Source organism: Bufo bufo, chromosome 4 (genome assembly GCF_905171765.1).
Source record: "Bufo bufo chromosome 4, aBufBuf1.1, whole genome shotgun sequence".
Classification (NCBI taxonomy): domain Eukaryota; kingdom Metazoa; phylum Chordata; class Amphibia; order Anura; family Bufonidae; genus Bufo; species Bufo bufo.
Genome location: NC_053392.1, coordinates 272534716 through 273688148, shown reverse-complemented (window position 1 = coordinate 273688148; position 1153433 = coordinate 272534716). Strand labels below are relative to the sequence as shown.

Here is a 1153433-nt window from a genome sequence, read left to right as displayed (position 1 = left end):
ATGGAGCTCAGCTGCAATACCAGTCACAGCCTGTGCACAGGGATGGTGCTTTTTGGAAGAAAGCAGCCATGTTTTTCTTATACTGGACAACTCCTTCAAACCATAAGCAGACACCCTCTACAGTTTCCAGCAGTATCTGTGCAACCACTGTGCCAAGAAAAGACCATGGCTGTGGAGTCAGAGGCAATTTTGGGTACCTAGAGTCGGAGTCGGCAACAATTAAGCGACTCCGACTAAATTTTAATTGGAATAAAAAAAAAAAAAGAAAAAAAAAAGAAAGTTTAAATGTCCCAATTCACAAAAAGTTATAATTAATTACTTCTCTACTGTAAGAATAAAGGCCAATGCATGAAGTGCGTCACGTTACCGCAAAACGAACACGTTCTTCAGTGACCGTGAAGAAGCATGCTTTTCATATGCTTCACTATATGGCACGCAACGCAGTTAAAGAGGACCTTTCACTAGAATAAAACATCTAAACTAACTATACAGACATGGAGAGCGGCGCCCAGGGATCTCCCTGCACTTACTGTTATACCTGGGCGCCGCTCCGTTCTCCCGTTATAGCCTCCGGTATCTTCATAGTTAGGCTCCACCCAGGGGAACCTGCCGGGGTCTCCTTCTCCCATGCTGTAGCGCTGGCCAATCGCAGCGCTCAGCTCATAGCCCGAGAGAAAAAAAAGCCCCTCAGGCTATGAGCTGAGCGCTGTGATTGGCCAGCGCTACAGCATGGGAGAATGAGACGCCAGCAGGTTCCCCTGGGTGGAGCCTAACTATGAAGATACCGGAGGCTATAACGGGAGAATGGAGCGGCGCCCAGGTATAACAGTAAGTGCAGGGAGATCCCTGGGCGCCGCTCTCCATGTCTGTATAGTTAGTTTAGAAGTTTTATTCTAATGAAAGGTCCTCTTTAAGGAGCGGCAATACTTATACTTTCCATTGTGTTGTGTTCCGCTGTTACAAGGAACGCAACACCCATGGTTAACCTAGCCTCTAACTGATTAAGTAAATAGGTTTTTTAAAGTACTAAAAGAAGTTGAAAAGTATGATCGCTCATCTAAACTTACTGTAGAAGAAGCCATCCTTGTTTATCCAGAGATCATTAGTGATGTGGCCAGAATTGTTACTGCAATGCCACCCACCCAAGTCAGTGTTGAAAGATTATTTTCCGCTCTAAAAATAATAAAGTCTGATTTAAGAGCCTCTATGAAAGAGGATCTGGCAGAGGCAATTCTCTTCCTTAGAACTCTACATTGAATTGATTTTAAATTGCATTTGCTATAACTACATTCCAAGGTTAATATAAACCATTTCTAGGTTTTAAAGATTTTGTTTTTGGTTCACATAGATAAGCTTTGTTTTTGTTCTAAAACAACCAAATAATGTGGTTTGCATTTTTGAATTGGTAAAGTTCCTGTTCCTGATGTTTATGCCTGCTGCTACTATCCAGCCACTTGATAAACAAATAAAATAAAACTTTGTTGTTTTCATTGTGTTTGTCTGTTGCTTAAACTGTTCAATTCTTTCCCATTCTGACATTCAGTTTGGAGTTCAGGAGATTGTCTTGACCAGGACCACCCCCCTAAATGCATTGAAGCAACTGCCATGTGATTGGTTGACTAGATAATTGCATTAATGAGAAATAGAACAGGTGTTCCTAATAATTATTTAGGTGAGTGTATATGTATGTGTGTGTATGTATGTATTTATGTCTAACGGTCCATTCACACATCGGTGTGTGTTTTGCGGATCCACATTGCCGGCACTAAGAGAATATGCCTATTCTTGTCCGCTATTTTTTTCAGGATCGGTATTGCGGACCCGGAAGTGAAATGTATGGGTCCGCAATTCCGTTCCGCAAAATGCGGAATGGAATTGCGTATGTGTGAATGGAGCCTAAGTACCGTATATACTCGAGTATAAGACGAGTTTTTGGGCACATATTTTTGTGCTCAAAAAGCCCCCTCGTCTTATACTCAAGTCTAGGTCTGTATTATGGCAACTTACATTGCCATAATACAGACCATGACATGTTGGGGGCCGGAGAAGCTGTTACTTACCTTTACAGTCAGCTCCCAGCACGTCCGCGCGGCACCTCTGTTAAGCTCCCAGTAGGAGCGATTTGGCCGACCCGAAAATGCCGTGATTATATATGAAGGGGCCCCGCTCACATAACTGGCTTTGTGTGTAAAGTATTTTACTAGTGTGTGAAACAATCTCTCTCCTATTGATAACATGGCCGCCTTTGTACTCACTGTCACTATGAATGCACTGCAGCGAGCGGCCCGGCCGGCGCGTGACTGACGTCACTTAGTAACGCTCCTGCTTCCTGAAGTGGGAGGAGCATTACTAAGTGACGTCAGTCACGTGCCGGCCAGCTAGCTCCCGCTCGCTGTAGTGCATTCATAGTGACAGTGAGTACAGAGGCTGGACCTGTTATCAATAGGAGAGAGCTTGTTTTACACACTAGTAAAATACTTTACACACAAAGCCAGTTATGTGCGCAGTTTAGGACACATGAGGGGACACATAGGGCCATGAGGGTGACTAGCATAAGATGCTATATGTACCCTAGTCTTATACTCGAGTCAATAATTTTTCCCATTATTTGGGGTAAAATTAGGGGCCTCGGCTTATATTCGGGTCAGCTTATATTCGAGTATATACGGTATGTGTACATATATATATATATATATATAGCTTCCTTTGATCGATCACCTTACTAAAAATACTAATAAAATATAATTTTTTCTTGGTAAAAAAATTCCAAAGATTTCTCTTTTTGGAAAACAAATAACTTTTATAAATAGTATAATCGTGTAACTGAAAAATTTATTTTTTGAAAAATATATTTTTTTTAAAAACAAAAAAATAATTTTTTTGAAAAGTGAAATAAAACAGATCTTTTTTCTTATTTATTTTTTTACAGCGGACCTAAGCAAAGAACACAATAAGGAAGGAATAATATAGATTGAATTCAGAGAAATGTCACTATAAAGTGCGTTTTCATTTTGTTCATATGTCTTGATTTAACAGTGATTGGTGGGAGTGGTTTTCTGTGTGATGTCATTTCCCTGTGTTTGGGCGCTCTATTTAAACATGAGATGTTTCTTGTATGATGATAAGTCTGATGAAGGTGCGGTAGCACCGAAACGCGTCACTTATTGCCTGTATATGTGACTGAATAAATACAAGATTTATCTACAGCGAGTGACGGTCTTTTCTGCAAATTCTACATTGGGACGCCATCCCATAGACTCGTGAACCGCGACTTCAAACAGCAGTGCCGACCTGTGATTATTATACATATTTATATACATATATACAAATATATATATATATATATATATATATATATATATATATATATATATATATATATACAGGGAGTGCAGAATTATTAGGCAAATGAGTATTTTGACCACATCATCCTCTTTATGCATGTTGTCTTACTCCAAGCTGTATAGGCTCGAAAGCCTACTACCAATTAAGCATATTAGGTGATGTGCATCTCTGTAATGAGAAGGGGTGTGGTCTAATGACATCAACACCCTATATTAGGTGTGCATAATTATTAGGCAACTTCCTTTCCTTTGGCAAAATGGGTCAAAAGAAGGACTTGACAGGCTCGGAAGAGTCAAAAATAGTGAGATATCTTGCAGAGGGATGCAGCACTCTTAAAATTGCAAAGCTTCTGAAGCGTGATCATCGAACAATCAAGCGTTTCATTCAAAATAGTCAACAGGGTCGCAAGAAGCGTGTGGAAAAACCAAGGCGCAAAATAATTGCCCATGAACTGAGAAAAGTCAAGCGTGCAGCTGCCAAGATGCCACTTGCCACCAGTTTGGCCATATTTCAGAGCTGCAACATCACTGGAGTGCCCAAAAGCACAAGGTGTGCAATACTCAGAGACATGGCCAAGGTAAGAAAGGCTGAAAGACGACCACCACTGAACAAGACACACAAGCTGAAACGTCAAGACTGGGCCAAGAAATATCTCAAGACTGATTTTTCTAAGGTTTTATGGACTGATGAAATGAGAGTGAGTCTTGATGGGCCAGATGGATGGGCCCGTGGCTGCATTGGTAAAGGGCAGAGAGCTCCAGTCCGACTCAGACGCCAGCAAGGTGGAGGTGGAGTACTGGTTTGGGCTGGTATCCTCAAAGATGAGCTTGTGGGGCCTTTTCGGGTTGAGGATGGAGTCAAGCTCAACTCCCAGTCCTACTGCCAGTTTCTGGAAGACACCTTCTTCAAGCAGTGGTACAGGAAGAAGTCTGCATCCTTCAAGAAAAACATGATTTTCATGCAGGACAATGCTCCATCACACGCGTCCAAGTACTCCACAGCGTGGCTGGCAAGAAAGGGTATAAAAGAAGAAAATCTAATGACATGGCCTCCGTGTTCACCTGATCTGAACCCCATTGAGAACCTGTGGTCCATCATCAAATGTGAGATTTACAAGGAGGGAAAACAGTACACCTCTCTGAACAGTGTCTGGGAGGCTGTGGTTGCTGCTGCACGCAATGTTGCTAGGGAACAGATCAAAACACTGACATAATCCATGGATGGCAGGCTTTTGAGTGTCCTTGCAAAGAAAGGTGGCTATATTGGACACTGATTTGTTTTTGTTTTGTTTTTGAATGTCAGAAATGTATATTTGTGAATGTTGATATGTTATATTGGTTTCACTGGTAAAAATAAAGAATTGAAATGGGTATATATTTGTTTTTTGTTAAGTTGCCTAATAATTATGCACAGTAATAGTCACCTGCACACACAGATATCCCCCTAAAATAGCTAAAACTAAAAACAAACTAAAAACTACTTCCAAAAATATTCAGCTTTGATATTAATGAGTTTTTTGGGTTCATTGAGAACATGGTTGTTGTTCAATAATAAAATTAATCCTCAAAAATACAACTTGCCTAATAATTCTGCACTCCCTGTATGTATATGTGTATATATATATATATATACACACACACAAATATATACATATATTTACACACATTGCAATGCATGGGCGCCGACAGCGTGTCCACTGTCTGCAGACATGTTAATATACGCTAAAATTTTGATGAAAATGTTCCTTTAAAATGGCGGCACCAATTGCATCTTTGCATTAAACACCAGAATATTGCTGTGGATATAATATTTAAAGAACAAAATAAAAGATGCTGTGTAAAGGGGTCTGTAACTAACTTTCTGAACCAAATGTTTTCACAGAGTGGACTTACTTGGTGAGGAAAAATGTTGTCATATGCAAATATATATAAAATGACAAGTAACCTAGAAATGTATACTTAACAGGTGGAAAAGATAAACGCATTACGATAAAAAGGATCCATGTACAGCAAATGCAAGAAATATTACTAAAACTTTTACTTTTGTATAACAGGAATTAAGCACAACATTACATACAGTGGAATGAGACAAAATATGTTAGTTTTTTCATCTTTAAAATCAAAATATTCCTTAAAATATTTACATTTTACAGTATAAAAAATAGTAAAACACAAGAATGTACAAGCTGAATTTTCAAGTATTTAAAGCACAAACAAAAATTTCTAAATTTAACTTACTAAGAAATTGAAGCTTGAAAGATTAGCCTATATAACCCCTATGGCAAGTGCATTTCAAAGCTATAGTAACCGAACGGCTTTGATTCAATTATTCATAACATAATCAACTCTGATATGCTGACCATAATAAGAAACTCATGGAGACTTATTAATATTTGCCAAAAGTTATCTTTTGTTTTCTCCAGCACCAAATGGTTATCGAGATCTAACAGGATTTTGTAGAGCTTCAAGATATTCTGGCTTTAAAAACAGTGCAATCAAAAACATTTTGTTGAATTGTCTTTTAAAATGTTAACACCTTAGCGTGTAAAAAGCTGCTTCGTTCTACACAAAATTTCCAACTAAATATTACGCGTTAGCATATTTAGGAAGAAATATATTGGACTTACATTACATTTCCATTTTGTGTAAAAGGTTTGTTAAATAAGTTTAAGATTAGTGAGAATTGAGCATAAAAAACATATAACGGGCAATCAGGCTTACAACAGTTTGTGTCTGGAAAACACTGACATTTGATAAGAAATTGATGGCACAACCAAGTAAGAGATAAAACTAACAGGATGAGTTTATCGTTTACTTTTAGTTTTCTCACTGTGGTCCCTACTTTTGTCTTTGTGGTGCCGATCCCTTTCTTTTTCCTCCATTCGATCTCGGTTTTTATCCCTACTTTTTTCTTTGTCATGAGAACGATCCTCACTTTTAGATTTATCACTTTTCCCTTCTTTACTTGAAGACTTGTCACTATGAGAAGACCGAGATCTTTCTTTTTCCCTATGTGACTCATCGCGACTTTTCCGATCTCTGTCATGACTTCTCTCTTTGTCTCGATCCTTACGTCTGCTTCTTTCAGAGTCTCTATCTCCATGCTTATCGCTCCCAGATTCCTTCTCATGCCTCTTATCTCTTGAGTGATGGGACTCACTATAAAATCTTTTCCTGTGATCACTTCTGCTTCCTCGACTAGAACTTCTTTCAGATATACGATCTTGCTTGTCCCAGGGATCACTGTGACGTCTTTCTTGACCTCTGTGATCTTTAAGATACAGCGTTTGTGGTGCTTGGTACCTGACTTGGTCAGTGTTCAACAGGGGACCAGTACTAACGTGCCCAAAAAAATGTGGTGGCTGTCTAGCTAACTGAAGTGCTGGGTGCCAGGCAACTAATGGGTTATGGATAGAGGATTCTGCAGATTGAAATCTGGGTGGTCTTGGAAAGCCAATACCTAATGGTGTTGGTAAGAGAGGTGGTATGTGAGGCGCATAGGGGAATAGTGGATTACCCGGCAAAGGAAAGCCGGGAGCGTGTTGGAATGGAAAAGCTGGAGGGCTACTCTTTAAAGGTAAGAAAGAAGGTTGTTGTAACCTTAATGGAGAAAAAGATCCTGAAAATACAGGAGCTGGATTTTTGCCAGAATTTTCAGAGTGCGGAGCGTTTAATGGTTGTGTCTGGGATTTGTTTGCAGCTAAAGCTCGTCTGAATTGCTGGAGAGGATCGGTGTCATCTATAAGCAGATCTGAAGGGAACTGTTTTTCAGTATTCAATTCTTCAGCTATATCCGTTTCAATGTCAGTGGAAGAAGAATACGAACTGGCTTTTGGTCTGTTAGGTGAAGATAAATCCGTTTGCTCATGAGCATGTTTCTTTGTCCTATCTTTCTTGTGGTGGGATGTACTGTCAGGGGATCCTTTATTTGGATGCGAGTCTGATTCTAAATCTTTTCTATCTGAAGTAGTAATATGATGACCTCTTCCAGCTGCTTGTCTAGGATCCCTTTTACTGTGTATTAACTTTGGAGATTTCTTGGGGCTTGAACTAACATCCACAGAAGCAACATTACTATCATCATCAACGTTACTTTTTGTCACCGAAACTGAAGACATATTTGAATTTGGTGCAACATTATGTTTGACTTCATCTTGTTCTTCTAAAAGACTTTTATCGATCGTTTCCTCACCCAGAACATTCATTGTACTTAAAAACACTTCTGTGGGAACATCAGGAGGTTTATCTTTCAGAGAAAGACCTACAGATGATTCAGATAATGTGGTTATAGGAGTTTGATTTTCCGTTGTTTCTTCTACTGTACTGGATGTCGTGTTCATTTCTACATCTATTTCAGATGTGAATGATTCATCGATTACTTGACTTTTTTCTTCTTTTAGTGGCTTATCATTAGTTGCTATAGATGGTGGCTTACAATCGAACACATTTTCTGTAGTACCTAAAAGTGACTGTAATATATCATCAACAGGTAAAGGATTGTTAGCCAGGTCTAAGGTAGACTGTGCATTTTCCCATCCAACTAATACTCCTGGTAGAAATCGTAGTGGCTTTGGTGGATCCAGTTTAACTTTTTCTGGTACAGTTTCAACCGTTGCCTGTGGTTCCTCGTTTTCTGCAATCTGTGCTCTGTTTCTATTCTTATGCAACACAGCAGTGAAGGAATTAAAAAAATCATTTTCATCATCTTCTTCATCATCATCCTCCTCTAGTTCAATTCTATTCCTCTTTTTTTCTGGGACATTTATTAAGGAACCTGAATGCTCGTCGTCAATGCTTGTACTGTGCTGTCGTTTCACTTTTTGACGAATAATCAAAGCCAGAAGTAAATTTGGTCTACGTGCTTCTAGGCCTGTAGAGACAATAAACATATATATAGCTAGTAAGCATCCATATAAAAAAAATATATAATATTCATTAGCTGTACAATGCTGAATGAACCATTTGCCAAGAATCTGATTGTGTCTATTATCCTAACTTCTGATATGTCAAATCTATCTTGAATGGGTCTGCAATCCTTCCATTCCACAAAAAGAGAGCAAGTTCTATCTTTTTGTGGTGCAGAAGCACGGAACGGAACCCCAGAAAGCACTCCATAGTGCTTTCATAGTATTCTGTTCCATGTCTCCGGATTTGCGGACCCATTGAAATGAATGGGTCCGCATCCGTGATGCAGAATGGCCACCGAACAGTGCCCGTGTATTGCGGATTCGCAAATGCGGTCCACAATACGGAAACGGGCAGCACATGTTCGTATGAACGAGCCCTAATGCAGACGCCAGGGGGACCAAAACCACTGACCGCTTTATAGATAAGATCTCCTTGTAATAATCAGTAGCCTCTCGCTCTCATCCGGCGACCGTGCAGGGGTATGGAGGATTGCTGGCAATAGCAGGCCGTGAAGGGAACAAGCCTCCCTAGCGTAGCGGGTGACGCTAGGGAGACTCATCCCTGCTACGATCTGATATTTTCTCACAACCCCCCACCCATGTTGCCGGATGTTTTCATCTGCGCAACAGGGAGATGCAGCGCCAGCCATCAGAAGTGACGTGGGTGTCGTGGAGCGAGGTAAGTATGACCAGTATGAGGGGCGCAGCATATGAGGGGGGCATTACACCATGACTTCTGAGTGAATATAAGTCATGCCTATAGAAGCTGCTTCCTGTTAGTTACAACCTCTGGTGGAGTAAGAAATCTCTAGACTCCCACCAATACCACCTTTATCTAGGACATATCAGAAGACAGAAATATAAATAAATAAAGTGCACATTTCTTATAAAGAAAATGTTTAATCAGAAAATGACCTATTGTTTAACCTTTACACTCACCATGATGTTCAGTTATGTCGTGGTGCGGAGTATGAGCCCGCTTGACTTGCAGCAGGTGCTGGCTGTGCAATATCTAGCAATGACGCTGAACCCAGTAATTTAACCCCTCAGATAACACAGTCTATAGTGATCGTGCCATTTGTGGGGTTAAGCAGAGAGAGGGGGCTCTCTCTGCCATCCAATCGAGGCCCTGAGCACTGAGAAATCGCTGGGCTTTGATCAGTTGCCATGACAGCCTGGGGCCTTGGGAAAGTTCCCAGGTCTGTTATAGCTAACAACAGTGAAAATCCCAAAGACTGCAATAGTATCACTTCTGTGGTCTATTGGATGAGTGATCCGAAGATCGTATGTTCAAGTAAAAATAATAAAAATTTAGTTTGTGGGTGAAAAAAATTGTAAGTTACTTTTTTTAACCTTATTTTTAGTTCACCTAGATAAATCTTCATAATGGCTGGACTTGGAGCCTTCAGAAGGCCCAAGGCTGCTATAGAAACCAAATGACTACCGCAATTTTGTTGTGGAAAAGCCATTGTGTCACCTAGAGTCAGTGATCAGTGTAAAACAGCAGGTACTCGGCAATTATGGTGTCCGCTCAGCTCCTAGGCGGGCACCATCTTTAAAGACCCGACGTCCATCGTACAAGTACAGCAAATATCAGGAAGGGTTTAAGGGGTTGGTTACTATCCATTATTAGCTGCACATATGCTGGAAACAACACATACATGCAGCTAGTAATAGACAATATTCAACCATCTGCACCAATGTCTGATGGTCTAATATGCCTAATTTAGGTTTACTGTTGGGTCCGATTACATGCCACTGCTCTCCCAAGATGGCCGCTGATGGCGGGTCATGTGACTAGTCCCATCCACTTGATTGCGCACGGTTTCTCTGTCCTTCCCCAGTGTAAGTGAGTGGACGGGACTGGTCTCATGACCCTCCATCAGTAATAGACAGTGGCCAATCCCATTAATAAATAAGAGGGATATGTAAATATTATTTTGCTAAATACAAGGTACATTCATTCGCATTTCAAAATATAATGTTAAAGGGAATGTGCCACCTCCAAAACCAATTTCCAAGTAAGGGCTCTTTCACACTTGCGTTGTCCAGATCCTGCGTGTACTCGATTTGCCGGAATTACACGCCGGATCCGGAAAAACGCAAGTGAACTGAAAGCATTTAAAGACGGATCCGTCTTCAAAATGCGTTCAGTGTTACTATGGCACCCAGGACGCTATTAAAGTCCTGGTTGCCATAGTAGTAGTGGGGAGCGGGGGAGCAGTATACTTACAGTCCGTGCAGCTCCCGGGGCGCTCCAGAATGACGTCAGAGCGCCCCATGCGCATGGATGACGTGTCCATGCGATCACGTCATCCATGAGCGTGGGGCGCCCTGACGTCACTCTGGAGCGCCCGGGGAGCCGCACGGACGGTAAGTATACTGCGCCCCCGCTCCCCACTACACTTTACTATGGCAACCAGGACTTTAGCGTCTTGGCAGCCATGGTAACCATTCAGAAAAAGCTAAACGTCGGATCCGGTAATGCGCCGAAACGACGTTTAGCTTAAGGCCGGATCAGGATTAATGTCTTTCAATGGGCATTAATTCCGGATCCGGCCTTGCGGCAAGTGTTCTGGATTTTTGGCCGGAGCAAAAAGCGCAGCATGCTGCGGTATTTTCTCCGGCCAAAAAACGTTCCGTACCGGAACTGAAGACATCCTGATGCATCCTGAACGGATTTCTCTCCATTCAGAATGCATGGGGATAATCCTGATCAGGATTCTTCCGGCATAGAGCCCCAACGACGGAACTCTATGCCGGAAGAAAAGAACGCAAATGTGAAAGGGCCCTAAGTTCACCACTTGAGAAACGCTTCTTAAGGTTTTCATTTGTGTCCATTACGCCAGGATTTAATTATTTTTGACAGGAAAATGCAGTGTTTTCAGCTGCGCTTTTCTGCACAAAAAATAATGAAAACACCATAGAAAGGGGTTTAACTTTTTTTTTTTCCTTTTAATAGTGAAGTCAATGAATGACAGAAACCATTTGTATCAGTCAGTCATTCAATTCATTTCAAGGGAATCCAGATCATTATTTTTGACATTCCGACAGCCCCCAGTTCCGCTGCTGTCAGCACTCAAAGCTGCACTAAAATAGACAGTTTGGACTGCTGTGCTGTTCTAACATAAAGTAGAGGACTCGTGCGCACATGCACAGGAGTCCTCACAATGCATTTCAACGCTGCTTTTAGAGCAGACAGCGGGAGAATGAAGGGCAGTAGGAAAATAAAAATTTGTGATCAGTAGTCCATATCTGCATACTACTCATGTATTACTAGATAGATAATGCTCCAACATCAGGGTGACAGATTCCTTTTTTTCTTCCTCAAATTTTCTGTCCCTCTAACAAAACAGAAATACAGAAAATGCAATGTGAACAAGCCCTGACAAATGAAATCATCTTAAGTGATTAAAACTTACCAGGCCCATCGAATGGAACAAAGAAGTGTGGAATCTTTTCAGAGGCTCCTAAGGGAATGAGATACATGTCTTTCACCTGCCTCATGTTGTTTGCGACTACACCATAACGTTTTCTGCTACTGAAGTAAGAATATAGCAGTGTGTAAGATATCTGATCTTCTTCCGTCTCCGGAGTAAACCGTATTACACAGGTCTCCTATAAATGAAGTAATAATTAAATGGTCACTGTACTTTGCACAACAAACTTTGTATAAATGCACGTATTTGGCTCATTCGCTCAATTGATTGTTTACACTTTTGCATATACATGGGAAACGTGACAAATTGATGGCATCAATCTAATGATTAAGCTTTTATAGTAAGGGTTCATGCCCACGAACGTAAGGGCTCTGTTTCAGTACTGTGGACCGTAAACAGCCGGTCTACAATTTAAGGGCACCGGCCGTGTGCACTCCGTGCTGCGGATACTGGACCATTGACTTGAACGAGTCCACGATATGCAAGATATGGCCAAAGATAAAAGGCACAGATCGGCAGCCCACAGAAACACTACAAAAAGCTTCCACTGGCTTTTGGGTTTGTGCCTCTGCACCGCAAAAGATAAGACTTGTCCTATCTCCCCCCTGCTTTTAGGGATCCAGATTTGTAAACCAGATCGCTCAAAGCCCAAATAAAAGGTAAAGGGCATAGCTCCCATACAAGAGATTGATGGATGCACTCTTTTTTAAGTTTTTATTATTCTTATTAATATTAGCCCCTTATCATTTTTTTTTTTATAAACAACTATTTTAAAAGAAAAGATTATGGCCTATATGTATTCATTGTTGCATTCCAAAAGCCCCTGCCCGAACAAATGATCGATCAGTGTGCCATACATGTATGGGGCAGGTCAGGAAGGGGTTAAATGTTGGCGTTATTCTGTGTCTCAGTATTGTTTACACAGCTTTTTTCTACTGCTGCATAATAGCAATATAAAAAAAAATCATTAAAGAAAATATCTTTGTATTTTTCCAATGATGGCGCTTTTGTAAGAGCTTGTTTTTTTGCAGGACAAGCTGTTGTTTGTATAGGTACAATTTATGGTTTAAAAAAATAAAAATAACAAAATGGCAATTCTGTTTTTGTTTGTAGAGTTTACCATGTGGTATAATTGACAATCTTTATCCTAAAGGCTGATAAAATTATAATAATAGCAGATTTATAAAGTCTTGTTATGTACTACTAATACATGTTTTGTGTTCCTATGTTCTGAAAGCCATGACATTTCTATTTTCCATCCGTGTAGCTGTGTAAAGGCTTATTTTTTGCAGTACAAGCTGTAGTTTTCACCGGTACCATTTGTGGTGATTTTTTGAACACTTTTTTTCCACGATTTGACTCAGCAATACCCGAATATATATATATATATATATATATATATATATATATATATATATATATATATATATATATATATATTTACATTTACTATAGTCCAGAACAAAAAAAAAACTTGTTAAAATGACCTTTGTGCCGCAATCTGTGACAGATATACACCAGAAAACTGTCATACAGTCCTGATCAAAAGTTTAAGACCACTTGAAAAATGGCAAAAAAATCATATTTAGCATGGCTGGATCTTAACAAGTTTCCAAGTAGAGCTTCAACATGCAACAAGAAGAAATGGGAGTGAGACAAAACATTTTTTGAGCATTCAATTTAATGAAAACAACGAATAAACTGAAATAGGCTGTTTTTCAGCTGACAACATGCCTTTAAAAGGCCAAATCCGTGCAAAGATGTGGATTCATTGTCATTTTCTGTCAGGTAGTCACATGTTGTGATGGCAAAGGCAAAAAAACTCTCCATTTTTGAACGTTGTCGGGTTGTTGAACTGCATAAGCAGGGTGTCTCAAAGCGCACCATCGCTGCTGAGGTGGAACGCAGTAAGACAGTCAATTGGAATTTCTTAAATGATCCTGAGGGTTATGGAACAAAAAAGTCAAGTGGAAGACCCCAAAAAATTTCATCAGCACTGAGCCGGAGGATCCAATTGGCTGTCCGTCAAGACACTGGACGATCCTCGACCCAAATTAAGGCCCTTACTGGTGCTGACTGCAGCCCCATAACCATCAGACGGCATCTGAGACTGAAGGGCTTCAAAAACAAAAAACGTCTTCAAAGACCTCGTCTCCTTGAACGCCACAGAACTGCTCGTTTGGACTTTGCAAGAGAGCAAGAAAACATAAGACATTCAAAGGTGGAAGAAAGTTTCATTCTTTGATGAGAAAAAATGTACCCTTGATGGTACTGATGGTTTCCAACGTTACTGGCATGGCAAGCAGATCCCACCTGAGATGTTTTCTACGCGCCACAGTGGAGGGGGCGCCATAATGGTCTGGGGTGCTTTTTCCTTCAGTGGAACAATGGAGCTTCAGGAAGTGCAAGGGGGTCAAACGGCCGCTGGCTATGTCCAGATGCTGCAGAGAGCATTCCTCATGACTGAGGGCCCTCGTCTGTGTGGTAACGACTGGGTTTTTCAACAGGACAACGCTACAGTACACAATGCCCGCAGGACAAGGGACTTCTTCCAGGAGAATAACATCACTCTTTTGGCCCATCCTGCGTGTTCCCCTGATCTAAATCCAATTGAGAACCTTTGGGGATGGATGGCAAGGGAAGTTTACAAAAATGGACAACAGTCCCAGACAGTAGATGGCCTTCGTGCGGCCGTCTTCACCACTTGGGAGAAATGTTCCCATTCACCTCATGGGAACGCTTGCATCAAGCATGCCGAAACGAATTTTTGAAGTGATAAACAATAACGGCGGAGCTACTCATTATTGAGTTCATGTTTGGAAGTTGTATTTCTGTTTTGAGGGGGTTTAGTTTTTTTTTTGGAGGTGTGGTCCTAATCTTTTGATCAGCTGAAAAACAGCCTGTTTCAGTTTATTCGTTGTTTTCATTAAATTGAATGCTCAAAAAATGTTTTGTCTCACTCCCATTTCTTCTTGTTGCATGTTGAAGCTCCACTTGGAACCTTGCTAAGATCCAGCAATGTAAAATATGATTTTTTGCCATTTTTCCTTTGCTTATAGTGACTACTCTTAAAGTCTAGAAAACTATTAGAATCTACACTTTTAAAGTGTGTTTTCGTCGTTATGTGGTTAGCTCTACTATATATTTCTAGATCCAGGAAGATGGCCGATTCTTTATCTATATGGGCCGTGAATGTAAGGTTCCACATGTTGGAATCTAATCCTGAGATATAGGTTTCTAGAGACTCACGGTCACCTTGCCATATAAAAATAATATCATCTATGAATCGTCTGTAAAATATGATATTACTGTTATCAAGTAGGCCTATACTCTTCTCGAAGGCCCCATAAATAGATGGAAGGAAAAAATCTTCCATAAGAAAAGTCTCCACCGCTTGGATACCTAATGTGTGGATAATGTTACTATATAAAGCTGTAACATCCATGGTTACCCAAAGCATATCTGGTCTCCAAGTAACATCATGTAGAAGGGTGATTAAATGACTGAGGTGAGATGGGAGGTGAACAACGTATTTTTGTAAAATGGTATCGATATAGGCTTATAAATTGGAGGTAAGCGAGTCAATCCCTGATATGATGGGACGACCCGGGGGATTAATCAATTTTGAGGGTCTTCGGAAGATAGTAGAAATAAGGTATTGATGGATGTGGTGTTTGGAAAAATCTGGCTTCATTTTTGCTAAGAATATTTCTTTTTAGACCTCTATTTATAAGGGCAGATAATGCCTTTTTATATTCTTCTGTGGGGTCTGCTTCTAATTGGCTATAATACTTTTCATCTGAAAGGATCCTCATTGCCTCTTGGTTATACGCTTCTGTATTTAGTATCCCCCCCCCCCCCCCCCCTTTATCAGCATTTTCGTTCACTGCGGTGCGCTCCAAGCTGGAACGCACCAAGGAACAATGAACTGCCCAGTCGGCGTAGTGTCGGTGAGTTCCAGAGTGGAACGTACCGCAAGCTTTAGTCCACATAAATATAGCCAGGGGATATAGACCTCTGGTTAGACTATTTCTATAGTTAAATCCTATTTGGATAAAGAGTGTATTTATTTCGTTTCTAAAACATTGTAGTATTTTATTTAAGCTGCCCACGAACACACTTCCTGTTTCCGGCCCCAGAGGTCATGTGATCAGGAAGTCACTGCCCACAACGAAATGCCACATGGAATCCACCAAACGAATGATATGTATCTCCTCTATATAATCGTGAGTTTTTCTTGTATTATGTTATGCTTATGCTCTTGATAAAGGGGACCTAACTGTAATCCCCGAAAACGCGTCAAGCTTTTAATAAGAATAAAACAAGCATCCTTGGTTTGAAGTCCTCAAGTTGACTCTCATCGCGAGGACGGGGTGTGTATCCATCTTACAGGCAACCTTGGCGGGGGAGGTAAGGAGGACAGGTGTCTTGAGCTTATCCTGTTCATCCTCCTCCCCGGTGAAGCAAGTCCCTTGACTTAACTTGATTTTTAATTGTGGTTACATTGTATGGCATGTTCTAATTCAGCCTTAATACAGCTTCCATACTTGATTACTGGTGTATTTGCCATTTGAGCTGTTCTACTTCTTCTCTATATTTATATATCTACTCTCTTCACTAATAGTTACGTGCAATTGGCGCCTCACTATATCCTTATTTGTCTCCTTGCATGTGGTACACTACTAGTGTCCCCGTGTTCTGCTTTTTCTAAGTGGGTAGCTGCCTTGTACTGTAACGAGTAAATCACGACTTGGTGTCTCAGCGTTAATTTTAAGTTCTCCTTTAGCGCTCTACCTATCCCTTCTCTTTATTTCCTGCCCCATTTTCCTTTTCCATTCATCCACTCCAATTTTTTCTTTTATCTTTTACGTCTATCAAATCTGTGGGGAAGTTGCCACCTGTCAGTTGCTCTCAGCCAGTAAGCATCACCAGATATCTACTCAGAAAAGCTGACTGACTGCGGTAAGCTAAGAAACAGGTTTCTCTACAACACTGCTCCTCCCAAATGTTCTTTCCAATGAGATGCCAGCTGCCAATGCTGTGCTACTGGTGCATGGCCAGAATTCATCAGACCGATTCATGAGCCCAGCGCTCTCCCTGCAACTGTCACAGCTACTAAAGGATCCACCTGGTGGCAGATGAATGATGGAAGTGAGCATGTGTGGCCTGCTCTTTTAGCTATGTAGCAAGGCGTGCACTTTACTACACAGATATAACACCAGGGGGCACAATTACAATGAAGTAAGGCCAGTTTCACGCTAGCACAGTACATGTCTGTTCTGGCAGGGAATGGCCTGTCGGATCTCTTTGCTGGAAGTATCTCTGTCCAGTCCCACTAACTATAACGGAGTCCGGCAGAGATCCGTCCGCAACCTAACAAAAATGCAGAGAGTCGGCTGGAAGAAAACCGCTGCGTGAGGCTGTACAGCCTGCCACATGTATAGCGCTAGTGTGAATCTAGCCAAAAAGGAATATTCGCAACCAGGGCATTTTTGTTACAGAAATTTAATGTGAGGAAAACCCCTTTAAATTAAGCAAGCTTCTGTTGCCAGTGACTGGTAGGCTTTAAAGGGTATGTGCACCTTCGGAGGCAATTTTTATGATTGCATTTTATTCATTTTGGGCTAAAAATCATTTATGCAATTGGTCTGTATTAAATATATTGAGCCGTTCTGTCACAAAGACTTAACTGTTTTTGTAGCTGTGTGACTGGTACTTTCACCTTGTGCAGATTAGCATTGGGCAGACTAGATGGGCCAAATGGTTCTTATCTGCCGACACATTCTATGTTTCTATGTTTCTATTACCTAATAAACCTTATCTCAAGACCAATTGAAAAAAAGATTTTTAGATCAAAATGAGTACAATGCACTAATAAGAAAAAATGGGCCCCAAAGGTACTTTAAACATGTAAATGATAATGTGTATTTCCAAATGTTAGTCAAATATATTACTACATAAAAGTGCTGATAATCCCTATTATATTACCTTTGTTCCAGAGGCCTTTATCTTTTCTACATAGTCCCAAACAGTTTGTGGGGAAATCCTTCCACCTACTTGTATGCTTTCCGGAAGGTCCTGAATATAAAATACAAAATGCAATAAAAATATTAAAAAGGGTAATACCACCAAGATATTACATGAACAAAAAGATAAGCACCTTTGTAAACATACAGGAGGGCATTTATCAACCCCTTTGCGGCGGAAAAGAAGGGCCAAAAAGTCAAACTTTGGCGCATGCTGCTGTTGCCAGGGCTGTGGAGTCGGTAAGCCAAAGCCCTGACTCCGACTGCTCAATTTCCCCTAACTCCGACTCCCACTCCCTCATACATGGCGCATGTTTAAGGGCTCTTTCACACTTGCGTTGTCCGGATCCGGCATGTACTCCACTTGCCGGAATTATACTCCGGATCCGGAAAAACGCAAGTGTACTGAAAGCATTTGAAGACGGAACCGTCTTCAAAATGCTTTCAGTGTTACTATGGCAGCCAGGACGCTATTAAAGTCCTGGCTGCCATAGTAGTAGTGGGGAGCAGTATACTTACAGTCCGTGCGGCTCCCGGGGCGCTCCAGAATGACGTCAGAGCGCCCCATGCGCATGGATGACGTGTCCAATGCGATCACATGATCCATGCGCTTGGGGCGCCCTGACGTCACTCTGGAGCGCCCGGGGAGCCGCACGGACTGTAAGTATGCTGCTCCCCCGCTCCCCACTACACTTTACCATGGCAACCAGGACTTTAGCGTCCCGGCAGCCATGGTAACCATTCAGAAAAAGCTAAATGTCGGCTCCGGCAATGCGCCGAAACAACGTTTAGCTTAAGGCCGGATCCGGATCAATGCCTTTCAATGGGCCTTAATTCCGGATCCGGCATTGCGGCAAGTGTTCCGGATTTTTGGCCGGGGCAAAAAGCGCAGCATGCTGCGGTATTTTCTCCGGCCAAAAAACATTCCGTTCCGGAACTGAAGACATCCTGATGCATCCTGAACGGATTTCACTCCATTCAGAATGCATGGGGATAATCCTGATCAGGATTCTTCCGGCATAGAGCCCCGACGACGGAACTCTATGCCGGAAGAAAAGAACGCAGGTGTGAAAGAGCCCTTAGCGATAACTTAATTTAGGCTTTTTTGCATTTCTGAATTTGAGATGTTAGAAAACTGTTTCCCCCCTTATATTCTATGTATAGCATATAGAAGCCATCAGAGCAGCTAACCTCTCCAAACATGAGCTCAGAGAGAACATGCACTGGACAATTGATTTATGCACAGCTTATTGAAAGTTTAGATATACTAAGACGGACTTGCCTTAAAGGGGTTTTCTCAGCACGTTGATGCACTGGCTGACAGGCAGTTTGCACTCACTCTGTCTCCTCAGGCTGTGGGGGGGTCTCCAGCAGTTATTAGCATATATTAACTTACTCTGACAGAGCAGGAGATTGTGATCTCTAACACAATTACAGGTAAAGCATGCTTCTCAGTCCTCACAACACTTGGACCTTTTGCTTACTGCAGGTAATCTTACTTCCTTCTAAGTTCCCTCATTCCTGGGGGGAGGTCACTCCTGCTCTCAGCTAATCAGGTACGCAGTGAGAGACCTGCCAAACTGTCCAGACTCTATAGTTCATGACTAAAGTAAAATCTACTGACCAATGGATTTAGAAAATGTCTTCTTATAACTGTCCCTTTGTGTTGGAAGCTAATCTTTGTATCTAGTGAGAAAATCTCTTTAATGGGAAACGGTCACCTCCAAAAAACCATCCCAAGCCGCCAGCAGTGCCTTAAGAGTAGCCAGCAGCGCGTTTCAGACGATAATTTTCTTCCTGAAGGCAGATGCGGCTAAAGCTCAGAAAACGTTCTTTAATCCCCTGCCCGGCGCGCTTCTCTAGTCAGGCTTGAAGTCACGGAGGCAGTGGCCTCCTTGCTTCAAGTCACAGTAACCACGCCCCCTTCCCTGCGCCTTCGCTGTGACTGACAGCCGGCAGTTCGGCAAAGCCAGCTGAAATGTCGTGCATAAGCGCTGTCAATCACAGCGAAGGGGCAGGGAAGGGGGAGTGGTTACCGTGACTTGAAGGGGTTCTGCACTTTCATTTAACTGATGATCTATCCTCTGGATAGATCATCAGCATCTGATCGGCGGGGGTCCGACACCCGGGACCCCCGCCGATCAGCTGTTTGAGAAGGCAGCTGCGCTCCAGCAGCGCCGCGGCCTTCTCACTGTTTACCGTCAGGCCGCCGGCCCACTGACGTCACGACTAGTATTAACTAGCGTGGGCGCGGCTAAGCTCCATTCAAGTGAACAGAGCTTAGCCCCGCCCACGCTAGTTGATACTAGTCGTGACGTCAGTGGGCTGGCGGTAAACAGTGAGAAGGCCGCTGCGCTATTGGAGCGCTGTTGCCTTCTCAAACAGCTGATCGACGGTGGTCCCGGGTGTCGGACCCCCGCCGATCAGATGCTGATGATCTATCCAGAGGATAGATCATCAGTTAAATAAAAGTGCAGAACCCCTTTGAAGCAAGGAGGCCGCTGCCTCCGTGACTTCAAGCCTGACTAGAGAAGCGCGCCGGGCAGGGGATTAATGATCGTTTTTACAGCTTCTGCTAAAAGAGGACCTTTCACTAGAATAAAACATCTAAACTAACTATACAGACATGGAGAGCGGCGCCCAGGGATCTCCCTGCACTTACTGTTATACCTGGGCGCCGCTCCGTTCTCCGGTTATAGCCTCCGGTATCTTCATAGTTAGGCTCCACCCAGGGGAACCTGCCGGCGTCTCATACTCCCATGCTGTAGCGCTGGCCAATCGCAGCGCTCAGCTCATAGCCTGAGAGAAAAAAAAGCCTCTCAGGCTATGAGCTGAGCGCTGCGATTGGCCAGCGCTACAGCCTGGGAGAAGGAGACCCCGGCAGGTTCCCCTGGGTGGAGCCTAACTATGAAGATACCGGAGGCTATAACGGGAGAACGGAGCGGCGCCCAGGTATAACAGTAAGTACAGGGAGATCCCTGGGCGCCGCTCTCCATGTCTGTATAGTTAGTTTAGATGTTTTATTCTAGTGAAAGGTCCTCTTTAACTACCTGCAGGAAGAAAATGATCATTACAAACATGCTGCTGGCTACTCTAAGGTACTGCTGCCAGCTTGGGATGTTTGTTGGAGGTGACAGGTTCCCTTTAAGGCTACATGCACACGACCGTATGTGTATTGCGGTCCTCAAATTGCGGATCCGAAAAAAAAACAACAAAAAAAACGGATGACATCTGTTTTTTTTTTTTTGCGGATCCGTTGTAACAATGCCTAAAACGGACAAGAATAGGACATGTTCTATATTTTTTTTTTTTCGGGGCTACAGAACGGACATAGGTCTGCATCCTATCCACAAAAAAAAAAAACGTACCGGACACAGAAACAAACAGTGCCTTTTTCCTCTGATCTGTAGCGGAGGAGCTTCACTACTGAGCATCTACATAAAGGGCAGCACACGTTCATCTCAACTAAAAGCCTAGATCAGGAATAGTACAGACATTTATAGGACATTTCATCATTTCCCAAATTCTTATGAAAAGATATTCAGCACAGACTGCATTCAACTAACTGTACCAATTTATTATATATATTTGGAGTCTTAGTCGGTCCATTTTATGACGACTCCAAGGGGCCAGAGTAGGAGGTCCATCACATGTATTATAGTCTACACCAGGAAACTGGCCTTCATTATAGAAGAGATCTACACCAGCTCCCATGCTGGACGGACCTGCAAAGATGTGCCATAGATATAAAGAGGCATGCTCCTCTTAATAACTGAGGTGCATCTAAAGTAAGCAGTGTGTAAAATGCCAGTCTTGATAAGAGTATTTCTTATTTACCAATGATCCAGAGCCATGGTATCATCGCTCAGAGCTGCCATCATTACATGGCTTATTGCCATTGCAAACAATGGATACGCTCATACACAGAATACCCGGAATGGAAATAATCAGATCAAGCTCTATGCTGACTGAAAAAACTGAATGCATAAGTATCCTGTACCCAAATGTCATACTAAAGCCTCATACACACCACCGTGTACATTCTGCAGTTTGCAAACCGCGGATCCGCAAAATAAGGATGTGGCCCATGTGCTGTCTGCATTTGGTTAGATCTTTCAATCTTTTGCAGAACAGACATACGGATGCGGAAAGCACATGGAATTCATCTGTGTGCTTTCCACATCCGTTTGTCCATTCCACAGAAGTCAGAACATGTCCTATACTTGTCCGCAAAATGCAGACCACAGACTATGAAGACTATCAATGGGTCCGCAAAAACATAATACACTCATACAGGTTGGTAAGGGCTTTTAAGATATACAGTTGCCATACACAGCAAATGAATGAAGAGCACTTAAAAGGGATTTGCCACTTTCTATTGTAATTTCAGGATTTGGGGGGTACTATCTCTCCTTGGGGAGAGAGTGCCTTAATTGGCGTGAGGAGACATAGGCCATACAGATATCCAATAGGTGAAGGTGTCAAATCATTCCTCACCCCAGATTGCAAGCTGAAAGTTGCCACGTCCATGGCTCCCATGATGGCAATGGCCAAATGATTTCCCCACTTGACAGCCTCCTCCGCTGTGCCGGCATTGAATGTCTTCAGCATATGTGCAGATACAGGAGATAATGGTGCATGCATCTGCACATGCGCTGATTACATTTGGCAACAGAGCAGAAGAGGCAGCAGCCGGAAAGGTGGTCACTTGGGTAAGAAATGATAAATTTTACACGTTCAAATACATATTAGACATGACACTTTCTGAAACTTCATCAGAAAAGTGGCCAACCCCTTCTAAGTCACACAAAAACAACATGAAGAGCATCCAAATTAGTTATTATTGCTGCTCGCGAGTGTAAAAACATCACAGTATTTGTAAAATAAAGGTGTCAGGGCCTCCGTATAATGTTTGTCAAAAATATGTTAGAAAACCTACCACATTTTGAGTAACAAGGGTTCATCCCAAATCTTCTCTTTACCGTATTTTTTTTTAGACTATAAGACACACAAACCCCACCACCAAAGTGGGGAAAAGGTGCCAGTGCGTCTTATAGTCCAAATGCTAATGACCATGGCCACCAGGGACCGGTGAGGGATTCATTGTACTGGCTGTACTCACCTTCTCTTGTCTTCTTCCGGGCCCCGCTCTGCACTCTTAGGCACACAGTATGAACTGACGATGTGCAATGTCAGGTCACAGTGCAGTGCGGGCTGGAAGAAGACAAGTGGTGGGCAAGTGGATTTGCAGAATGGCTATCCGGAGCAGGAGAGTTAAGCTTATTCATTTTAATGCCTGATCTGAGGTCTGATGGGAGTCCGATCTAAGGCTGATGGAGGGGTCCAATTTGAGGCCTGATGGGGGTCTGCACTGAGGCTAATGGGGGTCTGAGCCAAGGCTGATGCTAATCACTGGTGTTAACAGTAATATCGCTTAGATGGCTGGTCACAGATGTTCACAAGTAAACAAAGACTAGCGGGACCAGAGGTGGCTTAGGGTACTTTCACAGTAGCGTTTAAGTTTTCCGGTATTGAGATCCGTCATAGGGGCTCAATACCGGAAAAAAATGCTTCAGTTTTGTCCCCATTCATTGTTAATGGGGACAAAACTGAACTGAACAGAACAAACTGCTCCAAAACGCATTCCGTTCCGTTAAGTTGCGTTCCCATACCGGAGAGCAAACTGCAACCTGTTGTATTTTGCTTTCCGTCCTGGGATGCGGAGCAAGACCCCCAATGCAAATCAATGGGGATGGATCCGTTTTCTCTGGCACAATCTGCCACAATAGAAAACGGATCCGTCCCCCATTGATTTTCAATGGAGTCAATGATGGATCCGTCTTGGCTATGTTAAAGATAATACAACCAAGTCCGTTCATAACGGATGCAGACGGTTGTATTATCAGTAACGGAAGCGTTTCTGCTGAACCCTGCCGGATCCAGCAAGAACACTAGTGTGAAAGTAGCCTTAGATGGGTATTTGTTATTTTATAATTTAACACACTCCCAGCCTTAAGGAAAAATGTTATATACTGAACCCCTTTTATACAGCTCTGGAATGTAATACAGGATAGGGGCAAAAATTAGATTTTATTGTACTCACCGTAAAATCCTTTTCTCGTAATAGGCATTGGGGGACACAGCACCATGGGTATACGTCTAACTACCACTAGGAGGCACTAGACACAAAAAGTGTTGGCTCCTCCCAGGTGGGCTATACCCTCTCCACAGGCACGAGGCTATTCAGTTTGTACCAAAAGCAGTAGGATAGAGAAGAAAAGCAAGGATCCAACAACTCCCGAACCGGGAAAGATCAAGAGACCAGCCCGGAGAAGCGGAAGTAAAAACATAGGGTGGGATCTGTGTCCCCCAATGCCTACTACGAGAAAAGGATTTTACGGTGAGTACAAAAAATCTAATTTTCTCGTGCATGGCATTGGGGGACACAGCACCATGGGACGTCCCAAAGCAGTCCCCGAGGGTGGGAAAAGAACAGCCATGCAACCGGTTGGGCATACAGGTGCAGGAGAACCAGGTGACCCAACAGGAAAAAACACGGAATGGGCAAGAGGTTCCATAACAAGGAAGAAACCTCAAGGAAGAAGCAGTGAAGACTGCCAGCACCCCAGGACAAATGCCTGGAAGAAAATCCCAAATGCAAGAAGGCAAAGGGGAACACCGAGCTCAGCCAAGGGCTGGAGAAAAAAATTAGGACAGCACCGCGTGTTGGAACTACCTAACGCTCTAAATTGTCTCAGACCCAAAGAGCGAAAAAACCTGTGGCCAACCCCTGACAGGCCAGGGGAGCAAGGAAACAGGGAAGCACTGGAAGCCAAACGAGTGAGGGAAGCCATAGCAAGGCTCACATGTGAAGGGAGCAGGTCTCCCCTCACCGCAAGGCAGGTGAAGAAGTTAAGCGCCCTATTGAAAGGTGAAAACCCAAGGCCGCTAGAGGAAACCGCCAACCCTTGGAAAAGTAGGGGGTTGTAGGCAAAGGCCAGGAAAAGAGAATGATAAGACCTGCGTCCCAAAAACAGGAGACGAGGCTCGAGCCTCTGAAAACAAGATATCACTCTGAAGCGTAAGACCAGAGGAAACTCTGGGCATATGAAGTATCAGGGAAAAAATGGAACCAGATACAGGCCCAGGAAATCTCAGCAGGGAGACACTGGACTGAGAGACATGGGAGTAGAAGGAGAGTACTCCAACAGCCTAAGGAGGAAAGGTTCTACAACAGGAGGAGGTCCCTCCCGAAGGAGACAATACGGCAGAATTGCAAACCGTAGCACTAAACCACTCAATACCAGGTACTTGACGTGGGAGGATGGGAAAAGAGACACGAATCCCAAGAGGACCACAAGGCTATTGGAACCCAAAAAGGGAATAATCAACCAAGGCCCCCCCCCCACAAAAAAAAACGATTGTCATGCAGAACCTGAGTGGTCAAATGAACGGGGACAGGGACTCCAGAAAGGAGTACCCGGAATGGGCTCACAAGGAACCAGGAGCTGAACCACCAGAAGACAACACAAGCCAGAATATCCAGGAAAGGTGAAATGAAACTACCATAGGGGAAGGGACATTGGCCATGGACAACTAGCCATTCCAAGAATAGTGACTAGCAAACTGTGTACATTGTCCCAGAGAGGGCAAGTGCAGTAGCTCGGGATGTACCACTAAATCGACAGACATCTATATGCATAAGGAATGCAGAAGTTGCCAAAAAAAAGCCGGGTGAGACTACACAGAAATGTAGAAACCAGCTGCGACCGGCATACTGAAAACTCCCAGGGGGGAGAAAGTACCTGACAGGTGCAGACGACGGCAAGGTCCAAGAGGACTGCCCCTCTGTCATGTAGTACAACTAAGCAGAAAATATAAGGGAATACCGAGAACACCTGGACCCAGAAGGAACTACGGGACCCTGTCCGATGCCAGAGCAATCAGCTGAAAATTCACCTACCAGGCAGGTGTGTGGCGCCCAGTGGTCCGGTCCCTGACCCGTCAGGGAGGACGTCCAGCGACGATAAATGCCGTTGACCCCAGAAGGATTCCGTGTGGTGGAGGACATCCAGCGATGCCCGAAAACTGCTGCAGCGGCCGGTGCTCCCCAAGCTACGTGCCCCAACAAGGTAGAAGTTCCAGTGGAGATCACTGTACTCCACCAGGAATGGGCCGCTCTGTAATATAACAAAATAATAGCAAAGACAGGTGCACTCTGTGGTCTTACTAAACCCTCAAACTGATTTTAAAATTGAGAGATTAGCCAACATGTCCCACGGTGTAACCATTGTCTGAGCCCAAGCACCGCGCCAAGGTTTCTCAAGTAGCTCGGGACCTAACACTCACCTACCTGGGCCATGTGGGCAATACCAGGAGCCAGTGGGCAAATTACAGGAGCATGAGGCCGACTCACAAACAACTCACCAGTTACCTCCAGCATGTAACCATGCTAGCAATGGGAGGAGGGAGGAGTCTGCAAGCCCCACTCAAGACTGGCTGATATGTCCCAGGCCTCACAGGTGCACCTAAATGTAGCCTGTGGATGGAAAGCAGGCACATTTAAATTGGAGTTTATACACCTCCAGGCATCTCTATATATACAAACTGAAAAGAATGGCGTGGTATTAAACAAGCAGGAAGTGCTCAAACCCACATGCAGTTGTGCATATATATACAGGGGAGCAAATCCTGCACTTGTGGCCCGTTGCGAATGACGATCCCCAGCAAAAATGCATACAGTGGAGGATGCCCGCAGCGAACCACAAGTACCACAATAGACATCCTACACAAGATAGCAATTATGTGGATGTGATAATCAATATATTTAACAAAATAATAGCAAAGACAGGTGCACTCTGCGGTCTTACTAAACCCTCAAACTGATTTTAAAATTGAGAGATTAGCCAACATGTCCTACGGTGTAGGACATGTCTGAGCCCGAGCACCGCGCCAAGGTTTCTCACGTAAATGTGCCTGCTTTCCATCTACAGGCTACATTTAGGTGCACCTGTGAGGCCTGGGCCTTATCAGCCAGTCTTGAGTGGGACTTGCAGACTCCTCCCTCCTCCCATTGCTAGCATGGTTACATGCTGGAGGTAACTGGTGAGTTGTTTGTGAGTCGGCCTCATGCTCCTGTAATTTGCCCACTGGCTCCTGGTATTGCCCACATAGGCACAGGTAGGTGAGTGTTAGGTCCCGAGCTACTTGAGAAACCTTGGCGCGGTGCTTGGGCTCAGACATGTCCTACACCATAGGACATGTTGGCTAATCTCTCAATTTTAAAATCAATTTGAGGGTTTAGTAAGACCGCAGAGTGCACCTGTCTTTGCTATTATTTTGTTATATTGATTATCACATACACAAAATTGCTATCTTGTGTAGGATGTCTGTCTATTGTGGTTCTTGTGGTTCGCTGCGGGGATCCTCCACTGTATGTATTTTTGCTGGGGATCGTCATTAGCAACGGGCCACAAGTGCAGGATTTGCTCCCCTGTATATATATGCACAACTGCATGTGGGTTTGAGCACTTCCTGCTTGTTAATACCGCGCCATTCTTTTCAGTTTGCCGCTCTGTAATAGGAAACAACGCGAGTACTCCTCTATAACATGGGGTAACGCGGAGCGCAGCATACCGTAGTACCTTATAGAGATGGCAAGAGCAACCCTAGCACAAAGGCCAACAACCACCTGGCCATGGTGTAGGGAGCGTGGTTGTATGTGGACCACCCGCCGGATCAGAACAGATCAGCCATATACTGGAGCTACCGAAAGTAGCACTAAACCGACAAGGTGGGGGTTGGGCTGGCCCACCCCTGCCAGATATGGAAACCATGCACATGCTGAACCAGGATGGCCTGTTGTACACAGTGCCTTGAGAAGTACAAGGAGACTATTGAGCACGACAGTAACGGAGTGGCAGATGTATGGAAGAACCAAAAGGATGGAACCAACATCCGCAGCACAGATTAGAACCCGGGGGCAGAAAGCACCCAGTAATACAGAAACTGTATGGGCCACAGATTGCACCATAGGGCCCAGCACTTGGGATACTACAAACACATGCCTAAAATATAGGTAAAGTGGCTGCATGTTGCACTCTAAGGAGAGTGGAAACATAGCCACAGCATCTGGGAATGCGACAGCATTTGGAGGGTACAGGTACTCAACCTGTAAAGTAGAAATACGGCTGTGTAGTGCAGAGATACGAACAGACAGGTGTAATGGGTACAGCATCTGGAGATACTACAGTAGAGGTACTACATTTAAGATCAGAGCAATGTGGCCGCATGGTGCACCCTAGAACCAGAGAGGTGCAACAGCTACCGCGTTAGCAATGGTACCTATATTCCACCCGGGAAGGGGAAAATAGGGCCGCACGGAACCACAAAGAACAAGACAGGTGCACACTACAATCAGGTAGATGCAATGGCCTGAAGGAGGCACTCTATTTCGCCTGAAAAAAGGGAAACAGGGCCGCATAGTACACCATAGAGCCAGACAGGTGTAACGGCTGCAGCATCAGAGACGATGCAGGAACTCTACCTATGAAGGGAGTAAGATGGCTGTTTGGTGCACACTATGATTAGGTAGGTGCAATGGCCACGGCAATTGGAGGAGGCCTCAATATCTCGTCCGGTAAGGGAGAGAAAATGGCACATGGTACACCATAAAGCCAGACAGGAGTAACGGCTACAGCATCCGGAGATGGTGCAGGTACTCTACCTATGAAGGTATCAAGGTGGCAGCTTGGTGCCCACTAGAACCAGACAGGGGCAATTCTACGGCAAATGAAAGTGGCCTCTATATCTCGCCTGTAGGGAGAAATGTTGCCGCATGGAACACAATAGAGCCCGCCAGGGGTATTGGCTACAGCATCTTGAGATGGTGTAGGTACTCTACCTATGAAGGGAGCAAAGTGGCTGGGAACAGACAGGTGCAATTGCTACGGCAATTGAAGGCGGCCTGTATATCTCGCCCGGAAGGGAGAAATAGTGCCGCATGGAACACCATAGAGCCAGCCACGAGTAATGGCTTCAGCATCTGGAGTAGGTGTAGGTACTCTACCTAGGAAAGGAGCAAGGCGGCTGGAAAGCCGGAATTAGACTTACCGGTAATTCAGTTTCCACAAGATCACCACGACGGCCACTAGGAGATTGACCTCTGACCTCTGTAGGGGCAGGAACAGAGAGAGGGTTTAAATCCCCCCCTCCCACCACCAGTGTGTCCAAAATTACAGAGACAGAAAATAGGTGGTGAGAAAAAAATTAAATAAATCAAGAGGGTATTACTTCATAACCTCCCAACTAAAGACTAAATAAAGGCTAGGGAATATATGTGCCGTCGTGGTGATCTCGAGGAAACGGAATTACCGGTAAGTCTAATTACGGCTTTCCACCTCATCACCACGACGGCCACTAGGAGATATAAAAAATTATAATTTAGGGGGGACGACCGCCTGAAGGACTTTACGTCCAAAAGACAAGTCTGAACTAGATAGGTCTGGTCTATAATGTTTCGTAAAGGTGTGAATGTTGGACCAAGTAGCAGCTTTACAGATGTCCTCAAGAGAAGCTCCGGCCCGCTCAGCCTGGGAGGAGGACATAGATCAGGTAGAATGAGCTCTTAGATTTGAGGGGCAAGGAAGGCCCTGGATCTCATAACAGATAGAAATGGAATCTTTAATCCATCGTGCTAGGGAAGACCTAGAAGCTTTTAGACCCTTATTCTTACCTGAGAACAAGACAAACAGGTTGTTGGTTTTACGGAATCCTTTTGAAACTTCAAGATACCGTAAGACCGAGCGTCTTACATCTAGTGAGTGGAAACTAGATTCTCTATCATTAGAGGGATTACCACAAAAGGAAGGCAAAACTATCTCCTGGTTTCGGTGGGAATCGGATACTACTTTAGGAAGAAACCCGGGATCTAAGTTAAGAATAATTCTATCATCGGTGATACGGAGATAGGGTTCTTGTATTGATAGAGCTTGAATTTCGCCTAGCCTTCTTGCGGACGTGATTGCGACCAAAAACGCGGTCTTTGGAGATAGATGTTTGGTGGAACAACTTGACAGGGGCTCAAAGGGGGCAAGTGTTAGGCCTGTGAGCACTGTATTGAGGTCCCAGTTGGGGATCCGAGATTTTAGAGAAGGGCGTAGCCGAGAAGCTGCTTTCATAAATCTTCTGATCCAGCGGTGATTGGCTAGATCTTGATTGAAGAAACAAGCTAGGGCCAAGACCTGTACCTTCAAGGTGGAAGGTCTAAGACCTAATTCGAGACCCTGCTGGAGGAAGTCCAAGATTTTCTGAAAATTGTGCGGCTCTAAATTTGGGGCAGGGTTACTGATCCAGGAACAGAACCTCCTCCAAATCTTTAGATAGATCGAGAAGGTAACCTTCTTCCTACTCGCTTTCAGGGTAGATATTACTCGGTCAGAAAGCCCCTGTGATTTCAACCTCTGGACCTCAGGATCCAAGCTGATAACTTGAGGAAACTCGGGTTTGGGTGTAAGATTGGCCCTTGATGAAGCAGGTCCCTCCTGGAAGGAATAGGCCATTGGTCCTCTATTGACAGGTTTTTTAAGGAAGGGAACCAGCTCCTTTTCGGCCAATAAGGGGCTATTAGTTTTAGAGTTGTATCCTCTCGGTTGAGCTTCTGAATTGTCCTGGGAAGTAGAGGCAGGGGTGGAAACGCATAACAGAGGTCCCAGTCCCATTGTATCGTGAGCGCGTCCAGCGCCCAAGGATTGTCCCGTGGGTTCAATGAACAGAATGTTGATACCTTTGTGTTCCTCTTGGAGGCAAACAGGTCCACTTGTGGAATGCCCCATCTTTCAACTAGAAACTGAAACACGTCCTGATTTAGAGACCATTCGGTGTGGTCTATTAACTGGCGACTGAGATAGCGGCTTCCCAAGATTTTTTTAAAAGACTATCCGCCTTCCTATCCATGGGGTCGCGTAACTGGGAGGCGTCCTCGAAGGGCAAGGCAGTCTTTTTTTATTGACTTTTGCCACTTGAATATCGATTTTTGGAGTTTCATTGAAAATTTTTTCCTCATTAGGGTCAAACAATAGACGATTCCTGAAGGACCTGGACACCCCCAAGCGCTTCTCTGGATTGGACCATTCATCAAGCACCATATCTCGTATGTTTTCGTTGATTGGAAAAACCCGGGGTTTTTTAACCCGGAGTCTCCCGAACATCTCATCCTGTACGGAGTGGGCTTTTGGGGCTTCTTCTACCCCCATGGTGGCCCGGACTGCCCTTAGTAGGTCTGGCATCTCGTCCAAGGAAAAACAAAATTTCCTATCTGATTCGGAAGTCTCAATATCAGAGGATGCCTCCTCATCCTCCCAGGGTCTGGAGGATGAAGCATTTTCCGCTATCTCCTCTGAATCTGATAAAGAAGGAGATGGTCCCCTCCGTTTTTTAGGTGGAGGCGGGTCCCTGGGTAAGAAGGAAATTTGGGATAAGGAGGATTTTACTTCCTCGTGTATCATGGATCTCAACTCGTCAAAAAAGGAAGGCTGTTCTTCAGAAATAACGCTAGAGATACAGTCTTTGCATAATCTCTTGCGGTAGTCGTCCGGAAGACGTTTAAGGCAGGACACACACTTGGCTGGCTTCCTGACTTTTTTCTGAGCCTCCTTAGGGACCTGGAAGAATAACCCCAATCAGCCATGTTAAATACACGCGGGGATATAGAGCCTGAAAGCCCCAAGTCAGAGAGGTGGAGGAGGAGGAACAAGCAACCTGGTACAGTGTCTATAAAAAGAAGTAACAGGGCAATAAGCGCTTCCCCACAGGGGAACTTATGGCAGGCGGCACGGAAGGGTCTCCAGGGGAGCGGGGCTCGGTCGACATGACGGCACGCACACACACACACCGCTGAGACGTTTGGCACTTGTTTTGCTGGCGCCGAAGTTTTGAAATGGAGACGCATCCTAACGACGTCACTTCCTCCCGTCCACCGGAAGTGACATCTGCAGCTTTACCTGAAGTGCTTAGGCGGGCAGCCGGCTAAAGCCACGGAGGCCCGGCGCGAGATCGCGGCCTGGGAGCAGGCTCACATACCATAATGGAGCGAGTCCTCCCTCCTTCCCCCCTGCCCAGCATTAGTACAAAGACCGCAGGAGGGCAGGGGGAACACCAGGTAAGGTGTTACGACGTTCATCATCTTCATCTCCCCACAGGGAAACTCTCTCTGCCCCTGTCCTCTGTAGGGACAGGAAACACTGGTGCTGGTGGTGGGAGGGGGGGATTTAAACCCTCTCTCTGTTCCTGCCCCTACAGAGGTCAGGGGTCAATCTCCTAGTGGCCGTCGTGGTGATGAGGTGGAAACAGACAGATATAATTGCTTTTTCTTACCAACCTACAGGAGGCGTTTGCATGAGCTATCAGCTTGCCTAGAACAGGGACCCCCTGTAATGAGGTAGAGTGGCGAACACCAGGACCAGGATGGGGACCCGGTGGAAACACTCTCAAATGTGTAAAGCATAGCCCCTGGTATAGGGGAACCAGGAAGGCTTGTCAGGTACAGCCTATGGCAGTGGTGCAGGTACCCCCGTTAAGGAGAAGGCGTACGTACCAGAGACACCACGTAGGTGACTCGGTATGCTAAACACGGGGACGGCTGCCTTACCTGTGCGGTTGAATACCTGTGCAGTCAGGGGAGCGCCACCCGAAAATCCACTAGAGGGGATACCAACCCTGGATAGGAGAGGTTCCTCCGTGCACGTTAGTCTTGACGTCAGGGGACACGATGGGGTCTAGGAAGAGGTACTGCACACAAGCAGGGACAGGCTGACCGCATGGCAGCCTTCGTAGACAGCGGACGCACGTGAAACACGTGGCGATCCGAGGAGAGGCTTGGAGAGGAGACCCTCATAGAGCAGCCAGCAGAGGCTGTCTTATCTGGACCCAGATGCCATGTCTCCCTAAGAGGTGCTGCAGCAGCTATAGAGGTGGTCAGGAGGGCTGCAGGAGAAATGAAGCAATTGAGGGGGGAGGGGGTAGCCACCCCCTCCAACAGAAAACCCATGTTAGACCAGGAAAATATTCCGCCCGGGTGGAGGAGATAGCCCCTCCCGAGGGCCGGGTGGGGGCAGAAAAGCCCGGGAAGCAAGGAGGAGGGGCCGGGAAGATCGCGGCTTAGAAAGCCGGGGCCTCGATTTATGAGGTGGCCGGGAATGGAGCGAGGGGGGCAGGGCGAATTGCGGCCGACCGAGGGCACTTCGGACCCACAAAACTAGGTGAGGAGGGTAGGGAGGGGGAGAAGGGACGCCTGGGGATGGGCAGATCAGGGCAAACGGAGCACCTGGGAGCCGGGAACGGGCCATGGAAGATGAGGCCTAGTCCCGGCAGAAGCCGGGGACTAAAGTAGCGGGGAAGGCCGGGGAGAAGACTGTGTGGCCAAGGAGGAGAGAAAAACCAACCAAGGGGGAAGATAAAGGAGGGGAAACAAGAATATAACCCCGGAGGTGTAAGCAATATGAAGGGGCACACTCAGAAGGGAAACACAATCGTAGCAAAGATAATGGACTTTATTAGTCTAAAAACATACCCCTAAAAAAGTATAAAATATACATGTAGGCACACATACAACCTATAATAGTCAGTAACAAACAATATAGGACTATGGTGGGAAAGAAATCGCTGTGGGCGTATTAGTGACAATGTCCCATTTAAATTTGTAGCAGCGTGTCAGCAATGTCCCAATAGGTCCTATTGTTAAGCGTAGATTCTGCTAATATAGCCGAAAGCAAACTGAACAGTATTTGTGTTGCAATAGATATCCAGTATCCAATAGCATGCAAGAAGCACAGATAGTACCAAATGTCAATGGAGCCCGATATTCACTTCACAGTGAGACTGATAATCTCGTAAAAAGGAGACTTTTGTATTACTTACCAGTAAAGTCTCTTTCTCGCTCTTCCTTGGGGGACACAGGAAACCATGGGACACAGGAAACCATGGGTATAGCTCTGCTCCCTAGGAGGCGTGACACTAAGTGAAAGCTGTAAGCCCCTCCTCCATCAGCTATACCCTTCAGCCTGGAGAAGAGACTGCCAGTTGCGTGTCCAAGTAGTGAAAGATAACCACCAACCGGAAAAAAGAACCGTCAAGCCCCAACGGGGGCAACCAAGCCGGAACCACAACTGTAAACCCAAATGAAGGGCGGGTGCTGTGTCCCCCAAGGAAGAGCGAGAAAGAGACTTTACTGGTAAGTAATACAAAAGTCTCCTTTTCTCGCCCATATTCCTTGGGGGACACAGGAAACCATGGGACGTTCCAGAGCAGTCCCAGAAGGGAGGGACCAGAAAAAACTAGACCAACACCGGAGGCATCAATCAACTGCCGCCTGCAACACCAGACGGCCTAAAGCAGCGTCAGCCGACGCATGAGTATGCACCCTGTAGAACTTGGTGAAGGTGTGCAAGGAGGACCAAGTGGCCGCCTTGCAAATCTGCTCCGTAGAAGCCCGATTTCTCTGAGCCCAGGAAGCCCCGACCGCTCTAGTGGAATGAGCGGTAACACCGAGGGGCGGAACCTTGCCCTTGGCGAGATAAGCCTCAGTAACAGCCATCTTGACAAAACGGGCGATAGCAACTTTGGATGCCGCCAACCCTCTGCGCGACCCCTCCGGAACCACAAAGAGCGAGTCAGTACGCCTGAAAGAGCTGGTTACCTCCAGGTAAACCTTGAGCGCCCTGACAACGTCCAGGCGATGAAGTTCCCTCTCCCTAGGGTGGGAAGGGGAAGGACACAAAGAGGGGAGAACGATGTCCTCGTTCAGATGAAAGGCGGAGACCACCTTAGGAAGGAAGGAAGGGACCGGACGAAGAACTACCTTGTCCTGGTGGAACACTAGGAAAGGTTCCAGACAGGAGAGTGCAGCCAATTCGGACACCCTCCGAAGAGAGGTGACGGCTACAAGGAAAATAACCTTGCAGGACAGAAGTCGCAAGGAAACCGTCCGCAGAGGCTCGAAAGGAGAAGCCTGGAGCGCTGAGAGAACCAGGTTCAGGTCCCAGGGCGGTACCGGAGGCCGGTACGGGGGAACCGCGTGAGCCACGCCCTGAAGGAAGGTCTTGACAGGACCAAGGGGGGCCAGTGGGCGCTGAAACAAAATGGACAGCGCAGACACCTGACCCTTCAAAGAACTAAGACCCAGACCTTGGGCAAGTCCGCTCTGCAGGAAGGACAAAACGGTGGGGAGAGAAAAGCGGAGCGGAGGAATCCCCAGATCGGCACAGAACCCCAAATAGGTCCTCCAGGTCCTATAATAGATCCTAGAAGAGGACGGCTTACGGGCGCGGATCATGGTGCGGACGACGTCCGCAGAAAAACCCCTACGTGTCAGGACGGTGGTCTCAACAACCACGCCGTCAAACGTAGGGACCTTAAACGCGGGTGGAAGATCGGTCCCTGAGAGAGAAGATCTTCCCTGGCGGGCAGCGGCCAGGGCGCGTCTGCCAGGAGCAGCATGAGGTCGGCATACCAAGACCGGCGGGGCCAGTCCGGAGCGACCAGAATCACCGAGACGCCTTCCGCCGCGATCTTCCGAAGGACCTTGGGCAGGAGTGGGATGGGAGGGAATATGTATGGACGCGCGAAGCCTCGCCAAGGAAGAACGAGGGCGTCGGCTCCGCAAGCTCCCGGATCCCTGGCCCTGGACAGATAGGCGGGGACCTTGTGATTGAACTTGGAGGCCATGAGGTCCACGTCCGGTATGCCCCAACGAAGGCAAATGGCCTCGAATACCTCCGGGTGAAGAGACCACTCGCCGGGGTCGACAGTGGTGCGACTGAGGAAGTCCGCCGCCCAATTGTCCACCCCTGGAATAAAAATTGCCGATAGGGCCGGGACGTGGGCTTCCGCCCAACGGAGAATGCTGGAGACCTCCCTCATTGCAGCAGCGCTGCGAGTGCCCCCCTGGTGGTTTATGTACGCCACAGCCGTGGCGTTGTCCGATTGTACACGAACTGGATGACCCTTCAACAGATGAGTCCAGTGTCGTAGAGACAAAAGGGCCGCTCTCAGCTCCAGGACATTGATCGAGAGTTTGGACTCCAATGGAGACCAAATGCCCTGGACGGATCGGGGAGGAAACACGCCTCCCCAGCCCAAGAGACTGGCATCGGTTGTAACCACCAACCAGTTGAGTGGCAGAAAAGACCTGCCCAGAAGAGGGGACTGTAACCACCAGCGGAGAGATGACCTCACCGGAGGCGATAGATGGAAGGGATGATCCAGAGACTGCGGCGATTTGTCCCAGGAGGAGAGGATCGCCCGTTGGAGAGGGCGGGAGTGAAACTGCGCAAACGGGATCGCCTCGAAGCAGGCAACCATCTGCCCCAAGACCCGCATGCAGAAGCGGAAGGACGGTCGACGGTGGAGAAGGAGACCCCGAACCGCCCCACGGAGGATCAGACGTTTTTCCGAGGGAAGACGTACTTCCGCCGCTCCCGTGTCTAAAAGCATTCCCAGGAAGACCAGTTGTCTGGAGGGGGGAAGGGAGGACTTGGGGAAGTTGATGACCCAACCGAACCTCGTCAGAGTCTCTAGAGTGAGATCCACGCTGGCAACCGCTTGAGAAAGGGACGGAGCCTTGATGAGGATATCGTCCAAGTACGGTAGCAGAAAAACACCCCTGGAACGGAGTAAGGCCAAAACCGGGGCCAGGACCTTGGTGAACACCCGGGGGGCTGTTGCCAGCCCAAAGGGAAGGGCGACAAACTGGAAGTGGAGGTCCCCCACGGCGAATCGGAGGAAGCGATGGTGACACCGGGCTACCGGAACATGGAGGTAGGCATCCTGTATATCGATGGAAGACATGAAATCTCCCTGCTCCAGGGAAGCCACCGCGGAACGGAGGGACTCCATCCGAAACCGTCGAAGGAGGAGAAAACGGTTGAGCTTTTTGAGGTCCAAAATGGGCCGCATGGAACCTCCCTTCTTGGGAACTACAAAGAGGTTCGAGTAGAACCCTTGGAACCTTTCCTCTAGAGGAACGGGGGTAATCACCCCCCTGTCCAGTAAGGCTTGAACGGCCGCGGAGAACGCAACCGCGCGTTTCGGGTCCCGTGGCGGGCGGGAGCGAAAGAACCGATCTGGAGGGAAGGATGCAAATTCGATTTTGTATCCGGAGCACACAATTTCGAGGGCCCAGGCGTCGGAGACGTGAGCCAACCAGACGTCCCTGAAAAGGAGGAGCCGGCCCCCCACCCGGGTGGGTGGGGGCGCGCCTTCAGGCAGAGGATTGCTTTGCTGCGGGTGTGCGGGCAGCCTGCGGCTTGCGCCAGGAGGGCTGCGCCCGAAAAAACGGCTTCCTATGCTTGTCCTGGGGAGGAGCCGAAGCGGCAGCTGTGGTGGGAGCCCCAGAGGCCCTGCGGGAGGACCGAAAACGAGACGCACCAGGGCGTCCGCGGGGGGCGCCCCTGGCTTGGGGTTGAGGAAGATGGGTGCTTTTACCACCCGTGGCCTCCGAAATAAGTTCGTCTAGGCGGACCCCGAAAAGGCGGGAACCCGCAAACGGTAGCCCCGCCAAGGAACGTTTGGAGGCAGCGTCCGCTTTCCAAACCTTCAGCCAGAGCTCCCTCCTGACGGAAACTGCCAGGGCGGAGGAGCGTGCAATAAGGGCTCCCGCATCAAGGGAGGCCTCACAAACAAAATTCCCGGCCCGAACAATAAGCTGGGCCAAGGAACGCAGGTCCTGGATAGGGACGTCCGAGTCCAACTCCTGTTCCAGCTGCGCACCCCAAGCAGAGATTGCTTTCCCTGCCCAAGCAGAGGCAAAAACCGGTCTGAGAGCAGAACCGGAGGCAGCAAAAATGCCCTTAGAAAGGGTCTCCATGCGACGGTCCTCCGCTGACTGAAGAGAGGACCCGTCGGGAACAGGGATGGCCGTGTTCTTTGACAGCCGGGCCACAGGGGGGTCCACCTTGGGTGGGGAAGACCATGTGGCCACGACATCTGCTGGAAAAGGATAGCAAATGTCCAGCTTCTTGGGGTTGACAAAACGGGCGTCCGGGCGAGCCCAAGCCTTAGACACCACAGAGGAGAAATCAGAGTGGATTGGAAAGACTTTTGAGACCTGCCTGGGTCTGATAAATGAGACGCTAGCTGCGTCCGAGCTAGGGGGATCATCCTGCACCTTAAAGGTGTCACGAATATCAGAGATGAGTTGACCCATCGCTGAGGCTAGCTTGGACGGCAGGGCCGAGTCCATTTCCAAATCTGAAACCGCCAATTCACCTTCAGAGAGCGAATCCTTTGGAGAGGAGAGGCTCGTCTGGGTGCGCACGCGTGGCGGGGAGAGGGAGGCATCCGAGGAGGAGGCTCGCTCTACTCTAATACGCTTCTGAGAGTGCCTAGCTCGGGAGGGGTCACTAAAGGAGAGTGAACCCGCTGCAGCGGCAGAAGCGGTGGACCCGGAGGGCGCGACAGTAAGAGTGGCGTCCTGCGGGGTAGGCGGCCTGTCTATTAGGCGGCCCACGACATGAGTGAGGCTTTCCACGGCCTGGGACAGGGATCTAGCCCAGTCAGGCGGGTCAGAGGCAGCAGGGAGCGACACAGCGGGCGACTGAGGCTGCGGTGGAGCCCGGCATGCAGTACAGTGCGGATCAGACTGCCCCCGGGGAAAGGGTTCCCTACAAGCAGTACAGGCATGGTACCAAGGCTTGGCGGCTGCAGAAGGGTCTGACATGGTGGAACAAAGATGTTGCACTTAAAGTGGGAGACCCCAAGGAAAGAAACGGGGATAACACCCAAGCGACAGTACTGTGGCACGGAGGGGGTTAAAAGTCCTACCAGACCCGGATGATGCAAGCGGCAGCGGTAAGGGGAACAGACTGAGGAGGCTGTGGAGGAGAGGCAGCAGCACCGGCTTCGGATCGCACTGCAGAGAGGATTCCACGCAGCACTGTGCGATGAACCCGGAAGTAGCGGAGCGCATGTAGGAAGCTCCGCCCCCTCTCTGCCGCTCTGAAGCAGAGCCGCGCGCGCGCGGCAAAATGATTTTAACCCCCAAGGATGATGAAGTGCCGGCCTGAAATGGCGCCGTTCACGCCAAGAACCCCTCCGCGCCTGGATGTGGCAGACGGCTTGCTTTTTTCCTGCAGCCGTCCCCTGAAGGCAGCGTCCCTGCCAAGGACTTGCCCAGATAAACTCCCCTGCCCGGTAACGGTCCCGATATATGCCCGGGGGGGGGGGGGGGGGGGAGGGGTGGGCGCACGATGTAGCAGTGGCCATGTAGTAACAGTGGCCATGGGAGCCCAGGAGGCCTGTAGCAGCGGTGGGAGGGAGGAAGGGGAGGCTGGAGCAGCCTGTCTCACCATACGCTGTCTTCACCCTCAATCCATCCAGCGGGGTCGCCCCTTCAGCTCCTGGCACCGCAGTGGCAGGAAGCCGGGGGAGGGACTTGGCGTGCGGGCGACCCTGAGCTGGCGGGACGCAGGGGAGCGAGGCTGCCCTGGTCCACCTTGTCTTCTGTGGGGGAGGCGGCAGTGCGGAATTACCGGCACTGGCGCAACTCAACCCCGGGAGAAACAGAGGGGTCTAATGCGCCTCTGTTGTCCCTGTAAGTAGAAAAAAACCGAATTAAAAACAACAAATAACGCAAAAATAAAAAATCATAGGAAAACAACCCTGCATAAGCAGGGGGTGTCTTGCCTCCTTGGACACTAAGCAAAAACTGGCAGTCTCTTCTCCAGGCTGAAGGGTATAGCTGATGGAGGAGGGGCTTACAGCTTTCACTTAGTGTCACGCCTCCTAGGGAGCAGAGCTATACCCATGGTTTCCTGTGTCCCATGGTTTCCTGTGTCCCCCAAGGAATATGGGCGAGAAATTACAGTCTCTTCATATGTCCTATAGTGCTCATATAAGAGCCCGGTCTTACCCCTCTTCACTGCCCTCCGCAGCGTTGTATCCAGGCGGCCGTACACTCGCAGCGTCCCACGTGGTGTGCCCGGCCGTACGTGGCGTCCCACGTGACCTGGTGGTCCAGGGGACCGGATAGACGCTTTGATGACGTCACTATTTAGCGACTGCTCTTCCGGTTCTTAAATTCAAGCAGGTCTTCTTGCTTTATTCCTTATTTTCCTTTGGTTCCAGGCTTCCTCTTTCTTTTTGGTAATAAATCTACGCTCACTCTGTAATGCAGTGGCCACTGAGGAAGGGGCGTTAGACCCTGAAACGCATCTGGCATTACAGAGTGAGCGTAGATTTATTACCAAAAAGAAAGAGGAAGCCTGGAACCAAAGGAAAATAAGGAATAAAGCAAGAAGACCTGCTTGAATTTAAGAGCCGGAAGAGCAGTCGCTAAATAGTGACGTCATCAAAGCGTCTATCCGGTCCCCTGGACCACCAGGTCACGTGGGACGCCACGTACGGCCGGGCACACCACGTGGGACGCTGCGAGTGTACGGCCGCCTGGATACAACGCTGCGAAGGGCAGTGAAGAGGGGTAAGACCGGGCTCTTATATGAGCACTATAGGACATATGAAGAGACTGTAAGTTTACGAGATTATCAGTCTCACTGTGAAGTGAATATCGGGCTCCATTGACATTTGGCACTGTCTGTGCTTCTTGCATGCTATTGGATACTGGATATCTATTGCAACACAAATACTGTTCAGTTTGCTTTCGGCCATATTAGCAGAATCTACGCTTAACAATAGGACCTATTGGGACATTGCCGACACGCTGCTACAAATTTAAATGGGACATTGTCACTAATACGCCCACAGTGATTCCTTTCCCACCATAGTCCTATATTGTTTGTTACTGACCATTATAAGTTGTATGTGTGCCTACATGTATGTTTTATACTTTTTTAGGGGTATGTTTTTAGACTAATAAAGTCCATTATCATTGCTACGATTGTGTTTCCCTTCTGAGTGTGCCCCTTCATATTGCTTACACCTCCTTTGTTCTTTTAGGTCCTGAGGGTGGGACCTGAGGGTGAGCACCTTATCCATACGGTGAAGGGGTGAGACGCTGTATTCCTGAAAGAATATAACCCCCCCACCAAGAAAAAAAATAAAAAATAAGGAGGGGGGTTGTCTTGGAGGAAGATTGAGGCTTCCCAGGACCCCCGGCTAAGGTGGATCCCACCCCCCTGGCCACAGGAGGGAACCTAACCCTGGGGCAGGGACACAGGGACAGGGGAATATACCCACCGTCCGATGTCTACGAGGGACAGGGGAATATACTCACCATCCGATGTCTTCGGGCGCCGCAGGGTCACCCCTTCGGCAGACTCAACACGGGAACCGTGGGAATGCCGGCAAGCCACTGCGGATGCAGTCTGTGGGGACTGGGTGACCGGCGATGGTACCGAAGTACGCGCCCGCAGGGGGGGAAGGGGGCAACTAAAGTGGAACACGATGGAGCCCCAGCCTGCAGCAGGTATAACGGTGGAGATCACCGAGACCTGCAGAAGAGAGAAAAAAAGAATAAAAAAATAAAAAAGCAGCAGGATCTGCAAAAAGAGCAGGACAGGTCTGCCTCCTACGGACACTAGACTAAAACTGAATAGCCTCGTGCCTGTGGAGAGGGTACAGCCCACCTGGGAGGAGCCAACAATTTTTGTGTCTAGTGCCTCCTAGTGGTAGTTGGACGTATACCCATTGTGCTGTGTCCCCCAATGCCATGCACGAGAAATAAGGAATGTGATGTGTTACACAATATTATCTTTTTTTGGTATATCATTTCCATTTTTTAAAGGTAGACATATAATTCATATAACTAAAAAGCACTATAAATAACAAACATCACAATTTAAAACCAAATCTAATATTTTCTCACCTCTGATAAATGCTCCAGTGACCCAGACACGGGGTAAGCCTTGATGACAAATTTCGCTACAGAAGGCATATTAAGAAATCCTTTCCAAATGTAGGTTAAACGGGCTAAAAAAGTAGATTCATCTTCAGCGGTGTCCGTAATACTAAATGACTCAGAGCTATGAAATTAAAAAAAAAGAACCATTTGACATTACACATTGATTTTTAATGCACATCAACAACAAATGTACTAATAATATTCTGTAACAAGAACAAAAATACTATGGACTTCAAGAGGCAACCATAGGCCTAACCAGGTATATTCTGCACTGATAAAATACATTGTAATACAGGAGCACTACAGTGTATTATATGGGCGATCAGAGGTTCACATGTTCAAGTTCCCTACTGGAAAAAGAATTTACAAAAATAGTTTGGAAAAAATAAATAAAAGTGCCCTTTTGCTTACAAAAAACTATAAATAATTGCCATTGATGCATCCTTAACCCCTTAGGGACGCATGACGTACCGGTACGGCATGTTTCCCGAGTCCTTAAGGACCCATGACGTATCCTGTTACAAAGCCGGGGGGGGGGGGGGGGGGGGGGGGTCATGTGACCGCCCCGTATCGGCGATCGCCGCAAACCGCAGGTCAATTCAGACCTGCGGTTTGCGGCTTTACCTGCGGTTGCGGCGGTGCCATCGGGTCCCCATGCGGCTGTGGGGGGGACCCGATGGCATGGAAGGCAGCGCGATGTCTAAGGAAGGCATCACGCTGCCTTCCGGTGAAGAGCCTGTGAGATCCAGCCCCCTGGATCTCACAGGCCCCGGAAGCTGTATGAGTAATACACACAGTATTACTCATACAGCCAATGCATTCCAATACAGAAGTATCAGAATGCATTGTAAAGGAATATACCCCCCAAAGTTCAAGACCCAAAGTGGGACAAAAAATAAAGTGAAAAAATAAAGTCCCCCCCCCCCCCCCCCCCAAAATTTTTTTTTGGGGGGGGGGGGGAAACTTCTTTAAAGGGACACTGACAGGCCCAATAAGCATAATTATCCATAAATATTCATGCACAGGTCTTCTAATTATAAAACATCAGTTTGCAGTAATCATAAGGTGGACAGGGGTTAGACTTATATGTTTTAAATATATATTAGAAGACCTGTGCATGAATATATATGGATAATTATGCTTATTGGGCCTGTCAGTGTCCCTTTAAAGTTTCAAGTAAAAATAAACAAAAACGTCATTTTCCCTAAATAAAGTAAAAAAAAAACTTAAATAAAGAAAAATAGGGGAAAAAATAAAAGTATACATATTAGGTATCGCCGCGTCCGTATCGACCGGCTCTATAAAACATATCACATGACCTAACCTCTTAGATATGAGCCCCTACCTGAGACAATCGCCCCAAAAAAATAAAAACTATGGCTCAGAATATGGAGACACTAAACACTTTTTGTTTGAAAAAAGCTGTTCTTGTGTAAAACTTACATAAATAAAAAAGTAAACATATTTGGTATCGCCGCGTTCGTATCGACCGGCTCTATAAAAATATCACATGACCTAACCTCTCAGATAAACAGCGTAAAAAATAAAAAATAAAAACTGTGCTAAATAAACCATTTTTTGTTACCTTACATCACAAAAAGTGTAATAGCAAGCGATCAAAAAGTCATATGCACCCCAAAATAGTGCCAATCAAACTGTCATCTCATCCCGCAAAAAATGAGAGCCTACCTAAGATAATCGCCCAAAAACTGAAAAAACTATGGCTCTCAGAATATGGAGACACTAAAACATGATTTTTTTTTTGTTTCAAAAATTAAATTATTGTGTAAAACGTACATAAATAAAATAAAAAGTATACATATTAGGTATCGCCGCATCCGTATCGACCGGCTCTATAAAAATATCACATGACCTAACCTCTCAGATAAACACTGTAAAAAATAAAAATGTGCTAAAGAAACCATTTTTTGTCACCTTACATCACAAAAAGTGTAATAGCAAGCGATCAAAAAGTCACACGCACCCCAAAATAGTGCCAATAAAACCGTCATCTCATCCTGGAAAAATCATACCCTACCCAAGGTAATCGCCCAAAAACTGAAAAAATTATGGCTCTCAGACTATGGAGACACTAAAACATTATTTTTTTTGGCTTCAAAAATGAAATCGTTGTGTACATTAAGCAATATTTGGGGAAAAAGAAAATCTCTCCGTCAGCCTCTATGACACAGTTTGAAAAAATGACACTTTCCAAATTGTCCCCTATGAAAAAAGTGGCACAGCTATATATACTCTGTGCTTGTTTCCCAGACCAGACCCGACTCAAATGGCTTCATCCGTAGGTGGGAAAAGGATTTAGACGTTCAATTCTCAAACAGGGAGGTCGCTCAAATCTGCTCTAACGCTCCCAAGGTATCCAGATGTGTGTAAAGTTACAGGAAAACCTTTACAAGTTGATCACTAGGTGGTACTACACACCCCAAAAATTACATCTTATTTACCCGGATTGTGATTCCAAGTGCTGGAGGTGTCTTAATGCAGAAGGTTCCCTGCTACATATATGGTGGACATGCCCTATTATTTCTGAATACTGGAAACAGGTCTGCTCAATATGTTCACAGATCAGTAATGTATATTCCCTCAGCTAAAGGATGTTTATTAGGCTTATTAGGAGAAGCTAAAGGAAATAGACATATCTCCTCCTTAGGCTACTTTCACACTACCGTTCAGAGCGGATCCGTCTGGTGTCTGCCCAGACGGATCCACTCATATAATGCAGACTTTGGATCCGTTCAGAACGGATCCGTCTGCATTATAAAGTAGCTTCAAACGGATCCGTCCAGGCTTTACATTGAAAGTCAATGGGGAACGGATCCGTTTGAAAATTGAGCCATATAGTGTCAAATTCAAACGGATCCGTCCCCATTGACTTACATTGTAAGTCTGGACGGATCAGTTTGCCTCCGCACGGCCAGGCGGACAACCGAACGCTGCAAGCAGCGTTCAGGTGTCCGCTTGCTGAGCGGAGCGGAGGCTGAACGCTGCCAGACTGATGCATTCTGAGCGGATCCGCGTCCACTCAGAATGCATTAGGGCAGTACGGATGCGTTCAGGGCCGCTTGTGAGCCCCTTCAAATGGAGCTCACAAGCGGAGCCCCGAACGCTAGTGTGAAAGTAGCCTTACTAGGCCAACTTTTCGCGGAGGCGAGATTTCTGATAGCATTTAAGTGGAAAAGTTGCAGGGCCCCGTCCATCTCTCAGTGGATTGCGAAATGTGATGCACTATATAGATTGGAACAGATTGCAGGGTGGGAGTCCAAAAGAACACAGGTGTTCGAAGCCACATGGTCCCCATGGAAAAAATACAGAGATTTCTCATAAAGTAGATAGGGTTTGAATCAGGTGATATAGGGATAGTAGGAAGTCCCCTCCTCCCATTTCCCCCCCCCCCTCCTTATTTCCTTCCTTACTTTTTCCCCCCTTTTCCCCATTACTGTAGGTACTTGAAAATGTTTACATCTCAGATTGTATGATATGGAAATAAGTACCCTATTGTGGGGTCGTTGTATCTTTTGTATTTTTTGCTCATGACTCAGAATAAAGTATTTTCAAAAATATGAAATCATTGTGTAAAACTTACATAAATAAAAAAAAAGTATACATATTAGGTAACGCCACATCCGTGACAACCTGTTCTATAAAAATAGCACATGATCTAACCTGTCAGATGAATGTTGTAAATAACAAAAAATAAAACGGTGCCAAAACAGCTATTTCTTGTTATCTTGCCTCACAAAAAGTGTAATATAGAGCAACCAAAAATCATATGTACCCTAAACTAGTACCAGCAGTACTGCCAGCCTATCACGTAGTTTCTAAAATGGGGCCACTTTTTTGGAGTTTCTACTCTAGGGGTGCATCGGGGGGCTTCAAATGGGACATGGTTTAAAAAAAAAAACAGTCCAGCAAAATCTGCCTTCCCAAAAACCGTATGGCATTCCTTTCCTTCTGCGCCCTGCCGTGTGCCCGTACAGCTGTTTACAGAAACACCCCATATGTGGTCGTAAACTACAGAATCAGGGCCATAAATATTGAGTTTGGTTTGGCTGTTAACCCTTGCTTAGTTACTGGGAAAAATGGATAAAAATGGAAAATTTGCCCAAAAGCTGAAATTTCATCTCCATTTGCCAATAACAATTGTAGAACACCTAAAGGGTTAACGACGTTTGTAAAATTTGTTTTGAATACTTTGAGGGGTGTAGTTTATAGAATGGGGTCATTTTTGGGTGGTTTCTATTATGTAAGCCTCGCAAAGTGACTTCAGACCTGAACTGGTCCCTAAAAATTGGGTTTTTGAAAATTTCAGAAAAATTTCAAGATTTGCTTCTAAACTTCTAAGCCTTGTCACATCCCCAAAAAATAAAATGTCATTCCCAAAATGATCCAAACATGAAGTAGACATATGGGGAATGTAAAGTAATAACTATTTTTGGAGGTATTACTATGTATTATAGAAGTAGAGAAATAGAAACTTGTCAATTTGGCATTTTTAAAAAAATTTGGGTAAATTTGGAAATTTTTTATAAATAAAAATGATTTTTTTTTTACTTCATTTTACCAGTGTCATGAAGTACAATATGTGACGAAAAAACAATCTCAGAATGGCATGGATAAGTCAAAGCGTTTTAAAGTTATCAGCACTTAAAGTGACACTGGTCAGATTTGCAAAAAATGGCCTGGTCCTTAAGGTGAAATAGGGCTGAGTCCTTAAGGGGTTAAAGACCCAAAGAATAAAACGGTCACATATCTTATCCTGTATAGTGAATATTGTTAAAAAAAATAGAGGCTAAATTGCAGCTTTTTTCTGTTAATTCCACCAAAATGCATGGACGGAAAAAATATATGTTATAGAGAAGGGAGTAGATGAGCTGTGACCATCACCATTTGTGTACAATGTATCCTGTGTTAGGCCTCTTTCACACTTGCGTTGTTGGGATCCGGCATGCACTTCCGTTGACGGAGGTGCCTGCCGGATCCGGAAAAACGCAAGTGTACTGAAAGCATTTGAAGACGGAACCGTCTTCCAAATGCTTTCAGTGTTACTATGGCACCCAGGACGCTATTAAAGTCCTGGTTGCCATAGTAGGAGCGGGGGAGCGGTATACTTACAGTCCGTGCGGCTCCCGGGGCGCTCCAGAATGACGTCAGAGCGCCCCATGCGCATGGATGACGTGATCACATGGATCACGTGATCCATGCGCTTGGGGCGCCCTGACGTCACTCTGGAGCGCCCGGGGATCCGCACGGACGGTAAGTACACTGCTCCCCGCTCCCCACTACACTTACCATGGCTGTCAGGACTTTAGCGTCCCGGCAGCCATGGTAACCACTCTGAAAAAGCTAAATGTCGGCTCCGGCAATGCGCCGAAACGACGTTTAGCTTAAGGCCGGATCCGGATCAATGCCTTCCAATGGGCATTAATTCCGGATCCGGCCTTGCGGCAAGTGTTCCGGATTTTTGGCCGGAGCAAAAAGCGCAGCATGCTGCGGTATTTTCTCCGGCCAACAAACGTTCCGTACCGGAACTGAAGACATCCTGATGCATCCTGAACGGATTACTCTCCATTCAGAATGCATTAGGATAATCCTGATCAGGATTCTTCCGGCATAGAGCCCCGACGACGGAACTCTATGCCGGAAGACAAGAACGCAGGTGTGAAAGAGCCCTTATCTATGCAGAGCTGTTATCTTACATCGTTATCCTGCCTGTGATGATAATGAGTGATCTGTATAGGGGGGAAAAAACTGCAAAATTTCAGCAATTCTTTTAAATTTGAGATGGTGAGAAAATTAAGAAAAAAACACCAAAAATGCTTTAAAAATATGTCTAACAAAAAATATAGGCATAAAGAAACCAGCACTCGCTCAGGTGCACACTGCCCGGGAGAAGAGCGTACTCCACAATAATCAAATAAGAAAACTCCCAGCAGCTGTGTCTTGATGCAGGGAAACTTTTTTTATTCCATTTGTAGGAATGGTCCTATAACCAGGACGCATTTCGGCGATGTGCCTTTATCAACAGGTGTATCCAAATGTGGTGAGAACAAGATATATATACAAAAGGTACCGCCTACAGGGACGGGAGGCCCATCCCAAAAGGGATACAAAACATCAATGTGAACATAAACGAACAAAGTAGAATTACAAAAAGCGCTAGGATAAGAGAACCACCTTACAGGTTGTAGTCTAATCCCGTAGTAGGTCATTAAATAGTTGACGCCTGAAAAAGATAAACAGTAAATCAGTCCTGATCAATAAAAATATTACAAGTGCATAATCTCATATTCCCTATTTAGGCCTCTAGGGTGCAGTGTATCCGACGTTCCAATACACTGTATCCGATACACTGCACCCTAGAGGCCTAAATAGGGAATATGAGATTATGCACTTGTAATATTTTTATTGATCAGGACTGATTTACTGTTTATCTTTTTCAGGCGTCAACTATTTAATGACCTACTACGGGATTAGACTACAACCTGTAAGGTGGTTCTCTTATCCTAGCGCTTTTTGTAATTCTACTTTGTTCGTTTATGTTCACATTGATGTTTTGTATCCCCTTGCGGCCACTCCCCTTTTGGGATGGGCCTCCCGTCCCTGTGGGCGGTACCTTTTGTATATATACCTTGTTCTCACCACATTTGGATACACCTGTTGATAAAGGCACATCGCCGAAACGCGTCCTGGTTATAGGACCATTTCTACAAATGGAATAAAAAAAGTTTACCTGCATCAAGACACAGCTGCTGGGAGTTTTCTTATTTAACAAAAAATATAGACTGGAACAAATGGTCAGTTTCTGATTACACACTTCCTTTAAACATGATAACAAAACACTGTTTGAATCCCATTAAACCACAGTTACCTGGCTGCTGAGAAGAAGGTGTCTTTTGGAGAGTCCGATTTTTCAGTTTCTAACAGGTCTACATCCAGAGAACCAGGCACACTTGAAGCAGTTTCAGTTCCATTATCAGCTTCAGTATCTGACTGCTTATGAATAACATTGGTGGCCAATTTCGCTTTCTTAGGTGACAGATCTTCAGCAGGAGGGGCCATACGGCCTTAAAAAAAATAAAATAATAATAATTATATATATATATATATATATATATATATATATATATATATATATATATATATTTCATTATAGTTAACATGTATATGAGGGCGGGGGGCTGGCTCCTTCTCCCCTCGGCTTCTTCACTTGGCTCCCAGGATGTAAACTTTCGTTTTTCTGCAACCAATTACCGGCCGCAGAGGTAACCTGCTCCCCTTCCGTCATGTAAAATGGTTGCATGACGCAAGAGGCATAGGTCACCGGTGCGGCCAGCGATTGACTGCATCATCATAAAAATGGAAGTTTACATCCTGGAAGCAGAGCAGATAAGCAGAGGCTCGGGAGAGAAGGAGCCAGAACCGGGAAGCAGGTAGGTATCTTTTCCCTTCGCAGGTCTGCCAAAGGTCCACAACCGCTTTAAAACTAAGGAACATAGTCTTATGACTATGATGAACCATTCCTTTATTAGTCCTGTTAGAAGTTATAAATGAATTGCTAGCAGTTTTCAATGAAGATCCAGATGGGTGTTACCAGTTGTTTCAGCATAATCTGCCATTGGCAATGCTGACTGGATAATGTCAGACTGTGCAGGGACACCCCCCAAATGATAACATCCAGTTGGACCTTTATTGCAAACTGCTAGCAATTCATTCATAACTTTCTAGAAGGAATAATTAAGGAATGACACAACACACAATAGATGCTTCAGACAGAATTGTTATTCCATGCAAGTAGTTGCTAACACAGACATGATGAGAGGGGATAGGTCCTGCGGAATGAACTAAACGAATACATGGTGACCCCCTTTTAATTTTTTTTAGTTGCAGATCATCTCATCTGATGTATATTGTACATCAGTAATCCAAGACTCTTCCTACTTGACCAGCTCCGCTCTTGGATTGGCCAGTACTCTTCATTTTAGCCGTGCTGGCCAATACAAGGGTTGCAGTAAGTGTCTTGAGCTTCTAAATGCACAGTCTGCATTAGGCAGTCTGAGAAGTAGTGCGGCCATCTTGGATGAGAGAAGAAGAGCTCAGAAACTGGCAGATCTGCAGCTGAAGAGATGAAAAGCAGGTCACCATGTAATTCTGTTCGTTTTCCAGTCCCTTTAAGGGGATTCTCCCTGTAGAAAGTTATTTCCAGGACCCCCACTGATCCTCAGTGCAGCTTTTTCACTAATGTTCCCTTCACAGTAACATAGTTTGGGGCGAGCAGACGTGTTCTCAGTAGAAAGATTGCAGCTTTCTCCTCCACTGGCAAGCGCTTGTCAGGAAGGACCGATACATCAATTGCTAAATCGGGCCATGGAAAGGGGCCTTCACTGCGCAATCCTCATCTCCCCTGACAGCCATCCGATCCTGGACATTGCAGACATATCTGACTCCTGCCATGTATGGATCGGTCACTCCACGGACACATGTAACATACAAATACGTCACAATGCACTAAGGGGATAAGCAACTTTCTAAACTTTCCTTAAATATGAACGGCTTTAGAAAGCTGGCGGTTTCTGCCATTTACCCAACGGTATACTGCTTCAGGGCTTTCTGCCCTCCCCTTATCTCCACTCCATGTAAGAGATTCAAGCAGAAGGTAGCAGATGGCAAAATAAACTGTTTTAGAGAAGAAGAAGAAGACCAAAAGTCTGCAGGGGAAGAAGTGACAAAGACTGCATAGAGAACGAGGCGAGAAGCCATGATAGAAACCTGTAGGGAGAAGGCGCACACTGGCATCATCAGAGTAGAAAGAGAGCACAATCTACAGGGGAGGGGGTGGGGAGCTCTCAGACAGCAACAGTGTTCAGAGAGGGGAGAGTCCTGTACACAGGGGCAGCAGGGACTGGATCACTGAAAGGGCCATGTTCACATGAGAAAAGTCTGCAGGGGAAGAAGTGACAAAGACTGCATATCAAGGAGGTCTGAAGAAGAATGAAGGAAGTTAGACTGCTGAGCAATCTTTTTTACTCAAAGTAACCCTTGGAAGTACCGGTACTAGTAGGCTTGTACAAAAAATACTACAATACATTGCAGTCAAGTGACCCCAGGAATAGTGCCAGACTGTGCTCCCAGAAAGTATGTGGGAAAAATGTATCTTACTCGCTACCTCAGGTAGTCTGGAGTCTCTTCGAGCCTATGGCCCTGGCAATCTGCACAGGACAAAGCCCAGACCAGACCCGTGGCTTGTGCAGCAAATGGCAAAGCAGAGCGCTCATGGATCCGGCCAAAAGCTGGTTCAGCCATCTGGCTGTGATTTTAAAAAGCGGATGTAAGAGAACCTGGCTTAGGCTACTTTCACACTAGCGTTCGGGGTTCCGCTTGCGAGTTCCGTTTGAAGGGGCTCACAAGCGGCCCCGAACAGATCCGTCCAGCCCTAATGCATTCTGAATGGATGCGGATCCGCTCAGAATGCATCAGTCTGGCTCCGTTTGTCCTCCGCTCCGCTCAGCAGGCGGACACCTGAACGCAGCTTGCAGCGTTCGGGTGTCCGCCTGGCCGTGCGGAGGCAAACGGATCCGTCCAGACTTACAATGTAAGTCAATGGGGACGGATCCGTTTGAAGTTGACACAGTATGGCTCAATTTTCAAACGGATCCGTCTCCCATTTTTTTTTTTGTTCATGGTAATGCAAACGGATCCGTTCTGAACGGATCTAAGCGTTTGCATTATAGGTGCGGATCCGTCTGGGCACATACCAGATGGATCCGACCTAAACGCTAGTGTGAAAGTAGCCTTAACTGGCAGAATTCTTCACCTGATACAGATCTAACATTCATCTGGTTCCTTGACCAAGGTCGGCACAACTTCTACAAAGTAACAAACCTGTGCAGATTTTGCAATTCAGATCAAAGAGATGATTTTTGTGCTGGGCTGTTGTATCTGATGTAGATTCCACAGGATCCTCTTTTTCTTTCTGAACTTCTTCTTCCTTCTCAACTGGTTTTGAAACAGATTCCTGAAACGTAAGACACATAGGGGTACGTTAAATGCAATATCTAGGCTAACAGTAGTTCTGTAATAAGACACTAAGGTATGCCATAAAGACAAAGGTGTGATTGATGCCACCTACCACGCTGTCCATTCAGCTTTGACCAGGCAGAACGTCACCTTGCTTAGGCACTGTGTCTGGCAAACAGCAGATATGCTTAGGGATGTAGCAAATTAATGGTGGGTTCACACGTTATATGCCTCCGTTTGACGTATACGTTACAAAAAAAGGATACAAAAGCGCAGCAATTCACGTTTTTATATCCTTTTTTATAACTATGGTGAACGGATGCCACTGTATGGCATCAGTCCGAGGCATCCATTTAACGTATATGTGTTTTGTATACATTAAAGGGATGGGAAAAACATGATGTAAAGCCACCCTTATAGGAACCAATTCCCTACAGTCTAATGGAGCTGCTCTTTATAGTGACAATGGCTAATGGAGGGGGTACCAAGCAGGGTACCTGCCCTAACTGGTCCGGATGGGACACATCCTCTCAACCGGTTTGACAGCAATATGCCAAGACCAGTATCCCACATCATTTCTGATTTACAGGCCAACAAAAGAGGAATATAACAGGAAGTTGCATATCTCCCAACTGCTTTTTATAAAGCCAATTATACACACAGTTTAACCCCTTAAAGGGATTGCTCCATGACACATCCACAGTATAGGTGACAAGTGTCTTATCGGCAGGGGTTTGACCTGTTTTCCATCGTTTGATTGAAGTGGCAGTCACATATTTGCGCTGTTGCTCCATTCAACTCTATGGGATTAATGAGGATAGCCACACACTTGTACTCGGCTGGGCCTACACCAATTAGACGCGTATCCCCTTTAATGAGGATAGGGGGAAAGAGTCTGTAATGGGTACAACCTTTTAACGCTGCAATTTTTTGGTTTATAGGACAAGATATTTTAGCAATTTTCCACTTATGTTGGTTAAATGACTGACATGCTCAAAGCTATTCCATGCCAGAACCATGGGGAATAGTTTACAACAGGGGGCAGCAACCTTCGGTACTCCAGATGCTGTAAAACTACAACTCCCAGCATGCACGCTTGCTTAGCTGTTCTGGTAACTGTTCTTGAAGTGAAGGAAGCATTCTGGGAGTTGTAGTTTCAGAACAGCTGGAGTACCGGAGGTTGCTGATCCCTGGTTTAGAGAAAAGAGCGGCATGGTGTAAAATGGAACAACGTGCACCCCAAAAATGCACCAATATTTTGCTGTAAATTTTTGTAGTTAACTAAGCCACAAATCGGTGCTGTAAACTGCGCCAGATTTGTCATGTTGTGTATACCACTGTGATTATTGGCATGTTTTCTGAATGCTTTTAAAGAGGATTTTCATATTGATTGCCTATCCACAGGATCCAAATCCCAGAACCCATGCAGACCAGCTATTTGAGGAAGTCGCAATGCTCAGCAGACCCCTGGTGAGTGATGAGGTCTCCTCAAAGCTTACTAAGCACAGTGCCATCCATGTGACAGAGGTTGTGCCTGCTATGGCAGCTCAGCCCCATTCACTTGAATGGGATTGAGCTGCGCCTATAACCTATGGAAGAGGCCTAAGCTCACCATAGCACAGTGACCTCTTCATTCAACTGATCAGTGGGGGCGCTAGAAATCGGACCCCCGCCTATTTGATATTGATGACTGATCCTGAAGATAAGCCATCAATATGAAAATCCCAGAAAAGGAGATTTTTGTGAAACTCACCTGTAAATCTTTTTCTCGTCTTTTCCATTGGGGAACACAGACCATGGGTATAGCTTAGAGATATTACTAGGAGGGACACTATGCAAAAAAGAAGCTCCTCCTCCTCGGGCTATACCCCCAGGCACCTCCAGGAGAACTTCAGTCGTTGCAAAAGCAGTAGGAGAAGGAGAACGGAACACTATGGAAACCATCACACAGCACACCATAAGGCGTAAACCAAAAAAAAAAAAAAAGGGGGCGGGAGCTGTGTCCCCCAATGGAAAAGACGAGAAAAAGATTTTACAGGTGAGTTTCACAAAAATCTCCTTTTCTCGTTCATTCCATTGGGGGACACAGACCATGGGACGTCCCAAAGCAGTCCATGGGGTGGGAAAAAAGAACAAATCCAACACCGCCAGGAATAAACGTCCAGCAGTCAAACAGGAACCACAGCCTGCAATACCCTGCGCCCAAGAACAGCATCAGCCGAGGCCAGAGAGTGTAACTGATAAAACTTTGTGAAAGTATGTAAGGACGACCAAGTGGCCGCCTTACACAACTGGGAAACGGATGCGCGATTGCGTCTAGCCCAGGAAGCTCCCACTGCCCTTGTGGAGTGAGCGGTAATCCGCGACGGCGGAGCCTGGCCACGAGCGCGATAGGCCGCAGCAATAGCGGAACGGATCCACCGCGCCACGGTGACCTTGGAAGCCGCCAGGCCCTTACGAGACCCTTCAGGAATCACAAAGAGAGAGTCTGAACGCCAGAAGGAGGCGGTAGCCCCCAGGTACACCTTCAGAGCCCTGACGACGTCCAGGGAGTGGAGAGCGCATTCCTTGGGGTTCGCCGGAGAAGGACAAAAAGAGGGCAGGACAAGATCCTCGTTAAGGTGGAAGGGAGAAACCACCTTGGGCAAAAAAGAAGGCACTGGTCTGAGCACCACCTTATCCTGGTGAAAGACCAGAAAAGGTTCCCGGCAGGAAAGTGCGGCCAGCTCCGAAACTCGCCTGATGGAGGTTATGGCCACCAGAAAAACTACTTTCCAGGTGAGTAAAAACAGAGAGACCTCCCTCAGAGGCTCAAAAGGCGCCGCCTGAAGGGCGCGCAGAACCAAGTTGAGATCCCAGGGGGGCAAGGGAGGCACATACGGGGGAACAGAATGCGCCACCCCCTGCAGGAAGGTTTTCACAGGTCCCAAAAAAGCAATGGACCTCTGAAAAAAGATAGCCAAAGCAGAAACCTGACCCTTCAAAGAACTGAGCGACAGACCCATGTCGAGGCCGGACTGGAGAAAGGACAGCACCACTGGGACAGAGAAACGTAGGGGCGGGTAGCCCGATTTCTCACAAAAAACCAGGAAGGCCTTCCAGGTGCGATAATAGATCCGTGAAGAAGCCGGCTTCCGAGCCCTGATCATGGTTCTCACCACCGCATCAGAGAAGCCTCTCTTCCTCAGGATGGAGGTCTCAACAGCCACGCCGTTAAACGCAGCTGCCGTGAATTCTGGTGGAAGAGCGACCCCCGAGACAGGAGATCCTCTCTGTCGGGCAGAGGCCACGGAACGTCCGCCAACATACGAGCGACGCTGGAGAACCAGGCGCAGCGAGGCCAATCCGGAGCGACGAGAATGGTTAGTATCCCCTCCACCTCGATCTTGCGCAGCACCTTCGGCAACAGAGGAATCGGAGGGAAGACGTAAAGGAGGCTGAACCGCTGCCATGGAGATACCAGCGCGTCCACCCCGCCCGCCCGCGGGTCTCGAGCGCGGGCTAGATACACCGGCACCTTGTGGTTGAGCCGGGAAGCCATCAAATCTACGTCCGGACGGCCCCATCGGTGGCAGATGTCCCCGAACACCTCCGGATGGAGAGACCACTCTCCCGGATCCACCTTGGTGTGACTCAGAAAATCCGCCGTCCAATTGTCGACTCCCGGGATGTACACTGCCGACAATACTGGAACATGAGACTCCGCCCATAAGAGGATCCTCGCTACTTCCCGCATTACTGCCCGACTGCGGGTCCCGCCCTGATGGTTGACATAAGCCACAGCCGTGGCATTGTCCGACTGAACACGCACCGGGCGAGTCACAAGGAGAGGAGTCGAGTGGGAGAGGGAGTGGAAAATCGCCCTTAATTCCAAAACGCTTATCGGGAGACGGGATTCCTCCGTCGACCAGACACCCTGAACTGTGAGGTTCCGGAGAACACCTCCCCAACCGATGAGGCTGGCGTCGGTGGTGACTATCGTCCAAGAGAACGGAAGGAAGGACTTTCCTGACGATAGGTTCAGGGAAGACTGCCACCAAGGGAGAGACGCTCGAACTTGCCGGGACAGACGAACAGGAGTGTCTAGACCCCGAGGGTTCTTGTTCCAGAGGGCAAGGATCATCTGTTGTAGCGGACGAGTGTGAAATTGGGCGTACGGAATCGCCTCGAAAGAGGAGACCATAAGGCCCAGCACCCGCATGCACTCCCGAATGGTGGGACGTGGAGAGCGTAGAAGGAGCACCACTGCCAGACGAATCTGGGAAGCCTTGGAATCCGGAAGAAACACCCGAGAAATCGAGGTGTCCAAGATCATCCGCAGGAACGAGAGTCTCTGGGAGGGGTGCAGAAAGGACTTGGGGAGATTGATCAGCCACCCGAACCGTTCCAGGGATTGAACCGTGATTCGGACGCTGGCCTCGGCCTGTGGAAGAGACGGAGCTTTTATCAAGATGTCGTCTAGGTATGGTAACAAAGAGATGCCCCTGGTGCGAAGAAGCGCCATGAGAGGCGCCAGAATCTTTGTAAAAACTCGAGGGGCGGTCGCCAACCCAAAAGGTAGGGCGACGAACTGGTAATGACGCCCCCCTATGGCAAAGCGCAGAAAGCGATGGTGGGACTCTGCAATAGGGACGTGCAAGTAGGCGTCTTGAATGTCCACAGACGCGAGAAATTCTCCTGGAAGCAGAGAAGCAATAACGGAGCGAAGGGACTCCATGCGAAACTTCCGCACCCGTAGAAACTTGTTGAGAAGTTTTAGATCCAAGATCAGACGCACTGACCCCTCCTTCTTTGGAACAACGAACAGGTTTGAGTAAAAACCTGTCCCTTGCTCTTCTGGGGGAACGGGGGAAATGACACCACGGTCCAGAAGAGAGGAGACCGCAAAAAAGAGGTCCGAGGCCCTGGCCGGATCCCCCGGAACGCGAGAAGGGAAAAAACGTTCCGGCGGACTGGACGCGAACTCCAACTTGTAACCGGACGTCACCACTTCCAGAGCCCAGGCGTCCTGAACGTGAGCCCTCCAAACCTGTTGAAAGGAGAGCAGACGGCCCCCCACCACGAGGGGTGGGGGCACCCCTTCATGCGGAGGGTTGCTTGGGAGCAGGAGGACGGGCTGACTGCGCCCGAGGCCGCCAAGAGGGCTGGGGCTTGAAGAAAGGCTTTTTGCGGGAGTCCTGGGATCCCCCTGCTGATGAGGATGACGGCGTCCTGGCAGTGGAGAAGCGACGAAAGGACTGGCCCCGGAAACCTGAAGGCCGAGACCGAAAGGGACGCTTGGTCCTGGGCTGGGGTAGATGAGTGCTCTTGCCCCCAGTTGCGGCAGAAATGAATTCATCTAGTTGAGCCCCAAAGAGCCTGGATCCTTCAAAGGGAAGGTTAGCGAGGGAACGCTTGGATGAGGCATCAGCATCCCACACCTTCAACCAGACCTCCCTGCGCTGAATGACCAAGAGGGCCGAAATACGGGCAAAGAGGGAGCCGATGTCCATTGAAGCCTCACAGAGATATTTAGAAGCTTGAGACATCTGGATGATAAAATCCAGAGTATCTGCAGAGGCGTCCTGCACTGACAGATCCTGGTGGTGGCGCTGCAACCACGTCGTAAGGGCTCTGGCGACCCAAGCCGACGCAAAGGCCGGTCGCAGGGAAGCGCCCGCCAGGGAGAAGATGGACTTGGAAAGTGAATCCAACCGTCTGTCCACCGCATCCTGCAGAGAGGAACCGTCTAGGACGGGAAGGGCCGTGTTATTGGCTAACCTGGCCACCGGAGGATCTACCTTAGGGGAAGAAGTCCACTTTTCCACTGTGTCAGCTGGAAAAGGATAAAGCGTATCCATACGCTTGGTGGCCGAAAATTTTTGATTAGGTCGATCCCAAGCTTTTGATATGACCGCAGTGAATTCCTCATGAATAGGGAACACAGCGGACTCCTGCTTCTTGGGTGGAAAAAGGGAGAACTCCCGACTAGTGGAGGGAGGAGAATCCCCTTGTATATTAAAAGTGTCACGGACAGCTGCCACCAACTCGGTTACCATGGTGGAAAGCTTAGGCAGGGATTCCCGCTCAGTGACTTCGTCCGATCCAGACAATTCCCCATCGGATTTGCGCTCCCTGAGAGGGGGAGAGTCAACCGGGCATGCCTCAAGGCGAGGGGGAGAAGCGGAGTCATCCGAGGAGGAATGCTGCCGCTCACGCTGCCTTTTAGAAGTCAGACGCCCTCTGTGAGAGTCACTGAGAGGGGATGGAGTGGTGGATGCCACTGGGGTAGTAGCCGCCATGCGCTCCATGAAGGACATGGCTGCCTTGGCAACTAAGGCCAGATCAGCTGCCGCATTAGACATGGCGGAGGCCCAGGCGGGTACCGCTGGTTCCGCAGGGGCAGAGGGAGGACCGGGCTGAGCAAGAGAAGGAGGCTGATCCTGTCCAGGAGCAGGGCATGCGTCACAGGAACCAGTGACAGAAAAAGGCATAAGGCATATCTTACATGACCCCAGTGGAGCCTGAGAGGAAGCCTTGGAAGACTTAGGGGCCCCAGGTTTAGGCATGATGGATTCCAAATGTAAACAGATTTCCTACCAGGTTGCTGCAATTCCTACCACCCAGGCAACAGCAGAAGTCTCCGGTCACCGAGAACTGAGGAGCTACACGGCCGCAATCCAGCAGAGTCTCCGGCGTAGGGAGAGAGACAGAGCGGGACGCCGACGCTCCGCCCCCCTTGAACGCGTCATTGCGGCGTGAAATAAGCGCGCGCGCGATTTAAAATACACCCCTTCGCCTGATACGGCACAGCAGGGTTTATATACGAAGGAGAGGGTCCGGCGGGAGCTGCAGAGAGCGCAGCGGCCATAGTCTAAGTGAATCAGGAATACACCATCTGCAGAGGCGTCCTGCCTCTGCCGATACCAAGTTGCTGTTGAACTGTAGGCAGGTAGGAAAAGCATAAGGAATCATCAGCCCTACCCAGAAGGCCCCCTCCCATAGAAAAAAATGCCCTCAGCAGGTCCTTTTCTAGCTCACCCAGGCGGCCTCAGAGCGCCAGACAGACGACATGAAAAGAGGGGGGAGGGGAGAGAGAGGAGGGAGATTGAAGCAGGCAATACTTATCTGCTCAGCAAGCTCCCTCGATGTCCAGACCAGCAGGGATTCACCTCTTCAGACATCTGACCCCAACCTAGGAGAACAGTGCTCTGGTGGAGGGTAGGCAGCAGGTGTCCCAGCAGCTGGTGGGATGCCAGAGCTAAAATGTCGAGCCTGGATCCACTTTTCTTCTGTGGGGGCATGGGAGGTAGCCAGGAACCTTCAGAAGACCGTGGCAGACACTCCACAGGGGCCAGGAAAGCGCAATGCTGACCTGCGTCCCCATCTGAAAACAGAAAATAACAAACAGGAGAAGAATAAGCGTCAACCTCCTTGAACGGACACTAAGCAAAGACTGAAGTTCTCCTGGAGGTGCCTGGGGGTATAGCCCGAGGAGGAGGAGCTTCTTTTTTTGCATAGTGTCCCTCCTAGTAATATCTCTAAGCTATACCCATGGTCTGTGTCCCCCAATGGAATGAACGAGAAAGCCCCTTTAAAATTAGGCAATCTGAAAATATGTCAATAATCACATATACAGGGAGTGCAGAATTATTAGGCAAGTTGTATTTTTGAGGATTAATTTTATTATTGAACAACAACCATGTTCTCAATGAACCCAAAAAACTCATTAATATCAAAGCTGAATATTTTTGGAAGTAGTTTTTAGTTTGTTTTTAGTTTTAGCTATTTTAGGGGGATATCTGTGTGTGCAGGTGACTATTACTGTGCATAATTATTAGGCAACTTAACAAAAAACAAATATATACCCATTTCAATCATTTATTTTTACCAGTGAAACCAATATAACATCTCAACATTCACAAATATACATTTCTGACATTCAAAAACAAAACAAAAACAAAACAGTGACCAATATAGCCACCTTTCTTTGCAAGGACACTCAAAAGCCTGCCATCCATGGATTCTGTCAGTGTTTTGATCTGTTCACCATCAACATTACGTGCAGCAGCAACCACAGCCTCCCAGACACTGTTCAGAGAGGTGTACTGTTTTCCCTCCTTGTAAATCTCACATTTGATGATGGACCACAGGTTCTCAATGGGGTTCAGATCAGGTGAACAAGGAGGCCATGCCATTAGATTTTCTTCTTTTATACCCTTTCTTGCCAGCCACGCTGTGGAGTACTTGGACGCGTGTGATGGAGCATTGTCCTGCATGAAAATCATGTTTTTCTTGAAGGATGCAGACTTCTTCCTGTACCACTGCTTGAAGAAGGTGTCTTCCAGAAACTGGCAGTAGGACTGGGAGTTGAGCTTGACTCCATCTTCATCCCGAAAAGGCCCCACAAGCTCATCTTTGATGATACCAGCCCAAACCAGTACTCCACCTCCACCTTGCTGGCGTCTGAGTCGGACTGGAGCTCTCTGCCCTTTACCAATCCAGCCACGGGCCCATCCATCTGGCCCATCAAGACTCACTCTCATTTCATCAGTCCATAAAACCTTAGAAAAATCAGTCTTGAGATATTTCTTGGCCCAGTCTTGACGTTTCAGCTTGTGTGTCTTGTTCAGTGGTGGTCGTCTTTCAGCCTTTCTTACCTTGGCCATGTCTCTGAGTATTGCACACCTTGTGCTTTTGGGCACTCCAGTGATGTTGCAGCTCTGAAATATGGCCAAACTGGTGGCAAGTGGCATCTTGGCAGCTGCACGCTTGACTTTTCTCAGTTCATGGGCAGTTATTTTGCGCCTTGGTTTTTCCACACGCTTCTTGCGACCCTGTTGACTATTTTGAATGAAACGCTTGATTGTTCGATGATCACGCTTCAGAAGCTTTGCAATTTTAAGAGTGCTGCATCCCTCTGCAAGATATCTCACTATCTATTTTTGACTTTTCTGAGCCTGTCAAGTCCTTCTTTTGACCCATTTTGCCAAAGGAAAGGAAGTTGCCTAATAATTATGCACACCTAATATAGGGTGTTGATGTCATTAGACCACACCCCTTCTCATTACAGAGATGCACATCACCTAATATGCTTAATTGGTAGTAGGCTTTCGAGCCTATACAGCTTGGAGTAAGACAACATGCATAAAGAGGATGATGTGGTCAAAATACTCATTTGCCTAATAATTCTGCACGCAGTGTATATAGTCACACTATATGAGAATACTACATTCATTTAGCTCTGTGAGGGCTTATTTTTTTGCTGGATCAGTTGTCATTATCATTGATTCTATTTTGGGGTACATATGACTTTTTGATCACTTTTTATATAGTTTTTTGGAAAGAACGATAAAGAAAAGGCAGCAACTCTGCCATTGCCTTTTGGGTTTTATTACAGGGTTACCCGCATCTTGGGGGGGGGGGGGGGGGAATCATGTTTTTGAGTCGCCAAAGAGCATTACATTTTTTAAAAATTTTATGACAATGGTCTTGAGCGAGGGCTTGTTTTTTGCGGGATGATGTGACATTTTCATTGGTACCATTCTAGGGTACATATATATTTTTTGATCCCTTGAAATTATGATTTTTGGGGACAAGGGGACCAAAGCATGGCTGTTCTGCCACAGTTTTTTGTTTTTTTTAAGGTTTTAAGCACCGTGTATACAGACAGGGTGTGCTGCTTTTTTGTCTTTTAAAGGGGACCTGTAACCTCTACTGACATGTGTTTTACTAATTAAATGTGGAGAATCTGTCATGCCATTCCTTTATTATTATTCCCGCTAGAACTTATGAATGAATTTCCAGCAATTAAAGTCCAGATGGGAGTTAACAATTTGGGGAGGGGGGGGTCTCCCTGCAGAGTCAGACACCAGTGGCACTGATTGGATAGTGTTGGACTGTGCAGGGACACAGGCCCAAATGCAAACACCCACCTCGATCTTCATCGCAAACTGCCAATAATTTATTTATAACTTCCAGCAAGAATAATCAAGGAAAAGCACAGCATAGTCCTAAGAAAAGAGGTATTACAAGGCGGATGCAAGTAGCTGTTAAACCAGTCTTGAGGAGAGGCTAAATACAACAGGCCTTATTAATGCCATTTTGTTCTGGTTTTTCCCACTAACTGCAATGGAGAAAACACAAAGATATGAAAAAAAAAACAGATCAGTGGTATAACTTAACTAAAGCTCCAAGGCATAAAAAGAGCAAGTGCGTTTTTCACGCAACGCAGGCCCCATAGAAGTGAATAGGGCTGCGTGAAAATCGCAAGCATCCGCGGTGCGATTTTCACGCACGGTTGCTAGGTGATGATCGGGATGGAGACCCGATCTTTATTATTTTCCCATATAACATGGTTATAAGGGAAAATAATAGCATTCTGAATACAGAATGCATAGTACAATAGCGCTGGAGGGGTTAAAAAATAAATAAATTTAACTCGCCTTAATCCACTTGCTCGCGCAGTCGGCATCTCTTCTGTCTTCATCTTTGCTGTGTACAGGAAAAGGACCTGTGGTGATGTCACTCCGGTCATCACATGATCCATCACCATGGTAAAAAGATCATGTGATTGACCATGTGATGACCGGAGTGACGTCACCACAGGTCCTTTTCCTGTACACAGCAAAGAAGAGAAGCCGGGCTGCGCGAGCAAGTGGATTAAGGGGAGTTAAAAAAAATATATTTTTTTTTTTTAACCCCTCCAGCGCTATTTTAGTATGCATTCTGTATTCAGAATGCTATTATTTTCCCTTATAACCATGTTATAAGGGAAAATAATACAATCTACAGAACACCGATCCCAAGCCCGAACTTCTGTGAAGAAGTTCGGATTTGGGTACCAAACATGGCGATTTTTCTCACGCGCGTGCAAAACGCATTACAATGTTTTGCACTCGCGCGGAAAAATCGTGCATGTTCCCGCAACGCACCCGCACCTTTTCCCGCAACGCCTGTGTGAAAGAGGCCTTATTGTATGTGGTTTCCCACAGAAGCAGCTCTGGTAATAAGTGCAAACTTGTATAGTAACAAAATACTGAAACAATGAATAAACTAAAAACTTGAGCAGAAGTGGAAAGACAGATGTACCTCCGTGTCCATGGCTTCTGGTTCTTTCATAGGAGCATCAGTTTCTATTTCAATCTCCCCTTTATGTGTAATTTTGGTGATTGGACGCCGCTCAACTTCACGCTGTTCTTTTTCAATCATTTCAATGGTCTAAAAAGAGAAAAAAAAAGAGTAAACCTAAGAACTGCTGCAAGATCACTCGGAACTTCGGATATTAATGCATGACGAAAATGCAAAAATGGCAGCTACAGACGACTGGATAATTCATTCGATTATTGTAACCAGATTGCTTCTATAGTCATGTCACGTGCCCCAGCATCATCATAAGGTAATTTACTGCAAGCTACATCCAGACCACTGTATTTTGGGTCCGTGTTCAATCTGGATTTTTTGCGAATTGCATGCGGACCAATTCATTTCTATGGGGTTGCAAAAAATTAGGACAGCACGCGAATAACCTCATCTAACCGTTCTTCAAATTATAGAAGTGGTCCTATTATTGTCCATTTTGCAGACAAGAATAGGTATTTCTATTAGACGTCCAGAGGAAAGTGTGGTATGCACAGAGCTGGTGTCCGTATTTTGTGGACAGCAAAATACATATGGCTGTGTGATTGTAGCCTAAACCTGCCTGAAATCTGTCTGTCCAAGTGAAACCTGAAGACCTACATACATAAAAGCATACAAACTACCGATCTATTCAACTCTATGGTAGTATCAGAGAAAGCAAAGCATTGTAGTTGGCTCCTAATCTGCAGCCCCATAGAGTTGAACAGAGCATGAACACACGTGTGACTGCTACTCCATTCACCCTGGCAACACCCTGATCATTGGGGTCCCAGCAGTTGGACACCACTGATCAGAAACGTATCCCTTAGGGTCCATTCACACGTCCGCAAATGGGTCCGCATCCGTTCCGCAATTTTGCGGAACGGGTGCAGACCCATTCATTCTCTATGGGGACAGAAAAGATGCGGACAGCACAAAGTGTGCTGTCCGCATCCGCATTTCCGGGCCGCGGCTCTGCAAAAAATAGAACATGTCCTATTTCTTCAGTTCTATGGGGGGGGTGCCGGCCGGGTGTATTGCGGATCCACAATACACCACGGACGTGTGAATGGACCCTTATCCCAAGGATAGCGTTCTTAATTTTTCCATCGATGTAGCCGTTTTCATGGGAAGAGCTGTATTTTTCCAATAGCAACATTTTGGGGCACATAGAAGGAAAATGAGGAAAAAAAACTGCAATTCTGGCATTTATTTTTGTGTTTTAGGTTTATGCCATTCACTGGGCAGCATAAATAACATGTTATATTTCTTCTGTGAGTTGGTGCGATTATAGTCTTATATTCTTTTTTTGCAGGATGGCTGAAATTTTTTAATAGTACCATTTTGGGGTACACGTAAACAATTTTTTTTATTTTTTGGGAGGGATAGGGGAAAAAGAAAGCAATTCCACAGTTTTCTTGCTTTTTACATTGTTCACTGTGCATTTTAACTTTATCATACAGGTGCTTAAGATTGTGACAATATCGCAATACCATATACTGTGTGCTTTTTTTAAACACTTGGAAAAAAAAATCTAGAAATATACAGTATTTTTTTGCTTTATAAGACACACTTTTCCCACCCAAAATAGAGGAAATTTGTCAGTGCGTCTTATAAAGCGAATTATAAAGGAATTACAAGTATGCAGGAGGCTCCGGGAGCAGTGAGTGAAGTGCTGCGCTGGCTGTACTCAATGCTCCCGGGCGCCGTGCTATACTGTCCTGACTGTGTGCACACATTATGACTTGACATTGTACACAGTCAGGTCACAGTGCAGCGCAGGCCTGGAGAAGACTAGGAAGAGTGACTGCAGGAGAAAATGCCAGACCTGAGGATCTGATATGGGGGAAGGCCCTTGTTCTTAGCACCATGGCTGTTACTGACCGTGGTACCTAGGGGATTAATGAAGTAGCAGGTAATTAAGGCCGCCATCTTACATGTCTATTTTCTCTTTGCCTCCATGCTGCCAACTCTCTTGAGGCCAATTCCTCCGGGGTCATCTTGATCAGATGTTCAGGCGTGATGTCTCCTTTGAGTACTCTCTTGTAAAGTACCTGGAAAAGCAAAATGAAAACCCAATGTACACGTGGCTATGTAAATAGAGAAGAGAGGCTTCAATTGCTTAGATTATATAGAAACTTACGTTGTTTTTAGGATCCTTCAAATTAAACATTAAGCTTCTGTACTTATTTTTGTATTTGGCGTCTGCATCGCGGTAAAATGAAAACAGCTCCTTTTCGATCTTGGCTGATACTTTTGTAGCTCTTTCTTCAGGAATCTTTGAGTTAGACTCTGAAAGCCTAATAAAAAAAATCTATAAATGTCCGATTGTTCGCTGAACCTCAAATGGAGAATTTGCATTTGGTAATTGTTATAACATGTCTACAGTATTCCATGTAACGGTACTTTCACACTAGCGATTTTGTTTTCCGGTATTGAGTTCCGTCCTCGGGGCTCAATACCGGAAAAAAACTGATCAGTTTTATCCTAATGCATTCTGAATGGAGAGCATTCTGTTCAGGATGCATCAGTTCAGTTCCTTTTATGTTTTTTGGCTGGAGAAAATACCGCAGCATGCTGCGGTTTTATCTCCGGCCAAAAATCATCAACACTTGCCGGAAACAGAACATGCTGCTTAACTGTTTCCATAGTTCTAACCACCTCAGGCGCCGGAGCTGGGTCTATAATTTATAGCAGATTCTACGGATAAATGTCAGAAATGTTTGAGATGGAAATGCCCCTCTAAGTCCTGCTTTCCCCTCCCACCTTGTAACAAGATATATTCAACTGCCATCCAACTAACAGCATGTAGAAGTCTGTGCATGAGCAAAGAGGAGGCGCTATGGACAACGTCTCACACACAGCCACTATTACAATAGACAGGGCGTGCCGCAGGCTTAGGGCAGCGATTCGGCTGCTGATTTTCATATCTACAGTATGCCAATTATACTCCAGGATTGCCATACCTCTCGCCCTTTACAGTGCAGAGGGTTCTTCTGAACTCACCCCATCTGCTCCTCATGCAGGTTTTCCTTCTCCATGCCCAATGGGTCTTATACGTGAATGTATTGTACTATCACTTGTAGCAGCATTTTGGTGGGATCTGCGATAAATCTACCGCGATTTTCATAAATCGCTGACTTCTGACGCTGTGCTCCCACGAACCAGCTGGAAAATGCATCGTGAGGACTCCTAAGATCACCCACATAATGGAGAGGACTCAAAGAGGAGTTCTAGTGCGCTGGTTTGTGGGAGCACAGAGTCAGAATGCAAGCGAGTATGCATCAGATATGGCCCCAATACTCTTACTCTGGCCATCAGATATGGCCCCAATACTCTGGCCATCAGATATGGCCCCAATACTCTGGCCATCAGATATGGCCCCAATACTCTGGCCATCAGATATGGCCCCAATACTCTGGCCATCAGATATGGCCCCAATACTCTGGCCATCAGATATGGCCCCAATACTCTGGCCATCAGATATGGCCCCAATACTCTGGCCATCAGATATGGCCCCAATACTCTGGCCATCAGATATGGCCCCAATACTCTGGCCATCAGATATGGCCCCAATACTCTGGCCATCAGATATGGCCCCAATACTCTGGCCATCAGATATGGCCCCAATACTCTGGCCATCAGATATGGCCCCAATACTCTGGCCATCAGATATGGCCCCAATACTCTGGCCATCAGATATGGCCCCAATACTCTGGCCATCCGATATGGCCCCAATACTCTGGCCATCAGATATGGCCCCAATACTCTGGCCATCCGATATGGCCCCAATACTCTGGCCATCAGATATGACCCCAATACACTGGGCATCAGATATTACCTCAATACTCTGGGCATCAGATATTACCTCTATACTCTGTGCATCAGATATTACCTCAATACTCTGGGCATCAGATATTACCTCTTTATTAGAATATCTTTCAGAGAGTGGCGGACGCTTTGTCTTATTTGCTCCACAGATGGTTTTGGTGTAGACGGGGAGGTAACACCAGATGATGACCCTTTCTTTTCCAGTTTCCTTTTTTTCGTGTCTATCTTTTCAGTAACAGCTGTATTAAAAATCAGTGAAATATGTTAAGTGTTACTTTGACAGCATTACAAGACCTATCGTTCCATATATCCATCTACGTGTATCAGGGCTTCTACTTCACAAGCCTGTAGGAGAGAAAACCTGTCTTTGCCTAGCGATGTTTCATTGACAATGGTAGGAAGAGAAAGGTGGCCTAGGGAGGCTGGCTACCGGGCAGTAAGCAGCGGACAGACAGGAAAGCGGTATAGCCCATTAACCCCTTACTAATAGGAATACATTGCCTAGATATTCTTAGTTGGAGAGCCACTGGAAATCATGTAACATTTGCAGTGCTCCAGACAAAAAAAAATGACCAGGAGCCATTGGCTCCTAAACGAAAAAATATAGGAGCCAAATTACATTTTTTAGTCGCCAAATTTAAAATGCATATAATTTTTTTAAAAAAGGACTTTGAGTAGATGAGACGCAGGTGCACTACATATAGGAGAATACAGCACCACATGCCTCTCACATCCAGGGACATTTTCTGGGGGACAAGGTGACTAAAAATGGCGAATTGCCTGGTTTAGTTTTTTTTTCTTTTACGGCCTTTACCGAGCGGAAATATTTTTAAATATTTTAATAGCTCACACTTTTTGGGACGTGGCGATATGTAATATGTTTATTCTTTATTGTTTGTAAATTTTATATGTAAAACTGGGCAGGGGGCCATTTAAACTTTTAGTATATTGGTGTTTTTTTGTTTAGTTTTTTTTTTACTTTTTATTTAATAACCATTTCTTCCCTTAGGGACTAGAACCTGGATCTTTTCTTCCCTTGTGCTATTCACCCTGATAGAGCTCTATCAGGGTGAATAGGACCTCACACATCTCTCTGCTGCCCTGTGCTCTGTCAGCAGGGAGCTGAACATGGCAGACAGGGCTTCAATAGCGTCCTGGCTGCCATGGTAACGATCTGAGCCCCAGCAGTGTAATCTGCCACTGCCACCAATGAAAGGGATGGGACCCTGTGGCCACTATATAACAATGGGGGGGGGGGGGGGGGGGGGGCGACGACTTGTGGCCAGTGATAATGGGGGGGGGGGGGAGGGGCGCACTGCACCCCCAATGAATGTTTAAAGAGGACCTTTCGTGGGTCCAAAGAATAAGAACTTATCAGCAGGCTGCATAGAGCGGCGCCCAGGGATCTAAGTGCACTTACTATTATTCCTGGGCGCCGCTCCGTTCGTCCGCTGTGGCCCCCGGTATTTTCAGCATTCAGAGCAAGGAGGAGGAGGAGACGCCAGTGTCTCTCCTTCTCCCTGACAGCAACGCTGTCCAATCACAGCGCAGAGCTCAGAGCCAGGGAGGTTTTTTTTCTCCCTGGCTCTGAGTTCTGAGCTGTGATTGGACAGCGCTGCTGTTATGGAGACGGAGAGACACTGGCGTCTCCTCCTCCTTCCTCTGAATGCTGAAAATACCGGGGGCCACAGCGGGTGAACGGAGCGGCGCCCAGGAATAATAGTAAGTGCACTTAGATCCCTGGGCGCCGCTCTATGCAGCTACTAAGTTCATATTCTTTGTTCCCACGAAAGGTCTTACAATTGTCTGCAGCGGTATCAGAGACCCGGCACCTGGCCTCAATAACAGGGCATGCGATCTGGGGCACCTGAGGGGTTAATGGCCGCGGATCGCATGCCCTGTTATTGAGGCCGGGTGCCGGGTCTGCGATACCGCTGCCTATACTTATGTTTTACATTCATTGGTGGCGCAGTGGCGACAGCTCCTCCCCTCCTCCTCCCTGCTATATCCCCATTGGTGGTAGTGGCGGCCGCGTCACAGTGGGGAGGGAGGTTACTCCTTCCTTCTCCACTGTGCGGTGTGCTACTGAAGAGAACGTAGGCTGCGCAGGATCGCGGCGGTACAGTCGCAAATGGCGACAAGTCTAAAAAGTCTTGTCGCCATCTGCAAATTTTAAGGCGCATTGGTGACCGTTTTGGTCGCCATCTGGAGCCCTGATTTGGCATTAACACTTTCATTGCCAAGGGTATATCCAATTCATTCTGACTTTAAATGGCTCCAACTGGTAGAATATTGGGACTAAAGCTTATTTATTTTTATTAATATTGCTACTCTGGTTCCTGAAATGAGCCCCCCAAGCTGTACAAAGGGAGAGACGACAGTAACAGCGAATTTTCTGTATGATGTCCCCTTCTCTTGCACATTGAGAATAAGCACTCATGCACACGACTGCATGTTTGGTCCACATCCGATTTGCTAATTCATTTCAATGGGGGGGGGGGGGGGGGGAGACAGAACACATCCTATTCTGGTCCGTTTTGCAGTTAGCGACTTTTTCAAGCCACAATAACGGGCTGGTCACTAAGGGGTTAATTGATAATGTAACATAGACATCTCTATACTCTATAGCCCCATTCACACTTACATTGGAATCCTGACATTTTCTGGAGTTTACCCGGGGGGGCTGTATGTGAGAACGCACACATCCGCGATATCTGTCCTGGACTTTACCCAGACTTTCTCCCCAGAGCCCTAGTACTAACTCCGGGTTATGTCCAAGTGAGCAGTAAATGTTCCTGCCCCTTGTCTAGGCACCTGGAACATTTCCTCTGTAGTGTAGAGACATGGAAAATCTCTGGGTTGATAGCTACATGTGTACAAGGCCAACTCTGGTAAATCTCCGGACCTGATAATCTGGAAATATTCTATGTTAGAAACGTATAATGGAGAGCTTTGTCGTGAGTGCCACTGTACCCCCTTACCACCCAGTGACTGGCCGAGTGGACAATGTCTATGTGAGAAGGTTCATGAAGCACAGACCAGAGGAGAACTGATTTATCACTACTGATTATTTTATGGCCTTCTGAACCTATAAAAAAAATACCCAAAAAATTGCAGAACAAGCCTTTGTACAGATACATGTCTGATCTCGGTTTACCAGGCTTTATAGTCTTTTCATCATGAGTTGAAGTTGTTGCCGGATCCTTTGAAGGCTTTTCACGTCTTTCGTCTGACACCCGGTGGACTGCTGTGGCAGAACCCTTGCGATTAAAAGTCTGCTGTCTCTTAATATCGGCATCCTTGTTTTCGGTGGAATGCCTGGTATCTCCAGAGACCTAAGAGTAAAAATACTTTCATGTTTTAACTGCTAAAGGTGGAAACACTACACAGCGAAGTGGGTTAACCCACCCAGTTATCCCAGTAATTCCCAAGGGGGTTCACCTACACGTTCTTGTAACCGTATTTGTGACATGAACACATCTTGCTTGAGTATCAAGAAATTAAAGGGTTTGTACGGAATGAGAAAAACAGGGCTGCTTTCTTACAAAAACAGCGGCGCTCCTGTGCATGGCTTTTATCAGGTATTGCAGCTTAGCTCTACTGAAGTGAGGGAGGCTGATCTGCAATACCGCAAACCCTGTGGAGATGTGTGGCACTGGTTTTCTGAGTCAGTACAACCCCTTTACTTACCTGGTGCTCATGGTCTGTGTGTTCACCACATGTCCACATACAGACATGTTCTCTCACAGCTGCTGCACTCAGGAACCCATTTTTTTTTACGGACAGGGAACTGACTCCCCAATCCAGATGATGCAAGAGGATCAAACATGAAACCATACAAGATAAAAGCCAGATGGTCATGGTTACCTTTTTGGAAATCTTAACTTTGTGTTCCTTGTTTTTCATGGCATCATCATTTGGCTTCGATCTGTCTAGTGGTAAGGTATGACTTTCTGTGCTCATGGATTTCTCACTTTCCAAAGCTTTGGGATCTTGGTGGAAATCGGTTTTCTGATTATCACTAGAAACATCTGTTTCCGTATTATCCATGGTTTCTTCTTCTGCACAGCACTTAGCACATATGTATTCTTTATCATCCACTTCCATTTGCTGTGCTTGAGTGAGGTTTAAGCCAACACATTCGCCGTGGAACCAGTCATCGCATCTTCCACAACCCACCATGAACCTGAAGAATGAAAAGCGATCTCATAAGGAAAGGGCATTAAGGATGCAACTCAAACTGCAAGACGGCACCATCCATCCTGCCTTGTGTAATGCAGGTGAACACCACCGGTACAGCTCTCTCCATTCCCTTCAAATCAATCAGCGTGCCAAATACAGCCGTTTATTATTCCAAATAGCGCTTTCATATTCCACACGCTATTTTAACGTGAGTTCACACATTGAGTTTCTTTTTCTGCAGGTAGATCCACATGCAGATTTAATTATAGATTTTGGTACAGACAGAGTCGTGGACTTAACTCGTTGCAATAATCCACAGCAGAAATTTTAGGCTAGGTCGACACTGGTCACACGACAGCTGTTGCAGCCATGATCGCGGTGATCCCATAGAAATGCACGGGATTGCCGCGGCAGTCGCAAGAAATCAAACACGGCTGGATTTCTTGCTACTGCTGCGGCGATTCCATTAATTTCTTAGGGATCGCCGCTACTTAGCGATCCTGGCCGCGACAGTGTAGCCCTAGCCTTACACTGACTAAGGCTACTTTCACACCTGCGTTCAGGGCTCCGCTTGTGAGTTCCGTTTGAAGGCTCTCACAAGCGGCCCCGAACGCATCCGTACTGCCCTAATGCATTCTGAGTGGATGCGGATCCGCTCAGAATGCATCAGTCTGGCTCCGTTTGTCCTCCGCTCCGCTCAGCAGGCGGACACCTGAACGCAGCTTGCAGCGTTCGGCTGTCCGCCTGGCCGTGCGGAGGCAAACGGATCCGTCCAGACTTACAATGTAAGTCAATGGGGACGGATCCGTTTGAAGTTGACACAATATGGCTCAATTTTCAAACGGATCCGTCCCCCATTGACTTTCAATGTAAAGTCAAAACGGATCCGTTTGCATTATCATGAACAAAAAAAAATAAAAAATTATTTTTATTTTTTATTCATGGTAACGCAAACGGATCCGTTCTGAATGGATCTAAGCGTTTGCATATAGGTGCGGATCCGTCTGTGCAGATACCAGACGGATCCGACCTAAACGCAGGTGTGAAAGTAGCCTTAACTGGGTTTGTTAAACCGCAGTCACTAACATAGTTCTGTACTTTGTTGGGGAATTTCAGGGCGGATTCTGCAAACAAACGTGCTGTGTATGAACTCGTCAATCCTGTTTCCCATAGGGTGTGTTCACACGACCGTACAGATTTTTTGGAGCACAAAGCACAGATCCGCAAAAAATACGGAGGACATCCGCGTCGTATCATTTATTTATTTTTTTGCGGATCTATTAACAATGCCTATCCTTGTCCGCCAAACGGACAAGAACTGGACATGTTTTATGTTTTTTTAGGGCTACGGAACAGACATACGGATGCGGACAGCACACAGAGCCATTGAAGTGAATGGCTCTGCATCCTATCCACAAAAAATGTGGATCAGATGCAGACCAAAAATACGATTGTGTGAATGCACCCTTACTCTCTTTTGCCTTTTTTAAAAAATTTGGATAACCCCTTTAACCTATATGAACTTAAAGGGAACCTGTCACCAGGATTTTGTGCATAGAGCTGGGGACATGGGCTGCTAGATGGCCACTAGCACATCTGCAATACCCAGTCCCCATAGCTCTCTGTGCTTTTATTGTGTTAAAAACCCGTTTTGATCCATATGCAAATGAACCTGATATGTGTCCTGTTTCCGGAGATGAGTCCAGCGGAAGGGAGCCCAGCACCGCCCCGCGTCCTCCGAATCTCCTCCTTGCTGGCTGACGTCACAGAGCTGGAGCGCCGAAGTCTCTCGATGCGCGAGCTAGCGCATGCGTAGTTCGTTCCCTGTGCTGATGCCAGCACAGGGAATGAACATGATGCCGACACTGCGCATGCGCTAGCTCGCGCATCGCGAGATTTCGGCGCTCCAGCTCTGTGACGTCAGCCAGCAAGGAGGAGATTCGGAGGACGCGGGGCGGTGCTGGGCTCCTTTCCGCTAGACTCATCTCCGGACACAGGACACATATCAGGTTCATTTGCATATGGATCAAAACGTTTTTTTAACACAATAAAAGCACACAGAGCTATGGGGACCGGGTATTGCAGATGTGCTAGCGGCCATCTAGAAGCCCATGTCCCCAGCTCTGTGCACAAAATCCTGATGACAGGTTCCCTTTAACAGGTAGTTTACTAATAATTGTCAGCATGAACATGCATAAAAACAGCAGGCATACATAATTGTTTTTCCACGTTCTAGATTATTTTTTATTTTTGCTGAAATGCTCAAAAATGTACTGAATTAGCTTAGCCCCTTTCAGACGAGCGGGTTGCATACTGTGGACTTGCGGCCTGAGTATGCAACAGCTTCCGTCCTGACCTCCCAGCACTGCCGGGGTCACATAGCATTATATTGATTTATGATGCTATGCAACCCTTACAGTTATAAAATGTATTGGATAACACTGACATAATGCTGTCAGTGTTATACAATTCCAGATCTCTAAGGGTTACATAGCATCATAAATCAATATGATGCTATGTGAACCCGTCAGTGCTGGGAGGTCAGGACGGGAGCTGTTGCATACTCAAGCTGCGAGTCCGGAGCATGACACTCGCACGTCTGAAAGGGGCTAAAGTCCATCAGTGGCTAAGACACTCATCTCAGCACCTAGAAATTAAGGAGCAAAATCAAAACTCAGCATTCTTACATGTAAAATAAAAAAGCAATTATGGTAGATTTAGATGAGTGGATAATCGTTTAGGGCTAACGACAATTGCATTTAGCGGCTTTTAGGGTCATTTATCAAACTGGTATAAAGTAGAACTGGCTTAGTTGCCCATAGCAACCAGATTCCACCTTTCATTTTCCAAAGGAGCTGTCAAAAATGAAAGGCGGAATCTGATTGGTTGCTATGGGCAACTAAGCCAGTTCTACTGTACACCAGTTTGGAAAATGACCCCATTAAGGCTCTATTCAGATGTCCGCAAATGGGTCTGCATCCGTTACGCAATATCGGGAACGGGTGCGGACCCATTCATTCTCAATGGGGCAGAACGGGATGCGGAGAGCACACTATGTGCTCTCCACATCCGCATTTCCGGAGCGCGGCCCCGAACTTCCGGGACGCGACTCCGCAAAAAAATAGAACATGTCCTATTCTTGTCTGCAATTGCAGTGGCAGTTCTATGGGGGGCTCCGGCCAGGTGTATTGCGGATCCGCAATACACCACGGACGTGTGAATGGACCCATAAGCCGATGGCAGAGCAGTATATTCATGCACAGATTATGGCGTACAAATTTGTTCACCGGCTTATTGAAGGATCGGTCACTGTTTTTAGACTGCAATGATCTACATGAAACACGCCTGTTTTTACATCGTTCACGTTGCTGAGAAATCACACTATGTAACTGTACATTACCGCAATTCAATAACCGAAAACTATATATTTATTTTTTCTTGTTGCTGCAATTTAGGAAAAGTCCCAAACTAGGGGACTACGCCTCATATTTATGTGGGATTCATATTGGTTAATGGTTTTCCCCTGTGCCAAGGGAAGTCAGTCGGCCTAAGAATCAAAAACGCAGACAGCTTGCTACGTAATGGATTCTGTAATGGGTGCGGCCCGTGGAATTCTTATTAGCTACAACCTATTTTACAAGAGCTATATACATTTCCACTGCATAATTAATGTCGTTAGCGTTCATAAGCCAGTATTATATCTGCCGATTTTTCAGCAAATGTTCAGTAACAAGCGTTCGTATAAACGCTTGTAAGCAATCATCTTGCAGTGAAATACTGCCGCCAACTGCTTGCTGAACAAGTAAACTTTGTCCAATCCAAATCTTTTGACATGTTAAAAAAATAATTGTTTTCCAGCGGCAGTTTGTGCTGTGAAATCACTATCTGCCACCGGTAAACCACTATACAGCATGGGGACGAGCAATGGCATAGTAATTGCTCCTCCCCAATGCTGTGGAGGAAATCACTGCATGTAATAGCAGTGGTCTCCTCCGCTAACGAGCAGACAATTTCTGGGAGGGAACGCTTCCCTCCCAACCATCTGCGACATCGGACCGCGTAATACCGTCTATGTTATAACGATTATCTGCTCGTCTAAATCCGCCATTACACTACAGTGTGGACTGACTGATCTCAGCATTTACACTACAGTGTGGACTGACTGATCTCAGCATTTACACTACCGTGTGGACTGACTGATCTCAGCATTTACACTACCGTGTGGACTGACTGATCTCAGCATTTACACTACCGTGTGGACTGACTGATCTCAGCATTTACACTACCGTGTGGACTGACTGATCTCAGCATTTACACTACCGTGTGGACTGACTGATCTCAGCATTTACACTACAGTGTGGACTGACTGATCCCAGCATTTACACTACAGCGTGGACTGACTGATCTCAGCATTTACACTACAGTGTGGACTGACTGATCCCAGCATTTACACTACAGTGTGGACTGACTGATCTCAGCATTTACACTACAGTGTGGACTGACTGATCTCAGCATTTACACTAGTGTGGACTGACTGATCTCAGCATGTACACTAGACGGCGGACTGACTGATCTCAGCATGTACACTAGACGGCGGACTGACTGATCTCAGCATGTACACTAGACGGCGGACTGACTGATCTCAGCATGTACCCTAGACCGCGGACTGACTGATCTCAGAATGTACACTAGATGGCGGACTGACTGATCTCAGCATTTACACTAGACGGTGGCCTAATAATGATAAAAAGAAAAAAAAAATCTGCCTACCTATTTCCATGAAGTTTTCTGCAAGAACTACAATTCCTGGTTGGGTTCCAAATATACTTATCAGTTGGAGACGTCACGTCTGTTCCTTCTTTCTTTATAGTAGGAATGTTATCAGGAATAAACAATGGTGGCTCATCCACAGAAATGCTTTTACTACTCTTTCTCTGGCGAGGCGGAAGAGACTTCTTCAGCTTTGTTTTCTCTTCTGGCTGCTCAGTTGTTTCTTTTTCCCCATCATCCTTGATTTGAGTGCTCACTTTTGAAGACGTCTGTTTGCTGACAGCTTTGTCACTAGAATGAGACAAGCTCCTAGAACCAGACCGAGAAGAGACCGCTTGTGCCACTTCTTTTAAACTTCCTTGATTATCTCTCAGCGCATCTTCCAATTGTTTTAACAGCGTAGGCGCGTTACGTTTTTTGTCACCCAGCTTTTTTATTTTACTCTTTAAAGGAACTTTATCAATTCTTGTACTTTCCGATATTTTTTTCTTTACTTTAGCAATTTTCACCCTTTCCATCTGGCTCATAGTTTGGGGGTTGAGATTCTTAGTGATTTTAGTCCTACTTTTGGGGGTTTTAGTATTTAAGACAGCATCATTTGCAGCAACAACGCTCTTTTCTGTATTCTCCTCAGATACCGGCAATTTAGCGGATGTAGATTTTACTTTTTTACCACCTTTTCTGGTATGACTTTTCTCTTTTTGTGCAACCTTTACTTTTTCTTCACTTTCCGGATGACTCTGACTGCTGCTTTCAGGAGCTGAAATGTCTGTTTCAGTAGGAAATTTATTGCTGGGATCTGAAACTTCAGAAGGAATGAAATGAGGCTCTGTATTGCCACCTTGCGTAGATCCTTCATCAGCATTTTGCAACATACATTCGTCATTCATTTCCGAGGCTGCCACTGTTTTCACATCCAGGTTACATTCAATAACCCCTGATAAAAGGGCAAGTTCCTGATGAACTTTATCATATATTACATCTGTCTTTTTTTCTTCAGGTTGATATAACTCAAATTCTTTACCTTCACCTGGTTCTGCTAAGGTTTGGTCCAAAGCCTGTTCTCCTTGTGAATTACTTGAATCAGGCTCTGTCATTTCATCCAAAACTTTATTAGCATTTTCGTTTAGCAAAATAAGGGCATCATCATGCAAAATCTCTTCTTTGTCTCCGCCTTTTTCTAAAATGCAATTCTTATCAGCTAAAATCTCATTCACTGGACTGGAATACTCTTCTGGTGTCTTATTTTCATCAGTATTCATTTTATCCTTGACTTCTTTATTTGCTATTCTTGATGATCTCCTTGAACTTACTGGAGATGCACTTGCTTCTTCTAACGGAATTGTTCCTTTGCTTCTTATATCATTAGTCCCTGGAGGTAGAACGTGCTCCTCATCTTTCAGTTTATCTCCTGCTTTATCGTTCCTTGAATATCTAGTTTTCTTTGGACTTGAAACCTTTACAGTATTCAAAGATTTCTCAATAGTGCTTTGCCTCAGCGATCTTGTAGGTTCTGTTAAGATAAGAACTAGAACTCAATTTACAATCAGTGCACTTTTGAAAATACAGTTTTGTTAGTTTTTTTTATAGAATATGGGTGTCGGATTGTAGGCTGCTCTAAATTCGGCTAGGTCTATATCTGGAAAAGGTAGAAATTTTCTAATTGAACTGTATAGCAAGTTAGTGCTGCTCTATACACAAAACAAATTTGTAATCTCCATGATGTAAGCAAAAGTGTAGTGGAAAAAGAACATTTTTATCAAAAAATGATTTTTAGAAAGATCTGATTTATATTACAGCATGAGGAGCACAGTTATCACAGAAGCAGTCAATCTTTGAGATGAACAGCCAAGAAGCCTGAGGCTACCTCCTACATGTCCTCATGTGTAAAAGGGGAAACTTGAGCAGATGTGTTCCTGCTTGCTTAAGAAAGAACTAAAAGTATGAATTGTTAGTGAAGGAACCGTTACTGGTATTGAAGGACTGATGGAGTCAACAGATAAATGCATCCTTGGGATATCAGATCCACTTGGTAACAACCTACTTACTGTCAACCTCTAAAGGTTTTACATTGGCTATATGAAGCCTTGTCTTTTTGGCACTACTAGTTTGCCCATTCTTGTGCAGGATCCCTATGAACTGCTGTAGATGTGTGTTACCAGTTGGGGGGGGGGGTGTCCCTACACAGTCTGATACTGGCAGCACTGAAAGGTCAGACACATCCATTACTGGTAACACCCAGCAGTACCTTTACTGCAGACTGCTCGCAATTTATTTGTAAACTTCTAGCAGAAATAATAATGGAATAGCACAACATAGAATTATAAGAATAGATTCTCCAAAATTGTTATTACATGGGTAATGCTAAACGAACATGGCAGGCCCTCTTTAGGTATTAGCTATGGGGGGGGGGGGGGGGGCTGTACCATTTATAAAAAAGGCTGTAGGTACCATTAACCTAAAACAAGAAAAAAACTAAAAAACTTACCCTGTGTTTTTAAGCGTGGCGATTTCCTTACTGATTTCCTAGATGTTTCATCCAATTTATTCACACTCTTATCAGAAAGAATCAGATCTTCCACATCATTCACAGTGACTTTATCGACACCCACATCCATTATGTCATCAAGGCCAACACCTCCAAAACAAAAATCAAAAAAATTAAAAAGACACAGTTCTAAATCTGGCAGGAAGACTTTCCCTGTTTTTCCTGGTCAGGAGTCCTGTTGATGTGTTCATATTACAGGATGTGGCCATCATCTGTAATAGCTTGTGAGTGTGGCTTTTTAAGCCGCTATGTGCACATATATTTGTTTGTGATTACATATTTCACAGACTAAAGCGAATTATTCCGTTAATGATTTTAACTTGTGTCTAGAGCTTAGATGTCTTAAAAAAACATTAAAATGATTCCATGTGATTACTGTTAAAAGAAAAAAGCATAAATGATTAGATGCTGGGAACGGAAATCCAGAAAAAAAAATGTACAAAACAGCTATTACACTTTCCTTCTAAAAAAAAAAGCAGAATAATTTATCATGCATACTGATTACTTGGTATAGACACAGATTCCAGTAAAAACCTAATAACCCAGCAAAAGATGGTGCCTCAGTTGTTGGATTCTTTAAGTAGATAATTTTCAAACCAACTGTCAGAACCCAATCAGTCCATGAGGTACGGAGGCAGACTGCTGATATCAGAAAGGGGCACTACAGGGGAATTTAAAACTTGCTGCCATGTTTTCCCACAGAGTGCAGTCTGTCGCTGCCATTACAAACTGCCCCTGTGGCAGTGCTCCATTGGAACAAAGTGAATCTTCCATAGACTGCAATGTTAAATCACTGCAGTCTATGGGAAAGGCAATCAGAAGATCGTATGTTAACGAGAGGACTTAAAGGATAACTGTCGTATTTTTTTTTGGAGTATTGGATTGTGGTGATTAATATCTCCTTGGTGGCCCTATTTCAACTTTTCACTGTGTAATCAATTACCCCTTAATTTCACATTTTTGTTCCCTGTACTGCCTATTTTTACCTGTGCTTAAAATAGGGTTGCTAGGCATGGTCCATCTATCTGTTGAAGTACGGAGCACGCAGAGTGCAGGCTCACATTACTGACAGGCAGGGACTGTAAGTAAATGATTAAAGCCAGGTCCTCCCCAGCAGCTGATAACAGTGCCTGGGCTGTGTGCACTTCTCCCTGTCCCTGCGCTTGGCAGACGCTCCCTCACTCAGCAGAGCTGGAGAATGCAGAGTGGAACCAGCGCAGACCAGGGAAGGGAGATCTGCCATCTGCTCAGTGTATAAATGAAAGCAACATGTGGTAAGAGGACCCCTTTGTGCTGCAGGAGATTAACCCTTTAGGGGGGAGGGCTCTGGTTACTGACACTTTTGGGGGGCTATTGTTACTGGCTACTGAGGGCAGGCGGGATTAGCCTCAGGGTGAGGGCAGTGGCGGCCATCTTAACTGAATAGTGAAATTGCAGTTTTATGCAGACTGGTTGCTAAGGGCTGAATCTTATTAATTATGGGGTACGGTAAGTCAGTCTAATAGTAACTGATTCTGGAATATCATGTTATTAGTAACTACATATATGAAAATTTAAATTAGGGTCTAAATGTGACAGTTATCCTTTAAGTGAAAAAAAAAGTAATAATAAAAACCTAAAAAAAAGTTCATAAAATTAATACAAATTTATCTTGTACAGTGAATGCCATAACTGAAAAAAAAATGGCCATTTTGCCTGGTTTCTTTGTTACTCTACCTTCCAAAGAAAGTGATCAAAAAAATCCTACATATTTCAAACTGGTATAAAAAATAAAAAAAAACTATAGATCACCACACAAAAAATGAGCCCTCTCATTTTTATAAAACTATATAAAAACTATATAAATGAGGTATCGTACTGACCCGGAGAATTAAGGTAACAAGTCAGTTTTACCGCTTAGGGAATGCCGTAAAAACAAAACCCATAAAACTATGGCAGAATTGTGTTTTTTTTTTCCTATTCTACCCCATTTGGAATTGTTTTCCAGGTTCCCACTACATCGTGTGATATAAAATATAAAATGATGCTATCGGAAAGTATAACTTGTCCCACAAAAAACAAGCCCTCAAATGGCTTTGTGAAAGAAAAAGAAAAAGTTATAGCTCAAGGAAGGCAGGGAGTAACCAGGACAGGACAAACAGTACCCAGGAGGCAAATGTGAACCCAGCCTAAGATGTAGTGTTACCATAGCTGTTAAAAAGCAGCAGATGAAACTCACTGATGGCTACAGGCTTAAATATATACATTTTTCACCGGGAATCTACATTTTTTCATCTTCATTTTTTTTTTTTTAGGACCGCTAATTTATTTCAATAGTCGCATTTATTAACTCCAAAGAAATACTGATAGGGAACATTGATTGTGAGCCCCATTGGGGACAGTGTGACGCTAATGTCTGTAAAGCACTGCGGAATATGTCAGCGCTATATAAGTGAGTAAAATAAATGTATACACCATGTATATGAGCAGTCTTTTAAATACTTACACAATGCATTCAGAAAGTCTTCAGACCCTTTCACTTATTTCACATTTTTAGCAGCCTTGTGCTTAAAAAAAATAAAAATAAAAAAATATAAGATTTTCCCCATCAATCTGCACTCAATCCCCCTTAATGAGAGAGAGAAAACAGAATTTTCAAGTATTCAAGTATTCAGACCCTTTACTATGACAATTGAAATTTAGCTCTTGGGGTCTCATTTCTCTTGATCATCTTTGATATTTCTACACTTTGATTAGATTCCACAAAAAAATCAGTTCATTAGACATGATTTGGAAAGGCACACTCCTGTCAATATAAGGTCTCCCAGCTGACAATGCATATCAGAGCAAAAACCAAGACATGATGAGGAAAGAACTCCCTGTAGAGCTCAGAGACAGGATTGTGTGAAGGCCCCACCAAACTAAGGCTACTTTCACACTCACGTTTTGTGCGGATCCGTCATGGACGGATTTGTTCAGATAATACAACTGTCTGCATCCGTTCAGAACGGATCCGTTTGTATTATCTTTAACATAGCCAAGACGGATCAGTCTTGAACACCATTGAAAGTCAATGGAGGTCGGATCCGTTTTCTATTGTGCCAGATTGTTTCAGTGAAAACTGATCCATCCCCATTGACTTACATTGTGTGCCAGAACGGATCCGTTTGGCTCAGTTTCATCAGAAGGACACCAAAACGCTGCAAGCAGTGTTTTGGTGTCCGTCTCCAAAGCGGAACGGAGACTGAACTGATGCATTCTGAGCGGATCCTTTTCCATTCAGAATGCATTAGGGCAAAAACTGATCCGTTTTGGACCGCTTGTGAGAGCCCTGAAACGGATCTCAAACGGAAAGCCAAAATGCCAGTGTAAAAGAAGACTAAGTAATTGGTGGGAAGTGGCCTTGGTAAGAGATGTTACCAAGAATCTAAGATTCAGAGATCATGTGTGCAGATGGGAGAAACGTCCAGAAGGTCAACCAACACTGCAGCACTCCACTGATCTTAGCTTTATGGCAGTGTGGCTCTTCTCAGTAAAAGATGCATGAAAGCCCGTCAGGAGTTTGAGAATAAATCCTCTAAAGGACACTCAGTCTGGGAGAAACAAGAGTCTCTGGTCTGATAAAACCAAGATTAAACTTTCTGACCTCAATTCTAAGTGACATGTCTGGGGGAAACCAGGCACTGCTAATCACCTGCCCATTACCATCCCTAGAGTGAAGTATGGTGGTGGAGGCATCATGCTGTGGGGGTGTTTTTCAGCGGCTGGGACAGGGAGACTGGTGTAGAGTTGAGGAAACCTGAATGGAGCAAAGTACAGAGATATTCTTAATGAAAACCTAAGCCAGGGTTCTCTGGACCTCAGACTGGGCTGAAGGTTCATCTTTCAGCAAGACAATGACTCTAAGCACACAGCCAAGACAAGACAGGAGTGGCTTAGGGACAACTCTGTGAATGTCCTTGAGGGGCCCACTGAGAGCCATGACCTCAAACATCTCTGGAGAGATCTGAAAATGGCTGCCCATAGACAGTCCCCATCCACCCTTACAGAGCTTGGGAGAATCTACAGAGAAGAATGGCAGAAAAACCCCAAATCCAGATGTGCAAAGCTGGTGGCATCATACCCAAGAAGACTGGAGGCTGTAATCGCTTTCAAAGGTGCCTCAACTAGTAAAGGGTCTGAATACTTAGGTCAATGCAAGGTTTTAGTTTTTCCTTTACAATAAGCAAAGCTTTTAAACATTCTTTTTTTACTTTCTCATTATGGGGTATAGAGTGCAGAATAATGGGGAAAACTTGGATTTTCTTTTAATTAAGCACATAACAAAATGTGAAAAAAGTGTAAGAGTCTGAAGACTTTCCGAATGCATTGTATATGTCCTTTAGGCAACTTTAGCACTGCAGAGGCGTATAACTGCCCAGAAATGCATATTACTGTCTATCTCTGAACACTGCAGTAAGTGAAGTGGCCCATGCACCTTACATAGTGGTCAGCTATCAACCATACAAACTGCAGCTCAATATCGAGCTCTCACATGAAATTACTGCTGACCCTAAAGGTTTAGGAAGACACAGATGTTCTTAGGCTGTCCTGCTGGATCAGACACATTACAGTACTTTGACAAAAAAAAAATGTACATCTCACCTGTTGAGGTTGGTAATTGGAAACTGGGTTCAGAGTTATCCAGAACAGGTAGGCAGAATTGGGTGCTTGCAGATCCAAGCATGGGATCCTTGTCACTGAGCATGTTCTTCAAGGAGTCTTCAAGGTCATGTTGGTTTGTGGCAAATTCGTCACAGCCTTCACCTTCTAGGTTATCGCCTAGAAATAGGGCATCATCCAAATGTTCACTAGGGATTAAATGGTTGAATGTGTCAACTATATCCATGAAGAATTCTGTATATTTCAGTCCTGTAAAAAAAGATCTTGGGTTACTCAAGTTCTTTAACACTTTTTAATAACACGGACAACACTCTGCAGATTCAGTCTGCATAAAATGTTGAATAATTTTGCAAACACATTTTCACTTATGTCTTAACAGATTTTTATTCTCCATTCACATAGAATACCAAAGTCTAAATGTTGCTGGAGCCACTACTAGAGAGCAATGTACTGTGGGGAGCTCAGATGACAAGTTACACAGCAACCAAAGTTGGCATCCATGTCAGAAGGATGGATCAACAGTCTAAGGGTACTTTCACACTTGTGGCAGAGTGATCCAGCAAGCAGTTCCGTCGCTGGAAAAACGTATGCCAACTGATGGCATTTCTAAGACTGATCAGGATCCTAATCAGTCAGAAAATTGAAATGCCGGATCAGTCTTTCCAGTGTCATCCGGCAAAACGGATCTGGCATTTATTTTTTTCACATCTTGCGCAGACCAGAAGGACGGCTCTGGCATTCCAGTATTTTGAATGCCGAATCCGGCACTAATACATTCCTGGCATTCAGGCAAGTCTTCAGTTTTTTTGGGCCGGAGATAAAACCGTGGCATGCTGCGGTTTTATCTTTTGCCTGATCAGTCAAAAAGACTGAACGGAAGACATCCTGAACCGATTGCTCTCCATTCAGAATGATCAGTTATTTTCCGGTATTGAGCCCCTAGGACGGAACTCAGTGCTGGAAAAGAAAAACGCTAGTGGGAAAGTACCCTAGGGCCCCTTTTACACAAGCGAGTTTTCCACGCGGGTGCAATGCGTGAAGTGATTGCATAGCACTAGCACTTAATAAGGACCCATTCATTTCAATGAGTCTGTGTACATGAGCGTTGTTTTTCACGCATCACTTCTGCGTTGCGTGAAAATCGCAGCATGTTCTATATTCTGCGTTTTCAGCGTGAAAAACGCATTGCATCCGAAAGCAAGTGCAGGTGCGATGCGTTTTTCACTGATGGTTGCTAAGAGATGTTGTTTGTAAACCTTCAGTTTTTTATCACACACGGAAAAACAGAACAACTGAACGCAATCGCAGACAAAACTGACCAAACTTGCTTGCAAAATGGTGCAAGTTTCACTGAATGCACCCCAAACGCATCTGGAGCCAATCCGTCACGCTTGTGTGAAAGGGGCCTAAGGCCTCATGCACACGAGGCCTATGATTAGAGGAATGGACATACGGATGCGGTAAGCGCACGGATAACATCCGTGTAATTTCTGAAGTTATAAAACATGTCCCATAGCCGGGTGCAAAATGCGGACCACAGACCAACTTAAGTTCCGCAAAAAAAAAATGAACAGCACATGAACTACATCCATATTTTATGGACTCACTAATTGCGTGTGATCACGGCATCTAAAAGCTCAAAAAGGTACAACTTGGAACCGAACTCGAGTTTGGGAAATGTTTTTTTAAAGTACAAATTAATTTATGAAGTTATTGTGCGAAGTCTCGCAAGACTTTGCGAACCAATAACTTTGGCTCATCAGAGCCAATACATTCTAATACTGTACAGAGCTCCTGCTGTAATAAAAATAGGATAGGACTGTTATATTATGGACCATTAAAATGTGAATGCACGCGGCTTATTTTTTTCTCGTGTGGTATCACGTTATCGAGTATTGCAATACTTTTTATGGTATCGAATCAAATCAAAATGTTGGTATCGTGACAAAACCTTTTTTTTTTTTAGCACATTAAGCTATTATTTACTTCTACTTATTTTACACTAATGGTTATAAAAGCTACGTTTTAATGCAATAATTATTCCAATTCCTCTTGTGATGCAAGATAAAAACCCTAGTACAGAAAACACAAAACCTGTCCTAATCACATAGGAGGACAAGATACTTCAGAACACGGAGGTAAAATCTTGAATAAAAATAATAAAATCTTCCGTTGAATCTCTATAGGAATGGAGTTTTATTACTCCTGATTGCTTTCTACACAAAATGAGCCTTTGTAACTAATGAAAGGTATTTGGAAATATATTTATAATAAAGTATTTTATTTATTAATTCCTGGAGAACCCCTGTAAGGTTAGGGCTACAATGCCATGCAACCACCTTGAAGAGAACAGGTTATACAGCAGGAGTAGCTGAGCAGACTCCGATATAGTTTTATAGGAGAAGAAAGAAACCATTAAGTAGCAAGAAAGTTGCACAATAAATATATGGAGGAAGTGACACGGAGTGAGTTGGCGATCCAGATATCTGATGTTCAACAGTTGCTTCTAAAGAGGACCTTTCACCACGAAATGCAGAGTAATCTGCAGGCAATATGCTGTAGGGCACAAGGAACTGAGCGGCATCAATTGTAGTTTATGGGGAAAGATTTAGTAAAACTTCTAATTTAAGCGCAATAGCCAAGAAGGCCGCCTTATCAGTGATTATCCATAAAAAGTACTGCACAGGTTGTCTTTCATCATTTTTATTATTTTTGACAATTGCTTTGTGGTGAGTGGTCATAGGTCTTTGGGGTCGGTTCCAGACAGGCTTTTTCTTTTTTTTTTTTTTTTAGGTATATACAGTGGTCCATCAAGTTACAATATGAATTGGTTCCAGGATGACCATTGCAGGTTGAAACCATTGTAAGTTGAGTAATTGGTTCCAAAGCCACAAAATGTCACCCAAGACAAGAGAAAATGAAGATTTTTTTTTTTAGACCGCAAATCACATACGGTCGCGTGAATGTAGCCGTAAGGTGGGTGACAAAAAAACAGGCTTCCGTAGAAGGCAGGTCCCGATGCCTCTGCAAGGCATCGGTCTGCCTTCTCACCCATCGGGTCCCCGTCACCGCAGCACAGGGACCTGATGGAGATCCTCACCTGCCACAAACACCTTCTCTGCCACGGTCAGCGCTGACTGCGGCATAGAAGGCGTTAATCCGCCAGCATCGGCTTTTACAGCGATGCCAGCAGATACAGTAGAGGCCTGGCTATCAATCAGTGACTGCCGGGCCCTGGCACTGATCAGGCGGGCACCGGAGCGGTGCCTGCCCAATCGGCATGACGTAATAGTACGTTAAATGACGGGAAGTCACCTCCCACAATGACGTACTATTACATCATATGTCAGGAAGGGGTTAAACATAAAAACGTGATTTAAATAACAGGTTATTTTCTGATTCCCTTTAGTGACCAGCCTGTTTTGGGACTTCATGACCAGGTGTATTTTTTTCTTTTCTTCATGTTTTTAGTGTTGCAAGAGCTCTAACTTTATTTTTCTATAAATGTAGCTGTATGAGGGCTTGTTTTTTTGAGGGAGAAGTTGTAGTTTTTAATGGCGCCATGTTGGGGTACACATAACTTACTTATAAACTTTTGTTAACACTTTCTGTGGGAGAGGATGGAAAAAACAGCGATATTGCTAGAGAAATTGCTACTTTTGCACAATAAAAAACCCTTTAACCCCTTAAGCCCTATTCCACAATTTTTTGCAAATCTGACCAGTGTCACTTTATGTGGTGATAACTTTAAAACGCTTTGACTTATCCAGGCCATTCTGAGATTGTTTTTTCGTCACATATTGTACTTCAGGACACTGCTAAAATGAAGTAAAAAAAAAAATCATTTTTATTTATAAAAAAATACAAAATTTACCAAAAATTTGTAAAAAAAATAGCAAATTTCCAAGTTTCAATTTCTCTACTTCTATAATACATCGTAATACCTCCAAAAATAGTTATTACTTTACATTCCCCATATGTCTACTTCATGTTTGGATCATTTTGGGAATGATATTTAATTTTTTGGGGGATGTGACAAGGCTTAGAAGTTTAATAGCAAATATTGAAATTTTTCTGAAATTTTCAAAAAGCCAATTTTTAGGGACCAGTTCAGGTCTGAAGTCACTTTGCGAGGCTTACATAATAGAAACCACCCAAAAATGACCCCATTCAAGAAACTACACCCCTCAAGGTATTCAAAACTGATTTTACAAACTTTGTTAACCCTTTAGGTGTTCCACAAGAATTAATGGAAAATAGAGATACAATTTCAAAATTTTACTTTTTTGGCAGATTTTCCATTTTTAATCCATTTTTCCCAGTAACAAAGCAAGGGTTAACAGCCAAACCAAACTCAATATTTATGGCCCTGATTCTGTAGTTTACAGAAACACCCATATGTGGTCGTAAACCGCTGTACGGGCACATGGCAGGGCGCAGAAGGAAAGGAATGCCATACGGTTTTTGGAAGGCAGGTTTTGCTGGACTGTTTTTTTGACACCCATGTCCCATTTGAAGCCCCCCGATGCACCCCTAGAGTAGAAACTCCAAAAAAGTGGCCCCATTTTAGAAACTACGGGATAGGGTGGCAGTATTGTTGGTACTAGTTTAGGGTACATATGATTTTTGGTTGCTCTATATTACACTTTTTGTGAGGCAAGATAACAAGAAATAGCTGTTTTGGCACCGTTTTTATTTTTTGTTATTTACAACATTCATCTGACAGGTTAGATCATGTGATATTTTTATAGACCAGGTTGTCATGGACGCGGCGATACCTAATATGTATACTTATTTTTTTATTTATGTAAGTTTTACACAATGATTTCATTTTTGAAGCAAAAAAAATCATGTTTTAGTGTTTCCATAGTCTCAACCATAATTTTTTCAGTTTTTGGGCGATTACCTTGGGTAGGGTATGATTTGTGCGGGATGAGATGACGGTTTTATTGGCACTATTTTGGGGTGCGTGTGACTTTTTGATCGCTTGCTATTACACTTTTTTGTGATGTAAGGTGACAAAAAATGGTTTATTTAGCACAGTTTTTATTTTAAATGTTTTACGGTTATCAACTGAGGGGTTAGGTCATGTGATATTTTTATAGAGCCAGTCGATACGGACGCGGCGATACCAAATATGTATACTTTTTTTTTTTTTTTATGTAAGTTTTACACAATGATTTCATTTTTGAAGCAAAAACAATCATGTTTTAGTGTTTCCATAGTCTGAGAGCTATAATTTTTTCAGTTTTTGGGCGATTACCTTCAGTAGGGTATGATTTTTGCGGGATGAAATGACGGTTTTATTGGCACTATTTTGGGGTGCATATGACTTTTTGATCGCTTGCTATTACACTTTTTGTGATGTAAGGTGAAAAATGGTTTATTTAGCACAGTTTTTATTTTTTACGGTGTTCATCTGAGAGGTTAGGTCATGTGATATTTTTATACGAACGCGGCGATACCAAATATGTATCTTTTTTTATATTTATGTAAGTTTTACATAATAGCTTTTTTCAAACAAATAAAATGATGTTTTAGTGTCTCCATATTCTGAGCCATAGTTTTTTTATTTTTTGGGCGATTGTCTCAGGTAGGGGCTCATTTTTTGCGGGATGAAGTGGCGGTTAGATTGGTACTATTTTGGTGGGCAAACGCCTTTTTGATCGCTTGCTGTTGTACTTTTTGTGGTGTAAGGTGCCAAAAAATGGTTTATTTTGCACAGTTTTTATTTTTTACGGTGTTCATCTGAGGGGTTAGGTCATGTGATATGTTTATAGAGCCGGTCGTGGCGATACCTAATATGTATCCTTTTTTTATTTCCCTATTTTTTACCAATTTTTTTTAACTTTATTTGGGGAAAATGACGTTTTTGTTTATTTTTACTTGAAACATTAATATTTTGGGGGGAAAACTTTATTTTTTGTCCCACTTTGGGACTTGAACTTTGGGGAGTATATTCCTTTACAATGCATTCCAATACTTCTGTATTGGAATGCATTGGCTGTATGAGTAATACTGTGTGTATTACTCATACAGTTTCCGGGGCCTGTGAGATCCAGGGGGCTGGATCTCACAGGCTCTTCACCGGAAGGCAGCGCGATGCCTCAGGAAGGCATCGCGCTGCCTTCCATACCATTGGGTCCCCCCTACAGCCTCATGGGGACCTGATGGCACCGCCGCAAACCGCAGGTCGTCACATGCTCCCCCCCGGCGTTGTGACAGGATGCCCGCTGAATGATTTCAGCGGGCATTCTGTTCCGATACCCCCGCCGTACCGAAATCGCGGTTTAAACCCATGACGTATTGGTACGTCATGGGTCCTTAAGGAATCGGCAAACATGCCGTACCGGTACGTCATACGTCCCTAAGGCCCCTTTCACACGGGCGAGTATTCAGCGCGGATGCGATGCGTGAGGTGAACGCATTGCACCCGCACTGAATACCGACCCATTCATTTCTATGGGGCTGTTCAGATGAGCGGTGATTTTCACGCATCACTTGTGCATTGTGTGAAAATCGCAGCATGCTCTATGTTCTGCGTTTTTCATGCAACGCAGGCCCCATAGAAGTAAATGGGGCTACGAGAAAATCGCAAGCATCCGCAAGCAAGTGCGGATGCGGTGCGATTTTCACGCACGGTTGCTAGGAGACGATCGGGATGGAGACCCTATCATTATTATTTTCCCTTATAACATGGTTATAAGGGAAAATAATAGCATTCTGAATACAGAATGCATAGTAAAACAGCGCTGGAGGGGTTAAAAAAAAAAATAAAGAAATATTTAACTCACCTTAGTCCACTTGATCGCGGCCCGGCATCTCCTTCTGTCTCCTTTGCTGAACAGGACCTGTGGTGACGTCACTCCGGTCATCACATGATCTTTTACCATGGTGATGGCTCATGTGATGACCAGAGTGACGTCACCAAAGGTCCTTTACCTGTAATTAATGCTCACCACAGGTCCTGTTCAGCAAAGGAGACAGAAGGAGATGCCGGGCTACGCGATCAAGTGGACTAAGGTGAGTTAAATTATTATTATAATCTACAATCTACAGAACACCGATCCCAAGCCCAAACTTCTGTGAAGAACTTCGAGTTTGGGTACCAAACATGCGCGATTTTTCTCACGCGAGTGCAAAACGCATTACAATGTTTTGCACTCGCACGGAAAAATCGCGGGTGTTCCCGCAACGCCCGTGTGAACCCAGCCTAAGGGGTTAAAAATGTGTTTGCATGTCCAGCATCCCAAGACCCATAACTTTTTTTTATTTTTCTTTCTAAAGAGCTGTGTGAGAGCTTGATTTTAGCATGACAACTTTTTGGGGTATATAAAATTTTTTGATCTTTTTTTTATGGCGAATAAGAAAAAAAACAGCAATTCCGAAATCATTTTTTTTTTATATGGCATTCAACATACGGGATAAATTACATGATAATTGCGTAGTGTGGGTCATTACAGACGTGGGATACCAAATATGGGGGGGGGGATTTTATTTTTCCAATTTTTTTTTCAATAAGTTATTTAATACACTATATATACCTCAAAATGGTTCCTAAAGAACCTACAACTAAGGCCTCATGCACACGACTGTTGTTTTTCTCGGCCTCGGTTCCGGTTTTTTGCGGATAGGATGGGGACCCATTAATTTCAATGGGTCTGCAAAAAAAATGCTAATAGTTCATCCGTTTGTGTCCTACTTTTTTCACATTTGCGGACAAGGATAGGCATTTATTACAAGGGATCTGTGGAAAAAAACGGATCCTCCAAAAAAAAAAAAAACTGATGCCGCATCCGTTTTTTTTAGCGGACGCACAATTTGCGGACGCAAAAAACAACTTTCGTGTGCATGAGGTCTAATTCTGCTAAATAAAAAATAATAATTTAAAGAAAAAAAATTAAAAAGGGGGAAAATATTGGTGGTCCTTAAGACTAAAATTTATTATGTCACTAAGGGGTTAAAAATGCAAACTGCAGACACATTAAAAATCCACAATTAAAAAAAAAAAAAGTTACATTTTTAGGAGGGTTTTTCCAATTTTAACGTGACTGTTAAGAGGTGAAATGGCCCAGATCAGGGGTTTCTTCCAATCAGCCTCTCGTTCTTCGCTGCACAGGAGACCCGTGCAGAGCTTAGATTGGGCCGCCATAAAAAGGCAGAAGCCCAGCCTAAAGACCCTTAGTTAACACTGTAAAAAGGGGTATTGGTGGCCACTAAGGAGTTAAGAGGTCATAATACTGTTTGGGGCGCCTCTTTGGGGTATAACTGTGAGGGGACATGTAAGAGGGCATCACTCTGTGAGGTGTGCACTTAAGGAAGAATCACTGAGAGACCCCTTTAGGTGCCCCCTTTAGTGCACTCAGAGTGATGCCTTATTAACTGCACCCCTCAGAGTAATGCCCCCTTAAGTGCGCCCCTCAAAGTGTTGCCCCACACAATGTGATGCCCTCTTACATGTCCCCTCACAAACCTTAAGTGTCCCTCAAACAGTACGATGACCTCTTAACTTCTTGCCACCAATACACCCCTTAAAGGGCTTCTGTCACCCCACTAAAGTCTTTTTTTTTTTTTTGGGCTAGTTAAATTCCTTATACTGCGATATATGAAAATATAATGGTGTTACTTACTTTGCTCAGCAGTTTCTTATAAAAACAAACTTTTATTATATGTAAATTAGGTCTCTACCAGCAAGTAGGGCGTCTACTTGCTGGTAGCCGCCGCAAAAAACCGCCCCTTGTCGTGTTGATTGACAGGGCCAGCGCCAGCCGCGATCCCCTCCTCCGGCCGGCCCTGTCAGCACTTCAAAAATCGCGCGCCTGTGTTGATTCGGCGCAGGCGCTCTGAGATGAGAAGGCTCGCGAATGAACACAGGCGCGCGATTTTTGAAATGCTGACAGGGCCGGCCGGAGAAGGAGATCGCGGCTGGCCCTGTCAATCAACGAGGGGGCGGTTTTTTGCGGCGGCTACCAGCAAGTAGACGCCCTACTTGCTGGTAGAGACCTAATTTACATATTATAAAAGTGTACAGCACAGTGTACAGTACACACAGCACAGTGTATAGTACACATACCTCAGCACACGGATAGTATATAGTACACACAGCACAGTGTATAGTGTACACACCTCAGCACACAGATAGTATATAGTACACACACCTCAGCACACAGATAGTATATAGTACACACAGATAGTATATAGTACACACAGCACAGTACACACAGCACAGTGTATAGTACACACGCCTCAGCACACAGATAGTATATAGTGCACACAGCACAGTACACAGATAGTATATAGTACACACAGCCCAGTGTATAGTACACACACCTCAGCACACAGATAGTATATAGTACACAATTCAGCACACGGATAGTATATAGTACACACAGTACAGTATATAGTACACTCAGCACACAGATAGTATATAGTACACACAGCACAGTGTATAGTACACACAGCACAGTGTATAGTACACACACTTCAGCACACAGATAGTATATAGTACACACAGTACAGTATATAGTGCACACAGCACAGTACACAGATAGTATATAGTACACACAGCACAGTGTATAGTACACACAGCACAGTGTATAGTACACACCTCAGCACACAGATAGTATATAGTACACACAGATAGTATATAGTACACACAGCACAGTGTATAGTACACACACTTCAGCACACAGATAGTATATAGTACACACAGCACAGTGTATAGTACACACCTCAGCACACAGATAGTATATAGTACACACAGATAGTATATAGTACACACAGCACAGTGTATAGTACACACACTTCAGCACACAGATAGTATATAGTACACACAGCACAGTGTATAGTACACACCTCAGCACACAGATAGTATATAGTACACACAGATAGTATATAGTACACACAGCACAGTGTATAGTACACACACTTCAGCACACAGATAGTATATAGTACACACAGCACAGTGTATAGTACACACACTTCAGCACACAGATAGTATATAGTACACACAGCTCAGCACACAGATAGTATATAGTACACACAGCACAGTGTATAGTACACACAGCACAGTGTATAGTACACACCTCAGCACACAGATAGTATATAGTACACACAGATAGTATATAGTACACACAGCACAGTGTATAGTACACACACTTCAGCACACAGATAGTATATAGTACACACAGCACAGTGTATAGTACACACACTTCAGCACACAGATAGTATATAGTACACACAGTACAGTATATAGTGCACACAGATAGTATATAGTGCACACAGCACAGCACACAGATCGTATATAGTGCACACAGCACAGCACACAGATAGTATATAGTGCACACAGCACAGCACACAGATCGTATATAGTGCACACAGCACAGCACACAGATAGTATATAGTACACACAGCACAGTGTATAGTGCACACAGCACAGCACACAGATAGTATATAGTGCACACAGCACAGCACACAGATAGTATATAGTGCACACAGCACAGCGATAGTATATAGTGCACACAGCACAGCGATAGTATATAGTGCACACAGCACAGCGATAGTATATAGTGCACACAGCTCAGCACACAGATAGTATATAGTACACACAGCACAGATAGTATATAGTGCACACAGATAGTATATAGTGCACACAGATAGTATATAGTGCACACAGATAGTATATAGTGCACACAGATAGTATATAGTGCACACAGATAGTATATAGTGCACACAGATAGTATATAGTGCACACAGATAGTATATAGTGCACACAGATAGTATATAGTGCACACAGATAGTATATAGTGCACACAGATAGTATATAGTGCACACAGATAGTATATAGTGCACACAGATAGTATATAGTGCACACAGATAGTATATAGTGCACACAGATAGTATATAGTGCACACAGATAGTATATAGTGCACACAGATAGTATATAGTGCACACAGATAGTATATAGTGCACACAGATAGTATATAGTGCACACAGATAGTATATAGTGCACACAGATAGTATATAGTGCACACAGATAGTATATAGTGCACACAGATAGTATATAGTGCACACAGATAGTATATAGTGCACACAGATAGTATATAGTGCACACAGATAGTATATAGTGCACACAGATAGTATATAGTGCACACAGATAGTATATAGTGCACACAGATAGTATATAGTGCACACAGATAGTATATAGTGCACACAGATAGTATATAGTGCACACAGCACAGCACACAGATAGTATATAGTGCACACAGCTCAGCACACAGATAGTATATAGTACACACAGCACAGCACAGATAGTATATAGTGCACACAGATAGTATATAGTGCACACAGATAGTATATAGTGCACACAGCTCAGCACACAGATAGTATATAGTACACACAGCACAGTGTATAGTGTACACACACCTCAGCACACAGATAGTATATAGTACACACAGCACAGTATATAGTGCACACAGTACAGTATATAGTACACACAGCACAGCGATAGTATATAGTACACGCAGCACAGTGTATAGTACACACACCTCAGCACACAGATAGTATATAGTACACACAGCACAGTATATAGTGCACACAGCACAGTATATAGTGCACAAACCTCAGCACACAGATAGTATATAGTGCACACAGACAATATATAGTACACACAGCACAGATAGTATATAGTACACACAGCACAGTATATAGTACACACAGCACACAGATAGTATATAGTACACACAGCACACAGATAGTATATAGTACACACAGTACAGTATATAGTGCACACAGCACAGCACACAGATAGTATATAGTACACACAGCACAGTACACAGATAGTATATAGTACACACAGCACACAGATAGTATATAGTGCACACAGTACAGTATATAGTGCACACAGACAGTATATAGTACACAGCACAGCACACAGATAGTATATAGTGCACACAGTACAGTATATAGTGCACACAGACAGTATATAGTACACAGCACACAGATAGTATATAGTGCACACAGACAGTATATAGTACACACAGCACAGATAGTATATAGTACACACAGCACACAGATAGTATATAGTACACACAGCACACAGATAGTATATAGTACACACAGCACACAGATAGTATATAGTACACACAGCACACAGATAGTATATAGTACACACAGCACACAGATAGTATATAGTACACACAGCACACAGATAGTATATAGTACACACAGCACAGCACACAGATAGTATATAGTACACACAGCACAGTACACAGATAGTATATAGTACACACAGCACAGTACACAGATAGTATATAGTACACACAGCACAGTACACAGATAGTATATAGTACACACAGCACAGTACAGTACAGTACACAGATAGTATATAGTGCACACAGCACAGTACACAGATAGTATATAGTGCACACAGCACAGCACACAGATAGTATATAGTACACACAGCACAGTACAGTACAGTACACAGATAGTATATAGTGCACACAGCACAGCACACAGATAGTATATAGTACACACAGCACAGTACAGTACAGTACACAGATAGTATATAGTGCACACAGCACAGTACACAGATAGTATATAGTGCACACAGCACAGTATATAGTGCACACAGCACAGTACAGCACAGTACACAGATAGTATATAGTGCACACAGCACAGCACACAGATAGTATATAGTACACACAGCACAGTACAGTACAGTACACAGATAGTATATAGTGCACACAGCACAGTACACAGATAGTATATAGTGCACACAGCACAGTACACAGATAGTATATAGTGCACACAGCACACAGATAGTATATAGTACACACAGCACAGTACAGTACAGTACACAGATAGTATATAGTGCACACAGCACAGTACACAGATAGTATATAGTGCACACAGCACAGTATATAGTGCACACAGCACAGCGATAGTATATAGTACACTCAGCACACAGCACAGTATATAGTGCACACAGCACAGTATATAGTGCACACAGCACAGTACACAGATAGTATATAGTACACACAGCACAGTATAGCACACAGATAGTATATAGTGCACACAGCACAGTATATAGTGCACACAGCACAGGCCCACAAGTGCAGCACAGGCCCGCAGGACAACACGCATGTGCACATGGCATACATAACAGTGAAAACAAGCCATGGCGTCATGCTCCTTGCACCTTGTACACACTGAACCAGCCATGACAACCTGACATATGTGCACACAACGTGAGAACGCCGCCTTCTAAACACACACGCCCCACACAGGCGCCCGCGGGCGACCATCTGAGGAGGCCTACGCTCTTCCTGGCGACAACGTCCACACACACAAAACTTCAGCCACAAGTCGCCTCACACTGAGCGCTGCCTGAGAAGCGGGTGTCCTGGTGACCCCAATTTCTAGAGGGCCACTTACCGAGATGGGGGCAGTCACCGGTGACGAGCTGCTCATGTCTACGGCCTCATACCCAGCGCGCTGCTAATCGCAAGCGAATGCGCGTCCCCGAGCGCCTGTACTGTATCACGTGACTGTCAGGACTCTGCTGCGCGCTCACGAGCTCTCCTGTTAGCTGAGCGGAGCTGGTGGCGCTTCTGGAGTAGGTCCGCTGTGTGTGTGACACGGCCATGCTCCTGTGAGTCCTGATACATGCTGCATTTTACAGTGTGTGATGTGCATTTACAGGGTGATACCCAGGGGTGCACCGTGACCTAGCCTTTCTGCTGCCTGAGGCCAAAGCCGAAAAGGTGCCCCCCCCCCCCCATGCCAATTTATTAACCTAAACCCTTTGCCACAATGAAAAAGCTCATTGCCCATGGTCCTTCCGCTGCCCCCCTCTTGCCCTTACCTGGAGCTGCACCCCTGGTGATACACATTACATGGCAGCAAAAAATGGGGGTGCCCTTTAGAGGGGTGTGGCTTAGATAATAGGGCATGGTTAGTCTACTATTTAAAGGGGTTGTCTCATCATGGACAATGGGGGCATATCGCATTGTCTTATAGGTCCCACCGCTGGGACGGAGCCCCGAAAGTGAAGGAGGGCACAAAGCGCATGCGCAGCCGCCTTCTATAAATTTTCTATGGGGCTGAGCGCTGGCTTGGCTATTTCCGTCGGCCCCATAGAAATGAATGGGAGCTGGGGCCGCGCATGTGCGGCACGCTCCTATTCACTTCTATGGGGAGTCGGCTTGGTGGTGGCCGGACCGGAGTCCTCCAGCCACCACCTTGCTGGGCTCCGTTCTCGAAATAGGTACGGGTCCCAGCGGTGGGACCCGCACCTATAAGACAATGGGGGCATATCCTAGCGATATGCCCCCATAGTCCATGATGAGACAACCCCTATAAAGGGGTTTTTCAGCATTTCCATACTGATGGTCTATCCTCAGGAGAGGTCATCAATCAGAGATTGGCAGGTTCCAACTCCTGTCCCCCCCGCCGCACCCCCTGCGGCCTCCTTAGAGCTCACGAGCACAGCGCTGTTCATATGATAGCGGCTATCCTTGGTATAGCGGTTCAGCCCGGTTCTCCTGAATTGGTCTGAGCTGCACCTGGCCATGTGGCTGATGAACGTGAAGTTGGCCTAGGAAGATTCCTCAGTAGTGTTGAGCGAACTTGTGTTTTAAGTTCGGCATCTAAAGTTTGGGTTATCGAAGAATCGCGTTATGGATTCCGCTACCACGGACCATAACGGAATTTAGAATCCATAACGGGATACTTTCATAACCCGAACTTTAGACGCCGAACTTGAAACACAATCTCGCTCAACACTAGTCCTCAGCTCTCACCGTGGCCTCTAGAAACACCATATTGGGGGTGCTGGGAGCACCAGAACCAAGTATGGTACATATATACTAGGGTGACCATACTCCCTCTTTGGACCTAAAAAAAATGGTCCAGCTGTGAATTTATGAATAAGAAGACATGTCCGGGATTCTCAAGGTGAGGGGGAAGAGGCGCCACCGGGTAGTCACTAGTACTAATAAGTGCTTCCATTGTGGAGCCCTCATAAGTACAGCCCCCCTCATTGATTTAAATGCCCTGTGGGGAACACTCACTCCTCATGTAGCAGCAAGGACCAGCGCTCCATCATGCTAGGAGCTGCTACATCCTGAGAGGAGTGAGAGTCCCCTAGATTGGAGGCAGCAGGGAGGAGTGTGTTCCCACGGAGCATTCAAATGGATGAGGTGAGCTTTTTCTTTTTGTACACAAGCAGAATGGAGGGGGGTGCAAAGGGGGTAATAATAATACTCGGGGCCACTAATGGGGGCATTATTAATATTGGGGGGCGGGGACACTAATGGAGGCCGAATAATACTGGGGGGGTGCTAATGCGGGCATTCATTTTACTGGGGCGAATAATAGGGGCATTTTTAATTCTGGGGGCCAATAATGGGGCATTATTAATACTGGGGGACAATAATTGAAGTCAAATATTACTAGGGGGCGCTAATGGGGTAATTTATTTTAATGGGGGCCGCCAATGGCATTATTAATATTGGGGGACATTAATTGAGGCAGAATAATATTAGGGGGCATTAATATTACAGGGAGACACTAATGGGGCATTATTCATACTGGGGGCACTATGGGGACATTATGTATACAGAGGGCACAGCAGGGTTTGGGATTTTAACCACTTCACATCTGGGCCATTTGCCCCCTTCCTGACCAGGCCTAATTTTGCAAAACTGACATATCTCACTTTATGTGGTAATAACTTTGGAACGCCTTTATTTATCCAAGCCATTCTGAGATTGTTTTCTCGTGACACATTGTACTTCATGATAGTCATAAATTTGAGTCAATTTATTTCACCTTTATTTATGAAAAAATCCCAAATTTTCCCAAAACTTTGAAAAAATTAGCAATTTTCTAAATTTCATTTTCTCTGCTTTTAAAACAGAAAGTGATACCTCATAAAATATTTATTACTTAACATTCCCCATATGTCTACTTTATGTTGGCATCATTTTGGAAATGTCATTTTATTTTTTTAGAACATTAGAAGGCTTAGAAGTTTAGAAGCAAATCTTAAAATTTTTAAGAAAATTGCCAAAACCCACTTTTTAAGGACCAGTTCAGGTCTGAAGTCACTTTGTGGGGCCTACATAGTGGTATTGTAGAAACAACACCCCTCAAGTTACTTAAAACCGATTTTACAAACTTTGTTATCCCTTTAGCCGTTCCACAAGAACTAAAGGAAAATGGAGATCAAATTTTTAAATTGCACTTTTTTGGCAGATTTTCAATTTTATTCCAATTTTTTCTTTAACACATCGATGGTTAACAGCCAAACAAAACTCAATATTTATTACCCCGATTCTATTACCCGGTCATAAACTGCTGTATGGGCACACGGCAGGGCGCAGAAGAAAAGGAGCGCAACATGGTTTTTAGATGCCATGTCCCATTTGAAGCCCCCTGATGCACCCTTACAGTAGAAACTCCCAAGAAGTGATCCCATTTTGGAAACTAGGGGATAAGGTGCCAGTTTTATTGGTACTATTTTTGGGTACATATGGTGACCAAAAAATTGCTTGTTTTAGCACAGTTTTTATTTATGTATTTTTAAAGCGTTCACCTGAGGGGTTCGGTCAAGTGACATTTTTATAGAGCAGATCGTTACAGACGTGGCGATACCTAATATTTATACTTTTTCTTATTCATTTAAGTTTTACACAATAATAGCATTTTTGAAACAAAAAAATTATATTTTAGTGTCTCCGTGTTTTGAGCGATTTTCTTATGTAGGGGCTCATTTTTTGCGGAATGAGGTGACGGTTTTATTGGTACCATTTTGTGGGACATACGCCTTTTTGATCACTTGGTGTTGCACTTTTTGTGATGTAAGGTGACAAAAATAGCTTTTTTTTACACAGTTTAAAAAAAAAAAATTATGGTGTTTATCGGACTGGGTCGATCATGTGATATATTTATAGAGACAACCGTAACAGACGCGGCAATACCAAATATGTTAATTTTATTTAAAAAAATCTATTTTTAACATTTTTTTTTTTATTCCTTACTTGGGGAATGTGAAACTTTTATTTTTATTTTATTTTATTTTTTTAACACTTTCTTTTTATTTTTTTTATTTTACACTTTGCATCCCCCATAAGGTCATACAAGACCTCATGGGGACATTTGACTTCACTTTTTTTTTTTTTTCACTGTTGATTTCTCCTGTAACTGGGGCTGACATAGTAGCCCCAGTTACAGGTGAAATACACCCCCCAGAGAGGCTATACAGCGCTGTACAGCCTCAGTGAAGGGCTATTCGAGGTCTTTGAAAGACTTCACAGCTCCTGCACTCTCCCGGCCCGGCAATCACATGACCGCCGGGCCGGAACAGGAAGCGCATAGCGTTTCCTGCGCTGTGTATACAGCGATCTAGAAGTCAGGGACACCTGGGCACTGTCCCTGCCCTCTCTAAGGGTTGCCCTGCTGTCACTGACAGCGGGCAACCCGATCAGCAGCTGCACGCTCAGGATTGTCCATTCAGAAATATAGAACCATCTCCCAGATGTTTATAGTCTATGGGCGGACGGGAGGTGGTTAAAAAAAAATCTGTTAAAAAAGGATGCAAAACAGCCGTTAAAAACTAACAATCGTCCAGAAAATGGATGCAAAAATGGTTTAAAAATGGCCATGAAAAAACGGACAATGGAGGAGATTTATGAAAACCAGTGTAAATGAAAACTGGTTTAGTTGCCCATAGCAACCAATCAGATTCCACCTTTCATTTTCCAAAGGAGCTCTGAAAAATGAAACGTAAAATCTGATTGGTTGCTACGGGCAACTAAGCCAGTTCTATTTTACACCAGTTTTTATAAATCTCCTACATTGTCCGTTTTTCATGGCCATTTTTTCTTTTTTGTGAATGTAACTTGTAGGGGACAGGAGGACAAGCACCAGGGAGTGGTGAATATGCCCTTTACCCACCGCACCCTGGACCTTTTCTGCAGATGCCAGGGCTGGGGTCTGTATGAATTTGGTGGCTGATTTGGGGTCAAATCTAGGGTCTGTATAAATGTATGGGCTGATCTGGGGTCTGTATGAATTTGGTGGCTGATTTGGGGTCAAATCTATGGTCTGTATAAATGTATGGGCTGATCTGGGGTCTTTATGAATTTGGGGTTTGATGCGTGTTTGATTAGTTGCTGCAGAACAGCATATGCTTCCAAAATGAAGATCAGCAGAAGTTGGAACACCCCATCCATTTCCATCTAATCTGTATATAACGCAGCCTGTGTCTCAAGTTGCCGTGTTCTATAGAGATGTAAATGGTTGGTGGAGTGTCCTATTGGTCTTCATTTTGTTGGACGTGTGATGTTCTACAGAGTGAAGATCAGCCATTTACATCTGTATATAACGCAGTTTGTATCATGGCAGGCCTCTGCTAGACGTACGGCCTCCAGAGGCTTGTAGAAAGAACTGAAGGGACATCACACCCTACAGCCAGGTGGCATCATTTGTTTTAATATATTTGGTTATGGAAGAATTTGTCAGGCTGTGTTCACATCACTATTTTGCTTTCAATTCTTCAGATCCGTCAGAAGATTTTTTTAAAAAACAGATCCTTTATTTTGAGCATCCGTTGTGTGTTTGCGTCAGTTCCATCAGAGATATGTTATTTTTGGCGGGAGAAAAAGTCCTCCAAGGGAAAAATATAAATAAAATCTGTGAAAAATAAAGGCTCACATAAACGGAAGGAAAATTGCACAACGCATGATTAAAATAAAGAATATGTTTTTCCTGTTTTTCTGATGGATCAGAAAAACAAAAAACATAAAACGCTGATGTGAACCCCTCCACAACTGTTTACTTCCCAACCCCATACACATTGACATAGGGACACCTATTATTTTAACCTACAACTCCCACCTTCCACCAATTGCAGGTGTCCATCTGCCCCATGCCAAAATCCTGCCCCAAGTGTCCTCAAGTGTTTTGAAAACCAAAATATGGTCATCCTAATGTATACAGCACCAGAACCAAGAAGAGTACATATATACAGCACCAAACCAAGCTCAGAATATAAATATAGCCCCAGAACCAAGCTCATGAATAAATACAGCACAAGAACCAAGCACTGTACAGTATACAGGGCCGGTGCTATAATAAGGCAGACCAAGCGGCTGCCTTAGGGCGCAGAGACGGGGGGGGGGCGGAAAAAATGAAACTTTTTTTTTTTAACCTCTTCAGGACACAGGGCGTACCGGTACGCCATGATGTCCTGGTACTTAAGGACACAGGGCGTACGGGTACGTCCTGTGTATTTCCGATCCGATTTCCGATTTGGTGATCGGAACCCTGTGCCTGCTCAAATTGTTGAGCAGGCACCTTGGCTAAATGCAGGTGCGATCGCCGCAAACCGCAGGTCAATTCAGGCCCTAAGGTGAAATAAGGCTGTGTCCTGAAGGGGTTAAATACCCTGTATTTTTCACCCCTCGGTCTTATGGGGCGAATACTAATGAAGCGCTTCCATTTTGGTCCCGGAGGACAGGGAATCGGTGAAGGATCTGTACTCACCATTTCCTGGTCCTCCGCTCGGCTGTCTGCTGTGCAGGGCTGCGCACCATGTGACCTCACTGTGCGCAGCCTTCACAGCTGACAGCCGAGAACCAGGAAGAAGAGAGAGAGCGCTGGTGGTAAAAAGCGGCGGCGTCCAGGAGCAGGAGAGGTAAGTTTTTTAGTTTTTTTTATATGCACTGATGGCTAACATGGGGGGGCATGATTGATGGCGGGCATGATGGCTGACATGGGGGCATGATGGCTGACATGGGGGACATGATGACTGACATGGGAGACATGATGGCTGACATGGGGGACATGATGGCTGACATGGGGGACATGATGGCTGACATGGGGGACATGATGGCTGACATGGGAGACATGATGGCTGACATGGGGGACATAATGGCTGACATGGGGGACATGATGGCTGACATGGGGGACTGACGGCTGACATGGGGGACTGACGGCTGACATGGGGGTCTGATCTGAGTTCTGATTAACATTGGGGGTCTGATTGCTGGTCTGACCTGAGGTGCAATGGAAAATATTTTTTCTTATTATCTTCCTCTAAAACCTAAAAATACGGTCCTCAAACCAGCGATTGTCTGAAGCAGAGAGAAGATACCAGGACCACACAGAGGAGAAGCCAACTGCTGCAGACGGGACCAGGGCCAGGTGAGCTGTGAGGAAGGGGGGGGGGGGCAAAATGTAGCTTTGCTTGTGTTGGAAAAAATCCTTGCACCGGCCCTGACAGTATATATAACACCAGAACCAAGCATGGTACAATGGTACATACAGTGGGATGCGAAAGTTTGGGCAACCTTGTTAATCGTCATGATTTTCCTGTATAAATCGTTGGTTGTTACGATAAAAAATGTCAGTTAAATATATCATATAGGAGACACACACAGTGATATTTGAGAAGTGAAATGAAGTTTATTGGATTTACAGAAAGTGCGCTATAATTGTTTAAACAAAATTAGGCAGGTGCATAAATTTGGGCACCACAAAAAAGAAATGAAATCAATATTTAGTAGATCCTCCTTTTGCAGGAATTCCAGCCTCTAAATGCTTCCTGTAGGTTCCAATGAGAGTCTGGATTCTGGTTGAAGGTATTTTGGACCATTCCTCTTTACAAAACATCTTTAGTTCATTCAGGTTTGATGGCTTCCGAGCATGGACAGCTCTCTTTAAGTCACACCACAGATTTTCAATTATATTCAGGTCTGGGGACTGAGATGGCCATTCCAGAACGTTGTACTTGTTCCTCTGCATAAATACCTTAGTGGATTTTGAGCAGTGTTTAGGGTCGTTGTCTTGTTGAAAGATCCAGCCCCGACGCAGCTTCAGCTTTGTCACTGATTCCTGGACATTGGTCTCCAGAATCTGCTGATACTGAGTGGAATCCATGCGTCCCTCAACTTTGACAAGATTCCCAGTCCCTGCACTGGCCACACAGCTCCACAGCATGATGGAACCACCACCATATTTTACTGTAGGTAGCAGGTGTTTTTCTTGGAATGCTGTGTCCTTTTTCCTCCATGCATAAAGCCCCTTGTTATGGCCAAATAACTAAATTTTAGTTTCATCAGTCCACAGCACCTTATTCCAAAATGAAGCTGGCTTGTCCAAATGTGCTTTAGCCCACCTCAAGCGGCACTTTTTGTGCTGCGGGCGGAGAAAAGGCTTCCTCTGCATCACTCTCGCATACAGCATCTCCTTGTGTAAAGACATGTGTTGAAGAAGAAGAGAAAAAAAAAAAAGGAGAAGGGGGATTAACCACAACAAAAAGGGGAAGGAGGGAAAGTATTCTCTGGAGCACCAAGAGGACTATTTAGAAGTGACGGAATATTAGGGATGGGATGTAGGTGGTTTGGTGGATATTCACCGAGGCAGCACCCTAAAGCAGTGTACGTCAGTGCACTGCGAGATAATATGAAGATAAAATATAAAAATGTGCTGTGGAGCTTGCCCAAGGATAGTGGGCAGTGGCACAGGGGTGCCAAGGTGAAAAAAAAAAAGAAAAAGGGGGGGGTGAAGGCGGTGTAGTAAGTCTATGAAGGGTTACTACTTTACTAGTTGGATTTGCGATTCTGCTTCACAGTATCGATATATTGCAGGGGCATATATATCACTGTGTCTATATAGTTATTGGTTCTATTTCGCGGTCTCAGTATATGGTGAGCCTATATATCAATGTGTCTCTTTATATTTTGTTATGTTGGTTCTATTTCACAGTATCGATATATGGCGACACATGTATCACTGTACGGGTATTTAAAAGATAATAAATAATATGGATAGTAATAAATAACGTTAAAAGATTTATATGAGAAAGAAACGGAAGGCGACTTACTTTTGTTTCGTTCCGTTTCTTTCTCATATAAATCTTTTAACGTTAATCATCTCCAGAGTCATCTCCTTCTGTTCCTGTACTTGCCGGCCAGATGCGCTCCGATGTGCGAGCATGAGTTTGTTCACTTCGGGCAGAGAGAGCGGCACGCAGCTGACACACAGCTACGAGACCCTGGTGTATTTAAATCTCATTTAGGCTTTCTTTCAGAAAAGTTTCTCCTGGGATTCGAACTCACGACCTTCACACATCAGAGGCAAGGCATTTACCCTCACAGCTATGAAATATAAGACTTCTACTGTAGGTAACTTTGATACCTAGTGTACATCCATACACATGTCAGCTGCCCCAACACCCCCAGCTCTGCTACATCCATACACAGTGTACTGGGGCAGCTGTCATTTGTATGGATGTACACTAAGTATCAAAGTTATCTACAGTAGAAGACTTATATTATTATTTTTTTTAAGTAACTGTCGATACCACTCATATCTGTGAGGGTAAATGCCTTGCCTCTGATGTGAAAGGTTGTGAGTTCGAGTCCCAGGAGAAGCTTTTCTGAAAGTGTTTCTTTTGTTTTTTTTAAATACCGGACTGTTACTTTACTGCCACGGGGGAGGGGGCTATTGGCGCCATGAAACTGGCACATGAAGGGGGGAGGAGAGAGGCACTTGATACTGGCACATTAGGGGTCAGAGGGAGAGGATGGCACTACGATATTAGCACATGGGGGGCAAGAAATGGACATGAATCATGAGGGGCAGAAATGTGAAATGATGGGGGGGGGCAAGAAATGGACATGAATCATGAGGGGCAGAAATGTGAAATGATGGGGGGGGGGGGGGGCAAATTGTACATTTGCTTCTGTTGACAAAAATCCTTGCACCGGCCCTGACTTCGGGCGCGCAATCCCGCGAGACCAGTGACCTCCAGAGGTGGGTCTCGCGGGATCACGCGCCAAAGACACATGATCTTGGCAAGAGCCAAGGCAATGTGGACCTGGAGCACAGCGAGGAGCAGAACCTGGTGAGCACCCCTGGCAACCGCACTCTGACAACCTGCACTAGGGTTTTAGAGGCTGCAGGACAGTGACTGGCAGCAGGGTGGCACACATTTGTACAGGGGTCAGGGCACACCTGCTGCTTAACTAGGGGCCATAGATTCTGACTGGCACAGGGTGCCCAGCAGTGGCACATGGAGCCTAATAGGTGGCACAGACTGTCTAAAGGGCTATGAATGGTACAGGGTGCAGGACAGTGCCAGACTGGCAGAGGGCACAAGGCAGCATACTGTTTTATGTTGCCCTGGTGGCACAGGATTTCAGACAGTGGCTGAATGGCGCCTGGCAGTGAATAGGTGGCACTGCTCGTGTTTGGTGTGCCAACCTGCTGAACAGCGCAGAGTGATTGGCATCACTGGGATGGTACTAGGTGGCAGACAATGGCTGGATATTATATGACCATAGTCAGACTGGCACAGGGTACGCGACCATAGTCAGACTGGCTGTCATGGTCTTACCTTCTTGCTGTTCTCCTTCGTTTGACATGTGCTGGCGGCCATCTTGGTTTCTGGGTTTCTTGTAGCCTTCCACCCTGCGGCTCCTCCTTCCCACTGGGAGGAGCTGGATGCCTAGCTCATATATATAGGAGGTCTGTGGCTTCAGTTCCTTGCTTGGTCCTCTTGTGTTCACATGCTTCTAAGACTGCTGCTGCTTCTGGTTCCTGATCCTGGCTTCGTCTGACTACCCTGCTGGTTCCTGATCCTGGCTTCGTCTGACTACCCTGCTGGTTCCTGATCCTGGCTTCGTCTGACTACCCTTCTGGTTCCTGACCTCTGGCTTCGCAAAGACTCTGCTCGGTTTCACCATCCGTTTGGACTTTGCTTTACAGCTTTATTTTCAATAAAGCCTTCTTATTTTCACTTATCTCTTGTTGTACGTCTGGTTCATGGTTCCGTGACATTAGGACCAAGCCATGAATTCTGACGGTACAGGGCCATCCTCGCTACCCACGCTGGTTGCCAGACTTGATCAGCAGGATCACCTGTTGGGTCGGTTCGCTGTGGCGTTGCAAACCCTGCTTGAACGCACGGCTCATTTCGCTCCCGTTGCCGATGGGTCGGTTGTCGCTCCTGGGCTCGCTCCTACTGCCGCTCCGGTTGTTGCGCCAGAGTCTACCCCGACACCTGTTGTTGCGCCTGCGGTGTTTCGGGGTATGACCGGTTCTGCCCCTCTTCCACAGCGCTTTGGGGGAGAGCCAACTCAGTGCCGAGGTTTCCTTAACCAGGTGGGCATTTATTTCGAGTTGCTGCCACATGCCTTTCCCACTGAGAGATCAAAGGTGGGCTTCTTGATCTCGCTGCTCTCGGACAAGGCCTTGGCCTGGGCCAGCCCTTTATGGGAGAACAACAATCCGGTGGTTGCCGAGTTTTCCGGTTTTGTTGCTTCTCTTCGGAAGGTATTCGATGTGCCGGCTCGTGCTGCCTCTGCTGCGAAGCTCCTTATGTCCATCAGACAGGGTTCACGATCCGTAGCTGAATACGCCATTGAGTTTCGTACCCTGGCAGCAGAGGTGGGCTGGAATAATGAGGCTCTGGTCGCTGCTTTCTCTCATGGTCTCTCGGATGCCTTGAAGGATGAGGTTGCAGCTAAGGACCTACCAGTTGAGCTCGAGTCTCTTATTTCTTTCCTGATTTTGATTGACACCAGACTCAGGGAGAGACCTTCCTTTAAGGAGAACCTGCGGAGGTCTTCTAACAGATTGGTGCCTACGTTTGCTGTCCCACCCGTGCCTCCCTCTCCTCCCACGCCTCCTGGGGATGACTTGTCTGGGGGTGAACCCATGCAGCTGGGGTTTGCTCGCCTGTCCGAGGGGGAGAGGGCACTCCGGAGACGCGAGGGCCGATGCATGTACTGTGGTCTCGGTGGGCATTTTCGGTTGGCATGTCCGAACCGTCCGGGAAAACGCTCGTACCTGAGATCCTGTCGGGGGCAGATCTTGGGTGGAGTCTCCTCGTCCCCGGTTTCCCGTGTTGACAAACCACTGATCACTGTTGTCCTCTCCTGGGTCGGGGGCTCGGTGACGACCCAGGCGTTGGTGGACTCTGGTGCTGGTGGTTTGTTCATTGATAGTGTGTTCGCTGCCGCCAATTCCATTCCTCTGCAGGCTCGAGGTTCCCCACTGGCTCTTGAGGCGATAGACGGCAGACCCCTTCTGCCGCCACACGTGACTCATGAGACCCTTCCAGTGGGGATAGCCATTGGTGCCGTTCACAGAGAGTCGGTCTGCCTCCAGGTTATTTCGTCTCCACACTACTCGGTGGTATTGGGGTACCCCTGGCTCCAGAAGCATAATCCGACTTTCGATTGGAGATCGGTCGAGATCCTCTCGTGGTCACCGCAGTGTGGGGCTAGTTGCATCCATGGGTCTGTCAAGTTGCTGTGTACTTCCTCGGACTCTCTGTTGCCTCCTGAATACGAGGAGTACCGGGATGTATTCGATAAGGTGCGCGCGGTTGCCCTACCTCCGCACCGCCCATACGATTGTGCCATAGAGTTACAATCTGGTGCCGTTCCTCCTCGTGGCAAAGTCTATCCACTGTCGGTAGCGGAGAATGAGGCCATGGAGGAGTACGTGAGGGAGGCGCTTTCACGCGGACACATTCGCAAATCTTCATCCCCGGCAGGGGCTGGATTTTTCTTTGTGAAAAAGAAGGGCGGTGAGTTGAGGCCTTGCATCGATTACAGGGGTCTCAATCGCATCACGATCAAGAACGCTTACCCGATACCCTTGATTTCCGAGCTGTTCGATCGCCTTAAAGGGGCCACGGTCTTTACCAAACTCGACCTGAGGGCGGCATATAACCTGGTAAGGATCAAGGCGGGCGATGAGTGGAAGACCGCGTTTAACACCAGGACCGGTCATTACGAATCCTTGGTTATGCCCTTTGGGTTGTGCAATGCGCCCGCAGTCTTTCAGGAATTCATCAACGATGTTTTCCGTGACCTGTTGCAGCAGTGTGTGGTGGTCTATTTGGATGACATCTTGGTATATTCTGAATCCATGGAGGCCCACATTCTGGATGTCAGACGAGTGTTGCAACGGTTACGAGAGAACAAGCTGTTCGGTAAGCTTGAGAAATGCGAATTTCACCGATCCCAGGTAACCTTCTTAGGTTACATCATTTCCGCTGAGGGGTTCTCCATGGATCCTGAGAAGGTTTCGGCTGTCTTACAGTGGCCCCAGCCCAGTGGTCTTCGTTCCCTGCAGCGCTTTTTGGGCTTCGCCAATTATTATCGGAAGTTCATCAGGGACTTTTCCATGCTGGCCAAGCCTCTCACGGATCTGACCAGGAAGGGCAGTAATTCCCAGGTCTGGCCGCTCGAGGCCATCCGAGCTTTTGAGGCCCTAAAGTCCGCCTTTGTGTCGGCTCCGATTCTGTCGCATCCCAACCCTGGGTTGCCCTTTGTCCTCGAGGTGGACGCGTCTGAGACGGGAGTAGGCGCCCTTCTGTCTCAGCGTAGAACACCAGAGGGTCCTCTGCTTCCTTGTGGGTTTTACTCCCGGAAACTGTCTTCCGCGGAGTGCAACTATCAGATTGGTGACAGGGAGTTATTGGCCATCGTGCAGGCCCTTAAAGAATGGAGGCACTTGCTCGAGGGTTCGGTGGTTCCGGTTCTCATCCTGACGGACCACAAGAATCTGACCTACCTTTCTGAGGCCAAGAGATTGACACCACGTCAGGCCAGATGGGCTCTGTTCTTGTCACGTTTTAATTACGTGGTCTCCTACCTACCCGGTTCCAAGAACATCAGGGCGGATGCCTTATCACGGCAGTACTCCGAGCTGTCCAGGGAGGAGTCGATTCCGACTTCGGTCATACCTCCGAATCAGATCCTGGCCGCCATTCGCACCAGTCTGACCTCTCCCCTGGGTGAGCAGATTTTGGCGGCTCAATCTGGTGCTCCCTCTGGGAGACCCAACGGCAGATGTTTTGTGCCTGAGGAGTTGCGCACTCGGTTGTTGCGAACCTACCATAACTCCAAGACCGCGGGGCATCCTGGAAAGAATCAGCTGTCCTGGGCTGTTTCACGTCTGTTCTGGTGGCCTTCCCTACGTTCCGACATCGCCGCATATGTAGCGGCATGCTCCGTTTGTGCCCAGAGTAAGTCCCCTCGGCACCTTCCGTTGGGCCTTCTGCAACCCATAGCCACCGGGGAGCGCCCATGGTCACACCTGGGGATGGATTTCATTGTGGACCTCCCTGCATCCCGAGGCCATACGGTCATTCTCATGATTGTGGATCGGTTTTCCAAAATGTGCCACTGTGTTCCTCTCAAGAAGTTACCCTCTGCACAAGAGTTGGCCACGATTTTTGCCAGGGAGGTCTTCCGGTTGCACGGTTTGCCCAAGGAGATTGTGTCGGATCGGGGGAGTCAGTTTGTGTCCAGGTTCTGGCGCGCCTTTTGCTCCCAGTTGGGGATTCATCTCTCCTTCTCCTCGGCCTACCACCCTCAGTCCAATGGGGCCGCAGAATGATCCAATCAGGCCTTGGAGCAATTCCTTCGTTGCTATGTCTCCGATCACCAAGACAATTGGGTTGACCTCCTGCCTTGGGCTGAGTTTGCCAGGAACACGGCGGTGAACTCTTCCTCTGGGACGTCTCCCTTCATGGCCAATTATGGGTTCCAACCTGCCGTGTTACCGGAGGTATTCTCTCCCCAGGATATTCCGGCTGTGGAGGATCACCTTTCCGTCCTACGTGCTTCTTGGGTACAGATCCAGAAGTCCCTTGAGGTCTCTGCGCAGCGCCAGAGACTCCAGGCTGATCGCAGACGAGCGCCTGCTCCTTCCTACCAGGTCGGAGACCGTGTATGGTTGTCCACCCGCAACCTCAACCTTCGAGTGCCCACTCCCAAGCTGGCGCCTCGCTTTGTTGGTCCCTTCCGAGTGCTTCGCAGGGTAAACCCGGTAGCCTATGCCCTTGCGCTTCCTCCTGGCATGCGGATCTCCAACGTGTTTCATGTCTCCCTGTTGAAGCCACTGGTGTGTAATCGTTTCACTTCCTCGGTTCCTCGGCCTCGTCCGGTCCAAGTGGGCAATCGTGAGGAATATGAGGTGAGCAATATCCTGGACTCACGCCTGGTCCGCGGTCGGTTGCAGTTTTTGGTCCATTGGCGTGGTTATGGTCCAGAGGAGCGTTCCTGGGTTCCCTCCGCAGATGTCCATGCTCCTGCCTTGCTCCGAGCCTTCCACGCACGCTTCCCTCAGAAACCGTTTTGTGCTCCGCGGAGGAGGGGCCCTTGAGGGGGAGGTACTGTCATGGTCTTACCTTCTTGCTGTTCTCCTTCGTTTGACATGTGCTGGCGGCCATCTTGGCAACCAAGAAGACAGAGGGATGACATCGCAGATGACATCGATGTCCTACAAGGTGGCCCTCAAGGACTGGGCAGATAGAACACCCTGGACTGGAGCAGAGCTCCAGCACCAACGACAGCTGAAGTACAACTGACTCCAGCCAGGGAGCGACAGGGGATAAAACCCTAGTGGCCACACCCAGTCAGGGAGTTAACCCTTCCAGCACCAGACAGAGGGAGGATACCACTAAAACGGGAAGTGCACACAACAGCCAACAAGAAACATGTTACCACAGGCAACAGCATGCGTGGCAACCATGTCACGGCGCACACAGCAAAAGTCGAGACACTGCTACCACATGCCATAACAGCAACATGTTGCCCAGGGCAACTGCAAGCGTAGCAAAAGTGTCACCGCGCACACAGCAAAGGCCGTGACATCAGATTGTCCAAGAGTCTGCAGAAACAAGGGAGAACCTCCAAGAGAGCAGCAAGTCTCTCAAATAGCTGGGAGTCTATCTGACCACCATCAATCAGTGACTGCTCCTGCTAGACTTATAATACTCTTCTTCTGCTTCTCTTGCTATTATTAGGGTCCATTGACTGGCTGCTGTCATTAGTAGCACCTTGGTGGTCCCTAACTATGGGTGTATTGAGGCAAAGCATTTAACTGAGCTCTTGCCCTTCCACCATTCACTCCAAATCTTCTTACACCTTAAAATCTAGCATATTTGCACCCCTTGTATGTTTCGGCTGTCAGTTTCCACTTGGTTAGCGGTATTACTTCTGCTGCTAGCTTCAACTCTAATAGGACCCAAAAGGGCAGACAGGAATGTGGCCATTTGTATTGCAATACTATATTGCAATACAAAATGGTGGAGTTTTATCAATCAATCTGCGCCAAAAAGGTAATGCAAAATGCCACAAAATTACAAGCCATCTAATATATGGCAAGTTTATCACATGCCAACATCAGTATTCTCTCCATAAAGAAGGATTCACCCCAAAATAGAAATCTGCTTAGAAAAGTGGGTGTAATTAGGACCGTTTTATTTGTGAATCAGAGAAAAGGAACAAATAAAGGCAATGTTGTAAGCACACCCCAGAAAAAGGTAAACTCATGAAAAGTCACAAGCTGTAAGTGAAATTACGTATATTTACTTGTCTTCTCCTACAAACTGGCATAAAAATTTTACAATTATTGGAAAATGTCACAAAAGTCTGCACTACATCTTATTTATTATGCTCTTTATGACATTTGGTCTCAACTTTCACCACTTTCATCACAAATTGTGCCAAAATTGATAAATCTCCCTTAATATGTAATATATTCATTTATGTTCTGATTTCAAAGTCTGGTTTGTCTCCCAGCCTGTCACGGAACCATGAACCAGACGTACACAAGAGGACCAAGCAAGGAACTGAAGCCACAGACCTCCTATATATATGAGCTAGGCATCCAGCTCCTCCCAGGGGAAGGAGGAGCCGCAGGGTGGAAGGCTACAAGAAACCCAGAAACCAAGATGGCCGCCAGCACATGTCAAACGAAGGAGAGCAGCAAGCAGGTAAGACCATGACAGTACCTCCCCCTCAAGGGCCCCTCCTCCGCGGAGCACAAAACGGTTTCTGAGGGAAGCGTGCGTGGAAGGCTCGGAGCAAGGCAGGAGCATGGACATCTGCGGAGGGAACCCAGGAACGCTCCTCTGGACCATAACCACGCCAATGGACCAAAAACTGCAACCGACCGCGGACCAGGCGTGAGTCCAGGATATTGCTCACCTCATATTCCTCACGATTGCCCACTTGGACCGGACGAGGCCGAGGAACCGAGGAAGTGAAACGATTACACACCAGTGGCTTCAACAGGGAGACATGAAACACGTTGGAGATCCGCATGCCAGGAGGAAGCGCAAGGGCATAGGCTACCGGGTTTACCCTGCGAAGCACTCGGAAGGGACCAACAAAGCGAGGCGCCAGCTTGGGAGTGGGCACTCGAAGGTTGAGGTTGCGGGTGGACAACCATACACGGTCTCCGACCTGGTAGGAAGGAGCAGGCGCTCGTCTGCGATCAGCCTGGAGTCTCTGGCGCTGCGCAGAGACCTCAAGGGACTTCTGGATCTGTACCCAAGAAGCACGTAGGACGGAAAGGTGATCCTCCACAGCCGGAATATCCTGGGGAGAGAATACCTCCGGTAACACGGCAGGTTGGAACCCATAATTGGCCATGAAGGGAGACGTCCCAGAGGAAGAGTTCACCGCCGTGTTCCTGGCAAACTCAGCCCAAGGCAGGAGGTCAACCCAATTGTCTTGGTGATCGGAGACATAGCAACGAAGGAATTGCTCCATGGCCTGATTGGATCGTTCTGCGGCCCCATTGGACTGAGGGTGGTAGGCCGAGGAGAAGGAGAGATGAATCCCCAACTGGGAGCAAAAGGCGCGCCAGAACCTGGACACAAACTGACTCCCCCGATCCGACACAATCTCCTTAGGCAAACCGTGCAACCGGAAAACCTCCCTGGCAAAAATCGTGGCCAACTCTTGTGCAGAGGGTAACTTCTTGAGAGGAACACAGTGGCACATTTTGGAAAACCGATCCACAATCATGAGAATGACCGTATGGCCTCGGGATGCAGGGAGGTCCACAATGAAATCCATCCCCAGGTGTGACCATGGGCGCTCCCCGGTGGCTATGGGTTGCAGAAGGCCCAACGGAAGGTGCCGAGGGGACTTACTCTGGGCACAAACGGAGCATGCCGCTACATATGCGGCGATGTCGGAACGTAGGGAAGGCCACCAGAACAGACGTGAAACAGCCCAGGACAGCTGATTCTTTCCAGGATGCCCCGCGGTCTTGGAGTTATGGTAGGTTCGCAACAACCGAGTGCGCAACTCCTCAGGCACAAAACATCTGCCGTTGGGTCTCCCAGAGGGAGCACCAGATTGAGCCGCCAAAATCTGCTCACCCAGGGGAGAGGTCAGGCTGGTGCGAATGGCGGCCAGGATCTGATTCGGAGGTATGACCGAAGTCGGAATCGACTCCTCCCTGGACAGCTCGGAGTACTGCCGTGATAAGGCATCCGCCCTGATGTTCTTGGAACCGGGTAGGTAGGAGACCACGTAATTAAAACGTGACAAGAACAGAGCCCATCTGGCCTGACGTGGTGTCAATCTCTTGGCCTCAGAAAGGTAGGTCAGATTCTTGTGGTCCGTCAGGATGAGAACCGGAACCACCGAACCCTCGAGCAAGTGCCTCCATTCTTTAAGGGCCTGCACGATGGCCAATAACTCCCTGTCACCAATCTGATAGTTGCACTCCGCGGAAGACAGTTTCCGGGAGTAAAACCCACAAGGAAGCAGAGGACCCTCTGGTGTTCTACGCTGAGACAGAAGGGCGCCTACTCCCGTCTCAGACGCGTCCACCTCGAGGACAAAGGGCAACCCAGGGTTGGGATGCGACAGAATCGGAGCCGACACAAAGGCGGACTTTAGGGCCTCAAAAGCTCGGATGGCCTCGAGCGGCCAGACCTGGGAATTACTGCCCTTCCTGGTCAGATCCGTGAGAGGCTTGGCCAGCATGGAAAAGTCCCTGATGAACTTCCGATAATAATTGGCGAAGCCCAAAAAGCGCTGCAGGGAACGAAGACCACTGGGCTGGGGCCACTGTAAGACAGCCGAAACCTTCTCAGGATCCATGGAGAACCCCTCAGCGGAAATGATGTAACCTAAGAAGGTTACCTGGGATCGGTGAAATTCGCATTTCTCAAGCTTACCGAACAGCTTGTTCTCTCGTAACCGTTGCAACACTCGTCTGACATCCAGAATGTGGGCCTCCATGGATTCAGAATATACCAAGATGTCATCCAAATAGACTACCACACACTGCTGCAACAGGTCACGGAAAACATCGTTGATGAATTCCTGAAAGACTGCGGGCGCATTGCACAACCCAAAGGGCATAACCAAGGATTCGTAATGACCGGTCCTGGTGTTAAACGCGGTCTTCCACTCATCGCCCGCCTTGATCCTTACCAGGTTATATGCCGCCCTCAGGTCGAGTTTGGTAAAGACCGTGGCCCCTTTAAGGCGATCGAACAGCTCGGAAATCAAGGGTATCGGGTAAGCGTTCTTGATCGTGATGCGATTGAGACCCCTGTAATCGATGCAAGGCCTCAACTCACCGCCCTTCTTTTTCACAAAGAAAAATCCAGCCCCTGCCGGGGATGAAGATTTGCGAATGTGTCCGCGTGAAAGCGCCTCCCTCACGTACTCCTCCATGGCCTCATTCTCCGCTACCGACAGTGGATAGACTTTGCCACGAGGAGGAACGGCACCAGATTGTAACTCTATGGCACAATCGTATGGGCGGTGCGGAGGTAGGGCAACCGCGCGCACCTTATCGAATACATCCCGGTACTCCTCGTATTCAGGAGGCAACAGAGAGTCCGAGGAAGTACACAGCAACTTGACAGACCCATGGATGCAACTAGCCCCACACTGCGGTGACCACGAGAGGATCTCGACCGATCTCCAATCGAAAGTCGGATTATGCTTCTGGAGCCAGGGGTACCCCAATACCACCGAGTAGTGTGGAGACGAAATAACCTGGAGGCAGACCGACTCTCTGTGAACGGCACCAATGGCTATCCCCACTGGAAGGGTCTCATGAGTCACGTGTGGCGGCAGAAGGGGTCTGCCGTCTATCGCCTCAAGAGCCAGTGGGGAACCTCGAGCCTGCAGAGGAATGGAATTGGCGGCAGCGAACACACTATCAATGAACAAACCACCAGCACCAGAGTCCACCAACGCCTGGGTCGTCACCGAGCCCCCGACCCAGGAGAGGACAACAGTGATCAGTGGTTTGTCAACACGGGAAACCGGGGACGAGGAGACTCCACCCAAGATCTGCCCCCGACAGGATCTCAGCGTACGAGCGTTTCCCGGACGGTTCGGACATGCCAACCGAAAATGCCCACCGAGACCACAGTACATGCATCGGCCCTCGCGTCTCCGGAGTGCCCTCTCCCCCTCGGACAGGCGAGCAAACCCCAGCTGCATGGGTTCACCCCCAGACAAGTCATCCCCAGGAGGCGTGGGAGGAGAGGGAGGCACGGGTGGGACAGCAAACGTAGGCACCAATCTGTTAGAAGACCTCCGCAGGTTCTCCTTAAAGGAAGGTCTCTCCCTGAGTCTGGTGTCAATCAAAATCAGGAAAGAAATAAGAGACTCGAGCTCAACTGGTAGGTCCTTAGCTGCAACCTCATCCTTCAAGGCATCCGAGAGACCATGAGAGAAAGCAGCGACCAGAGCCTCATTATTCCAGCCCACCTCTGCTGCCAGGGTACGAAACTCAATGGCGTATTCAGCTACGGATCGTGAACCCTGTCTGATGGACATAAGGAGCTTCGCAGCAGAGGCAGCACGAGCCGGCACATCGAATACCTTCCGAAGAGAAACAACAAAACCGGAAAACTTGGCAACCACCGGATTGTTGTTCTCCCATAAAGGGCTGGCCCAGGCCAAGGCCTTGTCCGAGAGCAGCGAGATCAAGAAGCCCACCTTTGATCTCTCAGTAGGAAAGGCATGTGGCAGCAACTCGAAATAAATGCCCACCTGGTTAAGGAAACCTCGGCACTGAGTTGGCTCTCCCCCAAAGCGCTGTGGAAGAGGGGCAGAACCGGTCATACCCCGAAACACCGCAGGCGCAACAACAGGTGTCGGGGTAGACTCTGGCGCAACAACCGGAGCGGCAGTAGGAGCGAGCCCAGGAGCGACAACCGACCCATCGGCAACGGGAGCGAAATGAGCCGTGCGTTCAAGCAGGGTTTGCAACGCCACAGCGAACCGACCCAACAGGTGATCCTGCTGATCAAGTCTGGCAACCAGCGTGGGTAGCGAGGATGGCCCTGTACCGTCAGAATTCATGGCTTGGTCCTAATGTCACGGAACCATGAACCAGACGTACAACAAGAGATAAATGAAAATAAGAAGGCTTTATTGAAAATAAAGCTGTAAAGCAAAAGTCCAAACGGATGGTGAAACCGAGCAGAGTCTTTGCGAAGCCAGAGGTCAGGAACCAGAAGGGTAGTCAGACGAAGCCAGGATCAGGAACCAGCAGGGTAGTCAGACGAAGCCAGGATCAGGAACCAGCAGGGTAGTCAGACGAAGCCAGGATCAGGAACCAGCAGGGTAGTCAGACGAAGCCAGGATCAGGAACCAGAAGCAGCAGCAGTCTTAGAAGCATGTGAACACAAGAGGACCAAGCAAGGAACTGAAGCCACAGACCTCCTATATATATGAGCTAGGCATCCAGCTCCTCCCAGGGGAAGGAGGAGCCGCAGGGTGGAAGGCTACAAGAAACCCAGAAACCAAGATGGCCGCCAGCACATGTCAAACGAAGGAGAGCAGCAAGCAGGTAAGACCATGACACAGCCACAGCTCTATTTTCTTCTGATGAGGTAGTGTTTTCCAAAATACTACCTGTACCACGAGCCACACAAGAAAGGCAGCGGGAGATAAGAGAGATTAAGTGGCTTAAGAACTGGTGTAGGAAGGAGGGGTTTGGGTTCTTGGAGAACTGGGCCGACTTCTCTCTCGGCTACAGGCTCTATCGTAAGGATGGGCTGCACCTCAATGGGGAAGGGGCAGGTGTTTTGGGGGAGAAGATGGCTAGAAGGTTGGAGGAGTGTTTAAACTAGGGACTGGGGGAGGGTAATTATGTTATAGGATGGGAAGATAGTGCAAATAGAGTCTGGGGGCGAGGTAATGGGACTGGGGGTGGAATGGATGGAGGAACTAGAACAGTTCAGAAGGAAAGATGTAGGGTAAAAAATATACATAAACCTCTTAAATGTATGTATACTAATGCCAGAAGCCTGACTAATAAAACTGGTGAACTGGAATTAGTGATGTGTGAGGAGGACTATGACATAGTGTGAATAACTGAGACATGGCTGGATGATAGCTATGACTGGGCGGTTAATGTACAAGGTTACAGTCTGTTTAGAAAGGATCGTCAAAACCGGAGAGGGGGAGGGGTCTGCCTTTATGTAAAGTCCTGTCTAAAGCCCACAGTCCAAGAAGATATAAGTGAGGGACATGAACATGTGGAGTCACTGTGGGTAGAAATACATGGAGGCAAAAACAATAATAAATTACTAATAGTTTATTATAAACTACCTAATATACCAGAGTCCACAGAAAATCTACTTCTAAATGAAATACACGAGGCGACAAATCATAATGAGGTGGTTATTATGGGGGACTTCAACTACCCAGATATAGAATGGGAAACTGAAACCTGTAAATCTCATAAAGGAAACAGGTTCTTGGCAATAACCAAAGACAATTACCTTTCCCAACTAGTTCAGGACCCGACTAGAGGGACAGCCACACTGGACTTAGTATTGACCAATAGACCTGACAGAACAAAAGTGCAGGTTGGGGGACACCTGGGAAATAGTGGCCATAAAGTAATAACCTTCCAATTGTCATTCAAAAGAGTGTTTCTTCAGGGAGACACAAAAATAACAAACTTCAAAAAAGCTAAATTAAGCCAACTAAGAGAAGCCATAGGCCTAACTAACTGGGACAAAGTCCTCAAAAATAAAAATACAGCCACAAAATGGGATATTTTTAAAAGCATCCTAAAATCGAATTGTGAGAGGTACATACCTTATAGGAATAAAAGGTTATTGATCAAGAAAAAACAATGTGGATAAATAGAAATGTAAAGAAAGCAATAAATAACAAAAAGAAAGCATTTAAATCACTAAAACAGAAGGGTAGCGAGGAAGCATTGAAAAACTATAAGGAAAAAAATAGAATATGTAAAAGACAAATAAAAGCAGCCAAACTAGAGACCGAGAGATTAATTGCCAAAGAGAGTAAAACTAACCCTAAAATGTTCTTCAATTGTATAAATGATACAAAAAAGTATAAATCTGAAGGTGTCGGCTCTTTACAGAGTGATGAGTTGGGAGTTGCAGAGAGCAATAAGGAGAAAGCAAAGCTAATAAATATTTTTTTCTCTACTGTATTCACTGAAGAAAAAAAAAACTGTCAGATGAAATGCAGAATGTAAAAGTAAATTCCTCATTAAAAGTGCCCTGTCTGACCCAGGAAGATGTACAGTGGCGTCTTAAAAATTAAAATAGAAAAATCGCTGGGACCAGATGGCATACACCCCCGTATCCTAAGAGAATTAAGTAATGTCATAGCCAGACCCTTATTTCTGATATTTAAAGACTTTATACTGACAGGGAGTGTTCCACAGGATTGGCGCATAGCAATGTGGCGCCAATATTCAAAAAAGGTCCAAAAACAGAGCTCGGAAACTATAGGCCGGTAAGTTTAACATCTGTCGTGGGTAAGAAGGTTTTCTAAGAGATGCTATCTTGGAGTACCTCAATGAAAATAAGCAAATAACACCATATCAGCATGGCTTCACGAGGGATCGGTCATGTCAAACTCATTTAATCAGTTTCTATGAGGAGGTAAGTTCTAGACTTGACCGCGGTAAATCAATGGATGTCATATATCTGGACTTCTCCAAGGCATTTGACACTGTACCATGTAAAAGGTTAGTATATAAAATGAGAGTGCTTGGACTGGGAGAAAATGTGGGTAAGTAACTGGCTCAGTAATAGAAAACACAGGGTCGTTATTAATGGTACACACTCAGATAGGGTCACTGTCACTAGTGGAGTACCTCAGGGGTCAGTATTGGGCCCTATCCTCTTCAATATATTTATTAATGATCTTGTAGAAGGCTTGCACAGTAAAATATTAATATTGGCAGATGACACTAAACTGTGTAAAGTAATTAACACTGAAGAGGACAGTATACTGCTACAGAGGGATTTGGATAGATTGGAGGCTTGGGCAGAGAAGTGGCAGATGAGGTTTAACACTGACAAATGTAAGGTTATGCACATGGGAAGGAATAATGCAAGTCACCCGTACATACTAAATGGTAAAACACTCGGTAACACTGACATGGAAAAAAACCTAGGAATTTTAGTGAACCACAAACTAAAAGCTGTAGAAATCAGTGTCAGGCAGCTGCTGCCAAGGCCAAAAAGATAATGGGTTGCATCAAAAGGGGCATAGATGCCCGTGATGAGAACATAGTCCTGCCACTTTACAAATCACTAGTCAGACCACACATGGAGTTCTGTGTACAGTTCTGGGATCCTGGGAACAAGGCAGACATAGCAGAGCTTGAGAGGGTCCAGAGGAGGGCAACTAAAGTAATAACTGGAATGGGGGAACTACAGTACCCTGATAGATTATCAAAATTAGGGTTATTCACTTTAAAAAAAATAAAAGACTGAGGGGAGATCTAATTACTATGTATAAATATATCAGGGGGCAGTACAGAAATCTCTGCCATCATCTATTTATCCCCAGGACTGTAACCGTGACAAGGGGACATCCTCTGCGTCTGGAGGAAAGAAGGTTTGTGCACAAACATAGAAGAGGATTCTTTACGGTAAGAGCAGTGAGACTATGGAAATCTCTTGCCTGAGGAGATTGTGATGGTGACTTCACTAAAAGAGTTCAAGAGGGGCCTAAATGTATTTCTGGAGTGTAATAATATTACAGGCTATAGTTACTAGAGAGGGGTCGTTGATCCAGGGAGTTATTCTGATTGCCTGATTGGAGTCGGGAAGGAATTTTTTCCCCCTAAAGTGTGGAAAACTGGCTTCTACCTCACAGTTTTTTTTGCCTTCCTCTGGATCAACTTGCAGGACAACAGGCCGAACTGGATGGACAGATGTCTTTTTTCAGCCTTATAAACTGTGTTACTATGTCCATCACTCTGATGCTTCATCTGGTGTGTAATTAAGGCTAGGTCTACAGGGCGACGTGTGTCGTGCGATATCCATGTCGCACCAGTGTTGCGCGACATTTAATGTAATGATAGTCTATGGTATTGTGCTGAGAGTCCGACACGACAGTCACAAAAAATCCATCCAAGTTGGATTTTTGTGCAATTGTTGCATCGCAGTCACAGCATGTTGCATGTCGCAGTGCGACACATAGACTATTATTACAATAAATGAAGTACAACATTTTGTAGTTGTACCCCTTTTTGCGCAAAAAATGTCGCAGTGTAGCCCTGGCCTAGGCTAAGTGATAATCTACTTAAAGTGGTATTATAAAATAAAAAAAATGACTGCTCCTTCAAGAACCATCACCATCCATGACTGTGACTTGTATTGGGTATTGCAGTTCGGCCCAGTACAACTAAAAGCGCCTATGTTAAAATACTAGTCACAGGGAGTCATTTATTAAGACCAACGATTTATAAGCTGGTCTTAATCCCCATGTGCTGGTGGCGGATGCAACAAAGTTATGTAGAGGCACAAGTCTCTACATAACTTTGGCGCTTGGTGATGCGACATGGTTTAAACTATGCCAGCTCCTTTGCTGGCGTAGTTTAAGACCATTTTCCACATTATAAACTGGTGTAGTAAATGATAAATAAAACAGGGTGGCCAGCCCGCCCTCTTCCCTGCCGACACCATGCCCCCTTTTTCTGCCACCTTGGAAAAGTGGCGTGAGCGGGGAAAAGTTGCAGATTTTGCCGCAAAACCCCTTTGCATCAAAATCTGCACCTTTGCGCCACTGGCCTATATTTCTTAATAAATGACCCCCACAGTGTCTAGACAAGAGTGGTGTCTTCCAAGACAGCAAATATATTACTTTTTAATTTGGTACTACCCCTTTTAGAATCACAGTGGTCCCATTCCCATTTGCCCCTTAGCTGCAATATATATATATTGTTTTTTGTTTGTTTTTTAAATCTTTTTTGCAACACTTTTAAGGGGGTTATCCCACGACTAATGTAAAAAATGAAAATCAGACATCATATAGTACATGACAACCTCTTTCTAACAAAGCTAGAACTAGCCTTATACCTCACATGGTGGATCCAGAGATCTCCACAGTCATTGCTCCAATTACTCAGCTAGAGTTATATCAAACTGAAAGCTCAAGGGGAGTGTCTTTTCTGCTGCAGCTGAGGGGGCAGCTCTCCCTATCACAACTCAGAGGGCAGTTATAGGATGAAACTGAGCATGTGCGGCCTTCTCAGTGAGCCAGGCAAGAAATAAAAAATCAAACAAACAGCAGGTGGTGCTATACAGATATATTTTATTAAATAACTCAGTGGCTATGCTAAATTGTCAATTATATGCAGTTACAAAAGTATTCAGATCCATGTGCTGGTTTGAAAAGTGTAGAATATTTTTTTGTGGGGACAAACCCTTTAATTAAAATTTATATTTGAGTTAAAAAGCAAAATAAAAACCTTTAAGAAAACAAAAAAAAAAGAATATCTTGGAGGCTACAGAATAATGGAGAGATCTCCTGGATAAGTTGTCAAATCTCCTGGCCATCACAGAAGCATTCCGGCTCTTCCCATTGTGCAGTCCTCCATGAACTTTATCTGTATGTGTGGGATCAGATGCAGTCCCGGCCCCCCAATGTACATCAACCCCCTAAGGACTCGGCCCTATTTCACCTTAAGGACTTGGCCATTTTTTGCAAATCTGACCACTGTCACTTTAAGTGCTGATAACTTTAAAACGCTTTGACTTACCCAGGCCGTTCTGAGATTGTTTTTTCGTCACATATTGTACTTCATGACACTGCTAAAATTTGGTCAAAAAAGTAAATTTTTTTGCATAAAAAAATACAATTTTTACCGAAAATTTTGAAAAATTAGCAAATTTCAAAGTTTCAGTTTCTCTACCTCTGTAATACATAGTAATACCCCCAAAAATTGTGATGACTTTACATTCCCCATATGTCTACTTCATGTTTGTAGCATTTTGGGAATGATATTTTATTTTTTGGGGATGTTACAAGGCTTAGAAGTTTAGAAGCAAATTTAGAAATTTTCAGAAATCTTCAAAATCCCACTTTTTATGGACCAGTTCAGGTTTGAAGTCATATTGTGAGGCTTAGATAATTGAAACCTCCCAAAAATGACCCCATTCTAGAAACTACACCCCTCAAGGTATTCAAAACTGTTTTTTCAAACTTTATTAACCCTTTAGGTCTTCCACAAGAGTTAATGGCAGATGGAGAAACAATTTAGAAATTTATATTTTTTGGAAAATTTTCCAATATAATCAATTTTTTCCAGTAGTAAAACAAGGGTTAACTGCCTAAAAAACTCAAAATGGGTTGCCCCGATTCTGTAGTTTGCAGAAACACCCCATATGTGGTCGTAAACTACTGTTTGGCCAAACGGGAGCACATAGAAGGAGGGGAACACCATATGGGTTTTGGAAGGCAGATTTTGCAGGACTGGTTTTGTTTATACCATGTCCCATTTGAAGCCCCCTGTTGCACCCCTAGAATAGAAATTTCAAAAAAGTGACTCCATCTAAGAATGTACACCCCTCAAGGTATTCAAAACTGGGTTTACAAACTTTGTTAACCCTTTAGGTGTTCCACAAGAGTTGATGGCAGATGGAGAAACAATTTTGAAATTTCTATTTTTTGGAAAATTTTCCAATATAATCAATTTTTTCCAGGAGTAAAACAAGGGTTAACTGCCAAACAAAACTCAAAATGGGTTGCCCCGATTCTGTAGTTTGCAGAAACACCCCATATGTGGTCGTAAACTACTGTTTGGCCGAACGGGAGCACATAGAAGGAGGGGAACACCATATGGGTTTTGGAAGGCAGATTTTGCAGGACTGGTTTTGTTTATACCATGTCCCATTTGAAGCCCCCTGTTGCACCCCTAGAATAGAAATTCCAAAAAAGTGACTCCATCTAAGAAAGTACACCCCTCAAGGTATTCAAAACTGGGTTTACAAACTTTGTTAACCCTTTAGGTGTTCCACAAGAGTTGATGGCAGATGGAGAAACAATTTTGAAATTTCTATTTTTTGGAAAATTTTCCTATATAATCAATTTTTTCCAGGAGTAAAACAAGGGTTAACTGCCAAACAAAACTAAAAATGGGTTGCCCCGATGCTGTAGTTTGCAGAAACACCCCATATGTGGTCGTAAACTACTATTTGGCTAAACGGCAGGACATAGAAGAAGGGAAACGTCATATGGTTTTTGGAAGGCAGATTTTGCTGGACTGGTTTATTTACACCATGTACCCTTTCAAGCCCCCTGATGCACCCCTAGAGTAGAAACTCCACAAAAGTGACCCCATCTAGGAAACTACGGGATAAGGTGGTTGTTGTTTTGGGACTATTTTAGGGGTAAATATGATTTTTGGTTGCTCTATATTACTCTTTTTTGAGGCAATGTAACAAAAAAAAAAATCGAAAATTGTTTCTACATTCGCTATTTAGTTTTGTGGAACACCTAAAGGGTTAACATAGTTTGTAAAGTAACTTTTGAATACCTTGAGGGGTGTAGTTTCTTAGATGGGGTCACTTTTTTGGAGTTTCTTGTCTAGGCTACATCAGGGGGGGCTTCTAATGGGACATGGTGTCAAAAAAAAAACTGTCTATCAAAATCTGCCTTCTAGAAACCATATGGAGTTCCCTTCGTTCTATGCCCTGCCGTGCGGCTATATAGCCATTTACGACCACATATGGGGTGTTTCTGCAAACTACAGAATCAGGGCCATAAATATTGAGTTTTGTTTGGCGGTTAACCCTTGCTTTATTACCGGCAAAAAGGATTCAAATGGAAATTTTGCCCAAAAATGGGTGTTTTGGCACTGTTTTTATTTTATATTTTTAACACCGTTCATCCGAGGCGTTTGGGCAAAAGTTATTTTTATAGCGACGACTTTTACGCACGCGACGATGCCCAATATGTATGGTTCTCAGACTTTGGAGACACTAAGCAGGCATCCTAAAAACTGCGGCCCTCCAGATGTTGTAAAACTACAATTCCCACCATGCCCTGCTGATGGCTGTAGGTTGTCTGGGCATGCTGGGAGTTATAGTTTTACAACATCTGGAGGGCCGCAGTTTGAGGATGCCTGCACTAAAACTAATATTTTTTTGGGAAAAAAAAAATGTTTCCGTGTCTCCAAAGTCTGAGAGCCATAGTTTTTTATGTTCTCTAGTGGACTGTTGGGGATTATAAAAATTTAGTACTCCATGGAAGTGTGATACTCCCTGAAGCAATCGATAACGCAGAGGCCCGGATGATCGGGGCAAGTGTCGCACTGAGTGGTGGTGTCCTTCCGTATCCCCCTCCTGCGACACACTCTGCACTTTTTTTGGGTTCGTCCCTTCTTTCCAGTATGGGGGACCACACCTGGAAAGTGTTGGCCAGGGACGATCCGGGCGCCTCCAATTCCCGAGGTACTCCGGCCTGCTCTTTCCCGGTCCGAAAAGATCAGGTCCTTGAGGACTGCCTCATAGAATTGGAGGAATGTCCCTGTGCTGCCAGCGCTTCGGGATAGTACAAAAGAGTTGTACATGGCAACCTGCACCAAGTAGACCGCAACTTTTTTGTACCATGCCCGGGTTTTGCGCATGGCGTTATATGGCTTGAGGACTTGATCCGAGAGATCAACTCCTCCCATATACCGATTGTAGGCGACGATACAATCGGGCTTGAGGACCGTTGCCGCGGTACCTCGCACAGGGACAGGGGTGGTGCTGTTACCGTGGATTGTGGACAGCATAAGGACATCCCTCTTGTCCTTATACCTGACCAGCAACAGGTTTCCACTGGTAAGTGCACGGGTCTCACCCCTGGGGATAGGTACCTGGAGGGGGTAGGCAGGGAGGCCGCGTTGATTTTTCCGCACGGTCCCACAAGCGAACGTGGATCTGGCGGCAAGGGACCTGAACAAGGGAATGCTGGTATAAAAGTTGTCCACGTACAAGTGGTAACACTTATCCAGCAGTGGGTACATAAGGTCCCACACGAGTTTCCCGGTAACACCCAGAGTGGGGGGACATTCTAGGGGTTGAATCCGGGAATCTCGCCCCTCGTACACACAAAATTTGTAAGTGTACCCTGAGGTACTCTCACAAATTTTGTATAGCTTCACGCCATACCTCGCCCGCTTTGTGGGAATATATTGGCGGAAACTGAGTCTCCCCTTGAACACAACGAGAGACTCATCAACCGTGACCTCCCTTCCAGGTACGTAGGCCTGCTGAAATGTGGCCCCAAAGTGATCGATGACCGGCCGTATCTTGTACAGCCGGTCATAGGCAGGATCACTTCGGGGGGGACATGCTGCATTATCGGAATAATGCAGACATTTCCGGATGGCCTCAAACCGGGGACGTGTCATGACCATACTGTACAGTGGGGTCTGGTATAGGACGTCCCCACTCCAGTATTGCCTGACACTGGGTTTTTGGACTAGACCCATATGCAGCACGAGGCCCCAAAATGTCCTCATCTCGGCTGCACTGACCGGCGTCCAGCCACCGGGTCTAGCCAAAAATGAGCCTGGGTTTTGAGCGACGAACTGTTGGGCGTACAGATTCGTCTGCTCCACCATCAGATTCACCAGTGGGTTACTGAAAAAAAAAGGGGGGTGGGGTGGGGGTCTGGTGGTGGGGGGCAAGTGGCAGGGGGGGATCTGGGGTCTGATGGATGGATCAAAGAAAGTTTGGAAATAAAAGTGTTTTTTTTTTCCTAACTAACTTTTCCCTTCTTTCCCTGCCTAACGGTGCCTCTCCCTCACTGACCCTTACCTGGGTGGCGATGGGTGCAGGAGGGTGATGGATGCCGATTGTGGGGACACAGGAGCTCGTTCTGGACGGTGCTGCACGGTCAGGGTGCTGGACAGGAAGAGGAGGGGAGAGAGGAGCGCAGGAAGTTTGAATCTCGCGCCTCTCTCCCCTGCACCAATCAGCACCCTGGACAGCAGGCATCAGCACCAGGGCCAGCACCGCCTCTTCAAATCCTCGGACTGCGATAGGTGGTGTATAATTACGCCACCGATCGCAGTCTTTTTCCGGTTCATCGGGTCACAGGACACCCGAATGGACCGGAAACGCAGAAAACCGCAGGTCTGAATTGACCTGCGGTTTTCTGCGATCGTCGATGCGGGGGGGTCAAATGACCCCCCCCCTGCATTGTTACGGGATGCCAGCTGAATGATTTCAGCCGAAATCCCGTTCCGATTAACCCCTGGGGCGCCGGAATGCCGATTTCAAGTTAGGACGTACCGGTACGCCCTGAGTCCTTAAGGACTCGGGAAATAGGGCGTACCGATACGCCCTGCGTCCTTAGGGGGTTAAGGGGGCAGTGCCATGTCAGGAAAAGGAAGTGTGGCCTACAGTTGCAAGAAAAAGTATGTGAACCCTTTGGAATTATATAGATTTCTGCACAAATTGGTCATAAAATGTGATATGATCTTCATCTAAGTCACAACAATAGACAATCACATTCTGCTTAAACTAATAACAAACAAAGAATTAAATGTTACCATGTTTTTATTGAACACACCATGTAAACATTCACAGTCCAGGTGGAAAAAGTATGCAAACCCCTAGACTAATGACATCTCCAAGAGCTAATTGGAGTGAGGTGTCAGCCAACTGGAGTCCAATCAATGAGATGAGATTGGAGGTGTTGGTTACAGCTGCCCTGCCCTATAAAAAACACACACCAGTTCTGGGTTTGCTTTTCACAAGAAGCATTGCCTGATGTGAATGATGCCTCGCGCAAAAGAGCTCTTATAAGACCTTCAATTAAGAATTGTTGACTTGCATAAAGCTGGAAAGGGTTATAAAAGTATCTCCAAAAGCCTTGCTGTTCATCAGTCCACGGTAAGACAAATTGTCTATAAATGGAGAAAGTTCTGCACTGCTGCTACTCTCCCTAGCAGTGGCCATTCTGTAAAGATGACTGCAAGAGCACAGCACAGACTGCTCAATGAGGTGAAGAAGAATCCTAGAGTGTCAGCTAAAGACTTACAAAAGTCTCTGGCATATGCTAACATCCCTGTTAGTGAATCTATGATACGTAAAACACTAAACAAGAATGGATTTCATGGGAGGATACCACAGAGGAAGCCATTGCTGTCCAAAAAAAAACATTGCTGCACAATTACAGTTTGCACAAGAGCACCTGGATGTTTCACAGCAGTACTGGCAAAATATTCTGTGGACAGATGAAACCAAAGTTGAGTTGTTTGGGAGAAACACACAACACTATGTGTGGAGAAAAAGAGGCACAGCACACCAACATCAAAACCTCATCCCAACTGTGAAGTATGGTGGTGGGGGCATCATGGTTTGGGGCTGCTTTGCTGCGTCAGGGCCTGGACGGATTGCTATCATCAAAGGAAAAATGAATTCCCAAGTTTATCAAGATATTTTGCAGGAGAACTTAAGACCAGCTGAAGCTCAACAGAAGATGGGTGTTGCAACAGGACAACGACCCAAAGCATAGAAGTAATTTAACAACAGAATGGCTTAAACAGAAGAAAATACGCCTTCTGGAGTGGCCCAGTCAGAGTCCTGACCTCAACCCGATTGAGATGCTGTGGCATGACCTCAAGAAAGTGAGTCACACCAGACATCCCAAAAATATTGCTGAACTGAAACAGTTCTGTAAAGAGGAATGGCCAAGAATTACTCCTGACCGTTGTGCACGTCTGATCTGCAACTACAGAAAACGTTTGGTTGAAGTTATTGCTGCCAAAGGAGGTTCAACCAGTTATTAAATCCAAGGGTTCACTTTTTCCACCTGCACTGTGAATGTTTACATGGTGTGTTCAATAAAAACATGGTAGCATTTAATTCTTTGTGTGTTATTAGTTTAAGCAGACTGTGATTGTCTATTGTTGTGACTTAGATGAAGATCAGATCACATTTTATGACCAATTTGTGCAGAAATCCATATCATTCCAAAGGGTTCACATACTTTTTCTTGCAACTGTATTTAAAAGGGAAAAAGAGCTGTGCATTTTGACTCTATATACTATCATGGGGACATGGCAGACACTCAGCTACCCTAAGAATAGGCCATCAAAAATTAAGTCACAATGAAAAGTCACTCTGATAAATGGCTGCCCAGATGCAGTGCACAGTACAGAAGTGTTTGGCATAAACTGTGGGTGCATGAGGCCTAAAAGTAAGCAGTCAATATTCGGGTGTAATTGTAGGGTGGGCCTCCAGAGTCAATGTAAACTGCTGGGCCCTGGGCACCTCAGTTCAACACTGTCCCTACACCCCTAGATAAAAACCATTGGGGTGTAGTTATTAATATAGGGTCATTTGTAGGGGATTTACGCCAGTCTAACAACTCAGTGCCTCTACAAATGTAGATTTAGGCCTGAAACATTTAAAAGCAAAATGTTTCCTCTAAAAGCCATTGGGTGCTGCTTATCTTTCTGACCACAGCAGAATCAGGGTGAACATTTTGGGGTGTGTTTCTTCATTCTTAAGTGCGTTGTGCAAAAGAAATGTGTTTCAGCTGGAGAATTTGTGAAAGAGTCAAGTTTTATTTTTTTCCCTGTTTTGCATCCTCAAAACGGTGAGTTCAAAATATTCACTACAGAATAAGTACCTGAAGGGCTGTAGTTTCAGGGACATTTCTATCGTTCTAACACCTATGAGCCCCTGCAATCTTGGCTTAGTGCAGGGAAACACCATGTAGATGTTAGACATTTAAAGGGCATCTGTCAGCAGATTTGTACCTATGAAACTGGCTGACCTGTTACATGTGTACTTGGCAGCTGAAGGCATCTGTGTTGGTCCCATGTTCATATGTGCCCGCATTGCTGAGAAAAATGAAGTTATATGCAAATTAGCCTTTAAGGAGCAACAGGGCGATACCATTACTACTAGAGATTTTGCTCTCTCTGCAACTGCTCTACACTTTAATTGACTTTAGGAGAAGTCAGGGCCAGGTGTGATCATGTATACACTGCCTGGCCCTGTCAAACAAAGTGCAGAGAAAGGGGACCCTCTAGGTGTAACACCAATATCCCCTTTGCTCCTAGATTGCATGTGTTTCATTCATTTAATTTCATTCATTTGCATGTGTTAAAACATGATTTTTCTCAGCAACATGGGCACATATGAACGTGGGATCAACACAGATGCCTTCAGCTGCCAAGTGCACATGCAACAGGTCAGCATGTTTCATAGTTTCATAGGTATGTATCTTAATCAGGGGACATTTTTATGCGTCTTAAAGGGAAATTCTCTGAAATGTGGCCTGTTGGAACCTAGAAAATTTTTATTTTAGGCCCCAGGAGTACGGGCCTTAAAAATAAGGCATTCATCTGACATAAAAGAAATTGTGATTATGTGGCTCAAGGTACAATATGCGTTCACTGAATAACAATTTTACTGTAGCCCACTTTTTTTTCACTTTTTTGGGGGGGCAACTGGTATTTCACACCAGTAGAAATTATGGCGTTTGTCACTATTTGTAGCTGAGGTAACGCAGCAAAATCTCAAACAAATGCTGCACTACCCAAATGCACTATATAGAAAGTATATAATTGGTTTATAACACCCGTGCTTCAATCAGTTTTTTTTGGGTGGGCAACTGGTATATCACACCAGTAGAAATTATTTGTTCCAATGGCGTTTGTCAGCCTACGTAGCTGAGGTAAGGCAGCAAAACCACAAACAAATGCTGCACTACCCAAATGCACAATATAGAAAGTATATTATTGGTATATAGCACCCGTGCTTCAATCACTTTTTTTGTGGGGCAACTGGTATATCACACCAGTAGAAATTATTTGTTCCAATGGCGTTTGTCACTCTGTGTAGCTGCGGTAATCCAGCAGAACCGCAAACAAATGCTGCACTACCCAAATGCACTAACGTATTTTTCGCCCTATAAGACGCACCTTCCCCCCCCCCCCCAAAAGTGGGGGGAAAATAGCAGTGCTTCTTATGGGGCGAATGCTGCCTTTTGCCGAATTTTCAATGATATGCCGCGCCGCGATGACGTGCGGCAGGTGTATCAGCTGTGAGGGAGGAGGGGCTGGGGGCCGGCATCTGCTTTTATAATGACATCGGGGCCCGTGCAGTGACTGTATTCTCACTGTATATTATCGTATCTGTAATTGTTAATTGTTATGTATATAATCGGGTAATCAGCGCCTGTATACTTACAACTACAAGCGCTCGGTAGCAGGGAGGAGGCAGGCCGGGAGAACGGGCGCTGGCAGCGTGAGTCACTACGTCACGCGCCTGCGCCGCCCACTTTATAAATGAAGCAGGCGGCGTGGGCGCATGACGTAGTGACTCACGCTGCCAGCGCCCGTCCTCCCGGCCTGCCTCCTCCCTCCTCTCTGCTACCGAGCTTTTGTAGTTGTAAGTATACAGGCGCTGATTACCCAATTATATACATAACAATTAGCTATTACAGATACGATAATATACAGTGAGTGGGGCTTGTGTAGTAGAATACAGTCACTGCACGGGCCCCGCTGTCATTATAAAAGCAGATGCGACCCCCACCCCCTGTATTGAGGGTCATTCACACTACAGGGACACTGTTATGGAGGGGATCTGTGGATGACACATAGCATAAGATGCTATATATGTGTCATCCACAGATCTCCCCCATAACTGTCATACACAGATCCCCATAACAGTGCCATCCAGAGACCCCAATAAGAGCCACCCACAGATCCCCCATAACAGTGTCACCCACAGATCCCCCATAACAGTGTCACCCACAGATCCCCCATAAGTGTCACCCACAGATCCCCCATAAGTGTCACCCACAGATCCCCCATAACAGTGCGTCACCCACAGATCCCCCATAACAGTGCGTCACCCACAGATCCCCCATAACAGTGCGTCACCCACAGATCCCCCATAACAGTGCGCCATCCACAGACCACAATTAGTTCAAAACCCACCAAAAGCACACCTATTGGTTCAAAATATATTTTTTCTTATTTTCCTCCTCAAAAACCTAGGTGCGTCCTATGGACCGGTGCGTCTTATAGGGCGAAAAATACGGTATATAGAAAGTATATTATTGGTATATAACACCCCTGCTTCAATCAGTTTTTTTAGGGGGCAACTGGTATATCACACTAGTAGAAATTATTTCTTCCAATAGCGTTTGTCACTATCTGTAGCTAAGGTAACGCAGCTAAACTGCAAACCAATGCTGCACTACCCAAATGCACTATATAGAAAGTATATTATTGGTACAGTGCCTTGCAAAAGTATTCACCCCTCCTTTGACTTTTTTCGTATTTTGTTGCCTCACAACTTGGAATTAACATAGATTGTTTGAGGATTTGCATCATTTAATTTACAGAACATGCCCACAACTTTGAAGATGTTTTTTTTTTTTTATTAGTTTTTTTTTATTTGGTTCATTTGGTTATGATAGATTTGATGGTGCTCCTGGGGATTATCAAAGATTTGGATATTTTTTAATAACCTAACACTGACGTGTACTTCTCAACAACATTGTCCCTTACTTGTTTGGATAGTTCCTTGGTCTTCATGGCAGTGTTTGGTTAGTGATGCCTCTTGCTTAGGTGTTGCAGCCTCTGGAGCCTTTTTAAAAAAGGTGTGTATATGTGATGACAGATCATGTGACACTTAGATTGCACATAGGTCGACATCATTTCACTAATTATGTGACTTCTGAAGGTAATTGGTTGCACCAGAGCTTTTTATGAGCTTCCTAACAAAGGGGGTGAATACATACACACATGCCAATTTTCTGTTTTCCATTTCTAAACAATAGTTTTATTTATACACTGCTCAAAAAAATAAAGGGAACACTTAAACAACACAATGTAACTCCAAGTCAATCACACTTCTGTGAAATCAAACTGTCCACTTAGGAAGCAACACTGAGTGACAATCAATTTCACATGCTGTTGTGCAAATGGGATAGACAACAGGTGGAAATTATAGGCAATTAGCAAGACACCCCCAATAAAGGAGTGGTTCTGCAGGTGGTGATCACAGACCACTTCTCAGTTCCTATGCTTTCTGGCTGATGTTTTGGTCACTTTTGAATGCTGGCGGTGCTTTCACTCTAGTGGTAGCATGAGACGGAGTCTACAACCCACACAAGTGGCTCAGGTAGTGCAGCTTATCCAGGATGGCACATCAATGCGAGCTGTTGAAAGAAGGTTTGCTGTGTCTGTCAGCGTAGTGTCCAGAGCATGGAGGCGCTACTAGGAGACAGGCCAGTACATCGGGAGACGTGGAGGAGGCCGTAGGAGGGCAACAACCCAGCAGCAGGACCGCTACCTCCGCCTTTGTGCAAGGAGGAACAAGAGGAGCACTGCCAGAGCCCTGCAAAATGACCTCCAGCAGGCCACAAATGTGCATGTGTCTGCTCAAACGGTCAGAAACAGACTCTATGAGGGTGATATGAGGGCCCGACGTCCACAGGTGGGGGTGGTGCTTACAGCCCAACACCATGCAGGACGTTTGGCATTTGCCAGAGAACACCAAGATTGGCAAATTCGCCACTGGCGCCCTGTGCTCTTCACAGATGAAAGCAGGTTCACACTGAGCACATGTGACAGACGTGACAGAGTCTTGAGACGCCGTGGAGAACGTTCTGCTGCCTGCAACATCCTCCAGCATGACCGGTTTGGCATTGGGTCAGTAATGGTGTGGGGTAGCATTTCTTTGGAGGGCCGCACAGCCCTCCATGTGCTCGCCAGAGGTAGCCTGACTGCCATTAGGTACCGAGATGAGATCCTCAGACCCCTTGTGAGACCATATGCTGGTGCTGGTGGCCCTGGGTTCCTCCTAATGCAAGACAATGCTAGACCTCATGTGGCTGGAGTGTGTCAGCAGTTCCTGCAAGACGAAGGCATTGATGCTATGGACTTGCCCGCCCGTTCCCCAGACCTGAATCCAATTGAGCACATCTGGGACATCCTGTCTTGCTCTATCCACCAACATCACGTTGCACCACAGACTATCCAGGAGTTGGCAGATGCTTTAGTCCAGGTCTGGGAGGAGATCCCTCAGGAGACCGTCCTCCACCTCATCAGGAGCATGCACAGGCGTTGTAGGGAGGTCATACAGGCACGTGGAGGCCACACACACTACTGAGCCTCATTTTGACTTGTTTTAAGGACATTACATCAAAGTTGGATCAGCCTGTAGTGTGTTTTTCCACTTTAATTTTGAGTTTGACTCCAAATCCAGACCTCCATGGGTTGAAAATTTGATTTCCATTTTTTTATTTTTGTGTGATTTTGTTGTCAGCACATTCAACTATGTAAAGAACAAAGTATTTCAGAATAATATTTAATTAATTCAGATCTAGGATGTGTTATTTTTGTGTTCCCTTTATTTTTTTGAGCAGTGTATATTTTTCTTATTTCACTTCACCAACTTAGACTATAGTGTTCTGATCCATCACATAAAATTCAGATTAACAAAACATTAAACTTAAGGCTGTAATGTAACAAAATATTAAAAAAGTCAAGGGGGTGCATACTTTTGCAAGGCACTGTATATAACACCCCTACTTCAATCAGTTGTGGGGCAACTGGTATATCACGCCAGTAGAAATTATTTGTTCGAATGGTGTTTGTCACTATCTGTAGCTGCGACAACGAGCAAACAAATGCTGCACTAATCAAATGCACTATATAGAAAGTATATTAATGGTATATAACACCCCTGCTTCAATCATTTTTTTGGGGGGCAACTGGTAAATCACACCAGTAGAAATTATTTGTTCCAATAGCGTTTGGCACTCTGTGAAGCTGCAGAACCGCACACAACTGCTGCACAATACAAATACACTATAATATACTTTATATGTTAGAAAGTATATGATAAGTATATTACACCCCTCAGTATATCACACCTATCAATAGCACACCTATACCAGTCCTTAATAGGACTTTTGTGGCCCTATTAGCTAGCGTTTGGTGTCCCTAACAGTCTGTCTCTGCTCCACACAGCAACCTCTCCCTACACTGGCAAAAGACTGATTGTAAAATGGCGGTCAGATCAGTTTTATTTATAAGGTAGGGGGTATGTTCATTTGCTGCAACTTCTCAATTGGCTGTCCTGAACCACCTGATGGATGTGTCATGGGTCAAAGTTCTTCACAATGTAAAAAAATATTGCGCCGGCAGACATCGCCATATGTTCGCCCATTTGGCGAACCGCGAACGAGCAAAGTTTGCCGCGAAATGACCGCCGGGCAAACCGCAAGGCCATCTTTACTAGTTACTTCATATACTGTATGTGTGTGTAGTATATATATATATATATATATATATATATATATACAAATATAATATGTAATTTATTTATATATGTATGTGAAATATTTGTATGTGTATAATATGTACTGTATATTTGTATGCAAATATGAATTTACACTGTGCTTGCAGTTTACGTTTAACCTAAATGCTTGGAAAGCTCCCATTGTATACATTACAGTGCGTTCGGAAAGTCCTCAGACCCTTTCAATTTTTTCACATTTAATTATGTTTCACCCTTGTGTTAACGTTTAAAAAAAAATTCACGTTTTCCACCATGAATCTGCACTGCAATGAGAAAGTGAAAACTAATTTTCAAAATATTTGCAAATTTATTATAAAGTGAAAACTAAAATATCGCATGGACATAAGTGTTCAGACCTTTTGCAATGACACTTGAAATTTAGCTCGGGGAGCCTCCCATTTCTCCTGTTTCTACACCATAATTGGAGTCTATCTATGGTAAATTTAGCTGTTTGGACATGATTTGGAAAGACAAACCCCTGTCTATATAAGGCCTCACAGCTGTGCTTATCAGAACAAAAACCAAGCCATGAGGAGGAAAGAACTTTCTGTAGAGCCCAGAGACAGAATCTTGTGGAGGCACAGGTTGGGAGAAGGGTACAGGGAAATTTTTGTTGAATTGAAAGTTCCCAAGAGCACAGTTTCGTCCATAATTCTTAAATAGAAGTTTAATACTACCAGGACTCTTCCTAGAATGGCGGCTCCAGCAAACTACATACAGTTGCAATAAAAAGTATGTGAACCCTTTGGAATGATATGGATTTCTGCACAAATTGGTCATAAAATGTGATCTGTTTTTCATCTAAGTCACAACAATAGACAATCACAGTCTTCTTAAACTAATAACACACAAATAATTAAATGTTACCATGTTTTTATTGAACACACCATATAAACATTCACAGTGCAGGTGGAAAAGTATGTGAACCCCTAGACTAATGACCTCTCCAAGAGCTAATTGGAGTGAGATGTCAGCCAACTGGAGTCCAATCAATGAGATGAGATTGGAGGTGTTGGTTACAGCTGCCCTGCCCTATAAAAAACACACACCAGTTCTGGGTTTGCTTTTCACAAGAAGCATTGCCTGATGTGAATGATGCCTCGCACAAAAGAGCTCTCAGAAGACCTACAATTAAGAATTGTTGACTTGCATAAAGCTGGAAAGGGTTCTAAAAGTATCTCCAAAAGTCTTGCTGTTCATCAGTCCATGGTAAGACAAATTGTCTATAAATGGAGAAAGTTCAGCACTGCTGCTACTCTCCCTAGGAGTGGCCGTCCTGTAAAGATGACTGCAAGAGCACAGCTCAGACTGCTCAATGAGGTGAAGAAGAATCCTAGAGTGTCAGCTAAAGACTTACAAAAGTCTCTGACATATGCTAACATTCCTGTTAGCGAATCTACGATACGTAAAACACTAAACAAGAATGGATTTCATAGTAGAATACCACAGAGAAGCCACTGCTTTCCCCAAAAAACATTGCTGCACGTTTACAGTTTGCACAAGAGCACCTGGATGTTCCACAGCAGTACTGGCAAAATATTCTGTGGACAGATGAAACCAAAGTTGAGTTGTTTGGAAGAAACACACAACACTATGTGTGGAGAAAAAGAGGCACAGCACACCAAGATCAAAACCTCATCCCAACTGTGAAGTATGGTGGTGGGGGCATCATGGTTTGGGGCTGCTTTGCTGCGTCAGGGCCTGGACGGATTGCTATCATTGAAGGAAAAATGAATTCCCAAGTTTATCAAGACATTTTGCAGGAGAACTTAAGGCCATCTGTCCACCAGCTGAAGCTCAACAGAAGATGGGTGTTGCAACAGGACAACGACCAAAAGCATAGAAGTAAATCAACAACAACAGAATGGCTTAAACAGAAGAAAATACGCCTTCTGGAGTGGCCCAGTCAGAGTCCTGACCTCAACCCGATTTGAGATGCTGTGGCATGACATCAAGAAAGCAATTCACACCAGACATCCCAAGAATATTGCTGAACTGAAACAGTTCTGTAAAGAGGAATGGTCAAGAATTACTCCTGACCGTTGTGCACGTCTGATCTGCAACTACAGGAAACATTTGGTTGACGTTATTCCTGCCAAAGGAGGTTCAACCAGTTATTAAATCCAAGGGTTCACATACTTTTTCCACCTGCACTGTGAACGTTTACATGGTGTGTTCAATAAAAACATGGTAACATTTAATTCTTTGTGTGTTATTAGTTTAAGCAGACTGTGATTGTCTATTGTGACTTAGATGAAGATCAGATCACATTTTATGACCAATTTGTGCAGAAATCCATATCATTCCAAAGGGTTCACATACTTTTTCTTGCAACTGTAATTGAGAGAAAAAGTCCTTGGTAAGAGAGGTGACCAAGAACCTAGTGTTCACCCTGGCTGAGTGTCAAATATCCTGTATCCAGATGGGAGAAACTTTCAGAAGGTCACCCATCACTGCAGCATTTCACCAATCTGGTGTCAGGTCTGTGTTCCCACAGTAAGCCCAGTTTCTTTATGGCATTGGCCTATCAGTGTGCAGGGACGCCGAGTCAATCAGGCTTGAGACCAGCGTCCCATGCGTGTTGATATCAGGGCTGCTGGACCTATCAGCAGGGACGCCAAGCCAATCAGGCTTGCTTCAGCATCCCTTGCTTCCTTACAGTGGGATATTTAAACAGGCAACTGCTGGCCATAGTAGTCTGTGATTGGTCTTCTTAACTAACTACCTCTTGGATTCCTGGATCTCTGATCATTGGATTGCCTTTGACTTCACTCCTGACTGCTGATTTTGACACTGACATAATCTACTGATGCTGACTCCGTCTGGTATTGGACTCTGTGTTTGTTTCATATTTTGGTTCGGACAATACTTTCTGGCTTGGACTTTGGCTTGTATTTGGTCCTGTTTTTGGATTCTGATTCAATCCTAGTTATGCCCGTCTGATTCTGACCTAGTCTGTCTCGCTGCCCCTTATCCCCTTTGTTTAGGCCCAAGTGAGGGGCAGTCGCCCAGTTGGGGGGTTGCCATGTAGGGTGGATCGTTCAAATTGATTGGGATAGTGGTGTGGGTGAAATTTAGGGCTGGACTTTTCCCTAACTTATGTGACATCTGGGCTTTATGGCAGAGTGGCCAGAAAAAGACTTTCCTCAGTAAAAGACACATGAAAATCTGTAAAAAAAAATAAAGCACCTAAAAGACTCTCATCCTGTGAGAAACAAGATTCTCTGCTCTGAGGAAACCAAGATCGAACATTTTGGCCTCAGATTTCAGTGTCCTGTTTGGAGAAAACCAGGCACTACCCAATACCGTCCCTACAGTGAAGCATGGATGGTAGCAGCATCATGCTGTGGGGGTGTTTTCAATGACTGGGACAGGGAGACTGGTCATTGTTAAAGGAAACCAGAAATAGAGCAATGTACAGAAATAGTTTTTATAAAAACCTGATCTGATCCATAGTGCTCTGGACCTGAGATTGGGCTGAAGGGTTACCTTCTAACGAGACAATTACCCTAAGTACACAGCCAAGAAACAGAGGTGTGGCTTGTGGTATGGAAAACTATTTTAACAAACTAAAGTGTATGAGGGCCTGCACTTTCTGTTCAGCCCGCGGCCCATTGTACCTTTAACCACCTCCGGACCGCCTAACGCAGGATCGCGTTCCGGAGGTGGCAGCGCTGCGCACAGTCACGCATATACGCGTCATCTCGCGAGACGCGAGACTTCCTGTGAACGCGCGCACACAGGCGCGCGCGCTCACAGGAACGGAAGGTAAGAGAGTTGATCTCCAGCCTGCCAGTGGCGATCGTTCGCTGGCAGGCTGGAGATGTGTTTTTTTTAACCCCTAACAGGTATATTAGACGCTGTTTTGATAACAGCGTCTAATATACCTGCTACCTGGTCCTCTGGTGGTCCCCTTTGTTTGGATCGACCACCAGAGGACACAGGTAGCTCAGTAAAGTAGCACCAAGCACCACTACACTACACTACACCCCCCCCCCCCCGTCACTTATTAACCCCTTATTAGCCCCTGATCACCCCTAATCACCCCTGATCACCCCATATAGACTCCCTGATCACCCCCCTGTCATTGATTACCCCCCTGTCATTGATCAACCCCCTGTAAAGCTCCATTCAGACGTCCGCATGATTTTTACGGATCCACTGATAGATGGATCGGATCCGCAAAACGCATCCGGACGTCTGAATGAAGCCTTACAGGGGCGTGATCAATGACTGTGGTGATCACCCCATATAGACTCCCTGATCACCCCCCTGTCATTGATTACCCCCCTGTAAAGCTCCATTCAGATGTCCGCATGATTTTTACGGATGCACTGATACATGGATCGGATCCGCAAAACGCATCCGGTCGTCTGAATGAAGCCTTACAGGGGCATGATCAATGACTGTGGTGATCACCCCCCTGTCATTGATTACCCCCCTGTAAAGCTCCATTCAGATGTCCGCATGATTTTTACGGATGCACTGATAGATGGATCGGATCCGCAAAACGCATCCGGACGTCTGAATGAAGCCTTACAGGGGCATGATCAATGACTGTGGTGATCACCCCCCTGTCATTGATTACCCCCCTGTAAAGCTCCATTCAGATGTCCGCATGATTTTTACGGATGCACTGATAGATGGATCGGATCCGCAAAACGCATCCGGACGTCTGAATGAAGCCTTACAGGGGCATGATCAATAACTGTGGTGATCACCCCATATAGACTCCCTGATCACCCCCCTGTCATTGATTACCCCCCTGTCATTGATTACCCCCCTGTCAAGCTCCATTCAGATGTCCGCATGATTTTTACGGATGCACTGATAGATGGATCGGATCCGCAAAACGCATCCGGACGTCTGAATGAAGCCTTACAGGGGCGTGATCAATGACTGTGGTGATCACCCCATATAGACTCCCTGATTACCCCCCTGTCATTGATTACCCCCCTGTAAAGCTCCATTCAGATGTCCGCATGATTTTTACGGATGCACTGATAGATGGATCGGATCCGCAAAACGCATCCGGACGTCTGAATGAAGCCTTACACGGGCGTGATCAATGACTGTGGTGATCACCCCATATAGACTCCCTGATCACCCCCCTGTCATTGATCAACCCCCCTGTCATTGATCAACCCCCCTGTCATTGATCACCCCCCTGTCATTGATCACCCCCCTGTAAGGCTCCATTCAGACATTTTTTTGGCCCAAGTTAGCGGAATTTTATTTTTTTTTTCTTACAAAGTCTCATATTCCACTAACTTGTGTCAAAAAATAAAATCTCACATGAACTCACCATACCCCTCACGGAATCCAAATGCGTAAAATTTTTTAGACATTTATATTCCAGACTTCTTCTCACGCTTTAGGGCCCCTAGAATGCCAGGGCAGTATAAATACCCCACATGTGACCCCATTTCGGAAAGAAGACACCCCCAGGTATTCCGTGAGGGGCATATTGAGTCCATGAAAGATTGAAATTTTTGTCCCAAGTTAGCGGAACGGAAGACTTTGTGAGAAAAAAATAAAAAATATCAATTTCCGCTAACTTGTGCCAAAAAAAAAAAATTTCTATGAACTCGCCATGCCCCTCATTGAATACCTTGGGGTGTCTTCTTTCCAAAATGGGGTCACATGTGGGGTATTTATACTGCCCTGGCATTCTAGGGGCCCCAAAGCGTGAGAAGAAGTCTGGTATCCAAATGTCTAAAAATGCCCTCCTAAAAGGAATTTGGGCACCTTTGCGCATCTAGGCTGCAAAAAAGTGTCACACATCTGGTATCGCCGTACTCAGGAGAAGTTGGGGAATGTGTTTTGGGGTGTCATTTTACATATACCCATGCTGGGTGAGAGAAATATCTTGGTCAAATGCCAACTTTGTATAAAAAAATGGGAAAAGTTGTCTTTTGCCAAGATATTTCTCTCACCCAGCATGGGTATATGTAAAATGACACCCCAAAACACATTCCCCAACGTCTCCCGAATACGGCGATACCACATGTGTGACACTTTTTTGCAGCCTAGGTGGGCAAAGGGGCCCATATTCCAAAGAGCACCTTTAGGATTTCACAGGTCATTTACCTACTTACCACACATTAGGGCCCCTGGAAAATGCCAGGGCAGTATAACTACCCCACAAGTGACCCCATTTTGGAAAGAAGACACCCCAAGGTATTTCGTGAGGGGCATGGCGAGTTCCTAGAATTTTTTATTTTTTGTCACAAGTTAGTGGAAAATGATGATTTTTTTTTTTATTTTTTTTTTTCATACAAAGTCTCATATTCCACTAACTTGTGACAAAAAATAAAAAGTTCCATGAACTCACTATGCCCATCAGCGAATACCTTGGGGTCTCTTCTTTCCAAAATGGGGTCACTTGTGGGGTAGTTATACTGCCCTGGCATTCTAGGGGCCCAAATGTGTGGTAAGGAGTTTGAAATCAAATTCTGTAAAAAATGACCTGTGAAATCCGAAAGGTGCTCTTTTGTATATGGGCCCCTTTGCCCACCTAGGCTGCAAAAAAGTGTCACACATCTGGTATCTCCGTAATCGGGAGAAGTTGGGGAATGTGTTTTGGGGTGTCATTTTACATATACCCATGCTGGGTGAGAGAAATATCTTGGCAAAAGACAATTTTTCCCATTTTTTTATACAAAGTTGGCATTTGACCAAGATATTTATCTCACCCAGCATGGGTATATGTAAAAAGACACCCCAAAACACATTCCCCACCTTCTCCTGAGTACGGAGATACCAGATGTGTGACACTTTTTTGCAGCCTAGGTGGGCAAAGGGGCCCATATTCCAAAGAGCACCTTTCGGATTTCACAGGTCATTTAACTACTTACCACACATTTGGGCCCCTAGAATGCCAGGGCAGTATAACTACCCCACAAGTGACCCCATTTTGGAAAGAAGAGACCCCAAGGTATTCGCTGATGGGCATAGTGAGTTCATGGAAGTTTTTATTTTTTGTCACAAGTTTGTGGAATATGAGACTTTGTATGAAAAAAAAAAAAAAAAAAAAAAATCATCATTTTCCACTAACTTGTGACAAAAAATAAAAAATTCTAGGAACTCGCCATGCCCCTCACGGAATACCTTGGGGTGTCTTCTTTCCAAAATGGGGTCACTTGTGGGGTAGTTATACTGCCCTGGTATTCTAGGGGCCCAAATGTGTGGTAAGGAGTTTGAAATCAAATTCAGGAAAAAATGAGGAGTGAAATCCGAAAGGTGCTCTTTGGAATATGGGCCCCTTTGCCCACCTAGGCTGCAAAAAAGCGTCACACATCTGGTATCCCCGTACTCAGGAGAAGTTGAGGAATGTGTTTTGGGGTGTCTTTTTACATATACCCATGCTGGGTGAGATAAATATCTTGGTCACTTTGACAACTTTGTATAAAAAAATGGGAAAAGTTGTCTTTTGCCAAGATATTTCTCTCACCCAGCATGGGTATATATAAAATGACACCCCAAAACACATTCCCCACCTTCTCCTGAGTACGGAGATACCAGATGTGTGACACTTTTTTGCAGCCTAGGTGGGCAAAGGGGCCCATATTCCAAAGAGCACCTTTCGGATTTCACAGGTCATTTTTTACTGAATTTGATTTCAAACTCCTTACCACACATTTGGGCCCCTAGAATGCCAGGGCAGTATAACTACCCCACAAGTGACCCCATTTTGGAAAGAAGAGACCCCAAGGTATTCGCTGATGGGCATAGTGAGTTCATAGAACTTTTTATTTTTTGTCACAAGTTAGTGGAATATGAGACTTTGTAAGAAAAAAAAAAAAAAAAAAAAAAATCATCATTTTCCGCTAACTTGTGACAAAAAATAAAAAGTTCTATGAACTCACTATGCCCATCAGCGAATACCTTAGGGTGTGTACTTTCAGAAATGGGGTCATTTGTGGGGTGTTTGTACTGTCTGGGCATTGTAGAACCTCAGGAAACATGACAGGTGCTCAGAAAGTCAGAGCGGCTTCAAAAAGCGGAAATTCACATTTTTGTACCATAGTTTGTAAACGCTATAACTTTTACCCAAACCATTTTTTTTTTACCCAAACATTTTTTTTTTATCAAAGACATGTAGAACTATAAATTTAGAGCAAAATTTCTATATGGATCTCGTTTTTTTTGCAAAATTTTACAACTGAAAGTGAAAAATGTCATTTTTTTGCAAAAAAATCGTTAAATTTCGATTAATAACAAAAAAAGTAAAAATGTCAGCAGCAATGAAATACCACCAAATGAAAGCTCTATTAGTGAGAAGAAAAGGAGGTAAAATTCATTTGGGTGGTAAGTTGCATGACCGAGCAATAAACGGTGAAAGTAGTGTAGGTCAGAAGTGTAAAAAGTGGCCTGGTCTTTCAGGGTGTTTAAGCACTGGGGGCTGAGGTGGTTAATACACCCCTGTTTAGTAGTATTCACTTAATAATATGCAATATTACCATATTCATGTAAAACATTTTGAACTGCCTCCAGAAATTGTACAGGACGTGGGAAGTGGAGATTGGGAAAGAGGTATACTCCATTTTTTTCAACTTCCTCAAGGCGTCTTCAAACTCTGAAATAGCATAGTTAGTTCCATTGCAAAGGACAATGAATTTAAAGTGCACCTATCATTTCAATCTTTTTTTCTTAATTCAGTAGCTGTCATCTTAACCTTCAAATGTATATTATATTGTATATTAAAAAGTAGCTTATAAATCCTCTTTATGTGTCCTCACTTTTGCGGTTGCTATAGTCGTCTTACAAACATTGAGGAGGTCTTCTGTTGTCAGGCATAATCCGTAGACTGACTCACTCCGTAGGTCTACGGATTGCTTCCTGTTGGCAATGCAATGCGCGCTTCCGCACTGTGCCGGGAGAAGTGTGCCAGGCATCATCTTACTGCCGCATGTCTACATTCTTGGGCTCTGCACCTCAAAGATATTGAACAAGTTTATCTTCTCAACGTTATATTTATTCAAGGGTAAGTGCATAATCATTACGGTGTAATTTGTGTTTGTATGGGGTCCAAAGAGCTCTCTCACTCCCTTATTATTCAACGTATTCCTAGCAGTGGAACTCATGGAGGTGGGCTGAGACTTGCATATCCAAAGTTCGCCAGTCGAGATCTCAATGTAACCTTCCTCTTCAGTCTTTTTGTGTGTGTCAGGAAGAAATTTGGGACATATTGCCAACAAAAGTTATATTTCATGAATGGTAGGCATCAATACATGCCACATTTCATGTAGTGCTTGCATATGTCCGAAGATAAGCTTTACTTTTATACTACAATATTGCTTCAATTCATCGGTAGCCTATTTCAAATCTAATGGAACGGTTATACATTGTACTGCATGTTATACATACATAGCATGCCATTATAGATTTCATAGGCCAGATATAGAAGGCCAAATTGAAACTGACATGCAGATTCTGGTTGACACAGACACAAAAGGTTGTGACACTCTTAGGAGGTCATTTATCAAACGGTTGGAAGGTAGAACTGGCTTAGATGCCCATAACAACAAAAAAATTCCTAATTTCTTTTTCAAAAAGAGCTGCCCAAAATGAAAGGAGGAATATGATTGGTTGCTAGGGTCAACAAAGGTAATTTTCCTTTACACCATTATGATAATTGACCCCCTTACATTGTACTGGCTTATTCATCCACGCACAAGGTGTAACATGCTAACATGTGATTGAATGCTCCCTCTGCAAGGCCCACATGTTATGACAATTTTCCTATTAATTGTCCCTTCTCCCACCATTCAAATCTGGTGTGACAAGAAAGTATAGGACTGGTCACTGCTTCCCCAAAGCTTTTGACATGTTCACATGTGACCATTACCTGCTTCTGCAAGGCAAGCCTGGTGTGCCTTTTTTTACATTCCAATGTTTCCAGCTTCTGGAATGGGCCGAGGGTGGGACATGCTTACACGGCACTGACTGTTGCTTGCTTCTTATCTCTGCACTGGTAATGACATACTGTCTGATTTAGTGTTAGTCCCTTTTTTTTTTACATATTTATTAGTCAAAGTGTCATTATTTTTAAAATTACAGCACACAAAACAAATGATGATTACTTTTCTTTTACTTCCCCCCCCCCCCCAAAAGACATAAAATTCATAAGGCACATTATCTACCATTATCTGTGTAATCTAACGACATTGTGCATGGACCATGATTTCTTTTTTCTTCTCATTGGCCTAAAAAGGTTATTCCAAATAAAAATTTAGAAAAAAATGAAAAGATAAGCATAGCCAAGGCTCTCTAGTTGAGACATGCTGGCGTGGAATCTTTAGTGATTTGCCTAGGTTCAGCGGTGCAGTCAGATCACATGACTTACTTACAAATACAGATTTACAGTACTAAATTTGTAACTATTATTCAATAAAACATTTTTTTACAGAATTGACGTTGTTCTTGAATGAAAGAACACAATCTAATTTTTAACATTTTTATTTTTTCTCAGGTCTCCTAAACTCATACAGTACGCTATCGACGGACATCCTTGTAATCTGACAACATTGCAATAGGATCTGGAATTCTGTCTTCTTTAGAACTGTACTAAAAAGGTAAGTGTATTGTAAATCACAATTATTCAACACAAATAGATAGCCTTTCTGTTATGGAATATAATGGACACTTGCTTGTCACTTACAAAATGGTGTCTGTCTGAGAGACAACCCCCAGTATGCATTCTATGATTGAAACTATTTGCAGCAAAGACTTAAAACTGTCAGGAAGTCTATCATACAGTCGTGGCCAAAAGTTTTGAGAATGACACAAATATTAGTTTTCACAAAGTTTGCTGCTAAACTGCTTTTAGATCTTTGTTTCAGTTGTTTCTGTGATGTAGTGAAATATAATTACACGCACTTCATATGTTTCAAAGGCTTTTATCGACAATTACATGACATTTATGGAAAGAGTCAGTATTTGCAGTGTTGGTCCTTTCTTTTTCAGGACCTCTGCAATTCGACTGGGCATGCTCTCAATCAACTTCTGGGCCAATTCCTGACTGATAGCAACCCATTCTTTCATAATCACTTCTTGGAGTTGTCAGAATTAGTGGGTTTTTGTTTGTCCACCCGCCTCTTGAGGATTGACCACAAGTTCTCAATGGGATTAAGATCTGGGGAGTTTCCAGGCCATGGACCCAAAATGTCAACGTTTTGGTCCCCGAGCCACTTAGTTATCACTTTTGCCTTATAGCACGGTGCTCCATCGTGCTGGAAAATGCATTGTTCTTCACCAAACTGTTGTTGGATTGTTGGAAGAACTTGCTGTTGGAGGGTGTTTTGGTACCATTCTTTATTCATGGCTGTGTTTTTGGGCAAAATTGTGAGTGAGCCCACTCCCTTGGATGAGATGCAACCCCACACATGAATGGTCTCAGGATGCTTTACTGTTGGCATGACACAGGACTGATGGTAGCGCTCACCTTTTTTTCTCCGGACAAGCCTTTTTCCAGATGCCCCAAACAATCAGAATGAGGCTTTATCGGAGAATATGACTTTGCTCCAGTCCTCAGCAGTCCATTCACCATACTTTCTGCAGAAGATCAATCTGTCCCTGATGTTTTTTTCAGAGAGAAGTGGCTTCTTTGCTGCCCTTCTTGACACCAGGCCATCTTCCAAAAGTCTTCGCCTCACTGTGCGTGCTGCCATTCCTGAGCAAGCTCTGCACTGGTGGCACTCCGATCCCGCAGCTGAATCCTCTTTAGGAGACGATCCTGGCGCTTGCTGGACTTTCTTGGACGCCCTGAAGCCTTCTTAACAAGAATTGAACCTCTTTCCTTGAAGTTCTTGATGATCCTATAAATTGTTGATTGAGGTGCAATCTTAGTAGCCACAATATCCTTGCCTGTGAAGCCATTTTTATGCAACGCAATGATGCACGCGTTTCTTTGCAGGTCACCATGGTTAACAATGGAAGAACAATGATTTCAAGCATCACCCTCCTTTTAACATGTCAAGTCTGCCATTTTAACCTAATCAGCCTGACATAATGATCTCCAGCCTTGTGCTCGTCAACATTCTCACCTGACTTAACAAGACGATTACTGAAATGATCTCAGCAGGTCCTTTAATGACAGCAATGAAATGCAGTGGAAAGGTTTTTGGGATTAAGTTAATTTTCATGGCAAAGAAGGACTATGCAATTCATCTGATCACTCTTCATAACATTCTGGAGTATATGCAAATTGCTATTATAAAAACTTAAGCAGCAACTTTTCCAATTTCCAATATTTATGTAATTCTCTAAACTTTTGGCCACGACTGTACATATGCCTTAAACTTATTTCCTGTTTACATTCCTTCTTGCTAAAAGACCAATCATGTGAGCCCACTCCTCCCACTTATATGGAGGGTATATAATGTGAAGCCCCCACCTAATAAATTAGAGTTATGCTTAGACCTTATATAGGATGTCAATGTTATTTCTCTCGCCGTGCATGCACATATCTATCTATCTAATTTGGAGCAATGTATCAACCTACCTGACCATCGATCAGAACCAGAACATTTTGGCGCCCAACGTGGGGCTCGAAGGTTGGACCCCCCCTGTTCCCGTACCCCTGGAGAGCAGACGTAGGAGGGGCGCACCAACGGACACCGGGATCGCTACCCGTGATATGAGGTAAGAAAACAGTAATCTTGCTTATACTGTGTCCCCTGGTGTAGCCTCTTGTCATCTGTCTGAGGAAGGGGTGTGGCAGCAGTTGGGGCGCTTTTGAGGGCACGCAAGTAAGAACCTCACAGTAATTGATGAGATTTTGATACACTGTGTTTTATGTGTTGTTCTGACGTCGTTATGACCTTGAGCACGTGTATAAACTACAGAGTAACAAAATAAGGAAGCCTACCTCATTTGCCTACATTGCGGTACAGCCAGAGGCGTCTGTCCAGATAGTAGAAGGGGAGGAGGCGGTCAGAACCGATCGAAAGGTGTACTACGTGTCTGACTCAAAGAAGAACTCTGGTAGTTCAGGAACACAGGGTGCAAGCACAGGTTACGGACTAGACGGCTCCAGGAGATATTACATTATGGGAAATGTTGAAAGTGTCCCGAAGGGATGGTGCTCACCGGAGCAGTACGTGGCAGACAAGAGAGGGAAATGCTTCGTAAAGTGTTTACCCAGGTTGGAGAAACATTATGAGATGTGTAAAGGTGGCACTCTTTGTGTTGATACATGGAGAGCATTGTTAAATGAGAAGAAAGGCAAACTTGCTGATGAAAAGATAGTAAGTGCAGTGGAGGTGTGGCTTGACTGCAGCAAAGAAGTTGAACGGACGGGGGGGGGGGGAACAGACATATTGTATAATGAAAAGAGTAAGACAGGAAGATATTACTGTATGCCCGGGCAGCCACCTTATAATTATGGTGTTATCAAGAAGAAGGGAGGGGTGGACTTGTGCCGTATGTGGGCAACAGAATCCTCCCTCCCGTGTTATGTGCCTCGCATGTGGTTCTTCACGCCCACATAGCCACATTCCTGTAGCTCCCCAGCACCTCCTCCCACAGCTCTGCATGAGACACCGTCATATACCTAGCCGACGCCCACGGCTGGACTGTTAACCCCCGGTAACCGAGATCCCTTCATCCTGCCTGTAAGCCCACAAGTTCAAGCACTCTATCCCATGATAAATCCTGATGGCACATTCAGTCTGCCACAGCAGGTTGTTCAAGTGATGGTCGGGAATAAAGAGGAAAATGGGGATGAGAACCCAGCAGAACCCCCCGTGCATACAACTTTCCCCTCTCCTGCAGATATTAGCATTTCAAAACGGCGGTCAGACTTGACCGAGGAGGAGCAGGGGATACAGTATGAGTTATATGAGATAAAAGAACAGATGAAGAATGTGGCAGGAGAACAGTCTGAATTTTTTAGATATGCAAATGAGACCATTTTATCCAAAGCAATATCCAGGGGGCCAACTTGATATGTGTCATTCACATCAAATCAGCTGTATTCAGTTGTCAGTCAGTGGCCGGACCCCAAGACCCACCCCATGCCGTTTTACCTTAAATTAGATCAAATATACAAGACATATGGGTGTACGTGGTCAGATCTACAAAGTATAGTAGAGAACAAAACTGGAGAATATTCAGGCCTCATTCTGGAGAAACTCAAGAAGCCAGAAGGCGGATATGATGGCCGTACCTCGGGATCGGGGTATGACTGAATGGAAAAATGGGCGAAGGACAAGTTAGCTGACCAGTCATCCACGCTGCAAGACATGACTCAGGACAGGATGGAATTAGTGGAAAAATTTGTGCAGAGAGTGAAACAAAATTATAGGGACGTGGGGTTCAGCGTGAACGAGCCCGTACACATGAGGCTTCTATCACGTTCCTTTGTTGAGGGTCTGAGACCGGACATCAGCAAAGCACTAACCACATGTCGCCCCGAGTGGAAGGCTTTACCCATAGACATAATCAAACAAGTTGCCAACGTATTTGAAGGGAACAACAAGAGAACTAGGGCGGCTGTGATTGCCGTCATGTCAGGGGAGGAGAGTGGTGACCGCCCCCCCCCCCCCACGTACCTGCTATGGGTGTGGAAAACCGGGACATATAAAAAGGAACTGTCGCAGTCGACACCTCTGGCCCTCCTATCAGCAGTGGCGGCAGCAACAGCAGCAGCAGCAGGAAAGCATGCCACCTCTCCCACCCGACAACCAATAGGACACCGGCAAGCCAGTGACGGGAGTGTATTGTAAATTACAATTATTCAACACAAATAGATAGCCTTCCTCTTAAATCTCACTTAGTTTTAGGATAGGTTCATATGGCGAGAGTATTCGTGCAACCTTGATAGACTGGTGAGTCTACATAGTGTGCTGGTAGAGTCATGTCAACCCAACTTAGGGTGAATCCCTTTGTAAATATCAACCCCCCCGCCCCCCTTTTTTATTCTTTAGTGAATTTGATTTTTGTGTAAACTGAAGTTTTATTTTTTCCTTAGTGCCTGTTGAGATCGCAAAAGAAACACATGACAGAAAACCGTGTAATTGAACCAAATAGTAACCATCCATTACACAAACACAGCCCTTTTCCACAATATTCATAATCATACTTACATTTTTCAACTCAATTAGTACCAACCATTTTTTTTTCTATTTCTTCATAGATAAAATATGCTCTTGTGTGTGGTTTCCTGATGTTTTTCTGGTGGCCAAGTTTGCAACCCAAGTATAATATTACATGTTTTCCCCAAAAACTTACATTTGATAAAGATTTGGATTCAGCAGACAGGGCAAAATTTTGGCAATATAGATGTTTTTGTTTAAAAGGTCTTTGATGCTAAAAAAAAAAAAGAACTCTGCATGAGGATGCCATTCCCACTGTTTTCCCTAGTCAGTGGACGAGTGCAAATGACCAGTTTTTGCACACAATCGAAAACGTAGAAAACTGGACGGTTGCACAATTGAAGTTCCTAACACAAATACGCACTTTATTTGTTCAATCTGTCGACAAAGTATTTCCTTATCCAAGGGAAGAAGCAGTGTAGGAATATTGACAGATAGATTTTAGAGTCCAAAAGATAAGTCAACTGAAACTGATCCAAGAGGTGTTTACTCAAATTTAAAACAATTCTAACTCACTTTAGCATGGCTCATAAAAAAGTACAATGTAAGCTTTTAGATAAGGAGCACAGTTTATCTAGCAAGAAGCTTAGTCACTCAAACCCTAAACCAAATGAGCAAATTGAGTACACTCCAACTGTAATTGACATTGCTGCGCAAACCAGTCATTTTATGTGTCAATTTGACCTGGATGTAGGTGATTTGAACATATTAGATCTACAAACAAGCAGTACAATTGAAGTAAAGATTACTGAAGCCAATAATGAGGTATGTGAGCCTCTAATGGCTCAGAAAGACTTGGATGAATGCCCTTTATCACCCATACCACATGAAATGACAATGAATTGTAATGTCATTGAATCGGATGAGGAGAGCATCAGCTCAACCAGGCACGAACATGATTCAACTAATGGAATCTGGATCTTCTGAAGACGAAGACACAAATGAAGATTTCACTATTGGTGATGATGAAGATGAGGAGTTACTGTCAGAATACTCACCTAATATGAAATCTTCCAGAGAAAATAACCTTGTGACCAAGAGCATATTCCTAATCTTTGAATCCTTTCTAGATCAAATCATACTTCAGGTGCCCTGCAAACACCATGGTAATTGCAACATGCCTTTGAAGAGTATTGTGAAATGTAAAATAGGTAGTTTCATTTCAGTGTATGGAGAATGTACAAATAAACACTTTCGGCAGATTTTTCAAAGCCAGCCCAAAATTGGTTGTAAACGTGTTGGCAATATTATTTTATCTGCAGTTGTTTTAGCCAGTGGAAATATTTATGTGAAAATACAACAGTTTTTTCACCTTGCAGGAATAAATTTATAGCTCCAGCTACTTTCTACAGACACCAAAACCAGTATCTCTATCCAACCATCGACTTCAAATGGAAAAAACAACAGTCAAACATTTTGCACTCGCTTGAAAATGAGCCATAATGTTTGGCGGGCGACGGACAATGCGACTCTCCGGGACACAACACAAAATATTGTGTATACAGCTAGATGTCAATAGTGGCAAGATACTCTCTTTGAATATCCAGCAAGTTGGACACGGTACTACCTCAGTTGGACTTGAGAAAGTTGCATGCCGAAAAGCTCTACAGGAGCATAACATGAACATAAACCTCATATGCAACGATAGACATACTGCTATGAGAAAAATGATACGTGAGGAATTCCAGGGAATAATTCATGATTTTGCCAAAAGCGTTGGAAAAAAAATTATGGCTGCTAGCCACAAACGAAATTGCTCTGCTCTTGCTGTTTGGGTTGCACCGATTAAAAATCATATCTGGTGGTGCGCAAGCACATGTGAGGGAGATGAGGATGTACTACTAAGCAAATGGAACTCTCTTCTATATCATGTGATAAATGTACACTCATGGGAAGATAAAAACAGTAACTATAAAAAAAATGCCAGCATGAAGATCTGGACGAAGATGTTTCAGCCAGAAGAATATGGTTGCGTAAGGACAGTGCTGTTTATGATGCTTACTGAAATACCTCAAGAAAATATCTAATTTTTGCCACACCGAAGATGTAATATGTAATATCGCAGTAAAAGGCAGCATTTTTTATGGACGGCATGGTTGGCCGAACCCGGTTAGCCTCAATGGATCACAATCACAATTGTGAGAAAGTCCATTCAGTTGTCACAGAATCTAGTCGATACAGGTCTCCAGTAGGCAGTCCCAGGTATAAGATGCAGTATTCCAAGAGATTGGTTTCTCAGGGCAATATACAACAGTTCTAATCAAGATTTCCTTATTGACTTGATCAAAGAGGAGGTCGAAATGGCAGCTGGACATCGCGACTGGACTTGGAACTCAAGCAAGAAATCCCTTCCAGAAAATATCGCTGCTGTGGATAGGCCTACCAAAGAAAATCTCAATGCACAGCATACATCGAGGTTCAAATAGTTAATTGAACTCTATCTGCATTTGACAATCATTTCAGTAGAATGTTTAATTGAATAGATTTTCCAAAGTTGACCTATCACTAGGTCTTTTGTTTAACCCCTTAACGCCCAGCGGCGTACATGTACGGCGCAACCGGACGTGACTCAACGCCCAGCGCCAAACATGTACAGTGCGCTGATCAGGTGGGTGTAGGAGCTGCGCTCGCCCGATCTGCGGCAGCGGTCCGGCAGTCACTGATAGTCGGACCCCTGCTGTATGCGCCGGCATTGGTGAAATTACTGATGCCGGCGCATTAACCCCTGCATGGCCACAGTCAGCGCTGACCGCGGCACGTGCGTACTTCAGACATGGGCGGGGTGGCTATCGGGTCCCCGCGCTGCTGTGACGGGGACCCGATGGCAGGGAAGGCAGCCCCATGCCTTCCTTAGGCATCGTGGCTGCCTTCCTGGACAGCCTGTGAGATCCAGTCCCCTGGATCTCACAGGCAAGCAGGATGTAAGTGTATTACACGGGTAATACACTTACAGCAAATGCATCACAATACAATATTGTGTGAAGCATTGTAAAGGGGATCAGACCACCAAAATTTCAAGTGCAAGAGTGGGACAAAAAAATCAGGTGTAAAAAAAGTTTAAAAAATTAAGTTTTACAGAATTTTTTTAAAAGTTTTAAGTAAAGAAAAGAAGTGTCATTTTCCCCAAATAAAGTAAAAAAAATAGACATATTAGGTATCGCTACATCTGTTTCGACCGGCTCTATAAAAATATCACATGACCTAAACCCTCAGGAGAATACCGTCAAAAAAATGTAATAAAAACTGTGCTAAAAAAACATTTTTTTGTCACCTTACATTACTAAAAGTGCAACACCACGAGATCAAAAAGGCATATTCCCCCCAAAATAGTACCAATCTAACCGTCACCTCATCCCTCAAAAAATTAGCCCCTACCTAAGACAATCGCCCAAAAAATAAAAAAAACTATGGCTCTCAGACTATGGAGACAATAAAACATGATTTTTTTGTTTTGTTTCAAAAATGCTTTTATTGTGATAAGAAACCTCAAAGTGCCTGTACTTTTGAAAGTTAACCCCCCCCTGCAGCCCTCTGTGTTTTTGTGCCTGCGGGCGCAGCGGGGGGGAGGATTGCGGGCGGTGCGGGAGGCGGGTGGGAGGCGTGCGGCAGTGTGGGGGGCGGGTGCGCGATCTTCCGCCCCCGTTTATTTTCAGGATGGCCGAGCGGTTGAATCAGAGTGTCAGCTCATTGCTGACACTCCAAATCAAAAGGCAGACATCTGTGCAGATGTCCGCCGTTTTAACCCCTTCCATGCCGCGGTCCCCCTCCTTCCCCTTCCCCGTCTGCTCAGTTGTGGCTCAGTTGAAGGTTCCCATGGCAACAGGACGCCTTCTCAGGCATCCTGCTGTCCATGGTGCTGTCCATGGTGCTGAACAGTATATAGTGTACTGTACTGTATTATACACACATCAGACCCACTGGATTATCAAGAACCAAGTGGGTCTGGGTAAAAAAATATGTTAAAAAAGTAAAAATAAAAAAAACACATTTATCCCTGATTAAAAATTTAAAAATAAAATTCCCTACACATATTATATATCACCGCGTCCGTAACGACCCGATCTATAAAACGGTCATGTTACATTTCCCGCACGGTGAATGCCATAAAAAATAAAAACTATGATGAAATTGAAATTTTGCCCACCTTACTTCCAAAAAAAGGTAATAAAAGTGATCAAAAAAGTTGTATGTACGCCAAAATAGTACCATTCAAACCGTCGTCTCATCCCGCAGAAAATGAGACCCTACCTAAGATAATTGCCCAAAAACTGAAAAAACTATGGCTCTCAGAATATGGAGACACTAAAACATGTATAGACCGGCTATATAAAAATATCACATGACCTAACCCCTCAGATGAACACCGTAAAAAATAAAAAATTAAAACTGTGCTAAATAAACCATTTTTTGTCACCTTACATCACAAAAAGTGTAATAGCAAGCGATCAAAAAGTCACACGCACCCCAAAATAGTGCCAATAAAACCGTCATATCATCCCGCAAAAATCATACCCTACCCAAGGTAATCGCCCAAAAACTGAAAAAATATGGCTCTCAGACTATGGAAACACTTGATTTTTTTTGCTTCAAAAATGAAATCATTGTATAAAACTTAATAACATAAATAAAATAAAAGTATACATATTAGGTATCGCCGCATCCGTGACAACCTGGTCTATAAAAATATCACATGATCTAACCTGTCAGATGAATGTTGTAAATAACAAAAAATAAAAACTGTGCCAAAACAGCTTTTTCTTGTTATCTTGCCTCACAAAAAGTGTAATATAGAGCAACCAAAAATCATATGTACCTAAACTAGTACCAACAATACTGCCACCCTATCCCGTAGTTTCTAAAATGGGGCCACTTTTTTGGAGTTTCTACTCTAGGGGTGCATCAGGGGGGCTTCAAATGGGACATGAATATTGAGTTTGGTTTGGCTGTTAACCCTTGCTTTGTAACTGGAAAAAAAATATTAAAATGAAAATTCTGCCAAAAAAGTGAAATTTTGAAATTGTATCTCTATTTTCCATTAATTCTTGTGGAACACCTAAAGGGTTAACGACGTTTGTAAAATCAGTTGTGAATACCGTGAGGGGTGTAGTTTCTTAGATGGGGTCACTTTTATGGAGTTTCTACTCTAGGGGTGCATCAGGGAAGCTTCAAATGGGACATGGTGTCAAAAAAAACAGTCCAGCAAAATCTGCCTTCCAAAAACTGTATGGCATTCCTTTCCTTCTGCGCCCTGCCGTGTGCCCGTACAGTAGTTTACGACCACATATGGGGTGTTTCTGTAAACTACAGAATCAGGGTCATAAATATTGAGTTTTGTTTGGCTGTTAACCCTTGCTTTGTAACTGGAAAAAAAATATTAAAATGGAAAATCTGCCAAAAAAGTGAAATTTTGAAATTGTATCTCTATTTTCCATTAATTCTTGTGGAACACCTAAAGGGTTAACGACATTTGTAAAATCAGTTTTGAATACCTTGAAGGGTGTAGTTTCTAGAATGGGGTCATTTTTGGGTGGTTTCTATAAAATTGGGTTTTTGAAATTTCAAGATTTGCTTCTAAACTTCTAAGCCTTGTAACATCCCCAAAAAATAAAATATCATTCCCAAAATGATCCAAACATGAAGTAGACATATGGGTAATGTAAAGTAATAACTATTTTTGGAGGTATTACTATGTATTATAGAAGTAGAGAAATTGAAACTTGGAAATTTGCAATTTTTTAGAAATTTTTGGTAAATTTGGTATTTTTTTTATAAATAAAAATGATTTTTTTTGACCCAATTTTAGCAGTGTCATGAAGTACAATATGTGACGAAAAAACAATCTCAGAACGGCCTGGGTAAGTCAAAGCGTTTTAAAGTTATCAGCACTTAAAGTGATACTGGTCAGATTTGCAAAAAATGGCCAAGTCCTTAAGGTGAAATAGGGCTGAGTCCTTAAGGGGTTAAAAAGTGGGTTTTGGAAATTTCTAACGTCCCCAAAAAATAATATTGCATTCACTAAATTATCCAAACATGAAGTAGACATATGGGGAATGTAACGTAGTAACTATTTTTGGAGTTATTGCTATCTATTATAAAAGTAGAGAAATTAAAATTTGTAAATTTGCTAATTTTTCAAAATTTTGGGTAAATTTGGTATTTTTTTTATAAATAAAAATGAATTCTTTTTTTACTCAATTTTATCACTATCATGAAGTACAATATCTGACAAGAAAACAATCTCAGAATGACCTGGATAAGTAAAAGCGTTTTAAAGTTATTACCACATAAAGTGACACATGTCAGATTTGCTAAAAATGGCCTGGGCAGAAAGGTGAAAAATGGTTTGGTCCTGAAAGGGTTAAAAAGGTTCTACAGTTTCACTAAATGCAGCATTGCAGATAAGGGACTATGCTCATAATATACAAACAACAAAAACCTCTATCCCATACAAGGTAATTGTAACCTGGATATAAAACAATAAGACAACCAATAGAAGTATATGGTATTTTTTTTAATAGGTTAATCAAATCAACGCTTAGTAAACATGATGTAAAATGTATTTATTAACATCAAAATATAAAACATGAAAGGCAAAAAACAGGCAATTATTAACGTTAAAAATAACAAATATAGTGGTGTGCTGAAGGAAAGACATGAATATATAAAGTGCTAGTTCACTCATTCGTACACTAGCACTTTATATAGTGCAGGCATGCTCAACCTGCGGCCCTCCAGCTGTTGCAAAACTACAACTCCCATCATTCCCGGACAGCCTACAGCTATCAGCCTACGGAAGGGCATGGTGGGGGTTGTAGTTTAACAACAGCTGGAGGGCTGCAGGTTGAGCATCCCTGATATAGTGCATCTCCCGCCTCCACATGACTACTACATGTATTTTTTTAACATTTTTAATTGCCGTTATTTTGCAATTCATGTAAAAAATGTTGTCTTCATAAACTGATTTGTTTGATCATGTTAACAATGTGTTGATTTCATTTATTTGGATAAATAAATGCGATATATACAACTACTGGTGGTATGATCATAATTGCCTTTTGGTATGTGGAAGACTTTCGTCCGACATCATCAACCTCAGGCGATGAGATTTGCTGTGAAGTAAAAAAACAAAACAAAAATATGCTTTATATATTATTGTCAAATTTATGTTAATTAATATGGTGTCCAAGTAATAATGTTGAATGTTACCATACCCAACTACCTGATGAAGTCTAAATTGTGCGGATCTAGATTTCAGGCACATGTGTAACACTTATCCATGTACTATTCTGTTTCTTATACTCCAAGTTGACCAAAAATGATTTATCCACTTTCTCCTGGTAGTTTTAGGGAGTAGCACTAATGCAGTCCACAGTAACTATGATGTACAGTACAGACCAAAAGTTTGGACACACCTTCTCATTCAAAGAGTTTTCTTTATTTTCATGACTATGAAAATTGTAGATTCACACTGAAGGCATCAAAACTATGAATTAACACATGTGGAATTATATACATAACAAACAAGTGTGAAACAACTGAAAATATGTAATATTCTAGGTTCTTCAAAGTAGCCACCTTTTGCTTTGATTACTGCTTTGCACACTCTTGGCATTCTCTTGATGAGCTTCAAGAGGTAGTCCCCTGAAATGGTTTTCACTTCACAGGTGTGCCCTGTCGGGTTTAATAAGTGGGATTTCTTACCTTATAAATGGGGTTGGGACCATCAGTGGCGTTGAGGAGAAGTCAGGTGGATACACAGCTGATAGTCCTACTGAATAGACTGTTAGAATTTGTATTATGGCAAGAAAAAAGCAGCTAAGTAAAGAAAAACGAGTGGCCATCATTACTTTAAGAAATGAAGGTCAATCAGTCAGCCGAAAAATTGGGAAAACTTTGAAAGTAAGGGCTATTTGACCATGAAGGAGAGTGATGGGGTGCTGCGCCAGATGACCTGGCCTCCACAGTCACCGGACCTGAACCTAATCGAGATGGTTTGGGGTGAGCTGGACCGCAGAGTGAAGGCAAAAGGGCCAACAAGTGCTAAGCATCTCTGGGAACTCCTTCAAGACTGTTGGAAGACCATTTCAGGGGACTACCTCTTCAAGCTCATCAAGAGAATGCCAAGAGTGTGCAAAGCAGTAATCAAAGCAAAAGGTGGCTACTTTGAAGAACCTAGAATATGACAAATTTTCAGTTGTTTCACACTTGTTTGTTATGTATATAATTCCACATGTGTTAATTCATAGTTTTGATGCCTTCATAGTCATGAAAATAAAGAAAACTCTTTGAATGAGAAGGTGTGTCCAAACTTTTGGTCTGTACTGTATGTAGCACATGCCCATGCTTCAGAGTACAATATGTCTACCGCGTTGCTTGGGCGCAGTACATGCAAATTCAATAAAGGTTAAAGGAGAAATTAACTAGATTTAGTCATTTGATTCCACAATATCCGGCATTACTTGTTATCACCTCTGAACTTTGGTGTTGTGTGCAAGTGGCTCTGGATCACTGCAGCACATCCTTCCTGTTTTTCCACTATCACTGCAGATTATTGTTGACACATTTTTGGAAATGTGTTACCATCCGACATATCAGGAGCAACTAAAATTGACGTCTGTTTGAATGTGCCCTCACAACGGGCTACAGGCAACATGTGTAATCTTTTAATAACAGTATTCATGCACTGTCCAGTTGAATTTTGTTTGTTGGATGCAAACACATTTTATAGATTTGGACTACTAATAGCTCTGAGCATAGTGAAAACACAGGAAGGGAGGGAATTTATGCACAATGGTGTGCTACTATCGTCAGCCGTAGTCTGAAGTTGTACTGCCGATCTAATATGTGATCCATTTTGCAGGATATTGTGTAAACAAAAAACTCAATTGACTTGGATCGGTCTCCAACCTCTATTGGATTAGCATGGCCAATGGCCGTGTATTATATTCCACACGTCCTGTACAGGCACTACTTTACACAGAAGAATAAAATAGGACTTTTTGTTCTATAGTTGTGTTGCAAAATTTCATACCATAAAGACTTAGGCTACTTTCACATTAGCGGCAGCCTTCTCTGGCAGGTTGTTCCGGCAGGTGAACAGTCTGCCGGATCCGTGTTGCCGCTAATGCACACGTGCCGCCGGAACTCCACTCCAGCCCCGTTTACTATAATGGCACAACATAGAGCAATAAGAATAGATGTTTCAAAATTGGTATTATATGGGTCTACAAGTAGAATACCAACCTCTTTAGGCGTAGAGCAATGATGCTCAACCTGAGGCCCACCAGCTGCAGCATAACTACAACTGCTAGTATGTCATAATAGCTGTACGTTGTCCATGCATTTTGGGAGTTGTATTTTTGACACAGTAGAATGGTCACAGGTTGAGCATTCATGTTATAGAACATTCGCTTGCTGGAACAATCACCCAGAAATAATGCACTCGATAACTTACCTGTTACAACACTGTTGTAGCTCTGTACTTGTCACTTTTCCATTGTAGGTCATCATCATGTCTAATATGTTCTCCGTCAGATGAACTTCGTTCAATTCCTTGCAATCAGTGATGCATGTTAGGACTGTATCAAAATAGGGGTTTAGTGCGTCTTCCTCCTGAAAGCATTTGCTCTGTGTAAAAGTTGACATGGAGATACAGTGGCCACAAGTGCACCAACTGGTACTGCCAATTCTCTCACTAACGTAGTTAGTATCTATTGGAATGGCATCCAAACTTTCTCACTCAGGATCATGCTGAAAGCATTGTACAGAATATCTTGATTTTTCCTTATTTTTATTGTGTAGTCTGTCTAGTAATTCTAGAAGTTCCTGTAGCTAAATAAATAAAGATATTCATACATGAGCTAATAATTACAATTATGTGTTTATCATTGCATTTACAACAAATATGTAAGTAAATATTCCAATCTTTTATATGTGTGCAGATTTAATTACCGGATCATCACGAATACGCAACGGCGGTCTCTTTTCAACCTCAATGTCAGTGTCAGTACTATCACTCTGGTCTTTCACCACCACTTATTTCCCTCCAGTTCTGAGCTATGTTGCTGAGTCTGTGTACTTTGCCAGTGCCACTGCTTCCTTGCTACAGTGATAGTTGTGCCCCACCAGTGTGTAGCAGGTACCAACAATGATAGGCTCAACCCCCTCGACCCCCTGACGAAGGCACGCCGAAACGCGCGTTGGGGTAGCGTCATCCTGGTTGGTCCACTCCTGGTCTGTCTGAGGTGAGGTCTTGTTTCATTGCTTCTCCCGGTCTTTATCCATGTACTCATTCATTTGTATATTTGATTTTTGTATGGCCGGGCGTCTAGATCCAGCTTGGTGTTGGACTCTGTCATTATTCTTTCTGACCCACCCATTGATTATATATTAGAGTTGTCTGCGGGCAGTTTACTCATTTACTTTACATTTTTATCCCGCTGACCTCTCATATACTTTACTATCCAGACCGGAGTGGCCCTCCCAGGGTGACGCTCTTTTTCTCCTCCCTGCTTTCCCCTCTTTTTGTTCCCCCGCATTTTTATATGTATTTTATACCTGTCTTATTCTAATAAAGGATTTATTACATTCAGTACCTGGCGCTTTGGCTCCTTTCCTCAGTTTTTTTAATGATAGGCTCAACTAGACTCTCAGAAGTCTCCAGGAATAAAAACTCACCACTCTCCCTGGTGTGGATGATGGAGTGGTTCCTGCATGATGAAGCAGGCTGACCAGGGAGGGATCTGACCTAGTAGTAGGCTGTAATGGGATTTGGCTGGCAGGGGGTCAGCAATGGAATTCCAGTGTCTCAAATAGTCCTAACTTGGCTCACCAAGCGCCAGAGAATTGGCAGCAGCAGGAAGAGGTAAACACCACAACAATCTCACCAGAGCACATTTAGGCTGGGGCTTTCAGGCCTAACAGGCCACAATCCCAGGGCTGGTCAGGGGAATGAATGATATGCAGCTTGATATGCCCCTCGTTCTGATCAGGAATATCCAGGGGGAGCAGTGCGGTCAGTTGAGGTTGTTTGACCTACAATGACCTCAGTTTGACGTCCAAGCACTGGAGCTCTGCTTCTGGTCTGCTCCACAGTTGGCCTCATCCCCTTCGTAAGAAGTTTCTAGTCTGCAACATGCTTTATATACAAATGTGTAAATGGAATATTAAAAGCAGTTTGAAGGTAGTTTTAAAGGTTACAGACAATGGAAGAGATTTATCACAACTTATGTAAAGGAATCAGATTCCACCTTTCATTTTCCAAAGGAGCTCTGAAAAAATAAAAGGTGGAATCTGATTGGTTGCTATGGGCAACTAAGCCAGTTTTCCTTTACACCAATTTTGATAAATCTCCCCTAATTTTTTTTTCTCCTGGCATTTTCCTTATACGGCAGCTGTGTTGAACTTGGAATCAGGAGCTCTGTAACTAAGGGCTCATGCACATGAATGTATTTTTTGTCCTTGTCTCTTCTGTTTTTTTGCGGTCCATATGCAAAACCATTCATTTAAATGTGGCCAAAAAAATGTAAATTACTCAGTTTGCATTCCATTTCTTTATGTCCGCATGGCCGCTCCGCCAAAAAATAGAACATGTACTATTACCTTCTGCATTACGGACAAGGATGGGACTGTTCTATTAGAGGTCAGTTGTTCCGTTCCATAAAATACAGGATTCGCATGGCTAGTATCCGTGTTTTGCGGACCGCAAAATAGGCAGCGGTCGTGTCCATGAGCCCTAAGTTATCAGCATCTGATTATAGTACTCTGTACAGAAAGTTGTATTGCAGAGGATCCTGTAGAGCAGCTGAGAAGATGGAGTGCGCTTTGGCATGAACACCAGCAAGAGTGAAGGAAAAAAATCCCACGTGGAGTGTTGAGACTTTCAAAAACTATATGGTAAGGGCCAGCTGTTCCGTTCCGCAAAATACGGAATGCACACGGATGTGATCCGTTTTTTTTGCAGACCGCAAAATACATACGGTTGTGTGCATTCAGAAGGCTGGGAACTAAAAGAAACCATTGTGCCCTCAAGGTCCACCAGGGATTTTTATATTGAGGCCATCAATATTAGATCAGAGGGGACCATAAATGACGCTCTCCTGCCAATCAGCTATTCCTGAGTAAGGCCTTATTCACACATATGTGGATTTTCACGGACCACAGTCCATGAAAACCCATCCTGCCGACCTGCTGTGTGCACAAGTGCATGGCATCCTTGGTTGCTATGACGCCGTGCGCTTCGTACCGCTGTACAGTAATACACTCGTATAGACGAGTGTATATTACGAGTGTAATACGGTACAGCGGCGGCGGCACAAAGTGCATGGCATCATAGCAACCAATGACGCCGTGCACTCAGCAGGACGGCAGGCAGGGTTTTTCACCTACCGTGGTCCGTGAAAATCCACGTATGTGTGAATAAGACCACTTAGTTTTCCATTCTTCTGATCCGTTTAAAGAACAGAAAAATAAACAAAAAAATAGATCATGTATTTTAAGCATCCCTTATGCGCAGTCATGCACATTTTGCATCAGAATGTTGTTCCGTATCTGAGTTTTTTTTTTCTCTGATTTAAGTCTTCTTCCGTACCGTTATTCCACAAAACATATCCGTATGGTTTCTGTATGCAATCCGTTTTGTGCGGATCGGAAACGGAAACAGTAACTTTTTAACCACCAAACACATGAGAAATATGGGCTGGGCATATCATTTCTACAGTATGGATCTCCAAAATACGGATGACATACGGATGTGTTCCGTGTGCGTTCCGTGTTTTTTGCAGACCCATTGACTTGTATGGGGCCTCAGACTGTGATTTGCGGACAATAAGGTCTTGTTCACATGAATGTATGGGTTCCGTTCCGTGCATTGGGGCCGCAATTTGCGGTCCGTAATGCACAGAGAACGTTCGTGAGGCCTCTGGGATGGATCCAGACCTATTCAACTTGAATCTTTGTGCGGAACGGAACCCCACAAAAGCACTCCGTAGTGCTTCCATGAGTTTCCCTTCCGTGCTTCCCTTCCGCATCTCCAGATTTGCGGAACCATTCAAGTGAATGGGTCCATATCCGTGATGCGGAATGCCCAACGGAACGGTGTCCGTTTATTGCAGATCCGCATATGCGGTCCACAATATGGCAACGGAACCCATACGTTCGTGTGAACAAGCCCTAATAGGACATGCATTACTTTTTTGCGGAACGGAAATACAGAAACGGAATGCACACGGATTACCTTCTGTTGTTTTTGCGGACTCATTGAAGTGAATGGTTCCGCATACGGTCTGCAAAAAAAACGGAACGAAAGAGGAAAGAAAATACGTTAGTGTGCATGAGTCTTAAGGGCTCATGCACACAAACGTATTTTCTTTCTGTGTCCATTCTGTTTTTTTTGCGGACCGTATGCAGAACCATTCATTTCAATGGGTGCGCAAAAAAACGGAAGTAATTCTGTGTGCATTCCGTTTCCGTATGTCCGTTTTGCTACAAAATAGGACGTGTCCTATTATTGTCTGTATTACGGACAAGGATAGGACTGTTCTATTAGGGGCCAGCTGTTCTGTTCCACAAAAAATACGGAATGCACACGGACGTCATTCGTATTTTTTGCGGATCCATTTTTGCGGACTGCAAAATACATACGGCCGTGAGCATGAGCCCTAACTCTGATGCTGTAATAACCAGCTCCATTCACTGCACAACAGACATAGCTGTGTAGTTCCAGTGCTGGAGCTACTAGCGAACAGCTGATCAGTCAGAATCAGTCACTATCCTTAGGATAGGCCATCAATATAAAAATCCTGAAAAACACTATTAAGGGATTAATAATTCAGGCTGTGAATACATTGAGGAAATATTCATATTGCCACTTTACTTTTGGCAGTGTTGTGCAATACGTTGTAGTGAATGGATTTAAAAAAAAGAAAAAAAAACAGCAGAACCAGGGCCGTCTTTAATATTGATTGGACCCTGGGCAAAAATTTACTTGGGCCCCCTGGATCCCGCCTTCCCACACCTTAGCAGGCAATCACGCCCTCCACCACAACACACACACAAAAAATCCACACATCTGGTAGAGTACAGTGAATTACTGTAAATACTTCTAGTTCTGAAGACTCCAGCGGCTCAGGATCAGTGCTTTGGGCAGCTGGGCTCAGGCTGGAAGTGGGCACCGCTCTGCAGGAAGGAGACCAGGGCTCGGCTTACCCTAGTGTTACAGTGCACCCCAGCACCCCACAGTATGCAGTATAGCACCCTATAGTATACAGCAACCCACAGTATGCAGTATAGCACCCTATAGTATACAGCACCACACAGTATGCAGTTTAGCACCCCACACTATACAGTACCCCACAGTATATAGTAGAGCAGTATAGCAGCCCACAGTATACAGCACCCCACAGTATACAGCACCCCACAGTATACAGCACCCCAAACAATACACGATACAGCCCCCCACACTATACAGTACAGCAGTATAGCACTCCACACTATACCGCACCCTCAGTATACATTATACAGACCCCCACAGTATACAGTACAGCAGTATAGCCCCCCCACACTATACAGGCCCCCACACTATACAGCCCCCCACAATATACAGCCCCCCACACTATACAGGCCCCCCACACTATACAGGCCCCCACAGTATACAGCCCCCCCACAGTATACAGCCCCCCCACAGTATACAGCCCCCCCCATAGTATACAGGCCCCCACACAGTATACAGGCCCCCACACAGTATACAGCCCACCACACAATATACAGCCCACCACACAGTATACAGTGCCCCACACAGTATACAGTGCTCCACACAGTATACAGTCCCCCACACAGTATACAGTCCCCCACACAGTATACAGGGAGTGCAGAATTATTAGGCAAGTTGTATTTTTGAGGATTAATTTTATTATTGAACAACAACCATGTTCTCAATGAACCCAAAAAACTCATTAATATCAAAGCTGAATATTTTTGGAAGTAGTTTTTAGTTTGTTTTTAGTTTTAGCTATTTTAGGGGGATATCTGTGTGTGCAGGTGACTATTACTGTGCATAATTATTAGGCAACTTAACAAAAAACAAATATATACCCATTTCAATTATTTATTTTTACCAGTGAAACCAATATAACATCTCAACATTCACAAATATACATTTCTGACATTCAAAAACAAAACAAAAACAAATCAGTGACCAATATAGCCACCTTTCTTTGCAAGGACACTCAAAAGCCTGCCATCCATGGATTCTGTCAGTGTTTTGATCTGTTCACCATCAACATTGCGTGCAGCAGCAACCACAGCCTCCCAGACACTGTTCAGAGAGGTGTACTGTTTTCCCTCCTTGTAAATCTCACATTTGATGATGGACCACAGGTTCTCAATGGGGTTCAGATCAGGTGAACAAGGAGGCCATGTCATTAGATTTTCTTCTTTTATACCCTTTCTTGCCAGCCACGCTGTGGAGTACTTGGACGCGTGTGATGGAGCATTGTCCTGCATGAAAATCATGTTTTTCTTGAAGGATGCAGACTTCTTCCTGTACCACTGCTTGAAGAAGGTGTCTTCCAGAAACTGGCAGTAGGACTGGGAGTTGAGCTTGACTCCATCCTCAACCCGAAAAGGCCCCACAAGCTCATCTTTGATGATACCAGCCCAAACCAGTACTCCACCTCCACCTTGCTGGCGTCTGAGTCGGACTGGAGCTCTCTGCTCTTTACCAATCCAGCCACGGGCCCATCCATCTGGCCCATCAAGACTCACTCTCATTTCATCAGTCCATAAAACCTTAGAAAAATCAGTCTTGAGATATTTCTTGGCCCAGTCTTGACGTTTCAGCTTGTGTGTCTTGTTCAGTGGTGGTCGTCTTTCAGCCTTTCTTACCTTGGCCATGTCTCTGAGTATTGCACACCTTGTGCTTTTGGGCACTCCAGTGATGTTGCAGCTCTGAAATATGGCCAAACTGGTGGCAAGTGGCATCTTGGCAGCTGCACGCTTGACTTTTCTCAGTTCATGGGCAGTTATTTTGCGTCTTGGTTTTTCCACACGCTTCTTGCGACCCTGTTGACTATTTTGAATAAAACGCTTGATTGTTCGATGATCACGCTTCAGAAGCTTTGCAATTTTAAGAGTGCTGCATCCCTCTGCAAGATATCTCACTATTTTTGACTTTTCTGAGCCTGTCAAGTCCTTGTTTTGACCCATTTTGCCAAAGGAAAGGAAGTTGCCTAATAATTATGCACACCTAATATAGGGTGTTGATGTCATTACACCACACCCCTTCTCATTACAGAGATGCACATCACCTAATATGCTTAATTGGTAGTAGGCTTTCGAGCCTATACAGCTTGGAGTAAGACAACATGCATAAAGAGGATGATGTGGTCAAAATACTCATTTGCCTAATAATTCTGCACGCAGTGTACAGGCCCCCCACACAGTATACAGCCCCCCCCCCCACAGTATACAGGCCCCCCACAGTATACAGGCCCCCACAGTATACAGGCCCCCACACAGTGTACAGCCCACCACACAGTATACAGCCCCCCCCCACAGTATACAGGCCCCCACACAGTATACAGCCCACCACACAGTATACAGTCCCACACAGTATACAGCCCACCACACAGTATACAGCCCACCACACAGTATACAGCCCACCACACAGTATACAGCCCACCACACAGTATACAGGCCCCCACACAGTATACAGGCCCCCACACAGTATACAGGCCCCCACACAGTATACAGTACACCACACAGTATACAGGCCCCCACACAGTATACAGTCCCCCACACAGTATACAGTCCCACACAGTATACAGCCCACCACACAGTATACAGCCCACCACACAGTATACAGCCCCCCACAGTATACAGCCCACCACACAGTATACAGCCCACCACACAGTATACAGTCCCACACAGTATACAGTCCCACACAGTATACAGCCCACCACACACACAGTATACAGGCCCCCCACACAGTATACAGGCCCCCCACACAGTATACAGCCCCACACAGTATACAGCCCACCACACAGTATACAGGCCCCCACACAGTATACAGGCCCCCACACAGTATACAGCCCACCACACAGCCCACCACACAGTATACAACCCCCACACAGTATACAGCCCACCACACAGTATACAGTCCCCCACACAGTATACAGTCCCACACACAGTATACAGTCCCACACAGTATACAGCCCACCACATAGTATACAGCCCACCACACAGTATACAGCCCACCACACAGTATACAGCCCCCCACAGTATACAGCCCACCACACAGTATACAGCCCACCACACAGTATACAGGCCCCCACACAGTATACAGCCCCCCACAGTATACAGCCCCCCACTATACAGTAGTTTACAGTATATTAACATAACAGCCCCTGTCACCTTTTTCTGATGTAATCTTCACACAAAAAAGCTCCACAGTTAACTTCTGCAACACTCCACAGGACCTGTGATGACCTCATAGCCATGTGACCAGTAATTGCTAGGTTACTGATCACATGGTGATGATGTCATTAAGGTCCTAAATCACAACTTTAACACAGTAGGATCATGATGCCTGGAATCCTGGTAGAGCTGACAGCCTGCTGACACCCGGGGCAGTGGCTAGCAGGGCTCAAGAGGCAGCTGCCTTGGGCCCCCCAGGAGCAACTGGGCCCGGGGCAGCTGCCCCTTTTGCCCCTTGGTAAAGACGGCCCTGAGCAGAACCATGCACTTCAATGGGGAAACTGCAACCATAAAACTATGTAAAATAGCTTCCTGGATCTTTTCAAAAATTTAACTCTGATAGAAACCCAGACAATAATACATTTATTTACATGTACTTTTCGCCGTGTAGTAATAATCTAGCTTTCTGCCAAACCATTTGCACCAGATCTCAATGTGCTACAAAAAACATTGGTTAGCTCACTTGCAAAGTAGAAAAAAAGTTCTCTATTATTAATCTGAATGGTGTTTTTTGTACTGTGTTGATATTAAATAATGAAATATGTTATTGATTTTTACATAAAGATAAATTACCTTTAACCCCTTAGGGACCGGGCAACTTTTTCACCTTAAGGACCAGGCCATTTTTGGCAAATCTGACCAGTGTCACTTTATGTGGTGATATCTTTAAAACGCTTTGACTTATCCAGGCCATTCTGAGAATGTTTTTCCGTCACATATTGTACTTCATGACACTGGTAAAATGGAGTAAAAAATATGGATATTTTTATAGAGCATGTTATTACGGACGCGGCGATACCTAATATGTATACCATTTTTTTATTGATGTAAGTTTTACACAATGATTTCATTTTTGAAACAAAAAAAAATCATGTTTTAGTGTCTCCATGGTCTGAGAGCCATAGTTTTTTCAGTTTTTGGGTGATTATCTTGGGTAGGGTATGATTTTTGCGGGATGAGATAATGGTTTGATTGGCACTATTTTGGGGTGCGTATGACTTTTTGATCGCTTGCTATTACACTTTGTGTGGTGTAAGGTGACAAAAAATGCTTTTTTTACACCTGTACGCCCTGTGTCCTTAAGAGGTTAAACGGAAGCTGTCACCGGGATTTTGTGTATAGAGCTGAAGACATGGTTTGCTAGATGGCCGCTAGCACATCCGCAATACCCAGTCCCCATAGCTCTGTGTGCTTTTATTGTGTAAAAAAACAATTTGATACATATGCAAATTAACCTGAGATGAGTCCTGTACGTGAGATGAGTCAGGGACAGGATTCATCTCAGGTTAATTTGCATATCTATAAAATCATTTTTTTTACACAATAAAAGCACACAGAGCTATGGGGACTGGGTATTGCGGATGTGCTAGCGGCCATCTAGCAACCCATGTCCTCAGCTCTATACACAAAATCCCGGTGACAGGTTCCCTTTAAAATACAAATAAATGCAGAAAGAAAAGCGGCTCACATGCCAAAACTGAACCCGTAGTACACCAGTAAGTATTGTGGCTAAATAGGGGGGCCAGCTACGAAATATCCTGGTACAAGCTCCCAGGCAGAGGAAAAGACTTAAACAAATAATGGCGCTTAAAAAGTACACGTAAAAAGTATAGTATTTTATTAATCACAAAATATGTAAAACGAATGTCACATTAAAAGAAAAGGTGGCAGAAGAAAACACCACCGTAGCAGCACACAGAATAAATATGAGAGTATATTGCAAAATTATACATAAAAAATGTTTTTTATTATATGGGTATGTCCCAAATAATATATATGATGCAGCAATAACAAGTGTCAAGTATCCATAATGACAATCAACACCGGTTAAATAGGAGGTTGAAGTAATATAGTACCAAGGAGCAAAATCACCTGCATTCCCATACATAAAAGTCCTAGAATCTGCTGCATGGAACTCACCCAAGATACTGTGTGCAAACCAGGATGGCGCTACCCCAACGCGCGTTTCGGCGTGCCTTCGTCCGGGGGTAAGGCCTAAGGGGGCTTATGCACACGACCTCATGTATTTTGCGGTCCTTAAAAAAATAGAATGGACACGGAAAGAAAATACATTTGCGTGCATGAGTGTACTTGTACATGGGTGCGAGTGAAAACATAGAAGATCCACACGAATTTCTGTGCGGATTTCTGTGCATTTCTACATCCATTGCAGTTTTTGGATTTTCTGCAGATCTCACCCTTCATTTTAAAAATGTGAAATCTGCAGCTAAAACAGCAAACATAATTGACATGCTGCGGATTTGAAAATCCACACAACAGGTCAATTTCCGCGCAGAACAAATCCGCAAAGTGTACATGACAATTGTCTATTCACATACAAAGAAAAAATGTGGGTGATTCAGTCAGCACAACCCTGTATGCAGGTGCACATCGCTATGGCGAAATACATATACAAGCGCAAAATACAAATGCAATGGCACTCTGCAACCAGCATTCTGCCCTGCCTCTATGCTGGATGAGGCATTGGTGTACATTTTGGCCAAAGCGTAATAAGCCACTCACCACGTCAAGGTCGCCTCTATGGAGTGGTCCCTAACACTAGTTCCTACCTGTTTATGGGCCATGACAGCCACACAAAGTCCAGGGAATGCAGGTGCAGCATGCACGCCAAGCACACTCTGCTTTTAACCCGATGAAAGCTGTAATGGCACCGGACGGGGTTAAAAGCAGAGTGTGCTTGGCGTGCATGGTTCTGCATACGGGCCGCAAAAAATATGGAACGGACATGAAAAGCCTTATGCACACGACTGCAGTTTTCTTCCGCATCTGTTCCGCCAACCCATTCATTTTAATGGAACCATTTAAAATGCGGACAGTACACTGTGTGGTGTCCGCATCCGTTGTTCCATATGCCCATTCTGCAAAAAAGTAGAGCATATACTATTCTTGTCAAGGGGTCCACAAAATATGCGAATGACACACGGAAGCCATCTGTGTGTCATCCTCATTTTTTGCAGATCGATTGCCTGAAAACCTGTGTGAATGCCGTCTGACCCTTTGCAAACTTAAATTCAAAAATGGGTAGGCTCACCAGATAATAACACTCCGGAGCTCAGCCTGCCCTCTACCAAAAGGCCTCACAATAAGGGCTTGTTCACACGAACGTAAGGGCTCCGTGCCCGTGCTGCAGGCCGCATACGGCGGGTCCGCAATACACGGGGCACCGGCCGTGTGCATTCCGCATCATGGATGCGGACCCATTCACTTGAATGGGGTCTGTGATCTGTCCGTTCCACAAAAAGATAGAGCAAGTTCTATCTTTTTGCGGTGCAGAGGCACGCAATGGAACCCCGCGGAAGCACTCCGTAGTGCTTCCGTGGGGTTACATTCCGCTCCGCACCGCAAAAAGATAGAACTTGCTCTATCTTTTTGTGGAACGGACAGATCACAGACTCCATTCAAGTGAATGGGTCCGCGATCCGCATGCGGCTGGCCCACAGTCGGTGCCCCGTGTATTGCGGACTGCAATTTGAGGTCCACAGCACGGGCACAGAGCCCTTACGTTCGTCTGAACAAGCCCTAAGGCCTCATGCACACGGCCGTGGCCGTATTGCGGCCTGCAAACAGCAGGTCTGCAATATGCGGGCACCGGCCGTGTGCTCCCCGCATCACGGATGCAGACCCATTCACTAGAAAGGGTCTGCAATCCGGAGCTGCGGAGAGGAATGGAGGAACGTAACCCCACGGAGGCACTAAGGAGTGCTCCCGTGGTGTTTCTGTCCGTGCCTCCGCACCGCAAAAAAATAGAACATGTTCACGGACCCGGTCAATTTAAATGGGTCTCGATCCATCCCGGCCACCGCACGGACGTTGCCCATGCATTGGGGACCGAATGCAACGAACGGCCGCACAAAGGCCATGTGCCTAAACACTAGAAAAAATATATTCAATTGCTGTATAAGGTGATTGCACTGCTACAGTGAACAAATTACATCAAGAGAAACTCGGACTTCAACAGTGTTTTTATATGCAACCAAACACCAGAGTATCCTACAGGGATAGCTTTTTTCAAAACAAATATATCTATACCTCCACTGCCGAGGTCGCTTATCAAGATGTGTCAGAAGCTTCCTGGTCCCCAAAGAGATGACACCGGGACTCCAAAATGAAGTGGAAGTCTTTATATATTCAGCTCGAGATTAGTATGCTATTGAAAAAAAGGGAATCATCCCAAAACGCGTCGAGCTGAATTAATAAAGACTTCCACTTCATTTTGGAGCCCCGTTGTCATCTCTTTGGGGACCAGGAAGCTTCTGACACATCTTGATAAGCAATAAGGATGATTACGCGCATGCGCTGTGCGCTCTTACTCACGCCGTACCTCCGGAGGTGAATCTGGATATCTTGTTATAGTTGCAGTAATCATAAGAGGTATGATTGGTATTTCCTCGGAGATGTATTTGGTACCGTGACGCTGACTAGCCCTCTTATGATTACCTGTTTTTTTTATTGTTTTTTACTTTATTAAGGAGGTACATGTTTTAAACAATAAATGTGATGTTTTACCGTGAGCTAGCCAATTATATATTTCCTTTGCAAACTTATCAAATGGTGCACAGCAAGTTTTCTGATACACTACCAAGGTGTCAGGTCTGTGAGGAGCGTTTCATAGAGTTTCAAAGATGCCCTGTTGGGACGTTGAAGTTAATTACGGCTACTTTCACACTAGCGTTTTTTGCGGATCCGTCATGGATCTGCAAAAACGCTTCCGTTACAATAATACAACAGCATGCAACCATCATGAACAGATCCGGTTGTATTACAGTCAGGTTCATAAATATTGGGGCATTGACACAATTGTAACATTTTTGGCTCTATACACCACCACAATAGATTTGAAATGAAACGAACAAGATGTGCTTTAACTGCAGACTGTCAGCTTTAATTTGAGGGTATTTGCATCCAAATCAGGTGAACGGTGTAGGAATTACAACAGTTTGCATATGTGCCTCCCACTTGTTAAGGGACCAAAAGTAATGGGACAATTTGGCTTCTCTGCTGTTCCATGGCCAGGTGTGTGTTATTCCCTCATTATGCCAATTACAATGAGCAGATAAAAGGTCCAGAGTTCATTTCAAGTGTGCTATTTGCATTTGGAATCTGTTGCTGTCAACTCCCAAGATGAGATCCAAAGAGCTGTCACTATCAGTGAAGCAAGCCATCATTAGGCTGAAAAAACAAAACAAACCCATCAGAGAGATAGCAAAAACATTAGGCGTGGCCAAAACAACTGTTTTGAATATTTTAAAAAAGAAGTAACGCACCGGTGAGCTCAGCAACACCAAAAGACCCGGAAGACCACGGAAAACAACTGTGGTGGATGACCGAAGAATTCTTTCCCTGGTGAAAAAAACACCCTTAACAACAGTTGGCCAGATCAAGAACACTCTCCAGGAGGTAGGTGTATATGTGTCAAAGTCAACAATCAAGAGAAGACTTCACCAGAGTGAATACAGAGGGTTCAGCACAAGATGTAAACCATTGGTGAGCCTCAAAAACCGGAAGGCCAGATTAGAGTTTGCCAAACGACATCTAAAAAAGCCTTCACAGTTCTGGAACAACATCCTATGGACAGATGAGACCAGGATCAACTTTTACCAGAGTAATGGAAAGAGAAGAGTATGGAGAAGGAAAGGAACTGCTCATGATCCTGGTGTATAGAGCCAAAAATGTTAGAATTGTGTCGATGTCCCAATATTTATGGACCTGACTGTATGTCTTCTATAGCCATGACGAATCTGTCATGAACACCATTGTAAGTCAATGGGGGACGGATCCGTTTTCTATTGTGTCAGAGAAAACTGATCCGTCCCCATTGACTTACATTGTGTGTCAGGACGGATCCATCTTGCCCCGAACTACGTCGCGGATAGAAAAACGCTGCTTGCAGCATTATTCTGTCCACGACGGGGACGCAACCAAACGGAACGGAATGCATTTTGGTGCATTCTATTTTGTTCAGTTCAGTTTTGTCCCCATTGACAATAAATGGGGACAAAACGGAAGCGTTTTCTTCCGCTATTGAGATCCTATGACGGATTTCAATAGCGGATTTAAAAATGCTAGTGTGAAAGTAGCCTACTTTAGTTAAAGAAAGTCCAGAGTTGTGGGACACACGGACCGATGTCTACTATGACCGTTTGAAGAAGGAAACATCATGGGAAGATATACTGTGTATATATATATACTGTATATACGCTCACCTAAAGAATTATTAGGAACACCATACTAATACGGTGTTGGACCCCCGTTTGCCTTCAGAACTGCCTTAATTCTACGTGGCATTGATTCAACAAGGTGCTGATAGCATTCTTTAGAAATGTTGGCCCATATTGATAGGATAGCATCTTGCAGTTGATGGAGATTTGAGGGATGCACATCCAGGGCACGAAGCTCCCGTTCCACCACATCCCAAAGATGCTCTATTGGGTTGAGATCTGGTGACTGTGGGGGCCATTTTAGTACAGTGAACTCATTGTCATGTTCAAGAAAACAATTTGAAATGATTCGAGCTTTGTGACATGGTGCATTATCCTGCTGGAAGTAGCCATCAGAGGATGGATACATGTTCTCATTCTGTTTACGCCAAATTCGGGCTCTACCATTTGAATGTCTCAACAGAAATCGAGACTCATCAGACCAGGCAACATTTTTCCAGTCTTCAACAGTCCAATTTTGGTGAGCTCGTGCAAATTGTAGCCTCTTTTTCCTATTTGCAGTGGAGATGAGTGGTACCCGGTGGGGTCTTCTGCTGTTGTAGCCCATCCGCCCTAAGGTTGTGCGTGTTGTGGCTTCACAAATGCTTTGCTGCATACCTCGGTCCGTCTGGCACTAACAACCATGCCACGCTCAAAATGGCTTAAATCACCTTTCTTTCCCATTCTGACATTCAGTTTGGAGTTCAGGAGATTGTCTTGACCAGGACCACACCCCTAAATGCATTGAAGCAACTGCCATGTGATTGGTTGACTAGATAATTGCATTAATGAGAAATAGAACAGGTGTTCCTAATAATTCTTTAGGTGAGTGTATTTTGGCCATTTTTATCCTTTTATCTGGCTACTTTACTTTGTCATGATTTTTTTGCTGTTGTGCAATGTAAGGGAATTCATCATTGTTCTAAAGCTTTTTTGTAGGGTTTGAATACTTAAAACTTCTGTTCACAGAACTATTCCCGGCGAACATCGCTTGTTCGCGTTCGCCACGGCGGGCGAACATATGCGATGTTCGGTCCGCCCCCTATACGTCATCATTGAGCAAACTTTGACCCTGTACCTCACAGTCAGCAGACACATTCCAGACAATCAGCATACCCTCCCTCCCAGACCCTCCCACCTCCTATCAAAAAGCAAGGACAGCATCCATCTTAGATTCATTCTGAAGCTGCAGTCTTAGGCCCCTTTCACACGGGCAAGTATTCCGCGCGGATGCGATGCGTGAGTTGAACGCATTGCACCCGCACTGAATCCTGACCCATTCATTTCTATGGGGCTGTGCACGCGAGCGGTGATTTTCACTCATTACTTGTGCGTTGCGTGAAAATCGCAGTATGCTCCTCTTTGTGCGTTTTTCACGTAACGCAGGCCCCATAGAAATGAATGGGGTTGCGTGAAAATCGCAAGCATCCGCAAGCAAGTGCGGATGCGGTGCGATTTTCACGCACAGTTGCTAGGTGACGATCGGGATGGGGACCCAATCATTATTATTTCCCCTTATAACATGGTTATAAGGGAAAATAATAGCATTCTGAATACAGAATGCATAGTACAATAGGGCTGGAGGGGTTAAAAAAAATAAAAAAATTTAACTCACCTTTTAATCCACTTGTTCGCGCAGCCGCCATCTCTTCTGTCTTCATCTGTGCTGTGAGCAATAGAACCTGTGATGGACCATGTGATGAACGCAGTGACGTCATCAAAGGTCCTATTGCTCACAGATGAAGACAGAAGAGATGCCGGCTGCGCGAACAAGTGGATTAAGGTGAGTTAAATTATTTTTTCTTTTTTTTTTAACCCCTCCAGCCCTATTGTACTATGCATTCTGTATTCAGAATGCTATTATTTTCCCTTATAACCATGTTATAAGGGGAAATAATACAATCTACACTACAACTAACCCAAACCTGAACTTCTGTAAAGAAGTTCGGGTCTGGGTACCACAGTCGGTTTTTTATCACGCATGTGCAAAACACATTGCACCCGCGCGATAAAAAATGAACTTCGGAACACAATCGCAGTCAAAACTGACTGCAATTGCGTTCCTACTAGCGCAGGTTTGCCGCAATGCACCGGGACGCATCCGGACACGCCCGTGTGAAAGAGGCCTTAGTGAGAGCAGGGAGAGTGCAGCTGCTGCTGATTTAATAGGGAAATTGTTAGCTAGGCCAGTGTTCTGTGTTCTGTGTCCACTCCAGTCCTCAAAGACTCATCTGATCTGCTGTAAGGTCCTGAGAGCACCCCAAAAAGCCCTTTTTAGGGCTAGTACATCAGTCTGCTTTTTTTTTTTCTCTGTAATATAATTGCAGTTGCCTGCCAGTGTGTGTCAGGCCCACAGAGTGTACTGTGCCCACTGCCAGTGCCCACCACTCATATCTGGTGGCACAGTAGCTTGCATTTAAAACAGTAAAACAATTTTTTCTTTGTAATATAATTGTAGTTGCCTGCCAGTGTGTGTCAGGCCCACAGAGTGTATTGTGCCCACTGCCCACCACTGATATCGGGTGGCACAGTACCTTGCACGCATAGTACCACTAATCTAAAAAAAAAATGACAGGCAGAGGCAGGCCACCCCGCAGGGGCCGTTGTGGTCGTGGTGCTGTGATTTCCTTTGGCCCTAGAATAATGCCCAGTGTTCAGAGGCCACGTACCCTGAAAAGTTCTGAGGACATAGTTGACTGGCTAACACAGGACACCCAATCTTCTACAGCTTCCGCTCGGAACCTTGACGCACCATCCTCCTCCAGCTCAGCTTCGGGCACCTCTCAAGTTACCACTTGCCCGCCTGCCGCCACCACCAACACTAGCACCACAGCCACTTCACTTGATCTGTCAGAGGAGTTATTTACACATCAGTTGGAAGAAATTAGTGATTTGCAACCATTATTGCCAGAGGATGTAGATAACAGGGATATGTCTCAGTCAGGCAGCATTACACACATGGATGTACGGTGTGATGATGATGATGTTGTACCCGCTGCTGCTTCCTTTGCTGAGTTGTCAGATACAAGTGAAGCGATTGATGATAACGATGTGTCCGTGGATGTCACGTGGGTGCCCGCTCGAAGAGAAGAAGAACAGGGGGAAAGTTCAGATGGGGAGACAGAGAGGCGAAGGAGACGAGTTGGAAGCAGGGGGAGGTCGTCGCAAGGAGCTAGTGGCACAGTCAGACAGCATGTATCGGCACGGGGTCAGCCAGACAGCACGCCAATCAACGCATGCTGTTGCCACCACCAGAATGCCGTCATTGCAAGGCTCAGCAGTGTGGCATTTTCTGTGTGTGTCTGCCTCTGATAACAGCGATGCCATTTGCAACCTGTGCCAAAAGAAACTGAGTCGTGGGAAGTCCAACACTGACCTAGGTACAACTGCTTTGCGAAGACACAAGATCTCACGTCCCAAACGCCTATGGGATCAACACATGATGAGTACAAGCAGCACACAAACTTAAAGCCACCATCCTCCTCCTGGTCCAGCATCTTCAGCCACGTCAACCACTGCTGTCCTCCTTTCCCCCTCTCAACCACCTCCCACTCCGCCTCTCACCTTCAGCAGTTCCTGCTCATCTGCCCACAGTCAGGTGCCTGTCAAGGAAATGTTTGAGCGTCACAGTGTCACAGAGTCACCCCCTTGCCCGGCGTCTGACAGCTGGCTTGTCGGAACTCTTAGCCCGCCAGCTTTTACCATACAAGCTGGTGGAGTCTGAGGCCTTCAAAAAATTTGTAGCTATTGGGATACCGCAGTGGAAGGTACCCGGCCAAATTTTTTTTTCACAAAAGGCAATCCCCAACCTGTATTCTATTGTGGAAAAGGTCATGGCATGTCTGGCACACAGTGTTGGGGCAAGGGTCCATCTGACCACTGATACCTGGTCTGCAAAGCACGGTCAGGGCAGGTATATCACCTACACTGCGCATTGGGTAAACCTGCTGACGGCTGCCAAGCATGGAATGCGTGGCTCTGCAGAGGAGTTGGTGACACCGCCATGACTTGCAGGCAGGCCTGCTGCCACCTCCTCTACTCCTCCTACTCCATCCTCTTCGCTCACCTCCTCGGCTGAGTCCTCTTCTGCTGCTGCGTTTTGCTCCACATCAACTGCACCCCCCCAGCTCTCAGGGGCTATTCCACATCCCGGATACGACAGTGTCACGCCGTCTTGGGGTTGACTTGCCTGAAAGCAGAGAGTCACACCTGGACCAGCATTCCTGTCCGCCCTGAACGCACAGGTGGATCAGTGGCTGACCCCGCACCAACTGGAGATCGGCAAAGTGGTGTGTGACAACGGAAGCAATTTGTTGGCGGCATTGAATTTGGGCAAGTTGACACATGTGCCGTGCATGGCACATGTGTTGAATCTGATCGTACAACGCTTTGTGCATAAGTACCCAGGCTTACAGGACGTCCTCAAGCAGGCCAAGAAGGTGTGTGGCCATTTCAGGCGTTCCTACACGGCCATGGCGCACTTTTCAGATATTCAGCGGCGAAACAACATGCCAGTGAGGCGCTTGATTTGCGACAGCCCGACACGTTGGAATTCAACACTCCTAATGTTCGACCGCCTGCTCCAACAAGAAAAAGCCGTCAACGAGTATTTGTATGACCGGGGTGCTAGGACAGCCTCTGCAAAGCTGGGTATTTTTTTGCCACGTTAGTGGACGCTCATGCGCAATGCCTGTAGGCTCATGCGTCCTTTTGAGGAGGTGACAAACCTAGTCAGTCGTACCGAAGGCACCATCAGCGACATCATCCCATTTGTTTTCTTCCTGGAGTGTGCCCTGCGAAGAGTGCTGGATCAGGCCGTAGATGAGCGTGAAGAGGAAGAGTTGTGGTCACCATCACTACCAGAAACAGCCTTATCAGCATCACTTGCTGGACATGCGGCAACGCTGCAAGAGGAGTCTAAGGAAGAGGAGTCAGAGGAGGAATGTGGCCTTGAGGAGGAGGAAGACCAACCACAGCAGGCATCCCAGGGTGCTCGTTGTCACCTATCTGGTACCCGTGGTGTTGTACGTGGCTGGGGGGAAGAACAGACCTTCAATGAGATCAGTGAGGACGAGGAACGGGACACGAGTAGCTCGGCATCCAACCTTGTGCAAATGGGGTCTTTCATGCTGTCATGCCTGTTGAGGAACCCTCGTATAAAAAGGCTAAAGGAGAACGACCTGTACTGGGTGGCCACGCTACTAGACCCCCGGTAAAAGCAGAAAGTGGCTGAAATGTTACTGAATTAACAGAAGTCGGAAAGGATGCAGCAGTTACAAAACAAGTTAAAAGGTATGCTTTACACAGCGTATAAGGGTGATGTCACAGCACAACGAGAATCTAACAGGGGAAGAGGTGAAAGTAATCCTCCTCCTACCACGACCACGTCGGCAAGGACAGGACGCTTTACAGACGTGTTGTTGATGGAGGACATGCAGGGCTTTTTAAGTCCTACGCATCGCCACAGCCCTTCGGGGTCCACCCTCAGAGAACGACTCGACCGACAGGTAGCAGACTACCTCGCCTTAACTGCAGATATCGACACTCTGAGGAGCAATGAACCCCTTGACTACTGGATGTGCAGGCTTGACCTGTGGCCTGAGCTATCCCAGTTTGTATTAGAACTTCTGGCCTGCCCCGCTTCAAGTGTCCTGTCAGAAAGGACCTTCAGCGCAGCAGGAGGTATTGTCACTGAGAAAAGAAGTCGCCTAGGTCAAAAAAGTCTAGATTACCTCACCTTTATTAAGATGAATGAGGTCCACACGCTGCAGTATTTAATCTCCTCTGCATGCCGGATGACTTGCGTGACTTCTCCGCCACCAACTAGGGTTCAAGCCGCAATGTTTTAGTGCACTTTCTGCCTGGAAAACATCAATTTTTCCGCCCGCTGCTACAGCAGCGGCTGCAACAATACCTAATTTTTCAGGCATGTGTACATGCCTAATTTTTCTGGCCTCTGGTGCTGCACTGTGGCTGCAAAAACAAAACAAAAAAAAGGCACATACATGTGTTAATTCCCATTCGTGATCGTTACCTTGTTGTGGTGAAGGGGCTTGCGTATCACAATGAAGCGATCACCTCTATGAGTGTGTTGGCAATGGCAATGTTGGCACACCCCAGATGATAAGGTCGTTGCTTCATTGTGAACAGACCAAAAGCGATCGGCTGGATAATTTTGCATAGAAAAAACATTAATTTTCTTTGTGATCATCTAAGGTGATCATTAAAGCCTACTAGGCCAACAATTGGCCCACACTGCAGAATTATTGTTTTCTGGGTCACGTAACTGTCACTGAACTACCTAAGCACGACCATAGGCTTTGAAAAACCCCCATCGCCTGCAATCTTCCAAACGTGCGCACGAGCACAGTCATCACTACACCAAGATTGACGCATAGAGGAATAAAATTTGTCATGAGTGTGTCAACTATTGACAACTCTTTGCGGTTGTCTAAACTCTATTCGATACACGTCCCCTGATAGGGGACGTAACAGGGATTAAACTGATAAGAATAGTACTACTTAACACACCACTCATATAGGGTAGCACAGTACATTGCACGGCGCACGCGCAGTACCCCAAATTGGAAGTAAGAGGACCAACCAAGCATCTTTTTCCATCTCCCGGTTCCTAAAATCTATTCCATACACCGACCCCTGATAGGGGACGTAACAGGGATTAAACTGATAAGAATAGAACTACTTAACATACCACTCATATAGGGTAGCACAGTACATTGCACGGCGCACGCGCAGTGCCCCAAATTGGAAGTAAGAGGACCGACCAGAATAACTGCAATGTAAAACAATTCCAGCAGAGTAAATGAGATTAGACAATTCTCATGTACACTTACTGTGTTGATTTTAAATCCACAGCATTTTAGTTCTTTGTGTGATTTTTATTTTTATTTTTTATGCAGATTTCACCCTTTTCAATGCAAAGGGCAAGATCTGTGGAAAATCTGCACCAGATTTTGGTGTGGAAATGCATACTAATCCATGCGAAAAACTGTGCAGATTTTCTGTTTTGAAACCTGGATCCGTGTACAGGTAGCTTAAAGGTATGGCCAGCACGTGGTGGGGACGCAGCTGCGATGCTGCTGAAGACTGTGCAGCCATGTGGGCCGCAGCTGTTTGATGTTAACTGTTAAAAACTGATTGGCAGTTCCTTGCTTATTGCTAAGGGTCAGGCAGGTCCCAAGATGCCACAAGACCATTACCGATAAGCAGGCAGCTGCCAATGAATTAAAGAGCATCTGTCAGCAGGATCAACCCTAATAAACCAAACCAGGCATACTGTCGTGTAGAGTTGATCCTGAGGATTAAAATATTTGTTTTATGAAATACCCATTTCAAGGGCATTTCCTCTTTAGCATAAGAAGTTCCTGAGAAAGTCTTTTATTTTTTATGCAATTGGGGTCTGCAGTGGACTGAGGGGTGTAGCCAGCATTGGAGTGCACTGAATATCTCAATAGAGAATAAAAGTATTTTTTCTTATAAGCCCTGCAACCGATTTTCACAAAGCAAGTATAATTTTAATCAGCAGGATCAATTCGGGTTAATCCTGCGGACAGATACTCAGCTGTGGCCTGCATGGCCATGTTGCTTTTGGCTGCATCACAGATGCACAGTGATGGCCAGTTCGCCCGCGAACACATGCGAGCTGCCATCTTAACTGACAAGTCTGGCGATGCACAGGTAAGTCCTTACCTGTGCGCGAGCCAGTCTGAAATGAAATGCAGTCAGCGGGAGAAGGAAGTTCCGAGAACAGCCACCGGGGGCCTTCTTCGGGCTGTTCTCGGAACTGCCTGCACCCGGAGACCGCATTTAATTTCAGACCGGCTCGCGCACAGGTAAGGATTTACTTGTGCCTCGCCGGACTTGTCAGTTAAGGCGAACACGGCGAACTGGCCAGCACTGCAGATGCATCCCCACCATGGTACAAAAAAGATTGGGGACCACTGCTCTACACCACTTACTTAAGCCTCATTCACACGTCAGTGTTTTGGTCAGTGATTTCAATCAGTGGTTGTGAGCCAAAACCAGGATTAGGCCTCCACAGACATAAGGTATAAGAGAAAAATCTGCATCTGTTCCTTGAAGGATTTAGTTTTCAGAACAAGATAACTTTTGGGGTTTTACACTGTACTAGTACCTCAGGGCCTTTGCAAATGTCAGAACCATTCCAGAGAAATCTGCCCTCCAAACACCAAACGGTATTCCTTTACTTTGGAGCCCTGTGGTGTGCCCATACAGCAGTTTACCACCACATATGTGGTGTTGCCATATTTAGGAGTAAATGGGAAACCAATTATGCGGTTGTTTTTCTCCAGTTAAGGCCTCATGCACACGACCGTTGTGTTTTGCGGTCCGCAAATCGCGGATCCACAAAACATGGATGGCGTCCGTGTGTGTTAGGCAATTTGCAGAACGGCATGGACAGCCTTTAATATAACTGCCTATTCCAAGAATAGGACATTTAATATTTTACTTGCGGGGCTACGGAACGGAGTGCTGTCCGCATCTTTTGCGGCCCCATTGAAGTAAATGGGTCTGCTTCTGAGCCGCCAAAACTGCGGCTCAGATGTGGACCAAAACAATGGCCGTGTGCATGAGGCCTAAAAGTGAGGGGCTAAAGCAAAATTTTATTGTAAAAAAAAAAAAGTAATTTTTTCATTTTCGTAGCCGAGCATCTCTAAATTCTATGAAACACCTGTGGGGTTAAAGCACTCACTACACCTCTTAAAAAATTCCTTGACAGTTGTAGTTTCCAAAATGGGGTCACTTTCTGGGTGTTTCTACTGTAAGGGTACCTCAGGGTCTCTTCAAATGCCACATAGCACCCAAAAACAATTCCAGCACAATCGTATGGCGATCCTTCCCGTATTAGCACGGTGTTACAGAATTCTTTTTTTTTTTTTTTAAATGGCTTAAATGGGAAATCTGCAAAAGTCACCACCAGTTTTGCTTTAATTCTGGAAACTTAGTTTCTAAAATCTGTTTCAAATAATTAAAAGGGTGAAGTTTCTAAAATTAGGATATTTATAGAAGGTTTCTATTATGCAAGCTGAATTGATCATAGTTGGTTTTGGAAATTTTCTTGCAAAAGAAAAGATTGCTTATAAAATTCTAAGCCTTCTAATCTAAAAAAAAATATTTCATTTACAAAATGATGCCAACATAAAAGTAGACATATGGTGAATATGAACTATTTTGTGAGGTATAACTGTCTTAAAAGCAGAGAAATTAAAAATTGCAAATTTTTCCAAACTTTAATAAAAAAATAAAAAGGCAAAACATCAAGTTCAATGTGTCATAAAAAAAAAAAAAATATCACAGAATCGCTTGAATACCATATTTTTTGCTCCATAAGAAAATGTCACTGCGTCTTATGGGGCAAATTCTAATGAGCGTTTCCATTATGTAAGCGCTCATTAGTACCAGAGGACCAGAAAGTGGTGAATGCAGCATGCCCCGGGCTCTGTACTCACCGCTTCCTCATCCTCTACCATTGGCTGTGCTGTGGCAGGAAGAAGAGTGCTGGAGGTGAAGAGCGGCAAGTTAATTTTTATTTTATTTTGTGTGCTCTGAGGCACGGGCTGCACGGTGATACGGAAGTAGATGGCATCATATATCAATGATAAGGGGGTCGTATTTATATTGGGGCTCATTCATATTGGGGTCTGAGTTGAGGTCTTAATATTGGGGATCTGATTGCTGGTCTGATCTGAGGTCTAGTGAAAAATCTTTAGTTATTTTTGTCCTCCTCTAAAACATAAGTGCGTATTATGGTAAAGTAAAAGCATTCCAAAGTTATTACCACAAACTTTCATACATCATATTTGCAGAATTAAAGGGGTATTCTCATCTTAATGATCACTGTAAAATCTGTTAATGATTTAACAGTGATCATTTTTCTAAATATATTTAATTAACTAATTCCCACCCCTTAGGAGAAAATAAACATATACTTACCTGACTGTTGTCTTCCGTCTCCCCTGGTTACGGCCACCGCTCTTCTCAGGAATCGCAGTGGCCGCGCTTGCGCAGACTACTTCTCTTCTGCCGGCCGTGAGCAGTCCCGAAAGCGCACGCTGAGGCCGCGCATGCACTATGGTAATTTCTTCCTGGCCAGGAAGAAGTCACCAGGGCGCATGCGCGGCCTCGGCGTGCGCACTCAGTCCAGCGCGCGGCCCGGCCGGGAGAAGACTTCAATCAAGATGGAGCCCGCCCCCTGCCGAGTGCCGAAACCAGGAAGTGGACAGCGCGCCGGGAGCAGGTAAGTATGAAACGGCGTGTTCATAATACCCCTTTAAGCCTTATTTACACAGTCAATGTCCAGTCAGTGATTGAGCCAAAACCAGGTGCAGCTCTAAACACAGAACAGGTGCAGATCTTTCCCTTATACCTTATCTTTGTGTAGCCTCCACTCCTGGTTTTGGAAATACCCGGTTTGTTCATCTATATACCATATTTATTCCTGATCCCTAGCTCCATACATGACTAAAATGTACTGCCTCAGATGAGGACCTTTCAAGACGGTGGAGGTTAACCCGAGACTTCAGTAGTCTAACGCATTGCCGTTACTTAACATAGCACTGCATTCATTAATGTATTACATTACAAATTCGAACTCGGATTAGTAGTGCGGGACAATAATTAACAAATCCAGGTTCAGACTCCTAATGTAATACATTACTGCATTACAAGTTAATACATTAAGGGAGCAGCCTCTGCAACCAATGACTGGCTGCAGCAGTGATGTGTCCTCCATGCATTATCACTGGGTCACATAATGTATGAAGCCTCTTTTCCTACATAATTTAGACCCTAACACATGTAAAGGCACTTTACACTATTTTACAATTAGTCGTTTGACTACCATTTGCCTTATTTTAAGATGTGCCTATATTATCTCTTATAAAACGTAACTTTTATTGACTGAATAAATCCCTTCTCAAACTATTCCCTTTTAAAATCATCAGTTGTGTCGCTTTGTTCTTTATAAGATTATATCTCAGTACTATAGTGCTTAGTACTGTAGTAATGTGGACAGTCTGATGGCCACACGCTGGCTCAGGCTCTTGATCTCTGATCATTTTCTTCCTACCACATACTATTACACGCATTTCCCTAACATGCAGGTGTCACTTCTGTGTTAAAAATAATAATCCCTCAAACACTGCCCCCCCGACATGTTTCGCCAGATACTCTGGCGTCTTCAGGGGATCGAGCAGTGAGCATTTGTTGGGCGTGGCACAGATCTTTTAAAGCTTCCTACTCTGATGTCATCGCCATTAACCTATTGGGTACAGCGACAGAGCTTGTACAGATCTATCATTACTCAGACTCCAATCGGAGTCTGTGTCTCTCTCCTTCCATAATCTCCTCCTCCTCTCAGGTATCATCCATACTTCTCTCGTTATCTCCACTAAGTCCCGCACATGCCAGCGGACTTGGAACAATTCATCTTACAGCGTGCGGTCTTTGCACGCTCCAGAACTTAGACTTAGAATATTAGCTTTTCCTTTTGAGCTACTGTGCTTCCTCAAGATCTTAGAGTTTCTGATCTACTTTATTGCTATCTGTGCATGCCTAATAAAAACACAGAATGAACTCTGGATTGATGAATTCACCTATATTACATCACCTTTATATTTCATGATTAATTTAGCCAGAATGATACTCAATTCATGATTACACCAATATTATATTCTCATTTTCTCACACTCATGCATTAAAGCTACTCCATGATCATCCAATATTCGTGGTTATTTTATACACAGCTACTTTTTCTTATTTTCAATGCTTATTAATTGTTGTTAACAAAAATTAGATGATATATCTTTTCTAATTAAATTCACTATATTAATATGTTTATCATTATGGCTAATTTATTATTCATGATAGTGTATTTTTGGACAATCCCAATAATCATGTATTCAATAAAATCTCATTATTGTATAACTATAGGTGTTATCAATTATACTTAATCATGATTATAAAAAATGATTTATAAAAGGTTTAAAGGAACCTGTCATCAGCTTTATGCTGACCTCACTGAGGGCAATATAAAATGGTGACAGAAATGCCGATGTCAGCGGTGTCACTCATAAGCTAAAAGTAAGTGGTTGCCGAGAACCAGCATCATATTCATTGCAGTGCAGGCCTTGAAAAGAGTCAAATCTACCTTAGAAGAGTCCTGGTTATTCATAATCTCCTGCACTCTCGCCCATCTGCTGATGATTGGCAGTTCTCTCCTAGATAGAAAGGGAGAAAACTAGGTAGAAGACTGTCAATCATCAGCAGGTGGGCAGGGAGAGCAGGAATTCATGAATAACCATCACTCTTCTCAGGTGGCCATGACTCTTTTCCAGGCCCAGTCTGCAATGATTGTGATGTTGGTTCTGGGCAACCACTTACTTTTATCTTATAAATGACAGACCGCTGAAATCAACTCACTTTATACCGCCATTAGTATGGGCAGCATAAAGTTGATGATGGGTTCCCTTTAAGAATCAATGGAGGTTTACTTAATCATGGAGGAAATTGGGTAGGGGAATAAATTAAATATAAAACTTCATAAATTCATCCGTGTCATTTTTCACTATTATCTAGTATTCGCTCTAATGGTCTTACATTCACTCTATACTCACTTATTTATTTGATCCATAGTTAATATTTTGCCGCAATTTTTCAAAGGAAGCAAGCAAAGGTGAATCCTTTGTTTAGTCCTAGAGGGGCTAGGCTTTTCAGCCGGTAAATCCATCTAGTTTCTTCCTGCTGTATTTTTTTTGTCAATATTCTATTGTCTGTGACCTAATTTTTTTTTTGCTAATACCCCAGAATTTTAAATTGCTGTCATATCCCTTGTGTTCATCACGTATGTGTCTAGGTATAGAAGTGTCAACTTCAATATTAACGTCACTAAGATGTTTTGAGATCCGCCTCCTTAGTTCTTGTGTAGTTTTTCCAATATACAATGTTGGACATCCACATCTTATTGCATACACCACTCCTGTGGTTTTACAGTTAATCTACTGTTTGATTTAATATTTTTTTGCCATCAACTGGATTTACAAACTCCTTTTGAGAAATAATTTTGTTACAAAAATTACAGTTCCCACATGGATAGGAACCTGCTGTAGTCAACCATGTTGTCTTTGTTTCTTATGATCCCACTGAAAGTGACTATGGACAAGATTTTCTCTTAGGTTTGTCCCTCTCCTATATGTTATTGTTGGGTATTGGGAAATAATATCCCTCAAGTCTTCATCTGCTCAATATGTTCCAGTAGCGTTTTAATATTTGTCTTACCCTCTGATGTTGTATGTCATATGTTCCGATACACCGTACAATTGTCTCCTTATTCATTTGTTGTCTATACTGTAGGAGCATACTTCTTTCTGTACTCTTGGCCCTTCTATATGCCTTATGTAACACTTTAATTTGGATAACCGTGAGCTAAAAATCTTTGATATAATTGTTTACTTTCATGTTCAAAGGCCTCATTACTTGAACAATTCCTCTTCGCTCTTAAAAATACACTGCTCAAAAAAATAAAGGGAACACTTAAACAACACAATGTAACTCCAAGTCAATCACACTTCTGTAAAATCAAACTGTCCACTTAGGAAGCAACATTGAATGATAATCAATTTCACATGCTGTTGTGCAAATGCGTTAGACAACAGGTGGAAATTATAGGCAATTAGCAAGACACCCCCAATAAAGGAGTGGTTCTGCAGGTGGTGACCACAGACCAATTCTCAGTTCCAATGCTTCCTGGCTGATGTTTTGGTCACTTTTGAACGCTGGCGGTGCTTTCACTCTAGTGGTAGCATGAGACGGAGTCTACAACCCACACAAGTGGCTCAGGTAGTGCAGCTTATCCAGGATGGCACATCAATGCGAGCTGTGGCAAGAAGGTTTGCTGTGTCTGTCAGCGTAGTGTCCAGAGCATGGAGGCGCTACCAGGAGACAGGCCAGTACATCAGGAGACGTGGAGGAGGCCATAGGAGGGCAACAACCCAGCAGCAGGACCGCTACCTCCGCCTTTGTGCAAGGAGGAACAGGAGGAGCACTGCCAGAGCCCTGCAAAATGACCTCCAGCAGGCCACAAATGTGCATGTGTCTGCTCAAACGGTCAGAAACAGACTCAATGAGGGTGATATGAGGGCCCGACGTCCACAGGTGGGGGTTGTGCTTACAGCCCAACACCGTGCAGGACGTTTGGCATTTGCCAGAGAACACCAAGATTGGCAAATTCGCCACTGGCGCCCTGTGCTCTTCACAGATGAAAGCAGGTTCACACTGAGCACGTGACAGTCTTGAGACACCGTGGAGAACGTTCTGCTGCCTGCAACATCCTCCAGCATGACCGGTTTGGCATTGGGTCAGTAATGGTGTGGGGTGGCATTTCTTTGGAGGGCCGCACAGCCCTCCATGTGCTCGCCAGAGGTAGCCTGACTGCCATTAGGTGCCGAGAGGAGATCCTCAGACCCCTTGTGAGACCATATGCTGGTGCGGTTGGCCCTGGGTTCCTCCTAATGCAAGACAATGCTAGACCTCATGTGGCTGGAGTGTGTCAGCAGTTCCTGCAAGACGAAGGCATTGATGCTATGGACTGGCCTGCCCATTCCCCAGACCTGAATCCAATTGAACACATCTGGGACATCATGTCTCGCTCTATCCACCAACGTCACGTTGCACCACAGACTGTCCAGGAGTTGGCAGATGCTTTAGTCCAGGTCTGGGAGGAGATCCCTCAGGAGACCATCCGCCACCTCATCAGGAGCATACACAGGCATTGTAGGGAGGTCATACAGGCATGTGGAGGCCACACACACTACTGAGCCTCATTTTGACTTGTTTTAAGGACATTACATCAAAGTTGGATCAGCCTGTAGTGTGTTTTTCCACTTTAATTTTGAGTGTGACTCCAAATCCAGACCTCCATGGGTTGAAAAATTTGATTTCCATTTTTTTATTTTTGTGTGATTTTGTTGTCAGCACATTCAACTATGTAAAGAACAAAGTATTTCAGAAGAATATTTAATTAATTCAGATCTAAGATGTGTTATTTTTGTGTTCCCTTTATTTTTTTGAGCAGTGTATATTCCCTACAGGAATTCCTCTCAAGGGTTTGTGGATGGTAACTTTGCCAAAATGCATTGAGGTAGATTTCCTATATAACTGTCAAAATGCTCCCATCAGGCTGCAGGGAGGGTCAAGGAAGTTCAGCTTGCTTTCATTTATTTCAGCTGTAAATTTTAGGCCTATTGTATTATTATTCAAAGTTATTACAAATTGCTGAAAATCATCTTTAGTAAGTGCCTTCCCCAAAAATTTAAATATAGTAGATATAACGACCCCAAAAAGTGATGTGCTTAGTAAAATTGCTGTGCTCATCAGTGAAAACATATCTTTCTTCCCACCACCCTAAAAATAAAATAACAAAATTTGGTGCACTAATAGTGCCCATAGCAGTACCCGTGATAGATTTTGTTTTTAAGATGCTCATCCAGTTCCCCCAACCAGATGTACATGGCCCTAGCCACGGATATTGCTATGTTAGCTTTTACGCTGAACAGACAATTCTGAGGCCTTTAATAAACAGTCAGCTTTACGGTCCATGGGGGTCACCTAGTTGGGAAGAGTCCTCAAATGGTAGCACTGTTCTTTTAACTACCTTCACCACCTAAATGTCTACCTTGGGTGTCTAAAGATTTTACACTCAGACTGGTCAAAACAAAGTCTGTTCCTAAATTCCTTAGAGACACCCAGTCTCCTCTCCGGGTCTAACCACTCGTCAATAATCATTTCTCTTATGTTTTCATTTATCAGGAAAACTATTTTTTTTTTAGATCTAAGGGCTCTTTCACACTTGCGTTGTTCTTTTCCAGCAAAGAGTTCCGTCATCGAGGCTCTATGCCAGAAGAATCCTGATCAGGATTATCCTAATGCATTCTGAATGGAGAGAAATCCGTTCAGGATGCATCAGGATGTCTTCAGTTCCGGAACGGAGCGTTTTTGGCCGGAGAAAATACCGCAGCATGCTGCGCTTTTTGCTCCGGCCAAAATTCCTGAACACTTGCCATAAGGCCGGATCCGGAATTGATGCCCATTGAAAGGCATTAATCCGGATCCGGCCTTAAGCTAAACGTCATTTCGGCGCATTACCGGATCCGACGTTTAGCTCTTTCTGAATGGTTACCATGGCTGCCAGGACACTAAAGTCCTGTTTGCCATGGTAAAGTGTAGTGGGGAGCAGTATACTTACAGTCCGTGCGGCTCACGGGGCGCTTCAGAGTGACGTCAGGGCGCCCCACGCGCATGGATGACGTGATCACATGGATCACGTCATCCATGCGCATGGGGCGCTCTGACGTCCTTCTGGAGCGCCCCGGGAGCCGCACGGACGGTAAGTATACTGCTCCCCCGCTCCCCACTACGGCAGCCAGGACTTTAATAGCGTCCTGGGTGCCATAGTAACACTGAACGCATTTTGAAGACGGATCCGTCTTCAAATGCTTTCAGTTCACTTGCGTAAATACGGATCCGGCAGGCACCTCCGGCAAATGGAGTGCACGACGGATTAGGACAACGCAAGTGTGAAAGAGCCCTAAGTCCTCCGAACATCTCGTCCTGGACTGTGCGTGATTTAGGCGTGTCCTCAATTCCCATGGTGGATCTGATTAGTTCCTCCATCTGTTCAGAAGAAAAAAAACTTCTAATCCTCTTCTATGATCTCTCCCTCAGATAGAGGATCTTCCTCAATCACTTGTTTGGAGACCAAAATTTCTTCAGCCTCATCTGCATCAGAGGAAGACTGAACAGAAAGCTTCTGTTTTTTTTGGAGGATGAAGGGGACCACTGGGAGTGGATATAGATGCTAAGGAGGACTTTATTTCATTCTGAATAAAGGATTTCATCTCTGAAAAAATATTTGGTTGTCCCTCCTTCCATATCTCAGAAAGACTAAAGTCTTCTTATAATTTTCAGGGAGTTTTTTAGAGCAGGCATTGCACTTTAGTATCTTTAATCTAGAATCTTTTGTGCCCTGGAATCAAAGGAACAACCAAATATACACCCAGTTAGCCAATTGAGCTAGAACACTTGTCAAAAGAAATGTGGAGTCTAGCATTCAAAACCCCCACATGGGACTCACAGTATTGGTGCTTGCAGAGGGATCTGGAACCTCCTGACAAGGAGTAGGTGTCTCAGACAGCGAAGTGAGTGAAGACCCACGATTCATTCAAATTCCGGCATCATACGCCATCAAGCTGCGCCCCGGGCTGCTTGTTCATGTGCCGCACAGTCCACTAACCTCTGTGCTTCATGCACCACACCTATTCCCCCTGCCGGTCACCTGTTAGCACAAGAGGACGCCGGATTCGCACGCGTACCTCTCGGTGAGTCTGGCGCAGCTGACTGCTTCCCCCAGAGGAAGGAGGCCTGCTGTATGTGAAGGACCGTAGGCTCCAGCATAAGCCAGAACAAGGGTCCTCGATGCTCCTGCTGCCCAGCCTTAACCCTTGCCGTGGGAGGACAGCTGGAGATCCGGTAACAATAGGGATTCTTCTTTTCCTCCCTCCACAAGGAGGGCTTTCTCCACGTGGTAACCCCCATGAGGGCAGGAAAACACTGAGGTGGTGGAGGGGGTATTTAAACTCTGTGTTCCTTCCCCTAAAGCAGTCAAGGGTCAATCTCTCATTGTGGCCGTCGAGGTGGAAAATAAAAATCTGCCACGCATACACTTATTCCATGCTTAGGACAAGCCCAATGAAGCATCAGACTTTGTATCCTTTATTTAGAGGTTTATGCTTTCATACTACATTTTACAAGCTGGTGAAACACTGGTAACTTATTCTCCCACAGTACTAACACCACACATTCCCAAGACAGTATAAATATATGGTTGAGCTAACATTGATACAGATCACCATTTTTTTTAATCAATTACATAATTAAACAAAATCATCAAGTATCCAAATATTAAGTTACACAGCTCAAAAGGCATACAAAATATTACAGACCGAGTGCTGCTTTTGCAAAAGCAGACTCAGTAGGGGAGATAAAAGAAGTCACAAAGCGGTTGTTGGAAAAAAATTATCCAAATGCACAGTTAAAGAAAGGACCTTTCAGAAACTTGAAGAATCCAGCTACGTTAAAGCATCTACATTTTGTTTAAAAAGAGTTACGGAAGAAAATGGCATATTCTACACTTCCTGCACAAGACAAAAGGCAACATTTTACTAGGAAAGGAAGAGGGGGAAAAAAATAAAAATACACTAAGATCCTCCATGTAGGATGCACCACAGGGCGCAGACATTAATTCATAGTAAGGCTTTGTCTGGAGACTTCTACAATGTGGTCGGTGTGCTTTCACAGAACGGAAAAGGTTATGATATGGCATTTAGCCTACACATGATTGGCAAAGTTTTGAAGAATATTTAAAAAAAAAAAAAAACTCGCACAACACAGACTCGTGCAAGCCCTGACTTACGGCAAGTGTGGGAGAAGATGTAAACATACAGTGAGCAGCCAGCAAATATTCAAGCAATATCTTTCAGACTATAATGAAAAGTATTGCGCTATAAAAATGGTTTGCTGGGTGTTTTGGCATTGTACAGTCATTCATTTCACAGGTACAAGTTTTGGGAACAGATGGACCATTTGTGTGTTTTATTTACTGCACTATTAGATTAAGTAGTAAGGAGGGACTTAAAAATAAATCACAACAAGTAAGCAAATAAATCTCAAGCTCAATTACATCATTTATCTACGCGACTTCAGCCACTTCCTCACTTGAGGGGAGGGCGGGCTGTGACCTACACATTTTTCCAAAGCACACTTGACCTATAAAACATTAACCAGGTATTAGCATTGGATCCTGTTCAGGTCTACAATTGTCATTTTATTCGGGAGCTACAAGGGGAGCTTCTACTGAATGCAACAATTGTTCCGATGGCCATTGGGATCTTTAAAGCGTAACCGCATTTTAGGACGATACTTCTCCAGGTAAAGCAGCTGCTTGCTATTAAAAGCTCCTCGACGCTTCCTGTAGAAACAAAAAAACAATGGGAACCGATTTATCCATAATGTCCAGGAAGCAAAAACTTAGAACTGTGCATGGGCAGCTCAATAGGCCCGTTACCACTACTTTGCGGCATATCTTGGCGCTGGTATATGGGCCAACTTAACACCCATATCCTTTAGAAGGTTGGTGTATTTTACATCTCCTCTTAAAATTGTTCAAAAAGTTAACATTGGGTAACCCATACTATAGAGCAGGGATCGGCAACCTCTGGCACTCCAGCTGTTCTCAAACTACAACTCCCAGAATCCTCCTTTCACTTCCATGGGAGTTACAGGAACAGCCAAGAAAGTGTGCATGCTGGGAGTTGTAGTTTCACAGCAGCAGGAGTGCCGAAGGGTTGCCGATCCCTGCTATAGAGCATGTCCCGCCTTCATTTTTTGTGCATTGTACTGTAAAATTATTGATTCATAAATTTAACTTTATTATCCACTAGAAGACTCTACCAGGAATTCCTTCTCAAGTATTATGCTTGAGTCTGACAGGACACATGGAGATATTATAGTACGCTGCAACTGTAAAGCTAGAACCAACAACTGCAAGTATACACATGGGTTTACAGAGGCAGCAGCGGATTGAAGTGACCAACGCCCAGTTGTTCAAGTTTTAGTCTCACATTCAACAAATTATTCATTCGAAAGGCACGAGCTAAATGTATACCTAGAATTTTATGTGGAGGTTTGCAGCTTTTGGGTTGCATACTTACTGCCTTATAAATTGAACAGCATCTTCATATTTCATCCCACATTCGATTAAAGCAAGGGCCACAAGTACCGGAGCTCTAAAAGGGAAAATGCATTCAGACATCACCTTAAATAAATTAGTGGTATTCTGCAGAAACATGCCAGAAAAGGTTCTAGAAATGAGTACGGGCTCATTCAGACGGCCGTATGTTCTGCAATTTATGGACCGCACATGGCTGTCCCCTATAGAAATTGCTTATTCTTGTCCGCAAGAATAGGACATGCTCAATTTTTTGCAGGGCAGCGGAAGAGAACGGATGCCGACAGCACACGGCCCCGTTGAAATAAATGGGTCCGCACTTGTTCCACAAAATGTTGAAATGGGTGCGGAACAAAACATAAAACCTACGTCTGTCTGAATAAGCCCTAAGTGTGAAATGTGGCTGGGGATTATACGAGTGGCACTGGTGGGATTCGCAATGTACCCCCATCTTTGTCTTCAACGGGCATGAAACCAGGTTTAGGTTAACTACTATCACTACAAATAATCTGCATTCAGAACAGCCTGAAAATAGACCATGCTTACTAGTTTAAAAGGGCTGTCCCATTACAAAGACTTCCCTATCCACCAGACAGGAAATGTGTCTGAACAGCTGGGGCCCCCACAAATAACTGACAACCTGGATTCTCCAATGCAACAGTTCTGGATGATCTATTCTTATGACCATGTTGTGTCATTCCTCTATTATTCCTATTCCAGTGGTATGCAGTAAAGGTCCATCTGAGTGTTCCTGCCCAATCTGACACTGGCAGCTCTGACTGGATACGGAGACTGCAGGGACACACCCCAACTGATACCAGTCCAGTCAGACCTTTATTGAAAACTACTGGAAGTTCATTCATCAGCTTCTAGTAGGAAAAATAGGGGAATCACAGATACTCCAGAATCATTACATAAAGAATGCAAGGGGTCACTACAACGGACCTGTCAGGAGAGGAGACAGGTCCTGTAAGGTGGCTCCGATTGGTTCACTCCAGGCGTGCGGTCAGGTCGCAATGGTATATGAGGACTCCATATGGGCAAAATGAGGTACATGCACTCCCATCCAGTGCACACAGATGAGGCCACCCACACTTCTGATACTGCAACATGCTAAACCACCACATACCTTCCAAGCCCAGCAACACAGTGGACTGCAATGCAGCAGCCAGGCTCCTCACGGAATTTAGATTTCAGAAGGTTTAACCAGTCATCTACAATCTGACTAGAAGGTGGGGCACCATCATCAAAGGGCCAATCCTGCATTAAAGGGAAAAAATAATGCGATGAAACATTATATCGAACCGCCTCCTTTCCACAATGACCACCTTCTTATAGAATATTTAGACCCTTTTAACACCTTAAGACCACAGCAATTTTCAGTTTTTTTACTCCCTGCCTTCCCAGAGCAATAACACTTATTTTTCTGATCATATAGCTGTAGTGCTTGTTTTTTGTGGGACAAGTTGTATTCTGTAATGGTACCATTTTATTTTATACTGCGTATGATGTAGGTGAAGGCTAGGAGGGAGAAAAAAAAATAAAATAAAAAAGTTATCAGATATGCAATTCCACCACAGTTTTATGGGTTCCCCTTGTGGTAGAACTGATCTGTTACCTTTATTTTCCAGATCAGTATGACATTTAAAAGGTACTTTCACACTAGCGTTCTTTTCCAGTATCGAAATTTAGTATAGGGTCTCAAAACCGAACAAAAAAAAAAAAAACTCAGTTTTGTCCTAATGCATTCTGAATGGAAAGCAATCCGTTCAATATGCATCAGGATGTCTTCAGTTCCGTCCCTTGTACGGTATTTGACCAGAAAAAATGCCGCAGCTTGCTGCAGTATTTTTTCCAGACAAAATCCCGGAACAATACTGCACTTGCCGGATCCGGCATTAATTTCCATAGAGATGTATTAATGCCGGATCCGGTACCAGGTGTTCTGGAAAACGCTGCATCACCGGATCCAGTTTTCCAGTCTGCGCTGGGACATAGGAAGAGCTATATTTTCTTTTGATCTTTGAATACCAGATCCCGTATTCCGGATGAGTCGGATCTGGTATTTCTGTTTGTACATGGCTTGCCGGATCCAGCAGGCAGTTCCTGCTGGAATCAAAAATGCTAGTGTGAAAGTACCCTTACATAGTTTTTCTTGTGTTGTAACACTTTGAAAATACTTGTAAAAACTTTTTTCTTTGCATTGCCATATTCTGACCCCTATAGTTTTTTATATTTACTTCTACGCAGCTGTGTACAGATACCGTTTAGATTTTTTATGTGTGATAAATGCATTTATATTTTAATAGCTCAGGTATGCAGCAATGCTATGATCTTTACTTTTTTTTTTATGGTTTATTTTTAATATAAGGAGAGGTGGGGGATTTGAGTTTTTTTTTTACTTAAGACTTTTCACACTTTTAGTTTCCCCACTTGGGAATTTTCAATATAAGGAAAGTTGGAGAGATTTTACTTTATATTTTTTTCTAATAAAACAAACACTTTATTCACACTTTAAGTCCCCCCTAGGGAACTAGAGCATGAGATTGTCTGACCGCTTCCTCTATAGACTGTAATGACCTTAGTCAGTGCCATATTTAAAGGACAGACTTCTGAGCTGCAAAGGTAATTAAGGGGTACCGCAATATTTTTGTTTTTAGAAATCCAACAAAACAATCTTAGCACAGAAATAAGTCATTGCCATGTTAAATTAGGGTTCTGCCATTGTCATTAACAGAAAACAGAGCACCTCCATTGAGGCCCTTCATTCCAGATACCAGCTGTGGTCGTGTGGTTTCAGGGTGCCCACACATTGTTAGTAGTTTTGACTATGCAAAACTGCTGCCAACATTAACTAGTGTACGTTGAGTGTAGTGCCAGCATACCCTTCAAGGAGCTTTCATTAACAGGAGTAGTGTAAATATCAACATTTGGGACTCTTTCACACAAGCGTGACGGATTGATTCAGGGTGCGTTCAGTGAAACTCGCACCATTTTGCAAGCAAGGTCAGATTTGCCTGTGATTGCGTTAAGTTTTTTCCGCGCGGGTGAAATGTGTTTTGATGCGTTTTTCACGCATGTGATAAAAAAAACCTGAAGGTTTACAAACAACCGCAATGCGTTTTTCACGCATTCACCTCTATGGGGCCAGGGCTGCGCGAAAAACTCAGAATATAAAACATGCTGCGGTTTTCACACAATGCAGAAGTGATGAGTGAAAAATAACGCTCATGTACACAGACCCATTGAAATGAATGGGTAAGGATTCAGTGCGGGTGCAATGCATTCATGTCACGCATTGCGCCCACACAGAAAACTCGCTCGTGTGAAAGAGGCCTTATTCCGATTCTACCAGTGGACTGGTGGTGGGGCTTCTCCAGGAAGTGCTCTCTGCAATGAGCTGCTTCACAGTCACTCCCCTCTGCTCTGTTTAATAGGTGTAGCATCCAACCAAGAGCCCAATACAGTTGTCAGAGCAGAAGGAAAGGTGTCTGGTAGAAAAGAACTTCATTTTCACACCACTCCTGATAAAAGCCCCGCAAAAGGTATGTTTGTCCTCCTCTGACTGGCCCCAATCTAATGCCATCAGCAGTTTTGCATGGTCAATACTGTTGACAGACTTCCTTTACGATTAAAGGGGTTTCCTGGGTTAAGGAAGCCCCTCCTGACTTGAGCATCAGAGCAGTTCATGCTCCGATGCTCTCCTTTGCCCTTCGCTAAATTGCGCAGGGCAAAGGCATTTTTTTCAGGAGTTCCGGTGACGTACCGGCTCAACATGGGGCTGCCAGGCTAGGGCAGCACTAAAGCACGCCCATCAGAGCCGGTGATGGGCATGTTATTGTAAACAAAAGAGCCCTTGCCCTGCGCGATCTAGGAGGGGGCTGCCTGGGTGAAAATATGGCTACAGAGCTGAACCCGGACAACCCCTTTAAACTAACTCAACGTATCAATGGCATTACAGAAGATCATTTCCCCTATGAAACCTCAGCCAATCATTACAACATCTATACTTACCAAAACTTGAATTCCTTCTTTTTCCACTAGGGCAGTGTCATAGGTGGCTTCACACACTCTTACAACTGTAGTAACTCCATACTTCTTAAGTTCCTGGTAAAGGGAGAGGAAAACAAAAAAGGTAGTAATGTTTAAAAAGACTGCATATTAGAAAACATGATCCAGCAAACAGACAAAAATGGGGTTTAATTACTCCACCTGTTAAGCAAAACCTGAAAATATACGTACAGGAAAAACCTGCAGTGCTGGTGCCAACTGGACAGCATGTAGGCACACCAACTGATTTAAAGAAACAGGGCACAGTAGTCACACAATTGCCATCGCCCCTTCAAACAGATGTGTGGGTACTGAGAAAAGACCCACACCAATCTGATATTGATGGTCTACGTTAAGTAGAAGTCATCAACATTCCAAAAAGCCCTTCAACTTCCTTGTAACCAGTGTCCTTGCCCAATACTAGTTCTGTTCTCCATTATGAGACTGTTTATTTTGGAACAAGCCAAAAATTGTTTCAATTAAGTTATTATTCTTAATTACAAAACTGACCCTCCCCCTCACAATCGGTGGTTTCCCAACCATGGAAGTCATGAGATAATGGCACAAGATGCTGCTCCTCAGTAGGTGTGAATGCACCTTTACATGGGCAGATTCACCATCTATAGAAATGCCAGTTACTGCTGAGAATCCAAGGGTCTGGATATTGTTAATATTCAAGATAATGGGGCAGATCTGCTAAGCCTGTAGATAGCGTAAACTTGGGATGTCTGGACAGACCAGATTTACCCCACCTTCTGAGGCGAGAAGATGCATTTGGTGCATGGCTAGACGCTTATCTACCTTTATAAAATTTATTGGTTGGTTTAGATAGAGAGGACATTTATGTCACAGTTGTGGCCCAATTAAGGTGCTAAATTTAAGGTCACACCCCTTTCTGGGCTAGGCACCGATCATTTTACCAACCCTAGATGCATTTTGGTACAAGTTACACCAGAATCTAGGTGCTTAGGGGGGGAACTCACATCAGTAATTGTGGGTCAATAAAAGATAACTACACCAAGTCCAAGCCCCAGAACTGGTGCCTGTCCCGACCCCCCCACCCCATAAAAAAAAAAAACCTGATCATTACATCTACCAATTTTCACAGCAATGGAAACAGACAAGTTGAGTTTATTACTTCATACAGACACTTACCTCTATGAATTTATTTAAGGTGGCATTGGTGGGGTTGTGGGTGATGAGAAACCTCATGTTTTTGTAGGTTATCTCAACTGGAGCAGGGCGGTTCATTCGGGCCATTTTACCAATTTAGAAAAAACAATTGATAGTTGGAAAAAAAAAAAAAGTTGTAAACTTAAGTTAATCACAAAAGGAAATTACGTTTATAAACTGAAGTCAGCTTCCTGCTACTCCACATAAATTTCTCAGCGCCTGTTTGGATGGAAGCAATGGATATGAAATGAGCCTCCTCACGAGAAGTAGCAAATCTTCAATCCAGTAATACTGAGACAAAAGACAAGCAGTGCACTGACGTTTACCCCATCCAGGTATCAGCCCCTTAGATAAAGTGCGCTGCCAAATTCAAGCCAACACTTCTTGTCCAGGTTGATTGCTCTTAGGGGGGTTTCTTAGTGGAGTAGTAATGGATTTCTTTTACAGTTCACTTCTCTGCATAGAGGTCATGCTGTGCCTGGCAGTAGTCTCCACTGCCCTTCAGAAACTCCATAAATGTGTGACCAAGAACACCACAGAACTGCTGTAAAAAGAAAGAAAGAAAAATGACAGTTGCCACATCACAGAACACCTAGCGTTGTAAAACAGATAAATATGCCACCATGTTTTTTTACTTAGGGTACTTTCACATTAGCATTAAAGTTTTCCGGTATTGACTTCCGTCCTAGGGGCTCAATACGGGAAAAAAAAAAAAAAAAAAAAAAAAACACACTTCAGTTTTGTCCTAATGCATCCTGAATGGAGAGCAATCCGTTCAGGATGCATCAGGATGTCTTCAGTTCAGTCCTTCTTACTGTATTTGGCCGGAAAAAAAATATTCTGCAGCAGCCAAAATTCCAGAACACTTGCCGGATCCGGCATTCATTTCCATAGAAATATATTAAAGGGTTTCTATCACTTTGTATCACATAATTAGCTGTCAGACACTAGCGATCTGCTAGTGTCTGCTCTGGCCTACCATCCTACTATAATCACTTGTGGGGCAGCGGTTTTGCTAAAAAACTAACTTTTATAAATATGCTAATGAGCCTCTAGGTGCTATATGGGCGTCATTAGCACCTAGAGGCTCCGTCTACCTTCATACACAGCCGCCGCCCAGCGCGTCCCTCCAGCCCGCCCATGTCCTCCTCCGTGTGACGCAGCGGACGAGTTCTCGCGCATGCGCCGTGCGCGGCTGTATTCGGGGCATTTGAGATCTCAGCTCGGAGCGGTCAGACATTCAATGCGCCGTGCGCGGCTGTATTCGGCGCATGCGCATTGAATGTCTGACCGCTCCGAGCTGAGATCTCAAATGCGCCGAATACAGCCGCGCACGGCGCATGCGCGAGAACTCGTCCGCTGCGTCACACGGAGGAGGACATGGGCGGGCTGGAGGGACGCGCTGGGCGGCGGCTGTGTATGAAGGTAGACGGAGCCTCTAGGTGCTAATGACGCCCACATAGCACCTAGAGGCTCATTAGCATATTTATAAAAGTTAGTTTTTTAGCAAAACCGCTGCCCCACAAGTGATTATAGTAGGATGGTTGGCCAGAGCAGACACTAGCAGATCGCTAGTGTCTGACAGCTAATTATGTCATACGAAGTGATAGAAACCCTTTAATGCCGGATCTGGTACCGAGTGTTCTGGAAAAACAGATCCGGTTTCCCGGTCTGCACATGTGCAGACCTTTAAAAACATGAAAAAAATAAATACTGGGTCAGTTTTTCCAGATGACACTGGAGAGACGGATCCGGTATTTCAATGCATTTGTCAGACGGATCCGCATCCAGAAACAACAAGTGTGAAATTCAGTCCTTTCAACTAAGGTTGCACAGAGTATCGAATTATCGATACTTCTGTACCAGGATCGATTAGATTCCAGGATTTGCATTTACAGATACTAGGCTGTGCTACTTAGGTGTTAACTGTTGCAGATCGCAGTGCCTTGTCATCATAGAGGTCGGGTGCCAGGTATGCGATTCTGCCGCCGGCACCCTCCGCCTGTATTTGAATTAATGGGTTAGTTATCTTTATTAGTGGCGCAGTGCGCCAGCCAGTATTAAAGTCATTGGTGGCAGTGGCCACAGGGTCCCCTTCCCTTCATTGGTGGTGCATTGGCAGCTTCCAGCTACTGAAACCCTGGCTGCCATGGTAAGCTCCCTGCTGCTGTGTGCACAAAGCACAGGGCAGCAGGGAGAGTGTACATCTCCATTAGAGTGAATAGGACAAGGGATTAAAAGATGCCAGGGCTGTTATTAACCCAGACATACCCAGAACTTCACCCGGGCAGCCCCCCTGACTTGAGCATCAGAGCGAGCAGTTCATGCTCCGATGCTCTCCTTTGCCCTGCGCTGAATCGAGCAGAGCAAATGCATTTCTGTAGCTCCAGTAACCTACCGGGCTCTCCTTCGGGCTGCCAGGCGGAGGCTTCCGCCTAGCAGTGAGCCCAGTGTAGTCACCGGCACTGATGGGCAGACTTTAGCCCTTCCCTAGCCTGTAAAACAGCTAGGGCAGTGCTAAAGCCCACCCATGAGAGCCAGTGACGCCACCAAACACACTGCTGGGCAGAAGCCTCCGGCCGGCAGTGTGTTATTGTAATTAAAAGCCCTTGCCCTGCGCGATCCTGCCAGGGGGGCTGCCTGGGTGAAATTATGGGTATGTTCAGGTTCAGCTCTGAACCCGGACAACCCCTTTAAGTTTAAATCACACCTTTCCCAATTTTACATATAAAATACATAAACAATAAATAAAAACCTATTACATATCGCCATGTCCAAAAAGTCCAAACTATTAAAATATAAAAATGCGGTGAATGCCTCAACAAAAATTAAAACCCTGCGATTCACCATTTAGTCACCTTATCCCCACCCAAAAAAATAGGATAAGACTGTACTATTTTCGGCCAGACGTTCCATAAAATGCAGAATGCACAAGTCTTTTTGGTGTTTATTTTTTTCGCATGGTATCAAGTATCGCAATATTTTATGGCATCGAAACAGACTCAAAATTTTGGTATCGTTCCAACCCTACTTCCCACAATAACAACTGCATGCAATTCATCCTGTCAGACTGCAGCGGTTCTACACATGATCAGCAGCGGACATTTCTGCAGCCCTCTACATCCCATGTGGACATTCCACAAAAGTTTGGCTTTTCTATTAAAAGCTTGCCATCAATTAAAAATGGCGGAATTTCTTAGATGGCTTTATCTCCTAAAGTCTCCACCACAAGGATGAAAAATACATTAAAGGGAACCTGTCATGTGGATATTTGTATATAATTAGTTAGATTATAATCAATCATTAACTACTAAAAAGTACCTTAGATGTATTCACTTACTGGTGTGACAGATTACGTAATATACACAAAAATATGCCGCATGCTAATGAGCTGATTTGAGTCCAGCGTGATGTCATTGAGTCCAGCGTATATTTGATTCAGAGCTATAGCCACTCCCCTGCCCACCTGCTGCTGGTTCATATGGAAACAAACGGTCATTCAGCAGCAGGTGGGCGGGGAGAGTCAGGAGCTCATGAATATTCATGACTCATCATTATGAGCTGGAGCTTTTCAATACAAGATGTTGGCAGATTGACTGGGTCATTTAAAGAAAGTGACCCAGCATTGTGCTAAGAGAATCAGTCACTTATTTATGTTGCCCTTAGTTAGGACACCATAAAACTGGTGACAGGTTCCCTTTAAGTCAAATATGCCTATTTATTTGGGGTGGTAGAGCACATATCTTTCATATGTAGCAACAACCAAATCTGGGGGCAGAAATTGCTGTTTAACATCTTGTGAACCATCGCAGACACATTTTTGTCTATACTGTCCATTACAGTTGACATTGGCCATCCGACACCAGGTGCAGGATATTTTACAGGCCAACAGCCTACTGCAGCATTTACAGTCACATACCAGCAACGATCACAAGTTTTTGGAGCATGTGGATGGGTTGTCTAAGATCTCATCCACTTTGCCCTTACTGTAGAGAACCCACATAATTTACGTCATGTGTGGCATTACCCTAAAGAGGTTCCCCCCATGAGCAACAGTGTGATGGGTGCTCCCTTCTAAAGGGTTTTCACACCTTTGGGTGCCTTTCTGCCAGACCTGTAGAGGGAAGCATACTTACCTGCTCCCTGCTGCTGGGTTACTTCTCTCCACGTGTCACCATCCAGTTTGATGGTGGCCGCTGCAGCCTATGACTAGCCACGTCAGTGACGTGTCCTCCATGCATCATGTCACACGTTACCGCGGTCAAAAAGGAAGTGCACCAGCGGGGACAGAAAGCCAGAACCCAGAGGCAGGGAACACGTGAATAAAAGCATTCAACAAAACAAAGTAGATCGGTTTCTGATTCAGCAGCAATGTCTATTTGCAGTGCTCCAGACTAAAAAAAAAAAAATACCTAGTAGCCATTGGCTCCTGAACTGACAAATTTAGGAGCCTAATTAACTTCTACAGGGCCTGCGTTGCGTGAAAAACGCACAACATAGAGCATGCTGCGATTTTCACACAACGCACAAGTGATGCGTGAAAATCACTCATGTGCACAGCCCCATAGAAGTGAATGGGTCCAGGAAAATTTTGATACGTTATCATATGATTTACCCATTCAGGAGTCTTGGAAAGCCGGGTTGCAGCTCCTATGAACTAAATGCAGCTCCTATGAGAACAATGAATGGCCAAATCATCTTATGACTTCTCTATATGTTCCCATACTGAGATATATTCTCCTCAGGAAAGCTGGGTGACAGGCTGTATACTAGGGATCGACTGATTTTTTTAGGGCCGATACCGATAATCTGCTGAAAATTTATGTTTATTGTTAACTTGTATTTTTAATTTTTTTTTGTAAATCTTTTTCATATATATATATATATATATATATATATATATATATATATATATATATATATATATATATATATATATATATATATATATATATATTTTTTTTTACTAACTTTTAGCCCCCTTAGGGACTAGAACCCTTGTCCTATTCCCCCTGATAGATCTCTATCAGGGTGAATAGGAGCTCGCACTGTCCTTTGTGCACACAGCAGCATGGAGCTGAACATGGCAGCCAGGGCTTCAATAGCATCCTGGCTGCCATGGTAACCGATCGGAGCCCCAGGATTACACAGCTGGGGCTCTGATCGGAGGAGCAGGGGGATCAGCTGCCCCAGAGGCACCCCTCTTCAAAGAATCTGTGGGGTCCTCCTTCCTTTAGGACCATCAATGTCCCTTTCTCCAATCCTAGTGATCCACTGATCTAAGGATTACTTATTGCACATTTTGGATCTATTCCCCCGATTTATCACTTGAAACGTGACACGTTGGGAACCATCCTATAGGGCATAAATAGGGATACCTCCCTATTCTAGGGTAAGGTATGCGGACAGGGTCGCCCCTTGCGGGGTAGGAACTCTGTAGATAGGCAGGTGAACACTAGCATTGCCCCCTTCCCCAATCAGGGTCTACGAGGGACAGGGGTTCCCTGCACCAATCTACATCTTGCAATTACCTACGACTACATCTAACCCTTGGCCCAGACGCGGTATTATTTCCACCACGCTAGGCTGATCCCTACCAGGGGGAGTCTGAATGGTAAGACTGTTCCATAAATTTTAGCCATATCTCAAGCATCTGTTTGTGGCGCTATATATTTTATATAACCTAACAGTAAAAGTTATATTTTAAGCTCTCCCAAATTCTATATTGTCCACTGCCATCAATGATTAATACTGGGGGGGGGGGCGCACTGCGCCACCAATGATTAATACTGGGGGGAGCACTGCACCACCAATGAAGAGAAATCTCTCATTAATTCATATACAGGAGGCGGGAGCTGGCTGTAGAATCACATAGCCAGCTCCTGACCTCTGAGCGGTAGCTGCGATCCGCGGCACCTAAGGGGTTAACTACCGCAGATCGCAGCTACTTGTCAGAGGTCGGGAGCCGGCTATGTGATTCTGCAGCCAGCTCCCGCCTCCTGTATATGAATTAATGAAAGACTTCTCTTCATTGGTGGAGCGGTGGCCACAGCCCCTCCCCTTCTCTTGTCCTCTCTCCTCTCATTGGCGGCAGCAGCAGCACAGGGGGAGGAGACACTGCTTCCTTCTCCCCTGTGCTGCTGAGGGAACATGGAGAGCGCTGAGAGCAGCACGATCTGTGTTCCCAATACGTTATCGGTATAGCGGCAAAATAGATGCCGATACTGATAACTGTCAAAATCCTCAATATCGGCCGATAATATCAGTAAAACCAATAAATCGGTCGATCCCTACTGTATACCACACAGTTCTCCTAGGAGCTGCCATAAGACTCCTGAATGGCTAAATCTGATAACTTCTCTATATGTTCCTGTAGTGAGATATGTTCTCCTCAGGACTAGGAGACCAGGAAAGCTGGGTGACAATCCATGAGAGAGCTGGAAGGCCCCCGCAGTATTCCTGGGGTAATTCCAATGGAAATATTTTCCACAGAGGATTACCTGTTGTGGATTTATATCAAACTCTACATGTAGCGTGTGGATTTGCTGTGGAATTCAGCCACGATCAGTTACACATGGTGAAATCCTATATTACCACGGTGCGGATTTGAAATGTGCACAGTAGGTTCATTTCCGTGTGGATTTTATGAAGTGTGAGGATTTTTGGTAAAATCTTATCCATTTTGCTGGTATTTGCTGCAATACGCTGTGGATTTCATAGCTGCAGTTCTGTGAGATAAATGAGCCCGGACCAAACATCCTGGGGAAGGGATCTCAGTTCTGTCAGCTGCAGCGCAGGGATTATACACACAGTGACGTCACAGGGCAGGGATTATACACACAGTGACGTCACAGGGCAGGGATTATACACACAGTGACGTCACAGCGCAGGGATTATACACACAGTGACGTCACAGCGCAGGGATTATACACACAGTGACGTCACAGCGCAGGGATTATACACAGTGACGTCACAGCGCAGGGATTATACACACAGTGACGTCACAGCGCAGGGATTATACACAGTGACGTCACAGCGCAGGGATTATACACACAGTGACGTCACAGCGATTATACACAGTGACGTCACAGGGCAGGGATTATACACACAGTGACGTCACAGGGCAGGGATTATACACACAGTGACGTCACAGCGATTATACACAGTGACGTCACAGCGCAGGGATTATACACAGTGACGTCACAGTACACTGAGGAGATGCGGCACACAGTGACATCACAGTACACTGAGGAGATGCGGCACACAGTGACATCACAGTACACTGAGGAGATGCGGCACACAGTGACATCACAGTACACTGAGGAGATGCGGCACACAGTGACATCACAGTACACTGAGGAGATGCGGCACACAGTGACATCACAGTACACTGAGGAGATGCGGCACACAGTGACATCACAGTACACTGAGGAGATGCGGCACACAGTGACATCACAGTACACTGAGGAGATGCGGCACACAGTGACATCACAGTACACTGAGGAGATGCGGCACACAGTGACATCACAGTACACTGAGGAGATGCGGCACACAGTGACATCACAGTACACTGAGGAGATGCGGCACACAGTGACATCACAGTACACTGAGGAGATGCGGCACACAGTGACATCACAGTACACTAAACAATGCCCATGTTTGGTTCTAGACTTCTTTATATGCCAATTTAAGAGGTGTTATTTTTGTTGCTGAAAATAAGGCTTCATAATGTAAAAAAAAAAAAAACATGGTTATAAGGGAAAATAGCATTCTTTAATACAGAATGCATAGTAGGTGGTCAATTAAGGGTTAAAAAAAAAAAAAAAATTAACTCACCTCCTCCAATTGATCGTTTAGCTGCATTATACTGGGGTGTTGGGGGGGGGATGGACGGACTGCGCCACCAATGTTTATTATACTGGGGTGTTGGGGGGCACTGCGCCACCAATGAAGATAACTGACCTGTTAATACAAATACAGGAGGCGGGTGCCGGCACCCAACCTCTATGACCGGGAGCTGCGATCCGCTGCAGTTAACCCCTCAGGTGCCGATCCCTGTCATAGAGGTCGGGTGCCGGCTATTTGATTCTGGAACCCTCCTGTATTTGTATTAACAGGTCAGTTATCTTCATTGGTGGTGCAGTGGCCACAGCCCCTCCCCTCCTCCCCCTGTCTATCTTATTGGCGGCAGCACAGGGGCGAGGGAGAGACTACTCCTCCTCTGCGCTGCTGAGAACATCGGTGGTGGGGCAGAGAACTATCATCTCCGGTGCCCGCCGCTGTATTCAGAGCTGCGGCAGCGGGTCTAGTCGCAAATGGCGACAAGACTAAAAAGTCTTGTCGCCATTTGGAGCCCTGTGTTTGGCCAACAGCCTATGAATGAAAGGAAAGTCCTCTTGCCCGTACACACTAGCCAAATCATCTCAGTAACCCGAGCTCTTCACCTGTAAGGGGCTGTCCTCGCTGGTAAAGAATATCCCGTCGCTTGACCTCTCACCAGGCCCAGACTCTCCTGTGCCGGAAGAATAGAGGCTCTACTTCTGCTTCGAGCGCAGCAACTGTGCATGCGCCACTAACCAGTAGGCCACTACTCAGAGCAGAGGTGCAGCTGTGAGACTGTCAGGGCCAGGGGAGATGTCCCACTATCATTCAAGAACCAGGGGATACTCTTCATGAGCAGGGACAGCCTCTCACTGGTTGATGGGAGAAATCTGCTCATCCCCAATCTGCAGCTAAAAAGATGCAAAGGAGGACACCGGGTAAGCGGTCTGTTACCCCAGTTGATGGGGCTGCTTTAACAACCTGATCAGCCATGTTTCCTATAAGGGTTTTCACTGGAAAATTCCATCAGCGGTGGACAAAAATCACTTAAAACCTTTACTCCTAAAAATAGCACTTCTATGACACTGCAACTCTCACCTTGAAGACACAGCAGAAACACCACACCAACCAGGCACATACTGCACTGTGAAGAGGAATATTAATAGTCCTGACCACACACCACTAGCTATATCAGGAAACAGCTGATCAATGATCAGAAAACTCAGCCCTATGCCAAGATAGTCTAAGGCAGGGCTGGCCAACCTGCGGCTTTCCAGCTCTTGTAAAACTACAACTCCCACCATTCCCTGCTGTAGGCAGACTGGGCATGCTGGGAGTTGTAGTCTTGCAACAGCTGGAGAGCCGCAGGTTGGCCAACCCTGGTCTAAGGGGTCACGACGTAATCCAGAGAACCCATCTACAGCCAAGCACTCCATTTCAGAACTGAGCAAAAAATAAATAATTGCTCGGATTCTATTAAAATGCAAAAATACCAGCGCATCATAGATTGCTAGAAACTAAAGACAGCAAACAGCCGAGTAACAGTAGTCTGAAGCGCCACTACAGGGCACCTGCTGAGAACAGCTGCTCCGGTCATCAAAATCTCAAACCCGACAACCACTTTAAAGCACCTGTCCGGTTTCAGGAGGAAACCTGACAATACTGCGGATCTGCTTGTAATAAAGTGATTATTTACCTGGCAGATCACACACTGCTGCTACAGGTCGCCTCCTGGCTGGGATCTATTTACCTGGTTGCCGTAGCGAAGTCATGTCAACATGTTACTGCTGCAGCCGATCACTGGCCTCAGCAGTGCACTGAAGAGGCCAGCGACTGGCTGCAGCCATCACCTGTCTACGTGTACAACTTCAGCAGAGTTACTGACATGGTGCCCAATTCTTTGACTCCTCTCGTCACCCATGATGGTCGCACTGCATCTTAAACTACCTGATGCACACCGAGTTTAGTCCAAGACACTTCTGCTTATTCAGTCCTGCTCATGGATTGGCCAGCATTGCTCACGTGACCAGTGCTGGCCAATCCAAAAGGCAGTAGGAAGTGTCTTTGGCTACCAAACGCACCAGCTACTCCAAGAGGCGGTGCAGCCATCTTGGATGGCAGAAGGAGCTCGAGAACATCTACAGCTAAAAAAAGATGGAGGACAGCACACAAGTACTCCGTTCGCTCCCCAGTTAACATAATTTTGTTTTCTTACAGTGGAGGGACACTAAGGCCTCATTCACATATTGCAAATCTGCTCAGTATTTGGAAACCAAAACCAGAAGTGGCTGCAATGAAAATTCTATCTTTCCATTCCATTTCTTCTGCTTAGGATCCTCTTAAGTGTGGCTCTGCGCAGCACTTAATGGTGAATGCAGCTCTGGACCATGGCTCTAACTCCGGATCAATACAAGTAAGGCTACTTTCACACTTGCGTTTCCATTTTCCAATATTGCTATCAGTCATAGGATCTCAAAACTAGAGAAAAACGCTTCTGTTTTGTCCCCCATTCATTTTCAACTGGGACCAAACGTAACTGAACTGAATGCTCCAAAAGGCATTCCGTTCGGTTGCGTTCCTATACGGGAGAGCAAACCACAGCACACTGCGGTGTTCTTTCTGTTATGCAATGCAGAGCAAGATGGATCCGTTGACCCACAATGCAAGTCAATGGGGACGGATGAGGTTTCTCAGACAATAGAAAATGGATCCGTCCCCCATTGACTTTCAATGGAGTTCATGACTGATCCGTCTTGGGTATGTTAAAGATAATATGAACGGATCCGTTCATAACGGATGCTGATGGTTGTATTATCAGTAACGGAAGCGTTTTTGCTTAACCCTGCTGGATCCAGTAAAAACACTGGAGAGAAAGTAGCCTAATGCTTTGCAATGTACACTGCTCAAAAAAAAATAAAGGGAACACAAAAATAACACATCCTAGATCTGAATTAATTAAATATTCTTCTGAAATACTTTGTTCTTTACATAGTTGAATGTGCTGACAACAAAATCACAAAAATTAAAAAAGGGAAATAATTTTTTTTAACCCATGGAGGTCTGGATTTGGAGTCACACTCAAAATTAAAGTGGAAAAACACACTACAGGCTGATCCAACTTTGATGTAATGTCCTTAAAACAAGTCAAAATGAGGCTCAGTAGTGTGTGGCCTCCACGTGCCTGTATGACCTCCCTACAACGCCTGTGCATGCTCCTGATGAGGTGGCGGACGGTCTCCTGAGGGATCTCCTTCCAGACCCGGACTAAAGCATCTGCCAACTCCTGGACAGTCTGTGGTGCAACGTGACGTTGGTGGATAGAGCGAGACATGATGTCCAGATGTGCTCAATTGGATTCAGGTCTGGGGAACGGGCGGGCCAGTCCATAGCATCAATGCCTTCGTCTTGCAGGAACTGCTGACACACTCCAGCCACATGAGGTCTAGCATTGTCTTGCATTAGGAGGAATCCAGGGCCAACCGCACCAGCATATGGTCTCACAAGGGGTCTGAGGATCTCATCTCGGTACCTAATGGCAGTCAGGCTACCTCTGGCGAGCACATGGAGGGCTGTGCTGCCCTCCAAAGAAATGCCACCCTACACCATTACTGACCCAATGCCAAACCGGTCATGCTGGAGGATGTTGCAGGCAGCAGAACGTTCTCCACGGCGTCTCCAGACTGTCACATGTGCTCAGCGTGAACCTGCTTTCATCTGTGAAGAGCACAGGGTGCCAGTGGCGAATTTGCCAATCTTGGTGTTCTCTGGCAAATGCCAAACGTCCTGCACGGTGTTGGGCTGTAAGCACAACCCCCATCTGTGGACGTCGGGCCCTCATATCACCCTCATGGAGTCTGTTTCTGACCATTTGAGCAGACACATGCACATTTGTGGCCTGCTGGAGGTCATTTTGCAGGGCTCTGGCAGTGCTTCTCCTGTTCCTCCTTGCACAAAGGCGGGGGTAGCGGTCCTACTGCTGGGTTTTTGCCCTCCTACGGCCTCCTCCACGTCTCCTGATGTACTGGCCTGTCTCCTGGTAGCGCCTCCATGCTCTGGACACTACGCTGACAGACACAGCAAACCTTCTTGCCACAGCTCGCATTGATGTGCCATCCTGGATAAGCTGCACTACCGTCTCATGCTACCACTAGACTGAAAGCACCGCCAGCATTCAAAAGTGACCAAAACATCAGCCAGGAAGCATAGGAACTGAGAAGTGGTCTGTGGTTACCACCTGCACAACCACTCCTTTATTGGGGGTGTCTTGCTAATTGCCTATAATTTCCACCTGTTGTCTATCCCATTTGCACAACAGCATGTGAAATTGATTGTCACTCAGTGTTGCTTCCTAAGTGGACAGTTTGATTTCACAGAAGTGTGATTGACTTGGAGTTACATTGTGTTGTTTAAGTGTTCCCTTTATTATTTTGAGAAGTGTATTAAAAAGCCACCTAAAACTTGTAATATGCAGCTGCATTTTGGTCTGGCAAAATGCCGGTATTCACACTGGAGAGTTTTTGCATTATCACATCCCAAAAAACTGTTTTATTTTCCTTTCTACAGAGTTGTGTGAGGGCTTGGTTTTTATGGGACCATTTGAAGTTGGTGACACTAATGTGTGGAGGGGATTTAATTTTTTCCACTGAAATGCATTTTCAATGGAAAAAGGTGTTTTTTTACTTAGAGATTTGTTAATTTAATAAAACTATTTTTTACAATTTATTAGGATGCCACTTTGACATGCAGTCTTGATCATTTCTATGATACTCAATCACATTATTGTGAACACCAGCTAATACCCATAGTAACCACCATGTGCAGCACAGACAGCAGCTAGACAGTCTGGTAGTGACACAATAAGGTCCTGGTAGGTTGTCACAGGTATCTGGAGCCATGTTGACTGCAATGGGGGAGGATTCATTGACTGAACAGACAATATATGTGGTTCCACAGATGCTCAATTGGGTTCATGTCTGGAGAAACAGGGGGCCAGGGTAGTACTTTGAGTCTTGGTCACGCTCTTCCAACCAATGTCAGACATTTCTAGCTGTGTGACATGTCGCATTGTCTTGCTGGAAGATCTCATCAGCGTCTATAGGTGTACATGATCTGCAAGGATGGATTCATCGAGTGCGCCTTCACATGGATGAGTGGGCCTAGAGAACAAACAGTCCCCAGACCTTCACACTCCACCACCAGCTTGTGTTGCACAGCGTTTGTTCTGATGTTTCTCCCTGACACGCCAATGTCCATTCACCTTATACTGTCACCACACCAGTTCACAAACTGCTCACTTTCAGAAATACCTCGGCTCAAAAGCCAATAATCAACCCATTTTGCATCTCTCAAATCACCATTTTACCTATGACAGCAACAAGGGAAAGGTGTGCAGACCACCTATAGCTTGGTAACATACTCCCTAAGGAAGCTCGATACGTGCCTTAGTTCATGAGCTATGTGCTGAAAGTACTAAGTGGTATTAATAATCTGTATATTGCTAGGCAATCACAGGGCTGCAGATGGCGACCAAAATGGTCACCAATGCGACTTAGAATTTACAAATGGCGACAACACTTTAGTCTGACTAGACCCGCAGCTCTGCAGTTGAATACAGCGGCGTGGCACAGTAGATAGTTCTCTGCCCGCCGCCGATGATGTTCTTCTCAGCAGCGCAGTGGAAGGAGTCTCAACCTCCCCCTGTGGCCACTGCACCACCAATGAGGATAACTGACCTGTTAATACAAATACAGGAGGCGGGTGCCGGAATCAAATAGCCGGCACCCGACCTATATGACAGGGAGCGGCACCTGAGGGGTTAACTGCAGCGGATCACAGCTAGGGGTGGGCGATATGGCCTAAAATCTATATTGCGATATCATTTTAAGCATGTGCGATATATAGTTTTCTATATGGGGGGGGGGGTTAAACTTTATTTTTTTTTACTTTTTACTTAATAACTATTAGCCTCCTTAAGGGCTAGAACCCTTGTCATATTCACCCTAATAGAGCTCTATTAGGGTGAATAGGACTTTACACTCTCCCTGCTGCCCTGTGCACACAACAGCAGGGAGCCGACTATGGCAGCCAGCCTCTGATCCGCCCCCCAGCCTCTCATGTGCCCCCCCCTCTTATCAGCCCCCTTGGGTAACTCAAACCCACCTCCCCAGTATTAATTATTGGTGGCAGTGGCCACAGGGTCCCCCCCCCCCCCCCCATCATTGGTGGCAGTGGACAGTTCCGATTAGTTACCATGGCAGCCAGGAGTCACACTACTGAAGTCCTGGCTGCCATGGTATGTTAGTGAGCAGCATTATACTCACGTGCGCCGTGGCCGCCCCTTCTCATAGGTCTGTGCTGCGCATTGCTAATGCTATAAGCATTAGCAATGCGCCGCAGACCGAAGGAGCGTCCGGCGGCCACAGCGAACGTGAGTATAATGCTGCTCACTAACATACCATGGCAACCAGGACTTCAGTAGCGCGACTCCTGGCTGCCATGGTAACCGATTGGAGCCCCAGCATTACACTGCTGGGACTCCGATCGGAACTGCCCACTGCCACCAATGCAGACTGAAGAACATTCCCGGCACCCGACCTCTGACAGGACGCTGTGATCCGCGTGATTAACCCCTCAACTGAGGGGTTAATTGCGGCGGATCGCAGCGTGCAGTCATAGGGTTGGGATATGGCCGGCACATTCATTGGTGGCGCAGTGGCCACAGTCCCTGCCCTCCTCTTCCTACTCTGTTCTCATTGGTGGTCAGTGGCAGCCGCGCACAGTGGGGAGGGACTCCCTCCTTCTCCACTGTGCCGGCTCAGGAGAACATGGTGCACGCCGAAAGCGCGATCATATCGCGGTCCGGCGATATGCACAAAATCCATATCGTGGCACAAATTTATATCGCCCACCCCTAATCACAGCTCCCTGTCAGAGGTCGGGTGCCGGCTATTTGATGTGATGTCACTACAGGTCCTTTGACAGGTCCTGAAGAAAGAACAGGAGACCGGCAGCTACACGATCAATTGGAGGAGGAGAGTTAATGTTTTTATATTTTTAAGCCCTCAATTGACCTTCTACTAAGCATTTTGTATTAAAGAATGCTATTATTTTCCCTTATACACATGTTATAAGGGAAAATAATACAGTGAATAGACTTTCATCCTAGCAACCATGCGTGAAAATTGCACCACATCCGCACTTGCTTGCGATTTTCAAGCAGCCCCATTAACTTATATGGGGCCTGCGTTGCGTGAAAAACGCACAACAGAGCATGCTGCGGTTTTCACGCAACACACAAGTGATGCGTGAAAATCACCGCTCATGTGCACAGCCCCATAGAAATTAATGATCCGGATTCAGTGCGGGTGCAATGCGTTCACCTCAAGCATTGCACCCGCGTAGAAATCTTGCCCGTGTGAAAGGGGCCTAAGGGTGAATAGGACAAGGGCTCCAGCCCCTAAGGGGGCTAATAGTAAGTAAAAAACAACACTAAGGCTACTTTCACACTTGCAGCAGTGTGATCGGGCAGGCAGTTCCGTAGTCGGAACTGCCCGCCGATCTGGATGTGACTGAAAGCATTTGTGAGACGCATCCGGATCCATCTCACAAATGCACTGGAAGAACGAATCCATCTCTCCGCTTGTCATGCGGACAGACGGATCCGTCTTGTATCTTTGTACACATTTTTACCGGTCTGCGCATGCGCAGACAGGAAGGATGGATGTGGCATTCCGGTATTTTGAATGCCGGATCTGGCACTAATACATTCCTATGGGGAAAAATGCCGGATCCGGCATTCAGGCAAGTCTTCAGTTTTTTTTTTGCCGGAGATAAAACCGTATGCTACGGTTTTAATCTTTTGCCTGATCAGTCAAAAAGACTGAACGGAAGACATCCTGAACGGATTACACTCCATTCAGAATGCATGGGGATATGCCTGATCAGTTCTTTTCCGGTATAGAGCCCCTGTGACTGAACTCTATGCCGGAAAAGAAAAACGCTAGTGTGAAAGTACCCCAAAATATTAAGTTTAAATCCCCCCTTTCCCAATTTTACATATAAAAAATATAAACAATAAATAAATAACATAGCGCTACGTCCGAAAAGTCCAAACTATTAAAAAATCTCCTATGCAGTGAGCGCCCTAACAAAAAACATGCGATTTGCCATTTTTTAGTCATCTTGTCACCCCAAAATATAGGATAGGACTGTTCTATTATGGGCCGAACGTTTCATAAAATGCGAAATGCACACAGCTTTTTTTAGTGTTTTTTTAAATATTTTTTGCATGGTATTGAGTATCGCAATACTTTATGGTGATGAAAGCGAACCAAAATTTTGATATCGATCGGCGTAGCGTTGTCACGATACCAAAATTTAGATTCGGTTTCGATTAGGCGACTAAAAATTTTATTTGGCTCCTAAATTTTTCAGTTCAGGAGCCAATGGCTACTAGGTATTTTTTTTTTAGTCTGGAGCACTGAATCAGAGCATGCCCCACCTGCCATACACAGACGGGTGCAGCACTTAAGACTAGGCTGCCCTTTAAAGGAGGGGGTCTAGCCTAAGCCCCGGTAGTGACTTCCATAAATAGGTTAAGATGAGTTGTCCAGTTTTCATTAAAGGGAACCTGTCACCAGGATTTTGGGTATAGAGCTGAGGACATGGGCTGCTAGATGGCCGCTAGCACATCCGCAATACCCAGTCCCCATAGCTCTGTGTGCTTTTATTTTGTAAAAAAAAAAACAACGATTTGATAGATATGCAAATTACCCTGAGATGAGTCCTGTATGTGAGATGAGTCAGGGACAAGACTCATCTCAGGTTAATTTGCATATGTATCAAATCGCTTTTTTTTTTTTTTTTTTACAAAATAAAAGCACACAGAGCTATGGGGACTGGGTATTGCGGATGTGCTAGCGGCCATATAACAACCCATGTCCTCAGCTCTATACACAAAATCCAGGTGATAGGTTCCCTTTAAGCCAAGGCTTATCCTATGGCAAGGCGATCACCATCTGATCGGCAGGGGCTCGACACCCCATACCGCCTCTGATCAGCTGTTTGGGGGTAGCTCTCAACTATAGTGGAGGTAACTTGTTACTACAGCGCTCCAGAAGCTACACCTGAGAAGGTGGTCGTTCGTGGTGTGGGGTGTCAGACCTGCGGCGATCAGCTAGGGATGACCTATAATGAGGGCCACCTCTTTAAGCCCGGGACTACAAAGGCCGTTGCTCAAATATTTTAGCGCTGCATTTTGGCTGTCAATACACATCCAAATTGCGGAAACGTATGCGGTAATTCACATTAACACACAGTGCACTGTGGTCTAGTCCTTCTAAACGGTCGACACCATTGACAATTAGATACAATGTCACGCAACACAAGCCCCTCCACGACACAATATACAGCGTATCAGCAAGCTGGGTCTTTGGTGTTGGGTTCAACTCTGACCAAGGACATCTGCAAGGAGTACGTTCTCCCTGTGTCTGGGTGGGTTTCCCATAGGGAATTTAGAGTGTGAGCCCCGCTGCGGACATGTCTGTTGGCGCTATAAGACACTATACAAACAAAACAAGGAGAGTAAAGATGTAGATCTTGGGTCGCTGGACACCACTGATCACACAAGGGATTAGACAGAACAATCCAGCCTAAGTGTACAATTCTCATCCAAGGCTGCAGAGACCAGCATGGCGCCAGCAGCTGACAAGTCCTGACATGTCCCGTCCCACAGCAGCCGCGATCCAGGAGACCGACACCCGAAAACCAGCTCGGGTGACAACACAATGAGACAGCAGCAGACATGGCGGCCGTGCTGCGTCCAGCAGCCATATGTGCTCTAGCACAGGAGCACGCAGCATTGTACCCAGCCTCCCACTGCCGATACTTACAGGGCTATGCTTACTCATTGAAGATTGTATCTTAATCATACAGCCGGTCCCTAGGAAGAATCGGTGGTGGAGCCGTGAGGCGGCCGGTGATGGCGCATACAGCAAAAGGCTGTATCCCGTAGGCAGGGCACGGTGTTGCAGGCTCCGGTGACGGGCTGGATGCGGCCCCGACCTCCTCTCGCTGACTTCGCCTTCGTGACCAGTAAACAGCATGGGACGCGGCTCACGCACGACTCACACTTACGCCGGGCTGCCTGCGTCACAAAGCCTACATTATATATCGCCTGTGACGTGTCCTGCCGCCTGGCCAATCACTGCGCAGCTCGCTATCGGGGGGAAGGGGTGTTACGGCGGGAGACGTGCCTCATTGACGTCAATCCGCTAAAAGCCGGTGCGAACCGGTTGAACAATCAAAGAGCCCACGTCGTCTATGCTGGGGGAGGGGCGTTGGAGCGGCCGTGTGATAGGGTTTAGGGGCTTGTCAGGAGGAAGGCGGTGGTCGTAATGGGGGAGAGAGTGACCCCAAACCGGGCGCACTACATGGGCCGTAATGCTTGGCTCTGTGACTGGAAACGCGCAGCTAGTGTTGTCCTTGGTGACCAATCAGATTGCTGATACCATGTTTCCATGGCGGGGTGGAAGCGCTGATTGGTCCCTCGGTTTCCACAGGTCAGGCTGCTCTGCCGCTTCTGTGAAGTAGCTCCAGGACTGGGTGTCACCTGGAGTCCCACGGTTTTAGGGGACACTATTTTTGTGTTTAGTGCTGCGACCGTGTCATTGGGTTTTTTGTGGCATTTTTCTTTTCTTTAGTTCAGGCCACGACTAAAATTCCTGAGACCCTGGAGTTGTGTTTTTTTGTGTTTTGCGCTCCCTGCCTTCCCAGAGCCATAACTTTTTTATTTGTCTGTTCTCATAGCCATATGAGGGCTTGTTTTCTGCGGGACAAGTGGTACTTTCCAACGTCACCATTTAATATTGCATATCATGTAGTGGGAAGCGGGAAAAAAAATCCCAAAAGGGGTGAAATTTCAAAAAATAAATAAAAATTTTTAATTTTTTTTGGTATTTACAACTTTTGATGTGCGATAAAACTGGCGATCTGAACTCTTCATTGATACCATTCTGGGGTGTGTATGACTTTTTTGTGATCACTTTTCTTAATTTTTTTTTGTAGAAAATGAAGCGACCAAAAACGGTGAATTGGCCATTTGGACGCTTTTTTCCGTTTTGCTGTTTGCCGTATGGGGAATCAATTTTTATACTATGGGCGTTTTCGCCAGGGCTGCGGAGTCGGTAGATAAATACTCCAACTCCTCAGTTTTTGGTACTTCCGACTCCTCTGTATTTAATATGCAAATGTGTTTTATAGGAAGGAAAGAAAGGCAACATGCATGTCATTACCACAGAACTACTGGCTAGGAGCCGCTGCCTTCTCCTTTGTGTGCTGATCTTCTGCTGAAGATAGGGCAGTGGGGGGATCCAGGAAGGGGCATTTATTGTACAACATGATTTCCCTAGTAGAATCCCATAGTCATGTTTAAAGTTTAAAGAGGACCTTTCACCATAATAAAACCTCTAAACTAACTATACAGACATGTAGAGCGGCACCCAGGGATCTCCCTGCACTTACTATTATACCTGGGCGCCGCTCCGTTCTCCGGTTATAGCCTCCGGTATGTTCATAGTTAGGCTCCACCCAGGGGAACCTGCCGGGGTCTCTTTCTCCTATGCTGTAGCGCTGGCCAATCGCAGCGCTCAGCTCATAGCCTGAGAGTTTTTTTTCTCTCTCAGGCTATGAGCTGAGCGCTGCGATTGGCCAGCGCTACAGCATGGGAGAATGAGACGCCGGCAGGTTCCCCTGGGTGGAGCCTAACTATGAAGATACCGGAGGCTATAACCGGAGAACGGAGCGGCGCCCGGGGATAACAGTAAGTGCAGGGGGATCCCTGGGCGCCGCTCTACGCGTCTGTATAGTTAGTTTAGAGGTTTTATTATGGTGAAAGGTCCTCTTTAAGCTAACAATCTGAGTTTACAAGTTTTTATAGCCTTAGCTGAATGACAGGAGTTTTTCAAATGGTTTACAGCTTCAGTCTTGAGCTATTGACTATCCATTCCCTTCACTTATACAAGTGTCTCTAGTCCTGCAAAACACATATTTACCTAATCCGTTATCAGTGAGAGGCTAGGTTAACCATGGGCGTTGCATTCCCTGTAACAGCAGAACACAACACAATGGAAAGTATAAGTATTGCCGCTCCTTAACTGGGCGTTGCGTGCCATATAGTGAAGCATATGCAGGGCTCCAGATGGCGACCAAAATGGTCACCAATGCGACTTAGAGTTTACAAATGGCGACAAGACTTTTTCGTTTTGTCGCCATTTGCAACTAGACCCGCAGCTCTGCCGTTGAATACAGCGGCGGGCACAGGAGATGATAGTTCTCTGCCCGCCACCGATGTTCTTCTCAACAGCGCAGTGGAGAAGGAGTCTCTCCCTCCCCCTGTACTGCTGCCGCCGCCAATAAGAAGAGAGATGGGAGGAGGAGGAGGGGAGGGGCTGTGGCCACTGTGCCACCAATGAAGATAACTGAGCTGTTAATACAAATACAGGAGGTGGGTGCCAGAATCAAATAGCCGGCACCCGACCTCTATGACAGGGAGTGGCAGTTAACCCTTCAGGTGCGGTACCTGAGGGGTTAACTGCAGCGGATCGCAGCTCCCTGTCATAGAGGTCGGGTGCCGGCTATTTGATTCCGGCACCCGCCTCCTGTATTTGTATTAACAGGTCAGTTATCTTCATTGGTGGCGCAGTGCCCCCCCCCCCCCAGTATAATAAACATTGGTGGCGCAGTGGGAAGTGCCAATGAGGGTTAAAAAATAAATAAAAATTAACTCGCCTCCTCCAATTGATCGCGTAGCTGCCTGTCTCCTGTTCTTTCTTCAGGACCTGTGGTGACGTCACTGAGCTCATCACATGGTCCATTACCATGGTGATGGATCATGTGATGAGCTCAGTGATGTCACCACAGGTCCTTTGACATGTCCTGAAGAAAGAACAGGAGACCGACTGCTATGCGATCAATTGGAGGAGGTAAGTTAATAATTTTTTTATTTTTTAACCCTCATTGGCACTGCCCACCAATGTTTATTATATTGGGGGGGGGCGCACTGCGCCACTAATGTTTATTATACTGGGGTGTATATAATGTTTATTATATTGACCTTCTACTAAGCATTCAGTATTAAAGAATGCTATTATTTTCCCTTATAACCATGTTACAAGGGAAAGTAATACAGTGAATAGACTTTCATCCTAGCAACCATGCGTGAAAATCGCACCGCACCGCATCCGCACTTGCTTGCAGATGCTTGCGATTTTCACGCAGCCCCAATAACTTCTACGGGGCCTGCATTGCGTGAAAAACGCACAACATAGAGCATGCTGCGATTTTCACACAACACACAAGTAATGCGTGAAAATCACCGATCATGTGCACAGCCCCATAGAAGTGAATGGGTCCGGATTCAGTGCGTTCATCTCACGCATTGCATCCGCGCAGAAATCTTGCGCATGTGAAAGGGGCCTAAGGGTGAATAGGACAAGGGTTCCAGCCCCTAGGGGGGGGGGGCTAATAGTAAGTAAAAAAAAACAAAACACTAAGGCTACTTTCACACTTGCGGCAGTGTGATCCGGCAAGCAGTTCCGTCGAACTCTATGACAGGGAGCGGCACCTGAGGGGTTGACTGCAGCGGATCACAGCTCCCTGTCATAGAGGTCAGGTGCCGGCTATTTGATTCTGGCACCCCCCTCCTGTATTTGTATTAACAGGTCAGTTATCTTCATTGGTGGCGCAGTGGCCACAGCCCCTCCTCCTCCTGTCTCTCTTCTTACTATCGGCGGCAGCACATGGGGAGGGAGAGACTCCTCCACTGTGCTGCTAAGAACATCGGCGGCGGGGCAGAGAACTATCATCTCCTCAAATAGCCGGCACCCGCCTCCTGTATTTGTATTAACAAGTCAGTTATCTTCATTGGTGGCGCAGTGCACCCCCCCCAACACCCCAATATAATAAACATTGGTGGCGCAGGGCCAATGAGGGTTAAAAAAAAATAATAATTAACTCACCTCCTCCAATTGATCGCGTAGCTGCCGGTCTCCTGTTCTTTCTTCAGGACCTGTCAAAGGACCTCTGGTGACGTCACTGAGCTCATCACATGGTCCATTACCATGGTGATGGATCATGTGATGTCACCACAGGTCCTTTGACAGGTTCTGAAGAAAGAACAGGAGACCGGCAGCTACACGATCAATTGGAGGAGGTGAGTTAATTATTATTATTATTTTTTTAACCCTCAATTGATCTTCTACTAAGCATTCTGTATTAAAGAGTGCTATTATTTTCCCTTATAACCATGTTTTAAGGGAAAATAATACAGTGAATAGACTTTCATCCTAGCAACCATGCGTGAAAATCGCACCGCATCTGCACTTGCTTGCGAATGCTTGCGATTTTCAAGCAGCCCCATTAACTTCTATGGGGCCTGCGTTGCGTGAAAAATGCACAACAGAGCATGCTGCGATTTTCATGCAACACACATTGAGTATCGCAATACTTTTTTATGGTGTCGAAAGCGAATCAAAATTTTGGTATCGAAACAACCCTACGCCGATCTGATCGGCGTAGCGTTGTCACAATACCAAAATTTTGATTCGGTTTCGATTTGGAGACAACATTTTTTATTTGGCTCCTAAATTTTTCAGTTCAGGAGCCAATGGCTACTAGGTATTTTTTTTAGTCTGGAGCACTGATATGAAAAGCATGCTTCTTCATGGTCACTTAACGTGTTCGTTTTGCGGTAACGTGAGACACTGCATGCTTTGGCCTTTATTCGTACAGTAGAGAAGTACCGTATTTTTCGCAAAAGTGGGGGAAAAATAGCAGTGCGTCTTATGGGGCGAATGCTGCGACCGTCCGGTAAATAGGCTAAGAGGGAGGAGGGGCTAGGGCCGGCATCTGTTTCTGTAATGGCAGCGAGGCCCGGTGCAGTCACTGTATTCTACTACACCGGGCCCCGCTCACTGTAGTATACGGTAATCATATCTAACTTGTGGGTATTGTTAAAGTATTCCAATCCTCTTAAATCTAGCGCTGTACTACTTACTACTAACTTCTTGGCAGTCAGGAGGCCGGGTGGGCACTTGTAGCGTAGCTCACTACGTCACGCGCCTGCTCCGCCCACTTTATGAATCAAGCAGGCATCGGGCCCCACGGCCATTACAGAAACAGACGCCGGCCCCCATTCACTACACAGGGACATTGTTATGGGGGGGATCTGTGGATGACACATAAGATAAGATGCTGTATATGTGTCATCCGCAGATGCCCCCCAAAAACAGTGCCATCCACAGATGCCCCCCAAAAACAGTGCCATCCACAGATGCCCCCCAAAAACAGTGCCATCCACAGATGCCCCCCAATAACAGTGCCATCCACAGATGCCCCCCAATAACAGTGCCATCCACAGATGCCCCCCAATAACAGTGCCATCCACAGATGCCCCCCAATAACAGAACGCCTAGCACCCCGACCGGGTACCTCCGTCGCTAGATGCTCCTAGTGCTTCCAGAGGACTCCAAGCACTCCACTTGACACCGTCAGCACTGCAGACCCCACGACCCGCCGAAGCTTGGTGGAGGTCTCGCCGTCTCCTACCCACCCTGGACCTACGACAAGGCTCCAGGCCCCAGTGGGTGAACCTCTCCTAAATCCAGAGACAGGAACCAGGAGCAAGCTCTTACAAGAGCTTATACTCAGGGGAGTATTGTAATATAGCAATCCCCAAGAGTGTAGTTATTCCATCCCCCAAACATGAGCCAAGACTTCATGAAGGTATAAAACAGGAACGCCTTTATTGAGGGCTACCCGCCCGTATTTATGCAGGTCCCCATCTGGTGGACACGCCCCTAGTGGACCAGAAGGAAGACTGCGACACAGGACAGATATGCAGCAACTCAGGATACACAGACACAACACATCCCCACAATGCATCATGGTTTCCTCCTCTCTGCCCTGGAGACACCCGAGGAGTAATCAATTATCTCTCAAGACAAAGGGAAATCGCCAATACACGTGGGGACAACCGGACAGAAATCACCACCCAAACACACAATGTCACACCCCCACAGCAAACACAGACATTTAACATATTCCCAGATAGCTCAAGTCTGAGTGCAGATCATTAGGTGAATGGCACTCAGAGTACAGAAATACAATACAATTAGCTATCTGGGTACCCTCACATAACAGAATACAATTGCAAAGACAGATTTAAGCTGTGCGGCCGGTCTGTCTGCTCCTTTAAAGTTAGTATGGGCCATAATCCTGAGGCAAGAGGCTGATAAACAGGCCTCTCCAAAACCCAGTGGCGAGGTTGGTTTCGCCACACATCTCCCCCTCCCAGGGAAGACTAACCAGATACCTGACCTCACGGTCAGTACCTGAGTTAGTCTGGCAGTCCAACCACAACCCAATACTGGACCTGTTGAATTTTGGGGCCTGGCTCTGTTTTGTATGTCCCCAGCTGTTGAGTGGACATCTGCGACTCCTTGCTTCCTTGTGGTTCTCTAGCTTGGAGCTGTAGGTACTTGGTGGGCAGAGGCCGACTGCGCTCTGCCCAGATGCCAGCTCTTCCGCTGGGGTAGCCAGTGGGAAGTCCGGCTCTGGAGAAGAGGATAGGGGAGGGCAGAGGCCAGCGGCGCTCTGCCCTGATGCCAGCGCTTCAGCTGGGGTGCATGGTGCCAACTCCTGCTGGGTAGTAACTGAATGGTTAGGGCAGAGGCCAGCAGCGCTCTGCTCTGATGCCAGCTCTTCTGCTGGAGAGGGGTCAGTGGGGTTTAAAGCCTTACCCACTAACCTCAGTATTGGGCTGGGAGAGAGCTGTGGAGGGGGGCTATCACTTACCCCCTCCTCTGGATACCCCATCTGCCGCTGGGGAGAGAGACCAACTGTCTCCCCTCCCTGTAGAGTATACTGCCGCTGGGTAGTGAGACCGGCTGTCTCCACTACCAGTGATTCTGGTTTTTGCAGAGATGAGGGACCAACGATCTCCTCTCCCTGTACTCCCAGTGGCAGTTGGGGATCTGGGCCGCCTGCCCAGCCACCCTGTTGGGACGGTGGAGTGACTACAGTCCCATCTCCACCTGCCGACTGGGGTTCCTCCCAGTACCAGTCTATGAAGTCCCCTACCTCCACAGTTGGTGAGGAAGTAGGGGATACCTCAGCTGTGACTTGCCAGGGGAAGGGCTGCAGGTCTGGGCCTGGTAACCAACTGTCTTGTATCTTGCACTGGGCTTGAATGGAGCGAAACAACTGTTGATAATCTTGCTCCAGCTCCCACTCCCTTTGGACCAGAAAGGTCAGATCTGCCCTCACCCCACTAGTTGTAGGCCAATTGTGCAAGTCCCACCTGTAGTCAGTAATGTCCCAAAATCTAGACTCTTCTGTGCTCCCAAAGTCAATGTCTTCAAAAGACTCCCACAATAACCCAGGGCAATTATATTCCTCACCTTCGGGCTTGGCGTACTCCTCCATCCATGGAGATTGTCGTACTGTGTCCCACCATAGTGCTTGGTGAGTGTCATCCAGCCAGGTTTCCTGCCATACCAGTGTCTCAAGCTCTGACACCCACTCCGTCAATGGTTGCTCTCCCAGTAGAGGTAGTCGCAGCGCCAAAAGCATTCACAATCTCTGCTCCTCACTGGGAACACTCTCACCCCTCCGACGCTGCACGTCCTCCAGGGCCTGGTGCCATATGCCTTTCCGCTCGGCATCCCTGTAATCCGGGTGATCTTCCTCATGGAATGCTGTGCAGGAACCAACGGCATCCATATTGCTGTAGCCAGGGCCGCTGTACGGATACTAGCGTTGCCCTCAATATACTCCACGAACGATGTCTCCAAGCTGCTTCTCCTCACACTAGGACGCCATCCCACTGCTTGCCACCAATGTAACGGAACGCCTAGCACCCCGACCGGGTACCTCCATCGCTAGATGCTCCTAGTGCTTTCAGAGGACTCCAAGCACTCCACTTGACACCGTCAGCACTGCAGACCCCACGACCCGCCGAAGCTTGGTGGAGGTCTCGCCGTCTCCTACCCACCCTGGACCTACGACAAGGCTCCAGGCTCCAGTGGGTGAACCTCTCCTAAATCCAGAGACAGGAACCAGGCACAAGCTCTTACAAGAGCTTATACTCAGGGGAGTATTGTAATATAGCAATCCCCAAGAGTGTAGTTATTCCATCCCCCAAACATGAGCCAAGACTTCATGAAGGTATAAAACAGGAACTCCTTTATTGAGGGCTACCCGCCCGTATTTATGCAGGTCCCCATCTGGTGGACACGCCCCTAGTGGACCAGAAGGAAGACTGCGACACAGGACAGATATGCAGCAACTCAGGATACACAGACACAACACATCCCCACAATACATCATGGTTTCCTCCTCTCTGCCCTGGAGACACCCGAGGAGTAATCCAATTATCTCTCAAGACAAAGGGAAATCGCCAATACACATGTGGGGACAACCGGACAGAAATCACCACCCAAACACACAATGTCACACCCCCACAGCAAACACAGACATTTAACATATTCCCAGATAGCTCAAGTCTGAGTGCAGATCATTAGGTGAATGGCACTCAGAATACACAAATACAATACAATTAGCTATCTGGGTACCCTCACATAACAGAATACAATTGCAAAGACAGATTTAAGCTGTGCGGCCGGTCTGTCTGCTCCTTTAAAATTAGTATGGGCCATAATCCTGAGGCAAGAGGCTGATAAACAGGCCTCTCCAAAACCCAGTGGCGAGGTTGGTTTCGCCACACCCCCCAATAACAGTGCCATCCACAGATGCCCCCCAATAACAGTGCCATCCACAGATGGCCCCAATAACAGTGCCATCCACAGATGGCCCCAATAACAGTGCCATCCACAGACCATCATTAGTTCAAAACCCACCAAAAGCACACCTTTTGGTTCAAAATATATTTTTTCTTATTCTCCTCCTCAAAAACCTAGGTGCGTCTTATGGGCAGGTGCGTCTTATAGGGCGAAAAATACGGTAATTAATTATAACTTTTTGTGAATTGGGACATTTAAAGGGAACATCCGAATTACCCAGTCCCCATAGCTCTGTGTGCTTTTATTGTGTATAAAAACAGATTTGATACATATGCAAATTAACCTGAGATGAGTCAGAGCTTGAAAATATGACTCTTCTCTGGTCATACGAGTAAGATATGACTCTTTTATGTTAATTTGCATATATATCAAATCGTTTTTTTTACACAATAAAAGCACAGAGAGCTATGGGGACTGGGTACTGTGGATGTGCTAGTGGCCATCTAGCAACCCATGTCCTCAGCTCTATACCCCAAATCCCAATGACAGGTTCCTTTTAAACTTGCTTTTTTAAATTTTTAATCCAATTTAAATCTAGTAGGAGTCTGAGTCGGCTCATTTTTTTCCAACTCCATGTACCCAAAATTGCCTCCGGCTCCGACTCCATTGCCCTAGTTTTCGCACATCGCGACACCCATGATGTGTATTTTTTTGTTATCAATCTCTTTATTTTCATTTCATATAAAAAAGACATTATTCATTTCAAACATAGCAAATCAGCAATCACGTACTTCAATATCCGCAGGGAATAGTTACATTTCCATTTTATCAACAACAACTAATTTTTCTATGCATAAAAAGAGATTATTTTTTCCTTTTTACCCTCCCACCACCCATCTTGGGGGGGGGGGGGGGAGAGCGGGATGTAAAAAAAAAAAATAATAATTCCTTCGTCAATCTAGCCCTAAAGTAACCATTTTTTTCAAAGTTCATCAATATTTTTTGCTTTTTTACTATGGCCCTCCATCACCCATTCTTCCTTGATGAGGTTGTCAACTGCTTTTCTCCACAGTCCCACTGTCGGAAAATCTACCCCTAACCATTTCTTAAAGGGTTTCTATCACTTCGTTTTACATATTTAGCTTTCAGACACTAGCGATCCGCTAGTGTCTGCTCTATCTAACCACCCTAATATAAGAGCTTATTGTCCTGCCGTTTAGCTAAAAAAAGAACTTATATAGATATGCAAATGAGCCTCTAGGTGCTATGGGGGCGTGATTAGCACCTAGAGGCTCCGTCTACCTTAACAAACTGCCTTTGGCTGCAATATTTGTTGCAGCCTTTGGCTGCAACAAATATTTACAGTGGCAGTCCCAACACCAATGCTCTCCCCAGTGCCATGCCCTGATGATAGGTCTCCTGCTTGATGGTAGTTGGTGTGCCCTTGGTTTTAAGGTTTTGTATGGGTGCAAGGCAGGGCATGTAGGTGCAGTGGCTGGTGTATGATGATTAACTAGGCCCGTTTTAGGAAAATAAACATCTCCCTTTACATAAGTGCAGAATAGGAGTTGTAGTACATCAAACAGAATGAAAATACAGTTCCAAATCACAGTGCAAATCTTCCCAGGATGGGGATGGTAGTAGTCATTCCTTTCTATCTTCTCAAAGTTTCACTGCAGAATCTAAGGTTGGCAATATTACTTTTGCAATGGTGGCTGTAATTTCCAACTGAGGGGTTCAGGGCTAAGATATGGCTGACCAAGATCGTGTCTAAAGGTGAAGGGTGTATTAGCAATGTCCCTCTAACTTCAGTAAAGTGTCATTCAGCCTTAGGCCCCTTTCACACGGGCGAGTTTTCCGCACGGGTGCAATGCGTGAGGTGAACGCATTGCACCTGCACTTAATCTGGACCCATTCACTCCACTGGAGCTGTGTACATGAGCGGTGATTTTCACGCATCACTTATGCGTTGCGTGAAAATCGCAGCATGCTCTATATTGTGTGTTTTTCACGAAACGCAGGCCACCTAGAAGCTAATGGGGCTGCGTTAAAAAATCGCAAGCATCCGCAAGCAAGTGCGGATGCGGTGCAATTTTCACGCATGGTTGCTAGGTGACGATCGGGATGGGGACCCGATCTTTATTGTTTTCCCTTATAACATGGTTATAAGGGAAAATAATAGCATTCAGAATGCATAGTACAATAGCGCTGGAGGGGTTAAAAAAATAAAAAATAATTTAACTCACCTTAATCCACTTGCTCGCGCAGCCCGGCTTCTTTTCTGTCTTCTTCTTTGCTGTGTACAGGAAAAGGACCTGTGGTGACGTCACTCCGGTCATCACATGATCCATCACCATTGTAAAAGATCATGTGATGACCGGAGTGACGTCACCACAGGTCCTTTTCCTGTACACAGCAAAGAAGAGAAGCCGGGCTGCGCGAGCAAGTGGATTAAGGTGAGTTAAAAAAAATAATAATAATAATAATAATAATTTTTAACCCCTCCAGCACTATTGTACTATGCATTCTGTATTCAGAATGCTATTATTTTCCCTTATAACCATGTTATAAGGGAAAATAATACAATCTACAGAACACCGATCCCAAGCCCGAACTTCTGTGAAGAAGTTCGGGTTTGGGTACCAAACATGCAGATTTTTCTCACGCGCGTGCAAAACGCATTACAATGTTTTGCACTCGCTCAAAAAAATCGTGCATGTTCCCCTAACGCCCGTGTAAAAGAGGCCTTATTAAATGTTAAGTAAATTAGGGCTGGATGGGTTAAAAAAAATTAAAAAAATTAAACTCACCTCATCCACTTGTTCGCGCAGCCCGGCTTCTCTTCTTTCTTCTTCTTTAATGACCTGGGAGGTAAAGGACCTTTGGTGACGTCACTGCGCTCATCACATGATCCATCACCATGGTGATGGATCATGTGATGACCGCAGTGACGTCATCAAAGGTCCTTTTGCCAGGTCCTGAAGAAAGAAGAGGAGATCCGCTACGCGACCAAGTGGATGAGGTGAGTTAAATTTGTTTATTATTTTTAACCCCTCAATGGACATTTTGCTAAGCATTCTGTATTAAGAATGCTATTATTTTCCATTATAACCATGTTATAAGGGAAAATATCTTTCTGTAGATAGTCCTCAAAGATGTGGATTCTCTGGAATCTTGGTCTAGTCCTGTGAGGAGTGTGGCACATGTCACAGCTCTCACTTCCTCTGCTAACTCTAGACTGAGCTTGGGGCAGACCTAGGCCCCACACCTAACTTTCTGCAGGGGCAGAGTCAAGATTATTAACCCCAACAGATCCATACTGGGTACACTACAAAGCATTAAAGGGTTTGGAGCATGCTGGGAGTTGTAGTTTACAGCTGAAGTGCCCATCACTGGCCTATCCTGAGGATAACACAATTGTGTGCTTGCGTAATATAGTCCGTTAGCTTTCTTTCACATGTCCATGATGATGTTCTTGATGAGATGGTCAGTGTTTCCTCCATGAAGCTGGCCACGAAGGGTCGGTGTGTCTGTTTTTGTCCTCTGTCAATAGTATTCTATGTGCACTGCTAGACAGAAAAGAGGATTTCCAGAGCATCTCCTACCATTGGAAAGTGAAAACCACTGACAAAACTTGGATGGCACCTGTGTTCTGTCATGGGTTTTCTCTGGCCTACAGACTTCAACGAGCTTGTTTGATGTACATCACAGACCAAAGTAGTTCAAGCCTCCATTATTCATAAGTGAAAGTTGTTGTTTTTTTTTGGGCAAAGTGTCGTTCTGATATCCAAAAAACATGGATGTGTAAATTATGGTTGTCACAATACCAGAATTTGGACTTCAATACTGATAACAAGTGTACTGTCATGATTCTGGATATCAAAATGATACTTTGCTAAAAAAAAATTTTTAGGTAGGAATATCGCCCTTCCATGCAGAGCACTCAGCCATGTACTAGTCCATCTCAATAAATTAGAATATCATCAAAAGTTAATTTATTTTGGTAATTCAATTCAAAAAGTGAAACTCATATACAGTTGTGAGAAAAAAATATTCCTGCCCATTGAAATTTTCCACATTACACCCTCAAACCTAAGGCCTCATGCACACGACAGTGAAAAAAAACGGACACACTGTCAGTTTTTCATGGCCATTTTGCATCAGTGTGTGCATCCATTTTCTGGCCATGTGTCCGTTTTTAATGTCCATTTTGCATCAGTTTTTCATGTCCGTTAAAAACTGACATAAAAAATGGATGAATTTGATTGGCAGTTATTTCTAGACCCACCTGTCTGAGAACACCCACAGGATGGTAGGCCCCCAACTAAAATAATGCCCCAATGTAGGCCCCCAGCTAAATAAATGTCCCCCACAGTGTATATAATCTTTTGTCACTGCGCGCTCCCACGTGGTTACGTCACCACGCAGATCGCAGGTCCTGCTCAATGAACAGAGAAGAGACTGCCGCTCCACCGCGAGGAAGTGGATGAGATGAGGTTTTTTTTAACCCCTAAATAGCCTGTGTACCCATTTTTATTGGCCGTTAGACTGGTGCACTCCTGTCAATCGGCCGTTAAAAACTGTCCCATTGACATGTTCTATTTTTGGACGGATGCTATTCACTGGCCGTTAACCACCTCAGCTCCCCTAGCTTAAACACCCTTAATCACCAGACCACTTTTTACAATTCTGCACTACACTACTTTCACCGTTTATTGCTCGGTCATGCAACTTACCACCAAAATGAATTTTACCTCCTTTTCTTCTCACTAATAGAGCTTTCATTTGGTGGTATTTCATTGCTGCTGACATTTTTACTTTTTTTGTTATTAATCGAAATTTACCGAAATTTTTGCAAAAAAATGACATTTTTCACTTTCAGTTGTAATTTTTTTTTTTTTAAACGACATCTATATATAAATTTCTCTAAATTTATTGTTCTACATGTCTTTGATAAAAAAAAAAATGTTTGGGTAAAAGTTATAGCGTTTACAAACTATGGTACAAAAATGTGAATTTCCGCTTTTTGAAGCAGCTCTGACTTTCTGAGCACCTGTCATGTTTCCTGAGGTTCTACAATGCCCAGACAGTAGGCAAACCCCACAAATAACCCCATTTTGGAAAGTAGACACCCTAAGGTATTCGCTGATGGGCATAGTGAGTTCATAGAACTTTTTATTTTTTGTCACAAGTTAGCGGAAAATGATGATTTTTTTATTTATTTTTTTCCTTACAAAGTCTCATATTCCACTAACTTATGACAAAAAATAAAAACTTCCATGAACTCACTAGGCCCATCAAGAAATACCTTGGGGTGTCTTCTATCCAAAATGGGGTCACTTGTGGGGTAGTTATACTGCCCTGGCATTTTAGGGGCCCTAATGCGTGAGAAGTAGTTTGAAATCAAAATGTGTAAAAAATGCCCTGTGAAATCCTAAAGGTGCTCTTTGGAATGTGGGCCCCTTTGCCCACCTAGGCTGCAAAAAAGTGTCACACATGTGGTATTGCCGTACTCAGAAGAAGTAGGGCAATGTGTTTTGGGGTGTCTTTTTACATATACCCATGCTGGGTGAGAGAAATATCTCGGCAAAAGACAATTTTTCCCATTTTTTTTTATACAAAGTTGGCATTTGACTGAGATATTTCTCTCACCCAGCATGGATATATGTAAAAAGACACCCCAAAACACATTGCCCAACTTCTCCTGAGTACGGCGATACCACATGTGTGACACTTTTTCTGCAGCATAGATGTGCAAAGGGGCCCAAATTCTTTTTAGGAGGGCATTTTTAGACATTTGGATCCCAGACTTCTTCTCACGCTTTAGGGCCCCTAAAATGCCAGGGCAGTATAAATACCCCACATGTGACCCCATTTTGGAAAGAAGACACCCCAAGGTATTCAATGAGGGGCATGGCGAGTTCATAGAAAAAAAAAAATTTTTGCACAAGTTAGCGGAAATTGATTTTTTATTTTTTTTTCTCACAAAGTCTCCCTTTCCGCTAACTTGGGACAAAAATTTCAATCTTTCATGGACTCAATATGCCCCTCAGCGAATACCTTGGGGTGTCTTCTTTCCAAAATGGGGTCATTTGTGGGGTGTTTGTACTGCCCTGGCATTTGATGGTCTCCGCAATCATTACATGTATGACCAGCATTAAGGGCCGGTGCAAGGATTTTTGCACACACAAGCAAAGCTACATTTTGGCGCCCGCCCCCCCCTACAACTCGGTGGGGGTGATGTAAAAAGGAGGGAGTGATGTGACATGGATGGGGTTGAAATGTGACATGGAGGGGGGAGAAATGTGACATAGGGGGGTGATGTGACATGGAGGGGGAGAAATGTGACATTTCTCCCCCTCCATGTCACATTTCTCCCCCCCATGTCACATTTCAACCCCCTCCATGGCACATTTATCCCCCCCATGTCACATCACCCCCCTCAACATGGCACATTTCCCCCCTCTATTAATGTTGTGTATCTTCTCTCTGTGCTCCCAACAAGACTTTGAGGACCTTTCCCACTCAGCCAATCAGTGGCTGCAGCTGTGTCACGTGTCAGAACAGTGATTGGCTCAGCGGGAAATCACTGCCCTGACACGTGACACAGCTGCGGCCACTGATTGGCAGAGTGGGAAAGGTCCTCAAACAACCTGTCAGGATTCGGGAGCCCAGAGAGAGAAGATCTGAGGACCACCACACAGAGGAGAACAGCCACAGGAGGCTGGCGGCATGCAAGTGATTAATGGAAAAAAAAAAGTTTCATTTTTCCGCCCCCCCTTCCCAGCGCCCTAAGGCAGCCGCTTGGTCTGCCTTATTATAGCACCGGGCCTGCCAGCATTAGGAGTTTCTGCTATTCTCCTTAGGCCTCATGCACACGACCGTTGTGTGCATCCGCGGCCGTTGTTCAGTTTTTTTCCGCGGACCCATTTACTTTCAATGGGTCCGTGGAAAAATCGGAAAATGCACCGTTTGGCATCCGCATCCGTGATCCGTGTTTCCAGTCCGTGAAAAAAATATGACCTGTCCTATTTTTTTCACGGACAACGATTCAAGGACCCATTCAAGTCAATGGGTCCGTGAAAAATCACGGATGCACACAAGATTGTCATCCGCGTCCGTGATCCGTGTCCATTTTTTCCAAAGGCAAACTTGACTTAGATTTTTTTTTTTTTCATTTTTCATGTCCGTGGATCCTCAAAAAATCAAGGAAGACCCACGGAAGAAAAAACGGATCACGGAACAACGGAAAACATTTTTGCGGACCGCAAAAAAAAAGTCTGTGTGCATGAGGCCTTATAGAATGTGTCGGCAGATAAGAACCATTTGGCCCATCTAGTCTGCCCAATATACGAAATACTATGGATAGCCCCTGGCCCTATCTTATATGAAGGATGGCCTTATGCCTATCCCATGCATGCTTAAACTCCTCCACTGTATTTGCAGCTGCCACTTCTGCAGGAAGGCTATTCCATGCATCCACTACTCTCTCAGTAAAGTAATACTTCCTGATATTACTTTTAAACCTTTGCCCCTCTAATTTAAAACTATGTCCTCTTGTAGCAGTTTTTCTTCTTTTAAATATTCTTTCCTCTTTTACCTTGTTGATTCCCTTTATGTATTTAAAAGTTTCTATCATATCCCCTCTGTCTCGTCTTTCTTCCATGCTATACATGTTAAGGTCCTTTAATCTTTCCTGGTAAGTTTTATCCTGCAATCCATGTACCAGCTTAGTAGCTCTTCTCTGAACTCTCTCCAAAGTATCAATATCCTTCTGGAGATATGGTCTCCAGTACTGAGCACAATACTCCAAATGAGGTCTCACTAGTGCTCTGTAGAGCGGCATGAGCACCTCCCTCTTTCTACTGGTAATTCCTCTTGCTATACACCCAAGCATTCTGCTAGCATTTCCTGCTGCTCTGTGACATTGTCTGCCTACCTTTAAGTCTTCTGAAATAATGATCCCTAAATCCCTTTCCTCAGATACTGAGGTTAGGACTGTATCACTGATTTTATATTCTGCTCTTGGGTTTTTACGTCCCAGGTGCATTATCTTGCACTTATCAACATTGATTGAGCATACGGGTAATGAGATTTTTTTTTTCCGTTCAGCCTCTGGGCTGAAAGAAAAAATGAATGGCACAGATTTCTTCATTCGCATCGATCAATGTCGATGAAAAAATCTCTGCCCAAAAAAAAAGAAGGGGAAAGGCGTCTGCCAGGACATAGGAGCTCCGCCCAACATCCAAACCCACTTAGCCCGTATGCCCTGGCAAACCCGATTTCTCCATTCACATCAATCAATGTGGATGAATAAATCATTGCCGGGATTTTATTTTTTTATATACAAAGTGTTTGCCAAAGCATATGAACACCGCCGCCCCCTCAGCTCATATGCCTCGGCAAACGTATCTTTTATTGCAGAGGAGAAATCTCGTCTTGCAGTGCCGCATACACCGACTTTCGTGTAATCTGACAGCAGCGCAATGCTTCTGTCAGAATGCACATCAGTGCTGCAGCTAGTCGATCGGTCGGTCCACCTGGAAGGTAAAAAAAACAAAACAAAAAAGAAAAAACCAGGCCGCAACGCAATAAATTTATTAACTTTATAATAACATTTGAACGGAAAATATAAACTTTATTTAACTTTTTGAACAGAACGTTAACTTTTTTGCTTACCGGTGATTTTTTTTTGGGTTTTATATTTTTTGACCTTTTTTAGGACAAACCTCTCCTTCCCTATGGGACAATGTGCAAAGCACAAATTGCCCAAAGATGTGGCGAAGTACATTATGCACTTTGTCCCAGGTGAAAGGAGAGGTTTGCAGCAGCTGTGAGTGAAAGGGCCCTAATAGCCCTGTGTGCCTGTCCTGTGAAACGCAATCCCTATGCTAAGTGTACCTGTGTGTGGTACTTCCGGAAACACTCCCCAAAGCATAGGGCAGGGTGGTCAGGGCAGTCAGGACAGAAATAGCGGGTGTGTCACGCCTTATTCCACTCCTGCTACAGACACAACATTTTTTTCGGGGTGGCGGTCGGTTTGAGGTACCAGCAACGACACTGGGGAAATGTCGCTCGTGTAGACTGCTCACTACACTGGTGGATGGGGCCACTGAACCTCCTGGATACAGGGGGTTCTTGATGATCTCTTCCTGAAATTTGAGGAAGGATCCTGTTCTCCCAGCCTTACTGTAGAGAACAAAACTATTATATACAGCCAATTGAATCAAATATACAGACACCTTCTTATACCAGCGTCTGGTCCTGCGGGAAAGTAGATAAGGAGCCAACATCTGGTCATTGAAGTCCACCCCTCCCATGAGCAAATTATAGTCGTGGACTGAGAGGGGCTTTTCAATGACACTGGTTGCTCGTTCAATTTGGATTGTCGTGTCTGCGTGAATGGAGGAGAGCATGTAAACGTCACGCTTGTCTCTCCATTTCACTGCGAGCAGTTCTTCGTTACACAAAGCAGCCCTCTCCCCCCTTGCAAGACGGGTGGTAACGAGCTGTTGGGGGAAGCCCCGGCGACTAGGTTGCGCGGTGCCACAGCAGCCAATCTGTTCTAGGAACAAATGCCTGAAGAGGGGCACAATTGTGTAAAAATTGTCCACATAAAGATGGTACCCCTTGCCAAATAAGGATGACACCAAGTTCCAGACTGTCTTCCCACTGCTCCCCAGGTAGTCAGGGCAACCGACCGGCTCCAGGGTCTGATCTTTACCCTCATAGATCCGAAATTTGTGGGTATAGCCTGTGGCCCTTTCACAGAGCTTATACAATTTGACCCCATGCTGGGCGCGCTTGCTTGGGATGTATTGTTTGAAGCCAAGGCGCCCGGTAAAATGTATAAGGGACTCGTCTACGCAGATGTTTTGCTCAGGGGTATACAAATCTGCAAATTTGGTGTTGAAGTGAGGGGCCGAATTTTGTGGAGCCGGTCAAAAGCTGGGTGGCCTCTGGGACGAGAGGTGCTGTTGTCGCTAAAGTGCAGGAAACGCAGGATGGTCTCAAATCGTGTCCTGGACATGGCAGCAGAGAACATGGGCATGTGATGAATTGGGTTCGTGGACCAATATGACCGCAATTCATGCTTTTTGGTTAAGCCCATGTTGAGGAGAAGGCCCAGAAAAATTTTAAATTTGGAAATTTGGACGGGTTTCCACCGGAAAGACTGGGCATGAGAGCTTCCCGTGTTGGCGGCTATAAATTCAGTGGCATATCGGTTTGTTTCTGCCACAACTAAGTCCAAGAGCTCCGCAGTCAAGAACAGCTGAAAAAACCCCAGTTCCGAACCGATCTGAGCTGTCTCAACCCGAACTCCAGACTGGGCGGTGAAAGGGGGAACTACTGGTGCGGCTGAAGTTGGGGGCTGCCAATCAGGGTTTGCCAGGGACTCTAGGGGCTCTACGGGCCTGTCTGTGCGGTGGCTGCAACGGGGGAACTAATGCACGTGCCACCGTACCAGCTTCAACTCCCCTTCTGGTGCTCGCCACTTCACCATGTTGTACGACAGTGCTGGTACTAGGTCCAGGATGGGCTGCGCTGCTGGTGTATGCCTCACCACGTAATCCGACAGCGCCAGCCCCACTCTGCTGCCCTTGAAGTGGATCCTGAGCAACCTGTGGTGTAGCAACACGGGGCCTGGTGGTATCAGGGACCTCAACCTACTTGTCCGAACTTTGGGTCAGACTGCCACTGCTTTCTACAGGTTCATATTCTGACCCGCTGGATTCGTCAGATGAGGGTTCCCATTCCTCATCCGACTGGGTCAGAAGCCTGTAGGCCTCTTCAGAAGAATACCCCTTGTTTGCCATTTGGTCAACTAAATTTAGGGGGTATTCCCTGAGACTACCCAAGAAAAAAAGCAAGCCTGTCTTACAAATGGGAGGCTAGCGAAGTACCGGAGGCCGCTGTGATTGATAAAAAATATCAAAACGGATCGCCGCAGCGCTTGTAAAGTGATTGCGGCAGGGCGGGCGTGGGTGAACGCACGTGTGGTCGACCGATCAGCCCTGATCGGGCAAACACTGCGTTTTGGGTGGAGGGTGGACTAAGGTGACACTAATACTATTATAGATCTGAATGTGATCAGTTCTGATCACTTACAGATACTATAAAAGTACAAATGCTGATTAGCGATACGCTAATCAGTGACTCTGGTGCGGTGGGCTGGGCGCTAAACGATCGCTAACTACCTAACCAAGGGGCCTAAACTATCCTAAAACCTAACAGTCAATACCAGTGAAAAAAAAAAGTGACAGTTTATACTGATCACTTTTTTCCCTTTCACTAGGTGATTGACAGGGGCGATGAAGGGGTTAATTGGGGTGATGGAGGGTGATCTGGGGGCTAAGTGTAGTGTTGGGTGTACTCACTGTGATGTGTGCTCCTCTGCTGGGACCAACCGACGAAAATGACCAGCAGAGGAGCAAGGAAGCCATTTAACACATTATATTTATAAATATAATGTGTTAACTGGCTTCTGATTCGTTTTTTTTTAAATCATCAGCCTGCCAGCGACGATCATTTGCTGGCAGGCTGATGACGAACTTGTCTTTTAAATTTTGCCGGCCCGCGATGCGCATGCCCAGAATAACAGGGCCGCCGCAAAGACGCAATCCTGCGTACGGCGGTCCTGTAGTGGTTAAAAGAACAGCCATGTGAATAGCCCCATAGACTTTAACTGGTGCTAAAAATGGCCGTGTGACGGCCGTTACTTAGATGGCCGGCACACGGCCATTTTTCACTGTCGTGTGCATGTAGCCTAAGTGTGTATTATTGGGATTTTATATGATAGATCAACACAAAGTAGCAAGTATGTGTGAAGTGAAAAGAAAATGATACACGGTTTTCAAAATTTTTAATAGCAGTAGCAGTTCAGTCTGATGAAGGCACTGGAAGTAACATGGTTTATAAGGCTGAAAAAAGACATGTGTCTATCCAGTTCAGCCTGTTATCCTGCAAGTTGATCCAGAGGAAGGCAAAAAACCCCAGTGAGGCAAATTTATCTCACTTTAGGAGAAAAAAAATGCCTTCCCGACTCCAATCAAAATAATTTCCTGGATCAACAACCCATCTCTAGTAACTATAATCTGTAATATTAGTATACTCCAGAAATAAATCCAGGCTTCTTTTGGTTAATTCACCATCACCACCACCTCAGGCAGAGAGTTCCATAGTCTCACTGCTCTTACCGTAAAGAATCCTCTTCTATGTTTGTGTACAAACCTTTTTTCCTCCAGACGTAGAGGATGTATAAGCAAATTAAAGTAAATGGACCCGTGTGCTGTCGGAGGAGAATACAGACAGCACAGGTCTGCAATTTACTGACATGTGAAAGAGGCCTTAGTTAACAAAGGTGTCCTAGTGCTCAAAAATTCCATGGCTAATATTGAGGGCCTATCCAAAGATCCAACACCTGGCACCCCCACCAATCAGATGTTGCATCATACAATTGGAAAAAAGACATCTAATATATAAAGCGGAGTGTATGTATGTATGTCTGTCTGCTAAAGGAATCTGCACTGTCGCATTTACAATCACGAAATTTGGCACACAGGTATATCAGGTGTTCGGGAAGGTTTTAGATTGGGTCTTAGCTCTCTAGCACATACTGTTCCTGAGATATTCCCAAAAAATGCATTAGCAAATAGAAGCTTGCAGGCCCTTAGTCTCCACATACACAGTTTTAAACCAGGTTTCCACAACAACCGAACCATTTTTCTTCACTGCTGTAGGTCAGCTTTAAAAGGGCAGAGTGCTGTGGAAGTCACAGTTCAAGGGCAGGTAGGGTGGCCATTATGGCCACCCTCAAAAGATGGACTTAAAAACCCTGCCCACGGTCCCACTAAACCACACCCTGAGCCGGTTAGGCCACACCCCTTCCCACTCCATTGCCGACAGGGATTGAACAAATGAAGGTAAAAATAAACTTCTGTCATGCTCAGACTGCACAGTGCTGCTGTCTGAGAGTGAGCTGTTCAAAAGGACATCCCTGTGTCCGTCCAGGCCCTCTGCCGGAAAGAGGACAGGGAGTCTGAAAGCCAGACCTCTGGCCACCCTAGGGGCAGGCTGCTATGGAGGTCACAGTTAAGGGGACAGTCTGCTATGGAGGTTAGTGTTAAGGGGCAGATTGCTGTAGAGGCCACTGTTAGGGGGGCGGGGTGTTGTAGAAATCACTGTTAAAGAGACGAGGTACTGTGGAGGTCAGTAATGAAGGGGCGGCTGCTGTGAAGGTCACTTAAGTTGGCAGGGAACAGTGGAGGTCACAGTTAAGGAGACGGTCGGCTATGGAGGTCAGTGTTAAGGGGCGGGGTGCTGTAGAGGTCGCTGCTAATGGGGCAGGGTGTTGTGGAGGTCATATTTTAAGGGAACGGAGCTCTGTGGAGGTCACTGTCAAGGGGGCAGGATATTGTGGAAATCACTGTTAAGGAGACAGGGTACTGTGGAGGTCATAAAATAAAAGGCAGCCGCTGTGAAGGTCACTGTTAAAGGGGTGGGCGCTGTGGATGTTACTGTTAAGGAGGCAGGCCGCTGTGGAGGTCACTTAAGGGAGGAGGGGACTGCGGAGGCCACTATTAAAGGGGCAGGGGGTTCTGTGCGGACACTGTTAAGGCAGTGGGGTACTGTGAGGTCATGGTTAAGGGAGCGGGGTACAGTGGAGGTCACTGTTAACCCCTTAAGGACTTGGCCCTATTTCACCTTAAAGGGTTTCTATCACTTCGTATCACATATTTAGGTGTCAGACACTAGCGATCCGCTAGTGTCTGCTCTAACAAACCATCCTAATATGATAGGTTTTGGGGCAGCCGTTTCGCTAAAATAAGAACTTATATCTATATGCTAATGAGCCTCTAGGTGCTATGGGGGCGTCATTAGCACCTAGAGACTCCGTCTACCTTCATAAACTGCCGCGGCCCAGCGCGTCCCTCCAGCCCGCCCATCTCCTGCTGAATGCGATCCTCCCCGTGCGCGTCTCTGTTCGGCGCATGTGCAGTGACTGTCTGATCGCTTCCCTGCTCAGACATCTCCACTGCGCCTGCGCCGATGACATCATAGTGCTCCGAGGAACAGGCGCAGTGGAGATGTCTGTGCAGGGAAGCGGTCAGACATTCACTGCGCATGCGCCGAACAGAGACACGCACGGGGAGGATCGCATTCAGCAGGAGATGGGCAGGCTGGAGGGACACGCTGGGCGGCGGCAGTTTATGAAGGTAGACGGAGCCTCTAGGTGCTAATGACGCCCCCATAGCACCTAGAGGCTCATTAGCATATAGATATAAGTTCTTATTTTAGCGAAACGGCTGCCCCAAAACCTATCATATTAGGATGGTTTGTTAGAGCAGACACTAGCGGATCGCTAGTGTCTGACACCTAAATATGTGATACGAAGTGATAGAAACCCTTTAAGGACTTGGCCATTTTTTGCAAATCTGACCAGTGTCCTTTTAAGTGCTGATAACTTTAAAACGCTTTGACTTATCCAGGCCGTTCTGAGACAGTTTTTTCGTCACATATTGTACTTCATGACACTGGTAAAATGAAGTAAAAAAAAAAATCGTTTTTATTTATAAAAAAAATACCAAATTTACCAAAAATTTTTTAAAAATTGCAAATTTCCAAGTTTCAATTTCTCTACTTCTATAATACATAGTAATACCTCCAAAAATAGTTATTACTTTACATTCCCCATATGTCTACTTCATGTTTGGATCATTTGGGGAATTATATTTTATTTTTGGGGGATTTTACAAGGCTTTTAGAAGTTTAGAAGCAAATCTTGAAATTTTTCAGAAATTTTCAAAAACCCAATTTTTAGGGACCAGTTCAGGTCTGAGAAGTCACTTTGCGAGGCTTACATAATAGAAACCACCCAAAAATGACCCAATTCTATAAACTACACCCCTCAAGGTATTCAAAACTGATTTTACAAACTATGTTAACCCTTTAGGTGTTCCACAAGAATTAATGGAAAATAGAGATACAATTTCAAAATTTCACTTTTTTGGCAGATTTTCCATTTTAATAATTTTTTTCCAGTTACAAAGCAAGGGTTGACAGCCAAACCAAACTCAATATTTATGGCCCTGATTCTGTAGTTTACAGAAACACCCCATATGTGGTCGTAAACCGCTGTACGGGCACACGGCAGGGTGCAGAAGGAAAGGAATGCCATACGGTTTTTGGACGGCAGATTTTGCTGGACTGTTTTTTTTGACACCATGTCCCATTTGAAGCTCCCCTGATGCACCCCTAGAATAGAAACTCCAAAAAAGTGGCCCCATTTTAGAAACTACAGGATAGGGTGGCAGTATTGTTGGTACTAGTTTAGGGTATATATGATTTTTGGTTGCTCTATATTACACTTTTTGTGAGGCAAGATAACAAGAAATAGCTGTTTTGGCACAGTTTTTATTTTTTGTTGTTTAGAACATTCATCTGACAGGTTAGATCATGTGATATTTTTATAGACCAGGTTGTCACGGATGCGGCGATACCTAATATGTATCCTTTTTTTTTATTTATGTAAGTTTTACACAACGATTTCTTTTTTTAAGCAAAAAAAAAATCATGTTTTAGTGTTTCCATAGTCTGAGAGCCATAATTTTTTCAGTTTTTGGGCGATTACCTTGGGTAGGGTGTGATTTTTGCGGAATGAGATGACTGTTTTATTGGCACTATTTTGGGGTGCATATGACTTTTTGATCGCTTGCTATTACACTTTTTGTGATGTAAGGTGACAAAAAATTGTTTATTTAGCACAGTTTTTATTTTTATTTTTTTACGGTGTTCATCTCAGGGGTTAGGTCATGTGAAATTTTTATAGAGCCGGTCGATACGAACGCGGCGATACCAAATATGTATACTTTTTTTTTATTTATGTAAGTTTTACACAATAACAGCTTTTTTAAAACAAAAAAAATGATGTTTTAGTGTCTCCCTATTCTGAGCCATAGTTTTTTTTATTTTTGGGGCGATTGTCTCAGGTAGGGGCTAATTTTTTGCGGGATGAGGTGACGGTTAGATTGGTACTATTTTGGTGGGCAAACGCCTTTTTGATCGCTTGCTGTTGTACTTTTTGTGATGTAAGGTCACAAAAAATCTTTTATTTAGCACAGTCTTTATTTTTTACTTTGTTCACCTGAGGTGTTAGGTCATGTGATATGTTTATAGAGCCAGTCTATACGGACGTGGCGATACCTAATATGTATACTTTTTTTTTTTCCCCTATTTTTTTACCAATTTTTTTTTACTTTAGTTGGGGAAAATGACGTTTTTGTTTATTTTTACTTGAAACTTTTAATTTTTTGGGGGGAAAACTTTATTTTTTTCAACTTTTTTTTCACTTTATTTTTTGTCCCACTTTGGGACTTGAACTTTTGGGGGTCTAATCCTTTACAATGCATTCCAATACTTCTGTATTGGAATGCATTGGCTGTATGATTAATACTGTGTGTAATACTCATACAGCTTCCGGCCTGTGAGATCCAGGGGGCTGGATCTCACAGGCTCGTCACCGGAAGGCAGCGCGATACCTCAGGAAGGCATGGGGACCCGATGGCACCACCACCGCGCCAGGTAAAAGCCACAAACCGCAGGTCTGAATTGACCTGCGGTTTGCGGCGATCGCCCACACGGGGGGTTTCACGAGACCCTCCCACGCATTTAGCGAAGGTGCCTGCTCAATGATTTGAGCAGGCACCAGGTTCCGATCGCCGCCCGACTAGCGGCGGTGATCGGAACTATAGATGACGTACCGGTACGTTATGGGTCCTTAAGGACTCGGTAACCATGCCGTACCGGTAAGTCATGGGTCCCTAAGGGGTTAAGGGAATGGGGTACTGTGGCAGTTATTGTTTAAGGGGAAGATGCTGTGGAGGTCTCTGTTAAGGGGGCCGGGAATGGTGGAGGTCACAGTTAAGTGGACTATAACCTATGGTCATTGTTAAGGGGCCGGTGCTGTAGAGTTCACTGTTAAGGGGGCGGCCCTTGTGGAGGTCACTGTCAAGGGAGTGGGGTGCTGTGGGACTCGCTGTTAAAGGGACATGCTGCTATGAAGGTTAAAGTTAAGAGGGTGGGCTGCTGTGGAGGTCCCATTTTTAGGAGACTAGGCACTGTGGGGGGGTTAGTGTTAAGTGCTTAGGGCTGTGGAGGTCACTGTTAAGGGGGCGGGGTACTGTAGATGTCACTGTTATAGAGGATACTGTCAATATCTTTTAACGACACACACAAACATTAAATGAAATAGATGAAATATACCCGTGCAAAGCCTGGTCCTTCTGCTAGTATGTCCATAAAATTCAACCAAGGGATGGGAGTTGATGTGGATGAAGGGAAGAGGAGTAGGAAACCAGAATTCTACATATTTTTATACGCGTTAATGTTATTTTGGTCTAAGGCTGGGTTCACACGGGCGAGATTTCCGCGCGGGTGCAATGCGTGAGGTGAACGCATTGCACCCGCACTGAACCCGGACCCATTCACTTCTTTGGGGCTGTGCAGATGAGCGGTGATTTTCACGCATCACTTATGCGTGGCGTGAAAATCGCAGCATGCTCTATATTGTGTATTTTTCGCGCAACGCAGGCCCCATTGAAGTAAATGGGGCTGTGTGAAAATCGCAAGCATCCGCAAGCAAGTGCAGATGCGGTGCAATTTTCATGCATGGTTGCTAAGATGAAAGTCTATTCACTGTATTTTCTCTTACAACATGGTTATAAGGGAAAATAATAGCATTCTTAATACAGAATGCTTAGTAGAAGGTCAATTGAGGGTTAAAAAAATATATAATTAACTCACCTCCTCTTCTTGAACGCGTAGTTGCTGATCTCTTCTTACTTCTTTAATCATGAGCTGCCGGCTAAAGGACCTGTGGTGACGTCCCATCACATGGTCCAATCGCATGATCCATCACTGTGGTGATGGACCATGTGATGAGCTCAGTGACTTCACCACAGGTCCTTTGACAGGTCTTGAAGAAAGAACAGAAGACCGGCAGCTACGCGATCAATTGGAGGAGGTGAGTTAATTTTTTATTTATTTTTTAACCCTCAATTGACCTTCTACTAAGCATTCTGTATTAAGAATGCTATTATTTTCCCTTATAACCATGTTATAAGGGAAAATAATTACATCTACACAACACCGAACCCAAACCTGAACTTCAGTGAAGAAGTTCGGGTCTGGGTACCACAGTCAGTTTTTTATCACGCGCGTGCAAAACGCATTGCACCTGCGCGATAAAAACTGAACAAGGGAACGCAATCGCAGTCAAAACTGACTGCAATTGCGTACCTACTCACGCGGGTTTGCCGCAATGCACCCGGGATGCATCCGGAGCCAAAACGTGACACTCGTTTGAACCCAGCCTAACTCTGATTTAAAACAGTAAATCTCCTGCTGTGACCACATCCTGAGGTAGACTATTCCAAAGATTCACAGTAGTTATGGTAAACGGCAGCCACGGGTTTCAGAAGTTAAAGGGCTTTTACGAATTTATTTTTTTACTGATGACCTGTCCTTCTGAGCAAGTTATCAGTATCTGATTGGCGTGGGTCTGACACACAGTAGCGCTGCTGCCTTCTCCAGGTTTGCCTAGGCCATGTGATGTCACATTCATCTGTCACATGGTCACATTGAAGTGAATGGGGCTTAGCTGCGATACTAAGCATAGACACTATACAATGTATGTCACTATGCTGAGTTAAGAGAAGGTCGTGAAGCTAGTGTTGGTGTCTTCTCAAACAGCTGATTGGCGGGTGTCCCAGGTGTCAAACTCCCACCATTCAGATATTGATGACCTTTCCAGAGGCTAGGTAATCAGTAAAAAAAACTCTCAGAAAATACCTTGTACAGAGCCAGAAACACAACTTCATACACTGTATAGTAGTTATTCTCGAATACTATAGCTCAAAATGAGCTCCAAAAATGCCTCAAAACAGCCTCCAATTCATTTAATTTTTTTTTTTAATGGGTGGAATAAAGAAGCAGCATGTCCTATCTTGGGGCAGAATCAGCACGGAATTTAACAATTAAATTAACAGGAGCTGAAAAAAACAGCTACAAATAAGTCTGTGCGTTTTTTTTGTGCATTTTCCGTGCAGATCTGCTTAAAAAACCTCAAGCCAAAAATTCAGCTTTGTAATGAAGAGAACACCCATTGGTTTAAAAAAAGTTGCGTAAAAAGTGTCAAAAACCGCATGAAAAAACACATTTTTTCATGTTGAAAAAAGTGCATATTCCGCGCTGATTTTTTTAAGCATGTTTTTTTTTAAATCAGTCATGTGAACTGGCCCTTACAAATGCAACTCTTCCACCAAAAAACAAGCGCTTATACATTTTTATCGACGGGAGAATAAAAAGCTACGCCGATGAAAAAAATAGCTTTGTACTAAAGGCCCAAAATATGTGTTCCTAAAGGGGTTAAGTAGATTCTTTGCTATTTGATATACCACTATGTGTTTGGAGAATATAATTCACAGAACACATTGTAATATGTATGCTGGGTTGTAATTTTGTCCACAACCTTGGGGCATGTGGTTACAGAGGACACACTATTCAAGTGATGAGTTCAAGACCAGATATAGGGAAAAATAGAGCTATGTACACATTGCTTATTCATGGACCTGCTGGATATCAACAAACTCTTTAGTTTGTATTCATGTCACCTGGAGTGGACTCTACAGAATGTATTACGTACTGCTAACTGGTGATCTGCATATTTATTATTAAGGCGACCATACATTTGTATGCAGTCAAATATCCAATGTTCACAGTTACAAATGCCAGCATCAGATTTTCCTTTTTTCCTTTCACCCTTGATGACGGCACATGACCATGAGAGATGATCCTCCTCCCACCAGGCAAGGCTGGAAGCTTGAAAGTGCCCTCCTCCATCTTCTCTTCAGTGGTTTCCTGTTCCTCTCAGGTGAGGAGAGGTACATTTACAGCATGATAGCAGGTGCTGCTGTTCATTGGGCAAGTTGGTGTGTCTATCAGAGTCTGCCGCAGGCAGTATGACATCTTCATCTGCACCTCCAGAAGCTGCAATGGAGGTAGGAGAGTCTTGCTGAGGCATTGCAGCAGTGACTGGACACTCACATAGTTCTTCTGCCAGGTACTGCAAGAAATTCACAGCTCCAGCAGGTGACATCAAACAGGTCCCCAATGCACGGAACGGCCGCACAACGGCTGTGTGCATGAGGCCTTAGGCTGCCACTGAATTCTGAATCTAGCACCAGAATCGCAGTGGAAGTCACCATTCTGCATGGTGGTACAACTATTTAAAATAAATATGTCATCAAAAATGTTATCTGCCAGATAGCAACATATTCTTTAAAAACTTTTTTTTTTTTACTGATTACAGATTTTTTAATTCTTTTTTCTGAACATTATTATGGGGGCGGCCATCTTGCCTCAGTTGTTCTTAACAGCATTTAGAAAGCATCAAGAAAATTGCTTTACAGCAGCCCCATGGGCCATAGACACAAGACTGGAGGAATCTCATTGACTTCTACGTGAGAGTTTTCTAGGCTTGCTCTGTGACCTGTGCAGAGGACATTATATAAGAAAAGAATAGATAAGTCTTGACAATCACCTATTGTGAATGGAGGATCCTGTCTAATCTATTCACAGAGGTGATATAATTACAGGCAGGGTTAGAATGACATAAGCAGGTGAATGAAGTAAAGTGATATGTACAGACCAAGAAGTGGCGCGTATTTATTAGGCTTAGTGGCCAGTGTAAAAACTACTGAATTTAATGATTTTTGTTTAAAATAGACATGGAAAATTAAAAATAATATAATCAAAAATTCTTTAAAAATATGTTAAACATAGAAATGTGATTTAAACATCAGGTCATTTTCTAATGACACATTCCCTTTAAGGCCAATTCAGTTGACACAGATCACCGCTGCAGCCAATCACAGACCTTGGAGATGTCCTATATACTGCTGAGTTCAGTTATTGGCTACATGGACAGAACAAATTGCTCGAAGCGGCAGTGGAGAAAATCATAGCACATGTTTAGGCGCTGCCAAGGTTTTTGTTTAACTTGGACAACCCCTTTACCCCTGTGTCCCTGGTCAGTATGGTCCCTTATCAAAAATGTCTGAGCCAGCGGATGATGTGGAACCCAGTTTGAGCAATGCAACATTGTATGTAATGTATGGTGTGCTGCATGGTTATTTTAATCAGGGGCGGATTGGGAATTAAGAGTGGCCCTGGGAAAAAAAACCTAAAAGTGGCCTCATGTTGTAGGCGGATCCAAATTAATAGAAGGTGAGACAACAGAAGTAGGCAGGGCCGGCAATACCATAGTGCAGAACAAAATACCGACCCAATAAAACCAGATACCACAATTCAGAACAAAATACTGTCTCTGCGAAACCAAATACCACAGTGTAGCACAAAATACTGCTGCCTTGCGCCACAGTATGAAACTGTACCATCATCCTCATAAAATCAATACAGTTTAATTCAGGAGGGCAACTGCAGCTACCAGTCAGGTGCATGAGTACCTGATGCTCCTACATTAATGCTGACGGCATCAGGTTTTTATGTCCCTTCCCGGTGGCAGAGGGGAGGGCTTGGGTGGCCCACTGGACATCGGCCCACCGGGAAATTTTCCTGTAGGGTCTATGGCCAACCCACCCATGATTGTAATTAGCCTCTTTGCATATTGCTTTACCCTCTCTCTCCTTGTACCTAAAAGTGACATTAGTTCTGTTAAATTGCCTTAAATATTCTAAATAAGTATGTAAAAATGTATAGAGGATATAAGCAGGGAGGAGGCTTCTTCCTTAAAAGATGAGATATAGGACTTAGTGCAAAAAGATTTTTTTTTTACTTTGGTAGAATTTTCCTTGTGTCCGTCTACCTCTAGACACAAATATAAAATGGGTACTTTAACATCTTCCTCCTGTGATTCAGATCATTTGTCTGATGTTGATTCATAATATAAAATATTATTTTTTTTCATTTGAACTGATGAAAGCTGCAACTATAAATATACAAGACGTTAAAAGTTCAAAGGACTGTGCTCACAGGTCTTGAGGAAAGGAAAAAGCGTGTATTCCCACTGCATAAAAAAATCAGCATTCTGTCAGACATGAATGGAGGGCTCCAGATTGGAAAGTCTTTGTACCTAAAACTATGAGCAGTAGACTTCCGTTTGATGAGGAAAATGAAAAAGCTTTTGTTGAGTATCCTAAAGCAGATGTATCTTTAGCTAAATTGTCTACAAATAGTTCCTTACCTTTTAAAGATATTGGTTCTTTAACCCCTTAAGTACCTGGCCCATTTTTTGTTCAGAATTTTCACTTTCCAACGTAGCCAGAACTTTTAAAATTTTCCATTCATATAGCCGCATGAGGACTTATCTTTTGCGGATAAGTTGCATTTTTTAAGGACACCATTTAATTTACCGTGGCTGTTATTGGAAAATGGGAAACAATACATACACTGCGTGCAGAATTATTAGGCAAATGAGTATTTTGACCACATCATCCTCTTTATGCATGTTGTCTTACTCCAAGCTGTATAGGCTCGAAAGCCTACTACCAATTAAGCATATTAGGTGATGTGCATCTCTGTAATGAGAAGGGGTGTGGTCTAATGACATCAACACCCTATATTAGGTGTGCATAATTATTAGGCAACTTCCTTTCCTTTGGCAAAATGGGTCAAAAGAAGGACTTGACAGGCTCAGAAAAGTCAAAAATAGTGAGATATCTTGCAGAGGGATGCAGCACTCTTAAAATTGCAAAGCTTCTGAAGTGTGATCATCGAACAATCAAGCTTTCATTCAAAATAGTCAACAGGGTCGCAAGAAGCATGTGGAAAAACCAAGGCGCAAAATAACTGCCCATGAACTGAGAAAAGTCAAGCGTGCAGCTGCCAAGATGCCACTTGCCACCAGTTTGGCCATATTTCAGAGCTGCAACATCACTGGAGTGCCCAAAAGCACAAGGTGTGCAATACTCAGAGACATGGCCAAGGTAAGAAAGGCTGAAAGACGACCACCACTGAACAAGACACACAAACTGAAACGTCAAGACAGGGCCAAGAAATATCTCAAGACTGATTTTTCTAAGGTTTTATGGACTGATGAAATGAGAGTGAGTCTTGATGGGCCAGATGGATGGGCCCGTGGCTGGATTGGTAAAGGGCAGAGAGCTCCAGTCCGACTCAGACGCCAGCAAGGTGGAGGTGAAGTACTGGTTTGGGCTGGTATCATCAAAGATGAGCTTGTGGGGCCTTTTCGGGTTGAGGATGGAGTCAAGCTCAACTCCCAGTCCTACTGCCAGTTTCTGGAAGACACCTTCTTCAAGCAGTGGTACAGGAAGAAGTCTGCATTCTTCAAGAAAAACATGATTTTCATGCAGGACAATGCTCCATCACACGCGTCCAAGTACTCCACAGCGTGGCTGGCAAGAAAGGGTATAAAAGAAGAAAATCTAATGACATGGCCTTCTTGTTCACCTGATCTGAACCCCATTGAGAACCTGTGGTCCATCATCAAATGTGAGATTTACAAGGAGGGAAAACAGTACACCTCTCTGAACAGTGTCTGGGAGGCTGTGGTTGCTGCTGCACGCAATGTTGATGGTGAACAGATCAAAACACTGACAGAATCCATGGATGGCAGGCTTTTGAGTGTCCTTGCAAAGAAAGGTGGCTATATTGGTCACTGTTTTGTTTTTGTTTTGTTTTTGAATGTCAGAAATGTATATTTGTGAATGTTGAGATGTTATATTGGTTTCACTGGTAAAAATAAATGATTGAAATGGGTATATATTTGTTTTTTGTTAAGTTGCCTAATAATTATGCACAGTAATAGTCACCTGCACACACAGATATCCCCCTAAAATAGCTAAAACTAAAAACAAACTAAAAACTACTTCCAAAAATATTCAGCTTTGATATTAATTAGTTTTTTGGGTTCATTGAGAACATGGTTGTTGTTCAATAATAAAATTAATCCTCAAAAATACAACTTGCCTAATAATTCTGCACTCCCTGTATGTATACATATGTGATATCGTTGTAATCCTACTAACCTAGAGAATGAAGGGCACGGGTCAGTTTTGCAGCAAAGGGAATGCTGTGGGAAGAAAACCTGTAAAACGGTGCAGAAATGCGTTTTTTTTCCAATTCCACCTCATTTGGATTTTCCCCCCGCTTCCCACTACATTGTATGCCATATTAAATTGTGGCATTAGAAAGTGCAACTTGTCCATCATACAGGTATGTGAACGTAAAAATAAAGTATTTTATTGTCTATATCCAAAGTAGTCTGTTAGTCTCCTTTTAACCCCTTTCCTTATCTTGATATGCATGTACATCACAAGCGTGCAAAGAGTGTATGAAGCAGGCTCAGAAATTGAGCCCGATCCATAAAACAAAGGGTGCCGGCTGTGTTACATTTGCACAGCTGAATGCATTGGTCAGGTTCAGAGATAACTCCAATTCCAGCACTTTTGCGGGCGTATTTTTTTTAAAAATGATTGCATTGTACTTATTTTGAGCTAAAAATATTTTTTTTAATTGGTCTTCATTAAAAATATGGAATCTTTTTTGTGTACATAGCTGGATTGTGGATTTTTTGTCTTTTCCATCATCTGGGGAGCTTCGGACTTCTTATCTCTGCTCTCTGACATTATAAACACTGATAAGACTTTGGCTTAAATAAGTGTTTATGACCTCTTAGTGGTTTAGAGATAAGAGTTATTCGATTACCAACACAAAGTGAAAGGAAAAGTACCAGTCGCACAGTTAGGAAAACAGTTTATCGTTTGTGACAGAACGGCTCAATATTTTTAATAAAGGCCAATTGAAAATGTGATTTTTAGCTAAAAATTTGTAAAATGCACAAGCAAAAATAGCCTCCAAAGATGTACATAGCCTTAGCAACCAAAGCATCTGAGTGGTACAGAGGCAGGAGCTCCTCTGTCCCCAATACACTTACCTCACGTTACAATATTAATTGGTTCCAGGATGACCATTGTATGTTGAAACCATTGTAACTTAAGTTAACGGTTCCAAAGCCCGAAAATGTCATCCAAGATAAGAGAAAATGAAGATTTAAAAAAATTAGCAGATAACTAAGACAGATAAAACAAGTCCTTACATATAATAGTCAGCAATAGCTGCTAACCAGCAATTAATATATGTAGCTATAGCAGAGAATAGTTTCAACTTACGATGGGTCAGAAAAGACCATTGTATGTGGAAAATATTGTATCCTGAGGCTATTGTATCTTGAGGGATCACTGTATTTCCACCACACGATTGCAAGGCCCCAGGCCAGTATGTTCGGATTCCTATTACACCTTAGTTCTGGTAGAATTGTAGAAACCGTGATAGAAACCCAACGAAACCCATTATAGTCAATCCTTCAAGCAGTGGTGATTTCCCACATATGCTGGTGCTTCATTTTATTCTGTTACTATACCAGAACAGAAAAATGGAAAAGCAACAGTGATGTGAGTCAGGCCTCCCCAAAAACTGACTAAACAATTATTGAAAAGTTGCTTGTACTGTACCCCAAAATGGTACCAATAAAACAGCTGACAGCAAAAAACAACCAATCGCAGAACATTGCTGACAGAAATATAAAAAGTTGCAGGTGTTTTGTTTTTAATTTTTGTAAATGAGTAACACATAGTAAAACTATATAAAATGGGTATTGCCGTAATTGTACTGCCCGCAGAATAAGGTCATATAAATATTACATATTGAATGTCGTAAAAGAAAAACCTAATGTGGAATTGTGTTTCTATTTCACCCTGCAAATATTTTTTTTTTTACAATTTTGCAATGCCTTATATGAACTATTAAATAGTGGCTTAAAAGGCAACTTTGTTGCCAAAATTGGCTTGGTCCTGAACAGGTTAAAACCCTGACAGAGGATATAACTGAAACATGATACCCCATTTCCACACCTAAAGTCAGCTATCTGACTAAAAGCAGGACATTCAATTGCTAGAATTAAACATTCAGTGGTTTGCACACATAGAATGATCAGTCAGCCTTTCGTGGCTTTTGTTTTCTTTGTGTGATACTGGCAGTTTGTGCTATCATTTGACCACTCCAACACTATTCTAGCACACTATGCTCATGTGTTAGGTATCTCAGTGTTTGAGCATGAAAGATTTCTAGATTCACTGTATTATGAATTTACCTATAAATATTGCCTAATTTCTTTTTCTTTTATGGTTTATAACATCTGTTCCAGATGGTGACGTGACCTAACCTCCAGCTGGAATGGACAGTGACATTAACACGCTAGAGGTAAAGAACAGTCTCTCTGTTACATTAACAGTGTTTTTGATTTTTGTATGATCATTTTGTGTAGTGTGAATCGTGATACTGAGAGCATCAATTTTCAAATTCTCTTTTAAAAAATAGAATCATTTTAAGCCTATATAAGGATTAGAAGTATATGGCTCTAAAATAGGAATACCCCCCAAAAAAATCAACATTATGACAGCAAATTTCATACTGATGACCTATCTTCTGGATAGGTCATCAGTATCTGATCGGTGGGCGTGACGGATGTCGCTCCTGTTGCGTGGCTTCTTGCAGCTTACCAAGCACAGCGCCGTACATGGTATAGTGACTGTGCTTGGTATAGCAGCACAACCCCATTTATGTCTATGCTTCTGAGCTGCTCCTAGGCTACATGACTGATGAACAAGTCCTCACTGGCTTAGGAAAAGCTGAGAGAAGGCCACAGAGCTCACAGGAGTGCCAATGCCTTCTCTAACAGCTGATCGGCGGGGGTCCCGGGTATCAGACCCCTTCGATCAGATACTGATGACCTATCCTGGGGATCGGTCATCAGTATGAAAATCTCGGAAAACCCCTTTAATGACTAGCACAGTTGAAGTAATATGTTCAGTATTCTATTTTAAGTTGTTGAAGTGTTTTCATTACCTTCAATATTGATTTTGACCATAATTGACTTTGCTGAGTTACTCAGGAGAACACAAAAGGGGTTAGAGACACAGCCATCTGATGAGCTCTCTAACTGTGAATAACATTCTGCTATGATATATAGAAGCTGCAGCCATCAAACGAGGCAAACTATTAATAAAACCCAGTTACAAAAATATTTTAGGCAAAAATACATGCATACAGTAAAAAATGCTTCCAATGCCTGATTTCATTTTACTATGGCCGGAATTATACACAGCATTTTTCGGAGCATTTTTGCAGATTTACTCTAGGCAACATGCTCTCTCCATCTATGGATTCCTTGGCTAAACATAGACACTGGCTCACTACACAAGTACTGTATAGATGTGGCATTAGTAAATGTAAAGAAAAAGGGGGTCAGTCAGCACATCCCAAAGTGCAGGGGCACGTTGCTATGGCTGAGAACAAGACTGTTAAACAAAACATGCAATGCAACAGCTCACTGCAAAACAAATAAAGTACAAAATTGCATCATAATTGCAAATGCTATACTAATAAGTTAGAGATGCTTGGCAAATCGTTTTGTACAAAATTATTTGAGCCCGTCTGCCGCACGTCAAGGCGATCTCTAGTTAGACGGGTTCCTAACACTAAATTTTACCTGTTATGTGCCATGACGGCTACCATATAATTCAGAAAGTGCAGGTTCCACATGCATGCTGGATCCGCCTGAATTTCTGTCATTTTTGGTGCCATTCTAAGTTATGCCCTTATTGAGTACTGGTAAAGTAGTTACTGCCACTCATATTAGGATTCTTAGACAAAAATTTTCATGCACTTGCGAATTGTAACACAACACATGTTGTGTATATTATGGGAAAAGGAAAAAAAAGGCTGGCCCCATATTAGCCAGTAGTAAACAGGTTTATTGCTCTCATTAAGAGCAACCAAAGAAGACTTGCAGGTCTGATACTAACAAAAATAGAAGCAATGATGTTACCTAGCAAGCTCTCGAGACAACTCTCGCCTGTCCCTACAACTTAATATCACAATCTGTGTGAAAACCTTCTTACCGCTTATCTGTAAGCCATTAAAAGTGATCATACCTGCAAGACTCTTATTTAGTTTATCGTTATGGAATGTGAGTACCGTATGTGAGTAATGCAGCCTGAAAATTTAAATAGTATAGTGAACCTACAAGGAAAAAGCCTGTCTGGTGTAGCCCAGCTTTTCTATAATATCAGAATAGTAATATAAGGTCGTTGAGGCGCTGAAAGAGTTAATAGACCAAAAGGGCAACTGGAGGAGCTATATACATTGATGCGGTATAAGTCAAAATACCAATAAAATCCAACTACAAATTTTTTTTTTTGCCTAAATGTAATACATGTATTACAGTAAAAAAAAATGATTCCAAAGTCCCTAAAGCAAGAAAAGGAGAAAAGACAGGAACAAACTTTTCAGAGTAAAAAATAACTTCTATACCTGCTGCCCGATTTCATTTACTATGGCTGGCATTACTGTAACGTAAAGTGAATTAGAACGATTTGAGAATGAATAAACTTACGCAGGCTAGGTGAATAAATACATTTACTACGTGATTAAATATACAATAATATAAAGAAATCACATACAGAATAATAAAAAGTAAATAAACATCATTAGCCTAAATGGGGTGGAGACTCCGTCGATCATGCTATAACCCATGGCTGTCTACCCCGTTATTACACATGACCGACACCTCAGGGTGTACAAGAGAGATAGGGCAATCATACTCACATCCTACCTAGAATAGAGGGCCTGGTGAAGTCTCCTGAGAAAATGTGGGTCACAGAGTTTAAACCTGTTAGACCCTCTTCCAGTGTGCATCACGCATGTCTCTGAGATCACTCAGGAATGTGGTCTTATCAGCACAATGGGGGATGGGTACTATCTCTAACCCACTTCATTACAAGGGAAACTTATAAACTATTACACAGAGTATTAAACAGAATTAAAGGGGAGAACCAATCAGTCACTTAAAAATACCCTTAGGCCTCTTTCACACGGGCGTCGCGTGTGAGGACCGGATAGGATGCGGGTGCGTCGCAGGAAAATTGTGTGATTTTGCCTGCGAGTGGGGTCAGTTTTGTATGCGATTGAGAAAAAACTGAATGTGGTAACCAGACCCAAACCCAGACTTATTCACAGAAGTTCGGGTTTGGGTTAGGTAGTCAGTAGATTTTAATATTTTCCCTTATAACATGGTTATAAGGGAAAATAATAGCATTCTTAATACAGAATGCTAAGTAAATTAGGGATGGAGGGGTTAAAAAAAATTAAATTAAAACTCACCTCATCCACTTGTTCGCGCAGCCTGGCTTGTCTTTTTTCTTCTTCTTTGAGGACCTGGGAGAAAAGGACCTTTGGTGATGTCACTGCACTCATCACATGGTCCATCACACGATCCACCACCATGGTGATGGACCATGTGATGAGCGCAGTGATGTCACCAAAGGTCCTTTTTCTCCCAGGTCATCAAAGAAGAAGAAAGAAGACAAGCCGGGCTGCACGAACAAGTGGATGAGGTGAGTTTAATTTAATTACATTTTTTTAACCCCTCCATCCCTAATTTACTTAGCATTCTTAATACAGAATGCTATTATTTTCCCTTATAACCATGTTATAAGGGAAAATAATAATGATCAGGTCTCCATCCGATCGTCACCTAGAAACCATGCGTGAAAATCGCACCGCATCCGCACTTGCTTGTGGATGCTTGCGATTTACACGCAGCCCTATTCACTTCTATGGGGCCTGCGTTGCGTGAAAAACGCACAATATAGAGTATGCTGAGATTTTCACGCAAAGCACAAGTGATGTGTGAAAATCACCGCTCATGTGCACAGCCCCATAGAAATCAAATGGTCTGTATTCAGTGCGGGTGCAATGCGTTCACCTCACGCATTGCACCCGCGCAGAAAACTTGCCCGTGTGAAAGGGGCCTTACAATACAATTACACACAGCATTTTGCAGCATTTTTGGTAGCATTTTGTGCCTTTTTTTGTGGAAAAAGTTTCAACCAGATATAATAAAAAAAAAAAAAAGCATTTGTCAGCAGCATTAACCCAATTAAACCAGGCATAATGACTGATAGGGCTGACCCTGCAGATTAAAGTCATACCTTTTTGAAGCTGATCTGCTGTAGTACATTAGAGAAATCCTTCTTTGAACGACCATGAAAATTAGGGCACCAGGGGCAGGCCCTAGCCCAGGGATCAGCAACCTCTCGCACTCCAGTTGTTCTCAAACTACAACTCACAGAATGCTCCTTTCACTTTTAGTTGTAGTTTTAGAACAGCTGGAGTGCTGAAGGTTGCTAATTCCTGCCCTAGCCATTTGGTGTACCTTAGTTCTTTTGCTCTGCATTACTGGACTCTCCCGCTACACAGGGCTAGGCATCAGAAGTGTCATCGAGCTTTGCCCTGTAATCTTGTGACTGCACGGTATAGTACACCCTCATCTCATATCCAGTGGTCTTCTATGCCGCGGTATGATGACAATGAGATTTACTGCGCCTGAACTACGGTTGTACTGATTTAATAGTGTCGATGCTACTGACAAGATGCTCTTTAAAGTCTATAGCTTTTTTTCAATTCTTTATTTCTGGAAATGTTCAATGTGAAAATTGTAATAGAACTAAGAAAAAAACTCTATTGATACTTAGTCTATAGTAAAATATAAAAAACCGTACACAGCATTTTAGTATGCGCATTTATGTGGCATTTTTATCAAAACACAACATTCTCTATGTATGATGTATTTTTCGAAAATCTTCTCTATAGAACTTCCAAATTGCCAACAAAAAACTTGTAAAAAAAAAGGCCAAAGAAAATTGACACCTGCTTTTTACATGCATTTTAAAAGCTATAATTTAAAAACAGTGTGCGAAGAATTCTAATATAGAATTAAAAATGCAAACACGGTAGTGAATGCAGAGATATTCACTACTAGTGATGGAGTGAAAATCGCCAAGTAATTTTGAGCTAGTGAGTAAAAGCAGGTGCACAAGGTGTTATTTATTCAATGAATAAATTAAATCATATGAAGTGAATCTTATAACCTAATTATTGGATTAGTTTGTAGTATATGGCCAATAACCTAGCATAATCAGGGCTATCATGGTCCCTTATTGTTCAAATTGTCTAGGTAGAACAAGAATCTACACTTTTTTACACCATTATTTATCAAACTGGTGTAAAGTAGAACTGGCTTAGTTGCCCATAGCAACCAATCAGATTCCACCTTTCATTTTGGACAGCGCCTTTGGAAAATGAAAGATGGAATTTGATTGGTTGCTGTGGGCAACTAAGCCAGTTGTACTTTATACCAGTTTTATAAATGACCCCACAAGTATTTATTGCAGTCTTCATTTACAAATTACGCGAAATAGAAAAATTTAAAAACGGAAACCTAAATGAACCTTATAAAGTTTGATATGATGAATGCTACAGTGATACATTGCTGTGATCAAGTATATAAAAGCTAGCATACATGTTTAATGATTGTTCTCACCTTAGACATTTATAGCACAGGACCCAGAGGTTTTGAGATAAAGGGGGTCACCTGATCTTTGTTGCACCAGGCAAGTTGGATGCCACCCACCACATTTAGGCACAGACTGTAGTCCAACCACAGTAGAAAGAAATGAAGGAGCACTCCAGTAGCTTCCAGCCAAGTAACTGGATTTATTCACACATTTGGAACTGGAAGCTATTGGAGTGCTGTTTCATTCCTTTCTATTGTAGTTGGACTGCTGAACTTTCATTATGGTTATTTGAAGCTCTGCACCCCTCATGAAGTATAGATCATGACAGCTCCTTCATTTTGTCAGACTGAAGAGAGAATAAGCCATGCAGGACGTAAGCTGAATGGGTTTTCTGGTACACAGCAGGCCCAACAAACCCATCTTAAAGGGGTGTTCCGGTTACCATAAATATAACTTATTTTTTAGACAAATTCATCATCAATAATTACCTAATATAATGTAAAGTTCACATATTTACCAATCAGTAGTTATGAAAGTAGTTTCCTTCCTCTGCTACCCACTGTGTTTCCTCATAAGTTACCATGGCATCGACCTGTAGTTCTGAGCCTTTGTTAGGTCGAGCATGCTCAGTGTGTTGCTATCAATTCTCTGGCTAAAGAACAAACTCACAGCAGGAAAGCTAGGGATTGTGGGGATTGTAGTTCAGGCGCAATGATACTCTGTGTGTTGCAGGTTCACACAGGAGCTAGACAAATGGATTGCAAGGTAAATTGAAAATCTGGTTATATGTATAGGTATGGGTTGTGGTCAGGTCACAGCTTGCAGCCTTAATGCCCTTTTTCAAAAATGAAGTTACTTTACCAGAATACCCCTTAAAATTACTCTTATATTGCCCATGGAAGAAATATACATACCTTCTCTAAGTTGCAGGAATCGGCTGCTTGGGGACTCAGACATGTGACACTCCTCTTCTAAAAATCCTGCTTCTTCAGAGGTCACATCATTTACCAGGTTTCCAGTCCGGTTGATGGATGGGGACATTACTTGTGCAGCCCAGGGCAGGGTAGGGGCTATGGGCAGGGCGAAAACTATTCCTCTCCATGTGCAGATGAAGTGGATTCAGGAATCTGTGCATGCAACAGGTCCTGTCCATAGCACTCCCCCCCCCCCCCCCCCCCCCTTTCTGCGATATGGAAGTGATGTCCTGTCCATTTACCAGACTGGAAACCTGGTAAAGAATGCAGTGTTAATAGGAGCAGGATTTTCAGAAGAAGAGTGTCATGTGACTGGGTTCCTGAGTGGCCAATCCATGCAACTTTGAAATGGTAAGTATACTACAATCTTTCTGCCACAGGCAACATACGAGTAATTAAGGTGGGTATGTGGGATACACTAAGTTATGAAAAACCACTTAAACTTCCTCTGCCTTCCAATCGTAGCCCCTGCTGCAAAATCCTGGGGCTCTGAGAAGGTGCCCAGGCCTGTCATGGCTAGCTATAATTGTAATTTTGTAGTGGCTCACCCACCTCACAACATGTACCAGGTGCTCACTTTCAACGGCAACACCCAATGCCGGTACATAAAATATATAGAAAAAAACAACAGACTGAAAGGGCACTAAAAAAATCCAGACGTAGTGTGGAGTAAAAGGATAACAAAAATGTATTAAAATAGTAAAAAAAAATGTTCAGATCAGGACTGACTAGTATCACAGAGTCATGATCCCATATATATATAGATAACCTCATATTAGTAAAAACTCATTAAGTTAACGTGTGGCAGTGAATAACAAGAGAGGCCATATGCTATGGACTGACCTGGTCTCTGGTCACTCACGGCCACAAATACGATGGACTAATGTATTTGATCAACACATATGGTTAATTGCAAGTTATGAATTAGTAACTGGACTCTTGATTGTCAAAACAGAATTATGCACACAATTGCAAACACATAGTTAATAATACATACATAAGGATATCCATATGCTGAATAAACAAAGGGACATCCTCATACATTAGATGAACATTTTCAAATTAATACTTAATACCGTAAGTCTATTAGTTCAAATTAGTCCATAGGAGATTGAAAGTCCAGTTAATACAATCAATTAGGTTAGTACTGTAGTTTGAGATATGATGATACAGTTGGAGTACTTTATCAAATGTTGCTAATAATAGCTTCAAATATTGTCAAAAGTAACTTCAAAAGAAATATTATTGCAGCAGTTGTTGAAATTGTAGCAAAAGAACAGCAACAATAGAATGTTCAGATAATCGCAACACTTGTTAAATATAGTAGCAGCAGGTTGTTGAATAAAGACCGCAGCATCAATCGGTCAGCAAATCATGTTTTAGTTACATATAGGCTGAAAATAGAATTTATTTTTTTTAAAGTCACCAGGTGATAGGTTAAAAGAATATATTAAACTGGCGGCATAGTTTACATTACCCCACCTTCTGACTGGGGTGCCCGTATCAGCTCAGATATGTGAAGCGGTGCCTGGCTGGGGTGTTCGTATCAGCTCAGGTATGTGAAGCGATGTAGGAGACGCTGGCGTCTCAAGTGGTCTGTCACGTGGCGTCCCACGTGATCGGGACTTCGGAACAGCCTGAATTCAAAGCGCAAGGCGTCTTGCCTATTCCCGGCAAATTCACTTCCACACGTTAACTTAATGAGTTTTTACTAATGAGGTTATCTATATGTATGGGATCATGACTCCCTGATACTAGTCAGTCCTGGTCTTAACCATTTTTTACTCTTTTAATACATTTTTGTTATCCTTGTACTCCATACTACGTCTGGATATTTTGAGTGCATTTTTAGTCTGTCATGGCTAGCTGCCTGCAAAGCTGTGTCTGAGACATAGCTTTACAGGCAGTGTGTCAGAAACCCATAGACCGCAGTAGTATTCTATTGTGGGCTATGGAGCAAGCAGTCAGAAGATGGCGGGTTCAAGTTCCCAAAGAGGACTAAAAATTACAATGTAAAAAGTATTAAATATTGAAAACTGAAATGACTCTCCTTTCTCAATTTTACATAGAAAAATAAATAATAAAAATATTTAACATCATTGGCAGCACCACATTTGAAAACGTTTGAACTATGAAAATATAAAAGATATTTTTCTGTGTGGTAAACATGTAATAAAATAAAAAGGCTGATTTCCTCTTGTTTGGTCACCTTGCCCACTCCAAAAATTTATAAAAAGTGATAAAAAATTCTTATGTACCGCCCCAAAAATGCCAATAAAAACTACAGCTCGCTCTGCAAAAAAATTGCCCTCATACAGCTCTGTAGATAGCAATATAAAAAAGTTTTGGCTGTCAGAATATGGCAATGCAATAAAAATATTTTCCATAGGTTTTTATTTTTTAAAAGTAGTAAGACTAAAAAGTATATAAATTTAGTAATGCTGTAATTATACTGCCCCGCAGAGAAAGGTTGTCATGTAATTTTTAGCAAACTGTGAGTGTTGTAAAAATAAGACTCTAATTTAACCTCACAAAAAATGTTTTCCCATTTTTCAATACAAGCCATGGTACAAAAAAAACAATAAAATTTAAAAGTACAACTTGTCCCGCCCAAAAAAAGGCCTTCACACGGGTATGTGAGCAGAAAAAAAAAAAAAAGATGGTTCTCACAAGGTGTGGAAGTAAAATATGAAATAATTTATTTTTTTTAGCTGTGTCTATTGTACAGAGCTTTCTGATTCATGCTCTGTCCACTATGTTGCTTCTAGTTCCTTGTGTAGGGCACTCACTGATCTAATATTGATGATCTATCCTGATAAAAACCACTTTTAAACGAAAAAATGGTAATTTACTTAACATACTTCTTATGTACTGTTACCCTGCTGTGAAACCAGGCTTGAATATGCTCTTATTTACAAAGTGTACATACTGAGGTTACATGCACATGCACATGACATTTCGTCACTTGATCATGGTAATAATCACTGTGGTTCATAAAAACTGCATGACTTGAACAGAGACAAAATGCCACCACATGTGCAGACTGGCTGCTGCTGTGACATGATGAAACCTAGACTTCACATCTTAAGCTCCCGTTTATAAACAAGGATCAGTGCAGGAACAAGTCAGAATCAATAAGGAAACAATATGTACACCATGATTAACTTTTTTTCCCCTATTTTTAAGCCCCTTTCACAAAGCTCAGTTGAGAAGAGCGAGAAGTAATCTTTTGAAAAAGAAAGAATGGTTGACAAGGGGAAAGATGGGAGAAATACTACTTTTTGTTACAGCAATGGCTATGGAACCACTGCGTCAACCCACAGATTTGATTTTGGGCTACTTCTAATGGGGTTATCATGGCATTCTCCTGGCTTTCACCCTTTAACCCCTGTACTGGACTTTGATGCAGGGGAGCCAGCAGTATGCTACCTCTTGAAGCAGTTGTATGATTGACAGATGACCCATGGGGCTCTAACTGCTCAGGGAAAATTGTAGTCAAGAACAAGCCGAGGTCAAGATAGGCAGAGTACATGCAGAGAGGTAAATGGTCCAAGGTAAGGGCGTGCAGCGAATAGTCAACACTGCGGTCGGGCACAGGTAAGGTCAGGCAGCAGAGGGTCAAAGTCAACCTATTGCTGAGGTATCCTCTCACGGGGGAAGGTGCCTATAGTGCCCCAAGGTAGCCAGCCATTGACCAGAGCAGATTAGGGTATGTGCATGCTGCCCTACCGGCAGAGGAGAAGATGCCTTGCTGGAAAGCAGGCCGCAGCCATGTGAGGGACAGAGCAACCCTGGTGGCCAAGCGCACTGGAAAAGGAAGAGCAGGAGGTGGGTTTGCATGGCAGCAGTGGGCTGCGTAACACTTTCTAATGTCCTTTTCAGTTGAATAGTAGTCTATTGCTTTAGTTCAAAAAGAGTACATCAATTTTTACATTGAAGGTCATTGTTGTCTCCGGGAGTATTGAAGTCTAAAATAATTTATATCATTTAGGAATACTGGGGCACATTTATTTAGACCAGAGTTTTAGACATCGGTCTTAATAAGGCCCATAGCTAGCGGTGGATCCGCCAGAGCTATGAAAAGGCGCAGGCCTCTCCATAACTTCAGTGCATCCAGCACCAGTTCAGAGCTGTCTTACATTTAGACAATTTTCTACGCCTAAAACAGGTGTACAAAATGGTGACTGAGATGGGCCTGCTGACCCATCCCCTTCCCCGCCCATGCCATGCCCACAATTTTAAAACTGGCGTGAGTGGGTCAAAATCACAGATAGCGGCGCAACACAGCCTAATTTAGGCGCATTTCAGCTTAGTAAATGACCCCCACTGTTTTTTGTTGAATTTGCAAACTGACTTGGCTGGCCTTGAAAGGGAAAATCCACAACATCAAGAAAGAATGATGGGAAGAGAAAGCTAAGTAGATGCAAAGCTTTGCCAAGACTTGCAGAGCTTCTTTGAGATGATGACTCTCTAGAAACCCAGGTAAAATGGTCCCACAGCTCTCTGGTCCCAAGATGGAACGTTTCAGAGAGATGGAGCTGCCATCTTTTACTGCTGGAAGGAGCATTTCAAGAAGCTGCTCAACTACGAATCCATTGTGACAGATAACACTATTGAAGCAGTTGCTCAGCGCCTAGAAAGCCAATAGACGAAACACCAATCATAGAAAAGATTCTTCAAGTAAACAAATAAAGGTCAACAAAGCCTGTGATCCAGATGTATTTCTGCAGAGATATTCAAGGCTGGGATCAAGGCACAGGCATGCAAACTTCATGATATCATCAACAAGATGGAATATTGAATAAATTCCAGTAGACCTGCTATATTATCACCATCTTCTGGAAGACTAACAAAGGATAAGTGCGGAAACTACTCAGATGCCCCTAATATACTATATTCATCAGAATTGTGCAACTGACAGCCCCCTCCCCCTTCTCCCTGATAAATGGAACTGGCCTCTGCAACTGGAAAGAAAATTATCTTTTAACCATCCAAACTGGGTTCAATCAGGGTTGTGTCGTAGCACTGACCAGTTTTTACTATCTACCTCCACGTTATTTAGTTACTGATCTCTCTGTGCTCTCCTTTTGGCAATGAGATTTGAGATCAAGTACCAACTTGATGTCTGTCTCCATTACTTACCCCCTCAAGACCAAGACAAAAGTGAACAAGAAATTAATCATTGACCTCCAGTATGCAAATAATGGCTTCATTTTTGCCCACTCTGTGAAGGAACATCAAACCACCCTGCACACACCCCTCCACTAAGACTTACAAGATTTTTGTACTGTTCCATAATATTTGAAAAACCCAAAATCCTATCACAAGATGTTCCTGGCCATTTTACATAGTTACATAGTACAGTTGAAAAAATACATAAATCCATCAAGTTCAACCAAGGGATGGGTCGACTCGTGATGTAAATTTTAGACAAGGAGAGTGAGGCCTAGGTAACTAAGCCCCTAGCAATCATCATTGCTGGAGAAACTTTGGAAGTTGTTTACCATTTTCCCTACTTTGATAATCATCTATCCCAGAAGGCTAGCTTTTAAGGAGTTGTGCCACTATTCTAAATGTATCCTGCCCAACTGGTATTGTTGTTTTATCACTTTCCCCAAATACCACCATTTATTGAAACTGTCTTATCCTAACATTATTAGTCTACCATTGCACCTTGTAGCCAATCTGTTTTGATATTCAGTTGCTGTAGGTTATGTCGTGCATTGGAACCTTTTAATGTAGGATGCACAAGCATCATTGGTAAGAATAATGGGCGTGGTTAGTGTCATATGCTGTGCTGTGCTGGAGACATCTCACTGCCCTAAGACATGATAGGACAGCAGATATATGACAAACCAAGAAGTAGGATTTAAGCTTATACAATCAGAGAAAACTGCAAATGAGGTAATAAAAAATAAAAAAAAATCCAAGGAAGAATAGGAGCTAGAGTAATTGATAAAAATAAACTTCAGATTGAAAAATAGGTTATGGCACAACCCCTTCAAGGAGAAAGTTCATCATTGCACGAGCTATGCCTCCAAGTCATCAGGAAATTGTAGCAGCAGATCTTTGAGAACCATGACCTTAAGTAGGAAGCTAAGCTAATAGTCTATAAGAACATCTATGTGTCACTACTCTCCTGTATGGCGACCTAACTTACAGTTGTCACCTGAAGGCTCTTGAGAGTATCAGTCAGTGCTGCTTCCAAAAGATGCTACACATTAACTGAGCGCATTGATGCATCAATTGCAGCATCCTTACTGAGGTAAAGGTAACCAGCATCAAAGCAATGATATTGAAGAACCAGTTGCATCACAATGGCCAACTTGCTTCTTCCCAAACAGGGACAGGATATAAGATACATAGAAAAACCTACAAACAAGTGTCTAGGCGAGAAGCTCCGCACATAGTCTGAGAAGGGCATGACAGTACCCCCCCTCCGGACACCCCGGCCCAACCTTATCCGGGTGGGATCTGTGAAAAGCCCTCACCAGTCGACTGGCACTGACATCCAGCGCCGGAACCCACATCCTTTCCTCAGGGCCTATCCCCTCCAGTGTACCAGGTACTGAAGGGAACCCCGAAGAACTCTAGAGTCAAGAACCCTGGAGATCTCGAACTCTAAATTTCCATCGACCAGAACAGGAGGAGGGGGCAATGGCAATGGTTCCACCGGTTTCCCATATTTTTTCAGTAAAGACCTGTGGAACACATCATGAATCCTCCAAGTCTGCGTAAGATCCAGCCGAAATGCTACTGGATTGATCACCGCAGATATTTTGTACGGACCAATAAATCTTGGACCCAGTTTCCAAGATGGCACTCTCAGCTTAATATTTTTAGTGGACAACCACACCAGATCACCCACACACAGGTCCGGACCAGTCACACGTCTCTTGTCAGCCATTCGCTTATACCTCTCACCCATCTTCTCTAAATTCACTTGGATCCTCCGCCAGATAGAAGACAAGGCAGAGGAAAATCTCTCCTCCTCTGGCATCCCAGAGGAACTAGTCCCAGAAAAGGTACCAAACTGAGGATGAAAACCGTATGCACCAAAAAATGGCGACTTACCCGTGGACTCCTGCCTACAGTTATTCAAAGCAAACTCTGCTAGGGACAAGAATGAGGACCAGTCCTCCTGATTCTCAGCCACAAAGCACCTCAAGTAGGTCTCCAGGTTTTGATTAGTACGCTCTGTCTGTCCATTCGACTGCGGATGAAAAGCCGAAGAGAATGAAAGTTGAATGCCAAGCTGAGAGCAGAACGCCCTCCAAAACCTGGAGACAAACTGCGTGCCCCTATCAGAAACCACATCCGAAGGAATACCATGCAATTTTACGATATTATCAACAAAAATCCGCGCAAGAGTCTTAACATTAGGCAGTCTAGTTAATGATATAAAGTGAGCCATTTTACTAAAACGGTCAACTACCACCAAAATTACTGTTTTCCTGGAGGAACTTGGCAGATCCGTAATAAAGTCCATAGACAAGTGCGTCCAAGGACGAGACGGAATAGACAAAGGGAGAAGTGAACCAGCTGGTCGAGTATGAGAAACCTTTGACCGTGCACAGGTTTCACAAGCTGCCACGTAATCCTCAATGCTCTTGCATAACCCGGGCCACCAGAACCTCCGGGATACAAGATCAAAGGTGGACTTACCACCAGGATGTCCAGCAAGGACAGTATCATGATGTTCCTTGAATACCTTGTATTGCAGTTCATCGGTAACAAACAACCTCCCTGGGGGACAAGAACCAGGAGCCCCCTCCTGAGCTCCCAACACCTCCATCTCCAATTCGGGGTACAGAGCGGAGACCACCACTCCATTAGCCAAAATCGGAGCAGGATCCTCAGAATCACATCCCCCAGGAAAACTGCGAGACAATGCATCTGCCTTGATGTTCTTAACCCCTGGGCGAAAAGTGACCACAAAATTAAACCTGGTAAAAAACAGTGACCATCTGGCCTGTCTAGGGTTCAGACGCTTGGCAGATTGCAGGTAAGCCAAATTCTTATGATCCGTATAAACTGTAACGGGGTGAGACGCCCCCTCCAACCAGTGACGCCATTCCTCAAAGGCCAATTTGATGGCCAGCAATTCTCTACATCTATTCTCCTACATCATAATTCCTCTCGGCGACAGAGAGCTTCTTAGAAAAATAAGCACATGGAACCCATTTGCCAGGAGATGAACCCTGCGACAGCACCGCTCCAACCCCCACTTCTGATGCATCAACCTCCACCACGAATGGCTGAGACACATCAGGCTGCACCAGAATGGGAGCAGACGCAAAACATTCCTTAATAGTCGAAAAGGCCTGCAGTGCTTCATCTGACCAGACAGAGACGTCGGCGCCCTTCTTAGTCATGTCAGTCAGAGGTTTTACAATGGTAGAATAGTTCAAAATACATTTTCTATAATAATTAGTAAACCCCAAAAACCACATCAAAGCTTTCTGATTCTCTGGTCGGTCCCATTCCAGAACCGCCCGGACCTTTTCGGGGTCCATACGAAAAACAGAGTCAGAAAGTAGATATCCCAAAAACAGAAGCTCCTGCACAGAAAACACACATTTCTCCAATTTGGCATATCATTTATTCTCCCCAAGGATCGTCAAAACCTGTCTCACATGATCCTGATGGGTCTTCAGATCAGGAGAGTAAATTAAAATGTCATCCAAGTAAACTACCACGAACCTCCCCACCAAATGATGAAAAATGTCATTGACGAATCGCTGAAATACCGCTGGCGCGTTCGTCAAACCAAAAGGCATAACCAGATTGTCAAAATGACCCTCGTGCGTATTGAAGGCCGTTTTCCACTCATCCCCTTTCTTGATTCTGATCAGATTGTAGGCCCCCCTCAAATCCAACTTAGAGAACACCTTGGCTCCAACAATCTGATCAAAAAGATCAGGGATCAAAGGAAGGGTATACGGATCCCGGACTGTAATACGGTTCAATTCCCGGATATCCAAACAAGGTCTCAGCGATCCATCCTTTTTCTTTACAAAGAATAAACCTACTGCCACCGGAGACTTTTTTGCCAAACTCTCGGCAATATACTTCCACATGACCTCTCTTTCGGGTTGAGAAAGATTAGAAAGCCGAGACTTTGGCAACTTAGCCCCTGGGATGAGATTAACTGGACAATCATAGTCACGATGAGGCGGCAATTCTTGAGCCCCACCCTCCGAAAAGACATCCGCAAAATCGGAGAGATACTGAGGTAGAGCCGTAGTGGACACCCCAGAGATAGATGTGCCAAGACAATTATCCGAACAAATTCACTCCACCCAATGATTTGTCTTGCTTGCCAATCTATAATTGGGTTATGTTTTGTCAACCACGGTAACACTAAGACTATAGGAGCGGGCAAATCCTTCATGACAAAACACAACATAATCTCAACATGTGAATCATCCACCCTCAACTGAACACCATGAGCAATATGAGTGAGACTCTTTTTGAGAAAGAGGGGAAGAGTCAATTGCAAAAACCGGAATCTCTCTTTCTAAAGTGCAAGTACTTAGACACAGATTTTGAAGAAAAATAAAGTCAATAAGGTTTACCCCAGCACCACAGTCAATGAATACTTCAACAAAAAATTCTAGCGCCATCATAGCTGGAAGGAGAAAACGAGTATTACAGGGAGCTTGCATACCTGCCTGCTCCACCACTCCATTCACGCTACCAAGAGTCAGGACAGTTCTCTCTTTGTCATCAACATGCGGTTTAACAAAAGGACAAGCAAAAATAAAATGACCACTTTTCCCACAGTAGTAACATAGTTTATGCAATTTCCTAAAGTCTCTACTACCAGAACGGAAAGATACCTGACCCAGCTGCATGGGTTCCACCCCTACCCCAGAGTTACCTGTAACATCACCCTGGGAAGCAGTAGAGACGAAACCACTCACAGAAGGGATTCCTTGCGCGGAGGGAGCCTTACACCTCTCTCTAATACGTCTGTCTAACCGTACTGCAAAAGACATAGCATTCTCCAAGGAATCTGGGTACTCGTGAAAAGCAAGGGCATCTTTCAATCTCTCAGATAACCCCTGACAAAACTGACTACGTAACGCGGGGTCATTCCACTCTGACTCGGTAGCCCATCTCCTAAACTCCACGCAGTAAACTTCTGCAGTATGTTCACCTTGTAATAAATTACGCAATTTGGATTCCGCCATCGAGACCCGATCTGGGTCATCGTAAATTAATCCCAGGGCTTTAAAAAATTCCTCCACCGACCGGAGGACCAGAGAACCGGGCGGCAGAGAAAAGGCCCAGGATTGTGCACCCCCTTTAAGCTGAGAAATTATTATACCAACCCTCTGACTTTCATCACCTGATGAAGATGGACGCAGCCGAAAATACAACTTGCATGACTCTTTGAAGCGGATAAAGTCATCCACACCTCCTGCAAATCTATCAGGAAGAGCGACTTTAGGCTCCCCACAAATTTGACCTGCACCTGATGCCAGAGCATTCTGACACTGTGTGACCGAACTACGCAGATCCACAACCTCTAGAGATAATCCCTGCATGCCGTCAACTAGCGCATCAATTGACGCCATCACCAAACCGCTGAGCAATAGCAGTCACAGTACGGCGGGTTATAATGTCACGGCGGACAGGATATAAGACACATAGAAAAATCTACAAACAAGTGTCTAGGCGAGAAGCTGGGGATCAAGGTCACCTCCTGACAATCCCTAATAGCTCTCCCTATCCTGCTAAGCCCACGCTCAGACCTTGAAGGTAGGAATAGCGTGTCCTCGTGCCTGGGCTGACAATACCCTAAAATCCCTAAGATGGTGAAAGGGGAAAAGAGGCAGCCTGCTCCCTCAGAATCAGGAGGGACAGGTGTCTCTATAACAGCCCAGACAGCAACCACAAGAAAACAGAAACCAACTTTACTTATTTGAGCAGGAACAGACCTTCCTTCCTTGCTTGCTTGCTTTCACAGAGCCAGACAAATGCTATAACCCGCACTGAACCCTGGGATAAGGGGTAATTTAAACCAATGACCCCACCCAGTGCACCTGAAGGGAGGCGGATCTAGCACAACTCCAAAACACAAGACTAGACGCGTGCTGCTAACCTGGCAGACCTCCACACATAGTCTGAGCAGGGCATGACAACCGTCCTATGATCTGTGGCTCAAAGGTGTACTCTCCTGCCAACTTAGGACACAAAAGTGATCTTGACATTTTTGTTTCAGGTGACTACTGATGATGGACACTCTGATTAACTTTTATTGTATCATGCAAGGGACTTAAGTTGTAGAATATTATTATTATTTATTAAAGTGCCATTTATTCCAAAGTGCCATTCATATGAAAACAGGTGTGCATACATAAAGCAAAACAAGTACAATAAGCAGTCACGAACTGGTACAGAGGGATAGAAGACCCTTCCTATAAGGGCTTACAATACGGGAAGGATACAGTAGGAGAAAGTAGAAACTGCTCATATTGCAGTATAGTGGCAGCAGGGTTACTGTAGGTTGTAGACTTTTCTGAAGAAGTAGGTTTTTAGTTTTCTTTTGATGGCTTCCACAGTAGTTGAGAGTCTGGTATGTTGGGATAAAGAAATCTTGTAGGCGATTGTGGAAAGTGCAGATGATAGAATAGTAGAGAAAGAGGTCTTGTGAGGATCATCAATTATGTGTAGGAAGGTACCGGGAGATGAGGTTAATAATGTATGAAGGTGAGAAGTTGTGGATGGTCTTCACTATCAAAGTTAGTATTTTGTACTGGATTCTGGGCAAGGGGGAGGCAGTAAAGGGATTGACAGAGGGAAAAGACAGAGGAGTAAGGGGGGATAGGAGGATTAGCCGGGCAGCAGAGTTGAACATAGATTAAAGGGGCGTGAGAGTGCTAGATAGGAAGCCGCAGAGGAGGATGTTACAGTAGTTTAGGCGGGAGATGATGAGGGCACGTACAAGCATTTTTGCAAACAAATGGTTGAGGAATGTCCAGATCCATGAGATATTTTTTGGGATGGAGACGGCAGGAAGTGGAAAAGGCAGCGGATTTGTGGGACAAGAGAGAGTATGCAGGTATTGACTGGAATAGATAGGTCTGTTGAGGGGCTGAGTGAGATGGGGAAAGATAAATTCTGTTTTCTCCATGTTAGGCTATATTCACAGGACCATGGCATGTTTTGCGGTCCACAAATTGCAGATCCGCAAAACACGGATGCCGCCTGTGTGCGTTCCGTGGAACGGAACCAGCAGCCCATTATAGAAATGCCTATTCTTGTCTGCAAAACAGTCAAGAATAGGACATGTTCTATTCTTTTTGCGGGACCACGGAATGGAGCAATGGATACAGACAGCACACGGAGTGCTGTCTGCATCTTTTATAGCCCCATTGAAGTAAATGGGTCTGCATCCGAGCCCAAAAAAATGCTGCTTGGATGCAGACTAAAACAACAGTCCTGTGAATGTAGCCTTATGTTGTAGAAAGAGAGAGAAAAAGGAGGATATAGCAGATAGACGTTGTGGGATTCTGGATAGTAGAGAGGTGACATCTGAGCCAGAAAGGTAAATTTGTAGAAGTGATACTGTGATACTGAAAGCTATGGGACTCTATGAGCTGTCCTAGGCCGAAGGTGTAGATTGAGAAGAGTAGAAGTTCAAGAAAAGAGCCTTCAGGGACACCAGCAGAGAGGGGGTGAGACGAGGAGGTGGTGTGTGAGTGGGAGACAATAAATGTTCAGATTTGAGGAGTTATAAAAATTAGTGGAAGGAAATTGGTAGTAGGAAGTAGATATGATTGTGGGGATCTGCTAGGGAGGCCCGGGATTTGGACATGCAGTGGATATACACCCTACACAACCCTGTTTAAATGTCATGTTTCTGTGATGTAAAAAACTTTTTCCACCTTTAATGTGACATATAAACTGTACCACTCAATTGAAAAACAAACTGAAATCTTTTAGGCAGAGGGAAGAAAAAATATAAAAATTTAAATAATATGGTTGCATAAGTGTGCACACCCTTAAACTAATACTTTGTTGAAGCACCTTTTGATTTTATTACAGCACTCAGTCTTTTTAGGTATGAGTCTATCAGCATGGCACATTTTGACTTGGCAAGATTTGCCCACTCTTCTTTGCAAAAACACTCCAAATCTGTCAGAATGCGAGGGTATTTCCTGTGCACAGCCCTCTTCAGATCACCCCACAGATTTTCAATCGGATTCAGGTCTGGGCTCTGGCTGGGCCATTTCAAAACTTTAATCTTCTTCGAAGCCATTCCTTTGTTGATTTGGATGTATGCTTTGGGTCGTTGTCATGCTGAAAGATGAAGTTCCTCTTCATGTTCAGCTTTCTAGCAGAAGCCTGAAGGTTTTGTGCTAATATTGACTGGTATTTGGAACTGTTCATAATTCCCTCTAGCTTAACTTAAGGCCCCAGTTCCAGCTGAAGAAAAACAGCCCCAAAGCATGGTGCTGCCACCACCATGCTTCACTGTGGGTATGGTGTTCTTTTGGTGATGTGCAGTGTTGTTTTTGCGCCAAACATATCTTTTGGAATTATGGCCAAAAAGTTCAACCTTGGTTTCATCAGACCATAACACCTTTTCCCACATAATTTTGGGAGACTTCAGATGTGTTTTTGCAAAATGTAGCCTGGCTTGGATGTTTTTATTCATAAGAAAAGGCTTTCGTCTTGCCACTCTACCCCATAGCCCAGACATATGAAGAATACGGGAGATTGTTGTCACATGTACCACACAGCCAGTACTTGCCAGATTTTTCTGCAGCTCCTTTAATGTTGCTGTAGGCCTCTTGGTAGCCTCTCAGACCAGTTTTCTTCTCCTTTCATCAATTTTGGAGGGACGTCCAGTTCTTGGTAATGTCACTATTGTGCCATATTTTCTCCACTTGATGACTGTCTTCACTGTGTTCCATGGTATATCTAATGCCTTGGAAATTCTTTTGTACCCTTTTCCTGACTGATACCTTTTAACAATGAGATCCCTCTGATGCTTTGGAAGCTCTCTGTGGACTATGGCTTTTGCCGTGGGATGCGATAAAGAAAATTTCAGGATAGACCAACTAGAGCAGCTGAACTTTATTTGGGGTTAATCAGAGGCACTTTAAATGATGGCAGGTGTATGCTGACTCCTATTTAACATGATTTTGAATGTGATTGCTTAATTCTGAACACAGCTACATCCCCAGTTATAAGAGGGTGTGCACACTCCTGCAATGCCAGTACGGTATCTCATGGACCGTATTCCACGGACGTCTGCATGAAGCTTTAGTCTCTTTCTGGTTGTGGAAGTGCTGGTGTTGGTTCTCCTCTGAGTTCCTGCTTGGCCTCGTACTTTGGAGTTAAGTGTATTTTATTACGGGTGAACGCCGTTGAACAACGTCAGCGTGAGTGGTGAAGGCGGATCGAGCCGAGGAAATCAAGAGAACCCCACTATGAGCTTCCTCAAACCCAGGAAATTCGGGACTTAAGAAGGAAGAAGGAAGAAGATACGTAAGACTCTCTGATTGTCACTCTGTGTTACAGGAAATCTATGACATTCAACTTAGAAACACATAGATTTTAATAACAGTATCACCCTCCAAAGTAGTCCCGTACGGAAGAAAAAAAAATTAAAAAAAATATGGCCCCTAAACTATCTAACAGAAAGTCTATTGGAACATCTTCACCCAAAGGGGGTACGGCAAGTTTTTTTTTTTTTTTTTCGCGGGGTACTGTCAATGTATGGAAGGTGTATCGTTGGGGGCACCCCTGCCCCTCCGCCCAGCGCTGCCTTAAAGGTAGGGGGGAGCAATTATATATAAAAAAAAAAAAACACATAAGGGATGTCTAGAATATTGACCTGGAATATCCGCGGCTTTGCGGATAAAGTCAAGAGGTGTGTAGTGTTCGACTTGGTTTCTAGACACTTACCAGCTATAGTGGCCCTGCTAGAAACACACCTTACAGGTGAAAAAGTGGCAGCGCTCGGCGGAAGGAGATGGGCCTCCCACGAATATCATTCTTGCTATTCCACTTACTCTCGTGGAATTAGCGTTTATGTGCATAGACAGGTAGATTATGATCCAATAGAACAGCTAATTGACCAAGAGGGCCGGTATATTTTTCTTCATTGTTATTGGCAGGGGCAAAGGAGAATTATTGCCTTCATATATATCCCACCCCCCTTTACGACAACGGTACTATGCAGACTGATGAATTATATCTCGGCACGAGAGGAGTGCCCGGTGCTGGTGATGGGCGATTTCAACTCGGTTATGGACATTAGAAAGGATCGGACCTCTACCATAATTAATTATGAACTGAGTTCTGGTTCAAGTACCTTGCTTTCCAGAATGTGTAAAGAAATGGCATTGGTCGATATATGGCGGTCTCTTTATGGAGATAAGCAAGTATTTTCGTGTTTTAGTATCACATATAGGTCCATGTCGCGAGTTGATCTGGCCCTCGCCAGCCCCGGGCTCATTAATAAGGTCAAAAAAATGAACTATGAACGCCATGGCGTCTCCGACCACAGCCCCGTTTTGGTAACACTGCAGAACCAGAATAAAACAAATCAAAATAAAATTTTTAAACTTAATCCTCATTGGATGACATTAATAAAGGATCTGGACAAGATTAATGAAGAAATAAAGCTCTTTTGGATCGATAACGTTAACTCAACCCATATCCATATGGTCTGGGACTCGCTCAAGGCATTCCTTCGAGGTATATATTCATACCAAATTAGGAAACAGAAAAATGCCTTTGTAGAAACGCAAAAAGAAATAGAAGGCCTGCTTGGCCAGGCAATGGAAGAGATCACCCGTGCAAACACCCCAGAAAAACAACATCAATTAAAAAAAATACAAGATGAATATAAACAATATCTATTTAAAAAAGCGCAAAATAAAATGTTCTTCTCTGGGTTGAGAACCTTTAGCGAGTCCGGGAAACCAAGCAGACTGGTATCTATGATAGTAGAGAATCAAAGGGGGAGTAGTAATATAACCGGAATTAGGACTGAGGTGGGAACCATTCTACGAGATCCCGACGATATTCTAAGGGAGTTTACCCGATATGTCTCAATGCTATATAAAGCCGGGCCCCAAAACCAGGGAGAAAAAATAGATCAATATTTAGAAAACATCAAGATCCCTGAATTCGATCAACAAGATATTGACTGGCTGAACAGACCTATTCAACTGAATGAGTTACAAACCACGTTGCAAACCATTAAGGGCAATACCTCCCCAGGGATGGACGGTTTTCCATTTGAAATATACCGAAAACACGGGGGAATGATCTTTCCCCAAATGTTGGAGGTATTAAATCAATCCTGGACAATGGGTTCTCTTCCCCCCTCATGGATGGAAGCAACCATCACATTGATCCCTAAAAAAGGGAAAGACCCGCTGTCAGTCACATCTTATCGCCCCATCTCTCTGTTAAACACAGACTATAAAATCTTGGCCAAACTGTTAGCGAACAGATTAAAAACAGTTATCCACAAAGTCGTCTACGCGGATCAGACCGGGTTTATCCCGAAAAGGAATATACAGGATAATGTAAGGAGGGCCTTTCTGAATGTTCAGATGGGGGATGGGGAGGACTGCTCCATCCTGTCCTTGGATGCCGCTAAGGCCTTCGACAGGGTGGAGTGGTCCTTCCTTTGGAGAGTAATGTCACGGGTTAAAATAGGCGAATACTTCTCTAAATGGGTTCGCATTTTGTATCAAAACCCAGTATCTAGGGTCCGAATTAATGGCGCGCACTCTGCCCCTTTCCCCTTGACACGCGGAACACGCCAGGGCTGTCCCCTTTCCCCCTTGCTCTTCTCGCTGTTTCTGGAGCCAATGGCGTGTAAGATTCGAGCAGATGGTGAAATACCCGGTTTTGGGTGTGAGGGAGAGGACGATAAAATCAGTCTCTATGCGGACGACATGTTACTATTCCTGGGGAGAGGATACATGAATTTGCCCAGGGTTATGGATAGTCTTGATGAATTTGGGTACCTATCAGGATATGAGATAAATTGGGAGAAATCAAAATTCCTGCCATTAAAACGTCCGGTTCCGTCCGGTCACAATCTCCGAGTTAGTATACTGACCCCAGCAGATTCTCTATTATATCTGGGTATCCAGATAGGGACCAAATTGGAAAACTATACGAAACTGAACATACTTCCAATAATAGATAGAGTTAAGGAAAAAATTAGAACATGGCTTAAACTCCCCCTGTCACAAATTAATCGCATAGCACTTATAAAAATGACGTTGCTTCCAATGTTATTATATGTATTCAATGCCAGCCCAATAACGATAGAAGACAAATTTTTCAATAAGTTAGAGTCCCTCTTTAATGAACTAATATGGGGGCGCAAACGAGTCAGAATTAAGATACATTATCTATACAAAGAAGATGGTGGAATGTCTGTCCCTTTTCTAAAGGGATATTATATAGCCGCCCAATTGAGATGGTGTGTGAGGAATCGAAAGAATAAATGCATTCGGCTTATTTATGGGGAGCATTGTAGACCCTGGGAGGATCTCTTTCACATTCTCGAAACGGGCACCATGGAGAAGAAAATTATAATGAACCCGTTCGGTAGGATGCTCGGGTACATTTGGCAACAACTTAGATATATGGTTGGAGTAACCCAGGCAGTTCATTACACCCCACTGTGGGGGAATGCACATTTATCTCAAGTTATGTTAATGGGTGATGTTGAATATTGGGAAAAATATGGGATATGCTTTATTGCACAAGTTTTTCATAAAGGACAGCTTAAGCCTTTAAATAAAATCCTACCCGATATTAAATTAGGATTTATTGATAAATTCAGATATGAACAATTACAACACGCTATTCACTACACAGAGAATAAGAATTACTTGAATACTGTAAGGAACACCTTTTTAGATTTCTGTTATGATATGACCTCTAACACTTCTATATCACACATTTATGCAAAATTAAAATATGAATACACTAAAACAATTATATTTAGAAGCGAGGCTAAATGGGAAAAGGACCTGCAGAATGAGGAACCTATCCCGTGGAACGCTGTGTATAGAAATATTAAAAGATCGACGGTCTCCGCGGCCCATGCATGGATCCTTTTGAAAATTACACTCCGTCTCTATTATACACCAGCCTTTTTACATACCATCTACAACGATAGGAAACAGAACTGTTATAAATGTAATAAAGATAGAGGAGACTATATACATGTACTTTGGGAATGCCCAGGGATAAAAGAGTACTGGACTAAAATATTTTGGAAATTGCGGGACAGTTCCCCCATGAAATATGAGGCTTGCATTAACTATGCTATCCTGGGTGTATTCCCAGAGATAGATCAAAATAAAACTGAGCTCCGGGGTATCGCGTTGGCCAAAATATTAATTGTAAAGTATTGGGGCACTTCGGAATACCCTAATTTTCAGGAGTGGATGGAACGGATGAACAGGGTTAAGCAATATGAATGCATCCTTGCCCAAACAGCAGGAAAAAAGGCAACTTGGATGCGGATATGGGGTAACCTGAAATGACCAAACTAGGCGTAAAGACAGTAGCTCCGCGGAAAAAAAAGGGGGGGTTGGAGGGAGGGAAGGGGGGGTTAAAAGATCTGGTATATGATGACACTCAGTATTATTGTATAATTACATGTATTAATGTTTTGTGACACTAAAATGGAATACTGTAGATCTACTACTTTCAAAATAAAATATATTTAATAAAAAAAATTAAAAAAAAATAAAGTGTATTTTCCTTATTTCTTGTTTGTTGTATTCCCCTATCTTTTGTTTTTAGTCCTGAGAGAGTCTCCTGTTCCTTCAGCTGGGAAGAAACAGGCCATCTTTTGTCCTGACACTATTCAGGGCCCTTTAGTGTCATATAGGGCTCTAGGTTTCTTCGTATGAATGTTCCTACCATCAAGGTCTGTTCATACTGACAGTAGTCAGGGCTCGCTTTAGGGATTCACTAGGTGGTGACCTTTCCCATTTCCCTAGTTTCCTGACCTAGTACCTTTTCCCTTCCCTCTTGTGTTCGGTATGGAGTTTACTACCCACACCGCGCCTTGACATTATCGACCATCACAAACCGTCATTTTTTGTTTGTGTCAGCGAGGCTATGGATCCAATCGCTGCACTGGCTAGACAATTGCAGGGTCTGTCTATAGAGGTAGCTGACCTCCTCATGCAGATCCAGGGATCACAGGCTGCTGGTGCCAGTAGTAGTTACCAGGCCTGTCCTGAACCTAAGGTTGCAGTTCCGGACAGATTTTCGGGGGGAAGCGATAATTTCATTCGGTTCAAAGAGTCATGTAAATTGTACTTTAGGTTACGTCTGCTCTCATCTGGGGATGAGAGTCAAAGAGTGGGTATTATCATGTCGTTGCTTAAAGGGGACGCTCAGTCTTAGGCTTTTTCTCTACTGACTGGATCACAGTCCCTCTGGTCAGTAGATTAATTTTTCTGAGCAATAGGTATTATCTACGATGACCCGGATTGGATCTCCCTGGCCGAGACCAAGTTAGGTGGTTTACAGCAGGGAGAGCGTTCTGCGGAGATCTATTGCTCTGAATTTAGGAGATGGGCTACGGATACGGAGTGGAATAATCCAGCTCTCCGTAGCCAATTCTGTCAGGGATTATCAGAGAGGCTAAAGGACGCGTTGGCCTTTCACGAAAATACTGAGTCATTGGAAGCGGCTATGTCCCTTGTTGTACGTATGGATAGACGCCTGAGAGAGAGATCTAAGGTGCCTCACTCTCAGGGCAAACTATCATATAACGTGCCGGTTTCCTCTAACACCTTGGGTGGAGAGATTCCTGAGTTTATGCTTGGTGACGAACCTATGCAGTTAGGGGGAGCTACCCCTGGGCCTGCTTGCAAGAGTTTTAGTCATAAGAAGGGAGTATGCTTTTTCTGTGGAAAAAGGGGACATTTTGTTAATGTTTGTCCTTACATTCAGCGTCAAGGTGAAAACAAAAAAAAAACTAACTTTTAATTCCCATATTACTCTTGGTGGTGTGGGTGGGTAGTCAGAGAACTTACTATTGTCATTTACTGGTAGTACCCAATTTCTCCTGTCTGCCGAGGTGGCTCTAGAGCCAAAACTGTGGGAATTGAGGTGTTCATTAATAGTGGGGCAGGGGTTAACCTAGTTGATGGTCAGTTCGTCCGTTTTTCATAGGTTGACAAGTGCATTTGAGAAAAATATTTTGGTGTTTGCAATAGACTCCGCACCACTTACTCAGAATTGTTTGTCACAGATGGTGCAGGACATCCATTTAAGAGTGGGTGATTTTCATCAGGAATCCATTTCGTGTTTTGTGCTGGAGGGTCTGCCTGCTTCGTTGGTTCTGGGTTTACCATGGTGGAGCAAACATAATCCTACCATTGACTGGCAAGCGAGACAGACTCTCGATTGGAGTGATTATTGCATGGACAGCTGTCTTAATACATCTCTTTCTGTCTTGACCACTAAAGCTGTTCCCGATTTTATTTCAGAATTTTCTGATATATATGTTCTGAGAGTGGTTGCCAGGGTTTACCCCCAAACCGGGAATATGATTGTCCTATCAATCTTATTCCCGGAGCGAAGTAGCCCAAATCTAGGTTATATAACCTTTCTGACCCCGAAAGAGCGGCCATGCGAGAGTATATTGCCGAAAGTTTGGCTAAGGGACATATTAGACCTTCCAAGTCCCCAGTGGCAGCAGGGTTTTTCTTTGTAAAGAAGAAAGACTGTACTGTTAGGCTATGTCTGGACTTCCGTGAGCTCATTAGGATTACGGTCCGTGATCCGTACCCCCTTCCTTTGATTCCTGACTTGCTTAACCAGATTGTTGGTGCCAAGGTGTTCTCCAAGTTGGACCTAAGGGGGGGCATATAATCTGGTCAGGATCAAGGAAGGTGATGAATGGAAGGTGGCATTTAATACCCCAGACGGTCATTTTGAGAGTCTGGTTATGCCGTTTGGGTTAACTAATGCTTCTGCGTTTTCCAGCATTTTGTTAATGATATCTTTTATCATCTGGTGTGGAGGTTTGTTGTTATGTATTTTGATGACATACTAATTTATTCTCCAGATATGTAGACTCATTAGGATCACGTGAGATAGTTGTTACAGATCCTAAGAGAGAATAAATTGTTTGCTAAGATGGAGAAGGAGACATAGAAGTGGTATTGTAACGCTGATAATGGCGTCATCGCCACTGGCCATGTTGGTGGAGTACTCGAAACAGCGCCTCAGGGCACACAGGTCTCGCATGGAGGCCCAGTCATTGGTGGTGAAGGGGTGCTGTTCTGCAGTGCGACTGACCCGTGCGTGCTGCAGCTGAAACTCCACTATGGCCTGCTGCTGCTCGCACAGTCTGTCCAGCATGTGCAAGATGGAGTTCCACCTGGTGGGCACGTCGCATATGAGGCGGTGAGCGGGAAGGCCGAAGTTACGCTGTAGCGCAGACAGGCGAACAGCGGCAGAATGTGAACGCCGGAAGCGCGAACAGACGGCCCGCACTTTATGCAGCAGCTCTGACATGTCGGGGTAGTTGCGAATGAACTTCTGCACCACCAAATTCAGCACATGCGCCAGGCAAGGGATGTGCGTCAAATCGGCTAGTCCCAGAGCTGCAACGAGATTTCGCCCATTATCGCACACCACCAGGCCGGGCTTTGAGGCTCACCGGCAGCAACCACTTGTCGGTCTGTTGTTCTATACCCCGCCACAACTCCTGTGCGGTGTGGGGCCTGTCCCCCAAACATATGAGTTTTAGAATGGCCTGCTGACGTTTACCCCGGGCTGTGCTGAAGTTGGTGGTGAAGGTGTGTGGCTGACTGGATGAGCAGGTGGAAGAAGAGGAGGAGGAAGCTGAGTAGGAGGAGGAGGAGACAGGAGGCAAAGAATGTTGCCCTGCGATCCTTGGCGGCGGAAGGACGTGCGCCAAACAGCTCTCCGCCTGGGGCCCAGCCGCCACTACATTTACCCAGTGTGCAGTTAGGGAGATATAGCGTCCCTGGCCGTGCTTACTGGTCCACGTATCTGTGGTTAGGTGGACCTTGCCACAGATGGCGTTGCGCAGTGCACACTTGATTTTATCGGATACTTGGTTGTGCAGGGAAGGCACGGCTCTCTTGGAGAAGTAGTGCCGGCTGGGAACAACATACTGTGGGACAGCAAGCGACATGAGCTGTTTGAAGCTGTCTGTGTCCACCAGCCTAAATGACAGCATTTCATAGGCCAGTAGTTTAGAAATGCTGGCATTCAGGGCCAGGGATCGAGGGTGGCTAGGTGGGAATTTACGCTTTCTCTCAAATGTTTGTGAGATGGAGAGCTGAACGCTGCCGTTTGACATGGTTGAGATGCTTGGTGAGGCAGGTGGTGGTGTTGGTGGTACATCCCATGTTTGCTGGGCGGCAGGTGCCAACGTTCCTCCAGAGGCGGAAGAAGAGGCCGAGGCGGCGGCAGCAGCAGAAGAGGCCGAGGCGGCAGCAGCAGAAGAGGTAGCAGGGGGAGCCTGAGTGACTTCCTTGTTTTTAAGGTGTTTACTCCACTGCAGTTCATGCTTTGCATGCAGGTGCCTGGTCATGCAGGTTGTGCTAAGGTTCAGAACGTAAATGCCCCGCTTCAGGCTCTGATGGCACAGCGTGCAAACCACTCGGGTCTTGTCGTCAGCACATTGTTTGAAGAAGTGCCATGCCAGGGAACTCCTTGAAGCTGCCTTTGGGGTGCTCGGTCCCAGATGGCGGCGGTCAGTAGCAGGTGGAGTCTCTTGGCGGCGGGTGTTCTGCTTTTGCCCACTGCTCCCTCTTTGTCTTTTGCTACGCTGTTGGCTCGGTCTCACCACTGCCTCTTCCTCCGAACTGTGAAAGTCAGTGGCACGACTTTCATTCCATGTGGGGTCTAGGACCTCATCGTCCCCTGAATCGTCTTCCACCCAGTCTTGATCCCTGACCTCCTGTTCAGTCTGCACACTGCAGAAAGACGCAGCAGTTGGCACCTGTGTTTCGTCATCATCAGAGACGTGCTGAGGTGGTATTCCCATGTCCTCATCATCAGGAAACAAAAATGGTTGTGCGTTAGTGCATTCTATGTCTTCCACCGCTGGGGAAGCGCTAGGTGGATGCCCTTGGGAAACCCTGCCAGCAGAGTCTTCAAACAGCATAAGAGACTGCTGCATAACTTGAGGCTCAGACAGTTTCCCTGATATGCATGGGGGTGATGTGACAGACTGATGGGCTTGATTTTCATGCGCCATCTGTGCGCTTTCTGCAGAAGACTGGGTGGGAGATAATGTGAACGTGCTGGATGCACTGTCGGCAACCCAATTGACTAATGCCTGTACCTGCTCAGGCCTTACCATCCTTAGAACGGCATTGGGCCCCACCAAATATGGCTGTAAATTCTGGCGGCTACTGGGACCTGAGGTAGTTGGTACACTAGGACGTGTGGCTGTGGCAGAACGGCCACGTCCTCTCCCAGCACCAGAGGGTCCACTAACACCACCACGACCATGTCCGCGTCCGCGTCCCTTACTAGATGTTTTCCTCATTGTTACCGTTCACCACAATAAGAAAAATATTATTCGGGCAAATGTATTGAATTCAAATTCAGGCCTTTTTTTTACAGACACCTAACACTATCTGGCTATCTATTTAGGTACCGTATTACACTAATACAGGCACACCAGTAATGACAGATTTAGCGGAATATAAATTTGAGGCCTATTATTTAGGCGCTGGGTGACAGGTATACGTTTACGGACAGAATTAGACTTGGATCTGCACTGTAGCGTGTGTGTGTGAAGTTCTTGAGAATTACCCTATCAGCACCTTGAATCTAATATACCCTTTTAGGGATAGATTTAAAGTAGGCCTGATCCAGCAGAAACCACTAATTTTGAGAATTGCAAAATTGGGAATTGTATTTCAACCCAGAACAAAAACTGTGCTTTGACGGACACTAAATAACTTGACCAGCTAAAACAGTAATGACAGATTTGGATTAATATAAATGTGAGGCCTATTTTTTAGGCGCTGGGTGACAGGTATACGTTTAATCACAGAATTAGACTTGGATCTGCACTGTAGCGTGTGTGTGAAGTTCTTGAAAATTACACTATCAGCACCTTGAATCTAATATACCCTTTTAGGGATAGATTTAAAGTAGGCCTGATACAGCAGAAACCACTAATTTTGAGAATTGCAAAATTGGGAATTGTATTTCAACCCAGAACAAAAACTGTGCTTTGACGGACACTAAATAACTTGACCAGCTAAAGCAGTAATGACAGATTTGGATGAATATAAATGTGAGGCCTATTTTTTAGGCGCTGGGTGACAGGTATACGTTTAATCACAGAATTAGACTTGGATCTGCACTGTAGCGTGTGTGTGAAGTTCTTGAGAATTACCCTATCAGCACCTTGAATCTAATATACCCTTTTAGGGAAGGGTAGTGACCACTGCGCTCCACCCTCACCCCTGGCCCTGCCTACTTGCCTCACGAGTCCTGATGACAGGGGACAACTGGACGGCAATCCCTAACTTAGGATATGTGCAGGGCAGACAGACAAGACAAAATACGGAACATGAACGGACCGGGTCAGAACCAAGTGAGCTACGCAGTACAACGGATAAAGCAAAGAATGGTCAGGAGAAGCCGGGGTCAAATACCAGGAGAGTAGCGAAGTACAAGAGGAGTCCTAAGAGAGTAGTCAGGTGGGAGCCGAGGTCACAATACCAGGAAGTATGCGCAGTACAGGAGGAGCAGGCAGAGGATCGTCAGGGAACAGGATCAGGTAAATATTCAGTAGTCCAACAAATAGCCAGGAACCTAGAAATTAACAGGCAACCTGTAGCCAGCAGGCTGCCTGTATTTATAGTGGGGAGTGAGGGTCATGTGACGTGGCCAGCATCACATGACCGACAGACCAACCAGTCGAGCACCGAGTGGTCAGCTCGGCGCTCAAGGCAGACTAGGAGCAGGGAGCCACCCAGCTAGTAAAGCCGCCCTGGGAATGAGGTCAAACACAGAACCTCATTTCAAAAGCTAAGCAACAGTTCTGCGGGCAATGGGGGACCGAGTGCACCTTCGGAACCCCGTGACAGTACCCCCCCTTTTACGAGGGGCCACCGGACCCAAGACTTTAGGCGATGGCTTTTCAGGGTGTTCTAAATGAAATTTACGAACCAGTCTAGGAGCATGAACCTCCCTGGCAGGTACCCAAGATCTCTCTTCAGGTCCATACCCCTTCCAGTGAATCAGATACTGCAAGGAGTTACGCACCTTCCTGACATCCACTATTTTAGACACAACATACTCGACAGCATCATTAACAAGAACCGGCGGAGGCGAGGCTTTCGATGGTACTACCGGTTCAAAATATTTTTTAAGTAGAGATTTATGGAACACATTATGAATGTGGAATGACTCGGGCAGCTCCAACCTAAATGATACCGGGTTAATCACCTCCCTGATCTTATATGGACCAATAAAACGAGGAGCAAATTTTCTAGAAGCTACCTTGAGAGATAGATTCTTGGAGGACAACCATACTTTATCCCCAACCTGAAAGTTCACCCCCCTTGAACGTCTCCTATCGGCCTTGAGTTTTTGAGAACTTTGAGCCTTTTCTAGGTTCGATTGAACCCGGGCCCAAACTGTGCACAGTTCGGAGGAGAGTTTATCAGCTTCAGGGTTAGAGGAGGAGACGGACGACCCAGAATGAAAACGGGGATGAAAACCATGGTTACAAAAGAAAGGGGAGACCCCAGCAGAAGACACGGTTATTCAGAGCAAATTCAGCCAACGGAAGGAATTTGACCCATAATTGCTGGTCATCAGCAACATACAACCTCAGGAATTGTTCCACAGACTGATTAAGGCGTTCAGTCTGCCCATTACTCTCAGGATGGTAGGCGGAAGAAAAAGACAACAAAATTTTACATCTTTGACAGAAGGCCCTCCAGAATTTGGACACAAACTGCACACCCCTGTCCGAAACAATATTTTCCGGGATGCCATGTAAACGAACAACCTCTCTCACAAAAATAGACGCCAGGGTTTTAGCATTCGGACGTTTAGACAGGGGAATGAAATGAACCATCTTGCTAAACCTATCGACCACTACCCAAACCACAGTCTTACCCTCCGCCAGCGGTAGGTCAGTTATAAAGTCCATCGAGATATGGGACCAGGGTCTACTGGGAATGGGTAGGGGTCGTAGGTTACCAGCAGGGCGAGTCCTAGGTGTCTTAGACCTGGCACAAACCTCACAGGCTGACACGTAGGACTTGGCATCCCTGGTCAGAGTGGGCCACCAATAAGATCTAGAAACCAGATCCTTAGTGCCCTCAATACCCGGATGTCCACAAAAGGCAGAATCGTGACACTCACCCAACAGCTGGAGACGAAATTGTACGGGAACAAACAACTTATCTGTTGGGGTGGATGCCGGTGCCAGATGTTGTTCAGCCTTAATGCGAGCCGAGATATCCTGGGTTAGAGCCGCTAAGAAGATGTTTGCTGGTAGGATGGATTCAGGCGGCATCTCAGTGGGTTGAAAAGCATGGAAGCTCCAAGATAATGCGTCTGCCTTCACATTTTTACTTCCCGGCCTGAACGTAATGGAGAAATCAAAACGGGTAAAAAACAGAGCCCATCGGGCTTGTCGGGGATTCAACCTCTTAGCGGACTCGAGAAACATTAGGTTTTTATGGTCAGTGACAACAGTTACTCGATGCCTTGCCCCCTCCAAAAAATGTCTCCACTCCCCAAATTCCCATTTAATGGCCAACAGCTCCCTATTCCCTATGTCGTAGTTTCTCTCCGTGAGAGAGAATTTCCTAGAGAAGAAGGCACACGGTCTCAGGTTAGTGAGGCTAGCAGGACCTTGTGAAAGGACTGCTCCTGCGCCGTCCTCGGACGCATCCACCTCCACAATAAAGGGTCTCTCCTGATCAGGCTGGATCAGAATGGGAGCGCTACTAAATGCCTTTTTTAATGTTTCAAATGAAGAAATGGCCTTGGTAGACCAATTCTCCAAATCCGCCCATTTCTTAGTAAGGTCGGTCAATGGCTTAGCAATTACAGAAAAATTCATGATAAATTTACGGTAGTAATTAGCGAAACCCAAAAACCGTTGTAAAGCCTTTAAGGATGAAGGCCTTACCCATTCCTTAATTGCTAAAACCTTACCAGGATCCATCTTAAAGGCGTGAGGAGTCAAAACATGCCCTAGAAACAGTATCTCCTGTACACCAAAGACACATTTCTCTTGCTTAGCGGATAGCTGGTTCTCCCTCAACACCTCTAATACTTGTTTGACATGGGACACATGAGATTCGAAATCAGGAGAGAATATCAAAATGTCGTCAAGATAGACAATAATAAATTTACCTAAGAACTCCCTAAGAATATCGTTCATTAAGTTTTGGAACACAGCTGGGGCATTGCTGAGTCCAAAAGGCATCACCTGATATTCAAAGTGTCCTATCGGAGTATTGAACGCTGTCTTCAATTCGTCTCCCTCCTTGATTCGGATTAGATTGTATGCCCCTTTCAGGTCAATCTTGGAAAACCAGGTTGCCGCCAAAACCTGGTTAAATAAATCCGGAATCAATGGGAGAGAGTATCTATTTTGGACAGTGATTTTATTTAATCTCCGGTAATCAATACAAGGCCTAAGACCACCATCCTTCTTTTGACAAAGAAAAACCCTGCTCCCATAGGAGAGACTGAAGGTCTAATATGCCCTTTAGCAAGGCTCTCCTTAATATAATCCTCCATAGCCTTGCGTTCGGGCCCTGAAAGATTATAAATTCGACCTTTAGGAAATTCGGCACCCTCAATTAGCTCTATGGCGCAATCATAAGGTCTATGGGGGGGTAGAACCTCTGGAGTAAGGGACGAGAACACATCAGAATATTCCTTAATAACAGAGGGTAATGTATTAGACCTTACTGAAACCCCAGCCTGGACCACGGACAAGCATGAGTCACACTTAGGTCCCCATTTCACCAACTCTCCTTTGGACCAATCAATTGTGGGGTTATGTAAACGGAGCCAAGGCAACCCTAGTACCACCTCAACCGGTAGGTTTTCCAGGACTAGAAGAGAACATCTCTCAGAGTGGCACACACCCACGGACAGAGAAATTTCAGAGGTACATGACCTCACCGTACCACCAATCAGGGGAGTAGCATCAATAGCCATGACATGGATAGGTGTAGGTAAAGCAAACATTGGAATACCCAATTTACAAGCAAACTCAAAGTTAATAAAGCTGGCCGCTGAACCGGAGTCAATAAAGGCCTTACCCGGCCACTTATTATCCCCCAGAGAAATTGTTATGGGTACCAAAAGCTTACCTTTAGAAAAATCAGGGTGTACCTGGTCTTTAGGTTGTCTTGCTTTAGAAGACTTGTCAGAGAGGTCCCTCTTAGGACACTTGTTGATCCAATGGCCAGCATCTCCACAGCAGAAGCACTCTCCGCGTCTGCGACGAAGATTACCCCGGGTCATGCCAACCTGCATGGGTTCCTCGGTGGAGACCTCAGTGTTGTCCCTGGAAAAGGCCTCTGGCTGGACCACCATCTGAGAACAGAACTGTCGTTCTTGTCGTCTCTCTCTAACTCGTCTGTCAAGTCGGACAACTAGGGTCATCATCTCCTCTAAGGTCTCAGGAATTTGGTAATTGACCAATAGATCTTTTAAATTATCAGATAGACCAGACCTAAACTGACTCTTCAGGGCTGGTTCATTCCATCCTGAGGGGACACACCACCGTCTGAATTGGGTGCAATACTCCTCCGCAGGGAGATGGCCCTGAACCAGTGCCCTAAGAGCTGTCTCGGCTACCAGGGCCCTGTCTGGTTCGTCATAGAGGGTACCCAGGGCCTGAAAAAACCCCTCCACAGAAGTTAGACAACTGGCCCCAGGAGGTAACGAAAATGCCCAGTCCTGGGGATCACCCTGTAGTAGAGAAATGATAATCCCCACGCGTTGGCTCTCGGGACCGGAGGACACGGGGCGCAAACGGAAGTAGAGTTTGCAATTCTCCTTAAAGGAGAGAAACCTCTTCCGGTCTCCAGAAAAGGGTTCTGGGAGCTTGATCTGGGGTTCAAAATATGGACTGGAGGACAGAGGAGTGGAAGAACCTTGCCCTAACTAACAAGAACGGAGTTTCTCTCCTAGCTCCTGCACCCTCTGTGTCAAGTTAGAGACATGGTCAGTCAGGGTAGTAAGAGGATTCATGATACAGTGGTTATTGGGCCTGTTAATCTGTAACGGTCACGTCCACACACACACAGGGGGAAGGGTAGTGACCACTGCGCTCCACCCTCACCCCTGGCCCTGCCTACTTGCCTCACAAGTCCTGATGACAGGGGACAACTGGACGGCAATCCCTAACTTAGGATATGTGCAGGGAAGACAGACAAGACAAAATACGGAACATGAACTGACCGGGTCAGAACCAAGAGAGCTACGCAGTACAACGGATAAAGCAAAGAATGGTCAGGAGAAGCCGGGGTCAAATACCAGGAGAGTAGCGAAGTACAAGAGGAGTCCTAAGAGAGTAGTCAGGTGGGAGCCGAGGTCACAATACCAGGAAGTATGCGCAGTACAGGAGGAGCAGGCAGAGGATCGTCAGGGAACAGGATCAGGTAAATATTCAGTAGTCCAACAAATAGCCAGGAACCTAGAAATTAACAGGCAACCTGTAGCCAGCAGGCTGCCTGTATTTATAGTGGGGAGTGAGGGTCATGTGACGTGGCCAGCATCACATGACCGACAGACCAACCAGTCGAGCACCGAGTGGTCAGCTCGGCGCTCAAGGCAGACTAGGAGCAGGGAGCCACCCAGCTAGTAAAGCCTCCCTGGGAATGAGGTCAAACACAGAACCTCATTCCAAAAGCTAAGCAACAGTTCTGCGGGCAATGGGGGACCGAGTGCACCTTCGGAACCCCGTGACACGGACACTAAATAACTTGACCAGCTAAAGCAGTAATGACAGATTTGGATGAATATAAATGTGAGGCCTATTTTTTAGGCGCTGGGTGACAGGCTCAACTTGCCCCTGATGTAGTATATGGCCACATTATTGATGGTTAAATGCACTTGATGACAGCTTGACCCTGATGTAGGATATAGCAAAAAATAACCACACTATTGATGGTTAAATGCACTTGGGTGACAGGCTCAGCTTGCCCCTGATGTAGTATATGGCCAAAAAATAACCACACTATTGATGGTTAAATGCACTTGATGAAAGCTTGACCCTGATGTAGGATATAGCAAAAAATAACCCCACTATTGATGGTTAAATGCACTGGGGTGACAGGCTCAGCTTGCCCCTGATGTAGTATATGGCCAAAAAATAACCACACTATTGATGGTTAAATGCACTTGATGAAAGCTTGACCCTGATGTAGGATATAGCAAAAAATAACCACACTATTGATGGTTAAATGCACTTGGGTGACAGGCTCAGCTTGCCCCTGATGTAGTATATGGCCAAAAAATAACCACACTATTGATGGTTAAATGCACTTGATGAAAGCTTGACCCTGATGTAGGATATAGCAAAAAATAACGACACTATTGATGGTTAAATGCATTCGGGTGACAGGCTCAGCTTGCCCCTGATGTAGTATATGGCCAAAAAATAACCACACTATTGATGGTTAAATGCACTTGATGAAAGCTTGACCCTGGTGTAGGATATAAAAAAAAATAACCACACTATTGATGGTTAAATGTACTTGGTGGCAGCTTGTGCTGGCGCACCACAAGCCACAAAATGGCCGCCGATCACCCCAGAAAAAAATGACTGAAAAACGCTCTGGGCAGCCTAAAAACACTGAGCAATTGAATAGCAGCAGTTCAATGATCCACAGCTGTAGATCGATCACTGAATGAAGTCTTTTGGAGGAGTTAATCACTGCCTAATCTCGCCCTAACGTCGCAGCTGCAACCTCTCCCTACACTTGTATCAGCAGAGTGACGTGCAGCGCTACGTGACTCAAGCTTATATAGAGGCTGGGTCACATGCTGCACTGGCCAATCACAGCCATGCCAATAGTAGGCATGGCTGTGATGGCCTCTTGGGGCAAGTAGTATGATGCTTGTTGATTGGCTGCTTTGCAGCCTTTCAAAAATCGCCAAGAAAGCGCCGAACACCGAACTCGAACCCAGACTTTTACGAAAATATTCGGGTTCGGGTCCGTGTCACGGACACCCCAATATACAGTTCGGGTTCGCTCATCCCTAGTCACAAGGTGTTTGAGGAACATCACTGTATGGTTCTCACAGGACACCCTGGGAGTAGATCCACTGTCGATCTTATCTCTTGTAGATTCTGATGGCCGGGGTTGCGTAAGTGTGTTGAGGACTATGTGTCTGCTTGCAGTCTGATTAGTACGTTCAGTCTGTCCATTTGATTGAGGATGAAAGGCCAAAGAGAAGGACAATTGTACCCCCAGACGAGTACAAAACGCCTTCCAGAATTTGGAAACAAATTGAGTCCCCCTATCAGACACCACATCTAAAGGAATACCATGTAATTTCACGATGTTATCGACAAACTCTTGTGCCAGAGTTTTAGCATTAGGTAGACCTAGCAATGCTATAAAGTGCGCCATCTTACTAAAGCAACACTACAACCACCAAAATCACAGTTTTTCCTGAAGAATTAGGTAAATCTGTGGTAAAATCCATGGATAAATGAGTCCAAGGTCAGGACGGGATGGGCAACGGAAGTAGAGACTCGTAAGGCCGAGTATGTGTCACATTAGCACGTGCACAAGTACTGCAAAATAAGAAGAGACCTACCAGAAGGGATGCTGTATGTCCACAACCAGGATGGCGCTACCAGAAAGGATGCCGTATGTCCACAACCAGGGGTAACGTCATACTGGTTGTGGACATACGGCATCTTTTCTGGTAGGTCTCTTCTTATTTTGCACAGCATATTGGGTCATATGGTTAGGAGTTACGGCGCTGGTCTGTGGGTTTCCGAAGCACTGCTGGGAACATTGTAGGCCTGTTGTGCCCCATATATATGTACTACATAATTACATAAGATCAACCGTTATGTCGCTTATTTATTTATTCATTATATATTGATAAGTAGAGTTGAGCGGACACCTGGGTGTTAGGCAGGTTCGGCGAACTTAAAAAAAAAAAAAAACGAACCCCATTGAAGTCAATGGGGACCCGAACTTTTGGCCACTATTATGGCTCTAAAATAGCCCTGGAAAGAGCTAGAGGGCTGCAAAAGGCAGCAAAATGTGCTTAAGAGCATGGCAAATGCCCTGCAAACAAATGTGGATAGGGAAATGAATTAAAATAACATAAAAGACCTTAAATAAAAATAAAAATTAGGAATGATCTAGGAGAAAGAGGTTGAGGAGGCGGTGAATGGGTGGATGTGGCGGTGTAGTTATTTTGCATTTTTACATAGGGGTAGCCCCCAAAATATTAGGACATATAAAAAAAAAAAATGGAGTAAGTGCACTTGAGTACAAGGATGGATGGTTGAGGCTGTTAGAACTGTCTATTCTGCACAAGGTACAGACAAGTCTTGTGGGATCCAGGCCTGGTTCATTTTAATGAACGTGAGCTTGTCCACGTTGGCTGTGGACAGGCGGCTGCGTCTGTCTGTAATGACGCCTCCTGCCGTGCTAAATACATGTTCAGAGAGTACACTGGCTGCAAGGCAGGCCAGCACCTCCAAGGCATACAGGGCAAGCTCTGGCCATATGGACAATTTGGAGACCCAGAAGTTGAATGGGGCAGAACCATCAGTCAGTACGTGTAGTCATGTGCACAGGTACTGTTCCACTATGTTGGTCAAATGCTGCCTCCTGCTAACACGCTCCATATCAGCAGTTGGAGCCGGTTGTTGCGGCGAGGGGACAAAGCTTTTCCACATGTCAGCCATGCTAACCCTTCCTTCTGAGGTGCTGGCGCTGACACAGCTGCGTTGGCGACCTCTTCCTCCTCCCCTGCCTTCGCCTTGTGCTTCCACTTGTCCCCCGCGTCAGTCGGGAATGCTCTCAGGAGCGCCTCTACCAGCGTGTGCCTGTAGTTGCGCATCTTCCTATCACGCTCCAGTGAGGGAATTAAGGATGGCACATTGTCTTTGTAACGGGGATCCAGCAGGGTGGCCACCCAGTAGTCCGAACACGTTAAAATGTGGGCCACTCTGCAGTCGTTGCGCAGGCACTGCAGCATGTAGTCGCTCATGTGTGCCAGGCTGCCAAGAGGTAAGGGCAAGCTGTCCTCTGTGGGAGGCGTATCGTCTGCGTCCTCCGTATCCCCCCAGCCACGCACCAGTGATGGGCACGAGCTGCGTTTGGGTGCCACCCTGCTGTGAACATGCTTCATCCTCCTCCCCGTCGTCCTCCAGTAGTGGGCCCTGGCTGGCCATATTTGTACCTGGCCTCTGCTGTTGCAAAAAACCTCCCTCTGAGACACTTCTAAAAGACTGGCCTGAAAGTCTTAGAAATGACCCCTCTTCCTCCTCCTCCGCCTGGCCCACATGCTCTTCCATCATCTCCCTAAGTGTTTTCTCAAGGAGACATAGAAGTGGTATTGTAACGCTGATAACAGCGTCATCGCCACTTGCCATGTTGGTGGAGTACTCGAAACAGCGCAACAGGGCACTTAGGTCTCGCATGGAGGCCCAGTCATTGGTGGTGAAGTGGTGCTTTTCCGCAGTGCAACTCACCCGTGCGTGCTGCAGCTGAAACTCCACTATGACCTGCTGCTGCTCGCACAGTCTCTCCAGCATGTGCAAGGTGGAGTTCCACCTGGTGGGCACGTTGCATATGAGGCGGTGAGCGGGAAGGCCGAAGTTACGCTGTAGCGCAGTCAGGCAAGCCGTGGCAGGATGAGGACGCCGGAAGCGCGCACAGACGGCCCGCACTTTATGCAGCAGCTCAGACATCTCGGGGTAGTTGTGAATGAATTTCTGCACCACCAAATTCAGCACATGCGCCAGGCAAGGGATGTGGGTCAAACCGGCTAGTCCCAGAGCTGCAACGAGATTTCACCCATTATCGCACACCACCAGGCTGGGCTTGAGGCTCACTGGCAGCAACCACTCGTCGGTCTGTTTTTCTATACCCCGCCATAACTCCTGCACGGTGTGGGGCCTGTCCCCCAAACACATCAGTTTCAGAACGACCTGCTTACGTTTACCCCTGGCTGTGCTGAAGTTGGTGGTGAAGGTCTGTCGCTGACCGGATGAGGAGGTGGTAGAAGAGGAGGAGGAAGCCGAGTAGGAGTAGGAGGCAACAGGAGGCAAAGAATGATGCCCTGCAATCCTTTGCGGCGGAAGGACGTGTGCCAAACAGCTCTCCGCCTGGGGCCCAGCCGCCACTACATTTACCCAGTGTGCAGTTAGGGAGATATAGCGTCCTTTGCCGTGCTTACTGGTCCACGTATCTGTGGTTAGGTGGACCTTGCCACAGATGGCATTGGGCAGTGCACACTTGATTTTATCCTATACTTGGTTGTGCAGGGAAGGCACGGCTCTCCTGGAGAAGTAGTGGCGGCTGGGAACTACGTACTGTGGGACAGCAAGTGACATGAGCTGTTTGAAGCTGTCCGTCTCCACCAGTCTGAATGACAGCATTTCAAAGGCCAGTAGTTTAGAAATGCTGGCATTCAGGGCCAGAGATCGAGGGTGGCTAGGTGGGAATTTACGCTTTCTCTCCAAGGTTTGGGAGATGGAGAGCTAAACGCTTCCGTGTGACATGGTGGAGATGCTTGGTGACGGAAGTGGTGGTGTTTGTGGCACATCCTCTGTTTGCTGGGTGGCAGGTGCCAACGTTCCTCCAGAGGCAGAGGAAGAGGCCGAGGCAGCAGCAGAAGAGGGAGCAGCAGGGGCCTGAGCCCTTTCTTGGTTTTGAAGGTGCTTACTCCACTGCAGCCCGTGTCTTGAATGAAGATGCCTGGTCATGCAGGTTGTGCTAAGGTTCAGAACGTTAATGCCTCGCTTCAGGCTCTGATGGCACAGCGTGCAAACCACTCGGGTCTTGTCGTAAGCACATTGTGTGAAGAAGTGCCATGCCAGGGAACTCCTTGAAGCTGCCTTTAGTGTGCTCGGTCCCTGGTGGCAGTGGCCAGTAGCAGGCGAACTGTCTTTGCTACGGCTGCTCTGCTTTTGCACCCTGCTCCCTCTTTTGCTGCGCTGTTGGCTCGGTCTCACCACTGCCTCTTCCTCCGAACTCTGAAAGTCAGTGGCACGACCTTCATTCCATATGGGGTCTAGGACCTCATCGTCCCCGGCATCGTCTTCCACCCAGTCTCCCTCCCTGACCTCCTTTTCAGTCTGCACACTGCAGAAAGACGCAGCAGTTGGCACCTGTGTTTCGTCATCATCAGAGAAGTGCTGAGGTGGTATTCCCATGTCCTCATCAGGAAACATAAGTGGTTGTGCATCAGTGCATTCTATGTCTTCCACCCCTGGGGAAGGGCTAGGTGGATGCCCTTCGGAAACCCTGCCAGCAGAGTCTTCAAACAGCATAAGAGACTGCTGCATGACTTGAGGCTCAGACAGGTTCCCTGATATGCACGGGGTGATGTGACAGACTGATGGGCATGGGTTTCAGGCACCACCTGTGCGCTTTCTGCAGAAGACTGGGTGGGAGATAATGTGAACGTGCTGGATCCACTGTCGGCCACCCAATCGACTATCGCCTGTACTTGCTCAGGCCTTACTATCCTTAGAACGGCATTAGGCCCGACCAAATATCTCTGGAGATTCTGGCGCCTACTGGGACCCGAAGTAGTTGGTTCACTAGGACATGTAGCTGGGCCCGAACGGCCACGTCCTCTCCCTGCAGCAGTGGCTCCACCAACACCACCACAACGACCATGACTGCGTCCCTCATTAGAATTTTTCTTCATGGTTAGCGTTCCGCCAAGCACGAAATAAAAAATAAAGGGAACGGTATATATGGGCTGGTTAATATGACAGATTCTCAGCAAAATTGCTTTAGTTCAGCTACTTTTAAATGGGTACGGTCACACACAGATAGTGTCACAGCGGTGTATATGGGCTGGTTAATATGACAGATTCTCAGCAAAATAGCTTTAGTTCAGCTACTTCTAAATGGGTTCGGTCACACACAGATAGTGTCACAGCGGTGTATATGGGCTGGTTAATATGATAGATTCTCAGCAAAATAGCCTTAGTTCAGCTACTTCTAAATGGGTACGGTCACACACAGATAGTGTCACAGCGGTGTATATGGGCTGGTTAATATGACAGATTCCCAACAAAATAGCTTTAGTTCAGCTACTTCTAAATGGGTTCGTTCACACACAGATAGTGTCACAGCGGTGTATATGGGCTGGTTAATATGACAGATCCCCAGCAAAATAGCTTTAGTTCAGCTACTTCAAAATTGGTTCTGTTACACACAGATTGGGTCAGAGCGGTATGGCCTGAAGACAAGCGTCAGATCATGCAATGCTGTGCTGGTGCACTGCAATTGCGGTAAAATGGCCGCCAATGACCACTGAAAAAAGTGTCTGAAAAAAACGCTCAGGGCAGGCACAAAACCTGTGTGCTCTGCACCCACAAAATATCGATGATTCTCAGCTGTAGATGTGTAGAATTTCAGGACTTCGTTGTATTTCTCCCTGCCTAATCTCTCCCTCACAGCAGCAGCAACCTATCCCTACACTAGTGAAGAGCAGAGTGACGTGCAGCGCTACGTGACTCCAGCTTTTAAGGAGGCTGGGTCACATGGTGCACTTGGGCAATCACAGCCATGCCAATAGTAGGCATGGCTGTGATGGCCTCTTGGGCCAAGTAGTATGAAGCTTGTTGATTGGCTGCTTTGCAGCCTTTCAAAAAGCGCCATAGAAATAGCCGAACCTGAACTTTTACGTAAATGTTCGGGTTTGGGTGGAAAAAATCGTAAAGTTCGGGTTCGCTCCACTCTATTGATAAGCAGACAGTTATATCATAATATCCATGTGTAGCCTATGTCCCATCAGGGTGGTGTTTCTTTCTGTCTACCTGTTTTTAATGACTATGTCGTTTAAATACATTATGTTATGAATTCAATAAAGCATTTATATATTTTGGTACTAGTACGTGGTGAGCTCCGTTTTTTTGTAGGTTTTGTGTATTTAATGGGAGATGGTACTCTTGATTTTTGATAGGTTGACCCTCGTACTGTTGTCGCAATATGTATTGCATGTGCTGACTTTAGTCCGGGCATGAGGGTCCCTTTTGTTTTTTTTGTTTCTATGTCTTTATACTGATAGTAGTCAGGGCTCGGTTTAGGGATTTACTAGGTGGTGACCTTTCCCCTTTCCCTAGTTTCCAGGCCTAGTACCTTTTCCCTTCCCTCTTGTGTTCGGTGTGCAGTTTACTACCCACATCGCGCCGTGACACCCTTAGCTGTTACACTACTGGATATTACTAGCCTCTAATAGGCACCAATTGTCCCCTGATGATTCCCAACCCGTGGGATGAAACATGCCATGTTGGGAGTGGTGTGAGGGACTTTTTTTTAGGGATAAGGCCGTTTGAGGGTCAGGTTTATTGGGGCGGGTGCTCTGTAATTGATAGGCAGGGTGTATTGGCCCCTTCCTCCATACTTCTTTAGGGTGTAATAGGTAGAGTAAAACCACACTTTATTTCTCTTCCGGCATCACCCGCTGCCAGCATCCCCATCTTGAATTATATGGGACTTATCTGGGCATTCTAGGTCCTACCGAACACAAGGACTACAGACACAACCAGACTGGTAAGACCCATCTATGTTGAATTTCCCTTTTGTTGTAATTTTATACGGGGTACTAGTCATTAGCATCTCTTTGCATTCTGTTGATATACAGGGCAATTACCCCTGCTGTATTTTACTCTTTATTATTAAAAGTTAATGCGTTTTTTTCCCTCCCCCTTTTTTTAGCTAGTTATACATATGAACAATCCAAGAGACGGTAGATCAACCACCTTCTGCTTGATGTTTATCTTGTGTAAATTTTATTAACAACTTTACCATTTTTTCATTACATAAGAATCCCAGCTATACCAAATGTGATGAAGTAGATGGCACCATGTTATCAAATCTTAGAAGACGGAGAGGAGTAAAAGTTACTGGCAAATACTTACCTCCATTAGAGTGGGAGAAGATAAATGCAACCAATTCTGTAAGTTCCTCAAATATGGTACTATTTGATGCACTTTTTCCATCCTCTAAACAATGCTAAACTCATCTGGTTGATCTAATAGTATGAATACTGGCAGCCGCAAGTGTAATAAAGCAGGACACTCTGACCCTGTGAGAGTGAAAGGTCCTGGCAGTGCAGTTATATGTCAGCAGTATGTACTGTGCTGTTTGTACATAATGGGGGGCATTTATGAGGCCAAGAAAGTAGTAAAATAGGAATTTGCATCTTTTTGGATTTACTTAGGCAAAAACATTGCAGCTTTTGCATTTTTACACCACTGCAGTTTTGGAAAGTGGGCTTGGTTAGCTATGTTAATTGGTTTCAGCTCAGATTAGTTACTGTCTTCCGATATTACCCTCATGATAGATTCCACCCATAGTCTTTGTTTTCTGCTCACTGAACAGTCACATCTTACACACAGACATGATCAAATAGCACACATATCTGTACACACAGCACAGTAAATCCCAGTAAATCACAGTAAATCGCACCTTCTAGGCACACTATGCTGTACAATCTACTGCTCTATACATTACGATGAGCCAGTCAGCCTTTCTGTCTCCATATACACACAATGCACTCTCATGATCACTGAGAGTGAGAATACTCCACTGGAAATGATACAGGCAATCCAATTCTCCTTCTAAAACGACAAAAGAGAAAATTACCCTGGTAAGCTGAGTGGCCTTGGGGTGCTCTTTCTCATCAGAGAAACCGACAAGCATGCATGAGGAGTAGTCCAGCTAACACTGCTCAACCTTTCCAGGAAACATTTGTGCAAATGGCATCAGATAGGAATAGTGTACTTTTCTTTTTTTGGAAGGAAACCCAATTTGAATATCCTTCCCAGAAACCCAAAGGTATGCAAATTAGCCTTCCTTCCAAAAAATATAAAGAACACTATGCCTATCTGTTGCCAGCCGATGTAAGATACAAAAATTTGCATATATATATATTTCCAAGAAAGGCTGAGCAGTGTTGGCTGGACTATAATACTCCTCATGCATACTTGTTTGTTTTCCCAAATGAGAAAGAGCACCCTACGGCCACTCAGCTAACCAGGGCAATTTTCTCTTGAGAAACCAAGTACTCTTGTCCTTTTGAAAGGAGAACTGGATTGCACATCTCACTGAGAGAAGTGTAATACTGTGACATCCAGTACTCTTGTCCTTTTTGAAGGAGAACTGGATTGCAGGTCTCTCTATCTCTCATATTTTTTCTATGAATTTTTTCAGAAGAATTGAGTCCTAGTAAACCAGAGACTGTTATATATCAATTTTCTGAGCAATTGGACCAAATTGGATTGAGGTCTGAATCAAACTTTTTTAACAATTCGCCAAATCAGACACAAAACGAATTTCAAGAAATTCGCTCAACTCTATGCATATGCATATGCTCACTCTCCCCCATCACTCAGTACCTACTGCATGTATACACTCACTCTCCGAAGCACATGCACTCAGGGAGAACTGTGGGTGGCGTGGGTGGCATGGGGGGCACTGTGCCTGGCAATCTGATGTAGTTTCAGGATATATACAGTAAAAAAAAATCTACAATTTTTATGCTTCTGATTATTGGTACAGTGTCTCTGAAAACATATATAATGACATGGAAAATTATTTTCAAGCATCTTTTGTGTTTACTACACTACCTTTCAAGGATGAAAGCCAAAGCTCTGCACAAAAAGATAACCAAAGAGATAGCTCATCTAAAACAGAACAAGAGAAGCAAAGAATGGAATCTGCTGTGTCTAAACAAACTGCTAGCACCAAAAATGCTGAGAATATGCCTGATGAAAAAATGAACTCTAAACAAAGTGTTAAAAATATTCATGAAAATCCTAATGAAGATATGTTACCTTTGGGATCAGCTATACCCAAAGAGACACTGGAAGAGTTAAAAAATATTCTCAAGGAGAGCCCATTGATTATTCGTAAAAACAAATGGAATCCAAAATCTACTACTACAACTCTGATATATCCTTCAAACCGAGCTGAGAAGTCAAGTGAAAAATCAGGTTTAACTTTTGAAACATTTAAACCATATGTGGGGAAAGAAAACCAGAAGTTACAATCCACAAAAGCATCGGAAGTAAATGAACCCTGTGATTTGTTAATGGGGCAGATTTTATCAGACCACACAGAGCCACAAAAAGAGGAACAATTAATGCAGCCTGTTCTGTCATTTGATGAAAATCAGAAGTTATTACCTGATAGATCAAACAATGATTATGGTATTAAGTTTGATCCTTCTACTTATGGTAAGAATACAGATTCCATACTGTCTTGGTTGTATTCTAAGCTATGACCCATTCAATGTAACTATATTTAAGGTGAATCTGTCACCAGAGACCTCCCTATCAAAATGTTTGTGTAGACACATAGAAGTAGATCACCTGATTTCTTTTGTTGATCTGAGATTTAATTCCTTAGTTATGATACTTTTTCTTTTTCTTAATATGCAGATTATGCCTTTGGTGCAATGAGGGCATAACCATTGAGGGGATGGCCACAGAAATGAGTGGAGCTTGGGTGCCACAAGAGCAATGGGGACTAAAGGCCTAATTTGCATATTAAGAATCTTGAATATTAGGAATTAATCCTCGGATCCACAAAAGACATACAGAGTTTTAATCATGTGAATCACCACTATGTGTCTAAGCCAGGCATCCTCAAACTGCGGCCCTCCAGCTGTTGCAAAACTACAATTCCCAGCATGCCCGAACAGCCTACAGGAAGGTATTGTGGGAGTTGTAGTTTTACAACAGCTGGAGGGCTGCAGTTTGAGGATGCCTGGTCTAAGCAAACACTTTGATAGATAGGTAGCAAGTGACAGATTTCCTTTAATTCATGCCTTACACTTTTTGAAAAGCCCAAGGAGGAACAATAGTGAGAAAAAAAATATTGTTGCACCTCTGGTATTATGCAACCAGATTTTTTTTCTCACTAAGCCACGCCTCTAAATCTGCCCAATCTCTGTGTATACACATGCAATCCCCTTTGTGCCCCTACACAGTAATAGTGACCTAGTGACATAATAAGAATATCCCCTTACTGTGCCAAAAATGTAGGAATTCCCCCTTAGTGCCCATTACACAGTTTGGTGCCCCCTTAGTGCCTCCCCACACAGTATGATGCCCCCCTCCCAGTAGTAAGTTTTCATAAGTGCCCGCACACAGTGTAATGCCTGCCTTAGTGCCCCCATACAGTGTATGAGGCTCTTTTAAGTGCCCCCACACATTATGAGGACCCATAAGTGCCCCTTAAACAAAGTATGAAGGTCCTATTTAAGTCCCCTCATACACAGTGCTGCCTCCTTAGTTTGAATAGTCACCCATTCCACATTCCAGTGATAAATGCTCTAAAACAGGTCTGCGCTGTCTGTGGGTTGGCACAGCAGGCACGATGATATCACTGTATCAAGCCTGACTGGGCTGAATCATTGGCAGCAGGGGAACGGTTCAACTGTATGTGCAGCCTGATGATAACAAGAGCGTAAATAAAAGATGCTGGGCCCAATAGCAAATTTTTGAACAGCTCTATGCTCCAGCAACTTCACCACAACCTCCCTCCGACAGCTAGTCAAGACCACCTACACTTTCCATACAACCCCCCACCCACTCAGTAGTTATGCCCCTTTAGTGCCCCCACATAGTATAATGCTTCCTTAGTGCCACCACACAGTAGTTATGCCCCTTGGTTCCCCCATATAGTAGTTATGCACCATTACTGCCCCCTTCACAGTAGTTTTACCCCATTAGTGCCCCCACACTGTAGTTATGCCCCCTTAATGACCTCACATAGTATTTATACGCCCTTATATGCCCTCTTTACAGTAGTCATGCCCCCTTAATGCCATCACATATTAGTTATGCCCCTCACACAGTACAATGCTCCCCCTTAGTGCTCCCACACAGCTGTGCTCCCCTTTAGTGGACCGGCACAGAAATGCTCACCCTTAGCCCCCCCCCCACAAAGTAGTTATGGCCACTTAGTGCACCCACACCTGGATGACACACATACAGTCAGGAGATGCCAGTCCTGGGACTGTCTGTTCGGGACTGTCCAGCTGGATCTGGGACAGTTGCGAGGCACGTTTAATGATTTGTGTTGTGTAATAGCTGAACAATTTGGTAATAATGTTCTTGATTGATTAGACATTGTGAAGAATGTGGAGTTATGATTTAATTCCTGCCATTTGCTCCAGGAGTTGGCAGAGGAAATCAAGTTCCACAGGGGGCCCTGCTTCAAAGTGCAGCCATGTGTTTACAGTTCACACCACACTCAGCCAGCATGGAGGCTAACTCATCCTACAGGAAAAAAAAAACTGTGGGGTCTGAGCCACTTACATAGATCACTGAAATCCATCAGACATCATGGAACCAGGAGTTCATAAGGGATTATGAATTGCCTGTCCATCACAGAAATAAACCGGTTACATATCTGCGACCCTGGGACCGGGACAGACTTTCTCCTGATCGTCTTGTGCCGGTAAGATGCAAGGAAGGCGAGATATGGAGAACTCCCAGTAGGAACCAAATAACGGTGCCATGTTTGGTGCCAGCCGGATCCTTTGCTGCCAGAACCATCTCACTGTGATCTTCCGATGAGGAGCTATGATCCATAATGGGTTTTTGGATTCTTAGCTGCCTCACCGGAGCCAGGAGTAGTGGGGTCCTCCCCGGGGGAGGGAGGGGAGTGAACGACTACAGGTGAAAATGCCCATCTTTCTCTGAAGGGGGGTCAAGTCGTGTAACGTGTTTGAAGAGACCTAGGAAACTCGCTGTCCTCACTGCCTCCCGTGTGACTACAGCTAAGGATTATAGCAACCAAGAATTTATCATCATAACCCAAAGTATTACTCACCTACCCGATAACTGACTTCTGTTTAACTCTGTTTGTACCCTATCATTTGTATTTGCACCTCTGAACACTGTATATATTTGTGTGTATATAGTGTTATGTCTAATGCGCCCTTAAGGCAATTAAATATATCATTCAATCTTGCACTGTTCTTGTATCTCTATCCACGAATCCCGTCTACCCGGGTGGGTTTCTGACCCGATATAATCCCGTAAGCGGACCGGGCTTATATCTAGCAAGGAACTGGTGGCAGTCTACCGGGCTGACAGGGCTCTGTTTCACTGGGGCAGTGAAAAGGCTCTTGCAGCTTGTCAGGGTTGTGAGCGAGTGTTGTGCCACGCCGTGCATCACAGCCTGGGCCTCCCTCTCTCACTCCCCGTGCATCCCTGTGTCCAAGTGGACAGGAGGTATCTGTGTAAACTGTGCCAAGCTGACCTTACGTACTCCCAAGGAGGGCGTAACGTCACGTCTTGGTAACTAGTGACAAAACTGTACCACGTGAGCTCGTCGTAGTTGACATAAGCTAGGGCTGCGAAGTGCGGTATTAGTCACTGACATATTTATACAGTACCTGTTATGGGTTTGTAGATTTATTGACAATACATTCGGAAAGCCTTCAGACCCTTTAAGTTTTTTTACATTTTGTTTATTTTGCTTCCTTGTGCTAAAATAAATAAAAAAATCAAGTTTTTGCCCCATCAGTCTGCACTCAATATCCCAAAATAATGTGAAAACAGTATTTTAGAAATGTTTGCACGTTTATTAAAATGGAAATACAAACATTTCACATGAACATAACTATTTAGACGCTTTGACACTTAACATCTAGCTCTGGAGGATTTCTCTTGATCATCTTTGAGATGTTTCTCCACTTTGATTGGAGTCCACCTGTGGTAAATTCAGTTGAACAATATTTTGAAAAGACATACCCTTATCTATATAAGGTCTCAGAGCTGACAGTGCATATCAAAGCAAAAAACAAGACATGAGGAGGAAAGAATAAGAACTGCCTGTAGACCCCAGAGACAGGGCTGTGTGGAGAAGGGTATAAAATTTTTCTGCTCCACTGAAAGCTCCTAAGGGCACAGTGGCTTCCATAATTCTTAAAAAAGAAGTTTAGAAATACCAGGACTCTTATTCGTGCTGGCCACCAAACTAAGTAATTAGGGGAGAAGGGCCTTGGTAAGAAATGTAACCAAGAACCCAATAGTCAATCTAGCAGAGTTTCAAAGATTTTTGTGCAAACAGGAGAAACTTTCTGAAGGTCAGCCATCACTGCAGCACTCCACAAATCTGGGTTTTATGGCAAAGAGGCCATAAAAAAACCTTCCTCATTACAAGACACATGAAGGCTGTCTGGAGTTTCAAACAAAAAAGCACCTAAAAGACTCTCAGGCTGTGAGAAACAAGATTATCTGGTCTGATGAAACCAAGATTGAACTTTTTGGTCTCAATTGTCATGTCTGGAGGAAACCAGGCACTGCTCACCACACAGTGAAGCATAGTTCTGCTAGCATTATGCTGTGGGGGTGTTTTTCAGCAGCTGGGAAAGGGAGACTGGTCAGGTTTGAGGGAAAGCTGAATGGAGCAAAGTACAGAGATATTCCCAATGGAAACCTGATCCAGAATGCGCTGGACCTCGGAATTGGCTGAAGGTCCACCTTTCAGCAAGACAATGGGACAACTTAGGGACAACTCTGTGAATGTCCTTGAATGCATTACCAAAAAGAACCTCCGCACATAATAAGCTACACAGGGGCCTAGCAACTAAGAATACTGCACCTACAATGACCGCCAATAATCCCCAATAAAATATACAAAGATATTATAAAAAATCTATAATTTTATAAGACATGCAAATACAAGAAAATAAACTGGTGAAGACAAGGGCAAGATGGAATAGCCACACGTTACTGCTACAGAATAGAAAGCAAACCAATAGGACATATGACTATATAAATAGTGATCAATACCTGACGAAGCCAGCTCGGTGGCAAAACGCGCGTCAAGGATTTCGGTGTTTGTACCAATTGGCCTGGAACATCTCATTATGGGTATACTTTGAAGCCTTTATTTATACCGGTTGATGTATATGTATATTTGTGCCACGTAAGGATACTCACTACTGGTTCCCCCTAACCCAGTGAGATTGTTACTGGTTTTGGAGGGCCCGTACAAACTCTAGCACTATTATATATGCCTGGGCATTAAAATAAATATATATATATATATATCCTACTTATTGTTTGGTGCTAGTGGGAGTTACTCCGGGCTCCTATTTTTGGGAACATTTAAATTTTAGTTTATTGAGTGGAGTGGTATTATACAACTATTGTCCCGGTATTGATCACTATTTATATAGTCCTATGTCCTATTGTTTTTTTTTATATTCTGTAGCAGTAATGTGTGGCTATTCCATCTTGCCCTCATCTTCACTAGTTTATTTTCTTGTATTTATATTTCTAATAAAATATTGATTTTCTTTTATACTATCTTTGTATATTTTATTGGGGATTATTGGCGGTCATTGTAGGTGCAATGTCCTTGAATGGCCCAGCTAGAGCCCTGACTTGAACCCAATCAAACCTCTCTGGAGAGGCATGAAAATAGCTGTCTACTGACAGTCCCCATCCAACCTGACAGAGCATGAGAGGATCTAAAGAGAAAAATGGCAGAAAATCCCCATATCCAGGTGTGCAAACCATGTGGTATCATACCAAAGAAGACCGGAGGCTTTAATCACTGCAAAGGTGTTTTAACTAAGTACTTAGTGCTGGCATGAGTTTCATCCTTCAACTGCCTCCCGAGCTGTGATAGGGAGAGCTGAGACACGCCCCCTTAGTTACAGCAGAAAAGACACTTCCCTTGAGCTGTCAGATTGATATAAATCTAGCAGAGCAATGAATGTGGAGATCTCTGGATCCATGTGAGGTATAAGGCTGGTTCTAGCTTTGTTAGAAAAAAGATTGTCATGTACTATATGATGTCTGATTTAAATTTTTTACATTAGTCATGGGACAACCCCTTTAAGGAGACCAACGGTTGAAAGGACGTTTGTGTGTGAAATAAGGGCAAAACAATTAAAGAAACTGTCTAAGCGGTCAGGTGCCAGTCATGCACAGGTCACCACTGAGGCCTCTGGCCAGCAATGATGACATTTGTGAAGATGGCATGTCACACTTGTGGTCCGGGAGGGACCAGTAGCAGTGGAGACGGGAGCTGTGGCACTGGAACCGGGACCCTTTAAAAAGGCGTTTTTTTATATTTTATTTTACATATCACACCATCCCCAACCGTCCTGCAAAAGTTTTGGGTTTTGGACATCCTCTTAAACATACAAAAATATAATTCTATATTTTTCAAATATAGTGCGTTATACCAAAAAAAAGAAAACACTTAGCTCTTCATTTGGTCCCAGTTTCTGCACTGTGGCTCCCATCTCCGCTGCTTTTAGTCCATTCTTCAAGCCATGTTACCACTGAGACCACTGATTGAATATCAGAAGTGACGTGTATAAATAAGTGGAGATGAGAGCCATGGTGCTGAAAATGAAAAGGGAATTGGGTTTTTGGGTATTACACCCTCCCTAGCTGAGCTGCAGTTTTTGGGTTTTGGACAACGTCTTTAATAATATGGCATAAGGACCATTGACCAGAAGTGGATTCTACAGGAATTGGAAATATAAGGACTTAGACTTCTCTTTCCTCCTGGATCCACTTCTGTCTTTGGCTGAAAAACCAGCAGGAAAAACTGTCTCAATAACTTTACTAAAATACCTACCCTTAGACTATGGCCACATGGGCAGATTTTTCACAGTGGAACTCTTGTGCATATTGTGCCATGACTACACAGCAAACACAACACATTTAGTGTTTCCGCAACAAGTGAATACGATTTTGTAAAATCTCATCCACTTTGCTGGTACTGTAAATACGCTATGGTTTTTTCACTTGCAGTTCCAATCTCCTTAATATTTCACATGAGATTTAATGATTTACCAATCAATAATTAGAATTAGTGTTTTTTCTATTACAATCCCTCACTTGTTGGGATTACTTGAGGATAGGTTTGTAAAACACTGCAGTAGATAATGAGACTGGTATATTTATCCTGTGTAACCACAGCCTGAATACATCAAAGATAGAAACAAGAAGACTCTTATATAAGTATGCGACATATGCAATATACTCAATGGGTCACTGCAGGAGAATTATTAAAGGGGTTATCCGATTTCGAGAAGAAATCGAACAACATTTGGGATGTAACTGTAAAAAAGAATTGAAAGTTACTTACCTAACGGATCTCGTGCCATCTCCCCAGTTCTCCTAGTAAGACTCTGTTTATTCAGCTGCAGCAGTGACATCATGCTGACAAAACTGGACTGCTACAGCCAATCAGTGGCATGGTGCAGAAGGATCCTACAGTATGTGTTGACTGTTGTTTTCCCCTGAAACTATACAACCCCTTTAAGACTTGCACCTTGTACACCAGTCTTATTTTGTGCTGCGCTGGCATGAGATTCATCACAATTATTAAGAGGCTCATGCTTCTTGATAATTATGGTGCATCTCGGGCCACCAGTGTGCCCAAACTGATTCCTACTCTAGCCATGGCCCACCCTTTCCCATCCACACTTCACCTACTGCTGTCCACACCTTGCTCACCCTTTACAAAAGTGGTGAGAGTGTCAGAAAAGTGCAGAAAGTCGCACATTTTGGTGCAAACCAGGACTTGCACCAAAATTAGCAATTTTTCTATACCAGAAAAATGACATAGAAGTTTACTAAATCTAGCCCAATGTGACTACTCTGTTAGCTTGTCCTTATAGTTTTATGTTTTATAGTTTTTGTGCACCAATATATCAGACACCATATTGACATATTTGGGAGTCAATAATTGTCTATTTGAATAATTAATACTATTAGAGTGTACATATATAACACAATTTCCTTCTATGGCTGATTGAATTGTTGATGTCTAACCCATGTAGTGGGTAATCACTGCAAATGTCAATGTTCTTGATTTAAAGGGAATGCATCACTTTAATTCTAGTTAATTAAATTACCATATTTTTTCCCTATATGACACACCTGCCCATAAGAGATACCTAGGTTTTAGAGGAGGAAAATAAGAAAAAAAAATTTTTTCATTAGACTTCAGCTCAGACCCACAATCAGACCCTCAATGTTAATCAGACCTCAGCTCAGACCCACTATGTTCATAAGACCCCCAATCAGACCTCAGATCGGCCCCCAATATGAAAAAGACGCCCATTCAGACATCAGATCACAGTCCCAATGTGAATGACCCCCAAACAGACCTCAGATCAGAGCCCCAATGTGAATGACCACCCAAGCATACCTCAGATCAGAGCCCCAATGTGAATGACCCCTTAAACAGAACTCAGATCAGAACCCCATGCTCAGAGCAGACAAAAAGAAAATCAACTTACCTCTCCTGCTCTGGCAGCTGCTGCTCCTGACATTCATGCTTATCTTGTTCTTCCTTCCACGCTGTGCTGTGACCCGACGTGAGGTCACAGAGAGTGCCGACGTCATCCAGCTGTGCGCAGTCACAGCACAGTGAGCGGCCGAGTGAAGACCAGGAAGTGGTGAGTATAGAGCCAGGGGAGCGCTGCATTCACCACTTTCCGGTCCTCCTGCACTAATGAGTGCTTCCATAATGGAAGTACTCATTAGTATTCACCCCATAAGATGCACTGACATTTCCCTCTACTTTAGGGGGGAAAAGTGTGTCTTATAGGGCAAAAAATATTATATTAATTAACATAAATTGATACTTTAAAGGGCTTCTGTCAGCCCACTAATCTTAAAGGGCTTCTGTCAGCCCACTAAACCGTTTTTTTTTTTGTTTACTAATAATCCCTATACTGCGAGCTCTGCATACATAAGTTAAACAATCATTTTGGTTCAGTAGAATTTGATAAAAAGCTATTTTTAAAATATGCAAATTACCTTGCTACCAGCTAGTAGGGCGGCTACTTGCTGGTAGCAGCCGCATCCTCCGATCCTAATGACGCCCCCTCCGCATTGTGATTGACAGGGCCAGGGAACGGAATCGTTCTCTGCTGGCCCTGCCTGTTAGCATTTAAAATCTGGCGCCTGCGCCGCGGCCGTACCTATCTTCAATCTGCGCAGGCGCACTAAGAGGCGGCCACTCGCTCGGCCGCTCCATCCTCAATGCGCCTGCGCCGATGACGTCACATCTACACCCGGCGCAGGCGCATTGAGGAGCGAGCGGCCGCCTCTCAGTGCGCCTGCGCAGATTGAAGATAGGTACGGCCGCGGCGCAGGCGCCAGATTTTGAATGCTAACAGGCAGGGCCAGCAGAGAACGATTCCGTTCCCTGGCCCTGTCAATCACAATGCGGAGGGGGCGTCATTAGGATCGGAGGATGCGGCTGCTACCAGCAAGTAGCCGCCCTACTTTCTGGTAGCAAGGTAATTTGCATATTTTAAAAATAGCTTTTTATCAAATTCTACTGAACCAAAATGATTATTTAACTTATGTATGCAGAGCTCGCAGTATAGGGATTATTAGTAAACAAAAAAAAAAAAACGGTTTAGTGGGCTGACAGAAGCCCTTTAAGATTGTAGAGGATACAATCTTATGTCTCATATGAGACATTGGTGGCATATTACTAGGATATGCCACCAATATCAAACAAATGTGGGTCCCAGTGGGGGCCCCCAAAAGTGAAGGAGACAGCACTGTGCATTTGTGACATGCTCACTATTCGTTTTATGGGAGTTCTAAAATAGCCAAGAAAGCTCATTTCTATAGTAGTCCCAAAGAAATGAATGGAGGACAGCCACACATGTGCAGCTGCTCTCCCTTCACTTCGGGGGTCCCATTCTAGAAATATCTGACATTGGTGGCATATCCTAGCAATTTACCAACAATGTCTCAGATAAGACAACCCATTTAGGTATGTAGAGGAGAAATAATGTTTAGTTTAATGTTGTAGATATACAAATTTTATTCCTGAATTGTCTGCGTAAACAGTGTAGCAGGGTATGTGTGCTTTATGGCAGCTGCAATGAATTGGAGTTGATTAACAAATATTGTTGTAAACTAGACAGTTCAAAGTTTAGTTATGTATAGCATTATTACTTAGAATAAAATTTTGAATTCAGAATATGGCTAATTGGCTGATTTTGTCAAAACTATTAGACAGAAAGGAATCCATATTGTGAAGGCCTATACAGATCACATTGCAGATTCGTATATAAACATTATGGTAACTATCTTGTTTGGTTTCTAAAAGGTCAAAGTGAGTTGATTTTCCCAGACAGATAAGTGCAAAGAAACTCAAGAATTTTTGCGTAAACATTTCCCAAGTCGTAAATCGAGGGGGGAGGCAGAGACATATCATAAAACTGCAAACCCTTGAAAACAATGGACTGAATGTGCTAAAGTTTTTTTTTCCTCCCAATAAATAGAAGGGGATAATTTTACTATTCATTGTATAATTAGAAATATAAAAATCAGGGGTTTGAGCAGCTCTCACCTGCCGAGGATTCCACTGGTATAGCGCGGACCAACTCCTTCACCCGAAGTAGGAGAAATATAAGTATGAAGTAAAAGGATTGATTTGGTCCAGCTTGTATTCGTGATAATCCAAAAGGCTTTATTCAATATTCGATAAAATCCAGGTACAAGAATGCAGGTCTACATGTTTCGGGCACAATGCAATCTCAGCCCTTACTCATGACCGTGACTCATGAGTAAGGGCTGAGATTGCATTGTGCCCGAAACATGTAGACCTGCATTCTTGTACCTGGATTTTATCGAATATTGAATAAAGCCTTTTGGATTATCACGAATACAAGCTGGACCAAATCAATCCTTTTTCTTCATTGTATAATTAGAGTAACCATAATGTGAGTGATATTATATGATTTATCCTATATGTGTATGTCTTAAGAAACTGAAGTCAAGTATAATCCTGTAATACAAAATTATATTCATGATATATAGAATTAGATGGGGGTTCCCATGTAGTCTTGTTAAGTGTAAAAGAAAGACATTTGGGGATAATTACCACATGTCTAGACAATGTGTAGATACGGAAATTAAGTATTTAAGGAGAGTTTGTTTAAAACTCGTATATTTTTTAAGTAGACGAGATGTCTGACGGGTTGGTATACATTAGTGTCTTTCTTATCTTATTTAAAGCTCTGTCTAAGACTTTGGCCAAAGGTTATCTTTTTGTCAAATTAAAAGAAAATAGAAGAATTAAGTGTAATTACACAAACTGTTACACAGAACACTAGTGTCCCCTTGTGGTGGTGGTGAGTAAGAGAGAAGTGGCAAATTGATGCACTATGATCTCATTAGTCACGTGAAAGACCAAACCAAGCCCACCTTCCAGGGGGGATAAAAGTTAGCAGGAGCCAGCAAGGGGGAACATCAGATCAATCCAGGAAATCCACAACAAGAAGACAGAGACACAAAAGAGAGAGGAGGAGAGATCAGAGGAAAAATAGGACCTTTTCTAAACCTTGACGCTGATTTCTTCCAGACAGATTAATCCTAAATCTCTGGTATAGTATACATTTCTGTTTGTATATTAGGCAATTGATATACATATATATATTTACTCAAATAGACCATATTGTTCTTTGTAGGATCTAGATTGATTTGTGATAATTGTAACTGCAGAATCAATTATGTATTTCAATGTAGGGAGATAAATATACAATACAATACAATTGTATAATATCCAAGGAACTGATTTTAGTTCTAGTCAATGGTCTGGTTGAATATATATATTAAATGCCTAATTTTACTTTGATTATAATCTTGGGATTTAATCAAACACATGCATGAAGAAACAATTGTGTCATGCGCTGTTTAGATTTTGGATTATGAAAATCTGTTCGCTGGGAGAAGCCAAGTGTCAATCTTGAGTTCATGTTTCATGATTTTCCAGTTATTATAAAGTTATCAGATTCATTATTGATTATATCTATATCCTATAGGTTATTTTGTCTTCTTGATTGCATATAATTGATTATTATTCTTGAATTGTCACCAATTTTATATAGTTTTATATATTTTTTATTGCACTGAAATATTAGTAATAAATATATATATATATATATTTTGTACACAACTGTCTTCCTTTTGTCTTCAACTTAGCGCACATAATGAGCTCTCTTTAGCTCTTGTTTTTATTTGTGGAAATAAGTCGGAATCTCCTCTATAGATTCTATCTTGTTTTTCCATAAATAAATTAAACTGTTTTTCACAGCAGTATAAACATTCTGACAATTTTCTGGCCAGTTGTCCTTGAGTATTCCAAAAACTGAATTAAACAGACTTTTATATGTACATACTATATTAATATGATATTATTCCTTTCTTGCATTTGTTTCAGAAAGCATATGTTCCAGTAGTAAAAACATTTCTTCAACTTCAAGTGGAAGTCAAAATCCTCTTCTAATGGTTTCTTGTATTGAACATATTAAACAGCAGATTGCTAGAGAAGACATATGCTTTGTCAGATTTGAAGCTGCTGATTTGCATGGCGTGTCGAGGTCAAAAACAATTCCTGCACGCTTTTTTCAAGTAAGAAGGTGCAAATGACCATGTTTTGTCATACTCACCAGATAAGTAAGGGTGTTCTTTGGTGGGGTCTGGTACTGTAAAGCAGTTTTAGCTATTTTGGTATTTGGTTATGGTATGTTATATTTGGTATGTTATAGACAAAGGAATTCTTAAGTGAGGAGAAGCTTAGGGGGGATTTTATTACACCCTACAAACCGGAACTCTGGCTTCAAAAAGTTACAAAATAGGGGGTTTGTGACCTTTTTTTTTGGTCCCTTTTGCAAAAATTTTGCAACTTTTTACACCACTCACACCAGTTTTGAAAAGCAGGTGGTAAATAGGACATGGTAACTATGTTAATGAGTTTCGCTCCAAACTTATCACTGAAGCTTTTTAAATAGTCTTAAAATCAAAAAGTCACTACAGTACAGGCTATCTGGGTAACAGTTAGAAGACATGGTACAGGGAAGAGTGTCAGGGAGGCTACCCCTGATCTGACACACCCCAACAAGTTTGCCAAGTTGGCAGATGAGGGGAGAGGGTCAGTTCAAGGGTAGCACTGCTGTAGCATGGTACTTCCTCTGCCATTCAGTGGAATGTCAGCTCTAGCAAGGAGTGCAGGGGAGGCCAGACAGGTGCTGGTAGTGGGAGACTACCAGGAGTATAGATAGGGTGTTCTGTCACAAAGACTGGAATCATCGAACAATGTGTTGTCTTCCTTGCGCTCATTTTCAACAAATCACAGATTGGGTTGATAGATTGCTAGGAAGGGCTGGTAAAGATCCAGCAGTTATGGTGCACATTAGCACCAATGCAAGAGTTAGAGGTAGGTGGAGGATCCTTAAAAATGATTTCAGGAACTTAGGTCTCAAGCTCAGGGCAAGGACCACAAAGGAAGTATTCTCTTAAATATTAACTGTACTACGAAGCACACCAGAAAGGCAATGGGAGATATGGGAGGTAAACAAGTGGCCCAAGAAATGATGTAGGAAGGAGTTATTTTGGGTTCCTGGAGAACTGGGTCAACTTCTATGTCGGCTACAGGCTCTATTGTAGAGATGAGCTGCACCTTAATTGGGAAGGTGTCATGTTCTGGAGGACAAGACAGATAGATTACAGACCAGGAACCAACTGAATACTTTATTACACATGCAATAAATAAACATGACAGTAACAGGAACATCAGGCAAGGGTATAGTGGTAGCACTACCACTGAACCAAGTGCAACGGCAAGGCAGGAGGCCAAACCCAGAGGGCGGAGAACCAGCGAGCCCTATTCTTCACAGAGCCCCTGGTGGTGGGGATGAACTTGGCCGAGGGCAGAGAACCACACTGGTGCAAGCACCAGCAGAACAGGCAACAGAAGGACTGGGACCCAAACAAACTCAGGACATAGATCAGATGACAAACGGGAACCAGCACACAAGCAGATGCCTGGACCCCATGTGGTTGGAAGCATGGTGATCACAGGCAGAGCTGCACATGGACTAGATGTTCTCCCTCCGGAGAACCCAGGAGCAGTCTCACAAAGGCAGGACATACACAGGACAGGAACAGAAGCAGTAAGGCACTGCAAGAAAGACATGGAACAGACTGGATCAGAAGTAGTTGAGCACTGCCAAGCTATACATGAAACAGACAGGATCTGAAGCAGTTAGGCACTGCCAAGCTATACATAGAACAAACAGGATCAAAAGCAGGTATGCACTGCCAGGCTATACATAGAACAGACAGGATCAGAATCAGTTACACTGCCAGGCAAAACATGGAACAGACAGGATACAATATCAACAACACCACTTTACCAGGCGACACCACACAGAAGGGCAGATGGCAAAAATCCCAGGGTCAACAGCAAGGGGTTACACCCAGCAAGGCACAAGACAGACTAATCACAAGCTCCCCAGCTCACAGAAAGAAATAGCCGCCATAATGAGGGCACCTGATAAGCCACACCCAAGCCCAGACCAGGGAATGTTAACCTCACCAGAACCAGGAGAAACCAGAACCAACGAACAAACAATACAAGTTGCAGAAGCAGTTAGGCAGTGCCAAGCTATACATGGAACAAACGGGGTCAGAAGCAGTTAGGCACTGCCAGGCTATACATAGAACAGACAGGATTAGTAGTAAGGCACTGCCAGGCTATAAATAGAACACACAGGATTAGAAGCAGTTACACTGCAAGGCAAAACATGGAACAGACAGGATACAACATCAATAACAGCACTTTACCAGGCGACACCACACAGAAGGGCAGATGGCAAAAATCCCCTGGGTCAGCAGCAAGGGTCTACACCCAGCAAGGCACAAGACAGACTGACCCCAAGCTCCACAGCTCACAGAAAGAAATAGCTGCCATAATGAGGGCACCTGGTAAGCCACACCCAGGCCCAGACCAGGGAATGGTAACCTCACCAGAACCAGCATATACCAGAACCAACGAACAAACAATACTTGTGTCAGTTCACACCAGTCACAGAATGCTGCAGCCAGCACGTCCCAAAACGGCAACCAGCATACACGGGAAACTATGGCCAGTACAAGGTACAGGCAGCCAGCCTACACAACAAGGAGTGACAGAACTGCATACTGCATCCATACTCTGTTCACACTCAAGGCCGCAGCCAGCATACATCACAGAACCAGCATACATGGGAACACCCACAGCCAGTACACAAAGCGCATGCAGCTAGCCTGCATGGCATCGGTGACAGGAACCAGAGAGATATGGATATGGGGAGACACACACAGGCAACAGTTCCACCATAACACTGCAGCCAGCATGTTGCCCCAAGCAACCAGCATACACAGGAGTCTGCCTGCAACCAGTATAGCTATGACTCAGCAGTTAACTTACAGGTGAGAAAACCAATAATAAAACATTGATAGGAGTTTGTTATAAGCCACCCAACAGAAAATCTGCTGCAAAGAGAAGTAGATGAGGCAGTAAATTATAATGAGTTTGTTATTATGGGGGACTTCAACTACCCAGATATAGATTGGGAAACTGAAACCTTTGGATCTCATAAAAGAAACAGTTTCTTGCCAATAACTAAAGACAATTTCCTTTCCAAGCTGGTATAGGATCAAATTAGAGGGATACCCAAACTGGACTTAGTATTAACCAACACACCTGAAAGAATGACAGAAGTGTAGGTTGGAGGACATCTGGGAAATAGTGACCATAATATTATAAACTTCGAATTGACATTCAAAAGGGTGTTTTGTCAGGGAGGCAGAAAATAAAATTTGATCAGCTTAGAGAGGCCACAGCTTCACTAACTAGGACAATGTCCTCAAAAATAAAAATAAAGTCACAAAATAGAATATTTTTAAGAGCATCCTAAACTCTAATTGTGAGCGGTACATACCTTATGGGAAAAAAGGTTAAGAACAGGAAAAAAACAACAACAATATAGATACATAGAAATGTAAAGGGGACAATAAATAAAAAGAAAGCATTTAAATTACTAAAACAGGAAGGTAGCAAAGAAGTACCAGAAAACTATAAGGAAGAATATGTAAAAGAGAGGCTCATTGACGAAGAGAGTAAAAGTCACCTGAAATTGTTCTTCAGTTAAATAAATCATAAAAAGGCTAAACCTAAAGATGTTGGCCCTTTAAAGAGTGATGAGGGAGTAGTTGTAGAGTATGATGAGGAATAAGAAATTTTATTGAATATTTTTTTCTCCACTGTATTCACTGAGGAAAACATAATGCATAATGAAGTGTAAAGTGTCAAAGTAAACTCCCCAATTAAATGTGGCCTATCTGACCCAGAAAAAAGTGCAGTGGTATCTTAAAAAGATTAAAATAGACAAATCACTGGGTCCAGATGGCATACACTACCAGAGATTTAATAAATATAATAGACAGATCTCTATTGCTGATATTTACTGGTTCTATATTGACATGTTCCACATGATTGACGCTTAGAAAATATGGTGCCAATATTCAAAAATGGGTCAAAAACGGCCAGTAAATTTAACATCTGTGGAGAGTAGACTGTTTGAGGGTTTTCTAAGAGATGCTATTCTGGAATATCTCAATGAAAATAAGTGTATAACACTATAATAGCACGGCTTCATGAGGGATCGGTCATGTCAAACTAAGCTAATCAGTTTCTATGAGGAGGTAAGTCCTAGACTAGACCGGGGTGAGTCATTGGATGTCATATATCTTGACTTCTCCAAAGCATTTGACACTACACCACATGAAAGGTTAGTACAAAAAATAAGAATGCTTGGACTCAGGGAAAATGTGTGTATGTGGGTGAGAAACTGGCTCAGTGATAGAAAACAGAGGGTGGTTATTAAGGGTACATACCCAGATTGGGTCACGTCAATGTCAGACTGGGCTACCTTGAGCCCACCATTTAAATTTGTTTTAGGGCCTCACTGTAAATTAACATGGAAATATTAGCTGCTGACAGCGGCAGACAGCAGCAGGACAGTGCAAGATGATTGCTAAATGGAGGTCCCTGTAGCCACTTCAAGAATTCAGGATACCTGATGAAAAAGGATACTGGCTGGCCATCCTCTGCCTAAATGGGTTCTCAGCAACCTGATGCATTTATAATAATATACTGTGTAGTTTGGTAAATAATCTACCCAGTTTTTTAATGGACTTATAGGCTAGTTGAGATGCTGTGCGCTGTCATAATCAGTATGTAGTGTAGTCAGTCTACTGTGCCATGTATCATTTGTGTAGGGGATGGGGTACTAGGGGCCCACCTCTTGCTCAAGGGCCCACTGGGGGATTCATCTATTTCCCTGTGGGCCAGTCCAAACATGGTTACCGTCACTAGTGGGGTACCACAGGGGACAGTATTCGGCCCTATTCTCTTCAATATATTTATGAATGATCTTGTAGAAGGCTTGTACAGTAAATAATAAACTGTGTAACTTAACACAAAAGAGGACAGTATACGGCTGCAGATGGATGTGGATAGATTGGAGGCTCGGGAAGAGAAGTGGCAGATGAGGTTTAACACTGATAAATGTAAGGTTATGCACATGGGTAGGAATAATGCAAGTCACCGATATAAACTAGATGGGAAAACACTGGGTAACATTGACATGGAAAAGGACTTAGGAATTTTAGTTAACAGTATAATGAATTGTAGTAACCAGTGTCAGGCATCTGCTGCCAAGGCCAGTTTGGGTTCCTTTGAACAAGAAAGACGTAGCAGGGCTAGAGAGGTTCAGAGGAAGGCAACTAAAGTAATAACTGGAATGGGTGGACTACAGTGCCCAGAAAGATGATCAAAATTGGGGTGATTTAGTTTAAAAAAAAAAAGACGACTGAGGGGAGATCTAATAACTATGTATAAATATATCAGGGGTCAGTACAGAGATCTATCCCATCATCTATTTTGCCCCAGTACTGTGACCATGACAAGGGGACAGCCTCTACGTCTGGAGGAAAGAAGGTTTCTACACAAACATAGAAGGGGATTATTTACTGTAAGATCAGTACGATTATAGAACTCTGCCAGAGGAAGTTGTGATGTGTGAGGTGTTTGTAGTTTTTGTGACATTTGTCAAACTTTTCTGAAAGTATAATATAGTTTTATAGCTTGCATATAGTTTTGGAGATCGGTGCTTTATTTGAAGTATACTGATATACTGTAAGGCAGTGGTCCCCAGCAGTTTTTTCTTTATGAGCCAGATTCAACTCTGAGTATTGGTCTGTAGTCCAATATATACATTTATATAAAGCATGAATAAATATTAGCATTTGATTTGAAAATGTTTTCTTGTGAAGTTTGATACCCTGGTGTTACTGTATACCATTTAAATGAGCACTGGGTTAGGCATGTCTGCCATATTGTATGTGTGTGGATGTTGTATTTTAACCAGTGCATATAACAAAAATGCAGTGTTCCTAAAAGAGGGGTCACGAACCACTGGTTGGGGACCACTGCCTTCAGTTATACATAGTTGCATACCAATTTATTTTATAAAAGAAACAATATTTTCTAATGTTTTGCAGGAAAAGGCACTTCATGGAATTTATTTGCCACGGAGTTACCTTGAATTAACTTTGAGCCCTAAGGACAGTGAAGTAGACCACATCAACTCCATGCATTTCAACAGTGACATTATCCTGAAACCAGACTTACAAACCTTCAGAATTCTGCCTTGGAGTGAAAAAACTGCAAGAGTAATCTGCGATTCATTTAACATTGTGGGAGATCCACTTCTTACCTCCCCACGCTTTTTAGCTAAACGAATACTTAATCAGCTGGAGGAAATTGGGTTTTTGCTACATGGGGCCTTCTCCTATGAGTTTTGTATATTTGGTATCACCGAAATTATTAATTCCAAAACAATCTCATTTCCTGCAGCGACTTTGTTGACTGACCATGACCAGTTATTTATGCAAGAGCTGTTTGATAAAATGTACTACATTGGTGGAAACATTGAAAGCTTTTCTTCTTCTATTGGACCTGGACAAATGGAGATTTCATTTCAACCTGATTATGGGTTGCAGGCTGCTGACATTGCATTTACCTTTAAGACTGCAATCAAAGAAGTGGCTAAAAAACATGGATGCATCGCAAGTTTTTATACTGATATGGTGGGTTTCTATAATTCTGGTGTCTTATCACATAGCTTGTGGGACATAAATGGGAAGGATAATTTATTTTACACTGGAACTCATATGCAAGAACTTACAGATGTTGGCAAAAACTGGCTTTCTGGGCTTCTTCTCCATTCGGCTGCGCTCAGTTGCCTAGCTGCTCCAGGAGTTGCTTGCCGAAAACATTTGTCAAAAGGCATTAAGGAGTCACAGGACACCATCTCTGCCACCTGGGGATTCAATAATAACTCTTCCACGTACAATGTAAAATCCTATAGTAATAAAGGAACTTACATAGAAAACAATTTATGCACAGCAATGGCCAACCCTTACCTAGTCTTAGCCGCCACAGTAGCTGCTGGACTGGATGGGATCAAGAAGGGTCTAAACTTCTTTAAAGGCATAAACAGCAGCACAGATCTTCCTGTGCTTAAAGCATCATCTATTCCACTAAAATTAGAGGATTCTCTGTCTGCACTTCAAGAAGACAAATGTATCAGAGCAGCTTTGGGGGAACCATTTATTCGCTATTTTATTGCAATGAAACACTATGAGTTACAAACAGAAGAGGTTGATTCTGAGAGAAATACATTTCTTGAATATTTCATATAAAATACTAAAACAACTCTTAAAATAAAACATGTTCACAGTTTCAAAGTTTAGACAAAATATACACACTAAATTCTGTACATTAATGACTAAATTGTACCTACATTTTATAATGTTTTCATATACATTAATATATCTTAGATTCATTTGTAAAGCTTCATTTTACTTTGATTTTATGCTTTGACAAACTATTCAGATTTTTAGAACAATTATATTTTTGGCTTGAATATCTATATCTTTAGGTAGGTGGCTAAACACAAACCGAAGACTTATAGAGTAATAATTGTGCTAAATGCTAGTCTGAAAAAATCGCAGCTGAACTTGGAAATACAATAATATGGGAATGGGATAATTAAAAGCCCTGTTGACTAAAATCTAACATTTTACCACTGTTATAAGGTTTGCTTGATCATATGCTATTAAAACTGTATGGATGATTTATTTGGTCTGAATATTTGTTGTTTTCTTCACTAAAATGACTGGAGGATAAAATAGAAGCATTTGAAGTCTCCAATTAGGTAAGTGATGGAATGGTAGGTTTTCATAGACTTTTGTCTTCTGAATATGACTTAATATTTGGCTTCTGACTGCTCCTGACTTTCATCTATTTTAACTTTTTTTTGACCCAGCTGGATTACCACCAGCAACAACTTGCTCATTTTTCCCTCCCTGTTTTCTGTAAAGGTATCCAAAGAATTGACTACTAGACAACCAACATACACTGAGGCCAACACAGTAGAAAGGACCTAAACAAAGTTACAGGATAATGGTGGCCCTTAGGTGAAATATGTGGTCTCAGTTTATCCATGTCTATTTGGGTATCTCTGAAACAGATCTGTTACACTTAAAGGGGGTGTTCAGTTTCAGGAGGAAACCAGACTATAAAGGGGAGCCTCCTGCTATAAAGAAGTGATCATTACTTACCTGGAAGTTCCTGGCTGGATGTCTCCGTGGCAGCCAGATAAACAGAGCTCAGCTGGAAGAACAGAAGCAACAGTGCAGCATTAGCCAGGTTAGTAATCATCACTTTTTTTTTAATTGCAAGCAGATCCCTTGTATGGTCCGCTTTCCCTCTGAACTTAGACAGCGCCTTTAATGCTTAAAGTGTAACTGTCATTTAATTTTTTTTCTTAAATGTGTAGGGCAAGTGATTTAGATTAATTTTAATATATAAATATATATTTATTTGCTGATTTTGTACTTTTTCAGTACAAAAGTGCCTCTGAAGTTGTCCCTAATCAGTCTTCACAGTACAGTATTGAACAGTGAAGGTGCTCCTTGCTCACTTCTGCTGAATTCACTGCTTCCCTCCTATATCGCTAAAAGTGAGCATACAGTGCATTTAAAAAGACTTCGGACCCTTTCACTTTTTCTTTTACATTTTGTCATGATGAGACCTTGTGCTAAATTAAAAAAAACTTTAAATTTTTTCCACACCAGTCTTCACTCAATACCCAAGAATGTTCAAAATCTTCTAATTTATTGAAAAGGAAAAACTAAAACATTGCATTGACATAAGTATTCAGACCCTTTACTCAATACTTGAATAGTTGCAGCATTTTTGGCAGTGATTACAGCCTCCAGTCTTCTTGGATATGATGCCACAAGGTTTACACACCTGGATTTGGGGATTTTCTGCCATTGTTCTGTGCAGATATTCTCAAGCTCTGTCAGGTTAGATGGGGACTGTCAGTGGATAGCCGTTTTCAGGTTTTTCCAGAGAGTTCGATTGGGTTCAAGTGAGGGCTTTTGCAGGGCCACTCAAGGACATTCACAGAGTTGTCCACTGCTGTGTTGTATTGACTGTCTACTTTGGGTAATTACTTTGTTGGAAGGTAAACGTTCAGCCCAGTCCGAGGTCCAGAGAAGTCTGGATCAGGTTTTTATTAAGAATATCTTGTACTTTTCTCTATTCAGCTTTCTGTCCAGCCACTGAAAAACACCTCCAAAACATGATGCTGCCACCGCCATGCTTCACTCTAGGGATGAGATGAGCAGTAAACGCAAAGTAAAAATACAATGCAACAGCACTCTGCAAGGCAAATATAGTACAAAAAAGTATTCTAATGCTAATGCTACGCTTATTAAGTAAATTTAAAGAGGACCTTTCACTTGTATAAACTATGTGAACTGAGTATGCTGCCATATAGAGCGGCGCCCGGGGATCTCACTGCACTTACTATTATCCCCGGGCGCCGCTCCGTTCTCCCGTTATAGGCTCCGGTACCTTTGCTCCTTAAGTTATAGTAGGCGGGTCTTCCCTTGTCCTGTGGGCGTCTCCTTCTCCTAGGCTGCATCGCTGGCCAAACGCAGCGCACAGCTCACAGCCTGGGAGAAAAAAACCTCCCAGGCTGTGAACTGTGCGCTGCGATTGGCCAGCACTGCAGCCTAGGAGAAGGAGACGCCCACAGGACAAGGGAAGACCCGCCTACTATAACTTAAGGAGCAAAGGTACCGGAGCCTATAACAGGAGAACGGAGCGGCACCCGGGGATAATAGTAAGTGCAGTGAGATCCCCGGGCGCCGCTCTACATGGCAGCATACTCAGTTCACATAGTTTATACAAGTCAAAGGTCCTCTTTAAGATTCTTGGCAAATACATTTTGTACAAAATTATTTGGGCCCGTCTGCCACACATCAAGGTGATCTCTGTAAGACGGGAACCTAACACTAAATTCTACCTGTTATGTGCTATGACGGCTACCATACAATTCAGGGAGTGTACAGATGTAGCAGGGGTAACACACACACTCTTAACTCAAATTTCCTAACTCATCGCGTTATCTTGAAACAAAAGCCATTGAAACGTATTTAGTTGCATTTAGTTTAGATAACATGTCTCATAAAGCATGCGTGTTAACTCTGCTACATCCGTAGGTTTCACATGCAACCACATGCATTCTGGGTCCACCCTAATTTTTTTCCTTTTTTGTGCCAAAATGGCCTCCATTAAATCCAGGGAATGCAGGTACCAACATGCATGCCGAGCCCACTCCACACCTTTCCTGGTGCCATATGGCTCCAAACGAATGCAATGAGAGTCCACCCTATACCTCTCCTGGTGCCAAATGGCTTCCAGTGAGTGAAGGAGAGCATGCCACAGATTTATACTTACACTAATTAAAATTAGCCTATGGGGCAGGCAGGCTGGTCAGGAGTGCACGACTGATGTGTCAGGCACACCTCAGGTACAAACTGCAAAGAAAATTTTTTAATTAGTGTAAGTATAAAGTTTTGCCTGCTCTCCCCTTTACTCACTGAAAGGCATTAAAAACTCAAATATACATACCCAATTGTGGATGATTAACACAAACATCAGGTAAAAATAGAAGACCCTCTGTTCACCAGTACAACAGAGATGCAGAAATCTTATAGTATCTTATAGTCACATTAAATGACATATCTTATGTGCATTTTACATTGCTGACAATTATTCTTAGATTAGATGTGACTTCACTGTTCAACAGTTTATGAAGTTTCCAGTTTGACCACTAGATGGTACTCTTGTATAACTATTATTACTCTGAAGTTTTTCATGATTCCAGATAGCTAAAGCTATCTGGTTTCTTCTTATTGCATCCCGTGTGTTTCTGCTTGGAAAAGAAAAATAGAAATTAGATTTAGAAAATCATTTGTTGATTTGCTTTTCAGTTCTTTTGCAGTATATATTTTTTTTTAAATAATGTAGCGACGATTAAACAGTAAATAACAAGGCAACAGGAAATATGCCATTAAGGATTTCTATGCCTTTTTTTTTTATTTTATTTTTTTACTGATGATCTATCCTTTGGATAGGTTATCAGCATGTACCCCCGCTGATCAGTTGTTTGAGAAGGCAGTGGTGCTCGCAGGCCAGTGATGTCACAACAATTTCATGTGGCCTAGGTGCAGCTCAGCCCCATTCACTTCAATAACAGTTGACCTAGGAAGGTCATAAACTTCAGTGCAGGGCACCGAGGGTTCAGGAAAAAACATAGTAAGGGACAAGCCAAAGTCATTACAAGCAGAGTACAAGCTAAACGGTAAACAATCCGAGGTCAGGGCAGAAGTGAAGCGTTTATACAGAGGTCAGGCACAGGTCAGGCCAGGAAGTGGAGGGTCAGAGTCCAGTAAACAGGCAGAGGTAGGTACCCGGACAGACAAACACCTTTGCAGGTACTAGTAAGCTATAGAACTTATTGTTCGGACAGCTTCCCACAGGAAAAGGTGCCTTAAGATCTCCAGGGTTACCAGTTATTAGCAGGTGAAGATGAGGGTACACTGGCCCCTTAAGAGTTGGAGGCAGCACCTTCATGCGTGTGCTCCCTACTGACAGAGGAGAGGCCTTGCTGACAAGCAGGCTGCAGCCTGGGTGGAGAAACAAACAGACCCAGCAGCAAGGAGGTGGTTCCAGGCAACTGGCCAGATTAAGCAGGACAGCCTCTACTGTAACATCATGCTTAAAGAAGAACTCCCACACATTTTTTATTCTCTGACCTGTTAGAAAGGTACATGATGTAATTTGTAGTGAAGGTGATCTTACTGCCAGCGTCTGTATTTGTGAGTTTTCCCTTCCCTTCTGCTTCTCGGCTGTGTCATCAGACTTTCCAAATAACACAGCATCTTATGTGTGGACAGGAAGTCAGTTTCTGTGTATTCCTATGGGGAGCCTCAGTCTCAGTCTCATAGGAATGAATAGAGACGTAACTGACTTCCTGTCCTGTGTTAGTTGGAGATCAGAAAGTTGGTCACATGACACAGCTAAGAATCAGAAGAGAGGGGATAGCTCACAAATATAGTCACTGATTAGAAGATTAAATTCACTACAGTTTACATGTACCTCTCTAACAGGTCAAATAATAAAAATATTTGCAGGAGTGTTGTCCAGTGCCAAGGATGGCACCAAGTAAACCAGGCATGTGGGAGGTGGAGTGACTCAGTCCTGGAGTTCAGATTGCTGCTCCTCATGCGTGTCCCAATAATCCTGACACAATATGCTTTATTATTGTGTGCTCTGTTGATATGTTTTTCCCTTTTCAAATGTGTTGGTGGGGGGAACTTTAGGTTTGTCGGCACCCGGACCCGAACCCGAACATTTACGTAAAAGTTCGGGTTCGGTGTTCGGCGCTTTCTTGACGCTTTTTGAAAGGCTGCACAGCAGTCAATCAACAAGCGTCATACTACTTGCCCGAAAAGGCCATCACAGCCATGCCTACTATTGGCATGGCTGTGATTGGCCAACTGCAGCATGTGACCCAGCCTCTATTTCAGCTGGAGTTACGTAGCGCCGCCCGTCACTCTGCTCGGATTAGTGTAGGGAGAGGCTGCAGCTGCTGTGAGGGAGAGATCAGGGAGAAATCTTATCAAGAACTGTTTTTTCTACTCAGCGATCTACAGCAAATGTGTTTTGTGGGTGCAGTGCACAATTTTTTTAAGCCTGCCCTGAGCCAACTACTGCTGAAAACAAACTTTTTTTTTCTTCAGTTAGTCAATATCAATACATTTTCGGCAGCCATTTTATGCAACGATAGTGCACCAGCACAGGCTATCTGCATGTCTGCAAGTCCAGAAATACAGCTTTTTGCATACTAGGGTTAAAAAAAGACATCTGTTAAATATAGTGCACATCTGGGATTACACGTGCATAAGTGACTGTCACATTTAGGCCAGAAATACGGCTTTTTGGTTACTGGGGTGAAAAAAACCCTCTAATATACTGCTTATCTGGGATTAGACAAGCATAAGTGACTGTCACATTTTGGCCAGAAATACGGCTTTTTGGTTATTGGGGTGAAAAAAGCCTCTAATATATTGCACATCTGGGATTACACGTGCATAAGTGACTGTCACATTTAGGCCAGAAATACGGCTTTTTGGTTACTGGGGTGAGAAAACCCTCTAATATACTGCACATCTAGGATTAGACAAGCATAAGTGACTGTCACATTTAGGCCAGAAATACGGCTTTTTGGTTACTGGGGTGAAAAAACCCTCTAATCTACTGCACATCTGGGACTACACGTGCATAAATAACTGTCACATTTAGCCAAAAAGCTGTATTTCTGTCCTAAATGTGACAATCACTTATGCACGTGTAATCCCAGATGTGCACTATATTTAACAGATGTATTTTTTAACCCTAGTAAGCAAAAAGCTGTTACTGGGGTGAAAAAAGCCTCTGATATACTGCACATCTGGGATTACACGTGCATAAGTGACTGTCACATTTAGGCCAGAAATACGGCTTTTTGGTTACTGGGGTGAAAAAAGCCTCTGATATACTGCACATCTGGGATTACACGTGCATAAGTGACTGTCAAATTTAGGCCAGAAATACGGCTTTTTGGTTACTGGGGTGAAAAAAAGCCTCTAATATACTGCACATCTGGGATTAGACAAGCATAAGTGACTGTCACATTTAGGCCACAAATACCGCTGTCATATAGAGTTAAAAAAAATAAAAATTTAGGGCAATACCCTACATCAGGGATTTTATTGGCGGTTAATTATTTTTAACAGACTTAACCACTTTTTACTTTGCTTTGTAAACGCTAACTATGAGGCAAACATCTAATAAGGGACACGGTCATGGTCGTGGTGTTGGTGTTGGTGGAGCCTCTGGTGCAGGGAGAGGACGTAACCGTTCTGCCACAGCTACACTTCCTACTGAACCTACTACCTCAGGTGCCAGTAGCCACCAGAATCTACAGCGATATTTGGTCGGGCCTAATGCCGTTCTAAGGATGGTAAGGCCTGAGCAAGTACAGGCGCTAGTCAATTGGGTGGCCGACAGTGGATCCAGCACGTTGACATTATCTCCCACTCAGTCTTCTGCAGAAAGCGCACAGGTGGCGCCTGAAACCCATGCCCATCAGTCTGTCACTTCACCCCCGTGCATATCGGGGAACCTGTCTGAGCTCAAGTCATGCAGCAGTCCCTTATGCTGTTTGAAGACTCTGCTGGCAGGGTTTCCCAAGGGCATCCACCTAGCCCTTCCCCAGGGGTGGAAGACATAGAATGCACTGACGCACAACCACTTATGTTTCCTGATGAGGACATGGGAATACCGCCTCAGCACGTCTCTAATGATGACGAAACACAGGTGCCAACTGCTGCGTCTTTCTGCAGTGTGCAGACCGAAAAGGAGGTCAGGGAGGAAGACTGGGTGGAAGACGATGCAGGGGATGATGAGGTCCTAGACCCCACATGGAATGAAGGTCATGCCACTAACTTTCAGAGTTCGGAGGAAGAGGCAGTGGTGAGACCGAGCCAACAGCGTAGCAAAAGCGGGAGCAGGGTGCAAAAGCAGAGCAGGCGTCACCAAAACAGTTTGCCTGCTACTGGCCACCGTCACCAGGGACCGAGCACACCAAAGGCAGCTTCAAGGGGTTCCCTGGCATGGCACTTCTTCACACAATGTGCTGACGACAAGACCCGAGTGGTTTTCACGCTGTGCCATCAGAGCCTGAAGCGAGGCATTAACGTTCTGAACCTTAGCACAACCTGCATGACCAGGCACCTACATGCGAGACGCGGGCTGCAGTGGAGTAAGCACCTTCAAAACCAAGAAAGGGCTCAGGCCCCTCCTGCTCCCTCTTCTGCTGCTGCCTCGGCCTCTTCCTCCGCCTCTGGAGGAATGTTGGCACCTGCCGCCCAGCAAACAGAGGATGTGCCACCAACAACACCACCTCCGTCACCAAGCATCTCCACCATGTCACACGGAAGCGTTCAGCTCTCCATCTCACAAACCTTTGAGAGAAAGTGTAAATTCCCACCTAGATCCCTGGCCCTGAATGCCAGCATTTCTAAACTGCTGGCCTTTGAAATGCATTCAGGCTGGTGGAGACGGACAACTTCAAACAGCTCATGTCGCTTGCTGTCCCACAGTACGTCGTTCCCAGCCGCCACTACTTCTCCAGGAGAGCTGTGCTCTCCCTGCACAACCAAGTATCAGATAAAATCAAGTGTGCACTGCGCAACGCCATCTGTGGCAAGGTCCACCTAACCACAGATACTTGGACCAGTAAGCACGGCCAGGGACGCTATATCTCCCTAACTACACACTGGGTAAATGTAGTGGCGGCTGGGCCCCAGGCGGAGAGCTGTTTGGCGCACGTCCTTCCGCCGCCAAGGATCGCAGGGCATCATTCTTTGCCTCCTGTTGCCTCCTCTTCCTACTCGGCTTCCTCCTCCTCCTCTTCTACCACCTCCTCATCCGGTCAGCGACAGACCTTCACCACCAACTTCAGCACAGCCAGGGGTTAAACGTCAGCAGGCCGTTCTGAAACTGATGTGTTTGGGGGACAGGCCCCACACTGCGCAGGAGTTGTGGCGGGGTTTAGAACAACAGACCGACAAGTGGTTGCTGCCAGTGGGCCTCAAGCCCGGCCTGGTGGTGTGCCATAATGGCCGAAATCTCGTTGCAGCTCTGTGACTAGCCGGTTTGACGCACATCCCTTGCCTGGCGCATGTGCTGAATTTGGTGGTGCAGAAATTCATTCACAACTACACCGACATGTCAGAGCTGCTGCATAAAGTGCGGGCCATCTGTGCGCGCGTCCGGCGTTCTCATCCTGCCGCCGCTCGGCTGTCTGCTCTACAGCGTAACTTCGGCCTTCCCGCTCACCGCCTCATATGCGACGTGCCCACCAGGGGGAACTCCACCTTGCACATGCTGGAGAGACTGTGCGAGCAGCAGCAGGCTATAGTGGAGTTTCAGCTGCAGCACGCACGGGTGAGTCGCACTGCGGAACAGACCACTTCACCACCAATGACTGGGCCTCCATGCGAGACCTGTGTGCCCTGTTGCGCTGTTTTGAGTACTCCACCAACATGGCCAGTGGTGATGATGCCGTTATCAGCCTTACAATACCACTTCTATGTCTCCTTGAGAAAACACTTAGGGCAATGATGGAAGAGGATGTGGCCCTGGACGAGGAGGAGGAAGAGGGGGCATCTCTAACACTTTCAGGCCAGTCTTTTAGTAGTGGCTCAGAAAGAGGATTTTTGCAACAGCAGAGGCCAGGTACAAATTTGGCCAGCCAGGGTCCACTACTGGAGGATGAGGAGGAGGAGGATGGGGATAAAGCATATTCACAGCGGGGTGGCATCCAACGCAACTCGGGCCGATCACTGGTGCGTGGCTGGGGGAATACAGAGGACACAGACGATACGCCTTCCACAGAGGACAGCTTGTCCTTGCCTCTAAGCAGCCTGGCACACATAAGCGACTACATGCTGCAGTGCCTGCGCAACGACTGCAGAGTTGCCCACATTTTAACGTGTTCTGACTACTGGGTGGCCACCCTGCTGGATCCTCATTACAAAGACTATGTGCCATCCTTAATTCCCTCACTGGAGCGTGATCAGAAAATGCGCGACTACAGGCGCATGCTGGTAGACGCGCTCCTGAGAGCATTCCCGACTGACGCCGGGGGAGAAGTGGAAGCACAAGGCGAAGGCAGGGGAGGAGGAAGAGGTCGCCAACGCAGCTGTGTCAGTGCCAGCACCTCAGAAGGCAGGGTTAGCATGGCCGACATGTGTAAAAGCTTTGTCACCTCGCCGCAACAACCGGCCCCAACTGCTGATATGGAGTGTGTTAGCAGGAGGCAGCATTTGAACGACATGGTGGAACAGTTCCTGTGCACACGCCTACATGTACTGACTGATGGTTCTGCCCCATTCAACTACTGGGTCTCCAAATTGTCCACATGGCCAGAGCTTGCCCTGTATGCCTTGGAGGTGCTGGCCTGCCCTGCAGCCAGTGTACTCTCTGAACGTGTATTTAGCACGGCAGGAGGCGTCATTACAGACAGATGCAGCCGCCTGCCCACAGCCAACGTGGACAAGCTCATGTTTATTAAAATGAACCAGGCTTGGATTCCACAAGACTTGTCTGTACCTCGTCCAGAATAGACATTTATACCACCATCAAACATACATTCTTGTACTCAAGTCAAGTGCAATGATTCTTTGTTTTCTTTTTTTTATATTTGTCCCAATATTTTTGGGGGCTACCTACCCCAATAAAAAAAATAAAAAAAAACATTGTTGGCTACCTCCTCCTCCTCCATTGCTGCCTCCGCCTACAACACCACATTCACCGCCTCCTCAACCTCCGACTCCATATTCACCTCCTTCTCTGAGTTCCAGGTTAATAATTTGTAATTTTTAGTTATTTTATTTCATTTTAAGTTATTTCCCTATCCACATTTGTTTGCAGAGCAGTTGCCATGCTCTTAAGCACATTTTACTGCCTTTTACATCCCTCTAGCCTTTTCAAGGACTATTTTAGAGCCATTTTAATTAAAAAAAAAGTGCCAATTTTAGTGCCCTAAATTGAAAAAAATCTTATTTTCAATTGTCGGGTGACATTTTACCATTTTTGGCATATACAAACCCCTGCTGTGCCTGGGTGACAGGGGCCTAAATCTTTCAAAATCCTCTGTTCTATTGCTGGGTGACATGAACCCCCTTTTGCCGTGAATGAACCCCTGCTGTGCCTGAGTGACAGGGGCCTAAATCTCTCAAAATCCTCTGTTCTATTGCTGGGTGACATGAACCCCCTTTTGCCGTGAATGAACCCCTGCTGTGCCTGGGTGACAGGGGCCTAAATCTCTCAAAATCCTCTGTTCTATTGCTGGGTGACAAGAACCCCCTTTTGCCGTGAATGAACCCCTGCTGTGCCTGGGTGACAGGGGCCTAAATCTCTCAAAATCATCTGTTCTATTGCTGGGTGAGATGAACCCCCTTTTGCCGTGAATGAACCCCTGCTGTGCCAGGGTGACAGGGGCCTAAATCTCTCAAAATCCTCTGTTCTATTGCTGGGTGACATGAACCCCCTTTTGCCGTGAATGAACCCCTGCTGTGCCTGGGTGACAGGGGCCTAAATCTCTCAAAATCATCTGTTCTATTGCTGGGTGACATGAACCCCCTTTTGCCGTGAATGAACCCCTGCTGTGCCAGGGTGACAGGGGCCTAAATCTCTCAAAATCCTCTGTTCTATTGCTGGGTGACATGAACCCCCTTTTGCTGTGAATGAACCCCTGCTGTGCCTGGGTGACAGGGGCCTAAATCTCTCAAAATTGTCTGTTCTATTGCTGGGTGACATGAACCCCCTTTTGCCGTGAATGAACCCCTGCTGTGCCTGGGTGACAGGGGCCTAAATCTCTCAAAATCCTCAGTTCTATTGCTGGGTGACATGAACCCCCTTTTGCCGTGAATGAACCCCTGCTATGCCTGGGTGACAGGGGCCTAAATCTCTCAAAATCCTCTGTTCTATTGCTGGGTGACATGAACCCCCTTTTGCCGTGAATGAACCCCTGCTGTGTCTGGGTGACAGGGGCCTAAATCTCTCAAAATCCTCTGTTCTATTGCTGGGTGACATGAAGCCCCTTTTGCTGTGAATGAACTCCTGCTGGGCCAGGGTGACAGGGGCCTAAATCTCTCAAAATCCTCTGTTCTATTGCTGGGTGACAAGAACCCCCTTTTGCTGTGAATGAACTCCTGCTGTGCCGGGGTGACATGGGGCCTAAATCTCTCAAAATCCTCTGTTCTATTGCTGGGTGACAAGAACCCCCTTTTGCTGTGAATGAACTCCTGCTGTGCCGGGGTGACAGGGGCCTAAATCTCTCAAAATACTCTGTTCTATTGCTGGGTGACATGAACCCCCTTTTGCCGTGAATGAACTTCTGCTGTGTCTGGGTTACAGGGTCCAAAATCTCTCAAAATCCTCTGTTCTATTGCTGGGTGACATGAACCCCCTTTTGCCGTGAATGAACCCCTGCTGTGCCTGGGTGACAGGGGACTAAATCTCTCAAAATCCTCTGTTCTATTGCTGGGTGACATGAACCCCCTTTTGCTGTGAATGAACCCCTGCTGTGCCTGGGTGACAGGGGCCTAAATCTCTCAAAATCCTCTGTTCTATTGCTGGGTGACATGAACCCCCTTTTGCCCTGAATGAACCCCTGCTGTGCCTGGGTGACAGGGGCCTAAATCTTTCAAAATCCTCTGTTGTATTGCTGGGTGACATTAACCCCCTTTTGTCGTGAATGAACCCCTGCTGTGCCTGGGTGACAGGGGACTAAATCTCTCAAAATCGTCTGTTGTATTGCTGTGTGACAGGAAGCCCCTTTTGCCGTGAATGAACCCCTGCTATGCCTGGGTGACAGGGGCCTAAATCTCTCAAAATCCTCTGTTCTATTGCTGGGTGACATGAAGCCCCTTTTGTCGTGAATGAACCCCTGCTGTGCCTGGGTGACAGGGCAGGGGCCTAAATCTCTCAAAATCGTCTGTTCTATTGCTGGGTGACATGAAGCCCCTTTTGCCGTGAATGAACCCCTGCTGTGCCTGGGTGACAGGGGCCTAAATCTCTCAAAATCCTCTGTTCTATTGCTGGGTGACAAGAACTGACAAATGTAAGTTTATGCACATGACACTGACAAATGTAAGGTTATGCACATGGGAAGGAATAATGCAAGTCACCAGTACATACTAAATGGTAAAACACTGGGTAACACTGACATGGAAAAGGACCTAGGGATTTTAGTGAACAACAAACTAAGCTACAGAGTGTCAAGCAGCTGCTGCCATGGCCAATAAGATAATGGGTTGCATCAAAAGGGGCATAGATGCCAAGGATGAGAACATAGTCCTGCCACTTTACAAATCACTAGTCAGACCACACATGAACTACTGTGTACAGTTTTGGGCACCTGTGAACAAGGCAGTCATAGCAGAGCTGGAGAGGGTTCAGAAGAGGGCAACTAAAGTAATAACTAGAATGGGGGAGACTACAGTACCCTGAAAGATTATTAAAATTAGGGTTATTCACTTTAGAAAAGAGACGACTGAGGGGAGATCTAATAACTATGTATAAATACATCAGGGGTCAGTACAGAGATCTATCCCATCATCTATTTATCTCCAGGACTGTGACTGTGACGAGGGGACAGCCTCTGCGTCTGGAGGAAAGAAGGTTTGTACACAAACATAGAGGAGGATTATTTACGGTAAGAGCAGTGAGACTATGGAACTCTCTGCCTGAGGAGGTGGTGATGGTGAGTACAATAAAGGAATTCAAGAGGGGCCTGGATGTATTTCTGGAGTGTAATAATATTACAGGATATAGCTACTAGAGAGGGGTCGTTGATCCAGGGAGTTATTCTGATTGCCTGATTGGAGTCGGGAAGGAATGCTTTTCCCCTAAAGTGGGGAAAATTGGCTTCTACCTCACAGTTTTTTTTTTTGCCTTCCTCTGGATCAACTTGCAGGATAACAGGCCGAACTGGATGGACAAATGTCTTTTTTCAGCCTTATAAACTATGTTACTAAATTTGGAACACCTAAAGGAAGTGTCCCCATAGACAACTCGGCCACACTAGCTGACTATTTATAAATTGCTGTGGATTCCAACATGCTGTATAAATAATGTGATGTATATAAATATGATGGCACACTCACATCTGGTATAGAATATAATAATATGAGTATTTTTGATTATATAAAAATATTTTTATTATTGACACAAAAACAAGAAAAATCTTCTGTGCTGACAAGAGTTAAAATGTATTAAAATGTTTTGGAAGGTATGCTGTATGGTCACAGATGGAGGATTTTCCTTTACCGTATTTTTGGCGTATAAGACGACTTTCTAACACTAGAAACTATTTTCAAAAGTCGGGGGTCATCTTATACGCTGGGTATACTCAGATCCGATGGTATATTCTAACCCTCAGGCGTTTCCATGGTGACGAGGACGCTTGCCTGGGGGTTAGACTATACCATCGGATCTGAGTTTTCACGATATCACTGAGATCGTGAAAACTCAGATCCGATGGTATATTCTAACCCCCAGGCGTTCCCATGGTGACGGGGATGATTGCCTGGTGGTTAGAATATACAGGGCCTCGCCGCTCACAGGAGTATACATTTATAAACTGTAATCCGTAACTTTAAATCAGCGCTCATCTCTTTACTACCTTACTCTCAGCTCCGGTAACAGGCCCCATTCATTGCTGCAATTGTTATGCTAGACTTATTTCAAGCTCGCAGTCTAGGGGACTAGTCCTTTCGCAGTGGTGTGTCCTTTCTGCTGCACCTGGTAGCATTTAAAGGATGCAACTGAGCATGTACTTCTGTCTCAGTGAGCAGGACAGAGAAATTTGAGCAAACAGCAGGTGGCGCTATATGGGTAGATTTAATCGAATAATACATTTTTAATGACATGCAATTACAAAAGCATTCAGATCCAGGTACTGTTATGAACACTGTAGAATATTTTTCATTGGGCAACCCCTTTAAGACAAATGTAATAATTCAGAATAGTAAATGACATTGTAATATGGCAACTGGTATGTAAATTAAAATCAATTACAGTATTCTATCACAAGTTCATATTTTGTTATATAATTGAACTAAACTACAAATTGGCATGGTAATGAAAAGCAGGAAGTGCTCAACCCCATATGCAGTGGCGCATCTATACCGGGGGGTAGATCCTGCACTTGTGGTACGGACCATAAGTACCACAATAGAGATCCTACACAGGATAGCAAATGTGTGGATGTGATAAACAATAAAACAAAATAACAATAACTTGCACTCCTATAATTTGCCCACTGGCTCCTGGTATTGCCCATACGGCACAGGTAGTTTTAGCGTTAGGTCCCGAGCTACTTGAGAAACCCTGGCGCAGTGCTCGGGCTCAGACATGTCCTACACCGTAGGACATGTTGGCTAATCTCAAAATTTTACATCAGTATGAGGGTTTAGTAAGACCACAGAGTGCACCTGTCTTTGTAAAAGTTATTGTTATTTTGTTTTATTGTTTATCACATCCACACATTTGCTATCCTGTGTAGGATGTATATTGTGGTACTTGTGGTCCGCAAGTGCAGGATCTGCCCCCCTGGTAAAGATGCGCCACTGCATATGGGGTTGATCACTTCCTGCTTTTCATTACCACGCCAATTTGGAGTTTATATATAGAATTGTTTGGAGGTGTAAAAACTCCTAGTCTGAATGTGCCTTTATTTCCATCTACAGGCAACATTCTGGTGCACATGTGAGGCCCGGGCTATATCAGCCAGTCTTGGGTGGGGCTCAGAGCTCTCTGCCTCCTCCTATTGTATGCATGGTCACATGCTGGAGGTTACTGGGAGATTGCTTTGAGTCAGACATTACGCTCCTGTAATTTGCCCACTGGCTCCTGGTATTGCCCATACCGCACAGGTAGGTTTAGAGTTAGGTCCCGAGCTACTTGAGAAACCTTGGTGCGGTGCTCTCGCTCAGATTTGTCCTCCACAGTAGAATATGTTGGCTAATTTCTCAATTATACATCAGTATGAGCATTTAGTAAGACCGCAGTGTGCACCTGTCTTTGTAAAAGTTACTGTTATTTTGTTATTACATTCACACATTTGCTATCCTGTGTAGGATGTCTATTGTGGAACTTGTGGTCCGCTGCGGGCATCCTCCATTGTATGCATTTTTGCAGGGGATTGCCATTAGTAGCGGACCACGAGTGTAGGATCTGCCCCCCTGGTATAGATGCGCCACTGAATATGGGGTTGAGCACTTCCTGCTTTTCATTACCACGCCAATTTATAGTTTATATATAGAATTGTTTGGAGGTGTAAAAACTCCTAGTCTGAATGTGCCTTTATTTCCATCTACAGGCAACATTCTGGTGCACATATGAGGCCTGTGCTATATCAGCCAGTCTTGGGTGGAGCTCAGAGCTCTCTCCCTCCTCCCATTGTAAGCATGGCTGTATGCTGGAGGTAACTGGGAGTTTTCTGTGAGTCGGACATTACGCTCCTGTAATTTGCCCACTGGCTCCTGGTATTGCCCATACCGCACAGGTAGGTTTAGCGTTAGGTCCCGAGCTACTTGAGAAACCTTGGCGCGGTGCTCGGGCTCAGACATGTCCTCCACAGTAGAATATGTTGGCTAACCTCTCAATTTTACATCAGTATGAGGGTTTAGTAAGATCGCAGAGTGCACCTGTCTTTGAAAAAGTTATTATATAATTGAAAAAGGTGAAGGACCTGGCTTCGCACTGGTATATTTCATCTATTTCCTTTAATGTTTGTATGTGTCGTTAAAAGTTATCGACAGTATCCACTATAACAGTGATATCTCCAGTACCCCGCCCCCTTAACAGTGACCTCCACAGCCCCCATTTCTTAACACTAACCCCCCACAGTGCTGCGTCACCATAAAATGGGAACTCCATAGCAGCCCAACCCCTTAACTTTGATTCTCACAGCAGCCTGCCCCTTTAACAGTGAGTTCCACAGCACACCACCCCATTGACAGTGACCTCCACAGGGGCCAGCCCCCTTAACAAATGACCTTTACGGCACCCACCCCTTAACACTGACCATAGGTTACAGTCCCCTTAACTGTGACCTCCACCATTGCCGGCCCCCTTAACAGAGACCTCCACAGCTACTGCCCCTTTAACAGTGACTGCCACAGTACGCCACTCCCTTAACAGTGACCTCACAGTATCCCACTGCCCCTTTAATAGTGGCCTCCACAGTCCCCTTCTCACTAAACAGTGACCTTCACAATGCTCGCTCCTTTAACATTGACCTCCACAGCTGCCTGCCCCCTTAACAGTAACATCCAGAGCCCCCTCCACTTTAACAGTGACCTCCACAGCGGCCGCCCCTTTATTAGTGACCTCCACAGTACCCCATCTCCTTAACAGTGATTTACACAGTAACCCGCCCCCTTAACAGTGACTGCCACAGGGCTCCGTTCCCTTAATATGTGACCTCCACAACACCCCGCTTCCTTAACAGTTACCTCTACAGCATCATGCCCCTTAACACTGACCTCCATAGCATACCGTCCCCTTAACTGTGACCTCCACCGTTCCCTGCCCCCTTAACAGAGACCTCCACAGCACCCACCCCTTTAACAGTGACCTCCACAGCATCCCGTCCACTTAACAGTGACCTCCACAGTGATCTGCCCCTTTAACAGTGACCTCAACAGCGGCCGCCCCTTTATTAGTGACCTCCACAGTACCCCATCTCCTTAACAGTGATTTCCACAACACCTCGCCCCCTTAACAGTGGCCTCTACTGCAATCTGCCCTTTAACACTGACCTCCATAGTGTACCATCCCCTTAATTGTGACCTCCACAGCAGCATGCCCGTAGGGTGGCCAGAGGTCCGGTTTTAGGCAGGACACTCTGGCTTTCAGACTCCCTGTCCTCCGTCTGGCACAGGGCCTGGACGGACACAGGGATGTCCTTTTAAACACCTCACTCTCAGACAGCAGCACTTTGCTGTCTGAGCGTGAACTGCAGGGAGAAAGTCACCCTACCTCCCACCCCTGCAGCTGACAGAAGTTGATTTTTACCTTTATTTTTTCAAACCCCATCGGATGCGGAGTGAAAGGGGGCGTGGCCTAACTAGGTTGGGGCGTGGCTTAGCAGAACCTGGGGGCAGGGTTTTTAAGTCCATCTTTTGAGGGTGGCATCAATGGCCACCCTACCTGCCCCTTGAACTGTGGCCTCCTCAGCACTCCGCTCCCTTAACAGTGTCATCCACAGCGCCCTTCCTCTTTAAAGGAAATCTGTCATCAGGATAATTGTTATTGAAGTAAAGCCATAGCCTAATAGCACTTAGTACCTTATTTCTAGATGTGCCTTTGTTTCAGCAATAGATGTTTTTCTATCTTCTGAAAATCCAGTTATTTGGTATGCAAATGAGCCAGTAAGGTGCCCAGAGGGGCATCACTTTTGCAGAAAGGAGTCCAGGCACGCCTCCTGCTAGTGCCCAAGCCTGCCCTCATGCTGAGAGCAGGGAAAAGGGGGACAGAGTTATGGCTTGAATGTGATGAAGGAGGGGTGGGTGGACACATTGTGGCAGGAGGCGTGGCTGGGCTCCTTCCTGCAAGAATGATGCCCCTCTGGGCACCTCATTTGCATACCAAATAAGCTGGATTTTCAGAGGATAAAAAACATCCATTGCTGGAACAAAGGCACATCTGCAAATAAGGTACTAAGTGCTATTAGGCTATGGCTTTACTTATATAGCGATTATTCTGGTGACAGATTTCCTTTAAAGCTGACCTACAGCAGTGAAGAAAAATAGCTGGGTTCTTATGGAAACCTGGTGTAAAATAGTGTGTATGTGGAGACTAAGGGCCTGCAAGCTTCTATTGGCTGATAAGGGTCATGTGACCAAGCTTCTATTGGCTAATGCAATTTTTGTGAATATCTCAAAAACGGTACGTGCTAGAGAGCTGAGACCTGGTCTAAAACCTTCTCGGACACCTGATGCACCTGTGTGTCAAATTTTGTGATTGTAAATGCGACAGTGCGGATTCCTTTAGCGGATATACATACACATACACTCAACTTTATATAGTAGATTAATATGAACTTTTAGAATATAAATGGTATTGTTCGTGCTAGTTGTTCACTTAAAAAACGTGAGTTGAAGACAATGCTTCAAGGGGACAGCACTAGATCACGAATATTGTAACTATGAATTGGATGTTTCCTGTAATTCCAAGTAAATATTTGGAATAATCTGCTGTGTGTACATGGGTAATAACAGTAGTTCTCACCATGGTTCCACCTGAATGTTGCATTTTTCCCCTGTCTACACTATTTCTTTTAGTTTTTTCTGCGGGCCCCACAGGCTGGAATGTCACTGCACACTGTCCTTAGCCCACAATCATGCCCTCTCATAGGGGCGTACAAACTGCATCACCCGTCACTTCTGAAGAAGCATCATTAGCCTGAATGACCTAGGCACCTGGATCTTGCATCACTGATCCTACAATTGTTGCACGATCTATGGAAAGGACACATTTCCCATTTTCATTTGGTAGTGTTATTCAGGCAAATGTCTGGTAGGGTTGTTTAGACCCTTTAAAGCAATGCTGTATTTATTTGAATGCTGTATGATTGCATTATTTGGACATTATATGGTACACCATAAGGTGGCATCAAAAGACTACATTGCACAGGGCACCATCCAACCTAAGGCTAGCCTGGTCTGCAATTCTAATGAACTAACAGAGGGCTTTGGTCAGTGTCCTGGATGAACTCCTGCAGTTCTTGCACCCGAAATACTATAATTAATCACCTGCTTGTTTATGAGACATGACAAGGTGCTTTGTCCTGTTGAATGAATCCACAAAGAAGTAAACACGATCAGCGGCAATGATGCTACAACTTGTACAGTACATGTATCTTGATAGGTTTGTCAGGACTTCGAGAAGTCTAGAACACCAGCTCATCACAAAAAATACAAAAAAAAACATCCTATCTAGGAAAAGCCCAGACCTCTACAGCCTCACCATAAACTACTACAAAAAATATAAATCAATACTTCTTCACTTCACGTCTTCTGTAACCCTCTTCTTAATGGGGTACAGCTACCCCCACAAGTTGTGTGAAGGGTTAGTAACCATTTAAAGCTAACAGTGAGCACCAGTCCTATAGACTTGAACAGCTTGTTGAAGACAGGGGCTATAGTAGAACATGAAGAAGCTAGACTGCTACCTGATGGGCCTACTCACCCAACAAATAACATCTGAATATAGAAGAGGTGTGCATGCTGTAATCTCAACTTGTATAGTGCTACCTCTGGATTTGATGTACTTTAATAGTATATTACAATATTTAGTTGTTTTGGTATCCACAACCCTTAAAAAGGGTTGTGCAGTGCCAAAATATTGATGAACTATCTTCATTGTCATAAAAAATAACAGAAGGTCTGACATAGAACAGCCCATGTAATATAGTAGCATATGTGACATTTAAGCTAGGACTATATAAAAAAAATGTCACTTGAAGGCTTGATGTCATAGTGCAGTCTACTTGTGGTTTTTGGGTGTTATACACACCACAAAATGAGGTGAAGTTACTGTCCTGCTGTGTCCCAGTCACAATTTGTCCAACATGTTTGCCAAGGGATGTGACAAAATGCTTTAACTGCGAGATGAAGTGATGTTGCTATATCATAGATCTGTACAGGGCTAGACGGGGTCTTCAAATCATCCGTCCTACTTTGAAGAACACAAGCTGTCCATGTGTTTGTGTGCTGATAGGGTACAAAAACCCTGTGGAATATTCATATTACAATGGGTAAAAGTTAGAGTTGAGCGAACACCTGGATGTTCGGGTTCGACGAGTTCGGCCGAACTTTCGAAAAATGTTCGGGTTCGGGATCCGAACTCGACCCGAACTTCATCCCGAACCCGAACCCCATAGAAGTCAATGGGGACCCGAACTTTTGGGCACTAAAAAGGCTGTAAAACACACCCGGAAAGGGCTAGAGGGCTGCAAAAGGCAGCAAAATGTAGTTAAATCCCCTGCAAACAAATGTAGATAGGGAAATGATGAGTTAACATAAAATAAATAAAAATTAAACAATATTAATTGGAGTGAGGTCCCATAGCACAGAATCAGGCTTCAAGTCACCCACCAATGGAGAAGGTCACTTACTATTATTTTGACCACAGCACCCAGACAAAGGAGAGAGGTCCCACAGCAGAGAACCAGGCATCATATCACCCACCACAGGAGTAGGCCACCATTTAGTTACTTTGACCCCTACACCCAGACGGAGGAGAGAGGTTACACAGCAGAGAATCAGGCATTTAGATCACCCACCACAGGAGTAGGCCACCATTGAATCAGACCCCGGCAACCATGTCAGATGGCACAAGCATAAGCTTTATATCAATCAGCACAGGAGAAGGCGACTTTGACAGACTTTGACCCCTACACCCGGACGGAGGAGAGAGGTTTCAAAGCAGAGAATCAGGCATTTAGATCACCCACCACAGGAGTAGGCCCCAATTTAATGGGACCCCGGCAACCATGTCAGATGGCACAACCATCAGCTTCATATCAATCAGCACAGGAGAAGGCGACTTTGAAAGACTTTGACCCCTACACCCAGACGGAGGAGAGAGGTTTCACAGCAGAGAATCAGGCATTTAGATCACCCACCACAGGAGTAGGCCCCCATTGAATCAGACCCTGGCAACCATGTCAGATGGCACAACCATCAGCTTTATATCAATCAGCACAGGAGAAGGCGACTTTGAAAGACTTTGACCCCTACACCCAGATGGAGGAGAGAGGTTTCACAGCAGAGAATCAGGCATCATATCAACCACCACAGGAGAAGCCACCATTTAGTTACTTTGACCCCTGCACCCAGGAAGAGGAGAGAGGCACCACAGCACATATTCTGGCATCATATCAGCCACCACAGGAGAAGCCACCATTGAGTTACTTTGACCCCCGCACCCAGGAAGAGGAGAGAGGCACCACAGCACATATTCTGGCATCATATCAGCCACCACAGGAGAAGCCACCATTGAGTTACTTTGACCCCCGCACCCAGGAAGAGGAGAGAGGCACCACAGCACATATTCTGGCATCATATCAGCCACCACAGGAGAAGCCACCATTGAGTTACTTTGACCCCTGCACCCAGGAAGAGGAGAGAGGCCCCACAGCACATATTCTGGCATCATACTAACCACCACAGGAGAAGCCACCATTGAGTTACTTTGACCCCTGCACCCAGGAAGAGGAGAGAGGCCCCACAGCACATATTCTGGCATCATATCAGCCACCACAGGAGAAGCCACCATTGAGTTACTTTGACCCCCGCACCCAGGAAGAGGAGAGAGGCACCACAGCACATATTCTGGCATCATATCAGCCACCACAGGAGAAGCCACCATTGAGTTACTTTGACCCCCGCACCCAGGAAGAGGAGAGAGTCACCACAGCACATATTCAGGCATCATATCACACACCACAGGAGAAGGCCTCTTTCAGTGATTTAGGCCTTTGGACCCAGACAGAGGAGAGAGGCACCACAGCACATATTCTGGCATCATATCAGCCACCACAGGAGAAGCCACCATTGAGTTACTTTGACCCCTGCACCCAGGAAGAGGAGAGAGGCCCCACAGCACATATTCTGGCATCATATCAGCCACCACAGGAGAAGCCACCATTTAGTTACTTTGACCCCTGCACCCAGGAAGAGGAGAGAGGCACCACAGCACATATTCTGGCATCATATCAGCCACCACAGGAGAAGCCACCATTTAGTTACTTTGACCCCTTCACCCAAACAGAGGAGAGAGGTTCCACATCAGAGAATCAGGCATCATATCAACCACCACAGGAGTAGGCCACAATTTAGTTTATTTGACCCCTGCACCCAGGAAGAGGAGAGAGGCCCCACAGCACATATTCTGGCATCATATCACACACCACAGGAGAAGGCCTCTTTCAGTGATTTAGGCCTTTGGACCCAGACAGAGGAGAGAGGTCAGAGATTAGCTTCATATCCCCCAGCACAGCAGAAGACCGCTTTATTTGACTTAGGCCTCAGCACCCAGACAGAAGACAGAGGTAGCATGGCAGAGGTTATGGCTTCATGTCACCCGTTAGTTTAACCGGCCACTTTCATCTGGTTAGGCCCCGGCGCCCAGACAGAGAAGAGTTTCATTCAACTGTGGGTTTCATAAAATTTGTATCAAATAAAGAAGTGGCCCGTAGCACAACAAGACATGTTTTAGGCAGTTAATAAGGACTACTCTGCACAAGGGAGGGACAGGTCCTGTGGGATCCATGCCTGGTTCATCTTTATGAAGGTCAGCTTGTCCACGTTGGCTGTGGACAGGCGGCTGCGCTTGTCAGTAATGACGCCCCCTGCCGTGCTGAATACGCGTTCAGATAAAACACTGGCCGCCGGGCAGGAAAGCACCTCCAAGGCATAACATGCTAACTCTGGCCACGTGGACAATTTCGAAACCCAGTAGTTGAATGGGGCCGAACCATCCGTCAGGATGTGGAGGGGTGTGCAGACATACTGTTCAACCATGTTAGTGAAATGCTGCCTCCTGCTAACACGTTCCGTATCAGGTGTCGGTGCAGATAGCTGTGGCGTGGAGACAAAACTTTTCCACATTTCTGCCATGCTAACCCTGCCCTCAGATGAGCTGGCCGTGACACAGCTGCGTTGGCGACCTCTTGCCACTCCTCTGCCTTCACCTTCCACCTGTTCCCCTGTGACATGTGGGAATGCTCTCAAGAGCGCCTCTATCAGCGTGCGCTTGTACTCGCGCATCTTACGGTCGCGCTCCAGTTCAGGAATTAAAGTGGGCACATTGTCTTTATACCGGGGATCCAGCAGGGTGGCCACCCAGTAGTCTGCACACGTTAAAACGTGGGCAACTCTGCTGTCGTTGCGCAGGCATTGGAGCATATATTCGCTCATGTGGGCCAGGCTACCCATGGGTAAGGACAAGCTGTCCTCTGTGGGAGGCGTATCGTCATCGTCCACCGTATCCCCCCAGCCACGCACCAGTGATGGGCCTGGGCTGCCACCCCGCTGTGAACTTGCGTCATCCTCGTCCCCCTCCACCTCCTCCTCCTCATCCTCCTCGTCCTCCAGTACAGTGCCTTGGCTGGCGACTTGTGAACCTGTCCTCTGCTGCTTAAACAAACCTCCCTCTGAGCCACTTCGAACAGACTGGCCCGAAAGTGTTAGAAACGAGCCCTCATCCTCCTCCTCCTCCTCCACCTGGGCCACCTCCTCTAACATCATTGCCCTAAGTGTTTTCTCAAGGAGACATAGAAGTGGTATTGTAACGCTGATAACAGTGTCATCGCCACTGGCCATGTTGGTGGAGTACTCAAAACAGCGCAGCAGGGCACACAGGTCTCGCATGGAGGCCCAATCATTGGTGGTGAAGTGGTGCTGTTCGGCAGTACGACTGACGCGAGCGTGCTGCAGCTGAAACTCCACTATGGCCTGCTGCTGCTCGCACAGTCTCTCCAGCATGTGCAAGGTGGAGTTCCACCGGGTGGGCACGTCGCATATGAGGCGGTGAGCGGGAAGGCCGAAGTTCCGCTGTAGCGCAGACAGGCGAGCAGCGGCAGGATGTGAACGGCGGAAGCGCGCACAGACGGCCCGCACTTTATGCAGCAGCTCTGACATGTTGGGGTAGTGGTGAATGAACCTCTGCACCACCAAGTTCAGCACATGCGCCAGGCAAGGGATGTGCGTCAAACCGGCTAGTCCCAGAGCTGCCACGAGATTTCGCCCATTATCGCATACCACCAGGCCTGGCTTGAGGCCCACCGGCAGAAACCACTCGTCGGTCTGTTGTTCAATACCCTGCCACAACTCCTTTGCGCTGTGGGGCCTGTCCCCCAAACATATGAGTTTCAGAATGGCCTGCTGACGTTTACCCCGGGCTGTGCTGAAGTTGGTGGTGAAGGTGTGTGGCTGACCGGATGAGCTGGTGGAAGCAGTGGAGGAGGAAGCCGAGTAGGAGGAGGAGGCTACAGGAGGCAGAGAATGATGCCCTGCGATCCTAGGGGGCGGAAGGACGTGCGCCAAGGAACTGTCCGCCGGGGGCCCAGCCGCCACTACATTCATCCAGTGTGCAGTTAGTGAGATATAGCGTCCCTGGCCGTGCTTACTGGTCCACGTATCTGTGGTTAGGTGGACCTTGCCACAAATGGCGTTGCGCAGTGCACACTTGATTTTATCGGACACTTGCATGTGCAGGGAAGGCACGGCTGTCTTGGAGAAGTAGTGGCGGCTGGGAACCACATACTGCGGGACAGCCATGGCCATCAGCTGTTTAAAGCTGTCTGTGTCCACCAGCCGGAATGACAGCATTTCAAAGGCCAGCAGTTTAGAAATGCTGGCGTTCAGGCCAAGGGCTCGAGGGTGACTCGGGGGGAATTTGCGCTTCCTCTCTAAGGTTTGAGATATTGAGAGCTGAACGCTGCTGTGTGATATAGTGGAGACGCTAGTTGACGGTGGCGGTGGTGGTGGTGTCGGTGGCACATCCTCTGTTTGCTGCTCGGCAGGTGGCAACATTCCTCTCGAGGCGGAAGCCGAGGCAGCAGCGGTAGAGGGAGCAGGGGGAGCCTCAGCGAGTGCCTGGTTTTTAAGGTGTGTACCCCACTGCAGTTCATGCTTTGCATGTAGATGCCTGCTCATGCAGGTTGTGCTGAGGTTCAGAACGTTAATGCCTCGCCTCAGGCTCTGATGGCAGAGCGTGCAAGTCACTCGGGTCTTGTCGGTAGGACATTGTTTAAAGAAGTGCCATGCCAGGGAACTCTTTGAAGCTGCCTTTGTGGGGCTGGGTCCCTGTTGGCGATGTCCAGTAGCAGGCGAACTCTGGGGGCGGCGGCTCGTCTGCTTTGGCCCCCTGCTCCCTCTTTGGCTTCGCTGTTGTCTTGGTCTCACCACTACCTCTTCCTCTGAACTGTGAAAGTCATCGCCATGACCTTCAGTCCATGTGGGGTCTAAGACCTCATCGTCCTCTGCATCGTCTTCCACCCAGTCTCCCTCCCTGACCTCCTCCTGTTCAGTCTGCACACTGCAAAAAGACGCGGCAGTGGGCACCTGTGTTTCGTCATCATCAGAGAGTCGGTGACTCTGCTGTGGTGGTATTCCCATGTCCTCTTCATCTGGAGACATAAGTGGTTGTGCGTCAGTGCATGGTATGTCTTCCTCCACTGGGGAAGGGCTAGGTGGACGCCCCTGGGAAACCCTGGAAGCAGAGTCTTCAAACAGAAGAAGAGACTGCTGCATAACTTGTGGCTCAGACCGTTTCCCTGATATGCTTGGGGGTGATGTGACAGACTGATGGGCTTGGTTTTCAGGTGCCACCTGTGCGCTTTCCGCAGAAGACTGGGTGGAAGACCATGTGGTGAACGTGCTGGAAGCACTGTCGGCCACCCAATCGATTAATGCCTGTACCTGCTCAGGCCTTACCATCCTAAGAGCGGCATTGGGCCCCACGAGATATTGCGGTACATTCTGCCGGCTAGTTGAGGGAGTTCGTTCCCTACTGCGTGCGCCTGGGGCCGAACGGCCACGTCCTCTACCAGCAACAGAGGCTCCACGGACACCACCACGACCGCGTCCTCGTCCCTTAATAGTATTTTTCTTCATTGTTGCGATTCAACTCGCACCACAATGAAATATATTATTTTTTATAAGCAAAATCCCCTCACTGGAATACTTTCAGTCTTTTGACTGTATGGATTACAGATGGAATGACTGTTATATGTGAGTACCGCTTTCTTTGACAGATTCTAGTATGGGTACATATATGTTTTCCCAACCCCAGCACATTAGTTTGCTAATTCCAGATGTATGAAACGCAGGCCTAACTGTATCTAGTATATTGAACGCCAGATAAACTAACTTGGCCTTTTTTTAAATAAAAAAAAAAATCCCTCACTGGAATACTTTCAGTCTTTTGACTGTATGGATTACAGATGGAATGACTGTTATATGTGAGTACCGCTTTCTTTGACAGATTCTAGTATGGGTACATATATGTTTTCCCAACCCCAGCACATTAGTTTGCTAATTCCAGATGTATGAAACGCAGGCCTAACTGTATCTAGTATATTGAACGCCAGATAAACTAACTTGGCCTTTTTTAAATAAAAAAAAAATTCCCTCACTGGAATACTTTCAGTCTTTTGACTGTATGGATTACAGATGGAATGACTGTTATATGTGAGTACCGCTTTCTTTGACAGATTCTAGTATGGGTACATATATGTTTTCCCAACCCCAGCACATTAGTTTGCTAATTCCAGATGTATGAAACGCAGGCCTAACTGTATCTAGTATATTGAACGCCAGATAAACTAACTTGGCCTTTTTTAAATAAAAAAAATCCCCTCACTGGAATACTTTCAGTCTTTTGACTGTATGGATTACAGATGGAATGACTGTTATATGTGAGTACCGCTTTCTTTGACAGATTCTAGTATGGGTACATATGTTTTCCCAACCCCAGCACATTAGTTTGCTAATTCCAGATGTATGAAACGCAGGCCTAACTGTATCTAGTATATTGAACGCCAGATAAACTAACTTGGCCTTTTTTAAATAAAAAAAATCCCCTCACTGGAATACTTTCAGTCTTTTGACTGTATGGATTACAGATGGAATGACTGTTATATGTGAGTACCGCTTTCTTTGACAGATTCTAGTATGGGTACATATATGTTTTCCCAACCCCAGCACATTAGTTTGCTAATTCCAGATGTATGAAACGCAGGCCTAACTGTATCTAGTATATTGAACGCCAGATAAACTAACTTGGCCTTTTTTAAATAAAAAAAATCCCCTCACTGGAATACTTTCAGTCTTTTGACTGTATGGATTACAGATGGAATGACTGTTATATGTGAGTACCGCTTTCTTTGACAGATTCTAGTATGGGTACATATATGTTTTCCCAACCCCAGCACATTAGTTTGCTAATTCCAGATGTATGAAACGCAGGCCTAACTGTATCTAGTATATTGAACGCCAGATAAACTAACTTGGCCTTTTTTAAATAAAAAAAATCCCCTCACTGGAATACTTTCAGTCTTTTGACTGTATGGATTACAGATGGAATGACTGTTATATGTGAGTACCGCTTTCTTTGACAGATTCTAGTATGGGTACATATATGTTTTCCCAACCCCAGCACATTAGTTTGCTAATTCCAGATGTATGAAACGCAGGCCTAACTGTATCTAGTATATTGAACGCCAGATAAACTAACTTGGCCTTTTTTAAATAAAAAAAATCCCCTCACTGGAATACTTTCAGTCTTTTGACTGTATGGATTACAGATGGAATGACTGTTATATGTGAGTACCGCTTTCTTTGACAGATTCTAGTATGGGTACATATATGTTTTCCCAACCCCAGCACATTAGTTTGCTAATTCCAGATGTATGAAACGCAGGCCTAACTGTATCTAGTATATTGAACGCCAGATAAACTAACTTGGCCTTTTTTAAATAAAAAAAATCCCCTCACTGGAATACTTTCAGTCTTTTGACTGTATGGATTACAGATGGAATGACTGTTATATGTGAGTACCGCTTTCTTTGACAGATTCTAGTATGGGTACATATATGTTTTCCCAACCCCAGCACATTAGTTTGCTAATTCCAGATGTATGAAACGCAGGCCTAACTGTATCTAGTATATTGAACGCCAGATAAACTAACTTGGCCTTTTTTAAATAAAAAAAAAATTCCCTCACTGGAATACTTTCAGTCTTTTGACTGTATGGATTACAGATGGAATGACTGTTATATGTGAGTACCGCTTTCTTTGACAGATTCTAGTATGGGTACATATATGTTTTCCCAACCCCAGCACATTAGTTTGCTAATTCCAGATGTATGAAACGCAGGCCTAACTGTATCTAGTATATTGAACGCCAGATAAACTAACTTGGCCTTTTTTAAATAAAAAAAATTCCCTCACTGGAATACTTTCAGTCTTTTGACTGTATGGATTACAGATGGAATGACTGTTATATGTGAGTACCGCTTTCTTTGACAGATTCTAGTATGGGTACATATATGTTTTCCCAACCCCAGCACATTAGTTTGCTAATTCCAGATGTATGAAACGCAGGCCTAACTGTATCTAGTATATTGAACGCCAGATAAACTAACTTGGCCTTTTTTAAATAAAAAAAATTCCCTCACTGGAATACTTTCAGTCTTTTGACTGTATGGATTACAGATGGAATGACTGTTATATGTGAGTACCGCTTTCTTTGACAGATTCTAGTATGGGTACATATATGTTTTCCCAACCCCAGCACATTAGTTTGCTAATTCCAGATGTATGAAACGCAGGCCTAACTGTATCTAGTATATTGAACGCCAGATAAACTAACTTGGCCTTTTTTAAATAAAAAAAATTCCCTCACTGGAATACTTTCAGTCTTTTGACTGTATGGATTACAGATGGAATGACTGTTATATGTGAGTACCGCTTTCTTTGACAGATTCTAGTATGGGTACATATATGTTTTCCCAACCCCAGCACATTAGTTTGCTAATTCCAGATGTATGAAACGCAGGCCTAACTGTATCTAGTATATTGAACGCCAGATAAACTAACTTGGCCTTTTTTAAATAAAAAAAATTCCCTCACTGGAATACTTTCAGTCTTTTGACTGTATGGATTACAGATGGAATGACTGTTATATGTGAGTACCGCTTTCTTTGACAGATTCTAGTATGGGTACATATATGTTTTCCCAACCCCAGCACATTAGTTTGCTAATTCCAGATGTATGAAACGCAGGCCTAACTGTATCTAGTATATTGAACGCCAGATAAACTAACTTGGCCTTTTTTAAATAAAAAAAAAATTCCCTCACTGGAATACTTTATGGCTTTTCACTGTATAGATTACAGGTGGACTGGTATTAGTAGGGGTGACACAAGCACACCCAAGTCCCTGATGTAGGATTTCTATGGCACAGACCACTATTACAAGTGATTAATGGACGTTGGGAGAGATTGTGCTGCAGCACTAGTCCCAAGATGGCCGCCGCCTATCAGCCCAGTAACATGTGCCACAAAATGGTCTGCACAACCTTTAAAAAAAATAGCCTTGGACTGTGCTGCTAAATCGCTATTGGTCTGAATCCCAGGTGTAGATGTCTGACTTGTTTGGAGCTTTGGAATGCACACTGTGGCAGCTTCTGCTGCAGCACTACAAGTCGCAAAATGGCGGCCGGCGGTCAGCCCAGGTACATGTGGATGGAAAAATCACTCTGGCCACTCTAAAAATAGCCAATCCCTATCAAAAAAGCAGCTCAGCTGCAGTTGTTCAGATGAATCACAGGTGGAGGAGAGAAATTTGCTTCCAGTTATTCAATTATCCCTGCCTATTCTCGCCCTAGCATCAGCTGCGTCTAACCCTGTTCTATTCACATCGGGAGTGAGCACGTCCCGACGTGCGCACAAGCTTATAAAGAGGCTGAGTCACATGCTGCACTTGGCCAATCACAGCCTTGCCAATAGTAGGCATGGCTGCGATGGCATCTTAGGGCAAGTAGTATGATGCATGTTGATTGGCTGCTTTGCAGCCTTTCAAAATGCGCCAAAATACATGCCGAACGACGAACCCGAACCAGAACTTTTACGAAAAAGTTCGGGTTCGGGTCCGTGTCACGAACACCCCAAAATTCGGTACGGACCCGAACTATGCTCGAACTGTTCGCTCAACACTAGTAAAAGTCATGAAAAAATGCGAAAGAAATGTGCGGGTTTTTGGGCATTCTGCATTCTACAGATTTGAAAAATACATTACATGCCCCAAAATCTGTGTCTGTTTTTGTTTTAATTCATTTCCATTGCACTGTAATGTGTTGAGGGTTTCTTTTGCAGAATCTGTACTATAAATGATATGTGTAAATGGGCGCATATAAAGTTTAAAAAAGTTGGGGGGAAAAATCATAGGGCTTCATACATTAAATTACCCCATCATTGCAGAAGTGTTAGGTCCTGCATTCACTGTATGCATATGTGACAACCCATTACTTTGCTGATTCCAATTTTATTGGTGGTAGCTGTAGGTGAAACAGGAGTTGCAGGATGAATGTGTCAAATTCTGAAAGGGACCCAGAACCCACTAATACCCCTGTCCAGCGCTGACTGCTCTTCCCTCAGTAATATTACATCTACTGAATATCTGGAGGACTCCAGCAAAACGGTAGGACTACCGGTTATCTTAGGTGCCGCCGTGCACCGAGTTATTCACTATCCTTTGTGTTATCATGCACTTTTTTTGTTATCAAATAAGAATATGGGCCAAATGGTTCTTATCTGCCGACACATTCTATGTTTCTATGTTTCTATATCTAGGGACTTTATTCTATCAAATGAATTAAAAGTTAAGTTTTAATAAGAATCACCATCCCCACTCTGTGTAATCTCAATTTTTCTCGTATTAAACCATGTACCTGTGTCAATTAGACATGTTTGAATCCGGTGTGTAATACACGTTAAAAGTCCCAAAATGAAATTATAGGGGTTGTCAAGCCAGGATAGTTTTTAAAGGTTTAGAATGGCTTAAAATAATAAAAGTTATACTTACTTCATCAATCTCTTACCACTCTCCTTCCAACGCTTCAGATTTTACCCACCAATGTCTACTAACTGGTCCTGCTTGATGCAGAAATGTGACCAATCAGCCAATCAAAGATCACATAGCATCACCTAGTATCATCAGGGGTACATAGGTTAATTTGAGACACAGGACAACTAAGCATTCAGGTGTTTTAATATACATCAAAGGGGCTCCCACGGCAGATCAAGGAGGCTGAGTGTTGAGTGTATTTCATGTTGTTCATAAACTATTTAGGCTACATTCACTTTGGAGTTGGAGGCTCTGTTCGTGGTCTCAGCACAGAATTCATAAAAAATTGGGGAGAAAAAAGTTGCGCATGGAGCACTCTCCTGAATGGAAACAAAACGGATCCCATTATAGTCAACTGGGTCTGCTCAGCTCCGTTTGCTTCAGTTATGTACCGAATCTGCTACTTCTGTCATTTTCGTTCTTCTCCTATAACGGAGCAGAATAATGGAAAATAGACGCTGATGTAAAAGAGGCCTTATCCCGTATGTGTCAATTGATATTGTTTGATTTTGTCTAATGTCTTTTGATATCTTTTATGTTTTTGTAGCTTTTGATATTTTTTGATCTCTTGAGCTTTTTTGTCTCTCTCTATCTTTCTCGCTCTATATACATATAGTATATTTTACATGTTTTGTCTTTGTCAGTTAAAGAGATTTCCCCAATATTAAAAGTTATTTCAATGTAATTCAGCATGAAAAAAATTGTTACTTTTATGCATTTACTTTCGGTTACACAAAATTCTCAATTTTCAAGATAGTCGCTTTTTTTCATTATAATTATATCTCCTTATGTTCAGTCTGTATGTATGTGTACATCATGTAACTGAGCTGAATGAACAAGTCACAAATGCTCAGTTTCTTCCATCAACTGCTACCAGCCATATCTACTATTAGGAGCTGGGGCAGTTGCAGAAAGAAATCTGCAGCAGAAAGGACATGCTCCCTGAGCTGTGATATTGAGAGACCTGCAACAGAAGAGAAAGGACGCACCACCTGAAGAGAACCCAGCAGAGCGATTGGAACCTTGATTGGGGAGAACTCTGAATCCATGTAACATACAGGGCTGGTTCTTAGAGTTGAGCGAACCCGAACTGTAAAGCAGCCAATCAACAAGCGTCATACTACTTGCCCCAAGAGGCCATCACAGCCTTGCCTACTATTGGCATGGCTGTGATTGGCCAGTGCAGCATGTGACCCAGCCTCTATATAAGCTTGGGTCACGTAGCGCTGTCCGTCACTCTGCTCGGATTAGTGTAGGGATAGGCTTCAGCTGCTGTGAGGGAGAGATCAGGGAGGAATCTTATGAAGAACTGCTTCTTTACTCAGCGATCTACAGCAAATGTGTTTTGTGGGTTCAGTGCACAATTGTTTTAAGCCTGCCCTGAGCCAACTACTGCTGAAAACATAATAATAATATAGGCTGGCTCACAGTATTTTTGCATATATATTTATTAATACACTTAATAAAACAAAAACCAACTTAGTGTCGACATATCAGCAACGATACATTAGATAGGTATATGAAGTGCGGAGCTCACGCACAAAACCTAAACAGCTGGAGTACTCCAAAAAGATGAGACCTTATGGCTAAAGTGTAACTGCAAGAGTCATTCAATTATACCACTTAAATATCCGTAAAATTGTATGCCGGTTTACCAGTTTGTTGGAACCGGAGATGTTCAGAAGGTGTCCTTGCTGTAGTCTCCTGCAGAGCAAACTCTATCCTCAGGTGCCGTTTAGCAATAGTAATTGCAGCGCTTCCGATCAGTATCTATGCTGATATGTCGACACTAAGTTGGTTTTTGCTTTATTAAGTGTATTAATAAATATATATGCGAAAATACTGTGAGCCAGCCTATATTATTATTATATTTGCTCTTTTTCAGTTGGTCACTGACAGGCTGGGCTCCAGTAGTTTGCTGGTAGAGCTTTTCTTAATATATACTACTACTGAAAACAAACTTTTTTTCCTTCAGTTAGTCAATACATAATCGGCAGCCATTTTATGCAACGATAATGCACCAGCACAGGATATCTGCATGTCTGTAAGTCCAGAAATACTGCTTTGAGACACTGGGGTTAAAAAAAACCTCTGTTTCATATAGTGCTCATCTAGGATTATCGCTGCATAAGTGACTGTTCAATTTAGGCCAGAAATACGGCTTTCTTATACTGGGGTGAAAAAAAAACTCTGTTTCATATAGTGCACATCTAGGATTATCGCTGCATAAGTGTCTGTTCAATTTAGGCCAGAAATACGGCTTTCTCATACTGGGGCATACTGGGGTGAAAAAAAAACTTCTGTATCATATAGTGCACATCTAGGATTATCGCTGCATAAGTGACTGTTCAATTTAGGCTAGAAATACGGCTTTCTTATACTGGGGTGAAAAAAAACACCTCTGTTTCATATAGTGCACATCTAGGATTATCACTGCATAAGTGACTTCAATTTAGGCCAGCAATACGGCATTCTCATACTGGGGTGAAAAAAAACCCTCTGTTTCATATAGTGCACATCTAGGATTATCGCTGCATAAGTGACTGTTCAATTTAGGCCAGAAATACGGCATTCTCATACTGGGGCATACTGGGGTGAAAAAAAACCCTCTGTTTCATATAGTGCACATCTAGGATTATCGCTGCATAAGTGACTGTTCAATTTAGGCCAGAAATACGGCATTCTCATACTGGGGCATACTAGGGTGAAAAAAAAACCTCTGTTTCATATAGTGCACATCTAGGATTATCGCTGCATAAGTGACTGTTCATTTTAAGCCAGAAATACGGCTTTCGCATACCGGGGTGGAAAAAACACTGTGTTTTATATACTGCACATCTGTGATTATAGGTGCATAAGTTACTGTGAAATTTAGGCCACAAATATCGCTGTCATATAGAGTTAAAAAAAAAAATTTGAGTGCAATACCCTACATCAGGGTTTTTATTTAATTATTTTTAACAGACTCAACCACTTTTTACTTTGCTTGGTAAACGCTAACTATGCGGGAAACATCTAATAAGGGACACGGTCATGGTCGTGGTGGTGGTGTTGGTGGAGCCTCTGATGCAGGGAGAGGACGTGGCCGTTCTGCCACAGCTACACGTCCTACTGAACCTACTACCTTAGGTCCCAGTAGCCGCCAGAATCTACAGCGATTTTTAGTCGAGCCTAATGCCATTCTAAGGATGGTAAGGCCTGAGCAAGTACAGGCGCTAGTCAATTGGGTGGCCGACAGTGGATCCAGCACGTTCACATTATCTCCCACCCAGTCTTCTGCAGAAAGCGCACAGGTGGCGCCTGAAACCCATGCCCATCAGTCTGTTACATCACCCCCGTGCATATCGGGGAACCTGTCTGAGCTCAAGTCATGCAGCAGTCTCTTATGCTGTTTGAAGACTCTGCTGGCAGGGTTTCCCAAGGGAATCCACCTAGCCTTTCCCCAGGGGTGGAAGACATAGAATGCACTGACGCACAACCACTTATGTTTCCTGATGAGGACATGGGAATACCACCTTAGCACGTCTCTGATGATGACAAAACACGGGTGGCAACTGCTGCGTCTTTCTGCAGTGTGCAGACCGAAAAGGAGGTCAGGGAGGAAGACTGGGTGGAAGACGATGCAGGGGATGATGAGGTCCTAGACCCCAAATGGAATGAAGGTCGTGCCACTGACTTTCAGAGTTCGGAGGAAGAGGCAGTGGTGAGACCGAGCCAACAGCGTAGCAAAAGAGGGAGCAGGGTGCAAAAGCAGAGCAGCCGTCGCCGAAACAGTTCACCTGCTACTGGCCACCGTCACCAGGGACCGAGCACACCAAAGCCAGCTTCAAGGAGTTCCCTGGCATGGAACTTCTTCACACAATGTGCTGACAACAAGACCCGAGTGGTTTGCACGCTGTGCCATCAGAGCCTGAAGCGAGGCATTAACGTTCTGAACCTTAGCACAAACTGCATGACCAGGCATCTACATGCAAAACATGGGCTGCAGTGGAGTAAGCACCTTCAAAACCAAGAAAGGGCTCAGGCCCCTCCTGCTCCCTCTTCTACTGCTGCCTCGGCCTCTGCCTCTGGAGGAACGTTGGCACCTGCCGCCCAGCAAACACAGGATGTGCCACCAACACCACCACCTCCATCACCAAGCATCTCCACCATGTCACACAGAAGCGTTCAGCTCTCCATCTCACAAACCTTTGAGAGAAAGCGTAAATTCCCACCTAGCCACCCTCGATCCCTGGCCCTGAATGTCAGCATTTCTAAACTACTGGCCTTTGAAAAGCTGTCATTCAGGCTGGTGGAGACGGACAGCTTCAAACAGCTCATGTCGCTTGCTGTCCCACAGTACGTCGTTCCCTGACGCCACTACTTCTCCAGGAGAGCCGTGCCCTCCCTGCACAACCAAATATCGGATAAAATCAAGTGTGCACTGCAAAACGCCATCTGTGGCAAGGTCCACCTAACCACAGATACATGGACCAGTAAGCACGGCCAGGGACGCTATATCTCCCTAACTGCACACTGGGTAAATGTAGTGACGGCTGGGCCCCAGGCGGAGAGCTGTTTGGCGCACGGCCTTCCGCCGCCAAGGATCGCAGGGCATCATTCTTTGCCTCCTGTTGTCTCCTCTTCCTACTCGGCTTCCTCCTCCTCTTCTACCACCTCCTCATCCGGTCAGCGACAGACCTTCACCACCAACTTCAGCACAGCCAGGGGTAAACGTCAGCAGGCCGTTCTGAAACTGATGTGTTTGGGGGACAGGCCCCACACTGCGCAGGAGTTGTGGCGGGGTATAGAACAACAGACCGACGAGTGGTTGCTGCCAGTGAGCCTCAAGCCCGGCCTGGTGGTGTGCGATAATGGGTGAAATCTCGTTGCAGCTCTGAGACTAGCCGGTTTGACGCACATCCCTTGCCTGGCGCATGTGCTGAATTTGGTGGTCTCATCCTGCCGCCGCTCGGCTGTCTGCTCTACAGCGTAACTTCGGCCTTCCTGCTCACCGCCTCATATGCGACGTGCCCACAAGGTGGAACTCCACCTTGCACATGCTGGAGAGACTGTGCGAGCAGCAGCAGGCCATAGTGGAGTTTCAGCTGCAGCACGCACGGGTGAGTCACACTGCGGAACTACACCACTTCACCACCAATGACTGGACCTCCATGCGAGACTTGTGTGCCCTGTTGCGCTGTTTCGAGTACTCCACCAACATGGCAAGTGCCGATGGTGCCATTATCAGCATTACAATACCACTTCTATGTCTCCTTGAGAAAACACTTAGGGCGATGATGGAAGAGGATGTGGCCCAGGACGAGGAGGAGGAGGAGGAAGTGGGGTCATTTCTAACACTTTCAGGCCAGTCTTTTAGAAGTGGCTCAGAGGGAGGTTTTTTGCAATAGCAGAGGCCAGGTACAAATTTGGCCAGCCAGGGCCCACTCCTGGGGGACGAGGAGGAGGATGAGGATGAAGCATGTTCAAAGCGGGGTGGCACCCAACGCAGCTCTGGCCCATCACTGGTGCGTGGCTGGGGGTATACGGAGGATGCAGACGATACGCCTCCCACAGAGGACAGCTTGTCCTTACCTCTGGGCAGCCTGGCACACATGAGCGACTACATGCTGCAGCGCCTGCGCAACGACAGCAGAGCTGCCCACATTTTAACGTGTTCTGACTACTGGGTGGCCACCCTGCTTGATCCCCGTTACAAAGACAATGTGCCGTCCTTAATTCCCTCACTGGAGCTGGTAGAAGCGCTCCTGAGAGCATTCCCGACTGACGCCGGGGGACAAGTGGAAGCACAAGGCGGAGGCAGGGGAGGAGGAAGAGGTCACCAACGCAGCTGTGTCAGCGCCAGCACCTCAGAAGGCAGGGTTAGCATGGCCGACATGTGGAAAAGCTTTGTCACCTCGCCGCAACAACCGGCCCCAACTGCTGATATGGAGCGTGTTAGCAGTAGGCAGCATTTGAACAACATGGTGGAACAGTACCTGTGCACACGCCTACACGTACTGACTGATGGTTCTGCCCCATTCAACTTCTGGGTCTCCAAATTGTCCACATGGCCAGAGCTTTCCCTGTATGCCTTGGAGGTGCTGGCCTGCCATGCAGCCAGTGTACTCTCTGAACGTGTATTTAGCACGGCAGGAGGCGTCATTACAGACAGACGCAGCCGCCTGTCCACAGCCAACGTGGACAAGCTCACGTTCATTAAAATGAACCAGGCCTGGATCCCACAAGACTTGTCTGTACCTTGCAGAATAGACAGTTCTAACAACCTTAACCATCCATCCTTGTGCTCAAGTGCACTTATTCCTTTTTTTTAAAAATATGATACCCCTAAGTAAAAATGCAAAATAACACACATCTGTGTTGGCTACCTATTCCTCCTTCGCCGCCGCTTCCACCCGCCACGTCAGCCTACACCGCCACATCCACCCATTCACCGCCTCCTCAACCTCTTCCTCCTGTATGTTTTTTTAATTCAATTCCCTATCCACATTTGTTTGCAGAGCATTTGCCATGCTCTTAAGCACATTTTGCTGCCTTTTGCAGCCCTCTAGCTCTTTCCAGGGCTATTTTAGTCGCCAAAACTTCGGGTCCCTATTGACTTCAATGGGGTCCGGGTTAAAGTTCAGGTCCCGAACCCGAACTTTTTTTCAAGTTCGGCCGAACCTGCCGAACCTGAACATCCAGGTGTCTGCTCAACTCTACTGGTTCTAGCTTTGAGATAGAGACTGTCATGTACCATGTGATGTCTAATTGTCATTTTTTATATTAATGATGGGATAACCCCTTTAAGTAAACTATATTCTATTAAATATTATGTTTCAAATTTGAACCTATTTATTCTCACGTTTGTGCATCCACTGTAAAACAGCTTGTTTTCAGCCTTTGGATGTAAAAAACAATATGCTTTGATTATGTCTTTTCAAGTATCTTTTGGTCAAATCTTTTGATGTCTTGTAGGTTTCTGTTTTTATATATATCTTTTGATATTGTGTTTGCTTTGTCTTTGCCTCTATTGTATATTTTTGTCTTTATAGAATTTTTTATGTTTTTGTCAATTATGTAAACTATATAATTTCCCTCAGTTATTGTGTATGATCCTATTTATTCTTTCATCCTTGAATCAACTGTAAAACACTGGAGCGGAGAAAGGTTTGCGACTTTTTGGGGTCACTTGCCAAACATTTTGCAACTTTTTGAGCACTGCGCCTTAAACCTACAGTACAGATTTGGAGTAAATAATTGGTCAAAATTTCAGCGTATATCACTTTTGTAAGAAACTCCACACCAGGCATCCCCAGGCGTACTTTTACTGAAGTAGGCACAACCACATTGCACTTGCACCAAATGTATTATTATGGTGCGCCATTTTCACCAATTTAGTTGCAGGTGTGCATAGAAACTCCATTCTAAAATCTAACCTCAAATACATCTACAATGATAAATACTCCCAGGGTTCTGATCTACCAATTTTTTCATATATGTTTCAGGGTATACATTTATGGTAAATATGGCGATTGATCTGAATTCTATATTTGTGAATCTCCTTGCAGGTGGAATCTGGTATTGGCAAATTCATCAATAGGACATACACCTTCTTGATGAACCTGGTACATGCTGTACTAAAGGAAATCCTGTTATGATCATAGACATAGTGTACATCTTTAGTCATAGACAGGGGGTACATCTTTAGTCATAGACATGAAGTATATCTTTAGTCATAGACATGGAGTACATATTTAGTCATAGACATGAAGTACACCTTTATTCATAGACAAGGGGTACATGGGTACATCTTTAGTTATAGACATGGGGTTTATCTTTAGTAATAGACATGGGGTACATCTTTAGTAATAGACATGGGGTACATCTTTAGTAATAGACATGGGGTACATCTTTAGTAATAGACATGGGGTACATCTTTAGTAATAGACATGGGGTACGTCTTTAATAATAGACATGGGGTACATCTTTAGTAATAGACATGGGGTACATCTTTAGTAATAAACATGTAGTATATTTTTAGTAATAGACATGGGGTATATCTTTGTAATAGACATGGGGTATATCTCTAGTAATAGACATGGGGTATTTCTCTGGTAATTGACATAGGGTATAGCTTTAGTAATAGACATGGTGTTCATCTTTAGTCATAAACATGGGTTAGGTCTTTAGTAATAGACATGGAGTACATGTTTAGTCATAGACATGGGGTACATCTTTAGTCATAAACATGAAGTACATCTTTAGTAGCAGACATGGGGTACATCTTTATTAATATACATGGGGTACATCTTTATTAATAGACATGGGGTACATCTTTATTAATAGACATGGGGTACATCTTTAGTAATAGACATGGAGTACATCTTTACTCATAGACATGGGGTACATCTTTAGTCATAGACATGAAGTATATCTTTAGTCTAGACATGGGGTACATCTTTATTAATAGACATGGGGTACATCTTTAGTAAAATACATAGAGTACGTCTTTATTAATAGACACAGGGTACATATTTAGTAGTAGGCATGGGGTACATCTTTAGTCATAGACATGGGGTACATCTTTAGTCATAGATATGGAGTAAATATTTAGTCATAGACATGGGGTACATCTTTATTCATAGACATGGGGTACATCTTTAGTCATAGACATGGGGTACATCCTTATTTATTTTTCTGCACTTCCCATCTGATGATGCCCAATGGTAATATTATCAAATGTCCCTGCCGTACAGAGCTTTTTATCTCAATAACTGTAGCTTGTATTTTTTTTTTTTTAGTTTCACAGTCTTTTGCTGAGCTGCATGTGTTGAATGATCTCCTGCCTGCATTGATCTCACACATATCAGTGTCCAGCATGGAAAGAGAGAAGGGTACAACTGCACACCTTCCTCACTGACCCAACAGAGTTCTATGTTAAATCATTGCAGTCGGTGGAAGAAGCTATCATAATATTGCACTCTAATGTCCCCTATTGGGATTAAAATTAAATGTATAAAAAAGTAAAATAAAGTTTTAAAAAATATTAAGGAAACATTTAAATTGCGCTTTTTCCCAATATTAAAATAAACAGTAAAAAAACCACTAGTATCGCGACATCCCAAAAATGGCCAAAACGGAAAATGGCAGAGTCACCCTTTTTTTGGTTGCTTCACCGCCCCCCCCCCCCCCAAAAAAAAAAATAGAACAAAAAGTGATCAAAAAGTTATACAGACCCCAAATTGGTAACAATAAAAAAATAAAAAAAACACATCTCCAGTGGCGTCTTTAGCTTTCAAATTTTGGGGGGGCACACTGGGGACCAGGACAAAAGTAGGGGGGGCAGCTCTAACAACGATACATTTACACAAGTACGCTTAGAAATGCTGCGATACTTTACCCAATACCTAAAACCGCAACAGGGAAGAAAAGTCCTGCTGTCTGTGGTTTTTAAAAAAAAAACAATCACTCAGATTTCAACATGTCCTAGTTGCTTGTGGATGACACTTTTATAGGGAGGGGGATCTGTGGATGACACTGCTATGGGGGGGATCTGTGGATGACGCATACCGTATATAGCATCTTATACTATATGTGTCATCCACAGATCCACCCCATGACAGTGTCATCCCCATTTCCCCCTCCATAACAGTGTCATCCACAGATCCCCCTCCCTATAACAGTGTCATCCACAGATCCCCCTCCCTATAAGGCCCCTTTCACAGGGGCGAGTATTCCGCGCGGATGTAATGCGTGAGCTGAACGCATTGCACCCACACTGAATCATGACCCATTTATTTCTATGGGGCTGTGCACACGAGCGGTGATTTTCATCACTTGTACGTTGCTTGAAAATCGCAGCATGTTCTATAGTCTGCATTTTAGGCCCCATAGAAGTGAATGGGGTTGCGTGAAAGCAAGTGCGGATGCGGTGCGCCTTTCATTCATGGTTGCTAGGTGACGATCGGGATGGGGACCCGATCATTATTATTTCCCCTTATAACATGGTCTGAATGCAGAATGCTAAGTAAAATAGGGCTGGAGGGGTTAAAAAAAATAAAATAAAATTTAACTCACCTTAATCCACTTGTTCGCGCAGCCGGCATCTCTTCTGTCTTTAACTGTGAGCAATAGGACCTTTGATGACGTCACTACACTCATCACATGATCCATCACCATGGTGATGGATCATGTGATGGACCATGTGATGAACGCAGTGACATCATTAAAGGTCCTATTGCTCACAGTTAAAGACAGAAGAGATGCCGGCTGCGCGAACAAGTGGATTAAGGTGAGTTAAAAAATTTTTTTATTTTTTTTAACCCCTCCAGCCCTATTTTACTTAGCATTCTGTATTCAGAATGCTATTATTTTCCCTTATAACCATGTTATAAGGGAAAATAATACAATCTACAGAACACCGATCCCAAGCCCGAACTTCTATGAAGAAGTTCGGGTTTGGGTACCAAACATGCACGATTTTTCTCACGCGAGTGCAAAACGCATTACAATGTTTTGCACTCGCGCGGAAAAATCACGCATGTTCCCGCAATGCACCCGCACCTTTTTCCGCAACGCCCGTGTGAAACCAGCCTAACAGTGTCATCCACAGATCCCCCTCCCTATAACAGTGTCATCCACAGATCCCCCTCCCCGCCACTCACAGGAGTGTACATTTGACATTTCTAAACTGTAATCCATATCCTGCAGTAACTTTAACTTTAAATCAGGATTAAGCAGCCGCTCATCTCTACTAGTACCTTAACCTTACACCACTCGGCTAGCTTCGGTAACAGGGCCAGGCTACAGCCTACAGGCACTGCCTGTTAGTTGTTACCGAGCGAGTGCTGATTTCTGCAGGTCAGAGCATACGGATTACAGTTTAGAAGAAATGTACACTACTGTGAGCGGTCCAGACCAGTGGCGGATCCAGAGCCTGGTCTTGGGAGGGGCACTTCCAGATTATTTTCTGTCCGCCACCACAGAACAAGAGTGCTTATAGAACAGACTACACAGTTTAGAGGTATACTGTACATTGTGTGGCACAGTGTAGAGGTATACTGTACATTGTGTGGCACAGTGTAGAGGTATACTGTATATTGTGTGGCACAATGTATGCTATATGTGTATAACATAAACATATTTCACATGAAAACTTACAATTACTTGACTTGGCCCTTGGGGATCTCGGACGCCACTTCGACACTTTGGCCGGGGGCTCAGCGGAGCTGATGTTGTGTTTTATCCTAATGAGAAAGATTTCATAATAAGGATTTGGAAGAGGGGCAGAAAGATAGCAGAGCAGGGAGAGGCTGGTGCTGCTACTAGGGGGTCATACCATAGGGGAGTAATAAAGCCCACCATAATGTCCCCCCAGTAGAAATAATTCTCCTTATAATGTGACAATGCAAAAAATACCCCCTTGTAATGCCCCCAGTTGAGCTAATGTCCCCCATAATATGCCAGTATAAAATACCCCTATATAGTGCCACCAGTAAATGCCCCCATAGTGCTCCTCTCCCCCCTTCCTCCTAGTGCCCCCATAATGTACCAGTATAAAATGCCCCAGATATATCGTGCCCCGGTAGATGCCCTCAGTTTCCCCCATAATTTGCAAGTATAAAATACCCCTTCTTAGTGCCCCCGTAGATGACTCCATAGTACTCCTCTCCCCCCTTCCCCTATAGTGCCCACCAATAATGTGCCAGTAATAAGTGCCCTCAATAACGTGCCAGTAATAAGTGCCCCCAATAATGTGCCAGTAACAAGAGCCCCCCATCACGTGCCAGTAATAAGAGCCCAGCCCCCCTTCACGTACCAGTAATAAGAGCCCCCTCAATGTTCCAGTAACAAGAGCCCCCCATCATGTGCCAGTAATAAGCCCCCCCATCATGTGCCAGTAATAAGCCCCCCATCATGTGCCAGTAATAAGCCCCCATCATGTGCCAGTAATAAGCCCCCCATCATGTGCCAGTAATAAGCCCCCCCATCATGTGCCAGTAATAAGCCCCCCATCATGTGCCAGTAATAAGCCCCCCATCACGTGCCAGTAACAAGAGCCCCCCAATGTGCCAGTAATAAGAGCCCAGCCCCCCATCTCGTGCCAGTAATAAAAGCCCCCCCAATGTTCCAGTAACAAGAGCCCCCCTTCATGTGCCAGTAATAAGCCCCCCCTTGATGTGCCAGTAATAAGCCCCCCCATCATGTGCCAGTAATAAGCCCCACCATCATGTGCCAGTAATAAGCCCCACCATCATGTGCCAGTAATAAGCCCCCCCATCATGTGCCAGTAATAAGCCCCCCCATCATGTGCCAGTAATAAGCCCCCCCATCATGTGCCAGTAATAAGCCCCCCCATCATGTGCCAGTAATAAGCCCCCCATCATGTGCCAGTAATAAGCCCCCCCATCATGTGCCAGTAATAATCCCCCCCATCATGTGCCAGTAATAAGCCCCCCATCATGTGCCAGTAATAAGCCCCCCATCACGTGCCAGTAATAAGCCCCCATCACGTGCCAGTAATAAGCCCCCCTAATGTGCCAGTAACAAGAGCCCCCCTAATGTGCCTGTAAAACTATTGTAAAAAAAAAAAAAAAAAAAGACACTTATACTTACCTCCTTGGCAGCGATGCGATGCAGGCCTCTTCCGGCCTGTGTCCCGCGCTGTATGGCTCAGGCGGCCTAGTGCCTGTCGCCTATCAGAGGAAGGGGAAGGGAGACGCCTCTCCCTCCCCTGCAGCAGCACAGCACAGGCAGATGACTATGGAGATGAGCGCAATGGAAGCGCCCATCTCCCTGTGCCCGACTGTGGCGGCTCACTTGGGGGGCCATTTTAGTTGGGGGGGCGTGGCCCCCTCTGGCTCCACCCTGGCGACCCCACTGCAAATCTCCTCACAAAAAATATTCCCTCACACAGATCCATAGACATAAATGTAAAAAAGTTATGCAGGTCAAAATATGGTAATGTAAAGAAAACACAAGAAAGACTATATAGAATTTGGTATCATTGTAATCGTACTGACCCACAGAATGACGTTAACATGCCTGTTTTGCCACATAGGGAATACTGTAAAAACAAAACTCATAAAACTATGGCAGAATTGAATCTTTCAATTCCACCCCATATGGAATTTTTTACAGCTTTCTATTACATTGAACACACTATTAAATACTGCCATTGGAAAGTATAACGATTGCTGCAGTGATCGCTTATCCCCGTAAAAAAACATTGTTTCTTGGCAGCAGATCTTTCCATAGGAAACACAGAAACAATGATTTTATGTGCTGGCTGAAAGACATTATCACAAAATGAATGAACATTTAAACAGGCCAGTTATCGGGAACAAGCGTTTCTACACTCATTCCCGATTGGCCTGATTATCAGTCCAGGCAAAAAGACCATTAGTATTACGGTAGTTTTTTTTTTGGAGCTTGGATGAACCAGGCCTAAAAGACTTCTGTATTTAGCAATATTCTGCTATACCAGTCTATCTGGAGACCTGACATCACATTACAGTTAGTCCAATAGACTGATGGAGAGAGACTCCTCTCTCAGACTAACCACTTAGCATGGACTACAGCATCTCATGGGTTAAGGAGCTTGAATCAGTTCAAGCTGAACTGCTGGGTTTAAGCTCTATAATGCAATTAGCATCCAACCTTTAATGGCGTAGGCGCACCTGGGAACTGTGTAGTTCCATCAATGTACTATTACAGTCCAGTATTGGAAGGGTTAATGTTCATGAGTTTGACTTTTGGATAAATTTACACTGCTTGCACCCAAAGCTTAATTTCATGTAAAATTTATTGTAGGTCTTAGCATGCATCAGACATTTATGTTTAGTGATAAAAGTAAGTTGTGTAAAACACTGAGTAGATTTCTGAAAGGCGTTAATGTATGGCATTGGGTTATATTTGTAATTTTACTAGGCAGAGCACAAATCATCATAATTATACATTGCTCCGTAGGAAAACCCACAAGTATTTATTGATTCAATTAGTCTGTGTTTAAGCACCCATAAACATATGAAGTTTTAGATAGTGTGATCATATACTTCTTTCTGTCAGCAATGCTGCTGCAGCAAACTTGCTTTTTCATTTCATCTAAGAGCTTGAAAACCACCATGCAAGTCAGAAACAAATACTGTCCTTTTTGCATGATGGTATCTATCTACTCTCTGACTATATGGCCTCTTTCATACGGGCGTTGCGGAAAAATGTGCGGGTGCGTTACGGGAACACCCGCAATTTTTCCGCACGAGTGCAAAACATTGTAATGCGTTTTTGCACTCGCGTGAGAAAAATCACGCATGTTTGGTACCCAAACCCGAACTTCTTCACAGAAGTTCAGGCTTGGGATCGGTGTTCTGTAGATTGTATTATTTTCTCTTATAACATGGTTATAAGGGAAAATAATAGCATTCTGAATACAGAATGCATAGTAAAATAGCGCTGGAGGGGTTAAAAATAAAATAATTTTTTTTAAACTCACCTTAATCCACTTGCTCGCGCAGCCCGGCATCTCTTCTGTCTCCTTTGCTGAACAGGACCTGTGGTGACGTCACTCCGGTCATCACATGATCCATCACATGATCCATCACCATGGTAAAAGATCATGTGATGGATCATGTGATGACCGGAGTGACGTCACCACAGGTCCTGTTCAGCAAAGGAGACAGAAGGAGATGTCGGGCTGCGCGAGCAAGTGGATTAAGGTGAGTTAAATTATTATTATTATTTTTTTTTAACCCCTCCAGCGCTATTTTACTATGCATTCTGTATTCAGAATGCTATTATTTTCCCTTATAACCATGTTATAAGGGAAAATAATAATGATCGGGTCTCCATCCCGATCGTCTCCTAGCAACCGTGCGTGAAAATCGCACCGCATCCGCACTTGCTTGCGGATGCTTGCAATTTTCACGCAAACCCATTTACTTCTATGGGGCCTGCGTTGCGTGAAAAATGCAAAATATAGAGCATGCCGCGATTTTCACGCAACGCACAAGTGATGCGTGAAAATCACGGCTCATGTGAACAGGCCCATAGAAACTAATGGGTCGGTATTCAGTGCGGGTGCAATGCGTTCAACTCGCGCATCGCATCCGCGCGGAATACTCGCCCGTGTGAAAGGGGCCTAACACCCTTAGGCCTCTTTCACACGAGCGTGTCCGGATTAGGTCCAGATGCGTCCCGGTGCATTGCGGCAAACCCGCGTGAGTAGGTACGCAATTGCAGTCAATTTTTACTGCGATTGCGTTCCGTTGTTCAGTTTTTATCGCGCGGGTGCAATGTGTTTTGCACGCGCGTGATAAAAAACTGAATGTGGTACCCAGACCCGAACTTCTTCACAGAAGTTCAGGTTTGGGTTCAAGGTTGTGTAGATTGTATTATTTCCCCTTATAACATGGTTATAAGGGAAAATAATAGCATTCTTAATACAGAATGCATAGTACAATAGGGCTGGAGGGGTTAAAAAAATAAAATAAAAATAAATTAACTCACCTTAATCCACTTGTTCGCGCAGCCAGCATCTCTTCTGTTTTCATCTGTGAGGAAAAGGACCTTTGATGATGTCACTACGCTCTTCACATGGTCATTCACATGATCCATCACCATGGTGATGGATCATGTGATGAGCGTAGTGACGTCATCAAAGGTCCTTTTCCTCACAGATGAAGACAGAAGAGATGCCGGCTGCGCGAACAAGTGGATTAAGGTGAGTTAAATTATTATTATTATTTTTTTAACCCCTCCAGCGCTATTTTACTATGCATTCTGTATTCAGAATGCTATTATTTTCCCTTATAACCATGTTATAAGGGAAAATAATAATGATCGGGTCCCCATCCCGATCGTGTCCTAGCAACCGTGTTTGAAAATCGCACCGCATCCGCACTTGCTTGCGGATGCTTGCGATTTTAACGCAACCCTATTCATTTCTATGGGGCCTGCGTTACGTGAAAAACGCACAAAGAGGAGCATGCTGCGATTTTCACGCAATGCATAAGTGATGCGTGAAAATCACCACTCATGTGCACAGCCCCATAGAAATGAATGGGTCCGGATTCAGTGCGGGTGCAATGCGTTCACCTCACGCATTGCACCCGCGCGGAAATCTCGACCGTGTGAAAGGGGCCTTATGGTTTACCCCAAAATCAAATCGATTAGTTGACACAGTGGGTTCACACTCACTGATTCATGACAGTGGACTCAAGAACATTAGCTGATGTGAGAAAGGCATTTAACCTTGGTTCCTTCGTGACCCTGCGGACTATTACACGCCTTGCTCTTGGTGTGATCTTTATTGGTTGACCACTCCAGGAGAGGGTAATAATGGCTTTGAATTTTCTCCTTTTGTACACAATTTCTCTTACTGCGGATTAGTGAAATCTGAGCTTTTTAAAGATGGTTTTGTAACCTTTTCCTGATGAGAATCAACAACTCTTCAAAGGTCCTCAGAAATCTCCTTTGTTCGCGCCATGATACACCTCTACAAACGTGTTGTGAAGATTAGACTTTGATAGATCCCTGTTCTTTAAATAAAACAGGTCTCCTGCTCACACCTGATTGGCATCCCATTGACTAAAACATTTTCAAGCATCACTGTATATTGCATTGTCACACTGTATTTGTATTTTGTAATTTAACCAATATCCAATCACTTCTGGTCATACCTTTAATTACCCCAACTTTATATCTCAGAATAGATACATGCAAAATATATTTATTTTTTATTGTGGGGGCCTATTTTCATTTTGGCTTTTTTGATTTTTTCTCCCCCTGTTCCAATAGCCATTTTCTGTTCACATAGCCATATGAGGGCTTATTTTTCGTGGAACAAGATTATTTTTTAATGCCACCAGTCTTGGAAAACGGCAAACAATTCTTTGTGGGATAAAACTGAAAGAAAATATAACACAATTCCACCAAGGTGTTTAGGGTTTTGACATCATGGCATTCACATGACATCCTTATTTGGCAGCTCAATACGATTATAGCGATACCAAACTTATGAAGCTTTTATTTTGTTCAAAAAATAAAATAAAAAATGTTCTCTGCATCGCCATTTTCTGACAGCCATAACTTTTTATATTTCGGTCTACAGAGCTATATGGTAACATTTGGTGGTATGTACTACATTTTGATCACTGTAAGGCCTCATGCACACAGACGTTTTTTTTTGCGGTCCGCAAAAACGGGGTCCGTAGGTCCGTGATCCGTGTCCGTTTTTTCTTCCGTGGGTCTTCTTTGATTTTTGGAGGATCCACGGACATGAAGGAAAAAGTCGTTTTGGTGTCCGCCTGGCCGTGCGGAGCCAAACGGATCCGTCCTGACTTACAATGCAAGTCAATGGGGACGGATCCGTTTGACGTTGACACAGTATGGTGCAATTGCAAACGGATCCGTCCCCCATTGACTTTCAATGTAAATTCAGGAGTCCCTATTATACCATTGGATCAGAGTTTTCTCCAATCCGATGGTATATTTTAACTTGAAGCGTCCCCGTCACCATGTTAAAATATACCATCGGATTTGAGTTATATCGTAAAAAACTCATATCCGACAGTATATTCTAACACAGAGGCGTTCCCATAGTGATAGGTCTGTGCGGCGCATTGCTTATAGCACAGACCTTTCACTTACCAGTAGGAGGAGTGCCCGGCCGGTCACAGACATCGCAGGTAAGTATAATGCTTCTAAAATTGCTAAGTAACCATGGCAGCCAGGACTGCAGTAGGGTCCTGGTTGCCATGGTTACCGATCGGAGTCCCAGCGATTAAACTGGGACTCCGATCGGAACTCTCCGCTGCCACCAATGATGGGCATCTACACCTGGTGCCGGCCCAGACTTAAAGGCCATACAGAAGTCAGCGCATGCTTGCTGAGATATGTATTAAGGCAATTTGCCTGGATTTGTGGGAGGGGCTGAGTTCCGCCTCCAGCCTATTTAAGGCACTCCCCTTACCTGGCTCCTGCACCGTCTGAGGTCTGAGCTTTTGGAGAGAGAGTCACTTGAGGAGTCACTGGAGAGTTACTTGCGAGTTGCTGATTTTCTGGAAGTTCGTTGCCATCGGTGTTCTGGATTTTGGAGCATACCGGTTTCCACTTGTCCTGCTTCACCCGGTTTCACTGTGGGTCGCGTTTGCCCGTTAAACTGTGAGTCATCCACACGGTACAGCACGGGGCCTCACCATTTTGTCCCCCTGTACCAACTCATTTTCATTTCACCACCGTTGAACTCATGTCAGGCTTCTCGCTTACAAGTCAGTTGCCAGTTTTCATATGTCTGTCATGCCTTCCAGGATCATGCATAAGAACGCGACTGCACAGGAGCTCCGCTCCATTTACTAACCCAGCAGCAAGCCACCACAGGGGTATTGTTTTCAGTATGTAATTACCACCCATTCCAGTCCTCATTCAGTCCACTAACCTGCAAACTAACACACATCCATGCCCCTTTTTCTGGATAAGCTAGTACCCTGACCTGGAAGTTTATACACTTGTACATGCCCATCGGTTGCTCAAAATAACACATGTCACACTGCAACACACCCTTCCTTTCCATGGACTTCACCGCTCGACATGCGCCGCTGACACAGGGCCCCCTCTGCCTCCGGTCGGATCCTCCGCCCCTCCTGTCACGCTGCCGATGGCGGCCGGCCGCGTCTACATGGCTGGTGTGCGCACGCGCGGCCCGGCGGTACTGCGCATGCGCGGCGGACTCCGTCAGCGCATGCGCAGTGTCCCGACAGGCGTCCGCCGCCGCAGCTAGTACAGGGAGCCGCCAGCGGCTCTGTCCGGCCTCCCGGCTAGCCGGCGGAGCTCCGGAGCCCCAACACAAATATAATTTAAAGATGGTATGTCATTATTCCTGACATTGTGTGCATTGATTGGATTTGGAACTACTGACTCAGAGGTCCCTTTCTAATTTATGTACACCTTACATATCGACCTGGGACATAGCAGGAGGGCTTTAGGGCCTTGTACATCCTACCAACCCACTTAGGCAGCACGGTTCGTGGGGGCATCCAAGCCTGGTTGCTTCCAGGAACCACTTCATGTCAAAGCACTGCCATCAGGTCAAGCAGCTCTCATGGGGGACCGCTTACCCAGCTAACTTGCACCCCGGTTGTCAGGCCAGGTCCCGTCATAAAAGAAAAAAAAAAAGATAAACCCGCCATATAGTCCTCATGGTTACACGTTCCACTTCGGTAAAAAAAAAAAAAAAAAACCCCGCCTTATAGTCCTCATGGGCACACGTTCCACAACAGTAATTCAAGCCACAGCACAGGCCTCATTTCACACGTCATCCGCGGGTCGCCGCACAGGCATGGCATTGTTTCATACTCACGTTGTGATCCTCTCAAGGTCATGCTGCTGTTCGTACCACAGTCCACTCTCGTCATACTACTTTCTGTCTACCCCCTTTTAGGTGGTCAAGCTTAGACATATTTGCGCTACACGTGTGTCCTGTGAATTTTTCTTGCTACCAGGTACGTACACCTGCTCGTAAACAAGTGTTCTCCTTACATTTTGGATGGTCCAGTTAGGGTCAGTGTGCTGGCATTAGGGGCACAGTAATCCCACTAGGTTACACCCTCTTGGCTTCGCCATCAGTTAGAGGTCCCGCGAGGCCAACACCCCGCCTCAAACGTTCAGAGGCAGCCTCCCATCGAGCCACACGTTAGTAAGCCACCTCGCATGTTGCATAGAGAGGGCCTCACCTGTCACTCCCTTCCCCTAGTTCTGTCTTACAGTCACCGAGAGGCCTCACACTCCTGCCACTACGACAAGTGGCCTCATTAACCCCTCGTGCCAACACATAGATAGAGCCTCTCAAGCCGCTTGGCAATTAGCAGGGCCTCATCTGTCACCATGCGAGTATAATATTTTCGCCGTACGGCCTAGCTAGCTTGCCAGCACAATCCTTTGTTTCCCAACACTAATCAACTGTTTTGTTTTAGCATGTCTCTGGAAGGGATAGAGAACTTCTCCCTACCTGGCACCCCTGCTAGATCCGTCACTTCAGCCCAGGGAGACGGTCTAGCCAGTCCAGCATCCATCAGATCCTGGAAAATCCCGCGCATAACAACAGAGTTGAGGAGACGGCAAATCCCCTTCCCCGCCACGGCAAGGAAAGCGGAGCTTTTCCGGCTACTGCGCACGTCAACTAATAACGTGGATACAGGGGAAGGACCTAGCCAGTCCAGTGCAGGGGATATACATGCCATGCTATCCTCTCTAATGACATCCATGACCAAGGTCAACGCCAGGTTGGAGAGGCTGGAGTCGGTCACCACGACCCTCTCCTTGGCAGGGCCACCACCGGCGGCGTCACCAGGACCATCCGCATTGCCATCGATCACGCCAACCGTTAACCTGGATGACCAAGAGGTCAGCCCGGCGCACATGATACCGGAGCACATTAAAAGAGATATCCTGGAAGGTAAGGATATAAACCTGGCTTCCCTTCTGACTGCCTCCCAGGATGTGGTCGAGAACAAAACCTATGCCTACGACGATGTTTCGGTTGTGGTCAAGTCCAGGGATGCCCGCCTTAATAGAAAACTGACTATTCCCGAATTTGTTTTGGCCTTTGGCATCTATAGGGATGTCATCTGCGCGGTCTACCCCAACAGAAGGGAGGAGTTCGACCTCTACATGCACAAACTGGTAGACCTGGGCAACAAATATGGGGGGTCAGCCTTCTATGATTATCATAGATCTTTTTCGGCGAAAATGGCGGGGGCCTTCTCCCAGTACGGAGTCCGCTCCAACTGGGCAAGGATCGACACCGTCATATTTTGCCGACACTTCGCAGGCCTGAGGACACCAGCCTGTGCATATTGCTTCTCCACAGCTCACACCACGAATTTCTGTCCCAACTCGGCAGACAGACATGCCCTCTCGCAAGGGGCCGGTCCCTCTGGGGTTTCGGACAAATCAGCCCGTGACAAACTTGGACGGCCAATCAAGTTTCTGGGCAAATCCCAGATTTGCAACAATTTCAACGAGGGGTCCTGCAATTACAGCGGGTGTAGATTGCTACATATATGTACCAAATGTTTCAGGGCACATGCCAAGTCCATGTGTCCAAATAAAATGTTTGCAAAGCCGTATCTAACGACCATCAATATGCCAGTTTTCACCGCGTTCATGTCACAACACCCATCCAGGCATCTCACAGATTTCCTCGTTTCAGGGTTGACAGAAGGCTTCCACACGGGTATCCTGCACATGCCAACTGGCACCCTGGAATGTCCAAATCTTCAATCCGCCCAACACAACCCCACTGCAATTGACGCCCTCATAACCCAAGAAGTAACAGAGGGCTTCGTGTTAGGGCCTTTCAAAACCCCCCCTTTCGCCACATGGTGCACCAACCCCATTGGCATCGTCACTGTCACTACCAGAGCTTTGAGACGTTCTCACAGCTCTGCTTCTCCGCCCCTCTGATGAAGTCTTTACTTTCGGTTTCCTTCCTCCCAGCTGTTCCTCCTGCGGTTGATTTCCCTGCCTTTAAATCACCCCTCCTCCTATTGTAGGGCGTGGATTATATTTCTCATTTCAGTTGTAGCTCTTGCTTGAGTATCTTCACTTGTAGCTATCAGTTCACTGGACCTGTGTTCTGCTGCAGCAAGCACTCCGGATATTGCCAGCTGTCCTTGGATCCGTCTTCTCTGCGGCTGCAGCTCCTTCAGCTAAGTGTGCAGACATTGTTGTGTACCTGGTTATTTTCTGACTGGATCTGAGGTGGCCACGGTTCCCTCCATATACTGAGCATGGCACCGGTGGCCGTGCCCCTTCCACTATTGTAGGGGTTACAGTGGTCATCAGTCTTAGGTACGCGGGCATGCCTCGTTCCGCCTTTTGGATCCGGGCATGTGCTTTAGCAGCATAGGGAGAGCTTTGAGGGTCTGACAGGGGTCACCCTTTATCCTCCCTAGTTTGGGTCCGGTCAGTAGCTCTTTTTACTATGTATACTCTTGTTGCTCACAAACAGCCGTGACATTATAATCCACCAAAACCGTCCTTTTTTGACATGGATCCGCTTTCTGGCCTGGTTGACCGCATGCAGGGTCTTTCTTTGGAAGTAGCGGATCTCCGTCAATCTATGACTCAGCTTCAAGCATTGGGCTCTGCTCCGGCTCATGGAGTCTGTTGCGAGCCAAAAGGTCTCACTTCCGGAGACGTTCTCCGGGGGCAGTGAGAATTTTGTTTGCTTCAGAGAGGCATGCAAACTCCATTTTTGCTTGTGTCCCCACTCCTCTGGTAAGGAGGAGCAGAAGGTGGGGATTGTCATCTCCCTGCTCAGGGGTAATGCTCAGACTTGGGCTTTTTTGCTGCCATCAGGGGATCCCTCCCTTCGATCCGTGGAAAGATTTTTTGTGGCCCTGGGGCAGATATATGATGACCCGGATCGTGTTGCTCTGGCCGAATCTAACTTACGTGTTTTATGCCAGAACAAACTGTCTGCAGAGCTTTATTGTTCTGAGTTTCGGAGATGGGCAGCTGATTCGGGTTGGAATGATGCTGCACTCCGGAGTCAGTTCTGTCATGGTCTCTCGGAGAGATTGAAAGATGCGTTTGCTTTCCATGAGAGACCAAAGTCCTTAGAGTCTGCCATGTCATTGGCGGTACGCCTTGACAGGCGTCTAAGAGAAAGAAACAAGACCTCTCTGTCCAGCCATTGTCAGTCTAGGGGCAATGGTGCGGACTCATTCAGTGTGCAGGGGCCTCATCCTGTCTCGCTCCCCTCTGAGGAGGAGCCCATGCAGCTAGGTCGACTTGCCCCTGATAAAAGAGGATTTAGTCCTCAGAGTATGGTGTGTTTTTGTTGTGGGGGCATAGGTCATTTGGCAAATGTTTGTCCGTCTAGGAGATTCATGAACTGTACTAAGAGCGATAATAAGAGAAAAACCTCAAAAGGTAAATCATCAAATTCTGCTTCATCTGCTACTTTGGGCAAAGTTGATGTAGGAATTGGTGCTTTTCCTCTGACCTGCAGTTCCCGTTTTCTCCTGTCTGCCAGGGTGGCGCTAGAGAGCAAAGTCATTTCTTGTGAGATTTTTGTCGTTAGTGGAGCGGCCGTCAATCTTATTGACACTCAATTTGTAGCCATGCATGGTTTTCAGGTTTGCACATTAGAAAAGGATATACCTGTTTTTGCTATTGACTCTGCTCCACTCTCACAGAGATCTCTGAAGGGCATTGTTCACAATATCCGGCTAGCTGTAGGTGACACTCATGTGGAGGATATATCTTGTTTTGTCCTTAACGGATTGCCTTCTCCTCTAGTTTTGGGGTTACCCTGGCTCACTAGACATAACCCCACTATTGATTGGCAAGGAAGGCAAATAAATGAGTGGAGTGACTTTTGTAGAGAGAATTGTCTCACAGCAACTTTTGCAGAGGTGTCTACTAAAACTGTGCCATCATTTCTCTCTGATTTCTCGGACGTGTTTTCCGAGAGCGGTGTTCAGGAGCTACCTCCTCACCGGGAGTTTGACTGTCCCATTAACCTCATTCCCAGCGCCAAGCTGCCAAAAGCACGCCTCTACAATCTCTCACAACCGGAAAGAATCGCAATGCGAACTTATATCTCCGAGAGTCTCGATAAGGGGCATATTCGTCCCTCAAAGTCACCTGTGGCCGCGGGTTTTTTTTTTTGTTAAAAAAAAAGATGGCTCTCTGAGACCTTGCCTAGATTTTAGGGAGCTGAACCGTATCACGATTCGCGATCCCTATCCCCTTCCTCTGATCCCGGACCTCTTCAACTAAATTGTTGGGGCCAAGGTGTTTTCCAAATTGGATTTGAGAGGCGCGTACAACCTGGTCAGGGTCGGAGAGAGGGATGAATGGAAAACGGCCTTTAATACCCCTAACGGGCATTTCGAGAATCTCATTATGCCTTTCGGCCTGATGAATGCTCCGGCCGTCTTTCAGCATTTTGTTAATATTTTCTACCATTTAATGGGGAAATTTGTATTGGTGTATCTTGATGATATTTTGATTTTTTTCCCCTGATGTTCAGACCCATCAGGATCATCTTTTTCAGGTTCTGCAGATTCTGCGGGAAAATAAATTGTACGCCAAGCTGGAGAAATGTCTTTTTATAGTATCGGAGATTCAATTTCTGGGTCTTCTCCTCTCTGCTTCTGGTTTTCGCATGGATCCGGAGAAGGTCCGTGCTGTACTTGAGTGGGAGCTTCCCGAGAATCAGAAGGCATTGATGCGCTTTCTGGGTTTTGTGAACTATTACAGAAAGTTCATTTTGAATTATTCCTCTGTTGTCAAACCCCTTACTGACATGACAAAAAAGGGGGGCGGATTTTTCCTCTTGGTCGGAAGAGGCGCTTGCAGCCTTTTCTAAGATTAAAGAGAGTTTTGCGTCTGCTCCCGTCTTGGTGCATCCCGATGTTTCCTTACCTTTTATTGTTGAGGTGGATGCTTCCGAGGTGGGTGTGGGTGCAGTTTTGTCCCAGGGCCCTTCTCCTGCCAAATGGCGACCCTGTGCCTTTTTCTCTAAAAAACTCTCCCCGGCAGAGAGAAACTATGATGTGGGAGATAGGGAGTTGTTGGCCATCAAGTTGGCTTTCGAGGAATGGCGCCATTGGTTGGAGGGGGCCAGGCACCCTATCACCGTTTTTACCGACCATAAGAATCTGGCATACTTGGAGTCGGCCAGGCGTATGAATCCGAGACAGGCCAGATGGTCTCTGTTCTTCTCCAGATTCAATTTTGTCGTTACATTCCGACCTGGGATCAAAAATGTGAAGGCTGATTCTCTCTCTCACTGTTTTCCGGGAGGAGGAAACTCCGAGGACCCGGGTCCCATTTTGGCGGAGGGGGTAGTTGTTTCTGCTCTATATTCCGATTTGGAGGCCGAGGTCCAGGCTGCCCAGACTGAGGCACCTGCCCATTGTCCTTCTGGGAAGTTGTTTGTGCCTCCTGAGCTACGTCACAAACTCTTCAAGGAGCATCATGATACGGTTCTTGCTGGTCACCCCGGGAGTAGAGCCACGGTAGATCTCATTGCTCGGAGATTTTGGTGGCCGGCTCTTCGTAAGTCGGTGGAGGGTTTTGTGGCTGCTTGTGAGACGTGCGCTCGCGCTAAGGTCCCTCGTTCACGGCCTCCAGGTCCCCTTCTACCGTTATCCATACCTTCCCGTCCTTGGACACACCTGTCCATGGACTTTATCACGGATCTTCCTCGTTCCTCGGGGAAGTCGGTGATCCTGGTGGTGGTGGACCATTTTAGCAAGATGGCTCATTTCGTACCTTTCCCTGGTTTACCCAATGCTAAAATGTTGGCGCATGCTTTTGTCGACCATATTGTTAAATTGCACGGCATTCCCTCTGATATTGTTTCCGATAGAGGCACGCAGTTTGTGTCCAGGTTCTGGAAGGCTTTCTGTTCTCGCCTGGGGGTTCGGCTGTCCTTCTCTTCTGCTTTTCACCCGCAGTCGAATGGTCAGACTGAGCGCCTCAATCAGAATCTGGAGACATATTTGCGCTGTTTTGTGGCAGAGAACCAGGAGGATTGGTGTTCATTTCTCCCTCTTGCTGAGTTTGCTCTGAACAACCGTCGTCAGGAATCTTCTGATAAGTCACCATTCTTTGGTGCATATGGGTTCCATCCGCAGTTTGGGACATTCTCGGGAGGGGCTCTTTCTGGTTTACCTGAGGAGGAGAGATTTTCCTCGTCTTTGTCTACCATTTGGCAAAAGATTCAGAGTAATCTTAGAAAGATGAGTGAGAAGTATAAGCGTGTGGCTGATAAGAGACGTGTGCCTGGTCCGGACCTGAATGTGGGTGATCTGGTGTGGTTGTCTACAAGAAATATTAAACTGAAGGTTCCCTCCTGGAAATTGGGTCCCAAGTTTATTGGGCCTTATAAAATCTTGTCAGTCATCAATCCTGTTGCCTTCCGTCTTGATCTTCCACGGGTTTGGAAGATACATAATGTATTTCACAGATCTCTCTTAAAACCATATGTCCAGCCCACGGTACCCTCCTCTTTGCCTCCTCCTCCGATTTTGGTTGATGGCAATCTGGAGTTTGAGGTTTCCAGAATTGTGGACTCTCGCATTGTCCGCGGTTCTCTTCAGTACCTCGTTCATTGGAAGGGTTATGGTTCTGAGGAGAGGATGTGGGTTCCGGTGTCGGACATTAAAGCCACTCGCCTCATCAGGGCATTTCATAGGGCTCATCCTGAGAAGGTGGGTCCTGGGTGTCCGGAGTCCACCCGTAGAGGGGGGGGTACTGTCACTACCAGAGCTTTGAGACGTTCTCACAGCTCTGTTTCTCCGCCCCTGTGATGAAGTCTTTACTTTCGGTTTCCTTCCTCCCAGCTGTTCCTCCTGCGGTTGATTTCCCTGCCTTTAAATCACCCCTCCTCCTATTGTAGGGCGTGGATTATATTTCTCATTTCAGTTGTAGCTCTTGCTTGAGTATCTTCACTTGTAGCTATCAGTTCACTGGACCTGTGTTCTGCTGCAGCAAACACTCCGGATATTGCCAGCTGTCCTTGGATCCGTCTTCTCTGTGGCTGCAGCTCCTTCAGCTAAGTGTGCAGACATTGTTGTGTACCTGGTTATTTTATGACTGGATCTGAGGTGGCCACGGTTCCCTCCATATACTGAGCAGGGCACCGGTGGCCGTGCCCCTTCCACTATTGTAGGGGTTACAGTGGTCATCAGTCTTAGGTACGCGGGCATGCCTCGTTCCGCCATTTGGATCCGGGCATGTGCTTTAGCAGCATAGGGAGAGCTTTGAGGGTCTGACAGGGGTCACCCTTTATCCTCCCTAGTTTGGGTCCGGTCAGTAGCTCTTTTTACTGTGTATACTCTTGTTGCTCACAAACAGCCGTGACAGTCACTGGGAAATCTTCCTTGAAACAGAGGCTCATCGTCGACTTGTCGGCGCCCCACGGTTCAGCCAACCCCAGTCTTAACTCCCTCATTCCCTCTGAGAAATTCTCCCTTCAATACACTACCATAGACCACGCCATCACCGCCATCACACAAGCAGGGGTTGGAGCATGGCTCAGCAAGACCGGCATCACCAACGCCTTCAAATTACTACCTATACACCCTACACTGTGGCACTTTCACGGCATCAAGTGGTCTGGAGACTACTATTTTTTCTCCCGGTTAACCTTTGGATCCAAGAGCAGCCCGGCCATTTTTGACACATTTGCTGAAGCATTATGCTGGTTGCTTCTAAACATAGCAAGGTGCCCGATGGTATTACATTACCTTGATGATTTCCTTCTGGTGGAAGAAAACACCCCCCCCCCTCCAGTCTCAGAGCCACCATCAAGCTGTTCAAGGAACTAGGGGTACCCATCTCCCCCAAGAAAACAGAGGGGCCAGACACAGTCATCACCTTCTTGGGTATTCAGTTGGATTCAGCCACAATGCAAGCCAGTTTGCCATCCGGGAAGATTCAGGACATCCTCGCCCACATAGACAACTACCTTCAACTCGGCACCTGCAACCGCAAAGAACTACAGTCCCTGCTGGGCTCCCTGAACTTTGCCATGCGTATCATACCTCAGGGTCGCTCATTCATATCACGACTTCTGCACCTCTTCCCTTTTTTCCTACACGACTCGCACAGGTTGTCCCTGGATGCCCACGCTACGGCAGATCTGGGCATGTGGAGGAGATTTCTATCCACCTGGAATGGCAGGAGCATGTTCCTCCCCCAGCTATCGGACTCTTCCCCCTCTATCTGGTCAGATGCGGCATCTACCACAGGCTTCGCGGCCATTTTTGGGAACGATTGGCTGTGGGGCAGCTGGCCTTCTGCAGTCCAGGATTTGGAAGGATTTTCCACTACCTCAGCTCTCTTCGAGATCTATCCCATCGTGGCGGCTGCTGTGGCGTGGGGTCATTTATGGGCAAACATGTCGGTCCGGTGCTATTCAGACAACCAGGCGACCTGTCAGATCATCAACAAAGGTCGTTACAAATCCCTCACAATCATGAGGTTCCTGCGGAAACTCACTTGGTTGGCAGCTTGCAACAATTTTTTCTTACATTGCTTCCATGTCCCAGGGGTGTGCAATACGGCAGCTGACAATCTGTCTCGCTTCAAATTTCAGGCATTTTATCAGGCTCTCCCGTCAGCGACGCCCGTGGCCACCATCACTCCATCATTTCCACAGCTCATTCTGGACATAGCCAGACTTTGTCCCGATTAGCACTATCAAACAATACGCATAGAACATACAACAGAGCGTTCACACTATTCAACAGGTTCTTGTTGGAACACAACATCACGCACCCTTTTGTCATGACTTCTCTTCTGGGGTTTGCTTCTTTCTGCCACCTTAAACTCAAAATGTCATACAACACCATCAAACTATATCTCACCGGCATTCAACACCATATGCTAATCCTACACCCCAATAACATCAGTTTCATGGCCTCGCACCAAGTCAAAACCATACTCAGAGGTATTCAGAAGGCGGAACCCGCACGTTCAGACCAGAGGCTACCCATAAACAATCATATTTTCAAGGCGTTATCCGACTTACTAGATGCCAAGCCTTTTGAAGCAGATACCAACTCCATCATCAAAACGGCAATTTACTTGGCCTTCTACGGATTCCTGAGGTCCGGGGAATTCACTACAACCTCCACGACCCAAACCACACCTTGTCTCCTTTTCTCCCACTTGGCGAAACACATGGATCATTACATCCTGACCTTACCTCACTCCAAGACCAGCCAGCATATACCCGTCAACATTCCATATTACCCCACGCACAACAGATGGTGTCCAGTCAGGGTTCTGGATGCTTTTATGCAACGTCACAAGTTTCTACCCTCTCAACCGCTACTTCAACTACATGGTTCGGTACTCACCACCACCACCTTCATGACTCATGTCAGGTCGTCCCTTACACAACTGGGCCTCAGCGCAGCCAACTACTCAGGGCACTCCTTCCGCATAGGAGCTGCATCCACAGCCTCCGGTGCTAACATCCCGACGCATGTCATCAAGAAATTGGGGCGCTGGGAATCATCCGCTTACTCGCAATACATTCCCAACCCAGTACAGGAGTTAAGGGATGCTTTCCAAAACATGTTGGGTTGAGCTATTTATGTGTTGATTGACTGCAATAAACTGGTCACTTCCATTTTTGCCCTCTTCTTTCTCAGGCCTACCTCATCCTCGGTTTCGGCACACCACAACCGACTGCGCTTATTTCCCTGCTTTCCTAGGGCTCCTCACTGTACTATTGTAAGCACCTGACAAGTATTAAGGCAATTTGCCTGGATTTGTGGGAGGGGCTGAGTTCCGCCTCCAGCCTATTTAAGGCACTCCCCTTACCTGGCTCCTGCACTGTCTGAGGTCTGAGCTTTTGACCCTCCCACCACTCCACTTATTCACACACATTTCTTCCATATCTTCTTCCTTGGGTGGGCCCTCTTCTTTCTCAGGCCTACCTCATCCTCGGTTTCGGCACACCACAACCGAATGCGCTTATTTCCCTGCTTTCCTAGGGCTCCTCACTGTACTATTGTAAGCACCTGACACAAATGTACATATACAATGAGAAATAGCAACAGCATAAGCTTATAAACAGGTAAAATATACATATATTATTTTTAGTGAAGATTTGAAATGTCCAGGTCAGACGTGCGCAGTGTGTAGATAGTGAGACACTGAGATATTTAAGAAGATATGATGTTGAGTCAATATTTGTTTTTGACTGTATTTTGTCTAAGGGAACAGCTTTTGCTCATGTTAGGTTTTTTCATGTTATATTGCAAATGGAGGTATCAAACAATATATATACATTTATATGCAGGATAAATGCAGACATTTATCCTGCAATGGTTGCAGACCGCTATTAAACTAACCAAGGAGGGGGGGGATTTTAATTAGGAGGGGGGGGAGAGGGGAGGCCGCACTGGACAACAATGAATGTAATACAGGGGAGGAAGGGGGGTGTGCCCCCTCCTGCCTGGCAGCACCTGATCTCTTACAGGGGGCTATGATACGCACAATTAACCCCTCAGGTGCGGCACCTGAGGGGTTAATTGTGCGGATCACAGCCCCCTGTAAGAGATCGGGTGCTGCCAGGCAGCAGGGGGCAGTCATGTACACAGTTCGTAGTATATTCTAACTTGAAGCGTCCCCATCACTATGGGAAGGCCTCTGTGTTAGAATATACTGTCGGATCTGAGTGAAAACTCAGCTCTGAAAAAGCTTTTATGCAGACGGATCTGCGGATCCGTCTGTGTGAAAGTAGCCTATGGCCACGGACCACGGACGCGGATGTCAATCTTGTGTGCATCCATGTTTTTTCACTGACCCATTGACTTGAATGGGTCCGTGAACCGTTGTCCGTCAAAAAAATAGGACAGGTCCTATTTTTTTGACGGACAGGAAACACGGATCACGGCCGCGGTTGAACAATGGTGCATTTTCCGAGTTTTCAACGGACCCATTGAAAGTCAATAGGTCCGCAGAAAATCACGGAAAATGGAACAACGGCCACGGATGCACACAATGGTCGTGTGCATGAGGCCTTAGGCCAAGTTCATAATTCAGTTATTTGGTCAGTTATTTCCATCAGTTATAATGAGCCAAAACCTGGTTTGGGTCAAAAAGACAAAACAGGTGCAAATCATGCCATTATTCCTTATCTCTGTGGAGGCTTCACCACTTGTTTTGGCTTACAATAACTCATGGAAATAACTGACCAAATAACTGAAGTGTGAACTCAGCCTTATTCAATTTATTTCGGGGGACAAGATGACTAAGAGTACTTTCACACTTGCAGCAGAGGATTTGGGCAGGCAGTTCCGTCACAGGAACTGCCTGCCGGATCCGTCAAAACGTATGCAAACTGATGACATTTGTCAGATGGATCACAATCCTGATCCGTCTGACAAATGCATTGAAATGCCGGATCCGTCTCTCCAGTGTCATCCGGAAAAACGGATCCGGCATTTATTTTTTTCACATTTTTTGTGGTCTGAGCATGCACAGACCGCAATGCCGGATGCGTTTTGCCGGAACACTCGGCATTCCGGCAAGTGTTCCGGAATTTTGGACGGAGATAAACCCGCAGCATGCTGCAGTATTATCTCTGTCCTGAAAAGGCAAAAAGACTGAACTGAAGACATCCTGATGCATCCTGAACGGATTGCTCTCCATTCAGAATGCATTAGGATAAAACTGATCAGTTCTTTTCCGGTATTGAGCCCCTAGTACGGAACTCAATGCCGGAAAAGAATAATGCTAGTGTGAGAGTACCCTAAAAATGGGGAATCATTTTTTTTTTCAATAATTTTTTTTATTCAATATTAATATACAAAGCAATATTAGAGTACAAACACGACGAAATATCAAAATATAAGCCCAACTCTACCATATCCAAGAGAGAGAGAGAGGAAAAAAAACTAAAAACAAAAAAAATCAATTATTATGCATTAATCAGTCAGCGATTCCAAAGTCTAAAAAACAAAAAATAATTTCCCTTATTATATATTATTTTCTCAATTGTAATAATATGTCACGGTATTTTCTGTGACAGAGGTTAGAAGATCTGAGAGACTGACTGCACCTGAGGTTAACTGACAGTCTCTTGATTCTCAGTGTTGTTGTTTGGTAATGACCACACCTCTTGTCGTGTGCAGCTTGTGGTCATTACTGCTTCCCTATTTAGTTTGGTCTCACACTTCATACCATGCGGTTGATATTCTCTGCTTGGATTTGGAAGAGTTGGTGTGTGGACCTTACCTGTGCTCCTGCTCATCCATTTTCTAAAAGATAAGTTGTACTGCTCTTTGGTTTTGGTTGCTTGTTGTTTATAGGCCTCAGGGAGATGCTGGTTTGTTCACCTGGGAAGGAACCAGTAGTCTCATTCCCTGTCACTACCTCTAGGGCATTTCAGGGCTCCTAGGGTTTGGGTTCCAGCTTATGTATTTTCCTACCTTCAGGGTCTATACATACTGAAAGGAGTCAGGGCCAGTTCTAGGGGTTTCCTAGGAGGTGACCTTTCCCCTCTCCATAGCCTTGAGGCCTAGTTCTTTGTCCCTCCTCTCCCCATTACTCGTGGCATAATATGATGGACCGCTCTCTTCCATTCCTTCACCAAGGGGGGGGTCTTTTTTAATCCATCTTTTTAAGATAAGGAGTCTTGCTTGAAACAATATTTTACAAAGTATTTTTTTATTAATACTTAAAATCCGCAAATGCATTATACCTCCTAATATACATACCAATGGATCTCCTATTTGAACTCCAATAATATTTTTTAATAATAACGGCTATCTCAGACCAATAACGGAACAATTTTGGACATCTCCAAAGCAGATGGAAGATGCCTGCTTGCTCCCTACCACATCTAGGACATTCCTCTGTCGGTTTTATCCCCATTTTTCAAGTAATAACGGAGATCGATACAGCCTATGAATAATGAAAAATTGAGAAACCCCATGGGAGGCCCTTATTGAAACCACAGATCTATTCTTCAATACTTCGTCCCACTGTTCTTCCAATATCTCACCCACATTTTTTTTCCATTTAGTAACATAGTAACATAGTACATAAGGCCGAAAAAAGACATTTGTCCATCCAGTTCGGCCTGTCATCCTACAAGTTGATCCAGAGGAAGGCAAAAAAAAACGTGTGAGGTAGAAGCCAATTTTCCTCACTTTAGGGGAATAAAAATTTCTTCCCGACTCCAATCAGGCAATCAGAATAACTCCCTGGATCAACGACCCCTCTCTAGTAGCTATAGCCTGTAATATTATTACACTCCAGAAATACATCCAGGCCCCTCTTGAATTCCTTTATTGTACTCACCATCACCACCTCCTCAGGCAGAGAGTTCCATAGTCTCACTGCTCTTACCGTAAAGAATCCTCTTCTATGTTTGTGTACAAACCTTCTTTCCTCCAAACGCAGAGGATGTCCCCTCGTCACAGTCACAGTCCTGGGGATAAATAGATGATGGGATAGATCTCTGTACTGCCCCCTGATATATTTATACATAGTAATTAGATCTCCCCTCAGTCGTCTTTTTTTTAACGTGAATAACCCTAATTTTGATAATCTTTCAGGGTACTGTAGTTGCCCCATTCCAGTTATTACTTTAGTTGCCCTCCTCTGGACCCTCTCCAGCTCTGCTATGTCTGCCTTGTTTACAGGAGCCCAGAACTGTACACAGTACTCCATGTGTGGTCTGACCAGTGATTTGTAAAGTAGTAGGAATATGTTCTCATCACGGGCATCTATGCCCCTTTTGATGCAACCCATTATCTTATTGGCCTTGGCAGCAGCTGCCTGACACTGTTTTTTGCAGCTTAGTTTGCTGTTTATTAAAATTCCTAGATCCTTTTCCATGTCAGTGTTACCGAGTGTTTTACCATTTAGTATGTACGGGTGACTTGCATTACAGGGAGTGCAGAATTATTAGGCAAGTTGTGTTTTTGAGGATTAATTTTATTATTGAACAACAACCATGTTCTCAATGAACCCAAAAAACTCATTAATATCAAAGCTGAATATTTTTGGAAGTAGTTTTTAGTTTGTTTTTAGTTTTAGCTATTTTAGCGGGATATCTGTGTGTGCAGGTGACTATTACTGTGCATAATTATTAGGCAACTTAACAAAAAACAAATATATACCCATTTCAATTATTTATTTTTACCAGTGAAACCAATATAACATCTCAACATTCACAAATATACATTTCTGACATTCAAAAACAAAACAAAAACAAATCAGTGACCAATATAGCCACCTTTCTTTGCAAGGACATTCAAAAGCCTGCCATCCATGGATTCTGTCAGTGTTTTAATCTGTTCACCATCAACATTGCGTGCAGCAGCAACCACAGCCTCCCAGACACTGTTCAGAGAGGTGTACTGTTTTCCCTCCTTGTAAATCTCACATTTGATGATGGACCACAGGTTCTCAATGGGGTTCAGATCAGGTGAACAAGGAGGCCATGTCATTAGATTTTCTTCTTTTATACCCTTTCTTGCCAGCCACGCTGTGGAGTACTTGGACGCGTGTGATGGAGCATTGTCCTGCATGAAAATCATGTTTTTCTTGAAGGATGCAGACTTCTTCCTGTACCACTGCTTGAAGAAGGTGTCTTCCAGAAACTGGCAGTAGGACTGGGAGTTGAGCTTGACTCCATCCTCAACCCGAAAAGGCCCCACAAGCTCATCTTTGATGATACCAGCCCAAACCAGTACTCTACCTCCACCTTGCTGGCGTCTGAGTCGGACTGGAGCTCTCTGCCCTTTACCAATCCAGCCACGGGCCCATCAAGACTCACTCTCATTTCATCAGTCCATAAAACCTTAGAAAAATCAGTCTTGACGTTTCAGCTTGTGTGTCTTGTTCAGTGGTGGTCGTCTTTCAGCCTTTCTTACCTTGGCCATGTCTCTGAGTATTGCACACCTTGTGCTTTTGGGCACTCCAGTGATGTTGCAGCTCTGAAATATGGCCAAACTGGTGGCAAGTGGCATCTTGGCAGCTGCACGCTTGACTTTTCTCAGTTCATGGGCAGTTATTTTGCGCCTTGGTTTTCCCACACGCTTCTTGCGACCCTGTTGACTATTTTGAATGAAACGCTTGATTGTTCGATGATCACGCTTCAGAAGCTTTGCAATTTTAAGAGTGCTGCATCCCTCTGCAAGATATCTCACTATTTTTGACTTTTCTGAGCCTGTCAAGTCCTTCTTTTGACCCATTTTGCCAAAGGAAAGGAAGTTGCCTAATAATTATGCACACCTGATATAGGGTGTTGATGTCATTAGACCACACCCCTTCTCATTACAGAGATGCACATCACCTAATATGCTTAATTGGTAGTAGGCTTTCGAGCCTATACAGCTTGGAGTAAGACAACATGCATAAAGAGGATGATGTGGTCAAAATACTCATTTGCCTAATAATTCTGCACGCAGTGTATTCCTTCCCATGTGCATAACTTTACATTTGTCAGTGTTAAACCTCATCTGCCACTTATCTGCCCAAGCCTCCAATCTATCCAGATCCCTCTGTAGTAGTATACTGTCCTCTTCAGTGTTAATTACTTTACACAGTTTAGTGTCATCTGCGAAAATTGATATTTTACTATGCAAGCCTTCTACAAGATCATTAATAAATTTCTCTTTAGCCACTATGATAATCTTACTTTGTTTGATTTTCAGCAATAACCTATATCTTCTTGACACACATCCTTTTACCTTTCTATTATCAGAAAATGTATTAATATTCTCCATAGGGGCCTTGAGTCGCGTGTTTTTTTTTTGTTTTTTTTGTAATGGCGTTCACCGCACAGAAAATTTAAAAAAATATTTTAATAGTTAAGACATTTTCGGATGCAGCAATACCTAATATGTTTATTTTTTTATTGTTTATACATATATACATAAAATTGTGAAAGTGGGAAAATGTAACTTTTAATATTTTGGTGTTGTTGTTTTTTTTACTTTTAATTCAATAACTTTTAGTTCTCTTAGGGGGTTAGTACCTGGGATCTTTTGATCCCTTGTCCTACTCATCCTAAGGACCATTTGGTGTTTTTGCTGTCTGAAAATTGCGGATCCGCAAAACATGGATAAGGGCCATGTGCGTTCCACATTTTGCAGAATGAAAGGTCCTGCCCTCTGTAGAACTGTCCTATCCTTGTCTATAAAAAAGACAAGAGTAAGATATGTTCTATTTTTTTGCGGGGCCGGACTTATGGATGCAGATAGTACACGGTGTGTTGTCCACATCTTTTGTAGACCCATTAAAGTGAATGGCTCTGCATCTGACCCACAAAAATGCGGATCGGAAGATGTGGACAAAAAACATGGTTGTGTGCATGATCCCTAATAGAGATCTATTAGGGTTAATAGGATTCTGACAATGTCCCTAATGAGCTGTGTCCTGGGAAGCTTCAGAAATGTCCAGGCTGCCATAGTAATCAATCAGAGCCCTGCGATTTCATTCCGGGGGCTCTGATTGGAAGGCAGAGGGAGCCACATCCCTCTGCCTTACCTCACAGATGCCACAATTGGTGTTGATCGCGGCTAGTGATGAGCGAAGTTCTCAAAAATTCAATTTGGCTGCTTCATTGAATTTCACAGAGACATTTGCTTTCTGACAAATTACTTCATCACAAAGCGCATTTCTTTGTGAGTAGTGGACGCAATGACGCCACCCCTGTCATTGAACCCCTAATCTGTTAAAAAAAATAAAAAATACTTACCTTATCCATTTGATCACAAAGAGTCCCCCACAGCTATCTTTATAGTAGATCCAGCACAAAATCTCACACTGTGCTTGACAGCATCATCACCGTGCACGAGACTTCACGGGGGATTTTCAATCAAGATTGTCGCGGCGGACTCTTCACGCACAAATAGATGAGGTGAGTATGAATTTTTTTTTACCGCCATTTTAGGGAAAATGTCTTTATTTTCATGAAGCACAAGAAAACTCGGCTTCGTAGCAAATCAAATTTTCGGATTGAAGTCCATTTTGTGAACTTCGATTCACTCGACACTAATAGCGGCATCTCAGATGTTAAATGATGAAGTTTGCCACAATCTCCGTTACCATTACCCGTCATTGCAGCCGGGTGTCTGCTGTATGAGTATGAAGCACCACAGCAGCCCACTCATGTACATGTACAGCAATATACATTAATGTGTCAAGTATTACATTTTCATTTTAATTGTCAAAAATAGGTACCAATAGTCATTTGTTTTATAGTTGTATTTATTTTATTACAAATTCTAAGGATAACAAATACAAGTTATGTAAAGGGATTCATTTAATCCCAACACACTATAAGCTTACTTGTTATCTTCTTTGTACTTTGTAGTCATGACTTCTATACCTTGAGGGAATGTATAATTCTTGTATGCCATTGTTCTGGTATAGAAAATACAAATATTGGTACTTTTTTGTTATTCTCTTTTACAAAAAGTGGGTGGGGTGTGGCACATTTACCAACATGTGTGCCAGAAAACTAGTTAACATTACACTTGATATCTATGCCAGCTCCCTTGCTGGAATTGATTTTATTTTTCTGGTGCACAGAACTTCTAAAGATGCATAAGAACTATCACTTCTTAACCTGCTTCTTGCTGGCTTTAATCCGGATCACTATATATGTACAGGAATGGGATTAAAGCTTCAGCAATCTAGTAGGAGTAAGTAAGGTTACCAGTTGTAAGTGACAGCTGAGGACCAGAAGGAGAAGACAAAAGAGGTTTATTACCGTTGCTGCATTCTCTTGTGCTTGGTGCATAGTGGTCAATGAGCGCCCTGCAATAAATAATGGAAGCAGCCTGGTCTTAAAAGGGGTTATCTGGGAATAATTTCCTAAAGCCCGTGGCAGAAAATTCATACTTACCTGCTCTTACCTCTCCAATCCACGCTGCCTCTTGTGTGCCCATGTTCCTGTCCCTGGAGTGTTTATATTTGGTGCTGCATAGGCATGGTCACATGGTGCTTCAGACAATGATACAAGTGGCACATCCACGCTGAAGCCAGTCATTGGCTGCAGCGGAGCATGTGACCATGCCTATGCAGCGCCGCTTGTAAGCACTCTGAGGACTGGAATATGGACACACCAGAGGCAACGTGGAGGACTGGAGCGGTGGGAGCAGGTAAGTATGAATTTTCTGTTTCAGGAAGCAGGGTGCTGACATTAAATAAAAAGTAATTATTCTTAGACAACCCATTTAGGGGTTCATAATTCTGTTGCATCATATGCCAGAGGGGCTTACATTAAGACTGGTAAAGAAATGCCAGTATTAATACATTCTCCTCCCAATTGTATAAGTGAAGGCTAAGAGGCACATGGTAATATAGGCACAAATAGAAAATTGAGGATGCAGAATATGTTGCAGACTCACATAAACCAACCCATGCCTTCAGAAGTAACATATATAAAAGAAGAAGGAAGGTTTCTGCCTCGGCGCAAAGTCACTGGAGAAGACAATCTTGGTGCAAGAGTAGTTATTGGTTTTAATAGAAACAACGCGTTTCGGGGATTACAGACTCCCCTTCATCAGGTTTCATAATGATACAATAGATACAACAAAAAGGTAGACATTTATAGATAAAACATATCAAAAAACCGCCAAAAAGACGCACCTGGGTGACGCCCCCTAAAGGGAGGGGCCACCCCCAGGTGTCATCCGATGTGCAGCTTCAGTTTTTGTAAAAAAATGTAGATATGTACTTGTTTTAGGGGTTAGGACTAAAATCGCCATTCAGTTTGTGCTATAAACTTTATTTTAAGTTGGTTTATTAATACTATAATTCAGGAAAAACATTCTGTCATGTGATCTGTGCAAGCGGTCACATGACCTGGGAGACCGGAAGCGGCAGCATCCTCTAGTGTTCGTATTCATCTCCCATAGCTAGGGGGAAACTAGCTCCCCGCTCTCTATACAGGGTAAGTTGCGCATGCGCAAAAGTTGTTTCAGAGCGGCCACTGGACACTGTGATGTCGGATGTCACATGATCGCTTATTTCTAGTCACCTGATTCTATTTGCCGGTACTAGGTTTTTACACCGCGATCCTGGCCATAGGTTAGTGTATATTTTGTGCAGGCTGTCGCTATTCATATGGACTCTGGTGGATATTATAATACCAAATGGCTCATAGTAAGATGTATATAATGAATCATATAGCTAAAAAATGATAAAAATAAAACGAATAAAAGACATTGATAAAGATATTAATAACAAATACATAATTGAATAGTATTCAGATAAAATTCTAGAAAAATAAATAATTAAATGATGGCATGCTTTGTATATTATTTCCACAGGGCTATCCAACGGATATAGCATTCTAATGAAACGATAAATCAGATATTTAATCAAGGTACTAGATTTATGAAATAAAGCTAATAGACGAGTGATATTGTTTTTTTTATATATGTGTATGGTAATATAGGTTTTATAAATTGATTTCAAAAGCCTCATTTAGCCCATAGGGATTCAGGCTATTAAGTTTGAAAATCCAGTACATCTCACGGCGTCTGAGATATTGGACATCTTTTTGGAGGTGGATTGGAATGAATTCAATAGGTGTTACAGTGAACCCAACACTAGTACCATCGTGGTGTTCAGCCGCGTGTCTAGACACGCTATGTTTCATGAATTTTTTCTTTATATTTGAACGGTGCTTATTGAAACGGTTCCGTAAAGTTTGTATGGTGCGGCCTACATATTGTAGATGGCATGGACATTCAAGTACATAGATTACATAGCTGGAGTTACAGGTTAAATGGTATTGTGTTGGGAAAGATTCTCCAGTGATACGGCTATGGAAGGATGGTCTTTGAAGGATACTATTGCAGCATAAGCATCTTTGGTGGCCGCATTTAAAACTGCCTTTCTGGGCTCTAGTATCAGTGTCCTGATCATTATTAGGCTGTGTAGTTGGTCTTAGTTTTCTGGGAGCCAGAAGATTTTTCAGGGTTTTTGCTCTTCTATACGTAAACCGAGGGGTATCTGGAATGATCTGGCTTAGTATGGGGTCTCTTTTCAAGATATACCAATATTTCCCCCGAGTTGCTTTTATGGCAGTATGTTTCTGGTTATAAGTTGTCACAAAATTAAAGCAATATAGCCCAAGGTCAGTATTCTCCCTTCTTTTTTTTGTTGGAGCCAGGCATGTGTTAGAGTTTTAGCTCTATCTTTGGCGCCCATAATGATCTTATTTGGGTATCCTTTTTGCTTGAACCTGGATGTGAGAATATTACTCTGTGTGTTGAAATCTGTATCCAGGGTACAGTTGCGCCGAATCCGTTTAAATTGGCTAAATGGGATATTTGCCTTCCATTTCCTGTAATGTGTGCTGTCGAAGTTGAGATAGCTGTTGCTATCTACCTTTTTAAAAAAGGTACGGGTTTTTATTTCATTATTTGAGATAAAGATTTCCAGGTCTAAGAATTCTATTTTCTTCCTATCTGATGTGCCTATAAACGAGATGCCCCAGTTATTGGCATTGAGGTGAAGTATGAAATCCTCAATTGTAGATTTCTCTCCATCCCAAATAAGAATAAGATCGTCAATATATCTTTTGAAAAAGACGATATTTGGCCAGAATTTACTTTTATATATGAAAGTTTCTTCAAACATTCCCATAAATAGGTTCGCTAGGCTTGGCGCGAAACGCATCCCCATCGCGGTCCCCCTTGTCTGTTTGTAGATCTGGTCCTGGAAGATGAATGTGTTATGAGTAAGAATAAATTCTATGCCATTTGTAATGAAGGTTTTTTGTTCCGTAGGCATTTCGGGATCGTTGTTTAAAAAAACGGAAACGCATTCTAATCCCAGTTTATGCGATATGTTAGTGTATAGGGCTGAAACGTCTAGGGTCAACCAATGGTAGCTCTCTCTCCATTCTAAATCTTTTATGGATGTTATAAGGGATGTAGAGTCTTTTAGGTATGATTTTAGGGTTAAAACATATTTCTGGATGTGTACGTCAATATAGTGAGAGAGATTGCGGGTGAGTGAGGTCACTCCGGATATAATGGGTCTGCCTGGGGGATTTTTTGCATCTTTATGAATTTTTGGAAGATGGTAAAAGGTCGCAAGCGTGGATTCTTTTACTAGGATGTACTCTTTCTCTTTCTTATCAAGCACTTTAGCTCCTGATTTGATTAGTCCCTCAAAATCCTCTCTATCTTTGGCAGACGTATCATTAGAGAGTGGTTCGTAATAGTTGGTGTTTGAGAGTATGTTATGGGCTTCTTTTAAGTATTCCTCTCTATTTCGAATTACAATTCCACCTCCTTTGTCGGCGTTCCTTATTACTATTTCTGTGTTGGACTGTAAATTTTTGAGGGCTATTCTCTCACATGGTTTGAGGTTATGTTTTTTCTGGGAGTCTATTGTCGTTCCCTGGTTGATTTGTCTAAAATCATTGGACACTAGGGAATAAAACGTGTCCAAAAAGTTACCCTTATGGTGTATGGGATAGAAGCTGGACGGTGGTTTGAGGCCTGATGGAATGGCTTTCACTTCATCTCCCTCAGATATTGGAATCATATCGGTTATTGTTCTGTTTTTTTTTGTTGTATTCTCTAGCATTTTAAAATGTCGTTTCAGAGTAAGTTTTTTAATAAACCGGTTTAGGTCTAAAAAAAGATCGAATTCATTTATTTTATTTGTTGGGCAGAATGACAGGCCTTTGGATAATACTGCAATTTCTGCATTTTTTAGAGCATATGATGACAAATTGAAGATACCCATTGGATTTTCAATGTTATTTGGATTTTGATTCCAAATCAAGTTTTCCTTTTTATTTTTGTTTTTGTTCTTTCCTGCTCGGCATCCTCTTCTGAGTTTTTTCTTTTTGTCGGTTTTCGGCCTAGTGGGTGAAAAAAATGTGTGATATTGATTGTTTTGGGACTTTTCATGATGGGGTATGCTGCCGTGGGGTGTATGAGAGGTGGTAGAGCCATAGTTGTTTTGGGACTTACCATGATGGGGTGTGCTGCCGTGGGGTGTATGTGAGGTGGTAGAGCCATAAAGCAGGGGCCTGCTATAGATAGATCTTCTGTAGATTCGCGGTCGGGATGATTGATGTTGGTATGTGTATCGGATACCAGAGGATCAGGTGTTGTGAAGTGCACAGGGGGAGTGTACGTGTGTACAGTGAGAAGTGAATCGGCTTCTACATCTGAAGAATTAGAGGGGATAGAACACCTAGAGATGGATTGTGGGTGGGTGGGAAAGAAAGTCGGCGGGAGGTTGAGTGATGACACCTGGGGGTGGCCCCTCCCTTTAGGGGGCGTCACCCAGGTGCGTCTTTTTGGCATTTTTTTGATATGTTTTATCAATAAATGTCTACCTTTTTGTTGTATCTATTGTATCATTATGAAACCTGATGAAGGGGAGTCTGTAATCCCCGAAACGCGTTGTTTCTATTAAAACCAAGAACTACTCTTGCACCAAGATTGTCTTCTCCAGTGACTTTGCGCCGAGGCAGAAACCTTCCTTCTTCTTTTATATTGAAAATTCTTTTCTGGGGGAGTGGACTCCCCACCGAAAAGAACAAACCATCTGCGGCTGCATCCCTAGATAAAAGACCTTACTATTACGAAGTTTACAGTAGAGTTGTGCCTATTTAAGCACAACACTACAAGGTGAGTGTGGATAAATCCCACTATTTTTATTTGTTTGTGTAAACAATATTACCCTATTGTGCGCTTCTCTCCACCCCTCTTTTTTTCCCTCTTTCCGGAGGGAAATCTAGATCCGTCTGTAATGACCGACGACACGCACAGGGAGGAAAACAGGGAAAGCCCTGCCCAAGGGAGAGGGAAAGGTGGTGACCCCTAACTCACCTTGCGGCTGGCACCTGACTGCCCTGACGTCCCTAGACGGGTTCCTCACCCGTGCGGCGATCGCGTGCCTAAACCCTGGCTTTCCCTAATATGAGCCCTGGATAGTGAACAGGCCGGTGGGATCGCTAGTCCACACCACTATCACTAAGAGGGAAACACCAGGGAGAGGACAGACAAAACATACAAACACATACACCCAGGTTGGCGACCACAATAAACCAAAAAGGTCCAACAGGGATCTGGAGGGTAGCGTACTGGACCAACTACCAGCGAACGCAGCAACACAGCTCCAGAAGGTCAGAATAGATGTCCAGGCAGGAAGCTCTATCTCTGGCAACCAGAGAAGTGTGAGAGAGAAATATAAGGGGGTCTGGGAGTGCTGGACAAGGAACAGCTGAGGAGAAGGAGCTACGGATCCCTGAGTGAGCCAAAAGGGTTTGCTAAGCAAACCCAGAAAGCTACCATAAGGAAAACAGCCCTATCTTAAATAGAGCGTGCAGCCAACCGCTGCGACTTCCTGACCCCGGGTATAACGGAGTCAGGCGTGGTCCTCGACACCCTCGTGACACCGTCCTTGACAAAAGACTTCACTTCTGGATACTCCAGATTGTGTGAGCAGCACATAGGATTTATTAAAAAGTTCCAAAGAGGACCCTGACCAACTAAAAGAAGAGATGGATTATATCCTGAATAGGATCGAGCAACGTGAACGCCTGATTTTTGAACATACCAGGAATCAAGTGGAATACAGCACAACTACAACTGCTGAAGCGGAAAACGCAAGTATAATAGACGAAAAATCATTACTAGATCTATTCTATAAACTGGAAAAACTTATAACTGACGAGATACAACACCATCTGGATGCCATTTTTTTGGAAATTTATGTACAGGAACAGATTGTACCCCGTGGTCTAAGACTTCGCTTTGACAACTCTTTTAAAGACGATATGACTTTTGGTACTGAATGGGATAAGTACCTACTAGACTGTGCCAAGGGACTCATGGTCAGACTGATTGAAAAAAGACGGTCCCTCTATATAGATCTAGGGGTTAAAATTTCTGATTGTTACGCAGAACTGTCTATATTCAGATCACACATCAATTTTCCTAAATTTGACCGACTTATTACCACCAGGGTACTTGCGTTTGAAAAAGAAATCCTTTATAAAAAAAGTGGCAAGCTGGCCCAGGATCGCAGTGACTTTGCCAATGATAATATAAAATTCTGGAAAAAACCCATTCCGTCAAAAACCCCACCTCACTTTCCAGAAGCCAAAAATATCTCGGGACCCTACAACATGGCAAGCAAAGATGTAACAGGCCCCTTAGCTCTAAACACATACGTAAAACAAACACAAAATCATCATCATCCGCATAAATATTACAAACCACGTAAGATGTATTCAAACAGTAACAAATTCACTAAAAATCCCCATACCCAGCCACATCCCAAATCTGACTACAGGGAACCACCTACCCGCCCAGCTTCCCTACCCACCAGGACAAGTGGATCCAAAATTCAGAATAATACACTCAATACGGACAAACGTTATACCAATACCATCCCACTCAATAGGGGTACCCCAATCTCACAACCTAACTCCTCCAAATTGGAATTTCACACTCCATTACTTACCCCTAGCAAGTTAGGTAATTTTTCAATCTCTAATAATACCATCCCCACCACATCTCCATCGATTGTTTTTCCTGAAAAGATCATGGCAGAGTGTGGACCACTCAACCTCCCGCCGACTTTCTTTCCCACCCACCCACCCACAATCCATCTCTAGGTGTTCTATCCCCTCGAATTCTTCAGATGTAGAAGCCGATTCACTTCTCACTGTACACACGTACACTCCCCCTGTGCACTTCACAACACCTGATCCTCTGGTATCCGATACACATACCAACATCCATCATCCCGACCGCGAATCTACAGAAGATCTATCTATAGCAGGTCCCTCCTTTATTGCTCTACCACCTCACATACACCCCACCCCATCATGGTAAGTCCCAAAACAACTATGGCTCTACCACCTCTCATACACCCCACGGCAGCATACCCCATCATGAAAAGTCCCAAAACAATCAATATCACACATTTTTTTCACCCACTAGGACGAAAACCGACAAAAAGAAAAAACTCAGAAGAGGATGCCGAGCAGGAAAGAACAAAAACAAAAATAAAAAGGAAAACTTGATTTGGAATCAAAATCCAAATAACATTGAAAATCCAATGGGTATCTTCAATTTGTCATCATATGCTCTAAAAAATGCAGAAATTGCAGTATTATCCAAAGGCCTGTCATTCTGCCCAACAAATAAAATCAATGAATTCGATCTTTTTTTAGACCTAAACCGGTTTATTAAAAAACTTACTCTGAAACGACATTTTAAAATGCTAGAGAATACAACAAAAAACCCCAGAACAATAACCGATATGATTCCAATATCTGAGGGAGATGAAGTGAAAGCCATTCCATCAGGCCTCAAACCACCGTCCAGCTTCTATCCCATACACCATAAGGGTAACTTTTTGGACACGTTTTATTCCCTAGTGTCCAATGATTTTAGACAAATCAACCAGGGAACGACAATAGACTCCCAGAAAAAACATAACCTCAAACCATGTGAGAGAATAGCCCTCAAAAATTTACAGTCCAACACAGAAATAGTAATAAGGAATGCCGACAAAGGAGGTGGAATTGTAATTCAAAATAGAGAGGAATACTTAAAAGAAGCCCATAACATACTCTCAAACACCAACTATTACGAACCACTCTCTAATGATCCGTCTGCCAAAGATAGAGAGGATTTTGAGGGACTAATCAAATCAGGAGCTAAAGTGCTTGATAAGAAAGAGAAAGAGTACATCCTAGTAAAAGAATCCACGCTTGCGACCTTTTACCATCTTCCAAAAATTCATAAAGATGCAAAAAATCCCCCAGGCAGACCAGTTATATCCGGAGTGACCTCACTCACCCGCAATCTCTCTCACTATATTGACGTACACATCCAGAAATATGTTTTAACCCTAAAATCATACCTAAAAGACTCTACATCCCTTATAACATCCATAAAAGATTTAGAATGGAGAGAGAGCTACCATTGGTTGACCCTAGACGTTTCAGCCCTATACACTAACATATCGCATAAACTGGGATTAGAATGCGTTTCCATTTTTTTAAACAACGATCCCGAAATGCCTACGGAACAAAAAACCTTCATTACAAATGGCATAGAATTCATTCTTACTCATAACACATTCATCTTCCAGGACCAGATCTACAAACAGACAAGGGGGACCGCGATGGGGACGCGTTTCGCGCCAAGCCTAGCGAACCTATTTATGGGAATGTTTGAAGAAACTTTCATATATAAAAGTAAATTCTGGCCAAATATCATCTTTTTCAAAAGATATATTGACGATCTTATTCTTATTTGGGATGGAGAGAAATCTACAATTGAGGATTTCATACTTCACCTCAATGCCAATAACTGGGGCATCTCGTTTATAGGCACATCAGATAGGAAGAAAATAGAATTCTTAGACCTGGAAATCTTTATCTCAAATAATGAAATAAAAACCCGTACCTTTTTTAAAAAGGTAGATAGCAACAGCTATCTCAACTTCGACAGCACACATTACAGGAAATGGAAGGCAAATATCCCATTTAGCCAATTTAAACGGATTCGGCGCAACTGTACCCTGGATACAGATTTCAACACACAGAGTAATATTCTCACATCCAGGTTCAAGCAAAAAGGATACCCAAATAAGATCATTATGGGCGCCAAAGATAGAGCTAAAACTCTAACACATGCCTGGCTCCAACAAAAAAAAGAAGGGAGAATATTGACCTTGGGCTATATTGCCATAATTTTGTGACAACCTATAACCAGAAACATACTGCCATAAAAGCAACTCTGGGGAAATATTGGTATATCTTGAAAAGAGACCCCATACTAAGCCAGATCATTCCAGATACCCCTCGGTTTACGTATAGAAGAGCAAAAACCCTGAAAAATCTTCTGGCTCCCAGAAAACTAAGACCAACTACACAGCCTAATAATGATCAGGACACTGATACTAGAGCCCAGAAAGGCAGTTTTAAATGCGGCCACCAAAGATGCTTATGCTGCAATAGTATCCTTCAAAGACCATCCTTCCATAGCCGTATCACTGGAGAATCTTTCCCAATACAATACCATTTAACCTGTAACTCCAGCTATGTAATCTATGTACTTGAATGTCCATGCCATCTACAATATGTAGGCCGCACCATACAAACTTTACGGAACCGTTTCAATAAGCACCGTTCAAATATAAAGAAAAAATTCATGAAACATAGCGTGTCTAGACACGCGGCTGAACACCACGATGGTACTAGTGTTGGGTTCACTGTAACACCTATTGAATTCATTCCAATCCACCTCCAAAAAGATGTCCAATATCTCAGACGCCGTGAGATGTACTGGATTTTCAAACTTAATAGCCTGAATCCCTATGGGCTAAATGAGGCTTTTGAAATCAATTTATAAAACCTATATACCATACACATATATAAAAAAAACAATATCACTCGTCTATTAGCTTTATTTCATAAATCTAGTACCTTGATTTAAATATCTGATTTATCGTTTCATTAGAATGCTATATCCATTGGATAGCCCTGTGGAAATAATATACAGAGCATGCCATCATTTAATTATTTATTTTTCTAGAATTTTATCTGAATACTATTCAATTATGTATTTGTTATTAATATCTTTATCAATGTCTTTTATTCGTTTTATTTTTATCATTTTTTAGCTATATGATTCATTATATACATCTTACTATGAGCCATTTGGTATTATAATATCCACCAGAGTCCATATGAATAGCGACAGCCTGTACAAAATATACACCAACCTATGGCCAGGATCGCTATGTAAAAACCTAGTACCGGCAAATAGAATCAGGTGACTAGAAATAAGCGATCATGTGACATGCGACATCACAGTGTCCAGTGGCCGCTCTGAAACAACTCTTGCGCATGCGCAACTTACCCTGTATAGAGAGCGGGGAGCTAGTTTCCCCCTAGCTATGGGAGATGAATACGAACACTAGAGGATGCTGCCGCTTCCGGTCTCCCAGGTCATGTGACCGCTTGCACTTGCGATCACATGACAGAATGTTTTTCCTGAATTATAGTAATAATAAACCAACTTAAAATAAAGTTTATAGCACAAACTGAATGGCGATTTTAGTCCTAACCCCTAAAACAAGTACATATCTACATTTTTTTACAAAAACTGAAGCTGCACATCGGATGACACTTGGGGGTGGCCCCTCCCTTTAGGGGGCGTCACCCAGGTGCGTCTTTTTGGCGGTTTTTTTATATGTTTTATCTATAAATGTCTACCTTTTTGTTGTATCTATTGTATCATTATGAAACCTGATGAAGGGGAGTCTGTAATCCCCGAAACGCGTTGTTTCCATTAAAACCAAGAACTACTCTTGCACCAAGATTGTCTTCTCCAGTGACTTTGCGCCGAGGCAGAAACCTTCCTTCTTTTATATTGAAAATTCTTTTCTGGGGGAGTGGACACCCCACCGAAAAGAACAAACCATCTGCGGCTGCATCCCTGGATAAAAGACCTTACTATTACGAAGTTTACAGTAGAGTTGTGCCTATTTAAGCACAACACTACAAGGTGAGTGTGGATAAATCCCACTATTTTTATTTGTTTGTGTAAACAATATTACCCTATTGTGCACTTCTCTCCATCCCTCTTTTTTTCCCTCTTTCCGGAGGGAAATCTAGATCCGTCCTTGACAAAAGGTTCAGAAGTAACATGACTTAACTATATCTGCAACTTCTGAACCATTTTAGGTGATTATTCACCTTTTAAAATCATGTCCCTTTTAGATTCAATGGTTGGAGTTCAAGTTCCTTATGATACAGTACTCCAAATCCCCTTTGCAGGCATGCACTTAATAGATACAATTATGTCTGGCTGCAACCACCACTAGAGGGAGATAAGGAGCCTACTGTATACTATTTATACATTAAACTCAATAATACCCCAGTATCCCTCAAGTGGTGGCTGTAATCAACCAGAATGGTATCTTTTTCTGTTAACTGGCCTTTTTTATTAAAGAAAAGTAAAGTGAATAGAGGCATTTCAACACAGAAATCATAGCAGAATCTCAATAAATATATAGTATAGAATTGAAATTGAATGGTACTTTAACTAGGGAGAGATGGAACTGGGATAGAAGGGATGGGGTGACAAGGGGAGGGGGTTAATAAAGGGAGGCGATATCTGAGGAGTGAATACTCAGAGGGCTGTCTCCATTATCAAATGAAGAAGACTCATTAGAAGACTTTAGGTAAATGGCTGACTGAGTAAAGACATATGGTTTGTAGTTATCAGTGATGTAAGGTAATCGTTTGATTTATGGAACACTTGCCAAGGTGCCTATATCTTCCCGAACTTTTGATAAGAATGCTTAGAAAAACTGCCAATTTTTCAATGTGAAAGAGTTGGTCTACTTTATCAATACAGTTAGGGATGGTAGGACAATCTGTGGACCTCCATTATGGTGAAATTAATTGTGCTCCTTCTAGTAAGAAAGAAAGGAGGATGTTTAGTGTTTTTTTTTTTTCCGGGGAGTTAATAGTCATATTAAGAAATATTGTTGTTAAAGGGGTTGTCCGGGCTTTTACTATTGATTACCTATCCTCAGGATAGGTCATCAATATCAGATCAGTGGGGGTCCAACACCTGGCACCCCCAGTGATCAGCTGTATGATGAGACGGTGTCCGCACTGAGCACGTGCCATCTCCCGTCTCTCTTCCTGTTCACCGCTGCTGTTTATGGCAAAGAACATAGACCGCAGCAGTGGACAGGAAGAGAGAAGGGAGATGGCGCGTGTGCAGCGTGTTCGCTGTCTCCTCATACAGCTGATAGCTGGGGGTCCCGGGTGTCGGACTCTCGCTGATCTGATATTGATAACCTATCCTCAGTAAGAGCCTGGACAACCCCTTTAAAGAAAGTTGGTGGGAGGTAGCACATATATGGGGTCATTTATCACACTGGTGTAAAGTAGAACTGGCTTAGTAGCCCAAAGCAAACAATCAGATTTCACCTTTCATTTTGGACAGCTTCTATCGAAAATGAAAGGTGGAATCTGATTGGTTGCCATGGGCAACTAAGCCAGTTCTACTTTAGACAAGTTTGATAAATGACCCCAATAGTTTTAATCATAAATAGAACCCAGTCCCAAAAGGGTGTAATTTGAGGACCTGAATTGTATCTTTTTAACTCTATGACTATGCCAGAGATTTTTAGTTCTGTAGCTCCAACCCCTATAAATGTATGTTAATAAATTACTGTTAGTTGAAGTTAGCTAATTGATGAAAAACAAAAAAAAATCTACAAAAGTAATGGTACACAGAATAAATTAATACCTTATGTGCAGTTGTTTTTCCTGTTCTTAGCTCTTTAGTTTTATTTCTCTATTATCTAAGGCAACACTAGTATGTTCATTTTTTTCTATCTCTTGGGTATGTATTGCTAACACATCAAAAGAACTCGCACAACTTAATGGGGTCAGATTTTTACACCCATGGCTTCCCCTGAGGCTCATAGCTGTTTGTTTTTGTTTTCCTGCTCTACATTGCCATTTTATGATACTCACACTGTCAAAAGCAATTTCACTCTCAGGTTTACTTTATTACTAATTATGTTATGAAGCAGCAAATGCAAGTCAGCTATAGGACCTGACTTGAAATAAAAGATTTTACATTATGTGTAACTGGTAAAGTCTAATTATTCCTGTTCCTGGCATTGCTAAACTGAGAAGGGCCACCTCACATGCGGAAATTCAGTGTCTTAGTGTGGAAGCAATCATTGTGACTGCTGAATAAATTTGTCAGTTTCCTTTAAATTCAATTTTTATCTCACCACTTGTCATGGCCAACTGAGCACAAACCAGACTGGTACAACACATTGTTATTTATCCACAAGCCATAGCAGAGTTCTTTCCCTGCCAAGTGGATTTTAGTGCCCTCAGTAAAACATGCATTCTTGAAATTGAATAAGTCAAAAGCAAAGGGTTATTGATCTTTTCAGGAATTGTATTTATTAGATATGTATTAATTGCATCAGGATGAATACCTAAATTATAGCTGGAGCAACCTGCTAATGTATTCTAGTTTGATGATCAGTGATACACTTGTCTGATGCATTATGCAGTTTTTTTTATAGCTATTCCCTGTACAGTAAATTACATTGCAAATCTATATAAAAAGAACCCGCATAGAGAAATTGTGATGATGATAACATAAAAACTGATGAAATATAACTGTCTGTATATGGAAATTTTTGTTCTTTCTGGTATCTAGGCAATTTATACGTCTTCTGTACCAAGTCATACAGGTTATATTTCCTACAGGCATGACTGCACCCTTTACATAGCATTGCCCCATTTATTTAAAATCTACCACAGAATTGATAGAGCGTTAGTGTGCGTGACATTAATTCAAGCATTGCCTGAAAACAACCTTTATTTCACACTCGCGTTTGGTACGGATCCATCATGGATCTGAACAAACGCTTCCGTTTAGATAATACAACCGCATGCATCCATTCAGAACGGATCCGTTTGTATTATCTGTAACATAGCCAAAACTGATCCGTCTTGAACACCATTGAAAGGCAATGGGGGACTGATCCGTTTTCTATTGTGCCAGATTGTGTCATAGAAAACCGCCAGATTGTGTCATAGATCCGTCCCCATTGACTTACATTGTGTGTCAGGACGGATCCGTTTGCCTCCGCATCGTCAGGCGGACACCAAAACGCTGCAAGCAGCGTTTTGGTGTCCACCTCCAGAGCGGAATGGAGGCGGAACGGAGGCAAACTGATGCATTCTGAACGGATCCTTATCCATTCAGAATGCATTAGGGAAAAACTGATCCGATTTGGACCGCTTGTGAGAGCCCTGAAACAGATCTCACAAACGGAAACCAGAACGCCAGTGAGAAAGTAGCTTAAAAGTGAAATCTCTCCTGTAGTATTGTGGGTAAAATGGGTGTGACAACTTCTTGCATTCAAATTTAATATATAAAGCTGTGTGAATGTATGTCCGCTAAAGGAATCCGCATGGTCGCATTTACAATCACGAAATTTGGCACACAGGTACATCCGGGAAGGTTTTATTCCCGGGTCTCAGCTCTCTAGCACGTACCGTTCCTGAGATATGCCCAAAAAATGCATTAGCCAATAGAAGCCTGGTCACATGACCCTTATCACCCAATAGAAGCTCGCAGGCCCTTAGTCTCCACATACACACAGTTTTAAACCAGGTTTCCATAACAACCCAGCTATTTTTCTTCATTGCTGTAGGTCAGCTTTAAAGGGGCAGGGCGCTGTGGATGACACTGTTAAGGGAGCCGCGTTCTGTGGCGGTCACAGTTCAGGGGGCAGGTAGGGTGGTCATTCAGGCCACCCTCAAAAGACTGACTTAAAAACCCCACCCCTAGATCCCGCTAAGCTCTGCCTCCGATCCAGTTAGGTCACGCCCCTTCCCACTATGCAGCCGATGGGGATTGATAAAATGAAGGTAAAATCAACTTCTATCAGCTGCAGGGGTGGGAGAGAGGGTGACTTCCCCCCTGCAGCTCACGCTCAGACTGCACAGTGCTGCTGTCTGAGAGTGAGCTGTTCTAAAGGACATCCCAGTGTCCGTCCAGGTCCTGCGCTGGACGGAGGACAGGGAGTCTGAAAGCCGGACTGTCCTGCCTAAAACCAGACCTCTGGCCACCCTAGGGGCAGGCTGCTGTGGAGTTTACAGTTAAGGGGATGGTCTGCTATGGAGGTCAGTGTTAAGGGGCAGATTGCTATAGAGGCCACTGTTAAGGGTATGGAGTGTTTTGTAAATCACTGTTAACAAGACAGGGTACTGTGGAGGTCACTAATAAAAGGTGTGGCTGCTGTGGAGGACACTGTTAAAGGGGATGGCTCTGTGGATGTTACTGTTAAGGGGGCAGTCCGCTGTGGAGGTCACTGTTAAAGAGGAGGGGTACTGTAGATGTCACTGTTATAGTGGATACTGTTGATATCGTTTAACGACACACACAAACATTAAATGAAATAGATGAAATATACAGCGCAAAGCTGGGTCCTTCTACTAGTTATGAATAACAATGAAGCACTGCAACTACATATATAATATTCTAATATTCTGAGATACTAACCTTTGGGTTTTCATTAGCTTTAAACCATAAAATAAATGCTTGAAATAGAAAACTGTGTAATGAATTTATATAATATATGAATTTCACATTTTGAAATTACTGACATAAATTAACTTTTCAATGATATCCAAGTTTATTGAGATATACCTGTATAATGTGCTTCAGTCATTTATGGTCTTGCTGTGAGCCCAAACAAGATGCAAAAAGAGCATAATAGGGTATTGTTGCAAACAGCAGATGTATATGAAAGTGTGGAATAAGTCTTTCTTTAAAGCCACGTGGCAGATGTGAAAAACAGGCCACTGAATAAAATTTTTTTTGAAAAAAAGCAATAAAATAATTTTAGAAAAAAAGCATTTTTCATTTTTCTTCACCCAATACCATGGTAGCAGTATATGAATGTACGGTATATGAAGTATTCCTAAATAAAAAGCCAAAAAGGTCCAAATTTACCAAGATGAATACTTTAGGGGGTCAACGGAAAAAAATTATTGTCACTTTGAAGGTGTTTCAGATGTCTGGCACTGTACAGCATCTTTACTGGTAGTACGGTGCCATAAAACCAGAAGGAGAAACATTTATAATGCGCTCCAGTCATTTCAGGTGTTGTGGTGAGCTCAGCCAGTAGGTAAATTGAGGTAGATATTCAAAATGATTTCATAGTTTATCAATAATTTATCTTTTGTAATTGATTAATATTAAGAGTGTAGGCACAGGATAAGGAGTGTGACGGTAGCGCTTTCACCCGTTGCCAAGGAGGTAAGATGCAGGTGACATCAGCCCCTCCACTGATGTGGAGATGGTTTGTCCTCACCAGCGTTGTCCTCAGGCGAAGGGCAGAAGCAGGGATGACCACATTATGTTAGTATCACAGTTTGGCGTATGCACATTTTCATTGGTAGACTGTCTTTCAAAAACTCATCTTGGTACTCCCCACAGTGTCTCCTCCTGAGGAAGCATCACGCAAAATGCACATCGAGGGGGTGTGCCATCTTCACTCATTGCTTGGTATGTGTTATCTATTTGTCACTGACATCATTTTTTGACTTCATTTGTCACTGCCTGTATTTCTAACTATTAGGTCGATAGTTACTATTAGTTAGTTAGTCACAACAAATATTGCATTTAGGGTCTTGTGGTTACATAGCCTGAAGGACATAATACTAGGCCTTTTTTCTATACATACCAATATTTAGCTTGTTTAGTCCCTCCATATGTTACAGTGATCTATAGTGAGACTATCAGGAATAAGGTGCAATATTGATATATTTATATCGGTTTTGATTCACAGAATATACTAAAGTGTTTTTTTATGGTGCTATATATTTGATTTGGCTACTATAATTATGAAATGTAATTTGTTTTAGACAATTATAATAAATATAGATGATTTTAAAAGGGAACTGAATTCTACTCAATTAATGTTATTTGAATATTAATTATCGAGTAGTTCCGTAAGGTCATGGTGTTACTTTATAGTGGATATAATGAAGTATTACAAGTTTTATGTAGTTAAGTATTTATGGACTTTGGGAAGTATAGTGGGCACAGTATTGGGGGTGGCAGCTGGATGACACTGTTGGGGCACCAGGATGCGATATTGTTGAGAAGCTGTGGATGACGATGAAAAAAAGAAGAACCTAAGATGACTATATGGCAAACTCTAGAGAGACAAAGTGTGGCTGAAAAAAGTTGTCATGGCAGTTTTGGTTGAATGGAAACTGAAAGAGAATGTCTACAATCAGAGGAGACATCACTGTATTTAATAGCTATGTAATGTATTCTCCTGCATGTCTGGTAATGCTGAAAAACCAGGCAGCATGCTGAAAGTAGGGCTTGCTTTGTGGCCCATGTCTCATCTCCTCAGCCCCTCTTCAAATTTTAGAGATACCAGAGGAGAAGGAGGACAGAACATGACAGCTGGGACTGGCCATCACAGAGGGTCAGCTTCTAGGGTGGTATTTTTTGTGCTGCACTATGGTATTTGGTTCTGCTGGGATGATATTTTGTACTGCACTATGGTATTGCTGACACACCAATATGCCAATTTGGAACCACCTACAACATTTTCCAGGGCCACTTTAGGTTCCCAGTCCACCACTGTTTAGGCCTGAAGGCTATGGAACAACACTTGGATGTGGAAAAAAAATGTGAGAAAAAGGAGTGAAACTCATTTTAAAGGGCTCAAGTTACATATGTTGTATAAAAAGGACACACAAATGAGTGTACTCTCACCTGGCAGAGTTGTGCTAAAGATAGACACTATTCTATAGAGCACTTTTTGGTCCACAGATCAAACAATGGGGCGCCGGAATATGTAGCTATGTCATCAGCATCAGCAGTCTCTCCAAGCAGTTCCAACTAGAGATACGGAAATATATTACAAAGTAAAAGACAACAATATCTGCTGGTTCTGCTCATGGTCTTGGACTATTGAGGAACCTACAAAGATCGCAGTTGACGTTCAGATTACTTTATTTGCTGTCTCGCAAAATGTGTTTATAACTTCAACTGGGGTACCTCCTGGCAAACATAGTTCAGGCTAGAGTGTTAAACAGCATAGTTCCCTGAACTGCAGTTGTCATCTTTGATGGTTCATCTATATTTGGGGACTATGAGCAGCACCAGTAGAAATGGTCTTTCAATCCTTTGAGATATGTTTTCAGGCCTGTCTGTCCTGCGTCAATTTGTAATTGCACAATAGATGCACAGCCATGGGTTAGACAACATCTGCTATAGATAACAGTGGGAGCCACAGTTGGTCTATGTGGCTTTTGAACCTCCATCACATACATCCAAAGTATTCCTGTTGCCATCCACAATTTTTTTCAGATATAAGATCATAACAAAAACAAAGACAGGTGCACTCTGCGGTCTTACTAACCCTCGTACTGGTGTAAAATTGAGAATTAGCCAACATATCCTGCTTGGATGACATGTCTGAGCCCGAGCACTGCACCAAGGTTACTCAAATAGCTCGGGACCTAATGCTAAACCTACCTGTGCCGTATGGGCAATACCAGGAGCCAGTGGGCGAACTACAGGCGCGCAAGGTCCGACTCAAAGCAATCTCCCAGTAACCTCCAGCATGAGACCATGCATACAATAGGAGGAGGCAGAGAGCTCTGAGCCCCACCCAAGACTGGCTGATATAGCCCGGGCCTCACATGTGCACCAGAATGCTGCCTGTGGATGAAAATAAAGGCACATTCAGACTAGGAGTTTCTACACCTCCAAAAATTCAAAATACAAACTCCAAATTGGCGTGGTATTAACCACTTAAGGACCACAGGTTTATACCCCCCTAGTGACCAGGCCCTTTTTTACAATTTTATTTTTTCTTACAAAGTCTCATATTCCACTAACTTGTGACAAAAAATTAAATTTTACATGAACTCGCCATGCCCCTCACGAAATACCTTGGGGTGTCTTTATTGAACATTTTTTTTTTTTTTTTTACCTTTAGAGGACAAACCTCTCCTTCCCCATGGGACAATGTGCAAAGTGCAAATCGCCCAGAGATGTGGCGAAGTACATTATGCACTTTGTCCCAGGTGAAAGGAAAGGTTTGTGGCAGCTCTGTGTGAAAGGGCCCTAAGACCCCTGTGTGCCTGTCCTGTGTCACGCAATCCCTATACTAATAGTGTACCTATGTGTGGAACCTGCGGAAACACTCCCCTATGCATAGGGCAGGCTGATCAGGACAGTCAGGACAAAAAAAGGTGGTGTCACGCCTTATTCCACCCCTGCTACAGACACGACATCTTTTTTTTGGGGAACGTTGAGTTGGGGTACAAGGATAGATAGACGGGAAGTGTCTGCCATGTAGCCGGCTCACTACATCAGGGACTTGGGGCACGGACCCTCCTGGATACAGGATTTCCGAAATGATCTCTTCCTGGAATTTTAGGAAGGATCCTGTTCTCCCAGCCTTACTGTAGAGAACAAAACTATTATATACAGCCAATTTAATTAAATATACAGACACCTTCTTATACCAGCGTCTGGTGCGGCGGGAAACTAAATAGGGAGCCAACATCTGGTCATTGAAGTCCACCCCTCCCATGTGAAGGTTATAGTCGTGGACAGAGAGGGGTTTCACAATGACTCCAGTTGCCCTTTCAATTTGGACAGTCGTGTCTGCGTGAATGGTGGACAGAAGGTAAACGTCCCTCTTGTCCCTCCACTTCACCGCGAGCAGTTCTTGGTCACACAAGGCAGCCCTCCCCCCCCCCCCCCCCGTGCAAGTCGGGTACTAACGAGCCGTTGGGGGAAGCCCCGGCGACTAGGTCGCGCGGTACCACAGCATTGAATTCCGACTAGATGTAAGTGCCTAAAGAGGGCCACGCTTGAGTAAAAATTGTCCACGTATAAGTGGTACCCCTTGTGGAGTAAGGGTGACACCAAGTCCCAGACAATCTTGCCACTGCTCCCCAGGTAGTCAGGACATCCGACCGGCTCCAGTTTTGAGTCTTTTCCCTCATAGACCCTAAAAAGATATGTATAGCCTGTGGCCCTTTCACAGAGCTTATACCGTTTGACCCCATACCGGGCGCGCTTGCTGGGGATGTACTGTTTGATGCCAAGCCGCCTGGTAAAATGTACTAGGGACTTGTCTATGCAGATGTTTTGATTAGGGGTATACGCATCTGCAAATCTGGATGACAAATGGTCTATAAGGGGCCGAACTTTGTGGAGCCAGTCATAAGCAGGGTGGCCTCTTGGATGACAGGTGTTATTGTCAGCGAAATGCATAAAGCACATGATGACCTCAAAACGTGCCCTGGACATTGCAGCAGAGAACATGGGCATGTAATGTATTGGGTCTTTAGACCAATATGACCGCAGTACATTTTCTTTAGTTAGACCCATGCTGAGGATAAGGCCCAAAAAAAATTTAAGCTCGGAAACTGTGACTGGTTTCCACCGGAAAGGCTGGGAAAAGAAGCTTTCCAGATTGGCGGTAATAAACTGTGTGGCGTAGCGGTTGGTTTCTGCCACAACTAGGTAATAGAGATCCGCGGTGAAGAACAGCTCAAAAAACTCGAGGGCTGATCCTAAATGAGCTGTCTCCACGCAAACTCCAGACTGGGCGGTGAAAGGGGGCAATACGGGTGCGGCGGAAGCAGGGGAGTACCAATTAGGATTTGCCAGCACCTCAGTGAGACTAAGGGCTCTACAGGCCTGTGAACGTGGTGGCTGCGACGGGGGAGTTACTGCACGTGCCACCGTACCAGCTTGAACTGCCCTTCTGGTGCTCGCCACTTCACCAGGGAATACGGCATCGCTGGTAGAAGGTCCAGGATGTGCTGCGCTGCTGGTGTATGCCGCACCATAAACAAGATCAGCGCTAGCACCACTCTGCTGCAAATGAGGCTCATCATGCGGGGTATGCAGAACCCTGACATGGGATTGGGTACGCCTGACCGTAGCAGGGAGCTCAACCTTGTCATCTTCGCTAGCGGTTAGAGTGCCACTGCTGTCTACAGGTTCATATTCTGAACCACTGGATTCAGCGGGTGAGGCGTCCCCATCGGTTTCATCCATCACGGTCAGAATCCTGTAGGCCTCTTCAGCGGAATACCCCTTGTTTGACATTTTGGGCTCACTAAATTTAGGGGGTATTCCTCTGGGACTACCCAGGAAAAAGAGCAAACCTATCTAGTAAAAAGGAGTGCTTGCGAAGTAAAGCTGCGATCGCTAATAAAGATCCAAAAAGCTCAAAAGTGATCTTTATAGCGCCGCAGCGATTTTACTGTGTTTTTGCAGTGATCAGAAAAAAAAAAATTCTGTCACTGCAGTGGGGCGGACTGAACGCAAGTGTGCGCACCAGATTAGGCCTGATCGGGGGAACACTGCGTTTTTTGTAGAGCTTAAGGTGACCCTAATGTACTTATATAGATCTGATTGCGATCAGTCTTGATCACTTACAGACACTATATAGTACTAGTGCTGATTAGCGATGACGCTAATCAGCAACTAATCAGTGACTGCGGTGCGGTGGGCTGGGCGCTAACTACCTAACTACATGGCGGTGATTCCTGTCTGGGAGGAGGCAGAGAGCTCTCTGCCTCCTTCCATTGTATGCATGGTCACATGCTGGAAGTTACTGAGAGATTGCTTTGAGTCAGACCTTGCGCGTCCGGTAATTCGCCCACTGGCTCCTGGTATTGCCCATACAGCCCAGGTAGGTTTAGCGTTAAGTCCCGAGCTACTTGAGAAACCTTGGCGCGGTGCTCGGGCTCAGACATGTCCTCCAAGCAGGATATGTTGGCTAATTCTCAATTTTACACCAGTACGAGGGTTAGTAAGACTGCAGAGTGCACCTGTCTTTGTTTTTGTTATGTTATTTTGACTGCTTGTCACATCCACACAATTGCTATCCTGTGTAGGATGTCCATTGTGGTACTTGTGGTCCGCTGCAGGCATCCTCCATTGTATGCATTTTTGCTGGGATTCCCATAAGCAACGGGCCACAAGTGCAGGATCTGCCCCCCCCGGTATAGATGCGCCACTGCATATGGGGTTGAGCACTTCCTGCTTTTTAATACCACGCCAATTTGCAGTTTGTATCAGATATAAGATCACTTATTCATTGTATTCACACATTCTCCAGTTATTAGATGAAGCTGCAGAGATAATTGCTGATGTACAAGCTGTAGCCTGTTTGTTGAGATACATACGTGTGTTATGGGACAATCTAGGAGTATCAGCTACAGTTGCAAGAAAAAGTATGTGAACCCTTTTGAATGATATGGATTTCTGCACAAATTGGACATAAAATGTGATCTGATCTTCATCTAAGTCACAACAATAGACAATCACAGTCTTCTTAAACTAATAACACAAATAATTAAATGTTACCATGTTATTATTGAACACACCATATAAAAATTCACAGTGCAGGTGGAAAAAGTATGTGAACCCTTGGATTTAATAACTGGTTGAGCCTCCTTTGGCAGCAATAACTTCAACCAAACGTTTCCTGTAGCTGCAGATCAGACGTGCACAACGGTCAGGAGTAATTCTTGACCATTCCTCTTTACAGAACTGTTTCAGTTCAGCAATATTCTTGGGATGTCTGGTGTGAATCGCTTTCTTGAGGTCATGCCACAGTATCTCAATCGGGTTGAGGTCAGGACTCTGACTGGGCCACTCCAGAAGGTGTATTTTCTTCTGTTTAAACCATTCTGTTGATTTAATTCTATGCTTTGGGTCGTTGTCCTGTTGCAACACCCATCTTCTGTTGAGCTTCAGCTGGTGGACAGATGGCCTTAAGTTCTCCTGCAAAATGTCTTGATAAACTTGGGAATTCATTTTTCCTTCCATGATAGGCCCTGACGCAGCAAAGTAGCCCCAAACCATGATGCCCCCACCACCATACTTCACAGTTGGGATGAGGTTTTGATGTTGGTATGCTGTGCCTCTTTTTCTCCACATATAGTGTTGTGTGTTTCTTCCAAACAACTCAACTTTGGTTTCATCTGTCCACAGAACATTTTGCCAATACTGTTGTGGAACATCGAGGTGCTCTTGTGCAAACTGTAAACGTGCAGCAATGGGTTTTTTTGGACAGCAGTGGCTTCCTCTGTGTTATCCTCCCATGAAATCCATTTTTGTTTAGTGTTTTACATATCGTAGATTCGCTAACAGGGATGTAAGCATATGCCAGAGACTTTTGTAAGTTTTTAGCTGACACTCTAGGATTCTTCTTCACCTCATTGAGCAGTCTGCGCTGTGCTCTTGCAGTCATCTTTACAGGACGGCCACTCCTAGGGAGAGTAGCAGCAGTGCTGAACTTTCTCCATTTATAGACAATTTGTCTTACCGTGGACTGATGAACAGCAAGGCTTTTGGAGATACATTTATAACCTTTTCCAGCTTTATGCAAGTCAACAATTCTCAATCGTAGGTCTTCTGAGAGCTCTTTTGTGCGAGGCATCATTCACATCAGGCAATGCTTCTTGTGAAAAGCAAACCCAGAACTGGTGTGTTTTTAATAGGGCAGGGCAGCTGTAACCAACACCTCCAATCTCATCTCATTGATTGGACTCCAGTTGCCTGACATCTCACTCCAATTAGCTCTTGGAGATGTCATTAGTCTAGGGGTTCACATACTTTTTCCACCTGCACTGTGAATGTTTACATGGTGTGTTCAATAAAAACATTGTAACATTTAATACTTTGTGTATTAGTTTAAGCAGACTGATTTTCGATTGTTGTGACTTAGATGAAGATCAGATCACATTTTATGACCAATTTGTGCAGCAATCCATATCATTCCAAAGGGTTCACATACTTTTTCTTGCAACTGTATGTCACTAGGTGTTCCTGAGAACACACTTTTTCAGCTTATCACCAGATAAAGTTAATCATTTGCAGGGTTGGTAAGGGGCTTACTGGTTTCAACTCATCCTTTCTATGGACTGTAATAAAGCAAGCCCCAGTTCTACAGCTCTGACTTCCTGTAGACTTACTGAACTTCTGTAAGAAAACATTCTGTTAAACATTGATGAATATGGCTCAGATGTGCAAGGAGCAAGCTGCAAACTATTAACCTATTCATATAGCATTCATTTGAAAGGCATCAAAAAAAGATCCCTTTGTGTCACAATATGTAAAGCTATATAAATGTAGAACATGTGTGTGTGGGGGCAGGGAGCTAATAGGCACGGGTTTGTGAACTGCAGCATGGTCAAGAAGTCTTCAGTAGAATACAATAGAACTAAGCTTGTCTGTGCAGCGGCTCATAAGGACAAACCGGCAGCTGCTCTGACAGCTCCATGTTCCCCTGCGCATGTTGGGGCTTCTTGCAATGCTGACACTTTGCAATAAAATGACATAAGTAACCCCTTCTCCCCATATTTAGCACTTTAAGAATTTATAGGATTTGAAAATGATGAACTAATCAACTTGAATGATATAATAGTATTATACTGAATAAAGCATCAACACTTGTCCATGTATTGAGTGTTTCATGAGTCCAATCGTGTGAGCTACATTATTTTAAATGTATGATATCTCCGCATTCTTGTCTTTTCTTGTCCTGTTTGTTATTCCGGCTTATCTTCTCTGTCTCTCTTTCTATCTAACTCTCTCCAGGGAGAATTTCCTCAGTAAGCTTTGCATTATGAACAGTGACAGGAAGAATGAGAACAACAAACACATCCTTTCCTATTCTCTTCTGAAAAGTTCCATTGGCTTGGTAATTGGTGCAGATACGGTACATTTTAAGTAGTTATTCCACTAGTTAAGCTGGCTATGAATACTAGGATGTGTATCATATTTGCTGCTGTGTTTTAAAAGCTTTGATGCCTTAGAATTATCATGTAATGACTTACCATAGATACAAAGAGCTATTCAAGCACTGACATAAAAAAAAAAAATTCAGATGAATATTGGAAAGTATAAAATAAAGGACATATCCTGGTCAAAGTTTGAAATGGAGTAAAACACAAAAATTACAACTACAGGTTCTCCAGGGCTAACCAAAAGTAATACGCTTCAATCACATAATATATTTATTTGTTTAGACGTGCACATACATAAAATAATTTCAAGCAGTTTAGGTTAGGCCACTGAATAGTAAGCAGGCAGAAGAAACTGCTATATAATACATTCCAAATGGGCGTAATAGGGGCAAAACCCTAACAGGGATTACTGCTGTGTTGCACACAGTGATTTTTAGAATGCATTGCTCCAGAGCACTCTGGATCTTCCAAGCCAAACATCATGCTCTACCAATTTTTCTCCTTAGAAAGCCCATCCTATACTTTGAATTTCTCCAGATGGAGAACCCCTGTCTACTAATGCTGACTAAAGCTTATTTTATGACATTTGCTAAACAAATAAGAAGGCTGCCTGAAACAGGCCAGGGATTAGGGCAATTATCAGGGATGACCAAGGTGCTACTGATCACCTGATGAGTGATGAACGAACAAACTCTAATTTGTCAGATGACTGCATCTTTTATGCCACACATAGAATCATTGTTTGCCTGCAGCGCATCATCCTCTGTAAATGACTCTGTATGGGGACGAAAGATCACCTCGGCTCAACAATCAGGCAACTATCAGGAATGCAAAAATTAGAAAACAACTACGATACGTCGTTATACTATATATTTCAGCGCTGCAGTCCAAACTGTGACGTGGGTAAGTCTCACACTTTAAAAGCAATAAAGTCAAACAGACCGGGCTGCTGTACACCAATATGAATCTCCTCGTCAATCACAATGGGCTATTTTTCATCGGACATTGAAAACACCATCCAGCTCCCCTGGAAAGCGTCTCTCCTCTTCCAGACTCTCCTATAGGGATCAAGGATTCGCCACAATGGTGAAGTATTGCCAGACTCCGTAAATATAAAAAGGGTTTATTCTACTTACAAACACATCCTTGTTAAAAGCACATCAAAGTCTTAAAACCGCATGCAGATCCAGTCGTCCCTGAAGAAGAGCGAGAGAGAAACCCGGGTCGGGCGTGGATGGGCATGCGGTTTTAAGACTTTGATGTGCTTTTAACAAGGATGTGTTTGTAAGTAGAATAAACCCTTTTTATATTTACGGAGTCTGGCAATACTTCACCATTGTGGCGAATCCTTGATCCCTATAGGAGAGTCTGGAAGAGGAGAGACGCTTTCCTGGGGAGCTGGATGGTGTTTTCAATGTCCGATGAAAAATAGCCCGTTGTGATTGACGAGGAGATTCATATTGGTGTACAGCAGCCCGGTCTGTTTAATTTTATTACAACTTTTAGGAATGTTCAGTTTCTTCCCAGTAATTACCTGTGTATCAGCACATGTAAAAACTCCTATAAACCATTACTTCAGGTATCCTCAACTCCCTGTAAAATACTGTTCAACAACATACCCTTCATATCCCTTTAAATGGAAACACATTGTCAACATACAAAATTGTGACATATGAAAAAGAATCTGAGTACTAGGGAGCTGACTCAATCAAGCCATCTTTAACAAGCTCCTTCGATGCAATGCTATGACCCTCCTGGACATTCACCAGGTGCAAAATCAAGCAGTAGCCAAGAAATGTCATTTGTTATATGCTCTTCTACACTGTCAAGAGAGGTCACTAAAAGCCCATTGACATAAAAATACCTTGTTCAATACCACAACCTAAAATGTTCTTCAATTATATAAATGGTAAAAAGTATAAATCTGAAGGTGTCAGCCTTTACAGAGTGATGAGGGGGGTGTTTCAGACAACGACGAGGAGAAAGCAAAGCTATTAAATTCTTTTTTCTCCACTGTATTCACTGAGGAAAATAAACAGATGAAATCAGATGATATACAGAATGTAAAAGTAAATTCCTCATTAAAAGTGCCCTGTCTGACCCAGGAAGAAGTACAGATTAAGGGGCCTCATGCACACGACCATAGTTGTGGTCCGCATCCGAGCCACAGTTTTTGCGGCTCGGATGCGGACCCATTCACTTCAATGGGCCCGCAAAAGATGCGGACAGCACTCAGTGTGCTGTCCGCATCCTTTGCCCCGTTCCGGGGCCCCGCAAAAAATATATAGCATGTCCTATTCTTGTCCGTGATGCGGACAAGAATAGGCATGTCTACAATGGGCCGTTCCGTAAATTGCGGAAGGCACACGGACGGCTTCCATTTTTTGCGGATCCGCGGTTTGCAGACTGCAAAAAATGCCACGGTCGTCTGCATGAGGCCTAAAACAGACAAATCGCTGGAACCAGATGGCATACACTCCCATATCCTAAGAGAATTAAGTTATGTCATAGCCAGACCCTTATTTCTGATATTTAAGGACTATATATTGAAAGGGAATGTTTCACAGGATAGGCTCAAATGTGGTGCCAATATTCAAAAAGGGTCCAAAAACAGAGCCTGGAAACTATAGGCCGGTAAGTTTAACTTCTGTCGTGGGTAAACTATTTAAAGGTTTTCTAAGAGATGCTATCTTGGAGTACCTCAATGAAATAAGCAAATAACGCCATATCAGCATGGCTTCATGAGGGATCGGTCATGTCAAACAAATTTAATCAGTTTCTATGAGGAGGTAAGTTCTAGACTTGACTGCAGAGAATCAATGGATGTCATATATCTGGACTTCTCCAAAGCATTTGATAATGTACCACATAAAAGGTTAGTATATAAAATACGATTGATTGGACTGGGAGAAAATGTCTGTATGTGGGTAAGTAACTGGCTCAGTGATAGTAAACAGACTCAGATTGGGTCACCTTCACCAGTGGGGTTCCACAGGGGTCAGTGTTGGGACCTATTCTCTTCAATATATTTATTAATAATCTTGTAGAAGGCTTGCAAAGTAAAATATAAATTTTTGCAGATGACACTAAACTGTGTAAAGTAATTAACACGGAAGAGACCAGTATACTGCTACAGATGGATCTGGATAGATTGGAGGCTTGGGCAGAGAAGTGGCAGATGAGGTTTAACACTGACAATATAAGGTTATGCACATGGGAAAGAATAATGCAAGTCATCAGTACATACTGTAGAAAGGCACAAGGGACCATCATAGATGGAAGATATGTGTCACTGAGGTTCCTGGCCTCGGTGAAGTAGGAGCCAGTAGTGCATATGTCCGCAGCAGTTGCTGATGGACACTTTGATAGCATAGCTGTGAAAAGCTAATCCGGGCCGGCTCTTATTGGGAGCAGCCAAAGTGCAGGGTGGGTGGCTGTTCCCCATGGTCCAGGCCAGGTTTTGACGGGCTTACAAAAAGTCAGCCAGCAGGGTCAGGGGTGTGATTCCCTGGCTGATGGTGGAGCTCTCTGTAGCTGTGTGTTTTTGGAGCCGGGTGAAAACCAGAGGGTCTCTGCCGAGAGACAAAGGACAAAGCAAGGTTCCCATCCACTCCGTGGGGAGTGCGGTACTGTGCCCTAAAACTTCCTATGTGATTGTTCAGATTCAAGACTGAATTGTTTTCTTTAAGTGTCGGCTGAAGTAAGCTGATCACTACCGCCTGTTGAATTGTAGTGTGTCAACAATAAAATACATTTATTACTTTGATTTCCACCACCAAAAGGCTACTGTGTATTTATCTGAAGGCTACCATTTGGGAAATCCCTACAATTGGTGTCGGATGCGGGCACACCCAGGATTGCTTGAAGCAGCAACAAGTTAAATGTCAGAAGCAGGTTTTTTTTTCTCTGGTTGGACTCTTAAAGGGCCAGTAGCCTAAATTACTAAATGGATTTTTTTTGTTGAAAGGAAGTTTTTCAATTGATGTCCTTAAAGCAGCAGCAGAGCTTCAACAAGAGTCAATGAAAATGGAGGATCTTATCAAGCAGATGGTGCAGAGCAGCAACAGGCATTGGAGCAACAACGGCAGGCTAATGCCCATCAGCAGGAGACGAACCGCCTACTGGCGGAGAAAATTGCAACCCTAAGAGAGAGGGTGGCAGCACAACCAGCGGGGTATGTGGCTGAACAGAATGTGGGTGGAAGAAAAAACGTGCAATCTGCCTTACAAAAAATGACCGCAGAGGATGACGTAGAAGCCTTCCTCACCGTCTTTGAGCGGGTCACTGAGCGTGAGAGACTACCAGCTGAGCAATGGGCCGAGGTCCTGGCCCCCTTCCTCTCAGGCGAACCGCAGAAGGCGTATTATGACTTATCGTTGCAAGATGCACGGGAATACTCCCGACTAAAGGCAGAAATATTGGCACGTCTGGGGGTAACCATCACCGTCCGAGCTCAGAGGGTGCACCAGTGGGGGTTTCAAAGAGGCAAGCCTCCCAGGTCCCAAATGTTTGATCTACTGCACCTCGTCCAAAAATGGCTACAGCCAGATGTCTGTTCCCCAGCCAAAATGGTGGAGCGGGTCGTAATGGACCGATTCCTGCATGCTCTCTCTAAGCCGGTACAGTGCTGGGTTGCACAAGGAAATCCGCAGACTGCAGATTACTTAATAGGCTTGGTAGAGAGGTACTATGCCGTAGAGCCAACCATAGCTGCCTCAGGATCCTTGAACTCCTCCTACTGGAAGGCACGGGTTGACACTGAAGTGCAGAAAAAGGGACTAAACCCCCCCGGGTGGATGTTATGAGGCCAAGAGTCTATCAGAACCAACGCCACGGCCGTCCTTAAAAGAGGTCATCTGCTGGAGGTGCCGTGGCCTGTGACATATGGCAGCCCAATGTCCCATCAGCCCAGAACAAATGGACTGTTCTGTGGAGAGACGAACCTCACTGTTTGCGTGTAGTGCGGTTCCTAATGTTGAGGGAGGACTCCTTTTTTGTACAATTAATGTGAATGGCAACCCCACAAAGGGGCTTCTGGACTCGGGGAGCCTGGTCACGCTCCTAACGGCCCGTATTCCTCATAAGTTGGTTCCTGGGAAGACCTTGGGAGTCACCTGCATTCATGGTGATACCAAGGTCTACCCAATAGCCCAGGTGACCTTAGAAACAGAAGAGTGCACGGTATACCACCCGGTAGGGGTAGTGCAGGGGTTGATGCATGAGATGATCATTGGCCGAGACTGTCCTGTGTTCTGGGACCTGTGGGCCAAGGCAGTACCGCAGGAATGCCCTGGTGCTGCAGACAGCCCCGTGCTCTTTTACCCTGAGATGGTCCCTGACTTTCCGTTCTTGGCCATGGTAGGTGAGAATGAGGAAGAGTCTGCCCTTGAGGAAACGGTCCCTGACTTAGAGGTGTCTCGGGAAACTTTGGGACTGCTCAGTTCCGAGATGAGACTCTAAAAGGGGCCTTAAACAATGTGGGGGTAGTCAATGGGGCACCTCAAGAGCCAGGGGCAGATGAAAGGTACCCTCACTTTGCAATGAATGAAAACTTGTTGTACCGGGTGACTAAAATCCTGTCACGGCGGAGAGTGGGGAAAACCCCCCCCCCGCGCGATGTTAAAGGGAAGCCGCTAGGCCAGGACAACAGAATCAGGGAGCTGGTCACCTCCTAATGCGTCCCTAACTCTGACCCTGACCTCCTAACCGTATGAGCCAACCCAGATGGTAGGAGGGCTCATACTCCGTAACCTCGGGTCCCTACTAGCCCTCAGTAAATCCCTGGACTAGGAGCAGGGTAAGACAACCTGTTCCTCCTAGACACGGACGAACAGGATTCTCACTGGCCAAGCTGCAAGGAAAGAGGAACATATACAGCATATGGCAATGGCAGGTAAGTGAAACTAGTACCACACCTAGCTGCCACAGACACACAGCCTGGAACCCGTGCACAAGTGCTGATGTCCACACCAACATAAAAGGACACACCACACATCACACAGGAACCCAGGAAACCATAGCTGCAAAAGGTGAGACACCACAAGAACATAAAGTTAACATCTTAACATATTCTTAACATCTTAACGTCTATGACCACAAGGGTGGCCCTCACTGGATAGATGGCATAAGAAGACCAGGAGGATGACTCCAGCATACAGCATGGCTGGAGTACCCCTCTGCTTCAGGTATCCAGCAGAAGCTAAATAGCCCAAGTAGCCACACCCACACAGACACACACTAGGAAGGGAGTTAACCCTTCCAACACCAGACAAGGTAAGGTAGCCACTTAAAGGGGAAGTGCACATACAACTTAATCCCGTGCATACCAAACAAAGAAAGTGCACACATACAAACACACGTTGCCTGATGCAACCGCATGCATAGACAGCGGACCGCCTAGCAACCAGCTCAGGCTGCTCCACTGCCCACAACCTCATGTTGCCAACGGCAACCACACCTGAGGCAACATACTAACAGCCCTCACCTGTGGTTGACAAGAGCAGACCGCGGGCAACTGTATGTGACTCAAGGAGTCGCGGCCATGACCCTGGTCGTGACACTCCCACCCCTCAAAGCCCCCCCACCCCCCAAAAAAAAGGGGAAAATAGTGAGGAACTCAACAGGGATGGGGGAAGGGAAAAGGTAGCAGAATCAGAGTCAGTGCAAGCGAGTCTCGCCCGGACTGCTGCCAGCCCCTGGAGCAACACACAGGAACCAGGGCGCCAGCCACCAAACAGCCAGGAGAGACTGCACTGATCACTGCGTCCACTCTCAGACACGGTTCATCCCAAATCGCTGCCAACATGCATCCTCAACAAGCATAATCAAAACCAGTACAACAAGGACTGCAGCCAGCTACACCGACGCAAGGGAGAGAACCCTGAGACGTGGACGAGGGGAGACCCAAACACAAGTGCCAGTTCATACACACTGCAACCACTGCTACAGAGAACTGCACTGTAACAGGGTTCCCCTTTCACCCTCCCTCCTGAAAATAAGCATGTGCGGCAGAAAACGGCAGGCGACACATGCTGCGCCCTCTTCCGAAGGCATGAACCTCTCACCCCTCAAAGCCCCCCCCAACAACAAAAGGGGAAAATTGGTGGGGCACAATAAACAATGGGAGGAGGGATGGGGAATGAAAAGTCAGTGTCAGCATGTCCCTCCTAGACTGCCGCCAGGAAACCAGCTAAGCAGTCTGAAGGACATACTGGACACGCGTCCGACTCAACTCACGTTCCCACTCCAGGTCGCTGCCAACAAGCACTCCCAACCAGCGCACAGCTGGAACACCAAAGGAATGCTGCCAGCAGACGACCAGAGATAGAAACATAGAGAAGGACAAGTGTGGCCCTCACTGGATAGATGGCATAAGAAGACCAGGAGGATGACTCTAGCATACAGCATGGCTGGAGTACCCCTCTGCTTCAGGCATCCAGCAGAAGCTAAATAGCCCAAGTAGCCACACCCACACAGACACACACTAGGAAGGGAGTTAACCCTTCCAACACCAGACAAGGTAAGGTAGCCACTTAAAGGGGAAGTGCACATACAACTTAATCCCGTGCATACCAAACAAAGAAAGTGCACACATACAAACACACGTTGCCTGATGCATAGACAGCGGACCGCCTAGCAACCAGCTCAGGCTGCTCCACTGCCCACAACCTCATGTTGCCAATGGCAACCATACGTGAGGCAACATACTAACAGCCCTCACCTGTGGTTGACAACAAGAGCAGATCGCGGGCAACTGCATGCGGCTCAAGGAGTCGCGACCATGACCATGGTCGTGACAAATCCGGGAAGAATTAGTTGAACAGCTCGTGGTTCCTAAAGCATACCGACACATGGTAATGGACCTTGCACATAGCCATGTATTAGGAGGACACTTAGGGGCTGATAAAACTCTTGAAAGGGTTTTGCAGAGGTTTTATTGGCCCGGGTGCTACAGAGAAATTAAGGATTACTGCCAATCCTGCCCTACGTGCCAAGTAACCTCTCCAGTCGCAAATTTACGCAGCCCTCTAATACCATTACCAATTATCGAGATGCCATTCGAGAGAATTGCGATGGATTTAGTCGGGCCTTTGGTAAAATCCGCAAGGGTGCACCAATATATATTAGTGTTAATGGATTATGCTACCCGATACCCTGAGGCGGTTCCCTTGAGAAAAGCTACCTCTAAAGTTATAGCCAGAGAACTGTTTCAGATTTTTTCCAGAACAGGGCTGCCCAAGGAGATCCTGACTGACCAGGGGACCCTGTTCATGTCCAGGTTCATGCAGGATCTCTGTAAAGTATTAAAAATTAACCAGTTGCGTACCTCAGTGTACCACCCACAGACAGATGGCCTGGTGGAACGCTTCAATAAAACTTTGAAGGCCATGTTGAAAAAAGTGGTTGAGAAGATGGCAGAGATTGGGATTACCTGTTGCCTTATCTACTGTTCTCAATCAGAGAGGTGCCCCAAGTGTCAACAGGTTTCTCGCCTTTTGAGTTGTTGTATGGAAGGCATCCACGAGGCCTGTTAGATATTGCTAAGGAGACCTGGGAGAGTGAGGTCACGCCTTACAAAAGTGTCATTGAACATGTGACTACATTACAGGAGCGAATAGCTCAAATGAAACCTATTGTGAAAGAGCATATGCTCCAGGCACAGGAGGCGCAAGCAAACATATACAACAGGACGGCCCGTCTTAGACAGTTCAGTCCTGGGGACCGGGTTTTAGTCTTAGTCCCCACAGTGGAGAGCAAGTTCCTGGCCAAGTGGCAAGGGCCCTATGAGATAACTGAGAGGGTGGGCAAAGTTAACTACCGGGTATATCAACCAGGTAGGAGAAAGCCCTATCAAATCTACCACATCAACTTGTTAAAACCATGGAAGGTTAGGGACCCTCCTGAGAGCTCATGTCTGTTGATCCAACCAGACGCCACCATCGACAATGTAAAAATTGCCGAAACCCTGTCCCCTTCCCAAAAATACCAATGCCAGCTCCTGTTACAGCAGAATAGGGACTTGTTTACAGAAACCCCTGGCTTAACCAAGGTCGTGGAACATGAAAAACGGAACCTCAGGCGTGAGTAAATTTAAAACCGTACAGGATACCTGAGGCCCGAAGGGAGATAGTTTCCAAAGAGGTCCAGAGAATGGTAAAACTGGGGGTAATTGAGGAATCCAAAAGTGGGTGGTCTAGTCCCATAGTGCTAGTCCCGAAGCCCAATGGAGAATGGCGATTTTGTAATGACTACCGAAAATTAAACAAGGTGTCCAAAGTAGATGCTTATCCCATGCCCCTGGTGGATGAGCTCATTGAGAGACTAGGGCCAGCTCAATACATAACGACCCTGGATCTTACAAAGGGATACTGGCAAATTCCGTTGTCGAGAGAAGCTAGGGAAAAAACTGTTTTCTACACCGGAAGGGTCATTCCAGTACGTTAGGATGCCGTTTGGGTTGCAAGGGGCCCCCGCCACCTTCCAGAGAGCTATGGAACAAATCTTACGCCCACATTGGGACTATACGGCCGCTTACTTGGATGATATAGTGATCTTCAGTCAAGATTGGGAGAGTCATCTCAGTAAAGTTCAGAGCATCCTAGATGCGCTACGAAAGGCCGGATTCACTATAAATCCAAGTAAGTGTGCCATGGGGTTGGAAGAGGCTCGATACTTGGGATATATCGTAGGAAGAGGTATAATAAAACCCCAAGTAACTAAAGTGGAAGCTATCCAAAAATGGCCCCGCCCACTTACCAAGAAACAGGTCGAAGCCTTTCTCGGTATTGTGGGATACTACAGGAGATTTGTTCCTAAGTTTTCAGAAATAGCAGTACCCCTGACCAACCTTACAAAAGGGGGGAAGTCTGCTGTGATCAAGCGGTCCCCAGAGGCTGAAAAGGCCTTCCAAAAACTTAAGTCTGCCCTCTATAGACAGCCCATCTTGGTAGCCCCAGACTACTCCCGGGAATTTATTGTTCAGACAGATGCATCAGAAGTAGTCATAGGGGCAGTAATGTCTCAAGTCATAAATAAGGAGGAACATCCCGTGTGTTACCTCAGCAGAAAACTGTCCCCGGCAGAGCGGAATTACTCTATAATTGAAAGGGAATGCTTAGCCATTAAGTGGGCCCTTGATTGTATCCGATACTATCTCCTGGGACGGAGATTTACACTGGTCTCGGATCATGCGCCTCTGCAATGGTTAAGAGAGAAAAAGGGTAAGAATGCCAGTGTCACCCGTTGGTTTATAGCCCTACAGGACTTTATGTTTTCGGTAGAACATAGGCCGGGCAGGCTACAAGGAAATGCGGATGGAGACCCCCGGCTTTAGGCAGAGGGGGGGGGGGGGGGGTATGTAGAAAGGCACAAGGGACCATCATAGATGGAAGATATGTGTCACCGAGATTCCTGGCCTCGGTGAAGTAGGAGCAAGTAGTGCATATGTCCGCAGCAGTTGCTGATGGACACTTTGATAGCATAGCTGTGAAAAGCTAATCCGGGCCGGCTCTTACTGGGAGCAGCCAAAGTGCAGGGAGGATGGCTGTTCCCCATGGTCCAGGCCAGGTTTTGACGGGCTTACAAAAAGTCAGCCAGCAGGGTCAGGGGTGTGATTACCTGGCTGATGGTGGAGCTCTGTGTAGCTGTGTGTTTTTGGAGCCGAGTGAAAACCAGAGGGTCTCTGCCGACAGACAAAGGACAAAGCAAGGTTCCCATCCACTCCGTGGGGAGTATGGTACTGTGCCCTAAAACTTCCTATGTGATTGTTCAGATTTAAGACTGAATTGTTTACTTTAAGTGAAAGCTGAAGTAAGCTGATCACTACCGCCTGTTGAATTGTGGTGTGTCAACAATAAAAGACATTTATTACTTTGATTTCCACCACTAAAAGGCTACTGTGTATTTATCTGAAGTCTACCATTTGGGAAATCCCTGCAATACTAAATAGTAAAACACTGGGTAACACTGACATGGAAATGGACCTAGGAATTTTAGTTAACAGCAAACTAAGCTGTAGAAACCAGTGTTAGGCAGCTGCTGCCCAGGCCAATAAGATAATGGGTTGCATCAAAAGGGGCATAGATGCCCATGATGAGAACATAGTCCTACCAATTTACAAATCAGTAGTAAGACCACACATGGAGTACTGTGTACCGTTCTGGGCTCCTGTGAACAAGGCAGACATAGCAGAGCTGGAGAGGGTTTAGAGGAGGGCAACTAAAGTATCAAAATTAGGGTTATTCACTTTAGAAAAAAGACAACTAAGGGGAGATCTAATAGCTATTTACAGTATAAATATATCAGTGGTCAGTACAAATATCTCTCCCATCATCTATTTATCCCCAGGACTGTGACTGTGACGAGGGGACATCCTCTGCATCTGGAGGAAAGAAGGTTTGTACACAAACATAGAAGAGGATTATTTACGGTAAGAGCAGTGAGACTATGGAACTCTGACTGAGGAGGTGGTGATGGTGAGTACAATACAAGAGTTCAAGAGGGGCCTGGATATATTTATGGAGTATAATAATATTACATGTAATAGTTATGGAGTATAATAATATTACATGTAATAGTTACAAGAGATCCAGGGAGTTATTCTGAATCCCTAAATGGAGTCGGGAAGGATTTTTTTCCCTTAAAGTGAGGAAAATTGGCTTATACCTTACTTTTTTTTTTTGCCTTCCTCTGGATCAACTTGCAGGATAACAGGCTGAACTGGATGGACAGATGTCTTTTTTCAGCCTTATAAACTATATTACTATAAAAAATCTTCGAATAAAAGTGGGGTGGCACTGTCTTTATCCCTTTCTCAAACAATAAGTCTCCAAGATTGGGTCTTCCTTGTCACTTAAGATGGTGCTCTGCCTCCAAGTCTTACATAAATGTCCAACAAAAAGAAAACAGATAGGCAGCACTCACCAAAAAGTGGATTTTTTATTCAAACATCTGGCGACACGTCACAATGGCGGTCATGGGGCGGACAAACATAGCGCAGGCAAAAGGATCGTGGAGAAAGCCTTTTCGTGCCTCAGCGCTTCCTCAGGCCACTGACGTTCTGATGTGGTTACGTCATTTTTATGTGTCGCTGCCTCTGTGTAGCGCATACTGATTACATCACAGAGGAATCTGCACAATACTTAGCATTACAAAATATGCAAAATAGTACAATAATAAAACCATAAGATACAAACATTATTTACAGAAATACTCCAAGATCACTTTTGTCATTTAAATGTAGATCCAACCCGCCTCTTTCCTAAGGGGAGTACTATGTTCTATTAATCGTGGTCAGCCCTTTCCTGTGGCAATGGAGTTAATATGCTCTCTAAATCTCTCACTGAGATTCCTGATAGTCTTTCCAATATAAATCCTGCCACATATACACAAGATAGGATTCACTACTTATCTACTCTTGCAGGTAATTAAGGTATTCACTTTATGATATAGACCACCAAAAAAATTATGAATCCCACTGGGGATTATACTTACAATAAGAACAATTCCCACATCTGCGGTTACCCACTTCAATCATTCCTTCAACCATTTATCTGATCTCTCTTCTGTCTTATTAATCCTTCTTAATCTAACGAACTGTCCATATGGGACTGCTTTTTTTACACTATCTGGGTGATAACTAAAAAAATGTAGCAGTGAATTGGTCGCCGTTGGTTTACGATAACCCTCGGTGACCAGCCCACCATCCTTCACCAATACTAGTACATCTAGGAATTCTAACTTTGAACCTCCAAAATTGTGGGTAAACCTCATATTCATTTTATTTTCTGTGTTAAGATATTCCACAAAGTCTCTGTATAGGGACTCCGTGCCAGACCACACAATGAAAACAAAATGTCATCTATAAATCTTAAATATAGCTGTATATAGGAAATAAAGGGGTTTTCCACTGAATACACATATGTCCTCAAACCTTGCTAAATACAAATTTGCAAAAGTACACGTGACTGGCATACCCATTGCTGTTCTAAATTTTTGTCTGTACCATCTATCCCCAAATTTGAAGGCATTGTTCTTTAATATTAAATGCAGTGCTTCTCTTACAAAATCCACAAAAGTCTCACTTTTGTCAGTACCACTCAATACTTCAATCACTGCCTCAACGCCCTCATCTTGTGGGATACGAGTGTACAGACTTTTAACACCTAAATAGACCAATTGGAACCCTTCCTGCCACTGGAAAGATTCCAGTGCGAGTAAAAGGTCTCTAGTGTCTTTCAAATATGATGGTACCTGATGCAATAAAGGCCTGAGCAGCCAGTCCATGTACTTTGAGAAAGGTTCAGTCACTGACCCCAACCCCAAGACAATAGGTCTCCCAGGGGTGTGTGTCAGTGACTTGTGTATCTTCGGCAGAAAATACCAAGCAGGTCTTTGCGGAAATAATAGTAGCATCTTCTCTGCTTTTCTTTTGGACAACACATTAGGTTCTACCTGTCTATGCAAAAAACTCCTTAAATGATTCAGAATCTTTATAGTAGGATCCACTTTCAACAACTCATAGACATTTATGTCCCCCAATCGCCTTTCTGCCTCCGCTACATAGTATCCCTTTGTCATCAGCACCACGTTATCCCCCCTTATCCACCGGTTTTATAATTATATCATTCTGTGACTGCAACCATTTAAGGGTCTTCTCTTCTTCTCAATATTCTTATTTTCCCTAGGATACATTAGTGCCTTTAGACCTTCTAATACCCTATGATAGAATATGTCTAGGTTACTCCCGGCGGGTATAGGGGGACAAAACGTGGAGCTGTCTACCCCCACAAACTCCCTTATGGGGGGATTCTGTGATGGTTCACTCAGATTAGACCCCGTTAACCATTCCAAACAAGATACCCCTGACTGATCAAAATTTGCTTTCATACTAAACCCCAAAGGTCCTATACTTGCTGGTACTTCCCCTTCTCTGATCTCTTTCTTTGTTGGTATTGGCACATTCTTAAACAACCTATTCAGATTAAGTTTTCTCACTACTTTAAATAAATCTATTTCAAATGTAACAGGGTTGAACTGTTCCACTAGACTGTAATTCAGTCCTCAGTTTATGTTACAACAGTTTGCATTCTCCTAGACCTCTCTCATCATATGCAGATCGAAGGGGGCGCATGGCAGGCAATTTCTAACAAGTCCTGCTATTGAGTTGGGGAATCAAATTTTCTCTAATTGTTCATTGCCAGTGAGAGGTCAAATATTCTTCTCTATATCCACCAGACAATACAACACTTGGGACTACCAAGAGTGATGCTGCTAGAACGGCTAACCCTTCTATCATATCCTACCTGACTATCAAAGTGAATGTGTAAGAGGGTCAAACCCTACATGCAGAATATTTTTTGCCCTGAATGGGATGCATGGCTCCCACTTTAGGATGGCGGGAGTGATCAGACGTTCACAGTTGCAACTTAAGTTGCATTGTCTCATATGGGGAAACTGGCTTGGTGGTTACAACTGGCTTATGACAGGGAACAGGCTTAGTCACAATCTTACAAGAGGCAATGAACTCGGTGGTTTCAAAATCTCTAAATGAGGGCACAGACATAGTGGCAACAGACAAATACAACAGTCCCTTTCACTGGCAAAAACTCACTCTCCCTCTGATTTATGTTGACCCAACTTCCTGGGCATCAGCTGTCACGGTGGGGAGTGGGGGAAACTCCCCACCATCCAAAGTCAAAAAATTAAGGAAAGCCACTAGGCCTGGAAGCCAGGATAAGGGAGAAGGACACCTCCTATCGCCATTCTCATCCTATCCCTGACCTCCTGACTGTATGAGCCGCCCTTGATGGTAGGGGGGCTCATACTCTCGAACCGGGGCCCTACTGACCCTATCGGTCCCTGCAATAAGGAAGTCAGGAATAAGAGACGGCCGATTCATCCACGAAACGGATAAATTGGAGTCTCCCACAGGCCTAGTAACAAGGAGGAGACAGCAAGCAACAACAGAATGTCAGGTAAATATCCTGTGGCCAGATGACCACAGACAACAGAATGACAAGATCACTTACCGGAAGCCACAGCTTGCGGTCTTGTAGTTCCCCCTCCGGGGAACCCCAGGGACCCCCTTCCAGAGGTACAACAAACAGGACATGTCTAGCAACCATGCGGGATCAACCACAACATAGACAAACCACACATGGAACAAACAACTAGACAAACATCAACCCATAAGTGCAGCACCACATATAACAACAATGAGGAAGGGTAGACCTAGGCAAGGACCTCGATGTCCAACAAGGTGGCCCTCAAAGACTGGGCAGATGGAATAGCCACAGAGTGGAGCACAGCTTCCAGCCCACAGCAAGGCTAGAGCAGAACTAAACTCCAAGCTACAAGCAAAGGCTAAATAGCTAGAAGAGACCACACCCTGCTCTAACCAAGTCAGGATATTAACCCCACGCACACCAAACAGCAGGAAGAATCACCTAAGGGGAAGTGCACGTGCATACCGAAAACTACTCGTTGCCCCCAGCAACCAGTCTGCACGGCAACCGCGTCATGGTCAAACAATACAACCGTGACATCAACATTCTACATACAATCTCTACCCAGTAGCAGCAATGAAGATGATGGGATCTGTATTTAACATTACGGATCTCTCTGCACATGGCATGATACCAGATAATCTGTATAGTCACTATGAAGTTACAGTATTCGTCACAACTACATGGTATGGCACACACTGTTGCACTGAATTGACTTGTCCTTCTCAAACATCCCAGTGATTTTTGATATAGGCCTGAACACATGCATAGGCTAAGGCTGCGTCCAGTATGTGGGCCTAGGCAGCTCCTATGCCCCAGCCTCTGTGGTGCTAAGCTATTACTTGCCCTGTCTAGGCCCTAAGGTGGGCACTATTATAGCTATTAGTGCTCATCTCAAGCTCCAGATAGCTATTCACAGAAATGAATATGTCTTTCAGCTCAAGTTCTTAGTGTTGTTTCAGTTGTGTCTCCTGTGATTCTTGCATCGGACACAAAACTCAATACACTCTCATTTCTTCCCCCTGAGGGACGGGCAGCTAGTGTTGGGATGCCAGCAGAGTTGCCCTCTCACTAACCTTATGGCTCAGCCTAATCAATGCAGCTCATTCCAGGCAATTTCAGGCAATTAATTTCACCTACCTGAGTCAATATGACTCCTCAGAGTGGCAGCATGCCATCAGTGTGCAGCTATGTAGAGGTGTCATCACTACTTTATTCACCATTTCACAGTACCCATTAAAATGACGAATGCAAGTTATATTGACACTTAGGTTCAGGGAGATAGAAAGCATGCAATAAACATATGTTTTAGTGGTGTACTTCTTAGTAATCTCAAATAACTAAGTCACATAATAGTAACAGTTAAAATTAGGTGGAATGGCCACCACACCAGGGTGAAACGATAACCCATAGCAACTGTAATAGGATATAGCAATTTATTATTAGAGAGAGCAAGGCTCTTATAAATGTCTCTAGTCATTATTAAGCAATGATGGCTATAGTACTTGCATCAATAAGCCTTCACCTGCATTTTGTTACTTGTAACTCTTTCCTTCCTTTTTTCTTTTTGTGCTTTGTTTATCCTTTCTCATTTTAAGGATCCAATGTGTGTCCCTAAATTGTCACTGTGGGACATCTCTGCACAGTGGCGTAGGAGCTACGTACAAACCCTCTAGACGAGGAAATGTACCACAAGCATTAAAATAAAATAATATATTTCCAGGAGACATATTTCAAAACTAACTATGGTACTTAAATCAAAGACCTGGTAGAGTGCCTTGAATTTTTTTTACGTTACACCCACAAACAAATGTATTTTATTGGGATTTTAGGTGAGGTAGCAAGTATGTGTGAAGTGAAAAGAAAATGATACATAATTAAAAAGATATATATAAATAAAAATCTGGAAAGTATGGCATGCATTTGTATTAAGCCCCCCTGAGTGAATATTTTATAGGAACACCTTTTGCTGCAATTACAGCTGCAAGATTTTTGGAGTATGTCTCTATCAGCTTTGCACATCTAGAGGCTGAAATATCTGCCCATTGTTCTTTGCAAAATAGCGCAAGCTCAGTCAGATTGGATGGAGAGTGTCTGTGAACAGCAAGTCTTGCCACAGATTCTCAATGGACTTTGACTGGGCCATTCTAACACATGATTATGCTTTGATCTAAAACATTAGATTGTAGCTCTGGCTGTATTTTTAGGGTTGTTGTCCTGCTGGAAGGTGAATCTCTACCTCACTCTCAAGTCTTTTGCAGCCTCTAAGGGAAAGTTCACATCTCCTTTTCATTTTCCGTTCTTCTGATCAATTAGAAGAATAGAAAAAAAAAGGGTAGTGTAAAAAAAAAAGGATCCTGTTGCACATTTCACATCCGTTTGAGCCATTTCCGCCTCGGATCAGTTTTTTTTAGATGCAAAAAAAAAATAAAATAACGAATTTCTGGTGGAAATGGCTCAAACGGATGCCAAATGAACATAACTGATGCACAAGGCCGTTTTTTTAACAGGATACTGTTCTTTTTTTTCTTTCTGTTCTTATGACGGATCACAAGAACAGAAAATTAAACAGAGATGTGAACTCTCCCTAATAGGGTTTCCTCCAGGATTGCCCTGAATTTAGGTCCATCCATCTTCCCATCAACTCTGACCAGCTTCCCTGTCTCTGCTGAAGAAAAGCATCCCCACAGCATGATGCTGCCACCTCCACAGTGGAGATGGTGTGTTCAGGGTGATGTGCAGTGTTAGTGTTCTGCCACACATAGCGTTTTGCACTTAGGCCAAAAAGTTAAACTTTGGTCTCATCTGACGAGAGCACCTTCTTCCACATGTTTTCTGTGTTCTCTACATGGCTTGTGGTAAACTGCAAATGGGACTTCTTATGGCTTGCTTTCAAAAATCGTTTTCTTTTTGCCACTCAACCAGAAAGGAATAGTTGGAGTACATGACTAATAGTTGTCCAGTGGACAGATTTTACCATCTGGATTGAACATTGCTCCATGAGATGTTTAGTGCTTGGCATATTTTTTATGATCTAACCATATTTTACACTTCTCCACAACTTTATTCTTCACCTGTCTAGTTTTTTACTTGGCTTTCATGCTGTTTTATCACTGTTTGATCACTAATGTTCTCTAACAAACTGAGGCCTTCACAGAACAGCAGTAGTCATAATGAGAATAAATTACCGTATTTTTCGCCCCATAAGACACAAAATGGGGGGAAAATGCCCCTGCGTCTTATGGGGCGAATGCTGACATTTTTACATCGCTGGCTGCAATGTATGCGAGAGCGGGGAGGGACGGGGCGGTGCAGTCACTGTAGTCCGGCCCCGCCACTCCAGTGCTGCACTATACAAATATAAAATGTCTCATTCAATTAAAAGTGATTACACATGCCCCCCCACTCCTAATATTACCGTACATCCTAACAGCTTCTGTAGAATGCAGGCAGGCAGGCCAGGCGGGCGGCAGCGTAACTCCCTGATGTCACGTGCCTGCGCCGCCTAATTTATGAATGAAGCAGGCGGCGCAGGCAAATGACGTCAGTGAGTGACGCGCCGGCCGCCCGGCCTGCCTGGGTTGTACAGAAGCTGTTAGGATGTACGGTAATATTAGGAGTGAGGGGGCACGTTTAATCACTTTTAATTGAATGAGACATTTTATATTTGTATACTGCAGCACTGGAGCGGCGGGGGGGATCTGTGGATGACAGTTTTATGGGAAACATCTGTGGATGGCACTGTTAAGGGGTGAGGGGGTCTGTGGATGGCACTGTTATGGGCTGGGGGGTCTGTGGATGGCACTGTTATGGGGTGGGGGGTCTGTGGATGGCACATATATAATAGTGCCACCCACAGATCCCCCATAACAGTGCCACCCACAGATCCCCCTGTAAAAGTGCCACCCACAGATCCCCCCCTGTAACAGTGCCATCCACAGATCCCCCCTGTAACAGTGCCAGCCACAGATCCCCCCTGTAACAGTGCCAGCCACAGATCCCCTGTAACAGTGCCAGCCACAGATATCCCCTGTAACAGTGCCAGCCACAGATATCCCCTGTAACAGTGCCAGCCACAGATCCCCCCTGTAACAGTGTCAGCCACAGATTCCCCCCATAACAGTGTCCGTCACAGATCCCCCCATAACAGTGCGTCATCCACAGATCCCCCATAACAGTGCGTCATCCACAGATCCCCCCATAACAGTAGTGCCATCCACAGACCACCATTAGTTCCAAACCCACCAAAAGCACACCTTTTGGTTAAAAATATATTTTTTCTTATTTTCCTACCCAAAAACCTAGGTGCGTCTTATGGGCCGGTGCGTCTTATAGGGCGAAAAATACGGTACACACAGATGGACTCTATTTACTAACTAGGTGACTTCTGAAGGTAATTGGTCATACTGGATTTTATTTACGGTATCAGAGTACAAGGGGCAGAATACGAATGCATGCCACAGTTTTCCAATTTTCCAAATTAAAAACCATGGACGATTTTTTTTTTTTCACTTCACACATACTTTTTTTTATGTTGGTCTATCACATAAAATCCCAATAAAATACATTTAAGTTTGTGGGTGTAACTTTAAAGAATGTGGAAAAGTTTAATTGGTATGAATACTTTTTCAAGGCACTTTAATAAGCTTTATTTCAAATGGAGGAGAGTTGGCAACATCACTTATATACTCACATAGTTTTAGAAATGGATAATTGCATACGCACTATGCCTAAAATCTTAGTGGCATTTATTATATTCATTCATATAACTTATTTTGTTGTTCCCCTGCCTGTACTTCAAATCCTGACACACCTAGGTTTCTTTTACCAGCGACTTAAAAATCCCCAGATGAAGCTTTTTTCTGATGAAGGCTTACCTCAACGTCCTCCTTAGGCTACCTACACATGTAGCAAATGCGCAAATTTTTTCTGTGCAGATTCCCATGCGGAAGAACAGCAGTGTAGTATAGTACCAGCAAAGTATATGAGATTAAGCAAACCACTCATGTCTTGTCATCAGCACATTGTCTGAAGAACTGCCATGCCAGGGAACTCCTTGGAGCTGGCTTTGGTGTGCTCGGTCCCTTGCTGCAGTGGGCAGTAGCAGGCGTACTGTCTAGAGGACGGCCGCTCCGCTTTTGCACCCTGCTCCCTCTCCTGCTGTGCTGGTGGCTCTGTGCGACCACCGCCTCTTCCTCCGAACTACATAGGTCACTCGCATGACATTGATTCCATGTGGGGTCAAGGACCTCATCGTCCTCCACATCATCTTCCACCCATTCTTCACCCCTGCCCTCCTTGTCGGTCTGCACACTTTCGAAAGCCCCAGCAGTTGGCACCTGTGTTTCGTCATCATCCGAGACGTGCTGCGATGGTCCTCCCATGTACTCATCTTGAAAGATAAATGGTTGGGCATCAGTGCACTCAATCTCTTCCACTTCTGGGGCAGGGATAGGTGGATGGCCCTGGGAAACCCTGCTAACAGAGTAATCAAAAAGCAGAAGAGACTTGGGGCTCAGACTGCTTGGCTGATTTGCAAGGGGGTGAGGTGAAAGACTGATGGACATCGGCTGCAGGTGCCAACTCTGATCTTTCAGCAGGAGACTGGGTAGGAGACAATGTGAAGGCCTCACCATTCGTAGAGCCGCATTAGGCCCGACCAAATACCGCTGCAGGTTCTGTCGCCTACTCGCACCTGAGGAAGGGTTTTCACTTGTGCGTGTAGCTGGCACAGATCGACCACGTCCTCTCCTTGCAACAGGAGCTCCACCAGCAGCACCACGACCTGGGCCACATCCCTTATTTGACGCTCTCCTCATATTTATTGAATTTAGGATCTTGCCCTAAATGAGTGTTTAATTAATAGTAGAATAGAACAACATTATGTACAGGGTGTATCTCATACGCCCTGAACCAGACTAGGCCTCAATTAAATTTGTTTGCCGAAAATGGCTGTATTTCAATCACCTGAATAGAACCCCTGTATTTAAAGTGTGTATCTCACACGCCCTGACCCACACTAGGCCGCAATTAAAGATTTGTGCCCAAAATGGCTGTATTTCAAATATCTGAATATAACCCAAATATATAAAGGGTGTATCTCGCAATGACATATGCAGCAAAGGCTGCCAAATTTTTTTTTTTTGCCCAAACGGGTGTTTGTTTAATAACTAAATATGACAGCAGTAAATAACCCTGGAATTTCAAACGTCTTGATGCTGCAAGGGCGCAACAATTGTGTATTTTGCCCAAAAAAAGGTGTCTTATTAATAGAAGAATATAAGCCCTGTATATACAGGGTGTATCTCACACGCCCTGACCCACACTAGGCCGAAATGAAAGATTTGTGCCCAAAATGGCTGTATTTCAAATATCTGAATATAACCCAAATATATAAAGGGTGTATCTAACAATGACATATGCAGCAAAGGCTGTTTGTTTGATAACTGAATATGACAGCAGTATATAACCCTTGAATTTCACATGTGCTGATACTGCAAGGGCTGTAAAATTGTGTATTTTGGCCAAAAAGTGTGTTTTTAAAAACCCAGAAAATTATGGCTGTATTTCTAGCTTAAATTGCACACTGACTAATCCAGATGTATATTGCCAAAAAGTGTGTTTTTTTTACTAACAGAATATGAAAGCTGTATATATTAAACTTGAATTTTACACTTGCTGTAAAATAGTGGATTTTGGCAAAAAAAAGTGTGTTTTTAAAAACCCAGAAAATTATGGCTGTATTTCTAGCTTAAATTGCACACTGACTAATCCAGATGTATATTGCCCAAAATTTATATTTTTTTTTACTAACAGGATATGAAAGCTGGATATAACATTTCACACGTCCAGATGCAGCTAGGAATGTAAAATAGTGTATTTTGCACAAAAAGGGTGTTTTAAAAAACCCAGAAAATTATGGCTGTATTTTTAGCTAAAATTGCACACTGACTAATCGTGCAAATGTACCGGATTTTGTATATTGCCAAAAAAGGGTGATTTTTTTTTACAACCAGATTATTAGTGCAGTTTTTCAAGCTTGGATTAGAATGTCACAAAAGCCCAGATGCAGTGCTGGTGCACTGAGCTTGCATAAAATGGCCGCCGCCCACCTAACTAACAGACGGATAAAAGTTATTTTTTTTCGGTCAATGGGCTCAGGGCAGGGTAAAACGATTGTGCCCTGCACCCACACAACTATTTATATGTAGATCGCTGAGTTAGTGTCACGAGGGTGTCGAGGACCACGCCTGACTCCGTTATACCCGGGGTCAGGAAGTCGCAGCGGTTGGCTGCACGCTCTATTTAAGATAGGGCTGTTTTCCTTATGGTAGCTTTCTGGGTTTGCTTAGCAAACCCTTTTGGCTCACTCAGGGATCCGTAGCTCCTTCTCCTCAGCTGTTCCTTGTCCAGCACTCCCAGACCTCCTTTTATTTCTCTCTCACACTTCTCTGGTTGCCAGAGATAGAGCTTCCTGCCTGGACATCTATTCTGACCTTCTGGAGCTGTGTTGCTGCGTTCGCTGGTAGTTGGTCCAGTACGCTACCCTCCAGATCCCTGTTGGACCTTTTTGGTTTATTGTGGTCGCCCACCTGGGTGTATGTGTTTGTATGTTTTGTCTGTCCTCTCCCTGGTGTTTCCCTCTTAGTGATAGTGGTGTGGACTAGCGATCCCACCGGCCTGTTCACTATCCAGGGCTCATATTAGGGAAAGCCAGGGTTTAGGCACGCGATCGCCGCACGGGTGAGGAACCCGTCTAGGGACGTCAGGGCAGTCAGGTGCCAGCCGCAAGGTGAGTTAGGGGTCACCACCTTTCCCTCTCCCTTGGGCAGGGCTTTTCCTGTTTTCCTCCCTGTGCGTGTCGTCGGTCATTACATTATCTCTGGCCATTATTTTGTGTAGGTAAAAAAAAAAAATAATTTTTTACCTACTTAGAATCCAGTATGGATCAAATTGCTGCTCTGTCCAAACAATTTCATGGCCTGTCTTTGAAGGTAGTAGGATTGAAGGCGTCGGTCCTCCAGCAACAGCAGCAATTACAACTGACTGCAAGCCCAGCGGTTGCTACTGGTAACCAGGTTGTTGCGGAACCCAAGGTCCCTCTCCCTGACAGATTTTCTGGGGGAAGGGACAAGTTTTTGACATTCCGTGAGGCCTGTAAGTTATATTTTAAACTGCGCCCTTACTCCTCTGGTAATGAAGATCAGCGGGTGGGGGTTGTTATTTCCCTGCTGCAGGGGGATCCGCAGTCCTGGGCGTTCTCTTTACCTACTGATTACCAGGCTCTTCGGTCAGTGGATGAGTTTTTTGGGGCCTTGGGTCTCATATATGATGACCCTGACCGAGTCGCCCTGGCTGAATCAAGATTACGGAGACTCTTACAAGGAGAGCGGCCGGTAGAGGAGTATTGCTCTGAATTCCGTAGGTGGGCTACGGATACCCAATGGAACGACCCGGCTCTCAGGAGTCAGTTCTGCTCTGGGTTATCCGAAAGGGTTAAGGATGCGCTTGCATTATATGAGACCCCCTTTTCCCTTGATGCGGTTATGTCCCTTTCTATCCGAATAGATAGACGCCTTAGGGTCAGGTTGAAAAAACCGGAGCAATTGGTTACCTCTCCCAAGCAGCAGTTAGTCTGTACGGACTTAGACGAGCCTATGCAGCTAGGAGGAACTACTCGTCAGGTCCGTCCTCCTGAGGCTCGCCGTAGGCGTGGGGTTTGTTTTTTTTGTGGGGAGAGGGGTCATTTCATTAATGTCTGTCCTTCTTTCCTCAGAAACAAAAGACCGTCGGAAAAACTACTAACCCCAGGCTGTGTGGAGGATGTCAGCCGGGGGGTATACGTTTCCTCCATACGTACATCGCAATTTGTGTTGCCAGCGGTTATTATTTTTGGTGATAAGACGGAGACTATTTCTTTCTTTCTAGACAGTGGAGCAGGGGTAAATTTGATAGATGCCCATTTTGCCCGCACTTTGGGTTTGTCTCTCTGTACTTTACAGAGACCCATTCCCATATTCGCTATTGATTCTGCTCCCCTGTCTCAGAGAAACCTCACGCACATGGTTCATAATTTACACCTTCAGGTAGGGGACCACCATAACGAGATGCTTTCAGGTTATGTTCTGGAGGGGCTTCCCACTCCGGTAGTGCTGGGTCTTCCCTGGTTGGTAGCGCACAATCCAGTGGTGGATTGGCAGGCCAGGGAGATATTGGAGTGGAGTGAGCAGTGCAGAGAAAATTGCTTAAATAGCAATTGCTTAGTCGCCTCCATAACTACCCTACCTACATTTATTTCGGACTTTGAGGATGTTTTTTCTGAAAAGGGTTGTCAGAAGTTACCACCTCATCGTCCTTATGATTGCCCGGTTAACCTTATTCCCGGCGCAAAATTACCCAAGACCCGGTTATATAATCTTTCGGGTCCAGAGAGACAAGCCATGAAAGATTATATCTCCGAGAGCTTGGCTAAGGGACACATCAGACCCTCTTCTTCACCCATGGCTGCAGGGTTTTTCTTCGTTAAAAAGAAAGATGGGGGCCTGCGTCCTTGCTTAGATTTTCGCGAATTAAATCAGATAACCATCCGAGACCCATACCCTCTTCCTCTCATTCCTGACCTGTTTAATCAGATTGCGGGTGCTAGGTGGTTCTCCAAACTTGATCTTAGGGGGGCCTACAATCTGATTCGTATTAAGAAGGGGGATGAGTGGAAGACAGCGTTTAACACCCCTGAGGGGCATTATGAAAATCTAGTTATGCCTTTCGGTCTGACCAATGCTCCTGCCGTCTTTCAACATTTCGTTAATGACATTTTTAGTCATCTAATCGGCAGGTTTGTGGTAATATACCTAGATGATATTTTAATTTATTCGTCCGATCTGAAAACACATGAGGTGCATGTCAGACAAGTACTGCAGGTCCTACGGACGAATGAATTATGTGCTAAAATTGAAAAATTGTCTTCGCCGTTCAGGAGATACAATTCCTGGGTTATTTTTTATCTGCGTCAGGTTTCCGTATGGATCCTAGGAAGGTCCAGGCAATTTTAGATTGGGATCTTCCTGAGAACCTCAAAGCACTACAACGGTTCTTGGGCTTCGCGAATTTCTATAGGAAATTCATTAAAAATTATTCACTTATTGTAAAACCGCTTACTGACATGACTAGGAAGGGGACTGATTTTTCTAAATGGTCTGACGCCGCTAAAGTTGCTTTTTCCTCTCTAAAAGAGAGGTTTACCTCAGCACCTGTACTGGTCCAACCTGATGTCTCTCAGCCTTTTATTGTTGAAGTCGATGCGTCAGAGGTGGGAGTGGGGGCGGTGCTGTCTCAGGGTCCGTCTCCTGGCAAATGGCGTCCTTGTGCTTTCTTTTCTAAAAAACTATCTGCAGCAGAAAAGAACTACGATATTGGCAATAGGGAACTTTTAGCTATTAAACTTGCGTTTGAGGAGTGGCGTCATTTCTTAGAGGGGGCAGTCCACCCCGTCACTGTAATTACGGACCACAAAAATCTTCTGTACCTCGAATCAGCTAAGCGTCTCACCCCTAGACAGGCTAGGTGGTCGCTATTTTTTACCAGGGTTAACTTTGTGATTACCTATCGTCCTGGGGCAAAGAACACCAAGGCTGATGCACTATCTCGTTGTTTCCCTGGAGGGGGTAATGTGAGTGATCCGGTACCCATTCTTCAAAGAGGAGTGGTTGTTTCTGCGGTACACTCTGTTTTGGAGGGGAAGGTGTTAGAGGCCCAGGGGGACGCCCCAGTCTCTTGCCCTTCAGAGAAATTGTTTGTACCGTTGAACTTACGTTTCGAATTATTAAAGGAACATCATAATTCGGCACTTGCTGGGCACCCGGGTAGTAAAGCAACCTTGGAACTATTGTTTCGTCGTTTTTGGTGGCCAAGGTTGCGTCAGGATGTATTGGATTTTGTGTCTTCTTGTTCTACCTGTGCGCGCGCAAAAGTTTCACATACACGTCCTGCAGGGTCTCTATTACCACTCGTCATTCCCAATAGACCGTGGACACATCTGTCAATGGATTTTATCACTGACTTACCTTTGTCTGCGGGTAAAACAGTTATTTTGGTAGTAGTGGACAGGTTTAGCAAAATGGTACACTTCATTGCGTTACCCGCACTACCTAATGCTAAGACTCTTGCTCAGGTATTCGTCAGTGAAATCGTGAAGCTTCACGGGGTCCCCTCCGATGTTGTTTCGGATCGGGGTACCCAGTTTATTTCTAAATTTTGGAAAGCTTTTTGTTCTCGTTTGGGGGTACACTTGTCCTTTTCCTCTGCTTTCCATCCTCAGTCGAATGGACAGACTGAGCGTACCAACCAAAACCTTGAGACATATCTAAGATGTTTTGTGTCTGAAAACCAAGAGTTGTGGTCATCATATTTACCGTTAGCTGAGTTTGCCATAAATAATCGTCGTCAGGAATCCACTGGCAAGTCACCATTTCTTGGTGCATATGGTTTTCATCCCCAATTCTGTACTTTCAAAGAGGGGGGGTCTTCTGGGGTTCCCGAAGAGGAACGGTTTTCATCATCTCTTTCATCGGTATGGCAGAAGGTGCAAGCTAACTTGAAAAATATGGGAGGTAAATACAAATGCATGGCTGATAAGAGACGGTCGCCAGGTCCGGACCTAGGAGTGAATGACTATGTGTGGTTGTCTACTAGGAATATTAAATTGAAGGTTCCCTCTTGGAAACTGGGTCCTAGGTTTATTGGCCCTTACAAAATTGTAGCCATCATCAACCCCGTGGCTTTTCGCCTGGAGTTACCTCAGACTTTTAAAATTCATAATGTTTTTCATAAGTCGTTACTCAAAAAATATGTTCCACCTCTAGAACCATCACCGCTGCCACCCCCTCCTGTTGTCGTGGATGGTAACCTAGAATTTCAGATATCCAAAATTGTTAATTCTCGTCGGGTCCGCCGCTCTCTTCAATATCTGGTGCATTGGAGAGGTTACGGTCCCGAGGAAAGAATGTGGGTTCCTGCGTCTGAGGTAAACGCTGACAGGTTAGTTCGGGTTTTTCATGCCTCTCATCCTGGGAGACCTGGTCCTGAGTGTCCGGAGGCCCCTCGTAGAGAGGGGGGTACTGTCACGAGGGTGTCGAGGACCACGCCTGACTCCGTTATACCCGGGGTCAGGAAGTCGCAGCGGTTGGCTGCACGCTCTATTTAAGATAGGGCTGTTTTCCTTATGGTAGCTTTCTGGGTTTGCTTAGCAAACCCTTTTGGCTCACTCAGGGATCCGTAGCTCCTTCTCCTCAGCTGTTCCTTGTCCAGCACTCCCAGACCTCCTTATATTTCTCTCTCACACTTCTCTGGTTGCCAGAGATAGAGCTTCCTGCCTGGACATCTATTCTGACCTTCTGGAGCTGTGTTGCTGCGTTCGCTGGTAGTTAGTCCAGTACGCTACCCTCCAGATCCCTGTTGGACCTTTTTGGTTTATTGTGGTCGCCCACCTGGGTGTATGTGTTTGTATGTTTTGTCTGTCCTCTCCCTGGTGTTTCCCTCTTAGTGATAGTGGTGTGGACTAGCGATCCCACCGGCCTGTTCACTATCCAGGGCTCATATTAGGGAAAGCCAGGGTTTAGGCACGCGATCGCCGCACGGGTGAGGAACCCGTCTAGGGACGTCAGGGCAGTCAGGTGCCAGCCGCAAGGTGAGTTAGGGGTCACCACCTTTCCCTCTCCTTTGGGCAGGGCTTTCCCTGTTTTCCTCCCTGTGCGTGTCGTCGGTCATTACAGTTAGATTTTCTCCAATTCTCTCCCTGAAATCACCAGCAGCAGAGTGATGTGCAGCGCTACGTGACTCAAGCTTATATAGAGCCTGGGTCACATGCTGCACTGGCCAATCACAGCCATGCCATTCGTAGGAATGGCTGTGATGGCTTCTAAGGGCACAGAGTTAAACGCTTGTTGATTGGCTGCTCTGCAGCCTTTCAAAAAGCGCTGAGAAATCGCCGAACACCGAACCCGAACTTTTACTAAAATGTTCGGGTTCGGGGGCATAAAATCCTAAAGTTCGGGTTCGCTTAACCCTAGTGGTGGTGTCTTTGGAGGTGCAAACAGCAGATAGTGAGGAGGGTGCAGATACAGAGGATGAGGAAGGTGCAGAAACGGAAGGCTGAGTGAGCCACTCAACCAACTCTGGTGCATCCTTTGACATTATCGCACACACCTTCTCCAACTTCCAACTTAGGCTCTGGCCTGGTGCAACTGCCCGACCCCTACCACCCCTGTAGAATGGCCCTCTTCCTCTGTCTGTCATTTTCAAAATGAACCTGTGCCAAAGTCCTTAGAGAAGAGCAGTATTTGTGGAAGCTGATATATGGCAGGCCTCAATCAGTTGTTAGTTGAAGCTGGTATATTACCCTCAAGCAGTAATTTTGTGTACGCAGGTATATGGGAAAACCTGTATCACTATTTTGTGGAAGCTGATATATGGCAGCCCTCAATCAGTTTATTTGAAGCAGGTATATCAAAACCCGCAATCTGAATTTTGTGGACGCAAGTATATGCAAAACCTCTATCACTATTTTGTGGAAGCTGATATATGGAAGGCCTCAATCAGTTGTTACAGTAGTTGATGCTGGTATATCACCCTCAAACCGTAATTTTGTGGAGGCAAGTATATGGAAAACTAATATCAATATTATGTGGAAGCTGATATATGGAAGGCCTCAATCAGTTGTTAGTTGAAGCAGGTATATCAAAACCCGCAATCTGTATTTTGTGGATGCAGGTATATGGAAAGCATACAAATGCACTATAATATGCTTTCTATGTTAGAAAGTATATTATAAGTATATCAAACCCCTCTGTGTATCACACCTATCGATAGCACAACGTTACCAGTCCTTAAAAGGACTTTTGTGGCCCTATTAGCCCTAAGTTCCTAACAGCCTGCCCCTGCTCCAAAATGCAACCTCTCCGTACACTGGCAAAACACAATGAAAAAAATGGCTGCCAGATCGGGTTCTGTTATATATTGCGCAATGCAAAAAAATATGTTTGCATGTTTGGTGGATCGCGAATGCGCAAAGTTCGCCACGCACCGACTGCCGGGCGAACTGCAAGGCCATCACTAGTTAGTAAATTTTACTACATGGTTAAAGGGATTGTGCTCTATGATGGTACCCTAAGAAGGAAGTTCTAGAGCTAGTACATTTCATTATAAGATTAAAGGGATTGTGCAGCGCAAAGATATTGAGGTCATCGGTATTAGATTGGCGGGGTTCAGACTCCTGCTGGTCAACTGTTTCTCTCATTTGCTTGTCCCATAATGGGAAGAGAAGTTGTAATTACACTGTGTCATGGTGGCATGGCACATAGGTAATCTTGAAGCGGAAGTAGCTCTTGCATGAGCCCACTACCCCTTCAAACAGCTGATCGGTGGTATTCGCAGGAATCAGACCCCTGACAAGCTGATATTTATGACCTATCCTGAGGATGGTTCATCAATTTCTTTGCACTACACAATCCCTTTAAAGGATAACTGTCATATTTTCATCAAGAAATCAATTTTAGCATGTTACTGCTGCAGCAGCATTATGCATAAAGCAATCTTTAGTTTCTTCACATACCACTGTTTTCCTTGAGTTTTCCCCTTAGTTATGGCTGTTTTGAATCCTACATTATGAGGATCTTCTCAAGATGGCTCCTCTGCCAGTTCTCTGAGGCCAAAACTGCATTCCCTCAGGTCACATACAAACTTGCTGTAGCCAGCAGCTTCCTGCCAGCCAGTCAGATTGGATTACTGAGAGACACGCCTCCTCACTCTGAAGCCTAATGTAGGCATGCAGTGTGAAGGACCACCACTTCTGTCCTCCTAGCCGGAGACAGATGAGCCATAGCAACGGTTATTTAAGGGAGCAGTGGAAAGGCACAGGAGACATTAAAGATCTTTTGGCAATAATTGACAGACTAACTCAGGTATACATGCCTAGCTCTAATAAACTAGCAAATAAATAAAAATATGACAGTTATCCTTTAAGTTCCCAAACATTGGAAAACTCCTATGTAGAAATTGTCAAAAATGCTCCATGTGTTACATATCCTTGGCAAAAATTGGGCCAGTTTCATTGCATATACAAGCATGCTGCAGATTTAACGATATGCAGCATGCGCTAAGAATGAGCAGATTTTTTTTCATACGCTTTAAATTGGGAGTTTTCCAAAGTGAAAGTGAACAACAATTAGGTCATACATAAAACGTTTTATATGATTTCTGCTAATCCTGTCATCTTGCTTATGGTCTTAAATGTTAAATTGAGAAACATTGCCTACCTGGTTGCTCTCCTTCCAAAGCAGGACAAAGACCAGCTGTAGGACTAGTTCCTTGATGAATGCAGATCTAAATATCAACAAGGTCACATCTTCATTAAACCCTGTAACAACTGGGCGTAGGTTCTGCATTCATTGTGTTAATTCTCATCCCTTATTATTACCATCTGCCAAGTTAAATGTCAACTGAACCATCTATGATACCTTTTCTTTAACCAACAGTACCAGACAGGGCTGCACCATGTGTCCTCATTTATGCATAGTTGTAATTCAAGTCTTTTCTTCCTACCTATATATTTAACAGAGATAACTTTTTCATGATCATGTAGCGGCTTTCTCCAATAGATCTGGCACTGTACAAATAAGAACTACTGGAAAAGTGGGCATCTGAAAAGCTTACGTGACTAGTGTTGAGCGAACAGTTCGAGCATAGTTCGGGTCCGTACCGAATTTTGGGGTGTTCGTGACACGGACCCGAACCCGAACTTTTTCGTAAAAGTTCGGGTTCGGGTTCGTCGTTCGGCATGTATTTTGGCGCATTTTGAAAGGCTGCAAAGCAGCCAATCAACATGCATCATACTACTTGCCCTAAGATGCCATCGCAGCCATGCCTACTATTGGCAAGGCTGTGATTGGCCAAGTGCAGCATGTGACTCAGCCTCTTTATAAGCTTGTGCGCACGTCGGGACGTGCTCACTCCCGATGTGAATAGAACAGGGATAGACGCAGCTGATGCTAGGGCGAGAATAGGCAGGGATAATTGAATAACTGGAAGCAAATTTCTCTCCTCCACCTGTGATTCATCTGAACAACTGCAGCTGAGCTGCTTTTTTGATAGGGATTGGCTATTTTTAGAGTGGCCAGAGTGATTTTTCCATCCACATGTACCCGGGCTGACCGCCGGCCGCCATTTTGCGACTTGTAGTGCTGCAGCAGAAGCTGCCACAGTGTGCATTCCAAAGCTCCAAACAAGTCAGACATCTACACCTGGGATTTAGACCAATAGCGATTTAGCAGCACAGTCCAAGGCTATTTTTTTAAAGGTTGTGCAGACCATTTTGTGGCACATGTTACTGGGCTGATAGGCGGCGGCCATCTTGGGACTAGTGCTGCAGCACAATCTCTCCCAACGTCCATTAATCACTTGTAATAGTGGTCTGTGCCATAGAAATCCTACATCAGGGACTTGGGTGTGCTTGTGTCACCCCTACTAATACCAGTCCACCTGTAATCCATACAGTGAAAAGCCATAAAGTATTCCAGTGAGGGAATTTTTTTTTTATTTAAAAAAGGCCAAGTTAGTTTATCTGGCGTTCAATATACTAGATACAGTTAGGCCTGCGTTTCATACATCTGGAATTAGCAAACTAATGTGCTGGGGTTGGGAAAACATATATGTACCCATACTAGAATCTGTCAAAGAAAGCGGTACTCACATATAACAGTCATTCCATCTGTAATCCATACAGTCAAAAGACTGAAAGTATTCCAGTGAGGGAATTTTTTTTATTTAAAAAAGGCCAAGTTAGTTTATCTGGCGTTCAATATACTAGATACAGTTAGGCCTGCGTTTCATACATCTGGAATTAGCAAACTAATGTGCTGGGGTTGGGAAAACATATATGTACCCATACTAGAATCTGTCAAAGAAAGCGGTACTCACATATAACAGTCATTCCATCTGTAATCCATACAGTCAAAAGACTGAAAGTATTCCAGTGAGGGAATTTTTTTTATTTAAAAAAGGCCAAGTTAGTTTATCTGGCGTTCAATATACTAGATACAGTTAGGCCTGCGTTTCATACATCTGGAATTAGCAAACTAATGTGCTGGGGTTGGGAAAACATATATGTACCCATACTAGAATCTGTCAAAGAAAGCGGTACTCACATATAACAGTCATTCCATCTGTAATCCATACAGTCAAAAGACTGAAAGTATTCCAGTGAGGGAATTTTTTTTATTTAAAAAAGGCCAAGTTAGTTTATCTGGCGTTCAATATACTAGATACAGTTAGGCCTGCGTTTCATACATCTGGAATTAGCAAACTAATGTGCTGGGGTTGGGAAAACATATATGTACCCATACTAGAATCTGTCAAAGAAAGCGGTACTCACATATAACAGTCATTCCATCTGTAATCCATACAGTCAAAAGACTGAAAGTATTCCAGTGAGGGAATTTTTTTTATTTAAAAAAGGCCAAGTTAGTTTATCTGGCGTTCAATATACTAGATACAGTTAGGCCTGCGTTTCATACATCTGGAATTAGCAAACTAATGTGCTGGGGTTGGGAAAACATATATGTACCCATACTAGAATCTGTCAAAGAAAGCGGTACTCACATATAACAGTCATTCCATCTGTAATCCATACAGTCAAAAGACTGAAAGTATTCCAGTGAGGGAATTTTTTTTATTTAAAAAAGGCCAAGTTAGTTTATCTGGCGTTCAATATACTAGATACAGTTAGGCCTGCGTTTCATACATCTGGAATTAGCAAACTAATGTGCTGGGGTTGGGAAAACATATATGTACCCATACTAGAATCTGTCAAAGAAAGCGGTACTCACATATAACAGTCATTCCATCTGTAATCCATACAGTCAAAAGACTGAAAGTATTCCAGTGAGGGAATTTTTTTTATTTAAAAAAGGCCAAGTTAGTTTATCTGGCGTTCAATATACTAGATACAGTTAGGCCTGCGTTTCATACATCTGGAATTAGCAAACTAATGTGCTGGGGTTGGGAAAACATATATGTACCCATACTAGAATCTGTCAAAGAAAGCGGTACTCACATATAACAGTCATTCCATCTGTAATCCATACAGTCAAAAGACTGAAAGTATTCCAGTGAGGGAATTTTTTTTATTTAAAAAAGGCCAAGTTAGTTTATCTGGCGTTCAATATACTAGATACAGTTAGGCCTGCGTTTCATACATCTGGAATTAGCAAACTAATGTGCTGGGGTTGGGAAAACATATATGTACCCATACTAGAATCTGTCAAAGAAAGCGGTACTCACATATAACAGTCATTCCATCTGTAATCCATACAGTCAAAAGACTGAAAGTATTCCAGTGAGGGAATTTTTTTTATTTAAAAAAGGCCAAGTTAGTTTATCTGGCGTTCAATATACTAGATACAGTTAGGCCTGCGTTTCATACATCTGGAATTAGCAAACTAATGTGCTGGGGTTGGGAAAACATATATGTACCCATACTAGAATCTGTCAAAGAAAGCGGTACTCACATATAACAGTCATTCCATCTGTAATCCATACAGTCAAAAGACTGAAAGTATTCCAGTGAGGGAATTTTTTTTATTTAAAAAAGGCCAAGTTAGTTTATCTGGCGTTCAATATACTAGATACAGTTAGGCCTGCGTTTCATACATCTGGAATTAGCAAACTAATGTGCTGGGGTTGGGAAAACATATATGTACCCATACTAGAATCTGTCAAAGAAAGCGGTACTCACATATAACAGTCATTCCATCTGTAATCCATACAGTCAAAAGACTGAAAGTATTCCAGTGAGGGAATTTTTTTTATTTAAAAAAGGCCAAGTTAGTTTATCTGGCGTTCAATATACTAGATACAGTTAGGCCTGCGTTTCATACATCTGGAATTAGCAAACTAATGTGCTGGGGTTGGGAAAACATATATGTACCCATACTAGAATCTGTCAAAGAAAGCGGTACTCACATATAACAGTCATTCCATCTGTAATCCATACAGTCAAAAGACTGAAAGTATTCCAGTGAGGGAATTTTTTTTATTTAAAAAAGGCCAAGTTAGTTTATCTGGCGTTCAATATACTAGATACAGTTAGGCCTGCGTTTCATACATCTGGAATTAGCAAACTAATGTGCTGGGGTTGGGAAAAAATATATGTACCCATACTAGAATCTGTCAAAGAAAGCGGTACTCACATATAACAGTCATTCCATCTGTAATCCATACAGTCAAAAGACTGAAAGTATTCCAGTGAGGGGATTTTGCTTATAAAAAATAATATATTTCATTGTGGTGCGAGTTGAATCGCAACAATGAAGAAAAATACTATTAAGGGACGAGGACGCGGTCGTGGTGGTGTCCGTGGAGCCTCTGTTGCTGGTAGAGGACGTGGCCGTTCGGCCCCAGGCGCACACAGTAGGGAACGAACTCCCTCAACTAGCCGGCAGAATGTACCGCAATATCTCGTGGGGCCCAATGACGCTCTTAGGATGGTAAGGCCTGAGCAGGTACAGGCATTAATCGATTGGGTGGCCGACAGTGCTTCCAGCACGTTCACCACATGGTCTTCCACCCAGTCTTCTGCGGAAAGCGCACAGGTGGCACCTGAAAAACAAGCCCATCAGTCTGTCACATCACCCCCAAGCATATCAGGGAAACGGTCTGAGCCACAAGTTATGCAGCAGTCTCTTCTTCTGTTTGAAGACTCTGCTTTCAGGGTTTCCCAGGGGCGTCCACCTAGCCCTTCCCCAGTGGAGGAAGACATACCATGCACTGACGCACAACCACTTATGTCTCCAGATGAAGAGGACATGGGAATACCACCACAGCAGAGTCACCGACTCTCTGATGATGACGAAACACAGGTGCCCACTGCCGCGTCTTTTTGCAGTGTGCAGACTGAACAGGAGGAGGTCAGGGAGGGAGACTGGGTGGAAGACGATGCAGAGGACGATGAGGTCTTAGACCCCACATGGACTGAAGGTCGTGGCGATGACTTTCACAGTTCAGAGGAAGAGGTAGTGGTGAGACCGAGACAACAGCGAAGCCAAAGAGGGAGCAGGGGGCCAAAGCAGACGAGCCGCCGCCCCCAGAGTTCGCCTGCTACTGGACATCGCCAACAGGGACCCAGCCCCACAAAGGCAGCTTCAAAGAGTTCCCTGGCATGGCACTTCTTTAAACAATGTCCTACCGACAAGACCCGAGTGACTTGCACGCTCTGCCATCAGAGCCTGAGGCGAGGCATTAACGTTCTGAACCTCAGCACAACCTGCATGACCAGGCATCTACATGCAAAGCATGAACTGCAGTGGGGTACACACCTTAAAAACCAGGCACTCGCTGAGGCTCCCCCTGCTCCCTCTACCGCTGCTGCCTCGGCTTCCGTCTCGAGAGGAATGTTGCCACCTGCCGAGCAGCAAACAGAGGATGTGCCACCGACACCACCACCACCGCCACCGTCAACTAGCGTCTCCACTATATCACACAGCAGCGTTCAGCTCTCAATATCTCAAACCTTAGAGAGGAAGCGCAAATTCCCCCCGAGTCACCCTCGAGCCCTTGGCCTGAACGCCAGCATTTCTAAACTGCTGGCCTTTGAAATGCTGTCATTCCGGCTGGTGGACACAGACAGCTTCAAACAGCTGATGGCCATGGCTGTCCCGCAGTATGTGGTTCCCAGCCGCCACTACTTCTCCAAGACAGCCGTGCCTTCCCTGCACATGCAAGTGTCCGATAAAATCAAGTGTGCACTGCGCAACGCCATTTGTGGCAAGGTCCACCTAACCACAGATACGTGGACCAGTAAGCACGGCCAGGGACGCTATATCTCACTAACTGCACACTGGATGAATGTAGTGGCGGCTGGGCCCCCGGCGGACAGTTCCTTGGCGCACGTCCTTCCGCCCCCTAGGATCGCAGGGCATCATTCTCTGCCTCCTGTAGCCTCCTCCTCCTACTCGGCTTCCTCCTCCACTGCTTCCACCAGCTCATCCGGTCAGCCACACACCTTCACCACCAACTTCAGCACAGCCCGGGGTAAACGTCAGCAGGCCATTCTGAAACTCATATGTTTGGGGGACAGGCCCCACACCGCACAGGAGTTGTGGCGGGGTATTGAACAACAGACCGACGAGTGGTTTCTGCCGGTGGGCCTCAAGCCAGGCCTGGTGGTATGCGATAATGGGCGAAATCTCGTGGCAGCTCTGGGACTAGCCGGTTTGACGCACATCCCTTGCCTGGCGCATGTGCTGAACTTGGTGGTGCAGAGGTTCATTCACCATTACCCCAACATGTCAGAGCTGCTGCATTGTCATGGTCTTACCTGCTTGCTGCTCTCCTTCGTTTGACATGTGCTGGCGGCCATCTTGGTTTCTTGTAGCCTTCCACCCTGCGGCTCCTCCTTCCCCTGGGAGGAGCTGGATGCCTAGCTCATATATATAGGAGGTCTGTGGCTTCAGTTCCTTGCTTGGTCCTCTTGTGTTCACATGCTTCTAAGACTGCTGCTGCTTCTGGTTCCTGATCCTGGCTTCGTCTGACTACCCTTCTGGTTCCTGATCCTGGCTTCGTCTGACTACCCTGCTGGTTCCTGATCCTGGTTTCGTCTGACTACCCTGCTGGTTCCTGACCCTGGCTTCGTCTGACTACCCTGCTGGTTCCTGATCCTGGCTTCGTCTGACTACCCTTCTGGTTCCTCACCTCTGGCTTCGCAAAGACTCTGCTCGGTTTCACCATCCATTTGGACTTTTGCTTTACAGCTTTATTTTCAATAAAGCCTTCTTATTTTCACTTATCTCTTGTTGTACGTCTGGTTCATGGTTCCGTGACATTAGGACCAAGCCATGAATTCTGACGGTACAGGGCCATCCTCGCTACCCACGCTGGTTGCCAGACTTGATCAGCAGGATCACCTGTTGGGTCGGTTCGCTGTGGCGTTGCAAACCCTGCTTGAACGCACGGCTCATTTCGCTCCCGTTGCCGATGGGTCGGTTGTCGCTCCTGGGCTCGCTCCTACTGCCGCTCCGGTTGTTGCGCCAGAGTCTACCCCGACACCTGTTGTTGCGCCTGCGGTGTTTCGGGGTATGACCGGTTCTGCCCCTCTTCCACAGCGCTTTGGGGGAGAGCCAACTCAGTGCCGAGGTTTCCTTAACCAGGTGGGCATTTATTTTGAGTTGCTGCCACATGCCTTTCCTACTGAGAGATCAAAGGTGGGCTTCTTGATCTCGCTGCTCTCGGACAAGGCCTTGGCCTGGGCCAGCCCTTTATGGGAGAACAACAATCCGGTGGTTGCCGAGTTTTCCGGTTTTGTTGCTTCTCTTCGGAAGGTATTCGATGTGCCGGCTCGTGCTGCCTCTGCTGCGAAGCTCCTTATGTCCATCAGACAGGGTTCACGATCCGTAGCTGAATACGCCATTGAGTTTCGTACCCTGGCAGCAGAGGTGGGCTGGAATAATGAGGCTCTGGTCGCTGCTTTCTCTCATGGTCTCTCGGATGCCTTGAAGGATGAGGTTGCAGCTAAGGACCTACCAGTTGAGCTCGAGTCTCTTATTTCTTTCCTGATTTTGATTGACACCAGACTCAGGGAGAGACCTTCCTTTAAGGAGAACCTGCGGAGGTCTTCTAACAGATTGGTGCCTACGTTTGCTGTCCCACCCGTGCCTCCCTCTCCTCCCACGCCTCCTGGGGATGACTTGTCTGGGGGTGAACCCATGCAGCTGGGGTTTGCTCGCCTGTCCGAGGGGGAGAGGGCACTCCGGAGACGTGAGGGCCGATGCATGTACTGTGGTCTCGGTGGGCATTTTCGGTTGGCATGTCCGAACCGTCCGGGAAACGCTCGTACCCTGAGATCCTGTCGGGGGCAGATCTTGGGTGGAGTCTCCTCGTCCCCGGTTTCCCGTGTTGACAAACCACTGATCACTGTTGTCCTCTCCTGGGTCGGGGGCTCGGTGACGACCCAGGCGTTGGTGGACTCTGGTGCTGGTGGTTTGTTCATTGATAGTGTGTTCGCTGCCGCCAATTCCATTCCTCTGCAGGCTCGAGGTTCCCCACTGGCTCTTGAGGCGATAGACGGCAGACCCCTTCTGCCGCCACACGTGACTCATGAGACCCTTCCAGTGGGGATAGCCATTGGTGCCGTTCACAGAGAGTCGGTCTGCCTCCAGGTTATTTCGTCTCCACACTACTCGGTGGTCTTGGGGTACCCCTGGCTCCAGAAGCATAATCCGACTTTCGATTGGAGATCGGTCGAGATCCTCTCGTGGTCACCGCAGTGTGGGGCTAGTTGCATCCATGGGTCTGTCAAGTTGCTGTGTACTTCCTCGGACTCTCTGTTGCCTCCTGAATATGAGGAGTACCGGGATGTATTCGATAAGGTGCGCGCGGTTGCCCTACCTCCGCACCGCCCATATGATTGTGCCATAGAGTTACAATCTGGTGCCGTTCCTCCTCGTGGCAAAGTCTATCCACTGTCGGTAGCGGAGAATGAGGCCATGGAGGAGTACGTGAGGGAGGCGCTTTCACGCGGACACATTCGCAAATCTTCGTCCCCGGCAGGGGCTGGATTTTTCTTTGTGAAAAAGAAGGGCGGTGAGTTGAGGCCTTGCATCGATTACAGGGGTCTCAATCGCATCACGATCAAGAACGCTTACCCGATACCCTTGATTTCCGAGCTGTTCGATCGCCTTAAAGGGGCCACGGTCTTTACCAAACTCGACCTGAGGGCGGCATATAACCTGGTAAGGATCAAGGCGGGCGATGAGTGGAAGACCGCGTTTAACACCAGGACCGGTCATTACGAATCCTTGGTTATGCCCTTTGGGTTGTGCAATGCGCCCGCAGTCTTTCAGGAATTCATCAACGATGTTTTCCGTGACCTGTAGCAGCAGTGTGTGGTAGTCTATTTGGATGACATCTTGGTATATTCTGAATCCATGGAGGCCCACATTCTGGATGTCAGACGAGTGTTGCAACGGTTACGAGAGAACAAGCTGTTCGGTAAGCTTGAGAAATGCGAATTTCACCGATCCCAGGTAACCTTCTTAGGTTACATCATTTCCGCTGAGGGGTTCTCCATGGATCCTGAGAAGGTTTCGGCTGTCTTACAGTGGACCCAGCCCAGTGGTCTTCGTTCCCTGCAGCGCTTTTTGGGCTTCGCCAATTATTATCGGAAGTTCATCAGGGACTTTTCCATGCTGGCCAAGCCTCTCACGGATCTGACCAGGAAGGGCAGTAATTCCCAGGTCTGGCCGCTCGAGGCCATCCGAGCTTTTGAGGCCCTAAAGTCCGCCTTTGTGTCGGCTCCGATTCTGTCGCATCCCAACCCTGGGTTGCCCTTTGTCCTCGAGGTGGACGCGTCTGAGACGGGAGTAGGCGCCCTTCTGTCTCAGCGTAGAACACCAGAGGGTCCTCTGCTTCCTTGTGGGTTTTACTCCCGGAAACTGTCTTCCGCGGAGTGCAACTATCAGATTGGTGACAGGGAGTTATTGGCCATCGTGCAGGCCCTTAAAGAATGGAGGCACTTGCTCGAGGGTTCGGTGGTTCCGGTTCTCATCCTGACGGACCACAAGAATCTGACCTACCCTTCTGAGGCCAAGAGATTGACACCACGTCAGGCCAGATGGGCTCTGTTCTTGTCACGTTTTAATTACGTGGTCTCCTACCTACCCGGTTCCAAGAACATCAGGGCGGATGCCTTATCACGGCAGTACTCCGAGCTGTCCAGGGAGGAGTCGATTCCGACTTCGGTCATACCTCCGAATCAGATCCTGGCCGCCATTCGCACCAGCCTGACCTCTCCCCTGGGTGAGCAGATTTTGGCGGCTCAATCTGGTGCTCCCTCTGGGAGACCCAACGGCAGATGTTTTGTGCCTGAGGAGTTGCGCACTCGGTTGTTGCGAACCTACCATAACTCCAAGACCGCGGGGCATCCTGGAAAGAATCAGCTGTCCTGGGCTGTTTCACGTCTGTTCTGGTGGCCTTCCCTACGTTCCGACATCGCCGCATATGTAGCGGCATGCTCCGTTTGTGCCCAGAGTAAGTCCCCTCGGCACCTTCCGTTGGGCCTTCTGCAACCCATAGCCACCGGGGAGCGTCCATGGTCACACCTGGGGATGGATTTCATTGTGGACCTCCCTGCATCCCGAGGCCATACGGTCATTCTCATGATTGTGGATCGGTTTTCCAAAATGTGCCACTGTGTTCCTCTCAAGAAGTTACCCTCTGCACAAGAGTTGGCCACGATTTTTGCCAGGGAGGTCTTCCGGTTGCACGGTTTGCCTAAGGAGATTGTGTCGGATCGGGGGAGTCAGTTTGTGTCCAGGTTCTGGCGCGCCTTTTGCTCCCAGTTGGGGATTCATCTCTCCTTCTCCTCGGCCTACCACCCTCAGTCCAATGGGGCCGCAGAACGATCCAATCAGGCCTTGGAGCAATTCCTTCGTTGCTATGTCTCCGATCACCAAGACAATTGGGTTGACCTCCTGCCTTGGGCTGAGTTTGCCAGGAACACGGCGGTGAACTCTTCCTCTGGGACGTCTCCCTTCATGGCCAATTATGGGTTCCAACCTGCCGTGTTACCGGAGGTATTCTCTCCCCAGGATATTCCGGCTGTGGAGGATCACCTTTCCGTCCTACGTGCTTCTTGGGTACAGATCCAGAAGTCCCTTGAGGTCTCTGCGCAGCGCCAGAGACTCCAGGCTGATCGCAGACGAGCGCCTGCTCCTTCCTACCAGGTCGGAGACCGTGTATGGTTGTCCACCCGCAACCTCAACCTTCGAGTGCCCACTCCCAAGCTGGCGCCTCGCTTTGTTGGTCCCTTCCGAGTGCTTCGCAGGGTAAACCCGGTAGCCTATGCCCTTGCGCTTCCTCCTGGCATGCGGATCTCCAACGTGTTTCATGTCTCCCTGTTGAAGCCACTGGTGTGTAATCGTTTCACTTCCTCGGTTCCTCGGCCTCGTCCGGTCCAAGTGGGCAATCGTGAGGAATATGAGGTGAGCAATATCCTGGACTCACGCCTGGTCCGCGGTCGGTTGCAGTTTTTGGTCCATTGGCGTGGTTATGGTCCAGAGGAGCGTTCCTGGGTTCCCTCCGCAGATGTCCATGCTCCTGCCTTGCTCCGAGCCTTCCACGCACGCTTCCCTCAGAAACCGTTTTGTGCTCCGCGGAGGAGGGGCCCTTGAGGGGGAGGTACTGTCATGGTCTTACCTGCTTGCTGCTCTCCTTCGTTTGACATGTGCTGGCGGCCATCTTGGTTTCTTGTAGCCTTCCACCCTGCGGCTCCTCCTTCCCCTGGGAGGAGCTGGATGCCTAGCTCATATATATAGGAGGTCTGTGGCTTCAGTTCCTTGCTTGGTCCTCTTGTGTTCACATGCTTCTAAGACTGCTGCTGCTTCTGGTTCCTGATCCTGGCTTCGTCTGACTACCCTTCTGGTTCCTGATCCTGGCTTCGTCTGACTACCCTGCTGGTTCCTGATCCTGGTTTCGTCTGACTACCCTGCTGGTTCCTGACCCTGGCTTCGTCTGACTACCCTGCTGGTTCCTGATCCTGGCTTCGTCTGACTACCCTTCTGGTTCCTCACCTCTGGCTTCGCAAAGACTCTGCTCGGTTTCACCATCCATTTGGACTTTTGCTTTACAGCTTTATTTTCAATAAAGCCTTCTTATTTTCACTTATGTCTTGTTGTACGTCTGGTTCATGGTTCCGTGACATGCATAAAGTGCGGGCCGTCTGTGCGCGCTTCCGCCGTTCACATCCTGCCGCTGCTCGCCTGTCTGCGCTACAGCGGAACTTCGGCCTTCCCGCTCACCGCCTCATATGCGACGTGCCCACCCGGTGGAACTCCACCTTGCACATGCTGGAGAGACTGTGCGAGCAGCAGCAGGCCATAGTGGAGTTTCAGCTGCAGCACGCTCGCGTCAGTCGTACTGCCGAACAGCACCACTTCACCACCAATGATTGGGCCTCCATGCGAGACCTGTGTGCCCTGCTGCGCTGTTTCGAGTACTCCACCAACATGGCCAGTGGCGATGACACTGTTATCAGCGTTACAATACCACTTCTATGTCTCCTTGAGAAAACACTTAGGGCAATGATGTTAGAGGAGGTGGCCCAGGTGGAGGAGGAGGAGGAGGATGAGGGCTCGTTTCTAACACTTTCGGGCCAGTCTGTTCGAAGTGGCTCAGAGGGAGGTTTGTTTAAGCAGCAGAGGACAGGTTCACAAGTCGCCAGCCAAGGCACTGTACTGGAGGACGAGGAGGAGGAGGAGGTGGAGGGGGACGAGGATGACGCAAGTTCACAGCGGGGTGGCAGCCCAGGCCCATCACTGGTGCGTGGCTGGGGGGATACGGTGGACGATGACGATACGCCTCCCACAGAGGACAGCTTGTCCTTACCCATGGGTAGCCTGGCCCACATGAGCGAATATATGCTCCAATGCCTGCGCAACGACAGCAGAGTTGCCCACGTTTTAACGTGTGCAGACTACTGGGTGGCCACCCTGCTGGATCCCCGGTATAAAGACAATGTGCCCACTTTAATTCCTGAACTGGAGCGCGACCGTAAGATGCGCGAGTACAAGCGCACGCTGATAGAGGCGCTCTTGAGAGCATTCCCACATGTCACAGGGGAACAGGTGGAAGGTGAAGGCAGAGGAGTGGCAAGAGGTCGCCAACGCAGCTGTGTCACGGCCAGCTCATCTGAGGGCAGGGTTAGCATGGCAGAAATTTGGAAAAGTTTTGTCTCCACGCCACAGCTATCTGCACCGACACCTGATACGGAACGTGTTAGCAGGAGGCAGCATTTCACTAACATGGTTGAACAGTATGTCTGCACACCCCTCCACATCCTGACGGATGGTTCGGCCCCATTCAACTACTGGGTTTCGAAATTGTCCACGTGGCCAGAGTTAGCATGTTATGCCTTGGAGGTGCTTTCCTGCCCGGCGGCCAGCGTTTTATCTGAACGCGTATTCAGCACGGCAGGGGGCGTCATTACTGACAAGCGCAGCCGCCTGTCCACAGCCAACGTGGACAAGCTGACCTTCATAAAGATGAACCAGGCATGGATCCCACAGGACCTGTCCCTCCCTTGTGCAGAGTAGTCCTTATTAACTGCCTAAAACATGTCTTGTTGTGCTACGGGCCACTTCTTTATTTGATACAAATTTTATGAAACCCACAGTTGAATGAAACTCTTCTCTGTCTGGGCGCCGGGGCCTAACCAGATGAAAGTGGCCGGTTAAACTAACGGGTGACATGAAGCCATAACCTCTGCCATGCTACCTCTGTCTTCTGTCTGGGTGCTGAGGCCTAAGTCAAATAAAGCGGTCTTCTGCTGTGCTGGGGGATATGAAGCTAATCTCTGACCTCTCTCCTCTGTCTGGGTCCAAAGGCCTAAATCACTGAAAGAGGCCTTCTCCTGTGGTGTGTGATATGATGCCAGAATATGTGCTGTGGGGCCTCTCTCCTCTTCCTGGGTGCAGGGGTCAAATAAACTAAATTGTGGCCTACTCCTGTGGTGGTTGATATGATGCCTGATTCTCTGATGTGGAACCTCTCTCCTCTGTTTGGGTGAAGGGGTCAAAGTAACTAAATGGTGGCTTCTCCTGTGGTGGCTGATATGATGCCAGAATATGTGCTGTGGTGCCTCTCTCCTCTTCCTGGGTGCGGGGGTCAAAGTAACTCAATGGTGGCTTCTCCTGTGGTGGCTGATATGATGCCAGAATATGTGCTGTGGTGCCTCTCTCCTCTTCCTGGGTGCGGGGGTCAAAGTAACTCAATGGTGGCTTCTCCTGTGGTGGCTGATATGATGCCAGAATATGTGCTGTGGTGCCTCTCTCCTCTTCCTGGGTGCAGGGTTCAAAGTAACTAAATGGTGGCTTCTCCTGTGGTGGTTGATATGATGCCTGATTCTCTGCTGTGAAACCTCTCTCCTCCATCTGGGTGTAGGGGTCAAAGTCTTTCAAAGTCGCCTTCTCCTGTGCTGATTGATATAAAGCTGATGGTTGTGCCATCTGACATGGTTGCCAGGGTCTGATTCAATGGGGGCCTACTCCTGTGGTGGGTGATCTAAATACCTGATTCTCTGCTGTGAAACCTCTCTCCTCCGTCTGGGTGTAGGGGTCAAAGTCTTTCAAAGTCGCCTTCTCCTGTGCTGATTGATATGAAGCTGATGGTTGTGCCATCTGACATGGTTGCCGGGGTCCCATTAAATTGGGGCCTACTCCTGTGGTGGGTGATCTAAATGCCTGATTCTCTGCTTTGAAACCTCTCTCCTCCATCTGGGTGTAGGGGTCAAAGTCTTTCAAAGTCGCCTTCTCCTGTGCTGATTGATATAAAGCTTATGCTTGTGCCATCTGACATGGTTGCCGGGGTCTGATTCAATGGTGGCCTACTCCTGTGGTGGGTGATCTAAATGCCTGATTCTCTGCTGTGTAACCTCTCTCCTCCGTCTGGGTGTAGGGGTCAAAGTAACTAAATGGTGGCCTACTCCTGTGGTGGGTGATATGATGCCTGGTTCTCTGCTGTGGGACCTCTCTCCTTTGTCTGGGTGCTGTGGTCAAAATAATAGTAAGTGACCTTCTCCATTGGTGGGTGACTTGAAGCCTGATTCTGTGCTATGGGACCTCACTCCAATTAATATTGTTTAATTTTTATTTATTTTATGTTAACTCATCATTTCCCTATCTACATTTGTTTGCAGGGGATTTAACTACATTTTGCTGCCTTTTGCAGCCCTCTAGCCCTTTCCGGGTGTGTTTTGCAGCCTTTTTAGTGCCCAAAAGTTCGGGTCCCCATTGACTTCTATGGGGTTCGGGTTCGGGATGAAGTTCGGGTCGAGTTCAGATCCCGAACCCGAACATTTTTCGAAAGTTCGGCCGAACTCGTCGAACCCGAACATCCAGGTGTTCGCTCAACTCTATACGTGACCAATGCAGGGAAATTGATTTTCATATAATGCACAAGCAGGAAGAAATGAGATGGTTGTATGATCTGAGTCCCCCATGCAATGTTTGCAGGTGACAGTGGAGCAGGAGACAGATATTTAATTAATATAACATTAAAATAATTTTTTCTCAGGATTTACTCATATATATCACTGTCCTGCATTATCCCCTTTCCTAATATAATGGAGCCAATGTGGCAGAGAACCTGTTGTGGACTTAATTTGGCATAGACAGTAACTGGCATAAATTATGGTAAATTTGTTGAGCAGTGACTGGCCCATCCCTCCTAAACGCCACCCACTTTTCCTCTTTACTAAAATAGCGAGAAGTGCTCACATAATAGAGCAAATATGACGTGCACCATATTTTGATACTTTTTTATGCCATGAATGTGCTGTAAACCTGTGGATACATCTGCTCTAGCATATTTTTGTTAATGATAGCTCAGGATTGGTTAGTAACCAGTGTTGAGTGAACTGAAGTCCACGAAGTGGACTTCTATCTGAATCTCAGGGAAAATTTGATTCGCGGCGAAGCCGAATTTCTTGTGCTTCGTGGTTAAAAAATTTGCAAAAAAATCATACTTGCCTGATCTGTTTGAGCGCAAAGAGTTGGCCCCCGCCATCTTTATTGAAGATCACGGCTGTCATCATGGCCTGCACGAAATTTTGCGCTGGGTCTTCAATCAAGATGGCGGCGGCCGGCTATTCGCGATCAAATGGATGAGGTAAGTGTGATTTTAGTAATTTTTTTAATTATTATTTTACACTTTAATATTAAACTCAGATGCCCCGGTCAGTGATGAACGTGGCATCTGAGGGGTACAATGACTGGGATCGGCGCAATCGCTATTCCCTGTAATTGCACCCACTACATACAAAGAAATGTGCTTCGTAACGAAGAAATTTTTTTTGTAAAATTTGTCGAAGCAGCCTAATCGAATTTTAAAAAACTTGTTACCTTGTATCACAACACAGATCAAAATATTGCAGACAAAATCTTGAAGCATGGTGAAAATACACCGTATTTGTCGCCCCATAAGATGCATTTTTCCCCCCAAAAGTGGGGGGGAAATGTCCCTGCGTCTTATGGGGTGAATACTAATGAGCGCTTCCATTATAGAAACGCTCATTAGTACGGGAGGATCAGGAAGCGGTGAAGGCTCTTTACTCACCGCTTCCTATTCCTCGGCTGTCGGCTGTGCAGTGGCTGCGCACAGCATGAGGGTGCTCTGTGACCTTACGATGTGTGCGTCAGATTACAGCACAGCCGGCAGTAGGATGAAGAGGATCGCACTGTAGGTGAGGAGCGGCAGCGTCTAGAGCAGTAGAGGTAAGTGTTTTTTCTAGTTTAAGTTCTCTGTGGCATGGGGGGCTCATATGGGGGCTGATAAGAGGCATGGGGCTCATATGGGGGCTGATGAGAGGCATGGGGGCTCACATGGAGGCTGATGAGAGGCATGAGGGCTCATATGGGTGCTGATGAGAGGCATGAGGGCTTATGAGAGGCATGAGGGCTCATATGGGGCTTATGAGAGGCATGAAGGCTCATATGGGGGCTGATGAGAAGAATGGGGTCTCATATGGGGGCTGATGAGACGCATGAGGGCTCATATGGGGGCTGATGAGACGCATGAGGGCTGATGAGAGGTATGGGGTTCTTATCTGAGATCTGATTGGGGTCATTCACATTGGGGTCGGAGATGAGGTCTTATTGGGGTCTTATTAACATTGGGGTTCTGACTGCTGGTCTGACCTGAGGTCTAATGAAAAATATTTTTTCTTATTGTTCTCCTCTAAAACCTAGGTGCGTCTTATGGGCCAGTGCCTCTTATAGGGTGAAAATACGGTAGGTATTTTATATCCTTCTAAGAATTATATCTTTTTGGTGAATTCAGACATGAAAAAATTCACAGCAGATTTTATCTGCAAATTTCTGCAGGTGAAATCTCCTGCAGGGAATGAGATTTCACAATACCTGAGGATATTTTCTGGCTGAAAAATTAGTATGGTAATTCTGCATTTTTTGTGGATTTTCCCTGCTGATTTCATTTCACTTTCAGTACAGCAAGGGTGAAATCATGCGTAGCACATGCAGAGTTTTATGCAGATTTACTATGCACTTGTTATGAAATCTGTGGCAGAAATGTTCTGACGCATCTAGACATAACTTTACTTTTCCTGAAACTCAGTGACTTATTATGCATATGTAAGATACTCTTTTATACCAATTAATAGATATGCTTTATAGAATAGATAACAGTACATACAGTTGCATGCAAAGGTTTTGGCACCCCTGGTCAGAATAGGGTTAGGCAATATCAAAAATATTCCCACGATAACGATATAGAAAGTTATCGCAATAACGATATATATCGCAATAAATGCCCATTTAGAAAAAAAACTCAAAACTTGTACTCGTGTTTCCTTGTTGCCCCCATGCATTATAATGTCTCCTTGATGCCCCCATGTAGTAATATTTCTTAGTTTCCCCCCAAATCTGATGGATCAGCAGTGCCCCCTGCTGCTCCATTCATTCTCTATGGGAGTGCTGGAGATAGCAGCGATCAGCCAACTTCACCACTCCCATAGAAAATGGGACATCCTAGCAGAAAACCCTGATAAGTGGGTTGTTCAGAGTGTGCCCATTATAGGTTCACATTGTCAGGAAGGGCACCTTGGCATCATAAAGATGCCTTTCACTCAAATAAAACATTGGGGGTCATTTACTAAAGACTGGAGCTTCCCATATGGGTCTCAGCCCCGGCCTGTCTGTGCAGCAGCCCCCAGAGTATAGCAACTGTTCTCAGCCCCACCCTGTCTGTGCAGCAGCCCACAGAGTGCAGCGACTGTTATCCAGCGCTGGTCTCCTGGCTCTGGGGGCTTACAGCCACAAGATGCCATTTCTTTGTGTCCTAAAGGACTTATACCCCCGTTACTAGGGTTGTCACAATACCAAAATTTTGATTCAATTCCGGTCCCATAAAAAAGTAATGCAATACTCGATAGCACGCAAAAGAAAAATTAAATGTCAAAAAAAGGGTGCATTCCGCAATTTATGGAACGTGCGGCTCATAATGGTGATGGTGAGTACAATAAAGGAATTCAAGAGGGGCCTGGATGTATTTCTGGAGTGTAATAATATTACAGGCTATAGCTACTAGAGAGGGGTCGTTGATCCAGGGAGTTATTCTGATTGCCTGATTGGAGTCGGGAAGGCATTTTTTATTCCCCTAAAGTGGGGAAAACTGACTTCTAGCTCAGTTTTTTTTTTACCTTCCTCTGGATTAACTTGCAGGATGACAGGACAAACTGGATGGACAATTGTCTTTTTTCAGCCTTATGTACTATGTTACTATGTTATAATAGAACAGTCCTATCCTATTTTTTAGGGGAGAAGGAGACAAAAAAAAAAATGGAGAATCGTGTGTTTTTTTTATTCTTTTTCTGTTACGGTGTTCATTGAGACAGTCTATATTTGAATTGAGGGTAATTCTCATTGGTGGTGCAGCGGCCACAGCCCCTCCTCTCCTCCTCACTATTACCTTGTCATTGGTGGCGCAGTGGCAGCTGGATCACAGTGGGGAGGGACTCTCCTTCTCCACTGGGCCAGCTGTAATGTGTGCCGGACGTTTTAGAGGCATTCAGCACTATGACGTGCTACTGCCCCTAAGACGTCACTAAAATACTGCGGTAATTAAGAAATGGCGATATCACCATATCACCGTTTCTTAATACCGCGGTATATTATTAATACCGATTTATTGCCCAACCCTAGGTCAGAATTAATGTTACTGTGAACATTTAAGCAAGTTGAAGATGAAATGATCTCTTATTTTAAGCAAAACTTTTTTTTTTTTTTCATCTTTTACATTTTCAAAATAACATGCATAGAAACACAGGACACCACCTTATCCAGAATAAAGGAGCACTGTTATCTTGGTATTATAGACATTTAAAGTATCCTCTTCATAATACTAGCTTGAATACTGGATAGTGGATATCTTACTCTGATTAAGCAGTCAGACATGACTAAGAACTATTGACTCCTTCATTTTTACATGAATGTACAATATGGTCTGCAGTGAACTGAGTTTGGCAGCTTTACAAGTATTAGTTTTATATTGTAATTACAGATACAGCTTAACCAGATGATACACATTTAAACACATAGGGGGACAGTTACAAACAGATATACGCCATTATTTCCCCTTTTCCACCACTCACACCCGATTTAAAAAAGACAGTGTGGCGTGGGTGAGGAAAAGGGCAGTCTGACAGGCCCGTCTCATTTATCTTTTTTTTTATGCCTGTTTTAGGCCGAGAAAATGGTCTAAATCTATGCCAGCAAGGGATCTGGCATAGATTTCGACAAGTGTAAAGTCTGCTTAAGTTATGTAGAGGCCGGCACCTCCACAAAACTTAGGCGGATGAACTGCCAGCGCAGGAGGGACGAAGATTGGCGTCTAAATTGCTGTTCTTCATAAATGTCCCCCATAGTGTATTCCCAGTGTAAAATTATAAAAAAACAACATGAAATATTTTATTTTAACTTAAAGAGAACCGGTCATCAACTTTATGCAGCCCATACTAACGGCAGTATAAAGTAGAGACAGGTGAGTTGATTTCAGCGGTCTGTCATTTATAAGATAAAAGTAAGTGGTTGCCGAGAACCAACATCACAATCATTGCAGACCGGGCCTGGAAAAGAGTCACGGCCACCTGAGAAGAGTCCAGGTTATTCATGAATTCCTGCTCTCCCTGCCCACCTGCTGATGACTGACAGTCTTCTACCTAGTTTTCTCTCTTTCTCTCTAGGAGAGAACTGCCAATAATCAGCAGATGGATGAGAGAGCAGGAGATTATGAATAACCAGGACTCTTCTCAGGGAGATTTGACTCTTTTCAAGGCCTGGGCTGCAATGTTTATGATGCTGGTTCTCAGCAACCACTTACTTTTAGCTCATGAATGACACATCGCTGACATCAGCATTTCTGTCACTATGTTATACTGCCCTCAGTGAGGTCAGCATAAAGTTGATGACAGGTTCCCTTTAAACCATACAATTCAAAATGACTTTTTTTGGATATATCAATTTTTCATATAACTTTAACATTTTAGTTTGTATTGCAATTATTTCTTTTCTCCAGTACTGTACCCCTATGAGAATACAGAAAGACAGCAACAAAAATGTAGAAATGTTAGAAGCCAGTATAATGGTGTGAATAACATGCACCATAATACAAATAAAAGATTCTGTTATAATAGATTTCATGCAGATCTTCAGAGTATGCTATGCTAAGTAAAAGAAGCATATTACAGCCACCCTACTCCAACTAGAACGACATGGCACAACATACATGTGCAGTTTGGCTAATAGAAGGGCTAAAAGAGTACAGCAGATTCCTACTTATCAGCCAGTGTATTTAGAAGGGGAGTGCTGCCCCCTCCACCTCCCATTGTATCTGAAAGTCCTGTCTAGGCATTTACTCTGCAGTCTTCCAGTCACCATCCTGAGTTATGGGAAGAGGTGAGGGGAACACTCCCCTCATAAATACGCAAGGCTCAACATGATGAGTCTGCTGAATGATTTCATCACTCCTATTAGCCAAGCAGCTCTAAATGTTTAATGTGCCATTCTGGCTACTGGGAGTATGGACCTTTATCTGTAATAATAACCAAGAGAGGATATATGGATCTATGGGTTCCAAATCACAACTCAAACAGCGAAATTTTATACAAAATCACAGATGTTTTTATTGGTACAAAATAAAGTTGTGACCACTGGCCACACAGACATTTAAGAACACTTAAAATGCCATACAGATCGCAGATATGTGGTAGTTACAATGGTTATGCGTAAAGTGCAAGTGCTAAATTACTTCACAGCAATAAGATAAGTCAGTGCCTATACCAGAGTGTGGTCCTGTCTATAATCTAACATCAACAGGTCAACAGTGGACCCTAGACTAATTGGACCCAAAACTCACACCAATGGATATAAACAAGTAGTAAAAAGTTGATAAGGCATACTGACCAAAATCTCCACCACAGCACTGACAATCCGTGCCCCGACGCGCGTTTCGCCGTCAGCTTTTTCAAGGGGTAATGACATACAACTTCACAGCCGGGTATATATAATCCACAAAGTGGGTGAGCACATATTCACCTAACCAATGGATGAGGGGCACAAAGACAAGGAGGCAGGATCCCCAGAGTTGCTCACCTGTATGTTATAATATGCCCGCCTCATGTATTATGGCGCACGAACCGCCACACACCGCCGATGCCCGCGTACCCGGCCGTAGCGATGACGTAGGACGGCTACGCTCATTAGAGCACAGAACGTCCCACGTCAGAGCCAAGACCGCGTCAGCGCGCCCGCGGCTGCGCAGAGGGACGCGCGCACTGCGAGCTCCATACTTGTTAAGGGCAAAACAATGGCATGGATCCGTACCTTGTCAATGCGCTCTCCATCTTACAAAATACACATGCAGGTGTGTTGTTACCTCCCTACACATTATTTGATACATCATATATCTGAACAAGATGTATATAAATCAATATATATCATTATGAATATGCATAGATATTCCACATTACAAAATAAATCCTAAATAAACCACACAAATATACAAGTGTAAAAAACCCTCAACAACAGTAGCTGATGCCACTAGTGATAGTACTATAAGACATATATAATATATATATATATATATATATATATATATATATATACACACATATATACTGTGAATAATTTATTATTATATAAATAGTCTCCCTATATGATTGCCCTTACATACGACAAAGGTATAGATAGGCTAAATCATTACATAAGTGAATAACATTGTACAAAGGTACAATGTCAATCTGTACCTTTGTACAATGTTATTCACTTATGTAATGATTTAGCCTATCTATACCTTTGTCGTATGTAAGGGCAATCATATAGGGAGACTATTTATATAATAAATTATTCACAGTATATATGTATATATATATATTATATTATATGTCTTATAGTACTATCACTAGTGGCATCAGCTACTGTTGTTGAGGGTTTTTTACACTTGTATATTTGTGTGGTTTATTTAGGATTTATTTTGTAATGTGGAATATCTATGCATATTCATAATGATATATATTGATTTATATACATCTTGTTCAGATATATGATGTATCAAATAATGTGTAGGGAGGTAACAACACACCTGCATGTGTATTTTGTAAGATGGAGAGCGCATTGACAAGGTACGGATCCATGCCATTGTTTTGCCCTTAACAAGTATGGAGCTCGCAGTGCGCGCGTCCCTCTGCGCAGCCGCGGGCGCGCTGACGCGGTCTTGGCTCTGACGTGGGACGTTCTGTGCTCTAATGAGCGTAGCCGTCCTACGTCATCGCTACGGCCGGGTACGCGGGCATCGGCGGTGTGCGGCGGTTCGTGCGCCATAATACATGAGGCGGGCATATTATAACATACAGGTGAGCAACTCTGGGGATCCTGCCTCCTTGTCTTTGTGCCCCTCATCCATTGGTTAGGTGAATATGTGCTCACCCACTTTGTGGATTATATATACCCGGCTGTGAAGTTGTATGTCATTACCCCTTGAAAAAGCTGACGGCGAAACGCGCGTCGGGGCACGGATTGTCAGTGCTGTGGTGGAGATTTTGGTCAGTATGCCTTATCAACTTTTTACTACTTGTTTATATCCATTGGTGTGAGTTTTGGGTCCAATTAGTCTAGGGTCCACTGTTGACCTGTTGATGTTAGATTATAGACAGGACCACACTCTGGTATAGGCACTGACTTATCTTATTGCTGTGAAGTAATTTAGCACTTGCACTTTACGCATAACTATTGTAACTACCACACATTTGCGATCTGTATGGCATTTTAAGTGTTCTTAAATGTCTGTGTGGCCAGTGGTCACAACTTTATTTTGTACCAATAAAAACATCTGTGATTTTGTATAAAATTTCGCTGTTTGAGTTGTGATTTGGAACCCATAGATCCATATATCCTCTCTTGGTTATTGCTATGTGTGATTATGGATCACTTATTTGTTTAAAATAGGGAAACGTGATTGGTTTATCTTTATCTGTGAAACGCTGGCTTTACATAGGACAGCATACTCCGATGACTGATGCCGCCTTCAATTGAACTCTATTAATGTTGCTATAAAATACTAAAATTCTGTTAAAGTTGCATAAGCCTACTACATACAGAAAATAACAAAAATGGATTCTACAATATATGATAGATAAAGCTAATGGGAGGGTTTGAGTCATCATTGGGACATATATGTTTCCAATGTGCATGTCAATAACAATACATTATTATTAGCATTATTTCACTTTGTATGTTCACAGGTCTAATATTTCTTGAAGATTTTCTCCAGGATTGAGTCCATAGGTTAATATATTGTTTTCAACACTAGCCCATGCCATTCTTTTTGTGGTAAATTTTGCCGCCCATTCGCCAGACTTGCTGACAACTATTAGTCCTCCTCTGCCATGTACCTTGTTCTTCATGTATTCCAGAGCATGTTCTGCAGCACTCTGTGGAGTCTCACCTAATATAAATAAAAGAATTAACATTAAATAAATAAAAAAAAAAATTGCAATAGTTGCCTACATCTACTCCATGTATATTACCAGAATAACTCTGCAGGGGATACTTATCTATTGGGTCTGCTGAGTACTATGGGGGTCATTTACGAACAGATATAAGCCATGTTTTGCGGCGTCAAGGTTATTTTTGCTGCAATCTGCGACCTTCTTTCCTTTTCCAATGCTCACACCAGGACTAAAAAAGGGGGTGTGGGGTGGGCAGAGAAAAGAGCGGGGTGGTAGTCTCAATTATAATTTTCTAAGTTGGCGTAGCTTTAGACAAGTGTAAAGTCTGCCTAAGTTATGTAGAGGCCGGTACCTCCACATAACCTAGGCGGATGAATCGCCAGTGCAGGAGGGACAAAGACCGGTGTCTAAATTGCCAGCCTTCCTAAATGTCCACCTATATGTTCTACCCCCACTCTTTGTTAATTGTAGGTCATTACATAATGTCATTTATGTCACAGAATTGTTACATAAATTATTTGCTTTAATTTAGGTACAGTAGGTGTGTGCAATGATGGTAGTGGTTAGAAATTATAATTTTTTACCTAAAGACACATAATAGGGTCTAGAAGTGTCAGATAAAATGATATCATGACTTGTTTAAATGCTATTTCTATGGCCAAACTAGGATTTATTATAGTGCAGAAAAATTGCAATGGTAAGCAAAATAAAAATGATTCGTTTAACATACAAAGACACAAAATATTAATTTAATTTATTGTGTCTAATGCCCAAAGCCTTGATGTCATCAATATGTAATAATTATCTTTATCTATTATTTTCAACATGAAGGAAACCTCATCAGTTATACAGAAATGGAAATATGGGCCAACATATTGGGCCAAAACAGCACATCAAGAGATGGCTTGGAACCACTGATATATGATTAAGGGTAATAATGCAATGCATGTGAAGCAATATAATTTTTTTGAGGTGAACTAAAAATATTAGAAAGTTTTTTTTGTATAAACGTTTATAATAATATGTATCTGTATAATAATGACTATACTAGCAAAGGTCTTCGTTTTCATTGTGGTATGACCTACAGTAGTCAAATATTTGACAACTATAATATTTCTCCCAAAATTTGGTGTATTAATTTTCAGCAGAAGAGAAAGGGCCATTTTGTGGGTTCACAAGCGTAACTTTATTGAGATTGTCCAGTCCTTTTCTATTGATGGCCTATCCTCAGGCTGACAGGGCTCTGACACCCCGCCAATCAGCTATTCTGGAGTAGTTCTAATACCTGAACTACACAGCTCCATCCATTGTGCATTGGATGAAGCTAGTTAAAGCAGTGCTGCTATTTGGCACTGAAGCTACTCCTGAAACGCTGATTGGCCGATGTGCAGGGTCTCTGTGCCCCACAAATCAGATATTGATGGCCTCTCCTGTGGATAGGTCATCAATATAAAAGGAGTGGACATCTCCTTCACTCTCCTAAGTGTCAATGCTAAATAATAGGGCTCCCACTAACATTCGCTATATATAATACTAAGGTCTTCATTCATGGCCACAGGAACTTTGGTCCCCCTCAAGCACCAGGGTCTGGGTGCAACTGTTACCTCTGAATCACCAACAGCCACACCCCTATGTGGGTGAAAATGTAGCAACCGACTCTTATTTGCTATATTATGGATTCCTTAACATTACAAGGTCCATCCAAGAAAAATTGCCTTTTGAAATAATTTTAAGGACATGAAGGACTGTGCACATAATATTAGTGAGTACACATACAGTACTAAAAGATTTAGCCTATGGATAAAACAATAATGAAGACATTCCAATGGCAGCCGTGAAGGGGTTTTCCAGGACTAATTACTAGCTATCTGTCTCATTTCTGAATATGCTTCCAGTTTAGAAAGCCTAAAGTAATTAAAACCAAAGTATATGCTGAGAATTTAAAAATTAAGAAAATACAGGTATGTAGATATATGTCAAAATGCAAAGTACATTTGCTGCAGTAATACAACATGTATGAGCTTCAGCCGGGGCTTGTTTCTGGACTCACCTTGAGAGGAGTATATAATAATTAATTGGTATATTTTATGCTGACTCTGGAATGAGGTGTCTGATAGTAAATTGGAATCCAGTGAAGACAATATTAGGTAAACTATTATAAGCAACATGCATTTTGAGAATGCAAACATACGTACACACATCATCGCACTTAACTTGATAATGTCATCATACTGTGTCATGACTCATTCAACTTATACTCAAAAATGCAATAGAGATTTTTTAAATTTTTTATTATGTAGTTCTGCCATAATTTGTACTGCTTTACATCAGTTCCTCTCCAGTGGAGCTTAGAATCTAATGTCTATGCCCCAGGAAGGCCGGGCCAAATCAAAATTAGAATGCACTTATATATTGAGTTGTCAATCCTATGATTGACAGGGAATAGACAACCAAGGACATCTAATAGATCAGTACTGCCAATACCATTCCTGCTGAAACAGAACACATGCACTAATAGAAGTAAAAGCTATTTCTATATTTTGCAGAAAAAAAAAAAAAGTAATACTCAGGGAAAACTACGGACACAGAAATAATTGCAGGAAATAATAACTATAATGGCCTATTAGTTTAACAGAAATAATTACCTTTTTCCATGTTGAAAAGTACTTGTCTTGCAAGTGTAACTTTCATGATAGACTCTCCATGGCCGGTTGTAGACACAGCCCCAATAAAATTGTCTGCATATGCTCCAGAACCTGGAAAATAAAGACATAAATTGATATAAGTACCGGTATGCATATTTACATTTTCAGGTTAGTCTGTTGCCCGCCAGAAATAGGCCAAACTTATTGTATGTAGAGGTCTGCACATCTACATAACTTTGGTGCTTCCTGCGGCAGCGTACACGGGCTTGAGACCAGAAATCTCTAGCCTTAATACATGTCCCCCAAAATCTTTAACGGTAAACTACATTAAAAGTAGAATTTTTAAATATTTTTTTTAATTATGTCACAAACTAATAGGATAATAATTATAATACAAAACATCAAAGCTACTTTTTTTAAAAAATAGAATCATTAAAAAGGCTCTTTTGTGTATATATATATATATATAGCTGCTGTATACTCGATTTGTCGCCCCCTGCTGTTATTGGGATTTCTCTCAAAATGTCCACCCAATGTGTCCAGTACTGGTGAGAAGAAGCCACTTTATGTCCTTACTGACTGTCAAAAAATGTGGTAACCTTTTAAAACATTACGTTTATTAAATCAATCAATAAAAAAAAGAGCCACACCACTGTGAATGGTGAATATGAATACCAGTAGCATACAAGGTGCGTATACACTGTTAATGTGAGACCAAGGGAGGCATAGGAGGTGAAAATGGAAAAGATACAGGATCGGGTCTCTCAGACCTGTAATTGCCCTGCATCTACCTCATAAACACCCAACACCCTCAATCTCTCCCTCAGACTGTCCCTGAGTGCGGCGCCAAAGTGGGCTGCCCGATCATTCGCCCAAAGCAAAAAGAGGGACAGTAAGATGGTAACACTGAGCCATCAAGGCCTTGACGCTCAGGTACACTGAACAAGTAACGTCCCAACGAGTTTCTTAAGCTGTACGCCTATTCATCAGGGGACCATAGAGACAATACAGTAAATACTTAATTAGAGCGTGCCTGTAAAGGAAAGATAAGTAGAGAACAGTCAGAGGTTAAGTCTCTCTTAAATACTTATCAGTAAATCCCAGGCCGAGCTCTCATATGTGCGCCACAGGGAAGCAATGTCCAGATGAAATGCGCTCACGGTGCCTCAACAGTAGTACACCGGAGGCGCCTGTTGTGCTGCATACAGCAACCGATAGTCACTGCGCTTACCTGAGTTTAAATAGGAGCACGCAGTGAAGGGAGATCCGCCCATGTAGTCACCTGATCAATCATGTGATCCCTCATGTGATACTCAGGAGTCATGTGATCACACCCATGATGTAAGGGATCATGTGATCGCAGGTCCTGCACAAAGAGAAGCAAAGTACAGGATCCGCATTAAAGATCAGTGGGCGGTATTCAAACATAGGTGGAGGGAAATGTATAAACGCTACCCGAACATAACTAGATGGGTAAATGGCAGGAGTAAGTATAACGCAAATAGAAAGAGGGAGCAGAATAAAGGAAAAGGTATAGATGAAACACCCAAATAGCATTTGTTCATTCAGGCCATTAGGGACAAAAGTTCTTAATTCATAGATCCACCACACTTCACGCTGCAAAACTTTTCTCTCCCAGTCACCCCCTCTAACTAGGGGGGGTACTTGTTCAATGCCCATAAACCGTACCTTGGAGGAGTCCTCATTATGCATCACTCTCATATGGGTAGCTAGGGGACTTTCTCTCTGGTGCTTGATGTCACCCAGATGTTCCCCCACCCTCCTCCTTAGCTCACGAGTGGTCTTCCCTACATATTCTAGGCCACATTCACAGGTGGCTTTGTAAATTACCCCTTTGCGCGCGTCTGTATTCGGAGCATGCGCAGTGAATGTCTGACCGCTCCCTGCTCAGACATCTCCACTGCGCCTGCGCCAATGACATCATAGTGCTCCGAGGAACAGGCGCAGTGGAGATGTCTGTGCAGAAAGCGGTCAGACATTCACTGCGCATGCGCGGAATACAGACACGCACGGTGCATGCGCGAGAATTCGTCCGCCGGCTCACAGGGAGGATCGCATTCCGGAGGAGATGGGCGGGCTGGAGGGACGCGCTGGGCGGCGGCATTTTGTGAAGGTAGACCGAGCCTCTAGGTGCTAATGACGCCCCCATAGCACCTAGAGGCTCATTAGCATATCAATATGTTAGTTTTTTTAGCGAAACGGCTGCACAATATTAGGATTGTTTGGTAGAGCAGACACTAGCGGATCGCTAGTGTCTGAAAGCTAATTATGTGAAAACAAAGTGGTAGAAACCCTTTAAACTGTTGATACCAGCGACGATTGGACGTCCCTTTAGGGGCGTAGCCCCTTTATGAATCTTGGGGAGACTGTAGAAAGTTGCCACAGTGGGGTGTCGGTTAAACAAAAATCTAAACTCCTCCTCAGATATAAGTTCATCCTTCTTGGCTGAATTCAACAGTTCCTTTTGATACCTCGCAGTAAGATCTGATTTCAATCTTTCATATGTGTTGCGATCTCGAAGGAGATCAAGGCACATGTTCTTGTAGTCAATAGTCTTCAAAATCACTATATTGCCCCCCTTATCGGAGGGCTTAATAGTGACTTGTTGATCTTTTTCAATGGAACACAAGGCATCAAATTTAGCTTTGGAGCAATTGAACACAGGTTTCCTCACTGTTAGTCCTTCCAAATTGCGTGAGAATCGTGCAACACACACATCTATACAAGTGGGGTCACCCTGTGGGGGCATTAAGGTACTCTTAGGTTTAAAAGTAGAGAAGGGACCCTTTCCCTCATGTGGGCCACTCTCTCTCAAATCGTACAAGAGATGCACATCCCTCAGAATCTCAAGTGGTACCCCTAATTCCTTACTCACGTTTGTTCTTCAGTGAAGAAATTTAAGTCTTTTATCCAGTTAAAAAGGTTGAAACTGGATGTGGGGACAAAGGAAAGGCCCTTTTGGAGGATACCCATTTCAGATGGTGCGAGTAATTTATCACTGAGGTTAATTATTTGGTTTGTGCGTCCTGGGTCGTGTTTGAGTGGGCAGTTGCTGTCTTTGGCTGATTTCGATTGCGCAGCTGATATACACCCCCTTCTAAAAAACGTTGTTCCCCTCCGTCCCGTCTACCTTTGGACCCCCTTCCCCCCTTACTGACTGTCATCACAATAGCAGGATCCACCCATGTACAGGAAGGAACTGAGTGTCTGTCCACCTGTACTGGGAACATTCTAAGAAGGAATCAAAAGACAGCCAGGGGTGCCATAACAAATGTGTAACAGAAATATCTAGACATAGGAACATGTTTTCAGTTATTCCAATATGTTTTTCATGTTTTCATGATCTGACAGACCAAATTAATATGTATGTGTGGATGATCTCTAAGTGAATTCAAGAAAACAATAAAAGGGCATAGCTTTAGCTGGTACAGAGGTAGCAGTGGTACCCAGGCCCTGTACCACATAAGATACTGGTAATTTAAATCCCAAATTGTGCCCTGATATATTTTTGAATTTTGCCCAGAAGATTCAAGTTATACCAAGATAACAAATGTGCCTAAAAAAAAATTGAATATCTGCGAAAGACAATGACAGAACTGAATCAATCAGAAGCCGAATCATAGTAAAAAGATACAAAGTGTGAACATTTACAAGCAGTTCTATTCCAGATATACATTGGCATCTGTCGAGAGAACATATTTCGAGGTAGCAGTAAGCAATGAAATAAAAAACAAACTACTTGTGGACATAATTTTTCTTTTGATCCATTTCCAGATCCCTTCTACACTTGGCAGAGCTGAAGCGGTAGTCAAATCAGTTTGGCAGTTTTCAACTTTTTAAATATGGAGATTTAAATGAAGTATTTACAAGCTACTGGTGGCCAGTGACAAATGCCAGACTCTCGTATAAATGGGCTTGTCTATTTCAAAAGATAGAACTGAAATGAAGCAATTTACAATCTTGAAAGTGTTTACAACCTGTCAAATACATGCATTTTTGTATATCATATTTGAAAACAAAATAATCATAGAAATACATGCTGTGTGTAGTTCCTGGAGGTAGCAGTGGCCTCTGTTACGTTTTTCTTTTATATTTTGTAGGTTTTATTTAACCCCACAAAGTCATTTACTTGCAATCAATTATTGAAGCAAAATGATTCAACACAAAACATTGTCTTTGGTTAGTATAACACACCTGAATCGTCCCTTAAAGGGAATGGTCATCAGAAAATGACCTATTGTTTAACCACCTTAGCCCCCCTAGCTTAAACCCCCTTAATGACCAGACCACTTTTTACAATTCTGCACTACACTATTTTCACGGTTTATTGCTCGGTCATACAACTTACCACCCAAATGAATTTTACCTCCTTTTCTTCTCACAAATACAGATTTCTTTTGGTGGTATTTGATTGCTGCTAAGATTTTTCGTTTTTCCGATATTAATCAAAATAGGCTGCAATTTTCTCCAAAAAAAAGTGTAATTTTTTTCTCTGGTTAAATTGTTCAAATATGATTACATTTCTATACAAGTTTGAGTCAGAATTTATTGTGCTACATGTCTTTGATAAAAAGAAATCCAATAAGTGTATATTTATTGGTGTGCGCAAAAGTTATATCATTTACAAACTATGGTACAAAAATGTGAATTTCCGCATTTTGAAGCAGCTCTGACTTTCTGAGCACCTGTCATGTTTCTTGAGGTGCTAGAATGCCAGGATAGTATAAATACCCCCCAAATTACCCCATTTTAGAAAGAAGACACCTCAAAGTATTCGAGGAGGGGCATGGTGAGCTCATGTATGATTTAATTTTTTTTTCACAAGTTAGCGGGAAATTACACTTTCTGAGGAAAATAAATTAAGTTTCCATTTCTGCTAACTTCTGGCAAAAAAAATAAAAAATCTCCCACGGACTCACTTTGCCCCTCAGTGAATACCTTGGGGTGTCTACTTTCCGAAATGGGGTCATTTGTGGGGTGTTTACTGTTCTGGCATTTTGGGCGGGGCTAAATTGTGAGCAACTCTGTAAACCCTAAAGGTACTCGTTGGACTTTCGGCCCCTTTACGCACCTAGGCTGCAAAAAAGTGTCACACATGTGGTATCGCCGTACTCAGGAGAAGTTGGGCAATATGTTTTGGGGTGTATTTTTACATATACCCATGCTGGGTGAGAGAAATATCTCTGTAAATTGACAACTTTGTATAAAAAATTAAAAAGTTGTCATTTACAGAGATATTTCTCACACACAGTATGGGTATATGTAAAAATACAACCCAAAACACATTGCCCTACTTCTCCTGAGTACGGCGATACCACATGTGTGACACTTTTTTTGCAGCCAAGATGCGCAAAGGGGCCAAAAGTCCAACGAGTACCTTTTAGGAGGGCATTTTTAGGCATTTGGATTCCAGACTTCTCACGCTTTAGGGCCCCTAAAATGCCAGGGCAGTATAAATACCCCACATGTGACCCCATTTTGGAAAGAAGACACCCCAAGGTATTCCGTGAGGTGCATGGCGAGTTCATAGAAGATTATTTTTTTGGCACAAGTTAGCAGAAATAGATTTTTTTTTAGTTTTTTCCTCACAAAGTCTCCCTTTCCGCTAACTTGTGACAAAAAGTTCAATCTTTCATGGACTCAATATGCCCCTCAGCGAATACCTTGGGGTGTCTTTCCAAAATGGGGTCATTTGTGGGGTGTTTGTACTGCCCTGGCATTTGAGGGTCTCCGCAATCATTACATGTATGGCCAGCATTAGGAGTTTCTGCTATTCTCCTTAGGCCTCATGCACACGACCGTTGTTTGGGCCTCATGCACACGACCGTGTGCTGTCCGCATCCGTGCCTCCGTTCCGCGGCCCCGCTAAAAAAATATAACATGTCCTATTCTTGTCCGCGCTTTGCGGACAAGAATAGGTATTTATATTGCCGGCGCCTGTTCCGTACATTGCGGAAGTCAACACGGGCGCCTTCCGTTTTTTGCGCATCCGCAGTTTGCGGACTGCAAAAAACGGCACGGTCGTGTGCATGAGGCCTTATATTGAGCATACGGGTAATGATATATATTTTTTTCGTTCAGCCTCTGGGCTGAAAGAAAAAATGAACAGCACAGAATTCTTTATTCGCATCGATCAATGTGGATGAAAAAATCTCTGCCAAAAAAATGTGCAAAAAAAAAAAAAAGAAGCTGCGATCGCTAATAAAGATCCAAAAAGCTCAAAAAATATATTTGTCACTGCGGTGGGGCAGACTGAACGCAAGTGTGCGCACAAGATCAGGCCTGATCGGGCGAACACAGCGTTTTTTGTAGAGCCTAAGGTGACCCTAATGTACTGATATAGATCTGATTGCGATCAGTCTTGATCACTAAGATACTTTATAGTACTAGTGCTGATTAGCGACAGCGATGACGCTAATCAGCGACTAATCAGTGACTGCGGTGCGGTGTGCGCTAACTACCTAACAAGTGGCTAACTAACTGGTGGTGATAAGGGACCCTTAGGCCCCATTCACACGTCCACAATTCTGTTCCGCATTTTGCGGACCCATTCATTTCTATGGGGACAGACTTTGTCCCGCTCGGATCCGGAATTGCGGATCTGCACTTCCGGGTCCGCACTTCCGTTCCGCAAAAATATAGAACATGTCCTATTCTTGTCTGCAATTGCGGACAAGAAAAGGCATTTTCTATATAGTTCTGGCAATGTGCGGATCCGTCAAATGCGGAAAGCACATTGCCGGTGTCCGTGTTTTGCGCAAAACACATATGGACGTCTGAATGGAGCATTACAGGGGGGTGATCAATGACAGGGGGGTGATCAGTGGTTAATAAGGGGTTAATAAGTGACAGGGGGGAGGTGTAGTGTAGTGTGGTGCTTGGTGCTACTTACAGAGCTGCCTGTGTCCTCTGGTGGTCGATCCAAGCAAAAGGGACCACCAGAGGACCAGGTAGCAGGTATATTAGACGCTGTTAACAAAACAGCATCTAATATACCTTTTTGGGGTTAAAAAAAACAAAACGCATCTACAGCCTGCCAGCGAATAATCGCCGCTGACAGGCTGCAGATCAACTTACTTACCTCGCGATCCTGTGAGCGCGCGTTCACAGGAAATCTCGCGTCTCGCGAGATGACGCGTAGATGAGTCGACGAGGAATAACCCGGCCGCCCGCAGGACGCATCCCTGCGTTAGGCGGTCGGGAGGTGGTTAAATCACATTTTTATGTTAAACACATTTTTTAAGAAATTTTGGTGATGTTATTGTTAATTTTCATGTCAATATCGATATTTAAACAAAAAACGTAAAATCCTGCAGTTTCCTACTGGCCACTAAGCCTATTAATAGGCGCCACTTCTTGGTCTGTAAATATCACTTTATTGCAGTTATCTTTTTATCAGTTTAGAATGACATGTATCACCTCTGTGTATAGATAACACAGGATCCACCACTCACAATAGGTGATTGTCAAAGCATCAATTCCTTGCTTGTATAATGACCTCTGCAAAGGTCACAGAGCATGCCTAGAAAACTCTCCCATAAAATGCAATAAAGGGGTTTATTTTAGGGTCATTAATAGAGATGAGCGAATTTTTCAAAAGTTCAAGTCGGTTGATTCGCCAAATTTTACAAAAAAATTTGATTCATGACGAATTACTTTGTCATGAAGTGAATTTTTTTGTAATTAGTGGGTGCAATGACAGGGAGCTGCGATAGCGCCGCCCCCCCATCATTGTACCCCTCAGATGCAGCATTCATACACAATCGCGGCATCTGAGTGAAAAAACTGTGCAAAATGAACATTCAAAAAATTTAATCATAATTACCTCCTCCATTTGCTCGCGACAGGCCGGCCGCTGCCATCTTGTTTTAAGATCTGGCACGAAATCTCACGCGGCGCAAGATTACGTCATGATGCCGGCAGACGCGGTGATGTCATACATCACCACGCATGGGATTTCGGCCGAGATCGTCAATCAAGATGGCGACTGGCAGCCCGTCGTGAGCAAATGGAAGAGGAAAGTATGATTTTATTTGTTTTTTACACTATTTCAGATTAAATCGATTCGCTTAAATGAAGCACGAGGAAATTCGGCTTTGAGGCAAATCAAATTTATCCTGAAATTCAGATCGAATTCCACTTCGTGGGATTCGATTCGCTCATCTCTAGTCATTAACTCTTTCAAGACCAAGCCATTTTTCATCTTCGTGACCAGACTTAATTTTGCAAATCTGACATGTGTCACATTATGTGTTAATAACTTTGGAATGCTTTTATTTATCCGAGCCATTCTGAGACTGTTTTCTCGTGACATCTTGTACTTGATTTTAGGGGTAAATTTGGGTTGATAAGTTTTACCTTTATATTATAAAATATCCCAAATTTTCAGAAAATTTTGAATTTTTATTTTTATTTTTCTAAATTTTAATTTCTACGCATTAAAGTTAGATAGTTTTTACTTAAGATTCCCTATATGTCTACTTGATGTTGGCATCATTTTGAAAATTAAATGTTATTTTTTTAGGTCGTTAAAAGGTTTAGAATTTAAGAAGCAATTTTTCAAATTTTCTATAAAATTTTCAAAACTGACTTTAAGGAACAATTCAGTTCTGAAGTCACTTTGACGTTCTTACATAATAGAAACCACCCATAAATGACCCAATTTTAGAAACTACACCCACTCAAAACTGGTTATACAAACTTTGGTAACCCTTCAAGTGTTCCACAAGAATTAAAGGAAAATTGATGTGAAATTTACAATTTTCAGTTTTTGTACTGATTTTTCATTTTAATCCAATTTTTCCTATAACATAGCAAGGGTTAACAGCAAAACGAATATCAATATTTATTACTCTGATTCTGCAGTTTACAGAAACACCCCATTTATGTTCGTAAACTGCTGTATGGGCACACGGCAGGGCGCAGGAGGAATGGAGCAACATATGGTTTTTGGATGGCAGATTTTGCTGGAATGGCTTTTTGGTGTTGTGTCATATTTAAAGACACACTAAGGCACCCCTACAGTGGAAACTCACCAAAAGTGACACCATTTTAGAAACTACACCCCTCAAAGAATTTAGTGAGGTGTGTAATGACACTTGGCTATGAAAAATAATATTTTTTTACAAGAAAAAGTCACTTAAGCCCAAATTTTTCACTTTAACAGGAGAAAATGCACCTCATAATGTGTTACACATTTTCTCCTGAATACGGTAACATCCCATATGTGGTCGTAAATTGCTGTATGAGCAGACACCAGAATTCAAAAGGAAAGGAGTGGCATCTGCATTTTCTAACATGGAATTTGCTGAAATAGATTTAAAGTGCCATAATGGATTTAATTGTTGACTGATCTGTGTGGGGGCTCATGTTTGCGTGATGGGCTGTAATTTTAAATGGTATCATTTTCTGGTACATATGACTTTTTGATCGGTTTTTATAAAAAAAATTATGAGGTGAAATTGGCTAATATTGCAATTCTGCCAGTTGTAAGGGATCGTCTCTTTTCAGGGGGTCACACTCACAGATATCTCACCAGACAATGGATTTTCATGTCCAAACTGTGCATTTATTTTCACAGTCTTCTTATAAAGGATAGTCCAGTTATACATCACTGGGTGGGGTGAGGTTCCCGCACCACCAACACTTAAAACACAAATAAACTCCTGCCCGTCTAGGCGCTACCTAAACACAATACGTCCCTACCTCACTCATAGAGCTCACTTCACACATGGACAACATATGCGGCTTTCCTCAGCCAACATCAATACTGCAGCCTCAAGGCTGTGGCAACTCCAGTACCTTTTGGGGGAGTGTGGCCCAGTAGTCCTCCAGACGCTGGGCGTGCAACACTCGTTCTCTAGGTGTCGCTATGTCCTCCAAACCTCAGGCTATTCAAAGCCTTGTGGCCCCTCAGTCCTCCTGACTGAGACCACAGACAGAGCCTCTGCTTCACAAAACAGTTTCGCTCTCCCTCCTCAGACTGAACTACTCTGAGGCACTTTATGCAAGCCTGATTACAGCAGGCCTCACCTGCGATCACCTCAGGTACAAAGGAAAACCCGTACTGGAAGGGTGTGGACTGGGAACTCCCTCTACCAAGCCTAGCCACCAGTCCAAGTAAAATCCAGCCCAGAAAATGTATACAGAAATGTCTCAGCAAACTATGCTTTGCTGATACTACTGCCACTCTCTGCATTTTATCTGTCTCACCCATCTGAGGTACCTGAAGTGGGACAACACACCTTCCAGCACTGTTCACATTACCACACAGTGTTTTTTATTTTTATTTTTTATGGGGTCCATGTGGTATAATATAAGATAATTTTATTCTGTGGGTTTATACGGTTATGGAGATACCAAATTTATATTGTTTTTTACATGTTTTACCACTTTTGTATCATAAAATAACTTTTTATTAAACTTTATTTTTAAACTTTATTTTTTGCATCACCAAATTGAAGATAACTTTTTTAATTTTCCATCAATGTAGTTGTGCGAGAGCTTGTTTTTTGCAGAATGGGCTGTAATTTTTACTGGTACAATTTGGGGTTTACATGACCTTTTGAGCACTTTTTATTCAAATTTTTAGGAGGTGTAGTTGGCAAAAATTGCATTTCTGTCAGTGTGTTTTTTTTTTTATGGGGTTCTCTTCATGTGGTATATTTGATATGATAATGTTATTCTGTGGGTTGATACGGTTATGGCGACACCAAATGTGTATTGTTTTTTAAATGTTGTACCATTTTAATATCATAAAGTCACTTTTTGTTAAACATTTTTTTTTTGCATCACCAAAATCTAAGACTCATAACTTTTATTTTTCTGTCAACATAGTTGTATGAGGGCTTATTTTTGTGGGATGGGCTATATTTTTGATTGGTTTCATTTTTGGGATGCATATAACTTTTTGATTGTTTTTATTAAAAAATTTTGGCGAGGTAAAAGCAATAAAAAAACAGCAATTCCGCCATTGTTTTAAAAAAATTTTGTACAACGTTCACCATGCGGGATTAGTATCATGATACTTTTATAGATCAAGTCATTACGGACATGGTGATACCAATTATGTGTAGAGTTATTTTATTTATTTATTTTTCATTTTTTAATCTCTTATAAAAGAGCGGATATTGGAAAAGTCAATTAATTTTATTTTTAATTTACATTTTTATTTATTTATTTTTTTACATTGATTTTTTTATATTTTTTTGCCCTTTTTTTATTTTTGCACTTTTTTTTTTATCAAGTCCCACTTGGATCTTGAAGATTGGGGGGTTGATGCCTGTTCTATATTTTGCAATGCTCTTGCATTGCAAAGTATAAAACTATCAGTTTTACACTGATAGATGGCAACACTGGACGCCTTTGCATTGGCAACCATCGGGCCTCTGCAATCGGAGCGCAGCAGCCCGATGGTTCAGAGGGAGCCCCCTCCCTCTGTTAACCTGTTGGTTGCCGCTGACTGCGGCATCCAAGGGGTTACAGCAGAGTGTCAGAATACAGCTGACACTCGCTGCTGATGGTGACGGCTCAGGAACAGAGCCGCCGGCATCACATACAGCAGGGGGACCTAAAAATGGGGTACAGGTGAGGGATGAGGACACCGATGGGGGCATGGGACACTCATGGGGGCAGACTACATGGATGGGGGCAGGCGGGCACAGATGTATGGCCGGCAAATACAAAGGTTGGAGGCAGGGCGCACAAGGATGGGGGAAAGATTGATGCAGGGGGCACAGATGGGGCCAAAATATCAGGGGCACGGAGCACACACCACCTGATTTCAGGCTCTCATCTGCACAGTGCAGATCAGAGCCTGAAACAGGCACTTTTACACTGCCGCGATCCGATTGGTTAGTCTACACAGACTAACCAATCGGATCGATTGCCAGCAAGGGACCACTCTGATTGGTTCTTTGCTGGCATTACTGGACTGTATGCTGTCCGTGACAGCGGCAGTGCAGGGGCAGAAGCTTTAATCCATGCATTTTGCAGCGCTTGGATTAAAGAGCTGCAATAAAGGCATCTTATCTTAACTTATAAGGTTTATATACATGCTATCTGCATGGGCCATGTGCAAATAGGACGTATATAGCAGTATGGCCATCGGGAAGGGGTTAAGGAGTTGTAGCATAGGAGAGGTAGGCTACTTTTACACTAGCGTTTTTGCTGGATCCGGCAGGGCTCAGCAAAAACACTTCCGTTACTGATAATACAACCATCTGCATCCGTTATGAACGGATCTGGTTGTATTATCTTTAACATACCCAAGACAAATCCGTCATGAACTCCACTGAAAGTCAATGGAGACGGATCCGTTTTCTATTGTGTCAGATTGTGTCAGAGAAAACTGATTCGTTCCCATTGACTTGCATTGTGGGTCATGACGGATCCATTTTGCTCCGCATGCCAGGATGGAAAGCAAACCGCAGCATGCTGCAGCTTGCTCTCCGGTATCAGAATGGAATGGAATGCATTTTTAAGCATTCCGTTCTGTTCAGGTATGTTTTGTCCCCATTGACAATGAATGGGGACAAAACTGAAGCGTTTTTTTTCCAGTATTGAGACCCTAAGATGGATCTCAATACCGGAAAATATTAACGCTAGTGTGAAAGTAGCCGTAATTAGTATCTGACTGGGGTTTGTCTGAGCCCTAGTACTCATGATGATCATAAGAATGGGAGTCCTTGAGTCCCCCTAGTGAATAAAGAAACTGTCACGCATGCGTGCTACTGCTCATTTCATCTCTATAGGACTGTCAGACATAGTGGAGTGCTGTTCTCAGCTTCTTTACCAAAAACCCATACAGTTGAAAGGAGTAGCTGCATGCATGCATGGCTGTTGCTCTATTCACTTAGGCAATTAAAGGACCCCCAATTTTATGATCATTAGGAGTCCTGGAAGGTGGATGCCACCGATCAGATACATATAATTAATTTCTTGGATTGGTTAATAGTTGTATGGTTGGACAACCCTTATAACATTTATGTGTAAAATTCATGTGTTTATTTTTTAATATTGCAGCCATTTTTTTTCTATCTAAAACGTTTCTGTCAGCTGTACAATTGGAGACTCACATTTTGCATGTATTGTCTGTATAGGCAATGCACAAGATGTGTGTGCTTTATAGCAACTGCAATGGATGTTAGGGAAAGGAAAGAAGTGTCAACATTCTAATAGAGTTTACCAGAAGTAGTGGAGTACAACCCATAGAGATCCTAAAAAGCAATAGAAAATATGGATACAAAGCCCTATCTATGTGTATACTGTATAATGTTGCTATCCTTATCCTGTCTTATCTAGACCCCCTACAATGCAATAAAACTGCCATTCAATATCCCATACACTAATGATAATGGGATGACTTTGCTAATAATGTCTCAGTCTACACAGCAAAGCTGACAGGTTGGCAGTAGAAAACAGGAAATGTTATCTTTTTGCATGTGCTCAATGGGCTAACCTAAAACTGCAATATTTCAGAATATAAAAAATATAAACAATATGAACTTTAAAAATGTTTATTTTAAAACCTGGATGTAGTAATAGTACATGTTTGCCTGGAATTATGTGAATGCAAAAGAGCACTCAAAGACACTCACAAGCTTACTAAAAAGTACACGCCAAGGGATTGATACAGAAAAGTCATTGTGTCACTGGATCTTCCTCACATTTCTGTTAAAGGTTTATACAAAGAATAAATCACCTTTACTTATGCCACTGATATTTCCAATAAGGGTTCCTTAGAAACCTGGAGTTCCTGGGAACCTAGTCACCAACTCCCAAGAACACAGCAACAGGAAGACCTAACACTTTCATAGCAGGGGTTACAAAGTCAATTTAACCTGCTTATAGATGTTTGGTAAGAGTGTAATCACATCTCTGCCTCCACATTTACACCAAACTACTTTGAGGTAAGAACAGGAGAACTTGGTACCCTGGGAGTGGATATATTGACAAAGTTGGACAATGTAAATAACTGAATATATGCCTAGGGAAAGCAGTGCGTCAGAAATATCTTTTCATTTGGCTGTCTCACCATTGTTTAGATTCTGAGATTTAGCTGGGTACATTTAGCTCTTGGGAGGTATTGGTTCTAGGGATCTAGGTGGATAAATTATGTTTAGCATTTAAAATGGAGTAGTAGTCTCTATACAGATTCCAGACAATGACTGTAAAGCCATTAATGATGATGTTCACTGTAAGGGAAAGTGTAAGCCATTTTATACTTTGCAAAGGACTATTTGCAGTCTAAAAAGACGATCTTGAGATTTTGATAATTTGCTCTAAATAATTCATTTTAATGCATAGCACATCCCAAGAGCTGGTGTCTTTCTTTTACAATTTCACTGAACTCATAGTACACTCATTGTCTTGTCTAGCTTGCAGTTTTAGTATTTACAACTTTACAGCATTTCCATTATCAGGAAACCCTACTAGCAGAGTCATCATCAGGCATAAATAATCATACAGTGATTCAACTAGCTTAACACATAATTTATTCATTATACAATTAAGGCTGTACCATGTGGTAGTATCTCCCTGTGATAAAATGAGCATTACTGAAGATCTACGGTGGTCATTATTGTAAATATATATCACTTTATTTTAATCACCATATTATGTTAACCCCTTCCTTAACGCAAAATGCAGTGCATGTACGGAGAGGGATGCATTGCCAGAATGCATTCCGCCATACATGCACTGCGGGCTGATCGGGCGGGTGCAGGAGCTGCGCCCGCCCGATCACTGCAGGGGTCTGGCAGTCCCTACTAGCCAGACCCCTGCTGTATCCGTCGACATCCCTGTTTACAGCGATGACGACGGATTAACCCCTTCTATGCCGCTGCTGTGGCGGGGACCCGATGTGTGACAAAGCAGCCCGATGCCCTGCAGAGGCTGCCAAATGCCTTGCACGGCATCGGGACCTGCCTTCTACGGGTGCCCAGGAGATCCAGCCTCAGGCTGCGTCTCTTAGGCAACCTGTTAGTGTATTACACTGTGTAATACACTAACAGGCAATGCATTAAAAAACAGATGTATTGTAATGCATTGCAGAGAGGATCAGACCCCCAAAAGTTGAAGTCCCAGAGTGGGACAGGTATAAAGTAAAAAAAAAAAGTAAAAAAAAAGAGTTTTCAATAAGAGAAAAAGTTTAAAGTTAAAAAAAGAAAAAAACACCCCTTTCCCCTGATTTTATAATAAAAAATAGAAAAAAATGAAAAAACACACACATATTAGGTATCGCCGCGTCCGTAATGACTGGCTCTATAAATATATCACATGATTCACCCCATCCGATAGACACCATTAAAAAAAAAAAGAACTGTGTCAAAAAAAGCCATTTTTGTCACTTCACATCACTAAAAGTGCAACACAAAGCAATCAAAAAGGCGTATGCCCCCCAAAATAGTACCAATCTAACCGTCACCTCATCACGCAAAAAATGAGCCCCTACATAGGACAATCGCCCAAAAAATAAAAAAAAACTATGGCTCTCAGACTATGGAGACACTAAAGCATGATTTTTTTTGTTTCAAAAATGCTTTTATTGTGTCATATTAGATATTGCCGCGTCCGTAACAACCTCCTCTATAAAAATACCACATGACCTAACCCCTCAGGTGAACACATTGTAAATAACAAAAAATAAAAACTGTGCCAAAACAGCTATTTTTTTGTTACCTTGCCTCACAAAAAGTGTAATATAGAGCAACCAAAAATCATCTGTACCCTAAAATAGTACCAATAAAACTGCCACCTTATCCCATAGTTTCCAAAATGGGGTCACTTTTCTGGAGTTTCTACTCTAGGGGTGCATCAGGGGGTCTTCAAATGTGACATGGCAAGTTAAAATTATCGCACTGAAATCTGCCCTCCAAAAACTATATGGCATTCCTTTCCTTCTGCGCCCTGCCATGTGCCCTTACAGCAGTTTACGATCACATATCGGGTGTTTCTATAAACTACAAAATTAGGGCAATAAATATTGAGTTTAGCTTGGCTGTTAGTCCTTGCTTTGTTAGCGGAAAAAAATGATTAAAATGGAAAATCTGCCAAAAAAAGTGAAATTCTGAAATTTATTCTTGTGGAACACCTAAAGGGTTAACAAAGTTTGTAAAATCTGTTTTAAATACCTTGAGGGGTATAGTTTCTAAAATGGGGTCATTTTTGGGAGTTTCTACTCTAGGGGTGCATCAGGAGGTTTCAAATGGGACATGGTGTCAAAAAAACAGTCCAGCAAAATCTGCCTTCCAAAAACCATATAGCGTTCCTTTCCTTCTGCGCCCTGCCGTGTGGCCATACAGCAGTTTACGACCACATATGGGGTTTTTCTATAAACTACATAATCAGGGCAATAAATATTGAGTTTTTGTTTGGCTGTTAACTTTTGCTTTGTTAGCGCTGTGCAAGCATGATGCCCACTCGCGCATGCAGAGGGTGTCATGGCCGGAAAATCTCTGCTGTTTCAAACAGCAGAGACCTGCGGCTAATTACCGCAACCGGCAATAATGATCAAGTGAGATCACGGCACCCGAATGCACAAAAACCCGGAAGCTCATGCTTCCGGGTTTAGTACTGAAGCCCCGTGTGGCCAATCGGGACTTCAGTACATGCGCTGAAAGCTCTGAATCTCTATGAAGAAATTCGGAGCATTAATGCTGCAATTCTTAATTTGGCCACCAGATGGCAGGCCAACATAAGAAATTAGCAAAATACTAAGAAATTGTCTTTTTTTCTATTGCTTATAGGTCAAAATAAAATATTCTAAAACATCATTTATAAGATCTATGATCCTTAAAATGATGATAAAAAATAAAAAAATAAAAGTTTTAAAATATATAAAAAAAATATATAAAAGTTTAAATCACCCCCCTTTCTGTACAATAAAAATAAAAATATCTAAATAACAATAAATATAAACATCCTGGGTATTACCGCCACCCAAAACACCCATAAAATTCAAATAAAATTAAAAAAATCTAATACGGCGAATGCCGTAACGGAAAAAAGGGTCAAAATGGACGATTTGCCATTTTTTCATTACTTCTCTTACCCAAAAAAAATGAAATAAAATGTTATCCAAAAGTCATAAACACTCCAAAATTGTATCTATAAAAACTATGAATTGTCACGCAAATTTTTTTTCCCCGCTTCCCATTACATTTTATGCCATAATTAATAGTGGTATTAGAAATGACAACGTGTCCCACAAAAAATACAGCCCTCATACAGCTATGTGACTGGAAATATAAAAAAGTTATGGCTCACATAAAATAGGGAAGAAAAATGAAAACACAAAAATAAAAAATAAAATCTCCGGTATCCTAAGGGTTAAAAAGTGAGTTTTGGAAATTTTCAGAAAAATTTCAAGATTTGCTTCTAAACTTCTAAGCCTTCTAACGTCCCCAAAAAAATAAAATGGCATTCACAAAATGATCCAAACATGAAGTAGACATATGGGAAATGTAAAGTAATAACTATTATATGAGGTATCACTATCTGTTTTAAAAGCAGATAAATTGAAATTTGGAAAGTTGCACATTTTTCAAATATTTGGTAAATTTGGTATTTTTTTATAAATAAAAATGAAATATTTTGATTCAAATTTACCACTGTCATGTAGTACAATATGTGACGAGAAAACAATCTCAGAATGGCTTGGATAAGTCAAAGTGTTTTAAAGTTATCACCACATAAAGTGACACATGTCAGATTTGCAAAAATCAGTCTGGTCCTTAAGGTGAAAAATGACCCAGTTAAAATATTTGATTGGGGTGGACAAAGACAGGAGAGAAGGACTATAAGCCTCTGGCTCTCCAACCTCTTATTATAGAGCACCTCATAATGCTTCTCTAACAATCAACAAATGCCTGAGAATAAGAAAATACAGTGCCTTGCTAAGGCTACTTTCACACGAGCGTTCGGGTGTCCGCTCGTGCGCTCCGTTTGAAGGGGCTCACGAGCGGCCCCGAACGCATCCGTCTGGCCCTAATGCATTCTCAGTGGAGGCGGATCCACTGAGAATGCATCCGCCTGCCAGCGCTCAGCCTCCGCTCCGCTCAGTGAGCGGACACCTGAACGCTGCTTGCAGCGTTCAGGTGTCCGCCTGGCCGTGCGGAGGCGAGCGGATCCGTCCAGACTTATAATGGAAGTCAATGGGGACGGATCCGCTTGAAGATGACACCATATGGCTCAATCTTCAAGCGGATCCGTTCCCCCATGACTTTCAATGTAAAGTCTGAACGGATCCGCTTAGGCTACTTTCTGACTTAGAAAATTTTCTAAGTAATAATGCAGACGGATCCGTTCTGAACGGATGCAAACGTCTGCATTATCGGAGCGGATCCGTCTGATGAAACATCAGACGGATCCGCTCCGAACGCTAGTGTGAAAGTAGCCTAAAGTATTCACCCCCTTGACTTTTTTTTTGTGTTTTGTTACATTACAGCCTAGTTCAATGTTCTGTTAATCTGAATTTGTGATGGATCAGAACACAATAGTCTAAGTTGGTGAAGTGAAATGAGAAAAATATATGAATAAAACTATTGTTTAGAAATAGAAAACAAAAAATTGGCATGTGTGTATGTATTCACCCCCTTTGTTAGGAAGCCCATAAAAAGCTCTGGTGCAACCAATTACCTTCAGAAGTCACATAATTAGTGAAATGATGTCCACCTGTGTGCAATCTAAGTGTCACATGATCTTTCAATACATATACACACCTTTTTTGAAAAGCCCCAGAGGCTGCAACACCTAAGCAAGAGGCATCACTAACCAAACACTGCCATGAAGACCAAGGAACTCTCCAAACTAATAAGGGAAAATGTTGTTAAGAAGTACAAGTCAGGGTGGCAGAGTGGCCACAAGAAAGCCATTACTTTCAGCAAAAAACAAAAAGGCATGTGGGAGACTCCCAAAATGTATGGAGGAAGGTGCTCTGGTCTGATGAGACTAAAATTGAACTTTTTGGCCATCAAAGAAAATGCTATGTCTGGTGCAAACACAACACATCACATCACCCAAAGAACACCATCCCCACAGTGAAACATGGTGGTGGCAGCATCATGCTGTGGGGATGTTTTTCAGCAACCGGGACTGGGACACTGGTCAGAGTTGAGGGAAAGATGGATGGTGCTAAATACAGGGATATTCTTGAGCAAAATCTGTACTACTCTGTGCGTGATTTGAGGCTAGGACAGAGGTTCACCTTCCAGCCGGACAGTGCCCCCAAACACACTGCTAAAGCAACACTTGAGTGGTTTAAGAGGAATGTGTTGGAATGGCCTAGTCAAAGCCCAGATCTCAATCCAATGGAAAATCTGTGGTCAGACTTAAAGATTGCTGTTCACAAGCGCAAACCATCTAACTTGAAGGAGCTGGAGCAGTTTTGCAAGGAGGAATGGGCAAAAATCCCAGTGGTAAGATGTGGCAAGCTCTTAGAGACTTATCCAAACCGACTTGGATCTGTGATTGCCGCAAAAGGTGACTTTAGAAAGTATTGACTTTGGGGGGGGAGGGGGGTTAATAGTTATGCACATTGCCTTTTTCTGTTATTTTGTCCTATTTGTTGTTTGCTTCACAATAAAAGAATTAATAAAAAAATCTTTAAAGTTGGGGGCATGTTCTGTAAATTAACCACCTCAGCCCCCAGTGCTTAAACACCCTGAAAGACCAGGCCACTTTTTACACTTCTGACCTACACTACTTTCACCGTTTATTGCTCGGTCATGCAACTTACCACCCAAATGAATTTTACCTCCTTTTCTTCTCACTAATAGAGCTTTCATTTGGTGGTATTTCTTTGCTGCTGACATTTTAACTTTTTTTGTTATTAATCGAAATTTAACGATTTTTTTTGCAAAAAAATGACATTTTTCACTTTCAGTTGTAAAATTTTGCAAAAAAAACGAGATCCATATATAAATTTTGCTCTAAATTTATTGTTCTACATGTCTTTGATAAAAAAAAAATGTTTGGGTAAAAAAAAAAATGGTTTGGGTAAAAGTTATAGCGTTTACAAACTATGGTACAAAAATGTGAATTTCCGCTTTTTGAAGCAGCTCTGACTTTCTGAGCACCTGTCATGTTTCCTGAGGTTCTACAATGCCCAGACAGTACAAACACCCCACAAATGACCCCATTTCTGAAAGTACACACCCTAAGGTATTCGCTGATGGGCATAGTGAGTTCATAGAACTTTTTATTTTTTGTCACAAGTTAGCGGAAAATGATGATTTTTTTTTTTTTTTCTTACAAAGTCTCATATTCCACTAACTTGTGACAAAAAATAAAAAGTTCTATGAACTCACTATGCCCATCAGCGAATACCTTGGGGTCTCTTCTTTCCAAAATGGGGTCACTTGTGGGGTAGTTATACTGCCCTGGCATTCTAGGGGCCCAAATGTGTGGTAAGGAGTTTGAAATCAAATTCTGTAAAAAATGACGTGTGAAATCCGAAAGGTGCTCTTTGGAATATGGGCCCCTTTGCCCACCTAGGCTGCAAAAAAGTGTCACACATCTGGTATCTCCGTACTCAGGAGAAGGTGGGGAATGTGTTTTGGGGTGTCATTTTATATATACCCATGCTGGGTAAGAGAAATATCTTGGCAAAAGACAACTTTTCCGATTTTTTTATACAAAGTTGTCATTTGACCAAGATATTTATCTCGCCCAGCATGGGTATATGTAAAAAGACACCCCAAAACACATTCCTCAACTTCTCCTGAATACAGAGATACCAGATGTGTGACACTTTTTTGCAGCCTAGGTGGGCAAAGGGGCCCATATTCCAAAGAGCACCTTTCGGATTTCACAGGTCATTTTTTACAGAATTTGATTTCAAACTCCTTACCACACATTTGGGCCCCTAGAATGCCAGGGCAGTATAACTACCCCACAAGTGACCCCATTTTGGAAAGAAGAGACCCCAAGGTATTCGCTGATGGGCATAGTGAGTTCATGGAAGTTTTTATTTTTTGTCACAAGTTAGTGGAATATGAGACTTTGTATGGAAAAAAAAAAAAAATCATCATTTTCCACTAACTTGTGACAAAAAATAAAAAATTCCAGGAACTTGCCATGCCCCTCACGGAATACCTTGGGGTGTCTTCTTTCCAAAATGGGGTCACTTGTGGGGTAGTTATACTGCCCTGGCATTTTCCAGGGACCCTAATGTGTGGTAAGTAGGTAAATGACCTGTGAAATCCGAAAGGTGCTCTTTGGAATGTGGGCCCCTTTGCCCACCTAGGCTGCAAAAAAGTGTCACACATCTGGTATCTCCGTACTCAGGAGAAGGTGGGGAATGTGTTTTGGGGTGTCATTTTACATTTACCCATGCTGGGTGAGAGAAATATCTTGGCAAAAGACAACTTTTCCCATTTTTTTATACAAAGTTGGCATTTGACCAAGATATTTATCTCACCCAGCATGGGTATATGTAAAAAGACACCCCAAAACACATTCCTCAACTTCTCCTGAATACAGAGATACCAGATGTGTGACACTTTTTTGCAGCCTAGGTGGGCAAAGGGGCCCAAATTCCTTTTAGGAGGGCATTTTTAGACATTTGGATACCAGACTTCTTCTCACGCTTTGGGGCCCCTAAAATGCCAGGGCAGTATAAATACCCCACATGTGACCCCATTTTGGAAAGAAGACACCCCAAGGTATTCAATGAGGGGCATGGCGAGTTCATTGAAAAAAAAAAATTTTGGCACAAGTTAGCGGAAATTGATTTTTTTGATTTTGTTCTCACAAAGTCTCCCTTTCCGCTAACTTGGGACAAAAATTTCAATCTTTCATGGACTCAATATGCCCCTCAGCGAATACCTTGGGTGTCTTCTTTCCAAAATGGTGTTATTTGTGGGGTGTTTGTACTGCCCTGGCATTTGAGGGTCTCCGCAATCATTACATGTATGCCCAGCATTAGGAGTTTCTGCTATTCTCCTTATATTGAGCATACGGGTAATGAGATTTTTTTTTTCCGTTCAGCCTCTGGGCTGAAAGAAAAAAATGAACGGCACAGATTTCTTCATTCGCATCGATCAATGTGGATGAAAAAATCTCTGCCAAAAAAAGAAAAAGGAGGGGAAAGGCGTCTGCCAGGACATAGGAGCTCTGCCCAACATCCATACCCACTTCAGCTCGTATGCCCTGGCAAACCAGATTTCTCCATTCACATCAATCGATGTGGATGAATAAATCATTGCCGGGATTTTTTTTTTTATATATACAAAGTGTTTGCCAAAGTATATGAACACCGCCACCTCCTCAGCTCATATGCCTCGGCAAACATATCTTTTACTGCAGAGGAGAAATCTCGTCTTGCAGCGCCGCATACACCGACTTGCGTGTAATCTGACAGCAGCGCAATGCTTCTGTCCGAATGCACATCAGTGCTGCAGCTAGTCGATCGGTTGGTCCACCTGAAAGGTAAAAAAAACAAAACAAAAAAGAAAAAACCAGGCCGCAAAGCAATAACTTTATTAACTTTAGAACAGAACATATTAACTTTTTTAACTTTTTTAACTTTTTTACTTACCGGTAATTTTTTTTTTGTTTAGTTTATTTTACCTTTATAGAACAAACCTCTCCTTCCCCATGGGACAATGTGCAAAGCGCAAATCGCCCAAAGATGTGGCGAAGTACGTTATGCACTTTATCCCAGGTGAAAGGAGAGGTTTGCAGCAGCTGAGAGTAAAAGGGCCCTAATAGCCCTGTGTGCCTGTCCTGTGAGATGCAATCCCTATGCTAGGTGTACCTGTGTGTGGTACTTCCGGAAACACTCACCAAAGCATAGGGCAGGGTGGTCAGGACAGTCAGGACAGAAATAGCGGGTGTCACGCCTTATTCCACTCCTGCTACAGACACGACATCTTTTTCGGGGTGACGGTTGGGTTGAGGTACCAGGAACGACACTGGGGAAATGTCGCTCGTGTAGACGGCTAACTACACTGGTGGATGGGGCCACGGAACCTCCTGGGTAATCTCTTCCTGGAATTTGATCTCTTCCTGGAATTTGAGGAAAGATCGTGTTCTCCCAGCCTTACTGTAGAGAACAAAACTATTGTACAGCGCCAATTGAATTAAATATACAGACACCTTCTTATACCAGCGTCTGGTTCTGCGGGAAACTAAATACGGAGACAACATCTGGTCATTGAAGTCCACCCCTCCCATGAGCGCATTATAGTCGTGGACACAGAGGGGCTTTTCAATGACACGGGTTGCTCGCTCAATTTGGATTGTCGTGTCTGCATGAATGGAGGAGAGCATGTAAACGTCACGCTTGTCTCTCCATTTCACCGCGAGCAGTTCTTCGTTACACAAGGCAGCCCTCTCCCCCCTTGCAAGACGGGTGGTTACAAGCCGTTGGGGAAAGCCCACGCGACTAGTTCGCGCGGTGCCACAGGCGCAAATCCGTTCTAGAAACAAATGCCTAAAGAGGGCCACACTTGTGTAGAAATTGTCCACATAAAGATGGTACCCCTTGCCGAATAAGGGTGACACCAAGTCCCAGACTGTCTTCCCACTGCTCCCCAGGTAGTCAGGGCAACCGACCGTCTCCAGGGTCTGATCTTTTCCCTCATAGATCCGAAATTTGTGGGTATAGCCTGTGGTCCTTTCACAGAGCTTATACAATTTGACCCCATACCGGGCACGCTTGCTTGGGATGTACTGTTTGAAGCCAAGGCGCCCGGTAAAATGTATTAGGGACTCGTCTACGCAGATGTTTTGCTCGGGGGTATACAAATCTGCAAATTTCTGGTTGAAATGGTCTATGAGGGGCCGAATTTTGTGGAGCCGGTCAAAAGCTGGGTGGCCTCTGGGACGGGAGGTGGTGTTGTCGCTAAAATGCAGGAAACGGAGGATAGCCTCAAATCGTGCCCTGGACATAGCAGCAGAGAACATGGGCATGTGATGAATCGGGTGCGTTGACCAATATGACCGCAATTCATGCTTTTTTGTCAGGCCCATGTTGAGGAGAAGGCCCAAATAAATTTTAAGCTCGGAAACTTGGACTGGTTTCCACCGGAAAGGCTGGGCATTAAAGCTTCCCGGGTTGGCGGATATAAATTGTGTGGCATACTGGTTGGTCTCTGCCACGACTAAGTCCAAGAGCTCCGCAGTCAAGAACAGCTCAAAAAATCCCAGGGCCGAACCGATTTGAGCCGTCTCAACCCGAACTCCAGACTGGGCGGTGAAAGGGGGAACTACAGGTGCGGCTGAAGTTGGTGACTGCCAATCAGGGTTTGCCAGCACCTCAGGGATTCTAGGGGCCTGTCTGTGCGGTGGCTGCGACGGGGTAACTAGTGCACGTGCCACCGTACCAGCTTCAACTGCCCTTCTGGTGCTCGCCACGTCACCATGTTGTACGGCAGTGCTGGTACTAGGTCCAGGGAGGGCTGCGCTGCTGGTGTATGCCTCACCACGTGATCCGGCAGCGACAGCCCCACTCTGCTGCTCTTGAAGCGGATCCTGCATAACCTGTGGTCTAGCAACACGGGGCCGGGTACGCCTGGTGCTGCCAGGGACCTCCACCTCCTCGTCCGAACTTTGGGTCAGAGAGCCACTGCTTTCCACAGGTTCATATTCTGACCCGCTAGATTCATCAGATGAGGGTTCCCACTCCTCATCCGACTGGGTCAGAATCCTGTAGGCCTCTTCAGAAGAATACCCCCTGTTTGACATTTTGGACTACTAAATTTAGGGGTATTCCCTGAGACTACCCAAGAAAAAAAGCAAGCCTGTCTTACAAAGGGGAGGCTAGCGAAGTACCGGAGGCCGCTGTGGTTGATAAAAAATATCAAAACTGATTTTTTTATCGCCGCAGTGCGTGTAAAATGAATGTGCAGTGATCAAAAAATATATATTTTTTGTCACTGCGGTGGGGCGGGCGTGGGTGAACGCACGTGTGGGTGACCGATCAGGCCTGATCGGGCAAACACTGCGTTTTGGGTGGAGGGCGAACTAAAGTGACACTAATACTATTATAGATCTGACCGTAATCAGTTTTGATCAGTTACAGATACTATAAAAGTACAAATGCTGATTAGCGATACGCTATTCAGCGAATAAAAGTGACTGCGGTGCGGTGGGCTGGGCGCTAACTGACGCTAACTACCTAACCAAGGGGCCTAAACTATCCCTAAAACCTAACAGCCAATACTAGTGAAAAAAAAAAAGTGACAGTTTACACTGATCACTTTTTTTCCTTTCACTGGTGATTGACAGGGGCGATCAAAGGGGTGATCAAAGGGTTAATTGGGGTGCAGGGGGGTGATCAGGGGCTACAGTGAAGTGTTTGGTGTACTTACAGTTCAGTCTGCTTCTCTGCTGGATCCAACCGACGAAAAGGACCAGCAGAGGAGCAGAGAAGCCATATAACAGATCATATTTACTAATATGATCTGTTATATGACTTTGGATTGGATTTTTTAAAAATCGCCAGCCTGCCAGCCAATGATCGTTGCTGGCAGGCTGTTGACGAACTTCTTCTTTGAATTTTGCCGGCCCGCGATGCGCATGCGCGGGCCGGCTTGGAGCGAAATCTCGCGTCTCGCGAGATGACGCGTATATGCGTGATTGTGCGCAGCGCTGCCACCTCCGGAACGCGAATCTGCGTACAGCAGTCCGGAGGTGGTTAAATGATGCAAATCCTCAAACAATCCAATCCATGTTAATTCCAGGTTGTGAGGCACCAAAACAAGAAAAAAGTCAAGGGGGGGGGGGGGGGGGCGGTGAATACTTTTGCAAGGCACTGTATATACAGTCAGGTCCATAAATATTGGAACATCGACACAATTCTAACAAACAAGATGTGCTTTAACTGCAGACTGTCAGCTTTAATTTGAGGGAATTTATATCCAAATCAGGTGAACGGTGTAGGAATTACAACAGTTTGCATATTTGCCTCCCACTTGTTAAGGCAGTGTTTCCCAACCAGTGTGCCTCCAGCTGTTGTAAAACTACAACTCCCAGCATGCCCGGACAGCCTTTGGCTGTGCGGGCATGCTGGGAGTTGTAGTTTTGCAACAGCTGGAGGCACACTGGTTGGGAAACACTGTGTTAAGGGACCAAAAGTAATGGGACAATTGGCTTGTCAGCTGTTCCATGGCCAGGTGTGTGTTATTCCCTCATTATCCCAATTACAATGAGCAGATAAAAGGTCCAGAGTTCATTTCAAGTGTTCTATTTGCATTTGGAATCTGTTGCTGTCAACTCTCAAGATGAGATCCAAAGAGCTGTCACTATCAGTGAAGCAAGCCATCATTAGGCTGAAAAAACAAAACAAACCCATTAGAGAGATAGCAAAAACATTAGGCATGGCCAAAACAACTGTTTGGAACATTCTTAAAAAGAAGGAACGCACCGGTGAGCTCAGCAACACCAAAAGACCCGGAAGACCACGGAAAACAACTGTGGTGGATGACCGAAGAATTCTTTCCCTGGTGAAGAAAAACACCCTTCACAAAAGTTGGCCAGATCAAGAACACTCTCCAGGAGGTAGGTGTATATGTGTCAAAGTCAACAATCAAGAGAATACTTCACCAGAGTGAATACAGAGGGTTCACCACAAGATGTAAACCATTGGTGAGCCTCAAAAACAGGAAGGCCAGATTAGAGTTTGCCAAACGACATCTAAAAAAGCCTTCACAGTTCTGGAACAACATCCTGTTGACAGATGAGACCAAGATCAAGTTGTACCAGAGTGATGGGAAGAGAATAGTATGGAGAAGGAAAAGAACTGCTCATGATCCTAAGCATACCACCTCATCAGTGAAGCATGGTGGTGGTAGTGTCATGGTGTGGGCATGTATGGCTGCCAATGGAACTGTTTCGCTTGTATTTATTGATGATGTGACTGCTGACAAAAGCAGCAGGATAAATTCTGAAGTGTCTTGAGCAATATTATCTGCTCATATTCAGCCAAATGCTTCAGAACTCATTGGACGGCACTTCACAGTGCCGATGGACTCGGACCCAAAGCATACTGCAAAAGCAACCAAAGAGTTTTTTAAGGGAAAGAAGTGGAATGTTATGCAATGGTCAAGTCAATCACCTGACCTGAATCCGATTCAACATGCATTTCACTTGCTGAAGACAAAACTGAAGGGAGAATTCCCTAAGAACAAGCAGGAACTGAAGACAGTTGCAGTAGAGGCCTGGCAGAGCATCACCAGGGATGAAACCCAGCGTCTGGTGATGTCTATGCGTTCCAGACTTCAGGCTGTAATTGAATGCAAAGGATTTGCAACCAAGTATTAAAAAGTGAAAGTTTGATTTATAATTATTATTATGTCCCATTACTTTTGGTCCCTTAACAAGTGGGAGGCACATATGCAAACTGTTGTAATTCCTACACCGTTCACCTGATTTGGATGTAAACACCCTCAAATTAAAGCTGACAGTCTGCAGTTAAAGCACATCTTGTTCGTTTCATTTCAAATCCATTGTGGTGGTGTATTGAGCCAAAAATGTTAGACTTGTGTTGATGTCCCAATATTTATGGACCTGACTGTATATAATCCAATAGGCTGCAGAAAGCAGGTTTTATGGTGACAGTGGGGTTCCTACCATCTGAGCCCCTGCGGAGCTTCCAAAGTTGCACATATAATATGTCAGCCCCTTTATTTTTGGAATGGCATATGATGAATGATGTTCACCTTTATTTAAAGCACAAGGTACTTTACAGCTTATCACAATTTACTAGTTTAGGTACTTATTTTTTCTTTTCTTTTAAAAGATAGTTTGCTCATAACAAGATACTGCAAAATACAGTATGGTCTATATTGCCCCAGATATACACTGCGTGCAGAATTATTAGGCAAATGAGTATTTTGACCACATCATCCTCTTTATGCATGTTGTCTTACTTTAAGCTGTATAGGCTCGAAAGCCTACTACCAATTAAGCATATTAGGTGATATGCATCTCTGTAATGAGAAGGGGTGTGGTCTAATGACATCAACACCCTATATTAGGTGTGCATAATTATTAGGCAACTTCCTTTCCTTTGGCAAAATGGGTCAAAAGAAGGACTTGACAGGCTCAGAAAAGTCAAAAATAGTGAGATATCTTGCAGAGGGATGCAGCACTCTTAAAATTGCAAAGCTTCTGAAGCGTGATCATCGAACAATCAAGCGTTTCATTCAAAATAGTCAACAGGGTCGCAAGAAGCGTGTGGAAAAACCAAGGCGCAAAATAACTGCCCATGAACTGAGAAAAGTCAAGCATGCAGCTGCCAAGATGCCACTTGCCACCAGTTTGGCCATATTTCAGAGCTGCAACATCACTGGAGTGCCCAAAAGCACAAGGTGTGCAATACTCAGAGACATGGCCAAGGTAAGAAAGGCTGAAAGACGACCACCACTGAACAAGACACACAAGCTGAAAAATCAAGACTGGGCCAAGAAATATCTCAAGACTGATTTTTCTAAGGTTTTATGGACTGATGAAATGAGAGTGAGTCTTGATGGGCCAGATGGATGGGCCCGTGGCTGGATTGGTAAAGGGCAGAGAGCTCCAGTCCGACTCAGACGCCAGCAAGGTGGAGGTGGAGTACTGGTTTGGGCTGGTATCATCAAAGATGAGCTTGTGGGGCCTTTTCGGGTTGAGGATGGAGTCAAGCTCAACTCCCAGTCCTACTGCCAGTTTCTGGAAGACACCTTTTTCAAGCAGTGGTACAGGAAGAAGTCTGCATCCTTCAAGAAAAACATGATTTTCATCCAGGACAATGCTCCATCACACGCGTCCAAGTACTCCACAGCGTGGCTGGCAAGAAAGGGTATAAAAGAAGAAAATCTAATGACATGGCCTCCTTGTTCACCTGATCTGAACCCCATTGAGAACCTGTGGTCCATCATCAAATGTGAGATTTACAAGGAGGGAAAACAGTACACAGTGTCTGGGAGGCTGTGGTTGCTGCTGCACGCAATGTTGATGGTGAACAGATCAAAACACTGACAGAATCCATGGATGGCAGGCTTTTGAGTGTCCTTGCAAAGAAAGGTGGCTATATTGGTCACTGATTTGTTTTTGTTTTGTTTTTGAATGTCAGAAATGTATATTTGTGAATGTTGAGATGTTATATTGGTTTCACTGGTAAAAATAAATAATTGAAATGGGTATATTTTTGTTTTTTGTTAAGTTGCCTAATAATTATGCACAGTAATAGTCACCTGCACACACAGATATCCCCCTAAAATAGCTAAAACTAAAAACAAACTAAAAACTACTTCCAAAAATATTCAGCTTTGATATTAATGAGTTTTTTGGGTTCATTGAGAACATGGTTGTTGTTCAATAATAAAATTAATCCTCAAAAATACAACTTGCCTAATAATTCTGCACTCCCTGTAAAGTTATTAGGTGGAGATATGCTTGGTTGGGGAGTGTATAGTGCAGATGGAAGGAGCAAAATGTGAGCACTTGTGACAATTCCAGTGGCTGAAAGATCTTCTATGCTCAGTAATTTGCATTGGGTATGTGCTATTGTCCCAAGTGCAAGACCAAGGGTCAAATAATGGGAACAGAGAATGGCATGTTATAGAGCTTAATCCAAGACTAAGTGTAAGAAATTTACTAGATCTTAGCATAGGCGCTTTTACAATGCCCTTATTAAATGTATTTTAGACTTGCAAGCTCGACTTACAATAAAGCATAATAAAAATGCAATAATGTACAATCATTTAAATAGTCCAAAAATTTAAATAAAGGTATAAAAAGGTAAATAAATGCAATTTTTACAAATTATAGCTATTAAAAATAAAATTTGCTATAAATAATTGAACTTTGTCTTGTTAACATACCTATGATTGGGCTGTCTCCAACCCGTCCAACCATTTTATTTGTTATGCCACCAGTTGATGTAGCACAGGATATGTTGCCCTTTGAATCAATTGCTACAGCACCAACAGTATCATGCATCCTAGGGACAATGGGAAAATATAACACAAAAAATTAAACTTTTTCAATTCATTCAATATGACAATCTTCAAGCCTGAGTAAACCTGAAATAAAAAATAATGGTTTATGTTGATTTTACTTTCCGTCAAATACAGTAATTAATTTTACATAATCACAACCTGTGAAAATATCCTAATAGCTAACATTGCATCTTCTAAAAATTGTCATCAAAGTCAAATAGAGTGAGAATCATCTTCTGCTTTACCAAAAGTAATCCTAAACATTCAGAGGATCTCTGGAATCATTGATAGAGTAGCTTAGAAAACCCTTAGGCCTCTTTCACATGAACGTGTGCGCTCCGTGGCCGTATTGCGGACCGCATTTGAGAATCCGCAATACACGGACTCCGTTCCATGGCCATTCCGCATCACGGATGCGGTCCCATTCACTTGAATGGGTCCGAAAATCTGGAGATGCGGAACGGAAGCATGGAACGGAACCTTCAGGAAGCACTACAGAGTGTTTCCGTGGGGTTTCGTCCCGTACTTTCGTTCCACAAAAAGATAGAACATGTCCTATCTTTTTGAGGAACGGGTTGATCGCGGACCCATTAAGGCCTCCTGCACACGAACATGTGCTTCCCGTTGTCGTATTGCGGACCGCATTTGGCGCTGTTCCGTGACCATTCCGCATCATGGATGCGGACCTATTCACTTTAACGGGTCCGCAAATCCGGAGATGCGGAATAGTGCAGAACGGAAGCACGGCATGGAACCCTACGGGTGCACTACGGGTGCTTCCGTGGGGTTTCGTCCCGTACTTCCGTTCCGCAAAAAGATAGAACATGTCCTATCTTTTTGCGAAACGGCCGGATTGCGGACCCATTAAAGTGAAGAGTGGGTATTATGGTCAATTTTCAACATCTAGCAATTACTTTTTTGGCGGTCATTAGAATATTAACAACCACCCATTTAGACCGCAAAAAAGGTCAGTCATGCCAATACACAGTATAGCTAATGCTGGTGAGAGAACTAGTTGAGTTTGCAAAAGATGAGATATGAGCTCAAATACCTCATTATAAAATGGGAGAATCAAAGGGCACTGCCACCACATATGAGCTAATGTTCCATGTTCCCCACAATTCCACCAACAGTAAGGCTCGTATGCAGGAATTTTGTGAGCTAGCTGGACCGGTGTCAAATACCACCTAAACTGTATCTTACGATTGTTCCATGCGGTTAATGCAATGTGACCAAGATACAACCCAGAAAAAAGCTTTCTGCCAGTTATCTATAGAGTAAATTGTACTTCGTTCTTCCTCCCGTCATAATGCTGATTCAGTTCTAGGTTCTAATGATAGGCTAAAGGAGAGGTACGCAATTTATAGGCCTTTTATGGAATAGAATAATCCAAGGAAGGCGGGAGGAAGGCCTACAGAGCCGAGTATGTGGCCTATTTGAAGAAATTGATAAAACCAGGAATTAGGAAGGAGGAAGGTCTGATGCAGGGTTTCAAAGTCCATCAAACTGCTGTCTGAAAGAAGATTTCTCAGGTCACCCGAGCTAACAGAACCAAGTTAATTCCTTGTATGTGAAATCTAAGAGCCACTAATGGGATTTCTAAGGGTATGGGGGGAAATAATTTATGTGTCTGTAATAAGTTATTTCTGATACATAAGGCATGATTGTAAGAGGGAGGTTACATCTGATATTTGGCAAGGAATTAGCAGTTAATAGTCCCTTAAGAAAACACTTACGTCATAAAAAGATTCTATTTCAAGCCATTTGTGTGGGACGGATGGGGCGAACTCTGGCCATGAGAATTCACATTCTTCTTCTTCTCAAACGTATTTCCTTAAATCAAGTAGGATTTGGGGACATCAGTCCCTAGAAGGATGATTGAGCTTCTGCAGATCTCTGAGCTATCCAAATGCCCTACTATATTTGTTTTCCTTGATGCTGAAAAAGCATTTTACAGGGTGCATTGGAGGTTTTTGTCAGCAGTGCTTTTTAAATTTGGCTTTGAAGGGCCCATTCTGACATTGTGCCATTCTGCCTGCTATTATGAATCTATACACATAAGCCTCTGCATAAGTGTTTTTTATTCTAAATATTTTTAAATAACAATGGCACCTAAAAGTTCTGCCTCACGTGTTCATGGGGATGACTGATGACCCATTCTCATGTTGTATGTGGATGACGTAATTCTGACACTAACTGATCCAGAAAGATGTTTATCGACGGTTGCCCAGACTGAGAAACTCACTACATATCCTATTACCTTAAAGAGATTGTTCAGATTTTTATTTATTTACTTTTTAAAATTTCAACCTTTGTACCTGTGGGAAAAACATACTCACCTGCTCCCCATTGCTCTGTTCCCTACTGGTCCCCATCTGTAAACTTCCAGATGGACAAGGTCCTGTTCTCTGCTTCAGCCAATGACTGTGAACTTGACCCTGTCCATCTAGAGCAGGGATCAGCAACCTTCGGCACTCTAGCTGTGGTGAAATTACAACTCCCAGCATGCATGCTTGCTTGACTGTTCTCAGAACTCCCATAGAAATGAGTGAAGCATGCTGGGACTTTTAGTTTTGCCAGAAGTTGCTGACACCTGATCTAGAGATTTACAGATGTGGACCAGAAGACCAGTCAAGCGAGCCAGGGAACTAGAACACCGTAGCAGGGAGCATGATTTTTTCCACGTGTAAGGCACCACTCACACATCTGCAATTTGCATTCCGAATTTTGCGGAACAGAATTGCAGACCCCTTTATTTCTATGGGGCCGCAGAAGATGCGGACAGCATTCAGTATGCTGTCTGCATCTACAGTCCCATTATGCGGATCTGGAAAAAAAATAGAGCATGTCCTACTTTTGGCCGCAAATTGCGATCCGTGGCCCCATTGTAGTCAGATGGTCCCCAAAAATGCGGATGACATGCGGAAAGGTGCAAAATGTCATCCACATGTCATCCGCAATTGTGGATCCGCAGGAAAAAAAAAAAAATAGACCTGCCCCCTGTGACCTTCAGAACCAGGGAAAGTATTGGAAGAAGTGCATATAGAGGTGATTATGGCATCATTTGACGTGGAGAAACTCATAGTGCTCATCCATGAGTGCCCAGCCCTATGGGACACCAGAGCTGAGGTGTACCATGATCACATTAGAAAAGACCGGTCGTGAGAAGAAGTTGGGATGGAATTACTTGCCACTGCATGGACCTCAGCATGAGTGCAAAAGAAAGAAAAAATTAGTGTGTGTATTTTAAATTGCTTCACACATCCATGGAGCACGGTCCGTGTAAACCCGGTCTGCCATGCTCCTGAGTGCAGGAGCGCACGGCATCATTGGTTGCAGGCGGGGTTTACACAGACTGTGCTCCACAGATGTACGTGGCACCTTATGTTCCAGGAGTGGGCCATATGTCCTGGAACAGCATAAATAGTGTACTTTTGAGTGATACAGTACTTATGCTCATTTGCACATATTCTATGCTTCTTCATGACTGATGCCAACTCACTTTTGTGTAAAGATTGTCAATTATATATATTGTGTGCAAGAGGCCTAGTCAGAAAATGTCTGCCATAACTTATTGCATAGCAAGCGATGAACATGTAAAAAAAAAATATTTTTTAACTTTAATAACCATATTTTTGACTCTATATTTCTAAATTTATTAGATATGAATTAATAATAGGCATCTTTCACAAAATTGATTATTAGGGCTCATGGAAATGGCAGTTGAGTGGTCATTCTGTGCATTGGGGAGTGCCACAGCCGTGCAACAACCATGTGCATGAGCCCTAATACTAGAGGCCTGAACCCAGACATAACCATATTTTCATCCAGGCAGGCCTTGCGATATGGGCATCGGAGCATTTCATGCTCCAATGCTCTCCCTTGCCCTGCGCTTGATCGTGCATGAAAAGGGCTCTTTTTGTAAAATCAACACACTACCGGGCAGATGCTTCCGTCAAGCAGTGTGTTTGGTGAAGTCACCTGCTATGATGGGCCGGCTTTAGCACTGTCCTAGCCTTTTAACAGGCTAGGTCAGCGCAGAAGCCCGCACATTAGTGCTGGTGATGTCCCCAAATGCTCATATCGCTGGGTCATCCAGATCGTGTCTAGGGAAGGGCCGCATCAGGTGGGGTAACAATGCGAATCCTTCGTCTGCCACGATCACAAATGGAGCCGGCGGACCTGCAGATCCGGGTAGTCTTCTGGGCTCTGGCAGGGCAAGCTGGTTTGTCTGAAGCTGTTTGCCCATTCTGGAAGCACTAAAGATGCGGGCATTTGAAGTACTCCCATAGGCCCCGATATCAACAATTACAAACCTGTAATTACTGTCAGCCAAGGCCATCAGCACTACAGAAAAATAATGCTTGTAATTGAAGTACCGGGACCCTGAGTGTGCGGCTTCTTTACACGGATGTGTTTTCCGTCCAGTGCCCCATTGCAGTTAGGAAACTGCGCAGATTGTTAAAATCCCTCGGCGATACAAAGCCAATCTTCCGCCTTGGGGGTGGGCTTTACCGCTTCTCTGAGTCGCTGCCAGATGACTTTGCAGGTATGACAGACAATCCCAGAGATCGTTGAGATCCCAAGCAGAAACTCGAAGTGCAGCGATGCAAATGAGTTTCCGGTTGCAAGGAATCTAAAAAAGAAAAAAATATGTTTTAATATTCATTTACATAAGTTAATATTCAAAATATATTATTAACCCCTTAGTGACCACTAATATGCCACTAAACAAAGGGTGTTTTCGCTAAACAGCAGGCTTTAATCAAACATTACATGTACCCAAAATGGTGCATTAAAATCTATAACTTGTCCTGCAAAAAATAAGACCTCATACAAGTACATTGATGAAAAAACAAAAAAGTTCTAGCTCTTGGAATGCGATTTAAAAAAAATGTACATGGTCACTAAGGGCTTAATTAAAAATATAAAATTTACTTACCTCAAGGTGACTATCAACCTTTGCTCTGCTGCGATGCTGCACCTCATACTGGTGTCCAAGAAAGTCAGGTCAGGATGAAGACAGACCAGCAGGTGATCAAAAGCTTCCATGGACATCCGGCAATAGCTCTTGAATTTGTCGCAGCTCGTTATACAATGTATGAAATTGTCCTTTGTGAAGGCGCTGAGCAACAATAGGATGGACCCACTGTCGTCTCCACTTCCTCCCCGGTTCTTCATCCAGCATCTCTGACTGCTGTCTGAATCGCTGAGAAAGAATCCAGTGAAATAGTACGTTATCCAGGTCTTCTGCCATGATGATCGCTGAGATAAAGGAAGAAAACTATGCCAGCCAAGCAAAGGTTTCTCACACAGCTCTGAACGACACCAAAAGCACAATAAAATGGCGCCTGTTCTATCACAAGTCCTCTGTTTTAAAAAAAAAAATTTTTGGTACCCTATCAACATCTCTTCCTCCTTTTTTTTTTTTTTTTGCGGAAACACGGAACGGATGCACTTTTGTAAAAAAAAAAGGTAGGTTTTTGCGGAAACACGGATCCGCAGAAAAATGGAATGTAAGGCCTCATGTACACGACCGTTGTTTTGGTTCATATCCGAGCCTCGGATGCGGAACCTTTCACTTCAATAGGGCTGCAAAAGATGCGGACAGCACTCCATGTGCTGTCCGCATCCGTTGCTCCGTTCCGTGGCCCCGGACAAGAATAGGCATTTCTACAATGGGCCTCCCGTTCTGTTCCGCAAATTGCGAAAGGCACACTGGCGGCCTCTGTTTTTTGCGCACCGCAAAAAACTGAACAGTCGTGTGCATGAGGCCTAAATCTGGAAAGAAAAAATACTGATATGTGAATGTACCCTAAAGCAGGCTGAGGTTGAAATTTTAAAGCATATAAAAACTGGACATCCACAACATAAAGAGAGTCTAATTATCGCTTTCTAACTGTATTTTCATTATCTGGATCCTCACTTACTAGTACTTTTCATTTGTGTTTATTTTTGTAAATTTTCATCTTCAATGTCACTTTTATGCCTTTAGATATGAACCTCATTACATCTCAATATGTCTGAGACTCTTGCCAACACAGTACCATTTAACTTGATTGTAATCTGTGGACCATGGTGAACAAAGCAGTCATTGGGCTAATCCAACAAACTTTGAAAGTAATTGAAATATTTTGCAAGAAAGTTTCCCACTTTGTCAAAAAAGACCATCACGTTTTGCAGTTAAATAATCTCCAATGTGCCAACAGTAATTGAGTTCTAAATGTTCTGTGATCAGCGGAAGACGTTTCTTATAGTAGAAACATTACTCACACAAGTGTCATCAGTAATGAAGTTTAGACATAAGATGAATGGTACCAAATTAGCACGTTGCCACACAGGAGAGATACCAGACTATTTTTATTGTTACCCAGTAGGAAATCACCTTATTTTATGCTATCAGTAGAAGAGCTGTTCACATCTTTTCTGGCTAGCTCCTATCCTGGTAAATTCAAGGTGACAATGAAAGCATACTTCTGTAAAACTCTTTTGGCAGGCTTCCCAGCGCACCTGCTGGTCTACGTTAATCCCATCCCATATGTCTGCAATATGAATGGCATTGCTATGTTCTATTAGAAAGAAAATGTGCTGTTTTTCTCTCCACTTATCTAAGTAAAATAAGTTAACAGTAGCACACTTTTGCAAATTCATATCCAAACATTTGATGTATTTTACAAATGTACATATATATTCAGGGGAGTACATTGATATCACAGAGGCCCATAGCAAAGCTAAGAATTTTTTCAGCTTGCTGAAGCACTTTTTTAAAAGTGTGTTATGGGCCTGCATTTGCATGGGTAGGTTTGTAGAGTGACCTGCCATTCCCTTACACTCCAGTACATTTTCACCTTATCTGAAGTAATTCCAGATGGAGAGGTTGGGCTTATTGTGGGTAGAAATACTGGGCTGAAATTCTCATACAGAGTCAGTGCCTGCATTGCATAACCTGTTGTGGCTGTGCAAAGCCGAATCCCACTTGGTTGGATTTGGAGTACCTAGGTGAGGTAACATGATGTATAGTTAGCGCCCAGATCAATCACGGAGGTGATTTATTTTATGTTGCGTACATGAGTAAAAGTGACTAATGAACTTGAATGTCACTATCTTGTGTTTGATGGAAACTAAAAGTTGTTTGGACTTTTAACCTACAATCAGAATTCTGTGAGTCTGTCATTGCAGATCCCACCACAAGCACACGGACCTATATATATCTTAAGGTTTCGGTATTGATATTTTTCGGATGCCAGGTTTGTCTCAGACAAATCCACTAAAACAGCATGTAGTGCCATTTTAATGCATATGTTGGCCGGAATAAAAAACACTAGGGAGGTAGAAAAAGGGTTCTCACATGACCCTGAGAGCAAGTTTGTGTGTGTGTGGAGGGTTGGGGGGACGACTTGCCCTGATTAGCTCTCAGGCTGGTTAGAATTAGAAATGAGAAGAATAATTGTGTATGTAGAATATGGACAACCAGGAAAGCTGTCAACCAGGGAGCGAGGAGCCGAGTTGTACCCCCTAGCACAACTGCAGCTACTGCAATACCTCATAAGCAGCTACCTGCAAAGACTTTAAATTTTTTTCCTATTTTCATAGAAATCCTTATTTTTGGGGGTAGGGGTTGGAATAGGCAAAAACTGCACAACATGTAATCTACCATCAATCTAGCATAGCATATAGGATACTAGTGAGAATGCTGTGTCAGGTGATCTCAAATATTTAATTCAACTTTTAAATATTTTTTTTTTGGGAAGGGGGGGGGGGTTGGTTTAAAAAAATAACACCAGTGATTGAGAACATAATATACGCACATTTCTTTTTGAAGGTAGGGTTATTTAATTTAATTAAACCAGCATATAGGTGATCAGTAGACCAATAGACAGGGTGGGGCAACAATTTACTTGTGTGTGTTAATGTAAAAATAAGCATCACACCTCAATCATCCGTTTCTGTTTATTCTGTTTTATTTTTTCAGGGAATTTGGTTCTTTGATTCACAACGAATCTGAATTTTCTCAAGCTTCGTGGTAATGAATCAGGTTTTCCTAAAATGGCGGCTGCACATGTTAGAAAGCGAAACTAAGTGTAGAGGAAACAAGCCCGGGAATGCAATATCACCCAAAATGCTGTGCAGCCAGCCAATCCGCAGGTAGCCATCCCCTGTGATGTCACAGCCTTATAAACCCCTCATGCTGCGCGGTCTCCACCATACTCCTGTGAGCTGAGCCTAGGAAGAGACGTGGCAATCGCTCATGCGCTAGGGAAAGTGTTGCTGAAAATGATTCATAGAAGACTAGTGATGAGTGAACTATTGAAAGATTAAATTCAGCTGCTTCGCTGAAATTACTTTGTAAAAAAGCATATTTTTTTGTAAGTAGTGGGTGCAATGACAGGAAGCGGAGATTGCACCCCCGTCATTGTACCCCTCAGATTCCGCGTTCATAGCGGGCCAGTGTCGTGACGCTATGTGTGCAAGATCTTCAATCAAGATGGCAGTGGCTGGCTCTTCGCGCTCAAACGGTTGAGGTAGGTATGATTTTTTTTTTTTTTTTTTACCACCATTAAGGGAAAATCAATTCGCTACCACAAAGCACAAGGGAATTCGTATTAAATTCCACTTCATGGAGTTCGGTTCACTCAACCCTATAGAAGACAATTGGATAGAGAGATTCCAGAGAGAGTGCAGGGAGAATTATTCTGCATCGGTTTTATTTATTTATTAATACATTTACTTATTCCTACATCAGCCGTAAATGTAATTCAGTATCAATAAGATGGAAGCCTTTATTATTCCAGTGTGCCAAGCAATATCATTCAGTCTGCACCCCTTATGGGCCTAGGTCTTAATGATGACCATCCTCATGGAAAAGGAGAAAAAGCAGATGGCAGAAGAAGGGCTCCCACCTGTAGGGCAGGAAAGCGCTGAGGTTGGAGAAGTGGATATGCCAGAACTGATTAATATTCAGTGTTTACTGTCAAATAACCTGCAGGAGATTGCAGGCCAGAACAGCAATAATATGCATATTGTGCCCCCACCTAACCAGCCAAACCCCATACCAGCAACAACCTCTGTTTATCCCCTTAGATACAGAGGTTATTTCATTTTTGCATTTTAATTTTTCTTCCCCATTTTCCTGGAGCCAAAACTTTTTTATTTTTCTGTTCACGTATCCATATAATGACTCTTTTTTTTTTGCAGGACAATTTGTACTTTTTAATGCCACCATTTAATATGGTATACAATGTAGTGGGAAGTGGGAATTTTTTTTTTCAGGTTTTGTCCCTACGGCATTGCCTTTGTGGAAAGAATGTCCTGTGCCCTTATGTCTCTGAGTCAGTATGATTACAACAATACCACAAATGTATAGGTTTTTTATGTCTAAATACTGTAAAAATAGATTAAAACTTTGAAAACATTTACAATAGTTCCTTTCTGCTGGTGTAAATGGCTTGTAGAGACTAGAGAGTAAGGGGATGGGCCATTCAGTTTGGCCGAGCCCCAAAACCTCACAGGCCTGCCTTCATTGGTGGCATGCCACTGTACATATTGAAGAAACAAGTTTGCATTATATCATTGCATTTTCCAGGATTAAAATATTAATCTGCAATCCTTAAGAAAGGCTGTCAATATACAATCAGTGGCAGAGTGACCACTAGGAACCCCACTGACCTGAAGAATTTAGGGTGGCAGTGCATGTTTTCCATGAATGGAACTGAGCTGTAGTACCAGGCACTAAACCTTGTAGCACATGATTGTTGACTGAAAAACTGTATACAGTATATTACATTTTAGTATGTTACTTATGGTTTAGAGTCAGTTTTAGACAGTAATTCTATTCTCAATTTTATGAGTACCTCGGTCTAATAAACTGTTTGCCAAACAGATGAGCATATTTTCATGTTTTTAGCTATGCAATCACTGCCTTGGGCAAAGTTCACAAGCAATTGGATTCATGCCGTTTTCCCCCTGGTTCTATAAACTCCACTGGTTGTCAATTGTTAAAGATTTTGTGAACTACTGAAGTAACTAAAAATAAAACATATGCCTCTAATAACAATCTCTAGGCATCAAAATCAGAGATGTTTTAACACATTGTTGGCCCGAGAGCGGAGGTATACGTTGGTAGATATTACTATGCTTCAATACAACAGAATGCACCCCCTAAATAAATACCAATTTAGGCTCAACCCCAAAATAAACACAGACATAACCCCTTCCTGACATGTGAAATACATGTACATACATAGGTCACAGGGAAGTGTGGAGCGTAGACGCAGGACTGAGTGGATGTCAAAAACATTCTTAAAGGAGTTGGCCAGCTTCCTATATTGATGACCTATCCTCAGGATTCATCATCGATATTACATTGGTGGAGGTTAGACTTACAGCAAATCAGTTGTTTGAAAAGAAGGCAGCGCTCGTGTGAGTGGTGAATTTCCTTTGCCTGCAGCGAGCAGGTGTAATTACAGCTCAGCCGCCCCATTCACTTCAATGGGATGGAGAAGGTGCACTCTGCCTGCTTCTTTCCATTGAAGTGAATGGGATGGAGCAATTGGAATTACACCTGCTCTCCGCTGGTATGTCACAGGCGAGTAGGCAAACAAAGAAGAGAATGCAATGCTCACATGAGCCTTCTCTTCAAACTGATCGGCAGGGATGCTGGGAGTTGGACCCCCGCAGATCTGATATTGATGACCTGTCCTGAGGATAGGTCATCAATATAGGAAAATGGTCAACCCCTTTAAAGAGAGTTAAAAAATATGAAAAGGTCAAGAAAGGCTCCATTTCCCATTTAGTGCTTAAAAATTAATAAACAAAAGTTCACTCTATTAAGATATCATGTTATTCATCCTGCATGGTCAATGCTATAAAAAAAATACACATTCACAAAATTGCTATTTTTTGGCCACCTGGCTACATAACAAATTATTAAAAAGCCATATGTACCCACAATAAACAAGATCATTTGACAGAAAACAAAAAAAATGTTAAGGCTGTTAGAATAAAGCAAGACAAATTATTTTTAAGTCTTTTTGTAAGAAGTAGTAAGACATAAACACTGTATAAATTGATATAAACCCTTCAAAAAATATGTACCTCTAAATAGACCCCATATATTCTCCTTTGTGGAGCTTTACTGCTCCCTCTATTATTTGGGGTTGGTTTTGCACAATAAAAACAGATTTAAAAAAGTTATTTTGGGAATGCCGCAATCAGAAAACAATAACTTTATTTTTTTCCTGTGGGCATAACCAATATGATAGCGGGAGCCTGTCTGTGTATTATAGATGAGATCTGTCGCAATCATATGGGGACACTGAACAGCTCCCATGAGATCGTGATGAAGGATAGAAGTTATGTCATGATGCGTGACCTAGCACCCAATCAATCAGTTTGACAAATTGGGTAGCATGTTAAGGGCTCATGCACACAAACATTTTTTTTTCCATTCTGTTTTTTTTACAGGTCCGTATGCAAAAAAGAGCGTAGAAGGATAGGCATTGTTACAATAGATCCGCAAAAAATAAAAATGGATGCAATCAGTACATAGAAAAGTAATGGCCCTAAAGGAAGGATCAAAGCAGGTCCCCAACACAGAACAGAAGGGTTTGTGCCTAAACCCCTTTCAGTGATCCTTGGGCCATTTTTTCCACTTGTTTCTGACCAAGTTTTCACCCCAGCAGAAGAGGAGAGCATCCCAACTGGATCCCCTCTTGTCCTGGGCCCCATAGCAGTCGCATGGTCTGCCACTATGGTTGTTACTCCCCTGGATGCAATACAGATGTCATTCGTATTTTTTGCGGATCGAAAAGAATACATCCGGTCGTGTGCATGAGCCCTTACATGTGAAAAAGCTAGCTAGATTAGAGATTAAGGGTACAATAATTTGGCAACAGGAAAGACATACATGAAAGGAGCCAATCATAAAACAAGACAGTAGCCATTATCAGGCAGGGATGAAGCATAACTTTGAAAATCTGAAGGGAACTGTCCAGCTTGTAAGCTCAGTGAGATAATCTGCTGTCCAGAATAGAACAGTTTTGTGAGTCATAGTATTCATTTTTATTCATGCATTTATTTCTACTCAAGGCAATCATTTTATTTGACCCAGACATAAAGCAGCTAACTCTGAAAAGACAAAGCAATTGCCAAATGGGAGAAAGACACTCATTGAGATGGTCCTCCAAATAATATCTGCGTCCTCTCTATAACAAATATGCTGAGTGACCTAATTTTCCACTATGCCTCATTTCCAGTAATACCCATGGAAGTGGGCTATACGCTCAGAGCAGGGCCAATTTAGTGAAAAAAAAAGGTAATAGCCATAATAGTCACTAAAGAAATGTCGGTGTGTTTTGAAGAGCGCTGCAGAGAGATGTCTAGAAGCTAATGTGCTGCAAGTAGTAAAAGAGAACAGCAGTTTGCAATAAAGTATTGTATATGGCAAAAGTACACAAAATGGTTCACTGCGGAAAATGGTAAGCTGTATTGTGATTTGATGCCATTCTCCTAGTCTTCTACAAATATCCTGATTTTTATGCGTCCTTTACAGAGCCTGTACATCAGAGTGGCATCTCATTTTATGTCCACATACAAAAATGACATTTTGTTTTGTACAGCAAAATTGTGGCGGACATGCAGTTACTGTTATAAATCCATTCTCTGCTGTATCAGAAGAGGCCTTATTATATTCTTTCCAGACATGTCCAGTTCAGTTATAGACTCATTCTTATCAATGTAAAATATAATTAAAATAGTTGTATTGAAAAGTGGTTTCATGATGATAGATCATTTAGACGTCATAACAATTATACAACCATTGGGACTCCCATTCATCCTTTTCGAATGAGGATAGTGCAGACAGTACTATTAAATCTTAACAGCAATAGTACAGGAAATCTTGTAGATTTAGAAATGACAAAAGGATATATAATTTTTTTTAAGTACACACATCCATTATCTTTAGCTTGGACTTACTTTTCGGTATTAAAAAGACTTGTAACGCTTTGCTTATATTTCTGGAATTTTTCCCATTCCTTCACAGCATTTTCTGTTACCAGTTCCTCTGTTGGGACTTTTTCAATTCTCATCTTTTCAGCAAATTTATTTGCTCCAATTCCAGTTAGCATAAGATGTGGAGTCTACAAAACATGATTAAAGCAAGACCTATGTGAAGTATCAATATACTACTAACATAAAAAATATTATGACAAAAAGGCCTGTTGTCATTCAATAAAACTAAGGCTATTTTCACACTTTTGGTAGACTTTTTCGGGCAGGCTGTTCCGGCAGGGGAACAGGCTGCCGGATCTGTGCTACCGCAAGTACACCGTGCCGCCAGAGGTCCACTCCGACCCTATTCGCTATAATGGGGGCGGGCCGGAGGTCCGACCGCCTCTCAACATGACCTCCGGCACCCCCTTAATAAAGTGAATGGGTCCGGTAGCACGGATCCAGGCAAAAAAAAAAGTCTACCGCAAATGTGAAAGTAGCCTAGAGAACCCTATTCCCTTATATTAACATCATTAAAAACAAAAGATATGCATTAGCCGAACAGATACATTTTATATTCCATGGATGAATTAAACATGTTCATCTGGAGTCATTCAACATAATAAAAAAAAATATCTCGGCTGCATCAAAGAGAAATTATACCTTATATGCTGGGTCATCATGACAAGTCTAATCTGCAAAGCTTGTGGATATGCGTGTGACAGGTATCTAGAATATTAGGGATTCAGGAATAATGTAACTGACATGTTGCAAACTGTGTATTTTTGATTCTATATTTAAAATATAGGGAGACATTTACTAATCCATTCATGCCATTTTTGTGGCATAATCCACATTTATCTGTGGGGCATGTAAAAAAACAAAACTGAATTCTAAGAAAGAAAGTAGAAAAGTTAAAGAGTCACTGTACTGTCACACAACTTCATTTCATTTAATAGAGAATGGTGTAACTATAATAACTTCATTTAAAAAATATGCCTGCATCCACCTGAAAAAATCTGTAAAGTCATGGCCACTAGTGTTATTACTTCCACTTAATTTGCAGTCAACTGCTTGTTGTCAGGCAAAGTTCATCCTTAGTAACAGAAGGCTGAGAGGAAGTGGGGACACTAATATCCTGAACCTGATGACAGAACTACTTCTACACTGCTTCTGAATTCACAGGAAGTGTGATTTCCCCCTCCTGAAGGCAAACATAGTGGGGTGTAAGGGAAAGAATGTGCCAGCACAGTACAGTGTTGGCATATTTCAGAGAAGGGTTACATCCACAGCTTCTGAGTGAAATGCATCTAGCTGTGCAACTGAAATAGGGAGTAATATGGCTGAAAAAGGCATTAGGGAAGCCCTATCGTTGTACAAAGAAGCACAGCCATTTTGCACACCTTTTTTCATTAAGTCAGATATTAGAATTCTGAGATAAAAAGTTATTATTGTGACTTAACTAACAATTCAAATTTTTCTCAAAATTCTGACTGTACTAGGTAGAAACAGAGAAATTTTTATCTCAGAATTATTTTTTGTATTTATTTTAGACAGCTTTTTTTTTACTGAATTCTATAATTCTATTTTTAATTATTAAGTATAAAATATATTATAAATATTGACTTACAATCATTATCACTGATTGTAAGTGATATTCACAAAAGTCACGTCAGTTACTGTTTTTAGTAAAAAATGTTCACTCCTTAATGAATGCACAATTATTGGGGGTACTGAAGAGAGAAACTTCCTCAGATGAAAAAATAATACCTGCTGGTAGGAACTGCAAAGTAAGTGGATATTGAACAAAAAAGACTCAAGGTGTGTATCTCACTTCAACTCACACAACAAAGAAAAAAGTATCCACTACTTTAGAAATATAAAAAATGTTCTGTTACGTTTGCCACCCACAGTTATGTCACAAACGAGGAATACCACCTTCACAAAAAAAAACAGAACTGTTGGATTAGGGGCATTTTACAAATCGCACACATCAACCAATTCTCAGATGTTTTAAGCAAGGCTGGAAAAGTCCACCTCAGCATGAAAATTATTGGAAATGTTCTCCAGAATTCCAAAGTTCATACACCACGTGAGATGTAAAAGAATTGAAAACTTTGCAGACTTTTTCTGGAAGGGGTAAGAGAATAACATTGCATTCGATATTATTAATTAAATATGGAAGCTTTGTCAGCAATACCGTATTTAGCAAAATCAATAAGAACCAGCCATAGAGGATGATCGTAGGTGGACTTGAAGTTTTTTGCAATGTTGCTAGTGGGATAACTCATAGGAAGGAGATATTTTTCTCATATTTTACTAAAAAGAAAGATCATGAGATATCTATTGGGCATCTGTCGGCCAGTACTTATGAAACTGGCTGACCTGTTGTAGGTGCCCTTGGCAGCTGAAGGCATCTGTGTTGGTCCCATGTTCATATGTTGAGAAAAATGATGTTTTAATTTATGCAAACTACCCTCTAGGAGCAACAGGGGCATTGCCGTTACAGCTAGAGGCTCTGCTCTCTCTGCAATTGCCGTGCCCTCTGCACTTTGAGTAACAGGGTCAGGCCTAATCATGTTTTTACTGCCTGGTCCTGTCAGAGTGATCCTGGTCCAGGCGATTTATCACGGTAATTGATAAGTGGGGAGGGCCTCGTTTGAGAATAAAATGCTTCTAGTGTATTAAACCTTTAAATTTCAAACATGTGTAGCAGAAGCTTTTGTACAATAGCTTGACTATAACACTGTGGATAGACATTTTTTTTTTCAGATCAGGCAATTGCTATTGATTTGCGCTTCTACACAGTGCTATGAATAACTTTTCTGGGTTTACTGTCTGCATGTGGTAGTCTGGTATTTGAAGAAAGGACAGCACTTTGGTCACTGAAATCTCTGAACTATTAAAAATATTAAAAAAAAGGTCAGTGCACTAAGAAGTGAAAAAGAAATAATATTTAAGAAAGCTACATTTTGCCTTTTTGATGAAGTGGCCAATAGATTATTTATTAGCAGTTGTTGCAAAAATAAGGGCTCATGACCGTGTCCGTATTTCAGTCCGCAAACCACAAATCCGCATTTTTTTCTCACTCCCATAAATAGAAATTACATTTGCAGTTCATTTGTGAACCAGAATAGGACATCTTCTATAATTTGCAGAACAGCCACGTGGATCCACAAAAAATACGTATGCGTACACGCCCTCATAGAAATTAATTGGTCAGTGTGCTATCTGCAAAAAAGTACAGAGAGCATACAGATGAAGAATACGGTCATGTGCATGGCCCAAGGCTAAGGTTACTCAGTGGCTATTGGTCACCCATGAGCTGCAGTATAATTAAACCATTAGCATGATTGCAACCTCAAAGTTGCCAGTGACCTCCAGACCTATGCCTCATTCACACATCAGTGTTTTGGTCAGTGATTTCCTACAGTGATTGGGAACGGCTCTAAACACAGAACAAGTGCAGATATTTCCCTTAAGCCGAATGCACACGGCCGTGAGCGGTCCGTGGTAACCCGGCCTGGATTCCTGCTGAGAGCAGGAGCGCACAGCATCATTGGTTGCTATGACGTTGTGCGCTTCATGCCGCCGCTGCACTACAGTAATACACTCGTATAGATCATACGAGTGTATTTACTGTAGTGCAGCGGTGGCATGAAGCGCACGGCGTCATAGCAACCAATGACGCCGTGCGCTCCTGCTTTCAGCAGGAATCCAGGCCGGGTTACCACGGACCGCTCACGGCCGTGAAACACGCTTGTGTGCATTCGGCTTTATACCTTATGTCTGTGGACGCTACAATCCTGCTTTTGGCTCACAATCAGGCTTGGACTTGCCCACAGGGGTACAGGTGAATCCCCCAGTAGGCCCCTGAGCAAGGTGGGCCCCTAGTCTCCCGCCCCCTGCACAAGTGGCACATAACACTGTAGACTTACTGCACTACATATATATTTTCAATGTGCAGCACCTCAACCAGCCTTTGTTCATATAAAAAAACTTGATAGATTATTAAAGAAGCTCCCCAGTGTATTATTATAGACACGATCCGATACAGTAGCTGAGATGTCTTCTAGGTACAGAGGAAAGCTGCCAGTATCCTGTTTTCCCCAGGACCTACCTTCTCAAAGGTGCTTCAGGGGCCCCCATATTCAGTCATCTGGTAGCATCTTGCTGCTGTGTGAGCAGGTACAGGGGCGGACTGACAACTCATAGGGCCCCCGGGCAATAGGAGATTATGGGGCCCCTGTGTCCCTGCCCACCCTCAATCCACACCCACACACAGCCCCACCCACATCGCACCGTGTCGGCTTCAGGCTCATGTGGACCCTTGGGCGATAAAGTCTCAGTGGGTCCCCCTATACAGTGATAATTCTCTGAGTACAGAAAATATAGTAGATGTCCCCTGCAGTCCTATGTAACACCACAGATAACACAGTGATGGCTATCTGAGTACAGAAATTGTAGTAGTGTTACCTGCAGTCCTATGTGAAACTACAGATAACACTAGTGCTGATAATGTGGTAGTGTTACCTACGTCCTTAGGGTGCCTCCCTATTAGTGTTGAGCGACTTGTGTTTTAAGTTCGGCGTCTAAAGTTCGGGTTCAGGTTATCAAAGTATCCCGTTATGGATTCTAAATTCCGTTATGGTCCGCGGTAGCAGAATCCATAACGGGATACTTTGATAATCCGAACCCGAACTTTAGATGCCGAACTTAAAACATAAGTTCGCTCAACACACTTCCCTATGTCTCTCCCACGGACTCCATGCTGGCGGCGCTGCCTCCTCCTTTCCTTCTTGCCCCGCACAGAATGTCTTCATGCATCTGCGTCAAGACATAGGAACACTGTGGGCATGGTGATGGTGACACACAGGGACAGAGAGCCACAGACACACACACACACGGAGAGACACAGACACATACACACACATGGAGAGACACAGACACACACACACACACATGGAGAGACACAGACAGACACACACACGGAGAGACACAGACAGACACACGGAGAGACACAGACAGACACACACACGGAGAGACACAGACAGACACACGGAGAGACACAGACAGACACACGGAGAGACACACACACAGAGACACAGACACACACACACACAGAGAGACACAGACACATACACACACATGGAGAGACACAGACACACACACACATGGAGAGACACAGACAGACACACGGAGAGACACAGACAGACACACACACAGAGAGACACAGACAGACACACGGAGAGACACAGACAGACACACGGAGAGACACAGACAGACACACGGAGAGACACACACACACAGAGACACAGACACACACACACACACACACACACACGGAGAGACACAGACACACACACATACGGAGAGACACAGACACACATACACACGGAGAGACACAGTCACACAGAGAGCCACAGACATACACACACACGGAGAGCCACAGACACACACACACACACGGAGAGCCACAGACACACACACACACACGGAGAGACCCAGAAACACACACACACGGAGAGACCCAGACACACACACACACACACGGAGAGACCCAGACACACACACACACGGAGAGACCCAGACACACACACACGGAGAGACACAGACACACACACGGAGAGACACAGACACACACACACGGAGAGACACAGACATACACACACACGGAGAGACACAGACACACACACACGGAGAGACACAGACACACACACGGAGAGACACAGACACACACACACACGGAGAGACACAGACACACACACACGGAGAGCCCTAGACACACACACGGAGAGCCACAGACACACACACGGAGAGACACAGACACACACGGAGAGCCACAGACACACACACACGGAGAGACACAGACACACACACAGAGAGACACACACACACAGGGAGAGACACACACACACGGAGAGCCACAGACACACACACACACACACACACGGAGAGCCACAGACACACACACACGGAGAGCCACAGACACACACACACAGGGACAGACTCTCACAGAGTACTGTAGACAGATCCCAGAAATCACAGAGAACATCTGGCTGAAAGAAAGAACCGAGCAGCTTCAGGTGGATCTCACCCTGGAAAAGCTTATGTTAGATGGAGACAGTCAGCAGGTTGTATGCATGGCTCTCTGTGGGCTGACACACTGTAACACAGGTGCTGTAATGGAGGCACCAAGGTACAGAAGGGCTGGGACCACCACTAGGATGAGGTAAGGGGCAGGAGGACACACACAGTTGTGCTAATTAATGAACATACAAAACATAGGCCCCTTCTAGGACCAATCTAGGATACCCTAATAGGATAATTGACAACCCTTTAAAATATAAAAGTTGTTGGATCCCTGATGCCATTGGAGGTTAGGAGGTGCCAATTTCACTAAGAGGACAAAAGGGAATTTGATATATTTCAAGTAGTGTACATACACAAAGAAACTCAGAAACTATAGACCAAGAAGGAAAGAAAATATTTATTTTAGACAAGCAAGTTTGAGCCTAGAGGATGACACAAATGAAGCCAAATGAACTATTACTTGTTCAAGTTAGGGCTCTTTCACACTTGTGTTCTTTTCTTCCGGCATAGAGTTCCGTCGTCGGGGCTCTATGCCGGAAGAATCCTGATCAGGATTATCCCCATGCATTCTGAATGGAGTGAAATCCGTTCAGGATGCATCAGGATGTCTTCAGTTCCAGACCGGGACGTTTTTTGGCCGGAGAAAATACCGCAGCATGCTGCGCTTTTTGCTCCGGCCAAAAATCCTGAACACTTGCCGCAAGGCCGGATCCGGAATTAATGCCCATTAAAAGGCATTGATCCGGATCCGGCCTTAAGCTAAACGTCGTTTCGGCGCATTACCGGATCAGACGTTTAGCTTTTTCGGAATGGTTACCATGGCTGCCGGGACGCTAAAGTCCTGGCAGCCATGGTAAAGTGTAGTGAGGAGCGGGGGAGCAGCATACTTACCGTCCGTGCGGCTCCTGGGGCGCTCCAGAGTGACGTCAGGGCGCCCCACGCGCATCGATGACGTGATCACATGGACACGTCATCCATGCGCATGGGGCGCTCTGATGTCATTCTGGAGCGCCCCGGGAGCCGCACGGACTGTAAGTATACTGCTCTCCCGCTCCCCACTACTACTATGGCAACCAGGACTTTAATAGCGTCCTGGCTGCCATAGTAACACTGAACGCATTTTGAAGACGGATCCGTCTTCAAATGCTTTCAGTTCACTTGTGTTTTTCCGCATCCGACGTGTAATTCCGGCAAATAGAGTACACGCCGGATCCGGACAACGCAAGTGTGAAAGAGGCCTTAAGATATATAAATAATTCTGTAGACCAATATTTTCCAACCTGTGGCTCTGAGGCTGCTGCTAAAACTCTGAGCATGTCCTGGCAGTCTTTGGTGGGCAAGAAATTCTGAAAGTTGTAGATCTGCAACATAGGTGGGGCCCTGATCACAGACTTTACCTAGGGAATCTCACTTGACTTCGCCCATACAGCATCACAGGGTAGCGACAGCATCACAGGTCCTTTACCTCCTCCAGTTGCACAGCCTGTGAGCCTGACTCCTCCCACACAGGACCACATGGTCTTGACATCATCACAGGTCCTTTACCTCCTCACGCTGAACAGCCAGCCCAGGAGACTGACTCCGCCCACGCAGGATCACGTGGTCGTGACATCATGAAAGGTCTTTTAGCCTCCTCCAACTAGAAAAAGCCTGTAATGTATGGGCTACTGGGAGGAATAGGTCACGTGACGAGGGGACGCGAAATAGGCGGTGAAAAAAAAACTCTTTAGCACAGCTGCGGCGGGCCCCTATTCTGGCCGGGCCCTCGGACCACGTCCGAAATGCCCGACCGGTCAGTCCGCCCCTGAGCAGGTAATATTTGAATGCAGTATATCCATACTGTGGGCCCCCAAAATAAATTTACTGGTGGGCCCTAGGCACCCCAGTCCGACACTACCCACAATCACTGATAGGAACCACTGACGTGTAAATGAGGCTTTACACAAAAAATAGAACGGGCTTGAATTTATACAATGGTCACCAGGTCACCCATGATTTTGTGTCATGGTAATGACTCAATTTTACAACTGCTCTTATGAAACCACTGGTTGAAGTGTAGCACCAGCTTAAACAAGCTCAGGTGGTAATATTGTAGATAGATTTCATTGCATTACAACCATGTCTCCTAAAACATTGCATTTCTGGAATTCGTTTTTTTTTTTCCTTTGGTCTATGGATGCTTCTGATTTACATGCAATTTGCCTCCTAAAGACAAAGGATTAAGAATAGTGTTGTACCTGCTCCATGATGGCGCGTGCAAACATGACAGGGTTAGCAATATTCTTGATGCAGGAAACTGCACCTACAGCAAGATTTTTGCCATCCATTATAATTGCATCAAGTTCCACATCACCGTCCGCATTCAACACAGCCCCATGACCTGTAGGAAGCAATTCAGTTTGAAACATAGGAAACATTACTGCCCTAAAGCTTTGGAAAAATATTAGAAAAAACATTTCAAAGCTATTTACTACAACTATCCTGGCAGCTATTAGACTTGATTACAGTGAAAAATATTTGCTTTTATTGTCACAAGCTTTTAAGTAAATACGCTGCTGCTGGCCATATAATAATATCATTGCACCGTTTTAGTCATAAACATTTCACTCTTGTATTTTTTTTAATCATAAAGTCTGCAGGGCATTGGTCTCATTCATTCTGCAGCTAAATACAGGAAGCTGGTATTTTTCTCACCAGATGAGAACACATAATATAAAAAACAACAACCTCCTCTCATAAGCAGGATAGAAACAGCTTCTAAGCATATTATTTAGGGTGGAAATATGAATGTAATGTTATTTTTCCTGTGGTTTATAAAATGATTTTTCATTTTTATTATTACCACACATTTTATCAGAAATAATGACTGCAAATTGTATCCTTCAGTTTTCTTTGTGTCATACAGTATATTGGGATATTTTTCTGTGTACCTCTATCAACACTACCTATTTAACCCCTTCCAGACCCTTTCATTTTTTTGCTACCTGCTTTCCTGGAGCCATAACTTTTTTATTTTTCTGTTCTCTTAGCCACATGAGGGTTTGTTTTTTGCAGGACAAGTTGTTTGCTTTAATGGCATCATTGACTATGGCATACAATGTAGTGGGAAGCTGGAAACAAAATCCAAATGGGGTGGAATTGGGAAAAAAAAATTCTAGTGTTTTCTAGTGATTAAAAAATAAAAAATTGGGGAAAATAACTTTTTCTTTGCATTGCCCTATTCTGTCCCCCATAACTTTATTTTTAATTTAGATCTATTTATATGTATTTTTCCCTAGGGGACTTTAACATAAGATCTCTACAACTTCCCTCCAAACAATTAGCAGGCACTGTACAGTTTCCCACCTCTGCCTTCACTGATAACTGCCATGTATAAAAGTCCATCAGAAAATACCGTAAAGTGTCGGGAACACTGTTCTTTCCATGACAACAATTGCAATTTGAGATCATAACTACGTGTAATTTGTTGCAAACCCCAAAAATGTAAACACAAAATAAGAAGAAATATGAAATAAAATATACTTCTAATTAATACAGATAAAGCAAGTGCTTACTGATAAAAGTGAAAGAAAACTACTGAAAGCTGTAATTCATTATGCTGAGGACAGGAGCTTCTTCAGGATCCTGTGTAGTATAGTAGCCTTCACTTGGTGACCAAAGATGTAGCACCAGTGTGATGGTATCAGTGTCACAATGTAATACTGGCTCTAGTGATAATAAAGGTTGCATACATTAAATGTATGTTGGCTGGACCAACAGATTTTGGCAGGATTGGCCAAGTATCTAATGTGCATGGGGTTCTCCTAACTCTCTTTCGCAGCAAATGATAGTGGAAAGATGCAAAAGAGAAAAAAGGAAAATGGTTTATATCATTCATATTAATACCTGCATCAAATGCCATGTTGTCTTCTAGGGTCCGAACAGCAGCTTCTACGGCTTTCAGAGAACTCCCACCATTAGCGAGTATTGAAAAAGCAAAAGTTGCAGCATTTTTAACACCCATTTTGCTGCTGTCTGCGAGATCATCTGGTATTGCCCATGCACCACCATGGACTACAATGACTGGCTTTATATTCATTTTACTGTGCTGCAAGTGGTAAACCATAGAGTTATTATTTCAGTAACAAATTCTCAGTGCAGTGTAACATGAAACACATCAGTTGAATTAAAGAGGACCTGTCACCGCTCCTGACATGTCTGTTTTAATAGCTTCATGCATTCCCCATGAACACTTCTGGAGCATCTATTCTTATGGCTCTATGTAATACAATTCCTTTATTATTTCAACTAGAAGTTATGAATAATTGCTAGCAGTCTGCAGTAAGGGTCCATTCACACGTCCGTTTTTTCTTTCCTGATCTGTTCCGTTTTTTGCTGAACAGATCTGGACCAGATCTGGACCCATTCATTTTCAATGGGTCCTGGAAAAAAACGGACAGCTCAATGTCTGATTTTTTTCAGGACCCATTGAAAATGAATGGGTCCAGATCTGGTCCAGATCTGTTCAGCAAAAAATGGAACAGATCAGGAAAGAAACAACGGACGTGTGAATGGACCCTAAGGGTGCACAGAGTCACTCTATCCAATTGGTGCTACCATTTTCAGACTGTGCAGGTTCCCCCACACCAACTGTTTACCTCCTCTTTGTACCCTTACTGCAGACTGCTAGCAATTCATTCATAACTTCTAGTATAAATAATAAAGGAATGGCACAACATAGAGCCATAAGAATAGATGCTCCAGAATTGTTATTACATGGGGAATGCATGAAGCTATTAAAACAGGCATGTCAGGAGTGGTGACCGGTCCTCTTTAAAAAAAATAAAGATGGCCTCTTTCTTCTAGAAACAATGGATATCCTTGGGCTGCGTCTGCCTTACCTCTCAGCCTTAGGCCTCTTTCACACTGGCGTGTGTGGCCCGTTGCCGTATTGCGGGCCGCAAAATGCGGGCCGCAATACATGAGCACAGTCCGTGGGGCCGCCGCAGCGGATCACGGACCCATTCACTTGAATGGGTCCGCGATCCGGACTTTCCGCAAAAAGATAGGACATGATCTATCTTTTTGCGGAACGGAAGTACGGGACGAAACCCCCGTCCGTAGTGCTTCCGTAGGGTTCCGTTCCATGGTTCTATTCTGCACCATTCCGCATCTCCGGATCTCCGCATCTCCCATTTAAGTGAATGAGTCCGCATCCGTGATGCGGAATGCCCATGGAACGGCACCCGTGTATTGCGGATCCGCAAATGCGGTCCGCAATACGGCAACGGGGCACACACGCCAGTGTGAAAGAGGCCTTATTCATCTGAGCAGAGTGGAGAAAATATTAAGTTAATTGTATAATGGCACATATGACATGATGTATTGCAATGGCTTCGTTTCCCATAAGTGACCAATCTAGTGCACATTTCATTTTTCAATTTACAAAATAAATGTTTCATTATGGGAAATTAGTCACATGCACATGTGAGTATTACAATTTAATTCACTGTGTGGTTATTTTATGAGGAAAATAATGCAGGTCCAGCTAAGTAGAGATTTACACTACCGTGTATCTGCCCTTAAGCCACTTTTTCATTTTAACCAAAGGTACGTCCACACAGGATGTATTTTGCTGCTGAACATTTGCCATGGATTATGCCATGGACCTGCAGCAAAATCCACAGTGAGTCGACATCAATATCCACATGAGTTACATGTGTATTTTGGTGCACATTTTGCTGCAGATTTGCTACAGGCTTTACTTCATGCTTCGAAAGGGTAAAAGCTACGGTAAAAATCCACAGCACAAATCAACTTGCTGAGGATTTAACTCCCAACTGATCATCATGAACAATATTCCTACATGCAGAAAAGGACAATATTGTTTTGAAAGCATAATGTTCTGGGGCTATATGGCTACAGAAGGAGGGCCAATAATAAGGTCTATTTCTTAGGCTGTCATTAGGATACAGTCACAATTTTATTGGTCTTGTTTTAAAGCTGATAACCTATGCTTTTAAACAAGACCAATGTTGTGGTATTAGCCCTGGAACATTGCAAGATACAGCCCTGTATATACAGCCCTGTATATATTTGCAGCTTTCACTCCCAAGCGGTTGCTGTATCTCTCCATGTATTTCACATAGCATTGTGATCATAGTCTTTGTTAAAAGCTTAGATTTTCATCATCTGTAGGTGTTAATCAGTCCAAAATATGAAAGGTTTAAGCAGCCTTCCTTACTCTTTTCAACTGGCTGTGATCTCAGCTAGACAGGATGAAGGAGGGCACTGGGGAGTACTGACAGACTGAAAGACGAAAGAAAAAAAAGATTCTGTCTCCCTGTCTTACCTGTACCTATCCCCAGGGGGAGGCATCATGGACCTCTGTTAATCCCCCGTTAGCCATCAAAATCAACAAAATAGTAACATTTTCAGAAGGACTTTTACAATTTTGATGTGACTGTTGGGATGGGGGGGGGGGGGGGGGGGGGGGGTTAAAAAAAACACTATATGCACATTTCTTGTATTTATTATCTCAGTATCAGTGCCTGATGAATGTTAAATCTGTATGACTAACTTACCATGTCATATGTACTTTACTAATCTATTTCTTATGTACAGCGCTGCCCATAATTATTCATACCCCTGGCAATTTTTTACTTAAAGTTTCTTTTATTCAACCAGCAAGTAATTTTTTGACGGGAAATGACATAGGTGTCTCCCAAAAGATAATACGACGATGTACAAGAGGCATTATTGTGGAAAAAAACCATTTCTCAGCTTTTATTTACATTTGAGCAAAAAATACAAGATGTTCTGCACTGTGGAAAATCTCAGAGGACATGGTCGGAAGCCAAAAGTGACACCTGTGCTGGCCAGGAGGATAGTTAGAGAGGTGAAAAAGAATCCAAGGATCACCACCAAGGCCATCCTGGTGAATCTGGGCTCTGCTGGTGGCAATGTCTCAAGGCAGACAATCCAACGGACACTGCACACTGCTGGGTTCCACTTCTCCAGATAAGGCACACAAAAGCTCACTTGGCTTTTGCAAAAGCTCATCTAGACAAAGAAGAAGACTTCTGGTCTTCTGTGTTATGGTCAGATGAAACAAAAATTTTATTGTTTGGTCACAATGATGTTTCCTTCATTTGGTGTAAAAAAGGAGAAGCCTTCAACCCAAAGAACACCATCCTCACTGTCAAACATGGTGGTGGGAACCTAATGCTTTGGGGGTGTTTTTCAGCCAATGGACCAGGGAACCTAATCACAGTAAACGGCACCATGAAAAAAGAGCAATACATGAGGATTCTCAACGACAACATCAGGCAGTCTGCAGAGAAGCTTGGCTTTGGGCACCAGTGGACATTTCAGCATGACAATGACCCAAAACACACAGCAAAAGTGGTGAAGAAATGGTTAGCAGACAACAGCATTAACGTTTTGGAGTGGCCCAGCTAGAGTCCAGACTTGAATCCAATTGAGAATCTGTGGAGGGAGCTAAAGATCAGGGTGATGGCAAGAAGACCCTCCAACCTGAAATATTTGGAGCTCATTGCTAAAGATGAATGGGCAAAAATACCTGTGGAGACATGCAGAAAGCTGGTCTGCAATTATAGGAAGCATTTGATTGCTGTAATAGCCAATAAAGGCTTTTCTATTGATTATTGAGAAGGGTATTAATAATTTTGGACTGGATACTTTTTACTGAATTGTAAATAAAAGCTGAGAAATGTTTTTTTCCCCCACAATAATGCCTCTTGTACATCGTCTTATTATCTTTTGGGAGACACCTATGTCATTTCCCGTCAAAAAATGACTTGCTGGTTGAATAAAAGTAACTTTAAGTCAAAATTTGCCAGGGGTATGAATAATTAAGGGCAGCACTGTATGGGTTTCAGTTACACTTACCCTGCAATATCTAGCACTACATAAGAGGAAGGGATGAATTTGAATGGTAATTAAAACAGAGTTATAATCTATGCATCAGTGCTGCATACAGTAAACCAGTCTAAAGGTGTTACATGTATATAGGCCAGCAGGCATAAACTCAGTAGCTAGTGAGAAAGCTTCCAAAAATACTATTGAATAGAAAAAAGATAACATGTACAAAAAGTACTTTTCTATTTGAGGTTATCAGATCTTCAAGAGTTTTTCCACAGTGCTCTTTTTATAAATTGCACTTGCAGCATCAGCAGTGCACTCTGATAATTTATCAGAGTGCACTCTGCGTGTTTTCAAAATTTCCTAGAGAGACAGGCCTATAATTTCTTGAGCCATTACTCTAAACATTATAAAAATTCCAGAATTATTGGAACTTTAGTTACTGTGACCTTTTACAATCCAGTATCTATCAGATTTAGGTGCTAAATTGAGTATTAGAATATGTTACATCTACATTTTTACTGAACTTTTGAGCAACACTAAACAAAGCAGTTGAAGTTCAATATGCTCAGTATACTCATGTATACATTATACATTATATTATATAACATATACATTACTGCATTTCCATGTATTTCAGCTATGCTGAAGACATAACCTGCATCTCTTCACTCAATGTCTGCCACTCTTCTCCCTCTTAGATGAGGCATACGCAGGATATCATAAAAGGGTGGAATTGAGCAAAAATTTATTATGAAGCTTTGACTGGATTCAAGATATTGTGCACACTAAACTCTAGGACAGGCAGGTGAGACTGTTCAGTACAGCAGGCTCTGTTGAAGAGGACGTGGCTGCCAGTATTCTGGGAGAAAGGCAACCGTGTCCTCTGCCCACCAGTTTCTGCTATACTGTAGACAACTTCTAATTAATATAGTCATACAATTACCATGTAATACTAATCTACAAGGGCCAAATAATACCTAACGATCCACCATGGCCATAAATTACTGCTACATAATTTTTGAGTAATACCATCATACTGATACCAAATAATACCTCTATACCACGACCACATACTGTATTCCCACTTTAATGTATCTGAATAATACCTCTATAGTTATCAAATAATACCTCTACACATGACCACATACTGTATTCCCACTTTATAGTGTCTGAATAATACCTCTATAGTTATCAAATAATACCTCTACACCATGACCACATACTGTATTCCCACTTTAATGTGTCTGAATAATACCTCTATAGTTATCAAATAATACCTCTACACCATGACCACATACTGTATTCCCACTTTAATGTGTCTGAATAATACCTCTATAGTTATCAAATAATACCTCTACACCATGACCACATACTGTATTCCCACTTTATAGTGTCTGAATAATACCTCTATAGTTATCAAATAATACCTCTACACCATGACCACATACTGTATTCCCACTTTATAGTGTCTGAATAATATCTCTATAGTTAACAAATAATACCTCTACACCACGACCACATACTGTATTCCCACTTTATAGTGTCTGAATAATACCTCTATAGTTATCAAATAATACCTCTACACCATGACCACATACTGTATTCCCACTTTATAGTGTCTGAATAATACCTCTATAGTTATCAAATAATACCTCTACACCATGACCACATACTGTATTCCCACTTTATAGTGTCTGAATAATACCTCTATAGTTAACAAATAATACCTCTACACCACGACCACATACTGTATTCCCACTTTATAGTGTCTGAATAATACCTCTATAGTTAACAAATAATACTTCTACACCAAGACCACACATTATCACCAAATAGTGATGGAATAACGCCACTATAGTGCTAACAGATAACACTGCCACACCATTTGGTACTATTCCCCCATAGACACTTAATAAGTAAATAAAGTCAATAGGTTTAGAAAGTGTAGGTTGCAATCCGATTTAAAACTGGCTGTTGAAACATGTCCAGAAAGTTGTGGTCATTCATTCCTATTTTGAGTAGTCATCGGTTATAAGTGATGTACCCCAAAGTTCGGTGCTGGGTATGCTATTAGTTAACTTCATTAAAGGGGTTGTCCAAGTTATATTTATTGATGACCTATCCTCAGAATAGGTCATCAATATCAGATCGGCTGGGGTCCGACACCCGGCACCCCAGCCGATCAGCTGTTTGAAGAGAAGGCGCGCGCCGTGCCAGCGCTGCCTCCCCTTCACTGTTTACCTTCTAGCCGTTGCATCTGCAGGGATGAGCAGGTGTAATTACACCCAAGCCGTCCCATTTATTTCAATGGGACGAATCGCTCCTATACAAGTGTATAGGATCGATCCGTACCATTGAAAATTCCACAATGAATTTTTTAAAGTTTTTAGAAATATAACTAGACTTTAACAGTAATAATTAGAGATGAGTGAATCGAATCCCACAAAGTGGAATTCGATCCAAATTTCAGGATAAATTCGATTTGCCTAGAAGCCAAATTTTCTCCTTCTTAGTGTCAGTAGATCGATTTAACCTGAAATAGTATAAAAAACTAAAAAATTCTAACTTACATCCTCCATTTGCTCGCGATGGGCCGCCAGCCTCCATCTTGCTTGAAGATCTCGGCTGAAATCCCGTGAGGCACGAGATTACATCATCATGCCGGCCGGTGTGATGACATCATACGTCACCACGCCAGCCGTCGTGATGACGTAATCCTGCGCCGCACAGTATTTCGGCCGAGATCTTCAAGCAAGATGGCGGTAAGTTTGATTTGATTGAATTTTTTTATTTTATTGTTTTAGTGCCCCCACACACAGTTAAAGTACCAGTTAGTTTTCCCCACACACTTAGGGCTCATGCACACAAATGTATGGGTTCCGTTTCCGTATTGCGGACCGCATTTGCAGATCCACAACCAACGGACTACGGTTTCATGTGCATTCAGCATCACGGATGTGGACCCATTCACTGCGGAAGATGCGGAACAGAAGCACAGAACGGAACCCCAGGGAATTACTACGGAGAACATGTCCTATTTTTTTGCGGAATGGAGGCCTCACAAACATTCTCCATGCATTGGGGACCGCAAATTGCTGCGCCAATGCACGGAACGGAACACATACATTCGTGTGCATGAACCCTTAAAGTGCTGCCACAGTTAAAGTGCTCCCTTGTTGCTCCTACAGATATAATGTGCCTCTTAGTGAGCATTATATCCCACAGACAAGTAAAGTGTGTCTATAAAGTTATAATAATTCTCTTGTGCTCCACACATAGAGTACCTCTATCATTGTAGTCAAATACATTTGCACCTTAAGGAACATGCATATAATTGAAAGGGAAGCTGGGTGCAAGGCACCGTTTTTACCATATAACCACTCCTTGGCCTATGCCCCTTCCATACACCTTCAATAACTGTCGGACAAACACTAGTTTGGGTGACAGTTATCTCTCTCAACTTCCCCATACACAAACATGCTCAGCAAAGTGTATATGTGTTTTCAATAGGCACAAAAGGGAAATCATTCCCTGAGACCTATACCTGCAGGTTATCTACTGGGAGAACAAAAGTATCAGGTGTTAAGAGTCTAGAACTCCCCATATATATTATATTTTAATCAGGCCCCTCCAAAAAAAAGACCATATTCTAATATGTATGGTGGTCTTTAGAAGGAATCATATTTTTTTATCAAGACTAGTATATTCATTAACAGGCACCCCTCATGAGGCTGGGAGATTAGTTGTCCAGCCTTTTCTGTGATGGCCTGTTCTCAGGATAGACCCTGGGGATCTGACACTGTGCACATACACTAATCAGCTTTTGGGGTGTAACTCTGTTGCTGGAAGTTTGTGGCGGAAGTAGACAGCACTGTGAGGAGGCTCACTGCTCCACCACTGCTCCCAGTGAGGTCAATGGGCGCAGCACTCCACTGATGAGCGCTGTCCACTACAATATTGACAAACAACTAATCGGAGGGGGTGCAGGGTGTCGGATCCTCGTTGATCAGTTAGAGTCCTGAGCATAGGCCATCACTTAGAAATGGCTGGACAACCCCTTTACTGCAACATGAGTCACTAGGGAGCCAGGAAGAGCAGGGAAAATATGTCCTGCTTTGTAATTACACCAAAGGTGGAATATGAGCAACTATATAGCAAGTCTCTATACACCATTATTGCTCTCAATGCCTACTCTTGCATTATCTGTAATATGCCTTTAAGAAGAAATGCTGATTTACAATGAAAGAATAAGAAAAGTACTAAAAGTGGCTATAAATATTCAGACACAAATATACACTGAAAGCTATTGGCAAGGTAGAACAGTATATTTACTCTAATGAATAACTTGAGGATCAGATAGTTTCTTATGGAAACTAAACTTTGAACTCTGTTTCCTTTCTTATATATGTTAGTTATATATGTTAGTAGAAGAGTGCTTGAGTAAGGTTGAACATTACATTTTGTAAATTATTTTGTAAAAAAACATAATTTTAACTATAACACTGTAGTCCATAGCTGCAGTTTGTTTTATAAATGCAACCAATACATATATGTATAATAGAACGTAAGAGCTTTATCCCCTAGACTAATACTCAAAATGGATTAAACATACCTGCTGATTCTTTGTGCACCTTCTCTTCTCAATATTTATCTATAGTGATTAAGAAAATGAATTAAGCACGGCAAGCAAGCTTTACTCTTTATGCCGGTTACAGTGGGTGGGCAGCGGACACTTGTACATTAGAGACAGAGCACAATATCTAAAGTATTCAAACCTGTTAATTATTGACAAAGGGCTCTATGTTAATCTGCCACTCTTAAACCGGCTTACTCAACAGTTTAGAGGAACATGCTAGAATAAAGAGGCAAGGAAAATTGGGAATAAAAGCAAATAAAACAAAGAAAAACAATATTCAAATATGGTAGAAGGTAGTTATGCACATAGTAATATAACAAAATAAATGGGTTTGTGTATTTCAAGTTTACCAGTTGCCATTTCTGCTGGTACAGTGATTCCATGCCATCTGATCCTGTTTGGTTTGTGCTAACTACGTCGTGCACCAAAATAGATTGGAATTTGGAGCTTGCATACAGTAGCTATATATACTGTCAGGTCCATAAATATTGGGACATCGACACAATTCTAACATTTTTGGCACTATACACCACCACAATGGATTTGAAATGAAACGAACGAGATGTGCTTTAACTGCAGACTGTCCGCTTTAATTTGAGGGTATTTACATCCAAATCAGGTAAACGGTGTAGGAATTACAACAGTTTGCATATGTGCCTCCTACTTGTTAAGGAGCCAAAAGTAATGGGACGTAATAATAATCATAAGTAAAACTTTCACTTTTAAATACTTGGTTGCAAATCCTTTGCAGTCAACTACAGCCTGAAGTCTGGAACGCATAGACATCACCAGAAGCTGGGTTTCATCCCTGGTGATGCTCTGCCAGGCCTCTACTGCAACTGTCTTCAGTTCCTGCTTGTTCTTGGGGCATTTTCCCTTCAGTTTTGTCTTCAGCAAGTGAAATGCATGCTCAATCGGATTCAGGTCAGGTGATTGACTTGGCCATTGCATAACATTCCACTTCTTTCCCTTAAAAAACTCTTTGGTTGCTTTTGCAGTATGCTTTGGGTCATTGTCCATCTGCACTGTGAAGCGCCGTCCAATGAGTTCTGAAGCATTTGGCTGAATATGAGCAGATAATATTGCCCGAAACACTTCAGAATTCATCCTGCTGCTTTTGTCAGCAGTCACATCATCAATAAATACAAGAGAACCAGTTCCATTGGCAGCCATACATGCCCACGCCATGACACTACTACCACCATGCTTCACTGATGAGGTGGTATGCTTAGGATAATGAGCAGTTCCTTTTCTTTTCCATACTCTTCTCTTCCCATCACTCTGGTACAAGTTTATCTTGGTCTCATCTGTCCATAGGATGTTATTCTAGAACTGTGAAGGCTTTTTTAAATGTCTTTTGGAAAACTCGAATCTGGCCTTCCTGTTTTTGAGGCTCACTAATGGTTTACATCTTGTGGTGAACCCTCTGTATTCACTCTGGTGAAATCTTCTCTTGATTGTTGACTTTGACACACATACACCTACCTTCTGGAGAGTGTTCTTGATCTGGCCAACTGTTGTGAAGGGTGTGTTCTTCACCAGGGAAATAATTATTCGGTCATCTACCACAGTTGTTTTCCGTGGTTTTCCGGGTCTTTTGGTGTTGCTGAGCTCACTGTTGTGTTCCTTCTTTTTAAGAATGTTCCAAACAGTTGTTTTGGCCACGCCTAATCTCTCTGATGGGTTTGTTTTGTTTTTTTTCGGCCTAATGATGGCTTGCTTCACTGATAGTGACAGCTCTTTGGATCTCATCTTGAGAGTTGACAGCAACAGATTCCAAATGCAAATAGCACACTTGAAATGAACTCTGGACCTTTTATCTGCTCATTGTAATTGGGATAATGAGGGAATACCACACACCTGGCCATGAAACAGCTGAGAAGCCAATTGTCCGATTACTTTTGGTCACCTAACAAGTGGGAGGCACATATGCAAACTGTTGTAATTCCTACACCGTTCACCTGATTTGGATGTAAATACCCTCAAATTAAAGCTGACAGTCTGCAGTTAAAGCACATCTTGTTTGTTTAATTTCAAATCCATTGTGGTGGTGTATAGAGCCAAAAATTTTAGAATTGTGTCGATGTCCCAATATTTATGGACCTGACTGTATATATAGTCAACATATGTAAAAGTCTGCGTGTAATACATGCACCGTCAGGTTACAATAAGCAGGGTCAGGGTGGCACTAACTCTCCTTAGGGAGAGAGCACCTTAATCGGCGTGGTGAGACTTATAGGCCATACATGCTCCTCTGGAATTCTGGGAGGGAAGGGATGCAAATGAGCTCTTAGCAAGCTTTGCCTCTAATGCCACCAGATGTAAGGCACCTATCCTATAAGTAAATGTTCAGCTCTTAAAATAAGCCTTGAGACATGACTTGGATATTTAATAAGCCAGCACCTCATCTGCAGACAGCTGTTTCGGGGTAATTGCCCCTCATCAGTGCAGATCAGAAATTACTGGCTTAACTGGGTGAGAGGCCTGTGTCCGGGTCAGGGGGAGAATTAACTCTCCTTAGGGAGAGGAGCATGTAAGGCCTATAAGTCTCCTCACACTGATCCCAAAAAACTGCAGGGGGGCACAGTGGGCGAACGGAGCGGCACCCAGACAAACTAGTAAGCAATATTAAATCTGTGCACAGTGCCCTACATAACCTGCTAGTTTATTATTTCATAATGTCTGGACCCATGAAAGGTCCACTTTGGGGTGAAAAATGGCAGGGTCCTAAAGAGGTTAAAAAGGACCTTTCACCGATTATAATACTATGAACTAACTATACAGACATGTAGAGCGGCGCCCGGGGATCTCACTGCACTTACTATTATCCCCGGGCGCCGCTACGTTTTCCTGCTATGCCCTCCGGTATCTCCGCTCACTAAGTTATAGTAGGCAGAGATTCCAGTCCCTAAGTTATGGTAGGCGGAGTCTGCCCTTGTTCTGCTCTAGCGCTGGCCAATCGCAGCGCAGAGCTTACAGCCTGGGAGGTTATTTTCTCCCAGGCTGTGAGCTCTGCAATGCGATTGGCCAGCGATACAGAAGAACAAGGGCAGACTCCGCCTACCATAACTTAGGGAACGGAGATACCGGAGGGCATAGCAGGAGAACGGAGTGGCGCCCGGGGATAATAGTAAGTGCAGTGAGATCCCCGGGCGCCGCTCTACATGTCTATATAGTTAGTTCATAGTGTAATAATCGGTGAAAGGTCCTCTTTAATAACATGTGGTTTATATTGTTTTATATTATTTCAGCTGCTTCTCAGAATTTGGCAACAAATTGTCACTCTAAACACATACTAGGAAAATTACAATCTGTTGGATGCTAAGCCTGAGTTCACATCACCGTTGAGCTTTCCGTTCTTCTGATCCGTCAGAAGAACAGAATAAAAAGTCCTGCATTTTCCCCGTCTAAAATAGCGGATCTCAGATTAGTAACATAGTACATAAGGCCGAAAAAAGACATTTGTCCATCCAGTTCGGCCTGTCATCCTGCAAGTTGATCCAGAGGAAGGCAAAAAAACCCTGTGAGGTAGAAGCCAATTTTCCTGACTTTAGGGGAATAAAAAATTCCTTCCCGACTCCAATCAGGCAATCAGAATATCTCCCTGGATTAACGACCCCTTTCTAGTAGCTATATCCTGTAATATTATTACACTCCAGAAATACATCCAGGCCCCTCTTGAATTCCTTTATTGTACTCACCATCACCACCTCCTTAGGCAGAGAGTTCCATAGTCTCACTGCTCTTACCGTAAAGAATCCTTTTCTATGTTTGTGTACAAACCTTCTTTCCTCCAAACGCAGAGGATGTCCCCTCGTCACAGTCACAGTTCTGGGGATAAATAGATGATGGGATAGATCTCTGTACTGACCTCTGATATATTTATACATAGTAATTAGATCTCCCCTCAGTCGTCTTTTTTCTAAAGTGAATAACCCTAATTTTGATAATCTTTCAGGGTACTGTAGTTGCCCCATTCCAGTTATTACTTTAGTTGCCCTCCTCTGGACCCTCTCCAGCTCTGCTATGTCTGCCTTGTTCACTGGAGCCCAGAACTGTACACAGTACTCCATGTGTGGTCTGACTAATGATTTGTAAAGTAGTAGGAATATGTTCTCATCTCGGGCATCTATGCCCCTTCTGATGCAACCCATTATCTTATTGGCCTTGGCAGCAGCTGCCTGACACTGTTTTTTGCAGCTTAGTTTGTGGTTTATCAAAATTCCTAGATCCTTTTCCATGTCAGTGTTACCGAGTGTTTTACCATTTAGTATGTACGGGTGACTTGCATTATTCCTTTCCATCTGCATAACTTTACATTTATCAGTGTTAAACCTCATCTGCCACTTATCTGCCCAAGCCTCCAGTCTATCCAGATCCCTCTGTAGTAGTATACTGTCCTCTTCAGTGTTAATTACTTTACACAGTTTAGTGTCATCTGCGAAAATTGATACTTTACTGTGCAAGCCTTCTACAAGATCATTAATAAATATATTGAAGAGAATATGGCCCAATACTGACCCCTGAGGTACTCCACTAGTGACAGTGACCCAATCTGTGTATGTACCGTTAATAACCACCCTCTGTTTTCTATCATTGAGCCAGTTACTTACCCACTTACAGACGTTTTCTCCCAGTCCGAGCATTCTCATTTTATATACTAACCTTTTATGTGGTACAGTGTCAAATGCTTTGGAGAAGTCCAGATACACGACATCCATTGATTCGCCGCTGTCAAGTCTAGAACTTACCTCCTCATAGAAACTGATTAAATTAGTTTGACATGACCGATCCCTCACGAAGCCATGTTGATATGGCGTTATTTGCTTATTTCCGTTAAGATGCTCTAACATAGCATCTCTCAGAAAACCTTCAAACAGTTTACCCACAACAGATGTTAAACTTACCGGCCTATAGTTTCCAGGCTCTGTTTTTGGACCCTTTTTGAATATTGGCACCACTTTTGCCAATCCTGTGGGACATTCCCTGTCAGTATAGAGTCTGCAAATATCAGAAATAAGGGTCTGGCTTTGACATTACTTAATTCCCTTAGGATACGGGGGGGGGGGGGGGGGGGTATGCCATCCAGTCCTGGCGATTTGTCTATTTTAATCTTTTTAAGTCGATGTTGTACTTCTTCCTGGGTCAGACAGAACACTTTTAATGGGGAATTTATTTCAACATTCAGCATTTCATCTGACAGTTTATTTTCCTCAGTGAATACATTGGAGAAAAAAATATTTAACAGCTTTGTTTTCTCCTCGTCGCTCTCTGCGACTCCCCCCTCATTACTCTTTAAAGGGCCGACACCTTCAGATTTATACTTTTTAACATTTATATAATTGAAGAACATTTTAGGGTTAGTTTTACTCTCTTTGGCAATTAATCTCTCGGCCTCTAGTTTGGCCGCTTTTATTTGTTTTTTACATGTTCTATTTTTTTCCTTATAGTTTTTCAGTGCTTCCGTGCTACTCTCCTGTTTTAGTGTTTTATATGCTTTCTTTTTGTCATTTATTGCTTTCTTTACAGTTCTGTTTATCCACATTGGTTTCTTTTTGTTCCTTAACCTTTTAAGATTAAGATTAAATATTTTTTTTCCATTTACATTCCTTTTTTTTGCATTTTGCATATGGACCGTATATGCAATCATTCATTTTAATGGATCCCAAAAAAAAAAAACGGAAGGTACTCCGTATGCCTTCCGTTTCCATATTTCTATTCCATTCCAACATAGAACATGTCCTATTATTGTCCGCATAACGGACAAGGATAGTGCTGTTCTATTAGGGGCCAGATGTTCTGTTACACAAAAAACGGAATGCACACAGATTTCATCAGTTTTTTTGCGGATCCGTTTTTTGCGGACCACAAAATACTGAAAAAGACATACGGTCGTGTGCAAGAGGCCTAACAGATACTTAAAATATAGGATCAATTTTTTGTTTATTTTTCAGTTCTTCTCACGGATCAGAAGAACAGAAAACTAAATGGTGATGTGAACCCGACCTAAAGTTCTACTGTCAAACTTTAAAAGAATCCTGCAGATGTTGGCAGAAGTGGCTTTGTGCATTAATAAAAACATGGATTTTGAGGTGTATGTAATACTATCTATCAGCACATGCTCAAAGCTGTGATCAAGCTTTAATAGACTCACTTCTTTACAAATATAAAGTTGCCTAAACAATAAAAGGACAGCATTTAAATGATCCACAGATATTCAATGCAATCATTACCACATTGATTAAGTATCTCTCTTGAAAGCAGAAAGGTTATCCGTCACTTATATCTGCTTATACACAGTCAAAAAGACATGTAAAGCAATACACAATCAATACATAGCTAACATATGCTGATTTCCATCATTGACTTGGGAAAAGGCCGATATATTCACATGAATAATTGAACACCAAACACCCAATATACATATGATGCATATCTCATGTACTTAGGAAGTACGGCTAAAAAATATTTTTATATAAGTGCATAAAATAAATAAATAAACAAATTTAAACCAACCTTACTTAAAAAATCATGAAAGGGAATCAAACAAAATAGATAATATTAAAACACAGCCTAGAATATAGTAGAAGAATGCAAAAAAATTTTTAAAGATGAAATGAGTAGTCCTCTTTGGAAAATACCTTTTTGTTATGTTATGTTATGTTACTAAGTCCTTGTATAGCGCTCTAGAGGAACTCAATCCAATCGAAGCGCTTATGGACGGCTATATTTGTGAGCCCCTACGTCATCCTACACAAATAGCCAGGTCTTAACCAGCTTCCTAAATTCCAGGTAATCTGATGTTGTTCTGATATGTTCTGGAAGGGAGTTCCAGATCTTTGGGGCTAATACTGAGAAACGTCTGTCCCCCCTTGTCTTGAGGCGAGTTCTTGGCACCGACAAAAGGGAGGCTGAGGTGGATCTCAGTTCTCTAGGAGGATGGTAGCGTGTTATCTTTTTTTGCAGATAGATGGGGCCTGTTTTGTGGAGAGCTTTGTGTGTTAAGCAACACAGCTTAAACTGCACTCTCTCTTTCACTGGGAGCCAGTGGAGTTCCCTACGTGCTTTTGTAACAGAGTCTGTCCAGTCTAGTTTCTTGATGAGCCGGATGGCTCTGTTTTGACAAAGTTGCAGAGCTCTCAGATCTTTCTTTGGTAGCCCCGCATACATTGCATTGCCGTAGTCCAGGTGGGAGTTGACTAGCGCTCCCATCACGACCTGTCTGCATGTGTTGGGGAGAAACGGTAGGGCTTTTTTTTAGAAGGAATAGGGCGAAGTTTGCTTTCCGTATTACTTCTTTAATCTGGGGACGGAGGCTCATTTCTTGATCCAAAATTATCCCCAGACTCTTTCCTTGTGTGGCGATGGCAACATTATCCCCAAAGATAGACGGGGCGGCAGCCTCAGGTGTTTTATGTAGTGCAATAAGCTCAGTCTTGGTCGGGTTGAGTTTGAGGTGGTTATGTGTTAGCCAGTTCCTGGCCTTATTTAGTCCTTCTTGCGTGAGTTTATAGTCATCGACGGATTTCGATGCTCTCAAAAGGATCTGTGTATCGTCTGCATAAGACTCATAGCTGATGTTATACTCCTCCAGAATGGCGAGCAGAGGTCGGACATAAATGTTGAAGAGTAATGGCGAGAGGGGAGATCCCTGAGGGACTCCCCACTCCACCTTCTCGACTGGGGAAAAGAATGAGCCCAGTTTGACTCTCTGAGCTCTGTTTTTCAGGAAAGAGTCAAACCAGGCAAGTCCGTGGTTATCTACTCCAATGTCAGCTTTTAATCTATTTAGGAGGATGGAATGGCTGATAGTGTCGAAAGCTGCTGACATGTCTAGGAGAACCAGCCAAGTCCCCCCTCCCTCGTCAGCGACCCCTAGGGCTTCATCCCAAAGGCTGACCAGGGCTGATTCCGTGCTGTGTGTTGGCCTGAAGCCCGACTGATGTTCATCTAGAAGTCGATGCTTTTCTACGTGCAGCTGGAGTTGTCTTGCCACTGCTATCTCCATGATTTTAGCTATTAGGTGGATGTTGGTAATCGGTCTGAAGTTGGCCATCATACAGGGAGTGCAGAATTATTAGGCAAGTTGTATTTTTGAGGATTAATTTTATTATTGAACAACAACCATGTTCTCAATGAACCCAAAAAACTCATTAATATCAAAGCTGAATATTTTTGGAAGTAGTTTTTAGTTTGTTTTTAGTTTTAGCTATTTTAGGGGGATATCTGTGTGTGCAGGTGACTATTACTGTGCATAATTATTAGGCAACTTAACAAAAAACAAATATATACCCATTTCAATTATTTATTTTTACCAGTGAAACCAATATAACATCTCAACATTCACAAATATACATTTCTGACATTCAAAAACAAAACAAAAACAAATCAGTGACCAATATAGCCACCTTTCTTTGCAAGGACACTCAAAAGCCTGCCATCCATGGATTCTGTCAGTGTTTTGATCTGTTCACCATCAACATTGCGTGCAGCAGCAACCACAGCCTCCCAGACACTGTTCAGAGAGGTGTACTGTTTTCCCTCCTTGTAAATCTCACATTTGATGATGGACCACAGGTTCTCAATGGGGTTCAGATCAGGTGAACAAGGAGGCCATGTCATTAGATTTTCTTCTTTTATACCCTTTCTTGCCAGCCACGCTGTGGAGTACTTGGACGCGTGTGATGGAGCATTGTCCTGCATGAAAATCATGTTTTTCTTGAAGGATGCAGACTTCTTCCTGTACCACTGCTTGAAGAAGGTGTCTTCCAGAAACTGGCAGTAGGACTGGGAGTTGAGCTTGACTCCATCCTCAACCCGAAAAGGCCCCACAAGCTCATCTTTGATGATACCAGCCCAAACCAGTACTCCACCTCCAGCTTGCTGGCGTCTGAGTCGGACTGGAGCTCTCTGCCCTTTACCAATCCAGCCACGGGCCCATCCATCTGGCCCATCAAGACTCACTCTCATTTCATCAGTCCATAAAACCTTAGAAAAATCAGTCTTGAGATATTTCTTGGCCCAGTCTTGACGTTTCAGCTTGTGTGTCTTGTTCAGTGGTGGTCGTCTTTCAGCCTTTCTTACCTTGGCCATGTCTCTGAGTATTGCACACCTTGTGCTTTTGGGCACTCCAGTGATGTTGCAGCTCTGAAATATGGCCAAACTGGTGGCAAGTGGCATCTTGGCAGCTGCACGCTTGACTTTTCTCAGTTCATGGGCAGTTATTTTGCGCCTTGGTTTTTCCACACGCTTCTTGCGACCCTGTTGACTATTTTGAATGAAACGCTTGATTGTTCGATGATCACGCTTCAGAAGCTTTGCAATTTTAAGAGTGCTGCATCCCTCTGCAAGATATCTCACTATTTTTGACTTTTCTGAGCCTGTCAAGTCCTTCTTTTGACCCATTTTGCCAAAGGAAAGGAAGTTGCCTAATAATTATGCACACCTAATATAGGGTGTTGATGTCATTAGACCACACCCCTTCTCATTACAGAGATGCACATCACCTAATATGCTTAATTGGTAGTAGGCTTTCGAGCCTATACAGCTTGGAGTAAGACAACATGCATAAAGAGGATGATGTGGTCAAAATACTCATTTGCCTAATAATTCTGCACGCAGTGTATTTATGTCTGCTCCTGGTTTCTTGAGGAGGGGAGTTATGATTCCTAACTTGAGAGTCTCAGGGACATTACCACTGAGAAAGGAGTCATTTATAATTGTTAGAATTAACGGGGCAATGGTGGTGGTGCATTCAATAAGAGATTTAGTTTGGATATTGGAGAGGGGATAAGTTGCTTTGGACATATTTTTCATGCTTTTAGTTAGGTCTTCAAGTTTTAATGGGCATAAAGTAAAGGTGTGGGTGGGGTTTATCACGTTGTTCTCTATGGGGGGAACAGTTGCCTGTTGAGCTAGCAAGATGTCGTTTTGGATGTCATCAACTTTTTGTTAAAAGAATTTCGAGATGTCGTTGCAAAGGTCTTGGGATTCGGGGATGGTGGTTTTGAGGCCATCAGGGTTAGCTAGATCGAAAATGATCTGAAAGATCTTTTTAGGCTTTTGAGCAGCGTTTTCGATCTCGCTAGCAAAATGGTCTTGTTTGGCCTTAAAGATTGCTTTGTGGTAAATCGTCAGTTGGGTCTTATATTTTAGCTGTGATTCTTCTATCGGGTTTTTCCTCCATGCCCTCTCTAGTCTGTTGCATTCTATTTTCACTATTTTTAGTTCTCTCGTATACCACGGTGCTTTTTTCCCTGATTTCTTTACCAGTCTCAAGGGGGCATGTTGGTCCGCCGTTTTTTTGACGATGTCGTCAAATTGTAATGTGAGTTTCTCACAGGGCAGATTGAGATCGATTTTGCTGATGTATTCTTCTAAGGTAGGTAGAATTTTGTCAAATGTCAGGTTGTTGTTATTTCTTCGCCAATTTTTTTTTCCTCCTGTGGTTAGCTGCTTAGTGTTAATTGGGATGTGGAGTTCGAAGGCTATGAGTCTATGGTCAGTCCAGGGCAATTCTTCTGGATCTTCTACCGTTAAGTTTAGATTTTTTTCAAAAATCGGATCGAGCAGGTGACCCGCTTTATGTGTGAGTTTGTCAACCCTCAAGGTAAGTTGGGCTAAGTCGAGCTGTGTGGTGACTTTTTGGGCTGAAGTATCTTGCTTATCGTTGAACCAAAGGTTAAGGTCCCCTAGAATGAGAAGTCTATGGTGTTTTATTGTGAGATCCGTGGCCCATTCTATGAAGTTGTCTGTGAAATGAGTGCGGGGTCCTGGGGGTCTGTAACATAACGCTGTTATTATTGTATATTTATTTTCTAACGTCAGACGTGCTATGAGTGTTTCCCAAGATGGGTTTTCCGTAGGAAGGTTAATTTCTGTTATTTTTATTGTGTTTTTATGTACAATCGCTATCCCTCCCCCCTGTTTGTTCGGCCTATTCTTTATGATGATGTTGTAGTCTGGGGGGAGAATTTCCCCGATGTCTACCCTGGACTTTTCTGTAAACCATGATTCCGTAATGAACAGACATTCATAGTTTCTATCTATGCATAGGTCGCGAATTTCATATTTATTTTTAACTGCCGATCTGGCGTTTATTAAGGCACATCTTAGGTCCGTGTGGAGGGATTTTCTTTTCGGGGGCCGTTTATTTTGTTCTGGGTATTTTGGGTCTGTGCTATCTATGGTTTGTGGCGAATAGTTAAAAATAGGTGTTTTTAAAATCTTAGGTTTAAAAGCTTTGGTTAAAATAGCACCAGGGATATCTGTGCCCCTGTTTTGTAGTGCCAGCAGTTGTTGTGAATCGTACTTGATTCGCAGATCTGAGGTATGCGACCCAGGGTGACCGCTCTGGTTTCTCTGGTCCCTTCTGGCCCGGACGGGCTCAGACGGGCGTGTCCCCTGGCCCACCGGACCCGTCCGCCGGACCCGTCCGTGATACGTGTACATTTTTTATGTGTGATGCGGCGTAAAGACGCCGAGCGCCGTCCCTCTGTCGGCTCCGCCCCTCCCCTAGGCGTGCCGCAGCGCTAGAGCCGGGCTTGGGGGTGTTCTTGGGCAGATTCCACAGAGTGCAGGTGCGTTCAGAAAAAATTGTAAATTGTAAGTTGTGCGAAAAGTGCAAGTGCTTGGTGTGGTGGCCCCCTAGAGGGGTCGCCACTTTAGTAGGTGCGGGTAAGCCTTTTCAGAGTGTGTAGGCAGCGTGAGGGTCCCGAGTTGAATCTGTCGACCGCGACCTCTCGCACTGTTGTAGTTTTTATGTGTGTCAGCTCTGCCTCTCCCTTTGGAGTTCCACAGCGCTAGAGCCGGGCGTGGGGGTGTTCTTGGGCGGATTCCGCAAAGTGCAGGTGCGTTCAGAGAAAATTACACATCGTGTCAAAAGTGGAAGCGCTTGGTGTCAGATCCATCCAATCTATATACGCATAGAGGCTCCCGCCCCAATGTGCTGATAATAAAGAACAGTCCCGATATCCAAGTACCAGTATTATAAAAAAGTGAAAAAACGAAATCCAGAAAAAAGACAGTCACTTGTGGTTAATCCAGATCCATCTGTGTAAATAGATATGTGCTTCCTTAATGGCCTACTGACTGTATCCACGACTCGAAAAACTCTGCTTCAGATCATCCGCGTGTTGCTCAAACATGCGATCAGTGGAGCATGTCCTATGGGTCCGTAAAAACTGTCCAACCGGAATTGATCTAATCATCCCAGTGCTGCTGTGTGGAGTAGTGGGACCAGAGAAGAGGATTGAACTTTATACTGGAGGGAGGCACAGTGACTCAGAGAGAGCAGCGTCTCCATATCTCCTGCTGCTGCCTCGGCTGCCTGAAGGATCCTCCGATGATACCACAAGGATCTTGCTATTTAGACCCCCAACGATCATCTGAAATCTGTAAGAGAACAAAATAGTAAGGGGGAGATTTATCAAAACGGGTGTAAAGTAAAACTGGTTTAATTGCCCATAGCAAATAATCAGCTTCCAACTTTCATTCTTCAGAGCTTCTTGGTTGCTATGAACAACAAAGCCAGTTTTCCTTTACATCAGTTTTGATAAATCTGCTGCTAAGTGTTAAGCCCCTCCCCTTGGAACATGTCAGTTTTTTAAACATGGTGCCTGCTCCAGAGCAAGCACCATAGCCACTGGGTGCCTGCTGTTTCATACAGCAGGTACCTGCGGCTAATGTCCGTGACTGGCGGTAATGCCAACCACAGACATGTAACCACTCAGATGCCGTGATCAAATGTGTTAAAGAATGTTAAAAACTGTAAGCACGCGTTTCTGGTTAAGGCGTGCTTTTCCCTGGTGGAGATTGGGGAAAACACCCTGTTCTAATAATGAGCCGAAGTATGTACAAGGCTTCCAGATTCATTATTAGTATATCCCAGTTCAGGCCACTAGGTGGCAGCACTGAGCTGTGATATAGTGATTTCTATAAAGAATAATGGATTGATTTCCATTATTCTGTATAAATTGTAATCTGATGACTGCAAGTTGTGTTCCACTTGGGGACCTAACAAAAAGTTATAAAAAAAGTAAAAAAAAGTTTTGAAGCATGTAAAAAAAATATAAAAATTCTAATTACCCCCTTTCCCCAAAATAAAAATCAAAATAAATAAACAAATAAAAGAATAACATCATGGGCATCACCGCGTGCATAGAAGGCCCTTACTATTAAAATATAAAAAAGTTAGACCACATTGTGACTAGCTTAATGGAAAAAAATATGGCTGATTCGCCGTATTTTCAGCACTTTATCTCCTAATAAAATTAAAAACAAAAACTGATAAAAAAAAGTCATACACACACCAAAATGGTATTGTCAAAAACTACAGGTCATCCTTCAAAAAATTAGCCCCTCACACATCTCCATAGATAACTATAAAAACTTCATGAGGGTCAGAATATGGCGATGAAAAGAAAAAAAATGTTTTCAAAAGTTTTTTGATTTTTTTCAGTATTAAAACGCAAGAAAAACTATACATATGTGGTATCACCAGATTTGTACTGACCGGGAGAATAAAGAGCACAAGTTAGTTTTACTGCAAAATGAACGCTGTAAAAAAACTGTAAAACTGTGGAGGAATTGGGGTTTTTTCCAATTCCACCACATTTTGAATTTTATTCCCACTACATCCTATGTAATATTAACTGGTGGCATTACAAATTGCTGTAAAGCTCTAAATGCTGTCAATAACCAGCAAAATGGCCGCCCCAATTTTTTTGAACACAAAATAAATTAAAAAAACTACAATCAGAAAATGAAAAACAAATAGAAATGAAATATGTTTCACTATCTGTATTTAGTTAGTAAAAAAATATAGATGATAGATGTTTAATCCTTTCAGCCCCAGAGGATTTTTCTGTTTTTGCAATTAAATTTTTCACTCCTTGCATTTCTGGGGCCATAACTTTTTTATTTTTCTGTTCACATAACCGTATGTGGGATTTTTTGTGGGACAAGTTGCACTTTCTAATTCCACCATTTAATATTTCATACAATGTAGTGTGTAGCTGGAAAAAAATTCCAAATGGGGTGAAATTGGAAAAAAAATGCAATTCTGCAAGAGTTTTATGGGTCTTGCTTTTGCTGGGTTTCTTATACCGTTTAAAAAAAATAAAAACCTTGAAAAAAATAATTTTCTTCTTTTCTTTATTCTGACCCCTATAACTTTTTTGTAGTTATGTGTACAGAGCTATGTGAGGACTATTCTTTTGCGGGACAATCTGTATTTTTCATTGATCCTATTTTGCGGTGTGTATGACTTTTTCATCACTTTTTATTCTATTTTTTTAGTCCATTTTTACTTTTTTCCATTTTGCCGTTTGCCATATGGGATAAATATATTTTCTATTATAATAGTATGGGTGTTTTCGCATGTGGTAATGCCCATGATGTGTATTTTTTATTGTTTATGTATTTTTATTTCACTTTTTGGGGAATGGAGGGTGATTTGAATATTTATATTTTTTCTTTTTTTCTTTTTGCAAATAGAATTTTTTTAATACATTTTTTATAGTTCCTTTAGGACTCTTTCACACGAGCAAGTTTTCCGTGCGCGTGCAATGCATGACGTGAACAAATAGCACCCGCATTGAATTTCAATGGGTCTGTGTACGACGTTTTTTTTTTCATGCATCAGTTCTGAAAAATGCAGCATGTTCTATATTCTGCGTTTTTCACTCAGCTCTGGCCCCATTGAAGTGAATTGTACTTCTTTAAAAAAGCATTGCATCCGCAAGCAAGCGGGGATGCAATGCGTTTTTCACTGATGGTTGCTAGGAGACGTTGTTTGTAAACCTTCCATTTTTTATCACGCGCGTGAAAAACGCATCAAAACGCATTGTACCCACGCGGAAAAAATGAGCCCACTTGCTTCCCTGCCCTTGCCCCCTTTTCTTGCAACTCTGGAAAAGTGGCATGAGTGAGGAAAAGTCACAAATTTTATCACAAAAATGGTGAGTGACAAAATTTACGACGTATTTATGCCACAAAATGGGCGTAAATAGATTAGTAAATGCCCCCTTTATTTAGTTCTATGTGTTATTTCTAGTTTGCATAATATGCACAGATTAGTTTACTATAATTTCATTGTCATAGTACTGTATATGTGTATATGTTTGTATGTTTGTTGTGTGTGTATTTTTTATGTCCACCATAGCTTTGGCCCTAAAAAACATGTTTATCTGCAGTATGCACTCTTCTTTCTCTGTGTTAAATAATTTGTAATTCTCCATGTACCACAATAGATTTCCACTCTAATATTTCCTGTGCTCTTCAATGTTTGTACAATGAAACTAAACAGAAAGGAAAGCATTTTCTCGATTATATTAACAAAAGCAGTCAGCCTTGAAACCTACAATCTATTTCAGAAGTAACCAATTACTCAATTAAATATTCGGCAATTCTCAAAAACGACATGATTTTTTAAAGGTTTATCAAACAATGATCAAGTCAATTATTATTGTTATAAAGTGTTCACATTGCACTATATTTAGCAATATAGTCACGGTAACTCGTATGTGAAATATTTAATCTTAATTAATAAAAACCTTAGGCAACTATGTAATAATACAGATGGAAAACAAGGTGTCCTCCCCAGGTTCTTACTAAAAAGAAGTCTTAGCTACTCCATAGAAAGATAACAATTGGTCACCAGGGGAGAGGGTAATAGTTTAAGACGTTTAATAGGGAAAACTTAATAGATCTTTTTAAAGTTTTGCACAGTGAAGGAATCCTTAATGGATGGGCATTGTAAAATTGCTGGAAACAGATATAGACTGGGAAACTGAAACCTGTACATCTCATAAAGGGAACAGGTTCTTGGAAATAACCAAAGACAATTACATTTCCCAACTGGTTCAGGACCCGACAAGAGGGACGGCCATACTGGACTTAGTATTAACCAATAGACCTGACAGAACAACAGATGTGCAGGTCGGGGGACACCTGGGAAAAATGACCATAAAGTAATAACCTTCCAATTGTCATTCAAAAGAGTGTTTCTTCAGGAAGGAACAAAAATACCAAACTTCAAAAAACCAAAATTTAGCCAACTAAGAGAGGCCATAGGCCTAACTAACTGGAACGAAGTGCTCAAAAATAAAAATACAGCCACAAAATGGGACATTTTAAAAGCATCCTAAAATCTAATTGTGAGAGGTACATACCTTATGGGAATAAAATATTATGGAACAAGAAAAAAAACATGTGGATAAATAGAAATGTAAAGAAAGCAATAAATGACAAAAAGCAAGCTTTTAAATCACTAAAATAGGAGGGTTGCGAGGAAGCACTAAAAAACTATAAGAAATAAAAAATATGTAAAAAACAAATAAAAGCAGCCAAACTAGAGACCGACAGATTAATTGCCAAAGAGAGAAAAACTAACCCTAAAATGTTCTTCAATTATATAAATGGTAAAAAGTATAAATCTGAAGGTGTTGGCCCTTTACAGAGTAATGAGGGGGGAGTTGCAGAGAGCAATAAGGAGAAAGGAAAGTTATCAAATATTTTTTCTCCACTCTATTCACTAAGGAAAATAAACTGTCAGATGAAATGCAGAATGTAAAAGTAAATTCCCTATTAAAAGTGCCCTGTCTGACCCAGGAAGAAGTACAGCGGCGTCTTAAAAAGATTAAAATAGACAAATCATCAGGACCGGATGGCATACACCCCCGTATCCTAAGAGAATTAAGTAATGACATAGCCAGACCCTTATTTCTGATATTTAAGGACTCTAAACTGACAGGGAGTGTTCCACAGGATTGGCGCATAGCAAATGTGGTGCCAATATTCAAAAAGGGTCCAAAAACAGAGCCTATAGGCCGTGGGTGAACAGTGGGTGAACTGTTTGAAGGTTTTCTAAGAGATGTTATCTTGTTGTACCTCAATGAAAATAAGCAAATAACGCCAATCAGCATGGCTTCGTGAGGGATCGGTCATGTCAAACTAATTTAATCAGTTTCTATGAGGAGGTAAGTTCTAGACTTGACAGCGGCTAATCCATGGATGTCATATACTGTATCTGGACTCCTCCAAAGCATTTGACACTGTACCGCATAAAAGGTTAGTATAAAAAATTAGAATGCTTGGACTGGGAGAAAATGTCTGTATGTGGGTAAGTAACTGGCTCAGTGATAGAAAACAGAGGATGGTTATTAAAAGTACACACTCAGATTGGGTCACTGTTACTAGTGGAGTACCTTAGGGGGTCAGTATTGGGCCCTATTCACTTCAATATATTTATTCATGATCTTGTAGAAGGCTTGCACAGTAAAATATACATTTTTGCAGATGACACTAAACTGTGTAAAGTAATTAACACTGAAGAGGACATTATACTACTACAGAGCGATCTGAATAGATTGGAGGCTTGGGCAGATAAGTGAAAGATGAGGTTTAACACTGATAAATGTAAGGTTATGCACATGGGAAGGAATACAAAATGGTAAAACACTGGGTAACACTGACATGGAAAAGGACCTAGGAATTTTGGTGAACAGCAAACTAAGCTGTAGAAACCAGTGTCAGGCAGCTGCTGCCAGGGCCAATAAGATAAATGTTGCATCAAAAGGGGCATAGATGGCCGTGATAAGAACATAGTCCTACCACTTTACAAATCACTAGTCAGACCACACATGGAGTACTGTGTACAGTTCTGGGCTCCTGTGAACAAGGAAGACATAGCAGAGCTGGAGAGGGTTCAGAGGAGGGCAACTAAAGTAATAACTGGAATGGATGAACTACAGTACCCTGAAAGATTATCAAAATTAGGGTGATTCACTTTAGAAAAAAGACGACTGAGGGGAGATCTAATAACTATGTATAAATATATCAGGGGTCAGTACAGAGATCTCTCCCATCATCTATTTATCCCCAGGACTGTGACTGTGACAAGGGGACATCCTCTGCGTCTGGACGAAAGAAGGTTAGTACACAAACATAGAAGAGGATTCTTTATGGTAAGAGCAGTGAGACTATGGAACTCTCTGCCTGAGGAGGTGGTGCTGGTGAGTTCACTAAAAGAGTTCAAGAGGGGCCTGGATGTATCTCTGGAGTGTAATAATATTACAGGCTATAGCCTGATTGGAGTCGGGAAGGAATTTTTTTCTCCTTAAACTGGGAAAATTGGCTTCTACCTCACAGTGTTTTTTGCCTTCCTCTGGATCAACTTGCAGGATAACAGGCCGAACTGGACGGACAGATGTCTTTTTTCAGCCTTATAAACTATGTTACTATGTTGTACATTGAATTCCTTCAATTACTGTCCTCCTTAATCAGTGTGCAATACAAAATTATCTACAAATAAATCCTTAAGACAGTATCCTCTATAGAAATCCTATAAAAGTGCACACAGTGGTATGTTGTACATGTAATGATCCCGGAAGCAAAATATTTGCTTCTTTACACCTCCTCAGAAAACCTTAACCCCTTAAGGACTTAGGACGTATCGGTACGGCATGGATCCCGAGTCCTTAAGGACCCATGACGTACCGGTACGTCATAACTTGAAATCTGTATTCCGGCGCCCGAGGGGTTAATCGGAACGGGATTTCGGCTGAAATCATTCAGCCGGCATCCCGTAACAATGCAGGGGGGGGTCATTTGACCCCCCCGCATCGGCGATCGCAGAAAACCGCAGGTCAATTCAGACCTGCGGTTTGCAGCGCTTTGTGCAGTTTCTGATCCTCGCGGGCCCTGACCGCGGGGATCAGAAGCTTTAGTGTCCCTAAAATATATATTTTACACCCCCCCCTGCACCCCTGCATGATTTTTTGCCGGCGGGTGGTGCAGGGGGGGAGTTGTGGGCGGTGGGGGCGGTGCGGGAGGCGGGCGGTGCGGCAGGCGGGATCGCGATCCCCCGCCCGCCTCCCCTTGTATAATCGTTGGTCTCTAGTGGGTATACCAGGGTGCCAGCACATTGCTGGCACCCTGGTATAAACGGCTGACATCGATGATGCGATGTCAGCCGTTTAACCCTTTCCATACAGCGGTCCGTACGGACCGCTGTATGGAAAAAGTTAACAGTAAGAGGGAGCTCCCTCCCTCTCCCATCGGGGGGCTGCTGTGCCTTTGCAGCCCCCCGATGGAGAGGGAGAGAGCCCCCAGACAGCCCCCCTCAGCCCTGTGCTTACCCTTCCCCGTCTGCGAAGTTCTGACAACTACTGAGCAGACGGGGAAGGTTCCCATGGCAACAGGACGCCTCTCAGGCATCCTGCTGTCCATGGTGCTGAACAGATCTGTGCTAAAGGCAGAGATCTGTTCAGACAAAGTGTAAGTAAAATACAGTACTGTACAATATATATTGTTCTGTACTGTATTATACAGACATCAGACCCACTGGATCTTCAAGAACCAAGTGGGTCTGGGTCAAAAAAAAAGTGAAAAAAAGTGAAAAAAAAAGTAAAAATCCAAAAACACATTTATCACTGATTAAAAATGAAAAAAATAAAATTCCCTACACATGTTTGGTATCGCCGCGTCCGTAACGACCTGATCTATAAAACGGTCATGTTACCCGCACGGTGAACGCCATAAAAATAAAAAAATAAAAAAATAAAAACTATTAGGAAATTGAAATTTTGCCCACCTTACTTCCCAAAAAAGGTAATAAAAGTGATCAAAAAAGTCGCATGTACGCCAAAATAGTACCAATCAAACCGTCATCTCATCCCGCAAAAATCATACCCTACCCAAGATAATCGCCCAAAAACTGAAAAAACTATGGCTCTTAGACTATGGAAACACTAAAACATGATTCTTTTGGTTTCAAAAATGAAATCATTGTGTAAAACTTAAATAAATAAATAAATAAAAAGTATACATATTAGGTATTGCCGCGTCCGTATCGACCGGCTCTATAAAAATATCACATGACCTAACCCCTCAGGTGACCACCGTAAAAAAATAAAAATAAAAACGGTGTAAAAAAAGCAATTTTTTGTCATCTTACGTCACAAAAAGTGTAATAGCAAGTGATCAAAAAGTCATATGCACCCCAAATAGTGCCACTCAAACCGTCATCTCATCCCGCAAAAAATGAGACCCTACTTAAGATAATCGCCCAAAAACTGAAAAAACTATGGCTCTTAGACTATGGAGACACTAAAACATTTTTTTTGTTTTAAAAATGAAATCATTGTGTAAAACTTACATAAATAAAAAAAATTGTATACATATTAGGTATCGCCGCGTCCGTGACAACCTGCTCTATAAAATTACCACATGATCTAACCTGTCAGATGAATGTTGTAAATAACAAAAAAAAAAAACTTGCCAAAAAATCTATTTCTTGTTACCTTGCCGCACAAAAAAGTGTAATATAGAGCAACCAAAAATCATATGTACCCTAAACTAGTACCAACAAAACTGCCACCCTATCCCGTAGTTTCTAAAATGGGGTCACTTTTTTGGAGTTTCTACTCTAGGGGTGCATCAGGGGGGCTTCAAATGGGACATGGTGTCAAAAAAACCAGTCCAGCAAAATCTGCCTTCCAAAAACCGTATGGCGTTCCTTTCCTTCTGCGCCCTGCCGTGTGCCCGTACAGCGGTTTACGACCACATATGGGGTGTTTCTGTAAACTACAGAATCAGGGCAATAAATAATGAGTTTTGTTTGGCTGTTAACCCTTGCTTTGTAACTGGAAAAAAAATATTAAAATGGAAAATCTGCCAAAAAAGTGAAATTTTGAAATTGTATCTCTATTTTCCATTAAATCTTGTGCAACACCTAAAGGGTTAACAAAGTTTGTAAAATCAGTTTTGAATACCTTGAGGGGTGTAGTTTCTTAGATGGGATCACTTTTATGGAGTTTCTACTCTAGGGGTGCATCAGGGGGGCTTCAAATGGGACATGGTGTCAAAAAACCAGTCCAGCAAAATCTGGCTTCCAAAAACCATACGGCGCACCTTTCCCTCTACGCCCTACTGTGTGCCCGTACAGTAGTTTACGGCCACATATGGGGTGTTTCTGTAAACTACAGAATCAGGGCAATAAATAATGAGTTTTGTTTGGCTGTTAACCCTTGCTTTGTAACTGGAAAAAAAATATTAAAATGGAAAATCTGCCAAAAAAGTGAAATTTTGAAATTGTATCTCTATTTTCCATTAAATCTTGTGCAACACCTAAAGGGTTAACAAAGTTTGTAAAATCAGTTTTGAATACCTTGAGGGGTGTAGTTTCTTAGATGGGATCACTTTTATGGAGTTTCTACTCTAGGGGTGCATCAGGGGGGCTTCAAATGGGACATGGTGTCAAAAAAACAGTCCAGCAAAATCTGGCTTCCAAAAACCATACGGCGCACCTTTCACTCTGCGCCCCGCTGTGTGCCCGTACAGTAGTTTACGGTCACATATGGGGTGTTTCTGTAAACGGCAGAGTCAGGGCAATAAAGATACAGTCTTGTTTGGCTGTTAACCCTTGCTTTGTTAGTGGAAAAAATGGGTTAAAATGGAAAATTAGGCAAAAAAAAGAAATTCGCAAATTTCATCCCCATTTGCCAATAACTCTTGTGCAACACCTAAAGTGTTAACGAAGTTTGTAAAATCAGTTTTGAATACCTTGAGGGGTGTAGTTTATAGAATGGGGTCATTTTTGGGCGGTTTCTATTATGTAAGCCTCGCAAAGTGACTTCAGACCTGTAGTGGTCCCTAAAAATTGGGTTTTTGTAAATTTCTGAAAAATTTCAAGATTTGCTTCTAAACTTCTAAGCCTTATAACATCCCCAAAAAATAAAATATCAATCCCAAAATGCTACAAACATGAAGTAGACATATGGGGAATGTAAAGTAATCACAATTTTTGGGGGTATTACTATGTATTACTGAAGTAGAGAAACTGAAAGTTTGAAATTTGCTAATTTTTCTAAATTTTTGGTAAATATGGTATTTTTTTATGCAAAGATGGCGTTGCGCAGTGCACACTTGATTTTATCGGATACTTGGTTGTGCAGGGAAGGCACGGCTCTCTTGGAGAAGTAGTGCCGGCTGGGAACAACATACTGTGGGACAGCAAGCGACATGAGCTGTTTGAAGCTGTCTGTGTCCACCAGCCTAAATGACAGCATTTCATAGGCCAGTAGTTTAGAAATGCTGGCATTGAGGCCCAGGGATCGAGGGTGGCTAGGTGGGAATTTACGCTTTCTCTCAAATGTTTGTGAGATGGAGAGCTGAACGCTGCCGTGTGACATGGTTGAGATGCTTGGTGACGCAGGTGGTGGTGTTGGTGGTACATCCCATGTTTGCTGGGCGGCAGGTGCCAACGTTCCTCCAGAGGCGGAGGAAGAGGCTGAGGCGGCAGCAGCAGAAGAGGCTGAGGCGGCAGCAGTAGAAGAGGTAGCAGGAGGAGCCTGAGTGACTTCCTTGTTTTTAAGGTGTTTACTCCACTGCAGTTCATGCTTTGCATGCAGGTGCCTGGTCATGCAGGTTGTGCTAAGGTTCAGAACGTTAATGCCTCGCTTCAGGCTCTGATGGCACAGCGTACAAACCACTCGGGTCTTGTCGTCAGCACATTGTTAGAAGAAGTGCCATGCCAGGGAACTCCTTGAAGCTGCCTGTGGGGTGCTCGGTCCCAGATGGCGGCGGTCAGTAGCAGGCGGAGTCTCTTGGCGGCGGGTGTTCTGCTTTTGCCCACTGCTCCCTCTTTTGCTACGCTGTTGGCTCGGTGTCACCACTGCCTCTTCCTCCGAACTGTGAAAGTCAGTGGCACGACCTACATTCCATGTGGGGTCTAGGACCTCATCGTCCCCTGCATCGTCTTCCACCCAGTCTTGATTCCTGACCTCCTGTTCAGTCTGCCCACTGCAGAAAGACGCAGCAGTTGGCACCTGTGTTTCGTCATCATCAGAGACGTGCTGAGGTGATATTCCCATGTCCTCATCATCAGGAAACATAAGTGGTTGTGCGTTAGTGCATTCTATCTCTTCCACCTCTGGGGAAGGGCTAGGTGGATGCCCTTGGGAAACCCTGCCAGCAGAGTCTTCAAACAGCATAAGAGACTGCTGCATAACTTGAGGCTCAGACAGTTTCCCTGATATGCATGGGGGTGATGTGACAGACTGATGGGCTTGGTTTTCATGCGCCATCTGTGCGCTTTCTGCAGAAGACTGGGTGGGAGATAATGTGAACGTGCTGGATCCACTGTCGGCCACCCAATTGACTAATGCCTGTACCTGCTCAGGCCTTACCATCCTTAGAACGGCATTGGGCCCCACCAAATATCGCTGTAAATTCTGCTGGCTACTGGGACCCGAGGTAGTTGGTTCACTAGGACGTGTGGCTGTGGCAGAACGGCCACGTCCTCTCCCAGCACCAGAGGGTCCACTAACACCACCACGACCATGTCCGCGTCCGCGTTCTCTTACTAGATGTTTTCCTCATTGTTACCGTTCACCACAATAAGAAAAATATTATTTGTCCCAATGTATTGAATTTAAATTCAGGCCTTTTTTTTACAGACACCTAACACTATCTGGCTATCTATTTAGGTACCGTATTACACTAATACAGGCACAGCAGTAATGACAGATTTAGCTGAATATAAATTTGAGGCCTATTATTTAGGCGCTGGGTGACAGGTATACGTTTACAGACAGAATTAGACTTGGATATGCACAGTAGTGTGTGTGTGAAGTTATTGAGAATGACCCTATCAGCACCTTGAATCTAATATACCCTTTTAGGGATAGATTTAAAGTAGGCCTGATACAGCAGAAACCACTAATTTAGAAAATTGCTAGGTGGGGAATTGTATTTCAAACCAGAACAAAAACTGTGCTTTGATGGACACAATATGACTTAACCAGCTACAGCAATAGCCACAGATTTAGCTGAATATGAATTTGAGGCCTATTATTTAGGCGCTGGGTGACAGGTATACGTTTACAGACAGAATTAGACTTGGATATGCACAGTAGCGTGTGTGTGAAGTTATTGAGAATGACCCTATCAGCACCTTGAATCTAATTTACCCTTTTAGGGATAGATTTAAAGTAGGCCTGATACAGCAGAAACCACTAATTTAGGAAATTGCTAGGTTGGGAATTGTATTTTTAACCAGAACAAAAACTGTGCTTTGACGAACACAATATAACTTAACCAGCTACAGCAATAGCCAGAGATTTAGCTGAATATAAATTTGAGGCCTATTATTTAGGCGCTGGGTGACATGTATACGTTTACGGACAGAATTAGACTTGGATATGCACAGTAGCGTGTGTGTGAAGTTATTGAGAATGACCCTATCAGCACCTTGAATCTAATATACCCTTTTAGGGACAGATTTAAAGTAGGCCTGATACAGCAGAAACCACTAATTTAGGAAATTGCTAGGTTGGGAATTATATTTCAAACCAGAACAAAAACTGTGCTTTGACGGACACAATATAACTTAACCAGCTACAGCAATAACCACAGATTTAGCTGAATATAAATTTGAGGCCTATTATATAGGCGCTGGGTGACAGGTATACGTTTACGGACAGAATTAGACTTGGATATGCACAGTAGCGTGTGTGTGAAGTTATTGAGAATGACCCTATCAGCACCTTGAATCTAATATACCCTTTTAGGGATAGATTTAAAGTAGGCCTGATACAGCAGAAACCACAAATTTAGGAAATTGCTAGGTTGGGAATTGTATTTCAAACCAGAACAAAAACTGTGCTTTGACGGACATAATATAACTTAACCAGCTACAGCAATAGCCACAGATTTAGCTGAATATAAATTTGAGGCCTATTATTTAGATGCTGGGTGACAGGTATACGTTTACGGACAGAATTAGACTTGGATATGCACAGTAGCGTGTGTGTGAAGTTATTGAGAATGACCCTAATAGCACCTTGAATCTAATATACCCTTTTAGGGATAGATTTAAATAACCACACTATTAATGGTTAAATGGACTTGGTGGCAGCTTGCCCCTGATGTAGGATATAGCCAAAAAATAACCACACTATTGATGGTTAAATGGACTTGGTGGCAGCTTGCCCCTGATGTAGGATATAGCAAAAAATAACCACACTATTGATGGTTAAATGGACTTGGTGGCAGCTTGCCCCTGATGTAGGATATACCCAAAAAATAACCGCACTATTGATGGTTAAATGGACTTGGTGGCAGCTTGTGCTGGCGCACCACAAGCCACAAAATGGCCACCGATCACCCCAGAAAAAAGTGACTGAAAAACGCTCTGGGCAGCCTAAAAACAGTGAGCAATTGAATAGCAGCAGTTCAATGATCCACAGCTGTAGATCGATCACTGTCTTAAGTGTTTTGGAGGAGTTAATCACTGCCTAATCTCGCCCTAACGTCGCAGCTGCAACCTCTCCCTACACTTGTAACAGCAGAGTGACGTGCAGCGCTACGTGACCCAAGCTTATATAGAGGCTGGGTCACATGCTGCACTGGCCAATCACAGCCATGCCAATAGTAGGCAAGGCTGTGATGGCCTCTTGGGGCAAGTAGTATGACGATTGTTGATTGGCTGCTTTGCAGCCTTTCAAAAAGCGGCAAGAAAGCGCCGAACACCGAACCCGAACCCGGACTTTTACGAAAATGTTCGGGTTCGGGTCCGTGTCACGGACACCCCAAAATTCGGTACGAACCCGAACTATACAGTTCGGGTTCGCTCATCCCTAGTTATGTCACATTCGGGTGTGGGAGGGAAATACCACACAGAACATAGGAAGGAAAGGGGTGAGGGAATAAGGCCTGGAAACTTGGCAAAAGAGATGGACACCTCCTAGTAAAACCCTAATCAAAGTCCTGACTAACTACCAGTATGAACAGACCCCCGAGGTTGGTAAGTTCATACACAGGAATACCTAATCTCCTAACTCACCCTATAGGACCCTGGTACTAATGTCAGGGCTGAGACAACCTGTTCCTCCAAAAGGAAGGACGAACAGAAGTCTCCCTCAAGCCTTAATGCAAATGACAGCGAAATACAACACAGAAAATGAACCAAACAAAATACAAAAGGGAAAGAACACACTTAACTTCAAGTGGCTATGGCAGCACCAGGAACTCAGCCGAGATCCACACACCAGCTATCCACAACTCAAACTGAAGCTATAGAATAGTGGGAGAAACAACAATAAATAGAGAACGTTAAATGACCATAATAGTAACACCTGGAGAAAGAAGGTGTGGCAAGCACCAGAAACAACACAGACATCATTTGATCCAAACAGAAAACATGTCAGACCAAATTACGTGTTGCCAGTCTCGCCGATCTGCCACCTGTCATGGGACCATCCAATGACATTATATTTGTCCTTGTCATATTAACCTGTAAACCGCCATAACATATTAAGTTACTCTATATATGTGGCCATTTTCAGCACAGCAGATTAACTTTAATTAAGGTATATTCTGCCTTGTCATAAATGTGAGTAGACCTGTACATAACACTGTCTGAACCAATCTTTCATATTCTCTCCTATTTAAAAACAAAATGAGAAATAAGAAAATGCCTTGAGGGATTGTTTGGTGGATGGAACAAACTGCAAAACATCCAGTGAAGACATGCACACCACAGGGCAGATTAATCAATCACTTTTTAATCATACTGGCAAGAGCACTAGTCTATAAAAATAAAGCAACCTGCTTTTAGCTGTAGGTGATTCATTTTGCCATTAAAACAAGAGTTGCTCTTTCTGTGGCCTTTTTATTGTCTATATTAATTTCTGTAGAAGAGCAACTCAGGTAATCTGGAAAGGCGACATTTATTCATTAGTGACTTCGAGTTGCACATACATTTCAACGGATTCAGAATAAACTCACTTTAAAATTTCAACTTTCTTGTTAAACTAGTCTAGTACTTTTCACTGAATATTAGTGTAGCTACAGCTACATTCCAACAGTGCCCAAGTATATGCTCCATATACTATGGATCCTAGATGACATGCTATGCAGCGTAGTAATCACATACCCTTATGAAAATAATATACTGCACAGAGCAGTAGAGCCCAAATCAACCTAATAGCTCCATATCTAAAGCAATCTAACAACATTGCTATAATATAAAAGGGACACTACCCTCAGAAAGTGATGTTTTTTAAACCCAATGAGAGGTATTTAAGCATGGCTTTTGTGACAGTTCTGTGGCAACAATTTAGCACCTTTTTTTCCAGTCATTTATCAAACTGGTGTAAAGTAAAACTGGCTTAGTTGCCCATAGCAACCAATCAGATTCCACCTTTCATTTTTGACAGCTGCTTTGGAAAATGAAAGGTGGAATCTGATTGGTTACTATGGGCAACTAAGCCAGTTCTACTTTACACCAGTTTGGTAAATGACCCCATTTGTATCTTATGCCACTCACTGCTATTTTTGATAAAGTGGGCCAGAAACAGATAACAGAAATTTGGCCATAATATTCTCTACCAGCCAGCATGTTCTCCTACCCATTATTGTTTGTTTAAGAAAATTAGATATGATATTCATATATTGCTTGCCAGTATGAGAAAAAATTCAAGGAAGCGTTCCTTTAACCCCTTAAGGACCAAACTTTGTCGCATTTCAAGTGCCATAACTTTTTTTTTTTCTATCAAGGCAGCTGTATGCAGAAGAAACATGATACCAGCAATACTATATATTCAGTCAGGTCCATAAATATTGGGACATTGACACAATTCTAACATTTTTGGCTCTATACACCCCCACAATGAATTTGAAATGAAACAAACAAGATGTGCTTTAACTGCAGACTGTGAATTTGAGGGTATTTACATCCAAATCAGGTGAACGGTGTAGGAATTACAACAGTTTGCATATGTGCCTCCCACTTGTTAGGTGACCAAAAGTAATGGGACAATTGGCTTCTCAGCTGTTCCATGGCCAGGTGTGTTATTCCCTCATTATCCCAATTACAATGAGCAGATAAAAGGTCCAGAGTTCATTTCAAGTGTGCTATTTGCATTTGGAATCTGTTGCTGTCAACTCTCAAGATGAGATCCAAAGAGCTGTCACTATCAGTGAAGCAAGCCATCATTAGGCTGAAGAAAACAAAACAAACCCATCAGAGAGATAACAAAAACATTAGGCGTGGCCAAAACAACTGTTTGGAACATTCTTAAAAAGAAGGAATGCACCGGTGAGCTCAGCAACACCAAAAGACCCGGAAGACCACGGAAAACAACTGTGGAGGATGACCGAAGAATTCTTTCCCTAGTGAAGAAAACACCCTTCACAACAGTTGGCCAGATCACGAACACTCTCCAGGAGGTAGGTGTATGTGTGTCAAAGTCAACAATCAAGAGAAGACTTCACCAGAGTGAATACAGAGGGTTCACCACAAGATGTATACCATTGGTGAGCCTCAAAAACAGGAAGGCCAGATTACAGTTTGCCAAACGACATCTAAAAAAGCCTTCACAGTTCTGGAACAACATCCTATGGATAGATGAGACCAAGATCAACTTGTACCAGTGATGGGAAGGGAAGAATATGGAGAAGGAAAGGAACTGCTCATGATCCTAAGCATACCACCTCATCAGTGAAGCATGGTGGTGGTAGTGTCATGGTGTGGGCATGTATGGCTGCCAATGGAACTGGTTCTCTTGTATTTATTGATGATTTGACTGCTGACAAAAGCAGCAGGATGAATTCTGAAGTGTTTTGGGCAATATTATCTGATCATATTCAGCCAAATGCTTCAGAACTCATTGGATGGCACTTCACAGTGCAAATGGACAATGGCCCAAAGCATACAGCAAAAGCAACCAAAGAGTTTTTTAAGGGAAAGAAGTGGAATGTTATGCAATGGCTAAGTCAATCATCTGACCTGAATCCGATTGAGCAAACATTTCACTTGCCAAAGACAAAACTGAAGGGAAAATGCCCCAAGAACAAGCAGGAACTGAAGACAGTTGCAGTAGAGGCCTGGCAGAGCATCACCAGGGATAAAACCCAGCATCTGGTGATGTCTATGCGTTCCAGACTTCAGGCTGTAATTGACTGCAAAGGATTTGCAACCAAGTATTAAAAAGTGAAAGTTTGAGTTATGATTATTATTCTGTCCCATTACTTTTGGTCCCTTAACAAGTGGGAGGCACATATGCAAACTGTTGTAATTCCTACACCGTTCACCTGATCTGGATGTAAATACCCTCAAATTAAAGCTGACAGTCTGCAGTTAAAGCACATCTTGTTTGTTTCATTTCAAATCCATTGTGGTGGTGTATAGAGCCAAAAAAGGTTAGAATTGTGTCGATGTCCCAATATTTATGGACCTGACTGTAAGTATCTGGCATTCCTGGTATCATGCAAAACCTTAGATAAACGAAAACAGCAAAATGTATTAATTCGGGTTATGTGCTGATGCCAATTATGTGTATTCTTTTTTTTAAATGCATTTTTAAATGCTGAAAATGTTTTTTGTGTGTTTTATTATTTTTATGTTTTTTAATATTTAATTTCCCCTCTAGCGTCCTTGATCACTAATATAATACACTTTTAGACCTTGCCTCTGGCTATTTTCACTTTCTTGTAGTGTATGTTGCAGACCTATATGACCCTCTTACAAAGTTCTGGGTATGGATACATGTAAACAGCATTTCATTATAATTATATTGTATGTTTCTTAACAGGGAATGCTCCTAATTTGGTGAATTTATTCCACTTTGTGTCTACAAACGAAGAACAAAGTGGGTCATTTATTAAGCTTAAAAAATACGCCTATATTAGGCGTATTTCAGGCGCAAATTGCTGCACAATAGTAATCTGCGACTTCTCCCCACTCACACCAGGTCTAAAATTATGGGTGTGGCGTGGGCGGGTAAGGCGACAGGCCAGTAGGCCCATCTCATTTACCATTTTCTATGCCAGTTTCAGGCGTAGAAAATAATCTAAGTGTAAGACAGCAAGGAAGCTGTCTGATATTTAGAAGTGGTGGAGAATCCGCCAAAGTTATGAAGAAGCTTAGGGGTTTAATATGACCGGTGTCTAAAACCCCGGTCTTAAAATATGTGCCCCAAAATCTTTCATCCGTGATTTGTATGTATCAAAACTGTCTGGAAGAGAACATGCTGTACTATCAAAACAAATACTAACTGAGTGTTCATAAGACTCAGATGCAAAGTAACCTTATGCCTATGGCAGGGAGGACAAACATTTAGAGTGTAAATAAATAAAGTATTTATGAAAGCAGCACCAATGTCCCTTCTCGACTCACTCAGACTGTCGGCAAGCATAGATCCTCCGGTCGCTCCATATACAATACCAAGCAGAGTAGACAGCAGCATGTCCTTCAAGGTTTCTTTATTCAAATTGGGTCCATAAATATGTATATGCTTGAAAAAGACTAGGATATAGTCGAAACGTTGCACTATCCTTGGCACTTTTTGTAAATTTTTATGGACCCAATTTGAATAAAGAAACCTGCCGTCTACTCTGCTTGGTATTAAACATTTAGATTGTGTCCTTCAGCGCTTCATTGTTAGGCCTTATGCACACGACCATTCCATTTTTTTGCGGTCCGCAAATTGCAGATCCGCAAAACACGGAAGTCCCCGTGTGCCTTCCGCAATTTGAGAGAACGGAACAGGTGGCCCATTGTAGAAATGCCTATTCTTGTCCGCAAAACGGACAAGAATAGGACATGTTATATTTTTTTTTGCGGGGCTACGTAATGGAGCAATGGATGCGGACAACACATGGAGTGCTGTCCGCATCTTTTGCGGCCCCATTGAAGTGAATGTGTCCGCACCCGAGCCGCAAAAACTGCGTCTCGGATGCGGACCAGAACAACGGTCGTGTGTATGAGGCCTTACACTGTTAGGCTACTTTCACACTTGCGTTTTGTGCGGATCCGTCATGGACGGATCCGTTCAGATAATAAGTGCGTCTGCATCAAAACAGATCAGTTTGTATTATCTTTAACATAGCCAAGACGAAAGTCAATGGGGGACGGATCAGTTTTCTATTGTGCCAGATTGTGTCAGTGAAAACTTATCCGTCCACATTGACTTACATTGTGTGCCCGTTTGGCTCAGTTTCATCAGACTGACACCAAAACGCTGCAAGCAGCGTTTTGGTGTCCGTCTCCAAAGCGGAATGGAGAGTGAACTGATGCAAACGGATGCATTCTGAGCGGATCCTTTTCCATTCAGAATGCATTAGAATGCAAACTGATCCTTTTTGGACCGCTTGTGAGAGCCCTGAACGGATCTCACAAACGGAAAGCCAAAACGTCAGTGTGAAATTTGACTAACTTGCACATTGCTATTTGCAAAAATTCCAACTCAATTTTACATCAATTTATTGCAATACAACAGGACCCCCAAACCAGTGAGAGTAAAGGAACCTCAAATACAGTGCTTGCCACAGGATCCCTATTACAACCTAAGCCAGAGATATCAAAAGGACCCTTCACATAGAACGTCAGCCACATGACCCTGTTATTGTACGCCACAGTAACCCAAGAAGTAATAATAGAAAATGCAGTGGAAGGATGGAACCGCATACACTGTGATCTGGTAACGCAGGGTTCCTCAACTCCAGTCCTCAGGAACCACCTGCCGCTCGTGTTTTCAGGATTTCCATAGTATTGAGCAGGTGATATTTATTCTGTGGGATATTCTCAGATCATGACCAGCGGGTGGGCCCTAAGGACTGGAGTTGAGGAACACTGGTAACCCACAGTAAGAAAAGAGCAGTTAATTCAGCTTTGGATGGATGTCCCAGCCATGCAAGGTCACATTTGCCGCTTCTAGCACACTTGCCATGGGTGGTCAACAGGACCTTCTTTTTCTCAGAAAGTGTTTTGATACATAGGACCTTTTATACTTTTCAGTCAATCCATTCATACATCAGCTCTTCACTGCATTGTTGCAGCTTTACTTAGGAAAGAGTCATTCTGTCTTTTGTTACTTTTTTTTCAGTCTGCCAACATTATGTTTCCTTTTAACTACATTACTGTCCTTAAGCAAAATTCTTTCTTTTGAACACATCATTCACACATGCCACACAGCTATGGCTGTGATTTCTGAGATTATATATATATATATATATATGGCTGTTTAGCATAAATTCTAGAGGTCATTATTGGAGTATAGAGACGTAAATATTGTAATGATTTCACAATAGCTATAATGAGAGCTATGCTTCAAAGTAGGAAAACAGTACAGTGCTACAAAAGGCATGCTGCTTGGCACCCACTTGACAGGTATGATATAGGAATATAACTATTGCTCACAGCATCTGCTTGCAACCATCCGAAATCACCATGGCAACTACTAAAGAATTTTGAAGTAAATGCTAGAGTCTTAAATCAAATTGATATTTATTTATTTCTTTTTTTCCCGATGTACATTTCATAAAATGTCACACAGGCAGTAAGGGGTATTTTTCCAGTTAATATTTTATTTTTTGCCAATTTTTTCTAGAAGCTGGTGAGTTATGGATCACTACTACTACAACATTCTGGGAGTGATGAAATTTAAACTCTACTTTTAATAACATTTGAGAGTTGAACACTATCTGAAATTATGTTCTGCTTTACTTGCTTTACTTATGTACTTTTTAATGTATATGATTTATTTGTTTTCATTCATTTGCCTAGCTGTGTAAGGAATATTGTATTCAGCTGTATTTTATACAGGAGAAAGAAGGTTCCCATTGAGCACTCTGTGGTCCCTTTGTATACCTCATTTCATACTGGGTTATAAGATCTTTTCTGTTAGACTCCTTACAAATCCCAATCATTCTCTGCATGCATTACTCCAACAGAACCTGTTTGGCAGTGCATGAAGGCTGTTCATACAGGATCCATATAGGCCCCGTGCTCACGGCTCTGCCATATTCAGGAGCTCCTGTGTTTGCTTGTCTCATCAGTAAATGTTCCTTTAGTCAAGCACTCTGAGATCACACAGCCTAGCTCCTGCCGCAGTACCCAGGTTTGGAGACGACTCCAAGCACATATGTTTAAACTCTTAGATGGCACTGTCAATAATGACTGCGGCATGTGAGTGGTTAGGCAGAGACAGGGGGGGTGGGGCTTCCTCTGTCATGTCATCAGCCACTAAAAATTTTATTAGGGTGTGCTGATGGGTTATTATGGCAGCCAGGGACTGGTCTACTATCTTACTACATCTTTTAGGCCCTCCCAGAAACAGAGTCTAATAGGCCTCCTGTTAGCTTTACTCTGAAGTATTGCATTGTATTATATCGGCGATCAGGCCGATAAGCGTTCAAGTCATTAAGCAGGAATAAATTAAAATGTTTTTAAAAAGTTCAAAATAATGTTTGAATAAGGAAAGAAGAAAAGGTCAACACTCTGAGACATTAATGGCATATTGCAAGGATTTGCCATCAATGTCAGATAGGTGCAGTTCCCACCTCTGGCACCCTCTCCTGTCTCCAGAATGGGGACCCCGAAGTGAAGGAGAGTACACCATGCTTGGGTATTTTTGGAACTCCCATAGGGGTGAATGGAGGGCGACTGCGCATACACAGCTGCTCTCTGTTTACTTTAAGGCCCCCATTCTGGAGATAGAAGAGGGTTCTACACATGGGACTTATTTAACATTGGTAGCATAGGGTGGGACAGCATGCTTTTCGAAGTGGAACGCACGTGACCGGAAGTGGGTGGTTACATAGGGGCATAGGGGGCATTTAGGGGCATGACATGCAGACAAGGGCAGCACCTACATCTGACATGCCATTGTAGATTTCCTCTGTGTACCTTTATTTACAACAATTTCATTTGCTATGAAGAAATACTGACCTATGGATGTATTTTTTGGATCAGGAATGTCAGGAAAACACATTGGGACACCCAGATACTGAAGGATCAAGTGAGGGTTTAGCCAAGAAGTGGGGTCATCCTTCTTGGGGTAGGTACTCTGCAGGTACTACTTAGGCAGGAGTAGTGTAGGGACACCAGAGGGAGAGGAGTAGCTGTTCCTGGCTATGTGATATCATTATCATCCACAACCCACATATCACCTGCTCAATAAATAAAATTAGAAAATACTATAAAATGTAGCAAAACTAAAAAGTTCCAGTAAAAATGTAAACCCATTTTAACAAAAAAACAAGCTTCATTGGTGAAATAATAGAAAGGGTATAGCTCTCAGAATATGATGACAGAAAAACAAAAGATTTAAAAAATAATAATGCTGTTCGTTCAGGGATAAATATTTCGTTATTTGGTGTACGTTCGTGTTGGCACACCATTTTTGTATATTTCAAGTATACGTGTAACTACATTGCAGGTTTCGGTTGCTTGGGTTTAATGTTGGAAAAAATACAGTTTTTTGTAATTAAAAAAAAAGAAGGTTTAATATGTCTCTTTATATGTGTATCCAGACTGGCTTTCCAATAATTGTAAAGCAGTTTTACAGAGCATTGAAAGCTGTGCAACTGGGTAATGAACTAACGTGAGTAATTTTACTTTTTACAAGCTGCATTGAAATATGTGTGCCAGATGCAGGGCAAAACCATAAAAAACAATATGGTGCATCCTGATACTTCATTCATCAAAAGATGGTCACTTGGCAAAAAGAGATTTTACCTTTCCCAATGTAACAATGTGGAGCTTCACAAAAGAATGGTATAGTAATGGCTAATTTTGATGTTTTGAGGATATTTTGTCTCAATTTATTTAACAGGGGAAAAATTGGGTCAATGAGATTTTAAGACAAAAGAACAAACAATCGTCAGCAAGTGGTCAAACTGAGCACACAGTCAGTCAGTCGCCTCCACTCCGTTAATATATAGTCATACAAACTCTATGCAGATGTTTCCCTTTCTTTGGATTTTAACCCAGGCCCCCAGCATTGCAGACCAGGACCTAAGCTCCACAAGGCGACAGTACTGAATGCCCATTGCAAAGTGTGGCATTTTCTTCCAAAATGATATCAAAATCTTCAGGACTATGGTCCATATTTTTATAAGTATCTCTTTGTGAATTTCACTGTATTAACCCTGGCTTGCATGACCCGTTCGGTCCATACATAATACCAATGGTTACTGCGCTCCCCATATGTGAGAATGTGCACATGTACAGTATGTAGGAACTGCCATTTGAGTGTTCTCCTAAGGGCTCATGCACACGCACGTATTTTCTTTTCGTGTCCGTTCCGTTTTTTTTGCCGACCATATGCAGACCATTCATTTCAATGAGTCTGAAAAGGAACTGAAGTTACTCCATGTGCATTCCGTTTCCGTATGTCCAATAGAACATATCCTATTATTGTCTGCATTACAGACAAGGACAATACTGTTCTATTAGCTGTTTCGTTTAGCAAAATACGGAGTCCACACGGACGTCATCTGTATTTTTTTGCTGATCCATGTTTTGCGGACCGTAAAAAACATACGGTCATGTGCATGAGGCCTAAGGATGAGTTCACACCACCAGTATGTACAGTCCTGATTAAAAGTTTAAGACCACTTGAAAAATGGCAAAAAATCATATTTAGCATGGCTGGATCTTAACAAGGTTCCAAGTAGAGCTTCAACATGCAACAAGAAGAAATGGGAGTGAGACAAAACATTTTTTGAGCATTCAATTTAATGAAAACAACGAATAAACTGAAACAGGCCGGTTTTCAGCTGATCAAAAGTTTAGGACCACACCTCCAAAAAAAACTAAACCCCCCCAAAACAGAAATACAACTTCCAAACATGAACTCAGTAATGAGTAGCTCCGCCGTTAATGTTTATCACTTAAAAAATAATAATTCGGCATGCTTGATGCAAGCGTTTCCATGAGGTGAGTGGGAACATTTCTCCAAGTGGTGAAGACGGCCGCACGAAGGCCATCTACTGTCTGCAACTGTTGTCCATTTTTGTAAACTTCCCTTGCCATCCATCCCCATAGGTTCTCAATTGGATTTAGATCAGGGGAACACGCAGGATGGGCCAAAAGAGTGATGTTATTCTCCTGGAAGAAGTCCCTTGTCCTGCGGGCAATGTGTACTGTAGCGTTGTCCTGTTGAAAAACCCAGTCGTTACCACACAGACGAGGGCCCTCAGTCATGAGGAATGCTCTCTGCAACATCTGGACATAGCCAGCGGCCGTTTGACGCCCCTGCACTTCCTGAAGCTCCATTGTTCCACTGAAGGAAAAAGCACCACAGACCATTATGGCGCCCCCTCCACTGTGGCGCGTAGAAAAGATCTTAGGTGGGATCTGCTTGTCATGCCAGTAACGTTGGAAACCATCAGGACCATCAATGTTAAATTTTTTCTCATCAGAGAATAAAACTTTCTTCCACCTTTTAATGTCCCATGTTTGGTGCTCTCTTGCAAAGTCCAAACTTTGAAGAAGTTTTTTGTTTTTGAAGCCCTTCAGTCTTAGATGCCGTCTGATGGTTATGGGGCTGCAGTCAGCACCAGTAAGGGCCTTAATTTGGGTCGAGGATCGTCCAGTGTCTTGACAGACAGCCAATTGGATCCTTCCACTTGACTTTTTTGTTCCAGTCATTGTTCCAAATGACTGTCTTACTGTGTCCCACCTCAGCAGTAATGGCGCTCTGTGAGAGACCCTGCTTATGCAGTTCAACAACCCGATCATGTTAAAAAAGGGAGAGTTTTTTTGCCTGTGCCATCACAACGTGTGACTACCTGACAGAAAATGACAATGAATCCACATCTTTGCACAGATTTGGCCTTTTAAAGACATGTGGTCCTAAAATTTGGATCAGCTGAAAAGCAGCCTGTTTCAGTTTATTCGTTGTTTTCAATTAATTGAATGCTCAAAAAATGTTTTGTCTCACTCCCATTTCTTCTTGTTGCATGTTGAAGCTCTACTTGGAACCTTGTTAAGATCCAACAATGTAAAATATGATTTTTTGCCATTTTTCAAGTGGTCTTAAACTTTTGACCAGGACTGTATTTGCATTGTTCTGTTCCATTAGAGGAGCAGAACAAGAAGAATTGTGCAAGTGCCGGATTTGGCACATAACTGACACTAACGGATCTAAACAGACTCCATCGACTACAATGGAGTCTTTCAGTTTCGGTTTGGGATCCTGTTTTTTACCGGACAAAAAAGTCCTGCATGTACGTAGTGACTACGCACATATATGTGCTTATATTCAGCTAATTTCATGTGCTGTTTATGTTTCTACCCTAGTTTTCTATCCAAGTGCACTGTATGGCAGTATTAGGTTGAAAACACATGCAACAGATTTGTTGCAAAAACAATTCACATGAATGTGGATTGCAGAAATGTGCTAACTGCCAAATCAACCCCATTTAGATGAATTTCTGCAATAAATTTTCCAGTGGTGAAAATATTTTTATTTTACATTTTACTACTGTAGTTTGCTAGGAAGTCCAGTATTTTCTAGGTGTGCCCTTGGCCAACTCACAACTGTAGAATATTTGTTAAAGAGTACATTTTAATGTTCTACTGTAGAAATTGGTTAAATGATTTATGAAAGCAGAGTTCTAGAAACCTAGACCATTCCATTAGTACTGTTCTTTCTCTCCAAAGGTCCAAGCCTGAGGCCTCTTGCACACGACCGTATGGCTTTTTCAGCATTTTGCAGTCCATTTTTCACGGATCCGTTGTTCAGTTTTTTGTTTCCGTTGTGTTTCCGTTCCGTTTCCGTATGGTTTCTTTATGCAATCCGTTGTTTGCAGATCGCAAATGGAAACATCAAATTTTAGGGGGGGACAAACAGGGCAATTGCCCAGGGCCCCCATCCATAAATGGGGCCCCCTGCTGAGCTGCCCAGACAGATGTGTAAGAGAGCTGGTGGCCGCACCTGAGAAGAGCACAAACAGCACAGCAAGGAGCGTTGGTCCCTGGTCTCCGGCCCACTGTAGCCCGCAGGGTCCTTATGCTGTAGTGAGGAGCTGGGTGCTGCATCCATGGCTCCACAGCTGTCAGGCAGACCTTGGCCCCGCCCCTTCTTCTTCTCTCTCTGGAGTCCCTGCACTGTGAATGTAATGGCCTCCTCTAGCCTTCTCCCGAGGTTTACTGGTGAGTTGAGAATGTCACCCTCTAATGACCTGACATATGTGCTGCCGGCCCCTCTCTATTCTGTTTGCTGCAATAAATGACAAGGGCTGCTTGTTGGCAGACATAACCTGATAGGCAAAGCTGTACAGTCCAGACCCCGGACTAACAGGAGGGGATACAGCCTGCAGAGAATGTACAGGACCTGTTACTATTTGCTATTTGCTGCCTGGAATACAGTTATCTAAATATAATGTATTTAATGCTTGTCTATATCTTTATTTCTGCATCCTCTCTCTACCTATATATCTTTATCATCTGTATTTCATCTATCTCATATCTATCTATCAATGCAAAAGAAAAACAAAGGCAGCACAGACTGAAAAACAAAATATAAAGTGGGTGCACACTCAATGGGGATAAGCTTACCCAATATGCAGAGTATAAAAAAGCAAGCAGCACTCTAAATGTAATGAAGTAAAAAAGGATAATTTATTCACCCATATGGTGTACCGACGTTTCGGCTCTAGTGTACTCTATCTATCTATTTATCTATATCCTATCTATTTATTTATCTATATCCTATCTATCTATTTATCTATATCTATCTATCTCATATACAGTGGGATGCGAAAGTTTGGGCAACCTTGTAAATCGTCATGTATTTCCTGTATAAATCGTTGGTTGTTCCGATAAAAAATGTCAGTTAAATATATCATATAGGAGACACACACAGTGATATTTGAGAAGTGAAATGAAGTTTATTGGATTTACAGAAAGTGTGCTATAATTGTTTAAACAAAATTAGGCAGGTACATAAATTTGGGCATTGTTGTAATTTTATTGATTCCAAAACCTTTAGAACTAATTATTGGAACTCAAATTGGCTTGGTAAGCTCAGTGACCCCTGACCTACATACACAGGTGAATCCAATTATGAGAGAGTATTTAAGGGGGTCAATTGTAAGTTTCCCTCCTCTTTTAATTTTCTCCGAAGAGTAGCAACATGGGGGTCTCAAAACATCTCTCAAATGACCTGAAGACAAAGATTGTTCACCATCATGGTTTAGGGGAAGGATACAGAAAGCTGTCTCAGAGATTTCAGCTGTCTGTTTCCACAGTTAGGAACATATTGAGGAAATGGAAGACCACAGGCTCAGTTCAAGTTAAGGCTCGAAGTGGCAGACCAAGAAAAATCTCGGATAGACAGAAGCGACGAATGGTGAGAACAGTCAGAGTCAACCCACAGACCAGCACCAAAGACCTACAACATCATCTTGCTGCAGATGGAGTCACTGTGCAGCGTTCAACCATTCGGCGCACTTTACACAAGGAGATGCTGTATGCGAGAGTGATGCAGAGGAAGCCTTTTCTCCGCCCACAGCACAAAAAGTGCCGCTTGAGGTGGGCTAAAGCACATTTGGACAAGCCAGCGTCATTTTGGAATAAGGTGCTGTGGACTGATGAAACTAAAATTGAGTTATTTGGCCATAACAAGGGGCTTTATGCATGGAGGAAAAAGGACACAGCATTCCAAGAAAAACACCTGCTACCTACAGTAAAATATGGTGGTGGTTCCATCATGCTGTGGGGCTGTGTGGCCAGTGCAGGGACTGGGAATCTTGTCAAAGTTGAGGGACGCATAGATTCCACTCAGTATCAGAAGATTCTGGAGACCAATGTCCAGGAATCAGTGACAAAGCTGAAGCTGCGCCTGGGCTGGATCTTTCAACAAGACAACGACCCTAAACACTGCTCAAAATCCACTAAGGCATTTATGCAGAGGAACAAGTACAATGTTCTGGAATGGCCATCTCAGTCCCCAGACCTGAATATAATTGAAAATCTGTGGTGTGACTTAAAGAGAGCTGTCCATGCTCGGAAGCCATCAAACCTGAATGAACTAAAGATGTTTTGTATAGAGGAATGGTCCAAAATACCTTCAACCAGAATCCAGACTCTCATTGGAACCTACAGGAAGCATTTAGAGGCTGTAATTTCTGCAAAAGGAGGATCTACTAAATATTGATTTCATTTCTTTTTTGTGGTGCCCAAATTTATGCACCTGCCTAATTTTGTTTAAACAATTATAGCACACTTTCTGTAAATCCAATAAACTTCATTTCACTTCTCAAATATCACTGTGTGTGTCTCCTATATGATATATTTAACTGACATTTTTTATTGTAACAACCAACGATTTATACAGGAAAATCATGACGATTAACAAGGTTGCCCAAACTTTCGCATCCCACTGCATCTATCTATCATTTATCTATCTATATAATATCTATCTCATATCTACAGTGCCTTTCAAAAGTATTCATCCCCCCTTGACTTTTTTCGTGTTTTGTTACATTACAGCATTAAGTTCAATGTTTTGTTAATCTGAATTCTATGTGATGGATCAGAACACAATAGTCTAAGTTGGTGAAGTGAAATGAGAAAAATATATAAATTAAAAACTATTGTTTAGAAATAGAAAACAGAAAATTGGCATGTGCGTATGTATTCACCCCCTTTGTTAGGAAGACCATAAAAAGCTCTGGTGCAACCAATTACCTTCAGAAGTCACATAATTTGTGAAATGATGTCGACCTATGTGCAATCTAAGTGTCACATGATCTGTCATCACATATACACACCTTTTTTGAAAGGCTCCAGAGGCTGCAACACCTAAGCAAGAGGCATCACTAACCAAACACTGCATTGAAGACCAAGGAACTCTCCAAACAAGTAACGGACAATGTTGTGGAGAAGTATAAGTCACGGTTAGGTTATAAAAAAATATCCAAATCTTTGATGATCCCCAGGAGCACCATCAAATTTATCATAAGCAAATGGAAAGAACATGGCACAACAGCAAACCTGCCAAGAGACGTCCGCACACCAAAACTCACAGACCGGGCAAGAAGGGCATTAATCAGAGAGGCAGCACAGAGACCTAAGGTAACCCTGGCGGAGCTGCAGAGTTCCACAGCAGAGACATAGGATGAGAATAAGCCGTACGCTCCATAGAGTTGGGCTTTATGGCAGAGTGGCCAGAAGAAAGCCATTACTTTCAGCAAAAACAAAAAGGCACATTGTGAGTTTGCAAAAAGGCATGTGGGAGACGCCCAAAATGTATAGAGGAAGGTGCCCTGGGTTGATGAGACTAAAATGGAACTTTTCGGCCATCAAAGAAAACGCTATGTCTGGAGCAAACCCAACACATCACATCACCCAAAGAACACCATCCCCATGAAACATGGTGGTGGCTGCATCATGCTGTGGGGATGTTTTTCAGCAGCCAGGACTGGGAAACTGGTCAGAGTTGAGGGAAAGATGGATGGTGCTAAATACAGGGATATTCTTGAGCAAAACCTGTACCACGTGATTTGAGACTAGAACAGAGGTTCACCTTCCAACAGGACAATGACCCCAAACACACTGCTAAAGCAACACATGAGTGGTTTAAGGGGAAACCTGTAAATGTGTTGGAATTGCCTAGTCAAACCCAAATCTTAATCCAATAGAAAATCTGTGGTCAGACTTAAAGATTGCTGTTCACAAGCGCAAACCATCCAACGTGAAGGAGCTGGAGCAGTTTTGCAAGGAGGAATGGGCAAAAATCCCAGTGGTAAGATGTGGCAAGCTCATAGAGACTTATCCAAAGCGACTTGGAGCTGTGATTGCTGCAAAAGGTGGCTCTACAAAGTATTGACTTTAGGGGGGTGAATAGTTATGCACATTGACCTTTTCTGTTATTTTGTCCTATTTGTTGTTTGCTTCACAATAAAAAAAAATAACATCTTCAAAGTTGTGGGCATGTTCTATACATTAAATGATGCAAATCCGCAAACAATCCATGTTAATTCCAGGTTGTGAGGCACCAGAACACGAAAAAAGTCAAGGGGGGTAAATACTTTTGCATCTGTATCTATCTATCTACCGTGTTTCCCCGAAAATAAGACATCCCCCGAAAATAAGACCTACAGTACTTCCAGTTTTGCCTCTCGCTGTAATATAAGGCATCCCCCCGAAAATAAGACCTCCCCGATAATAAGGCCCCGCCAGAATATAAGGCCCCTGACGCTACCGTAGGGCGTCTGAATCCTCAGGACTGTAGCGGCGGCTGCCGCCGCGCAGCTCACTGATTGGCCGCAGCGCATCCAGAGCTGTTCAGGCAGTGCGAGGTCTCTTTAAATCAGTGAGCCTGCGCTGCCGCCAGGAGAAGCTGCCGCCTGCTGCTCGCTCTGCCCTGACGGAATCTGGCTGACTCTCGATTAGACAGTGAGTCGCGCGGGGCAGGAGCTGGGCACATTGTGTGGAATCTGGCCGGCACGGACACACAGAGGTGACCGAGGTGGTGGTGGTGGGGGGGAAATGTTTGCTAAAGTAGTGGGGGATGTCTGGTGAAGGTGGGAGGGGGGAGAGAGACTAAATAATCCACTGTCCACTGGCACAGGGTAGTGGGATCACTTAAAATGACACAGGGGAGGAGGATCAGAAGGGGGTACTAAAATGGTAATCCCCCTCCCCTCTGATTCTCTTGTGCCATTTTGATTCCCCCCTCTGATCCCCATGTGTCATGGAAAATAAGACATCTCCTGAAAATAAGACCTAGCGCATTTTTGGGAGCAAAAATTAATATAAGACACTGTCTTATTTTCGGGGAAACAGGGGTATCTATCTATCTATCTATCTATCTATCTATTATCTATCTATTTATTTATCTCATATCTGTCCCCTATCTGTCTATCTATCTATCTATCTATCTATCTCTGTCTCATATCTATCATCTATCTATCTATCTATCTATCTATCTATCTATATCTATCTATCTCTATTATCTATCTATCTATCTATCTATCTATCTATCTATCTATCTATCTATCTATCTATCTATCTCTGTCTCATATCTATTATCTATCTATCATTATTGAAGAAAGGCAGTGACTTCTGACTTCAGTGAAACAAGTGAATTCCTTTATTCACTCAACACTCAATGCCATTGAGAGAAGAATAAAACATTCAATTTTTAATGGTCATTTTTTTCTCAGATGCCTTTCTGAAAAACAGCCATTATAAACAGCCCCCTTGAATTGCATTGGGGGCTCCTAGTCCATGAAAATAGACAAAATTGGACATGTTCTACTTTTTGACAGCCATTATTCAAAGCCTATTAAAAAGCCATGTGAATAGACCCCTAGCCTTTAATGGTTCTGAAAATGGTTTAAAAAACTGCCGTCACACGGATATTTTTAACTTTCGTGTGAATATACCCTAATTACTCTTAGTAATTTCAGTTTTTGGCTCCCCCACCAATCTAGCTCTCATAGTATATCCAAGTTATATCTTCAGATTACCCTATTGATTTTGACACATTTTACATCAACTATGTACAGTAAAATAAATGAAGAATCTTTAAAAAAAAGTTATTGCAGCATGATCCTTTTTAATTAGTTCATTTAAACTTACAAGAACAAAGTGTTGTTTTTAGAAGTTTAAGAAGTTTGATTGATTACATTTGTTATCTATGTTGCACAGGAAACAATGATGAACCATCATATTTCTTCCTTAGAATAGTGTCTTAGTTAATTGCAGATCATCAATTTAAAAATTCAATCTTTTGTTCTCCTAAGGTAGCCTAATTCCATTATAAATTGTTTTTTTTCATGACTTACCCAGTCTCATGGCAGCATCTGATCTCGGTGGTGTATGTATTTAGCAGCCTGCATGTAAATTTTAGGAGAAATTAGGATGGTTTTAATCCAGTATGACAAGATTAAAACACCTTCACCAGTCAAAACGAGCAGGTAAAAATGAAATGCCATGGCTTGACACAAATTACCGGCAGCCATTTACTAGCACATCTCTTCACCGATGCAGTCCGGCAATAGTGGCAATCAAAAGAGAAGCTGCAAAATTAATGAGAAAGAGGCCAGCAAAAAAGGTGAACTAAGAAAGGTCAAGCAAATGGCAATACCATGCAGTTTAAATGATAGGAAAAAGGCACGGAACAAAGACATTCAATAATCTTGAAACACATTTTTCTCCACTGCAGTCCATTGCTGGAGGTTTTCATGTTAATGTTTATGTTCTCAGCACCATTTGTGAATGCTGCTATTTACAATAATAAGCAATGGACTATGAATAAATTAGCAAGTATTTTGGAGCATAAAGAAACGGATAAGCCACAAGTAAGGGAGGCAAGTACATACAAAAATTGGAATTCATTATATAATCTATTGCCTTGAAATTCATACAGTAAGTAGTAGAAAAGAGTTGCCTAAAAACATGTGCAGAATGTCAGTAGTTCAGAGCAGATAGAACATCTGATCTAACGTTACATAATCGCTCTAGTGAAATCAGAGCTGATTTTTGGGCCAACTTACCTATTAAGTGTACCCTGCTCACAAAACAAATGAAGCCCATTTGTCATAGACTTATGTGGTGTCCTTGTATCTGGTTATCCTATCGTCCTAATTGTTTGCACTCTCTATGCTTTTGTGTGTTTTATAGGGGTTGTGCCAAGTTTTGAAGTTATCCCCCTGTCCTATTTGTGTCGAGCCAACCCTAAACCTAACAAACAGGTAGGTGAGGGTCCCAATGGTCAGACACCCACCCATCCCAAGAACAGATGTCCCCTTTCCCTGATCTGATGGAGCGGCAGGTCAGTCTTGCTCCCCACTGCTCTGTTAATTCTCTAAGGGAACTTTGGAGACAAGTACAGTGCCCACTTATTTCCAGTGGTCCCATAGAGAATGAACGAAGAGGCAGGTCAGGAAATGGGATGCCAGTGGACGGACCTCCACTGATCAGTTAGTTACTGCATCCCTTATGCTGTGGATAGGGGATAACTTTAAAGGGAACCTGTCACCGGGATTTTGGGTATAGAGCTGAGGACATGGGTTGCTAGATGGTCGCTAGCACATCCGCAATATCCAGCTCTGTGTGCTTTTATTGTGTATAAAAACCGATTTGATACATATGCAAATTAACCTGATATGAGTCAGAGCTTGAAAATATGACTCTTCTCTGGTCACACGAGTAAGATATGACTCTTTTATGTTAATTTGCATATGTATCAAATCGGTTTTTTTTACACAATAAAAGCACAGAGAGCTATGGGGACTGGATATTGCGGATGTTCTAGCGGCCATCTAGCAACCCATGTCCTCAGCTCTATACACAAAATCCCGGTGACAGGTTCCCTTTAAAACTTGGCATAACTCCTTTAAAGAGGTTTTCCAGAAGGATGATTTTATTTAAAAACGGATGACGTGGAAATTCAATCAGTGCTTACCTCACTGATCCTCAGCTATTGCTTTCCCCCCGCTGCTCTGGTCCCATTCTGTCCACTTCCGGGTCTAGAGCATGACATACAGGAAACTTTTGAGCTGTTCGCTCAGCCAGTCACTGGCTGAGGCAAGTCATCTACCTGTAACAGGATCAGTCGTGGTCCACCAGAGCACCAGAGGATCCTCCATTGGGCCCAAGCTCTGACAATAATGGACCCCTAATAAAACAGGGCCGTAACATTCCTATATACAAGGAAGGTGGGCCTTCAGAATCATTTCCTTTTGTGGGCCCAAGGGTCTTCAGTCCCATGCTGATCTGTAAAGCCTGCTGTAAGTTGACTGTGAGTGCATAAAGAGTCTGTTCTGTCACTAGAGGCAACCGCCTGGGTCAAGTATCCTGTGTACGCCCTCTGGATTTCAAATACAACTCTTTTTTTTTTTTTTTTTTTTAAGATTTGAGGATTGTGTGCCATGGAATTTCATCTCAAGATTGCAGGAATGCAGGTGTCTTTTCTACATGCCTTGAGACTACTCTGTTAGTGTTGACTTCCATAAGTGGAGTTATGTAGCAAATCAAGACTGTGCTTTCACAGTTAGTCAACAACACAACTGGTGTACTGTAACTACCAGGCCCTGTGCCATACTCTTTCTGAGAGACCGTTACTGTATGGTCATTGCCTCAGTTTGAAATCACGGTGCAAGGGAAACCTTGCTGTGTCTGTATGAGTCACTGTGCCAAACTGGGTACCTTGTAATGGTCATGGGTCATACACATAAGTTGGAGACTGGAGATTCTGCACACAGCACTGCTGCATCACATAGGAATACATTGAGACTGTCAGAGGTAGACTGGCCATAGACCCTACAGGGAAATTTCCTGGCGGGCCAATGCCCAGGGGGCCACCAAAGCCCTCCTCAGAGCACACAGTGATCTGATGCTCTCAGCATTAAAGGGGTTCTCCGGGCATTAAGAAAATGAAAATACGTAAATATTACTTCATTATAAATATATTCCCAAATTCCTTTCATTATTTATAATGGCTCTTTTTGTCTAGGCAGCAATCATTAGAAGAAATAAAATGAATTATGATTTTATTTAAAAACAGGGATGACCTGCAAATCCAATCAGTGCTTACCTCACTGATCTCCAGCTATTGCTGTCCCCCGCTGCTCTGGTCCCACTCTGTCCACTTCTACTTCCTTTTTGTCTAGGCAGCAATCATTAGAAGAAATAAAATGGCCGCCATCCTATTAACATAGAAACATAGAATATGTCGGCAGATAAGAACCATTTGGCCCATCTAGTCTGCCCAATATACTGAATACTATGGATAGCCCCTGGCCCTATCTTATATGAAGGATGGCCTTATGCCTATCCCATGCATGCTTAAACCCTTTCACTGTATTTGCAGCTACCACTTCTGCAGGAAGGCTATTCCATGCATCCACTACTCTCTCAGTAAAGTAATACTTCCTGATATTACTTTTAAACCTTTGCCCCTCTAATTTAAAGCTATGTCCTCTTGTAGCAGTTTTTCTTCTTTTAAATATTCTCTCCTCTTTTACCTTGCTGATTCCCTTTATGTATTTAAAAGTTTCTATCATATCCCCTCTGTCTCGTCTTTCTTCCAAGCTATACATGTTAAGGTCCTTTAATCTTTCCTGGTAAGTTTTATCCTGCAATCCATGTACTAGTTTAGTAGCTCTTCTCTGAACTCTCTCCAGAGTATCAATATCCTTCTGGAGATATGGTCTCCAGTACTAAGCACAATACTCCAAATGAAGTCTCACTAGTGCTCTGTAGACACCTCCCTCTTTCTACTGGTAATGCCTCTCCCTATACACCCAAGCATTTTGCTTGCATTTCCTGCTGCTCTATGACATTGTCTGCCTACCTTTAAGTCTTCTGAAATAATGACCCCTAAATTCCTTTCCTCAGATACTGAGGTTAGGACTGTATCACTGATTTTATATCCTGCTCTTGGGTTTTTAAGCCCCAGGTGCATTATCTTGCACTTATCAACATTAAATTTTAGTTGCCAGATTTTTGACCATTCCTCTAGTTTTCCTAAATCCTTTTTCATTTGGTGTATCCCTCCAGGAACATCAACACTGTTACAAATCTTTGTGTCATCAGCAAAAAGACACACCTTACTATCGAGGCCTTCTGCAATTTCGCTGATAAAGATATTAAACAATATAGGTCCCAGAACAGATCCCTGAGGTACCCCACTGGTAAGAAGACCATGGTCTGAATATACTTGTCACAGCCAGACACCTGAGAAGCGCTCACAGGAGCTTCTCAGATCCTCCTCCTTGAATTTCTTTGTTTTGGTTTAGTTTCTCATCTCGTTAGTCTATCTCAGCTGTCATGCAGTTAGACTGATCGCTACCCTTTAAGTTCCTCCCCATAATGCAGTAGTGTGCGGCTGATACAACTTCCTGGAATGTGTGTGCATGCTGTTCCCAGTTCCCAGTTCCCTGTTCCCAGTCGTCAGTCGTCATTCGTTTGCAAGATAAGTGCTGTTTATGTATTTATGATTTTGTCTTTTCTGGATCCAGGTGACCCTGACTCCCTCCGTTTCAGTGTAGGGAGCCGGTGGTCGTGTCCCTTCACTATTGTAGGGTCTTCAGGTAATAGATAGCCGAGGAACCTGGATATGCGGCCATCCACCTTTGGGGTGTTCGCATAGGCTGAGCAGTGAGGGAGAGCGGCAGGTCTATTGCAGGGGTCTCCCTTTGTTCCTTAGTTGTGGATCCAGAGAGACATTGTTTATATGGTATTGTCTTGTTTCCTGTACACCATCCGTGACATTATCAGCCGCCAAAACCGTCTCAAGCATGGATCCGGTTTCACTTTTGGCTGAACGCTTTCAGGGTCTTTCTTTGGAGGTAGCTGATCTCCGTAAGACTTTTTCTCAGTTTCAAGTGACCGGTTCAGCTTGCGTTCATGGACGTTGTGCTGAGCCTAAGATCTCGCTCCCGGATACGTTCTCCGGGGGTAGTGAGAATTTTGTGCGTTTTAGAGAGGCTTGCAAACTCCATTTTCGCCTTCTTCCCCATTCTTCTGGTGATGAAGAACGGAGGGTGGGGATCATTATATCGCTGCTCAGGGGTAACGCTCAGTCCTGGGCCTTTTCGCTGCCGGAGGGGGCACGGCCCCTTCGTTCAGTGGATGAATTCTTTTCAGCCCTGGGTCAGATATATGATGATCCGGATCGTATTGCTCTGTTATGCCAGGGTAAACAATCCGCAGAGATATACTGTTCAGAATTTCGGAGATGGGCAGCAGATACGGGTTGGAATGATGCTGCACTCCGAAGTCAATTTTGCTATGGTCTTTCAGAGGGATTGAAAGATGCATTTGCCTTTCATGAAAGACCTACCTCCATGGATTCTGCTATGTCTCAGGCTGTTCGTATTGACAGGCGTCTTAGAGAGAGAGGAGAGATCTCTCCTTCCTGTCATACTCAGTCCCGGGACAGTGCAGCAGTCTCATTCTGTGCACAGTGGTCTCAGTCGCTGTCAGCCCCTTCTGAGCAGGAGTCCATGCAGCTGGGGTTGATTGCCTCTGACAATAGAAGATTCAGCCCGCAGGGGAGGGTTTGTTTTTGTTGTGGAGGTATAAATCATCTGGCAAATGTTTGTCCCTCTAGGAGATTCAGGCAGTTTTCTGGGAGTAATAAAGAGACAAAAAGGAAAAAATCTTTTAAAAATGTTCCGTCTGTTACTATTGGCAGGGTTGAGGCGGAAATTGAAGGTTTTCCGTTTGCTTGTAGTTCCCGTTTTGTCCTGCCTGCTAGGGTGGCGCTAGAGAGCAAGAGCATTTTTTGTGAGATTTTTGTGGATAGTGGAGCAGCTGTCAACCTCATTGATAATCAATTTGCAATAACTCATGGTTTCCAGGTATGCACTTTGGGAAAGGATATTCCTGTTTTTGCTATTGATTCAGCTCCACTTTCTCAGAAATCATTAAAGGGCATAGTTCACAATATCCGTTTAATTGTGAGTGATGCTCATGTTGAGGATGTGTCATGTTTCGTCCTTAGCGGTTTGCCTACTCCTCTAGTGTTGGGGCTACCCTGGCTCACTAAACATAACCCCACCATTGATTGGCAAGCGAGGCAAATAAATGGTTGGAGTAACCTTTGCAGAGAGAATTGCCTCATAACATCTGTTTCTGAGGTTTCTACTAAGACTGTACCACCTTTCCTCTCAGAATTTTTGGATGTCTTCTCTGAGAGTGGAGTTCAGGGTTTGCCTCCGCACAGGGAGTATGATTGCCCTATTTATCTCATCCCAGGGGCCAAGCTGCCTAAATCTCGTTTATACAATCTCTGCCAACCTGAGAGGGTCGCTATGCGGGCTTATATCTCTGAAAGTCTGAGAAAAGGACACATACGACCCTCGAAGTCACCTGTTGCCGCTGGTTTTTTCTTTGTTAAGAAAAAAGATGGTTCTTTAAGACCTTGTCTGGATTTCAGGGAGCTGAACAGTATCACTATTCGTGATCCTTATCCGCTTCCTCTGATCCCGGACCTGTTTAACCAGGTTGTTGGGGCTAAAGTCTTTTCCAAATTAGACCTAAGAGGGGCATACAACCTGGTTAGGGTCAGAGAAGGAGACTGTCATGGTCTTACCTGCTTGCTGCTCTCCTTCGTTTGACATGTGCTGGCGGCCATCTTGGTTTCTGGGTTTCTTGTAGCCTTCCACCCTGCGGCTCCTCCTTCCCCTGGGAGGAGCTGGATGCCTAGCTCATATATATAGGAGGTCTGTGGCTTCAGTTCCTTGCTTGGTCCTCTTGTGTTCACATGCTTCTAAGACTGCTGCTGCTTCTGGTTCCTGATCCTGGCTTCGTCTGACTACCCTGCTGGTTCCTGATCCTGGCTTCGTCTGACTACCCTGCTGGTTCCTGATCCTGGCTTCGTCTGACTACCCTGCTGGTTCCTGATCCTGGCTTCGTCTGACTACCCTTCTGGTTCCTGACCTCTGGCTTCGCAAAGACTCTGCTCGGTTTCACCATCCGTTTGGACTTTTGCTTTACAGCTTTATTTTCAATAAAGCCTTCTTATTTTCACTTATCTCTTGTTGTACGTCTGGTTCATGGTTCCGTGACAGAGACGAATGGAAGACGGCTTTCAATACCCCTGAGGGCCATTTTGAGAATTTGGTTATGCCTTTTGGTTTGATGAATGCCCCAGCCGTTTTTCAGCATTTCGTCAACAGCATTTTTTATCATTTAATGGGAAAATTTGTATTAGTGTATTTGGATGACATTTTGATTTTTTCTCCTGATTTCAAGACTCATAAGGAACACTTACGTCAGGTCTTGCTCATTCTGCGGGAGAATAAATTATACGCGAAACTGGAAAAATGTGTGTTTGCGGTTCCAGAAATCCAATTTCTGGGGTTTCTTGTCTCCGCTTCTGGTTTTCGCATGGACCCCGAGAAGGTCCGCGCTGTGCTTGAGTGGGAGCTTCCTGAGAATCAGAAGGCGCTGATGCGTTTTTTGGGCTTTGCCAATTATTACAGGAAATTTATTTTGAATTATTCCTCTGTTGTTAAACCACTCACTGATATGACCAGAAAGGGGGTAGATTTTTCTTCCTGGTCGGTAGAGGCGCGTAAGGCCTTTTCTAATATCAAGGAGAGTTTTGCTTCCGCTCCCATCCTAGTACAACCTGATATTTCGTTACCCTTCATAGTTGAGGTTGATGCTTCTGAGGTAGGGGTGGGTGCGGTCTTGTCTCAGGGTTCCTCTCCTGCCAAATGGCAACCGTGTGCCTTTTTCTCAAAGAAACTCTCCTCCGCAGAGAGAAATTATGATGTGGGAGATAGGGAATTGTTGGCCATCAAGTTGGCTTTTGAGGAATGGCGCCATTGGCTAGAGGGAGCCAGACACCCTATTACCGTGTTTACTGACCATAAAAATCTGGCCTACTTGGAGTCAGCCAAGCGTCTGAACCCGAGACAGGCCAGATGGTCTTTGTTCTTTTCAAGGTTTAATTTTGTTGTTACGTTCCGCCCTGGGGTTAAGAATGTGAAGGCAGATGCCCTGTCACGTTGTTTTCCGGGAGGTGGGAATTTTGAAGACCCGGGTCCCATTTTGGCTGAAGGTGTGGTGGTCTCTGCTCTTTTTCCTGAATTGGAGGCAGAGGTGCAGGCAGCCCAGTCAGAAGCTCCTGATCTTTGTCCTCCTGGGAGATTGTTTGTGCCTCTCGCTTTGAGACACAAGATTTTTAAAGAACACCAAGACACGGTCCTTGCTGGGCACCCGGGGGCAAGAGCCACACTGGATCTCATCGCTCGGAGATTCTGGTGGCCTGCGCTTCGTAAGTCGGTTGAGGGTTTTGTGGCAGCTTGCGAGACTTGCGCTCGTGCCAAGGTCCCTCATTCACGGCCATCAGGTCCTCTCCTTCCTTTGCCCATTCCTTCCCGTCCTTGGACACATCTGTCCATGGACTTCATAACGGACTTGCCTCGTTCCTCAGGGAAGTCTGTGATTCTGGTGGTGGTGGACCGTTTTAGCAAAATGGTGCATTTTATCCCTTTTCCTGGTTTGCCCAATGCTAAGACGCTGGCGCAGGCATTTATTGACCACATTGTCAAATTGCATGGGATTCCTTCCGACATAGTCTCTGATAGGGGCACGCAGTTTGTTTCCAGATTCTGGAAGGCCTTCTGTTCTCGCTTGGGGGTTCAGTTGTCATTCTCTTCTGCTTTCCATCCGCAGTCGAATGGCCAGACAGAGCGCGTCAATCAGAATCTGGAGACATATCTGCGCTGTTTTGTGGCGGAGAATCAGGAGGATTGGTGTTCTTTTTTGTCCCTTGCTGAGTTTGCTTTAAATAACCGTCGTCAGGAGTCCTCTGATAAGTCACAATTTTTTGGTACATATGGGTTCCATCCGCAGTTTGGGACTTTCTCGGGAGAGGGCTCTTCTGGTTTGCCTGATGAGGACAGATTCTCCTCGTCTTTGTCATCTATTTGGCAAAAGATTCAGGATAATCTAAAGAGCATGAGTGAGAGATATAAGCGTGTGGCGGATAAGAGACGTGTGCCTGGTCCGGACCTGAATGTTGGTGATCTGGTGTGGTTGTCTACCAAGAATATCAAATTGAAGGTTCCCTCCTGGAAGTTGGGTCCTAGGTTTATTGGGCCTTACAAGATCCTGTCTGTCATCAATCCTGTTGCCTACCGTCTTGATCTTCCTCAGACTTGGAAGATCCATAATGTTTTTCATAAGTCCTTATTGAAACCTTATGTTCAACCTATTGTACCCTCGCCTTTGCCTCCTCCTCCGATTATGGTTGATGGAAATCTTGAATTTCAGGTCTCTAGGATTGTGGATTCTCGTCTTGTCCGCGGTTCCCTCCAGTACCTCGTTCATTGGGAGGGTTATGGTCCTGAGGAGAGGATGTGGGTCCCAGTGACGGACATTAAGGCCTCTCGTCTCATCAGGGCTTTCCATAGGTCCCATCCTGAGAAGGTGGGCCCTGAGTGTCCGGAGTCCACTCCTAGAGGGAGGGGTACTGTCACAGCCAGACAGCTGAGAAGCGCTCACAGGAGCTTCTCAGATCCTCCTCCTTGAATTTCTTTGTTTTGGTTTAGTTTCTCATCTCGTTAGTCTATCTCAGCTGTCATGCAGTTAGACTGATCGCTACCCTTTAAGTTCCTCCCCATAATGCAGTAGTGTGCGGCTGATACAACTTCCTGGAGTGTGTGTGCATGCTGTTCCCAGTTCCCAGTTCCCTGTTCCCAGTCGTCAGTCGTCATTCGTTTGCAAGATAAGTGCTGTTTATGTATTTATGATTTTGTCTTTTCTGGATCCAGGTGACCCTGACTCCCTCCGTGTCAGTGTAGGGAGCCGGTGGTCGTGTCCCTTCACTATTGTAGGGTCTTCAGGTAATAGATAGCCGAGGAACCTGGATATGCGGCCATCCACCTTTGGGGTGTTCGCATAGGCTGAGCAGTGAGGGAGAGTGGCAGGTCTATTGCAGGGGTCTCCCTTTGTTCCTTAGTTGTGGATCCAGAGAGACATTGTTTATATGGTATTGTCTTGTTTCCTGTACACCATCCGTGACAATACTCCATTGACTACAACCCTCTGTTGTCTGTCCCTCAGCCACTGCCTAATCTATTCAACAATATGGGAGTCCAAGCACAAAGACTGCAATTTATTGATAAGCCTTCTATATGGGACAGTATCAAAAGCCTTACTAAAATCTAGATAAGTGATGTCTACTGCACCTCCGCCATCTATTATTTTAGTCACCCAATCAAAAAAATCTATAAGATTAGTTTGACATGATCTCCCTCAAGCAAACCCATGCTGTTTTTCATCTTTCAATCCATGGGATTTTAGATGTTCCACAATTTCCATTAATTTCCCCACTATTGATGTCAGGGTTACTGGCCTATAGTTGCCCGATTCCTCCCTACTACCTTTCTTGTGAATGGGCACAACATTTGCTAATTTCCAATCTTCTGGGACGACTCCTGTTACCAGTGATTGGTTAAATAAATCTGTTAATGGTTTTGCTAGTTCACCGCTATCCCAGTCATTACTCCCATTGAACCATGTCTCAGTAACAGCAACTAAATCTATATTCTCAGATGCCATTATAGACTCAAGTTAATTGATCTTATTCCCTGAACTGTGAGCATTTGTAGACAAGACTCTAAGCTTGTCATTTCTTAACCTATGTGCTACTGGCATCTTCTGGCATTGTTCCGGGGGGCAGTCCGACTGCTGGATTATCACTCTTTTGCCCCCCTTTCCTAGTTTAAATGCTCCTTAGCAAATAGTTTGAACTGTTCACTGAGGACATTTGTTCCCTTGAAAGAAAGATGCAAACCATCTTTCTTGTACAGTTCTTTTCCATTCCAACGAGAGCTAACATGAGACACAAAGCCAAACCCTTGGTTCAGACACCATTCACCAAGCCATACATTGAATTCCTTAATGCGCATCTTCCTGCCATGCTGAAGGTTATGCACAGGCAAAACTGCAGAGAATGTAACAGTTGATGCAACCTCCCGTATATCATTACCAAGTGTGTGAAAAGCTTCCTTCACCTTTGAAACCTCAATGCAAGCCAGATCATTTTTCCCAAGATGGACAATAACATCCACCTCTCTTTCCTGCTTTGCTTGCCTAACAATATTAAGGATACGTCGTCTATCCATGCTAGCGGTAGCACCAGGGGGACATCTCACAAAACCATTTTCCCCAAACTTCACACCTCTTATGATAGAATCGCCAACCAACAGCTGCTTACTATCAGTCCTCACCTTATCCTTTTTGTCTTTGGCTGCAGTCTTGCATACTTTAGGCATGGGAGATGATTGTTCCTCACCCACTGTGCCTGAGCCATCCTCCATGTTGCTCTTGCGCTCTGAAAGTGCTGCAAATGAATTATGGGGAGCCACAGACTGTGGGACATGTCTTCTATCAACTCTCAGTCTACCAGAACCTGCAGTAACCCATCTTCCATTTCTAGGGGGCCTCTGTTGCAGTGGCATTGCAACATTCCCAGCAAGGGTTTGTTTAACAGTTAATTTACAAATCTCAGATTTCAAAAATGCAATTTCCTGCTGCATTATGGAGAGCTGTTTACAGATCAGACAGCATCCAAACCTCTGAAGAGTTGAACCTGAAATAAAAGCACAACATTTCTTGCATTGAACCAGGTCTGCTATTTTAAAGAGGGGAAAGATTTTAAACAAGCAAATCTTACTTTTTTAGATTGTATCCACCTCCAGATTACCTCCTGACTATCTCCTAGATATCTCAGATGCACTTAGTAATGCTGAACTTAAGAATGCTGCAAGCTCTAATTAGGCAAGCTAATACTATGTTGCTATATATACACACACTCCCACAAAAGCTCCTCCCCCAACAACAAATTTAACGCCTTAATCACCTATGCTCATTTGCAATCAGACAATTGCAAAAACCTGTCTAACAAATTCCTTACCTGTTTTGAAGCACAGTGTCTGAGTAGCCACCAAAAACACAGCTGAAGTTCTGTTTTGAAGCACAGTGTCTGAGTAGCCACCAAAAACACAGCTGAAGTTCTGCTACAGTGGAAAAGCTCTAAGTTAGTCTCCTAAATATCTCAGATGCACTTAGTAATGCTGAACTTTAGAATGCTGCAAACTATTGAACCATGTACAGACAAAACCTGTCCTAATCACACAGGAGGACAAGTTACTTCACAACACTGAGGTAAAGAGCTGCCTCATCCTCCTTTGCTCTATTTGTCAGGGATTATGATCCTGAATACAGCTGAGAAGATGAACCTCTATGGGAATGAAGTTCATGAGGAGACATGAAGTACAGAGAGGAGGTGGGAGTGTAGCTAATGGGCAGCAGCACAGTATGTTCTGTCTGTCCTCTCTGTACAACAGCTGTCTTCTCATGGACTCCATTTCTACAGATATTCAGATAAAATTCTTATTAGCCGTTTTTAAGGATCATAATTCCTGACAATTAGAGCATAGAGGAGGATGAGGCAGCTTTTTACCTCAGTGTTGTGAAGTACTATGTCCTCCTGTGTGATTAGGACAGGTTATGTGTGTACTAATATGCCAGTAGCCATTTTATTTCTCCTAATGATTGCTCCCCAGACAAAATGAGCCATTCTAACTAATAAAAGGTATTTGGGAATCTAATTATAATAAAGTAATATTTAAATATTTATATTTTCTTAATTCCTGGAGAACCGCTTTATTTAATTCTACACGCATCAAGTATATATGCAGCTGGCTAGCGGTGGAAAGTGCCCTGCTGCATTCAACTGTATTGCCGCTCTACAGGGAGTGCAGAAATATTAGGCAAGTTGTATTTTTGAGGATTAATTTTATTATTGAACAACAACCATGTTCTCAATGAACCCAAAAAACTCATTAATATCAAAGCTGAATATTTTTGGAAGTAGTTTTTAGTTTGTTTTTAGTTTTAGCTATTTTAGGGGGATATCTGTGTGTGCAGGTGACTATTACTGTGCATAATTATTAGGCAACTTAACAAAAAACAAATATATACCCATTTCAATTATTTATTTTTACCAGTGAAACCAATATAACATCTCAACATTCACAAATATACATTTCTGACATTCAAAAACAAAACAAAAACAAATCAGTGACCAATATAGCCACCTTTCTTTGCAAGGACACTCAAAAGCCTGCCATCCATGGATTCTGTCAGTGTTTTTAACTGTTCACCATCAACATTGCGTGCAGCAGCAACCACAGCCTCCCAGACACTGTTCAGAGAGGTGTACTGTTTTCCCTCCTTGTAAATCTCACATTTGATGATGGACCACAGGTTCTCAATGGGGTTCAGATCAGGTGAACAAGGAGGCCATGTCATTAGATTTTCTTCTTTTATACCCTTTCTTGCCAGCCACGCTGTGGAGTACTTGGACGCGTGTGATGGAGCATTGTCCTGCATGAAAATCATGTTTTTCTTGAAGGATGCAGACTTCTTCCTGTACCACTGCTTGAAGAAGGTGTCTTCCAGAAACTGGCAGTAGGACTGGGAGTTGAGCTTGACTCCATCCTCAACCCGAAAAGGCCCCACAAGCTCATCTTTGATGATACCAGCCCAAACCAGTACTCCACCTCCACCTTGCTGGCGTCTGAGTCGGACTGGAGCTCTCTGCCCTTTACCAATGCAGCCACGGGCCCATCCATCTGGCCCATCAAGACTCACTCTCATTTCATCAGTCCATAAAACCTTAGAAAAATCAGTCTTGAGATATTTCTTGGCCCAGTCTTGACGTTTCAGCTTGTGTGTCTTGTTCAGTGGTGGTCGTCTTTCAGCCTTTCTTACCTTGGCCATGTCTCTGAGTATTGCACACCTTGTGCTTTTGGGCACTCCAGTAATGTTGCAGCTCTGAAATATGGCCAAACTGGTGGCAAGTGGCATCTTGGCAGCTGCACGCTTGACTTTTCTCAGTTCATGGGCAGTTATTTTGCGCCTTGGTTTTTCCACACGCTTCTTGCGACCCTGTTGACTATTTTGAATAAAACGCTTGATTGTTCAATGATCACGCTTCAGAAGCTTTGCAATTTTAAGAGTGCTGCATCCCTCTGCAAGATATCTCACTATTTTTTACTTTTCTGAGCCTGTCAAGTCCTTCTTTTGACCCAATTTGCCAAAGGAAAGGAAGTTGCCTAATAATTATGCACATCTAATATAGGGTGTTGATGTCATTAGACCACACCCCTTCTCATTACAGAGATGCACATCACCTAATATGCTTAATTGGTAGTAGGCTTTCGAGCCTATACAGCTTGGAGTAAGACAACATGCATAAAGAGGATGATGTGGTCAAAATACTCATTTGTCTAATAATTCTGCACGCAGTGTATGGATGATGATACAGTTAAATAATGTAGCTGTGGTGGCAGTATTTTATGCTGGACTGTGGTATTTGGTTCTGTTTAGGCGGTATTTTGTGCTGCACTACAGTATTACCGACCCCGCCTACTTATGTTGGCCCTGCCTTCTGTCAATTTGCATAAGGTCACTTTAAAGTTTTTTCCAAGGCCACTTTAAGTTCCCAGTCTACCCCTGGAGACTCTGCAGTGTGAGTTAGGGCACAAAACTTCTATGTCACTGATCATTTGCTGCCCTTAGATAGGATTCAGGGCAAAGCAAGAACAGAGAATGTGATGAGAATGTACCCATCTGTCTCTGTAAGGTCAAAAAAATGTCCTGTGTCAGAGACTAGAGAGTTGGTCACATGACACAGCTAAGAATCAGAAGGGAGGGGATAACTCACAAATACAGTCATTGATGAGAAGATTACACTCACTACAGATTGAATCATTCACCTTTCTAACAGGTCAGAGAATCATTTTTTTGGGGGAGTGCTACTTTAACTAGAGTTATGCAAAGAAAAAAATGTATAGGCAGCACTCACCAATCGGTGCAATCTTCTTTTATTTCCTCCAAAGCTGGGTACATCATGGCTGAACCTAAGTAGGTTGTTAAAAAATGTACCAGCGCAGGTGAGGGAGGTTAGGGAGGGTGAGAAACCAGCGGCCATAGGACCACTTGGATTCAGTATGACCGCAGGCTTCAACTCTACAGAGATTTCATGTTTGGAATGGATGACAAGTTCTACATGGGACACTCCTCCACAAACACAGCTTCAAGAGGAGTTTACAGTGGGTATCAGGTCCACATTTAGTCCCCCCTTGCAAGCCAGCAGTAATATAGATATATTCCAACGAAAAGTGCTTGAGGGAGTAAAACCCTTGGTGTACCCTCAGGCACGTAAAAATCTAGATATAGGGGAGGGGAAAGCCCTTAGATGGCTGCAATCCTGTGATAATATAGCAATCAAACCGGCTGACAAGGGGGGCAATGTGGCCCTTATGACTAAAGATTATTACTTGACAGAAGCTCGTAGACAATAAGAGAATAAGAATGTATATGAAGAGTTGCAAACAGACCCTACATATAAAATCCAGTGCCATTTGAGAAGCCTATTATATAAGCAAGTAGAGCGAGAGGTACTGTCACGTAGAACAGCAGAAAAATTGTTACCCAAGAAAACCCACATGGTACTGTGTACTGAAAATCCATAAGTCACTGACCCATCCACCCAGGAGACCAATTGTCTCGGGGGTTGGGTCAGTGACTGAACCCTTGTCTAAATACATTGATTGGCTGCTTAGACATATGGTGCAGCAGGCTCCTTCACATCTTAGGGACACGGCTGATCTACTGCTGGCGCTGGAGTCCATCCAGTGGCAGGAAGGTTTTCAGCTGGTGTCCCTAGATGTGGAAAGCCTGTATACGCGCATCCCACAAGATGAAGGCATAGAGGCAGTAATGGAGGTCCTAAATAATACTGACAAAAGTGTGGTCTTTTTGGACTTCATCAAGGAAGCATTGGGCCTGATTTTGAAAAATAATGCCTTCACGTTTGGGGATAGGTGGTACAGGCAGAAGTTTGGTACCGCAATGGGTACTCCTGTCGCATGTACATTTGCAACCTTATATCTAGCGAGATTTGAGGATAAATATGAATACTCCACCTCTATTCCCTTCCTTCCTTACATACAGACATATTTTAGGTTCATAGATGATATAGTTATAGTATGGTCAAGTACAGAAATTATCTTTAGGGATTTTGTAGAGTACCTCAATCAGGAAAAAAAATTAATATGTGGTTCACATATAAATTTGGGGGTTCACAACTTGAGTTCTTGGATGTATTAATAATGGTGAGAGATGGAGAGTTGGGATATCGGAAGCCCACAGCCACCAACTCATTACTACACTATTCCAGTTACAGCCCACACAGTGTTAAAAAAGCGGTTCCATATGGTCAGTTTGTGAGACTAAAACATATCAATAAGACGGAGGAGGATTTTAGAAGGCCCTGGATTTAAAAGGACGCCTATTATATAGAGGGTATCCCATAGATTTATTAGATGCTGCAATGATAAAGGCCACAAACCCGTATTACCAAAAAGAGCCAGCCAAAGTGAGGAATAGTAAATTGGGATCCCAGCAGGCTAATTTACAACCCTTTGTGTTCTCTTTTAAATATAGCCCCATGGCTGATCAAATCAAAACAATTGTCAGAGATAACTGGGATATACGGGAAAGTGATGATAATCTCAGAGATATAAAGGGAACTCACCCAATAATAGCATTCAGGAAATGTCACACATTAAAAGATAGGTTGGTTCGGAGTCGCTTAAAAGAGAATAAAATAAATACATGGTTAGAAGGTTGGAAACCGCCGGTGCGGGAATTGCTCTTCCCTCAATGGAGAGTTCTGTCCTTTGGTGGGTTACAACATCATGTCAACACTCTAATTACATGCAAAAGCAAGTTTGTAGTCTATTTAATATTGTGTATATGTGGTAGATTTTATATAGAGAAGACCATCAGGTGCCTTTATGAAAGAATTTGTGAACATATAAATTCAATAACTACAGGAAAGGGGTGTCCACGCCTCATTGACCATGTCAATATCGAACATGGAGGAAATAGTGATGTGTAAAAGTTCGCAGGGCATTGAAATCGTACCGCATTTACCACAAGCGGGAGACAGGCACAGAGAGCTCCTGAGAAGGGAAAGTAGGTGGATTCTGCGCTCATGCGCAATGGGCGCTCTAGGACTAAATGAAAAAATCAATATGAGCGTGTTCCTGTGTTAAATAGTATGTCCTACCACAGGATTTGTTTTTAGATTATTGTGTTTTGTCACACTAAAAGAGTGCCGAGCTCGTGGTGATGTGATCGGTGGGCGGCATACTCCAGCGCAGCCAGTGACATTCCGTATGTGGGACGAGCGGCGGCATTAAAAAAGCTGGCGTAGTGATGCCGCTATGTTGTTTGGCCTGAAGAAGCGCTTAGGCGCGAGACGGCCTTTGCCTTTTGACCTGTGTTAGCACTGCATGTATGTTAGTCCGCCTCCAGCCGCATATGTACTCAGCGTTGTATCTCCAGTCATCATGTATTCAGCAGTGATGTATTCAGCCATGATGTATTCAGCCATGATGTACCCAGCATTGGAGGAAATAAAAGAAGATTGCACCGATTGGTGAGTGCCACCTATACATTTTCTTCTTTGCATAATAATAAGCTTACTATTGGGCAGAGCACCGCCAGGTTGCTTGAGTATATACCTGCAACAAGTGACAAACACCAATATTAAAAAGGCAGAGGAAAGTAGACGCAGTGCCACTCAGACTAATTTCTCATACGCACCGCTACTTTAACTAGAAATGAGCGAGTTTTAAAAAAATTTGATTAGGCCGGTTCGCACAATTTTTAGAAAAAAATAGTTTCGATCCGAATTTATTCACGTCGAATTTCGTTAAAATACTGCTATTTCCTGGCTGCAGAGAGCCTTTATAGCGGTGTAGAACACTGTGCCTTGCAGTAACACACATAGGGAGTCTGCTGTGGTAGTGAAATAATACTGTCAGTCAGTATGGTATGCAGATGACAGGCGTCGCTCTTAGAATCACTGCACACTTCACTTATTTGGGCAGTCACGGGGCCAAAACTGACAGAATAACTCAAGTATCAACTCAGCCTTATAGGTCGATGTTAACGTCAAGAAAAAGTGTCAGCAGTAAGTTTGTGTTGACGTCACAGATTTATTTTTTTTCCTTCCTCTGATCCGTCAGAACAATAACCTCCAAAAAACAGATCCTGTCTGTTGAGCATCCGCCTTCACTCGGTCATCCTTTGGTCAGTATTTCATCAGTATTCAATTGTCCCTGCAGTGGAGGCTGAGGACACAGTGGAAGATGAGGAGGTAAAGGCGGACATTGTCGCAGGACCAATGGCGTGAGAACGTAGAGGTGGAAGCAGCGTCACCTGGCCAAGTTGCTAGTGTGGCTGGGCAGGAACCACATTTACCCAGTAGGCCGTAAAGAACATATTTTGTCCTTCACCATAGGTACAGCTACCGACCAATTTTCCCAAAAAAGGCTGTATCACAAACAAATTTTTACCACTGAATGGCTAATTGACATAATTCGGTTCATACAGAAGAAAGTCTACAATCACCCATCAATTTTCCCCATAAAGGCTGTTTCACAAAATAATTTCACCACTGAATGGCTAATCAACGTAATTCAGTCTGTACAGCAAAAGAAGGTCTACAATCACCCATCCATTTTCCCAAAAAAGGCTGTTTCACAAAAAAATTTCACCACTGAATGGCTAATCGACATAATTCAGTCTTTACAGCAAAAGGAGGTCTACAATCACCCATCAATTTCCCCCAAAAAGTCTGTTTCACTAAAAAATTTCACCACTGAATGGCTAATCAACGTAATTCGGTGTGTAATGCAAAAGAAGGTCTACAATCACCCATTAATATTCCTGTGTTCTTTTTCCTATAAATACACCCCAATAAAATAAATACAGCAATCACAATTCACCACAGAATGGCTAATAGGACATATGTATATATCCTATTAATACACCCTGTAAATGGCTGTAGTACAATGGAACTTTACCGCTCAATGGCAAATATATTTGTTTTTTGCCACTAATACACGCCAAAAAGAGCTTTAGAACATATACTGTAACTGCAAAGCTGAACTGCAAATATATTTTTTCTTTTGTCACTAATACATGCCACAAAAGGCTTTAGAACATATAACGTATTTCTCTGAAAATAAGACAGGGTCTTATATTTTTTTTTCTCCGAAAAAAGGGTTAGGGCTTATTATCGGGGTAGGGCTTATTTTGGCTCCATGAACAACAATCACACATTAATGCTTGAACTAAAAATCTAGATTTATTAAAATACAGTATAATCACAGTGGGTGGCACAGTACTACAGTATGATACCGGTACAGTACTCTGGCAAGCAATGCAGGCAATGCCACACTTCTTTCTGGTACCGTACGTACATTGCCCCTGAGCCCCTAGGCAGCAATGTGTATGGTATGTTACCAGGGAGATCCGTCGCAAGAGATAACAGGGTGCTGATTGGTGGAGGTGCGGGAGGGAGCAGGACGCGCTCACCACCATTCAGCACCTCCAGCTCCAGGCAGAAGAGAGGAGAAGGACATCCTCCCGCTGCCTCATTCAGCTACGGTAGGGGTAAGTTAGAACGTGCGGGCTGGCAGCAGTACAGGGTAGAGAAGCCGTCCAGTCCGCCCAGCGATGTACCCGTACGGTATCGTAGATGGAAGCGTGGCTGCCGGCATAATTTTGTATTTAGTGCGCGGGCTTGCGGCTTTACTGAAGGCTAAGATTTGGCTTGCGCTGCAGTATCGTAATTCCTGCCCGCCTCCGATCAGCTGGGAGAGCACTAAAGTCCTGCCTGCCCACCCTTGCAGCTCAGGAGCCATTAGTGAACGCTCCTGAGCTGCTTAATCCATAAATATAAAATGTATCTAGGGCTTATTTTTGGAGTAGGGCTTATATTTAAAGGGGTTATCCGACTTAAAAAAATGTGTTAGGGCTGCTTTATACATCATTAAAGATACATTTCTAATGTACTCACTTTATTGATTTTGCGTTGAGTTTCGATATTGAGTTTCCACACTGCTGATTTGGGTCATGTGACCCCCGACGTCATCAACCCTTCTCTGGTGCTGACGTCTCGTTTACAAGCTTCTCCCTGCTTGAGGGAGTGGCCCAGCTCTGTAAACGAAACGTCAGAGTCTTGTGCCCGCCCCCTCTCTGCCGCGATCTCATTAGCATATCAATAGAGCAGCAGGGCTGTCATTACTGTGCAAAACAGAAGCTCCTGTGTTGCACTGAAAGAGTGTACAGGAGAGCTCTGATAAGGAAAGGGTTACCCAGGTGCTGCCAGTCGCTGTATTGCTGTGATCCAGGAGCAGGAATAAAGGACAAGCAGCTCAGCCAATAAAAGGGAGAAGGCAAGTCAGGACAGCCAATCAGATGAAAGACCCGCCCTCCCTGCTGTTTACACTGGAGAGTAAAGACATGTGCTTCTGCCTGGGCTCTTAGATTTGGGGAGAGGAAGGTGGGGGACACTGCATTGTGTGTATGGAGGGATGGGGGACACTGCATTGTGTGTATGGAGGGATGGGGGAGGGGGACACTGCATTGTGTGTATGGACGGGTGGGGGAGGGGGATACTGCATTGTGTGTATGGAGGGGTGGGGACACTGCATTGTGTGTATGGAGGGGTGGGGGACACTGCATTGTGTGTATTGTGTGTATGGAGGGGTGGGGGACACTGCATTGTGTGTATGGAGGGGTGTGGGACACTGCATTGGGTGTATGGGGTGGGGGAGGGGGACACTGCATTGGGTGTATAGTGTGTATGGAGGGGTGGGGGACACTGCATTGTGTATATTGTGTGTATGGAGGGGTGAGGGACACTGCATTGTGTATATTGTGTGTATGGAGGGGTGGGGGACACTGTATTGTGTATATTGTGTGTATTGAGGGGTGGGGGACACTGCATTGTGTATATTGAGGGGTGGGGGACACTGCATTGTGTATATTGTGTGTATGGAGGGGTGGGGGACACTGTATTGTGTGTGTATAGAGGGGTGGGGGACACTGCATTGTGTATATTGAGTGTATGGAGGGGTGGGGGACACTGCATTGTGTATGGGGGAGGGGGGACAGTGACTACATAGTATATAGTCAACATAGATATGGCTGTAATATAGCTTAGATAGATATAGGTGTCATATATGACCCCTATATCTATCTAAGCTATATTAGATACATACACAGAGCTGCCTCAGAGCTTAGATACACAGAGCTGCCTCAGAGCTTAGATACACAGAGCTGCCATAGAGCTTAGATACACAGAGCTGCCATAGAGCTTAGATACACAGAGCTGCCATAGAGCTTAGATACACAGAGCTGCCATAGAGCTTAGATACACAGAGCTGCCATAGAGCTTAGATACACAGAGCTGCCATAGAGCTTAGATACACAGAGCTGCCATAGAGCTTAGATACACAGAGCTGCCATAGAGCTTAGATACACAGAGCTGCCAAAGAGCTTAGATACACAGAGCTGCTATATAGCTTAGATACACAGAGCTGCCATAGAGCTTAGATACACAGAGCTACCATAGAGCTTAGATACACAGAGCTGCCATAGAGCTTAGATACAGAGCTGCCATAGAGCTTAGATACATAGAGCTTAGATACACATAGCTGCCATAGAGCTTAGATACACAGAGCTGTTATAGAGCTTAGATACACAGAGCTGCCATAGATCTTAGATACATAGAGCTGCCATAGAGCCTAGATACACAGAGCTGCCATAGAGCTTAGATACACAGAGCTGCCATAGAGCTTAAATACACAGAACTGCCATAGAGCTTAGATACAGAGCTGCCATAGAGCTTAGATACACAGAGCTGCCATAGAGCTTAGATACACAGAACTGCCATAGAGCTTAGATACAGAGCTGCCATAGAGCTTAGATACACAGAGCTGCCATAGAGCTTAGATACACAGAGCTGCCATAGAGCTTAGATACACAGCTGCCATAGAGCTTAGATACACAGAGCTGCCATAGAGCTTAGATACATAGAGCCTGTGTTTCTGCAATGTGACAGGATGATCTGCCTGTGTGAGCTAGGAGATGATCATGTGACTGGTTTATGCAAAGTTAGGATGTGCAGAGCAGGGTGAGGGGAAGGTCAGGTTGTTCACGCCCACAAATATTCATGAGGCAGAGCTCAGGCTTTGTTGTTATACGCCCCCTCAGCATGTACTTCAGCATGTAAACAAAGCAATGACAGAACCATGAAAAGGTGGACATATGGGTTTTAACTTGATGAAATCTAGTTTAACCAAATTATATGTATATTCTGATGGGTTTTAAGATTTTTTTTTTTTTTTTTATTAACTCGGATAACCCCTTTAAGCCCTACTCCCAAAACCCTGCAAAATAGGGCTAGGTCTTATTTTCGGTGTAGGTCTTATTTTCGGGGAAACACGGTAACTGCACCCGTGAACGGCAAATATATTTTACTTTTGCCACTAATACATGACAAAAAGAGCTGTAATTTTCGCACTTCACCACACAACGGCTAATAAGCCCTTTTTTCCCACTAATACAAGCCAAAAAATGCTTTAGAACATATAACTGCACCGCACAAGGGCAAATAAGACATAGAAATATTTCCTTGTAATAAACCCTGTTAATGGCTGTATCAAGCAGCACTTGCACCCTAATAAGAACGATTTGCTGGAATTACAGAGCTGTATAATGGTACTATATCGCCAGTCAGTGCAGCAAGGTGTAATAGGATTGTTCCTATTACCCAGGCTGTAACCTCCGCTACTGAACCCTGTTCTACACAAATGCTGTGGAATGATTCCTCCCTATCCTTTCCCTACACCTTGAATAATCTTTCCCTGAACTTGTAAATATTTTTGCACAATTAAGTTTTTTCTATCACTGCCCCTAGTGCCTGCTGACGTCTCTCCCTGCACTAAGTACACTGGAAAATGGCAGATCCTAAGATGGCTGAGGCTATTTATAGGGCTGTGATATCATAGGGCTGGCTGGCTGGCTGATTTGCTGCATGCATGGCATTATGGGTGATCCTGCCTTCCCAGAGTTCCTTGCTCCATGTCCTCACACTTGCAGCAGCTATTTTAGGAAAAAATTTGATTCGTTACCACGAATCGCGAGGAAATTCGGCTTCGGTGCAAATTGAATTTTTCCTGAAATTCGGATCGAATTCCACTTCATCAGCTTCGATTTGCTCATCTCTAACTTTAACTAAACATGCATACACAACACATATACAATTACCTTTACATTATCATAACCCAATGCTGCACCATGTAAAGTCTTACAATTCTGGAGAATCTATTTTTAAGGCTCTTTTTTATGATACTCCTTTATTATTCCTGCTTGAAGTTATGAATGAAATACCAACAGTTTGCAATAAAGGTCCAGCTGGGTGTTACCCAGCAATGTCAGAATGTGCAGGAACACACCTCTAACTGGTATCTGGACCTTCACTGCATACTGCTAGTAATTCATTTAACTTCTAGCAGGAATAATAAAGGAATGACACATCCTAGAGTCATAAGAATAGATGTTCTAGAATTGTTATTACAAGGGGGATGCAAGTAGTTACTAAAATTGGTAGACATGTTACGAGAGGTTACAGGTCCCCTTTAAGGATCTTCACCTAAGACCTCCTAGTGAATTTGAAGAAAATAGGAAATATTTACATATTTTTGGAATCTTATCACATAGATTAGCACATAATACATGTATTTTGTATGACAGCACTGAAATAGCCTTCTAACGTTTGGATATAAAATTTTATTCCTATCATAGGAAATATGTAAATTAATATTCATACCTTGCCAGAAGTATATGAGAAAATAATGAAAATAATTAGCAGTTACTGAGTGAACCAGTGAATGTTGAGGAAAGTAAAGTAAACGTTTCCTCTCTATTAATCATTTCACATTCTCAGATGTATGTTTCATATGTCTATCATTGTTTGTTTCTGCTGTGTCTAAAGACGTCTTTGACAATGTGATAATTGCCGCTGTCTTGTAACCTCGAGACTGTCAGTGAATAAGAGCAATGTGAGCCTATGGGAAGGAGAAGTGGTATCACAAACTACAGTGGGCATTATTATAAGAACTTGTGGGTGGCATTTATACAAGAACAATGGGGCTGGCAATACTACAAAAAAAAAATTCTGCCATCGTGGCTGGCATTTTTACAAGTACGACTGTGCAACTGGCACTAATTTATGGCACTGACATGACAGGTTATATCATGGAAAGCTTATTGGGTGATTTTATAATTAGGGTGTTTTGTGGCACAATTAATGGAGTACTGTCTGCCTTATCTTTAATACGACAATGGGGAAATTTACTAATCAAATATGCTTGAATGCTGGCATAATTAGTGCCAAAAAAAACTGGCTGCGCCATGTTTGAAACACTTTATTTTAAAGGGGTTATGCCATGATTGATGGAAAAAATGAAAACTAGACATCATATAGTACATGAAATGAAAACTAGACATCATATAGTACATGAAATGAAAGCTAGACATCATATAGTACATGAAATGAAAACTAGACATCATATAGTATTTGGCAATACTTTTCAAACAAAGCTAGAACCAGCTCTGTACCTCACATGAGTCCAGAGATCTCCTCATTCACTGCTCCAATTGCTCTGCTAGATTATTTTCAGCCTGGCAGCTAATGGGGCATGTCCTTTCAGCTGCAGCTCTCACCCTGTAACTGCCGCAGCTTCTAACAGCACATATGGCTGCAAGAAAATTTAGACTAGCACGTCCAAAGTCACAGGTGCATATCCATAAAGCTAACATGCAGATAGCAAACGGAATGCGTATGGCAGTACAAAAACATGCAAACAATAGAACTAGGGATTAGAGATTACTCCGGCTGGTGGCAGTTGAAGAATTAAACTGAGCACGTTCGACCAGCTCAGTGAGATGGACACAAAATATGGAAAAGAACAAACAGCAGGTGGCGCTATACAGATACAATTTACTGAATAGCATCACTGGCTATACTACATTCAATACATGCAATTGCAGATCTATTTAGATCCAGGTGCCGGTTTGAATACATATAAAATATGTTGTGTGCCACAACTTCTAACCTGTACAGCAAAGGGTTCTGGCTTAGCAGAAAATGGTGTGGCGTAAAATGCTAAAATGTGCACCAATGTGCTAAAATTTTGTTTCAAATATGCAAATCATATATGCCGTATCAATTTAGAGTAGACAGTCTTCGGAATCAAAGCCAAGTTCGGATCCAAGTTTTAAAATATATATATTTTTTTAAGTTTAAAAATCAAATACTGAAGTTATTTACTGAAGACTTGTAAGACTTAATAATTTTCTTCGCCGAGACGGATCTCCATACAGCTTTAAACCGAAGTTTTGAGCAAAGCAACTTTGGATCTAGGATCCGAAGCTTGCTTCGCTCATCATTATTCCTGAGTTCTGTGTCAGAGTGATTTATGTCTCCTGAGTTCTGTGACCTGCCCTGGTTGTACAACATTATGTCTTGCTTTGATTCATTTGGAAATTGCCTGTGCCCTGTGTTGGAGTTGACTACTTTGTGTCTGGATCGTTCTGGTTATGACTGTGTCTGAATTTTGACCTGGTGTTGTATGCCTTTATCTTGTATCTGTTCTATGCATTCTATGGGCTCTGTTTACTTGACCTGGTAATAGATTATATATGCTATGCTAGGGTCCTGTACTGCCGTTTCTGAACTATGAGCTTTTGTGACACCTATATTATAAATTAATTCACGGCACTCAGGACTTCCGGACCTTGTTCACGGCCTCTGGATAGTCCTGACTAGAGAAAAAGTGACGTTGGACTATCCAGAGGCCGTGAACAAGGTCCGGGAGGACCGAAACGTTGGCCAAAATAACTGACAACCACTGGTGGCATTTCAAATAAAGAAAAAAACGTTTACTTTATTCACACCAATCCTGAGTGCCGTGAACTAATTTATAATATTGTTGTGGAGATAACCTACATCATTGAGCACCGAAGATAATAATATTATATGTAGTAGAGTGCCAGCCATCAATTGTATATAGTTCCATTTGTGACACCTAGACGTCTTGACCACTGTCATCTAATATCCACTTTGTTTGTATGGGTTCCTGAAATTTGTCTCACTAAGTTACAGCACATGTATTCGCTATGTCTGAATGGGTTCCAGTAATCTGCATGTCTGGGTTCCTGAAGTCTGTCTGTCTGCCAGTGCTTTGTGTTTTGTCTCTTGTCTTTATTACCTGTTTGTCTTGGATTTGTCTGTATTCTAACTGGTTCTGAATTCGTGCATGTATGGTGGCATTATTTAAGTAAACACTTGAATTATTTAAGCATTGCATTATATAGTATGTGAGCACTCTATCAGGTTAAAGGGGTTTTCTTCTCTTAAACAATGACTATATGCCATCACTTTCTAAATGCTAAGGGTTAAACTGCCATGGAATCCTATGATGAAGGGGTTGCAGCAATGGTTTAGTATTCAAAGTTTTTCCTGCAGCACAGTGAAACTTCTGGCACTAGCACTTCACTTTAAATCCTCCTTTAAATAACACCTGAGATTTAAATTTGGTATATTCCTTTGTCTAAAGACCTTCTTGCCCAAAAGATTATTGTTAGCGAAACCTGCCTATTGTGGTGGGGCAGGCAGACTATCTGATGTGTATGGGGGCCTCCAGAGTTTCCCCTGACAGATGATAGCTGAGCAAAAAACGATCGGATAAGGCTTCATCCACATTTAGATTTTTCACTGATGCGTGCTGTCCTCATTTTCTGCGGACAGCACACATGCCCATTGATTAGAATGTGTCTGTTCACATATCAGTATTGTTTAACTGACCGTGGGTCATTAAAAAAATCACAGAGACTTGTACTACTTTGGTCCATGAATTCAACATGCATATGTAGGGGGGAGTTAAGAGGACTAAGGCCTCTTTCACATGGGCGTCGCGTGTGAGGGCTGGATAGGATGCAGGTGCATCACGGGAAAATGCATAATTTTTTCGCATGAGTGCAAAGCATTTTAATGTGTTTTGCACGCGCGTGAGAAAAATCGGCATGTTTGGTACCCAGACCCGAACCCAGACTTCTTCACAGAAGTTCGGGTTTGGGTTTGGGATTGGTGTTGTGTAGATTTTATTATTTTTCCTTATAACATGGTTATAAGGGAAAATAATAGCATTCTTAATACAGAATGCTAAGTAAATTAGGGATGGAGGGGCTAAAAAATAAAATAAAAATTAAACTCAGTCACTTGTTTGCGCAGCCCGGCTTGTCTTCTTTCTTCTTCTTTGAGGACCTTGGAAAAAAAGGACCTTTTGTGACGTCACTGCCCTCATTACAGGGTCCATCACCATGGTGATGGACCATGTGATGGACCATGTGATGAGCATAGTGAGGTCACCAAAGGTCCTTTTCTCCCAGGTCCTCAAAGAAGAAAAAAGAAGACAAGTCGGGCTGCACGAACAAGTGGATGAGGTGAGCTTAATAATTATTTTTATTTTTTTTAACCCCTCCATCCCTAATTTACTTAGCATTCTGTATTAAGAATGCTATTATTTTCCCTTATAACCATGTTATAGGGAAAATAATAAAGATCGGGTCCCCATCCCGATCGTCACCTAGCAACCATGCGTGAAAATCGCACCGCATCCGCACTTGCTTGCAGATGCTTGCGATTTTCGCGCAGCCCCATTCACTTCTATGGGACATGCGCTGCGTGAAAAATGCACAATATAGAGCTTGCTGCGATTTTCACGCAACGCACAAGTGATGTGTCAAAATCACCGCTCATGTGCACAGCCCCATTGAAGTCAATGAGTCCGGATTCAGTGCGGGTGCAATGCGTTCACCTCACGCATTACACCCGTGCGGAATTCTTTCCCGTGTGAAAGGGGACTAACTGTCGCTTTAATAAACGCTTGGCCAACAGGTATAGGAGCTCCTTAAAATATACCCAATATTTCTGTATCTATTTTACTGCACAAAGCACAGAAAAAAAGATTTTTTAGATTAGTCTCCCTGTAACCTGTTTTTAATTAAAGAAGAGTGATTCATTAGTTTTGTTTTGCTTAGACTGTATGCCACCAAGTTCTAATCAATCTTAGCAAGTGAAGGCATGACAGCAAAGCAATTGATCTTCTCTATTAGATACAATCTGTAAAAGTTTTTCTTTCTAATCAGTTAATTCAGCAAGCATGAAATCTTGAAACTAGCAAAGAAAAAGGGCTGAAGGAATGATTAAGGAGTAAACACATATTTCTGGTGACTCTAATTAATGTAAGAAATGTCCATATATTTTTAATTAGAAAATTTAAATACATCTAAATTCATGGAATAACTCGTTGAAGAATGTAGGACCTATTTACATTAATAAAATTAAGTAATACTGTAGATGCAATTTTTCTAACCTAAAACACCACCCCCATTAACCCCTTAACTATCCTAAACCATAAACTATATCATTATATAATATTTTTTTTTTTTTCTGAGACCCTAAAAAATGAAGCTGAAATCCAGGAAATTTTGTTATGAAATATAAATTGCATTGCTGCATCGTGCATACCTGACCACCCCATGAATCCAGTTACGGGCTGCAACAGTGACATGGAGTAGTCAGTGACATCATTGCTGCAGCACTGGAAAAAAATACCATCGGGGCCACCCACTGGGGAGCACTGGTACTGCAGTTTATTTTATAACATTCCAGCTATTCAGCTCAATTTGTTGCAATTTGTTGCTGTTGGTGAACCCCTTTAAATGCCTACTAATAAACCAACCAGAATCGCCAAGGATATTAGATAATAACATTTTAGGCATCAAAAACCACCACGAATAAGGTATAATAAATATTAACCACTTCATCACCCTTGACTATTTATGATATTACAGAATTACTAGCACTAACATGCTATGTAAAAAAAAATGTGCGTAGCATGTGTGGAAAGTTGGCAAAGTAAGGCCTCATGCACACGACCGTTGTGTGTTTTGTGGTCCGCAAATTGCAATTTGCGGAACGGCACAGACAGCCATTAATATAACTGCTTATTCTTGTCCGGACAAGAATAGGACTGGTTATATATTTTTTTGCGGACCACGGAACGGAGCAACGGATGCGGACCGCACACGGAGTGCTGTCTGCATCTTTTGCGGCCCCATTGAAGTGAATGAGTCCGCATCCAAGCTGCAAAAACAACGGACCAAAACAACGTTCGTGTGCATGAGGCCTAAGTAAGATAATTTGTGCCTGAGGAGCATCTCCTCCAGGAAGTGGTGCCAAGTCAGAACTCTGCTTTTATCTAATCCAGTTAAAACAATTATATAAGGTCCCCCTATGAAAGGATGACATTGGAAAAAGTTTTTATTTTTATTTTTTATATTTCGTTTTTTAGTATTTCTTTTTACACTTTCAGTCTATGGGATTTGGGACTTGAACCTGGGATCATTTCATCTCTTGCACTATGCACTGTAATACTACTATTTTACAGTGCATAGTTATTCTGACAGGCATGCTAACACATTGGAGACAGGATTTATTAGCGCCCGGAACACTGCAGACCTGGGGCCCTTCAGTAGTCCCCTGGCTGCCATGCCAAGTACTTGGTTAGACAGAGGGAACTCCCTCTGTACCCTAATCGGCACCTCATGAATGCAATCACTGATCCTAGCATTTGCCTGTTGTATAATACAGTCAGCACGTTCCAGCAATGGTACGTGCCAAGCTCCTGGGCCTGCACCATCATCATGACGTACTATTATAGCACAATCCTTCTGCCATGTTGTAATAGTATGTCATGAGGTATTAAGAGGTTAACAATATTTCAACCCTTGCAGTGCACCAATTTCACTTGATCATCCTGTTTTGCAGTTCATCTACTTTCTTATTTTTATGTTAGATATTCCATAATTTTTACACTTTTTATTCACTTTATTGTCTGATTTATACACTGTTAACTATGAATAAATTTACAGTTTTTCAATTTTATTGATTGGAATTTACCCAATCTGGTGAAGCAATATTTTTGTGTAGTATTATACAGCATATTTGTTTTCCAGTGGCTCTTTTATGCTATTGATTAGCAGCGTCATGAATAGCGCTGCTAGCACTGCTAATGTCTTTTTTCACAGATTTATCATTGGGTCAATTATCGGGATGAACATTTTTAGAAATGCTTGATGCCATTTGATCCCAGTGGCCTGGTCTGTATTTGCCCTGATTTACGCCTGTGTTCAATGTCCATTGCTCAACCACGTCAAATCAACTGTTAGCTCTTCATGGTTCTGAGCTTTGTTGCTATGCAGCTGTTCCTGATGAGTTCAGCAAGTTCCCATACTCAGGGCATGACTGTCAATGTACAGGTTACAAAGCATTTCTAGATGAGATTCTATCTGCCTGCTGTTCTTGTGGACCCTGCCTCAAGCATTCTTGTTCCTGGTTTGTTCCTGGTCTCCATATTCCTGGTGCCTGAATATCAGCTACAGCACAGTGACAGTACAGTTCTTGACACAATTCTGTCCACCCGCTGTTCCTATAGATGCCTCCTCAAGGTGCTATGTTCTTTTTTTGGAATTATTCCTTGTTTCTGGACTCCTGGTGCTCGGTATAGTTTACAGTCTGTGGGGATTCTCCATACCACATTTTAACCCCTTAATTTTGCACCTTCATGACCAAGCTTATTTTTTAAAATCTGACATGTATCATTTTATGTGGTAATTAGTGTTAAACAAACCCGAACTGTAAAGTTCTGGTCCGTACCGAAGTTTGCGAGTTCGGGTAACCGGACCCGAACTTGAAGTTTGCCGGAAAAGTTCAGGTTTGAGTTTGGTGTTCGGGCATTTAATAAAGCTTTTGAAAGGCTGCAGGGCAGCCAATCAACAAGCCTTTAAGCTGTGGGCACATAGAAGTCATCACAGCCATGCCTAGTAATGGCATGGCTGTGATTGGCAGGTGCATCATGTGACCCAGCCTCTTTACAAGCTGGATCCCGTGTAGCACCGCCCATCAGCTCTGGGTAGTGCAGGGACAGGAAGCAGGCAGCTGAACTGAGGGAGAGAGTTAGGAATCTGGCTATTTGTTTTGTGGGTGACCTATAGCGATTTTTTGTGGGTGCAATGCACCATCTTTGTACCCCTGACACAGAAATATAATAATTAATCTGGCTGTTAATTCTATGGGTGACCTATAGTGATTTTTTGTCGGTGCAATGAACCATTTTTGTACCCCTGACACAAAAATATAATAGTTAATTCATCTGTTACTTCGGTGGGTGATATATGCCCATTTTTGGTGTGAGATACACATGTACTGCATATGTGACAGGGAAATTGATATAGTTAATCTGTCTGTTAGTTCAGCGAGTGATATATACCCAATTTTGGTGTGAGATACACGTTTCACGTGCACTTTATATGTGACAGGGAAATTAATATAGTTAATCCAACTGTTAGTTAGATCGGTGACATATACCCATTTTTGGTGTGAGATACACGTGCACTGCATCCGTGACAGGGAAAATAATATAGTTAATCTGTCTGTTAGTTTGGTGGGTGACATATTCCCATTTTTAGTGTGAGGTACAACTGCACTGCATCCGTGACAGGGAAATTAATATAGTTAATCTGTCTGTTAGTTCAGTGGGTGACATATTCTCATTTTTTGGTGTGAGGTACACCTGCACTGCATATATGACAGGGAAATTAATATAGTTGATCCATCTGTTAGTTCGGTGGGTGACATATGCCCATTTTTGGTGTGAGATACACGTGCACTTTATACGTGACAGGGAAATTAATATAGTTAACCTGACTGTTAGTTCGGTCCGTAACATATATTCATTTTTGGTGTGAGACAGACATGCACTGCATATGTGACAGGAAAATTAATATAGTTAATCTGACTATTAGTCCCCCCAGTGACATATACCCATTTTTGGTGTGAGATACAAGTGCACTTTATATGTGACAGGGAAATTAATTTAGTTAATCCGTCTGTTAGTTCGGTGGGTGACATATTCCCATGTTTGGTGTGATGTACACCTGCACTGCATATGTGACAGGGAAATTAATATAGTTAATCCATCTGTTAATTCGGTGGGTGACATATACCCATTTTTGGTGTGAGATACATGTGCACTTTATACGTGACAGGGAAATTAATATAGTTAATCAGACTGTTAGTTCGGTCCGTGACATATATTCATTTTTGGTGTGAGACACACATGCACTGCATATGTGACAGGCAAATTAATATAGTTAATCTGACTGTTAGTCCCGCCGGTGACATATACCCATTTTTGGTGTGAGATACAAGTGCACTTTATATCTGACAGGGAAATTAATTTAGTTAATACGTCTGTTAGTTAGGTGGGTGACATGTTCCCATTTTTGGTGTGAGATACAGGTGCACTTTATATGTGACAGGGAAATTAATATAGTTAATCTGACTGTTAGTTCAGCCGGTAACATATACCCATTTTTGGTGTGAGATACATGTGCACTGCATATGTGACAGGGAAATTAATATAGTTAATCCGTCTGTTAGTTCGGTGGGTGACATATTCCCATTTTTGGTGTGAGGTAAACCTGCACTGCATACGTGACAGATAAATTAACATAGTTAATCTGTCTGTTAGTTCGGTGGGTGATCTAAAAGAATGAGGAGACCATCAAATAAGGGACGTGGCCCTGGTTGTGGTGCTGCTGGTGCTAGTGGAGCTCCTATTGCAGGGAGAGGACATGGTCGATCTGTGCCAGCTACACGCCCAAATAACACCTTTCAGAGGTGCACATAGGGGACAGGATGTTCAGCGACATTTTGCAGGCCCGAATACCATTGTATGAATGGTAAGGCATGAACAAGTAAAGGCGGTAGTAGATTGGATGGCTGACAGTGCCTCCAGTTCCTTCACATTGTCTCCCACCAGGTCCCCTGCTGAAACCGCAGAGTTGGCACCTGCAGCCCATGGACATCTGTTTTTCACCTCACCCCCTTGCAAATCAGCCAAGCAGTCTGAGCACCAAGTCATGCAGCAGTCTCTTCTGCTTTTTGATGACTCTGCTAGCAGGGTTTCCGAGGGACATCTAACTAGCCCTGCCCCAGAAGTGGAAGAGATTGAGTGCACTGATGCCCAACCACTTATGTTTCAGGATGTGGACATGGGAGGACAACCGCAACATGTCTCTGATGATGATGATGATGATGAAACACAGGTGCCAACTGATGCAGCTTTCTGCTGTGTGCAGACCGGCAGGGGTGAAGAGTGGGTGGAAGATGATGAGGTCTTAGACCCCACATGGAATCAAGGTCATGCGAGTGACATGTGCAGTTCGGAGGAAGAGGTGGTGGTCACACAGCGCCAGCCGCACAACAAAAGAGGCAGCAGGGTGCAAAAGCAGAGTGGCCGTTCCCTACTGCCCACGACACCCAGGGACTGAGCACACCAAAGCCAGCTGCAAGGAGTTCCCTGGCATGGCATTTCTTCAGACAATGTGCTGACGACAAGATGCGAGTGGTTTGCACGCTGTGCAATCAGAGCCTGAAGCGAGGCATAAATGTTCTAAACCTGAGCACCACCTGCATCACCAGGCATCTAAATGCAAAGCACAAGCTATAGTGGAGTACACACCTGAAAAACCACAAAAGATCTTAGGCTCCTCTTGCTCCCTCTTCTGCTGCGGTCTCAGCCTCTTCCGCCCCCTCTGGAGTGACAACACATGCAACCCCGCAAACAGAGGTTGTAACAGCAACACCACCACCTCCAACACCATCACCCAGCATGTCCACACTGTCTCATGGAAGCGTTTAGCTGTCCATCCCCAAACACTGAAGAAAAAGAGAAAGTGCCCCCCTACCCACCCATGATCCCTGGCCTTGAATGCCAGCATTTCAAAATTCCTGGCCTTTGAAATGCTGTCATTCTGTCTGGTAGAGACAGAGACTTTTAAAAACCTTCTGGCGGTGGCTGTCCCACAGTACGTGCTTCCAAACCGCCACTACTTTTCCAGGCAAGCCATCCCTGCCCTGCACAAACAAGTGGTGGCAGGTGTACACTGCGCAACGCCATCTGTGGCAAGGTCCACATAACTACTGATACGTGGACCAGTAAGCACGGGCAGGGACGTTATATCTCCCTAACTGAACACTGGGTAAATGCAGTGGCGGCTGGGCCTGAGGCGGATAGTAGTTTGGCGCATGTCCTTCCACCACCGAGGATTGAAGGACATTTCTCGTTGCCTCCTGTTGTCTCTTCCTCCTACTCTGCTTCCTCCTCTACCGCCTCCTCATCTGGACAGCGTAACACCTTCACTACCCAGCACAGCCAGGGGAAACAGCAGCAGGCTGTTTTGAAACTCATCTGTTTGGGGGAAAAAACCCACACCGCACAGGAGCTGTGGATGGGCCTTGAACAACAGACCGATGAGTGGTTGGTGCCAGTGAGCCTCAAACCCAGCCTGGTGGTGTGTGATAATAGGCGAAATCTCGTAGCAGCTCTGGGCCTAGCCAGTTTGAGGCACATCCCTTGCCTAGCACATGTGCTGAATTTAGCGGTGCAGAGGTTTCTGAAAAATTACCCTGATATGTCAGCGCTGCTGCAGGAAGTGCGGGCCATCTGTGTGCACTTTCTGCATTCTCACCCTGCTGCTGCTCGCCTGTCTGCGCTGCAGAGTAACTTCGGCCTTCCTGCTCATCACCTGATATTCCACCTTGCACATGCTGGAGAGACAGTGCGAGCAGCAGCAAGCGACAGTGGAGTTTCAGCTGCAGCATTCACGGGTGAGTCACTCTGCAGAACAGCACCACTTCACCACCAACGGGTGGGCCTCCATGCAGGAAGTGTGTGCCGTGTTTCGCTGTTTCGAGTACTCCACCAACATGGCCAGTGCCGATGACGCAGTCCTCAGCGTTACTATCCCACTTCTATGTCTCCTTGAAAAAATGCTTTGGGCGATGATGAAAGAAGCTGTGGCACAGGAGAAAGAGGAGGAGGAAGAGGGATCATTTCCAGTCATTCACAAGTGGCTCAGAGGATGGGTGTAGTGTACGGGAGCTGTAATGCCCGTCACTACAGAAGGCTCACTTGTGTGCTGTCGTTTCCCCTTATTTATGGGGAGGTTGGTACAGGTCATCTTCATAATGTAATGCTATGTATTTCCCTGTTACTGTGAAATGTGCATGTACAGGCCTGCTAGGGGTGTCATTCCAGCTCTGAGTCACTAGAGGGAGCTAGGGAGCCCTAGGTTATATAAGGCCCAGTCAGGGAGAGGAAAGAGAGACTTTAGACTGAGTTAGAGATCAGACTATGTCTAGTCCAGGCCTGAAGCCTGCAAACCAGGAGAGGGTATTGCAGTCCCTGTAACCGGGTTCCAGATCCAAGGAGAAGGTTCCCCTCCTGAGTTCATACATGCAGAAGCAGGAACACCACCGTTAATCAGCCTGAGGAGACTGGGGAGTTCAGAAGTTTCTAGAGTCAGTGCTGGGAGAGACAGAGGCAAGTCCAGAAAAGCAAGAGGTACTAAAGACAACAGAGGAGGTACTTGATCATTATAAAACCAAGGATATAAGCCAGAGCTAGGGCATTGGGCCTTGGAGAAGAGTTTCTATGTTCCAGGATCAGTCAGGAATAGAGTGCAAGCCGCCTGTACTACAAATCCTGTGTCTAACACTCTGAATGTCACCTTGCTATATATATTGCCTGCAACAAATGTACTGCAACCAACTGTCTGCAAAGGAACTGCGCTTCCATCTATGTCCATGCATGATGACTACTAAAGTTTGAGTACTGTTTTAACATCACGTGGTTCCTCAGTTATTCCTGCTATCAGCAAACGGCGTGCCACCGTTTAATTGGCACTGGCGTCACGAACATTACTTATCATCACCTGCCCTTGCAGAGAGTCAGCTGTCTCAGGTTAGTGTCACAATTGCACTACAACACCCAGGAACATTTCTACACCTAACTTGAGTACGCTGCATGGGTTCCTGCACCAACAGAGGCCAGGTACACAACTGTCCAGCCAGGGCACAGTTCTACAGGATGAGGAGGATAATGAGGAGAAGGAACCATGTTCACAGCAGGGTGGCACGCAAAGCAGCTTATGGGCATCAATGAAGCGTGGCTGGGGGATACAAAGGACACAGGCGATACACCTCCCTCAGAGAACAACTTGTCGTTGCCTCTGGGCAGCCTGGCACACATGAGTGACTACATGCTACAGTGCCTGCGCAACAATCGCCGAGTTGCCCACATTCTAACCAGTGCTGATTACTGGGTGGCCACCCTGCTGGATCCCCACTACAAGGACAATGTGCTGTCCTTAATTCCGTCACTGGAGCATGATCTGAAGATGCGCGAGTACAAGCGCACCCTGGTAGACAAGCTGCGGATGGCATTTAAACCTGACAGTAGGGGCTCAGTAGAAGCACAAGGCGAAGGCAGAGGAGGAGGAGGAAGAAGTCTCCAATGCAGCTAAAGCACCGCCAGCACCTCAGAAGGGAGGGTTAGCCTGGCCGAAATGTGGAAAAGCATTGTCAGCACGCCACAATGACCAGCACCACCAGCTGATACAGAATGACTTGGCAGGAGGCAGCATTTCAGCAACATGGTGCAACAGTACGTGTGCACATGCCTACACATACTGACTGATGGGCCTGCCCCATTCAACTTCTGGGTCTCCAAACTGAGCACATGGCCTGAGTTTGCCCTGTATGCCTTGGAGGTGCAGGCCTGCCCTGCAGAAAGTGTATTGTCCAAACGTGTGTTTAGCACGACAGGGGAAGGTTATCGCAGAAAAGTGTAGCCGACTGTCCACAGCTAACATGGACAAGCTCACGTTCATTAAAATGAACCAGGCATGGATCCCACAGGACTTGTCCATACCTTATGCTGAGTAGACAAGTATACCGGCCGCAACCAGCCATTGTTATACTCCAGTGCTTTTTCTCTTTGCATTCTCTTTCTATTTCCCAATCTTTTGGGGTCTTCCCAAATTTATTTAAAAAAAAAAAAAGAAAAGAAAAAGAAAAAAACAACAAAAACAGTATTGGCTACCTCCTCCTCCTTCACAGCCGCTTCCACCTACTCCGCCATGTCCACCGCCTCCTCAACCTCCTACTCCACTTTGACCTCCGCCTCCTAGTTCAAGATTATTATTTTTTTCTATTCTATATTATATTATTTTAAGTCATTTCCCTATCCACATTTGTTTGTAGAGCAACTTTCCTGCTCTTACCCCCATTTTGCTTCCTTTTGCAGCCCTCTAGCCCTTACTATACAGCCATTTTAGTGCACCAAAGTTCAGGTCCCCATTGACTTCAAAGTGATACGGTACCTCATAAAATATTTATTACTTAACATCCCCTATATGTCCACTTTATGTTGGCATCATTTTGTAAATTTCATTTTATTTTTTGGGGACGTTAGAAGGCTTAGAATTTTAGAAGCAATTCTTAAAATTGTTAAGAAAATTTCCAAAAACCACTTTTTAAGGACCAGTTCAGATCTGAAGTCACTTTGTGGGACTTACATAGTAGAAACTCCCCATAAATGATCCCACTTTGGAAACTACACCCCTCAAGTTACTCAAAACTGATTTTACAAACTTTGTTAACCCTTTGGGTGTTCCACAAGAATTAAAGGAAAATGGAAAGGAAAAGGAACATTTCTAAATGTCACTTTTTGGGCAGATTTTCCATTTTAATCCATTTTTTTTTTAACACATCAAGGGTTAACTGCCAGACAAAACTCAATATTTATTACCCTCATTCTGCGGTTTACAGAAACACCCCACATGTGGTGGTAAACTGCTGTATGGGCGCATGGCAGGGAGTGGAAGAAAAGGAGCGCCATATGTTTTTTGGAAGGCAGATTTGCTGGACTGGCTTTTAGACATTTTTTTTTTTTCTGCCAATTGTCTTGTGCAGGGGCTCGTTTTTTGCAGGAAGAGTTGATGTTTTTATTGGCACCTTTTGGTACATATGATTTTTTGCTCATTCATTATTACACTTTTTGGGGCAAGGTGACCAAAAAATGGGCAATTTTGGAACAGTTTTTATTTATTTATTTTTACCGCTTTCACCTGAGGGGTTAGGTCATGTGATATTTTCATAGAGCAGGTAGTTACGGATGTGGCAATACCTAATATGTATACTTTTTCTTATTTATTTAAGTTTTACACAATAATAGCATTTTTGAAACAAAAAAAAATATGTTTTAGTGTCTCCATATTTTGAGAGTCATAGTTTTTTATAAAATTTTTAGCCAATTGTCTTAGGTAGGATCTCATTTTTTGTGGGATCAGGTGATGGTTTGATTGGTACCGATTTGGGGGTCATACTCCCAGGGCCACCATAGCAGCCAATCATCAGTCCAATCATCAGGCCATCCTAACCTGCTCTGTTTACTTGTGTACCAAACTCGGATTGTTACCTAAACACGCTTCTGCCTAATCCTAAACTGCAGTGCTTACTTGTTACCAACCCGGACTGTTATTCTACATTACTTGCTTCTGCTACTCCAGTGCTCCAGATTGTCTCAGCCATTGGACTCCTTACCAACCTTCCAGGCCTAGAGGATTCCTCATTTCAGGGGAGCAATTGTGACATCACTCTTACACCCTGGTTATTCTCCTGCTGTTCCTGTACCACACTCCATCATTGTGACCATAGTCTTGTGCTATGCTCCATGTTACTGTGCCATGCTCTTCTTTCCAGCTCCTGGCTGTTCTCCTGTTGTCTGTGCTCATGGTTCCATGCAGCTCCCGATCTGTTCCTGTTGTCCATGTTCCCATTCCATGCTCCATTCTATGGTCTTAAGTTACGTTAAAACCAAGCACACCATTGTTTTTCGTGTGAAATTCCCAATAAGTTTGATGTGTCACATGACCCTCTTCCTATTGAAAAAACAAAAGTTGGATTCAAAATGTCCGACTTCAAAATGGCCGCCATGGTCACCACCCATCTTAAAAAGTTTCCCCCCTCAGATATACTAATGTGCCACAAACAGGAAGTTAATATCACCAACCATTCCCATTTTATTAAGGTGTATCCATATAAATGGCCCACCCTGTATATAAGATGACTCTAGGGCACATACTAATATAGTCTCTGTTTATATTCTGTGATGTTTCCTATATTTCATAAGCCATGCCCCCTTGTTAGGCAGATCCTCTGTGCTCTTCACATAGAGGTCCTGTCCATAAGACGGCCACTGATTGAAGATCATGTGACCAGACAGATGACTCGGCCTTCTCTAATCAAACACACTGGATATGCACTGGACTCCCAACTGTGAAGTGCAGATGGCAGGTGTAGTGTATTTGAATGAAGGAGACATCACATGGAGGTGATTTGTTTGGTCACATGACCCTCCACTGGCAGCCATTTTATGGACAGCACAAAAAACTTGGCAAACAAGAGGGAATACTTTATGAAATATAGAAAATGGGACAGAATTTCAACACCGACTATATTAGCAAGTGCCATATAGTCATCTTACAAACACATTTGTAACCAGAAAATGGCCAACTCCTTTAAACAATTATGTAGTAGTCTTGCTAGTTTTAAAAGAAAAAATATCAACAGTAGATTTAAAATTTACTGTAGTACCAGGTTTTCCTGTTTTATAATCAAACAGACAAATTTCCTAATAATAAGCATTCTCCATTAAATGTGATCATGCTGTGTCATCACTGTGTTTTGCAGATCAAACCCATTAAAAGAACATAAATGTTTACTCGTGGGACATATGCTATCTGCATCAGCAGATACATGCTGTTAAATGTTTTTACTGTATATTCAAAGGCCACTAAGCTGATTCTTCATTGTATATAATTAGTAATGAAAAAGCAAGAATTACGGAAATTCTCAGGATATTTATATATTATTCTAGAAGAGTGGTAAAAAAAACAATAACGCAGTAAACCTAGTTTACTGTATTATCAATTTTTGCCTATATCACTATGAACTGATCACTTGTACAAAAGCACCATTATTAAGGAAGAATTTACTGTTAATTTAATTTTCTTTGACAGTAGAATAAAGCATAACCTGCAACTCCCTGAGTAGGAGTCATTCACTCATAACCTTGCCTGAGGGTATTTTTAATACCTCATCCTTCGGCCGGATTTGCAAAACAAATTGGTCCTTAAAATGGTTAAACTGTCAGTTTTTCATGGCCATTTTGCATTCATGTGTCACGTTTTTTTTTTATTCACTTCCTGTCTGTTTTTAACAGACATGTGTCATCTATTCACCATCCATTTTTAATGTCTGTTAAAAACAAGTGAATTTCATTGACCTTTTTTCCACAACTCCCTGAAAACAAATAGAATTGTCACATAATCGCCCAAGCATTATTTTCTCTGGGAATTCTCAGTTTAATGTTTAATGTCTGTCAAATGTATGCCATTCGATAGAATGGCAGTTAAAAACGGACCGATTGACTTCTATGGGGTCCATCAGGCTGTCAAACCAGTCAAAAATAGGATATATCCTATTTTTGACATCCAGTATTCACAGTCCATAAAACCGTAGGAAGTGTGAACACATCCATAGACCTCAACTATTCTGAAAATGTCCATCACAAAACAATTTTTTACTCTCATGTGAATATATCCCTACCCTGGACTATGACCAGAAAACATAAGTGAGACAAATAAATAGGATGGAAGAGGGGGGGAAGGGATTTATGCAAACTGGTGTAAAGGAAAACTTGCTTAGTTGTCCATAGCAACTGATCACCTTTAATCTTCCAACAAAGTTCTGAAAAATGATATGTGGAATCTGATTGGTTGTCCTTGGCAACTAAGCCAGTTTCTTCTTTACATCAGTTTTGATAAATATTCCCTAATATTTTTATAAAACAATGTGTCTTATAAAATGGAAATAATAGAAGGGACCCAATTCTATTTTCCAGTCATATATTATGTGATGGCCCATTAATTTAACTGGGTGCCATGTAGTGCAGTGTAGTGAAAAACCTTTTACCGAACTCGGTTTTGGTTCCAAGTGGTACCTTGGAATAGAACCCAAGCTCGGTAAAAGGAATTTTACATTAGAAATTAATTTCTGAAGTTATTACCCGAAGTCCCGCGAGACTTCGCAAAGTAATAACTTTGGCTCATAGAAGCGGATACATGTCGCTCCATACAGTATTCTAACGAAGTTTTATGCGAATCGACTTTGGATGTTTCATCTGAAGTCGATTCGGTCATCCATAGCAGGTAGCTTTATTCAGACTTGCCAATTTCTGACATCAGGGATCCAGGATGCTAGACCTTTTTTGCAGGCCACATACTTTTTGTAATGTGTCAAAACTCTTTTCCTAATATTTATCACCTTCTCAATGCAGGTTTGAGTGCCAGGATCTGGATCTGATGATGCAGCATCCCAGAGCCACAGTTAAAGTTACATAGTTAATACACATAAGACCATCAAATTCAAACAAGGGATAGGTAGGGATGTGAACTTTAGAAAAGGTGAGTGAGACCCAGATTTCTACACATTTTCATAAACATTAACATCATTTACTTTTAAGAATTCATCTAAGCCCTTTCTAAAACCGTCCACTGTTCCTGTTGTGACCACGTCCTGAGGTAATCTATTCCACAGATTCACAGTTCTTACAGTAAAGAAACTTTGCCGCTTCTGGAGACTGAACTTTTTCTTCTCAAGTTGGATACAAGATGGATACAATGCCCCCTTGTATTTTCAGGGAATTTTACATGGACCATCTTTTCAACATATTTCTTGTATGGCCCGTTTATATATTTGTATAGGGTAATCATGTCCCCCCCTTAGACGTCTCTTCTCAAGACTAAATCAATTTAATTATTTTAATTTATTTTAACTGCCTCATAAATAAGACCCTCCATGCCCCTTATTAGTTTAGTTGTTCTCATTTGTACTTTTTCCAGCTCCAAGGCATCCTATCTATGGACTGGTGCCCAGAACTGAACTGCATATTTCAAATAAAGCTGCACCAAAACCTTGTAAAGTGGTAATATTACATCCTTGTTCCATGAGGAAGGATCTGTAATATATGTTGATCCGAAACATGTTGATGAAATGAGCCTGATGTTTGGTTTTTAAGCACGTTTCCTAATAAAACACGCACTGCGAGGTGAAGCTGGACAATCTACTGGTGAGCTCCAACTTGGTGTTTTTACATCCTTGTTCCGTGAGTCCATGCCTCGTTTGATACATAACAATATCCTGCTAGCCTTAGAAGCAACTGATTGACATTGTATGCTGTTAGTTAGTGATCTACAAGTACACCCAAATCCTTCTCTATAAGTGACTCTCCCAGTGTTACTTCCCTAGGACATATGATGCATATTGTTTATTGGCATCAAACATATCAGTATAAAACTAAAATGAACCTTCACCAACTGAAAACACTGTATTCTAGGATACTATCACCCCCAATTAATTGTACTCCAGTCTACAGCCACTACTAGTATTGAGCGAAGCAATGCATTCAATTAGGAATTTGAGCAAATGTTTAGGAAAACTTTGATTCGCAACAAATCTGAATTTTCTCAAGCCAATCTGCAGATAGCCATCCCCTGTGATATCACAGCCCTATAAAACCCTCATCCTGCGTGGTCTCCTCCATTGTTCTGTGAGCTGAGCATAGAGATGTGGCAAGTGCACTAGGGACAGTGTTGCTGAAAACGAATAATAGAAGAATATTGGAGAGGGAGATTGCAGGGACAGTGCAGGGAGATTTATGCTGCCTCAGTTTTATTTATTTCTACATCAGCTTTAAATCTAATTTAATACCAATAAGATGGAAGCCTTTATTCCACTGCCAGCGTGCCAACCATTACCATCCCGTCTTCACCCCTTAGGGGGACCAGGTCTTAATGATGATCATTCTCATCTTTTGTTTGCTTTACTTCTTCCAAATCATCCTTCAAAGTCCTTATGTCCTAGAAAAGTCATCAAGATGCAGAGAGAAGAGGAAATGGATATTCCTGATGACATATTCTCATCGATATTAGATGATGTGGAAAAGGAGAAAAAAAAGTGTCAGAAGAAGGGCTCCCACCTGTAGGGAAGGAGAGTGCTGGGGTTGGAGAAGTGGGTACAGCCCCTCTTTAAAGGTGCATTAAAGGTGCCAAGCGACCATTAACAATGAAGACAGGCTATGCAGTGTGCTCATTATAAAATGAAAGTCTGCTCCGTGTGGCCACACCTTAATGTAGAGAGGCCTGGGTATATCTGATTTTTAGTAATTTGTGACTAATTAATTTGTAACAAATCAAATTTCTTGGTGAACTTTGACAAAGCTGCCAAATAGAATTTTTCAAAACGTTGCTCATCTCTAGACACAATGGTTAAACTCTGCTCAACTTCCTTTATGGGAATATGGGATAAAATGGAGCATCAGACACACATTAATGTCTGCCGCTCCATTGAACTCTATGGGACTGCTGGAGTTCAACTGCTCTGCTATCTCCAGTAGCTCCATGCAGCTGAATGGAGTGATACTGTGTATGCTGCTTTATTCAAACAAGGGCACACGGGTCCCCATTCTTGTGATAGATGGGGACCCAAGAGGTCTGCCACCTGCATATCAGATACTTAATAACTACCCTGTGGATCGGGGATAAGTGGTTTCTCTCGCTTTACCCTTATAATGTCTTCAATTTAATGGCAGCATTAGTAATGTCAGAGTCACAGTGACATATTGTATGTAGCTATGGGTAAAAGCATGGCTGAGGGTGTCAACAACTGTTATAAAAAAAAATACTCTGCACTGTTGGATTTATGCTTCTTAAAATAAAAAAGTTCCACAAATTATTGGGGGCAGATGCCTGCCTATGTTTATACCCACACAATAGTATAGGAAAGAAATGGTAGCTTGTGCTGAACAAGCGGTCCAAAAATTATGCTTTAACAAGGGTAGATGCCAATATTTGACATATTTGACCTAGTGTACGGCAAAATAGTATACTGTGCTAAAATCTTATATAGTCTTTTTTATCAAGTCACTAAATCTGCCTAACTAAATATATCTTCCTAAATATACACTGCTCAAAAAAATAAAGGGAACACAAAAATAACACATCCTAGATCTGAATTAATTAAATATTCTTCTAAAATACTTTGTTCTTTACATAGTTGAATGTGCTGACAACAAAATCACACAAAATAAAAAAATGGAAATCAAATTTTTCAACCCATGGAGGTCTGGATTTGGAGTCACACTCAAAATTAAAGTGGAAAAACACACTACAGGCTGATCCAACTTTGATGTAATGTCCTTAAAACAAGTCAAAATGAGGCTCAGTAGTGTGTGTGGCTTCCACGTGCCTGTATAACCTCCCTACAACGCCTGTGCATGCTCCTGATGAGGTGGCGGACGGTCTCCTGAGGGATCTCCTCCCAGACCTGGACTAAAGCATCTGCCAACTCCTGGACAGTCTGTGGTGCAACGTGACGTTGGTGGATAGAGCAAGACATGATGTCCCAGATGTGCTCAATTGGATTCAGGTCTGGGGAACGGGCGGGCCAGTCCATAGCATCAATGCCTTCATCTTGCAGGAACTGCTGACACACTCCAGCCACATGAGGTCTAGCATTGTCTTGCATAAGGAGGAACCCAGGGCCAACCGCACCAGCATATGGTCTCACAAGGGGTCTGAGGATCTCATCTCGGTACCTAATGGCAGTCAGGCTACCTCTGGCGAGCACATGGTGGGCTGTGCGGCCCTCCAAAGAAATGCCACCCCACACCATTACTGACCCAATGCCAAACCGGTCATGCTGGAGGATGTTGCAGGCAGCAGAACGTTCTCCACGGCGTCTCAAGACTCTGTCACGTCTGTCACATGTGCTCAGCGTGAACCTGCTTTCATCTGTGAAGAGCACAGGGCGCCAGTGGCGAATTTGCCAATCTTGGTGTTCTCTGGCAAATGCCAAACGTCCTGCACGGTGTTGGGCTGTAAGCACAACCCCCACCTGTGGACGTCAGGCCCTCATATCACCCTCATGGAGTCTGTTTCTGACCGTTTGAGCAGACACATGCACATTTGTGGCCTGCTGGAGGTCATTTTGCAGGGCTCTGCCAGTGCTCCTCCGGTTCCTCCTTGCACAAAGGCGGAGGTAGTGGTCCTGCTGCTGGGTTGTTGCCCTCCTACGGCCTCCTCCACGTCTCCTGATGTATTGGCCTGTCTCCTGGTAGCGCCTCCATGCTCTGGACACTACGCTGACAGACACAGCAAACCTTCTTGCCACAGCTCGCATTGATGTGCCATCCTGGATAAGCTGCACTACCTGAGCCACTTGTGTGGCTTGTAGACTCCGTCTCATGCTACCACTAGAGTGAAACCACCGCCAGCATTCAAAAGTGACCAAAACATCAGCCAGGAAGCATAGGAACTGAGAAGAGGTCTGTAGTCACCACCTGCAGAACCACTCCTTTATTGGGGGTGTCTTGCTAATTGCCCATAATTTCCACCTGTTGTCTATCCCATTTGCACAACAGCATGTGAAATTGATTGTCACTCAGTGTTGCTTCCTAAGTGGACAGTTTGATTTCACAGAAGTGTGATTGACTTGGAGTTACATTGTGTTGTTTAAGTGTTCCCTTTATTTATTTGAGAAGTGTATCTTGATACATAAAAGGACAATGTTTTATGATGATTCATCTGAATTAAATGGCCAAAATTCTGGCTTTGTTTGGAAGTAGAATTATTACCAAATTAGATTCATTTACTGTCAATTCACTCATCTCTTTTTAATATCCATGGTTGTACTTATATTTCTACTTGCACTACAGTTTATTTCATGCCTTTAAACACCTGCTGAAGTGACTGCTTCTAATAAAAAGAATTTTAAACTAAAATCCTGACATACTTTAGAAACAAACTGCAAACTGTCAATTTTTTTTAGGATGTGCCTGCCTGTACCAGATTGTATAATGCAAAGTCGAACTGCTCTGCTAAGCTTTTAATGGAATGCTAAAGTAAAAACTAAAAGGCAAAACGCTATAATACTGGCATTGATACCCCTCTGTTCAATTCTATTCAATCCAAAACAAAAAAAAAAAACACACAACTGTCTTCTATAAACTTTCCTGGGTGCATTCATTTTGCTTCCCCTGCCACTCTGTAACTGAAACCGAGAGCTACTGTATTTCTTTTTTCTAAGTTTACCTGTCTCCAACGTTTCAACTGAACATGGACAGAACCAGCAGTTGAAAGATTCCAAAGTGTCTGAGAGATTTATGAAAGCCCTTTTGTTTCAGGAACCTGCCAAGCAGGTAAGTGTCTTTATCGGTTTCTTTTCCCCCCTCGTTCTTATAGTAGATCCATTCGGAGAAGACAGCTAAGATGATTTCTTTCAGCCATCTCTTGTCTCTCCTGTTTGACACACAGACATCTTAGTTTCCTACTTTTCCATCATCCTTCCCCTAATGAACACCAATACCATACTGCAGAAATAGTCCCCCTGAAAATACTACTACCATGCAGATAGTGCCTGTTCAATAATTATTGGCACGCAGTGCCCTAAAAATGTGCTGCGTCCATCAATTAGTGTCATAAAATGTCCCCCAAAAAATAATTGTGCAAAGCTAATACTGTGCCAGGGTACTCCCCATAGTAATAGTTCATTTTAAAAGTCTCGCCAGTAGTAATTACAGTGCCCACAATAGTAATACTTTCTCCCACTGTGCCGAGAAGTAATAATGCCCCCATAGTGCCCATACTAGTAAGCATGTTCCCGAGTAGTAATAAAGACCACCATAATGCCTCCCATGGTAATAATTCCTAGTAGAAAAAAATGTTCCCTTATATGTGCCAGTACAAAAAACATCCGCTTTTAGCTGCCCCAGTAGAACCAATGTCCCCATAGTGCCACCCCTTATAATGTGTGCCAGTACAAAAAAATGCCCCCAGTAGAACCAATGTCCCCATAGTGCTCCACCCCAGTTATAACAATGACCCCCCCCCCCATAAAGGCCCAATGGCATGCTGCCAAAGAAAAACAACAAAATCAAATACCTACCTCTATGCTGCTGTCAGTGATGTGGTGCAGGACAAGGGCTCTTCCAGTCTGTTTCCTGAGCTGTATGCTGCGGTTCAGGTGGCACGATGATGATAATATCATTGCACCACCTGTGCCAGCCTCTCATAGGCTATAGGCCTGAAGCCTATCAGAGGGAATGGTGGGGCATAGAGATTGCTCCTGTGCCCCATAGCAGCATGTAACTATACAGTAGAATATCGAGAGATTAGCACTTCCACAATGAAGAAGAAATTTGGATGTTATGTGCTTCTAAAGCTGGAGGTCAACACCCTTTCAGAGTCCAGTTGACTTGAAATGAGTAGTGCATATCATATAGGACAGCCTAGCCAGATACATTCATGTATGTGAGTCTGAATCTCTCCTCTGTTACTACAATACTAATTCTCCAGGAATTATTCAAAATGGCTGCCAGCAACCTGTCCTAGAATGTGAGCAGGATTGGTTACCACTGCTTTCAGAGCTGCCTAGGGAAATGAGGCCTCTACAGTGCTCTACAATAGATGGTACTGATGTGATCCTGCCTATGATGTGCCATCATGGCTGAGCAGGCTGGCAGGAAAACTCACCAATATGTAGTATATGCAAGTGCCAGAGCATAATGTCCTAGGCAGCTCTCCAAGTGGAGGTAACCAGTCCTGCTCACATTCTAGGACAGGTTGCTGGCGGTCATTTTAAATAGTTCCCCTTTAAGAGGTCCAATCTTTTTTCTGCCCTTTGATAAAACAGTAGCAGGCCCTACAATGTATGGATTTTAACTGATCTGGTCACCAAACTCAAAAGACCCTCTGTCATGCAGGCACTACTGTCCCTTTAACCTGAACCTCTTTGTCTATAGAGAGCCGTTCTGGAATAGAGTGCATATAGTTTGCTCATGTGGACAGCCTGAAAGCTTTTGATTTGTGGTGTTTAGTGACTGCCATTATCCTAACCTTCAGTAGTGGCTGATGTGCAGGTCCTGTCCTTATTGTCAGACAGCTATCTGCGACTCAGCCACTTAGCGTTCCTCTCAGCACCTCGGACAGCTCCTGGCTCATCCATTTCTGTCACCCTGTGGACGTGACGAGACAGCACAACCAATGTACTTGCATTAATGAAACTAACATAATTTGCAGTGAAGTCTGTATGGCATTGCCGGCTTTCAGATCTGTGCATTAAGGTAGGTTTTCATGGTGGCACCTGAGCCCAGTCCCTGCACTGAAGTCACACTAGGGCTGGCTTCATACTGTGTACCTTTAACACTGTTTTAACTAGAAGGGAACATTTGCCATTATCTTCTGTCTCTCAGATGAGCTAAACTGCCCTTGGTGTTTTGCTTTTTCCAACAGATCCAGAAAAAAACATGAATAGAAAAAAATAGAAAAAAAACATGAATTTATGAACATTAAAGGGTTGGTGACTCTGTGTGTACTCATTACTACTGAGTGGCAGGCAGGGAAATATTAAACTTACCAATATATGTTCTTAAACAGATCAGCCAGGTTTTCTTAATATGTGAGGGCATGCCTTCTCTGCCCCTCTCTGCAGACCAGGAGCTCTGGAGGAGCAACATGGAGGAGCTTTACAACAATCTTGTCCATCCCTGAAGACCAGAGATGTTCAGCTGCACCTGACAGATGTAAAAACAGTGTAAGCACAATGTGCTATTGTCAGGGGCCCGCTTCTAGTCTGACAGGATTCACATCAAGAAAGATGCAGGATGAAGCTCCACAAGCTCAGAGTTCTGTCAGACTAGAAGTGCGCCCCTGACAGGAGCAGGAGAACAGCGCAGGCGCAGCCGAACGTCACTGGTCTTCATGCATTGACAAGCTTTGTTGTAAAGGTCCTCCATGTCGTGCACAGCCATGGACGAGAGCTGCTGGTCTGCAGAGAGGGGCAGAGGGGACAAGGCTTCACATTATAAGAAAACCTGGCTGACCCCGTTAATGAATAGCTGAGAACATCATGGCTTAGAAATTCCACATCGTTTGCAGTTTAGATACATCCAAAGTGTTGTGGATACAGTGGGACAGATCTGCATTTTAATGCTAGATGCCAATCCTTCTGCTAAGACCTAGAAACACTAGTCAATAAGAAAAGTCATTATTAGTTTCACCTGCTCCTCCAGTAGAGGCCAGCATAATTCAGTGAAGGATCGGCGTGGGAATGAGGAAAATGGAACTGCATGGCAACCAGTGCACTCTTTGGGACTATGCAAATTAAATATGGGTCTCGTGTTAATGTTGTGTGGCAGTACTCTGTGTGGGCACGGTTTGGCATTCTCTGCTTGGCTTTATGTGGGAACACACCAGCACCATTTGGACCTCCTGGGGAAGATTTGCTAGTCCCGTAAGTAGTATATACATAGGATGTCTAGACATGCACCAAATGTACATCCATGTACAGTACATACACCCCCGGACGAAGGCACGCCGAAACGCGCGTCGGGGTAACGCCATCCCAGGCACTCAGGTCTTAAACATCATTGGTGAGTCTTTTGCACCCACATAGTGCACATTGTTTTTAATATATATTCAGGACACTAGGTCCAGGGGCGGATTAAGTGCATGATAGGCCCGGGGCTGTCTAACCAACTTGGGCCCCCCCCCCCCTCCATTTTAGTTTATTTTTTTTTTGTATGAAGAGCCTGCGGTGCTTCATGAGCGCCACAGTCTCTTCTTAGGCCATATGACATCTTCAGACAAACAAAAATACCCCAAATTGGGTACTAAACTGAAAAATTTGGTCGCCAAATTTAAAATACATATAATTATAATAAAAAAGACATGGAGGAGAATACAGCACCACATACCTCTTACATCCAGTGACATCTCCTGTCATGTAGACCTTCTCTTTCCTCTTCTCCTCCATTTGACCCAGACCACCATGGCAAATTCTTTCAGCCGCATCTCATCTCTACAGTTTGTAACACAGACACGTTAGATTTCTCAATTTTTCCATCAACCTCCTCATCCTGGTGTCCCCACAGTGTCATCCTGCTGCCACTCCCAATACTGTGCCCGTTTTGCTCCCCAATGTCCAAGGTACTATACTGCTTAAAAAATAGTGACCCTAATAGACATAATTGGAGTCCTTTATCAAATTAGCGTAAAGTAGAACTGGATTTCCAAAAGAGCTGTCAAATATGAAAGGTGGAATCTGATTGGCTGCTATGGGCAACTAAGCCAGTTCTACTTTACACCAGTTTGATAAATTACCCCAAATGTTCCTATAGTGTCCACAGCAGCTATAATGTCCCCTAGAGTGCCCCGAGTAATAATACCACCCTCTATTGTGCTCCAGGCAATAATCCCTGTATAGTGTCCCCAAAAATAATAGAATTGCTCCTACAGTGCCTCCCCAATAGCAACACCCCTATATAGTAATTTCCACCACACTGCCCCCACATAGTAATCCCCCATAGTAATTTCCCCCCACACAGTAATTTCCCCCAAACTGCCCCCATATAGTAGTTTGCCCCCACACAGTAATTTCCCCTACATAGTAATTTGCCCCACACTGCCCCTACATAGTAATTTCCCCACACTGCCCCCACATAGTAATTTGCCCCCACATAGTAATTTGCCCCCACACTGCCCCCACATAGTAATTTCCACCACACTGCCCCCACATATAAATTACCCCACACTGCCCCCACATAGCAATTTCCCCCACACAATAGTTTCCCCCCACACTGCCCCCACATAGTAATTTGCCCCCACATAGTAATTTTCCCCCACATTGTAATTTCCACCACACTGCCCCCACACTGTCCCCATATAGCAATTTTCCCACACTGTCCCCACATAGAAATTACCCCACACTGCCCCCACATAGCAATTTCCCCCACACTGCCCCCACATAGCAATTTCCCCCACACTGCCCCCACACAATTGTTTCCCCCACACTGCCCCCACATAGTAATTACCCCACACTGCCCCCACACAATAGTTTCCACCACACTGCCCCCACACAGTAGGTTCCCCAACACTGCCCCCACACAATAGTTTCCACCACACTGACCCATATAGTAATTTGCCCCCACATAGTAGTCCCTCCTATAATAATTTGCCCCCACACTGCCCCATATAGTAATTTGCCCCCACATAGTAGTCCCTCTCATAATAATTTGGCCAGACACAGCCCCATATAGTAATTTGCCCCCACATAGTAGTCCCTCCCATAATAATTTGCCCTCACACTGCCCCACATAGTAATTTGCCCCCACACTGCCCCATATAGTAATTTGCCCCCACATAGTAGTCCCTCCCATAATAATTTGCCCCCACATAGTAATTTTCCCCCACATAGTAGTCCCTCCCATAATAATTTAGGCCCATACAGCCCCCACATTCCCCCTCCCATGTACTCGAGGTCTCTTCCCTAATATGTCCTCTTCTGTGTGTCGTCCCCCACATGTCCCCCAAAGTAGGCACATGAAAAAAAAATGAAAAGCTAAATACTCACCGGCCAGGGCCAGGCACTTGCTCGCAGGCGAAGGCGGGATGAGGCAGGCGTGCACACGTCAATGTGCTGTGTCCCGGCACATGCGTGTGATGATGTCATCACGCACGCCTGCGCCGGGATTTCACTACCGCATAGGCCTCAGGCCTACTAGGCCTGAAGCCTATGCCGGTGATAGGCGACGGGACAGGGAGCTATGTGCTCCCGTGCCCCGCCGCAGTATGTGGGCGTTCGGGTCGGCGTCCCTATTGTAATCCGCCACTGACTAGGTCATATTATATCTTGCATGATTCAGACGGTATATACTGTAGCTAAAAGATGCGTTACACTATAAAGTGCCTCACTTGAGTAATGTTTACATCATGGGTAGTACTACCATCTGTTGTTTCTCCCCTTTATACCATTCACTAGGACTCACCTTTTACAAATGATTATAATATATGTTACTGATGTGCAGAAAAAACGCACTTAATCTGCACCATGTGAAGGTAGCCTTACGCCCCACCATCAGAGACATATCCAAAATGTGCTGTCCCAAATCTAAGACTATTGTAAATTATGAGATAGATAGATAGATAGATAGATAGATAGATAGATAGATAGATAGATAGATAGATAGATAGGAGATATATATTGGTAGGTGGATAGATAGATATATACATAGATATAGGTAGGTGGATAGATAGATATATACATAGATATAGGTAGGTGGATATAAATATATATATAGGTAGGTGGATAGATAGATAGATAGATAGATAGATAGATATTGGTAGGTGGATAGATAGATACAGTAGATGTATTTCATACATACAGGATACTTTAGATTTCTTATGTAAATTGCAGCAGATTGATTTAACAGATGTGAAGTCTCTCATATTGGCTTTGTTTGATGTAACCTCTCTATATACTTCCATTGACCATGGCAAGGGCTTAGAGGCTGTTGCCCATACGTTGGATATGTCTTCCTACTCACGACAATACAAAAGGTGAAAGAAACCCACTTCCTTTTAAGACATATACAACACCCATGCTGATTAACCACAACACATGATTGCGGATGGAGGGGACAATCAGCAAGAGAACACCCAGTATGTGCATACATATGTTGAATCACATTTAAAAATTTGCTATTTATATTGTAAAACCAAATCATATTTTTTATTCAAGCCATTGGGTGCGCAGCTCCCCAAACTGAACATCCAATACGCTTCTCTACTCGAAAGCTTACATTTATGATCTGTAAGCTTTGAGTATGTAAGCTTTTGAGTAGAGAAGCATATTGGATGTTCAGTTTGGGGAGCTGCGCACCCAATGGCTTGAATAAAAAATATTATTTGGTTTTACAATATAAATAGCAAATTTTTAAATGTGATTCAACATATGTATGCACATACTGGGTGTTCTCTTGCTGATTGTCCCCTCCAGCTCCATCCACAATAAAGCCATCGTTTTTATGGGAAGCTGGATTTCATCCTTTTTCCTCACATTGCTTAAAGCCAAGTCCGGGCTTCAATCTGTGCCTCCCACTAATGAACGCAGGTGAGCGCTGCAGTTGCTTTTCTTTTTACTCTACCACTAGTGTACAATTTCTTGACACTATGGTGGTCTTTGCCGAAGGTAAACTAAGTACACAATTATATACTAAGCCCACTGATAGGAACACCATTTTACATTATAATAGTTGTCACCCGAGAAAAATTGTGAAGCATCTTCCCTATTCACAATTTTTGAGGGCCAGACACATAGTATCTGAGCCTGTCACACTGGATATTACTTTGAATACGATGGTCAAATTTTTTTTACAACAAGGTTATCCGTATAGATTATTACAATTACACAAAGATGAAGTATCTCCAGTATGGATAGGCATAGTACAGTACTTTAGTTAGTAATAAGCCCAATAGAAAGATGTCTAGGAGACTGCTGAGAACCCAAACCATAACCAGGGGAACCGTAACCACCACCCCCTCCCTCCTTTCCAACACCCTATCTCCTAGGGAAATAAACCACACGACTACCAGATGTTGGGTGGTGATCGGCCACAGCTTTATTCACTTTCTCTTATCTCTTATCAACGAAAAACCCGAGCCTTGAACTGCTCGAACGTTACTCATCAGGAGCGGTATGCCGGCCTCTGGACTCCCAGCGGGCAAATCCGCCATTTTTCCTTAACTCCATTCTGCTATTTATGTTCATACCGCCAGCTGTGACTTTAAGAATAAGCATAATCGGAAAGACTAAAAAACAGAAACAGAAATCAGGAACACATAAATGATCAGAAAAACCAGGAAATCCCAGACCCATGACCGATAAACCCGTAGAGCAAAACAAAGGGGCGGGAGGGAGGGACAACTGCTGGCCGGACGTAAAAGGGGAGAGGGGGGGCGGCACCAAGGGGCTAAATACTGGATGGGAGGTGCCCATACATCCTGGAAAAGGAAGGCAAGTGGAAGCACGTAGTGCTTTTAACCCCTGCATTGCCTACCTGTAACTACTATTCAAGAGAGGGGGAAAAAAGGGAGGGGGCTAACCTGATTACCAACGCCGAAAAAGGGGGGGTCACAACAGTCCCCGCTCCCCCTCCATAATCAGTCAGGGGACCCACATACCATTCGTTTCTACATACACAGAAGTAAGCTGTGACATGAGTAAAATCATCAAACGTCATTGGAATAGTCTAGGAGGTTGTCTTGAGGATTGATTTCTCTCATTTTTGTTTATTAGGTAGTATATTTAGGACAAATAATTGTGATTTTTATTAACATGTTTTTGTAGAGAATATGCTGAAGAAGGAGAGGAGGAATGTGGATGACTGCGACACACACCTGATTTCTACACTTATAGGATCTGCTATAAGTACCCGGGTTGTGTTACTTTTGCTCAGGGGCTTAATCTTAATTTCTTTATATTACCTAGGTTGCTTCCTGATGAGGAGATCCCTCACTTATGAGCAGTTTTTGACATATAAGACCTGTGTGAGGAGACCTATAGCGGATGCACCACTGACGGGTGGTCGCCTATTGGAGATGTGGAGGCATCTAGATAGCATGCTTCCACTCATCCTTCAGGTCCACCTTGTCTAATGCTGTAACAAAATGGACTCTGAGAGCTCCTTATTGAGTCCACGAAGAAGTATGCGTTCAGCCAATAAGTAAGATGGCCGTTAATCTTGCCCCAAGTTGTTCTGAGCATGTGCTGACATTTACCTTTACCAATATGGTGGACGGAATTATCTTGTCCTTATACGCATGCACCATGCGCCGCTCAACGTGGCGACGCTAGGAATTGAGTGATTGCAACCTGGGCATGCATGCGCAGTGATGGTCTCGGCACGCCGAAGTTAGCGTGTATTACATGGTGCGACGCCATTCACCTGGTTAGTGTACCATAGCCCTGATAGCACATGTCACTTTATCATCTGCGCATGCTACGATGGTTATTGTATCATTGGCGCATAGTATGAATTGCACTTTATATGAATTATATGTTGTAATCACGGGAGTAATTGGATTGAACACAGAGTTTTTTGTTATGTAATCATGTGGAATGTATTATTGATATTGTTATGAAACTTATGTTTGCACTTATTCATTAATTATGTATTCAATTAAGATGTAATCATGCACTTCATTATGTAAGGTATGTATTTGGAGCACTTTGTCCTTTTCCTTGCTTGAGAAAGGCTCTATTACCTGAGCTGAAACGTCGCTGTACCACTGGGTGAATAAATAGCTTTTCTTTTCATTTTTGGAGTGCTGCCCTTTTTTGTTTTTATGTAGGTAATTGCTTATTCCCATTGGGCTTTGCACCCGTACATCATCAACATTTATGTCTGTGCTGCCATTTTTCCTTTTGTACATAGATGGATAGATGAGATATATTACATAGATATGAGAAATAGATAGATAGATAGATAGATAGATAGATAGATAGATATAGGTAGGTAGGTAGATAGATAGATAGATATAGGTAGGTAGGTAGATAGATAGATAGATATAGGTAGGTAGATAGATAGATAGATATAGGTAGATAGATAGATAGATAGATAGATAGATATAGGTAGATAGATAGATAAATAGATAGATAGATAGATATAGGTAGATAGATAGATAGATAGATAGATAGATAGATAGATAGATATAGGTAGGTAGATAGATAGATAGATATAGGTAGATAGATAGATAGATAGATATAGGTAGATAGATAGATAGATAGATAGATATAGGTAGATAGATTGATAGATAGATGAGATATATGAGACAGAGATAGATAGATAGATAGATAGATAGATAGATAGATAGATATAGATAGATAGATAATAGAGATAGATAGATAGATAGATAGATAGATATAGATAGATAGATCTGAGATACATAGATATATAGATAGATATAGGTAGGTAGGTAGATAGATAGATAGATATATAGATATATAGATAGATATAGGTAGGTAGGTAGATAGATAGATTTATAGATATATAGATAGATATAGGTAGGTAGGTAGATAGATAGATATATAGATAGATATAGGTAGGTAGGTAGATAGATAGATATAGATAGATAGATCTGAGATACATAGATATATAGATAGATATAGGTAGGTAGGTAGGTAGATACATAGATATATAGATAGATATAGGTAGGTATGTAGATAGATAGATATATAGATAGATATAGGTAGGTAGGTAGATAGATAGATAGATAGATATATAGATAGATAGATAGATATATAGATAGATAGATAGATAGATATATAGATAGATATAGGTAGGTAGGTAGATAGATAGATAGATAGATAGATAGATAGATAGATATAGATAGATAGATCTGAGATACATAGATATATAGATAGATATAGGTAGGTAGGTAGGTAGATACATAGATATATAGATAGATATAGGTAGGTAGGTAGATAGATAGATAAATATATATATACATAGATATAGATAGATAGATAGATAGATAGATAGATAGATAGATAGATAGATATAGGTAGGTGAATAGATAGATATATAGATAGAGGTAGGTGGATGGATAGATAGATAGATAGATAGATAGATCGATAGAGGTAGGTGGATAGATAGATAGAGGTAGGTGGCTATGAGGCAGATATGGATAAAGTGATAGATATGTGATAGATCTGCTATGTCCTGTGATGTAATATTCCTCTGCAGCCCCTCCGGGTGACCGGTACCACCGGTCCCCTCCAGTGCCTGTAATTACAGTTAGCAGAGCCGCCAGCAGGGGGAGCGCCGCGCCTCTGCCGTGGAATGGTTGCTGCTCGCTCACACGGCACCGGGAGGACAGGCTGAGAGGACGTTGTGTGGGCTCCAGGGCTGCTCTGCTCTCCTCCCCGGAGCTGCTGGCCGCATCTCTGCCGCTCAGAGCACCTCTCCTGGCTGCTGCCTGCCCCTTCAGCCTAGGTGGAAGCTGTGTGATGGAAGAGGAGAAATACCTGCCGGAGCTGATGGCAGAGAAGGACACCCTGGACTCATCCTTTGTGCATGCCATGCGCCTCCTGGCAGAAGGTAAGGAGCCCTGAGAGTGCCCGCCGTGCACAGCACTCTACCTCTGCCATCAGAAGGCAGCTGCACTTTGCATACAGCACGCTTCAGTTTAACTATTTCCTTGCCACACTGGATTGTGTCTTCCTCTTCATATGATTCCCTTAGAAGGTGAAAAGCAGAGTCACCCTTTTTGGTTCCCAGCTGCCCCCCCCCCCCTTGTTTTTTTTGGGGGGTGAGGGGAGATAAGGTTCTGTAAAAGGTCTTCGCTTTTGGTGCTAATTATTTAATGGAGTAAATCAATTCATGACAGTTTACCAATCGATTTGCAAGTATTATGGGCAGATCGACTGCTGCTATTAAGTGGGGGAATGAAATCGGAGAATCTGTGAATCGCGTCGTCCGTGCGGTGGTTGCAGGTCGGAAAATCCAGTGTAGAACTGCAAATAGTGAAGTTTGGGAATCAATTCACCCATCTGTACCAGTGAGCATGGGCATGGCCTGTACAATGGTCTAATGTCTAGGTAGGTTGTCACTTATACGTTGTCCTCCGTCCCGGTGAAGGACCCGCGTGTGGACAGTTCATTTTATAGAAGTGCAAAAATCCCTAGGATCCAACCATTCGTTGACTTGTAATGCCGAAATGACTGGAAAATGGTCCTATACTCAGTAAATAACCTTCACTATATGTTGTATACTTATATTTTTGTATGTTTATATCGGAATTTGTTTGACCAGGAATTTTGCCTGGAAATACATGTACGATTCTTGCCACTAGGGTCATTACCTTGGCGAGGTGCCCTTCAAACCGTATCTACATAAAAGTTACCAAGTTGTACCAATCTGTTGCCCTGGATTCAGAGTTCGGTATCGGGGGATCCTAACGCTTTTTGTTCACTTTTTATACTTTTACATAGCCTTATCTATATCACTTATCTATATCACAATGAATGTAAAACCCTCGATTACGTCTGACAGGACAGACACCTTCACAGTATCCTCAAGCGTGGTTTGGATTTCTTCCAAGTTCATAACTGGGTGTAGATGTTGTCGTGTGTGTTGTTCAGACGATGTATTGTTTTGTGCTTTAGGATTTTTTTTTTTACTATAGAGAGTAAATGGCATTAGATATTACTTAGATATGACTTGCGTAAAATGTATTAATTGGCTGAATACAAATGACTTTATGGTTGCACATGTTCCCAACCGGATATATAACATATTTATATTGGTATTTATGTGAAATGGCTTTTAGGATTTATTTACAACGCTGTGGTAGAAACGTTTGTGTAGTTCTCTGTGTCACCAGCAGGGGGAGCTTGTGTTATCTTAAAATACCTTCCATGTCTGGATCATGTGAACCATGATGCTGACGGAAACATTCAGCAGCTATGGTTTATGTCCTTATACTAGCATATTGCTCTTGTATTATGGACTATAGAACGACTCAATATCTAAAGCTCAGCAGCACTCAGAACCTAAAATTTCAGGTCCATCTGTAGTTTAGTTAATCCTGGTATGAGTCCACTAATAATACGCCTACAGGGGGGTAGAAAATGGAGGTATGAGGAGTTGTTTGGCACTTCTTCCCTTGTTGCTTTAGGGAACGTTCACATCTGCGGCATGCCCGATCCTGCGGCCTGATCCAGCACGCAACGGCTTTTGTCCGGCAGAAACCTACCACTATAATCAATGGGGATCCAGAGGTGAACTGTAGAATGTGGCAATGCTGGATCCGGCGAAATTCAGGCATGCCTCTCTCTGCCGGAAAAGCCTGCTGGGTCCATTTTCAGGTATGTGAAAGTACCCTAAGCTGTCCCTATACCCTAAAAACTGTAGCTCTGCAGAGTCACAGTAAACAAATGCTGACATGATTAAAGACAATAGGGCACATTTATTAAGACTGTCGTTTTAGACGCTGATCGTAATAAAGCCCGAAGCTGGCAGTGGATCTTCCGAAGTTACGTAGAGGCACAGGCCTCCTCATAACTTCGGTGGAACCTCCGCCAGTTCAAAATGTAAGACAGCTTACTTTCTACAGGCGCAGAAAATGGTAAATGAGACGGACCTGCGCCACATTTCTGGCATAAAATTCTGTCTCAAAGTAAACCAACCAATAGTCAGTATAGACTTAGACAAAAGTGTCTCCTCATGTACCAGATTTATCATCCAGCCTGAGCCCTCTGATAAATCTGGCCGAAGTCTAGACAGCCGGTCTAAGTTTACGCCATCTATAGGATTAGTAAATCTGGGCCAATGTTGCTTGCATGATTGTTTTTGAAGATGAAACATGGGAAGCCTTTGACTTCTTATTAGTGGCACAGAAAATACTTTGCATATTTCTTGCAGTAGTGGGGTTTTGCTCTGGTAGATAGGGTAAGCGGGCGCAGTACAGAGGCAAAACACAAGTTCTTAACTCAAAACGTCAGTGTTTATTCACACTTGAGGCAATTGCACAAAACAGCACGTATCTTTGCAGTCTTGGTGTTAATTCACGCACAATGGAAAGCTCATATAACACAAGTTAGCTTGCTGGCGGTTCTGCCTCCAGTAGTCCACAGCAGGCTTTAGGGGGCTTGTTTCCCCAGCATGCGGCTCTCAGCCCTCCAGCACAGCACAAAGCCTCAGATCCCAAAAACAGAGACATCTCTGCTGAGCCCACCTGCCTATTTAAGGACAGCCAGGTGCTGCCAAAACCTGGACCGGCACTAAACTCCGGTCCGGTATTTGACCTCACCTGGCTGGAAACCAGCACAGCCGCACATGCTGGGAGGAAAATACCTGCCTTGACAGACACAACCCCTCACTGTGGCACACAGTATAAATAAGCAGGCATTCCCCAGGTAACATAGACCCTGGAAACCGAAATCTAAGCAGAGGAGGATCTCCCCCTGTGATCCGATTGTTCACATGCACAGCTGCAGAGCACAATTTAGGAAATGTTCATTACCTCCATAAGTTTGAGAAACTACATGAGAAATGGGGTGCTTCTTTTAAATCTGTTCCGGAAACATTCTCCAAGGATGTGGAAAACACAACAGGGCATATTATAAGCGTTATAGAAATACAAAGTACATATGTTTAGCTGAAAGACGTGCGCAAATAATCAGCGCTAGATGAAAGGTATTTGGAACTGTGGTATTGTCAAGGAACACGTGTCCTACACTAAATCTAGTCCCAACATGTGTATAACAAAAATGCAATGAGACTCGGGCTAAATTGATGAGACAAGTTCCATTTACTAAAGGCACCCATTGAACCAATTCCCCCCCCCCCCCCAAAAAAAAAAAAATGTTAAAGGAGATTCTCACAATAATGAAATAATGAGGCCATATTCTAGTGCCTAGGTGCTTCTACGTTCTTAGCTTGTTGTATGTGTGGAGTGCTAATATTGTCCGCATAAGTGCCGCACATGATCATAGCCTTCAGTATACATTGATGTCCTTTTTAGTTGGGGTAGTTGGCTTATATACCTTGAGAAATATGCTATAGTTTTTTAAATTGTGCAGACCCATCCCCGTTTATCCCCAAAAAAAAAGGGCAGAGAACTGAAACATAGCTCCCTTCAAGTGAAAAATTTCTAACAGTTCTCTGTGCTTTACAGTGCAGTACCTCATCATTCTAGCCATCAATGGGATCTCAGCACTTGACTCCCCACCCGTCGCATAATGAAGGCATCTACAGATACACCGATGGCAGTAAGAAAACTCTAACTATGGGAACCTTTCATGGGCATACTGCAGCATGTTACAGATGAAGAATATGCACCATTATTTTTACAGTAGATGGTCAGGGTAATTATTTTTTCATCAAATTTGATCAACATAATGCTTATTAAAGAATAGATATATGCGGAACTGAGAATGCCTTTATGCCTTCCACAAACTATAGATCCCTATTACAAATACATGATAGATACTTATTAAAGAATAGAGTAATATTGTTGGGCTGCACTTGGTGTCTAAGAAAATTGAGGAGCTAAGTGGAGTGGCTACAATCCAGTAGTGAATGAGTCCAGTAGTGAATAAGATACCACTGCACACTCAGGGTTAGATGCAAATAAAAAATCCTCCATATAATAATGGCAATTAAGGACAAAATGCCTTCGTATATACAGTCAGGTCCATAAATATTGGGACACCAACACAATTCTAATTTTTTTTTACTCTATACACCACCACAATGGATTTGAAATGAAAAGAACTAGACGTGCTTTAACTGCAGACTGTCAGCTTTAATTTGAGGGTATTTACATCCAAATCAGGTGAACGGTGTAGGAATTACAACAGTTTGCATATGTGCCTCCCACTTGTTAAGGGACCAAAAGTAATAGGACAATTGGCTTCTCAGCTGTTCCATGGCCAGGTGTGTGTTATCCCCTCATTATCCCAATTACAATTACAATGAATTGCATCTGTTGCTGTCAACTCTCAGGATGAGATCCAAAGAGCTGTCACTATCAGTGAAGCAAGCCATCATTAGGCTGAAAAAAACAAAACAAACCCATCAGAGAGATAGCAAAAACATTAGGCGTAGCCAAAACAACTGTTTGGAACATTCTTAAAAAGAAGGAACGCACTGGTGAGCTCAGCAACACCAAAAGACCCGGAAGACCACGGAAAACAACTGTGACGGATGACCAAAGAATTCTTTCCCTGGTGAAGAAAACACCCTTCACAACAGTTGGCCAGATCAAGAACACTCTCCAGGAGGTAGGTGTATGTGTGTCAAAGTCGACAATCAAGAGAAGACTTCACCAGAGTGAATACAGAGGGTTCACCACAAGATGTAAACCATTGGTGAGCCTCAAAAACAGGAAGGCCAGATTAGAGTTTGCCAACTCTTTGCAGTCAATTACAGCCTGAAGTCTGGAACGCATAGACATCACCAGACGCTGGGTTTCATCCCTGGTGATGCTCTGCCAGGCCTCTACTGCAACTGTTTTCAGTTCCTGCTTGTTCTTGGGGCATTTTTCCTTCAGTTTTGTCTTCAGCAAGTGAAATGCATGCTCAATCGGATTCAGGTAGGTGATTGACTTGGCCATTGCATAACATTCCACTTCTTTCCCTTAAAAAACTCTTTGTTTGCTTTTGAAGTATGCTTTGGGTCATTGTCCATCTGCACTGTGAAGCGCCGGCCAATGAGTTCTGAAGCATTTGGCTGAATATGAGCAGATAATATTGCCTGAAACACTTCAGAATTCATCCTGCTGCTTTTGTCAGCAGTCACATTATCAATAAATACAAGTGAACCAGTTCCATTGGCAGCCATACATGCCCACACTATGACACTACCACCACCATGCTTCACTAATGAGGTGGTATGCTTAGGATCATGAGCAGTTCCTTTCCTTCTCCATACTTTTCTCTTCCCATCACTCTGGTACAAGTTGATCTTGGTCTCATCAGTCCATAGGATGTTGTTCCAGAACTGTGAAGGCTTTTTTAGATGTCGTTAGGCAAACTCTAATCTGGCCTTCCTGTTTTTGAGGCTCACCAATGGTTTACATCTTGTGGTGAACCCTCTGTATTCACTCTGGTGAAGTCTTCTCTTGATTGTTGACTTTGACACACATACACCTACCTCCTGGAGAGTGTTCTTGATTGGCCAACTGTTGTGAAGGGTGTTTTCTTCACCAGGGAAAGAATTCTTTGGTCATCCACCACAGTTGTTTCCGTGGTCTTCCGGGTCTATTGGTGTTGCTGAGCTCACCAGTGCGTTCCTTCTTTTTAAGAATGTTCCAAACAGTTGTTATGGCCAGGCCTAATGTTTTTGCTATCTCTCTGATGGGTTTGTTTTGTTTTTTCAGCCTAATGATGGCTTGCTTCACTGATAGTGACAGCTCTTTGGATCTCACCTTGAGAGTTGACAGCAACAGATTCCAAATGCAAATAGCACACTTGAAATGAACTCTGGACCTTTTATCTGCTCATTGTAATTGGGATAATGAGGGAATAACACACACCTGGCTATGGAACAGTCAAGAAGCCAATTGTCCCATTACTTTTGGTCCCTTAACAAGTGGGAGGCACATATGCAAAATGTTGTAATTCCTACACGGTTCACCTGATTTGGATGTAAATACCCTCAAATTAAAGCTGACAGTCTGCAGTTAAAGCACATCTTGTTCGTTTCATTTCAAATCCATTGTGGTGGTGTATAGAGCCAGAAATGTTACAATTGTGTTGATGTCCCAATATGTATGGACCTGACTGTATGTAGCTTCCTACATCGGCTTTGATAAGTCTGTCTTTAAGGTTGGCAGCTCTTTTCAGACACATGGGAGGTGGAGTATGGAGGGATTGAATAGTGGGATAGACATTTTTTAAAAGTGCCCAATGTTTCTTAATTGTGTGCTGGATTTTTGGCATGAGGGAATGGTAAGTATGGACAGAAGTGACCTGTTCCTTAGTTTCCTTGTTCTTTTTACCGGGAGGTGGCATGTGGGACATTTCTTTAGCTAGTAATCTGCTGGGATAGGCCCTTTCGATGAACTTAGAGGCCATGGTTTCGAGTTGTGTCTGTCAATTTTGTGGATCTGATATGGTGAAATTGTGATGGTGGCAAGGAATTTTTTGTTGCCATGGGGTGGCAACTGGAATAGAGTAGAAGACCATTGCGGTCAGTTTGTTTGGTGTATAGGTCTGTATGGATGTTTCCCATGTCATCTTTCAGAACTCTAGTGTCAAGGAAGCTAATGGAATGGAAGGCAAAATTCAGGGTGAATTGTAATTTTGGTCTGAAGCTATTGAGTAAATGTATGAATTTGAGTAAGGAGGCTTGAGAGCCATTACATATACTGAAAATAGTATCAATTAATCTGAACTAACATGTAGCATGTTGTTTAAAAAGATGCAGAGGATAAATATTAGTTTCTTCAAAGTGAGCCATGTAACCATTAGCATAGGGCGGTGCCACATCCGCACCCATGGCAGTCCCGCATGTCTGTAGGTAAAAGATGTTAGCATAAAGAAAAAAAAATTGTCCCTCAGGACAATATTGAGTAGTTTAAGTGCCAACTGGATGGTGTTATGATCATGAGTAGACTGTTCCAGGAGTGATTTTGTGGAAAGAATGCCTTTGTCATGTTGAATACTAGTATATAGGCTATTAACATCAAGGATGACCAAGATGCTATTTGGTGCAATCGGTGTTAAACCTTTAAGTTTTGTTAGGAAGTGATTGGTGTCCAGTATGAATGATTTGGCTTTCTGAGTGAGTGGACTAAGAATTTCTCCAGGAAGATTGAGATTGGAGCTAGTATAGAGTTAGTAGATGCGAGTAAGTTCTTCATGCTGGGGCTGCCTCCCTATCCTCTTTAGTTCCTGACCTCCCTGCCAGTTTTCTTTTTGCAGATTCATTCTGCCTCATCCAGCTACCTTAGTACCATTTATTACTACTCATACCCTATATTTTGTATAGTTTGTATTTTTCATTCAGTTAAGGCTGTACACTGCAGCTCTCTATATGCAACCTTCTTTTTACCCACATTGGCCTCAGACCCATATATATATAGATACAGGCTGTGACTTAAATTTCCCCTGTCTATTGATCCTTTTCTATAAACTAACCTATACCTTTTTTTCATTAGTGACTCTGTGACCAAGGTCTAAGATTGACCGAAATGAGATTTATAGTCCCATATATACGAAGGCAATTTGTCCTTAATTGCTATTATTATATGGAGGACATGTCATAATAACCCTGCATATAACCCTGAGTGTGCAGTTGTATCTCATTTACTACTGCTTATTAAAGAATGATAGGCATTTGTCCTATGAAGCCTCCAGGCCGCTACCTCTTGGAATAGTCCCAGTATAATTGGCAGCTGACCCACTGGGGTCAGAGACTTTGATGCGACGAACCGAATATTCGTAGTCAAGAAAAATGCAGAGCTCAGGGCAGGCAGAGTTTTTGCGAATTAATGAAACTGGTCCCAGGTCAGGGCAGGTGGAAAAGGGTCAATACCATAAACAGTTTAAGGTCAGATCAGGCAGGCAGTTTAAGGTCAGATCAGTAAACAGAGATTGGTACACTGGCAGAGAAACAGAGCAGCACACCTTTACTAAGGACTAGCAAGTTACATAACCTAAAGCTCAGGCACCCTCTTTAAGTGAAAGTGCCTTAAAGGGGTTTTGCAGTTTATTTAAACTGATGATCTATCCTCTGGATAGATCATTAGCACCCGATCGGCGGGGGTCCAAAACCCGGGACCCCTGCCAATCAGCTGTTTGAGAAGCCAGTGGTTCTGGCAGTAGCGCCGCGGCCTTCTTGCTGTTTACCGCAGGCCCAGTGACATCACGACTAGTATCAATGGCCTGGGCGGGGCTAAGCTCTGTTCACTTGAATGGAGCTTAGCCGCGCCGAGGCCAGTGATACTAGTCGTGACGTCACTGGGTCTGCAGTGAATAGCGAGAAGGCCGCGGCGCTACTGCCAGCAGCTGCCAGCAGCTTATAGGCAGGGGTCCCGGGTGTCCCGGGACCCCCCCTGATCAAATGCTGATGATCTATCCAGAGGATAGATCATCAGTTTAAAAAAACTGCAGAACCCCTTTAAGTACCCAGCAGAACCCAGCCATGAGGAAGATTAGGGTGTGCGTGCTCATGCCCTTTAAAAGTCAGGGAGAGAGCATGCGCCATAGAGGCAGACCCACTGGACTTGGAGAAAAAGGTCTGCAGCAGGAGAGCACGTGGAATGCCAACAAACTGGCCCATTGTTGATAGCCAGAAGAAGACAAGCGGGTCCTGACCGCCAGGAAGCAGAGGGACCCGCTTGGTGAGTGATGTCGGGTCCGTGCCCACTCAGAGGAGCGGGGCAGCAGCGGGCACAGGCCACCAGCATAACAAGATGGGTTCTGCATTAGTCTATTAGGGTTTCTTGCACTGTCAACCATACTTGCAATATCTGTTACAGATGAAGTTGCACCCTAAATTAGAATGACCCTTGCACTACAACTCTCTAGCATGTAATTGGTGCAAATAACTGACAAAATAATATCTATATTCACAATATTTTTTCTGCCTAGCTATGCGCCTTAAAAAAGAAAAAAATTATGCGATAATGAAAGACAGAATGAAAACACATGTGCATCAGTTCTGCTTTCTATCCTCATTTCTGGACATGCAATGTAAGAACCAATGCTAGCTGTCAGATCCCAGCATTTTACAATGCATCATGATTATTTGTACACAGTATAAAGAATATATGAACATTAATGAATTTACATTTGTTTCGAAATGAAAGCATCCTCCTGCAAAATATGAAGTCTTGACAGTGCTTGGAAATCTGTATATGTAGTAATGGCATTTGTACATTTTTACTGTGTTCATTAGGATGTTTTTTATTTATAGAGGTTTGTCTAGATCTTATATAGGATAAAGATACTGGGTTCGGCTCAAGCAGGCTTGAGAAAGGCTCAATTGTAGAGCCGAAACGTCGCATTTTCGTGGATTTTATTTTATCCTGCGTTGGAGTGCTGCTCTTTTTTACATATTATATTTGGGTAAGCTTCAGCCCTCAGAGCGTGCACCCGGCTATTTCCTACTTACATCGGTGCTGCCTCCCATTTTGCCTTTCTATATATATATATATATTATATCATGTATTCTTGTGAGAGAACTGTATTGTATTATAATGAAATATTATTGGGGAACATTATGTGAGAAAGAGGGGCCATTGGGCATCAGTCTGAACAAGAAAACAGGGGGCATAAGGAGCTATCTGTGAGAAAAGGGGGCATAGGGAGCAGCCTTTATTGCTGGTGATATGGAGGTGCATTGGAGACACATGGGAAGCAGCGAGATGCTGCTAGTGGTGTCTTGCAAGTAGTATGTGCCTTTGTGTATGTAGTGTTTTAGTGTAGTGTGTAATTTTGTGCAGTGCTTGTGATTAGTGTATGTGGCATTTGTGTGTGAGCGGTAAATAGAGCAGTCTGAGATCTGACTTGTTTTTTATTTGGTCTGATATGGGGTCTGAATTTGCTTAGGGGGTCAGGTCCGAGGTCTTGAGTAGTGAGCAAGAAATGCAATATTAGCCCTAAATCACGCTGCATGCTAATATTTTTCAGTGGTATGAGTCGAGGGAGAGGAGAAGGATGTTGTATGTGGGCTGGCAGGATTTGGGTGCCATGGCTACTTTATGGTCCCAGTCTGGCCCTGGATGCAACACAGTTTAAAGAGCATCAAGATTTTTAAACTCAAAGTCTCACTGAATTCTCCATTTCAATCCATTATTTCACCCATTTCTTATACAAAAAAGTTGTGTACGGTCGCCATTAGAGTTCTTCATGGGATTTTCTAGCTTTCCTTAAAGGTGGTTGTGTAATATCACTAGGATATGGCACCAATATCAGATAGGGGCCGCACCCATCTCTAGAACAGAGCTCCCAATGTAAATGAGAGCTCACCACGCATGTGCCGCATGCTCTCTTCTATGGGAATTCCGAAAATAGCGATTATTTTTGCATGTCCCATAGAAATGAATTGAGAGTGCTATGCGCAAGCACAGCCACTACCCCATTCACTTCTGTGGGATTGCTGGGAATAGCCAGCGCTCGGCTGTTTTCGCCAGTCCCATAGAAATGAATGAAGGGCGGCTGTGCATGCATAGTGCACTCTCGTTCACTTTGGGGGTTTCATTCTAGAAATAGTTGTGGGACCCGCACCTATCTGACATCCTAGTATTATGCCAACAATGTTTGAGGTGAGACAACCGCTTTAAATCCTGAGTGGTACATCCAGCTAGTTCTGTTGTAAAATAACCATCATTTTATTAAGCCTGCCCTTGTACTACAGGAATACAGCAAATGAGGTTCTCGTAAAAGCATGTAGTATGTACATTGTACTTCAGAGGGTCATCTATTCCATAGAATTGAGCATTTCCTGGAATATTGTAATACCGGCATCCCTGTCGTACAGAGCAGCAGTGATAGAGCATAAGTGAAAGCGTTTTAAAAGTGGAAAATGACATTCTAGTTTGTATTCTAGAAGGTGATAATTAAAAATCAAACTGTCAGCAGCCAAATATAATAATTTACTAAAGAATCCCAAATTGGACGATTGCCGCTCTGATGAATAGACGAGCATTGTGTCCTGCAACCTTTTGATTTAGAGAGAGTTCCTGGAGATCTTTATAAAGTGATTGCTTGTACAGTAGGTCAGACAAATGCTCCCGGAGCCCTGTCCTCCCACGTAAACACTGGCCTGCTGAGATTTGGAGGCATTCATTACGCTCTTTATTTCCCTGAACTGACATTTTCTTTTTATCTGGTTTCCCAATTGATTTTCACATTTCCTACCTAAATATATTGGATAATGTGTTATGCATAGTATTTTTTTTTTTTTTTAGAATGAACGCTTCCAGCATTTTTCTCTTCGTAAGTCAACAAAGTTTTTGTTACGCTTTTTATAAATTGAGAGACAACACATTTTCAGCACGTTAATAATAATATTCATAAATTCTCCAGTAAAAAGCATTGAAGTAAATGAGAATCAATATGTAAAATGCAAAGTGCATTGACTGTGGAATAATGGATGACACCTATAAATATGTATCGCTATTAATAGGAAGTGAGGGAAGACGTTTGCTAGCATCTCTCATTTTCTAATTAGATCAGTAATAAGTGCAGTGACAGCAGTCATACTTGAGCGATGGTGCCAGAGGGGACGGAAACGTCCCTGTGCCACATAAGAAGACCTCAGTATTGTAAATGGTGCAGGGTAGATAGGGGCCACAGTTACACATTTCGTGCTGGGACTGATTCAGGGGCTTTACATTAGGTTTGTGTCCATCATGGACAAATTTAACTTCAACTTCATAGTACTAAAAAATGAATAAAGTGTAACAGTTTTTGTACAGGTCATAAGAGAAACTGAATGTGTAGAGGTAACAAGCATAAAAGAGGAAAAATATCTAAAATGTAACGTTTATTGATGTCTATTAAAAACGGTGACTTTGGGATTCAATAAAGCAAAGTAGCAAATATCAGAGCCCATGGGATTAGTGAACTGTGTTAAAAAATGTAAAAAAATTGTCCCTTGTTGGCAATCAGATTGGGGTCGCTACAAGATTCCTAACTGCTGCCGGTAATAGCTGTACAATACAGCCAGACGTAGGCCGAGCACCCACCCTGTCTCTGGCACTGGAAGCTAATCCCTAGTCTAAGATAACGAACCCTGTGTGCTGTCTAAGCGTTTCGCCTGTTAAACATACAGCAGGCTCATCGGGGAGACTTCCAGCAGCCTGGCCAGAATATAAGGCAGTGGCCTTTTTTCTTTTTAAATAAAATCTTTTAGCTTAATGGATATAATATCTGGCTTAAAGGAGACAATATGGACAATCAAAGTCTGATAGTAAGTGCCTTGTATTAAAGGGGTTGTCCCACGAAAAATATTCTACAGTTTTCAAACCAGCACCTGGATCTGAATACTTTTGTAATTGCATATAATTCAAGATTTTGTATAGCCACCGAGTTATTCAATAAAATGTGTCTGTATAGTGCCATTTAATTTCCTATTTCTTTGACCTGCTCATTAAGAAGGCCGCACATGCTCAGTTTCATCTTTGAACTGCCTCCTGAGCTGTGATAGGGAGAGCTGAGACACGCCTCCTGAGATGCAGCAGAAAAGACACGCCCCTTGAGCTGCCAGCTTGATATAAATCTAGTCAAGCAATGAATGGGCAGATCTTGGGATCCATACGAGGGACAGGGCTGGTTCTAGATTTGTTAGAAAGAGATTGGACTATATGAAATCAGATTTTCATTTTTTACATTATTCATGGGATAACCCCTTTAACCGCCTCCGGACCGCCTAACGCAGGATTGCGTTCCGGAGGTGGTCGATCCATTCCTCCTGGACGCGCCGGCGCGTCATCTCGCAAGAGGCGAGATTTCCTGTGAACGAGCGCACACAGGAGCGCGCGTTCACAGGAACCGAAGGTAAACAAGAGGATCTGCAGCCTGCCAGCGGCGATCGTTCGCTGGCAGGCTGTAGATGCGATTTTTTTTAACCCCTTAAAGGTATATTAGACGCTGTTTTGATAACAGCGTCTAATATACCTGCTACCTGGTCCTCTGGTGGTCCCTTTTGCTTGGATCGACCACCAGAGGACACAGGCAGCTCTGTAAGTAGCACCAATCACCACTACACTACACCCCCCCTGTCACTTATTAACCCCTTATTAACCCCTGATCACCCCATATAGACTCCCTGATCACCCCCCTGTCATTGATCACCCCCCTGTAAGGCTCCATTCAGACGTCAGTATGTGTTTTGTGGATCCGCGGACCCATGGATCCGCGGATCTGCAAAACACATACGGACGTCTGAATGGAGTCTTACAAGGGGTGATCAATGACAGGGGGGTAATCACCCCATATTAGACTCCCTGATCAGCCCCCTGTCATTGATCACCCCCCTGTAAGGCTCCATTCAGACGTCAGTATGTGTTTTGCGGATCCACGGACGTCTGAATGGAGCCTTACAGGGGGGGTGATCACCCCATATAGACTCCCTGATCACCCCCCTGTCATTGATCACCCCCCTGTAAGGCTCCATTCAGACGTCCGTATGTGTTTTGCGAATCCGTGGATCCGCAAAACACGGACATCGCGGACCTGCAAAACACGGACATCGGCAATGTGCTTTCCGCACAATTGCCGCACATTGTAAATTGACAACTTTGTATAAAACAATTTAAAAAGTTGTCATTTACAGAGATATTTCTCTCACCCAGCATGGGTATATGTAAAAATACACCCCAAAACACATTGCCCTACTTCTCCTGAGTACGGCGATACCACATGTGTGACACTTTTTTGCAGCCTAGGTGCGTAAAGGGGCTGAAAGTCCAACGAGTACCTTTAGGCTTTACAGGGTTGCTCACAATTTAGCCTTGCCCAAAATGCCAGAACAGTAAACACACCCCACAAATGACCCCATTTCGGAAAGAAGACACCCCAAGGTATTCGCTGAGGGGCATATTGAGTCCATGAAAGATTGAACTTTTTGTCACAAGTTAGCGGAAAGGGAGACTTTGTGAGAAAAAATAAATAAAATCAATTTCCGCTAACTTGTGCCAAAAAAAAAAAAACTTCTATGAACTCGCCATGCCCCTCACGGAATACCTTGAGGTGTCTTCTTTCCAAAATGGGGTCACATGTGGGGTATTTATACTGCCCTGGCATTTTAGGGGCCCTAAAGCGTGAGAAGAAGTCTGGAATAAAAATGTCTAAAAATGCCCTCCTAAAAGGAATTTGGGCCCCTTTGCGCACCTAGGCTGCAAAAAAGTGTCACACATGTGGTATCGCCGTACTCAGGAGAAGTAGGGCAATGCGTTTTGGGGTGTCTTTTTACATATACCCATGCTGGGTGAGAGAAATATCTCTCTAAAAGACAACTTTGTATAAAAAAATGGGAAAAGTTGACTTTTACAGAGATATTTCTCTCACCCAGCATGGGTATATGTAAAAATACACCCCAAAACACATTGCCCTACTTTTCCTGAGTACGGCGATACCACATGTGTGACACTTTTTTGCAGCCTAGGTGGGCAAAGGGGCCCACATTCTAAAGAGCACCTTTAGGATTTCACAGGACATTTTTTACACATTTGAATTTCAAACTACTTCTCACGCATTAGGGCTCCTAAAATGCCAGGGCAGTATAACTACCCCAGAAGTGACCCCATTTTGGAAAGAAGACACCCCAAGGTATTTCGTGATGGGCATAGTGAGTTCATGGAAGTTTTATTTTTTGTCACAAGTTAGTGGAATATGAGACTTTGTAAAGAAAAAATAAATAAATCAAAATCATAATTTTCCGCTAACTTGTGCCCAAAATTTTTTTTTATAGGAACTCGCCATGCCCCTCACGGAATACCTTCGGGTGTCTTCTTTCCAAAATGGGGTCACTTGTGGGGTATTTATACTGCCCTGGCATTTTAGGGGCCCTAATGCGTGAGAAGTAGTTTGAAATCCAAATGTGTTAAAAATGCCCTGTGAAATCCTAAAGGTGCTCTTTAGAATTTGGGCCCCTTTGCCCACCTAGGCTGCAAAAAAGTGTCACACATGTGGTATTGCCGTACTCAGGAGAAGTAGGGCTATGTGTTTTGGGGTGTCTTTTTACATATACCCATGCTGGGTGAGATAAATATCTCTGTCAAATGACAACTTTGTATAAAAAAATGGGAAAAGTTGTCTTTTAGAGAGATATTTCTCTCACCCAGCATGGGTATATGTAAAAAGACACCCCAAAACACATTGCCCAACTTCTCCTGAGTACGGCGATACCACATGTGTGACACTTTTTTGCAGCCTAGGTGGGCAAAGGGGCCCAAATTCTAAAGAGCACCTTTAGGATTTCACAGGACACTTTTTACACATTTGAATTTCAAACTACTTCTCACGCATTAGGGCCCCTAAAATGCCAGGGCAGTATAACTACCCCACAAGTGACCCCATTTTGGAAAGAAGACACCCCAAGGTATTTCGTGATGTGCATAGTGAGTTCATGGAAGTTTTTATTTTTTGTCACAAGTTAGTGGAATATGAGACTTTGTAAGAAAAGAAATAAAAAAAATAAATCATCATTTTCCACTAACTTGTGACAAAAAATAAAAAGTTCTATGAACTCACTATGACCATGAGCGAATACCTTAGGGTGTCTACTTTCCGAAATGGGGTCATTTGTGGGGTTTTTCTACTGTCTGGGCATTGTAGAACCTCAGGAAACATGACAGGTGCTCAGAAAGTCAGAGCGGCTTCAAAATGCGGAAATTCACATTTTTGTACCATAGTTTGTAAACGCTATAACTTTTACCCAAACCAATAAATATACACTTATTGCATTTTTTTATTTTTTTTATCAAAGACATGTAGAACAATAAATTTAGAGAAAAATTTATATAGAAATGTAGTTTAAAAAAAAAAAATTACAACTGAAAGTGAAAAATTTCATTTTTTTGCAAAAATTTCGGTAAATTTCGATTAATAACAAAAAAAGTTAAAATGTCAGCAGCAATGAAATACCACCAAATGAAAGCTCTATTAGTGAGAAGAAAAGGAGGTAAAATTCATTTGGGTGGTAAGTTGTATGACCGAGCAATAAACGGTGAAAGTAGTGTGGTGCAGAATTGTAAAAAGTGGTCTGGTCATTAAGGGTGTTTAAGCTAGGGGAGCTGAGGTGGTTAATGTTTTCTACATGATAAATGCCATGTTCCAAGTGAGAGAATCCCTTTAAAGCTGATCTGACACTGCAGGTTTTGTTTTGCTCTATCCTAAACATGGCACATTTCCAATACAATAAAAGGATAGAAAAACAGGCCCTCATTGGATGTTTCCATACTTGTGAATGGAGTAGTTCTGCAGCTTGGGTATGGATTTTTACAACCTTTATTCAGGTATAGTATAGGACAAGTTTTTTCTACTGAAATGATGAATGTGAACATTACCTTGTAGAAACTTCTAAGCACATATGGTTCAGCACTCTAAACTGTATGTTTTTGCAACCATTTTGACCCTGCCTTTGTGATTGTAATTAGCCATACATTATGTCCCTCACCCCATTATACTGTGTACTGCTTTGTAGAACAGGATTCCAGTAATCAGTAGCAATAATAATAATAGATGGTTATTTAACCCCTTAGTGAGTAGCCTATTTTGGGTCTTACTGACCAAGCTTTTTTCTTCCTTTTTTTATCGTCGCCTTCCAAGAGCTATACATTTTTTATTTTTCTGTCTATATAGCTCTATGAGGGCGATTATTTTGTGGGACAAGTTGTAGTTTTTAATGGTGCCGTTTGGGGTACACATAATTTTCTGATTAACTTTTTTTAAAACTTTGGCAGGTAGATGGGAAAAAACAGCAATACTGCCACTGAGTTTTTATGTTATAAATCTTGCAGCGTTTTTTTGGCATAAACAACATAATATATTTATTCTGTCGGTCAGTACGATTATAGCGATACCAAATACATTGTAGTTTTACGAGACCACTTGTAGCTCATAGTGGTATCATTTTGGGGTAAATAACAATTTTTGATCGCTTGTTATTAAGTTTTTTTTGGTGGCGACAAGGGATGAGCGAACTTCGGATGAAACATCCGAAGTTGATTCGCATAAAACTTTGTTGTAATGCTATACGGAGAAGGAGCTCCGTACAGGATTAGAATGTATTGGCTCCGATGAGCCGAAGTTATTGCTTCGCGAAGTCTCGTGAGACTTCGGGTAAAAACTTCATAAATTAATTTGTACTGTAAAAAAACATTTCCCAAACTCTATATGTTGACACATTTTCATTTTTACATTAATCATGGGCCAATCCATTTTATATAATTTGTATTTTGTACCTCTCGCGTGCAGTATTATGTATATGCTTGGTTTCACTTGTATGAGCTATCACAGTAGATGTCAATTATTTTGTAAATTGTCAGCTTCCAAATTTCATTGTTAAGACATTGAACCTGCTGACAGGTATCTACTTTATCTTACATTTGCATGGAAAGCAGCTATTATCTAATGTGAATGGCAGCAGCAGTTATTTGGTATATACTGTGAGTAGGCAGTTAATTTGTTTAATTTAAACTAAATCGGCTGTGAAGTGTAGTAAGCCCAAACAAATCATGTATATTTGATTAGTGTTCCATAGGAGATAATTACAATGAAAGTAGGTGACCAATCTACAAGCGTACATTATGCAAATATTATATGCAATCCTGCATGAGCTGGGGCACATTTTCTGGTTAGGCATATCATTCCAGAGGATCGAATTTCAAAGTTCTAGCATGTACTTGGATCCATAGTATAAAGACTAAACTGTGACATGACCAGTTTCAAATTAGCCAATTGCCAACATTATAATTCCTATTGGCGGAGAAAAATGCACATGGTTGCAAATTAATTACGGAAAACGATTCCTGAGCTAGTACAGCACCCACTTCTACCTCAGAGGCATCCACCGCAACAGTGAATGGTTTCGTAACATCCAGCTGAATTAGTACAGGTGCATGAATGAAGCTTCCTTTAAGTATATCAAAGGCGGACAGAGCCTCAGGAGACCAATGGAGAAGACCCTTCCTGGTTAAGTCAGTCATAGGTTTGGCAATAGCTGAAACATTTTTAATGAATTTTCTATAATAAATTGCAAAGCTGAGGAATCGTTGAAGGGCCTTGAATGAGGTAGGTCTGGTCCAATCAACTGCACCTCGTACCTTTTCGGAATCCAAACAAAAAATTTGGGGTGACAAGATATAACCCAGATATAACTTCTCTTACACCAAACTCACATTTACTTAATTTCTCAAACAATTTATGGTCCCTCAATCTGTGGAGGAGTTTTCTCACTTGTATAACATGAGAAGACCGGGGGAAAAAATATTGTCAAGGTACACCACAAGAAACTGACCCATGAACCTCCCGGAAAATATCATTTTTTTTTATTATTATTTTTATATTTTACAATACAAAAAGTACATACATATCGTAGCTACATACTGTATAAAAACAATACATCTATCTTTGCTGAATTGTATATCACCAAATCTACATCACAATTTATAGTTTTCCTACCCCTATCCCACCCAAAAAAAAAGGGACTCTCTCATCTCTCTTCATCCCCAGCTCCTCCCCCCATACCCCAATCCAATCTTAATCAGTTTTTTAACCATTCTGCCCACATACTCTCAAACCTTCACCTTTTAGCATTTGTAGCTATGTGTAGTAGTCTCACAAGCCAACGAGCATTTGACCAGACTGAACCACATGTTTATTGTTGGTACGGTTTTCTCTATCCATTTTCTTACAATACATCTCCTAGCCTGAAATAACAATTTAGTTATTATTGAAAATTTCCCGGAATCCCCTATATCCTCCACCAAAACCAGCACACATGCCACAAAAGTTAGGGGGATGTCAACCTTATGAAGTACCTTAATATAACCAAGCACTTAATTCCAAAAGGTTTGGAGAGATTGCAGGGTGGATTTGATTTAAATCAAAATGATTTAAATCACTAGTCAGTAAGGCTTGATTTAAATCATAGTTTTCTACATAAAGACAAATTCTTGCTGGTATAACTTATAATATGCAAGTAGATGAAGATTTTTAGAATAATAACTTTTCATATTAGTTTGATTAGGTTGATTCTGTATTCATGTAGAAGTTAGGATTAAGGTATTTTTCTCAACTCTGTTCATGTTATAACATTTTTGCTGTGAAGAAGAGGTATGTGATCTCTGCTGAGTCAAATTCAGTTTTGAGAACTGCAAAAGTAAACCAAGCATCTGTGATTATGCCTATCCCATGCATGCTTAAACTCCTTCACTGTATTTGCAGCTACCACTTCTGCAGGAAGGCTATTCCATGCATCCACTACTCTCTTAGTAAAGTAATACTTCCTGATATTACTTTTAAACCTTTGCCCCTCTAATTTAAAACTATGTCCTCTTGTAGCAGTTTTTCTTCTTTTAAATATTCTCTTCTCTTTTACCTTGTTGATTCCCTTTATGTTTTTAAAAGTTTCTATCATATCCCCTCTGTCTCGTCTTTCTTCCAAGCTATGCATGTTAAGGTCCTTTAATCTTTCCTGGTAAGTTTTATCCTGCAATCCATGTACTAGTTTAGTAGCTCCTCTCTGAACTCTCTCCAAAGTATCAATATCCTTCTGGATATATGGTCTCCAGTACTGCGCACAATACTCCAAATGAGGTCTCACTAGTGCTCTGTAGAGCGGCATAAGCACCTCCCCTAAATCCCTTTCCTCAGATACTGAGGTTAGTACTGTATCACTGATTTTATATTATGCTCTTGGGTTTTTACGCCCCAGGTGCATTATCTTGCACTTATCAACATTACATTTTAGTTGCCAGATTTTTGACCATTCCTCTAGTTTTCCTAAATCCTTTTCCATTTGGTGTATCCATTTGGTGTATTCCATATGGGTCCCAGAACAGATCCCTGAGGTACCCCACTGGTAACAAGACCATGGTCTGAATAAACTCCATTGACTACAACCCTCTGTTGTCTGTCCCTCAGCCACTGCCTAATCCATTCAACAATATGGGAGTCCACGTACAGCCTTATTCTACATAATTAAAAAACGAATCTTTATTTCATGAAGGAATAACCTTTGGATGGTAATATATTTTCCTCAAAAAGCATTTTATATAAAAAAAAATCTGATTTAAATATAAAAAAATCTGATTTAAATAAAAAAAATCTGATTGTTTTATTTATTTTTTTAAATCATTTATTTTTATCCACCCTGAGATATTGGCACTCCCTTAGTAAATTTACATCCTCAACTCCAATCTCGCCACATTTTAAACATCTAACTACCTTGTTCTTGTAATATTTCATAAGTTTGGCAGGGGAGTAATATAAACGATGCACCACAAAAAATTTAATAAGCCTATGTGCTTGGTTCTGGGAGGTCTTGTTTATTACTTGAAATATTTTACTCCCCCCTTCGGAATTTATCTGTTCCACGCTCCCATTCCATTTTCCCATATTAATCTTCACGCCTTGTTTTTCCCTCATTTCCCTCATACAAGATATTGTACATATTTGATATTCTCCTCCTACCATTAATCATTTTTGAAATTGCCTTGACTGGTGAAGGGGCGTGAAGTAGCTATTCTTTTCCCCAACAATGATTGTTTAAGAGCCGCTCTAAGTTGAAAGTAATGGAACCAATCTTTAGCTTCAAGACTATTTTTACATTTAAGATCTTCAAACCCCATTATTTCTCCATTTCCCCATATCTGGCCAAGAGTACTGATTCCATGTATCTGCCATAACCTCTTATCAATACCTAATAGTTATTTTAAGTAATAATTTCCCCAAAGCAGAGTATCATCGTAATAATCTATCTTTTCCCATAATTGTCTAATAGCTTGCCATGTTTTATACATTAATTTCTTGGTAGGGGATTTATTAAACTGGTGATGCAGGTGTATACCAGCTTCTAGTATCTGGCATATTCCAGTAGAAGTAAAATTTTTATATAGGCAGCTCAAAACAGAATTATAAAGTTGGGATTTATTCCAGTCCAAGCAGTTTTTAAACTGCCCTGCCAAAGCATATGCTTGTAGGTCAGGAATTGCCAAATCACCTTCTCCCGTCGGCAACTGTAACCACATTCTTGGCTCACTCAAGAGACTCTGTATTATTTTATAATATTTTTTAGGGATTTCGATTGGGGAGTTCCATAAAATATGGTTTATCATTGGAAGTAGACACATCCGAATCAACGATATTCTACTAGACATAGACAGGGGTAATTTTTTCCAAATACGTATCTTCTTTCTAATTTTCGCTATTGCAGGGACTAAATTTAATTTTATGTAGTCTTAACGGTTAGATGATATCTGTATTCCCAAATACTGCAAATTCTCTCCCTCTTTTATAATCTTCAGACAACCAGGGATAAAATTCCCAATTGGGTCTAACGGAATACAGGCTGATTTATTCCAATTAATGGATAGGCCGGCCACCTTCCCATAACTCTCAAATGTCGCAATTGATCAAAGCAAGGAGTCGTGGGACCCTACAAACAACATCAAGTCGTCCGCATACAAATAAATTTTTTCCTCGTGCTGACCAAATTTAAAACGCACTATATTCTTATGCTGTCTTATCAGAGCGGCGAGAGGTTCCACTACAATAGCAAAAAGAAGGGGGGATAATGGACACCCTTGTCTTACCCCCCTCTTGATGTTAATTGGGTCCGATATCTCTCTGTTGATTGTAATTCTTGCTGTTATATCTGTATACAAAAGCTCAACCCAAGCTATAAAGTTATTCCAAAAGCCCATTTTCCTTAAAGTGGCTACCATAAAAGGCAACTCTACTGTGTCAAAAGCCTTACTCGCATCCAGTGAGACTACTAATCGTTGACCGGTATTGGCACCTTTTATTTGCATATTCATATAACATCTTCTGATATTCTCTGATATAGATTTATCTGGCATAAAGCCTGTTTGATCGCCATGAATTACCGTGGATATCACCTCTTTCAATCTACTAGCTAGAATTTTCGCCAAGAGTTTATTATCAGTATTTATTAGGGATATCGGACGATGCAAGTCAAGTTTCTTTGGACTCTTCCCTATTTTCAGGATCAACGTTATCAGCGCCTCTTGTAAAGAATCAGGTAACTATCATTAAAGAGCTTCTAGAACACAGCTGGGGCGTTACACAGCCTAAAGGGCATCACAAAGTATTCCAAATGCCCTTTGGTGGTATTGAAGAGTTTGGCGATAGTGAAAATGCTCAATCCTGAGGGTCCCCCTGAAGCAGGGACATAATGATGTCCACTCTCTGAGCTTCCATACCCAATATGTGTGGCCAAAGGCGGAAATAAAATTTACAGCTCTCATGAAAGGTTTTATATTATATTATATAATATGGTACTAGAAATTTCAGGGCCATGTAGCAACATTTTTACATAGGATTCAGATGAGTAGCTGGTAAAGGATGTGCATAGGATAAAATTATTATATAAAAACATGTGAGCATATATGGGTATAGGTTTATTTTTGGTTATCTTGTGTCTAGTTTTCCATAAAGTTATGGTCTCAAGTTACAATATTTTAAAGTTACAATGGTTTTCCCAGTAACAATTATAGTAACTTAAAGAGATTTTCTGGATAAGTATGAATATTTAAAGGGGTTGTGCAGTATGAGTATCCTCAGAATAGGTCATCAATGTCAGGTTGGCAAGGGTCTGACTCATGGCTTCCCCGCTGATCAGCTGTTTGAAGGGGTCCTGTTTCTCATGAAAGCTCTGCTTCCAGTTCACAGTTTACCTGCACTGCAACTACAAGATAGATGATGAGCAGTTAAACAAAGAAGAGGATGTAGCGCTTTAACCCCATCAAACAGCTGATCGGTGGGGATGCCAGAAGTCAGATCCCCACATATCCCATATTGATGACCTATCCTGCGGAGAGGTTATCAATATAATCAAACTGTGCATCCCCTTTAAATATTGATGATCTATCCTCAATATAGGTCATCACTATTTGATTTATAGAGGACCAACTCCAATCACTCTTATTTGGAAGGAGCCGCTGCCCTTTGGTCTCTTCGTTGGTCCTTTGAGCTCACATCCATCAGTCACGTGTTCTTGGTGCAGTTGAGTTTCAATAACAAGCACAGCCACTACACAGTACTGTGCTTGGTGTGCTATGAAGATGCCGTAGCGGTCATCTGAGCATTGCAGTCCCTTTAACCCAGTAGTGACCACCTATACGTGTTTTTACGGCTGTCACTAAGGGGCCTTAGGCTGGGCCGCCACTTTTTTACATGAGAGCCGCGGCCCTGCTGTTTAACACTTTACATGCAATGGGCAATGGCGCCCGCCGCATTTAAAGTGTCTCCCACTGGCACACCGCAAATGCGATCGCGGAGTGCCAATGAGTGTGAAGGCTATAAGGGGTCTGATGTAGGCCCCAGACCAGACTTCAGTAATTTCCAGCAGGCTGCGCTTCTCTGGCGCAGCCTGCTGGTCAATGTCAGAATAGCATTGCAATTAAAATGCAATGCACTATAGGGATAGTGCACTGCATTTTAAAAGCAATCAAACAGCTGTCTGTTATAGTCCCCTTTTATTCAATAAAATAAATCCCATAAAAAATACGCTTTTTTTCCCATTGAAAATACGCTTTTAAATGAAAAAAATAGCAAAAAAAAAAAAATCTTCCCCTTATGTTTGGTATTGCCGCGTCCTTAACGACCCGGACTACATAAATATCATATAAATTATCCCCTACGAATAACGCCATAAAAAAAAAAAGACAGAATTGCTCATTTATTCTTAGTTGCCACCGAAAAAACGCAATAACAAGCAACCAAAAAGCGCCATTTACTCCAAAATGATACCAATGAAAAATACAAGTCTTCCCGCAAAAATCATGCCCTAACACAACTTCATAGAAAGAAAAAAAAAAATTTTATGAGTCTTGGGAAGTGGCAATGCAAAAACATTTTTTTCTTAAAAAAAAGGGGGTTTTATTGCAAAAAAGTGGTAAAATGTAAAAAAAAAATTATTTGGTATCACTGTAATCGTACTGACCCAGAGAATAAATATATTATGTTATTTATACCAAAAAATTAACCCCGTAAAATTTATAACTTAAAAACGCAGTGGGGGTATTGCTGTTTTTCCCATCTCCCTCTGAGAAAGAGTTAATAAAAGTTAATCAGAAAGTTATGTGTACCCCAAAATGGCGCCATTAAAAACTAAAACTTGTACTGCAATAAACAAGCCCTCATAAAGCTATATAGACGGAAAAATAAAAAAGTTATAGCTCTTGGTACGCGACAATGAAAAAAGGAAGAAAAATGCTTGGTCAGTAAGGCCCAAAACAGTCTGGTCATAAAGGGGTTAAACAACTCATTGGTGGGGATTCTGGAGTCAGACTATCACCAATAGATAGCCATTACCTATCCTAAGGATAGTTCATCAATAATTGATTCTCAAAAAATACCTTTAAGAGAGCATTTCTAGATGGCCATTTAGGCAAGTCAAATAAATGATATAGAAATAGTTCAAGACTATGATCTTAGCTAGCCATGCGTCAGTAACACATCTTAGACCTGTCCACAGGCACCTCTGTGTGCTTTATGCATGGAGCATATCCAGGCTGGGATGCTGGATAGCATATATTTAAGTTCTATGTAAAAATAAACCCATTTAATTACTACAGCTACACCCTTCATGTTACAAAAATTATTAAAGGGTATTAAATGTGAGCAATTAGAAAAAACAAAAACAAAAAAAACTACACTAAATCCGCATCTGAATTCAACAAAATGCATATCTTACAACTGGCTTTGCATTTTATGAAGTCTGTATGAGTTGATCTCTTAAGGCTTATATGTGGTAGTGCGATCTTCCTCTAAGTTATAAATAGAGTAGCTGGAAGAAAAGGGCAAACCTGGTACAGTGATAATTGAGGCACTGTAGGAAATGACTATAAGATGAAGAAAGCTGCTTTAAATAAGGTTATTACTGCAAGCACTTTCAGCGTTTTAACAAAATGTGGTCCAGAATCTGTCAGGAACATTTTAATAATTTAAATAACTCCTCAGTTGGAGGAGGAGGGTTGTAAAAGGAAATATGCTTTGTGTTCTTTATGGTGTACATTTATCCCAAGCATATGTCAGAATGCAGAAATAATGGCATACAGCCTTTGACGTATATAACCTCCCACCCCCACTTCTTATTGCAATGCAAATAGTTTATAATCTCTATAAATCACCTGAGCTTTTAGGCACACTTTGGCAGATTATGCAGCATTTCTAAGAACACACTGCATTTATACTATTTTTCAACATTTTGAATGGTAAGTCACAGTACAACGCTTGTGTGACGCTTTGTCAAAGAACAGTATGTTTTTCTCAATGGAAGATTAATTAAGAATTGCCATACAACTACAAATGGCTTCCTCAATAGCCCTTATGTGTTCATGGGGATTTTTTACAAATGTGAACCTTGAAATGCTGACAGATAGCTGTAGCGGTTTCAAGCTATTGCCATTCTTTATACCGGTGCTTGCCTGGTTGAAAATTGTAAGTGGTAGAAATATTTTATGCTAGAAATGAGCAGTGTTTATGATTATTATGCTGCAGTATATAAGGGCAGCATATTACAGCTATAATTCCCTATTCCTGGTAGCCAGAATGGGCCAAAACAATTCTGTGCCGTTTGGCTACTAGGTGCAATAAAAGAATACAGGGGATTCCTAGTTATGAGTTGGGCTATTTACTAGGAGACCACCCCTCCATCTCTCCCTGCCCCTTAATCTATATAGAGCAATATGTTAACTGTAGTCCAGGGTATAGAAGACTGCCCCCCAATTAGGTTGAACCTCAATCAGTAACAGTATTCTGCAGTTTCCCTTTCTTCTATAGAATTGTTTGGAGTGGTGGCTCTCATGGTCACCATGGACAGACTGGTGAGCAGGCCCCCAACAAACTAAAATGTGACACTTATTATGAGATGTTTCTCATCCATAGTTCATTTTTATTTAAATAAAAATATACACCATTGGAAAATGAAAAATAACACCTGAAAAATGTGATTGAGCTGAGATTGTATAGATTGAAAAGTATATATTGTCAGTAGTACTTGGTCAATGATCACACAACTGATGCACCCTTTATTTTGGGTTCTGAAGCAGGGTGTATGTTGAGTCACATTATTACTGAGTGGTATCTCCCCTTTCTGCAATACAAGATGTCACTGTGGCACGGTAATTGTCATACAGATGCTGGACTTGGACCTGTAGTTCAGCTAAGGTGGTTGGCTGTTGTGCATGGGAGATTGTTCGCCTCATCCAGTCCCAGACATTTTTGATGGGGGAGAGATCTGTTGATCGAACTGGCCAGGAGAACTGCTGGATATCTTGAAGAGCATGTTGAGGAAAGAGTATAGGTTGGTGTCCTATTGGAACACCACATCTCCTGAGTCAAAGATGTCAGTATGACTGATCCCACAATGTCCTGAACATACTGAAGGCTGGTCAATGTTCCCCCATCAATATTACACAGGAATGGCCATGGTAGCTAATGATGCCACACAACTGGTGTTAGTTCTGGCATTCTCCAGCCCTTTTGTGAACTCTAATGTGGCCATCAATAGCAAACAATAGTGTTCAGTCATGAAAGCAGATTCTGCCTCTGGTAGCGCCCCATGCTTTTTCTCATGTATCAAAAATTCGAGTCCACCTTCTGTTGCATTCCGTGGTGGACCAACATGTTTATTAGCTTCCCTGCTTCCTCCATCATCTCAGTGCCAGTGTAGTGATTACAAAGTAAAGCAGATGAAGCAGACCAGACAACATTCATTCATTCGCCCCTACTTCTAAATTTATAGACGTATATAACTCAATGGACAGTGATAAAGGAAATTGCATTACATACAATAGTGCTATTTATTCGAGGAATAAGTAGGGCTGTGTGTTAGGGAATGTGTCATCAGAAAATTATGTTTAACATATTTTAAAATAATTTTTGATGATGTTATTTTAAATTTTCCATGTCAATATCTGTATTTAAACATAAACCATAACATCCTGCAGTTTTCACACTGATCACCAAGACTAATAATAGGCACCTCTTCTTAGTCTGTAGAGATCATTTCACTACAGTTATATATTATTCTAAACCTGCCTGTAATGATAAGGAGATGTCATCTTTGTGAATAGATAAGACAGGATCCACCATTCACAATAGGTGGTTGTCAAATCTAATCTATACTTTTCTTGTACAATGACCTCTGCACAGGTCACAGAGCATGCCTAGAAAACTCTCCCATAAAAGTCAATGAGTTTCCTCATGACCATTGTTTCTATGGTCCATGGGGCTGCTGTAAAGAAATTTTTAAATGCTTTGTAAATGCTGTTAAAGAGGACCTGTCACCACTCCTGACATGCCTGGTTTAATAGCTTCATGCATTCCCTATTTAATAACGATTCTGGAACATCTATTGTTATTGCTCTATATTATGCCATTATTTTATTATTTCCACTAGAAGTTATAAGTGAATTGCTATTAGCCTTCAGTAAGGGTACAGAGGGGAGGTAACCAGTTAAGGGTGTGTACCTGCATAGTCTGACAATAGCAGCACTGATTGGATAGAGTCAGTCTCTGCAGAGACATCCCCCCTACTGGTTACCGCCCCTCTGTACCCTTACTGCAGACTTCTAGCAATTCATTCATAACTTCTAGTAGAAATAATAAAGAAATTGCACATCATTTATAAATTTATAAGAATAGATGTTTCAGAATTGTTATTACATGGGGAATACATTAAGCTATTAAAACAGGCATGTCAGGATCGGTGAAAGTTCCTCTTTAAGAACAGCTCAGGCAAGATGGCAGCCCCCATAATCATGTTCAGGAAACAGAATAAATGCTATCTGGTTTTAACTGGCAGAAAACATTTTTGGTGACACATTTCCTTTAAATGGGTTGTGTAGCTTCAGCAAGTGGCACTTATCATGTAGAGAAAGTTGATACAAGCCATTTACTAATATATTGTTATTATCCATATTGCTTCCTTCGCTGATTGGATTCATCACATTATACGGCTCCTTTCCATGGTTACGACCACCCTGAAAATGTGCCAGCCTCTCTGGTGGCTGGGACTGTAGGAGCTTACATAGGCTGATGCTTTTTCCCATAGTGTACAAGCACGGCCACCGCTGCTGGATTGCAGGGTGGCCGTAACCATGGAAACGAGCAGTGTATATTGTGATAGAAAATTAAATCCAGCCAGCAAAGGAGGCAATATGGGCAATCACAATACATTAGTGCCTTGTATTAACTTTCTCTACATAATAAATGCTATCTGCTGAAGTGACACAACGCTTTTAAGTCCTGCAGGCGTGTGGTTAAAAAAAAAGAATGGGGAAAATGACTGGAAAGCAGTGTTTTTTTGCATTGATAATGTTGTTCATTACTCCAGATTCTTTTTTATTTGTGGGATAACACCCTTTAAGTGCTGTAATGCCTTACCTTTCCCTTAACGATCCCGACAACCTGCTTCGTAAGGAGATGCCAACGGGTTCTCTGCCCCTGGCTTCTCCGATATGCCATAACATTAAACGACTGAAATACCCCTTTGAAAATGTAGTAATTACTGCAGTATATTTTTAACCTAAGGTTTATATTAGTATCCTCCTGGGCATTAAGGAATGCTTGAATATTCATTAATGTTAAAATGTTTCCTTTTCCCAATTACCAAGAACTGACTCCATAAAAAGCAAATGTGTAAACAAGCGACACAGTAGTAACAGTAGTAACGGATAATTGATTTGTCAATTCAGCATTTGTAAAGCTGTTTGCTCGACATTTTATTGCTTATATTTCACTGTAAGTTATGTTCTTCTAATAGCGTATATCTGTATATTTATATGTATAGAATATTACGTATCTGGAAATAGTGCAGTGAATCATTGCAATATAATAATAATACAATGTTCTATTTAGTTTCAGTTAAAGGCCATCTGTCAGCAGATTTGTACCTATGAAACTGGCTGACCTGTTACATGTGCACTTGGCATCGGAAGGCATCTGTGTTGGTCCCATCTTTATATGTGCCCGCATTACTGAGAAAAATGATGCTTTAATATATACAAATGAACCTTTAGGAGTAACCGGGTTGCTGACACATTTTCCTATACAATCCGCTACTGGATTGCAGGGTGGTCTTAACCCCTGGAAATGAGCAGTGTATTATATGATGGAAAAATGAATCAAGCCAGCAAAGGAAGCAATATGGACAATCACAATACATTTATAAGTGCTTTGTATTAACTTTCTCTACATGATAAATGCCATTATTTGCAGTGAGACAACCCTTTTAAGGGGAGGGTGCATGACTCAGGGAATGCCAAATATATAAGTTATATACAAACCCCATAAATGGGGTTTTCAGGCTTTTGATATTGATGACTTATCCTCTGGATAGGTGGTCATCAGTATCTGATTGGTGGGAGTCCGACACCCGGGACCCCCGCCAAGCAGCTGTATTGAGAATGCACTCCTGTGAGCATTGCTGTATTCTTGCAACTTACCAAGCACAGAGCCGTATATTGTATAGCAGCTATGCTTGGTAAGATGCTCAGCCCTATTGAAGTGAATGGAGCTGAGCGCGATACCAAGCACAGCCGCTATACAATATATGGCTCTGTGCTTGGTAAGCACGGACAAAGCTATATCGCTCACTGGAGCGCCTGTGCCTTCTCAATACGGCTGATCGGCAGGGGTCCTGGGTGTCGGACGACCACCAATAAGATACTAATGACCTATCCGGAAAGCCCCTTTAAACTCTACATTTGACATAAGCCAGTTTATCAGTTTTTCCATTGTAAATATGGCTCCCATCCAGGCAGACAGATACTATACATTTTAGCATAAGCCTATTTTTACACAGCTCCTATTTGAAATGCTCGTTACCTTGTAATTTAAGGCACCCTTTGACTCTAACCAATTGGTTGTCAGAAGTAGAGCTCACATATTTGTCAGCAAGAGTAGTAGCTCTGAAAAGATTTACATAGTGTGTTACCAGGGAGCAGGAGGATCTATCCTAAACATGATGCCACAGAAGATTAGGGAACTATAAGGCATAAATACTGTTCTTCTGTAAATACTGCCTGCTTGTTTTTTTATCTGAACTAGGAGATAAGGTAGAAATATCACCAGTAACCACCAGCTCGCCATCAAGAGGAACCACCAAATAAATCCCTATATCATAGCAGACTGGGCCCCTGTAAATAGGGTGGTGAAGGGTCAAACGAAGAAGTAAGATACTGAGGTTAACTATAGGTATACACAAATTGTAAGGTTTTGTGTATATTTTGGCTTAATTAAGAGGTTAGTTCCCTGACTGGAAAAGGCAGAGCACTTTGGCAAATGATTTGGTGCTGATTAATATAAATTAATTCAGATTATTTATCTTGTGGTGTCTTTTGCAGTAACATCAGTAATCCCATCAGCAGGATGTTGGTTAATGGTGGTCCTACAAGCTCAAGTCCCAATATTACAGTATAACTTCACACCAGAGTAGTGTTGCTGGTCACGTGCATCAGTTATTCTAATAGCTAATTTAGCAGGATATTAAGCCATTCTACAAAACACATAATTCAGTCTAATTCCACAAACATGGCAGTGTAAATTCATTGTCACTGTACTATAATGTTCTGCTGAGTCCCCAGACATCAGTACAGCACCCTAGGAAGTGTTGTAGTGGGAGATTCTTAGAATGATAGTGCAGCTGATAGACCTGCTCACGGAGCTGTAATCTGGCCTCCTAGTCCATTTTCTCACTAGTACAAACCTCCCCTCATTTCCCTGTAGACATACCTCCCAACATTTAAATCACAAATCATGAGACAAAAGCTGCAAAAATATATTAAAAATGTCCATTTATTTGTAAACCTGCTTATGTCCACCTCTTTGTTATCCTATCTGTGGAATAATACCTTGAAAAATTGGTCTTTTTGGGGCCATTGTGCATATGTGAGAGGGAACAAGTAAAACAATCTTGTTTGCATTGTTAAATAAGTAACATGTCTGTATAAAACATTTGGTGTTGATTGGTGTTGAAATAGCAAATATATCCATGTATGTATTGTAGGAAGGTGCAAGGGTCCGTAGTTGACGGAAGGTATGTGTCACCGAGGTTCCTGGGTTCGGTGAAGTAAGAGACGTATTTTCAGGTGTCAGCGGCAGCTAATGCTGATTGACACTTTGTTATTTTAGTATGGCTGTATAGCTGATCCGGGACGGCTCTTACTGGGAGTAGTCTAAGTGATGGGTGGTTGACTACTCCCCTCGTTTCGGGCCGGGTCTTGACTGGCCTATAAAAAACCCAGCCAGCAGTATCAGCTGTGAGTGATTACCTCTCTCTGACAGAGGAGCTCTGGCAATCGCTGGTGTGGGAACTGAGCACTGTGCTGGGCTGAAAAGCTGAGTGTTTGTTGGGAGAGCAGGCCACCTAAAGCCTGCATTTTGACTGCTGGATGCAGAACCGCCGACAAGGTGATGTTTTTTTGTTATGCACAAACTTTCTACTTGGTGTGAACTAACACCAACCTTGCAGAGTGTTTTTTTTTAACCTTATGTGTGAATAAACACGGACATTTGAATTACGAACTTGTACTTTGCCTCTGTCCTGCACCAACTACCAGAGCGAATCCCCACAGTATATGCACTGGGTTAAAGTTTAGGAGGAAATAGGCCCAAACCTTTGTCCTGTGAAGCAAGTGATGTCTTGCCCAAGTGACCACAAGAGGTTATTGGGTTATGTGAGTGAGTGCATGGTGGGGGAGGGAGATAGTACTGTAAGAGATCAATAGACCCAGTAACAGTGGTCAGACGGTGTTGGCTGGCTGCATTGAGTCGTCTATTGTGTAAGGAGAAAGGACAGAATTTTTTTTTTAACGTGAAGACTTTACCACAGATGTGAAACGCGCCTAAAGCAGCAGTTATACAAAAAGACAGTTATAGAAAAAAAGAAATGGGTCTTTTTAGCATCTGTGAAACTTTCTTTGTTTGGCATCTTATTTTGTGGAAGGAATACAATTAGTCATTATGTGCACAAACCAAACAATGTGTAAATGGCAACAGTATGGGGATGAACGAGCGTAGTAGTTGTTCATCTCCATACAGTTGGGATGTTCGGCTGCATGTAAGCAGGTAAATGAGTGGGTAGTAATTAATAACAAATGGTTCATTTTATTGTATCAGTCTATGTATATGAGCCCAACTCTTCTCAATTAAACCATTCTCCATTATTCCTCAGACCCTGATGCCTTCATCCAACAGTATACCCATATTCTGCGCATTCACATGCACTTCATATTTGTGCATACAGAAATAATGGCTGGTGACTGGAGCCTTATGTACTGTACGCTGTTTTGTAAAAGATGGCAGGACCATTGTAGAAAGCAAGCATTCGTTACCTCGTGTCATCCCTATTTCCTCAGAGATTGTAAATAGAGATGAGCGAATTTCGCAAAAATTTGATTCGGTCGCATCGCCGAATTTTACGAAAAGATTCGATTTGATCCGAATTTATTTGTGGCAAATCGCGCTATAAAACAGCTATTTCCTGGCTGCAGAGAGCCTGTATAGTGGTGTAGAACACTGTGTCTTGCAGTAACACGCATAGGAAATCTGCTGTGGTAATGAAACAATACTGTGAGTCAGTATGACATGCAGATGACAGGCGTCACTCTTAGTATCACTGCACACTTCACTTATTTGGGCAGTTATGGGGCCAAGATTCACCAAATAACTCAAGTGTGAACTCAGGATTACAGGTCGATGTTAGCGCCAAGAAGAAGTGCACTCGTCAGCTGATTCTACATAGATGTCTACTGAACCTGTTCTATTAAACGATTTTACAAGTAGAGCCCCCCGACAGAGTGGAGAAGGTGTCAGCAGTAAGTTTGTGTTGACGTCACTGATTATTTTGCCCATCCTCTGATCCGTCAGAACAATAACTCCCAAAAAATGGATCCTGTCTGTTGAGCATCCACTTTCACTCGGTCAGCATTTTGTCAGTAATCCATCAAAAAAAGGAGTGGATCCAAAACAGATATGACATGTGAATGGAATATTTGCATGTCTTCTGTGTTTTCTACCCACTCCTGCTTTTGGCCAACAAATCATAACCCAGTTCTGATGGGACCATACAGGCTTTACAGCTGCTACATAGACAGGATCCATTATGCGTCTCATTTTTCCTTCCTTCTGACAGATCAGAAAAAGGGTCAAATAAATGATGTCAGCCAGGCCAAAAAGGCAAAAGAGTGGCCAATTCATGAAGTGGGGAGGGTGGGTACACATGAGAAGTCTGCAGAGTGGCCCAGAGGAATAGTGGTGAGTTGGAAGCAGCATGAGGAGACCACAGAGTGGCCCAGTGACATAGTGGTGATGTGGCAGCAGCATGAGGAGACCACAGAGTGGTGATGTGGCAGCAGCATGAGGAGAACACAGAGTGGTGAAGTGGCAGCAGCATGAGAAGACCACAAAGGGGCTCAGAGACATAGTGTTAAGGTGGCAGCAGCATTATAAGACAACAGAGTAGTGATGTGGCAGCAGCATGAGGAGACCACAGGGTGGCCCAGAGACATAGTGTTGAGGTGGCAGCAGCATGAGGAGACCACAGAGTGGTGAAGTGATAGCAGCATGAGGAGACCACCGAGTGGCCTAGTGACATAGTGTTGAGGTGGCAGCAGCACGAGGAGACCACAGAGTGGTGATCAGGCAGCAGCATGAGGAGACCACAGAGTGGCCCAGTAACATAATGTTGAGATGACAGCAGCATGAGCAGAACACAGAGTGGTGAAGTGGCAGCAGCATGAGGAGACCACAGAGTGGCCTAGAGACATAGTGTTCAGGTGTCAGCAGCATGAGGAGACCACAGAATGGTGAAGCGGCAGCAGCATGAGAAAACCACATAGTGGCCCAGAGACATAGTGTTGAGGTGACAGCAGCATGAGGAGACCACAGAGTGGTGATGTGGCAGCAGCATGAGGAGACCACAGAGTGGTGAAGTGGCAGCAGCATGAGGAGACCACAGAGTGGTGAAGTGGCAGCAGCATGAGAAGACCATAGAGTGGTGAAGTGGCAGCAGCATGAGAAGACCATAGAGGGGCCCAGTGCCATAGTGTTGATATGGCAGCAGCATGAGGAGACCACAGAGTGGTGAAGTGACAGCAGCATGAGAAGACCACAGAGTGGCCCAGTGACATAGTGGTGAGGTGGCAGCAACATGAGGAGACCACAGAGTGGTCCAGTGACATAGTGGTGATGTGGCAGCAGCATGTGGAGACCACAAAGTGTTGATGTGGCAGCAGCATGAGGAGACCACAGAGTGGCCCGGAGACATAGTGTTGAAGTGGCAGCAGCATGAGGAGACCACAGAGTGGTGATGTGGCAGCAGCATGAGGAGACCACAGAGTGGTGAAGTGGCAGCAGCATGAGGAGACCACAGAGTGGTGAAGTGGCAGCAGCATGAGAAGACCATAGAGGGGCCCAGTGCCATAGTGTTGATATGGCAGCAGCATGAGGAGACCACAGAGTGGTGAAGTGGCAGCAGCATGAGAAGACCACAGAGTGGCCCAGTGACATAGTGGTGAGGTGGCAGCAACATGAGGAGACCACAGAGTGGTCCAGAGACATAGTGGTGATGTGGCAGCAGCATGTGGAGACCACAAAGTGTTGATGTGGCAGCAGCATGAGGAGACCACAGAGTGGCCCGGAGACAAAGTGTTGAAGTGGCAGCAGCATGAGGAGACCACACAGTGGTGAAGTGGCAGCAACATGAGGAGAACACAGAGTGGTGATGTGGCAGCAGCATGAGGAGACCACAGAGTGGTGAAGTGGCAGCAGCATGAGGAGACCACAGAGTGGTGATGTGGCAGCAGCATGAGGAAACCACAGAGTGGTGAAGTGGCAGCAGCATGAAGAGACCACAGAGTAGTGATGTGGCAGCAGAATTAGGAGACCACAGAGTGGCCCAGAGACATAGTGTTGAAGTGGCAGCAGCATTAGGAGACCACAGAGTGGCCCAGTGACATAGTGGTGAGGTGGCAGCAGCATGAGGAGACCACAGAGTGGCCCAGAGACACAGTGTTGAAGCGGCAGCAGCATTAGGAGACGACAGAGAGGTGAGGTGGCAGCAGCATGAGGAGACCACAGAGTGGCCCAGTGACATAGTGGGCAATACCTGTACCAACTGAAGATTGTGGCTGACAGTAGAAGCACATGGCAGCATGTGTGGCATCAGGTGGATGGCACCATCAGAATAGTAGCTGAAGCAGGTAGCCAAAAGAAACAGGTCTCTTTTGTCAAAGTGCTGGTGTGGCACCGTAGATGATCTAGTCTGATGCATCAGGCATTGATGTTTGAAAGTCCTGGCTGATCCACGCCTGATTCCTTTTCACAAAAGTCAGTTTCTCTAAATTTTGGGTGGATAGGCGAGTTCTCCCTGGGGTAACTATGGCCCTCACCACACTAAACACCCGCTCTGATGCCACACTGCTAGTTGGGCAGGAAACCTTGTCCAGGGCAAACTCGGCCAGTTGCAGCCACAAATCGAGTTTGGCTGCCCAGTATTCCAGGGGATCTTCGATGTGGAGTGGCAGGGTGCACTCAAAGTATGCCACAACCTGCTGGTTCAGGTTCTGCTCTATGTCTGCCTACTGCTGCTGGTAAGTAGTTTCTTCAGTAGGCGGGTGAAGAAAACTGCTCATCAGCGACTGTAGACTTAAGTTGCTGCTGATGGAGCTGATACTGCTCCTGCCCCCCACCCCCCCAGCAGCTATGGCAGTGGAACGTGAGCTCAGAGGGCCTCCCTGGTCAGATATGCAGGAGGATGGGCAGCGGCCACTTTCTACATAGGATGTCTCAATAGTAGTGCAGTTTGTCCTCCCTCTCAGAGGCTGTGAAAAAGGCCCCCATTTTGGACCGGTAGCGAGGGTTTAACATGGTAGAGAGCCAGTAGTCATCGCTATGGCGAATGGTGACAATTTAGCTGTCACTACACAAACAGGTGAGCATGCATCGGGCCATTTGCTCAAGTGACTCGGAGGGACTCCCTGCCTCCATCTCCACTGCATACTGCCACGGTGTGTCTGGGTCCTCTGCCTCCTCCTTCTCATTGCTCTGTAGCTCCTCTGGATGCTCCTGCTCCTCCTCTCCTGTCATCTGTGTAGAAAAACCACCCATTTCTCTATGCATTGCTTGTGCTTGAATGTCCTCCTCCTCTTCCTCTAGTTCAGCCCCCACAGGGCTCATGTGGCCCGTGAGATGTAGTCGCCATGTCTCCTGTCCCCTAGCCAGCCAGATTTAGCAGCATCTGTTACAGGACATGAATCAGTGGAATGACGTTATTCATCCTGTAGTCCTGGCGACTGACAAATAAAGTGGCCTCTTCAAAGGGCCCAAGCAAATAGCAGGTGTCACGCAAGAGCTGCCACTGGCTAATATCAAAGTTACACAAGGAAGTACCTCTGTCCGCCTGTATCATCAAGAAATCATTTATGGCTTTTCTCTGTTCATTTAATCAGTCCAACCTATGGAAGGTTGAATTCCAACAGGTGGAAACATCACATATCAGCCTATGTTAGGGGATGCCGTTCTGCTGATGCAGCTCAAGGAGGGTGTGCTTTGCGGTGTACGAGTGGCTGAAGTGCATGCAAAGTTTCCTGCCCATTTTCAGGATGTTTTGCAGATGGGCAGAAGACTTCAGGAACTGCTTTGCAACCAGATTGAACACGTGTGCCATGCAGGGCGCATGGCTCAGCCCTCCTTGACGCAGCACCGACGCCATGTTCTTCCCATTGTTGGTCACCATGGTTCTGATTTTGAGTTGTCTAGGAGAAAGTCAGGATTTGATTTCTTGATGAAGGAGGCGGAGCAGTTCCTCCCTTGTGTGACTCCATTCGCTCAGGCAAGCTAGGTGCAGAACAGCGTGACACCGCCTTGCCCTGCACATGTGGTATGCTGGTGGGGCACTGTGAATTGTCCCTGCAGTGGAGGCTGAGGACACGGTGGAGGATAAGGAGGCAGAGGCGGACATTGTCGCAGGACCAACGGCATGAGAACGTGGAGGCGGAAGCGGCGTCACCTGGCCAAGTTGCTGGTGTTTCTGGGCAGGAGCCACATTTACCCAGTCGGCCGTAAAGGACATATATTGTCCTTGACTGTAGTTAAAGCTCCATAGGTCAGCACTGCTGTGCACTTTGGCAGACACTGACAGGCTCAAGGACTGGCCCAACTACTGTTCTACATATGTGTGCAGGACTGGTACTGCCTTTGTGGCAAAGAAATGACGGCTTGGAATTCTCCACCTCGGCTCGGCACAAGCCATCAGTTCTCTGAAAGGTGCATAGTCCACCACTTGGAAAGTGAGGCACTGCATCACCAGAAACTTGGCCAGGAGCACGCGTTCAGCTTCTGCGCCGTTGGATGAGTGCATGCATACTGTTGTCTCTTGGCAATTGCTTCGGTGATCGATTGCTGACGGAATGTCTGACTAGGAGTAGGAGGAGCAGGAGCATCAGGACCAACAGATGATGGGAAGGACAGACAGCTCCCTCCTGCTGAGGTGGTGGAACCTTGACTGCACCTTGACTTGGGTGCGTGCCACTGGGTGATGCAGCAGTTGCTGCAGCTGGCTGGACCACCACATCGGAGCCACGGTTCTCCCAGGACACTTTATGGTGACGCTGCATGTGTTGACGCAGGGCTGTGGTGCCAAACATTTGCGCCCTGGCCACGCTTCACCTTCTGCCCACAAATCCGGCAAATGGCCATGTTTACCTGCTCCGACAGCCTAACAAAAAATTGCCTCACTGCCAAGTATGGCATTTTCCCACCAGCACTCCATGCTGACTGCCTGCTACCGTTGCCTCCGTGAACACCGCTACTTTCCGGGTCGGTAGGCTCCTGTGAAGTGGGTGGTCTAACCTGGGCACATTTGGCTCCCGACCTCCCACTGCTGCCACCCTGCTGACTCACAGCCACGCTGTCATCCTGCTGGCTCATACGCTGCCTCAAGCGCAAGCTGCCATACTCTTCTCCTGATGATGAAGACACTTCTTCACCCGGCTCCCAAGTGTGATCGGCTACATCATCATCTGCTACTGTCTGCACATCAGTGATGTCCCCCTTAACAGTGTCAGGGCCAGGAGCCTCACCGCTTTCAACACCTGCTCCCATGTGACTCTCCTCATCACTACTTGCCCACCGTGTCTCCTCCAGATCTAGTAGCTCGTCCTAGTGGAGCCGAGCCTAAGGCATATAATACTTCTCACGCTGATGGAATTGAAAATGACAGAGGAAGATTCAGGACAGATGGGAGTACAGGGCCTGGGCCATGCCAACTAAGCGTCATTTCAGATGAACCCACCGACTCTTGGCTGGGGTGCCTGATGTCACTTGCGACGAAGTCGAAGACCGAGTCAGCCATTTAAGCACTGCTGGTTTGCTGGTCAAGACATGACTGCTGGATGATACCGGGAGGTCAGGCCTCTCTCTGCGACTCCTGCTGCCACCCCTCCTTCTTCTGCTGCCTGCGACAGAAACATTTTGACCATTGCCCTTTCCCTTTGAAAGGCCTGTCACCTGTCTGTCTTACATATTGTATGATAAAAGAATTAAATTAAAATTAAAATAATACCCCCCCAAAAAGGCTGTAGTACAATGTTACTTCACCACTGAACGGCAATTAAGACATATATATATATATATATATATATATTTTTTTTTTTTTTTTTTTTTTTTTTTTTTCTGATTAAAAAAATAAAAAACACAATTCACCGCAGAATGGCAATTAAGATGTATTCTTTTTCCAATTTCTACACCCCCAAAAAATAAATATAACAAACACAATTCACCGCAGAACGGCTAATGGGACGTACGTATCTTTCCTATTAATAAACCACGTAAATGGCTGTAGTACAATGTAACTTCACCGCTGAATGCCAATTTTTTTATATATTTTCTCCTTTTTTTCCTATTTCTACACCCCAAGAAAGAAATATAACAATCACAATTCACAGCAGAACAGGGGATGGGAAGTATGTATATTTTCTTTTTCTACACCACGTAAATGGCTGAAGTACAATGTAACTTCACCGCTGAATGTCAATTATGACATATATTTTCTCCTTTTTTTCCTATTTCTACGCCACAAAAAAAAATAACTATCACAATTCACCACAGAACGGGTAATGGGACATATGTATATTTTCTTTTTCTACACCACGTACTTTATTTTTCGCCCTAAAAGACGAACTGGCCCATAAGACACACCTAGGTTTTAGAGTAAGACAATAAGAAAAAAATATTTTTCATTACACCTCAGGTCAGACCACCAATCAGACCCCCAATGTTAATCAGACCTCAGCTGACAGCCCCAATTAGACACCCCAATGTTAATAAAACCTCAGATTAGACCCCCATGCCTCATATTAGTCCTCCATGCCTCATATCAGCCCCCAGCCATATGTATAATCAGCCCCCAGCCATATATAATCAGCCCTAGCCATATATATCATCAGCCCCTAGCCATATATATCATCAGCCCCCAGCCATATATATCATCAGCCCCCAGCGATTATTCAGCAGCTCCCAGTCTCAGATCACAAAATAAATAAACCACTTACCTCTCCTGCTCCTGGACGCCGCCACTCTTGTCCTCACATCTCAATCCTCTTCCTCCTGCTGTCAGTTGTGCTGTAAACTGGCGCGCACAGCGTGAGGTCACAGAGCCCCCTCACGCTGTGCGTAGCCACTGCAGAGTCGACAGCCGAGTACCAGGAAGCGGTGAGTACAGAGCCTTTACCGATTCCTGGACCTCCAGTACTAATGAGCGCTTCCATAATGGAAGCGCTCATTAGTATTCGCCCCATAAGACGCAGGGCCATTTTTCCCCCAGTAAAAAAAAAAGTACGGTAAATGGCTCTAGTACACTCTAACTTCAACGCTGAAACGGCATTTAAGACATATAGATATATATATATTTTTTTTTTTCTGATTAATAAACTCACCACCCAAAAAAAATTATCACAATTCACCGCAGAACGGCAATTAAGACGTATTCTTTTTCCTATTTCTACATTCCAAAATAAGAAATATGACAATCACAATTCACCGCAGAACAGGTGATGGAACGTACGTATATTTTTCTACACCACGTTAATGGCTGTAGTACAATGTAACTTCACCGCTGAATGCCAATTATGACATATATTTTCTCATTTTTTTCCTTATTTCTACACCACAAAAAAAGAAATCTAACAATCACAATTCACCGCAGAATGGCTAATGGGACGTATGTATCTTTCCTATTAATGCACCATGTAAATTGCTGTAGTACAATGTAACTGCACCGCTGAATGACAATTATGACATATATTTTTCCCTTTTTTTCCTAATAATAACCCCCCAAAAAGTAAAACAATGTAAAATCAACACAGAAAGGCTAATAGGACATACGTATCTTTCCTATTAATACACACCGTAAATGGCTGTATCACAGAACTTGCACCCCAATCACAAGCAAGGCTTGCTGGAATTAATGATGTATCATATAGTGCAAACAACTTAAAAGCAATTTGGATCCCCAATAAGTGCAGCAAGGTGTAATAGAATCGCTCCTATTGCACCCTGTTCTCCTTTTTTAGCGTAGATAATGCCTCCCTATCCTTTCCCTACACCTTGACTAATCTTTCTCTGCACTTTAAATCATTTTTTTTAGCACAATTAAGTTTTTTCTAACACCATCCCTAGCGCCTGCTGACATCTCTCCCTGCACTAAGCACACTGTAAAATGGCTGAATCCAAAATAGCTGAGGCTATTTATAGAGCTGTGACATCACAGCGGCTTACTGGCTGCTGATTGGCTGCATGCATGGCATTGTGGGTGATCCCTCGTTCCCAGAGTTTTTTGCTCCATGTCCTAACACGTGCAGCAGCCATTTTAGGAAAAAATGTGATTCGTTACCACAAAGCGTGAGGAAACTCGGATTCGGTGTGAATCAAATTTTTCTTGAAATTCGGATCGAAATCCACTTTGTCAACTTCGATTCGCTCATCTCTAATTGTAAACTCTCATAAGCTATTGTTTGAATTGTTGATTAGTTTTCTTACTACACTGTACTTCTCATTTTGTTTGTACTTGTAATACCACATGATTGTAAAGTGCTGTGGAATATGTTGCCACTGTACAAGGAATAGTATCATTTTGATGGGCTCCTACATTTTATGGAATCTGAATTGCAGACTCCACACACGGTATAAAAACTCTGCAGCATATTCTAGACAAGGTGTTGATTTGTTAGGCTACTTTCACACTTGCGCTTTCCCTTTCCGCTATTGAGATCCGTCATAGGATCTCAATACCGGAGAAAAACGCTTCCATTTGTCCCCATTCATTGTCAATGGGGACAAAACTGAAATTAACAAAACGGAGTGCACCAGAATGCTTTATGTTTTGTTTGGTTGCGTCCCCAGCTCGGACAGAATAACGCTTCAAACAGCGTTTTTCGGTCCGCAATGTGGTGCGGAGTAAGACAGATCCATCATGACTCACAATGTAAGTCAATGGGGACGGATCCGTTTTCTCTGACACAATAGTCTCGCCTTTTTTAAAGATAATACAACTAGTGGGCCATTGCAACAGTGTAATAATTGTGCCAAATGTGAACCTAGTGCTTTAAGCCTTGTTCTCTTGCCCTAGCTTCTGTTGTGATTCTCTGTTGCCATATTACCACTGTCGTTTTTACTTGCTGATCTTTCGTATCTACAGTATTTATGACCACAGCAGTTAAAGCCACCCTAAAGAGAGGGCACACTTTTTGCTCTAATAATCTAATGGTAATAAATAAAGATGAGCAAATCAATTCTAACTAATTGAATACATTGCAAATTTATCAAAATTAAGCCAAAGTTTTGTTGATTCGATATTGGCAAATCATGCAAAGTGCTGCTTGCCATTTTACATCTAAAATTGAGGAGACTAGTGAGGGAAACGGCAGGGAATGTAAAGATGTAAGATCAGATGACCTTGGGTGGTGGGCTTGCCCATAATGCCTTCCACGCAGCCTCACATTGACTTGTCTCTTAGGCACTATGTAAGGTCCCAAGCAGAGATGCTTTTCTCAGCTCAGCCACTGATGTCATAGGAAATGTCGGTCACAGACACAGCAATTAGACACAGAAGACAGTGAGATTAGTTACTGTATTTTTCGCCTCATAAGACAAACTTTTTTCCCCCCCAAAGTGGGAGAAAAATGCCCCTGCGTCTTATGGGGCAAATACTAATGAACGCTTCCATTATGGTGCTTTACTTTGAAATTGCATTTTATTTTCTTAAAGAGGTATTCTGGTTTTAATGATTACATTTATTTGGTTACAGAATAGGCAGTTATACAATTTTCTAATCTACATGTATAAAAAATTTGGCTTGAGGAACTTTATTATATTCGCACAATAGTCTCTCTCTCTCTAAAGAAAAAAAAATGGTATGGCTCATTTTAGTCCTGTAAAATGCATCCGTAGGAGATATTAATAGGACTAAAGATGGCGTCAGTCATGTCCAGATATCTGACAAGTTAATAGCAATTTATTGAGATATTACATATGAATACGGTATATACAGCATTAATTCCTGCAGCAGCATTCCATGTAGAAGGAGATCGGATATTGTTCTTCCTGTCTCCCTTGTATGTATTGTGTTTGAAATTTTTTTCACAGTTAACTTTATTAACAACATGACAGCATCACCTAGAGAGGCAGCCATTTTATAAATAACCTGGAAACAGGCAGCCATAGTGAAGTCGTTTTTGTAATAGCCACAATGGTTTCCACCATTTCTCTTATGTAGTTATCCCATGGAAGTGTCCTGTGTGCTGAACCAGCACATATGTCATGTAACTGTTGCTTACTGAATGTCAGTGGAGTGTCACATGACTCATGCCATGTTTCAGTTACTTTATGGATACATTACACATACATTAAACCATTTTTGTGTGCAGATAGGGGCTAACAACCTAATATAAAAAATATATTTAAGCCAAGTTTTAAATACATCTATATTTTAAAATGGTATAATATTATATAATATGAATAAATAAATATAATAAAATAAAAACTGGAATACCCCTTTAAGGCCTCTTGCACACGGCTTTTGTGCGGCCGTGCCGTGCATTGGGGACTGCAATTTACGAGCCCCATCCATGTGGCAGCCATGACGGATCCATACCCATTCAACTTGAATGGGTCCGTGACCTCTCCGCACCGTCAAAAAATAGAACAAGTTCTATTTTTTTGCGGTGAGGAGGCACGAACAGAAACACCACGGAAGCACTCCGTATTGCTTCCGTGGGGTCCCATTCCTCCTTTCTGCACTGCAGCTCCGGATTACGGACCCATTCAAGTGAATAGGTCCGCATCCGTGATGCGGCGAGCACACGGCCGGTGCCCGCAGATTGAGGACCCGCTGTTTGCGGGCCGCAATACGGGCAACGGCCGTGTGCATAAGGCCTTAGTGTGTGGCCATCAAGACTATGCAGTATTAATACTTTCCAGTCACTTCCCCTTTCATCTACTGTAGGTGCTTATATTTAAATAACGTACTGTGTTACATTGTGTATCTCAGTTCTATCAAATGAGCAGGCTAAATATTATTGCCTGACTCGTGCTGGCGTGCCTTAGCTGAATAAGTGGGAGTTTAGTCTAATTGAGTTTTATTTCTGATTAATTAAGACTTTACTTGATTTTCTCAGATTACAAAGAACTTAGTTGCTATTTAAGGGGACGCTGTGGTGAAATAAGTCTTTTTTAAATAGTCACAATAGTTTAAGAACATACAGCATGGGCTACTTTACATCACCACTAAGACACGTCTTTATATGATTTCTAATCCTGAACATAAAATAGATTGGACTTGCCCTCCTATAAGCACCAGAGGCAGGCAGAAGCTGAAATACCCATATTAGGGGAAAAAATCCTTTTGACTAGGGATGAGCGAACCTGTGGAAGTTCGGGTTCGCCAGGTTCAGCCAAACTTCAGGTCAAAGTTCGGGTTCGGGGCTCGAACTTAACCCCAAACCCGGACCTGATTAAAGTAAATGGGGACCCCAAACTTCACTTTATTATTTTCCGTTATAACTCACCTCATCCACTTGATCGCGCAGCCGGTATCCTCTTCTTTCTTCTTTCTGCAGGACCTGCAAAAGGACCTGCGATGACGTCACCGCGCTCACCATGTGGTAAGCGGGGTGACGCCAGGTCCTTCTATCTTCATTCAGCAGGACCCACGATGATGTCACCGCGCTCACCACTTTCCTGCAGTAAGAAGAAAGAAGAGGATACCGGCTGCAAAATCAAGTGGATGAGGTGTTTTTTTTTTTTTTTTTTTTTTTAAACCATCAATGTTCATTTTATTTAGCATTCTATCTTAAGAATACTATTATTTTCCATTATAACCATGTTATAATGGAAAATTATAAAATCACCTGAACACCGAACCCGAACTTCTGTGAAAAAGTCCAGGTTCGGGTACCCGAACTTTGCAGTTCGGGTTCGCTCAACCCTACTTTTGACTTAAAATATGGCAATTAGAATAAATCCCTGATTCAGCTTCCCATTTTCAGAAATCTGGTACAGATAACTTTTGATATTATTACTTTCAAGAAAGGAGTTCCTGCCCCTTTTGAACTTTTTCAATGGCTCAAGCATCACATCTTTGGGCATAGTTCCATAGTCTCATTGCTCTTACAGTAAAGAATCCACGTCTATGATTATAATAAAAATTAAGCTGATCTATATGAGACCTTATACCTAATGCCACTGACTTCATTTTTTTGTGGACAGTGAATGTTAATAAGGTAGTTCAAATATCCATAGTACAGCACCTAGCAAAATCAATGGGCGCATACACACCGGTATTTATGTGCATACAAATGTTTTCTCTTATGGATTCTACAAGAATCTGAGAAACAAATAATTACATGCTACATAGCATGCTGTATTGTGTAGACATTTTCCTTTAGAAGTAATGCTTATGGAGGCACCACATGACCCATAGTGAACAACTTAACTGGCCTGTCCTCAGGATAGGCCATCAATATCTGATCAGTAGGGGTCCAAGAACCTGCACCCCCGCCGATAAGTTGAATCTAAGTTAATCCTGTGTAAGTTGGTACTGGAATCACAGCTCCAACCACTGTGTAGTAGATGGAACTGTTTACTGCAAACTGTTCCCCTTCGCTTCAGTTGGAGCAGCACTGCAATTCAAAATGAATGGAGCCGTGTAGCGCAATGCCAACTTCCAGTGCCGGAGCTACTGCAGAACAGTTGATCAATCAGATATTGATGACATATCCTGTGGATAGGCCATAGGTAGTAAAATCCTAAAATGCCCCTTTAAAGGTACAGTTACTTCTAAGCTGTTTGCTCAAGTTTCAGCATGTTTAGATTTGTGAATTAAATACAGTGGATATAAAAAGTCTACACACCCCTGTTAAAATGTCAGGTTTCTGTGATGTAAAAAAATGAGACAAAGATAAATCATTTCAGAACTTTTTCCACCTTTAATGTGACCTATAAACTATACCACTCAATTGAAAAACAAACTTAAATCTTTTAGGTAGAGGGAAGAAAAAATATAAAAAGAAAATAATATGGTTGCATAAGTGTGCACACCCTTAAACTAATGCTTTGCTGAAGCACCTTTTGATTTTATTACAGTATTCAGTCTTTTTGGGTATGAGTCTATCAACATAGCACATTTTGACTTGGCAAGATTTGCCCACTCTCAGATAAGTCTCCAGATTCTGGTTAGTGTGCTCAGTCTGTCCTTTCGACTGAGGGTGCAAGGCCAAAGAGAAGGATAATTCTACCCCCAAGCGAGTGCAAAACGCCTTCCAGAGCCCCCCTATCAGACACCACATCAGAGGGAATACCATATAGCTTCACAATGTTGTCAACAAACACTTGTGCGAGAGTAGCCCTGGTAATGCTATAAAGTGCAAAATCTTACTGAAGCGATCAACAACCACCAGAATCACAGTTTTTCCTGAGGAATTCGGCAAATCTGTGATAAAGTCCATAGACAAATGAGTTCAAGTTCTGGACAGGATGGACGACGGAAGTAGAGATCCTGAAGGCCGAGTATGTGTCACCTTTGCACGTGTACAAGTACTATAGGCTGACACATAGCCCTCCACACAGTTACGCAACTCCGGCCACCAAAATCTATGAGAGATGAGATCAACCGTGGATCTGCTCCCAGGGTGTCCTGTAAGAACTGTATAGTGATGTTCCTCGAACACCTTGTGCCATAATTCAGAAGGAACAAACAACTTTCCAGGAGGACAAGAATCCGGTGCATCTCCCTGGGCCTCCAACACCTCTGCCTCAAGGTCGGGATAAAGAGCGAATATTACTACTCCTTCAGACAAGATAGGACCAGGATCTTCCGAATCACCCCCCCCCCCCCCCACCCGGAAAGCTAAGCGACAAGGCATCCACCTTGATATTCTTAATCTCAGGGTGATAGGTGACAATGAAATTAAATCTGGTAAAAAAACTGTGACCATCTGGGTACACTCCAAGTAAGCCAGATTTTTGTGATCGGTAATAACCATAATGGGATAAACCACTCCTTCCAACCAATGACGCCAATCCTCAAAAGCCAACTTAATGGCCAGCAATTCTCTATTGCCTATGTCATAATTTCTTTCAGCAGCCGAGAGTTTCTTAAAGAAGAAAGCATATTTACTAGGTGAAGGACGCTTCAACAAGACTGCTCCTACCCCTACCTCGAATGCGTCAACCTCCACAATAAATGGCTGTGACACATCCCGCTGTACCAGTATAGGAGCAGAAGCAAAATATTCCTTTACCGCTGAAAAGGCATGTAATGCCTCATCAGACGAGACTGAGTAATCCACACCTTTATTAGTCATATCTGTTAATGGTTTAACAATCGTTGAGTAATTCAAGATAAATTTACGATAGTAGTTGGTGAACCCCAAAAATCGCATGAGCGCTTCCAGATTTTCGGATCGATCGAAGTCCAACACAGCACAGACTTTTTCCAGATCCTTACGAAAACCCGAAGATGAGAGTAGGTAACCCAGGAATTGCACTTCTGGAACCGCAAATACACACTTCTCCATCTTAGCATACAATTTATTCTCCCTTAGGATCTTTAAGACCTGTCTCACGTGATCCTGATGCTTCTTCATTTCGGGGGAATAAATTAAAATATCATCCAGATACACCACCAGAAACCTGCCTACTAGATGATGAAAGATGTAATTGATGAAATGTTGAAAAACAGCAGGGGCATTGGTCAACCCAAAAGGCATGACCAAATTCTCAAAATGACCTTCAGGTGTATTAAAGGCCATCTTCTATTCGTCCCCCTCCTTGACCCTTACCAGATTATATGCCCCCCTTAAATCCAACTTAGAGAACACCTTGGCACTGAAAATCTGATTGAACAAATCTGGGATCAAAGGAAGGGGATAAGGATCACGGAGAGTAATGCGATTAAGCACACTGAAATCCCGACATGGCCTAAGAGTTCCGTCCTTTTTCTTAACAAAGAAAAACCCTGCATCAACTGGGGATTTGGACGGTCTAATATGTTCCTTAGCCAAACTCTCGGTGATATACTCTCGCATTGGCTGCTATTTTGGGTTCAGAAAGATTATACAACCGAGATTTGTGCAATTTAGCTCCAGGAATAAGGTTGATAGAGCAATCATACTCTTGATGTGGGGGTAACTTCTGGTCTCCACTCAGAGAATACATCATCAAAATATAAGAAATAAAGGAAGGTACAGCTTTAGTGGTTACAACAGAAAGCGATGTGCTAAGACAGTTGTCTATGCAATAAACACTCCGATCAAGAATCTGTCTCGCTTGCCAATCGATGGTAGGGCTATGTTTACTTAACCATGGTAAACCTAGCACCACTGGAGCAGGCAGACCCTCCAGCACAAAACACAAGATGGATTTTTGATCAAAAATGGACCTTTAAATGGATGTCCTGCACAATTTGTGATAAACATTTTTGAGTGGGTGGAGCGGAATCAATAGTAAACACCAAAATATTTTTGTCTAATGCATTTGTTGTCGAACCATGCATACGAACAAACTGACCATCAACTAGGTTAACCCCTGCCCCACTGTCAATAAACACCTCAATTCCCACAGTTTTGGAGCCTAGCGCCACCTCGGCCGACAGGAGAAATCGGGTACTATAAGTGTCAAAGGAAGCCTCCACATTATTCGACAGTACGTCCTCAGGGTAAGGAACCCTAGATCTCTCTCTCAGGCTTCTATCAAGATGTACAGCAAGGGACATGGCTGCTTCCAGTGACTCAGGATTTTCATGAAAGGCCAATGAGTCCTTCAGCCTCCCAGATAGCCCCTTGACAGAATTGGCTACGGAGAGCAGGATCATTCCACTCCGTATCCATAGACCATCTCCTAAATTCAGAGCAATAGGTCTCCGCGAAGAGCTCTCCCTGCCGTAAACCAGTTAATTTGGTCTTGGCCTGAGAGATCCGATCCGGGTCATCGTAAATAAGTTAAAAAATAAAAAAGTCATCTACCGACTGGAGGTACTGTGATCCAGTCGGCAGAGAAAAAGCCGGGCGTCACCTTTAAGCAAAGAAATGATCATACCCACACACTCTCATCCCCAGAAGAGTTCGGACGCAGCTTAAAGTACAATTTACACGACTCCCTGAACCAAATGAAATTGTCGCTACCACCAGAAAATCTGTCCGGAAGGGCAACCTTAGGTTTAGGGCAGGCCTAGTACCCACCACCGGAACCAGCCGCCTTTGGTCTCTGGATCTGCGGTCGCATAGAGGTCAGCTACCTCCAAAGACAGACCCTGCAGCTGTCCGACCACTTCAAACATAGGATCCATAGTTGCACTGATCCGAACAAAATGGCGGTTTTTGGCGGTTGATAATGTCATGAATACAGGGGAGGGGAGGGACACAGAACTAGGCCTCAAGGCTAGGGAGAGGGAAAAGGTAACCTCCTAGGAAGCCCCTAAACCTGGCCCTGACTCCTGTCAGCATGTATTGACCCTGAAGGTGGGAAAATGCATATGCCAGAACCTAGACCCAAGGAGCCCTGAAATGCACTAAGTAGTGGCAGGGAATGGGACTACTGATTCCTTCCCAGCTGAACGAACCAGCATCTACCTGAGGCCTAGTAACATGAGCAGGAACTCAGGTAAGGTCCACACACCAACTCTTCCAAATCCAAGCAGAAAATATCAAACGCATGGTATGAAGTGTGAGACTAAACTAAGTAGGGAATGCAGTAATGACCACGGGCTGCACCTGGCAAGAGGTCTGGTCATTACCAAACCACAACACTGAGAATCAAGAGACTGTCAGTTAACCTCAAGTGCAGTCAGTCTCTCCGATCTTCTAACCTCTGTCACAGAAGGTAACTTGACAACTGATCGGTAGGGTTCCCGGATGTTGGACCCTCACTGATCAGATAATGATGACCTATCCAGTCATCAGTAAAAAAAAAAATCCCAGTAAAAACCCCTTTAACGTCCTAATACTGCTACTTTCTTCACTAATACTATGTGGCTTTCCATTTTATAGACCTATAATAAGTGTAGAGGGAAGTCAGGTGGGCGTATGTATATGGATATATATATCTGCCCCTTCATTGATATGTGTTGGTTTGTACAGTACAGACCAAAGGTTTGGACACACCTTCTCATTCAAAGAGTTTCTTTATTTTCATGACTATGAAGGCATCAAAACTATGAATTAACACATGTGGAATTATATACATAACAAACAAGTGTGAAACAACTGAACATATGTCATATTCTAAGTTCTTCAAAGTAGCCACCTTTTGCTTTGATTACTGCTTTGCACACTATTGGCATTCTCTTGATGAGCTTCAAGAGGTAGTCCCCTGAAATGGTCTTCCAACAGTCTTGAAGGAGTTCCCAGAGATGCTTAGCACTTGTTGGCCCTATTGCCTTCACTCTGCGGTCCAGCTCACCCCAAACCATCTCGATTGGGTTCAGGTCCGGTGACTGTGGAGGCCAGGTCATCTGGCGCAGCACCCCATCACTCTCCTTCATGGTCAAATAGCCCTTACTTTTAAAGTTTTCCCAATTTTTCGGCTGACTGACTGACCTTCATTTCTTAAAGTAATAATGGCCACTCGTTTTTCTTTACTTAGCTGCTTTTTTCTTGCCATAATACAAATTCTAACAGTCTATTCAGTAGGACTATCAGCTGTGTATCCACCTGACTTCTCCTCAACACAACTGATGGTCCCAACCCCATTTATAAGGCAAGAAATCCCACTTATTAAACCTGACAGGGCACACCTGTGAAGTGAAAACCATTTCAGGGGACTACCTCTTGAAGCTCATCAAGAGAATGCCAAGAGTGTGCAAAGCAGTAATCAAAGCAAAAGGTGGCTACATTGAAGAACCTAGAATATGACATATTTTCAGTTGTTTCACACTTGTTTGTTATGTATATAATTCCACATGTGTTAATTCATAGTTTTGATGCCTTCAGTGTGAATCTACAATTTTCATATTCATGAAAATAAAGAAAACTCTTTGAATGAGAAGGTGTCCAAACTTTTGGTCTGTACTGTATGTATATGGGCCCCCTTATATGGCCAATAAGGATATATATTCCCTGTATGGCCGTGTATATATTCCCTCTTATGTAGATGTATATATGAGGATGTGTGTATGCAGTGCATAAATCTGTATATGTGTATCTGCCATGGCTCTCCCAGGTATCTATATATATATAGGTGTATATGTGTGTGTGTGTGTGTGTGTGTATATATATATATATGGGCCTATAACTGCCCATGTATGCCCCAGGTTTATAATGAGTATACAGGGAGTGCAGAATTATTAGGCAAGTTGTATTTTTGAGGATTAATTTTATTATTGAACAACAACCATGTTCTCAATGAACCCAAAAAACTCATTAATATCAAAGCTGAATATTTTTGGAAGTAGTTTTTAGTTTGTTTTTAGTTTTAGCTATTTTAGGGGGATATCTGTGTGTGCAGGTGACTATTACTGTGCATAATTATTAGGCAACTTAACAAAAAACAAATATATACCCATTTCAATTATTTATTTTTACCAGTGAAACCAATATAACATCTCAACATTCACAAATATACATTTCTGACATTCAAAAACAAAACAAAAACAAATCAGTGACCAATATAGCCACCTTTCTTTGCAAGGACACTCAAAAGCCTGCCATCCATGGATTCTGTCAGTGTTTTGATCTGTTCACCATCAACATTGCGTGCAGCAGCAACCACAGCCTCCCAGACACTGTTCAGAGAGGTGTACTGTTTTCCCTCCTTGTAAATCTCACATTTGATGATGGACCACAGGTTCTCAATGGGGTTCAGATCAGGTGAACAAGGAGGCCATGTCATTATATTTTCTTCTTTTATACCCTTTCTTGCCAGCCACGCTGTGGAGTACTTGGACGCGTGTGATGGAGCATTGTCCTGCATGAAAATCATGTTTTTCTTGAAGGATGCAGACTTCTTCCTGTACCACTGCTTGAAGAAGGTGTCTTCCAGAAACTGGCAGTAGGACTGGGAGTTGAGCTTGACTCCATCCTCAACCCGAAAAGGCCCCACAAGCTCATCTTTGATGATACCAGCCCAAACCAGTACTCCACCTCCACCTTGCTGGCGTCTGAGTCGGACTGGAGCTCTCTGCCCTTTACCAATCCAGCCACGGGCCCGTCCATCTGGCCCATCAAGACTCACTCTCATTTCATCAGTCCATAAAACCTTAGAAAAATCAGTCTTGAGATATTTCTTGGCCCAGTCTTGACGTTTCAGCTTGTGTGTCTTGTTCAGTGGTGGTCATCTTTCAGCCTTTCTTACCTTGGCCATGTCTCTGAGTATTGCACACCTTGTGCTTTTGGGCACTCCAGTGATGTTGCAGCTCTGAAATATGGCCAAACTGGTGGCAAGTGGCATCTTGGCAGCTGCACGCTTGACTTTTCTCAGTTCCTGGGCAGTTATTTTGCGCCTTGGTTTTTCCACACGCTTCTTGCGACCCTATTGACTATTTTGAATGAAACGCTTGATTGTTCGATGATCACGCTTCAGAAGCTTTGCAATTTTAAGAGTGCTGCATCCCTCTGCAAGATATCTCACTATTTTGGACTTTTCTGAGCCTGTCAAGTCCTTCTTTTGACCCATTTTGCCAAATGAAAGGAAGTTGCCTAATAATTATGCACACCTAATATAGGGTGTTGATGTCATTAGACCACACGCCTTCTCATTACAGAGATGCACATCACCAAATATGCTTAATTGGTAGTAGGCTTTCTAGCCTCTACAGCTTGGAGTAAGACAACATGCATAAAGAGGATGATGTGGTCAAAATACTCATTTGCCTAATAATTCTGCACGCAGTGTATATGTGTATATAGAGGCGTCCCAAGTATCTATATACATATATATACTTAAATGCGGCCAATTTTATGCCTCCAGGTGGCTGGTGACTTCAAAGGCTAAGGGATCAATAGATCAGAGGCCTTTTGTTGAGTCTCACCAGCTTATCAGCCTAGTTACTATGTTCTCCCCCACCTTGTGTTTGTGACATGGCTGGGCGTGTGGGGCTGCTAATCTCAGGGGGCCAACTGGAGTCCTGAGTGCAGGCATACGTCACAGTCACACTATGATGTCACATCCCTGAGGAGGGGGAGGTGAGCTGTTTCTGAGGCTGATATATGAGCCCCAAGCCACGAACAGGGGGCTCATGGAACTGGACTACAAGGAGAGACACATGGGAGAGAGCAGCTCCATGACGTTCCCCTGAAGAAGGCCTAGTAACCCTGGAAGGGCTAAGTATTAACCCCTACCTGTCTAGCCCCTACCTACCCCTCACATACCCCCTATATCCCCAACCCCATTGCAATCCCTATCCCTGCAGGCCTTGTCCCACACCAACTATCCCCTAACTCCGGCTGCTGAACTCCTGCAGCATTAACCTCAGCCCTGTACCCTTGAGGCAGCCCCAGTTACCCCTGTAGCTGGCCTGTATCCTTAACCCCTTCACTGCTGCACTGCCTATGTGTTAACCCTTTGTTTCTCCCATAGGGGTAGTTTAGAGCCAGGTTGGGTGGGCTGCTAATGAGTGTATGTAAGTGTACTGTATAGTTAGTTTGTGGGTGGAACTTGGGATTGAATAGTATATTTAGTGCTGTATTTATGGTGCTGTATTGTGTGTATTGTGCATTGTAGGTTGATAATAAATATCTTGTATTATTTGTATTATACCTATCGTGCTACGTGTAGTTATTAGCGGTAGCTAGCTCAGTTAGTTTAGTGATTAGCGTAAGGGAAAGTGAAAGTGTTATTAATATATAAAGGTATAAATAGGCGGAGTCATCACTAGACAACTCCCCATATTTATGATTAATTATTGATATTTACATAAATATTGTTAATTAATATTCCCCCTTAACAATAAGAAAATGAAATCTGGCAAATTATGCTTTGTATTCATTTCATGCGATCCATTGATTTAGACATTAAAGGGGTTGTGTCACTTCAGCAAATGGCCTTTATCACGTAGAGAAAGTTAATACCAGACATTTACTAATGTATTGTTATTATCTATATTGCCTCCTTTGCTGGCTGGATTCCTTTTTCCATCACATTATACACTGCTCGTTTCCATGATGACGACCACCCTGCAATCCAACAGCTGTGGCCATACTTGGAAAAAGTGCCGGCCTCTCTGGTGGCAAGGACCATGGGAGCTCACATAGGCTAGTGTTTTTTTCTATAGTATGCAAGCACGGCCATCGCTGCTAGATTTCAGGGTGGTCGTAATCATGGAAATGACCAGTGAATAATGTGATGGGAAAGGGAATCCACCCAGCAAAGGAAGCAATATGGATAATAACAATACATTAGTAAGTGGCTTTCTCTACATGATAAATGCTATTTGCTGAGATGACACAACCACTTTAACTACTCCTTCTTTTCTACATTGTCTATGAGAGGCAAAAGTCAAAGAGAAATCTGAAACATACATTTCTCCAGGAGTGTTCTTTTTTTCTTTTTAAAGAAAATCTTTAGGATTTGATAGATCAAAGACCAATCATCATGACTGTGAAAAAGAAATTAAGAAAAGATCAAAGATAGTAATTCAGAAGGATGGAGCCGAGAGCAGAAGTGTTTATTAAGAACTTCTGTTTTCTAACTGCCACATTACATTTCAGACACTTGCAGGGTATGGATTATTTATGAATGTAGATCAGCTAGTTGTTACTAAAGGTAAATGTAATGACACCTCTCATGGTTGTGCGAATGCTCGTTTTTGATATTTTTTCACAAAGCCACATTAGGTATGAAAATAATTGGCCTATCTCACTTTCTGGATTGGCTGTGAAAAGCACAGCTGGGTGCACTGGCCTGAGGACATACAGCAACTAGCGGCAAAATAAAAGGGAACTGATTTTGGAATTTTTAACATAATTTAAATGGTGAAAGTCATCAAGGTTTTTCAGTGCGAAGAGTGTAAGAAGCTGAAGCGGCATATTTTAAACTTTGCAGTTTTACTTAGTTCTAATTACGATCATTTTGATATGCCCAAAAGTCATAAATGTTGTGAGAAGATGTTTCTTCATGTGTAGCTGTCTAACGATACGGCTTGACACCAAAATATTTCACAGAAGTGTATTGAGATATCAAGATGGTAGAACAGGAAAATTTGTCAAACGTATTCCCTTAATAATTTATCAGATATTGCATATATTTCATCCCATTAGTTTTAATAACTGGAAAAAGATCATTTGTGTATATTAGTTTCTGTGGATTCCAGAAGCTTGATTAACAGTGCGATCAGCACCTTGTCATGGTGTGCTGCCCTGCCATTATTAACTGACAAAACGTGTCACAAATTTCACATCCTTAATGGTAAAAATAAATACTAAAAAGAAAGCACTCAGTCACTAAATTTGGTACATCTTTAGACTGTCCAGTCTAACTTTTTATCACCTATTGTTTAGCTTGCTCTGGGGGAGATTTAATATCTCCCTGCGCCAGAAAAGTGGCGTTCAAAAAGTTGCAAATATGTTTGCGTCTTTTTGAACACGACTCGTGACAAATTTTGTCATAAATGATGTTTCTGTGCCTCCCTTGCCATTTTCTGAAGAGGAGTGTGGCGAGGGTGGGAATTGGGGCCAGCCGATTCAGCACATTTATCTCCATTTGCACCTCTTTTCAGTCTCAAATGAAGACTCAAAGCTGCAGTAGATTTCACACTGGCACCTGGACAGCTGGAAGTGCACATAATTTATGACGAGGCCTATGCCCCTCATAAATAAGTTACATCCACCGGCAGAGCAGGAGATTTCAAAGACCGGGGTAAAACGCAAAAAAATGCTAACTGTTACAACTTCATGTCCCTGCCTTGGCTGATGAGGCCCAGTGTATTATACTTTTTGGCTAACATGTCCTAAATATGTCTAAGACAAGGAACACCAAATTCCACCAAAAATGCACAAAATTTTGGCATGAATTTCACCAGAATTCAGACGCGGCCAATGCAACCACAATAGTAGAGCTGGTCCCATAGGAGAGGTTTATCAAGATCGCCATTTTCTCCGATCTGTCTTGCACTGCCAGAGGATGCACTTAATTTTGTGCATGCCTCATCACAAAGTAAGAACATCCTCCAACAGTCCATACACCTAGAAAGAAATCTACGCCAATTTGTAGCTGACTTAGTTTTCAGTCATTTACTCCAGAAAAGTGGAATAAATGATGACAGCATGGCTGGGGCCAATGGTCCCACCCATACCACAGCCATGCCACACCTAACTTTCATAAATGGCATTTTTGCAAAAATCTAGGCACAGATTTAATTTAAAAAGTCGCAAACCCACGGTTTGCGACTTTATAACACCAGTTTTCTGGTGTATGGGCATGATTAATCTAGCCTAATGTGTCTCTGTAAAATAAAAGATAAGGTCCTTCAGACAGATCATTATGTGGAAGATAGATAGATATCACGGGACCCTCATGGTTTACTGGTTATTAAGGTGCTTGTAGAAAATCTTAATGCAGATAATCAATGCTGTGGTCATTTGTGAGGCAGACCAGAATTGCAGGAGAATTCTAGAAACTGGAACACATGCTGTTTACCACATTTATTAAGTGTTTTTAAAAAACATTTTTTAGACTCTTCTGAATACGGGCATGGCTTAGCGGAAAGGAGGAGTGCTTATGAAAGATGCACCAATGTGCTCCAAAATTTGGATGCAAAATCTAGCATAAAGTAAGCCAACTACATACACACACATATATATATATATATATATATATATATATACACACATATAGACACACACCTGTGTAGGAAGAAACCAAGAGGAAGGTGGTGTATCAGCTCTATTCTATTGGTTTCTTTGGGTATGATGACCATGCACTCTGTAGCCTAACCACTGGAGAATTGTGTATTGATGTGCCAATTATTATTATTTTTTTTTATAACTAAACAACTGGAATTACCATTATATTACTGAACTATAGTATGTGCTTTTCTTTAGCATAAATGCAATGATTAGAAAGTCTAAGTGATGAAGTGTCTATTTTGTATGGGCTTACAAGTCCCTATTTCTTCTCAATTGCATCGTCACTGGTCCATTTTCTCCCATTCTTGGCTACTACTTCACACAATCTTATTCTTACTACAGTTCATAGGTGATAAATGGCTTGGCCTGTATGAGAAAGCAAATAGTCTTATCTCAATAGAAGGATTCGGTGGCCATTTAGAGGATACAGATACACCCGTGGACATATTTGTAAAACCATCACATACATGTCCTAGCAGCAAGTGTTACGTTTGGCTACAGAAGCCCTTTAATGAAGTTTTACATTTATTTTTACTTATACTACACAGGAAGGCATAATTCTTGTCAGAACAAAGCCAAGCCAGCTTTGATCTGTAAAGCTGAGTCATTTGATGGACAGGTTGCTAGAAAAGCTGCTGCCTTTTAAAGGGCATCTGTCAGCAGATTTGTACCTATGAAACTGACTGACCTTTGCATGTAATCTTGGCAGCTGAAGGCATCTGTGTTGGTCCCATGTCCATATGTGCCCGCATTGCTGAGAAAACTGATGTTTTAATACATTCAAATGAGCCTCTAGGAGTAACAGGGGTGATGTTGTTACCCCTAGAGGCTCTGCTCTCTCTGCAGCTGTGCAACCCCTGCACTTTGATTGACAGGGCCAGGCATGATGACGTTTCCTTTGCCTGAACCTGGCAAAGCGCAGAGGGTGCAATAGTTGCAAAGAGAGCAGAGCCTATAGTTGAATTAGGGATGAGCGAATTGACTTCAGATGCTTCATCCGAAGTCGATTCGCATAAAACGTTGAATACTGTACGGATCAAACGCTCTGAATGTATTGGCTCTGATGAGCCACAGTTATTACTTCGCAAAGTCTCGTGAGACTTCGGATAATAACTTCGTAAATTAATTTCTACAGTAAAAACACTTGCCATCGAACTCTGGTACAGTATTCAAACAAAGTTTTATGTGAAGCATCCAAAGTCGATTCGCTCATCCCTAGTTTTAATGATAATGCACCCGTTGCTCCTAGAGGCTCATTTAATCATCAATTAAAACTTCATTTTTCTCAGTAATACGGGCACATATGAACACGGGACCAACACAGAGGCCTTCAGCTGCCAAGTGCACATGCAACAGGTCAGCCAGTGTCATAGGTACAAATCTGCTGACAGATGCCCTTTAAATTCGGTGGTTAGGTTAGGCTCCTAGAAACCAGTCTGTCTTACATTTGGTTACCTATGTCTTCAACTCAGAGAGGAATTGGCAACAAGAAGGGGCAATAACTGACTACAGTATCCAGAATATCTAATAAATGGACAGAATCAGAGAACACTGGTTCTCCAACAGCTCTGTTGACAATGATTCTGTTTCATCAGCATTTTGTTGCTCCTCTCAGCTAAAATGATGTAGTTTGCTGATTTTTTTTCTACTCAGGAAAAGAAATTGGAAACGTGGCATCATTAGTCTGTTTGTATCCAATACAAATCAGATAATGCTCATTATAAGTCACTGAAACTGAAAAGCATTACGTCAGCCTGAAAAGTAAGTAGAGACAATTAGAAAGTACTGAATTTACCCCATTAGTTAGTGGGAAAAAGAAAGCATTATAGCATTGAGGCCATACCGCTTTTTAAAATAATAGGCAGTAATATGTCTATATATCTTACCACTGGCACATTTTTGTTATGGTGGTATTTCAGTGATCCTATAGGGATTATAAATTCTTCAGCAATTATTTTCTGCAGGCTATTTTGTTGGCTACAGCTGAGAAAAATGTATTTGAACATGTATCAATCCTGGTGATGACATTGCATACTGCTAGTTATATTGTATTTTCTCCCATGCCACTAATCGTTATCATTATTCTGAAAAGTGAACTGATTACTGGAGAAAAATGGATGTTGATGCAGGACAAACCAGTGTCTGCAGCTGACCAGACAAAGCTGATAGAATAGGCCATTAGTGACAATACAATATTATTCTCAGCGTAAAGCCAAATGTATACATAAACATATACATTGTTATCACATCATAGAAATTGTATTGTTCGTCTTTTTTGCTGCCATGCATTGTTAAACTACAAGAAAATTGAGACTAGCACTTTCATAATCGCAGATGCATATCCATAAAGCTAACATGCAGGAAGCAAACAAAAAAAAGGTATGGCTGCATAATATTTCGCATGCAAACAATAAAACTGAGAAATAAGGATCATTCTAACTTAAAGTGGTATTATACCTGCCATAAATGAAAAATATATAAGCTCTTTGCGCAAATTTTTGATTTGTTTCGGGCCCATCTACCAGGTGTCAAGGTGGCTTCTGCAGATGGGTCCCTAAGGCCTCTTGCACATGAACGTTGTGCATCCTTTCCGTGCATTAGGGACCGCAATTTGCGGTCCTCAATGCACGGGCAACGTCCGTGCGGCGGCTGGTGACTGATGGAGACCCATTCAACTTGAATGGGCTTGTGATCCGTCCGCACCGCAACAGAGGCACGGACAGAAACACCACGGAAACACTCCGTAGTGCTTCCATGGGGTTCCGATCTGTGCTTCCATTCCGCATCTCCGTGATTGTGGACCCATTCAAGTGAATGGGTCCGCATCCGTGATGCGGAGTGCACATGGTCCGGTGCCCGTGTATTGTGGACCCGAGGCATGCGGGCTGCAATATGGCCATGGGCACACAACGTTCATGTGCAAGAAGCCTGAGTAGAAGAGCAGAGCGATCATTGCTAGTATAAGCAGGGAAGCTGTGCTATCGCTGTGAGTTGAGCAGGAAAACTGTAAGGAAGCTGGAAAATAATTAGCTGACAGAAAGAGAAGGAAAGGTTAGCCATAGCTCTCCTTATGAGCAGTGGATAAAAAGCAATAGTGGATAGCGGGACAGGAACCGATAGTTTAAATTGAACACCTTTTAGCAACATCTCGTTTTTTAGGTGCAAAATTATGTGTTAAATTCAGAGAAACTTCTTATTATACAATAGAAAACATAATTGACAAATTATAAACTACTTGTGTTTGGTCAGTGATCACAACCAAGGGGGTTATTTTGGGCTCTGCAGCAGGGCATATTTTGAGGCAGGGTCACAGCATTAATACTGGGTTGGATCTCCCCTTGCTGCAATACAAGCTGCCACTGTGACATGGTAATTGTCATGCAGACGTTGGATATCCTCCTGTGGTATCTCATTCCAAGCTTTTGGACCTATAGTTCAACCAGCGTGTTTGTTTGCTGCTGTGCGTGGAAGATTCTTCACCCCATCCAGTCCCAGACATTCTTGATGGAGAGATCTGGTGATCAAGTTGGCCAGGAGAGCTGCTGGATACCCTGAAAAAAACATTGTGTTTCATAGGCGGTGTGTGGGCAGGTGTCCTCTTGTCAGAACAGTATGTGCAAAAGTCTGCTGAGTCCAAAAAGGCAGTAGGACTGGTTCCATAATGTCCTGGACATATTGAAGGCTGGTCAGTGTTTCCTCCACGAATACCAGATCATGGTCCTATATGTCTCTGCACTATGCATGATGAATGCACTCTGATACAGCCATCGTTAGTACCAAGGCAGAACTTGATTTCATCACTGAACACTAGAGATGAGCGAATTTTTCTAAAATTCGATTCAGCCGGTTCGCCAAATTTTTAGGAAAAATTTGCTTCGATCCAAGTTTATTCGCGTTAACAAATGGCTATTTCCAGGCTGCAGAGAGCCTTTATAGTGGTGTAGAACACTGTGCCTTGTAGTAACATGCATGAGTAGGCCACAGAGGGGCACGATGACAGAGTCTGGAGGTGGCAGCAACATGATTTGGCCACAGAGTGGCACAATGACCTAGCCTGGATGTGTCGGCAGTAGCAGCATCAGAAGGAGGCCACAGAGTGGCAAAATTGCCAAGTCTGGAGGTGGAAGTAGCATGAGTAGGCCACAGAGTGGCACAAATACAGAGTCTGGAGGTGGCAGCAGCATGAGGAAGCCAAAGAATGGCACAATGACAGAGTGTTCGATCGACCTGGGGGAACCTGCCTGGCATGAACAGGTCTCTAGTAGCTACAGACAATGACAAGACAAAGCATCAAGATAGCTTTGAGCCCGGAAGAGTTGCGATGTTCATCAAGATACGTCACTAAAGATTTTACCTCATATAACCGCAGCGCTGACCACTGAATTAATTTTGTTTTTCGACTGACATACTTCAATAAAGATTTTACCACATATTACTACAGCGCTGAACGCTGAATAAAATTTGTTTTACAACCGAAATAAGTCACAAAATATTTTACCTCATATAACGGAGCACAGAGATGGAGAGGGTCTTCGGATTTCCTCCACAATATACGGACATCTCAGAAATGAACCGCTGCTCCCGACAGCAGCTCCTGGGAAGGTCATGGAACTTCCCGGTCATCAGTCATCTATTCGCTCTGCTAAAGGATTATTTTGAAAGTGTGGAGAGGCCCCCACGCTGCAGATTTATCATGGAGACATCATGGAGATTTTACCGCATATAATCGCAGCGCTGACCGCTGAATAAATTTTGTTTTTTCAACCGGAATACTTCAATAAAGATTTTACCGCATATAACCGCAGTGCTGAACGCTGAATAAAATGTGTTTTTCCACCAAAATACATCAATAAAGATTTTACCACAAATATTACTGCAGCGCTGAACGCTGAATATATTTTGTTTTTCGACCGAAATACATTGGATATAAAAAGTCTACACACCCCTGTAAAAATGTCAGGTTTCTGTGCTGTAAAAAAATGAGACAAAGATAAATCATTTCAGAACTTTTTCCACTTTTAATGTGACCTATAAACTGTACCACTCAATTGAAAAAACAAACTGAAATCTTTTCGGTAGAGGGAAGAAAAAATATAAAAATAAAATAATATAGTTGCATAAGTGTGCACACCCTTAAACTAATACTTTGTTGAAGCACCTTTTGATTTTATTACAGTACTCATTCTTTTTGGGTATGAGTCTATCAGCATGGCACATTTTGACTTGGCAAGATTTGCCCACTCATCTTTGCAAAAACACTCCAAATCTGTCAGATTGCGAGGGCATCTCCTGTGCACAGACCTCTTCAGATCACCACACAGATTTTCAATCGGATTCAGGTCTGGGCTCTGGCTAGGCCATTCCAAAATTTGAATCATCTCTACTGAACACTATTGTTTGCCATTGATGGCTGCATCAATGTTTGCAGTGGGGCTGGAAAACACCTACCGCCATCATGTACAGTGTAGAGACGCATAGGACCAATACCAGATGTCAATGACCAGTCCTCAGTATGTCCAGGACTGTCGAACCAGTCCTACTGTAGTTTTGGGTGAGTTGGTACTCGTGATGTTCCAACAAGTTAACGGCTGCCCAGTGCTCACACAGCACACGCTATAGAATATGCTCTTCAGGGTACCTAATAGCAACCCTGGTCAACTCGATTGCAAGATGTCTCCTCTATAAAGAATAACTGGATCATGCAATGGATGTTAATGTTTGGGGTATTTATACACTGGACTTTTTAAGTCCAGTGGACTTAAGTGCATTTTTATGGAAATGCATATATTTTTGGCTTAAAATCATGTATATAATTGAGAATACATTCAGACTAGAGAAGCAAAATAGAGTAGTATTTTTTAATAAAACTTAATTAGAAAAACATTGAAATATACGTGCATTTCAGTAAAAAATGGCCAAAAAGGTTTTCATAGCTTTTAAATGGGTTTTCCATGATTTTAATATTGGTGACCTATTCTAAGCGGTGATCAGGTGTAATTAAAAGCTGTCCTATTAACTTCTATGGGATGGCTCGTTCCTATACACTTGAATAGAAGGAGCCGTCTCATAGAAATGAATGGGATGTTCACCGCTGCGATGGCGAGCAGGTAAACAATCAAGGAAAGGCTGCGCGGCCTTCTCTTCAACCTGCTGATTGGTCATCAACCTGAGGATAAGTCATCAAAATTTGTATCCCTGAGAAGACCTTTAACTGTTACTGTATATGTAGAATATTCCAACCTTCTGTTTATAAGTTGCAAGTGGTAAGAGTCGAATCAAACCCAGTTTTTATGCTCATTAATTATTCTCTGTAATTTATACAAGTACATGCTCAACTTAAACATTGGGTCTACTTACCGTATAAACATTTTATAGGAAGTTCCACAATTTTACAAAAATTGAAATTCAGAATTTCCAATAATGTAAAACTGGGCAGGTATACAAATGGACCAGAATGTGTAGACAACAATATAGATTGAGTCAGCCAAATGCTCACAAAATGCTGAATTACTCCCACATACTATATTATATATACAGTTAGGTCCATATATATTTAGACAGAGACAAAAAATTTCAAATTTTTGTTCTGTACAGTACCACAATGGATTTTTAACAAAACAATTCAGATGCAGTTGAAGTTCAGACTTTCAGACTTACCGTATTTTTCGTTTTATAAGACGCACTTTTTTCCCCTCCAAAGTGGAGGGAAAAAGTCACTGCGTCTTATAAAACGAATGCGATTCAAATTAGGTGGCCATCAAACTGTTGGGTGGGCTGGCGGCTTCACTGAAGGTTTCTGCCTCCAGCCCGCGCTTCCTTAACAAGACCGCACCAGGTATGGGCAGGCTGGCGGCTTCACTTATTATGCTCCGCTTCCGCCAGCGCCCGGGACGGGAGCCCTCAGCTCCAGTAAGTAAAAGTGTCCCCTTCTCCAGCAGCCAGCCCGCACGTCCGGTGCGCACCTGGCACCGGAGTCCTCACATCCTGTAAGTGAACATTTTTCCCCCTTTCCCCTCCTCCAGCAGCCAGCCCGCATGTCTGGTGCGCACCCGGGACCGGAGCCTGCAGCTCCAGTAAGTATTATCTTCTCCGTTCTCCCCCTCTCCCCTCCAGCTGCTGCCGGGGGCACTGACCTGAGCTCCAGGGTCCCGGTCTTCTTGTCTATGTGCTGGATGCCTGTCACACTGTGCGCTCCAGCGCCTCTGTTATTGTGCCTGCCAGCCCTGCTTCTCTCTGCTCATACATCCCCCATGTACTGCAGTGTATGAGTGGATTGCTATGGATGAGGAGGGTTATAGTATTTAATATAAACACTGTCAAGGGACTGTTCTGTAATTGGCATGTGTTTATATTAAATATGACTATAACCCCCCTCATCCATAGGAATCCACCCATGTACTGCAGTATATGAGTGGATTCCTATGGATGAGGGGGGTTATAGTCATATTTAATATAAACACATGCCAATTACAGAACAGTCCCTGGATAGTGTTTATATTTAATCTGACTATAACTCCCCTCATCCTTGAGAATACACCAATGTACAGTACATCAGTGTATTCTTTAGGATGATGGGTGTTATAATCACATAAGTGTCATCCACAGATCCCCCAAAACAGTGTCATCAACAGATCCCCTATAACAGTGTCATCCACAGATCCCCCATAACAGTGTCATCAACAGATCCCCATAACAGTGTCATCCACAGATCCCCCATAAGTGTGTCATCCACAGATCCCCTCCATAACAGTTTCATCCACAGATCCCCCATAAGTGTGTCATCCACAGACCACCAATAGTTCAAAACCCACCAAAAGCACACCTTTTGGTTGAAAATATTTTTTTTCTTATTTTCTTCCTCAAAAACCTAGGTGCGTCTTATCATCAGGTGCGTCTTATAAAGCGAAAAATACGGTAATTCAGTGGGTTGAACAAAATAATTGCATAAAAATGAGAGGAACTAAATCATTTTTTAAACTCAATCCCTTCATTTAAGGGGCTCACAAGTATTAGGACAAATTAAATGTAAATAAAATGCTATTTTCTAATACTGGGTTGAAAACCCTTTGTTGGCAATGACTGCCTGAAGTCTTGAACTCATGGACATCACCAGATGCTGTGTTTCCTCCTTTTTAATGCTTTGCCAGGCCTTTATTGCAGCGGTTTTCAGTTGCTGTTTGTTTGTGGGCCTTTCTGTCTGAAGTTTAGTCTTTAAAAAGTGAAATGCATGCTCTATTGGGTTCAGATCAGGTGACTGACTTGGCCATTCAAGAATATTCCATTTCTTTGCATTAATAAACTCCTGGGTTGCTTTGCCTTTATGTTTTGGGTCATTGTCCATCTGTATTATGAAACACCGACCAATCAGTTTGGCTGCATTTGGCTGGATTTGAGCACATGGTATGTCTCTGAAAATCCCAGAATTCACCCGGCTGCTTCTGTCCTGTGTCACATCATCAATAAACACTAGGGACCCAGTGCCACTGGCAGCCATGCATGCCCAAGCCATCACACTGCCTCCTCCGTTTTACAGATGATGTGGTATGCTTTGGATCATGAGCTGTACCATGCCTTTGCCATACTTTTTTCTTTCCATCATTCTGGTAGAGGTTGATCTTGGTTTCATCTGTCCAAAGAATGTTCTTCCAGAAGTATGCTGTTTTTTTTAAGATTTTTTTTTAGCAAACTCTAATCTAGCCTTCTTATTCTTGAGGTGGTATGAGTGGCTTGCACTGTGCAGTGAACCCTCTGTATTTACTTCAGTATTCTCTTTATGGTAGATTAGGATATTAATACGCCTATATCTTGGAGAGTGTTGTTCACTCGATTGGCTATTGTGAAGGGGTTTCTCTTCACCATGGTAATTATTCTGCAATCATCCACCACTGTTGTCTTCCATGTTTGTCCAGGTCTTTTGCATTGTTGAGGTCAACAGTGTTTTTTTTTTTTTTCTCAGGATGTACCAAACTGTAATTTAGCCACTCTTAATAGTGTAGCAATTTCTCGGATGGGTTTTTTCTGTTTTCGCAGATGAAGGATGGCTTGTTTCACCTGCATGGAGAGCTCCTTTGACCGCATGTTTACTTCTCAGCAAAATCTTCAAAATGCAAGCACCACACCTCAAATCAACTGCAGGCCTTTTATGTGCTTAATTGAAAATTAAATAATGAAGGAATTGCCCACACCTGGCATGAAACAGCCTTTGAGTCAATTGTCCGATTACTTTTGGTCCCTTTAAAAACAGGGTTCCACATGTAAAGGAGATGAAACTCCAAAACCCTTCATCGAATTTTAATGTGGATACCCTCAAATGAAAGCTAAAAGTCTGGACTTTATGCCCATGTCCACTATATAACTATAACTTGAATATGTTCCAGTAGACAGGTAATAAAAACATATATATATATATATATATATATATATATATATAAAAAACGAAGAAGTAGGACTGCACTCCAAATATGTGGTAAAAACAGCAGTGATTTATTCACCCATAATATGGCAAGTCTTGCGACGTTTCGGCTCACAAGAAGGCTCTTGTGAGCCGAAACGTCGCAAGACTTGCCATATTATGGGTGAATAAATCACTGCTGTTTTTACCACATATTTGGAGTGCAGTCCTACTTCTTCATTTTTTATACTATTGGGGTTTGCCGCTGCCCTGCGTTGGACCGTGCACCCGCACTCTGGTTGGTGCTCCCACTGGACTTTTCCCTTCTATATATATATATATATATATATATATATACAGTACAGACCAAAAGTTTGGACACACCTTCTCATTCAAAGAGTTTTCTTTATTTTCATGACTATGAAGGCATCAAAACTATGAATTAACACATGTGGAATTATATACATAACAAACAAGTGTGAAACAACTGAAAATATGTAATATTCTAGGTTCTTCAAAGTAGCCACCTTTTGCTTTGATTACTGCTTTGCACACTCTTGGCATTCTCTTGATGAGCTTCAAGAGGTAGTCCCCTGAAATGGTCTTCCAACAGTCTTGAAGGAGTTCCCAGAGATGCTTAGCACTTGTTGGCCCTTTTGCCTTCACTCTGCGGTCCAGCTCACCCCAAACCAGACAGGATTAGCGGACACAGTATAGAGGCAACAACAAGTTATTTGGATCAAACAGTTCAGTGTTTTATTCACACTTGAGGCAAGTGACAAAACAAGCAGTCATAATCAAATAAAAAGTCACCTTGCGGTGTTGGTGTTAATTCACACCATGCGGCAATTCTGCCTCAAAGAGTCCTTGACCATAGCAGCACCAACCTGTTTTCACTCCAAACAGGTAGCAAGCCTTCATCCAGACACAAGGCTCCCAGATCCCAACACAGAGACTTGCAGAATGCTGCTGGAAAAAAAAACACTCCAAGGAAGACCTCATCACACACCAACAAGCTGTCCTCAACTTCGACCTTACTACACTGCTCTACAATAGATAGTAATGATGTAATGCTGCCTATGATATGTCACCATGACTGAGCAGCCCGACAGGAAAACTCACTAATATGTAGTATATGCAAGTGCCAGAGCATAGTGTGCAGTGAGGCCCCCTCACTCCCTTAGTAACCCTGCAAGTGGTAGAAACCACTCCTGTTCACATTCAAGGACAGGTTGCTGGAATACATTTTAAATAATTCCTGGAGAACTCCTTTAATCTCCAAATGGAACCCAGTCCCATCTCACCTCATCCTTAACCTTACCACTGTAGTTATTCCTGCCCTAACCCAATTTTTCAACTTATTACTAAACACTGATATCCTCACTTCCTCTTTTAAACATGCCACCATAACATCAATACTCAAGAAGCCTTCCCAGGACCCATCCTCTTTATTCAGCTATTTCCCAATCTCACTACTCCCCTGTGCATCCTAACCCTTAGAACAACATGTCCATCTCAGACTATCCTCCCACCTCGCAACCCACTCACTTTTTGATCCACTGCAATCCAGCTTCCCGGAATTGCAGCACTAAAACAGAGCTAACCAAAGTCTGCTAGCTGCCAAAGCTAAACGTCATTACTTTGTCCTCCTCCTTCTTGACTCTTCCTATGCTTTTGTCACTGTCGATCACTCTCTCCTGTGCAAACCCTATCATCCCTTGGCATCAGAAACATGGCCCTATCCTGGATCTTCTCATACCTCACCAATAGAACCTTCAGCATTTCACATTTATACACTACCTACTCATCATGTCCTCTATTTGTTGGTGTCCCTCAAAGCCTTGTCATGGGTTCCTTCTTTTCTCCATTTATATATTTGGTCTGTTACAGCTCATGAAGTCCCATGGCTTCAAATACCATGTCACTCAGCTTCCTCCTACCAGACCTGTTCATTACAGTTAACAACACTATGCTTTCTCCAGCCTCACAGCCTGGGGACAACATTTGATTATACCTTGTCCTTCAAGCTACACATCCAAACCCTTACCTTCACCTGCCACTTTCAACTCAAGAACATCTCTCATATTCTCTCCTTCCTCACTACTGGGTCATCTAAAATGCTAGTGCATGCCCTCTTCACCTTCTGCTTGGACTACTGTAAAATCCTCCTCTATGACCCCTTATCTAGCACTTCCACACCCCTCTAATCTATCTGCCTCTTCTATTCTGCCTCTCCCCTCTGCCAATCCATTCACTAGCTCCTCATTGCCCAGGGCATTCAGTTGAAAATACAGACAGCTACGTATAATGCCATCCACAATTTGTCCCCTCCTTATATCTATGACCTGCTTTACAGATGCATCTCTGCGTAATCTTTGATCCTCACAGGACCTGCCTCTTTGTTCTCCTCTTGTCAATTCCTCATCCAATCATCTACAACATTTCTCACTTTCATCCCCCATACTCTGGAACTCACAACTCCAGCACATCAGACTCTCTCCAAACATCCAAACCTTGAAAAGCAATCTGAAAACCCACCTCTATGAACTGCAATTTGCTTGCTGCTGTTATGAAAGCAGGTGTGGACCCACTGCGCCACTGACTGCTTATACTCTGGAGGCGTGTGGCTAAGCAAGTACCTGACCTTTGCTAGTGATGGTGAGGATAGGCTTGGGCCATTAGGGTAGTTGCCAAGTGCCACTCCAGAGCAGTTCCCGAGTCAGTGGCAGCTGACCAGGGGGTCAGAGATACCAGTGCAAGCACCGAGGGGAAGTACGTGGTCAGGAATTCTGGGGTCAGGGCAGGCAGAAATCAAGCAAGGTCTGTAAACGAAGTCCGAGGTCAGAGGCAGGCGGCAAACAAGCAAGGTCTGCAAACAAAGTCCGAGGTCAGAGACAGGCGGCAAACAAGCAAGGCCCGTAAACGAAGTCCGGGGTCAGAGTCAGGCGGAAAACAGGCAAAATTTGATAATTCCAAAAGCAGGGTCCGGTACACAGCAAAGCAGAACTTGACAAACACCTTCACACATGGAACTAGACAAGCTAGTGACCATGAGTTGCTCAGGCATCTTCCTGTGGTAGGAAGCACCTTTAAAAGCTTCCTGCAATACGGGCATAGGCTGGTGAGACAGAGGGCGTGTACATGCCGCCTCACAAGTGGAGAGAGACACACCCATGCAAGCCTAACAACAGTAAAGGTCTCCAGCAGGAAGTAAACTCTGGCATGGAGCACAGATGCAACAGTTAAGCTAGCTGCTGCCCGTGCTTGTCAGCACGGCGCATGGCAGCAGGAGGGAAAAAGGGAGCAGCACCGTAACAGACCGCTGGGCTAACACCTGCCACCACACAGCCAGATTGTCACGGCGCAATGTGGTAATTACACTTCGCACTGAACACAGAAGGGAAGGGAAAAGGTATTAGGCCAATAACCTAGGGAAAGGGAAAAGGTCACACCTAGTGAGTCCCTACACCAAGCCCTGACTGCTATCAGTGTGAACAGACCTTGATGGTAGGAATGTTCATACGCAGGAACCTAAGCCCAATCTCACCCTAACAGGGCCTTGCAGATAGTGTCAGGACACGGATGGCCTATTCCTCCCCAGATGAAGGAATAGGAGACCCCCTCAGGTTTAATATCAGGAGGTAGGGGAAAACAACAAACAACAAAGAAGATACTCTTAACTTCCAGAAGTATGCAAATGAGCAGGAACTCAGAGAGAACCAACACCAGAACTTCCACAAACAAAGAGCCATCAACCGCATAGCATGATGGGTGAGGCAAGACTAAATAGAGGAGAAGGAATGACCAGTTAGACAAGAGGTGTAGTCATCCCCAGCATCAACACAGAAAGGTGAAATTAAAGAGACTGTCAATCATGTGCAGCCAGTCTCCTTGATCTTCTAGTCCTTGTCACAGGCGGGACCGTGATACAGATTAGCAGCTTTTACCCTTACCTACTGTGTCCCATGTGGATTGTAAGCTCTCCCACACAGCATCCTCTCTCTCTGTATCAGTCTTTCAAAAGTTTCATACTTACTGTATTTGTGTTTTTATATTATTTATGTGTAACCCCTCTCAGATGTACATCCCCATTGAATTAATTTAGTTTTCATATAAATAATAATATAATAATTAACCACTTGCTGGTAAAATATCTCACTGACTCACACTAGCAAGATTGGTAGACAAAACAGATTTAAACAGAATGTGCTCAGGGGATATCTAACAAAAACATTTCAAGGAGATGAGAATAAACTAATTGTTGCAAATGTATGTCAACCAGAATGTGAATAGGAATCAAGGGATCTGCAACTGTATATTCTCATGCCCAGGATGAGAGCTGCTGGAGATGTTTGAAGAAAAACATGCACATTTGTAGTGGTTGAAAGATGCTAAAGCAGATGATGTAAAGTGCATGCAGGAACATAAAGGATGAGACTACAGCTGAAACAGTTCTTATCCAGATGTCATATACATTTATGTGATAAGATTTATTTTAAAGAGCTATTCTACAATTCTCAACATTGAAGTTGCAACACAAGAAGGAAACAACATGGGATTGTGGAAATCACAGGATTGTAAACGACATGCAAATGATAAAAAATTTAAACAAAATATTCAAAACATCTCAATTTATTCAGTATTGCATATGAGTGCCACACACAGAAATACATTCACTTGCATACCTTGGCGTGCCATGAGTTTAGGTTGTCATGCCATGGTTATCTGAGGAATGGCACGGTTATCTGAGGCATGCCATGGTTATCTGAGGAATGTGAGTAGCAGGTGTAGATAAGGTCTGCAGATGATCAAATTTTCAAGCACCTAGCTCCAATCTGTGGATTGTGGGACGGACACAAAAGCCAGATTGAAAGAAAAGTTTTTTTAGCTACATAAAACCTCAAAAATCATATCAAACCATGTAGCATAATTGTGAGATGCCGCCTGTTCACTGACATGCCAGTCATTACCACTTGTCACAAACTGAAAGAATCCTTGAACTGAGAGACCTTGGTTCATCACTCTGGCAGATTGCTATGCGCCTAGGCCAAGTGGTGGTTGCGTGTCATGGTGATTGGGAGAACACCTTGAATGACAGCAAGAGTTGCACAGAGGAGAACCTCTGCATTGTGTAATAAGAATGGTGCGTAGTGATCCATTTTGTACTACAAGTGAAATGGGATGTCATATTCCAAGCCTATGGTGGCAAACATTGTGTACACAAATCATCAGAAGGCATTTGCATGACCTTGAGCTAGAAGCCAGATATCCAGCTACAGGTGTTCTATTGACCTCACTGAACTGCTCTCAGAGGCTATTATGGTGCACAGCAAGATGGCAATAGAGGCTGGAATATCCTCTTCAGCAATGAGTACTGCATTGGTTTTGGATGCAATGATATCCAGAGATTGATCTAGAAACCACGTGGACAACACCATGAAGGGCCCTTCACAAGGGAACCCCACACTGATCCTACTGCCATGATTATGCTGGGGGGTCACAAAGTGTACAGTAGCTGGACCCCTATAGTCTTCATTTCCGATACACTAACAGCTCGACGTTGCATCGATTTAGTCGTGGAGCCACTGGTATGACCATTTTCTCCAAAGTGTCCCAGGAGCTGTTTTTCAACAGGATAACACCAGGTCGCATGTTGCTTGTTCTGCTGAGAGCAGCCTGCATTGCCTAAACATGCTAGCATGGCCTCCAGTGAGGACATCATTAATCAGCAATTGCAAAGGGAGCTGCCAGCAGCAGATCTTGATGTTTTCATTTAGCATGGCAGAACATTCCTTAGACAACTATTAATATTCTTATTGATAGCAAGCCAAGACGTGTAAATGTGTGTAATTCTGCATGTGGCGCTCATACTTGTTACTAAATATAGCAAGACGTTTTGCATGTTTTATTTCCCTTTTGTTTTGTCTATCGATCCTGTTATTTTCATGATTTCATAACTTTTGCTTCTTGGTGTTGCAAATTCAACATTGAGGAGTGTAGATTGGCAAAAAACTAGCAATGCTATGCTAAACTAGCCTGTTTAGCAAAGTGAGAATGATCTTGCTTTTAGATCTCTATAATTCATATTGATTTCAGTGAAGAATATCCCAGTCTCGAATAAACTTTTTTAACTGTATGAATGAAATACACTTTTAGAAGTGTAAACACCATTAAAGGGGTTTTGCAAGACTTTTATACTGATGACCTGGCCTCTGGATAGGTCTTCAGTATCTAAACAGTTGGGGTATGACACCCGGGACCCCTGCTGTGTAGCTGTTTGAGTAGGAACTGGCACTCACAATAGTGATGTCACGTTCACATAGCCCAAGCGCATCTCAGCACCATTGAAGTGAATGTGGCTGAGCTGCAATACCAAGCACGATGTATGGTGCCGTACTTGGTAAGCTGCGAGAAGGTACAGCGCAGGTCAAGGGAGAACATTGGGGCTGAGTGGAAGAAGAAGGGGATATTTTCGGATTCAGCTCTGAACCTGGACAACCCCTTTAAGTTTCTTATTAAAAGCACTTTGGGGGTGTGGAGTGGATTTTTCATTCCCCCAAAGCAGGTTTTCTGGCATTAAAAAGCTGCCCATTTATAATTATTTATGCCAGAAAAACTTCCATAACTAATGACTGAAATCGACACCAGCGACAAGCTGGAGTACAGTAGATTTCTTTACAGACTGCCTGAGGAGACATTTAATTTACTACAAGGCGTGCGCCTCATCATAAATGAAATGCCTGCTCCGGCAGCACAGGGCCCATCAAGACTGGTGTAGTACACACTGATCTTGATAAATGAATGCCCAAGTTATTTAAGTCTTTCCTGATACATTTTACATTTTTGTTGTCTGTCTTTAGACCCGTTCTATTTTATCAATGTCTTTTTGTGGGTGAGAAGAGAACATAGTATTCTATATATAGTCTCACAAGAGCTCAATTCAGTGCCAACATAATAACCATCTTTCTACTGGTTATACCTCTTATTATACAGATGAGCATCCCATTTGCTGTGCCTACTGCCTGGCCACACTCTTGGTTAGGCCTCCTGCACACATCCATTTTTTTTTTCCGTTTACGGGCCATTTTTTGCGTTACATATACGGTCCGTATACGGAACCATTCATTTCAATGGTTCCGCAAAAAAAGGAATGTACTTCGTATGCATTCCGTTTACGTATTTCCATTCCATTGAAAGATAGAACATGTCCTATTATTGCCCGAAAATCACGTTCCGTGGCTCCATTTAAGTCAATAGGTCTGCAAAAAAAAAAAGGGACACATACGGCATGTACTCTGTATGTCTTCCGTATCCGTTCCATTTTTGTGGAACCATCTATTAAAAATTTTATGCCCAGCCCAATTTTTTCTATGTAATTACTGTATACTGTATATGCCATACGGAAAAACGGAAGACAGAAGAGAACAGAAAAACTGAATGGAGACACAACGGAAACAAAAAATGGAACAGCGGATCCGTGAAAAACGGACTTCAAAACACTGAAAAAGCCATACGGTCGTGTGCAGGAGGCCTTAATCTGAAGCTGTCAGAAACAAAAATCTCTAAGGCCTCTTTCACACGGGCGTTGCGGGAAAAGGTGCGGGTGCGTTGCGGGAACATGCGCAATTTTTCCGTGTGAGTGCAAAACATTGTAATGCGTTTTGCACGCGCGTGAGAAAAATCAGCATGTTTGGTACCCAAACCCGAACTTCTTCACAGAAGTTCGGGCTTGGGATCAGTGTTCTGTAGATTGTATTATTAAATAATAGCATTCTGAATACAGAATGCATAGTACAATAGCGCTGGAGGGGTTAAAAAAATAATAATAATAATTTAACTCACCTTAATCCACTTGATCGCGCAGCCCGGCTTCTCTTCTGTCTTCTTCTTTGCTGTGTGCAGTAACAGGACCTGTGGTGACATCACATGGTCCGTCACATGATCTTTTACCATGGTGATGGATCATGTGATGACCGGAGTGACGTCACTACAGGTTCTTTTCCTGCACACAGCAAAGAAGAAGACAGAAGAGAAGCCGGCTGCGCGAGCAAGTGGATTAAGGTGAGTTAAATTATAATTATTTTTTTTAACCCCTCCAGCGCTATTTTACTATGCATTCTGTATTCAGAATGCTATTATTTTCCCTTATAACCATGTTATAAGGGAAAATAATAATGATCGGGTCTCCATCCCGATCGTCTCCTAGCAACTGTGCGTGAAAATCGCACCGCATCCGCACTTGCTTGCGGATTCTTGCAATTTTCACGCAGCCCCATTCATTTCTATGGGGCCTGTGTTATGTGAAAAACGCACAAAGAGGAGCATGCTGCGATTTTCACGCAACGCACAAGTGATGCGTGAAAATCACCGCTCGTGTGCACAGCCCCATAGAAATGAATGGGTCAGGATTCAGTGCAGGTGCAATGCGTTCAACTCACGCATCGCATCCGTGCGGAATACTCGCCCGTGTGAAAGGGGCCTAAAGCCTCATTCACACGTCAGTGTTCAGTCAGTGATTTCCATCAGTGATTGTGAGCCAAAACCAGGAGTGGAGTCTCCACAGACATTAGGTATAAGGGAAAGATCTGCACCTGTTCTGTTTAGAGCCCCACCTGGTTTTGGCTCTCAATCACTGATGGAAATCACTGACCGAACACTGACTGTGTGAATGAAGCATAAGGCCTCTTTCACACGAGCTAGTTTTCGATCCTGGTGTGATGCATTTAGCAAACACATAGCATCTGGATTGAATCCTGACCAATTCATTTCAATGGATCTGTGTACATGAGCATCGTTTTTCAAGTATCATCTTTGCGTTCAGAAAAGATCTCATGTTCTATATTGTGCGTTTTTCATGCAGCTCTTGCTCCATAGAAGTGAATGTGGCTTGCATAAAAAATGGAAAGTATCTGGATGCAATGTGTTTTTTACTGATGTTTTCCAGGAGATGTGGATGGTTATTCAGTTTTTCTTCACGGGCGTGTGAAACGCATGCAATGTGGATAGAAAAATGCGCACTGAACGCAATCGCAGAAAAAACAGATGAAGTTGCATTCAAAACCATCAGTTTTCCTTGAACAGATCCTGACACAATCCATATAGCCGTAATTCTTCTCTTCTGCAGTCCTGGCTAACACAGGTTCCTTCTCCCCAAGTGCTTAATTTTACATTTATCCAATTAAACTTAAAGAGGACCTTTCACCGCTCCTGACATACCTTTTTTAATAGCTTCATGCATTCCCCATGTAATAACGATTCTGGATCATCTATTCTTATGGCTCTATGTTGTGCCATTCCTTTATTATTTCTACTACAAGTTATGAATGAATTGCTAGAAGTCTGCAGTAAGGGTACAGAGGGGCGGTAACCAGTTGGGGGATGTACCTGCACAGACTGACTCTATCCAATCAGTGCTGCCATTTTCAGACTATGCAGGTACACCCCCCCTCCCCCAACTGGTTACCGCCCCTCTGTACCCTTACTGCAGACTGCTAGCAAATCATTCATAACTTCTAGTAGAAATAATAAAGGAATGGCACAACATATAGCCATAACAATAGATGCTCCAGAATTGTTATAACATGGAGAATGCATGAAGCTATTAAAACAGACATGTCAGGAGTGGTGACAGGTCCTCTTTAAACCATTTTCCATGTTACAGACTTGGAACCGAACCCGAGATCGGTATCAAGGTTTTTTACAGTAATTAATTCACAAAGTTATTACACAAAGTCTTGCGAATTACTTTGGTTCATTAGAGCCTATACATTCTAATACTGTATGGAGCTCCCGCTCCGTACAGTATTGCAAAAAAGTTTTATGAGAATCGACTTCGGATGAAGCATCCGAAGTCAATTTGCGCATCCCTATTACAGACCACTCCAGAAATATCAAGACATTTTTCACGTAGACCCACAAATTTTTATGGGGCAAGGGAGAATTATTCCTGAATTCAAAGATGATCAGTAAAAAATTACGCTCTTGTGCGTATACCTATTCAAATAAATGGGTCAGGGTTCAGTCCATATGCTGTCTGTTCACAAATCTGGATGGAAATCTTGTTTGTTTAAAATTACACTTAGATTTTTAGATGTATCGAATTTAACTAACCTGCAATATTTGATAAACCGATTTCAAATATTACCCTTGCAATAAATTCCCCCCATAGGCTGCTTTCACACAGTCAGTGTTTGATCAGTGATTTCCATCAGTGTATGTTAGTTAAACCAGGTGTGGAGATTACAAAGAGATAAGGTATAATGGAAAGATCTGATCCTGTCCTGTGATTTTGACCCGCACCCGCTTTTGGTTCATAATTAAAGATGAACGAAGTTCTTAAATATTCGATTTGGCTGCACAAAGCATGAAGAAATTTGGCTTTGCGGTGAATCAAATATTTCCTAAATATCGTATCAAAGTTCACTTTGGATACTTCGAGTCGCTCAACACTATTCACAATCACTGACGGAAAAACACTGACCAAACACTGGCTGTGTAAAAGTGACCATAATCTTTTGTGTCTTAACTGAGTCTGTACAATAGGGTCTAGGGAACTATGCCTCCGCAATATGACATTGGATGCAGCATTCTACAATTTATTTAGAACATATAAGAAAATCCATGAGAAAAACCTCTGTGTGCCTCAATATAAAAGTGAATGCAGGAGAAGATATGATATGGACTCATAGAAGTCTATGGTCACAGTATGGGTTACAGATATCTATAATACTTCCAAAAGGTATGGCACTCACATAACATTCTGGGGTATATTTATCAAACTGGTGTAAAGGAAAAATGGTTTAGTTGCCCATAGCAACCAATCAGAATTCACCTTTCATTTTCCAGAGGAGCTCTGAAAAATGAAAGGTGGAGTATGATTAGTTGCTATGGGCAACTATGACAGTTTTCTTTTATACCAGTTTTGATAAATTTCTCCCCGTTATTTCTTTTTTTTTTTTTTATTTATCTTTATTTTAATTTTAAGGAAATGACATAATATTAATACATAACCAATATTAATCACATTAATATATAATACTTATAAATACATCACCTAGCAAAACACAATCATGTATACAATATAGAAATCAAAAATATCCGTATAGGCCCCCCCCCCCCCCCCCCGTCATTGGCTGTCGTTCCCCTCTGTTCAATCAAAGATGGAAAATACAATTACTTATTCTACTTAATTCTACGTGGCTCTGCGTGCAACTCTCCGATTCCTTTCAATCTCTTCATATAGTTTGATTTGCTGATAGTATAGAGCCCACTCCCTTGACGAAGGCTGGGAGGCAGAGCCCCAATACCTGACCAGTATAGCTTTTGCTACCATCAATCATCTCAACCAAATCCGTCTAACCTGAGGGGGTACTTCTGTTTCAGAACCATAGTCTCCAAAGATCACTATCAAGATCCCCGGATTATAATTCATTGTGGATTCCTTTTGTAAAGCAAAAAAGACCTCATCCCAAAATTTCCTTACTTTGCTACAGCTCCAAAGCAAATGGCCATAATTTGCATTAACATATCCACATTTTGGACAACAAACGTCCCGATCCCGATTCTGGGGAAACATTCCCTGAATTTTGGGCGTATAATAGAGTCTATGGAGGATCTTAAATTGAATTAATCTATGAGCACTGGAGACTGTCGCCTTTCTCACGTTCTTATAGATAGTAGGCCACTGTAAAGGAGGGCAATTCAGCTCTTGCTCCCATTTACTTGGACTTTTGAAAGGTGTTACAGTAGCCAGTGCCCTCCGGAGTTTAGCATATAAACTAGATATCTTCACCCTCTCGTACTTCTGAGCGTCACAATAATCAAAAAATAAATTATCTTGTGGAAAAATACGGCCCCTATTCCTAGAGGCTTCAAATATATGTTTCAATCGTGCATACATGAATAAATCTAATGGTGTAATATCAGTTAAACCAAATTCCAGAAGTGATTTAAAATGACCTAAATAAAATAGATGAGACACCCTATTGATGCCTTTACGTGACCAATAGCCAAAATCTGTAATTTTACAAAATTCCTCTAGCCCCCCATTTTCCCACAGCGGGGTGAAGGAAAACGGACCAGGGACTCCAAAGATCTCCTTCAACCTATTCCACACCCTCTGTATTGAAAGGGGGATCAACAACGACTTCCTCATTCCCATAATCCCTGTCTCCAAACATGCGAAAATATTATCTGTTGAATCATTAATAACAATATTCAAATAACGTGTAAGTAAACTCTCTTTCCCATTACAACAACGCTGAATCTGTGCACAAAAATAATACCCCTGAAAAAAAGGTAATGACAGCCCACCATCTTCCTCCGACAACCATAAATATCTCTGCTTTATTCGCACCCTCTTCCTGCCCCAGATTAGATCATTAATCAAGGTCTCCAATCTATGAAAAAAAATGTCCTCAATCCAAATAGGGGAAGCACACATTGGAAACAGAACCATAGGCAAAATAATCATCCTAATCAATGCTATTCGATCTGACTGAGCCAGCATCAATTTACGCCAAGTCCCAACTTTGATCCTAACTTTATCCAGCACTGGGGCCATATTGAGCTCATAAAACCTACTTATTGGAATCCCAATCTTAACCCCCAAATAATCTAAAGTATCATCGGGGGCCAAAACACGGACTCGGGTCCCTACATCCACCGCCTTCCTATTCAGTGGAAGAAGCGATGACTTCATCCAGTTAATCATATAACCTGATAATTTAACATATTGTTCTATAACCTCTATAACATACGGGAGAATTTTACAACCCTGGTCCAGAAAGAGAATCACGTCATCTGCATATAGGCTTATTTTGTCGCTCACTCCTGTGACCCCAAAGCCCTCTATGCGCCTATCAAGACGAATCTGGCAAGCCAGCGGTTCTATAAAGAGAGCGAAGAGGAGAGGAGACAGGGGACAGCCCTGTCTCATCCCTCTCAGCATCATAACAGGAGAAGCACCAATACCATTAACATTAATATATGCGACCGGTTGTTGATATAGCATTTGAGTCATTTCCAAAAAAAGTTTCCCAAAACCGAAAAAAGACATTGTAGCCCACAGAAAAGACCACTCCATCCTGTCAAACGCCTTTGCGGCGTCTAATGACAGGATGGAGTGGTCCACACTGCCCCCTACCGACAGATTCAAATAGACCCTATATATACTCGTATGTATTTGTCGACCCGGGATAAAGCCCGTCTGGTCAGGATGTACCAGCCCGGCTATAACCCTCTTCAAGCGACCAGTCAAAATTTTTGCAAAGAACTTATAGTCGGTATTTAGGAGTGATATAGGTCTATATGACCCCACATCGCATGGATCCTTATCCCTCTTCAAGACCAAAACAATCACTGCCTCTCTAAAAGATGGCGGTAAAGAACCGAATAAGCAGGATTCATTAAAAACCCGAAGGAGGATTGGCAGAAGTGATTTGGCATGGTACCTGTAGATTTCAAACGGTAAACCATCTAATCCGGGAGATGAACTGTACTTTAGGTACGGGAGAGTCGCCTGAAGTTCCTCCAAAAGAATGGGGGAATCCAGCATTTTTCTGGCTTCAATAGATAATTGTGGGAGCGCCAGTTGTTGGAGATAGTAGTCCATGTCAGACCGATGAATCGTAGACTCAGATTTGTATAGAGTAGAATAATATTTTACGAATTCCTCTCTAATCTCGTCTGCAGATCTCACTCCAGTTCCCTGTAAATTCCTAATTTCTTTTATACTGATATCCTCTCTCTGGTTGGCCACCAGACGAGCCAAAAACCCACCTGTTTTTCCCGACTCGCAAAAACGATTTTGGCCCTGAAATAAAAGCTTGTGTTGTGCTTTTTTATATAAAAGTATCTTAAGCTGAGAATTAGCCTCCTTTATTTGAGTAATAAGCTGCTCCCTGTGACAGCCAATCAATGCGGCACGCAAACTCTTTATTAAGTCTGTCAGTTCTTTCTCCCTTCGTCGTGCTTCCTGTCTGAATCTATGAATTTTATTAAAGTACAGACCCCTAATGTGGGCCTTCAACGCGTCCCACACATAATGTATGTGTGTCGAACCAACGTTGAAGCCCCAAAATTCCTGAATATCCTGATCTACTTGGGTTTTCTCCCCTATCACCTCAAGCCAATGTGGGTTCAATTTAAAAGGCCTTACGGAAGGTAAAGCCTCCGAAAACACAATCACGACTGGGGAGTGATCCGATATTCCGTGCGGTTCATACTTCATCCTCAGGACGCGACCACACAGATCCCGACTTGCTAAGGCCAAGTCAATACGGGACATCGACCCGTATGACTGGCTGAAGCAAGAAAAGATTTTTTTTTTCCATAGAGGTGGCGCCAGATGTCCACCAGCGCCAGCTCCTGGCAAACAGCAATCAAGGGAGACCCACTGCGGCCGCGCCCAGCAATTGAAGAGAACCGGTCCAACTCAGGGTCTAAAACTGCATTAAAGTCACCTGCCACCAATAAGGCGCATTGATTTTTGGTAGATATATATTGGGCTAGATGAGAAAAAAACGTTGATTTAAATGGCGGGGGAACATAAATAAACGCCAATATCACCTCCTGCCCCTTCCAGTGCCCATGAAGAAATACGTATCGCCCTTCTTTATCAATGATACTGTCTAATGGTTGGAACTCCGTCCCACGATGGATATATACACTAACCCCTCTTGCATAAGCAGAGTAGCAAGCATGATATTCAAAAATAGCCCAATTCCTTTTTAATGTATAAATCCTATCTTCTGTTGCGTGGGTCTCCAGAAGCGCCACAATCGCAGGCAAATGACGGACCACAAGATCAAATACCACCGTCCTCTTCACTCTATCTCCCAGCCCTCTCACATTCCAACAAAAAATGTTACCTACCATATCAAATCACAAAGGAATAGCCCCCATCTCAGCGGAGAGGCACGCACAGCCACGAGACAGAGAACAGCAGCCAATCCCTCCCTTAAACCCACCCCCAAAAAACCCCCCTTCATGGTTGACAGGGCATTTTACAATACCCATCAACCTCTCTCCTTCCTCCAAAAACCTCCCCCCACCACCTACCCGTTATTTCTTATTAAATACACTTAACATTTCAGTGAAATAAAGAGGATTAGGATGGTCAATATTTGATAAAGCAAATATAAGATTCTGCAGAGGCAGGCAATGTCTTCTCCATCTTTTCTCCTGTGCATTCATTATGCTCAGAGTTAGTGTCATCTCTTGCAGCTTTTTATTGCAGATGTAGTAATAAATCAGAGATTAATTGGCTCTTCAGGTCACAACAAAAAGGTGTTATGGGTCAAAGCTTCTTTTAGAACTTCGGAACATTGTGAGAATGATATAACAAATAGCGGGCTCATTACTTAGTCAAGAAGAATGAGACTGAAGAGAGGCAGAATGTCAGATAATAAGAGGTTCTAGCTACGAGATATTATTTTCTGGTGCGCCTTTTGGTTCAGTGTTTAACCTTTTTACAAGTGCATGCTCTATACAGGGGTTGTACTAACTTGCTCGAATTTATTAGAATGCAATTAAGGGAATATATGTCTCTCTAATTTTATTTCTTGATATTGGAAATGTTAATTGGAACAGGAAAATCATGCTAAACTTTGGACAGCACTCACAAGTCGTTTATAAATGACATTAAAGTGTAACTGTAATTATATTCTTTTATTTGTGTAATGTGTATGAGCAGTGATACTGACCATTTTTGTAATATACTTTTATTTACTGAAATCGTACATTTCTATTAGAAAAATAGCTCTAAAGTGGCCCATTTCGAGCCTTAGCAATGCTCCTCTGTCTTCTGTTTACATAACTGTGGAGACTTGCTCAATGCTGACTGTGTTATGTAAACAGTTGCTAAGGCTTAAAATGGGACACGTTACAGCTATTTTTCTAATAGAAATGTACAATTTTAGTAATTAATGTATATTACAAAAATGATCAGTATCTCTTCCCCTGTACATTACAAAAATAAAAAAAGAATGACAGTTACACTTTAAAAACAGATTGTGAATTAGAGAAAGGCTGGCCATGCACATTAGATCAGAGCTTCTCAATCTCTGAGGCACCACCAAGAAAGCCCCTTTCTATAGTTGCACCAACCTCTGGTTTAGGAGAAGACCTGACCGTTTTTTGCCTATAATGTTTCATTGGACAATCATCATAAATAAAAGGCATTTTAACCCTTTCACTATTGGAGTTTTTTTTTTCGTTTTTGCGCTTTCATTTTTCTTCCCTATCTTCCTTAAGCCATAACTTTTTTATATTTTCGTTCACATAGGGCTGTATGAGGGCTTATTTTTTGCAGGACAAGTTGTACTTTCTAATCCCACCATTAATTATGGCATACAATGTAGTGGTAAGCGGTAAAAAAAATTCCAAATGGGGTGGAATTGAAAAAAAATGCAATTCCTCCACCATTTTATGGGTTTTGTTCCCACTGCGTCTCGTCTGCGGCAAAACTGACCCATGCCCTTTATTCTCTGGATCAGTATCATTACAACAATACTCCATATGTATAGGATTTGTATGTCTAAATAGTGTACAAATTAAATTTAAACTTTGAAGAAATTTTATTTATTTTTTTACATCACCATATTCTAACCTCCATAACTTTTTTATACTTAAATCTACTGAGCTGTATAGGGGCTCATTTTTTGTGGGAGAATCTGTAGTTTTTATTGATACCATTTTGGAGTGTGTTTGACTTTTTAATCACATTTTATTATATTTTTTGGGTAAGAAAAGCAATGAAAAAATTGCAAATCGGCCATTTTGACCTTTTTTTTCCCTTATGCCAATCACGGTATTTTAATGTTTATTTTTTTTTTAATAGTACGGGTGTTTTCAGTCGCGGTGATACCTATAATGTTTATATTTATTGTTATTTTGGTATTTATTTTTTATTATACGGATAGGGGGGTGATTTAAACTTTTTTTTGGTTTCATTTTTTATTTTTTGTAATGATTTTGAAGCTCATATATGAGCCCATAAATTCATTTTTTTTATTTTTCATTTTGTACAATCAGGTGTCTGACAACACTGGGTGTCTGACAACACTGATTGCACAGTGTCAGATTGTGCAGGGACACACCTCCAACTGGTAACACCCAGTTTTAGCTTTATTCATAAACTCCTAAGGCTGGGTTCACACGAGCGTGTCTGGATTAGGTCCGGATGCGTCCCGGTGTATTGCGGCAAACCCGCGCGAGTAGGAATGCAATTGCAGTCAGTTTTGACTGCGATTGCGTTCCGATGTTCAGTTTTTATCGCTCGGGTGCAATGTGTTTTGCACGCGTGTGATAAAAAACCGACTGTGGTACCCAGACCTGAACTTCTTTACAGAAGTTCAGGTTTGGGTTCGGTGTTGTGTAGATGTTATTATTTTCCCTTATAACATGGTTATAAGGGAAAATAATAGCATTCTGAAATCAAAATGCTTAGTAGGTGATCAATTGAGGGTTAAAAAAATAAATAAAAATTAACTCACCTTCTCCTCTTGTTCACGTAGTTCCCGGTCTCTTCTTTACTTCTTTAATGATGAGCTGTAGGCTAAAGGACCTTTGGTGACGTCAGATCACATGCTCCAATCACATGGTCCATCACACCAATCCATGCCTTCCAAAAAACGTATGACATTCCTTTCCTTCTGCTCCCTGCCGTGTGCCCGTACAGCGGTTTACGACCACATATGGGGTATCTGTAAACTACAGAATCTGAGCCATAAATATTGAGTTTGGTTTGGCTGTTAACCCTTGCTTTGTAACTGGAAAAAAAAAATTTAAATGGTAAATCTGCCAAAAAAGTGAAATTGTTTTAAAAAATCTGTTATTGTGTAAAACTTACATAAATAAAAAAAGTATACATATTAGGTATCGCCGTGTCCGTATCGACCAGCTCTATAAACATATCACCTGACCTAACCCCTCAGATGAACACCGTAAGAAATAAAAAATAAAAACTGTGCTAAATAAAATAAAAATTGTCACCTTACATCACAAAAAGTACAACAGCAAGCGATCAAAAAGGTGTTTGCCCACCAAAATAGTACCAATCTAACCGTCACCTCATCCCACAAAAAATGAGACCCTAGCTAAGATAATCGCCCAAAAACTGAAAAAAAATATGGCTCTCAGAATATGGAGACACTAAAACATGATTTTTTTTGTTTCAAAAATGATATTATTGTGTAAAACTTACATAAATAAAAAAAAGTATACATATTAGGTATCGTCGTGTCCATATCGACCGGCTCTATAAAAATTTCACAAGACCTAACCCCTAAGATGAACACCGTAAAAAATTTAAAATAAAAACTGTGCTAAATAAACCATTTTTTGTCACCTTACATCACAAAAAGTGGAATAGCAAGCGATCAAAAAGTCACAAGCACCCCAAAATAGTGGCAATAAAACCGTCATCTCATCCCGCAAAAATCATACCCTACCCAAGGTAATCGCCCAAAAACTAAAAAAATTATGGCTCTCAGACTATGGAAACACTAAAACATAATTTTTTTGCTTCAAAAAAGAAATCATTGTGTAAAACTTACATAAATAAAAAAAAGTATACATATTAGGTATCGCCGCATCCATGACAACCTGGTCTATAAAAATATCACATGATCTAACCTGTCAGATGAATGTTGTAAATAAAAACTAAAAACCGTGCCAAAACAGCTATTTCTTGTTATCTTGCCTCACAAAAAGTGTAATATAGAGCAACCAAAAATCATATGTACCCTAAACTAGAACCAACAATACTGCCACCCTATCCCGTAGTTTCTAAAATGGGGCCACTTTTTTGGAGTTTCTACTCTAGGAGTGCATCAGGGGGGCTTCAAATGGGACATGGTGTCAAAAAAAACAGTCCAGCAAAATCTGCCTTCCAAAAAACGTATGACATTCCTTTCCTTCTGCTCCCTGCCGTGTGCCCGTACAGCGGTTTACGACCACATATGGGGTATCTGTAAACTACAGAATCTGGGCCATAAATATTGAGTTTGGTTTGGCTGTTAACCCTTGCTTTGTAACTGGAAAAAAAAAATTAAATGGTAAATCTGCCAAAAAAGTGAAATTTTTTAATTGTATCTCTATTTTCCATTAATTCTTGTGGAACACCTAAAGGGTTAACAAAGTTTGTAACATCAGTTTGGAATACCTTGAGGGGTGTAGTTTATAGAATGGGGTCATTTTTGGGTGGTTTCTATTATGTTAGCCTCGCAAAGTGACTTCAGACCTGAACTGGTCCCTAAAAATTGGGTTTTTGAAAATTTCGGAAAAATTTCAAGATTTGCTTCTAAACTTCTAAGCCTTGTAACAACCCCAAAAAATAAAATATCATTCCCAAAATGACATATGGGGAATGTAAAGTAATAACTATTTGTGGAGGTATTACTATGTATTATAGAAGTAGAGAAATGAAAACTTGGAAATTTGCAATTTTTTTAAAAAATTTTGGGTAAATTTGGTATTTTTTTAGAAATAATATATTTTTTTTTTACTTCATTTTAGCAGTGTCATGAAGTACAATATGTGACGAAAAAACAATCTCAGAATGGCCTGGATAAGTTAAAGCGTTTTAAAGTTATTACCACTTAAAGTGACACTGGTCAGATTTGCAAAAAATGGCCGGGTCTTTAAGGTGAAATAGGGCTGAGTCCTTAAGGGGTTAAACTATAACACACAAAGAATTAAATGTTACCATGTTTTTATTGAACACACCATGTAAACATTCACAGTGCAGGTGGAAAAAGTATGTGAACCCTTGGATTTAATAACTGGTTGAACCTCCTTTGGCAGCAATAACTTCAACCAAACGTTTCCTGTAGTTGCAGATCAGACATGCACAACGGTCAGGAGTAATTCTTGACCATTCCTCTTTACAGAACTGTTTCAGTTCAGCAATATTCTTGGGATGTCTGGTGTGAATCGCTTTCTTGAGGTCATGCCACAGCATCTCAATCGGGTTGAGGTCAGGACTCTGACTGGGCCACTCCAGAAGGCGTATTTTCTTCTGTTTAAAGGGTTTCTCTCATCAAGATTTTCGATATGGAGCTGTTCATATCATCCTCTCAGTCTCCATTATCTAATTAAAAATATACTAGTTTTACCCCCACCTGTTCTTTCATTTTGGATAAAAATCGGTTTTATTAATATGCTAATTACTTTACTAACATGACCAAGGGGCTGTCCCTCCTGCCGTTTGTGCCCAGCCGCGCCCCTTATCTCGTAGCCCAGCGCCACCCCACTGCTAATTATGCACTCCTCTCATCGCCGATGGTGCGCCGTAATCTCGCGCATGCGCCCTAAATCCACTGGTCAGCGCCCGTGGGCGAAGTGCGCAGACAGCTGGTGCATGCGCGCTTCGTTCACTGAGGCTGCTGCCAGGACACCGCACGGGCGCTGACCAGTGGATTTAGGGCGCATGCGCGAGATTACAGCGCACCATCGGCGATGAGAGGAGTGCATAATTAGCAGTGGGGCGGCGCTGGGCTACGAGATAAGGGGCGCGGCTGGGCACAAACGGCCAGAGGGACAGCCCCTTGGGCATGCTATGAAGGTAATTAGCATATTAACAAAACCGATTTTTATCCAAAATGAAAGGACAGGTGGGGGTAAAAGTAGTATATTTTTAATTAGATAATGGAGACTGAGAGGATAATATGAACAGCTCCGTATCGAAAATCTTGATGACAGAATCCCTTTAAGCCATTCTGTTGTTGATTTACTTCTATGCTTTGGGTCATTGTCCTGTTGCAACACCTATCTTCTGTTGAGCTTTAGCTGGTGGACAGATGGCCTTAGGTTCTAATGCAAAATGTCTTGATAAACTTGGGAATTCATATTTCCTTCGATGATAGCAATCCGTCCAGGCCCTGACGCAGCAAAGCCCTAAACCATGATGCCCCCACCACCATACTTCACAGTTGGGATGAGATTTTGATGTTGGTGTGCTGTGCCTCTTTTTCTTCACATATAGTGTTGTATGTTTCTTCCAAACAACTCAATTTTGGTTTCATCTGTCCACAGAATATTTTGCCAGTACTGCTGTGGAACATCCAGGTGCTCTTGTGCAAACTGTAAACGTGCAGCAATGTTTTTTTTTGGACAGCAGTGGCTTCCTCTGTGGTATCCTCCCATGAAATCCATTCCTGTTTAGTGTTTTACATATCGTAGATTCGCTAACAGGGATGCCAGAGACTTTTGTAAGTCTTTAGCTGACACTCTAGGATTCTTCTTCACCTCATTGAGCAGTCTGTGCTGTGCTCTTGCAGTCATCTTTACAGGATGGCAACTCCTAGGGAGAGTAGCAGCAGTGCAGAACTTTCTCCATTTATAGAGAATTTGTCTTACCATGGACTGATGAACAGCAAGGCTTTTGGAGATACTTTTATAACCCTTTCCAGCTTTATGCAAGTCAACAATTCTTAATAGTAGGTCTTCTGAGAGCTCTTTTGTGTAAGGCATCATTCACATCAGGCAATGCTTCTTGTAATAAGCAAACCCAGAACTGGTGTGTGTTTTTTATAGGGCAGGGCAGCTGTAACCAACACCTCCAATCTCATCTCATTGATTGGACTCCAGTTGGCTGTCACCTCACTCTAATTAGCTCTTGGAGATGTCATTAGTCTAGGGGTTCACATATGTTTTTAACCTGCACTGTGAATGCTGACATGGTATGTTCAATAAAAACATGGTAACATTTAATTCCTTGTGTGTTATTAGTTTAAGCAGACTGTGATTGTCTATTGTTGTGACTTTGATGAAAAGCAGATCATATTTTATGACCAATTTGTGCAGAAATCCATATCATTCCAAAGGATTCACATACTTTTTCTTGCAACTGTATATAGTTTTGGTGGAAAATATTCAGTATAACCTGCATTTCATTCATTTAATTTCCTGCTCATTCTGGGCTTTGAAGTCAGGGAGGTGGTCATATCAGTGATTGACAGCTCTATATATACACAGTCATAGAGGGAAGACTGTCACTGATAGGACCTCCTCCTTGACTTCAAATCCAAGAATGAGCAGGAATTTAGATGAATAAATTTCAGGTTTTACTGAATCTTTTACCATAAAACTATATATATCAATCTGCTCAGCTACTCCTGCTCCATAACATGCTGCTGGCAGATTACACTGCATTTTCATAGTGGCAGGTTCCCTTTAGCATAAATTATAAATAAAATCAAGGACATAGCAGTATATGTGCTATCAAATGTAATCCCCAAACAAGGGTAAACATAGTCTATTATATTAAACTGAAGCAAAAACTAATTACTGATTGTTGTCACATGCGCCCGCTGCATGTAAAGTGGTGACAGAGGGAGCGGACTCCCTCTGTCTCCCATCAGCACCCCGAAAATGCGATCGCGGGGTGCTGATGTGCTGGGAAGCTTACCTTGCTTCCGATGAGGGCCCGAGCCTGTCTTCAGTTACTTCCAGCAGGCTGTGCCTCTCTGGCGCAGCCTGCTGGTCAATGTTCGAATAGCATTGCTATTGAAATGCAATGCATTATAGAGATAATGCATTACATTTTAAAAGCAATCAAAATACTGTATATTATAGTCCCCTTGTGGGACTATTAAGTAGTAAAAAAAATAGAAAAAAAATACACATTTGTTAAATAAAAAAAATTCCATAAAATAAAAAAATATGCCTTTTTTTCCATTGAAAATACGCTTTTCAATGAAAAAAATTGCAAAAAGAAAATATCCCCCATATGTTTGGTATTGCCGCGTCCGTAACGACCGGGACTACATAAATATTACATAAATTATCCCCTATGGTGAACGCCGTAAAAAATAAAAAATAAAAAAAGACAGAATTTCGAATTTATTCTTAGTTTCCACCGAAAAAAAACGTAATAACAAGCGATCAAAAAGCGGCATTTACTCCAAAATGATACCCATGAAAAATACAAGTTGTCTTTCAAAAATCAAGCCCTCACACAATTCCATATAAAAAAATAAAAAAAAGTTATGGGTCTTGTGAAGTGGCAATGCAAAATAATTTTTTGGGTTAATAAAAGGTGTTTTATTGCAAAAAAAGTTGTAAAATGTAAACAAAATTATAAGTATTTAGTATCACTGTAATCGTACTGACCCAGAGAATAAAGATATTATGTTATTTGTACCGAAAAATGAACGCCAAAAAATGTATAATGTAAAAACGCAGTGGCAGTATTGCTATTTTTCCCCATCTCCCTCCCAGAAAGAGTTAATAAAAGTTAATCAGAAAGTTATGTGTACCCCAAAATGGCGCCATTAAAAACTACAACTTGTCCTGTAAAAAACAAGCCCTCATAAAGCTATATAGATGAAAAAATAAAAAAGTTATAGCTCTTGGAACGAGACCATAAAAAAAGGAAGAAAAACGCTTGGTCATAAAGGCCCAAACAGGCTTGGTCACTAAGGGGTTAACAGTTGCGGGGCCCGGTGTATTAGAGTAGAGTCACTGCACCGGTCCCCGCCATGAGTGTCTCCGCCTCCTCCCTCCACACTGATACTTCGCTGGCCGCGCTATGCAGCATACCGGCAAGCGAAGTATCCACTTTATAGGACGCACGGCCATTTTCCCCCCACTTTTGGGGGGAAAAAGTGCGTCTTATAAAGCGAAAAATACGGTATTTCAAAAGGACACCTGAGCAGACTGTTTTAATTTAGTCATTTGACGGGATGAACTGAAGACGGTGGGTACCCTTCAGTTGCTAAGCAGCCTATTGAAGTCCTGTTTGTGTGGGAGCACATGTGGTAGTCTTACAGTACATGCTGTGGGAGTCACTTTACATACTAAAGTACTGACTGTTGATGTGGTCAGATGACCCTGATTAGCTGAACTAGTTCAAATAGCATACTACCACCCTTTCAAGAGGAATTTGTGGGTTACCTGATTTTCCTTTAGGGAATCTGTTTGATGCTTTTAGTTTAAGGGATTTTTCAGGCTCCTGAATATATGATTGGTGAGGGTCAACCCCCCTTCCCCGATCAGCTGTTCCCTGCAGCCTCTGGCACCAGAACTAGCACTTTTAATGGAACAGGAAACAGAAATGACAGCTCCAATCAAAGTGTTGTGGTATTGCTGCGCTACTGCAGCTTAGCTTCTATTTACTTCATTGAGAGCTTATCTTTGAAGAGAGCTGTGCTTCCGGTGCAAAGAAAATTGGGGGGGAAGGGGTTGTTAAACTGTTACCGATCAGATTTTAACCACTTCCAGAATGGGCCATTTGCCCCCTTCCTGACAAGGCCTAATTTTGCAAATCTGACATGTGTCACTTTATGTGGTAATAACTTTAGAATGCTTTTACTTATCCAAGCGATTCAGAGACTGTTTACTTGTTACACGTTGTACTTCATGTTAATTGTAAATTTGAGTCAATATGTTTTACCTTTATTTATTAAAAAAATCCAAAAGTTAACGAAAATTTGAAAAAATTCACTGTTTTCTAAATTTGAATCTCTCTGCTTTTAAAACAGAAAGTGATACCTCATAAAATATGTATTACTTAACATTCCTCATATATCTACTTTATGTTGGCATCATTTTGTAAATGTCATTTTATTTTTTTAAGACGTTAGAAGACTTAGAATTTTAGAAGAAATTCTTAACAAGATAATTTTCAAAACCCATTTTTTTAAGGACCAGTTCAGGTCTAAAGTCACTTTGTGGGGCTTACACAGTGGATACCCCCATAAATAACCCCATTGTAGAAACTACACCCCTCAAGTTACTCAAAACTGATTTTACAAACTTTGTTAACCCTTTAGGTGTTCCACAAGAATTAAAGGAATATGGAGATGAAATTTCTAAATTTCACTTTTTTGGCAGATTTTCCATTTTAATCAATTTTTTTCTATAACACATCGAGAGTTAACAGCCAAACAAAACTCAATATTTGTAAAATATGAGATGAATTTGATCAATAGTACAAAATGAGAGTCAATAAAAATGTTCCTTGGAGTAAAAATAAAAATAAAGAATAAAAATAAAATAAAATAAAATAGTCGGGACTTACTGATGAAGGGAGAGTCTCCCGAACCGCGTCTAAGCAAAAGCCTATAGAGGATTGTCAAACACTAACTACGGTGCATCATCTCAACTACACCATAAGGAGCGCTTCGAAAAATAAAATAATGCAAAGATCGCAATCACGTGACCACCCGCGTCATACTACAGATGCACGAACCATGCCCCGGGCGCCACGAGGAACGCCGAAGAATTCACTACCAGATCGCGTTGGCCTTCGCAAATTTTTCCAGGAACAGCTGATAGTCATCTGAGGATCCGTCCCAGCAGCGCCGGTTGGTGGATAAGTGATCTCTGTAGCCGGAGACAGCGCGGTATGCCGCGCTTAGGCACAGAGCACCTTTTCTTCCCACAGCACCGTGCTGCATTACAGCTATTTGACTTTATATATATTGCTTCTATACAGCGGATCAAGGAAGACTGTTCCTGGTTTAATACAAGATCAGTGATAATCACCGCATATCTTCACTTGTCTTGTGAAGGATTATCCCACAAAAAGGCGCATCATTCACAAAAAGGCGCATCATCGACAAAAAGACGCATCACTCACAAAAGTCGCATTCCACAAAAAGGCGCATCATTCACAAAAAGGACGCACCATCTACAAAAAGGCGCATCATATACAAAAAGGCGCATCATTCACAAAAGTCGCATCATTTGAAAAAAAGCGCATTATATAAGAATAAGTTCCACAATACAGTGGAACTCCATTCATTGACTACATTTTATCTACTAAATACCATTTTCACCATAAGTCGCTATTTTATTTTATTTTTATTCTTTATTTTTACTCCAAGAAACATTTTTATTGACTCTCATTTTGGACTATTGATCAAATTCATCTCATATTTTAGCACTATATCTTAACTATCTATATCCTATTATCTATATCCTATTTCTATAAATAAACTAGATCAGATTTCACCCATATATGAGTGTGCCTGCTTATCTCTTTACTTCTTATTTTTTACTATCCTGACTGGGTGAGTCAGATTTAGCAGTTCTTGCACCTCTATCATTTGCTTGAACAGTAGAGCCGTCTATCCCATTCACCTTTTCAAAACTCAATATTTATTACCCTGATTCTACGGTTTAAAGAAACACTCCACATGGGGTCGTAAACGAATATAAGGGCACACGGCAGGGTGCAGAAGAAAAGGAGCGCCATATGGATTTTGGAAGGCAGATTTTGCTGAACTGGTTTTTAGATGCCATGTCCCATTTGAAGCCCCCCTGATGCACCCTTACAGTAGAAACTCCCAAAAATTTACCCCATTTTGGAAACTAGGGGATAAGGTACCAGTTTTATTGGTACTATTTTGGGGTACATACGGCACTGTTTTTATTTTTTACAACATTTATTTGACAGGGTAGATCATGTGCTATTTTTATAGAGCAGGTTGTTACGGATGCAATGATATCAAATGTCTTCTTTCTTGGATTGTTTCAGTTTTACATAATAAAGCATTTTTGAAAAAAGCTACGTTTTTGTGTCTCCTTTTTCTGAATGCCATATTTATTTATTTTTTCTGCCAATCGTCTTGTGCAGGGGCTCGTTTTCTCAGGAACAGTTGATGTTTTTATTGGTACCATTTTTGGGTACATATGATTCTTTGATCATTCGTGACCAAAAAATTGGTTGTTTTAGCACTATTTTCATTTATTTATTTTCACAGCGTTCACCTGAGGGTTTTATAGAGCAGATCGTCACGGACTTGGCAATACCTAATATGTATACTTTTTCTTATTTAAGTTTTACACAATAATAGCATTTTTTAAACCAAAAAAAAAAATAATGTTTTAGTGTATCCATAGTCTTAGAGCCATAGCTTTTTTATTTTGTGACCGATTGTCTTAGGGTCTTCTTTTTTGCAGGATGGGGTGAAAGTTTGATTAGTACTATTTTGGGAGGCATACGCCTTTTTGATCGCTTGGTGTTGCACTTTGTGTGATGTTAGGTGACAAAACATGTTTTTTTGGCACTGTTTTTATTTTATTTTTATTACGGTGTTCACGTGAGGGGTTAGGTCATGTGATATTTTTATAGAGCTGGTTGTTGCGGATGCGGCAATGCCTAATGCCTAATATTTTTTTTTTATTTCACTTTAACACAATAATATCATTTTTGAAAAAAAAAATATGTTTTAATGTCTCCATGTTCTGAGAGCTATAGTTATTTTTATTGTTTTATTTTATTATGTAGGGGCTCATTTTTTGCGGGATGAGGTGACGGTTTTATTGTTACCATTTTGTGGGACATTCGCCTTTTTGATCACTTGGTGTTGCACTTTTTGTGATGTAAGGTGAGTTTTTTTTTTTTTTTAATGGTGTTTATCGGACAGGGTGGATCATGCGATATATTTATAGAGCCGGCCGTCATGGAGGCGGCAATACCAAATATGTCTATTTTATTTATTTTATTTTTTTCTATTTTTAACATATTTTTTTATTACTTAATTGGTATTTTTTTAAGTTTATTATCTTAGGTAAGGTCTCATTTTTTGCGGGATGAGATGACGGTTTGATTGGCACTATTTTGGGGTGCATATGACTTTTTGATCGCTTGCTATTACACTTTTTGTGATGTAAGGTGACAAAAAATTGTTTATTTAGCACAGTTTTTATTTTTTATTTTTTACGGTGTTCACCTGAGGGGTTAGGTCATATGATATTTTTATAGAGCCGGTCGATACGGACGCGGCGATACCTAATATGTATACATTTTTTTATTTATGTAAGTTTTACACCATAACAGATTTTTTAAAACAAAACAAATGATGTTTTAGTGTCTCCATATTCTGAGCCATATTTTTTTATATTTTTTGGGCGATTGTCTCAAGTAGGGGCTCATTTTTTGCAAGATGAGGTGACGGTTAGATTGGTACAATTTTGGTGGGCGTACGCCTTTTTGATCGCTTGCTGTTGTACTTTTTGTAATGTAAGGTGACAAATTTTTATTTTATTTAGCACAGTTTTTATTTTTTATTTTTTACGGTGTTCATCTGAGGGGTTAGGTCAGGTGATATGTTTATAGAGCTGGTCGATACGGACGCAACGATACCTAATATGTCTATATGTCTTTTCCTTATGTTTTTTACAATTTTTTTTTTACTTTATTTTTGGAAAAGGACCCTTTTTTTTTTACTTGAAACTTTAAATATTTTTTGTAAAACTTTCATTTTATATACTTTTTTTTTTCACTTTATTTTTTGTCCCACTATGGGACAGGGTCTGATCCTTGTTTCAATACAGCACAATACATCTGTATTGTGCTGTATTGAACTGTTAGTGTCTTACACTGTAAGGGCTGGGCCTCTTAGGCTTCCGTACATGACAGGCCCCAAGCCTTGGAATGGCTTGGGGCTGCCATGGCAACGATCGAGTCCCCGCCACAGCAGAGCGGGGACCCGATGCATGAGGTGAGGGAGCGCAAACCTCCCATATGTCGCGGTCAGCGCTGACCGCGGCATATGAGGGGTTCATCCACCGGCATCAGCGTTATCGCCGATGCTGGTGGATGCAGCAGGGATCCGGCGGTCAGTAACCGCTGGATCTCTGCTGCTGACCGGGGGGACCGCACGCGGGGGGAGGAACGACTGCAGGACTAAGTGCCGGTGTTTGAGGACGAGCATTCTCGTCCTGGGTCGTTAAGGGGTTAAATGGTATATATGCTTGCAAACCACCTCCATACATAAATCTAGGCAGACAAGCGTCCATCCATAAGATAAACAGGTACATAAGTCTCTGGCATGTGCAGCATAATTAGGTGACAGATCAACAATAGAGCAGGAGACAACAACATGAAATAGACCACAATGCTGGTGTACCACCTCCGCTTCCCCGACGTACGTTTCTCTCTTGCTTCTTCCAGGGGGCATGTCGCATATGCGCCCCAGCTGGGTTTAAATATCCACCTATCTCCTCCCCATGCCACATGTAAGCAATCTCACATTACCTGTATCATTGCGTGAGTGTGTGCCATCCCTCCTCCACAGGTCGTGCCATGTCATCTCGTGGGATTATGGCCCAGCATCCCGCCGCATCCTGGAAACTGAAAGTGCACCTTCCGCCATGTTGGAAAAGGGCAAAGGAGCATACCCCGCATGGAATACAATGAATAGAACTGGCAACCTGTCCCAATGACTGAATCATGTCTGTATTACCAGGGGGCATCAGACCCATTACTTACAACTATACACCATAAGTTTGTACATAAAATATACACTCATACCTCCAGCATAGATCTAATAAGTATAAATAGAAATAGAAAAAAGTGACAAATAAAAGTGACAAAGTGCATAGTGAGAGTGCACTAGTGTGTAAAGTGCTATGTGCAAGACAAAACAATTGAAGTGACAAACAACAAATGTGACAACAATGTAAAATTAGATAATAAATTAATTAATTTCATAAAAACAATAAATATAAATAAATTAAAATGAATAAAGTGAAACAATCACATAATTCATACCAATGTAAAGTATTATAATTCAATAAGGTGACATAACCACATTATGTGTATAGCAATATATATATTAATGTAAACATGTTACTATATGAGTGTCTATATCCCAATGGGTCTGATCCATCCCCCCAGACACACACACGTCCAGCATAAAAAACATCATCTGTTCTTTCTTTTCGTCCACTCTTCCTCTTGTCATCCATCTTTTTTTCCATTTTACTTCTCCCTCTCTCTATGTCAATATGGCAAATGGACTCATTAAGTCACAGACAGCTCTAATAGATCCGTTGGCACCGGACAAAAGCAGAGGAGAAAAACAAAACAAAACAAAAGCACATAAGTACACAGATAGAGATTTACTCCGATTGGTGGTTCTAACCCAGCTAGGTAAGTATCCCAATAAAATAATAATTAATAATTAATACATATCTCCCTAATATAATGAACAATAAAAACACAGAAATCAAACCCAGATCAGATAACCGCTCTAGAGAAAGGGCCCAATTTTTTTTGTTTCATTCAATCCTTTTGGTACCATAGTATCCAGGCAATATATCCATTTAGTCTCTCGTTGGGCTAGAATCTTTTTCCAATCGCCCCCCCCCCCCCCCACCCTATCAATCCCCCTGAACCTAAAGAGTGATCTATCAGAGTTATGTTGGTCCCGGAAATGTTTGGGGATAGGTTGTAAATAGTGATGAGCGAGCACCAAAGTGTTCGGGTGTTAGGGGTACTCTGTCCGAACACATAGTGATATTCGTGCGCTCAGCCGAGCACCCGAGTATAATGGAAATCAATGGAAGACAACCAGGCACCCCCTGCTCGGATGAGGGAAGGGTGCCTGGTTCAAAGGAAAAGGTCTGAAAGTGATGGCAACACCTCTGAAATCGATCAGGAACAGCAGGGGGACCATGTCTGGATGCATCTTGGACTCCAATGTCGCTGCTCACTGCTGGGAACCATGTTGTATGCCACTTTTACAGACCGACAAAAAAACGCCCAACCCCCCCCCCCCCTTCAAAAAACAAACAAACCTTTTTAGAGGAAAAATTGTTAGGAAACGCTCTTTCCTGTATATTCAATTGTATATACCGTGTAAGTGCTGCCATAAATTACAAGGAAGAAGCACTCCGATACAGCCTGTATATCACATAAAGGAGGGCCTCATTTACATGGTGCTACAATTGTTCAGGTACACTGCTACACTCCTAAAGCTACACTCCCATGCACTAAGTGAAAAGGGTTGACAAATATTACAAGGAACCGGCAGTCCAATACACCCATTCTTACACATAAAGGGGGGCATCATACACAGCCTTAAAAAATTATCCTTGATGGCCTGCTGGTGACCTTCCAAAACATTCGGAGCGAGGGCATGCTTGTGACCCTATAAAAAAGTAGGGGCGAGTGCCTGCTGCTGAGCTGACCTTCTAAAACATTATATGTGAGGGCCTGCTATTCAGCTGACGCTCTAAAACATTATATGTGAGGGCCTTCAGGTGAGCAGACCGCATAAAACATTACAGGTGAGGGCGTACAGGTGAGAAGACCATATTAATCATTAGAGGTGAGGGCCTACAGGTGAGCAGACCTTATAAAACATTGGAGGTGAGGCTTTTTTTTGTATACATAAAGCGTCCTCCTATCATATTCCTGCAATCATTGTTTCATTAATTGGCATAGAAATAAAAGTCTTTAAATAGAGACATACACACTAATGCAGAAGACAGTAAATAGTTATTATATATTTAGAAAATTTGTGTGATAAGGTCAATACGCCTATTTTTAGGCACTAACACAGCTTGATTCAATAAAGATACTAACAACCTACTAAGTTTGTATGAGGTTTATGTTGTATTAGGATATAAAATAATTATTATAGAATTGTCTAAGTTATAAGATTTCATAAATTAGTAGATATAAGCTACCTGTTGAAATCAGGTCAAGTCGGATTGTATTTAAGAAGGGTATTCATTCAAAGGTATACTCTTTTTTTAAAAAAAAAAAAAGATGTGATTTTGATAAGTGATTATGAAAAGATGTTTTGTATGTAGAATCTGTTTCTTTATACCCATGTTTTACACCAATGTTGTAAATTTACTTTTTGAAAAACTCAATCAACTTAAATTTACAAGAAATAAAAGTATTGTATAGTGTCCTTTTATAATTGTCAATATACCATTTATGTTACCAGCAGTATGTCACTGGGTTCTTTATATATACAGAATGATGCTACAATAATTCCCAGTGATTATAAGTGTTATTAAAATGTAGCAAAGTTCCAGTAATATGACAGTTCATTTGTGGCAATGTGAATCGATAATAATGAACTCCCACAGCAGTTGTAAAATTTTATCTAATTCAGGAAGCTGGATATTGAGCCATCTGTGGCGTCCCACGTGGCTGTACTTACAACATCCAGAGCATCTGTTACCTGTCCTGGAGTCTTCACAGCCTGTAGCCGCTCGTGCAGGTTCGGCTCCCCTTCTGGGGTCTCGCGATAGGTTGGACACTGAGGAAGAAGTCAGTCTTTGACTCCGAAACACGCGTCTGGTGTAAAAGGATGATACCCGCATCCCATATGTGACTAATAGTGAACATCTCTTTTCTCCTGGAAGCGCTTCCACCCACAGCATTGTACCCTACCGGCAGACCGGCCGAACAAGACCGACACAATACACGTGGGACACCGAATGACTTACGTCACATGTCCAACCTATCGTGATTACACCTGGGGATCCCTCATGCAAGGGAAAATCTGCCCTGAAAGGGGAGGGGTGGATTGGCAGCTCCCTCTACCAACCTAGCTCCCAATCCAAGTAAATTCCAGCCCTTAAGTACTAAACAAAATAGCTCCAGCAACTATGCCTTGCTGAAGCCAGCACCACTCTGGAACTTTACTGATCTCACCCAGTTGAGGAACCTGGGTGAGCTATACCCCTATTCTGGGATCTTTATTCACTTTCACCACAATAGATATATTAAATTTTACCTTACTGATTGGGTGAATCAGATAGACATTGAGCATGGTAATAATCAGGTGAGCCACCATCACAAGTTTTGTACCAAACTTAGATCATTAAAATCTGATAAAATCTATTAAAAAATAATTTCCTCGCATAGAGGTGCAGGTCTTTTATGGCTTTAAAATTATCAAAATTAGAGGTGGGGCAAAAAGTTAGTCCCCTGCCCAAAATTTTTATCTGAGCCTCTGTAAGCACATGTTCTGAGAGATTTATTACCTGTAGTGTTTTCTGTATCACCTCCTGAGTCCCTTGTCGTTTCTTTTGGACCTGTCTAGGTGTCTCCTCATGTTTACGCTTGGCATATCTCTTTGAGATCCTCATTGGGCCATATGTGATACAACTGAGGATATTGATGACGATCTTGATTGTGGTTCATGTCTCTGCATCTTCCATTTATATATTCTATTTTGTGTGGCATCCAACTTGTCTCTTTGGAATTTCCTACTATTTACAGACTTAATCTGCTTCTCCCAAGTGATAAATTGTATATCCATCTCCTTTCTTAGAACCTCTAATTCATTGACGGACAAGCGTGCGACCACCTGTTCTTCAATTGTATTTATCTCACCCTCCAATGACGTTAACATCCTTTATTCAATTCGACTATAGCCTGTATCAGTCCACAGGAGCAGTTATAAATAGCTTTCCATCTCTTGCAGAATTTCTCATCATCCTGTCCGTAGGTGAGAAAAGTTTGAACTCTCAAACCATGGGGTATAAGATCCAAAGCTAGATACCTTTCCAGTGTCACATGGTTCCACCAAGTTTTGGTCCTTTAAATCAAATTTATATAGTGAATTTTTGCTATATATAGTTTAATGAGACTTTAATAAAGATATTTATTATTAATATTGAGTGGAGGTGTGGCTTAGTGGTGTTGAGTATTTGATTAGGACCACACTCTAAGTATATGGTACTTGGTATACCGATTAGTGGTGGAGTTATAGATATTTAGGATGCACAAACATTATATAGGAGATGTAGCGCAGGTAATGCCGCTGTCAGCAGCGGCCAAACAATTGCGCTGAATATCACAGATATTTAGGATGCACAAATGTAACACAACAGATGCAGCAGCAGCCAAACAATTGCACTCAATTTAGCGCAGGTTGCGCTAATAATATATATTGCAGCCAGATAAAACAATAGTCCTTATAAATACTTTTGGGTCTCTAACACCTTCCAACACTAAACCCTGCCTAAAAAAAATATCTATAATTCCTGTCCCTACAATATCTGTTCCTTCTGCTGCAGCTCGTTCTGACGCGTTCCGGCCAGCCAATCACTGTAATGCCAGTAAGCAACATGGCTACGGCATTATAGTGAGTGCCAGTACTTCCCCACACGTTTATTGGCAGCATAGCAGCCAACAAACGTTCGGGGAGGAGACTCGAGTCAAAATGGTGTTCAGTCGAGCATGCTCACCCAACACTAGTCGCGAGAAAACAATCTCAGAATCGCTTGGATAAGTAAAAGCATTCTGAAGTTATCACCACATAAAGTGACACATGTCAAGTTTCCAAAAAACGGCCTAGTCCCTAAGGTGAAAAATGGAAAGGTCCTTAAGGTGTTAAAGAAGGTCCTAGTATCCTGTCTTCATGGATTCCAATGCTCATGTGTCTATATAGCACAAATTTTTCAGTCTTCTTCTCGAGTCCGTGGTAACTATCGATTTATATTTTTCTATCTCTCAGACACAATAATCAATGTTCTTGCTCCTGATATATACTGTACTTGCTAAGTATCTGCCCTTCCAAATAAACAAAGGTCGTTATTTTATGCTCCCATGTCGAATCAGAATTATCTGTTAATGTATTTTTCATGTTGGCTTACTAGTTTTTTGTTTTTGTTTTTTTGTAGAAATAGAAAAGTTTCAAGAGTCTGAAGCAAAGAAAGAAGATGAGGAAAAGAAATATTTAGACATCATTAGCAACAAAAACATAAAACTATCAGAAAGAGTACTGATACCAGTTAAACAGTATCCAAAGGTAATGTTTGTTTTACCATATATAAAAATAGAATGTGATCATTCGTTTATGTATTAGTTTGCATTATTCTTTTCTGCTGTTGATTCTGTTGAAATTGTGTGCACTGGTTCAGACATACTGTACTCGACACACAGAGTCCCTATGGGAAGACAATCCATGCATAGTTATATGTAGCTTCTAATAGGGTTATTCCATACTAAAGTAAAATGTTACTCACCTACTTCCCACCACTAAATTCCAGTGTTACGGGTCTGGTCTGGCTCCTTCTGGTTCCCAGCCTGTAAACTTCTGGCCAATCACTGGTATCAGTAATTATGCGTCCCAAAGCAGCATGTCACTAATGGGTCACATACCACTAGGGAACATGACACTGCTGAGACCATTGATTGACTACATTAGTGCACATAACTCCATCCGGATCTGTACAGGCTATTAACGAGAAGGCGCCTGACTGGACTCTTGGTGCTGGAATGAGTGGTGGGGAACAGGAGTGTCTTTTTTACTTTAGGATCGGCTCTCCATTGGCCAAATTGGAAAATGACTTTAAAGAGGACCTTTCACCGATCCTGACATTGTGAACTAAGTATCATGACATATGCAGCGGCGCCCAGGGATCTCACTGCACTTACTGGGCGCCGCTCCGTTCTCCCGTTATGTCCTCCGGTATGTTCGGGGACTTGGTTAAAGTAGGAGGAGTCTGCCCTTGTTCTGCGAGCGTCTCCTTCTCCTAGGCTGTAGCGCTGGCCAATCGCAGCGCAGAGCTCACAGCCTGGGAGAAAAAAACCTCCCAGGCATGTATGTTATGATACACAGATCTGTAATGTGGTCATGCACATGATTTTTAGATTAAATGGCCACCAGAATTGAAATAGAAGTAGTGAAATGTTAGTAATATTCACAAATATGTATGTAAATGTTTCTGAAGGTGTCCTGATTGGTCTTGATTTCTTGTCAGTAAATGCATTGAGCGATCCTGAATTCTACAGCAAATATGGATACGATGCAGCTACTCCTTAAATAATTATTACAATGCACGTCAGGATCTTCCCTGCTTGTTGCTGGCTGATTGACACAAGATGGTTCATGATTATAATTTCATACTTTATATAAATATTTATGCGTGTATATTGTTTGAGAAAAGGCTAAGGTTATTTAGGACAGATTGAACTTGGCCTTGAAGTGAATGGGACAGTGCTGTAGTACACAAAAGATCTGGTTTTAAGTCTAGGGCTTTCTGGTGTATGGGACAAAGTAAACATTGAAGCGAATTCAGCGCTCGCAGCCCCTTCAAACAACTGATTGGTGTGTAAACCTACACTTGGACTGCCACCGATCTAAAATTGATGACTATAATGATGTGATTTGAGATGGCCTTGCGGTTCGCCCAGCGGTTGTTTTGCGGCGAACTTTGCTAGTTCACAGTTCGCCGAACAGCCAAACATACGGCGATGTCCGCCGGCACCATATTCTTTGCATTGTGCAGAACTTTGACCCATGCCACATCCATCAGGTGGGACAGGACAGCCAATTGAGACGTTTCAGCACATGGACATACCCCCTACCCTATAAATAAACCCGATCTGGCAGCCGTTTTACTTTCAGTCTTTTGCCAGTGTAGGGAGAGGTTGCTGTGTGGAGCAGAGACAGACTGTTAGGGACACAAAACGCTAGCTAATAGGGCAACAAAAGTCCTTTCAAGGACTGGTATAGGTGTGCTATCAATAGGTGTGACTTATTGAGGGGTGTGATATACTTATAATATACTTTCTAACATAGAAAGCATATTATAGTGCATTTGTATTGTGCAGCAGTTGTGTGCGGTTCTGCTGTGATACTGCAGCTAGATAGAGGGACAAACGCTATTGGAATAACTAATTGCAACTGGTGTGATATACCTGTTGCCCCCCAAAAAAACAACTGATTGAGGGGTGTGATATACCTATAATATACAGTCGGGTCCATAAATATTGTGACATCCACACAAATCAATTTTTTTTGCCTCTATACACTACCACAATGGATTTGAAATTAAACAAACAAGACGTGCTTTAACTGCAGACTGTCAGCTTTAATTTGATGGTATTTACATCCAAATCAGGTGAACGGTGTAGGAATTACAACAGTTTGCATATGTGCCTCTCAATTGTTAAGGGACCAAAAGTAATGGGACAGAATAATAATTATAAATCAAACTTTCACTTTTTAATACTTGGTTGCAAATCCTTTGCAGTCAATTACAGCCTGAAGTCTGGAACGCATAGACATCACCAGACGCTGGGTTTCATCCCTGGTGATGCTCTGCCAGGCCTCTACTGCAACTGTCTTGAGTTCCTGCTTGTTCTTGGGGCATTTTTCCTTCAGTTTTGTCTTCAGCAAGTGAAATGCATGCTCAATCGGATTCAGGTCAGGTGATTGACTTGGCCATTGCATAACATTCCACTTCTTTCCCTTAAAAAACTCTTTGGTTGCTTTTGCAGTATGCTTTGGGTCATTGTCCATCTGCACTGTGAAGCGCCGTCCAATGAGTTCTGAAGCTTTTGGCTGAATATGAGCAGATAATATTGCCCGAAACACTTCAGAATTCATCCTGCTGCTTTTGTCAGCAGTCACATCATCAATAAATACAAGAGAACCAGTTCCATTGGCAGCTATATATGCCCACGCCATGACACTACCACCACCATGCTTCACTGATGAGATGGTATGCTTAGGATCATGAGCAATTCCTTTCCTTCTCCATACTCTTCTCTTCCCATCACTCTGGTACAAGTTGATCTTGGTCTCATCTGTCCATAGGATGTTGTTCCAGAACTGCGAAGGCTTTTTTAGATGTCATTTGGCAAACTCTAATCTGGCCTTCCTGTTTTTGAGGCTCACCAATGGTTTACATCTTGTGATGAACCCTCTGTATTCACTCTGGTGAAGTCTTCTCTTGATTGTTGACTTTGACAGACATACACCTACCTGCTGGAGAGTGTTCTTGATCTGGTCAACTGTTGTGAAGGGTGTTTTCTTCACCACAGTTGTTTTCCGTGGTCTTCCGGGTCTTTTGGTGTTGCTGAGCTCACCGGTGCGTTCCTTCTTTTTAAGAATGTTCCAAACAGTTGTTTTCGCCACGCCTAATGTTTTTGCTATCTCTCTGATGGGTTTGTTGTGTTTTTCAGCCTAATGATGGCTTGCTTCACTCATAGTGACAGCTCTTTGGATCTCATCTTGAGAGTTGACAGCAACAGATTCCAAATGCTAATAGCACACTTGAAATGAACTCTGGACCTTTTATCTGCTCATTGTAATTGGGATAATGAGGGAATAACACACACCTGGCCATGGAACAGCTGAGAATCCAATTGTCCCATTACTTTTGGTTCCTTAACAAGTGGGAGGCACATATTCAACTGTTGTAATTCCTACACCGTTCACCTGATTTGGATGTATATACCCTCAAATTAAAGCTGACAGTCTGCAGTTAAAGCGCATCTTGTTTGTTTCATTTCAAATCCATTGTGGTGGTGTATAGAGCCAAAAATGTTACAATTGCGTCGATGTCCCAATATTTATGGACCTGACTGTACCTTCTAACACAGAAAGTATATTAAAGTGCATTTGTATTGTCACAAATCATTCAAATCATTGAAAAAAATGCACCAAAATGATACGCAACTGACAATACTAGCTAATTCCCCAGGCCGATGTTAAAAGCTGAGAACTTTGCCAATGTCTTCCAGTCAGGAACATATCGGAGCCCCTCATGCACCATGTCACGGTGTCTCAGCAAGCATGGGTTCCTACCACTCAACTATCCGTGGTGTGGTGTGACCAGGGTCTGAACAGTGCTAGAAACCAACTCACAGCCAGACTCTCACATGCCTCTATAATAGTATCACCAATGCACTGTGAGGTAGAATAAAGCTGTGAGCCCCACAACAGACCATGTGACACAGAAGCTACCAGGTGCAAAAGAAAGTTACCACCACAATGAAGTGGCACATTACATACACATCAAGATAAAAACTCACTGAAAAAGGTGGCCTAAACGGGTGAAAATGCTCAAAATCCAGGCACTATAGAGTGTGTATAACCGGGGGAGCAATTCCTCGGCATGCACTCCCCTGGTTATAGACACGCTACAGTGTCTGGGTTTGGAGCATTTCCACCCGTTTAGGAGTTTTTGTCTTTATGTGTATGGAATGTGCCACTTCATTGTGGTGGTAACTTTCTTTTGCACCTGGTAGCTTCTGTGTCACATGGTCTGTTGTGGGTGTGGCTCACAGCTTTATTCTACCTCACAGTGCATTGGTGATACCACTATGGAGGCATGTGAGAGTCTGGCTGTGAGCTGGTTTCTAGCACTGTTCAGACCCTGTTCACACACCACGGATAGTTTTGTGGTAGGAGCCCATGCTTGCTGAGACTCCGTGACGTGGTGCATGAGGGGCTCCGATATGTTCCTGACTGGAAGATATTGGCAACGTTCTCAGCTTTTAACATTGGCTTGAGGAATTAGCTAGTATTGTCAGTTGCGTATAATTTTGGTGCATTTTTTTCAGCAAAACTGGTCAGTCGTAGCCAGGGCACCATCAGTGACATCGTACCTTACGCCTTCTTTCTGGAACATGCATTGTGTTGTGTCATTGATCAAGCTGTCGAGGAGCAGGAGCAGGAAAATGAGGAAGTCGCAATGCTGGATGAATTCCCAGGGGGGCTACTCCATCTGAGACAAGTCAGCAGGAGTCTGAAGAGGAGTCAGAGGAGGATAGTGCCGGGGCGGAGGAGGAGCAATAAGAGCATGCTTTAAATGTTTCTGGGATCCCTATTGCTGTCCGTGGCTGGGGGGAGGAGACCGATGACGACATTCTCTTGGACGATGAGCAGGAGCCAGGCCACTCCACCGCTTCCAGTTTAGTTCAAATTGGGGCCTTCATGCTCCAGTGTTTAAGTGTTTTTAGCTTGCCCCTAGTCGAGTGTCCTGTCTGAAAGGTCGTTTAGCTCAGCAGGGGGGATTGTGACCGATAAGCGCACTCGCCTAGCTCATGACAGTGTGGACTACCTCACATTTCTAAAATGAATGAGGCATGTATCTCAGAGGAATTCAACACCTGTGACCACCACGTTTAATTGAATTTCCTCATGCCAGCCCACACATATCCGCCACCACCCAGAACATATAATGGTCCCTGTCTTATGTAAATACAGCGGCATATAAGGCCTTTTCTATCCGGTGAATGCCTAATGTTTGGGGCCACGGAGGAATTCAACACCTGTGACGACCATGTGTTATCGAATTTCAACTAGTATCATTTGGGATTTTTTCAAGAGGGGGGATTTCGTTAGCCATGTTTTTAATCCAATTTTATATTTTTAGTTATTTTAATCATATGTATTTGACATGTATTTGTACTGGCCTGCAGTAAAATTGATATCCAATGACTGTCTAATATACCTCCAGCCACATAATCACTTGTTCTTTTCTGTACTTTGAATGAATATTTTTTGGGGCCTGTACTCCACTGGCCTGAAGTAAAATTGTTATCCAATTACCGTCTAATATACCTCCAGCCACATAATTACTTGATGTTTTCTGTCCGGTGAATGCCTAATGTTTGGGGCCTGTACTCCAATGGCCTGCAGTAAAATTGATATTCAATGACCGTCTAATATGTCTTCAGCCACATAATCACTTGTTCTTTTCTATACAGTGAATGAATAATTTTTGGGGCCTGTAATCCACTGGCCTGCAGTAAAATTGATATCCAATGATGGGCTAATATACCGCCAGCCACATAATCACTTGATCTTTTCTGTCGTGTGAATGCCTAATGTTTGGGGCCTGTACTCCCGTGTAGAGATGTCACGAACATAAAATTTTCCGTTTGCAAACGGCGAACGCGAACTTACGCAAATGTTCGCGAAGGGGCGAACCGCCATAGACTTCAAAAGACAGGCGAATTTTAAAACCCACAGGGACTCTTTCTGGCCACAATAGTAATGGAAAAGTTGTTTCAAGGGGACTAACACCTGGACTGTGGCATGCCGGAGGGGGATCCATGGCACAACTCCCATGGAAAATTACGTAGTTGACGCAGTGTGTGGTAAGTTGAATTCACAATGCGATTAATATAACCTGCATTAATCGCATTGCGAATTCAACTTAGAGCTAAGTTCCTAATAGTTGTATTGCTAGAATTGACGAATATAACGAATATAGCACTATATTCTCAATCTTCGTTATATTCTAGCAATACAACCATTAGGAACCCAGCTCTAAGTTGAATTCGCAATGCGATTATTATAACCTGTATTAATCGCATTACGATTACAACTTAGGCTACTTTCACACTAGCGTTCGGGGCTCCGCTTGTGAGTTCCGTTTGAAGGCTCTCACAAGCGGCCCCGAACGGATGCGTCCAGCACTAATGCATTCTAAGTGGATGCGGATCCGCTCAGAATGCATCAGTCTGGCACCGTTTGTCCTCCGCTCCGCTCAGCAGGCGGACCCCTGAACGCAGCTTGCAGCGTTCGGGTGTCCGCCTGGCCGTGCGGAGGCAAACGGATCCGTCTAGACTTACAATGTAAGTCAATGGGGACGGATCCGTTTGAAGTTGACACAATATGGCTCAATTTTCAAACGGATCTGTCCGTTTTTTTTATTTTGTTCATGGTAATGCAAACGGATCCGTTCTGAACGGATCTAAGCGTTTGCATTATAGGTGCGGATCCGTCTGTGCAGATACCAGACGGATCCGCACCTAACGCAGGTGTGAAAGTAGCCTAAGTCAACTTTGTGACACTGCAGCTTCAGAATGAATCTAATATGGATGCTGTCCATGCTTTTTGATAGGAGGTGGGAGGGTCTGGGAGGGAGGATATGCTGATTGGCTGGAATGTGTCTGCTGACTGTGAGGTACAGGGTCAAAGTTTGCTCAATAATGATGTATAGGGGGCGGACCGAAAATCGCATATGTTCGCTTGTCGCGGCGAACGCGAATAGAATAAGCTATGTTCGCCGGGAACTGTTCGCCGGCGAATAGTTCGGGACATCACTACTCCTGTGGTCTAAAATATAAATTTTATAGGCTCCAGCAGGGCACATTTTTGACAGTTTCCCTTTAAGACGCATAAAAATGTCCCATGATTAAAATACATATTTTTTGTGGGAATTATTGCCATTGATCCCCCTCTGGTATGTCACTGTCCATGTTGTGGGATGATTTGTGCACTTATAGTAAGTATTTGGTGGCTGCAAATATGCAGAGTAATGGAACCCAACCTCTCAACAACTCTATACAATAACTCGCCTTTTTGAAAAATACTTTGATAAAGTAACTAACCAAGGTGTTTAACTTTCAGAAAATTTGGACAGATTATCTTTCTTGTCAGATACTTTTTTTATAGAATAGTAGAAGTCAATGCAGCCCCAAATTATTGGGTGGTTCACTGCAATCCATTTTGATAATATTATTTAATGTCCAACAAATAAATCTTTAAAAGTAGAGATATCACCTTGCTAACAAAAGCTTGGCTCAAATCAAATATAAAATCCCCCCCCCCAGGATTTATATACTTATTACCTTTCCTCAGCATAGGTCATCAATATCAGATCAGGTAGAGTCCTACATCCTGCACCTCCACTGATCAGACTTTTGAAGGGGCTGCAGTGCAGCCTTTTCATAGTATAACAAGCACAGTGCTGTACATAGTTTAAAGGTTGGGCTTGGTATTGTAACTCAATGCCATTCACTTGAATGGATCTGAGGACATGTGAACAATGCAAGTGATATCACAGGCCAAGGAGGCTGCATCACTTACCCCACTTCTGAGAGATATGAGGCTGCTGCTAATGCATTGGAGTCTATTAGAGAAGCAACCTAATGATTGCTTGTTACAGTTCCCTATATGAACTATTTAAAAAAGTGTAAAAAAAAATTTTTAAAATAGGAAAATATAAAAATTCTAATCACTCCTCTTTCCTCAAAATCAAAATCAAAATACATAAACAATAAAAAAATAAACATCATGAGCATCATTGTGTTGGAAAAATGTCTTTACTATTAAAATATAAAAATATTTATCGCATATATTTATCACAAACGGCAAAATGGAAAAACAAAATGTCAAAATGGCTGATTCGCTGTTGTATCACCTCCCACAAAAATTTATAAAAAGTGATAAAAAGGTCATACATACCCCAAAATCGTATCAAGGAAATCTACAGATCGCCCCATAAAAAATAAAAATGAAAATAAAAAAGTTAAGGGGGTAAAAATTTGGCAATGCAAAGAAAACAAGTTTTTTATTCATTATTAAAGCACAACAAACTATATAAATGTAGTATCGCTGTAATCTTACTGACCCAGAGAATGAAGGTAATAGGTCAGTTTTACTACATAGGGAACTCCATAAAAACAAAGCCCATAAAACCACACTACATTACCTAACTACAAAAATGTTATAGTAATATGGCAACGAAAAGAAAAAAAACATTTTTATAAGGTTTTTATTTTTTTTCAATAAGTAACAAGTCAGTTTTACAGCATAGGGAATGCTGTAAAAACAAAAACCATAAAACTGTTACAGAATTGTGTTTTTTTGTTCCAGCTTCACCCTATTTGGAATTTTTTTTTCCGACTCTCCACTTCATCGTATGCAATATTAAATGGTGGAATTAGAAATTCCAACTTGTCCTGCAAAAAAAAATAAGCTCTTATAGGGCTATGTGAATAGAAAAATAAAAAAGTCACGGAGAGAAAAACAAAAATGAAAAAATGAAAAACCTCTGGGGCTGAAAAGGTTAAAACACATAGTATAGCTTTTCCTTAAAGGGGTTATCCCTTAATTAGCATAAAAAATAAAAATCAGACGTCACATAGTACATGACAATCTCTTTCTAACAAAGCTAGAAGCAGCCTTATACCTCACATGGATCCAGAGATCTCCCCATTCATTGCTCAATTATCTCTGCTAGATTTGTTTCAAGATGGTAGCTCAGAGGTGTGTCCTTTGCTACTCTCTCCCTATCACAGCTCAGGGGTGTGTCCTTTCTGCTGCAGTTCTCTGCTTTTAAGTGTCTCAGAAACTAACAGTAGATATGGCTGGTGGCAAGTGAGGGATGGAACGGAGCATGTGCATCCACCTTAGTAATATCACTGCAGAAAACTACAAGTACAAACCGCTGACATTAACAGTGCTATAAAGATGCATTTTATTGAATAACTTAGTGACTATATTACATTTTTTATAACTAACATCTACAAAAGTATTCAAATCATGGTACTGGCTTGAAAGATGTAGATTTTTTCTTGCGGAATAAGCCATTTAAGTGTAATTTTTGGCCGTATGACCATTTTTATATTATATTGGATTAACTATATTAAAATGTCATCTGCACATACTGATATTTTTCTACACAAGAAAAAAAAAAATTAAAGGAATATTTCCATCTCAAACTTTTATGAAATATCCTTAAAGGGAACCTGTCACCAGGATTTTGTGTATAGAGCTGAGGACATGGGTTGCTAGATGGCCGCTAGCACATCCGCAATACCCAGTCCCCATAGCTCTGCGTGCTTTTATTGTGTAAACAAAAACGATTTGATCCATATGCAAATTAACCTGAGATGAGTCCTGTATGCGAGATAAGTCAGGGACAGGACTCATCTCAGGTTAATTTGAAAGTGTATAAAAAACAAAACCTTTATTACAGTCTGTTTAAAAACAGGGTAGGGGAAGACCCATATGTCACAGTCTGTGACCATCAGGCAACTAGTCTTCAAATTACATACAGAGGGGGGGAATAAATAACACCTCTGTACATTTAGAAAGACTAGGCTAGAGCCTGACTTGCTAGCTAGGATTGCTAGTATACAAGCCAGGGCAAGGGACACTAATGTCAGTGTGAATGGATACAGAATGTGTGTATATCCGGTAAACCTATGGAATATATATACGGACAAGGTTGTGCCCGCTAGTATATATATCCTGCAATGCTCAATACACTAGATCACACTACCTCTGTCAGATAGAAATCTCAATGGACTAAGGACCACTGGATGTAGTACAGAGTTTGGATCAGTATATGTGTATGGCCGGTGGTCAGTATCTGCAGTCACAACTCTATGTCCGCAGCCAATACTGGCTATATACAGTCACTCAGAGCTAGTATATTTTAGCTCCATTCACACAACTGTAGCCAGTATATTTTGGCTCATCCATCCATCACATGCATACTCTAAGGCTGACTAGAAGATTGTTTGCATCTGGTGCAGTCCTGCCTATAGAGCTGTGTCCTAGTAATTTGCAGCAGCTCTACGCGTTTCCACGTGACCTGTGAATTGTCACGCTTCTTCAGGAGCTTGTTTTTAATACTTGTGTCAAGACAGTGGGAGCCGCACTGTAGTGTGCTATGGCTCATGGCGCTGTAATGGCCGCAAGCGGCCGATAGAACGCCGAGTTCATATGGCCGAGGCCCCGCCCATCAAGAGGGGTGTGCAGGTAACACCTCCAATCAGAAGTAGGGGCGGGCTCAATGGCTCCGCCCTCCGACCGGCCGATGCCGAAAATGATTCTGACACCTCCTGACGCATATAGCGCTTCTTACAGTAACAGGGGGAATGAAAATCGCGGCCCATGCATTGTCATTAGATCCAGAGCAGATCCACTGGACGGGGTACCATCAGGATTTATAAACCGAACCAGCAGGTATCGCTCACCATCCATGTCATATGATACCAATAGGGAGGGGTATATCAGTACACTAACAGACTCAAAATTATATATCACTGCACATCGCAGCACAAGTGCAATATGTAGAATGTATACTCAGCATACATGGATGTATATCAACATATCAACATGTATGCCGGATAAAATAAATGGAAAGAATAAAACAGATACATTTGCATCATGTTATGTTGTGGGGCAGCATTTAAGAGATAGATATGTGTACAACTATAACATCAGGCATACAGCTCTGATATAGGTTAACACATATCATCCCATATGTATTGGGACTGCTGTATATTAAATGAAGCTGGCAAAAGATATGGACTCGTTGAGCCCAAGTGGTTGAACTGTCTGCAGCTTATATGTCCACATCGCTTCTTTTCGTAGTAGGGGTATATCAATATCCCCTCCACGGATTGACATCTTCACTTGTTCAATCCCTTGTACCTTTAACACATCAGGGTCACCGTCATGCACTTCGCATACATGACGTGCCACTGATGTGTCATGCTTATTGCGGATATCAGACAGATGTTCACCAAGTCTGCGTCTCAGTTCACGTCTTGTTTTACCAACGTATTGTGACCCACATTGGCAGCTGATTAGATATACAATACCCACAGAAGTGCATCTGATAAACGACCGTATCTTGTACCTCTTGCCTGTTGTATGGCTGATAAAGAATTCACCTCTCATGATGTTTCTGCAGATGATACATGAGCCACAGGGAAAGGTACCTTTAAGGGTATTTTTCAACCAAGTCTCAGATTTAGGTTGGGTATATAAACTATGCACCAAGTGGTCACGCAGATTTAAACTACGTCGGTACGTAATCGAGGGAAAATCCGGAATAAGCTCCCCAATATCTGGGTCAGATTGCAAGATGGACCAGTGATTTTGTAAAATGTCACGAACATTTTTATGAGCTTTGTCAAAAGTTGCGACAATTCTGGGTGTGGAGTCCACGGTGCTTCTAGGTTTTGGAACCAGCAGCTGGGTGCGATCTGTACTCATAGAGTGATGGAACGCTTGCTTCAAAGTGTATTGTGGATATCCCCGATTAGTGAATCGGTCTCTAAGGTCAGATGCTGCAGCTCTGAAATCACCTAGGCCTGAACAGTTCCTCCTGGCCCTGAGGTACTGTCCATTCGGGATACCTCTTTTCAGGGCCGGAGGATGACCACTCTGCCAGTGTAGGAGATTGTTAGTTGAGTTTTTTTTTTCCTAAACAGGTTTGTGGTTATTTTTCTATCAGAACCAATGGTGATCATCAAATCCAAGAACGCTATCTGTTGCTCTTGTACCTCAGATGTAAAAAATAGCCCCATCTGATTCACATTCAATGCCGCCACAAATGCCGCAAATTGTTCTTGTGTCCCCTTCCACAATATCAGCACATCATCGATCTACCTAATCCATAATTGCACATTCGATGTGTGCTCCTCCATCTCGTCACCAAACACAACTTCCTTCTCCCACCAGCCCAGGTACAAGTTGGCAAACGTCGGGGCACAGGGACTGCCCATCACGACGCCCCTGAGCTGGTGGTAGAAGTGTTGGTCAAAGAGGAAGACATTGTGGGTGAGGACAAAATCCAACAGCTTTAACAGGAAGATGTTGTGTCGGCGGCATTGTTCGCCTCGCTGTTGGATGAAGGCCTCGACAGCCCTACACCCAGATTCATGGGGTATAGAGCTGTACAGGGCCTCAACATCCAAACTAGTGAGGAGGACACCTTCCTCGCACTGAATACCATCCAGACGTTGTAGCACATCCATCGTGTCTCGGGCATAGGATGGCAACGAAGCCACGAATGGACGCAGAATTATGTCCAAATACGTGCTTACATTGGCAGTCAGGCCACCTATGCCCGAGACAATAGGCCTGCCCTTCAGTACTGGACCTGCTTTATGCAGTTTGGGCAAACTGTAAAATGTTGCTACAACCGGGGATTTAGGAAGCAAAAAAATCCAATTCGTTTTTGCTGATAAGCTTATTTTCAAAAGCATTATTCAGCAAGTTCGCAAGCTCATGACTGAATATAGGGGTAGGATTAGTTGAAAGACGTCTGTATGTTTTAGGATCCTGAAGCAACCGGAGACACATTAAGCGATAGTCCTCCTGCTCCATCACGACAATGTTGCCTCCTTTGTCGGAGGGCTTAATAACAATAGACGTGTCCATCTCCAGTGCTTCCAAAGACCGTCTTTCGGCTGATGTCAGGTTATCCCTTCCCAGAGGTATGCCCTCTAGTCTTTGGAGGTCCTGTGTGACTACATACAAGAAGGTATCGATCGGGGTGGTATCACTAACTGGGGGAAATATTTTTGACGGATGCCTCAAATCCGTAAATGGACCATCCCCTATCATTCTATCACCCTCTGCCGATAAGCCTGCTAATAGCAGAACGTCCTGCAAATCCTCCACCTCAATACCCAGTTCATGACATCTTCTCCTGTCATGGATTTTAAAAAACTTTTTCCATTTAAGTCTACGTGCAAAAAGCTGCAAATCTTTAACCCAATTGAATAGGTTAAACTTCTGTAGGGGTACAAAGGAGAGTCCTTTCTTCAGAAGACTCATCTCTGTGGTGGAAAGTATACGTTTGGACAGATTAACGACTTGTAGTTCGTCTACTTGGGGACCTAGGGTGCTTTCTTTTGGCGCAGTAGGTAGTCGGACACCAGAGGAAAATCTAAAAAAAAACCCCGGGACCCTCTCCCTGATCTACCTCCCTGTTGGGAGCCACGCGCTCTACGATTACCTCGTCTGTAGCCACCTCGTCCTCTTGTAGACCCACTACCCTGTTCGGGATCCATGTCACATTCCGAGGACGACACTTCTGTGTCCACCTCAGCCGCAACCGGACGTCTTGGTCCAAAATCAAAAATACGACCCTCCCTGAAGTCACTAATGTCTCTATTGAACAGATTATGTTTCCTCTCTTTCACTTGACAGGTAAATCGTTCAATATTTTGCTGTAGTAAAGACTCCTTCTTAATGAAGTCAGTGTGATCCTTGAATTTCTGAGCCTGTGCAACAGCCTCCTTCAATTCAACCTCACTGTTGGATAACTGCTTACGCTCTTCCTCAGCCAATAACTTCATCAAGCGAAGGGAGCCCGCTATGGACTCCTGCTCCATAGCGGGCTCCTCCGGTGTCCAACTACCTACTGCGCCAAAAGAAAGCACCCTAGGTCCCCAAGTAGACGAACTACAAGTCGTTAATCTGTCCAAACGTATACTTTCCACCACAGAGATGAGTCTTCTGAAGAAAGGACTCTCCTTTGTACCCCTACAGAAGTTTAACCTATTCAATTGGGTTAACGATTTGCAGCTTTTTGCACGTAGACTTAAATGGAAAAAGTTTTTTAAAATCCATGACAGGAGAAGATGTCATGAACTGGGTATTGAGGTGGAGGATTTGCAGGACGTTCTGCTATTAGCAGGCTTATCGGCAGAGGGTGATAGAATGATAGGGGATGGTCCATTTACGGATTTGAGGCATCCGTCAAAAATATTTCCCCCAGTTAGTGATACCACCCCGATCGATACCTTCTTGTATGTAGTCACACAGGACCTCCAAAGACTAGAGGGCATACCTCTGGGAAGGGATAACCTGACATCAGCCGAAAGACGGTCTTTGGAAGCACTGGAGATGGACACGTCTATTGTTATTAAGCCCTCCGACAAAGGAGGCAACATTGTCGTGATGGAGCAGGAGGACTATCGCTTAATGTGTCTCCGGTTGCTTGAGGATCCCAAAACATACAGACGTCTTTCAACTAATCCTACCCCTATATTCAGTCATGAGCTCGCGAACTTGCTGAATAATGCTTTTGAAAATAAGCTTATCAGCAAAAACGAATTGGATTTTTTGCTTCCTAAATCCCCGGTTGTAGCAACATTTTACAGTTTGCCCAAACTGCATAAAGCAGGTCCAGTACTGAAGGGCAGGCCTATTGTCTCGGGCATAGGTGGCCTGACTGCCAATGTAAGCACGTATTTGGACATAATTCTGCGTCCATTCGTGGCTTCGTTGCCATCCTATGCCCGAGACACGATGGATGTGCTACAATGTCTGGATGGTATTCAGTGCGAGGAAGGTGTCCTCCTCACTAGTTTGGATGTTGAGGCCTTGTACAGCTCTATACCCCATGAATCTGGGTGTAGGGCTGTCGAGGCCTTCATCCAACAGCGAGGCGAACAATGCCGCCGACACAACATCTTCCTGTTACAGCTGTTGGATTTTGTCCTCACCCACAATGTCTTCCTCTTTGACCAACACTTCTACCACCAGCTCAGGGGCGTCGCGATGGGCAGTCCCTGTGCCCCGACGTTTGCCAACTTGTACCTGGGCTGGTGGGAGAAGGAAGTTGTGTTTGGTGACGAGATGGAGGAGCACACATCGAATGTGCAATTATGGATTAGGTAGATCGATGATGTGCTGATATTGTGGAAGGGGACACAAGAACAATTTGCGGCATTTGTGGCGGCATTGAATGTGAATCAGATGGGGCTATTTTTTACATCTGAGGTACAAGAGCAACAGATAGCGTTCTTGGATTTGATGATCACCATTGGTTCTGATAGAAAAATAACCACAAACCTGTTTAGGAAAAAAAAAACTCAACTAACAATCTCCTACACTGGCAGAGTGGTCATCCTCCAGCCCTGAAAAGAGGTATCCCGAATGGACAGTACCTCAGGGCCATGAGGAACTGTTCAGGCCTAGGTGATTTCAGAGCTGCAGCATCTGACCTTAGAGACCGATTCACTAATCGGGGATATCCACAATACACTTTGAAGCAAGCGTTCCATCACTCTATGAGTACAGATCGCACCCAGCTGCTGGTTCCAAAACCTAGAAGCACCGTGGACTCCACGGCCAGAATTGTCGCAACTTTTGACAAAGCTCATAAAAATGTTCGTGACATTTTACAAAATCACTGGTCCATCTTGCAATCTGACCCAGATATTGGGGAGCTTATTCCGGATTTTCCCTCAATTACGTACCGACGTAGTTTAAATCTGCGTGACCACTTGGTGCATAGTTTATATACCCAACCTAAATCTGAGACTTGGTTGAAAAATACCCTTAAAGGTACCTTTCCCTGTGGCTCATGTATCATCTGCAGAAACATCATGAGAGGTGAATTCTTTATCAGCCATACAACAGGCAAGAGGTACAAGATACGGTCGTTTATCAGATGCACTTCTGTGGGTATTGTATATCTAATCAGCTGCCAATGTGGGTCACAATACGTTGGTAAAACAAGACGTGAACTGAGACTTGGTGAACATCTGTCTGATATCCGCAATAAGCATGACACATCAGTGGCACGTCATGTATGCGAAGTGCATGACGGTGACCCTGATGTGTTAAAGGTACAAGGGATTGAACAAGTGAAGATGTCAATCCGTGGAGGGGATATTGATATACCCCTACTACGAAAAGAAGCGATGTGGACATATAAGCTGCAGACAGTTCAACCACTTGGGCTCAACGAGTCCATATCTTTTGCCAGCTTCATTTAATATACAGCAGTCCCAATACATATGGGATGATATGTGTTAACCTATATCAGAGCTGTATGCCTGATGTTATAGTTGTACACATATCTATCTCTTAAATGCTGCCCCACAACATAACATGATGCAAATGTATCTGTTTTATTCTTTCCATTTATTTTATCCGGCATACATGTTGATATGTTGATATACATCCATGTATGCTGAGTATACATTCTACATATTGCACTTGTGCTGCGATGTGCAGTGATATATAATTTTGAGTCTGTTAGTGTACTGATATACCCCTCCCTATTGGTATCATATGACATGGATGGTGAGCGATACCTGCTGGTTCGGTTTATAAATCCTGATGGTACCCCGTCCAGTGGATCTGCTCTGGATCTAATGACAATGCATGGGCCGCGATTTTCATTCCCCCTGTTACTGTAAGAAGCGCTATATGCGTCAGGAGGTGTCAGAATCATTTTCGGCATCGGCCGGTCGGAGGGCGGAGCCATTGAGCCCGCCCCTACTTCTGATTGGAGGTGTTACCTGCACACCCCTCTTGATGGGCGGGGCCTCGGCCATATGAACTCGGCGTTCTATCGGCCGCTTGCGGCCATTACAGCGCCATGAGCCATAGCACACTACAGTGCGGCTCCCACTGTCTTGACACAAGTATTAAAAACAAGCTCCTGAAGAAGCGTGACAATTCACAGGTCACGTGGAAACGCGTAGAGCTGCTGCAAATTACTAGGACACAGCTCTATAGGCAGGACTGCACCAGATGCAAACAATCTTCTAGTCAGCCTTAGAGTATGCATGTGATGGATGGATGAGCCAAAATATACTGGCTACAGTTGTGTGAATGGAGCTAAAATATACTAGCTCTGAGTGACTGTATATAGCCAGTATTGGCTGCGGACATAGAGTTGTGACTGCAGATACTGACCACCGGCCATACACATACAGTGGCGGAAATAATTATTTGACCCCTCACTGATTTTGTAAGTTTGTCCAATGACAAAGAAATGAAAAGTCTCAGAACAGTATCATTTCAATGGTAGGTTTATTGTAACAGTGGCAGATAGCACATCAAAAGGAAAATCGAAAAAATAACTTTAAATAAAAGATAGCAACTGATTTGCATTTCATTGAGTGAAATAAGTATTTGAACCCCTACCAACCATTAAGAGTTCTGGCTCCCACAGATTGGTTAGACACTTCTACTCAATTAGTCACCCTCATTAAGGACACCTGTCTTAACTAGTCACCTGTATAAAAGACACCTGTCCACAGAATCAATCAATCAATCAAGCAGACTCCAAACTCTCCAACATGGGAAAGACCAAAGAGCTGTCCAAGGATGTCAGAGACAAAATTGTAGACCTGCACAAGGCTGGAATGGGCTACAAAACCATTAGCAAGAAGCTGGGAGAGAAGGTGACAACTGTTGGTGCGATTGTTCGAAAATGGAAGGAGCACAAAATGACCATCAATCGACCTCGCTCTGGGGCTCCACGCAAGATCTCACCTCGTGGGGTGTCAATGGTTCTGAGAAAGGTGAAAAAGCATCCTAGAACTACACGGGAGGAGTTAGTTAATGACCTCAAATTAGCAGGGACCACAGTCACCAAGAAAACCATTGGAAACACATTACACCGCAATGGATTAAAATCCTGCAGGGCTCGCAAGGTCCCCCTGCTCAGGAAGGCACATGTGCAGGCCCGTCTGAAGTTTGCCAATGAACACCTGAATGATTCAGAGAGTGACTGGGAGAAGGTGCTGTGGTCTGATGAGACCAAAATAGAGCTCTTTGGCATTAACTCAACTCGCTGTGTTTGGAGGAAGAAAAATGCTGCCTATGACCCCCAAAACACCGTCCCCACCGTCAAGCATGGGGGTGGAAACATTTTGCTTTGGGGGTGTTTTTCTGCTAAGGGCACAGGACAACTTATTCGCATAAACGGGAAAATGGACGGAGCCATGTATCGTGAAATCCTGAGCGACAACCTCCTTCCCTCTGCCAGGAAACTGAAAATGGGTCGTGGATGGGTGTTCTAGCACGACAATGACCCAAAACATACAGCAAAGGCAACAAAGGAGTGGCTCAAGAAGAAGCACATTAAGGTCATGGAGTGGCCTAGTCAGTCTCCGGACCTTAATCCAATCGAAAACCTATGGAGGGAGCTCAAGCTCAGAGTTGCACAGAGACAGCCTCGAAACCTTAGGGATTTAGAGATGATCTGCAAAGAGGAGTGGACCAACATTCCTCCTAAAATGTGCGCAAACTTGGTCATCAATTACAAGAAACGTTTGACCTCTGTGCTTGCAAACAAGGGTTTTTCCACCAAGTATTAAGTCTTTTTTTGTTAGAGGGTTCAAATACTTATTTCACTCAATGAAATGCAAATCAGTTGCTATCTTTTATTTAAAGTTATTTTTTCGATTTTCCTTTTGATGTGCTATCTGCCACTGTTACAATAAACCTACCATTGAAATGATACTGTTCTGAGACTTTTCATTTCTTTGTCATTGGACAAACTTACAAAATCAGTGAGGGGTCAAATAATTATTTCCGCCACTGTATACTGATCCAAACTCTGTACTACATCCAGTGGTCCTTAGTCCATTGAGATTTCTATCTGACAGAGGTAGTGTGATCTAGTGTATTGAGCATTGCAGGATATATATACTAGCGGGCACAACCTTGTCCGTATATATATTCCATAGGTTTACCGGATATACACACATTCTGTATCCATTCACACTGACATTAGTGTCCCTTGCCCTGGCTTGTATACTAGCAATCCTAGCTAGCAAGTCAGGCTCTAGCCTAGTCTTTCTAAATGTACAGAGGTGTTATTTATTCCCCCCCTCTGTATGTAATTTGAAGACTAGTTGCCTGATGGTCACAGACTGTGACATATGGGTCTTCCCCTACCCTGTTTTTAAACAGACTGTAATAAAGGTTTTGTTTTTTATACATATTCAAATTAACCTGAGATGAGTCCTGTCCCTGACTTATCTCGCATACAGGACTCATCTCAGGTTAATTTGCATATGGATCAAATCGTTTTTGTTTACACAATAAAAGCACACAGAGCTATGGGGACTGGGTATTGCGGATGTGCTAGCGGCCATCTAGCAACCCATGTCCTCAGCTCTATACACAAAATCCCGGTGACAGGTTCCCTTTAAAAAAATCCATAAGAGTCCAGTGGATGTGGGTCTCACTTCTGGCCCCGACATCTAAGTTGAGCCCTGTTTTCTGGCTGTGGTATATGATGAGGCAGCTGTCTATGTGCAGCTCTCTCCATCACTTCTACAAGAGTTCCCTGGATAGCTGAGGACATGCACAACCACCACTCAATACACTGCAGCCAGCAAATGGGGCCTTGTTCCCAAGATTGTTGTGGGTTCAAGAGGCGGGACCTATATTTGTCTGATTTTTATGGCATCCTGTGAATATGTCATAAAAGTCCAAGATGGGAATATACCTTAAATTCTTTGGTACCCCCCTTGAATGATTAAAGCAAGTGGTTCAGTCAAAATATCAAAGAGGGATGAGATGAGAATTCCTGTTTTATTCCTCTTCCAACTTTATAGGTTAATTAATAAAAATTCTTACTATCTGATTAGTTTAAAGAAGTTTAATCCAGTTTAAAAATTTGTACCCAAAACTATTTTTTTTTTTTTTCAAAACTTCCTGGGCCATTCCATTCAATTGAAATCTTTAGCTGTGTCCGGTTTAAAGAAAAGCCATTCTCCCTGGTTCACATGAACCCAATTGAATATTACTGATAGACCTTCTGACATTGAAGCAGGTCTATTGCTCCCTCATATACTCTGACTGATCCTCATTATCTATTTCTTTAATGCTGTTGTTAAGTCTCACCACTGACACTTTAGCCAGAATATTTATATAAGTATTTAAAGTGTCACTAACTTTTCAAAAAGCATTTAATTTGTCATACAAATACAGTGCCGCCCAAAAGTATTCACCCCCCTTGACTTTTTTCTTGTTTTGGTGCCTCACAACCTAGAATTAACATGAATTTACAGAACATGCCCACAACTTTGAAGATGTTTTTTTTATTTTTTTTATTGTGAAGCAGACAATAAATAGGACAAAATAACATATAAAGCCAATGTGCATAACTATTCACCCTCCTAAATGTAATACTTTGTAGAACCACCTTTTGCGGCAATCACAGCTCCAAGTCACTTTGGATAAGTCTCTATGGGCTTGCCACATCTTACCACTTGGACTTTTGCCCATTCCTCCTTGCAAAACTGCTCCAGCTCCTTCAAGTTGAATGTTTGCGCTTGTGAACAGCAATCTTTAAGTCTGACCACAGATTTTCTATTGGATTGAGATCTGGGCTATGACTAGGCCATTCCAACACATTTCCAGGTTTCCCCTAAACCACTCAAGTGTTGCTTTAGCAGTGTGTTTGTGATCATTGTCCTGCTATAAGGTGAACCTCCGTCCTAGCCTCAAATCATGCACAGAGTGGTACAGGTTTTGCTGAATAATATTCCTGTATTTAGCACCATCCATCTTTCCCTCAACTCTGACCAGTTTACCAGTCCCGGCTGCAGAAAAACATCCCCACAGCATGATGCTGCCACCACCATATTTCACTGTTGGGATGGTGTTCTTTGGGTGATGTGATGTGTTGGGTTTGCACCAGACATAGCGTTTTCTTTGATGGCCAAAAAGTTCCATTTTAGTCTCATCAGACCAGAGCACTTCCTCCATACATTTTGGGCGGCTCCCACATGCCTTTTTGCAAACTCACAACATGCCTTTTTGTTTTTAGCTGAAAGTAATAGCTTTCTTCTGGCCACTCTGCCATAAAGCCCAACTCTATGGAGCGTACGGCTTATTGTCGTCCTATGTCTCTGCTGTGGAACTCTCTGGAACTCTGCAGCTCCTCCAGGTTTACCTTAGGTATCTGTGCTCCCTCTTTGATTAATGCCCTCTTTGTCTGGTCTGTGAGTTTTGGTGGGCGGCCGTCTCTTGGCAGGTTTGCTGTTGTGCCATGTTCTTTCCGTTTGGTTATGATAGATTTAATGGTGCTCCTGGGGATCATCAAAGATTTGGATATTTTTTTTTTATAACCTAACCCTGACTTATGCTTCTCAACAACATTGTCCCTTACTTGTTCGAAGAGTTCCATGGTCTTCATGGCAGTGTTTGGTTAGTGATGCCTCTTGCTTAGGTGTTGCAGCCTCTGGGGCCTTTCAAAAAAGGTGTCTATATGTATTGACAGATCATGTGACACTTAGATTGCACACAGGTGGACATCAGTTCACTAATTATGTGACTTCTGAAGGTAATTGGTTGCACCAGAGCTTTTTATGGGCTTCCTAACAAAGGGGGTGAATACATACGCACATGCCAATTTTCTGTTTTCTATTTCTAAACAATAGTTTTATTTATACATTTTTCTCATTTCACTTTACCAACTTGGACTATTGTGTTCTGATCCATCACATAAAATTCAGATTAACAAAACATTGAACTTAAGGCTGTAATGTAACAAAACACAAAAAAAGTCAAGGGGGTGAATACTTTTGCAAGGCACTGTATATCAAAAGTTTTGATCACCGAGGGTCTGAGTGCTGACACCACCACTAATCTCTTGAACGAGGGGAGAGAAGCGCGTTCATTTCACACTCGCTCTCCTCACTGCTGAAGACAAAATTGGGACAGGCCCATAGATTTCTATGGAGCCCATCTCATGCAGTGAGGAGAAAGAGTGCAATATGCTTGCACTTCTCTCCTCTCATTCTAGAGCTTGGTGGGAGTCTCAGCATTCAGACCTCCACCGAGCAAAAATCTTGATATGTCTCTATGACATATTAGTGTTTTGAAAAGTATGAGTCTAAAAAAGTAGGGAGACATTTATCATAGGCAGAATAGGAATTAAAGGATAACTGTCACATTTAGACCCTAATTTCAATTTTCATATATGTAGTTACTAATAACATGATATTCCCGAATCAATAACTATTAGACTGACTTACCCCATATTTAATAAGATTCAGCCCTTAGCAACCAGTCTGCATAAAACTGCGATTTCACTATTCTGTTAAGATGGCCGCCACTGCCCTCACCCTGAGGCTAATCCCACCTGCCCTCACTACCCACAATACATTGAGCTCCTCTCATGCACTAGCTTCTGCACCTCAACCAATCATTGCTCTCCCCACTTAAAGACGCCCTCCTCCTCCTTCTATCTCATACACTTTAGGAAGTGGCTGGATTGTAGAGCCTCAATTTAGCTTGGACACAGAAAGCTGTAGCGTGCCTGCTGCAGCCTGGGTCTCTATGAATGAAACCCAGTATGCTGCATAGTATTTCCTATGGAGCCTAACCTGTAATAGGCTCCATAAGAAATGTGCGATTTTCTCATATATTCCAATGCTATTGCATTGGAATGTATGAGAATAGCAATCTAATGATTGCATGTTATAGTTCCCTATGGGAACTATACAAAAATGTAAAAAAAAATGTTAAAAAAAAATGTTAAAAAAAAATGTTAAAATCAACCCCCTTTTGCCAAAATAAAAAAAATAAATAAAATACACATCATGGGTGTCGCAATGTGCTATAAAAAAAAATAAAATAAAATTCCCCATACGGTAAACAGAAAACTGGAAAAAAGTGTCCAAATGGCCGATTCGCCATTTTTGGATGCTTAATTTCCTCAAAAAAAGTTAAATAAAAGGTGATCAAAAAGTCATGCACACTTTAGAATGGTATCAATGAAAAGATCAGATTGCGCCGCAAAAAATGAGCCCCCACACAGCTCCGTAAACATAATTACATAAAAGTTATAGGGGTCAAAATATGGTAAGTAAAACTGATTTTTTCCCACTTTTGAATTATTATTTTTTGTGCCAGTAAAATGTGCCCCCATAGATGCCCCCCAATCATGTGCCAGTAGCAAGAGCCCCCCCAAATGTGCCAGTAACAATAGCCCCCCAAAAGTGCCAGTAACCAGAGCCCTCCCAAATGTTTGCATTGAACTGTGTATACAGATGGTACAGTATATATGGAACTTACTGACTGTGCTGCAGGGTTTAATACTATAGGAAGAGCAGAGCCATGTGTAGGGCTAAGGGGTTAATACAATGTATAGGAAGAGCAGAGCCATGTGTGGTACTAAATGGTTAATCCGGGGTAATGGGGGGCTGTACTTACTGAACCCATGCAGGGGTTACTTGTAGGATGCAGTGAAGTTGGTGAAGCCATGCAGGGGTTAATCCATAGGACGCCTGCAAGTTAGTGAAGACCAGCCCTGTATAGGGGGGTCTTGTAGTGAAGTTCCCGGGTCTGGCTGAAGCCTGTAGTCCTCCAAGCTCTCCTCTTACCACATGTTGCTGAGCGGCTCCTGCTCCAGCCCCCATTCTCCAGCACTGCTGAGGGAGCGTCTGCCAAGCACAGGGACTGTTATCCTCTGCCAGGGAGGACCTGGCTTTTTATCCATTCCCTTACAACTTTTACTCTGGCTGTCAGTTCTGACCAGTAATGTGAGCATGCACGCAGGCAGGAGGACAGCCCGCTTGTGCGTCCCCCGTCTTCCTCTGAGCAAATTGGTAGACGTGGATGCCTAGCAACCTGATTTTAATCTCAGGCAACAATAGCCAATACTGGGGACACAAATGTGGCTTTTAGGGGTTATTTATTAAACAATCAAAAATTAAAACAGGGCCAACAAGTTGATATCACCAAAATCCAATAGTCAAAAAAATATATATTGCGACAGTTATCCTTTAAGAACTGATAATTTCTTATAAAACTCAAAAGAAATACTTGGAGATTTACCATCTGAAAATGAATATGAGACTTTCTTCAGTTCAGACACATATTGTATCCATAAACAATGCAACAAAGATACTTTTGGGATGGAAAACAAATAGCTTCGACCCTGGTTATGCATAAAGTTTCTTACTGTACACTTTCTATTAGAGACTATGTTACTGTAGAACACTTACTTTCAGAATATCATATGCAGGGAACTTGATGAGTTGTGTAAATGAGAAGGTGGAGGTGGGGTGAGAAGCAGAAATCACCAGGATTTATGTTTTTAATGATAAATCTTGGTTGACTTTTCCAGTGAACGTTTTTATTGAACTGTGTCATAAATCTAAAGGATAAACCTCCTTTGGAGAACAGAGCAAGATACAGGCATGTGAGGCTGCTTGATACAGTCGAACAGATTTATGCAGCGCTGCTGACAGAAAATATTAGGCAAAAGACTGATTGCTGAGATTTGCTCATCTATTTTTTATGTAAAATCATTTTAGAGGTTTGACTTACAAATGCTTCATTAAACAAGTAAGATTTTTGATGGATACTGAATTATTGCACACAGATCACAGCATTTCTGCAAATAGAAAGTGCTGGCATTAGGGTGTCAATGATTCAGGCTGTATCCTGACAATAATTACACCAACATAAAAGTGACATATAATAAGTAAAAACAACAGACATTTTATAAAAAGAAAAACAGATTCAACAAATATAGAGAATAAATAAACACTATAATGTGTGTCCATGTATCCAATAGCAGTTTTGCTGCAAGGCCAGGACTATTTATACATATAAAAAAAATAAAAAAAAAATATATATACTGTGTATATATATATATATATATATATATATATATATATATACACACACACACACACACAGTGTATACTGTACCGTATATATACACACACATCTCTCAATCTTGGTGATCCATTGCAAACTAAATATACATATTATAGTATCCTATATCAAAAACAGTGTTACTGATTTTCCTTATTTTACGAGAAAAAAATTACTGACTCCAATCAGGCAATCAGAATAACTCCCTGGATCAACGACCCCTCTCTAGTAGCTATAGCCTGTAATATTATTACACTCCAGAAATACATCCAGGCCCCTCTTGAACTCTTTTAGTGAACTCACCATCACCACCTCCTCAGACAGAGAGTTCCATAGTTTCACTGCTCTTACAGTAAAGAATCGCATTGGTTACTACAGTTAAAGGGGTTGTCTGGGTTCAGAGCTGAACCCACACATACCCATATTTTCACCCAGGCAGCCCCCCTGATGTTAGCATCGGAGCATGTCATGCTCCGATGTGCTCTTTTGCCCTTCGCTGTATCGCGCAGGGCAAGGGCTTTTTTATTTACAATAATACACTGCTGAGCAGTGTATTCGGTGACATAACCGGCTCAGATGGGCTGGCTTTAGCGCTGCCCTAGCCATTTTACAGGCTAGGGCAGCGCTAAAACCCGCCCATCAGTGCCAGTGACGTCCCAGGCTCACTGCTGGGCGCGCCTGGCAGCCCTAAGGAGAACCCGGTTCGTCACTGGAATTCCTGAAAATGCCTTTGCCCTGTGCGATAGTGATGAGCGGCTTAGGCAATATTTGTTTTCACGATATATTTCGTGAACGTATGGTCTAATATTCACCATAAATTTGCAAATTCTAGAATTCGCAATCTCCAGTCATTATTTTCTTGATTGCGAAAATTGGCAATATAATTTATGTGTATTGCGTGCTCCAATGCTCTTGTCAGGGGGGGTGCCTGGGTGAAATTCTGGTTATGTCCAGGTTCAGCTCTGAACTCGGAGAACCCCTTTTAGTTTACTGTCAACTAAAATTCCTATGTCCATTTCCATGTCGTGATACTCAGTGTTTCTCTGTTCAGTGTGTGATGGTGACATTTATATTTCCTTCCGATGTTCATAACCTTAAATTTATCAGTTTTAAACCTCATTTGCTATTTTTCTGCCCAAGCCTCCAATTTATCCAGATCCATCTGTAGCAGTATACTGTTCTCTTCAGTGTTAATTACTTTACACAGTTTAGTGTTGTCTGCAAGATCATTAATATGTTGAAGAGAATAGGCCCCAATACTGACCCCTGAGGTACTCCGCTAGTGACAGTGACCCAATCTGAGTGTGTACTGTTAATAACCACCCTCTGTTTTCTATCACTCAGCCAGTTACCCACATACAGACATTTTCTCCCAGCCCAAGCATTCTCATTTTATATACTAACCTTTTATGTGGTACAGTGTCAAGTGCTTTGGAGAAGTCAAGATATATCACATCTATTGATTTACCGCGATCAAGTCTAGAACTTACCTCCTCATAGAAACTGATTAAATGAGTTTGACATGACCGATCCCTCATGAAGTCATGCTGATATGGTGTTATTTGCTTATTATCATTGAGGTACTCCAAGATAGCATCTCTTAGAAACCTTCAAACTGTTTACGAACAACAGATGTTAAACTTAGTTTCTGAGCTCTGTTTTTGACCCCTTTTTAAAAAATTGGCACCACATTTGCTAAGCCTGTGGAACAGACCCTATCATTATAGAGTCCAGATCTAAATCTGGTGCTGGATATCTTCCCTTTTCTACTTGCTATTGGAAGGCTTCCCCAAGTGTCCATGCATGGATTTTGACCTTGTTGTAAGCTGAGTGGTGAACGAATCATTGGCTGTTATACAATCAAGGCATTATACTACGATGTGGTACTGTTGCACCTACAAAGCCCTATTCATCTTCTGCTCACCAATAACAATTGTATATATAACAGGGCACCCACTCTGAAAAGAGCGACCCCTGATACAAAGCTGGAACTTAGCCCTAGTTCTCAAGCACACAATCTTCCACTAATAATGAATTTAAGAAGAAATCTCTTTAAGACACATTTGCATTACTGTTCAATGTCATTTATATAGCATTGGGATAATTTTACTCTGTAATTAGATAAAAGTGGGTAGGAAATGGCGAAATACTTTAGAAAAAGCAATTACTGTTTTGTAAATGCAATGCAAGATGGCATAATTTATCATTTCCCATAATAGTTCCACTTTACATGGCACTAAAATCAATGTTCATTTTGAATATCTAAATCAACAGAACTTTGTTCTCATTATGGTAACAGACACAATTTTAATTCAAGATATAGGAGAAAAATTAGTTGTACTGAAATTGTTTAAGCTATAACTATTTACTTACTTAAAAAAAAAAAACTGTCTATCCCATATCATACAAATAGAACAAAGCTGAGTAATAGTCTACACTTGCATATTAGGAAATGTCATATGTCACAGTTCTCTATAATTGGAATCATTCCCTTTTTTAAGACAAGTTTCATATTCATGTATTACAGCCACGAGAAACTTGCTTAAAGGGGTTGCTTCGCATCCTAGATCCAAAGTCGTTTCCTTGAAAGCTTCAGATTAATGCTGTACATTAAAATGTACGGCCTCTGATGAGGCAAGGTCAGTTATTCGTGAAGTCTCGCAAGACTTCGTTGAACAACTACGGTATTTGATTTTAAAAGTGGAAAACCATTTTAAAACTTGGATCCGAACTTGGCTTCGGTTTCTGACTCATCACTAGTCATTACTTTATCATTTGACCACTGAAAAGCTTGCAGATTTAGAAAATGAAGGGTCTGCAGCGCTGGTATAAGATAACAGGGGGTGTCAAATCAAGCATGTAAATGTAATGTGTAGACATAAAAGTAATTTAAAAAAATATTTCCACTGGAAAAGTGTTATGTATTGTGTGGCCTAATAGAGATGTTTTAAAAGGCTATACATTTTTATGTATTGTCTATATGTTCATTAGGCAGCTTTCTAAATAGCCTTCATTAAACTGTCTTACCATTTTCCTACTGCAGAGTATGTTGAAGTCCCTCACCTAGCTGCTGAAGGATCTGATCTGCTCCCACTTTTGATAGCCCTCTCTGCTCTCTCCTTCCCTTCTCTCAGTGCAGAGATAGCAGCAGGAGGTTGTGCACGCAGATGTGTAGGAAAACACAAGAACACAAGCAAGTTTACAGCATCCTGGATACACAGATCTAGCATGTATTACTGGGAGTGACACAAACACAGGGGGAAAGTCTGAAACTAGGAACAGGTTACAAACTGAATATCAAGGGTCTGAATGTCAAGAAAGGAATACAAATTACAGCTTGAAACTTAGTGAAGCTTTTTTTTTATTTATTCTAATTAATCACTATCATATGTAAAAATAAGTTTCTCCTTGGCAAATGTTTCCATGGCCTTTAATATTTTATTATGAGCAAAGAAGTTGCAGGGACACTGCATTTCACATGTATCATTTGTGTTCGTAGGACATTTGTTTTACTTGTGATGAATTAGCTATAATATACGTAGATCTGGCCTTTTTATACCAGTACTTACTAGGCAGGAAGAACGTTTTACATGGTACACTGCATGACAGAAAGAACATGGACAAATAAGGATCACACATGTGTGAGCATATTGGCCATCCCATTCCAAAACTATGAGTGTTGAGTTGTGCCCCATTGAACACGAGACATTACACTTTCCAGTAGAAAGCATCCTTTGGGCATCCACCAAACCCAGATTTATCCATCAGACTACCAGAGAGTGAAATGTGATTCATTACTCCAGTCAATACTAGGTATTGAGTGGATTGATCTCTGGCCTGTGTGCAGTTGTTTGACCATGGGAATCATGAAGCTTCTAAAGTACAGCTCCTATGCTGATGTCACTTCTAGAAGCAGAAACTCTGTGCTGGACGATGCAAGTGTTTGTCTGTACAGATTGTGTGATTGAATGGCTGTGTGAATGATGCAGTGGGGCAAAAAAAAAACGACCTTAACCCCTTAAGGACCCGCGCATGTACGGCGCAGCTGGACGTGACTTAAGGACCAACACATGTATGGCGCAAGGTTTGCCGGGAGCTGGGGCAGGATCGCGGGGGAATCAGGGCACCATGGCTGCTCTTACCAGCAGGCATCCATGCCGGGTAAGGGAAGCATGGTGTCTTTCTGCCCCCCCTGCAGCTTCAAGCGCTGCGATTGGCCGGTCAATGAAGAAAGCTGCGGGGCGGGTCAGGAGGGGGGTTATGGGGAGGTGACCAGTGCTGAACTAGTTAGCACTGGTCTTCTCTGAGGTCCCCTGCCAGCGCTGCAATTGGCTGGAACAGTGCTCCATCCAATGGCAGCGCTATAGCATCACAGGAAAGAGCTGAACCTCTCTGCAGGCAGCCATTCTAGTTTGTGACTACATGCAGAGAGGTTCTGTGCTACTTGTTGGCTTGCTGGGACTTGTGGTGCACCACCACTGCGATTTGAGCTTTTCCTGCTGAAAGAAGAAAGAAGAAAATAAGAACATCTGGAATTGCTGCACTTTTTTTATTTGCAGCTGTTCCAGATCCCTAAACCACCCTCCACCCCTGTCCCTGTCACTTCCAGCCCCCCCATCCTTTTTTTTACGGATGCCATTTGGCCCGTGTCCTTTTTCTTTATACGATTTTCCTGCTCTGCACCACTTTTTCTGCATGCGAGCTGTGACCGCCAAGCGCTGATCAGTCCATAATCCACTGTTCAGTACCTGGGCTCATTTGCAGATAATTTTTTTTTTATCTGTGCTTTTTTGTTTTTCTTTCTATTTAAATAATAGTTAGAATCTTATATAATAGATCAAAGCAAATGTAGGCAGCACTGCAAAAAGATGTAGAAAGCAGGTGCCAGCAGCTGTAGAAATAATCCAAGTTCCTGGAAATATAGTACAAAAATCCCATGGCACTTTCACAGGTAAAAGGAATTCTGTGTTTTATTCACCAAACAGTACTACATAACTAAAGTGCATGGTGCATATCAATAGGGTAACCAATTTACAACATTCATACAATTATGTGCAAATCAATCTAAAAAAAACATGATTATATAGTGCATACATAAAAATTCATTAGTGTATATAGTACAGTGCCCTCAGTAATCAGAACAATTCATGATAATGTGTAATTTTTTTAAAAGAACAATCATAAATTCATAAAAGTGCTTAATGAATTATCAGGTGACCGTAATGTGTATTAGTGATCAGGTGTTATTAAAATCTTAACTTAAAAAAATGCTCACATAAATTGTTTGGACCGGCTGGGATCCCCTTGCCCCATGAGTTCTCAGCATGCTATGAACATTACCGCGCCTTCACAATGCGTAAATGTCCTCGTGTATAGTGTTCAAAAAAGAAAAAAAAACTCAAGTAGTTCACTCTCAGTGCTGGTTTAAATGAGGAAGATGTTGTCTATGTATCTCCACCACCTCAAAACATGGTTGAAGTGGTGGGGCACATAGACATACATCTCCTCAAGGTAGGCAACTTTCAAATTGGCATAAGTAGGCCCCACATTCGAAATTATCCCCAAACAAAAAATAATTGGTTGTCAGGACTGCATAAAGTAAACTCAGTAAAAAATCTTGACATTCAGGTGTGTACTGTGAGCTTTCAAGGTAATGTTTGGCTGCATTGAGACCCAAATTATGTCTTAAAGATGTATAAAGACTCACTATGTCCAAGGAGACCAATATAGCTCTTGCCGGTAAAATTACGCAGAACTCTTTTCAAAAATATAGAAATATTGCTGAACAGAGAAACCCTGGCTGAGGTAATGGGTCTCTCAGGGGATTGTTTAATTCCTTATGAATCTTCGGCAATAAGTACAACATTGGTGTCATTGGACATGTCCCTAGACTGGGGACTTTAGATTAGGGTGAGGTTCCGGATGGGACAGCCCCTTTCGGGGCGATGACTCCATATTAGGAGGTCATTAGGGAACACCAGTCCAAGTAGAGTATATTAGGGACAGTATCAGATCCCTTACCCCGGTTCCACATCTAGACTTGCTATTTGACATCTAGTACTTGGGAGCTGTTCTTATTGCACTGGCACCTCATTTACATCTACGTGACAATACCCAACTGGACCGGTAAGATCCACCTATTTTTACTAGTCCTAAATATTGGTTATGGTTATAGTTATGGTACCTTTGTCCCGTCAATGGAACCTCAATGCAATTCTGGCTTGGGCCCTGTATTTGGCTCTTGATTAATATCTCGAGCCCTGTGTGAGGTCTTTTTGTTGTGTGGTATTTCTGTTTGTAATTGTTAGGGGCCGTTTTCTAAATTAGATTATTAAAAGTTATGTTCTCCTGAGTATCCTTCTATAATTTTTCTAGAAAAGGAATACATTTGGATAAATAAATGTCAAATTCCTCCGCAGATAGTAATGACTTTAAGACAGTTTCAAGGGTACCCCTTTGTTTGATGGTTTCAATTAAGTCCCTCTGTATGAATTCCATGTTCAGAAGTATAAAATTGGAAGAAAATTTATTGGCAATGAGTTCATACTTTGATCAAAATTCATTATCTTGCATATACATCGTGGGTTGGCAATGCGTCCACATGCCCCTTGGGATGCAATGGACCTTGTAATATTCACTTAAGATGATAAGATGTAACTCCAAGGAAATAATCTTTTTTCTAGCCCTTTTTTAGTTTCTTTTAGCATCTAAGACAGTTGGAATTGACAAAAAACTTGCATCTCCTCTGCATGCATTTAAAATCTTATCAGCCTCATCCTGGGTATATGAAAAAAAGTCTGGTGAAAAGTCCCCATTAGGATTAGTATTACCTGGATTATCCATGTCCATTGCGTGCATGCCTGCTGGGATTCCATAAACAATAGATCAAAGCAAATGTAGGCAGCACTGCAAAAAAATGTAGAAAACAGTTGCCAGCAGCTGTAGAAACAATCCCAGTTCCTGTAAATATAGTAAAAAAAATTCCATGGCACTCTCACAGGTAAAAGGAATTCTGTGTTTTATTCACCAAACAGCAACGTTTCGGTCCTCTTTCTGGAAGCTTTCTCAAGCAGTGATACATAACTAAAGTGCATGGTGTATAAAAATAGGGTAACCAATTTACAACAATTGATTCATACAATTATGTGCAAATCAATCTAAAACAACATGATTATCTAGGGCATACATAAAAAATTCATTAGTGTATATAGTACAGTGCCCTCAGTAATCAGAACAATTCATGATAATGTGTAATTTTTTTAAAAGAACAATCATAAATTCATAAAAGTGCTTAAGGAATTATCAGGTGACCTTGATGTGTATATTAGTGATCAGGTGTGATTAAAATCTTAACTTAAAAAAATGCTCACACAAATAGTTTGGACCGTCTGGGATCCCCTTGCGCCATGAGGTTCTCAGCGTGGTATAAACATTACCACGCATGCGCAATGTGCGTCCTCATTTCTGCTTCAAATGAAACGCATGTGAAGCACACATGTGATGCTCTCTTCCTTCTCGCTTCACATGCGTTCCATTTGGAGCGTAAGTGACGACGCACATTGCGCACGTGTGGTGATGTTTATACCACGCTGATAACCTCATGGCACAAGGGGATCCCAGCAGGTCCAAACAATTTGTGTGGGCATTTTTTTAAGTTCAGATTTTAGTCACACCTGATCACTAATATACACATCACAGACACCTGAGTTTAAGTACTTTTATGAATTTATGATTGTTCTTTTAAAAAATTACACATTATCATGAATTGTTCTGATTACCGAGGGCACTGTAAGGACAGAAACCATCGGGTGACCCGAGCATTTCTGTCCTTGGCCTGGATCGTCCTTTTAAGAGGGGAGTGGTCAGTCGCCAGGCGGAACTTTCTCCCCAACAAATAATAGCGGAGAGACTCGAGTGCTCACTTGATGGCCAGGCACTCTCTCTCTATAATGTACCTGGTCTCGGCTGGGGTGAGCTTACAGCTGAGGAAGACAACAGGATGCTCCTCCCCGTTGACTTCCTGAGACAGTACAGCACTAAGGCATATTTCGGAGGCATCGGTCTGTACTATAAACTCCCTTTTGAAGTTGGGCGTCACCAAAACCGGTGACTCGCACAGGGCAGACTTCAAAGTGGAAAAAGCCTTTTACGCCCGCTCATCCCAGTGAACCATCACTGACTTGTGTCCCTTCAATAGTCCTGTCAAGGGCGCGGCTAGAGAAACAAAGTGGGGAAAAAACCTCATGTAATAGCCCACCATTCCCAGGAATGACTTTATTTGCTTAGTGGTGACAGGTCGGGGCCAATTCCATATCGCCTCTATTTTGTTCACTTGGGGTTTGATGACTCCGCGCTCAATGACATACCCCAGGTACTTATTGTCTACTAACCCTATCGCACATTTTTTGGGGTTAGCTAACCGCCAGCTTTCCGAAGTCCACTACAGCCTGCACTTTGGGTAGGTGACTTTCCTAGTCGGTACTGTGGATGACAATATCGTCCAGGTAAACCGAAGCGTACCGACGATGTGGACGAAGCACAATGTCCATTAGTCACTGAAAAGTGGCAGGGGCGCAATGCAGACCAAAGGTTAAGACCTTATATCGATACAGCCCCTCAGGCGTGATTAAGGCAGTTTTCTCTTTGGCCGCCTCCATTAAGAGCACCTGCCAGTACCCTTTCCAAAACCGAAAAATACCGGGCATGTCCTAACCTCTCGATGAGCTCATCCACCCGGGGCATGGGATACGCATCGAATTTGGAAACCTCGTTAAGTTTTCGAAAGTCGTTACAAAACCGCAACGTTCCGTCCGGCTTGGGTATCAATACTATAGGATTGGCCCACTCACTTTTTGACTCCTCACTGACGTCTAGCTGCAACATTAGCTGCACCTTTTTCCGACATGGCTTGTCGCCGAGCCTTGGGTACCCGGTATGGTTTTAATCTGACTTTTGCCTCAGGCCGAGTGACAATGTCATGCTGGATTATGGAAGTGCATCCAGGGAGGTCGGAGAACACATCCATGTTCTGACTAACAAACTCCCTGGCCTCCTGAGTCTGTTTAGAGGAGAGGCTGTCAGCAATTTTTACTGTGGCAGCTGCCTCTCTTGCATCAAACAGAGGGGCAGGTACCTCTTCTCCTAGAAAACCCGGCTGCGGGCTATCTTCTGTACAGGTTTCGCTATCTTTGCACGGTTTGAGTAAATTCACATGATATACCTGCTCCGGCTTTCGCAGCCCTGGCTGGTGTACCTTGTAGTTTATATCTCCAATTTTCTCAAATACCTTGTAAGGCCCCTGCCACCTAGCCAGGAACTTACTGTCCACTGTCGGCACCAGAACTGAAACCTGATCACCCAGGTTAAAGATCCGGACCCGAGCCTGCCGATTACAGACCCGACTCTGGGCTTGCTGAGTTTCCACCATATGCTCCCTAACAAGAGGCAACACTGTCTCTATCTGATCTTGCATCTGGGTAACGTACTCAATGACAATTTTATGTGGAGTGGGTTGTTGTTCCCATGCCTCTTTGGCCACGTCCAAGAGACCGCAAGAGTGTCTGCCACATAGCAGTTCGAAGGGCGAGAACCCAGTAGAAGCCTGGGGTACCTCTCGCACTGCGAACATGAAGTAGGGCAGAAGGAGGTCCCAGTCCTTCCCATTTTTAGAAACTAGCTTTTTCAACAATTTTTTTTATGTTTGGTTAAACCTTTCTACCAGACTGTCCGTTTGTGGATGGTAAACGGACGTCCATGGTTGTTTTATGTGCAGCAACTTACAGAGTTCCCTCATCACCTTAGACATAAAAGGGGTCCCTTGGTCGGTCAGAACCTCTTTAGGTAGTCCTACTCGGGAAAACATCTCCATTAACTCCTTAGCTATGAGTTTGGCAGAAGTATGTTGCAGTGGCACCGCCTACGGGTACCGAGTGGCATAGTCTAGAATGATTAAGATGTGTTGATGCCCTCTGACGGACTTCGGTACTGGGCTTATGAGGTCCATAGCTATTCACTCAAACAGTACTTGGATAATCAGGAGAGGTACTGGGGACTACGAAAATGTGGCTGGGGGCTAGTTATCTGGCAGGTCGGGCAAGACTTAAAAAACTCTTCCACTTCTTTGAATATGCTGGGCAAGTAAAACCGCTGTAGAATACGATCCTGAGTTTCCTGCAGCCCCAGGTGACCCCCGAGAACGTGTTGGTCGGCTAGATCTAACACAAGCTTGCGATAAGCCTTGGGGACCACCAACTGTTCAATAGGCTCACCCTGTAGTTGGTTTACCCAATACAACATGCCATATCTTGATGAACCACAAAACAGGGAAACACTGACTCTTCCCCAGGTTGTTGTGGTTCACCATCTACTATTAAAACATTTTCCCAGGTGCGGGATAGGCTTGGGTCCTGACGTTGGGCGGTATCAAAATTGAGTCATTGAGGTCTGCCAATTCAGGCTCCGGCGGCAAGTCCTCCACGTCTCCCACCATCACACTTACCGTGGTTGTCTCCCCCTCTTCCACCAAAGTGGCGGTCATCCCTACTGCTAGCCCTTCGGTCTCAGGTTCTGGTCTCCCCCCTGAGCTGGGCCACTCTGCTAGGGTTACCCCTGTCTCATGGGCATCAATCACTGTCACAGTGCAGGGAAGTCCGGGAAGTCTCTCCCTATTATGAGTTCATAATGTAAATTGGTGGCGACGGCCACCTCATGGGTCCACCTGCCGGCCACCGTGGACAGAGACACCAGGGCAGTGGGATAGTCCTTTAAGTCTCCATGGATGCACATGACCCCGACTTTTCGGCCAGTATTCTGGGCAGGCTGCACCAGGGAAGCCCTTACCAGGGACACCAGACTCGCTGAGTCCAGCAGAGCTACCGGCAGAGTGTCTCCCACTTCCACCTGGCACAGGTGGGTATTGTCTATAGTTTCTTGGGTACCTGTTGGACACAGCTTCCTGGCATATAAGGAGTGGCAGTAGCCATAGTTTGCCCCGATGGGGACAGTTGGCCCTTATGTGGCCAGACTCCTGACACCACCAGCAGACTATCGGAGCTAGGTCTGTAGGGGGTATATCCCGGGTGGGTTTTGCTGGCACCAGTCGCCGGGTCTGGGGTGGAGATTTCTGTGGTTTGACTGCCCCCTCCCAATCGAACCCCCCTGTTGAGTCCTGGTAACCTCATAGTGCTCCACCAGGTCGACCATCTCAAGGGCATTACCAGGAGGCACCTGGCCGATCCAGTGCTGGAGAGGGTACGGCAAAGCCCTCCAGAATACATCAGCCAACAGATGGTCCAGCATAGCAGTGGAACTCTGCACGTCAGGCTGCAGCCATTTTTGCAACCAGCGTAACAGATCATAATACTGAGGTCTCACGGGTTCAGCCGAGTTAAACTCCCACTAATGCACCCGCTGGGCCCAGACCAACACATTCACTCCCAGTATTTTCAGAATCTCACCCTTTACTGTAGTGTAATCTGCCGCTTGATCATCTGGTAAGGCGAAAAGCACCTGCTGGGGTCCGGATGCCCGGAACGGAGCGACGACCTCAGCCCACTGATCTTGGGGTAGTCTCTCCCTCATAGCCACCTTCTCGAACACCGCCAGATAGGTCTCAACGTCATTTGAGGGGGTCATCTTAGGGATCGCCGCATGGACCGCTTTTCGAGCATCGTGGACGCTCTGGGATGCTCCTGTAAAGCCTTCACATGGTGCAATAGCAGCTGGTTGGTTTCCTGTTGCTGCTTTTTAGCCTCCCACTGTTGCAGGTTAGCCTCTATGAGGGCTTTCACAACAGCTTCCATTTTCTCGAGAGACATAGGTAGTAATCTCGCTGGTTTGATGTAAGACATACAACCGTGCCCGGAAAAACAAAGATATTTTGGCCTTCATGCCAGCCTCACTGAACTTACCCGCATCCTCTACCAATTGCAGGGCCTCGCTCTGGTAGACAGGATTAGCGGACGCAGTATAGAGGCAACAACAAGTTCTTTGGATCAAACAGTTCAGAGTTTTATTCACACTTTAGGCAAGTGACAAAACAAACAGTCATATTCAAACAAAAAGTCACCTTTTTGGTGGTAATTCACAGCATGCGGCAGTTCTGCCTCAACGAGTCCTTGCTGATAGCAGCACCAACCTGTTTTCACGCCCAACAGGTAGCAAGCCTTCATCCAGACACAAGGCTCCCAGATCCCAACACAGAGACTCAGCTGCTGAGCCCAGCTGCCTATTTAAGGACAGCCAGGTGCTGCCAAAACCCAGACCTGCACTTAAACTGCGGTCCGGTATGTGACCTCACCTGGCTGGAAACCAGCCCAGCTGCACATGTTGGGAGGAAAGTACCTGCTTTCCTAGACAAATCCCCTCGATGTGTCACAATATACAGGGAGTGCAGAATTATTAGGCAAGTTGTATTTTTGAGGATTAATTTTATTTTTGAACAACAACCATGTTCTCAATGAACCCAAAAAACTCATTAATATCAAAGCTGAATATTTTTGGAAGTAGTTTTTAGTTTGTTTTTAGTTTTAGCTATTTTAGGGGTATATCTGTGTGTGCAGGTGACTATTACTGTGCATAATTATTAGGCAACTTAACAAAAAACAAATATATACCCATTTCAATTATTTATTTTTACCAGTGAAACCAATATAATATCTCAACATTCACAAATATACATTTCTGACATTCAAAAACAAAACAAAAACTAATCAGTGACCAATATAGCCACCTTTCTTTGCAAGGACACTCAAAAGCCTGCCATCCATGAATTCTGTCAGTGTTTTCATCTGTTCACCATCAACATTGCGTGCAGCAGCAACCACAGCCTCCCAGACACTGTTCAGAGAGGTGTACTGTTTTCCCTCCTTGTAAATCTCACATTTGATGATGGACCACAAGTTCTCAATGGGGTTCAGATCAGGTGAACAAGGAGGCCATGTCATTAGATTTTCTTCTTTTATACCTTTTCTTGCCAGCCACGCTGTGGAGTACTTGGACGCGTGTGATGGAGCATTGTCCTGCATGAAAATCATGTTTTTCTTGAAGGATGCAGACTTCTTCCTGTACCACTGCTTGAAGAAGGTGTCTTCCAGAAACTGGCAGTAGGACTGGGAGTTGAGCTTGACTCCATCCTCAACCCGAAAAGGCCCCACAAGCTCATCTTTGATGATACCAGCCCAAACCAGTACTCCACCTCCACCTTGCTGGCGTCTGAGTCGGACTGGAGCTCTCTGCCCTTTACCAATCCAGCCACGGGCCCATCCATCTGGCCCATCAAGACTCACTCTCGTTTCATCAGTCCATAAAACCTTAGAAAAATCAGTCTTGAGATATTTCTTGGCCCAGTCTTGACGTTTCAGCTTGTGTGTCTTGTTCAGTGGTGGTCGTCTTTCAGCCTTTCTTACCTTGGCTATGTCTCTGAGTATTGCACACCTTGTGCTTTTGGGCACTCCAGTGATGTTGCAGCTCTGAAATATGGCCAAACTGGTGGCAAGTGGCATCTTGGCAGCTGCACGCTTGACTTTTCTCAGTTCATGGGCAGTTATTTTGCGCCTTGGTTTTTCCACACGCTTCTTGCGACCCTGTTGACTATTTTGAATGAAACGCTTGATTGTTCGATGATCACGCTTCAGAAGCTTTGCAATTTTAAGAGTGCTGCATCCCTCTGCAAGATATCTCACTATTTTTGACTTTTCTGAGCCTGTCAAGTCCTTCTTTTGACCCATTTTGCCAAAGGAAAGGAAGTTGCCTAATAATTATGCACACCTGATATAGGGTGTTGATGTCATTAGACCACACCCCTTCTCATTACAGAGATGCACATCACCTAATATGCTTAATTGGTAGTAGGCTTTCGAGCCTATAAAGCTTGGAGTAAGACAACATGCATAAAGAGGATGATGTGGTCAAAATACTCATTTGCCTAATAATTCTGCACGCAGTGTATATATATATATATATATATTTCCATATACATATATATATATATATTTGTGTAAGGGGCTTACGGTAGTACAGTGAAGAGCCCTGGGAAAGCAGGGAATGAGTGCAGTCAGTTGTGGTGTGCCGAAACCGAGGATGAGGTAGGCCTGAGAAAGAAGAGGGCCTACCCAAGGAAAAGATATGGAAGAAATGAGTTGTAAATGAGTGGAGTGGTGGGAGGGTCAAAAGCTCAGACCTCAATGATGCAGGAGCCAGGTAAGGGGAGTGCCCTAAATAGGCTGGAGGCGGACCTCAGCCCCTCCCACAAATCCAGGCAATCTGCCTTAATACTTGTGTAAGGGGCTTACGGTAGTACAGTGAAGAGCCCTGGGAAAGCAGGGAATGAGTGCAGTCGGTTATGGTGTGCCGAAACCGAGGATGAGGTAGGCCTGAGAAAGAAGAGGGCAAAAATGGAAATAAACCAGTTTATTGTAGCCAATTGATGTATCAATAGCTTGACCCGACATGTTTTGGAAAGCCACTCTTAACTCTTGTGTTGGATTGGGAATGTATTGCGCGTAAGCGGATGACTCCCAGCGCCCCAATTCCCTGATGACATGAGTGAGGATGTTGGCACTGGAGGCCGTGAACGTGGCTCCAATGCGAAAGGAGTGCCCTGAGTAGTTGGCTGCGTTGAGGCCTAGTTGTGTGAGGGATGACCCGGCATGGGTCATGAAGGTGGTGGTGGTGAGTACCGAACCATGTAGTTGAAGTAGCGGTTGAGAGGGTAGAACTTGTGACGCTGATTGTAAGCATCCAGGACCCTGACTGGACACCATCTGTTGTGCGTGGGGTAATATGAAATGTTGACGGGTAAGTGCTGACTATTCTTGGAGTGAGGTAAGGACAGGATGTAGTGAACCATGTGTTTTGACACGTGGGTGACAAGAAGACAAGGTGAGGTTCGGGTCGTGGAGGCTGTAGTGAATATCCCGGAACTCAGGAATCCGTAGAAGGCCAAGTAAATTGCCGTTTTGATGATGGAGTTGGCATCTGTTTCAAGAGGTGTGGCGTCCAGTAAGTCGGATAATGCTTTGAAGATATGATTGATTATGGGTAGCCTCTGGGCTGGACGTGCGGGTTCCGTTTCCTGAATCCTCTGAGTATGTATTTGATCTGGTGCGAGGACATGAAGCTGATGTTATTGGGGTGTATGATTAGCATATGATGTTGAAATGCCGGTGAGATATAGTTTGATGGTGTTGTATGACATTTGAGTTTGAGGTGGCAAAAGAAGCAACCCCGGAAGAGACGTCATGACAAAAGGGTGCGTGATGTTGTGTTCCAATAGGAACCTGTTGAATAGTGTGAACGCTCTGTCGTATGTTCTATGTGTATTGTCTGATAGTGCTAAGTGGGACAAAGACTGGCTATGCCGCATGATGCCTTCTAATCCAGAATGAGCTGTTTGAAATGATGGAGTGATGGAGGCCGTGGGTGACGCTGATGGGAGAGCTTGATGAAATGCCTGAAATTTGACGCGAGACAGATTGTCAGCTGCCGTATTGCCCACCCCCCGGGACATGGAAACAATGTAAGAAGAAATTATTGCAAGTGGCCAACCAAGGAAGTCTCCGCAGAAACCTTACGATTGTGAGAGATTTGGAACGATCCTGTTGATGAACTGGCAGGTCGTATGGTTGTCTGAATAGCACCGGACCGACATGTTTGCCCATGAATGACCCCACGCTACGGCAGCCGCCACGATGGGGTAGATCTTGAAAAGCGCTGAGGCAGTGGAGAATCTCTCCAAAACCCGGACCGCAGGAGGCCAGCTGCCCCACAGCCAATCGTTCCCAAAAATGGCCGCGAAGCCTGTGGTAGATGCCGCATCTGACCAGATAGAGGGGGAAGAGTCCGACGGCTGAGGGAGAAACAAGCTCCCGCCATTCCAGGTGGACAGAAATCTCCCCCACATGCCCAGACCTGCCGCAGCGTGGGCATCCAGGGACAACCCGTGCGAGTCGTGTGGAAAAAAGGGGAGAGGTGCAGGAGCCGTGATATAAATGAGCGACCCTGAGGTGGATGCGCATGGCAAAGATCAGGGAGCCCAGCAGGGACTGCCGTTTTTTGCGGCTGCCGGTGCTGAGTTGAAGGTAGTTGTCTATGTGGGCGAGAATGTCCTGGATCTTCCCGGATGGCAAACTGGCTTGCATTGAGGCTGAATCCAACTGGGTACCCAGGAAAGGTGATGACCGTGTCTGGCCCTTCTGTCTTCTTGGTGGCGACGGGTACCCCAGGTTCCTCCTCCGGTATTATGTGCGCCGGGCTGACTTCTTGGTCCTCCAGGCTAACGGTCGACGTGATCACTGGCAATCCGGCCGGCGCCGGTGACGCTGCCGGTGGTGGCCCTGCCAGGGAGAGGGTCGCGGTGACCGATTCCAGCCTCTCCAACCTGGCGTTGACTTTAGACATGGATGACATTTAGAGAGGACAGCATGGTATGTATATCCCCTGTGCTGGACTGGCTAGGTCCTTCCCCTGCCTCCCTGTTTTTGATTGGTGTGCGCAGCAGCCGGAAAAGCACTGCTCTCCTCGCCGTGGCGGGGAATGGAACAAGCCGTCACCTTAACTCGGTCGTTATGCGCGGAATTGTCCAGGATCTGTTGGGTGCTGGACTGGCTAGACCGTCTCCCTGGGTAGCAGTGACGGATCTAGCAGGGGTGCCAGATAGGGAGAAGTTCTCTATCCCTTCCAGAGACATGGTAAAACAAAACAGTTGATTAGCTTGGGGAAACACAGGATGGTGACAGATGAGGCCCTGCTAATTTGCCAAGCGGCTTGAGAGGCTCTACCTATGATTTGGCGCGAGGGGTAAATGAGGCCACTTGTGGTAGTGGCAGGAGCGTTGGCCTCTCGGTGACTGTAAGACAGGACTAGGGGAAGGGAGTGACAGGTGAGGCCCTCTCTATGCAACACGCGAGGCGGCTTACTAACGAGGTGGCGCGTTGGGCGGGTGCCTCTGTACGTTTGAGGCGGGGTGTCGGCCTCGCGGGACCACTAACTGCTGGCGAAGCCAAGAAGGGGGTAACCTAGTGGGATGATGGTGCCCCTAAAGCCAGCACACTGACCCTAACGGGATCATTCGAAATGTAAGGAAGACTTTTGTTAAATGAGCAGGTGAACGTACCTGGTGGTAAGAAAATTCTCCGGATACACGGTAGTGCAAAATACAATATAGGTTGACCGCCTGAAAAAGGGGGAGGGTAGACATAAAATAGTGTGATGAAATGTGACAATGTACATGGTACATATGCATGACCCGGAGGATCATGACGGTTGTTCATGAAATGATAGCTTGGTGTGAGAAGAGACCAGCGCGTGGCGCATGGCCATGCACAAGTGGGAATGTGCGTTTTGCAATCCAATGGAATGTATTGGTCTGTGTCCTTTAATTCAGGTTTTTTTTTTTTTGTGACGGGACCATCCGAAATGTAAGGAGAAAATCGTTTAAGAGCAGGTGTACGTACCTGGTAACAGAAAGTAGTATGACGAGAGTGGACTGTGGTATAAACATTAGCATGACCCGAGAGGATCATAACGTGAATATGCAATAATGCCTGTGCGGGTGATGTGCGAAATGAGGCCTGTGATTTATTACGTGGCGGAGCGTGTGATCGTGCGGACTGTATGGATTCCCGTTTTTTTTTTTTATTTAGTTTATTTTTTTTTTATTTTTTTTTTTTTTTATTTATTTCTTTATTTTTATTTTTTTTATTTTTTTTGACCCTGGGGCAAAGTGGTGGGTTTATGTTTATGTGTGGGGGCTGTTTGACCTAATGGCGGTGGGGTGTTTTAACAAGAAGGGTTTGTGTGCAAGGCAAAACAGGCTGGTTATTCATGAAATGACAGCTTGCGCCTGGTGTGAAAGAGACCAGTGCGTGCCGTGTGGCCATGGCCAGGCGGAAAGCGCGTGCCTGCAATTTAATGGAACATTTTGGACCGTGTCCCTGCAATTCCCACCTATTCATTGATTATGATGCAATGAATAGGTGATGACCCATCCGAAGGGTAGATCATCGTTAACAAAAAGGTGAAGAACCCCTTTGAGACAGTCACTTTGCCGCTGAGCGCGTATGGGAAATTATGCCCTTCCAGCCAGACGAGCATTTATAAGATCATGCATGATTTTGGACAGGAGGGCCTGGCTCATGATCTTCCATGTTTATTCCAAAGGTGTTAGATGGCGTTTCCCTTTCTTTTATTGGGGCTGCTGGGGTGTGTATGACTGGAGGGGCGTGCTGGAAGGCTCCCCTGCCGTCCGACGGCGGCCCCCCGCAACAGATGCGGCGCGCACGGCCGCCGGGATACCGCGCATGCGCAGAACCCCGGCTGCGCACGCGCAGACCAGGCACCAGGACGCGGCCGGGCACCATCGGCCGCGCGGCAGGAGGAGCGGTAACCAGGCAGGCGGTGGTGGGGAGGGGATGTCAGGGCAGCGGTGAGCCCAGTGGAGGTGAAATGAATGGGGGGTGTGCAGGTTGCACCGCCGCTGGCCCCCGTGACTGCGCACGTAAATGACCGGGGGGGGGGGGCCATGAACGTGTAGGTGAAGTGAAAGTGAATCATGTGGAACATACTTGGAAGATTTGTGACTGTGTGTGAGGAGTGACATTTGGAGCATGTGAAATGAAAGCCATTTATTTGTGAACCCATTCGTCCGGAGTCCCCCACCCCCCCCCACGGCCGCCGGGACACCGCGCATGCGCCGACGAAATCACCGCTCATGCGCAGAACCCCGGCCGCGCATGCGCAGACCAGGCCCCAGGACGCGGCCGGGCGCCATCGGCCGCGCGGCAGGAGGAGCGGCAACAGGCAGGAGGTGGTGGGGAGGGGACGTCCGAAGCAGCGTGCGTGCGAGGGTGTGAGCAGTGTGGCCCTTTCAGCTGCGCAAGGTCATGTGAGCAAGTGTGTGATTTTTTGGGCCCTGCTGTGACATGAAAGGGGGGGGGGGCCATGAATGTAAGTGAGTTGCAGGGTGGTTTGCTGAACTGGAATGGGAGGAAACCCAGGAACAATAACCTGGGCTGGCTTGCTGCAGGGTGGTGACTGGAGTAGGGCTGCTGTGTGGTCGTGTCCCTTGTGCCTCGTAAAAGGCACGACAGACATGAAATGCAAGTGACTTGTGAGCGAGAAACCGTGACATGAGTGAAATGATTGTGAAATGGAATGGTACAGGGGCAGGCACCGGGACGCGGCCGGCAGGAGGAGCGGCGGAACAGGAAGGAGGCGGTGGGGAGGGGATGCTTGTGGCAGCGGTATGCCCAGTGGAGGCGGACATGAATGGAGGGTGTACCAGGTGCACCGCAGCTGGCACCTGTAGCCGTGCACATGAACATGAGTGGGGGGGGGGGGCATGAATGTGGATGATGTGGGGTGATATGAACTGACCCAGAAATGGGGAATGAGCCCGGAACCACCAGGGTGCTGACCGGAGTGTTAGTACTGTGGGAAGACGCCAGAATAAGACATGAGAGAAATGAGATGCCGGTGATTGATGCGGGAAGCCGTGACATTGGTGCAGCGTGTATGAGATGAAACAAACCGAAATGGGGGATTAACCCAGGAACCATTGGCCGCCTGCTGCAGAGCTGTTGACCAGAATGGTGGTATGGTTGTGAACAAATTGTGCATGAACAGGCGTGACAGAAATGAATACAGGTGACTTGAATGAAAAATCTGTGACATTGGTGCGCGTTTGATGAATGAAATGAACCGGTACAGGGGGCAACCGCGCACCCCGGCTGTACCGTATGGATGACTCAGAAAACCACTGCCCGCATGCCGCAGGGGTGTTGACCGGAGTGGTGATACGGTGCAGATACCTTATGCATGAACAAGACATGACAGAAATGAAAAGCTGGTGACTTGTGCGAGAAAGCCGTGACATTAGTGCAGCGTTTGGTGAAATGAAATGAACAGAAATGGGGGATTGCCCCTAACGGGCAAACGTGACCCACAGTGAACCGAGTGAAGCCGGAAAAAATAGAACCGAAATGCTCCAAATCCAGAACGGATGGCAACGAAAAACTCCCAGAAATCCAGCGACTCGCAGGTAACTCTCCAGGAACTCCACAAGCGACCTCCTCTCTCAAAAGCTCAGACCTCAATGATGCAGGAGCCAGGTAAGGGGAGTGCCCTAAATAGGCTGGAGGCGGACCTCAGCCCCTCCCACAAATCCAGGCAATCTGCCTTAATACATATATATATAGAAATCAATTTTAGGTACTGTTAGTGTAGTTTTTTGCAAGCACATAATATTGCGTGCGTGCGTTCTGCACCTGCTGAGCGCTGATCAGAAACCCATTTTTTTGACCGGTCTGCTCAGTTTACTGTGCAGATTTTTTTCTTTGTGTAGTTATAAATTTATATGTATACACTCACCTAAAGAATTATTAGGAACACCTGTTCTATTTCTTATTTGCCTTCAGAACTGCCTTAATTTTACGTGGCATTGATTCAACAAGGTGCTGATAGCATTCTTTAGAAATGTTGGCCTATATTGATAGGATAGCATCTTGCAGTTGATGGAGATTTGAGGGATGAACATCCAGGGCACGAAGCTCCCGTTCCACCACATCCCAAAGATGCTCTATTGGGTTTGATATCTGGTGACTGTGGGGGCCATTTTAGTACAGTGAACTCATTGTCATGTTCAAGAAACCAATTTGAAATGATTCGAGCTTTGTGACATAGTGCATTGTCCTGCTGGAAGTAGCCATCAGAGGATGGGTACATGGTGGTCATGAAGGGATGGACATGGTCAGAAACAATGCTCAGTTAGCCCGTGGCATTTAAATGATGCCCAATTGGCACTAAGGGGCCTAAAGTGTTCCCAGAAAACATCCCCCACACCATTACACCACCACCACCAGCCTGCACAGTGGTAACAAGGCATGATGGATACATGTTCTCATTCTGTTTACGCCAAATTCGGACTCTACGATTTGAATGTCTCAACAGAAATCGAGACTCATCAGAACAGGCAACATTTTTCCAGTCTTCAACAGTTCAATTTTGGTGAGCTCGTGCAAATTGTAGCCTCTTTTTCCTATTTGTAGTGGAGATGAGTGGTACCCGGTGGGGTCTTCTGCTGTTGTAGCCCATCCGCCTCAAGGTTTTGCGTGTTGTGGCTTCACAAATGCTTTGCTGCATACCTCGGTTGTAATGAGTGGTTATTTCAGTCAACGTTGCTCTTCTATCAGCTTAAATCAGTTGGCCCATTCTCCTCTGACCTCTAGCATCCATAAGGCATTTTTGCCCACAGGACTGCCGCATACTGGATGTTTTTTCCTTTTCACACCATTCTTTGTAAACCCTAGAAATGGTTGTGCGTGAAAATCCCAGTAACTGAGCAGTTTGTGAAATACTCAGACCGGCCCGTCTGGCACCAACAACCATCTTTCCCATTCTGACATTCAGTTTGGAGTTCAGGAGATTGTCTTGACCAGGGCTACACCCCTAAATGCATTGAAGCAACTGCCATGTGATTGGTTGACTAGATAATTGCATTAATGAGAAATAGAACAGGTGTTCCTAATAATTCTTTAGGTGAGTGTATAAATATATATATATATACGAGGGCGTTCATTAAAGATTTCCCCTGACCCACTTCCTGTGGACTGAGAGCAATGAAACTTGGCACAGTTATTAGTCCTTCTCTACATGTGCCACCTAGGGACACACACTTCTCCCATCTCTTTATGCAACTGTAAACACCTTGCTTCTAGAAGTTGCCAGGTTGCTCCAAAAGCCACGTTGTGACTTCGGAAATCAGAGTCTCATCATCTGAAAAATGCTTGCCCTTCAAAAATAACTTCATTATTGGAAAGAGGTGGAAGTCTGATGGTGCGAGGTTTGGTGAATAAGGGGGATGCGGTAGAATTTCAAAGCCACAGGAGCATGCTTCCATTTGGGCAACATGTGAGTTGTGAACTGGTGCATTGTCTTGCAAAAGGTGGACACCTTTGGTGAGCATACCACGTATCTTGGTTTTGATGGCCTCCCGCAATTTCCGCAGCAGTGAAGCATAGTATGCCCCAGTGATAATGATACCCTTTGCTAGGAAATCCATCAATACTACTTCGTGCTGGTCCCAGAAGACTGTGAGCATGACCTTGCATGATGCTTCCATTGCATCGACTGGACTTTAGTCCCCGGATCATAGTGATGGACCCAGCTTTCATCCTGTATGATCAGTCTGTTGAAAAAGTCCTCCGGGTTTCCATGGCACATCGTCAATAGAGCCTGAGAGCATTCGACTCGTTCCTGCTTCTGGAAAGGTGTGAGCGGATACCTTATGCATGTGAAGATGGTCTTGGATGATTTTTTCCACGGACCCCACACTAATCTTGACATTTTGGGCTAGGTGGCGAATGGTTACAGTTTTACAAAATGGTGACCTCCACTTGCTGGATGGTGTGATGGTGTGTTCATCCATAGCAGAGTGGGGTCGCCCTGGAATTGGAGCTGTTTCCACCGAAGTCCAACGACATTTGAATTGACAATGCCAGTTCTTGACTACATCATATGATGGGGAATCATTACCATAAACCTCTTTCATCTCATCAAACGTCTCCTTTGGTGTGTGGCTTTTCAAGTAAAGGAACTTGATGACTGCTCTGTATTCCATTATCAAACCTCACACCACTTCAGCACCTGTAAAATCAAGACAGTTATCAGTTCTGAGTTGCAAATTGGCATGTAACCTATAGAGACTTATATCATTACACATGTGCAGTTTCAGCGTCCTGTGATAAATAGAAGTGGGTCAGGGGAAATCTTTAATGAACGCCCCTCGTGTGTGTGTATATATATATATATATTAACCTCTATATACATATATATAGAATTCAATTTTAGTTAGGTAGTGTTAGTATATATTTCTGCACCCACGCAACATCTTTGTACGTGCATCCTGAAATTTTTTTTAAACTTTTTTTCTCTACACCTTTTCTCTATATTTCAAATTTATAACAAGCTCCTTCACGTGTAAAAACACAACATACACACCCATCACACAAAATAAATGTTTACGCATTTCACACGTCACACCCCAATAAAAAAAAATGGCCCGTCCGACCCAACGAGTATACTCAGCTGAAGAGGCATACGCCATGCTTGCTCAGATACTGAATCTGCCAGTGAGGGAGAAGAGGATGCCACTTTTCTCTACTCCTCTACCCCCTCATCATCATCCGCCAATGAGGGACCCCCAGAGTGAGCCCATATGGACCCCACCCACTGACGATTACCAGCCCCAATTTCCGGATTTTGAGGGCAGCTCCGGAATACAGATAGACTTTGCGGGCTTCACTGAACTAGATTTTTTCAAAATCTTCTTCTCTGAAGATTTAGTAAATTTTATGGTGGCCCAAACCAATTTATACGCCCAACAATTCATTGATCAGAACCCTACTAGACCCCTAGGTTGGACCCCAGTAAGTGCAGCAGAGATGATGAAATTTTGGGGACTCGTGCTGCATATGGGCGTTGTAAAGAAGCCAAACGTTAGACAATATTGGAGTTCGGACATTTTCTACCAGACTCCATTTTACAGTAAGACCATGACCCGGAAACGATTTCAGTCAGTTCGGAAATTCCTACACTACAACGACAATGCACAGTGCCCACCCAAAAAGGACCCAACATTTGACCGTCTGTTTAAGCTTAGGCCTGTCATTGACCACTTTAACACCAGGTGTGCTGAGGTGTACAACCCAAATAAAAATGTCTGTGTAGATGAGTCCCTATTACTTTTCAAAAGGGAGGATTAGATTCCACCAGTACCTGCCTAGCAAACGGGCAAGGTTTGGCATACAGATTTACAAACTTTGTGAGAGTAGCTCCGGATACACCCACAAGTTCCACATTTATAAAGGGAAAGGTCCCGGATAGAACCCCCAGAATGCCCCCCCTCATCCTAGGAGTTAGTGGGAAGATCGTGTGGGACTTACTGCACCCACTTCTGGATAACGGTTACCACCTCTATGTTGATAACTATTATACCAGCATACCCCTATTTATGTCCCTAACTGCCAGAGGAACTGTGGCTTGCGGCACAGTGCGCAAAAATCTGAGAGGCCTCCCTAGATCCCTGGTAGGGCAACCACTGAGAATTAAGTACAAGGACAAGAGGGTCATCCTTGTACTGACCACCATTCACACTAACACCAGCTCCCCTGCTCCTGTACGAGGTACCACAACCACTACCCTTAAACCAGTTTGTATCCTGGACTACAACAGGCACATGGGAGGGGTGGATCTTTCAGATCAACTTCTGAAGCCCTACAGTGCCACATGAAAAACAAAAGTGTGGTACAAAAGGCTGGCCGTACACATTGTACAGATGGCAATGTGCAATGTGTATGTGCTATTTCAATCTGCAGGCCACACAGGAACTTTACTTCAGTTCCAAGAGCTGGTTACCAAGGCCCTCATTTTTCAAATCCAGGCCAGGGAGGGTCCTAGTACTTCAGGAAGTCATGGTGCTCGTGTTGTACCAGGGCAACATTTTCCAGGTCAAGTCCTCAAGACAGCAAGGAAGGGAAGGACCCAAAAAAGGGTGCGGATGCAGGGTGTGTTCTGAAAGGGGGAAAAAGAAAGACACCATTTACCACTGCGAAACCTGCCCTGAAAAACCTGGCCTGTGCATGCAGGAGTGTTTTAAAATCTATCACTCATCCATGGGTTATTAATTTAATTTCATCCATGATGTACCGTGTAGTTTTACCACCTTATATCTCTGATTTAGTTTGCATAGCTTACAGATCCACTTTTCACCAACCACTACATATTCATTTCTGTGAAACACCTATTAGGTCAAAAGTGCCCTTTCTACCACTTAAAATGTTCATACGGGGTCACTTCTTGGGTTTTTTAATTTCTGGGGACCTCAGGAATTTTTTTAATGTGACATGGCACCTAAAATAGATGGGGAGAAAATGGGGAACACATACTGGGGTACATTTTCTCATTTAATCCCTTGTGAAAGTGAAACATTGGGGTCTGCTAGTAATTTTTCATTTTCACAAATGTGTGCTTTGAAATCCTTTAACAAATGTTTCTGCCTTGTGTGAGACACCTGTTTGCTGAAAAGTACCCTTTCTACCACTTAAAACGTTCGTACAGGGGTGCTCTTTCCAAAATGGGGTTTTTAATTTCTGGGGGCCTCAGGAATTTTTTAAATGCGACATGGCACCTAAAATCAATATCTGCCAATTCAGGTCAGCAAAATCCATATTTTGCTGTTTGTGCATTTTGTCCTGTTACCCTTTGGGAATATGAAAAATGTGAGTGTGAAGCAACTTGTGAAAAAAAAAATTCATTTTCACTGCCAAGTGTTTCCTAATTCTAGGAAGGTCAAAGTGCTCACTACACACCTTAAAAGATTCTTTGAGGGGTGTAGTTTACAAAATGGGGCCACTTTTTGGGGGTTTCCACTGTAGGGCCACCTCAGGGTGTCTTCGACATAGCTCCCAATTACAATCCTAGCTAAATCCGCTCTCCTAAAGCCATATGGTGCTCCTTCCACTCTGAAGCCTGCTGTGCGCCTATACATCAGTTTTTGAGCACATATGGGGTGTTTCTGTAAACTTTAGATTCAGGGTAATAGATTTTGAGTTTTGTTTGGCTGTTTATCGTTGATATGTTGCAGAAAAAATAGATAAAAATGTAAAATCTGCTATAAAAAGTGACATTTTGAAATTTCATTCCCATTTTCCTTTAATTCTCATGGGACACCTAAAAGGTTAACAAAGTTTGTAAAATCAGTTTTGAATAGCTTGAGGGGTGTCGTTTCCAAAATGGAGTGATTTATGGGTGGTTTCTAATATGTAAGCCCCACAAAGTGACTTCATAACTCTTCATAACTGATCCTTAAAAAATTGAGTTTTGGAAATTTTTAGATTTGCTTCTAAACTTCTAAGCCTTCTAATGTCCCCCCCCAAAAAAATTTCATTTTCAAAATGATCCAAACATGAAGTAGACATATGAGAAATGTAAAGTAATAACTATTTTGGAGGTATTACTATCTATTTTTTAAAAGTAGAGAAATTAAACTTTGTAAATTTGCTAATTTTTCTAAATGTTTTGTAAATTTGGTATTTAAAAAAAAAAAAAAAATGAAATATTTTGACTTAAATTTAACACTGTCATAAAGTACAATATGTGACGAGAAAACAGTATGGCCTAGATAAGTAAAAGCGTTTTAAAGTTATCAACACATAAAGTGACACGTCAGATTTACTAAAAATGGCCTTGTCCTTAAGGTGAAAAATGGTAGGGTCCTGAAGGGTTTAAAGTGTAACTGCAATTCTATTTTTATTTTTTTGATGTATAGGGGCAGTGATACTAACCAGTTTTGTAATACACTTTAATTACTGATATCATTAATTTCTATTAGAAAATTAGTTCTAAAGTGGCCTATTTTGTGCCTTAGCAATGCTCCTCTCTCTTCTGTTTACATAACTGTGGAGACTTGCTCAATACTGACTGTGTTATGTGAACAGAAGACAGAGAAGCGTTGCCAAGGCCAAAATGGGCCACTTTAGAGCTATTTTTCTAATAGAAATGTATGATTTCAGTAATTAAAGTTTATTACAAAAAGGTGTCATGTCTTTCTCATCAGTGGGGGCCTGAATGCCAGAACTCCCCCAAGCTCTGCAGTGCTGGTTCAGAGCTGCCGTGCCTGCTTTGTTTTCCCTACATAGTGAGTGTTTTGGAGCACAGCTGTATATGGAAATATTGTGAAGGGACTAAAGTGTCAAACCAGTGCTGCAGCCCCTTTATTCTCACGATCACTGGGGCTTCTGACCCCATTGAGTACAAAGAGCGAGGAGGCCACACTTACACTCTCCTATCTTCTATATGAAATACAGAAATAACTGAATGATATGTAATTCATCTTTCTTATCCACAAACTTCTGACAGTGGTATTAATATACCACCCAGATTAAGTAAATATTCTGCAGGAATATCCATCAGAAGATAATTATTCATGTCTGGGAAGGTAAACACATTGTATTGTATAAAATAAATAAAGTGATGCATATTAGCTTGTGGAGAAGAGTAATCCATCAAAGTGTTATACATAACAAACACAAACTGGATCAATTGACCGATCTGCTGATGCATAAGAAACAATTCTAAGCATTTTCAATAAGTACCGTTTGGATACACTGCGCTTTTTTATGCAACTGCAACAGATAAGATTCCATGAATAGAAAACACCCTATTAATCATAATCTGATATAAATACATATAAATTATTGTGTAGGGAAGACAAGAAACTTCACTGTTGTACGATACCACTATGATAACAGCACAGGCATAATAGTATTATCTGTAAGATCTCATGCACATTTCATAACTATTTGCCCAGTGCATATACATGGAATTGTGCCTAGGGACTTTTGTATGGTGCCCCTATACCAGTGTTTCCCAACCAGTGTGCCTCCAGCTGTTGCAAAACTACAACTCCCAGCATGCCCACACATCCAAAGGCTGTCCGGGCATGCTGGGAGTTGTAGTTTTGCAACAGCTGGAGGCACACTGGTTGGGAAACACTGCCCTATATACAACATGGCATTAAAGGGTTTACTAGTACTTCAATATTGATGGCCTATATTACATTGGTGGTGGTACAACAGCGAGTACCCAAGTGGACAGTTGTTTTGGGCAGCCTCCAGCATCGAAGAGTATACAGTGGACTGAAGGCTCCTCCCATTGTGTAGTTTCCAGCATTGGCAAACTGGAGCTCAGTTCCAATTCACTTGTGCTTCCAGTTCTGTCCATTGTACATTTTCCGTCACTGGAACCTGCCTGAAACAGCTGAACAGTAGTGGTGCTGGGTACCCCCACCAATGTGTAATTGATGACCTATCCTGAGGATAGGCCATCAATATCTAAGTTCAGGAAATCCCATTTAAGGGTGGAAACATGTAGCATGGCTACCATCGCTGTTTTTCACAGTTTGAATGGGATTTTGAAGCTGGAATGCAGTGTTTTCCTTTCTGCAAACATAACACTTCTCATTAAAATCAAAAAGTTCTATTTTGGCCTCATCTGTCCTCAAAACATTGTTCCAATAGCCTGGCTTGTCCAGGTGATCTTTAGCAAACTGCAGACTGGCAGCAATGTTTATTGAAGAGCAGAGGCTTTCTCTTTGCAATTCCGTCATGCACACTATTGTGGTTCAATGTCCTCCTGATGAACATTACCATTCGCAACTAAAGACCTTTCTCACATTAGCTAAGAGGTTACCTTGGGTTCCTTTTTGACCTCGTGAACTATTATGTTCTTTGTTTGTTGACCAATCTGTCTGACCGTGGATTAGTGAAGTCCAAACTCTTTATAAATGATTTTGTAGAGTCACCGTGCTGACCAATAGACTGTCAGAGAGTCAAATAATTCAATATAGTGTGATTCTTTCACAAATTTGTCACAGACCATCACCACTAAAACACAACCTTTATTAGATAATTCTAAAAATACCATAGAGTGCCAAAGACTTATGAGAAAGAATTATATCCCTGTAAATCCCTAATCTCCAATCCCTGCCTATAAACGGAATAGCCGCCCCAACAGGGGCAATCCCATGTCAGGATCCTTCTAATGTCCCTGGGCTGACCCCGACAAAGGCTAGAAATTCCCACCTCCAAGTGTTCGTCAGATTGTCAAATTGTCAAAAATAGTTAGATCTAGTATGGTTTTACGATCCCTTTAATCAAAGGTCATCTATTAGATTTCATTCATCTATAAATAAAAAATTTACATAGTAAATTTATAGAAGGGGGAGGTATAAAAACAAAACTAGTCCCAGCATATAAATCAATAGATAAATATTGTCCCAACACGTTTCACCGTGCCACACGGTACACGTTCATCAGGGGACCACTTGAACCTGGGGAAAATGTCCTTATAATAGTATATAATAATAGAGCCAAAATGCCCTTACAATAAATGATTACCATGAGGTGTAGAATAAAAAGGGATTATGATGGAAAAATAAATAATAAATGTAAATCTGATCCACTTAGTCAGAATACTATTGCCACTATGTGAGTGTATGGGTCCCCAGCAATAATATCAATACGAGTAAATCCCTGAAAATTATTAAATCAATAATATAAGTCTTTAGCTTTTGCTTATTAGATTGAGATATAACATGATAAGCAATTAAGTACAAAAGACATTGCAACCAATAAACATGTGTGTTGCTAGGTGGTCCAACAGGACCGCTACTTGCGTGTCAGAACATGATAAAGAGACCACCATAACTCTGCAGGGAAGTAATTCTCTCTGGTAGAGGAGTGAGGCGTGTCAGGGGCTCACGGCATACATCATGACCTCCATGGATCCCGCACATGTAATCGCTTATGGGCGCTTTAAAAAGCCGCAGCGCAAGCGTCTCTCCACATCCTGGTACATTAGTGCCTATGACATCATGATGCTACTTGTTCCTTTGCTCTGCTTCCCTAAACACTATCCCCTCTGCTTGACTGACATGGCGATTAATTAAATGTCCAAGGAAGTAGAGCGAAGGGTGTGCAGAATTTCTAGGGCCTACCCTAGGTGCATATATGGCCTAAATTGCATATTTAAAACACTTACTTTTCCTGAATTCACCAACATATTAGTATGTTTTCAATCAGCAAGGTCAGCCGTACCAAGCATTATGACTGCTTTAATAGTGACAGATGCTCTTTAAGACTTGGTTGTTCTAAACGCCCTGATACAATGACGCTAAAATGTAACAGAAATCACGTGGCGGAATAATCTCACAGGAATATATAATGAGATAACAGTGATTGGAACAGGAAGGGGCACGCACTCTTTACACACCAGTAGAGGTGAGCCTCCTTTCCTCTCAGTATTTTACTTTGTTGAAATGCTTGGAATAACTCCAAGCACACAGCTTGTAACTAACTTTTAGCCTTGTGTTTTATCTTTTCTATTTTATCTGGAAAAGGGGTGCTTCATTTTTTTTCTGCCACACTCACTGATAAGAAAAAGGTAATTAGTAAGTGACAGCAAGTAGTGGAGTTTGTCTGGGATTACTGCAGGAACTGCATGCTAAGCAGCGCTAACTGCATTTGTTTGTTTGTATTGGTACAATGAAAAGAAAAATCAGGTTAAACTATTTTGGCTTCATCTGATTTTAATGTCCCAGTAAATTGCCACTGGTGTAGTTTTAAAAGCTCTGTGTAGATCTTCACAAATTCTCCCATACACACTGCGCACGCTCACACACATGCAGACACATACCTTGTAGCATGTTGTAGGTTCACCCTCTCTACACCCAGCAATCGGTTGTTATGACAGGGGAAGCGGTGTTTGGTCCCTGTTTAACCCCTAATTGCCACATGTAATGGCACATGACAGCTCTGCATCCTGGAAATTATTATAACTTAAATGAATGGTAGATAAGTATTTTTTCTTTGCCCGTTTACTGATTGCTAGAAAATGGATGAGAACTGCTGAACCCACTGTGAGAGAGTGGATAAATGTAGTGTACCGGTATTTAGTAACATAGTAACATAGTACAGTCGTGGCCAAAAGTTTTGAGAATGACACAAATATTAGTTTTCACAAAGTTTGCTGCTAAACTGCTTTTAGATCTTTGTTTCAGTTGTTTCTGTGATGTAGTGAAATATAATTACACACACTTCATACGTTTCAAAGGCTTTTATCGACAATTACATGACATTTATGCAAAGAGTCAGTATTTGCAGTGTTGGCCCTTCTTTTTCAGGACCTCTGCAATTTGACTGGGCATGCTCTCAATCAACTTCTGGGCCAATTCCTGACTGATAGCAACCCATTCTTTCATAATCACTTCTTGGAGTTTGTCAGAATTAGTGGGTTTTTGTTTGTCCACCCGCCTCTTGAGGATTGACCACAAGTTCTCAATGGGATTAAGATCTGGGGAGTTTCCAGGCCATGGACCCAAAATGTCAACGTTTTGGTCCCCGAGCCACTTAGTTATCACTTTTGCCTTATGGCACGGTGCTCCATCGTGCTGGAAAATGCATTGTTCTTCACCAAACTGTTGTTGGATTGTTGGAAGAAGTTGCTGTTGGAGGGTGTTTTGGTACCATTCTTTATTCATGGCTGTGTTTTTGGGCAAAATTGTGAGTGAGCCCACTCCCTTGAATGAGAAGCAACCCCACACATGAATGGTCTCAGGATGCTTTACTGTTGGCATGACACAGGACTGATGGTAGCGCTCAACTTTTCTTCTCCGGACAAGCCTTTTTCCAGATGCCCCAAACAATCGGAAAGAGGCTTCATCGGAGAATATGACTTTGCCCCAGTCCTCAGCAGTCCATTCACCATACTTTCTGCAGAAGATCTATCTGTCCCTGATGTTTTTTTTGGAGAGAAGTGGCTTCTTTGCTGCCCTTCTTGACACCAGGCCATCTTCCAAAAGTCTTCGCCTCACTGTGCATGCAGATGTGCTCACACCTGCCTGCTGCCATTCCTGAGCAAGCTCTGCACTGGTGGCACTCCGATCCCGCAGCTAAATCCTCTTTAGGAGACGATCCTGTCGCTTGCTGGACTTTCTTGGGCGCCCTGAAGCCTTCTTAACAAGAATTTAACCTCTTCCCTTGAAGTTCTTGATGATCCTATAAATTGTTGATTGAGGTACAATCTTAGTAGCCACAATATCCTTGTCTGTGAAGCCATTTTTATGCAATGCAATGATGGCTGCACGCGTTTCTTTGCAGGTCACCATGGTTAACAATGGAAGAACAATGATTTCAAGCATCACCCTCCTTTTAACATGTCAAGTCTGCCATTTTAACCCAATCAGCCTGACATAATGATCTCCAGCCTTGTGCTCGTCAACATTCTCACCTGAGTTAACAAGACGATTACTGAAATGATCTCAGCAGGTCCTTGAATGACAGCAATGAAATGCAGTGGAAAGGTTTTTTTGGAATTAAGTTAATTTTCATGGCAAAGAAGGTCTATGCAACTCATCTGATCACTCTTCATAACATTCTGGAGTATATGCAAATTGCTATTATAAAAACTTAAGCAGCAACTTTTCCAATTTCCAATATTTATATAATTCTCAAAACTTTTGGCCACGACTGTACATAAGGCCGAAAAAGGACATTTGTCCATCCAGTTCGGCCTATTATCCTGCAAGTTGAATTTAAATAGATCTCTTGAGAATCCTGACTGACACACTCCTGGGTAACCAGGTAAGAGAGGATAAGATCATGCAACCACATTCTTTGGATATGTGTCCAGATACATGTTAACATTGATGAGTATGAACTGGCTCATGTTCTTTTTACGTACTTGGATTGGTATCAGATAGTATGTATTGTATTATGTTACTCCTGGTTGCATGTGACCACATGACATGCACCACATTTGGTTGCAAGGACAGTCTGAGAGGATATAGATATATGCCCAGATACGTATTTCAGATGTTAGTCCATGATTAATATCATATTGTGGTGTCTCAGGATATATGCGAGCTGTCGCTTTTTGGCACTTTATTTTGTTTCCACATGTTTGTATACATGTATGTATGTTTTTAATGTGATAATAATAAACTTTGATATTTTGGGTATTTTGGTACTTGATCATTGTGTTGATAAATATTTAGAGGAAGTACACCCTTGTACGCACTAGCTATATTGATCCAGTTGAATAGTATGGATATAAGCTAGAGATTGTAATAAGCAAGTATTGAAGATGGAGAGAGTTTTTTTAATACTTATAAATGTTCTCTGTGCTCTCTGAGGGTCGGGGGTCATGGGTGTTGGTAGGGGATTTCATATATAAACTATTGATTGTGTACTTCTTTTTATATTGATGTATATTTTGAATAAAGAATTAAAATAAAATAAAAATATATTTTAGCTTGAAATCACAACTTGGTGACTCACCTTAGTAGAGTTCTTCAGGGTCCTCCTTAACAGTGTGTAGTAAATCTAAAATGGAGTAATTCTCAGTTGGTATCTAGAGGAGAAGCTCATCCCAGCTCATATACTGCAGGTAAAGAGCGGAACAGTACATTTAGTAGAGGTAGAGAGCACTACAGTACATATAGTACAGATAGAGAGCATTACAGTACATATAGTAGATGTAGAGAGCACTACAGTACATATAGTAGAGGTATAGAGCACTACAGTACATATAGTACAGATAGAGAGCACTACAGTATATATAGTGGAGGTATAGAGCACTACAGTACATATAGTACAGATAGAGAGCACTACAGTACATATAGTACAGATAGAGAGCACTACAGTATATATAGTGGAGGTAGCAAGCACTACAGTACATATAGTACAGAGAACACTACAGTACATATAGCAGAGGTAGCGAGCACTACAGTACATATAGTAGAGGTAGAGAGCACTACAGTACATATAGTACAGATAGAGAGCACTACAGTATATATAGTGGAGGTAGAGAGCACTACAGTACATATAGTACAGATAGAGAGCACTACAGTACATATAGTAGAGGTGGACAGCACTACAGTACATATAGTACAGATAGAGAGCACTACAGTACATATAGTACAGATAGAGAGCACTACAGTACATATAGTGCAGATAGAGAGCACTACAGTATATATAGTGGAGGTAGAGAGCACTACAGTACATATAGTAGAGGTAGACAGCACTACAGTACATATAGTACAGATAGAGAGCACTACAGTACATATAGTACAGATAGAGAGCACTACAGTACATATAGTGCAGATAGAGAGCACTACAGTATATATAGTGGAGGTAGAGAGCACTACAGTACATATAGTAGAGGTAGAGAGCACTACAGTACATATAGTACAGATAGAGAGCACTGCAGTATATATAGTACAGATAGAGGGCACTACAGTACATATAGTAGAGGTAGAGAGCACTGCAGTATATATAGTACAGATAGAGAACACTACAGTACATATAGTACAGATAGAGAGCACTGCAGTATATATAGTGGAGGTATAGAGCACTACAGTACATATAGTACAGATAGAGAGCACTACAATACATAAGGTACAGATAGACGGCACTAAAGTACATATAGTACAGATAGAGAGCACTACAGTATATATAGTACAGATATAGAACACTACAGTACATATAGTACAGATATAGAGCACTGCAGTATATAGAGTGGAGGTATAGAGCACTACAGTACATATAGTACAGATAGAGAGCACTACAATACATAAGGTACAGATAGAGGGCACTAAAGTACATATAATACAGATAGAGAGCACTACAGTATATATAGTGGAGGTAGAGAGCACTACAGTACATATAGTAGAGGTAGAGAGCACTACAGTACATATAGTAGAGGTGGACAGCACTACAGTACATATAGTACAGATAGAGAGCACTACAGTACATATAGTACAGATAGAGAGCACTACAGTACATATAGTGCAGATAGAGAGCACTACAGTATATATAGTGGAGGTAGAGAGCACTACAGTACATATAGTAGAGGTAGACAGCACTACAGTACATATAGTACAGATAGAGAGCACTACAGTACATATAGTACAGATAGAGAGCACTACAGTACATATAGTGCAGATAGAGAGCACTACAGTATATATAGTGGAGGTAGAGAGCACTACAGTACATATAGTAGAGGTAGAGAGCACTACAGTACATATAGTACAGATAGAGAGCACTGCAGTATATATAGTACAGATAGAGGGCACTACAGTACATATAGTAGAGGTAGAGAGCACTGCAGTATATATAGTACAGATAGAGAACACTACAGTACATATAGTACAGATAGAGAGCACTGCAGTATATATAGTGGAGGTATAGAGCACTACAGTACATATAGTACAGATAGAGAGCACTACAATACATAAGGTACAGATAGACGGCACTAAAGTACATATAGTACAGATAGAGAGCACTACAGTATATATAGTACAGATATAGAACACTACAGTACATATAGTACAGATATAGAGCACTGCAGTATATAGAGTGGAGGTATAGAGCACTACAGTACATATAGTACAGATAGAGAGCACTACAATACATAAGGTACAGATAGAGGGCACTAAAGTACATATAATACAGATAGAGAGCACTACAGTATATATAGTGGAGGTAGAGAGCACTACAGTACATATAGTAGAGGTAGAGAGCACTACAGTACATATAGTACAGATAGAGAGCACTGCAGTATATATAGTACAGATAGAGGGCACTACAGTACATATAGTAGAGGTAGAGAGCATTGCAGTATATATAGTACAGATAGAGAACACTACAGTACATATAGTACAGATAGAGAGCACTGCAGTATGTATAGTGGAGGTATAGAGCACTACAGTACATATAGTACAGATAGAGAGCACTACAATACATAAGGTACAGATAGACGGCACTAAAGTACATATAGTACAGATAGAGAGCACTACAGTATATATAGTACAGATATAGAACACTACAGTACATATAGTACAGATATAGAGCACTACAGTATATATAGTGGAGGTATAGAGCACTACAGAACATATAGTAGAGGTAGCGAGCACTACAGTACATATAGTACAGATAGAGAACACTACAGTACATATAGCAGAGGTAGCAAGCACTACAGTACATATAGTACAGATAGAGAGCACTACAGTATATATAGTGGAGATAGAGAGCACTACAGTACATATAGTAGAGGTAGAGATCACTACAGTACATATAGTACAGATAGAGAACACTACAGTATATATAGTGGAGGTATAGAGCACTACAGTACATAAGGTACAGATAGAGGGCACTAAAGTAAATATAGTACAGATAGAGAGCACTACAGTACATAAGGTACAAATAGAGGGCACTAAAGTACATATAGTACAGATAGAGAGCACTACAGTACATAAGGTACAAATAGAGGGCACTAAAGTACATATAGTACAGATAGAGAGCACTACAGTACATAAGGTACAAATAGAGGGCACTAAAGTACATATAGTACAGATAGGGAGCACTACAGTACATATAGTACAGATAGAGAGCACTATAGTACATATAGTACAGATAGAGGGCACTAAAGTACATATTGTACAGATAGAGAGTAATACAGTACAGATAGTACAGGTAGATAGTAGTGCATGCATGTAGTACAGATAGAGAGTATTTGGTATAGGTAGAGAGCAGTGCAGCACATATAGTACAGGTAGATAACAGTATAGTACATATAGCACAGGATGAGTAGTGCAGTCCATGTGGCACTGGTAGCGCGCTATACAAAACATTTTGTACAAGTAGTTAGCAGTACATTAGATATACTACAGGTAGATACTGTAGCTATACAGTGCACATAGCACAGATAAAGAGTAATACAGGACAGGTAAAAAGTAAAATACATATAGTATAGGTAGAGAGCAGTACAATGTATGTACTACAAGTAGAGCATTACAGTACATGTAGTACAGGTAGAAAGCAGTACCGTACATATGGTATAGGTATAGAACAGTACAGTATAAGTAGCACAGGTAAAGAGCAGTACAGTACATATGGTAAAGGTATAGAACAGTACAGTATAAGTAGAACAGGTAAAGAGCAGTACAGTACTAGTAGTACATGTGAAGAGAGCAGTACAATATATTTAGTGCAGATAGAGAGCAGCACAGTACATGTAGTAGAGATAGCAGTACAATATATTTAGTGCAGATAGAGAGCAGCACAGTACATGTAGTAGAGATAGCAGTACAGTGCATATAGCACAGGTAGACTGCAGCACTGTACATGTAGTAGAGCTAGCAGTACAGTGCATATAGTAAAGGTAGACTGCAGCACTGTACATATAGTAGAGATAGCAGTACAGTGCATATAGTACAGGTAGACTGCAGCACAGTACATGTAGTAGAGATAGCAGTACAGTGCATATAGTTCAGGTAGACTGCAGCACTGTACATGTAGTAGAGATAGCAGTACAGTGCATATAGTACAGGTAGACTGCAGCACAGTACATGTAGTAGAGATAGCAGTACAGTGCATATAGTACAGGTAGACTGCAGGACAGTACATGTAGTAGACATAGCAGTACAGTGCGTATAGTACAGGTAGACTGCAACACAGTACATGTAGTAGAGATAGCAGTACAGTGCATATAGTACAGGTAGACTGCAGCACAGTACATGTAGTAGAGATAGCAGTACAGTGCATATAGTACAGGTAGACTGCAGCACAGTACATGTAGTAGAGATAGCAGTACAGTGCATATAGTACAGGTAGACTGCAGCACAGTAGATGTAGTAGAGAAAGCAGTACAGTGCATATGGTACAGGAAGACTGCAGCACAGTACATGTAGTAGAGATAGCAGTACAGTGCATATAGTACAGGTAGACTGCAGCACAGTACATGTAGTAGAGATAGCAGTACAGTGCATATAGTACAGGTAGACTGCAGCACTGTACATGTAGTAGAGATAGCAGTACAGTGCATATAGTACAGGTAGACTGCAGCACTGTACATGTAGCAGAGATAGCAGTACAGTGCATATAGCACAGGTAGACTGCAGCACAGTACATGTAGTGCAGAGAGCAGTATAGTGCATATAGCACAGGTAGACTGCAGCACAGTACATGTAGTAGAGATAGCAGTACAGTGCATATAGTACAGGTAGACTGCAGCACTGTACATGTAGTAGAGATAGCAGTACAGTGCATATAGTACAGGTAGACTGCAGCACTGTACATGTAGTAGAGACAGCAGTACAGTGCATATAGTACAGGTAGACTGCAGCACAGTACATGTAGTAGAGATAGCAGTACAGTGCATATAGTACAGGTAGACTGCATCACAGTACATGTAGTAGAGACAGCAGTACAGTGCATATAGTACAGGTAGACTGCAGCACAGTACATGTAGTAGAGACAGCAGTACAGTGCATATAGTACAGGTAGACTGCAGCACTGTACATGTAGTAGAGATAGCAGTACAGTGAATATAGTTCAGGTAGACTGCAGCACGGTACATGTAGTAGAGATAGCAGTACAGTGCATATAGTTCAGGTAGACTGCAGCACTGTACATGTAGTAGAGATAGCAGTACAGTGCATATAGTACAGGTAAACTGCAGCACAGTACATGTAGTAGAGATAGCAGTACAGTGCATATAGCACATGTAGACTGCAGCACTGTACATGTAGTAGAGATAGCAGTACAGTGCATATAGTACAGGTAGACTGCAGCACAGTACATGTAGTAGAGATAGCAGTACAGTGCATATAGCACAGGTAGACTGCAGCACTGTACATGTAGTACAGAGAGCAGTACAGTGCATATAGCACAGGTAGACTGCAGCACAGTACATGTAGAGAGAGCAGTACAGTGCATATAGCACAGGTAGACTGCAACACAGTACATGTAGTAGAGATAGCAGTACAGTGCATATAGTACAGGTAGACTGCAGCACTGTACATGTAGTAGAGATAGCAGTACAGTGCATATAGTTCAGGTAGACTGCAGAACGGTACATGTAGTAGAGATAGCAGTACAGTGCATATAGTTCAGGTAGACTGCAGCACTGTACATGTAGTAGAGATAGCAGTACAGTGCATATAGTACAGGTAAACTGCAGCACAGTACATGTAGTAGAGATAGCAGTACAGTGCATATAGTACAGGTAGACTGCAGCACTGTACATGTAGTAGAGATAGCAGTACAGTGCATATAGTTCAGGTAGACTGCAGCACGGTACATGTAGTAGAGATAGCAGTACAGTGCATATAGTTCAGGTAGACTGCAGCACTGTACATGTAGTAGAGATAGCAGTACAGTGCATATAGTACAGGTAAACTGCAGCACAGTACATGTAGTAGAGATAGCAGTACATTGCATATAGTACAGGTAGACTGCAGCACAGTACATGTAGTAGAGATAGCAGTACAGTGCATATAGTACAGGTAGACTGCAGCACTGTACATGTAGTAGAGATAGCAGTACAGTGCATATAGTTCAGGTAGACTGCAGCACGGTACATGTAGTAGAGATAGCAGTACAGTGCATATAGTACAGGTAGACTGCAGCACTGTACATGTAGTAGAGATAGCAGTACAGTGCATATAGTACAGGTAGACTGCAGCACAGTACATGTAGTAGAGATAGCAGTACAGTGCATATAGTACAGGTAGACTGCAGCACTGTACATGTAGTAGAGATAGCAGTACAGTGCATATAGTTCAGGTAGACTGCAGCACGGTACATGTAGTAGAGATAGCAGTACAGTGCATATAGTTCAGGTAGACTGCAGCACTGTACATGTAGTAGAGATAGCAGTACAGTGCATATAGTACAGGTAAACTGCAGCACAGTACATGTAGTAGAGATAGCAGTACATTGCATATAGTACAGGTAGACTGCAGCACAGTACATGTAGTAGAGATAGCAGTACAGTGCATATAGTACAGGTAGACTGCAGCACTGTACATGTAGTAGAGATAGCAGTACAGTGCATATAGTACAGGTAGACTGCAGCACTGTACATGTAGTAGAGATAGCAGTACAGTGCATATAGTTCAGGTAGACTGCAGCACAGTACATGTAGTAGAGATAGCAGTACAGTGCATATAGCACATGTAGACTGCAGCACTGTACATGTAGTAGAGATAGCAGTACAGTGCATATAGTACAGGTAGACTGCAGCACAGTACATGTAGTAGAGATAGCAGTACAGTGCATATAGTACAGGTAGACTGCAGCACAGTACATGTAGTAGAGATAGCAGTACAGTGCATATAGCACAGGTAGACTGCAGCACAGTACATGTAGAGAGAGCAGTACAGTGCATATAGCACAGGTAGACTGCAGCACTGTACATGTAGTAGAGATAGCAGTACAATGCATATAGTACAGGTAGACTGCAGCACTGTACATGTAGTAGAGACAGCAGTACAGTGCATATAGTACAGGTAGACTGCAGCACAGTACATGTAGTAGAGATAGCAGTACAGTGCATATTGTACAGGTAGACTGCAGCACAGTACATGTAGTAGAGATAGCAGTACAGTGCATATAGTACAGGTAGACTGCAGCACAGTACATGTAGTAGAGATAGCAGTACAGTTCATATAGTACAGGTAGACTGCAGCACAGTACATGTAGAGATAGCAGTACAGTGCATATAGTACAGGTAGACTGCAGCACAGTAGATGTAGTAGAGAAAGCAGTACAGTGCATATGGTACAGGTAGACTGCAGCACAGTACATGTAGTAGAGATAGCAGTACAGTGCATATAGTACAGGTAGACTGCAGCACAGTACATGTAGTACAGAGAGCAGTACAGTGCATATAGTACAGGTAGACTGCAGCACAGTACATGTAGTAGAGATAGCAGTACAGTGCATATAGTACAGGTAGACTGCAGCACAGTACATGTAGTAGAGATAGCAGTACAGTGCATATAGTACAGGTAGACTGCAGCACAGTACATGTAGTAGAGATAGCAGTACAGTGCATATAGTACAGGTAGACTGCAGCACTGTACATGTAGTAGAGATAGCAGTACAGTGCATATAGTACAGGTAGACTGCAGCACAGTACATGTAGTAGAGATAGCAGTACAGTGCATATAGTACAGGTAGACTGCAGCACAGTACATGTAGTAGAGAAAGCAGTACAGTGCATATAGTACAGGTAGACTGCAGCACAGTACATGTAGTAGAGTTAGCAGTACAGTGCATATAGTATAGGTAGACTGCAGCACTGTACAGTTGTGTTCAAAATCATTCAACCCCCAATGCTGTAAAGGGTTTTAGGGAATTTAGTGTACATTTGTAATTGTGTTCAGAATGAAATCTTACAAGGACTTTTTAAAGAACCAAATGCAACTAAAATGACATCAATTGTTTTTGTAATACAGTATTAAATGTTTTTTTTGTGATTTCTTCATTGACACAATTATTCAACCCCTTAAAGACTACCACTCTTAAGAACAGAGGTTCATTCAAGCGTTTTCGATCAGGTATTGAAAACACCTGTGGATGTCAAGGAGCAGCAATCAAGCATAATAAGCACCAATTAGGCAGATTTAAAAGGACTGTGATACTCAGCTCCTTCTAGACATTTACTGTTGTGTTTACAAACATGGTGAAGTCAAGAGAATAGTCCAGGAAGACAAGAGAAGAGGTGATTTCTCTTCACAGGAAGGGCAATGGCTATAAGAAGATTGCAAAGATGTTAAACATACCAAGAGACACCATAGGAAGCATCATTCGCAAATTCAAGGCAAAGGGCACAGTTGAAACCTGGTCGTGGCAGAAAGAAGATGCTAGCAGACTTCAACTGCTGTGCGCTACCTGAAGCGCAAAGTGGAAAAAAGTCTCTGTGTGACTGCTGAGGAACTGAAAAAAGATTTGTCAGATGTGGGTACTGAAGTTTCAGCTCAGACAATAAGGCGCACACTGCGTAATGAAGGCCTCCATGCCAGAACTCCCAGGCGCACCCCCTTGCTGTCTCCAAAGAATAAGAAGAGTCGACTGCAGTATGCCAAAAGTCATGTGGACAAACCACAAAAGTTTTGGGATAGTGTTCTGTGGACTGATGAAACAAAATTAGAACTGTTTGGGCCCATGGATCAATGCTATGTTTGGAGGAGGAAGAACAAGGCCTATGAAGAAAAGAACACCTTGCCTACTGTGAAGCATGGCGGGGGGGTCAATCATACTTTGGGGCTGTTTTGCTTCTACAGGTACAGGGAAGCTTCAGCGTGTGCAAGGTACCATGAATTCTCTTCAGTACCAGGAGATATTGGATTAAAATGTGATGCAGTCCATCACAAACCTGAGGTTTGGGAGACGTTGGACCTTTCAACAGGACAATGATCCCAAGCATACCTCCAAGTCCACTAGAGCATGGTTGCAGGTTAAAGGCTGGAACATTTTGAAGTGGCCATCGCAGTCACCAGACTTAAATCCGATTGAGAACCTCTGGTGGGACTTAAAGAAAGCAGTTGCAGCGCGCACGCCTAAGAATGTGACTGAACTGGAGGCTTTTGCGCATGAAGAATGGTCGAAGATACCCGTAGATCGCTGCAAGACACTTGTGTCAAACTATGCTTCACGTTTAAAAGCTGTTATAACTGGAAAAGGATGTTGTACTAAGTACTAAGATTGAATGTCACTTGGGGGTTGAATAAAACTGATAAGGATGTGAGCACAGAAAGGACATTTGTGGTTATTTCATTATAAATGTTATGTTATATTTGTCTGACTTACAAGTGCCTCTCTGATTTAATTGTAAACAAGATGACTGAAATGATCAAAATCAATGTCAAACTGGCCAAAACACTCAATTTCAGTGGGGGTTGAATAATTTTGAACACAACTGTGCATGTAGTAGAGATAGCAGTACAGTGCATATAGCACAGGTAGACTGCAGCAGCACTGTACATGTAGTAGAGACAGCAGTACAGTGCATATAGTACAGGTAAAAAAGAAAGATATCTAATCACCAGTCCGCAAAAATGTTGCGCTGCAGGTCCGAGGAGTGTTGTGGGGTCAATCACACTTTCATGGAGTATATATATATATATATAAGGTTCGGACCGCGCGTGTCATAAACAGACGGTATACAAACAGTTTTTTTCTTTTGTCCTTCTCCTTTTAGAAAAAAACTGAGGGCTGCAAATGTCCTATTTGTGGATATCCTGCAATTGAAAAAACTAAAATAGTGTAAATCCGTACGGTTGTTTTGCCCTGCAGTGCACAGATTGTACTTACACGGCACTCCACCAACAAAAAGCGTGCATGCGATATCCTCCGTGGCTAATTAGATTTTTTGCGGCGAAGATCCACGTTCATACACGGCCAAAACAGGGTTCAACCACAGACTTGGTTCCAGTACACACCAGATGAGTCTGCTAATATTCCCAATTTCTTTTCCTAAAAGTTTCTGTGGATACAAGTGGCTCCTACCATAGTGAAGCTCCGGTGACTGTTTTTAAAATGTTTATTACTTACAAACATGCACTTTAAAATTCACATTAAAAATCCCAGCGTCTTAGTCTTTGCCCGACCCAGGTTTCGCTCCTAAAGCTTCATCAGGGGCACAGCAGTACAGTGCATATAGTACAGGTAGACTGCAGCACTGTACATGTAGTAGAGATAGCAGTACAGTGCATATAGTTCAGTTAGACTGCAGCACTGTACATGTAGTAGAGATAGCAGTACAGTGCATATATTACAGGTAGACTGCAGCACAGTACATGTAGCATTATGCAGAGAGGCAATGCTAGTGTCTGCTCACTAGTTCTGTTTGCTTTCAATGAGATGTGCCGATTTGATGTAACCAATCACGTGTTGTCATTGAAATGCACATGCTCATTTGGGTCTTCAGATCAGGAGAATAAATTAAAATGTCATCTAGGTAGACTACTACGAACCTCCCCACCAAATGATGAAAAATATCATTGACGAATCGCTGAAATACCGCTGGCGCATTCGTCAACCCAAAAGGCATTACCAGGTTCTCAAAATGACCCTCGTGCGTATTGAAGGGCGTTTTCCACTCATCCCCCTCCTTGATCCTGATCAGATTGTATGCTCCTCTCAAATCCAACTTGGAGAACACCTTGGCTCCAACATTCTGATCAAAAAGATCAGAGATCAAAGGCAGGGGATATGAATCCCGGACTGTAATACGGTTCAGCTCCCGGAAATCCAAACACGGTCTCAGTGATCCATCTTTCTTCTTCACGAAGAACAAACCTACAGCCACTGGAGACTTAGATGGTCTAATATGACCCTTTGCCAAACTCTCGGCGACATACTTTCGTATGACCTCTCTCTCGGGTTGAGAGAGGTTGTAGAGCCGAGACTTAGGCAACTTAGCCCCCGGAATGAGATTCACAGGACAATCATAGTCACGATGAGGGGGCAATTCCTGAGCCCCACCCTCCGAAAAAAATCTGAGAGATACTGAGGCAAGGCCGTAACGGACACTTCAGAAATAGATGTGACAAGACAATTATACGAACAAAACTTGCTCCAACCAATGATTTGTCTCGCTTGCCAGTCTATAATTGGGTTATGTCTAGACAACCATGGCAACCCCAAAACTATTGGAGCTGGCAAATCCTTCATGACAGGAAATAATCTCAGCATGTGAATCACCTACCCTTAAATGAATACCATGAACAACGTGAGTAAGGCTCTCTTGAGAAAGAGGGGAAGAATCAATAGCAAAAACACGAATCTCGTTCTCTAACGTGCAAATACTTAGTCCTAAACCCTCAAGAAACAGAAAGTCAATTAAATTTACCCCAGCACCACAATCAAGAAAAACATGAACAAACACATTTCTAGACTCTAGCGCCACCATAGCTGAAAGGAGAAAACGGGAACTGCAGGGAACTTGCATACCAGTCTGCTCCACCACACCATTCATACTACCAAATGTGAGGGGAGTTTTTTTTTCTTTTTCTTTTTTCTTTATCACTTCCCCCTGTGGTTCAAAATACGGACAAGAAAAAACTAAATGACCCCTCTTCCCACAATAGAAACATAAATTGTGCACTTTTCGAAAGTCTCTACTATCCGAATGGAAAGATATCTGACCTAACTGCATGGGTTCCTCCCCTACCCCAGAGTGACAAGTAATATCACCCTCGGCAGCTGGTGAAACAAAACCACATGCGGGAAGAATCCCCTGCACAGAGGGACCCTTACACCTCTCTCTGATACGTCTATCCAAACGTATCGCCAAAGACATTGCGTTTTCCAAAGTATCTGGGTATTCATGAAAAGCCAGAGCATCTTTCAACCTTTCAGATAACCCTTGACAAAACTGGCTAGGTAACGCGGGGTCGTTACACCCCGACTCAGTAGCCCACCTTCTAAACTCTGTGCAGTAAACCTCAGCAGTATGTTTACCCTGTAGTAAGTTACGTAATTTTGACTCTGCCATCGAAACTCGATCTGGGTCATCGTAAATCAATCCCAGGGCTTTAAAAAATTCCTCCACCGACCAGAGAGCCAGAGAACCGGGCGGCAGGGAAAAAGCCCAGGATTGCGCGTCCCCTTTCAGCAAAGACATGATGATACCCCACCCTCTGATCCTCATTACCTGATGAAAATGGGCACAATCGAAAGTACAAATTACATGACTCTTTGAAATGGAAAAAATCATCAGTACCCCCTGCAAATTTCTCAGGAAGAGCGACTTTAGGCTCCCCACAATTTGACCTGTACCTGAAGCCAACACTCTCTGACACTGTGTGACCGTACTACGCAGATCCGCAACCTCCAGGGACAAACCCTGCATGCGGTCAACCAGTGCATCAATTGACGCCATCACATAAACGCTGAGCAATGGCAGTCACAGTATGGCGGATTATAATGTCATGGCAGACGTGCACAATATAACAGATAACACACCAACCAGGCTCTGGACGAGAGACAGGGGAAGGGTCACCTCCTAGTTTATCCCTGACCTCTTTCCCTGCACTGCTCAGCCCACAGACAGACCTTAAAGGTAGGTTTGCTGTGTCCTCCAGCCTGTACTGACAGAACCCTGAACTCCCTGAGATGGTGAAGTGGGGAGAAAGGAATAGCCTGCTCGCACAGAACTTGGATGGGATAGATGACATAAACAAGAAACGACACTTATCTGCTGAGAGCAGGAACTGACAGCCAACCTTCCCTCCAAACTTCCCAGACCAAAATGAACAGTATAATCCGCTCAGACCACTTAGCTGGAGACCATTTAAACTAATGACTCCACCCAGTGCACCTGATGCGAGGCGGATCCAGCACGGCATCAAAACAAAAACTAAACTCGTGCTGCAATCCTGGCTGACCTCCGCACATCGTCAGAGTGGGGCATGACAATAACGGAGAGCAAACCGCAGCACGCTGCAGTTTTCTTTCAGTCATGGGATGTGGAGCAAGACGGATCTGTCATGACCCACAATGCAAGTCAATGGGGACGGATCCGTTTTCTCTGATGGATCCGTCCCCCATTGACTTTCAATGGAGTTCATGACTGATCCGTCTTGGCAATGTTAAAGATAATACAACCGGACCCGTTCATAACGGATGCAGACAGTTGTATTATCAGTAACAGAAGCGTTTTTTGCTGAGACCTGCCGGATCCAGCAAAAACGCTGGTGTGAAAGTAGCCTTAGTTTTACAAATGACTACTTTATATACACACACATTAATGTACTTTAATTTCCTCCAAGAAACCTTTCTTGTCTCTCTAGATAAAACTTGTTGCTGACAATGTACAGATGTTTAAGATTCTTTATACCTTTAGGGAAACTCTTGAAAATTTCCTGTGCATCTGGAGTGCCTGGCTCAGTGCCCCCATGCATTTTCATTATCTGCACATTATCATTAGAGACTGTGTGAGGTGTGAAATCATACATATATTTTTGCTATGAACTGAATATTGAGGGCAATATTCATCAATACGGTATGTCCTCAGCCAGGGCTGGATCTTCCATGAGGCAAGATGAGCATCTCGCCTTAGGCAGTGGCTGACCTGCCTTTGAGGGAGTGGCAGTTTAAGGTGGGCCGGAAACCTATGAAGCTGTAGAATAGTGCTGGAGGTTGCAAGGATGTTATCGCGGCCACCTGCACTAGGATGCGGGAAGGGAAGTGGGGGAGCATATGAAAGGGCGGGAGAAAAGAGTATTATATATACACATAATATATATTAGCACTACAGTGGGGAAAGCATTATATATAACACCACTACAGGGGGGAATTATACTACAGGAGGAGAGCAATATATACAGTATATGCTACCAAGGAACATTATACTCCAATGGGAGTACAGTGGGAGAGGATTATATATACTATCAATATAGGGGCACTATAATACAGTGGGCACTACAGGGGAGGCATTATAAAACAGGCTGGAGCACTACAGGGGGTGGATTATATGTACTTAAACTACAGGGGACATTATAATACAAGGTTCACTACAGCGGTCATTATAACAACAATGGACATTGCAGCATGGCTTTATAAATACTGGGGCTACTACATGGGACATTATAAATACTTGGGCCACTATAGGGAACATTATAACTACTGGGGCCACTATAGGTGGCAGTAAAACTACTGGGGACACTTTAGGGGTGCCCTACAGATGGGCCTTATTACTACTGGGGGCTCTAAAGGGGTGTCTTATAGAGAGGTCTTGTTACTGCTAGGGGACATTATTAATACTGGTGGTACTGTGGGAGCATTATTATTATTATTGGGCAAAATATGAAGGAAACTACTATTAATGGGGCCACTGTTGGGGAACATTATTACTTTTGGGGTTACTGTAGGAGGTACTATTACTATGTGGGGACTGTCTGTATGGCACTGTTATTTCTAAAGTATACTATTTGCAGGGATAGGAAAGCACAGCAGGCATAGTATTGGGGATAGCTGCAGGGTAACAACGGTGGGGCAGCAGGAGGGAGAGGATGCCCAAGTGTGGCAAACTCTGCAGAGACGTACAGCAACGTGACTGAAAGAAGCTGTCAAGGCAGTCTGATCTCCGAATAGAGAAGATGAGGAAAGAGCACGTCTGCATCAGAGGAGACATCACTGGATGTAATGCTATATTACCCTGTATATTTCAAAGAGCTGTGTGTAATGTCCACATATGTCTAACAGTGGGGCTAGCAGGGTGTGGTTGGATTGAGAACTTGGCCTTTGGCATGGGTAGGGGGGTTGCCATTTCAATTTTCACCTCAGACAGCACAAAGGCTAGGAGCACCCCTGTCCTCAACTATGATTTTATGACTGTTCTATACATTGGAATAGGATTTGTTAAAATCTATGTTAGCAAACAACCCAGTTCATACATATGGCATAGATTTTAAGTCAGCGCAATGGCTTTTAAAAATCAGCAATATGTGAACATACCCTTAGATACCAATCCAGTATATCTACTAAAATATAAACAGTGCAGCTTTCTTCTTTGGTTCAGTATATCTACTGGGTATAAGGATTTATGACTATTAGTGTTGAGTGAATCGAAGGGACGAATTGACTTGAATCAGAATTTCAGGAAAAATTTGATTAGCTAGCCACAAATCTGAATTTTCTCATGCAAACAAAAAAATAATAATACAAACCGGATTCCAAAAAAGTTGGGACACTATACAAATCGTGAATAAAAACTGAAAGCAATGATGTGGAGGTGCCAACTTCTAATATTTTTTTCAGAATAGAACATAAATCACGGAACAAAAGTTTAAACTGAGAAAATGTACCATTTTAAGGGAAAAATATGTTGAATCAGAATTTCATGGTGTCAACAAATCCCCAAAAAGTTGGGACAAGGCCATTTTTACCACTGTGTGGCATCTCCCCTTCTTCTTACAACACTCAACAGACGTCTGGGGGGCGAGGAGACCAGTTTCTCAAGTTTAGAAATAGGAATGCTCTCCCAATCTTGTCTAATAAAGGCCTCTAACTGTTCAATCGTCTTGGGCCTTCTTTGTTGCACCTTCCTCTTTATGATGCGCCAAATGTTCTCTATAGGTGAAAGATCTGGACTGCAGACTGGCCATTTCAGTACCCGGATCCTTCTCCTACGCAGCCATGATGTTGTGATTGATGCAGAATGTGGTCTGGCATTATCTTGTTGAAAAATGCAGGGTCTTCCCTGAAAGAGATGACGTCTGGATGGGAGCATATGTTGTTCTAGAACCTGAATATATTTTTCTGCATTGATGGTGCCTTTCCAGACATGCAAGCTGCCCATGCCACACGCACTCATGCAACCCCATACCATCAGAGATGCAGGCTTCTGAACTGAGCGTTGATAACAACTTGGGTTGTCCTTGTCCTCTTTGGTCCAGATGACATGGCGTCCCAGATTTCCAAAAAGAACTTCGAATCGTGACTCGTCTGACCACAGAACATTCTTCCATTTTGCCACACTCCATTTTAAATGATCCCTGGCCCAGTGAAAACGCCTGAGCTTGTGGATCTTGCTTAGAAATGGCTTCTTCTTTGCACTGTAGATTTTCAGCTGGCAACGGCGGATGGCACGGTGGATTGTGTTCACTGACAATGGTTTCTGGAAGTATTCCTGAGCCCATTCTGTGATTTCCTTTACAGTAGCATTCCTGTTTGTGGTGCAGTGTTGTTTAAGGGCCCGGAGATCACGGGCATCCAGTATGGTTTTACGGCCTTGATCCTTACGCACAGAGATTGTTCCAGATTCTCTGAATCTTCGGATGATGTTATGCACAGTTGATGATGATAGATGCAAAGTCTTTGCAATTTTTCGCTGGGTAACACCTTTCTGATATTGCTCCACTATCTTTCTGTGCAACATTGTGGGAATTGGTGATCCTCTACCCATCTTGGCTTCTGAGAGACACTGCCACTCTGAGAAGCTCTTTTTATACCCAATCATGTTGCCAATTGACCTAATTAGTGTTAATTGGTCTTCCAGCTCTTCGTTATGCTCAAATTTACTTTTTCCAGCCTCTTATTGCTACTTGTCCCAACTTTTTGGGGATTTGTTGACACCGTGAAAATTGGAATCAACGTATTTTTCCTTTAAAATGATACATTTACTCAGATTAAACGTTTGATCTGTCATCTACGTTCTATTACAAATAAAATATTGACATTTGCCATCTCCACATCATTGCATTCAGTTTTTATTCACAATTTGTTTAGTGTCCCAACTTTTTTGGAATCCGGTTTGTACATACTCTGTCAGTATAATAAAGATATAATACAATACAGAAATATTGCAGTGTGTCATTCAAGGGATCATAGTAATACAAGTTCAAGTGCCCTATGTGAAAAAATAGAATAAAAAAAAAAAAAGGGAAAAACCATGAAAAAAAAAATGTTTCTTTAAAAAAATGAAAAAAAATGAAAATGCACATAATTGGTAATGGCACATCCCTAATGACCCAAACTATTAACTTCACATAGTGAACTTCAAATTCACAGAAAAAAGTGGCCTAAACGGGTGAAAATGCTTCAAACCCAGACACTGTAGCGCGTCTATAACCGGGTGAGCAATTCCTCCGCATGCGTTCCGCAGACAACGGCAATCCCCAGCAAAAAATGGAGGATGCCAGGGCGGACCGCATTCACCACAAGAACATCTTACACAAAATGATACATTGTGCAGGTGAAATTTATATATTTTTTTTCACATAATGAACTTCACAAAAGTTATATGTGTCCAAAAATTGTACCTATGAAAGCATCAACTTACACAATTCTGTTGATGGAAAAATTAAAAAGTTATAGAATTTCAAATAAGGTGACACAAAGCCAACTTTTTTTTTCCTAAAGTAGTGCCATAATTATACTGACCGCAAAATTATTCATATTGCACAGTGAACAACATAACATTTATAATGTAAAAACAAATTGTGGAAATTGCTCTTTTTAGTCATTACTACAGAAATGATTAACAAAAAAAATCCTAAGTTTTATGTACCCCATTATTGTGCCACTGAAAAGAAAAAACTATGTTGGTCCTTATTAGTCCGTAAGGAGCTTCTGTCAGCATGATCAACCCAATTAAACCAGGCTCTTTAAAGAGGGTTCTATTTTTCTTTGATCAGAGTACCCCCCACTGTATATTGTATATTTTTTGCCCTATATATCCGTTTTTCGTGTTAGCACTTTCCTTTCCTTTTTCTCACCTTCATTGTATCCCGGCAAGATACTTATATGCAGAACCTCCTCTTTTCATCAAATTCCTGTTAAGTTGTCTAATCAAACCCATCTATGTAATGTTTCACATGGCTTGCTTTGCTAACTAACACGGAGAGGAAAGGTGTGGGGTCCGTGACTACTGCAAAGGGAACTGTGTGGCAGGCAGCGCAAGCCTGGATAAACATTGCAGAGGGAAGCATGCAGGGTTGAGATGAGAGAATTGATTGTAAACTATTCAAATTCATTTCCCAAAAATGTACATTCCAGTCAAATACATTGCATTTCAATTCAGATGAATCTTTCACAATGGAGGCCACCATTTTACAGATCAGAAGGCAAAGAAGCCATCTACCACCAAAAAGGGGATCATTTGTGGACCATATTTTTTTTAAAAATCACCCAAGTGCAGTGTGTTTTCAATCCTTTCATGATGCAGTGGTTTTCCATACTTTCATTTTCTTATTCTACTCCCTGCCTTCCTAGAGCCATAACTTTATTTTTCTGTTCATATAGTCGTATGGGGGCTTGGTTTTTTTTGGGACAAGTTGTACTTTCTGATGACACCATTTAATATTGCATATGATGTAGTGAGATGCTGAAACTAAATTCTAAATGGGCGGGAAAAAAAAACAAAAAAAAAAAAACATAATTCCACCATAGTTTTATGAATTTTGTTTTTATAGTATTATCTATGCGGTTAAACTGATCTGTTACCTTAATTCTCCAGGTCAGTACAATTACAGAATACCATATTTTACAGTTTTTCTGTGTGAGGGCTCATTTTTGCAGGATGATCTGTAGATTTTATTGATACCATTTTGCGGTGTGTATGACTTTGTAAATCACATTTATTATAATTTTTTTTAAATGTTTTTTTCACTTTATTAACACTTATTTTTTGTCCCCTTAGGGGATTTTAACATGGAATTGTCTTATTGCTTCTCCCATAGACTGCAGTGCTTTACCGTTGCAACCTATGGGAGAATAGCAACACTATCGGTAATTGACTGCTCAGATGCCATGGTCACAATTGACCATGACATCTGAGGTGTTGAAAGCCCAGACTCTGCCAATGAGTGTCTGCTGTGGCACCTGTCAGCTATGGCTCCCGCTCAGCTCCTGAGTGGGCGGCATCTTTAAAGATCCAATATCCGCCGTACATGTTCGGAAGGGATTAAACAGGCTGTTTGTTAACACCATCCACCATGCATTTACCCATAGCCATCTATGTCATTGTCACTTTGATGTTACTAATGGCTACAGTCCTAGGAGACCTCAGAGTTACATACACAACTTTTCAGAGCAATTAGGCAATTTTTAATTTGGAATGTATTTTTTTTTCTTGCCCGAATCAAATCTGACAACTGATTTGATTTATTCAGACCCAAAAAAGATTTCAAGAAATTTGCTCATGTCTAATAATGGATTTGGTTAGAAAAATCTGCAGTGGTTGGGGTACTCTGGTAAAGAAATGTCATTCTGAACTCGGAGAACCACTTTAAAACTTTGTCATTAAAGGGGTTGTCTGAGAACACATTGATGGCAGGGATTTCACTCATATCCCGCTGATCGATATAGCACAATGTGAACACTTTTTAAAAAGACACCGATAATAATTATACGCACAGTTGTATATTTTTGTCTTGGTTTCTGAGCAGAATACAGAACCTTTTCTCTCATTTAATATAGTAAAATAGCTGAAGTCTAACATCCTAACATTAAAAATACAATAAGCTTGTTTTGCAATTAAAATGATAATGGTTTTCGAAAGATCATTAAAGCTTTTATAGACTCATTAAAAAATAGGGCACTAATTTAAATGTCATGCTTTGTATTACTAGCTTGAATCGGAAGAAAAATGTGGTGCCGTATTAATTCCATCTCCGTAGTTTCTAAATGATTTTGGTCAGTAGCACCGCTGGCAAAGTACAATGATCATATAATAATCACAAATATAATTTGGCGCTTTGATTTTATTTTTCAAGTGCTAGCATTCATGCTCTTGTACATGGTGCCATGTAATTAGAGTTCTGTAAAGGAATACATTCATTATTACAGCCTGTTTGTAGGCTACTTTCACACTCACGTTTTGTGCGTATCCATCATGGACGGATCCGTTCAGATAATACAACCGTCTGCATCCGTTCTGAACGGATCCGTTTGTATTATCTTTAACATAGCCAAGTCAATAGAAAGTCAATGGAGGATGGATCCGTTTTCTATTGCGCCAGATTGTGTCATAGAAAATTGATCCGTCCCCATTGACTTACATTGTGTGCCCGTTTGGCACACCGTTTCATCCGTCTCCAAAGCGGAATGGAGAATAAACTGATGCAAACGGATGCATTCTGAGCGGATCCTTTTCCATTCAGAATGCATTAGAATGCAAACTAATCCGTTTTGGACCGCTTGTGAGAGCCCTGAACGGATCTCACAAACGGAAAGCCAAAACGCAAGTGTGAAAGTATGCTTGGTATTTCAGCTATGAAATACTAGAAGAATTGTATTTGAAAAACTTAAAGTGGAAAATAGTATTACCTGAACTCCAGACTAACATGTTAACCAATTACTTAAAGAAAAGTTCCCATCTGGACATCAATGGGATATGCCATAAATTCTCCGATAAGTGCCCTCTGGGACATGCTCCTCCCCGTCTCAAGAACAGGGCCCTGATATGAATGGAGAGCAAGCCAGACATTTGCAGCCACCCTTCCTTTCCCCACTATGGGACACTGGATCAGCTATATTCGGAAGTCCTGTAGTGGGAATGGAGGAGTGGCTTGGCATGCAGGCTTACTCTCCATTCACTTCTATGGGACCAAGAATAGCTGGGCATTTCCATTCTGAGGTATTTTGCTCCTTGTAAAATAGGAGATCCTCTTGCTGCGTCGTTCTCATGTTCTCAAACTACCTAAAGTTTAAAGGATTTTGTTGTTATATGTAAATGAAGCATAATCATTTTAGAATTCAAATTTTTGAAACTTTCTTCACAATGTGCAAGATTTGTGTTTGCTGTCAATGAATGGGAACATTTTCGCCTACATCCTGAGTCTTAAAACCTGAACAGACCTAGTGGTTCATAAATCTGAGACTTTGTTACAATTGCATCCAGTCTAGGCAATCAGCAGACTTCACACTCAGCACAAATCCATCTCCTTTACAGTACACTATTGTATGTTATCTTTTGTAGCATACATGACATTATTTTTAAAGAGAACCTATCACTTCTGTACTGCTATGAAAGTAGCAGCCCACCCTACTGCCAAAGGCCACGTAGACCTTCACACTGGGTTCAGACCTGAGCGTATTTGATATGCGCGTTTAACGCACGTTTTTGTCGCGCGTTTTTGTGCGCGTTTTTGTCCATAGTCAACGCGCGTATTACGCGCGTTTGTGTGATTGACAGCAGTGTCCTATGGCCGCAAACGCGCGACAAAACGCCGCAAGGAAGCTCAAGAACTTGTTTATGCGTCGGGCGTTTTTCAGCGCGTTCGAACGCGCTGTAAAACGCGAAAATGTGAACCAGTCCCATAGGGAAGCATTGGTTTGCATCAGTTATGCGTTTTACAGCGCGTTCGAACGCGCTGTAAAACGCGCAAGTGTGAACTTAGGGTCAGGTCTGTCCCTTCTTCAGTTGGACATTCACTTTTAGCTGCTGACTGGCTTTCGGCTTTGCCTCATCTGTGTCTCGCCAGTGTGATAGCCATACATAGTACCCTACACTGAGTACCTACATGTGTAATAGCCATACATAGTACCCTACACTGAGTACCTACATGTGTAATAGCTATACATAGTACCCTACAAATCCGCCAGTGTGATAGCCATACATAGTACCCTACATTGAGTCATTTTTATATGGGTATAATAAGGACAACTACATATTTACTCCTTTAATATTTAGTCAAAAGCTCTGTCTCAAGGAACTGCACTGACTTCACGGGGAAGACAATTATAGCTTTAGGTGATTTCTATAGAGCATTAGGTTTTTATAAAAAACAAAAAACACCCTTCATTCATTCATTCATTACATCCTAGCGCCAAATGATACCATTTTGTTAGCTGTGTGGGTATGAATTGCTATGAATGTCTTTGTAAAGGGAAGGAGCATAACAACCCCTAGAAATAGTTGCCCATAGTTGTCACTTTTAGCTACTGCCCATGGGACCCATGGCAAAAACGGCAAAACATGTTCGGATAATAAGCCAAAACTAGATGTTGAACATGAAAAGAGAAAAAGTATGATGGAAAGTTTAGCTACTTTCCCGTCTTTTGGACCCGTTCCTGGTTGTGGTATGCACATATTGATGTGAAATAGTAAGGGAATTGTCCAGAGTAAGCAGTGTACAACATAACGTATGCATTTGATATCTCGTTTTTGACTTTAAATCCCATTCAGTCTTATTGATTCACTAGCAAAAATATGAGAATCTGCACTTCACAGCAAAGCTTTAATATAAAAAATGTGTTTTTGTCACTTCACATTTAGCAAAGACAATGGAAGCATTTTAATAGCCTGGCAAATGGCATATTGTTAGGTCTGCACCTTAGCATTTCTTCTGCTGACAAATAAACAGCTTTACGTTTCTGGATTACACACTTGAGAATATGTAACAATTACATTTTATGTGCTGGTTTGGTGTCGAAGCTGGATGTAAAAGCAGTTCTTTCATGCTTTATGCCTTTTTGATTTGCAAAATTCAAATGTGCATTTCACACAGGACTCCGTCCAAATTGCGTCTAGGAGGCTGGAGGGTGGAAAGAGTGGAAGTACTGAACTTTTCAATTATTGAATTAGATTATACAGTATGCCTGAAAGGGACATCAAGAAAATGTAACCAAGGAGTTTCTAAATTCATTCTGAAGTGTCCAGAAGATGTATTTTATTTTAGTGCACTATCTATCCCTTATCATTTTTAGTCAAGATTCTAGGCAGTTACTGTGACTCCTGGACCAATTACTCCTTCTTACACAGCACGGGGCAGGAATTAATGATGGAAATGTCATCCCCCATTTAACACACTTCTTTTTACCAGATCAACCACTGGATCATTGCTCTTTCTTTAATGTCAATGTCCGGTCCGGTATTATTCTGTGCGATATGCATCATGGCCAATACATTGTTGTAAACCAGAAGAACGTGTCTGTCTTTTATGTGACTTCTTCGCTGTGATTTAATTTGCATTGGATTTGTGTACATTTATATCTTTAGTATCTTTAGAAACTGCAACCAAAACTACGGATTCCCATTTGTTCCGTTATATGAATTCCATGTGTCAGTCTCCTACTCGCTGCTTTTATCACTACATCACCCTGCATAGCAACAGTATGATTTAGGCTTCAATCACGCGCCTTTTTCTCCGTGAGTTACTAGGATAAGCCTGTGTCGCACATCGGCAGGCGACATTTCTGTATGATGTAACTCCATGAACTGTTGCACACAAGTGCTGCACGAGTGATGGTGACACACACACCTAACAGAATTACTGATGATGAGATGACAGTTCAGCTTCCCTTACTATACAGTGTATACAGTACGTATAATACTGGGGTAGATGATCACTGTTCTGCCACCCATCAGACAGAAAAGATGCAGGCCCTCAATGCTTATATGTTGCTGTGCTGAGGCATGATGGGATTCATAGCATAGCACGGAGGAAGAGAAAGCAGGTGGTATCTAAAATTCCAAATTATGTCTGATCAGAAGCAAAGGAGAGGGGAGTGCTGTGATGGAAAGCTTTGCTTCCACCGAAAGAGATTTAAAAGGATTGGCCCTTCATACACTTTGGTGGCGTATGGCTAGGATAGGACACTAATGTCCAATAGGTGTGGGTCCGACTTCTGGGGCCTGTGCCTATCTCTAGAACAGGGCCCCCAAAGCAAAAGAAAGAGCACCGTGCATGCGCTGTGTACTCTACATTCACTTCTATGAGAGTTCGCAGTGAGCCGAGCGAGTGCAGCCACCTATTCATTGATTTGTATGGGAGTTCCCCAAAAAGCCGTGCCAGTGCTCTGTTAATTCTGGCACTCCCATAGAAGGGAATGGAGAGTGGCCATGCTTGTGTGGTGCGCCCTCGTTCTCTTTTGGGGCCTTGTTCTCGAGATATCTATTGGACATCTTAATGATATGCCACCAAAGTGCAAGATTGGCCAACCCATCAAAGGTCTGCCAAAGCAATAAATGCATAAATAAATTAGCTGCAATTGTTACAGACCAAAGGGGTTAAAAACTGGTTCTCTCTCTCTTTCCATGAAATCCTTTCTGGCTTAAAGTAGCAGAAACCTTCTCTACTGTCTGCATGCTTTAAAGGGAGCCTATCTACTTTCACAAGCACACAACATGTACTACATACAAAGCACTCCAGATCGGTAATTCATATGTTGGTAGTAATTGTCACCCCAATTTCCCCACAGAATACTGCTAAAATAAATTGATAGGACTTCTGGGCTTTGCTCAAAGGGTCTTCTCCATTACAAGCACAAGCTCAGGAGTCTAGTAAGTATATTTCAGTGGTACTTCGTAGCAGCACAAAAGGGTAGTAGAAGTGACTATCAGCACATTAATTAGGGTTTTTCGGGGAGAATAATATTGGTGACATATTTTTATGATAGGTCATTTATATCTGATTGGTGGAAGTCTGACTTCTGGCACCTCCACCAATCAGCTGTTTGAGGAAACTGCAGAGTTTCAGTGAGAGCTGCAGCCTCCTCCTAGGCCAGTGAGGTCATTTATTGGTCACATTTATTGGTCACATGGCCTAGTTAATGGGTCTGGGCTTCAGTACCAAGCACAGCTGCTATACAATGAACGGCACAGTGCTTGGTCAGTAGCGATTAGCAAAGTTTAGAAAAAAAATTATTCTGCAACTTCACCAAAGTTCTCCAAGAAATTTGATTTGTTCTGAATTAATTCATCACAAATCGCTATAAATCAGGTATACCCAGGCCACTCTGCCTTAGGCTACAGCCAGATGGAGCGATCGTGTCCTGGCGGGTTGCAGCCATGCTGCAATGAAGAACTGCATTGCCAATTAGCCGGGAGCTGACTTTCATTTAATAATGAAGACCAAACTGTATAGTTAGTCTTCATTGTTAATGGCTACCTTAATGCACCTTTAAACAGGGGCTGTTGCTGGTATGGGGTTTGGCTGGTTAGGTGGGGGCACAATATGCAAATTATTGCTGTTCTGGGCTGCAATCTCCTGCAGTTTATTTGACAGTAAACACAGAAAATTAATCATCTCTGGCATATCCATTTCTCCAACCCCAGAGCTCTCCTGCCCTACAGGTGGGATCCCATCTTCTGCCATCTGCTTTTCCTCATTTTCCACATCATCTAATATCGATGAGAATATGTCATCAAGAACATCCAGCTCCTCTTCTCTCTGCATCTTGCTGACTTTTCTAGGACATGGAGACTTTGAAGGATTATTTGGAAGAATTAAAGGCAGCAAAAGATGAGGATAGTCATCTTTAAGACCTGGTCTTCCTAAGGGGTGCAGACTGGATGATATTAGTTAGCACGCTGGCAGTGGAGTAATAAAGGATTCCATCTTATTGGTATTGAATTACATTTACGGCTGATCTAGGAATAAGTAAATGTAGGAATGAAAACTGACACAGCATAAGTCTCCCTGCATTTTCCCTCTCCAATATTCTTCTATTAATCATTTTCAGCAACACTGTCTCTAGCGCATGAGAGCCTGCCAACTCTCTCCTTATGCTTAGCTCACAGGACAGAAGCGGAGACCACGCGGGATAAGGGTTTTATAGGGTTGTGACATCATAGGAGATGGCTATCTACGGATTGGCTGGCTGCACAGCATTATGGGTAATCCACACTTAGTTTCACTTTGTAACACGTGCAACGCCATTTTAGGAAAACCTGATTAGTTTCCACAAAAATTCGGCTTAGGAAAACTTCAAGCGAATTCCGCTTGGAATGCTTCACTTCACTCAACACTATTGGTGAGCTGTGAGAAGACCACAGCTCTCACTGGAGTGCTGCAGCTTATTCAAACAGATGATTGGTGGGCATGCCGGGAAGTGGACCCTCATCAATAAGATATAGATGATTTATCCTGGAGAGGGTCATCAATATTTTACCACTGGAAAACCTCACTGATGCTTGTGGGATGTAACAGTTCCTTTTAAGAACATGTCCCAGTGGAGACCAAGCAAAGTCTGTATCTTTCCTCCTTTCTATACTTCATGGAGAAAGACGTGAGGTCAAGTTTCTCTTGATTTCTACAATAATGTTGATTTTAGGAGCTTGAATATTTATAGACTCACACATCATTGTATTTTTTCTGTCTTTCATTTCTCAGTTTAGTGTCCGTTTAAAAGAAATTAAATGACTTGCGACTTTATGAATGTGGCTTTATAGAGTTACCAAAGCAATTCTTTTGTCTTATGGATTAAATACAGAGATTGTCATATACCTTAGGTTGTAGTGTGTGTTCAGCTATTCATATAAAGAGACTTACAATGACTTCACTGTAGAAACAGGATATTTCAATACTAAAATATATTTATATAATAAAATTCTATACTAACATAATAAGTCTTTGTTTTTTGACAGTATAAACTTAGAAATCATCTTCATTTACCTACAACATACCTTGTTCATTTTAGAAATTTCAGCAACAAGTGAGACAGCACTGAAAAGAATGAAAATATTGTGCAAAAATGATTGCTTATGGCCTCTAAAATGAAAAAGAATCAAGAGATACAGTTTTATAGTATGTTGTATGTGAACTGTTTGGATATCTTACATATTTTGTATCATTGGATACATCTGTACCTCAAACCCTTCAAGACCAAGCTAGTTTTTACCTTCAGGACCAGGCCATTTTTAGCGAATCTAACATGTGTCACTTTATGTGGTAATAACTTTAAAACACTTTTACTTATCCAAGTCATTCAGAGATTATTTTCTCGTCACATATTGTACTTCATGCCAGTGGTAAAATTGAGTCAAAAAATATCTTTTTTATTTATAAAAAAACACCAAATTTACCAAAATTTTTTAACAATTAGCAAATTAGCAAATTTCAATTTCTCAACTTTTTTAATAGACAGTAATACCTCCAAAAATAGTTATTACTTTACATTCCCAATATGTCTACTTCATGTTTGGATCATTTTGTGAATGCCATTTTATTTTTTGGGGACGTTGGAAAGCTTAGAAGTAAAGAAGCAAATCTTAAAATTTTTCGGAAAATTTTCAAAACCCCCTTTTTAAGGACCAGTTCAGGTCCGAAGGCACTTTGTGAGGCTTACATAATAGAAACCACCCAAAATGACCACATTTTAGAAACTACACCCCTCAAGGTATTCAAAACTGGTGTTAGGTGTTCCACAAGAATTTTTCATTTTAATAAATTTTTTTCCAGTAACAAAGCAAGGGTTAACAGCCAAACAAAACTCAGTATTTATTACCCTGATTCTGTAGATTACAGCAACACCCTATTTGTGATCATAAACTGCTGTACGGCCACACGGCAGGGCGCAGAAGGAAAGGAATGCCATATAGTTTTTGGAGGGCATGTCACATTTGAAGACCCCCTGATGCACCCCTAGAGATGACACCATTTTGGGAACTACGGGATAAGGTGGCAGTTTTGTTGGTACTATTTTAGGGTACATATGATTATTGGTTGCTCTATACACTTTTTGTGATTCAAGGTAGCAAAAAATAGCAGTTTTGGCACCATTCTTTTTGTTTTTTATTTACAGTGTTCATCTGACAGGTTAGATCATGTGGTATTTTAATAGAGCAGGTTGTTATGGATGTGACAATACTAAATATAAGCATTTTTGAAAAAAAATATTTCTTAGTGTCGCCATATTCTGAAAGCCATAGTTATTATTATTATTTTTTTAGGTGACTGTCTTATGTAGGGTCTCATTTTTGTCTGTATGTAGGGTCTCATTTTTAGTGTGTATGACTTTTTGATCGCTTGGTATTACACTTTTTGTGATGTGAGGTGACAAAAAATTGCTTTAAACACTGTAAAAGTGTTTACCGGAGGGGTTAGTTCATGTGATATTTTTATACAGCAGGTGATTACAGATGCGGCGATGACTAATATGCATACTTTTTTTATTTGTTAAAGTTTTACACTATAACAGCATTTTTGAAACAAAAAAAAATCATGTTTTAGTATCTCCATATTCTGAGAGCCATAGTTATTATTATTTTTTTGGGCAATTGTCTTAGGTAGGGTCCCATATTTTGCGGGATGAGATGACTGTTTTATTATGATTTTGGGGTGCGTATGACTTTTTGATTGCTTGGTATTACACTTTTTATGATGTAAGGTTACAAAAAATGGCTTTTTTACACCGTTTTTGTTTTTTATTTTTTTACGGTGTTCACCTGAGGGGTTAAATCATGTGATATTTTTATAGAGCACATCATTACCTATTATGTAATATTGTTTTAGGTAGGGGCTCATTTTTTGCGGGATGGGGTGATGGTTAGATTGGTACTATTTTGGGGGGCATACGCCTTTTTGATCGCTTGGTGTTGCACTTTTAGTGATGTAAGGTGACAAAAAAATGTTTTTTTTAGCACAGTTTTTATTTAACTTTTTTGACAGTGTTCACCTGAGGGGTTGGGTCATGTGATATTTTTATAGAGCCGCTCTATACGGTCGCGGCGATACGTAATATGTCTACTTTTCTTTTTTCCCTATTTTTGCTTTTTTTTTTACTTTATTTTGGAAAAAGGACCCTTTTTTTTTTTTTACTTGAAGCTTTAATTTTTTTTTATTAGCTCAGGCTGGATCTCCTAGGCTTACGTAGGCTGGCAGCTCTGATGGCTATGTAAGGCATCGGGGCTGCCAAGGCAACCATCGACCCCCTGCCAGTGCAGCGTGGGGGGCGATGATGTCAGAGGGAGCCCCCTCCCACTGTATACCCCGCACGTGCCGCGGTCAGCAATGACCGCCGCGCGTGAAAGGGTTAATCCGCTGGCATCACCGCACACACCGATTACAGAGGATGCAGCAGGTGCCCGGGCCCATGTGGCAGATTGGGCGTGTGCAGCTCCTGCACCTGCCCGATCCCATCACATACATGCACGTGAGGATGCGTCAAGGAGTCGCATTTGCTGACGTACATGTACGGGATAATGTGTGAAGGGGTTAAAGGGGTTTCTACAGGAATTAAGGGAAAAAAAATTACTGAATATACTTAAATATTAATTTATTATAAATATATTTCCAAATACCTTTCATTAGTGCAACACCAAACCTGTCCCAATCACACAGGACAAGTTACTTCACAACACTGAAGTAAAGAGCTGCCTCATCCTCCTCTCTGCTCTACTTGTCAGGGTTTGTGTTTCTGAATACAGTTTAATAAAATCTTTAGCTTAATCTTTTTAGGAATGGAGGTCATGAGGAGACATGAAGTACAGAGAGGAATGTGAGGATGTGGCTAATAAGCAGCAACACTTGTATACAGTCTCCATTACCAGAGCTCCACATTACCACAGTCTGTCCTGTCCATCCTCTCTGTACTTCATGTCTCCTCATGAATGTCACGAACCAGAGGGTGTGAACCCACTGTTCCACGTGTCCTACCTCCTCTAAGAATTTGTCTAAGTGAACCCCTCGATCTTCACAGTACCCCTGATGGTGGGGAAAGACTTTCCCAAGGGGAACACCAGGTCGCTACCTCTTGAGGAAGATAGGCATATAAGGCAGCTGGTCCAGGCGGACCAGGAGGTACCTGAGAAAGGTACCAGCGGTACAGGCGTTGTCAGCAGGCTAAGTCGTTACCAGGAGCAACAGTGCAGGCGAAGTCAGACAGGCAATAGGTCAGGGTAGGTGGAAAAGGTACAGGTCAAGCAATCCGGGTCGGCAACAGATGAATCAAGGCAAGCAGGCAGGGATCAAACAGGTAGCAGAGTCCAGGAACACAAGTACGAGTCAGGAACACAGGAACACAAGCGGATATCAGGAACCTTAGCAGGACACAAGGACTTTGACACTGAGGCATCTGGGAAGGGGTCTGAGCCACTTATATATGTGCAGGAGGGATAGGATTGGTTGGTGAGGTCACATGATCCAACCCATAAAACACAGGAAGTGACACGTTCTGGCCCTTAAGGAAATGCTGCAGGAAACAAGCAGCAAGCATGCTGTGGCCAGGGCTGAAAGAAAAAACTGGCAGCAGAACACTGATGAACAAGGCGCCCGAGACAGCGACAGTAAGCATGGGAACAGCTGCACACAGCAGCCGCTATTACAATGAATACTATTCCTACAGAGATTCAGGTGAAGTTCTTAACATCTGTATATTTAGGATCGTAATCCCTGACAAGTAGGAGAGGAGGAGGATGAGGCAATTCTTTAGCTCAGCGTTCTGAAGTAACTTGTGCTGCTGTGTGTTTAGGACAGGTTTTGTGTGGACTAGTAGGAAAGCGGCCATTTTAATTCTCTTAATAATTGCTCCCTAAACAAAACGAGCCGCTATAACTAATAAAATGTAATTGGGAATATATTTATAACAAAATAATATTTAAGTATATTCATTTTCTTAATTCCTGGAGGACTCCTTTAACACTGCAACACCCTCATGTTACATTTCAGAAGGAAACTGGATTAGACATTATAACTACTGTACCAAGTCAGTAATGCTACAAAATTCAATCATATTATCCATGACAAGTTGGGGATATTTTTTTTAAATATGTGCATTCCAACTCTCTGTGTCCTTAGAATTATCTCTAGCTAGAAAAGGCATTTTTCTTAGAATCTCACAGAAGTGACAACACATCATTCCAGTCACAAGTTTGGTTTAGCTTTATTATAGACTTTTCTATGGAGGTAATCTAATTGAACATACTTTGACAAAATCCAGTAAGAAGTGCAAACAAGATAAAAAAAATTAAAAGAAATTGGAGAAATTATTATTTTGGAATTTTATAATTACCAGGACCTAAAGAGTGGCACTTCTTTTATAGCATTCTAAAACATGTATGTTATAAAGCTGAAGGCAAATGCCACATGAGGTCAGCTCAGTTCCTCCTCCTCCTCTCGGTATAATGATCTCTGCACATATCCACAATTGCCGGCAAACTTTCATCATGGGTGAAAAAAAAAAGCAGTATATATTTTTATTAGAAATTAGTGGTATATAAAAAACATATAACATTTTCTGTTATTTGTGGATAACATCATTGAATATTACATTCTGTGTGTTAAACCTATTTAGTTAAACCAGTTTTTGTGTAAGTAAAGTGTTTTATCACGTGGACACATATTTTACATAAATTGAAATTATTTTGCTGTGATGATGGTACAGAGATATGAAATTGGTTTTGCAGAATGATATAAATGGAAACTACATTTAGCGCCGTAATGGTAAATATGCATTTTATATTGCTTCCAGTTGTCATTTTCTTCTTCATGATTTAGCAAACTGGTGTCTCATATGAATTTGTGCTAAACCTGATATGATTACTTGCAGGCAGTGAACAGGAGGAATCACATCATATGCAGAGTTAGTGGTATCTTAGTGACTCAAATCTCTCACCAAATTATTTCATATACAATTTGACCACATTTGTAATGTAATGTTGTAAAGTAGTAAGCCAAGTTTAAAGGGTTTCTGTCACCAGTTTCATAACATTTGAACCGGCTGACTTTAGACTTGTGCGCTCAGGGCCAGGCACCATGACGTGTACAGTTCCTGGCCCTATCCGTGAAGGTGCAGGTGTCAAGTAGCCAGGGAGACAGACGCAGTCTCACCGGAAGCATGTCATCACACGAAGACGTGTCTCCCACGGGGTCTCTGGCCCTCTGGCGGGACATCCCTCACCCCTCGCTAGACATGAAGGGTGGGGTGTCACCCCCGGAGGGCAAAGCTGGTAAAGGTTTGCGCTTTACGCGCGTGCATCACTCAGTGAGATCCACTCCGGATTTTGGTACTGCTGGGAGATGGGACACTCCCATAAATGTAATTTGCTGAAGTGAGACAACCCCTTTAAGCTTTTCATATGCTGATTGGATAGTGTAGTTGTCCACACAGTTCATATAGGTTGCATTGCCTACAATGCCCTTGTCTTATTTATCTCACACCGCAGGAGGGTGTGATGTGTGCGGTGTACTATTAACCCTTAAGAGTCTGATAACACTATATTGAATATCTTTAAGATGAACATCCAGAATTGCAATACAAACTGGTTTTAAAGGGGTATTCTTCTTAGTGACTAGTATGCATACTTCATGATAGAACTGAAAAACAGTCACAAGGAATTCTAGATAAAGGGATGCTCCTCTCAAACGGTTGTTAGGAGGGGTTTTACTGTATAATCTAGCACTCTCTCTAGGCTTCCCAGTATCCTTTCCTGGGTGCCCTCCTTATATTCACTTTGTAAGTGCCTAACAAACACACAAATACACATCTTAAATATAAGCACAGTGGCTCAGTGGTTAGCACTGGTGCCTTGCAGCGCTGGGGTCCTAGGTTTGAATCTGACCAAGGATAACATCTGCCTGGAGTTTGTATGTTCTCCCCATGTTTGCGTGGGTTTCCTCCAGGTACTCCAGTTTCCTCCTACACTCCAAAGACATACTGATAGGGACCTTAGATTGTGAGCCCCATTGGGGACAGCTTGATGCTAATGTCTGTAAAGCGCTGCGGAATATAGTAGCGCTATATAAGTGCATAAAATAAATAAATAAATATAAGTGCACAATGCTCAGATGTGTTCATTTGCACATTTTCCTCTTAAAAGCTTCCTCCTATCAGGTCTGCCCATAGGCGCATGCCTACTGTAAATCTTCCATTGGCCCCATAATGATCCAAGCTGAAAACACCCTAAACAATTTAAAAGCATGCGTTCCTCTAATCAGTGAGGATGAAGACAGTTTTTTACACACCTTCACTGGCAAGGTTCGAGTTGCTTGATGACAACTGACAACTGCTGTGGACTGTCTTCCTCATTTCTATTCCCGCTGGTACAGAGCCAGTGGTTATAAACAGTGGTGCATTATTCATTTAGTAGTTCATTCATTTCTTGCTGATATCTCAACATGGAGCCCACTGCAGTGGAAAAATAGGATAGTGAATGTCTGACTACTAAGCAGTTTTGAGGCTTGCATAGACTTTAAACATTTTTTTCTGATGAGAATAAGGGGGGAAAAAGCATATTTGTGATTTCTTACCTGATCCCTGACTTTTTAGGTTAATATACTCTTTGCAATTTCTTCCCATTTTGAATGGCATTGTGTATATTTATTGGCTGTTCACATTTAATTTAGCAAAATCACATTACAGAGACAATAAACCAACATAAGTTTTGTTCAAAATGAAAAAGAATACTTGAGGGATGTCTGTGCATACCTAAACTACAGCACATATAAAGAGTATAGAGAATGATATGAAAGTTACCAACAAAAACCATAATGATGGTTCCTTTGCATTATCAAACACTTGCCTTTAAACAATATTGTGCAGTTTATACAATCTACAGGGTGGGCCATTTATATGGATACACCTTAATAAAATGGGAATGGTTGGTGATATTAACTTCCTGTTTGTGGCACATTAGTATATGTGAGGGGGGAAACTTTTCAAGATGGGTGGTGTTCATGGCGGCCATTTTGAAGTCGGCCATTTTGAATCCAACTTTTGTTTTTTCAATAGGAAAAGGGTCATGTGACACATCAAACTTATTGGGAATTTCATACGAAAAACAATGGTGTGCTTGGTTTTAACGTAACTTTATTCTTTCATGAGTTATTTACAAGTTTCTCTTTGTTTACAGCCATTGACATGTCGCCGAGGTTAACACGTGAGGAGCGGATAGAAATTGTGTTGATGTCTGGTGAACGCAGTAACCGGGTCATTGCAGCAGATTTCAATGCAAGACACCCTACGAGACCACCCATCTCCCATGCTACAGTTAGCAAACTGCTTGCTAAGTTTCGTGAAACTGGTTCAGTGTTGGATTTGCCAAAAAGTGGACGCATGAAATCTGTCTCTAATGAAGAAACATCAGTGGCTGTCCTAGCTTCATTCAGCAAGAGCCCACAGCGTAGCACTCGCCGCATGTCACTGGAGAGTGGCATTAGTCGAACATCCCTTCGGCGGATATTAGCTACTCACAAATGGCACCCTTACAAACTCCAGCTACTGCAGCATCTCAACGAGGATGACCCAGATCAGCGCACTGAATTTTCAGAATGGGCAAAACAAAAATTGGAACAGGACCATCAGTTTACGCAGAAGATTTTGTTCAGTGATGAGGCAAACTTTTATGTGAATGGTGAAGTTAACACACAAAACCACCGCTATTGGCCTGACCTAACCCACATTGGATAGATCCCTCCAAGACTGTTGGAAAAAAAAAAATGATGGTATGGTGTGGTATATGGGGTAAAAAGATAGTGGGGCCATTCTTCATCAATGGAAACCTCAAGGCCACTGGATATGCGAAATTGCTACATGATGATGTGTTTCCCTCTTTATGCACTGAAGCTGGCACGTTCCCTGAGTTTTTCCAGCAAGATGGTGCACCACCACATTATGGGTGTCAGGTCCGAGCATTCCTAGATGAACAGTTTCCTGGAAAGTGGATTGGTCGTCGTGGGACAGTTGAATGGCCCCCAAGGTCTCCCGATCTGACCCCCTTAGACTTTTATCTTTGGGGTCATCTGAAGGCAATTGTCTATGCTGTGAAGATACGAGATGTGCAGCACCTGAAACTACGGATACTGGAAGCCTGTGCTAGCATTTCTCCTGCGGTGTTGCTATCAGTGTGTGAAGAGTGGGAGAAGAGGGTTGCATTGACAATCCAACACAATGGGCAGCACATTGAACACATTTTATAAGTGGTCAGAAACTTAAAACAGAAGAATAAAGTTACGTTAAAACCAAGCACACCATTGTTTTTCTTGTGAAATTCCCAATAAGTTTGATGTGTCACATGACCCTCTTCCTATTGAAAAAACTAAAGTTGGATTCAAAATAGCCAACTTCAAAATGGCCGCCATGGTCACCACCCATCTTGAAAAGTTTCCCCCCTCACATATACTAATGTGCCACAAACAGGAAGTTAATATCACCAACCATTCCCATTTTATTAAGGTGTATCCATATAAATGGCCCACCCTGTATACGACAAAGTGAGTGATTTGTAAATACATTATATTGCAGTATGCAGCAGCTTCAGTCCTGACCCCTCAGCACTGACGGGATCGCATAGCATTATATTGATTTATAATGCTATGTAGCTCTTACAATTCTGTAATGTATTGGATAACGCTGACAGCATTATGTCAGTGTTATCCAATACATTCCAGACCTCTAAGGCTGGTTTCACACGGACGTTGCGGGAAAAGATGCAGGTGTGTTGCGGGAACATGCACGATTTTTCCCCGCGAGTGCAAAGCGTTTTAATGCGTTTTGCGCGTGCGTGAGAAAAATCGGCATGTTTGGTACCCAGACCCGAAACCAGACTTCTTCACAGAAGTTTGGGTTCAGTATTCTGTAAATTTTATTATTTCCCCTTATAACATGGTTATAAGAGAAAATAATAGCATTCTTTAATACAGAATGCTTAGTATAAGGTCAATTGAGAGTTAAAAAATAAAAATTAAATTAACTCGCCTCCTCCATTTGATCGCGTAGCTGCCTGTCTCCTGTTCTTTCTTCAGGACCTGTCAAAGGACCTGTGGTGACATCACTGAGCTCATCACATGGTCCATCACCATGGTGATCGATCATGTGATGTATCATGTGATGAGCAAAGTGATGTCACCACAGGTCCTTTGACAGGTCCCGCAACGCACCCGCATCTTTTCCCGCAACGCACCCGCAACACCCGTGTGAAACCAGCCTAAGGGTTACATACCTGTAGCATCATAAATCAATATAATGCAATGCGACCCCATCAGTGCTGGGAGGGCAGAACGGGTGCTGCTGCATACTCGCGCTGCAAGTCTGGAGTGTGGAACTTGCTCGTCTGAAAAGGGCGTTATTCCTAAAATATAGTTTGTCTGATAGTCCAGAGATGGGTTCATAGAGGGTTTTTAATCAAGCCTGTTTGCAAAGTTGCTTCATTTTCTTTTTAGATGCATTGGAAGCAATAAAATGGTAGCATCACCTTTTAAGGGAAAACATTCATATGGGATGCTATTTGATTTACTGTTATAAGTCAGTGTACTCTAGATTCATTGAATTGTGGAAAAAGCACAAGACTGCCCTCAGGTCACATAGTTTAGAGCCAGTCTGTACTGATATAGCGAGAATCTTGTGATCATTAGAGTGGACTTTATAAACTTCATGGAACTGAATATAACTGTCATTGGAATAGGTCATTTTTTATCTAATTCTACAAAACATTATAAACACTAAAATTATTATAGACAGAATTCTGGATATGAATTCAGTTGTCTACTTGATGGTAACCTATTGCATTGATCATTTCTTAATGTATACAGCAGAAGTTTATATGTCAAAAAGTTTGAACAGAAAAATATTGGGTATTTTTTTAATGGGGATTAAAAATTATTTAAATCAACTATTTTGAGGCAGTTTTTTTAAACTCTATTTTTTAAACTCGGCGAATCAATGGATGTCGTATATCTGGACTTCTCCAAAGCATTTGACACTGTACCACATAAAAGGTTAGTATATAAAATGAGAATGCTCGGACTGGGAGAAAACATCTGTATGTGGGTAAGTAACTGGCTCAATGATAGAAAACAGAGGGTGGTTATTAACGGTACACACTCAGATTGGGTCACTGTCACTAGTGGAGTACCTCAGGGGTCAGTATTGGGCCCTATTCTCTTCAATATATTTATTAATGATCTTGTAGAAGGCTTGCATAGTAAAGTATCAATTTTCGCAGATGACACTAAACTGTGTAAAGTAATTAACACTGAAGAGGACAGTATACTACTACAGAGGGATCTGGATAGATTGGAGGCTTGGGCAGATAAGTGGCAGATGAGGTTTACCACTGACAAATGTAAAGTTATGCACATGGGAAGGAATAATGCAAGTCACCAGTACATACTAAATGGTAAAACACTGGGTAACACTGACATGGAAAAGGATCTAGGAATTTTAATAAACAGCAAACTAAACAGCAAAAACCAGTGTCAGGCAGCTGCTGCCAAGGCCAACAAGATAATGGGTTGCATCAAAAGGGGCATAGATTCCCGTGATATGAACATAGTCCTACCACTTTACAAATCGCTAGTCAGACCACACATGGAGTACTGTGTACAGTTCTGGGCTCCTGTAAACAAGGCAGACATAGCAGAGCTAGAGAGGGTTCAGAGGAGGGCAACTAAAGTAATAACTGGAATGGGGCAACTACAGTACCCTGAAAGATTATCAAAATTAGGGCTATTCACTTTAGAAAAAAGACGACTGAGGGGAGATCTAATTAATATGTATAAATATATCAGGGGTCAGTACAGAGATCTATCCCATCAGCTATTTATCCCCAGGACTGTGACTGTGACGAGGGGACATCCTCTGCGTCTGGAGGAAAGAAGGTTTGTACACAAACATAGAAGAGGATTCTTTACGGTAAGAGCAGTGAGACTATGGAACTCTCTGCCTGAGGAGGTGGTGATGGTGAGTACAATAAAGGAATTCAAGAGGGGCCTGGATGTGTTTCTAGAGCGTAATAATATTACAGGCTATAGCTACTAGAGAGGGGTCGTTGATCCAGGGAGTTATTCTGATTGGAGTCGGGAAGAAATTTTTTATTCCCCTAAAGTGGAGAAAATTGGCTTCTACCTCACAGGGTTTTTTGCCTTCCTCTGGATCAACTTGCAGGATAACAGGCCGAACTGGATGGACAAATGTCTTTTTTCGGCCTTATGTACTATGTTACTATGTTACTATTAAATGATTTTTTTTTTCTGCATAGAAAGTATTTTCTCAAGTGTCAGCCTAATAAATAGGATCAATTTACTCTATGCATAAATGCTAGGATTGGATAAATACATTTGCAAACAAGGAAAAGTGATTATGTATAAAAATATCATCCCAAAATACTCTATGGAATCTTAAGGTAGTAATTTCTTTTAAAGTAAAAAAAATCTAATTGTTGAAAAATGCAGTCATACCCATATAATCTTTAAGTTTCTTTCAGTTTTCATAAATGCACTTGATTATGTTTTTTTAGTATGACAGTATAATGAACATATTTATTCTGTTTTGGGGTGTCATTTTACATATACCCATGCTGGGTGAGAGAAATATCTCGGTCAAATGCCAACTTTGTATAAAAAAATGGGAAAAGTTGTCTTTTGCCGAAATATTTCTCTCACCCAGCATGGGTATATGTAAAAAGACACGCCAAAACACATTGCCCAACTTCTCCTGAGTACGGCGATACCAGATGTGTGACACTTTTTTGCAGCCTTGGTGGGTAAATGGGCCCACATTCCAAAGAGCACCTTTCGGATTTCAGAGGGCATTTTTTACACATTTTGATTTCAAACTACTTCTCACACATTAGGGCCCCTAAAATGCCAGGGCAGTATAACTACCCCACAAGTGACCCCATTTTGGAAAGAAGACACCCAAGGTATTCCGTGAGGGGCATGGCGAGTTCCTAGAATTTTTTATTTTTTGTCACAAGTTAGTGGAATATGAGACTTTGTAATGAAAAAAAAAAAAAAATCATCATTTTCCGCTAACTTGTGACAAAAAATAAAAAGTTCTATGAACTCACTATGCCCATCAGCGAATACCTTAGGGTGTCTACTTTCCGAAATGGGGTCATTTGTGGGGTTTTTCTACTGTCTGGGCATTGTAGAACCTCAGGAAACATGACAGGTGCTCAGAAAGTCAGAGCTGCTTCAAAAAGCAGAAATTCACATTTTTGTACCATAGTTTGTAAACGCTATAACTTTTACCCAAACCATTTTTTTTTTTAGCCAAACATTTTTTTTTAATCAAAGACATGTAGAAAAATAAATTTAGAGAAAAATTTATATATGGATGTCGTTTTTTTAAAAAATTTTTACAACTGAAAGTGAAAAATTTCATTTTTTTGCAAAAAAATCGTTAAATTTTGATTAATAACAAAAAAAGTAAAAATGTCAGCAGCAATGAAATACCACCAAATGAAAGCTCTATTAGTGAGAAGAAAAGGAGGTAAAATTCATTTGGGTAGTAAGTTGCATGACCGAGCAATAAACGGTGAAATTAGTGTAGTGCAGAAGTGTAAAAAGTGGCCTGGTCATTAAGGGTGTTTAAGCTAGGGGAGCTGAGGTGGTTAAACCAAAAATTTATGTTTTAGTGTCTCCATAGTCTGAGAGCCATAGCTTTTTTATTTTTTGAACGATTGTCTTAGGTAGAGTCTCATTTTTTTCGGGATAAGGTGACGGTTTGATTGTTTCCATTTTGGGGGACAAACTCCTCTTTGATCGCTTAGTGTTGGACTTTTTGTGATGTAAGGTGACAAAAAGTGCTTTTTTTTTTTTTTTTACGGTGTTCATCTGAGGGGTTAGGTCATGTGATCTTTCTTATATAGCTGGTTGTTACGGACGCGACAATACCTAATATGTATACTTTTTTATTTATTTATTTCACTTTAAAACAATAGTAGCATATTTGAAAGAAAAAAATTATGTTTTAGTGTCTCCATGTTCTGAGAGCTATATTTGTTTTTTTTTTTTGAGAAATTTTCTTATGTAGGGTCTTATTTTTTGTGGGATGACGTGACGGTTTTATTGGTACCATTTTGTGGGACATACGCCTTTTTGATCGCTTGGTGTTGCACTTGTGATGTAAGTTGACAAAAATGGCTTTTTTTTACATAGTTTTTTCTTATGGTGTTTATCTGACAGGGTGGATCATGTGATATATTTATAGAGCCGGTCGTTACGGACTCGATGATACCAAATATGTGAGCTTTTCCTTTTTTAAAAATATTTTTTATGAAATCTGGGGAAAGGGGCGTTTTTTTCTTTTTTTTTAACTTGAAACTTTATTTTTTACTTTTTTTTAACTTTATTTCTGTCCCACTCTGGGGGGGTCTGATCCCCTCTGCGATGCATTACAATACATTTGTATTGTAATGCATTGCCTGTTAGTGTATTACTCTGTGTAATCCACTAACAGGTTGCCTAGCAGACTCATCCTGTGGCTGTATCTCCTCGGCACCCGTAGAAGGCAGGTCCCAATGTCGTGCAAGGCATTGGGAAGCCTCTGCATCGTATAGGGCTGCCTTTTCACCCATAGGGTCCCCGCAACAGCAGCGCGGGGACTCGATGGGCTCCCTTTCTCGCAGCAAACCCCTTCAATGTCGCGGTCAACACTGGCCGCAGGATAAAAGGGGTCAATCCGCTGGCATCGCTGTAAACAGCGATGCTGGTGGATACAGCAGTGGCCAGGCTATCAGGGACTGCCGGACCCCTGCAGTGATCGGGCGCGCACCGCTCCGTTGCCCGCCTGATCACCATAATGTACTATTACGTCAAAATGCGGGAAGTCACTGACTTCCATGACGTAATAGTACGTCACATGTCGGGAAGGGGTTAAAGGTGTTCTCTGGGATTTTTATATTGATGGCCTATCCTTAGGGTAGGTCATTAATATCAGATCGGTAGGGTTCATACTCCCACTGCCTCGTAGAATCAGCTTTACTGTAATGAACCTATACAATTTATTTTTTCTTTAACAAGGTTTTTCATTAAAGGGGTTATCCAATCCTATAAAATGCTCCGCCATATGCCAGGCCCCTCACATTGAATATAGTATAAAACAGGTATAGTATGACAGGTATTGATGGACGGACATCAGCCGGGACGGTTTGCAAACGCGATCAAATGTTCGCGAACCGCAAGTTCGCGGCGGGCCCCATTCACTTTAATGGCAGGCAAACCTGAAAAACCTTCAGCTCATATTTGCATCCACCAGATACTTAGTAGACGTGTACAAATAGTCCCACAACATGGACAGTGACATACTAGACAAATGACAAAAATTCCAACAAAAAATATGTATCTTAATCAGGGGACATTTTTATGCGTCTTAAAGGGAAATTCTCTGAAATGTGCCCTGTTGGAGCCTAGAAATTTTTTATTTTAGGCCACAGGAGTGTGGGCCTTAAAAATTAGACATTCACCTGACATAAAAGAAATTCTGATTATGTGGCTTGAGGTACATTATGCGGTAAGTGGATAAAATTTTTTACTGTAGGCCACTGGACTACAGGCCCCAAACATTAGACATTCACCGGACAGAAAAGATAAAGTGATTATGTGGCCGGAGGTATATTAGGCGGTCAGTGGATAACAATTTTACTGCAGGCCAGTACAAATACAGATCAAATACATATGTTTAAAAGAACTAAAAATATAAAATTGGATTAAAAACATGGCTAACGAAATCTCCCCTCTTGAAAAAAACCTAATGATAATAGTTGAAATTCGATAACACGTGGTTGTCACTTGTGTTGAATTCCTCCAAGACCGCGACAATTATTCATTCAGCGTACATAAAAACAACAGGTAAGTATGTGGCTGGAGGTAGATTACACGGTCATTGGATATCAATTTTACAGCAGGCCAGTGTACAACAGGTCCCAAAAATTATGCATTCAGCGTACATAAAAGAAATTATTTGTTCCAATAGTGTTTGTCACTCTGTGTAGCTGCGGTAATGCAGCAAAACCGCAAACAAATGCTGCACTACCCAAATGCTCTATATAGAAAGTATATAATTGGTATATAACACCCCTGCTTCAATCAGTTTTTTTGGGGGGCAACTGGTATTTTACACCAGTAGAAATTATTTGTTCCAATAGTGTTTGTCACTATCTGTAGCTGCGGTAATGCAGCAAAACCGCAAACAAATTCTGCACTACCTAAATGCACTATATAGAAAGTATATTATTGGTATATCACACCCCTGCTTCAATCCGTTTTTTTGGGGGGCAACTGTTATATCACACCAGTTGAAATTATTTGGTCCAATAGCGTTTGGCACTCTGTATCGCAGCAGAACCGCACACAACTGCTGCATAATACAAATGCACTATAATATATTTTATATATTAGAAAGTATATCATACAGTCAGGTCCATAAATATTGGGACATCGACACAATTCTAACATTTTTGGCTCTATACACCACCACAATGGATTTGAAATGAAACTAACAAGATGTGCTTTAACTGCAGACTGTCAGCTTTGATTTGAGAGTATTTACATCCAAATCAGGTGACCGGTGTAGGAATTACAACAGTTTGCATATGTGCCTCCCACTTGTTAAGGGACCAAAAGTAATGGGACAATTGGCTTCTCAGCTGTTCCATGGCCAGGTGTGTGTTACATTACAATGAGCAGATAAAAGGTCCAGAGTTCATTTCAAGTGTGCTATTTGCATTTGGAATCTGTTACTGTCAACTCTCAAGATGAGATCCAAAGAGCTGTCACTATCAGTGAAGCAAGCCATCATTAGGCTGAAAAAAACAAAACAAACCAATCAGAGAGATAGCAAAACATTAGACGTGGCCAAAACATCTGTTTGGAACATTCTTAAAAAGAAGGAACGCATCGGTGAGCTCAGCAACACCAAAAGACCCGGAAGACCACGGAAAACAACTGTGGTGGATGACCGAATAATTCTTTCCCTGGTGAAGAAAACACCCTTCACAACAGTTGGCCAGATCAAAAACACTCTCCAGAAGGTAGGTGTATGTGTGTCAAATCCAACAATCAAGAGAAGACTTCACCAGAGTAAATACAAAGGTTTCACCACAAGATGTAAACTATTGGTGAGCCTCAAAAACAGGAAGGCCAGATTAGAGTTTGCCAAATGACATCTAAAAAAGCCTTCACAGTTCTGGAACAACATCCTATGGACAGATGAGACCAAGATCAACTTGTACCAGAGTGATGGGGGAAGATAAGTGTATTTTAATGTTTAACTCCCCCCTGCAGCCCTCTGTGTTATGTGCCGGCAGGCGCAGCGGGGGTGTATCTGGTTCTTTGCCTCCATCATTTATGGAGGCAGTGATTACCTTGGTGCTGAAAAAGGATAATGATAGATGCGATATGGGATCATATTGACCCATATTGCTCCTAAATACAGATTACAAGATCTTTGCCAAAATATTGGCTAACCTTTTGAAAAGGGTCATAGCCTCTCTGGTACATATCAACCAGACGGGATTCATTCCGGGCCGACAAATACAGATGAGTCTCTATAGGGTATATTTGAATCTCTCGGTTGGGGGTAGTTTAGACCACTCCATCCTGTCTTTAGATGCCGCAAAGGCGTTTGACAGGATCGAGTGGTCTTTTTGTGGTCTACTATGTCTCATTTTGGACTGGGGACTATATTCATATAGATGACTCAAATGCTATATGAACACCTGTTAGCGCGTATAAACATCAACGCTATTGGTTCTTCCCCCATTATGATGTGGCGTGGGATGAGACAGGGATGCCCTCTCTCTCCCCTTCTTTTTGCCCTATTTATTGAACCATTGGCTTGTAAGATCCGTTTAGATAACAGCATAGACGACTTTGGGGTGGCAGGAGTGAGTGATAAAATAAGCCTCTATGCCGATGATGTTATTTTGTTTTTGGACCGGGGATGGAAAGTCCTCCCTTATGTGATGGCAGTAATAAAGGACTTTGGTATATTTTTGGGCTATCTGATTAATTGGTCCAAGTCATCGCTCCTCCCGCTTAACCGCAAGGCCGTAGATGAGGGGAGTGGAGTAAGGGTCCTTGCTCCGAATGAAACCCTGGACTATTTGGGGATTAAGATTTGTGTTCCTATAAAGAGGTTTTATGAGCTTAATTTAGCCCCAGTCTTGAACAAAGTAAAGTCTAAAATATGTGTTTGGCAGAAACTGATACTGGCACAGACGGATCGAATAGCGCTGGTTAAGATGATTATCTTGCCTATTGTGATGTACCCAATGTGTGCTTCCCCAGTTTGGATCGACAATATATTTTTTTTACAGACTGGAGACTCTTATTAATGATCTAATATGGGGAAGGAAGAGGGTCAGGATAAAGCAAAGATATATATGGTTGTCGGAATCAGATGGTGGGCTATCATTCCCTTTCTTTCAGGGGTATTATTTATGTGCATAGGTTCAACGCTGCTGTAGTTTTACAGATAGTTTATTAGCACGATATTTGTCGCAGGTCTTGGAAAAACCAATAGAGAATATTTTTACATGTTTGGAGTCTGGTTATTTGGGGGTGAGGAAGACCCTATTGATTCCTTGGACCCTACAAATGGTTTGGGATAAGCTTAAGAGGATTTTGAAAGTCTCCTCCCCTTTTGCTTTCTCCCCTTTGTGGGAGAACAGGAATTTGACGGAATTCTTTAAAATCACAGATTTTGTTTACTGGTTACGTAGGGGGGTGGTTAATGTGTGTCATCTTTTTGTATGTGGACACTTTAAATCCTTTTCTGATTATAATTTCAGTGATAGTACATTATTAGATGTGTTTATGTATTCACGTTTAAAACACACGTATGAGGCCTCTAGGAATAAAGGGCATATTTGTCCACAGGAGAATGTATTTTTTGATTTCTGTTATGCCCAGACAGAAGAGAGGGTTAAGGCCTCATGCACACGACCGTATTTTTTTGCGGTCCGCAAAACGAGGTTCCGTTTTTCCGTGATCCGTGACCGTTTTTTCGTCCGTGGGTCTTCCTTGATTTTTGGAGGATCCACGGACATGAAAAAAAAGTCGTTTTGGTGTCCGCCTGGCCGTGCGGAGCCAAACGGATCCGTCCTGAATTACAATGCAAGTCAATGGGGACGGATCCGTTTGACGTTGACACAATATGGTGCAATTTCAAACGCATCCGTCCCCCATTGACTTTCAATGTAAAGTCAGGAGTTAATATACCATCGGATCAGATCAGGGGACCATCACCATGGGAACGCCTCTATGTTAGAATATACTGTCGGATTTGAGTTACATTGTGAAACTCAAATCCGACAGTATATTCTAACACAGAGGCGTTCCCATGGTGATGGGGACGCTTCAGGTTAGAATATACTAAAAGAACTGTGTACATGACTGCCCCCTGCTGCCTGGCAGGTGCTGCCAGGCAGCAGGGGGCAGCCCCCCCCTGTAGTTAACACATTGGTGGCCAGTGTGGCCGGCCCCCCCCTCCCTCCCCTGTAGTTAACTCATTGGTGGCCAGTGCGGCCGGCCCCCCCCCTCCCCTGTAGTTAACTCATTGGTGGCCAGTGGGGCCCCCCCTCCCCTGTAGTTAACTCATTGTTGGCCAGTGGCCCCCCCCTCCCCTGTAGTTAACTCATTGGTGGCCAGTGGGCCCCCCCTCCTCTGTAGTTAACTCATTGGTGGCCAGTGGGCCCCCCCCTTTCCTGTAGTTAACTCATTGGTGGCCAGTGCGGCTGGCCCCCCTCCCTCCCCTGTAGTTAACTCGTTGGTGGCCAGTGGGCCCCCCCCTCCCTCCCCTGTAGTTAACTCGTTGGTGGCCAGTGGGCCTTCTCCCCTCCCTCTCCCTCCTAATTAAAATCTCCCCCCTATCATTGGTGGCAGCGGAGTGTACCGATCGGAGTCCCAGTTTAATCGCTGGGGCTCCGATCGGTAACCATGGCAACCAGGACGCTACTGCAGTCCCGGTTGCCATGGTTACTTAGCAATTTGTAGAACCATTATACTTACCTGCGAGCTGCGATCTTTGCGTCCGGCCGGTAGCTCCTCCTACTGGTAAGTGACAGGTCCGGCCGGGAGCTCCTCCTACTGGTAAGTGACATGACCTGTCATTTACCAGTAGGAGGAGCTCCCGGCCGGACCTGTCACTTACCAGTAGGAGGAGCTCCTGGCCGGACGCAGAGATCGCAGCTCGCAGGTAAGTATAATGGTTCTACAAATTGCTAAGTAACCATGGCAACCCGGGACTGCAGTAGCGTCCTGGTTGCCATGGTTACCGATCGGAGCCCCAGCGATTAAACTGGTACTCCGATCGGTACACTCCGCTGCCACCAATGATAGGGGGGAGATTTTAATTAGGAGGGGGAGGGAGGGGAGAAGGCCCACTGGCCCCCAATGAGTTAACTACAGGGGAGGGGGGGCCCACTGGCCACCAATGAGTTAACTACAGGGGAGGGGGGGGCCGGCCGCACTGGCCACCAATGTGTTAACTACAGGGGAGGGAGGGGGGGGCGGCCACACTGGCCACCAATGTGTTAACTACGGGGGGGCTGCCCCCTGCTGCCCGGCAGCACCTTCCAGGCAGCAGGGGGCAGTCATGTACACAGTTCTGTTAGTATATTCTAACCTGAAGCGTCCCCATCACCATGGGAACGCCTCTGTGTTAGAATATACTGTCGGTTCTGAGTTTTCACGAAGTGAAAACTCAGCTATGAAAAAGCTTTTATGCAGACGGATCTTCGGATCCGTCTGTATAAAAACTAACCTACGGCCACGGATCACGGACACGGATGCTAATCTTGTGTGCATCCGTGTTCTTTCACGGACCCATTGACTTGAATGGGTCCGTGAACCGTTGGCCGTAAAATAAATAGGACAGGTCATATTTTTTTCACGGCCAGGAAACACGGATCACGGATGCGGCTGCAAAACGGTGCATTCTCCGATTTTTCCACGGACCCATTGAAAGTCAATGGGTCCGCGAAAAAAAACGGAAAACGGCACAACGGCCACGGGTGCACACAACGGTCATGTGCATGAGGCCTAAGATAGCTAGTTTATATAGCAAACTTCGAACAGCACTAGCAACTGTAATTCTATATAAAAGCTCAAGTAAATGGGAGCAAGAGCTCCATTGCTCACCATTACAATGGTCTAGTATATATAGGAATGTAAGAAAGGCTACATTCTCTAATGCCCATAGACTAATCCAATTTAACCACCTCAGCTCCCCTAGCTTAAACACCCTTAATGACCAGGCCACTTTTTACACTTCTGCACTACATTACTTTCACCGTTTATTGCTCGGTCATGCAACTTACCACCCAAATAAATTTTACCTCCTTTTCTTCTCACTAATAGAGCTTTCATTTGGTGGTATTTCATTGCTGCTGACATTTTTACATTTTTTTGTTATTAATCAAAATTTAACGATTTTTTTGCAAAAAAATGACATTTTTCACTTTCAGTTGTAAAATTTTGCAAAAAAAAAACGACATCTATATATAAATTTTTCTCTAAATTTATTGTTCTACATATCTTTGATAAAAAAAAAATGTTTGGGTAAAAAAAAATGGTTTGGGTAAAAGTTATAGCGTTTACAAACTATGGTACAAAAATGTGAATTTCCTCTTTTTGAAGCAGCTCTGACTTTCTTAACACCTGTCATGTTTCCTGAGGTTCTACAATGCCCAGACAGTAGAAAAACCCCACAAATGACCCCATTTCGGAAAGTAGACACCATAAGGTATTCGCTGATGGGCATAGTGAGTTCATAGAACTTTTTATTTTTTGTCACAAGTTAGCGGAAAATGATGATTTTTTATTTTTTTTCTTACAAAATCTCATACTCCACTAACTTGTGACAAAAAATAAAAACTTCCATTAACTCACTATGCCCATCACGGAATACCTTGGGGTGTCTTCTTTCCAAAATGGGGTCACTTGTGGGGTAGTTATACTGCCCTGGCAATTTAGGGGCCCTAATGTGTGGGAAGTAGTTTGAAATTAAAATGTGTAAAAAATGACCTGTGAACTATTGATGCACTAAATAAGTCTTCCCCATCTCTGGACTTATCAGAAAAGCTGAAAGCTCTCAGATCACAACTCAGAGAAAGTTTTTTGCACACATATGAGTTAGCACTGAAAAAGACTAAAGCTACATACTACTCACAAGCTAACAAAGCAGGGAAACTGCTGGCAAGTAGAGTTAAATCAAGAGCTGCAAAATCAAAAATAGCGTTTCTATGGGATTCTTCCAAATCTTATAAGCTGTTTGATCCAAAAGCTATAGCCAATCAGTTTAGATCTTACTACTCGCAACTATATAATCTACAGGAAGAACCTGGCTTTATTCCTGCTTCCCCTGGCGACATTGAGGGTTTCCTGGGATCCCTAACGATACCCTCTATAGATAAGAGTCAAAGCGATTCCCTTAGTGCTCCAGTCACTCAAGCTGAAATTTCTAAGGTAATAAAAGGTTTGCCATATCATAAAAGCCCTGGTCCAGACGGACTTTCAAACTCTTATTACAAGACCTTTTCCGAGTGTTTGTTGCCACATCTCCATGCATCCCTGTCCCGTGCCATGGAAAAGGGTAGTATGCCTAATGAAATGTTAGAAGCGGTCATAGTGACTTTGCCTAAGCCTGGTAAGGATCCTTCCATTCCTCAAAATTTCCGCCCCATCTCCTTACTTAATACAGACCTTAAAATTTATGCGAAAATTTTAGCCTCCCGCCTAGCAAGCATTATTCCATCTTTGGTGGCCCCTGACCAGGTGGGCTTTGTCCAGGGTCGCCAAATCACAGACAACTCAAGAAGGGTTTTGAACCTAGTTGACTTTGTAAATCGTGCCAGAATCCCAACAGTTATGGTTACCCTGGATGCAGAGAAGGCTTTCGACCGAGTTAACTGGTCGTTTGTCTTCTCTGTACTCCGCAGGATGGGGTTCCCAGAGTCTACTATACAAGCTATAAAGGTCCTATATTCTAACCCATCAGCCCGTGTATTAACGAATGGTGTATTGTCTGACCCATTTAAGCTTTCTAATGGCACGAGACAGGGATGCCCCCTTTCTCCCTTAATATTTATCTTATAATTGGAACCATTGGCACAGGCGATCCGTCAGTCGACCGACGTGACGGGAGTAAAAATTGGAAATAGGCAACATCGTATATCGCTATATGCGGACGATATTATTCTGTCTCTAACAAACCCCAAGAAGTCCTTAAAGGCAGTGATGGACATCATTCGCTCTTATGGGGCTTTATCGTATTATAAGATAAACGAAAGTAAGTCCCAGGCTCTGTCGTTGGGGATCCCAGGAGCATGCTTGTCTCAGATGAAAACGGAATCTTCTTTAGATTGGCAAGAATCTATGGTTCAGTACCTAGGTTTTAAAGTGACAGTCACCCCCCAGGGACTATATAAAGCTAATTTCCCTCCCCTCCTGCTTTCACTTCAACCGGAATTGGATAGTATGGCCAAAACAGAGCTATCTTGGTTAGGACGTATTGCTGCGTTTCAACAACATATATTGCCAAAATTATTATATTTGTTCCACACTATCCCTATTCCAGTTCCAATTTCCTTTTTTAATCAAGCTAATAAGATGTTAAACGCTTTCATCTGGAATAAAGCTAAACCTAGATTAGCAAGAAGTATCATGTGTAGACATAAGAAATGTGGGGGCCTGGGTATGCCCAACTTGTTCGATTACTATTTAGCCTCTAGGGTTAATCAACTGAAAGACTGGTGGGGAGGAGAAATTGATAAACATTGGGTGCATATTGAGCAATCACAAATTCCAGGCCGGAATCTACGCGCCCTTCTTATGGCAGCGTTGCACGATGGCTATTCAGGTCTCCACCCTGCTTTTTATGTCTATACATCAGTGGCCCTGTGGAAAAGGTATCATGATTTAAGCCGAGCAGCCCCATCATCAGTGGCGCACCTAACCCCTATAGATTCTCTTCAATATCTGGTTCCGGATTTAAACGTTAGGGTATGGAAAAATAGTGGTCTTTCCACTGTGGCGGACTTGTTGTCGGGTTCGGTATTAAAAACCTTTAAAGTTATTGAGCAATCTCACAACATCCCTCAACAGGAAGTGTTTTCATATATCAAAATAAGACACATATTATCAGGTAACCCGTCGTTTGTCCTTAGGAACCATACTCAGTTGATGGTTCATTGGTCCATCCAAGGATCCGCTCACAAAGGGATTAAACCTCTATATATGTTTCTGGGGGACAAGGATAGGTTTTTAAAAACTGCTCCATTGCTAGCATGGGAGACTGAGATTAAAACAACTTTCTCCATAGCCCAGTGGTCAGCAGCAAACAAGATTGCTATCTCCACTCTTAAATGCTCTTCACATCTAGAAACTTTTCTCAAAACAACGTTGAGGTGGTACTACACCCCTGTTAGGTTACACACGTTTTTTCCAAACACTAGCATAAACTGCTGGAGGAATTGTGGACATAAAGGTACACTGTTGCATATACTTTGGCAATGTCCTGGAATATACTCTCTCTGGTCTAAGGTGTTTTCTAAGGTGTCAGAGATTGTAGGATATCTGATACCTCCAGACCCATCTTTAGCTTTGCTTTTGGTGGAACTAGATAAAATTCCATTTAAGTGTAGAACGGTTGTTTTACACCTACTAAAAGCTACTAAATTAGCAATCACAAGGAATTGGAAAAGTACTAATATCCCTGATCTGCAAGAGATAATTAGTGCGGTTAATTCCACAAAATCATATGAGTATATACTAGCACATCGAACCTTTCAGGTTGAAAAACACAACTTGAAGTGGGATGTCTGGAGGGATCAATGTCCGGAGATTCGGAGTGATGTTAGTGGTGGGGAGGGAGAGGATGCACATTTGTAGTATGAAGGTCTCTAAAAAACAAACTGCGACTGTATACTATGCAAATTTGAAGATGTGGCACAGATTACTGTATAATTTATTGTATGATTTATTGTATGATTATTGTTTGACTATAAGTTTTTTTGTTAATTTTTTATGACAAGATTTTGCTATGGAAATTTATATTTGTCAGTATAGCTTTATTTTGTACTTAAACAAAAAATAGGAGTACTGTGCTCAGTGACTCATATTACTGTTTGTAATTTACATGCTGTTTCATTTTTGGCATGAGCCAATATTCTGGTAATAAAAAACTATTGAAAGTAAAAAATGACCTGTGAAATCTGAAAGGTGCTCTTTGGAATGTGGGCCCCTTTGCCCACCTAGGCTACAAAAAAGTGTCACACATCTGGTATTGCCGTACTCAGGAGAAGTTGGGAAATGTGTTTTGGGGTGTCATTTTACATATACCCATGCTGGGTGAGATAAATATCTCGGTCAAATGCCATCTTTGTATAAAGAAATGGGAAAAGTTGTCTTTTGCTAAGATATTTCTCTCACCCAGCATGGGTATATGTAAAAAGACACCCTAAAACACATTGCCCAACTTCTCCTGAGTACGGCAATACCACATGTGTGACACTTTTTTGCAGCCTAGGTGGGCAAAGGGGCCCACATTCCAAAGAGCACCTTTCTGATTTCACCCGCCATTTTTTACAGATTTTGATTTCAAACCACTTCTCACGCATTCAGGCCCCTAAAATGCCAGGGCAGTATAACTACCCCACAAGTGACCCCATTTTGGAAAGAAGACACCCCAAGGTATTTCCTGATGGGCATAGTGAGTTCATGGACGTTTTTATTTTTTGTCACAAGTTAGTGGAATATGAGACTTTGTAAGAAAAAAAAAAAATCATCATTTTCCGCTAACTTGTGACAAAAAATAGAAAATTCTAGGAACTCACAATGCCCCTCACGGAATACCTTGGGGTGTCTTCTTTCCAAAATGGGGTCACTTGTGGGGCAGTTATACTGCCCTGGCATTTTAGGGGCCCGAATGCGTGAGAAGAAGTCTGGAATCAAAATCTGTAAAAAATGGCCGGTGAAATCCAAAAGGTGCTCTTTGGAATGTGGGCCCCTTTGCCCACCTAGGCTGCAAAAAAGTGTCACACATGTGGTATTGCCGTACTCAGGAGAAGTTGGGCAATGTGTTTTGGGGTGTCTTTTTACATATACCCATGCTGGGTGAGAGAAATATCTTGGCAATAGACAACTTTTCCAATTTTTTTAATACAAAGTTGGCATTTGACCAAGATATTTATCTCACCCAGCATGGGTATATGTAAAATGACACCCCAAAACACATTTCCCAACTTCACCTGAGTACGGCAATACCAGATGTGTGACACTTTATTGCAGCCTAGATGCGCAAAGGGGCCCAAATTCCTTTTAGGAGGGCATTTTTAGACATTTGGATCCCAGACTTCTTCTCACGCTTTAGGGCCCCTAAAATGCCAGGGCAGTATAAATACCTCACATGTGACCCCATTTTGGAAAGAAGACACCCCAAGGTATTCAATGAGGGGCATGGCGAGTTCATAGAATTATTTTTTTTTGCCACAATTAAGCGGAAAATAATTTCTTTTTTTTTTTCTCACAGTCTCCCTTTCCGCTAACTTGGGACAAAAATTTCAATCTTTCATGGACTCAATATGCCCCTCAGCGAATACCTTGGGGTGTCTTCTTTCCGAAATGGGGTCATTTGTGGGGTGTTTGTACTGCCCTGCCATTTGAGGGTCTCCGCAATCATTACATGTATGGCCAGCATTAGGAGTTTCTGCTATTCTCCTTATATTGAGCATACGGGTAATGAGATTTTTTTTTTCCGTTCAGCCTCTGGGCTGAAAGAAAAAATGAATGGCACAGATTTCTTCATTCGCATCGATCAATGTGGATGAAAAAATCTCTGCCAAAAAAAAAAGGAGGGGAAAGGCGTCTGCCAGGACATAAGAGCTCCGCCCAACATCCATACCCACTTAGCCGGTATGCCCTGGCAAACCAGATTTCTCCATTCACATCAATCGATTGAATAAATAAATCCTTGCCGGGATTTTTTTTTTTTATATATACAAAGTGTTTGCCAAAGTATATGAACACCGCCGCCTCCTCAGCTCATATGTCTCGGCAAACGTATCTTTTACTGCAGAGGAGAAATCTCGTCTTGCAGCGCCGCATACACCGACTTTTGTGTAATCTGACAGCAGCGCAATGCTTCTGTCAGAATGCACATCAGTGCTGCAGCTAGTCGATCGGTTGGTCCACCTGGAAGGTAAAAAAAACAAAAGAAAAGAGAAAAAACCAGGCCGCAACGCAATAAATTTATTCATTTTATAATAAAATTTGAACGGAACATATAAACTTTATTTAACTTTTTCAACGGAACGTTAACTTTTTTGCTTACCGGTGATTTTTTATTTTTTTTTACCTTTATAGGACAAACCTCTCCTTCCCCATGGGACAATGTGCAAAGCGCAAATCGCCCAAAGATGTGGCGAAGTACATTATGCACTTTATCCCAGGTGAAAGGAGAGGTTTGCAGTAGCTGTGAGTGTAAGGGCCCTAATAGCCCTGTGTGCCTGTCCTGTGAGATGAAATCCCTATGCTAAGTGTACCTGTGTGTGGTACTTCCGGAAACACTCCCCTAAGCATAGGGCAGGGTGGTCAGGGCAGTCAGGACAGAAATAGCGGGTGTCACGCCTTATTCCACTCCTGCTACAGACACGACATCTTTTTCGGGGTGACGGTTGGGTTGAGGTACCAGCAACGACATTGGGGAAATGTCGCTCGTGTAGACGGCTCACTACACTGGTGGATGGGGCCACGGAACCTTCTGGATACAGGAGGTTCTCGATGATCTCTTCCTGAAATTTGAGGAAGGATCCTGTTCTCCCAGCCTTACTGTAGAGAACAAAACTATTATAGGCAGCCAATTGAATCAAATATACAGACACCTTCTTATACCAGCGTCTGGTGCGTCGGGAAACTAAATAAGGAGCCAACATCTGGTCATTGAAGTCCACCCCTCCCATGAGCGCATTATAGTCGTGGACTGAGAGGGGCTTTTCAATGACACGGGTTGCCCGTTCTATTTGTATTATCGTGTCTGCGTGAATGGAGGAGAGCATGTAAACGTCACGCTTGTCTCTCCATTTCACCGCGAGCAGTTCTTGGTTACACAAGGCAGCCCTCTCCCCCCTTGCAAGACGGGTGGTAACGAGCCGTTGGGGGAAGCCCCGGCGACTAGGTCGCACGGTGCCACAGCAGCCAATCTGTTCTAGGAACAAATGCCTGAAGAGGGGCACACTTGTGTAAAAATTGTCCACATAAAGATGGTACCCCTTGACAAATAAGGGTGACACCAAGTCCCAGACTGTCTTCCCACTGCTCCCCAGGTAGTCAGGGCAACCGACCGGCTCCAGGGTCTTTTCCCTCATAGATCCGAAATTTGTGGGTATAGCCTGTGGCCCTTTCACAGAGCTTATACAATTTGACCCCATACCGAGCGCGCTTGCTTGGGATGTATTTTTTGAAGCCAAGGCGCCCGGTAAAATGTATAAGGGACTTGTCTATGCAGATGTTTTGCTCAGGGGTATACAAATCAGCAAATTTCTGGTTGAAGTGGTCTATGAGGGGCCGAATTTTGTGGAGCCGGTCAAAAGCTGGGTGGCCTCTAGGACGGGAGGTGGTGTTGTCGCTAAAGTGCAGGAAACGCAGGATGGTCTCAAAACGTGTCCTGGACATAGCAGCAGAGAACATGGGCATGTGATGAATCGGGTTCGTGGACCAATATGACCGCAATTCATTCTTTTTGGTTAGACCCATGTTCAGGAGAAGGCCCAGAAAATTTTTAATTTCGGAAACTTGGACTGGCTTCCACCGGAAAGGCTGGGTATAAAAGCTTCCCGGGTTGGCGGCTATACATTGAGTGGCATACCGATTTGTTTCTGCCACGACTAAGTCCAAGAGCTCCGCAGTCAAGAACAGCTCAAAAAATCCCAGTGCCGAACCGATCTGAGCTGTCTCAACCCGAACTCCAGACCGGGCGGTGAAAGGTGGAACTACAGGTGCGGCTGAAGTTGGGGACTGCCAATCAGGGTTTGCCAGCACCTCAGGGACTCTAGGGGCTCTACGGGCCTGTCTGTGCGGTGGCTGCGACGGGGTAACTATTGCACGTGCCACCGTACCAGCTTCAACTGCCCTTCTGGTGCTCGCCACTTCACCATGTTGTACGGCAGTGCTGGTACTAGGTCCAGGATGGGCTGCGCTGCTGGTGTATGCCTCACCACGTAATCCGACAGCGCCAGCCCCACTCTGCTGCCCTTGAAACGGATCCTGCACAACCTGTGGTCTAGCGACACGGGGCCGGGTACGCCTGGTGCTATCAGGGACCTCAACCTCCTCATCCGAACTTTGGGTCAGACTGCCACTGCTTTCTACAGGTTCATATTCTGACCCGCTAGATTCGTCAGATGAGGGTTCCCATTCCTCATCCGACTGGGTCAGAATCCTGTAGGCCTCTTCAGAAGAATACCCCCTGTTTGACATTTGGACTACTAAATTTAGGGGTATTCCCTGAGATTACTCAAGAAAAAAAGCAAGCCTGTCTTACAAATGGGAGGCTAGCGAAGTACCGGAGGCCGCTGCGATTGATAAAAAATATCAAAACTGATTTTTTTTATCGCCGCAGCGCTTGTAAAGTGATTGTGCAGTGATAAAAAAAAAAAATTTTGTCACTGCAGTGGGGCGGGCGTGGGTGAACGCACGTGTGTGCGACCGATCAGGCCTGATCGGGCAAACACTGCTTTTTGGGTGGAGGGCGAGCTAAGGTGACACTAATACAATTATAGATCTGACTGTGATCAGTTTTGATCACTTACAGATACTATAAAAGTACAAATGCTGATTAGCGATACACTAATCAGCGAATAAGTGGGCTGGGCGCTAACCGACGCTAACTACCTAACCAAGGGACCTAAACTATCCTAAAACTATCAGTCAGTACCAGTGAAAAAAAAAGTGACAGTTTACACTGATCACTTTTTTCCCTTTCACTAGGTGATTGACAGGGGGCGATCAAGGGGTTAATTGGGGTGATGGGGGTGATGGAGGGTGATCTGGGGCTAAGTGTGGTGTTGGTGGGTACTCACAGTGATGTCTGCTCCTCTGCTGGAACCAACCGACCAAAAGGACCAGCAGAGGAGCAGAGAAGCCATTTAACACCTTATATTTATAAATATAAGGTGTTATATGGCTTGTGATTCGATTTTTTAAAAATCAGCAACCTGCCAGCGACGATCATTGGCTGGCAGGTTGCTGACGAAATACTCCTTGAACTTTTGCCGGCCCGCGATGCGCATGCGCGGGCCGGCTCTGATCGTAATCTCGCGTCTCGCGAGATGACGCACGGATGCGTCCAGGAGGAATGAATCGACCGCCTCCAGGACGCATCCATGCGTTAGGCGGTCGGAAGGTGGTTAAGATCCTCCATCGGTAGTACTATACGCCAAAAACCCAAGCAAAATTTTCCCAAAATAAAGGCCGAGACTGCTGCTGCCCGAAATGTGGGTTTGTGAACGCGGATTTCAGGCATTTACTTTGTGAATGTAGTAAAATAAAAAGTTATTGGGAACAAGTTTTTCTAGCCCTACAAAAGGAGGCCTCTTCGAGGTATAGCCCTGGGATGGTGACAGTGTTGCTGGGAGATTATGCTTAGATATGGAAGTTCCGACCTGGGTTAGACAGATCGGGATGAGGGGTCTGATGGTGGCAAAAGTTATTTTAGTTAGATATTGGGTTTCTGTCTCCCCACCTTCGTTAAATGAATGGGGTCTATACCTTCAACAAATCAAAGTTTATGAGGATATGGAAAGGAAACGGAGAGCAGCACGTATGACTGTTCGGACATAGCCATTAGTGAAACTGTTTCGGTTTCTATCAGAGTTGAAGTGAGGTGGGTGGTTATAGTATTATTGTATGTAGTAACTGTGAATTTACAGTTCTATTTATAATTTATGTAGGATCTTGTTATATGTTGTCTACAGTTGTATAGTGCCTACTCTGTTTTGGCTGTTTTTTCTACTATAATTTGTGCTGTTTTGCATCATGAAGAAAACAAAATAAATATATTTATAAAAAATAAAAATAAAAAGTGGGTTTTTGAAAATTTCAGAAAAATTTCAAGATTTGCTTCAAAATTTCTAAGCCTTCTAACGTCCCCAAAAAATAAAATATAATTACCAAAATGATCTAAACATGAAGTAGACATATGGGGAATGTAAAGTAATAACTATTTTTGTAGGTATTACTATGTATTATAGAAGTAGAGAAATTGAAACTTGGAAATTTGCAAATTTTTAAAAAATTTTGGTACATTTGGTATTTTTTTATAAATAAAAAAGATTTTTTTACTCATTTTTACCAGTGTCATGAAGTACAATATGTGACGAAAAAACAATCTCAGAATGGCTTGGATAAGTCAAAGCGTGGAATGTTATTTCAATCACCCGACCTGAATCCGATTGAGCATGCATTTTAGGGCTCTTTCACACTTGCGTTGTTGTGTTCCGGCATAGAGTTCCGTCGTTGGGGCTCTATCCCGGAAGAATCCTGATCAGGATTATCCCCATGCATTCTGAATGGAGATAAATCTGTTCAGGATGCATCAGGATGTCTTCAGTTCCAGAACGGAACGTTTTTTGGCCGGAGAAAATACCGCAGTATGCTGCGCTTTTTGCTCCGGTCAAAAATCCTGAACACTTGCCGCAAGGCCGGATCCGGAATTAATGCCCATTGAAAGTCATTATTCCGGCCTTAAGCTAAACGTTGTTTCGGCGCATTACCGGATCCGACGTTTAGCTTTTTCTGAATGGTTAACATGGCTGCCAGGACGCTAAAGTCCTGGTTGCCATGGTAAAGTGTAGTGGGGAGCCGGGGAGCAGTATACTTACCGTCCGTGCGGCTCCCGGGGCGCTGCAGAGTGATGTCAGGGCGCCCCACGCGCATGGATGACGTTTCGCATGGATCACGTCATCCATGCGCATGGGGCGCTCTGACGTCATTCTAGAGCGCCCCGGGAGCCGCACGGACTGTAAGTATACTGCTCCCCCGCACCCCACTACTACTATGGCAACCAGGACTTTAATAGCGTCCTGGGTGCCATAGTAACACTGAACACATTTTGAAGACGGATCCGTCTTCAAATGCTTTCAGTTCACTTGCGGTGTTACGGATTCGGCGGGCACTTCCGGCAAATGAAGTGCACGACGGATCCGGACAACGCAAGTGTGAAAGAGGCCTTACTTGATGAAGACAAAACAGACAGTTGCAGTAGAGGCCTGGCAGAGCATCACCAGGGATGAAACCCAGAATCTGGTGATGTTTACGCGTTCCATACTTCCGGCTGTAAATGACGTCAAAGGATTTGCAACCAAGTATTAAAAGTCAAAGTTTGATTTATGATTATTATTCTGTCCCATTACTTTTGGTTCCTTAACAAGTGGGAGGCACATATGCAAACTGTTGTAATTCCTACACCGGTCACCTGATTTGGATGTAAATACCCTCAAATTAAGGCCTCATGCACACGACCGTTGTGTGCATCCGTGGCCGTTGTGCCATTTTCCGTTTTATTTCGCGGACCCATTGACTTTCAATGGGTCCGTGGAAAAATCGGAAAATGAACCGTTTTGCAGCCGCATCCGTGATCCATGTTTCCTGTCCGTCAAAAAAAATACCTGTCCTATTTTTTTGACGGACAACGGTTCACGGACCCATTCAAGTCAATGGGTCCGTGAAAGAACACGGATGCACACAAGATTGGCATCCGCGTCCGTGATCCGTGGCCGTAGGTTACTTTCATACTGACAGATCCGAAGATCCGTCTGCATAAAAGCTTTTTCACTTTGTGAAAACTCATATCCGACAGTATATTCTAACACAGAGGCGTTCCCATAGTGATTAACCCCTCAGGTGCTGCACCTAAAGGGTTAATTGTGCATATCATAGCCCCCTATAACAGATCAGGGGCTGCCAGGCAGCAGGGGGCAGACCCCCCTCCCTCCCCAGTTTTAATTTCATTGGTGGCCAGTGCGGCCCCCCCTCCCTCCCTCTATTGTATTATTTTCATTGGTGGCACAGTGTGCGGCCTCCTTCCCCCCCCCCCCCCCCGATCATTGGTGGCAGCGGAGAGTTCTGATCGGAGTCCCAGTTTAATCGCTGGGGCTCCGATCGGTAACCATGGCAACCAGGATGCTACTGCAGTCCTGGTTGCCATGATTACTTAGCAATATTAGAAGCATCATACTTACCTGCTGCACTGTCTGTGACCGGCCGGGAGCTCCTCCTACTGGTAAGTGACAGGTCTGTGTGGCGCATTGCTTAATGATCTGTCACTTACCAGTAGGAGGTGCTCCCGGCAGCAGGTAAGTATGATGCTTCTAATATTGCTAAGTAACCATGGTAACCAGGACTGCAGTAGCGTCCTGGTTGCCATGGTTACCGATCGGAGCCCCAGCGATTAAACTGGGACTCCGATCGGAACTCTCTGCTGCCACCAATGATCGGGGGGGGGGGGGGGGGAGAGGGGAGGCCGCACACTGTGCCACCAATGAAAATAATACAATAGAGGGAGGGAGGGGGCCGCACACTGTGCCACCAATGAAAATAATACAATAGAGGGAGGGAGGGGGCCGCACACTGGCCACCAATGAAATTAATACAATAGAGGGAGGGGGGCCGAGGGGGGTCTGCCCCCTGCTGCCTGGCAGCCCCTGATCTCTTACAGGGGACTATGATACGCACAATTAACCCCCTCAGGTGCGGCACCTGAGGGGTTAATTGTGCGGATCACAGCCCCCTGTAAGAGATCGGGTGCTGCCAGGCAGCAGGGGGAAGTCATGTACACAGTTCTTAGTATATTCTAACTTGAAGCGTCCCCATCACCATGGGAACGCCTCTGTGTTAGAATATACTGTCGGATCTGAGTTTCACGATCTAACTCATATCCGACAGTATATTCTAACTTAGAGGCGTTCCCATGGTGATGGGGACGCTTCAAGTTAAAATATACCATCGGATTGGAGAAAACTCAGATCCGATGGTATAATAGGGACTCCTGACTTTACATTGAAAGTCAATGGGGGACGGATCCGTTTGCAATTGCACCATATTGTGTCAACGTCAAACGGATCCGTCCCCATTGACTTGCATTGTAAGTCAGGACGGATCCGTTTGGGTCCGCATGGCCAGGCGGACACCAAAACGACTTTTTTTTCATGTCCGTGGATCCTCCAAAAATCAAGGAAGACCCACGGACGAAAAAACGGTCATGGATCACGGACCTACGGACCCCGTTTTTGCGGACCTGTGCATGAGGCCTAAAGCTGACAGTCTGCAGTTAAAGCACATCTTGTTTGTTTCATTTCAAATCCATTGTGGTGGTGTATAGAGCCAAAAATGTTAGAATTGTGTCGATGTCCCAATATTTATGGACCTGACTGTATGTGCCCCATTCACATAGTCAATATACTGTGTCCACTATTGGTATGTGAATTTATGCAATTGCTGTATAATAAACGTTTGTATATTTATTTATACGTTAGGATACATTTTCTTTGGGGGACTCCAAATGAGAAGTGCCTGTCATAATTAATCTCACATTGAATATACTTACCTGGGTCCCAGCTCCCTGCACTCCTCCTAGATCCTGCACCGCTGCTGCTTCTCCCTGTGCTCGGATGAAAATCCTGTCTCGTGGGGGAGCAGCCAATGGCAGGCGGGGATGGCAATGAGCCTCCCTAGTGTCACCCGTGATGCTAGGGAGGCTCGTCCCTGCCATTGGCTCCCCCCCCCGACACTGGATGTTTTCACCCACGCATGGGGAGAAGTAGCAGCGGCGGTGCAGCCACCAGGAGCGGCGCAGGGAGCGGGGACCCAGGTAAGTATATTCAGTGTGGGGGGCACGGCATATTGGGGGCTTTTTATAGGATTTGGAAACCCCTTTAACATTCTCCATATAATATTAGAACACAACGAGGTGAATTGTAAGATACCTTGGCCTCTGATGTGTGATTTCTATTAGATATGAAAACAAACACAAAGATATCTAGTTAAAGTATTCAAATGAATAGAAGCAGCATTGGAGTAACCAGCTTTGTACACTACACAGTGGATAGGGATGTGTAGCTCCATCGGCTATTTCCAGCCCTGAAGATAACAGTGCATAACAGCTGATCAGTGGGGATGCTGAGAGTTAGAATCGAGCCAATCTGATATTCATTACCTCTCCTAAGGATAGGCCATCAATATAAAAATCTTTTTAAGCTGAAAAAAACATTACAGCAATAACTTGCTGGTGGTGTGTCCAGGCAGCTGAAAGAGATGGCTGCATAACTGCTGAGCTCCGTGCCATAGCAATGAAAAAAATTATTCTTTCCTCTTGGCACCGCACTATTCCTACTTACGCATTGACTACCTTATTTTAGATAGGAATTCTCAATTTGTAGTTAAAGATTCCTTCCCATGCCCCTATAACCTTAGCATTACATAAAACATTTACGGTAATGTCCCACCAGTCCGATGTGGAGAAGGAATGATTATCGTTTGGCAGATGTGAGAATTCAAATGCTATATTATTCCCAGTCCAATAAACCAGGTCGATTGTTGGCCCAGGCAGTGAAGTCTAGAACCTTGCACTCTCTTATAGCTTTCTGGTATGACACGTCCGGAAATCATAAAATATATGAACCCAAGGCTTTAACCAACAAATTTATGTCCTTTAACTTCCTCTTATATAACTTGCAGGATTACCCCACTGCCCAAGAGGTTTCACAAGAGACTATAAATTCCTTTTTGAGTACTGCAGTAGAATCCCTTACTACTCCTTTAAACTCAAACGAGATAGAGAGGGCCGTTAAAACTTTTCCCATCCACAAGTCCTGGCCAAGATCGTCTTCCATTTCTTACTACAAAGCTTTTCTTCCTACACTCCTCCTACATTTGCACTCAACCCTGTCTCATCACCTCAAAATATACTCAGAAATTGTTACTGACAAGTTGGCTCCCATTATTCCCAATCTGCTGTCTCCAGATCAAGTAGGATTTGTATGGGGTAGACATATTATTGATGGTTTTTAAACCTAGTAGATTTTATCAACCAGCAATTTCTCCCTGCGGCTCTTGTTACATCAGACGCTAAGACGGTATTTCACTATGTTAATTGGCCAATCGCCTTCACGGTGCTTCGCCGGATGAGCTTTCCAGAATGCTTAATGAATGTGATTAAAGTCCAAGTATTGGTGAATGGGACACTATTAGAGTTAAGCGGACACCTGGATGTTCAGGTTCGGCAGGTTTGGTCGAACTTGAAAAAAAAATTCGGGTTCGGGATCCGAACTTGACCCCGAACCCGAACCCCATTGAAGTCAATGGGGACCCGAACTTTTGGGCACTAAAATGGCTCTAAAATAGTCCTGGAAAGGGCTAGAGGGCTGCAAAAGGCATCAAGATGTGCTTAAGAGCATGGCAACTGTTCTGCAAACCAATGTGGATAGGGAAATGACTTAAAATAACATAAAATACAGAAAATGTTAAAATAACAATCTGGATCTAGGAGTAGGAGGTTGAGGAGGCGGTGGATGGGTGGATGTGGCGGTGTAGGTTGACGTGGCTGTAGGTGGAAGCGGCGGTGATGGAGGAATAGGTAGCCAACATTGATTTGTGTTATTTTTTATTTTTAAATTTGGGTATCCCCCAAAATATTGGGACATATGACAAAATAAAACTAAGAATAAGTGCACTTGAGTACAAGAATGGATGGTTGAGGCTGGTATAAATGTCTATTCTGCACAAGGTACGGACAAGTCCTATGGGATCCATGCCTGGTTCATTTTAATAAACGTAAGCTTGTCCACATTGGCTGCGGCCTGTGATAATGCTCTCTGCCGTGCTAAACACACGTTCACACTATACACTGGCTGCAGGGCAGGTCAGCACCTCCAAGGCTGACAAAGCTTTTCCACATTTGGGCCATGCTAACTCTGCTTTCTCAGGTGCTGGCGGGGCCCCAGCTGCGTTGGCGACCTCTTCCTCCTCCTCTGCCTTCGCCTTGTGCTTCCACTGTGCCCCCGCTGTCAGGTGGGAATGCTATCAGCAGCGTGCGCTTGTAGTCGCGCATCTTCCGATAAGTAACAAATGTATTCACTACATTTAGTTTCCTGTCAGCAATGCAGAGCAGGGGTTCATTCATTGAAAAAGGGGGTACATGTCACCCAGCAATAGAACAGAGGATTTGCAGAGATTTAGGCCCCTGTCACCCAGGCACAGCAGGGGATCATTTACGGCAAAAGGGGGTATATGTCACCCAGCAATAGAACAGAGGATTTTGAGAGATTTAGGCCCCTGTCACCCAGGCACAGCAGGGGTTCATTCTCGGCAAAAGGGGGTTCATGTCACCCAGCAATACAACAGAGGATTTTGAGAGATTTAGGCCCCTGTCACCCAGGCACAGCAGGGGTTTGTATACGCCAAAAATGGTAAAATGTCACCCGACAATTGAAAATAAGAATTTTTTCAATTTAGGGCACTAAAATTGACACTTTTTTTGTTAATTAAAGTGGCTCTAAAATAGTCCTTGAAAAGGCTGGAGGGATGTAAAAGGTAGTAAAATGTGCTTAAGAGCATGGTAACTGCTCTGCAAACAAATGTGTATAGGGAAATAACTTAAAATGAAATAAAATAACAAAAAATTACAAATTATTAACCTGCAACTCAGAGAAGGAGGTGGATATGGAGTCGGAGGTTGAGGAGGCGGTGAATGTGGTGTTGTAGGTGGAGGCAGCAATGGAGGAGGAACAGGTAGCCAACAATGTTTTATTTTATTTTTTATTGGGTAGGTAGCCCCCAAAATATTGGGACAAATAAAAAAAAAATAAAACAAAGAATCATTGCACTTGACTTGAGTACAAGAATGTATGTTTGATGGTGGTATAAATGTCTATTCTGCACAAGGTACAGACAAGTCTTGTGGGATCCAAGCCTGGTTCATTTTAATGAACGTGAGCTTGTCCGCTGTGGACAGGCGTCTGCGTCTGTAATGACGCCTCCTGCCGTGCTAAATACACATTCAGAGAGTACACTGGCTGCAGGGCAGGCCAGCACCTCCAAGGCATACAGGGCAAGCTCTGGCCATGTGGACAATTTGGAGACCCAGAAGTTGAATGGGGCAGAACCATCAGTCAGTAAGTATAGTCGTGTGCACAGGTACTGTTCCACCATGTTGTTCAAATGCTGCCTCCTGCTAACACGCTCCATATCAGCAGTTGGAGCCGGTTGTTGCGGCGAGGTGACAAAGCTTTTCCACATGTCGGCCATGCTAACCCTGCCTTCTGAGGTGCTGGCGCTGACACAGCTGCATTGGCGACCTCTTCCTCGCAGTCGTTGCGCAGGCACTGCAGCATGTAGTCGCTCATGTGTGACAGGCTGCCCAGAGGTAAGGACAAGCTGTCCTCTGTGGGAGGCGTATCGTCTGCGTCCTCCGTATCCCCCCAGCCACGCACCAGTGATGGGCCCGAGCTGCGTTGGATGCCACCCCGCTGTGAACATGCTTCATCCCCATCCTCATCATCCTCCTCCTCGTCCTCCAGTAGTGGGCCCTGGCTGGCCAAATTTGCACCTGGCCTCTGCTGTTGCAAAAATCCTCTTTCTGAGCCACTTCTAAAAGACTGGCCTGAAAGTGTTAGAGATGACCCCTCTTCCTCCTCCTCGTTCTGGGCCACATCCTCTTCCATCATCACCCTAAGTGTTTTCTCAAGGAGACATAGAAGTGGTATTGTAACGCTGATAACAGCGTCATCACCACTGGCCATGTTGGTGGAGTACTCGAAACAGTGCAACAGGGCACACAGGTCTCGCATGGAGGCCCAGTCATTGGTGGTGAAGTGGTGCTGTTCCGCAGTGCGACTCACCCGTGCGTGCTGCAGCTGAAACTCCACTATGGCCTACTGCTGCTCGCACAGTCTCTCCAGCATGTGCAAGGTGGAGTTCCACCTGGTGGGCACGTCGCATATGAGGCGGTGGTCGGAAAGGCCGAAGTTATGCTGCAGCGCTGACAGGCGAGCAGCAGCAGGGTGAGAACGCCGAAAGCGCGCACAGACGGACCGCACTTTATGTAGCAGCTCAGACGAATCTGGGTAGTTGTGAATGAATTTCTGCACCACCAAATTCAGCACATGCGCCAGGCAAGGGATGTGCGTCAAACCGGCTAGTCCCAGAGCTGCAACGAGAGTTCTCCCATTATCGTACACCACCAGGCCGGGCTTGAGGCCCACTGGCAGCAACCACTCGTCGGTTTGCTGTTCTATACCCCGCCACAACTCCTGCGCAGTGTGGGGCCTGTCCCCCAAACACATCAGTTTCAGAATAGCCTGCTGACGTTTACCCCTGGCTCTGCTGAAGTTGGTGGTGAAGGTCTGTCGCTGACCGGATGAGGAGGTGGAAGAAGAGGTGGAGGAACCCGAGTAGGAAGAGGAGGCAACAGAAGGCAAAGAATTATGCCCTGCGATCCTTCACCCTAACCAAAAAGCTGTATTTCTGTCCTAAATGTGACAGTAACTTATGCTTGTCTAATTCCAGATGTGCAGTTTATTAGAGGGTTTTTTCACCCCAGTATGCCAAAGCTGTATTTCTGGACTTGCAGATAGCCTATGCTGGTGCACTATCATTGCATAAAATGGCTGCCAATCAGGTATTGATATTGATGAAATGAAGAAAAAAATTTAGTTTTCAGCAGTAGTAGGCTCAGGGCAGGCTTAAAAAAATTGTGCACTGCACCCACAAAACACTTTTTCTGTAGATCGCTGAGTACATAAACCAGTTCTTGATAAGATCGCTCCCTGATCTCTACCTCACAGCAGCTGCAGCCTCTCCCTACACTAATCCGAGCAGAGTGACTGGCGGCGCTAAGTGACTCCAACTTAAATAGAGGCTGGGTCACATGCTGCAGTTGGCCAATCACAGCCATGCCAATGGTAGGCATGGCTGTGATGGCCTTTTGGGGCAAGTAGTATGACGCCTGTTGATTGGCTGCTTTGCAGCCTTTCAAAAAGCGCCATAAAAATCGCCGAACACCGAACCCGAACTTTTTCGTAAATGTTCGGGTCCGGGTGCCAAAAAACCTAAAGTTTGGTAAGAACCCGAACTTTACAGTTCGGGTTTGCTCCACTCTAGACACTATCTGACCCGTTTCATATTACAAATGGCATGAAGTAAAGTTGCACCCTGTCCCCACTCATCTTTATACAATCCCTGGAGCCCTTAGCTCAAGCTATAACACAGAGGGATGGACTGATAGAATCTCGATATATGCAGATGATATAATGCTTACACTGTCTGATCCGGGGTAAACTTTGGCATCGGTTATGGAAATAATTCATGAATATGTCTCTCTCTCCTACTTTAAAGTGAAGGAGGGGAAATTACAGTATTGCGTGGAGGTAAATTCCTGCACTAGGTCAACGCTCACACATATCCCTTTTGCTTTTTGCTCTAATATAATCATTATAGCTACTTATCCCTGACCTTTCCTTAGAGCTGTGGTTCTCCAATGCTTTACAGAAAGTGACCTCTTTTCCTAAAATACTTTGCAACCCTTCTTTGTTCTACATGACAGGTTTCATATACCACATACGGTTTTCTATATATATATATCTCTGTATATGCCACCTGTTACAGATGGAACAACCCTTTTTAGTTGCAGTTAATAAGGTTCTCTTTGAATTATGGTTGACACCAACAAGGACACCAAAAGGCATCAGACCTTTGCATTCTATGTTAGGCTCCAAAGAAATGTTCATCAAAACAGCGCCTTATCTAGCTTGGGAGGGGGAGTTTGGCAGGGAGATACCAGCGGCCTACTGGTCTATGGCATTGAGATTTGCTTTTACTTATCTATGTTGTTCATCTCACTAAGAAACATATATGAAAGCGGCATTGAGGTGGTATTACACCCCTGTAAGACTCGGCAGTATTTACCCAAGGGTCTCTGATAGAGATGGTTTGAGGGCAGGGGGAACTACTCTACATCCTCTGGTTCTGTCCTAACTTGAAAACTCTCTGTTCGTTAGTTTTTGCATTTATCTCTAAGGCGGCCTTAGCATTACTTTTTATAGATCTTTCTAAAATTCCTCTATCTGCGCACACAATTGCTGTGCACATATTTTTAATTACGAGAATAGCCATAGCCAAACATTGAAAAAGTTTTATTGCCCCACCATTTGAAGATATTTTATGTTCAGTAAACACCATAATTTTGAGAGCCCAATAAAAACTTACTGAAACGAAAAGAGGACCTGCCAGCTACCCCGATTTGTCTGTTTTAATAAATAGTTGCATACTTTGAAAAATAAATCTAGGGCATCTATTCTTGGACGTTCTTTCTGAAAATATTTTAATAAATGGGCAACTGGGCATTACTATTGCTCCTGTTAATATGGCATGCAAATAAGGCTACTTTCACACTAGCGTTCGGGGCTCCGCTTGTGAGTTCCGTTTGAAGGCTCTCACAAGCGGCCCCGAACGGATCCGTACAGCCCTAATGCATTCTGAGTGGATGTGGATCCGCTCAGAATGCATCAGTTTGGCACCGTTTGTCCTCCGCTCCGCTCAGCAGGCGGACCCCTGAACGCAGCTTGCAGTGTTCGGGTGTCCGCCTGGCCGTGCGGAGGCAAACGGATCCGTCCAGACTTACAATGTAAGTCAATGGGGACGGATCCGTTTGAATATCTAATATGGCTCAATTTTCAAACGGATCCGTCCCCCATTGACTTTCAATGTAAAGTCAAAACGGATCCGTTTGCATTATCATGAACAAAAAAAAAAAAAATTTTTTTTTTTGTTCATGGTAATGCAAACGGATCTGTTCTGAACGGATCTAAGCGTTTGCATTATAGGTGTGGATCCGTCTGTGCAGATACCAGACGGATCCGCACCTAACGCAGGTGTGAAAGTAGCCTAAGCTCTTGTCACGGTAGGGAGTGGGGGAAACTCCCCATCATACATTGTTGCCAATTACTAGGCCATAGGAAGGCAAGGAGTAGGAAACACACAGTATGACATCGATGTCAAACTTGGATGGCCCTCAGATCTCATCCATGCACAGAGCAAGCAACTCACATGCAAGGCAGACAAACCAACTGATCTCAGTCTCCAAGCCAAAGGATATAAAGAGACCTGAGACTACACCCAACTCACTACTTTGCTCCAAACCAGCCAGTGAATTAACCCCACGCACACCAGACAAGGAAGGGAAACAACTAAAAGGGAAATCGCTCACACATGCATAAACAACACATTGCCAGAGGCAACTGCATGAGTGGCAAACGTGTCAGGGCGCAAACAACATAGGCCGTAACACTGCCCGCGCATGCAACCACAACACTTGTTGGAATGCAGCTATATTATGTCTATATTCGACCTTTCAAACAACGCTTGAGGCATAAGTTAGGATTATAGCCAAGCTAGTACCCCCATCCAAAGCCTGTCATCCAGCAAAGGCATTGCTATGTGCTCTTCATTGATAAGGGGCAATCACCCTAAAACATCTGTCTGCAGATGAGGTACTGGCTTGACTATAATCCTATAATATGTCTCAAAGCCTGTTTAAAAGATCAAACATTAACTTAGTTCACACTTCAGTTATTTGGTCAGTTATTTCCATCAGTTTTTGTGAGCCAAAGCCAGTAGTGAAGCTTACTCGGAGATCAGATATTAATGGAAAGATCTGCTCCTGTTCTGTGCTTTTGACTCACACCTGGTTTTGGTTGACAATAACTGTGGAAAATAACTGGCCAAATAACTGAAGTGAGAACTCAACCTTGAACCAACTGGTCACTCTCCACAAGGATGGCATCAGTATGGCATTTCTCTGTAGTCTGCTTCTGGCAAACTGATTGGACACTGTCAGACTATGTAGTGACTTGACCGATTGACATGGGAAATGGTAATGGTAATTTATGTATAGTGTTGCTCACGAATATTCGAATTGCGAATTTTTATCACGAATATAGGCACTTCGAGAATTCGTGAATATTTAGAATATAGTGATATATATTCATAATTTCGAATATTCGATATTTTTTTTAATCAGTATACAAGAACGAATATTCTAAAAAAGAATATATAGCACTATATTGAATATATTTATTTTTCGAATATTCGCGATATTCTAAAACAAGAATATATAGCAATATAGCGAATATTCGAAAAAAAAACAAATATAGAGCAATTTAGCTAATATAGTGGTATAATCTTCTTTGTCTAATAGTTGTCTATTGTCTGAAGTTCAGATTGGAAAAAAATGACAACTATTAAAAAAAAAGATTATAGCACTATATTAGCTAAATTGCTCTACATTGGTTTTTTTGAATATTCGCTATATTGCTATATATTCTTGTTTTAGAATATTACGAATATTCGAAAAAACTAATATATTCAATATAGTGCTATATATTCGTTTTTTTGAATATTCTTAATTTTTCCTATCTAAAGTCATGATTCCTCCCTGCTTAACCTCTTAAGGACACATGACGTACCGGCCCCCCCAGGTCAGCGATCGCAGAAAACCGCAGGTCAATTCAGACCTGCGGTTTTCTGCGTTTACGGGTTATTCGGGTCTCTGAAGACCCGATAACCCGGAACAGGATGGTGATGGTGTTGTGATTTCACCCCACCAATCACCATCCAGCGATCCTGAGTGGTGATGGTGACATCACCACTCAGGATCGCCTCTGATTGGTCTGTGGACGGGACGGCGGCAGATTCAAAAGATGCAGGCGCTCCTCTCCTCCTCCTTTTGTGTTCCGGAGCCGGAGGAGAGAGGAGCTGCCTGCACGTCGTCAGTCTGTGCCAGCATCGCCCCATCTGTGCCACCCAGGACCCGATCTGTGCCCCAGCACCCCCCATCTGAACAGCAGGTACATACGGAAAGCATAGGGAAAGTTTGGGTTAGGCAGGGAAAAAAAGGGAAAGTTAGTTTGTTCAACTTTGATTGCATCACCCTAAGTTAGGGTGTCTGGGGTCCACAGCACAGCTGTGGGACCCTAGACCCCCCAGGGGTGCTGCCGCTTGCCACTTTTTTGGGGTGCAGTTTTTTTTTTGTGTACCCTGACTGTGGCCGGCACTCTTAGCGTCCGGCCACTGTTAGCGAATCGCACACCCCACCGCTGATCAACTTCGGACGGTTGATCAGCGGTTTCGAAAATTTTTTCCAAATTTTTTGGCCTTTTTTAAGTTCGTTTTTTTTTTTTTCCTGTTAGTCTTAGGGTGAGTTCGTGAACACTCGTGCCCCCACACACACACACAAAAAATAAAGATTTCCACACACGCACATACACACGCAGACACACACTCCCCTATGGCCCGCTGGACGTTCTCGGTTCTCCGCATCCTCCTCATCATCCAGCGATGATGATGAGCCCCCAAGGCGGCGGAGACGCCGCCAGGCGGAGCAAGGGGATCGCCATGTTAGGGACCCTGTGGCCCAGCCTGGTACGAGCAGCTCTGGGGCTCGTACTGGTTTCCCGGCCCACCAGTTAAATCCACCGGAGTACCCTGCCGGTTAACTAGTCTGGTGTAGCCCAGAGCGATACGAGCCTGTGATTCCTGATTTTGTAGGCCAATCAGGAATCCAGATTTCCACAGTGGGCTACTTATTATGACTTTTTTTGTCATTTTTTCAGTGACCCACTGGTAAATCTGATGGTGGAGCAGACGAATCTGTACGCCCAACAGTTCGTTCCTCAACACCCGGGCTCCTTTTTGGCCAGGCCCGGTGGCTGGATGCCGGTCAGTGCAACCAAAATGAGGACATTTTGGGGCCTCGTGCTGCATATGGGCCTGGTCAAGAAACCCAGTGTCAGGCATTACTGGAGTGGGGACGTCCTATACCAGACCCCACTTACAGTACGGCCATGACACGCTCCCGGTTTGAGGCCATCCGGAAATGTCTGCAGTATTCCGATATGCAGCATGTCCCCCCCGAGGTGATCCTGCCCATGACCGTCTGTATAAGATACGGCCGGTCATCGATCACTTTGGGGCCAAATTCATGGAGGCCTATGTACCTGGAAGGGAGGTCGCGGTTGATGAGTCTCTCATTGCGTTCAAGGGGAGACTCATTTTCCGCGAATATGTGCCCTCCAAGTGGGCGAGGTATGGCGTGAAGCTATACAAAATTTGTGAGAGTACCTCAGGGTACACTTACAAATTTCGTATATACGAGGAGCGAGATTCCCGGATTCAATCCCCAGAATGTCCCCCCACTCTGGGTGTTACCGGGAAACTTGTGTGGGACCTTATGTACCCACTGCTGGATAAGGGTTACCACCTGTACGTGGATAACTTTTATACCAGTATCTCCTTGTTCCAGTCCCTTGCCGCCAGATCCACGTCCGCTTGTGGGACCGTGCGGAAAAATCAACACGGCCTCCCTGCCCTCCCCCTCCAGGTACCTATCCCCAGGGGTGAGACCCGTGCCCTTACCACTGGAAACCTGTTGCTGGTCAGGTATAAGGACAAGAGGGATGTCCTTATGCTGTCCACAATTCATGGTAACGGCATCACCCCTGTCCCTGTGCGAGGTACCGCGGCAACGGTCCCCAAGCCCGGTTGTATCGTCAACTACAACCGGTATATGGGAGGAGTTGATCTCTCGGATCAAGTCCTCAAGCCATATAACGCCATGCGCAAAACCCGGGCATGGAACAAAAAAGTTGCGGTCTACTTGGTACAGGTTGCCATGTACAACTCTTTTGTAGTATCTCGAAGCGCTGGCAGCACAGGGACATTCCTCCAGTTCTATGAGGCAGTCCTCAAGGCCCTGATCTTTTCAGACCGGGAAAGAGCAGGCCGGAGTACCTCAGGAACTGTAGGCGCCCGGATCGTCCCTGGCCAACACTTTCCAGGTGTGGTCCCCCATACTGGAAAGAAGGGACGAACCCAAAAAAGATGCAGAGTGTGTCACAGGAGGGGGATACGGAAGGACACCACAACTCAATGTGACACGTGCCCCGATCATCCGGGCCTCTGCATTATTGGTTGCTTCAGGGAGTATTACACTTCCATGGAGTACTAAATTTATATCCCAATTTAGCACTTACATTGGATAAAAAAACTGGTTCTCAGACTTGAAACTAAAATAATTTATTAAAAGTAGACATATTAGGTATTGCCGCGTCGGTAATAATCTCCTCTATAAAAATACCCCATGACCTAACCCCCCAGATTAACACGGTCCAGCAAAAAAAAAAAAAAGGTGCAAAAAACGGTTTTTTTTTGTCACCTTACATAATAAAAAGTTTAATAGCAAGCGATCAAAAAGTCATATAGCCCCCAAAATAGTGCCAATAAAACCGTTGTCTCATCCCGCAAAAAATGAGCCCCCACATAAGATAATCGGATAAAAAAAGAAAAAGAAAATGACTCTTAGACTTTAGAGATACAAATTTTTTTTTTTTGTATCAAAAAGGATAATATAGTCTAAAAACTAAATAAATGTAAAAAAAAAGTAGACTTATTAGGTATCACCACGTCCATAAGAATCTCCTCTATAAAAATACCCCATGACCCAACCCCCCAGATTAACACGATCAAAAAAAAAAAAGGTGCAAAAAAAGATTTTTTTTGTCACCTTACAAAACAAAAAGTTTAATAGCAAGCGATCAAAATGTCATATAGCCCCCAAAATAGTGCCAATAAAACCGTACGCTCGTCCCGCAAAAAATGAGCCCCCCACATAAGATAATCGGATCAAAATTTTTTTTTTTAAATGACACAGACTTTAGAGATACAAAAATATTTTTTTGTATCAAAAAGGATAATATAGTCAAAAACCTAAATAATTGTAAAAAAAAGTAGACTTATTAGGTATCGCCGCATCCGTAAGAATCTCCTCTATAAAAATATCCCATGACCTAACCCCCCAGATTAACACGGTTAAAAAAAAAAGTGCCAAAAACGCTATTTTTGGCACTTTTCCATTTCAATCCGTTTTTTCCAGTATCAAAACAAGGGTTAACAACCAAACAAAAGTTTATATTTATTACCCTGATACTAAAGTTTACAGAAATGCCACATTTGTGGTCGTAAACTGCTGTATCAGTAAAAGGGAGGCCGCAAAAGGAAAGGCCCGACATGGTTTCTGGACGGCCGATTTTGATGGCCTTTTTTATTGACACCATGTCCCTTTTGAAGCCCCCCTGATGCCCCCCTAGAGTAAAAACTCCCTAAAAGTGACCCCATCTAAGAAATTACACCCCTCAAGGTATTCAAAACTGATTATACTAACTTTATTAACCCTTTAGGTGTTCCTCAACAGTTAATGGCAAATGGAGAAGAAATTTCAGAATTTAAATTTTTGGTAACCTTGCCTCACAAAAATGTAATATAGAGCAACCAAAAATCATATGTACCCTAAAAATAGTCCCCCAAAAAATGCCACCTTATCCCATAGTTTCCAAAATGGGGTCACTTTTAGGGAGTTTCTACTCCAGGGGTGCATCAGGGGGGTTGAAACAGGACATGGTGTAAATAAACCGGTCCATAAAAATCAGCCCTCCAAAAACCAAATGGCGCACCTTTCACTCTACGCCCCGCTGTGTGGCCGTACAGTAGTTTACGGCCACATATTGGGTGTTTCTGTAAACGGCAGAGTCAGGGCAATAAAGATACAGTCTTGTTTGGCTGTTAACCCTTGCTTTGTTAGTGGAAAAAATGGGTTAAAAAGGAAAATAAGGCAAAAAAATTAAATTTTAAAATTTCATCCCCATTTGCCAATAACTCTTGTGCAACACCTAAAGGGTTAACGACGTATGTAAAATCGGTTTTGAATACCTTGAGGGGTGTACTTTCTTAGATGGGGTCACTTTTAGGGAGTTTCTACTCCATGGGTGCATCAGGGGGGTTGAAACAGGACACGGTGTAAATAAACCGGTCCATAAAAATCAGCCCTCCAAAAACCAAACGGCGCACCTTTCACTCTACGCCCCGCTGTGTGGCCGTACAGTAGTTTATGGCCACATATTGGGTGTTTCTGTAAACTGCAGAGTCAGGGCAATAACGATACAGTCTTGTTTGGCTGTTAACCCTTGCTTTGTTAGTGGAAAAAATGGGTTAAAATGGAAAATTAGACAAGAAAATGAAATTCTCAAATTTCATCCCCATTTGCAAATAACTCTTGTGCAACACCTAAAGGGTTAACAACCTATGTAAAATCAGTTTTGAATACCTTGAGGGGTGTAGTTTCTTAGATGGCGTCATTTTTGGGTGGTTTCTATTATGTAAGCCTCGCAAAGTCACTTCAGACGTGAACTGGTCCCTAAAAATTGGGTTTTTGTAAATTTCTGAAAAATTTCAAGATTTGCTTCTAAACTTTAAGCCTTGTAACATCCCCAAAAAATAAAATATCATTCCCAAAACAATTCAAACATGAAGTAGACATATGGGGAATGTAAAGTCATCACAATTTTTGGGGGTATTACTATGTATTACAGAAGTAGAGAAACTGAAACTTTGAAATTTGCAAATTTTTCCAAATTTTTGGTAAATTAGGTATTATTTTGTGCAAAAAAAATTATTTTTTTTATTTCTTTTTACCAGTGTCATGAAGATATGTGACGAAAAAACTATGTCAGAACGGCCTGGATAAGTCAAAGCATTTTAAAGTTCTCAGAACTTAAAGTGACAGTGGTCAGATTTGCAAAAAATAGCCTGGTCCTTAAGGTGAAATAAGGCTGTGTCTCTATGGGGTTAAGTTACTTGTGGGCCAATGACTCATTGGCCCACAAGCAAGAAGCAGGGAGGAATCATTACGAATCTGCATTACGAAAATTCCCATTACGAAAATTTGCATTAAGAAAATTAGAATTTTTGCATATTACGCGATCATTACCTTGCCAATTTTTCGAGTAAAAAAATGGTAGAATATAACGAATATTCAAATTTGCGAATATTCGACAAATATTCTACAAAACATTCGTGAAATATCGAATATGACCCTTGCCACTCATCACTATTTATGTAATAGTATGTTTTTGTTTAATAGTATATGTCATACTTTGGTATACAGAGACTTTCTTGTTAACATAAAGATATAGTAATACTTGAATACTTTCAATAATTTCCCAGTTGATGAGTACCTACATTAAATAGATTAACTCTACAAAATAAACAAGGGGATATATGATAATGTTCCGCTGTATTACTTGAACCGATTTGACTTGGAACTACTTCTAAGGGCATTATCAAAGTGGCCCCTCAGGTCTACACCCTTTAACTTGTGTACAGGGATCTGGCCTTTGCTGCAGGCGAACCACCAGACCAATACCCATTGGAGTAGTCTTTTCAAGTGAATGCTGATCCATGGAGGTCAACAGACACTGGTGAGGAGCGCCAAGACATTGGCCACAACCATAGTTAGGGACAGGTCGAGGTCAGGGCAGGCAGAGTATGAGCAGTATGATAAACAGTCCAAGTTGAGGCTGTGCAGCTCAGGGTCAGAATGAAGATCAGGCAAGGGTCAGGACAGGCAGCAAAGGGTCAATTCCAGAAGTCAGGCAAATATCAGTACACGGAACAGACAAGCGAAAAAATGACACAGCTTTGCAGGAAACTAGTACATATTTCTCATGCACTTTCCCACAGTACTGCAGTGTAACCAGCAATTGACCAGGGAAGATAAGGGTGCATGTGCACTGGCCTTTTAAGAGCCAGAGAGAGCACAAACATGCCCTACAGGCAGAGAGAGAGAGCTTACCAGCTGCAAGCAGGCCTCAGCCTGCAAGGAAGGAGCATTGTGCTTTGGCGGCCAAGACTGCTGGGCAGAGCAGGGGAGACACCAGCAGGACTAGACTGCCAGGGCCCTGATGCTATGGAGCAAGGAGGAGGCCATGCCTGCCACCAAGAGAGCAGTAGAGGTTGGCATGGACTGCCACCATGACACATACTTTAGTTATACAATCTGTTACAGTTAAATAACCATATTGTGACTATTTCAATATAGTAATTTATTCCAGGAAACGATTGTGGGCCGTGACTAGACTTTATTTACAACATCTTTTAATATTTGGCGAGAGGCTGACTATTCTGGAAGCAGGTACTTTCACATTGATTGCCTGTACTTTGCAAGTCATTAGGGATTGCAATCTGCTTACAGTGAAATGCAAGTTATTGCTCTGTATAGGTCTAAGAGTTGAAGATCATTTTAAAAGCACACAAGCAACTTACATATTAACAAGCTAGAAGTGACAGATTGGCATGTTTCTTTCTTAGTAGCAAATAGAAAACATATTGATTGCTTTTAAAGTATGTCATTTGGCATTTCACTTTACACCCTTTTTAGGTGAAAAGGAGATATGTTTCATAGTTTACAGTGTAATAAGACACAAACATTTTGCATTAAAATATATGGAATAAGCCAATGCTGAGACTTTGTCATGACGTACCTAATATTACAATGCTTCCTACTAGACATCTTAATTTGTTTCTTTTCTTATCTTTTGGAAATCACGATTCACAGGCCAAAGTATCTTACAATTCAGAGTTCCATAGTCTCACTGCTCTTACCGTAAAGAATCCTCTTCTATGTGTACAAACCTTCTTTCCTTTAGATGCAGAGCATGTCCCCTTGTCATGGTTACAGTCCTGGGTATAAATAGATGATGAGAGAGATGTCTCTACTGACCCCTGATATATTTATACATAGTTATTTGATGTCCCTTCAGTCTTCTATTTTCTAAAGTGAATAACCCTAATTTTAATAATCTTTCGGGTCTTTCTAGTCCAGTCATTCCAGTTATTACTTTAGTTGCCCTCCTCTGAATGCTCAAACAGCTCTGCTGTGTCTGTCTTGTTCACAGGAGCCCAGAACTGTACACAGTACTCCATGTGTTGTCTGACTGATTTGTAAAGTGGCAGGACTACTGTATGTTCTCATCACCGGCAGCTATGTCCCTTTCGATGCAACCCATTATCTTATTGGCCGCCTTGGCAGCAGCTTCCTAAGTCCTTTTTCATGTCCATGTTAGGGCTCATGCCCGTAAACATATTTTTGGTCCATGTCCATGTCCAAATGGAAATATCCAGATCCATCTGTAGCAGTATACTGTCCTATTTGGCGTAAATTACTTTACATAGTTTAGTGTCATTTACAATCATTGATATTTTACTGTGCAAGCCTAGTGACAGTGACCCAATCTGAGTGTGTACTATTAATAACCACCCTTTGTTTTCTATCACTGAGCAAGTTACTTACCCACATACAGACATTTTGACCCAGTCCAAGAATTCTCATTTTATATACTAACCTTTTATGTGGTACAGTGTCAAATGCTTTGGAGAAGCCGAGATATACGACATCTATTGATTAGCCACGATCAAGTTTAGAAGTTATGGTGCCTTTTCATAGAAACGGATTCAATTTATTTGACATGACCGATCTCTCATGAAGCCATGCTGATATGGCATTATTTGCTTATTTTCATTGAGATACTCCAAGATAGCATCTCTTAGAAAACATTAAAACAATTTACCCACAACAGATGTTAAACTTACTGGCCTATAGTTTCTGGGCACTGTTTTTGACCCCTTTTTCAATATTGGTACCACATTTTCTAAGCGCCAATCCTGTGGAATGGTCCATGTCAATATAGATTCCTTAAATATCAGAAATAAGGGTCTGTCTATGACATTACTTAATCTTCTTAGGATACAGTGGGTGTTTGCCATCTGGTCCTGTGATTTATCTATTTTAATCTTTTTAAGATACCACTGCACTTCTTCCTGGGTCACACAGGCCAGGGCAGTTTGACATTCAACATTTCGAAGCCTGTTTGGCGAAACGCATTGGGCAAGTGAGGTGACACTGGGAAGGGGATCACTATCTTGTTTGATTAACTTTGTAACTTGTTGACAGTGATTGTATTTACATTCTGTAAACCCTGTGCAGTACTGCAGTTACACTTGCAGGCTGTGTGCTTGCTTGATCCCTGCACATTTTTCTTATACCGGTGGTGTGCAGTAGACCAGGCACGTTCCAGCCTCCATTCAGTATTACCACATATGACTCTCTGCACTTGTATATGATTATTACTATCCCCTTCCCATGTGCTCTCCTCATATTCTTGCTACCACACTGGTTCATGTTTACTCCCCTTGCTATATGTATTTTTTTAAGTGATATCTGATAAATTACATTTTGCTATGTTGTTGGACTCATGTGCTAATTTGTTGGGTATGCACACCAATTTTTTTAGGTTTTGTTTCATGATGGAGGTGTGATCCCATTAGGTCTCATTGCAGGCTATTATTGCTTTTATTTGTAGTTTTTCAATGCTTCCTCGCTAGCCTCCTGTTTTAGTGACTTAAATGCTTTCTTTTTGTCATTTATTGCTTCCTTTACATTTCTATCCACATAGTTTTTTTTTCTTGTTCCTTACACTTTTTATTCCAATATGGTATGCACCTCTCACAATTAGAGTTTGGGATGGTTTTAAAAATATCCCATTTTGTGGGTGCTTTCTTATTTTTGAGGACTTTGTCGCAGTTAGTGAGGCCAATGACCTAAATATGATGAATTAAAGGGGTTGTGCATGACAGATATTGAATGATGACCTGTCCTCAGTGTAGGTCATTAATGAGTTTGGCGGGGGTCTGACTCCTGGCACCCCCCTCCCGATCAGCTATTTGAAGAGTTAGCAGCGCTCGTGCTGATTCTGCTTCAAAATTACCTGTGAGCTGTTTCAGTTGCAGCAGACAAGTGTAGTCACAACAGCTCATTCCTTTCTCTTCAATGGGACTAGCAGTTGTTAATTACACTGCAACACCTCTATAAGCGAGACCACTGGATTAGTACTATATCTAAAGATTTCCTGATTGTGCAGAATTAGGTGACTCCAATTTCTCTTAACATTTGCCTTTTCAACGTAATGTGGATTACGTGCCAATTACATGGCCATAACCAGAAGTGTTGTCTATCGGGAATTAGTCAGCTTACAATGTTATAGTGAGCATCATGTGCAGAGGGCCCCTGAGGAGCCTGTGCAGAGGATGAGAGTGGCAGTGGCACTGATGAAGTGTTGTGTAATGTGTACTCCCTCAGGTTATTGCTTCCTGGGGTTTGGTGCTGTGAAAAGGTAGTTTGAAGAATACAGCCAGAAGTAAACATATAACAGTCTCTCTTTACTTAGTGCAAATATAACATGTGGCACATCCAGCAGCATTAAATAAAAAGTGCAGTTTCTCTGTCACCAGTTAAGGAGGCATGGTAGTTGTTTGGATGGCAGTAGGTTGGCACCAGCAAACACTTATGGATATAGGTGTCCACTGTAGTACAGACTTGATGTTAATCTGCCCTAGTGATGGTTTAGATAGGTGGTGGTGGTTTTTATTCCTCATACTGCAGCAGTGTTTGGAAAGCTGTATTTCGATGATCACTCTGCCTTCTTGTCTCTCAAGTGTTTTCTTACGGCAGGATTAAGTTGTTCTCACAGGAGAATATCTGGTTCCTGAGTTTCCCTCACAGGGGAATAAGTAGGGAATGAGTAGGAGCTCTGCATGTGGTTCCTCACTCCTCCACTTTTAGAACAGGGACTCTCTTCTCCTCTCCTTTCTCTGGCTCACTTATTGGAACTCCACCTCTTGGCAGGAAGCAAGACCAGCCCACTCCTACCTTGAAGAGACGAACAAGGTGGTTAGCCCTGTTCCTGCCAACCATTGCCAAACATTGCCTCCCCTGCTGGAATAAATGACATAGCATCACATTACATTACATATCATTGCATATAAAACATTACACATTTGCAGTACCCCAGATCTGGGAGTATCTGCAATTGTTTAATCTTCACTAGAGATGAGCAACGTTTTGAAAATTTTGATTTGGCAGCTTCTCGGAAGTCCGAAAAGAAGATCGACAAGCGATAAATCAAGTATATCCAGGCCAATCTGCCTAATCATATTCTGCCCACTTGGTTGCCCAATCTCAGTTTGACGGCTTGGAAGTTACATTGAGGGACAGTGCAGGGATGATGTAGTGGGAAGCAGGATTTTTTTTTCCAAATGGGGTGGAATTTGAAAAAAAAGCAATTCCTCCACGGTTAATTTTTTTCTTCTTTTATTATTTGCGATGTTCAATATGCAATAACACTGACCAGTTACTTTCATTTTCTGGGTCAGTATGAATCCGGCGATACCTTATATGTGTAGTTTTTCTTGCGTTTTGATACTGATAAAATAATAAAAACCTTGAAACAAATCAGTTTTATTTTTTCTTCGTCATATTCTGACCCCTATAACTTTTTTGTAGTTATGTGTATTATACTGTGTGAGGGCTCATTTTTGCAGGGCAATCTGTACTTTTCATTGGTATCTGTCTAGGGGTGTGTACAACTTTTTTTGATCAAATTTATTGTTTGCAATGAAGCAACCAAAAAAGGCATATCAGCCATTTTGACGTTAATACTTTGAATTGAATGTTAATACTTTTTAAAAAATTTATATTTTTCTTATTTTTAAAAACTTTTTTTAATTTTTTTTTAAACTTTTTTATGGTTCCCATGGGGAACTATAACAATCAATTATTAGATTGCTATTATCATAGACTCCATTGCATTAGCATTGGAGCCTATGAGAAATTTACTAGTTTACTATGAGGTCCTGCTACAGGCAGGGGCTCCATAGGAAACACTATGCAGCAGCTTCTTGTCATTCTCAATAACAGGGGCTCCTGCAAACAATAGACTTCTCACACACTTTTATTATACTCACAGAAGTTAAAAACAGCATATCATAAAAGCACCATGTGGAAAACGGCCTGACTCAAGTTTCTCAATACAGCTTCTTCTGGGACCCCAGAAGAAGCTGCATTGTGAAACTCAAGTTGGGCTGTTTCCCACATGGTACTTTTATGATATGCTGTTTTTAATTTTGCATCCGTGAATACAATAAAAGTGTGTGGAAAGTCTAATGGCAGTGCAGTCCTTAACTATTTTGGGTGTCTCACCATTTTTCCTAATATAGGGATCATGGGGTGGCTGGTTCAGAAGGAAGGAGAAGCAGATGTCATCAACCATGGTTGGATTTAGTAGTGGAGAGCTCTGTTCACACAGAGTATACCAGTGGAGGTATTCTTCAATCTGCTAGTGAGACGTTATTTATCCAATTCCAGTGTGGTTTAAATACACGTTTGTGAAATTTTACAATTTAAAATTATTACTGTCATATTAGCAGGCTTTATTGCAAGGCGCACATGTTATCAGTGGGCAGCACTTGGATTTGTATTTCACCAATTAAAAGAGGCTTTTATATATAAATAGTATATAGTCACAAACTAGTTTTCCATTACTGCTCCGTTCCCACCCTCTCGTTCATGCCACTGACTTTTCCCCATATTTTATAACCATCAACAGTACCTGTAAGTATATTTCAGTATTTTTATTTTACTCTCGTGGCCAAGTTACAGATATTATTTTAAAAGCTTTTCCATAAGCCAGAAGTAATGTTGATATCTATTAGATTTGTACATTATATGCACATTATGTTGTTATATTATGAATACTATACTATAACCTCATCTAGAAAACTATCTACTAGAATCTCTTGAAATTGTCATCTTTATAGGCTGTATTTAGTTGTAGAGATTTTCTTTTTTTTTTGATTTGACCTTTTCTTACTGATATTGTCATCATTCTTTTGTCATTAAAGCATGCTTCCATGCTGCTTTGTGAGAGGAGTTACCACCTTAAGCTTTGAATATCTATTCTTTTGTGCCATTGTTGCTGGCAGGTGTATAAATAATTAACTGCATGCGTGCTGTGCATGGATCTCTCCTGCTTAGTCTTACTTTAATCTTCCTCACTTTTATATGTTCAGATAACTTCTTAGCAGTATTGCCTTTGTTTAAAGCATCTCTAGACAGTGGTATGGTTCTTATTTTGGCCGCCACCTGCTATTTTCAATGTACAAACCATACATAATTAAATCATTTCATGCCATGAACCACAGATCTTGCATTTGTGCATTGTTTTTTATCTCATTTTATTAAATATATAACCCTTTGAATTTGTAATCCTTTTTATATTTTAAGCAAGGACATTGACTTCATTTCTGCTGTGTGTAACAGTCAGGATATCTGAAAGGTGTTGTTGTAGAGTTTACTGATTTATTACTTTAATTTGTTTCTTTTCAGAAGGAGGATAATAAAACACCTAAGGTTTAAGTGAATTTTAGGCACAAAATGTATCAATATAATACTTGCACACATAATAATTGCTTACCAGGAGAACACGGGGTTATTTATTAATAGCTTTTCAAACATAGTAGTAATGCCTGTGGCAGACAATCAGATCTTTGCCCACATTATCTCATTATCTGTCCTTAGAAACATAGTGACATAGTCTGCAAGAAGAAGCAAAATAGCCATAAGGTAGAAGACAACTGTCTTTATTTTAGAATCCTTCCGAACTCCACATCTGGCAATCAGAAAAAAATCTACAATCTGCAATAATGTAGAAACCACAACTTACTGACCTCAAGAAAGACATACATGCTTCTTTTAAACTCTTTCAATGAAATAACAGTGATATAACTTCCTCTGGTAGAGAGTTCCATAGTCTCACTGCTCTTACAGTAAAGAATACTCCCTTGTTACCATTATAGTCCTGGATATAAATAGATCATGGGAGAGATCCCTGTATTGGACTTTGATAAACTTATACATAGCCGTCTTTTTTTTAAAGTTACATAACGCCCATTTTAATTTTCTGGGTACTGTAGTCCTCCCATTCCATTTATTACTTTGATCACCCATCTTTGAATCTGCTCCACTTGTTACTTATATACTGGTGCCCAAAACTTTATACATTATTCCATATGCAGTTTGACTAGTGACCCTTCTCTTGAGAAATAAATCATGAAACTCTTCTAGGCTTTCATGACATCTGAAACAGAGAAAACATACAAAAGGGAGTTGTGCAAGCATTAACATGGCTATTTCCGTAGGGGGCTATGAGTATTACAGAAAAAAAGTTATCACTTTCCCTCTCTGGGATATTTTTTTTGCAGCACATTGGGGGTCAGTGGACCCTTGTTCTACTGATTGGTGCAGCTACACTTTATTGAAGCAAAAAAAATATTCAACTGGCGCTGTGTGAAAAAGTAGTTGTGCACGTGTAACACAAAAATTATGCTGTGAAAACTCCCAAAAGATCCACACCAGGATCTGCAGGTGTTAAATGAGGATTTACTTTTTGAATTTGGTGGAGATCGAGCTGCAGATTTCAATAATAGCATAGCAATAAGTAAAATCCATGGTGACAAACGACAGCATTACAGCAACAGATATGGCGTGTAGTTTTAAAAAGCTGCATCAATCCCTATTGTTGTTTTTATGCTGTGAGGGATTATTAAAACCCACATTCAATATGCTGAACTTTGTTGCAGAATCCACCTTGAGGCTTTTGGTTCAGATTTTTAGGCTAGTCTCACAGGGTATTTTTTATGCTGTGTGGACATACCCTTACTATACAAACTACAACCAAATCAATTCATCAAGATTATACTGTAGCTCACTTATTTGCACAGTTGCTTTAATACAGCCACATTTGAGGACTGAATCTAAATGGGGTTCACATCAGGACTTTGACTAGTCCACAACTTTAATTTTGTATTTTTGAAGCATTTAATGGTGCAGTTACTCTTGTGCTTTGGGCCATTGTTGTGGTGTCTAATCCAGTTGCTTCAGATCACATATTGATTCTCTTTTGAATTTTTGGTAAAGAGCATACAAGAACCAAAATTCTATGCACATTTTGAATGACAGATTGTTCAAAAATAGTCCACCTTTCATGGTATACTAGGCTGATAATGGGAACATCATAGACTGCATCATATCACTGGTTTCTTAAAAGTGTATAATTTATTTAAAAATTGCATGTCTTGTAACATTGTATAGAGGTTCTTACTAAGGCTGTCTCCACCATTGAAATCAATTGCAAATCTATGAGGAAAAGTTTGTACAAGTGTACAAATTTATAATTGTACTTCAGTGTAGGTGTGTGTTTCACTGTCCCACAGAAGACACAGGATTGGTCACTATGGGAATAGCATACCCATATTTGCTAGATATGAAACATAGTAGGTGAAGGACAAAGAACATAAGGGAAAATTGGAAAATGTATCTTCATATTTTTTTATGCAAGTGGCTTTTTTGGGTGACCAAAGACAGTTTTCTTTTGCATTCAAAATGGCTGATAATGGTTGCAACTTCCTGTTTCCACTTGCAGTCCTTGAAAATTAACCCTGGAACACCATCCACTACCTTTGCCTGCAGCAGATTAAAATGACAACATTCTTACATGACTCTCTGAATTAATCTATTTTATTTCTTAACTTTTTTAGTTTAATTTTGTGGGAAAGCTACTTGGACCAAGAGGAAATTCTTTTAAAAGATTACAAGAAGAAACTGGCGCAAAAATGTCTATCCTGGGAAAAGGTTCAATGAGAGACAAAGCAAAGGTAAGCTGCCACGTTAAGTAAAGATATGAAATACAGTACCAGTCAAATGTTTGGACACACCTTTTCATTCCATGTTTTTTTTTTTGTTTTGTTTTTGAAGATTCATATTGAAGACAAGAAAACCATGAGGGAAAACACATATGAAATTAAGTAGTAAACAAAAAAGTGTTAAACCATATAAAAGAGTGTTAAACCAGAATATATTTTATATTTTATATTCTTCTTTTGTTTTCAGCTTTGATGACAGTTTTTCACAATCGTGGCTCTCTCTAAATTAGCTTTATGAGGTAATCACTTGGAATGATTTTCAGTTAACAGTTATGCCTTGACATGAATTAATTTATGGATTTTATTTGCCTTCTTGTCATGTTTGAGATCATCAGTTCTGTTGTGCACACCTAGGCTTGGTACACAGTTTCATACAGTCTTTAGATCTGTTCTTCTACTCATTATTGCACACAATATTGCAAGAACCGCTCAACTAAGAGATAAACAGTCCATCATTACTTTAAGACATAAAGGTTAGTCAGTCCAGAAAATTTCTAGAACTTTGAAGGTATCCTAAAGTGTATTTATCAAAACCATCAAATGCTATGATCAAACTGTCTCTCATAAAGACCACAATAGGAAAAGCTGCTGTGAATGCAGAGAATTACTAATAATCAGAGTTACCAGCCTTAGAAACCCAAAATTAACATCACTTCAAATTAGAGCCTACATAAATGCTTTCCAGAGATCAAGTACCAGACATATCTCAACATTAGTTGTTCAGAGGACACTGCAAGAATCAGTCTTTTATGGTCGACTTACTGCAAAGAAGTCACTACTGAGGAACAACAAGAAGAGAATTGCTTTGGCCAAGAAACACAAGAAATGGACATTAGACCAGTAGAAATCTGTACTTTGTGCTGAAAAAAAAAAGGTGTGAGGATGGTTTCTACATGTATTGGTCCCACCGTTAAGCATGGAGGAGAAGGTGTGATGGTGTGGTGGTGCTTTTCACGTGACACTGTTGGATATTTATTCAATATTCAAGGTATACTTAACCATCCTGGTTGCCACAACATTCTGCAGTGACATGCCATCCCACCTGATTTTTGATTAATGGGACCACCATTTGTTTTTTCAATGGGACCATACCCCCAAACACACCTCCAGGCTAAGTAAGAGCTATTTGTTCAAGAAGGAGAGTGATGGAGTGCTATGTCAGATGACGTGGCCTACACAATCGCCCAATTTGACCCCATTGAAGAATCTAAAACACAAAACATATTCTGGTTTGTTTAATACTTTTTTGTTTACTACCTAATTATGCGTTTATTCATTGTTTTTATGTCTCAAATGCGAATCTGCAGTGTAGGAAATAGAAAACAATAAAAAAATGTGGAAAGAAAAGGTGTGTCTAAAATTTTCATTGGTACTGAATGATCAAATAGTGACAAATAATATATGACTTTTTTTTTATCATTGGCCTTAGTAGACCTGGGTCTAAATAAAGCTACATCCATATCCCCCCATAGTTTGACAAACTTTTAAACATACTGAAATCTTTTTATAGTTAGAATTTTGTTTCTTTGGTGTATGATTTAATTAAGAGACTGGAAACAGAGTCTGTAAGCAATATAATTTATAGCTATTGTTGAAGCTAAAGTATACAGTACATCTTTATTATTTATTTATTTTGTGTTAAGATTATAATTTCCAGGACACAATTTATCAAAGAAACCTATGCTATGTAACAGATATTGGGTCACTATGTATTTTCTGGCAGAAGTCTTTGTTAAAGAGTCTGTGAGAGTTCTCATTTATCCAGGTCGTGGTATATCAGTAGCAATAAGTCAGAGCAACGACTAGGTCACCCGAATTTACCGGATGCATGCTTGCCAAATACTGCCATTCACCACCAAACCCCATTGACTATAATGGGATCTGGTGGGGATCAGGCCGCTTTCTGGTGAAAGCCTACAAATCAGTTAAATGGGGGTGTGAACCTACCCTTAGTCCATATATATTTGTGGATATATAACCAACTTGTGTGTTCTTGAAATGTGTATAAGTTTTTAAATGGCTAACTGTTGACATTGTTTTTAGCTTGTATATTCTTAATAGCTATATACAGGTTGTAGTTCTATCATTTATGGAAGTGGCACTATGTAGAAAAATACCTGTGACAATATCATTTACAAATTGACTGCTCACGGTTAGCTTTTTGAGTAACTTCTATTGACGCTTATAAAAGTTCTTAATGATTGGTCAAAGAAGTCAGATTGTTGCCCAAATGTAATAAGTATTCTTTATCATGTAATACTGTAGGTGAAATAAATAGCTGTACTGTAAAACTTTTTGCTGTATATTTAAGTGCATGGACTAATTTATTTGTCATTATTTTAGTTTCCGCTTCTGTAGTTTTACTTTCACCATCTAACAGCTCTTAAATCAGAATGGGTTAAATGAATCCATGAGCTGATATTTCTACCAGCAATGCTTCCTTGAGCAGATGTGTGAAAAATCAGCTGGCAAAAAATGAAAATGCAGCATTTTTGCATTGTATGATTTGATTTGAAAATGTTTGTTGAAGGTTTCAACCCTTTCTGTAGAAACCTCTTATTTTATCAGTTGCTCACAAGACCGCAGAACTGGACTTCACTTATAAGGCCTCTTTCACATGAGCGATACGGATTCTGTCAGGATCTGTTCATGGAAAAACTGATGGTTTTGCACACAAGTTCAATCAGTTTTGTCTGCAATCGCGTTCATTGTGTGTGTTGTTTCTGTCTGGATTGCATCTGGATTGAATGCATTTTTCATGCACCTGAAAAAAACTAAAGAAAAACAATCTACAGTACATCTCCTAGCAACCATCAGTGAAAAGCATATTGCATCTGAATGTCTCCCATTTTTCACGCAAGTTCGATTAACCTCTATGGAACCAGAGCTACGTGAAAAATGCACAACATTGAACATGCAACGATTTTTTCTGAACACAGAAATGATGTGTGAAGAACACTCGTGTGCACATATCCATTGAAATGAATAAGGCCATCTGTATTAGTTCTGAAGTCTGAACATTTGAGAGGAAAAGGCAGTATTTATCACGGCCTATGGTGTGCGCTGTGACACTGTTGCTACACTTGCGGTTGCCCGTGGCAACGTGTTGCTGTGTGTGCATGCGGTGGCAGTGTCTCGGCCTTCTGGGTGATTGCCGGGACATGGTTGCCACGCATGCTGTTGCCGGTGGTAACATGTGGATTGGTATGCTTGTGTGTGCACTTCCACTTTAAGTGTCTTCCTCCCCTTGTCTGGTGTTGGAAGGGTTAACTCCCTTCCTAGTGTTTTAACACTGGGTTTATGTGTGTGTGGGTGTGGCTGCTTGGGCTATTTAGCCTCTGCTGGATGCCTGAAGCTGAGGGGTACTCCAGCCATGGTGTATGCTGGAGTTATCCTCCTGGTCTTCATATTCCATCTGTCCAGTGAGTGCCACCCTTGTGGTAATAGATGTTTGATGTTCTTTTGTTATCTCACGTTTTTTTGCAGCTATGGGTGTCCTGGGTTCCTGTGTGGTTTGTGGTATGTGCTGTGTCCTTTTAATGTTGGTGTGGACACCAGCACTTGTGCACGGGTTCCAGTCAGTGTGTCTGTGGCAGGTAAGTGTGTTACTGGTTTCACTTACCTGCCATCTCCTTATAGCTGTATGTGTTCCCCTCTCCTTGCAGCCTGGCCTCAGATAGAGACTCCTGTTCCTCCTGGGATGAACAGGTTGTCTCTCCCCTGCTCCTAAGTGAGGGATTACCAGGGCAACTTAGGGTTTCTAGGAATCCTGAGTATGAGTCGTCCTACCATCGGGGTCCGCTCATACAGTGAGGAGTCAGGGAGAGGATTAGGGACGCGGTAGGAGGTGACCTGCTCCCTTATTACTCCTTTTGGCCAGGCTGATCCCCCTTTACCCTCTGACACCCCACTCCCCGCCGTGACAGTATTTCATCCAATTTGGAACACAATGAACAAAGTTGAGAAATGTGTAGTGTGAGCAGATACATATCAATGTTCTCAGGGATTCTAGAGAATGTTTTTCCACATAAAGGATCCAGATGGTCGGTGTATGTGTCCAAACTGTCCACTTAATGTTTACTTATATTCTGTTCCAAATGAACTATTACCTAGTTTTGAAAGTATAAGATATTGCCAATATGCTATCATGTGCAATTATGTATTTTGCAAAGTATGATTTTTAAGTATTGTAACCACCTTGAAACACCCAGTTACTCCCATTATCATAAGAGTATAATAATAAAGATATTTAGGGTGCTCCCCAGATCTCCTCAGATATAACTTTTGCGTCTGTGTCTTTGTGTTGGCCAACTTAATTATTGAATTACTTTGTACCTAAAAATTGAACTACTCTGACAATTTGGAGGCCCCAGCGAGATACCCAATCCTGCTTGACCTGGACTAAACCACAGGAGAGCAATACCCACGGGTCCAGGAACGCTAATCCTACGTATGTGAGCCATTGTCTTACTGCTTTCCAGAGCTGTGGGGTGCTTCTGGATCAGTCCAGCTTGCAGGGTTCAGGTATCATTTCAGGTAGATTGTAATTAATTGATTTATGTCAATACTTTGATTTGAAATATTATTGTATTGTTATTGTGTATGTGATATTTTTTTTTTTGCTGCTAACTTGCACAAACTGTAGAAGGTATGTGTTTGATGACGTGAATTTAGTCTTGTTATCCTGTGTCCTGTGAAGGGTTAGCTGGTCACAGCAACTCTGATCATGGGAGTGCGTGAAGTGGCAGCTCCTGCCAACAGGAGAGGTCCATGTGATTCGGGACAGGGCTCCTGCAGTTCCTAGTGTAAAACCCGAAAAGGTGCATTGGGTCAGCAGTCAATCTGTGTTATTTGTAATAAATCTTCTACTAGAAAGCTCTGCTTGTATTAACTTAAGGGTTGAAGTGTGAAGGCGTGGACACCCTCCATACGCTGTGGCTGCTCCCGGAGCAGGCAGAATACGTGTGTCCTTGTAAAGTACTAATTCCCTATCCAATAACTAAGAGCTACAGGATATAATAAGTTAAATACTAAGATACTGATCTACTGATTATGCTGGTGGTTTGTTTACGGTGTAGTAGGTCTGATGTATGAAGAGTTTATAGGAGTTACTATTGGGTTGTCCTTATATATCTTTATGTCCATATATCTGTGTTATAGAATTTGTCAGAAAGCAAGAGAAGCTCCTCATTCTGAAGTTCTGCTCGTTTCCTATGTAATGTTTACAGATATCTAGCCTAACCTAACTAAGAGAATCTGTTAACTTAGATGATACATAGCAGGATAACCAAAAGGCTCAGGGGTCACTACCCTGATCAGGTTGCTATGGGAACTATGTTTACCAAGCCAGAAAGGGAAGAAGAGGTTATTCCCAAGATTACGATGAAGGGCTTGAAAAAGGTAGAACATGAAAAATGGGAACTTAAAGATGCCGCTGCTATCTTAAAGAAAGCTGGGATGCCAAAAGTTAGGTGTCTGGATGCCAATAGATGGAGGAAATTTCTGGTAGAAGAAAAGGAGTGGATAGAGAAGCATGGTTATGAAGCCCAGGTGAAGGCATGGCTGACTACTTCGATGAGGCATGATCCCCTTATAATACATCTCTTTTTCCAATAAAAAATAAACTCGAGCCAGGAAAGCCCCAAGCATATAGGATGATACATAATCTCAGAGAAATTAACAAATTAATGATTATTGGTATGCCCATTGTGCAGAACCCACATACTTTGCTTAATCAGATTCTCTCAAATTCTGTGTACTTCACGGTCATTTATTCGGCAAACGCTTTTTTTCCAGTTCCCATGGAAGAGAAAAGCCAACCTTTACTTATATTCTGTTCCAAATTAACTCTTACCTTGTTTTGAAAGTTCAAGATATTGCCAATATGCTTTCACATGCAATTATTTATTTTGCCACGTATGATTTTTAAGTATTGTAACCGCCTTGAAAAACCCAGTTACTCCCATTATCATAAGGGTATAATAATAAAGATATTTGGGGTGTTCCCCAGATCTCCTCAGATACAGCTATTGCGTCTGTATCTTTGTGTCGGCCAACTTAATTATTTAATTACTTTGTACCTGAAAATTGAACTACTCTGACAATAGTTATATAGTAGATAAATGACTGTAAACAGACATTGAGAAAAACTAAGCTGACTATATCTAAATTCAAGTCAGCAAATCAGCCTAGATACTACAACAGCACAGTCAAAATCCCAAACATAGCAGGAAAGACAGTAAAAAAGGAAGCTTGAATCCAGCACTTGTGGGATAGTTGCTCCAGCTTCATTGATGAAAATTGATCACATACACATACACATCACAGCAGGAAAGACTATGGAGCTATAGATCTCAGATTACACAGAAAAGACAGTAGATCAGTTGTTGAATGACAGATCTCAGAATAAAGAAAAAAGTACAAAATATCTGGTAGGGAGCATTGCTAGAAAAAAGCTATATTCAACAACCAGAGTTTAGTGAGGTCTGGATATAAAAAGGCTCTATAATCAGCAACTCCAAAGTAATCAACCAGGCAAAGCTAGGTGGTAAACCCAGATCCAGATACAAGGCAATTGCATCACGAGGACCCAAAATTAGTTAGTCAACTACAGGAAAATGGGAGGCCCCTATTGCGTGTAGCACTTAGAGATCATTGTTTTAAAGGTATATTGAAAGTGGTTATTATTAGATATTTTCAGCAAATCTAGCCCTTGAGCACAGTGCCAGACAATTTTTGCAGTTTGTTTGACAGGTCGGCATGGGTTAATGGGAACAGGCATGGCTTTTTGGAAAAGGGCAGGTTGCAACACAATGCAGAAAGTTGCACCAAAATTTGATGCAAATTTTTGGTCATAATAAATCATCTCAGAAGATCATTCAATAGACTGGAGGAGGGGGATTGGAGACTAAGCTGTCAGACAAGCATTCCGGTGGATTTCACAGTGAAAAGAATAGCATAAATGGTGCAAAAACACGTGCATTTAAGTAAAAAAAAAGGCTCCAAATATGTCTATAGCCTTCAGATAAAAGTAGTAAGTATATTAATCAGAAAGCTAAAATGTTATGTTTGACAGTAAAGGAATAGATATTTCTGACCTGATAGACCTCTATCACATAAACAGTAGTTAATGCTTCATCTTCGTATGAACTATTGCTTGTTTGTAGCCATCATTTACTGTAAGAAAACAAATCAGTACTACGATCCTGAAAGTATATATAAAAGAAAAATTACCGGAGAGAGGCAAATAAAATGCACATCTGAATTAGGGCAAATATTTTATGGAACGATAAGGCTAAGACCCCATGCACCTAGCCATATTATGGTTCAATTTTGTATAGGGCAGCAATAAATGTGCATGTGCCCTTATTGTACCCCCATTTGCCTCAGATGTCTTATGAAGACATACATATAACAGAAGAAGATCACGCTAAAGATCAAATTTTGCACTCTGCTAAGACCATTATGAATTTGTCTTTAATTTACCCAACATCAACGAAATAGAGTTAAAAATCCACCTAAAATACAGTATTGAATTACTCATTGCAAACTGGGGCATACATTTATGTAGTGAAAATACAATGACACATAGTGCCAGACATGTATAGCAATAACATTATTCTTCTATTAAATAATCATTTATAGGTTTTAGACATTTTTGTGGTCATAAAGGCTAAATCAGCTAATGCTACCTTTTACTAATGCACAGCTTTTTCCTTTCCATGCATACTATAAAGAGGCTTTTGCTGCCTTGACAATAGATGATTTACTCTCAAAAGGATGAGCAGTCTAATCTCTACTCCCTGTGGTGTGAGTGTGCCTCAGAATTTTTTTTACTAACCTTGAATTCACTTGAGTAACATAACGATATTACCCAGTAGGTGTATATTCTAGAATGCAGTTTTATTATTCTTTAGAGAATATCATTATATCATTGTGGGTGTCAAGTTGGTAAATTGAGGGATTTCCAGCTAGTTTTTATTTTAGGCCTACATTTTGTTTCAACCAACAAAACCTTTACGATGAAAGGGAAGAACAGTAATTATAAATGAGGCCAATTTTTGATTGGAATGTTCTCTAACCACTTGCCATTCATCCATTGTGACAATGGCAGAGTATAGTGATCATTAACCCTTAAAGTGTAACTAGCATTCTTTTTTTTTTTATGTAATGAGTAGGGGCAGTGAAGCTGACCATTTTTGTAATATACTTTAATTACTGAAATCAAACATTTCTATTAGTAAAACAGTTCTAAAGTGGCCCATTTGAGCCTTAGCATTGCTCCTCTCTCTTCTGTTTACATAACTGTGGAGACTTGTTAACGATGACTGTGTTATGTAATCAGAAGACAGAGGAGCGTTGCTAAGTCTCAAAAGGGGCCACTTTAGAGCTATTTTTCGAATAGAAATGTACGATTTCAGTAATTAAAGTATATTACAAAAATGGTTAGTATCACTGCCCCTACTCATTACAAAAATAAAAAAAAGAATCACGGTTACACTTTAATGACCAATGAAATATGAACCTCAAATGCAGAAGTTAATAGAGACCACAACATCAGAGTGGTTACATGCAGTTCGCTCTATCGCTCAATTGCTTTATCCCTTCCAAAAAGAAAACACAGGGTGCACAGTGGTTGTCATGGTAGCCAGGCCTGCCATGTTACTGCCCCTGCCATGTTACACCTAGCCAGGTACTGCCATGTTATTCCTAGCCAGAGGCGTTTTCATTTTGCGCTCCCTGCCTTCCCAGAGCCATAACTTTTTTATTTGTCTATTCACATAGCCATATGAGGGCTTGTTTTTTGTGGGACAAGTTGTACTTTCCAACGCCCCCATTTAATATTGCATATGATGTAGTGGGAAGCGGGGAAAAAATTCCAAATGGGGTGAAATTGGAAAAAAAAAGGCAATTCCACCACTGTTTTACGTTTTTTTTATTTACGATGTTCAATGTGCGATAAAACTGACTGGTTCCTTTTATTCTACAGGTCAGTACGAATCCGGCGATGCGTTATATCTATAGCTATTCTTGCGTTTTGATAGTGATACAAAAATTTAAAATCAGTTTTATTTTTTTGTCGCCATATTTTGACCGCTATAAATTATGTGTACGGAGCTTTATGGGGGCTCATTTTTTGCGGGGCGTTATGAAATCTTCATTGATACCATTTTGGGGTGTGTATGACTTTTTGATCACTTTTTCTTTAATTTTTTTGTAGAAAATGAAGCGACAAAGAACGGCAAATCGGCCATTTGAACGCTTTTTTCCATTTTGCTGTTTGCCGTATGGGGAATATATTTTTATACTATAGGCGTTTTTGCATATCGCGACACCCATAATGTGTATTTTTTAGTTCTTTTATTTTTATTTTGGGAAAAGGGGGGTGATTTGAATTTTAATGTTTTTTTTTTTTTACACTTTTTTATAGTTCCCATAGGGAACTATAACATGCAATCATCAGATTGCTATTATCATAGACTCCAATGCACTTGCATTGGAATCTATGATGATTTTACTACTTTCTTATGGAGCCCTATTACAGGCAAGGGCTCCATAGGAAATATTATGCAGCAGCCTCCTGTCATTCATAAATGCTGGATACACGGGGATGCTGCATACACGCTTCGGCTCCTCCGATCGCCACATAAGGGAGCCGGAGCATAACCGAAAGTGCACACTTTTTTGGTCAAGAATGACCACAGGATCTTAGAGGTTAAATGTCCGCAATCAGCATTACTGCCGGTTCCGTACATAAGCCGTGGGTGTCTGCTAAAATAAGCGGTGCTGGGCGTGAAGGGGTTAAAGTTTCCTAAGGAGAGTAAAATAAAAAATAAAATTAATGCTTACATTTTTATAAATATGAATAAATAAACAAACACATACATTAGTAATGACAGAACTGCTGTAGCTTGGTCACCTTGCCTCCTCCTAAACAATTAATAAAAAATAGTCATAGGTACTCAAGGGGTTTCAATAATACTAATAAAACAATAGCTCCCACCACAAAAAAGTCCCCACATGGAAAAAAATTTAAAATTTATACATGTCAGACTATGGTAACACAAAGCATTTTTAAAGCGCACAACGAAAACTATAAAAATAAAACCCCAACACAATGGGAGACTTGTTCAGTTCTTTTTTTTCATCCACTCGCAAAAATTTTTTGCATAGTTTCTCTATTTTTTATTAAGTGGTACCATTAAAACTTGTGTTACAAAATAAAAATCCTCATATAAACACATATGTGTGAAAAGAAAGGTAAAAAAGTTATGACTCTTTGATGACGTGGATGAAAAATGTTAACATTACTACCAAAACTGGTTTGGCCTAAGGGATTAATCTATAGCACTGGTATATTAAGTGTGAAAAATGCTGAATGTGTTCCGAACTCTGATTCCCTGCCAAGTATAGTCAATGTGACCATCCAATGTATATGCTTGATTGCTTAACTCTATTACAGAAAGTGGATATGAGCCCTATAGTAGTTAGATTTGTGTCATCGCTAAGATTTTAAGCAAATGGTTTAAAAACTTACTAATGACAATCAGATTTAAGCCAGTTTGTGAAACTAACATCCATTTTTGTAATGCCTCATATGTGATTGTTTCCTTGCTTCAGCACTTTCTTAACTCGTGGGGCATGTGAAATGATAAAAAATGTCTTTAGTTTTTGCTGATCTGCAGAATCTGGCTGAGCTCAGCTAACCACTGTGGAACAATGATCCTCTAATTTAGATGTCATAGGCTACAGATTTTACCCAAGATGTTTCTGTTCTGCCGCAGCATTCTCGTTTGCAGCATTTATTACAAGCAAAGCAATTGCTGTGCTAAAACTGAAATGTCTTTTCTAAAATAATTGTCACTTGCTATACTTTAATAATAATGTATCTGTCAATTCTACTACTACCTTACGCCATAAGTCATGACACGTTAATGTTTATACAAGAAAAAGGGCACATAAAGCTCTGAATATGATTAGATCTTATTTCCAGGTTGCAGCCTAAACTACTATTGCTAGGAATTGACATATGAGGTTTTCATGCCGGGACCTGCTTTTCAGTGTTCCATTATATTATTATACATGTTTTATATATCCTTTTAGATATAGAATGTTTTTATAGCCTACATAATGCATGTGGAGGTTATGATCTGCACATATCATTTTGTATTCTGAATTTGAGTATGAAATATACATTATATTTTATGTTTTTTTGCTTAATTGTTCACTGATGTGTTGTGAATTAATCACATGATTAGCTCTTTGGGGTATGGTATATAGATTTGTGTGCATAAATTTATAACTGTTTGAAAGTTGTTCCACTGAGGAACCGAAATGCTGCTTTTGCATAGTTCACAAGTTCACACTAGACTATCTCACCATTCTGAGTGCATACTGAAAAATTGGATGTACACAAAAATCAAGCAAAATGAAAAGTAATAAATTGTATATTTTCCTGTGTCACTGAACTCACTGCTCAAAAAAAACATTTAATATAAAACAAAATAACTTTGTTAGATATATTGGTTAAAAACAAGGATAGTACCCCCAAGCAATTATAGGTATTTAGGCAAAAGGATACTGGTAGTATCAAGGGATATATGCCTATATCCACAGATGTGCTTTATTCCCCACTTTATTGGTTTAGGGAAGGGCCCATAGGAAAATTTTATGTGGCCCCTGGATCTCTGCCAGAGCATATAGTGCAAATGATAATGATTGCTTCCATTATGGAAACGGTCATTAGCATGCTGGAGGCACAGGAAGGTGAGAACAGCAATATGCTTGCTGTACTCACCTTCCCTCGTCTTCTTCTGTGCCCTGCTCTGTGTCCTGACATGTACAGTGTCAGGACATAGTGCACGTAGGTGCGCACTATGACTTGATGCTGTGCACCATCAGGTCACAGCACAGCGCGGCGGAAAAAAGACCAGGGAGGGTGAGTGAATGTTTCGAGTCGCAGCACCATATGGAGCTGAAGAGGTCAGTTTATTATTATTATTTTTTAAACGTCTGATCTGAGGTCTGATTGGGGGTCGTATCTGAAAAAGTGCAGTCTGGTGGGTCTGATTGCTGGGGGGAGGCTGATGGAGGCTGGTAGGGCTGTTGGAGGATGATAGGAGCTGATCTGAGGCTGGGGGGTCTGATAGTTATGGACAGGGAAAAAATATAGATGGTTAGTCCGAGACACCCCTGAGGGGAAGTCAAAGAGTAACTGGCGGGGCATCAAAGGATGGATCTAGAGAAATTTCAGATGAAAATTATTGAAAAAATAGGAGAAGTGGAAAATATAGGGTGGTGGGCTAAAGGAAGGCTGCCGGGTGTGGTCACCTATGTGCGGGGGACCCGCTACATCAGGGGTGAAGAAACAGGATAAGTAAGGTATATCTACAAGGATACATAAATTCCTTAAATGGTGACTCCACTAGAGGCGCAAATCAGATTTGTAGTGCTATATTCCAACTATAGTTATCTAGTCGGGGGTGGAACTTCCCATCTTAAAGCTTCTGGTGTGTCAGAGGCAGGGATGAGGTAGTTTGTATATGCCTCTAAGAAGGTGTCTATAGTTTCCTTCAAAGTGTCAGCATGACAATAATGGACCGTCAGTCCGCATAATTCAACATGGTCTAAGTGGAATATTAAAAATCAATAAAAAGTGAAATAGAGATAGAAAAGCACATCTACTCACTTCACTAGGGAGGGGTTCTGCAGGATAAAGCTCAAGACACCTACAGAACTGCCTCCCTCGCCCTGGGTCGCTTGTAGAATCTCAGGAAAAAACATCAGCCTTGTAACAGGTGCATCTTGTTAATTCCTTTATTGTAATGAACACAACAGGTGAAGCTCAACGCGTTTCGGGGTCATCCAGAACCCCTTCCTCAGGAGCAGAAGTAAGCAGTAATAAAACAGCATTAAAATGTCAGTGTTTTTATACCAAAATCTTAATCAAGTACCGAGATTTTCCAATGAGCGCCAAAGCAGAGGTATGTGGCGTCACTTCCGGTACCAGAAGTAGTGCGTTCCACAGTGGAACGCATATTCTGTTCTTAGATATCAAACCCTGAATATTATAGGATTCTAGATGAGGACTCCTCTGGATCTTTCAAGAAATCTCTCACTAAATTGATCGAATCCGGTTTCACTTCAGGAACTATTGACAAAAAAGAAAAAATATTCCTCTCTCCACTTCATCCTTTTACAGCAAAATTTTACTTTTTACCCAAAATACATAAATCAACCACCCACCCCCCAGGTAGACCCATCATTTCTGGTATCGATTCTCTCACATCTAATCTCTCAGCTTATGTTGATCTATTCTTGCAAAAATATGTTCAATCCCTCCCTTCCTTTCTCAGAGATACGTCCCACCTAATTAACCTTCTCAAATCCCTCCAATGGAAGAATGGATACCTCTGGGTGACTCTTGATGTAGCCTCTCTATACAGCAACATCAGACATGATCGACATTTGACCATGCCTGAGACACAAAAATAATTCATCCTTAGAAGTATAGATTTTATATTGCACCATAATCACTTTACTTTTAGCGATAAGTTATACGTTCAGAACAAAGGGACAGCGATGGGCACCAAGTTCGCCCCATCCTACGCGAACCTTTTTATGGGCCGATTCGAGGAACAGTATGGTCTTCTCCATCACAAAAATATAAGATTTTATCGTCGTTATATAGACGACATTATCTTCGTCTGGGCCAGCAGTACGGAAGACCTCCTAGATTTTATTAAAAAACTAAATCAAAACGAGTCATCACCCCCAGGAGGCCATTTTTTTAGATTTACATATAAACTCAAAGCTTGATAAAATAACGACAAAGACACATTTGAAAAAAGTTTACGCTAATAATTATCTGGATTTTAAAAGCTGCCACCATGCGAAATGGAAAAAGAACATCCCATTCAGCCAGATGAAAAGGATAAGGAGGAACTGCTCCAATGACCACATCCTGAAAACCCAACTAGCAGTCCTCCAAAGACGCTTCAAAGAAAAGGGTTATCCCAAAACCTGATAAAAGAATCTTTGAAAAGAACCCTAAAGCTAGACCAAATAGGAGCACTCAAAGCTAAACCAGTTGAAACGGACCCTAAAAAAGACCCCTATCCCAACCTGATCACCAGATACAATGTGAAACATTCCCTAATCAGGGAGATCCTGACTAAACACAGGAAAATTTTACAGAAAGACCTGATCCTGGGAAGCAGCCTGCCCCCAACTCCATCCTTCACTTTCAGGAGAGGCCGAACCCTCAAAAATATAATCGCCCCCTCTTGTCCCAATTTGAAACAAGAAGTGCAAACCCCTGGGAGACCTTTGACCTATTTACAACAAGAAAACAAGATAGGGGTTTTTACAAACCGGATTCCAAAAAAGTTGGGACACTATACAAATCGTGAATAAAAACTGAATGCAATGATGTGGAGGTGCCAACTTCTAATATTTTATTCAGAATAGAACATAAATCACAGAACAAAAGTTTAAACTGAGAAAATGTACCATTTTAAGGGAAAAATATGTTGAATCAGAATTTCATTGTGTCAACAAAAGTTGGGACAAGGCCATTTTCACCACTGTGGCATCTCCCCTTCTTCTTACAACACTCAACAGACGTCTGGGGACCGAGGAGACCAGTTTCTCAAGTTTAGAAATAGGAATGCTCTCCCATTCTTGTCTAATACAGGTCTCTAACTGTTCAATCGTCTTGGGCTTTCTTTGTTGCACCTTCCTCTTTATGATGCGCCAAATGTTCTCTATAGGTGAAAGATCTGGACTGCAGACTGGCCATTTCAGTACCCGGATCCTTCTCCTACGCAGCCATGATGTTGTGATTGATGCAGAATGTGGTCTGGCATTATCTTGTTGAAAAATGCAGGGTCTTCCCTGAAAGAGATGACGTCTGGATGGGAGCATATGTTGTTCTAGAACCTGAATATATTTTTCTGCATTGATGGTGCCTTTCCAGACATGCAAGCTGCCCATGCCACACGCACTCATGCAACCCCATACCATCAGAGATGCAGGCTTCTGAAATGAGCGTTGATAACAACTTGGGTTGTCCTTGTCCTCTTTGGTCCGGATGACATGGCATCCCAGATTTCCAAAAAGAACTTTGAATCGTGACTCGTCTGACCACAGAACAGTCTTCCATTTTGCCACACTCCATTTTAAATGATCCCTGGCCCAGTGAAAATGCCTGAGCTTGTGGATCTTGCTTAGAAATGGCTTCTTCTTTGCACTGTAGAGTTTCAGCTGGCAACGGTGGATGGTACGGTGGATTGTGTTCACTGACAATGGTTTTTGGAAGTATTCCTGAGCCATTCTGTGATTTCCTTTACAGTAGCATTCCTGTTTGTGGTGCAGTGTCGTTTAAGGGCCCGGAGATCACGGGCATCCAGTATGGTTTTACTGCCTTGACCCTTACGCACAGAGATTGTTCCAGATTGTTAGAATCTTCGGATGATGTTATGCACAGTTGATGATGATAGATGCAAAGTCTTTGCAATTTTTCGCTGGGTAACACCTTTCGGATATTGCTCCACTATCTTTCTGCGCAACATTGTGGGAATTGGTGATCCTCTACCCATCTTTGCTTCTGAGAGACACTGCCACTCTGAGAAGCTCTTTTTATACCCAATCATGTTGCCAATTGACCTAATTAGTGTTAATTGGTCTTCCAGCTCTTCGTTATGCTCAAATTTACTTTTTCCAGCCTCTTATTGCTACTTGTCCCAACTTTTTTGGGATTTGTTGACACCGTGAAAATTGGAATCAACGTATTTTTCCTTTAAAATGATACATTTACTCGGATTAAACGTTTGATCTGTCATCTACGTTCTATTACAAATAAAATATTGACATTTGCCATCTCCACATCATTGCATTCAGTTTTTATTCACAATTTGTTTAGTGTCCCAACTTTTTTGGAATCCGGTTTGTAATTGTTTCAGCAAGAGATGCAAATGTTGCAATATGATAGTCCACAATAGGAAAGAATTTCAGTTGGAGAGACCCGATGAAAATTTCACTTTCAAACATAGAATGAATTGTGCAACCAAAAATGTTATATACCTATTGGAATGCCCGTGCAAACTGCAATATGTCAAGAGGACCACACAAACATTTAGGGAGCGAATGAATGAGCATCGCTCAAACATCAACCGTAAAATCATGACACATAGCGTTTCAAGACACTTTCACGACTATCAAGAGAGCAATTCCACCCTCCTGAAGGTTACCCCACTCGAATGGGTCCCTTTTTCCTATCAGCAACTATCCAGAAAGGAGATGTACTGGATATACCGTCTTAACACCCTGTCCCCTTTTGGCCTGAACAAGGCCCTCGAATACACTAACTACTAGTTACAGCTGGCTGAGTTTACAATTGAGCTTTTTTTTATATATATATATTTTTTATATATATATTACGATTTTTATATATATATATATATATATATATATATTACAATCTTATGACATCCACTTGTTTATATATCATTTTTATATTCTTTTAGAATCCCTCGATGTCCTTTTACATTTTTTTTTTTTTTTTTATATCTTCAATTAATCACTGCATACCTTCCCTTTGGGAAACCTACAGGTGGACTACATACCCCCTCCTCTTTTCCGAACAAATAAGCTCCAATTTTTTGTGCAGAGGTTAAGTCACTACTAGGTATATGGATTATGGATACAAGGTGTAGTCCTCCGACACTGTATGGTTTGATGTCTCTGCCTGCAGTGTATGCGCCCCATTTTTATTTGTGTGGTGTATTCACATTAGGAGGATACGTGTATATCTAGATTTATATATATATTGTTATATACAGTTGTTCATCGCATGGACATATATATGTACTCATTATACTCTATACCCTTTATATATATGCATCCAATTTCTATCAATTACTCATTTTTTACAATTTTACTCACTCTTCATTACTTTTTATCTTGTACTTGTCTATAGATCACACATCATGGGCATGTATAATTGGTACTTTTAACTATTCCACATTTGTTATTCATTTATTTGTTCTTATTTGTTTATCGAATTTATTTAATATATTTAACAAATTCATGATTCTATAGATCAATAATGTCCCCGCAATCCAAACACTCATCCCCTGGACTGTGGGGTACCCTACACCATCCGCAAGATACTGCCCCACTCCACAAGCAAAGGGTTAAAACCGAGGTGACGAGACATGTATGAGATCGCCGGCCGGAGGCTCCTATGTACACATCACGCCTCCATCCGGTCATGACCCAAAAGCGCATGCGCACCAATCTCAGTACGTTACACCAATGCGCTACATGGACCGGAAGTTAACTCACTTCCGACCTTTAGCCAAATTATTTCACTTATAAGCGTCCCCTTTTGTTTCCCTAGTCTATACCTTTCTGGCGATTAGCGATCTATAGCTATGGGATGCCTATATATACCTAAAGAAACTTGCCACTGTTTTGATATCTAAGAAAAGAATATGCGTTCCACTGTGGAACGCACTACTTCCGGTACCGGAAGTGACGCCACATACCTCTGCTTTGGCGCTCATTGGAAAATCTCAGTCCTTGATTAAGATTTTGGTATAAAAACCCTGACATTTTAATGCTGTTTTATTACTGCATACTACTGCTCCTGAGGAAGGGGTTCTGGATGACCCCGAAACGCGTTGAGCTTCACCTTTTGTTCATTACAATAAAGGAATTAACAAGATGCACCTGTTACAAGGCTGATGTTTCTTCCTGAGATTCTACTAGCGACCCAGGCGAGGGAGGCAGTTCTGTAGGTGTCTTGAGCTTTATCCTGCAGAACCCCTCCCTAGTGAAGTGAGTAGATGTGATTTTCTATCTCTATTTCACTTTCTATTGTTTTTAATGTTCCACTTAGACCATGTTGAATAGTGCTGACTGATGGTCCATTATTGTCATGCTGACACTTTGAAGGAAACTATAGACACCTTCTTAGGGTCATATACCAACTACCTCATCCCTGCCTCTGACACGCCAGAAGCTTTAAGGTGGGAAGTTCCACCCCCGACTAGATAACTATAGTTGGAATATAGCACTACAAATCTGATTGGCGCCTCTAGTGGAGTCACCATTTAAGGTATTTATATATACTTATATATATACCTTACCTATCCTGGGTCTGAAAGTGGCTGATCTGAGTCTAATGGAGGGTGGGGAAAGTCTGATGGGGGCTTATCTGAGATTAATGGAAGCTAGAAAGGGTCTGATAGGAGTATTATCTGAGGCTGATGTAGGCTGGGGGTCTGATTAGAGGGGTATGATCTGAGGCTGAGCAAGGGACAAAGGCCAGGACAGTTGAAAAGGCAGGGACAGTGGCAGGGAGAGTGAAAGCTGGGTGAACCCCTCTATGGACCACTCGGGGATGAGCTTGGCTGCCATTTATGCAAAATAAAAAAAGAACTAAATATATAATATTCTCAACCCAAAAATTAGACTGCTATATGTGGCCAAAATGGCACCTGTACTCGATATAATATATATAGTGCAGGCACCATTTTATGCTGCAAGAATACAGCGCTCTTGATTTTTTTAAATTGAAACGCAATCGTACCCCTAAGTCAATTATATGTTTGACCAAATATAGCAGTCAAATATTTAAGTTGAGAATTTTGTATGGCTACGAATGATGTTACAAATATCCAAATGGCCGTTGGCAGTAAAAAGGTTCCCCACCCCTGGTTTAGGGGGAAACACCAATGTGTGTGTCAACCCTAGTTGGAATACCACCATCTTACTAAAAAAAGGTGCGTGCACCTTGCAAGAAAACTAACCCATGCACAAGCCTATGCATGTCAAGTGCTAACAAATTGTGGGGATCCAGAACTTACACCAGGCCAGTGGAATTAATTGTCTCAACATATGTGCAAGCCAGATACAAATTTCCTATATGCTTGCAACTTGTGCTTGTGTCCTGCAAGGCAACAGACTGGAAACCCCATTCACCTGAATGGGGTTTGTAGCAATCCAGGTGCTTCTGCCCCATTCAAGTGAATGAAACCGATTTTCAGTCACAGAAAATTCTGCAACAAAATCTGCCACATGTGAAGGTTCAAGTGGATTCTGCAGCATCAACACCACTGCCACTGATACCAATATATGTGCAGAACAGGTACAGATGCCTTATATAGCTGCAGACTAGTTACATCCTGCAACAGACTAAATAGGCTCCAATGGGTACTGCAGTATTAACAATGCTGAAACTAATGCCGACACCACTGACAGTCAATTAATGCAGTCTAACTACCAGATCTTGAGAATTACCTATACTACTCAGTAAGGTAACACATGCTGCTCTAAAATATACTCCTCTATCAGCATATGTTCAGATGCAGCTGAGCTAAACTTAATGGTTAACGCGTTAAGTAAAGAATGGTAAGAATTGCCAGACTGTCCGTTTACGGATGGTAAACGGACGTCCGTAGTTGTTTTATTTGCAGCAACTTACAGAGTTCCCTCATCACCTTGGACATAAAAGGGGTCCCTTGGTTGGTCAGAACCTCTTTATGTAGTCCTACTCGTGAAAACATCTCCATTAACTCCTTAGTTTTGAGTTTGGCCGAGGTATGTCGCCTCCGGGTACCTTGTGGCGTAGTCTAAAATGACTACGATGTGTTGATGCCCTCTGGCGGACTTTGATACTGGGCCTATGAGATCCATAGCTATTTGGTCAAACGGTACTTCGATAATCAGGAGAGGTACTAGGGGACTACGGAAATGTGGCTGGGGGCTAGTTATCTGGCAGGTCGGGTAAGACTTACAAAACCCTTCCACTCCTTTGAATATGCTGGGCCAGTAAAACCGCTGTAGAATACGATCCTGAGTTTTCTACAGCCCCATGTGACCCCCGAGAACGTGTTGGTGGGCTAGATCTAACACAAGCTTGCGATAAACCTTGGGGACCACCAACTGTTCAATAGGCTCACCTCGTAGTTGGTTTACCCGATACAATATATCCTGATGAACCACAAAATGGGGAAACACTGACTCTGCCCCAGGTTGTTGTGGTTCACCATCTACAGATTTTCCCAAGTGCAGGATAGGGTTGGGTCCCGACGTTGGACGGATACTAAAATTATCCCCGGAGACATTGAGGTCTGCCAATTCAAGACCCGGTGGCAATTCCTCCACGTCTCCCACCATCACACTTAACAGGGTTGTCTCCCCCTCTTTAACCAAAGTTGGCGGTCACCCCTACCGCTGGCCCTTCGGTCTCAGGTTCCCAGGATCCTGGTCTCCCCCCTGAGCCGGGCCACTCTGTCTCATGGGTATCATAGCAGGCCACAGTGCCGGGAAGTCTCTCCCTATTATAAGTTCATAGTGTAAATTTGGGGCAACTGCTACTTTGTGAGTCCATCTGCCAGCCCCTGTGGTTAGAGACACCAGGGCGGTGGGATAGTCTTTTAAGTCTCCATGGATGCACATGACCCCGACTTTCCAGCCAGTATACTCCACTGACCTTACCAGGGGAGCCCTTACTAGAGACACCAGACTCCCTGAGTCCAGCAGAGCCTCCGCTGGAGTGTCTCCTACCTCCACCTGACACAGGTGGTTTAGAGTTTTTAGAGTACCAGCTGCACACAGCTTCCTGGCATATAGCGGCCCGGCTCTTGACACTGCCATCACACTATCGGAGCCAGGTCCATAGATGGTACACCCCAGATGGGTTTGGTTGGTACAAGTCGCCAGGTCTGGGATGGAGATTTACAGGATTTGACTGCACCCCCTCCCAAAAGAATCCCCTGTAACAGTCTTAGTAGCCTCATAGCGCTCCACCAGGTCCACCATTTCTAGGGCGTTGCCAGGAGACACCTGGCCGATCCATTGCTGGAAAGGGGGTGGCAGAGCCCTCCAGAACATAGCCAATATTCTATCCAGCATAGCCGTGGGACTCAGCACAGGCTGTAGCATTTTTGCAAGAGGTAGAGTAAGTCATAATACTGGGCTCTCACAGGCTCAGCCGGCTTAACCTCTTAAGGACATAGGGCGTACAGGTACGCCCTTGTGCCCTGGTACTTAAGGACACAGGGCGTACATGTACGCCCTGTGTATTTTCGATCACTGCCGTGCGGCTGGCAGTGATCGGAACCCGGTGCCTGCTCAAATCATTGAGCAGGCACCTAGGCTAAATGCGCGGGGGGGTCCCGTGACCCCCCCATGTCGGCGATCGCGGCAAACCGCAGGTCAATTCAGACCTGCGGTTTGCTGCGATTTCTGAAGTTTCTGGTCCCCGCAGTCCCTGACCGCAGGGATCAGAAACTTTATATGCCAAAAAAAAAGTTTTATTTACCCCCCCTGCACCCCCGAATGATTTTTATGGTGGCGGGAGGTGCAGGGGGAGGGTTGCGGGCGGTGTGGGCGGTGCGGGAGGCGGGCGGTGCGGCAGGCGGGATCACGATCCCCCGCCCGCCTCCCCTTGTATAATCGTTGGTGTCTAGTGGGGATACCAGGGTGCCAGCACATTGCTGGCACCCTGGTATAAACGGCTGACATCTGCGATGCGATGTCAGCCGTTTAACCCTTTCCATACAGCGGTCCGTACGGACCGCTGTATGGAAAAGGTTAACAGCGCAGGGAGCTCCCTCCCTCTCCCATCGGGGGGCTGCTGTGCCTTTGCAGCCCCCCGATGGGGAGGGAGAGAGCCCCCAGAGAGCCCCCCGAGAGATCCCCTCCTTACCCTTCCCCGTCTGCGAAGTTCTGAGCAGTACTGAGCAGACGGGGAAGGTTCCCATGGCAACAGGACGCCTCTCAGGCGTCCTGCTGTCCATGGTGCTGAACAGATCTGTGCTGAATGGCATAGATCTGTTCAGTGTAAGTAAAATACAGTACAGAACAATATATATTGTACTGTACTGTATTATTCAGACATCAGACCCACTGGATCTTCAAGAACCAAGTGGGTCTGGGTCAAAAAAAAGTGAATAAAAGTGAAAAAAAAGTAAAAATCAAAAAACACATTTATCACTGATAAAAAATGAAAAAAATAAAATTCCCTACACATGTTTGGTATCGCCGCGTCCGTAACGACCTGATCTATAAAACGGTCATGTTACTTTACCCGAACGGTGAACACCATAAAAATAAAAAATAAAAAACTATGATGAAATTGAAATTTTGCCCACCTTACTTCCCAAAAAAGGTAATAAAAGTGATCAAAAAAGTCGCATGTACGCCAAAATTGTAACAATCAAACCGTCATCTCATCCCGCAAAAATCATACCCTACCCAAGATAATCGCCCAAAAACTGAAAAAACTATGGCTCTTAGACTATGGAAACACTAAAACATGATTTTTTTTGTTTCAAAAATGAAATCATTGTGTAAAACTTACATAAATAAAAAAAAAGTATACATATTAGGTATCGCCGCGTCCGTATCGCCCGGCTCTATAAAAATATCACATGATCTAACCCCTCAGATGACCACCGTAAAAAAATAAAAATAAAAACGGTGTAAAAAAAGCCATTTTTTGTCATCTTACGTCACAAAAAGTGTAATAGCAAGCAATCAAAAAGTCATATGCACCCCAAAATAGATGCCAATCAAACCGTCATCTCATCCCGCAAAAAATGAGACCCTACTTAAGATAATCGCCCAAAAACTGAAAAAACTATGGCTCTTAGACTATGGAGACACTAAAACATTTTTTTGGTTTTAAAAATGAAATCATTGTGTAAAACTTACATAAATAAAAAAAATTGTATACATATTAGGTATCTCCGCGTCCGTGACAACCTGCTCTATAAAATTACCACATGATCTAACCTGTCAGATGAATGTTGTAAATAACAAAAAAAAAAACGGTGCCAAAAAAGCTATTTCTTGTTACCTTGCCGCACAAAAAGTGTAATATAGAGCAACCAAAAATCATATGTACCCTAAACTAGTACCAACAAAACTGCCACCCTATCCTGTAGTTTCTAAAATGGGGTCACTTTTTTGGAGTTTCTACTCTAGGGGTGCATCAGGGGGGCTTCAAATGGGACATGGTGTCAAAAAAACCAGTCCAGCAAAATATGCCTTCCAAAAACCATATGGTGTTCCTTTCCTTCTGCGCCCTGCCATGTGCCCGTACAGCTGTTTACGACCACATATGGGGTGTTTCTGTAAACTACAGAATTAGGGCCATAAATAATGAGTTTTGTTTGGCTGTTAACCCTTGCTTTGTAACTGGAAAAAAAATATTAAAATGGAAAATCTGCCAAAAAAGTGAAATTTTGAAATTGTATCTCTATTTTCCATTAAATCTTGTGCAACACCTAAAGGGTTAACAAAGTTTGTAAAATCAGTTTTGAATACCTTGAGGGGTGTAGTTTCTTAGATGGGGTCACTTTTATGGAGTTTATAATCTAGGGGTGCATCAGGGGGGCTTCAAATGGGACATGGTGCCAAAAAAACAGTCCAGCAAAATCAGCCCTCCAAAAACCAAACGGCGCACCTTTCACTCTACGCCCCGCTGTGTGCCCGTACAGTAGTTTACGGCCACATATGGGGTGTTTCTGTAAACAGCAGAGTCAGGGCAATAAAGATACAGTCTTGTTTGGCTGTTAACCCTTGCTTTGTTAGTGGAAAAAATGGGTTAAAATGGAAAATTAGGCAAAAAAATGAAATTCTCAAATTTCATCGCCATTTGCCAATAACTCTTGTGCAACACCTAAAGGGTTAACGACGTATGTAAAATCAGTTTTGAATACCTTGAGGGGTGTAGTTTCTTAGATGGGGTCACTTTTAGGGAGTTTCTCCTCTAGGGGTGCATCAGGGGGCTTCAAATGGGACATGGTGTAAATAAACCAGTCCATAAAAATCAGCCTTCCAAAAACCAAACGGCGCACCTTTCACTCTACGCCCCGCTGTGTGGCCGTACAGTAGTTTACGGCCACATATTGGGTGTTTCTGTAAATGGCAGAGTCAGGGCAATAAAGATACAGTCTTGTTTGGCTGTTAACCCTTGGTTTGTTAGTGGAAAAAATGGGTTAAAATGAAAAATTAGACAAAAAAATGAAATTCTCAAATTTCCTCCCTATTTGCCAATAACTCTTGTGCAACACCTAAAGGGTTAACAACGTATGCAAAATCAGTTTTGAATACCTTGAGGGGTGTAGTTTCTTAGATGGGGTCATTTTTGGGTGGTTTCTATAATGTAAGCCTCGCAAAGTGACTTGAGACCTGAACTGGTCCCTAGAAATTGAGTTTTTGTAAATTTCGGAAAAATTTCAAGATTTGCTTCTAAACTTCTAAGCCTTATAACATCCCCAAAAAATAAAATATCATTCCCAAAACAATTCAAACATGAAGTAGACATATGGGGAATGTAAAGTCATCACAATTTTTGGGGGTATTACTATGTATTACAGAAGTAGAGAAACTGAAACTTTGAAATTTGCTAATTTTTTTCAAATTTTTGTTAAATTAGGTATTTTTTGGTGCAAAAAAAATTTTTTTTTTGACTCCATTTTACCAGTGTCATGAAGTACAATATGTGACGAAAAAACAATCTCAGAACGGCCTGGATAAGTCAAACCGTTTTAAAGTTATCAGCACTTAAAGGGACTCTGGTCAGATTTTCAAAAAATGGCCTGGTCCTAAGGTGTAAAAAGGCTGTGTCCTTAAGGGGTTAAACCCCCACCGATGTACCCGCTGGGCCCGGACCAACACATTCTCGCCAAAATCTCACCCTTTACTTTTTGGTAGTCGGCCGCTTGATCATCCGGCAAGTCGAAATACACCCGCTGGGATTGGATGCCAGGAATGGGGCGATGACCTCAGCCCACTGGTCACGGGGTAGCTTTTCCCTGATGGCCACTTTCTCGTACATCGCCAGGTAGGTTTCGATGTCGTCTGTGTGGGTCATCTTAGGAATCGTGGCTTTTCGGGCATCATGGACGCTCGGGGTTGCTCCTGCTGTCTGCAAAGCCATCACGTGTTGTAGCAGCAACTGGTTAGTCTCCTGCTGCTGGTTATTAGCCTCACGTTGCTGCAGGTTTGCCTCTCGCTGCTGCAGATTAGCCTCCATGAGGGCCTTCACAACAGCCTCCATTTTGTTGTGGGGCACTGGTTGTAATACATCTGGCTTAATGTACAACATACATGAAGAAACCCAAAAAATTGGCATTCACGTCAGCCTTACTGCTCTTGCCCGCATCCTCCACCAATTGTGGGGTTTCGCTCTGGTAGATAGGGTAAGCGGGCGCAGTACAGAGGCAAAATACAAGTTCTTAACTCAAAACATCAGTGTTTATTCACACTTGAGGCAATTGCACAAAACAGCACGTAACTTGCAGTCTTGGTGTTAATTCACACACAATGGAAAGTTTATATAACACAAGTCACCTTGCTGGCAGTTCTGCCTCCAGTAGTCCACAGCAGGCTTTAGGGTGCCTGTTTCCCAAGTATGTGGCTCTCAGCCCTCCAGCATGGCACAAAGCCTCAGATTCCCAAAACAGAGACCTCTCTGCTGAGCCCAGCTGCCTATTTAAGGACAGCCAGGTTCTTCCAAAACCCGGACCGGCACTTAAACTCCCGTCCAGTATTTGACCTCACCTGACTGGAAACCAGCCCAGCCGCACATGCCGGGAGGAAAATACCTGCCTTGCCAAACACAACTCCTCACTGTGTCACAATACACAGAGCAAGAAATAATGCCAGTCACAACTGATTGTGTGTTTCAGGGCTTTCAGCACTGGGATTGCTGTGAAATGGCCACAGGAACCCATGCTATATAAAGAAGTAGCCCTTCCCCTCCTCTGATCCAAGCCTACACAATAGCCAATCACAGGGCAGGGGTATGTGCTTTCCACTCAACGGCCACACCCCTCCTGGATGCCGTGTGTTATGGTCTGAAAAATATTAAAGCCGGAATATATAAGCAGGTCCTTAGTAAACTTTAGTTTTTTATATAAATATGGAATGAGACCCTTGTATTGTGGAAAACTTACAGAGCTGAAGCTATAGGTTTTCTCATTGCTTTGGGTTTCAAAGTTAAAAGAAAAACAAGTGAGAAGGAGCTAACCTCTCTATTAGCAATAGAACTCCAGGAGGATCTCAAGGTCCTGAGACAAACTCAAGGATCTAATTAATGTCAACATTGCAAAAACGTACATGCGTGTCAAACACCACTTACAGTATTTAATTACTGCCATTTGTTATGCATGTTCCCAGAAGGGGCTTGAGGTGCTTTGCTGTTTTGGCCTAGTGGCCAAAAATGTCTGCTGGAGATGTCGTGCAGATGTCAGTACTTTTCTACATATCTGGTGGCCATTCTCCCTTATATAACAATAGCAGACAGAAGATTTGGCAGTTTACAGTTCCCTTGACCCCAGGAGATAATCTGTCTTGGACTAGGCCTGCAAATGCTTCACCCAGTGCACTGCCCTTCAGTTAATAAAAGCTGCTAAATCTCTTATTCCACTACTTTGGTTAGCTACTTCCTCACCTACAGTGGCAGGACAAACTACAGCATATTTGCAGAATGGAGAAACTGTGTAGCTGGGCAAATCATTCACAAGGTAACTTTAGGTGTATATGGGATCCATGGTGTAGGTACATAGCTAACCCTGAGGCCTTGACAGATCATCTTAAGATGTTTCTATTATTATCCTGACAGATTGATCATTTGCATTGTCTGATTTACCTCCTATATATAATGTATTACTGCCATTTGTTATTACTCTTTCTTACACCGTACCTCCTCTCCTAGTTTGCCCTCCCAACTCCCCCCCCCATTTAAACTACACCCCCCCACACACACATTCTCAATTCTTTGTATTGACCTTTATCACATTTGTTGTTTGCATTGTGCTTTGTATATGTTTTTAAATCTCTTCAATAAAGAGTCAATTAATAAAAAACTGTGGAAGTTTAATATGTGGACCTCTCCTGACCTGAAAGAGAACTTTGTTATGCATATCGACTTTGGATGAAACATTTATTAGAATGTATTGGCTCCGATAAGTCAAAGTTATTACTTTGCAAAGTCTCGCAAGATTTCGGGTAATAACTTCAAAAATTTATTTCTACTGTAAAAAAACTTTTTCCGAACTTGGGTTCGGTTCCAAGTGGTAAGAATTTTGAGGGTCAGTGGTCTCTTTTGTTGACATGGCAGAACATTCACTTTCACTGTGTTTCTGAATTCTGTGACAAGTATTTATTTTGTCAAAGAGCAAGTTTGTGCAGTATGATCAAAGCAATGTTTTAAGGCTACTTCATTTTTCCCCAGAACAGTATGCCTCTGTATACCATAAAAAAAAATAAAGAGATATAAATATACTGTAACATACTCATGATCTTATTTTGGGGTTATGGATACCAAATCAGTAACTTAACGGCATGCACTACCAGTTATACGTCTGCATACGTAAATATTAATATGTATGTTTTTATCATTGACCTTAATGGCCTATGTACCATATACATTGTATACTACAGTAACATACTTTTGGCATTCGTTTTTTTAATGCATACTTCAACTACGGTGTATGTACATTGCCCGAAATGGTGTAAGCTTAGTTCAATTAGTTTCTCTTGGTGAGAGCTCCCAGTAAGTCCCAGTGATCACATTCCTTTTCTTACTAGACTCTATTTCAGATTTTCATGTCTGAATCTGCTTTTTATTTCTTAATAAAACATACTGAACTTAAACAAATTGTGCGGCAGTAGTCATGGGTTCTCTGCAGACACATAATGCATCTGAGATTTAGTAACCTGCATTTGCATACGTACAGTTGTGAAACTTATTAGTCTATCTGTCCTTTTTTTCCCAACACCATGGCAACTACAGATGGTTGGACAGAAATTCAACTTTGATGAACGAAGAAATCATCCAGACCACATTCCTTGTAAATTGCAACATACTGTGGGAACAATTACAGCAAAATGATATTAGAATTGTTGGAGGGGTTTCTAAAAGGTTCCAGCTTTATTGCTAATAAACGGAAATGCTTATATTGAAAGGCTTAATCATCACTGGCACAAATCCTACTGGTTATTAGCTATTTTATTGCAGCTGTACCCTAAAGGTTCCTTTTCTTCTCAGTCCAATTTTCTTCAAAACTTGAAATGTACATAAATAATTGTGCGTTATAGGTTTGTTTTTCTGTTTTTGGATAGACTTTAAGGGGGGAAACACACCGCATTCTACCTGTCATGTCAATTTTCATTGGCACAGTATATTGGCAAATGTAATAGCAATGTAAGCCAGTCACGTAATGCTAACTTTATAGAACCCTTCTGCCAATTGTATTTTTTTTTTCAGTTGCCCGGTTAGTCCTGATAAATGTTTAGATTGAATTTTCTCAGCTTTTTAATTTTCTAATTATAGAACAATCCCTACTTAGCTTCATATGTAGCAAAATCACAGTGAGATCCTTATGTTTTGAATTGGACATTTCCAAGGCACAGCAGGATATACCTATAGGGGACAGAGGCTGAAGTGAAGCTATTTCCCTGTATGGAATGTTTGTTAGTTAATTTAGATTTCAAAGAGAATATAGCTAAGGGAATAAAAAAAAAAATCAGCATGTGTATTCCCATCGTAGGATTGTATGTCATAGCACTAGTAAATGATAATACATTATGATCGGGGGGGATCTTTACTTTGAGGCCCCCAATGATATTGAGAATGAAGGAACAGAGGTCCTTTCAGAATTTCTTCTGTACAACATCACTTTTTGGTAAGCCAGTGTGCAGAGAAGGACAGCACTGCTCTATTCAAGTGGCCCCAAGATAGTGGCCCCCATTGATCAGTAGGTGATAGCATATCCTAACGGTGTATATCATGTATCATGTGGAAAAGACATTTAAGTAGGTTAAAATCTTACAGCCTTGATTCCTAGGGACTGTATTCCAGCACCATTTTGCAAACATGCCATTCATTATATATTCTCTATTATTTAAAGGGGTTTTTCCGAAATTAACATATTGATGAACTATCCATATAATACATCATCAATGTTAGATAGCTGGGTGTCTGACACCCAGCCACATCACAATCTATTGGTACCAACAGCTGCAGTTTCAGAAGTAAACAGGGTACAGAGCTAGGACACCATAATGTCATACACTGTTTATTGGCCATTCTTGGGTACAGTAGCTCAGTTCTTATTATAATGAGTGGGAGCTAACCTGTAGTTCGCGAGAACAGCCATTTCAAAACCATGGCTGCTGCCAAAAGCTAATCCTGAGGGTGCAGGGAGTTGGATCCCTACCTATCTAATATTGGTGACCTATCTTGTGGATAGGCTATCAATATGTTGGTCACAGGAAACCCCTATAAATATGTCTCTGGTGCAATTTATAGTGGTCCTTACCTTGAATCTAGCCGGTGTTCTAAAAGCTGCTGGTAACTTGAATGACCCTTTGCTACTGTGTTTGGTGTTCCTGCTACTCCATTACCGAATCCAGCCTGCCTGGCAGTTTTGTTTCCAATTCTAATCAGCTGCTAATGACTGTTAATGCCTTGGGTACTAGTAGTGTTTGCATAGCATCTGGCAATCCCTTTCTCCTGTAAGTTTTACTGCCTCTTCCTCATCTACAATTATGTAGAGGATAAACCTCCAGAGAAGCATATTTTACCAGAATCCTGGGTTCATCACAGTGCCAAGAGCAAAATAAAGTTATAGAAGATATGGTCCTTTCTATGGTTATGTCGCAAGCATTACAACAAGATCCCTGTTTTGTTAGCTTAAAGTTTTTAAAGCTTACCACAGTGTGTAGGATTTCATATACATTTACAATGCTTCCTTTCTCAATCTGAAATTTCATATTTTCTGAATCTGTTAAAAGTTCTTCACTAGCAAAATAAAAAAAACGTACACAATTTAGTAGCTAAGGGTACTTTCACACGCGTTTTTCTTTTCCGGCACAGAGTTCCGTCACAGGGGCTCTATACCGGAAAAGAACTGATCAATTTTATCCCCATGCATTCTGAATGGAGAGTAATCCGTTCAGGATGCATCAGGATGTCTTCAGTTCAGTAGTTTTGACTGATCAGGCAAAAGATAAAACCATAGCATGCTACGGTTTTATCTTTGGCGAAAAAAACTGAAGACTTGCCTGAATGCCGGATCCGGCATTTTTTCCCATAGGAATGTATTAGTGCCGGATCCGGCATTCAAAATACCGGAATGCCGGATCCGTCCTTCCGGTCTGCGCATGCGCAGACTAAAAAAAAGGTGAAAAAAATAAATGCCGGATGCGTTTTTGCCGGATGAAACCGGAAAGATGGATCCAGCATTTCAATTAATTTTTTCTACTGATCAGGCATTTTTAAGACTGATCAGGATCCTGATCAGTCTTACTAATGCCATCAGTTGGCATACGTTTTGCCTGATCCGGCAGGCAGTTCCGGCGACGGAACTGCTTGCCGGATCTCTCTGCCGCAAGTGTGAAAGTAGCCAAATCTAATGACATAAATAAATGTATAAGCATAAATATGCTGTTCAGTATTGATGTAAATATATATACACTCACCTAAAGAATTATTAGAAACACCATACTAATATTGTGTTGGACCCCCTTTTGCCTTCAGAACTGCCTTAATTCTACGTGGCATTGATTCAACAAGGTACTGATGGCATTCTTTAGAAATGTCGGCCCATATTGATAGGATAGCATCTTGCAGTTGATGGAGATTTGAGGGATGCACATCCAGGGCACGAAGCTCCCGTTCCACACATCCCAAAGATGCTCTATTGGGTTGAGATCTGGTGACTGTGGGGGCCATTTTAGTACAGTGAACTCATTGTCATGTTCAAGAAACCAATTTGAAATGATTCGAGCTTTGTGACATGGTGCATTATCCTGCTGGAAGTAGCCATCAGAGGATGGATACATGTTCTCATTCTGTTTACGCCAAATTCGGACTCTACCATTTGAATGTCTCAACAGAAATCGAGACTCATCAGACCAGGCAACATTTTTCCAGTCTTCAACAGTCCAATTTTGGTGAGCTCGTGCAAATTGTAGCCTCTTTTTCCTATTTTTAGTGGAGATGAGTGGTACCCGGTGGGGTCTTATGCTGTTGTAGCCCATCCGCCTCAAGGTTGTGCGTGTTGTGGCTTCCCAAATGCTTTGCTGCATACCTCGGTTGTAACGAGTGGTTATTTCAGTCAACGTTGCTCTTCTATCAGCTTGAATCAGTCGGCCCATTCTCCTCTGACCTCTAGCATCCACAAGGCATTTTTGCCCACAGGACTGCCGCATACTGGATGTTTTTCCCTTTTCACACCATTCTTTGTAAACCCTAGACATGGTTGTGCGTGAAAATCCCAGTAACTGAGCAGATTGTGAAATACTCAGACCGGCCCGTCTGGCACCAACAACCATGCCACGCTCAAAATTGCTTAAATCACCTTTCTTTCCCATTCTGACATTCAGTTTGGAGTTCAGGAGATTGTCTTGACCAGGACCACCCCCCTAAATGCATTGAAGCAACTGCCATGTGATTGGTTGACTAGATAATTGCATTAATGAGAAATAGAACAGGTGTTCCTAATAATTCTTTAGGTGAGTGTATTTTTACTGACACATGAACTGCATATCATTAACCTTTTCCATGCCAAGGACATATGTCATACGTCCTTGCAGGGTGTTAATTCAGTAGCCAAGTATGAACCTGGTACGTCCTTGCTACTGATGGCTGGATCTCAGGCTGTGCAACAGGTAAAGATTCCTGGCAGATTTTTGTTTTAAAGCTGATATTTTCAATTTCAGTGTATAAAGGAAAGTGGGAGCACTCGCCTATCTGGAGCCAAATGAACACAAAACCCGTTAATTAAAAACAATTGATTTATTCCTCATATATAAAACCAAATAAATGTAGCCTTACACCAGACCAAATGTCTTAATAGATAAATAACATGATGTTACATAAACAATAAAAAAAATCATAAACAATAAAAAAAATATAAAAATGAGACAAAAAATAGACTCAAAATAAGGTTAAAAATGTAATCATCAAAATGAAAATAAAATTGGAAAATGTAACCGAGGTAAGTCGCCGGTGAACAATAAATGTATAAAAATGGATAAAAAACAGTGGGGTATGCATCCCATCCCTGATAGTAGCGTGGAGCACATCCGCAGCGTGGAGCACATCCGCAATACCCAGTCCCCATAGCTCTATGTGCTTTTATTGTGTAAAAAAAAACGATTTGATACATATGCAAATTAACCTGAGATGAGTCTTGTCCCTGACTCATCTCACCTACAGGACACATCTTAGGTTAATTTGCACATGTATCAAATCGTTGTTTTTTTACACAATAAAAGCACACAGAGCTATGGGGACTGGATATTGCGGATGTGCTAGCGGCCATCTAGCAACATATGTCCTCAGTTCCCTTTAATCGCTTCCACATAGAGTTGGCAGTAAATACTGCAGTACTTTACCGGTCCTGGAGTCTTTGTGTGGCGTGCTGTGGTGAGTCGGCTGTATTCAGCAGGACCTTCCGTAGGTCCGATGATGGCGTGTCACGTGTTGGCACGTAGTTACGTATTGTTCCATGTGATCGGGCTGAGTCACGTGGTATATGCCGCCTTAGTGATGTCCGGACGCAACTTAGAAAGCTTGCTGCAAAAATAAAGTATAGACTGTAGCTTGCGAGCTTCTCAAAGACATGTTAGTCAGTTTAGACGAGCAAGTCTGTGGGTCACTCTTTGCTGTAATTATTGCTATACCCCAAATGCGTTTCGGGGCAAAGTGTGTCCCTTCATCAGTGGACAGCAGTAAATGATTTGTGGCCGCTTTATATGTAGACCATCATTGACAGAAGGGGGTGTTTCCCAAAAATATCAGCTACCTAGAAACACTGGCCTGGTGTTCCAGCAATGGTTATCGATGAATAAAGGTGGTATTATGCTGTATAGGTTTATGCACCATATAATAAGATATTGCCAAATTTTAAATCCATTGTTTCAAATAACACAAATGCTTTCTTTTTCCCTCATATGAGATCGATGAAAAAAATGACATATAAGAATTAAACATTAAGATTAAAGGATGAGAGAAACCTACTGATTGGGATAATACTCAATATCTGATGTCATTACATACAAAACGCATCGGCGATTTTGTTGCGGTTTTGCTGCATTTTTACACTTTTAATCTAGATAGATCCAACTTCTTGTAATAATTAGATATGTGCTTGTTACATGTAGGGGGTGGGTGAACACCGGACTGGGAGAGGAGATCGAGGTGCTGATAAACAGCCAGACACTCGATTTCCTGTCCCGAATCGGCATCCATCCCAATGTGGGTCATAAAAAGCCAAACAATTCAAATTCAGTATTAAGGCCAGACGGAATCAGGGTATTAAAGTCGAAAATCCTTCTTGATTCGATTCTCGATATGTTTGCAACATGATTCCCACCTCGCCATGGTCTCCTAATTTTCTCAAAGGCCATAAGCTGTAATAATGAAGGATCGCTGTCATGATGTGATTTAAAATGCTTAGGGACCGAATGGCATTGAAGGCCCTTCTTGATATTTGCAATGCGTTCTGCAACACGTTTTTTAAAAGATCTCTTTGTCCTACCGATGTATTGCTTGTGGTATGGACATCCTAAAAGATAGATTACATCCATGGAATCTCATGTTAGGGCATCTTTGATTGTAAAACTAAATGTGTTAGTGGTTGACTAGACTTTCGTAATTTTTTTAGGGAATTATGTGATGCGACTATTAGAACATCTGCCGCATCTATAAAAACCACTTGCTGTAAGCCAATTTGATTTGTTACTGATTCTCTTATTACCACCGTAGGTACTACTTTCAGACCTAGGTTGGGGGTTTTGGTAAAATAATGCGGCATAGGTGTTCTTGTTCTTGTTTATTCTGGGTTGGTCTAAAAAACTCTTCCCTATTCATGGCTCTAACTTTGTTTAATGAACTGTCTAGTGATGTACTAGGATATTCTTTCATTATGAATTTTGTTGCTTAAGGTCGGTTGTTTCTAATTCAAAGTAAGCTTCATTGGTACAATTTCTCTTAATTTGCCTAAACTGGCTTGTAGCGATATTCAGTAGCCACGTAGGGAGGTGGCAACTTGTGTATGGAATATAACTGTTCCACATTACCGGTTTGTGGTAAGTATTGCATATTAGTTTAGTATTGTCTATGGTGATTGTTAAGTCTAAAAATTCAATTTTCGTCTTACTCGTGGTGCTTGTGAAATGTAAAATTCTATTGTTTGTATTTATGTCTTCCAAGAAAGTGTTCAAGAGGTGTATAGGGCCTTGCCAAATAAAAATGATGTTGTCTATATAGCGACGCCATAGGGCCAGATCCGACCCCAGCCTGGGCTTAATGACGTTTTCCTCCCATTATGCCATAAACAAGTTGGCGTAGCTTGGGGCGAATCTGGTCTCCATGTCCATGCCTCTCTTCTGTAAATAATACTGAGAATTAAATTAAAAATTATTATGGGTAAGGATATACTTCACAACATCCAATAGAAAAGAAATCTGATCTCTATGAAATTCACCATTCTGGGTAAGTTGCTTTTCTAAGGCATCTATTCCCCTTTAAGTGCTCAATGATCGTATATAGGGAACTGACATCGATAGTGCCTAAAATCAAGTGTTCTTTACCCACCTCCCGTCTGCCCGTTGACTATAAACATCCGGTAGGTGGTTCTCTATCTACATTCAGAGATTGCAGCTGCACGCTGGTCGTGCAGCTGCAAATCGGGTTGCCCACTGTCAGTGACAGCAGGGAAACTCTTAGAGAAGGCAGGGACAGTTCCCAGGTGTCCCTGCCTTCTAGATCGCTGTATACACAGCGCTCACCGAGCCGGGTGAGTGCAGAAGCTGTCGGGTCGTTCACAGACCTCAATCAGCCCTGCACTGAGGCTGTAAAGCGCAGTATACTGCTGTACAGCCTCTCTGGGGGCTGTATTTCCCCTGTAACTGGGGCTTCTGTGTCAGCCCCAGTTATAGGAGAAATCAATAGTGAAAAAGTGAAGTTAAATGTCCCCCAGAAGTCTTGTATGACCTTATGGGGGCCGAAAAGTGTAAAATAAAAAAAAATAAAATAAAGTGTTAAAATTAGGGATGAGCGAACCCGAACTGTATAGTTCGGGTTCGTACCGAATTTTGGGGTGTCCGTGACACGGACCCAAACCCGAACATTTTCGTAAAAGTCCGGGTTCGGGTTCGGTGTTCGGCGCTTTCTTGGCGCTTTTTGAAAGGCTGCAAAGCAGCCAATCAACAAGCGTCATACTACTTGGCCCAAGAGGCCATCACAGCCATGCCTACTATTGGCATGGCTGTGATTGGCCAGTGCACCATGTGACCCAGCCTCTATTTAAGCTGGAGTCACGTAGCGCCGCACGTCACTCTGCTATGATCAGTATAGGGAGAGGTTGCAGCTGCGACGTTAGGGCGAGATTAGGCAGATTAACTCCTCCAAAAGACTTCATTCTGTGATCGATCTGCAGCTGTGGATCATTGAAGTGCTATTATTGACTTGCTCACTTTTTTGAGGCTGCCCAGAGCGTTTTTAGATCACTTTTTTTCTGGGGTGATCGGCGGCCATTTTGTGACTTGTGGTGCGCCAGCACGAGCTATCACCAAGTGTATTTAACCATCGATAGTGTGGTTATTTTGTGCTATATCCTACATCAGCTGCAGGCTGAGCCTGTGTCACCGAAGTGCATTTAACCATTAACAGTCTGGTTATTTTTTGGCCATATACTACATCAGCTGCAGGCTGAGCCTGTGTCACCCAAGTGCATTTAACCATCAACAGTCTGATTATTTTTTGGCCATATACTACATCAGCTGCAGGCTGAGCCTGTGTCACCCAAGTGTATTTAACCATCGATAGTGTGGTTATTTTGTGCTATATCCTACATCAGCTGCAGGCTGAGCCTGTGTCACCAAAGTGCATTTAACCATCAACAGTCTGATTATTTTTTGGCCATATACTACATCTGGTGCAGGCTGAGCCTGTGTCACCCAAGTGCATTTAACCATCAACAGTCTGATTATTTTTTGGCCATATACTACATCTGGTGCAGGCTGAGCCTGTGTCACCCAAGTGCATTTAACCATCAACAGTGTGGTTATTTTTTGGCCATATATTACATCAGGGGCAAGTTGAGCCTGTCACCCAGCGCCTAAAAAATAGACCTGACATTTATATTCAACCAAATCTGCACAGTTTTAGCTGGTCAAGTTATTTGTAGTGACCGTAAAAGCAGACTTTTTGTTCTGGGTTGAAAAAGCATTCCCAAATTTGCCATTCTGAAAATAACTAGTTTGTGGTATTTGAGGCCTACTTGAAATCTATCCCAAAAAGAAAATCTTACATTAAAGGTATTGATAGTGTCATTCAGAAAAACCTAAGACACACGCTAGCGTGCTGATAGAAGTGTCATTCTGTGATTAAACCTATAACTTTCACACAGCGCAAAAAAAAACAGGTCTCACATCTCTATTCAACCAAATCTGCACAGTTTTAGCTCGTCAAGTTATTTGTAGTGACCGTAAAAGCAGACTTTTTGTTCTGGGTTGAAAAAGCATTCCCAAATTTGCCATTCTGAAAATAACTAGTTTGTGGTATTTGAGGCCTACTTGAAATCTATCCCAAAAAGAAAATCTTACATTGAAGGTATTGATAGTGTCATTCAGAAAAACCTAAGACACACGCTAGCGTGCTGATAGAAATGTCATTCTGTGATTAAACCTATAACTGTCACACAGCGCAAAAAAAAACAGGTCTCACATCTCTATTCAACCAAATCTGCACAGTTTTAGCTGGTCAAGTTATTTGTAGTGACCGTAAAAGCAGACTTTTTGTTCTGGGTTGAAAAAGCATTCCCAAATTTGCCATTCTGAAAATAACTAGTTTGTGGTATTTGAGGCCTACTTGAAATCTATCCCAAAAAGAAAATCTTACATTGAAGGTATTGATAGTGTCATTCAGAAAAACCTAAGACACACGCTAGCGTGCTGATAGAAGTGTCATTCTGTGATTAAACCTATAACTGTCACACAGCGCAAAAAAAAACAGGTCTCACATCTCTATTTAACCAAATCTGCACAGTTTTAGCTGGTCAAGTTATTTGTAGTGACCGTAAAAGCAGACTTTTTGTTCTGGGTTGAAAAAGCATTCCCAAATTTGCCATTCTGAAAATAACTAGTTTGTGGTATTTGAGGCCTACTTGAAATCTATCCCAAAAAGAAAATCTTACATTGAAGGTATTGATAGTGTCATTCAGAAAAACCTAAGACACACGCTAGCGTGCTGATAGAAGTGTCATTCTGTGATTAAACCTATAACTGTCACACAGCGCAAAAAAAAACAGGTCTCACATCTCTATTCAACCAAATCTGCACAGTTTTAGCTGGTCAAGTTATTTGTAGTGACCGTAAAAGCAGACTTTTTGTTCTGGGTTGAAAAAGCATTCCCAAATTTGCCATTCTGAAAATAACTAGTTTGTGGTATTTGAGGCCTACTTGAAATCTATCCCAAAAAGAAAATCTTACATTGAAGGTATTGATAGTGTCATTCAGAAAAACCTAAGACACACGCTAGCGTGCTGATAGAAGTGTCATTCTGTGATTAAACCTATAACTGTCACACAGCGCAAAAAAAACAGGTCTCACATCTCTATTCAACCAAATCTGCACAGTTTTAGCTGGTCAAGTTATTTGTAGTGACCGTAAAAGCAGACTTTCTGTTCTGGGTTGAAAAAGCATTCCCAAATTTGCCATTCTGAAAATAACTAGTTTGTGGTATTTGAGGCCTACTTGAAATCTATCCCAAAAAGAAAATCTTACATTGAAGGTATTGATAGTGTCATTCAGAAAAACCTAAGACACACGCTAGCGTGCTGATAGAAGTGTCATTCTATGATTAAACCTATAACTGTCACACAGCACAAAAAAAAACAGGTCTCACATCTCTATTCAACCAAATCTGCACAGTTTTAGCTGGTCAAGTTATTTGTAGTGACCGTAAAAGCAGACTTTTTGTTCTGGGTTGAAAAAGCATTCCCAAATTTGCCATTCTGAAAATAACTAGTTTGTGGTATTTGAGGCCTACTTGAAATCTATCCCAAAAAGAAAATCTTACATTGAAGGTATTGATAGTGTCATTCAGAAAAACCTAAGACACACGCTAGCGTGCTGATAGAAGTGTCATTCTGTGATTAAACCTATAACTGTCACACAGCGCAAAAAAAAACAGGTCTCACATCTCTATTCAACCAAATCTGCACAGTTTTAGCTGGTCAAGTTATTTGTAGTGACCGTAAAAGCAGACTTTTTGTTCTGGGTTGAAAAAGCATTCCCAAATTTGCCATTCTGAAAATAACTAGTTTGTGGTATTTGAGGCCTACTTGAAATCTATCCCAAAAAGAAAATCTTACATTGAAGGTATTGATAGTGTCATTCAGAAAAACCTAAGACACACGCTAGCGTGCTGATAGAAGTGTCATTCTGTGATTAAACCTATAACTGTCACACAGCGCAAAAAAAACCAGGTCTCACATCTCTATTCAACCAAATCTGCACAGTTTTAGCTGGTCAAGTTATTTGTAGTGACCGTAAAAGCAGACTTTTTTTTCTGGGTTGAAAAAGCATTCCCAAATTTGCCATTCTCAAAATTGTGGTGAACGGGAACAATGAGGAAAACATCTAATAAGGGACGCGGACGTGGACATGGTCGTGGTGGTGTTAGTGGACCCTCTGGTGCTGGGAGAGGATGTAGCCGTTCTGCCACAGCCACACGTCCTAGTGAACCAACTACCTCAGGTCCCAGTAGCCAGCAGAATTTACAGCGATATTTGGTGGGGCCCAATGCCGTTCTAAGGATGGTAAGGCCTGAGCAGGTACAGGCATTAGTCAATTGGGTGGCCGACAGTGGATCCAGCACGTTCACATTATCTCCCACCCAGTCTTCTGCAGAAAGCGCACAGATGGCGCATGAAAACCAAGCCCATCGGTCTGTCACATCACCCCCATGCATATCAGGGAAACTGTCTGAGCCTCAAGTTATGCAGCAGTCTCTTATGCTGTTTGAAGACTCTGCTGCCAGGGTTTCCCAAGGGCATCCACCTAGCCCTTCCCCAGGGGTGGAAGAGATAGAATGCACTAACGCACAACCACTTATTTTTCCTGATGATGAGGACATGGGAATACCACCTCAGCACGTCTCTGATGATGACGAAACACAGGTGCCAACTGCTGCGTCTTTCTGCAGTGTGCAGACTGAACAGGAGGTCAGGGATCAAGACTGGGTGGAAGACGATGCAGGGGACGATGAGATCCTAGACCCCACATGGAATGAAGGTCGTGCCACTGACTTTCACAGTTCGGAGGAAGAGGCAGTGGTGAGACCGAGCCAACAGCGTAGCAAAAGAGGGAGCAGTGGGCAAAATCAGAACACCCGCCGCCAAGAGACTCCGCCTGCTACTGACCGCCGCCATCTGGGACCGAGCACCCCAAAGGCAGCTTCAAGGAATTCCCTGGCATGGCACTTCTTCAAACAATGTGCTGACGACAAGACCCGAGTGGTTTGCAAGCTGTGCCATCAGAGCCTGAAGCGAGGCATTAACGTTCTGAACCTTAGCACAACCTGCATGACCAAGCACCTGCATGCAAAGCATGAACTGCAGTGGAGTAAACACCTTAAAAACAAGGAAGTCACTCAGGCTCCCCCTGCTACCTCTTCTGCTGCTGCCGCCTCGGCCTCTTCTGCTGCTGCTGCCGCCGCCTCGGCCTCTTCCTCCGCCTCTGGAGGAACGTTGGCACCTGCCGCCCAGCAATCATGGGATGTACCACCAACACCACCACCTGTGTCACCAAGCATCTCAACCATGTCACACGGCAGCGTTCAGCTCTCCATCTCACAAACATTTGAGAGAAAGCGTAAATTCTCTGTCTGGGTGCCGGGGCCTAAATGTGTGACAGTGGCCTGTTCCAGTGGTGGGTGACGTGAAGCCTGATTCTCTGCTATGACATGAATACAGATTCTGCGCTGACATAAGGCCAGATTCTCTGTTACGGGACCTCTCTCCTCTGCCTGGGTGCCTGGGCCTAAATGTGTGACAGTGGCCTGTTCCAGTGGTGGGTGACGTGAAGCCTGATTCTCTGCTATGACATGAATACAGATTCTGCACTGACATAAGGCCAGATTCTCTGTTACGGGACCGCTCTCCTCTGTCTGGGTGCCGGGGCCTAAATGTGTGACAGTGGCCTGTTCCAGTGGTGGCTGACGTGAAGCCTGATTCTCTGCTATGACATGAAGACAGATTCTGCGCTGACATAAGGCCAGATTCTCTGTTACGGGACCTCTCTCCTCTGCCTGGGTGCCTGGGCCTAAATGTGTGACAGTGGCCTGTTCCAGTGGTGGGTGACGTGAAGCCTGATTCTCTGCTATGACATGAAGACAGATTCTGTGCTGACATAAGGCCAGATTCTCTGTTACGGGACCGCTCTCCTCTGTCTGGGTGCCGGGGCCTAAATGTGTGACAGTGGCCTGTTCCAGTGGTGGGTGACGTGAAGCCTGATTCTCTGCTATGACATGAAGACTGATTCTGCGCTGACATGAAGCCAGATTCTCTGCTATGGCATGAAGAGACTGATTCTCTGCTGACATGAAGCCAGATTCTTTGCTATGGCATGAAGAGACTGATTCTCTGCTGATGTGAAGCCAGATTCTCTGCTATGGGACCTCTGTCCAATTGATATTGGTTCATTTTTATTTTTTTAATTTTAATTTTAATTCATTTCCCTATCCACATTTGTTTGCAGGGGATTTACCTACATGTTGCTGCCTTTTGCAGCCCTCTAGCTCTTTCCTGGGCTGTTTTACAGCCTTTTTAGTGCCCAAAAGTTCGGGTCCCCATTGACTTCAATGGGGTTCGGGTTCGGGACGAAGTTCGGTTCGGGTTCGGATCCCGAACCCGAACATTTACGGGAAGTTCGGCCGAACTTCTCGAACGGAACATCCAGGTGTTCGCTCAACTCTAGTTAAAATAAAAAAAGGTTTTACATGTAAAAAAAATAAAAATCCCCAAGTAAGGAATACATTTTTTATTTTTAAAAATAGAAATAAATAAAATAGACATATTTGGTATTGCCGAGTCCGTGAACGTTGGCTCTATAAATATATCACATGATCCAACCAGTCTGATAAACACCATAAATAAATAAAAATAAAAACTGTGTCAAAAAAAGCAATTTTTGTCACCTTACATCACAAAAAGTGCAACACCAAGTGATCAAAAAGGCGTATGTTCCACAAAATGATACAAATAAAACTGTCACCTCATTCTTCAAAAAATTTGCCCCTACATAAGGAAATCGCTCAAAAAATAAGAAGACTATAGCTCTCAGAACATGGACACATTAAAACATCATTTTTTTGTTTCAAAAATGCAATAATTGTGTTAAAGTGAAACAATTTAAAAAAAAGTATACATATTAGGTATCGCTGTGTTCGTAAAAACCAGCTCTATAAAAATATCACATGACCTAACCCCTCGGATAAACATCGTAAAAAAATGAAAATAAAAACTGTGCTAAAAAAAGCCATTTTGGTCACCTTGGATCACTAAAAGTTCAACACCAAGTGATCAAAAAGGCATATGTCCCACAAAAGGGTACCAATAAAACCGACACCTCATCCCACAAAAAACTAAAAACTGTGCTAAAACAACAAATTTTTTGGTCAAATGAATAATAAAGTGTTAAAATGAATAATAAAAAAATCATAGTACCAATAAAACTGGCACCTTATCCCCTAGTTTCCCAAATGGGGTCACTTTTTGGGAGTTTCTACTGTAAGGGTGCATCAGGGGGGCTTTAAATGGGACACGGCATCTAAAAACCAGTTCATCAAAATCTGCCTTCCAAAAACCATGTGGAGCTCCTTTTCTTCTGCACCCTGCCGTATGCCCATACATCAGTTTATGACCACATGTGTGGTGTTTCTGTAAATCGCAGAAAAAATATTGAGTTTTGTTTGGCTGTTTTCCTCGATGTGTTAAAGTTAAAAATGTATTAAAATGGAAAATCTGCCAAAAAAGTGAAATTTAAAAATGTAATCTCCATTTTCCTTTAATTCTTGTGAAACGCCTAAAGGGTTAGCAAAGTTTGTAAAAATCAGTTTTAACTAACTTAAGGGGTGTAGTTTCTACAGTGGGGTCATTTATGAGGGTATCCACTATGTCACAAAGTGACTTCAGACCTGAACTGGTCCTTAAAAGGTGGGTTTTGGCAATTTTCTTAAAAATGTTAAGAATTGCTTCTAAAATTCTAAGCCTTCTAACATCCCAAAAAAATAAAATGACATTTCTAAAATGATGCCAACATAAAGTAGACATATGGGGAATGTTAGGTAATAAATATTTTATGAGGTATCACTTTCTGTTTTAAAAGCAGAGAAATTGAAATTTAGAAAATTGTGAATTTTTCAAACTTTTGGGTAAATTTGGAATTTTTTCATAAATAAAGGTGAAATATATTGACTCAAATTTATGACTATGTGTATCTCTGAATGGCTTGGATAAGTAAAAGCGTTCCAAAGTTATTACGACATAAAGTGAGATATGTCAGATTTGCAAAATTAGGCCTGGTCAGGAAGGGGGCAAATGGCCCAGATGTGAAGTGGTTAAAATCTAGTTTCTCTAATGCTGTTATAATATCAGTAGTATCTTTTAAAAATGACAGAATTTTTCTTACTATAGACTGTAGCAATTGATCAATATATTGAGATAAGTTGGAAGAGACAGAACCAATGCCTGATATGATGGTCTGCCTGGGGGGTTGGTAAGACTCTTGTGTATTTTTGGAATGCAATAAAAAATGGCCATGCATTTTGGAGTATCAGCAATGTATCTAAATGCATTGTCTGTAAGGATGCCTATATCGCGTCCCTTATTACAATGTTCTATTAATTTTAGATGGTATTTCTTAGTGGGATCTAATAGTTTATTTTAGGTGAGTGAGTCAGTCAGTTGTCTTATACATTCTTCTTCATAATCGGTGGTCATAATCGTGTTCATACATGGATCCCGAACCGGGACAGGAAATCGAGTGTCTGGCTGTTTATCAGCACCTCGATCTCCTCCCCCAGTCCGGCCTCCACCCCCTCCCTACATGTAACAAGCACATATCTAATTATTACAAGAAGTTGGATCTATCTAGGTTAAAAGTGTAAAAACGCAGCAAAACCGCAACAAAATCGCAGATGCGCTTTGTATGTACTTAGTGACATCAGATATTGAGTATTATCCCAATCAGTAGGTTTCTCTCATCCTATAATCTTAATTTTTAATTCTAATATATAATTTTTTTCATCGATCTCATATGAGGGAAAAAGAAAGCATTTGTGTTATTTGAAACAATGGATTTCAAATTTGGCAATATCTTATTATATGGTGCATTAACCTATACAGCATAATACCACCTTTATTCATCGATAACCATTGCTGGAACTTCAGTCAAGTGTTTTTAGGTAGCTGATATTTTGGGGAAACACCCCCTTCTGTCAATGACGGTCTACATATAAAGTGGCCACGAATCATTTACTGCTGTCCACTGAGGAAGGGGCACACTTTGCCCCGAAACGCCTTTGGTGTATAGCAGTAATTACAGCAACGAGTGACCCAAGAAGCCCGCAAGCTACAGTCTATACTTTGTTTCTGCAGCAAGCTTTGCTGAATACAGCTGAATACAGCACGCCATACAAAGGCTCCAGGACCGAAAAAGTACCCCAGTATTTACTGCCAACTCTATGTGGAAGTAATTAAGCAATGTATGGCAGTTGATTAACATTGCATACTAACTGCGGATACGTACTTACTGAATACTGAATATTCACAGCCATCACTATTCAGTCTCACATGAATAATGTTCTGCCATATAATGATGTACTAACATCCTATACTAATTGTGCTGCACATACACATGTCCATTTTTTCCCCCTTCATGCCTGGGACATACGGGACATCTAATGGACTAACTTACTGACCCAACTACCTTTATATTGTCTCTATTTTGAACTGAGATTACCATAGTGCTCAACTCTACTATCAGGGACGCATCCATACCCCTTATATTTCGTTGGACCACCTTTAGCTTTGATTATGGCACGCATTCACTGTGGCATTGTTTCGATAAGCTTCTGCAGTGTCGCAAGATTTATTTCCATTCAGTGTTGCTCCCTGAACCACTCTTTCACAATTAGAGCCCGATGAATCCTGGCATTGCCATCTTGGAATATGCCCGTGCCATCAGGGAAGAAAAAATCAATTGATGGAATAACCTGGTCATATAGTATGTTCAGGTAGTCACCTGAACCTAGACCTGACCAACTGCAGGAACCCCAGATCATAGCACTGCCCCCACAGGCTTGTACAGTAGGCACTAGGCATGATGGGTGCATCACTTCATCTGCCTCTCTTCTTACCGTGATGCGCCCATCATTCTGGAACAGGGTAAATCTGGACTCATCAGACCACGTGATCTTCTTACATTGCTCCAGAGTCCAATCTTTATGCTCCCTAGCAAATTGAAGCCTTTTTTCTGGTTTGCCTCACTGATTAGTGGTTTTCTTACGGCTACACAGCTGTTCAGTCCCAATCCCTTGAGTTCCCTTCGCATTGTGCATGTGGAAATGCTCTTTCTTTCCCTATTAAACATAGCCCTAAGTTCTACTGTTATTTTTCTTCGATTTGATTTCACCAAACGTTTAAGTAATCGCCGATCACGATCATTCAGGATTTTTTTCCCGCCACATTTCTTCCTCGAAAACGATGGTTCCCCACTATCCTTCCAGTTTTTAATAATGTGTTGGACAGTTCTTAACCCAATTTTAGTAGTTTCTGCAATCTCCTTAGATGTTTTCTCTGCTTGATGCATGCCAATGATTTGACCCTTCTCAAACAGACTAACATCTTTTCCACGACCACTAGATGTGTCTTTCGACATGGTTGTTTAAGAAATGAGAAGCAACTCATTGCTCCAGTTGGGGTTAAATAACTTATTGCCAGCTGAAAGATAATTATCCAATAGGAGGCTCATAACTATTTGCTTAGTTAAATCCAGGTGGCAACTTTTTTTTTTGGACAGGCAGTGTATATTGTGTGTTATAGCCCTTAGAAACATGTCTCAGTGAAAGCTGCATATGCCTGCAGCTTTCATTCTTGACCAGAATTCTAAGTGCTTTGACTCACCATGTATTGAGAAAAAAAGGTAGGGATATTTGGCTTTTAGGTGAAATTTATGAAATACTTAAGAAGTTTACACCACGTCATCTTATATCATAAAAGTAGAAAATTTAAGTAGAAGCATGCAATGATGATTTCCTATCTCAAACTATTTATTGAAAAAAAAAGCCAACAACAGTGGTGGGTATACCACCTCAAAAAATGTCAATGTCTCAAAAACTTGTCATGTGGCCTTGAGCATCAATTACAGCTTGAGAACAACGTTGCATGCTGTTCACAAGTCGACTTATTGTCTGCTGAGGTATGGCATCCCACCCCTCTTGAAGGGCGGCCCTCAGGCCATTGAGGTTCTGTGGTACAGAGTTACGAGCTTCTACATGGAGACTCAGCTGATCCCATAAGTTAGCAATGGGATTCAGGTCTGGAGAAAGTGCAGGACACTCCATTTCAGGTACCCAGTCTCCAGCAGCGATTCCTTAATGATGTGACCTCGATGAGCTGGCGCATTATCATCCATGAAGATGAAATTAGGCTTTCTTCAGGCTTTTTCGGTGTTGGCCATGTGTGGGTGGTTGCATGTACCACCCACACGTGGCCAACGCCAAACAGCCTGAAGAAGGGCACCCATAACAAGGGCCCGAAACATTGCACTGATGAAGACTATGTACCACTAATGTTGAAATCTATATATATAAAAAAGGACGTATATATGTGTGGGTGTGTGGGTATGTATGTTCCGCGATCACTCAAAAATGCAACCATTAATTTCAAGTAAACTTGGTATACACATCCCTTGCTACCTGTAAAGAAATCTTGTGGCTCACAGCTCTCTAGGACGTACCGTTCCTGAGATATTCCCAAAAAATGACCTGCATTAGCCAATACAAGCCTGCAAATCTTTCTCTTCATATCCCAACTGCCAAACACACGGTCACATGTCCCTTATCAGCCAATAGAAGATCACAGGCCCTTAGTTTCCACATACACACAATTTTACTCCAGGTTTCGATAACAACCCAGCCATTTTTTTTCACTGCTGTAGGTCAGCTTTAGGCTAGGGCTACACGACGACGACATGTATCGCGCGACAATAAGTCGTTTCACTGTCGCAGCATGTCACATGTCTCAGTGCGACACCATAGCCTATCATTATAAAAATTGTTGAGACAAAATGTTGTGCGATACATGTCATCGTGTAGCTCTAGCATTAAAGGGGCAGGGTGCTGTGGAGGTCACTGTTAAAGGGACGGGCACTGTAAAGGTCACTGTTAAAGAGGCATTCACTGTGGATGTTACTGTTAAAGGGGCAGACCACTGTGGAGGTCACTGTTGAAGGTGCGGACACTGTGAAGGTCACTGTTAAGGGGGCAGGGGCCACTATTAAAGGGGCAACTGCTGTTATTTAAAAATGACTGGATTAATGATGTTAATTAGGTAGTATGGGCTTGTTATTGTACCATTCACAAAGTGTAGGGCAACTCTGTATTGACTAGACACACCTACCCACACTGTAACACCACCACCACCAAAGGCAAATAGTGTCTGATGAATAGCTCTCTCCTTGACGTCTTCAACATTATTGGCTCATTTCTGCTCAGTGTAAATCAACTTTCATCAGTAAACAGCACTGAGGCCCACTGGTCGCTCGTCCAGCGTACATGATCCCTGGCCCATGAAAGACAATGACACCTGTGGTCAGGTACCTTTATAGGCCGTCTAGCACACAGACCACGCTGATGAAAATGATTTTGAATGGTCTGACATGACACTTGGGTGCCTATCACCTCCCTTAAATGTACCTGGAGTTGTGTGGCATTCATCATCCGGTTACGCAAGGCATTGTTCACAATGAAGCGGTCATCAGTGTGGGATGTGACCAAAGGACGTCCACTTCTATGCCTTTCTGTGACTCTTACAGTCTCCCTGTATCTCTGTTGCAACCTGCTGATGACACTCTGTGACACTCTAAGCTCAGTGGCCACTTCTGTCTGAGAACATCTTGCTTGAAGTCTTGCAATGATGAGGTACTTTTGATCAATTGTTAGGTGTCTTCTTGGTCTCATGATGTCAAAATGTGAATAGTATGATGAGTAGGATTGTTTAAATGCCAGTTGTAATTGAACCAGGAAATTTATTGGGCAATTCATGGATCAAACACCTGTTGTGAATTTTGCCGTTTAGCTCCTTGTTAGAGAGCAGCAAGTTGTGCAAAAAGTACTGAAACATTGAACAGTTGTACATGTGCATTCAAAAGTTTAGAGAAGGTCACATTAAGTACACCTGTAAAGGTAAGAGTGCATTTTAAGTTCATCCTGGAATTTCACCCACAAGCCAAACATTCATAACTTTTTGTGAATAGTGTATGTGGTCTTCTTCTAATCTCTAACTGCAACACAGCGCAAGATATGCCAGCAGAAAGCAGCCCTCCTGCTGAGGAAAGGGTCAGTGGAGGAAGTGCTGACAGTGTGCACGGGGAGAGAGAGAACCACAGGGCCTTCTCTCTCCTCTATGTAAGGGCTCAGCACACGATTGTTGATCTGCAAAACATGGATATTGGCAATATATGTTCCATATTTTGTGGAACGGAACTACCAAATAAATAATACAACAGTCCTATCCTTTTCCGTAATGCCAAGAAAAGGATATGTTCTATCTTTTTGCAGATGCCACTTTTTGTGTCCCATTGAAGTTAATTGGTCCACATCTGTCCCGCAAGAAATGCACATCAGATTCGGACAAAGAATATGTTTGTGTGCATGAGCCCTAACTGTAAGGCTACCTGCACACATTGTAGATTATGCATGGTTTTTCAGCACAGATTTTTCTGCAGAAAAAGAAAATGCAGCTTACTACGCTACCAATTTTCAGGCCAATTTAAAGTGGCTCTGTCACCAGTATCAACCCTATTAAACCAGACATACTGCCTGATAGGACTCATCATGCTGATTAAAATTATACCTTTTTTTTTTGTCTGTATGCTAAACAGCTGCTCAGATATCTGATATTTTTTCCCCATTCCACCCATAATAAAATGAATATATCCTTTTCATACTGACTACCAAACCACAGAATTACCACATAGAGGTATGCATTTCTTCTATGCTTTTAAGCTCTGTGGTTTGGTGGTCAGTATGTTGATTTTGCATGCAGAGATCCTAGGTTTGAATCCTGGGAGAGACTTATATAAACAGTTTTTCTTCTCATTTAACCTGTAATAAAAGGCTATGCTAAAATAAAATATAATCATATAATAACAATAAAGACCTTACTATATTGAGAATAGTGTTTTTTGTTTTTGCTTAGAAACCTGAAAATTATTACTGGTTTATTTACAGACACTATATATGATTTTAAAGAAACCAGCAACATTTATTTGCTTTTTATGCCTAGAAACTCAATTCTCAATATGATAAGGATTATTATTTTATTATGGGTTGAATGTGGAAAAAAAATATCAGAAATAATTAACCTGGTAGTTTCTTACAGGATTCAAATCAGGGATTGCTACATACAAAGCCAACACACTGGCCACTAAGCCACAGAATTACCACATAAAGATGTATGTTTTTTCTATGCTTATAAGCTAACACATAGTACTAGTGACTTTCTAATCATATATTGTGCTGATGAATAAAGCAGTAATATGTAGTGAGCTTTCTGAACAGATCTTAATGTGGTGAAGCTGTAGTACATAGTATATGTATATGATACGTAAATGCCAGGACACAGCTCTGCTGCCAGCTTATCTAGCCCTGTCAATCAAGGAGAGAGGGGGGTGTGCATATAAATATAAATATCGAATCTCAGCAGCTGTTTAGCATACAGACACAAGAAAGGCATTGTTTTAATCAACATTATGAGCCCTACCATACAGTATGCCTAGTTCAATAGGGTTGATCTTAGTGACAGCATATTTCACTCATGTAGAATAGATTGAGAAACAAATCAATTTTTTTAAAGAAATTCACTCATTTCTTGTGTGGTCCATATCATTTTATGTTTGGGTCAAACTATTACCCACTAATATAAACTTTTATGCAATTTGTATGAAAAATTATACTTTGAGGCAAAGTTGCATGGTGCCGAGTGGCATTTTGACAATGTGCCAAATGTCTATTTTCAGAAAAAAAATTGGGTATGGGGGTGTTAGTCTGTGTGTGTTTCTTTTTTCATATTTAGGCTTTATTTGTATGTGTCAAAACTTTGAAAATTGTCCTGCCAGTGCAAAATGTCCAAACACACCTGGCAGCGAAAAAGTTAAACCTTATTCAATTTCTAGTTACCTTCATTATTTTTAATAATTTATAGCATGTCTTTAAATTTTTGCATATTTTTTAATTATAAACTGATTAAGATCCATGAGGGAAGTGATAAATTATTTTAATTGTCTGTAATGAGAAGGTGCTGGGACAGAAAGGATGCAACATTTGCATTGCATTAATTTCCTGTTTACGATATAAAACAGAAAAGAAATAGGGTACACTAGAGAAATGAGATTTGTTAATAAATATGATAATATGGATATGAATTTTCATTATGTACTTATGAAATTATTACAGCATATTGTATTTAAACAAGCAGCTTGTCATGTATTAGCTTCTGGTCTACCACTGTACATTTGTGCAAATAATGGCCTTAAGTTAGACATACTTTATTGGTGTTGCATAAATGAATAAGGTTCATAAAATGATGACCCTCTATGTAAGCTACCTGCGGTATTTGGCATCAATGAATACCAACATCTGATAAAAACACTTTGGTGTGGCTGGTTTGGATGTATTATAACTAGAGATAAGCAAAGTTTGAAAAATTTCACTTTGGTCGCTTCGCTGAATTAAACTTTAGGCAGAATGTATCCTTGTGTACATCACTGTGCAGTGCAGCAACATTCGTAGTTAGTCCTTTCTGGTAGGGAAACAGGTACTGTGCGTCGGAATGACAGGCATGTCACATATATGGCCGTGCAAATCATTGTACAGGCCACCAATATTACTAGCTAACCCCTAGCTAAACCAAAAAAAAAGCATACAGCATCCTTCAATAAAACAGTAAAAATAAAATTCACTGCATGCGCCTGCGGGTGTCCCAATGACTCTTTAGTGGAACAAAATAAGGACATGGAGGCAGTGGCAATAAAGTAGTGGAGAAAAAATTGATTATTTTCATCCATCTTATGGCAGTGCAAACACTTTTGAATCCCTTCTAGTAGATCATCATTATTAGGCTTATTTCAAACTTCATTTATTTGGTCAATAATTGTCAGCCCAAAGCAGGTGCGGGTCAAACCCACAGAATAGGTGCAGATCTATTCATGACACCTTATCAGAGTAGCCTGGCTCCTAAATTTGCCTTACGGAAGTGTGGTGTATGTTAGCATCAGGTGTAATTTCTCAGCGTGGACTTAACCTTGCAGTGGCCAAAAATTCAAGGAATGCCCCCCCCCCCCATGAGAGTGGGGAGAGTTTCAGCAGTAAGGCTGTGTTTACGTCACTGTTTATTTTTCCGTTCTTCTGATCTGTCATTAGAATAGCCCAAAAAAGCGGATCCTGTAGTTAACCACCCACCTTCACACTGTCAGCATTTGGTCAACATTTGATCAGTTTTTGTAAGGCAAACACAGGAGTGGGTCCAAAACAGAGATAACATGTGATGGAAATATTTATATGTCTTCTGTGTTTTGGCTTCCAAATCATGATCAAATCCTGATGCAAAATACTGACTGTGTGATAGAGGTCTCATGCTCAATTTGCAGGAGTTTGGGCCATTTGCATGTGAAATTGGCTTTATTCATATGGACAATAGGCCCTGCATGCAGGACTTGAATGGCCTCTTTTACACGGTCAGTATTTGGTCAGTTTTTTGCATCAGTATTTGATCAGTATTGGTAAGGCAAAAACAGGAATGGGTCCAAAACAAGGATAAAATGTCATGGACATGTCTTCTGTTTTTGGACCCACTCCTGCTTTTGTCTTCCAAATAATGATCAAATCCTGATGCAAAATACTGACCGTGTGATAGAGGCTATCTGGATGCTCAAAAATAGGACCAATTTTTATTTATTTTTGTTATTTTTCAGCTCTTCTGACAGATCAGAAGAACAGAAAAATAAATGGTGATGTCAACATGGCAAAACAGGGACACTAGTGGCCCAACTAGTATACAGTAACTGAATCAGTAATGTAACAGATAGGATTCGTGCAAATGAAAGTTTTCCTGAAATTCAGATTGGGGCTTATTTGTTTTACTTTGATTCGCTCAACACTAATTATTACTAGGCGGTATGATGACATTTCAAGTTTGCAAAATTGGTAGTACAATTTTATCAGTAGGCTATTATAGATGTGAGAACAGATGTTTCCTAAAGGCCTTTGCTTAAAGGCATTATCGAAGAGTAGATAAAAGGCTTCACCCCAAGTCTGTCCACAGCGCTGTGTCTGGTATTGCAGTTCAGCCCAGTTAACTCTAGTTAAGATATGCTTGGAAACAGTGAACCCTGAACTCCTGTCTAGCACTGTTTTACCTATTTACACACTCTGCCCTAAATGGCATCCCACAACTGTTGGCAGCAACAGGATGAAATCACAATAGTTGTGCCATAGCAGTTTAGTGAGAGGGGAGGCAACAGCAGTGGCACTAACAGCACAAGATGGTGACAGATCACAGTAGGGGCAGAGGGCAGTAGAGGAAGCAGGCATGTGGCATCAAGTGAGTGACAGCATCAGAACAGTGGCATTAGGATGTGGGCAGAAGTAACGGGCTATTTGTCATAATGTTCTACAGTCAGATCATTACTGCCAAAATGAGCTATTCTGTTGTATCAGACACCGGTGTCTGGAAATCCTGCTTGATGCAAGCCTGATTTATCTTTATAAAGGTTAGTCTCTCAACATTTTGTGTTGAAAATGTTCTTTTTGGGTAACTGTGCCACCTGCTGTGATGCCAGACTACTAGCCGGGTAGGACATCTTGCCCAGGGCAAACACGTCAGTTGCTGCCACAATTCAAGTTTGGCTGCCCAATAGTCGAGGGGATCTTGGATGTGGGGTGACAGGGTATAGTTCAAGTATGCCACCATCTACTGGTTCAGGTTCTGCTCCATGTCCTGCTGCTGCTGGGTGGTTTCTTCAGTAGGCAGGTGAACAAAAGTACTCAGAGAGTCAAGAGTTTCTTTTGATAGAGCTGGTGCTGCTCCTGCCCTCCTCCAGCAGTCATGGCAGTGGAGCGTGAGCTCAGTAGGTCCCCCTGGTTAGACCTTCTTGAGGGTGGGCGATGGCATGTGTAGGCAGTGTCCAACCAACTACAAAGAATGTCTATCAAAAGGTTTAAAAAAGGTCCCCAATTTTGGACTGGTAGCAAGGGTCTAACATTATGGAGAGCCAGTGGTCATCCCTCTGCCGAATGGTGATAATGTGAATGTCGCTACGCAGTCAACTCAGCATGCATCTGACGATTATCACAAAGGGACTCAGAGGGACTCCCTGCCGCCATCTCCACTGCATACTGCCACAGTCTGTTGGGGTCTTCTGCGTCATCTCCCTCTAGCTCCTCCTGCTCCTCTCCTGTTGCTTGGACAGATAAACCACCTTGTTCTGTGTAGAATTCCTGGGTGTTAATGTCCTAGTCCTCCTCCTGTGCAAGCCTCTACAGGGCTCAGGTGGCCTTGACATATAGGCGACATGTCCTCTGTCCCCTCGCCAGTCACATTTATCAGATATTTTGTAGTTGGGTGGAAGACTTCATGTTTGGCTCCAGATCTCCACTGTTTCCACCCTGCTTGCTCATCCGCATGCTGCCACCATGCTGCTGTCTCATGGGCCTGCTGCTACCCTCACCCCTTATGATAATTATGTCCCCTCTTCACCTGGCTCACACATGTGTTCAACTACATCATCATCCACTAATGTCTGTCAGTTATGTCACCCTCACCAGTCCCATGGCCACGTCCCTGACCGCTTGCAACACGTGCTCCCACCCGACTGTCATAATTGCTAGTTGCATGCCTAAGGGAGGACGCATCAGACTTCTCCAAGTCTGTGCTGGCCTGTAGCTGCTCACTGTCCTCAAAAATCTTGTCCTCGCTGAAAAGAGGATCAGAGCCGGCAGCATTCATAAATTCCCAAGCAGAAGGAGCAGCAAAAGAAAGAGGCAGTTACAGGACAGGTGAGGGCACATAGGTTGTTCCTGGGCAATGATAACTAAGTATGGTGACAGAGGAACCCACCGATTCCTTGTTGTGTGTATCTGTTGTCACCTGAAATGTTGCAGAGCGAGTCAACCATTCCAGTACAACTGGATTGTTGGTCAAAACACGACCGCTGGATGACAGTGCCAGTATTGGCCTAATGCTGCGGATGCTGCTTCCACCACCCCTTCTTCTGCTGCTACTTATGCCGGCTACATCAACATTTCTGCCACTGCCCATTCCTTTTGAGGGCCCAGGCAACTAGTGTACAGTAACTGAATCAGTAATGTAACAGATAACAAAACAGATTAAGTATGAATGGCCAAGCAGATTAACTATATAAATGCATATATACAGTCAGGTCCATAAATATTGGTACATCGTCACAAGTCTAACATGTTTGGCTCTATACACCACCACAATGGATTTGAAATGAAACAAACAAGATGTGCTTTAACTGCAGACTGTCAGCTTTAATTTGAGGGTATTTACATCTAAATCAGGTGAACAGTGTAGGAATTACAACAGTTTGCATATGTGCCTCCCACTTGTTAAGGGACCAAAAGTAATGGGCCAATTGGCTTCTCAGCTGTTCCATGGCCAGGTGTGTGTTATTCCCTCAGTATCCCAATTACAATGAGCAGATAAACGGTCCAGAGTTAATTTCAAGTGTGCTATTTGCATTTGGAATCTGTTGCTGTCAACTCTCAAGATGAGATCCAAAGAGCTGTCACTATCAGTGAAGCAAGCCATCATTAGGCTGAAAAAACAAAACAAACCCATCAGAGAGATAGCAAAAACTTTAGGCATGGCCAAAACAACTGTTTGGAATATTCTTAACACCTTTCACAACAGTTGGCCAGATCAAGAACACTCTCTAGGACAGTGATGGCGAACCTATGGCATGGGTGCCAGAGGCGGCACTCAGAGCCCTCCCTGTGGGTGCCCATGCTTTGGGTCATTGTTCATATGCACTGTAAAGCGCCGTCTAATGAGTTCTGAAGCATTTGGATGAATATGAGCAGAAAATATGGCCCGAAACACTTCAGAATTCATCCTGCTGCTGAATCTGTTGCTGTCAACTCTCAAGATGAGATCCAAAGAGCTGTCACTATCAGTGAAGCAAGCAATCATTAGGCTGAAAAAACAAAACAAACCCATCAGAGAGATAGCAAAAACATTAGGAGTGGCCAAAACAACTGCTTGGAATATTCTTAAAAAGAAGGAACGCACCGGTGAGCTCAGCAACACCACAAGACCCGGAAGACCACGGAAAACAACTGTAGTGGAGGACCGAATAATTCTTTCCCTGGTGAAGAAAGCACCCTTCAAAACAGTTGGCCAGATCAAGAACACTCTCCAGGAGGTAGGTGTATGTGTGTCAAAGGAGTGAATACAGAGGGTACGCCACAAGATGTAAACCATTGGTGAGCCTCAAAAACAGGAAAGCCAGATTAGAGTTTGCCAAACGACATCTAAAAAAGCCTTAACAGTTCTGGAACAACATCCTATGGACAGATGAGACCAAGATTAACTTGTAAACTTGTACCAGAGTGATGGGAAGAGAAGAGTATGGAGAAGGAAAGGAACTGCTCATGATCCTAAGCATACCACCTCATCAGTGAAGCATGGTGGTGGTATTGTCATGACGTGGGCATGTATGGCTGCCAATGGAACTGCTTCTCTTGTATTTATTGATGATGTGACTGCTGACAAAAGCAGCAGGATGAATTCTGAAGTGTTTCGGGCCATATTTTCTGCTCATATTCATCCAAATGCTTCAGAACTCATTAGACGGCGCTTTACAGTGCATATGAACAATGACCCAAAGCATGGGCACCCACAGGGAGGGCTCTGAGTGCCGCCTCTGGCACCCATGCCATAGGTTCGCCATCACTGTCCTAGAGAGTGTTCTTGATCTGGCCAACTGTTGTGAAAGGTGTTAAGAATATTCCAAACAGTTGTTTTGGCCATGCCTAAAGTTTTTGCTATCTCTCTGATGGGTTTGTTTTGTTTTTTCAGCCTAATGATGGCTTGCTTCACTGATAGTGACAGCTCTTTGGATCTCATCTTGAGAGTTGACAGCAACAGATTCCAAATGCAAATAGCACACTTGAAATTAACTCTGGACCTTTTATCTGCTCATTGTAATTGGGATAATGAGGGAATAACACACACCTGGCCATGGAACAGATGAGAAGCCAATTGTCCCATTACTTTTGGTCTCTTAACAAGTGGGAGGCACATATGCAAACTGTTGTAATTCCTACACCGTTCACTTGATTTGGATGTAAATACCCTCAAATTAAAGCTGACAGTCTGCATTTAAAGCACATCTTGTTTGTTTCATTTCAAATCCATTGTGGTGGTGTATATAAACAGAAATGTTAGAATTGTGTTGATGTCCCAATATTTATGGGCCTGACTGTATATGGCTAGTGAGGCAAACTAACTAAAGAGAATAAATCACAGGCAACCAGTGGCCAGCAAGTCTCAAGTGCAAGTGCCGACACTGATTGACCAGCGCTCCTTTACCTGGCCTGTCCCCCTGCAACAAGACGCCAGTGACGCTGCGGTGAGTCCTGCCGGCTAGGAACACAACAGAGTATGACATGCTACAATACTAAAGCCCATGGACAAACATGGACATTGTTTCTTGAACCTAAAAGAGCCTCATCGGAGGCCATACATTTTTAACACATGTACAGAGGTACAGATAGTCATCATTATAAGTTATGTACATGAATGAACTAGGTTCGTCAAAGCAGGACAAACCCGATTCGCTCATCTCTTTTTTACGACGCAATTTGGTTCAAAATATTTTTTTCTTATTTTCCTCCATCTAAAACCTTAGGTGTGTCTTATACAGTGGTGCGAAAAATACGGTATATCACTATTACTAGGCTTGGTTTGGGACTGCTTACATATCTGTAATGTTATATGTCACATATAGTGTATAACTTATAGCAATAAAAATATGTGTAGTCTGACAGTATGGTATAGTAAATGGGTACTCATTGGTACTCATTTGACATAAAATGAGCACAAGTTGATAGGGTCATTGATTTTCTTTCAAACTGGAGGGCATATTGCTTAAATGATTGCATGCAAAGCTATGATCCTAGACTTAACCACTTAAAAACCCATCACAAAGGCACTGCCATGAATTATACAAAATTACTTAGTCTGCTTTTACTTGAAGATATGAAGATAGGATTCACTATTTAAAATTTCTCTTGTTAAGGATGCAAGATCAATATGATACAAATGTTTTATCCTACAGTTTATTAAAAATCATTTACTGAAGTTGGTTTATCCCCACTTTGGTGCCCCTTAAATTATTATGGGATTTTAGAAAGCAATGCAATTACTGGACCCTAAATTTGAAAACTATTAGCTGAAGAGCTCTTATGCATCTTATTGTTGTACTGGTATTGTACATTTCCAAATGTACGTTTTGGTAAAATAAAAAATACTTTGATGAAAAAAATAAAAGGACAGAAGTAAACATTTAAAAGTAAAATGGTTTGTCAATTTCTGAGAAGAAATTTACTAGAATTGTCCTTTTATGTGTGGATCCAGCAGTGTACGATATATATAGAGTTTATGCAAGTATACATTGAAGGAGAACAAATTGTAAAACTTGGTTGAACTTGATGGATTTATTTCACTATGTACTGTAACTGGTAAACCAGCAACTGGATGCTCAACACATACTGGGGAGTGAAGACTATCACATCTGGACTAATCCCACAGAATAGCTACTATACCAAAATTCTGGCAATCATAGAAAGTATCTATGCTAAATTATAAATCACATATTCTCATCACAATTATTCAGATGTTACTTGGAGAACTATTGCCTAATTGCAGTAGCCTCTTTCAGTAGGATAATGGGCCCTACCACACTGATGAAATGTTACAGGAATGGTTGGAGTTATGTGATAAGGAGTTTACGGTATTGACTTGAGCTCCAAATTGTCTAAACTTTAGTACGAGAGAGAATCTGTGGGATGTACTGAAAATACAAGTGTAATCTATGGAGATTATACCCTCACAACCAAAAGTATCTGCTTCCAATTTCTTGGTGCCACATACCAAAAGACAATTTTAAAGGGCTTTTGGCATCCATGCTTCCAGAGGTTAGCTGTTTTGGTGGTATGCGGGGACCTACTAAACATTAGGCAGGTGGTTAGAGATGAGCAAGTTTCCTAAAATTTCTTATGGATCCAATTAATTAAAATTGTCCACCAGATTCAGTTCGTTCAGAATAATGTTGTTAAGACCAGCGGGTGAGAACCGCTGCCCCACGTGACCAACTCCCTCTGAGGGCGATATCTAAGCACACCCCTCATTCTTCACACAATACCTCTGCTACTTCAGAGGGGAATTGGAACACGAGTGAATCGGGACCAGAGAGTGAACCCACTGGACTGACCTCCAGGTGACACAATACACCCAGTGGATGCTGGAGGGCCAGAGTCTGATCAGACAAAAGCGTAGTCAGGGTACGAAGGCAGAAGTCAGGGCAGGCAGCATTCAGGCAAAGTCCATAAATGTACATCAGGGTCAGGGCAGGCGGCAATCAGGCAAAGTTTGTAAAACATAATCCGAAGTCCGATACACAGAATAATAAGAACCAACAGAACCCTTTCACTCAAAAACACAAAAAGGAAACTAGACAAGATAGGAACCTGAGTTGCTCTGTCGCCTTTCTGTAGAAGGAGACGCCTTTAAATACCTCCTGCAGACCAGCTGTAGGCAGGGGAAGATAGAGGGCGTGCACAGGCTGCCTTACAAAGGGAGTAGAGACACGCCCGCACACACCCTAAATACAAACAAGGAACTCTGAGCCAGAGTGCAAGCTCTGCTCAGAGCCAGGAGGGAAATGCTGGTGGCTGGAATGAAAATCACAGCTAAGAACTCTGCTGCCCGCGCCTGTCAGCACAGCGGGCAGCAGCAGGAAGGAGTGAAGAAACCCGGTGCCAGTACCTGCGTGTGGAAACAGAATCGCAGGAACCGGGACGGGAACTGGGCTAACAAATGTGTTCCAATCAAAAGTGCTCACACTGCGCTGAAAAGTCTGGTTTGACACACTGAGGTCTTCTAGGACTATATGCAACCCCTTTCAAGCTCTTTAAAGCCAGGACAGCATTAGTAATGTTAAAGTGGAATCAACATATATGGCTATAGCTACAAGCATGGTAGAATGTGGTAACAAACAGCCTTTTTAATAGCAATGCACTGTCTGATTTTTTTTTATATTTACCCCTTCCCCACATATGCCGTACATGTATAATTCAGAAGGAAGTGACTTCCCGCCATCCAACATTTATGTACTACATTTATGTACAGTGCACTGATCAGGTGATCACAGGAGCTGTTACTGACAACTAGGTCCCTGCTGTATCTGCCAACGTAGCTAAAATGCTGATGCTAGTGGATCAATAACTTAGACGCCGTACATGCTGACTGCGGCATCTAAGGGTTATACAGCCAGAGAAGGATCTCTCCCTAACTCCATTGGCGCCCCACGATGCGATCAGGAAGTGCCGATGGTTGCAATAGCATTCCAAAGCTTTGCAAAGGCCTCCAGACCATGTATTAAAACCTTTGAGCCCCAGACCCATTTTTTTATAAAAAATAAATTAATAAAGGTTGTTAAAAAAAAGTGCCCCTTTCCCCTCATCAAGCCATTTACGAATGTAAAAAATATGAAAAAATAAAAAAGACATATTAGGTATTGCCATATCCATAATGAGCGGTTCTATAAAAATACTACATGATCTACCCCGTCAGGTGAATGCTGTAAAAATAAAAATGTGGTGCCAGGACAGCCATTTTTTTGTTACCCCACAAAATCTGTGATATCAAGCAATAAAAAAGTACTATGTACCCTAAAATGACACCAATGAAAACATCAACTCATTCTACAAAACAAACCCTCACACAAGGGAATCACCAAAATTAAAATAAAATACAGGTCTCAGAAAATGGTGACATATTAGGTATTGCCATATCCATAATGAGGGGTTCTATAAAAATACTACATGATCTACCCCATCAGGTGAATGCTGTAAAAATAAAAATGTAGTGCCAGGACAGCCATTTTTTTGTTACCCCACAACATTTGTTAATATCAAGCAATCAAAAAGCACTATGTATCCTAAAATGACACCAAAGAAAACATCAACTCATCCTACAAAAAAATCAAACCCTCACACAAGGCAATCACCAAAATTTTAATAAAATATGGCTCTCAGAAAATGGTGACGCAAAATATACGTTAAATATATATTGTGACACAGTGAGAGGTTTGGTCTGGGAAAACAGGTATTTTCCTCCTAGCATGTGCTGCTGGGCTGATTTACAGCCAAGTAAGGTCAAATACCGTACCGGATTTTAAGTGCCGGTCCATGTTTTGGCAGCACCTGGCTGTCCTTAAATAGGCAGCTGGGCTCAGAAGCCATTTCTCTGTGTTGTTATCTGGGAGTCTTGTGTATGGATGAAGGCTTGCTACCTGTTTGGTGTGAAATCAGGTTGGTGCTGCTGTGCTCAAGAACTCTTTGAGGTAGAATTGCCGCATGGTGTGAATTACCACCAACACCGCAACGTGCCTTTTTGCTTGATTAGATTATGACTGCTTGTTTTGTCACTTGCCTAAAGTGTGAATAAAACACTGAACTATTTGATCCAAGGAACTTGTTGTTGCCTCTATACTACGTTCGCTAATCCTGTCTACCAGAGCGAAACCCCATAATTGGTGGAGGATATGGGAAAGAACAGTGAGGCTGGCGTGAATGCCGATATTTTTGATTCCTGCGTTTTTCAGGCACGGTTGTTTGTCGTACATTAAACCAGCTGTATTACAACCAGTGCCCCACGACAAAATGGAAGCTGTTGTGAAGGCCCTCATTGGGGCTAATCTGCATCAGCGAGAGACAAACCTGCAGCAACGTGAAGCAGCAGCAGGAGACTAACCACTTGCTGCTACAAAAAGTGATGGCTTTGCAGACAGCAGGAGCAACCCCGAGCATCCACAATGCCCGGAAAGCAGTCCATGCCACAATTCCTAAGATGACCCCCGCAGACGACATCGAAACCTACCTGGCGATGTACGAGAAAGTGGCCATCAGGGAAAAGCTACCCCGTGACCAGTGGGCTGAGGTCGTCGCTCCGTTCCTGGCATCCGATTCCCAGCTGGTGTATTGCCGGAAGATCAAGCGGCTGATTCTGGCAAGACTGGGGGTGAATGTGTTGGTCCAGGCCCAGCGAGTACATCAGTGGGGTTCAACCCAGCTGAGCCTGCAAGACCCGAGTATTATAACTTACTTCACCTCTTGCAAAAATGGCTACAGCCTGACGTGCTGAGTCCCACTGATATGCTGGATCGTCTGTTAGCCAATATGTTCTGGAGGGCTTTGCCATACCCTCTCCAGCACTGGATCGGTCAGGTGTCTCCTGATAATACCCTTGATATGGTGGACCTGGTGGAATGCTATGAAGCTACCAGGAATCTAAAGGAGGGTTCTGTCAGGAGGGGGGGTCGGCAAACCCCGGAAATCTCCACCCCAGGCCTGGAGATTTGAGCTGATAATTGGACCTATTTAACCAAACATTAAAAAATATGTTGAAAAAGGTAGTGTCTAAAGATGGGAAGGGCTGGGACCTCCTTCTGCCCTATCTCATGTTCGCAGTGCGAGAGGTACCCCAGGCCTCTACTGGGTTCTCGCCCTTCGAACTGCTATATGGCAGACACCCTTGCAGTCTCTTGGACGTGGCCAAAGAGGCGTGGGAACAACAACCCACTCCACATAAAAGTGTAATTGAGTATGTTACCCAGATGCAAGATCAGATAGAGACAGTGTTGCCTTTTGTTAGAGAGCATATGGAGGCAGCTCACCGAGCCCAGAGTCGGGTCTATAATTGGCAGGCTCGGGTCTGGATCTTTAACTCGGGTGATCGGGTTTTGGTTCTGGTGCCGACCGTGGACAGTAAGTTCCTGGCTAGGTGGCAGAGACCCTACGAGGTATTCGAGAAAATCGGAGATGTAAACTACAAGGTACACCAGCCAGGGCGGTGAAAACTGGAGCAGGTTTACCATGTGAATTTACTCAAATCGTGGAAAGATAGCAAAACCTGTACAGAAGAAAGCCTGCGGCCGAGTTTTCTAAGAGAAGAGTAAAAATTGCTGACAGGCTCTTCTCTAAACAGACTCAGAAGGCCAGGGAGTTTGTTAGTCGGAACATGGATGTGTTCTTGGACCTCCCTGGACGCACTTCCATATTCCAGCATGACATTGTCACTGAGCCTCAGGCAAAAGTCTGATTATAACCATACTGGATAACCGAGGCTCGGCGACAAGCCATATCCGATGCGGTGCAGCTAATGTTGCAGCTAGACGTAATTGAGGAGTCAAAAAGTGAGTGGGCCAGTCGTATAGTATTGATACCCAAGCTGGATGGGACGTTGCGGTTTTTTAACGACTTTCGATAACTTAACGAGGTTTCCAAGCTCGATGTGTATCCCATGCCCCAGGTGGATGAACTCATCGAGAGGTTAGGACAAGCCCGGTATTTTTCTGTTTTGGACTTCACGAAAGGGTATTGGCAGGTGCCCTTAATAGAGGCTGTCAAAGAGAAAACTGCCTTCCTCACGCCTGAGGGGCTGTATCAATATAAGGTCTTACCCTTTGGTCTGCATGGCGCCCCCGCCAATTTTCAGCGAGTAATGGACATTGTACTTCGTCCACATCGGCGGTGCGCTTTGGCTTACCTGGACGATATTGTCATACACAGTACCGACTGGGAAAGTCAACTACCCAAAGTGCAGGCTGTAGTGGACTCCCTTCGGAAAGCTGGCCTAACTGCTAACCCCAAAAAATGTGCGATAGGGTTAGAAGAGACTAAGTACCTGGGAATGTCATTGGGCACGGAGTCATCAAACCCAAAGTGAACAAAATAGAAGAGATACGGAATTGGCCCCGACCTGTCACCACTACGCAAATAAAGTAATTCCTGGGAATGGTGGGCTATTACATGAGGTTTGTTCCCCACTTTGCTACTCTAGCCGCGCCCTTGACAGGGCTCTTGAAGGGACACAAGTCAACGATGGTTCGCTGGGATGATCGGGCGGAAGAGGCTTTCTCCGCTTTGAAGTCAGCCCTGTGCGGGTCCCCGGTTTTGGTAACGCCCGACTTCAAAAAGGTAGCTTATAGTACAGACCGATGCCTCTGAAGTAGGCCTCGGTGCTGTACTGTCTCAGGAAGTCAACAGGGAGGGGCATCCCATTGTCTTCCTCAGCTGTAAGCTCACCCCAGCCGAGACCCAGTATAGTATAGTGGAGAGATATTGCCTGGCTATCGAGTGGGCACTAGAATCTCTCCGCTTTTATTTATTCGGGAGAAAATTCCACCTGATGACTGACCACTCCTCTCTCAAGTGGATGAGCCAGGCCATAGAGAAAAATGCCCGGGTCACCCGATGGTTTCTCTCCCTACAAAACTTAACATTTTTGGTGGAACACAGTGCAGGACGGTTACAGGGAAACGCAGAAGCCCTGTCCCAGGTACAATGTCTGGCATGTGTTCACCCCCTCAGGGTTAAACAAATGGGGGGGGGGGTATGTGACACAATTTGAGGTTTGGTTTGGGAAAACAGTTATTTTCCTCCCAGCATGTGCTGCTGGGCTGATTTACAGCCAGGTGAGGTCAAATAACGTACCGGATTTTAAGTGCCAGTCTGGGTTTTGGCAGCACCTGGCTGTCCTTAAATAGGTAATTGGGCTCAGAAGCCATGTCTCTGTGTTGGGATCTGGGAGCCTTGTGTCTGGATGAAGGCTTGCTTACCTGTTTGGTGTGAAATCAGGTTGGTGGTGCTATGCTCAAAGACTCTTTGAGGCAGAATTGCTGCATGGTGTGAATTACAACCAACACCACAAAGTGACTATTTGCTTGATTATGACTGCTTGTTTTGTCACTTGCCTAAAGTGTGAATCAAACACTGAACTGTTTGATCCAAAGAACTTGTTGTTGCCTTCATACTGCGTCCGTTAATCCTGTCTACCAGAGCGAAACCCCATAATATATATACATATAGATAGGGTAACTGGGCGCAGTACAGAGGCAAAATACAAGTTCTTAACTCAAAACATCAGTGTTTATTCACACTTGAGGAAATTGTACAAAACAGCACGTAACTTTGCAGTCTTGGTGTTAATTCACACACAATGGAAAGCTCATATAACACAAGTCACCTTGCTGGCAGTTCTGCCTCCAGTAGTCCACAGCAGGCTTTATGGGGCCTGTTTCCCCACCATGTGGCTCTCAGCCCTCCCGCATGGCACAAAGCCTCAGATTCCAAAAACACATCTCTGCTGAGCCCAGCTTCCTATTTAAGGACAGCGAGGTGCTGCCAAAACCTGGACCGGCACTTAAACTTCGGTCCAGTATTTGACCTCACCTGGCTGGAAACCAGCCCAGCCGCACATGCTGGGAGGAAAATACCTGCCTTGCCAGACACAACCCCTCACTGTGTCACAATATATATATATATATATATATATATATATATAAAGCAACATCAGTACCCGTAAGCAAAGCCATCAAAATCTGAGCTGGTCTTTTCCTTCTGAACCCTGCAGCGTACTCAAGCAGCAGTTTGCATCCACATTTATGGCATTTATGGCATTTCAGCATTTAGTAGAACCTGCTTTAAAATTTAAAAGGTGTGGTGTGTCTTAGAGGGACCAGCTGGGCACAGCATATTGCACACTGATATTGCCATATCTGTGGAAAACGTGAAATTTTCAATTGCGCCATTTCTTGCTCATTAACGTCTGCAAAACAGTTGTGGTGTCAAAATGCTCACTCCATCCCTTGATGTGTATCTTGAGGGATATAGTTTCCATAATGGGGTCACTTATAAGAGGTTTCCACTGTACACGTACCTCAAGAACTCTGCAAATGTGATGTAGCACCCACAAACCATTCCAGCAAAATCAGTGTTCCAAAAACTTTTTCTTTCGAGCCCTGCTATGTGTCCATACAGTGGCTTACACCCACATTTATGTCATTGTCGCACCTTGTAGAAGCTGCTTACCAATTTAAGTAGTATGGCGAGAGTTTCAGATGGCACTAACAAATTATTTTGGACACTGAAATGCCCTATCTGCCTCCCCCTTCTGCCAATCCCTTCATTGGCTCCCAATTGCCCAGCAAATTCATTTTAAAATACTTACAACTACATATAATGCCGTCCACAACCTGTCCCCTCCTTACACCTCTGACCTACTTTCTCGATACATCCCCACATGTAATCTCAGATCCTCACAGGACCACCTCCTCTGTTCTCCTCTCATCTGTTATTCACTCAATCGACTACAAGATTTCTCCCGTGCATCTATCATTCTCTAGAACACTCTACCCAAACATATCAGACTCTCCCCTAACATACAAACCTTCAAGAGTAACCTGAAAACCCACCTTTTCAGTAAAGCCTACCACCTGCAATGAGCATAGTGCCACCACTTAAGCAGCCTATACCCTCCCCTACTGTGTTCTCCCCTTCCTTTGTAGATTGTAAGCTCTTGCGGGCAGGGCCCTCTACTCCTCTGTACTAGTCTGTTAATAGTTTCTTGTTTATCGTGTTTTTATATTTGTGTAACCCCATCTGGATGTACAGCGCCATGAAATTAATAGCGCTTTAAAATAAATAATATCTCTGGAAAACTTGCAATTTTCACTTTGCACAGTCTGCTGTGCATTCATTTCTGTACAATACCTGTGGTATCAAAACGCTCATTCCAACCCTTAATACCATGATAGGTGGAGTCAAAATGGGGTCACTTCTTGGGGATTCCATTTATTACTGCACAAGATCGTCAAAAGTTGTTAGCATAATATGCATAAATCACCATATTGGACCTCAAATGCTCATGGTGCCCTTTAACTCCTGAGACCTGTTGTATGTACAGACAGAAAATTAGGGACAGATGTACAGTGTTTATAAAACCAGGAAGCACAGAATAATAATGATGGCTTTCATTTCACACTAGCACACACTAGTCCAAACATTTTCACTTTGCACCATCTGCTGTTTTTTTTTATTTATTTTTAGCAAAACACCTATGGAGTGTCATTTCTAAAATGGGGTCACTTCTTGGGGGTTTCTTTTTTTTATTTAACCAGAGCCTCTGCAGTTGTCTTCCAGTGCTGTATAATACACCAAACTAGGCCTCAAATTCACATGGTGTTCTTGCTCTTCTGAACCCTGCAGCGTGCCCAAACAGCAGTTTTTAACCAAATATGAGCTATTGCCATTATTAATAGAAAATGGGTAACATATTGTGGAGACTTTTTCCTGTTTCTCTGGGACTAAAGCAACATTTTATTGGAAAAAATTTAAATTTTTTTCATTTTCATAGCCAAGTTTTTGTAAATCCTAGGAAACACATGTGGGTTCAAAGCACTCACTACAATCCTTGAAAAATTCCTTGAGTGTTGTAATTTTTAAATCAGGGTGTCTTTTTTGGGTTTCTATTGCAGGGGTACCTCAGGTGCTCTTTAAATATGACATGGCACCTGGAAATTATTCTAGCAAAATCTGTCCTCCAAAACCATATGGCTATATTCCCTTTCTGAGCCATGCAGCATGCCTAAACAGCAGTTTACAGCCACATATTGGGTGTTGCTGTGTTCGAGAAAATGAGTAAGAATTTGTGTGTACATTTTCTCCTAATACCCTGAAAATAAAATATTTGGGGTTTATTCAAAATTTTATTGGATGAAATATTTTCTTTTTCACAGTGCCATGTTTTTTTAAACTACTGTGAATCACCTGTGGGGTTAAAGTACTCAGTACACCCATCGATAAATTCCTCGAGTAGTGTAGTTTACAAAATGGGATCAGTTTTTGGGGTTTTCCACTGTAGGGGTACCTCAGAGTCTCTTCAAATGTAATATGGCACCAAAACACCATTCCAGCAAAATCTGCCCCCCAAAAACCGTATGGCACTCCTTCTCTTCTGAGCCATGCGGTGTGCCCATACAGCAGTTTATGACCACATATGGTGTGTTTCTGTAAACTGCAGAATCAGATTAATCAATATTGAGGTTTGTTTTGCTGTTAACCCTTGCTGTGTTACAGGATAAATATTTATTAAAACAGAGAATCTGCAAAAACAGTGAAATTTAGAAATTTCACCACATTTTTCATTAACTCTTGTGGAACATCTAAAGAGTTAACAAAGTGTTTAAGATCAGTTTCGAATACTTTTTCGAGTGTAATTTCTAAAATGAGTAATTTATGGGTGGTTTCTATTATGTAATCCCCTCAAAGTGACTTCATAATTGAATTGGTTCCTTAAGAAGTTGGTTTTGGAAATTTTCTTGAAAATTTGAAAAATTGCTTCTAAAATTCTACGCCTTCTGATAATAACATTTGCAAAATTATCAGTGCAGAAGAACAGTATAAAAAAGTATCCGGGCGCTACTCGTCTTAGTGTAAGCATATATTATCCAAATGAACTTCTTTTTCATATGATAGAGGATGCATTTTGGAGCTGAACAAAATGATGCCAACATAAAGTAGACATTTGGTGAAAGGTACTTATTTTATGAGGCATCACTATTCTTAAAAGCAGAGAAATTAAAATTTTAAATCTTTTTCCTCACTTTCTATACATTTTTGCATTATTTTTTTTTAAATGCTAGAAGTTGGAAGTAAAAGCATTACAAAGTTATTACCACATAAATTGGCACATCAGGTTTGCAAAAATAGGCCTGTTCAGGTAGGCGAAGAATAACTATCAGGGAGGGGTTAAAAATGGTCTGAAAATGATCCCTTGTCTTCTGATCTGTAAAATAGTGACCATCATTCTGAGTGATTCATGTGGGACAATTTGTCAAAATGTTAGTCTTTTGGGAAATTTGGAATTCAGTTTGTGTAGAATAGATTTGCTTTTTCATTTTATGGTTGGTGTACATTTCTTGTGTTTTCATGTCCCTCCTGGCACAGCTTTATATGGATTTTATTTTGAACATGTAACACAGAAATTAAATTTTTATGCTGATTCTCCACAAATTTGGTCAATTGCTTCATGTCCAAGCACTTTTTAGAACATTTTGTGTAATTGAATAGACTACATTTTCATGGTAAAATACATAACACCATGCAGTGAGTTTTCTTTTATTTTGATTTTACCGGTTATTACATTTTATCATTTTATTATTTTCTGTGCCATCTGTTTTTGTGGGAATTATTGGTTTGTGAGGTTCTTAATTAAGATCAATGGCCACAGGCAATGTCAGATTGAAAGAATTCTAGAAGCAGTGCTTCTCTTTTGGTTCCAAAGACTTCTGTTTAAAGACCGTTGGATGTCATTTTCGCTCTGTCTTTTTGTAGAAAATGGAAAGCACTGACAGTAACCACATGTCTATAACATTTTCCCATTTGCCTGTACACCTACAAAATTTCCAATATTCCACGATGTAAAGGGATTTCGCAACAGACTCATTTTCAGGACACCTCCTTTCTATTATTTGAATGCTCAGTCTTTATCTGTCTTTTATCTATATGTCAGCTAGTATCTGTCTTTTCTCAGGTGGGTCCTTATAAAACTTTTAAAATTCTGTTCATGTCTTTAAAGACTCTACTTCCTTTGATCTTGGAAAAATCTCAAATGTCATAATATTTTCCTTTACACTAATCTGTTAACACATTCTTCTGTGACTGAGTTTTGACCAAAGAAATATAGTAGTGTTGTGCCAAGCTGATTTCTTAACATGTACAATTTTATGGCACCTTTTCATTCTTTAAAAAATTGTGCCTTTCGATTTCTTCTTGAGTACATCCAGGTTAACATTAAAATCCTCATCAGGTGCTGATTACTGAGCAACACAATCAAAGCAAACAAATTGCATGAATTTTATTTTCACCAATATGGTCCAGCTTGATCTGGATACTATTAGTGTTGGGCGAGCATACTCGGCCAAACACCATTTTGACTCTAACATCGCGATGCTCGGCACATTGCAGTGTTTGGCTGAACACCATGTGTGCTCGAGCGTGTTAAAGATGCCATCAGTCAGGGCTGATTATGTTCGCTCTACTGCTCCTAATTAATAGTAACCCAAAGGTTTTATGTGCATGGAAGAAAATAACTGTGACACACTGGGGTCAAAGCAAATTCTCATTTATTACAGGAAGTACAGCAGTTTAAAAAGACATCAGAAGGGCATTCCCCCTGAGGTATGTGGCATTGTTACATTGGCTAGAATATGAAAATATGGAAAGAGATAACACTTGGCATTTGCACATTGTGCATTGTTTTACTAAGTCTGGTATGTGAACTATGTAACTATCTAACTTCAGGCGCCATCTTGTAATGGAGTCTTCACTAACAGCAGAAAAGCAGATATAACGTAGCAAGGAGGCGTGTTCTCTTCGGTAGGATGAAATCTTCGTGCTCTGGAAAAGATAAGCTGTTGTCTGAGAGCTGGAGTATATGGGAGCTTTCTTAGCTGATTCAAAGAATGAAGTCCACATCTCTATCAGTCCCCCCTTGGACCTCATTGTTTCCCTAATAAAACCTAGCACGTCTGTCCCAATGCTTCGAAACCTCTTCACCAGCTTCCATGACAACCTATCCTAGTGTATAGCCTCCCATGACACTGGACTTAGCAAGGGGAAGTAAGATGTCTGTCCCTACGGTCGATAATCTCCAGGTGGCGTTGTAAGCGGGGGGGGGGGGGGGGGGCAACAGAACAAAGTTGACTTTGTCTCCCATCCTCATGAAATTCTCTCATGATCATCTCTGGGGTAGCCTCAGCTACGGCTTTGAGCAGAAGCCTCCTAATGCAGGGGATGACACAACAGACAATTACTGCAAGGATTAATAATACAATGACTATAACCATTCCAAGTTGTAACAAGGTCTGTTTCCAATTTTTATTCCAGTTTGCGAACCAATTTTCCCATGAACTATCCACCCCAGAATTTCTCTTTAATTCTTCTGAGAGAGAAGTAAGTCCCCTTAGGGCATTCATGACCTTACCTTTTCGTCCTACGTTATCGTGAATTACAGTACAGCATGTTTCACCAATCATTTTGCACACGCCACCCTTTTCTGCTAGTATCATTTCCAGGGCCATTCTATTTTGGAATGCCATAACACTAGTGGGCCCTAGCTGCTCCACTATACCCTTTAATACATCTCTGGTATAATTCACAAATCTCTGATGATTATAATAGATGTAGTTGATCCAATCCACATTTTTGTTTATAGTAACTATAGAGATTAAAGATTCAAACCCTGCTGCCACTTGACTTCTGACTTTGAATTCATCTGGGACCCCCCTGGGGACCCCTATAGCATCTATGTACATGTGGGAATCGAGGCTGCCTCCTGGGCTGGTAAACCAACTTCTCCTTACCATTGCCTCTCCTTGGGCATAACCAAATCCTAACCCAGGAATCCTTATTTTCTCAATGGTTTCCTCCCAGTCAAGGGGATTAAATACATGGAAGGGCATCAACACTAGGGTTAAGGCACATTGCCCATGCCAGGCAATTGTCATTTTTGTCCCCAGTTTCATATCTGCACAGACCCAGATCACATCCCCTAATGCCTGAGTCAAGTTCATCAAATAAGTTTAATAGGGTTCACGAGTGGCATTCACCACAGTTCCACAATATCCTTTCGGAAACTTGCCCATGTTTTTCCCTTTTTTGCCCTCTATCTCAAAACAGGTGTAATTCCCCTTGTATATGGTTATCTCTCCCCCAGGTTCAGGGGTTACTCTTAAGATTGGGAACTTCTCCCAAACCTTGCATTCAGTCATATCGGCAGTATGATTCATATACATGCTTGTAAAACATAAATATTGGCAAGGACTTAGGTGAAGGGGCACAGTTCCTAAGTGTGGTCTGGCTTTGGCACAGGTGATACACCCAGATCTGTTTACCTGCGATGCTGTGTATTCCATCCATTCCAACCAAAATTTACGGTCAGAAAATCCTGTTTCCACTGCCAAATGTCTCCTCTACAGTAAAGAGGGGTCTAGCTACTTTCCCTGGTAACAAGGGGTTGGGCTCTTGTATTGGCAGTGAACTTGGGGTAGGATTTGGGACAGGCCTATCTGTGATGTCCTTAATGTGGAACTGTCCCCAGGGCCCATATTTATCAGATGGATATTTCCTCAAAACATTCATTCCCAAGTCCGTTGGCTGTGGGGATTCTATTGTCAGTATTAAGGGATGACAACCCAAGGGCCCCCTTGATCAGTGGGATATTTTTGACATGTTTCTGAGTTTTTCCCATATTCTTGGTATTTAAATGCATTCTGGTTACAAGAGGTTTTACCCTTTTATCCTTTCTTTGCATCCCCTCAGATGGTTTGTATCCCCAGCTTACTCCTGTATTGGTGAGTACATCAGACCAGGCCGCACAGTGCTCATTATTGGTCCTGGTAACCAGAACAGCCACCCGCAGACGTGGGGCTATAAATGCCGAAATGAAGCCGCTGTGGTCAGTTCCAGGAAGGCTTTGGTAAGCCCACGGAGCAGGCATTTGGAATAATGTGGTGGGATCTAACTCGCGCTGCTGCCACTCACATCCCTGGTCAGGCGACGCCCCTCCTGGTAACGCATACATATTACTGCAGAGAAGCAAAATCAAACATTGAACTGACATGACATCTGCAATCAGCAAAATCACAGAAGTAAAATTCTAAGACCTGTACTGACTCTGTGGTATTTACCCAGAAGACCCATGTGTCACTTGAGGCATCTGAGGCCCAGTATGAACATTGGGCCATATACGCTCCCACAATACCCATACCCCCTCCCAACAAGAACACCAGAAAGGATATAATTCTTAGCAGGCCTCTGCATGGGGGCTGGAACCTTCTTGCAGTGTGAAGCGTGCTTTCAGGTCTTCTTACCCTCAAGTTTCACAGACGTGGGAGTATTTAGTAGAACCTGGAATGGGCCATCAAATCTGGGCTATAGATTCTTTCCGACATGACTTTTCACCAGAACCTAATCTCCTAGCTGAAGGGTAGGACTTCCAGGAATCTGGCTGGGATCTGGAAGTGAAGAAAATACTCAATGTAGGTCAGTCAGATGTTTACACAGAGCAGATAAATAGGCAGACAAGCAATCATATTGCAAAGCAAGTTCATGGGGAAAATAGTGTCCTAACTTGGGGGCAAAGAAACAAAACAAAATCTCAAAAGGGGACAGCTTTTCCTTCCCCATAGGGGTGTTTCTGACACTGAATAGGGAAATTGGAAGAGTCTCTGGCCATGGTTTACCAGTCTCTTGAGCCATTTTCAACATTTTTAGTTTCAATGTGTCGTCCAGTCTTTCAACTTTGCTGCTGCTTTGTGGTCTGTACGGGGTATGGAAAGCAAGGTGAGTCCCCAGTGCGACCCATATCTCCTGGGCCACTTCAACTGTGAACGCAGTTCCTTGATCACTCTCTATAACTTTAGGTACCCCAAATCTGCAGACAATCTCATTTAACAGCTTCTTCACTGTTGTCTTCTCTGTCTGATTTTTCATGGGATAGGCTTCAGGCCATCCAGAGAACATGTCTATGACCACTAGAGCATACTGGAATCCGTTTGCAGGGGGCAGCATCTGTATGTGGTCAATCTGGATCCTTTGAAATGGGTAGAGAGGTTTTGTTAAACACTTGACAGGGACTTTTTTCATTTTCCCTGGGTTGCATCTGGCACAGACCATGCAGCTATTTACATGTCGGGCAGTGCATGTGGAGATGGCTGGAGCCAAGAACATGGAGGATATGAGGATATTCATGGCTTCCTTCCCGAGATGAGTAGGGCCGTGTGCCCAATTCACAGTCATAGGGTAAAGATTTCGGGGTAGGCTTATTAGATGTCCAAGCTTCCATATGTAATCCTCATGTGAGTCTCCCTTCCTACCCCATTCAGCCACTTCTTCATCAAATGCTTCATTCTGTCTGTCTATTAGAAGCCATTTGTCCCCATAGAGTCCTTTAGGAATTCCTTCAGTCATTTTCTCCACCTTTCCTGGGGCATGGACCATTTCTTTAGTAGGGTGGAATCCACATGGTATACCTGTCTCGTCTTTCACGACATTAGACCATGTCTGGGCTAACATCGTCTTCACCTCCTCTCTTCTCCTCATTGCAGCTTCCTTTGCTGCTCTGTCAGCTCTGGCATTTCCTTGTGTCTCTGGAGTATCTGTTTTTGAGTGTGCCTTGACCTTGAGTATGGCCACCTGCTTAGGGAGTGTCATGGCCTTCGTTAGCGCTTGCACAGCTTCAGCATGTTTTACAGGAGTTCCACTTGCAGTGATGAAATTGTGGCTCCTCCAGATGGGGCCAAAATCATGAGCTACTCTAAAAGCTTATCTGGAATCTGTGTGTATGTTGGCAGTCTTCCCCTCAGCCATCTTGCAGGCCTCAGTGAGGGCTATCAGCTCCTGTCCAGAAGAAGATGGCAGGCATGAATGGCATGTATGCAGTAAGGGGTCTCCCGAGCAACTGGATCCAAGCGGGCTGAATAGTAGCCTGTTCCTGCCCCCATGGCTTTGAGTAAGGACCCCTGTGGCATGTCTCTGATGTTCCATGACATACAGTCTAAAAGGCAGGCTGTAATTAGGCAGTCCTAGGCCAGGTGAGGAAGAAGCCGCTGCCTTAAGCTGATTAAAACAGAGTTTAGCATCCTTTGTTAGATAGAATGGAGTGTGCGGTATGCAGTCATACAGTGGTTGTATGAGGATAGGAGCATCTACGATCCAAAGGCGGCAATATGAGATGAGGCCTAGGAAGGCCTGCAACTGTTTTGAGGTAGTTGGTTCTTGGATCTGCAAGATAGCATTTTTCCTCTCTTCTGTAAGGTGTTTTGCAGCAGGACTTAAGGCAGTGTCTGAGGAACACGACTTTTGATTGATACCACTGGATTTTGCCTTTGGAAACTTTGCATCCCTGATCTAACAGGAAAAGGAGCAAGGAAAGTGAGGCATCTGAACACACACGGGTGTCCTGTGCACAGACCAAAAGATCAGCCACATACTGGAGAAGGACAACATCATCATGAATTTGCTTCCAATCTTCCAAGATAGAAGACATGGCTTTACTAAACTGGGATGGATTATTCTGAGCTCCTTGCGGCATGACTGTCCAGGTATGCTGTGATCCTGCATGAGTGAAGGAAAAAAGGTATTGGCATTCAGGGTGTAAATGTACAGAGAAAAAGGCATTAGTTATGTCAATGACTGTAAAGGCCACTGCATCTGGTGGTACTGCAGAAAGCAGGGTGTGGGGGTTTGGTACAATCAGAGTTTCCAAGACGGTTGCTTCATTCACAGTCCGAAGATCATGAACCATCCTCACTGGGAAAAGGGGCGTGTTACACAGAGAGGTGGTGGGAACTATGGCACCAACCTTTAAGAAAGCCTGTAACTGTGCTACAGACAGGGGATACTGCAGTTTGTGAGGGAGAACGGCACCTGGTTTCAGGTGTACCATCACAGGCTACACCAGAAGCCTGCCTACATCCTGTGGTCCTCATCCTTTTTCCTCCAAACACGACGAGTGAAGTTTAGACCAAAAAGTTCTACTTTGGTCTCATCTGACCACATGACTTTCTCCCATGCCTGCTCTGTATCATCCAGATGGTCATTGGCAAACTTTAGACGGGCCTTGACATGTGATGACTTGAGCAGGGGAACCTTCTGTGCAATGCCTGATTTGAAACCATGACGGCGAAGTGTTCTACCGACAATGACCTTTGAAACTGTGGTCCCAGCTCTCATCATATCATTGACTTGGTCCCTTGTAGTTCTGGGCTGATTCCTCACCTTTCTTATCATCAGTGATACCCCACGAGGTGAGATCTTGCATTGAGCCCCAATCCGAGGGAGACTGACAGTCGTCTTTAGCCTCTTCCATTTTCTAACAATTGCTCCAGCAGTTCATCTATTTTTACCAAGCTGCTTGGCGGTCAACAATTTTGTCTCTGGTGTCTTTTGACAGCTCCTTGGTCTTGCCCATGGTAGTCGTTGGCGTCTGACAGACTGTGGGATGGACAGGGGTCTTTAAAGAGCTCAGATAGGTGCTACTAAGATTAATGAGTAGAGGTGGACTTTTTAAAGGCACAGTAACAGGTCTTTGAGAGCCAGAATTCTTGCTGTTTCTCAGGTATTCAAATACTTATGTTCAGCAAATAAATTGCAAGACAAATAAATTCTTTAAAAATCATACAATCTGATTTCCAGATTATTATTTTTTTATTCTGTCTTTGAGAGTGGGAATGCACCCACAATGTAGACCCCTCCATGATTTCTATGTGAGAGAACTTGTAAAATCACACAGAGTGTTCAAATACTTCTGTTCCTCACTCTTAGAGCGGCCAACATGACTGTCTCCTCTGGCTGAAGGGGAGTGTAAAGGGTGACTGTACCATCGGGCTGAAACTGTATAGTGGCTTTCATTTTCTGTAACCGATCTGCACCAAAAAAGTTAAGTGGACACGTGGAGGAGACTACAAACTGTGAAAGCACTTCATTGGACGGCTGTGGTCCAAAAGAAACACTGAGTGGTTTAGTTAAGGGAGAGGATCGAGCATGGCCGTCAATTCCGATGCACTGCACAGTAATGTCCAGGAAGGAGGGTCGGGGATCTCATCACATCGTATTACACTTCTGGCTGCACCAGTATCCACAAGAAAAGTGTGTATGTCTCCCCCTATCTGCAGCTGTACTGTAGGTGCAGGTCCACAGTGGGGAGGGAGAAGGGCCATGGTGGGGTTGGCTCCTCCGACGTGTGGATCTGCCTTCCCCCTGTCCTAGGGGGCATGGTACCCCTCCCTGTTGTGGTGGAGGGGGAGCAGACATACGGGGCGGCCCCCTTCTTCCTTGTTGAGGGGGGTTATGCGGGCACTCTCTTCTGAAATATCCAAGCTGGCCACACCCATGGCGGGGCAAGCAGGTCTGGTATCTCCCTCTGGACAGGGGGGGGTTCCTCTCAGCTGAGAGCATTACGCTGGCCTGGGAGCTGCTTCTATGCCTTTTTATCTACCAAGGTTAACATGTCAAGAGAAACAGAACGATACTCTGAGCGAGCAGTCTTTAGAGACCTTTGGATGTAAGGTTTTAATCGATCGGCAAAAGCACTAGACAACATTCTAGTTTGTACTGGGTCCTGTTCAGAGAACCCCAGGTCCTTAAACATTTGCTCCATTCGGTTTGCAGATCTTTCCACTGACTCTGCCTTATCTTGTTTCATATCCTGAATTTGGATCGCCTGATCGGCCAGTCTGGTCCTAGCCCGTCTCTAATAATTTGCAGAAATGCGCTCCAGATTGATAGGTTTTTTGGTATTCTTCATCCCCGTGGTTCGGGGCTGGCAGTTTCTTAGCCATAGTTGGCCAAAAATAATCCCCTGCCTTTTTTTGGGTAAGTCCGGACAGATCTCTCCATGTGGCAGAATGTGTTTTTCTGATTTGTTCTAATGCATTTTCCCTGCAGCCTCACTGACTGAGTTTTCACAGGGCTGCACTGTCTCTTCGATTGTTATCAACGGAAGATCGGGGAAACTCGAAGTGGACTGTCTGTTTCCCTGCCGTGGGGGCTGGACATGGCAGAGGACCATCTAAACTGGGGGAGTGCGTCTATGAACCGGAGCTGGGTCATCACAGAGGCCCTCCCACTCCTGGAAGGGTGGGGCCGGGGGGCACCACAAGCAAGAAATGTATCTCGGGCATCAGGATTCTGCTTCCCACAATGCACGCACGTCCATCCTGCTGATCCCCCAATGTGACCCCACTTAGTGGATGGAGCCCCTCAGAGCACGAATCACCAGATACTGCTCCACCGGCGCCATTATAGGGCGGCGGTATTCCACTCTGTGGCATATAGACATACGCTTTCAGACCTTCATCCCATCTCTCTAATCCTTCATTAGAAGCCAGGCGGTTTGCTGTTCGCTGCCAAGCCTGTGCAGTACTCAGTAAGCCTTTGTCACACAACTTTGCATGCCACTGTGCCAACAATTTCCTCCACATTGCTGAGTTTAACTCTCCATTTTCATGACCACCAGCTTTTTGTAATGTTTCACATGCTTGCTACCTTTTTCCTAGGCCACCAGCTGATGGGCTGTATATTCACCCTCGGGCAGAGAGTGCGAGTGTCCCATGGATTTATCCACTTACAACCAAGACAGAAGCAGGCACTTGCTCCTTCACACTCTCATGCAGAGCTCACCACTGTGCAGGATATTAACTGTTTCCTCCCTGGCTACCACGTCTGGTCTGCCAGTCCAGGACTAACCCTCCACCATTCCAGGCAGATAATTTATAGGACTCCCCGGGGCCACACCCTCTATCACTAAGACAGATAATTTAGTGGCCCTTAATTTGAGTCCCACCTCGGGCTACCCAGGGCTACTCCCTCTGTCTGGACAGGACAGATAAATTAGTAGCCCCTAATGTGGCTCTTCCCCCACTGCCAGGGAAACCTCTTGCTCTGCTTAACCATTAACTGTGAAGATGCCTGGCACAAACCACACAGACAAAAAAACAAACCACAACCAATACAAGAGCAAACTCTAAATTTTCCTCTAAGGTTCTAGGAACTCAGGATTTTAGATCAACCAAAGTTGCTACTACGTACGTAACATCAACAGCAGAACAGATTACCACAGCACAGTGGAGTACACAAGAGGCAGTTAAGATGACCAGAATTTTCTCACCTTGTCTCTGAAGCTGCAGTCCTCGTCCTCAAGCGTGGTCCACCATGCTGTGGGAACCCCAGACTTCAGCTAGCGACGCTACTTCTCCTGAGCCCCACATATCGGGCGCCAACTTCGGTAGGATGAAATCTTCGTGCTCTGGAAAAGATAAGCTGTTGTCTGAGAGCTGGAGTATATGTGAGCTTTCTTAGCTGATTCAAAGAATGAAGTCCACATCTCTATCAAGCGCGATGCTCGAGTTTCCTCCTCGCACGTTTGTTTGCTGCTACGCACCCATTAAACATGTTGGGAAGTACTGGCACTCACTGTAATGCCGTAGCCATGTTGGTTACTGGCATTACAGTAATTGGCTGGCCGGAATGCATCATGACACGTGGTTCGGCTCAGTCTTAGTCAGGGCCAGCTGCAGCAGAAGGAACAGATAGTGTAGGGACAGGAATTTTTATTTTATTTTTTAGGCAGGGTTTAGTGTTGAAAGGTGTTAGAGACCCAAAAGTCCTTTTAACCCCTTAAGGACCGGGCTCATTTTCACCTTAAGGACCAGGCCATTTTTTTGGAAATCTGACCAGTGTCACTTTAAGTGCTAATAACTTTAAAACGCTTTTACTTATCCAGGCTATTCTGAGATTGTTTTTTCGTCACATATTGTACTTCATGACACTGGTAAAATGAAGTCAAAAAAATAATTTTTTTTGCACAAAAAAAATACCTAATTTACCAAATATTTGGAAAAATTTGCAAATTTCAAAGTTTCAGTTTCTCTACTTCTGTAATACATAGTAATACCCCAAAAAATTGTGATGACTTTACATTCCCCATATGTCTACTTCATGCTTGAATTGTTTTGGGAATGATATTTTATTTTTTGGGGATGTTATAAGGCTTAGAAGTTTAGAAGCAAATCTTGAAATTTTTCCGAAATTTACAAAAACTCAATTTTTAGGGACCAGTTCAGGTTTGAAGTCACTTTGCGAGGCTTACATAATAGAAACCACCCAAAAATGAACCCATCTAAGAAACTACACCCCTCAAGGTATTCAAAACTGATTTTGCATACATTGTTAACCCTTTAGGTGTTGCACAAGAGTTATTGGCAAATGGGGAGGAAATTTGAGAATTTGATTTTTTTGTCTAATTTTTCATTTTAACCCATTTTTTCCACTAACAAAGCAAGGGTTAACAGCCAAACAAGACTGTATCTTTATTGCCCTGACTCTGCTGTTTACAGAAACACCCAATATGTGGCCGTAAACTACTGTACGGCCTCACAGCGGGGCGTAGAGTGAAAGGTGCGCCGTTTGGTTTTTGGAAGGCTGATTTTTATGAACTGGTTTATTTACACCATGTCCCATTTGAAGCCCCCTGATGCACCCCTAGAGGAGAAACTCCCTAAAAGTGACCCCATCTAAGAAACTACACCCCTCAAGGTATTCAAAACTGATTTTACATACGTCGTTAACCCTTTAGGTGTTGCACAAGAGTTATTGGCAAATGGAGATGAAATTTGAGAATTTAATTTTTTTGCCTAATTTTCAATTTTAACCCATTTTTTTCACTAACTTTATTGCCCTGACTCTGCTCTTCACAGAAACACCCCATATGTGGCTGTAAACTACTGTACGGCCACACAGCGGGGCGTAGAGTGAAAGGTGCGCCGACTGTTTTTTTGACACCATGTCCCATTTGAAGCCCCCCTGATGCACCCCTAGAGTAGAAACTCCATAAAAGTGACCCCATCTAAGAAACTACACCCCTCAAGGTATTCAAAACTGATTTTACAAACTTTGTTAACCCTTTAGGTGTTGCACAAGATTTAATGGAAAATAGAGACACAATTTCAAAATTTCACATTTTTGGCAGATTTTCCATTTTAATATTTTTTTTCCAGTTACAAAGCAAGGGTTAACAGCCAAACAAAACTCATTATTTATGGCCCTGATTCTGTAGTTTACAGAAACACCCCATATGTGGTCGTAAACCGCTGTACGGGCACACGGCAGGGCGCAGAAGGAAAGGAATGCCATACGGTTTTTTGGAAGGCAGGTTTTGCTGGACTGTTTTTTTGACACCATGTCCCATTTGAAGCCCCCCTGATGCACCCCTAGAGTAGAAACTCCAAAAAAGTTACCCCATTTTAGAAACTACGGGATAGGGTGGCAGTATTGTTGGTACTAGTTTAGGGTACATATGATTTTTGGTTGCTCTATATTACACTTTTTGTGCGGCAAGGTAACAAGAATTAGCTTTTTTGGCACCGTTTTTTTTTTTTGTTATTTACAACATTCATCTGACAGGTTAGATCATGTGGTAATTTCATAGAGCAGGTTGTCACGGACGCGGCGATACCTAATATGTATTACATTTTTTTAATTTATGTAAGTTTTACCCAATGATTTCATTTTTAAAACAAAAAAAAGTTTTAGTGTCTCCATAGTCTAAGAGTCATAGTTTTTTCAGTTTTTGGGCGATTATCTTAAGTAGGGTCTCATTTTTTGCGGGATGAGATGACGGTTTGATTTGCACTATTTTGGGGTGCATATGACTTTTTGATCGCTTGCTATTACACTTTTTGTGACGTAAGATGACAAAAAATTGCTTTTTTTACACAGTTTTTTTTTTTTTTTTTTTACGGTGGTCACCTGAGGGGTTAGGTCATGTGATATTTTTATAGAGTCGGTCGATACGAACGCGGCAATACCTAATATGTATACTTTTTTTTTATTTATGTAAGTTTTACACAATGATTTCATTTTTGAAACAAAAAAAATTATGTTTTAGTGTCTCCATAGTCTAAGAGCCATAGTTTTTTCAGTTTTTGGGTGATTATCTTAAGTAGGGTCTCATTTTTTGCGGGATGAGATGACGGTTTGATTGCTACAATTTGGCGTACATGCGACTTTTTGATCACTTTTATTACCTTTTTTGGGAAGTAAGGTGGGCAAAATTTCAATTTCATCATAGTTTTTTATTTTTTATTTTTATGGCGTTCACCGTTCGGGTAAAGTAACATGACCGTTTTATAGATCAGGTCGTTACGGACGCGGCGATACCAAACATGTGTAGGGAATGTTATTTTTTAAATTTTTAATCAGTGATAAATGTGTTTTTTGATTTTTACTTTTTTTTCACTTTTTTTCACTTTTTTTTTTTACCCAGACCCACTTGGTTCTTGAAGATCCAGTGGGTCTGATGTCTGTATAATACAGTACAGTACAATATATATTGTTCTGTACTGTATTTTACTTACACTGAACAGATCTATGCTTTTAGCACAGATCTGTTCAGCACCATGGACAGCAGGACGCCTGAGCAGGCGTCCTGTTGCCATGGGAACCTTCCCCGTCTGCTCAGAACTGCGCAGACGGGGAAGGGTGAGGACGGGGCCGGCGGGGGGCTGTCTGGGAGCTCTCTCCCTCTCCATCGGGGGGCTGCAAAGGCACAGCAGCCCCCCGATTGGAGAGGGAGGGAGCTCCCTCTTACTGTTAACTTTTTCCATACAGCGGTCCGTACGGACCGCTGTATGGAAAGGGTTAAACGGCTGACATCGCATCACCGATGTCAGCCGTTTATACCAGGGTGCCAGCAATGTGCTGGCACCCTGGTATACCCACTCTACACCAACGATTATTCAATGGGAGGCGGGCGGGGGACCGCCTGCCGCACCTCCCGCCTCCCGCACCGCCCCCACCGCCCGCAACACCCCCCCCTGCACCTCCCACCGGGCTAAAATCATTCAGAGGTGCAGGGGGGGTGATAAAAATATATTTTCGGCACACTAAAGTTTCTGATCGCCGCAGTCAGGGACCGCAGCGATCAGAAACTGCAGAAAGCGCAACAAATCGCAGGTCTGAATTGACCTGCGGTTTGTTGCGATCGCGGACATGGGGGGGTCACGGGACCCCCCCGCGCATTTAGCCGAGGTGCCTGCTCAATGATTTGAGCAGGCACCTTGTTCCGATCACAGCCGGCCGGGCGGCAGTGATCGAAACAACACATGACGTACCGGTACGTCATGTGTCCTTACGGACTCGGGAAACATGCCGTACCGATACGTCATGTGTCCTTAAGGGGTTAAGGACTATTGTTTTATCTGGCTGCAATATATATTATTAGCGCAACCTGCACTAAATTGTGTGAAATTGTTTGGCCGCTGCTGACAGTGACACAACCTCTGCTAAATCTGTTGTGTTACATTTGCGAATCATAAATATCTGTGACATTCAGCGCAATTGTTTGGCCGCTGCTGACAGCGACATTACCTGCACTACATCTCCTGTATAACGTTTGCGCATCCTAAATATCTGTGACATTCAGTGTAGTTTTGTCTTAGCTGCTGGTGACAGCGACATTACCTGCGCTACATCTCCTGTATAACGTTTGCATATCATAAATATCTGTGACATTCAGTGTAGTTTTTTCGCCGCTGGTGACGACATTACCTGCGCTACATCTTCTGTATAATGTTTGTGCATCTAAATATCTGTGACATTCAGTGTAATTTTTTCTTAGCCACTGGTGACAGCGACATTACCTATGCTACATCTCTTGTATAATGTTTGCGCATCCTAAATATCTGTGACATTCAGTGTAATTTTGTCTTAGCTGCGGGTGACAGCGACATTACCTGCGCTACATCTCCTGTATAACGTTTGCATATCATAAATATCTGTGACATTCAGTGTAGTTTTTTCGCCGCTGGTGACAACGACATTACCTGCGCTATATCACCTGTATAATGTTTGCGCATCCTAAATATCTGTGACATTCAGTGTCATTTTTTCTTAGCCGCTGGTGACAGCAACATTACCTGCGCTACATCTCCTGTATAATGTTTGCGCATCTAAATATCTGTGACATTCAGTGTAATTTTTTCTTAGCCGCTGGTGACAGCGACATTACCTATGCTACATCTCCTCTATAACGTTTGCGCATCCTAAATATCTGTGACATTCAGTGTAATTTTTTTTTCGCCGCTGCTGACAGCGACATTACCTGCGCTACATCTCCTGTATAACGTTTGCACATCCTAAATATCTGTGACATTCAGTGTAATTTTTTCTTCGCCGCTGCTGACAGCGACATTACTTGCACTACATCTCAGGTATAACGTTAGCATGTCCGAAATATCTGTGACATTCAGTGTAATTTTCTCTTAGCTGCTGCTGACAGCGACATTACTTGCGCTACATCTCCTGTATAATGTTTGCGCATCCTAAATATCTGTGACAATTAGTGTAATTTCTTTGCGCATACACTTACAAAACCTGTGCTACTGTACGCGTGACATACTTGCAAGCATATATACCATTTAATATGCTCAAGGCGAGCAGTAAAGGACGGGGAAGGGCCATGCTGCTGATGGTGCAAGCAGAGGCCGTGGCCCTGGGCGTGGTGAAACTGCCTGCTGCCAGAGTACAAGAAACACACTCATCCACAATACCTAGCTTCATGTCCCAGTTTGCAGGGCGGTGCAGGACACCACTCTCGAAGTCACACCAGTGCGACCAGGTGGTCGGTTGGATTGCAGCAGATAATGCTTCCACTTGGTTAAGCACCACCCTGTCTTACACAAAGTCCAGTCTCAGTAGCCAAGAGTCTGGTTAACAGAATCCTCACCCTGATCCTTCTTCCTCCCATCATGGAGAGTCTTGGTAAACAAGTGATCCCACACTCGGATATTCCAAGGAGCTCTTTTCCTCGCCATTCCTTGATTTGAGCCTCACGACAAGCCCGCTTGTAGAGGGACATGAGGAGATCTTGTGCCTTGATTCCCAAACTCTTGAGCATCCACAGTCAGAAGAAGATGACGGTGGGGAACGGCAATTAGTGTTTCACAAGGTGGATGATGATCATGAGACACAGTTGCCAATAAGTCAATGGCAATTAGTGTCTCAAGAGGTTGATGATGAGGATGAGACACAGTTGTCAATAAGTGAGGTTCTTGTTAGGTCAATAAGTCAGGAGGATGACCAGAGTGAAGAAGTGGAAGAGGAGGTGGTGGACGATGAAATCACTGACTTAACCTGGGAAGGTGGTAAGCCGAGCGAGGACAGCAGTACAGAGGGGGAGGGAACTACAGCACCGCAACAGGTTGGAGGAGGCAGTGGGGTGGCAAAAAGGAGAAGGCAAGCCACACCAAACAGGCCCGCAACTGTTCCCCGGAGCGCCCCCTGCGGCCATCTCCCTTGCCAAGCGGTAGGTGTTCCGCAGTCTGGCGCTTTTTTGAGGAAAGTGCGGACAATAAAAAAAATTTAATTTGCAATCTTTGCAGTACCAAAATGAGCAGGGGTGTGAACACTAGCAACCCCACCACCACCAGCATGATCCGCCACATAGCATCAAAGCACCCTAATAGGTGGGCCGAATGCCTGGGTCCACAATCAGTGTCTGTGGGTCACACCACTGCCTCCTCTTCCCCTGTGTTACGTGCTGGCCAATCCCCTGTCCAAGACGCAGGCCCAGATGCCTCCCGCCATGCACCTGGACCTTCACAAGCACCATCAGCTAGCACATCCAATTATGTGTCCCAGCGCAGCTTACAGATGTCTATACCCCAGGCCTTTGAACAAAAGCGAAAACATACGCAGCCACCCACTCACAGGCCATAGCACTAAATGCGCACCTTTCCAAATTGCTGGCCCTGGAAATGTTGCCATTTAGGCTTGTGGACACTGAGGCTTTCCACAGCCTGATGGCGGCAGCCATCCCTCGTTACTCAGTTCCCAGCTGCCACTATTTTTCCCGGTGTGCCGTCCCCGCCTTACACTAGCATGTGTCCTATAACATTACCTGTGCCCTGACCAACGCAGCTATTGGGAAGGTCCACTTAACGACTGACACATGGACAAGTCCTTTTGGCCAGGGAAACTACATTTCCCTGACGGCACACTTGGGTTAACGTTGTGGAGGCTGGGAGCGAGTCTTACCCTGGGATGGCACACGTGCTACCAACTACAAACCGGATTCCAAAAAAGTTGGGACACTATACAAATCGTGAATAAAAACTGAATGCAATGATGTGGAGGTGCCAACTTCTAATATTTTATTCAGAATAGAACATAAATCACGGAACAAAAGATTAAACTGAGAAAATGTACCATTTTAAGGGAAAAATATGTTGAATCAGAATTTCATGGTGTCAACAAATCCCCAAAAAGTTGGGACAAGGCCATTTTCACCACTGTGTGGCATCTCCCCTTCTTCTTACAACACTCAACAGACGTCTGGGGACCGAGGAGACCAGTTTTTCAAGTTTAGAAATAGGAATGCTCTCCCATTCTTGTCTAATACAGGCCTCTAACTGTTCAATCGTCTTGGGCCTTCTTTGTTGCACCTTCCTCTTTATGATGCGCCAAATGTTATCTATAGGTGAAAGATCTGGACTGCAGACTGGCCATTTCAGTACCCGGATCCTTCTCCTACGCAGCCATGATGTTGTGATTGATGCAGAATGTGGTCTGGCATTATCTTGTTGAAAAATGCAGGGTCTTCCCTGAAAGAGATGACGTCTGGATGGGAGCATATGTTGTTCTAGAACCTGAATATATTTTTCTGCATTGATGGTGCCTTTCCAGACATACAAGCTGCCCATGCCACACGCACTCATGAAACCCCATACCATCAGAGATGCAGGCTTCTGAACTGAGCGTTGATAACAACTTGGGTTGTCCTTGTCCTCTTTGGTCCGGATGACATGGCGTCCCAGATTTCCAAAAAGAACTTCGAATGGTGACTCGTCTGACCACAGAACAGTCTTCCATTTTGCCACACTCCATTTTAAATGATCCCTGGCCCAGTGAAAACGCCTGAGCTTGTGCATCTTGCTTAGAAATGGCTTCTTCTTTGCACTGTAGAGTTTCAGCTGGCAACGACGGATGGCATGGTGGATTGTGTTCACTGACAACGGTTTCTGGAAGTATTCCTGAGCCCATTCTGTGATTTCCTTTACAGTAGCATTCCTGTTTGTGGTGCAGTGTCGTTTAAGGGCCCGGAGATCATGGGCATCCAGTATGGTTTTACGGCCTTGACCCTTACGCACAGAGATTGTTCCAGATTCTCTGAATCTTCGGATGATGTTATGCACAGTTGATGATGATAGATGTAAAGTCTTTGCAATTTTTCGCTGGGTAACACCTTTCTGATATTGCTCCACTATCTTTCTGCTCAACATTGTGGGAATTGGTGATCCTCTACCCATCTTGGCTTCTGAGAGACACTGCCACTCTGAGAAGCTCTTTTTATACCCAATCATGTTGCCAATTGACCTAATTAGTGTTAATTGGTCTTCCAGCTCTTCGTTATGCTCAAATTTTCCAGCCTCTTATTGCTACTTGTCCCAACTTTTTTGGGATTTGTTGACACAGTGAAATTTTGAATCAACGTATTTTTCCTTTAAAATGATACATTTACTCGGATTAAACTTTTGATCTGTCATCTACGTTCTATTACAAATAAAATATTGACATTTGCCATCTCCACATCATTGCATTCAGTTTTATTCACAATTTGTTTAGTGTCCCAACTTTTTGGGAATCCGGTTTGTACAAGGATTGTGGGCCCTACTGACATCAGGATTTCCACCACCATCTACATTAGTGGCTGCAACCCCCCCTTCTCCTTCTCGGCCTCCTCCTCCACTTCCACCTCTAAATTCTCATCTTGCAGCACCAGTCAGCCATCAGTCAGTAGCTTGAAGCAGAGTAGCACTGCAGTGGGGAAGCAGCAACAGGCTATGCTGAAACTTATTTGCTTAGGTGACAAACAGCACACCGCCGCAGAGCTGTGGCAGGGTATAAGGGACCAGACTGAGCTGTGGCTCTCACCACTCAACCTACAACCAGTCATTGTTGTGTCAGATAATGGCCATAACATGGTGGCGGCTTTGGAGCTCGGAAAGCTCACACATATACCATGCCTACCCCACGTGTTCAACTCAGTGGTTCAGCGGTTTCTCAAAACCTACCCCAATTTGCCTGAGCTACTGGTGAAGGTGCGCGAGTGTGTGCCCATTTCCGAAAGTCATCTACAGCTGCCGCCGGTCTGGCAATGCTGCAGCAATGCTTGCAATTGCCAGCTCACCAACTGTTGTGCGACATGCGCACGCGCTTAGGCTACTTTCACACCTGCGTTCGGGTGTCCGCTCGTGAGCTCCGTTTGAAGGGGCTCACAAGTGGCCCCGAACGCAACCGTCCAGCCCTAATGCATTCTCAGTGGACGCGGATCCGCTGAGAATGCATCAGTCTGCCAGCGTTCAGCCTCCGCTCCGCTCAGCGAGCGGACACCTGAACGCTGCTTGCAGCGTTCGGGTGTCCGCCTGGCCGTGTGGAGGTAAGCGGATCCGTCCAGACTTACAATGGAAGTCAATGGGGACGGATCCGCTTGAAGATGACACCATATGGCTCAATCTTCAAACGGATCCGTCCCCCATTGACTTTCAATGTAAAGTCTGAACGGATCCGTTCAGGCTACTTTCAGACTTAGTTTTTTTTTTTAAACTATAATGCAGACGGATCCGTTCTGAACGGATACAAACGTCTGCATTATAGGAGCGGATCCGTCTGAGCAGACATCAGACGGATCCACTCTGAACGCTAGTGTGAAAGTAGCCTAATATATATAATACAGATAGTTAGTGGTAGATAGTGTAGTTTAGATAGTGATATAGTGTAGCTGATAGGTTCTGCTGTCCATTCATACATGCAACATACATAGTGCTATATGTACAGTGGATATTAAAAGTCTACACACCCCTGTTAAAATGTCAGGTTTCTGTGCTGTAAAAAAAGTGATAAAAGATAAATCATTTCAGAACTTTTTCTACCTTTAATGTGACCTATAAACTGTACCACTCAATTGAAAAACAAACTGAAATCTTTTAGGTGGAGGGAAGAAAACAGAACAAAAACCTAAAATAATGTGGTTGCATAAATATGCATACCCTCTTATAACTGGGGATGTAGCTGTGTTCAGAATTAAGCAATCACATTCAAAATCATGTTAAATAGGAGTCAGCATAGACCTGCCATCATTTAAAGTGACTCTGATTAACCCCAAATAAAGTTCTGCTGCTCTAGTTGGTCTTTCCTGAAATTTTCTTAGTCGCATCCCACAGCAAAAGCCATGGTCCGCATTGTCTCATTGTTAAAAGGTGTCAGTCAGGAGGAGGGTACAAAAGAATTTCCAAGGCATTAGATATATCATGGAACACAGTGAAGACAGTCATCATCAAGTGGAGAAAATATGGCACAGAAGCGACATTACCCAGAACTGGACGTCCCTCCAAAATTTATGAAAAGACGAGAAGAAAAGAGGCCTACAGCAGCATTAAAGGAGCTGCAGGAATATCTGGCAAGTACTGGCTGTGTGGTACATGTGACAACAATCTCCCGTATTCTTCATATGTCTGGGCTATGGGGTAGAGTGGCAAGAAGAAAGCCTTTTCTTATGAAGAAAAACATCCAAGCCAGGCTACATTTTTCAAAAACACATCTGAAGTCTCCCAAAAGCATGTGGGAAAAGGTGTTATGGTCTGATGAAGCCAAGGTTAAACTTTTTGGCCATAAAAGATATGTTTGGCCCAAAAACAACACTGCACATCGCCAAAACAACACCATACCCACAGTAAAGCATGTGGTGGCAGCATCATGCTTTGGGGCTGTTTTTCTTCAGCTGGAACTGGGGCCTTAGTTAAGCTAGAGCAGGCATCCTTAAACTGCGGCCCTCCAGCTGTTGCAAAACTACAACTCCCAGCATGCCCGAACAGCCTACAGGTATCAGCCTACAGCAGGGCATTGTGGGAGTTGTAGTTTTACAACAGCTGGAGGGCCGCAGTTTGAGGATGCCTGAGCTAGAGGGATATATGAACAGTTCCAAATACCAGTCAATATTGGCACAAAACCTTCAGGCTTCTGCTAGAAAGCTGAGCATGAGGAACTTCATCTTTCAGCATGACAATGACCCAAAGCATACATCCAAATTAACAAAGGAATGGCTTCACCAGAAGAAGATTAAAGTTTTGGATTGGCCCAGCCAGAGCCCAGACCTGAATCCGATTGAAAATCTGTGGGGTGATCTGAAGAGGGCTGTGCACAGATTGCCCTCGCAATCTGACAGATTTGGAGTGTTTTTGCAAAGAAGAGTGGGCAAATCTTGCCAAGTCAAAATGTGTCATGCTGATAGACTCATCCCAAAAAAGACCGAGTACTGTAATAAAATCAAAAGGTGCTTCAACAAATTATTAGTTTAAGGGTATGCACACTTATGCAACCATATTATTTTATTTTTATATTTTTTCTTCCCTCTACCTAAAAGATTTCAGTTTGTTTTTCAATTAAGTTGTACAGTTTATAGGTCACATTAAAGGTGCAAAAAGTTCTGAAATGATTTATCTTTGTCAAATTTTTTTACATAACAGAAACCTGACATTTTAACAGGGGTGTGTAGACTTTTTATATCCACTGTATGTACAGTGGGATGCGAAAGTTTGGGCAACCTTGTTAATCGTCATGATTTTCCTGTATAAATCGTTGGTTGTTACGAAAAAAAATGTCAGTTAAATATATCATATAGGAGACACACACAGTGATATTTGAGAAGTGAAATTAAGTTTATTGGATTTACAGAAAGTGTGCTATAATTGTTTAAACAAAATTAGGCAGGTGCATAAATTTGGGCACCACAAAAAAGAAATGAAATCAATATTTAGTAGATCCTCCTTTTGCAGAAATTCCATCTCTAAACGCTTCCTGTAGGTTCCAATGAGAGTCTGGATTCTGGTTGAAGGTATTTTGGACCATTCCTCTTTACAAAACATCTTTAGTTCATTCAGGTTTGATGGCTTCCGAGCATGGACAGCTCTCTTTAAGTCACACCACAGATTTTCAATTATATTCAGGTCTGGGGACTGAGATGGCCATTCAAGAACGTTGTACTTGTTCCTCTGCATAAATGCCTTAGTGGATTTTGAGCAGTTTTTAGGGTCGTGGTCTTGTTGAAAGATCCAGCCCCGACGCAGCTTCAGCTTTGTCACTGATTCCTGGGCATTGGTCTCCAGAATCTGCTGATACTGAGTGGAATCCATGCGTCCCTCAACTTTGACAAGATTCCCAGTCCCTACACTGGCCACACAGCCCCACAGCATGATGGAACTACCACCATATTTTACTGTAGGTAGCAGGTGTTTTTCTTGGAATGTTGTGTCCTTTTTCCTCCATGCATAAAGCCCCTTGTTCTGGCCAAATAACTCAATTTTAGTTTCATCAGTTCACAGCACCTTATTCCAAAATGAAGCTGGCTTGTCCAAATGTGCTTTAGGCCACCTCAAGCGGCACTTTTTGTGCTGTGGGCGGAGAAAAGGCTTCCTCTGCATCACTCTTGCATACAGCATCTCCTTGTGTAAAGTGCGCCGAATGGTTGAACGATGCACAGTGACTCCATCTGCAGCAGGATGATGTTGTAGGTCTTTGGTGCTGGTCTGTGGGTTGACTCTGACTGTTCTCACCATTCGCTTCTGTCTATCCGAGATTTTTCTTGGTCTGCCACTTCGAGCCTTAACTTGCACTGAGCCTGTGGTCTTCCATTTCCTCAATATGTTCCTAACTGTGGAAACAGACAGCTGAAATCTCTGAGACAGCTTTCTGTATCCTTCCCCTAAACCATGATGGTGAACAATCTTTGTCTTCAGGTCATTTGAGAGTTGTTTTGAGACCACCATGTTGCTACTCTTCCGAGAAAATTAAAAGAGGAGGGAAACTTACAATTGACCCCCTTAAATACTCTTTCTCATAATTGGATTCAGCTGTGTATGTAGGTCAGGGGTCACTGAGCTTACCAAGCCAATTTGAGTACCAATAATTAGTTCTAAAGGTTTTGGAATCAATAAAATGACAACAGTGCCCAAATTTATGCACCTGCCTAATTTTGTTTAAACAATTATAGCACACTTTCTGTAAATCCAATAAACTTCATTTCACTTCTCAAATATCACTGTGTGTGTCTCCTATATGATATATTTAACTGACATTTTTTATCGTAACAACCAACGATTTATACAGGAAAATAATGACGATTAACAAGGTTGCCCAAACTTTCGCATCCCACTGTATGTATGTATGTATGCTACATACGTACATACATACATAGTGCTGTGATGTCAGAAATTCACAACAATACTTAGTGCACCAATCACTAATAAGTAGTCAGACCTGTTAAAATGTGAAGTTGCACGTATTGCGCCAAAATATTTGCATCATTAGTGCCGATTTTGCAATCCCAAATATATTGTAGCACTCTATCTGCATGAAAAGCTATTGTAATGTTCTGCCATGCCAACCATTTTCTCCAGTCTCAGGAAACTTTTAGCAGCTTGAAAAATGTAGCTATAGTGACCCATGCCTGTATTTCGCGCGCATTACGCGAATATTACATTGCTGATTTTTCGCGATCAAGAAAATAATCTTGAATTTGCGGATTCATGACAAATATTCAACCAAATATTCAAGAAATATTGCAAATTTGAATATTGCCCCTGCACTAGTCACCATCAGGCCATCAATCATAATTTTTCAAGGGTGTGTATGATGCCCTCCTTTACGTGTAATAAAGGGTGTATTGGAGTGCCGGTTCCTTGTAATTTTTGGCAGCCCATTCACTTAGTGCATAGGCTTTATGAGTGTAGGAGTCCCACTACATGAACAATTGTACCACAATGTGAATGAGGCCCTCCATTATGTGATATACAGGTTGTATCGGAGTGCCTCTTCCTTGTAATTTTTGGCAGCACTTGCACTTTATATACAAGTAAATATACAGGAAAGAATGTTTCCTAACAATTTTTCCTCTAAAATCGATTTTATCTTCAGTTTTGTGCGTATTATTGTCAGTCTGTAAAAGTGGCGTACTGATCGGACAACATCGTTCCCAGCAGTGACCTGGGAATCCAAGATGCATCCAGACATCCCGAACCATTTCAGTGGTTTTCCATCAATTTCTGACCTTTTCCTGTGAACCAGACACCCTCCCCTCTTCAGAGCAGGGGGTGCCTGGTTTAATGCTCATGTTCTCCCATTGACTTCCATTGTGCTCTGGTGCTCTGTAGAGCACCCGAGCATCCCAATGTGTTCTACTCTAGCGTCAGAGCACCCGAGCACTTTGGTGCTCGATCAACACTAGATACTATGTTTAAGCTTTTTTCTTGTACTGTATTCATTTCTAGAGTTCCTTAACTTTTTAATGAAGTGTAGGCAGGGGAGCACCCAGGAATTTTGTCTAGGGGGGGTCCGAAAGGCAAAAAAATGTGGCATGTGTAGTGCGCTGTGCTAATTCAATTTTTCAAAGCCCCCTTTATAATTAAAAATGCAGGGAAGGGGTGTAGTGTGTTGCGCTGATTCTTTTACTTGGCGATTCTAAAAGCTCTGCAGGAAAATAACAATGCAGCGTATTTTTGGGCCCCGCCCATTATTAAAAGCCCCTCCTACATATAATAGGCCACTCCCAACAAACACTGTACAGCTGACATTCTATAGTTGCGGCCTGTCTCTACACATCATACGGAGAGTGGGGGAGGTCTGTCCTGGCTGCACTGCCTGCTTCACATTATACAATAGACAGCAGGCTACAGCCAGGAAGCTCCTCCGCTCTCCTCCCTCCCCAGATCCTGCTCAAGGCCTGTGGTTCCCCCCACCATCTGCCACCCGCCCGTGGCCTGCTGCCCCCCTTGACCGTCCTCACCCAGCTCTGAATCCTCCTTCTGCAAATGGCAGGGGAAGCAGCCGGAGCATCTCCTCTCCTACATGGCGCCAGATACCTCTTACATCCAGTGATGTCACCTTTGTTGTAGACGTTCTCTTTCCTCATCTTCTCCATTCAGACCAGACCGCCATGATGATTTTTCAGCCATCTCCCATCTCTGCAGAGATTAACAAACAGACATTAGTTTCCCACATTTCCATCATCTTCACATCTTCTGAACACCCTTTCCTGCCACCCCCAATACTGTGCCCGCTGTGCCCCCAATACTATACTGTAGAAACAGTCCCCCTGGAAATACTACTACCACACAGATACTGCCCCCTTTAACAATTATTGGCACACAGTGCTCTAAAAAAATAACTGCGCCCAGACACTAATAGTATAAAGATAATGTCCCCCAAAAATTATTGTGCTAAGCTGATACTGTGGCAGGGTGCCCCCCAAAGTAACAGTGCTCCCCAAAATAGAAATAATTCTCTGCCAGAGCACACTTAGTAGTAATAATGCCCCTATAGTGCCCATACTAGTAATCATGTTCCTCATAGCCCCCCAGTATTAGCAAAGCTCCACATAATACCTCCTAGTACTAATAATTCTCCCTACAATATGACAGTACATGAAATACCCCCGCTTAGTGCCCGCTGTTGAGCTAATGTCCCCATAATGTATGCCAGTATAAAATACCCCTATATAGTGCCCCAGTAAATGCCCTCATAGTGCTCCTCTCCCCCTTCCCCATAGTGTCCCCCATAATATGCCAGTAAAAAATGCCCCTTCTAAGTGCCACCATATGCCCCAATAGTGCTCCTCTCCCCCATCGTGCCGCTCTCCCCTATAGTGCCTACCATAATGTGCCAGTAAAAAAATGCCCCCTTAGTGCCACCAGATGCCATAATGCCCCCATAATGTGCCAATAAGAATAAAGGCCCTTTTAGAGCCCCCACTTCCCCTTAGTGCCCCCAAATAATGCCCCTATAGTGCCACCAGATGCCCCATAGTGTCATTCTCCCCTATAGTGCCCCCATAATATGTCAATAAAAAAAGCCCCTTTAGACCCCCCCCAGATGCCCCCATAGTGCTCCTCTCCCCCATGGTGCCGCCCCATAATGTGCCAGTAAAAAATGCCCCTTCAAAGTGCCACCATATGCCCCAATAGTGCTCAACTCCTCCATAGTGCCGCCCTCCCCTATAGTATCTCCCATAATGTGCCAGTAAAAAATGCCCCCTTAGTGCCACCAGATGCCATAATGCCCCCATGTGCCAATAAGAAAAAAAGGCCCCTTTAGAACCCCCACTTCCCCATAGTGCCCCCAAATAATGCCCCTATAGTGCCACCAGATGCCCCATAGTGCTGTTCTCCCCTATAGTGCCCCCCATAATGTGTCAAAAAAAAGCCCCTTTAGAGCCCCCATAGTGCTCCTCTACCCCATGGTGCCCCCCAAATAATGCCCCTTTAGTTCCACCAGATGCCCCCTAGTGCCGTTCTCCCCTATAGTGCCCCCCATAATGTGTAAAAAAAAAAAAGCCCCTTTAGAGCCCCCATAGTGCTCCTCTCCCCCATGGTGCCCCCCCCCCCCATAATGTGCTAGTAAGAAGTGCCACCCAAAAAAAAAGTACCACCAGATGCCCCATAGTGCCGTTCTCCCCTTTAGTGCCCCCATAGTGCCAGCTCCCCCCCTCCAAAAAAAAAAAAATCAAATAAAATACACTGATACTTACCTCCATCAGCAGCGATGCGATGCAGGCTCTTCCGGCCTGTGTCCCTGCTGTGTGCTGCCCGGCTCAGGCGGCGTGATGATGACATCATCGCGCCGCCTGAGCCGGCCTCTGATAGGCTGCCGGCATTAGTGCCTGTGGCCTATCAGAAGAACAGGGGAGGGACACACCTCTTCCTCCCCTGCCACAGCACAGCACAGGCATCTGTATCGCTGTCCTAAGGACGGCGATACAGATGGATTAGATATGGAGATGAGCACTTCCACAATGGAAGCGCTCATCTCGTAGTACTCCTACTGCCCCCCCGACCCCCCCACCACCACCGCCGCCGCAATTACATCCAGGGCCGCGCCGCCTGTGGCGATCGGCGGTGCGGCCTTGAAGGATTAAAAAAAATAATTTGGCTGGTTGTTCTAGGGGGGGTCCAGACCCGCTGGACCCCCCCTGTAGGTGCGCCACTGAGTGTAGGGGAAAAAAGTATAATTTATGTATGCTAATTCACGTCCTTTCAGAACGTTCATGCTGAGAAATTCCTGCTAGTCTGCCTGATGTTTATCAGAATTTGCATGATGGTTTTTACTTTTATGTGGTCCAGCAAAAAGTAAAGTTAAAAGTGTTGGGATGAGTGGAAGGAAGTGCTCAGTTAGCATTAGGCACATTGGAAGACATTTTAATGGCCATTTTGGGAGGCCTAGACAAGGGTGACCTTTAGCAGATGGTCGTGAAATACATGTCCATCAGTTGTCAAATAATACAATTATTTGCTTTGACATTACTGCGTTTTTCTGCTGATGCCACTTCTTTAAGGCTATTGTTGCTATTGCCTGGGTACAGAATTTGCTAATTTCACTTTTCAAACAATTAAGCTTCTAATGTTCATCTTGGATGTCTGCCATAAATCATATAGCTTTCTATTGACAAACCAGTAAAACGTTTAAATTGTTTTCCGTTATTGCGGTTCATCAAAATTCCTTCCTTATTTTTGGACATTGTGGTTTCTACTTGCACATCCTTTATGCAGTGTAAAATGATACTAAGAAAGTGTCAGCTATGCATGTGAAGAATGCATTTGTGCCAGATTAGACTTTTTCAAAATGTTTTCAGAATATAACTGAGTGTAAGTCCAACAACATAATTCCCAACAACAATGCAGCAACAATTCAGAAAAGGAAATGCATGAAAAGGGCAATAAACAGGTATTACATGTAAGTGAATATCAGACTTTTTGCACATACACTGCGTGCAGAATTATTAGGCAAATGAGTATTTTGACCACATCATCCTCTTTATGCATGTTGTCTTACTCCAAGCTGTATAGGCTCGAAAGCCTACTACCAATTAAGCATATTAGGTGATGTGCATCTCTGTAATGAGAAGGGGTGTGGTCTAATGACATCAACACCCTATATTAGGTGTGCATAATTATTAGGCAACTTCCTTTCCTTTGGCAAAATGGGTCAAAAGAAGGACTTGACAGGCTTAGAAAAGTCAAAAATAGTGAGATATCTTGCAGAGGGATGCAGCACTCTTAAAATTGCAAAGCTTCTGAAGCGTAATCATCGAACAATCAAGCGTTTCATTCAAAATAGTCAACAGGGTCGCAAGAAGCGTGTGGAAAAACCAAGGCGCAAAATAACTGCCCATGAACTGAGAAAAGTCAACTGGTGCCACTTGCCACCAGTTTGGCCATATTTCAGAGCTGCAACATCACTGGAGTGCCCAAAAGCACAAGGTGTGCAATACTCAGAGACATGGCCAAGGTAAGAAAGGCTGAAAGACGACCACCACTGAACAAGACACACAAGCTGAAAAGTCAAGACTGGGCCAAGAAATATCTCAAGACTGATTTTTATAAGGTTTTATGGACTGATGAAATGAGAGTGAGTCTTGATGGGCCAGATGGATGGGCCCGTGACTGGATTGGTAAAGGGCAGAGAGCTCCAGTCCGACTCAGACGCCAGCAAGGTGGAGGTGGAGTACTGGTTTGGGCTGGTATCATCAAAGATGAGCTTGTGGGGCCTTTTCGGGTTGAGGATGGAGTCAAGCTCAACTCCTAGTCCTACTGCCAGTTTCTGGAAGACACCTTCTTCAAGCAGTGGTACAGGAAGAAGTCTGCATCCTTCAAGAAAAACATGATTTTCATGCAGGACAATGCTCCATCACACGCGTCCAAGTACTCCACAGCGTGGCTGGCAAGAAAGGGTATAAAAGAAGAAAATCTAATGACATGGCCTCCTTGTTCACCTGATCTGAACCCCATTGAGAACCTGTGGTCCATCATCAAATGTGAGATTTACAAGGAGGGAAAACAGTACACCTCTCTGAACAGTGTCTGGGAGGCTGTGGTTGCTGCTGCACGCAATGTTGATGGTGAACAGATCAAAACACTGACAGAATCCATGGATGGCAGGCTTTTGAGTGTCCTTGCAAAGAAAGGTGGCTATATTGGTCACTGATTTGTTTTTGTTTTGTTTTTGAATGTCAGAAATGTATATTTGTGAATGTTGAGATGTTATATTGGTTTCACTGGTAAAAATAAATAATTGAAATGGGTATATATTTGTTTTTTGTTAAGTTGCCTAATAATTATGCACAGTAATAGTCACCTGAACACACAGATATCCCCCTAAAATAGCTAAAACTAAAAACAAACTAAAAACTACTTCCAAAAATATTCAGCTTTGATATTAATGAGTTTTTTGGGTTCATTGAGAACATGGTTGTTGTTCAATAATAAAATTTATCCTCAAAAATACAACTTGCTTAATAATTCTGCACTCCCTGTACTGTATGTAGTTCTGAAGGTGCAATAACTGGTGAGTAGTGTGGCACTCCCAACCATCTCATAAGAAGGTAAAAGATACAACAGAAAAATACTGCAGATTGAAGACTGAGAAGTAGGGGGTATAGGGGGAACCCTGGTCAAACATCCCTATAGCCAGACTTCTTACTGATCGTGTCAGGAGGAGTACATTTGGGGAGAACTGAGTAAGCAATCAATAGTAGGTGGTGGGGATTCACACTACTAGGTCACCACATCATTTTTGCAATAAATTGTCACCACAGTTTACGAAATGTCCCAAACTCAGGGACTGCACCTTTGTTCTTTGTGGGATTCAAATTAGTTAAAGGTTTTCCCTTGTGTCAGGATCTTTCCTGCAACATTGTAACTGTTGGTAACTATAGATTTCTTAGATGGCCCAAATACAACTTTTACACTGCTCCCCAATACATCTATGGACACCAATTACCTTTTTGTTATCCAGGATAGTATCTTGGAATAGTATTCAGAGGCATGTAAGTGCTATGGGTAGTCAGCTCCTACAAAACAGAATCTGTAATAAAACCCTAACACATTTGTAGGACAAATATGTTGTCAAATAACACCTCTAATAAAGCTCATATTTTTCCTTTACAAGCAGTACATTGCCATTCTGACATTCTTATTTGATGGTTGCATTTGTCTTAAGCCTATTGGATTTTTTTAAGCACATATTACTTCGAGTCTTTCCATTCACTGCCCAAAACATTCTATTCTCAACTGGTTCTTTTATGACTATGCCCTTTTGTTGTAAATCAATGAAAATAAAAGATCTCATTTATTTAAATGCCAGGAAGAAGAATTAAGGAAGAGTGGAGAGGCAAAATATGCACACTTGAGTGATGAACTCCACGTATTAATTGAAGTATTTGCTCCACCGGGAGAAGCTTATTCACGTATGAGTCATGCCCTGGAAGAGATTAAAAAATTTCTTGTTCCGGTAAGTGTCAGCTATTTGTCAGGTTAATAATTTTAGAAATTCATATTGCTATAACTTATCTGTGGCAGCACTGTGATAAAACTTCTGTTACATTTTTATTATATGCAAGACCTTTCCAGTGCCATGATATGTAATTATGTTACGAATCTTCTGAGAAATCTATCACAGTACGTCATGTGTTTATTTTGCCATTAGTAAAATAAGTACTATAAGGATATAATTGTTTTACTGAAAATGTATTATTTTTCTTACTTCCCAGTGTCTATAAAGCGCCAACATATTATGAAGCTCTGCACAGAGATTGTCACCATTAACATTAGTCAATCTAAATTCCCCATCTGAAATTCACACAACTAAGGTCAACTTAATAGGAATCTATCTCACTGCAGTATGGGACGCTTAATACAAAAACAAAAAAACTTTATTTAATTACTATAAAAGAAGGGGAGAACTAAAACTTTGCTTACTAAACACAGTTGTGCTCAAGCAATGTAGCCATTTTGAAGGTCTCAGCCCTGGGCTCAAACTGTTGTTTGCAAGACACCTATCAGTCTGCGCAAACAGTGTATCAATGTGTAATACATCGGCCCTAGGCTCACTAATTACAGTTAAATAAGCACCTCTCAGTTGTGCCTATTAAGCTCAAGCAATGTAACTAATTTAATGTATCAGCCATAGGCTTTAATTGCTGTTTGTAAGCCATCTATCAGTTGTACTCAAACAGTATAACAATTTATAATATATCAGCCCTAAGCTGACTGATTGCTGCTAACTAAGCACATATCAATTGTGCCAAACCAGTATATCCATTTGTGGTGTCTCGGCCCTAGGCTCAACGCGTTTCTATATCATTTGGTGTGTCATCAGGAGCCCTAACCACACATTCAAGGCTCAGAAAGTGTTGAATTCTCCTAGCAGAATACCATGGCCCCTCTCTTACAAGCCCAATGTCTGAAAGGCTAAGAGATCTTATACCAAATTATATTTCTAGCAGCCTAGCGTGGCCCCACTCTTTCAGAGGCAACGCTATCGGCACATATGCGGCCGTAAGGAGGCCACCAAAAGGGTCCTTATACAATATAGCTCCGCCCCCTTCACGCGGAGTGACAATACACCAAATGACGTGTTCCTTAAGGTGGTTGTAGACCAGTCAGGTCATCTGGAAGGTGGGAGGTTTGGCCATAATAACATGACACTAGTTGAAAGGGAGGGACTTGTGACACTTGAGTTCGATCCCACAATTGTTATTAAACCCTCAGATAAGGGGGGGCAACAAGGTCATTATGGATCATCAACAATATACTCAGATGTGTCTTAGCATCTTAAATGACCAAACCTGTTACAGCACCCTTCCAACTAAACCATTACCATCTGATCGCAGTATATTAAGCAATATCCTAATCTAGGCTCTTCAACCTAGGCTTATCAGTAAATCTGAGTGTGCCTTTTTTATTACCTCCACTTCCACAAATGGCTTGTTTCTATTGTCTCCCCAAGATACACAAGGGCCTAGTGCTGCTCAAAGGGAGACCTATCGATTCGGGGACTAACTGTCTGACTTAGCCGATTAGCACCTATGTAGATCACATACTCAGACCAATTGTGATTTCCCTTTCATCTTACGTTAGAGATTCTATGGAGGTTATTAAAAAGGTGGATGGCTTACATGTTGAATAGGGAGTCATGATGTTAGCCAGCTAAGGCTACTTTCACACTAGCGTTCGGGTGTCCGCTTGTGAGCTCCGTTTGAAGGGGCTCACAAGCGGCCCCGAACGCATCCGTCCAGCCCTAATGCATTCTGAGTGGACGTGGATCCGCTCAGAATGCATCAGTCTGGCAGCGTTCAGCCTCCGCTCCGCTCAGCAAGCGGACACCTGAACGCTGCTTGCAGCGTTCGGGTGTCCGCCTGGCCGTACGGAGGCAAGCGGATCCGTCCAGACTTACAATGTAAGTCAATGGGGACGGATCCGTTTGAAGATGACACAATATGGCTCAATCTTCAAACGGATCCGTCCCCATTGACTTTCAATGTAAAGTCTGGACGGATCCGTTCAGGCTACTTTCACACTTAGAATTTTTTTCAAACTATAATGCAGACGGATCCGTTCTGAACGGATACAAACGTCTGCATTATAGGAGCGGATCCGTCTGAGCAGACATCAGACGGATCCTCTCTGAACGGTAGTGTGAAAGTCGCCTTAGATGTGGAGGTACTGTATAACTCAATACCCCATCAGAAGGGATGCAATGTAGTTGCGGTATTCCTACAGGAGAGAGGTTTCCATCTATGGCCGCACAATGAGCTGGTACTTCAGTTCATGAGTTTCATTCTCGAACACAGTAACTTCTTATTTGACAGAAAAATATGCTATCAAGTGAAGGATGTTGCGATGGGGAGCCCTTGTGCCCCCACATACGCAAACCTTTACTTAGAAAGATGGGAACGAGAGGTGGTGTTCGGGGATGACATCAGTGAATATGCATCATTGATAGTTCTCTGGTTGAGATATATTGATGACGTACTGATGCTGTGGAAGGGTAATGCTGATACCTTTGAGTCTTTTGTTCAATGCCTAAATATTAATAATTGGGGCTTATTCTTCACATCCGGAATCCATCCGTCCGAAATAACGTTCCTGGATCTCACTATATACAAGGAAATGAACGGTAATATTGGGACACGCCTCTTTAGAAAAAGACAGCAACCAATAGTTTACTACAATGGGAGAGCTGTCATCCCGCAGCCCTTAAACGTGGCATCCCAAAGGGTCAGTACTTGTGATTATGTCACGATTGCTCTTCCCTAAGAGACTTCCGTTTTGCCTCTATCGACCTTAAAAGTGTTGAATCAGGCATATCAGCATGCCTTAGCAAGCGATACGGAATCCCTCCTGAATCCTAAGGTTCGCCAGATGGTTCGGAATCCATTAGGATTATAGGGGACTTTGATGAAGCCCATGATCAAGTAAGGAAAATACTCTTTGGGGGATCCTTCGGGCAAACCCGGAGATAGGACACCTTGTAGGAGATTCCCCTGCCTTAACATATCACAGAGGAAGGAATTTGAGGGACCGGTTGGTCCACAGCTTTAATAATTCTTGTCCCCAACCGTCTCACTGGCTTAATAACCCACTGAAGGGCACATACAAATGCGGCAAATGTATTATGTGTGGATCTATTATGAAAGGTAACAGCTTTACAAGTACAACTACAGGCCGTACTTATAATAACAGGACATCAACTACAGGTCGCACTTATAATATCAGGACATTTATTAATTGTAAAACGACAGGATTGGTCTGCTTGGCCACTTGTATTTGTGGTTCCCAGTATGTAGTGAAAACACTGAGGGAGTTCAGGAAACAGATTGGGGAACATTTGAATGATATTAGGAATGGATCTGATACACCGATGGCTCGTCATGTCACTGAATTTCATAGGGGTGACCTGGGAGACATCAAATTCCAGGGAATGGAGGTGACTTTGATAAGGGCCTTCTGCAGAAAGTGGCACAATGGACTTTCTGCCTGAAAACGGTGCGGCCTGAAGGTTTAAATGACCACATCTCATATACTTGTTTCTTATAACATGAGGACAGTAGTCTACAGGTATACTATGATATAGTGGTCATTATTACAACAGAAGGGATTCCCCTATCCTGGTATGGAACTAGGAATACATAAATGCCTGGTTACCAAGATCAATTTTCTGAGTATGATGTACAGAATCCTGGTCCTTATACTGGGTTATACGGACCTTATATCTTTTTGAAAAAAAGAACAATGGAGATTATATGTTGATATTAGCCGCACCTCTATCTAGTATATATGTGTCAGCTGCACCAATATGTTACACATCTGGAGTATCAGTATTTTAATGAAATTACTACCATTCCTGTTGGTAGTAATTTTCTGGGTGACATACTGGTGTGGAAGTGATGGCATCTGTGTTTGAGTAATGATGAGCATCCTATAAAACGATTCTAACTCTCTAGATCCCACTATACCGGTCCCCAATGGTCCATTTACTTTATCTGCCTATTATTCCCTGTCTGTTACTGCTGGGGATTTCTTATGCCCCCCCCTTTTTTTTTTTTTAAAGAATACCTCGGTGCCTTATGAAGAGTGTCTGTGATCGTGACGCTCATTCTCCATCAGGACCGCAGCATTAGAGGCATGGCCTATCGCTTGGAGGGGCATGGTCTTTTGCGCAAAGGGGGCAGAGCTATATTGTATAAACACCCAGGCTTTTGGCGGCCGCCTTACGGCCGCACAGGTGCCAATAGCATTGCCTCTGAAAGAGTGGGGCCACGCTAGGCTGCTAGAAATATAATTTGGTATAAGATCTCTTAGCCTTGCAGACATTGGGCTTGTAAGAGACAGGCCATGGTTTTCTGCTAGGAGAATTCAACACTTTCTGAGCCTTGAATGTGTGGTTAGGGCTCCTGATGACACACCACATGATGTAGAAAAGCATTGAGCCTAGGACCGAGACACCACAAATGGATATACTGGTTTGGCACAATTGAGATGTGCTTAGTAGCAATCAGTCAGCTTAGGATCGATATATTATAAATTGTTATACTGTTTGAGCACAACTGATAGATGGCATACAAACAGCAATTAAAGCCTATGGCTGATACATTGAATTAGTTACATTGCTTGAGCTTAATGGGCACAACTGAGAGGTGCTTATTTAACTGTAATTAGTGAGCTTAGGGCCGATGTATTACACATTGATACACTGTGCAGACTGATAGGTGTCTTGCAAACAACAGTTTGAGCCCAGGGCTGAGACCTTCAAAATGACTACATTGCTTGAGCACAACTGATTAGTGTTTAGTAAGCAGAGTTTTAGTTCTCCCCTTCTTTTATAGTAATTAAATAAAGTTTTTTTGTTTTTGTATTAAGCGTCTCATACTGCAGTGAGATCGATTGAAAACAGTGACGCAAACACACATAGAGATTGTTGTACATGAGCAATTTAATAGGACGCCAATTAACCTATCAGTATGTGCTTGGAGTGTGGGAAGAAACCACAGTACCTGAAGGAAACCCACCCAAACTTCAGAAGGATAGTCAATCTCCTTGCACACTGGACTGTAGCCTGGACTTGCCGCCATGGACTTACATGCAATAAAATCTTTTACAGTACCAGCCAAATGGATGAAAACCTCATCTATACACTGCAGATAAAAACCACAACGTAAATGATCTGACAGTGTGGATTTAAAATCTGCAGCATGTTTGTTTGTACAGCGAATTTCTTGTGTAGATCTCACCCTTTACAATGCAGATGGTGAAATTCACAACAGATCTGTAGCCAAATCCACATTAAACTCATCTGCAGTTTTGCAGTTAATATTTTATAGACGTTGCTGCAGATCCGCAACTCATTTTCCACAACTGATTTTCCAGAGGTTTTACATCTCATTTGACATACCCAACGTTTGTGGCATTTTCTGTAATCTACATACACAATTACTGTATGTATTGACTCCATAATCTACAATGGAGAATGTTCCCAATAGGGGGCTACTGCTATTCTGTTCTTCTATAATGACTTCAGTATTTCTTCAAGTGTTCCACATGCATTCCACTCACAGGGCTCCACCAGATGCTGTAGGATGACTTAATAGGTGCCTTAAAAATCACTGAAAGCCAAAAATAATATGAATGTCATACAATATAAAATAAACGACGGAGTGCTTGTGCCGCTTCGTATCTGCCTTACCTATTGAAGTCGTATTATTATTGTCCCATTAATATTGCATCTGCAACATGATGGAAAATACTGATGACAATACTGATAAAGTACGGATGAAACACATTGAAGCTATGCTGAGCTTAAATAAAGTAATGCTGACATAATATTGATAAAAATACTTATAGGTGGGCAGTAGAGATGTCGCGAACATAAAATTTTCCGTTCCCGAACGGGCGAACTTACGGGCGAATTTACTCAAATGTTCGCGAACGGGCGAACCGCCATAGACTTCAATAGGCAGGCGAATTTTAAAAATCACAGGGACTGTTTCTGGCCACAATAGTGATGGAAAAGTTGTTTCAAGAGGGCTAACACCTGGACAGTGGCATGCTGGAGGGGGATCCATGGCAAAACTCCCATGGAAAATTACGTAGTTGACACAGAGTCGGGTTTTAATCCATAAAGGGCATAAATCACCTAACATTCCTAAATTGTTTGGAATAACGTGCTTTAAAACATCCAGTGTGTGTATACGATCAGGTATGATGTTGTATCGATCAGGTAGTGTAAGGGTTACGCCCGCTTCACAGTGACAGACCAAACTCTGACAGACCAAACTCCCCGTTTAACGCACCGCAAACAACCGCAAAGAGTTGTCAATAGTTGACACACTTATGACATAAATTTTATTCCTCTATGCGTCAATCTTGGTGTAGTGATGACTGTGCTCGTGCGCACGTTTGGGAGATTGCAGGCGATGGCGGTTTTTTAAAGCCTATGGTCGTGCTGAGGTAGTTCAGTGACAGTTAAGTGACCCAGAAAACAATGATTCTGCAGTGTGGGCCCATTGTTGGCCTAGTAGGCTTTAATGATCACCTTAGATGATCTCAAAGAAAATTTATGTTTTTTCTATGAAAAATTATCCAGCCAATTGCTTTTGGTCTGTTCACAATGAAGCAACGACCTTATCATCTGGGGTGTGCGAACATTGCCAACACACTCATAGAGGTGATCGCTTCATTGTGATACTCAAGCCCCTTCACCACAACAAGGTAACGATCATGAAGGGGAATTGACACATGTATGTGCCTTTTTTTTTGTTTTTGCAGCCAAAGTGCAGCACCAGAGGCCAGAAAAATTAGGCATGTACACATGCCTGAAAAATTAGGTATTGTTGCAGCCGCAGAAAGATGTTTTCCAGGCAGAAAGTGTTCTAAAACATTGCGGCTTGAACCCTAGTTGGTGGCGGAGAAGTCAAGCAAGCAAGTCATCCGGCATGCAGAGATTAAATACAGCAGCGTCAGGGGACCATTTTTAGCCCAAGGCATCTCTGCCTGTCAGTCCCTTCTGCATCCATGCCTCATTCATCTTAATAAAGGTGAGGTAATCTAGACTTTTTTGACCTAGGCGACTTCTCTTCTCAGTGACAATACCTCCTGCTGTGCTGAAGGTCCTTTCTGACAGGCCACTTGAAGCGAGGCAGGCCAGAAGTTCTATCGCAAATTGGGATAGCTCAGGCCACAGGTCAAGCCTGCACACCCAGTTCATCGCTCCTCAGAGTGTCGATATCTGAAGTTAAGGCGAGGTAGTCTGCTACCTGTCGGTCGAGTCGTTCTCTGAGGGTGGACCCCGAAGGGCTGTGGTGATGCGTAGGACTTAAAAAGCTCTGCATGTCCTCCATCAACAACACGTCTGTAAAGCGTCCTGTCCTTGCCGTCGTGGTAGGAGGAGGATTACTTTCACCTCTTCCCCTGTTAGATTCCTGTTGTGCTGTGATATCACCCTTATACGCTGTGTAAAGCATACTTTTTAACTTGTTTTGGAACTGCTGCATCCTTTCCGACTTCCGGTAATTCGGTAACATTTCTGCCACTTTCTGCTTATACCGGGGGTCTAGTAGCCTGGCCACCCAGTACAGGTCGTTCTCCTTCAGCCTTTTTATACAAGGGTCCCTAAACAGGCATGACAGCATGAAAGACCCCATTTGCACAAGGTTGGATGCCGAGCTACTCATGTCCCGTTCCTCGTCCTCACTGATGTAATTGAACGTCTGTTCTTCCCCCTAGCCACGTACAACACCACGGGTCCCAGATAGGTGACAACGAGCACCCTGGGAAGCCTGCTGTGGTTGGTCTTCCTCCTCCTCAAAGCCACATTCCTCCTCTGACTCCTCTTCCTCAGACTCCTCTTCCAGCGTTGCCGCAGGTCCAGCAAGCGATAAGGCTGTTTCTGGTGGTGATGGTGACCACAACTCTTCCTCTTCACGCTCATCTACGGCCTGATCCAGGACTCTTCGCAGGGCACGCTCCAGGAAGAAAACTAATGGGATGAGGTCGCTGATGGTGCCTTTGGTGCGACTGACTAGGTTTGTCACCTCCTCAAAAGGACGCATGAGCCTACAGGCATTGCGCATGAGCGTCCAGTAACGTGGCAAAAAAATACCCAGCTCTGCAGAGGCTGTCCTAGCACCTCGGTCATACAAATACTCGTTGACGGCTTTTTCTTGTTGGAGCAGGCGGTCGAACATTAGGAGTGTTGAATTCCAACGTATCGGGCTGTCGCAAATCAAGCGCCTCACTTGCATGTTGTTTCGCTGCTGAATATCGGAAAAGTGCGCCATGGCCGTGTAGGAACGCCTGAAATGGTCACACACCTTCCTGGCCTGCTTGAGGACGTCCTGTAAGCCTGGGTTCTTATACACAAAGCGTTGTATGATCAGATTCAACACATGTGCCATGCATCAACTTGCCCAAATTCAATGCCGCCAACAAATTGCTTCCGTTGTCACACACCACTTTGCCGATTTCCAGTGGGTGCGGGGTCAGCCACTGATCCACCTGTGCGTTCAGGGCAGAAAGGAGTGCTGTTCCGGTGTGACTCTCTGCTTTCAGGCAAGTCAACCCCAAGACGGCGTGACACTGTCATATCCGGGATGTGGAATAGCCCCTGGGGAGCTGGGGGGTGCAGTTGATGTGGAGCAAGACGCAGCAGCAGAAGAGGACTCAGCCGAGGAGGTTAGCGAAGAGGATGGAGTAGGAGGAGTAGAGTAGGTGGCAGCAGGCCTGCCTGCAAGTCGTGGCGGTGTCACCAACTCAGCTGCAGAGCCACGCATTCCATGCTTGGCAGCCATCAGCAGGTTTACCCAATGCGCTGTGTAGGTGATATACCTGCCCTGACCGTGCTTTGCAGACCAGGTATCAGTGGTCAGATGGACCCTTGCCCCAACACTGTGTGCCAGACATGCCATGACTTCCTTTTCCACAATAGAGTACAGGTTGGGGATTTTTTTTTGTGAAAAAAAAATTCGGCCGGGTACCTTCCACTGCGGTGTCCCAATGGCTACAATTTTTTTGAAGGCCTCAGACTCCACCAGCTTGTATGGTAAAAGCTGGCGGGCTAAGAGTTCCGGCAAGCCAGCTGTCAGACGCCCGGGCAAGGGGGTGACTCTGTGACATTGGCTTCTTACGCTCAAACATTTCCTTGACAGACACCTGACTGTGGGCAGATGAGCAGGAACTGCTGAAGGTGAGAGGCAGAGTGGCGGGTGGTTGAGAGGGGGCAAGGAGGACAGCAGTGGTTGACGTGGCTGAAGATGCTGGACCAGGAGGAGGATGGTGGCTTTGAGTTTGGGTGCTTCTTGTACTCATGTGTTGATCCCATAGGCGTTTGTGATGTGAGATCATGTGCCTTCGTAAAGCAGTTGTACCTAGGTGGGTGTTGAACTTCCCACGACTCAGTTTCTTTTGGCACAGGTTGCAAATGGCATCGCTGTTATCAGAAGCAGACACACAAAAAAAATGCCACACTGCTGAGCTTTGCAATGACGGCATTCTGGTGGTGGCAACAGCATGCGCTGATTGGCGTGCTGTCTGGCTGACCCCGGCTGCCGATACAGGTTGTCTGACTGTGCCACTAGCTCCTTGCGACGACCTCCCCCTGCTTCCAGCTCGTCTCCTCCTCCTCTCTGTCTCCCCATCTGAACTTTCCCCCTGTTCTTCTTCTCTTCGAGCGGGCACCCACGTGACATCCATGGACACATCATCATCATCAACTGCTTCACTTGTATCTGACACAACATCATCATCATCACACCGTACGTCCATGTGTGTAATGCTGCCTGACTGAGACATATCCCTGTTATCTACATCCTCTGGCAATAATGGTTGCGCATCACTCATTTCTTCCAACTGATGTGTAAATAACTCCTCTGACAGATCAAGTGAAGTGGCTGTGGTGCTAGTGTTAGTGGTGGCGGCAGGCGGGCGAGTGGTAACTTGAGAGGTGCCCGAAGCTGAGCTGAAGGAGGATGGTGCGTCAAGGTTCCGAACGGAAGCTGTAGAAGATTGGGTGTCCTGTGTAAGCCAGTCAACTATGTCCTCAGAATTTTTCCAGTTCAGGGTACGTGGCCTCTGAACACTGGGCATTATTCTAGGGCCAAAGGAAATCACAGCACCACGACCATGACGGCCCCTGCGGGGTGGCCTGCCTCTGCCTGTCATTTTTTTTTAGATTAGTGGTACTATGCATGCAAGGTACTGTGCCACCTTATATGAGTGGTGGGCAGTGGGCACAGTACAATCTGTGGGCCTGACACTCACTGGCAGGCAACTGCAATTATATTACAGAGGAAAAATTTAATGACTTTTTTAACAGCAAGATGCTGTGCCACCCTATATGAGTGGTGGGCAGTGGGCACAGTACAGTCTGTGGGCCTGACACTCACTGGCAGGCAACTGCAATTATATTACAGAGGAAAAATTAAATGACTTTTTTATCTGCAAGGTACTGTGCCACCCTATATGAGTGGTGGGCAGTGGGCACAGTACAGTCTGTGGGCCTGACACTTACTGGCAGGCAACTGCAATTATATTACAGAGGAAAAATGTAATGACTTTTTTAACAGCAAGATGTTGTGCCACCCTATATGAGTGGTGGGCAGTGGGCACAGTACAATCTGTGGGCCTGACGCTCACTGGCAGGCAACTGCAATTATATTACAGAGGAAAAATTAAATGACTTTTTTAACAGCAAGATGCTGTGCCACCCTATATGAGTGGTGGGCAGTGGGCACAGTACAGTCTGTGGGCCTGACACACACTGGCAGGCAACTGCAATTATATTACAGAGGAAAAATTAAATGACTTTTTTATCTGCAAGGTACTGTGCCACCCTATATGAGTGGTGGGCAGTGGGCACAGTACAGTCTGTGGGCCTGACACTTACTGGCAGGCAACTGCAATTATATTACAGAGGAAAAATTTAATGACTTTTTTAACAGCAAGATGTTGTGCCACCCTATATGAGTGGTGGGCAGTGGGCACAGTACAATCTGTGGGCCTGACGCTCACTGGCAGGCAACTGCAATTATATTACAGAGGAAAAATTAAATGACTCTTTTTATCTGCAAGGTACTGTGCCACCCGATATAAGTGGTGTGCACACAGTACAGTCTGTGGCCTGTGGCCTCTCACACACGGGCAGGCAACAGCAATATATATATAGAAAAAATAAATAAATAAAAGCAGACTGATGTACTAGCCCTAAAAAGGGCTTTTTGGGGTGCTGTCAGGATGCTGTCCTTACAGCAGATGAGTCTTTGAGGACTGGAGTGGACACAGAACACTGGCCTAGCTAACGCTTTCCCTATTAATTCAGCAGCAGCAGCACTCTCCCTGCTCTAACTAACACTGCAGCTTCAGAACGAATCTAAGAGGGCTGCCATCCTTGCTTTCTTTTAGGAGGTGGGAGGGTCTGGGAGGGAGGGTATGCTGATTGGCTGGAATGTGTCTGCTGACTGTGAGGTACAGGGTCAAAGTTTGCTCAATGATGACGTATAGGGGGCGGACCGAACATCGCATATGTTCGCCCGCCGCGGCGAACGCGAACAAGCTATGTTCGCCGGCGAATAGTTCGGGACATCTCTAGTGGGCAGTAATAACTTATGTGCAGGAGTGTTCACTTTGTATCGTGAAAATTTTATGTATTCGTAGGGATAGACCCTTTTGTCTTGTTCCTACCAACTATTGAATGGCTTACTTTGAGACAGCCCCTTAACCAAGAAGTCCCACCCCTTCTTATGCAGCCTCACCTTCTCGTTGAGTAAGTCATAAAAAAGTATGGAAACCTTAGTTGTGCAAATTATTCCACTATTTAAACAGATTTTAGGCGTAGCCACAGTAAATCTAGGCCAATGTGTGCTGTCTTTTGTAGATATGGCAAAACCATGTATAGGAATTTTGTGTGAAAATGAATGATCAATGCCATATATATGTTTCCCTTTTTGTTACAAGGGGCTACTAAGCCAAGATATAATATCACAGTCTACCGTACCTTAATTAATTATTGCATTAGGGGTAGAGTGACTACCACCTTATAAAAACCTTACATGCCTTACTTGAATTTCCAATTCTTTACAGTTTCTTTTTCTGTGCGTTATAATGATAATTATACATAAAGAAATCAGAAGTTCTGCAGATTTAGGAAAGGTTTATTTTGTTTTATTTTTATAGCTTGGAGCAGTGATTAGAAATACAAGATTCATCTTGCTGATGTCTTTGCAGAGAGTATTTTTCTACTGTGATTGCACCATTTGCTTTTAGCATTCTGAACAAATTTCTTTGTAACATGAAACTAAGTGAGGAACATTATTCACTGCTCGGTTGGAATGACTCCAAACATGGCTTGCTGAAAAATAATCTTCCTTGCCCTTCAGTCTTTTATTCAGGGCAGTAAGATCACCCTTGTTCTGACATTTTTCTGTGAGTAATTGGTGCTTGTAGAATTTATTGTTTCTACCCTCTATTATTTTGGTCAACTGCATGCAGGGGTACAATCAGAAATGGCTTGTTGTATGATTTACGTGTATTTTACATTTTAACTCTGGGCACTGGGGTTGAGAAGTTAAATTTCAGGCAATGCCTTTAGAGAGAACACTATAACATAATAGAAATATGCATCAGAGAAGTGTGACCGGCACAGTGTTTAGTGCAGGGAATAAAGCATACAGCTGTATAAAATCAATGCTAGTTAGCCCAGTACTGTTCTCCAACCTGCTACACGCATCAATAACGATAACCATTTCCCCCAAACCAATGTACTTTTGCCCATTTATGTTCGATTAGCTATTGAAGTCTCTGCGATATATATCGCAGAAAACATTTCTATTACATCAGTTTGGTTTGAAACATTAATTGTAGTTATGTGATTAGCAAAAATGCAAATTTTCATGATATATCTTAGGTCCTATTTTTCATTGTCATTGTGTGCCTAAGGCCTCATGCACACGGCCGTTGTTTTGGTCCGCATCCGATTTGCAGACCGCAAAACACACCACGGTCGTGTGCATGAGGCCTAAGAAAGAGGCCTATTTAAGCTGGCCCCAAAGATTTGCATCTTTAGTACATTCAGTTAGCCAGTAAAGAAGGCATGATACATTTAGATTTATAGATTATATTTAGGGTTGAACGTATCGAAGTATCTGGAGTGGACTTCGATCCAAATTTCAGGGAAAATTTGATTTGCCGCCAAGCTGAGTTTCCTCGTGCTTCATGGTAACTAATCAATTTTTCCTGAAATTGCATTAAAAAAAAAAAAAACATACTCACTTCATCCATTTGAGCGCGAAGAGGCCACAGCGGCCATCTTGATTGAAGATCCCACACAAAATATTGTATATGGTGATGTATGAGCTCAGGAAGCTGGTCAATTTTGTGCGGGATCATCAATCAAGATGGTCGTGGTGTCGTCTTCGCACTCAAATGGATAAGTTTTTTTTTTTACTGATTAACCCCTGAAAGCCCTAATTTTTTCTCTCAGATGCTACGATTAGCAATGAAGGCGGCATCTGAGGGGTTCAATGACAGGGGACCGTTCCCCGGTATTACACCCATTTCTTGCAAATAAATCTGCTTTGTGATCAAGTAATTCATCGCAAAGTGAATTTCTTTGTGAAATTGTGTGAAACAGCCAAATCTAATCGTAGTCAACATTGCTCAACACTAATTATAACTAAATGTCCGTGTTCTGCTGAAATCTCCTGTGTGTATTTACAGATGTTCGATTTCTAGTTGAAATTTGCATTGGTTTGAACTATCAAAATGATATTTTACTTACAAAATTGTATATTTTACTATGCTTGTATACTTGTTTTTTTCTAGTGGGAGTGTCATTGAAATGAATAGTAACCCTAAGTGAGAGTTTGCACTCCTGGGGTTGTTTGTGATTAAGTGGTCAGGACTGGAGTTCCTTAATTTTGTTTTCTTGAGTAACATGCAAAAATTTATAGACATGAACATAAAAGTCGGAGGAAACAGGAAAGAGTTGGTGACCAGGTGACCAAAAACTCAACTCTTCAATTCCAAAATACACAACTATGGTTGAAGCTTCCTATAACTAATTGACTATACTGTAGAAAATAAAAGATTAAGAAGAATAAGAACTTTTAGGAGTACAAATAACAGTCTATTATGGTATCTCTAGTCTTGAGAAAATGGTTTTGGACCTTTAGATGTAAACAAGATGCTGAAATACTATGATATTTATCAGGTGAATCAGACTCTAAATCAAAGTTTCAACTTTTCTTTATGGAAAATAACTTAGGTTTTTGCTGCAATAAGTAATTTTAGAGCTCTGTGATTATCATTATAAAGTGTTAACAGTCAAAGGGAGTCTGTCACCTACCTGACCGGTTTCAAACAGGTGACATTGTTCAATGGGGCACAACAGATGCTATCCGTGTTTAGTTCTTCAGATGCTTCAAATCACCCAAAAAGTCGTTTTTGTCATATGCTAATGAGCCGTCGCAAGTGCCCAGGGGCGGAGAGTTTTCTGAAAGTGCCCAGGTTCCCCGCCTCACTCGTGCCTAACTCCGCCCCTTAGTAAGCTCAGGCCAGCCCTGTGGCTCTGTGACATCATATTTCCCTATAGGCTGTTCGCGCATCACTGCCGGGCCTGGGCATGCACAGTTTTCTGCCCACTGTGGGCAGAGGGACAGAGATATGGAGTGCGCATGCACCAGTTACTGGCGTGAAATTGGCGCATGCGCACTGCATATCTCTGTGCCTCTGACCACAGTGGGCAGAACACTGCGCATGCCCGGGCCCGGCAGTGATGCGCGGACAGCCTATAGGGAAATATGATGTCACAGAGCCACAGGGCTGGCCTGAGCTTACTGAGGGGCGGAGTTAGGCACGAGTGAGGCGGGGGAACTTGGGCACTTTCAGAAAACTCTCCGCCCCTGGGCACTTGCGATGGCTCATTAGCATATGATAAAAACGACGGGTAACATCTGTGTCATGTCTTTGTGCCCCACTGAACAATGTCACCTGTTTGAAACCGGTCAGGTAGGTGACAGACTCCCTTTAAGGCTACTTTCACACTGGCGTTTCTGGGTCCGCTTGTGAGATCCGTTTCAGGGCTCTCACAAGCTGCCCAAAACGGATCAGTTCAGCCCCAATGCATTCTGAATGGATAAGGATCTGTTCAGAATGCATCAATTTGGCTCTGTTTGGTCTCCGTTGCGTTTTTTAGACGGTTACAAAAACGCAGCTTGCAGCATTTTGGTGTCCGCCTGACGATGCGGAGCCAAATGGATCCGTCCTGACTTACAATGTAAGGCAATGGGGACGGATCCATTTTTCACTGACACAATATGGTGCAACTGAAAACTGATCCGTCCCCCATTGACTTTTAATGTAAGTCAAGACGGATCCGTTTTGACTTAGACTTTTTTTTTAATGAATAATGCAAACGGATCCGTTATGAACGGATACAAGTGTTTGCATTATTGGTGCGGATCCGTCTGTGCAGATACAAGACAGATCCGCATCAAACGCGAGTGTGAAAGTAGCCTAAGCCAAGTTCTCACTTCAGTTATTTAGTCAGTTATTTCCATCAGTTATTGTTAGCCAAAACAAGGTGCAAGTCAAAAGCACAGAACAGATGCAGATCTTTCCATTTTTACAGTTATTTGGTTTTGCATCTTGTTTTATAGATAAGTAATTCCATTAGGCCTTGATTCTACTGTATAATTGTGGTGAAAAAGTGGTCTATTAAAGAGGACCTTTCAACAGAATAAAGTATCTAAACTGACTATACAGAGGTGTAGAGCGGCGCCCAGGGATCCCCCTGCACTTACTGTTATCCCCGGGCGCCGCTCCGTTCTCCGGTTATAGCCTCCGGTATGTTCATAGTTAGGCTCCACCCAGGGGAACCTGCCGGCGTCTCTTTCTCCTATGCTGTAGCGCTGACCAATCGCAGCGCTCAGCTCATAGCCAGGCTTTGAGCTGAGCGCTGCGATTGGCCAGCGCTACAGCATAGGAGAAGGAGACCGCGGCAGGTTCCCCTGGGTGGAGCCTAACTATGAACATACCGGAGGCTATAACCGGAGAGCGGAGCGGCGCCCGGGGATAACAGTAAGTGCAGGGGGATCCCTGGGTGCCGCTTTACACCTCTGTATAGTCAGTTTAGATACTTTATTCTGGTGAAAGGTCTACTTTAAAACTGATATTAAGGTGTCCACATTGTGTTATAGTTAAGTAATTCTATAACGTCTTGATTCTGTAATTGGGGTGAAAAAGCGATCTAATTCTACTGCTATTTTACACTTAAACTTACTGTACAGTATGTCCGACAGACAGGTGCCAGAACCTTCTAAGGGAATGGGCAGTGGCAAAAAATTTTTTATGGAGCTGGCAGAAGTAGCAGCAGAAGTAGAGGGGGTGGTAGCAGCAGTCGCAGCAACAGGCCAAAGTTGCCAGTGTCATTCAGCGGTTGTGTTTTGACCAACAACCCAGCTGTCCTTGAATGGTTAACTCAGTCTTCCTCTGACATCACGCTTAGTTGGCATGGCCCAGGAACAAGCTCTGTGACCCCACCTGTCCTGAACTTTTTTTTTCTGCTCCTTCTACTTGTGAAGTATTGTATGCTGCCAGCTGTGCTCTGATTTTCAGTGAGGACGAGCTTATTGAGGACAGTCATCAAATACTGCCCAGCCCAGATTTGGAGGAGAGATCCACTGCTTCCTCCTGTAGAAGGGCAAGTAGCAATGATGAGAGTCGTGTGGGAGCAGGTGGTGCGAGTGGTCAGGGACGCTGCCATGAGACTGGTGAGGGTGACATCAGTGACTTGCAGACAGTACTGGATGATGATGTAGTTGATCGTACATGGGAGCCAGGAGAAGAGGAAGCTTCATCATCATCATCATCAGGGGATGAGGGAAGAGATGAGCGAATTGAGTCCCATGAAGTGGAATTTGATCCGAATTTCAGGTTAAATTTGATTTGCCTCAAAGCCGAATTTCCTTGTGCTTCGTGTTAGCAAATCAATTTAACCTGAAATAGTGTAAAAAAATAAAATAAAATTATACCTCCTTCATTTGCTCGCAATGGGCGGCCAGCCGCCATCTTGATTGAAAATCTTGTCCGAAATCCTGTTCGTGGTGATGTAGGCTGGCGTGATGACATCATCTCGCGCCACGCGAGATTTCACACCAGATCTTCAAGCAAGATGGTTGCGGCTGACTCGTCGTGAACAAATAGAGGCAGTAAGTTTGCAAAAAAACATTTTTACTGTTCATTTTACACAGTTTTTACAGTCAGATGCCGTGATTATGTATGAATGTGGCATCTGAAGGGTACAATGATGGGGGGGCGGCGCTATCGCAGCTCCCTGTCATTGCCCCTGCTACTTCCAAAAAGATGCACTTCGTTACGAAATAATTAGTCACGAATAGTGATGATCGGCATAGGCAATATTCAAATTCGCGATATTTTGCATATTTTTGGCCGAATATTCGCCATAAATTTGCAAATTTGAGAATATTGTGATTGTGAAAATAGACAGTAATATATTTGCGATTAGAATATTCAACACTATTCGCGAATACGAATATATAGCACTATATTCTAAATATTCGCAAATTCTCGAAGTGGTGATATTAGCAATTAAAATTCTCGAATCGAATATTTGAGCTCAACACTAGTCACGAAACAATTTTTTTTGTAAAACTCGGTGAATCAGCCAAATCGAACTTTTCAATAATTCGCTCATCTCTAGGTGAGCGTGGCAACTTGCCCGTGAGACAGTGGCAGGGTGGCAGCAATTCGCTCAGCCAGCAGGGTGTACTGGTCGCTGTGAGTCAGCAAGGTTGAAGCAGTGTCAGGTCTGGAGCCAAATGTGCCCAGTGTACCGTCTTCTACTCATGAAGCCTACCTGTCCGTAAACATCTAGTGCAGGGATCTGCAACCTCCGGCACTCTAGACGTTCTGAATCTACAACTACCAGAATGCTCCATTCACTTTTATAGGCGTTAGAAGAACAGCTGAGCATGTTTGCATCTGGGAGTTGCAGTTTCACAGTAGCTGGAGTGCCAAAGTTTGCTGATCCCTGATCTAGCGGGACATGACCTCATAGAAGCAGCGACAGGTAGTTGGCATGGAGTGGTGAGTGTAAAATTCCCTACTAGCTGGGAATTTTTATGAAGTCACCAGAGGACATCAGCGTGGCCACATGTAGAATTTGTGGGCAGAAGGTGAAGGGTGGCCAGGGTGCCAATGTTGGCACCACGGCCCTGCATCAGCACATGGAGCGGCACCATAAAGTGGTCTGGGAAAACTGTTGTTGTGGTACAGCCTGAGACATCTTTTAGTGGCCAGTACCCCTTTTCCAGCAGTCAAGGCTCCACCACCTCAGCAGAAGGGAGATTTGTGTCCATCCCATCATCTATTGGTCCTGATGTTCCTCCTCCTCTTACTCCTACTTCTCGTCACTCATTTCGCATCAATCAATCAGGGAGGCAATTGTAAAAAAAACAACAGTATGTGTGCACTTATCCAATGGCGCAGAATCTGAATGTGCTCCTGGCCAAATTGCTTGTACTACAGACCCTCCTTTTCTATGTGCTTGACTCTGCACCTTTTAGAGAACTGATGGCTTGTACCGAGCCAAGGTGGAGAGTCCCAAGCCGTCATTACTTCTCCAAAAATGCTGTACCAGCCACATAAGCTCATGGACTAGCCCACCTGCTCAACATGTGTCTGGTACAGTTCAAGGCAGCACCGACGTGTAGAGCTGCAAATATGGTCAAGGACAATATCTGTCCTTTACGGCCCAATGGGTAAGTGTGGTGCCGGCCCAGGCACACCACCAGCAACTTGGCGAGGTGACGGCAATGCTGCCTCTGCATTCTCAAGCTATGATACTTGCGCCAATGTACTCCTCTACCTTCTCATCCTCAACCTTGTCCTTGGCCTCTAGAGTGGTCCTCCAGCCTACCACTTATGCAGAGCACGGCAGTGCCACACTGTTCTGCACCTGGCCTGCCTGGGCAAACTTAATGGCACCAGGGAGGAACTGCTCTGCGTCCTTCAATAAGAAATTCAATCCTGGCTATCTCCTCGCCAACCAAAGATTGGAACTATGCTAACCAATAATGGGGGAAAAAAATTGTCGGCGCTGCGTCAAGCAGGGCTGACCCATGCGTCCTGCATGGTGCATGTATTTAATCTGGTTGTAAAGCGATTCCTGAAGTCTTCTACCCAACTGCAAGAATTCTTGAAAATGGCCAGGAAACTGTGCATGCCCTTTAGCTAATCTTACCCTGCAAAACACGCCGGGCATGAAGCAGAATCTGAACCAGCAGGTGGTGGCTTACCTGAACAGCACACTCTCACCCCAGATCCAAGATCCCCTGGACTACTGGGCAGCCAAACTTGAATTGTGGCTGTAACTGGCCGAGTTTGCACTGGACAAGCTTTCCTGCCCAGCCAGTATTCTGGCATCAGAGTGGTTGTTTAGTGCGGCCCACCTGATGCCACCCACCTGTTGCCTCTGCTGCTATCTTCTCCTACTGCTACCATCTTGTGCTGTTACTGCCACTGCTGTTGCCACCTACCTCACCACTCTGTGACTGAGACACTATGATGACTCCTCATGCTGTTGCCACCTGCACAACTTTGTGACTGGGCCACTATGATGATTCCTCATGCTGTTGCCACCCTCACCACTCTGTGACTGGGCCACTGTGTTGACTCCTCTCACTGTTGTCACTCTCACCACTAGTGTCCCTGTTTGGCCTTGTTGACATCACAGTTTAGTTTGCCATTCTCCTGATCCATCGGAGGAACTGAAAAAAGAAAACTACAACGAATTCTGTCTTTGGAGTATCCATAAGGCCTCTATCGCACTATCATTATTTAGCATCAGGATTTGCTCATGATTTGGAAACCAAAAGCAGGAGTGGGTCCAAAACACAGAAGACATGCAAATACATCCCTCACAGGTTATCTCTGTTTTGGACCCACTCCTCTTTTTATTTGGCCTTAGCAATACTGATCAATTGCTGACCAAATACTGACCGTGTGAAGGCAGATGCTTAAAAGACAGGATCCAATCTTTGTTGGGCTGTTCTTCTGATGGATCAGAAGAAGGGAAAAATAAACAGTTATGTCCACACAAACTTACTGCTGACAACCTCTCCCCTCTGTTATGGGGCCATTACTTGTATCAGTGTGTTACATACCAGCTTCTCAAGCAATCTATGTTGATACAGGAGGCAGTGTTTAACGAGACAGCTATTTCACTCTACAGTGGAGTTTGATTGGGTAACACAACATCTTATCTATCAACTAATATGGACACCGCAACAACAGTGAGATGAGACTACCCTTTTCCAATTTGGTAGAATCAGTTTGTAACACCCCAGGTTCACTAGCAAGATGGTAAAAAAGAAGACCGCTCTATAGTAGAATCTTGGACCACTGCACGGTTAAGTACAGTATGCCTGACGCAAACATTGACCTGTAAGGCTGAGTTCACACTTCAGTTATTTGGTCAGTTAATTCCAGCAGTTAGGCCCCTTTTACACGGGCGAGAATTTCGTGTGGGTGCATTGCGTGAGGTGAGCGCATTGCAACCGCACTGAATCCGGACCCATTTACTCCAATGGGGCTGTGCACATGAGCGGTGATTTTCACGCATCACTTGTGTGTTGTGTATAAAAAATCGCAGCATGCTCGATATTGTGCATTTTTCACGCAACGCAGGCCCCATAGAAGTGAATGGGGCTCCATGAAAATCGCAAGCATCCGCAAGCAAGAGCGGATGCGGTGCGATTTTCACGCATGGTTGCTAGGTGACGATCGGGGACCCGATCTTTATTATTTTCCCTTATAACATGATGGACCATGTGATGAGTGCAGTGACGTCACCAAAGGTCCTTTTCCTCCCAGGTCCTCAAAGAAGAAGAAAGAAGATGAGCCAGGCTGTGTGAACAAGTGGATGAGGGGAGTTTAATTATTATAAAAAAAATTTAACCCCTCCATTCCTAATTTACTTAGCATTCTGTATTAAGAATGCTATTATTTTCCCTTATAACCATGTTATAAGGGAAAATCATAAAATCTACACAACACCAATCCCAAACCCGAACTTCTGTGAAGAAGTCCGGGTGTGAGTCTGGTACCAAACATGCAGTTTTTTCTCACGCGCGTGCAAAACACATTAAAACGCTTAGCACTCTAAATCGCACATTTTCCCGCAACGCCCGTGTGAAAGAGGCCTTACTGTATGGTGAGCCAAAATCAGGAGCAAATCCTACTCTGAAATAAGGTAACATGAAAACATTTGTGCGATTCTTTGTTTTGGACCCATAACTGACCAAATACCAATGCGCACATCCATATACTGCAGTGCTCCGGACAAAAAAAAATGACCAGGAGCCATTGGCTCCTAAACTAAAAAATTTAGGAGCCAAATTCAATTTTTTAGTCGCCAAATTTAAAATGCATATAATTTTTAAAAAAGGACTTTGAGAAGATGAGACGCAGGTACACTACATATGGGAGAAAACAGCACCACATACCTCTCACATCCAGGGACATTTTCTGGGGGACAAGGTGACTAAAAATGGCGAATTGCGTGGTTTAGAGTTTTTTTTTCTGTTACGGCCTTCACCGAGCGGAAATATTTTTTTATATTTTAATAGCTCACACTTTTTGGGACGTGGCGATATGTAATATGTTTATTCTTTATTGTTTGTAAATTTTATATGTAAAACTGGGAAGGGGGCCATTTAAACTTTTAGTATTTTGGTGTTTCTTTTTTTTTTTTTTTTTTTTACTTTTTATTTAATAACCATTTCTTCCCTTAGGGACTAGAACCTGGATTTTTTTCATCCCTTGTGCTATTCACCCTGATAGAGCTCTATCAGGGTGAATAGGATCTCACACATCTCCCTGCTGCCCTGTGCTCTGTGCACACAGCAGCAGGGAGCTGAACATGGCAGCCAGGGCTTTAGTAGCGTCCTGGCTGCCATGGTAACGATCTGAGCCCCAGCAGTGTAATCTGCCACTGCCACCAATGAAGGGGATGGGACACTGTGGCTACCATATAACAATGGGGGGGACACGACGACTTGTGGCCAGTGATAATGGGGGGGGGGGAGAGGCTTTGGGAGAGCGCACTGCACCACCAATGAATGTTTAAAGAGGACCTTTCATGGGTCCAAAGAATATGAACTTAGTAGCAGGCTGCATAGAGCGGCGCCCAGGGATCTAAGTGCACTTACTATTATTCCTGGGCGCCGCTCCGTTCGTCCGCTGTGGCCCCCGGTATTTTCAGCATTCAGAGGAAGGAGGAGGAGGAGGAGACGCCAGTGTCTCTCCTTCTCCCTAACAGCAGCGCTGTCCAATCACAGCGCAGAGCTCAGAGCCAGGGAGGTTTTTTCCTCCCTGGCTCTGAGCTCTGCGCTGTGATTGGACAGCGCTGCTGTCAGGGAGAAGGACAGACACTGGCATCTCCTCCTCCTCCTTCCTCTGAATGCTGAAAATACCGGGGGCCACATCGGACGAACGGAGCGGCGCCCAGGAATAATAGTAAGTGCACTTAGATCCCTGGGCGCCGCTCTATGCAGCCTGCTGATAAGTTCATATTCTTTGGACCCACAAAAGGTCCTCTAACTCCTTTATACAATTGTCTGCAGCGGTATCACAGACCCGGCACCCGGCCTCAATAACAGGGCATGCGGTCTGTGGCACCTGAGGGGTTAATGGCCGCGGATCGCCTGCCCTGTTATTGAGGCCGGGTGCCGGGTCTGTGATACCGCTGCCGACACTTATGTTTTACATTCATTGGTGGCGCAGTGGCGACAGCTCCTCCCCTCCTCCTCCCTGCTATATCCCCATTGGTGGTAGTGGCGGCCGCGTCACAGTGGAGAGGGAGGGACTCCTTCCTTCTCCACTGTGCAGTGTGGTAGTGAAGAGACCTTAGGCTGCGCAGGATCGCGGCGGTACAGTCGCAAATGGCGACAAGACTAAAAAGTCTTGTCGCCATCTGCAAATTTTAAGGCGCATTGGCGACCGTTTTGGTCGCCATCTGGAGCCCTGTACTGTATGTAATCTGCCTGTCATAGTCACGCACAGTGTTTCACTACCAGAAAGGTCTTGCTATGCATATTGCTGCAATGCACAGTGATGAACACCAACATAAACTATCCCTGCAGGCCGGGATATTGCTGATTTAATGCGCTTCGTTTTTTTTTGTAAAATTGGCAAAGCGTCTGAATCGAATTTTTGAAAACTTCGCTCATCTCTAGTCTCTCTCTCTGTGCTCGTATACCATCTTCCATGGTGACATCTCTAAAGAAAAACCAACACCCATTCCCAGTAAGAAGGGTCAGCACATTAGAAAGCCTATAGTCAGTCTAGGATGGCGTGAACAAAAATACAGTTCTCAGATTTCACAAAATTTATTTTCTTTGTATAATTCAAACATAGGAGTTGAAGGCATGCCTCAAAAATGGTACAAAAGCAGATGAAATGACTTGGGCATGATGTACCATAGTGAACATAATCTTTCCTTGTGATTTTTTTTCCATGATCAAGCTCTTTTACTGTTAGCTGTTTTAGCAGAAAGAATGGTAACATGAAAGCATCCATCTGACTAAAGTCTTTCTGACAGTCAATCTATGTAAATTTAGCTTTGAGAATTTACAGTGAGCAGTTTATGTGGCAACCATTACATTTTATCAAAAGCACATTGCTTGATTCTCCTGTAGGATATGTGAATATATTTTAGACTAATCAGGACTAATTTGTGACTTAAATTGCAAACCGAAATCAAATCACCAAACTTTACTCACAAATATTGTTTCCCCATGAAGAGCAGCAGTTAACTCTTCGACTTCCTGCCATATGTAATGTTCTGTTATGTCCCTTATGTTAAGAGAAACAAAACTGTGATGAAAGAAAGAAGATTCACTTCACTGAATGGGCTCAGACCTCAATAAAAAGATGATTTCAGGAGTTCAATATTTCTATATTTTCTCATCTCTATTAGACCATGACACATAGTTACAGTATAGAAAATATTAAAGTGTTTTTTCCAATTATTAAAGACTTTGATGGCATAGTCATACAATACAATATGAATGTGATAGGTAACTTGTTGAGCAAGTGTACTCTGCTGCTTCTCTAACTTCCACAGTGACCACTCTATTCACTTCCTACCTGAATCCACCAAGCTCATCAAGAGGCTTTGGTGGACCTCCATTCTGAAGAAACATGGGACATTGAGCTGCTTTCACAGCCCATCCCCTCTGCTCTGTGTAACAGCTATAGCCTCCAACTAAGAGAACTTTAGTTGCCACTCAGAGCAGAGGAGGAATCGAGAGCACTTCAGTGAAGGTTCACCTCATGGGCACTACTCCTTATTATAAGATATCTACAAAAGGTAGTCCTTTCCAAGTACTGTGAGTAGTTTTGGATGGTCAAAACTGCTGACAGACTCCCTTTAAGTAATCATTTTTGCATAGGCAAATAGTAAAGCTATATGTAGATATTATGCTAAGGATTTAAGTCTTCAAAACCTGTGCCACTATAACGTCTACACAGCTGTCCCTTGTGAAACATTGAGTTGAATAAGTGTTTATGACCTCTTAGTAGTCAGTGATAAGGTTTATTAGATGACTGACACAAAGTGAAAGTACCAGTCACACAGTTAGAAAAACAGTTAACCTTTTGTGACAAAATGGCTCAATATTTGAAAATAAGATTTTTAGCCAAAAATGAGTAAAATACAATCATAAACAAAAATTGCCACCGAAGGTGTACATAGCCTTTAATGCAAAAATGAATGTGTTAGTTGAGGAAGTGATTTATGGAGTGGACATAAAGGGTTATTTACCTGCTATAAAGCATGTAAAATATAAGAATGAAACTGGATCGCACATCCTCAATACTATGCTTTTATCTAATAACAGTTTCTCAGCATAATTGACATCGCTTCTCAGTGAAATATATAGTATACCTACCCCTATGTTGCATACTGTACATGAGGCATTGGTATACAATTTGATCAAAAAGCATAGGCCCACTCATCACGACTAGGTTGCCTCCTCGAGTGGGAACCTACTATAACTTTGGCGCGGCGACCACCGGCGCTGCATCACCGCACCAATAGGCAGCAGGACCCAACAGCCAAACAACGCCCCTGATGTCTGGCAAAGCCACCCTGGCACTGGGCCCCGCCAACCCACCAGCAGAACATCAAAGCAACTATGGCCGCCGCACAGCACCGCACCATGTGAACAGTTCTCAGAGCTCACCTTATCACATGCTCTCAGGAACTCCAACTGAGAGGTGGTAGGAATTTATACACCCTTATGCAGTATCCTGCTAATTAAAATCACCTGGGCCGAATGGGGAGGAGTACTGATACCAGAGGGGGAAAAAAGAACAGATTTTGAGAGCATGTGATAAGGTGAGGTTTGACAACTGTTCATATTGTTGCTTTGGTGCTGTGCTGGTGGGTTGTGGGGCCCAGTGCCAGGGTGGCTTTGCCAGACAGCAGTGGTGCTGTTTGACTGCGGGTCCCGCTGCCTGTTGGTTTGGTGCTGCGACGCCGGTGTTTGCCGCGCTGCACCAAATTTAGAGTAGGTTCCCGCTCAAAGAGGCAACCTTGTCGTGGTGAGTGGGCCTATGCCTTTTGATCAAATTGTATACCAATGCCTCATGTACAATATTTAAGATAGGGTTAGGTATACGATATATTGCGCTGAGAAGCGATGTTAAGTATGCTGAGAAGCAGTTATTAGCCAAAAGCATAGTATTGAGGATGTGCGATCCAGTTTCACTCTTATATTTTACATTTATCTGCTATAAGTCTGCTATGCCAGTTTTGTGACGTAAAGAAGTTGCAAGTGATATTTGGTGCATCTTTTTGTGACAGTTGGTGAGCTTTGACATTTTTAAAAGTGAAACAAAAAGTAGGGCAGAATTTAAAATTATAACAGGGTCATTTATTATGTGTGACAAAATGATGCGTCACAAAATACAGGTGAAACTCGAAAAATTAGAATATCATGCAAAAGTTCATTTATTTCAGTAATGCAACTTAAAAGGAATTGCATTAATGCAACTTAAAATTAGAATATTTTGAAAAGGTTCAATATTCTAGGCTCAAAGTTTCACACTCTAGTCAGCTAATTAATCCATACCCCCTGAGAGAAGGGGACCTGAGATTGTGACTTTGGGGTTTCATAAGCTATAAGCCATAATCATCCAAATTAAACACAAATAAAGGAATGAAATATCTCGCTTTGCATGTAATGAGTCTATCTCATATGTTAGTTTCACCTTTTAAGTTGCATTACTGAAATAAATTAACTTTGCACGATATTCTAACTTTTCGAGTTTCACCTGTAGTTGCATCTCCACACCAGGCAACCCACTAGTGTACTTTTACAGACATAAACATACACCACATTTCACTTGCACAAAGTATATTATTACTATGCACAATTTCATAATTTTGGCACAACCTCACAAAGCAAGACAGTTTTAAAATTGACAAAACTACTGCAACCAGTCAAGATTAGTTTCGGGTCCGGTTTGCAGAATTTCTGTTCGGAAGAGAATTGATTCAAGCTGAAGAAAAGTTGCTCCAATTGTCTTAAAGGTTGGTATATAACCCCCTCTAGCCTCCTAGGACTCATAAAAAAAAATTCTGTTTATTATTTATGCAATTTTTACCATCCTCCCTCCCCAAGCTCTAGAACGCATTGACAGCAATAGTAAATGATATCTGACTGACACTGACATACATAAGTCTGGGTAAATGCAAGTTTGATGGTGTTAAAGGGTGGTCTCCTCACAGCCGATGGGGCATATCCACCCATGGGACCCACACCTGCATCGAGAACGGAGACCCAAAAGTGGTGGAGAGCGCACTGCGCATACGCAGCCACCCTCCATAAATTTTCTATGGGGCCGCCGAAAATAGCCGAGCACTGACTGAGCTATTTCCATCAGGCCCATAGAAGTGAATGGGAGCAGTGGCCGGTCATGCGCGGTGTGCTCCAAATCGCTTCTATGGGGAGAGTGCTTGGTGGTGGACGAACCGGAGTCCTCCAGCCACCAACTTGTGGGACTCTGTTCCCAATATAGGTTCAGGTCCTAGTGATGGAAGCCGCACCAATAAGACAATAGGGGGAAAACCTAAAAATATTCCCCCATTGTCTAAGATGAGACAACCCCTTTAACCATTCAGCGTGTTTAAATGCACTCCACACTGGCTCACGTGCTATGCTTTTTTTATATTCCAAAGCTTCCAAAAATTGGCACTTATCAGTGGCAGATGATGTTTAAACACACATGGTGTTATGGAATAAAAAAATAAAATAAAAAAGTGGCTTGGGGGACTAAACATCCAAAAATGATGCCTTTAAAGGGTTGAAATGCTCTTTTAATTGGGAGCAGCAGCAGTGCAGTATGGATGTGGAAGGATATAGTGGCATGAGGCTGCAATAATAGTGGCAGCAGAAGCAGCATAGCATGGAACATAAAAGGCTGTCAATGAGTAATAGTAGTAGTGGTGGTAGTAGTACTTCTAGTAGTGATAGTGTTGGCAGATGCTTTGCGTTAATGGTGCTGGCAGTAGGGGATTAACATCGAGGAGCAGCGGCCATATGGTACATGTTGGAAGAAAGGCAGCAGCATGATGGAGGCTGCAGCAGCCTTACGGAAGATGATGGTCAGCAGGTTGCAGTGGTGGCATAATTGAGGCAGCGACAGCAGCTGTACAGAATGTGATGGTTGGAAAGTGGCATAAGTGGCATGATGCAGGCCACAGCAGGAGCAGTCATGGCACGTGGAAAAACTGCTCAATCATGTTGAAATGGCTGTTGCTGCAGCTTTTGCTGCTTGTGGTGACGGGAGACTCTACATGGGGCAGAGCGGGGGCTACCATTTCAGACGTGCTGGCGGCAGGTGTCTGCTCACCGCAAACAGCAGCAAGCCGCGTACACAGTGTTTCCTGGTAATGTAATTTGTCCTCCCTTTCTGGGAGAGGAAAAAATTCCCCAATTTTTCCCTGGTAGTGAGGGTCTAAAATCATAGATATCCAGTAATCATGACTGCTTGATCTCAACGATACACCTGTAAGCAAGCAAGTTTACAGGTCACCATTCTGGCCAGCGTACCTGAGGAGCCGGTTCTTTCTGCCGCCCCCCCACTGAGATGATTGGGTGTCTTAGCCGGTGCCATCCTCATCATTGTCCTCTTTCTCCTCCACCTCAGATTCCTCCGCCTCTTGCAGTGGCAGTTCCTCATCATCATCTTCCTCATCCTCCTCTTCCATGGCAGATTTCCTTTGTATGTCCCCAATAGCTATAGGGTGGACAGCGAGATGTGTCAGCTGCTTTTCTTCTGCCATGTTCCCCTGCTGCAGCAGCATCAGCATCTGCTCTAAGATAAATATGAGAGGAATGAAGTCATTCATGCCGCAGTTGTCCCTGCTGTCAAACTTTGTGGCCTCTTTGAAGGGCTTCAGCACCTGACAGGCATCTCGATGAGCTGCCATTGCCTGACATCGAAGAAACACATGACCCCTGCTGCTGAGACTTTCTGGTGCATAACAAAATAGTTCACGGCTTTCCGCTGCTCGTACAGATGCTCGAGCATATGTAATGTCGACATCCAGCAAGTTGGCATGTCACGGATTAAGCAGTGTAGTGGCAGGTCGTTCTGTCGCTGCAGGTCCAGGAGAGTGTTCCTTACAACATAAGTGCTTAGACAGTCTTCTAGACTTTGCCAGCACCTTGTGCAAGCCAGTGTACTTATGTAGAAACCGCTGCACCAACAGGTTGATGACGTGCACCATGCAGGGAGCATGTATTATCTGACCACATTGCCCAGTTGGAATTGGCAGGGTGACAGCCAGCGGGATGTTTGCTGCTTGATGTGCTTAAACTGGTCACTGGTGTGACTATTCTTTCTCAGGCCGACCAGCTCCAACATGGCTTGGCATGTTGCTTGACCTGACATATGTGATATGAAGGAAGAGTAGTGAAAGTGGCCCTGTGCCCAGCTGCTGTTTGGGATGGGAACATGACCCATGGAGGAGGAGACGGATAAGTGCCTGGTGTGGCAGCCAGGCTGACACATTTGTGGGTGGGTCAAAAGAACCTGGCCTTGTTGCTGAGGTGCTGCCTCTCCACTGCCGGAAAAAGATATTGACCCAGTGGGCTGGGAAAGACATGTACTGACCCTGCCCATTAGAACTGCTCCAGGTGTCAACTGTGGTGTGAACCTTGCCACACAGCGAGAATCACAGGGAGCGGCCCACGTTGTCTGTCACGTGAGAGTACGAGGCAGGGGTGGCATTTGGGAGAAATAATGGCTTCTAGGAATCTTCCAGCAAGTCTGAGCACATGGCATTAGCTCCCTAAAGGCAGCAGACTCGACAAAATGGTACGGCAGCAACTGCACCACCAGCAACTTGGCCAGGTGGGAATTAGAATTGTGCAGATTGCTGGGCGGGCAGAGTTGTTTTCTGGCCACGAATTCCGTTATTGATGATGGAGAAGAGAATCATGAATCTGAGCGGAAGAAGCGGAAAGGGATGATGACGATGTTACCTCTGTTTGCCCAGGGGATTGGGTGATACGGCTTCATGTAGTTTAATAGAGCTGTGGCACCTATGTTTGTGTTTGCCTGCCCACTTATTTTGCTCTTGCACAGCTTGCACAAGGCAATTCGTTTGTCTTCTGGCGTCATGGAGAAAGAAATTCTAGACGGGAGATACTCGCACAGCAGAGGTAAAGGTAGTTAAGCAGGGCTTAGCTCTGGCACGTTTTGGACCTAACACACCCACAGTGCCAGATCCCAAAGCAGACGTGGCCTTTGCTGTTCTTTGGGAGGTATGTGGCCTCTGCTCTTTATTGCTGCTGCCATCAACCTCCTCCTGTGATGTTTTCTATGGGACAGCAGTGGCAGACAGGAAGAGAGACAGGAAACTGCACGTGCACACTGCATGCGCCGTCTCCTCACACAGCTTATCAATGGGGGTTCCGGGTGTCGGCAGCTCAGGAGCTCTCACTGACGGCTCCTGAGCTGCCATTAAACTGTGGGTGGGCCGGCAGACGTGACTTAGACTGTACTGCAGTATATGGGTGGATTCCTATGGATGTGGGGGGTTATAGTCATATTTAAAATAAACACTGTTCCCTAATTGGCATGTGTCTATATTAAATATGACTATAATCCCCCTCATCCATAGGAATGCACCCATGTACTGCAGTATATGGGTGGATTCCTATGGATGAGGGGGGGGGTTATATGGTAGTCATATCAGTTACCGTAAGCTACGGTAATATAGGTACAGTCCCTGGACCGTGTTCATAATTAATGTGACTATAACTCCCCTCATCCTTAAGAATACAGCAATGTACAGTACCTACAGTACATCAGTGTATTCTTTAGGCTGATGGGGGTTATAATCACGTAACAGCGTCATCCGCAGATTCCCCATAATAGTGTGATCCACACATCCCCCCATAACAGTGTGTCATCCACACATCCCCCAATAACAGAGTGTCATCCACAGATCCCCCATAAGTGTGTCATCCACAGGTCCCACATAACCGTGCATAATCCACAGATCCCCCATAACAGCGCGTCATCCACAGACCACCATTAATTCAAAACCCACCAAAAGCATATCTTTTGGTTAAAAAATATTTATTTTCTTATTTTCCTCCTAAAAAACTTAGGTGCGTCTTATCGTCAGGTGCGTCTTGTAAAGCGAAAAATACGGTAATTTTTGGGGGGTTGAATTTATTAAAACCAGCTTATATCTGTCTTAGGCTACTTTCACACTCACGTTTGGTGCGGATCCGTCATGGATCTGCACAAATGCTTCCGTTCAGATAATACAACCGCATGCATCTGTTCAGAACGGATCCGTTTGTATTATCTGTAACATAGCCAAAACGGATCCATCTTGAACAGCATTGAAAGTCAATGGGGGGCGGATCCATTTTCTATTGTGCCATAATGTGTCAGTGAAAACAGATCCATCGCCATTGACTTACATTGTGTGTCAGGACAGATCCGTTTGCCTCTGCATTGTCAGGCGGCAAGCAGCGTTTTGGTGTCCACCTCCAGAGCGGAATGGAGGTGGAACGGAGGCAAACTGATGCATTCTGAACGGATCCTTAGCCATTCAAAATGCATTAGGGCAAAATTGATCCATTTTAAACCGCTTGTGAGAGCCCTGAACGGATCTCACAAACGGAAACCAAAACGCCAGTGTGAATGTAGCCTTACAGTACGCAGGATAGGGGAGGAGAGCATCTGTGAGTGATACCGTGACATACTAGGCTGAAATCTGTGTTGTTTCATCTCTAGGCACTTCAAGTGTTTGTGTTTGGTAATAATTGTGTAGTAGTTTATTAACTTGTGTTTTACACTGGAGAAATTTTCTTTTCTGAACCTGCATATTTTAACAAGCAAAGGACATTGGGCACAAATCATTAGTGGCGCCAATAATGCAATATTTCCAAAGTCAACTGTCAGTAGTAGTATCTTCAGTGCGTTTGTGGAAAGGAAAGAACATCATATTGCGCCTTCCTGTCTTTAAGTTCCAGAAAGCTGATTTGCAAACTGTTCCATACTTTGTGACTGTGTACATTTCAGGTCAAAATGTGAGGGCTACAGAAGGGTTCTAAACTAAAGACTCAGAACCAAAACTTGTATAGTAACAGCACCAGCTATCTGGCCAGAAGTAGTAGTAGGCCACAGTTGTCTATGGCTTCTGAAAGGCGCAACACTATCATTGAGGAGAAAGAGGATGAGATTGTGAATTGGATGGCTCAGTCCTCCTCTCAGTTATAGCAGGATCACGTGGAGGTAACATCTGAGTCTGACATCCTGCTATAGAGCTAGAGGTCACAGCGTGCCTCCTGCTCCTCCGCCTTGCAGCCCCAGAGTAGGCTTTCAGTGTCTTCACTGCAGCTTCCTAGTGGGGCAACTTCTGTTTTCCTAAGCAGTGGCAAGAAAAACTCACCACGCCCTATGGCAGACAGTCAAGAGAGTCTTTCTGATAGTGACTTGTGTGAGAGCAGTCAACGTTTGGTCTGCCCCGAGGAGGAAGTGGGGAGGAGGCTGCGGACCCTATTCACACAGTAGCTGTGTTGATGGTGGTGGGATTATGGGAACCTTTAGCCACATTATTGGTGGGGGGGGGGGCAGTGACAGTGACAGTCAGATCAAATGCAGGGCAGGGCAGGGGAGGGGGCTCAGGAGTCCACCATGATATCTCACAGACTGATAAAAGCTTTTGCGCTTGCGTTCAAATGCCTGGGGTAAAGACATTTGGACGCTGCACTGGGACAGGGAAGTGGATGTGGTCGCTGATGGTGCTTGCGACGGTACAGGTGCATTGCGGGAGGCATCCGGGCCTGCGCCTATTGGTTGTCACCCAACATAGGGGAAGAGGAGGCAGTGGTGTGACCCGCGGACACAGATTGTGGACCCAGGCGTTCCTCCCACTTATTGCGGTGCTTGGCTGCTATGTGGCGGATCATGCTGGTGGTGGTGAGGTTGCTACTGTTCACACTTCGGCTCATTTTGGTGTGGCACAGGTTGCAAACTACTATTCTTTTGTCGTCTGCACTTTCCGCAAAAAATCGCCATACCGCGGAACACCTACCCCTTGGCAAGGGAGATATCCGCAAGGGGGTGCTCCGTGGAACACATGCGGGCCTGTTTGGCATGGCCCGCCTTCTCCCTGTTGCCACCCCACTGCCTCTTCCAGCCTGTTGCGGTGCTGCAGATCGCTCCCCCCGGAACTGCTGTCCTTGCTCGCGTTTCCGCCTTCCCATGTTGGGTAAGTGACCTCATCGTCCACCAAGTCCTCTTCAACTTCCCCACTCCGATCATCCTCCTCATTTGCTGACCCCAACACAACTTCAGTGATTGACAATGGTATATCATCCTCTTCATCAACCTCTGCAGACAGTAATTGTGGTTGACTTGATGGCAACTGTGTCTCGTCATCATCCACCTCCTTAAACACATCATCTTGTGAGTGTGAAGGCTCTAGAGGTTGAGAATCAGGGCAAAAGATCTCATGTCCCTCTTCAAGAGTGCTTGGGGAGAGGGCCAAATTCAGTGATGGGGGTGAAAATAGCTCCTCGGAACATCCGAGTACCGGATCGCTTGTTTGGCCAGACTCTACATGGTAGGAGGAAGGATGAGGATTGTGGTGTTGACCAGACTGTTGGCTACTGAGACTGGACTTGGTGGAAGACAGGGTGGTGCTTAACCCAGTGGAAGCATTATCTGCTGCAATCCAACCGACCACCTGGTCGCACTGGTCTGACTTCAAGAGTGTTGTCTTGCGACGCCCTGCAAACTGGGACATGAAGCTAGGTATCGTGGATGACTGTTTTCCTTGTGCTCTGGCAGCAGGCACAGTTGCAACGCGCCCTGAGCCACGGCCTCTGCGTGAACCATCAGAATCACGTCCACTTCCCCGTCCCTTAATACTCGCCTTCTTCATATTGACACTGGATGTCACTGCTATTTGGATTAAATATAGGCCTCACACACTGTCTAGAAATAAGTGTATATTTGCTTCTCACTGGTCACAGCAAGCAGAGTTTGTTTAATACAGAAACTGACTGTAACTGCAATTTGGATTAAATATAGGCATCACACACGGCCTAGATATCAGTGCTGATTTGCATCTCACTGGTCACAGCAAGCAGAGTTTGTTTAATACAGAAACTGACTGTAACTGCAATTTGGATTAAATATAGGCGACACACACGGCCTAGATATCCGTGCTGATTTGCTTCTCACTGGTCACAGCAAGCAGAGTTTGTTTAATACAGAAACTGACTGTAACTGCAATTTGGATTACATATAGGCGTCACACATGGCCTAGATATCCGTGCTGATTTGCTTCTCACTGGTCACAGCAAGCAGAGTTTGTATAATACAGAAACTGACTGTAACTGCAATTTGGATTAAATATAGGCGTCACACACGGCCTAGATATCAGTGCTGATTTGCTTCTCACTGGTCACAGCAAGCAGAGTTTGTATAATACAGAAACTGACTGTAACTGCAATTTGGATTAAATATAGGCGTCACACACGGCCTAGATATCAGTGCTGATTTGCTTCTCACTGGTCACAGCAAGCAGAGTTTGTTTAATACAGAAACTGACTGTGTAACTGCAATTTGGATTAAATATAGGCGACACACACGGCCTAGATATCCGTGCTGATTTGCTTCTCACTGGTCACAGCAAGCAGAGTTTGTTTAATACAGAAACTGACTATAACTGCAATTTGGATTAAATATAGGCGTCACACACGGCCTAGATATCAGTGCTGATTTGTTTCTCACTGGTCACAGCAAGCAGAGTTTGTTTAATACAGAAACTGACTATAACTGCAATTTGGATTAAATATAGGCGTCACACAGGGCCCAGATATCAGTGCTGATTTGTTTCTCACTGGTCACAGCAAGCAGAGTTTGTATAATACAGAAACTGACTGTAACTGCAATTTGGATTAAATATAGGCGTCACACACGGCCTAGATATCAGTGCTGATTTGCTTCTCACTGGTCAGACTCACAGCAAGCAGAGTTTGTAGAATGCAGAAAATGAATGTCACTAACGATCGCCTTGACACACAAAAATAATTCCCCCAAAATAAATTTTGCTGCCACCTCTAACAATAGTCCTTAAAAAGACTTTTGGGTCTCTGAAAGGTTTGAGATGAAATTCGCTCTACACTCGCTCTGTCCCTTCCTAACAGCAGCTCTCCCTGACTCGCAATGAGCCGAACCCGCGTAAACGGGTGCATGTATATAGCACCCGATGACGTGTTCCGGCCAGCTAATCACTGTAATGCCAGTAGAAAACATGTCTAATGGCATTACAGTGATGGCAATACTTACCAGCATGTTTATTGGCTGCTTAGAAGGCGCCAAACGTCCAGGGAGGAGACTCGAGCATGGCGCTCGAGCACATGTGGTACTCAGAAGAGTGCTCGGAACTGCCGAGCATAGCGATGCTCGATCCGAACCGGTACTCGGCCGAGCATGCTTTCAAGCTTTCAAGACTCTGAGGTCTCTTATTCAGGCCAGGAATAAAAATAATCTCTATAGAAACATTGATATACACAGGAAAGAACAGATAGGTGGAGTAATAAATTGCAAAACACTAACAAACAGAAGAAGCGCCTTAGAGAAAGAGGCCTTAAAGGGCTTCTGTCACCCCACTAAAGTCATATATATTTTTTGGGCTACTTAAATTCCTTATACTGCGATATATCAATATATAATGCTCTTACTGATTTTCGTTCTGTAGTTTCTTCAAAAAACGAACTTTTATAATATGTAAATTACCTCTCTACCAGCAAGTAGGGCGGCTACTTGCTGGTAGCAGCCTCATCCTCCTATCATAATGACGCCCCCTCTGCATGTTGATTGACAGGGCTAGCGAACGCGCTCGTCCTCTGACTGGCCCTGTCTGCGTTTTAAATCTCGCGCCTTCGCCGTACCGGTCTTCAGTCGGCGCAGGCGAACTGATAGGAGGACGCTCGCTCGGCCGCTCCTTCCTCAGTGCGCCTGCGCCGGGTGTAGATGTGACGTCATCGGCGCAGGCGCATTGAGGATGGAGCGGCCGAGCGAGCGTCCTCCTCTCAGTGCGCCTGCGCCGACTGAAGACCGGTACGGCGCAGGCGCGAAAGAATTCATTAGGGCAAAACTGATCCGTTTTGAACCGCTTCTGAGAGCCCTGAATGGATCTTACAAACAGAAAGCCAAAATGACTGTGAAAGTAGCCTAAGATCTTCAGTCCTGTGTTGGATTTGAAATGACCCTTCAATATTAATACTTAGATGTCTGTAATGCTATGGCCAGGATCACCAAAATGTTTGGCAACAGGGAAAGTTTTCTCCTTTATGAAATGACAGTGAGTCTTCATCCTTGCCCCAAGTTTCTGCCCGGTTTCTTCCACATACAAGACCCTGAGTTGTACATTTAGTGCACATAAAAAGGTACACCACATTGTATGCAGAACACGTGAATGTTCCAGGAATCTTATAGTCCTGCTGGGTGTTGGGGATACGTATCATGTCTGTAGTCAGTATGTGTGAACAGGTTTGGCAGCTCCTCACATTGCAGGGAAAAGTTATTTTCTGTATATTAGATGGTAATGAACTCTTGATCATCCGATTTCTTAAATTTAGAGGTTGTCTGGAGCATAGCGTGGGAGGGTCTAAGAATATTGTCCTAAGATGGTGATCATTGAGCAGAGTATTGTATAGTCTCCTTGCGGTTTTTCTTAGTACCTCTAGTTGTGGGTTGTAGGTCACCACTTACGGTACACAGTCATTGCCTTCTTTTTGTATATATTAAAGGTTGATTTCTGAGGATCCTGGTGGCTCTGTTGATTTGGTCCTGAATTGTGGTAAGAAGGTAGTCCTGGTTTAAAAATATCCTTTCAAGTGTTCATTCCTATCTGTTGGGCTGGAGCAGATATAGTGATGTCTGTGTTAAGTTGTTTTGAATACTTATGGTAGTGTCCAGAAAGTTGATTTCCATATGCGAGTAATTCAATGTCAGGTTTATGGTGGGATGAAAGTCATTGAATCTTTCATGGTAGTTGTTCTTCAGAGTCGGTCAAGACAATTAGTATGTCATCATTGTCACTCACACATAATTTACTATTGCTGTCATTGCGTTTTTAGAGCTTGGGGAGGCGGAGCAGAAAATAAAAAATTCATAAATACAAAACAAAAATAGATACGTTTTCCAAAATATTCTCGAATCGAAGTGAAATTGATTGACTTCTAAACAAATTTCAGGAATAATTTGATTTGCCACGAAGACGAATCACCTGGTGTTTCATAGTAACGATTCAATTTTTCCTGAATTGGCATTAAAAAAGAAAAAAACATACCTCATCCATTTGCTTGCCGAGAGGGCATCACGGTCATCTTGATTGAAGAAAATGCTCCAATTCGAGTACGAGATTTGACGCATTTTCTTCAATCAAAACGGCTGTGACGCCCTATCTACGAGCAAATGGATGAAGTGAGTATGTATTTTTTTAACCGCTGACTAACTCCTGAAAGGCCTCAATGAGACTGTCAGATGCTGTGATCCGTGTCGAACACGGCATTTGAGGGGTTAAATTATGGGGGGGCAGTGCAATCACCGTTCCCTTTCATTGCGCCCACTACATGCAATGGAATGCGATGAAATCAAATTTCTTGGTGAACTTCGGCGAAGCAGCCGAATCTAATTTTTGATAACTTCTCTCATCTCTAATTCTGAGTCCTAGGAGAGTGGAAGGTGTTATATAAACGAATTTTGAGGCCAATATACAGTATATCTCACAAAAAAATGTATGCAATCAACTCACCGCCTTTGCCAGTCCTCAGTGCATGGATCCTGAGGAGACGCAAATCCACATTGTAAAAGCAAAGTAGCGGGTCCAGAACTCGGGTCTTGGATAAAACCATAGATTTTTTATTTTGATTGTCTTATAAAATATAAATTTTAATAATATTTTTAATAAAAAAAAATATACAGTGTATATACACCAAATTGTCTAACAACTCATCATACCTATTTATACTTAGGACATACCCTGGGTAAGGTTTATCAAATAATTTATTTACAGATGCCTATGCAGGCGTTGAACCTATCTTGCCCCAGGTCAAACTTAATACTTCACTTTTATTATTACTTGAGTTAAAAAACGTGTGATTGATACCTTTATTTTAATTTTACTTAATGAGCCAAGAAAAGAAAAAGGTTAAAAATACAGTAACCACTCCACTGTAAAGTCAAAAATTGATCAATGGATCAAGAGGCAGAGTCCGTGCACTACCTCTCACCCCTGTCACTTTACAGGCAGTTTGCTGCCTTCATGCCGCTTGCCGTGTCACCATCAACTAGACCGAGTTGTGGGAGCATAAAGCAATCATCCCACTCTTGGCTCATTAAGTAAAATTAAAATAAAGGTATCAATCACACGTTTTTTTAACTCAAGTAATAATAAAAGTGAAGTATTAAGTTTTACCTGGGGCAAGATAGGTTCAACGACCTGCATAGACATCTGTAAATAAATGACAACTCATCATACAATACAAAGCCTTAAATATTTATGTAGCCTTAAATATGAAAAAAAAAATGGCTGACAGAATGCAAAATTGAAAGAATTCTCTCGATCGGTAACATCCTTAATTAGCTCAGTCCTTTAGCAACAAAACACTGTTGATATGGGAAAGACTGAGAATTGAAGTAGTCATAATGTTTGTATATGCATGGATTCTCTTAAACAACTGTATTTCATGACCAAAAACACGAGGGATCAATCAATAAAGTTGAAAGCAGAAAAGCTCACTAGACAAGCAAATCATGTTTATGACTTTCGCCTTGTTGTCCCTGGAGTAACTTTCTTAAACTGTGCTATTAATTAAGTTATGATCATAAAATCATGACCATATGTTTTCCTCAGTTGCTTATTTAGCCTAAATTTATATTGTGTTGAATTGGGCATTAATACGGTACATTTTAAGTGGTATTGTATTTTTTTCTTTTGCTATAGGATTACAATGATGAAATTCGGCATGAACAGTTAAGAGAGCTGTCCTATTTAAATGGTTCTGAAGAATCCAATCGTGGAAAAGTTACAAGAGGTAGAGGAATAAGATTGGTTGCAACCACAGTTGCCAGGTGAGGAACTCAATTATCACCATACAACTTAGGCTGAATGTACAGTGTCACACAGGCACATTCCATATGTATTGTCAGGATCCACATCCTCTGGGCCAGCTGATAGTGGACTAGGAATTAGCCCAATATTGCTGACTGCTGACTCCCAGAGTTAGGACTCTGGTGTTTAGACCAGTCACCCAGGAAGCAGCTAACTGCCGGAGTGTGTACAGAGTGTGGCAGAATGTATACATAAGTCACTTGAAACAAAGGCAAAACAAAGTTCAGAGTAATACGGTATACTGGGTCAGGCGGACTCGTAGTCAGACAGTGAAAGGTCAGATGAACTTACAGATGATGGCAGGCAGATTCATAGTCAGACAATGCAGGGATCAATAGTCCAGGTAATCCAAGTAGCAGATGGCTGGCAGAATCGTAGTCAGGCAATAAACGCTGGAGGCAAACAGGCAGGAAAGGTCAGCGTTAATTGGCAAAAGTCCAGTACACAGCAGGGCAGAACAGCAGGAAGCTTCAGCAGAGGTTTTCAGGTATAACGACCACACTTGGGCACTTAATGGTCAGTAACCCAACCTCCGGACGGAGACAGTAATCAGGAAGCATGCTCTCCTCTCCTATAACAAAACGAGAGGTGCAAGCGCGTCCGATATAGCGCTCAAGACGAGACCTGGCAGTGAGGGCTGATGCGGCGGGATGCTGGCGGGTGCCTGCTCCTCCTGCGAGGTAGGCCAGAGCTGGGACCCCATGGCGCTGCAGTGTGCAGACGGCAGTCTGCCACACTGCGGTGAGGTCACGGACCCATTACTGATATGTATGCACCTCAGTAACAAGTTTCCACTGGATAAGTCAATTGGGTTGGGGCCCAACTTCTGGGACCCTTGTGATCTCTAAATGGGAACCCAGATGAGCGCAGCAAGGAGGCTTTGTAGCGGCTGCATAGGTGATTTTATTTTCAGCTGGAATACCCCTAAACATCTGTTTTAAATAACAACTTACAGTGACTAAATAAGGCTACCACACCAGGACTAATTCCACCATACTGTTGCTATATACCACCATACACTGAATACTGTACTGTTATCTAATACTACCAGAACATGACTGAATAATACAGGCATACAGTGACTGAATACCACCATGCAGTGACTATATGATAACACCATACAGTGACTACATATTACAACCATACTGTAAAAAAATATTACCACCATTCAGTGACTACTGTATTTATTGCTTTATAAGACATTGCGTCTTATAAAGCGAATACAAGTGGGCGCTTCCATTTATGGAAGCGCTCACTAGTATGCAGGAGTCGCAGGGAGAGATAAGTGATGCGATTCAAGTGCTGCCTGTAATCACTCTTCCCTTCTCCAAGTTCCCACTGCACTGTCCTGATTGCATACAGTGTCATGACATAGTATGCACATTATGACCTGACAGCATGGGCCTGGGGAAGACCAGGGAGTGTGACTGCAGGAAACCGTCAGACCTGCAGAGCAGGAAAGGCAAGTATTCATTTTACCTCTGATGAGGGTCTGACATGGAGGTCTAAAGGGGGTCTGATCTGAGGTCTGATATGGGGGTCTGATTTGTGGTCTGATGGAGGAATGATCTGAGGATCTGATAAGGACATGTGATATGGGGATCTGAGGAACTAATATGGGGGTCTGATTTGAGGTTTGATATGGAGGTCTGATGGAAAATATTAAACCATATGTGCGTGTTATACATATGTTAATATATTAAAATATTCTAAAAAACCTAGTTCTTTTCAGGAGAGCCTTATACCGTATATATTTAATTCATTTAGTTAATTCACCTATTCAATTATTATTGCGGCAGTATGCGTACTAGTGTTGATCACGAATATTCGAATTTTTTGCGCAAATATAGGTACTTTGAAAATTCGCAAATATTTAGAATATAGTGATATATTCGTAATTTCGAATATTCGATTTTTTTTTATTTTTTTATATTCGATTTTTTTTTTTAAATCAGTACACATGATTCCTCCCTGCTTCTAGCTTGTGGGCCAATAAGAAGGCTGCAATATACTTGACTTTAGGAGTAGTGTTGTTTGCGAATTTTGCTCTATATTCTTTTTTTTTCGAATATTCGCTATATTGCTATATATTCTTGTTTTAGCAATATAGCGAATATTCGAAAAAAAACGAATATAGAGCAATTTAGCTAATATAGTGCTATAATCTTTTTTTTTTCTAGTTGTAATTTTTTTCCAATCTGAACTTCAGACAATAGACAACTATTAGACAAAGAAGATTATAGCACTATATTAGCTAAATTGCTCTATATTCGTTTTTTTCGAATATTCGCTATATTGCTATATATTCTTGTTTTAGAATATTACGAATATTCTAAAAAGTTATAGCAATATAGCGAATATTGAAAAAAAATGAATATAGAGCAATTTAGCTAATATAGTGCTATAATATTCTTTGTCTAAAAGTTTGAAAATGTGAAAAAAAAAAATGAAAATTCTAAAATTTGAATACGAAAATTTGCATATTACACGATCATTACCTTGCCGATTTTTTTGAGTAAAAAAAAATCGCAGAGTATAACGAATATTAGAATTTGCGAATATTCTACGAAATATTCGCGAAATATCGCGAATTCGAATATGACCACTGCCGCTCATCACTAATGCATACATGATGAATATGCAGCGCGATCTACTGCCTCATTCATTTGGCTGGAGGTATTCGTGATCGGCTGCATATAGGAGTCCTTTGGGAGGATACTTTGTATAGTGTTTGTCTCAAAACACCAGTTACTTTGCGAGGAATACGACTGTGTGATTGTTCTTTTTTTATTATTGAAGGAGGGGTGGGTTCAGATCGCTAGCGGGAGCCGCGGCTGTCAGACGGAGCAGTGGCCCGACATATGTGGTCTGTGTGAGAGGGAAGTTTCCATCCAGGGGAGAAAAGGGGTGGAGGTGGAATGTCCTTTTCTTCCAATGTATATTCAATATATTTATGTGGGCAGTATTATAGGGAAACCGCTATGGAGTTGTTGTCGCATTTTTAGATGTAAGTTCGGCATGTTCATATATGCAGCACTTATAGAGAAGCTGGTATGGACCGGCTAATATCTAAGAGAAGAGGTTATGTATATATTAGGTATCAGATAGATGGATTGAAATATCAATTTAATCTATACCAGAGCAACATAGTGTGTCATATTTTATTTTATTTATCGCTGTCGAGCTCACTGTCATCAGGGGCCATGTGTCTATCCGTAAGGTTCTTGATCAGATGAATACATTTTTAGTGGAAGCATCACTTGTTATTGTGAATTCATGTTGTGGTACAAGTATTTATAGCATCATCTCAGTAATAATTGGTGAAGTCAAGTGTTATATCGCAGCTCATTATTTTAGTGTATGCAGTGTAATATATACACCATTTGTAGTTAAAAAGTAATACAAATATATATATATACAGTACAGACTAAAAGTTTGGACACACCTTCTCATTCAAAGAATTTTCTTTATTTTCATGACTATGAAGGCATCAAAACTATGAATTAACACATGTGGAATTATATACATAACAAACAAGTGTGAATCAACTGAAAATATGTCATATTCTAGGTTCTTCAATGTAGCCACCTTTTGCTTTGATTACTGCTTTACACACTCTTGGCATTCTCTTGATGAGCTTCAAGAGGTAGTCCCCTGAAATGGTCTTCAAACAGTCTTGAAGGAGTTCCCAGAGATGCTTAGCACTTGTTGGTCCTTTTGCCTTCACTCTGCGGTCCAGCTCACCCCAAACCATCTCGATTGGGTTCAGGTCCGGTGACTGTGGAGGCCAGGTCATCTGGCGCAGCACCCCATCACTCTCCTTCATGGTCAAATAGCCCTTACTTTCAAAGTTTTCCCAATTTTTCGGCTGACTGACTGACCTTCATTTCTTAAAGTAATGATGGCCACTCGTTTTTCTTTACTTAGCTGCTTTTTTCTTGCCATAATACAAATTCTAACAGTCTATTCAGTAGGACTATCAGCTGTGTATCCACCTGACTTCTCCTCAACGCAACTGATGGTCCCAACCCCATTTATAAGGCAAGAAATCCCACTTATTAAACCTGACAGGGCACACCTATGAAGTAAAAACCATTTCAGGGGACTACCTTTTGAAGCTCATCAAGAGAATGCCAAGAGTGTGCAAAGCAGTAATCAAAGCAAAAGGTGGCTACTTTAAAGAACCTAGAATATGACATATTTTCTGTTGTTTCACACTTGTTTGTTATGAATATAATTCCACATGTGTTAATTCATAGTTTTGATGCCTTCAGTGTGAATCTACAATTTTCATAGTCATGAAAATAAAGAAAACTCTTTGAATGAGAAGGTGTGTCCAAACTTTTGGTCTGTACTGTATATAAAATAATAATGATAAAAAATAAAATATAAATAAATAAAATATAAAAAATAAAAAATAAAAATAACAATAGAAAAAAAAAATAAACACTACCTGGGAGGGTTTATGTTAGAAAATAGTTTCACTACTTTCATTTAACCCATGTGGCGTGAGTGTCCAGTTGATAGATCCAGTAAACCTCTCTTTTTTGGAGGCTGCTGAATCGATTGAACGGATTGTGAAGTATATAATCAATTGGGGTGATTTTCAGTGGATATTTTTCTTTTTCAGGCATAGATGCGCAATGTCTAGAGATGCTATGTTTTTGGTATTGTCTTTGGATCTGGATTAATTAAGACTTAACTTTTACTTTTGATACAATATAAAATAAGATGAGATATATCCCTCAAAATATACTAGAGGCTGAGTACACAATACAATTTTCCACAGTCCCACACTCGGGGGGGCTCTTTGGAAACAAAGACAGCTGTGTCGACACTTGTACAATCAGTATCGGACACTAAAAGGTAACAAGAGCTGATATGCACTAGCACCTTGGGTGCACAAATACAAGGTAGCAGCAATCAATGTATACTGGCACCCTATGTGCACAATTCAAGCAATAATGCAGAAAACAGCATATAGCAGTGTATACATAATGCACAGCGACAACAGAAAACATACAATGATTAGGTGCAAAAAAAGACACCGTGCAGCAAAAATGCACAGCTGCACCTGAATATCGTCTCCGGCAAGCAAATTATATTTTGGCCCATTCTACATATTCCCCTGATGAGAGGATTGTTTCTGCCTCAGAAACGTGCATGTTGGGATCTTTTCAGGGCAAAATAGGGAATGCAATTCCAGGGTTAGGTTCCGGACGGGGACCCAATTAGTGGGATACCCCGTGGTTAGACTATCAAAACTATTGTAGGGCCCTGAGGGTCGTCTAGGGATAAATAGGAACACCTTCCTGTGATCCCCCCATGTCGTGAAGACTCTCTTCTGTCAAACCGGACCACCCTAACAAGGAACAACGGAACGGAGGTGTCTGGAGAACCCACCATCTGTAGGGTAGGACACTGGGTTTCAACGGTGCCGCCGTGCACCTTATGATATAGGTGCAGCTGTGCATTTTTGCTGCACGGTGTCTTTTTTTGCACATAATCATTGTATGTTTTCTGTATGTCGCTGTGCATTATGTATACACTGCTATATGCTGTTTTCTGCATTATTGCTTGAATTGTGCACATAGGGTGTACAGTTTCATCTTATGTGTTTGTGTTGGCTGTAAGGGATGTTTTGTAGCTATTTCTTGTGGTAAAAGCTGGAATAATGTATGTAACTATTTGTGTCGACTTATTTGAAGTATGTTTTTGTTGAAAGGCAGTTATTTGAATTGGTGATTAGAGTGTCTAGGAATTCTATTTCAGTCTCATTGCAGTTTGGTGGGAAAGAGATTCCCCAGTATGTGTTGTTAAGAGTGTTGCAGAATTCTATTGCTGATTCTGAATCTTCGTCTCCATCCCAGATAATAAAGATATCGTCTATGTATCTTCTGTAGTAGATGATTTGTTGTCTCAGGGGTGTATCATTTATGATATATTTCTTTTAGAATTCACCCATAAATAAATTTATGTAGGCCGGTGCGACTTTCCTCCCCATTGTGGTCCGCCTACATTGGTGATAGGTGGTATTGTTGTATATAAAAAAGTTATTTTCCAAAATAAACCGAAGGCTTTCTAAAAGAAATTCAACTTGGGGTGGTTCCAGTGTGGTATCATCTTCCAGGGTGGATCTTACGCAATGTATCCCTAGTTCGTGTTTTATATTTGAGTATAACACCGTGACGTCCATGGTGAGTAGGGCATATGTGTCTTTCCATGTAATGTCTTTTAATTTGTGAATTAGTTGACTAGAGTCATGGAGGTAGCTGGGTAGTGTTATCACATATGGCTGCAGGAAGAGATCAAGGTAGTGAGACAGGTTACTTGTGGCACAACTAGTATTTGAAACAATGGGTCTTCCTGGTGGGTTTTCTGTGCTTTTGTGGATTTTTTTATAGATGGTAGAAGTAGGGGGTGGAAGGGGATCTTGGTAATTGAATTTTTTTTTTCTTTTTTATTTATGTATTGTTTATCATAAGCACTTTTTATTAAGTTGTTGAGTTCCTTATTCATGCTTGGGAAGGGATTGTCAGGGATTTTCATATAGTATGTTGTGTCACTGAGGATATTTTGGGCCTCTTTTTCACAATCAATGTAATTCTGAAGGACCACGCCACCACCTTTATCTGCTGGGCGAATAATCAATTCTTTGTTGTTTCAAAGTTTTTTTAGGACATTTTTTTCATGTTTGGTTAAGTTCTCTTTTTGGTTAGGGGGTACGCGGCTTCCGCTAGCGATCGGAACCCAGCGCTCCTTCAATAAAAAAAGAACAGTCACACAGTCGGATTCCTCACAAAGTAACTGGTGTTTTGAGACAAACACCATACAAAGTATCCACACCCAGCAATAAACAAAGGACTCCTATATGCAGCCGATCACAAATACCTCCAGCCAAATGAATGAGGCATTAGATCGCGCTGCATACTCATTATGTACGCATACCGCCACAATAATAATTGAATAGGTGAATTAACTAAATTAATTAAATACATATAAGGCTCTCCTGAAAAGAACTATTTCATTTTAGAATATTTTTATATATTAACATATGTATGTATGCATAAACACACCCCTGTTTGTTCTCCTCTCTCCTCAGCTTTCAATTTGTGCGCCAAAAGTGCTTTTTAAAACCCTGAATGTGTTCTGTTATCTGTACTACTGTCCTGATGAAGGGGGCTCTCCACCCCTGAAATGCGTAGACTGTGAATAAACCTATACCTGCTTTTATTAATACCTACCTGGTATCGCATCCCTGCTGACAGCGCTGATATAGCGGTTCCATCTTTCCTTCTATTTCTTCATTGAATCATCAGGTGTATGTTATAAAGTGAAAAATATGGTATAAAGTGGTTAGAGACCACAATGATCACATACAGAATGGACAAATGAATAAAGTATTACTCAGACACAGTAAAAGGCAAACAAATTCATTGACTCACAAGTAGAATGTGTGACTGTAGTAATGCACTTTCTCAGTCTTCACCTACTTCAAACTGCCATGAAGACTTATTTTCGGTACATGAAGACTTCTTTGAAAGCAGTTATGTACTCTTTCTAGCCACACATATTCCCCATTCTGGTGCTCTCTTTAACAGTGTCAACTTGCTGATACCATGAATACTGTTCCTGCCCTCTATAATAGCCATTTTGTGCTGCCCAGTGCCCTCAAACATTGTAGTATAGTAAAACACACAGCTTTACAATATCTAGCACTATACACACAATCCCACATTTATAAAACTATTTTTGGTGCATATTTACTCTAAATGGCACATGCAGTAATACATTTGTCACAATGTGTCAATAACAGTGTAGAACTAACTTACAGGTGAAACTCGAAAAATGTGAATACTAAATTTATTTCAGTAATTCAACTTAAAAGGTGAAACTAACATATGAGAAAGACTCATTACATGCAAAGCGAGATATTTCAAGCCTTTATTTGTTATAATTTGGATGATTATGGCTTATAGCTTATGAAAACCCCAAAGTCACAATCTCAGGTACCCTTTTCTCAGGGGGGATGGATTAATTAGCTGACTAGAGTGTGACACTTTGAGCCCAGAATACTGAACCTTTTTACAATATTCTAATTTTAGGTTGCATTAATGCAACTCCTTTTAAGTTGCATTACTGAAATAAATGAACTTTTGCATGATATTCAAATTTTTCAAGTTTCACCTGTATGCCCCATTAAACACTGTGCAGCTAGGAAGTGCCCCTTAATAAATTTTGGATAAATTACCAAACTTACCTAAGCGTTTTGCATGCTGTATTAAATTTAGTTTCTAATTATTAACATGCGTAAAGTCTTTAATCAAAAACAAAGCATCAACTTCAACAGATCCTCAATCATGCTCCACTGATGATTTTACAAATGGTTCAAACACGCTTTCATTATTTTAATTGTTTTATCATCTGTCATGCTTACTACCTTCTGTTACTTCCAAAGAGCTCAGATTTGTAATCATCAGTACGTAACATTTTGCTGATATGCAAGTGTTGCTCTTTTTTTTCTCTCTATATCCTCATCTCAGTAATGTGTTTTTGACAGCTACACATCCTGTACAGAATTTATTTTTCTCAATATTAGAAGGATGGGCAGAAACATGGAATTTACTTTTCAGATCTAAAGTAGTAGTGAAGCTTTATTTTTTTTATCCTTTAATTCAAAGATGGAACATTTAAATGCAATCTATCTGACAGTGACATTGTTGGTTGGTTACAACGTTTTTTAGGGACCTGTGAGTTCCATTTTTCAATTATTTTTGAGCTTCATTATTGGAAAAACCTGTGTTTTTCACTATTATACTCTATGTAGACCTGAAAAAAAAGTTCTAACTCGGCCTCAGCACTAAAAATAAGGCACAGTTTGCAGCTTGAATATACATAATTTGAAAAGTTTTACCACTCAAGATAGTGACAAGTGCCAGTTAAGTCTTCCTTCCCACACCTGAAGTGGAGACTGCTGCATTTGTATCATCACAGTGAAACTCCCCAATCAAACGCTGACCTTCTTATTAGATCTTAAAAATAACACAACATGGTGTAGGAGGCGGTCCTATCAATGCTTGACAGCTCTCTCTATGTATGGATAGTCATGAAGGGAAGGCTGTTAATCACTGATATTGCTGCCTCCTTGACTTCAAAGCTCAAGATGAACAGGAATTTAGGAAAAATTTGAATATCATGCAAAAGTCCATTTATTTCAGTAATGCAACTTAAAAGAAATTGCATTAATGCAACTTAAAATTAGAATATTGTGAAAAGGTTCAATATTCTAGGCTCAAAGTGTCACACTGTAGTCAACTAAATAATCCATATCCCCTGAGAAAAGGATACCTGAGATTATGACTTTGGGGTTTCATAAGCTGTAAGCCATAATCATCCAAATTATAACAAATAAAGGCTTGAAATATCTCGCTTTGCATGTTATGAGTCTATCTCATATGTTAGTTTCACCTTTTAAGATGAATTACTGAAATAAATGAATTTTGCACGATATTGTAATTTTTCGAGTTTCACCTGTATATATCGGTCTGCTCAGATCCTCCTGCTCTATAGCATGCTGACTGTGGCTCAGAATCCATGTTCAACGTGACAGGTTCCCTTTAAATCCAATAAAAGGCTTTTTATTTATACTGACAAATATAGGTTAAAATCACGCTCATCACATAAGTTTAAATTCCATGCAGCATGTTGAATATCTTGCCGGACACTTTGTTTCACTTGTCTCTAGCTTCTTCCAGGCCTACCCATAACATACTAGGGTATAATTTAAATAACTTTTATTGGATTTAACTTTATTGGCTGTGCTATACTGCATTATTTTTAAGATTTTAGAAGAGTAGATGAGGACTACTTGTTTAGGAGTGCACATTTCCATGGAACCACATGGCTTAATGCAAGCTTTTGTGTGATATGAATGCAGCAGTCTTTATATACTCCAATTGCTGGGAGAAGTTTCCCTCTCTGAGATAGACTTGGACTAGGACTAATGTCTTAAGCGGTAAAGCATTCTAATTTACATATTTTATTTCCTTTTCTTTGTAAAGCCTCATTCACACATCAGTGTTTGGTCAGTGATTTCCACCAGTGATTGTGAGACAAAACCAGGATTGGAGCCTTCACAGACATAAGGTATTAGGGAAAGATCTGCTCCTGTTCTGTGTTTAGAGCCGCACCTGGCTTTGGCTTAAAATCACTGATCGAAATCACTGACGGAACACTGACGTGTGAATGAGGCATAACCCTAAGACATAATTAGCATTTAGGATTTCATAGAAATCCATAGTACGCATCGATACTGTACAATGAGGAAATACTACCCTGTCAGGAAACATTAAAATACATCTTCATTATTAAGTGTCTTAAAAGAACCATAATATTAGACCCATGGAGCATTTGGCACAGGGTGTTTAGCAGGGAGACGTGGTGAGAAGAAACAAGTTACATCCCTACACAGATTTATTGAGGCAAACATGCAGAGGACATGGCCGGCTGTAGGCAGTTAGCCACACAGCAATATAGCTAGAGTAATGCCTTGGTTGTATGTGGTATCTGAGGTACACAGATTTTCCCACAGTGGTGGCAATAACCACAATATGGAAGGCATTTCAAGAGGCACAAACCATTTCTATGTCTGACCTTATGCATTTCTGCACTCATATAAGCAATAGTGTATCCTCAAGGGTACAACAGAACATCTAGCAAGTCATAGGCATAATCTTATGGTGTGAGACATAGCATTCTGAGCAGCCATGAGGCCCAGCGAGAAAGACAGACTTTAAAAGGGAACACGTAGAGTTGCCCCAGGGCAACAATTGGGTGAATAGAATCTAGAATACACGCCATGCACTGCTACCAGCCCATCGGCTGATGATGACAGAGTGAAGCAGGACTAAATGTCCTATATTTCCATGGGAATCTATAGGCAGCATCAATAAAATTGAAGTTCCCCGAGAAGGCAGATGTAGGTAAATACTTAGGAAGAATATGAAAAAAACTGTAGATCAACATGCACACAGGGATGTAGGAAAAAAGATAGAATGAAACCAACAGCAAACAGGAATGTAACACATAATACTAAACCACAGAGTATACCAATAATAGGATGCATTAAGGAGGGTATCTGTAATATACAGTTTTGTCTTTTGAGGTTGTTTAAGCAGTTGAATAAACCAGAGGCTGTCAGGAGACCACTTACATGAGAATCTCCTTTTCATCTTATTAGTTACATATTTAAATTCTTGGGCTTCTCTGCTGTCATACAAGATGTCTGCACCGCTTCTCAGACTACTTAATGCATACTGTGCATCTGTAGCCCAATATGCTTCCTATTTGCCCAGCCCTGGCCTTGAATTGGGCCAGCACTGTTCACGTCAGCCAATCCATGAGCAGCAGGAATTGTCTTGGGCTTCAAAATGCATCAGGCAGTCTGAGAAGTGGTGTGACAATTTTGAATGCCAGAAAAGGAGCCCAGGAATTGGTGGATCTTCAATTTAAGGGATAAAAAGGAGGTCACCAGGTAAGTGTTCCGTTCCCAAGAGAGTGAAACCTAAATCTTTCTAATCCTGACACCTGTTCCACAAAAAGACAATCTGTGATACAATCGAAGACTGACAAAGGCCTACAGTACCCAGCATTGATACTTTAATTCTAGTTAAGCATAGACACAGGTCGATGAATATATTATTGTATAATATTTGCTAACACAAAGGATCTGTTACTGAACGTATATCTAGGCAGTATGCATCCTCCATACTGGTCCATGACATATATTAGACTTTTTCACAGTATCAGTCTTCTTCATACAGATTGGATGCTTTCTTTGACTAGTTGAATTACCTTGTAACAGTTTTGTTGAAATGTGTCTCAAATGCCTCATTTTATTTTGATATATAAAACCAAATGGATAAAGTACAAAAGGTAAAACAAAATGAGAAAGGTTATTTACAAACCTCTAAACTTTGTGTACATTTATTCATACCTGTGCACATGGCACTTGTAATTCTCCACCAGACAACCTTTTATACACACGTGAGTTCACTCTCAGAGCTCTCTCACACCTGTGTCACTACCCCCTTAGCTTCAGCACAAGGCATAACACGGCATTGATTTGTTTTCCCTTGGAATATTCCTTAAATGATAAAAATTTTGATTTTTTTTGTTGTTACTTTTCTTTTTACATTTTTATTTTATAATCATTCTTGTCTAAAAGTAGTAGAGAGTGTTACAGATTGTATGGTACAGATAAAGTCTTCTACTGTAGCAAGTATACCTAAAGGCTATATACACCTTTGGGGTAAAAAAAAATTATGATTGCATTTAACTTATTTTTGGCTAAAAATCATATTTTTAATTGGCCTTTATTAAAGATATTGAGCTGTTCAGTCGTAAATGGTTAACTGTTTTTATAACTGTGTCACTTTCTTTTTGTGTGGTCATCTAATAAGCCATATCTCTAAACTACTGAGAGGTCATAGTAGAGTATGCCAGCTCTGTACAGAAAAAAAAGGATTACATATTGTTAATAAAGACCAATTGAAAAAAATATATTTTTAGCTCAAAATAAGTATAATGCAATAATAAATAAAAAAAATTGCCCCCAAAGGTGTACATAGCCTTTAAATATGTTTTAGAAAATACTATAGGAACAATATAATTCCACCTCACTCTCTTCTACCAAATATGCCCTAACCCACGACTCCAATAGACAAAAAAATAGTTTAGGCCAGTTTAATAAATGTAAATTGCTTGAAGTGCCTGTATAAATGAAATAGTTATGAAGGCATTATACTCGTGACATTGTCTATCTATCCACAGTGAAGGGAGGGACAGTAAAGAGAAAAATATATAAAGTTGAAGACATTAGTTTACATAAACCTTCCCCACATTCATTAAAACCCAGATTTTCACAACTCCCTCTCTTAGGTCAATTAGAATGACTACGATATTTCAAGAATGTGAAATGTCAGATACTTTTATTTTTTCCAGTGGCTCAGAAGTGTACATATACAAATTGTTAGTACTTTAAAGTATTGCCTTTTAATTATCTTTTGAAGGTAGAAATGAGTCTATTGTGTTGTAAATAAAATTGACTAAATCGCATAAGAAAAATGCACATTCCCACTGTCATCTGACGCATTTCAACCGACAAGACATATGATATAATATACATGCACATACCCTGCTTTTATATGTGATAAGCCAGCCCACCATAGTGTGCACACAATCAGCACAGATATGGACTAATTCATTGTCTAATTTGGGTCACAAGCTTCTCACAAGTTGCTAAAATTTTGGCCCATTCCTAATGACAGAATTGGGGTACCTGAGTCTGGTTTCTTGGCCTTCTTGCTCCCATACACTTTTTAAGTTCTGCCGATAAATTTCCTATGAGATGGAGTTCTGAGCTATGTGTCAGGAATTGTGAAAAACTGAGTTTTAATGAATGTGGCTAAGGTGTACGCAAATAGAGTTGAGCAGACACCTGGATGTTCGGGTTCGCCAGGTTCCGCCGAACTTCAGGTCAATGTTCGGGTTCAGGACCCGAATTTGACCTGAACTTGCCCCCGAACCCGGACCCCATTAAAGTCAATGGGGATCAGCACTTCACTTTATTATTTTCCGTTATAACATGGTTATAACGGAAAATAATACTATTAGCTTTTTCAGATCTGAGTTTTCACGATTGTGAAAACTCAGATCCGAGGGAATATTCTAAAACAGAGGCGTTCCCATGGTGATGGGGATGCTTAAAGTTAAAATATACCATCGGATTGAAGAAAACTCAGATCCGATGGTATATTCTAAACCCGAGGCGTTTCCATGGTGATGGGGACACACCTCTGACAGGGCGCTGCCATCTGCGGCACCTGAGGGGTTAATTGTGCGGGCGGCAGCTCCCTGTCAGAAGTCAGGTGCCAGGAATGTTTCTACAATGTTTGCATTGGTGGGCAGTGCGCCCCCCCTCCCCAGTATTGAAATCATTGGTGGGCAGTGTGCCCCCCCCCTCTCCCCGGTATTAAAATCATTGGTGGGCAGTGCGCTCTCCCCTCTCTCCCTGGTATTAAAATAATTGGTGGACAGTGCGCCCTCTGGCTCGCCCCCCCATCATTGGTGGCAGCGGCAGTTGTTATAAGCATAAGCAATGCGCCGCACAGACCTGTGAGTTACAAGAAGGAGCGCCGGGCGGCCACAGCGCATGTAAGTATAATGCTGCTGAATAACTGAACATGACAGACAGGACTTCATGGCTGCCATGGTAACCGATTAGAGCCCCAGCATTACACTGCTGGGACTCCGATCTGAACTGCCACTGCCACCAGTGATGGGGGAGGGCGCACTGCCCACCAATGATTTCAATACCGGGGAGGGCGCACTGCCCACCAATGATTTTAATACTGGAGAAGGGGGGAAGGGGGCACACTGCCCACCAATGATTTTAATACCGGGGAGGGCGCACTGCCCACCAATGATTTTAATACTGGAGAAGGGGGGGAGGGCGCACTGCCCACCAATTATTTTAATACTGGGGAGGGGGGGGCGCACTGCCCACCAATCCAAACATTGTAGAAACATTCTCGGCACCTGACCTCTGACAGGGAGCTGCCGCCGCGCAATTAACCTTTCAGGTGCATCGGATGGCAGCTCCCTGTCAGAGGTGCGTCCCCATCACCATGGGAATGCCTCGGGTTTAGAATATACCATCGGATCAGAGTTTTCTCCAATCCAATGGTATATTTTAACTTCAAGCGTCCCCATCACCATGGGAACACCTCTGTATTAGAATAAAATAACCCGAACACCGAACCCGAACCCGTCTATTTCAACTCTATTCGCAAACCAATGACCTCAACTGTATGTCAAAAGGGGGAAGTCCGCAATATAACCTTTGATCTTGTATCCTGCTTTAGGAATCGAGGAGGAGGCATTCCTCATCCTTTGCCTGGACGTGGCACATTAGTGCCCAGAAGTTCCCCGGTATCACGAGGAGCATTGCCACTACCACCTGCAGCTTGTGGTGTTGCTGCAGCACGGGCAAGGGGAATTCCATCTGCACCTGGCTTTAGAGCTCCACCACCTGCCATTGAGACATATGAGGATTATGTAAGTTCTAACAATATTTTACTGGCTCTGATAACATATCATTTTACAATTCTGCCAATTTTTATGTTTTACAATAATACCAATTATAATACTTGAGACATTAGCTAGTGAGTATGAGGTTTTGATATAAACCGGTGTTGCTTTGTGATTATTTTAATTAAATTGCTGCAGTTATGTATCTTCACTGATTATGTTGGAGAACTTGCAGCCAACTAAAAAAATAGTTAAAACATACAAATATATTGTTATTCATTAACAAGTAATTGCTGCACTCCTAGCATTAAAAGAAAAATAAAGGATAGCTGCCATAAACCTTTTCCAGACTTCCATGTACTGCAAAAGTCTGGGCTTTAAAGATGGTGCCCATTCTCGAGGGCAGCAAGTGCAATAACTGCTGGGTTTTAGCTGTTTTTTCCAACAGAGGCCTGGGGCTAATGTGTGCGGTAATGCCAATCACAGACATTTAACCCCCTCAGATCCCATGGTCAAATGTGACCATGGGATCTGGGAGCGCTAAAACCGGGAGCTATGCACTTACTGGCCCAGGCTGCAATCACCTAGCTGAGATTGGGAAAGGCGGCTCTTACTAGTAATAGACCTAAGCCTGTACAAGGATTACAGGCCACTTACTAGTATACTGCAATGCAGACCTGCAGGTACCAGCATTGCAATGGAATATACTGAATTTATTATTCTATAATGCATAGATTTTCATTACCGGATACTAGATGCAATCTAATGATTACATGTTATTGTCACCTAGGGTGAGTTAAAAAAGAAAAAAAAGTTTGAATAAAATATAAAAAAAATATATAAATTAAAATCACCCCTCTTTCCCTATAATAAAAAAAAATAAGCACCATGTGCGTTGCTCCATCCAAAAAATCCCTCATACAGCTTACTAAATATAACTTTGAAAAAGTTATGGGGTCAAAATATGGCGAGGAAAAGAAAAAATGTTTTCCTAAGTTTTAATTTTTTTATGTGGTATCACTGTAATCGTATTGACCTGGAGAATGAAGATAATTAGTCAGTTCTACTGCATAGGGAATGCCTTGAAAACAAAACCCAATTCCACCCCATTTGAATTTTTTTTCCAGCTTCCCACTACATTGTATGGAATAGTAAATGGGGCCATTAATGTACAACTTTTCCTGCAAAAAACAAGACCCCATATGGCTATTTGAATTGAAAAATAAAGTTAAGGCAGGAAGTTAAGAGAAGGCAGGAAGTGAAAAACAAAAATACAAAAACTGAAAATTGCAGGGTCCTGAAAGGGTTAAGAGGACCAGTGAAATATTCAAGCAGCATGCTATAGAGCAGAAGGAAATTAGCAGATTTATATATAGTTTTGTTCATAAAGATTCAGTAAAACTTATTTAGATATCTGGTTTCTCTGAACCTAAGACTGCCCCATTGTACAGCTATCAGTGATTGACTATCCACATGAACTTTTTTTTGCGGTCCGTATGTGGAACCATTCATTTCAATAGGGCCTCAAAAAAACGGAATGTGCATTCTGTATCTGTATGTCCACAAGTCCGTTCTGCCAAAAATAGAACATGTCCTATTCTTGTCCATTTTGCGGACAGGCATTGTTACAATGGATCCACCAAAAAAACGGATGTAACACGGACGTCACACGGATGTCATTGTTTTTTTTTGCGGATCCGTGTTTTGCAGATCGCAAAATACATACTGATTGACAGAGAATGCTGTCAATCACTGATAACACCTCCTCGTGTACAACTAAAGTCAGCAAAAAGCAGAGATTTAAATGTATAAAAATACAAGTTTTACTGAATCTTTTCCCATAAAACTATATATCAATCTACTTGGCTTATCCTGCTCTATAACATGCTGCGTGCAGACTGCATTGCATTTTGTGGTGACAGGTCCTCTTTAGGGCTCTTTCACATGAGTGGATGCTGTGCTTGGAATCAACTCTGTGAAAGAGTGCCAAGTTCCTTTCCGGACAGCAGAGACACGGAGCATTAACATGATTGAGAATGCTCTGTGCCTCTCTGCGACCTTTTTACTACAAAATCACAGTGACAACTTTATCTCACTGTGATTTTGTAGTAAAAAGATCACAGAGAAGCACAGAGCATTATCAATCATGTTAATGCTCCATGTCTCTGCTGTCCGGAACAGGGCTTGGCTCTCTTTCATGCAGCAGATTACCCGCACGGAATCCGCTCGTGTGAAAGAGCCCTTAAAGCAGAGAGGAGGGACCTTCTCCATGCTCTAGCAGTAGGTTCCACCTGTTACCAATAGGCATGACAGACATGTCAAGAAATGTCAAAATGCTCACTCCATCCCTGAATAAATACCTTGAGGATGTATTTTCCAATATAGCATCACTTCTCAGGTGTTCCATTTATTATTTCACCTCAGAACCTCTACAGTTGTCAGCACAAGGGGTTCATTTACAAACAGATATACGCCACCTTTGTGGCGTATATCTGGTGCTGATTCTGTTGCACACCATGTTGTGGCAGAATCTGCGACTTCTTCCCCGCTCATGCCAGGTCTAAAAAAGGGGGTGTGACATGGGTGGAAAGGGGTCATTTTGCACAACTGGTTTAGGCATAGAAAATGGTCTAAATGTAAGACAGCAAGGAAGGTGTCTTGCATTAAGAATCAGCGGTGGATACGTCAAAGTTATGTAGAGGCTGACACCTCTACATAACTTTGCCGATCAATCGCCAGGGCAGGGGATTATTAAAACCGATGTTGCTGGTCTTAAATGCTGGTCTTAATAAGTGTGCCCCAAGATGTGTAAATCACCAAATTGGGCCTCAAATGTGCATGGTGCTCATTCACTCCTGTTGCATGTCCAGGCAAAAGGTTTTTGCCGCATCTAGGGTATTTATTAAACCAGGAAGTATTGCATAAAAGGAGAGCTTGATTTTTTTTCACACTGGCATACTGTTAAGACCAGCGGGTGGGAACCTGCTGCCCCATGTCACCAACTCCCTCTGAGGGCGATGTCTAAGCACACCCTTCGTTCTTCACACAATACCTCTGATGGTGAGGAGATACTTTCCCAAGGAGTGTACCAGGTGCTACCTCAGAGGGGAATAGGAACACGAGGGAATCGGGACCAGAGTGTGAACCCACTGGACAGACCTCCAGGTGACACAATACACCCAGTGGATGCTGGGAGGCCAGAGGCAGATCAGACGGAGGCGTAGTCAGGGTACGAAGGCAAAAGTCAGGGCAGGCAGCAGTCAGGCAAAGTCCGTAAACATAATTCAGGGACAGAGCACTTAGCTCAAACAGGAAACTAGACTGGCTAGGAACCTAAAGTGCTCAGGCACCTTCCTGTAGAAGCAGGCACCTTTAAATACCTCCTGCAGACCAGCCATAGGCTGGGGAAGATAGAAGGTGTGCCAGCACACACCCTAAAAACACACAAGGAACTCTGAGCTAGAGTGCAAGCTTTGCTCAGAGCCAGTAGAGAGATGCTGGTGGCAGGAGTGCAGACCACAGCGAAGAACCCTGCTGCTCGCGTCTGTCAGCACGGTGTGCAGCAGCGGGGAGGAGTGAAGAAGCTAACACATACACTGGGCACAAATATTGAGCACTGAAATGGCATATCTGTGTTAAAATTGCAGATTTTTCACTTTACAACATCCTTTGTGAGTTAGTTTTGCAGAACATCTGTGGGGTCGAAATGCTTAAAAACCCATTGTTGAATTCTGTGAGGGGTGTGGTTTCTAAAATAGGGTCATTTTTTTTCATTTAACCTCAGAGCCTCTGCAGTTGTTAGTCAATGCTATATAAAGTGCCAAACTGGACCTCAAATGCACATGGTGCTCCATCCCTTCTGAGCCCTGCAGTATGCCCATACAGCACTTTGCGACCACATTTAGGGCGTATTTGTATTCAGAAGGAAATGGGTAGAAAATTATGGGGTGATTTTTTTTCCTGTTGCCTTTAATTTTTTAAATTCTATGAAACGTCTGTTGGGTTAAGGTGCTCACTACACCCCTTTAAAAATTCCTTGGGCGGTGTAGTTTCCAAAATGAGGTTGCTTTTGGGGGTTTCCACTGTAGGAAACAAATGCAACCTGGTGCCTGATAATTATTCCAGTGAAAGCTGCCCTCCAAAAGCCATATGGTGATCCTTTCCTTCTGAGCCCTGCCATGCGCCTATACAATAGTTTAATGAGTACATTTTGAGGTACTTTTTCTCCTGTTACCCCTCGTGAAAATGAAAAAATGGACCTAAACCGATATTTTCTTGTAAAATATGTAATTTTTCATTTTCACGGATAAGTGTTTCTAAATTCTATGAAAAAACTGTGGGGCTCATACAGCAGTTTGAACACATATGGGATTTTGCTATATTCAGAAGAAAATGGGTAACAAATTGTGGGTGCTTTTTTCTTGTTACCCCTTGTGAAAATAAAAAATCTTGACCTAAATAAGCATTTTAGTTAAAAAAAATTAATTTTTCATTTTCACAGCCAAATGTTTCTAAATTCTATGAAACATATGTGGGATCAGAGCACTTATGAGCTCTTCCATGTGCCCATGCAACAGTTTTGACCACATATGGGGTGTTTCTGTAAACTGCAGAATCAGGGTAATACATTTGGGGGTTTGTTTGACTGTTAACCCTTTCAGCAATTCAGGAAAAATTTATTAAAATGAAAAATCAGCAAAAAAGTCACATTTTGAAATCTTACCTCGATTTTCCTTTAATTCTTATGGAACATCTAATGGGTTAACCAAGTTCTGAATAATTTAAGGGGTTTAGTTTCCAAAATTGGTTCAGTCATGGGTGTTTTCTATTATGTAAGCCTCTCAAAGTGACTCCATAACAGAATATGTCCTTTAAAAAGTGGGTTTTGACAATTTGAAAAATTCTTTCTAAAATTCTAAGACTTCTAAAGTCCTAAGAAATTAAATGACTTTACAAACTGATGTTAACATAAATGGGGGATGTTAAGTAATAACTATTTTATCAAGTATCACTATCCATCTTAAAAGGCGAAAAATGAAAATTTTGAAACTTCCAAATTTTCCATACATTTTGGATTTTTTTTTATATAAAAAAGGTGTTACATATCAACTCAAATTTACCACTATCATGAAGTACTATGTGTCATGAGAAAATAATCTCAGATTGGCTTGGATAAGTAAAAGTGCCTGGTCCTTAACCCCTTAGAACAACGGGCACGTGGTGGCTATGGTGCCCACTGCGCTAAATGCCAGACTGCCGACGTACAGTACAGACCAAAAGTTTGGACACACCTTCTCATTCAAAGAGTTTTCTTTATTTTCATGACTATGAAAATTGTAGATTCACACTGAAGGCATCAAAACTATGAATTAACACATGTGGAATTCTATACATAACAAACAAGTGTGAAACAACTGAAAATATGTCATATTCTAGGTTCTTCAAAGTAGCCATCTTTTGCTTTGATTACTGCTTTGCACACTCTTGGCATTCTCTTGATGAGCTTCAAGAGGTAGTCCGCTGAAATGGTTTTCACTTCACAGGTGTGCCCTGTCAGGTTTAATAAGTGGGATTTCTTGCCTTATAAATGGGGTTGGGACCATCAGTTGCGTTGAGGAGAAGTCAGGTGGATACACAGCTGATAGTCCTACTGAATAGACTGTTAGAATTTGTATTATGGCAAGAAAAAAGCAGCTAAGTAAAGAAAAACGAGTGGCCATCATTACTTGAAGAAATGAAGGTCAGTCAGTCAGCCGAAAAATTGGGAAAACTTTGAAAGTAAGGGCTATTTGACCATGAAGGAGAGTGATGGGGTGCTGCGCCAGATGACCTGGCCTCCACAGTCACCGGACCTGAACCCATTCGAGATGGTTTGGGGTGAGCTGGACTGCAGAGGGAAGGCAAAAGGGCCAACAAGTGCTAAGCATCTCTGGGAACTCCTTCAAGACTGTTGGAAGAGCATTTCAGGGGACTACCTCTTGAAGCTCATCAAGAGAATGCCAAGAGTGTGCAAAGCAGTAATCAAAGCAAAAGGTGGCTACTTTGAAGAACCTAGAATATGACATATTTTCAGTTGTTTCACACTTGTTTGTTATGTATATAATTCCACATGTGTTAATTCATAGTTTTGATGCCTTCATAGTCATGAAAATTAAGATAACTCTTTGAATGAGAAGGTGTGTCCAAACTTTTGGTCTGTACTGTAAATGTACACCAGCCTTGGCTGTCTCATAAGAATGCAGTTTTACTTTAATATAAGGAGTACAGCAATCAGTTTTAATGCATACCAATAAAATTGTAAAATTTAATTGCAAAGTTCCCCAAAAGAATCAGTGAAGATATTGTAAAAAGAGGTAGGGCATACAACACAAAAAAAACATTTTACTGTAACTGCAAAATATGTATTTCTTCTTGTGGAATTGCAGGTTTCACAAATATGTTTATATAGAGCAATTTATGAAGCTAAAGCATTAGAGAAGTGCGAGAATAAGACATGAAAATATAAGTCTAGAATTATTTAATTAAATCCTAAATTATATTTAGTGGAATAAGAACAGCTGGATGGCATATTGATTAAATAAAACTGATTAGATATTATGCCAAAAGCACTTACATGAAGAGCTAAGGCTCAGCTGACAAGCATCTGGTGATACTTGAAAAATCCAATTGTATTTCTGTAATAGCAGTAAAGTGTGAAGATTTTATTATGGGAAAGTGTGAGTGCTTTTGTTGAGCATAATATAGCCAGGGAAGGCTGGTAACCCAAATCATTTTTACACTGTGGGATGCGTCAGTGCCATTTTTCTACTAGGATCTCAATAAACGGATTAAAAATAAAACATCATATAATTGTTGAGAATTTTTTAATTAAGGTTTCCTGGCAATGTAAATTGGTTGTACTGGCAGAGAAGGTTTTATGGAAAGAACAGCAATAAAGTTCTGCAGCTTCTTATTTCTTACATTTAATCATTAAGTTGCTGCTGGCATACTTTCCTTTTCGTCATTAAATGAGAGCTTGGTCATTTAATTTCCAGTGATCTTATAGAACTTGGGTAAAGGAAAAGAGTTTGTAGCTTAAAAAATATGTGATATATAAATTCAGCTAAATCTATGCAAATTAACACTAAGCCTGGAATATTAGATTTCTGATTATTCCATTCTCATTAGTATTTGCTGAGCCTACATCTTATTTCACTAATTGTAATTATTTAAATGGCAGTTTGTGACTGAAATAAACAAGTTGTTGGCTGTAAAAGTCTTAAAATGCACGGTTTATTTGAACATGTTTCTATGAGAAAGGCCTGGGGGCTAGGAGCCGCTCTTTCCTGTATACTTCTACTTTATATTGACTTTCAGTGGCACTTATGAGGTTCTCATTTTAGAATAAAGTAGAGAAGACATGAAATGTAGATAAGAAATTATGGTGACGCAGGTCATCAGTATCAGATTGGTGGGGGTTGACTCCTGGCACCCCTGCCGATCAGCTGTTTGAAGACACCACACTTAAATGGCATGGAGCAGCTGTCGTTACACTGCATGACTGACGCAATGTCGATGGTGGGCAGGTAAACAGTGAAGAGAATACAGCACTCTTATGAGCACTGCTGTCTCTTCAATCAGCTGATTGGCAGGGGTGCTGGGAGTCGGACCGCCACCAATCTTATGTTGATGACCTATTCTATAACCGAACAACCCCTTTAAGTCCTATATAATTTGTATTTCATGTTGTGAAAATTGTCTACACTGAAAGAGTCCGTCTCTTCTATAGAGTTCTCCCTTATCTAAAGCACCCTGGTCAGTGATCAGCGACTACCTCCTGTTTAAGCTGCATGCTGCCCACATTTCTCCACTGCCAGTATTGAGATGTAATAGAAAACAACACTCATTCACATGACAGGGAGAGCCTCTTTTATGATGCCATACAGTAGGTCCTAATGCAGCGTATATAAAGGTGTTGCTCAGTTGGGACAAACATTTCTCCCTAAAAATCTAAAAATGTTCAGTCCTTTTACTACCCAAAATTAACCTACACAAAAAATAATTTCATGGTCATCTTGAGAAAATTGCTGATTGTCTCATTCAACAGTTTCTGTGTTACTGTATTTTGGTATAACAGGTATGAATTTCCAACCGACACCTCCAGCAATGGCTACCATCAGAGTGTCTGTAGGTGTACTCACTCATCTTTCCATTGACCCTAAATGGCATGTTATGCAGAATTAATATGAAGAGTTATAGGGTTATACCCATCTTCGCCTTTCTTGGCTGAGATGGGAACAATCCTCACAAGTGGCAACCGGGGGAAGCTGGAATTTTGGAAACATTGACATTGGAGTCATAGCACAGCACATTTGCTGAATTCTGGAGACAGCTGTTTCCATATCTGTACTCACCACTTTACCTGAGAAATGAGCTCTCTCCTAGTATGCCGTATTACTTTCGGCACTCTCCACTTTTATCTTATGAATGTTGCTTATCAGATATTGGATTTAGCTGCCATTGAGTCTGCATCCTGTTTTTTTTTGGTGCTGACTAGGGAAATTTATATAGGAAAACTTGTTATACACTGCGTGCAGAATTATTAGGCAAATGAGTATTTTGACCACATCATCCTCTTTATGCATGTTGTCTTACTCCAAGCTGTATAGGCTCGAAAGCCTACTACCAATTAAGCATATTAGGTGATGTGCATCTCTGTAATGAGAAGGGGTGTGGTCTAATTACATCAACACCCTATATCAGGTGTGCATAATTATTAGGCAACTTCCTTTCCTTTGGCAAAATGGGTCAAAAGAAGGACTTGACAGGCTCAGAAAAGTCAAAAATAGTGAGATATCTTGCAGAGGGATGCAGCACTCTTAAAATTGCAAAGCTTCTGAAGCGTGATCATCGAACAATCAAGCGTTTCATTCAAAATAGTCAACAGGGTCGCAAGAAGCGTGTGGAAAAACCAAGGCGCAAAATAACTGCCCATGAACTGAGAAAAGTCAAGCGTGCAGCTGCCAAGAGGCCACTTGCCACCAGTTTGGCCATATTTCAGAGCTGCAACATCACTGGAGTGCCCAAAAGCACAAGGTGTGCAATACTCAGAGACATGGCCAAGGTAAGAAAGGCTGAAAGACGACCACCACTGAACAAGACACACAAGCTGAAACGTCAAGACTGATTTTTCTAAGGTTTTATGGACTGATGAAATGAGAGTGATTCTTGATGGGCCAGATGGATGGGCCCGTGGCTGGATTGGTAAAGGGCAGAGAGCTCCAGTCCGACTCAGACGCCAGCAAGGTGGAGGTGGAGTACTGGTTTGGGCTGGTATCATCAAAGATGAGCTTGTGGGGCCTTTTCAGGTTGAGGATGGAGTCAAGCTCAACTCCCAGTCCTACTGCCAGTTTCTGGAAGACACCTTCTTCAAGCAGTGGTACAGGAAGAAGTCTGCATCCTTCAAGAAAAACATGATTTTCATGCAGGACAATGCTCCATCACACGCGTCCAAGTACTCCACAGCGTGGCTGGCAAGAAAGGGTATAAAAGAAGAAAATCTAATGACATGGCCTCCTTGTTCACCTGATCTGAACCCCATTGAGAACCTGTGGTCCATCATCAAATGTGAGATTTACAAGGAGGGAAAACAGTACACCTCTCTGAACAGTGTCTGGGAGGCTGTGGTTGCTGCTGCACGCAATGTTGATGGTGAACAGATCAAAACACTGACAGAATCCATGGATGGCAGGCTTTTGAGTGTCCTTGCAAAGAAAGGTGGCTATATTGGTCACTGATTTGTTTTTGTTTTGTTTTTGAATGTCAGAAATGTATATTTGTGAATGTTGAGATGTTATATTGGTTTCACTGGTAAAAATAAATAATTGAAATGGGTATATATTTGTTTTTTGTTAAGTTGCCTAATAATTATGCACAGTAATAGTCACCTGCACACACAGATATCCCCCTAAAATAGCTAAAACTAAAAACAAACTAAAAACTACTTCCAAAAATATTCAGCTTTGATATTAATGAGTTTTTTGGGTTCATTGAGAACATGGTTGTTGTTCAATAATAAAATTAATCCTCAAAAATACAACTTGCCTAATAATTCTGCACTCCCTGTATATTGGGTGGAGGGACTATTAATATAGGTAAGAGCTCACATTGATGGTGCTAATTATGGTAAAGGACACTCATTTCCAAAGAGGCTGTGACTGATTCAAGTTTATGTTTGCTCTGCCTTAGGCTTCATGCACACGACCGTATTTTTTTGCGGTCCGCAAAACGGGGTTCGGTTTTTCCCTGATCCTTGACCGTTTTTTCGTCCGTGGGTCTTCCTTGATTTTTGGAGGATCCACGGACATGAAAAAAAAGTCGTTTTGGTGTCCGCCTGGCCGTGCGGAGCCAAACGGATCCGTCCTGAATTACAATGCAAGTCAATGGGGACGGATCCGTTTGACGTTGACACAATATGGTGCAATTTCAAACGGATCCGTCCCCCATTGACTTTCAATGTAAAGTCAGGAGTTAATATACCATCGGATCGGAGTTTTCTCCAATCCGATGGTATATTTTAACTTGAAGCGTCCCCATCACCATGGGAACGCCTCTATGTTAGAATATACCGTCGGATTTGAGTTACATCGTGAAACTCAAATCCGACAGTATATTCTAACACAGAGGCGTTCCCATGGTGATGGGGACGCTTCAGGTTAGAATATACTAAAAGAACTGTGTACATGACTGCCCCCTGCTGCCTGGCAGGTGCTGCCAGGCAGCAGGGGGCAGCCCCCCCTGTAGTTAACACATTGGTGGCCAGTGTGGCCGGCCCCCCCCTCCCTCCCCTGTAGTTAACTCATTGGTGGCCAGTGCGGCCGCCCCCCCCTCCCCTGTAGTTAACTCATTGGTGGCCAGTGGGCCCCCCCCTCCCCTGTAGTTAACTCATTGGTGGCCAGTGCGGCCGGCCCCCCTCCCTCCCCTGTAGTTAACTCGTTGGTGGCTAGTGGGCCCCCCTCCCTCCCCTGTAGTTAACTCGTTGGTGGCCAGTGGGCCTTCTCCCCTCCCTCCCCCTCCTAATTAAAATCTCCCCCCTATCATTTGTGGCAGTGGAGTGTACCGATCGGAGTCCCAGTTTAATCGCTGGGGCTCCGATCGGTAACCATGGCAACCAGGATGCTACTGCAGTCCCGGTTGCCATGGTTACTTAGCAATTTGTAGAACCATTATACTTACCTGCGAGCTGCGATGGTCTGCGTCCGATCGGGAGCTCCTCCTACTGGTAAGTGACAGGTCCGGCCGGGAGCTCCTCCTACTGGTAAGTGACATGACCTGTCAGTTACCAGTAGGAGGAGCTCCCGGCCGGTCCTGTCACTTACCAGTAGGAGGAGCTCCCAACCGGACGCAGACCATCGCAGCTCGCAGGTAAGTATAATGGTTCTACAAATTGCTAAGTAACCATGGCAACCGGGACTGCAGTAGCGTCCTGGTTGCCATGGTTACCGATTGGAGCCCCAGCGATTAAACTGGGACTACGATCGGTACACTCCGCTGCCACCAATGATAGGGGGGGGGAGATTTTAATTAGGAGGGGGAGGGAGGGGAGAAGGCCCACTGGCCACCAACGAGTTAACTACTGGGGAGGGAGGGGGGGCCCACTGGCCACCAACGAGTTAACTACAGGGGAGGGAAGGGGGCCGGCCGCACTGGCCACCAATGAGTTAACTACAGGGGAGGGGGGGGCCCACTGGCCACCAATGAGTTAACTACAGGGGAGGGGGGGGCGGCCGCACTGGCCACCAATGAGTTAACTACAGGGGAGGGAGGTGGGGGGGCAGCCACACTGGCCACCAATGTGTTAACTACAGGGGGGGGGGCTGCCCCCTGCTGCCTGGCAGCACCTTCCAGGCAGCAGGGGGCAGTCATGTACACAGTTCTGTTAGTATATTCTAACCTGAAGCGTCCCCATCATCATGGGAACGCCTCTGTGTTAGAATATACTGTCGGTTCTGAGTTTTCACGAAGTGAAAGCTCAGCTTTGAAAAAGCTTTTATGCAGACGGATCTTCGGATCCGTCTGTATAAAAACTAACCTACGGCCACGGATCACGGACACGGATGCCAATCTTGTGTGCATCCGTGTTCTTTCACGGACCCATTGACTTGAATGGGTCCGTGAACCGTTGGCCGTGAAAAAAATAGGACAGGTCATATTTTTTTCACGGCCAGGAAACACGGATCACGGATGCGGGTGCAAAACGGTGCATTTTCAGATTTTTCCACGGACCCATTGAAAGTCAATGGGTCCGCGAAAAAAAACGGAAAACGGCACAACGGCCACGGGTGCACACAACGGTCGTGTGCATGAGGCCTTATTGTTGGCTATTTGGCATTTAGATCAGTGGGACAGTTGCAGAAATGTACTTGTCTTAAAACTCTCAGCAGTAGGGTGCCTCCCTATTGCTGCATCACTGAAATGATCCCTCAATACATTTTGCTACAAACTGAATGAAAAGTGAAAATCTCACCTTGTACCCTTCCAATTAATTTTCAGCTGTCATGTTGAGGAACTCTGCTTCTTTGTGTTTTGTCATGGGTTATTCTGAACAGAGTTTTCTTCCCAGACAAGATATTGTTTTCACCCAGCTCTTCAGCTGCACTTCTTACACACCACAGAAGTACATACTCTACTGCCTTGTGAGATGGTTGTTCAGCGAGAATTAGGACTTGAGAGAGAATAAAGGTACGGAGCAAAAGCACCTATGGGGCCAATAAACTCCCCTCTCTCTGCTAGTAAATCAACGTATTGAGAAACACATCTCCATGCTAATACAGAACAGAACAATGATGCATTCTGTCTATACTTTATAATATTTTTCATGGAAGTTTGTTAAGAATACATTTATAGTAGGAATCAGAGCAAGCTGTACCCCTAGGCAAGCATTGCCCCATGCAATTCATTCAGAAGGACAGAAAAAGGTTGATGTCTCTAATCAATTTATATTCTTCAGACATTAATTCAGAGCACAGTAGCAGCTAATTATCCCACTGTGTAAATCACATGATCTCGCCTGAGTTCAATTAACATTATAGTCACAATTAGTTCACTAAACGTTCCATTATTGAGGAGAAATGTCAGAAATTATGGTTTGCATTAATGATACTGCATGAATTCTAAGCACAGTGAGTAGCAACTTTAAAGCTCAGCTTAATGTTACTTCTAATGCACTAGAAGTCAGTACTTTTCAGATGTAGAAAAGGAGTATTTGCTACACTTAATATTAGTTAATGGATATATTAAAATACAGATGGTTCCAGTATACATCATATCTTGCAGCTATTTTAGATATTGTGCTATAAAAAGGATTTGCCCCTTCAAACATCTTATATTTTTCCTTATCTGTGAAGCAGATTCTCATAGATTCTAACATTAGACATAGGGAAAAAGAATCAACACATTTATTTTACTTACAAAATGTATTAAATGGACTAAACACCCATACTACCAATGTGAAAGCATAACTGCCATCTCAACTGATCGAATTCTCTACTAGCAGCAAATAACTGCAACTGAACGCCTTCTGTAATGTGACATATATACTGTACATTAACTTTGGACCGCAGTCCAAATATGTACCCCTGTCCAGACCATGGCTGTCTGGACCTGAAGTATTGTGATGCAAAGGAAAAAAAAACAGGGTATCTAGAGTACTGCTACCCCTGAGAGGGGTGGATTGCAGCTATTGAGGATAGAAGGGAAAGAAGCAGGAGGGTGGACTGAAGGAGGAAGAGGTGGGAAATGTGAAATTAAAAGGATGACAGAGGAGGGGTGAGGAGGTGATGAGTGCGAAAAGGACAGGTAGCAGCAAGCAGCACCTACAGTCACCGAGGGAGCAGCAGAGGCAGAGCAACTCAGGTGACAGCTCTAACAGTCAAAATTGTACCTATTGACAGTAAGCCTAAGATTCATCTGCAGGCTTTCCCTATCACTAATCATCTTTCACTGCAGCTTGCTATTATTGGCCAACTAGAGTCTGTTCACATAACATTTTAGCCCTACATTTTGCATATATGCCTGGAAAAGCTCCCAGTGTATATACCAAATATTGTTACAAAAAATATGTATCTGCCTGTGGCTTCATGTTGACCTAATTACTAATTTTGTTTGGACAGTTCATTAAAAAAAAATCTGAATCTGGGTGTAGTTATTGACTAAATTTGCCTGGTTTCCTAGGGTGGAGTTGCTGATTTTTGAGTCTTTATATATCTAGGCCTCCCTCCATTCTTGTTGTTGGTGTGACACAGTAGGGGTTGTGTCTGGCAAGGCAGGTATTTTCCTCTCAGCATGTGCGGCTGGGCTGGTTTCCAGCCAGGTGAGGTCAAATACCAGACCGGAGTTTAAGTGCCATTCCGGGTTTTGGAAGCATATGGCTGTCCTTAAATAGGCAGCTGGGCTCAGCAGAGATGTCTCTGTTTTTGGGATCTGAAGCTTTGTGCCGTGCTGGAGGGCTGATAGCCACATGCTGGGGAAACAGGCCCCCTAAAGCCTGCTGTTAACTACTGGAGGCATAACTGCCAGCAAGGTGACTTGTGTTATATCAACTTTCCATTGTGTGTGAATTAACACCAAGACTGCAAAGTTGCGCGCTGTTTTGTGCAATTGCCTCAAGTGTGAATAAACACTGACGTTTTGAGTTAAGAACTTGTATTTTGCCTCTGTACTGCACCCGCTTACCCTATCTACCAGAGCGAAACCCCACATTGGGTATAGCATTTGCTGGGTGAATTTCCTCCCATATAATTTGTACTGTGTTGGGTATTTAGGGATCTGTAGTTCCATGATTGCATCTGGTTTGTTTTTTGTTGATTCTGGGATCTATGTTTTTTTTCTTGTGTGTTTGGGGATTGTTTGTTGTGCTGTTGTATTGTTGTATTGTTCTGCTGAATTCAGATATGGTCAATTCAGTACTGTTCCATTTTCCGTTCAATGTCATTCATTTATTATCCGTCTGTCCATTCCATTCCTGGATCATATCCTGTTTACATGAATACCAGAACTCAATTTCTTTCATCCCCCAGTGATCTTGTTTTCTCCTGGTGTGATGTATGCTTCATATATATTCTTTTTGCAAATACCCGGTTGTTGTATAATACATCCCTATGGTATAGCAAGTCTTGGGTGTATGTGAGTACCAAGAGTCACAATTTTTTTTACTGTAGAAAGGCATAATTGAATATGTTCTTCATTACCTTAATGATTTTAGGAATACATAGTAAATAGATTGATCAATTACTAACGTATTTATAAAATACTATAACTATAGTAATATTTGATATAGCTATATAGACGTAGATATATATTAGAGATGAGTAAACAAATCGAGATTTGTTTTGAAAAAGTTAGGTTTGGACCCGAATCAGTTCTGAAGTTGCACCAGTTGCCATGAAAGTTTGTATATAACCCCCTCTCACTTCCGAGGACCCTGAATCTTTAGGAAAACTTGATATCTCTTTTCATTTATTTTTTATGAATTTTTTCCACCTCCCCAAGCTCTGGAATGCATTGACAGCAATAGTAAATGATGTCTGAGTGACACTGACATGCATAGCTATAGGTAAACTCACTTTTGACGGTGTTAACATACAGCATGTTTAAAAACACACTGCGCTGGTACGTGTTATGCTTTTACATATTCCACAGCTTCCAAAATGTGTTCCTAATCAGGGACAGATGGTGTTTAAACACACACAGTGTTATGGGATAAAAAATAAAAATAAAAAAGTGTCTTTAGGGACCAAGCATCCAAAGATTATTCCTTGACAGGGTCAGAATGCCTGCCCATATGACAGGCACAAGTGTTGATTCTCAGAAGGAAAAGTAGCTCATTGTGAACGAGCCTAAAAAATTGTTTCTTTTTTATTGGGAGCAGCAGTACAGTGTGAATGTGGCAAGGGTACGGTATGTATATAGTGGCATTCGGTCTCAATAGTAGCAGCATTAGAAGCATGGAGTGTACAATGATGTTTATGGGTTGCAGCAGTAGTAGTAATAGTAGTAGTGGTGGCAGATGCTTTAATGGTGGTGGAAGTAGTGGATAAGCAGTGACGAGCAGCAGGCACTGATGCACCAGTGGCTGCAGCAGCCATATAGTATGGCACATGTTGGCAGAAAGGGAGCAGAATGATGGAGGCAGCCTTACGGGAAGATCATGGTCGGCCAGCAGCAGCAGTAGCATGATGGCAGCGGTGGCATAGTGGAAGCAGCTGCAGCAGCTGAACAGAACGTGATGGGAGTCAGGTTGCAACAGTGACATGATGGAGGTGGCAGCAGCAGTTGTACAGAACATAAATGTAGGCAGGTTGCAGAAGTGGCATGATGCAGGTGGAAGCAGCAGCCATACAGAACTTGATGGTAGGCAGGTCACAGGAGTGGCATGTTGGAGGCGGCAGCAGCATCTGTACAGAAAATTAATATAGGCAGGTCGCAGCAGTGGCATGATAGAGGTGGCAGCAGCAGCCGTACAGAATGTGATGGTAGACAGGCCGCAGCAGTGGCTTGATGGTTGTGGTGGCATGATGAAGGTAGGCAGCAACAGTGACAAGATGGGGCACCTCCATCAAGGCCTGATCTATTCATCGGCCTCAGCCGGAGGAGTGTGAAAATCTTCCTGAATCCAGGCTCGGTTCATTTGACAAAAGTGATGTTTTAGACACAGAGGGAGGACAACTTGGTCAGTTTGGGTGTAATCATGTCCCCTTTGGTGCTGAAAACCCTCTAGAGGCTGGGCAAAAAAGAAGAAATAGAGAGTGCTGGGCAGTTTGGGACACTGTTCCAGTCTGCCTGCCCTTGGGGTCAGGGAACAGGGTTCACACCAGAGACTGGCCAGAGTTTAGGAAGGCCTGAACCTGGGCATTAAAGCGGGAGTTGTTGGCTTGCTGACTGGCCTCAGCCTGGCGCTGCACATGGAAAAACTGCTCCATTATGTTGAGGACACTGAAAAGACTGCTGCTGTGGTTTCTGATGCTCATGATGGCAAGAGGAGGGGTGACTCTGCAGTGGGGTGGAGAGGGGCCTCCCTTTTAGACATGCTGGCCGCAGGCATCTGCTCGCCGTAAGCTGTGGCAAGCTGCCTACACAGTGTTTCCTGGTAATAACGTAATTTGTTTCCCCATTTTGCCTTGATAGCAAGGGGCTATCCAGCATGGCTGTCCAGTAATCATCAGACTGCTTGATGCCATCAAACCACCTGTCACTTTGTAAGCAAGTGAGTCTACAGGTCACCATTCTGGCCAGTGTGCCCAAGGAGCCAGTTCTTTCCACTTTTCCCCAATAGCTACAGGCTGAACCGCAAGATGTGTTAGCTGTTCTTCTTCCTTCTCATTCATCGCCACCATAAGCGTCAGCTTCTTCAAAAATTCATATGAGGGGATGAGGGAAAACTGCAGCATGAATGGCATGAGCTTCCACTGCCCTCCCTGGAAACAGCAAATGTTCCATGCTGAGGCAGTCTGGTGCATGACCAAATTATTCATGGCTTTCCACTGCTCACACAAACGGTCAACCATGTGCAATGTTGAATTCCATCGAATTGGATCACAGATTAAGGGCTCATGCACATGAGCGTGCCGTTTTTTGCAGACCGCAAATTGCGGATCCGCAAATAACAAGTGCCGCCCGTGTGCCTTCCGCAATTTGTGGAACGGAACAGGAGGCCCATTATAGAGATGCCTATTCTTGTCCGCAAAGCGGACAAGAATAGGACATGTCTCATAATTTTTGCGGGGTCACGGAACGGAGCAACGGATGCGGACAGCACACAGAGTGCTGTCCGCATCTTTTGCGGACCCATTGAAATGAATGGTTCCGTATACGGACCGTATATGGAATCAAAATACGGTCCGTATACGGAAAGCAAAAAACGTTTGTGTGCATGAGCCCTAACAGTGTAGATGCAGACTTTTCTGACGCTGCAAGTCCAGGAGAATATTTCTCACCACAAGAGAATGGCTGAAAAGAGGGACAGTCTCCTGGACATTGCCAGCATCTTGTGCAAGCCAGTGCATTTTTTAAAAGGTCATACAGGGAGCATGTGTTATTTCCCCTAGGTTCAGGGTGGTCAGGATATTGCGCCCATTGTCACTGACCACCTTGACCAGTTGGAGTCGGTTCCCATCATGTGCACTAAAATGGCGCTTCACAATGTTTTAGTGGATTTGTCCAAAGCAAACCTGAAAAGATTCCGGTTCATCTGCCATCTGCAATAAAGCAAAGTTCGGACTGAACACGGTTCAGTCTGAAATCATTTGCTTATTCCTAATTCATATATATATATATATATATATATATATATACACATATAACAAAAAAATGGCCGCACTGGCCCTAAAGCAAGCAGGTGCAAGCCCAAAGGGCGCCAAATGCAAAAAAGAAAAAGGGCAGCACTCTTTAGAAGAAAAAGCAAGTCCTTTATTCACCCATGTGGTAACACCTACCACAGGTGAATAAAGGACTTCCTTTTTCCTCTAAAGAGTGCTGCCCTTTTTCTTTTGTATGTATATATACAGGGAGTGCAGAATTATTAGGCAAGTTGTATTTTTGAGGATTAATTTTATTATTGAACAACAACCATGTTCTCAATGAACCCAAAAAACTCATTAATATCAAAGCTGAATATTTTTGGAAGTAGTTTTTAGTTTGTTTTTAGTTTTAGCTATTTTAGGGGGATATCTGTGTGTGCAGGTGACTATTACTGTGCATAATTATTAGGCAACTTAACAAAAAACAAATATATACCCATTTCAATTATTTATTTTTACCAGTGAAACCAATATAACATCTCAACATTCACAAATATACATTTCTGACATTCAAAAACAAAACAAAAACAAATCAGTGACCAATATAGCCACCTTTCTTTGCAAGGTCACTCAAAAGCCTGCCATCCATGGATTCTGTCAGTGTTTTGATCTGTTCACCATCAACATTGCGTGCAGCAGCAACCACAGCCTCCCAGACACTGTTCAGAGAGGTGTACTGTTTTCCCTCCTTGTAAATCTCACATTTGATGATGGACCACAGGTTCTCAATGGGGTTCAGATCAGGTGAACAAGGAGGCCATGTCATTAGATTTTCTTCTTTTATACCCTTTCTTGCCAGCCACGCTGTGGAGTACTTGGCCGCGTGTGATGGAGCATTGTCCTGCATGAAAATCATGTTTTTCTTGAAGGATGTAGACTTCTTCCTGTACCACTGCTTGAAGAAGGTGTCTTCCAGAAACTGGCAGTAGGACTGGGAGTTGAGCTTGACTCCATCCTCAACCCGAAAAGGCCCCACAAGCTCATCTTTGATGATACCAGCCCAAACCAGTACTCCACCTCCACCTTGCTGGCGTCTGAGTCGGACTGTAGCTCTCTGCCCTTTACCAATCCAGCCACGGGCCCATCCATCTGGCCCATCAAGACTCACTCTCATTTCATCAGTCCATAAAACCTTAGAAAAATCAGTCTTGAGATATTTCTTGGCCCAGTCTTGACGTTTCAGCTTGTGTGTCTTGTTCAGTGGTGGTCGTCTTTCAGCCTTTCTTACCTTGGCCATGTCTCTGAGTATTGCACACCTTGTGCTTTTGGGCACTCCAGTGATGTTGCAGCTCTGAAATATGGCCAAACTGGTGGCAAGTGGCATCTTGGCAGCTGCACGCTTGACTTTTCTCAGTTCATGGGCAGTTATTTTGCGCCTTGGTTTTTCCACACGCTTCTTGCGACCCTGTTGACTATTTTGAATGAAACGCTTGATTGTTCGATGATCACGCTTCAGAAGCTTTGCAATTTTAAGAGTGCTGCATCCCTCTGCAAGATATCTCTCTATTTTAGACTTTTCTGAGCCTGTCAAGTCCTTCTTTTGACCCATTTTGCCAAAGGAAAGGAAGTTGCCTAATAATTATGCACACCTAATATAGGGTGTTGATGTCATTAGACCATACCCCTTCTCATTACAGAGATGCACATCACCTAATATGCTTAATTGGTAGTAGGCTTTCGAGCCTATACAGCTTGGAGTAAGACAACATGCATAAAGATGATGATGTGGTCAAAATACTAATTTGCCTAATAATTCTGCACGCAGTGTATATATATATATATATAGTATAATAATCACAGGTCGGCACTGCTGTATATGGTCACGGTGCACGAGTCCGGTCTTTTTCATTGATTGATTATATATATATATATATATATATATACACTCTCACCTAAAGAATTATTAGGAACACCATAATAATACTGTGTTTGACCCCCTTTTGCCTTCAGAACTGCCTTAATTCTACGTGGCATTGATTCAACAAGGTGCTGATAGCATTCTTTAGAAATGTTGGCCCATATTGATAGGATAGCATCTTGCAGTTGATGGAGATTTGAGGGATGCACATCCAGGGCACGAAGCTCCCGTTCCACCACATCCCAAAGATGCTCTATTGGGTTGAGATCTGGTGACTGTGGGGGCCATTTTAGTACAGTGAACTCATTGTCATGTTCAAGAAACCATTTTGAAATGATTCGAGCTTTGTGACATGGTGCATTATCCTGCTGGAAGTAGCCATCAGAGGATGGATACAGGTTCTCATTCTGTTTACGCCAAATTCGGACTCTACCATTTGAATGTCTCAACAGAAATCGAGACTCATCAGACCAGGCAACATTTTTCCAGTCTTCAACAGTCCAATTTTGGTGAGCTCGTGCAAATTGTAGCCTCTTTTTCCTATTTGTAGTAGAGATGAGTGGTACCCGGTGGGGTCTTCTGCTGTTGTAGCCCATCCGCCTCAAGATTGTGCGTGTTGTGGCTTCACAAATGCTTTGCTGCATACCTCGGTTGTAACGAGTGGTTATTTTATACCACAATAAAGAAAAAGAGTGCATAACACACCGGTATGAGAAAATACAAATCAATTTTATTAAATATCCATAAAAGACATACATGATACATATTATAAGACAATAAATGAGCAGGGACAGCCACAATCCTGCATCACACTGCTACCTGCCCCATCAAATGGATGAACGTAATGGAATCTCCATGTGTATAATATATGAATAGTCAATTATCCCCATGAATATAGTGCCAGAGGAATGGAGAATCTACAGCAAGGGTGCGCTTGCCTCAATATAAGAGTGGTTATTTTAGTCAACGTTGCTCTTCTATCAGCTTGAATCAGTCGGCCCATTCTCCTCTGACCTTTAGCATCCACAAAGCATTTTTGCCCACAGGATTGCCGCATACTGGATGTTTTTCCCTTTTCACACCATTCTTTGTAAACCCTAGAAATGGTTGTGCGTGAAAATCCCAGTAACTGAGCAGATTGTGAAATACTCAGACCGGCCCGTCTGGCACCAACAACCATGCCATGCTCAAAATTGCTTAAATCACCTTTCTTTCCCATTCTGACATTCAGTTTGGAGTTCAGGAGATTGTCTTGACCAGGACCACCCCCCTAAATGCATTGAAGCAATTGCCATGTGATTGGTTGACTAGATAATTGCATTAATGAGAAATAGAACAGGTGTTCCTAATAATTCTTTAGGTGAGTGTATATATATATATATATATATATATATACACACAACTGTTCCCAGGTCTAGTCAATTTAAAGCATAAATATATGTTTTAGAGGTAAGAATATTATTATATTCTAATGTGCCTAGTGTTCCCCAATGGAAATCTTGACCTACTTTTTAGCATAAAAAATAAACAGTTTTTAATTTTTTTTACTTTCTTAAAGGGAACCTGTCACCTGCAAAACGCATATTAAACCGACCACAGTACCTTACAGTATCCCCCAGTGTGTTGCTAATCATATTTTTCTTTGCTCTTTGCGTTTCTTCATACTTGTTAAAAACGTTGTTTTAATGTCGGTTAGCGCTGTCTCCGAGTCAGGCTTGAGGTCAAGGGGGCAGCGGCCTCTTTGCTTCAAGTAAAGCTAAGCCCGCCCCTTACCCCTCCTCTACAATTATATGGACATGCTGCCGGGATGGCGCTCTTCTAGCGCATGCGCGGTACGCTGCCTGTTACAGCGTGACGGCCGGGCGCGCGCGCAATCAAACTGTCCGGAGCATCCGCAGTCAGCAAAATGTAGGCGGGTGAGTGAGGATCGCGCTGTAACAGGCAGTGTACCGCGCATGCGCTAGAAGACCGCCATCCCGGCAGCATGTCCATATAATTGTAGAGGAGGGGTAAGGGGCGGGCTTAGCTTTACTTGAAGCAAAGAGGCCGCTGCCCCCTTGACTTCAAGCCTGACTCGGAGACAGCGCCAACCGACATTAAAACAACGTTTTTAACAAGTATGAAGAAACGCAAAGAGCAAAGAAAAATATGATTAGCAACACACTGGGGGATACTGTAAGGTACTGTGGTCGGTTTAATATGCGTTTTGCAGGTGACAGGTTCCCTTTAAGCCTGTATTACAGTGGCTAATATTTTGGCCGATAATTAGAGATGAGCGAATCAAAGTGGATTTGGAAAAGAATTTCATGAAAAATTCAATTTGCACCAAATCCGAATTTCCTCACGCTTCGTGGTAACGAATCGCATTTTTTGCTAAAATGGCTGCTGCACATGTGAGGACATGGAGCAAGGAACTCTGGGATGGCTGGATTACCCATAATGCCATGCACGCAGCCAATCAGCAGCCAGCCCTGTGATGTCACAGCCCTATAAATAGCCTCAGCCATCTTGGATTCTGCCATTCACCAGTGTACTTAGTGCAGGCAGAGACGACAGCAGGTGCTAGGGACAGTACTAGGAAAGACTTCATTGTGCTAAAAAAATGATTTACAAGTGCAGGGAAAGATTATTCAAGTTGTAGGGAAAGGATAGGGAGGAATCATTCCACAGCATTTATGTTGAACAGGGTTCAGTAGGGGAGGTTACAGCCTGGGTAATAGGAAAAATTGAATTATTCCTTGCTGCACTGACTGGGGATCCAAATTGCCATTATACAGCTTTGTAATTCCAGCAAACCATTCTTGTTATTGGGGTGTAACAGCCATTAACAGGGTTTATTACAAGGAAATATTTCTACTTCTTATTTGCCCTTGTGCGGTGGAGTTCTATGTTCTAAAACATTTTTTGGGTTGTATTTGTGGGAAAAAAAGGCTTATTAGCCGTTATGTGGTGAAGTGCTAAAATTGCAGCACTTTTTGTTGTGTATTAGTTGCAAAAGAAAAATATATTTGCCGTTCAGCGGTGCAATTATATTTTTGTGGTGTGTATAAGTGGAAAAAGAAAAATATATTTGCCATTCAGCTGTGCAGTTATAAGTTCTAAAGCATTTTGTGGCTTGTATTAGTGGCAAAAGTAAAATATATTTGCCGTTCAGCGATGCAGTTATATGTTCTAAAGCCTTTTGTGGAGTGTATTAGTGGCAAAAGTAAAATATATTTGCCATTCAGCGGTGCAGTTATATGTTCTAAAGCATTTTGTGTTTTTTATTAGTGGCAAAAGTAAAATATATTTGCTGTTCAGCTGTGCAGTTATATGTTCTAAAGCCTTCTGTGGCGTGTATAAGTGGAAACAAATAAGAGCCTATTTGCCGTTCAGCGGTGCAGTTATATGTTCTAAAGCCCTTTTTGTCGTGTATTAGTGACAAAAGAAAAAGATATTTGCAGCTCAGCGGTGCAGTTATATGTTCTAAAGCCCTTTTTTGCATGCATTAGTGGCACAAAAAAATTATTTGCCGTTGTGTGGTGAAGTTAGAAAATTACAGCCCTTTTTGGCGTGTATTAGTGAAAAAAAAAAGGGCTTATTAGCAGTTTGGTAAAGTGAGAAAATTACAGACTTTTTTGGGGTGTTTTAATTTCCTTTTTATTTATTTATTTATCTGATCTAACAGTATGTCAGACAAAGAAGTGCCAGGCCCTGCACAGGGGAGTGGCAGAGGCCTAAATGTTTCTGGCGCAGGCACAGTTCGCAGCAGAGTAAGGGGGCATGGAGTCGCAGCGAGAGGCCTGAGCTCCTGGTGTCATCTAGCAGTCGTGTCTTGACCAGCAACCCAGCGGTTCTTGAATGGTTGACTCAGTCATCTCTGTTATGGATCCACTCCTGTTTTTTTTGGCATTAGCAATACTGATAGATTACTGACCAAATGCTGACTGAGTGAAAGTGGATGCTCAACAGACAGGATCAGTTTTTTTGGGGTTATTGTTCTGATGGATCAGAGGAAGTGCAAAATAATCTGTGGCGTCAACACAAACTTACTGCTGACACCATCTCCCCTCTGTCCGGGGGGCTCTACTAGTATAAGGGTGTAATAGAACAGGTTCTGTAGACATCTGTGTGGAATCAGTTGATGACGGTGTAAAAGGAGTGCGCTTCTTCTTGGCGCTAACATCAACCTGTAAGGCTGAGTTCATACTTGAGTTATTTGGTCAGTTTTGGCCCCATGACTGCCCAAATAAGTGAAGTGTGCAGTGATTCTAAGAGCGACGCCTGTCATCTGCATGTCATACTGACTCACAGTATTATTTCACTACCACAGCAGACTCCCTATGCGTGTTACTGCAAGGCCCAGTGTTCTACACTACTATAAAGTCTTTCTGCAGCCAAGAAATAGCTGCAAATAAATTTGGATCGAAGCAAATTTTTTCAAAAAATTCAGCAAACCAGCTGAATCGAAATTTTGAAAAATTTGATCATCTCTACCGATAATCGAGCATTTGCATGAACGCTTGTTAGCGATCATCTTGCAGTGCAATACTTCTGCCATTTACCCATTGGATGAGCAAACGCTCGTTCATTGGGCAATTCAGATTTTTAAGCATGCTTAAAAATCAGCGCATGCAGGCAGCAGATTGTGCTGTCTAATATTGATCTGCTGCCGGCAAACAACTAGACAGTATGATGAGCGATGGCATAGCAGTCATGAGAAACAAATGTCAATCACTGATCTCAAAGTATGAGACTCGAGACCAGTGGTTGGCTGCCGTATTCATGTTTGGTATACAGGCACAGTATAGCTGCAGCCAAATAAACAAAGCCTGGTGGGAAGGACCTGATTAGCAACACTGGAGGTGGAAGTGATCAAAAAGAGAGAATATGGTGCACAGTTCCTGACTTTGTGAAGTGTTTCTTGATTAGCCCAATGATGTTATGTCAATGATACTTCTACAACCACTGAGGAAGAAACGTACAGTTTCGAAACGTGCCTGGTGTGACTGCGGTATTAATCCATAGAGTGCAATTACGGCAACAACCTATTGGGAAGAATAAAAATTAGCTTATACCATTCTGGACATTGAAACAGAGGAAGTTGGCATTATCATATCCTTATTACGCATGCGCAAGTAAGTGTGCCGACACACGAAAGAAGTATAGGATCCAGCAGTTCATCGAGATCATATGTGAGCGGAACAAAGCTAGTAACTGCCAAAATAACATTGTTGTAAACTCCCCTGCACTAGTTACAAACCCTAGAGCCGAGCGGGGAGTCTGTGGACACTGGTAAGCAGCACTGCAGTACGACATATCTTGCTGATTCATTGGATACATAATATCTCCACTATTATCGCAATTAACCTAGATACGGAGGTGGTACATAATCTGCTAAAATTTCTAACTAATGCTGCTGTCAATTTCCCCATACTGGCAGGAAAGCTCACAGCCGAACCGGACAATTCTGGGCACTGGCAAGTAGTGCTGCTGAGCTATATATCGCACTTATTTACATAGTATCAGCACTATTATTGAAATTGACTTAGATACAGAGGTGGCATATAAGTCGATCACTGGAGTCACCATAACCAGGAACATATATGAAGTCTGGAATTAAAAGTAATAGAATGTGCACTAACATTGGATTTTTAGCACTAACATTGGATTTTTATCTTTTTAGATGATTTTTTACCGCACTATATGAAATATTATTAATTCCCTTTTGCGAGAGCTCCGCAAATAGGTGTAAATTCAGGGACCATGTAAACAGTTTTCGTATTATTTTATTTATCATTTTTATATATTGTACATTTTATATTTGTGTATGATTGAATAAATAGAATACAGTATTACTATTTTTGCTGTGAGACAGCCATTTGTATGTCCCCAAACATCATACCTAACAATTCACAGCTTGGCGCAAGCAAAATGGAAGGGAGTTTAGACTAATATTATTAAGTCTTTTATTACAGAAAAGCTTATTGAAATGTGTAGCTGAATGCAACTGTTTACATGGAAGAATTGAGCACTGTTAGGGGTGGTACTATTGTAGGCAGTGTAAAGTTATACATTTTTCACTGATACAGTGGAAAGTATGGCCCTGATTTATCAAAATTGGAGTATGCTACATTGGTCTCGATCGGCCCTGTGCCACTGGAGGAGGCATTTCATTTATAACGAGACACAGGCCTCATCATTAATTAAAGGCTTCCTCCTGCAATCCATGCTCAGACTTGTAATGCGCTCTGGCTCATAGATGGTGTAGATTTCAGTTATCATTTACACCAGTTTCTGGTATGAAGGATGATAAATGTACCTGGGCACACCACCATCACCATGCATGTTTTTTGAAAACTGTTGAGGGTGATATTAAAATGATAATTGCAACTAGAGTTATTCACATTGACATTTATAAATTTGCAGGTTTTGCAAGTTTTTTAATGCCAAAAAGGAGTAGGGAGATGATAGATCTCCCCTATGTATCCATGTAATAATACCAGTTATCTAGTATAATGAGACTTGCAATTGTTTACTAGGCTGGGCTCTGTTCCCAAAAAATGATGAACTGTGTTGGACAACATAGCACAGAAAAAACATCTCCCTCAGACCATCTTACCAATGCACCACTGTTATGTATGTGATCTCCACTACTGTACATACTGGTTCATTTTGAAAAAGCATACACAATATACGGTATTTCTTTTTTTCATATATAGATTGGTCACATTTAAAAAAAACTTTTCTTTCTTAGGCTACTTTCACACTTGCGGCAGAGTGATCTGGCAAGCAGTTCCGTCGCCGGAACTGCCTGGCGGATCCGGCAAAACGTATGCCAACTGATGGCATTTGTAAGACTGATCAGGATCCTAAACAGTCTTAAAAATGCCTGATCAGTCAGAAAAATGCATTGAAATGCCGGATCCGTCTTTCTGGTGTCATCCAATGTCATTTATCTTTCTACCTTTTTTTCAGTCTGCGCATGCGCAGACCGGAAGGACGGATCCGGCTTTCCGGTATTTTGAATGCCGGATCTGGAACTAATACATTCCTATGGAAAAAAAATGACAGATCCAGCATTCAGGCATGTCTTCAGTTTTTTTGGCCGGAGATAAAAAAAAGTAGCATGCTACGGTTTTATCTTTTGCCTGGTCAGTCAAAAAGACTGAACTGGAGACATCCTGATGCATCCTGAACGGATTGCTCTCCATTCAGAATGCATGGGGATTAAATTGATCAGTCATTTTCCGGTATAGAGCCCCTAGGACGGAACTCAATGCTGGAAAAGAAAAACGCAAGTGTACCCTTATATATTTCAGTAATAAAATAAACAAGGCAATATTACCATTTTCTTCTAACAAAGAATTAGTGAAGCATGAAAAATAATTGCACCAACAATGAGGAACATTTGAATTTATCAGAATAACTGTTATTACTATAGACCTTTATAGATCTTTAAGCAATTTTCAAATGAACCACACAACTGAAAACTGTTTGAAGTTCTGTAAAATACATTTTTTTGTTTAACATCAAAGATGCTGCCAACACAAAATGCAGTGCAAAGCTAGGTTCACATTTTCATACAGCTTTCCTGTATTCTGTTCCAGCAGAGGAACAGACTATTGGAATTACTGTTTCTGGCATAGGCGGACAATCCCCATTCAGTATAAAAGGATCCAGGAGAGGGGTTCAGTGGGTTTCCAGCATAAATGCTTGCTTTTTTCCAAAAAATACCTCTTAATGCATTATAGTGAATGTGTATCCGGTGGTGCCAAGCAATGCCTATCTATGCCAGATACTGTAGTTCTGGTAGTCTGTTCCTCTTTCGTAACAGATTACTGGAATGTCAAATGGAGATTTGAACCTAGCCTAATCTACATGTATCATGTTATTAGAGCAGAAGATGCTGAGAAGCTTGATATATATTGTTTAATGGAAAAAGATATAACAAACTTTTTAACTTATACATTTACACCTCCGCTATTTCTGAACTTAAGACCACCCCCATGCACAATTATCAGTGCCTGACTTCTCTCTATGCATAAACACTTACATAGGGAATGGTATTAGTCACTAATAAAATGCACCCCCATGTACAACTGAAGTGAGAAAGAGCATAAATGTAAATGTATTTGTAGAATTTCTTGCCTTCATAATGTGTTTGAGACCATCAGTTGTGCTATGCAGAGATAGAATTGGTGCACAGTTCCATACAATATTTAACTGTATTCTACTACTGATCTAATCCACTTTATGTAATTAAACAGAAACAGTAAATAAATATTTTAAAACATGAAATTCCGTCAGTCAGTCTGGAAAATTTTCAGAACTTTAAAGGTATCCTCAAGTGCAGTCATGAAAACCATCAACCACTATGATGAAATTAGTTCTCATGAGGACCACCCAGGAAAGGAAGACCAAGAGTTACCTCTGCTGCAGAGGATAAGTTAATTAAAGTTACCAGCCTCAGAATCTCAGATTAACATTACCTCAAGAAATCATGTACCAAACACACCTTAACATCTACTAATCAGAGAGCACTCTGAGAATTGTGCATTTATGGTGGAATTGCTGTAAAGAGGAGAATTGTTTGGGCCAAAAAAGACCAGTGGAAATCTGTACTTTGGTCTAATGAGTCATAATTTTATATTTTTTGTTCCAACTGCTATGTCTTTGTGAGAAACAAAAAAAGGTGAGGATGTTTATTTACATGTATGGTTTCCATCGAGAACCATGGAGGAGGAGGTGTGAGTGCATTGTGAGATTTATTCAACATTCAAAGCACACTTAACCAGTATGGCTACCACAGCATTGTGCAGGGACATGTCATCCCATCTGGTTTTTGTTTAGTGGACCATTATTCAACAGGACAATGACTCCAAACATAACTCCAGGCTATGTAAGGGCTATTTGACCAAGAAGGAGAGTGATGGAATACTGCATCAGATGACGTGGCCTCCACAATCACCCAACCTGAACCTAATTGAGATGGTTTGGAATGAGTTGGACTGCAGAGTGAAAGATACGCAGTCAACAAGTGCTCAGCACTTCTGGGACTGTTGGAAAATCATTCCAGGTGGCTACCTAATAAAGATAATTGAGAGAATGCCAAAAGTATGCAAAGATGTCATTAAAGCAAAAGGGGGCTAGTTTGAAGAATCTAATCTACAAAACATTCTGATTTGTTTAGCACTTTTTTCTTTACTTGGTAATTCCATATGCATTCCTTCATCATTTCCATGTCTTCAATATGAATCTACAATGTAGAAAATGAATTTAAAAAACCCATGTGAAAAACCATGGAATTAAAAATTGTGTTCAAACTTTTGAACTGGTATTGTATTTAAAACCATCAGACGTTTGTTTTAATTATCTTGATTATGCGGATTTTTTAAAATTTTGTTCAATGTTTCCATATTTCTTAATCTATCATTTTAACTGTATACATCCTTAAAGGGGTTATGTCACTTCAGCAAATAGCATTTATCATGTAGAGGAAGTTAATACAAGGCACTTAATAATATATTGTGATTGTCCACATTGCTTCCTTTGCTGGCTGTAATCCATCAGCGTGGATGTACTTGCATACTATAAAAAAAAGCATTACCCTATCACCAGAGAGGCCGTCATTTTATTCCTATAATGTACAAGCAGGAGCACCACTGATGGATTGCAGGGTGGTCGTAACCATGGAAATGAGCAGTCTATAATGTGATGGAAAAATTATTCCAGACAGCAAAGTAAGCAATATGGCTAATAACAATACATTAGTAAGTTGTTTGTACTAACTTTTTCTACATGATAAATGCCACTTGCTGAAGTGACAAAATTCCTTTAATGATTGAGACATTTTGAATTGATATTGGTATGTAGGGTTAAATGTGAAGTCCATTGCTATCATAAGTCTTTATATATCATAAATATACTTAAGCTTTGATAAATCTTTACATAGTCCAAGCTGGGAATTTTCAAAAACATACACTATTTGGCTTGTGGGTGAAATTTCAGGATGAACCAAAAATGCACTCTAAACCTTTATAGGTGAACTTAATGTGACCTTCTCTGAACTTTTGAATGCACATGTCCAACTGTTCAATGTTTCGGTACTTTATGCACAACTTGCTGTTCTCTAATAAGGATCTTAACAGCTAAATTCTGGTATTTTATTCATGAATCACCCAATACATTTCCTGGTTCAATTAGAATTGGTATTTAAACAGTTCTCCTCATCATGCTGTTCACATTTTGACATCATGAGACCAAGACAACACCTAACAATTGATCGACAGTAACTTTCCATTGTGAGGTTTCATGCAGGATGTTCTCATACGGAAGTGGCCACTGAGCTTAGAGTGTCACAGAGTGTCATCAGCAGGTTGCAACAGAGATACAGAGAGACTGGAAGAGTCACAGAAAAGCAGAGAAGTGGATGTCCTTTTGCCACATCCCACACTGATGACCGCTTCATTGTGAAAAATGCCCTGGGGAATCGGATGATGAATGCCACACAACTACAGGCACATTTCAGGGAGGTGAGAGGTGTCACATCAGACCATTAGAAACCGTTAACATCTGCATATTCTGTGTGCTGGAAGACCTGCAAGGATACCTGATCACAGATGTCATCGTCTTGCATGGGCCAGGAAGCATCTACGCTGGATGAGGGACCAGTGGGCCTCAGTGCTGTTCACTGATGAAACTCGATTAGCCCTGAGCGGAAATGATGGATTAAAGAACTTTTTTCCTCCCGCAGGGGCGCACAATTTTTTTTTGTTTTGTTTTGTTTTCTGTACTGAAGGTGCTGTATGTTTTTTTTTTTGTGTAGCTAGGAATGTTGGTGGTCTGCACGATGATGTGCACTGCCATATATGTGACCTGCCTTTCATTCAGATGCAAAGTTACTGTTTCGCTACTAGAAAGGACTAGCTATGCATGTTATTGCACAGTGATGTACACCAGGATACATTCTTCCTAAAGTTTAACTGCAGGCCGGGATAGACCTTATTTAACACGTTTTGTGACAAATGAATTTGTATTAAAGCAAATTTTTTTTTTTATTCGGCAAATCGACTGAATCAAATTAGTAAAAACTTTGCTCATTTCTAGTTGTAATAAGTAGTGTATATGATATGTACTTGCGAGGACACAGCTCTAGAATACAGCTCTGCACAGGGGTTTTACAAAAGCCATGCTCCAAGGACTCAGCTATGCCCCCTGGTGCTCCAACATGCTGGTTTGCATATGAATAAAACCACTGATATTTCTGCAATTGTTTAACATTCAGACAAAAGAAAGATATCATTGCAATTACCATGGTCAACTCTATCAGACAGAAACTAAAGATAGATACTTAAGTAAGAAGTATATTACTTAAAAGGGTTGGCCCCTTTCTGGTTATTGTTGACCAATGTATTTGTGAGATGATTATATGGCACTTACTAATATATGGTGGTCTGTGTTGAAATTTTTCACCATTTTCTATAATTCATGAGGTATGCTCTCTTGTTTCTAAGTCTTTTGTGCTGGCCACATAGAGGTCCTGTCCATAAAATGGCTGCTGATGCTGATACCTGTAAGGCATAGTTCACATTTTTGTTGTGTGGCAAATTCAGTATAATACGTTGCAATGCCATAACCTGAATGGAATTGTTAAAGTGTACAATATATTTTTATGGTAACTAATCTAATTGGGTGAGGAGTGTTGAATTACTGCCGTATGACTATACGTCAAACGGTCCCTATAGCTGTCTGTATAATTCAGTGAATCTCTTTACACCATACAGAGTTGTAGAACCATCTTAACTTAGCAACTGATACGGCTAGTGCAATGTAGTGTGACGTTTTAGAGTCAGGATTTAGTATGTATCTGAAATATGTCACAGTAAAAGGCCAGAAAAATTGTAAGGTAATTGTATTGTGTTTTCAGTGCTCAGCTTTCACCAGTGAAACCAGGGAAATAAATTCTAATTGCTTTAGACAGTCGTAGCTGTCACTCTACATGAGCATGTCGGAGGCAGCTTTGGCTACATCAGGAACCTAATTACAGAGAGTCTGGCTCTTCACCAATATTTTAACACTTGATTTATTTCCTGTTCAAGTTGTTCAATAGAGCTGGAGTTAATTGGTTTTCTGAATGAGTGTTAAAATATAAGGATCTTGCTTCATTAAAGGAAAGCTCCAGTTATTAAACTTCACCGACTTTGAAGTCCGTTCACAAGGTAGTAAATTTAGCAGCATAGGCTTAGAACATAGCAGGCATGGATTTTAGTTTCAGACAGTCTCAGATATTCCACATTTATTAAATGGCATGTACCTTTAAAATGGTGCAAATTACTCCAACTTTAAAGGGTAGTCCCAGGAAAAATTACTATCTTGCAGTGAATAGAGCATTTAACCCCTTCCTGCCCAGCACCACAGGGTGGGTCTTAAAAGATGTTTTAAATAGCAGTCACCCGTGGTTAATGTTTGTGATTGCAAAAACTTGAAAGCACTTGTATTGGCTCCCCCTAGAAGGGATCTAGGGATTCGGAAGCTAATTTAGGTAGCCTCGGTCCTCTTGAATGATCAGAGGCTGCCGCACATAAGTACCTATGGAGAGCCTGCCTGTGGCAGGGCTTCATAAGAACATAATGTAATCCTCATAGACTCTAATGCTAATGCATTGGGGTCTATGAGAGAAGAAATCTGAGGATTGCTTGTTAAAGTTCCCTATAGTAACTATTAAAATGTGTAAAAAAGTACATTTTTAAAAATATACAAAAATAATTAAGAAATTCAAACCACCCTCTTTTGCCAAAATCAAAATACATAAACAGTAAAAATTCCCGTACTGTTAAAATATAAAAATATTTATCTCATATGGCAAATGGTGAAAGGGGAAAAAAAAAATTTGGGTCACTTCACCTCTGACAAAAAATTTAAGGCATACACACCCCAATATGGTATCAATGAAAAGTGCAGATTGTCCCGCAAAATATAAGCCCTCATACAGCTTCATACACAAAATTACAAACAAGTTATAGGTGTCAGCATATGGCAATGAAAAAAACAACTATTTTTTTTCAAGGTTTTTACTTTTTATTCAGTATTAAAATGCAGGAAATACTATAAAAATGTGGTATCACCGTAATAATACTGACCTAAAGAACGAAATTAACAGGAAAGTTTGACTGCATAGGGAACTCCATAAAAACAAAACCCATAAAACTGTGGCGGAATTACAATTTGTTTCCAACTCCCCACTACATTGTATTCAATATTAAATTGTGCCATTAGAAAGTACAACTTTTCCTGCAAAAAACAAGCCCTCATATGGCTGAGTGGAAAAATAAAAAAAGTTATGCCCCTGGAAAGGCAGGGAAGAAAAAAAATAATGAAAAACCCTCATGAGGGAGAAAGGGTTAAATTTAGTATTTTTACAGTATAAATGCAATACAAATATTGTATTTTTTTATGCACATTACATTGTCTTTTCTGGTAGCGCCAACTACTGTCCTACTGGCTCATATTTTCCTGCTTTCAGGGGTGGATTAACATGCTCAGTAGCTTCCCTGATCTTGTCTCCTACCCTCAATGCTGGTATAGTGATCTCAGCAGGTGAAGTGGTTCAGAAACCTTTCATTTATTTATTTTTGCTTCTAAATTTATAGAAGTATATAGTTATATCTCACTCTGGACAGTGGAGTGAAGGAAGTTGTGAAGGCATTACATAACATCTCTGGAGCTATATGTCAGGGATTATTTTATAAGCAAGAAAAGAAGGGGTTAACATGAGCTAATTGCTTTGAAAACGAGTGGTGCAAGTGCTTGATGACTTCTGTTCACCCACAGAAAGTAGAGTCCTCCAGATAAGTGAGTAAAGAAAAGTTTTATATTTGTGGTATACCCCTTTTAATAAAAGGTAGCCACAAGCTGTGAGGGTGAAACATTGCTATAGTGCTTATTTTCATTTCCATATTATATTATGTAATGTAGTTATGCCCCAGGATGCCAGCTACATATAGGTCTATTGAATCCTCAGAAAAAAAGGATAGCTACATCCTATATATAACGTAGTTAAATATACTTTGATGGGTGCTCATTAAGTTATTTACCCCAGTATGTGCTGTCAGTGTTAGGCTCCATTCATTCACGTCCGCAAAATGGGTCCGCATCCGTTCCGCAATTTTGCGGAACGGGTGCGGACCCAATCATTCTCTATGGGGACGGAATGGATGCGGACAGCACACAGTGTGCTGTCCGCATCCGCATTTGCGGTGCGCGGCCCCGATCTTTGGGTCCGCAGCTCCGCAAAAAGATAGAGCATATCCTATTCTTGTCCGCAGCTTGCGGACAAGAATAGGCATTTCTATGGGGGTGCCGGGCTGGTGTGTTGCGGACCCGCAATTTGCGGGTCCGCAACACACCACGGACGTGTGAATGCAGCCTTAGAGAGCCGAGTTTGTCTGTGCAGGTTGAAACATGTCTGGAATGCAACACACCCAGAAGCAGTTCAGTCTGATGAAAGCACTGAAAGTGACAGGATGGCAAGTGCAGTACAGTGCGGCTCTACAAAGAAAGAGGGATTTTGAGCTTCCTTTCATGATTATATTCCTTACAAAGGAAGAAAAGAAGCCTAAAGAAATCCATGAAAGGATGATTGCTGTATATGGTGATTATGCACATTTGTACTACCAAGTAATGTTTTGGGCAAAGCAGTTTAAATGGGGTAGGAAATCAATTGAAGATGATCCCTGTTCAGGGCGACCTCTTGAAGCATCTTCAGAAATAAAGTGGAGGCCATGATTATGGAAGATCATAAGGTTAAAGTCAATGTTCTAGCTCTTGAATTAGGCATTTCAGTTGGCACAGTTTCCAGTATCATTCATGATGTTTTTATGATATCAACGGTCAGTTCCCAGTGGCTGCCATAAATGTAGACACCCGAGCAAAAAACTTGTCACTAGCCATTTAGCCAAAAGAATTTAGACATGCTTAGAGAAAATCCAGTAGACTTCTGTTCTAGAGTAATTATGGGTGATGAAATATGAATCCACCACCATGATCCTGAGACCAAACAAGAATCCATGGAAGCACAAGGGGTACCAACTCCAAAGAAATTTCATGTACAGTAGTCAGCTGGAAAGATCATGGCAATAGTTTTTTTGGCAAAACAATACGTCAGCTCACAAGTCTCACAAATCACAAGCTACTATCAAGGAATGCAGCTTCATGGAATTTACCCATCCACCCTAGAGTCCAGACCTGTCTCCCGGTGATTACTTTCTCTTTTGGAACCAGAAGACATTTTTGCGTGAACAACAATTTCCTGATGATAATGCAGTGAAAGAGGCGGTAAAAGGGTTCCTGCAGCAGCAAGAAGTCTTTTGTTTTGAGGGCATCCAATCACTGGAGGGGAAGTGGAATAAGGGTGGGAGGTAGAAGGGAAGGACACTCTTGCTGACTGTATAAATAAAAAAAGAGTCCCATGAAACTGAATGACATTAGTAGTTATCAGAAAACTATTGTACTATTTGTTTCAGCTCTGTTCATGTGAATATAGCTACTATACCTAAGAATTCAGGAATTGTCACTTTTGTCCTGAGCTCTTCTCTTTCCCCTCATTACTTTGAATGCAGAGGAAGATTTAAAATTTTATGGTGAAACATTCATTATTATGTAGTATATTTGGACAAAATTTTAATGCCAGAGTGAATTCTGCTTTTAACTGAATTTTATCCATTTATTATTTCCCTCCATCCAATTATCTATTTCTATTGTTTAGTCTCCATTTCACTGCTGTCATGTTCCCATTTCCTTACCTTTTTTATGTTACTGACCACAACAGGTAGTTCTGTACTTCTTGCTAATAGCATCAGTTTAATTAAATTTAAAAGCCATTTTAGTGGTTAATGGATAACAAATTATACCAGACAGTGAAGAAAATCTAATGTAAAGGAATTAATATACCCTTCGGGTAACATGGTCATCTTGAGCAGAAACAAGCAGAATGTGAACATGCCATTTGGCAAGGATGAGTTTTAATAAATTAGTTTTCTTAAAATGCTACCTTAACTAGGACCAGAGCAACAGGCATTTAACAGGCATTTGTTTAGTAATACAGATAGTAGGCATTAGAAACAAATGTATCCTTCATTTATTTAGTTTCATTAGTCAAATTCCATCCAATGCCGACATTTTAATTGTCAGTAATTTTCTCTTTCATTGATATGAAAATCATTTTCAGCTCTTAAATGAATAATAATTGAATGATGCATAACAACATGGAGTTGGAAATAAAGGCTCGGAAAACAGAATGATTAAGAACTATGAAACAAAACACCTCAAAGGGCAAAGATTTAAGTTAATATAATGCATTGAAATGACAGGCTTATTTAATACTTGTTTATGCAATTATATGGCAATTACAAAGGGGAAGGTAACCATTTTGAAGCAAGCTAAGATACGCAATGCACCATAATGTAACACATGGATATAAAATGAGCAGCCAGTTTATCTATGATGTTTAGATTGCATTAATGGAAAAAATGGGAGAGGATGCTAGGAGAATGTAAGGTATGAGAAGAATAACAATGTAAACGTTTGCCTAATTTCATGTTTAAAGTCCAAACTGGGAAAACTATCACGAACAAAATGAATATACAAGTTTTCTACTAAAACTATACATCAGTAATTAATTCAAACACTTGAGTTCTTCTCCTACTATTGAAGGGAATGTGTCATAGAAAAGGACCTATTCTTTAAATCACGTTTCTGTGTTAACCCCTTAATGACCGGACTATTTTGCACCTTCGTGACCAAACAGTTTTTTGAAAATCTGACGTGTCCTTTTACAATTTGTGGTAATAACTTTGGAATGCTTTTACTTTATTCAAGCCATTCTGAGATTGTTTTCTTGTGACACATTGTACTTCATGTTAGTGGTAAATTTGAGTCAATATGTTTTACCTTTATTTATTTAAAAAAAATCAAATATTTACAGAAAATTTGGAAAAATTTGTAATTTTCAAAATTTGAATTTCTTGATCTTCTTTTAAGGCAGATCAAGTGATACCTCACAAAATACCGGTAGTTATTACTTTACATTTCCCATATGTATACTTTATGTTGCCATAATTTTGAAAATTTCATTTTATTTTTTTAGGCCATTAGAAGGCAATTCTTACATTTTCTAAGATAATTTCCAAAGCACACTTTTTTAAGGACCAGTTCAGTTATGAAGTCACTTTGTGGGCCTTACATAGTAGAAACTACCCAAAAATGACCCCATTTTAGAAACTACATCCCTCAAGTAAACTGATGTTACAAACTTTGTTAATCCTTTAGGTGCTCCACAAGAATTAAAGGAAAATGGAGATGAAATTTCCAAATTTCCATTTTTTGGCAGATTTTCAATTTTAATAATTTTTTCCTGTAACACAGCCTGGGTTAACAGCAAAACTAAACTCTAAAATCTATTGCCCTGATTTTGCAGTTTACAGAAACACCCATATGTGGTTGTTGACTGCTACAGTTGCAAGAAAAAGTATGTGAACCCTTTGAAATGATATGGATTTCTGCACAAATTAGTCATAAAATGTGATCGGATCTTCATCTAAGTCGCAACAATAGACAATCACAGTCTGCTTAAACTAATAACACACAAATAATTAAATGTTACCATGTTTTTATTGAACACACCATGTAAACATTTATAGTCCAGGTGGAAAAAGTATGTGAACCCCTAGACTAATGACATCTCCAAGAACTAATCGGAGTAAGGTGTCAGCCAACTGGAGTCCAATCAATGAGATGAGATTGGAGGGTTTGGTTACAGCTGCCACCCCCATAAAAAACACACACCAGTTCTGGGTTTGCTTTTCACAAGAAGCATTGCCTGATGTGAATGATGCCTCGCACAAAAGAGCTCTCAGAAGACCTACGATTGAGAATTATTGACTTGGATAAAGCTGGAAAGGGTTATAAAAGTATCTCCAAAAGCCTTGCTGTTCATCAGTCCACGGCAAGACAAATTGTCTATAAATGGAGAAAGTTCAGTACTGCTTCTACTCTCCCTAGGAGTGGCTGTCCTGTAAAAATGACTGCAAGAGCACAGTGCAGACTGCTCAATGAGGTGAAGAAGAATCCTAGAGTGTCATCTAAAGACTTACAAAAGTCTCTGGCATATGCTAACATCCCTGTTAGCGAATCTACGATACGTAAAACACTAAACAAGAATGGATTTTATGGGAGGATACCACAGAGGAAACCACTGCTGTCCAAAAAAAAAAACTGCTGCACATTTACAGTTTGCACAAGAGCACCTAGATGTTCCACAGCAGTACTGGCAAAATATTCTGTGGACAGATGAAACCAAAGTTGAGTTGTTTGGAAGAAATACACAACACTATGTGTGGAGAAAAAGAGGCACAGCACACCAACATAAAAACCTCATCCCAACTGTGAAGTATGATGGTGGGGGCATCATGGTTTAGGGCTGCTTTGCTGAGTCAGGGCCTGGATGGATTGCTATCATAGAAGGAAAAATGAATTCCCAAGTTTATCAAGACATTTTGCAGGAGAACTTAAGGCCATCTGTCCACCAGCTGAAGCTCAACAGAAGATGGGTGTTGCAACAGGACCACGACCCAAAGCATAGAAGTAAATCAACAACAGAATGGCTTAAACAGAAGAAAATACACCTTCTGAAGTGGCCCAGTCAAAGTCCTGACCTCAATCCCACTGAGATGCTGTGGCATGACCTCAAGAAAGCGATTCACACCAGACATCCCAAGAATATTGCTGAACTGAAAGAGGTATGTAAAGAGGAATGGTCAAGAATTACTCCTGACCGTTGTGCACGTCTGATCTGCAACTACAGGAAATGTTTGGTTGAAGTTAATGCTGCCAAAGGAGATTCAACCAGTTATTAAATCCAAGGGTTCACATACTTTTTCCACCTGCACTGTGAATGTTTACATGGTGTGTTCAATAAAAACATGGTAACATTTAATTCTTTGTGTGTTATTAGTTTAAGCAGACTGTGATTGTCTATTGTTGTAACTTAGATGAAGATCAGATAAAATTTTATGACCAATTTGTGCAGAAATCCATATATTTCGAAAGGGTTCACATACTTTTTCTTGCAACTGTATATGTGCGTACGGCAGAGCTTAGAACAGATGGAGCAAGATATGACTTTTGGAGGGCAGATCTCACTGGAATAATTTTCAGGTGCTGTGTCGCATTTGAAGGTACCCTGAGGTATCCCACAGTGGAAACCCCCAATAAGTGACCCCATTATGGAAACAAATTTTTCACAGCTAAACCCTTGGCTGTGAAAAATAAAAAAAATTACATATTTTACTGGAAAATGTCACTTTAGGCCTAAGTTTTTCATTGTCACAAGGGTTAACAGGAGAAAGTCACCACAAAATTTGTTACCCATTTTCTCTTGAATACGGCAACACCCCATATGTGCTGCATGGGCGCATGGAATAGCTTAGAACAGATGGAGCATGATATGGCTTTTGGCAGATTTCATTGGAATATTTTTCAGGCGCTGTGAAGCATTTGAAGTTAGGCCTCCTGCACACGAACGTATTTTTTGCGGTCCGCAAAAACGGGTCTCGTCTTTCCGTGATCCGTGACCGTTTTTTCGTCCGTGGGTCTTCCTTGATTTTTGGAGGATCCACGGACATGAAAAAAAAGTCGTTTTGGTGTCCACCTGGCCGTGCGGAGCCAAACGGATCCGTCCTGAATTACAATGCAAGTCAATGGGGACGGATCCGTTTGACGTTGACACAATATGGTGCAATTTCAAACGGATCCGTCCCCCATTGACTTTCAATGTAAAGTCAGGAGTTAATATACCATCGGATCGGAGTTTTCTCCAATCCGATGGTATATTTTAACTTGAAGCGTCCCCATCACCATGGGAACGCCTCTATGTTAGAATATACCGTCGGATTTGAGTTACATCGTGAAACTCAAATCCGACAGTATATTCTAACACAGAGGCGTTCCCATGGTGATGGGGACGCTTCAGGTTAGAATATACTAAAAGAACTGTGTACATGACTGCCCCCTGCTGCCTGGCAGGTGCTGCCAGGCAGCAGGGGGCAGACCCCCCCCCTGTAGTTAACACATTTGTGGCCAGTGTGGCCGCCCCCCCCTCCCTCCCCTGTAGTTAACTCATTGTTGGCCAGTGCGCCCCCCCCCCTCCCCTGTAGTTAACTCATTGGTGGCCAGTGGGCCCCCCTCCCCTGTAGTTAACTCATTGGTGGCCAGTGCGGCCGGCCCCCCTCCCTCCCCTGTAGTTAACTCGTTGGTGGCCAGTGGGCCTTCTCTCCTCCCTCCCCCTCCTAATTAAAATCTCCCCCCTATCATTGGTGGCAGCGGAGTGTACCGATCGGAGTCCCAGTTTAATCGCTGGGTCTCCGATCGGTAACCATGGCAACCAGGACGCTACTGCAGTCCCGGTTGCCATGGTTACTTAGCAATTTGTAGAACCATTATACTTACCTGCGAGCTGCGATCTCTGCGTCCGGCCGGGAGCTCCTCCTACTGGTAAGTGACAGGTCCGGCCGGGAGCTCCTCCTACTGGTAAGTGACAGGTCGTGTTAACTACAGGGGGGGGGGGCCGTCATGTACACAGTTCTTTTAGTATATTCTAACCTGAAGCGTCCCCATCACCATGGGAACGCCTCTGTGTTAGAATATACTGTCGGTTCTGAGTTTTCACAAAGTGAAAACTCAGCTATGAAAAAGCTTTTATGCAGACGGATCTTCGGATCCGTCTGTATAAAAGGTAACCTACGGCCACGGATCACGGACACGGATGCCAATCTTGTGTGCATCCGTGTTCTTTCACGGACCCATTGACTTGAATGGGTCCGTGAACCGTTGACCGTGAAAAAAATTGGACAGGTCATATTTTTTTCACGGCCAGGAAACACGGATCACGGATGCGGCTGCAAAACGGTGCATTTTCCGTTTTTTCCACGGACCCATTGAAAGTCAATGGGTCCGCGAAAAAATACGGAAAACGGCACAACGGCCGTGTGCAGGAGGCCTTACCCTGAGGTACCCCAAAATGTGATCCCATTTTGGAAACTACACCCCCTAAAGTATCCATCTAGGGGTGTAGTGAGAATTTTATTATTTTACGGTATTCATCTAGGGGTGTAATGAGACTTTATTTTTACATTTTGGAGTTTGTCTAATTTTCAAAATTATAATTGGCTAATAATGCAATGAAATGTAAAAAAAAATAAAAAATGGGGATTGCATAATAAATAAAAAATGGCCAACAGTGCATAAAAGGAGTAAAATAAATTTAAATTAATTAAATTAATAGTCTAGGCGAGTATGGTAAATGTGGAAACACTGCTTAAAGGGTTTCTATCACTTCGTTTCACCTATTTAGCTTTCAGACACTAGCGATCCGCTAGTGTCTGCTTTATCTAACCATCCTAATATAAGAGCTTATTGTCCTGCCGTTTAGCTAAAAAAATAACTTATATAGATATGCAAATGAGCCTCTAGGTGCTATGGGGGCGTGATTAGCACCTAGAGGCTCCGTCTACCTTAACAAACTGCCGCCGCCCAGCGCGTCCCTCCAGCCCGCCCATCTCCTCCGGAATGCGATGCTCCTCGTATTCGGCGCATGCGCAGTGAATGTCTGATCGCTTCCCTGCTCAGACATCTCCACTGCGCCTGTTCCTCGGAGCACTATGACGTCATCCGCGCAGGCGCAGTGGAGATGTCTGAGCAGGGAAGCGATCAGACATTCACTGCGCATGCGCCGAATACGAGGAGCATCGCATTCCGGAGGAGATGGGCGGGCTGGAGGGACGCGCTGGGCGGCGGCAGTTTGTTAAGGTAGACGGAGCCTCTAGGTGCTAATCACGCCCCCATAGCACCTAGAGGCTCATTTGCATATCTATATAAGTTATTTTTTTAGCTAAACGGCAGGACAATAAGCTCTTATATTAGGATGGTTAGATAAAGCAGACACTAGCGGATCGCTAGTGTCTGAAAGCTAAATAGGTGAAACGAAGTGATAGAAACCCTTTAATGCAAAGTCCAGGCTTATCTGGACAGGTGTCACATTGATATATGGCCTCCCGCCATATCCCATTCTTGTAACAGACCCTACATCCCTTTTGGGCTCTGCTTTTTTTTTGCAGTAGGGGGCACCTCTGATGGGAAATGTTGCCTTGGGATAATTCTGCTGGCATGACTAGATGACACTAGCCCACTGCTATCCTGGCACTGCTTTCCAAATATTACATTTTTAATGATTTGTTCTTGAAATTCAAGATATTTTCCTTGGTTCCCTGCTTTCTGGAACATGACAAAAGAATTATATAGGGCTACTTGCATAAGGTGGGCTGCAAGTTTCTTATACCAAATGCAGGATTTCCTGACCGTGCTATAGGGCTGCAGTATTTGGTATGCAAGGTCCACCCCAACCATATATTTATTGTAATCCTGTATTCAGACAGGCTTACAGACGGTTGTATTTGTGTCACACACAGGAATAGGGCTGCTACTGTCTAGATGTATAGATGTTATTATGAATAGATCTATTTTCTCTCAAAATTTTACAAGTAGGATGTCCCCATTGCAAAGGCCCTTTATTTCCCCAGACTTCAATTTTTGGTTCACAAAAGGCTTGGGCATGCCTCTTTAAATGCGGCATATGGTGCCACATGCCACTGTCTTTCTGACTAAAAAACACCTGAAAAGGGGAACGCTGCTGTAATAATTGACGACGTACAAGTGGCAACCCTTATCTAAAAGAGGGTGCAAAAGATCCCACACTATTGTACCTGCCACATTGAGGGAAAAGGGGCATTCAGAAGGACAAAACTGGGTATCTTTGCCTTCATACACTCTAAATTTATAGGTGTAGCCAGATTCACTCTCACAGAGCTTATAGATTTTTTGCCCAAATAGTGCCCTCTTCCTTGGCAAATAATGGCGAAATTGAAGCCTGCCTTTAAAAAGAAAAGAAAAGTGACTCGTTCACTGCAATATTTTTTTCTGGAGTGTAGGCCTCTTTAAATTTGTCATTTAAATAATTTATAAGGGACCTAATTTTATAAAGCCTGTCATTGCTGGGGTTATCATGTGGGGGGCACTGTGTGTTGTCAGTGAAATGAAGCAGTCGCAGGATTGTCTCAAATCTCTGTCTTGTCATTACTTCCCTTTACAAGGGGGTATCATACAAGACATCAGATGACCAATAAGATCTCATAGTGTTTTTTTTTTATGAGACCCATATTTAGACGGAGGCCTCAAATTTTAAAATGTCCACCACAATAACAGGGCTCCATACGCGATTCTTGGCATAATATGAGGTGGGGTGACTGGCGATGAATTGAGCAGTGCATAAATTGGTCTGCTTAACCATCAAATTTATCAGTTCTTCGGATAAGAAGATTTAAAAAAATTCCACCCCCCCTAAACCCCATAACATCATAACAGATGCCTGTGACAAAATTAAATTCTGGAACAGACAGAGCATATGACTCTGTGGGCATTTTTTCAGGGTCAATGGCGCTAGTGCAAGGCAAAGAGTCTCGTCTGCGACTTTGCTGCAACTCGTCATCACTAGTGTTAGCGGACGATCACGAAATTTGAAACTGTTCTGTCTCGCTTGCACTTTCTGTATCAGAACACATAGGGCCAGATTTATCATTAGCTCAGGTCAGAATAATGGAGTGAAAAAGTCCCAAAAAAAGTCCCAAACGCTAAAACTGCGCACAAATTTGAGACTTTTTTCTGCTCTGCACTATGCTCGCCATTTTTCTGAAAGTGGGCGTATTTTCTTATGTAAATGAATCTCTAGACAGATTTACTATTGGGATTATTTAAAAAGTCACAAAAAAGTCACAATTTCACTCCAGTGAGGACCATGCTTATCTTATGAGACTTTTTAATAGAACATGTGACTTTTTCATAAAAACGTGCGACTTTTTCATAAAAACGTGCGACTTTTGTAAAGCTGCTTACTGACGGATAAACTGCTACCGTCAAACCACATTTATTACAGTCTTAAAGGGCCGATCATAAATCTGACTTGGCTAAAACTGACTTTAGCCATATGTGAAAGTGGAGTGAATTGTCAGAGTCATGATAAATCTGGCCCATAATGTGTATGCCTCTTCTGCTGTATACATACGCTCAGCCATTTTATATGATGCCAACTACAACTTATTTTATATATATTTATATATATATATATATATATATATTTTAAAATGTTTGTTTTTCAAACCACTAACCCTAACACTAGTCCAAAAAATATATCAATATATATATATATATATATATATATAATTATTTTAGTATTTTTTTTGTCTTTTTTTTTTTTCTTCAAACCTCTTACCCTAACACTACTCCGAACTATTTCTATCTAACTGCCAGTACTCAGGCTAACTAACTATGGCTATCTAATTACCAGTAATTTTATATATTATTTTAGAATTTTTATATTTTTTTCAAACACTTTACTCTATCGCTATTCCAAACTATTTCTAGCTAACTGCTAGTACTCTGGCAAACTAACTAAGGCTATCTAATTACCAGTATGATATATATATATATATATATATATATATATTTTATTATTATTATTATATAATTTTTATTTTTTTGACAAATGCCTCTAACACTAACCTCAACTATTTCAAGCTACCTAGGTAGGTAGCTATAGTACACTATTTTATAAAAAAAAAAATATATATGAAATTCTGTGAGGAGGAAGGGTGGTTGGAGGATGGGGTGTCAGGGTAATGGAGTGTGTTTGGGGCACTGTTGGGTATTGGTGGCACTTGTGGTCACTCTGACAGGAGACCAGAACAGTTCAGCTCCGATCTTTTGAAGGATAACTGTCAGAATAAGGAGATCGGAGCTGCGCTGGACGATTCTTACCTGCATAAATGTATGTAAAATGTATATCATCCTGCAATTTTCACACTAGCCACTAGTTCTAATGGGTCATGATTTCCTGTTCTGTGCAGATAACTTTTCAGAAGTATTATCATTATAACCACAGGCAGAATTACAATGGCAAGTAAGACCTCTATATAGATAACACAGAATCCACCATTCACAATTGGTGATATCACAGCTTATCAGATACCTCCTAACCTCTGGCGTAGGTCACAGAGCATCCCTAGAAAACTCTCCCATAGAGGTAATTTGGTCCCCTCCTGTCCATTGCTCTACACAGGGCCACCAACGGGAGCTTAGGGAGTTAAATGCATGGCTTAAAAGCTATGTACACCTTTGGGGGGATTTTTTTTTTTTCTTATTCGTGCATTGTACTAATTGCGAGCCAAAAATCTTTTTTTCAATTAGTCGTTAATAAAAATATGTAATCCTTTTATCTGTACATAGCTGAGATGCTGTAGTAGCAACCTGTGGATTTTCTCTCTTTTCCATCAGTTGGGAAGCTGAAAGGCTCCTTATCTCTGTTCTCTGACCTTATAAAAACTCATTGAAGCTCAATCCTTATCTTACTGATAAGAATGTGGCTTAAATAAGTGTTTATGACCTCTTATTAATTGACAGATAAGGGTTATTAGATGACACAGCACAAAGTGAAAGTGAAAGTAGGATGCACACAGCTAGAAAAACAGTTAACCATTTGTGACAGAATGGCTCAATATTTTTAATAAAGACCGTTTGAAAAATAAATATTTTTAGTCCCAAATTGGTAGAATGCAATCATAAAAAGAATTGTGCTTAAAGGTGTAGAGCAGAGGGGTTTGGGTTCCTAGTCAATGGGCTGACTTTTCACTAGGGTACAAACTGTTTTCCGCAGATAATTTTCACCTCAATGGAAAGGGAGATGCTGTGTTGGGGGAGAGGTGGAAGTGCATTAAAACTAAGGGTGAAGGGGGAGGATGTAAATATACGGAGGTAGACAAATTATAGACGGGGTCAGAACACATTGGTGGGGGAATGGATAGTGGGCGGAGGATTAGAAAAGTGAATAGGGAGCTCTGTCAGTTACAAACCAACTCTAAAGGAGGAAAAAATTATCATAAAAAATAAATAAAAATTCTAAAAGTGTAAAATTTGACTTTGACAACTTTAAATGTATTCATGGTTTGTAGAGTGAAACTAAATCGCACCTCCTCATTCCTATACTATTGACTACTGTATGTAATAAGCAGCATTTCTTATGATAAAACATGGCTATACAGCGGATATATCAATCATTTGCTGTGCACTATTAAGAGGCAATTAGTATACAGTATGATCATAGAGCATAGGCCCACTTACCGCGACAAGGTTGCCTCTTGTTAAGTGGGAACCTACTCTAACCGTAGCGCAGTGCCGTGTGGCGACCACCGCGTCTCCACACTGCTCCAGCAGGCAATGGGATCCAGCAGCCAACCAGTTACCCCGCTGTACAGCGGAGCCACCTAGGCCTCGGATCCCACAGCTCCACCAGCACAGCACAGAAACAGCGACGGCTGCCATCCAGCGCCGCATGTGAACTGGTGCTAAAGGATCACCTGTTCACAGCTTCTCAGGAACTCCAACTGAGATGTGGTAGGAATTAAAACCCTGTGCAGACTTCTGCTAATTTGGGTAAAGAGCACCTGTGCCACATGGGGAGGAGTGCTGACTTAGTATGGGGGAGAAAAGACTATAGAGCAATGAAATCATGGTTTGTGGAATGAAACTAAATCGCACCTCCTCATTCCTATACTATTGACTACTGTATGTAATAAGCAGCATTTCTTATGATAAAACATGGCTATACAGAGGTTATATCAATCATTTGCTGTGCACTATTAAGAGGCAATTAGTATACAGTTTGATCAAAGAGCATAGGCCCACTTACCGCGACAAGGTTGCCTCTTGTTAAGTGGGAACCTACTCTAACCGTAGCGCAGTGCCGTGTGGCGACCACCGCGTCTCCACACTGCTCCAGCAGGCAATGGGATCCAGCAGCCAACCAGTTACCCCGCTGTACAGCGGAGCCACCTAGGCCTCGGATCCCACAGCTCCACCAGCACAGCACAGAAACAGCGACGGCCGCCATCCAGCGCCGCATGTGAACTGGTACTAAAGGATCACCTGTTCACAGCTTCTCAGGAACTCCAACTGAGATGTGGTAGGAATTAAAACCCTGTGCAGACTTCTGCTAATTTGGGTAAAGAGCACCTGTGCCACATGGGGAGGAGCGCTACGGTTAGAGTAGGTTCCCACTTAACAAGAGGCAACCTTGTCGCAGTAAGTGGGCCTATGCTCTTTGATCAAACTGTATACTAATTGCCTCTTAATAGTGCACAGCAAATGATTGATATAACCGCTGTATAGCCATGTTTTATCATAAGAAATGCTGCTTATTACATACAGTAGTCAATAGTATAGGAATGAGGAGGTGCGATTTAGTTTCACTCTACTAACCATAACTTTAAATGTATGTTCACGAATTTTAGAGAGCTTTGGTACTGGAGAGACATATTGATGTAGTTGGTGTTGCTGAGACTTAGCTGGACTCTGCTCATCATTGTGCTGCAAATCTTCCAAGTTTTACACTCTTTAGAAATGACAGGGCTAATTTCAAAGGTGGTGGTGTATATCTGTATGCCAGGAGTGATATAAAAGTAAGTGTAAAAGAAACAATTATAAATGACTCTTTTAAAGATGTTGAAACTTTATGGGTGGAATTACAGAGGGAAGAAAATAATGAAAAAATAATTCTTGGTGTGATCTATAGACCCCCCAATATCACTGAGGAGATAGAAGATCGACTGTACAGGGAGTGCAGAATTATTAGGCAAGTTGTATTTTTGAGGATTAATTTTATTATTGAACAACAACCATGTTCTCAATGAACCCAAAAAACTCATTAATATCAAAGCTGAATATTTTTGGAAGTAGTTTTTAGTTTGTTTTTAGTTTTAGCTATTTTAGGGGGATATCTGTGTGTGCAGGTGACTCTTACTGTGCATAATTATTAGGCAACTTAACAAAAAACAAATATATACCCATTTCAATTATTTATTTTTACCAGTGAAACCAATATAACATCTCAACATTTACAAATATACATTTCTGACATTCAAAAACAAAACAAAAACAAATCAGTGACCAATATAGCCACCTTTCTTTGCAAGGACACTCAAAAGCCTGCCATCCATGGCTTCTGTCAGTGTTTTGATCTGTTCACCATCAACATTGCGTGCAGCAGCAACCACAGCCTCCCAGACACTGTTCAGAGAGGTGTACTGTTTTCCCTCCTTGTAAATCTCACATTTGATGATGGACCACAGGTTCTCAATGGGGTTTAGATCAGGTGAACAAGGAGGCCATGTCATTAGATTTTCTTCTTTTATACCCTTTCTTGCCAGCCACGCTGTGGAGTACTTGGACGCGTGTGATGGAGCATTGTCCTGCATGAAAATCATGTTTTTCTTGAAGGATGCAGACTTCTTCCTGTACCACTGCTTGAAGAAGGTGTCTTCCAGAAACTGGCAGTAGGACTGGGAGTTGAGCTTGACTCCATCCTCAACCCGAAAAGGCCCCACAAGCTCATCTTTGATGATACCAGCCCAAACCAGTACTCCACCTCCACCTTGCTGGCGTCTGAGTCGGACTGGAGCTCTCTGCCCTTTACCAATCCAGCCACGGGCCCATCCATCTGGCCCATCAAGCCTCACTCTCATTTCATCAGTCCATAAAACCTTAGAAAAATCAGTCTTGAGATATTTCTTGGCCCAGTCTTGACGTTTCACCTTGTGTGTCTTGTTCAGTGGTGGTCGTCTTTCAGCCTTTCTTACCTTGGCCATGTCTCTGAGTATTGCACACCTTGTGCTTTTGGGCACTCAAGTGATGTTTCAGCTCTGAAATATGGCCAAACTGGTGGCAAGTGGCATCTTGGCAGCTGCACGCTTGACTTTTCTCAGTTCATGGGCAGTTATTTTGCGCCTTGGTTTTTCCCCACGCTTCTTGCGACCCTGTTGACTATTTTGAATGAAACGCTTGATTGTTCGATGATCACGCTTCAGAAGCTTTGCAATTTTAAGAGTGCTGCATCCCTCTGCAAGATATCTCACTATTTTTGACTTTTCTGAGCCTGTCAAGTCCTTCTTTTGACCCATTTTGCCAAAGGAAAGGAAGTTGCCTAATAATTATGCACACCTAATATAGGGTGTTGATGTCATTAGACCACACCCCTTCTCATTACAGAGATGCACATCACCTAATATGCTTAATTGGTAGTAGGCTTTCGAGCCTATACAGCTTGGAGTAGGACAACATGCATAAAGAGGATGATGTGGTCAAAATACTCATTTGCCTAATAATTCTGCACGCAGTGCATGTGCAAATGGAGCGAGCAGTGCAGGCTGGCACTGTGGTGATAATGGGAGATTTTAACTATCCAAACAGATTGGGAACATGGTTCTGCCTTTGCTGCAAAATTGAGAAAATTCTTCTTTTCTCCACTTTTGCTGAATTATTTTATGGGCCAGTTTGTAGAAGATCCATCTAGAAACGATGCTCTGCTGGATCTAGTAACTTCTAACAATGTAGAGCTTATGAGAAATGTCACTGTCCATGAAAATCTTGGTAACAGTGATCCCAATATAATTATATTCCAACTGAAATAGGGTCAGTAGGGCAAAAACACTTCATTTAAAAAGGCGAATTTCCCAGGTTTGAGGGCTGCACTTCAGGACACAGACTGGGAGCAACTATTGTCACAAAAAGGGTTTTTTAGTTCTGTATATACAAAAAGAAGAGAGGGCATCTCATGAGGGTGGTGTCACTGATGTAAATACCTAAAATAACATACTTAAAGGATAACTGTCACATTTGGACCCTAATTTAAATTTTCATATATGTAGTTACTATTGCCATGATATTTCAGAATCAGTTACTATTAGACTGACTTACCCCATATTTCAGAAGATTCAGCTCTTAGCAACCAGTCTGCATAAAACTGCAATTTCACTATTCTGTTAAGATGGCTGCCACTGCCCACAGCCCTGAAGCTAATCCCGCCTGCCCTCACTACCCACAATGCATTGAGCTCCTCGTGCACTAGCTTCTGCACCTCAACCAATGGTTGCTCTCCACACTTAAACACGCCCTCCTCCTCATTCTATCACATACACTTTAGTAAGTGGCTGGATTGTGGAGCCTCAATTTAGACTTATAATTTGGGGCTTTGTTTTTATTTTTTTATTCAGATGCAGGTGTTTCAGTTTTATTTTATTTTCATTTATTTACATTACTTTGGCCGGGTACCTGTAATTATATACAATGGTGGCAAGACTCGTCAGGAGACGCTGTGCTGCGAGACGTCAGTAGAGCTGAGCTGCGGGACATCACTAAAGGTCAGGACTGCTATGGGGTCATGAGGGGTGGCTCCAAAATAAATTCTCCATCATCATATTCACTCCTGCTTTCTGGTAAGTGACTGTATAACTACCAACCAGCACAGGGCAGCGATCACTTACCGTCGCCCTACTGCTGCACTTGTATGACATCAGCATCTGCGAATCATCTACCCCACACAACAGTGAACGTTGCACATGGCAATTACTAGACCGCCCGTAGCATGACAGGGGCCGCTCTGCCGGACATCATCCTGCCCATTCCACAGAGGTTTCTAGACAGGACGAAGCATTGTGTCTCCATGGCAACACACAGCGGCTCTGCCCGCTCCCGTATACAAACACAGAGCAGGCAGGTGCGGCTACTGCAAAACTCCTCCCCCTCCTCCCGGCCGGTGCCGCAGCACAGGATCAGGGGCATCACCCAGGCTTCATTACCTGACACATGTGACTCCCGGCTGCCCACCGCTCTCACGTCCAGCCTGTCACTTCACCAGACTGCAAGAAGCCCGCACACCTCACCAGAAGGAACTCGAGCTGGCGCGACAGGTCTACTGCTAGAATCAGATGATAGCAAAGTGGGCGTGACAGGGATCCACACACCTGCCACACTCAGGGTGGAGCCACCGTTCACATGTCAGTTCCGGCCAGCAACATCAACGCGCACGCACGCAGGAGGATGGCCTCCTTGTGCGTCCTTCGTCTTCCATCTGAGCACAATTGGAAGATGGATGAGTCATAGCAACCTGATTTTAATCTTAGGTAAGAATAGCATATACTGGGGACATAAATGTGGTTTTTAGGAGTTATTTACTAAAGAGCCAAAATCCAATACTTAAAAAAAAAAAAGTGACAGTTATCCTTTAACTGTCTGACAGTAGATATGGTCCTTAATATGCAAAAAAATAAAAATAAAGTAAACGTGAACAAGGTCCTGGGTCCAGATGGATTACACCTTAGAGTTCTATAGGAACTCAGTTCAGTTATTGATTTGCCTCTGGTTATAATATTTAAAGGTTCTTTAATGACAGGCATTGAACCAAGGGACTGGCACAATGCGAAAGAGGTGCCCATTTTCTAAAAGGGTGCTACACGTAGGTCTTTACTGGGTAATTATAGACCAGTGAGATTAACATCCATTGTGGAAGAAATGTTTGAGGGGCTTATATGAGACTATATACAGGATTAGGGCTCATGCACACGAACGTATTTTCTTTCCGTGTCCATTCCATTTTTTTTAGAACCGTATACGGAACCATTCATTTCAATGAGTCTGCAAAAATAACTGAAGGTACTCCGTATGCATTCCGTTTCCATATGTCCATGGTTCTGTTCAGCAAAAAATCTGAACATGTCCTATTATTGTCTGCATTACGGACAAGGATAGTACTGTTCTATTAGGGGCCAGATGTTCTGTTCCGCAAAATCCGAAATGCACACGGACATCATCTGTATTGTTTGCGGATCCGTTTTTTTTCAGACCGCAAAATACATACAGTCCTCACGACTTATGTAAATGTAAATAATATAATAAGTGACAGCCAACAGGGTTTTACCAAGGACAAAAGCGGTTAGATTAACCTGATTTGTTTTTATGAAGAGATGAGTAGAAGCCTGGAGAGAGGGAAGGCTGTGGATATTTTTTGAACTTTGCAAAGGTGTTCAATACTGTCCCACACAGACGTATAATGGATAAATTTAGGTCTATTGGTTTAGAAAATATAATTTGTAATTGGATTGAGAATTGGCTTCAAAATTGTATCCAAAGAGTTGTGGTCAACGATTCCTACTATGAATGGTCTCGGTTATAAGTGGTGTCCCCCAAGGTTCTGTGCTGGGTCCGGTATTATTTAGCTTAATGACATAGAAGATGGGATTAATAGTGCCGTTTCTTTTATGCAGATAACACCAAACTTTTTAATATGGTACAGTCTATGGAAGATGTTAATAAGTTACAAACTGACTTAGACAAACTTACTGTTTGAGCCTCCACTTGGCAAATGAGGTTCGATATAGATAAATGTAAAGTTATGCACTTGGGGGCTAATAATCTGCATGCAGCATATGACCTAGTAAAACTGGGAGTGTCACGTGTTGAGAAAGATCTGGGTGTATTAGTTGATAATAAACGAAAAAGAGGTATGGACTCCCGGGATAGGGATGTAATATTTCCGATATACAAAGCATTGGTAATGTCACACCTGGAATACGCGGTTCATTTCTGGGCCCCAATACATAAAAGTGAAAAGGAGAGCAACAAAACCAATAAAGAGCCCATAGGCATGCACACGGGGTGTGCCGGGTGTGCCTGGGCACACCCTAATCAAGCCTACTGGCCGGCAAATACTAATAAGCGTTTCCATTTTGGAAGCGCTCATTAGTACCGGAGGACTAGGAAGCGGTGAGCGCTCTGTACTTACCACTTCCTGGTCCTCGGCTGTGCAGGGCTGCACACAGCGTGAGGCGATTTGTGACATCACGCTGTGCGCGCGAGTTCAGAGCACAGCCGGCAGCAGGAGGAAGAGGATCATGGGCGGCGAGGAGCGTCGTCATCCAGGAGCAGAGAGGTAAGTGGTTTTTTATTTTATTTTATTTTATAAAAAATGAGGGTGCTGGGGTCATAATAGAGGCTAATGAGAGGAATAATTTGGGCTTATGAGGCATATGGGGGCTAATGAGGCATATGGGGGCTAATAAGGCATATGAGGGCTAATGAGGCATATTGGGGGCTAATCAGAGGCATAATGGGGGCTAATGAGATGCATAATGGGGGCTAATGAGAGGCATAATGGGGCTAATTAGGCATAATGGGGGCTAATGAGGAATAAGGGCTGATAATGGGGGCTAATGAAGCATAAGGGCTGATGATGGTGGCTACTGATGCATAATGGGGGCTACCGAGGCATAATGGGGGCTAATGAGAGGCATAATGGGGGCTAATGGCATAAAGGCTATATATATACAGTACAGACCAAAAGTTTGGACACACCTTCTCATTCAAAGAGTTTTCTTTATTTTCATGACTATGAAAATTGTAGATTCCCACTGAAGGCATCAAAACTATGAATTAACACATGTGGAATTATATACATAACAAACAAGTGTTAAACAACCGAAAATATGTCATATTCTAGGTTCTTCAAAGTAGCCACCTTTTGCTTTGATTACTGCTTTGCACACTCTTGGCATTCTCTTGATGAGCTTCAAGAGGTAGTCCCCTGATATGGTTTTCACTCCACAGGTGTGCCCTGTCAGGTTAAATAAGTGGGATTTCTTGCCTTATAAATGGGGTTGGGACCATCAGTTGCGTTGAGGAGAAGTCAGGTGGATACACAGCTGATAGTCCTACTGAATAGACTGTTAGCTGCTTTTTTCTTGCCATAATACCAATTCTAAGTAAAGAAAAACGAGTGGCCATCATTACTTTAAGAAATGAAGGTCAGTCAGTCAGCCGAAAAATTGGGAAAACTTTGAAAGTAAGGGCTATTTGACCATGAAGGAGAGTGATGGGGTGCTGCGCCAGATGACCTGGCCTCCACAGTCACCGGACCTGAACCCAATCGAGATGGTTTGGGGTGAGCTGGACCGCAGAGTGAAGGAAAAAGGGCCAACAAGTGCTAAGCATCTCTGGGAACTCCTTCAAGACTGTTGGAAGACAATTTCAGGGGACTACCTCTTGAAGCTCATCAAGAGAATGCCAAGAGTGTGCAAAGCAGTAATCAAAGCAAAAGGTGGCTACTTTGAAGAACCTAGAATATGACATATTTTCAGTTGTTTCACACTTGTTTGTTATGTATATAATTCCACATGTGTTAATTCATAGTTTTGATGCATTCATAGTTATGAAAATAAAGAAAACTCTTTGAATGAGAAGGTGTGTCCAAACTTTTGGTCTGTACTGTATATATATATATATATATATATATATACATACACACGCATGTGCAGTGTTTGTGCTTTAGGGTGCACACCCTAATGCAATAGGCTGCGCACGCCTATGAAAGAGCCTGGATGATCTTATCCATAAGCAAAGATTAAAAGAACTAAATTTGTTTAGTCTTGAAAAAAGGCATCTGAGGGGGGACATGATTAACCCACACAAATATATAAGCGACCATACAAAAAATATTGAGAGAAGCTATTCTGTGTTAACACCCTCAAAAAACAAGGGGCCACTCCCTATGCCTGAAGAAAAAAATATTCAGTCATAAGAGGCTACAAGTATTCTTTACAGTAAGGTCTGTGAATCCCTGGAATAGCCTGCCAGAGGAGCTGGTCACAGCAAATTCAGTAGATGGCTTCAAAAAATGTTTATAAGGATTTTTTATTTCAAAATAACATTGAGGCTTATGAAAATGTATAGAAATCATGTTCTATACACCCATTGGCTCACCCCTTCCTTACAAGGAAGATGGACATTCATCCAGGGATTCGGTCTGAGTGCCATTTCTGGAGTGGGGAAGGACTTTTCTTTGCCTTCTACTGGATCAGTATAGCAAGATTACAGGTTGGACTGGATGGACTTTTGTCTTTTTCCAACCTTAAAGTCTGTATTAGACAGGCAGATTTTCTGTCTGATGATCGCTAATAATCAACGCCGATTACCCGTTAAACGAGCAAACGTTCCTTCATCAGGAAGCCCCAATCTTTTGACAGGTTTAAAAATGATCGTTTGCAGGCAGCAGATTGTGGTGTCTAATCAGGATCTGCTGCTGGCAAACAATGATACACTATAGGGAAGAGTGATGGGATAACGATCTCTCCTTCCTATACTGAGGAGGCCATTTCTGCATGTAATAGCTGTCTCATCCGCTACCGAGCAGGCTTCCTACCTGACAATCATTAGCAGAATCAGGCTGTCTAATACAGCCTTAACAACTATTGGGGTCATTTATCAAACTGGTGTAAAGTATAACTGGAGTTGCCCATAGTAACTAGATTCCACTTTTCATTTTTGACAGCTCCTTTGGGAAATGAAAGACAGAATCTGATTGGTTGCTATAGGCAACTAAGCCAGTTTGATAAATGACCCCATATATATCTAACAACAATGTATTGTTATCAGAATTGACCTTCTACAAGTTGGAATGATTCAGATAAGGGTTGTATGGGAAACATATTATTTTAGCAGAATACAGTTGAATATGCTACACAGTGGCCCACATTTATCTTGAGCATTTGCACCGTTATTTGTCTATTGGTTTACCAACCATTTGTTGAAGAAATTAGAGCCATTTGTGCCATACACACAGGTTTGTAAAAGTGTGCCAGTAGGCAAGTGTTGTACAGTGTTGTACAGATTGAAAAGAAATTTCTAGACATGTACAGATGCACAAAATGTATAAATATTGTAAGACATTTTGACAAATTTGTAGGAAGTATCAGGGTTGATGTCAGCAAAACTGACTTTAACCCCTTCAGGACCCTGGGATTTTCCAATTTTGCGTTTTCGTTTTTCAGTCCCTGCCTTCCCCTAGTCCTAACTTTTATATTTTTCCATTCACATAGCCTTATGAGGGCTTATTTTTTGCGGGGCAGGTTGTAATTTCTAATGGCACCATTTATGGTTGCATACCATGTAGTAGGGAGCAGGAAAAAATTCCAAATGGGGTAGAATTGGGAAAAAACACAATTCTGATAAATTTATTTTGTATTTTTTACACTGTACACTATGCGGTAAAATTGACCTGTAATCTTCATTCTTCAGTTCAGTACGGTTCCAACGATACCACACTTAAATAATTTTTCTTGCGTTTTAATACTGAAAAATAAATGAAAACCTTTGAGGAAAAAAATAATTTATAACCATATTCTGACCGCTATGTGTACGGGGCTTTGTGAGGGCTCATTTTTGGCGGGACGATCTGTTCTTTTCAGTGATACCAATTTTAAGTGTGTGCCACTTTTTGATCACTTTTTATAAAAAAAATATTGGGCTCCTGTAAACGAGGCAGACATAGCAGAGCTGGAGAAGGTCCAGAGGAGGGCAACTAAAGTAATAACTGGAATGGGGCAACTACAGTACCCTGAAAGATTATCAAAATTAGGGTTATTTACTTTAGAAAAAAGACGACTGAGGGGAGATCTAATAACTATGTATAAATATATCAGGGGTCAGTACAGAGATCTATCTCGTCATCTATTTATCCCCAGGACTGTGACTGTGACGAGGGGACATCCTCTGTGTCTGGAGGAAAGAAGGTTTGTACACAAACATAGAAGAGGATTCTTTACGGTAAGAGCAGTGAGACTATGGAACTCTCTGCCTGAGGAGGTGGTGATGGTGAGTACAATAAAGGAATTCAAGAGGGGCCTGGATGTATTTCTGGAGCGTAATAATATTACAGGCTATAGCTACTAGAGAGGGGTCGTTGATCCAGGGAGTTATTCTGATTGCCTCATTGGAGTCGGGAAGGAATTTTTTATTCCCCTAAAGTGGGGAAAATTGGCTTCTACCTCACAGGGTTTTTTTTTGCCTTCCTCTGGATCAACTTGCAGGATAACAGGCCGAACTGGATGGACAGATGTATTTTTTCGGCCTTATGTACTATGTTACTACAGTATGTTACTATGTTACTAGTTGAAGTGACCAAAAATGGCAAATTGGCTGTTTTAATTTTTTTGCCGCTACGCCATTTGCCATATGCCATTAATATTGTTATATTTTAATAGTATGGGCATTTTTCGCATGCGGCAATGCCCATGATGTTTTTTTTATTATTGGTTAAATATTTTTATTTTTATTTTAAGGAAAGGGGGGTGATTTGAACTTTTAGTTTTTTGTCTTTATATTTGTAAAAATTTGTTTTTACTTTTTTTATACTTTTTTTTATTCACCTTGGGTGACAATAACTGGCAATCATCCGATTGCCCATAGTATTCAGTGATGGCTAATAGCCATCATTGAAGACTTCAATCGCACTATATCAATACAAGGCTGCCTAGTGGCCTGCATTGATATATACATCTAATTGACTTGGAAGCCGGCTTGGGGCTTCAGTCAATTAGATCGTAGTAACAGGTCCCCCGATCTCAGCCGGGGAATGCTGTTTCCGGACCGGAAGCGCGCGGCTTCCAGTTCTGGTCTGCGCAGATGCCGTGGTCGCATCTGAAAGGTACGATGTATGCGATAAGCCTTATGGCTGATCGCATACATGTGCCGCGGGTCTCTGCTATTTAAAATAGCAGCAACCGAGCGGCTAAGGTGCCTGCTGCACGCGCAAGCGGGCACCGTGTTTAGGGATCGGACCCATGACGTACAGCTACGTCATGGGTCCTTAAGGGGTTAAAAATGCACATGATAAATCCTCCCAAAATGTCTGCTATGAATGTTGTAATTAGATGCCATTGACTGCATATTTTGTTTGCCTGGTAAACTATGATCAGTAATCATGTAGAATTAATAGTTGATTGAATTTTTACCCTTTGAGTGACTGCAATGCACATTAATCCTCTCGGTTCAGATACATACATACAGTATTCCTTCTTTTACTTCTGTTACTTAACATTAAATAAATTATCATTTTGTGAGTTTGTTATTTGGAACTCCCGGATCCAGTGGCTGTTGTTGTTACTAAAATTACCTTGTAATGCATGCCTTAATTGACTTTTAATTGTCCCTAGAGTCTCTTGCATGATGCTGATCAATGGTGTCTCAATCACTGATAAGGAACCTTTAGGCCCCTTTCACACGAGCATGACGGATTAGGTACAGATGCGTTCATTGTGCGTTCAGTGAAACTCGCACCATTTTGCAAGCAAGTTCTGTCAGTTTTGTCTGTGATTGCGTTTAGTTGTTCAGTTTATTCCACTTGGGTGCAATGCATTTTGATGCGTTTTTTACGCACGTGATAAAAAAAACGGAAGGTTTACAAAGAACATCTCTTAGCATTGCACCCGCACTTGCTTGCTGATGCAATGCATTTTTCATGAAGCCCCATTCACTTCTATGGGGCCAGGGTTGCGTGAAAAACGCAGAATATAAAACATGCTGCGATTTTCACGCAACGCAGAAGTGATGCTTGAAAAACAAAGCTCATGTACACAGACCCATTGAAATGAATGGGTCAGGATTCAGTGCGGGTGCTATGCGTTCACGTCACACATTGCACCCGCGCGGAATACTCACTCACGTGAAAGGGGCCTTACAAACAGGTCAATGATCGGGGCAATTCTCAGGAAGGAGATTTCCTAGGAACACTCATTCCCAATAATTGGCATTCACCTGGTAAAAGCATAATTTGTGTGGTCACATAAATCATCACTTGTGGGCAGCAGATCGTTCTCTGTAAACAGTGATTTGCTGTCCAGAGACAATGAGAGTAATTTATTAATAGGGTTTTTGTGCCAGAATATTTTGCTTCCCCTATTTTTATTTTGTGCCATATTTATACATAGTTCGATGTGTGGTTATTGTGTTATACATTTTTAAATGAAAGGTAAAAGGTGTTTACATAGTTAAATGTACCAAAATTTGAACATATCGGAGGCTTGTTGCAACGCAATGCGTCAAAGAATGCTTATTTGCAACACAATGCATCACATCTATCTACTTACAGAGATGTGACAAAACATGTCTAAAACTAGGACAAACGAAGGCACAAAGTAGGTCAAGACAAAAAAAAAATTAAAATGACAAAAAAATGTAATCTCTGGTATACAGCAAATGAATACACATTTTGGCACAGGCATTCCATATATTTCCCACAGGGAGAGTGCACCACAGGTTTTGGCACATTACACGCCGGATTCCAGACGCAACTTCAATATTATATCTACCCCAGTGAATCTGTATCTTGACAAATGATTACAGCAGTGATCGCTCATCACCATACTGCGGAGTTGATTGCTTCATGTAAATGCAGTGCTCACCTCTGCTCAAGATCAAGTAATTATCAGGAACTAACTGTTGGCCCTGGCAAAGGGGCCTTTAGCGATGGCCCTGATGTTGATGGTTATGATACCCACTGAATTCTATGCTGCCCACAGACATGGGGGTGCGCTCAGATTGAAATGTTCGATTGCTGCAAAACTCTGCATGCAGTTATGTCTCAGGCTGAGATTTAAATGATTACAGGTGATTAGACACTGGGTCTTGCCATAAGAAGGTATAAAAGTGCTTGTCCTGCTATCCTATAAAAAGACTATCTGAGGCTACTTTGGGGTAGTGTACCTCTTAGTCAGAGATAGTTGACTGCTAGACATGCCTCTACAATGCACTCAGACATATAGTATTATCCAGTTGACAGACTATGAGAGGGGGCGCATGACTGGACTTGGAGAAGCAGGGTGGGCATTTTGAAAAATTGCCCACCATCTAGATTGTTCTAACCAGGCTATTAGGAGGTGCAGGGAGCAGTGGTAACGTGAGGGCACGGTCACGGACGTTCCCGTGGCAGGTACCAGGAGATCAGAGAGATTGGCAATTCGTGGGTTAAATTGACAAGTTACCTGTGGCTCTTGTTGAGTCTGTGTTTTAGTGAATGCCACACCCCTTGCTTTAGGTGTTGTTTGTTGGTAATTTACCTCTTCCATAGTAGCCGCTTCTCACTCTTGGAGGAGCAGTTTATAGATTTTCTTCCTGTCTTCTAACTAGCTGGTCGGTTGTACTCTGTGGTGCTTCTGGAGTTGCCAGTTTTCTACTTTCAGATAAGTCTTGTCTTTTCTTATTGTTATTGTGTTTGTTATATTCCCTGTTGTCTGTATCTGGGCCTGAGACAGAGACTTCCATTCTAGCATCTGGGGAAGAATGGGTTGTATCTGGTCCTAACCTCATTCCAGGGCCTTATAGGTATATAAGGGCCTAGGTATACAGCATATGAATATTCCTACCTTCAAGGTCTATTCATATTGATAGATAGTTAGGGCCCGGATTAGGGTTGCTTAGGAGGTGACCTGTTCCTTTCCTAATTTCCAGGCCCAGTTACTGTTCTCCTTCCCTCCTGTGTTTAGTCTGGAGTTTTTCCCCCACACTGATCATAACAGGCACACACTATGAACAGTAGGGAGTATCATGTGATCTACCGACAAGCACGAGCAGCTCCCACAGTTTCATTGTCTACCATCCAGACACAGGTGGCACATTCATTGCACACTCTTGTCTCTTCCCAGACCATTTCCAGGTGTTTAGCAAAAGGTAATTTTTGGTGTAACAGCACCCATTATGTGTCCTGCCATTGACAAACAGCCTCCATCTCCTTTGTTTGCAGTGTTGTCACTGGACTCCTATATACTGGAACCATATCATCTTTAGCAAATAATCCAGGTTCTGTTTAGGATCTGACGACAGTTTGGTTCAAGTATGGAGGCCTCATGGAGAGCGCTTCAATTGTGCCTTTGCTGTGCACCGATACTCTGCTCCAAGTGCAAGTGAGATGAACTGGGGAGCCTTCACATATGACAGTTGTTCATTGCTAATAGTGATATGAGAAACACTAACAGTTCAGTGGTATGTGCAGGACATCCTGCCACATGTTTTGTCTCTCATGGCAGGACTTCCAACTCGCATTTTTCTGCAGAATAATGTTCTTTCACACACAGCAAGGGCTTGCCAGGTATATGTCCACCAGACTGCAACACTTTCTTGGCCTGCCCGGTTGCCAGATGTAATCGCCAGTCAAGCATTTATGGGACCAGCTGGGACTCCAGCATCGGCAACCTATGAATGTGTGAAGGATTTACAGGTCCAGCTGCAACATCTGCAGGCAAATGTGCCACAGGACCCCATGCGGAATTGTATGTCTCCATAACTAATTGTATCTTATCTTCTATCCAGGCTAGATGGGGCCCAACACCATACTACAGCCTCCTTTCAATTTTACAGTTTTCTCCAAACTGTACAATTAGAAGGAGGCTCTATTCAATTGTACAGTTTTTCCCCAAAAAGTATCTTTTTGCTATAATATTGTAAGCACTTACATATACCATCAATTCAGCAACTCCTTAGTCCATTTTTTTTGTTGTCAATGAGTGTACATCACATATTAATAAAGTAGCTGTCATTTTTATCAGAATTCAGGGAGAGTAAACAGTTTGCCCATTTCCTACAGTAAGATAGCCTTTCATATATGATGTCACCAGTGGACAATACACTGTTAGCCATTACTAGAGGGCATCCTCTACTTCTGAAGGAAATACGTTTTCACTATTATTATAGACAGTTTCTTTACCATAAAAGCAGTGAGATTATGGAACTCTGCCAGATGTGGTCGTGATGGCTGATTCATTAAACAAGTTCAAGAAGGTTTTGAATGACTTTCTTGAATGTAAAAATACTGAAATCTACTAGAACTAGATTTCTGGAGATAAGATGTTGATCGAGGGATTAATACAAATTGTCATAATTGGGAAGGAACTTTTCTCCCTTAATATGGGACAGTTGTCCTCATAGGGTTTTTTTCTTCCTCTGTATCAACACAGTAGGATTATAGGTTGGACTTTGTGGACCCATGTTTTTTTTCCAACCCTACCAACTATGAAACTATGTTATGTAGATGGCATTGAAAAATAGTAGTCAAGTATGTTTTCTCCATTTTTCTATGAGCCTCTGTTTATTACAATTCCCTTACATCCTTAATGATTATCCTGAGTTCTGCTCAGGACTGGAGGAAAGGGACAATGCAGTTCTAAGTTCTGAGTGCAGAGAAGGTTTCATTTGGATAGCCTGGAGACGGCTATCTTTATACACTGCTCAAAAAAATAAAAGGAACACTTAAACAACACAATGTAACTCCAAGTCAATCACACTTCTGTGAAATCAAACTGTCCACTTAGGAAGCAACACTGAGTGACAATCAATTTCACATGCTGTTGTGCAAATGGGATAGACAACAGGTGGAAATTATAGGCAATTAGCAAGACACCCCCAAATAAAGGAGTGGTTCTGCAGGTGGTGACCACAGACACTTCTCAGTTCCTATGCTTCCTGGCTGATGTTTTGGTCACTTTTGAATGCTGGCGGTGCGTTCACTCTAGTGGTAGCATGAGACGGAGTCTACAACCCACACAAGTGGCTTAGGTAGTGCAGCTTATCCAGGATGGCACATCAATGCGAGCTGTGGCAAGAAGGTTTGCTGTGTCTGTAAGCGTAGTGTCCAGAGCATGGAGGCGCTACCAGGAGACAGGCCAGTACATCAGGAGACGTGGAGGAGGCCGTAGGAGGGCAACAACCCAGCAGCAGGACCGCTACCTCCGCCTTTGTGCAAGGAGGAACAGGAGGAGCACTGCCAGAGCCTTGCAAAATGACCTCCAGCAGGCCACAAATGTGCATGTGTCTGCTCAAACGGTCCTAAACAGACTCCATGAGGGTGATATGAGGGCCCGACGTCCACAGGTGGGGCTTGTGCTTACAGCCCAACACCGTGCAGGACGTTTGGCATTTTCCAGAGAACACCAATATTGGCAAATTCGCCACTGGCGCCCTGTGCTCTTCACAGATAAAAGCAGGTTCACACTGAGCACATGTGACAGACGTGACAGAGTCTTGAGACGCCGTGGAGAACGTTCTGCTGCCTGCAACATCCTCCTGCATGATGGTTTGGCATTGGGTCAGTAATGGTGTGGGGTGGCATTTCTTTGGAGGGCCGCACAGCCCTCCATGTGCTCACCAGAGGTAGCCTGACTGCCATTAGGTACCGAGATGAGATCCTCATACCCCTTGTGAGACCATATGCTGGTGCGGTTGGCCCTGGGCTCCTCCCAATGCAAGACAATGCTAGACCTCATGTGGCTGGAGTGTGTCAGCAGTTCCTGCAAGACGAAGGCATTGATGCTATGGACTGGCCCGCCCGTTCCCCAGACCTGAATCCAATTGAGCACATCTGGGACATCATGTCTCGCTCTATCCACCAACGTCACGTTGCACCACAGACTGTCAAGGAGTTGGCAGATGCTTTAGTCCAGGTCTGGGAAGAGATCCCTCAGGAGACCGTCCGCCACCTCATCAGAAGCATGCACAGGCGTTGTAGAGAGGTCATACAGGCACGTGGAGGCCACACACACTACTGAGCCTCATCTTGACTTGTTTTAAGGACATTACATCAAAGTTGGATCAGCCTGTAGTGTGTTTTTCCACTTTAATTTTGAGTGTGACTCCAAATCCAGACCTCCATGGGTGGAAAAATTTGATTTCCATTTTTTTATTTTTGTGTGATTTTGTTGTCAGCACATTCAACTATGTAAAGAACAAAGTATTTTAGAAGAATATTTAATTAATTCAGATCTAGGATGTGTTATTTTTGTGTTCCCTTTTTTTTTTTTGAGCAGTGTATATCAACCGAACTTGCAGGTCTACCATTTACTTTGCTCTTTTTCTATTTATGTACCACTACCTTAGGTTGCAGCCACTTTATGCCTAAGTCCTCTTTCACACGACCGTTTTATTTTCCCTTTTTAGGGGCCTTTTTCTTCGCTTCGTATACGGAACCATTGATTTCAATGGTTCCGGAAAAAAAAACGGAATGTACTCCGTATGCATTCCGTTTCTGTATTTCCATTTTTCCGTTCCGTTAGATAGAACATGTCCTATTATTGCCCGAAAATCACGTTCCGTGGCTCCATTCAAGTCAATGCGTCCGCCAAAAAAATGGAACACATACGGAAATGCATCCGTATGTCTTCCGTATCCGTTCCGTTTTTGAGGAACCGTCTATTGAAAATGTTATGCCCAGCCCAATTTTTTCTATGTAATTACTATATACTGTATATGCCATATGGAAAAATGGAACAGAAACGGAAACACAATGGAAACAAAAAACGGAACAGCGGATCCGTGAAAAATGGACCGCAAAACACTGAAAAAGCCAAACGGTCATGTGATAAAGGCCTAAGGCTACTGGATCTGCACAAACGCATCAGTTCAGATAATACAACTGCATGCATCCTTTCAGAACGGATCTGTTTGTATTATCTTTAACATAGCCAAAACGGACCCCTCTTGAACACCATTGAAAGTCAATGGGGGACGGATCCATTTTCTCTTGTGCCATATTGTGTCAGTGAAAATGGATCCGTCCCCATTGACTTACATTGTGTGTCAGGACGGATCCGTTTGGCTCAGTTTCGTCAGATGGACACCAAAACGCTGCAATCAGCCTTTTGGTATCCGCCTCCAAAGTGGAATGGAGGTGGAACGGAGACCAAACGCAGCAAAACTGATGCATTCTGAGCAGATCCTTATCCATTCAGAATGCATTAAGGGCAAAACGTATCCGTTTTGAACCGCTTGTGAGATCCCTGAACGGATCTCACAAACGGAAGCCAAAACGCCAGTGTGAAAGTAGCCTAATAATAAATTCTTCTTCCTCTAACCAATGTCATATTTTTTAAACAACTCTAAAGCATGTCCAATCATTTAATTAAAATGCAATATTTTACTTTTATTCAATATTTTCTTTTTGCATAAATCCATTTTAATTAGTAATTTACATACTGAGAAGAAATTCCTCTTATTCAAATGTCCTGTATTTTTAATGCTGCTGTCTAGAAACGCATTTCCTCTGCAACTTAATCTACTATATGCATAAGCAGGGAGTTATTTTCCATTTATATAATAGTATTATAATTATATAAAGAATTAATTTATAGATATATGAATATCTTCCTTCTGCAACCAGCATGTGCAAGAAAGAAAAAAAAATAAAAATCAAGAGTAAATATTTTTAATTGATGTTGGTTTGAATTGAATCCATTTATATGATACTTTAAAATCTTTAGGGCAGAAAAATAGCCTGATATATCCCCAAACCATACGACCCAATGATGGCAGAAACATTACAATAGGAGTAGCAAATGTTGCAGTCACACACCTAGGCCACCAGTACCTAAAGCATACCTAACCTTTCAATAAACTTTGCATTATTTAATAGCAATTTACACTATTTCTGGTCACCATATGAATAGGCATTTTTAGCAGTTTTCTCCTGTGTTTACTAAATGTCTAATTTGTACTTCTCCCAGATATAATGGGTGGAGTTTAACTCCCATCCATTGCACACAGAAAGTAGAGGAGAATCTGCTTCTTAGCCTCCTCTTAATCACTTAGAAGCAACCCCAGGATCATGAAGTATATTACAGAGAAGTACTGACTTCTATGGTTGTGAATAAAGCATTTGGGATGAGATGAAAACTTCATATTTAGCTGCAGCATTCTCTTTGTCTCATTCAGCTCCTGCACACTTCTTCACCCTTGCCTCTCCTTAGACTTGTATTGACATGAATAATATGACTCTTCTGTGTATATGACATTTTTAAAGAGAAAAGCATTTAAGGGGGGGGGGGGGGGAGAGAAGTCAACAGCCGATAACATAACAGCTAGATATTTCTCAATTATAAGACATATTACAAAGTTTCTTATGGCCGTTAGTACAATTGATTTTTGCAAATTTGTGTGAAAAGTTAGTGCCCATTTAAGGCTCTTTTCACATTTCCATTAGATGTTTTGGTATTGTTGACATGTTCTGCAGCGTTATTCTTGCAGGAAATCCTTAATGTAAACTTGATGGGCATAATTATAGGTAACAGGTGCTGAAGGGAATGTATGGGGCGGGTCTCTGCAACGGGCCCGCTCCATACACAGCGGGTGCCGGCTGTATCATACAGCCCCGCACCTGGCCACACTGACAGGGAGCAGCGATCGCACCGCCACTGTCATTTAGCCCCTCAGGTGCTGCAATCAACACTGATCGTGGTACCTGTGAGTGAAGGTAGAGGGATGCGACTCCCTCCACCTTCCGTTTGGAGCCCCCGCAGTGAAATCGCGGGGCACTAATCAGTTTCCATGGCAACCTGGATGCTGCTGAAGCAATCCAGGCCTGCTATGGCTTTCTCCGTACTGAGCGATGCATGAGGCATAACTCAGAATGGAGACTATAGAAATGCTATTCACCCGAATAGATCTATTTTAGGGTGAATATGCAAGGGCATCAAAAGATCCCAGGTTCTAGCCCTCTAAGGGGGCTAATAGTTAAAAAATAAAAAGTAAAAAAAGAAACATTAATATATTAAAAGTCTAAGTCACCCCCTTTCCCAATTGTACATATAAAAACATATATACAATAAAAAAATTAACATATTAGGTATCGCCACATCCAAAAATGTCTGAACTATTAAAGTATTTTAAAAATTTCCTGCCCAGTAAACGCTGTAACAGAAAAAAAAGAAAAACACACAATTTGCCATTTTTTTGGTCAACTTTCCTCCCCAAAAAATTTAATAACGGTGATAAAAAAGTTCTATGTACCACAAAAATGGTACCAGTAAAAACTACAGTTCATTACGTCAAAAACAAGCTCATACAGCTCTGTAAATTAAAATATAAAAAAAGTTATGGCCATCAGAAAATGGCAATGCAAAGAAAAGTTAGATTTTTTGCAAAGTTTTTTATTTTTTTAAAAGTAGTAAATAAATAAAAAACCTACACAAGTTTGGTATCGCTGGATTCGTATTGAGCTGCAGAATAAGAACGGAATGTCATTTTTAGTGTACTATGAACGCGGTGATGTCAAAACCCGAAAAAATCTTGATGAATGTGGGTTTTTTCAATTTAACCCCACAATTTTTTCCCCCCTGTTTTCCAATAACAGAAATGGTAAATCAAATGGTGCCATTAAAAATGCATCTTGTCAGGCGAAAAATTAGCCCTCATATGGCAATGTGAATGAAAAAATAAAAAAGTTATCGGTATTAGAACGTGGGGAGGAAAAAACAAAAATGCTAAACCAAAGATGGGCCTGGTTAAAAAGGGTTAAATAGGTGATTATGACCTCTTAGTAAATTAGAGATAAGTGTTATTAGATGACCAGCACAAAGTGAAAGTACCAGTTACACAGTTAGAAAAACAATTAACCGTTTTTGACAGAATGGCTCAATATTTTTAATAAAGGCCAATTTAAAATATGATTTTTAGCCCAAAATAAGTAGAATGCAATCGTTAAAAAAATTGACAAAGGTGTGAATAGTCTTTAAGACCTACAGTGTTTGTATTCTTGAAGCTCCAACATTTATTCTTATCCATTTAAATATAGTTCTGGGAAGATAAGAGGTGCAGCATATCTTCTGTAATCTTACTCAATTAGAGCCTTCACTATGCTAAAAATATTACCCCCTCCCCCCTTTTTTTCTACTTAGATGCTTCAAAACAGACTATTGTTAGTGAGGTAATTTAGTATACAATAAAATACAATTTAATTTTTCTTTATTATTATAACTTTCAGAAATCATTTTTGGGTTGGGCTTATTTTCTAAGAATATATTTAGATTCTCTTGCAGTGGTCTATGCAAAAGGTTAATTAATAAGCTTTAATATTGAAAGAGAAGCCCTGAAAATCCAGACACATTTGCATTTAGAAATTGAATTTGTATGTGCTTCCCAGTTTGTAAGAAATAACTAACCATGTTTGCGCTGATAGGCTGCCAACAGATTGCATAAAAGAGTATGGAATAGTTACTGCATGCAATTGTAAAACAGCTTGCCTCCTGATGGTATGTCCCTTGTGAATAATTTTGTGTATGGTGCCTGTCCCAGTTAATATATGCTAATTACAGTTTTTTCCTCCTGGGCAAATATAAATGTAATGGACAAATACAATACAATTGTCTTTGTTATACTATAATATTATTAGACCTCAGTCTACAGCACTGACAACTTTAGCAATGTCACAGCCACTGCCGTAAGCAATGGCTAGGAACATAGAGCGGTCAATATATTCAGTATATAATAAATCAGTCAGTGGTATACACTGCATTATATTTATTTTATGAACATTTATTAAAATAAAATCAAATGATTAAATTCCATAACATTTCTGTATACATTTCTATTGTATATTACATGTGGTGGTAACATCTGCAGAATAGTTTCCATCACATTATACACTGCTCGTTTCCATGGTTACAACCACCCTGCAATCCATCAGTGATGGCCGTGCTTGCACATTATAGGAAAAAGAACTTGCCTATGTGCGCTTGTATTAACTTCCTCTACATGATAAATGGCACTTGCTGAAGTGGCAAAACTCCTTTTAAGTTTTGTCTGGTTCATGCCATAATAATAGTATTTTGGCATTTTTTTTAAATCACACAATGACCCAGATTTACTAATGTGTCTGCTCCAACAATCTCTCTAAAAGGTGACATAATTTGTCACAACTAAGGTTTCTGCACTTCTAACATGTCCTACAAGGGGCGGGACATAGTAGAAAGGGGTAGATCTGTATGGGAAAGGGGCAGACCTAAGATGTGCCATTTTGCTTTAAATCTGTGCCACAATTCCAACATAAAAATCTTCCTCAAAGTAAGCCAACCAATAGGCAGTATAGAGTCAGAAAGTGTCTATCCCTGCATCCCTATCATGTTAACTTATCAATATGAAGTTCTGTATAGTATATTTTTGATCGTATGCTTCAATATAGTGTTCAGTATGGGTACTGTATGAGTTCTGTCTTCTATATGAATTCCATATACTGTTTTATTACAGTACTCTGTGGATCCTGATTTATCTTCTCCGCTACTAGCCATAATTGCTAGCAGCCTAGGAAACAAAAATGGCTCCACTATGGTAGCATGTAGGTTTTTAAATGGCTCCATGTGTACAGATGTGATTTTTATTAATTGACTATTGCGAGGAAAATTGGCAACTTATGGCATATGATGGAGCATGTCGCCTCCCTCTCCATTTTCTTTAATACCTTTTTCCAGAGAGAATGTAGTCAGAGGAATTCAATGGCTGCTGAAAGATGAAGAGTACAATGTTGGCTAATAAGATACATTCCAGAGTTTCATATATTCACATGTATTATTGATTCATGAATAAAAAAAATTATAAATGGTAAAATATTCTTTTTATATTGTGTTTGTGCTTTGAGTATTCTAATTTCAAAGTACAAATCATACGATGGCAGATTTATCAGTTGAATCATATGTTCTTATTTCTTTTACAATGGGTATAAACGGTAATGTCAATTGTCTCCGTCATTGCCACCTCCAAATGGGCTTTGTTCATAGTTTTCAAGTGACGCTTCAATAAATATGCATTTTTCATCTAGCCTTTCATTTTATGCTCAAAATTGAAGACCTGTTGTTTTCAAAATGTGTTTCTCCATGGCAAATGCAGAGATCTATTAGATATCTTTTAAAATATAAATCTACTTATTAATTTAAAAGAAAATTTAAAAAAAAATTATGGATTCAAATTTGGATTTTATGACTAATCTCACAGGAGGAACCAAGCCACTAGAAAGTTGAAGGTAGATATAGTTATTGTGAGGTATGTAGAATTTACTGTAAATATATTCTTCAACCTTAAAAGGGAACCTGTCATCAGGTTTATGCTGCACTCACTGAAAGCAGCATAAAATATTTACAGACTGCTGATTTCAGCTGATTTCTGTCACTGATGAGCTAATATCAAGTGGTTGTGGAGAACTTACTGAATAATCATCATAGACTGGGTCTGCCTGAGAAGAGTCTCGGTTATTCATGAGCTCTTCCACTACTGAAGACTGACTAAGCAGAGAGCTGTCATCAGAGGGTGGGAAGGGGGTGCAACAGTTCAAGAATAATTGTGACTCTTCTCTGACAGTTCATGACTATTCTCCGGCACTGGCCGGTATAATTATACTGCAAGCTTTTGGATACTAGCTAAATATTAGCTTATGAGTGACAGACTGCTGAAATTGGCATGTCTGTTACTGCATTATGCAGTCCTCAGTAAGGGAAGCATATAGTTAAAGGTTTTCTCCAAAACCAAGAACTCTTTTCTTATGGCTAGGCATGGTACAGGGAAAGTAATATCAGGACCCCAAAACTCAGGAATGGGGAGGGGGCAATAAAAGAACAAAATTAAAATCTGTACACTCAGCAGGGAGATTTAATAAATGTACATAAGTGGTGACAGATGTTTTTTAAAGGGGTTCACCAAGATTTTATAAATTTGGCCAGGAACAATTTCTTTGGATCAGAACAGCGGGGAACAGAGTAACAACATGGGTTCACTGGGACTCCTTTAAAGATCTTTAAGGTATTCATCAGCATCAAAGGTTTAAAAGGCCATGTGCACCTTTGGGGGCACTTTTTTATGATTGCATTTTACTCATTTTGGGATACAAAATCTATTTCTTCAATTGGTCTGTATTTAAAAAAATATTGAGCCGTTCTGTCAAAAATTGTTAAATGTCTAGCTTTGTGCTGGTCATCTAATAAGCCTTACCTCTAAATTACTAAAAGGTCATAAACAAGATTTAATAAATGTACATAAGTGGTGACAGATGTTTTTTAAAGGGGTTCACCAAGATTTTATAAATTTGGCCAGGAACAATTTCTTTGGATCAGAACAGCGGGGAACAGAGTAACAACATGGGTTCACTGGGACTCCTTTAAAGATCTTTAAAGTATTTATCAGCATAAAAGGTTTAAAAGGCCATGTGCACCTTTGGGGGCACTTTTTTATGATTGCATTTTACTCATTTTGGGATACAAAATCTATTTCTTCAATTGGTCTGTATTTAAAAAAATATTGAGCCGTTCTGTCAAAAATTGTTAAATGTCTAGCTATTGTGCTGGTCATCTAATAAGCCTTACCTCTAAATTACTAAAAGGTCATAAACAATTATTAAAGCCACATTCTTATCAGTAAGATAAGGATTGAGCTAGAGATGAGCGAACCAGTCGAAACTCGTTTTGGGTACGGTTCACGAAATTTAAAAAAAAAGTTTGGTTCAGACCCAAATTGATTTGAAACGAACCAAAATTTCTTCAATTGCCATGAAAGTTGGTATATAACCCCCTCTAGAACTCATTTTTAGGAAAACATCTTTGTTTTTGTTTTTTTGTTTTTTTCCTCCAACATCCCCCCTCCCCAAGCCCTGGAATGCAATGACAGTAATAGTAAATGAGGTCTGAAAAATACATTGTGTGGGTACATGTCTCATGCTTTTTCATATTCAAAAAGCTTCCAAAAATTGTCCCCCGGCAGATGATGTTTAAACACACAAGGTGTTATGAGATTAAAGAAAAGTGTCTTTGGGAAATGTGATGGTTGGCAAGTGGCATTAGTGACATGATGCAGGACGCAGCAGAAGCCACACAGAAGGTGATGTTGGAAAGAGGCATAAGTGGCATGATGCAGGCCAAAGCATGCAGCAGCCGTACACAGCGTGATGGTAGGTAGGCAGATGGACAGACAGATAGCAAGAGCGGAAAGATGGGGCATCAGCAGCAAGGAGAGGTCTATTTATTGCATTCAGCCTGCCTGGAACTGTGAGGCAACTTGGTCCATTTGGGTGTCACCACGCCCCCCCATGGTGCCAAAACCCGCTCTGAGATGAGACTGTAGGAAGGGCAAAAAAAAAGATAGAGAGCATGCTGTGCCAGTTCAGGCCACTGTTCTAGTCTGTCTGCCCTGAAATCCATGGCGTCAGGGAACTGGGTTTGCAATAGAGACTGGCCATAGTTTAGGTAGAAAACCGACCAAAAGGAGTGGGTCAATAAAGTACAAAAACACTTATAATACTGAGGTAGTCAAAAAATAACATAATTTTATTAGAAAATCACAACAAGACATGATTGACACAAATCACAAAAGACATTTAACACAGGTCACCATACATAAACGTATTAAAAACCAAGAGGACCGATGGTGGACTGCTGGTATATATTAATAAAGTGCAAGTGCAGTAATCCTGATTGGTCATCGGTAAAAAGGTGTATTACAGCTAACCACTATGGCTCCAAACTACATATACGACCCATATGCATATATTGTACAACAAATACCAAAGTTTGGAGGTGAAAATACACACCACAAAGGCTAACTGAGGCAATAAGATAACTAAAAATAATAGGCACATAGAAAATACTGACCAACCAACTTTAGTATACCACACAGGAACACCACAGGTCCGCTCTCCAACGCACGTTTTGCGTTTAGCTTTTTCAAGGGGTACTTAGGGGTACATAGTTTAGGTAGGCCTGAACCTGAGCATTGATGTGGGAGCTGTCGGCTTGCTGAATGGCTTTAGCCTGGACCGACACATGGAAAAACTGCCCCATCATGATGAGGAGATTTAAATGTCTGCTGCTACTGCTGCTGCAGCTTCTGGTACTCGTGGCAGTGGGAGAGACGTGACTCTGCAGAGGGGGGCATTTCTTTCAGACATGCTGGTGGCAGGTGTCTGCTTGCCTTAAAGAGGACCTTTCACTACTCTAGAAACTAAAAACTAACTATATCAGTGGGCAGAGCGGCGCCCAGGGGTCCCTCTGCACTTACTAGTATGTCTGGGCGCCGCTCCGTTCGCCCGGTATAGGCTCCGGTGTCTGCGCTTCCTCTGCTGTACTGGAGTGATTTTTTGTATGAGGCGTGTCCCTTGCTGCAGCGCTGGCCAATCGCAGCGCACAGCTCATAGCCAGGCTATGAGCTGTGCGCTGCGATTGGCCAGTGCTGCAGCAAGGGACACGCCTCATACAAAAAATCACTCCAGTACAGCAGAGGGAGCGCAGACACCGGAGACTATACCGGGCGAATGGATCGGCGCCCAGACATACTAGTAAGTGCAGGGGGACCCCTGGGCGCCGCTCTGCCCACTGATGTAGTTAGTTTTTAGTTTCTAGAGTAGTGAAAGGTCCTCTTTAAGCTGTGGCAAGCTGCGTACACAGTGTTTCCTGGCAATAACATAATTTGTCCTCCCTTTCTGACTATATTGCCTTGGTAGAGAGGGTCTAAAAGCATGGCTATCCAGTAATCATCAGACTGCTTGATGTCAATGAGGTCACTGCATAAGCGAGCCATCATTACATGTCACTATTCTGGCCAGCGTGCCCAAGAAGCCACTTCTTTTTTTGCTCTGTCCCCCACTGAGACAATTGGGTGTCTTGGCCAGTGCTATTTGCATGTGTTATTGCATGTGTCCACTGTATTGTGAACTTTGTCAGACAGTAATAAACGCAGGGAGCGGCCCACGTTGTCTGCCATGTGAGAGTACAAGGCAGGGGTGACTTTTTTTGTAGAAATAATAGCATCTAGGAATCTTTCAGCAAGGCTGAGCACATGCCATTAGCTCCCTAAAGGCAGCTGACTCGACTACCGTATTTTTCGCCCCATAAGACGCACTTTTTCTCCTCCAAAAGTGGGGAAAATTGCCCCTGCGTCTTATGGGGCGAATGCTGGCAATTTACATCGCAGTCTGCGATGCTGCAGCATCGCAGACTGCAATGTATTAGTGAGGAGGGAGGAGGGTCTGTAGTAGGCGGGGAGAGCGGCAGGCAGGGCAGGCACTGTACTCTGGCCCGCCGCTCAGTATGTACTGTATTATACCTAGTGTTAATCATAATATCTAAACTGCACTCCCCCTGCTCCCCATCTGTACCGTACTTACCGGTACACATGTCACACTCCGTCTCCTGTAGTAAGCGCTAGCAGGCAGGCCGGGCTTCAGGCGGCCATAACTCACTGAGGTCATGTGCCTGCTCCGCCTGTTTCATTCATAAAGTAGGCGGAGCAGGCACGTGACCTCAGTGATTTACAGCCGCCTGCAGCCCGGCCTGCCTGCTACGTTTGTGCTTACCTACACATGTTTTATTTTGCTTTTACACAGCTTGCATAAGGTAATGATTTACATACTGCTTAGTTATATTAAACCCCACCAAAGCAAAACATTTCTCTGAAAATGGGGAAACAAAATGAAAGTATTTGCTGGAAGGTTAGCTGCTTTGAGGTGCACCTGCACTTCTGATAGCAGCCACAGCCACAGGTCCTGTCTCCTCACTCCTTGTCTTCCTGTCTGTCAGATGCCCTGCTGCTCTCTATTGTACGCAACACACATAATTCGTCTTTGGAATCCTAGCCTTTCCCTTCACTGTCCGTGGCAATACGCTTGAATAATTTCTGACTGTCCCTGATTGATTTTCACTGACTCCCTAAGATCGGTTCATGGCAGACACTGTAACACCCAACCACCCTCTCTCACAGCCCAGCACAAAATGGCATTCTGTGCGTTCTGCTAGGGCACCTCCCTGACTGCTGCAGCACTGATTGGTTCATCCAGACAGCCTGTCAGCCTGTAAGCTAATCAGGGCGAGCCCATCTTCCTCTCAGGGTCATGTGAGAATCCTTATTCTTCCTCCCCAGTGCTTTTTTCCCATCGGTGTGCACTAAAATGGCATATGTGCCATTTTAGTGGATTTGTCAGAAATGAACTCGGAAAGATTTGGGTTCATCTGCTATCCGAAAAATAGCAAAGTTCGGACCAAACTGGTTGGCTCATCCATAGACAGAGCTATAATGAGTGTTTAGGAGGTCAGAGATCAGAGATAAGGAGTGGTCAGCTGAGCTACCTGATGGAACAAGATTTAAATCCTGCTACTAGAGAATCTCAAGGCTGCAGTGAGAAAAGGGCTCAAATTTTTTTAATAAAGACCAGTTGAAAAATATGATTTTTTTTTTAGCTTAAAATGAGTACAATGCAATAAAAAATTGCCCCCAAAAGGTGTACATAGCCTTTAAGCTTTAGCAAGTTAGGTTTAATTTAGCACATATAATATATGTTTCTTAAAAGCTAGGACAACCTTTGAAGACAATTTTCCAGTTTACATATAGAATTAATTACTCTACTTTGAATGATTGTAATATACAGATGTAGTAGAGTTAACACTCAACTCTTAACTCAAATTTCTTAACTCATCGTGATATTGTGTAAGCCATTGAAAAGCAATTAAAGGTGTCAGCTTAACACAACTAGTTAACAGATCTCGTTAAGCATGTGTGTGTTAACTCTACAACCTCTGTATTCCAGAGCTGTTTTCACAAATCTGTACTGTATTTACCAAACTACTCAACATTTAAGGTATAGTCTTGGAACTGACTAAATTGAGTTGATTAACAGGCAAGATGAGCGTCCCAAAGTCATTTGTATTTATTATTATATCACCCAAAATGGTTAAGCTACAAATAATCAAAACTTCAAGATATTCAATATGGTACAGTATGGTTGTATAATTAATGTATATTGCAGTGTATTTTTTCATTCCCCCATGCCAGTTTTCTGTCATAAAGTCGCAAACAGACTTTTTAAACACCACTTTAAACACGACTAATTTTGTCTCCAGCGGCAGTTTTCCATCAACCTCGCCACTTTCCTGAAAAGAGGGTGTGGCAATGAGGGGGCAAGGGCAATGGATTCAGCATATTTATTTTCTTTTATGCCAGTTTGTTAATGTAAAAGGATAAAATCAGCTAGGGGCTGACAGATTTCAGTTTAGGTGCATTGACTGCCGGAGGATACTCCTTATTTATGAGCAGGTGTGCATCTCATCATAAATTAGGCACATCCTACAGCAGGGCACTGGGATATGAGAGACTGTATGCCTGTAATGTAATAAAATCTCGTTTTAACAGTGCTTTGCTTCTGTATTTACATAAAGGGCTATGATGATGGCTTTGGGGAGGATTATGATGAGCAGAGTTTTGAGGATTATGAGAACAATTACTCCACTCAACCACAGAGGTAAGTAGACAAGGTTTTTTATGAGTCCCTGCTGTTCAGTCTAACCTTGAGAAGTGGATATTTAAAGATTGTAAGAAACAAAACAGTAAAAGAAATTGGGCGTTATTAATATAAAGTAATACAAAACAAATGTATGCCTCTCGCTGCTGCCATTGTAGTGACACAGGCTAGTAGTAACGTCTAGCTTTCCATTTAATGATAAGTATATTACTATTATTCATGAATTAGTTATGAGAAGATGCTCCAGAAATGTTATTTCACTAAAGCATATATGTTAGGAACGGTGACAGATCCACTTTACACTATTGAATGTAACAAATATGTTACATTAGGGGATATCCGGAGGGATGGGTCAAATTGCATCTTGATAATATATATATATATATTTATGCTAGTATGGTGTGTAAGGAAGGGTTCCTACACACATGCAGATGACTGCTGTACAAAACAAAAAAACATGACATAAGCTAGTATAAATACATGTCACAATTACATTTTAGCACATTTGCCATGGTGTTTTTTAAGGGAACAGTTCAAGGAAACTGTCCATACAACTGCAAAAATAGGGGGATATTTAACAAAACTGGAGAATAGGAAAACTGGCTTAGTTGCCCATAGCAACCAATCAGATTCCACTTTCCATTTGTCACAGCTCCTTTGAAAAATAAAAGGACCCATCTGATTGGCTTCTAGGAATTACTAAGTCAGCTATTCTTTGCACCAGTTTTGATAGTTCAATATTTAAATGGTTACTTAGTTTTAGACCTTCTTACAAACTAACTAGTACTTATGCTGGAGATAGTGTGAGGATTCCGTTCCAGCCTCCCCCAGCACTCTGGGTTGCTAATATTGACGTTTAGTTGCCCCAGTGTGCAGCTTCCTGGGACATGCCAATTACATGCCTTGTAACCAGCCAACCCAGCCTGCATCCCTATCCTCAGCACACATGGTGTTTATGATCACAGCACACATAGGGGAATGATCCAGAGCACAAGCAAACATCAATTACAGCACAGACGGGACAAGGACCATGAGAACTAATTAAGTCCAGTGAGGGATGTTGACTAATCCCTAATGCTTGAGACACTAAAACAGTCCATAAATGAATTTTGTTATCATGGGGGTAGGAGCACTATGTACTGGAGATACTGAGTATTCTGCAGTCTTCAAATGCTAAGCACTGGATTCTCACTGAGATCCAGAGCCAGCCCGTGAAAAAGACCTCCCCCTCCACACACACACACATACACTTCCTTAAGCCCATTTAGCTATCCTTGCTGCTAAGGACAGGATTCACCTAGTAAGAGTAAGTGGAGAGCGTAATTGGTAGAGTGAGACCCGGAGTGGCAGGGATTTCAGAAATGTTTTTAGGGTGGATAACCTAAAGAATTTTGATCAAAGTGATTACAGATTTGTTTAGTATCACCTATCACCTTTGAGAAATAGTTGTTTGAAAAGTTATTAACCATTTAAAAATAATTTAAAAAATTTTAATTTCCTTATTTTTTCCCCATTTAAGTAAAAATCTGCTAAATATACAACCTATTTACAATTCTGATTGCCCATATTGAAAGCCTGCAAACTTACTTTTAAAATCATTTTGACTGCATTATGTGAATCATTTTTAAAGTTTCCCATTCACTAGAGCAGTGCACAAATATTAGTAGGTCAAAAGATATTTAAAATGTTAACAAACTTAGGGAAAATCAGTTTCTCAGGAAACATTAATCATCAGTCACATCAGTAAACATTATATATAAGCACATTTTGCTCTTGAAAAATAAAGTTTAAGAAACTGCCCCTTTGTGTTCAGGTTTATTTAAACCTGTACACAATGGGGAAAGTTTTACATGACAACATTAGAGCAACAAAAAGCTTTTTTGCATGTTGGAATTTACAAGAATGGGGTCTGTTGTGACAGTACAGCAATTTCAGATTAAATTTAGTAAATGTGCTCCATGTAGAAACTGCATTTCGCATTGAGTAAAGCAATGTGAAACCACTGGCTGTTTATGACATGGGAAAAGCCGCCCAAAGACTTCAGAATAGACAGCGAACAGGATTCGAGCTGTGTATGAGCATAGTCCTAGAAAGTCGACTAGGCTCACAACAGATGCCACCAACCATGGTATGGCGTATCTTATAGAAACTTCTGACCTGTAAGCCATACAGATTCATAATTCTTTAGGAGCTGAAAAAGGACCACAAACCGAAATGATGTAACTTTAGCATTAAATTGCAGGGCCGATTGGTAGAGAATTAATTCTCTGACAGGCTGGTGTTCAGCAATAAGGCTACTTTTAACCTCTTCGGGAAGGTCCATTGCCACAACATTAGATCTGGGGCTCAGAAAACCCATATGCTCTTATGAAGCACATTAGGGACCCAAAGTAAACACGTTTTGTGCATTGAGCAGGCATAAAGCCTATGGTCCCTTCTTTTTTGGAGAGGATACTGTCACTGACCACTCCTACCTGAAAGTGTTGAGGGAATGGCTTATGCCACAGATTGGGGAACAACTGCCAAACGTAGTCTATCAGCAGAAAGGTGTTCTTCCTCATTTCCAGTTGGATGTTTGCCGATACCTGAATTAAACTCTACTAGAATGTTGGATCAATCAAGCTGGAATAAATGATTCCCCAGTTTTGCACTGGCCTCCATGACCACCAGATATAACACCCTGTGACTGCCACATCAAGAACCCAGTGTATCTGCCACCCAGCCACAGGATCTGAATAGCCTGAAATGATGCATCACTGAAAAAAAAGTACTCCATATCTGACGATATGCTGGCATGCATCTGGACAAAACTGGACTACTGCCTAGACATCTACCATGTTATCAATGGAACTCATATTGAACATTTGTAGTGTATAGATATCCACCAATGTCACGTTGTACCACAGACTGTCCAGGAGTTGGCAGATGCTTTAGTCCAGGTCTGGGAGGAGATCCCTCAGGAGACCATCTGCCACCTCATCAGGAGCATGCACAGGCGTTGTAGGGAGGTCATACAGGCACGTGGAGGCCACACACACTACTGAGCTTTATTTTGACTTCTTTTAAGGACATTACATCAAAGTTGGATCAGCCTGTAGTGTGTTTTTCCACTATAATTTTGAGTGGGACTCCAAATCCAGACCTCCATGGGTTGAAAAATTAGATTTCCATTTTTTAATTTTTGTGTGATTTTGTTGTCAGCACATTCAACTATGTAAAGAACAAAGTATTTCAGAAGAATATTTAATTAATTCAGATCTAGGATGTTATTTTTGTGCTCCCTTTATTTTTTTGAGCAGTGTATATATATATATATATATATATATATATATATACACAGAGGGACATTTAACCAACCTATTTGAGCGTCAAAATATGGGAAATGTCTTCCTTCACACCACTTTATAGAAGTGGCAACAAAAGGGAGCAGGCCATGGGCAGAGTGTCACCACAAGTCTGTCACATATCTTTCTTCATGCCAGCTCTCTGGCATGAAGAAAGACTTAAATCTACAGCAGTGCAGTGTGTCGCATAGCAGAGCCGGAAGATGTGACAAATATATGAGAGACATGCAGTAAGGATGAGTGAACCAGTTCAAACCGAACTAAGTTCAGTCTGAACTTTGCTATTTTTCGGACTGCACATAAACCTGAATCTTTCCGAGTTCATTTTGGATGAATAGACTAAAATGGTGTATAGCTCCATTTTAGTGCACATGTCAGTGGGGAATAAGCACTAGGGAGGAAGAAGGGCTCTCATATGACCCGCGAGGAAGTTGGGGCGGGGGGCTTGAACTGATTGGCTCCCAAGCTGTCAGACAGCCTAGATCAGTCAAACATTGCTGCAGCAGTCAGGGAGATGCCCTAGCAAAACAAGCAGAACACCATTTTGTGCTGGGCTGTGAATCGGGGTGGTTGGGTGTTACAGTGTCTGCTAGGGACAGTGAAAAATCAATCAAGGACAGTCAGAAATCAATAAAGCTTATTGACAGGTACAGTGAAGGTAAAGGCTAGGATTCCAAAGACAAATTGTGTGTAATAGAGAGAACCAGGGCAACTGACAGACAGGAAAAGAAGAGACAGGACCTGTGGCTGTGCCTGCTATCAGAAGTGAAGGTGCACCTCAAAAGCAGCTTTCTGCAAGCAAATACTTTCATTTTGTTATATATATATTTGCTGCAGCGAAACCCATGGTGTGGCAGCAATATAAATGTTTGTTAAGTTGAAATTGAGCGTAACACCTCAATCATCTGTTTACGTATGTTTAGTTTCCACAACAAGAAATGGAGTATCTGGCCTCAATTGTCTATTTCCGTGAATTCAATTTCCATATGATTGGAATTTCATAGTTTTTTGGGACTTTAATTTACTCAGCATATAGGTGATCAACACCAATACACAGGCCAGCACACAAAAGTATCTGTGAGAGACAATGAATTTAGGCCTAAATCAGTTTACCTTTATTTCTGTGTTCACAAACGTTTCCAAATCAATGTTTTATTTTTTAATGTTGACAGATTATATTCAAAATAACAGCATATATACGTGATTACTACACCAATACACAGGGTAGCACAAAAGTATCTGAAAGTGATAAAGAAGTTAGGACCAAATCTGTTTCCTATTTCACAAGTTTTTAATCTATAGGGGGGGTTAGTTGACACAGAGTGTGTGTATATATATATATATATATATGAATAGAAAAAATATGGCAGCACTCCGGTCTTGTGAAGAAATTCAGTGACGTTTATTCACACTTATTTGCAATGCAGCATTTCAGCCCTCTCAATGGAGCCTTTGAGCTTGACAAAGGCTCCATTGAGAGGGCTGAAATGCTGCATTGCAAATAAGTGTGAATAAACGTCACTGAATTTCTTCACAAGACCGGAGTGCTGCCATATTTTTTCTATTTCTATTGAACGGCTCCTATCCAAGAGCAACTGTGGAATTGCACCCGGCATCCAACAGAGTGCTGCTGATTTATTTTCTATTTTTATATATATATATATATATATATATATATATATATATACATATATATATTAATATACAAAAACACCCGTGCATAATGGAAGACATTCATGACACATGTGAGTGGGTGACCTGTTTTATTTAAAGAACAGGCATCTATCCAAGTTACCAGTTTAGTTGCAGTGATTCCTGCAGAAGGAGGTGACACCAGTCTGAAAGCAAAGGTCCACATACTTTTACCACTTACAGACATGTAAAATTGGATCACTTTTAATAATTTTTGTTAGATTTAGTTTAGTTTTTGGACTTGAAAACCTGATATAGTTTTAAGTGAAATTCATCTGCTAAAGTATAAAAAATACTTAAGGGTTCACAAACCATTAAGCACCACTAATAAAAAAAAAAAAAAAAATATATATATATATATATATATATACAGTTGAAAGAAAAAGTATGGGAACCCTTTGGAATTATATGGATTTCTGCACAAATTGTTCATAAAATGTGATCTGATCTTCATCTAAGTCACAGCAATAGACAATCACAGTCTGCTTAAACTAATAACACACAAAGAATTAAATTTTACCATGTTTTTATTGAACACGCCATGTAAACATTCACAGTGCAGGTGGAAAAAGTATGTGATCCCCTAGACTACTGACATCTCCAAGAGCTTATTGGAGTGAGGTGTCAGCCAACTGGAGTCCAATCAATGAGATGAAATTGGAGGTGTTGGTTACAGCTTCCCTGCCCTATAAAAAACACACATCAGTACTGGGTTTGCTTTTCACAAGAAGCATTGCCTGATGTCAATGATGCCTCGCACAAAATAGCTCTCAAAAGACCTATGATTAAGAATTGTTGACTTGCATAAAGCTGGAAAGGGTTATAAAAGTATCTCCAAAAGCCTTGCTGTTCATCAGTCCACGGTAAGACAAATTGTCTATAAATGGAGAAAGTTCAGCACTGCTGCTACTCTCCCTAGGAGTGGCCGTCCTGTAAAGATGACTGCAAGAGCACAGTACAGACTGCTCAATGAGGTGAAGAAGAATCCTAGAGTGTCATCTAAAGACTTACAAAAGTATCTGACATATGTTAACATCCCTGTTAGCGAATCTACGATACGTAAAACACTAAACAAGAATGTATTTCATGGGAGGATACCACAGAGGAAGCCACTGCTGTCCAAAAAAAACATTGCTGCACGTGTACAGTTTGCACAAGAGCACCTGGATGTTCCACAGCAGTATTGGCAAATATTCTGTGGATAGATGAAACCAAAGTTGAGTTGTTTGGAAGAAACACACAACACTATGTGTGGAGAAAAAGAGGCATAGCACACCAACATCAAAACCTCTTCCCAACTGTGAAGTATGGTGGTGGGGGCATCATGGTTTGGGGCTGCTTTGCTGCGTCAGGGCCTGGACAGATTGCTATCATCAAAGGAAAAATGAATTCCCAAGTTTATCAAGACATTTTGCAGGAGAACTTAAGGCCATCTGTCCACCAGCTGAAGCTCAACAGAAAATGGGTGTTGCAACAGGACAACGACCCAAAGCATAAAAGTAAATCAAAAACAGAATGGCTTAAACAGAAGAAAATATGCCTTCTGGAGTGGCCCAGTCAGTCCTGACCTCAACCTGGTTGAGATGCTGTGGCATGACCTCAAGAAAGCGATTCACACCAGACATCCCAAGAAACAGTTCTGTAAAGAGGAATGGTCAAGAATTACTCCTGACCGTTGTGCACGTCTGATCTGCAACTACAGGAAATGTTTGGTTGAAGTTATTGCTGCCAATGGAGGTTCAACCAGTTATTAAATCCAAGGGTTCACATACTTTTTCCACCTTCACTGTGAATGTTTGCATGGTGTGTTCAATAAAAACATGGTAACATTTAATTCTTTGTGTGTTATAAGTTTAAGCAGACTGTGATTGTCAGATCACATTTTATGACCAATTTGTGCAGAAATCCAAATCATTCCAAAGGGTTCACATACTTTTTTATTCCAACTGTATATATATATATATATATATATATAGTGCTGTCATTTATCACCTTATCACCCCTAGCAGTCTCCTGAATGGATGATACAGCTGTCACTCACAACAGGGAAGATGAGTTGGGGGAGTGTTTAATGCAAAGAGGGCACTGATCACAAAGGGACTACCGACATGACACTTGAAATTGCAACACTGGGGGGATTTGGAGTTGGATTTCTTTGTCATGCAGCCTGCATAACCATTCTCCCAGGTAGCCTCATACATCTCCACCATCTCCAATATGGTACTGTCAGCAATTTTGAGAGGTCAAAAAGCATTGACTGTCTTCCTTTAAAGCGAACCTTTCACCTCATTTTCACTTTATAAACTAGCAACAGTACCTTATAGATTATCTTGAGTGTGTTGTTATCCATGTTAGTGCCGCTTTCCTGGGCTCTTTATACTTCAAAAAATCGTCTTATAAACTTCACATTCGGTGCTCCAACAGTCATGCAACCAGTCAAGGGGGTAGCTCTTCCATCTCCTCTGGCCGTACCGCCCCTGCCCTAACCCCTCCTCTATGCTCCTTAACTGACAGCCGGCTCAGTCGCCGGGACGGCGCTTCCGAAACCTGCGCATGCGCAGTCCTCCTGATTCGCCGCGCGATCCCGTCTTTCTTGCTGACAAAAGCGCGATCATGTAAGAGAATCGCACATGCGCCTAACGCGATGCCGGCCTGTCTGCTCTCCTGTCTGCTCTCCCTCCCGTGCGCGCGCACGGGAGGGAGAGCAGACAGGCCGGTATCGCGTAAGGCGCATGCGCGATTCTCTTACATGATCGCGCTTTTGTCAGCAAGAAAGACGGGATCGCGCGGCGAATCAGGAGGACGGCGCATGCGCAGGTTTCGGAAGCGCCGTCCCGGCGACTGAGCCGGCTGTCAGTTAAGGAGCATAGAGGAGGGGTTAGGGCAGGGGCGGTACGGCCAGAGGAGATGGAAGGGCTACCCCCTTGACTGGTTGCATGACTGTTGGAGCACCGAATGTGAAGTTTATAAGACGATTTTTTGAAGTATAAAGAGCCCAGGAAAGCGGCACTAACATGGGTAAGAACACACTCAAGATGATCTATAAGGTACTATTGCTAGTTTATAAAGTGAAAATGAGGTGAAAGGTTCGCTTTAAAGGGAGTCTGTCACCACAGTATGCCATTGTACACTGCTTACATAGTACTGTAGCTTAACTATAGATGAGTCAAATGGTACCTGTCTCCTTTTGTTTTGATGTTCACCAAAGGAAAAAACACAGTTTTATTCATATGTAAATGAGGGCTCGCAAGTGCCCAGGGGCGGCGTTCGAGCTGTAAGTGCCCAGGCCGCTCTACCTTCTTCTCACATAACCCCTCCCCAGCCTGTTGCTTGGCCCACCATTTAAGCCTCTTGCGTCATCCAGTTTACTGTATGAGATCCTGCCTGCGCAAGAGGCTTTCAGGGTGGACCAAGCAACAGGCTGGGGAGGGGTTATGTGAGAAGAAGGAAGAGCGGCCTGGGCACTCACAGCCCGAACGCCTCCCCTGGGCACTTGCGAGCCCTCATTTACATATGAATAAAACTGCGTTTTTTCCTTTGGTGAACATCAAAACAAAAGCAGACAGGTACTATTTGACTCATCTATAGTTATACTACAGTACTATGTAAGCAGTGTATAATGGCATACTGTGGTGACAGACTCCCTTTAACCACCTCCCGTCCGCACGTTGACTATAAACGTCCCGGAGGTGGTTCTCTATTTCTGAATGGACGTTCCAGAACGTCCGTTCAGAAACTGCAGCTGCACGCTAATCGTGCAGCTGATTATCGGGTTGCCCGCTGTCAGTGACAGCAGGGCAACCCAGAGAGAAGGCAGGGACAGTGCCCAGGTGTCCCTACCTTCTGGATCGCTGCATACACAGCGCTCACCGAGCGCTGTGTATGCAGAGCAGGAAGCGATATGCGCTTCCTGTTCCGGCCCGGCGGTCATGTAACCGCCGGGACCGGAGAGTACAGGAGCTGTGTGAGGTCTTTCAGAGACCTCGATCAGCCCTGCACTGAGGCTGTACAGCGATGTATTGCGCTGTACAGCCTCTCTGGGGGGTGTATTTCTCCTGTAACTGGGGCTACTATGTCTACTGGGGCTACAGGTGAACGCTGTAAAAATAAATAATTAAAAACTGTGCTAAAACAACCAATTTTTTGGTCACCTTGCCCCATAAAGTATTATAATGAATGATCAAAAAATCATATGTACCCAAAAATAGTACCAATAAAACTGGCACCTTATCCCCTAGTTTCCAAAATGGGATCACTTCTTGGGAGTTTCTACTGTAAGGGTGCATCAGGGGGGCTTCAAATGGGACATGGCATCTAAAAACCATGTGGAGTTCCTATTCTTCTGCGCCCTGCCGTGTGCCCATACAGCAGTTTATGACCACATGTGGGGTGTTTCTGTAAACCGTAGAATCTGGGTAATAAATATAAAGTTTTGTTTGCCTGTTAACCATCGATGTGTTAAAGAAAAAATTGGATTAAAATGGAAAATCTGCCAAAAAAGTGAAATTTAAAAATTTGATCTCCATTTTCCTTTAATTCTTTGGAACGCCTAAAGGGTTAACAAAGTTAGTAAAATCGGTTTTAAGTAACTTGAGGAGTGTAGTTTCTACAATGGGGTCATTTATGTGGGTATCCACTATGTAAGCCCCACAAAGTGACTTCAGACCTGAACTGGTCCTTAAAAAGTGGGTTTTGGCAATTTTCTTAAAAATTTGAAGAATTGCTTCTAAACTTCTAAGCCTTCTAACGTCCTAAAAAAATAAAATGACATTTCCAAAAAGATGCCAACATAAATTAGACATGTGGGGAATGTTAAGTAATGAATATTTTATGAGCAAATAAATTGAAATTTAGAAAATTTGGGATTTTTTCATAAATAAAGGTGAAATATATTGACTCAAATTTATGACTATAATGAAGTACAATGTGTCACGAGAAAACAATCTCTGAATGACTTGGATAAGTAAAGGCGTTCCAAAGTTATTACCACATAAAGTGAGATATGTCAGTTTTGCAAAATTAGGCCTGGTCAGGAAGGGGGCAAATGGCCCAGATGGGAAGTGGTTAAGTAGCGGGTGTGTGATAAGAAGGTTTTCAACATCAGTGGTAATGCACACCTTCTTTCTTATACACTGTTTGTATTCTTCTTAGATTCTACCTGCATGATGTTGACAGGTCCCTTTAATGCTGCTCAGTACCAGTTATCTTACTTTGAACACACAGAGGCAATAATTGATTATGGGGTTAATAATATGGTTTATAAATGCAAATTACAGCAGAATTGAGAGACTATGTTTTCACCTTTTATCTACATTGTGCATCAGAAGCCATTACTAGAGTTGAGCGAACCTGAACTGTAAAGTTCAGGTTCGTACCGAACTTTAGGGTTTTCGGCACCCAGACCCAAACCCGAACATTTACGTAAAAGTTCGGGTTCAGGTCCGGTGTTCGGCGATTTTTATGGCGCTTTTTGAAAGGCTGCACAGCAGCCAATCAACAAGAGTCATACTACTTTCCCCAAAAGGCCATCACAGCCATGCCTACTATTGGCATGGCTGTGATTGGCCAACTGCAGCATGTGACCCAGCCTCTATTTAAGCTGGAGTCACGTAGCGCCGCCCGTCACTCTGCTCAGATTAGTGTAGGGAGAGGCTGCAGCTGCTGTGAGGGAGAGATCAGGAAGAAATCTTATCAAGAACTGTTATTTGTACTCAGCGATCTACAGCAAAAGTGTTTTGTGGGTACAGGGCACAATTTTTTTAAGCCTGCCCTGAGCCAACTACTGCTGAAAACGAACTTTTTTTACTTCAGTTATTATTATTATTTTTTTTAACAAATATCTTTATAAATTTTCTTGAAACAAAGCAATATAAAAGTATATATAGACACGGAGAATCGCACATAGCACAGATACATTTCCGCAAAACTTTTCTTGGTGTCGGGCCCCACTTGTATGCTTACTGTCAGGGTTCTACCGAAGAAAAAAAAGAAAAGAAAAAAAAAAAGACCTGATTGGTCGACACCATATAGCAACATAGGCGCTCGAACATCAAGACCAAGACACCCCAAATTGGTGCAAATCTCCTATCTCCCGTATCAAGCAAACCTCCTCCCCCCACCCCCCCCCCAATATACCTGGCCTGGCACGGCTGCCGCGAAGGGCGGCGGGCGACTTACGCCCTCATTCTGGGTATCTCCTAGACCGACACAAAGCAAGTCCCTGTTTAGATTACTCCAATTATAGGTATTATTATTTAGGGGTTGTAACTCCAGTAGCAGTGGGTCATCAGTTTCAGCCCGGCTATACATCTGTTTCTGTTATTTCTCCCAGCGACATTTCATGCGCTCAAATTCTTTTACTCTTGACATTAAACTTTGCCACTCGTGTATTGTGGGTGCTCTATCCTTCACCCAGTGCCTGAGGATTATTATCTTGGCCAATAGAAGTCCCTTCAACCAACAAGTCTGCTCACTTTTGGGTGTTTTATATTTGTACTCGGGGGAAAAAGTCCAAGTATAGCTACTTGAATAGTTAAGGGGGGACTATTTTCGATTATTGCCGCCAACTCCTGAAATATGCTATCCCAAAAGATCTTAATAATGTGTCAATCGGTGCTGTCTTGAAAGGGAGGCCTTCTTAATATTTTGATATATTTCCCGCCATTGAAGAGGGTTACATTCCCCTATATCCGCTTCCCATTTATCTACACTTTTAAATTTAGTGATAATACTTAGTTCCTCTATTAATCTCCTATAGATAGTTAATATCAATACATGATCGGCAGCCATTTTATGCAACGATAGTGCACCAGCACAAGCTATCTGCATGTCTGGAAGTCCAGAAATACAGCTTTTTGCTTACTGGGGTTAAAAAAATACATCTGTTAAATATGGTGCACATCTGGAATTTCACATGCATAAGTGACTGTCACATTTAGGCCATAAATACGGCTTTGGCATACTGGGGTGAAAAAAGCCTCTGATATACTGCACATCTGGGATTACACGTGCATAAGTGACTGTCACATTTAGGCCATAAATACGGCTTTGGCATACTGGGGTGAAAAAAGCCTCTGATATACTGCACATCTGGGATTACACGTGCATAAGTGACTGTCACATTTAGGCCATAAATACGGCTTTAGCATACTGGGGTGAAAAAAGCCTCTCATATACTGCACATCTGGGATTACACATGCATAAGTGACTGTCACATTTAGGCCATAAATTTTGGCATACTGGGGTGAAAAAACCTCTGATATACTGCACATCTGAGATTACACATGCCTAAGTGACTGTCACATTTAGGCCATAAATATGGCTTTGGCATACTAGGGTGAAAAAAGCCTCTAATATATTGCACATCTGGGATTACACATGCATAAGTGACTGTCACATTTAGGCCAGAAATACGGCTTTTTGGTTACTGGGGTGAAAAAACCCTCTAATATACTGCACATCTGGGATTAGACAAGCATAAGTGACTGTCACATTTAGGCCAGAAATACGACTTTTTGGTTACTGGGGTGAAAAAAGCCTCTGATATACAGCACATTTAGGATTAGACGTTCATAAGTGACTGTCACATTTAGGCCATAAATACGGCTTTTTGGTTACTGGGGTGAAAAAAACCCCTCTAATATACTGCACATCTGGGATTACACGTGCATAAGTGACTGTCACATTTAGGCCTTAAATACGGCTTTGGCATACTGGGGTGAAAAAGCCTCTGATATACTGCACATCTGGGATTACACGTGCATAAGTGACTGTCACATTTAGGCCACAAATAAGGCTTTTAGGATACTGTAGTGAAAAATCCCTCTGATATACTGCACATCTGGGATTACACGTGCATAAGTGACTGTCACATTTAGGCCACAAATAAGGCTTTTAGGATACTGTGTTGAAATAAAACCTTTTTTTCATATACTGCACATCTGTGATTACACTTGCATAGGTGACTGTCACATTTAGGCCACAAATAAGGCTTTTAGGTCACTGTGGTGAAAAAAAAACCCTTTTTTTTCTTATACTGCACATCTGTGATTACACTTGCATAGGTGACTGTCACATTTAGGCCACAAATAAGGCTTTTAGGTCACTGTGGTGAAAAAAAACCCTTTTTTTTTTCTTATACTGCACATCTGTGATTACACTTGCATAGGTGACTGTCACATTTAGGCCACAAATACAGCTGTCATATAGAGTTTAAATTTTTTTTTAGTGCAATACCCTACATCAGGGTTTTTATTGGCGGTTAATTATTTTTAACAGACTTAACCACTTTTTACTTTGCTTTGTGAACGCTAACTATGAGGCAAATATTTAATAAGGGACGAGGTCATGGTCGTGGTGGTGGTGTTGGTGGAGCCTCTGGTGCAGGAAAAGGACGTGGTCGTTCTGCCACAGCTACACGTCCTACTGAAACTACTACCTCAGGTCCGAGTAGCCGCCAGAATCTACAGCGATATTTGGTCGGGCCTAATGCCGTTCTAAGGATGGTAAAGCCTGAGCAAGTACAGGCGCTAGTCAATTGGGTGGCCGATAGTGGATCCAGCACATTCACATTATCTCCCACCCAGTCTTCTGCAGAAAGCGCACAGGTGGCGCCTGAAACCCATGCCCATCAGTCTGTCACATCACCCCCGTGCATATCGGGGAACCTGTCTGAGCCTCAAGTCATGCAGCAGTCTCTTATGCTGTTTGAAGACTCTGCTGGCAGGGTTTCCCAAGGGCATCCACCTAGCCTTTCCCCAGGGGTGGAAGACATAGAATGCACTAACGCACAACCACTTATGTTTCCTGATGAGGACATGGGAATACCACCTCAGCACGTCTCTGATGATGACGAAACACAGGTGCCACCTGCTGCATCTTTCTGCAGTGTGCAGACCGAAAAGGAGGTCAGGGAGGAAGACTAGGTGGATAATGATGCAGGGGACGATGAGGTCCTAGACCCCCCTCCTGCTCCCTCTTCTGCTGCTGCCTCGGCCTCTTCCTCCGCCTCTGGAGGAACATTGGCACCTGCTGCCCAGCAAACAGAGGATGTGCCACCAACAACACCACCTCCGTCACCAAGCATCTCCACCATGTCACACGGAAGCGTTCAGCTCTCCATCTCACAAACCTTTGAGAGAAAGCGTAAATTCCCATCTATCCACCCTCGATCCCTGCCCCTGAATGCCAGCATTTCTAAACTACTGGCCTTTGAAATGCTGTCATTCAGGCTGGTGGAGACGGACAGCTTCAAACAGCTCATGTCGCTTGCTGTCCAACAGTACATCGTTCCCAGCCGCCACTACTTCTCCAGGAGAGCTATGCCCTCCCTGCACAGCCAAGTTTCGGATAAAATCAAGTGTGCACTGCACAACGCCATCTGTGGCAAGGTCCACCTAACCACAGATACGTGGACCAGTAAGTACGGCCAGGGACGCTATATCTCCCTAACTGCACACTGGGTAAATGTAGTGGCGGCTGGGCCCCAGGCAGAGAGCTGTTTGGCGCACGTCCTTCCGCCGCCAAGGATCGCAGGGCATCATTCTTTGCCTCCTGTTACCTCCTCTTTCTACTCGGCTTCCTCCTCCTCTTCTTCCACCTCCTCATGCGGTCAGCGACAGACCTTCACCACCAACTTCAGCATAGCCAGTGGTAAACGTCAGCAGGCCGTTCCGAAACTAATGTGTTTGGGGGACAGGCCTCACACCGCGCAGGAGTTGTGGCGGGGTATAGAACAACAGACCGACGAGTGGTTGCTGCCAGTGAGCCTCAGGCCCGGCCTAATGGTGTGCGATAATGGGCGAAATCTCGTTGCAGCTCTGGGACTAGCCGGTTTGACGCACATCCCTTGCCTGGCGCATGTGCTGAATTTGGTGGTGCAGAAATTCATTCACAACTACCCCGACATGTCTGAGCTGCTGCATAAAGTGCGGGCCATCTGTGCGCGCTTCCGGCGTTCTCATCCTGCCACCGCTCGGCTGTCTGCTCTACAGCGTAACTTCGGCCTTCCCGCTCACTGCCTCATATGCCACGTGCCCACCTGGTGGAACTCCACCTTGCACATGCTGGAGAGACTGTGCGAGCAGCAGCAGGCCATAGTGGAGTTTCAGCTGCTGCACGCACAGGTGAGTCGCAATGCGGAACAGCACCACTTCACCACCAATGACTGGGCCTCCATACGGGACCTGTGTGCCCTGTTGAGCTGTTTCGAGTACTCCACCAACATGGCCAGTGGCGTTGACGCCGTTTTTAGCGTTACAATACCACTTCTATGTCTCCTTGAGAAAACACTTAGGGCGATGATGGAAAAGGATGTGGCCCAGGACGAGGAGGAGGAAGAGGGGTCATCTCTAACACTTTCAGGCCAGTCTTTTAAAAGTGGCTCAGAGGGAGGATTTTTGCAACAGCAGAGGCCAGGTACAAATTTGGCCAGCCAGGGCCCACTACTGGAAGACGAGGAGGAGGAGGATGAGGAGGAGGATGGGGATGAAGCATTTTCACAGCGGGGTGGCATCCAACGCAACTCGGGCCTATCACTGGTGCGTGGCTGGGGGGATACGGAGGATGCAGACAATATGCCTCCCACAGAGGACAGCTTGTCCTTACCTCTGGGCAGCCTGGCACACATGAGCGACTACATGCTGCAGTGCCTGCGCAACTACTGCAGAGTTGCCCACATTTTAATGTGTGCTGACTACTGGGTGGCCACCCTGCTGGATCCCCGTTACAAAGACAATGTGCCGTCCTTAATTCCCTCACTGGAGCGTGATCGGAAGATGCGCGACTACAGGCGCACGCTGGTAGACGCGCTCCTGAGAGCATTCCCGACTGACGCTGGGGAACAAGTGGAAGCACAAATCGAAGGCAGAGGAGGAGGAAGAGGTCACCAACGCAGCTGTGTCAGCGCCAGCACCTCAGAAGGCAAGGTTAGCATGGCCGACATGTGGAAAAGCTTTGCCACCTCGCCGCAACAACCGGCCCCAACTGCTGATATGGAGCGTGTTAGCAGGAGGCAGCATTTGAACAACATGGTGGAACAGTACCTGTGCACACGACTACACGTACTGACTGATGGTTCTGCCCCATTCAACTTCTGGGTCTCCAAATTGTCCACATGGCCAGAGTTTGCCCTGTATGCCTTGGAGGTGCTGGCCTGCCCTGAAGCCAGTGTACTTTCTGAACGTGTATTTAGCACGGCAGGAGGTGTAATTACATACAGACACAGCCGCCTGTCCACAGCCAACGTGGACAAGCTCACGTTCATTAAAATGAACCAGGCTTGGATCCCACAAGACTTGTCTATACCTTGTGCAGAATAGACATTTATACCACCATCAAACATACATTCTTGTACTCAAGTCAAGTGCAATGATTCTTTGTTTTAAATTTTTTTATTTGTCCCAATATTTTGGAAGCTACCTACCCCAATAAAAAAAAAAAAACAACATTGTTGGCTACCTCCTCCTCCTCCATTGCTGCCTCCACCTACAACACCACATTCACTGCCTCCTCAACCTTCGACTCCATATCCACCTCTTTCTCTGAGTTGCAGGTTAATAATTTGTAATTTTTAGTTATTTAATTTCATTTTAAGTTATTTCCCTATACACATTTGTTTGCAGAGCAGTTGCCATGCTCTTAAGCACATTTTACTGCCTTTTACATCCCTCTAGCCTTTTCAAGGACTATTTTAGAGCCATTTTAATTTTAAAAAAAGTGCCAATTTTAGTGCCCTAAATTGAAAAAAAATCTTATTTTCAATTGTTGGGTGACATTTTACCATTTTTGGCATATACAAACCCCTGCTGTGCCTGGGTGACAGGGGCCTAAATCTCTCAAAATCCTCTGTTCTATTGCTGGATGACAAGAACCCCCTTTTGCCGTGAATGAACCCCTGCTGTGCCTGGGTGACAGGGGCCTAAATCTCTCAAAATCCTCTGTTGTATTGCTGGGTGACATGAACCCACTTTTGCCGTAAATGAACCCCTGCTGTGCCTTGGTAACAGGGGCCTAAATCTCTCAAAATCCTCTGTTCTATTGCTGGGTGACATGAACCCCCTGTTGCCGTGAATGAACCCCTGCTGTGCCTGGGTGACAGGGGCCTAAATCTCTCAAAATCCTCTGTTGTATTGCTGGGTGACAAGAACCCCCTTTTGCCGTGAATGAACCCCTGCTATACCTGGGTGACATGGGCCTAAATCTCTCAAAATCCTCTGCTGTATTGCTGGGTGACAAGAACCCCCTAAATCTCTCAAAATCCTCTGTTCTATTGCTGGGTGACAAGAACCCCCTTTTGCCGTGAATGAACCCCTGCTGTGCCTGGGTGACAGGGGCCTAAATCTCTCAAAATCCTCTGTTGTATTGCTGGGTGACATGAACCCACTTTTGCCGTAAATGAACCCCTGCTGTGCCTTGGTAACAGGGGCCTAAATCTCTCAAAATCCTCTGTTCTATTGCTGGGTGACATGAACCCCCTGTTGCCGTGAATGAACCCCTGCTGTGCCTGGGTGACAGGGGCCTAAATCTCTCAAAATCCTCTGTTGTATTGCTGGGTGACAAGAACCCCCTTTTGCCGTGAATGAACCCCTGCTATACCTGGGTGACATGGGCCTAAATCTCTCAAAATCCTCTGCTGTATTGCTGGGTGACAAGAACCCCCTTTTGCCGTGAATGAACCCCTGCTGTGCCTGGGTGACATGGGCCTAAATCTCTCAAAATCCTCTGTTCTATTGCTGGGTGACATGAACCCCCTTTTGCCGTGAATGAACCCCTGCTGTGCCTGGGTGACATGGGCCTAAATCTCTCAAAATCCTCTGTTGTATTGCTGGGTGACATGAACCCCTTTTTGCCGTGAATGAACCCCTGCTGTGCCTGGGTGACAGGGGCCTAAATCTCTCAAAATCCTCTGTTGTATTGCTGGGTGACATGATCCCCCTTTTGCCGTGAATGAACCCCTGCTGTGCCTGGGTGACATGGGCCTAAATCTCTCAAAATCCTCTGTTGTATTGCTGGGTGACATGATCCCCCTTTTTCCGTGAATGAACCCCTGCTGTGCCTGGGTGACAGGGGCCTAAATCTCTCAAAATCCTCTGTTCTTTTGCTGGGTGACAAGATCCCCCTTTTCTTCATTATTTAAAGAGTAGGCTATATCACAAAATCATTCTAAATAAAAAAAATATATTATAATGTTACCATTCATGTTAAAACAATAAGTTTTGTAGATCTGAGGCTTGAAATGTAACTGCACTTTTACTAATTTGCAAATTAGTAATAATTTAATCATCAGCTATCAAATAGAACTTTAATTAAACAATTCCTTAACATATATGTGAAAGGTGAATGGACCTGTGCATATTAAAGAATACAGTCCTCTATCGGGGCACCTTTGTAATTACAATATATTTAGAGCAATAGCATTGTTTCTCTCCTCCAGGGTTTAAAACGATCAGATCTTTATTAATGGCCATATATTCATTCAGCCAGTGCAATCATGCTGTAAAGTGGTCAGCAAAACGCACGTGACCTACATTATAGAAGATAAAGTATACACAGTCTGCAGAAACCTTAACATTAATGTGCCACAGAAGCAGATTGGTATGTAATTAAGACCCATTCACACATGAATTTATGCTAACACAAAAAAAAACACTGGTAAAAGCATGTTAATTTTTTACCTTGCGCCATGTGTTCATGATCCCTTTTTTAGTGGCATTTTTTTCCTAATTTGTGAATTGAATTTTTTCAAGCATTTTTTCCCCTATGGAGAAGGGGATGAAAAACGTCTGAAAAAAGGTCATTGCTTCAATATGGGGCATGTTTTCAAATGGAGACAGAAAACCCCCCACAAAAAAAAAAAAAAAGTGTGATTTACATTTCATAATTGGATTTGTCATAGGCTATCAGTTAACATCTGGAGTTGGTGTTTTTTCTCACAAAATCACCCTCAAAATGAATGTAAAAAAAATTCTAAATTTAAAAATTGCAAAAACTATGTGTAAATCCAGACAAGTGAATAAGCCCCTGACATATTTTGCCAAAACTGGCATCCTTATGGGAACATGGGATTTAGATTGATGATACAAGTGATGATAATGTCTGTAAAGTGCTGTAGAATATGCCAGCAATATACAAGTAAAATAAATAAATTTAAAGGGAACCTGTCACCATGAAAATTCAGTGCAATTTGCAGGCAGTATGTTACAGAGCAATGAAAAGATTCCATGGAATTTGTAATTTACAGATTACAATCTCTGCTGTTTATGAGCTCAGTAGCCATGTTGGTCTTATCAGTGATTGATAGTTTTTCCTGTATGTGTATATGCATTGATAACTATCAATCACTAATAAAACAGACCCTGTGTACAATCAGACTCAGAAAAGACAAATTTATATGTATTAATTTAATCGTTTTCCTAAATCTTTTCCCACAAACCTATTTATCAATCTGCTCAGTATCTTTTGCTCTATAATATGCTGCCTGTTAATTGCACAAAATTTTCATGATGATAGGTGCCCTTTAAACCCCATGTTCCCATAAGGATACCAGTTTTGGCAAAATATGTCTGGGGCTTGCTACTGCCATTCTCATGGAATCCATTATTTTAACCCTTTCACTACCTGAGTTTTTTTTGTTTGAGTTTTCTTTTTTCTTCCCTATATTCCTTGAGCTATTACTTTTTTATATTTCCGTTCACATAGCTGTATGAGGTCTTATTTTTTGCTGGGCAAGTTGTACTTTCTAATGCCACCATTAATTAAATAATGTAGTGGGAAGTGGTAAAAAAATTCCAAATGGGGTGGAATTGGAAAAAAAAACACAATTCCTCAGCCTTTTTATGGGTTTTGTTCCCACGTCATTTTGTGTGTGGCAAAACTGACCCATGCCCTTCATTCTCTGGGTCAGTACGATTACAGTGATACAATATGTATAGTTTTTTTTATATCTAAATAGTGTAAAAATAAATGTAAACTTTGATAAAAAAATATTTTGCATCACCATATTCTGACCCCCATAACATTTGTATACTTATGTCTGCTGAGCTGTTTAGGGGCTAATTTTTTACGGGACAATCCGTAGTTTTTATTAATGCTATTTTGGAGTGTGCATGACTTTTTGATCACAAAAAGTTTCAAATTGGCCATTTTGACCCTTTTTTCCATTACGCCATTCGCTGTATTGTAAAAAATGTTTTCTATTTTAAAAGTATGGGCGTTTTCGGTCACAGTGATACCCATGGTGTTTATATGTATTGTTATTTAGTTTTTTTTTTTATTATAAGGAAAGGGGGGTGTTTAAACTTTTATATTTTTATTTTTTTTTTACATTTTTTGTGATTTTTTTTTAGACTCATATATGAGCCTATAAATTATGTTTTAAATTTTAAATTTTGTTCTATCAGGGATTTTTAAATGCGATTTAAACCGAATATTGCTCATTTCTTATCCTGTCTGGTGGCGAGGCTGAAAGTGTTCAGCACAACTACCGATGCCCCAATTTGCTGCATGGGACATCGGTAGGAAGGGTTATTGTGCATTTAGATGTCGTGGTCCCACTTTATCACGGCATCTAAAGCATAAACTGTGATCGGCATTATTGCTGGTCATGGTAATTAGCCTCAGGTCTCTGCTGTTGGAAACAGCAGAGATCTGCCGGCCATGGCGCTCGCTGCACGTGTGAGCGGGCGCCATGTTTACACATCGCTCCAGCGCCATACATGTACGGCGCTGGTAGCAAAAGGGTTAAGCAATTGTTGCACTTCCTATCGTATAAGCATTGCCATCTGGAGTGGCCATACAGCAGTATTTAAATGCCCATGGCTCCATATTACATAAATGTTATATCTACATTGCCCTGTGCTTGAGCTCCAAGATACATACATTCAGAACGTTAGGCTCCAGTTACGTGTTTGAGCAGTCAAGTTGAAGTAAAGTTGAATAACTTTTAAATGTATTTTGCCAATAAGCAGGATGCACATACATTTGTTTTTCATACATAGTTTTGATTCTGTGATTTACGTTTTTTGGTGGATCTGAATGGAGAAGAAATCTGTGCTACAGCCTAAATGCACTATTGTTTTTGATGTATATATTTTATGTATATATTTTAGAATGCATTTTGGCTTTAATCAGTGATACAGTCCTAATCAAAAGTTTAAGACTAGAGATGAGCGAACAACTGGATGTTCGGGTTCGAGAAGTTCGGCCGAACTTCCCGGAAATGTTCGGGTTCGGGATCCGAACTCGACCCGAACTTCGCCCCGAACCCCATTGAAGTCAATGGGGAACCGAACTTTTCGGCACTAAAAAGGCTGTAAAACAGCCCAGGAAAGGGCTAGAGGGCTGCAAAAGGCAGCAAAATGTAGGTAAATCCCCTGCAAACAAATGTGGATAGGGAAATGAATTAAAATTAAAATAAAATAAATAAAAATTAACCAATATCAATTGGAGAGAGGACCCATAGCAGAGAATCAGGCTTCATGTCACCCACCACTGGAACAGGCCACTGTCAGATATTTAGGCCCCGGCACCCAGACAGAGGAGAGAGGTCCCATAGCAGAGAATCAGGCTTCATGTCATAGCAGAGAATCAGGCTTCACGTCACCCACCACTGGAACAGGCCATTGTCAGATATTTAGGCCCCGACACCCAGACAGAGGAGAGAGGTCCCATTGCAGAGAATCAGGCTTCATGTCACCCACCACTGGAACAGGCCACTGTCAGATATTTAGGCCCCGGCACCCAGACAGAGGAGAGAGGTCACATAGCAGAGAATCAGGCTTCATGTCATAGCAGAGAATCAGGCTTCACGTCACCCACCACTGGAACAGGCCATTGTCAGCTATTTAGGCCCCGGCACCCAGACAGAGGAGAGAGGTCCCATAGCAGAGAATCAGGCTTCATGTCATAGCAGAGAATCAGGCTTCATGTCACCCACCACTGGAACAGGCCATTGTCAGATATTTAGGCGCCGGCACCCAGACAGAGGAGAGAGGTCCCATTGCAGAGAATCAGGCTTCATGTCACCCACCACTGGAACAGGCCACTGTCAGATATTTAGGCCCCAGCACCCAGACAGCGGAGAGAGGTCCCATCGCAGAGAATCAGGCTGCATGTCACTGTCACGGAACCATGAACCAGACGTACAACAAGAGATAAATGAAAACAAGAAGGCTTTATTGACAATAAAGCTGTAAAGCAAAAGTCCAAACCGATGGTGAAACCGAGCAGAGTCTTTGCGAAGCCAGAGGTCAGGAACCAGAAGGGTAGTCAGACGAAGCCAGGATCAGGAACCAGCAGGGTAGTCAGACGAAGCCAGGATCAGGAACCAGCAGGGTAGTCAGACGAAGCCAGGATCAGGAACCAGCAGGGTAGTCAGACGAAGCCAGGATCAGGAACCAGCAGGGTAGTCAGACGAAGCCAGGATCAGGAACCAGCAGCAGCAGCAGTCTTAGAAGCATGTGAACACAAGAGGACCAAGCAAGGAACTGAAGCCACAGACCTCCTATATGTATGAGCTAGGCATCCAGCTCCTCCCAGGGGAAGGAGGAGCCGCAGGGTGGAAGGCTACAAGAAACCAAGATGGCCGCCAGCACATGTCAAACGAAGGAGAGCAGCAAGCAGGTAAGACCATGACAGTACCTCCCCCTCAAGGGCCCCTCCTCCGCGGAGCACAAAACGGTTTCTGAGGGAAGCGTGCGTGGAAGGCTCGGAGCAAGGCAGGAGCATGGACATCTGCGGAGGGAACCCAGGAACGCTCCTCTGGACCATAACCACGCCAATGGACCAAAAACTGCAACCGACCGCGGACCAGGCGTGAGTCCAGGATATTGCTCACCTCATATTCCTCACGATTGCCCACTTGGACCGGACGAGGCCGAGGAACCGAGGAAGTGAAACGATTACACACCAGTGGCTTCAACAGGGAGACATGAAACACGTTGGAGATCCGCATGCCAGGAGGAAGCGCAAGGGCATAGGCTACCGGGTTTACCCTGCGAAGCACTCGGAAGGGACCAACAAAGCGAGGCGCCAGCTTGGGAGTGGGCACTCGAAGGTTGAGGTTGCGGGTGGACAACCATACACGGTCTCCGACCTGGTAGGAAGGAGCAGGCGCTCGTCTGCGATCAGCCTGGAGTCTCTGGCGCTGCGCAGAGACCTCAAGGGACTTCTGGATCTGTACCCAAGCAGCACGTAGGACGGAAAGGTGATCCTCCACAGCCGGAATATCCTGGGGAGAGAATACCTCCGGTAACACGGCAGGTTGGAACCCATAATTGGCCATGAAGGGAGACGTCCCAGAGGAAGAGTTCACCGCCGTGTTCCTGGCAAACTCAGCCCAAGGCAGGAGGTCAACCCAATTGTCTTGGTGATCGGAGACATAGCAACGAAGGAATTGCTCCAAGGCCTGATTGGATCGTTCTGCGGCCCCATTGGACTGAGGGTGGTAGGCCGAGGAGAAGGAGAGATGAATCCCCAACTGGGAGCAAAAGGCGCGCCAGAACCTGGACACAAACTGACTCCCCCGATCCGACACAATCTCCTTAGGCAAACCGTGCAACCGGAAGACCTCCCTGGCAAAAATCGTGGCCAACTCTTGTGCAGAGGGTAACTTCTTGAGAGGAACACAGTGGCACATTTTGGAAAACCGATCCACAATCATGAGAATGACCGTATGGCCTCGGGATGCAGGGAGGTCCACAATGAAATCCATCCCCAGGTGTGACCATGGGCGCTCCCCGGTGGCTATGGGTTGCAGAAGGCCCAACGGAAGGTGCCGAGGGGACTTACTCTGAGCACAAACGGAGCATGCCGCTACATATGCGGCGATGTCGGAACGTAGGGAAGGCCACCAGAACAGACGTGAAACAGCCCAGGACAGCTGATTCTTTCCAGGATGCCCCGCGGTCTTGGAGTTATGGTAGGTTCGCAACAACCGAGTGCGCAACTCCTCAGGCACAAAACATCTGCCGTTGGGTCTCCCAGAGGGAGCACCAGATTGAGCCGCCAAAATCTGCTCACCCAGGGGAGAGGTCAGGCTGGTGCGAATGGCGGCCAGGATCTGATTCGGAGGTATGACCGAAGTCGGAATCGACTCCTCCCTGGACAGCTCGGAGTACTGCCGTGATAAGGCATCCGCCCTGATGTTCTTGGAACCGGGTAGGTAGGAGACCACGTAATTAAAACGTGACAAGAACAGAGCCCATCTGGCCTGACGTGGTGTCAATCTCTTGGCCTCAGAAAGGTAGGTCAGATTCTTGTGGTCCGTCAGGATGAGAACCGGAACCACCGAACCCTCGAGCAAGTGCCTCCATTCTTTAAGGGCCTGCACGATGGCCAATAACTCCCTGTCACCAATCTGATAGTTGCACTCCGCGGAAGACAGTTTCCGGGAGTAAAACCCACAAGGAAGCAGAGGACCCTCTGGTGTTCTACGCTGAGACAGAAGGGCGCCTACTCCCGTCTCAGACGCGTCCACCTCGAGGACAAAGGGCAACCCAGGGTTGGGATGCGACAGAATCGGAGCCGACACAAAGGCGGACTTTAGGGCCTCAAAAGCTCGGATGGCCTCGAGCGGCCAGACCTGGGAATTACTGCCCTTCCTGGTCAGATCCGTGAGAGGCTTGGCCAGCATGGAAAAGTCCCTGATGAACTTCCGATAATAATTGGCGAAGCCCAAAAAGCGCTGCAGGGAACGAAGACCACTGGGCTGGGGCCACTGTAAGACAGCCGAAACCTCCTCAGGATCCATGGAGAACCCCTCAGCGGAAATGATGTAACCTAAGAAGGTTACCTGGGATCGGTGAAATTCGCATTTCTCAAGCTTACCGAACAGCTTGTTCTCTCGTAACCGTTGCAACACTCGTCTGACATCCAGAATGTGGGCCTCCATGGATTCAGAATATACCAAGATGTCATCCAAATAGACTACCACACACTGCTGCAACAGGTCACGGAAAACATCGTTGATGAATTCCTGAAAGACTGCGGGCGCATTGCACAACCCAAAGGGCATAACCAAGGATTCGTAATGACCGGTCCTGGTGTTAAACGCGGTCTTCCACTCATCGCCCGCCTTGATCCTTACCAGGTTATATGCCGCCCTCAGGTCGAGTTTGGTAAAGACCGTGGCCCCTTTAAGGCGATCGAACAGCTCGGAAATCAAGGGTATCGGGTAAGCGTTCTTGATCGTGATGCGATTAAGACCCCTGTAATCGATGCAAGGCCTCAACTCACCGCCCTTCTTTTTCACAAAGAAAAATCCAGCCCCTGCCGGGGACGAAGATTTGCGAATGTGTCCGCGTGAAAGCGCCTCCCTCACGTACTCCTCCATGGCCTCATTCTCCGCTACCGACAGTGGATAGACTTTGCCACGAGGAGGAACGGCACCAGATTGTAACTCTATGGCACAATCGTATGGGCGGTGCGGAGGTAGGGCAACCGCGCGCACCTTATCGAATACATCCCGGTACTCCTCGTATTCAGGAGGCAACAGAGAGTCCGAGGAAGTACACAGCAACTTGACAGACCCATGGATGCAACTAGCCCCACACTGCGGTGACCACGAGAGGATCTCGACCGATCTCCAATCGAAAGTCGGATTATGCTTCTGGAGCCAGGGGTACCCCAAGACCACCGAGTAGTGTGGAGACGAAATAACCTGGAGGCAGACCGACTCTCTGTGAACGGCACCAATGGCTATCCCCACTGGAAGGGTCTCATGAGTCACGTGTGGCGGCAGAAGGGGTCTGCCGTCTATCGCCTCAAGAGCCAGTGGGGAACCTCGAGCCTGCAGAGGAATGGAATTGGCGGCAGCGAACACACTATCAATGAACAAACCACCAGCACCAGAGTCCACCAACGCCTGGGTCGTCACCGAGCCCCCGACCCAGGAGAGGACAACAGTGATCAGTGGTTTGTCAACACGGGAAACCGGGGACAAGGAGACTCCACCCAAGATCTGCCCCCGACAGGATCTCAGGGTACGAGCGTTTCCCGGACGGTTCGGACATGCCAACCGAAAATGCCCACCGAGACCACAGTACATGCATTGGCCCTCGCGTCTCCGGAGTGCCCTCTCCCCCTCAGACAGGCAAGCAAACCCCAGCTGCATGGGTTCATCCCCAGGAGGCGTGGGAGGAGAGGGAGGCACGGGTGGGACAGCAAACGTAGGCACCAATCTGTTAGAAGACCTCCGCAGGTTCTCCTTAAAGGAAGGTCTCTCCCTGAGTCTGGTGTCAATCAAAATCAGGAAAGAAATAAGAGACTCGAGCTCAACTGGTAGGTCCTTAGCTGCAACCTCATCCTTCAAGGCATCCGAGAGACCATGAGAGAAAGCAGCGACCAGAGCCTCATTATTCCAGCCCACCTCTGCTGCCAGGGTACGAAACTCAATGGCGTATTCAGCTACGGATCGTGAACCCTGTCTGATGGACATAAGGAGCTTCGCAGCAGAGGCAGCACGAGCCGGCACATCGAATACCTTCCGAAGAGAAACAACAAAACCGGAAAACTCGGCAACCACCGGATTGTTGTTCTCCCATAAAGGGCTGGCCCAGGCCAAGGCCTTGTCCGAGAGCAGCGAGATCAAGAAGCCCACCTTTGATCTCTCAGTAGGAAAGGCATGTGGCAGCAACTCGAAATAAATGCCCACCTGGTTAAGGAAACCTCGGCACTGAGTTGGCTCTCCCCCAAAGCGCTGTGGAAGAGGGGCAGAACCGGTCATACCCCGAAACACCGCAGGCGCAACAACAGGTGTCGGGGTAGACTCTGGCGCAACAACCGGAGCGGCAGTAGGAGCGAGCCCAGGAGCGACAACCGACCCATTGGCAACGGGAGCGAAATGAGCCGTGCGTTCAAGCAGGGTTTGCAACGCCACAGCGAACCGACCCAACAGGTGATCCTGCTGATCAAGTCTGGCAACCAGCGTGGGTAGCGAGGATGGCCCTGTACCGTCAGAATTCATGGCTTGGTCCTAATGTCACGGAACCATGAACCAGACGTACAACAAGAGATAAATGAAAACAAGAAGGCTTTATTGACAATAAAGCTGTAAAGCAAAAGTCCAAACCGATGGTGAAACCGAGCAGAGTCTTTGCGAAGCCAGAGGTCAGGAACCAGAAGGGTAGTCAGACGAAGCCAGGATCAGGAACCAGCAGGGTAGTCAGACGAAGCCAGGATCAGGAACCAGCAGGGTAGTCAGACGAAGCCAGGATCAGGAACCAGCAGGGTAGTCAGACGAAGCCAGGATCAGGAACCAGCAGGGTAGTCAGACGAAGCCAGGATCAGGAACCAGCAGCAGCAGCAGTCTTAGAAGCATGTGAACACAAGAGGACCAAGCAAGGAACTGAAGCCACAGACCTCCTATATGTATGAGCTAGGCATCCAGCTCCTCCCAGGGGAAGGAGGAGCCGCAGGGTGGAAGGCTACAAGAAACCAAGATGGCCGCCAGCACATGTCAAACGAAGGAGAGCAGCAAGCAGGTAAGACCATGACAGTCACCCACCACTGGAACAGGCCACTGTCAGATATTTAGGCCCCGGCACCCAGACAGAGGAGAGAGGTCCCATTGCAGAGAATCAGACTTCATGTCACCCACCACTGGAACAGGCCACTGTCAGATATTTAGGCCCCGACACCCAGACAGAGGAGAGAGGTCCCATAGCAGAGAATCAGGCTTCATGTCATAGCAGAGAATCAGGCTTCACGTCACCCACCACTGGAACAGGCCATTGTCAGATATTTAGGCCCCGGCACCCAGACAGAGGAGAGAGGTCCCATAGCAGAGAATCAGGCTTCATGTCATAGCAGAGAATCAGGCTTCACGTCACCCACCACTGGAACAGGCCATTGTCAGCTATTTAGGCCCCGGCACCCAGACAGAGGAGAGAGGTCCCATAGCAGAGAATCAGGCTTTATGTCATAGCAGAGAATCAGGCTTCATGTCACCCACCACTGGAACAGGCCATTGTCAGATATTTAGGCCCCGGCACCCAGACAGAGGAGAGAGGTCCCATTGCAGAGAATCAGGCTTCATGTCACCCACCACTGGAACAGGCCACTGTCAGATATTTAGGCCCCAGAACCCAGACAGCGGAGATAGGTCCCATCACAGAGAATCAGGCTGCATGTCACCCACCACTGGAACAGGACACTGTCAGATATTTAGGCCCCGGCACCCAGACAGAGGAGAGAGGTCCCATTGCAGAGAATCAGGCTTCATGTCACCCACCACTGGAACAGGCCACTGTCAGATATTTAGGCCCCGGCACCCAGACAGAGGAGAGAGGTCCCATAGCAGAGAATCAGGCTTCATGTCATAGCAGAGAATCAGGCTTCACGTCACCCACCACTGGAACAGGCCATTGTCAGATATTTAGGCCCCGGCACCCATACAGAGGAGAGAGGTCCCATTGCAGAGAATCAGGCTTCATGTCATAGCAGAGAATCAGGCTTCACGTCACCCACCACTGGAACAGGCCACTGTCAGATATTTAGGCCCTGGCACCCAGACAGAGGAGAGTGGTCCCATTGCAGAGAATCAGGCTTCATGTCACCCACCACTGGAACAGGCCACTGTCAGATATTTAGGCCCCGGCACCCAGACAGAGGAGAGAGGTTCCATAGCAGAGAATCAGGCTTCATGTCATAGCAGAGAATCAGGCTTCACGTCACCCACCACTGGAACAGGCCATTGTCAGATATTTAGGCCCCGGCACCCATACAGAGGAGAGAGGTCCCATTGCAGAGAATCAGGCTTCATGTCATAGCAGAGAATCAGGCTTCACGTCACCCACCACTGGAACAGGCCACTGTCAGATATTTAGGCCCTGGCACCCAGACAGAGGAGAGTGGTCCCATTGCAGAGAATCAGGCTTCATGTCACCCACCACTGGAACAGGCCACTGTCAGATATTTAGGCCCCGGCACCCAGACAAAGGAGAGAGGTCCCATTGCAGAGAATCAGGCTGCATGTCACCCACCACTGGAACAGGCCACTGGCAGATATTTAGGCCCCGGCACCCAGACAGAGGAGAGGTTCATTCAACTTTGGGTTGCCCCGCAATATAATGGTAAAATTAAAAAAAAGAGGATTGAATGAAGTGCCCTGGAGTACAAGAATATATTGTTAAGGGGAGGTAGTTATAAATGTCTAATCTGCACAAGGGATGGACAGGTCCTGTGGGATCCATGCCTGGTTCATTTTTATGAACGTCAGCTTGTCCACATTGGCTGTGGATAGGCGGCTGCGTTTGTCTGTAATGACGCCCCCTGCCGTGCTGAATACACATTCAGACAAAACGCTGGCCGCCGGGCAGGCTAGCACCTCCAAGGCATAAAAGACTAGCTCTGGCCACGTGGACAATTTGGAGACCCAGAAGTTGAATGGGGCCGAACCATCAGTCAGTACGTGGAGGGGTGTGCACACGTACTGTTCCACCATGTTAGTGAAATGCTGCCTCCTGCTAACTCGTTCCGTATCAGGTGGTGGTGCAGTTAGCTGTGGCGTGGTGACAAAACTTTTCCACATATCTGCCATGCTAACCCTGCCCTCAGAGGAGCTGGCCGTGACACAGCTGCGTTGGCGACCTCTTGCTCCTCCTCTGCCTTCGCCTTGGGCTTCCACTTGTTCCCCTGTGACATTTGGGAATGCTCACAGTAGCGCGTCTACCAACGTGCTCTTGTACTCGCGCATCTTCCTATCACGCTCCAGTGCAGGAAGTAAGTTGGGCACATTGTCTTTGTACCGGGGATCCAGCAGGGTGGCAACCCAGTAGTCTGCACACGTTAAAATGTCGGCAACTCTGCTGTCGTTGTGCAGGCACTGCAGCATGTAGTCGCTCATGTGTGCCAGGCTGCCCAGAGGTAAGGACAAGCTGTCCTCTCTGGGAGGCGTATCGTCATCGTCCTGCGTTTCCTCCCAGCCACGCACCAGTGATGGGCCCGAGCTGCGTTGCGTGCCACCCCGCTGTGAACATGCTTCATCCTCATCCTCGTCCTCCTCGTCCTCCAGTAGTGGGCTCTGTTTGGCCACATTAGTACCTGGCCTCTGCTGTTGCAAAAAACCTCCCTCTGAGTCACTTCTAAGAGACTGGCAAGAAAGTGCTAAAAATGACCCCTCTTCCTCCTCCTCCTGGGCCACCTCCTCTTCCATCATCGTCCTAAGTGTTTTCTCAAGGAGACATAGAAGTGGTATTGTAACGCTGATAACGGCGTCATCGCCACTGGCCATGTTGGTGGAGTACTCGAAACAGCGCAACAGGGCACACAGGTCTCGCATGGAGGCCCAGTCATTGGTGGTGAAGTGGTGCTGTTCCACAGTGCGACTGACCCGTACTTGCTGCAGCTGAAACTCCACTATGGCCTGCTGCTGCTCGCACAGTCTGTCCAGCATGTGCAAGGTGGAGTTCCACCTGGTGGGCACGTCGCATATGAGGCGGTGAGCGGGAAGGCCGAAGTTACGCTGTAGCGCACACAGGCGATCAGCGGCAGGATGTGAACACCGGAAGCGCGCACAGACGGCCCGCACCTTATGCAGCAGCTCAGACATGTCGGGGTAGTTGTGAATGAACTTCTGCACCACCAAATTCAGCACATGCGCCAGGCAAGGGATATGCGTCAAACCGGCTAGTCCCAGAGCTGCGACGAGATTTCGCCCATTATCGCACACCACCATGCCGGGCCTGAGGCTCACCGGCAGCAACCACTCGTCGGTTTGTTGTTCAATACCCCGCCACAACTCCTGCGCGGTGTGGGGCCTGTCCCCCAAACATATGAGTTTCAGAATGGCCTGCTGACGTTTACCCCGGGCTGTGCTGAAATTGATGGTGAAGGTGTGTGGCTGACTGGATGAGCAGGTGGAAGAAGAGGAGGAGGAAGCGGAGGAGGAGGCTACAGGAGGCAAAGAATGTTGCCCTGTGATCCTTGGCGGCGGAAGGACGTGCGCCAAAGAGCTCTCCGCCTGGGGCCCAGCTGCCACTACATTTACCTAGTGCGCAGTTAGGGAGATATATTGTCCCTGGCCGTTCTTACTGGTCCACGTATCTGTGGTTAGGTGGACCTTGCCACAGATGGCGTTGCGCAGTGCACACTTGATTTTATCGGATGCTTGGTTGTGCAGGGAAGGCACGGCTCTCTTGGAGAAGTAGTGGCGGCTGGGAACAACATACTGTGGGACAGCAAGCGACATGAGCTGTTTGAAGCTGTCTGTGTCCACCAGCCTGAATGACAGCATTTCATAGGCCAGTAGTTTAGAAATGCTGGCATTCAGGGCCAGGGATCGAGGGTGACTAGGTGGGAATTTACGCTTTCTCTCAAATGTTTGTGAGATGGAGAGCTGAACGCTGCCGTGTGACATGGTGTAGATGCTTGGTGCCGGAGGTGGTGGTGTTGGTGGTACATCCTCTGTTTGCTGGGCGCCAGGTGCCAACGTTCCTCCAGAGGCGGAGGAAGAGGCCGAGGCAGCAGCAGAAGAGGTAGCAGGGGGAGCCTGAGTGAGTTCCTTGTTTTTAAGGTGTTTAATCTACTGCAGTTCATGCTTTGCATGCAGATGCCTGGTCATGCAGGTTGTGCTAAGGTTCAGAACGTTAATGCCTCGCTTCAGGCTCTGATGGCACAGTGTGCAAACCACTCGGGTCTTGTCGTCAGCACATTGTTTGAAGAACTGCCACGCCAGGGAACTCCTTGAAGCTGCCTTTGGGGTGCTCGGTTTCAGGTTGCGGTGGCCAGTAGCAGGCGAACGCTCTTAGCGGCGGGTGTTCTGCTTTTGCCCACTGCTCCCTCTTTTGCTACACTGTTGGTTCGGTCTTACCACTGCCTCTTCCTCTGAACTCTGAAGGTCAGTGGCACGACCTTCATTCCATGTGGGGTCTAGGACCTCATCGTCCCCTGCATCGTCTTCCACCCAGTGTTCCTCCCTGACCTCCTGTTCGGTCTGCACACTGCAGAAGTTGGCACCTGTGTTTCATCATCATCAGAGACGTGCTGAGGTGGTATTCCCATGTCCTCATCATCAGGAAACATAAGTGGTTGTGCGTCAGTGCATTCTATGTCTTCCACCGCTGGGGAAGGGCTAGGTGGATGCCCTTGAGAAACCCTGCCAGCAGAGTCTTCAAACAGCATAAGAGACTGCTGCATAAGTTGAGGCTCAGACAGTTTCCCTGATATGCATGGGGGTGATCAGACTGATGGGCTTGGTTTTCAGGCGCCATCTGTGCGCTTTCTGCAGAAGACTGGATGGGAGATAATGTGAACGTGCTGGATCCACTGTCGGCCACCCAATATACTAATGCCTGTACCTGCTCAGGCCTTACCATCCTTAGAACGGCATTGGTCCCCACCAAATATCGCTGTAAATTCTGGCATCTACTGGGACCTGAGGTAGTTGGTACACTAGGACGTGTGGCTGTGGCAGAACGGCCACATCCTCTCCCAGCACCAGAGGGTCCACTAACACCACCACGACCATGTCCACGTCCGCGTCCCTTACTAGATGTTTTCGTCATTGTTACCGTTCACCACAATAAGAAAAAAATTATTTGGCCCAATGTATTGAATTCAAATTCAGGCCTTTTTTTTTACAGGCACCTAACACTATCTGGCTATCTATTTAGGTACTGTATTCCACTAATACAGGCACAGCAGAAACCACTGATTTAGGGAATTGCTAATTTGGGAATTGTATTTCAACCCAAAACAAAAACTGTGCTTTGACGGACACTAAAAAACTTGACCAGCCACAGCAGTAACCTCGGATTTAGCTGAATATAAATTGTAGGCCTAGTATTTAGGCCCTGGATGGATGACAGGTATCCCTTTACGGACAGAATTACACTTGGAGATGCACGGTAGCGTGTGAAGTTATTGAGAATGACCCTATCAGCACCTTCAATGTAATATACCCTTTTATGGATAGATTTAAACTTGGCCTGCTACAGCAGAAACCACTGATTTAGGAAATTGCTAATTTGGGAATTGTATTTCAACCCAGAACACAAACTGTGCTTTGACGGACACTAATTAACTTGACCAGCCACAGCAGTAACCTCGGATTTAGCTGAATATAAATTGTAGGCCTAGTATTTAGTCCCTGGATGGATGACAGGTATCCCTTTACGGACAGAATTACACTTGGAGATGCACGGTAGCGTGTGAAGTTATTGAGAATGACCCTATCAGCACCTTCAATGTAATATACCCTTTTATGGATAGATTTAAACTTGGTTTGCTACAGCAGAAACCACAGATTTAGGTAATTGCTCACTTGGGAATTGTATTTCACCCCAGAAAAAAAAATATCCTTTGCCAGACAGCAGACAATATTACAATTGGCTAGCCACAGCTGAAACACCAGATTTAGGGTACTGCTATTTTGGCAATTGTATTTCACCCCTCAATAAAATAGCAAGCACAGCCAAGCCCCTGATGTAGGATCTAGCAAAAAAACAACAACACACTATTGATGGTTAAATGGACTTGGTGGCAGCTTGTGCTGGCGCACCACAAGACAGAAAAGCGCTCTGGGCAGCCTAAAAACAGTGAGCAATTAACTAGCAGAAGTTGAATGATACACAGCTGTAGATCGATCACTTCAGTAAGTGTTTTTGATGAGTAAATCCCTGCCTAATCTGGCCCTAACAGCAGCAGCTGCATCCTATCCCTACACTGATCAGAGCAGAGTGACGTGCGGCGCTACGTGACTCCAGCTTAAATAGAGGCTGGGTCACATGCTGCACTGGCCAATCACAGCCATGCCAATAGTAGGCATGGCTGTGATGGCCTCTTTGGGCAAGTAGTATGACACTTGTTGATTGGCTGCTTTGCAGCCTTTTAAAAAACGCCAATAAAGAGCCGAACACCGAACCCGAACCTGGACTTTTACATAAATGTTCGGGTTCGTGTCCGTGTCACGAACACCCCAAAATTCGGTACGAACCCGAACTATACAGTTCGGGTTGGCTCATCCCTATTTAAGACCACTTGAAAAATGGCAAAAAATCATATTTCGCATGGCTGGATTTTAACAAGGTTCCAAGTAGAGCTTCAACATGCAACAAGAAGAAATGGGAGTGAGACAAAACATTTTTTGAGCATTCAATTTAATGAAAACAACGAATAAACTAAAACAGGCTGTTTTTCAGCTGATCAAAATTTTAGCACCACATGCCTTTAAAAGGCCAAATCTGTGCAAAGATGTGGATTCATTGTCATTTTCTGTCAGGTAGTCACACGTTGTGATGGCAAAGGCAATAAACTCTCCCTTTTTGAACGTGGTCGGGTTGTTGAACTGCATAAGCAGGGTCTCTCACAGCGCGCCATCGCTGCTGAGGTGGGACGCAGTAAGTCATTTGGAATTTCTTAAATGTACCTGAGGATTATGGAACAAAAAAGTCAAGTGGAAGACCCAAAAAAATATCATCAGCACTGAGCCGGAGGATCCAATTGGCTGTCCGTCAAGACACTGGACGATCCTTGACCCAAATTAAGGCCCTTACTGGTGCTGACTGCAGCCCCATAACCATCAAATGGCATCTGAGACTGAAAGGCTTCAAAAACAAAAAACATCTTCAAAGACCCTCGTCTCCTTGAACGCCACAGAACTGCTCGTTTGGACTTTGCAAGAGAGCACCAAACATGGGACATTCAAAGGTGGAAGAAAGTTTTATTCTCTGATGAGAAAAAATTTAACCTTGATGGTCCTGATGGTTTCCAACGTTACTGGCATGACAAGCAGATCCCACCTAAGATGTTTTCTATACTCCACAGTGGAGTGGGCGCCATAATGGTCTGGGGTGCTTTTTCCTTCAGTGGAACAATGGAGCTTCAGGAAGTGCAGGGGCGTCAAACGGCCGCTGGCTATGTCCAGATGCTGCAGAGAGCATTCCTCATGACTGAGGGCCCTCGTCTGTGTGGTAACGACTGGGTTTTTCAACAGGACAACGCTACAGTACACAATGCCCGCAGGACAAGGGACTTCTTCCAGGAGAATAACATCACTCTTTTGGCCCCTCCTGCGTGTTCCCCTGATCTAAATCCAATTGAGAACCTTTGGGGATGGATGGCAAAGGAAGTTTACAAAAATGGACAACAGTTCCAGACAGTAGATGGCCTTCGTGCGGCCGTCTTCACCACTTGGAGAAATGTACCCACTCACCTCATGGAAACGCTTGCATCAAGCATGCCGAAACAAATTTTTGAAGTGATAAACAATAAAGGCGGAGCTACTCATTACTGATTTCATGTTTGGAAGTTGGATTTCTGTTTTGTTTTTTGTTTTTGTTTTTTTGGAGGTGTGGTCCTAAACTTTTGATCAGCTGAAAAAGAGCCTGTTTCAGTTTATTCGTTGTTTTCATTAAATTGAATGCTCAAAAAATGTTTTGTCTCACTCCCATTTCTTCTTGTTGCATGTTGAAGCTCTACTTGGAACCTTGTTAAAATCCAGCCATGCTAAATATGATTTTTTGCCATTTTTCAAGTGGTCTTAAACTTTTGATCAGGACTGTATTTATCAGCACAGGTAGAACCTCATACACATCTACATTCTAGTTTATATTTGGTTTCTTTTATTGCAATAATCTAGGTGAACTCTTTTTCTCCAGGCTCGCATCAGATTCTCTACCGCATAGCTCCCCTCGGGCAGCACTGAGACATGCTTTATTGCAAGCAATTAACCTATTTTATTTCTCAGCACAAGTTTTAGACCCTTTTATTAACAGGTTCAATACACTTGTTACTTTTTATAGATCAAATTAAGTAAAGGTTAGATAAAATGCAACCGCAGTTCATATATTTCATCCAGAATCTTGTCTCTGCAAGAAATGCAGTTGTCAGACAAAGTCAAAGGCTCGATTCCATGGCACCCAACAGATAATAAGTGCCACAAATAAGATGTTCTTCACATAACCTTGCTCATTGTAGGCAGTGATCATGTTACATGGACTCTTTATATATGAGGTATGATTTGTGTTCATTTCCATCCAAGTGTTTTCACAGTGAAGGGTAAAGCAAGACGTAAGTGTATCAGGTGATGAAATGGAGTATAGCGTCTTGGGTAGGCCTGTTACATATAATTGATTACAGCAGAAAGCAATACTTGATAACCTTAAAGCATTGAACGATGTGCTGATCTTGTCAGTTACCTGCGGAGACATGAAAGCACTCACACGTGACTAATTATAACATGGCAGATGTCAGGTTGCGCTACATGAGAGATTTACTAAACATCCAGGTTAGTTGCCAATGTATATAAAAGTCTTTCCAGGGACATATTTCTACACAATACCCACATCACTGTTAGTCCCTTTGGCTTTTACCAATATGAGGATTTAAACAAATCTGGCACTTTCCTGCAGATAACTCCCAGCAATGTCAATGCGAGTTAAACAAAGAAAACAATCTATTCTGCTGCCGTTTTACATATATTTAGTCAACTACATCCCTATTTAGAATTTACATATATTCCTGCTAGGTGTCTTAATGCAAATTGGCTATAGGGTAGATCCATTGTAAATGGATAATACTTGTAATAATAATTCTACCCCAGTTAGCTATTCCTTCTGGAGCAGCTAAGGCTAACGTTCACATCTGAGGCACAGCTCTCTGGCAGGCTGTTTCTGTTTTTTGTTGGATGCTATCGAAATACCCGCCAGCCCCATTGACTATATGGACACCTGACCACTACCCGGCATATATATATTGGGATTCATCCGTACAAAGAATGTTAATGATTCCCGACATTCTGTGCCAGAACAGCCTGCCGGAAAGCTGTGCCACAAATGTGAAAGTAGCCTAATAATACAGAACAGTTTGCAAGTAAACTTGTTATATATTATATAAAATTATAAAGTATCAGAAATCTAGAGAAAATTTTTGAAGTTTAATAAATTCTGTTTTGTAAACATTTTTTTTTCTGACCACCTTTAGAGTTTTCATGGACTATTTAAAGATTGACATAGAAAATGCAATAGTCTCTAAAAACATTATTACTTATTATTAACTGATCATCCAGTTTTTAATTTTATATAATATTAACTAATTGTTGATTTTATATGTTATAGTGTTCCAAAATATTATGACTATGGACATGGAACAAATGAAGAAAACTTCAACAGTTATGGTAAGATTGATCCTTCATTTTTTGTTCAGAAAATATATAAATAGTTATTTGAGGATTAGTCCGAAAGAGTCATCTCAATAAGCCAATATGCACCATTGAGCTGCTTATCATCAAGGATCTTATAATAGCTCTGACTGAGTCAATGGTGATCATCTGGTATCACTCGCAGAAGCTGCAAAAGGCCACAAGAGAAAATGTAGTTTACATAGCACCCATTTAAGTGAATAGACCAATATGTAATACATGTCCAAGCCAATTTAGCTGGGGCAAGGAGACTACTTTTTGGTTGATTTGGCTAATAGAAGAGTCTTAGGTGGAGAAACTCCTGCTTTAATATATATGTGTCCTATTAGGTCATAAGGATAGGGATTACAGATGTGTCTTTCCTTCCGTTGGCTCTTGGTGTGAGATATAATATGCTGAGAAGTGCAAGATGACAAGCTTTGAGGAAAAAAAAAACGTTTGCTTGAGTAATGCAATCATTCTTTTTTAAAGCTGGTCCCCTTGTACCACTCATCTTGACATTCAGTATCTTGAACCAAGAGCCAAGATAAGAACACCTGTACAAACCGACATTGTTCAGTACATACATTTTATGAATATTGGTAACATCTTGTATTCTTATTACTAGAGATGCGTGAAGTTTTGGAAAAATCAATTTGGCTGCTTTGATGGCCATTAACAGGAAATTTGATTTGTGACAAATTACTTTGTCACGAATCGCTGTCCATTATAAGGAGCAGGGAACAGTCGTCATGCCACTCTCCTGATCGCAGCATCTGTCACTCACATTAAGCTGTTCAGAGGATAAAAAGATTTTTACTCCCCTTATCCACTTGCTCACGGAGGTGTCATCTGCTCCCGTCTTGATTGAAGAAAATGCACCAAAGGACCTGCGTCAAGCGTGATGTCATCACCACATGATCTTGCTGGGCGCCTGCAGTAACGTCATCACTGATGACGTCACCGCGCACGCTCCGCCATGTCCTTTGGCGCAAAATCTTCAATCAAGATGGGAGTGGATGACCTCTTCACGAGCAAGTGGATGAGGTTAGTATAATTTTGTTAGCCACCATTTTAGGAAAAATTGATTAGTTACCACAAATCATGAGGAAATGTGGCTTTGTGACGAATAAAATTTTTCCTGAGATTCTGATACTTCGATTCGCTCAGCACTACTTATTGCTGTTACAGAAAAAATATATATTGTTGTACAGAAAATCAAATGTGGTTTGTTGAAAATTTATTTTGGTGAAGTTATTCTACTTCAGAGATCAGCAATCTTCGGCACTCCTGCTGCTGTGAAACTACAACTCCCAGCATGCAAACATGAATGGCTGCTTTTCTAACTCCCATGGAAGGGAATGAAGCATTCTGGGAGTAGTAGTTTCTGAACAGCTGGAGTGCCAGAGTTTGCTGATCCCTGTTCTACGTTATAAGCTTGAATTAATTTCTGATTTTGAGTAAAATCCTTTTATTATATAATTGAATGTTTCATGTGTTCTTGTAGTGTCAATTTGTACTGAACATTCCAGTAATTGTCAAGTGTGATTTCCTTTTAAGAACTTTACTTGTGTTTGGTGCTTCTTTCAACATTTTTGTTGCCCTTTCAGAATGTTGCCGTAATTGACTCTGACTATCTATTTTATCATCCTAATATTTCAAGATCATTTATAATCTAGTTGTTTAAATATGACCATTGTGAAAACATATGGAGCTTCCCAATGACAGACTTTCAAAATCACTGTACAGTACATGCAAATATCAATCACTGGTGTCTAGTGGTGTGTAATATGTGGCAATTTTATTAGAGTAACCACCGTATATATTATAAATTCTACATACTGTTGGCAGGTAAAATCATTGTGCCTTATTCCGTAGCATTCCTTACCTTGAAGAAATCTAGTTTAAGGAAATATCTGATTTCATAACTGACTTTCTGCAATCACTTACTGTATCTGAATGTTGGGTCTGTATTTTAACCCCATGGGTTATACAGTAGTCTTCCTCTCCAATTTTGGATTAATTCTGCTACACCATTGAAAACACTAAGGCGCAGCTTATTTTTAAGAATACGGATGTTCATTTTTATTAAAATAGACACAGTATAGACATTGTAGGAGGCTTTGAAGTGTAAGCTTGTAGTTGCGTTATTATGCTTCTAAGCTTATACTTACTTTATTATTGTAGCCCTGTATCTTATCAGTAACTGAAAAACAGAAGTCTAATTTCTAAGGAGCATGGTGGCCATTAATCTTCATATCACTAGAACTGACAATTAATAATCTTGCAAATGTCAGATATTTGCTGAAAGATGTCATTTCAAATTAGTATCAGTAATGTGAAACAAGAAGAATTTATTCAAATCCCATTTGTGCGCTTAAAGAGGATCTACTGTACTATCTGCTGGAGTTGGAAATGCGGAAGGCTCTTTGCACTTCCTATCATAAAAATACATTTTTCAATATATTTTGCCATTTTGGTGTTAATACATTGAGAAATGTGATGTTCAATATGAATGCCATATTTGTGAAGCACATATTCCACTTTTTCTGACATAGAAGTCTGATAAAATGGGTAAAGTGGAGAGCAACGTTTTTATTACCTTTTTTGCATGTTAAAATGTTTCTACTTGATAAAAAAAAAATTAAAATCTTGGGCAGTGCGCTGCATGGGAGTGATTGTTGCATGTGTATTGGAAAACTGGGTGGGGCAGGGGGACCTAAACTAAGTTTTGCCATGGGGCCCTATAAGTTTTGTGTATGCCCTAGTACAGTCACCATAGTAGTATAGTCATTGAGTCATTGTATTTATGAATACTCCCCCACCTCTCTCAGCAGTGATTGATTACTGGATATGTAAATACAAGGCAGCCCATCAATCACTAGCATAGACTTATAACTTAAAGTCCATTGTATTTTTTGTCTGCTGCATTCTTCAATAGCTTCTGTACCATAAATGTGACTTGTAGGCCTATAGGAGAGCATACCTGTTGCCTGTGCTGTTCTTGATTCGATAACAGATATAGTTGATTACACGCCACTTGCCTGTTACATGGGAAAACCTTATTTATTACTTAGATTCTTAAAACAAATATAACTATTTCCTGCTTGTGGGTGGGATATCTGCTAATATTATATTGCATGGAGAAAAAGTGTGGGCCCATTTTGAAAGGTAGTAGTGCTTTTCAGATCTTAAAGGAATTTTTAAAGTTTATTTATGCAGCATCCATTCCTATATTATGTGGGATGTATCATTTTATTCGAATGCATGTTTGGGGCCATGTCCTACATATAGTTTGAATAACAGAAAATATAGTTTGATTATTTCTTTTTTTCATTTTCAGGGAGGCAGGAAAGTTAAGATTGTAAAGTGTTAAACTAGCCTGATTATTGCAACACTCTAAAAGTAATTGAGACTTGAAATAGTCATGTTAGACTCTAGAGTGCAACTAGCAAATTAAAATACTGGCGACTTTGTAAGAAATCATACAATATACATTAAAATATTCTAAGTCATATTAGTTGCAATCTTCAATAAGCCAGAGACAGACTTCCATATTGAACTTAACCAAGCAGCCCATGAACATTTGTTACGAGACTCTGATCTGACTTATTAAAGTACCAAGAAGTGCTTAAGAAGCCTATCTGAGAAAATAAAGAGAAATGAGAAAATACTGCATGTAGAGAAAGAAAGAAAAGGATTACATATCTCAAAGGAAACATAAATATACAAAATAAATTGAAGTAATTCAAAAAACCCAATGGATAGTTTCTCTGTAAGAATAATAAGATTTCCTAGTAGGACAGAAGTTATTTTCTAACTCAGGCAAATTCAGCCTAGATGGAATTACAAGTTATTATTTATATAGCCAACTTAATATGAAAAGATGAGGGTTAGAAGATGCTCCTGTTGGTTATATTTTATACTATCTGACTACATTTGTTAATTTCTTATGCAACCCAGAAATGTGTTTATATTTAGTAAAAGCCATAGTTTATGAGGGTATACATACACTGCCTGGCCAAAAAAAAGGTCACCACCTGTATTTAACTAAGCAAATAGGTAAGAGCCTCTCATTGGATAATTACTGCATGGGTGATTAAGTTTCAGCTGGCAACAAGTTATTTAACACTAGCTGATGCAGTGAATAGCTTCTAATTTGTTAAACAACCATATTGAAAGACACATCCTGTGGTTGTGAAAAAGATGTTAATCTGTTTCAGAAGGGTCAAATTATTGGCATGCATCAAGCAGCGAAAACATCTAAGGAGATTGCTGAAACTACAAAAATCGGGTAAAGAACTGTTCAACACATTTATAAAAACTAGAAAGACAGTGGGAAAACATCGAGGAAGTAATTTGATTGGAAAAAAATCTTGAATGATTGTGATCGGTAACATTTGTTGAAATCAAATTGCAGAAAAACAGTAGAAATCAGGGATCTGTTTAATAGTGAAAGTAAGAGCATTTGCACATGCACAATGAGAAGGTAACTGAAGGGATTGGTACTAATCAGTTGTGTAGGGGTTGTCTCATCTGAGACAATGGGGCATGCACAGCGCATGACTGGTTACTGCTCCCATTCACTTGTGCTCAGCTATTTTCGGTGGCCCCATAGAAATGAATGGAGGGTGGCTGTGCATGCACAGTGCACCCTCCAACACTTTCAGGGCTCTGTTTAGGAGGGGTATAGCCTAGCGATATGTCCCCATTGTCTCAGATAAGACAACCCATTAAAGAAAACTATTTGTCAGTGAGGCTAACCAGCAAAAACAGCTTCAATTTGCTAGGGAGCATAAAGATTGGAATTGGAGCAATGGAAGAAAGTCATGTGGTCAGAGAAGTCCAGATTTACCCTGTTCCAGAGTAATGGGCACATCAGGGTAAGAAGAGAGGCAGCTGAAGTGATGCACCCATCATGCCTAGTGTCTACTGTAAAAGCCTGTGGGGGCAGTGCTATAATCTGGGGTTGCTCCAGTTGGTCAGGTCTAGGTTCAGCAATGTTATGTGCCCAAAGAATGAGGTCAGCGGACTACCTGAATATACTGAACGACCAGGTTATTTTTCTTCCCTGATGGCACAGGCATATTCCAAGATGACAATCCCAGGAGTCATTGGGCTCAAATTGTGAAAGAGTGGTTCAGGGAGTATGACACATCATTTACACATATGGATTGGCCACCATAGAGTCCAGACCTGAACCCCATTGAGAATCTTTGGGATGTGCTGGAGAAGACTTTGCACAGTGTTTAAAATCTCCCATCATCAAAACAAAATCTTGGGGGAGGGGGGGATTAATGCAATTATGGACAGAAATAAATGTTGTGACATTGTAGAAGCTTGTAGAAACTATGCCACAGCAAATGCATGCCATAATCAAAGGCGGTCTAACGAAATATTAGAGTGTGTGGCCTTTTTTATTGACCAGGCATTGTATTATAGAGGCAGCCTGTGCAGCAGCTATATACCTATAGTTGGCTAAGTCCTCATTGGTCCCATCCCTCTGTCTAATAACAGCATTGTTAACAAACAAGAGGCTGAGCAATTGGCCCAAGGGTCATGATGAGGGTAGTGGAAAAACTCTGCACCAAAAAATGAGGCCCTGTTTTGTCTTTACAATAGGGCCCCCTCTCTTCCAGGTACACCTTTGGTCCTTTAGCCTTGGTAAATAAATGTAAAATATTCTATAACAAAGCTGACCTATAAAATGCTAAAAATCTTCAAAGAATATATATTTCTCTTTATCCCTGGTTTTAGGGCAGGAAGAATGGTCTTCATCACGATCCAGTTTAAAGGCACCACTACAAAGAACAACTAGAGGAGGTTACAGAGAACATCCGTATGGTAGATACTGAAGGTCTTCAGCTTTTGTGCCCTCCTCTTATAGACAATTAATTGCCTTATGGCGCTGCATAAAACAGCAACATTAAAACAAGTAATAGTCCATTTTTATCTTGGGGATTACTGCTTGTGGTTTCCCTATGTAATTCTGTATTTGCAAAATCATGTGGTGTAGCATTGGCTTTAATATGTTTTTAAACATGGACTGAAAAAATGCAGGATCATTTTGTCTAAAACCATGGAAAATGTTATGTTGGTTGTTGTTCATTGTGGTGTAATAACTTTCAAAAAGCATGAATGTGTGACAGCATTGGTAAAGTGTAGATGGATCATGCCAGGCCTCGAATCTCATTTATGTAGGGATGCTAAACTATGGGAATATGATTTTTGAACATAACATAACTAAATTGTAGAGAGGATGTTTTAAACTGGATTTTTTAATACATGTAAGAAACAAAATGTTCAGTATTAAGTTTGTAAATTCAGTTTAAAATGCTGTTTTAATGGAGCTGATAACTAATCAGCTACTGTAATGTATGTAGCTAACTGAATCTGTCAGTGTTTTAATCTGTATTTGTTTAAAACAATCACATAAAGATCAATGTGTAATCTTCTCTAAATAGGAACTTATAATTTGTCAAATATGTCTGCTAGAATTTGTCAATAAAGCTGACATTTTGTAAGAAACTAAACTTGCAATCACTTGCTTTGGACTGTAGCCTTAAATGCCTGATGTATTTCCTTTTCTAGGAATGACTAAAATGTTTTCCGTAAAAAATTGCTAAATGATCCCAAGTTTGTTTTAAGTATCTTGTGTAACATTTTAAAAGTTTTAATAACTCTTGCTTGTTAAATAATTTAAACATTAACCTTCTAAACTGTTATTTCATACGCGGTTAGAAAACACTAATGTACAAGATGTTAATGGGAGATAAATGGCTTCTAAACAACTCTCTAAGCTTCATCTTACTAAACAAAAACTGACTTGTTTGCACCACTAGCATGTCTCTCGTGAGAATGTAATGTAAGTAAAAGAGGTAAGATTACTACTTACCACCATTAGACTGTCCTAATGCCAAGCTCTTCAAAGTCTGAGTCACCCTAAACATTAAATATCTGATTTAACGTGTAAACATTGTCTAGATTTTGGTTGTCACTCCCAGGAGTGTGTTGACTGCATCATAACTATTTATCTCTACTACCAATAATCATCAGTGTCACTGCCCAGATGTTGCTCTTTAACTTCAACTTCAAAAACTGTATTTGTAATTTCCAGTGCTAAATATCACCAAGCTTGAAAGCAGTTTAATGGGCTGATATTTCTTTTGAGACTATCAGACTTGATGGCTGATGATTATTAAGGAAAAGTGTCGCAGGAGTCAAAGGATGACTAAACCCTAAACAGGTAACACTAATAGTAACTCTGTAATTTTCAGTATGCGAGTAAATGTTAAATATTCTCAACTATTAAGCAATTTATAGTTAAAAAAGTAAACCTATGAGAACATAACAACTAGGATTTTAGGCTTTTAAACCAATAATTAAGATTAACTAGTGACATCAAAATTTTTAATTTCGATTAACTAAACAGAAATAAAATTAACCATAACAGTAATGCAGCTCTTGCTAACTTCCGCTTTGTAACTTAATATATATTATGGCAATGAAAACCATGAAATAGGGCCACCAAAATGAGTTTTATCCAGATACTTTTTTGTTGAATCTTAAGTGCTGGCTATTTGTCACTGTGATTGGTTTACTTTTTTGATGAGAATAAAGTATAAGCTTGTATAATATTGAATAACTGTTGGATAGTGCATTGCAGCTGGAGTTGCATGCCAATATGTTACACTTTAGAAATTAATATTTTCTTATTGTAGTTTAACATTAAAATTGAGCTAAAACAATGATGTCATATTTAATAAATCACTATTATTCCATTTCAGATATTCTGGTAAGTCAAGAGCAGATGACATAAAGTAGAGGGAAAGCTTTATAGAAAGGTAAGTGCCAGAGAGATTAACTGGCTTCATTACTTGTTCTCTCGAAATCTTTCTCAGTGGGTTGTAATGTTCTGTAATACCTATTTTTCATCCATAAATAAATTCTTTCTTCAATTTTCTGTTTAACTACAGTAGTTCCAGGGGTTGAATAAAATTCAAAGGTGTCTCTGGATCCAAAAATCCATTTACATATATGTTTTATTACCTCTTGGCCAGATTTGGGTTTGGTTACAAAGAGGATCTCTTGCTCTGGAAGACCTGTACTGTTTTGCATTACAACGATAACTCATTGATTTAAATGTGCACCATGTAATGCATAAAGGGTTTGTCTGGTCTCAGATCTAACAGCACCAATGCTCGTATCCTATAGCCAATTAGAAGAAAAAATTGAACTCACCTGTTGGAAGTAATGCTGTTCTCTATTCGCTGCCCTGTTCCTAGCCACTTCTGGTCCCTGCCAGACTGGAAGTAGCTTGGTCCTGTGACCACTGCAGTCAGTTACTGGCCTCAGAGGTCACACGTGCCACGACTACTAGCAATGTGCTAATGATGCTATGTGATAGTTTATTCCAGTCATTGGCCACAACAGTCATGAGACCAAGCCACTTGTGGTCCAGAGGATACCAGAAGTAGCCAGGAATGAGGCAGAGGCTTAGGAATAGGGGGACCTTAAACAGGTGGGTTATTTTTTTGAGTTGGTCCAAGGTTATTACTAAGTGGGTGGTTGGCTCCTAGGCCAGACAACCTTTCAATTTCTCCTGAGGTTGTTCTGCAGAGAAATAAAACACTGTCATATTTCTCTGCAAAATTGATTGCTAGAGGGCACTTTGTGATACGTTTATTGTCAAAGGACCTTTTAAATAAGTAAGGATTGTTCATATCACGAAAACCCTTTAAATAGTGATTTGGGGTTTGTTAAAAGTGGCCACGTTGCTTCAATCAAAACTTTTAAGTTTATTTGAATTAAAAATGTGTTCCTTTTATGATAAATCCAGTCCCACTTCTCTAACTTCATGTAAATAATGCAGTACTGGCTCTGCCGTATTCCATATCACCCATACACTGTATGGACCTCTTAACAGTAAAATACCTATTGGATGAAGCTGCCCTGTGATTGGGTAGAGGGAGTTTCAATGTATGAGCTGAGCTAAGACTGCATTGGCTTACATGAAAACTTGGAAGTGGCAAATTACATACATTTTACAATCATATATTAACCTCATAATGACCCGCGTCGTACATGTACGGCGCTGGTGGACGTGACTTAAGGACCAGCTCCGTACATGTATGGCGGGACCTAAGTAGATAGTAGAGAGAAATGCAGAACTGTTTATTTTTAGGTTCTGTATCAATACTGAAAGTGATTGTCCAGGATTAGATGGGAGAAAAAAAACATCACAACTCTTGTCCATGGCCTGTATGTAGTACTGCAGCTGATCCCCATTCATAGCTTGATAGAATACATACAGTGTATTCGGAAAGTCTTCAGAACATTTCACTTTTTTCACATTTTGCCCTAGGCTAAAATAACAAATAAAGTTTCCCCCCATCAAGCTGCACTCAATGCTCCTTAATGAGAAAGGGAAAACAGAATTTTAGAAATGTTTGCAGAGTGGCTTCTTTAATGGAAGCTGGCCATGAACTAAGTAACTGGGAGAAGAGGGCCATGGTAATGACTTATTCACACAGTCAGTGTTCGGTCAGTGATTTCCATCAGTGATTTTGAGCCAAAAGCAAATGTGGCTCTAAACAAAGAATGGATGCAGATCTTTCCCTTATCTCTGTATACTCTCCAATCCAGGTTTTGGGTCACAATCACTGATAAAAATCACTGACCAAAACACTGACCTATGAATAAGGCCTCATGCACACGACCGTTGTGTGCATCCGTGGCCGTTGTTCAGTTTTCCGTGATTTTCTGTGGACCCATTGACTTTCAATGGGTCCGTTGAAAACTCAGAAAATGCACCGTTGTTAATCAGCGGCCGTGATCCGTGTTCCCTGTCCGTCAAAAAAATATGACCTGTCCTATTTTTTGGACGGATAACGGTTCACGGACCCATTCAAGTCAATGGGTCCGTGAAAGAACACGGATGCACACAAGATTGGCATCCGCGTCCGTGATCCGTGGCCGTAGGTTACTTTCATACAGACGGATCCGAAGATCCGTCTGCATAAAAGCTTTTTCAGAGCTGAGTTTTCACTTTGTGAAAACTCATATCCGACAGTATATTCTAACACAGAGGCATTCCTATAGTGATGGGGACGCTTCTAGTTAGAATATACTACGAACTGTGTACATGACTGCCCCCTGCTGCCTGGCAGCACCCGATCTCTTACCGGGGGCTGTGATCCGCACAATTAACCCCTCAGGTGCTGCACCTAAAGGGTTAATTGTGCATATCATAGCCCCCTATAAGCGATCAGGGGCTGCCAGGCAGCAGGGGGCAGACCCCCCTCCCTCCCCAGTTTTAATTTCATTGGTGCCCAGTGCGGCCCCCCTCCCTCCCTCTATTGTATTATTTTCATTGGTGGCACAGTGTGCGGCCCCCCGGCCCCCCTCCCTCTATTGTATTATTTTCATTGGTGGCACAGTGTGCGCCCCCCCGGCCCTCCCTCCCTCTATTGTATTATTTTCATTGGTGGCACAGTGTGCGCCTCCCCTCCCCCAGATCATTTGTTGCAGCGGAGAGTTCTGATCGGAGTCCCAGTTTAATCGCTGGGCCTCCGATCGGTAACCATGGCAACCAGGATGCTACTGCAGTCCTGGTTGCCATGGTTACTTAGCAATATTAGAAGCATCATACTTACCTGCTGCGCTGTCTGTGACCGGCCGGGAGCTCCTCCTACTGGTATGTGACAGATCATTAAGCAATGCACCGCACAGACCTGTCACTTACCAGTAGGAGGAGCTCCCGGCCAGTCACAGACAGCGCAGCAGGTAAGTATAATGCTTCTAATATTGCTAAGTAACCATGGCAACTAGGACTGCAGTAGTGTCCTGGTTGCCATGGTTTCCGATCGGAGCCCCAGCGATTAAACTGGGACTCCGATTGGAACTCTCCGCTGCCACCAATGATCGGGGGGGAGAGGGAAGGCCGCACACTGTGCCACCAATGAAAATAATACAATAGAGGGAGGGAGGGAGGGGGGCCAGGGGCCGCACACTGTGCCACCAATGAAAATAATACAATAGAGGGAGGGAGGGGGGGCCGCACACTGTGCCACCAATGAAAATAATACAATATAGGGAGGGAGGGGGGCCGGGGGGGCGCACACTGTGCCACCAATGAAAATAATACAATAGAGGGAGGGAGGGGGGGTCGCACACTGGCCACCAATGAAATTAATACAATAGAGGGAGGGAGGGGGGCCGAGGGGGGTCTGCCCCCTGCTGCCTGGCAGCCCCTGATCTCTTACAGGGGACTATGATACGCACAATTAACCCCCCTCAGGTGCGGCATCACAGCCCCCTGTTGTGCGGATCACAGCCCCCTGTAAGAGATCGGATGCTGCCAGGCAGCAGGGGGCAGTCATGTACACAGTTCTTAGTATATTCTAACTTGAAGCATCCCCATCACCATGGGAACGCCTCTGTGTTAGAATATACTGTCGGATCTGAGTTTCACGATCTAACTCATATCCGACAGTATATTCTAACATAGAGGCGTTCCCATGGTGATGGGGACGCTTCAAGTTAAAGTATACCATCGGATTGGAGAAAACTCCGATCCGATGGTATAATAGGGACTCCTGACTTTACATTGAAAGTCAATGGGGGACGGTTCGGTTTGCAATTGCACCATATTGTGTCAACGTCTAACGGATCCCTCCCCATTGACTTGCATTGTAAGTCAGGACGGATCCGTTTGGGTCCGCACGGCCAGGCGGACACCAAAACTACTTTTTTTTCATGTCCGTGGATCCTCCAAAAATCAAGGAAAAACGGTCACGGATCACGGACCTACAGACTCCGTTTTTGCAGACCTTAAAAAAAAACGGTCATGTGCATGAGGCCTAAGGCTTAAGAGAAGTGACCATGAAACCAGTGGTCAGTCTGGCTGAGCTCCAGAGCTCCTGTGTGTAGATGGGAGAAGCATCCAAATGGTCAACCATTACTGCAGCATTCTTCCAATCTGGGCTTTGTGGCAGTGTGGCCAGAAAGAAGCCTCTCCTCAGTAAAAGATACATGAAAGTTTGCAAAAAAACACCTATTCTAAATGAAAACCTTATCCACATTGCTCTGGACCATCTTCCAACAAGACAACGACCCTAAGCACATCCAAGTAAACACAGTAGTGGCTTAGGGACAACTCTGCCAAAGGTGCTTCTACTTATGCCTCATTCACATATCAGTGTTTTGGTCAATGATTTCCATCAAGGATTTTGAGCCAAAACCAGGAGCGGCTCTAAACACAGAACAGGTGCAGTTCTTTCTTTTTACCTTATGTCTGTGGAGGCTCCAATCCTGATTTTGGCTCACAATCACTGATAGAAATCACTGACCAAAACACTGCCGTGTGAATGAGGCTTTGCTAGTACTGAGTAAATGGTCTTAATACTTATGACAATACAATATTTAAGATTTTTAACTTTCAATAAATTAGCAAAGCATTGAAACATCCTGTGGTTCAATTTGTCTTTATCTCTGTCTACAGATGGTCCCTATCCTACCTGACAAAGCTTGGAAAAATCTGCATAGAACAATGGCAGAGAATCTCCAAATCCAGATGTACATATCTTGTAGCATCAAGAAGACTGGAGGGTGTAATCATTGTCAAAAGTGCTTCCACTAAGTACTGATTAAATGTCTGAATACTTATGTCAATCCAATATTTTAGTTTTTTGTTTTAAATACATTAGTGAAGATTTCTAACATTCTGTTTTACCTTTGTCATTATGGGATATTGAGCGCAGAATGATGGGAACATTTTTGAACTTTTTTTATTTTAGCTCAACGCCGCAACTTAACAAAATGTAAACAAAACGTTTTGTTTTATGGTATAATTCTTTGTATCTTGTATTATATAACATTTCAACCCCAGTAAAGGCAGAATTTGCAGAATATTTTTGTTTTCACAGTTTAAAGAATTGGTCCTAAAAGCTAAGCATCATACCAACTGTCCTGTTCTGATATCTGAGCATTGGTAAGTTACTTAAATAAGTTTCACATGAAATATTTGTTGGTAGCATATCAACTTCCGAATGGAATTTAAAAAAATGTAATAACAGGATTTATCAGTTTATTTTAACTTGAACATACAGTTGTCCATACCTTAGTAAAACATAATTTAGATCAGTCTGCAAAGTTTGTGTTTTTATTTATTTTTTATTAGGCAAGAATCACACATGCAGTTTTTGGTGCAGCCAGGAGGGGATCCAGAAAGTATAAAATAAAGACTGACTTGTTTTCATCCATTCGAGTATATGGCAAAAAAATGCTGCCATACATGTGATTCCAGCCTTACAGAGATAGGCACACTGTCACAAAACTGCAAGATTGATAACAGGCAGTTCAACCATATTGGTTGCCACCTTTGAATTAATGTCTTAAACAAATGAGCAACTGTAATTTTGTAGTTCAAGCAATAACAAAGTGAGAAATTACTAAGACACTAATTCAAGACTAAGACACTTTTTGTTTTACATTTCCCAAAAATGCAACTTTAAAATAAAAATAAAACACTGGAGATATACTAAAGTTAAATGTGACAGAATTTTTTCTTAATTTGCAGCAAAAAATAAAAATCAACCCTGGTGCCCATGCATTGCACCACATTTATTATGTGTTTTAGATCTGTTTTGCACCTTCTCGATAAGGGAGTGTGGCAAGCAGGGAAGGGGCTTAGAGGGAAACAGAAATCTAAAATGTAAAAATGTATTAAAACACATGGTTGCTTAATAGTGTGAATCTGTTATACAATGCAGCATGCAGCAATGTTAATTCCACTCACCGTATTGGGCTGTTCTGGCACAACTCAGTAGAAGGTTAATTGACTCTGAAAGTGCTGCTCCTCTCTGTTGCAGATTCACAAGGAACCACATGGGATAAACATGAACAGAGTATAAAGACAGAAGTGTGATGCCCTACTTCTTTATTAAAATAAAATACATACATATGTAACACATTTTGGAGGTGGGCTGCCTCTTCCTCAGATACTTTTTCATAGTAAAGTAAAATATCTTTTGTTACAGAATAGACAGAAAAAACATAAAATTTAACAATCTAAAATATGTCTTAAACCAATAAAATCAATTATACTTAATCCTGCAGAGAAAACATACAATACAATCTGAATATGAACCTGCAGTGATTTGAAAGCAAACCCTGTGAGATCAAGTTTATTGTAGTTAAATTAGTAATGTGAATAGCATTTAATTTGTGAAAGATAGTTTTTAATTGGTGTCTATTTGTGACATCTACAACCACTATAGAGGTGTAAAGCTTAAATAATGTAGGTGAAAATAATGAAGCAATATACATGAATGCATGGGTAATGGTCCCTTTATATTGGACAACAATCTAGCAGATTGTCGGGAAGGAAGCGTTCCTTACCGTCAATCTGATGATTGCTAGCGGAGGAGACCGGTGCATTTTTCTCCAGCTCCTCCAGAGCATGGGGAGGAGCGATCAATAATGCCATCGCTCTTCCCCATACTGTCACGTTGTTTCCCGGCAGCAGATTCTGTTTACACAGCACAATCTGCCACTGGTAAACTATGGTATTTTGTGCTGCACAAAAGATACAATTACCCGATGAACATTTTGCTCGTTCATCAGGTAATCGGCGGTGCATTTACAATGCCAGATCATCTCTAACGAGCCTTACTTTTTTTTGAATAAGATAATGTTTATTAATGATTTTCCATTTATACAAAAATAAACATGGAATATCAGCATTGGATACAATAATGGGTACAAGTAATCTATTTGGACCTGTAGAAATTTATCTTGACATTTTCCAGAAGTAATAGTACAAGTTACATGTCAAGGCCCATTCATCCATATTTTAATTTTAACAGTAACTACCCCACCCTTAAACCATACCACCCACCCCCCACCCCGGCAATGAAATGGGCACAGCAACCACAATAAAGGTATATGTATTGGAACACCAACAGACAAACTCTTGATACACTAAGTATGGGCTTCATGTCCAACCGCATCAAGACAGTGTTACCTATCCACCTCCATGCCAGGTCTACACACCTATTTTCCATTCTACATTGTGGGATTCATATGAGGAAGTCCTGCATCTACACCGGACTCTGCGACCCTACTTCCCAAAAAAAGTTCCACAGCAATGAGCCCTGCTATACCACAATGGACTAACAAGCCTTATTAGTGACGCTGGTTAACGATGATCGTTTCAATTGTTGGCCTGTGTAAAGGGCCCGTAAGTGATAGTAAAACTAAAATTATGTGGTGTAGAAAACACGATTGGGTGGCAGTGTATTAATATAACTGCACATACATAAAACAAATAACTGCAGACACAAAAATAACCAAAAGAGGGCAGTAAAAGCCTAGTATATTAAAATCTCCATTGAATCGTTTAACCCACTGAGGTTATCTGAGAACGGTGGCAACCCGCCTCCAAAATGCGTTATACATGCCAGTCTTTATTTTAATAAAAAAAGTGATTTCACCCTAGGGCAGTGCCCTCATAATCTGCCTCCATCCTCTGTTCTTGTTTAGTGGTTAAAGGAACATGGCATAAGATGGCCAGTGGGCACTAAAGTTGTGCCACAATTGTGGCATAATTGAGGGCATAACCTTTGCTCTCATTGTACCCAAACTCTGAAGCTTTTTGTGGCTAGCCCCTCCCTCACTGTTTTATCACTCTCTTGCCCTGTCAAACCAGCAAGGGAGAGGGTGGCCACAGAAATAGTGGAGCTTGGCTGCAATAATAGCAATTGTGATGCTATGGTTGCACCAAACACCTAACTTGCATATTAGGAAAAAGTATCATAGCTTGGGAATAGAGCCTCGGATAAGCAAAAGTAAAATAGCATTTTAATCAGGTGAACTACAGCTATGTGTTTAAGCAATCAGTTGGAATTCACTGGTGACAGAATCACTTTAAAAAACACTGTTGTGCAAATAGGAAAAAACTGGAAAGAAGCAATTGCAATAGGCATGTTGATGAGTGCCCCTCCCTTCTACAAAGCATCTCCTGGACATACAAAAATATTCCTATTGGTGTAATATTATTCATCAAAGCATTGCCTCTTTCTTGATGTCGTAAGAAATATCACAACAGATACCTGAAAAATAAGCAATCCACAAAAAATATTGGGGGGGGGGCCTGGTTAAGAGGAATCTCACACGCATTATCACTTAAGATTTGGCTTCTTCAGTGGTGAAGTATGTGTGATTGCAGTGAATACATGAACTGTATGCAAGGTTGTGGAGTATGTGTATGAACTGTACGCAGGTTTATGGAGCGTGCATTTGCAGGGACTGCTACAATACTCCCCTTGAATTGTTATATAATTTGGTTGTCATCAGTGTCCCAAGAATAAATGTACATTCAACTACTATCATGATAACCGTGATGGGTAGCAGCTGCATTTTAAAGCCTTTGCCTTGGGTCCCAAAAGTGCTTCTCCTGAAACTCCTGTCTAGGTTTATGCAATTTAATGTTGAACAGGATTAGTAAATCTTCCCAATATCTCTGCAAGTAAATATACTTATGGAGGAAATCCAAATTAAAATTTACTATTGTATGGCAACATTTTGAATGGAAATTTGGTATAAATATTCAGAACTTGCAAAGTGATCTTCAGAGACCAATGCTTGCGTCTTATTATATGGTAACTTTAGCACTTTTATAGTTGATAAAGGCTTGACATTTTAAAATAATTCATCCAAACGGCAGCATTGTATGTACCAGGGAGGATTGAAATGCATAAGGATCTGCTGTTATTTGCTTTGTTTTTCTCATATCTGAAAAAGGTTTGCATTTATAGGATTCAACTGTGTGAATATCTTTGCAAAGCTATTTTTTGTGTGATAGGAAAGATTTTGTACTTGATATTCCTTGTAGTATCTGGAATACTTAATTTTGTCTATATACAGTATTTGCTAGAGAAAGCGGTAAATATTCTCAAGCCATAAAGTCACAGCTAATGCCAACAGATTTGACCTCCACCTACACTTCCGCCCGCCATTCCCTTTTTTGACTTTATTGACTTATGAGACTTCCAGTTCCTAAAAATTGCTGGAGGGGCTATGCTTTTCTACCTCAACATGCATCAGTTACCCCAGACTGAGAAAGTGGATATCAAATCTACAAATAAAACTTTGAGGGGCTATCTCATGAAGATTATCATAAACATTTTGGGGATAATTTAATAACAGAAATTTGCCTATTTTTTATGTATTTCTGGCACAGATTTCAGTGCAAAGGTTATTTGCGACTTTTCTCTGCTCACTCCAGGTCTACAAAAGGGGTCATGACATGGGTGGGGAAGGGGACAGGCCGGCATTTTCTCGCTCCTGTTGTAGGCGTAGAAAATAGTCTAAATCTACACCAGCAAGGGAGCTGGCATAGATTTAGACCAGCAGTGGATGTGCTAAAGTTATACAGTATAGAGGCTGGCACCTCTTCATCACTTCGTCAGATCCACTGCCAGCGCACTGGGTTATTAAGACCAGTGTCTAAAAAGTCAGTGTTAATAAATGACCCCCTTTGTATTTAAATTCTTTAAATTCTTCTTCTTAAAAAATAATCCAGTGAAGAGTTATGACATTTACTGACTTAGTATGGTGCCTCCTGGTGTTTAACTTGCAAAGCAATATGCGCATCTAAGAGCTGAGGGATGGTGGAAACATGCTCAGTACCTTTTCCCACAGCCAGTCAACAGATATAGATTTCTGCTTGTGTTAGCCCAAGTAATAAATCATCACCGAACAATTAATATAAATATAAGTTTATTGATGTCAACATTTAAAAATCAATATGCATGATGGATACACGTTATAGTCCATAAAATCCAAGGGGGAACAAATAACAAGTGAGGGGGCAAAAATACCTGGGAAGGGGAGGCAAACTGGCACTGCACAGTATATCAATACATGATTATATAAAGTACTAACATTAGGGCATATAAAATCTTGAAGTCAGACTGCATATATGGTATTATAAACAAGTAAAGTGCAAGTGCATGGCCCAAATGTAGCAGCATTACATAGTAACAGTTAATAAAGCAGGCAGACACCAAGCTACCTACCTTCCCAGTGCCCCCTCACCTACCCTACACGTATCGCCACCAGGCTTCGTAGCCCAGTTACACTAATTAATGTTTATGGCGCCGGCCTCTACATAACTTTGGCGTATCCAGTGCCGCTTCTAAATGTAAGACCTTGCTGTTTTACATTTAGACCATTTTCTATGCTTAAAACAGGCATAGAAAATGACAAATGAGATGGGCCTGCTGGCCGGTCCCCTTCGCCGCCCACGCCACGCCCACTTTTTTAGACCTGGCGTCAGC

The 1153433-nt window shown here is 43.1% G+C and overlaps 4 protein-coding genes and 1 long non-coding RNA gene across 10 annotated transcripts; 2 read left to right on the top strand and 3 right to left on the bottom strand.

Moving 5' to 3' along the window:
• Nucleotides 1-5877: 5877 nt before the first annotated feature.
• Nucleotides 5878-96200, bottom strand: PHF3 (PHD finger protein 3). Its single transcript, XM_040428622.1, has 16 exons — nucleotides 96104-96200; nucleotides 82652-82918; nucleotides 77969-78118; nucleotides 75481-76993; nucleotides 70396-70714; nucleotides 69686-69863; nucleotides 66620-66767; nucleotides 64841-64997; nucleotides 64635-64751; nucleotides 62671-62799; nucleotides 51466-51598; nucleotides 48455-48650; nucleotides 41533-41689; nucleotides 17680-17769; nucleotides 11674-11869; nucleotides 5878-8214 (listed from the first exon to the last, which is right to left on the bottom strand). Exons 2-16 carry the CDS (start codon nucleotides 82893-82895, stop codon nucleotides 6149-6151), a joined length of 5793 nt encoding a protein of 1930 aa, XP_040284556.1. The 5' UTR covers nucleotides 82896-82918; nucleotides 96104-96200; the 3' UTR covers nucleotides 5878-6148.
• Nucleotides 96201-191632: 95432 nt separating this feature from the next.
• On the bottom strand, nucleotides 191633-216936 carry PTP4A1 (protein tyrosine phosphatase 4A1). 3 transcript variants are annotated; one of them, XM_040428621.1, is made up of 7 exons: nucleotides 216631-216936; nucleotides 199139-199463; nucleotides 198902-198978; nucleotides 197711-197803; nucleotides 194826-194956; nucleotides 193680-193754; nucleotides 191633-192937 (listed from the first exon to the last, which is right to left on the bottom strand). In XM_040428621.1, the coding sequence occupies exons 3-7, from the start codon at nucleotides 198956-198958 to the stop codon at nucleotides 192820-192822; spliced, it is 474 nt and encodes a 157-aa protein (XP_040284555.1). In that variant the 5' UTR covers nucleotides 198959-198978; nucleotides 199139-199463; nucleotides 216631-216936; the 3' UTR covers nucleotides 191633-192819. The 3 variants fall into 3 exon arrangements, with proteins under 3 accessions (XP_040284555.1, XP_040284553.1, XP_040284554.1); XM_040428619.1 differs by having other exon boundaries at nucleotides 198902-199463; nucleotides 216631-216934; XM_040428620.1 differs by having other exon boundaries at nucleotides 198902-199460; nucleotides 216631-216934.
• A 246794-nt stretch (nucleotides 216937-463730) lies between these two features.
• LOC120998102 (isoaspartyl peptidase/L-asparaginase-like) lies at nucleotides 463731-528471 on the bottom strand. Of its 3 annotated transcripts, none has more exons than XM_040428616.1 (8): nucleotides 528348-528462; nucleotides 521997-522157; nucleotides 519755-519955; nucleotides 518107-518249; nucleotides 509762-509925; nucleotides 496670-496788; nucleotides 466839-466949; nucleotides 463731-464189 (listed from the first exon to the last, which is right to left on the bottom strand). In XM_040428616.1, the coding sequence occupies exons 2-8, from the start codon at nucleotides 522007-522009 to the stop codon at nucleotides 463981-463983; spliced, it is 960 nt and encodes a 319-aa protein (XP_040284550.1). In that variant the 5' UTR covers nucleotides 522010-522157; nucleotides 528348-528462; the 3' UTR covers nucleotides 463731-463980. The 3 variants fall into 3 exon arrangements, with proteins under 3 accessions (XP_040284550.1, XP_040284552.1, XP_040284551.1); XM_040428618.1 differs by having other exon boundaries at nucleotides 519755-519956; nucleotides 522093-522157; XM_040428617.1 differs by lacking the exon at nucleotides 521997-522157 and having other exon boundaries at nucleotides 519755-519956; nucleotides 528348-528471.
• A 99905-nt stretch (nucleotides 528472-628376) lies between these two features.
• Nucleotides 628377-1147673, top strand: KHDRBS2 (KH RNA binding domain containing, signal transduction associated 2). Of its 2 annotated transcripts, XR_005778300.1 has the most exons (11): nucleotides 628377-628607; nucleotides 728831-728958; nucleotides 870518-870634; nucleotides 967899-968045; nucleotides 1006665-1006792; nucleotides 1021757-1021949; nucleotides 1097861-1097943; nucleotides 1135031-1135089; nucleotides 1140850-1140949; nucleotides 1142880-1142936; nucleotides 1147595-1147673. XR_005778300.1 is itself a non-coding variant. In XM_040428614.1 (9 exons), the coding sequence occupies exons 1-9, from the start codon at nucleotides 628517-628519 to the stop codon at nucleotides 1140945-1140947; spliced, it is 1044 nt and encodes a 347-aa protein (XP_040284548.1). In that variant the 5' UTR covers nucleotides 628377-628516; the 3' UTR covers nucleotides 1140948-1141554. The 2 variants fall into 2 exon arrangements, 1 of the variants encoding a protein (XP_040284548.1); XM_040428614.1 differs by lacking the exons at nucleotides 1142880-1142936; nucleotides 1147595-1147673 and having other exon boundaries at nucleotides 1140850-1141554.
• On the top strand, nucleotides 648483-670243 carry LOC120998101. Its single transcript, XR_005778301.1, has 3 exons — nucleotides 648483-648493; nucleotides 654999-655001; nucleotides 670121-670243. It is a non-coding gene; the product is annotated as an uncharacterized LOC120998101 (long non-coding RNA).
• Nucleotides 1147674-1153433: the final 5760 nt, after the last annotated feature.

What these genes read in the sequence shown, in the direction of transcription:
- PTP4A1 (XM_040428619.1), bottom strand. Translation starts at nt 199,006, where the DNA reads ATGGCCCGAATGAACCGCCCTGCTCCAGTTGAGATAACCTACAAAAAC. An exon ending in AAGAAGGAATTCAAGTTTTG is followed by an intron (nt 194,957 to 197,710) that starts GTAAGTATAGAT and finishes CCTTTAATGCAG; the next exon opens with GATTGGCCCTTTGATGATGG. An exon ending in GCTGTTCAATTTATAAGGCA is followed by an intron (nt 192,938 to 193,679) that starts GTAAGTATGCAA and finishes TTGTTTCTACAG; the next exon opens with GAAGCGTCGAGGAGCTTTTA.
- LOC120998102 (XM_040428616.1), bottom strand. An exon ending in AGTCTTTTTAATACCGAAAA is followed by an intron (nt 496,789 to 509,761) that starts GTAAGTCCAAGC and finishes CATTGTCCCTAG; the next exon opens with GATGCATGATACTGTTGGTG. An exon ending in ACTTTTCAACATGGAAAAAG is followed by an intron (nt 464,190 to 466,838) that starts GTAATTATTTCT and finishes TATTTATATTAG; the next exon opens with GTGAGACTCCACAGAGTGCT.
- PHF3 (XM_040428622.1), bottom strand. Translation starts at nt 82,895, where the DNA reads ATGGATATAGTTGACACATTCAACCATTTAATCCCTAGTGAACATTTG. An exon ending in CCAATTACCAACCTCAACAG is followed by an intron (nt 78,119 to 82,651) that starts GTGAGATGTACA and finishes TTTGTTTTGGAG; the next exon opens with GTGTTGGCCTTGATGACATA. An exon ending in TGAAGGATCCTAAAAACAAC is followed by an intron (nt 64,752 to 64,840) that starts GTAAGTTTCTAT and finishes TTGCTTTTCCAG; the next exon opens with GTACTTTACAAGAGAGTACT.
- KHDRBS2 (XM_040428614.1), top strand. Translation starts at nt 628,517, where the DNA reads ATGGAAGAGGAGAAATACCTGCCGGAGCTGATGGCAGAGAAGGACACC. An exon ending in CATGCGCCTCCTGGCAGAAG is followed by an intron (nt 628,608 to 728,830) that starts GTAAGGAGCCCT and finishes GTTTTTTTGTAG; the next exon opens with AAATAGAAAAGTTTCAAGAG. An exon ending in GTTGCAACCACAGTTGCCAG is followed by an intron (nt 1,006,793 to 1,021,756) that starts GTGAGGAACTCA and finishes ATCCTGCTTTAG; the next exon opens with GAATCGAGGAGGAGGCATTC.